Raw genomic sequence first — 1,064,519 nt, forward strand, 5'->3', positions numbered from 1 at the left:
AATTTTGCCACACGTGTGAGTTCATTTGCCCACCACCTCAGTCAAGATACAGCACAGTTCATCATGACAAGAATCCCTTGTGTTGACCTTTCATATCCACACTCATCCACACACACACACACACACACACACACACACACACACACACCCCACTCCTCTAAACCCCAAGAGCCATTCTGGGTATTGTACAGAGAATAGACCACAGAAGGGCAAATATAGAAGTGGGAAGACAAGCTGGAAAGCTGATGCAGCAATTCACCTCACAAGTGATAACGGTCAGACTAGAATGTTTGTACCAGAATGCTAGATTTTGAATAAAGAGTATTTCGTGGATGAGGACTGTGAGAGGAAAAGAGGAGTCAAGGGTGATCCTAAGATTTTGTTTTGCATAAATGGAAAGATGGAGCTGCTATCAATGGAGATGGGGGGAGACTGTGGGTAGATTTGACTTTGGAGAAAAGATCAGATAGGTTGATTTTAATATTTCTATTAGACATCCAGGTAGAGAGATGAGCGGGCAGTGGGGGTTTAGAAAATAAGTCAAATACAACATACATTTAGGAACATCAGTTTGAGAGTTACCAGCACATGAACTGTCCTTAAAGCCAGAGGCCTTGATGAGATCACCAAAGCAGTCAGGATAGACAGAGAACAGTGGATTAAGATCTCCGTCCCAGGAGTTCCCGTCGTGGCTCAGTGGTTAACGAATCCGACTAGGAATCATGAAGTTGAGGGTTTGATCCTTGGTCTCGCTCAGTGGGTTAAGAATCCGGTGTTGCTATGAGTTGTGGTGTAGGTTGCTGACGCGGCTCAGATCTGGCATTGATGTGGCTGTGGTGTGGGCTGGCAGCTACAGCTCGGATTAGACCCCTAGTCTGGGAACTTCCATATGCCATAGGTGTGGCCCTAGAAAAGGCAAAAAGACCAAAACAAAACAAAACAAAACAAAACAAAAAACAACTCCGTCCCAGAACTTTCTAGTGATAATAATTCAGAGAAAAAAAAAGAGTAATTAGTGAAGAAGTCAGAGTTTGTTCCCCTTTCTGACTTAACTATATTAATAAGTTCTCTATTTTTTTTTTCTTTTTTGACTATCCTGGGGCTTATGGAGTTACCCAACCAAGGGATCAGATCTGAGCTTCAGCTGCCACCTACATCAGAGCTGCAGCAACACTGGATCTTTACTAACCCACTGTGCCAACCGTGAAATCAAACTGGTGTCCCAGCACTGCAGAGATGCCACCAATCCCATTTCATTATGGCAGGAATTTCTCAGCTCTCCATTTGATTATCTTTATTATTTATATACTTGAAAGGGAAAGTTTAATGTAAATAATTATTAACTATAAGTCAGAGCGGAGTATAAGGGTAGATAGATGAGGACGAAATGAAACTGTAATGATGGAGAATTGGTGGACAATCGTCACGTCGGCAAAGTTGAGATCGAGACCCCAAGAAAGCTCACAACCCTCCTTATGCACCGGGCTGAGATCCTGATCTTGCTGGAGAGGACATGGCTGAGTCTCACCAGAAGGCTGAGAAGTCCCTGTGATGCCATGCCGCACAACTTGCCGGAAATCCCCTTTCTAGAACTTGACAGAAATCTGTCCTCTAGGGTTCTCTGAAAAGCCCTTCCTAGGGAAGTATCTTGCCAAAGGCCCTCCACTAAAAAAACCCTCCAGAGGCATGCCAGAGAAAGCTGCTAGCTGATGGGAACTGCCTGCTGTCGTGCACTCCAGGAGCTGGACACTGGAGAAGCTGAGTCCATCATGTGGGAACGTGGCGCTGGGGAAACCATTGCACTGTGGCAGCAAAAGCCTGGAGAGGTTGCCTTGGCTGCAGGAGCTGAGCTCGGGAGAGAGGCTCACTGCAGACATCCACACTGGAGACGTGCTGTACAAAGACCCTTCCAAGGGGAGAACACACACCAGGAAGCAAATTCCCTTCCTCCTGAAAAGACCCTACGACCACAGCTCTCCCTACATAGAAAGCTTAAACCACATTCTCATTGGCAAAGAGCATCGATTTCAACGGTTTCATGAACAGGAAAAATGGACACATTCAGAGCTGAGAGGCAATAAATCAGTATTTATCATAGTATTTTATTTGGGTACAATGCTGAACACATGAATATTTAAGTGTTAATACTGACTGTTTAAAATTGACAATGAGGGTTCCCGTCATGACTCAGTGGTTAATGAACCCGACTAGTAACCATGAGGTTGTGGGTTCAACCCCTGGCCTCGCTCAGTGGTTCAAGGATCCAGAGTTGCAGTGTAGGTTGCAGACGTGGCTCGGATCCCACGTTGCTGTAGCAGTGGCGTAAGCCGGCAGCTGTAGCTCCGATTTGACCCCTAGCCTGGGAACCAGCATATCCTGCGGGTGTGGCCCTAAAAAGACGAAAAGAAAAGAAAAGAAGGCAATGAAACATAAGAAAAGAGAGGAGAGGAAGAAATAGGAAGAAGAGGGAGAGAAATGAAAGGAGGGTAAGAGAAAGGAGGAGATCAATGGTCCTGGAGCTGCAGATGGTTTAACACTGTTAATGAGCAGGATTTCATGATAAAATTCCAAATATTCTTCTTTCCTGATCTTAAATATTGGTATTATTGTTTTCTCACTTCGTATTTCTGAGAATTGTGCTGATAGTTTTCGAATTTTAAAAGTCCTATGAGCTAAATTTGGCTGAGCATAAGGAAGAATTGTAAGAAGTTTGCTTTGCCTGCGGTGGGTCCTTATTTAAAATTTTTTTTTTTATTCTTTGCTTTTTAGGGCCACACCTATGGCATATGGAAATTCTCAGGCTAGAGGTCAAGTCATCTCTGCAGCCACTGGCCCTCACCACAGCCACAGCAATGCGGGATCTGAGCCCCATCTGCAACCTATACCACAGCTCACAGCAACAATGGATCGTTAACCCATTGAGCGAGGCCAGGGATCAAACCTGCATCCTCATGGGACACTAGTCGGGTTTGTAACCCACTAAGTCACAACAGGGACTCCCATGTGTTCTTATTTTTACTACTTCTTCCATGAGCTTAAAGAAACTCCTTTATAGGAAGTAGACACTAAAATATCCATCATAGAAACATAATTTTGAAGTGAAAAAACATTGGACATAATTAGATCTAACCCATACATTTGAGAAAAATCTGAAGCTTAGATGAGAAAAGGAGTTTCCAAAAAACATTTTATAATCATAGCTCTTTATCAATTTTATGGAGAGCTTGGGAATAAAAAGACAAATGAATGAAGTAACATAGGAAATCCTTTCTTCATGAGATTATGTAAAGTTCTCAGAAAGATTCATGGAAGTGTGCCAAGGCGTTTTCTGAGCCTGAGTCATGGCTTCTACACCCTAAAGATGAGTTGTGTATCGGGGTCAGAACTTGAGAAGCAGTGTACAAAAATCAACACGAGCCCATGCCCCAAATAAAGAGCCACAGCCAGGCGGGTCTCAGCCCAGGACCTGCGGAAAGGGAGCCAGTGAAAGCTAAGAAGCAGGGTCTCAGGGAGGGACTGACCATCTCTGACTTAACTCCTGAAGACAGGACTTTTATTTGTTCAGAGATTACTACTTAGGTAAAGAGATTTCTTAAAGATACCTATCTTTGTTTTTGAGAAAAAAAATAAATAAAAAAGAAAACCAAGGAGCCATATGCCATGTACACTGCTTTCTAGAGGTTCAGTCAAGAACACGGCACTCTGGAAAACCTAAGTGAGTACACTTAGTTCCTTATAAAAAAGAAGAGCGTCCCAGGCAACCTGCCCCCATTACAAAGCTTGTGTTTTAATTTTAGGCTATTCCAGGGCTGGTCATCAAGATTTCCATTTAAGGCTGGCTGGACCCCCAAGTAGAAGGCTTGGAGATTCTTTCTGAATGAACTCTGCCATGCAATACTTGGGATGCCAGATTTGAGAAAAAACAAACAAACAAACAAACAAACCCCAAACCCAACCAAGAAACACTCTTGAAGTCCAGAAAATCTTGGCTCAAGGACATAATACAAAATAACAAAAAGGAAAAAGCTTATGCTTATTCTCTCTCTCTCTCTTTTTTTTTTTTTTTTTTTTTTCTCTTTTTGCCTTTTCTAGGGCTGCTCCCACGGCATATGGAGGTTCCTAGGCTAGGGGTCGAATCAGAGCTGTGGCCACCAGTCTACGGCAGAGCCACAGCAACGCGGGATCCAAGCCATGTCTGCAACCTACACCACAGCTTACGGCAACGCCGGATCCTTAACCCACTGAGCAAGGCCAGGGATTGAACCCACAACCCCATGGTTCCTAGTCGGATTCGTTAACCACTGCGCCATTACAAGAACTCCAGCTTATGCTTATTCTTATAAAATAGAGAGTCAGTAATTTAAATCATAGTCCAAGCTCTCTGTTAAACTTCACTCACAGCTGTTATTAAATGCATCTGGGAAAGAGCGGCCAGGTGAGTGCCTAGTTTAGGATTATGAGACTCGCTGCTTGACAGAGCTGTGGATTTCAACACCCAGGCTAAGTACCCAGGCAGGGCAGCCAGACCATTGGCTCCCTCCACCAGAGACATGGGATTCCACAGTCAGTTTAGTAACTTAAGCCTCCCTGGGTGTCCAACCTCTGCTCTCCACCCACACTCAGAACAGCCTGTCCCCAGGCTCAGGCTACTGGACCCATGAGGAGAGGGAAGGCAAGGAGGGATCTTTGGCTGCCCTTTCCATCTCCATCTGAGCTCAGGCTTCACAGGGCAAAGGAGAGAGTCCCACCTCCCTGCCCTTGACCTTTTCTGCAATTCAATCCCTAGGATTTGAAGGGGGTTTACACCAGGGTGTCTCTATCCTGTTCAGAGAACACCATGGAAATCTCCAGACCAAGTTGAATTTCAATTCCACTCCAGTCTGAGGAAGTGTGAGGCCATGGCGTCTCTGTGCCAGTTTCAGGCCCTTAGGTTTAGATGACATGGTACTTGTTCTCTGGTGGTTGTGGGTTTAGCGATCAAACTATTTAGACACAGAGGGTAGAGGTTTTGAATGGAAGCTGCAGAATCAGATTGCCCATGGTAAAATCTCAGGGCCAGTGTTTAAAAATTGCATAGGTTCAGTCTAGCCAGTTAAACCCTAAGTCTGTTTCCCTGTCTAATACACAGAGATAAAAATAGTAAACATTTGTATAATTCTTACTCTGTAAAATATGCTCAGGCACTATATATGATTCCAATTTATATGTTCTTATGAAGCAAGTACTCTTTTTTTGTATTCTATTTTTTAACTCAATGCATTTTATTACATTTATAGTTGATCATCACAACCCAATTTTAGAGCATTCCATCCCAAACTCCCAGCCCATCTCCCCACCCTCAAACTGTCTCCTTTGGACACCATAAGTTTTTCAAGATCCATGAGTCAGTATCTGTTCGAAGCAGGTACTCTTATCATACTAATAACCACCATTTTATTAATAGTTATAGAGCACAGAGTGATTAATGACTGCCCCAGGTCACAGGCCAGCACTCAGTGGTAAGAATGAAACCCAGAAAGTTTAACTCCAGTGAATAATTGTCCAGTTATTATGCTGTATTGCTTCTCCAAGTCCGATAGGAAGAACAGTACCTAACTCAAAGGTGATTCCCAAGTGAGTTCTATGAAAACAGGCTTTAGGTCAGGCCCTTGACCATAGAACACACTTGATAAGTGCTAGCCATAATTACTGATTAAAGTGATGACAATAGGGTAGTTATGGGAATGTGATGATGACACTAATAATGTGTATACAACTGTCCTTCCTGAGCATAGATCACTTTCTTGAGGACACGTATCCGGGACAGTGGAATCTCTCATCACCTTGAACTGATGGAAATGGAATGAAGCTCCCATCTCTTAGGAAATAAACCTCTATTTAGGGCCCCACAGCTATTGGGTGATGGGGGAAGACAAGGGACAGAGAAAAAGGAAAGAGTCAAGGCAAGAACTTCTCTATCCTCCTCTCCAAATGTGGCTTATACCTCAAATCCTTACTAGCTGACTCCCCCAACAAATGTGCTGGATAGGTATCATTTTACAGTTTTACCACTGAAGACATGTGCACATTAAAGAGGCTAAGAAACCTTCTGAGATGCCACAGACAATCTCTGAGCCAGAGTTTAATCCAGGCCCATGGAACCATGAGCTGTGAGGATAATCAGTAATTATTCATGAAAAATAATTGAAACAAACTACAGAGAGTCCCCAGGGTGAGAATCACCCCTGTCTAATTAGAGCATCTTTCATTTGACAAACATAAAATGAGCATCTTGTAGATATGATGTGTGGGTTGCCTGATGGGTTCTACAGACCCTACACAGCGGGCTTCAGAGAGTGTCTGGTCAGTTGAAGGCAGGGCTCCAGGGCTGTTAGAACAGAGGCAGCTGTCCAGGAAGATTTTACACAAACACACAGACATCATTCCAAGAGTTGGAAATTTGTTGTTTCAAATATCCTTCTGCTTCTCCTCACTTCTCTCTAGGTAAAAAGAGCTCAGTTGCCAAGAAATCACAATGATGCTAAGTTCTCATGAAACAGATGCACAAACGTGGTTAAATGAAACTCTACAAGCTTGTTCATTAAAGCCTCAACTCATGTGGCCCAATATGAAATGGGTCCACCCTAACACCCTAAAATGTGTTTTTAATACTTAAATCATATAAATTAAGAGAGGGACATACTGACCACATAAAATTAGGGAGTAAGGGTACCTCCTCCTTGTCTTGTCTCAGAGTCATGGCCTCCCTTCCCCCACCAGAGTCTGGCTGGAATAAATTGATTCAAATTGAACAGAACTTGTCTGCTGGTTCTGGCCCAGCGTGAGCAAGAGGCCCTGAAATGAGTCCTTGTGAATGGGAGGGAGGGTCTGAATGGAAGGTAGACGTGAGGGTGAGAATGCGGAGGAGAGACAAACTTTTCCTCTGGCCATCTAAGCGCAATGTAAGGAAGATGGCTTTGAAGGGGTACGTAGGCTGGAAAGAAGGGTTGGGGCAGATGACACTGGGGAAGAGGATTTACAAGACCTAGGTCCTATTACCCAGCTTTAAGTACACCCAGCTTTAAGTGCCAGCTTCGCCCAATTCCTCTCCTTCCAACTCTCAATGCCCTTGATGTGAACTTGGACTCCCCAGTCTCACGCACCTCAAGGTCAAGTGAGCTGCTACAGCTCTGTTCCCAGGAAGGAATGTAGAAGCCCTTCAGATCACTCTTTGCCCCATTAATTGCCAGCCCTTGGAGACTTTGACTGCCAGGAGTCTCCTGAACAGCTGCCCAGAAATGCTACACTGCTCTAATCCACTGGGTTGGCCGGGGATGGCCTTTGAGCAACACCCAGGGGGGTGGTGTGATGCCATAGACCTGGAAGTCCTGATTGGCCACCAAGGGCTTCCCTGACCTTGGAGGCCTCAGTATACCCTATTTTTCAGCTCAGCCTTAAAGCCAAGGGGTGGGTAATTGAAGAAGGGAAGAGAGGCAAAACAACTTCACTGCCCATTTAGATTTCAAGGTTGTTTTTAAATTTTTTTTATTTTTTATTATTCCCCCTGCAGATTTCTCCATTGCACTGAAGGCATATGATAACGTGCCTTTGGACGTTTTAAACAGAATAATGATTTTTTTTAAAGGTCATTTTAACAAAAATTTTTAAATGTCAGCACGCATTCAAACATGCCAATGATGAAAGGCTTAAAATGTGTATTTAATATACAATTGGCCAGAACAAATATTTATGCCCATCAAATTGTTTGTAGATACAATTTTTTTTTTTTTTTTTTAGGTGCTGCACTTGCAACATATGGAAATTCCCAGGTTAGGTGTCTAATGGGAGCTACAGCTGCCAGCCTACTCCATAGTCACAGCAACGCCAGATCTGAGCCGTGTCTGTGACCTACACCACAGCTCACAGCAACGCTGGGATCCCTGACCCACTGAGCGAGGCCAGGAATCGAACCCATATCCTCATGGATACTACTTGGATTCGTTTCTGCTGTGCCATAATGGGAACATCTTATTTTCTTTTTAAAAAGCTGTCTTACTCCATCAAAGTTTTTCCCAGTATTTTACCTGTCCTTTTATACTTTCAATAAAAGTCTAACTCTTTAAGTCACCTATTTTAGTAAGTATATTATGAATAAAGTTAATTATACCCCTAAACATTTGAAGGTTGGAGATATCATTTTCTCTGTTATTGGTACACATGTCCTAAGCAAACGTGTCCAGTTTACTGCAGAGAGGTGAGGAAAGTTGTGTTGCTGGTTGTCGTGGGTGGCAAAGAACCATAACGCCACACAAAGTTATAGTTTATCCACACCTACAATTCTCATTGCGGTGCTGATTGCTGGAACACCCAAGCTTCACAAACTCAGCTTCAAAGCAAAGTATTTTTCATAAAGATCCCTGAAATCCATGGGGGAGAGCTTAGCAGTGCCTCTCCCTTATGTTATCATACCACATATTGCTATTATAATCTTTGGGTATTTCCTCTTTCTCTCCCTGTCACACACATGGATGCATGTGCTACATACTAAGACCACGCTTTAATCACCTGGGGGAGGGGGAGAAAGAAGAGAAAAGGCAAGAATCTCCCAAGAGCATTTCCAGAAATTAAGTTGGAATCTGAGCACTTTTATGAGTTCAGGTGTTGTTTGGGGCATGAGTGATAATGAGATCATTTTTGTCAATTTGATATCTAGTATTATTACAATATTTCTTTTCCATTAATTCACACACTGCTTTGGGTTTTGGTCTTTTTTTTTTTTTTTTTAAAGACATTTATTTATTTATTTATTTATTTATTTATTTGTCTTTTTGGCTTTTCTAGGGTCGCTTCCCTCGGCACATGGAGGTTCCCAGGCTAGGGGTCTAATCGGAGCTGTAGCCGCCGGCCTACGCCACAGCCACAGCAACAGCAATGGGGGATCTGAGCCACGTCCGAGACCTACACCACAGCTTATGGCAACGCCAGATCTTTAACCCACTGAGCAAGGCATCCTCATGGTTCCTAGTCGGATTCGTTAACCCCTGCACCACGACGGGAACTCCTTGGTTTTGATCTTAATGACTTGTGTGTGTTTGTGTGTGTATGTTATGTGTGTGTGCACAGGACCATGTACTGGACTCTGGAACCAGACCATGTTAGAATAAACTACTGGCTCTTTTAAAGGTGGGTCACCCTGAACAAGCTACTTGCCATCTTCAGTTTCTTTATCTGTAAAATTGAGCTAATTACATTAACCACCTAATTACTGGATTAAAAATGGAACTTGGTTAAATACCTAAAAGGGAATTATCATGAGTTAGAGCTCAGTGATGTTAGCTCTCTGCTGGTTACTACGAATAGCAGGGCAGGGGAGAAATGGAGTCAAGCCCAAGCTCCACCTCATGTTACCTGTTTGACTTTAGAAAAACCACTTGAGGGTTCTAGAGAATGAGACCTGTGTCCTTGGAAAAATAATATCTCTGAACGTCAAATGCTTAGGGGTTTCGTTAACTTTATTCATTTTAATGATCTTAATCCATAGCTGAGTATCTAGAAGGATGGCTATAAGGTGGCACTGTGCACAGGCGCCTCATCACAGTTAACCTGAACAAGGATAAGTACAAAGAGCCAAATCCCTTTTGCTATTTACTCTCTGAGCCTCATTTTCATGATGGGAATAATAGCTTTTTGTGGGCTTACTGGAACTAGGTACGGTACACATATATACGGTACTATATATAACATCCCATCCTGGGAAGTTGCCCGAATCATGCTGATAGTAGTGAAGGCTGGAGTGGATAGCATGAAAACCAGAACTTACTGTTTCCCTAATTCACTGCTTAGCTACTCCACTTTATTATCTTAACTGGATGTGCTGATTCCTGGGCTTTTAAAGTCTGTACCACCCTAACCTAGGTGGAGTTTACTGTGAATGGAGTCCTGAGTACCATTTCTTTGATGTGATTTAGATAAACAATCCAGTGTATCTTAGACTTTACTCTCTGACTCATACTACGCTAACAATCCTTCCATCACACACTTGAATTTAACCTTTACTCTTACAGACTACTCAGCAATCCACTGGAAGGTAGAGTTTCTAAACAAGATAAACTTTTTTTTTCTAAGTTATTTATACCTAGAACTTACAAAAATGGACATGAACACATCAAAAAGACGTTGTTTTACTTAATATTTTGTTTTTCTGTTAGGAAAAAAAAAGTCTAACTGGTTATTTCAATTGGTTTAGAGCAATGATCGACAGTGCACGGATGCCAAACGGATGCTCTATAAAAGGCTGTCCTGAAGGATCATGCTGAAAGAGTTCAAATAAAAACTTTACCAAAAACAATAAAACGCACAAGATGAAAACCTCAATGTTCTGATAAGATACTAAAGGAGGGATGACAAATGTTTTGAAAAGTATTTGGGGAAATTTATGTTTGAGGATATATTCTTAGGTAACATGATTCAGCTTTTCACTACAGAAACTTTTCACCTGGATAATTGCCCAAGGATACACCTTTTCCACTCTGTGAGGGAGGAAAAAAGGCTGTGGTAGTGGTTTTCTAGCAGAGTCATGTGGCCTTTGAATTTGAATTTGAAACACTGAGGCCAGTAAGATATTTACACTGTATCAAGGGAGTTATTAAGTTTAATCTCATTTTTATTACATAAAAAATTTGACAAGCTAAGATTTAGTGCTCATTAGCTTTCTATTACTGGGGACTTTGAAAAACAGAAAAAAAAAAAATCCTAAAGATAAATTTTGCTCTCTCCGTTATCGGGACCTGACAAGGGCGTACTTTAGTTTTCACATCTCCTAGAAACTTGGAGGAAATTACTTCCGTCCAAAACAGTAAAGTGGTATCATCTCCCACATTTGTAAGAATATCTTAATTAAAAGATGTAATAGGGTGGAATGGTCAAGGTCGTAGTCTCCAGGGTCAAATTATCCTTTGTGTGAATACCAGCTCCACAAGTAAGCAGTTATATATTTTTCTCTGAGCTTTCGAATACTAACCTATGCAATGGGGTCAACAAGACCTCCTAGGCTTGCTGTGAAGATTAAAGGAAATGTATTAAAGGGCCTAGCAAGGCACCTGGTAGATAGTGTTCAATAAATATTGACTATAATTATTTCAGAATGGAGGTATAACATTATGACTTTTTAAAATGGAAATATTTCTAAGATGAAAACCAACAGTTTACCCATTTCTCCCACTCCCCATCCCCTTCCTCCAGCAACCACCAATCCAATCTCTGTAGAGGTGAGGTTGTTTTAATTAATTAATTTATTTATTTATTCATAGTCCACATGCAAGAGAGATCAATGGCATCTGTCCTCTGTCGGAATAAAATTCCACTGTATATGTACATCACAGTGTTTTTATTCATTCATCCACCTCTGAACACATGCTGTTTATTATACTAGCTATTGTAAGTAATGCTGCAGTGAACAGGGGGGTGCATAGATCTTTTGAAGTTAGTGTTTTAGTTTTCTTCTATTCATCTTCTCTAACTTTGTTACAAAAGGTCTTCTAGAGCTGGTTTGGTCACCCCCACAACCATTACCTTTAGATACCTGGACAAGAAATTATGGAACTGGTGGTTGAGGAATATTCTTTTTTTGTATTTTTAGGGCCACACCTGTGGCATAGGAAGGTTTCCAGGCTAAGGGTCAAATTGGAGCTGTAGCCACTGGCCTGTGCCACAGCCACAGCAACGCCAGATCTGAGCCATGTCTGCGACCTACATCACAGCTCACCGCAACGCCAGATCCTTAACCTACTGAGCAAGGCCAGGCATGGAACCTGTGTCTTCATGGATGCTAGTCAGGTTCGTTAACCACTGAGACATGATGGGAATGCCTTGGGGAATATTCTTAAGGGCTCAGCACATAGTCACTGCCCCTACAGCAAGACAGAGGTGCGCCGTCAGGCTGCACTGATTACTTGAGTCCACACACATTTATTCACTTATTTAAAAGGTATTTATTGGGTACCTACTATGTGCCCACAACTGATTGAGACACCCAAGCCCCTATAGCCATAGAAGGTACTTAGTGCTGCTTAGGAAATCAAGCAGAGTGAGTGGAGACAGAGTGACAGGGAGTCAAGAGAAGGCAGGGTGGAGAGTGCCTTTAGAAGGAGTCATAAGCAAAGGCCTCTCCAAAGATGTCTCCTGTGGCCCGTGTCTGCAGCCTGTCCCAGAGGCTGACCTGACTCATTTGCGTTCACTTGAGCTTCTCCCAGATCCCAACAGAAGGACCCCTTCACGAAGGCTGTGGGAACTCAGTTCTTACCACTGCACCAGGGCTGGGAGAGCAGCTGTAATTCTCTCTCATGCCCAACATTTGCTCTCTGATTAATACAGGAGGGACAAGGGGGAGGAAAAGGCTCTGATGCCCAACGACCTGAATCCCGTTTTGGGGACACAAGCTAAGAGCAAGGCTTCTATCTGTTCTACTGGTAGAACCAGTGGAAAGTGAAGTGCCTTTTTAGTTGTTCAACAGGATTTTGGCTGTTGGCATTAAGAGCAGCACCGCCGCCGTGTAGATGGAACCACCAGTCGGATCCCTTAGAGACAACACCACTTCAGGTCCCTTTCAGCTGTACTCACATGGAATGTATGTGAAATCTCTGAGTAATGGCTAGTGTTGTATCTGTACCTGAGTACATAATATTTTTTTCCCCCATGACAACAGGAGAAGTTTTCAAAGTTGTTTTCTTTTCTTTCCTTGCACATCAGCCAGACACAAAAGGATGCTGCCTATTCTGCCATGAGGGTTCAAATCCATTCAGGAAATACTTACTGAGAATAGTCTAATCACCTGGCATTGTGGGCAAGTTACTTAAATACTCAGTCTCATTGCCTGAGATTACCAATACACTTAACACCTAAAGTTATAAAAATTAAATAGGGTCCTGTTCTTCAAGAAAACAAAACTTGCCCCAATGCCTGGAGCCTAGTAAATGAGGAATAAAGATAAGCTGATCTAGCAGTGAAGACAATGATGATATTTATGAACTAAGTCACATCTATCATTCAGCCAATAATTTCTGATTACCAACCATAAACCAGGTAGTGTCTTATGTCCTTGGGGCACAGTAGTGAAAATAGAGTAATACATATAACTTATAATCTACTGACTTTGCAGAGTTTACACTGAGATGCACCAAGTTCTTCTTCAACACTTGGTTTGGCCTAGAAGTCTGTGAAGACTAGTCCTTAGTGAATAATTGGCATTGAGTCCAAGAGCAATGTAAAAATAAATGACTAGGATAAAGTCTATTACTAGACAAAAAATCCAAGTTTTATATTTTAAATACTTATGGAAGGTACATTTCTAAATCCTCATTCTATCTAGTAGTAAGCTCTCAGGATCTCGGATGGAACGAAACATATGTTCCAACTTAACAATGAAGCCATATGTCTGACAAGGAGAGTTTGCTTATGAAATAGAGTAGTTGAGTTGAGGATTCTCACACATATGGTACATATATCTCCAAAATCTCCCAGGGGAAATTATAAGGAAACACGACCTGTGTGTCAGTCCCCGAGATCAATCTAGTCCCTCAGTAAAGCTGGTTCTGCATGTACCTTACCCTTTGGCCTGTGCTGAGATGCTGCATGTGTCATGCTAGGCAACAGTGCAATACCTCGCAGAAATAGGAAACTTCTATAGCTACTGTATACTAGCAACGTTTCCTGGGTGCCAAAAGGACCTTCGGTAGACTCTTATGACGTTAAGAGGGTGTTCCCACCTCAGCAGCAGCCAGCAGATGCTGTGCTATGCTATGTGTCCATGAGTGCTGATAAAAGCAGGGAAAATGTGAATAATGGCAATGAATGGCTAGCCATTCTTTTGCTGCCTATGGTATTTCTTCAAACTTAAGCAGAACACGTTTCTCCCAGGCAGAGTGCTTTAGGCCCCTTGAAAATTTTCACTCCTGTGAGAATGACTCACATTTTGAAAAAGGATAAATTCCAAGTCTGGTGATCCCACCACCTTTAGGCATTGGTTACTGTACACTCTCGGAGTTTTCAGCATCCAATCAACTGTTTTATTTATTTATTCATTTATTTATTTTGTCTTTTTGCCTTTTCTAGGGCCGCTCTGGCGGAGGTTCCCAGGCTAGGGGTCTAATCGGAGCTGTAGCCGCCGGCCTATTCCAGAGCCACAGCAACGCAGGATCCGAGCTGCGTCTTTGACCTACACCACAGCTCACGGCAATGCTGGATCCTTAACCCACTGAGCAAGGCCAGGGATCAAACCCACAACCTCATGGTTCCTAGTCAGATTCGTTACCCATTGAGCCAAGATGGGAACTCCCAATCAGCTGTTTTAATTAACAAGGTATGCTTTTCTCTCTTGGCTTTCACTGAAAACTCAGCATTTCAGCATTCTCCCTCAGCTTCGCCTTTCCATTTGTGTCATGATTACTTTCATCAGGCCCACATGTTCCATACTACTGTGTCCTATATAAGTGCTAGAGGTAGAACACACATTTGTGGGGTTTGGTTTGTTTTTTAGCTTCTATGTTAGCTGATGCTTTAAACTGCATTATGTCTCTAATTTTTTTTTTTTTCTTTTTCTGGCACATACCCATGGCATATCAAAGTTCCCAGGCCAGGGATCAAATACGAGCCAGAGCTGTGACCCACGCCACAGCTGCAGCAATGGGATCCTTAACCCACTGTGCCACAGCAGGAACTCCTGTGTCTCCAATGTTTAAAAACACTTTCACAAACACTTTGATTTTGCTCCTCACTGAAGCCCTGTGAAGGGTTATTGACAAGTGCTATCATCTCCATTTAACAAAGGAAAATAATATCCACAGGCTCATATCCTGGTTTCCAGCCTGTTTTGTATTACTTAGGTTGTAATTAATTACGGTGAACCAAACCCAAAATGCATAATGAGGACACAAACACAAAGTCAGAAGTCATTCCTTATTCACATGAGAGTCCAAGGCACATACTTCAGATTGCTGGCTGGGTCCCTTCCATGTGGGGGGGTTCAAGGACCAAGCTCTGTCTATCTTTGGGTTCTCTAATCCCCTAGGACCTGTTGATATGTACATCAAGATTGTGGAAGGAAAAGAGACATTGCAGGAGACTCACCTTCTCCTTTAAAAGCCCTACTGGAAGTGGCTCATCCCAGATTTCCAGAGCCTAGAATGCCATGGCCACATCAAGCAGTCTGCTCAGAAGGAGTAGAAACATAATTGGTGACTGGTTACATTAAGTTACCCTGAAGTATAATTAATGCATAGCCACTCAGGACCACCTCAGGGCCTAGAATGTGAATGAGGTCACTTAGAGGTGGGTGATGTGATAGCCACACAAATTAATGTCAGCCAGGATATTAATAGTTATTAGTATTTGTCCTATCACCCTTCAATTTTAAGTCTTCGTGTGGAATAGGAAAAGAAAAATAGCACAGTGAGCAAGAGAATTTGCAGAGATAGTTGCTTAGCTCAAGTTCCCACTGAAAATAAATTTACCTTGTTTTCAAAAGCTAGTCGAATTAAAGGTAAAGATTAAGTATTAATTACAGGCAAATATGACAAAAACCATGAAGCTGGTGTGAATGACTGAAGATGGGATTTCCCAATCATACCAATTACATTCCCCATTAGAGTTCATTCTTGGAAGAGGAGGAGAACAACAACAAAACAAAACTTCGGAGGGTGGGGAACTATGATACTGTGATTAATTATAATAAGAAATATATATATAATTTTTTTTGTCTTTTTGCCATTTCTAGGGCTGCTCCCAGGGCATATGGAGGTTCCCAGGCTAGGGGTCGAATCGGAGCTGTAGCCACCTGCCTACACCAGGGCCACAGCAATGCGGGATCTGAGCTGCGTCTGCAACCCACACCACAGCTCATGGCAACACTGGATCCTTAACCCACTGAGCAAGGCCAGGGATGGAACCCGCAACCTCATGGTTCCTAGTTGGATTCACTAACCACTGCGCCACGACGGGAACTCCCAGAAGTATATTTTTGATCTTTATCCAACTTCTGGCACAGGGCTCCTAAAATCCTTGGCATTTCCTATAACATTAGAGATGTGTTTTGTTATGTTGACGAGATGGCTTTCGGAAAGCATCTAATGACGGGGCTGGTTGCCAGCGAAGCCAACCACGTGCTTAGAGGGTTGGAAATTCCTCTCCCACACTCAGACCTCTGGGAAAGAGAGAGAGGCTTGAGATTGCATTTGATTGCCAATGGCTAGTGAGGTAATCAATCACGCCTCTGTAATGGGACCTCCATAAAAGCCCAAAAGGGGAGTGTTCAGAGAGCTTCTGGGTTGGTGACCATGTGGAGACTTGGGTGCATTTAGAGACATGGACCCTCTGTTCATTTTCCCTCTATCTTGCCCTCTGCATCTCTCCAATATGGCAGTTCCTATAATAAACCAGTAATCTAGTTAGTAGATAAGTTTCCTGGTTCTGTGAGTATTCCTGATTGATGGCTGGGTCCCTTCCATGTGGAAATTTAAAGACTAAGCTCCCTCTATCTTCGGGCTGTGAAATGCTCTAGAACCTTGTTGATATGTACAGCAAGCCTGAGGAAAGAAAACAGGGATTGCAGGAGGTCTAGCCTATGTCTTTTAAAAGTCCCTATTGGAAGAAGCCTATCTCTTTTTTTTTTTTTTTTTTTTTTGTCTTTTTGCTATTTCTTGGGCCACTCCCGCGGCATATGGAGGTTCCCAGGCTAGGGGTTGAATCGGAGCTGTAGCCACCGGCCTACGCCAGAGCCACAGCAACGCAGGATCCGAGCCGCGTCTGCAACCTACACCACAGCTCACGGCAACGCCGGATCCTTAACCCACTGAGCAAGGGCAGGGACCGAACCCGCAACCTCATGGTTCCTGTCGGATTCGTCAACCACTGCGCCACGACGGGAACTCCCTATCTCATATTTTTTAAAGTCATGGCCATATCAATCAAAGGGGAAAAACACAACCTGTGAGCAGTCACACTCTTTCCCCCAATAGTAACGCATACCCACTCAGCATCACCTCAATGTATAGTAAAGCGGAGTAGAATTTGCCACCCCCAAATATGTCTCTTTGGCATAAAGATTATTTGAACTAAAGGCACTTAAAACCCAGCAGATTCAGGAAAAGCTCTTTGCTTCTTTCTCTATTACCTAAATTTGCTCTGGAAAGGGGGTTTAGACCAGGAAGAGTGCTTAATCAGAGACATCTTTTTGCGTAAGGAACTTATCTGCGTTAACACGGCAACTATTGTTTTCTAAATATCTCCTCCCTTCCGGTGAATGATTTTCCTCCCCTGTGCATCCCCAGACTCCTACCTGTTTTCTTAGCTCAGACTATTATATAAACCTCCAATAGGTGGCTGCCCTTTGAGCTTTCTATCTTTATGGGGTGCCTGCACACACTTGATAGATTTTTACACCGTTAATTGCTCTCTTCACATTTAAATCGTTTAAATAGCCAAAGTACCTAGAAGGGAAGGAGAGGATAGTGTTCCTGTCTTACAGTTCTCCAGTCAATGTACGTGTCCACCAGCTGGACACTGCTCACTCTGGGGCTGCCACAGCTGAGATCGTGGGACCTCTCGCAAGAATCAAGAGAAGGTAAGAATTCTTAACATGTCACTTTCCAGATCTCTGTCTGCAAGGTCTGGCGAAATAAGAATGGCGAGTGTTTCTTTCTCATTTTCCAAATTTAGATTAGCAAGAAAAATATCTTTGTGAATTAGTTTCTTAGGTATAGTGACTCAGGCCAAATTTTTGGTTATAGTACTCTTCCCCACCCCCCCCCGCCCCCGAGGACTTTCTGATTTTTTTTTATACTTTATCAAATGCTCTCTAATTTTACTTACTTATTTTCTTTTTAAAAAAAAGTTATTGGAGTATTAGTTGATTACAACATTGTGTTAGTTTCAGGTGCACAACAAAGTGAATCAGATATACCATATATGCCTATATATCTCCGTTCTTTTTCAGATTCTTTTCCCATATAGGTTATTACAGAATATTGAGTAGAGTTCCCCGTGCTGTACAGTAGCTCTTTGTTAGTAGTGCATCTGTGTTAATCCTAACCTCCTAAGTTATCCCTTCCCTCGTTTCCTCTTTGATAACGGTAAGTTTGCTTTCCAGACCTGCGAGTCTATTTTTTGTTTGGTAAATAAGCTCATTTGTGTCATTTTTTTTAGATTCTACATATAAGTGATATCATAAGATATCTACCTTTGTCCGACTTACTTCACTTATGTGATAATCTCTCGGTCCATTCATGTTGCTCCAAATGGCATTATTTCATTCTTTTTTATGGATGACTTCTATTCTGTTTTGTAAATGTACCACGTCTTTATCCATTCATCTGTCAATGGACATTTAGGTTGCCTCCATGTCTTGGCTATTGTAAGTAATGCTGCTGTGAACATGGGGTGCATGTACCTTTTCGAATTAGAGTTTTCTCGGGATATGTGCCCACAGTGGGATCACTGGGTCATATTGTAATTGTATGTTTGTTTTTTAAAGAAACTTCCATACTGTTCTCCATAGAGGCTACACCAATTTACATTCCCACCAACCTCTTGTTTTCTTTTTTTAAAAATTAAATTTAATTTTTTTATTACTCAATGAATTTATTACATTTATAGTTGTACAATGATCATCACAATCCAATTTTATCTTATTTTCTATTGATCCCTTTCCTCCTAGAGACAGTCATTGTTTTCTTTTGTCTCTAGTTTATGTCATTTGTCATAAAGAGGAGACCATAGGTCAGATTTCCCTTTAGTCTTGAGGACTTGGCTTTAGGACCAGTGAGAATATTTCCTCTGGTCTCTATCAGCCAGAAGGTATAAGTGCTGACATGCCTTTGGTGGCCGGTTGATAGACTTGGGTTCTAGCACATAAACTCACAAACAGCATCATCTTTGTCTGATCATGTCAGCACTCAGGGGAGGTTTTTCATAAGGGGTCCCAGTCCATCAGCGGCCTTTGCCACCTCAACCTTCATTGTCCTGTTAGCGCTAGAAAAGCCCATTCTAGTAGTACCTGCCTGGTGTGGCAGGTTAGCAGATCTGAGACTGGAGGTGTCTTACCTTCTTACGGGAAATAGAAGAGACTGTTTCTGCTACAGCCTTGCTATTGCCTCTGACAACGACGGTCTTTGTTTTCTTAGACTAATGCAGGGAATAAACTTTCTGGATCTTGTGGGTTCTGTATCTTTTGCATTCTCCTTTGGGATGCCTGTTACATCCATGGTTAAGCCATAAAAACACTTATTGGTTTGAATAGCTACTGAGATTGGTAGCTCCTACTCATCAATTCAATCCTTTGAACTGGCTATATTTACAAGAAAAGGGAGAGAGAGAGAGAGAGAATTCTCACCCTCAACAATTGTTTTATTTGTACTTATGGAAAAACCATGCTGAAAACTGGATGCAAAGGAGTATAACGGCCAACCCTGGGGACTCCCTTAACCAGATAAAAGAACAAGAATTCTGCTAAGAACAAAAAGTAAGGTCCACATCTGACATAAATTCTCCGTCTCCCCCAATCCCTGTCCCTGACACTCCAGAAGATCCTTTGGCTTTCTGGGCCCCTGATTTAAATCACCTCCCTCAAAATCCAGCCCCATCAAATTTCCTTAGATCCCAAAACTTTGGCAGCCTCCCCAGAAAATCCCTTACATATCCAGCTGCCTGTTTGGATTTCCCTTTCTTTAAAAGATTTAGAGAGCCCTCTGGCCCAATCTCCAGGCCCAGGGTACACAGGTCACTCAAGCAAATAAATACAAAAACATTCAGAAAGTAAATGTATCAGAATCACCCTAGATGGGTGACAGGGCTCATTTAGCTCTTCCTTACAACTGCTCTTACTTTCCAGGTCTCTACCATCAGGCTTTGCTAATTTCAGGCTTCCTCATGTAATATCATTTGCAAATGTATCCTGAACCCCCCACTGCAAGTAATTCATGTCCCCTGGGCAGCAGCAAATCTAAATTATAAAGCCCCTATACCTCCACTTTCAGAAAATTCTACCAACTTTAGGCAGGAATTAAAAAGACTAGTGGCCATTTATAATCTACTCCCAGGCACCTCACTGGACTGTTATGGGATGTTTTTCCCACGCATCATTATAGGAATCAGACAAGCTAGGTCCCCTGCTGAAAACAAAACAAAAACAACAAAACAAAACAAAGCAAACCTCACTGGGGAAACAGAAGACGAAAACATCTCCCAGATCCTCCCACAAATGACCAGAAAATGACCCATCCGGAAGCTGATATTCAAGGGCTGACAGATGAGGCTTTTGCCCCTAAGTAAATTGGTCTAAAGTTAAACCGTGCACTCACAAAGGAGAGCATTGGAAGGCCTTTGCAGAACACTTTATATAGATTTTTCAAAGGCATACTTCAATAAACCCTGAAGTTCCAGAACATAAACCTTTTAATTTCTATGCTAGTAGGAAAATTTCTCCCTGATACAAAAAGTCAAATTCAAAATAGTGTGGCTGGGTGGTCTGGTCAACCTCTAAACATCATAATGGAAGAAGCTACCCAGTTCTTTGAAGATAGTTTGTAGAAATGCAGGAGGAAAAATGAGTTAAAATGAACAAGTCTTATTAGCAGCTTTAGAGAAAGAAAAGCATAACTCTGGGAGCAACTCAAAAGTCTGCTCAGATTGTTTCCTATTTTCCTGCAGACGTTTGCAGATATTGTAAGAAAAAAAAAATCAAGACATTGAAAGTACAATTGTCCTGAACTTAAGAAAAAGATGGAAAATTTCAAAATATAATTATTCTAGCCCTCTGATAATAAACAAATATACCCTAAAACTCCTTGGATAAAACTTGGCACTTTCTCTGTGCTTTTGTGATATAGATTTTCTAGGACCCAAGATCCAAACATCTCCTATATTCTTGTAAATGTCCTTCCTCCCCTTTGTAGACTCAATGACCTACCTCTTAGTTACCTTGGTATCTTATATAAGCCTCAATTACCTGGCTGCCTTTGGAGTCTTCATATCTTCGGAGGACTCCTATAAGTACATAATTAAATTTGTTTTTAATTTAACTGGTAATCTGTCTTACATCATTTTAATTGTTTACCCAACCAAAAACCCAGAAAAGAAGAAGGGAAAATTTTGTCTCCACTAGAATGATTATAGGGAATACAAGGTGAATGATGCCTCTTGGATCTGAGCAGTGTGTTGAAAAAAGAAAACTGAGTAAATTTGAAGATGTAATTGGCTTTATTCAATGATTCATTAATCAGACAGCATCCCACCTAACAAACAGAAAAGAGCTCCCATAGTTGTACAAAATCGAAGGTTCTTATGGGCAGAAGAAGTTGGAAAAAGAATGTTTGTAGCAGAGAATGATTGTTTAAGGCAAGGGTCACCTTCGTTCATTGTAAGGCTGAGGTCTATTACACCTTACTTCATTAGTGCTGACCAAATAACTCCAGAATGACTAGTCATGTTCCTTAGGAGAGGCTGAAGTTAGATTAGTCATTAGGTCTCAATTTGCTGACATTAGGCTTAGCACAGGTGTTTCAATTTGAGGTGTGTAATTTCTTTTTAATAGACATGATGGCCACATAACTAGTAAGAACCAAGACAACAGTAGGTGCTACATGGACATTCAATGTGAAGTCTTAATGTGGAATAAGGAAATATAAAGAATATCCAGCAAAGGGTGTGGAGAAAAGGGAATCTCCTACACGGTTTGTGGGAATGTAAATTGGTATAATCACGATGGAAAACAGTAAGGAGGTAGCTCAGAAAACTAAATACAGAACTGTCATGTGATCCAGCAATCCCATTTCTAGGCATATATCCAGACAAAACTTTCATTCAAAAAGATACATGCACCCCTACTATGTTCATTTCAGCACTATTCACAATAGCCAAGACATGGAAATAACCTAAATATCCATTGACATATGAATGGATTAGGAAGATGTGGCACATATACACCATGGAATACTACTCAGCCATAAAAAAGAACAAATAATGCTGTTTGCAGCAACATGGATGGAACTAGAGGTTTTCATACTAAGTGAAGTAAGTCAGAAAAAGAAAGACAGGCACCATATGACATCACTTACATGTGGAATCTAAAATATGGCACAAATGAACCTATCTACAGAACAGAAACAGGCTCACAGACATGGACGGCAGACGTGTGGTTGCCAAAGGGGACAGAGAGGGAGTGGAATGGACTGGGGAGTTTGGGGTTAATAGATGCAAATTATTATATTTAGAATGGATAAGCAATGAGGTCCTGCTCTATAACACAGGGAACTATACACAATCACTTGTCATAGGACATGATGAAAGATAATATGAGAAAAAGAGTGTGTGTGTGTGTGTGTGTGTGTGTGTGTGTGTATGACTGGGTGACCTCACTATACAGCAGAAATTGGCAGAACAATGTAAATCAACTATAATTAGGAAATGTGAAAAAAGAAAAACTAGCAAGAGATTTTGCAGATAATTACTTAGCCTAAGTTATCATTGAAAATAACTTTACTTAGCTATCAATACCTAGTTGAATTAAAGGAAAAAACTGAGTGTTAACTACATGTAATTACGATAAAACTCTGAAGTTGGTAGGAATGATTGAAGATGGAGACCCTGCATTTATGCTAATAATACCCCTCATTAGAGTTCATTCTTAGAAGAGGAGGAAAGTAAGCTTCAGTGGGGAGTAATGGAATACTATAATTTATAACAGGGAATATATATTTGGTCTTTGTCCCATTTCTGGTACAGAGTTCCTAAAACCCTTGGAATTTTCTAAGTGATGAGGACATCGGAGATATCTTTGTTATGTTCACGAGACTTTTGGAAAGCACCTAAGGATGGAGGTCGTTTGTCAGTGGGGCCAACATGCGATTAGAGATCAAAATACCCAGTCCCATGCCCAGTCCTCTAGGTAGGGGAAAGGATCTGAAATTGAGTTGCATTGCCACTGGCCAATGATGCAATCAATCATACCTATGGAATGAAGCCTCCATGAAGAACTTAAACAAGGAGAAGGCTTACAGAGTTTCGGGTTGCTGAACATATGGAAATTTGGGGAAAGTGGTGTGCTTACAGAAGGCATGGAAGCTCTGTGCCCTTTCCCCATACTTGGCCCTATGTGTTTCTTAATTTGGTTGCCACTAGTTATTTCATAAGAAACCAGTAGTCTACTGACTAAAAGGGCTTTTCTTTTATTTTCTCTTTTTTGGTTATGTGAGCCAATCTAGCAGATTCATTGTACCCAAAAGAGGGTGGTGGAGACCTTGGATTTTTTTTTTTTGCTTTTTAGGGCCTCACCCATGGCATATGGATGTTCCCAGGCTAGGGGTCAAATTGGAGTGGCAGCTGCAGGCCTACACCACAGCCACAGCAACATGGGATCCAAGCCATGTCTGCCGCCTACACCACAGGTGACGGCAATGCTGGATCCTTAACCCACTGAGTGAGGCTAGGGATCAAACCCCCAACCTCATGGTTCCTAGTCAGATTTGTTTCCGCTGCGCCATGATGGGAACTCTGAGACCTCTGATTTATTGCCAGTTGGTCAAAAGTACAAGTAACAACCTGGGATTGCAACTGACATCTGACATGCTGGGGTGGGGGGCTGTCTTGTAGGACTGAAGACTTAGCCTGCAGAATCAGATGCTATCTCTGGGAAGATAGAGTCAGAACTGAGTTAAATGATGGGACACTTAGCTGGTGTGTGAGATGTGTTTGTTAGGTATGTGGGGGAAAACCCCTTTCTATACTCACTAGAATTGAGTCCAGGAAACCAAAAAGAAAGCCAAAAAAAAAAAAAAAAAACCCCAAAACCAAAAACCAAAAACTAAAAAGACTACCAGGCACCTCTTCTATGCTCAGCATTGGAGATGCTTTGGGAAATATAGAAAATACGATCTTCCTATACACTAATTGTTCAAAACCTTATTCATGATAAACACAATCTGCAGAGAGGAGCACAAAACTGGCTATTATTAAGAACTGAAATTGTTTTAGGTCTAATGTGCTAATAAGTCTTTAAGAAGATGGATGACTCACCTGTTGAAATTAAGCTACCGCTTCTTTTATTCATGATTTATTTCTACCAATGTTTATAGTGTGCTTATTCTTCCAGTAAGTGTTCCAGTAAGTTTTCTGATCCCCAGAACCTAACCAGCTGGTGTTAGTGATGGTGGATGGGGGATATAGCCATCTGAACAAAGAAATGCAATTCAGAATTACAGGGGATTTGATGGATGTCTATGCAGGCATAAAGTATTTTTCATGTCAACAGAGCTTTTGGAAAGAATCAAAGCTAAACCCCCTCATTTAACAAATTTAAATAATAACAACAACAACTACTACTACTGCTAAGGCCCAGAGAGATAAAGCTATTGGTTCAAAGTCATTTGGTTAGCTGATGGAAGAGCTAGTCCTCAAATCCAGCTATCCTTATCTTTAACTTTAGCTGGCTGCATGGAAAAGGTGTGAGCTGAGGGATTTACATCAGAGGTGAAATGGAATTACACATGGGAAATTTAGCAAAACCTGTGGACTTTTCACTGATCAATATTTGGGGTGAGGGAACAAGAAGAAACTGTCTTGATTGCTGGGAAGTTTAGGTTATACACGTAGCTATGATCAGGTTCATGAAGCGCATCCTTAGATAATCTAACACACTGCAAATAATGCAGCCATATATTTGTTTAACACATGATACTTTCCAATATCATCTGGTTCTCGAAAGAGTCCTCAGAGGTGTGCCAAAAGGGCATTCTTATCTCTGTTTTGCAAAAGAGCCAACTGAGATGCAGAAAGTCACACAAACCAGTTAACTGAGAAACTCAAGGTTAGAATGTGTTCTAGTCCAGTGCTCTCCCTGTGATACAATGTACACAACAAGTATGGAACCAGAGCGGTTAACCAAGAGTGGTATTTGATTGTTTTACAGATGTGTTGCAAGGCGCTTCTAAGTTTCCTGAGAATATTTGGAACAACGCTTTTTGGAGTCTCACTGCTCACGGCAATGATAGTTTCTTACACTGTTGGCTACCAATTTGTCCATACGGATGACTACTATCTCTCTTTTGGACCATATGGTCTCTTCTTAGCTATACACATCATCATTCAAAACATATTTGCCTTCCTGGAACATCAAAAAATGAAAAAATACTTAAATATCCCCATTAACTTGAACCACACTATTGCTCTTTGCATCGCGGCCTATCAAGAAGATCCAAACTACTTGCGAAAGTGTTTGCAATCTGTGAAAAGGCTAACCTACCCTGGAATTAAAGTGGTCATGGTCATAGATGGGAACTCGGAAGATGACCTTTACATGATGGACATCTTCAGTGAAGTCATGGGCAGGAACAATTCAGCCACTTATATCTGGAAGAACAACTTCCACGAGAAAGGTCCTGGTGAGACGGTTGAGTCACATAGAGAAAGCTCCCGACATGTCACCCAACTGGTCTTGTCCAACAGAAGTGTTTGCATCATGCAAAAATGGGGTGGAAAAAGAGAAGTCATGTACACGGCCTTCAGAGCTCTGGGACGAAGTGTGGATTATGTACAGGTAGGTTTCCAAATCTGCCAGGACAAACATACATTTAAATAAAGAACCTTTTGTATCTCTCCAGTCATATGCTATGGCCCATCCTTGTCCCTTCTGCCACAGTACTCCTTTCAGTTCATTTGAAAACAGCATGACTGCTGAAAGCACATTCTGAGAGGGGAAAAAAATCTTATAAAATGGTTAAGACTGAAAATGCCTAACTTGTGCAGTTATTGGTTAGAAATCAAGATTATGTTGAACAGGAGACCTCTCCTTCCTTCTCTTCCCCTCTCTTAGCCTTCTCTGCCACCTTAAACCTGTGAAGTGAAATCCAACATTATTTTCCTTACTCTTAAAAAGCCCAGCCTCGCAATAAATAAATAAATAAATAAATAAGTAAAATAAAATCGTGTCTGTCCCAGCAGAAGGATCTTAAGAAAATCTACAGGCCCAAGGAAATCTTTTACAGAGACGAAGAAAAATGGGAGTGGTGAAGATAATTTTCATGGAAAAGGATAGAGAATTCAAAATTTAGACACGGATACAGGAAAATGAAAATGGAGCGGAAAAAAGAAAAAAACAAAAAACAAAAAACCAACTTCTCAAAGCAAAACCTAAATCATGTTTATTTCACTCCCCAAACAGCATTACCTCACTCCCAGCAACTTGACCTTTGAAAGCATCTGTGGTGTTTGCTCGCATGAACACTCAACAGGCCATGTCTCTCATTAATTCCATGCCTGCGCACACTAAGGTTTCTCCGCCCCTAGTTTTCATTGAGACCTTCTTTTTCAGAATATTAGTAGGATCCCTGTGAGTTTTTCAGTTGTAATTTTCTGTAGATACTTTAGTAGATTTTGACCATGATGATACTGAGAAGGGAGAAATGTTGCTGGCTTACAAAATCCCCTGGACATTCTTCTCCCTTCTCTTAAAAGTGAAACTCTGGCTTTCAGGGGTGGCTTTATGGGCACGAAGTGATGCCCAGTGGGTCTCTTTTTTTTCCTTCTCTTTCTCTCCCTCTATTTTTTTTTTTTTTTTTTTTTTGGTCTTTTTAGGGCCATACCAGAGGCACATGGAAGTTACCAGGATAGGGGTCGAATGGGAGCTGTAGCCACCAGCCTATGCCACATCCACAGCTATGCAGGATCCGAGTTGCATCTGTGACATACACCACAGCTCATGGCCACTCCAGATCCTTAACCCACTGAGCAAGGCCAAGGATCGAACCCACATTTCATGGGTACTAGTCGGGTTCATAACCAGTTGAACTACGAAAGGAAGTTCCTAGGCTAGAGGTGGAATTGGAGCTGTAGATGCAGCCTATACCACAGCCCACAGCAAGGAGGGATCCGAGCCGTATCTGCAACTTAATATCACAGCTTGCAGCAATGCCGGATCCTTAACACACTGAGTGAGGCCAAGGATTAAACCGGCATCCTCTTGGGCACTGTGTCAGGTTCTGAACTACTGAGCTACAAGAGGAGCTCTGGGTCTTTCTTTTTAATGAGAAAAGAATGGGTCCTCTTTTCAATGTCAATTGACTGAGGTTCTAATCACTAGGATTTCTAGCTGGTTGACCTTGAGCAAGACCACCTCTTAGACCTCAGTTATCTGGATAGTAGAAATTAATCTCACAAGGGGTTTGAGATCAATATTTCAAATGATGTATCCAAAGAGGCCTCTCAAAAACTATTAACGACGGTATTGTTAAAACGATTTAAAAATTTGCTGATAATGGTGTTTTTTTTGTTTGTTTGTTTTTAATAGCATCATCTAGTCCTTACTTGAAAACTATAGTACATGTCAGTTGCCACCACGGGGTTAATTTGATTAATCTCCAAAGAGTTTTAAGGTATTTCTTAGAATGACAGCATCTTCATATTAACCTACCTTCTAGAGAATTGACAGGGTTTTACCCCTAAGTTTTTCTAACTTCTAGATCTGTCACAATTTAGGTAGTTTTAATTAACTTGGGACATTTTTACATATTCACCTAGTATAACTATAAATAATAAAATGAAACATTTAAAGAAAGATGACTAGGAAAAATATGCGGAGGATTTGAAGAATGAAGCCTAATAGGAGAGAACATCTGATTTGATATCTTACCTTTAATTCTGGTTAAAATAATTGTTATGTTTGTCATTTCTTTTTTTCTTTCTTTCTTTCTTTCTTTTTTTTTTTTTTTTTTTTTTTTTGCTTTTTGCTTTTTGCTTTTTAGGACCATGCTTGTGGCATATGGAAATTCCCAGGCTAGGGGTGGAATCAGAGCTGCCATATCCTTAGCCCACAGAGTGAGGCCAGGGATTGAACCTGCATTCTCATGGATACTACTCAGGTTTGTTACTGCTGAGCCACAACAGGAACTCCGTTTTTCATTTCTAATCAAGACATCTTTGTGTGGGGTTTTCTTTTCTTTTTTTTAAACCTACACCTCCCAAATCTCCTCTCATCACTGTTGTTTTGAATTTTGTTTATATTCTTGGTAGTTTGATATTGTGCCTTTCCAGGAAAAAAAAATAGCATAAAATATGAAATGTTAGAATAGGCTTTCTGCTACAGCCCTAACCAGGCTTGAGAACTTTACCTTCCTTCAGGTAAAGTTCAGATAGCCTGATCCTGGAGGCAAATTTTAACTGGGCCCTGAATCCTTTTTGGACTCTCAGTCTACTCTAACCATCCAAATAAGGCTAAAAAACAAACAAACAAAAGACAACAACAACAACTTTTGGCATTTGGAAACCAGTACTTTCCACCTCCCCATCCCTTATCAAATCCCCTGATATTTAACCATTCAGACCCTACAGCAATGCAAATTTCTAAAATTCAAATGAATACACTCTTCATCATCCATTCTGACTGACACAGGGTCCAAGAGTTGCAGAGCAGAAGCTACAGAAAGACAGAGGGTGAGGGGGTTGAGGATATTGGCTCCTGAGCATTACAAGTGATTCACCATAGAGTTCAGGTAAGTTAGGGGTGGAAGGAAACAAAGCTCAGGTGCTAATACACAACAGAATGGGGGCAAAGGGGAAGAAACCGACCGTCTGCTCATTCTTGCTAACCTGGCTGGAGAACACTGCTTAACTGTTCAGTAGGGCCAAAATGATTGATTTCCCATTATAGATGGGTCCTAGGCACTGGTCAGCACTCTCTTCACTTGATCTTGAATAGATGTCTTGCTTATTTTTCTCATGTCTCTTATTTCATATCTTCACCACCCTCCCCGGGCCTTATCCAGACCCCTCCCTGCTTAACTACAGATGATCTTGCTGCCTATGAAAGATAATATCAAAAGTACTCATTCTGGAGTTCCCGTCGTAGCTCAGTGGTTGACTAATCCGACTAGGAACCACGAGATTGTGGGTTCGATCCCTGGCCTTGCTCAGCGGGTTAAGGATCCGGCATTGCCGTGAGCTCTGGTGTAGGTTGCAGATGCAGCTTGGATCCCGAGTTGCTGTAGCTCTGACGTAGGCTGGCGCCTACAGCTCTGATTCACCCCCTAGCCTTGGAACCTCCATATGCCGTGGGAGTGGCCCAAGAAATGGCAAAAAGACAAAAAAAAAAAGTACTCATTCTGAAGGCTGTCCATATCCTTCGTCTCTCCTTCTGATAATTTCAAAGATGTTGACTTACTTCCTATATCGAAGTTAACTTTTCTTCCATCTATTCTCCTGGGTTCTCCAGATTGGTGTCCTCTGGTATGTTCCAGATCAATCTTTATCAGTTAGCACCTCTATCTCTCTCAGTTTTCATCTCTAGTCTTCTCTATCCACTTCTCAGTCTTACAGCCACTCAAATAACTAATGCTGGCATGAAATACAGAGGGAGACAATTTAGTCCAGGATAAATCCAGCGTGGTAGCAGATTCATCTGTGATGCTAGTGGCCCCTTTCAGAGACAGAGAAGATGGAAAAGCAGCAGAAGAAATATGACAAAATGAGAAAACAAAGGTATAGGGAATAAAAAATAAAGAGAAGAATGAGGAAGATAATCTTAATTTTGAATCAAAGTATTTTCTGGAGAAACTTTTTTTTTTTTTTTTTCTCACAGAAGGACAGATTCTGACTAGTCTGAATATGGCGCAAAAGTCTTTCTCACCTTTGCAAAATGGTATTTATGTTAGCTTTTTTATTTATGTTATGGCAGTGTGTTTTTAAAATTGTAGAAAAGCACAGTGAGCAAAATTACAATTATCTGCAGCAAACACTTACACATATATCATCAAATTTAATACTTTCCAACATGTATCTTTCTTCTGTCCCCTTATTTTTTTAAAACATTGAACTCATATTTGCTTTTTTGCATCCTTTTTTCTCCTTTTCGAAATCAGAAGACCTTTTAAGTATTCTGTGATATCTAGATTATTCAACTGCTTTAATATTCCTTATCACTACACGTGAACATCACTGCATTTTACAACATAAATGGCCACCAGCCTGTGTGACAAAGGAAAAAACAATTACCCCATGGTATGAGTGTTAGGGATTTTCCAGATAGAAAATATACAATAACTACAAACATTTTTGTGTGTGTCTTTTTTAGAGCCGCACCCGCAGCATATGGAGGTTCCCAGGCTAGCGGTTGAATTGGAGCTGTAGCTGCCCGCTTACACCACAGGTACAGCAATGTGGGAACCAAGCCAGGTCTGCAACCTACACCACAGCTCACAGCACCCCTGGATCCTTAACCCCCTGAGCAGTGCCTGGGATTGAACCTGAGTCCTCATGGATACTAGCTGGGTTTGCTAATCACTGAGCCATGATGGGAACTTCGCTTGAACATTTTCTAAAAGGAAAATATATAATGAGTCAATTTTATTATTAATTTAATCTGGTACTATCCTAGGTATCCAAGAATCTTTGAGCAGGAAAAAAGTAAGAGTAAATCAATCATTCATAACAGTAGAGTTGAGCCTCATTATTCATGAATGCTGTATGTAAATTAGCCTACTCCCTATGTTGTAAGTGCTACCAAAACCAATAGTTGCAGTGATTTTGTGATTATTTGTAGCCATGTGCAGAGAAGCAAAAGATTGGAGTTGCCTGATGGGCATGTTCCCCACTAAAGTTAAAAAAGGTTATGCTTTGCCTTCTTGACTTAGCTTTTATACAGAAAACAAGTAACAAATAACTTCTTTAGTCTATGTAATGGCATTTCCACATTTTCGTGGTTTTCGTTGCTGATGTAGCTGTTTAAAATGGTCCCTAAGTGTGAGGCTGTATTGCTGCCTAGTGTTTCTAATGCTAAAAGGCTATGATTGCCTTGTGGGGAAAATAGTTTTATAAAATGAACTTTGTTCAGGCATGAGTTATAGCACTGTTGTATAGGAGCTCAATGTTAAGGGATCAAAATTAGGTGTTTTAAAACAGAAACACAAATAAAATAAGGTTAGAAATTGATCAGTAGACTAAAAATATTGTTACTAGAGGCTTTGAGGTAGTTAACCCTCTTTTCTTTTTCTTTCTTTCTTTCTTTCTTTCTTTCTTTCTTTCTTTCTCTTTCCTTCTTTCTTTTTTTTTCTTTTTCTTTTTTTGGTGGACCCTGTGGCATGTGAAAGTCCCCTGGCCAAGCATCAAACAATTGCCACAGTGGCAACCTGAGCCACTGCAGTGATAATGCCAGATCCTTAACCTGCACCACAAGGGAACTCCTAACCCTGTATTTCTGTTGGAGGTGATTTTTTTGTATTTGCTAATTCATTGTTCATGGAAACTTTGTAGAACATAGCTACTGTGAATAGTAGGAATTGATGATATATAACACTTGATTGGCTCTCGTTCTATATAGAAAGCTTACGTAACTGAAGTAGTCTGACGGCTGATGTTGAGAATGTTCTTTGTTTCTTTGTATCCTTCATTTTAAAGGATAAGATCAAGAGTACATTAAACGAGGGGTGAGGGAATCTGCACTTAGAATCAACTCTGTTGTTTAGATTGGTGTTTAAAGGCCACCATTATGGGACTTCTCGATTCCCCTTTTTAGAATGAGAATCTCTACCATTTGGAATAAGGGTGTTTTGTGGCTTAAGACCTAGAGGTGACAACATTTGGTTTCTCACTTTTCCAGCTGGCTTGTCACCTTTGCTTTACACCTTCTATAAACTTCACACATGTATAAGCTTTCCTAAAAATGAAAGGAGAATAACCAAATGACTCCTTTTTAAACTTTAGTGTTTTGGAGAGATCCTAGGCTGACCAAAGGCAAGAATTATTTTATAACAATTTGAGTAATTCATTCTACCAAAGAAGGCCTATGTCTTCCTAATCCCTTTCAAGAATAGTAATAAAAAATGGCAAATTGCTTAGGTGTGCAGAAGTAGAGGTTTCCCATTGGCTAGATTTGAGATCTTCTACCATAAACCAAATACCGTAAAAGAGAAGCATCCTCCCCATCCCCCATCTCTATCCCAAATGAAAGATTATCTTTTTCTTCTTCGAGGACATTTTTTTTTTTTCTGGAATGATTTTACTCATTAATTTCAAATGAGTCTTTTTAGTGCTAAAACTCTTAGGCTTTATGATTTTGTATTTGCCACTCCCATCATTTGCCATTTCCTATTTTCCACTTAATCTGATGCTGGTAAATTTAGTTGTATGCTTACACATAAATTCCATTTTTCCAGAATTCAAATGAATAGAAAAAGATTCTTTAAATGAAAAAAATCATGTAATATTGATAAAGTCCTAGAAGTTTGTTTAATATAATCAGTGACCATACATTATGAACTTTGACCTTTTGGTTATATGAGAAATTTAAAAGTGTGTACAATATTCCATTTTTGTGAAAGTTATTTTTTTATCCTATTCCTTGGTCTCCCCCATCTCCTGCATGCATGTGTCCCTACACAAATTACCAGTTATATGTTTTCTTTTTAACCAAACAAAGCAGTTCTTTGGGTCAACAGTTAACATAAAATTTGTATCATACACATTTACGTACTTCCAAAACCAAGATTCCATTCCTGTTTTAAGTAGCAGTGCATTCAGCAGGTTCCAAATCAACAAAGAGATGCTGACTCAAGAAGCAACAAACAGTTTTGGAAGTTTCCATGGGTCTACCTTTGCTATAGGAAATTTCACACATTGTAGCCCAAGGATATAGCTCAGGCCATAAGTGAATCACAATCAACTATAAAATTCTCTCTAATCTATATCTTTTCCTTAGTTTTCTACTAAGGATCCATTAATTGGTTTTCCAAGAACACTATCACCTTTGTTGGGCATTGGACCTGGAGATAGTTTTTGCTCTCTGAGTGAGTCATAGTTTATTTCTAGTAATAAAAGAAGAACTCTTTTCCTCGTTGGATTAGTATCCTTAAATTACTCTTCTGGTTTTGATTTATTACTTTAGTATATATAGCTTCCTTTTATTGGGCATCTCCTATGAGCTAGCCCTTATAAATGTTATACATACATTGTCTAATTAATTCTGATCATGATTTTATCCATATTTTTCACCTGGGAGATAGAGACTTAGAAAGCTGTGGTAAGAAGTCTAAGGTTAAGAAGCTAGTCCAAGTGTATATAAATGGTAAATGGATTGGGACTCAGATCTGTCTGATTCCAAGGCTTTGCATAGGGCTTTCCTTTCCTTTCAGTAGTATATTTGCTCTGGGTCTGGTACTGTTAGGAGTTAGGGGGCTGGCCCCATACTTGTGTTTGCTGGTATATAAATATTTGTGAATGTTTTTGTTCTGACTGATCCCTTCTCACTATAGAAATGTTCCAGGGGAAGGAGGTGTAAGGAGGACTTTCCTTTTATTGTATGGTTAAGTTGTGGCAGGGAAACTAGGTACTGGGGTCATAATCAAAAGTAACCGCAAACGTAGTAGAAAGAAAGAGTCTCACTGCGTCCAAGTTAAGATGAAGGATCAAGGTCAAGGAAGGTTTGAGCCTTACGAGCAGGGAAAGGATGAAGGCAGAAGGGGTCTTGGTTTAGTTTCCACCTATTTCCTCACTGAAGGTAGCCAGAATAATTAAGGTTTCCTCTTGCTGGGTAGCTCCCAATGCCTTTTGAAATGGTGTGGGGCAGGCAGAGGTGGAAAAATCTACCAGTCAGTCTGAAAGGAAACAGGTATATATAAAAAAACACCCCAAAACATAAACATAGCTACTTGGCACTTTGGACTTGAGCTTAGAAACTGAAAAACATTTGGTAGAACAGGTAACAATATTGCTACAGGAGATTTTTATTTACATTGTTGTGAGGTAAATTAAGATCAGTGATTTAAATTGGAATGGATTTACAGTCTAACAGCTTATGTTATAGATTAATAGCAGTCTAAATTTAACTGCCACAGGAAGTTCCCAATACGTTTAAATATGTTCATTGGGATAAGACATATAATCAATTCCTTCTTTTAGTGATTACTGAGTCACGTATGTGTGGTAATGATTGTCGTGATCTTCTAGGTGTGGGTTTACTTAGCAAGCATGAAAAAATGAAAGATCATTACCCTGTACTAATGACATGCTTCCCTTTGGCCTTCTATATTTTATGAAGTATCTTTATATGCAGTATCTTACTCTGGTATCATAATGATGGTAAATGGTTTGTTCAAGGCCATATGAGACAAAGTAGGAAGGTACAGAACTTAATTGAGGCTTCTTGATTTGTTTTTATAATAGGCAAATCTTGGCCTAGTCTAAGAACAGGGAGGCAACCTTAGAAAACTCCACTAGAATTAAATTGGGACTTAAGAACATATTTTATCTCAATATTTTTTTTTTTTTTGTTAATTTTATGAAAGTGAACCCCCCTGAAACCAGTTATTTTAGGCCCAGGGTTGGTACACTTTGCTTGTAAAATGCCTGATAGTAAATGCAGTCTTTACAGGCCATACAGCCTTTGCGGTAGCTATTCAACTTTGCTATTTTAGAATGAAAACTTCCTTAGATAATATGAAAATGAATGTGCATGACTGGGCTCCAATAAAGCTTTATTTATGGACACTGAAATTTGAATTTTATATAATTTCCATGTGTGTCACACACACACACACACACACACACACACATATACTTGCTTTTTAGGCCCGCGCCCATGGCGTATAGAAATTCCCAGTCTAGGGGTTGAATTGGAGCTCCAGCTGCCTGCCTTTACCACAGCCACAGCAATGCAGGGTCCAAGCAGTGTATGCGACCTACACCACAGCTCAGGGCAACGCCAGATCCCCAACCCACTGAGCGAAGGCAAGGATCAAACCCGCATCCTCATGGACACTACTTGGATTCATTTCTGCTGCACCACAACAGGAACTCCCAAAATATTCTTTTTGATTTTTCAATTGTTTAAAAATTACGTTAATAAATTTAAATTTTAATTAAAATTAAATTACATTTAAACATCATAAATCAACTATACTTCAATAAAACTTTAAAAAATGAAAATAAAATTAGCATATAGGCCATATCAAAACAGGTAGCAGGTTGAAATTGGCTTGTAGACCTTAGTTTGCTAACTCCTGTTTTACATAGGGAGAAAGAGGTGAGCATTAAATCTTGCCTAGAATAGGGAAGGAGGAAGAGCCATGGTCATTTGCACTTTAGTTGATGATTCTGTGGTTAAGACTGAGCAGGCTGGTTCCTCCCATGAACATCTTTTTGTCTTTACATTTTGCATTCATTTTAATCAAAATTTGACAACTTTGCTTCATTTCCATATCTCCTAGTGAGAAGTCCTATGATCACCGATCATGTAGTTTAAACAAATTAGAGTGATAAATTCAGTGTGGCCAGCAAGATGTTTTGACTTGTTCTCTAATTGTTTCCTGTGCACAGATAATGCCCTGTTTTGTTTTGTTTTTTGTTTTTTTCCCCCAGTGTAAAGTTAGCTCTTTGTGAACTGGTCTATGTCTCCCACAGCTTCTAGTTCAGGACTAAATAGACAACGATCTTGAAATTACACACTTGTCATTAATTGGGGAGGAGAGAACTAGAAATCCTGTTTTACCAGGATGATTTTCAGAAGGGCTAAAGTTACACTTTTTAACACACTCATAAATCAATACCGTTCTGTCCATGAACATATGTGCTTTCACAGACTGTCATAGAGGGCGACTTTCTAGTTGGCATTCTATCACCAAATAACATCCAGAAACTGAACTTCTTGAAAACGCATGAATCCCACTACAACCAACCCCTCCCAGGAGGTTCCTGAGAGCTTTCTCTTCTGACAGTTAAACTCTCCATGTGAACAATCTCTCTCAGAGAAGTTCTGGCACTTTGCTGTTGGAAACTGGGAGGGGTGGCACCAATTTACATATGGAGAAGTTTGGTTTGAGTTTAGTCATTTCAAAGAGGCTGTTCCCTTGGCCTGCTTCTGCTGGCTAGCAGGCGGAGTTACTTGAACATTAATTCTAGATTGCCCCCTTCCTGTTGTTTTTAGTCTTATTTTAGCTTGCTGGTTTTCCCTTTTCCAGCTTGAGTCAATAGAGGTGGGTGTGGCCATAACTTCTCAGGATGCTGAGAGGTTGAAAGGTGGGTTGAACTTCTGCCTTCACTTTTTACTCTGCTAGTTACTGGGCTGCCAGGCTTGTGCCGTGTACACAAAACAGTGATCGACAAGGCAAGAGAGGCAAAACATGCTACTGGGGGAATTTGTTTAGGTTTCTGAGGCTTGGGATACTTGAGTATAAACTGAAGTATTAATAAAATCCTATTTTCTATAATGAAAAACTTGCACCTTGGTTTCATCTAAATTTTTCCCCTAAAAAGAGTGAAATCATGCTGCACTGAAATAGAACGCAAAGACAATAAACAGGTTTTACTTAGAAAATGTATTTATTTTGCTTCTAAATAAGCAAAACTAAATTAAAAACTCAGAAGTTAACACTAAAATTGCTATAATTAGTGAAATCCAGAGAGGTGATAAGTTCACTTTTTATAATTGGCTAGCCTTTATACTCCTTCTTAAGTCATAAGTTGCAATAATGCATTTAAACTGCTGTTTTCACCAACATATTTATCAGTATACAATCTTTTCAGGAAAAAAAGCAATTAGTAAAATGGACATGGATACATGTTTTTTTTGTTGCTGTTTTGGTTTTTTTTCGCTTTTCAGGGCCTCACTTGAGACATATAGAAGTTCCCAGGCTAGGGCACAGCCACAGCAACGTGGAATCTGAGCTGCCTTTGCTACCTACACCACAGCTCACCACAACGCCGGATCCTTAACCCACTGAGCGAGGCCAGGAATTGAACCCGCATCTTCATGGATACCAGTTGGGTTTGTAACCCACTGAGCCACAATGGGAACTCCCAACGTAGATATGTAGATGCATTTTTAAATGTTGGGATTCCTTAGCTACTTTTACATAATGGAGGTGATCTTGCTATATATGTATAAATTCCCCTACAACTGTGATTTTATGCTTCCACAAATTATTTTCTTGAAATAAATTAGTTTTTTTTTCAAAACTAGTACATCAAATCCTTACTATTTTTATAACATAGAGAGCTGTAGAAATAATTTATTTTGATATAAACAATTAGACTAATCTTGATCGAATCCATCCAGGACTGTCAGAGTTGTTGGAAAAATAATGGGAAATATAGATAACACCCCCATCACTGCCAATCATGTCATTTATTATTTGAAGGAAGATGTGAAACTGGTTCCTTACATGTTAACGCTGATCAATTTAAATCTACTACAGCCTTGCTACATTCTCAGAAAAGAATAATATTAAAAAACACAATTTAAAAAATACACACACACAAAATTCAACTGAGTATATTTGAAAATCTAATCAGATTTACATAATGATTCATGAGAGCATCCCATCTCAGCAGACAGGAGCTCTGAGAAGGCGTACATGATGGAAAGTTTTTTAGGCAGAAGGGAGTGGAAAAAGGAAGTCTCTAGCAAAAAGTGGATTATTTCAGGCAAGGTCATCTTCCTTTGGGAGAAGCCGGGGGGGGGGGGAAGGGGGGGTCTATCAGGCAGATTACCTCCCTAGTACTGACCAGGTAATTCCAGATTTACTGGTTAAAAGTCACATTCCTTGGAGAAGCTGAAATTACAATTAGGTTCAATATTTTGTCTTGGTTTTGCTGACATGGAGCTAAGCACAATTGACTCCATTTGGAGCCTGTTTCTCTTTTTAAACAATTTCCACTTTTTTTTAAATTTTTTTATTTTATTGGGTCGCACCTGCGTCATGTGGAAATTCCCAGGCCAGGGATCAAACCCATGCTACAGAAGTGACGTGAGCCATAGCAGTCACAATGCTGTATCCTTAACTCACTGAGCCACCAGGGGACTCTGATAATTTCCACATTTAGACCAGACCCTCAGCTTAACTGAGACGTATGATCAAAATTTAAGGGACTGGGAGTTTCCGTCATGGCTCAATGGTTAAAGAGCCCGACTAGTATCCACGAGGATGCAGGTTCACAGGTTCGATCCCTGGCCTTGATCAGTGGATTAAGGGTCTGGCGTTGCCCTGAGCTGTGGTGTAGGTCACAGTTGTGGCCCGGATCTGGCCTGGCTGTGGCTGTGGTGTAGGCCAGCAGCTGTAGCTCCAATTGGACCCCTAGCCTGGGAACCTCCATAATCTGCGAGTGCAGCCTTAAAAAGCAAAAAAAAAAAACCAAAATAAAATTTAAGGAATTGTTCTTTAAAAATTTAGGGAACGTTCTTTAGGAGATTGGCTTCACAGTTAGTGACTGTGAACATGCACTTCAGGTTTTTGAGAGAATACAACACACCAGTGAGGTTACTATGACTGTTATAAACAGGATAATTCCCAAAGTTTGAAGTGCTCTTCAGAGCCATGGTCCTCAAGATCCAAACCAATCAAAATCAAATAAGTCCAAGAAAGAATCCCATTGAAGAAGCCATCTTTTTAAGCCAAGTGGTTTGCTCAGTGATCTTGTATAACTGAGTTTCAACTTCCCCACAAGTTGTTAATCCAGTTATAGCAGGTAGTGTCGGCCACAGCAGACATCTCCTTGCTCAGCTGAAAAACTACCATGGGCTATTCTAGTGTCAAGAACAACTTTGGCCAGCGTTCTAAGGAGTTTTGTTGAGCTGCTATTGCCTTAGCAGTGGATTCTACAATATTTTAAAGAGTTAAGGAGAGGTTCCTGATCATAGCCTCATTTATATTTGCTCCTAATCAGGAAAGTAGGAACCTGCCAAAGGAAGTGAACTCTGAATCATATATGCCTCCAGATAAGCCCTTTTTAACTCGGTGATGTAATTTCAGGAGAGGCATTCCAGTTTGTGAACTTTGAGGGGCACAGAGAGACAACCTAAAAGGTACTTACCAGTATGCCGCTGCCATGCAGGCATTCATAAACCCAAGAACAATGATAACCATAACAGACAAAGACAAAAGATAAACACTACTGGGGCATCAACCACTCCCGCTAAGATGGCACTGCTAATGAAATCTAGCATCATGGACAGATCAGAGGTCTCGATGACAAATCTAAAGTCTGAAAGGTTACCCCTCTTATCAATGGCCTGGGAGATAAGCATGATGGCATTTTCTTTCCAAGCCAATGCCAGGGCATTGAAAGGAAAGAAAGAGAAAGAGAGAGGGTTTCACATGTAGTTAAACTATAAAGTTTTAATCTGGCAACTTGAGTGGGAGATTAAATTGATGTCATCTCAATACTTCTCTTCCTCATCAACTTGATTCTGAGGTTTCAAGCTAGTGTTAAGTTCCTAGGGTCTGAAGGAGCCCTTCTTTATGGGGAGACATGGACCCAAGGTTTAAGTTCTTGAAGTTTGGCTGCTGTCTGAATAGTGAGGAAGATCTGGTATTGTCCCTTCTAAGGAGATTTCAATTTTAAGAACAACTGAAATTTCTATAACTGCTTAAGCTAATTATATCTGCTTTTCTGTACAAAGGGCTACATGAATACTTAGTATTCTAGACTAAAACATGATCTGAAGGTCATGCAAATTTCCCTTCTGACGGAGTGTCATCAGCTAAGCCAAAGTCACATGGATATCTTGCTTTAGAATTATACAATCAAGTTTTAAGGAATTGACTTCCTGTCTTTTATTCACCATATTGAGGGAAAAAGCTCTGTTAAACATGCCTCCCTTTCAATACTATCATAGAAGTTTCCAATCATTGTTCAGGCCTGAAAGAAAGTTTCCTAAAAGCTTGACTTTTTAAAAATGACTTTTTAAAAAAGACATCTTGAGGGACCAACCCAAACTATTTTCCAAGTTCTGGAAACCAGGATGTTACCTAAGATATGAGACGTTCATTGCCAAAACTGGGAGCAGGTATGGCAAACAAGGAAAAGCTGGTCACTTTCCAAGACATACTTCAGCTGTTCTATCCAGCAGCGTCATTAACTGAAATATCAAGCTTGCTGAAAAACAAGGTTTCTGCATTGACCATTATATAACAAAGTCTTTTATCCCCGTGATACTTGCTTATTAAGACCTTGTGATGATAAAGGCATACTATATACGTCCAATTTTGACTATATGGAGCACAATCATAGACTACTTTAATTCACTTCGTACTTTCTTTTGTGCAGGTTTGTGATTCAGACACTGTGCTTGACCCTGCCTCAACAGTGGAGATGGTGAAAGTTTTAGAAGAAGACCCCATGGTTGGAGGTGTCGGAGGAGACGTCAAGGTGCATATGGCTTCCCCTTTTGCAAGAGTCACTTTTACTCATTGACTCCTTGAACAAATATTTACTACTTAGCACCCAATTCTGTGCCAGGTTTTGTTTTGGGGGATGGAGACATATTAGAATATGCCTTGGACACACTTTACTTTTCTCTTCTCCTGTCTAAATTGAAATCATTGAAGATTTCTTTACTTAATCCTGGGTTATAACATATGCATGTAGTGGCTGATAAGTTATATAAAATATAATGTAAATGTGTATGATTTCTGCCATAACTTCTTGAGCCATAATTTAATGTTCTGATAAATTAATAATAGAATTCGATGAGTAAAGGGTTAAAAAATGGAAGTATGGCAGGGAGTGGATTCTGCATTGCATACCTATGTATTTCAAATCTGGGGTTGACTGAAAATTTAAATTGGAAAACAAAGGAAGGAAAGAGAAATGGCAACCCATTTACACTGGTGAGAAAGGCAAAGAAAGTGAGTTTTCCAATTATTTACTTCCCATTATTTGTTATCAGTGGGGAAACAATGAAACAAGTACTAACAAAGGTGATTTGAAATTTGTGGGATGGGAAAACAAATATGTGAAAATATATGAAGATTAAGCAAGTCTTTTGCAAAAGTGCGATTAGATTTTAGAAAAAGATGAGAGGCACATGGAATTTTGACTTTAAATTTAGGTATTGTATTTCTGGATAACCCTCATTTATATTCACGGTGAAAGTGAAGGCAAAGAAAATGCACTAGATGCACACACACACACACACCCACCCACACACACACAAAATACCCTGGTGAGAAAAAGGAAGCATGAAAAATTTCTCCTCTGAACAAAATTGAGACAGAGGAGAGAATTATGAAATTTCACCCCCTTACTCAATCCTTATTTCAGGATTTAAGTTTTCAGTAGAGGTCAGAGGAAACCCTTTTATCGCTGGCACTGCAAAAAAGGGAGGAAGGAGATGGAAAATTAGAATTTCATGAGTTGGAAATTAACCAGAGCAGGAGAGAATAGGACTTAATTTTTTTCAAATATTGGATGGTAAGATAGGGTGGGAAAAGAATTTAGGGGCTGAAAATTAAGCCTAAAAATCTCAATATTATAACAGAAGCACAGGGACAAAAATCATAGCAAAAGAGTACAGAGAGTAATGCAGTAGAAAAAATATTCATTATCAACAAGTCTCAACATAGCACTCCCCTTATCAAATTAATCCCATAATACATAATAAGAGAGATAAAATGTAACCATGTCCAAAAGAGGAAAAAAGCCAACATTGAAGGCTAAAGAAACATCATTCCCGGCAGTAACCTCACAATGGAGCCGATTTGGGTGGCATTTTTAGCTGAGGTTGACCTTCATTTACTTATTTTTTTCTTCCTGCAGATTTTAAACAAGTATGATTCCTGGATCTCCTTCCTCAGCAGTGTGAGATACTGGATGGCTTTTAACATAGAAAGGGCCTGCCAGTCTTATTTTGGATGTGTCCAGTGCATTAGTGGACCTCTGGGGATGTACAGAAACTCCTTACTGCAAGAATTTGTGGAAGAATGGTACCATCAGAAATTTCTGGGCAAACAATGTAGTTTTGGAGATGACAGGCATCTAACGAACCGAGTGCTGAGTCTGGGCTATGCAACAAAATACACAGCTCGGTCCAAGTGCCTTACTGAGACGCCTAAGGATTATCTCAGGTGGTTAAACCAGCAGACCCGCTGGAGCAAGTCCTACTTCCGAGAGTGGCTGTACAATGCGATGTGGTTTCATAAGCATCACCTGTGGATGACCTATGAGGCAGTTATCACCGGGTTCTTCCCCTTCTTTCTCATTGTCACAGTAATCCAATTCTGCTACAAGGGTAACATTTGGAACATCCTCCTCTTATTGTTAACCATCAAGTTAGTAGCTCTCATAAAATCATCCTTTGCCAGCTGCCTTAGAGGAAACATCGTCATGATCTTCATGTCCTTCTACTCCGTGTTGTACATGTCAAGTTTACTTCCTGCCAAGATATTTGCCATTGCAACAATAAACAGAGCTGGCTGGGGCACATCTGGAAGGAAAACCATTGTTGCTAATTTCATGGGACTCATTCCAGTGTCGATTTGGCTTACAATCCTCCTGGGTGGTTTAATTTTCACCATTTATGAGGAATCAAAAAAGCCATTCTCAGAACACAAAATGAAAGTTATAAGTATTGGAGTAGCTGTCTATGTATGCTATTGGGTTGTGTTTTTCATGCTGTATGTGCTTTTTATCAATAAATGTGGTAGGCGAAAGAAGAAACAACAGTACGACATGATGCTTGATGTATAATCTACACCGAGGTTTGCAGCCATACACAAAACCTTCTTCTAGGAGCTGCACTGACTGCATAGACAGAATTGTGGCATCAAATGAAGGCAAAAAAGAAGGCATAGCATGGCTGCTGGGACTTGAACAAAGATATTTCTTTGAGTTATTTTGATTCTGCCAAAATAAACCTCCTCAAGAAGACATTCAGATTCAAGTGTTATTTCTAGAACAATGGGAAGATTTCGTTGTTTTTGCACTTTTTCCTTACTGCACATCTGCTAACAGTGTTTTGCCCTATATACCTCACTAGTCAGGCTTTAGGTGGGTTAGCATGGAAGAAAAGGACTTTGGAAGCTCAAGGAAAAGTTCTTTCAACATATACAACCTAAATTATGGACTGTATTAATGGCTACTTTTTATTTAAGAAAGTTTTTGTTGTTGTTGTTATTTAACTCTACCAAATGAAATGCCAAAGGAAATTTCACAGGCCATGGCCTCTGCAGAAGTTTTATATAATTGAATTGTTTCCAAATATTGTACACCAATTGTTAAAGTATTGCATTGTTTATATTTTTCTTCTCTGACAAAATATACCTCTTCTTCCTTTTAAAAAACTAAAATGCGTTATGACAAAATTACACTTAAATATGTTACCCAGAATGTGATGCTTGATTGACTGGTGTTGCTCATTATAGAAAGAATAAAATTTTTTTTCACTCTCTACCTTTTCAAAATGAGCAGTCTATTTCTTTGATAAAAGTACTTAAATGTTCAATATTTTAACTTTTTTCATTTCTTTAAGAAAAGGCCAAAAAACCTGTCACACCTTAGGGGTAGAATACCGATTTTTGTGTACTGTCAACTGAAAAATATGCACAACATAAAAGGTGAGAGTTATGTTTTAATCAATGGACAAAACTGAGGACATAAGCCCTGGACACAGCATCTCAAATAATGCAGAGAGACTTCCCCAAGGAAGAGGGGGGGTGGGGGAAAGGCAGGATTTATAGTTTTATAATAAAGGCAGGTAGTCAGAACAAAAGATAACTGTTAATAAAGAAAACAAGGCATCTCAAGTTAAGGAATTTAGTGCTTTTATATGTATAGGAGGACACAAGAATCAGGGCACAGTAAAATCCCTTTGATATGCACCTCAGTTGTCCTGGCCAGTATCCTGTGTTTTCACATCCTTTGGGAGTAGCTGCAGTCTGATGACTGCTAGATGGTGAGTGTTCTTTGTTTCCTTCCTGAGTTCCCTCAGGGTTTATGGTCATACCTCCTTCATGGCTCAACAGAACACCTGCTTCTGAAATGGCTACAATCTCTGATGACGGTGGCATCCTTTGTTTACTGGTATGGCAAGCAATAGTTGATTTCTTAGTCCAAAAATAAATCCTTGAGGAGCAAAGCCAGAGGGATAGAAAAGTACATCTTTTACCCATAAGATTTATTTTTTGTTTGATTTGCTTTTTAGGGACACACCTGTGGCATAGGGAGGTTCCCAGGCTAGGGGTCGAGTCAGAGTTACAGCTGCTGGCCTACACCACAGCCACAGCAACAAGGGATCCGAGGCGCATATGCAAACTACACCACAGCCAGATCCCTGACCCACAGAGTGAGGCCAGGGATTGAACTCGCATCCTCATGGATACTAGTCAGATTTGTTTCCACTGCACCACAATGGGAAACCCTCCCATGAGATTAAAAAGAGAGACTGTTGGTCCTTGAAAGAAAACACTAGGTATCCAGCAGTGGACGAAATATTAATATGGAAAATGAATACTTTTTGGAGACTCTGACAAAGTTTTCCTAAGCTAAGTAAACTAGAAAGTGAAAAAAAAAAAAAAACCTTAATTGTATAGTTTGGATAAACATAACAGTGTATCATTTTGTTCTATGGCCTGAATGTACCTTATCCTGTCTATATATTGAATATGTTCTACCCGTCTTTTTTTTCTGCCTTCCAGTTCACTTTACAAGTTAGTATGAGGTTTACATGGTTGATTTGGATAATTTATAATAAATAAAAAACAGGTAGATTAAAAATTGGCCAATTCAGCTGTAATTGTCTTTTACTTTGAGAGATCTTTTTTTCTGAATTAAATAGATGATGGTTTCATCTTTTGTGCTCTTGTGGTGCCTGTCATGTAAATGGATTTGTTTTCACTCAAGATCCAGAAATCGCACTCAGAGCTGACCCTGCTCAGACTGGAGTTATCAGCTCCAGGTGTGGAACCACGGAGGGAAGGGGGAGGAGCTGGCAGGTGCCTTTGGCTCAGCCTCTGAGCCACACAAACAGACTCCCCCCAAAAGCGTTGGGTTGACCCATCTGCTGTCAGAAAGCTCTCCATGCTGTAGCTAAGACAAACCTACGTGACTTGTTTTAGCTCTGCTATTCAGGGCAACATGGCTTTCCATCCTGAGATGGGGGGAGAAATTATAGTGAGTGGGTGAGCCTGATCTTTGAAACAAATTTGGCAGTGTTTGAGAGCAGTGACTCAAAAAAGGGACAGTTGCTTTATAAACTAAGGGAAAGGGTGCACTTGATTGTCTGGCTTGGATTGAGCTGAGTGTTGAGTCACAAAATAAATGCAATCATTTTAAACTACATTAGGATAAAAATCACAGTGCATATGCTCACTCTTAGAAGAACAGAGCAGGGTATGTCATGTAATTACAAAACCCATCTCTCCAGATAACCCATAATATGTCTCTTTAACTAAAACAAACAAACAAACAGACAAACAAAAACAAACGAAACAAAACACAGATGAAAATCTTAAGGAAATAAAAAATCCTGGAAGAAGGATCTTTGGGAATCAAAGTGAAGTGGCCAGTTTTATGAAGCTATTAGCGGATTCAGTATGGAAAGGAAACAAGAGATCATTCTGCACAACTCAGCTGCCTCAGATCTTTGCTGGAATGGAGCAAGGTGTAAAGACGGTGTGTGGAGACAGTCCAGGTTCTATATCTCAAAGGTGTAAGACTGGATTTAGCACCTTGGTCAAGGTTTCACAGCTGGCTTTAAACCCTAGAAGGACATTCACCTCTCGGAGTTACTGTATAATCAAGAGACTATATGAGAAGTACCTAAAGAAAATACTTGCCACGTAACTGGCAAGTATTTAGTAAAGTTTTCTTTTCTTCTCCCCTCCTTCCTAAGCCACACCACCTTCATTAGTGTTCCTTTAGTTTGCCTTTACTTTCTTACTTCCCTCCTAAAATTTCTTCACTCAGCAAACCACTGGACCAAGGGCTGGGGATATCTACTCAAATACTGAGGACTTCTACTTCTCAAAATGCATTTTAATTCACCCAATTTGGGGTTTTGATATGTGGCCTTCTCCTTTAGACACAGAGCAAGTCAATTGCTGAAATTGTCTAGTGTGTTCTGACTTCTAGAAGAACACTTAATACAGTCAATTCTCATCTAAAAAATAAACGCTTTGGAGTGTCTAAAATGTGGCAGGTGGGCCTGGTCATCAGATGGCTTTGAGTCCTGGCACCACTGTGTTTTGGGTGACTCTGAGCGGACAACCCGATTTCTTCATTTGTGCAAGTATGAGGACTCGCCTCTATAAAACTCACAGGAAGTGGGAAATTCAGAAAACCTCTTCTGATTTGAGTTCTTATAATTAGTTCTGTAACTGAGCTAGTGCCCTTTGGGGATCCTAGGCATACAAGACTTTCTGTGTCCCTCATTACTTGGTTTTAAGGAATAAACTTTAGCCTCCATGACCTTCCCTGGGTTCCAAAGGGCAGGTTCAAACAGTTGCTAATCAGGGAAGGGAGGGGATGCAAAGACCAGAGAGGAACAATCAAGAAACAACCACGTAGCTCTGTGGACAGGGTCTTTGTCCCTTCTCAAGGAATATGGATAACAATATCTTTGAGTTCTTGTACAGAAGTAAGCCCCTCCCCGCCCCACCCCCCCTCCCCCCACCCCGCAAATGGAAGATGGTAACAAGGTATTCTTTATTCTGGAAAAAAGACCACTAGACCACTGAACATCAGCTTTGAAAACAGTGCAAGCTTGCCTCTACCCTGACCCTTATCTGCAGCCCTGTTTTTTACTCCCCAAACTATAAAACCATCTCCCAATCTCTCCTAAGGGAGGGCATAATCTTTAAGGCATTAGCCTGCTGTGATCCTTTTTTGCCCAGCAAAGCAATAAACCTATTTTTTCTCCTTCACCCCAAACTCTGTCTCCATATTTCTATTTGGCACTGATGAACAGAGGCCAAGTTCCGACAACAGTTCTGAGCATCAGGAGGAGACGTTCAGATTTTCCCAGGGTGCACGTCCATTAGGGCCCTGAGTCATAGGGGACACTTGTCTCCCTCCTCATCGCCACCACCCTAGCCACGCGGCCATCATCCTGTGCCTCTTGTCAGGGATGTCTATTCATCTTTCTTCCCCACTTGCTTCTCTGTATGTCTCCACGGAACAGCCAGTGTGAGATGGTGTCCCTCATGTGCTTAGAAACCTTCGAGTGTCTTCTGCCTCAGGGTGCCGTGCTCCCCAAGGTCCGACACAATCTGCCTTCTGTCTCTTTCCAGGACTTCCTGTTGAACTTGTATCTTTCTTCCTTATTACACTACATGCTGGCAGTCTTTTCGTTTCTCATCCAAGTTAACCCTGTTCCAACTTCAGGACCATTACCTGTTGCTCTTTACTTTGCCTAAAGCACTCTTCCCCATGAACTTGTCATGATTGGTTTCCTCCTGTCATTTAAGTCACTTCCTCCAAGGGGCCTTTCCTGACCATGAGACTTAAAGCGACACCTTCAACCCCTAGACCCTTTCTATCACATTACCCTGCACTTTTCCTGCAAGCTTTATCCTTATTGGAAATTATTTTATTTACTTACTTGTTGACTGGCTTTTGGTCCTTCTCAGGACCTAGACTACAAATAAAATTCAGAGAACAGGAACATGATCTGTTTCTCAGAATGTAGAACAGTGCATGACATAGAAAAAGTACTCAATGAATAAGGTAAAACATATGCAGGTATAAAATAATGGTACTAAATGCTCAACTTTTATAAAGCTTGTAGTTGCTTACCCCAAACCGAAGCATAGGACAGGCTAATTAGGACTTTATGAGTTTAAATAATACATCATTTGTTACTCAGATTTTTAAAAAGATTCTTTTACCCCACTTTGTTATATTTCCACAAATCAATAATTCACCATACAGCTCAGAGCAAAGGAAATACTTAAAATGTATTTCCTGGTTATGTATAGAATGTGGAACTAGAACTAACTTTCCTTTCTTTCTTTTTCTTTCTTTCTTTCTTTCTTTCTTTCTTTCTTTCTTTCTTTCTTTCTTTCTTTCTTTCTTCTTTCCTTTCTTTTTTCTTTCTTTATATTAATATTGCATCAATGTGTATTTAAACACAAAAAACAGGGTTTTAATTTTTTTTACTCTTACATGGCAACATTTTAATATTTAAGTATCTCCAGGAAAAAAATTAGGGGAGGGAAAAATACTATTGTGGGTGCACTAATGACCACAGCTATTCCTTGCCTAATTTTCAGCCCCACCCAGGAGGAGTTCCATCCAGGGTAGCCAAGAATCTAGGCAGTGGATAGCGATTTGGGGCAAGTCTTCCCCAAGCAGAGTTTTGGCAGAAGAAACATAGCGAGATATTAGTGAGTGTGAAGAAGTTGAAAGCTTCCATTGATTTTCCAGAATCATGACTGAGGCTGCTTATGTTGCCGTGACCCCATTAAATGGCCACCCTCCAAATTGTTCAGAGCGTTACTTCTGGGCATATAGAGCTGACATCTCACTGCATGGATAGGAGCCCAGCCTGGAAAAGGTCCAGTTAGGAAAGCGTTCACTTGAGAATGATACTATTTGGCGACAGACAAATCCAAGGGTGCCTTAGGTGTTATCTGCCTTTCCTTTCCATGCTTAAGTCATTTCCTTCATAAACCAGATAACAGGCGGTCTACAGAACTATGACTGGTTGAGAATCTGTATATAAATGTGGAAATATTTCTTTGAAATTGTTCTAACCCAGCTGAACTTCCGGAGTCTAATAAACATGGGCCCTTATAGTCATAGCCTCATCTTCTCTGTTGTTCTATCATTGTGTATGAAAACATATAGGCTGTCTTTTTTTTCTTTTTTTTCACTCTAAACCCACTGATAAAATTATTACTACTATTTTCTTATTTAAACTATCTTGACAGATGTGAGTAGTACGGTGGATGGAAGCTTAGACTTGGAGTAAAATTTAGCAGACAATCACATTAATTCAACTAGGTTTTATCCATTTCCTTGGTTAATTTAATTTAATTTAATTTAATTATTATTATTATGCTTTTTGGGCCATACCCACGGCATATGGAGGTTCCTAGGCTAGGGGTCAAATTGGAACTACAGCTGCCGGTCTACACCACAGCCACAGCAATGCCAGATCCAAGTCTCATCTGTGATCTACACCATAGCTCAGGGCAACGCTGGATCCTTAACCCACTGAGGGAGGCCAGGGGTCGAACCCCCAGCCTCATGGTTCCTAGTTGGATTTGTTTCTGTGGTACCACGACAGGAACTCCCCTTGGTTAATTTTAAACTTTGCTCAACTTGTCTCACCCTAGAAAGCCCAGGTGAAATCTCAGCCTCCTCTGAGAAGTCTTTCTGGTAGTCACGAAATACGAGTCAGTGACTACATCTTTTCTTTCCAAAGGCACTTGTATTTTTCAGCAATAATAATAAAAAAAAGGCACTTGTATTTTTCTGTAATAAATAGCTATTTAAAAGCTTGCTTTTCCCTCTCTCTAATGGGCTGTGATCTACACAAGGAGGAGGATGATATCTTACTCATCTTTGTAAACACATCTTACCAATTGGAAATCCTTATTGACTGAGGAATTTGTATTTGTTGATCAAGTGAGTGAATGATTGATCTTACTTAAGATACATTAAGCAAAAATATACAACTCTTAGTTAATAAGTTAACACAGTTGAGTTTCTACCAAATAGCAAACAGTTTGAATATGTGATTTAATTTAACCCCCCAAAAGTCTGTAAATTAAGTATTAACAACCTTATTTTATGGATGAGGGAGTTGAGACTCAGAAGTATAAGTTTCTCTATAGTCTACTTACACAGGAGGCAGAATTCAACATAGATTTAGTCTCCTCAAGTCTGATGCTCTTTCCAAGTCTCTAATAAGCTCTGCACACTTGTTTTCTTACATAAAATCCAAGGGTATTATAATGAATTACATCTCAATACATACATTTTTGCATGGTATTAAAATAATAGAGTCCATTTATGTTACTTTCATTATCAGATCACAAAAATAACTGTATATCTCACAGCATATAGTTTAGAGAATGCAAAAGGCTGATGCATCTGGGCTAGGAGTGGTGAAAAACATGGGTTTTGCACTATAGATGTGAGTTAGAATCCCAGCTCTACCGTTTCTAAGAAAGGGAAAGTTTAATGTAAATAATTATTAACTATAAGTCAGAGCGGAGTATAAGGGTAGATAGATGAGGACGAAATGAAACTGTAATGATGGAGAATTGGTGGACAATCGTCACGTCGGCAAAGTTGAGATCGAGACCCCAAGAAAGCTCACAACCCTCCTTATGCACCGGGCTGAGATCCTGATCTTGCTGGAGAGGACATGGCTGAGTCTCACCAGAAGGCTGAGAAGTCCCTGTGATGCCATGCCGCACAACTTGCCGGAAATCCCCTTTCTAGAACTTGACAGAAATCTGTCCTCTAGGGTTCTCTGAAAAGCCCTTCCTAGGGAAGTATCTTGCCAAAGGCCCTCCACTAAAAAAACCCTCCAGAGGCATGCCAGAGAAAGCTGCTAGCTGATGGGAACTGCCTGCTGTCGTGCACTCCAGGAGCTGGACACTGGAGAAGCTGAGTCCATCATGTGGGAACGTGGCGCTGGGGAAACCATTGCACTGTGGCAGCAAAAGCCTGGAAAGGTTGCCTTGGCTGCAGGAGCTGAGCTCGGGAGAGAGGCTCACTGCAGACATCCACACTGGAGACGTGCTGTACAAAGGCCCTTCCGAGGGGAGAACACACACCAGGAAGCAAATTCCCTTCCTCCTGAAAAGACCCTACGACCACAGCTCTCCCTACATAGAAAGCTTAAACCCCATTCTCATTGGCAAAGAGCATCGATTTTCAAGGGTCCAGATCCATTTTCGCAGAGCAGGGAAAATGGACACATTTAGAACTGGGAGGCAGTAGATCAGGAGTTGGCATAGTTATCTTATTTGGGGACAATGTTGAGTACATAAATACTTCAGTGTTGAAAAGTTGTTTAAAACTGACAATGAAAGAGAGGGAAAGACCGGAGGGGAAGAGGTACAAAGGAAGAAGCGGGGAAGGAAAGCGGCAACTGAAAGGAGGGAACTGGAAGGAGGTCAGAGGAAGGAGGAGGTGGTTGGTCTCTGAGCTGCAGGTGGCTTACCACACTTAGTGCGCAGGACTTCCGATAAAATTCCAAATATTCTTCTCTCCTGTTTGTAAACATGACTATTACTGCTTCCTCACATTCATCTTTCTTTTTTTTTTTTTTTTTTTTTTGTCTTTTTGCTATTTCTTGGGCCGCTCCCACGGCATATGGAGTTTCCCAGGCTAGGGGTCTAATCGGAGCTGTAGCTGCCAGCCTATGCCAGAGCCACAGCAACGCGGGATCCGAGCCGCGTCTGCAACCTACACCACAGCTCACGGCAACGCCGGATCGTTAACCCACTGAGCAAGGGCAGGGACCGAACCCGCAACCTCATGGTTCCTAGTCGGATTCGTTAACCACTGCGCCACGACGGGAACTCCACATTCATCTTTCTGAGTTGCACTGATATTTCAGAATTTTTATAGGCCCTAGAGATGAACTCATTGGGTCTTAGCAAGAATTTTAAGAAATTTACTTTGCCTGCTCTGTTTCCTTATTTACAATACTTCTTCCCCGAGTCTAAGGAAACTCCTGTATGGGAAGGAAACACTAAAATTGCAGTCATAGAAACATAATTTCAAAGTTAAAAAAACTGGACATAATTGAGTCAAACATCTGTTTTTGAGAAAAAAAACTAATTAGCTCGTATGAGAAAAAGGGCTTGCAAAAGGTATTTTATAATCATAAGTTTTTATCAATTTTATGGAGAGCTTGGGGGTAAAAGGTCAAATGAATGAGTAAAACATTAAATTTTTTATTCATATATGAGATTCTCCAAGTGAAAGTGTGCCAGGGTGTTTTCTGAGCCTGAGTCATGTCTTGTTCACCCTGAAGATGAGTTGTGTATCAGGATCAGAACTTGAGAAGCAGTGTACAAAAATCAACACGAGCCCATGCCCCAAATAAAGAGCCACAGCCAGGCCGGTCTAAGCTTAGGACCTGTGGAAAGGGAGCCAGTGAAATCTATGAAGCAGGGTCTCAGGGAGGTACTGACCATCTCTGACTTAACTCCTGCAGATAGGAGTTTCATTTGTTCAGAGCTTCCTGCTTAGGCAAAGAGGTTTCTTAAAAATACCTAACTCTCTGTCTTCATTTTTGGAGAAGAAAAAAAAAAAGCTTAAATTAAAAAAAAAAAAAAATCAAGGAGCCATATGCCATGTACATAGCTTTCTAGTAGCTTAGCAGAGGACATGCCATTCTAGAACACTTAATTGAGTACCCTGAGCTCTTTATAGCAAAGAGAGGAGTTCCTGTTGTGGCTCAGCAATCATGAATCCAACTAGTATCCATGAGGACTCGGGTTTTATCCCTGGCCTCACGCAGTGGGTTAAGGATCTGGCGTTGCCATGAGCTGTGGTGTAGGTTGCAGACGTGGCTCAGATCCCTTGTTGCTGTGGCTTTGGTGTAGGCCGGCAGCTATAGCTCTGATTCGACCCATAGCCTGGGAACCTCCATATGCCATGGGTGTGGCCCTAAAAATAAAAAAAAATTAAAAAAAGAAAGGTTCCTGGCAACCTGTATCCATTACTCAGCTGTGTTCCAACTTTAGACTTCCCCAGGGCTGGCCATGATGGATCTCATTTAGAGCTGGTTGGACCCCCCAAGTAGAAGGCTTGGAGATTCTTTCTGAATGAACTCTTCCATGAAATACTTGGGATGCCAGATTTGAGTCAAAAAATAATGAGAGAGAGAGAAAAGACAAGAAACACTCCTAAAGTCCAGAAAAGTTTAGTTCAACAGACATAAAAAAAAAAAAAAAAAAAAAAAAAAAAAAAAAAAAAAAAAAAAACAGAGACCAAAAAAGCACGTATTTGTTCTTATAAATATGAAGTCAGCGCTTTTATTTATAGTCAAACTTCCCTATTACAGCTGATCCTAAGTCCATCTGGAAAAGGGCGGCCAGGTGAGTGCCTAGTTTAGGATTATGAGACTCGCTGCTTGACAAAGCTGTGGATTTCAACACCCAGGCTAAGTACCCAGGCAGGGCAGCCAGACCATTGGCTCCCTCCACCAGAGACATGGGATTCCACAGTCAGTTTAGTAACTTAAGCCTCCCTGGGTGTCCAACCTCTGCTCTCCACCCACACTCAGAACAGCCTGTCCCCAGGCTCAGGCTACTGGACCCATGAGGAGAGGGAAGGCAAGGAGGGATCTTTGGCTGCCCTTTCCATCTCCATCTGAGCTCAGGCTTCACAGGGCAAAGGAGAGAGTCCCACCTCCCTGCCCTTGACCTTTTCTGCAATTCAATCCCTAGGATTTGAAGGGGTTTACACCAGGGTGTCTCTATCCTGTTCAGAGAACACCGTGGAAATCTCCAGACCAAGTTGAATTTCAATTCCACTCCAGTCTGGGGAAGTGTGAGGCCATGGCGTCTCTGTGCCAGTTTCAGGCCCTTAGGTTTAGATGACATGGTACTTGTTCTCTGGTGGTTATGGGTTTAGCAATCAAACTATGTAGACATAGAGGGTAGAGGTTTTGAATGGAAGCTGCAGAATCAGATTACCCATGGTAAAATCTCAGGGCCAGTGTTTAAAAATTGCATAGGTTCAGTCTAGCCAGTTAAACCCTAAGTCTGTTTCCCTGTCTAATACACAGAGATAAAAATAGTAAACATTTGTGTAAGTCCTCCTGAGTTATGTGCAAGCACTATACATGATTTCAACTCATCCATCCTTCAGAATATTCTTGTGAAGCAGGTACTCTAATAATAATCAACACAATTTTATTAAGAGTCATGAAGTACAGAGTGATTAATAGCTTGTCCTAGATCATAGCTTAACACTCAAAAAGGATTAAACCCGGCAAGTTTAACTCTAGTAACTAAGTGTCCAATTACTATGGTGTATTCCTTCTCCAACTTTGATAGGAATGAACAGCACTTAACACTAAGGGGTTTGGTGATGCTTAAGTGAGTTGTATACAAACAGGCTTAGCCATAATTATTGATTAAGGTGATGCCATATGGTGGTTATGAGAATGTGATGATAAAGACGCAGTTTGAGAAATCTGCATCATTATGTGCATCTATCCTTCCCAAGCACAGATCACTTTCTTAAGGACAGGTACCCAGGACAGTGGAATTTCTCATCACCTTGAACTGATGGAAATGGGATGAAGCTCCCACTTCATTAGAAATAAACCTCTAGGGGTTCCCATCATGGCTCAGAGGAACCGAATCTGACTAGCATCCATGAGGATGCAGGTTCGATCCCTTACCTCACTCAGCGGGTTAAGGATCCAGCTTTTCCGTGAACTGTGGTGTCATTTGCAGATGTGGTTTGGATCTGGCATTGCTGTGGCTATGGTGTAGGCCAGTGGCTACAGATCCAATTTGACCCCTAGCCTGGGAACTTCCATATGCCTCTGCTGTTCTCCTAAAAAGACCAAAAAAAAAAAAAAAAGAAAGAAAGAAACCTCTCTTTAGGGTCCCACAGTCATTGGGTGATGGGAGAAGAGAAGGGACAGAGAAAAAGGAAAGAGTCAAAGCAAGAACTTCTCTATCCTCCTCTCCAAATGTGGCTTATACCTCAGGCCCTGTACTAGCTGACTCCCCCCAAAAATGTGCTGGATGGGTATCATTTTACAGTTTTACCAGGGAAGACATTTGTGCCTTAAAGAGGCTAAGCAACCTGCTGAGATTCCACAAACAAGAGGCAGAATTTAATCCAGGTCCATGGAGCCATGAGCTGTGGGGGTAATCAGTAATTGTTCATGAAAAATAATTGAAATAACCTGGAGTAAGAATCATCCCTGTCATTTGACAAACATATAATGAGCATCTTGTAGATGAGAAGTTTGGGTTGCCTGATGGTTGCTACAGACCCTACACAGCGGGCTTCAGAGAGTGTCTGGTCAGTTGAAGGCAGGGCTCCAGAGCTGTTAGAACAGAGGCAGCTGTCGAGGAAGACATCATACAAGAACACAGACTCATAATTCCAACAGTTGGAATTTGTGGTTTCAAATACCATCCAGCTCCTCTTTAGTTCTCTGTAGGTAAAAATAGCTCAGTTGCCAAGAAACCTATGAGTGGTGATACGTTCTCATGAAACAGATGCACAAAATTTATTGTTAACTGAGACTCCACGACATTGCTCTTAAAGCTTCAGCATATGTATGTACTACACAGGATATGTCTGTCAGAATACCTTAAAATATGTTCTATTTAAATAATATAAATGAAGAGAAGAACACCCTGACCTTAAAAAGTTAGGGACTAAAATGGATTAGCAAAGAGATCCTGCTCTGTAGCACTGGGAACTATGTCTAGTCACTTATGATGGAGCATAATAATATGAGAAAATAGAATGTGTACATGTATGTGTAACTGGGTCCCCATGCGGTACAGTAGAAAAAAAACTGTATTGGTGAAATAACTATTAAATAATAATAATAATAAATAACGAAAAATATTTTTAGAATTATATGTAAGTGACAATAAAAACAGGTTTAAAATTTTAAATTAAAAAAAAAAGTTAGGGACTGAATACATCTCACCTTGTATCATGGCCTTTTGTGTCTCCACTCCCCATGCCCCCAACCCCCTGGCCATGCAGAGGCTTGTCGTTCAACATAGGTTAGGAAAATTGCTTCTGAGACATAATTGTCATATTTTTAAGTCTAACCCAGTGCACATGTTCTATGGAAGTAACTGATTTTAGGATTATAGGTGTTTATGGATTGAATTTTGTTCCCCTAAAGATCTGTGGAGCCCTAACCCTCATTACCTCAGAATGTGACCTGATTTGGAAATAGGGTCATTGCCAATATAATTAAGTTGAGATGAGGTCATTCTGGAGTGGAGTGGCCCCTTGACCCCACGTGACTGATGTCTTTACAAGAAGAGAGGAAGACAGGGAGAGGTGGTCATTGACAGCAGAGGCAGAGAAAGACTGGAATCTACAGGACAGAGAATGCTGAGAATGGCCAGCCACCTGAAAAGGCAGACAGAGACAGGAACGTTCTCCCCCGGAGCAGCTGGAAGAGAGCAGGGTCTTGCCGACACCTTGACTTCAGACTTCAAACCTCCTAAACTGAAAGAGAATACATTTTTGTTGTTTTAAGCCACCCAGCTTTTGCCACTTTATTAGGCAGGCTTGGCATAATATGAATACAGAGGTCATTTTGAGAATAAAACCTTATTTTAAGGTAGAAGAAAAATCTGCCCTGGGTTACAGATTATACAACACCTTATTAACCTTGTTAATTGACCTGATTTATTTATCTTGCATTCCCAGTGCTAAACAAGTATTCAGTGAATGAATGAATGAATGAACATATTTACTTAAGGTGGTTTTTCCACGTCCATACCCTCCCTCGACCCCCACCCCCCCAATCCCAGAAGATATTTCTTGATCCTTCCTACCACACTTTGTAACTTTTCAGGACATCATTTTATCTCCTTGAGGGACAGTCTGCTTTACTAACCTTTGAATTCTCCAAAATGATTAACAGCACTTTGTGTAAAACAAGTGCTACGTTGCTCAGTAACTGTAGATTGAATTGAAGTAGCTGAAATTTCACTGCAAATTTCGTTTTCATGTTCACAGACAGTCCCAACCTATGATTTGTAATTTACCTGGCTTTTAATCCCTTTATCCCAAACTTTGAAAATCAAGGTATTCAGGAACACTGCTCCTGCCCCTTTAGCAAGCCACGAACAATGGGTAAGATTTTGTTATATGTACTTCATCATTTTTTTTTTTTTGCTGAATTTTTAAAAGGGATATTAGACTTTGTAAGGTATACTAAATATCTTAGCATTTATTTCTAAAAAGTGAGGACATTTTCTTAAGGACAAAATTATTTATTAAAACATACTATAATTTTATCAATGTCATCTAACACCATCCTAGTCTCATTTACCTTTTCCTAGTTGTCTCAGGATGCATTTTATGGTTGTTTTAGTCAAATGATGATCCAATCAGTATCCATTCATTACATATGATTGTTCAGACTTTTAAGTCATTTGTAATTTAGACAAGTGCCCCATTGCCCAACCTTCCCTTTTCATCTCATGATGTTAAATCTAGATGATGGGCTTTAGAGAGTCTTTATAAATATCTTTCTATTCATCTATACATGCAAAGTCCTGTTCACAGTAAAAAGTTTAAAAAAATAATCAAGGTAAAATACTACAAAAGATACTAAAATTACAAGTGTAAAGCAAGGTAGCATTGCTCAGTCCTTCCACATTTCCTCTTCCTATTTTTCTTGCTCACTCTTCCTTCCATTTATCTCATATCTTCACTCACAGAATCCTATTTTATACACAGGACATTGATACAGGTTTTCTGGGTATTAAAAGAACAAGGCAGTTCTCATATATTCAACAAATTTTTAATTAGTACCCAACATGTGGCTGGAAAAATTCTTGGACCCATGGAAGCCGTCTTAAAATGATAATTTCCTATTTTTCCCAGTCCAAACTCCTTCGTACCGTTGATCCTTTAATTTGTTACTGTTTTCTCCATCTTCTTTGTGCAGCTACAAAGAAATATGGCTATGTGGACATGTACAACTGAATCACTCTGCTGTACAGCAGAAATTATCACAACATTATAAATCAACTATAATTCAATAAAACTTAAAAAAAAAAGAAATACGGCTATAAGCATAACAGTTTCCTGGCATCTAAGAAGAGACCCCAACCCCAACACCAGAGAAACTTTTAGAACTCATTGGAGTTCTCAAAGCCAGGTTATAATAATTCTCTTATTTGCTCCTTCTAAAATCAAGCCTATGAGCAAGCAGGCTATCAAGAGTTTTAGCTCCATTTTACAATTAAGAAAACTGAAGCGCAAAAAGATTAGGTCTTAATCGTCAGCCTCAGTGTTTTGTTTTGTTTTTTAATCACTTCATTTCTGTTGCAGAGATTAACTAGCTATTTTTTAAATTTTATTTTTATTAAAGTATGGTTGACTTTCCGAGTTGTGTCAATTTCTGCGCTAGAGCTATTAACTGAAATACTTCTACACAAATAGACATTTCCCACCCTCCCTTGCTGTTACGTGTGATCACATATCTGAGTTCTGCTCGATGGAATTCGAAGGGAAATATGTTAAACACCACTTAATGTATCTGGTTCTGAAGAGCTTCCAATAAAAGCCTCCATGCATTATCCATTTGTTTGTTCCACCAGTTAACATTACCCTAACTTACAATCATTTCCTATCACTTCTGTGTCTCTGTTTCTCCTTTTCCCCAAACATTCTACACTTTGCCTTCCTTCCTTCCTGGTGACATTTTCTTTTTTGGAGATGCACCAACCTTCACAACTCACATAAAATGAGCCCTATGTATTCCATGATCCCTTCCCCCACAAATCCTTCAAGTGCTCCGTCTCTAAATATCCATACCATCAACAATCAGTATACAATTTGCTACCTGATGAAAGTGGAGAATGTTGGTCATATATATTGGGTTTCACTCAAACCTTATTGTCTTATTTTACCACATACCCCATGATACCCCATGAAGTACGGAATATAAAGTAAGAACTTAATACATTGCTGCTAGTTAATAGAGTCATATTGGTTTGATAAGCAACATTAAAAATGTCTGACCATTTCCTGCCTAATTTATAAATTTCTATTATTTACTGAGGACATATGATGAGTTTGGCATCGCTTTAGAAACCAAGACCAAAGTAAGCACACCACCTCATTAATCTTTCCTTCAGAGTAAATGTCCTTTCGCTTTTTTCACCCCAGAGCTTTTCTCCTAGATTTGGCTGCTTTCTAAGCATTTGACTGGGAATAGAAGTTTGTTGAATAAACCAAGCCTTCCATTCAGATCATTTGATGTTCAAATCCTGCCTCCTTCATTTATATGCTTTGTAACTTAGGATAATATCCTTATTTTCCCAATACCTCTAATTGTGCCACCATAAAACACAGAGAGAGTCCTGTATAACTTACAAGGTTGCCATGACAATGTTATAAATATCATATATAAAAACAGTGCCTAACCCTAAATAAATCTAGCAGAGGCTCAGAAAATGTTAGTTCCCCCTTAGTGTGGCTCAGTCATTTTTGGAGAAGACGGTATCTAAAATTACATTTGAGGGGGAGTAGGTGACCATCCCAGAGAACCAGGGTACCACTCTGCCTTGTATATATGAATTCCCCCAAAGTCCCATAGCTGGAAGATTTGCAGAGAAAAGATGGATGCAGAGAATTTATATAGACCTTTTATTCAGGAGGAGGACAGAGGAAAACTGTTGTTCTATTAGATAGGAGAAGCGGTGGGAAACTGACATTATTCTTAAATCTTTGCATCTCTTTTCCATTTACTTAGTCCTTTTGCCTTAAAAAGCAAATTAATAACAGTTTCAGCTTGTTTCATCCCTATGTCTTGATGATTATGCAGTGTGTGAAATTTCCATGCTTCTAAATGAGACGATTTTAGACGAATATGAAAACACAGCATTCAGCCTCTGAGCAGCACTGCACCAAGCCAGAATGGGGGAGAAGTAACTAAACAGCTGCACGTGTGAGAGGGATTAGCGATTTTAGTTGACTGCCAGCCCAATATGAGTCACCAGTGTGTTGATGCTGCCAAGAGGATAATTTGATCTGGAGCTGAATTAACAGGACTGCAGTGTCCAGACCAAAGGGAGTGATACTCCTGCTGTCTGGGCAAGAGTCAGACCACACCTAATGTGCTGCAGCTCTTGTTTATCCCAAATACCCATTCCTTTACAGTGTACTGTACAAAGAGGAGTTTACTGTATTATGGGAATGAGTCGTCTGATACCTATATTCAAAAATGCAATCCTTTACCTTATCTCTGAATTCACCACACAAGCTGTGTTGTCATTTTGTATGTGGATGTTTGTATCTTTGAGGCTAGGAAAGTGTCCTTCCCTTTTATGTATCTTATAGTATAAATGGGGCAGAAACTTTCTATTTCTTCCTTTTGAAGAAAATGGATTAGTTTCTAGAAGGAGTGTCTACCGTACTGACTTGAACAAAGTAGTCAAAGAGAATTAGCTTCAAATTCTGTTTAAACTATCATGAACAAGAAAAAAAAAATTGTTCCTCTAGTGTTCAGTTCTACATCTGGGGGTTAAAGTGTTTTTCTCTATGCTCCTCTGTACCTCCAACCTATCAGACACCAACCATCCTTATGTTCCTTTTATACAAGACTGTGAGCACCGAGTGTTGGGAGTTACGTCTTCATAATAAAGCAATTTTGAAAGTTAGCGAATAGGGAATAGGGCAATGCAGGGGTGGGAAGAGCCCTACCTTGGTAGGATAACATACCAAGGTAGGAGGATTTAGGGAAAGTGATAAAGAATCAGGCTCTGGGGATTAGAGAGAAATCTCACTTCAAGTCAGCAGAGTTAAAGCAGAGGAATTCATGCCTGGAAATGAGGTCGAATATAAAACCCATCAAAATAGCCTCCTTATCCTCCACTTCACTCCAGCTATTAATCTGAACATGGAGTGGAACTAACAGCCAAATGAGCAGTGAGAGAAGCCAACAGCAATTTACACAGAGATTTACTGACAAATATCATGTCTGCATAGATCTTTCTTTCTTTCAAAATTAATAACAAACAAACAAAAAGACAAAAACTGATCCCAACATTAGAAACCATGGGGCCAATAAATATATGGAAAGGGAAGAAGTATTATTATTCTGAAGACTCAGAAGAAAGTCCTTCTTCTAAAATACATTTTATTTGGAAAGCAAAAGGAAATCTTAAAATCTTACAAGACGTGAGAGATTCTTTGTGAAATAGGAGCAAAAATTCTAAGGGGATAATATTTAAGGAAAAGAAATAAAAGAATGAGAAAAAAAGACACCACACTTAGATAATAAAGGAACAAGGTGAAATGCAAATAAAATCAAGATAGTTACATTAATACACACAATAGAAACAGCAAAGAGTACAACAAACATTTGTGGGGGGGTGTTGGTCAGAGAGGTTCCGACCAAGATAAATCAGGGATGAGAAAGACAAATGTGAGAATTTTCAGGAATGAAAGAAAAAAAGACAAAAGATGAAAATGATATAAGAGTGAAGGTGATGGTCTTAAAAGACAAAGAACACAGACTTAGGCTAAGAATACAGTTATTGGGAGTTCCCATCATGGCTCAGTGGTTAATGAATCCGACTAGGAACCATGAGGTTGCGGGTTCAATCCCTGGCCTTGCTCAGTGGGTTAAGGATCGGGTGTTGCTGTGAGCTGTGGTGTAAGCTGCAGACAAAGCTCGGATCCCGAGTTGCTGTGGCTCTGGCGTAGGCCGGTGGCTAAAGCTCCAATTAGACCCCTAGCCCGGGAACCTCCATATGCCTCAGGATCGGCCCTAGAAAAGGCAAAAAGACAATAAATAAATAAATTTAAAAAAAGAATAGAGTTATTAACACTGTGGTAATAGAATGATCTTAGAAGAGTTGAGATAATCAATGATACAATTGAAGAAAAATTTCCTTCAATGATTAAGACCTGAATAAGCAGTTTGAAAAAGATCATCACATTCCAAGAGAAAGTAATTTTAAAAATTTCTAAACTAGTGTGTGTGTGTGTGTGTGTGTGTGTGTGTGTAGTTTTTTTTAGGGCCATACCCATGGCATATAGAGGCTCCCAGGCTAGGGGTGGAATCAGAGCTGCAACCTCCAGCCTACGCCACAGCCACAGCAATGCTGAGTGCAACCTACACCACAGCTCATGGCAATGCTGAGTCTTTAACCTAATGAATGAGGCCAGGGATTGAACCTTTGTCTTTCCACTAAGCCATGATGGGAACTCCTAGTTTTTGTACTTTAAGAATAAAAAATAGGAGTTTTCTGGTGGCTCAGCAGATTAAGGATCCAATGTCGTCACTGCTGTGTGGCAGGTTCTAGTCCTGGCCCTGGAATTTCTGCATGCTGCTGATATGGCCTCATAATAATAATAATAATAATAATAGAAAAATAGTATCAATCTATAAAACCTGAGCTGAGGGAAGATGTCTCAGGAAAAACAAACTGCAAACTGTTAGACATCTGCGGAGGAACTCTACTGAAAATGAGGTTGGCAAGGTCTATAATTGAAGAAAGTCAAGGAAATTTAAAAGCCCTACTATGAGGAATAAAAGAAAAGCCTGACTAGAAGCGTATGAAAAGCCCACCTGAAACTTCTGATCATCTTGACTGGGTCAATTATACTTATAAAGGTTATCACAGGTTCCATAGTACCATACCTTATCAAAAATGTTTACATACATATTTACACACACACACACACATATGTGAAAATATATATTTAATATTTATTTTCCCTCCCCCAATAGCCTATGTGTTTGTGTATATTGTGTGCCTGGCATATAGAATATTATAGAAGGCATGAATATTAAACAAACAACTGAATGACTGAATGCATAGAGTTGCCAAGAAGTGTGGAATTCATGAACAGAGCTCACAATATGAAAAATTAAAACTTTTGAATTCATCTGCTGGTTATGGTGGAGTGACTGGTACTAGACTTGTTTTCCTTCTGTAAACAAATAGAAAGATGGAAAAAAATACCTAGGACAAATATTTTCAGACACTAGGCAACAGGTGGTGCAGGACTGTGATCTATGGGAGATGGAAAACAAGACAGGTAACCGTTCTGATTACTGTGACGTTCTGCCTGAAGGCCTTTTCAGACCATTACATTGAATGGTGAAATTACATTCATTTGCATAAATTTACATAAATCACATTGAAATTACATACATTTAATACCATAAAAAGCCTACCCATGAAAAAATGCACTCTGATAACTTCATTGATGAATTCCATCAATGTTTTAAAGAAGAAATAATATCAATCCTTATACGTTCTTTTGTAAAATAAGATAATAGCAACTTTTATGAGTTCAGCATTATTCTGATATCCCAGAAATGGATATTACTTAAAAAACAAAGCAAAACACAATAAACCAACAAAATACTGTAGACCGATATATCTCATAAGCATACACAGAAATATCCTTTAAAACACAGAAAATTGATTGAATTTAACAACATACAAAATAAATACTATATTATGAACACATGTAGTTTATCCCAGGAATGCACAATTTCACTTATCATTTGAATTCAGTAAATATAATTCACCATAGTAACAGAATAAAGGAGAAAAATCATACGATCTTTCCATTAGAGGCAGAAAAAGTATTTTTCAAATTCAACACATATTCATGATTAAAAAAAAAACTCAGTAAACTAGATCTCAGTCAACTTCCTCAGTGTAAAGAAGAGTATTTACAATAAACCTGCATTGTGTTTAACCATGAAAGACTAAATTTCTTAAATTTTTTAAGAAAAAGTTTGTTGCTATCAACACTTCTACTGAACCTTATATGAGAAGCCCTAGCCAGTGCAATGAAGCAGGAAAAATAGTGGAAAACATACAAAAAGAAAATAAATAAGACTGTCTTTTCCGCAGCTGAAAGGATTGTGTACAGTAAATAGCCTAGGGAATCTATAAAACTGTTACTACAACTAGTAAGTAAATTCAGCAAAGGTTTCAGACTATGAGTCAACATACAAAAATTAATTAGCAATGAACAACTTGAAAAAATTTAAATCATGAATTTAATGAAATACACGCAAGACCTACTTAAGACATATATTTAAAATATAAGATGTTGGAGTTCCTATTGTGGCTCAGTGGAAACGAATCTGACTAGCATCCATGAGGATGCAGGTTGGATCCCTGGCCTCGCTCAGTGGGTTAAGGATCCAGAGTTGCCATGAGCTCGGCATAGGTAGCAGACACGGCTTGGATGGCCATGGCTGTGGCTGGCGGCTACAACTCAAATTCGACCCGTAGTATGGGAACCTCCATATGCTGCAGGTGTGGCCCAAAAAAGACAAGAGAAAAAAATATATATATAAACTGTTGAGAGAAGTTTTAAAAGCCCCCAATAAAGTGACATTATATTCATAGATTAGGAAATTCTATATGGAGATGAATACATTTTGGTTTGACAGATATCAGTATTTCCTTTGAATCAGATCAGTATTAGGAACTTTTGTTAATAAATGAAATATTTATCAGATTCATAGTACACACACACACACAAAGACACAGGGACCTACTGACAGATTACGGTCTGCTTTTAGATTGTTCAGTAGATAAAATAAGGGAACATCTATTTTTCAACATTGTAACTAGAATTTTCAACACTGATTATATTTTCAAACATACTGAAAAGTTGAATGACTTTTGCAGTGAACATCCATAATCCCAGTTTTTAGCATCCATAATTAGTATCGTGCTATTCTTGCTCTATCATATATCTGTCCATCCATCCATCCAACAATCCATCACATTTATTCGATGTATTTCAAAGTTAGTTGCAGACATCAGTACATTTCCCCCTAAATACTTAAGCAAGCATATCAATGTAACTAATTTTTGTGTTTCTGTGTCTTTTTTTTTAATTAAGTGTTTTTAAAAATAAGTTTAAGGTGCACACACAGCAAAACTGAAGGGAACGTACTGATTTCCCATATACCTCAGGTCCCTCAGCCCTCCTGCCTCCTTCCCCATTTTAAGCATCTCCTACGAAAGTGGTACATTTGTTACAACTGATGAACCTACATGCTACTCATTATCTCCCAAAGTTTACTGTTTACCCTACAGTTCACTCTTGATGCTGTACATTCTATGAATTAGTATAAATGTATGAAGACATTATCCATCATTACAGCACCATAGAGAATAGTTTCACTGTCCTAAAAATCCTGTTCTCTGCCTACTTGTCCCCCCAACCTCAGACCCTGACATCCACTATTCTTTTTGCTGTCTCCAAAGTTTTACTTTTCCAAAAATCTCATATAGTTGGAATCATACAGTAAGTAGCCTCTTCAGATTCTCTTTCAACTTAGTAATATGCATCTAAGTTTCCTCTGTATCTTTTTCTGTCTTGATAGCTCATTTTCTTTTAGTGCTGACAATTTTAGTTGTCCAGATGCATTACGGTTTATTGATTTATTCTCCTACTAAAGGGTATCTTGGTTCTTCCAAGTTTTGGTAATTGTGAATAAAACTGCTATCAACATCTATGTACAGGTTTTTGTGTAGATATCAGTCTTCAGCTTCTTCGGGCTAATACCAAGGAGTCTGATTACTAGATAGCATAAGATTGTTTTTATTTACTTTTTTTTTTAAGGGCCACACCTGCAGCATATGGAAGTTCCCAGGCAAGGGGTTAAATCAGAGCTGTAGCTGCTGGCCTACTGAGCAAGGTCAGTAGGTTAAACTTGAGTCTTAATGGATACTAATGGGGTTCATTACCCTTGAGCCATGACGGGAGCACCAAATTATTATTATTTTTTTTCATTTTATGGCCACACCATGGCATATGGACTTTCCTGGGCCAGAGAACGAATCTGAGCCACAGATGTGACCTATGCCACAGCTGTGGCAATGCCGGATCCTTTGACCCACTGGGGATCGAACCACCCCTCCACAGAAATTCAAGCCTCTATAGTCAGATTTTTAACTGCTGCATCATGGCAGAAACTTCAAGAGTGTTTTTAGATTTGTAAGAAACCACCAGACTATTTTTCAAAGTGACCGTACCATTTTGCATTCCACCAGCAATGAATGAGAATTCCTGTTCTTCCACATCCTTGTCAGCACTTGACATTGTCAGTGTCCCAGGTTTTCATTCTAATACATGAACTTTTTGGAGGGGGCCATGACCATGGTATGCAGAAATTCCCTGGTCAGAGATCAAATCTGCACCACAGCAGTAACCTGAGCCACAGCAGTCAGTGACAATGCCAATCCTTAAGCATTAGGCCACCAGGGAACTTCCTGAGCTTTTTTTTTTTTTTTTTTTTTTTTTTTTTTTTTAGATAATGCATTCTTCCTCTAAAAAGTACATCTAAAAATTAGGAAAAATCCATTTCCTGGCCATGGATCCCAATTTCGAACTTATGAAACATTGTAATTGTAAAGAATATTGTGCTTCCTAGTTTTGACTGACATGTATTGATGGACATCTGAATGTGTAATAAATAGCTCTTTGCCCTTGTGGAAAAAGAAAAGTTCCTGGAATACTCGAGAATGCCAGACAGAGCACTCATTGTCATGGATGACTTTCTACAAGGAGGGATGAGAAATGCAAAGGAAAACCAGACTGTAAATGCAGGTCCCATGTCTCTGAGACACATCCCTAATGTCCTGTGCTTCTTTAACTCTCTCTTGTATGCCTCTACTCCCCGACTCTGAAGTCAGTTCGTTATCAGAAATGTATTGAGCTGTAGTAAACTATTTGGAAGAAGCAAATACATAGAAGGCATGGAGGTTTTAGTGAGAAGAATAAAATATAGACTTTTTTTGAAAAAAAAATTTAGCAGACAGTCAAAGCACAGACTAAGGTTCAGAGTAAGGAGAGGAAATTGTGAGGCCCAGATGCTCAAAGAAGGCCTCATGGAGCAGGAAAAACTCTTGAAGGAAAGGTAGGATTCGTGTGATAGAAAGAGGAAAAAAGGAAAGGATACTTTTGATAATAGCCACAATGTAAGTAATGATGTTATTTATGGGAAAGCGGGTATATTTTGGTGGGAAAGTGGATTTTGTGTGTGTGTGACACATCATAGTTACTTAAGCTCTCATTAAACTCTCTAACCCATTCTCAGGTCATCACTATTCTAGTATTTACTGGGCCCTTTAATCAGTCATATGCTTGTTTCACCATTTATCTGAGGTTGCATCATTTATACCATTATCCTTATCAAATACCATAAGCTGGGCACAGCTTATGCTGTTTGACTTGGCATCACATTTTTTCATTGAGCAACATGGTGGACGTTTATCACACTAGAGAAATCATCTTACAATGTAATTATTGTTGTTCATATTGCTGGTTTTTAATTCCTCTGAGAATGTTAAGTCTCTTGGATGGCAGACTTCAGCTGGATACAGTCAGTGAAAAGTATGCTGAACTGGGAGTCAGAAAAATCTGTACCCTCAACTTATTTCTAGAAGTAATTTATATGAGACCTTGGTCAAATCACTTAGATTCTCTTCAAGGCTATACATTAAAGTTGTTAGAAAGGGCCTTCCAAAAGACAGTGCCAAGCACAGGACTGAAATATCATCATTAAAGACATGTTGGGAATGAGGACAGAAAGACTAGAAATGACCTCAGCTTTTAACAGTATCCTTAAAAAACAAATTGTTCTTTGAGAGGAATTAAGTGGATAATAAAAGTAGAAAATAGAATTTCTGAGGATGATAGAGGTTCTGAAAGAAGTCCTTTATAGGAGTTTCAAATCTCTGTGTGTGTGTGTGTGTGTGTGTGTGTGTGTGTGTGTGTGTGCATGTTGGCAATGGAAGAAGAGTGGTGTAGGATGTAAAAGTTAAGAAAAGACATCTAGTGTATTTTTTATGCTACTTTTTTGGAGAAAAAACAATCAGATAACACATAACAAAGCAAACAAACAAAACAGAATAACCATGAAAGCAACTACAACAAAAGACAAGTAATTAGCAGGGATTTAGTAAAGAAAACAAAACCAAACAGATATTAAATGCCTCGTCAACTCAGTACCCACAAAATACTCTTTCATGTTTGTAGCCAGAATCTTGAATAATAAGAACTGATATTAGAAAGAATGTCTTCAAAAGCCTGAATAAAAGCCAACAGTATTGGAGTTCCCATTGTGGTGCAGCAGAAACAAATCTGACTAGTATTCATGAGGATGCAGGTTCAATCCCTGACCTCGCTGGGTGGATTAAGGATCTGGTGTTGCCATGAGATGTGCTGTAGTTTGCATACACGGCTCTGATCCTGCATTGCTGTGGCTGTGCTGTAGGCTGGCAGCTGTAGCTCTGATTCGACCCCTAGCCTGGGAACTTCCGTGTGCCTCAGGTACAGCCCTAAAAAGCAAAACAAAAACAAAAACAAAAACAAAACAAAACAAAACAAAACAACACAAAAATCAAAAAAACCCCAAAAACAAACAAAAAAAAGCCAACTATCAATCAACTGACATTAACTAAGTACTTCTTATGTGCCAGGAAATTTGCTGAAGTATTGAGAAGGTACCTACGAAAAAGAATACTGACCTTGAAACTCCTCAAAATTTGCTTTTGACTCTAAAAGTCGATAAAAACAGAGACCTCTTCCTTAAAATTGTATTTCTGCATTGAGTTTCCTCAGAGGTTAAATGGAACACAAATAAACCACTACCTGAAGCCCTGCTCCAGAAAATCTAAGTTGGCGCTTTCCCTGGTGGAGGAGACAGGCTACCAAGTTAAAGCTGGAGGATGTGTTGGGAGTGTTAGTAATGGAAGAGTAAACATCCCCAGGAATTCAGTCCCTGGGAGGCTTTGGTGAGGTAGTTACCAACCACTAGTGGAAAAAAGCTGGGGTCGCTCAGATGGGCTACATCGCACATGAAACAATAAAGACATGGCTTTCTTATTAACAGGAGCAGTTGGTCTTTTCACCATGAAGGGCTACACAATGTGGCTTCAGATTTTTTTTTTTTTTAAACCCTCCCAATGAGATCCAGTTAAAACTTCTTTGTATATGTGTATATACATTGACAGAGGAGCTTAGTGGGTGTAAAGGCTCTATAAAAGACCTGTGACAATAATATACCTTGGGTTTAAAATAATCTCCAACGGCATGCTGTATCTTGTTGCTTCCCAATAGAAATAGCTCACACCAGCTGTTTCTTTCCACTCCCCTCGGTCCTAAATGAGTAAATATGAGACAAACGGCTGTTGAGTCATCTTGTTGGCATCTAAATTCTACATTGGTCTCCCTCAGTTAGAAAAATATTTGGTGTATCCTGGTTCAACCTGCTGCACTTGTATTTACAGTCAGAAAACACAGTCCTCTTTCTTAAAATATCCTGAAATGAGTAATGCAAAAAGAGCCAGGAATATCACGGGCCAAGGGTTAATACAAACTCCTGCTTTTGTCCACTGTACACTTCTTGGATTTTCTTCCTTGGCAGTCCTTAACTCTCTCAAAAAGCAGTGGCCTTCTTAACAACACCTACCTGCCAGCAGAATCGTAACCTACGGTGTGTGTGTTTCATTTCACAAACACTAGAGAAGTTCAGCTTAACTTGGCGGGGCTTTGCTTAATGGCGGTGAGAAGATTCCAGACTCCTCTCCACAGACCTCTGCTTTGAAGTTGACAGCCTGTCCAGAATAAAGTGTATGGCATTTACAGTCTCCCCTGACAGTTGCAGCCTCTGGTAAAATAAATAAACCTCCTATGGACACTTCCTTTCCTCCATATCTTCTGCCAGCAGTGGCTATTTGGTGTGGTTCCCATTTGCGGCCTCATGAGGCTAGTGCCTTCTGACCAAAGACAGGGACGGTTGTTTACGTTATGATGGAAGAAAGGAGAGTATTGTTAAACTCTCTGATTTCCTGCTACTTCCCTTCTTTATCTTGGGGGGCAAATGCACCTTCATACAAGGGCTCTTCATGCTGGCTTCTCTGTCGGGTAGATGGTTGCCATCTCGATCAATTCTTTCTTCTAAAACAAATAATTAGGGTGGAGTAAGCCCTCCTTTTCTTATTTTAACCTTATTTGGTGGACTCTGAAAGTTCACATAAGTAGCGAAATAAGTAAGAAAATAAGCCCTTGTGACTGAGGCTATTGCAATCTTTTAGGGACCTGGGTCTTATCTGCACTTGGAATGATTTGTTGATTTAAAAAAATATGTAAGTATAAACTACAGCGACGCTTTAAACCTCTTGAGTTTCAAAAATCTTATGACAAAGGATAGAATGGTTATAATGACAAAATTAAACATTATTTTTCGAAGAGAGAAACAGGCTAACCTCCTCCACCACCCTCCAACCTGTGAGCCACACTTAGGTGATTACAAGTTATGTTGCACGTGTTTACTAGTATACACATGTGTGTGTGTGCTCGTGTGTGCATGGGCTTGTGTCTCAGCACTCTGCCTTATTTACAGGTCTCTTATCAGTGCCCTTCCTCATGGAGCTCAATGCTGTTCCCATTAACGCCTCCCCCCCATGCTTGTGCTATCACTGGAATAAAAACTGGAACCCACTGCAGACAGGCACCTGTAGAATAATCTTCCTCTTCGAGATGTGTTTCTCCCTTCCTAATAAATAGCAGCATCTTTTCTACCCAAGGCTGAGGTCACTCTGCTCACCAGGAGTGGGCACTTTGATCTGCTGGCCACACCCTGCATTGGTTTTCAGAGTCCTCCATTCTGACTCTTTTTTAGCATCACTCTCATTCTCAACAGCCCTCTTCCTGAGAGCCTACTGTGATCTTATCTGAGCCTGGAAGATTTGAGACCATATTGTTAGAGGGGCTTAGAGAAGGCGGTGATCAGGGCAGAGGAGGTGTCAGGGAGACATGGGACTTGAGTTGAGCCTTGAAGAATGAGTGGGATTCATTTTATTCTTCTTCCAAATCCTCAGGTTTTTCAAAAGCTATCAGAATTACAGCCCCATGGAATGTTGGAGCTGAAAGGAACCATACAGTCTTGATGTAAATCGTTCTCCATGTCAGATGGCAAGGTTTTAAAAATTATCTCGGCTGGATAAATCCACGAAAGAAGAGATAATCTCCTAGTGCTGGAAGTGGTGAGCTATTGGAATGTGTCTTGAAGCAGAGCTGCCACATGGTACAGCTAAGGTGCGATTGTCACACACTTAGGTAAGTGGAGCTGCCTGGACCTGGGCCATGACCAGCCTGCATGACCACACGCGGAGGTCCCCTTCAGGGGCACCTGGTGTCTCTCAAGTTTCTGACTAGGAAGTCAGCCTACGTATCAGAAAATCCCAGCTGGTCCTCAGCAATGAACAGACTGTGATATATGTAGACCGACTGGTTTGGCGTCAGTTGCCTCATATCCTTATTGTTCTGTCCTTTTCTCCACTCTATGGCTTCCTGCTCTCCTCCCACATCCTAACTGGTACCTCTCCAGCAACCACCCAAGACACCCCTTTTCTTATTTTCACATGTTTTTATCTTCAACCTGATCTTGAGTAATATCGCTAAATATTCCTTGTTGTAACAAGTGACCACAAACTTAATGGCTGAAACAATATTTTCTTTAAAAGTTCTGTAGGTTGAAAGTCTAAGAATCTCAGTGGATTAAAATCCTGGTGTCACCAGGGCTGCATTTTTTTTTTTTTTTTTCTGGAACGCTAGGGGAGAATTTGCTTCCTTGCCTTTTTCAGTTGCTAGAGCCTACTGACATAGTCCTTAGCTCAGAGCCCTCTTCCTCTATGTTCGAAGCCCCAATGTTGCATTTCTCTAGGACCTCTTTTCACGTCACTTCTTCTGAATGACTCTTTTAAGGACCCTTGTGATTACACTGGTCCCACCTTAGATAATACAAGTTCCTCTTCCTCTTTTAAGTAGCCAAAATTCCTTCTGCAACCTTAATTCCTCTTTGTCATGTAACTTAAGATATTTACCGATTCTAGAAATCAGGACGAAGCAGACATCTTTGGTGGAAGACCCTTCTGTCTACCACAACATGTGGATTAGAATCACCTGGAAAGCTCATTAAAACAGATTTTTGGACCACCCCAGCATTCCTGATTAAGTATGTATGGGGCGGATCCCAAGAATTCACATTTTTACAAGTTCTACACTTCAAAAATCACTGTTCTAGATCCATTATTTCATTAGCAGTTGCAGAATGGTAACATTTAAATTCTATGAACAATTACGTTGTCAAAGGAATTTCTGTTTTCATTGGAGGGTCTGGGTTAAATACAGAATTTAAATTTGGATTTCAGATAAAAAAAAAGAAGTAACTTTTCAGTATAAGTATGAAGTATCTGGATATACTTATATGAAAAAGTTATTTCTTGTTTATTTGAAATTCAAATTGAACTGAGCACCCTGAATTTTCATTTGATAAATCTGGCAACCATTAGTTTTCATCTGTATGGGGAAGATAGGGCTGCTCTCCACAGAGAGAGGAATTATGTGAGGAATAAAAATTTTGACTACCTTTCTCCAACCCCTTTGCCCCTGAATCAGTTTGCAATGTTCTGCTAATCACTTGCAATGAAATAAATTCACTTATTTTTCCCCCTTGTCAATTGGGATGGAATACCCAGTATGATTAGATACCTTTGATGTAGCTCTCCAGAGAATTTAGCAGTAATAGCATTATAGCTTTCTTTTCATGTTATTTCTCCATATCCCTTATTAGAAGTTTGCACAGTTATTTCTTAGTAAGCATCTATGTGATTATTCCAAAGATGTTGGTGATATAATTTTTTGAAGTTTTAATTTTTTATTTATTATTAATTTTGGGGGGGCTTACCCATGGCATGTGGAAGTTCCTGGGCCAGGGACTGAACCTGCGCCATAGTGACCTGAGCCACAGCAACGATAATGCTAGATCCTTAACCAGCTGAGCCATCAAGGAACGCCTGGTGATATAATTGATGAAAGTGTGCTAACAAACACAGGCAAAGAAGACAAGTCCCTTTAAAGGAGGTAAACAAGAGAATAAGCTACACAGCCTAGTAACCATTGCATGATTTCCTCACTCATTATTAATTAAGACAATATGAGTTGCATTATCTGTTTCTTGTAGCCAAAGGTTTCCCATCTCTCACAGAGGAGAGAGAGCCATAATAGAAGGAAAAGATTGTTTCTGATTTTTACTTCCACTGGTCTTATTTTACCCTGCACTCAAGAAAATCATGGCCTGATAAGTGAGGCAAATATCTAAGCCAGAGGTTTCAAAAATTTCTCCATTGATATGATGTCTTTAGTGTCACAGTAATTTTTTTTCACACTACTCCAGATCAAAAGAAATACCTAAAAGTTCCCTTTATTCACTAATTAGCTCCAAGCATCCTTATAAGTATTTATGTCTCAATAACTTAGTAGCCATGAAAAAAATAATGCTAATAATGAAAGAAAAAATAATATTATTACTTCATTTATAGACAGCTACAATTACTTGCTAGTGAGATGTGTGTACTTGCCAGGCATGGCGCAACTTCTCAAAACCGGGAAGCAGACTGGACATTAATCCACTCGTTTCCTGTTTTGCATTAGTTTTATGCACAGTATTCGCTCTTTATTGTAGCAACCATGGGAACCCCAGCTTTGCAAATTTATATCATTGAAAGGAAGGTAGTATAATCTAATGGTGAATCTGAATTACTTGGAGCTAGAGGTTTCTGCAGTGTTTGACAGACATAGAGTATTAAAATTTTTGAATAGACCATAGGGGAGTTTCCCTCACAGCACAGCAGAAACAAATCCGACTAGTATCCATGAGGATTTGGGTTCCATCCCTGGCCTCGTTCAGAGGGACAGGGATCTGGTATTGCAGTGAGCTGTGGTGTAGGTTGCAGATGTGGCTAGGATCCTGCATTGCTGTGGCTGTGGTGTAGGCTAGCAGCTGTAGCTCCAACTTGACCCCTAGCCTGGGAACTTCCATATGCTGCAAGTGCAGCCCTAGAAAGCAAAAAAAAAAAAAAAAAAAAAAAAAAAAAGTAAGTAAATAAAAAATAATAAATAAATAAATAGACTATAGTACTCCTATAAGCTTGCTGGGGCACTTCAGGACACCTGGATCTAAAGAGTGATTGCAATTCAAGCAACACAAATCTAGACAAAGTTCAAAGTTTTTTCTTTTTTTCTGCATTAAAATAGTTTTAGTACTTCCTTGAGTTATGTAACATCTTCAAGTCTCACTTTTCACATTTGTATATTAAGGAGAACAATAATACAGTATGTCATTTGTTTTTCTCATGTAAGACGGTCTCAAATGGTAGCCAGTTCTATTATTATTATTTGCAATGACAGAACTACAAAAAAGTATAGATGGAGTGTATGAAAAGGAGGGATTAATTCTCTCTGGGCTAGTATGGATCACTATAAAAGTAGTGATGCCTGAATGGAATTTCAAAGGATGAAGAAAAATGGCTTAACTGAATACATTTTGGAAGGACATTGTAAACATACACAGGTGATGTGTTCAGGGAAACAGCTGAAGAGTAAATGAAAGAATGGGATGTGACAAGAGAGGAGGTAGCGTCTTGGTAAAATGTCTCATATGGTTGTTCCCAAGGAGATCTTTCTTTCTCTCTGATGTGATTTTATATATGTAATCAAATCAAAAGAGAGCAAACAATCTTTTAGAATCAAAGATCTTTAGAAGAATACCTAGATATGGAGTTTAATAATTAAAATGACAAATTACGCACATAACATCCGTAATCATTTAAAAACTCAAATGATTCAATTTCTAATACTATGATGTCATAGAGCTACTAAAGTAATGATTGGTAGAATTTTTATTATTTTTTCCTTAGGTTTCATTTGCATGGTATGCTACTCCAATGGCTACATGTTTCTACCAGATTATAAAGTGACTCATTTCTATCAATCATGAGGAAAATCTGTTAATTCTTCTTTTTTTTTTGCTTTTTAGGGTTGCACCTGCAGCATATGGAAGTTTCTGCTCCAGGGATCAAATCCAAGCTACAGCTGCATAGCAATGCCAGACCCTTAACTCACTGAGCTGGGCCAGGGTTTGAACTGGTGCCCCCACAGAGACAAGCTCGATCATTAATCCATTGTACCACAATGGGAACTCCCTAGATGATTTTTAAAATATTTATGTATGTTCAGGGGTTAAGAGCACAAGCTTTGAATTTTCTCAGAGTTTTTTTTTTTTATTTTAAAGTTTTAATTAAAATATTTTGTAGTTCATACATAAATACAGAAAGGTAAAAAATATATGAAAGAATACCATTGGATAAATTTTCATAAAGTTAATGCACTTGTGTAACCAGCCCAAGATAAAAAAATAATAATAATAATCAGCACTACAGAAGCTCCCATTACAGTTACGACTTTCCCACAAGGGAAACTGTTCTCTTAACTGATGACATCAAAGATTCCTTTTGTGGAGTTCCCATGTGGGGCACTGGTTAACGAATCAGACTAGGAACCATGAGGTTGTGGGTTCGGTCCCTGCCCTTGCTCAGTGGGTTAAGGATCTGGCATTGCTGTGAGCTGTGGTGTAGGTCGCAGATGCAGTTCGGATCTTCCATTGTTGTGGCCCTGGTGTAGGCTGGCGGCTACAGCTCCGATTGGACCCCTAGCCTGGGAACCTCCATGTGCTGTGGGAGCGGCTCAAGAAAGGGCAAAAAGACCAAAAAAAAAAAAAAAAAAAAAAAAAAAAAAAGATTCCTTTTGTGTTTTTGAGCTTTATAAAAGTGAAACAATGATATATGTATTTTTGTGTGTCAGGCTTCCTTTCTTCTTCTTTTTAGGGCCACAGCTAGAGCATATGGAAGTTCTCAGGCTAGGGGTCGAATCAGAGCTGCAGCTGTAGGCCTACACCACAGCCACAGCCAACTACAGATTCAAACCACATCTGCAACCTACGCTGCAGCTTGTGGCAAAGCTGGATCCTTAACCCGCTGAGCAAGGCCAGGGATTGGACCCACATGCTCACAGAGACTATGCTGGGTTCTTACCCATTGATCCACAAAGAGAACTCCCGGGCTTCTTTCTATCTACATTATTTTTGAAAGCTTTTCCATATTGTTACACATTGTCATCTGTGGTCTATTATTCCATATGTAATTATACTCAATTTTATCCATCCTACTGTTGACAGCATTCAAAGAGTTCAAATTTGGAATTACTGTAAAAAGTGCTATTAACATTATTACACAAATTGCTTAGTGAACTTCTACTTGCATTTGATTTGGGTCTACATATCCTGGAATGGAATTAGTGATTTACTTATGTTTATCCAGCAGTGGGGAGCATATATCTGCCCTTTGGGGAAGTCTTGGAATAGAATTACTTGTACAGCTACTTTCAACTTTAGTAAATATTAATCTTTGACCAATTTGTACTCCTACCAGGAATGCAGGTAAGTATCCTTACCCACATATGGTGTGCTCTGTATTTTTCATTTTAGTCTTTTTAGTTGATGTGTAGTGAAGTGTTTTGGCACCTACTTGCCATACATCAAGTAGGCAAGTTGCCATGTGTGGGCAACACACCCTTCCATGCCTGAGTTTTCTTATCTGTAAAATGAATAGAAATAGAGCACATTCTTTTTGAGAAATAAAGGAAACAGTCCACGCAAATTTTAAGGGCAGTGACAGGCACAGAGCACCCCAGCTCAAATCATATAGGCCATTCATCTTCATTATCACCACCACATTGTTATCTGGAAGGATTACTGAGCATTCAATTGTGAGAAAGTAGTCTTCTAGACAACACGACCAGCTTATGCAAAGGCAGGAAGGCAGAAAAGAGCCTTCTATGTTGGAAGAACAGTGAGAAGTTTCCTCTCACTCCATGGATGTTTGGTCAGGGTGAGAGACAGAAGTGTTTGACTAGCAACTAGCTCAATTGTTCTCTTTCAAAGAGAGGGTTGTTAAGTGCCCATTGCATTGAGTAGATTATGCATCTCAAATGAGAAGCAAATAGTCAGTTATTTAAAACAGTATGTGTCATGGTGTCTCTCTCATAAGAATGAAGTCAGAACACTGCCTGCACTGTGAAGAGGACAGACTTGCTTTCTATTTGATCAGCGGGGCTTTTTCTTACTTTCCTTTTCAGATAAATGAGCATTATTGGGAAATCCATGGAAAGTCCCTTTTCTTTGTAGGTTAGAATATTTCCATGTCCCCTAGTGTAGACAGTCTCCCTGGCTGCTTCCAATGGAACGCAGAATCCTATTTTTGTCTCACTGGACTTCACCTCTGAGCAGTATGCCAGGCAGTCTGTGACAAGAAGAGGCTTCCTGGACCAAAGCCCCGTTATGCCCAGCTGTGCTGAGCAGTTCACTAGCACAGCTTGTAGACTCTACAGCAGTTTCCCCAAATGGTAGCTGGATGGACTTTGCATTTGGAGATGTGCTGGTTTGTTTTATGCCTTGACAATGGACTTTGCAGAGTAATGGGCCCTCAAGCACACTTCCCCTGCTTCCCTTTTCGGGTTTGGAAACGATATTCACTGACTTCTTAGTGCTAAGAATGAATAGTGGCTCTGGCTGGAAGGGCTGCACATGGGGAGGTTGGGAGCCAACGTTACAGCAAAACATCTGCACAGATCTTTCCTTGCTTTTAGGATGTTGTAACCAGTACTCTGGCCTCATACCAACTGGCTGGCCTCTTACTCTGAGCATAGTGTGACACAGCTGTTTAAGGTTAATTCCACTGAAGCCAGAAAGAAATCCTCATCTGTAGGAAGACAGGAAACTGATGATGAACTTGGAGAAGGGACTTCTCTTTTTCACTAGACGGGGACCTTGGTGTACCCGGTATGGCCTCAAAGAGAGAAAGGGAGCATTATGGGGCACTGGCTGGGAGTACCCATAACTCTCCTGCTAATTCTATAACCTCAGGCAAGTCACATAACTAATCTCAGTCTGTTTCTTCATCTGTAGAAAGTTCTGGCTTTGTATGGTTGGTGCAAAGACTGCGATATAAGTAAAGCGCAAAGCAGAGGCTGGCTCAGAGTAGTAAGAGTTCAGAAACTATTATATTTAATGTTCTCTCTTCTCACTCTTTTCCATCTCTTTAGTCAACTCTGTTTCATTTCTGGCTATGACTATTCCTTTAAGTCTTGTCAGGTATCTCTTCTGATTTATCCTCAAATAAATAAGGGTAAATAAACTTATACTGCTCTTATTTTAGCATTTATTATGCCGCACTGTAAATGTCACTGTATATTTGGTAAATTCCTTTTTGTGCATGAGTCCAGGTGTTCCTTGCTTGTGATGGTGTATGACAATGGATATCAAATGATAAACAGTCAATAAATATTATACTTTATGATGGTTAGACGTACAATATATCTGTTTCAAAAAGCAGAGCTTCCTTGATCTCCTTTTCATTATTGGATGAACCCCACCACTGCACCTATTTCACAGACTGGGTGCAACACACCAAGATGACTTAGTACTTGTATCTGATACTCCTGAACTTCCCTCTTCATTCTCTTTGGGTTACTGGTGGACACTTCATCCTGCCCATCTCAATATTTGGCTGCCCCCAATTTTTTTTTCATTTTTTTTATTACTCAAATGAATTTATCACATCTGTAGTTGTATAATGATCACAACAATCTGATTTCACAGGATTTCCATCCCACAGCCCAAGCACATCCCCCCACCCCCCAAACTGTCTCCTCCAGAGACATAAGTTTTTCAATGTCTGTGAGTCAGCATCTGTTCTGCAAAGAAGTTCCGTCTGTCCTTTTTTCAGATTCCACATGTCAGTGAAAGCATTTGATGTTGGTGTCTCATTGTATGGCTGACTTCACTTAGCATGATAGTTTCTAGGTCCATCCATGTTGCTAAAAATGCTGGTATTTCGTTCTTTTTAATGGCTGAGTAATATTCCATTGTGTATATGTACCACATCTGGATCCACTCCTCAGTCGATGGACATTTAGGTTGTTTCCATGTTTTGGCTATTGTAAATAGTGCTGCAATGAACATTGGAGTATATGTGTCTTTGTGAGTCGTGGTTTTCTCTGGATAGATGTCCAGGATGGCTGCCCCAAATTATAAACTCTTCAGTCAGTCAACTATTGCAACATAACATGACAATATCTTATGGGTTAAAAAAAAATCACCTATTGGAGTTCTGGTATGAGGTGGTATGTCATGGTAGTTTTGATTTGCATTTCTCTAGTAATCAGTGATGTTGAACATTTTTTCATGTGCTTGTTGGCCATCTGTACATCTTCCTTGGAAAAATGTCTATTCAGGTCTTTTGCCCATTTTTAAATTGGGTTTTTGGCTTTTTTGCTATTGAGCTGTATAAGTTTTTTTGTATATTCTAGAGATTAAGCCCTTGTCCGTTGCATCATTTGACACTATTTTCTCCCATTCTGTAAGTTGTCTTTTTGTTTTCTTTTTGGTTCCTTTTGCTGTGCAAAAGCTTGCCAGTTTGATTAGGTCCCATTGGTTTATTTTTGTTCTTATTTCTATTGCTTTGGGAGACTGACCTGAGAAAATATTCATGAGGTTGATGGCAGAGAGTGTTTTGCCGATGTTCTCTTCCAGGAGTTTGATGGTGTCTTGTCTTATATTTAAGTCTTTAAGCCATTTTGAGTTTATTTTTGTGTATGGTGTGAGGGTGTGTTCTAATTTCATTGATTTGCATGCAGCTGTCCAGGTTTCCCAGCAACGCTTTCTGATAAGACTGTCTTTTTCCCATTTTACGTTCTCGCCTCCTTTGTCAAAGATTAATTGACCATAGGTGTCAGGGTTTATTTCTGGGTTCTCTATTCTGTTCCATTGGTCTATATGTCTCTTTTGGTACCGTACCATACCATCTTGATGACTGTGGCTTTGTAATATTGCCTGAAGTCTGGGAGAGTTATGCCTCCTGCTTGGTTTGTGTTCCATATAAATTTTTTGGATTGTTTGTTCTAGTTCTGTGAAAAATGTCATGGGTAATTTGATAGGGATTGCATTGAATCTGTAGATTGCTTTGGGTAGTATAGCCATTTTTACAATGCTGGTTTTTCCAACCCAGGAGCATGGAATATCTTTCCATTTCTTTACGTCTTCTTTAATTTCCTTGATTAATGTTTCATAGTTCTCGGCATATAAGTCCTTTACCTCCCTGGTCAGGGGTATTCCCAGGTATTTGATTTTTTGGGGTGCAATTTTAAAAGGTATTGTGTTTTTGTATTCCTTTTCTAAAGTTTCATTGTTGGTATACAGACATGTGACTGATTTCTGAATGTTAATCTCACATCCTGCTAGTTGCTGAATTTGTTGATCAGTTATACACATTTTATTTTTAATCCTTACAACAAGAAATGGAAAGTCAGCTTCAATTCTGAAAACTATCTGTACACATTCTCTGTGAAAAGGAAATATACTTGCCCAGTACTCCTCAAAACTGTCAAGGTCAACAGAAACAAGAGAAGTTTGAGAAACTGTCCCAGCCAGGTAGAGTCCAAGGAGATATTACAAGTAAAGGAAACAGAATATCTTTGAAGGGATCTTGGAATAGAAAAGGTGTACTTGGTAAAAAATGAGGAATTATGAATAAAATATGGATGTTAGTTAGAAGTTATGTACCAGTATTGGTTGTTAATTATAAGAAATGTACTGTACTCATGAAAGATGTTAATGATTGCAGAAACTATGTGGAGGGTATACACGAACTCTGTACTATCTGCTCAATTTTCCTGTAAACCTAAAACTGTCCTAGAGGAGTGGATAAAGAAGATGTGGTACATATACACAATGAAATATTATTCAGCCATTAAAAGGAAAGAAATAACGGCATTTGCAGCAACATGGATGGACCTAGAAATTATCATGCTAAGTGAAGTCAGTAAAACAATGAGACACCACCATCAAATGCTATCACTTACATGTGGAATCTAAAAAAAGGATACAATGAACTTCTCTGCAGAACAGATACTGACTCACGGACCTTGAAATACTTATGGTTCCCAAATGAGACAGGTTGCAGGTGGGGGGATGCACTGAGGGTTTGGGATGGAAATGCTATAAAATTTGGTTGAGATGATTGGTGTACAGCTATAAATGCAATAAAATTCATTGAGTAATTTAAAAAAAACCTAAAACTGTCCTAAAAAATAAAATCTACCAATAAAAATGTCTAATAGGAAATCTGAGTAGATACATAACAGGAAAAGAAATTAAACTAGAAATTAAACTTCATTTACATACCATCCAAAAAACCCCAATATAATTAGCAATAAATTTAAGAAAAGTAGTGTAAGACTTATATACTGAAAATTACAAAATATTGTTAAAAGGAATTAAGGAAGATCTAAAGAAAGAGAATTCTTATGTTTATGGATTGGAAGACTTAGTATTGCTTAAATGGTCATAATCTTCAAATTGATTCATGGATTCAAATAAATTCCTGTCAAAATCTAGCTTGCTTTTTTTCATAAATCGACAAACTGTATGCATGTGAAAAGTGACTGTGGCTAAGACATGGGCTCATAATTATTGATTTCCCCATAAGAATGATTTTCCTATTAAAAGCTGAATTCCCCTAGAAATAGCTAAAGAAACTGTATTTGACATTAGCAGTGTACCCTTCATTGCACTGACCTTGTTAACGGTTTTCAAATGGAGAGTTCAGATTCCTGGGAACTTCAGTTATATAAAGTGGCTCCTAACTGGAAGCTGCATCATCCTATTATGAGAAAATTGGTTTGAGCTTCCAGTATCATTTAGATCATCCTGCCTGGGTTACAGTTGCGTGTGAGTTTGCCTCATCTCCCCCTCCTACATGCTACGATTACTAAAGGCAGAGATTCTCTGTCCTACTCTTTCCAGGTGGACTTAGCAGTTATCTGACATAGAGTAGAAAATAAATGTTTATGGATATGAATGAATGAATGGTGCTTGGAATGCGCTCACAACGCTAGACTGCAGTGTTCCTTCTTGTAAACAGTAAATACTTCATGGACATCTAATAGGATCCCTACCCTAATCTCCCTTCCCCACTCCTTTCCTGGTTTTAGCACTGAAAAGCCCATGATCTGAGAATTCTCTTCCTCTTAGTCTTGGGCAAAAAGAGATAGCTGATCGCCCTAACTTCTAAGTGCTGGGGCTAATACAAACTCGAAAATTCAAATGCCTTCCGAGACTGTCAGGTAAAAGCAATGACAGGTAACCTGGCTTGGGATAAACTGGAAACAGGCTAGAAGGTAATTCACCTATGAACAAAACCTGCCCATGATGGAAAAGAATATTAAAAAAATAAAAAAGAAAGAAAAAAAAAAAAAAGAGTGTATAGGGAGTTCCTGCTGTGGCTCAGTGGGTTAAGAATCTGACTAGATCCATGAGAATGCAGGTTCAATTCCTGGCTTTGCTCAGTGAGTTAAGGATCCAGCGTTGCCATGAGCTGTGGCAATAGATTGTGGATGTGGCTCAGATCTGACATTACTACAGCTGTGGCTATGGCATAGGCTGGGGCTGCAGCTCCAATTCAACCCCTAGTCTGGGGGCTTCCATATGGCACAGGTATGGCCCTTAAAAGCAAATACATAAATAAATTTTAAAAAATGAAAAAATTTTAAAAAAAGAACACACATATGTGTTATATACATGTATAACTGAGTCACTTTGCTGTATGGCAGAAATTGGCACAGTATTGTAAATCAACTATATTCTTGTAAAAAATAATTATTTAAAAAACATGTCAATGGAGTTCCTGTCGTGGCTCAGTGGTTAACGAATCCGACTAGGAACCATGAGGTTGCAGGTTCAATCCCTGGCCTCCCTCAGTGGGTTAAGGATCTGGCGTTCCCGTGAGCTGTGGTGTAGGTCGCAGACACAGCTTGGATCCCACGTTGCTGTGGCTGTGGTGTAGGCCAGTGGCTACAGCTCCGATTCAACCCCTAGCCTGGGAACCTCCATATGCCCTGGGAGCAGCCCAAGAAATGGCAAAAAGACAAAAATAAATAAATAAATAAATAAATTTAAAAAAAATTTAAAAAATGTCAAAACCTATTTTTTTAGCTTGATGGTCTGCTTTGCACCCTGTGGAATAGCAGTGTCTGCCCAGACTTAATAGAAGGAGCAGGGATAATTTAATTTTCCATTCGACTGTAATTTTTTAACAAAAGCCAAAACCATTAATTTTGATATTTCTAAGAATTTAACATTTCAGCCTCCACTTTCTTATCTATGAAATTAATATTTAGAAAGTATCTACTGGATACACAGAATGGTGGGAATTAAACTAGATCTAAAACACAGAATGTTAAAAGTTTTTATTTTTTCAAAAAATAATACAAGTGGTAGAAGATACCTTGGGTTGTGAATTTGGAGCCTGGTTTTACTTCTAGGTTTATAACCTTAAAAAATTCATTTAATATCTGTGGGTTTCAGGTTTCTCGTCAAAGATATAAGCAGGCTTGACAGCTAATTGCTGGGGGTGATTATGTTATTAGGATTTGATTACCTGGAGAGTGCTTTCTGGAAGGAAAGTTGGTGCTGCAGTTTAAGAACTCTGGCTTAGGGATCATAGAGACTCAGGCTCTGAGCCTGGGTCTGTCATTTGATCGATGCGTTAACTGTGAGTTAATTCTTTAACCTCTTCCTGCCTAACTTTCCTCACCTACAAAAATGAGGATTTTAATTATGTTCATCTCATGTGGTTGTCGATATCAAGAGGACCCAATACAATAATCTATGTAAAGCTATTAGCATGGAAAATGCAAATAGATATTGGTTTATTGCCATTATTAAAATCACTATGACTAATATACACAAACAAGCAAAATCTAGTTAAAAGATGTTTTCAGTTTTGAAAACAGAGTGCGTATCAGTTTGAATTCTCTTCTTTCAGTTTCCTAAAGTTTATGGGAAATAAGTTTAACCCTTTTAAACTAACACAATACTGTAAATCAACTCTACTTCAATTAAAAAAAAATTGTTTTAAGCTTAACGCTTTTAACTATGATGTTGTTCATCTTTCTACACTGTATAAAAAGCTCCTGGGTCCCAGAACTGAAGTTGTCTTCTATCTTCCTTTACTCTGGAGGTTCAGTCTCTCCTGTAGTTACAGAAGTTCATTCCCATAGTATGTTAGCTCCTATTCTTCTGAGCAGTGTTGTCTTTTCCTTGCAGTAGAGTAAAAAGAAAAAGGTGATTTTTCCATGATTATCCTCTACCTGATTTACTTCCAGGTCCCTTTCTCTTTTCACCTAGAAGCCAGAACATGCAATCCAATTTTGAATCATAATGTGAGATTACACATTAGTCTCAAAATGCTGCCATTTTTGCTGATAATAGAATTAACAGGTATTTGGTTCATTTACTCATGAACTGCTTCTAATTTTTTAGAACCTTTTTTTCCCTTCTTCCAAAACTGATGTTGTAAAACACATCAAAACTGAATTTAATTTGGCATTTAAAACATCATAAAGGATGTGCGTGTGTGTGTGTGTGCACACATTAGCATGTATTGGGTATTTTCCTGCAAGTCTACGTTGAGACAGCACTTTAAGCTTTTTTTTTTTTTTTTTTTTTTTTTTTTTGCATTTAAGTAGTTCCAGCTGTTTAAGATTCAGAGACATAGGGAGACCTTTCCATTTTAGGTGACCTTCAAATAAAGTTTGCTAATGGATCAAATTTGTCTTCACTGTTCACAGGAGTTTGTAAAGGGACGCCATGTGTGTTCTGCATAATGGACAAATCAGCACCAAATTAAACCATCTCTATTACTGTGGGATAATTACATAGGAACAGGGATGGATTTACTATGAAAATGTCTTTGGGCGTGTGAAGCCCAAATAACATTGTATAAAAAGAAGTTTCTCAGTATTTGTGTTAAAGACAATAAGTGAGAGATTGTGTTATCATAGGATATATGGTAATCAAGAATGCCAAGCTCAAAACAACTGTTCCATAGCAATCATTACTGTGGTCACATTGAAAATATCATTTTAGTACAGAGTTGTCTATCCAAAACCTTCCACCTGTGGCCAAAATTTTTTCAAAATTTGTATGGAAATACAATAGACCCCCAGACAGCCAAAACAATCTTACGAAAGAAGAACAGAGCTGGAGGAATCAGGATCTCTGGATTCAGACTATACTACAAAGCTACAGTATCAAAACAGTGTGGTAGTAACACAAAAACCATCACACAGATCAATGGGACCAGATGGAAAGCCCAGAAATAAATCCATGCACTTACGGTCAATTGACCTAGAACAAAAGAGGCAAAGATATACAATGGAGAAAAGATAGCCTCTCACTGAGTGGTGCTGGGAAAACTGAACAGCTACATGGAAAAGAATGAAATTAGAAATTCTCTAATACCACACACAAAAATAAACTCAAAATGGATTAAAGACCTAAATGTAAGACCAGATACTATAAAACTGCTAGAGGAAAGCATAGGCAGAATATTCTGACATAAATCACACAATATTTTTTTGGATCCACCTCCTAGAGTAATGGAAACAAAAGCAAAAATAAACAAATGGGACCTAATTAAACTTAAAAGCTTTTGTACAGGGAAGGAAAGTATAAACAAAAAGAAAAGACAATCTACAGTATGGAAGAAAATATTTACAAGAGATGCAACCGACAAGGGATTAATCTCCAAAATAAAAACACTGCTCACACAGCTCAATATCAAAAAAATAAAAAACAACAAATAACACAATCGAAAAATTGGCAGATGACTTAAACAGACATTTCTCCAAAGAAAACATGTAGATGACCAACAGGCACATGAAAAGATGCTCAATTTGGCTAATAGAGAAATGCAAATAAGATATCACCTTACATAAGTCAGAATGGCCATCATCAAAAAGTCTAAAAATAATAAATGCTGGAGAGGCTGTGGAGAAAAGGGAACCCTCTTACACTCTTGGTGGGAATGTAAAGTGGTGCAGTCACTATATATATCTGTAGAAACATAGATGGACATAAAGATTATCATACTAATTGAAGTAAGTCAGACAGAGAAGGACAAAATCATATGATATCCCCTATAAGTGAAATCTAAGAAAGATGATACAAATCAGCTTATTTATAAAATAGAAATAGACTCACGAATGTAGAAAACAAACTTATGTTACCAGAGGGGAAAGAGGACGGGAGGGATAAATTAGGAATTAGAGATAATCAGATTCATACTACTATACTTAAAATAAAGAATAAGGGCCTACTGTGTAGCACAGGAAATTATATTCAATATTTTATATAACATAATGGAAAAGAACCTGAAAAAGAATAGATATAGATATATGTGTAAATGTGTAACTGAATTACTTTGCTGTACAACTGAAACACTGTATATCTACTACACTTCAATAAAAATTAAAAAATAAAATCTTTATCACCCAAATATTTAAAAAATTCTTACACTTGAAATGATGCTTGATACTGTTCATGTTAATGGAATTATATTGACTTTTTGGCTTTATTTTTATTTAATTTGTAAATTAATTGTTAATTTTGCAATCACAAAAGAATTGTAAGCATATAAAATACCTACATAACTTAATACTTAGTTATCTCTATACATCAGAATAAAAATAATTTAAATCAATATTGGAGGCCCCAAATATTTTTTATTCTTATATGTCTCATAATACCAGAGAACCTTAAGTCTGAGAAACTCTGGTTAAAAGTGCCTCTGAAAGAGATAGAGGAAAATGTTTAAGGATGAACACAAAACAAAAAAGTGAAGAAGGATATAGGCTTTAGCATCAGTTATACTTAAATTTCAGTTCAAGTCCCACATTAAATAAACCATGGGGCTTTACTTTTCCTAAATCTTTATTTTTCCAAGTTAAAATAAGAACGACAACAGTAATTATCTCATGGAGTTGCTATGATGATTCACTGAGATAACCTTTACAGGGTCCTTCATGCTTTGAGAGGAAGTATGGGGGCAGAGTAAAGAATGTGAACCACGGAGAGAGACTTCTGGGCTCAGATCACAGCAATATCACTTGCTGACTCTATGGGAAGTTACTTGACTGCCTTATACCTCAGTTATCTCATCTGCAAAATGGAGGTAAGAATAATGCCAACCTCGTGGGGTTGCTATAATGAAAACTGAGTTAAACAAAGCACTCAAGGCATGGCAGTAGTAAGCACTCTTTAGGTGTTTCCTGTTTCTGTTAACACAGTGTTGGATGCATAGAACTTGATAAAAGTTTAGCTGATTTTAAAGCAGGTGTTAGTTTGGAGGCCAGACCAAAATCCACTCCACTTGAAGAGATTATAATCAAGGTGTTGGGAAATGATCAAACAGGCTAGAAAATTAGACATTAAAAGAAATCAAGGCTGAACGAGTGGGCAATGGAGTATAGACATGTTTGACAAACAGAAGGTGCGTCCCTAGACATTGAGAAGGTAAAAAGTGGTGCTAATGTCTTGAGATAGCTAGACTTTGGAAGGGAAAAGGGTAGTGCAGCGTGAGCTCCAAATGTGTCCATAGTGGAGTCTCCTGGAAGAGAAGTCACCTCAAGAAAAGAGTATCAAGAAAATCAGGTTTTAGAAAGAATCTCTGAGAGTCTGTCCTTCTGGTTGTCACCGTTCAGGTCATACAGAGGCATGTCAATGCTTTTGGAGAGAAAAGTGCAAGCAGGAACAATTGCAAACAAACCAACCAACAAACCTACTTCATGGAGAACGTATGGGGTATGCCTTGATATCCACGTAGAAAAAAATGAAAGTAAGAACAATGTATACTTTGGTACCTTGGGGCCTTCAGGGGAAAATGGTGATACCTGCATCTGGACACAAAGGCAAAAAATATCTTAAAGAGGAAGCAGAGTAAACAAGAGAGAAAGCAACACACATTGGTTTCCGCTGAGCCATGATGGGAAATCCTACCCTGGGACTTTCAGAACCCACAAGAGTACCTATCCTGGTGACTGATCCAATCACAGCCTACCTTACTGAATTTGTTCATGAGCAGCTCTGCGATACTGCTCTGGGACTTTCTTTTTCTTTCTTTTTTGTCTTTTTAGGGCCACACCCGCAGCATATGGAGATTCCCAGGCTAGGGGTTGAATCAGAGTTGTAGCCACTGGCCTACACCACAGCTCATGGCAATGCTGTATCCTTAACTTGCTGATCGAGGCCAGGGATCAAACCTGCGTCTTCATGGATGCTAGTCAGATTCATTTCCACTGAGCCACAATGGGAAATCCTGCCCTGGGACTTTCAGAACCCCCAAGAGTACCCTATCCTGGTGGCTGGCCTTTCACATCTCCAGGAGCTCTGAAGATCAGGTAACTCAGGGAGAATTCCCAGTAACTAATAAAGAAGAGTTCAGTGAATAAAGAAACAAATGAGTCTGGTTTAAGAGAGAAAGTTGCAATCTCCCATCTTCTAGATGACAAAAGAAGTGCAAGTTTTGCAGTTTCAAAGCCTCCCTTAGTGGCTCTTGATTGGTCATGTCCTCAGAGACTGGTGGGGAAAGAGCTATGTTCTCTACATTTTATGAGCAGAATGTAGATTCAGCTACCACATTTGGTTTCTCTGAATCTTGCTGATTTTATTTTCTTTCAAAGCCCTGGGATGACCTTTATCCTAATCCTCCCACTGAACCTTATTTCCTAGAAAAAAGATGATAGAAATGCAATCAATACAAAATTAACAGAATTATAGTATATAGTCTTTTTAGGGCCACACCCGTGGCATACGGAGGTTCCCAGGCTAAGGGTTGAATCGGAGCTGTAGTTGCCAGCCTACACCACAGCCACAGCAACGTGGGATCTGAGCCCCATCTGCAACCTACATCATAGCTCACAGCAACACCGAATACTTAACCCACTGAGCAAGGCCAGGGATGGAACCCCCGTCCTCATGGATACTAGTTGGGTTCGTTAACTGCTGGGCCACAATGGGAACTCTGAGAATTATATTATACTGAAAGGTACAGTTGACTGGGTATTAAATTAATCTCATTTATCACATTAGCAGGAGTTAGTTATGCCATGAACTTAAAGCCAAAACAGTGATCAATTGTAATTATTTTTCTTCCAGGAAATTAAAAGATAATCAAAACATGGGTCCCAAAAGACCTAAAATAAGGTAATGCCTGAAGTTAAAGGAACAAGCAGTTAAAAACAAAAATAACTTTAGTGGTATATTCACTTCTATTGATTGCAGACCCTTCTGATGGGGGGCCTATTGTGTTCTGGATATTGTTCATTAGCTCATTGACTATTTATGACAGCCTTAAGAGCTGTGCATTCTTAGTCTTGTTTGACAATGAGGAAACTGAGCCTAGAAGAGTTTTATTGAAAATTTACTTATTGAGCAGCTGATCCAACACTGAGGATACAGCTCTGAAAAAGACAGCGCTGGTCTGTGCCTCCATGGAGCTTTTAAACTATGAGAGTAGTACCATCTCCAATGACATCCAGTCAAATCAGTGTCAGAGCCAGGAATCAGAACATCAAGATCTGGGTTCTTTCTACTCTCAGTGACAGAATTCAGGCGAGACTGAGAGGGATCTTTGGGGAACTTGACTTAGTTTTGTCTTAATTCCCCTCCCCTTTTTTTCTCTTTCCCAGAATGTCCATTTCGGTTTTATTTAGGATGTTTTCCAGATGATTTCCTTCCCCTCCTCCTGGCAAGTTGCTGTCATGAGTCACAAGCAAATCTCTGAGGAGTAACTGCCAGTGGCTGATGGGTCCACCCTAGTTTGTCTTTGATTGACAGATTCCCTTTAGTCCCTGCAGACCAGTAAAAGGGAACAATGCCTTGGGCCAAATATCCAGAACATTCTGAAAGCATTTCCTTCTACTTAGACTCTGGGTAAGCCTGACGAATATGTGGGAACATTACATAGAGACCTGACATGTTTCATGCAGCTCCTTGCTGCAGTTGGCCATGGCTGTGGGAGAGGAGAGAAAGCTGGTTAGCTGCCCAGGAAGAGTTGGGCCCATAAATAGCTGGTTGAACTTTCAGGCTTAAAAGGCACCTTCTTCAAATAGCAGCAAAAGCACTAAAAAAGCATTTACTAATCTAGAGGATTTGCTATTTGTAAGAATCTTCCATGTTCTCTATGTAATTTAATTTTAAACACAACTCTATGAGGTAAGCAGATCAGGCTTCATTGACCATTATGCAAAGCACGAACCTCAAGCCTAGGAAGGCCTAACATTTTCCCCCAGGGTTACAGAAATTACAAAAACCAGGAGGATTTCTCAAGCCGAAGTCTTTTGCTCTAAGGCAGTTGTCTTTTTGCCAGTGCAGGGGTTTCGGAAATGTGGTCCGCAGACCAGTGATATCAGCATCATTTAGGAACGTGTCAGCCATGCAAGTTCTCAAGCAACTCAAAAGACCCACTGAGTCAGATTCTGAGGGTGTGTCCAGCAATCTATTTCAGTAAGCTCTGCAGGGGTGTCAGCTGTGCTCTACTACTGTCCTAAAACCGGCCTCCTAAATGACGCTTCAGATTCCTAACTCATCACAGGTTATATAAACTTGGAAGTCTGAGGTAAATGTTGGATTCGTCAACTGACCTGACTCGCTGGTTAAAAACCAATACATTAACATTTTCTGTACATAATAAAGTATAAAGTAGCTGATCCCTGAAGGACTGAGAACTAAGTGGCAGAGTTATCCATTATAGAAATAGCCAAAAGATTTGGCTTCAAGTTCAAAATCTGACCTACAGGTCAGCTGCGAAGTGTGCTGTGTGTTGCTGAGAAGTTCTGGGATCACACTGGGAAAGAGATCTGTGATTGATTAGCAATGTCTGCAAAGACCAGGGAGCAAGGTCCACTATTTGTCATACGGAGTCCAAGGAAAGAGAATATTAGTTGTGGTGTTCCAAACTCAGTTCAGCCCTACTCTTCTGGATGACCACTGGCAAATCAAGAGTAACAAGTGCACTTTGTCCTTTGACGTGAAGTTCTGACTTGGCCCATCTAGAAGCTTTGTGAGGGGTAGAAGCAGGATTATTATGCTCATTTGATAGACGAGGAAAACTGAGATCAACAACTGGAGATCTGCTCAATGTCTCCTAACGAGTTTGCAGGTGTAAAATTCAAATTCTGTTCTGTGTTTCTGGTTATTTGTACCAAACCTGCTGCTTCCTTTCAGCTATTTGTGTTTCAACGTCCTTATTTGCAAGTAGGATTTAAAATGCTTTTTCTACCTATTTTGTAGCCAAGTAAGCATTTACTATTCTGAAAATTAGAAGTGTCTGTGAAACGTATATAAAGTGACATCACATACTTCCACAACTCAGGAGTTTCTGTGTCGACCACATGAAGCTTGGCAGCAGGGGTACTAAAGAAAAGGGAATGCTTTGATTACATTCAAGCAGTGATTCTCAAGAGAGGTGAGTTTGCCTCCAGGGAGACATCTGGAAACGTCTGGGGCCATTTTGGGCTGTCACAACTTGGGTGGAAGGGTTGCTACTGGCACTTAAGGGATGCTGTAAATATGCTACAGTGCACAGAACAGCCCCTCCAACAAGGAATTATCTGGCCTCAGATGTCAGTCGTGCTGAGCTTGAGAAACCTGGATTAAAGTAAAGGAGAAGCACACTCTTTGGTCAGAGTTTTACTGCCATTCCATTAAAGAGAGATAGTCTGTGCTTTCCACATAAGCCGAGAAAGATTGCTATGTTCTTTGCCTCCTGAAACACGGATTTCTCTATCTCTAATGATATACACCCCAGGCCTGTTTATGCTGAGATCTCAACTCCATTGCTTACTGCCTGGGTCAAATAGGAATAAGCGAATCTACCTCATAAAGCTAATGTGAAGATTAAATGAGACGTGTATGAAACACTTAAAGCTCTCACTCACCATAAAAGCTTAATAAATGTTAATAATTGTTTTTTAAAAAGAAGTTTTGAAATACAGTGCTGTCCCTACAATACCCCCTTGGGCTCACTGTGGTTCCTCTCCATTAAAATGAGAGTTCGATTATTTAAATTTCATATACTGCATTGGGGTTCCCACTGCGGCAGTGGGTTAAGAATCTGACTGCAGCAGCCTGGGTCACTGTGGACGCAAGGGTTTGATCCCCAGTCTGGCACATTGGCTTAAAGGATCTGGCATTGCCATGGCCGTGGTGTAGGTCACAGCTGCAGCTCAGATTCAATCCCTGGCCTGGGAACATCCATATGCTGTGGGTGTAGTCATTAAAAAAAAAAAAAAAGCTCAATATTAATTTTTAAAAATCTAGTGTCATATTAACATTGAACAATGAATTATCTTCAGTAAATATTGTGTGTTCAATTTAGTGAAATAAGGTGGGTTTTTTTGTTTTGTTTTGTTTTTCTTTTGCTTTTTTTAGGGGCTCACCCTCAGCATATGGATGTTCTCAGGCTAGGGGTCAAATCAGAGCTGTAACAGCCAGCCTACACCACAGCCACAGCAACACCAGATTTGAGCTTTGTTTGCCACCTACACCACAGCTCATGGCAACACCAGATCCTTTACCCACCGAGGGAGGCCAGGGATTGAACCCACATCCTCATGGATACTAGTCAGGTTCATTACCACTGAGCCATAATGGGAATTCTGAAATAAGTACATTTTAAGTTTTCATTTACTTAAAGAGAAAATCTAGCTGCAGAGTATATTTTCATGACAATCTACTTCCTCAATTCTTGTCTATGTAAGAAAAGAACCTATAAATTCGCCATGTGGCATGAATAAGGGAGAGAGAAAAGGAGCTGCCGTTCACAACAGGGATCAAATCATACTCTTTTCCTTTTACAATTGCCTCCCACTTTCAAAACAAGGAAGAACTAGAGAAAGCCGAGGTAGAACTGCCATTTAACCAGAATACAACATCCTAAGTCTATTTTTCCTCATTCTTTCTTTTCTCCGGTACTTCTCCAGTGGCATAGCTGGGAAGTAAGGGGGGCTCTACCATGACTTAAAATAAGAGCTGATGAAAATGTGATTTTAAAGTATGTGTTTGTATGAATATACATTTATACTATATGACCTGAACATTAAATTCTTTTTTTAAAATAATGTTTTTTCTTTTCTTTATTTATTTTTGCCTCTTTTTTGTTTTTACATAATGATTTTTATTTTTTTCCGTTATAGCTGGTTTATAGTGTTCTGTCAATTTTCTACTGTACAGCATGGTGACCCAGTTACACATACACGTATTTTTGTCTCTTTAGGGCTGCACCTGTGGCATATGGAAGTTCCCAGGCTAGGGGCCGAATCAGAGCTACAGATGCTGGCCTACACCACAGCCACAGCAACATGGGATCAGAGCTATACCACAGCTCACAGTAATGCCAGACCCTTAACCCACTGAGCAGGGCCAAGGATCAAATCTGCATCCTCACGGATACGAGTCTGGTTCGTTACCGCTGAGCCACAACAGGAACTCCAAATTTCTTTTGGCTTTGGTACTATTTCATTACACTGGCTACTGACATCTGTTTAAAACATGTTTTCAGAACATCTCTGTTGATTGGGTAATACTGAGAAAGAGTTTCCTAAACTATGTTTTGGCACATTTCTTCATCACTATAATCCTTTATCTACCCTATCTACACTTGAAAGAAGAAAGCTTGCCTCAAATCTGTCTGCCTCAAATGTGTCTGCTGACATTTTGAATAAATACTAAAAAATGTTAAGCTTTGGATAGGGATGAAATGAAATGGTAAAGGGAGGAGAAATCACACACTTCAGAGTAAACTTATGAGACATTCGCTGCTAATACTGTTTTACAGATGAGCCAAACCCAAGACCTATGTCTCTTGATTTCTAATTTAAGACTTGTTCTCATTCTTACACACTACCAGTAGTATGGTGATGGGTCATTTCTAGTAGGTTCCTGATGGGTCAATCGATATGATTCAGACTTTCACACTTTTATGATGTACTCCCAAAGACAGAGAAATGTGCCATCAAAACCATAAACGGGGATGTCTACCTGCTTGGGAGCCAGACAACACTGATATTTGGGTGAAATGCAGAAACTGCTCTAGAAACTCACCAACTCTCTCACTTCAGACAAAACAGATTGAGGGAGAAGCTATAGAAAGACTACAACAGTCTCATACTTACATACTTATTTACCCATGTGTATAGTTGTGCAAACACACATGTATGTGGAAGTGCTTTACTGGGACAGCTTTACTGAGCTTTCCCATGTGGAAGGGACTAGCAGGAATGGAGTTAGTCATCTCCTTATTGACAAAGACTTGTGTTCTTTGGTTCTTTCTCAGATTTGGGTGTCTGTTCTTTGGAATTTTACATGCGAGAAATTTCAGGAAGGGTGGGGAAGGTTCACATTTAATCAATTTTTAAAGAAGGAAAAATTCTCTCCTCTTCTCTTAATCTCCCTCAAGTTTTGCTAAGTGCCTTTTCCCGTAACTTTGGGTGGAGATCAAAGAACCGAATTCCAGTGACAAGGATCAGAAGACTGTCCTTGTCTTTGAGCTGCCCAAACAAACATCTGGGTAATTGTATAAAACGTGCTCACATTTAACCATAAGTCTTTTACCAAAAGCCCTCGGATGAGAAAACCTTCATCTAACATGTGGATACTTACTTTCCAGGAAGCTAAAGGTTCAGGTTCAAATTAGGTATTAGAACCACTCTGTATTATTACATCTGTCAAGGAAAGGAGAAGAGCCAGCAGTTGGTCTGCACTTTGCTGAACTTTGTCTGAAGACAGTGACTCTTGATTATTCAAAATCCTGCTTCCCTACTCACAGCAACACCCGGAATAGAGTCTGTAGTAAATCTGTCTGGACTGTTTAAATGACTGACTGAAGAGTCTACACACAGTCGGGAGGCAGCAAGAATAAACACCTCCACTGTACCCAGTCTAACCCCCATTAAAATGTATTGAAAATGATCACATCCAAGCGTTTTATAAATATTACCTTTTTAATAGAACAACCCTATAAAGTAGACAGTATTATTCCCCCCATTTTATGTATGAGGAAAATGAGACTCAAAGCAGTTAAATGACAGGTGACATTTTACTACTGATTATACAACAGAGCAGTTCCCCCTGCTATTCACACCTGAGATTTTCAAAACAGACCTAGATAATAAACTCCAAGATACACATATAAAGAGATGTATTTTATCATAAAGATCTCTCTTGCTCTAAAATTTTATTTGATTCACTCACTTTTATACTTTATGAATCTCTAATTACACAACCTCTCAATGACGACAATCTGTCCAAACTAGTCACAGTCCCATGTCTGAGTCTCAAACACTAGCTTTTACCTTCCTATCTGTCACTAAACTTTCTCCATATTGCTAATACCACCTCTCTACCACATTCCCATATTGGAGATTCTTGACTCATGCTTTTATTTCATCACCCTTATTCAGCTAATGAGCAGATCCTATTTCTCTCCATGCATATCTTCCCTGCTTCCACCATCTAGTCAGGACCCAATTATTTTACCTGAGTTGCTACACTAGCCCCACTTCCAGCCCATTTGATGCCAATCCCCCTTCCACTTTACCTGTCTTCTGTTGGCAGGGCACTCTTCTAAACCTAGAGGTTCCCTAAACTCTCCAGACTCATGCAAATTTATTCTGTATATATATTTTAAAATAACACCTTTTAGGCTTTCATTAAAATACAGAAAGTGTTCAGAAGACACAGAAGTGTCTCATCGTTCTGCATAGATTTTTTGACTTTGGGTAAATAAAAGCAATATGACATAATAACATTTTAGGACCTTGAGATATGGCAAACACTTTTAAATGTTTTAGGTGCATTTATTCTTCTTCTTCTTTTTTTTTTTTTTGGCTTTTTAGGGCCTCACACTAGGCATATGGAAGTTCCCAGGTTTTAGGGGTCAAATTGGAGCTGTAGCTGCTGGCCTACACCACAGCAACAGCAATGCCAGATGCAAGCAACATCTGTGACCCACACCACAGCAATGCCAGATCTGAGCCGCATCTATCTATGCCCTACACCACAGCTCTCCCCAATCCTGGATCCTTAATTCACTGAGCAAGGCCAGAGATCTAACCAGCAATCTAGTTAGATACTAGTTGGGTTCCTTAGGCTGAGGCAGGATGGGAACTTATGCATTTATTCTTAATCCTTTTAACAACACTATGAATAAAGGACCCGTTTTATTTGTGGAAACTGTGGCACGGAGAGAAAATAACTTATTTGCACAACCTCAAACTCTAGCTGACTGAGAAGCTGCACTTAAAAAAAATGTGTTACATATGCATAGCTAGAAACTTCAAGCTGAACAGGAAAAGCGTAAGGCAGAGAGCAAATATATTCTTTCTTCCCTAGAATCCCTTTTCTGAAATGAAATTACTAACGATGGCTTCTTACATATGCTTCCAGAAAAAAAAATATGCCCATTCCAATTTATAAATAACCTATTATTTTTATACAAAATCAATCAGAATATACAATTTTTCCATGTACTTTAACGTCAATATGTAATATATCTCGTAAATATTTTTACTACATTATTTATTTTAATTGCCGAAGAGTGATCCTTTGTCCACAGTAAAATTTATTTAGCCAGCTCTCCATCAATGGCGTACTGAATTCTCTAAGTTTTGCTACTATAAACAAAGTTATAGTGAACATCTTTGAATTCGAAGGCAGTTGTATTTTTTATTGATATATTGGTAGGATAAGTTTAAAATGATAAAATTAGTGGATCAAACATTATTATACATTTTAGATAGATATTGCCAAATTACCCACCCCCCAAAATGTACCTATTTACATTCCCAAAAATAAAATAAGAGAAAGTCTGTTTTCTATATTCCCATATTCACATGTTAGCACTGGATTTTTTATCAGATGTAAATTTGACCCAACAGTGACAGGTTAAATTCAACTGACTTTTAAAGCCTTTCAAAACCTGAGGCCAACAGACCTCTATCCTCTCTCTCCCTCTCTCCCACCACTGGCTCCAAAATGACTTAATTTATTGGATTCTTGGGATAGTTCTTATGGTAGGCTGAATAATAACCCCCAAAGATATCTAAGTCCTAATCCTTGGAACCTATGAATATTACCCTAAATGGCAAAAGAGATTTTACAGGCGTGATTACGTTAAGGATTTTGAGATGGAGAGATTATCCTGGATTATCCTGGCGAAGCCCTAAATGTAATCACAAGCATCCTTATATGAGAGAGAAGCAGAGGGAGATTTGACTCCACATGTAGGAGATACCATGATGAGAGCAAGAAGTTGGAGTGATGGTGAGGAATGCATGAGGAATGCAGGCAGCTTCTAGGATCAGGAAGAAGCAATGAAATGAATTCACCCCCACAGCCTCCATAAAGGACTAGTTCTGCCAAGAACTTGACTATCGTCTGGTGGAACCAATTTCAGACTTTTAACCTCTAGAACTAAGAGAGAATACATTTTTGTTGTTTGAAGCCACCAAGTTTGTAATTATTTCTTACAGCAACTACACAAATCTGATAAAACCCGTGTTGTTCTTTGAATCAGTTAAAATTCTTGAAAATTTGTTACATCTTTTTATATATAGTCTTTTTTTTTTTTTTTTTTTTTTTTTTGTCTTTTTGCTACTTCTGGGGCCGCTCCCGCGGCATCTGGAGGTTCCCAGATAGGGGTCCAATCAGAGCTGTAGCCACTGGCCTACACCACAGCCACCACAACACGGGATCCGAGCCGCATCTGTGACCCACACCACAGCTCACAGCAACGCTGGATCCTTAACCCGCTGAGCAAGGCCAGGGATTGAACCCTCAACCTCATGGTTCCTAGTCAGATTCGTTAACCACTGAGCCACGACAGGAACTCCCTTTCTTATAGTCTTTCTTAAATAGAGTAATACAGTTTCAGAAAGTGAACCCTCAAGGAGCTTTACTGATGTTCAAGCCTTTTACTTTACAGATGTGAGAAGGGAATCCACCCTTGTGGTGTGACTCACCCATGCACTGCCCAAATTAGGACGTGATCCCCTGACTCCCAGCACAAAGACCTTTTCACTACACTTTTTTTCACTTCCAAAAACTCATGCTTCCCCTCATTTCTCTTCCATAAAATTTAGTGCCAAATTGTGATAGATTCTCCTCTAGCACAGAAATGTAGTTCTCTCATTTTCATTTATTTCAAAATACAGTTTCATTTCTCTTGAGAGTTTTTCTTTGACCCACATGTTCTCTAGAAGTATGCTGCATAATAGCCAAGCATTTTGGGATTTCCAGGTCATTTTCTGTTATTGATATTTAGTTCAATTCCATCACTGTCTGAGGTCATATACAATTTCTAATCCTTTGTACTTGCTAAGGTGTGTTTCATGGCCATGAATGTAGCCTACATTGGTGAATGCTCCATGTGAGCTTGAGGATAACCTGCCTTTTGTTATTGTTGGATGAAGTAGTCTATAGACATCAACATTATCCACTTGACGATGATACTGTTGAGTTCAACTATGTCATTATTGATTTTATACATGTTGGATCTGTCTATTTCTGACAGAAGGGATGCTGAAGTCTCCAATTACTATAGCGGACTGATCTATTTTGTCCTTACAGTTCTACCAGTTTTTACCTAATATATTTTGACAGTGTTATTAGGTACATACAATTAAAGATTGTTACGTCTTCTTGGAGAATTGATTCCTTTAACATTATGTAATGACCCTCTTTGTCCCTGAACATTCTATTTTCTCTGAAGTTGGCCTTGTCTGAAATTGACATAACATTTCGCACTTACCTTTGATTAGAGTTAACAAAGTATGTTTCTTTTCCCTTCCTTTACTTTTAACCTATATGTGTAATAATTCTCTTTAAAAAGTAATTTTAAAATTACTTTTAGGAGTTCCAGTTGTGGCTCAGTGGTTAACGAACCTGACGAGTAACCATGAGGTTGTGGGTTTGACCCCTGGCCTCACTCAGCGGGCTAGGGATCTGGTGTTGCCGTGAGCTGTGGTGCAGGTCGAAGACGAGGCTCAGATCCCGCCTTGCTATGGCTGTGGTGTAGGCCAGCAGCTTCGGCTCCAATAAGACCCCTAGCCTGGGAACCTCCATATGCCTCGGATGTAGCCCTAGAAAAGACAAAAAAAAAAAAAAAAAATACTTTTAAAAGTCATCATTCTCTTTAACTATAAAAAGATGATTACTTTTAACCTCTTCATAGTTAAAGAGAATTTCTTGTAGGCAATATATAGTTGGGTCTTATTTTTTGATCCACTCTGACAACCTCTGTCTTTTTTTTCTTTCTTTTTTTGTCCTTTTTAGGGCCGCACCCATGGCATATGGAGGTTCCCAGGCTAGGGGTCTAATCCTATGCCAGAGCCACAACAACCCATGATCTGAGCCATGTCTGCGACCTACACCACAGCTCACAGCAATGCCAGATCCTTAACCCACTGAGTGAGGCCAGGGATCGAACCTGCAACCTAATGGTTCCTAGTCAGATTCATTTCTGCTGGCCACAACTTGGGAACTCCGACCTCTGTCTTTCAATCAGTGTGTATTTAAACCATTTTAAGCAATTATTGACATGACTGGATTAATATTTACCATATTCATTACTGTTTTTTTATCAGGTTACCCTAATTTATTCCTATTTTTGTCTTCCATTCTTTTCTGCCTTCCGTAGTTTTAGTTAACCATTTTATAGGATTCCATTTTATTTCCTTTATTAGCATATCAATTATTTTTATATATCTTAAAATGATTGCCATAGAATTTACAATATATTTTTATGACTAATCCAAGTCCACTTTCAAATAATACCATACAGTTTTGAGGGTGATACAAATACTTTATAATAAAAACAAAACCAAATGTCTTCTTCCACTCCTTGCACCATTGCTATCATTTATTTATTTTACTTATATATCTATTTTGCTTTTTTTTAAGGCCACACCTGCGGTATATGGAGGTTCCCAGGCTAGGGGTTCAATCGGAACTACAACTGCCAGCCTACACCACAGCCACAGCAACTCCAGATCCAAGCCACATCTGTGCCCTGCACCACAGCTCACAGCAATGCCAGGTCCTTAACCCACTGAGCTTTGAGGCCAGGGGTTGAACCTGAAACCTCCTGGTTCCTAATAGGATTTGTTTCTGCTGTGCCATGACGGGAACTCTGCTATCATTTATTTCACTTATCCATAAGTTAAAATCATTGAACATATTGTTGCTATATTATTCTGAACCAAATGTGTCTGACAGATCAAGAATAAGAAAAATAAGTTTTATCTTTCCTTCGTTTATTCTTTTTCTTGTGCTCTTGCTTTCATTACGCAGATCTACATTTCTGATGTATATTATATTCCTTCTCTCTTAAAGAACTTCTTTTGATATTTCTCACAAGGCAAGTCTACTGGCAATAAAATCTCCAAGTTTTCGTTAGTCTCAGAACGTCTTTACTGCTCCTTCTTCTTTGGTGAAAAATTTCACAGGATGAAGAATTCTAGGTTGGTAGCATTTTTCTCTCAACACTTTAAATTTTTCATTCTACTCTCTTCTTGCTTGCATGGTGTTTTAAAAATGTACCTGGAATTTGTTTTAACCAGATTTTTAAATTGGGATATATGAGATTCCACCTTATTGAGCAAATCAGTAAGAGCCAAAGACTTACTTTACTTTCAGTTCATTACTGAGTGGGTTAGAGAGTCAATGTTCAATATTAGAAACTGTCTTAGTTCAGGCTGCCATAACAAAGTCCCATAGATTAGGTGGCTTATTTCACACCAGGATGGAGGCCGAGATAAGGGTACCAGAATCATTAGGTTCTAATGAGAACTGTCTCTTGGACGGAAGAATGCTGACTTCTAGTATTGGCACATGACAGAAAGAGAGCTAGCTGGCTCTCTGACCTCTTCATTTAAGGCACTAATCCAGTCCATGAGAACTCCACCCTCATGATCTAATTTCCTCCCAAAGGCCCCTTCCTCCAAATAGTGTCACACTGGAATTAAGATTTCAACAAATTAATATTTTGGCAGAAGGGCCCAAACACTCCATCCACTGCAGATATGATAAGGCAACAGGTACCACGACTATGGGAAATTTAGGCAAGGCTAAAGTTAAAGTGAAGCATAACTATGTTTTCCTCTATTTTATATCTCATTACTTTCAAAGATTTTATGGAACACAATCTTTCAATCTAGCAGGATATCCAAGTATAACTATAATTTCAGTCCCAGTATTGATTAAAGCTATGAAGCTTTGTTAATTGATGTATCTTAGCAAATGCTAAAGTTAACTTGGAACCTGTGTTGTAGAAGCACAAAAAAAAAAAAAAAAACCAACCTTAATTTTTTGCTACATAAAAATTTTGTTGTATATATATAATTACCACATATAATTTTTCCACTGTAAACCAGCTATAATGGAAAAAATAAAAAACATATAATCTTGATTATGTATTTTGGATTTTCCACTGAGTCAAATTATGTCCCTTTGTGACTCACATCAGCATATTGGTGGTGGAGATAGTAAGAAGAAAGCAGATTTGGGGTATACTTTGGAGAGAGAACCAACAGGATTTGTGAGTCAAGAATATTACAAGGTTTTCAGGGAGGGCAACTAGATAGACAAGAGTCACCATCAACTGATATGGGAACATTCAGGAGCAAAAGGTTTCAGAAGGAAAAAGAAAAAGCGATCAGAGTGAGGCCTGGAATAACCTATTTAATGTGGTACTGAAGTCTCAGACTTGACCTATTCAGTGCCAAAGCTGGAGAAAGAAAGTAAGGGACATAAAGGCAGACCAGCAGAAAGGAAGGTCGACAAGCAAAGTGAGGAAAAAGGACAGTAATACCTATCCAATTAACTGTTTAGGATTTCATTAGATGACTTGTGAAGAAGAAGAAAAATAAACCAGATATAAGAAACCATGTCGGAGTTCCCGTTGTGGCTCAGTGGTTAAGGAATCTGACTAGGAACCATGAGGTTGTGGGTTCGATCCCTGGCCTTGCTCAGTGGGTTTAGGAAGGATCTGGCATTGCCGTGAGCTGTGGGGTAGCTTGCAGACTCAGCTTGGATCTGGCGTTGCTGTGGCTCTGGCGTAGGCCGGTGGCTACAGCTCCGATTCAACCCCTAGCCTGAGAACCTCCATATGCTGCAGGTGCGGCCCTAGGAAAGGCAAAAAAACAAACAAACAAACAAACAAAAAAAACCCATGTGGTTTCTTATTCCAAACCTTAGTTTGAACCTGTACAGTGGCTCATTTTTTCAGTGTGTATCACTTTATAATACCAAAAGATATCATAGACCTTACCCCACAGCATTAACTCAATAAGCTTTGTGGTTTTAGGCTCACTTGACTGCCAAAGAATATACTGAGAGAAAGCTGCTATGAAGTCATTCCCTTTTTAAGTGAACGAAAATTCATCAAATGTGTCTCTCTGCTCTTAAAAATGCATTTTACCTGTGGGAGACTTCTTTCAATCTAATCATAATGTTTGATACACAGGTATATTAATCTACTCCTTCACTATCTCTACTTAGATGCTTTTAATCTACAAGTCACAGACTGGGATGTAGGTCCCCAAACAGGTCCTAAAATGAAAAGTGTTCCAGAGAAAATTAATTACAAAGTAGCCAAAGCAAACAGTCATTCTGTGCAGCTAACCAAAATCAACAGCTATAAGGAAAGTGTGCGCAGCTAGATAAGTTTTAGCAACATCTTTCTGTCTTCAAAAGACATATTGCCACCTACTTGAGCTGAAAGATTTATTTGCCATTGTGAAATACAACATCTCACAGAAACCCCATAGGCCAAGTCCTGGTTGAGATTCTAGGATCTGTCTTTTGCAATGGAAAAAGCAGGGGGAAATTTTAATTCTCTTTTGTAATTGTCTAGAATCTCTATTTTGCAATGGAAAAGCAGAGGGAAACTATAGAAGGTGTGGTGACATGGCCAGATAGAGCATTCAACCATATCCTGATTCTATCGCTTCTCTAGAAGACTTCTCTATTGCAGCCAAGTCCACTGGGTTATTATCCTCTGCACATAATACAATAAGTCATAACTCCAGGCTCTTTTGGTCATATCCTCCCAGGTTTATCTCTGGGTTCTTTTGTTTGTTTTTTGCTTTTTTTGGGCCACACCCATGGCATATGGAAGTTCCCAGGCTAGGGGTCAAAGTGGAGCTGCAGCTGCTGGCCTACACCACAGTCACAGCAGTGCCAGATCCAAGCGGTGTCTGCAACGCCGGATCCCCAACCCAGTGAGCGAGGCCAGGGATCAAACCTGCATCCTCATGGATACTAGTCGGGTTCGTCTGCTGTGCCACAACAGGAACTCCCTATCTCTATTTTAGAAAAGCTTTCCTTGTCAATTTACCTCTTCTTAGTCTTAACATTCAACATCTTCTCAGCACACATTCCTAAAATCCTTGCTATTGACCCAAACTGTATTATACAAAAAGGATTACAAAAAATGGATAAGACATTGCCTCAACACTCAAGGCAGAGAGTGCTCCTTCCTACCTAGAACACTGAAATTTAAAAAAAGGCTTCATGCAGGAGGTGATGCTTAAGTGAGTAACTACTTAGTAGGTATTCACTGAGTGAATAAAACAAGACAGGTAACTATAGCTAACGCTTCCAAACACAATAGCTGGGCACTTAGGGCCTAACCCATAAGCAAAGGGAACCATTTAAAAGTTTAGAGCAATGGAATCATGGAATCGTGCACTATGATTTGGTGTTCAAAAATTCTACTCCGAAGCAGGGCAGTGGGTGACTTCAGGTGAGTAGATAAGAGACAAATGCCCTATTTCAGGGGATGACAAAGGACTGTGCTGAGGCAGCCATTCTGGAGAGAGGTAAGCGACTGTTAAGAAGTACTCATCCTCCAATTAGATGCTGGGGGTAAAATCGAGACTTATTAGAAATGACTCCTGTTTTGAATGAATGGAGAAATAGTTATGTTTATACCCGTAATTAATGTAGGGAGCCCAGGAGATAATATACACTTCGTAGAAAAGACAATGAGTTCATGGTGGAGTAAATAAAAAATCTGTGTTGAGTGCCTCCTGCAGGCCAGATACTCATCTAAGCAATAGGTATCTGCTCTGTAAGAGAAGGAGCTTGGGGAGACAGAAAATAAATTGCTAATAAATGCATAAACAGGATCAAGCTCAACAGTGAAAACCTGACAGTGATCGCATCCATGTGGAAATGCTCCATAAGCAGGCATCTGTGTGGGGCAGCCAGGGAGTCATGAGGGAGGCCTTGGCTTCAGTTACATGCCTATGAATCAGCACCAGTTCATAAGTGGCCATTGATGTGACTGAAGTGAAGGAGCATTCCCAGGAAACGGAGTGAGAGCAGAGAGGTTTGGGGTTTACAGCACATGTAAACAAATGATAATAATACATTGCTAACATGTCAGCATTGAGAGCCCTGCATACATCGCTATGGAGACTCTTAAGAACAGAGCTGCTGACTGAGCCTTCATTAGTCAGTGAAGGTTTTGTCAGAGAGGAAAAGTTAGCACAGATGAGCACAACTCTTCTGGGCACTCAGGGAGGTAAAGAGAGTTTTGGCAGAAGGATCCACATGACAAAGTGGGGACAGGGCCTGTTAGAGGGAGGGGTGGTGGGGAGGATGGGGAGGTACTTCCAGATGGTGGGCGTGTGCAGTGTAAGAGGGAAGGTGTGGCACGAGATGGAGTGAAATCACAGGAGAACCAGCTAGAGCCAGGTCAGACCCAAACCTACAAGCCTCTCTGCTGTTGCACATGCATCACTGAAGCACCGTGCTTTGTCCTTCGTGTTAACGCGACTTTATGTGACCTCATGCCCTTTTCTTTCTTTTCTTTCTTTCTTCCTTTCTTTCCTTCCTTCTTTCTTTCAGTCTTGTCTGTCTGGTGATCTTACTGGCTCTTTGTGAGCAGAGATCTCCTCTTCCTTTTTTATTCCTCATTCCCTTTTCCCTCATGCTACATCATTCGCTTCCTCAGCTTGATTTCAGAGGCTTATTTTTAAAAAGACTTAAGAGAAATAGTATTTCTCAGATTTGAAGAGACTCGTAGACTTGGAATTCCCATAGCAAATGAGTAGGTGATTTTTGTGGGATTTGGGGTGTGATCCTTTTAGAAAAAGAACACTCTTGTTGGGCTAAGCAATCGGATAGGGAAATGTTTGATGGTGAGAGAGAAGTCTTATTAGCTTTAACTTTTTTCTAACTCAGGACAAGACGAAGAGCAAATGTAGCTACAATGAAAGACAGTGACATTTAAGAGTTAAATTTGGCTGGGGATCTGATCCAGAATTATTAGTGTGTGTGTGTGTGTGTGTGTGTGTGTGTGCTCATGCGTGCACACTTGGGAGATGCGTAGGTGTGTAGGTGCATATTTCATTATGAGGTTGACATGCTCAGATGGGAACCCCCTCCTCCACAGAAACAGACAGCAATTTTTGTTCACTTTTAAACTTCTAATCATTAACAAAAAAGAAAGCTGGGAGAGGGCTACGTTTTACCTCCTAAAAATGATTATCATAACTTTGGCACAGATCGTACAGAATATAATTTAAAACACAACCATGAAGCTGGAATTGTTACGATTACTCACAAAGAAATCCTCATGCTTTACCAGCGTCAATAGCAGCTGCAAGTTTCCTAATAATGCTCTACTTGGATCTTTATCAAGCCCCTCCCCCTTCATCACCATGCCTTGCCATTTCCTCATGCATGGAGAGAGAGACATTGGTAAATTGTCACAATTTTGTCATTCTTTGCCAATGATATTTCAACTCCTCCACCCCCTGCTAGACAGAGTGTCACCCCTGCTGAGTAGTTGAATACCCCCTCCCTGTGGTCTATTCTTTTCCCCCCTTTTCCTCCCATGAATACTTAAATTTTCATGATTCAGGGAACTATCTAGTTCAAGGCAACACTTTACAGATAAAGAAATTGAGACTTAAACAGATGAAAGAAATTACTCAAAAACCCAGAGCTGGGTCTTGGCAGAACTGGAGAGAAGCAGGTGGCCTCATTCTAGAGCATCTCTCTGTCTGTAGCCTCATTCTTTCTCCAGCAAGAGCAAGAATTCAGGGCCCTGCATAACATGATTTGCAAAGAAGACTAGTTTACATAGCTTTTTGTGGATATTGTCTTTCTCACAGCGCCATCCTTTTCATACGTGCTCTTTTGTCTTCCCATTTTAAATGATGGCACACATATTTCTAGGTTATGGATGTTTCAGGGAAGCCAGATAAGTAAGATTCACGGCAGGGAAGGTGGATAGGTGGGTGAACACAGCGCAGGATTGAGAAGAGGAAAGAGATTGGAAAAATGCCAAACTTCCCACCTGGGAGCTGTGATAACAGATGAGAAGATTCTCCACTGAAGCAGCAAGTGGCCTGGAATGGGGGAGGTGGGGGAAGACCCGTCATATTATCAGTGATTTCAGTTTTCTTTTCGAGGGACGTTTGCTCTGAGAAAATGCTAGTAGTTTGAAGGGCACTCACAGAATCTTTTCCCTTTATTCTGTCCTAAAACAAGCCAAAGGCAGATAAGTGAAATCAGGGCTTGTCTCCTGCTGGCTCTGCCAACTCCCTCTGGATTTTCCCCTTTGCAACTGGAGAGAGAGGCCAAGGGTATGTTTTTCTAAATACAAAGGAAAAGCAGTTTGCATGGTGTCTCTCGCACATTAAAACTATCCACTCCATGCCATGAACAGTGAGGAGAATATAACCTGGAAATTCGCAGCAGGCTGCAGGAGATAACATTATCTCCTGGACCTCTTCCTTACTATGGAGAAATTGCTTTCTTGCTGCAATACCAGAGACGTGTTACTGCAATCCAACCATTGCAACTTTACAGTATTATTGCTGAGGCTATGTTTCTAGATGAACACCTCCCCTGGATCAGAAGACCTTCTTCTTCTTCTTTTTTTCCTTTTAGGGCCACACTCGAGGCATATGAAAGTTCCCAGGTTAGGGGTCAAATCAGAGCTGCAGCTGCCGGCCTACGCCTATGCCACAGCAACACCAGATCCGAGCCTCGTCTGCAACCTACACTACAGCTCATGGCAACGCCGCATCCTTAACCCACTGAGTGAGGCCAGGGACCGAACCTGTGTCCTTATGGATACTAGTCAGGTTCGTTACCAGTGAGCCACAAAGGAACCCCAGAAGACCTTGTGTTCTAATATTCCCCGTGAACCCTCCCCACATCATCACGGCCCTGCGATGGTACCTTGCTGAATGTAGCCTATCGCAAATAGTTCCAGCGACAGGAAATTCCCTACTCACCGAAGCCACTCACAACACTCAGTGACATTTCTGACTCTCAAATGTTCTCTTTTGGAGGTTTAGCCAGAAGCTTCCCTCTGGATTCTACTCACTGTTCTTTATTCTTCACGGGGACTGTTCTCATCCGGAATTTGGAGCCCCTGTGTCAAAGAGTGAGAAACAGGGAAGATCTGTTCTTATGTACATTTTTAAATTGTAAATACACCTTCGAACAACGAGGGGGAAGAGTCTTTAACGTCTCTGAAAGTCACTGAATAATGTCATTATAAAGCTCCACATTACATTTAAAAAAATGTTTTTGCAAATTCAAATCTTTCAGAGGCTTGAATTCAAAATATCTGGTGAAGGGCTTATTGAAACTTTTAAAAGGAGAATGAAGATCCTTCTTGCAGAGCAAATTTTTTTTTTTAATTTTACAGTATTAATTTTATTTTTTGTATTTTAAAATTATAGTTGATTTGCAATGCTGTGAGAGCATTTTTTTTTTTTTTTTTTACTGTCCCATGCCTGCCATCCATCCCAGTAAAGACATACAGTTCTAATAAAATGAGGATTATGAAGTGATGGCCAAAATGCTACATCTCTTCCTTGCATGGTATTTGCACCAAATAAATAAGCTATTTCAAAATTTTTAAAGCAGCTTTATTGACATATAATAATTTGCACAAAGTTAAAGTGCACAATTTGATAAATGTCGACATGTATACATCCATGAAGCCACAGGTAATCAAGACAGTTTCCTCATGTTCCCTTGTAATCCCTCCTTCCTGACACACCACCCGCCAGCTTTGGCAACCACTGATCTGCCTTTGTCGCTAGATATTAGTCTATGCGAATCAAATCATACTATATGCACTCCTTTTTTTTTCTTTTTAATTTAGGGAAGGGGTCTGGTTTCTTTAACTCAAAGCAAACATTTTGAGATTCATCCATGTTGTTACTTATATCCACAGTTTATTCTCTTTTATTGCTAAGCAGTATTTTTTTGGGTGAATATATTATTCACCTTTTGGTGAACACTGAGATTGTTTCTACTATGGGGCTCTTACAGATAAGCTGCAATGAATATTCTGGTACAATCCTTGTATGGACATAATATATTTTTATTTCTCCTTGGTAAACGTCTAAGAGTGGAATGACTAAGCAATGTTGCAGCAACTCTGCAGTACTACTCAATGAGATAGTAGTCAGTAAATCTAAACCACACAATCAAGTTCAGTGGTAGCTTCACGACAATGCTCCATTGACTAAATATTATGAGGCGCTTAATCAAAACCTATTGAATAAATAAATCAAGTCACTTTTTCTAGACAACCTATATCCCTTCTTCTTCAATCTAATCCAAAATTCAATAAAGTACACATAAATGTTTATAAAGGAGACTCAAAGGTGTTAAGCCCTTTACCTTTCAACACAAAGCTTGTAAATTGCAAAGTTGGGATTCAAAGCCAATTTAACATTTCTCTAGAACCTATACCTTGTTCTCTCTCTACCTCTTCCCATCTCTCTCTTTCTCTATCTCTTCCTCTCTCTCTCTACTTCCACCCCCCCACCCGCTCTCTCTCTCCTCATGCCTCACTGAGGTTTATGGAAGAGGCATGATTTTAGTCTCTGAATGGTGGGTGATATTTGTGGGGGAGGGTTGGGTACTCTGTTCTATTTTTGTTTTTGTTTTGGCCACACCCACAGCATGTGGGAGTTCCCAGGCCAAGGATATGAACTTGCACCCCAGCACTGACCAGAGCCATGGCAGTGGCAAGGCCAGATCCTTAACCTGCAGAGCCACACAGGACCTCCTGGTGGGTGACATGTGAATAAGAGCAAAGAAGAAATGACAAACATGGAAAAAGGAAATCCTGAAATGTGTTCGGGAGACTGCAAAAAGACTAGCCTGAAAAAATGAAGATTTATGTAGGGAAGTAATGAACATTACTTAAAAGTTGTCACTTTTTCCTGTAAGGAGAAAACAGCTACTGATTTCTGAGGCAGAGCGGGATATGATGAACAGAGGTGATCGAGTCAGTGGCCTTGCTTGATAGAGGCAGGTTGATTACTTAAATATCCACTAAAATATCCTGATTATGTGGGAGTGAGGAAAATGGCAAAAAGACTGGAGAGGAAGATGCTGGTGTAAAAAACATTCAAAGGAGAAATGGCTCACATTTTAGAACTAATTAGGTACAATTAATTCTTGAATATTTCTGTCATATCCTACTCCTTTCTTATGTGGAATAAACCTTGTTGAGTACAAGATTTAACCAGGGAAAGCTCTCAGCATAATTTTCTCAGTTAAGGAGAGAGAAGGGATTGGCTTACTTATCTTCATTAGTAGGTCATTACTGTTAGCGTAAAAGGATCTGTTCCACTGGTTACAGCCTGGTAGTTTTCTTTGGCGCATCCACATAAAGGTATGAATATAAGATGGTTGGAAGATGAAACTGAATGTAAGTGTTCTCAAACAATCCTTTGCAATATACTGCTTAAAAGAAAAAAAAAGAAAAATCTTGCTTTCCCCTTGTGGCACAGCAGAAACTAACCTGACTGGTATCCATAGGGATGTGGCTTAGATCCCTGGCCTCACTCAGTGGGTTAGGGATCTGAAATTGCCATGAGCTGTGGTGTAGGTTGCAGAATCGGCTCAGATCCCAACCTTGCTCTGGCTGTGGTGTAGGCCGGCAGCTCTACCTCTGATTCAATCCCTAGCCTAGCCCACACACGTCTTAGGTGTGGCCATAAAAAGCGAAGGAAAAAAAAAAAACTCATACTAGATTCATGTCTTGACAGCTTCTTCTTTGCTCCCCAAAGCACTGCTCACCACATTTCAGTTATTTGTTTGGTAGCAGTTATGTAAAGTTTAGCAACATGAGGTTCATGTTTAAAATGTGTGGTTCATGTTTAACCTTGTTGGATTTTGGATGAAAAGGAGGACGTCGGAAAACACTAGTGTGGAAACAACTGAAACCCAGGCTTCAAGGAAAAGATTACAAGACTGAAAGGGCTGTCAAGCTAAGAAAGTCTTAAGAAGAACCTCTGGATAATGGTTTACTACATTACCTTTCCCTAAGGACCCAAGAAATGGAAAATATATTAGTTTTTCTTGAGTGGCTTTTGGCAAAACACCATAAATGCACTTCGTTAAAAACATCTCAGTGCCTCGAACTCACAGGCTGGACTATGTAATACACATGCTGAGGGGCTAATGAGGCCTTCTGTGGGAATGAGCCCTGGGAGACCCCATGAAAAAGATTCTCATGGAAACAGACTTTCCTGCTTCCTTATATAGGCCTTAAAAATCCAGGGAAAGAGTAGAGTCATTCAACTGCCATGATGTTGGTTTTCATTTGGTATTTTCTTCCCTCCTCTACTCTCATTTTCCCCTTTTGAGTGAAAGGAAACATCCCCTGTATCAGCCTAGAATCACGCAGTCATGGCTGTACCTGGTTTCCTTGGCCCGGTACAATCCCTGAGGCTGTAGCTCTGGGTCTGTGGCACAAGAGGAGTGCGTATGGCCTGAGGAGAGCCTGGGTGGGGAGAGAACAATCACTGAGTAGCTTGTATGTCAGAGACCATGAGTTAAATGCTGTTACCCAACCAATCTCTTCATTTTTACCACAACCCTAGGAAAAGGGGACATGGTAATTTGCCAAAGCTTTCTCAGCTAGTAAATGGAAGAGCTGAAGTTTGGAGCAAGCAGATTGGGTCCCTGGAGCAGAAGCTATTGGTGCCCATTCATACCCCCTCCTCTGTGAGCAAGCCAGCTACTGCCCTGCCTGAGAACTTTCAGTGGCAGCACCAAGGCAGGCTGGGAGCCCCCGGGAACACCTCCAACACACATAAAGCAGACAGCTGCTGGAGGATGATGGCAGGCAGTGTATATATACTCTGACTCCACTACCTTCTGGGTGGGAAACTCCTGAGGCTCATATATTATTGACTCTCAGATGTCTCCAGTTGGGTAGAGCTCCAGCTACTTACACTGGTAACTGGCTTGCTAATGCACTCTTTACTGTCTTGCTTCCCCACCTCACTATGAGTATATTTTTTGCCGTCACCTCTCACAGAAATTTCTTGAGGGATGCAAGCAGTTGGGGAAACTCAAACTGGAAAACACTCTAAAGCTGAACTTATTCTCAAAGGCCTGTAGAAGGTAACCTGCTGGACACATTGACATGTGCAGCCCTGTGGTGCCCTTTCTTCATCTTTCTTTCTCCTTCTGGACTTCTCTATATCCATGCTTCAGGTGACCATACACCTTCCAGCTGCCTGCTGCCTCCCACTTCTTCCTGTTCCTCCTTCATTAACAATATCCTGACTCTTCTCAATGAGTTACTGGCGAGTTTCTAATCCCATCAGTGCAACTCAGCCTCAGATATGAGTGATGGCTAGCTTTACACTCTGTCTAATAAACTTGTATCTCAAAATAACCTTTTATCCACATGAATCTCTAATGAGTGCTGGGTCAGATATGCAATAGAAATGAAGGCCTTCAGGCTTTGTGACACATGACAGTCAAGGAAACTGAGGAAAAAAGTGGGAATTTCTTGAAGAAGCTGAGCAAGACATGAGCAAGGACATAATAGGAGCTGGGCTTTGCAAGAGAAATAGGATAGAAACAAGTTGCAAAGAGAGGGAAGGGTATTTAGCAGAAAGACTCTATTTTTTTAACCTTTAATTTTGAAATTATCTTAGATTTACCTAAGAGTTTCAAAGACAGTAGAGAGAGCTCCTGTGCACCCTCCACCCAGGTTCCTCTAATGTCAATATCTTATATTTCCATAGTACATTTATCAAAACTAAGAAATTAACAATGGCATAATACCTTTAACTAAACTACAGACTATTCAGATTCCACCAGTTTTTCTAATAATGTCATTTACATCTATTCCAGGATACAATCCAGGATACCACGTTACATTTAATTATCACGTCTTCTGAATCTACTTCTGGCTATGGCAATTATTCCATCTTTTAGAAAGACCCTTTAACTTTCACAATCCAAGCTATTATAGGTACTTATATATATAATAAAACCCATTTTATAGATAAGCAAACTGGGATTTAGAGATAAGCAAATGTGCTTTTTTGTTTGTTGTGTTTTGTTTTTGTTTTATGTTTGTTTGTTTTTTGTCTTTTTGCCTTTTCTAGGGCCGCTCCCACAGCATATGGAGGTTCCCAGGCTAGGGGTCTAATTGGAGCAGTAACCACTGGCCTACACCACAGCCACAGCAATGCAGGATCTGAGCTGCATCTGTGACCTACACCACAGCTCACGGCAACGCCGGATCCTTAACCCACTGAGCAAGAGCAGGGATCAAACCTGCAACCTCATGGTACCTAGTCAGATTTGTTAACCTCTGAGCCACGGCAGGAACTCCAGAAGTAAATGTTGAGGATCACACATCACCAGAACTAGGACTGCTCGATCAGAGGTCACTCCACTATGCCACATTCCTATCTTTTCTTCTCTCTATTAAACCCTCTTTCCTATCATTTCTCTCCTGATCTTTTCCTCTATATGCTCCTCTAGGGCTTTTCGTACCATGTGTAAGACAGGAAGCCTCGGCAGAAGATGAAATAATGTTTTCTAGTCTATCACTTCTATGACCCAGCATAGGGCCAGCCTTGTCTAGTTTCAAACAGACTGGACTAGCAGAAAACCTGGAAAAACCCTGTTGGAACAGAGATGGATGTTGTCTTTTTTTTTTTTAATTGCAGCTAAAAGAAGGACATTTTCTCAGGCCAGTGGAGGCCTCAGGTCAGATGACTTTTAATCTTAAATGAGTTTTCTTTCACCATTGACCACATATCTCCTTTTTCCCTCATGCTCTTTTGCTTTTATTAATTTTGGCCCAAAGTTTTCTTTCTCAAGGTGGATAGAAACCAAGGAATTGCTGTTCCCCACCTGCAATGTTAGCCTGTAACTATGTCTTGGAGGAGAATGGCAAGTTTCCAAGATGACCATCGGCAGCCAAGGCATTAAAAGGCTTTGTATCAGGGGAGGATATAAATCACGCTTCACACCTGGCCCTGTCTGTTTATTAGGCTTTATTTGCAAAGCACTCTGCTTACTCCAGCATTCTGTAGTTAATAGCACTTTCCTTCCTGGAACAAATTTTCCCTAAAGCTGAGACTGTAGAGGGTTACCATGAGTTTTATTTATGAATGGAGCTTAGAGACAAAGCCTGATCCAAGGAACAATGCAGAAAAGGCTATTAGCACAATGCTAGATGAACTTAGAGTCCCCCTCCATTCTCACCCCCCAAAGAACACTTGTTAGAAGCTACAGGGAGTCTACGCAACTGGAAAACAGGCAATATCTCAGCATGGGGTAGAGATGACATCACATTTTGTGCCTTGGGCTGCTTCTTCCTATTTTCCATTCTCTTCTCCCCAGCCTGTGATAGACCAGATGCCAATAGAATTATAGGAGAGGCAGATTCTCAAAGAGGATTATAAAGTATGTGCGGGGAGGGAGGTACGTTTGAGCTGGAAAAGAGTGGTAATGAGAAGAAGCAGACCTTCTTTTGAGATTTAGCCCTTAGAACAAATCCAGCTAAATCCCTTCATTGAGACAAAAGAAAACTGAGGTCCTGAGGGGATATTGGATTGTACAGTGGTAAACACTCACAACGAACAGAGTCAGAACTAGAACCAGTGTCGTTCTTCTGCAGAATGTGTTGCTCCCTTCTAGGAATTGTGTTACCATAGTATTCAAGAGGTCAAGTCCACTTAAAGCTCAGTCCAGTGATATCTAAAACTGGGCAATTACCAGCATCTTGCAGGTAAGTATGGCAAGAGAGTAGGCATTCTCAGTAATATTAGTACCTTACATTCTTTGCATGCATTTGTATTCTTATGTAGCAGAAAGGTTAAATGGTTTATCCCTGGTTATACCAATAGTTAATAACAGTTAGGTCTTGTGAATTAAAGCAAAATGCTTATATAACTAAAATTTTGTCTCACTAATGTACCACTTAGTGTATTATTACCGACAAGCTCCATGAAGGAAACAAGAATCTGTTTAGGTTACTGTTTTCTCTCTAACATCAAAAACTATTATTGTAGCCTCCCATAGCACTGTCCTTTGTAGTACCATTTATACTTGGCTTGTGTGCCTATTTAATCAATGCTTAACTCCCTAGTACACATTCAATGTCTTGAGTCCCTGGATTTTATTTTTTCTTCCTTGTATTTCTGGCTCATTGCAGTGTGCCTGATCCATTGTATGCAGACAATGTAATCTGGTGACATGAATATGGAACATGGTGCCAAAAAGAACTTTAAATTTTTAGACAGAAGGCTGATATTTTAAATCCAGCTTTGCAATAATTACAAGTTCTTGCCCTGGAAAGCATCTCCATGTTCAGTTTTCTCATCTGTAAAACCACAATAGCAAGAGCCAGTCAACAAACATTTTCCAGCACCAATTTCTCTGTATTTCTGTGGGCCAGGTCCTGTGTTATGAGCTAGAGACACTGCTTCAAAAAAACAGAACATACCCTTAGCCTTAAGGAATTTATTCTTCCCATGACCTTCCTTATTTTGCAGGATGGTTGTGAAGATCAAAGGAGATCATTCATCCAACCATTCCCTCAACAAATATTTAATGAGCATTCACTATGTTCTAGAAACTGTTCTATGCACTGGGGATACAGGAAGGAATAGAATCAAGGCCTTGCTGTCATGGAACTTACTTTTTAATGGGAGAGGCAAGAAAGCAGGTGAGTAAATAAACAAACTTAGAAAATAAACTGTAGTAGATTAAATATGACCACAACTCATTGCTGCTGCTCCTTTCAAGAGGTAGGATCTCTTTCTCACCCCTTGTGACTTTATTAATATGAAGGCAGGAATGTTCTTTAGGAACCTTGATTCAAGGAGCCTTGCCACTACCATCTCACTCTCTGAATCAGCCACACATAAGCTTCCTAGAGGATGGGGCAGGGGTGGGGGGCACATGGAGCAGAGCTAATATGCCTACCTGACAGCCAGCATCAAATGCCAGACATATGTGTGAGGCCATCTTTGGTTGACAATCCCTAATGAGTGTAGCTGCTTAAATGAAAGCAGGCAACCGACAAAATCATGAGAAACAACAAATCTAGGTTGTCTTAAGTCACCAAGCTTGGGGTGGTTTATGTAGGAATGGTTAACATGACAAAACAGAGTGAGAAGCCTAGGGAGTCCCAGGAAAAGTGAGGGAGATTTGCTATTTTATACAGATGGTTGGCTAAGTCCCACAAAGAAGAGCATTCTGAGCAAAGGGAAAAATGGAGGTAAGAACATGAGTACACAGAGAGATGAACTACAGGGAGGCCCATGCATCTGCAGCAAACTAGGAGAGATTTAATGTCCGATTAGTCCAGAGTGTGGGGGCCAGAATGTGAAGGGCCCTGCGGACCACTGGAAGGACTGGCATTTGTCTGCCTTCTATATACATAGAATATATTCATACACATATATTTATATGTGTATGAAGTATAAGTCTCAGACTTATAGAAAAACCACATGAGGTAGGAAAGACCTGAGCTGGAATTACCAGACAATTCTCTGTCTCTTGTATTATTCTGTAGTGGTGTGAATGTACGTTGGCTATTCACACAGGATTTTTTTTTTTTTTTTTTTGCATTTCAAATTATCAAATATTTTGTTTTTACTAGCTCCATGGTGCATTTGGCTTAATGTTCCACCCTTGATTTAAAAAGCAAATCAATAAATAAAGCCTTGCATTTGAAGGGTACTTGGCTCATGTACATGTTTTTCATTTGTACTAAGATAATTCAAATAGGACTTCTCAATAATCAGTTATAGCCAAAAAAATTGACTTCCATATTTTTTTTAGAATAAGAAGTGTTGTCTCTTAAGCAAATGATCTAAAAGTTCTTTCCTTAAGCTTGCGTGTGTGACTTTTGTGTGGGCTCTCCATTTGGCAAGACAAATAGTCCTATCCACAAAGGGCAATGTGAAATTAAACAAACCATGTAAATATGTGGAACACCCTTCAGGAAACCCAGTAATATAATTCTATCTCTAAGGAATTAGAGGCAGACAAATGGAATCATATAAACATCCACAGAAGATGAGTAAAGGAGATATTTCCATTCCCACCCTTGGTGACAATGCCCAACTTAGACTGAAGTTGTGTCAAGATATTCCGGAAAAGCTAGGAACAAATATTTCAAGGCCCCCCTTTTCTTTCCCCTCCCAATTTGTATTAAGTACGCTATCCCTCTAGTGAGAACACTTATTTAACCAAATTTTGACTATCAAGCCAAATGAAGGAGGATGTCAATGAATTCATAGTGGATGCTTTTAATAATAAGCAAGGTATTCATTTTCTGATTTCAGCTTAAGAGGATTGATGTTTATCATTTAGGGCAGTGCTACAGCAATTCTAAATGATAAAATTAGCTTGTTCATTCTCTGCTAAGAGACCACACAGCTTCCATGAATAGAATCACCAGACTCTAACTAAGGTGAACCTCAAGTCCTCAAAACTGAGACACAACAACAGGATGATAAAGCCTGTTGAAGTCTCCCAGCCCCCACTCTTCATCCACCATTAATAGAGAGTTCTTCCTGTAGATTTCTAAATCTGCAGTTAACCTAACCATCAAGGCCAAGGCCAACAAAGCATTAAAATAAATACATTCCTTCTCCTTTTTTTAAAGTATAAGTTATTTCCAAAAAGATATTTGAAATCGATGACCTTAATATTTGAAAGCAATGATTTGAGCTGAATTCTCTTTGACCTGTCTTGATAATTTTTGTAGAACGTTTTTGCTTGATTATGTTTATTACACTGAAAGATAACCACCAATTAAGCAGAAATGGGGGATCAAGAATAATTTCCGCTGGCCCTTCATATAGTTTTTGTCAGAAGGCATTGTGAGAAGAAGAATATAAATTCTCTAGACTCCATATATCAATTACAGAGGGGACCTTTCCCCTCACGACTGTAATTGCTCTGTGCTAGTCATTTATATGAACAGACACAGTGACAGCAAAATGAAGGTCAGAACAAATTTAATGAGGACGTCTCACATTGAAAAAAGAATATCCAATTCAATGCTTGGGTTTTCTTAATTGTTGACAAAAATTAGCACAAGTGAATCTCAGCTAATATGTCAATCAATTAATTCTATCAGTCAACACAGGCCAGGTACTGAAAGTATCTAGAGGAAAATAACATAGCCCCTGGCCTTGTAGAATTATCAGATACGTTATGGCATATGATAAAAAGAACATGAAATTGTGGAGTAGGATGAGAGATGAGAAAGTAAAGAATTCTAAGGAAGCATGAGGTCATCCTTAGTGGGAGATTTTAAGGAAATTCCTCTGTTTCTCCCCACTGTGGCCACTTAACACCATTACAATGCTGGGTGAAGAGTCTCAGCTAGAATTCAGAAACCCTGGACAACAGCCTTGGCTCCACTGGCTCTTCGTCCTTGAGAAAAAATGTGAACACCGCTTTACCAACTTTGGGAGGCCAAGTGAAAAACCCCAGTTTGAAGGCATAGCTCCTTTTCATTGTCTCTTCACTGCAGCCTCCCACCTCTTATTTCACTGTGGGTATGATTTTTATGCTGGCTCCTTCACTGTGTATCAGAGGGAGGGTAACTGTACTAGGTTTCCACTGCCTGCCTTAGACTCTTAGACTCACGATTAGAACCCTGAACATTCTCCATCAGATCTGTTGGCACCTGTGACCACTGTCACTTAAATTAAATGGTTATTTTCACTGCTGGACAGTGAGTTCAGTCAGGGAATGAAATCAGGTCTATCTTTATCCTGGTCCCTGATCCATAGTAGATACCACAAAAGAATGCGTTGGCTTCCTAGTTGAATGGATAACTGGAATGAATAACAGAAGATACCTTAAGGGGAATCCCTTTGGACACTGTTCTCTGAGGAAACCATCTATATTTTGGCAGGACAGTGCCCTTCATTCCTGTCCGAGTCACTTTAGGTTTAAATGGCTGACTGGGGCTGGGGAAAGGGTGAAGGTTCAGGAGACCAAGAAGGAAGCAATCCATCATTTCTGGGCCAAGCACTGCATTCATAATTATGTGCAATCTTTACGATAACCCGAGAGCTAGGTATTAGCTCACTTTTATGCATGAGAAAATCCAGGCTCCGAGAAGTTCAAATAATTTGCACAAAATCATACAACTATGATCCACAAGATATGACAAAAGGGTTGTGCTCTATACCCCCATTTCCCAAACTATGTGATTGTGAGATGCTAGTGGACACTGTTGAAAAGATAAATGATACTTAGATAGAGTATCATTTACCCCTTTTCTCTGGCGGTAGGTGGTGCCGTCCTAACGCATGTGATTATATTGTGGCAGATAAGGTTGATTTCCTCTGTAAAGTAATTTACACTTTTCTCTCTCCTATCCCTTTCTCTGTCTGATAATACTATTTAGAGCTAGAATGGCTAATTAATAATACATTAAAGGCTGTAAGAATTCCTCCAGAAAATAAATCGACTTAACTTAGTTTAACCTGTGATTTCTAAACTGATTAGACCACAGAATATTTTTTAATGAAGAATTTACTAACATTTCTGAAGACACCAGTTCCTCCTAGAAATTTTTAAAAGACATCTATCAACACAATGCTTTATTAATGACAACAGAAGTGTCTCTTTGGCTTGAACATCAAAACCCGAATTGTTTTCACACAGCATTGCATATAAAACACCTTTGCTCACAGCATGCAATTTTGACCCTGGCCAGCAGAGAGCAAAGGTAGATATGCAGGACTTATAAGGTGTTTATTTTCATTCTTCTTCCCAACTCTACTTATCTGGAGAACAATAGTGGAGAAATGAAGAGGTCAGAGGCAGGACCAAAACCTCTCCTAGATTCCTTGCCCTCTTATGCAACCAAATGAAGCCACTGCCTTCCTTCGATCTCACCTCCCCCATCACTGGTCCTCTTGAGGGACTCGTTATATTTAATCAACTTTCCGATCAGTTCCTAAGGCGGATAAGTAGATGTCAGGAGGATGCCAATGTTGCCATGGAAATGGCCTTTGAAGCTCCTTCCTGAGGATGGCTTACTGAAGTTTTATCCATCCAATTGAAGGTAGTTTTATAGGAACCAATAGTCAGAAGCTTATTGGTCATCCTGGGTAGACCCTCTCCCTTAATTATGGACTCCTTACCTTGAAAGTGAGATAACACATATTATTATAGCTTGTTTTTCTCTGGGCACCAGCTCAGTCCAACCTATGCTTCACAAGTTTAGCTAATGCACTTTTATTTAAAGTCCCCAGCTAAGCAAATAACTTCTTCCGTTCTAATTTTCACACATACCAGTTCACACCCCTATAGCCATACTTCTAGAGCATGCATTCCTGAACTGGAGTGGAGTGACTCCAAAGTCTTATGGTTAAGAAAAAGTGCAGTGGGGACTTGGAGAGGGGAAGTATCTTTGGGAGTTAAGTTTAGTCCCCAGGGTTGAAGGTCCACAACCACAGGAATCTTTCAGTTATAAACAGAGGACGGTTGTCATTTTACTTAGCTAATGTGCAACCCTAAAGGGACACTGTGGACTATAAACAGATCTTTAATAGTTAAAAAAATATTTCCAGTACGTTGTCCAAAGACATGTTTCCCAGCCTGTTCTCTCCCCACACCCATTAGGAAAAAAATTCTAGATCTTATGATCTATGAATTCCATGTAATTTAAACCCTGATTAAAGCCATCCATCTGATCTGCAGTCATAAACTTAGTGGAAGTCACTTAGCTGTTTAAATGGGTGAGGTGGATTACTTCAATTTGAAATTCAAATGAATAACTGTTTGCAATCAAGCAAGCTCATCTATATTCACCTATATAACATAACCAAGACTATTTAAAAGAAAGGATATTTTATATCCAGTTTTTTTTTATCACTTTAGGTACTCCCTTTATTATCAGTGAAGGTGAAGGGAGAAACAACCACTAAGCAAAATAACACATTTCTCCATGAACAAGAAATTAGCAAACATATTATCAATATTGCTCTTTGCTTTTCTATAGAGCAACAGTGGGAAAGTTATAGTTCCTTTTTATTTTTTGGAATGGAATTTATATGTGATGAATCAGCCTATTATTAAGTTTTCATAGAAGTTTTGGGTGGAATGCAGGGAAATTCTGATAGGACATGATTTTTTTAACTTACCAGTAGTGTTGTTTTATTCTTTTGGCAAACCTAACCTCATTTATAGAGAGACCTGCCAAATGCTACTCTTTTATGGGACTTAAGACCGTTACATCCATGCTTCGATGGCTCTAACACCCTTGCACCTGTTTCACTGCATTTTGTATTTCTTCCAGTTGTGTTTAAACCACTAATACAGATAGCTTGCTTTCTGGGCACTGGTCAGAAGCACAAACTTTTCAATATCTTAACTATATATTTTTTTAATAATGGGAGATGATCACCACTGGGTTGTTTACAGGAATTTTAGGATTGATAACACCTCATGTTCATGAGTTTATCATACCTTCTTTTCGATGACTTCTTTATGGAAAATATTTTGCTGAGCTGAGACTATCCAAAACAAAGCAGAAAAATAAACCCATCAAATACCCTGTTACTGAAAGGATGATAACAGATGTTTCTCATCCCCATATAACTCTGGGGAGGCAAACTAAAGGGTTTCCCATGTTTCCGAGATGCTGCGTGATACGTCTGGGTTCCCAGGATTCATCCAAATGAAGACACATTGAGATTTGCAACTAGGAATTCCCCAGCTGAGAGACTCAGGGGAAGGGAACAAGGCTAATCAGGGAAAAGGAGTTTGCATCTGGAATTCCAAGACAGCCATAGGATGTTCTGCGTTCGAATTTAGGTCACTCTTTCTACATTTTCGGAGTCCAGTAAAAGCAGTCAGAAGAGTTCCATCAGCTGCTTTTAATTTTCTCTTTTCCTTTAAAACTTTCCTACACATCTTAGAAATAATAGGAAAGGAAGAAAAAAATAGCCTAGAGAACAGGAGGTGATATCCAAAGCCAAAGGGCTGAATCACTCAGGACTTAGTCTTTCTGACCAATATCACATCCCTATGCAATGCCAATAATATGATAGCTGTGGGCAAGCAGATTACAAACATAAACACAAAATATTGGTCCCTTGACTTTCCAATATGCTCATGTCATTTGTGACTCCTCCTTGACTGAATGGCCCTAGATAGACAGATAGACAGACAGACAGACAGACAGACAGACAGATATGAAGAGATAACATTATTGAGTCTTACTATGTAGCCCTCTGTTCTAATTCTATATATGGATTAAATCATTTAACCCTTCCAAAGGCTTTATGGGACAGATCCTACTAATTTTTTCCATTATACAAATGAGGAACTTAGGCTATAAAGGTTACTTATCTCTTCTCACTGCTAATGAAGGAAGGCATCAAGTTTTGAAACCAAGCCATCGAATCTCAGATGTCAGACTCTGAAACTCTGCTGTGTCCTGCCTGATTTTGGTTTAATAATACATCTTCACAGACTATGTTTTCTGTGGAATTTGAATCAAAATGGGAATATATTATTTGCAAGTACAAGCCCAAGAATGGCTTTCTCAAGACCTAGGTTCTGCCATAAGCAAAGTTAGTTCATCTTAACCAAATAATAATACTTTTCTGAAACTTGGATTCATCATTTGTAAACTGGAGTCAAGAGAGGGGACTAGAAAATTCTTTAAGTCTCTTTTAGCTCTCTGATTCTAAGAGTCTTGGACCACGTGTTATGGAACATTTAGAGAACTCCATATGCTGGTGGTTATTCATAAACACTGTTTAATTACCTCGTGGAGACCACAGCTGTCATTTACCACTGCAGCAGAGGAATGGCATGTGTAAGACTGGTTGTTATTTTCAGTTCAACCTTTTTACATCATCATCTACACAAAATAAAGAAATAGAAAATGAGTATTAAAATCCAATACATCACCCATCAAGGACACTTATATCATAGATGTAATCTTAAAACAAAAACAAAAACAAAAAACCCAACTCTTTCCAAGCACAAGGTTGTCATAGATATTGCATCCTTCAAACATTCACTTCTTGGCTACTCTTGTCAAGAGCTGTGATTTTAGATTTATCTCATCTGAGGGTCTTGGTTGAAATCCAAAGAACCACTGAGAATGGTTAGTCTCTCATGGAAGCACTTAGAATAATCTTCCTTGGAACATTTTAGAATCAGATCTGTAAATATCTGAATCCTCTGTTAATTACAGTGCATTTGATAGATTATATTTTTCCTATTCAATTGGACCCCAAGACCCAGTTGAAGCAGAAGTGGTTAGAAGCACAACACAATAGCACAGTGAAGTTATGGATAAGGCTATACTGACTCATAGCTACAATCATTTGTAAAACTCATATATGCTAAAAGATACTTTTCTAAAAAATTTGAGATTATTTTATTAAAGGACAGCTGTGTTACAATGTTGTACCAGTTTCTGCTATACAGCAAAGTGAAACTTTTCTAAAATTAGTTTATGAGCCTTCATTTTTGATCCTTAACAAAGTGCCTTTGGTTGCGGGGTGTGTGTATGGGGGGGGGGTCCTTAGTTTTATCGAGGACATTTTGTGTAAATTCAGGAACGCTGTCTCTGGCTCAATCCAGCTCAAAGCTCTCTCTTAGACATTCCTTTGCTTCACCTGATCCCAATCCTAAATTCTCAAGAATGGAACAGAGTGGGAGAGAAGGAAGCCTCTTGTACAAACAGAAGGTCATTGCTTCATCACTGACCACACACTGGTGATTGATGGTGAGATTCAACTTCACGCTTGTCTGCTTTGTATTAGGGATGTTGATACCCAGTGGTTGCTTTGCCTGGCTGTGTTGAAAGACTCTTTCAGTTTCCACACAGCATTCTCAACCTTGTTGATTTTCCTTGGACCTTTTTAGCTGGAAACCAGCTGGTAATACTCTCCAATATGCCTGCTATGTGAGATCCCACATCTGACAGTGTGCGTGATTTCCAGAGCCTGTGACTCCAGGCTTTCTGTCAGCTAAGTTACACTCATTTCTCTCCTCTATTCCACTTATGGGTTGTTGGTTCTAGAGAGGTTCCTAGACTATGCTTCCTTCTCCTTTTCATCCTCTCTCATGTCCCAGATTCCCAGGACTCTGGGCTCTCTATCATCAGACTCCATCTCTGGAGAAAAATCTCCTCCTCATCTACCCTGTGGATTCTTCCAACTTGAAGGAGGTACCTGTTAGGTGCTCCTCAACTGCCTTTCCTACCTGGGAATCTAATCTCCTAAAACTCTCATTCATCTTACAGAGAAAGTCTTCTTCCTTTAAATCAGAATTATATGTACTTCATCTGGTGCAGGGAGTGACCGAAAGTGATGGAGGGGAAGAGGAATACTGGAAAAGACCTGGTTCTCCTGGTTTGTCACATCCTCTTTATTTTTTCCCAAGGATCCATAAAGTTTATGAGAGCTAAAAAAGAAAACACACCAGTTGGTGCTTGAAGCTATCAGATTGCACAATCCAAAACTATTGTGTGGGAATGACTCTTCCACCCCACTGATGTCTCCTTCCATGGGGAGGAAGCTAAACTAGTATAACATTCCTGGTTTCTCCCCTGCCCTCTTATCTACAGCTTATGGGACAAAAGGAGAGACTCCCTTATTGGTAAGTTTAGGAAAAATAAAGTCAGCAATCTCAGTTTAGCTCATCCTTTATTTCTCCCTTGGCGGTAGCCTGCCTGCAAAGAACAGGGGTTATTGTTTGTTCCCCGCCTGCTCCCAGAGGGGAGGCTGTGGTTTTCCAGATCTCTGTACCTGGATGAGGATGCTTGTCATAATTCTGGACTTAGTACTGATGAGTCCATTTTCCCAAAGGTAGTCCTTCCTTACAAATCAGCCTTGTCAGTAATAAAGGTAATCATTTGCTGTCCCATCTGCCTGACTGTTAACAAGGTTAACAAAAAAGATCTTGGCCAAAGAAGAGGGTTATTACTGGTTCTAATTTCAACAAATATTTTACACATCTTCCTTTCACACTCTTCATGCTTTTCTCCCCAGTTCTGCCCCCTCCCAAATCTGACCAATAGCATGAGGACTTGAGGTCAAATTCTGGCTACACCACATACAAATAGTATAACCCCAGATTGTTTAGTCTCTGAACTTTAGTTTCATCATCTCTAAAATGAGCATGTTAAGAATTCCTTTGCAACGTTCAGAGTAGCTAAATCCATGGAAGCAGAAATTAGGGTACTGGTCCCTGAAAGCAGGGGGAAAGGGGGATAAAGAGTGGCATGCCATTGGGTACGTGGCTTCTTTATGGGGTGATGACCTGTTCTGAATTAGACAGTGGTGATGGTTGCACAAACAAGCGACTATACTAAGACTGTTTTTTTAAAAATTGTACACTTTAACAGAGTGAATTTTGTAGTGAGGGAATTATATCTCAATTTTGTAAAAAAAGAAAAAATAATTCCTCCACAAAATTATTCAAGGGATTTATTGGGACCACTTATACAAATGGGTCTCACTACTACTTCCTCCCATAACTGTCACTTTGGGGCCACGATTAAAAAAAAAAAACAAAACGATAACTTTTACATCTAATTTTGAGGATATAATGAGCAAAAAGTACTTTGACACTGAACTATTTCTATTTTTTTATTCACTGAATTTTATAATATTTATGGTTGTACAACCATCATTACAACCTAATTTTAGAACATTTCCATCCCAAACCCCCAGTCCATCCTTCCCCCCCACCCAACCTGTCCCCTTTGGTAATAATAAGTTTTTCCAGTCTGTGAGTCTGTTCCTGTTCTGCAAATAAGTGAATTTCTATTTTTCTAAATCATTTTCAGCAACATGAAAAAGCAGATAGCCGTGTACATGTACTTTCAGCACTCAGACCACTTCTTTCAAAGACTGTTCATAGCTGGATGGGTTTCTAAGGGCATCCAATTCAGGAGCTCTTGTTTCTTTACTGAGGTATTTCCTCATTTTTAAAAAGACTGAGATGTGGATTTATAATGTTCCAACATCACATGTCTCAGCCAGAAACCAGTAAGAAAAAAATGAATAAGTTGTCTGAGGAATCTATCCAAATTCTTGCTGCATGCTGGAAGCCTGAATATTCTTCCTTTTTCTCAGTCTGAGGCAGAGCCTGGAAGGACGGCAGAGGTTTTATAAGAAAATATAGCTAGAGAATTTGGGTCACGGTGAACTAAAATGCTGCGTGTGTGTCCTGGGCAGTGTCATACTGAGTTATGCTGGGGGGGGTGGTCCATGGCTCTTTCCTAACAGACGAGCACAAGTTAATCACCAGGACAGAAAATAAAAGTGGTTAAAGTGTTCCGGATAAAACAAAGCTTGGGAGAAACAAGGAACATATATTACTGAGAGACTCTCTATAAGAATAACTTCAGATAAATCATCTCACACTATTACCTACCTAAGTTTCTCAAGGTAAGCTCTTCAAGTGGGCGCCAGAGTTCTTTAGCCACTGGCCTAGTCTGGGCAATGAATTCTATCCAGGCAGCAGCTTAGTTTCTGCTTTAAGGACATATATTCAACTGAATTAACCTACTCTGCATTCATGTTTTATTTTTATACAGTAATTCAAGTCAAGAAATTTAAACAGAAAATTCAAAAATAGAAATAAAAAGCAGTGATCATCTTTATCAACATCCTACTATCCTTCTCTAACTACTATTTATACTTTATTCCCTTTGCTACTGACTTGATGCGCATACAAATGCAAATCCACATGAATATGTATATATACACATACACACATGTACACACATATAAACATATATTCACACATATACATACGCATATACACACATACGTACAATATACATACATACACATACCCACATATGCACACACATATACACACATATACACATGTATATACACATTACACATGCACAAACACACATACACATTATACACACATATACACACATATATATGCATGTATATACATATACTCATATATACATATATACACACATGCACACACATACATATATACAGGCATATTTACACATGCACACATATATGCACATGTATACATATAGACACACATATACACATGCACATCTATATATACACATGCACACACACATATACACACACACATATGTGAGTTTACACATATGTGCACATAGAGTTACCAGAGTGGAATTATAAATGTCCTGTCCTGCAACCTGCTTTTTCACTTAACAATATTTGAAATAATTCTAAACATCATTTCATTCAGGTTTATATTATTACTTTAATGGCCACATTGTTTTCTTTTTTTTAATGTACCATAACTTATTTGACAAACCTCTAACTAATGGGCATTTAGATTGTTTCTGATTTTAACTGGAAGTAAGAATGCTGAGTTGAACATTCCTTTATACACATCTTTGCCTAAATTTTCATCCCATTCATTATTTGAGTTAAATTCTTAGAAGTAGATTGAATGAATGGAAAGGTAGGGAATGCATATTTTTTTATAGCTTCTCATACTTGTTGCCAAATTGCCCTCCAGAGAGTCTGTGCTAATTAATATCTCTAACAGCAGTATTTGAGAGACTCCATTTCCCCCAAGTCCTTGCCCAAACTGGATTTTCTCCGTATTTGTAATGCCTCACAATCTGATCTATTTTCTTTAAATATTGCTTAAACAAAATCCAGCAAGTGGCCACTACAACCTGAACTCCTCAATCACAGGGAACTAGCGAAGTGCCCTATAAGAATGGTTTTGGAAGAATCTAGAAAATGGGTGAAGAGGAGTTCCCATTGTGGCTCAGTGGGTTAAGAACCCAACTAGTAGCCATGAGGATGTGGGTTTGATCCCTGGTCTCACTCCATGGGTTAAGGATCTGGCATTGCCACAAGCTGCAGTGTAAGTCACAGATGTGGCTTGGATCTGGTGTTGCTGTGATTGTGGCATAGGCTGGCAGCTTCAACTCCAATTTGACCCTTAGCCAGGCAACTTCCATATGCCATGGGTGTGGCCATGACAAGAAAACAAAAAAGGGTGAGTAAACAAATTTGTCCCCAAATCTCTTGTATTAGTTATGCCTTGTAAGAAATTACCTCGAGCAAACTTCCGAGCAGGAAATGATTGATGTTTTAGACTACAGGGATAATCTGAATTTTTGTCATTGATCAAAATATTAGTTCTATTTGTTGAAAGAAAGCAAAACAAAGCCAATGGGGCTAAATATTTCAAATCCTACAAGACAACTTCCCGTAAAAGTTTTATATCTATGTTTGATTACCATGTGTAAAATCTGTGATGAGAATTAAACTAGTCATGAATTCATCATACCAATATTGTGGGAAGAGATTTGGAATTGGGAAACCTATATCTGTACATCACCAATTCAAATGATGAAATTTCATTTGACATTCAAATAACATAAGCAGATTTAAGTGTCATTAAGAAGCCATAATTGGTAACCTGAGGTCAAGATACTGGCTACATAATTTGAATTCTGATCCACCCATGTACATAACTGACTCAAGGTTATGTGATATGGTTAAAGGATGAGTGAGATATTTGAGATCTGAGACCTACTTTTCCTGGAAGATGAGTTAAAAAATATAGGAACAAAAGTGTAAAAACACCTGGAAGTGTCTGTCTCTAGTGTGTTAATATGAAAACATGCATCTTAATAGTCAATATCTTAAACATCTGCGAGTGAAAGCCTACTCCACTATATCCCAGCATAAAAGATGCCTTTTATACATTTTAATATTTTACCAAATCACTGTATCAAAATAATGTTTTTGCTTTCAAATCTGATGCAGCATGCCATAGGATCTTAGGAAGACAGCCACAATAAACTGTCACACTTAATTATTTTCTATCTCTTTTCACAACGTAAATGATCCCCAATCACCATAGCAGAAACATGCCCAGGAGAAGCTGGAGGCAGACACACGCTATGCTGGAAAGCCCTCCTGAGGTGTCCGAGCACACACTTACAACCTGGAAAACAGTGACTCGGTCCCTGCTTGCAGGTCCACGTGTGAGAACATAAATCATTAGTTTCCATTTGCAAATAGCACAGGGAACCTCCTCTCTGGCTCTCGAGGTTTAAAGCAAAACACACAATGGTGATGTAGTGACCTGTCAGCTAGAGTACATTTTTTCATTTATCAAATTATTAGTCATAGCGGCGGAGAGAGCTTGGACCGTTCGGCCACTGAGGTCATTCAGTTCCCCCTCCCTGCTCCTCCTGACTTGTGCAAAGACGCATCTTCCCTCCTCTAACTTGGTTTGCCCTGTTTTCTCAGTGCCAACTTTCTGGAGTCTGGCTACAGCTGATTAGTTCCCCTGCCTGGAGGATCCTTTTTCATTTGATTTCTGATGACCCTGCCAAACTTGAATGTTAGAGGAATCCCCCTGGTCAGAACCTTGGTTTTGGTGTAGACAGAATGATCAGAAATAGATCCAGGAAAGAAAACAAAGCACCAACTATCACTGCTGATTTTACTTCTGGGCACTATTTTACTGGGGCTGTGAAGGGAGATTCTTCACCTCCGCCCCCTTCTTGTGGTGGATTGATTACAAAAGTGGCCTCAGTTGTTCCCATTTCCCTGTATCCAAATCCTTTGCAGTGAGTTCTGGACCACCTCCCTTCAAGAGGTGGAACTGGGATGGGATAAGGGTCACAAAATAAGAGTTTGTCAGTCAAGCTTTTTCTGTAAAAAAAAAAAAAATTAATGAGATAAATAAAAGCCATAAAGGAAATGTGATATGAAGAGGAAAGATGAATTTAAAAGTGGTTTTGACCGTATCAGTGCATTGTTCACAACTTTTCCTTAGCTCTCCCTTCTTTTTGGAGGTCAATGCTGTTACAGAATACAGGAGTGACAGAAGAAGAGTCTGGAACTGATGTTTAGTAAGGAGTTGAAATTTAGATTCAACTGAAATTAAATACGTTGCCTTCTTCTGCAGCAGAAATATTCCTGGGCAGTAATTCTGTGACATGGTTATGAATGACTGTATAGAATTTACTAATGGGCCAAACAATTGACCCCTGGTCATCTTGCTAGTTAGTGACAGTGCAGTTATTTGAATTTGGTGTCTTCATTCCAAGGGCTTCTTCATTTTTATGACACCAGAGTTGTGGTTGTATTGTAGCTTTGATGAACAATTACATTCTTGTTGGGTGTCACGGAGTCATTAAGATCAACTCTGTGTTGGGTATTGTGGCTTATTCATTTTTATGACGCTAGAATTGTGGTTGAATTGCAGCTTTTATGAATGACCACGTTCTTGTTGCATGTCATGGAGTCATTAAGATCGACTGTGTATTTGCTATCGTGGACAGTAAGAGCTGAGAGTACCAGGCATTTGCCCTGCCCTCACCTTGCTAAAGCCACTCTTGTATAATGGAAAGAGACAGTGACTAGGATGAAAAACAAAAACCAACCAAAACCGCTAGAGTTCGAGTCCGGCTTCGGACTCTTACCTTCTACTCCATCTTCTCCCCAAATAATCTCTGATATTCCCTTTGTCAAATAACCTCAGGTACTGTACAAAAGCCAAATAAGATCATCGAAGTTAAATACGGTAGTAACTAATAAACCATGACATGTAAATTAGTTGAATTCTCTCTACTGTTTTCCTTTGCTCTATACTTTCTCATTCTATGAAGCTTTCTTGAACTCTGTTTTCTCTAAGCCCCAGATTTGCCAACCCCATGTACCACCTACCACTCTTTCTTTTCTGCCTTTACTGTACCCACAACATAACCGGTTTTAATCATAACACTAAAAATCCTGATATCAATTACTTATGCGGGACTGAATGGAGCCAATCCAACACTGTATCCCCAGCACTTACTGCAAAGCTGGGAAAAAAATGATATTCAATAAATATTGTAGAATAAATACATGAATGCTCACAGCGTAAGGTATACTCTTATTATCTGGTACTGCTCTGTTGAAGTTTTCAAGGACAGGGTAGTTATGGGCCCCTAGATTTTGATATAAATTTTAAAATCAGAAAATTATCTTCCACATATATTGGGCATTTCCAATGCATGCAGGTATTATGTTTTAAACAGCATTTAAGCTGAAATGTAATCATGTCAAATTTTACCATGAGAACTTCATTCTTTGTGTGTCTGGGAAGGAAATTTTCAGTGTTGATTAAGCTGAGAGACTAATCCAAAAATAATAAAGCCACCCAAAAAGAGTACTTACCTAATCAAACACAGAAGTCAAACATAATCGCTCTGTAACATTAGTTTAAAATTTGGCTAATGATATTTCCAAAGCTTAGCTGATTTTCTTTAAACAGGTGATATTTGAAGATTGAGATTAGAGGCTGTGAAAGTATTTCAATTATTTGAGAAATAAAGAGCAATCTTAATAAGACAGATGAGAAATGTAAACTTCCCCTTTTCTTTAGTGCAGTAAACAAACTTAGTGCCTAGAATCCAGCAGTTCAGGACATCACTTGTAGCAAATTCCTTAAATGTTCTCATTGATCAAAATAAGAAGCTGCAACAGAGTTGCCACTCATGGGTAAAATTTGTCAACTTTCCAAGAGGGGCTGCTAGGAAACAGCCCAGGGCTCTGGCAACTCTTAAACTCCAGCTGGGGCTGCAGCCTCAGAAGCAGGCAGAGTAATTACAAAATATGATTCCCCCCCACCCCGATCGGCAACTCTACTTGAGGTCCCCATTGATAGTAATCTCCTTCCTGCCCCTGGGAACCCAGGAGATGCTGGATCATGGTCAGATACCTTCAACAAGAACCGGAAGTCCCTTTGGTGCCTCAAATCTCTCCTGCTTGCTAGCTGAAAGGGGTTAGGGAGCACTAGGGAACTCAGCAGGGACTGGGCCTGACTTTGCCTCCTTAAAGAAAGGGAAATAGCTTGCCTAGAAATACATGCTAAGGACCGCAGAGGCAGCTGGATTTGTGTTCAAATCCCAACTCTGCCATCCCTTGCTAGGCAAATCACAATTAACCACCTGAAGGGTCCATGTCCTCCTGGAGAAAATAAGGAACACAGGAGTTCCCATTGTGGCTCAGCAGAAAAGAACTAGACTAGTATCCATGAGAATGCAGGTGCGATCCCTGGCCTCAATCACTGCGTTAAGGATCTGGCATTGCTGTGAGCTGCGGTATAGGTCGCAGACATGGCTGGGATCCCACGTTTCTGTGGTTGTGGTGTAGGCCAGCAACTGTAGCTCCAATTCGACCCTAGCCTGGGAACTTCCACATGCCACACATGCAGCCCTAAAAAAATAAATAAGGAGCACAGATTCTGACCCCTTAGGGGTACCATGAGAACTAAGGTACTATGCTTTGTAAAGTTCTCAGCTCAGTGTCCAGCATATAGGAAGTTCATGGTGCAAGGGCAAGATGGGAGGGAGGAGAGGACCTCTAGATGAATGAGAAGGACCCATGTCCTGGGCATGGGACACTGCCCTGGGAAGCTTCGACACAGCTAGCACGCTGACTGATGAGAGATGCTGAATCGGCCATCCTTAAACATAATTAAGGCAGGTTTGCTCCTCCCCAGACTGCAAGAATATATCTTAGAGGAGGCATCAAAGGGATATTGCGACAGGGGAAAAAAAAAAAGCATGGGACTGGAAATCAAGAAATCCATTTTGTGAACATGGAGAAGTTAGCTCATTTCTGGGCCTAGATTTCCACTTTGGTCAAGTGAAGAGTTTGGCAGAGCTGATGGGGTTTTCAGAGTGCAGTCCTCAGAGCCATAGGATTGCATAACTGTGCCATGCGTCTGCCCGTGGGAAGAGGGGGAGCAAGGAAACAAAACGGTTAGAGCCTCGTGCTTCATACACACATCAGGGAAGAGTAGCTTTGCTTTGATCTCTGTTAAGTGTGGGTGATTCCCATAATGTTTCTTTAAAAACTGAGTCATATTCCTGAAACAATGCTCGAATTGCACTGGACTAGATAATCACCGCAAGAGGAATCTTTAATCCGAAACAACTACATAAACTGTGGGGCCCAGTCCAAAAGGGACATGTGGAACCTCTGTTCAAAAAGCAATACAAAGTTTTGTGTTTGTTTTTGTTTGTTTGTTTGTTTGTTTGTTTCCATTTCTTAGGCTCTGTGTGTGTGTGTATGTGTGTGTGTGTGTCATGGTGGTTTTTATTTACGTATTTTTGAATCTTCTGCTTTAAAAAACACAAGGATATCCAAGGGTGAGTCAGACCTTCACAGGCACTCAGGCCCCATCCCACTACTCAAACTGCAGAGTATGCGCACTTTTCCCCAACCCTCCCTGTACCCAACCTGCAAGCCCCTGGCCAAGGCTCCACTATCCCATCAAACTTTACCCACAAAACTCCAACTCCACGATACAATTATTACAGATTCCAAGATGGTGTCTACAAAATACTAAACCTCCAGGATGGGCTTCCTTCTGAGTGTGGGTGGCTGCATAAATGCACTTATCACATGCTTATGAAATTGATCCTAGCTTTAATAATAGCTGAATATGAAAATTAAATCTCAGAGTTCCTGTCGTGGCTCAGTGGAAATGAATCTGACTAGCATCCATGAGGACGCAGGTTCGATGCCTGGCCTTGCTCAGTGGGTTAAGGATCTGGTGTTGCTGTGAGCTGTGGTGTATGTTGCAGACATGGCTCATATCCCACAGCTATGGCTGGCAGCCACAGCTCCAGTTCGACCCCTAGCCAGGGAGCCTCCATATACTGCAGGTGTGGCCCTAAAAAGACAAAAGACACACACACACACACACAAAGAAAATTAAATCTCAAAATAATGATTCCAATCTAGTGATCTGAGTTCATTTCTGCAATGATTAGACTATGGACACAGATGTATTGGGTTTTCTGAGTATCTACTGCATGTTATCATTTATGAAGAGGTCAAAACAAAATGAAACAGGACTCAATTAAAAACAAATAGCTATTAACTATAAGAACAATGACCGTTGTTTGGGAAACTACTTAAGGTATTCATTAAGATTAATATGACCTCCCCAACACCCACATTTTGAATTCAGTATTTCTTCCTGGTCATTCCTACAAAAGTTTTATCTTTTTTCAAAACTTTCTCAAGTTAACCCCCTTCACATCGTTTTCCTGGTCTCTCTAGGTTTTTGCGAGCCAGCTGCCCTATTACTGTCCTGTTCTCATTCTTCTCCCTTCTTCCTGGACTAAGCAATCTGAAACCTGGGTTCTCTCACTGTGTCTTGACCCATCCTTCCCCAGGAACACACATCAATATAACTTTCTTTTGATCTTTTGTTCAGTATCCCCTCATTAATCTCCTGGTTGATAGGCCAACCATTAGAGTCACATTTGCCAATGTATACATTGACCTTGAACACTCAAGGAAGAAGGAAACCTCATGTGCCCAAAACACAGATACAATTGCAGAGAAGGCTATTTTTCAAAACATGTCTCAGTCCAACCAATGCACATGCAACAGCTCATATGTGAGTACTGGTTATCTGCAAATAGCCTTATCAACCCTGCCCAAATGGGAATAGACATTTACAGCTATTCAAAACTAAGAGACTTATTGGCTTTGACTTTAGATATATAGGATAAACAAACCTTGCTCAAACCAGTTCCAACTCAATCTCAGCCTCAAGATTAAAGCCTAACTTGCTCACATGTCTATCTGTCTGAATCACTAACAGACTTCTGTAAAAGTGCATGCATATTTGAGTGGTTTTTGAAGGGTGCTTTATATACTTTCATATTGGACCAACATCTTTTGGCCCAATTGCAGACAGGTCTATTTGTTGATAGTCTAATTTCTACACATAGGCTTTCACAAACATGTACGTAGTATTGAAAAATTGACTCTAGTTCTTCTTTTGCTTTTTGTTTACATATGTTTATAAATTTGATTTTAAGAGTTTAAACAAGGCAATGTGGGTATTAATAGAGCTTCATTTTATTGGAATAATTTGAAGAAATGTGTGATCATTTATGCAGTTTAAAGTTGGTGGACCAAGTGATTAAGAAAACCATGCAGAGAAAATGGCCATCCTTTATCAAGATTTGTTTTATATTATTTTGAATTTTGGATATCACAATGTTTTCAGAACTATATCCCATTCATAATATATGATGGCTCTGTGTGTGTGTGTATCTTTTCACATACAGCCCTTATTTATTTTTGAAAAGCAGAATGAGAATTCCAGTAAATATTTTGCATAGTACCTACTAAGTTCTTCACGGGATAGGAAAGAAAAGAAAAATGACTAAGATTATATATATGTGCCAAGCATTCTGACAGAAGTTTTTTTATTCCATAGTATAATCAGTAATACATTTTCATGGAAATATATGCTTAGTTTCTGAAACGTGAAGGTTGGTAATACTTGAGCCCTTGCCAAATTATGAAAAATTATAGGCTCTTCCCTGGTAATAAGCATCAACATTTAACAATGCTGTCAGGGTATTTTCATGTGTGAGGAACGTGAAGGTCCGTGGAAGACTAAAGACTTTGTGAAACTCAAGCACTTCTTCCTCTACCCAGAGCAATTAGTCTGAAAAGCATTTAGGAAGACACGAGGCTTGTGAGAAGACAGATGTAATTTCACTCTTCACCTTGAGTATTTTACCTATGTATGGATGACTGAATATGTCATAGTTTATAAACTGCTACATCTCACACACAATTAAACAAGGAAATTGGCTTCTGCTGTGTTTAAAAAGAGATTTGTGGTTGCCTAGCCCTGCTTCATCAGAAGAATCTCTAAGCCATCTAGCCTCGTTCCTACATAGGATGAGAACAGATTCCTCTATATTAGAAACTGTATCTTAGATGCAAAGATTTAAAAAAATAGGAAGGCTACTTTAGAACCTACAAGGTAGTATGACACAGTGGTTAGGTGCATAGACTTTGGTATGTTTTATGTTCAGCCCTGACTCTCTCACTTACAACAACGTGACAATGAAAATCACTTAATTTTGTGCTTCAGTTTCCTCATCTATACAATGAGGACAATATAATACTACCTCCCAGGGATCTTGTTAGCATTAAGGGGACAGGCCTTGGCAAATAGCAAACCCATAGCCAGTAGTAACCATCATAATTAATGTTGGTTAACTTTTTCTTTCTTTTTTTTTTTTTTTTTGTCTTTTGTCTTTTGTCTTTGTTGTTGTTGTTGTTGTGGTTATTGTTGCTATTTCTTGGGCCGCTCCCGCGGCATATGGAGGTTCCCAGGCTAGGGGTTGAATCGGAGCTGTAGCCACTGGCCTACACCAGAGCCACAGCAACGCGGGATCCCAGCTGCGTCTGCAACCTACACCACAGCTCATGGCAACGCCGGAGCGTTAACCCACTGAGCAAGGGCAGGGACCGAACCCGCAACCTCATGGTTCCTAGTCGGATTCGTTAACCACTGCGCCACGACGGGAACTCCAACTTTTTCTTTTCATTTTTAATATGGTGTTAATTGACAAGGCACAAGGCATCTATCAAAAGAACAAGAAAGTCACTACAGTTGCCTGTCCATTGCATCTATACTAGTTCTTAATCCCTGAGAATAATCTTTAGGTGCAAATTCATATAAGCTTCCTTCTTTTGCCTCTAAACACTTTCTCCAATTGGCAGCATTTGTGAAGAAGAAATTAAAAGATAGGGATGTGGCACTTAAGAATTGTGTTCCTATTTATAGGTGCAGAAATGCAAATCATAACTCGTGTGTGGATTTTATGGAAATTCAGAGTTAATATTTAAAAGAACAAGTATAGGAATTCCCATTGTTGCTCAGTGGTTAATGAACCCAACTAGCATCCATGAGGATACGCATTCGATCTCTGGCCTTGCTCAGTGGGTTAAGGATCTGGTGTTGCTCTGAGCTGTGGTGTAGGTCACAGACATAGCTCTTATCCAGTTTTGCTGTAGCTGTGGTATAGGCTGGCAGCTACAGCTCCAATTCGACCCCTGGCCTGGGAACCTCCATATGCCACAAATGAGGCCCAAAAGACAAAAAAGAAAAGAAAAGAAAAGAAAAGAACAAATATATTATTAAAAAAGTTTCCCTTATTATCTTACAGAGTACTGCATTTATTGTTTTATTTTCACCTCTTATTTCCTTAATATTTTCTCTATATCATAGCGGTTGAAGAACTATATTTTGCCAGTGTTCAAATCTAGCTAGTTGGCTCAAAATCAGGCTCATCTTTGAGACCATGAACCTTGTAACTAAAAGAAATAACTCATCCAGAGTTGCACAATTGAGGACAAACCTGAATGGACTTGAGTTATAAGAGACAAGAAATACTTATTATTTTAAGCACACAAAAAAATTAAATAATGATAGCAACTAAAAATTTTATTGAGTACTCTGTTTACTAGGCTCTGCTCTGAGTGTGTTATGTATACTTCTGGATTTAGTTCTTGTAACAGTCCTAGCAGTAAGTGATTTTCTTACTTTACAGATGAAAAGCCTGAGGTTCAGAGAATTGCCCAAAATAGTCCATTCCTGGTTAGCTGAGTCAGGATTTCAACCCAAATAATCTGGTCCCAGAGTGTATGTACCTAATTACTATTGTCTCCTGCCTCTAAGGACAGAGACTATGGTATTCAAATTCCTGAAAGGACTGAAAAGGCTGTGACTCCAGGATTAACTTCTAGGATAACGCTGCAGAACTGACCTGCCAAGGAGATGGTTAGCTCTAGCACAGCCAAGCTGGAGAATTAGAAATAATGCCTGCCTTCGGGATAATAATGTTCTATGTGAAGAGACAAGTAACCACCTCTCTAATTATTATTTCCAGAGCTATGCTCTGTCTATTATATTGCACAAGCAAAATGGGTGTCTCAAATCCTACTGCATTTCTCCATACTTCCATTTGGAATTCAGTTTCACTGCCAAACACTGCACCCAATTGGCAGAACTTAAATCACATCTGGAGCATCTCACAGTTTTGAAGACTGTGAGCCTGGAAAAAAACACCCAAAGAAGGGTGGAAAAGATGTCAGGCAAGCCAATTTAAAGTATCATGCAAGCACTTTAATAGAAGAATTTCGCCTTTGTTTCAGGATTTTCTCACTGTTCATATGATGTATTATTTCAAGCAAAAATGTCGATGGCTACAAAACAGAAAGAGGAAAAATTTATTAGATATTAAAAATAAAATACTTTGTTTCCTCTTTCATGTTTCACAGGTAGATAACAAAGATGTTTCCATCTTGCAGAAGAAGGACCTAGCAGCACTGATAGCTGCAGAATAATAACTGAGATTTCCCACCTCTTTGAAGTTGTTTTGACAGATTGACAATTTCTGGGTGGAGGAATTCTGTAAATAATCTAAACAAAGACAAAGGTGAGAGAAAGCTGGGTGATTTAAAGAGCAAATATTAGCAAAGCTCTTCAATCATAGAAAAGTAATGGTTTTCTGCTCTAAATCTATAGCTCTCAACATGTGGTGTGCATTACTCTATTCTAGCAAGCTTTTAAAACATTCAGATCACCTGGCCTTACTGAAGATTTAATGAGTTGAATCTCCAAGAATTAGGTCCCAAGAATCTGCATTTTAAAGCACCTCAAATCTTTAAAATAATGCTTTTTCTGCCTATGCACCAAAAATTCATCCGCTAGAAGTAATAGTTCATATTTTCAAAGAAGAAAATAACTGCTGGTGATAGTGGAGAGAAAAACATCACACGAATACACTCAATTTTTTTTCTACATGGATGTAAGAGGAAATATGGCAAGTGAAAAGAGAATGTGGACAAGTGGGAAGTAAGCCCATCTAATAATTAAACATTCTTTATGTTTTATAATTTTAATCAGAAAGAGCACTTTCAAATAATGCTTTTCAGTTTTGTTTTTTTCTTCACATCAGGATAAAGTCACCTTCTATGTAGGGAAGAAAAAAATAACCTTTTCTAGATTCTCTTTTCTGCGCATGTTCCTTTCAATGTGCCATTTTTTTTTTTTACTTGACTTTATTCTCACCCTCAAGAAGCCATATGTTTGATTCTGAATGGCAAAAAAAGAAAAAAAGAAAAACATTTTGAATCAGAGGCATCCCTTCTGGAGCCAAGTGGAACATTCTTCCCTGCTCTCACTGCAAACCCCTTATCCAGATGCCCCAAGAGACCTCTTGTCCCAGGGAACAACAGGTAGCTAAAATTGTGAGTTTAGGAAAAAAGTAGGAGAGATGACACAAAGAGATGGAAGTGGTTGTCCCAGAAAATGTCCAAGTCATCTAGGTCTCTGAGTCTCAGAACTTGGCTCCTCCCTGAGCCCTGGGGGGTAGGGCCGGCTGGACACCAGTACCCACCTGTCATGTACCCAGGCTTCCCACACACGATGGTTCACCTTCTCCAGGGTCTACACTTTTTCTGGTGCAGTGATACTGAAAGAAACCTTCGATATGGCTTGGTCTCTTCTCCAGAATCCTTATGAATGAATATTTCTCCTTCAGTATCCCAAAGACTGGCTAAGATTATATTCCCAAACTTAATTTATGGGTTTTTGAATACTTTTGAGCCTTTTCTTTATCTCATGTTTTGATATCAACAAAGGACCCATTCTAGATACAGCTGCATAAAAATCACTGACATCTCCCTTATCGAATGAGTGAAAGCCTCGTCAGTGCATAGCAAGTCCAGTGGATTTCACATCTTATGTCTCTTCTATACTTGTCTTTTTCTTCCCTAACTCTTAAACAAAACACTCATCTGAGCGATCAATGTCCTCCACAAAAACTTCAATAGCAGAACCCTAACTGATTTCACCGCATCCTCTTGCCTCCCTCCAAAATCTATTTTTCAGCTACTAGCCAGAGTGACCTTTCCAAGTATAATCTGATCAGTCATCTTCTTTGCCTTAAAGCTGTTATCAGTGTCCTCCCATTTTTCTTAGGATAATGGGAAGGATGTAGCTATTGCTAAGTCTAAAACAGTCATAGGTGATTTGGCCAGCCACCACTTCTTGAAACTCATTGTCGTCTCTCTTTCTCTCACTGAGCTTCCCTTGACTATCTTCAGTTTTATTTACTTTCTATACTCACCCATAGCACTGGCTCTTTATCCTGTTCCATCTGCCTTGAATTGTTTTCCTCCCACTAGACTCAGTTTTCTTTTTTCCCCCTCAGACATTAATTCCACTTCCTCAGAGAAACCATCAATAAGCCAAACCTTCATCGTCCTTCTAACACCGTGGTTCTCTCCACTAAAGACCTCATCATAGCTGTGCTTATATGATTGTTTCTGTGATGATTTAGTTAATATCTGTCTGTCCACTAGACAACTGTCCTTTTAAGGTCAAAGACTATACTTTCCCCACTGCTGATACTATCTTTGGCATACAGCAGGAATTCAATACATTGTTTTGAATGAATGAATGTAAATGTGGAGTTCTGGAAATGCGCAAGGTCGATTTTTCATTTCTCATATCTCTTCAACTGTGACATTGAACAACAAGTGCTAGATCCAAAACTCTGCTGCAGAAAAGAGAGGAGATTCAGGTGCTTTTTTTCATCATTATCTCACATTTCCAGAGAAGTTAGAAGATGTGCAATGACTGATCTCAAAGGATATGCTATGAAAAAACTAAATATTCCAACTGTTCTTTGATTATGTCTGTACGATGCCAAACATCTGCATGAAGACATTAAAATTAGTTCTCCATATAATTCTGTTTAGCAAGTATTTGGCATTATGGAGACATTTACTGCCTGGGTTTTGCAAATTACATGAATTCAATATTCTCCAACATTCTTGAAAGTTTCTTCAGTCTAAAATGGTTAGTGATCCATTAGCTATTGGGTTTTCATTTGCCCAATGATTCTGAAACTATAGATAAATTACAAATTAATGAGCCAGGTATTTGATTTAATCTACTTTTTTACAATATCCCCAGCAAAATATCACTCCTGTTTTGCAAATGAGAAATCTAGCTTCAAGATCAGACAGAGAGCAAGAGTCATGGCTAGTATTGCATTTAAAGACATGTCAGTTTCTTCTCTTTAATACCACAAATCACCTCTAACTTACTTTTCAGGGAACAGAAGAAAAATAGAGGAAAATAACTATGATTCAAGAAAATGAGATTATCTCTCACTTTTTCGCTCTCTCTGAATACATTTTATAGCTCAGAGAATTCATGGAAGTTATAAATTTTTGTCCAATATTTTCTTAATCCCCAGGCCATATGTTCCATGAGGGTGGGGAAGCATCACTATCTGGGGTGAAAGAAGCCCTCCTCAGCACCAAAACCATCATTAAAGAATTTGCCCTGAAGCTCCCTGGAGTGTTATGGAAATATTTCAGTTACAAGTAGGGAGCCAACTCACTTCTTCTCAGAAACTCTCCTTAAATTATTGATATACAAAAACAAATCCGTGAGACCCTTAACAGGGTAGACTAAATCTCTCTTCTGAGGATGGTGTACTGAGGACTCCATTATCTTTCAATAAAAGGCACCAAATGGCCAGGAGTCATGACACCCCATTTCAGGTCATACTGTTTCCAAACACTTTTGTCAAGAGGGGCATCAGATATTATCTAGTCAGACTCCAAGTTACAAGTGAGGACAGTGAGATTCAGAGAGGGAAGAGCCATTCCCAAGCTCATACAGTAGGCCCTGCCATCTCCACCATCTAAATCCCCTTGGTTTTTTTGTTTGCGGGTTTTTTTGTTTGTTTGTTTGTTTGTTTTTTTTAGGGCTGCACCTGTGGCATATGGAAGTTCCCAGCCTAGGGGTCCAACAGGAGCTGCAGCTGTTGGCCTACACCACAGCTCATGGCAATGCTGGATCCCTGACCCACTGAGTGAGACCAAGGATCTCATGGATACTAGTCGGATTCGTTTCTGCTGTGCCACAGCGGGAATTCACCAAGTTCCTTTTAACACTAAAACGTGTTCTTCAGCAAATAATTAGCAAGAAATGAACCCTTAGCTTCCCATTTACACTGACCACCATCCCCCCAGAAGCAGACCTCTGTGGTCTACAAAATGTACTGCTTTCATTTCTGGTTCCAAAGTTTTTTCCCAAAAGACCAAATTTATGATGGAGTGTGAGCTGATATAGTAAAAAAAAAAAAAAAAAAAAAAGTGTCCAACAATATATGTCTATGTAACACTTAATTTAAAAAGGGCCAAGTTGATCCTTCAGTGAATTTTATGACAAATATTTTATTTTTCACCTTCCTCTAGACCTCAGAAAGTATATTTCAATAACATTTGCAAGTTCTGCCACACCAGAGGCCAAGAGAAGCTTCAGTGGTGAGTCCTTTGGCAGAGAGCTCCCACCGAGATCTAGAAATTTACTTCTATCTCCCTGGAGGGCTCTTTTTTCCTGACTTGAATGCTTTGGCTTTGTGAATACAACAGCTTGAAGACATTATGGAGGCACCCAGCCAGAAGGTGTCTCAAAGATATGTTCCGGCTTCACATGACAATGACAGAAGACCCTGAACGCCCCATGGAGACAACCACCTGCAAATGCTACTTCTTAAGTGGGAGTCAAAGTTCAGGTCCTCCTGTACTGTCCCAGCAATTCAGACTGCAAAATTTACAACTGTGCAAGCTTCAGGCACAGAAGTGGGGGACGGTATTTAGTGTTTGGTGTGGTGGAGGGCTATGAACTGATATGCATAAAAGCCAAAATTCTTTTTACACTTAGATGGTGGCTCTCTACAGTAGTAGTTCTCAACAGGAATGATTTTGTCCCCTTGGGAGCATTTGGCAATGTCCAGAGATATTTCTGGTTATTAACACTGGGAGTGCGGGTGCTACTGGCATCTAGTGGATGGAGGCCAGGGGTGCTGCTAAACATGGCTCAGTGCACAAGGATAGCCCTTTACAACAAAGAATTATCAAATTATCTGGCTCGAAATGTCCATACTGATAGGGTTGATAAACTGAGTCAGAATTAACCAGACAGATAATAAGTAGGTAGACAAGATAATTTGATAGATTTCATCCCAGTCAAAATGTCTATATTTTAAAAAAAGATAGCAGTCAATTAATTGCAGTTCAAATTTATACTGCCAATATTATAAAACATCGAATCACATGAACACATTGCTAGGGTCCCTTATAGTGTCCGAGAGTACATCTGCCTCTGGGTGGGAGAGAAAGACATTTGCTCCCTTCTGCAGAAAACAGATGGATTTTCCAGTCTTATGAAGCCTTAATGGAGCAAAACATCATTTTGGAAACTCCAGGGTGTCAAAACTTTGGGAGAGTTGGGAAATAGTATTCTTCATACAGCTAATAGCATTTCTCATAAGTCATAAGCAAGAAGCAATATGAGGCACTACCCTAAAGTGATAACTTCATTGGCAGAACCCTCAGCGTGGAAGATGCGTGGGGTGGGGGAATGGTAGGGTGCTACCATGGAAGAGCATGAGTCATGAAAAGGTTATAAGCAGGGATGAAACCTCACCAGGGTTTTCCAGGAAATTATTGGGTATTAAGTCTTTGTCCTGAACTGTGAACTATATGTTGTTTCTATTAATATCTCTAAATTTGTGCAAGAATTTTGGATAACACCTACTTTATGTCTAAATCCCAGAACCAATCTATACCATGTACTGAATGGATTTAGACAATGATGGGTGCCAGGACATCTTACCTGAAATATCACAGCAGTGATATACTATGACCCAGACACTGAGCTCTGGATCCAGTCAGCTCCTAAGAGATAACCAGGCATCTGACCAGGGCTGACCTTGGCCAGATATCAAACTAAGACCCAGACAAAGGACATGCAGTTGTAGTCTTATATGTGACTCAGTTCTCATTCCCAGACATCAAAACTACAAGAACTGTAGCATAACCAGTTTTTCAGGTGGAATACTGAGGACCAACTGTGTGGTCAAAGATATCCTATCTGAGTTTCCTGGGGATATGTCAGGTATACTTTCACCCAGAGAGTCATTACCCATCTCTTATTACTATCTTACCATTCACCAATAAAACACAGTTTGGGAACACCCACTATCCCTAAAAATTCAACTAGTTCCTGTGTTGAAAATGGTTCTACAAAAACTGTATTCTGCAAACAAATTTGCATGGTCTTATCTTTCTTATCATACCAATCCCTCTTCTTCAATCCTAGCCATTCTGACATTGACTACCCCCTTGTTTTAGCTCCTTGCCATCTCACTGGGCTAAGAATGAAGTACGAACTTGTATATACAAAGAAGGTATCCCCTAGAGTAAGGAGGCAAAGAAGAGTGACCACAAAGAAAAAACATAGCAAGGAATTTTCTCCTTGGCACAGAATTTTAGTCTCATATTTTCTTCCTCACCAGACAGTCTTAATTTAGTATATAGTATGGATCAGTCAATTTACCTACATGATTTCTTTTGTCAGGACAACCATGCCAAATAAACATTATTATTATTATTATACCCATTTCAGAAATGCAAAACTAGTGTTCAGTGATAATAAGAGGAAAACAAATTACCTAGCAGATTAGTAATCATGGCGCTGGGATTCTAACCCAGATCTGGGGCCTCCAGGGCTCCGTACATGCAGCAGCCCTTGGAATTTTTCTTGTGAGAGAACTCAGCCATATTCAGCCTTAGAACCATTTGCTTTTTAGGTTGGCCAAGGGCAGGCAAAAATTTTTTTTTAAAAATTTCAACTTAAAAGCAAATACATAAATAATTTTCCTGCCTCATTCTGAACCATATACTGCCCGCGTTTGGCCATTTCTTTAAAGAGGTCTTTCAAAAGCGGAAGGGGTATGTGAAATAATAAAAGTTCTATAAAAATATACCATTTTAAGATGCCGTTTATTTCTTAAGGACTTACTGAGTACTCTAGGCCCTTAAAAATATTTCTCATAACCACCCTATGAAATAAATAGGATCCATTATACAGAAGAAGTGAGGTTCAAAAAGTTTAAGTGGCTTGTGGGAGATAGCTAGAAAGAGGCTGAGAAAGTGACTGTCTGACCCCAGATTCATCCTCTGAATGATTACACTAAACTTTCTCACATTTGTGAAAACAAGAGTCCTACATGTCTTGAATAGCTAATAATTACTCATTTTATTTTTTTTGGCTTTTTAGGGGTGCACCCTCTGCATATGCACGTTCCCAGGCTAGGGATCTAATCAGAGCTACAGCTGCCAGTCTACACCACAGCCACAGCAACACCGGATCCTTAGCCCACTAAGAGAGGCCAGGGATGGAACCCATGTCCTCATGGATACTAGTCGGACTTGTTACCACTGAGCCACGATGGGAACTCCTTGCATAGTTACTCTTTTTATGCCAACTCAGAAATATACACACACTTCTCTTTACTCACTGCCCAGCCACTGTCTAGGGCAGTATAGTCCAAGCATGTTATCTGGAGCCAAGTTGCCTGAATTTAACTCCCAGCTAAATCACTTAGTAAATCTGTGAATTTAGGTGATTTCATTAACCTCTCTGCCTCAACTTTATCATCTGCAAAATGGACACAGTACAAGTGCCTGCACCATAAATTATTGGGAGGACTCGATGCCTTAACATGTGGGAACACTCAGAAGAATGTATGATGCATAGTAAGTACTATGTTAGTGCTTGTATGATGTATAATTAGGATTAGTGTTTATGTAAGAATATACAAGTGTAGTAGTACTTTATTAATGTTTGCATAAAAGAATATACAGTAAATACGGAGAAGGGTCTGACTTCCTATATTTGTCCTCACCTCTTCCTGGTACTCCCTACTCCAGCCATGGCTTCAGCGACAGCTTAGTGGAGATGTAGCCTGATGACATGGACCTCACGTGTCTCACTTTCTTCCCTGACACTATGGTGTGGCTCCTCTCTCTGCTTCCACCAGGCATCGCATCTGGAGGTGTGAGTGAATTATCTCCCTGTGTGGCAACTTTTGAGCAACGTGGAACCGGAACTGGTGAATAAATGCCCACCTTTTCCATCTCTCAGGAGACCATTCACATCATTTCAAGTAGGCCTTTGTTGTGTGTGTGTGTGTTGGGGTGGGATGGGGGGGTAGGACGTGGAGAGGGCATTGAATTAAGTCCTAGAAATAAGTGGTCTGAGCTTCTGGGACCTCGTAATGGGATGTAAGTTTCCATGCCCTGTAAGAGTCCCTTATTCTTGATGCCAACATGTTTCCCACCCCATCTCGTGTATAACATGGTGCTAAGTAAAGCAGAACAGCAGAGAAATAAAACCCTTTGGATCACATATCACACAGATGGGATCTTGTTTGCTTTGGCCTAATATAACCTAAGCAATTTGCCTCCAGTAAGAAATTAACCCAATTCGACAAAGTGTGATGCATGAGAAATCAGCAGACATGGGCTGTAATTCCACATGTATGTTTAATTAGTTCTATGACCCTAGGAAATATACTAAACCACTTCAAGTCCCAACTTTCTCATTGGAAAAATGGGAGATGTTATTTGATGATTCCTAGAATCTTTCTTATAAAAGTCTGATTCTCAAGGCCTTTTAACTACGATGAGCATCATACACATTATTTGCAGCATATGATGAAAAGAGATTCAAGAATATTAAACATTTTACCATCTATCTTATTTGAGACAGATCTAATAACACTCTTTTTCATGGATTTGTAAATAACATTAAGAATTAAGATACATTTATCACACTTAAGTGTAAACATTGTCTAGCCATTATTCTCGTGGTGGGTCGGCTACATTTGAAAAACACTGTTTATAACAGCATCCCTGTAATTTAATTATGACTACACTCCTAGTGTATCAATACTATTACTGATTCTCATTTGGGGAACAAAGAAGTAAATTCAAAGGGACTCTGCAATTTCCCTTCAGCTCCATGGTAAATAATTAGTGGACATCGAGTTTTCCGCTAAGGAAACTACCTTTTTAAAAACTGGTTTTCCACTAGAACCATACAAAATAAATCACATATTGAAGACGAAGGATAAAAATTAACTCGAGAGATAAAAAAGACAAATATCAATATAATGGGGACATCTCCTGGTTTTGTAGAAATGTCTGTCTTTCTTGCCGAAATAGTAACATCCCTGAGGTCACAGCTAAGTGTCTTATGTAATGTTCTGTATTCACACTCTGGACTTACACACGGTAACCACCAAATTATTAATCACTAGATATATGACTGATGGTGTGACAGATTGGGACTGAGAATCAGGAACAAATTTATTTTCTCTAGGATTCCTTCCAAAACCCCCCAGCCCCAAGCAGGGCAAGATACATCTCTGCTCTACTAGTGTCAAGATCATTACGACCTTAAGGCATGGAATACTGGAATCTATGTGGGCATGTGTCGATAGCTTATGAACTGTATGAAAGGAAGGACTGAGTTTTAATCACCTCTTTGACCTGTACCCTTAGCATGTGGCAGATACAAAAAAAACGTGTTAACTCAGCCAATGAATAAAAGATAGAACTTGGAAGAGAGAGAACAATTTGGTAATTTTGGATTTCTGAGTACTGTGGTGTTAGTTGAAGCTGAAGAGAGCAGTGGCATAAAAAAAGGAACTAGATCCTTAGGGATGGTCACAATTGACACACAATGAAGAAAGGCAGGAAAAAATGGAAGAATCACTGAAGATCAACTGAGAGACCAGAAAAACGTGAGATCATGTAAATAAAGTAGAAAGTGGCAAACCTCTCTTACGGTCTTTCCATTACAATATGTTTATTCCATGTCCTACACAATTTACGTTTAGCATGGACACTCAGAGTGTTGCCTTAAGTTGTTGTTCAACATCAGTTTGGACTTAGCTGCAACCTCAGACAATTTGAAGCAAGTGAGGCTCTGAAAACAGTCACCTTGTGGTATGGAATTTCTAATCCTTGCTGTGTGGGCTGGAGCAAATTAGCCTGAATGTGCCTCAATTTTGTTTGCACGGTGAAAACGTCACCGTTTCCCTCATTGGGTTGTTGTAGGCGATGGCTAATAAAACATTATGATAAAGCCTTCTGCAAATGTGAAGTGCTATTGAAATGTAGAGTAACACACTGGACATCTTTGTTTTCCATCAGAAACATCCCGAGAGACATTTCCTTCCTTCCAGAACATGTACACTCGGTGAAGTGTCCATCTGGCAAGCCAGACTCTGCCAAAAGTGGAAAGACAAATTATTACAAGGTAAACGCCTGAGTGGTAGAGTGCAAAGGTGATAAAAGCCTCGTAGCCCTGCCTGAATAAGGGTTAAGAATGGGGATTAGGATGCCCAAGAACGCGCAATGTACTTGATATTTTCCCCAGAGAGAATGAAGGCAGGGAAAATTTCTGGCTACCTGGGCCCCTTTGCCTTCCCTCCAAAAACATTACACTTGGCTAATGGAGCTGTAACTTTGTTTTGATTTCCTGAGTGGTCTTGAGTTACCTAATATCTGGCTTGCTTCCCTAGATGGCTGCGTCTTAGATCTCTCCAGTAAAATCATACTTAAACCATTTTCATTAGGAACTGAGTACTACATGATCATAAAGTACCTCGTGAAATGCCTTGATTAGTAGAGATCAAAGGCTGACCTTCATTAGTTTTGCTTTCTTTCCCCTCCTATTTTGCCTTTGCGTTAAACTGCATTAACCTGCCTAAGCTCAGCTCTCCAAAGTTTGCACAATCTGGAAAAGATAACTATTCTTGAGGAGTCTGACTTTTCTTTGGAGCACATGGCTTGCAGGTTTTCTGTTGCCCAAGGCATATGCAACAAGTCCTCTGTCCCAGAGAGAAACAGCCCCTACTCAGAAAGTAGCGCCACTGTGGTTGCTTCTGCAACGCCCCCTACAGTTAAAACAGACTTGTGTTAACATCATGGAAAAAGGTTATGAGCCCATGAGTCTGGCTTTTCTCACCAAACTGAGTCATTTTAAATTCACTCGAGTGTCAAATTCAATAACAAAGCTGTCCACCAGGACATGGTGGTAAGGGGTGCTTTTCATTCAGGTGGACCTGAGTTTAAATCCTGGCTTCTTCACCTCTCTGAGCGTCAAGTTTCTCATGTGTAAATTTGAGACATTAGTGCCAACTTCACAAGACTGTTGTTGAGAATAAATGAGATGATGTTTAGGGAACACCTGACACAGTGACTAGTACATAAGAAATACTCGTACATTTCTAAGTATATGCATTAAATTCAATGCACCCTTACAATTCTAGAGATGAGAAGGGCTAATGTGAGTTATCACATGTTAACTGGAAAGTGTTCCCAACTGCTCAGCCACGGCAGCCTCCAATTTTCTCTTGGATAAATATCCCAGTGAGGAATGGAAGATGTTTCCTTGGATTAGCTATTCGGAGCCAGGCAAACCTCAAACCTTCCCACAAGCACAGAGAAGAGGATGTCAGCTCTTGGTCTAAGAGCAAGACACAGTGGAAAACCCGGCTTTCTGCACTGTGAGGTGGAATGATATGGAGCAGAGACAAAGTAAACTTGAGAGAGACAGAGACAGAGAAAGCGAGACTGACTTAATATAAGGAATTGGCTCATGTGATTATGAAGGCTGAGAGAGCCAATATATAGTTCCAGTCTGCTTGGATGCTTGAGAACCAAGAGAGCCAACAGTATAAATGCCACTCTGAGTCCAAAAGCAGGAGCAAACCTACGTTCCAAGCATGAAGATATTTAGGAGGAGAGAGAATTTTTTCTTACTCAGACTTCATTCTACTTGGGCTTTCAGTGGGTTGGAGAAGACCCTCCCGCATTTGGGAAGGCAATCTGTTTAACTCAGTCTGCTGATTCTGATGTTAATCTCAATCCAGAAACACCCTCACAGACACACCTAGAAATAATATTTTTAATCAGATATCTGGGCATTCCATGGGCTAATCAGGTTGACATGTTAAGATGAACCCTCACAGTAATCCTTTAGATAGCTGAGTTATATACACTGGTGACATTGATCCATATATTCATTTAGCCAGTGAATCAACACACGTTTTATAGTCTTGCGTGTGCTAGCCGCTATACCAAGCTGTTTGAAAGATAAATAATGTCATGTGACCTACGTGAGGATTAGAAGGTCTACTGGTCACATCGATAAACAACTATTATCTATAATATAAGAATTGTCCTTAGAAAGCATTCCATGATCCTGGATAACTAAAACTTTTATAGGTATATCTAAAATATACAGATTTTATACTTTACAAATGGAAGCCAAGCTCGAGCTACATTTTTATAGGTGAAGTCTTAAAATCCAAGGATAAAGACATGACCTGTCTTCTTTGAGCTTTGGTTCTCTCTGTTGGCGTCTCCCAGGGGGTATATCATACATGGTGCGTTTCTTCAACTATGTCCTACTGGATATATCTCTGGACACTGTCTGGGGAAGTGGAAATTGGATGGGTAAGGGAATGACTGAATTTTATTTTCTCCACCAGTATGTTTGGTGCAGTGGGAATGAGAGGTGTGGGTAGAAGAGATAAGGTTAGTTCCTCCTGCCAAACAAGAAAATACAAATGCTGCCCTATGTACAGGACATTAAGCACTAGAGCAGTTAAATTGTATGTAAAATCTAATGAAGATTGAGGGGTAGATAGAGACAAGGGGTAGAGTATACCACTTAATGTGTCTTCTTTAGAAAATGAACTTTTTTTTTGGAGGGGAAGGGGATGCGCCCACAGCATGTGGAAGTTCCCAGGAATTGAATCCGTACCACAACAGGGACCCAAGCCACTGCAGTGACAATGGCTGATCCTTAACCCACTGCACCACTGAAGAACGCCAACCTTTTTTTTTTTTTTTTTTAAGGAGGGAAGCTTAGACAATTTGTTCTATGTATCCATCTTCCCATTCCAACATTTAGCATAGCTGTCTTTGAGGAAAAAAAAGTGATATAATGAAAAAACAAACAAACAAACAGAATTGTGAGAGAACTGCATATAGCAGCTGCAATTTGGGCTCTGGGTTCACAGAGATATGAGCTGAAACCCAGTTTTGTTATTTAATAGCTATGAACACTTGGGGAAGATAATACCCCGAAGTTTATTTTATCAGTAACATGGATGGTCATACCTAATCCTTAGGGATGATGCAAATATACATGTGGAATACCTGGAGGGTAACTGAACAAGACAGTGCCTGAGTGGTCACCCAAATAGGTTATTTCATACAATCTTCACAGCATTGTAAGTAGCTAACGTTAGCTCCATTCAGAGTTTAAGAATTGCTAAATCTACACAGTAAGTAGAAGATCTGGGGGTGAAACATATGTTTTCCAACCTTCTAAATCAGAAGCTTTTTTATTCCATGCCACTTCCATCCTGTTGTAGAAGCTCTCTTTTTTGTGCTTGTTTTATTTCCTCATTTACACTGTAAACTCTCAGAAAGTAGGCCAAGTCTGGACTTTGTGTCAAATGTACTGGCCAACTTAGTGGAGGTGATTGGCTCATCAGTATTTGTTGAATGCTTTATTCAATTAAAAAATCCGTTATTTTCAGATACAGATACATACTTTGTTAGATTTGTACCTAAGTATTTCATTTTCTTTAAAGCAATTGTAAATGGCATTTTGTTTTTAACTTCAGCGTTCACATGTTCATTTTATTACATAAAATATGATTACTTTTATGTATTGATCTTTATCCTCTGACCTTGTTGAACTCAATTAGTTCTAGCTGAGATCTTATTACTTTATCATTTGTTTGGTTAGGCTGTTTATTTGAAATTTTTCTTGTTTCTTAAGATAACAGTGTGTTGCTATAAACTTGCTTCTCAGAACTGCTTTCGCCATGCCCCATAGGTTTTGAATTGTCATATCTTTGTAGTCATTTGTCTCTAAGTATCTTTTGATTTCCTTTTTAATATTGCCAGTGATCCACTGGTTGTTTAGTAGCATACTGTTTGGCTTCCAGGAATTTGTGTTTTTTGCTGTTTTCTTCTTGTAGTTGATTTCTAGTCTCATAGCATGGTGGTTAGAGATCATTTGTTCAAGAGAATTCATAATTTCTTGCTAAATCATTTTATGGTGGTTGCTTTAAAATCCTCGTCAGATAATTTTAACATCTGGTTTATCCCAGTATTTGTGTTATTTGATTGTGTTTTCTTATTCAAGATGTGATTTTCCTAGTGCTTGGTATGAAGGATGGTTTCCTAGACATTTAGGCTATCACCTTAGAAGACTCTGAGTCTTAAAATTTCAATTTTAAGAGTCAGTTCTCCTGTTTAGGTTTAGCCCATAGGTCTTGCTTCCTTCTATGAGCTGTGGTTCCAATGACAATCTAACTTCCAGAGACACTCTGGAACTATTTTGGCAAATTTCCAGATATGGCATAGTATCGTTAACTATCATCACCATGCTGTGCATTTCATCTCCAGGATTTATTTATCTTGCATGACACAAATTTTTTACCCTTGGTCCACATTTCTTCTTCCTTCTGGCCTCTGGCAACCATCATTCTACTCTGTTTTCATGAAACTGACTATTTTAGGCTGTTCTTATAAATGGTATCATTTAGTATATGCCGTTCTGTATTTGGCGTATTTCACTTAGCATGATGTCCTCCAAGTCCATCTATGTTGTCACAGATGGTGGGATTTCCATATGACCCAGAAATCCCACTTCTGGATATACATTCAAAGGAATTGAAATCAGGATCTTGAAGAGCTATCTGCACTCCCATGTCTACTGCAGAAAAATTCACAGTAACGAAGAAATGAAGCAAACTCAATGTCCATCTACAGATCAACGGATACAGAATATGTGGCATATATATTCATGGAATATTATTCAGAAAAGTTTCCTTTCTAGATTAAATTATTTTTTTAGCAGTGCTGTTTAATTTTTGCATAAGATAATCATGTAAATTGCCAAGCACAGTGCCTAATGTTCAATAAACATTCAGTAAGAATTAAGACTCATTCTGACACCAGTAGGTATTTTCTTTGGAACTGTTCCCAGCTGCTTCTATCAGTTTGTAGAGGGGCAATCATGGAACTTATAGCAGGGCAGAGTTCAAAAACTAATCCTGGAAAGCTGCATATGAACATATATAATGTAAATATATATAAAAAACTATAGTGGATGTTTGAAAGGTGATGTAACTAAGTGAACTCTAGATTCAGATGATCTAAATTCATGTTCTAATAATGGTATGTTTTGGATGAATTGCTTAGTTTTTCTATGCCTCAGTTTCTTCACCTGTAAATACAAATAATATTAATATCTACTTTGCAGGACTGTTTTAACAGTGAGAGTTAATTAGGCTCAGTACTTTAAACATTTTTGGCACATAGGAAGAACTGAATGAATGTTTGTGATTATTGTAATGAATACCTTCTAGAAAAGAAGAAGCTAAGGCTTAGAAAAGTCAAGCAATACACCCAAGATGACACAGCCAGGGAGCAGAGGAATTGGGTCATGAACTCAATCCTGTCTGGTTCCAAAGCCTGTATTATTTTCTATCATTTTGCTGTTTCTCAAACTTGAGTAATGGACAGACTTCTTTTAAAAGAAACAAAAGTTCTTTTTAATGTCAGCGTTTATTTAAATGAGTTTTACTACAATATTGCTAAAACGTGTGCAAATCTAAACCTAGATGTAACTTCTCACGCCTATAAATCATTTAAGCTATACAATTTAAATACACTTACTAATTAAATGCAGACAAAAGAGGCATCCCAGTAAAATTCAATTTAGTGACATTTGTTTAATATGATGGATGTTGTTGTTTACTTGAAACTGAAAACCACTCACAAAGGAACGTGGGACTCACTGCTGAGGTTCAAGTTCTTTGCGGTCATCATGCCCATACATCTGTGTGCTGTGAGATCAGTCATTTTTTCCACCTCTCTTCTCTGTTCCAACTACTGCAAAACCATAACATGATGTCATCTGGTCCTCACTTGGCAGAAACTAACCACTGACATAGTAATTCTGCTTCCATTTTTGTTTACTTTAGCCCAGGATAAAGCAGAACGACTTGGGTACAATAAACTCAAAACTACTAGTAAGGTCTTTGAATATGGGGACAGTTATTAGTTGTAAGGTTGCCTTCAAAGGGTTAAGAAAATATGCTTACGTACATTTTTTGGATGGCCATCGATATGAAATTCTCAAACGAAAAATTCTCTTGGGCTCTTGGGAATATGCTCAAGAATCCCCCAGAGAACCAAAGATCTTAATTTAGGAAATTCAGAGCTGCTCTCTGTTGGTCTAACTGCTCTCTCCTCCTATCCTGAAGGAACTTTAATTTATGCCAAAAATGGTTTAGAAGAATGCTTGGGTCATACTAAAGCAGTGCTGGCTGGAAGAAGGTAAGATGCAACACTGAATTACCTTTTCAAATTTTTGTGCAATGCGAAGTAACAGACATGTTCTTTCTGAATACGTAGAATTAGTGATGTTGGAGAGGGTGGTTTTCATTTATAGCTTAGTTTGGCAGTTGAGAAAAAGGGAGTCATAATCACAGTTAAATATTATTTCACTCATTTTAAGGGGACAACCAATGACTAATGTTTATCTGGCATGTTATCATTTATTTACAAAGAGCTTTCTCCAACTTGATTATTTTCCATCTTCAACCACACCCAGATGAAGACATTTCTCAAAGTAATAATCATAAATTGGGGAGCTGATATTGAAATCAGGTGTCGTAAATTTTATCTTTTTTTTTTTTTTTTTTTGTCTTTTGCCTTTTAGGGCCACACCCGCAGCACATGGAGGTTCCCAGGCCAGGGGTCCAGTTGGAGCTGTTGCTGCTAGCCTACGCCTGCTAGCCAACACCAAATCTGGACCACGTCCACAATCTACAGCACAGCTCACAATAACGCCAGATTCTTAACCCACTGAGCGAGGCCAAGGATCAAACCTGCAACCTCATGGTTCCTAGTCGGATTCGCCTCCAGTGCGCCAAGATGGGAACTCCTACCTTCTCTGTGTTTTTCTATCCCAAGCCATCTCCATTAAGAGTGATGCTAATGTACTCTGTCCTCGACACAAAGAGAGGAAAATGCATTTTACACTCTACACTGTACCCAAGTGCCCCCTATTTAGAGATAAGGAAGCCTGAACTTTCACAAGTCATAACAAAATGTTAAGAGCATGGGGCTCTAGGCTTAGCCTCCATCTTTATTACTTACTATCTCTGTGACAATGGGAAAATTATACAAACTTGTCAAGCTGCAGTACTGTCATCTGAAAAATAAGGATGTCGGTGTCCTTCTCATGAGGCTATTTTAAAGATTAACTTAGAAAATATTCCTGAAGAACTTGGCAACGTACTTGTGTGTGACCCTAGCAATATAAAGCCTACTCTTTGCCACACACTCTTTAAAGTGCTTTAAATATTAAGATAATTAATCTTCACATAACAACCTTATGAGTTGTTATATTTTATTCCTATTTGACAGATGAGGGAATTATGGGACACAAAATGAATTATCCAAGGTCACACAGCTGGGAAGGGCTGAAGGTGGAATTTGAGCCCACTCTTCCAGACTCAAACTCTGTGTTCCAGAGTCGGCTTACTGAAAAGTTCTCTCCATGTTTGTTAGCTCTGAGTATTGTAACTGGAGGAAGGAATGCTCTTTATTTAATCTTCCTATCTCATTATCCCATCTCAGCTCTTTCCTGGAATACTACAACATCGTACAAATCTTTTACAATCTTTTACCCTGCTTATAGTCTTAGCTCCACCTAATCCATTTTCCACATTGCAGCTGCCAGAACAGGTGTTTAATAGAATCAGTCCTCTTCTTCATTATTATCTTCCTTCCTTCCTTCCTTCCTTCCTTCCTTCCTTCCTTCCTTCCTTCCTTTCTTTCTTTCTTTCTTTCTTTCTTTCTTTCTTTCTTTCTTTCTTTCTTTCTTTCTTTCTTTCTTTCTTTCTTTCTTTCTTTCTCTCTCTCTCTCTCTCTTTCTTTCCTTTGCCTTTTAGGGCCGCACCTGCAGCAATGGAAGTTTCCAGGTTAGGGGTCAAATCACAGCTACAGCTGCCGGCCTACACCAGAGCCACAGCAACTTGGAATCCAAGCTGCATCTTCGACGTACACCACAGCTCACGACAACGCCAGATCCGCAACCCACTGAGAGAGGCCAGGGATCAAACCCGCATCCTCATGGATACTAGCCGGATTCATTTCTGCTGCGTTACAACAGGAACTTCCCTCGTTATCATCTTTCTAAGCTTAATCATCACCCTCAATACATGGCCATGATCACAGCCGCACTTTCTTTCCAATCTGATATCCTTCTATCTGCCCTCAAAATTTGACAGTCTAGGAATCTAGACTGTTGGTAGTTTCCTGAATATGCCATCCAGTTTTATTGTACTTTGGAGCATTTTTTTTTAACCCTATTGAAATGACTATTTCTATGAATGGCTAAATCCTTTAAAACTCATTTTAAGCATCCTTCATACAGAAAACCTTTTCTGATATCCTTACTTGTACTTCCTGAACTCTAGATATGTTATAGTCACATTTACTAAGCAAAAAGGTTTTTTTAATTCTGAAAAAAAGGCATCCACGGAGACTTGTAGTATCAATTACTATGCTCAGCTGTGACCTGGGGATTTGTATATCAGAGTTACTTTGGGCAAATACTGAACAGCAACTGAACCAAATAATCTTGCCAGATTTTGCACTGGAACAATAGCAGTATTGAGTGAATCCAGCTCCGGTTGTGTTCATAGACCAAGAAATCTTTGTGTAACACTTTGTGATCACCAAGTCTCAGCACATGTTTCTCTAAGACCCCTCCCCACACCTCTTCTTCCTCCCAACCCCCATCCACTTGTAATTGAGCTCATTTTTTCTAGAAAAACCTGGCCTCTGTTAATCTGATTTATTTATACTTGACTCATCAAAAATGTTTTGTAAGAGAGGTTTGATGTCCAAGAAGCCTCTTGAGCCTCTTTGTGGATCTTTAAGACTTTTTTTTCTGAGATCTGAGAGACTGTTTCTGGAGATGACATTCGAGTTAAACGGGAACTTCAAATTAAGACTGTTAAAAGGATCGAAATACACACATGAACATGCTGGCATGTGCTCTCTTGTCCTTCAGTTCTATATCCATATACAAGGAAGGTTTTCAATTTCTCCCTGAAGGTACATTTCAGGAAGTGGGTAGTTGCACAACATACCCCAAGAAATCCTTAAAATATTACATTGTTCTCTGAACCCTACTGAGATTTCCTTGTCCTGGATGTCCCTAACATTTATAGATCAGAAGGCACCACTTCTGAGACAACAACTAATCCAAGTTAAGACTTTTTTTTTTTCAGAATGTCTTTTGGCTTATTGCCAGCTAAGGTAGAGCAGGGTCCTTCCTGCCAAGCCACCTGGCTCCTTGCTATACCAGTCAAACCCAGTCAGTGGAAGAGCAAGCAAGCCTCAGAAAAGAAAATGCAATCCATGTGTTCCAGCATAAATGTCTCTGTTTTTATTGCATGGCTGTAAGTCATTTATTCAAAGATTCCAAATTATATTTTAAAAGTTCAACAAATAGTTCATTGTACAACAGACTTGAGCACTTAATTAGAAACTGCAGTACTTTGCTCACTGCATTTAATATTATAATGGCCTTTTTCTTCCATTATCCAAATGTTGTAGCTAATTTATCTTGTAAGATGTCTTGTGCAGTACACAACCAAAGGAGTGTCACTATATACAAGTTAGACAATTATGGCCTCATTTGAGAATGGGATTTTCAAGAACACTTCCTTAATATTTCTTCCTGACCACTTTCTCTAATCCCCACCAAACCACAGGATGTCCTAACTAAAACCTACCACAATAGCAACAAAGCCCCTGTCTGGTTACTAAACACTATTAGAGGCTTCCTTTTTAGAAACTCATTTTCAGTTCTCTGCCATTGCAAGTCACTAGAGGAAAATCATCTTATTGTTTCAAAGCCAGAAAACAGAAACTGAATCTGATCATTTCTTTGGATATGTTGACACCATGACATCTTGATTTATCATTTCTAAACCTTATTACCCTCCTGCACCTCTCAGTAACCATTAGAGACAGAAAGATATGGCCACATAGTCTCTGCCTCTGAATATCTGGATGAGAACTAGAAACTCAGTTACCTAATGCCAAACAGCTGGATATGTGAACACATCCCGATGTTTCCTTTCTTTATTCTATTTTCCGCCAGCTGTTTGGCATTACAGAGACAACACCTAATGTTTCTAAAAGAGTTTCAAAAATATTATGACTCTTTAAATTGGGAAGATGGGAAAGCAAAGACCTAGAAAGATATGATTGAAGTCGATACAATCATGAAGGATTTAAACAAATTGAATACAAACTCATTCATAAATCAGAATACTAGAAACACTCTTTGAAATTTGAGAAAGACTTTAAGCCACAAACAAAAGGACAACTGAGTTAAGAATAAACATATGGAACTTGTTACCCTAGAGGTAGGGAATGAAGATATACTTACTAATTCAAAAATATTTATAGACATTCATAGATGATCGACAGAATTATTAAAGGCAATGAAAATATTTTGGATACCTTGCTAACTTTTTGACATTGGTGTCATGGAGGACAATTCTGACTTTTAGCACACATTTCTTGGAGTAACTGTCTGTAACCATTCACTGGGTTGGTTGAAATCAAGTCTGACAATTGTCACTTGCAATAGTAGATGCTTGTTATTATTTGCTGAATGAATATTAATAAGTATAGTGCTTTCAAGTCCATAAGTTCTTGCATATGTATTCTCATTTTTATCCTTTTTATAATCTTTTGATTTTGAAAAGGAAGAAAATTCCCGAGAGAACTGAAATGGAGGTAGATAGGGAAAGAAGAACTATGGGAAAGTAATCATGATTTTGGGCTCTGGAATAGGAATGATCTAGAATCCTGGCTCTACAAAATCACAGGCTTTATCACTTTAGACAAGTTACTTAAACCCACCAAACCTCAATTTCCTTTAGGTAAAATGAGAAATCTACCTTAGAGTGTTTCTGTGAGAACGAATGAGATATCCCTTATAAAACATATTGCCCAGTACCTGGTACATAGAAAATATTCAATAAATATTAACAATTTAGTGATAAGGAAATTTATTTGCAAAGATATTTAGTAGTCTAATTATCCTACAAAACATGGCTTGTAAATTATAGTACTGAGAATCAAGCAAAAATCTTTAATTCTGAACCCTGTGTTTGATCCACATGCGTGGCAAATGCTATTTGGTCCAAAGACAAAAGACTAGACCGAGATGTTCAAGGAGAAAGCAGCCGAGCATTTGGTGTTTGAATGAGTTCCCCCATAAAATGACAGATAGAAACTCCATAACTCAAGAAGCATTACATATTTTATGTGGACTTCTATTGGCTTTATGATAAAAATACCCAATTTATTTCCAATTGATGATGGTCAACTGTGTGTTCAGATTTGTGAGCCCACCACAATAATCTTGGCAAGGTCTACCGTTTATTAAATGAGTTCTATCTTCAATTTTAAGCAACAACAAATATTTGCACTTACATGAGATGTCCTATGGTTAAAAGAGGATTAGACAAAATGATCTGGAGGAAACACTGCAGAAGTGCTTCTTAACATCTCTTCCTCAGATGAGACCAACACTGCAGGACAAATTTAGCGTAAAAATTCATTAATGTCCTTTCCAAGACATTAATAAGATTTATAAAAATAAGCTAACTAGTGTTTCTGGATAGTAGGACAAAAGGTCCTCTATAACATTCTTTTCAACAAAATACAATCACCCCCAAATATTTCATCTACAGCATAATTATTTGCAACTAGGCTAGAATGTGTTTAGCCATGATAGATTTCACAACTCCTTGTCTCTACATACAAGGAAATCAGGTGATCCCATGGAATGGGGCACCTTGATCCCAACTGCTTGCTGGCCTTAGCCTCACTACACTACCTATTCCTGCACCACAACCACCATGTGGAACATGTACCTAGCAGTGCAAACCGAAAGAGAATGTTGTAGGTGGGATTGTGTCAGTTAATACCTGCTGTGTAACAATCACCTCAAAACACTTTTGTCTTAAGCAACAAAACTGATCGTTTCTGTTAATTCTATGAGTTGGCTGGGCAGTTCTAGTCTGGGCTCACTTAGCAGCTCAGCTGGGGCCAGGTGGTCAAGATGGCATTACTCACAAGTCGGGTGGTTGGCTCAGCTTCAGTGGGGGTGACAGGCTACGTGTCTCTCATTACCCCACAGCCTCACCCAGATGTATTCACATGGCGATGGTTGCAATATTTCCATACGCGTCGAGCAGAAAAGTCCCAAGAAATAAGTGATTTTTCAAGCCTTAATTTGTGTCACATTGTTTATTGTCACATTGGCTTGGCCCAATAAGTCAGAAAGGCAAGCACAGGATAGAGGGATGGTTAAGTAGACTTCAACTCTTAGTGTGAGGAGTTGCAAGCTCTCATCGCAAAGTATGTGATGTTAGGTGTGAAGAGGTGAGGTGATGTTTCCCCCCAACATAGACCGTCCATGACACTACCCTATTTGAATCCTCTACCAGAAGTTGTTCCGCACTTTACAAAGAATCTTCATAATCCCCCTTTATTTCATCCTTTCAAAAACTGTAGGAGGAAGATTAAGTCCTAACTGTTAAACAAATCAGTTGTGTGATATAGGTCCAGCCATTTAATATTTCATCATCAGAAAGGATCACATCAGCTTCTGTGCCATGACATTGTTGAGAGAATTAAATAATATTGTATAAACTATTTAGCACAAAACTCAAGTTGTTAGCTTGCAAGCTTTCATTTCTCCATTTAAAAATACTTTCTGAGCACTTATCTTGTCCTTATGAATCAGTATAGAACATTTCTAAGAATTAATTAACAAAATAGTATTGAGTCAAATTCTATACCTTATTCTACCTTTTATCTTGAGGCAAGTTACCAAACATTTTGGACCTCATATTGTTTTCCTCACCTGTAAAATAAACATAAAAATAATTATATCTGCCTCATAGGATTGCTGTGAAAATTACATATAAATACATAGAGAAATGTTTGGCACATAATAAATATACAACAAATGATAACAACTATTATTATTCGAGACTAGATTATTAGGGACTAGATATTTCTAGATGAAAATCTTCATTAAACATGTCCTCATATACATTTCAGCCTATTGGAAGAGCAAGACATTTGCAATTCACTGCCTAAGAAGCCTTTCCTCTATTGGGAGGATTTTACTTGTTGCTAGGAGATGATAACAATATAACAGAAATAAGGACTAGCTTAGGAAGCAGTGGACATATTCAAATCTCAGTTCTGAACTTTTTAGACATATGAACCTGAGCAATGCACTTCCTCTCTGTAATTGTTTCCTCAACTGTAAAATGAGAATGTGTATGCAAATCTTGATGACTTGTTTGTTACCTGCTATGCCTGGGCAACCATTGGCTAAACTTTTCCCTAACTCATCCTTTCCCAAAATAACCCCCATTTGCTGCCTGGAGGAGGACTCCCTTAGGGACTGTCTCTCTTTGCTTCAAGTTGCAAGGGCTTGAAAGCAGTGAGATATACTATAAACTCAGCAAGGATAATCTCCATTTGTAAACTCATATCTTGTGGAGTTAAACAAGAAACTAAAATTCAAAATAAAAGGAATAATGAGGTCCTGCTGTATAGCGCTGGGAATTATATCTAGTCACTTGTGATGGAGCATGATGGAGGATAATGTGAGAAAAAGAATGTATATATGTGTGTGTGACTGGGTCACTTTGCTGTATAGCAGAAAATTGACAGAACACTATAAACCAACTATAATGGAAAAAATAAAAATCATTTAAAAAATACTGACTCTCTGTCTGGCCCTTTTTGCCAGAGTTTGCCAAATAAATAAATAAATTAATTAATTAAAAGGAATAAGAGAAATGGTAAATTGGATGTTCCCTCTACTATTTCAAAATCGAGTAGAAAATTTAGTTTATAGGTGGGTTCAAGAAAAAACTCCTTTCCAATTTCAGCGGGTTAATGATCCCACATTGTTACTGCACTGGTTTGGGTTGCTGCTCTGGTGCAGGTTCCTGAGGTGTGACCAAAAATAAAAGACCCCTTTCTTCTTTGAACTATTTAAACAGTTTAGCTCATATCTGCCCCTTTTCTACACAATTTATTTGTTCTTCTGTTACAGTGTTTATCTTTGTGGAAATCCTATGAGACACCCCTCCCTGCCTCCCTCCCTCCCTGCCCCGCTCCCTCCCTTCTTCCCACCCTCCCTCCCTTCCTTTTATTCTTTTCCTCTCTCTTGACCTGCAGTTTGAGGCTTTGAAAGGCAGACACAACATTTGGTTCCTTGTTTTGTTTCCTGCCGCTTAACCCAGATTCTGTCTGGTTATAGGCGTTCAATATCTGTTTGCTCGTTTGAATTGATCATTATAAACAAATTTCTTGCAGCTGGTATGAACCAGAGCCTTTTCCATTGGAAGTTCTTCCTGAAAAACACATGGAGCATGGGGAAATGAGGACAGAGTAAGTAATCTAACCTAAAAGGTTGTGAAGCCCCATGACACACCCAGAATGCAACAGTCCAAATATGAATTCAGTCCTTGGCTTATTTTTCTTTTCTTTGTTGGCTTTGAAACTGACCTTGAGTCATAGGGCAGACTGATACAAATAGGACGATTTTGTTGTTATGTTTTCTTTTTGTATTCTACAATAAAATCTAGAAGAGCTTTTTCAGTGGATCACTGAAAAAAATCAGAACATCATGGTAAAAAATTAAAATAAGTATACATATATGTAAATTAACAATAGAGCTTAAAAATAAAATGCTAAGCCCTCCAGGGGCTTAGCAAACCCTTCTAAGGGCTTCAATGAAACACACAGCCTGACATCTATACGTTTACCCTTAGATTTATATATCATAAGAGGAATAATGGACATGATGGAAGTTAGAGGATTTCAGCATGAATGGCCTATGAAAGAATCAAGAAACTTAAACATTTTAAAATAGAATAAATTTTGCAAAAATAAATTTTTGGAAAACTTTTATATATCCTTACATTATTCAGTACAAGTAGTTATAGATATATGAGTAATAATTATAATAAAAATAACATATAGGACACACATTGCCTGTTAGGCATTACACTCATGCTTGTATATTATTTTCTTTAATCATCCAATAAATTTGTGTGATATAAAATTGAGTCTTAAGGACATGAAATAAATTTTCAAAGCTGAGCATATATTAAGTAGCAGGGGCAGTATTCAAACCCAGAAAATCTAACTTCAGAGTCCTCAGTCTGAATCACTATAATATACTTAGGATATGTAGTCGATATAATAAGATTGTATCCCAAATATTATAAAATCCAAAAGTAAATTTAGGAAATTTACTGTATATGTGAATAATAGTTATTGTTTATTTTTTATTATCAAATTGGATAAAACTTAAAATGCAGAACCTCACCTCTTCCTTACATAAGTTTGCCAGGGGATGGTAGTCAAAAGCTAAAGCAACCTGGAACCTGGTCCTTGGGCAGACACCATGCCATTCCCTAACTCTCACTCCCAAACTTTTCATGTAAAAAATAGTTCACCTAGGCTAATATCCAGAGCTGGATTAAGACTTCAGAAAAGTTAAAAACTGAAAGATTATGATTTGAAATAAAACGAAAATACTAAATTGGAAAGCTAAAATTAATAGATACGTGAAAACAAAAAGCTTTATTTCAAGCTTTTTTTTGGGGGGGGGGGATTGCACTTGTAGCATATGGAAGTTCCCAGGCTAGGGGTTGAATCAGAGCTACAGCTGCTGGCCTACACCACAGCCACAGAAATGCAGGATCCGAGCCATGTCTGCGACCTACACCACAGCTCACAGCAATGCTGGATCCTTAACCCACTGAGCAAGGCCAGGGACTGAACCCGCATCCTCATGGATACTACTCAGGTTCTTAACTGCTGAGCCACAAAGGGAACTCCCTCAAGCTTTTCTCCCTTTAACTTTTAGCACTAATCCACTGTAACAGCTGTTATCATTTGGGGGAGGTTCCCATCTTTAGGTTCCTAAAGAAGCATCTTCTTCAAAGTAGGGCCTGTGCCCTCAGGAAACACTTGAGATCTCCCACTGGGTTGGGTTGAAGGAAAAAACACAAAAACTTCTACTTATGTTTATTTATAAATAGAAGTAATTATTTTACAAATATTTAAAACATACATGGACATAGGAGGCCTGACTCAGGCCAACCAGCAGATGGTCACGTACCATTCAAGAAACATCCAGAGAGGAGTGGGAGTTTCAAAACATGGAGGGGATTGGCAGTGGAACTTTCATTCATTTTCCTCTCCTTCATTGTACTGCAATAATTTGTAGTTTACTTTTAGCCACTTAAATGAGTTTACAAATTATACGATCTAGTTTTAAACAATCTGCTCCTAATAAAATGAGTAAGTGGCTTAAAATATTCCTATTAAGAAACTGAAAACTGAAGATAACATTTACAAATGCAAGCACAACAAAATTCAAGAAGATGGAGAAGCATACCATTTTAGTAGAACAAGGTCTGTATCAGCTTTCCTGCAGAGTAAAAACAAGATGAACATATTTAAAATTATTAGGGAGACTATTCCAACTATGGCTTTATAGCCATTTTAATGAATCATGACACATCTCCTGAGAGCATATTGTGCATTGCTAGTTACAGCTAAATAATAATTATGATGCCACCAGGACTAAGACGTTGCTCTTGATTTTTCTAGCAATGCTTTAGGATATTTGGTACTAAAACAAGTACTTTTACAAGTTTTCCACAGGATAAAAGAAATGCTTATGAACGACTTTTGAGATTCCTTAACAGCAAAGGACTGAAATCACTAGAGAAACACTTGTTTTTCTGCTGCAGAGAAATGTCTCCTGGAAGTAATGGGCAATAATATGGTTGGAAGCTCAAATACAATCACTTATCAGACAGACAATCCTTTTAAGGCCTATAAAAACACAAAAATACCTTTTTCATGTTCTCTCCTCCCATTCAAATCTATATAACTTTACGAAGTAACCTTTTCACCAGTCACAGCCCTTAGAGCCAATTTTGAGAAGAATTAAATTTAAAAGCAGATCTTTGAATTTCTGTAATATAGGGTATTAAATCAATATGTTATAAAATATTAAGCTTGTTAATTTTTTGTGCTCTCATTAAATTAATCAAATGCATTAATAATGGCAATAGTGAATATTATGACAGAAGCAAACAATGGTCAGTTTTCACACATCATTTTCTTTTCCTGGACGCACATAAAGACTTCATTTCCCAGCCTCATTTGCTGCAAGATCAGGGTCATTTGACTGAATTCTGGCTAATGAAATGTAAATTCAAGAGCTGTGCACTAACGTCTGAGCCTGGCCCTTAAAATATTTTGTGCAATCATATTTTACTTTCCTTTTACTAAGTAACTGTGGCTTCCACATGTTGCAGCCTTACACGATGGACTCAACCTGGAGTTACATGGGAGAAAACAGACAAAAGTGTACCCACATTGTACTCTAATGTGAGTAAGAAATAAACTTTATTATGATGAACCAGTGAAGACTCATTGTTACTACAGGGGAGAAAGGACTGCTCAGACTAACGCAATTGCTAAAATAATGAGAGCAGAATGTTTCGTACCATTAGTCAATGTAATAAAAGTATTAACATAATTTTATTTTATCTTTATGTAAGGATTTTTAGGTTTATTTTTTTTAACATATGTTTGATAATATATTTCCACAGTGGTATAATTACATATATGTTTGGGTTGCATGATGAAGATACTTTTTTTGATGAAGCAATCAAAAACATTTGGAAGTAAATTAAAATATATGCTTAGTTAATAAATTTTCATCACCAGCTACTTCACTATCAATAAATATTCTTAGACATATGATTGTCACAAAGCTGACCCATATAAGTAGGTCCTAGAAGACAAGAAAATGAGTATCAGCTTCATCCTACTTACATACACTTATCCTAATCTTCACCCCCTGTGAACTGATATAGGTCACCACACCCAAACCAAGGATTTAGCAGAGAAAGTCAGTACCAAGGGATTAAACCAGTTATTATGCATAGCTGAAGACACTTTCCTCAAAAAGGAAACATATCCTTGAAGTTCTATAATGTATAAGCATTATATCTGAGAAATAAGAACAGAAACAGTAATTAAGTTTCACAAGGAAAAAAAAAATTCAAAACAAGTAGATGCAAATTTTCATCACATATATGCATACATAAACAAATGCACACATACACAAATGTATGTCTCTATATTTACACACATATTGGGTTTTATTTTATAGAGTCATAACTTTTTTTTTTATCCTAGAGGTTTTGCTACTCAAACTGAAAGCAATTAGAGGTAAAACTGAAATGAACCTTGACTGCAAGGAGAAACTGAGGATCTTAGGTCTCATTTTCTTGAGTGAAGTCAAGATCGCATGTTTGTTCCAATAGTTGATAGAAAGTTTTTGTCCTATTCATGTTCCAAAGCTGAAGGCAGCCAATATTCTAGCTCTTTACAGCCATGCATCTTTCAAGAACAGCTGGTAAGCTCAAATAGAGTGTCTGTACAAGGGTTCACTTCAGGATGCATTCATTTAGAGAACTTTGTGGCTCTCAAAAGTCTAGGATTAAAAGGAGTAAGAAGAGTAGCCTTTGAAATCTTTGAAACTGTTGACAGCTCTGAGCTCTCTGAGACCTCCTGGTCACAATAACATCTACTGAGTACAGTCTTGGACACATCTCACTAGAAGCTCTCACCCTATCATCTGATCAAAAGTGACCTTTTAGGTCACTTTGAGAGAGTTTCAAATGTTCTAAAAAGGTAAGGCCAACATTTCAGGATCATTAAAGCTAGATGAAAGTGTTCAGGATTTGTGATGGCTCCCTCTCAACTTCAAGGAAGCCCCCTCCTGCAGCAGTGCTTTTGCCTCATTAGTTCTCAGAACAGTGGTGTTAGAGACTGAGTTATTGTGCTCCCCCCCAAATTCCTGTGTTGAAGCCCTAATCACCAATATGACGGTATTTGGAAGGAGAGCCTTTGGGAGGTAATTAGGTCATTAGGGTAGAGATCTCATTATGGGACTAGCGCCCAAATTAGAAGAGACATGAGAGAAATAATCTTTCTCTCTGAAATGCAAGTGTACAGCAAGAAGGAGGACCTCTGCAAACCAGGAAGAGGACTTTCACCACTGAATCTACTGGCACCTTGATCTTGGACTTCCTAGTCTCCAAAAATGAGTGCTTATCATTTAAGTTACCCAATCTATGGTATTTTGTTACCGCAGCTAACTAACAAAGACAAGTGGTGATCAGACAACCAGGCACTCTTAACATTACAAGCCACTTAGATGCAAAATTTATGTTATAAATGTCCAAAGTTGATAGTACAGGGTTAGGAAATCAAATCTGCAATTCTCTGCCACCTTTACTTATTAGAAATGACACCATCCATATCAATAATTGTAGTGAGAGGAACTATAAATCTTTCATCTCTCTTGGTCAGTGGTGTTGCCCCTTCATTAGAGAGATGGCATTTTGGTGGGATGTCATATATTACTAGTCAACATAGAAATCTTTACAATGTATAAGGTAACTAAAGACGGCGAAGGGACAAACGCTCCCTTGGCATAATAAGGTCATAGTTATTCATTCATAAGCAATTAAGTTTTCACAGTAAAATACATACAACTTTTTTTTTCTATTGGATTATTTGAGAGGATTCATACTGTTTCAGAAGGAAGCAGTAAGATGTGTTCAATTTGGAGTACTCTATAAAATACCAGATGTCACCCCAAGTATATGTTCTTCTCATTTCATCTTGTTTCTATAAAGGAGCAGCAGCCAGAAACCACTAAAATCAAGAGTCCATCCCTGGCACTTATGGAACAGCTATCATTACACTAGAGATGGAGAGCCAAGAAAGCCACTGACGTCTAAGACTACAGCACTTACAAGACGCGAAAGTGGGTTAACATGGACTGAGATTTTATCATTTAAATAAAAATGTACAGTTCCTCAGGATTTGTCCTTTCCCAGACAGACGCAACAGATAAAGAGGAAGATGTGATTAAAGGGACAGAGACTTCTGAACATGAGATTGACTGGTACAGGTAAAGGTCTGAAGGACATGACACCCACTTTCATCTCTCTGTCTGAGGATACAGAATAGATCAATATTTATAAGGAAACAGAAGAAGAGATGGACACATGGCTTATACAGTGCATTTTTTCCTTCCTACTCTGAATGTTTGACTCCTGGAAAAAAAAAAAAAGACCAAAAAAAGATGATGGTAGGTGTATTAGTCTGTTTGACTCACCGTAAGACAGAAAACCACAGAATGTGGATTGAACAAGAGAAATATTTTCTCACAGTTCTGGAGGCTGGAAGTCCAAGATCAAGGTGCCACCAAGGTTGGTTTTTGGTGAGACCTTTCTTCCTTGTTTGCCTTCTTCTTGTGTCCTCACCTGGCTTTTCCTCTGTGCGCAAAGAGAGAGCTCTGTGGTATCTCTTCCGCTCCTTCTAAGGATACCAGTCCTACGGGATTAGGGCCCCGCTCTTATGACCTCATTGAAACTTAATTACTTCTTTAAATGTCCCATCTCCAAATATAATCACATTGGTGGTTGGGCTTCAACATATGAATTTTGAGGGGACACAATTCAGTCCATAACAGAAGGAGAGGTCACAGGAAACAACAACCACCACCACAACAAAAACCTAAAATGTTATCAGATAAAGGGTAAGATAGCAAATGAAGTTAGGGCTTAAGTTACCACAAAGAAATGCATCTTATAAGGCCCTAATGAATTATATTGCCTCAAATTAATTCTGAATTTCTCAATGACCAAGGCAAAGATGTAAACAAGATCAGTTATAAAACTCACAACATCAATAAACTCTTATTTACTTCTCAGGGGAAAAAAATGTTTTTCTTAGAATCAAGGCCTGAAAGATATTTCCCGCATTTTGATAACACCTTTAGAGTTCAGACAAAAGCCAGTTGAATAACATTGTATTATTGCATCTTTCACTGCTAACTGTCAGAAAAAAGACAAGTCAAACATTTAGAAAAATGTTTCTATGAAAGGGCCACACAATGTGGGCCAAATGCACAGTTTTTGGTGACATTTTCGATAAGCTAAGTCCAACAGTTATTATTTTTATATCTAAAGTAAGAAATAATAGGCAGTATAAAATTAATTTCCATTTCTGACCTTTTCTTTGCAGAAAAGTATACTATTATATATATTTTCAGTGAAAAGGAAAAATTCTCAATAATATGGATACAAAGAGGTTTTTTTCTTTTTCTATCTGTTCTACATCCAGATGTTCAATGTTACTTTTATTATACAAATTTGGGAGGGCAGTTTAAGGACTTCAAAACAATTTACTTCTTACTTACACTGTACCTGAAATTCTTGGGGTTGTATAAAATGGTGAAGAAATAAATACATGGAGAAAATAATTTATCACCGAAGGGCTTTAGCATGAGATGGCCATACGGTCCAGCGCTCAGTTTGTAAATTAGAAGTTCCTTAAGACTTTAAGTTCCTTAAAACTTAAGGACTGGCTTCTAAAAAGGAAATGACCATTTCTGTGTTAGTTTAATAAACCTCAAATTTAAATGTTATAATAGTTGTCACGTGTATTTGGAACTTCAGTACCCAATAGATTCTTATTCTAGATGGGGCTATTATGCACAACGTAGGCTTCTGGATATAACCCAGGGTCCCAAGGAACCTCTCTCCAATTAAATAAACATTACACACCACCTCATTTGCAAAAGTTGTCACTTTGTTTTTTTTAACCTATGCATCACCAATAAGGGGAAAAATTAAGAGTTGAGGTCACTGGTTCCAAGAAGCAAGATTAAAATATGTATTTTTATCAGTATGTCTATGCTTTCCTCACCTTTAAAAAAAAATCAACATCTATTTATTCAGTTAGTAACTATCACTTTAAAGTGCAGGGAGGGAGAACTCTGACCATACACAGACAATGACAAATATACAGAGTGTGTTAAAAGCAGAGTTTATGTCTCCCCAGGCAACAAAACACCCTGATCAGAAAATACAGAAACCAGATGATGTCAAGGCTCTCTTTGGTCCAATCCCAAATTCCTTTTCTCTTTTTGGCTCTCCCTAAGTGAAATAGCATTTAGGAGTTAACCTGTGCAACCAGTCACCTCTAGAACACACATCTAGTCTTCTTGTACAGCTGAAACTTTCGGGGAAATGGTGATGTTACAGACACTTCTGAGCTGTGTGACCTTTTGGATTATGTTAATATTTGTTGTAATTTAATCACCAAGTGTTTCCATCTTATTTCCTGAATGAGAATGAAACTCCTTCAGAATGGTTCTTTATGTCGTAGTTTTTTAAACTTGTTATGAAGGGTAGGAATACTGTCTGCACACAGAGAAACAGCATGGCAGGGAGGAACAGCCATGGGTTTGGGGATTGATTCTAGTTCTCACTCTGCTAGTCCAATCACTAGCTATGTGATTCCTGGCTATTTACTGAACCCCCCTGAGATATAATTATTATTCTAAGAACATGCTGGGCTGTGTGGGAGAGTGGAGTTAGCTGACTGGCTACTAGTAAGCAAAGGTCGAGGGCAAACAGCTGATCCCATTTACATGGGTTTGAGGTTTTAGTGCTCTTGGCTTTGTTGGCAGAAACCTTTCTTTAGAGACATTCAGCTTTCAATACCTTTAAGAAAATGCATTGAGAAGATCAAGAGGAGGATCACTTTTAAGCTGAGTGCAAAACCCAAAGCTCACTTAGATATCCCTGGCTTATTCCACTACTGGATAGACTTATGTTCTTGGGCAAAGACAGCTGTTTTTCCTGGCTCTCCTCCTCAAATATGCAGACAAATCCTCGATGGCAGCACAGCTAGAGAACAGTTTATAGCCAATTCTGTTAAAGGGAAGTCGGTGATACAAGTCCTGTTTACTGGTGCCAAATTGCATAGTTGGTCCAATATTAGAAAAAAAACAAAGTTCAGCATCTAAGGGTTGCTATTGATCACCGTGAGTGATTTTTCTCTTTTTTGAATCAAAGTTGTTTGCTGTCATGCTTAAGGTAGGGCTTGTCCAGAGTAATTGGGGAAAAAATAATGAATAGAGGTCTTGTTTGTTTGTTTGCTTAAGGCCTACTTTTACATAGCTGGCATTACAGTGACCAACACACAGAAAGAGAGATTCAACTCAACGTACTCAAGGGGCTGCTAGAAAAGAGGCAGAGACATTAAAAATGAAAAAACAGAACCATGGAGTCAAGAGTAAAATGGTACATTTTATATTTGAACTTGTATAACTAACTGATTATTAATGGCCATTCAGTGAAAAACCTTGGTTTGGCTTGGGGGGGGGCAGTCTTGCTCTTCCAGTCTTGATCTCGAAAATTCTCCCTTCCCCCACTATCGTCTCAGCTGATGTTGCCCGTTGTAACTGTGAGGGTTCTGCAGGACTATGTTAGATCTTTTTATGGTAGCTTAAGATTGGATTTGTTTCTTTCTGTGACTATTATGTTGTCATAGCAAAAGTCTTGTGTAATTTGAGAACCATAATTTCCATTTCACAAAGAAAATAATGATTCTTCGAGCTGACTTAAAGAGCTCAACAACTGAAATGAATAGCGAGAAACCTATCCTTGTGTACCCCTCAAATACACTTGATTGTACACATCCAAGGAAGTATGAATGGGTGGTCATTAATCAGCGTCCTATGTTATAACACCTTCCCACATCCCCAGCATTCGTCATTGAAGCATTTGTTCCTTATTTCATATCACTACTTCCTTTAACAACATGGAGATTGTTTCATTAAGAAATTCAGAAATGGAGTTCCTGTTGTGGCGCAGTGGTTAACAAATCCGACTAGGAACCATGAGGTTGCGGGTTCGATCCCTGCCCTTGCTCAGTGGGTTGACGATCTGGCATTGCTGTGAGCTGTGGTGTAGGTTCCAGATGCAGCTCGGATCCCGTGTTGCTGTGGCTCTGGAGTAGACTGGCAGCTACAGCTCTGATTAGACCCCTAGCCTGGGAACCTCCATATGCCGCGGGAGCGGCCCAAGAAATGGCAAAAAGACCAAAAAAAAAAAAAACAAAATTCAGAAATTTCACCAAGATTCATGGAGAAACACATTCCTTTATGTCCTGGTATTGAAATTCCTTACTGAATCTGAGTCTTTGGAATTTCTGTAGCTTAAGCAATTGTTGTAAAAGAAACTTAGACTACTACTGATATGCAATCCATTTTGCTTTCTGGACCAATGCAGAATTAATGCTTTTTGGTGACAAATTACCTTATTTGGAATTTCTAAATATTTATAGATATCATGGTTCAAATCAAATTTTTTGCATCTTCTTTGTTTAGGGTATACATACTTCAAAAAGATGGATCTATTTTTTGAACAATTTATTTTTTTTCCATAACTATGGGTTGCAATGTGGTTCTACTGTTTTGCCTGGAATCTCTCAGGCAGTTAAAATCAGACAGCAGCTGGATTGATGGGCTGGGAGATTTAAGATAGCTTCATTCAAACCTCTGGTATTTGAAGATGTCTGGCAGCTGGGGTACCACTTTTCTTATCTAGACTTTATCCAAAGGACCTCACAGATCAGCTATTGCCCTTCTGGTTGTTCTTCTCTGCATTTCCTTGCCTTCTCCATTATTCTGCAGCTCCTTATTCCTCAGGGTGCTTGGAATATTTTTTTTAACTTCTCTATTCCAATTCTCATGCAAAGGATGTGGCCATCTCCCACCTATACTCTTCTCTCACACTATGCTGGATCTATGTTGTTTTCTTAGCTCCTGTTGGTTTCCCCCCTCCCCCGCCCCACTTATTTTGACAGCTTCTATCACCTTGGAAGCAACTTGAATTTCTGGTCTGTGATTATTCATACTTTGGAGTGAAACAGCAAAACAGAAAAACATGGCAAATTTTACATGACAAAGTGCTTAATTTGCACAGTCCTGATTTTCATACTATAATACTTTGCAAAGGACTCATTTATGTCTATGTCCTTTGAAGAATTTTCTTTTATTTTCTAATTTTGTTTCTTTTTTAAAACAAAAACTGCATTTCTCTATTTTACTTTTAAACATGTACTTCTTGATGTCAACTAAAAGCATCCTCCAGTTTCTGTCTTCATTCTCTATATTTCCTCTCTCAAGAGGGAAATGAAATCCAATTGTCCACTCCAAGAAAAGCAACACTGGATCCAAGTGAACACAGCTTCTTTAAAGCTCTTGCCAATGAACCACACTCTCGGCTGCTGTCATTTAAGCACTTTGACATCCACCCGGGGCTATTGTCACAGGTGCCTATTCTCTACTCCATCCAACTTCCGGGGGTCTACAAAAGATGTCCAAGGCTGAATGTAATCAATGGACTGAAAAACAAATGAGAAGCACCCAACAGAAACAAACTGAGAGTGTATTATATCTGTCATCATGAAAGCCACATTTCTTTTCTTTTTTTTTTTTTTTTTTTTTAAGGGCTGCACCTGTGGCATATGGAAGTTCCCAGGCTAGGAGTGGAATGGGAGCTGCAGCTCCTGGCCTATGCCACAGCCACAGCATCTCCAGATCTGAATATCTGTGACCTATGCCACAGTTTGCAGTAATGCTGGATCCTTAACCCAATGAGCGAGACCCACATCCTCACAGACACCGTGGCAGGTTCTTAACCTGCTGAGCCACCACGGAAACTCTCAAAGCCACATTTCGAATTATTTTATTTAGGAGAGTGAGAGCTGCAACTCTTTCTTAAAAAGGTTATGTCCCTGAATAGCAGATATCACAGAAACCTCAAATCATCAAATAATAATTAGAATTGTTAACCACTACATCAAAGTCCTCTTGTTCTAACTAATATTGCTCCTTATCACAAGTGAAGATGGTATGAATTAGATTCGCCTCTTTGAATTAACGTGGTGAGTTGTGGCTTATATGATTCCCTTACCTTGAACATCTTTGCTACTGTTTACTTTTAAAATTTTCATTGCATGACCTCTGTCCATTATCTATTGAGTAAAATTCATTTCTCAATTCTCGATGCAAGATTTTGGTGTTAATTTAAGATGAAAATGGTGTGGGGACTTAAATATAATGCCTCTTCCCTCCAAGGTCAGACTAGATTGAGGGTCAGTAAGAGAGAGAAATTAAGAAACTTGACTTCATTCTGCTCTATTGCTTGGAAATAGCAAAAGGGCTTCATCTGTCCTGGGAAATTTCCAAATACTGTTATTTATGTTTATTATTTTCAAGTGATTTTCCCCAAGAAGAACTCTGGGCTCTTATAATAATTTTCATATTTTCTAAGCAAAAATAAATAGTTAGATAGATAAATAGATAAATAATTAGAATGTGTTGAGAAAAGAAAATGAAGAGTAGATATTAAGAGCATAGGAGTAAAAATAATTGGACAAAAAATAAGCAAGACAAGAAAGTTTGAAACTCAGTTGGGTAGTGATTGGGTTGGACACTGTCCTGTGTTGAGAGTTGAGGCTGTAAGAACAGATGGCCTCTCAGAAGTCACTAAACCTCTGAAATGAGAACAAACCCCCCTGGTCTCCTAGGGGTTAACTGAACCCCTTCCACACCAGATCACAATGCCTCCCTAGAAGTTGCATGATACTTTCATCCTAAGCACTGGCATACTCCCATAGCCCAGCACTGCCTCTATGTCCTTGGCTTCAGTGGGTGGTCAGTATTGTTTTACAGAAAGAGAAACAGAAGTTCCAAGGGGTTAAGTGACTTGTAAAATGTCCAACAGTCCTTCTGAGGGCTGATCTCCAAATTTGGGCAAATAACCTTATCCCAATAGTCTTGAGAAAAAGTGATTCTCATTTATTTTGAAGAGAAAAAAAATACTTTTGAGGGTAAATAGATGTAAATGAGCTGCATTCTACATTTACAAGGGATTACGCAACAGAGCAATGATGACTTTGCAAATAATTTCTCTAATTTAAAACGTGTGGGGATCTCACATTTAAAAAGGCCATTATTAATACATTTTTTTCTTCAAGTTTTTGTAAATTCTTAAAGAATGATACAGATAACATGGGGAAATTTACCTATAACAATCATCATTTCCATGACCTCTGCTCTGGCCTACAGAGTGTAGAATTAAGAAGACATGCTACTTATCCTACAAGAAAATTGGAAGATCTTAGCTTTGAGCTGTAATATTTCCAGATGGTTGAAATTGAAAGCAGATTTCCTCTCCTTGCCTATTCAGCCAAAGTTTTATGCAGCAGTAAATAAACTCTTATTTGCTTGTGCCACATTTTATTGCAGAATACAGAAGGATTGAGGCAACTGATTTCTTGGGGAATGACTCTCTTCCCATTGTACTTTGAAGGTTGGGTACCACTTCTGTCTTAAAACAGGAATATATAGTTCACAATGATAACCTCAAGAGCAATACAGAGTTATGTTTGTTCTTTGGTTGCATGGGCTTTTACTGTTAAGAATTTAAAGACATTAAAACTTGCAGAGAATGCTCGCCATTTCTACAGAATGAGGCAGAAAAGCACAATGATGGCTCTTCTCTTTAAACCTGAAATATTAAACTTGTTTTCATGGAAGTAAAAACTCAGCACATTGATTTTCATTGTGCATACAACAATGGACATTTTTAGAAAATATAATATCCTTAGAAATCTAAATTGTACTTTAAACTGTGGATTTTCTCATTAAAGTGAGTGTGACCACAAAGGACACAACTGACAAATGGGTTGGGAGAATTAGTGACTTAGTTTACAAATATAATTTCAATTTATTTTCTGACCCATAAGTTCTATCCCATTTTTGGTAGAAACTGTATTTCAGCCATGATCTTTTCTGGATAATATTTCTGGGCCTTATTATATTGAATGAAGAGAATATGTCTGGATAACTTAGGAGGAATTAATAGAATCAGTGTGTCATACATCCACAGTGTGGGAGAATTCTGGTTCTAGGAAATAAAATTTACCTTCTGGCTCTGGTTCAACAAAATATAATTGTTGTGTGCTATATCATGTGTTCAACCCCTCCCAAACTATTTTCAAGATTTAAAAAAATACAGTATCATTTGTTACAGAATCATCTCAATGCTTCGTTTTTCCTCTCTGCTTGCTAAAAGTGAATAATAGCTTTCCTATCTTCGAATGTGTGGATGATGGTATTATCAGGATGGTATTATCAGATCTGCAGAACTGAGATGCCTAATCTGGAGTGAAGCAAGAACTCAGTATGTGCCTGAGTATGGTGGTTGGAGAGAATATTGATTATACTCACCAGGATGTAGCTATAAATATCCTTCTCTGGCAGGCAAGTGGGAAGAACTACAGACTTGGGAGAGAGGATAGAACATGTGAACTTCTCTGGCTCATTTCTTTAAATATGTGCTAAATGTCAGTGCTGTTCTAGATACTGCCCTTGGCACTTGCTACGGGCTAAATGTTTCTGTTCCTTCTAAAACGTGTATGTTGAAGTCCTAACCCCAAATGTGATGGTATTGAGAGGTGAGGCCTTTAAGAGATGATTAGGTCATAAAGGTCAAGACCTCATGAAGGGGATTAGGGTGCTTTAAAAGGAGCCCCAGAAAGACGACTTTCCTCTTCTACCATGTGAGAACACAACAAAAGGATGCCATCCATGAATGAGGAAGTGTGTCCCCCATCAGATACCAGATCTTCTGGTGTCTTGATCTTGGACTTCCCAGCCTCCAAAACTGGGAGAAATAACTTCTTGTTGTTTACAATCCACCTAATCTAAGTTATTTTCTTACAGCAGCCTGAACAGACTAAGACAGCATCTTTATTCAGTAATGAAGAAGACAGAGTACTTGATCAAGGAATGAATACACAGTGGTGTGGTTTGCTTTTAGATCATCTTAACTAGTGTCTGGGTAGGATTCCTAGAGAAAGTGATTCTTAAAAGTATGAACCAGGAGATAAAGGATAGAAAAGGGTTCAAATGGAGAAGGCAACTTGAACAAAGGTACAGAGTCATGAAAGAATGTATGCATGACAGACTAGAGGCAATTTTAATTATTCCAGCAGAGAATCAAGAGGTAAAGAGTATAAGAAGTAACTGAAGAGGAAAGACGGTCAGAGTTATAAATAATCTCTTGTTCTATATATGTGTTAAACCCCATTTTCTTGTGAGATAATAAACACTGTTATGGCAGCGAATGGGTCTTAACTATTTTGATAGCCTCAGTATTTAGCAAATGCCTTACTAGTGAACAATTATTTTTTGATGTATGAGTGAATTACCTGGATGAAAGTACTGGGAATAAGTTTAGAACAATAGACAGATTTTTTGAAATATTCAACGGGTAAAATTACCAGGACTTGCCAACCAAAGTTCAAAATGACACTGGGTGCCTGTATTAATTACACCTTATCCAGTTCCAGAAGATGCAGCATAGTGTCAAGAATGTAAACTCTGAATTGATTTTAGCACAAAGCCCAGCACCCTGTCTTCCTAGCTATGTGTCCCTGGGCAAGTGATTTAATCCATCTGTGCTTTGGTTTTGCTCAAATGCAAAATGGGAATAAATATAGCACATGCCTCAGCATGTGGTTCTGAGACTTATAGGAATTCATTCTTATAAAGCACTTAGAACAAAGCCTGGCGAGAAGCATATGTTCAATGAAAAGCTCAGATTAAATTCTCATTAAATCATTAGCCAGTAGTGATTGTTTTATTGCAGGGAGGTGACTTGGCTTTTACATCTTAGCTATACCTCTTCTCTGGTCTTCACTCTTTCTCTGAAAGATTTCAGTCTTTGACAAATAGCAACAAGTTGGAAGCCCAGTGTTAAGTGATGTGCTAAAATTCACACAAATTGCCAGCCCCAGAACTGGGCTCAGAGCAGCCTGCTTTGATCTCACACAGTGTTTTCTCCTGAATCTCTTCAAGAGAAAATTTACTGCTGGCTGTGGATGGTGGTAAAGAGTTTAAAAGTTAACTTTTAACAACTTATAAGAACATATATTTTTGGAGCCCGCATCACATCCAAGACCCATTCAGGCAGTGTGGGTCTCATAGTCTCATCTGATGCCAACATCAAAAGCTTCAGGGAAAGTTCTTCAAATCTGTGATTTGTATTTTGTCCATTAATGATGTATCTTCCATAAATTTAGCTGAAGTTTTTTTGTGCCTAAAATGAATTTTCTTTAACCATGAGTTCCTCCTTTACTTGAGATTCCAGTACAAGTAGATTTTCACCTGCTTATATCTTCTGTAACTAGGAGAGTTTTGTGTTTACCACATACTAATTTTTACATTTCTTCTCTTATGGAATATTAGCCAAAACAGAAATAAAATACTGGGGAAATAAAAACGAAAGTCAAGAGAAGGGGAGGGTAAGGATTTTGCCATTCAGTTTTGGGAGAAGTAAAGGAAATTAAATAAAAATAACCCTGAGCCTTAGAAATGCTTTGAGGACCTCTCTGAGGTGATGAGCAGGAGGAAGGGGACAGAGCCTGGTAGAGGTGGGGTACTGGGTTCTGTGACCTTCTGAAATGTGCTTCCCAGCACAGAGCTGGAATTGATCAAAGGCATTTACCAACTCAGTTCTGGCTACTGAATTAAATTGAGGTCATTCGAAACTCTTTCCATCAAAAGGTACTTTGAATTTCTAGGAGGAGTACAGGAAGGACTAAAATAGTATGCCAAAGATGAGAGTCAAAACTTCATAAAATGTCTGAAATAAATTTAATATATGGACAGGAAATCAAACCCTAAAAAATAAATATGTCCCTTGGGAAAGTCCTCTATTGTGGGAATAAGCCAAAGAAATCAGTACAATAGTTGGGAAGTAATTTTATGTCTATTCCATTTGATTATAAAAATGTGGCCATAATGTATGCCTTTTGTTTATTTGTTTTTTATATTATTTTGTTTTTTATTTTATGTTTCCAGTAATTTGTTATTTATTTTATTTTGTAAAAAATATCAGTCAAGGATGGATTAGTAAAAGAAAAAAAAAATGACCCTTTTCCATAGTTTGAGAAGCACTGTCCTAGAATAAATCTTTTGTTATACAACATACAGAAAATTTTTAACCATCACATTAAAACAGTGGGGGAAGGAAATAAAAAGTTTCTACCAAGCAAGAGAAGATAGTGATTAATTTTGCAATTTCCAGTATTCTTATTTTAAGATGTGCATAATGTTCTTGACAATCTTACCAGGTATTATGTCGAATTCATCCTTTTTATTTTGATATATATGCAACATATTTTTATAAAGGTACTGATAGCTGCATTTATATTTCTATCTCCTAGTATTAAATTTACCTTAAACGTCACATTATTTTTAAAAAAATTTTTTCAAAAAACCTTTTTGGAAATATAGCTTCTCAGTTAAGAGGAATATACAGCATTTTACATTTTCAATCTGTATACCTTCTCAGGGTTAGAGGTCCCATATCTTAATCACCTGTAATGTAGCACATTAATCTTTTTATTTTTCCTGAATGCACTTGCTTCAAAAATATAGTTATATTCACATTAAAGAAAATATTCCATTCATCTTTTCCAATGTTCTAAATTCCTGTGGATATTAAAAACCTTAATAAGACTTGTTAAATTCTTAAAAAGAAAGATAAGTACGTGAAAAATGCTCAGCCCCACTCTTATAAATGAGTCTAAAATACCAGGATTTTCCAATATTGACAATATTGAAATTAAGCTTGAGAAAAGAAAATCCTTGCTCCAACATACTCATGGTGATGTGCCCAACCACAGCACTCACACATGCACACACATGTACACACATGCATGTGCACATGTGCACGTGTATACACATGCATGTACACACACACACACACACACACACACACACACACACACACACACATACCTTTTTAGGCCATGCTCTGGGAGTGAGGGCCACTGGGGTTCCTTGTCCCAAAGGCCAATGCCTGCTTCCAAGCCTGTGTGGCCATCTTCTCTGTATCTGTAGTTGCTGACTGTGTCACTAGTGTGAGCAAGTGACACAGAGGCTAAGGGGCATCTGTGGGAGAAGTCACAAACAGAGATTTATTTATTTTATTATAGTTGATTTACAGTGTTCTGTCAATTTCTGCTGTATAGCAAAGTGACTCAGTTACACACATAGTGAACAGAGATTTAAAGTGCAGCCTCGGGCTTCCACACACTCAGAAGACCCTAGGGGGAAAAGATTCAATTATGGGGAGGAGAAAGGGACCCTGACCTTACAATATTAAGTATAGAAATGTGTATAGGGTGGGAAAAAAAAATGGGTGAAAAGAAGCCTTTTCAAAATTCTTGGTGAACTAAACACTGATACAACCTCTCTTAAAAGGCTCTTGGCAATCCCTACTAGCAAATCTCTAGTAAATATTACAAAGTAATGTCTCCACTTGGGGATTTTATCCCACAGATATTCCCCAAATAATGTGCAAGAAAACTGTCTTTCCTCACTGATTCATTTGTTCAAAAAATTACTGAATATTACCTATATTCCCGACAATATTTTAAGTGCCAGGGATACAGAAGCAAACAAGAAAAATAAAATCCCTTTTCTTAAGGAGATTATAATTTAGTGGGGAGAGCAGAGCCTAACATAGGTAAGTTACATGACAAATGTAATTAGATAATTTTATAGTGATATAAAAAGGATAAAGGGGAAACTATTTAAATAGGGACATTATATGTATATATATATATATATATATATACACACACATACATATATACTCATTAAAATTATGCTTTAGTAGCAAGAAACAGGAAACAGGTAAATATCTATTGATGTGGGACTGGCCGAAAAAACTAGGTAAATGATGTTTATCATATAGCTGTTAAATATGAGGTAGAGTTTTTTTGCATATGCCGATAAGGTAGTATCTCCAACAATGAAAGAAAATCCACAAAATATTGTACATTGTGCATAACATGCTTCATTTATTTAAAATAAATGTGTGTGTACTTATGATTGTACAGCTGCATGAAAAATTTCTAGACAGCCAGAGCAAGAATAGTTCAGAGCGCTGTCTTTGGCCAAATGGAGCTGGAAGTTCACTGTTCATTAAAAACCTTTTGTCCTGCTTTAGCTTTTTACTATATGAATTTATTACTTTTTAAACAAATGTCTGTTTTAAAGTCCCAGGTTGGGTTGGAGAGGAAGTGCCGTGGTGTAGACTGAGGTGGTGGAATTCCAGCTGGAGCATGCGCTGTGGTTGCAGAAAATAAAATGCTCCCTCTGGGTGAGGAAAGTGTAAGCAAGGGAGAGAAACCCAGGCAGTTGATGTTGATGAGACTTCAGTGAATACATTTCCAGAGACACACTTAAAGTGAAGAGAGGCAGCAGAGCTATTTTTAAAATATGGGTATTTATCACAGGATCCAACTTAGAATAAATGAGAATCGTCCCAGGTCTCAGGTTGGGAAGCAGAGCCCCGGCAGGGAGAGGTGTGGAATGGTGGTGAGAATGCTTGGCAGGTTCAAGGGCTGTTTGCACTGTCTTCTCAACAGGCTGAATATAAGAGCCTGGAACATAAGACATAACAGAAGTCTTGGTTTCAAGGTGCTGGGCTAGGCTGTCTGCAGCAGCAGCAGGAGGAAGGTCTTAGGAGGTAAGAGCCAAGAGTCTTGCTACAAGCAGCATCCAAAGACAAGTCTGCAGAGGAAGCCAAGTCAGTCCCTCCTTCTGAAGAGACAGGAGAAGGCAGTTAAGCAGAGGAAATGAGAGAAGTCAGGACAGAGCCCCAAGTTCAGAATGGAGGCTAGAAGGCAGATTCTGAGAGGATCCCTGAGGCTCTGGGAACCTGGGCCTTTGCTCCCAGCTTTCTGCGAGTACAGACAAAAGCACATTTTAGGAGGTTGTGATTAAGCACCAGCACAGGAGCCCATGGTACCTTTCACTTCCTGCAACACAGCATTGTGCCACTTTCTCAGCTTGGTTCAGAACAGCCCTGGGCTGCCACTTCAGATGATTCAGGACACCTGCACAAAATATGACATGAGTTAAAGACTAAGAACTCTGAGGTCAGACTACTAGGAGTCAACCCTCACTTCCTAGTTTGAGACTTTGAGCAAGCGACTTAACCCTGCTAAACCTGTTTCTTCATCTGTAAAATGGGATAATCATACTATTTTACCTCAGTGAGTTTTATTATGAGCATGAAAGGAACTAACGTACACAAAATGCCTGGCATGTTGAAAGTGCTTAATAAATGCGATGACCAATGATGATGATGATGGTGACATAGCAGCGTGACACAGGCCACGCAATGTGTGTATGATGTTACTGTGTTTGACATCAACTTCAAGGTGAAGTCTATTGATCTCTATCCCTCAGAGATCTGGCGGGAGTGAAACATTCTAAAAAGGGGTGGCAAGAAGAGGAAGCCAGCTACAGTTCTTGCAATCTAGCCATCTAGCCATCTAGCCAGTGGAAACGAGCCATAGAATTATTATTCTTAGCTCTTCCCACCCCATCCCACCCTCCACGCTCTTGTATCCCCAGGCTGGGCAACACCTGCTATATAATAATTCTCATGAATGTGGAGATTTATCTGTAGTTTCATGTGCTGTGGATCCTTATCATCCACAGTTACATCGAGCAGAAAACTAGCTTTGGGTTTTATCATGATTGATCTTACTAATTAGGTTTTCTACTTCCCTTGTTTCCTGTTTCCCATTTCTTCAGAAGCAACAGTGGGAATTTTATACCAGGAAGTTGCAGCTGTGTTCATATGCCATGAAGCTTCAGTTACAGGAGGGATTTCCATAGCCCCCTGAGCTCGGTAATCGAACTTCCATGGACATGAATCCTCCCTAGGGACTGGAGGTGACTTAAACGACTCTGCCTGTCTGAGTGCTCAGTGAGTGCACTCTTGCCTGATGTGGTATGAAGTTACTCAGGTAGAGTATTTTCTCCTGGTGCTTGGTAGTTGGGATGTATTTTTTAGACCGTTTCAGTTACTTGTATATTAATTTTCTATTAATGCTGTAACAAATTACCACACACGTAGAGGCTTAAAACAATGCAAATTTATTACCTCAGTTTCTGAAGGTCAAATTCTGGGCATAGTATGGGTCAGCTGGTTTTTTCCTTGGAATCTCACAAAACTGATACAAGGTATTAGCAGGTATCTTCCTTTTTGGAAGATCTGTAGGTAAATCCACTTTCAAACCCATTTAGGTTGTTGGAAAGACTGTGATTATAGGACTGAGGTCCCCACTTCCTTGCTGATTGTTGGCGAAGGGTAATTTCCATTTTTAGAAGCTACTTATATTCTTTGACTCATAGCCCCTTATCACTGTATTCAAAGCCAGCAGTGGTGAATCAAGTCAAGTTTTGAGTCTCTCTGACCTCCTCTTCTGCCACATCTCTCTGCCTGTTCTTCAGTTTCACAGCTCTCAATTTTTTTTTTCTTAATTTTGCCAGCTCTCAGAATATTCAAGGTTCAACAAACTAGCCAGAGACTGAAAAAGGGACAGAACTAGATTTCAACTCCAACCAAAGGCTGGTGGCTGTCCTACATGCTGTGTACAGAAGGATGCCTAGTCTATAACCAAGTTCAGTGAGACCTAACCTGGACAGGATACTTAGTGGTGCCATCTATGTGTGGTGTGATCCAGGGGTGATGATGAAGCCGGAAGTCTCAGTGTGTGAGTCATCCATCCGCAGTACAGTACATAATGTGCAATCTATAATATCCACAATATTATATATCCATAATATTCTTAATATTATATTATATTCTTAATATATCCATAATATTCTTTCAGTGTTTGACACCAATATTTGTTCTCTGAATTCTCTTCTGTATTGGAGGGTTTTTTTTTTTTTTTGAAAATTAAGTCACAATAAGGAGATTGCTCCAGTGATGCTGATATAATATAGCTGTTTTCTCCTATCTTACTGTTAGACCAGTTGGACACAGTCTTACTTTGTTATTGTTTATGCTACCGTTCTAGGATACTAACACAACCAACCGACTTATGGTATATTTCGACATCGTGATGGGAACTTTGGTAATTCCAGATCCCATTATCAGAGCCACACCTACATTTTATGCTCTTATCTCCATTTCTCCCATGACTCTTCTCCCAGTTCCCATGCTTTGAGTGTTCTGGATCTTAAAATATGTTGCTCAGTCATCTATAATGCCCAGATTTCCATGTGTTATAATTCCTTCAAGAGTCCATCTCAAATGTCACCTTTTCTGGAAAACTGATGCAAATAATAATAAATATATCTCAGGTAAAAGACACTAATACTTATAATGAGATGTAGAACTTAATTCTTCTAAATCTTTAGGGTGAACATTATTTTTTTTTGTTGTTTTGGTTTTGTTTTTGCTTTTGTCTTTTTGACATTTCTTGGGCTACTCCCGCAGCATATGGAGGTTCCCAGGCTAGGGGTCGAATCAGAGCTACAGCTGCCAGCCTACACCACAGCCACAGCAACTCGGGATCCGAGCCTCATCTGCAACCTACACTGCAGCTCACGGCAACGCCGGATATTTAACCCACTGAGCAAGGCCAGGGATCAAACCTGCAACCTCATGGTTCCTAGTTGGATTCATGAACCACTAAGCCACGACGGGAACTCCAAGGGTGAATATTATTATATCCATTTTAAAGATGGAAAAACGGACTCAAAGTGATTGATTCATTTCCTAAAGTTTAGTTATTAAGAGCAAAGCCAGGTTGAAAACTTGTGTTATTTCAAGCACGAACCCCTTGTCCTTCATTGTGTTGTGATGCTAAAATGCTCTGTCCTATGACTAATGTTTAAACTCAGACATTCCTTCATGAACCATCTCAAGATCGCTTCCTGCACAAATCCTTCTTAATTCCCCTATGTGTATCACCTCTAGATTTGAAATGTGTTCTTCTCTTGCATGTTCTACTCCTGAAATCCTTGTCATTTCTCTTCTTGTATTATTTTCTCTCATCTTCTGCATTCCCTGGTGGGCTGTTGGAGACCACCCTGATGACTGGGGCTGGGTCCCATTGGCTATCTTATTTAAAGGACCCCAATTCTGTCCAATAAATGTCTGATAAATAACTGAAGAACTGATCAACACTTCTTCAAATGGATTTTTAAAGAGGCTGAGTAAGAATGATTCCACTTATATTAGGGGAGTATAAGGAAAGATGACTTAAGTCAAGCTTTAGTTACCTTTAATCCCCCTAATTGAGTGCTTAGCTTTGAAGTTAAATTCCAAAATGATTAAGAGTGCATTACTGACCTCACACACCATTCAGGCTGTACGTCAATGCTCACCCACTGGGAGTATCAGCCTTCCAAAGGTTAACGCTGATGTTTGAGGGAGGAGCACCAGCAAGTTGGTGGGGCCCGAAGAGTTAGGCCTTGGGGACCTGAATAAAACAACCCATCCCTTTCTTCACACAGTGATGTTCCTACTTGCTAATCAGTCAACAACTGGCCTCTGTGATAGAATTTCTTCTCTGGATTTACAGAGCCCATAAAGGCAGAGCCATCAGTGGACTTTTCCTTTACTAAACACCATCTTCTTCCATGAAAATGTTTAGCTTTGAGGAAAAAGAATTACTGCAGCCTTAAAAATGGGGAGATGGAGCTATGCTGCAATTTCTTTTTTTTTTTTTTAAATTTGATGCAAGACTGAGAAAACAACATACCTCATACGATTTCAAAACACTGTTGATACTACATTTGATACGTAATATATATTGAATGGTTTCTACAATTCCTTCTATATATGTATAGTAAAGTATGAGATATTCCTAAATTCTCCCTAAATAATTGAAGACTCAGATAAAAGTGACTCAGACACTGAAGTAATTGTGATCTTGCACAGCAATATGATCAACATGATCAGTTAATTGAGGAATTCAATGAAATCAGTGAAAGACCCAGGTTCCTCACATCGCTTTGCTCTGCCCTTCTCAGCGTGGTAGACTTTATCCTCAGGTTTGCCCACCTAAGATCACAAAGTAAATATTTGCAACTCCCAGTTTCACCTCATCATACAATCAAATCAGAAAAGAAGAGGAAAGAAGAAGAATGTTCTTAGTGGAGCAATCTATCTAGTTAATTCCAACAACAAATAAGACTCTAGCGTGCTAACAGTTACACAATCTCAGAGCAGGTGGTGTCCTCTAGCTTTTTAGAGGGACAAGTGGACTGCAGTCACCCACGATTAAGCAGTAACAGGTCTATGATTACCTCAGATGTCCACAGCTGCATGCATGCTACCCTGAGTGGTTCAGCATATGCCTGCCTACTCCATGGCAGCAGGCACAGGGAATCTGCTGAGCCTCTTTTGTGTTTTCAAAGCATATCAGCTTAATATGACTGCTAGGGTTGGTCAAGTGGTGTTATCCCCATTTTTTTTTTTTTTCTGATGTGGCTAACCACAAAAATTATGTAATTTACTTCTACCATCCAGTCCATCCCCACTTTAACTTAGTCATTCTTACCTTTCTTTTCAGTAATTATAAAGTCATCTTATTTAAGGGGAAAGTGCCAGCTAAATACTGTGCTGTGAAGACATCAGATTCCATACACATTTATTAAACATCTATTACGTTCCAAGGCTGTTACGTCTCCATACATATGTTGTTACGTTTTACCTCACAAAGAATCTGTGAGGAGGAAGATACTGATACTACCAATACCTCAATATTGATATTGATTTCACAGAAGAATATAATTCATAGGGTGATTACATTAATTCTTCAACACCCAGCTGGCAAATGGTAGAAATGAAATACAAATATGGGTTGTTTGGCTACAAATTCAATTCACTTTTCAGGATGCTCCTCTACAGGCTTAGAAAATCAATTCAATTACATGAAAATGGATCCAACTGATAAAACTATTTTAAAAGATGTGATGAGTGAACGGAAATAATACTAAGTGGTTAGGCAAATACGTTTAGAGCTGGAATGCACTTACTAGTGGTACTTGGAATAATTTTGGGTGGAATCTAACAGGGTATTCTGTGGTCTTGCATTGGATTTCTGCTTCTGGAAAGAGAGGAGATGCACTTTTCCTATTCATCTCACTAAGTGGACTACAAACCTTGAACCCTGGACATTACATAACAAAAACCATAAGGAGATCATGAAGCACTGAGAGAAGATAACAACCTGACTAGGGATTTGACACCCAAGGAAGAATGTGATAATGAGTTCTCTGGTTTTTTTTCTTACCTCCTGAATCCCACACTTGGAGCCAAAGAAGCTGGTACTATTGACTGAATGCTCTAAACAGAGAGGAAATAAAGTAGAGACCTAGGAAAGAAGAAAGAACACAGTAAGCAAAAATATGTGTCAATACAATAGACTGCTTTCCCTCTTGAGTTTTCTAAATTGCATTTTCTAAATTATGCCAGTTGAAGCAAACATTATAACAGAGTCTAATATGGTTCTAAATGTATGTAGAGGAAAGAGTAAAGAAAATTATTCTACAAAGGCGAGAGAATAAAGAGAAGTAAAGGGAGGTAGGTTATCTGTACTTTACAGGAGCTGATAAAATGATGAAACAAATAGATGGTGATTAAAATTACATAACAATCACTAAAAAGTTACACTATTTTGAGTGTAAAATATACACTCAAGAGCACTACAGATAGATCAAAATGAAATTTTAGAAAATATTCAAGTAACCTACAGGAAGATAGGAAAAATGAAACAGAGACCCCCCCCCCCCAAAAAAAAGAACAAACTGAAAACAAAATAATATTGAATTAGATAGTGAGAAAACAATTCCCTTTTCAATTCCTTTGAAACTTCTGGTCAAGTCAGGCAGAAATCCCAGTCTGGTGACGAAAGTCTTTAACCTTTCTGTGACACTGCTACCCTCTCCTTTTTAACCTCAAGAGAGCAGTTGCAGACTCAGAACTTTGCCTTGATGAAACGATTGACCCAGAACTCACTGTTTTAATTGCATTTATTTTTAAGATTACTTTCTTTTGTGGCAAATGATATAGGTTTGTACACACAGGTGTATAAAATGTTTCTTTTTCAATAATTAGAGCAAGTTGATGGACCAATCTATGGGGGGATACTAAATATATCATGGATCATATATTCAAAAAGAGCAAGAATTGGGAGATAGTGACACAAGTTTGTGAATTTACATGAAGTGGTGAAGCCATTTTCTATCACATACACGTTAATAAAGCATCTCTATACCAAATACTTAATATTTGTTTATTTGCTTTTTAGCCCATTATCATGTGAACTTCCTAAACTGAGGAAATATGTCCTTTTGTTTCTCTTAACACGTAGCATTATACTTGTCCCATAACGTCTGAGAATGACTGATGGCACAGCTCTAAAGGGAAGTACAGAAAAATAACAAACTCAGCCTCTTCGTTACACTTTGCCTAGGATAGGCCAAGAAAATAAAAGTTGTGGATAATTTATATACTTGAATTTTCTCCAAGTATGGCTTTATTTATGCATTGGGCTGGCAAGTGTAAAACTAAGGGAGATAGAAACAGGGGCTATGATACCACTTTAACAACATCAATAGGAACTAAATTAGGAGTGTTCCTGATATTTCAAATCCATGTTTTAGTAAACAATGTTTAGAGTTCAGAGAGATTTTTAGCATAAGCATGTGTCCATTTATATTAACATTTTAGTCAGCTACTACATACCAGGTTGAATCAGTTTTTAAGTTGTTCTGGTTGTAGATATAGGGTCTATTTTCAAGAAACATGGTCATAAATTTAGTGAAAATTATTAGCTAGGTTGGTGAAGAAGAAATTCTTCATGTACGTGTGTGTTTTTGAACATATCTGCATGAGTGTATTGTGTCCGTGTACTTTTAAAACATTAAAGCTCTTCTTTTCATATCCTTTCTACAGACCTAATTAACTTTTAAAAAGGTAAGAGAAAATCCCTCAAAAGCTGAGCTCTCATTATTTCTGGAAAAGCACCTTTTCTTTTGTAATATAAATTTATTAAAGGAAGAGTCATTTTTCAAAAACACCCCACTTCACGTGTAAGTGCATAAACTGCAAAGTTGAATTTATGGCTTAGATTGTGTGGTAGGACTTTTTTTACTTAAGCAATTTTGCTATTACTCTCAGACACAAATAATAACGGAGATTAATGACTAAATTTTCCAGATGTGGCCTGAACAAATTTATACTGGAAATAGATAAGGATCATGTAAATTAGTGTATTATCTTGCGATACAAATCATTATTAAGTGTGTGAAATCAGTTGTTTTTCAAAACTTCCTGTTTGAAATAATCTTGACACTATTACATGCTTAGTACACTTCTTCCTCACAAATAAATCCTAAGTTAAGTTTGTTGACCTGTTCTTGTTCAAATGATCACAGATTTGGAACCTGTGGTCTTGCTGTAATTTATTGTATTATTATAATAATTCTGTGATGTCTTCTGGAAAGAAAACCATTATTTCACTTTTGAAGACTAAGAGTTTTGTTTTTTAAAAATAAAAAGGAAAAGTTAACAACTTTTAAATTTTACTCATTTGAACTTATAAAGAGTAGTTTCAATTACTGTCTAATGAGTGTAATTTTGTGATATAATATATATATCAGGAAGAAAAATGTTGCACAATGCCCTCCAAAGCATATTCTGACAATTGCATATCCCCTTACTTCTAGGAACAATGGTTTGTTTATAGTTCAGAATTTCAGAATGAAAGGGCATATTTATGGGAAATGACCTTTTAAAACCAAGAAAAGGGAAGAGCATATTCATGAGGAAAGAATGACTCATTTTAGAGGAGTAGTTTTGTCTGATGTCCAATAAATCAGAGTTAAATATATAACATTTCTTTATTCAATAAAAGTTTATTGAGAGCCTATTATTTGCTATGCTCTGTTTTATCATGAGTTCTATTAGTCAGCAACACAGAAAAAATTCCTTCTCTCACAGGATGTTTTTTAGAAAGGAGTCAGATTATAAATAAGGGAAACTATTATAAGACAATTTCACATCATGGGAGGTACAATATGGAAGATAAAGAGAGTGCTATAATAGAAAGTTACTAGTAGACATAAAGTAAATTACAGTTATACTGTAAGTCAAGGAAGGTGCTACGGTCTAACTGTCGTAATTTAGGTCCATGCTCCGTGCTTTGAAGTTCCTGCATATCACAATACATACACACATACTTTTTTTTTTTTTACAAACAGACATGCACGCGCACACACACACACACAAATATATGGGTGCATCTGTCATTTCACTTCCATGATTGCAGGCATAGTGCTAGCTTTAAGCATGAAGGACCTTCATGACTAATGGCATTCATGTCCCAGGAAAAGGTTTTCTCACCTCTCTCTGCTTTACATCCTCAGAAAAAGACACCAGAGGTTTGGTTCATTTCTACTGCTCATTTCACAACTGGACACTATTTTGAGTCTATGGCGGACCTGAGTAGTCAGCTTGGGTAAAAAAAAAAAAAAAAAAAAAAAAAGATAACTTCTTCTCAGTTAAAACAAGTGCATAGATTCTCCTAAAGATATTCCGGTGCATCTATGCAGAAGCAAATAAATTCTATTCGATGTTGAAGTATCTGTCATTTAAACATATTTAAAATATGCCAGTCACCAAACTAGATGAGTAATCATGTCGAGCACCTTTGTGTGTACACATGGGTCATCCATATATCCTCTCTTTTCAATTTATTTTTTAATGAACTTTATTGCACTTATAGTTGTACAACGATCATCACAACCCAATTTTATAGCATTTCCATCCCAAACCCCCAGAACATTCCCCCATATACCCTCTCTTGAGAAGCTATTCTTTCAGTTTTTGTCAAGTTGGCTTTTTATTGAAGTATTATTCCTATTACTAAAGATTTTTAGGGGTTCTTTACATATTTTGAAAAAAAATCCTTTTCTAGACATTTGTCTTGTATTTGCATTTTTTGACCAGTTAACAGTAGGTCTTCTCACTTGTTCAGAGTATTTTTGATGAGCAGAAGTTTTTAATTTGGGGAAGTCTAATTTATCTGGTTTTTTTTTAGATTGTATGCCCCCTGTGTTCTTTCTAATCATTATTTTACCACCCCAGTTTTGCTAATAAATCCTCTTTTTTGTTAGAAATTTTATAGTTTTGGTTTTTACATTTAGGTCTAGGATTTATTTCAAGATAAATTTTATATGTTTTGTATAGTGAGGGTAGTATATCATATTGTTCCATATGGAAACACCTTCTCTCTTTCATAAAGATAAATGGACCAATATGTTCAGGTCTATTTCTAAACTGTTTTGTTCCATTAAGCTAAAATTCCACCGTCTTGATAAATATAGTTTTACATGAGTTTTTAAAAATTAAGTAGTATAAGAGCTCCAATTTTGTTCTTTATTTTCTTTTTCCTTTTTTTTTTTTTTCGTCATTCTGGAACCTCTTTTCCATATAAATTTCGTGATCAGCTTGTCAATTTCCACAAAAATTTTTTGGGATTTGACTGGTACCAAATTGAATTTGAGAAGACCAAATTTGAGAAGAAATAACATCTTAAAAGTAATTAGGAACTTAACCCACAATTATATTCCATTTCCTTATCTATTTGGTCTTTTAAAATTTCTCTCATCAACACTTCATTGACATCTAGTCATATGACTTTCCACTCTGTTAACCACACTGCCATTGGAGCTATTTTTTTCAATATGTAAATCCAATAATGTTTAAAATATTTCAAATATTTCCCATTATATGGGGGATAGAGAACACCAACATAATCTGGATAATTTGGTCTCTGTTTTTCCAGCATCACCTGTGCCAAGATTCCTCTCTTTCTCTTACAGACACTCTGGATTTTAACAGCTCTATATGCTGTGTTTCTTCTCACCACAGGGTCTTTGTACATGCTGCCCCCACAAGCTGGGATCATTTTCATCTCATCTTCATTAAATAATCTCTTAATCTGAGGGGATCTGAACTTATTACCTTTTCTTGTAAATCTTATAGATTACACTGAATAAATTCAATTGGCCAGTTATTAGTTTACATGTCCCCCGTACCTATTCTTATTACTGCATGATTTCACATTTATGTCTTTTTTTTTTTTGGCTTTTTGCCTTTTTGTCTTTTCTAGGGTCGCACCTGCAGCATATGGAGATTCCCAGGCTAGGGGTCCAACTGGAGCTATAGCTGCCGGCCTACGGCACAGCCATAGCAACACTGGATCCGAGCCGCGTCTGTGACCTACACCACAGCTCACGGCAACGCCGGATCGTTAACCCACTGAGCAAGGCCAGGGATCGAACCCACAACCTCATGGTTCCTAGTCGGATTCGTTAACCACTGAGCCACGACGGGAACTCCTATGTCTTCTATTTTGACTAATATCTATCTCCCAATTAGGTTGTAGACTCTGTAAGGGCAGAAACAGTCTGATTTTGTTCCCCATTTTCAACATTTATCTCTCAATGCCTAGAACACACGAGGCACTCAATATATATTTCATGAATGGTTACACATATTAATCAATTAGCTTGACAGTGAATTTATTGGCAAGAAAGACAAAATAGTTATAGGGATATCAGCCTTGAAAATGCCTACTTCTAAAAGAAATGTAAGAATTCCTGGAAAAGAATATTATAAAATACCTTACAACTATATTTAAATTATTTTATCATAGGCAATCACAGCTCAGTCATAACAGTGGAATAAGGGTTGTAAAGTATAAAATATTTATGATGACAACATTGAATGTTAAAACATAATAATTAAAAAAATATTTACAAGGTGCTAAACTATCCCTGAGAGTAAAATTCTTATTATTTCCTAGAAAATATCATGGTGACTCAGGAGACTTAGACAGAAAACAAACAAAATCTTCTTTTTTGTTATTCAGTATTGGATGAGTTATTGGAATCTGTGACCAAAATACATCTGTGGATACAAACACAAGCTCAGCCTTATTCTTTTCCTTGAGCCAGCCAAGCACTGCTTATAAATCACACAGAAGCAGCAATAATGGGGTATGTCTTTTCTGAGGACCCACTGTTCATAATGAATTTTCCTAGTTAGCCCTTAAAATATCTATGAAGTAGATTGCTGTATGTTTCTATTTTAAAAATGAGGTAACTGCCATTTTAGTTATTCTGAAGCAGACACACAGCCCAAATGAGGTATGTGAAGCACCATTTACCAAAATATCTTCTGCAGAATAGAAGTAACAAGTACGATGTTAACTGGTGTTCTTTATTTAAATAAAAAAACATAAATGTTGATCCCTGATAAAATAAGTTTAAAAAAAAAAGCCTAGGTGAAAGTGTTAAATCAGTTTATTATGGGACTTCTCAGAGATGAGTTTAATGTTTTAATATGCATTGAGATCCTCCAAAAGGAGTTAAATAGCACACAAAAGTTCCTATATTTATTTGGCCTCTTGAAATATTAATATAGTTCAAGAAATATTTCAAGAAGCTCACATGGTTTGTGGAACACAGTTTGGGAAATTGTAATATTATAATGTACATGGTTTTAAACCATATAAACAAAGTGCCAGTATTTTCTTTCACCTCAAGGGTCACCTCCCTGTAGCATGTTTGGACAAGGTGTTGAGGGAGAGGGGATTGTTTAAATCCTGAGGTTTTAAATTGACTCTGGATTCATTGAGTTCTATAATTTCCCCTGTCTGAAGCTCAGAAAGGTGAAACGACTCTGAGTTCACTGATTAGCAACCAAGGAGCATAAAGTGTCAGGTAAGCCAAACTCCATAGAGAGCAGCTGTGCAACACTGTTCCCATAGCCAACAATGCTGCATTGTACACTTAGAATTTTGTCAAGATGGTAGATTTCATAGTAAGTGTTGCTGCAAAATAAAATACAATATTTGTGAACTCAAGATCAAATCTTTGTGGAATCAAAACAAGGGTTATTTGACACCAAATTCTATGTTCTTTATACTAAAGCTTGGTTCTATTTATCCCACTGTCTTTTTTTTTTTTTTTCCATGCCACTGTCTTTCACTGGGAGCCAACTCCACAGGATGGTTCAGAACATGGATTCTGGGTTGAGAATGCTCAGAATAGAGCTTCATTCCAACATGATGAGATGCATGGACTGGTGATTTATATAACCTACCTAAAATTCACTATCATCATCTACATAGAGAGAAAAATATTTGGATCATCATGAGGACTAAACAAGAAAATGACTGTAGAAAGACACAGTGAATGTACCCAAATAGTCACTACTATGGTGCCTACTGGCTGTGGTTGGAGAAATTGTCTTATAAAGACAGTTTAATACAGAAATAAAATGTGGAGAATTGCGACATTTATTACAAAAGTCAAGTAACACATTTTTCATCTGAAATATTTAGAAAAACATGTTAAAGTATTTTATTGGCAATGTATTTTGGTCACTGTTTTTCATTATCAATTACTAGGGTTTATTAGCCTAGGTTAAAGGAATTCATGACTGGATAGTTTAGAAAGTTCACAACCTCTAAACCATAAGCAAATTTTTATCTGTGCATAGCTATAGACATTTTCCCTTTGAAAATTCACAACTTTTTCCAGATTCTTTACCTTTGAAATTTTAGTAATCTCTTATTTATCTGTCCACATAATTTGTTTCGACATAGGTTATATGGCAAGATACGTTTGTCTGATATAAATGAAATCATTTCAAGATTATTTTTAATAGTGTCCAAATTCCCAGGTTTTTTTGCATGGCCATATAAACTTTCAGGTACCACCTTTCAGTAATTATTGGCTTTATAGAAAAAGTCAGGCAGTATTTTGCAAGTACTTAATTCTCAGGATGACTATCAAATAGCCTATACACACATGCACACATGCCTGAGTGATTTGAAAATGTCACCATTTACTTGATCTTTTGCTGCAAAAACACTGCAACTAATTTTTAAAGGCTATATAGAAGAAGGAAAGGCCTTAAGAGGAAAAGCAATTTTTATTAAATAGTTAACAGCATAAGAAGGCTATTTACTCTTACTGGCCATATGCAAGTACAATGGCAAAGCACATTAAGAAAAAAATGGGTAAAACATTAATTTCAAACTCTGACATTATGCCAGCTATTGATTGTTAACAGAAATATCACCCCTTTCTTAAGATTTTCCTTATACCTCACTGGCATGACTCTAGAAAACACTATTTTGCAGACTCCTTGGCCAGCATGTAAGATCTGGATAGCAGAAGAGAAGTAATCCATTATTTTACAGCAGCAGCTCTCAGTAGCAGACTGAGCCATGGCAGATAGTGAATGTGGGTTTGTTTCATGGCTCCATGATTTCTTCTGAGAATCTGCTGCCTCAGGGCTACAGGATATTATGGACACTGGGAGTTACTTCCATGCTATACTTGGACTTTCAGAATTCCTAGAAGTAATCTTTCTAACCATCGCTGCTCCAGACTATCAACAGATATACGAGTTTAAGGCCATATATTAAACTATATTTTTCTCATTGTACAGAGAATGGTTTTTATTTTTGGAGCAAATTTTGATTATTATGACAGCATAATGAAAATAGCACTGGAATGAGAATGAGAGTAAGCAGAACACCAAACTGGAAGCCTAGAAACCTGGGTTCTTGTTTTAATTCATCCAGTAACTTGCTAGGTGACTTTGGGCATCTGATTTTACTTTCCAGTATTCAATTTTTATCTATATTTTCAGATATTTTCAGGGGTGAATCTCTTCAACATTTAAGGAAGGTATAATACTAATCTTACCTGCCTGTGTCAGATAGTTTTAAAAAGGATAAACATTTCCCAATGAATCTTAAAAGAGCATTACAAGAGATGAAAATTACAGGCCATTCTCACACTCATGAATGTAGGTGCAAAAGGTCTAAACACAATATTAGAAAATAAAATCCAGTGAGAGACAAAATGGATAGTGCACTATAACACAATCAGGTTCACTGGATACAGGAAATCGTGAGTTAACATTTGAAAATGAATCAAGGGGAGTTCCCATTGTAGCTCAGCGGTAGTGAACCCGACTAGTATCCATGAGGACATGGGTTCAATCTGTGGCCTCCCTCATTGGGTTAAGAAGCCGGTGTTGTCCTGAGCTGTGAGCTGTGGTGGAGGTCACTGACATGGCTCAGATCTGGGGTTGCTGTGGCTGTCAGCTCTGATTCAGCCCCTAGCTGGGAACTTCCACATGCTGTGGGTGTGACCCTAAAAAAAGACACATACCCACACACACACACACGAAAAGAGAGAAAATAAATCAAGGTATTTTATTATATTACAGAGTAACAGAGAAAAATACCATCATCTCAATGAATGCAAAAAACGACAAAAATTACAGCCCACTTAACGATAAAACCTCAGAAAATTCAGGATAGATAATAATATTCTTAAAGTCTATTAAATGATAGGGAAAAACAGAAAATATACTACATTTTATAGTGAAATTTAAAGATTTCTCATTGAGCTTGTGAGCAAAATAAGAAGTGTTATCACTACTTGTACTTGCATGTAACGTTGTACTAGAGCGCAGAGTCAATGCCAAGCTTAGCGCGAGCCCTTATTCTCAGTCAGTGCTAAACAAATACTGAGAAAACACTGAGTACTGCTATTCCATCTCACAAATGAGATAAGTAATAAGAAATACCAATTTAATTAGCTGTTGGAAGAAAATATATTAAGGTTGTAAGATCAGAAAACTGCCTTTGCTGATCCTTTTTAGAATTAAAAATGTGATACATTATCTTTATAGCATAAATTTTAGTCCTAAACTCTCAATTTTACAGTTTTAAATAAAAACTCTAAGATTATTTTTTAGGATGAATATAAATCATATGAGTAAAGTCAAAAATGAAAACCTGTGCCAATAACATATAGACCATGGTCTGGAGGAAAAGCCATCTGTAAAACACTATCACTTAAATGACAATGCCATCCAGTTGAATGGCAGCCCAGTTAAATGCCATCCAGTTAAATGCCAGTGCCATCCAGTTAATACTATTACTCAGCGCAGGAGCTCAGGATGCCTTGGAATGGAAATTTCTGGCTGGGTTAGAGATTTGATTAAGCAGAATAGGACAAAGTTCATATGAGACGTAGGTAAAGGGTATCTATATCTAACACCTTTGCTTTAAAGAAGTGTTGATTTCAAATGACTTGTATCCAACCAAGAAGAATATACTAAAAGCCTTGATGGTGACACCATTTATAAATACTGAAGACTTTTAAGATGGAAATATCAACTTTGGTGAAAAAATAAAGAATATATGGAGTTCCCGTCGTGGCTCAGTGGTTAACGAATCCGACTAGGAACGATGAGGTTGTGGGTTCCATCCCTGGCCTCGCTCAGTGGTTTAAGGATCCAGCGTTGCTATGAGCTGTGGTGTAGGTCACAGACGAGGCTCGGATCGGATCTAGTGTTGCCGTGTGTGTGGTGTAGACGAGCAGCTGTAGGTCCAATTTGACCCCTAGCCTGGGAACCTCCATATGTTGCAGGTGTGGCCCTAAAGAGAGAGAGAGAGAGAGAGAGAGAGAGAGAGAGAGAGAGAGAGAGAGAGAGAGAGAGAGAGAGAGAGAGAGAAAAGAAAAGAAAAGAAAAGAAAAGAAAGAAAGAAAGAAAGAAAGAAAGAAAGAAAGAAAGAAAGAAAGAAAATATATTTGAAAAATAGAGGAATAAATTTTTTCATTTAGTTTTAAGGAAAACTCACCTATAATTGTATTCTTACTGGTAAATATTCTTATCACTATTTCCTTCTGATATTTTTTAAACAGTCACGATTACTGTGAGTTACTGTAAGTGGACAATAAAAGGAGCTGACTTTGGCTGTGGTTTCTTCCCTTTACAATAAGTTCACAAAGTGAAGAAAGAATTACTAACCGGTGATAACCAAGGAAAATCTATAGGACAAGACAGTGAAGGAGAGTGTTTTCTGTTAAATGGAAATCAATATTACTTTTGGACGAAATTAAGTTTGCTTTTATTTCAGGTACATCTTTTTTTTCCCCCTTTTCAAAAGCTTCCACACAGCATATGGAGTTGGCAGGCTGCAGCTGCAACTCATGCCCAGCTGCAGCAACTCCAGCTCCTTTAATTTACTGTGCCAGCCAGGGATGGAACCTGTGTCCTGGAGTTGCAGAGACACGGCCAATCCCATTGTGCCACAGTGGGAACTCTTATTTCTAGTATGTTTAATGTATCAAATATTCATCTCAGATACAACTTCCTCTAAAAAACTCCATACCTTTCTTCTCCTAGGTGGAATTTATTCACTTTCCTTTGCATTCTTACAGCATCCTAAACAGATTTCTGTCATAAATTCTGTGTATATTTCACTGCATTTTCTTGCCTTTCATGTATCAGCTTAAATGTTATTCCTCAGGGAAACTTCTCAGATATCTATGATGAGATTAAGTCTTCAGTGTAAGTTCCTATAACTCCCTAGACTGTTTTCATAGTAGTTATACTGGTGTATTTATGTACATAGTTATCTTTTTAACTTTCTTTTCTTCATTTCTAAAAGTTTTGTTGAAGTATAGTTGATTTACAATGCTATGGTAGTTTCTGCTGGATAATTATTTTATATCCCTTCCCAATCAGCCTATAATCGAGAAGGGAAAAGACTGTATCATTATTTCTGATGGCTACATTCCTTTGAACTGAGCCCAGTGTCTGTCACATAGCACACATTCAAAATATGTTTGAAGAGGAGAAGGAGGGAGGGAAAAGGAAGGAAGGAAGGACGCAAGGAGGGAGGGAGACTGAATGGAGTTTTCCATGGAAAGGACAGGTCGAGTGCTCTGGGGATGGGGGTGGAGAGGGAGCAAAAGGGACGAAAGTCTTGCAAACTATTTCTAGGTGGAAAAAAAAAAAAAAGACAAGCCAAACAAATAACATAAACAAGCACCTCACTTATCAACAGTATAAAATAATCTTTCACTCCTCTCCCATTTAAAAACAAAAAAGCAAAAAGCAAACAAAACAAAAACGCATCGCAGCTGCTTCTCGAAGTCATGGACAGTTCATGCATCCATTTGCTGACTTGGGTTGTTTTGCTCCCCACCCCCCAGAGCTCTATTTATCTTTGTGCAAAATGTCTGTTCTTTTCTTAGAATAGGTCATTCATGTTTGCAAAAGTTGGCCATGCTTTTTATTATTATTATTTTTTAATTTAAATGTCTGGGATCTAATCTGCTTACTTGCACATCACCAAGGCTGGGCCGTGGGCAGACTAGACTGAACAACAACTCCCGGGATTACTAAACTCCAGAGACCAAAAAGTAAGGCAGTCTCGGGAAGGAAGGGGTATGGATTTCACTTACCTAGAGGAAACAACACCAATACTAGTGTTCCTTTTTGCTTGTAAAATGGAGGATATGAAGGTGGTGAAAAATAGTTTTTTGCCAGTCTATCTTCAAATGGGTAATTGGGAGGCTGGTAGGAATTTTCAAACATAATATAACAAAATAGAGAAACAAAAAAGTTCCTTTTCATCTGCACAGAGGCTCTGTTGAAGCTGAAATACTTGTGGGATATTAGGAATGAAAAATGTCAGCATGCACGCTGCCCAGGCTTGCCTGGTTTATGGCTCCCACCTCGTGGCCATCATGACTGCCCAGTCAAAGAGCCTCTTTGTCCCTGGAGCACTGCTTTGCAAAGACAAGAAACATCCCCAAGCATCCTCTCACTTTGACATATAGGTCATGGCATTCAGAGAATAATGCAAGGGACTGCCCAAGTGCCAGTTCCGTGAATCACTGGGACATGAAGCTATTTAGTACGGGTTCAGCTAAGCCTTTCTGCTCCTACGAATTTCCTTCTTGAATGGAAAGTCACTTTTCAAGTGAAAAAGACCTGAGTTCTTCAGGGCTTGAAATGCAAGGCTTGTAAACAAATAAAAGGGCAAGAAATGAATGTGTGTGTTGGGGGGGCAGAGGGTGGGGGGCGGGTTAGAAGAGAGATACAGGAGATGAAAAGAGACGGACATGTCATTTTAAAGTCTTAACTAAAAACCTATAATAGTGATGTGTGTGCGTGCATGTGCGTGTGTGTGTTGAAATCCACGAGAGGAATGCCAATTCTCTAATTCAGAGCTGAAATGATCCAGACCTTGAAATGAGCACATTTCCTGATGTTTTGGTAGATTGAGAAACTTGGTTTATAGAGAAAGACAAGATTGACATGGGTGTTCTGCCCTCTGCCAGAAATCCTCCCGCATCTCCAGCCTCAAGTCAAATCCTAGAGAGGAAAGATGAGTTTCTGGCACAGCTCTGGAATGCAGAGGTCTGTTTCTTAGAGGTAAGGGTACTGCAACTACAGTTTTCAAAGCAAATAATTTTTAAGCCCAACTTAGTGGTTTACATTTGTTAAAACTGTGGCACTGGAGGAGGACAGTGGCTTCTCTCTGGCTATCAGGAATGAACTCCAGCCAAGCCATTTTGCTGAAGTCAGACTTAACCAGTTTTCCTGTGTATATTGTACCTAAAACCCAATGAAAATAAGAAGAAGCAGTGATTTTGCATGAGATCAAGTCATGATTGAATAGTTTGGCAAATTCTTAGGTGGCATGACCATGTGACATACGGCAGAGGACATGGCCACTATCAAATCTGAAAACTTCAAAATAAACTAAAGGGCTAATAAAAAGACAGTGTTAGAATAAACAAGTACCCTCTAAACCCAAGCAGGGAATAGCACAGGGCTTCATTTTCATCTGAGTATCTTGAGACAGATATCTAATTTCTATGGCTGAGCTTCTGTGCCTTACCTGTCCAAATATCTTCATTTCTGCTAGAAAACAGAGGGCTGTCTTATAGCCCATCTCTCACAATATATCGGGTATGGCTCTAAAATATCAGTCCTCTCCCAAATCTTGTAAAAGGTGAACCACTCTTTTTTTTTGAATCCTCATTCGTTTTTTTATTAATTTACTTTTTTCCCACTGTACAAGGGGATCAAGTTATCCTTACATGTATACATTTTTCCCCCCACCCTTTGTTCTGTTGCAATATGAGTATCTAAACATAGTTCTCAATGCTACTCAGCAGGATCTCCTTGTAAATCTATTCTAAGTTGTGTCTGATAAGCCCAAGTTCCCGATCCCTACCACTCCCTCCCTCTCCCATCCGGCAGCCACAAGTCTATTTTCCAAGTCCATGATTTTCTTTTCTGAGATGTTCATTTGTGCTGGATATTAGATTCCAGTTATAAGTGATATCATATGGTATTTGTCTTTGTCTTTCTGACTTTCTTCACTCAGTATGAGATTCTCTAGTTCCATCCATGTTGCTGCAAATGGCATTATGTCATTCTTTTTTATGGCTGAGTAGTATTCCACTATGTATATACACCACATCTTCCTAATCCAATCATCTGTTTTTTTTTTTTCCCACTGTACAGCAAGGGGGTCAGGTTATCCTTACATGTATACATTACAATTACATTTTTTCCCCCACCCTTTCTTCTGTTGCAACATGAGTATCTAGACATAGTTCTCAATGCTATTCAGCAGGATCTCCTTGTAAATCTATTCTAGGTTGTGTCTGATAAGCCCAAGCTCCCGATCCCTTCCACTCCCTCCCCCTCCCATCAGGCAACCACAAGTCTCTTCTCCAAGTCCATGATTTTCTTTTCTGAGGAGATGTTCATTTGTGCTGGATATTAGATTCCAGTCATCTGTTGATGGACATTTGGATTGTTTCCATGTCCTGGCTATTGTGAATAGTGCTGCAATGAACATGCGGGTGCATGTGTCTCTTTTAAGTAGAATTTTGTCCGGATAGATGCCCAAGAGTGGGACTGTGGGGTCATATGGAAGTTCTATGTATAGATTTCTAAGGTATCTCCATACTGTTCTCCATAGTGGCTGTACCAGTTTACATTCCCACCAATAGTGCGGGAGGGTTCCCTTTTCTCCACAGCCCCTCCAGCACTTGTTATTTGTGGATTTATTAATGATGGCCATTCTGACTGGTGTGAGGTGGTATCTCATGGTTGTTTTGACTTGCATTTCTCTTATAATCAGCGATGCTGAGCATTTTTTATGTGTTTGCTGGCCATCTGTATATCTTCCTTGGAGAAATGTCTATTCAGGTCTTTTGCCCATTTTTCCATTGGTTGATTGGCTTTTTTGCTGTTGAGTTGTATAAGCTGCTTATATATTCTAGAGATTAAGCCCTTGTCAGTTGCATCATTTGACACTATTTTCTCCCATTCTGTAAGTTGTCTTTTTGTTTTCTTTTGGGTTTCCTTTGCTGTGCAAAAGCTTTTCAGTTTGATGAGGTCCCATGGGTTTATTTTTGCTCTTATTTCTATTGCTTTGGGAGACTGACCTGAGAAAATATTCATGATGTTGATGTCAGAGAGTGTTTTGCCTATGTTCTCTTCTAGGAGTTTGATGGTGTCCTGTCGTATATTTAAGTCTTTCAGCCATTTGGAGTTTATTTTTGTGCATGGTGTGAGGGTGTGTTCTAATTTCATTGCTTTGCATACAGCTGTCCAGATTTCCCAACAATGCTTGCTGAATAGACTTTCTTTTTCCTATTTTATGTCCTTGCCTCCCTTGTCAAAGATTAATTGACCACAGGTGTCAGGGTTTATTTCTGGGTTCTCTGTTCTGTTCCATTGGTCTGTCTGTCTGTTTTGATACCAGTACCATGCTGTTTTGATGACTGTGGCTTTGTAATGTTTTTTTAAGTCTGGGAGAGTTATGCCTCCTGCTTGGTTTTTGTTTCTCAGGATTGCTTTGGCGATTCTGGGTCTTTTGTTGTAAGGTGAACCATTCTTATTATCTCGATTTAATAAATTCACATGACTTGTCAGGGGCAGAACAGGTAGTCCAATCTAAGTACTCTGTCTTCACAGCTTGCTCTAACCAAAAAAACCATAATAAAGCTTGCCATTTTTTCTACTTTATTTTCCCTTACTTATGTCACTATAATCACTCTTGAAATTACAATGCATCTTCAAAGGCACATGCAAAGATTACAGAGATTGAAATCACTCTTCACCTTTTTCACTTCTGGTGCTAACTTTGAAAAGAAATCATTCATTCATGGCTTGCATGCATTGGTTGATTGATTCATTCATTCAGGCATGCATGCATTCATCCATTCGTTCATTTATATACCAGATGTCTCTTTATGAAGCATGATTTATATGTGTTTCAAGTTTTGGTGTTAGCGACTCGGGAAGTGGAGAAAAAAATAGGAGTAAGCTTTAATGAAAACAGTATAAAATGGATTCTGTCCTCTGAATGGCACTAAATGGAGTAACTGGTGTTTGATTTTGTGTGACTGGGTGTTCTTTGATTCCTTGGAAAATGCAGACACTTCCATGTAAAAAGAACAGCACACCGTATGGTCAGTGTGCATAGATTTAGATCTTGCCCACTGCTCAATTAATTCATTTTCTCTTGCCCATTATCTCACAGGCTATTTCTTTCCTGATGTCATTTTACATTTCCATTTTCTCGTGGCCCTCTTCCTTCTAATTTCAGCAATATTCTTAGATGGGGCTTTTCCTCCTCAATTCTGTGTTTTTACCCATGACTCCCTAGGCAGACCCTCTCCTGGCTCAGTCAGATCCAGGTTCTCTCCTTCCTGACTCTATAACAACTCCATCCATAGCCCTGATTTAGATGCCATGCAGGCAGTAAAAACCTGGATGAGTATTTATAAATGTCTAAATTTATAACTTTCTAAATGTATAATTTTCTGTATAATTTTCAATATTTATAAATCTCTACATTTCTTAAAAATAAATAATAAAGACAGTACTCTTTTACAAACTTATTCATTGAAAACAGTTAAGAAATATTATGCAGCTACTATGTTCCAGGTACTATGCAAGAACCTAGGAATAAAGTACAGAATAGTTAAATGCAGTTCCAACTGATGAGAAGCTTAAAGACTCATGTATTTGATCACTAGAATTATTTGTTTACTAGCAACATAATTTTTAAAATGGTTTTTAACCAAGGATTGCTACTATATAAGTGACAACAAACTTTATAATAGACACAACTTATGGCAGCTTTTATTTCTTCTGGTTATTGTAAAAAAAAATCATAAAACTCTTGCAAATCTTTGGAATCTCAAACCAATACATGGCTTTCTCCTTCACCCAATGTATCAATACCTTACATTAAAAAGTTTTAAAAATGCCTAAAAGTTTTTTTCTATTTACAATTGGTTTAGTAAAGTTTAATTTTAACCAAATCTAACTTTTTAAACCAAATTGAACACCAAGTGGTTATTTTAGGCTTATAGCTTTATTCCTAACATAACAATATAGCTTTTCTATTTCCTAAACTAATATAAACAATGGAAACCTACGTAGGTTGTAAACTATTCATCTACTTCGCACAACTTCTTGAATAAAAACAAAATACTCAAAATGTAGGCCATGTGATATATACAGTATTTAATTCCTTAACATTAGTGGTGGTTTCTAGTTTTGGAAGAATCAGTAGGTGTCACATTCTTCATCTTCTGATTAAAGCAGGAATTGGCAATGTTATACCTGCATGTCTCAATATGTATTGAACACATTGCACTGACATTGATACTTTTTGATTTTTTATTTCCTTAATTCTGCTTCTACTTTTTCTGACATCTTTTTTAACACCAAAGTGATAAAGGCACTGGTGAATATCACAAGGAACCCTGTTATTTGACTGGCCTGGACTAGAAAATTGGAATGAAGGCCTTATCACAGGAGAAGAGGTCAAAGGAAAGCTATTAACGTGATGGATCTCCAGTCACCTCCCCATCCATCTCCTCTGGATCCTGGAGGAGAAATGGCAGCCTTACTGTGACATGAATAAAAGAATTAATCTCCCCCTGGGATCTTTGGGGTTTGGGTTATGGACCTTATTATTTTTTCTTTGACCTTTCCCAAACTCTTCTTCCACGTTCCAACTTTGGTCCTAATGCTGCTTCCTGAATTTCATCCTGGAATCTGTTTTCCATTAAACTGGAAGATCTACTTATCCAATGTGATTTTATTGCAATGCATAAAGACCAACCATGTTCTTTCCAGAATTTGACACTCAGTAACTATAAAACCCAACTTATCTCTCAAGAATTATGGTCCCTGGGGAAAAATTATGCTTTATGCCTCTGTATTTTCTCATTTCCACACTTTTTGGAAGGAATATGTCCCATAAGAGAGATAAAAGAGAAATGCTGAATTCAAATATGGTTCTATCCTGAGTTACCTGGGCAAAGGTTAGGCAAGTTACCTAACAGCTTCTTCTCAGTAATGCTGGTTTCTTTGTGTCCAAAGATAAGATTATAAGAATGTATGGTAACATATGACAGTGATATTCCAAGTGTGATCTGGGCATCCATTTGTATCCTTGGGATACTTTCATGGGATAGACAATGGCAAAACTATTTTCATAGCATTACTAAGTCATGATTTGCCTTTTCTATTCTCATTATTCCATGACTATATAAAGTACAAAAAATTTGTTAGTCCAATTTCACTCTGCACATTGCAATTGATCTTGAAGAAAATAACACATGAAGAGCTTTTATGTAGTATCAAAGAAAAATGGCCACCATTATCTGAATAGACTATTAAAACACCCTTTTCTTTTCAACTATACGTCTGTGTGGGACTAGATTGTTTTCATATACTTTAACCAAAATAATATATTGCAATAGTTCAAAAACAGAAAGCAGATATGAGAATCCAGCTGTCATCTATTAGGTTAGGAATTAAAGAGATTTATAGAAATATAAAACAATACCACTCTTTTCACTAAAACCTTTTGTTTTGTAAAATAAATTGATTATTGATAAAAATAGGTTATATATGTTCATATATAATGGATTTAATTCTTTAAAATAAATTAATAAATAATATTTAAATTGTTTTTTAAAATTTTGAATGTAGTAAATATCAGTAACTATAATTCATGTAAATAAAAGATTTTTGATGTCTTCAATTTTTTTAAGAATATGAAAGAGTCCTAAAGAAAAACTTTGAGAACCACTGATATATGGAATGGTGAAAACATAATTTATATCATACTCCCGCATTTATTAACAAATATGAAGCACCTGAGCTCATATTTTGTCACAGAGAGCAAAAGAAAATTTCTTTTTCTTTCTTTCTCTCTTTTTTTATATAATCTTTCTAATGTCTTCTTATCTAACATTAGATAATATCTCTCTATACTTTCTAATATCTTCTCCTTGTCAGTTATCTTAATTTAATTAAGAAAATGCATAAATGCAAAAACAGTAGGATTTGGCCTTATTTAGTTCTTTACATGTAAAAATAAAAATAAATCAAGTATAAAGAATACAAATTTGGAGTTTCCATTGTGCTAAGCAGGTTACGAACCTGACTGGTATCCATGAGGATATAAGTTTGATCCCTGGCCTCGCTCAGTGGGTTAAGGATCTGGCATTGCCATGAGCTGTGGTGTAGGTCACGGATATGGCTAGGATCCTGTGTTGCTGTGGCTGTGGTGTAGCCTGGCAGTGCTGCATCTCTGATTAGACCCCTAGCCTGGGAATTTCAATATGCCACAAGTGTGGCCCTAAAAAGCAAAAAAAGAATCCAAATTTAATAACAAGAATAGGTCACTCAGTTGTATATTTAAACAAACTCAGGACAATTCAGGATTGAGAGAAATAAAATACAAGGAACAAAATTAAGACATAATCTATTTGTTTTTCAGCCTTAAGTTCTAAGCAAGTTCTGAAATAGCATCATACATTTGCAGAAGTAGAGATCAGAAAAGAGGATCTTGGAAGAGGGAGATTTAAAAGTACCAGAATTACAACAGAGGAAACATAAAGAACCATAAAACCAACAGAAAAAATTTGCTGAAAAGTCCCGTTTGTCATAAAAAACTGTGATATGTAGTGAGGAACCCACTAATTTTCGAACATCATGGATTGTGGTTTTACCTACACACAAACACATCCAAAACTTCCTTCCTTCCTTCTTCACTATTTACTTATTTAATTATTTATATAGGACTTACGGGCACTCTCTCTTCTTTAAGTAGATACAATGAAATTGATAAGTTAAATACAGTGCAAAATAAGAAACTAAAATAAATCAAAAGACACAGAAGCTTTCTGAATCCTACAATTTAGGACATTCATTTACATTATTATAATGCTGACAACACTGAGCAATCTGTGTGTTTCAGGTACTTTACATATCTATTGCTTCATTCTTAACAGCTGATTTAAGCATCCGGTTCCATTATTTCTATTTCACAGAGGAGGAAACTGAAAACAGAGTTTTTGAAGCATGCTCAAGGTTGCTAGTGAGGAGTCATCTTGAACTCTCAATAATTATGGGACACTTCTTTTTATGATCAAGCATCTGTAGCAGGATCTGGGATTCAGGTCCTAGGATACCAGGGCCTAACCTCAAAAAGCTTATGGTCTCATGTACTAGTCAACCAAATAACTAATTCAATTCAGACTGTAATTGGTCTTAAATCAAATCATAAATAATAAGCTTTAGAATGCCAAAAAAGTATAAGTGTCTCTGTTAAAGTAAGAACTCTGTTTATATCTGTATTGCTCTATCACCCAGCATTAATGCTGACTAGAAGCCAAGGCTATCGGGGAATATTCACAGAAGTAGATTTTGATTTTGACTTTTAGAAATCAGTCACCATTTCCCTAAGAGAAGGAATTGGAGAGACCATTTCATCTGGACACTATGTGACACTGATAAAAATGAGCATCACTACTGTTAATAGCCACAAGGTAATATTCATGGAACCCTTGCTCTATGTCCAACAGTGTGCTAAACACTTTATTTGTATTTTCTCCTCTAATACTCAGAATGAAATAGGTAAGGACTATCATCACCCTCTGTTAATAGACATGAAAATTAAGACCGGCAACTTGGAGAATTTATCACGGCTGATAATTAATCACATCTCAGACTGTCTAAATCTAGCCTCCATGACTTAGCCATAATGGTATGCTTATTTATTTATTTATTGAGAATGGCAATTTTTCCTATGGTCTCTTCTTCCCCTGTCTACCCCCAAAACTCAACTCCCGGGTCTCACCATCAGGTAAACGGACTCTCCAGGGAGGCACCACCCAGTTCCCTCCTCTTGCTCATCGTACTTAATTTTTATAAATTAGTTACATCTCCCCTTAGCTGCAGGGGCTAAAACAGAGGTAAGGACGAGGGAAACCCGGTAGTGGCAGAAGCAGAACTGTTTTGTAACTGGAAACCAAACGGGTCCCTTAGCTTTGAAGGAACAAGAAAGACTTCACTTAGATACCAGACAGCAAAGATCAAAGCTGGGGAGGACAAACATGCCTCTTGTTTGGGACAGGCGGCAAGTCACCAGAAGGGAGCCCCTCATGCTTTACTGCGAAGCAGATGCAGTACATCTGAGAGGTTGCCATAAACCAAGTAAATATTGCCGCCTGGCCTTCCCTTGAAGTCTCATGGAGACAAAAGCGTGGGACTGTCACCTGAAACACAGAGGGGTTTGCTCTGCCTGCAGCTGGCACATGGCCTTCTGCCCCACCCTGCTTATTGAGTCTTAGATGAACACCGAACGTCTACTAATAAAATCGCCAAGAGGCACAAAACCTCTTTATATATGTTCACAATAACACAAAACTTGATTTAAAAAAAAAATTCTCTGGGAAGTGGCATATCATGACTTCTTTGCAAATCACAAAGTTTACAGGTTGCTTGTGGGCAATTAAGAGAGATACTTTCCTCTATTTAAATGAAGCCATGGCTCTTACAAGTGAACAGGGGGAACTTTGCGGTTCAACATGTAAACATAAATGCATCGGGCATCTACTCTAGGGAAAATTTTAGGTCTTTTATTATACACAGTTCTATCTGATTGCTATTGTAATGCTGTGAACTTGGAACTATTGGGTCTACAGATGGACAAACAGATGGAATTTCTTCTTCAAGGTCATACAGTAAGAGGCAGAACTGGGGTATGAACCTCTTCCTTCAAAAACGCTTGATTTTGATTCATAATGAATTCTACCAGCTAGGACACTGAAACCTCAGTTAAGGAAATTTATGAAAGTGACACAAAAGCAAACAACTTTAGGAGCAAAATATTTCATCAGTTAAATTTGAAGGGTAGGGGGATTGGTTTGGGATCTTAATAAATTAAAGTTTGGTAACAAACACAGCAAAACAAACGAAAAAGCTTTACTCCTTAAGCTTCAGGTTTAAACCCATTTTTGAGTGCACACAAGAGTGACCAACTTCCCCTGCCTTGCCTAGGCTAGCCCTGTCCTGATCAGACCCTTTGTTTCGTGTTGAAGAGACATGGAAGGGAGGAATAATCTGATTGTTACTGATTGCTAGCCTAAAATTGCTAGAGGCAATGGAAATTAATGGAATGAAATCCAGTGGTGATTTGAGTTATTAAGTTAGTGATATGAGTGCCTAAACAAGGAGATTTGAATTATCTTGGTTTTTAGGGACAATTTTCTGTGGAACTGACAAGTCAGTGGGAATGCAAAGGGCAAACAGATATTAGCCACATATAAAGGGGGTTGGGTGGGGATATTCCGGGCAGAGGGGGAAGCATGTGCAAAGAACAAGTGGCAGAAGAGAAGTGACCTTGGTACAGTGACAATGCTGGATCCTTAACCCACTATGCCACAAGGGAACTCCCTCCCTCCTCAAGCTCCCTCTTAAAAGTTTGAGGAGGGTGAGGGGAAGAGGTGGAGGTTGGAGCTGACATATTTCCATTTCTGCTGTGAAAAGATCACTTGCACTAAGGAGAAGAGAGTGGATGAGAAGAGACATCCAGCAGACAACTGCTGCTGCTCAGAGGGAAAGCAGTGATGGCCAGAAGTTGGTGGTCACAGCAGAGACTGAAAGAGGACGGATTGTGTCCATTTCTAGGTAGAAAAATTGACTGCTTTTGGCAACAAATTCAACATTGACGTAAAGTAGAGGAAAGGGTCAAAGACGATGCCTATTTTTCAGGCTCTTATAAATGGATGGATGGAAGAAACTTAAACAAGGCTTAGTTTTACTCTCTAACATTTTCTGTTGTCTATTTTAATAAGATATTCTTGTTTCTGTAATAACACTGAAATGCATAGATCTGTAGTTCCCTGCTGCCATTTGTTGACCTTGCACCTTGCTGGTGGAGAGACAAGCTGGTGGAGGGAACTTTGCTCAAACATCAGGTTTATAAATTACAGCACACATCACACACGAATGATGATGACGTATAAAGGGATAATTAATTCCAAGTTCCCTCAAGCTGAAAATGAGTCAAGAGGTAGTTCTATATGAATGAAAAAATTTTAGAACTAATTCATTTTAACCCATCTTCATGATTTTATGGGAGACAGGAATTATATAAGGGAAGGTTTTTATAACATTACATTTTGGAACAATTTTCACAGGAACAAACAAAAGGATCGTGCAAATTTTCCCACTCATTGGATTCTGCCGCTGTAAGTGAAATTATTATCCTCATAAAGCTTCTAAAAGAATTTGATTTTGCTAACCCCTTTAGGTTTTTCTCTCATCAACAATATTATTATTAAAAACATAAAAGCTACTTTGAAATTATTTTTGCATTATCCAGTCATCAAATTAGCTTACAATGATCACTTAGGTTACAAGAAGAAGAAAAATAAGTAATCATGAATAAATAATGCAATCTAGTTGCAATCTAGTATATAATATATAACATACATGTTATATATTAATGTATTATAACATATAAATAAATACTTTTTTCAGAATAAATCATATTCTGGGCCATACAATAAGTCTCAACACATTTAGGAGGGCTAAAACAGTGTAAAACATGATTTCAATCACAATGGAATTAAATTTTAAAATAGCTTTTAGGAAGTTTTAGAAGGGTAATTGTAAATGTATTAGGATGGATGGGAGAATCCAGAAATAAATTTGCTTTAAATAAAAATAAAGTGTTAATACATAATATGTATAATTATAACACAGTATATAATATATTCTGTATCACATATTAGAATACATAATACATAATAACTATATATTCATCTTAAAGTAATACATAATACTCATATTTTATATATTCTAATTTACAAAGGCATTTCACATATATTCTCTCACTGAGTCTTCACTGTGATCTCAATATCACTACACTTCTAACAAAAGAAAGGAAATAGTGGCTCGGATTAGATGGTCATAGTGAGTTAGTTTGAGGGCAGAGCATAATGGATGATGTAATATCTCTATAATGTGCAACACATAGTATATTACACAGAACACATCACCTATAATATATAACAAAACATACTTTCACACATATACTCTCATTGCCCTGGGATAGAAGTATTACTGTACTATTCTAACAGAGGAAACAAAGTGATACAATAACTTGTTTAAGTTCACTCAACTAAGTAATTGAGACTGTTTAGGACTCACAACCAGCTTTGAAAAAAAAGCAATTTCTACCACATCACAGCTGCCTTAGATAAATGACTAACTTTTGATTTGTAGTTTTTAACCAGCTCCTAATTGGCAGAGTTACTTATAGGAATATGCATGACACTATCTGCATAAAAAGGACTCAATTAATGACATCCAGAAGCAATCAAGAAAATACTGAATGTGGCTCACACGTCAGGTTCTGAGCGGGGATATTAAAATGTCCAGTAAGCATTTGCGTGAAGTGTCTCCTTGGCAAGAACCAGACTCTCAGGGCTGAACTACTTCGTGTGCAAGTGGTTTTCGTCATTTTTTCCCTTTTGAGTAATGCGAGGAGCAGCCTTGTACTCCAGGCTCACAGGACCAGGACCATCTTTGCAGATGAGAAGGGAGGGAGCAAGCAGCACCGCCTGACAGCCAGGCAGAATATACTCTTGCTGGAAGCAAAGGTCATTAAGGCTTAATGACCTCCAAGGAGCCCACCCACTCAGAAGAACAAAGACTCTTCTGGGTTCCAGAGAGCAGACGGATGGTGTAAGTGCGTGTACGGGGGTTCCTGTGTGGGGGCTGGGGTTGACATCATTCTCTGACTTCATGGTTTAAGGACAGTTAACCCCAAGAAAACTAAGCAGTAAGTCAAAACATATAGAGAATTCATGGATAGTGTAGGAAAAAAACATTAAAATTTTAACTCTAGTCCTTGCTTTTCCCTATTTGGTAATCACTACTAATAGTACCAAAAAAAAAAAAAAAAAAGCAATTGCTTAAACACACACATACTACACACATATACATATATATTATATATATATATACACATACAGGTTTATATATATATATGCTTTTCCTTACGTTTTGTTTTTCATGACCTCTAAGAATGCAGGTAATGCATTTCTTTAGCTTTGCTGGTGGCAAAAAGATCAACTTTTTTTAAGGCAACTGAGAAGACGGAGTAAAATTTAACCATAAAAAAGAGAAATTACATTTAATCGTGGCCTGGCTTCTCAGTGTGCTGACTACAATTTATCTTTTACTTCAGTTTGTGCACACACACACATTTTAATTTAGATCAAGAAAAGAAGGGAACCCAATATAATCTGCCTGCCTAATTCACATCTGCCTTTCATACATACAATCTCATTTATCACTCCACCAAGTTTGAGAAGAAAGGGCTACTAGTCACAATTTACAGATGAGGAAACTGATGCATAAAATAAGGATGATAAGAGACCTGCACGGGGTTTCATATGGATGCTTCTGTCTGGCTCCAAAGCCACTGCACCACGCTGTGGTCTCTTATGAAAGGGTTCAGGCCTGACATTTCTCATAACTACAAAACAGAGAACAGAAGATGCCTCACTTGAAAAAAAAAAAAAAGTGTTTTGATCCAATGTTTGATAAGTGTGTTCTTATTTTTGCCTGATTGCTTAGAATGCAGACAATGCATTTTTTTGGAAAATGGACAACAACCTGAAAAAGCATACACTGATGGGAAATAGCAAAGATTTAGCTTTTTCAAAAGGTTACTGAGAGAACTGAGTAAAAATTTTTTTATAAAAAGAGACTTTTTTTATATTCTCTCCCTGCTTAAAATTTGTTTGGCTCTTCATTACTTACAAAAAATTTCTGAACTCTTTATGTGGTTCACCTTTTCTAACACAAAACCACCACCATAGCCCCTTTCCAATACAGGACAGCTTACAGGTCCCTAGGTCTCTGGAAAGGCTAATCCTCTTCAGAATGCCTTTCACTCCTGGGTTCATCAACTGGAAAACTGCTTTGAGCTCACAATGGAACATAAGCATCCCCACCTCTGTGAGAATTGCTCTGAAACTAAGCAGTCCTACTAAGTGACCTTTACATTATTTTTGTAATGTTTACAGGTTCTCCTCCTCACTGCCTGAGCTCCTTTGAGGGCAAAGAGCATGCTTCATACATGGTTATGTCAGCAGAGCCTTTCACTGTCCTTTGCACGTAGTAGGTAATGAACAAAGAGTTGTTGCATAAATCAGTGTGTAACTGAATCAAAGCCAAGTACAACATACTAAAAATTCTACCAGGTCATTTATGGTTCTGGTGAAATTAGATAGTATCTCATACAATTACTGAAGGCTTTATTCCTAGCAAGGATTACACAATTTCTCTGTTTGACTTTCTCAATCCCTTTCTATCCCTACTTTTTAAAAAATAAGTCCCCCTTTTAGTCATACCTCAGTTTTGCCATTTGCATACAAAGGATTTGATGGCACCCATATAGAGAGGTATTTCTTTAAAACAACCATTTTTTTTTCCAAATATCAAATCTCTATTGTTTATGCCTCTGGCCCGTGACCTGCTTCACTGCTCTGTTTTCTTACAATCTTTTACCACCAAAGTTGAACCATGAGACTATAAAATTAGAGAAGAGGAGGGCAGGGGTTGCCTGGTTCCTTTATCAGCTTTGAGTTTTAAACTCTCTAGACTCTAAACTACATGAGAAAAATGGCTTCATTTTTGTCTCCTGCTCTTCCTCAGCAAGTAGAATGGGGACCTGCTCTATAGCACAGGGAACTCTACCCAATATTCTGTGATAATCTATATGGGAAAAGAATCTGAGAAAGAATGGATGCACGTATACGTACAACTGAATCACTTGGTATACAGCAAAAATTATCACAACACTGTAAATCAACTGTACTTTAATACAACTTTTTTTAAAAGGGCCTAGCACAAAGTGTGCACTTAATAAGTACTCACAGAATGAATGAATGAAGAAAGCTGATAATTCTTAATCTCTTTTACAATAAAAGTGATAATTACTGGACTTTGTTGAAGAAGGAAAGCTTTCCTAACATTTCTTCAAATTTCTTTTGAACTTATCAAAGGCAGGCTCACTCACCACATTATAGCACCAGCAAATAGTCATGACAACCAGAAAATAGAGAGCCCAGAGTCCAACTTTTATGATCTCAGTAAACGGTGTTTAGAAGGAAGAAGGAGAGCAACAGGCAAAAGGTGATCAGAAGTGGGTCTCAAGCTCCCTTTGCAGGCCAAAATCTAAGAGAGAGGACAGAGGCTAGAGAGGTGAGGGGTCATGCCAGCATTGAAAGAGCTTTTGCTCTATTTATTTTTTGGACATTGGAAGACTATCTCCCTGTAAGCTATCCTCTCACCAACTCGGAAGTAAATGCACCAAATAGAATGATTCGCTATAATGAGATATAAAGACAGTGTGAGCCTGGTTATACAGAGCTCCTCTCCAGGGTTGCCAGATTTAGCAAATAAAAATATAAGGCACCAGTTGCATTTAATTTTAGGATCAATAAGTGAATTTTTTGTTGTTGTTGTTAGTTTGAGTGTGGTTTTTTGGGTGTGTGTATGTGTGTGTTCTGTAAAAATGTCTCATGCGGTGCTTGGGACAGGCTTGCCCTAAAAAAATTCAAATTCAAATATGACGCGGCAGTCTGTGTTTTAAAGGACAACTCTGCTGCTGTCAGTTTTTATGTACAATGTATTCATGGATTCCTGTGGACCCTCACAAAGCATGTGAGGTTATTTAAGAACTCTCTGAGGATCTTGCCAGAGGATGTCAGAGCACACTGAAAGCCAAAGTGTGGCCAAGTTTCCAGGGAAGATCAGTAAGCCCTGACCAAGGCAGAGAAGAAAAGATCTCAAGCTATGCCAGCTTCATCAAGGGAAAGTGACAGACTCCCTATAAATGGCACCAGTTGCCCTTTGGCTGAGTCATCTGTCAAGAGAGAAGACAGCTGGGACAGAGACCAATAAGAACCTAAGAATCCAAAGAACCTGGCGTAGATCTCTGTGCAAGATAGAATTCTCTATTTAGGTAGAAATAGTGCCATTAGCCTCTGGTATCGCTCACTTTTTGAGACAGGAGTACCTGCTTTCTGGGTAGCCTTTCGCAATGATTGAAAAGAGCAGGGGACTAGAGTCTGGTTATTTCTGCTCAACATAAGACTCCCCTAAGAGTCAATCTCTCCTTGGAAGCTTGCTGATGGATTCGCAAAGCCTCTGTCACATCTGTGTTGTAGTCTTCCTGCCCCGCTGTTTCCTTCCAGCTGTCCTTTCCCAGGTATCACACCTGTGATCCGAAGGCCTTCCCCGCTCAATCCAGCTCCTCTCCTCCTTTTAGTTTTCACAGATCTTGCCTTGCAATAAATCCCTTGAACTCCTACTCTGTTTCAGCGTCTGCTTCCCAAAGGTTCCAACTACCACAACTGTTTTCATTGCTGTGATACCATCTAAATTTACCTCCTTCCAAATCCCAATTGCCCTCTAGGAGAAAAAGAATAGATGCTACAGAACTCTGATATATTCTGTAAAAAACCTAAGTCATCCTATCATAAAAAGAGTTTATGCTTTCCAACCAGAGTAAGAATACCTAGCTGGGATAAATATACCTGAAATGAATTTATCTCCGAAGTCATCTGCTTGGAAGCTCAAGAAGGAGAACAAAGTAATTAAAGAGAAAAAAAAAGGAAGTCATGTGTTCTTTGTAGGTTTGATTGCAATACTGAGGAATTTACAGCTCTGCACTCTCTACTGAGGGTAGAATCAGACTTTTCTGATTAATGAGATAGGAAAACCGAGATTAAGGAGAGGTGGAAGAAGGAGATAGATTACAGGGAGGAGAGAGAGATGAGCTTTGTAAACATTTGAAATTTCAAAGCCTTTGGGGGAGGATGCTTTTGAATGCTTCCCTCTGACCCTTCGTTAACTCCAATGCTAGTTTCCCATCTTGGAAAAACACTGGCCAAGTTAATTTCAAAATCTCACCCTGTACTTCTTTTCTGGGAAAATGACTAAAAGTTATTTCCTAGCAGGTACCTAAAAAGGGGGGAGAGGAGGGTTAATTTCTTGCCAGCTCTTGGACATGTGAAGGTTCATCTTCTCCATTTAGAAAATCTCACAGAAGCATAACATCCTTCTGGTAATACTTCACGGGAACTAGGTTTCTACACTTTCAACGAGTTTTTTAGGTTGCATCTCATTCGGGACGAAAGAGATTTAGTGGAAAGAAAAATCCCTGCAAAATACTTTAAAATCTGAGCTCTTAAGCCTGTGTATCAGTATATTTTTGTTCCTAAAGACTGCTTAGACTGACTTCCTGACTGTATTAAGCCCTATCTAAATCTCAAGCCGATGATGCACCTGCCTCAATACTCATATATTCTTTAGGCACGATAGTCACAGATTTCTCTCCCTCTTTGAATCATTTTCGAATTTATTTTCTTATCACTTATTTTTTCGTTATCTATATACCTCCTCATATTTTATACATACATTTTTTGTATAATATCAATAAAATAGTAAAGTTACAAAGGAAAAAGTCACTTTTTTTTTTTAGAGTAAATGCTTCAAAAAGTAGATGTCATGGAAAGATAAATATTTATGTTCTCACCTACATGTGGAATCTAAAAAAAAACAATAAAACAAACTCATAGGCGACTTGAGGCATAGAGTCAGGGGAAGGAGAAATTGGAGGAAGGGTGGTCAAAAGGTACAAATGTCCATGAGCTCCTGCTGTAGGTTAAGAATCTGACTGGAGCAGCTCAGGTGGCTGAGGACGCATGGGTTTGCTCGAATTCAATAGCTGGCCCTGGACCTTCCAGATGCCACGGTGCAGCCATTAAAAAGATAAATTAAAAAAGTGCAAACATCAAAATAACACTGCTGTGTGACGCCAAGCCTAGGGAAGTTAAGAGAGTAAATCTAAGAGTTCTCAGGGAAAAACAGGGTTTGTTTTTTTTTTTCCATTTCCCTTTTCCTTTTATAGTGTCTATATGAGATGATAGATGTTATCTGGATCTACCATGCTAATCATTTCATGGTACATGTAAATCAAACCATTATGCTGTACATTTTAAAACTATACAGTGATATATATCAATTTTTTTTTTTTTTTTACTAAAACTGAGAAAAATTCTTTTTTAATAGTAGCTGTCAGCTGATTCTGGAAGTTGTCTTGATGCCAAAATAAGTTATTTAAGGAAAATCATAGACATGAATGATTAAGTTAGGGTCAAAATGAAATACCGTCATTTTGGGTCTGTATGAATATTGTGTTCACTGTGCCATAATCCTTAGAATTAAAGAAATTTCAGAGTTCCCATTATGGCGCAGCAGAAATGAATCCAACTAGGAACTATAAGGTTGCGGGTTCAATCCCTGGCCTCGCTCAGTGGATTAAGGATGCAGCGTTGCCATGAGCTCTGGTGTAGTTTGCAGACGTGGCTGGGATCTGGCGTTGCTGTGACTGTGGCGTAGTCTGGCAGTTATACCTCCAATTAGACCCCAAGCCTGGAAACCTCCATATGTCACAGGTGCGGCCCTAAAAAGCAAAAACAAACAAATAAAAAACAATGACAACAAAAAAGAAATTTCTAGTAGTAAGAGACAATGAAAAATGGACTTCAGCCAACTTGGTTATGAATAACTATTTGGTCTTTACCAGTGACCAACAATGAATTTTGAGTTAAGTCAGAGACAGCCACTCCACCTACAGCCTGGCTGCCAGTTAAAATGAAGTGATATCTCAGTCTAAATTCTGTCAACTTGCAAACAAAACATATACAGAACAATGCTTAGAAAGCAAAAACAAAAATTCTTCATGAAGCCTGTTCTGTTGGCTCAAGGAAGTCCTTTTAGATACTGTTTTCACAAACTGTAAGAAAAATTCACTTGATGCAGACAGCAATGTTCTAGAAGCCCACACAACATTCTAGAGCCAGGATTCTGTCACTATTACACCTGAATCAAATAACCAGAATTCTCCAGAATCCTAGACAGGACACAAAAATCTATGGGGATTTAGATTAGGACATCTTTTCCAAGGGTGCAGGCTGTAAACTAAAAACCCTCCCTGAATTCTTATTTTTCATGCATGTGTGGAAACTATCTTCTAAATATTTTAGCTAATACAACATACACTGTATAATTTAAATTTCCCTAATAAGGCCTACTTTTAACATAATCATCCTTGTCAATCATTCACTATTTTCACCAAAAAAAGCCCCATTTTTGACATCCAGTATATTAATTATGACAGTAACAGTGACTGATGCAGATGTAAGTAACTGGATTGTGCATTCCTAATTAGCACATTCATTGACCAGTTCTGGATTATGCATGCTTTATTAAGTATTAGAAGCATCTGGGTTACAGGGTAAACTAAATAACACATACATTCTCCCAGAAAAGCATCAGCTGAAATATTTAAAAATAATTCACAGATATTATAATCAAAACTTTAAACGCTTGGCTAGTGTTTTTCCTAACAGGGTTTCCCTGAACCCCAGTTTTGCTCCCCACTTCTACCAACTAGGAAGCTACTGTATCTTTTTTAAAGCTGCTGAAAAAATTATTTAATTCTTTTTATTGAACCTCCAGGTAAAATTTCATCCGAAGGAAAAAGGGGGTTGCTGAGGAGTTCCCAATGTGGCCCAGCAGATTAAAAACCTGGCATAGTATCTGTGAGGATTTGGGTCTGATCCCCAGCCTCATTCAGTGGGTGAAGGATCCAGCATTTCTGCAAGCTGCAGCATAGGTCACAGACGCAGCTCTCGGATACCAAGTTGGTGTAGCTATGGCACAGGCCAGCAGCTGCAGCTCAAATTCGACCCCTAGGCTGGGAACTTCCATATTCCGCAGGTAAAGGCACAAAAAAAAAAAAATTTTTTTAAGTTAAAAAGAAGAAGAAAAAAAAAATAAAGCAGAAGGAGTTGCTGAAAAAAAAAAAAAAGGTTGAAATGAATTACTCTGCTACTCTTGTTCTGCTTTTTCTTGATGGTAAAACTGCCAGATGGTTTACAGGTAAAATTTGAGGTATATATCATGTAGTTGCAGAGATACACCCAGAAGAGCACTTCTAGTTGGAAAACATGGTGCATGAAGATACTGTGACAAAAGCTAGATGTTTATGTGAAAGACCAGCACAGTAGATGATTTGCTGGATCCAAGTCTGTTAGCAAAGTGCCCCTGAAGAACCAACTGCTACGTGTCCTTGTTTTTTGACATGTCTCAAGATGTGTAAAGATACAGGATCAGTCCAGTAGTTGCAGTTGACCTGGATGATCATCTGAATCAACTGTTTACAAGGAGATTCTCTGGCAGAATCTTTGATGTATATAGAAAATTATCCTCCAGGAAAGCAAGGTGAAAGTTACCTGGAAGGAGTGAGATTCGAGCCCATATTATCTGAAGGATGCCATTGTAGTTCCAGCTTGACTGATTGGGTCAGGAGGCCGAGACATTTTGATAGCCTAGGAGAGCTTGACTTGATCTGGCACTGCCTTTCACTTGGAGGCTCTTAAAAGTCTGCTTTTGTGGACCCATGTGAAAAGGAGAGAGTTCTTTCTCTCAGAAAGAGTTCTGACTCTTTCTCTACTTCTTCTGTGTCCTGGGGAGTTTCCATTGTGGCTCAGTGGTAACAAACCCGAAGAAGAATAAGAAGAAGAAGAAGAAGAAGAAGAAAGGAAAGGAAAGAAAAGAAAAGAAAAGAAAAAAAGAAAAGAAAGGAGAAGAAAAGAAAAAAGAAAAGAAAAGAAAAAAATGGGGAAAGCCACAAACATGGGCGGAAGGCAGTATACTTAGCCTCACTTTATGCGATTTTTGCCTTGTCGCTCACCTTTCTCAAGCAGCAGGTACTTCTACCAGATATGCTCTAAAGGACTTGTGAGATGAGGAGCCAAGAACTCATCATATAAAGCTTGGGAACCCTGAATTCAACATATAAAACTTGGTAGAAGTGATTAAACTTGTACCTAAGTAGTAGTTTTCCTAAGTTATGTTTTTGAGGATTGCTAAACCTTTGGGCTATCGCCACAGAACATGCTCATGTGTTTCAAATTTTGCAAACTGTTTATGATCTCACCAAAGGTCACCAACAAATAGTGCCCCCTTCCTCAGGTGACCTCAACCTAGAAAAAAGCGAGCCCAAGGTTACATGTCCGTAAGGAATTCAGATGTTGTAGGTGTTGAGTTCACTGTACAGATTAAAATTAAAGGGAATACTTGAACAAAATAAAACAAAATAAACATGATGGTTAACCTACTAAAGAGTTTCTATTAGGAGATCCTCTCCCCACTTTCCACTGTGTTCCTCCATAAACCTACAGATACTAAGAACACACTGTACTTAGTATCATCAGTTGTTATTTCTTGGAGTTAGTCTTCAGGCATATTTTGATACAAGCAAAGCTATTCTGATCATATAAAATAAAACAAATGCAAGAAAAGCTATAGAGCTCTTTGAATCACTCCAATAGCATTAATTTATAGATTTTGAGTTTATCTCAAAGTATTTAAAAAGACTTTCCTGAAAAATGACTGTAATATACTCCTTTACATTATGCAGTGTTTTTGAATAACTGAGTAATGCTGGTAAATTTGAGCAACCCTTCAGTCAGCACATTTTCCCATTGCCAGTTTAAATTTAAAAAGACTTCTTAGATAGGTTTCTTTGAGATCTTTCACACATAACTGACTATTGTTTTACCCTTCCATCTCTATGATAAAATGAATGTACAAGAAAGGAGGCGAAAGTGGGAAAGGTCATGGGAATCATGTTGACTCCACCTCACCACCAAATTACATCCATGTCTGAAAAAGCTTTGTTCCAATGTGGATTGGGTTTTCTCTGAGCCACAGAGAAAGAATAAATAAACAGAAATGTTTTTCAAAGAGAAGGAAAATAATTGCCAAGCTGTACACATTTAATTGTAGCACAATAACACAAGCAAATTTGCATCAAGCCAAAAAACATATTTTAGTGATTAAAAAAAAAAAAATCAAACCTGGGAAACCACCCAAAGCTTCCCTCCAAAGAAAGTTTTCTACCAAAGTTTAAATTGTGCAAACACATCCTGTGATTATCACCAACTGGAAACCATGGAAGATGCTTAAGGCCAAAGCACGAGAAGGCATTTTAGTTTTGTACACCACCTAGTTGTGCCAAGCTATTTGACAAATTCAAAAAGGTCAATGTACTAGAAGCATCGTGCATACAGTGCTTCTCTTAATTGCCATCTATTCCTTTAGATATTTGAACTCAAACTCACTATGCCTGTTGGTTGTAGCAGAGACAGTTAAGGAGCAGACAAATTGCTGTTTGCCTTTGTCAGGGACAGATCTATCACTTGCTTCTCTAAGCTGCTGTACAATTTGTTTTACCAAACCATTGTATCCTATAAATACAATTCATTTGAATGGCTTTGGCAACTTTAAAAAAATTAATTCCAGGACCCCAACCATCTGTCCTAATTTATACTCTATTCCAGTAAGGGAATGTCCTCTGTATGGCATTGCCCTGTTCTTTTAAATTTTATCTCATCATTATGACTGCTAATTCCTTTGTAAAAACCAATAACGTCCTAGTTCTCAATTCCCATATGTAAATATGGGGGCCATGCACTGTGAGGTCTGTCTATCATTTAAAACAATAAAAGACAACCATCTACAAAACCCCAAACTCATCTGATTTTACCAATCATTAATTAACCATCCTCATAATTACACTCAGATACTTTATTATTAGTATTTACTAAGTTATATAAACTATTCTACCTTTGGTTTTATTTGCTCTTTTATAGAACACTCTGAAGACTAGAGAGGTTAAATGAATTATCTGAGGTTATGCTCTTAATTAGTGCAACAATAAAGGCCAGGATTTAGGTTTCCTGATTCCCAGTCTAGGATTCTTTCTACATAGCCTGATACTAAACTACATATTCATATTCCTAATGACTTCAATTTTCCATTACATAAAAACCCTCAGACTGACCACATTCAACAGTATTATTATAGAGAGAGAAAATGTTTTCTTATATACTGAAAGGCTTTTAACCTACAAATGAAGTAATCGTCAAGCTAAAACGATGACCATGGCACATAAGATGGTCTAAAAGCCTGCTGCATTTCATTGGGTCTGCAAAAGTGAAGAAGGAGGTATATGTGTGTTCAATAAAGAAGAAAAATAATTTTTTACACACAAGTTCCTAGCTAGCATGTTCTAGAGACTAGAATGTGAACATTTGGGGTTATTTGGGAGAGAATGAAACAGCAGAGAGAAAGGACAGCTCATTTCTGAATCATATCCTCCTTTTACATGCAAATGGCGATTGCAGTCAATGAAGAACATGTATCTGCAGTTATGCTTTGTCTAATAAGGTTCTTCTACACGCTAATGGAAATTACAGTGTCTATTTCAAGCATCTTCCCTTCTTTTGGCTAAACTCTCGCTCATGTTTATATGATTACTGAATGGAGGGTAGGATCTTCTGAAGAAATATCCATAACCAGAGACTTTCTAAGAGAGACCGCTGTCTGTATCTTATATCCTCCCCCGACACACACCTCCTTGCCTAACAAAAGAAAGAAGAATAGGCAGGGCCCAACTTGCTTTTTCCAGTGTGGTTTCATAAAATTGGCCTTTCTCTAACAATATGTGCTGTTCATTCATCCTATAAAAATGCCTCATATTAGACAGCTGTTTTGCTTTTGCTGAGCTTTTGGAATTGGGGGCATGGTATTTACACTGTGTCTTATTATAAGCTAAATAGGCTCACACCCTGGAAACAGTTATTGCCTAATGAAAATAATATGCTCTAACAAAGATTATATTAACATATGACAAGAAGACCTCCCTTGTACTAAAATGTGTCTGTTCTAATAAAAGTATATGCAGATTTAAACCTATTGCTCTGGTTTTACTCATGGGCAGTACATATGTAACATAACTTTTCTTTATATGTTTTATCTCAGTTCAAGAGCAAAGCATGTGATGATCTTTGAAAACATTCCCTAGTTTGGTAAAATGCGTGGTCCTGGGACTTTTGCGGCAGACAGACCTGGGTGCAGTTTTAAGTTGCTGAATCATTTTGTAAAAATTTCTTAATTTCTATAAGGCTCAACTTTCTCATTTTACAAATGGAATAAATATACATACTACATTGTATCCTTATGAGGTTTCAAGACAATTTAAAGTTATCTAGTTCAATACCAGAAAAAAGAATAGATACTCAGTGTGGCATCACAGATTTGACTCAGTCTTCTGGAGTTCAAAGCTTTGCTCCAACACTTTTGCTATTAAGATTTTGCTCTTGTAAATTGGGCATAATAGTAATAACCATTGGATAATTTTTTAAAACAAGGATTAAATAAGATAATATGCATATGACTCGTAGAATAAAATCTGATACATAAAAGGTACTCAACTGATTCATTAACAGATATATGCTGAGCACCTACTACAAACCAGGTACTTTTTGAAGAGCTGATGATTCACCAGTGAAATAAATGGTCAAAAATATTCATCTTCATGAGCTTAATAAATTTCCAGAAAGAAATAAACATGGTAGGTAAAATAACTATTATGCAAAACAATGAAAAATGCTAAGGAGATTTCAACGAGCAGAGAAATGAGAGTAGGGTTGAAATTTTAGACAGAGTGGTTAGGAAGGGCTCTCTAAAAACACATCATTGGTAAAGAACTAAATGTTAGGTTATTATTATTATTTTATCTCCTTCATTTCCTACTCAGAAATAGTATTACATTTCAATATGCAGGAAGAGAAGAAAGAAAAAATACATAGGCCAGGGATTAGTCAAGAAAACAGAAACCAGTCAAAATGGAAGGCATTTAATTCAGGGCATTAGGTGGTTACAAAACCATTGAAAAATATAAAGTAAAATTAAGTGCTTTATTTTTAAAAATTAGTATATTACAGACATTGCTGGAAACCACTGCCAATGATCTCAGCTACCTATGACACCAAGATGGTAATTCTCAAGGGAACTCATTAAAGCCACTGGCAAAACCTCATTATTTGTCTACTGCCAAAGCTCATGCACCTGTCTGTCCCTGGGGGACGAGTTATATTAACTTCTATTTCTTTTCTGCCTCCAAAATTTCATGCAAGTATATCTCATTAAAGGAATTTAAGCAAGAAGACTGGTGGCAATGGATTCCAGCATATGCAGTTAGTTCGTAGGTTTCCAATCTGTGATACAAAGGATGGCAAGAATGGAGTTCTGGCCTATCTTAGATTCCAGATATGTGATATCATATGGTATTCATCTCTCTCTTTCTGATTTACTTCCCTTATGATGGAGCATGATAACGTGAGAAAAAAGAATGTATACATGTATGTGTAACTGGGCCACCTTGCTGTACAGTAGAAAATTGACAGAACACTGTAAACCAGCTACCACAGAAAAAATAAAAATCATTATAAAATAAAAAATAAATAAATAAAAAGAAAAAAGAAAAAAAAAAAGGAGTCTGGGTAGAAATCTATCAAAAAGAAAGAGAAGGAAAAAAAAAAAAGAAGTGGGAGGAGCAAGTTTATTTATGAACTCCAAAGTCCTAAGTAAATTCTAGAGCTGTGTTTTATTCCTAGTTAATATGATTCTAGAACCTGTATTCTTAACCAGTTTGTTTTTGTTTACCTATGTTATTTATTGCTGGGAAAATATAAAAAGTGAAGTTAATTATATAGTGATAAAGTAACTGACTTTGCTGGAAAGGAGTTAGGGAAATAGCAATTCTACTGGGAAAGAGGTGGAATTCAGTTGATATTGCTAAGGAGAAGACTGAGGAGACACGCAGAACCATTCTGCCTCACTTTTGAACTGTTCTTATTTTTAGTCAAGGCCCCTTTCCAGAGTAAGGTCCACAGAGGATTAGAACAGCAGATCAAGAAGGAATTTTGAAAATCAATTCACCTCAGATAGGGAAATGAGACCACTGGGACCATCAGGGAGATTTTTTCAAGTTCACACAAAGGCAGACCTGGAGTCAAAAACTTCATTCTAGACCATGTTTTAGTCTGTTGTTTTAAATTATTTAATATCTATGAATTTTTGCGTGTGTCTTGGTGGTTAAAAAAGTAAAGTAGAAATCACGTTTGCTATTTTTGGCTCCTTTGCAAACTTGCTGGCAGCTATGTCATGTCTCATTCACTTCATCCAAGATTTCCAGAAACTCCATGTTACCATATGCAGAATAGGAGTCTCATTAATCCTCATTCAAAATATTAAAGGGACTGAACTGTGAGTTAATTTGTATAAAGTACTTTGAAATTTTTGGATAAAAGCCACCACATAAGCAAAGAAAAAGGAACGATCTTCCTTTTTTGGATCATCGACCAATATCCTGAAGAATGACAAACTCTAAGTTCAATGAGGAATGTAAAACGGTCGTCTTTGAAATCTTACAGTCAAATTTGGAACAATTTCAATATCCAAGAAATTTCAAAAGTAATCATAAAATGAGCTTGCCTCCCAAATCTTCCTGTGTAAAAGTAGAAGCATTTTAAAATTACTTTGGGGATATTTCTATCCTGAGGAAACAGCTGGCCGCACTCTCTACTTAACTACGTATTCCCACGCCATCTTTGGAAAACTAAATACTGTGATTTACTTCAGCCATATTGTATTAATATTTGTTATTTGAAGAACAAATAACCACGGAATTTTTTTTTTCTTCTCGGGAAGCACTGTGTTCCTCAAGATTTATGGGAATCTATTTGTGTGTTTTGTTTGTTTACTAATCTTTATCAACCTCCAGTGACTGAATATATTTATTCTGTTAGAATAAACTCCACATTGTTCACTGCACTTGATAATTAAATATTTCATTTCATGTTAGAGAACACCGCTTATCTCAACCCCAATAGAAAGAAATAGCCATTTATTTACCTTTCTTTCCTATTCAGAGGCCAATCAAAACAAATGATTTTATACATCATGAAACTGAGCAAATGCCCACACCGAAAAGCAAGGTATAACTCTTAATTAACTAGTCTGTTACCTTCACAAGGTTGTATCATCAGAAATATTAAAAGAACTACAATGATGTGATTTTAACAAACTGTAGTTGAAAGATCAAAAAGGGAATCAGAGTTTTGCTGTCAAGTACAAATGGCATTTGCTAACCTCTTCCAAAACAACTGAGAGAATTCAGTTTATTATAATTAAATCTATTTTAAAAAATCAGTCAGTTGATGAAGACATCCACAGCTTATCAGGCTCCACAGAAAGGTTCTCACCCTTCTGCCACTGAGCTCCACTTTTCCTGTACCACCGAAGGTGATCTTGATGAAGTCACCAGCATCCCCCTGGACACTAATGTCTTCTCAAAATGAAACTTCTTCCTTGGTGTCTCTCAGGATTCTCTCCTAGGTCCTCTCAATTCCTAAATTCTCCTTGGATGACTTCAAATGTTCCTTTGACTTCAATCGCATCTACATTTCTAAACATATGTTTAAAGTCCAGATACCTCTTCTGAGCATCAGACCTTTATATTCACTTTCATATAGATAACTCCACTTAGACAGCAGATCAAAATCTTATGCTCCATATTTCCAGAACTGAACTCACATTCTTATCCTCCACAAACTGCATTTTCATCTTTGCTCTGAATTTTACTAAATGCCGCTCATCAATCGTCCAGTTGTGTAAGCCATAATCCCCACATTCTTCATTACTGCCTTTTTCTCTTTTCCCAAATTCCAACAACCAACTACCAAGTCCTCATAATTCTGTCATTTAAACACTTTTAAAATCTATTCATGATTCATACTACCTCTAATTGCTTAAAACTATCTTGTGTTTGGGTCAGTATAAACGACTCCCAACTGGACCTTCTGTATTCAATCTTCTTTCCCCAACTCATTCTTTATATTAAACTAAAATTATAATATGGTTACATCACTTCCTTCCCTCTGTGTCTCATTTTCTTCTCTAAATGTTAGGATGTATCCTTAATTCTTCTTTTCTCTTTCAGCTCCAAACCCAAGACCCATCAGCTCAACCATCTGAATGATAACAACTATGACCACTTCTCTCCACCTCCAAGTCTGAGTTAAGTGTCCACACTGGATGCTTCTAGAGCCACTGTACTTTCTCTAATAAAGGTGACAATGATCACACTCTTTGGTAAGTGTTTCTTTACCTTTCTATGACCTCTGACTCACTGCTTAGGACCTTATCTTGCTCACCCTTACATTTCCAACAGCTAACCGTTTGGTAAGGTATATAAGAGGAGTTCATTAATAGATGATTGAAAAAAAAAAAAAAAGAAAGGAAAGGAGGATGGAAGGAAGAAAAAGAAAATAACAATTGGAAAAGCCACACTGTTCATTTTTTTTAGAAAGACAAACTATGTCCCTTCATCTTGAAAGTCCCAAGAAAACAATTATTTCTGAAATGAGCAGCCACAAAGTTGAGCAAAGACGCAATGTATATATGACAGACACCCGTCAGTGTGGAGGGAGAAAAGAAGACAGGATTGTTAAGAAAAAGAAAAATGCATTCTTCATGGCCTCCATCCCACCAGACTTGCCCTTTCCCTGTGCCAACAGATACTGTTATCCTTAGTGGTACTGAACATGTCCAGCCCAGACAGAAAATCATTTTAAATGTTGCCTATGTGATAAGAAAAAGAGAGACTATCCCTTCAAAAAAATTATGAGAATGAAGAATAAAAATAAACCTTAACTAACCCAATAATACCGGCTGATAGAAAACTGCTACTCTGAGCCTTCTCTTTATCTATTTTTTAAAGATTAGCTAGTCTAACTCATGGCATTTCAAGTGTAAGGAGGGTACCCAATGCTTGATTTTAGCACTCAAGTAACACAGGGAGAACCTTCAAAGATATGGAGATGAAGCTGGGTAACTGAGTTCACTTTACCATGTTGATAATACCACCCAAAACTTAACATTATTTTCATGGAGGACTGGCTGAACTGGAATTGCAGAGTAAGATGATGTCAGGCTGCATGCTAGGTTCCCATGAGTGGAGAAACATGATTTATGGTGTTTTTTTTTTTTTTTTTTCAAATATGGTAAGCATGAGTGTGTGTGGGGGGGAGTGTAGAAATCTGAGATTTGAGTGCAATGCAACGTTCATTATTTTTTAATGTCTTCCTTTCCCCGCTAGTCTTATCCCAGGGCAGAAGGACCAGATGTGCAGTGATTCACAAGCAATATGAGGTGACAGTTCTTCCTTGTCTTGAAATTCTAAACACATTTCAAAGACACATTTTCAATTGTTCCAAACCCATTTGAAACCAGCTTCCTTAAAAATGACATCTTTTCTTGGGAGTTTGGGATTAGCAGAGGCAAACTATTTTTTATACATAGAATGGATTAACAACAAGGTCCTACTATACAGCACGGGGAACTATATTCAATTTCCTGTGATAAACCGTAATGGAAAAGAATATGAAAAAGAATATATGCATTTAACTGAGTCACTTTGCTGTAGAGGAGAAATTAACACAACATTGTAAATCAACTATGCTTCTTGTTGATTAGAAATTAGAAAAAAAGTTTTAAAAAAGATATTATTTATATATATTTATATTATTTATATACCTTAAAATGAGCTCTCTGGATATTTGGAAGTGAAATTATGTTTTCAAAAAGGTGGTTTTGCAACTGATGAGAGAAAAGAGTTAATTTAATTCTGGAAAAAAATCAACTCAATTTGTTCCAGTATTTTATATTCCTTTATGGTCTTAGTTTTCCCAAATGTGTCTCTCCACACATAGATCACGATGGTGTTCCAGATGAGCACTCAGTATTCTTTTTTTTTTTTAAGAATTACTTTCATTTTTCTGACTATATATCTTATAAGGAACATTAAAGAAATACTCAAATAAAAATGACTCATAATGCCATTGGCAAGAAATAACTTCATTCTTGGATATTTTCTTCATGTTTTAATATCACTAAGGTCATGAAATTCCCTATATAATTTTCACCCTTATTATTTTACCCAGAGTACTTTACATATCAAAAGTGTCTTCAAAACATTATTTTTATTGCCAACTAATTTTGAATTTTTAGGTAGTTTTCATTTTTTTTTAATACCGTACTTTTTGTAGCCACAATTTTCTTTATATTTTCCAAGTACAGAGTCAAAGATAAGTTACTATATCAAAGAACATATATTATATATATTTTGATTCCTATTTCTGAATACATTTGAAAAGATGGTAAAAGTGCACTTTCTCATATGGGCTATTTAGGATTCATCCTCTCGGGACAATTTTAAGAACATCAGCATTATTTATTTTACCTTTCAAATCTGATGAGCAAAATGGAATGTCTTCATTATTCTAATTGGCACTTTTGATTACCAGGATTGCTGGTTTGACGTGTGTGTTAGGCACATCCACACACAGACACACATATATTCACATTCCTCAATGTCCACCCCCTTGCACACAGGTATGTCCCCTACATGGTAATGTTATTTATCTTTCCGGACCTTCCTCTAGCATTGATATTTCTATGAATGTAATCACAGTGTCCAACTCAGTTGGGAATTCCACCCTATGTCTGAACTCAGGCTCAGATGTTCCAGAAAAATGCCTCACCAAAAATCAGATTCCCTGACATCATTCAGTAGAATCACATTGATTTAGTCTTCCCCGTTCTCAGGTATGATCAGCACGAATGCTGAATTTGTTCTGAAAAGCTAACCCTGTGTTTTATGGAGACATTGAAGGGGGAAGCCTAAATTTATTGGGTAATTATCCCCCAAGGAGGTGGCAGCTGATGCCAAGAGAGGGATGAGATCACTTTTATTTCCTATCTGGCCTTTTGGATCAGTTCACTCTGTTCCTTTGAGGAGCAAAAAAATAAGAGACTGAAGCACCCTGAAATACTTTACTTCTTAACCATATGTCCCCATGTTTATTACCAAGTATGAGATCAGAAGGCCATATGGACTGACTTGGGGATGATATTTTAAGAAATTATTAAAACATTTCATTGAGAGTGCAGTGGATAAACACAAAGACATGAAAAATGGGATCATTAATAATTTGATAATGTTTTGGACACAGCTACAGTTAACAGTATACATTGATGGCTAGCGGAAGAAGCAAAACGTGCTCTAAGATAGCAAGTGACATGGTATTGGCAAATAAACAAATGCTAACAGCAAAACCCCACAGCTTTCAGCAGATTCTCCCAAAGACCCAATTGTCCCAATTCAATTCCACCAGATGAGAGAGAATAATTAGCATTGCCATCTCATGCCAGTGTTAGTCTAACACCTCTTTCTTACAATAGTAACACCTCATAACCCAGTGTTTGTGATGTCTAAACCATTCCAGCTGCAGGAACCCTGCCGGACCGCCCACTCAAGAAAAGATTTTTGCCTTCCACCTCCTCTTCCACAAGGAGCAAGAGAAGAAAACATAATAGCAGCTTTTCCCAAATTACAGTATTCTCAATTGTTCTCTGATGCCACACTGACCTACCAAACCATTCTCAACAATAAATTGATAGTAAATACTAATGGTAAATGCCTATCACCTATTTTTACTATATAAAAACAGCAGATTTCATTAATTAGCATATATAATGCACTAAGCAATATGATACACATTTTTCAAAAAGTATAAATATATTCCCACAACCTATAAAGTAGATTCTATTATTATTACAGCTATTAACGCTAGAGCTACCATTTATTGCATGCCTACTTTGTGAGAGACATCGTGTTGAATGTGTAATTTCTCAACAACTCTATATGACAGGTATTAAAGTATTTTATAAATAGTTAAAGAGGCTCATTAAGGAGTTCCCCTTCTGGCTTAGTGTTAACAAACCCAACTAGTATCCATGAGGAGGCGGGCCTGGATCCATGTCCCTGCTCGGTGGGTTAAGGATCCAGTGTTGCCATGAGCTGTGGTGTAGGTCACAGATGCAGTTGGGATCTGACGTTGCTGTGGCTGTGGCATAGGCAGGCAGCTGCAGCTTTGTTCAATCCCTAGCCTAGGAACTTTCATATGCCACAGGTGCAGCCCTAAAATGACAAAAAAAAAAAAAAGAGGTTCATTAAATTATATGTGAAGCACTTACTTCAATAGTTGACACTTAGAAAATGCAAAATAACATTATCTTATTATTAACATTACATATTTATTATTATTATTGATTTTGAGAAGACATGGGACCTGTTCCTTAGAGATTTGGAAAGGTATATCATATACAAAAATGTGAGTGTTTATACCTTGTGCTCCATTTTCTTAATGTTAATATTATTAAACAATATTACAAAATAATAGTAATAATACCAATACTATTACAATGTATAGTTTTGTCTGGATATATGCTCAGAGTGGGATTGCTGGATCATATCATAGTTCTATATTTAGTTTTCTGAGGTACCCCCATACTGCTCCATAGTGGTTGTACCAATTTACATTCCCACCAACAGTGAAAGAGGGTTCCCTTTTCTCCACACCCTCTCCAGCATTTGTTATTTGTGGACTTATTAATGATGGCGGTTCTGACTGGTGTGAGGTGGTACCTTATTGTAGTTTTGATTTGCATTTCCCTAATAATTAGTGCCGTTGAGCATTTTTTCATGTGCCTACTGGCTCACTGTACGTCTTCTTTGAAGAAATGTCTATTTAGGTCTACTGCCCATTTTTCGATTGGGTTGTTGTTGATTTGAATGAGCTGTTTGTATATTTTGGAGATTAGGCTCTGTTGGTTGCACAATTTGCAAAGATTTTCTCCCTTTCTGTGGGTGGTCTTTTCATTGTTTTTTTTTTTTTTTAAACGGTTTCCTTTGCTGTGCAAAAGCTTTTGAGCTTAATTAGGTCCCATTGGTTTATTTTCATTTTAAGTGTCCTTATTCTAGGAGGTGGATCAAATAAGAGGTTGCTGTTATTTACGTCAAAGAGCATTCTGCCTATGTTTTCTTCTAGAAGTTTTACAGTATCTGGCCTTACATTTGGGCCTTTAATCCATTTTGAGTGTATTTTTGTGTATGGTGTTAGAGAATGTTCTAATTTCATTCTTTTACATTTAGCTGTCCGGTTTTCCCAGCACCACTTACTGAAGGTCTTTCCTCCAGTGCATGTTCTCTCCTCCTTTGTCAGATTAGCTGACCACAGGTGCTTGAGTTTATTTGTAAGACCATTTTATTTTTAAAACTACTAATATTAATGTAAGACCATTTTATTTTTAAAACTACTAATATTAATGGTAAGAACATTAATAATAAATTAATACGTAATATTAATAATAACAATACCATTGTAAACACTATGTACTTTCCAAATCCTAATTATTTTACTACATTTTACTGTTACCAAGGCAACTGAAATCATGTGTTCAGTATCTGTATGGTGGGAATAGCATATAATGTTGTTCTACTGCACATCTTTTCCCCACTCTGCTTTTAGTGATGTCACCGACAGCCTGAAATGGGCCACCTCAGGAGAATGTACACCACAGAACTAGGCGAATGCTACAGATCAGGGCGTTTATTCCCTCACATATCAGTTGTTAAACATCTTCTCGTACCACTGACAAGGGTCATGAGTATTCAGATAGAAGTCACTGGAAAATTGTTTCTAAATAATTTAGGTTATTTGAGGAAACCTCTTATTTATGTTATACTCATTCAGATGATATAATATGGATTCATGGGATACAAAAAATTAACTGTCCTGGAGATACTAGTGATACTGTGTGAGAATAAAAACTTCAAAGTAACAATTCCCAGAAAACTGTAGCTGACATTCAAACTAAGAGGCTTTAAAAACCTCTATGAAATCTGTCTCTCTACCTCTCTATCTCATGTAAGCAATTTACAAAAAGACAAAAGGTGGAAAGAAGACAACGGATTTGAAATTCATATAATATAATATGACACAACGATTATAGTTTCTAGCAGTAGATCCTACCCTTGAGAACAAAACAGTGAAAGGTGATACCAAGCCCACAGACCAGAGGAAAAATCCAGTCCAGTGTGAGAGGTGTCATTAGCAGGGCACAGCCAAATAGATGTAAACCAGTCTGTGGGATCCCAGACTGCTTGGCTTGGTAATGTGATGCTTGGTAATTTTGCCTTGTGGGTCACTGGTTCAACCTGGCTTACACTGAGAGTAGATGAAAGCTGCTGGCAGTAGAAAGTGATTTAATGTCTTCAGTGGAACAAAGCGGTTATCTCAGTTCAGTTCTGCATAGACCCCTGTTTTTTCCCGTAACAGTTGGCAGTTGTTAGCACCCTTGTCGACAGTTTATGCAGAAAGGCCAAGATCACAGTGGCCCCAGAGATAAAAATCACAACTCACCTTGGTGGTCCCCCCAGAGCAGAGCTGGAAAAGTAAGAAATCTTGTTCTACCATTTGGTCCCATTAGAGAACTTTAACTTCCACCAATATGTTTCTTTCCCAAGGAGCCTGGAGTCAAGAGTTCAAAGGAGCACTAGAAGGAAACAAACAAACAAAAAATATTTGTGAAGCCTCTTTGCTCATCATTTCTCTTTCAATTTTAGACAGGAAAATGCAACATTTGTAAGGTCACATTCCTAAATCAAGTGCTTTGGGAGACATTTTCAGTAGGGGAAAATTTTGAACAGCTGAATTCTGTTTCAATTGGTAGGACTTATTTTGAAATCGTTAAAGCTGGAAAGACAATAAATTATAATGCAGAATTTTAAAAAACCTCATAATGGTAGAAAAGCATAATTAAGCAAAGTGACCTTTTCCAACCATTTTAAATATTTAGGTCTCTGGGAAAAAGACCGGGTGGTGTCACAGAATCAGAGAGTAGGGACGTACAAAGACGATAGAGCAAGGGGCTGATAGGTATGTCGAACAGATGGGCTCCCATCTTTGACATCTTATGAAGCAGATCTTTTCTTGGGCAGATAAAATATTTCTAAAAGTGCTAATATATGTAAAAGAATTACACAAGATCTGTAATATAATAAACACTATATAATTTTTGTTATATTATTTTGTTATTACTATTATGATTATTAGTAAAATGCTAAATTACCCAAAGCAAATTATAAATGAGTTGTATGAACCTAAAACCTCAGCCCTGCCCTGCATATTTTTTCTTTTTTCATCAAAATATAGAAGACTGAAATGTTGAATTTAAGAAGTGATCATTTCCCAAACTGTTGTTCATAGGATTGATAATTCTTCAAAATGCTCCTCTGTGAGATTATTCCTTGGATGTAAAGAAAACTGAGGATACGCTGCCTACTATACATCTTTTGAGAAAGAAACTATGCACATTAGCTTATTAAATACTCAGAGCAGTTTTGATGAAAGAAGATATTTAATTTGACATAATTAATATTCTCAAAGGTATCTGGTGATAAAACCTCTTTAGTACATATCTACATGGGTCTCCAATTGAATTACACAGACTTCCTTTTCAACAGTATAGGAATTAAGTCTTGGTCTCAGCATTGACTATTCCCACCCCTTTAGATAAGCATTTACTAAGTGCCAGATCCTGTGCTAAATTCTTTAAGTGATTATCCCACTTAATCCTGGTGATCAGCTTCTCAGATGAGCAAGGGGAAGCTCATAGGTGTTTAGTAACTTGTACAAAATTACACAACTAGGATTGAATTTCCAGGACCCAGGCTTTTTAACCTCTTGACTATTTTGAATAACTATGAATAAATGAATGAATGAACAAATGCTTCCTGAGTTGGGCTGGAGTGAGGGCTGAGCTTGGACACAGTGCCCCCTGAGAGGAATCTTGAGCACATGCCACATTGGGCAGATGACGCTCGGGATGGAGCTAAGAAACTGAGATGGGAGAGGAGGGAGCCAGGATTCCCAGTTCCTGTGTCACAGTCAAAACTAGTTAGGGAGGGAAAGGCTGCCCTGAGAGGGAGTGAGCTCTTCATTTGGAGAGTTTGCAGAAGCAGGAGCTCCATTTTCCTACATCTCTCCCTAGCTCTCCACGTATGTGTCCTGCTGTCTGTTTGCCCAAAGTGGAAGTATAGATTCTATTAGCTTTTAACCAAAAGCACTACATTATTTTAGCAAAGAGGACACTTGCTAAAATAGACATACTATCCTGTTCTCGGTAAAGTTTGAATCCCACCCTTATGTGGTCTCCACAGGTCAGGTCTTGCTGTTATGGCCTTCTTCCTGATCAATCAGCATATGAAACCTGGTAGGCATCCAAGAACAGAGGCTTCTGTGAAGGCCATGTGAGGCAACGTGTGGGACTTCAGTGCTTAAGTCACTAACAACTGAACTTTCAATTTCCCAGCTTGGAGTCAGGTTTATATATATTGATACTTATATTTATATATTTAATAGAATTGGAGCTTGTTGTTTATAGTGACCAAAGGCCACTTACTTATGGTGGACCCAATCACATGAGGTAACTGATTTTCCAGCTGTTGACATCAAAGGAGGAAGTGGTAAATTTAATTGCTAGATTTCATTATCAGATAGTTTGAGATTTCCCAATAACCCTCCAGTATAACCATTAGTTACTATGCAGAAAAGTAAATCAAGTTTCTCCAGACATTCTGATTTTTCAAGAGTAATAAGAAATATATAATTTCCAAATATATTGTCAATTATTTTAAATTGCATAAAATATTTTCTTTAGGAGAACAAAGCCACTTGTGGGATTCATCTAGCTTACCAATTGTTCAATCATTCACAAAGAATCCTTTGTGGTCATTATAAGACCTTAAGTAAAAAACTTCGTAGTTTAATGTTGAAACTGTGAATCCTGGTGACTTGCAATATCAAGACGAGAGCAGGACCAGTCAAATTATAGCAGCTGAAGTTTTATTTATAAGGCTGGTTTATTTCTGTCTCAGCACATCACGTGTTATACTTGGTCAAAGTAGTTAATGCTTTACATACTTCCTCTATACATTGGAAAACTTAGTCTATAAGATATCTGAAGACACTTTGGTCTGGAATTATATTTGAGATTTGTACATGAATTGAGAAAAAAACTGTGGATTGCATGCTATGGGGGACGATTAGGTAACTCATCTCATGATAAGAGACTTACTACCTAATACAGATTCTGCAATATATGAAAATATAAAAACATCAATAGAGATATAATTCTTTATTCTTGTTCACTTTCTTGCATATAAGAACACTATTTTTCTCTTAATTTCAGACATCTGAATTTGTAATTATATAAGTAATACATGAATGACTGAATCTAAAGCATCTAAAGTAAAATCAGGAGTTCCCACTGTGGCACAGTGGGTTAGGAATCCATCCAGGGCAGCTCGTGGCTGCACAGGTGCTAGTTCTCCAGTTCAACCCCAGGCCCAGCACAGTGGGTTAAAGGCTCCAGCAGCTCGGATTCAGTCCCTGGCCTGAGAACTTCCATGTGCTGCAGGTGCAACCATAAAATAACAAATAAATAGATAAATAAATAAAGTAAAATTATTAGCTCATACAGAAAGAAGCCCACACTCCTGAAAGCCATTACCAAGAATTTTGTATCATTCCATATTTTTTCTTTGCTCATTCAAATACATGTGCAAATGTAGAGGGAGGGACTGTCGACTTATTTTTCTTACAAATATGGACTTGCTTGGAGTTCCCGTCGTGGCTCGGGGGTTAACAAACCCAACTAATATCCATAAGGACATGGGTTGGATCCCTGGCCTTACTCAGTGGGTTAAGGATCTAGCATTGCTGTGAGCTGTGGTGTAGGTTGCAGACTCAGCTCAGAACCCGCACTGCTGTGGCTCTGGCATAGGCCGGCAGCTATAGCTCCAATTCGATCCCCAGCCTGGGAACCTCCATATGCCATGGGTGCAGCCCTAAAAAGACAAACAAACAAAAAATACAGAATTGCATTAACTATTTTATAGTTTCCTACATTTATTATACTTGACAGCTATCCTGCAAATATATGTGTCAGGTTCTGTATACAGTTGGTCTACCTCATTCTCGTGGATAGCTACATAGTATTCCATAATTTGGATGATCTAAATTTATCCCATAATGTGAAGGCACTGAATTATTCAATTATTTTTCTACCTATAGACACTTATATTGTCCCTAGCTAATTTTTAAAAAATGCTGCAATTACTTAAACAGAATTTGATAAACTGATTCCAAAGGCCATGTGGGAGAAAATATATAAGAATTGTTTAAAAGGTTTAAAACACAATAATGATAATATGGTGAAAGGATGTATTGTTTATTGAAACTTAATATAAAGTTACTATTTGCCAAATAATAAAGTGCTTGCTTACACATATACACTTAAATCAAGGAACTGAATTCAAAAGCCAGAAAATTATGTCCATGCACAGGAAAATTCAGTAAATGAAACAACTAGCCTACAAGTCAGTAGGGAAATTATGAATTTACTAGCAATTGGTAGTGAGGTAATCATTATTTATTGGAAGAAAATAAATATAACACCACTGTGTGCCCACAGACAAATACAAATTTAAGACAAAAATTCCCACCATAAAAATAAAAGTATTAAAAAGAAAAAAAAAATTAAGTTCTGGGTGTTATATCCTTGGGGTAATGGGAGGCTTAGTAAAGAAGATGGAAACAAAAAGATATAATGGAAAAATAAGATCAGATGAAATTATAAAACAATAAAACAAACACACAAAAACAACCATTGAATGGGAAAAGACAAATTAAAAGAACAGAGATAACTAGAAAAAACATTTGCTACACACACCAAAAAAAGTGGTTAATATCCTAAGATATAAGTAGTTCTTTAAATTAGTATGAATTAGTATGAATAAACTTGATATAAAAGCAACAGCAAAGTAAAACTTTTGGCCCTTCAGATCAGTAAAAACATAAGATCACTGTTAATAGTCAACGTTCACGACATCACTAGGAAAGGAACAGGCACACACTCTTAACAGCAGCGATGAATCTAAAATTTCCTATCAATTTCGGAAAAGAAATGGGCTTATATTCTTTTAAACTTCTTATAAGTGTGCATATCATTGGATCTAGCACTCCACACTTCTAGGAAATTATTTTTCAGAAAATACTGACAAGTGTATAATGTTACTCTTTTCAAACAGGAATTTGGTTTATGGTTTCCTAAATAAAATAGACAAGCATCCAGAAAACTAGGGGGCCAATTTGGGTTCCTGCACATATATATGCTTTACTTTTGATGCTTCTGTTTCTCTGTACCAGAAATCCATAAGAGGAGATATACCAATAAAGTTGAGCTTGTGCTCTCTGTACTCAATAGAAATGCTGATAATAAAGGGGAGTGGGAAGACTAAGCAAAGAGAAAAGGAAGTGTCAAGACTCAAGCAGGAAGCTAAGGTTCTATGGTTCAATAAGGATTGTTGACCGAGTCAGTACTGCACAAATGTGTAATACAATCCTACCCTGTGCCATATTGCAGCTGTGTGGAGAAGGAAATATATGTGCACACATGAGGCAAGGTGATAACAAAATATTATCACGGGTTGGTGGGAAAGTAGTCAGAGTGCAAATATAAGCAAATTTCAAGGTGGAATCAGAAGTTTAATTTATCTGTCAGCTCTTTGAGACACACAACAAAAACCAATCTGATTTTTTTAAAGTCACAATGGCCAATCGCACTATCTACTAAGGATCCTGTATACAGTTTATTCTGTCTATACTGAGTTAAAGAAGAAAAGAGATAATTAAACACACACACACACACACACACACACACTTCAAAAAACCAAAATGCCCAATAATGATTATTGAATACTAAATGTACTGTAGTGTTTGTCTGAATGAAGTTGATCAGACACGAGTAACTACTCTTTTTCATGCATTTTCTTAGGCATTAAGATAGAAGAGGAGGGCACATTTTATCAGGAGAGCATCAATAGCTTTTATCATGAGAGAATCAAAACAGATTCATCTATATGGGCAGATGCCTTACAAAGGAGCAGTGGGAAGCTGGGACTGAGAGTGGTAAAGAAAAGGTCTAAACATAAACCTGCCCCCTTATTCCTGCAATATGTCTAATTCAGCCCCTAGATTTTCCTTCGAGATGCAGACAGTGTTCCTTTCTTTGACAAAAGCCTCATTTTCTACATTTTTCTTCAGTCTTGTATTTGTTTTGCTGGTCACAAATAATGAGAATAAAACATCTGCTCTTTATTGAGTGTTTACTGGGTGTCAGGGACGGTGCCAAGCGTTTTATAGAAGTGGCCTTCTCTAGTTTTCACAACAACCCTGCAAGATTTGTATTTTCTATACTTTATAGATTAAGGAAATGTAGAAACTCAAAGTTATTAATACCTTGGGATGGATCTTACCACTATCATACGGCAAAGATGGTCTTCAGACCCAAGGGTGTTGAACTCCAAAGCCTATGATATGCTTAAACACGTTGACAGCCTACTGCCTAAAGACAGAACATATTGGAATGCAGGTCACTCTGATTTTTACTGCAGTGTTCACTTCTCTGCTTCACGATATCTTGTTTTTGTTTTTTTGTTTTGTCTTGTTTTGTTTTTGCCTTGTGCCTAGACCTACGGATAGGGCCAATTTGTGTGACTATTAACTCTGGAATTAAGAAAGTAAACGTTCTCTACTGCTCTTTACCTTGAGAGGCTCTAACATTCAAAAATACTATTATAGATATAGGAAGTAAAAGCAAAATATTTAGAAGCTGGTGAATTATATAGGTCCTTCATGAAGGAAAGATTTGCTTCGCCTTTGTCTTTGTTTCGGCCAAAGAAAGACTAAGGACACACAATGCCTAGACTGGTTTTGATGTCTATTAAGTGGATTTCTCCTGAGAAGTTTAGATAATCTCTGATATTTATATACTGGCAGTCATATCCCTGGCACTTAGCAATAGCCAGAAAGAGATTAGATAAAAGACCCTTACGAGATTAGTGTAATGTAACCCAGACTTTGATGCATCTGTTCTCCGTTGGCTTTCACAAGTTAGGCCCCACATGCTATTTTTCTGAGGAAATAAAGGGGACGATTTTGGGGTCCTCTACTATGACTATTTTTTCTATTCTATTGTTTTTAATATTATTTTCTTGGTGCTTGGATCATCCCGGGCATAAAATATTTAAACACTCCATTTTATTTTGTAAATTCACTATCATCATACGAAGGCTCTTTAATTACACCCCAGGCTAGGACTAATAATGAGATGGACCTCCATCTTAATCACTTTAATTTTAAAGAAAAAAAATGATTAATTAATTTCACCTCCTAATCCTCAGATTCCATTCACATTTTTTCCATTTTTCCAGAACACTACATTTCTCTTCAACCCAATCTGTTTCTCTTCAAACCACAGTAATTGGGGCAAAAAGAAAGCTTGGCGATTGGCTGTAAGTGTTGGGATAAAAAGGAAACCTTTCCACAATCCTCTGATTATTTTTACAGATTGCCCAATGTTCAGTTTTAACGACGGCTCCATTTCTTAAAAGCCTGAGAGTGACTGCTTATACTAATCCTAACGTATATCTAAGCATATTGGCCTCTTGGCCCAGTTTCTGTGTTTGAAACTGAATGCACATTGAACCCTACCAGGTCTCTGCCTGTTCTCCCACTCTCTCCAACAACCATGAACACACATACACTCAGATTTTTTTTGTCAGTGTATGTTCCCTAAGGTTCAAGCACCCCATTAAAATATCCACAAACATTTCTTAACCACTAGCACCTTTCTGGTGTCAAAAAGCATTAACTCTTTCCACAGGCTTTTCTCACAAAGACACAAAAAAACAAAAAACAAAATGTTTATCTTGGTTTAAACCAGTTTTCTTCTATGCCATATATATAGTTTTATGTCCAGTTCATATTTTATAGTTTCAATCCATGGAGTACTTCCTATCTGAAGCAATGGGTTTTGGCTTCGGTTTTTTGTCTTTTTTTTTGGCCTTGCCTACTGAACAGGGAAGTTCCTGGCCAGAGATCTTACTTGCAACACACAAGTGACCTGAGCCATTGCAGGGACAAGGGTGGATCCCTATCCGGCTGTGCCACAAAAGAACTCCCTGAAACAATGCCTTTTATGAAATATATGACATGAATTTTGAAATCTAGTAATGTTATAACTGTAACTTTCATTTGGCTTATTCTTGGATATAGGCTGCTGCTTCATTTTCATTTTAACTATTATTAACTAATATTGGTTGAAGAAAGTGAAGTTACTAAGAAGAATGTAAAATTGCCAAAAGAAAATTGTTCTGAAATTCTTTTATTTTTTAAAGGAAGGAGGAGCACAAAATAGGGAGCTGCCCCTTTTGAGGTTTGAACTCAGGACCTTCAGATTATGAGACTGACATGTTGCCTACTGCACTAAGGAAGCAGGTTAGAGAGCCTCTCCTCTAAAAATGTCCCTCTCCTGACACAAACAGACATATTTTCTTTTGGAGGCTAAAAACCGGTAGAATACTGAATCATCAAATTTCTCTTGTTTTCAAAGCACATTACAATTGGCCTGAACTAGCTTTCAAAATTGAAGTTGCTTTAATCACATAGATGGAATTTTCCAGTGTAGAAACGCAATACATGACCAGTATTTTTATGTGACCATTCCCTTGCACTAAGCTTCTTGCCCTTAAAATCCAAGAAAGGATGTGAATATGGTGGGAGCATTTCTGGAAGAAGGTGAGTTGCAAAAAAAAAAAAAAAAAAATTAACATTTAATATAACTTGACTGAGAAGAATATAGCTCCATTTTGTTCTTTATTCAGAGACAAATAATAAGATTTTCTTGAAAAACACTATTTAACTTGTTAACATGGTCTTGGTTGAACAACCATACCATTCCAGGCAGGTCAGATAAGGTAATTTCTATAACCTCCCAAAGATACTAGTAATTTTGGATGATTTTTTCCCTGCAGATCTTCTCTGTTTTCTGTACTAACTAAAGATGAAAAGAGAGACTGTTTCTAGCCCTAGGAGGTAAAAGAATCATCAGGTACAAATCTAGGATGCCAGAACAAAGAAATACAGGCTTCCAGACCTGGGTGTAGTAAGGAGTGGGTTTATTTTTAAGTCCTCTGTAGGGCCATCTGTGTGTTAGATATAAGCTCAACGTGAAGTTTACTTCATGAAAGAAGGAACTGACCTAAAGGAAACTACATATTACTTATTTAATCTGTGTATCTACACATCTCCAGTATTACTGTTTTGCATTGGAAAACAGAGCATTGTCTTTTAAGCAGCAGCTACTTGAGCTGTCATTTTGAAATTATCAGTTTCCTATTGTTCATGATATTTACACACAATCATTCTTTCAAGAGCTCTGAAGTTAAGCATGTCAAACCCTATGCTGTGCAGAAGGCAGGTAACACAATTATTGTTTTAGCTGAAAGGGAAAAAATATCCAGTCGATGTGGGCAGCATATTTGTATTATGCTATGAATACATATATAACATTGCATAGAACATATAACATAGCATTGCAGAGAACACATACCTGCTTTGAATACAAAATACAAAACACTAAAATGAACCACAGAGAAGGAAAAGAGGGTCAATATAGAAACATGACTAAAGATGGATGCCCTTCAAGCCAAAATGATGACATGGTGTTCAGGTGTTTTTTCATTCCTGAGAATAACTGGTACAGTAAACTATCATTTTAGGGTAAAAAATCACAACCATGACACAGTCAAATATTTCTGTTGTTTGTTGGAGGAACCTGGCAAAGTGGACTGGTCAAGACACTCAAGGTTTTGTTTACTGAACTAGAGTGTAAGCTCCTTTAGGTCAGGAATTATGGTAATTTGTTCTGCACATCTCTTTTAGAAGTACTTGAAAGATGCTATCTGCCTTACAGACCTATAAAATTCCCCTGCCCAAATCCGTTCTCACTCAGGTCCCTAGACACACTTCTGATTAGGGGCAGAGGGCAAACTGGACATCAAAGAGTTGCCAAAGGCTTTTCGGCTGCAGCAGGCTGAGGAGCTCTGGATGCTTCTTTGATCTCTGTTTCCCTTCCCCTCCCCCCACAGCCCCCACACATGCCTCACAGCCAGTCTTCCACCAGGCCCCACCCTGTGTCTCTGCTCCCATCAGCTTCTCTCACACAAGACCCCTGACATCCTGGTCCACATTAAGGAACAAAACTAAACAAGAGTGCAAACAATCAACCTTCTAATCCAGACAAGCTGGTATCATAGCCTTTGGTTCCCTTATCTGAATAGAGAAAACATTTGGTGAAATCTTTTAAATCTCAGTTAAAAAAAAAAAAAAATTAGGAGCATTTTTTTTTCCTCTTTCATTTTATACAGTGCCCAGATTCTATGGCCAGTGCTTTCTTTGGCTCACCTGCAAAAGAATCAAGAGAGAAATTGTCCAAGGAACCAAATCTGAAGTTTATAGCCATCTAGCCACAGAATTTTTGAAAATCAAATTTTAAAAATTAAATGTGAAGTCTAATGTAAACGAACATGTCCTGACAGTGCAGCATTTCTTTAACTGCCACGGAAAAGCAGAGGATACTTTCTCTGGAGCACAAGCTGATAGATCTGCAGTCAAAAACTGTGTAAATGTTAGAATCTCTCACTCAATGAGTAGTTGAAAATAAACTTCAATTTCATAAAGAGAAATTTGGTTCAATATAAATTATTGTTTTAAAGATAGAAGGGATTTTAAAATCTATCCTAATGAAAGAGACTAGACAACCACTAGCTTTGATGTTTTAGATTTCAAATGCCTAGAGGAAGGGAACTGAACCCCATGACCTTCTAGGGACTCTACTCTGTGTGGGAAGGTCATTCTGGTCCTGGAATCAGCAGATAATGTCCACACTAAGTCAAAGCATCATTCAAGTATATGGCATCATTCAAGTCTGTCCTGCTAAAGAGTCGTTGCGTTGCAGTCGTTATCATTAATACTTTCCCTCCATCCCACCACCTCCCCCACTCCCACAATCAGACATTGATTAGCTTAATTTTACTTCAACTGACATGCACTGAGAATCTTCTATGTGACAAGTTCTATGATTGGTGTACTGGTAGGTGTAAGAAAAAATAGAGCGAAATTGAAAAATTCATTCCCAAATTGCACTGACACCTGGAGTTTTGTCTTCTGGCTTTTTCTATTATTTGAGTATTGAAAGGGCCATAGATGGGTCATCATGGAAGACAACCAGTTCTTCCTTCTGGGTTTAAGGAGAAATGGGGTTGTTCTGAACAGAGCTGTAAATACAGGGCTTAATTTCTAGGCACAGAGATGTTTAAAATCAGATAAAGTAGTAGAGTATGTTTATCTCTAAATGAGTATAAAGCTTTTCCCTTTGTTCCTTCATAATTATTCTGGCATGTTTCAGCCATTAAATGTTGATGTTCCCTGAAGCACAACCCTCAGTCTTGAGATAGAAGAGAGATGCTCTTTTATCTCATCTGCTCACATTCCATCTCTTGTCACCTGTATAGCAAATGACTTTGTGTTTCTCTTCCCCAGATCTCAGACATCTAGCTCTTTTACCTTCCCAGTTCTTTCCTCAAATATGCCCTTAACCTAATGCCTATCCTTACTACCTTGGCTAAAATGACTTTTCCCTGCCACTGCACCCTAAATTCCATTACCACGCCCCATTTTTTCATAACACTTAAATATACTAAAGAATTCAATTTTTTAAATAATCCTTCTTCCCACCTGTTATAGAATGTAAACTCAAGGACAGCAGAATGCTGTCTATTTTGTAGCTGGTGTTTATCAAATGTCTTAGAAAAGTTCCTGGCACACCATAGCCCCTCCCTCAAAAATATTCTTTGAATATATGAACAAACCAATTCCATCTCCTGAATCAAGTATTTCTGTTAAGTGTCTTATTTTCTCAAGGGGTTCAAAGTTCAAGTTCCATGTCTAAATCTTTTTTCACTTTTCTCCACATAGCCTGTGAGTCAATAGGTGTGTTGACCATATTTTATTAATAGCAATGCTCATGTCTTTCCTTTGAATTCTATTTCCACCTCCAGAAGCCTAGTTGAAATTCCCACTTCATTTTTTTCCCTGATTGAACACAACAGTCTCCTGTTTTTTTTTTTTTTTCTCTAGCCTTTCCTTTTTATAACTCATGTTACACATCGCTGCCTTGCTAAAACATAGCCTTGACTATGTGATGGCAACTCATTGATTCTTTCATCAAATATTTATTAAGAGCAAATATATGTCAAGCAAAGACTGGAAAAGACAGAAAAGTCTCTTCATTTGTAGAGTTTATATTTCCAGCTCATTAGTCTTCAATGTCTCCCCATTGTTTACAAGTCTGGACTATTATGTTGACATCAGGACTTTCTCAATCTGACCTCATCAGCTTTCCCATCTTCATCCCTGTTACAACCTTCTACATGAATTTGTGCACTAGTCAGATCAAACCGTGTATGATCAATTTTGTTCCATATTTCTGAGTTTACGCTGGTTTATTTTTTTTCGATTATTATTATTATTATTTTGTTTGTTTTTTTAGGGCTGCACTCATGGCATATGGAAGTTCGCAAGTTAGGGATCAAATCGGAGCTGCACCTGCCAGCCTACACCACAGCTCACTGCAATGCCAGATCTTTAACCCACTGAGCGAGGCCAGGGATCAAACCTATATCCTCATGGATACTAGTCAGGTTTGTAACCAGCTGAGTCACAACAGGAACTCCTACCTTGGTTTACTTCTATGAAACCAACTGGCTGATTGCCAACTCTCTCTATCCTGTTTGCATATCTGATTCTACCATTTCCATGAAGTCTCTGATTTGCTTCCATTTATTTGGAAAAGATCTATTTTTCTTTTTGTCTCTTTTTACCTTTTCAAAGATACATATAATGTAATACTTTAGATGCTATTTATTACTCTACAGGTCTCACCTCCTACAATAGATTAGAACCTCTTTGAGGTCATAGACCCAGCCTCAATTTCCTTGGACTTCCACCTATTGCCCCGCCTTGTCTGTAGGCACTCAAATCATGATTACTGAATAGGAGAAATGGAGATACCTTTTCTCTCTTCTGCTGTACATTATATATATACTCACTTTAAACTCAATCTTAGTGATAACTCTTCATCTTTGAATCAATATTATAATATCCCAGATCATAGATCCCAACAGACAATCATATAGAGTGATTAAGCATCCAAGTTTCCAAGTCAAAAGACTCAGTTACATTCTGGCTTTATGTACCATGAACAAGTTACTTTTACCTCTGTGCCCCACTTTCTAATAGTAAATATAGGTAAATAATTCATGCTTACTTGACATGTAAATGTTATGTTGAATACATGACAAGTAGCACATCATCTGACACCCATCTAATGGTAGCTATATCATTACTGCACAAATAGAATATCAGGGTTATCTCTTTACTCACCATCCCTCTCCTTTCTTCATAGTTTTACTCCTGATCCCATGATGTGTTATGCTCTATCCTATCCCTGCTTCCTGTCCCCGACCACAAACAAACAACCTCCCTTTTGTTCCTATTCAAGGCAGGTGAATTCAGCAGAAGCCAGTTCAAACCTTACCCTCTTCATGAAGCTATCTTGGCTTCTTCAGCCTATATTGAGTTTGGTCTTCTGTGAGTTGCCATAGCACTTAGGAGCATATATCACACATTCCATTCTTTCTCTATACATGCTGTTTTAGTCACTTATTTTAGCATATTCATTACATGATATTTGAGAGTAAGGAAAATATACATTATTACATAAATTATATTTAATTGTATATTTTATATACATTTTATGTATTCTCAGTGATATCTAGCACAGTGCTTTATAGTCATATTGGAAGTATACATGATTTAGGAGCATGAGATGGTAGTTATAAAGAGCTGGGTTTAAATCTTATCTGTCATTTTTTTAAAGTGATCTTGGACAAGCTACTTAATCTTTTTGACCTTCATATTTCCTCATATGGGCAATGGAATGGCAATGCTTACATTACTGGATAGATGTTATGAGTAAGGTAAATGATATGTGTATATAACACAATGTCTGAAAACCAGTAGAAACTTCATAGATAAGAAATTGTTATCATCACTGTAATTATTATTGCCAGTTAATTTATTCCTAGAAAAACTGACAGGAAGCAGAGATTAAGCCATGAAACGGGAATCTCCTTTTTATTGAAAATAACTGAATTTGTTGTATGTTATATATGAAATTTCCTTAGACATGTATTTACATAGTTCCTTTTCTTATTCTTTTCAGTAAGTCCATGAGATTTTCAGTTTTCTTTGTAATGAGAGTAAAAGCAAAAACTGAAGAGAAAGAAAGAAAGAAAAAGAAAGAAAGAAAGAAAGAAAGAAAGAAAGAAAGAAAGAAAGAAAGAAAGAAAGAAAGAAAGAAAGAAAGAAAGAAAGAAAGACAAGCACTTGTTATCTTGTGTCTGGCCTTAATTTAAAAATCATTTTGTCAAACTGGAAATGTTCAGAAGGACAGAGCCATCTTTTCCCATCAATAGGGCATAGTAAATCTGTTCTGAAAAAAACGAAACCCTTTAAATGAATATTTCCAAAAGCACCCTAAAGTTAATGATTGGTTTAGAATCTTTTTGCTATGTTGACAAGAACCTTTGAGATATGACAGGGACTTTTAATGTCCAGATCTTATGTGGAACAATAGTAACAACTTAGCCTCTAAAATGCCACACTGTTAGTTTTCCACTGTTGAACTGAATGAATGTTAAGATGATGTCTACTTTCCTTGTATATATCTGAAGCAGACCAAACAGGATATGGAAGAAAGAAATGGGTGTTTTCAAGGGTTGGCTCATTAGAAATGCAGTGATGAATTTTCTCTGTTCGAAAATTCTAAAGCTTACACTTACATCCAGGGCTGCTTCATCAAAGAAGGAACAAGAAATGCTTTGCAAGCCTGGAAAACTGGAGAGAGGCCAGTTCAAATACCCCCCAGTAAGGACCCTATGATTCTCAATTTTTGGAAAATAAGACCTAGAAAGAGTTATCCAAACAGAGACAGAGCTTCAAGTATCTCTTGATTGGAAAGTGCAAAGAATCCTGGTTTGAGATGTTATAAATTATGTTATAGTTCCTTTCATGTTACTCCATTGGTTACAAACTTTCAAAGTCTCCTGTTGAGTGCTAATTTCCTAACTCTCCTATAGCTTTCATTCAAAAAATGATTCGGATTCCTCACATATCAGGTAACTAAGTAAAATGTTACCAGAATACCTCTACAATTACAATTGTATCATGAAAGCATTTCTGATGCGTTCCTGGGAGAAAGTAAAGTCCATGTCCTATTCTTCCACCACCTTGATACCATCCCTCGCCCCACCCTGTGGAAACATTTCTGATTATACAATTAAGAAGAGCTTCTATCGAAATCCATCTCTACCTCCTACCAGATATGTTATTGTGGTCAATTTATTTGCCCTATCTGGGTTCTACTTTTCTTATCTGTTACAAGGCAGCATTAGAGTAAGTGCTAAGTGAGAAATCTTAGAGGTATATGATTTGGGGAGGTGGAGGGGATTTTTGTCAGCTAGTGTACTCTGGGAAGGTTTCAGTTATAGAGGATAATTTGAGATGGCTTGGAGAGATGGATAGAGATCAAATGATCACTGGCAAGAAGTCAGGGCTTTCCAATCAGGAGAGATAGTGGAATTCCGTTTACACTGACTCAAGCTGGCTAAAGAAGTAAATTTAAGTAAGAGATTGGGAAAGGCACTTGAATCCCTGAGTACTAGGCCAAAGATATTAGGATTTTATTCATGAACAACTTAGATTTTGAATTCAGATATACCTCAATTTGTATCCTGACTCTACCAACTTCCAGGGACCAGAATCTATACAAATTATTTGGCCAGTATGAGTCTCAGTTTATCAAACTGTAGTATAAAGATGATAATAGCTTTCAAGAATTCTGATGGAATTAAAAAAGATAAAAACATAATCCAGAACATGGATACAACATGACAGGAGTCAGAATGTTTAAGGCTGGTGTGGTATTCAGGATACACTCTGAAGAGTATAGACAAACATTTCTCTTTGTTCTTCTGATTATGAAAGTCCTGCTCAAAGCATGTAATAAAATTTTTGTAGTCCTTTTTTATCACTATTTATCATATCCCAAGTCATTTTTTTTTATCTATACCTTTTATTCTATGCCACTGACTTGATTCTAATCACACAGTCTAGAAATGGTAGATCTAAGGACTGGAAATATACTTACGATCATAAATCTTGTATTCTTCCACTTACCAGATTTCAGTCTGTTTCTCCCCATTCTCACTCCTGAAACAGGCAAAGACTGACTTAATGCCGGTATGTTGAACTGTGGGCCTGTTAACCAAAGATATTTCCATATTACTTATAATTCAGTAATGGGTATCACCCATCTCCCTAGATATCTGATTCTCACTAATTAAAATCCTTGGAGGATTTTCACTGCCTTCCTTAGCAGTTTCTTACTATTTAGCCCTCACTTGGAAGTCCTTGCTTATGTTTATGAAACAGTGCCAAGAGATAAAAGAGAAAAAACAAAAGGGGGATATCTATGGTCTTTTCCTTTCTAACCATTTGTGTAGGATGGACATTCCCACATTTCATGTCAGGGCCAGGTAATCAGAGGTGTTTAGGGACTGACTATGAGATCTAGGGTCTGCTTAATCCTGCTGCTTCAGATTGAACTAATAATATTTTTCTTCTGGTTCTTCAGGAGGCATTGTTATAGGGATATATATGTAGTGACATAGTTAGGCTTCTTTGAGTAATTACACTTCTATATTTCTAATACACAAAGAGAAGATTACCTGCCCTGTCGGTCAGGCTGGGTAGGAATGGGAGAGTAGGAGAAAGGAGGCTCTAAATAAAGATAAGAGAAGAGAAGATAAGACACTGGGAATCTGTGTCATGTCAACACCAGTCTTTTAGATGAAATAAGACATTTAAAGCACACCACCTGGAAAACAGTAAGCCCATAGTTAAGAGCCACCTATAAATTCTCCCCAACTGATAGCTATTTCTATGAATCTGAATCCATTTTTATGACTATCAGCATAGTGCATTAGATAAAATGTGAAACACTAAAAATAAGTATCATTCATAATCATATCATCTGGAATTTTAAAATGATTACCATTTGCTTTACATTATTTATTTTTTAAAAATATGCATTCAGTTTCACAAAAACTAAAAAAAAATGTGTAATATTTCCATTCTCTTAATAGCTATAAGTTACAAATAGTGACTGTGGGGATGCAGGTGACTGGGTCAGTTAATGACATACCTTAGAGTCCAAAATAAACCCTCAAGAACCACAGAATGCTACACATTGGGCAGAGAACTTGAAAAAATCTGTTTTTATTTAACTTCCCCTTAAGAACATTGGGTTATATATGGGTCTTTAAGGCTAAGAATATCTCCCTACATTTTAAAACTATTCCAGCCCATTTGCCCTCCACCCCTTCTTGGGGTCAAAATAGCAGTAAAGTGTTCTTCTCCTGGGCTGAATCTTAGTCTTAAGTAAAATTATAAAGAACTATCAAGGAAGGAATAAGCCCTGAAATGTAGTGCCCTGGACTTGGTGTTGAACCTTATTTTAGAAAATCTTAACATATTTTTCTTTTTTTCAGTAAATGTGCTTAGCAACCTTTGTAGGGGTATGCAAATGAAATTTGACTAAGGTTAAAAATAAGATGAATTTAGCTTTAATTATCAAGAGACTAGAGTCTTTGGCTTTTTATATATTGTTTAAAAATTGTCATTGGCATGTTTCTCAAGGGTATTATATAGAATAATCTCTAACATTTCTAATACAGGTGCTACTTCATGTGTGTAATGTGACTTTGGGCCAGTTGCTTAACCTCATTGTGCTTAGGCATAATAACATTACCTACGTCATAGGAATGGCACAAATTAACTAAAGTAACACACGCATATGAATTATAAATACACACACACATATATATGGCACAAGATTATCACTATATAAATATTACTATATATATTTTATTGTCATTTTTATAACCATTGCCCCCTTGGCTTAGCAATGCCCTTTCATTCATCTTTTTATCCTGGGAAATATATAATAAATAAAACTCTCAAAACCATGCAGGAGTTACCTAGTGATTTTCAGCATCAGTACCCATTTTTACAATAGGTCATAAACCCTTTACAAGAGTGTTTTATCCATATCAGAGTGTCATTGTGACAGAACCATTGGGTAGCAAATAGCTTTACACCCTGTCCTCTTCTCTGTTGGTGGAGAGCCAACACGGATCACACAGCTCTTCTCCGGTGCACTCAGAGAGGTGACTCTTCCCGGCTCAGAAGCTGAATTGAATCATGATCATTCTAATTCAACCACAGTTAATTTAACTGATTAGAGCAGTTTGGTGAAAGCCATGTGGCCAAACCTGATTGCTAAAAAGTGGGGGTGAGGAGGGGAAATTGTAGATGGGGAGGAGTAGGGCTTAAAGTCTCTTCCCTGTAATTAAAGGAGGTTCTGGGAGAAAATGTCTCTCTACATTGTCTTCTTTAGAACCTACATAATACAGAAGTTTTCTTTTCTCTTCTTTTCTTTCTTTCTTTCTTTCTTTCTTCTTTTTTTTTTTTTTTTGAGGTCTGATTCCCCCACTCCATGATATGTTCCTTGAAATCAGGAAGAGTAACTTATTAATCTTGGTAACACCACTTTATATTCCCCCACATAACCTCAAATCTAGTAGTTAATGCTCAGATGATCTGAACCTACTCTTTGAAGCCTTCACTGACTCCTGTAGCATGAGTAATTCCTCAGTGTTCCCTCTGTATTTTGTTTCAAGTGGATCAAATGCTGGCTCTAGAATCAAAATGTCTGGGTTTAAATATGCACTCAGTCAATTTTCTTTCCCTATTATACCTCTGCTTCCTAATCTGCAAAACATAAGTATCTATAGTAACAATTTTTTAGGATTTACATGAAGATTAGTCAATTCTTGTGTAAAATATTGTAAATAGTGCTTGACATAGAGAAAATGTTTCTCAAGTTTGAAGTGTGAGATACAACAATCCTATTATTACATTGATATCATTTTATACTGTAGGCCACAGGGAAGTCTACACTGATGTCATTTAAAGCAATTAATTACTTAAACACCTCTTTCACCTACTAGATTGTGGGGGTAACTTGAGCTGGAATTCTCACTAGTAGGTGCTCTAGTCTTAAGGAAAATTTATTTAAGTGAAGCAAAAGAAGAAGGAAGGAAAGAATGAAGAAAAAAAAAGTATTTGCTTTTTTGTATTTTTCCCCTCCTTGAGATGGAGAAGAATTGAATGACCTATAAAGTTAATTTCCTGTTTCTCCCCAATGCCTAATTTCAAAATCTGAACTGAGTCTTCTGAAGAGGCTTATCTATGAAGGCCCATCATTTCTCTACTGTACAAATGATGCTTTCAGCTGGACCGGACCATCATGACACAATGGACTCTATATTAGGGTTGTGCAGAGCCCAAGGACATAGTGAGCCAGCAGAGGCCTCTGACAACATCTCCACTGTGTGCTCACACAGCCTGGCTGGAGCCTCAGAAGAACTGATTATATTGTAGAGACTGGTCTTCCACAGAGCACAGAACTCCCCCTGCCACACCAGGCCACACAAAATGATCATATTCATGAGGTCTATACAGTCTTGCTTGTTTGAGGGTCTGAGAGCTCACCCCACACCTGGGGGCTTAAGCATTTGGTTTATGGTCTCTTAGACTCTTCATAATAGAAACTTGAGGATCCGCCAGACTCCTCTCACAGGAAGTAGTTATCAGGAAAGCTCCCCAACATACCAAAACAATCAGAATGGATAGAGCTTGGTGGATTACACTAAGTAATCCTGCCTTTTGATATTACTTAAAATTTTCGGGAAGAGCTAAAGGCAGATTCTGGAGCTGTGGCCTCATTCAAAGGGTTGAGCAAGAACTAGTCGATGATATAAGTTGGACAACTTAATCCTTTGTTGTTCTGACACTGGTGGAAATGACAACTTCCTCACTGTGCAAAGTTTATTTCTTTGCATATCAGAGAGCAACTATATCTTCAAAGAAGCAACCTAGACTTTTGTAGAGTATCTGCAATAATCTTATTGCCCTTGGCTCCTCTGTTTACATTCTGTCCTTGATTTTGGTCCCACCTGTCTGATTCCAATTCTGATGAAAATCCGTACCCTGCTCTCATCCCTGGTCTAAGTGTCTCTATTCTTCTCTTTCATATCATCTTGTTCTGTTCCTCCAATGTACTTAACAACAATTTGTAATTACACCTTGTAATCTGGGTGTTTGTTTAAAGTTTATCTCTCCCAGGATTGCTCTGAGGATCCCTCTCTGAATAAAGACTTGGAAGACTTAAGAAAATGCAGACTCCTGGACATCCTTACTGACTTTAGAATCATGACTATGGGAAGTTGGCCCCACATATTTTTTATTGACACGAAAGTTTGAGAATCATTTTGCTAAAGTTTATGTTTGCTGAGGTCAGAGGTCAAGTCAGTTGCCCTGAGCTCTGATATTTCAATGTTAGACTTAGTGCCTGGCACATAACAGGCCTATTAAAAATTCTTTTTAAATAAATGAAAATAAAAATTTGAGCTTTTTTTTATAAGACATAGTCCTAAGTAAGTCTCATTCTTCTTATGAAGAAACCAAAAGACAGAGTTTAAGCATATTTCAATTCCACAATTATTTAGACTTGAAAAGAGGAGTTTTGCTTGATACCCTTTATCCTATGCAACTCCTGGGGAATTTTAGTCAAGAAGTTGATATATAGGGAAACAGATTCTGCAGCTCTCTAGACTAGACTTGACTGGTACTCATTAGGTATGTGACTTCTGCCAGTTTACTTGAACTTTCTGAGTTCCTAGTTTCTTCATCTATAAAATAATAGCCATGTTAAGATGTAATTATGAACACACAATTAAATAAGAAGATACATACCTGCACTATGTTTGGCTTTAAAGGATAGTCAATGAATGATTGCCCTTGTCTGATTATCTGGTTTAAGCAAATTGTTTTAAAACCAGCCAGAGAGCTTTTTAGCAAGCAGTCAGTACCCTCTGCTCTTTTATCATCATTCTTAGCATGTTTAGGGAGCATAGCTCTTAATTGGAATTTAAAAGGATAAAGACTATAGCCTTGAACTTGAAGTGGTAGAATGTGTTTTTCTTGATCACTAACATTTTAGGACTATGTGTGGCTTAAGACTAACCAATGTGCAAGAGATTTGATTTGGAAACTCAGACTGGGGCTGGTAAGATTCAATCACAGAGATAGCTTTTGCGTGGGGATTATGAACTATGGCTAAATTGTGATGATATATGTTTGAACTCTGTAATATAAGCACCTAACAGAATTATGTAGGACTGCTAAAAACTGTTATTCTATCTATCTTTTAATAGCGTCATATTCAGTCATGGCAAAGAAATAGAAGGAAAAAATACTTTTTTTTCTCTCCTTTACTTAGTTCCTTGGAGAAGGCATTCTAATTGTTTTAGCTCTTTTACTGAGGGCAAGGGAAAAAAAAAAAAAAAAGATGAGACTTGAAAGGCTTAAGAAAGCTTTGGCAACTCCATCTTTTCCAGCTGTGTTAACAAACTTCTGTGAAGCAGATGGGTGGCTGGCTAAAACACTCAGAACTGCAAGCTCTCTTAATCAATTGACACTTCCCAGTGCTATGAAATCCATAATAAAATTAACCCTCCCATCCCTGCTCTGGGAACATCTGGCATTTGTTATATCTTTTCCACTTTCGCTTCAACTATCAAAAAGAAACTCATATCAATTTCCTTTTCTCTGCAAAATTCTCTCCTTTCTTCATAGATACCGATAGCAAAGTCAACTGTATAATTTTTCTTAAACAATTGAGCCCTGTCATATTGGAAACAGATGATTTCTGCATCAACATATACATTGGATGTTAAATAATACCTATAGTGCTCTTTGGAACCAGGACAATCAGTGAATCTATAGATCCTTGCTGAATAACATAGAACTATAATGCTCGCCATATACAAGTTCCTTTAATATTTAGTGATATTCATGACAATATAGAATATTTACATGGGCTTAATAGTTTTCAAGGTACTTCCATACACAACATGTCTTTGAATATGGAGGCACTGCGTAACAATGTTATGCATATTCAGGTACAAATGATTGTAATAATGCAATACACAGGCTTCATACTTTTCTTTTTCATTTGGTAGCAGCCCTGGTCTACATCTTGGTTTCAGCACCTGGTGGAGGTAGCACCTTATGGATGGAGTGTGGACAGCAGTTCCTTACATTACTGTTAGTTCTTAATTATGGGTCTGTCTCATACTGCTTTCTACTGAAGAAGCTCTAGTGTGCATAAACTGGGTGAAGAATAGGGTGACCAACCAAGTAGAGTGTCATGGTTTGTCCAAGATTGTCCTGGTTTTAAATCTGAAAAATTCAACATCCCATGAACCTTCTATGTTCTGAGCAACTGGGTTATCTGGTCACCATAATCCGTGGTAGATAGTACATTTATTGTATAAAACACAAAATAGAAAAGGTGAATTTAACATGATTATGAGTATTTGTCCCCAAGTAGACAATCACAAAGATAAGTGTAGAATTAATATTCACACAACTATCAAATTCATTTTGCTTTGAATTTATAACTAGAAGGTAACTTCTCTTTGACTATTCTAATAGAAAATGTTGCTGAGTCTTCATAAACATGCCTATTTTATTTCTCAGTTGAGATTTTAATATGTACAATAAAAAGTTGAGATATAAATGTCAGGACATTAAAAAATGACATCTCCAATATGTCCATAGCTTCTGACTAGATCAAAGAAAAAAAAATTGCTGGGGTTAATGGTTGTCAAAATTAATGTTGCTTTTCCCTGGTTAAGAAAGATTCTAGAAAAGGCAACCCATGGACTGGGAGAAGATATGTGCAAACCATGCCACCAACAAGGGCTTAATCTCCAAAATATACAAGCAGCTCATACAACTCAATAAAAAAAAGACAAGCAACCCAATCAAAAAATAGGCAAAAGACCTAAATAGACCTTTCTCCAAAGAAGACATACAGGTGGCCAACAGATATATGAAAAGATGCACCACATCACTAATTATTAGAGAAATGCAAATCAAAACTACAAAGAGGTACCACCTCACACTAGTCAGAATGGCCATCATTAAAAAGTCTACAAATAACAAATGCTGGAGAGGGTGTAGAGAAAAGGGAACCTTTCTGCATTCTTAGTGGAAATGTAAATCGGTACAGTCACTCTGGAAAACAGTAAAGAGGTTTCTCACAAAACTGGAAAAAAAAAAAAAAAAGAGTTGCCATATTACGCAGCAGTTCCATTCTTGGGCATGATATATGAATTCAAAAAGATATGATCATCCTGTGTTCATAGCAGCACTATTCACAATAACCAAGACTCAGAAACAACCTAAATATCTATCGACAGATGAATGAATAAAAGTGATGTGAGCACTGGAGTTCAACCAAGAAGGAAAGTTTACTAACATTCCGGAATTGACCCAGAGGCCCAGAGTGGGTTTGGAGGGATGACCCCATTTAAACACTATGGCTTTCCACATATGCTGCCTTAAAACATGCTGATCAGGATCTCAGCAGAGAAAGCCCACTTTAGGATATAAATTAAAAACAGGAGCTTTAACTTAACTCTTGAGCAAAGGCAGAAATTTTGTTAAATTGTCATCATGCCCCAACTCTGGGCTAGAGAAAGTTCTTTTGATGCTCTGTATCAGGCCTTAAATCAAACAGAGTAGTGCACAGTTCACCAACCCAAAGGCATCACTCTGATGAGACGTTAAAAAGAAATCGTGAAAATAATGATATTAACACCTAATGTTCTGCAAGTCCTTACTTGAGATAGGCTTTCTTCCAAACATCTTATATGCATTATACCAGTTTTTCTGATTATCTTATGCAGGGACTACTACTACCCCTATCAGGCAGATGAGGCTCAAAAAGTTCAAAGCACTTATCTAAGGTTGCACAGCAGGGAAGAGTCAGAGACAGAATCCAAATACAAATCTGACTCACTCAAAAAGTTTATAGCTGTATTTCTTTTACTTATTTCCAAAAGAACATGTTTTATTAAGCAGAGATATCAGGGAAACTCGGTTCAAAAACTTACAGCAATGCTAAGAAAGAAGTTTCAGTACAAAAGGGCTCCAAGAACCCAATCAAAAAAAGAAGTATTACTGAACTATCAGAAAGATCTTTCACTGGCCATTCTGAAATATGGCCCCATAAGAGAATATTATACATATTAGAGTCTTGCATGTTGTTAACTCTCAGTTATGTCGCTATCTGTTCATTTACTAAATGGGTTCCTAAACAAGCAACCTTCTCCCTCCTAGTCTTTTTTTTTTTTTTTCCCCAAGTGATAGCCTCTCAATTTGAAGGAAAGTATGTTTTTCAAGTCAGATATTTATGTCTGTGTGAGATTACTTAAATTGTCTCAGTTCTCCAATAAACAGAATTAATAGTATTGGGATGAGCTTCTAACAAATTCCAAACAATATGCTTCTTTGCACTATAACTCTTATCTGACAGCTCACCAAGATGGTGCATTTAACAGTTCCATAAATTCGTGTAATGGTAAACAAATGACTAATAAATGTCTGGATGTTCAATGAAAACATTCAGATGAACATATTGCAGAAATAAATAAATGGCCATTAAAAGCTTAACAGTGACTATCATACATGTTAACCCATAGCCTGGGAAACCATGGTGGTTTGGGAAAATAAATGCACAAATGGACAAATTATTAATGCCTGTGCTTTTAAAAATGGATGTTTATTCAGCAAAACAAATAGGACCTAAATCCAAAGAGGAAGTCTCTCAGCTTCTGGCAATAGCTATCATAATCTTATAATAATCAAATAATAGAACCACAAGTCCCTAGTAAATTTCAACAAGTGGTCTATTCTATCCCTTTAAGTCCTCTAGACTGTAGTTTTAAAAGTGTTCTTTTTATCTCTGGAGGGACCAATTCAAGATCTACCCTCATAATAAGTTGTACCACCCTAGAAGTTTAGTAAACATTATATATTAATAGAATGTCCCTCCAGCTTAACATCATTTAATCAGCTATCTCATCTTAATTCTCTTTCTGTAGTCGCTCCTCCATCCATGCTGTGTCCAAAATCCCAGATTGATGTCCCCTTCCTGCTCACCAAAGAATTTTTGATGGTCTACTAATTCACACTCTCCCTTCTTAAATCTGTCTCTTCATTAACCCTTCCCCATGTTAGCCTTCTTAGGTCAAGACTCTCATTTCTCCCTTCTTTAGAAATATGCAGTGACTGCTGTGGCTAGGACTTCCAGTTCTATGTTGAATAACAGTGGTGAGAGTGGGCATCCCTCTCTTGTTCCAGATTTTAGTGGGAAGGCTTTCAGTTTTTCTCCATTGAGTATTATATTTACTGTGGGTTTGTCATAAATGGCTTTGATTATGTTAAGGAATGTTTCCTCTATACCCACTTTGGCGAGAGTTTTTATCGTAAATGGATGTTGGACTTTGTCAAATGCTTTGTATGCATCTATTGAGATGATCATGTGGTTTTTGACTTTTCTTTTGTTAATGTGCTGTATAACGTTGGTTGATTTGCATATGCTGAACCATCCTTGTGAACATGGGATGAATCCCACCTGGTCATGTACAATCTTTTTGATATGTTGTTGGATTCAGTTGGCTAAGATTTTGTTGAGAATTTTTGCGTCTATATTCATCAAAGATATTGGCCGATAGTTTTCTTTTTTGGTGGTATCTTCGTCTGGCTTTGGAATTAGGGTGATGGTGGCAACATAGAATCTTTGGGAGTGTTCCTTCTTCTTCAACCTTTTGAAAAAGTTTAAGGAGGATGGGCACCAGATCCTCTTTGTATGTTTGGTAGAATTCGCCTGTGAAGCCCTCTGGTCTTGGGCTTTTATTCATAGGGAGAGTTTTTAATGACTTCTTCAATTTCATTTCTAGTGCTTGGTCTGTTCAGTTGGTCTATTTCTTCTTGATTCAGTTTTGGCAGGCTGTAAGTCTCTAGGAAGTTGTCCATTTCTTCCAGATTGTCAAATTTGTTGGCATATAGTTGTTCATAGTATTCTCTTATGGTTTTTTGTATTTCTGCAGTATTCATTGTGATTTCCCCTTTTTCATTTCTAATTTTGTTTATTTGGGTTCTTTCTCTCCTCTTCTTAGTGAGTCTAGCCAGAGCTTTGTCAATTTTGTTTACCTTTTCAAAGAACCAGCTCTTGGTTTTATTAATTTTCTCTATTGTTTTTTGAATCTCTATTTTATTGATTTCCTCTTTGATCTTTATGATTTCCTTCCTTCTGCTGACTTTAGTTTTTTTTTTTTTTTTTTTTTCCCTTCTCTTTCTAATTCATTTAGGTGGTGGGTTAAGTTGTCAATTTGAGATCTCTCTTCCTTTTTGAGAAAGGCCTGTATTGCTCTTAACTTCGCTCTGAGCACTGCTGTTGTTGTTTCCCATAGATTTTGAGAGGTTGTGTCTCATTATCATTTGTCTTGAGGTATTTTTTAATTTCTTTCATGATTTCCTCATTGACCCATTGGTTTTTTAGTAGCATGTTGCTTAGTCTCCATGCAGTAGGCTTTTTCTCATTTCTTTTCCTGTGGTTAATTTCTAGTTTCATGCCATCGTGGTCAGAGAAGATACTGCTATTCAACATAGTACTGGAAATCCTAGCCACAGCAGTCAGACAAACAAAAGAAATAAAAGGCATCCAAATGGAAGAGAAGAGGTAAAACTGTCACTGTATGCAGACAACATGATACTATACATAGAAAACCCTAAGGACTCAACCCAAAAACTACTTGAACTGATCAACAGATTCAGCTAAGTAGCAGGATATAAGATTAACATTCAGAAATCAGTCACATTTCTGTATACTAACAATGAAACTTTAGAAAAGGAATACAAAAAACACAATACCTTTTAAAATTGCACCCCAAAAAATTAAACACTTGGGAATACACATGACCAAGGAAGCAAAGGACCTATATGCTGAGAACTATAAAACATTAATCAAGGAAATTAAAGAAGTTGTAAAGAAAGGGAGAGATATTCCATGCTCCTGGGTTGGAAAAATTAATATTGTAAAAATGGCCATACTTCCTACCAAAAGCAATCTACAGATTCAATGCAATCCCTATCAATTACCCATGACATTTTTCATAGAACTAGAACAAACAATCCAAAAATTGATACGGAACTACAAAAACAAAACAAAACAAAACAAAACAAAAAAACAGAATTGCCAAAGCAATCCTGGCAAATAAAAACCAAACAGGAGGCACAACTCTCCCACACCTCAAGCAATATTACAAAGCCAGTCATCAAGACAGTGTGGTACTGGTACCAAAACAGACATATAGACCAATGAAACTGAATAGAGAACCCAGAAATAAACCCTGACACCTATGGACAATTAATCTTTGACAAAGGAGGCAAAAACATAAAATGGGAAAAAGTCTATTCAGCAAGAATTGCTAGGAAACCTGGACAGCTGCAAGCAAAGAAATGAAACTAGAACACACCCTCACACCATGCATGAAAATAAACTCAAAATGGCTTTAAGACTTAAATACAAGACATCAAACTCCTGAAGAGAACATAGGCAAAACTCTCTCTGACATCAACATCAGGAATATTTTCTCAGGTCAGTCTCCCAAAGCAACAGAAATATAAGCAAAAATAAACCGATGGGGCCTAATCAAACTGACAAGATTTTGCACAGCAAAGGAAACCAAAAAGAAAACAAAAAGGCAACTTACAGAAATGGGAGAAAATAGTTTCAAATGATGCAACAGACAAGGGCTTAATCTCTAGACTACACAAGCAACTTACACAACTCAACAGCAAAAAAGCCAAAAACCCAATGGAAGAATGGGCAAAAGACCTGAATAGACCATTCTCCAAGAAAGATGTACAGATGGCCAACAAGCACATGAAACAATGCTTGGCATCCCTGATTATTAGAGAAATGCAAACCAAAACTACCGTGAGATACCACCTCACACCAGTCAGAATGGCCATCACTAATAAGTCCACAAATAAGAAATGCTGGAGGGGGTGTGGAGAAAAGGGAACCCTCCTGCACTGCTGGTGGGAATGTAAGCTGGTACAGGCACTATGGAGATCAGTATGGAGGTACCTTAGAAATCTATACGTAGAACTACCATATGACCCAGCAATCCCACTCTTGGGCATGTATTTGGACAAAACTTTCCTTAAAAAAAGACACATGCACCCTCATGTTCATTGCAGCTCTATTCACAATAGCTAAGACATGGAAACTACCCAAATGTCCATTAACAGATGACTGGATTAGGAAGATGTGGTATATATACACAATGGAATACCACTCAGCCATAAAAAGAACGAAATAATATCATTTGCAGCAACATGGATGGAACTAGAGACTCTCATCCTGAGTGAAGTAAGTCAGAAAGATAAAGACAAATACCATATGATATCACTCATATCTGATATCTAATATATAGCACAAATGAATGTTTCCACAGAAAAGAAAATCATGGAGACTAGACATGTGGTTGCCCTGGGGGGAGGGGAAGGGAGGGGAGGGATCGGGAGCTTGGGGTTAACGGATGCAAACTATTGCTTTTGGAATAGATTAACAATGAGATCCTGCTATTTAGCACAGAGAACTATGTCTAGATACTTACAACACAACACGACAATGGGAGAAAAATTTTATGTATACGTGCATGTGTAACTGGGTTACCCTGCTGTACAGTGGGAAAAAAAAATAAGATGAAATTTAAAAAAAAAGAAATATTCAATGACTGAGGGCAGCTTAAAATCTTAAAACCTTATCCTGAAATGAAATACCTTCAATAATCCAAATCTAAACTGTTTTTATGTGGAAGTTAGGAGTCTTCAGATTGCAAGTGATAACCTAATTCAAAGTGGCTTAAGACCAAAAAAAAAAAAAAAAAAAGAAGAAGAAGAAAGGAAGAAATAGGAAGGAAATAAGAAAGACGAAGAAAGGGAGGAAGGGGTTAATTTTTTAGCATCAATGTCTTTGGCCTCAGACAACTCCAAGTGCTGTGATGTCACCAGATTCTCTCTTGTTCCTTCATTTGGCTCAGCTTCTCCTCTGCTGGCTTCATTTCCAGGAAGTGTCTCCAAAAGAGAAAAAAAAGAATAGCTGCCAGCACCTGGGGCCTAAGTTTTCATCCTATACGAACCCCAGAGGGAGTGGTGCCTCTTTTAAAATAATGCCAACCAAAGCCCAAGGCTGGTAGCCTTTTCCTGAACCAATCACTGCTGCCAAGAGTAAGAAATACAATGGCTGGTCAAGCCAAACTCACTTGCCCAATTTATGAGACTAGGATTAGATCAGCTACACCCCCTTCAGAAGGGCTGAGTTTGGGAGAAGAAAGGGTTCCCCAGAGAAATACTGTTGATATTATGAAATAAAAGAGACACAGATCTCGGTCAGATAAAAACAATAGATATTCATTGTATCTTTCTATTCTTATTTCTTCCAAATTTACCTCATACTTATTGTGGGATCAAGCCAAACAAAAGTTTCAGTTGTTCTCCATATTTTTCTGCCAGTGTTTCTTTTATATTTTTTCAGAAATATTACCAATTCCTCAAAAGTAAATTTGGGCTAAAAGAAACCCAATTAAAATGCTAACTTCACTTTTTAATTGAGTTGCCAGACAAACTGCAACATGCACAGTTAAATCTGAATTCAAGATAAACAATAAATAACATTTTCCTAAATGTTGCATGGGATATAATTTTGTTAAAAAGTATTTGTCGTCTGTCTGACATTTAAACTTAACTGGGTAGTCTGTGTTTTCATTTGCTAAATCTTAGCACCATATTGTCCAAGAACATACACAGATTTTTCCAAATGTACTTGAACAGAGATTTCTTCTTTCTCAAAATCTTCCTACATGGGTGTTGCAAGGTTTTCTTCACTAGAAGCTATAGTAACACATATTTCAATAATTTGAGGAAAATCCAGCACTCTAGCCCATGTAGAGTCACTGCGCACCATGTATGGTTTTCTAGCCACCACCTTATGGAGTGAAATTATTTTTTTTTGGAAGAAAGAAGAAAGATCTGTGATAAGAAGGAAAGAACATGCAAAATATATTACCCCAAAAATATAAATTGATGTCTTCTAAGCAAAACAACAAAAGGTTGGGAGTTATTTCCATTATCTGCCCCTGACATGTTGAGCATGACTAAGGCTGATGAAAAAATACTTCCAAGACCCAAAGACAAGGTTATTCTTTAAAAATGATACCGACTGAGTAATGAAAATGTTTATATTATCTCTTCATTTTACATAACAATGAAAACAGAGACCCACCAACTACCTTTTAGCCCATGACGTGTCATGTCAAAAGATTCACTAGAGGCTATTTGCACATGTAATTTAAGCCATCCTATAAATTAATAGTGTGTGTGTATGTGTGTGAGGATATGAAAAAGACTGTGGGAGATGTCTTTCCAAAATTATCACTAAGAAAGATATTTGTTTAAAAGAACACTCTTATGTAAGGTTTTCCTTTCTTTGTTATTTTTCTCTATGTTGTTGAAGCTACTTAATATCACATCTGGAAATGGAAATGTAGGAAAGAAATGTCATTCATTGCAGAGGGCAAGAAGCAGAAACCTGAGATAAATATGCCTCTGTCAAACGGAAGCAGGCAAAATTAGTGAAGGAAAGGAAGCAGACATCCTCCGGTGCTCTTTCAGATAATTTATAAATGTCAACATTTTCATCAAATAATAAAATGGACATTTAATCCAGTTATGCACATAGTTTCAATAAAGAAGAAATATGAAAAAATGAAAATATAAGAAAAACCATGTTCTTTAGGGTCTTAATTCTTAATTCCAATAAACTGTCCTTAATGGATAGATATTGGGGAGACTTTGATGATTCTTGCATGCTCTGGAACTCTTTGATTCTAAGAGAAGAATCATGGAGATGGTTAGATCCATTCATGGGATGAAGGCTTAGAAAGTGGTAGCGGGCAGAATACCTATGATTAAAACTATAAATTATAAGAGACCCTGTTCCTTCAACTTCCCTCTCTGTCTTCTGAGCTCTGAATGCTATTCATCACCTGCTCCCCACCTTGTCCTACAGTTTTCTGCTGTGGGTCCTCCTGACTTGGTTGCTATTGTTGCAGTTCTTTCTATATCATCACAAAAGAAGATACCTAGTAAGCAAGCCTTCCACCAGCCATTTTTTTTTTTTCCTTTGGAAAGGTTTATTCTAATACATTCATATTTTAACATTTCAGTATTATTATAGAATACTTTACTAGGTAGCTCATCCTTTCATTAATTATCACAGAGAAGAAATAAAGTCCTTTGGGAAAAAAATCTTATGTACAGGGACAATTAAATTTTTGCAAAGAGCTTTCAAAACTGGAGATATAAGATACGACTCTCTCTCAAGAGTCATAGAGGAGGAAGTCTTCTGCCCTCCATTAATTTTGCATTTTGAGTCAATTTCCCTAACGACAAGTTCCTAGAGGGCAGGAATTATGTTCGCATTAATCAACATTAGCACAGTTCCTGCAACAAAGTAGGTACCTATCAATAAAAATGTGTTACATGAATGAATTAATTGACATGGAACCCAGAATAGTTTCTTGGAACAAAATAAATTTAAATAAATTGCTTCTGGAAATTCCCGCTGTAGCTCAGTGGGTTAAGAACTCTACTGGTATCCATGAGGATGCAGGTTCTATCCCTGGCCTCACTCAGGGGTTAGAGGATCCAGTGCTGCCATGAGCAGTGGTGTAGGTTGCAGATGCGTCTCAGATCCCACGTTGCTATAGCTGTGGTGCAGGCCTGCAGCTGCAGCTTCAATCCAACCTCAAGCCTGGGAACTTCCATATGCCCTGGGTGCAGCCCTACAAAGACAAAAAAAAAAGAAAATTGTTTCTGTAAAGAAGCAGTTTTAACATATTAAGCAAATATTGTTGAATGGGTTATCTAGGTTATGAATCATCAATGACTTATTTTTTATTTCATCTCTTTCATTGTTCCCAGCTCTCATTCTGTCTACTTCTAACTGGCACTTCTAAGAGAAAAAACACAAAATCAAACATTTTCTCAAAATAGTTTTAGTGTTGTTCATCTATCATGTTGACCTGAAAACTGTTTCTTGGACTACATAAAGAAAACAGTTGCTAAAAGTACCACTGCATTTTTTCAAATATTACCTTATGACTTATCATAATCATTTTTTCTATGTTGTTTAAAAAGCTTTTGCTAATATGATTATTTATGAGCTGATATATGTGCACATTTTTGTTACTTGTAAGAATATTCCAATGATTGTCACGGAGTGATAAAACTAATGCCTACTGTCCATTAATTGTTACTTTGGCTGATTCAAGTAAAGGTTTTTCCTAGTCACTGGGCATCAGTTTTAACATTATCACTTCTGTTGTAAAAAATCATTAAAGTAGTACTTTATTTGAGGGATTTCACTGCATAAATATGAGTGTTAACACTGAGGTTACTATTAGAGAAAATAATTTTTTATGCCCTGTGGAAATCAGTGATCTTTATTAATGTAAGCAGACTTTAAGGCTATTTCTAAGCCATTAAAAATAGCTTTTACTGTTTCAATATACCATCTATTTTCATTTGTGGGAAAAGAACTTCGGTAAATGTCAACGTTTATTTTGGACGATTTGAGTTACTATCAAAGTAAAACACCGAGTTGCAGAGAAAGCTTTGTAAAGTACAGACTGCTTTCTTGTATATTAAGTAACAAAATGTATGTCTCAAAAACCAGTTGGCATACATTACTTGTTATATACTGACATAATTGATTATACATTGACATTAATTAGCAATTGTCATATATTATTTATCAGATTTTTTGATTTAAAAAAAATGTTTGCTGTCTGACATGGATGCCCAATTACATAAAACATCGAAGTAATGGACTGCCTAGACCATGACTTCACATTTCTTTTTAGTAAAAGAAACATGCTTTAAAAGTTCCAAATTCTAAAAACTTCAAATTTGCCTAATGGAGGCAAATAAAAATGAAGCAGAAAAAAAAAGCAAAACTAAACCCAAAAAACAGGTTATGCAAGCAACATAATAATGAGAATTTTGGAGTCTCACAGACTCGGATTACATTGCTGCTCTCTCATTTATAGCTGTGTAGCAACCGACAAATCAATTATCTCTTTAAGTTTCTTCACCTATAAAACAAAAGATGAATGTCTATCCCATAGCAACTCGAAATGGAGATGGATAATAACTATAAAATGTCTGACTTTGAAACACCTCTGTCCTCCTGCCACTTTAATTACATAATGGATTTAATTTTTAGGATGCCTATTTTACCAAAATGAAAAATACTGTTAAACATAGAGTTACTATGAATTCCAATCCTGGTGTGTACTCAGGATAATAATCTTGCTCAGCAAAACATATTTCCACACAAAAAATTGTATGTAAATGTTCATAGATTGAAATGTTCATAACAGGCAAAAAGTGGAAAAAGAAAATGTCTATTATCTGATGAATGGATAAATAAAATTTAATATACCCTACAATGGAATAGTATACAGTAATAAAAAGGAACAAAGTCCTAATATATGCCACAGCACAGATGAACCTTAAAAACGTTATGCTGAGTGAAAGAAGCTAGGCTCTAGAGACTACAGAATATATGATTCCATTTGTACCAAATCTCCAGAACACACAAATCTATAGCTACAGAAAGTACATTAGCAGTTTTCTTGTAGAGGGTGAGGGGTGGCATGGAGAATGGAGAGTGATTGCTGATGAGATCAGGGTTTCCTTTTTTGGAGTCATGAAACTATTCTGAAATTAGATAGTGTTGGTTGCACATCTATATGAATATTCCAAAAACTAGTGAATGATGTGCTTCAAAAGAGTGAATTGTATGGTATGTGAATTATATCTCAGTAAAGCTCTGTTATTAAAAAAATAGAATGTTTGATGTCATACCTCACCTACAGAACCACATATTATCTCCCACAGCAAGTAATAATTTTAAAATTCTCATTTTAAAAAGTAGGTCAGGAGAGTCAAAAACCCATGCATGTCCATCAACAGACGATTGGATTCGAAAGAGGTGGTATATATACACAATGGAATACTACTCAGCCATAAAAAAGAATGACATAATGCCATTTGCAGCAACATGGATGGAGCTAGAGAATCTCATACTGAGTGAAATTAGCCAGAAAGACAAAGACAAATACCATATGATATCACTTATAACTGGAATCTAATATCCAGCACAAATGAACATCTCCTTAGAAAAGAAAATCATGGACTTGGAGAAGAGACTTGTGGTTGCCTGATGGGAGGGGGAGGGAGTGGGAGGAATCGGGAGCTTGGGCTTATCAGACACAACTTAGAATAGATTTACAAGGAGATCCTGCTGAGTAGCATTGAGAACTTTGTCTAGATACTCATGTTGCAACAGAAGAAAGGGTGGGGGAAAAATGTAATTGTAATGTATACATGTAAGGATAACCTGACCCCCTTGCTGTACAGTGGGAAAAAAAAAAAAAGTACAACCTTCCAGTTATAAGACAAAGAAGTATTAGGGATGTAACTAACAACAGGATAAATATAATTGGCATCGCTCTATGCTTTACATGAAAGCTGTTAAGTTAGTAATCCTGAGCATTCTTGTAACAAGAAAAACAGTTTTTTTCTTTAATTTTGTATCCATATGAGATGATGGTTGTTCACTAAACCGATTGTGATAATCATTTCGTGATGTATGTAAGTCAAATCATTATCTTCTGTACCTGAACCTTAGTGCCATATGTCAGTTACATCTCAATACAACTGGAAGAAAAATAAATAAAAATCAGGGTGCAAAACACTGTGTTAAAGAAAAAAAAAAAACATGCAACAACAGGTATTTCTAAAAATTTATTTTTAAAAACCTTTCATTAGTAAACAAACAAGTTATTCATTTTCTTTTCATGGTGTGTACTCAGGATAATATAAAATAATAATCTTGCTCAGCAAAAGTAGATAAACAGAAATAGCTTCTCTGGGGACAAAAAGGGTCCTTCTTTCACCTCTGCATGAAAATGTTCCCAAATATGGAGATGAGTAAACTTGTGCCTCCCCAAACACCTTTTCCATCCCCACATTTCATGTACCCTTTTCTTTGCCCAAGGACTTGCCACCATTGGTCCTGAGAGCACTGACATGCACCTGCATCCACCTGCATCAATAGAGGTAACTGATCACACATTAGCTAAAATCTCAGAGTGGGTATTATCTGCCCCCAAATCCCCAAGTGCAAACTGTCAGAGGCAATGTTCTGACCCACAGCTAACTGTGAGAAATACCTTCTCCCCTCAGTGCTACTTTTAGAAAACTGTTTTTAATAGTGTAGCTGATGAGAGAGAATCATTACAAAGTCATGGTCAAATGCATGGGCTTGAGAGTCAGGCTGCCTAGGCTTAAAATCATCTTTGCCATTTTCTAATTGGGTACTTCCCAATTAGACACTTCCAGCGTCTCAGTTTCATCATGCATAAAACAGGTCTAATGATGTACTTATCTCACAAGGTTGTGATGAGGATGAAATGTTGGAGCATTCATTCAACAGGTATTTATTGAGCACCTATTATGTGCAGGCTGTATTTTAGAAACTGGGGATAAAGCAGTAACTAAAAAATTTTTAAATGCTACTCTCGTTTTTTTTTGCAGTCTAAGGGTAGGAGACAAAAAATAAAGGAAATATAGTATATAGTATATTCAATGTCAATAATGCTATTACAAAACATTTAAGCAGAGGGGTTAAGGCATGCTAAATATGGCAGCATATGGAAAAGGATGAAGAGAGTGCCTGTCAGAGTAAGGATCAAACAAAATTTAGCAAATATCATTGTAATAAAGAACAGAAATGTTCAAGCCAAGACTTGGAAACAATCTAAATGCCATCAACAAATGAATGGATTAAGATATAGTACATATCTACAAGAAATACTGCTCAGCCACAAAAAGAATGAAGTAAAGCCATTTGTGGCAAAATGGATGGACCCAGAGATGGTAATACTAAGTGAAGTAAGTCAGAAATAGAAAGACACATACCATAGGTTATCACTTACATATGGAATCTAGAATAGGGCATAAATGAACCTATCCACACAACAGAAACAGACAGACATGGAGAACAGGCCTATGGTTGCCAAGAGGAAAGGGACAGAGAAAGAGAAATGGATTGGAAGTTTAGGATTAGCAGATGCAAATTACAAACAACAGGTCCTACTGTATAGCACAGGGAACTATATCCAATCTCCTGGGATAAACCATAATGGAAAAGAATATTTTTTAAAATGTATGTATGTGTATAATTGTGTCACTTTGCTGTACAGCAGAAATTAGCATGGCACTGGTACATCAACTATAATTTAAAAAAAAAAAGAACACAAAAGCTCATTCTAAATTTGCCATAAAATGGTTTAACTAAAACTTCATGATGTCCCTTATTCCAGGAAAAAAATAATCAATGAACATGTAAAAACAAAAACCCTGTTCAGAGAGATAACAATGAAAGATGAATTAGCCTCTGCTTTCTGACTGAATTTGGAGAAAAGTCTTTTCCAGGAGTGGACCCAGGACCGTTCTTCATAAAGCCAGTCCCAGTGTGTTCTCAGATTATGCACTTTTCATCTACAAAGTTGTCCTTGGCTATTACACTGGAGAAGAAGAAAGACTAAACATTCCCAGGAGGCAAAGCTCAGCCCTCCTGCAAGGAGCACCATTGATTCTGTCAGTGTTGGGAAACTGAATAGAGAGGTCTTATCAGCTTTTCTTAACTTCTTACAGTCTTGAGGGGGTGCAGATGCTGCTAGGTTAACGCCTGACTCCTAACTTGTGATGCAGCTGCTTTGGATGTCACCTGGATGGAAAAGGATCATTACAAGATGATTCTGCAAAGCAGGGTGTGATGCAGCTTTCTTCTTTCTTTCAGGCATTGGGAGGTAGGAAATAGGAGAAGGGTTCAAGCTTGAAAGAGTAAACAGCACCTCTTGAACAATAATTCTCAAACTTAGATGCACATTGAAAGAATCTGAAAAGCTTTAAAAATACAATGATGCCTGAGTTTCCTCCCCAGAGATTCTGATTTGATTGGTCTTGGATGTGGCTTGGACACTGGGATTTTTCAGAGCTCCCTAGGTGATTTTTGTGTGTAGCCAAGAATAAAACCCACTGATCTAGAATATAGATTAAAGTGAAAGAACACCTGTGGCAGAATGAACACTCTGTTAAAGGGTCAAAGATTTAGGCGGCAAATAATGCCCAGTAAAGCAAGGGGTTGGGGAAATAAGAAATTCCTGCAAGAACAACTAAGATTGGTAATAAGAAACCTGAACTGTATGAAAATGGAGTGATTATATTAATGTTAACCTTATTGTATATATTTTTAACTGCAATGATTGTTTACATATGCATTACTGTTTTAATAAATTATTCCCTTTTTTAAGAAAAAGAAATTTTGAATGCTGTATTCCTTTGACACATTTAATCATATGTGGTAGAATAACATTCTCTCTTCCCCCAAGATGTCCAAATCCTAATACCTGGAACCCTATGAATATGTTATTTTAGATGGCAAAAGGAACGTTGCCCATGGGATTCAGTTAAGGATCTTACAATAGGAAGATTGTCCAGGATTACGTGGGTGGGTCAAATGTAATCAGAGGGTCTTTGTAAGAAGGCAAGGAGGTCAAAGTCAGAAAACGGAGATGTGATGAAGGAAGCAGAGATTAGGGTGATACTTTCTGAAGGTGAAAGAAGAACCATGAACCAAGAAATGCCTGCAGCCTCTAAATGCTGAAAAAGCCAAGGGTATGGATTCTCTTCTGGAGTCTTCGGAAGGAGTACAGCCCTGACGCCACCTTGAAAGCCTCGTTTTGGACTTCTGACCTCCGAAAACTGTAACAAGTTCATGCTGTTTGAAGCCACTAAATTGGTGGTGATCTCTTACAACAGTAACAGGAAACAAAAAACCCATGTTTTTAGAAAGCCTCGCTCTGTAGACCACAGAGTTATCTCCCCACCTCCAAAAAGCATCCATTTACCTTGAAGCTAGTAACTGAATTGCAGCTATAGTGCTCAGGAGGAAATAGACGGTGGAGGGCTAGCTTAGCCAGGAAACCCTATAAAATGCTGGCCAAAGTCCAAACATCCCAGTCATTGTAGAAGAGCCCAGGACTTGGATTCGGTGCAGCTCTTTAGGATAAAATGCACCTGGAAACTAATGGAAACAAATTCCATTACAGTTAACTCACCAGCCATGCCAAATCTCCTGCAGGTATTCAGACCATACCAGAAGAGGTCTACTAGAGACTTTGCAACTTGGCTGCACAGTGAAATAATCCCTGAGGAGATTTTAAATATCCCAATGCCTCCACACCCTAAACAAATTAAATTTGAAACTGGGGGTGGGGCCAGCAATCTCTGTTTTAACAAATCCTTCCTAGCAGTGGTTCTCAACATTCAGACTCATACTAATCATCTCAGGACCCTGGTAAAAACCCCAAGGTTCTGCACTTCTAACAAGTACCCAGGGGATGCCAGTGACAAAATCTAGCAAAGTGACATAATGTCCTTTTTCTCTCTGTGAGACCTTCCTCCATGAACTGGCAATCCAGAAAGAATTTAAATGGCAGGCATAGAGATCATTGTGTGAGGTGCTGGTGAAAAGGCATGTTTCACGGCCTTTAACTCTGTACTTCTTTTGGTCTGTTCCACATATTACCTAATCACACTAACAGTAGTTGGTAGCCACCAATTATCCATTGCTGTTAGAAGGCAGGAAACTACCGAGAATGTTGTTTTTAATCTTATAATGATATGTGAGCATATAGACTTGAAGAATCCCCACGTTAGTTGTTCTGTTGGTTCTCTATCCCTCCATACACCAGAGTTTTATAAATAGAACAAAATTCATTCATTGTATTTCCAAGTAGCAATACACGACACAGGAAACTGAAGCTTATGCAAATATTGAAGGGGACGGGAAAGCTGCTGCTGAGGTCCTGACATCAAGAATGATCATGATCAGATCTAAGGAAAAATAATGGTCTCAGGTGGTCTGTGGAATCCATGTCTGTGATTCCCAGGAGTCTGCTGAAAATCCGCTGTGCATTTCAGGAACCCCGGAGAGCCTGCCCCTCAATACCAGCCTCCTGCAGCGACAAAGCACCACTGTGCCCCTCTGGTATGCGCTCTGCCCACACATCTCTTTGCAGCTGCAGCCAGCAATAATGGCTTCTTCTAATTCACCTTATAGATTTCATAAGCACACCCCTCAATTGGCAAATTCTATGGGCAGAAAGAGACTTGGAGAATGCAACCCTAGACTTTTCCCTTGGTATGTAGAGCAGGTTAGAGAAAGGTATGACAATGCCAGCCCAGTAACAGCTGCCTGCCACATTCAGCTCTGCAGTACAATTCAGCAACTATGTACTTAGACCCTAAATGGGACTGGACTCTGGGGAAACAGAAGACAAAGAAGAGGAGATGCTTCTCCCCCAGGCTTTTCTAGTCTAACACCCAGGTCAGACACACAAGGCAACCATGTCAGAAAGATTTGAGTTCACTCCTGTTACACTCAGGTTTAACTGCTTAAGAAGCCATCTATGTCAAAAGAATGAACCAAGTATTATCTAGGACGCCTGATCTCATTCAGATTTGGAAAATTTGAGATCTCGTGGAAAACCTTCTATTTTATCAGTGTTTTTACTGCCATCCTCCTGTTTTTTCAGGAGTACAGTAATGTGAGTTCATCAAACATATTGAAACAGTAAGCCGAAAACAAATAAAAAGCATTTGGGCTTAGGTCCACGGATCTCATCCAGAATTTTGTCTCCTTAGTCATCATTAAACTCAGAGCACCTGCAAATAGAGCAGGGCTCACACAATGACACACTAGCATGAATGAGTTTTTCTTTTACTCAATATGCGTTTACTGAACTCTGGTAAAAATGATGGCTATCTTTACTTCAGGTATTGCCTCTTAACCTCCGTTACTTACTTCGTTACTCACAAAATCTCTAAGAAGTGTCTTTAGACACTTTTATCTTTATCTTAAACACTGAACTATGACACTGACCCTTTATGACCAGTCCTGGGGAACAGGGTACATTTTCTGGGTGCTTGGGTACAAAGGAAACACATGCCCAGCCCTAAATTTACAGACTAATTTCTTTAAAGTATCTGAATATCTTCTAGTATAATCTTTTCACACACTCCTTTCAGACACAGTAGTAAGAAATGCTTTATTATCAGTCAGTTGGGAAAGTCTGTAAGAGCTCCTTTGGTTTCAATAATGTTAAAAAAAATAAATTTGTATGCTATAAATCACAGGCAGCAACTACATTTTAAAGTTATGCAAGCTGTTGCTAATTCTTTGAGTTAGAAACTCCTTGCAGTAACTCTGTAGGTGAGCCTATGACCTACATTTGTGAATTGGTCATGGAGTTAGCATTAACACATGGAATTTGACTGCAGAGTGACCAGTCTTGTCAAATATCCTTGAATGCTCCAGAAATGTTCACAGGATGTATGTTACCTATTTGTACATATTTAATGCATTCATCCTCCAGGAAACAACTGCTGTGTTTTAATTACTGACACTGTAACACTCTATATAGCTAAATCCTTGGATTGATTATAAATTGAATTTTTCTGGATTCACCTATAGTCATCTGGATTTGCCACCATTTGGCTTGATTGAATCTTTTAGGGAAAGATAATGAATACAGCTATTCAAAGCATCTATTGTCATAGCTCTCCCTATGAACCTGGCTAACATAAGAAGTGGAGGCCCTTATGCCAATACAAGAGCTTGATAGGGTTGCATTTTCATAAACAATGGCAGAACTTAGGTTCACTGACATTCTCCTAGGTTTTTATTTTCAACCTTTGTTGTTTTTTCTTCTTTAATTTAAAAGCTTTGTCTTTGGAAAGCCAAAACTATAAATTAAGAAGCAAAAAAAAAAAAAAATCACATAAATCTGATTTCTTCTTTAAATGTGCCTTCAAAAATTTTGTAGGTAGAGATCTTTGGGTTGTGTGAATGCAGCCTTTTTTATGGGTATGCTGAAGTTTTATTATGGTACAATCCTCTCCTACCTGCCAGGGAGGAAAACATACTCTCCATCACATAACAATATCTTCCATTTTGCTTTCATTTTGTTTTCATAGCACTCAAATGTACTCTTTTATATGATATGTATTCATTAAGATAATTTAATCTAGGCTAGGCTTGTGATAATTCCAAATCTATCATTTTAATAAACAAAAACTTACTTCTTGCTCACCTTAAGTCTGATGCCAATGAGTACAAGCTCTCTTCCATCTAGTGGCTCAGGGATCCAGGTTTGCTCAATTTGTGATGCCACTGAGAACCAGTCATCTACCCATGCACTTAGCCTGGACACTGAGAACTGCACCACACCTCACTGTTAAGTTACCAAGACTTCGATATTTCACTCTTATCATTACCATTTCTTTATTCTTCCACTACTATCTTGAGAAAGCAAATGGTTTGACTGTTCATTACAGGAATTTTCCCAAATCCCATCAACTATTCAATAGAAAGTATCCACAGACCATGACCTAAGATATTTTGTCTCCTTTGTCTCAAAATTCCTACCTAGCAGTTTTCATCGATCCTGGACTACTGAATTACGGTTGTAAGGTTCATCTCTTTTATGGGGGTAAGCAATGAACTCTGCTTTATCTTATCAGCAAGTGTGTTGGTGATGCATGGGGAGTCAGTTTTTCAGCAGAACCATCATAGTACATTGCTTCCATGCTGAGAAAAGGGAAGAATCGAGAAGGTAAACTGACCTTATACATGTATCAGACTGGAAGTGATATATCATTTTCACTCACATTGCATTTGCCAGAATTCATTCATATGGTAATAACTTTCCTACAGAAGAAACTGGAAAATATTACCTTCCTCGTGTCGTGGAAGAACAAGTGGTATAGAGAGCACATAGCATTGCTTCTGCCACAATATGAAAATAATAAAACAATAAAATCTAATATCTATATAACACTCACAAGATGCCAGGCACTAGTCTAACTCCTTTACATATCCTAATACATTTAATTCTCACAATAACTCAATGAGGTAGGCATTTTATTATCCATTTTTCAGAAGAATAAACAAAACAGAGAGATTAGGTGATTTTTCTCAAGGTCATTCAGTCATAAGTGGTGTAACCCCACAATTCCACATAAGAAAGGACACGGATGAGTCTGTGCTTTTAATCTCTAAGCTGTACTGTCTTAGGTAAATGAAGGGAAAAATTACAGTGCAGATTTCACAGGCATGGCATTCTTCCTAATAATCACAAAACAACAACAGATTGAAGCTCTTTATAAATTATATTAATAAGAGTATTTAATATATCTTTGTACTCAAAATTTTATATAAGCTGTATTGAATTCGCTTCTTAAGCAACTTTTGAAGGCACCAAGTTAAATTAGCATACATTTCTTCACTCTATAACTTACACCATTTTACTTCATAAAGAAACAAATGGGGCTATCATTTAGTGTTTTTGAGAATATCCAGAACATTGTTGGCAATGGACAAATGTCAACAAACAATAATTTTGAAATAATGAATTATCATTATTCTGTTTATATGGGCATTAATGAAAGGCTAGTTTTCTTTCAGCCAATGGAATGTGAGCCATTGCCTGAACTGATACTCAAACAATTTCTCCTTAAGATAAATGTAAATGGCCTATCTTTTAAGAAGTCCTTTAAATACACTGGCAGTTTAATCTTTTTATTTAAAAGTCTCAGGGAAAAAAAAAAAAAAAAAAACTGCCGTGGAATTGTTATTAGTTTTCTCCATAACAGAGGATTCCAGAATTTCGTATTTTAAGGGGATTTCTGTGACATGAGTAACTCCTAAGACTGATGTTTATAACACGGCCTCCATGCAGTGAGAATGTTTTAATTTCCCCCAACTGATTGGAGACTCGGGGGAAAATATAACAGATGTGAAGAGCCATTCAAGGGTATCTTTGGACTTACCAGAGTTAAAGTGTCTCCATGATGACTCTGCATGTTAGTAAATTCAAGACCAGTTGTCCTGGAATTAAAGAAGTTTAAGATGCTATTAAAAATGAGTGGACCATAGGGGATTCATTGGAAAAATATATTGCATTTAATTAAGCATTCCTGGTTATCTAAACCTCCCACTCACAAAATAAAAGTGGTTTTTGGAAGCTGCCACAGCCCAGTCAATGACTGAGCTGCAGTTGGAAAAGAAAATGAAGTCCAAATGCTATTTGAAAAGAAGAGAGGATTAAGCCTTTTATTGTTGAGTTTGTATGCTTGAGACATTCGGCATTTCAAAGAAGGTGAATGAGGTGAACAACCCAGGTGGCATGACTATGAATGGCAAACTGGTGATCAAGATGGGATGGGAGAAGCTGAAGACAGCCTTTGTCCCTTGAGTCTGTTTTTTTTTTTGTTGTTGTTTTTTTGCTTTTTCTAATAGTTCTTAGAAGCAGATACAGAAACCCAGATTGGATAAACTGAAGCAGTGTCTAAGGATGTACCATAGTAAATCCCAGAGCCTTCTAAAACATGGGCTTTCTGAATCATATTTGGAGGCAATGATACCATCTTTGCAATGAACTTGTAACTGAACTCAGATACAAGATTTAATGAATAAGCACTTTCATCTCTAGTTTCCTGTTTTGTTCATTTAAAAAATATGTTCTGATTTTCATGGTCTATAGACAATCCACACTTTGTAAATACCATATCATTTACCATTTGGCAGTGTTTTTTTTTTTTTTCCCCTTGGCTATTGGTGTTATCTTCATGGCCAATCAGTGTTTGTATAAATTTTCTATAAGAACAGGAAAACTGTATTTGTTTTCTTCTCCAAAGCAAAACGGCAGACATTTGGTACCTATCTAAATTCATCCCAATGCAAGTTAGAGGTTTTCATGATGTCGAACTTTCACAATCTCCTACAAAAAAGAACACAGATGATGTCTGCATCCCTGTTTTTGTTTTTCACTCACTCCTCTTAGCTACTTCCTTTGGTTGAGCTCTCACAGCATGATGGAGACTAGCATCCCGCATTTCCCTGACACTGGGATATTGTCATCTGATTGGCCATCATAACCAAACGGACTGAAGCCTTAAATCGTGTCTGACTTTTCAGTCTATAACATGGCACAGATGACCAGATGCAGAAATCAGATCACTTTTATCATAAAGTGATATCTAAATACATACACGAATTATTCTGATAATGAAATACTTTTGCTGATGCTCGCTGCTTAGGTTCCCATAACAGACATGTCAGTTCAGTGATTCTCAAACTTTAATGAACATCAAAATCACCTGGAGGGCTTTTTAATGCCATAAATTGCTCTGTCCCACTCCCAGAATATCTGATTCAATAGACCTGGGATAGATCTTGAGAATCTGCATTCCTAAAAAGTTTCTAGATAGTAATGTTAATGTTACTTGTTTGGGTGCCAAACTCTAAGAACCACTGCTCTAGTGTCAATATACTAGTGCCCCAAATTCCTTCTTCAAGGCCAGTGCACCCAGCTCCCAACCCTCAAGTAGTGCTATTGGCTACTGACCATGTACAGTTGATATGTTTGTTGGAAATTGCTCTTAGACCCAATTTTTTGACCCCTCCAAGAACTTGGCATGAAGCAAATTACTTGCTGAAGGAGGAAAGAAAAGCTTTCCCAACTTGTTTTAATTTTAGATCATCTGAAGGGTCACCCCAGTTGAGCTACCATAGGATCCGCTGAGGTCTCAGTTTCAACTGCACTGTGGGCCAGTTTCCACTCCCCCCTCCCCCTGCTTATTCCTACATTATTCACTTTCTTAACAAGTATGTCTCCCTAGACCATCCTCCAATAAACTTTTGCACAAAACTCCAAATCTCAGAATCTGTTTCAGTGGAATCCATTAAAAGACAGCATCAAGAAGTTCCCATTGTGGCTTGGTTTGATCCCTGACCTCGCTCAGTAGGTTAAAGGTGGGTTTGATCCCTGACCTTGCTCAGTAGGTTAAAGACCTGGCGTTGCCACAAGGTTTGGCGTAGGTCACAGATGCAGCTTGGGGGATCCAGTGTTGCCCTGGGTGTGGTGTAGGCCTCTGCTGACGCTCCAATTCAACCCCTAGCCTGGGAACTTCCATGTGCTATGGGTGCAGCCATAAAAAGAAAAAAAAAAAAAGTTAGCATTAAATAATATTTTGCATCACAACTATTTGAATTGTTGCTCTAAACGTAGTCCAAGTGTCCCACCAGTCACACTGACCCCTGTGCTTTCTTCTATTATTAACAATGAGATCTTTCACCATCTGGTCTGAGAAACATATTATTCAACTACATTTTCTCAGTTTTGTCTTATCAGGTTCTGCCCTCTACCCCCGAATTCCTCATATGCATCAAGAAAAAGAATTGTCCTGTATAAAAATAAAACATCCTGAAGAATTTACACTATTTAAAAGCACAGCTTTCTTGGCACAGCTTTCTCTCCTCAAACTAGTCTTCCTGTTTATGATAATTTGATGGTTAAGAAGTATTATAGCCTGAAATTCTCTACTTTTAACCCAGGGTTCAAAACTACTTATTGACAGAAATGCTGAAAATACTATTCAAAGTCACAAAAACTTATTAGTCTTTTGCTGATCTTCCTGCTTCACCTTACATCATAAAACATATTTTACAATAACCAAGTACTTTATCTGTGGGAATAAATATGATGAGGAAAGCAAGATAAGGTTACAGGGAAAAGATGATACAATTTTAGTTCAATAAAACGTTTTATAAAAATATAGACAACTTATTAGGCATCACATTTTTTTTCTGGTTTACATCCTTTAAAACTATTTTAATTTCTCCTTATGTACATAACTCACATTAACTGTAAACATACTGTTCCTAGATGAAATGGAAAATGAAAAATACCCAAGTCTCTCTGAATCTGGTTAGAATGGGCAATAATTTACCCACTGATTTTCTTAATGAGCAAATGGCAGGATGAAACCCTCTTTCTCCACAACTTGTTTAGAGCTATGATCCAAGTTCTTTTTTGCATGGTGGAATCTTCCTGGTTGGCCAAGAGAATACATAAAAGTGTTAGAAACTGCCTTCATATGCTTGTGGAACTTCCAAAATAGACATTTTCTTATCCAAAGACATAGCAAGAAGCAGGGAATCTAATTCTGAGATGGAAAGAAACTGACAGGAGCAGTACCTGAGAAAGAAAAGTCAAAAAGCAGAGCTATAGAAAACAAGAGCCTCAGCAAGCAGGGACATAAGGTCAAGTTCCTTTGGCTTACCTCCTTTTCTCTTCTGAGACCTTACATTAACTAACTACCGGGCAACTGGTGCCTGCTGTGAACTAAGTGTTAGCAATTCACAAGATTCTGCTGTGCTGGGGTGTAGCACCCTTTTCATCCAATGCACCTCTGAGTGAATGTGCTTTATCAAATGGACATACCAGGAGGAAGAAAGCTCAAGAATATGGTAAAGTTTCAGATGTGATTCTGGATGTCATTTCAACCAAGTGAAGTGCTTTCTTTCTTACCTTCCGACAGCTCTACATCTCTGCATGCCCTTTGCCCTAACCATATATTTTGCTATAGCTAGTACTCCATAGCAAACCTCCAGCAATGTAAGTGGAACCGGGCAGGATGTTCTCTATGATTCAGAGAGTATAATTCACAGCAGGCAAATATTGGGCAAGGTATTACCTGGCAAGCCATGAAGACTATCCCGCTGCTGGCACTGGCAGACTATGGGGAGGTGGCCAAGGCTAGTGTGATTCAGAACAGATGACTACTATGATGAGAAGTTTGAGATGTAGAATGGAGAATCCAGTCTTTCACTCTCCATGCTGGTCCAGGAAGCAAAGCCCTTGTGACCTACTAGAGAGCCAAGTAGGTATCACGTCTCAAATAAAGAGATGATAGGGTCTTAGAGTACAGACCCATCGAAGGTCAAGTCATCTTAAAACTGAATACAATAGTTCATAGATTACTTCCACATGCAACAGATATTTGTTGAGAGTCAACTGTCCATTCGAATTTTTAGAAAAGAGAAAGTAAGACACGGGATCTGATTTCAGGAGCTTATAACTCAGTAAGAGATATAAGACAAGAACAAAATATTCATATCACAAGGCAGGACTGGATGAGAAAATTATAAGAGTAAAAGAGTTAAAATGAGGGTGAAAGCATCCCAAGAAAAGAACATTCTTCCAGGCAATGCTTGAAATCTAGCAGTAATCAGTTACAGGCTACCCAGATATTCATGCAGTCAACACACACTCACTGAGCACTGAGTATATCCAGGGCACTGTGCTAGGTCTGGAGATACAATGACAAGTAAAGTGAAATGTGCTGGAACTGGTGTTTGCTCTCATCTGGGCAAAATTTAATCTCAACGGTTTTTTGAAATTGCAATACATCACCTCTGAATGTTATATTATACAAGGGTGGGATGAGCTATTCCGGAAATATTTCCTAGAAAATTTTAAAAACTTGGGCAGCAGGTAAATTTTAGTAGATATCCGTAATCTATAACTGCCAAAAGAGGTCATAAATATGAAAAGTGACTGTTCTTTCCATTATGACTGGTCAGAAACCAATAACAATAACAGATACCATTTTTATTCATTCTTTGTGCCACATTCCATCCTGGATGATACTTTCTTTTAATTTCGCAGAAACTCTTTGTGGTAAGAATCACTGCCAGCCTTCTCCACTTAAGCTGAGACCCAGGGAAGTTAAATAACTTGCAAAAATCTGTATGGCTAGAAAGAGATAGTGGGACGCAAAAGCTGTGCCTGTCTGGTTCCTCGGTGGCCTGATGCCGCACCCCTACAGAACCATGCTGTTGTTACCCCAGTGCTTCTTTCATTCACTTCATCTGGGATTTGTTAAGTTTTATTCCTTTGAACTCAATTCCCACACAACTATGATTGACTTAGCCCACTGTTTTTGCCTGCCAGTCATACTCTCTTATCCATGAGTTTTAGGTATGAAGAGTGGGAACATCAGTTGCAAGGATGGCTATTCCAAAGACTTAAGAGGTACTATGGCTCAACCCTGGGTTTACCAGAAGAATGCCGAACCTCCAAAACAGTACTAGTAATAAACAACCAGTGTGGCCATACAGGTGTGGACACCTGCAGAATATCAACCCTGCCTGGCTCTTGCCTACATCAAGGTCTGGCATTTCCATCTAGACAAAATCTTACATGGACAGCCCATTTTGTTCACTTCATGGACCTATCATGAGTTACTGTGGACCACCTAATCTCCTACCGCACACCTTGGACTAGATCTTTATCGTTTACCTTATCTTTAACGTATGGAGATGTTTTATTTGGGGGGAGAGGGTCTGGTACATGCATCTTTACATGGGCTACTCTACCTAGGAGTATGCACACATTGCTCCAGAAATACAAAAATTAGCCACACTGCAAATAAGCCACCTGAACAAAAAAGTTCACTTAAACTGCATGAAACAATGGATGACCAACTTTTTAAAAAAGTCTCAGGTTTGAGACTATACACTGTATAATGAAGCAGCTGGAAACAGCTTTTTCCATACCTTTATTTGTTCATCATGACAAAGAGAACTTATTTGTTCCCTTTGTTAGGAACTGAAATCAACAAGGGGAAGTCTGGAGTGAAAAATTACATATTTTAAGCACACCACGTGCCTGCCTCTGTACTAAAAACTTCTTCTTCTTTAAACCTTACAACAACTACATTGGATCCATTTTTCAGGTATGAAAACTGAGGCACAGGGAGATAGAAGAACCAGGATTTGAGACAAGCAGTTTTACTCTAAAGTCCATATTCTCTACCACAATACTTTACTGCTTTCCATCATCCAGAGGCCAAGAACTCATAAAATACATGGTTTCAAAATGGAAACTCTGGTCAACATTCTTTTTTGGCCTCAATTACAACAACAAAAAACAAAATCAAACAAAACCTCCTACCTTAAATGAAAGATTCTTTAATGTTTAACCCTGGCCATTTGTCCAGCCTTATCAATGGCCATTCCCCTACCTTGGTTTTTATGCTCCACCCACGTCAAATAAGCCATGTCTTCTTGTGCCTAAGTTTCCTTGAAGATGTATTTCCCTCTTCCCGGATGCCCTCACCTGCCTTATTTCCAGATCTCATCCTAACAGTTATTTCCCATGCCATCTCCACCCCAGAGCTCCCCTCACTGCCTTCAAAGGCAAATTTGGGAGTTCCTTCTTCCTTCTTCCAACAATACCGCATATACATTTGCCTGAATTTAGCACTTGCCAGGCTATACATTTACTTTCCACTTGTTTGTCTGCCTTTCCGACATACTCTGTCCTCCTGGAAGGAAAGGATTACCTTCGTCTTTATGCCTTGCATATAGTTGACAGCTGATAACTATTTATAGAATAAGCGACTGAATGAGCAATTAATTAATTACATCAGTAGGCATTCTTTCTGTCAGTAGTAATAGGAAATCCAACTCAAAGTAGTTTAAGTAATAAAAGAACTATTTCAGCTAATATAAAAAGTAGAGCAGAAGAATGCCCTTTGGTTTCATCCAGGAGCTTGTTGCTATTACCAGTTTCTTTCCAGCTCCCTTTTCTTCCTGTGAGCTTGTCCTAAGGCCGAGCTTCCCAGGTAGTCACAGGATGGCTGTCTCCAGTTTCTAGAGCCACACATATGCTTTCTTGTATCCAGAAAATAAAAAATAGTATCTTTCCTCAACCCATGGAACACCTGCCAGCTTCACCCTGTTGAAAATGATCTAGGTTTCCCAGGACAAAGAAAGTTGTCCTGATTAATTTAAGCCTGGTTAAGTGTCCATTCCTAATCTGATCATTGCAGCATAATAGAGGGGGATTAGATTAGGCACTTAAGACCCACCCCCAGAACTGGAGGTGAGTCCATTCTACCTCAGGTCTATGGTTACTACCTAACAAAGACAGTGTGGAGTGGATGCTGGGGGGCAAAGTGTGTGACCTATGAATGGATTTTCCCACTCTGAACAATCACACATGCTCATTTTCATTAGATAAGTTCTTCTGCAAGCATTTCAACATTGTCTATAAGACAAGCATCTTCTGATGCCAAGATCTCATTTTCTACTGCTATACTACTAGCTCCTCGGCAGTTCAGTAGGTTAACAGCCAGTCTCCCTTATCTCTGCTTCACTGACAAGTAACCTTCAAACCTGTAGCCTTGGTGAATGACCCAAGGATTCCTCCCCAAATCAGAAGAGATCCAAATTTCCCAGGGGGTGTCTGGGACAGAAGAGAAGTTGTTATTAACTGAGTGAGTCACATGCTGAATCACAAAACAAGAACCATTTGGGGAAAGGTCTATAACTGCAAAGTGTGTTTCCAGTTAAGGAGACACCCTCAGGCCTTTTGGGGAAGAAGCCAACGCTGGCCAACATCATCAGAGGAGCATCCCCAATGGCTGGATGATTGTGCCTCACAAGCCATCCGCTCATCTGAGTTTTATGTCTCTGAAGCTCTGAGGGATATGTCCTCCGGGAAATCTCAGATGGAGGCGGGAATTTCCCATGTGCTGGGAACCCAACTTGTCAATGAAAGTTTCAAGGAAAGGTCAACAGTTCTCTACAGGAATGGCATTTGGAACACCCCTCCCAGAAACCGGACAGCTGATTACTTCATTTCCTTTCTCCTTCCTAATAATTTACACATGATTTTTTACCACCCTAAAAATGGATATTTAATGTGCTGTGATTTAAGTATTCTAATGTTGAGAGTGATAAAAGACATTTTGTCTCAGTGACAGATAAAATTTGGGAGATGAAGCTAAAATTAAAGACTGCATGTGGACTGTTTTTTCTTTTATATGCAGGTTCGGTATTCTATGGTGCAGGGAGTGTTCAACATTTTTCTACTTTAAATACATCCACCAAGAATCCTCAAAGTGCTCCACCCATTTTATTAGTTGACACCTCTATCCTTCCATCTGTATTTTCATTTGGTGAGCACAAATGTCTTGGTCTTTCACGTGCCACACACAGGCAGGTCCACACTTAGCACTTCTGTGAATCATCTGACTTGGATGCTGACCTTGGGTCCAAAGCCCTGTTTCTCCTCCCAGTCATTCTGTGAGGGAGCTCTTCCTTCATTTAACATTAGGAGGGGGAACTGGAGAAAAGGAGGGATCTAATTGTGAGTAATCTGTGTTACTGTCATAGCAACCTTAGTTCCCCCTTGGATCAGGTCTAATTCTCAGGGGTAAAATTTCCCTTGAGTGTAAGCATTTCAAGTGCAAGTCATCTTTATTAATAATTATATCCAGAAGAGGGCCTAACACCTACTAGATACATAGTAAAGGATGAGTACAACTGAGGAAACCAAGGCAGAGATAAGAAGGTAACCTGCTATTGGTAATACAGCCACATTCTCTGCATAATTTACATCCTCGGCTAGTGGGCTTCAGAATGGCTTACAGCTATTTCTTACAAACTGGTCTGTCCTGATACACCCTCAGTTAAGGCACTGGGCATTGCTACTCCTGGCCTTAATTCTAACACAGACTCCATTTAAAAGAATATCTTTTAATCAATCAATTTATTTTAAATATAACCTAGTCACCTCAAACATCTACCTTTGAGCGCCAAAGAATAAATCTAATAAATCCAGTTCTTCTTTGCCCCAAATTAAACCGACTCTCTCCATGTTGAATCACTGTGAATGTCTTCTAGCCTGATACAGACAGACTTGGGAGTTACCCACATTTGAAGATTCAGCTGCACTTGGAAGGGGAGCAAGGAAAAAGAGGGAGGGGAAAAAAGAGGGTTTTTTTTTTTCTCCTCCTCTCCATGGAGCAGGGACCTTTACAATGCACCACAGTGTGTGAACAGAGCTACGTGCTGTGATACCATTTAGCAATAATGGATAGCTTGTGCTGCCCAGACTTAACAGGCCAGTGAGCAACATCAGGCTGCAGATGGAGTGCTCTGAGACTGCCATGCACCAAAAAAAAAAAAAAAGGATGAAAAATAAAATTGTCTATGGCTATTGTCGACATATTTACCCCTTGTTTAGGGATTCCCATGGCAACGAAAAGCTCTGACCCACTAGAGGAGATGGGAAATTTGCGCTATTGAAGGACGAGCTACTTGCTGAGGAACTGAAGCCGATCTGTGTGCTATCACCCCCTCTAGTGACCATCTGATGAATAGCAGAGCTTTTCATCATTTCCTTTGGCATCAACTCTCACTACCATATGTCATGGCTCTTAACTCTAAAAGCATAATATTGTTATATTAAATTAGCATGACTTTTTCTGAGTGGACTTATAAAACTTCATTGTTTTGGGTCTTTTAATTCTTGCTTTCCAAGTTTTTGTTTTGGTTCTATATTTTCAACTAAATCTAGGAAATATCCCAGTTGCTGGCTTTAGCCAAACATTTCCCTGTGACCTTATATACCCCATTTTTGGGAAACCAGATAAAGAAGAAAAATAACTGACATGGAAGGAGTGGTTAGGATCTTTGAGGCCACGTTCTTTTTTAGTAGAGGGGCAAGTATATAGTTATAATCTTAGAGGTGCCTCAGGCATACTATTGTTTCTCTGCCCTGGCCCCCACAACCACTCTCTCTCCTGAAACCTATAACAGTGTCCCTGCTAAGAACTCATGTACAGACCACCCAGAAGCTCACTAAGCTTCAGGGGCAGAAATCTCCACCCAAAGCGTGCACACTGAGGAAGCACACTGGAGATAAAATAATCCTCAATCCACACCCTCAAACTCCTCAACAGCTTTGCAGATTCCATGAAAAACTCTACCCTTTCAAGAACACACAACTCCAGGCCCATCTCATCATTTTCTCCCTCCTCTGAAATTTTCAGCCTTTCCTTTTTATTTCTACTCCTGCTTTGAGTGTCATAAGCTGCTTTTGCTATTAATATTCTTCATTCATGAATTTGTCAAGCGTTTTCAACTCTACTATGGAACAAAGACCTTGTTTTGAATGTCTGAATTCTTCATTTAGTTTTCATTGTCCAGTCAACTAGATTTTTTTTTCACATGCAATTTGATACAGTAAAACTGGCCAAGAGAGACATTAGCCAATGAGAAATCCATGTTGCAAGTTTGTTCCAGATTCCTAGAGGATCAATCCAGCAAGATATAATACCCTGAGACACTCAGGAGACTGAGAAAAAAGAAAAGAAAAGAAAAAAAAGAGAGGCAGGAACTACATTCTTTATCATCTGGCTGTGTCTAGAAATATTAAGAAAAAATCCACCAGGAGTTCCCATTGTGGCTTAGCACTAACAAACCCAAGTAGTAGCTATGAGGATGCAGATTCGATCCCTGGCCTTGCTCAGTGGGTTAAGGATCCAGCGTTGCATGAGTTGTGGGGTAGTTTGCAGATAAGGCTTGGATCCTGGGTTGCTGTGGCTGTGGAGTAGGCCTGCAGCTGCAGCTCTGATTGGATCCATAGCCTAGGAATTTCCATATCCCATGGATGAGGCCCTTTAAAAAAAAAAAAAAGAAGAAGAAGAAGAAAAGAAAGAAAGAACGAACCCACTACATACATCCAACTATACCCCTATGTCTTAAATATAGTTTTTCTTGACAGGTGGGGAAACTGAGTCTCAAAAAGGTTAGGTGACAGGTCAGATGTCACAATGTTACCAACTAATGCTAACAGATTTCAAATAAAAGTCTTTCTATTGTATCTCCTTGAGTTTAAAAGAGGAGTTCTCACACTTCCACTGAAGAGAAGCTACTTTTAATATTTTTGGTCTTTTAGATCCTTGGAGCAGAAACAGGGGTTCTCAGAGAGCAAGCTGCTATATTTGAGAAGGGATCATGGTTGGTCTACTTCCTTCTCTAGCGGAAATCGACCCTAAAAAGAAGCACAGGAGAGAGGCAGCAGTAGGTATCTAGGCAAGGTTTGAGGATCAACTGATATTTCCAGGTCTGTGTATTGTGGACTTTTAATCAAGAGCCCGAGTTTCCATTATGTTCCCCAAAACATTGGTATCATGAGTTTTTCCTTTAAAAAAAAAAGAGACCAGGATGAAAAATATTTGTCTTGCATGTCAAAATTCAGAGCAGGTTCTGAAAAGTTCTATAACTTAAAAATCAAGGTTAAATAAAAACTGTTCTTCTATTTTCCAAGTACAGATAATTGTAGAGCCTGTATATTTGTTAATACCCTACCAAATTATATCAGTGAAACTAAATTTGGTGACACTGATCTTGAGGCAAAGTACATGAAAGTTCAAGGCAAGAAAGGAACATCTTAAGAATCTCAACTTGGAAGCTGTGGACCAGACAATAAGGAAAGGATATGAAGGACGTTAGATGTAATACCCACCATAGAATTGGCTATGTTTAAATCATTAGTGTAAGGATCCTGTTTTGCTCTATAAAGTGTAGTGAGGAAAAAGTGGACATTAAAGAATCAGTTGGTTTTGTTGACTACACTTTGTTATTTAATTTTAAATGAGAGAAGAATTTTTGTTCTCTTTGTTCACAAAGTACTTTAAAAAAATTCAGTTTTGGTAATCCCCTCAGTACTTGAAGTAAGAAAAGTTTCCATCGTGGGACCATTCTTGTCTCGCCATATTTCTCCTTTCTCTTCCTCTTCCTCATATTCTCCCCACCCCCACCCCCAATTACACAATTATTGTCTGTTTTATGTCTAGAATGGGCTTAATTTTTTTCAACACTCATTTTTTTTTTTAATTTCACTACTCCTTTCCATTATCTCTATTTTTTCATGGTCTTTATTTCTTGCAAGAATTCCCATTTTGACAATGGTGGGTGGCAATTCTGAGAAAAATTTTTGTGAGATTAAAACAAGACTTCAATTCCCCCTCCTGTAATTGTTAGCTGGAAGACCTTGAGAAAGTGGCTTAGTATCTTTTAGTTTCAGTTCCTTTCTCTGTTAAATGGACTTTAAAAATGCCTGCTTTATCAGCAAACTTTCTGGAATACATTATATATATTTTAATGTTTATCTTCTCTGTTATAAAGTATAAAGCTCCAAGCATAGTACCTGGCACATAGAAAAGGCCTAGTGCATATTCATTCTCTCTTCGGACCATAAGAAGATTGTTTGGCATACTACATTCTTTTGCTATTTGTTTATAACCACTCACTCGAGGAAGTTTAAGAAAATAGAAGTTCTATTTGATGCTGCAGGGGACTTCGTGGAACCCAAGAAGGATGACTAGACTAAACGTAAATAAAAAGTTAGTCATCAGTCAGCTACTGCCTGTCTCTGCATCTCCCAGTTTTAGTTCAGATGACCAGAAGAATATGTTACATAAAGTACTCAGGCCTATCATTTAGTTCTCTTCTTTAAAAGCTACCGAGATTCAGCAAGACATAAGCCTAGGTTATTGTCTACACAAAATTCCATCATGTCCCCACCCCACCCCCAGTCCATCGTACAAGCCAATAAACTAGAGAAATCATTTTGGTGGCTTTTACAGGAGAAATCAACCTAAAAGTGAAGGGAAAATTTATGGGCTGTAGGTAAACATCTCTTTTGGCAGGGGCAAACGGTTAATTCCAAAGAAGAATCAGATATTTCTTGTCATCTCTTATTCTTTAAGAACATGTAAAGTTCTTTCTGCTCTTTTCAAACACCCTGGGGATTTTTAATTTATGTGGGGATTGCCAGTATTTAGAGATCTGGGCAGGGCATCTGTGTAACAAAGATAAGCACCACAAAATCTGGGGATGTGGGACTCTTGTCTATCACTAATGAAGGCTATTGGGGTAAAGAATATACGCAGCGCGATCAGAAGAAGAGAGACATAGTATAAGATGAATTGATTACTATCAAGCAATAAACCTTCTTCCCCCCCTTAACCTCTTCAGCCCATGACCCCCCATGATGCTCTCTTGTCATGGTCCAGAAAGCATATTTAACAAGGACATGGAAGCAGTGATCCAGTTAACTTAACCAAAGCCCCCCTATTCTTACATTTTAATCCTTGCTCAGCCATTCAATTTCCAGGTGACCTCTGGCATTTTTGGAAAGGGGATTATAGTGCTGATGTATTAAAGAACTGCTAATGCCTCTTTTAAAGGAACTTTGAAACTACAGAGGAAGATAAGTACTTGGCTGTAATAGGCTTGATCCTGATTTTTCTTCCACAGATTGACATTTACTAACAACATGGATTAAGCCTATAATTAGAAAAACGTAAAAATATTAAGTCAGCTTTTATTTTATGTGTTCATCTACTAATTCAACATTTATTGAACATCTACTATATGTAAAGGCAGGGTTTAAAGCTTTGGTGATAAAAAAAAAAGATGGATTTACAGTAAGCAAGCTGTCAAGTTACTCAGGGTCTATAAAAGGCCTCAGGCAGTAAACAAACAACTGTAATTTAATATGACAGGAGAGCATATAGGTTAAACTGTCCAGGTACAGAACATATAGGAAGGATCTGTGACAAGGAAGGAGGACAGAGACAATGTCAGGAAATAAAAACCAAGATCTGGAGAACAAATAAGAATTTTCTAGAGAGAGGTGCTGGAAAAAGCTCCTTCAGTGGGAATAATTCTTTGAAAGTACCATTATACTTTTATTTCTTTCAAATAACATCTTAAAATTTATAGCGTTCTGCACTGATAAATAGTAATTTCTCAGCCAACTGGTTCAAAGGAGTCTGTCCCTTTGATGGAAACAATTATAGATTTATTTTTGGTTGTCCTGCTCTAGAATAGTAAAGCTGGTAGTTATTTTACAGTAAGATTGATAGGTCAGGAGTAACCTTGTGGCACAGTAAGTTAAGGATCTTGTATTGTCACTGCAGCAGCTCAGGTTGCTGCTATGGCTCAGGTTTGATCCATGAGCTGGGAACTCTCACATGCTGAAGGCATAACCAAAAACAAAAAACAAAAAACAAAAAAAAAGAAAGAAAGAAAAAGAAAGAAAGAAAGAAACAAACAAACAAACAAACAAAGAAAGAAAGAAAGAAACAAAGAAAGAAGGAAAATTGCCAGGTTTGCACTAAATCAAAGACGTTTTCCTCTGTCTCCATCATTTCAACGGCTTTGTTTTTTTTTTATTGCAAGTATATGCTGATTAATTATCATGTTTTCTCAAAAAAAAAATAGAATGTGTTATACTTGACATTGGTCCAATAAGTCATACATAGAAAAATGGATAATTAGGGACAGAGTTTAGCATGAGAGAGAAACACTGTATATCTAAAGATAGGATATCCACAAATAAAGCAGCACATGAGGACACTTAAGTTAAATTACACAATTTAGACTAGGTCCTCAGTCACAGATTTCCAGGACTGCCATAAACAATTCCCACATACTTGTTGAGAAAACAACATAAGCTTGTTATCATAAATTTCTGTAGATTAGAAGTCAGACACAGGTCTCACTAGGCTAGAATCAAGGTGCTGGCAATGTGTATTTCTTTCTGGAAGAGGCAAATCCATTTCCTTGCCTTTTCCAGCTTCTGGAGGCCATTCACACTCTTTTGGTCAGAGCCCCTTCCTCCATCTTCAAAACCAAGAACATTGCATTTTCTGACCATTCTGTATTCACATCTTCTGCTTCTCTTCTGTCCCCTTCTTTTGCCTTTTGAGACCCTTCTGATTATACTGGGCCCACTGCATTATCGGTGTGATCTCCCTATCTGCTGCTTAGCAACCTTACTTCAATAAGCAACTTTATTTCCTCTCTGACATGTGTTCACAGGTTCCAGGGATTAAGATGTAGACACCTCTGGGAAGTCATTACTCTGCCTACCTTACCCTCACTTCTTCCAGACTGCATAACCACACATGAGATTCTACCATGACCTGAACAGTACTGGTTTTTAACTTCCTGAATGAGTACATAATTTTGTTAATATGAAGGAGAATTTACATAGAGTTATTCCAGTATTCAAGCTCTATAGGATTCTGATGGATTTATCAGGCATCTCATACATTCCAGGATTTCAGGAAAAAACAACAAAATAATTATTTTCTTGAGGCCATTTCTTTCCCCAGGACAAAACACACACCCTCCCCCTAACGTGTATTCAGATTGTTTGCAGTTCAATAATCACTATGTTAATATTAATAGCTTGAGTTTTAATTTCTCACCTTCTGGGTTTTAAGACATGAGACTATGCTACGACAAGAACAATACAGGACACGTAGTAATTTTGACTTGTCTGTCTTCTAAAGAATTATTCATTTGCTTTGCTCAGCCCATTGAAATGCTGATCTTGGTCCAAGGGATATTAAACTGACTCACATCATATAAAAACCAAAGAGCTTCTGAAGAAGAAAAAAATCCGTGAGAGAGAAGGAGAAGGGATCAGAATGAGACAAGCTGGAGTTTGGAGAAAAGAGGAGGAAAGAGCGAACCAGTGGTCATGCTGCAAGGACTTTGGGGGAGATAATGAGCTAAGATGTTGGTGGGGGGCTTACAGTTATACCGCCAGTTGTTGTTCTTTTTGTAAATCTGCCTTGTCATTCAGTGCTTTTTGTAAATCTGCCTTGTCATTCAGTGCTTTTGCAATTGAATCTGTTTCTAGTGAACATTATGGGTTGAGACTACCTCCAAGGAAATCCGGATTTATTTGCGTTACATAAATACGATCCATAAACATTGCTTAGAAGTTCACAAGCAAACAGTAAGTTGTGATAAGTAGAGCTGACAAGTTCTACAACAAAACTGTCAACAGTTTTTGCAACAAAAAACTGTCATCTTTTTGGGAGGGAGGAAGCATTTGGCCTATGACAAGGGGATTACAATCGGTCATTTCCTGTTCAAAGTTCTATGAAAACATTTGCATGTTTTGAGGTACAAATTTAGCTATGTGAACAAAGGGACACTGAAATATAGCATCTTAAATAAGATGTAAGTTTACTTCTTCCTCACCAGAGAGGTAGAAGGCTAGAGGAAGACCAAGTGCTAACTTCATCTTGTTTCTCTGCTCTCTTGGAGACTTGTTTTTGCCTGCATTATTGAAGCCAGGTTTCCACCATAATTGTTCACATTCCTGGTCAAGGTAAGTCACAAACAAATTTGACGTGGTCAGCAAACAATTTACTTTTGAAGGACATGGTACAGGCGCTGTAGCCACCTCTCCCACTCACTGGAGAGGATGGGAATGACCACACCCAACTGCAAGGGAGGCTGAGAAACGTAGAGTGGGTGTTGTGTCCTCTGTTAAAATCTGTAATTTTAAAAGAATTTGTTTGAGAAACTTTTAGAAAACACGGACTTTAATCAACTTTAGGAAAATAGGAAACGGAAAAAAAAAGGAAACATCCGGAAGGATGACGTTTTGATCAGAAGAGACTCTCATACTGAGTGACGTAAGTCAGACAGAGAAAGACAAATACCATATGATATCACTTATATCTGGAATCTAATATAGGGCACAAAGGAACCTTTCCACAGAAAAGAAAATCATGGACTTGGAGAAGAGACTTGTGGTTGCCAAGGGGGAGGAGGAGGGAGTGGGATGGATTGGGAGCTTGGGATTAACAGATGCAAACTATTGCCTTTGAAATGGATTAGCAATGAGATCCTGCTGTGTAGCACTGGGAACTACATCTGGTCACTTACGATGGAGCATGATAATGTGAGAAAAAGAATGTATACATGTATGCGTAACTGGGTCACCATGCTATACAGTAGGAAATTGACAGAACACTGTAAATCAGCGATAACAGAAAGAAATAAAAATCATTATATAAAAAAAGAAGCATTGTAGCAGGGATAGATGGAAATATTCAAGAAACAATAAGCAACATACGTGGTTAGAGCAGAGACAATGGTGGGCAAATATTGACAGGTAAGTTTAGAGAGGACATGGATCATGAGTTTTGTTCATTATGTTATCCTCGGGATTCAGTGATATGTCTGACACAAAGTAAGTGCATATTCAGTACAGTTGTTATTGAATTCCCCCACTGCAGGGAGATGTAGCTTCCACAAATGCTAGGATAACTGTGCCAGCCACTGAGAACGAATGGTGGAGGAAGAAAAAAGCATGCTCTGCTCTTTTGAGCCTATGGTCTGAGGACAAGTAACAGTAATCAAATGACAATACAAACAGATTCATAATTACAAACTCTGAACAGTGCTATGCAGTTAAAGTAGAAGGGGATATGAAAAGCGCCAAAGCTACCTTGTCCAGCCTGGAGAATAGAAAAGCCTTAGAGAGGAGACTCTGAGCTGAAGGTTAAAACATAGGAAGACTAAGTGATGGTTAGGTAGGTGCAGGATAAGAAAGGCATATTCAGAGCCCAGCATGTTCCACAGTTTGTAGAATCACTAACCGATGATGTTTAGTTTATTTATTTATGTGTGTTTATTCTGCTTTTCTTACTGAAAAGCAAGTACCACTATGATTACAGTGGATACTTTAAAACGGTGGTTTTACTGCATTCACGAATGACTCTACAAACATCAACAAGTACGTCAAGCAGTGTTCTCTCTACATTTATCTCTAGGAGAAATTTCTTTGAGTTTTCATTCAGTTGAGTGTCAAGGTTAGATGCATGCCTCCACAGCAACTCAGGTGCTTTGTGTTGTTCTCGTTTTAATTTATAGGCCCTATACATGGGCTTGACTACCAGTGACTAGTTCAGTTCACAGGGCTCCACTCTCAAAAAGGTCCCTTGCTCGGGTTTAATACTCTTTGTTCACTGATTTGAAATTCTTAATAATTTTATTTTTAAATTTGCATTTTGTACTTCAACTACCTTGGGACAATGGAGGATGCACCAGGTTTGAAGCTTCAGCTCACGTGCACCCCCACCTCTTGCAGTCTTCCCACCTGGCTGGGATGGGTTTTTGGCTTCCCACTGCTTTGCCTTCATTGGCCCCAGTCCACCTGACCTCCCCTTTCCCAGCCCTGCCCTTTTGCACCTCAGTTACTACCTCTGCAAGCTCAGTGACTGCTTTGCGTCAGAGGAGAATTTGTGCACCGGCTTGGGCCATAGGGAGGGTCAGACTCTGTGGGCGCAGACCCTGTGGCATCTTAGGCTGGGGAATGGCAGTGGTGGCCTCTGCTCTGTGCTGCAGCCTCACATGATCAGGAGGGCATGCCTCTGGCTCATCCCCAATCCAGGTATGATCACACCTAGGGCAAAGATTTTGAATTCTTGGGAGCCTGCCTATTTTCAACAGGTTGGGGCAGCCAGGCAATAGGAAGGGCAGACTGGCTTCTCACCCTGAGAAAGGGCACCGCGTGCAGGTCTGGTGGTTGCAGGAAGGAGAGCCTAGCAGCAGGTGGGCCACCTGAGCCAAGTCAGGGGTGAGGTTCCCAGTGCCAGACTGAGGGTCTTCTTTACCAGCCCCTGGGGCAAGCATTAAATAACAAACAATAATTTAAAAAACTACCACTACAGGTCTACAATGAGAGCATGGAAGAAAGGAAAAAAGTTTCATGTTTTATTACATTTAATGGCATTTTTCCTACTTTTTGAATAAGGGGCCCCACATTTTCATTTTGCACTGGGGCCAGCAAATTATGTAGCTGGCCCTGCCTATAAATCACATACCAAATCATATTTTACTCATTATGCTGGCTGCTAGGAAAGTCGAACAAAACTTATAACCAACTTTAGCAAAGTATCAAAGAATTTATGGCATAAGTTTTGAGTAGTGAAATAACCTTCCACCCATCTATTTTCTTATTTTTCTTGACTTTTGTTTCCCTTTATTTACCCAGAGGAAAAATCTTATTTTCCACTTTGAAATATTTAATCCTTTTCATGTACAACCATCTAGGGTAGAAATAGTCACTAAATAAACAACAAACTAATTAAGTACTTAACAGCCTCTTATAGAACTCAATGAAGGTTTGACATAACTCGTGATCATTTACTTCCCATCGTGGCGCAGTGGTTAACGACTCCAACTAGGAACCATGAGGTTGCGGGTTCGATCCCTGACCTTGCTCAGTGAGTTAAGGATCCGGCATTGCCATGAGCTGTGGTATAGGTTGCAGACGTGGCTCGGATCCCGCGTTGCTGTGGCTCTGGCGTAGGCCTGTGGCTACAGCTCTGATTCGACCCCTAGCCTGGGAACTTCCATATGCTGCCGGTGCGGCCCCAGAAAAGGCAAAAAGACAAAAAAATAGAATTTACCATCATTGCAGTCGGTGTGGTTTTCATATTTCCTGTCTTGTCACACTCATCAGACTTGTGAGCTAACTTATTCATTGGCTAGAACATTCAATGGTGACACCAAAAAAGGAATCTGTCATGTCCCAAGCTTTAGCTCAGCATCTCACAGTGTACATGGCTAAAGGGTAGTCACCTTATAAATGATACCTTCTTACAACTTGATGGCCACTCACTTTATATGAGGAAAGATGACCACTAAGGTACTCTGTCTTTTTAAAATTCACGGCTCACTATGGTGATTGGTTGCTGGCCCCAGCATCCTCCAAAAAGATACTGCCCTCAGCATTTTGACTGCTCACTAGAATAATCCATCTATCAGTAACTTTTTACTGTGTAGCTTCTCTATGCCATGTTTTTTCTAGGCGTTGGGGAAGCAGTGATGCACATGTCGGAAGCTATCCTTAGCCACAAGAGATTTCAGTCCTAGCAGGAGAGAAAGACAGAAAAAAAAATGTAAATAAACAATATCACTGCAGAGTGTGATCTACTATAAAGGAACTAACAGGTTATATGTTATAGGCAAAAGTTTGGAGAATATGGGACCTTCCATTTCCTCGATCTAGAAAGACCTCTGAGAAGGTGACAGTTAAGCCAGAATTTTAAGGATTCCAGGAGAAGCCAGTTATCCAATGTGTTGGGAACAGCAAGTCTAGGCAGAAGAGAAAAAAAAGGCAGGGAAAGAAGGGGGTGAGTGATGGCTGATGCAGAGCAGGAACAGCTGAGTCTGGTCCATGATGCCCTGGGAGTTGGCCAGCAGGCACCCATACCATCTTCCTGCTCTGCCCTCATTAAACATCTCCCTCTGGTGGTCACCACAAACAGGCATTCTCTGGGACAAAAATCACAACGACTGGAAGACATCTTGATGAACACACCAAGAAAACAATGTTGGGCAGGTGAGTAGAGAAAGTGAGCCACGAAGGAGTGTGATCCGAAATAAGTATGGTCTCCAACTGGTGAAAGAAGGAGCAAAAAGACAGGGCAAAACTAATTAATGCTGACAAAGGACCAAAAGTGGGGATGCTCTATCCCACTTCTTCATGATTACACAAATAATTAACTGCAGTCAATATTATCCCACTGACAAACAACAGCTGATTCTTGTCTGTGATGAGACTCTTAGATTAAAAGTTAAATTTTCCCTGTTCTACCATAGCAGAAATTCCTGAGAAAGAGGGGAACCAGAATAGTTGAGTCCAAAGCACCATTAGTCAAACTTCTGAGACTCAAAGGGCTTCTTTCTGTTATCCAGGGCCCTACTCCTCTACCAAGGGATCTCTCTGCCTGGCAGCCCTAAATAGGCTTAAACAATTCCATCTTTAACATTCTATGCAAGGGTTAGTTACGGCTATTAAATGTGATAATTATTTTAAAAGGCGTTCTGAAACTTCTAAAACACTCAACAAATGTTAGGTGTATGAATGATAACGACAGTGATGATGATGATAGTTGGATAATTCTACTTCTTTATCCAAGTGGTGGTTTCCTTGATAAGGTGAACCTGATCTTTACTGGCAGAAATGATTTGCAGGGCCATGTCCTGTGAACAAGAATGTTTACTGAAGAAAGCGAAGTCTTCCATTGGACTGAACTAACATCATCACATCTTTGCCTTAATTTAACCCCATTAAATAGAAGAAAACCATGAGAGATCCTTTAGTTGGGAGTGGAGTGGAAAGAGGCTCCCTGAATGCGCTTTTTAACTCAGCGGGGCATTCCAGGGACTCAAACCACTCCAGGTTTCGAGGGTCTCAAGAACCCAGCCATGATTTGACATTAACCAAAGTTCTGAATGATTTTGAGAGGAGGAAGGGAGAGGGGAGGGCTATATTTTGGGGTCAGATAAATCAAAGCACATTTGGCCAGACACTGCCCCCCCCCCTTATTTCCAAGCACATGTGAATTTCCAGGGAAATTGAATCCATGTGTTCCTGATTCATTTACATTTAACTCTTCAAAACGCTTTGTAAGCCCTCCAAGAAGGCTTCAGTGTACTGAGCCAGGAGGTCAGGCTTTGTTAGCCATGCAGGGACCTAATATACCTAACGAATGGGACTAGGTTTTAAAGACAAAACTAAGGAAGATCGAGTGGTTTGAAAATTTGACCCCAGATATTCCCCTTGACTTCTGGGTCCCAGCCACCCAACTTCTGCAAAGCGTACACAGAAATAATTCTCTGTAACACCTATCTGGCTGAGAGCTGCTGGCCTCAACATCCACTTCCACATAAACCTAAGCCTCGTTGATGGTCAGACAGAATAACTGACATTTGATAGCAGCCCGGTGCTTCTCAGTATTAGTTTCCTTTTCCTGTGCTCGTTTGCTTCTTTTGCTGAAGTGGAAACGCTGCTGCCGCCACCCCTGAATCCTTGATAAGAATTGACGAGCCCCAGGGGGAGTGTGGGAAGTCTGTGACTTCAGCAGCTTGGCAGAGGTTCCACAGCGACTTTCTGATCTTCCTCCACATGCTGAAAATCCCTAGAAGTCCTTTGACAGAGAGGAGGTTCAGAAGGACAGTCTTCCTGTCCTCATTTCATTGGGGGGAAAAAAATCACATAAATAAAAGAAAACAACAACAAAAAAACCCGAGGGTAGCCACCATATTACATGCTCAGAAAGAGCAGACATAATAAAAAGGTTCTTCTCTTTGAGTGGGCCAGGGGACCGTTAGTGATCACTCACTTCCCCCTTCCCACACGTCTGCAGTGCAGTTATAAGCAGACACACCCCATCTTCAAATTGCACAAATGTCTTGGCAAAAACCACTGCTGCCTTCTTTATTATGTGATAATAGCACAGATGCCTAGCTCACATACAAGGCAAGTTTCTACAAAGAAACTGCCAGAGCTCACATGCGAATGCTGAGTTCAAGGTAAATCCTTCTGCTTTTTAACCTGTGTTGTTTCTCCATCTGCAGTATATGCTGCAATATCTTCAGTATTTGAGATGATTTAGATTATTTAGCTTAATTCTAACAAGTCTTGGTTAATAGGTCAAATCCTGTAATAGGTGCTCAGAACAATTTTATATTTGCTTGTGTGATAACGTCAAAAAGGTCAAAGGTCTCTATAGATATTTAGTCTTATTATTATAATGCCGGGATCTGCCACAACGTAGGTTCTAAAAAATACTTAACCGTGTCTTCCCACTCTTGGGCATATATCCGGACAAAACTTTCCTTAAAAAAAAAAACACATGCACCTGCCATGTTCTTTGCAGCTCTACTCACAATAGCCAAGACATGGAAACAACCCAAATGGCCATCAACAGATGATTGCATTAGGAAGAGGTGGTATATATACACAATGGAATACTACTCAGCCATAAAAAGAATGAAATAATGCCATTTGCAGCAACATGGATGAAACTAGAGACTCTCATACTGAGTAAAACAAGTCAGAAAGAGAAAGACAAATACCATAGGGTATCACTTATATCTGGAATCTAACATAAGGCACAAATGAACCTTTCCACAGAAAAGAAAATCATGTACTTGCAGAATAAACTTGTGGTTGCCAAGGGGGAGGGGGAGGGAGTGGGGTGGTTGGGGAGCATGGGGTTAATAGATACAGACTCTTGCCTTTGAAATGGATTAGCAGTGAGATCCTGCTGTGTAGCACTGGGAACTATGTCTAGTCACTTATGATGGAGCATGATAATGTGCGAAAATAGAATGTGTACATGTATGTGTAACTGGGTCACCATGCTGTACAATAGAAAAAAAAATTTGTATTGGGGAAATAACTATTAAAAAAAATACTTACTGTGTCAATTTAATGAGGCCTTACTATATGCCAACCAGGGTGCATAAAATTCCATTTAGTGCTCACAATAAACCTAAGAGGCATGTGCTCTGAGGATTCCCATTTTTATAGATTAAGATGGAAGCTTAAAACATGAAGCAGCTTACTAAAGCCATGAAGTTTATAAGAGGTGGAACTAAGATTCAAGATTAAGTTTGTCTTGGAGTTCCTGTTGTGGCTCAGTGGGTTACCAACCCAACTAGTATCCATGAGGATGCAGGTTCAACCCCCGACCTTGCTCAGTTGGTTAAGAAGCCAGCATTGCCATGAGCTGTGGCGTGGGTTGCAGATGCAGCTCAGATTCCACTGTTGCCAGCAGCTGTGGCTCTGACTCTACCCCTAGTCCGGGAACTTCCATATGCAGAAGGTGAAGCTCTAAAAAGCAGAAAAACAGAAAGAATAAGTTTGTCTCATCCGATAATCTCTGGTCTTATAAGGCTCACTCAAGATGGACTTGTTGAATATGGACCTCACTTCCCAAGAAGCATGTCCCATTACACCATATAAAGAAGTACCCAAATACCATCTCTAAGAAGTTGCCTCACTAATTGGCAAGAAAATTCCTCTGGGCCCTCTTTGTCTACTACATATTCCCTGAATTACCCTCTGGAGGTAGCCTAAAACACTTACTTACTTCTTTGAATGTGCCAATATTTATGTTATTTAATGTATCTGCCTATTCAGAGTATGGACTATAGTTTGTCAAAATTTTGATCTAAGATTCTAAACCCTGAAAGCTGGAAATATATAGTGGCTATAAACTTTGAGATACCCAGCTGGCAGATACAACTTTCTTTTCTTTGATTTTAGCCTGCTTTCTTTTGCCATCTGAAATTGTTCCTTGAAGTCCACAGCCACGTAAATTCCCTTCAACAGCTCAGTGCCAAGTCATTTATGTAAGGGTAATGAAGCGATTCATAAGCAAACGTGGGACTTTACAGATACCTAAGAGACTTCATAATCCTGAGTAAATATTCCAATTTGAAGCATTTCAACCTCAAGTTAATCAAATATGTATTTTTCTCTGTGCGTGTGTGTAAAATTGTTATTGTAAACTGTAAAGCACTGTGCAAATATTTGCTAGAGATGTTTAAGGAGGAAAGGGTCAAACAGCTAGTGAAGTCTGCCACGTGACTTTGGCTTTTTGTTGCTTTGGGTCCATTCATTCTCTGGAACTCTGAGAGTATCAGAGTGTACTAGGATGGTTGTTTCCCTGAAATCCATTTAGGAATAGAGACAGGACCACCTTCAGGCAACACTTTAAAAACTGAGAGAAGAATTATGATTCCTAGAGGGATTTAAGACCATTGTGCATGATCAACCTGACGTGCTTTGGAAGCAGAAAATTAGACTTGACACTGGGAACTACGTCTAGTCACTTAGGATGGAACATGATAATGTGAGAAAATAGAATGTGTACATGTATACATAACTGGGTCACCATGCTGTAGAGTAGAAAAAAAAATTGTATAGGGGAAACAACAATTAAAAAAAGAAAGAAAAAGAAAAAGAAAATTAGACTTGAAAAGAACTTTGGAATTTTTTCAACAAAGACTGTTATCTCTCAGCAGAGATATTTTACAATCTAGTACAAAATTATGAGTGGTCTGAAATGCTCTGTAGCTGTGCTTCTCAAACTTCAATGGGACCACGCAATCTTGTTAAAATGTAGGTTCCAGTACACTAGGTCCAAGCTGGGGTCTGAGGCTCTGCATTTTACAAAGCTGTCAATTGATGGTGACAATACTGACACATGGGCTGCACTTTGAATAGCAAGACTCCAGAGGATGATGTAATATAGCTTTTAGACTTAGAATTAGGGGTCATGGAGGTCCCTTGTGGCTCAGTGGGTTAAGAATATGGTGTCACCGCTATGGCTCTGGTTACAGCTGTGGCTCAGGTTCAATTCCTGGCCCGGGAGCTTCCACATGCAGGTGTGGCCAGGAAAAAAAAAAAAAAAAAGAATTGGGGATCAGACTCTGAATTTAGACTGTGTGGGTCAGAATCCTGCTATTCCATCTCAATTTCATTCCCTTACTGTGTGATCTCAGGCAAAGGATTTCACTTTTCTTTGTCCATTCCACATCTGAGAATGAAGAAAATGCGAGTACTTACTTCATAGGCTTTTGGACCAATCATATAACATTTATGAAAATATGTGGTTGGCACTGTACCTTCTACATAGTAAACATGTAATAAATATGAGCTATTATTATCACTTTCAACTGTCGATAGAGAATGTTGCATCTCTCAATGACCCCTTCTTCCACATTCAAAAGAAAGATACGGTTTCACATCTAAAATATAAAAATTACGACGAATTTTTACCAAGTAAAAACAGAATATACAAAAGGATTTTTTTAGATTCTCTTTGGGCAAATATGGTCAACTGGCATAAATATGTTTAGCAGGCACATTTATAATGGCTTTTGATGCCTTAGCAGCCTCTAAATTCTATTTCTTATATTTGTAGCCACTTCTCTATGACCAATTTTCCTTAGACAATTCCATACTAAAATGTAACTCACTGTGTTCAGAGTCTCACCGGACATTCTCACCAAAGTTACACACATAGTTTGTAATTTGGATGATAACATCACAATCTATCAGTAGAAATAAATAACAGAGCCATGCTTGTACTTTCTTGCATTTTCTTTTGACTGGGTGTTTTCTCTGTCACACAAAGAGTAGGAGAAGTTATCCTTGTTTTGTGCTGCCGTATTGGTTTATCCTCAAATGGAAACAGGTTCTTTGGGCTACTTATCAGTACTTATTTCAAAGAGAGTTTTGCCCAGGCTAAGAAAAATCTTAATGTTCTGACTTCCCACAAAAGTCTACATTAAGAGGTTCTGAAATATCATTGGCATTCATTGTTAATGCATTTCCCCTCTCTCATTTGTTGAGTTCGTACAGTATGAGCCATTCATTCATCTTTGCATTCTCAAGGTGTAATACAAATCCTGTTCCATTGTAGGTGTTTAATAAACAGTTGAGGACTGAGGGAGGAAGAGAAAAAGAAGTAGAAAGGGATTGAGTAGGAGGGAGGGAGGAACAAAGGAAGGGAGAATAGAAAATGTGGAGAATATAGAGAAAAGTAACATTTAATGTGCATCTGCTGTATACCACATCCTTACTCCCCCAATTTTTTTCTTATTACTGTAGAGGAAAGAGGTTCAGACTCTTAAGCTTAAGTTCACTCAGTCAGCAAGAGGTACAACCTGAAACGAAGCTCCCGTCTGCCTGAACCCCTGTCTGCCTGAGCCCCACAAGTGCACCCTATGGGATAACATGCTGCCCCCCAAGGCAGCGAGTTTCAAATTAACCTCTACAATGAAATCACCCTGGAAGCTGAAAAAAATACTGATGCTTAGGGCTCTTCCCCAAAGATTCTAGTTAATTTTTAGGGTGCAGTCTGGGCATCAGGATTTTTAAACTCATCTAGGTGTTTCTAACGTTTAGTCAAAGTTTAGAAGCACTGTTTTAAAGGTTCACATGGAGGTTACAAATCACAGAATCAGAAATGAGACTGTCTTTCATAGAGGTATTTGGGGGTAGGAGGGACATATGCGGGAAGAAGGTATTTGACATTTAATGATACTGAGGTACTAAGAAGATCAATAACTGACACTAAAGCATTACGTATACCGGTACTGGATACTGCAGCACTAGACAGAACAGAACTGAATACTGAGGTACTAGGGAGATCAGTGCCTAATACCGAGGTACTCTTCACACCTGCCTTAGGTTGGAATCAGAGCTAATCCTCAGCACTAACAGTTTTTAAGTATGTGCTGTGTTCCAGGGACCTTTCTAGTCATTCTGCATTGCCCATGCATTAGCCATTTGATCCCTATAATCCCCCACTTTATAGAGGGGAAATCGGAGAGGCCAGGATTAAGTAATTTGTTCAAAGCTTGATAGCATGAACAAGGAGAGCTACAATACAGAGAAATGAGATTCAATCCAGACAGTCTAAGACATTCATGCTTATTCACTTCCAGATCAAGTTACTTCATTCCCCACATCCTGGACCAAGCATAAGATGAGGCGAGTGAGGCACTTACATCGTAAGCAAAATTTAAAAGGGCACAAAAAACTCTGTAATCAAGAAAAATTATATTTTAACATAATGTTTTTTAAATAAAAAATAATACAAAAATCATGATGTACAAATATTTGATTTTTGTATAAAATAATTCCATGTTAAGCCATAGGAGAAACCTGAGACAAAAGGAAAATTTAGTACTACTGATGCACCCTTTATTCAAAATTTTATATTCATCATGGAGTTTCGCATACATTTTGGTATTTTAAAACCTGTCATTATAGTGTTACTTATCTCAACTTCCGGGATGTTTTTGTGCCCCCTTAAATTTCATACCTAGGAGGTATGCCACACTCACCTGGCTCCCATCTTTTCTTGTTTGTTTCCAAACACTGTAGATATATGAAAGTCTGAGGACAAAACCTAAATGTTACTTTTTTTTCCCTACTGGATAAGAGTAATTGTGCTAGCCCTCCCTCCTCTTCTTTCCCTCCTCTCCCCCTTTTTTTGTTTTCTCCTTCTCTTTCTTCCCCTCCCCCTTTCTATTACCTTGCCCATTCTCACTATTCTTTTTTTTTTTGTCTCTTCTATTCCTTTCCCTGCTTTGAAGTCCCTTTATTTGTGCCTTACAGTTTACAGACCCAATGATCCAAACCTTACTGTGCTGTGAAGAGGCCCTTCCACCAATCAAGTCAAGGGAGATTTTAGCATCACCAGATGTCTCAAAAACAGTACCAGAGTTGTTGTCTTTGTTCCAAGAGGTTTGTTTTTTCCCTTTGTGGGGTCTAAGGAAGATGTCTTCCTTTTAAATATTTTACACTCCTGGTAACTATATATTTCATCTGTTGACCTCAAGTAAATGGACTGCCAGATACTTCTCCAGCAAAGATAGGTTTTTTTAAGAAGAGCAGGGAATGACTAGCCATGGTCTGCAACCATGGCGAGCCACATGCAGGTAGGTCTCCCCTTGCCAAGGGAAGAAGGATGCTTTTATAGAGAAGAAAAGGAAATCCGGAGGGCTATAATAAACAGAGTCCGTGGCTTTTCATTGGCTGAGCCCTTGTCAGGAAAGAAGTCTTTTTTCTTGATGCTATCAGCAGGGCAAGAGAGCTCCCCCTTCTGGTCTCCCAACTATTTAATTGAGGTTTCTATTTATTCATTTTTTACAGATTTTTTATCCATGTAAGAAGAATTTTCTGAGCAAGCAGTTAGCAGTCCATATATGCTAAGGAGATTGAGGCAGCCCTAGTCTGTGCTCATGTGTGTGCACATACATACATACAAACCTGGGACTGAAGTCAGTAACATACACCTTTCAAATTAGTAATAGCTGAGCAATTATTAATTAGGAGTGGAGTAGAGCAAAATAGATAAGAAGGCTGCATTTGTTTATGAGATATTTTTGTGTTCTTTGAAGAAAGAGAATCTCTGACTCTTCTAAATCTTCCCTTCTGCCACCAGGTGAAATTGCCCAGGCCAGCCTGCTTTAGGGTGAGAGAGTTTGAGGAACAAAGTTTCCTCGGCTGAGCTTCCCCTAGACCAACCAGTTCCCAGATGACCTAGAGGGTGACTATGGACACATGCGGAAGCCCAGCCAAGTCCAATAACATAACCCAGATGCCTGACTCAAATCACGAACCAAATAAATGGTTGACTTTTTAAGCCATCAACTTTTGAGGTGGCTTGATACCACATGGCATTAGCTAACTAATAGAGAAACCGATTCATGGAAATGTTAGCCATGACCCATTATGCCAGAGGAAATTGAAATGTTTTCCCAGCTGTGGGGAAACCACTTGCCCCTGGCTAATCAAGAGCTGTCTCTATTATACCCCTCCTGCTGCAAAGAGTGAAAGCTTTTTCTCATACACTTCTGGGATCCACTCTAATCATTGACAACCCCCTTTCTGGCATCTCTTCCATGTATGTAACTTCCCCGCCACTGGTTAGTTAGATCATCAGATTTTCTTCCCAAATTGCGAAGTACTATCTGTGGGTGGCAGATGGTGTTTTGAGGGCAACATGCCCCTCCTTTTTTACAGACACCTCTAAGTAAAGCATCAATCACAGTCCTTGGAAAACCACACTTACAGAAGTTCTGACCAGTAGACTGTTGATAAGGAGCTCCATCCTGATTATCAGATTGGTCAACTAAATTCTATATTTCTATTTCTTGCTGCTCCTTCAACCTGACTCTACCACATATCCTCTTCTCAATCTTCTTCAAAAACAAGTGAGATTGAAGGAACATTGTAAATCAACTATACTTTAATTAAAAAAAAAAAGGGGAGAGATGAAAGACTTAATTCCAGGAAAAGAAAAGAAGAAAGACAAATAGCATTCACTGACTTGGTTATTCACTACAGTCTCCCAGTCCTACTTAATTCTAAAAATGTATAGAAAAGACATGCTAATTAGTTAAGTTTTCTGAGTCCTGGAAATACTCATGTATATTTAACTGAAACTATGCGGTGAGCCCCAATGAGGTAAATAATTGTTTCTCCATTTTACCAGTGAGGACACTAAGGCATCGAGAAAGTAATTTACCCACTGCAACAAGACAACTTCTTGAGAAGGAGAAAATCAGCTCTGATAGAAAATTTGAACTTTAAATTGAAAGAATACTTACATAAAATGAAAGTGTTACAAAGTGGAAGAGACCATTTCCCTGAATTGGTATGTTATTTTTTTTTTTGAAATAAGGTTTTAAAGGAAATCAAGGAAGTTTATTTTGACTATAGAGAAGTATGAGGTTATTCTTCTCTTTCTTCTTCTTCTTCATTCTGCAAATCTGTGTTGTATTAACTGTGTACATTTGAAACTTCTACCCCACATTCCCATGGCTGGCTCATAATAGATAGATGGCTAATGTGACCTCGTTCACTTAACAATGATGTGTGCTTTCTAAAAAGCTTTTAACTTGCAACTTAGATGTTTCTTCTTTTGTCAGACCCTTTGTTAGAGGAAAGGCAAAGAAAGTAGTTAACAACAACAAACAACAAAAATGAAGTGCAACAGACTTGAATAATCCGCTAAAGACACCACTGGTCCCAACCTAAGCAAGAGCTGGCTCTGCTGTTCCCTCCTGCTGGAAAGAGTGAAGACTTTTTCTAGTACACAGTGAAATCCGCTCTAGTCACTGTCATCCTCCTGACTGCAGCCAGCTCCATGCGTGTGCTCCCCCGAAACTACTGCCTTTCCCACTCATGCACATCCCAGCTCACAGTTCTTTAGCATCTATTGTTTAACTCTTGTGTTTGGGGTAAATGCCCTATACTGTTATCTATACGACATGGCCAGTTTCTTGATGTTGCTGAATCCCAGTTCCTCTACTGAATAAATCTCCTTAATCCTACATTGCCTTTGTCTTTATAATTGGACTTCATACCTGTTATGGAAACATTTCACCTTGAATTAGATCCCATCTTGAAGAAAAATTAAAAGCTTGATGTTACAGGTTTCTGTCCTCTCCCACTCAACTTCCTAGCTGTTATACTTTTTCTTTTTCCTTTTGAATTCAGTGTCAGTCATAAAGTCTTGAGCATTTGAATCACAGTGACAGCATCTTTGTGACTGTGATCAATTTACTGAGTCTTAATTTACCTATTCACAAAGTGGGATGTGTATAATGATGAGTAAGCCTTCCTTTTGGAATCACTGTGGGAATCAGATACATTTCAGTTGTGTGGCCCAGTATTTATTGTATACTAAATGTACAATAAATATTGTTGCTCTCATTACCTTCATTTTAGGTTCATGAATAGGTCACTGTAGTTAATAATTCACAAGCTTTTATCAGGACCCAGAAATCCTGACTACTCAGCATCTGCTTTCCGTATGCTTTTTCTTTACCTTCAAAATTTCCCTCTGCCCACATCTATAAAATGATTCGTAATAAATGAGGCTTGTAATTATTGACATATTCATATATATGTCCACAACTCAAACATAGGATTTTTTGAGGTTTTATTCATGCATCATAAGTTTAATTTTTCTTTCAAGTGCTTGCTTCCTAAGAGAAAGATGCTACTCCCAAGAGGTAGAGAAGATGTAAGATCTGGGATATGAAAGAATGTGTATGGCAGGCCAAGTGCAATTACAGGATAGTTTATCCCAAATGGTGATCCCTAAAAGTATCCAGGCTGGCTCTTTGTGGAAGGCCAGTCCCACAGATGAGGAGAATTTAATAACAGCTGGCAATGAAAACATCATTGTTATAAATGTTGAGCTAATTAAGGGTTGGTTCTCTGTATTACAGTCTTTATAGACCCTTTGGTATGAGATCAGCGTAGGGGGTGGGGAAAGAAGGAAAGTATCAATATACACCCAGTCATGGGTAGACCTTGGCTGAAAATGGCAAAGATTTTGTACAGTCCTTATTTGGTCATATTTTAGACATGATTCAATGACCTATTTTGCATAAGAGATAGCTAAGAGTAACTCTAACATACTCAGAGACACTTCCTCCACCCTTCTTGAAATTGCTGGGAGCTTAGCTTGTCTAACATAAGGCTAACATTCCTCAGTTACTTAAATGGAAATTGAAGTTTAGTGAGGATGAATAAACGGCCATTGAACATCCAGCAAATGTCAGAAGCAGGATTAAGTCCAGATATGTCTGAAACCAGAATTCCAGCCTTTAGGATTACAACACAAAGGGAAACGATAGAGGGTGAGTTGTTTGGTGAGAGAATAGGAAGGATTGTTTGAAAGAATGGGCCTGTAAGGAGATGTCTGTCTGGTCAGCTGACCACCCTGGGTATTTCACAGGTACATCTGATTATCGGGCTGAGAATCAATACGTTTTCAGCAAAAACAAGCATACAGTAAGATATATTTTGAATGATCTATTCTACCCTATGGTGCAAGGCAAAGATGGAACATTCTATCTTCTGAGATCCTTTTAAAAGTTGAAATATTGGAGGAGGATATTTGATTCAGAATAAACACACTTAATTTCTATCATCTATATTGGCTTTATTTTACTTTGTACTATACAGTGTTTATTACATTTATTCTGAAGAGATTGCAGGTTTGCAGATATTTCTAAGGTATCACTTGATAAAGTAATTCAGCATGTAATAGATCATTATAAAATAGGCCATTAAAACTCAGGTTGCTAAAAACAAAAACAAAGCAAAACAAAACAAAAACTCTGGTTGCTACAGCTAATGCCAAAAATGGAAGAAAAAAGTAAGAGCCATGTATTCCTCTCCATTTGACTCTTACTAGCAAGAAAATGTGGTTGGTTACAACAATGAAGATATGGTGATACTCAAGAGAGAAGAGGGAGGGAGAGAGGCAAGAAGGATAAAAAAAAGAGAGAGAAAGAAGGAACGCATGAGCAAAAGAAAAGGGAGGTGTAAGGAATTATAGGTCAATAGAAGCTACACATAAACAGTATCAAAATTGCCATGAAGGCTCATTTACACACACACACACACACACACACACACACACACACACACACACACACACACACACACACTCCCAACACCAAATGTCTTCTGATCCCAACATCTAGGTTCTTCATCATTTTGTTCTACTGGGGAAAGAACCTACTCATCACTTGATAGATAGGCCCAAATTTAAACCTGTCTAGAACTTCTAAAGAAAGACCCAAAGACGGTGTGCTATGGTGTCAATTTGAACCTGGGTTTAGCTCTCAACTGTTATCCCTTAACCAGCTGTGTATTCTCCTGCGCAGCATCTTCATCTTTAAAAGCCTTGTAGGTTTACTGTATGTACGTAAAAATTCGTCATATTAAGTAAGGTTTTATAGACACACATTTACACATAGATGTATGAAGTATCTAAGAGAGTATCACAGAAGTATCAGCAGTTTGAGCAAACGGTCCATGCATATCCTATCTTAACATAACCAAGTTGTACCTTCTGCGTCCTTATCCAGCCATTTCTTTTAGTATATGATCCCCCTAGTTATCAAGTTGTATTTTTTTCTGACTAGTCTTTGTATTTTTCAGTAAAAAGAAGGAGAAATTAATCTAAACTAGCATGGCACGAACATTCCAAAACCACTTAAATGCTTAATAAATATCTCCATCTTGCACTTCTAAACATCTAAACAGTTTTTCCTTGACTATTGTTGCGCAAACTCTCAATGACATAGAATGGACATTGAAGTATTATGTTAATCATTTGAAAAACTGAAAGCCATCTAAATGATCAACAGAAAAATTGTCTAGTAATGTTATGTTGTATCCATATTATAGAGTAAGATGCAAGTCTTAAGGGTAAAGAAGACAATTCAATATATTACTGAAACAGAAAAAAAAGGCCACACTATGAATGATTTCATATAATTTGTGTAGGAGAATATATATAAATTTCATAATGTACGTTATGTGAGTATATTATAATTTTCCGAATTAGCTATGTTTCCTGGGGAATGGTAATAATGGGCCAAAATAAGACAGGAAATTTTTAATTTTTTCGCAAATCAGAAACTAAACTTAAACATTACGTGTAGATTATTTCCTACTGCTCCTGTACAAACTGTGTGACTTAGGACAGTTCTAGAGAACAGGAGTCTGAAATGGGTCTCTAGGCTAGAACCAAGATGTCAGTTGAGCTGTATTCCTTCTTTAGGGCAGAATTAATTTCTCGCTTTTTTCCACCTTTCAGAGGGTGCCTGCTTTCCTTGGCTCATGACCCCTCCAGTCTCTGTTTCTGCCATCACGTCCTTCTGTCTCCCTTTTATAAAGATCCATGTGATTACACTGGGATCACACAGATAATCCAGAGTAATCTCTCCATCTCAAGATCCTTAATTTAAGCCTGCAGTCTCTTTTGCCATGGAAGGTAGCGTATTCACAGGAGAGGATATCTTTAAGGAACCGTTACTCTGCTTATCACGCTTATCTTTCTATTTCAGTAAAAATCTGTCTTCTTAATAATTACTTAGCTACTTATTTCTTACTGCTTCGCTTGTCAAACCCTATGTGGAAAGAAACACATGTTCTTTCATTAACCTAAGACATTAGCAAAATGTGGAAAAAGAAAAGGAAGTTGGAGGGCAGGGAGGGAAGGAAGGAAGAAAGGGATTCTATATTTATTTGCCTGAAATAATGTATATTCAAAAATATGACGTACTCATTTATTCCCAAAATATTGAGTTCTTCTGATGAGTAAAATAGTCTTCAAGGAATTGCTTAGATCACAAAAAAAAAAAGGGAAAAAAAGAGATAAGTTCTACGCTATTTAAGAATCTACCATTCACTAGGAAAGATATTAAGCACATAAAAAGACTTAAGAATACAGCAGCGTAATATTCCAATCAGTGAATCAAAAGAGTTTGAGTGATTAGAGATGAATGACAAGAGTTTGGTAGTAGCGTAACAGTCATAGAACTTAATTCAGTGATGGTTTCATGAATGGAAGATTGAATCAGACTCTGTGAGGCAAATGAGCACAAAATGATTAAGTTAAATAGTCCATCTAAAATGGAAGAAATCGGGGTAAAATCATGTAGTCAAGGAAGAATTGATTGAAAACATAGGTAAACATTGCAACTTGGCTGGGAAAGAGCAAGAGATGAGGTCAGAGGGATACGGAACTTGTATCCAGTTGCAGGAGTGATGAGTTGAATAGGAAAAGAATTAGATCAAAGGAGGTAAACTTGTGCATGAGTGACCATTGTGTGTTTTCAGCAAATGAAATAGTGTGATTTTTGGCCTTAATCATCTATCTAGAGTCTTCTAATATCTGATAAAGGAATAGTAGTACTAGCTATTCTTATGACTAGTTAAATAAGTTGTCTGGTTTTTAAATTATATTAAAGGATATTTAACTACTCAAAGTTAGAGTTAAACAATCTCGCTTCTCTTGAGACTGATAATGTAATCAAAGGTAAAGGAAAACGTCAGTGAAGAGCAGCCAGTTGGGTTTAACTGATGTATAGATCACTTGCACCTCCTGGTGGCTGAAATGAAAATCCATTCTCAATAGAAACAAGTGGACTGTACAAAAAAGTCATTAATAAGCAATGTGAAAAACAGATGTTTGACACTGTGAAGGAATATATTGTAGGGGGCATGAGCAAATATAGGAAAGTCTATAGTTTCAGAAAATTAGGAAAAGAGTTGACAGTTGCTTAACTAGGTGGCAGAGCTAGAATTTCAGAAAAATAATGGGATTCAAGACACTTTTAAGAGTAAAATTCTACAGGAATATTTCAGCTTTACAAATGTGGAAATTGAGACATACAGAGATGAAAGACCCAAAGTCACACAACTAGTAAAGTGAAGATTCAGGATTTAACCTCTAGCCCTTCTGTTTCCAAGACCTTAATCTTACCCTGTACACAACTGCAACTCTGTCATAGCAAAGAGGACACAAAAGTCCACATCAGCTCACACACTCTGTCCAGGCCATGAGTTAAGAAAGAAATAAGAAGTCTTCAAACATTTACTACTACCTCAAGGATAAAGTGCAATTTTTATCAAAATGTCATTTCCTAGAAGGCTTGCACTGTGTGAAAAGATACATATTTTTAGTTGTTTTTGAATGCAAAAGATCCCATACATTTCTGCCTGGGCACACACAGCCAGTTATCAGTCAAGTAACACTTAACTGAAAGCCCATTCTGAGCAGAAAATTGTATATGATGCCATTAGAATATACACACATGCTGTAGCCAAGGCCCCTGTTACTATTCTGGGAGTTTAACATGAAAAAGAATTCAACCATAGGGAAGCTGCCATAAAAAATATATGTCACACACATACACACACACACACACACACACACACACGGGAAATATAAGCTGTATAAATCAATTTAGAAATCTAGACTGATCACAGCTGTCCAAATGGTAGCCACTAACTACATGTGGCTATTGAGCCTTTAAAATGTGTAGTCCAAATTGAAATGTGAAAAAGTATGAAATATTCACCAGATTTTGATGACTTAGTATGATAAAAATGTAAAATATCTCCTTAATAATTTTCATATTTATTGCAAGGCAGAAATGTCAATATCTTAGATATATTGGGTTAAATAAAACATATTTTTTAAATTAATTTCACCTGTTTCTTTTTAATTTTTACTAAGGCTACTTCAAAAATTGAAATCACTCAGGTGAATTACATTCTTAGAATCACATATTCTGATTGGACATATCTGCTGGAAGCATTTAGAGACCATTGCATTGAGTGGAGTGACAACAGGTGGATGAGAATGAGTCTGGATATGTCTGAACTGGTTGTAAATCTTTCCCTAAACATGGTTCCCTCTAGTCACTTCCAAATTTCTGAGTTCTAACTTCACTCCTCCAAAAATTGCTACAAAAGATTATTTGTCTACAAGTCTGTATATTTTCACTGCTATTACTTATTTATTTTCAGTAAAGGTCTAATGTCACCTTCAAAAGTTATGATTCAGATGTCAACTCTCCATGAAATCAGATGACATTTTATTATTCAATCTGTGATACTTTAATAGGAAAATGAATGTACTAACAGATTTATTATTAAAAATCTCGATCATCATCAAAGGTCTAAAGTTATGGAAAATCATAGGATCATAATTCTTGATCTCAAGGGACTCATTTGAAAAAACAAAAATAAACCCAAAAGGTAAAAATGTAGAGTATTGTAACTCTGTGACAAAAAACTCACTGTGGTGTTAGGAATTAAAGATTGATGAGATGGCCAGAAACTTTAAGGTTTAACGGAAGGATTATAAATTGAAGAACAGGGAGGGATGTAGGAAAACGCCATTGAGTTCACGTCCTTTCCACTGTGAGTTCTTCAGCCAAAGAGTTAACTTTTGGGGGATTGATGTCTTTACCATCTTCTATAACCCTGAACAGTATTTGACATTCTGTAAGCTTCCTTGGACTGACACATGAATATGACTATAAAATGGAGGCACTAAGGCATATGTAATAAAGGTTTTGTGGGCATTAAATTCAATGACTTTGCAGATTTTAGATCACAATAAATCTCCTAGCTGTTAATTCAGCTAATAGTACTAAACACCTACTGAGTGCCAGGTATACCTACTGAATACCATTCCAGGCTACATGTACTACTTGGACTTTGAAGAAAAAGTTAGAGCTGAGGCAAACAATGAGGAGGAAAAAGTGTTCCAGGTAGAGAGAAAAGGCTGGAAAGACACACAAGGATGCACCCTTTATTACTTTAATATTCTAAGTGGTCTCCAGCTTCCAATCCTAAACACCTTAGAACATCCTTTGTACCTTTAGCATGTGCCTTTGTTGCCCCTCTGTCATAGCCCTTCAGCCATCGCTGGTTTCAGCTGCAGCTCTGAAGGCTATTTCTATGGGAGTTCATACTCCCATAAGCACATGCCTCCCTTTCCCCTGCTTTCTGCTGAAGTGTCTTCTCTGATCCATAAGAGCCCAGCAGGTACCCCCACAAGTGCATCCAGAAATATGGAAAAGTTAAGAACCCTGGGAACATCCCTCAACCTGTGGGGAACTAGAAGCAGTGGATAAGTTCTCCAGCTTCCCATCTTTGAGTAGATAATTCAAGGCCAATTCTGTATACTTCTCAGAAGGTTAAGTAGAATTAAGCCCTTGGTACCTATAGCAGAAACCTTAGTAATAACTCTCTCATTTTGTTTTTTCTTCTTTCTTGTTGCTCTTGCCCTACCTCTGCCTTCCTCCTGTTTCTTGAGATAACTGCCCAAATAAACTACTTTTACCAAGCCCATGTCTCAGGGACTGCTTCAGAAGATCCATAACTAAGACATCACTTATTAAATTTGGGTGTCCTGAATAGAAACAAACACACATTAAACAAGGTATGTAACGATCAGTTGATGAAAATATTATGAGTAGAGGCTCACAGAAACTTAGCTCTGTATTTTCCCCAGGAGTAATGGTTCAGCATCCATAAATACATATGAATATGAACCATTCAGTATTGGTTCAATATTCATACATGCACACAGATTAAATACCTTTCTATAGGTGTGAAGAGCTGCAGAGATTCTTTCTCTTGGGTTTATACTCTAAACTAGAATTGTCAGCTCATAAAGTGTGTGAAAATTTGGAGTTCCCGTTGTGGTTCAGTGTAATGAATCTGACTAGTATCCATGAGAATGCAGCTTGATCCCTGGCCTCACTCAATGGGTTAAGGATCTGGTGTTGCCATGAGTTTGCAGTGTAGTTTGCAGACGAGGCTCGGATGCCACATTGCTGTGCCTGTGGTGTAGGCCAGCAGCTATACCCCCAATGTGACCCCTAGCCTGGGAACTTACACATGCCGCAGGTGTGGTTCTAAAAAGACAAAAAATAAAAATAATAAATAAATAAAATAAACAAATAAATAAATAGTGTGGGGAAAAAAAAGACTTCATAACATAATGCCAAATTGATTTTCAAAGTGGTTCTATCAATTCATTTGTCCAGAGCAGTTTATCTAGCTTTAATTTTAAAATTCATTCTTCAAAATGTTGATTTATTTTTACATTCAAACACTCCCATTTATTCTAAGTTTCTTTCTATGTCACTAAGAAATGTGAATTTTATAATACTGCCTTTATAAATTCAGAATGTTAAAGCATTTTCCTACTCAATACAAAAAAAAATGTGTAATCAGAAAAATCAGAGAACATATAGAACCTAGGATTCCATGGGAGAATATCAGAAGTTCCTGAGTTAAGTGAAAATTTGTGTTCATATGTGCATGATTCTGGGAGTCATGTGCATGTTTAAATTCTCAAACATTTCTGTGATACATAAAATGTTAAGAGTCATGGCTAAAGAATACACTGAATGATTATTGTACCACAATTCTGGCCAAGTCTTTGAAAAGGAAAAATAGCCCTACACGTCCCCAAAATTATAGCAAAGAAAGATCCATGATTTGCTGTATAATTACCATAGGACAAAAGGAACCATACCGTTATTTATCTTAATAATTATTTAGATATGGCTATCATTTAGATATCACAGGAGTGTTTAATGACTCATACTGAAATTGAGCCTGGAGTGAGAGTGTAAGATTTTCAAATCAGCTAAAATCAGCTATTAATAATGCACCAAGTAAAACTTCCGTGTTTTTCAACCTATAAAAAGAAGAGAGACGTTGGAGTGAACAAGACACAGAAATTATAAACTATTTCTAGCTAAGGAGGGTGAACAAGAAAAGAACTAATATACAGCATATTTGAGAGTTTTCTTTTCCAGTGTTAGCAAAAAGCAACTGGTAAAGGAGGGCCTCATGCAGGAGGAACTGTGCTTCGCTAGGAAAAACAGTCACATTTGACCACCCTGAGAGAAGCTTATAAAACTCTTCCAAGCTAGTAAAGGAAAAGACCCAGACAATTAAAACAGGAAGCACCAGCTGGGGAAGATCTCCACTGGTGTTCCTGAGTACAGGGGCCACATAATGAACAACAGAAGAAGGGATGTGGGGACCCTCCTCGGAACCCTCCTCGGGAAGAAGCAAGCAGGTGGCCCGCATCAGAAAGTGTGTGCTGGTCTGTGTTCATGAACATCCATCAAATCGCTGAGAGGCTATTTATTTCTTAAAATAAAAACAAAATTAAAACAAAAGGTTGGCTTTAATGCCTTCATCAATAGGATCATGGGCATTTCCTCTAAAATGTAGGTATTTTTTTTGACTAGGGTCTCGGATGTTTGGGATATACGGCAGTTAAAATTTTTACAGGAGGTGTTCATCCTGTATGATTTCTCATCCTAGGTTAAAGTTACGATTTCTTATCTTAAAGATACAAGTCGAAAGAATCCCCATGTGTGTGTGTGTTTAGGAGCAAACAAAGGGAGTTCGTCTATGGCGCAACTTAGTGGACACACATGATCATTTCTTCACTGAGGGAGACAGGGGTTGGGAATTTGATTGTGCCCTTTTTATTCTCATAATAATTGATGATACGATATTCAATCACAACTTTTCCCATCAGAGGCTGGCTTCTTTTACTCTCAAACACAGATATTTCAAAGAAATAAGCATACCAGGATATTCACAACATGTAAAGACTTCAGAATATCACATCCTTTTTTGTCCCCCTTTCTCTTTTTTATAATTTATATAAATTATCTTAGGAAACAAATGTTCCAAACATTTGATGAACTATGCTCTCTAGTGATAATTTTGAAAAGATTGTCAAGTGACAAATGATCAAAAGGCTGTGTCACCAGGCAGGATATTTCAACAGTTCCTGGCCTACTAAAACATAATGATTAGATGATCTTCAAGGACCCTCTGGTTCCATGAATCCAAGATTTAAAACTAGAAATGAGGAGAAGAACATATAAATTTTAGAAGATGTATTTGGTACATAAATTATGGTAAGATGATTTACCACCTGTCACCAATCAACTTGATAATAATACTACAACAGTCTCTAATATGAGTTAATATGTCAATTTACCAAATATTACTAGCTTGAACCCAAGAGTATGGTGAAAAAGAAGCACTATGATATGCAGATAAGATTATGAGCTCATGGTAAGAAAGAAGTTCCCAAAATCATAGAGGAAAATTTGATAAAATAGGATACTCTAAAATCTTTTATTCATCAAGATGCCATGAAACGGACATCAATAGGAATGCCAGAGTAAGGAAATCCAAAAATTTGTTCCTCCTTAAAAGCAATGAGAACACAGGTAAAAATTGCCAAAATCAACTTTTTCAGAACTCTGGATATTAACCAAAGACTAGCAGTAATCAAGAGAGCATTTATTTAAGAAAAATGGCCAAGTCTTGGTAAAAAATAAACCCTGTGGCATTTTAACTTGCCCTATTCCACTACTCCATTCCCCAGGTTCACAGAAGCCTTAAAAAAAAGTAGCCTCACAGACATGGGGAAAACCAGTACCTTAGCAGTCACCAGAATGAGCAGAACAGACTTGAATCACTGCAAAAGCACCACTCTCAGAGAACTGTCATTATTTGACCATTCTGACAGTTCTCTAGAAATCCTCACTCACAGAATCTGCTTTAATATGTCTTCACCCAGAGCTCATGAAGTGTGAGAAACCTTTCCCATGGAAGTCTTTGTCACATTGTTTAACATTGAAGCTGTGTGTGTGCCCTGTGCTCATGCCCAGCATAGACCAAAAAAAGTGATGGCTGTCACTTCCACAAGGCTTTACACACACAAGAAGTAAAAGCTAAGCCTGAGTATTGAAGACATGCTCCAATATGCACAGAGAGCCTCTTGGAAAAAGCAGGGAGATTTATTGGTTCTGGGCATTTATTGGTTTTGGGCATTTAGGGAAATCTCTGTTCAGTAATTACCAGACCCTAAGCAGAGACTTTATTGTCCATGTGTAACAAAGAATAAAGGCTTTACAATATTGGGTTTCCCATCCTGGCTCAGCAGTAGTGAGCCTGACTAAGATCCATGAAAATGGGCTTCGATCCCTGGCCTCGCTCAGCAGGTTATGGATCTGGCATTGCTGTGAGCTGTGGTATAGATCATAGATATAGATCTGGCATTGCTGTGGCTGTGGCGTAGGTTGGCAGCTGTAGCTCTGATATTCCCCATAGCCTGGGAACTTCTATATGCTGTGGGTATGGCCCTAAAAAAAAAAAAAAAAAAAAAAAACTTTACAATATTAATTCAGGAAAGTTGTTAAATGCTGCAACAATAACAGTGATAACAATAATAAATAGCAAAGGCAACAAGCTCTAGGGATGAGTGAATCTATTTCCACAACTGCAACATTATATCACGTAAAATAATCACGAGCCATACAAAGAAAGGTATGGCCTATACACAGTAGAAACTGTCATTAAGGAAGCCCAGACATTGGCCTTACTAGACAAAGATTTTTAAATCAGCTATTTTATTTAATTCTCATACACATTAATTTTATACTTATTTGAAGTAGCAACAATAACCATCAATAATTTGGCATTTCTGTTTACTGTTGCTCCATTTTTTTTTTTTTTTCATTTTCACAAAGCCATTATCCAGTGTTGCCATGAAATAGAGACTGCAGATTCTAGGTAGCAAAGATTCTTCCTGAAACCAATGCTAAATCAAAGACATATAAAGCAGGGCATTACACTAAATTTCTGGATCTAGTACACTAAAAAGAGTGAAACCTAGGAAAAGTTACCTACTGCTTTATAAAAGAAATAAAGACCAGCAAAAGCTGATTTTTGGTTATATAATATTTTATACACTGTGGATTTGCAGCATTCTGCTAATTGAAGCAGATGTACACTGTATTTATCCCTGCCCTACATCCTAGATCCCTCCCTCCTCACCCCTAACAACCTACTACCTTACACCAAGTATTGTGGATATGAGCCCAAGTCATCCCAGACACTTCAGTGAACAAAGTTAGTGTAATGCTCTCGTGCAAAGTGTGTTTAAAAAAAAAAAGTCCCTTCAGTCTTCAACAAAGTTTTGCTGTAGAATAAAATTGGCAGCCAAGTTCTCATTCTCTCACAAGCAAAATATGCTTGCATCACAAGTCCTTCAGGAAATCCTAACGCCTTTAACCTTTCCATAGCTTCTTTTTCCTGAGGTGTTACTTGAATGTCGTTCTTATGACCACTTTCAGCTTCTGCAATTCCTCCATTGCCACCTCCATCCCCTCCTCCTTGACCACCAGCTTTCTGAACTGGTTCACTTAACATCTGAATAAAATGTTGCTGGTGTTGGATAATTTGCTGCAGCAACTGAGGATTTTCTCACCTATCTGTTGTAGCATTGCTGGAAGCAGGCAGGGATTCTGTTGAATAATTTGTCTCATCTGTTGAAACTGAGGCTGATTCTGTAAAAATTCAAGAGGCTGTCCTCTGGAACTTTTTGTTATTGTCATTGCTGTCACAGTTGCTGCAGCTGCAGTCACTGAAGACTGAGGAACCCCAGTACTAGCTGCTGGAGGGGGTCAACCACGGCCCGACTTTCTCTATATCCAGGAATTCCCATTAAAAGATATTCCACTGCTTTGTTCAGGGTTGTTGAAATTGGCTCTCAGGGTTGCAATTACTTGCTCTCGTTCATAACCCATTGACATGATCTCAGTTACCATATTCTCGTACGACTGACCTGTCACAAGAGCACTTTTTGCATCTTCAAAAAGATTTGATTGGGAAGAATCTCCTGACGTACTGTCATGGGCTAGTAGTCGCTGGTGTTTCCACCGGCCTTTCCTCAGGTTTCTCCTGTTTCATTGCACTAGCAGGTGCAAGTTCAGAAGATGCTGTCGTTGATGCTGGGATGATGGATGAAGGTATGGGAGTAGGAGCCAAAGCAGGGGCAGGTTTGGGGCCTGAGCCACAGTTGGTGCTGTGGAGGAACTAACTAACTGTGGTAGTGGTGGAAGAATTTGACTGCTGAGGTGTAGCTGGTGCTTCTGTTGTCACTCCTTTGGGTTTTGTCACCATAACAACCACGAAATTTTTCTCATCAATTTTATATTCTTTTAGAGCAGTATCGTTATTGAGGATTTTGCCTGCAAAAATTAATTTTTTTTTTTGGTCTTTTTAGGGCCGCACCTGTGGCATATGGAGGTTCCCAGGCTACGGGTCTAATTGGAGCTGTTGCTGCTGGCCTGTGCCAGAGCCACAGCAATGCCAGATCCGAGCCGCATCTGCTCGGATCTGTGTAGTTCCTCCACAGCACCAACTGTGGCTCAGGCCCCAAACCTGCCCCTGCTTTGGCTCCTACTCTACCACAGCTCATGGCAACGCCAGATCCTTAACCCACTGAGCGAGGCCAGTGATTGAACCTACAACCTCATGGTTCCTAGTTGGATTCGTTTCCACTGCACCATGATAGGACCTCCTAATTTTTGATCTGCTACAGGAAAGGCATCTTCCCCTTCTTCGGATTCAGTTGTCTCTTTCAGTGCTTTCACTGTCTCCTCAGAGTCGATGTCTATCTTGAAGGTCTGCTGCTGGAGGGTCTTCAGAGTGATCTGCATGGTGCCCCCATGCAGCTCTGCTACTGGGACTGTTTGGGGGGTGCTGGCCACTGGGTGGGGTCTGCGGCCTGGCAGGGCCCTGAGGTTGCCCACGCTCCTCAGGCAATCAGAGGAGGAAGGCAGTGGGGGTGGGGGCTTGTCACATTCACCCTGCAGAGTGGCCTCTTTCTCAGCTCTGGCCCCGGATGGCACTGCTGCCTCCGCGACTGCAGCATTCCTCCCTGCCGTGCTTCTTCATGCACCTGGTGCCAGCCTCAAGGTCTGCAGGAGGTGCAAGGGTCTATGCAAAACCAGCAGAGAACCCCCTAGCTCACCACAGACTGGTGGCCGCCATCACTGTCACTCCAAATCAGCTATTTTAAATATATTCAAAGAAATAATGGAAACAATGTCCAAAGAGATAAAACAAAAAAAATGTGAATTATGTCTCATCAGAGAACGCCAATAAATGAGATAGAAATTATAGAAAATAACTAAGCAGAATTAAGAAGTTGAAAAATGCAAGTATAATAGAAATTCACTTGAGGGGATCGACAGCAGGTTTGAGCTGGAAGAATAAAGATTCAGAGAACTGGACGATCTTAATTAACTAATTGAGACCATCAGTCTGAGGTGCAAAAAGGAAAAGAATGAAGAAATGCTAACGGAATCGTTGACCTATGGAACATCATCAAGCATGCCAACATATGCATAATATGAATCCTAGAAGAAGACAGCAAGAAAAGGGCAGAAACAGATTTTGGAGAAAAGATTGTCAAAAACTTCCCAAATTTGAGGGGAAAAAAAATGTTAATCAATACATCTAAGAAGCTCAACAAACTTCAAATAGAACAAACTAAAAGAGATTAAAACCTAGACACATTACTATCAGTCAAAAGACAAAGCCAAATAAAGATGAATGAAAGCAACAAGAAGAAAGCGATTTTAATCACATTCAACAGATCCTCAATAAGATGGATGCCTCTGTCCTAAAATTGCAAGAAACTGCCTGAAATCACATAAGCTTGAAAGGGAACCTTTACCTTCAAAAATGAATGCAGCTCAGCTGATTTCAGTCTTGTGAGACCCTGAGCAGAAGACACAGCTAACCCATGCCCAGGCCCCTGACGCATGGAAACTGTGAGATAATAAATTTATATTGTTTTGAGCTGCTATGTTTGTGGTAATTTCCTACAGCATTAGAAAATGAACAAAGTGTGGAAGTTTGAGATGAAAGAGAAAGAGAGCAATGCTTGGAAGAAATGACCAGGGAGGGTGTGTTAGCTTCTAAAAGTATAGACACTATACTATTTAACTTTGGTGATTACTATATTGGTGTTCATTTTATAACTATGTGTTAAATACATTTAAGTATATTTTGTGAACTTAAAGTATGTCATATCTCAATTTGAAAAATATATTTTAAACTAGTTTCAAAATGCATTAAATCAAAGCTATGAAAATGGGTTAATAATTTGAAGTCAATGAACCAGAAAGCCTATGTTTGCTAAATTAAGTAGAAACATGTTAACAGGTTAAAATTGGCACTTCAATATAGAAGAAATTTAAGAATATATACACTTCATCACCATCCACTGAAAAGAAAAGACGACAGATAAAAATGGAGTTCTAAAAAAGGAAAAGGAAAAAAATGTGACAAAGTGAATGTCCAAGCTAAGCCAATCCCCTCTTGGAAACTGGCAGAGATTTTCAAACACTGATCATTTTTTTTGTTACTGACATTTTATCTCAGAGAATATTTTTATTTTATTTCAATCAAAAGAATGACACTTTTTGAAATGCATGTTTGGAGCAGAAGATTTTTATCTCAGCAGCAATAAAAATTCTACCCTAATGTCCATGTTATGACAATATGTTAAATCTAGAGTAGTTGAGCCACCAGAATAAAATCAAATGGCAGGAGTGAACCCCCTCACTATTTCTGTATTTCTTCCTGGGCATGGGCCCATCCTCAGCTTCCCCTGGCATCTCATTTGTAGAACTAGTGATCCCTCTCCCACTTCACACCATTTCAAAATTGCACTTTGGTGTTGGGTACCCAAGTTTGGGTTAACTGAACGAACATTTACTGAGCACTTACTACCTGCCAGGCATCATGCTTAGTAGAAAGTCCAAAAATGAAACAGATACAGCATATCCTCTGAGGTACTGCTATTCTAGAAGGGAAGTAAAGCACACAGATGATTTCATTATTTATGTGAGAGACTGGAGAGCCTTACTGACTTCCTAATGCAGTCTCTCCTTCCATTACTGACCTGACAAGTAAACAAGGAAGATTTTTAGAAATAGAATGAATGAACATTTATTGACACCTATTTATGCACCAGAATGTTTTAATGATATATCATTCAATTCCAAGAAATAAAATAAGAAAAATGTATCCATTAACACCTTGTATTTACCTTCTCAGTAATTTTTTATTTTCCTCATACAGTGTCTCTGTTCGTGAATGTGCTAACCTAAACAAAGTGTTATTGGAAATTAATGACTTCAGGAGTCACCCCTAAACCAAGATTTTGTGCATATTAGTAGAAAATGAGTAAAGCCTAAAAGATGTTTTGAGAAAATAAAATATTAAAATCATGATGTGACACAGAAAGAGTTGATGCTTTTGAACTCTACAATTCAAAAAATCATTACATAGGAACTATGCTGGTAACCAACAAGCATTTGTAGTAATTGTTTTGCTCAGTGATTAAATCAGGTAATTCTCTATTTATGAATTAACACGTTCCTCTCTGGCCTGGCTTCTGTTTGCCACCACTCTGCCAGAATTTTCAAGAGACAGGAAATAGACACCACAAGACCACTAAGGGTTATGTGGGAATTGGTCCAGCATCACTTCAGTCACAGGACTGACAGTCACTGTGCTGATGAGCAAATGAGAGAAGTGATATTACTGCAGCTATGATAGGAAAATCCAATCTGCCACATAGGCATTCGTACTGAAAAATTTGTCAGTTACTCTACATAAATGAAATAGTCACAGATGTAGAGAATAAACAAACTAGTGGTTACCAGTGTGTACAGGGGTGCAACATAGGGGGAGGGCAAGGGAGGTACAAACTGCTGGGTATAACAACACGGCAAATGTAGCCAACATTTTGTAATAACTGTAAATAGAGCGTAACCTTTAAAATTGTATTAAAATATGTATGGAGGAAAATCAATTAAAAAGCACTTTGCTTTGTAGTACTTTGCTTAAAAGATTTTTTAAATGGCTGATTTTAAAAAAATGAAAAAAAAATCAGTCATTCTTGACTGAAATTACTGACAATTTAGTTCAAGTCTTCAACCCAGGTGCTTAGCCCTCATCTCTCCTTCATTCTTCCTTCCATTCTTTATTCTATATCCTTCAATTTCAAAAGCTTTATAGCTTTTTTTGGACAGGTTTAATTGATTAATTAATGAATTTATAACTTTATCTCCATTGTTGAATCATTTCTGCCACCTCCAGAAGGCTTTATCTTTATAAACACTTCTATTAAATTATTTTTTAAAGAAAGACAATTGTCTTTATGAAATAAACTTTCTCCTACAAGTCAAAATAATAGTTTTTTTACCCTATCTTTGACTCCTACAGTACCCAAAAAGACAAAATGCAAATTTTGCTTTGTTTTTTATACTATTTTTTTACTAAAAAAAGTCATATTTATTTAATATTATCTATATTGTTCTTAAAGTATAAAGAGTACTGGATGTGATTCCTGAGAATTCAAATTCAATTCCAAATTGTATTTGTTCCTTTTTCTCTCATCAATACCAAAGTGTATTTGTTCCTTTTTCTCTCATCAATTAAATTTTGAAATTAATTTACTCAAAATATCTTCATGTATAGGTAAAAGCTAGATTCTTCAGGGAGAACTCACAGACATGAAGTTTGTATATTTGGGGCAAAGCTGTTTGTTATCAGTTTCTGCTGCTTTCAATCTATAACAAAGTTAAGAATGGGGCAATTATGCATAGTAAGTTTTCCTTTCAAAGCTAAAACACAAAAGAAGCCCTTGTCAAGAATTATTAATGTCTTAAGTAAAGTTCATCATAGCTAAAGCCATTCAAAGGAATAAATCTACCAAAATAGCAAAGTGTGTGTGTAGAAACAGTGGGGGAGGTGAGGGAGAAAAAGAAGGTGAAGGATTTATTCCTTTACAAGGTAGAAAAAAAAATGGGTATTTCACAGGATGAAAGAAAACACAACCCCAATAATAAATAAATCCTCTTTTAAGAAAATAAGCTTACGTATAAAGGAAAACTAGAGGTCAAAAATGAAAACCCATATTTAATTCAGAGAAGAATGCCATGGAATGTTACAGAAAGGCACTGGGCTTAGATCAGAGCTTGGGATTAAATGAAGCAGTAGCAGGAGGGCAGAGCAAAGGAAATCTTTTTGACCAGGACTGTAAAAGGTGTTTTGCCAACACTTTATTATTTGTGTGCTATAGACATAGAAGGTTTTACAGAGGCAATACCTACAAATTAATTGCTATATCATTTGGTGTTAAATTTTTTCTTTTGGTTTTGTTGTGGAAAATACCTTACGAGTTAAACGCAAACATTCAAAATGTAGCAGGGTTGTCTAACAATGACTTGGCTTTCCCTTTCTTTCATTTTTTAATGAGGTGGTGTCTAAAAATATCAAAAGGAGGCCAGACCATTTCAGAATCCTGAGATGCCTGGGTGCCACTTATTAGCCATTGACACTTGGGAAACATACTTAGCTTCTCTGCAGCCCAGTTTTATTTATCACAAGGAGAGGAGAATAATAATACGCACCTTGCCTAAGTCCCTGGGTTGTTGTGCAATCTTCTATGTAAGTCAAAAGCATACCAGAGAGGTAAGGGGTCCTTCTTACTCTTCACTGATGCATAATGGGATTGTTACAGAGACATATAGTCAACTTTCAAGGGTAATTTTCCGGTAATCCAAGTTGTTTGTTCAGGAAATTTTGAAGCTAGAGGGTCAAACCTGAGTTTTCCATCATTGTGAGAAAGACTCACATGTCATAGATGTGTGGCCTTGAAGTCACCACCAGATTCAGTGCTGATCATGGGTCTCCACGTATCTCTTTCCAACAGGCCTTTCAAGGAAGTTTTCATGGAAATTTAATTTCTACCTAATTAATCTTGTTTTCCAAGTGACACTGAAATAAAATTAAAGATACCTTCTACTAAGGGAGAGAAATGTCCTTGGACTTAAAAAAAACATACATGCATGTGTGTAAGCAGACACCCCCCCCCCGAGATATTTAAATTACGCAAGCATAAAACATTAATAGAAATAACAAGATTAATAGAAGTGGATCACCTGAGTGCCAAGCATATTATTTACTGACCATGTAAAAGCAGCCTTACCCCCTCTAGATAATTAGAATCATTTGCCAAGTTGTTGACTCCTTTCCTTGCATGCTATTTTCATGGCACAAGAAGATTAAAATGACTGAACAATTGTCAAAGCTTGGGCTTCAATGGGATTCTTGCTGTGCTCCCTGGCAGACGTTTTCTCCCTCTGATAACCAAGGCCCAGAGTCATCAGAATAGGAAACACAAATTCTCTAGTTGGGTCACTGGGAATGACAAACAGGTTACGTCTACCTTCACTGCTTGGTTCTAGGACAGATTTGATCTCTTTGGGGGACATAGCATCATATGCGGTTCTTCACTTGAGGTCTATACAGCATTTCCCAAGGTGTCTTCTCCAAGCCTTAGATGTTTGTTCAGTAGGATATACTGCTACTAAAACGACTGACAGAACCTGGGAAATGTGGCTTGTGATAGGACCAAGAAATCTCATGAGGACAGGCTGACACCAGGTCTATTTAGCTCTGAGGTAGGTCTCTTGTTCTGATGTTACTGTATAAGTTCTCCCATGTCAATGGATCAAATACTCTGTAAGTTCTTCAACTGTGATGTTGGCTGAGTCCTACTGGCAGAAAAACCAAACTCATATCCCAAAATGGTGTGAATTCCAGTTAACTGAATGGCAGCCTTTCCCAGGGTGGAAGGGGCCCTATCTAACCAATTTGCCATCTCAAGGGCTTGTTGGTCTCCTCAAAGGATGGTGCCGTATTAAGGGCTCAGAATTGTTAGCAGGTTGGAATCCGGTAAAGCCAATTGCTAGATCCACATTGGTAAATGAAAATCCATACAGAGCCCTCATCCCTGCTACCAGGCCTACTCTGTTCATATGCCCAATGTGCCAGTATTAGAATGGCTGATGTCAACTGATTGAGTCACTGGGTCCACTTTGGTTGTTTAGTGTCTCTTCTACGTTGGATGTTCTCTAATCGGCATTAGTAAGCTGAAGAAAGTCCATTATACTTCTGACTATTCCCAATCAGTTTTCCAAATGCCTCTTCCCCAGAAATTTTTTTTCTTTTTTTTATTAAAGTATAGTTGACTTACAATGTTCTGTCAGTTTCTGCTATATGGCAAAGTGATCCAGTATATATATATATATATATATATATATATATATATATACATTCTTTTTCTCATATTATCTTGTATCATGTTCTATCACATGTGGTTGGATATAGTTTCCTGTGCTATACAACAGAACTTCATTGCTTATCCATTATAAATGTAACAGTTTGAAACAACTAACCCTAAACTCCCAGTCCATCCCACTCCCTCCCTCTCCCCCCTAGCAACTATAAACCTAATCCCCATGTCTGTGAGTCTGGTTCTGATTTGTAGATAGGTTCATTTGTGCCATATTTTAGATTCCACATATAAGTGATATCATCTGGTATTTGTCTTTTTCTTATTTCACTTAGTATAAGACACTCTAGTTGCATCCATGTTGCTACAAATGGCACTATTTCATTCTTTTTTATGGATGAATAGTATTCCATTGCATATATGTACCACATCTTCTTAATTCATTCATCTGTTGATGGACATTTAGGTTGTTTCCATGTCTTGGCTATTGTGAACAGTGCTGCTATGAATATACAGGGACATGTATCTTTTTGAATGATAGTTTTGTCTGGATATATGCCCAGAAGTGGGATTGCTGGATTATATGGGAGTTCTATATTTAGTTTTCTGAGGAATCTCCATACTGTTTTCCATAGTGGTTGTACCAATTTACATTCCCACCAACTGTGCAGGAGGGTTTCATATTCTCCACACCCTCTCCAGCATTTGTTATTTGTGGACTTACTAATGACGGCCATTCTGACTGCTGTGAGGTGGTACCTCATAGTAGTTTTGATTTGCATTTCTCTAATAATTAGTGATGTTGAGCATTTTTTTCATGTGCCTGCTGGCCATCTGTGTGTCTTCTTTGTAGAAATATCCATTTAGGTGTTCTGCCCATTTCTCAGAATCGTGTTGTTTGTTATCCCCAGAAATTTTCATCCCAAATCTCTACTTTTCCTTCTTCCAGGATTCTCACTAACTAGCTAAGCTATTTCCTAGGGGCCATGTGTCTGTATTATTACTACCTCAGGCCACTTCTCTTTCCACACAAGGTAGATGGCTAGGTGTACTGCTCAAAGTTCTAGCCATTGGGATGATTTTCCCTCACAATGTCTTTCAGTGCCAGTCCTGAATGGGCTATTGCTATCTCATTTCAACTTCAGTTTATATCTATATCCTTAGCAGACCCATTCATGACCTAGGCTTGGTTTATTCCCTCCTCTGTCAGTTGGTCATGAGAAGCCTCCCATATGTCTATAGGTATGAGCTGAGGGCGAGAATTTGTGCAAGAGTGGTGGCTGCCATGAGGGTCTAGATCTGGGCCCTCCTGCTAGTAAATCCCACTAAGGACTTTTAGCCCTATTCTTATCTGATCCCAGCTACATTACTTTCTTTTTCAATGGATTGCTGCTGGCCAGGCCAACATTACGACAGGGCGAGTTTGCCTGGTCACAGAGAACACTCTAGTTGTGTTGCCACTGAATGCCTCATGGTCAGGCATGATCTCCTTTATCAGGACCCAGTGGCACAGGGGGAGGTGTTTTTTGGAAAGGTAATAATAATTCTTTGATCTAGATGGCATGGTCTTACTATACAACACTAGCACTCCACTACAGGATGAAGGGTTACCTGGCACCTGGGGTGTATTATTCAGCCTTTACGGCTTCTGTAAACACTCCTAAACAAAATGAAAAGACAGATTTGACATCTCGTTACATGTACATTCTTGACCTCATAAGGCAGAGGGATAGATCTTGGGAACACTCCTTAGCATAGCTAACAACTTATCAAAGCTTACAGGAGTACGAGCTAAAAGGAACAGAGGGAACATTTATAGATTTCAATGGCCTTTTTCTTCTAATTATTCTAATCATCTAAAAGAAAACGTTTAGTAAGTATTATCAGTATGCTCTAAGACTCTTCCATAAGCGAAAATCAAAGGCAATGTCTACTTCAACTAAGCCTTTAAAGGAAGCTGGTAGGAACACAGGAATCAATCAAGTGATTCTACTCAACATGAGAAAAGGTAAAAGACAATGAAAATCAGGTCAAAATCAGAACTGGGGTGGACTGTCCATGACTTTTCTATCCTCTTTCTGAGGGTATAAAAGCATACAGTTTCTTCATTGTCTGTGAAGGGACTGTTTACTTTGCATTGAACACAGAATAAGGGGAGCCTTTCTATTCTGTTTACTTTAAAACGAAGCATTCCTAACCCATCTGAGTGATGGCATTGTCTGCTAATAGGAGAGGTATTTTGTGTTTACCGAAGTATAGCCTGTCTAGAAAAATCATAAAATAGCACAAGCCTAAATGAACACTTGGAGGAAAAGTAGGGCATTATTTAAACAGGAATTACATATGATATTGTACTGCAGAACCCAAGACTAAGCAGCAAAACGTTTAAGGGGAAGGGATTTTCCTGTTCTTAAAGAAACATGTATGTTATTAGTGAATTCTGAGCCCCGCAGACTTCAGTTCACTGCAGCAAAAGGGTTCTGCGAAGATGAAATCATCTGTATTATATTATGAGCAGTCAGGCCAGTTGAAAAGGGACATTGAGTTTGCAATGTGGTAGATATTAGCAAACACTTAAGAGAAACCACAAAAAACCTCATGCATTGGCCTGGAGTAAGCCTTCAACATCTGCTCAGACCCTTCAGAGTCTACACTGCTGAGAACATGTCAGTTGGTTGGTCATTCCTCTGAACTTGAAGCCAGATGAGCAAATCCAAGCCATTTTATGGTACAATCATTCAAATCATTCCAGTATGTTACAAGACTTTTTGCCTTTGCCTTGAGCTTCAAAAAGAATTAGGCGGCATTTGTAACACTTCACACATTCCAAGGAAACGATAGGATCCAATTGTGAAAGTTTTCAAGTGCAGATGAATTTTTAATGCATAATTTATGCTGAACATCTAGCCTAAAATGATACATTGCTGTAGAATCATGGTGCTAAAGTACAGCAAGGTAGTTCCTGTCTGTTCATTTATTTTATCACAGGTGCTATTTATTTACATTTATTGTTTGATTTAATAAATATTTATTTTGAAATGGTGCTAATACTTTGTTAGTCATAGGCTTCATGCAAAAGGAGTAGATTCACCAACCAAGTTTCGGATTTACAGAAGGGCATGTAAAGATGACCACACAATGGGAGGAATTCCATTACATCAACATTTTCAACAGGCACTTTTATTTTTTTCTTTTTAGGGCTATACCCACAGCATATGGAAGTTCCTAGGCTAGGGGCAAATCAGAGCTGCAGCTGCCGGCCTACACCACAGTCACAGCAATGTGGAATCTGAGCTGCATCTTCGACCTACACCACAGCTCAAGGCAACGCCAGATCCTTTAACCCACTGAGTGAGGCCAGGGATGGAACCTGCATGTTCATGGATACTAGTCTGATTCATTTCCACTGTGCCACAACAGGAACTCCAACAAGCCCTTTTAAAAGTACATTTTTTACATTTATGAGGCCGAAAACAATGGAGCACGTATTTGGATTATTTCATCACGGCGACATGTTTTCTTGCTATCCATGAAATATCTCAAAATACATTTTTGAGAATCTTTGTGAGTACATTGATGTACATAGGGCTAGAAGTGAACAGTATCCTTTCACTGCAGAATTAATCCCATTATCAGAAGCAAAAATTATTTTATGGCAGCCCTAAAATATTTTCTGTGTGCCTAACTGCCTCAGTGTTTCACAGTTAGGTTAGAGTTTCTCTAGTGTTTTTACTGTTAGATTATTCCTGCCTCAAAAGAAGTGAGAATGGGAGAGAGAGCGGATGGCGGGAAAGGACTCCGCAGAAATTTTAAGCTGATTTACAAAATTCTCTTTTATATTTCTCCTGAAATTCTGAGATGTTGAGTCTAATTTTTCTCCTTTCAGAGTTAGGCTAAAAATAACGTTTAGGAGTTCCCATCAGTGTCTCTGGGAGTTAAGAACCTGACTAGTATTCATGAGGATTCCGGTTCAATCCCTGGCCTCCCTCACTGGGTTAAGGATCTGATATTGCCACAAGCTGCCACATGTCACAGGTAAAGCTCAGATCCCATGATGCTGTGACTGTGGTGTAGGCAGCTGCAGCACTGATTCGACCCCTAGCCTGGGAACTTCCATGTGCTGCAGATGCGAGCCTTAGAAAGAAAGATAACAACATAGCAGGAGCTATGTTTAATCCTCCTTTTGCATTATTGCTTTTAATACCCACAATGACCCCAGGGAATCTGGGTTGCTGTTATTACTCCTATTTCCCAGTTTAGGAAAGTGAGAATTACACAAATCATATAATGATCTAGAGCTTGTACTCCAAAGTATCTGCAAGATCAAAAACTTAAGTCTAGTTAACTCCAAATATTCTTGAATGAAAAGCTAAAAAAGAATCAAGTCTGTGTTATGATTTTGAGCATATTGAAATCCACATCCTAGGAGTCAGGAAACTAGACCTCAATTATACATCCCCTAAATGGTTAACTAGGTTAACTCTCAGATAATCGCTTTCCTTTTTTGGACAAGATTTTTTAAAAGAGGAAAGGGAAGGGAAGGGAAAAGAAAAGAAAGAAGGTACAGGCCTTGCTCATTTGGAGTTTTGGAGGTCCTTGAAACCTTTTCAAGCGTCTATAACCATTAGATGGCTAGTTGGCTTCCTAGAAATCACAAGAGACCTGGCATTTCCTGCTCCCCAAAAGGAGCAAAGAAATGACAACTCTGCTTCTCCACTCACTTATCCTCTTGGGATGTCTGAATTTTCTTCTGGGTTTTGCTGAGAAAGTGGCTGACTCATATTTGCAAACCTAAGAGTATTCTGTAATAACACACTGATATCCTGAAACTTAGCACTTGATTCACATCTGCAATACCCTAGAGATTTTGGAGCCTAGGAAGAATCATCTATCCCTTTTTTCTCTTGCACTTTATCTTCAATTCTTGAGGCTAAATAGTGTCATATCTCTGAGGCACCTTGGAGAGCATCCAAGTCACTGTCTCCTTATTGCAGCCACTTCAGGAATTCAAAGACTTCCTGAAGAGGACTACAGAAAGGCAAGTTTTAATGGACTTACATTCCAACTGGTCAATCACTCTGTACTCTCTCCTAATGCTTACCTGACTTGCCCAAGGAGACACTGGAGATCTCGGAGTTTACCTTCCCTAATTATCTTTCACAATCAGCCTTTGCTTAGCTTACAAAATGAAGTATATCTCACCCTTTTTTGATATCTTTCTTGGATGCACTACCTGGGGATGCAAAATCCTCTGGAATATTAAACAAAAGGGCAATTGAAAAATGGAGAGCTCCTGAGGGCAGGGTTCCAGGAGAACAAAATATAAGAGAAGGCTCCAAAGTGCCAATTATTCTCATACAATGATGAAAAAAATAAGTATCAAAGAAGTTAAGAGACCTATGGATGATCATGCCACTATAAAGTAGAGGATATTAGGTTTGAAATAGCATAGGTTTGCTGGCTGCAAAGCCTCCAGCTTCCCTTCTTACCATATTGCCTTAAAACATGTCAAGACTGGTAAGTGTCTGGTACTCAATCAACTAGTTCCAGTATATTTTTTTCCCTTATCTTAACTTTCAGTACTCAAGTCTAAAATGGAGATCACAAAAAGGTCAGAAACTCCAGGGGAATTAAAACTACAGACATATTTGCCTCAATACAGCCAATGTATGGCATTACCCTCTAGAGTAATACTCCTTTTTTTCCTTAGAAGTATAAAAGATAGAATTACAAAGAGCCATATTATACACACTCTAAGCATTAACTGCAAGTGGGAGTTTAATAGCTAGTTTTGGGGCCAATTTTTGTAATGGCAATTTTCCTCCCTTTCTGTGCTCTCTGACCATTTCTCCAACCTAATTTGGTTAACAAGCAAATTGTGCCTTCAATTGCCTTCACTTAGCCTTGGGCAGGTAGGTAGTTGAGAGTCATTTTACATTTATTTCCTGTTGTTTGCCTTTAGAGAGGACTCCCCAGAGCTGTGTCATGTACCCTCCAGCTCCCAAAATTGCATTCCTTCAGGAAAATCCTGCCAAAACTTGGTAGTGAGTTCCCTTAAAAACCTGGGCATGCGGCTCAAAGTTTTCTGACCCAAGAGAAACATATCAACCAACACTACCCTCTGTGACATACCGATATGTTATACGATTTAGACATGGAAGAAAATACAAATGAACTTATTTACAGAAAAGAAATAGATTTACGGATACAGAAAACAAACTTATGGTTACTGAAGGGGAAAGGTGGGGAGGGAGGGATAAATTAGGACTCGGGATTAATAGATGCACACGCCGCATAAAATATACAATAAGGACCTGCCATATAGCATAGGGAACTATACTCAATATTTTGTAATAACTAATAAGGGAATAGAATCTGAGGAATATGTATACACACAATATTTGTGTGTGTCTGCATAACTGAATCACTGTGCTTGCTATATAACCAAAACTAACACAATGTAGTACATCAACTCTACTTCAATACTTTTTAAAAAATTTTTTAAAAAAAGAAATGGAAGAAAATAAAAAATAAGAAGGAAGGAAGGAAAGGAGGAAGAGAGGGAGATGGATGGAGGGAGGGAGGATTCTGGGAACCAGGGTTCTGAATTCTGATTTAATTTTTACCGCTACCTCACTCTGCGAGCTTGGGCATTCTCTTTACTTCTCTTGTTTTCTGTTTATATATTCTGTGAAATTGGATTAATAAGTCTATCCTTATAAATTTGTTTAGAGGGTGATATGAGATAAATAAGTTAGTTGCCTAGTTCAGTTGTGTCTCTTGAGCAGAATAAACTCTCAATAAATCACATGCAGCATTATTATGGACTTAGTGCTGAAATGTGACTCTGCAGTGAAATTCTCATTTACTCAGCAGAACTCAGAGAACGCATTTGGCTCCTATCTGGATAGAACAGGTGAGGGGGTATTCTTCATCCAAAAAACAGACAAATCTTCCCTCCTCTCCAATTCATACATCATTATTTTTGGAAGAAATATTATTTAGTAGAACAAGCAAGCTTGAAGCTTCCATTTCCCAGTGGAGAGACACTGAGAGAATGGTGAGAACAGGAGAAATAAGGAGTGGACACATGGCTAAGTTATCATCAATTTCATGAATGAATATTCAAATAAATGACTACTGAACAGAACCAACTCAAATCAAGTGCAAAGTATATACTTTCAGATATGTTTGAGTTGGGTTTCAAGTAGTTTATCAACCCAAGCTTTTATTTCGAATAGATGATAAGTGACATCGAAAACTGTTCTTTTCTATGTTTATTAGGTACTTTATTTATATGAACTCATGTAATCTGTATAGCAACTCCTTGAGATCGTTAATGATATTATTACCTATTTACAGAGGAGAGTTTATGGTCCATAAAGATTATGTGGTTGGTCTATTTCACACATCTTGTAAGTGGCGGAGCCAACACTGGATTGGACATTCTGACTCCAGAGTAACTGCCTTAACCAGTAGGTTATATGGCACATAATTTTCAAGATAATTAGAGATACGGGAAAAGAGGAGAAAAGAATGGCACATTTCTAAATGAGATTACCTGAGCAACGGTTTTCATTAAGATCCTCCTTTCCAAATGAATATTATAGAGAATACAAAATATTTCATGAAAGTAAGAATTTACTGCTGTGGGAAATTTTATGATCATCTCATTGAAACAGATCATCTTAAAGACAAGGAAGGGTCTCCTTTAAACTGTGAGTTCCCCTTACCAGGCTGGTACAACTTCAAAGGAATTAACATACTTCAAAAGCAATTGCAGGATTCACTTGTGTGCAAATAGCAATGAGAACAGCAATGATAATAATTGACTCTGGCTGCACATAAGAAGTCACCGTGTTCCTATTCCATTTACGAAGTCTCTGATATATTACTGAGCATCAAAGATATGGAAAAAAAGACTAGCTTGGTCAGGTCACCTTGTACTTGGCCAAAGTGGAATTGCTCTCTATAGAATATTGTTGGAACGTATAGAAGAAAAGTATAGCATAGCAGAATCTGCTAAGAAAATGTGCCTAGAGCCAGACGTTGGATCAGGGCCACTGTTATACAGGCTGAGTCTGAATTGATTAAAATGACAATGTCCTATCTGTGAAAGGACACAAATTACAGCGTCAAGCCATGTCCACACCTTGGAGAATAAACTGAATATGCACTGCAGCTGTTTTCATGGAACGTGTACAGAGTGTTACATAGAATTGCACTTTCACCAAAAAATACAAGAGGCAATTGATTCAATAGGTATGAAATTAAGCCCTTACAGATCTTTTTTGCAGATTCTTTGAATATATTCACCCATCTTTTTATTTATTTTTAAGTTTTCCAACAATGTATCCTCAGTTTGGGATACAATAAATTGTTGAATCAAATGCAGAGAGAAATTCCTGTGGCTTGGAATCATTGCTTCCTTGTTTCAGCATTTCCTAATCCTTTCAGGGAAAATTTGGTTGTGAATGTCTAAAATAAATGGGTTTCCAGAAAGTTCCATCCAACAAGATCCTAGTATTCCCTACCCATGGATAGAGCATGAATCCCTAGGTTCAGCTGAGTTACCTGGAGAAAGATATCTAACTTCTCTGTTTCCTTGGCTGCAAAAGAGGGATACATTAATACTTAATTCCAGGGTTCGTGAAGATTAGGTGGAATAATGATGTAAGCACTCAGTAATGCCCAGCACAGAGTAAACACTACATATTATATTAAATCAGCTGAGTGGATTCTAGTTGATAATGCTTTTCCTGTCTGACATACAAACTACAGTGTTCTATGGACAGGGTAATCCTAACTCCCTTACTGGTAGTTTGCAACTTCTTTTGATTTTTAAGAGGTGGTATGTTGATGTGAAATTATTTCTAGATTAAAGTCAAATACTTGGGCTGTAGTCATAATGCCGTTACAGGACAGGGGATCTGAAAGAGTTATTTTGCTTCTATGTGTCTCTATTTTTCTCATATCTAGAATGAAAATCATGTCCTTGCAAATATATTTTGAAATGAAATCATTTAAATAAAAAAATCAAACCAGTGGAAAAATCTGCCGGCTACCTAATGACCTACAAAGACTAAAGGTCCTGACCCACTAATGAGAGATAATTCAGTAATAAATTTCTACACTTTCTAAACCTCTCTCTCCAGTGGTTAAGGATTCTCGGTTAGGTGGGGTTAACCATGCAATAAGTGGACATGGAACTTGGTAACCCTAACTGGACCCAAAGTGAACTTAATTATAACCCCTGAATACACCCGTAGAAGTCTTCTAAAGCAATGGAAACATGGTAAAATGTATAGAAATGGGTACTGCAGGCAACCTTTGGCTCTTTTTACCTCTTTCATCACTCTGCAAAGGAAGAAACATATGTATCACACCAATCTAATTGATATTAAAGCTATTACAGGATATCGGCTGCACAATGTACTGAAATGAGCATGAAATATGAAATTTCAGGTTTACAATTCAAGTACTAGCCTTGCCACTCTCAAGTGAATTAAGTGCTCAGTTTCCACATCCTGGAATGGGGGAAATAAATAATACTCCTTCAGTGCTGCTTTAGAGACTAATTGGGAAAGCATATGTAAAGGGCCTATCTAATTATAATTCCTAAAAGATAGTTAATGTTGGTGCCTTTCTTTCCCCTCTGATCTTTGCTGACTCTCACTGTCCAAATTTATGGAAAAGGGCAAAAAAATGTGTGAACAAAAATAATTTCTTAGATCAACTTAATTTTGTGTCAGACTTTTAGGCTTAAGAATGATATATCTGTTTATATAAACAGATGGTGGTTTATAAACCTGGTGGTTTATAAACATGGAGAGATTCCTGGTTAGTTGTAAAAACTGTGAAATTTCTGTATAATTTCTTTACATCGAAGATCTAAATGTCAGATGATGTGGCCAGGTGATCCCTGTATTCAGAGGCTCTGTTATCTCATTTCTCCATCCTTGACTCGCACTAACAAGGAACTCCTTTTCCAACCCTGATATGCATTTCATGCTCTAACATCTCAAGACAGGGCAGGTTTTACACCGCGACCACAGCTAACCCCAGGCATGTGAGTGAGAGAAAAACGACTGTTGTCAAAGCTGCTTGGTTTGAAGCAGTTTGTCATACAGCCATTCCTAACTGATGACACTCTTTGCACAAAAGGATCTTCGCCTATACAGTCCCCAGTACCTACTTCCTTTCTCTCAGTTGCCTACTGACAAGAAGCCAATGGCACAGGGGTTTGATACGTTACATGTTCAAGATAAAAACTCAAACTTAGTAGGATTACTAAGTGAGGGTGACCTGCTTCCACAAAGAGACCTCAAAATGAATGAGAGTTCAAACCTCTTCAGTAGGACAGGGAAGGCAAGCAAGTTGAGGTTGGTTGGTTTTAAAAAGTTTTTAAAAAGTTGTTCAGAGAATCATCTTCATTTCATCGAGGCCAGAAGTTAAGAATATGGAGAATGTATTGGAAGATTTTATGATGCAAGCTTGGAAGTGATATATTTCATTTATGTTCTTATTTTATTAGCTAAAACTTCTTTGTACAGCCACACCGACTACAAAGGAGAATGGGAAATACGTTCTAGTTGGGCATGAGGGAAAAGAGTGGAACATGTAATTTTGGTGATCAACTGGCAATCTTTGCCATGTCCCACAGAGCCTTCTCTGAGGTGAGGAAAAGAGCTGATGAGGCCGGCCTTGCTGCTTCACTTAGGAATCATCACCACTAATCACTATTGCTGCTGCTGCTCTACCTACCACTCTTCCAGTTCCTATTTCATACTACCTTTCGTGAAGTTCTTACTGTCCTTCGGTAAGACAGTATGCTTATTTTAGCTATTCCTAATCTAATATCGCAGATGAGAAAAATTAAAACAAAAAAATAAGTCGATGAGTCAGAAAAAAAACCTGTAATGTCAAATACCAACTTGTTATAGTTTATGTCTGTACAGAAAAAATTTGTCTTAGATGATCTCAAGTATTTGAGTGAATGAACTATAGTTCTTCTCTCTCTCTCTCTCACACACACACACACGTTAAAATCCCTGACAGTGGCAATGACAAGCTTGCTTAATCTAAGGAGATAGGTGATTTCTCATGTATTCCTCCTCAGAAAAATGTACTATATTTCTCAAAGTTCCTTGGAAACTGGAGGCCATGTTGTCTCTAAGAGGTCAAATTTCAGAAATTTAAAGTTGGTCAATGCAATAAGAAAAAGAATTCATTCAAAATATTGATCCCTTAAAAAGAAAAAAATAATGATTAATATTATGTATGTAACTATAATTTGAGATATATATTTAATGAGTAAGGCAAAATCACCCAGCTTGTTAGTGTAATCTCATTCAGGATTATACAGTGCCTTGCCTTTTTTCTAATGATTGGGGAAAACTATTATTCTAATAATGATTAAAAATATCATTTTATGACAGTCATAAAATAGAGAGAAAATAATAATATGAAGCAGTTACATGATTGTAAAGCTAGAAGAGACCTAAAAATTACCCAATTTATTCATTTTCAAATTTTATTTTTGTTCTGCTTAGAAGGGAGGAGTCCAGATTCTAATCTACTTTACCTCTGTTCCTATCCTCTCCCACTGTTACCCCTGAGAAGTATAATAGAACATCTTTAACACATTTGAGTACAATTTGAAACCCACCGATTTTATTCTATAGATGAGAAAATAGAAAAAGAGATAAAATGAGAATGATTGAAAGTCATTCAAAAATCAAAAACTCAACCGGTACTTTGTTTCTTTTTTCACCATCTTATATATTTCTTAAGATCATAAGTTACTGAGAAAAAGCTAATCGTGCAATTCCAGTTTCTTTTATTAATTCATTAATTCATGCAAACAGTGACTGGGCAAATATTATTGAGCATCTACTATGTTATAGGAACTGTGCTGGTTATTGAAGATTCAAACAGTGCTACAGTCATGAAGCCTACTGTGGGAAGGGAAGTAAGAACTCACTTTAAAATAGGGAAGAGTTAGAGAAAAGAAACTGGATAATCCAATAAAACACAGAAAAAGATTCCTGCAGAGAAAGAAAAAGACAAAAATAATGAAACTAAAATTCATTGCAAGTCCACCTAAATAATCACGATGGCACTGGTGACCAAGAATCATGTTTAAAAATAAACAAAACACAGATAATATGCTGGGTTTTTTTGGGGGGGTTGTTTTTTGTTTTTTCCTTTTATGGCCATAGCGCAACATATGGAGGTTCCAGCCCAGGGACTGAATTCATGCCACAGTTGCAACTTACCTATGCTGCAGATGTGGCAATACTGGATCCTTTAACCCACTGCACAAGGCTGGGGATTGAACCCATACCTCCGCAGTGACCCAAGCCACTTGCCTTTTTTCTAATGATTGGGGAAAACTATTATTCTAATAATGATTAAAAATATCCTTTTATGACAGTCATAAAATAGAGATTCTTAACCCACTTCACTATGGCAGGAACTCCAATACACCGGGTTTTTTTAATTTTGTTTTGTTTTGTTTTTACTACTGACAAAAGCACCTTTGAGATATACCTTTTCAGAACTTTATATCTGAAGGCTTCCAACCAGCACAATCACTTCATCATCCTCCATCTGGTCCCAAGAACTACAGAGAACTCAACTCTGGCTCTTACTTCTCTTTATTTATTTATTTTTTAATTAATTTTTGTTTGTTTGTTTGTTTGCTTTTTAGGACCACACCTGTGGTATATGGAAGTTCCCAGGCTAGGGGTCACACAGGAGCTACAGCTGCCAGCCTACACCACAGGCCACAGCAACGCAGGATCCGAGTCACGTCTGTGACCTACACCACAGCTCACGGCAACACCAGATCCTTAACCCACTGAGTGAGGCCTGGGATCAAACCTGCAACCTCATGGATCCTAGTTAGGTTCATTAACCACTGAGCCATGAGGGGAACTCCATTTCTCTTTTTTAAGATTGCAGTGTCTTAGTGCTTATTTCCAAAACAGACAAAGGATCTATTTGATCTACGCCATTCCTTCTATTTCCAGCCATAAGTTGTGGCTTTGGATTTTCAGTGTTTCCTGTCTTTCTCCAGAACTAAGTGTTACTCATATATCCTGCTTTGTATAGGATTTCTGGAAATGGCCGGATTGGAGAACATGCTGGAATCTCTTGCTTCCCATATCAATGTGAATGTACGGAATGGCAGAGTTTCTCTGAAAACTAAATCTTTGGACTTACTATAAGAGGGTAGGAAATGAAGGAGAATAGGGCAGTATGTCTGAGGAGTGGAAGATAAGAAAAAAACAGAGAGACCCCTACCCTTATATTTCAGTGTAATAATCCAGCTACTGGTCCCATATATGCCAGAACCTCTATAATATTATTAAATAAGTCAGTGTTTTTCTAATGTGGAAGAGTAACAATGATGAGGTGGACACAGAGAGTCACCGGGGCATTAATGCTCCAGTACATCCTCATCTATGGAAACATAAGAAGCACGGAAGCAAGCATGCATGCACACATACACGCATGTACACACACACACATACACTTACCTACCCACACTAAGGCTAAGAATAAATAAGTGGAGTGGGATTATGCTGTGAGAGTTTCAAAACCCACACAGAATAGATATTTGTATTGTACAATGAAATCAAGAACCAATTAGGTCCTTTGGCAAGAGAATGTTTTTTCAGAATACTAATACAAAGAATGAATTGGAATTGGAGCAAGTAGAAGAGTGTGGGAATTAGTAATGTGTAAATATACAGAAGACTTTGGAGGGGGCTACATGATTTATCATATAAGAACATGGCTTGTCACTTATTCCTGTTGGCTCACTCTGGCTTCCAAATTTATCAAAAAAGAAATAGTTTAAGAATAACACGACCCTTAGCTATTGTTTAAAATATCTTTTATGCATTTGGATAACACTAAAGGCCAAATATGTAAGCATGTCATTTTTCTTTGGCTTAAAGATCTACCCAAGAAAATGGAAGAGTGGCCTTTATCCTCTGGCCTTCACCTTTTAAATGTATGAATTCACAATAGCTTTCTGTACCATATGTCATGACCACCTCTGAGTTTCTTATTACTACTTTGGATCTAGTTTAAGACAATATAATTTGGAGATTTCTTCAATAAAAAAGTGGAAACACCTAAACAAACTTTCATGCAATGTCCAATAATCGATTTTATGTCCAAGACCAATTATGGAATCAAGATAACAGCTGATATCATTTCTTTTGGGGAAATGTTTTATAGACTAACTAGAAGATGAACCCAATAATGTAATCATGTTTTGCATGTAAAATTACTAGGATAATGGAGAAAAGTCAGCCAAGAAAACAAACCTCTACTTGGAATGTTATAATTTGGGGTATTTACTTTTATGAGATTTGGTGTTGCTGGCCTCACTATAAAAGTGAAGACTATTGAATTGGAGATGTAACAAAAGGACCTTGAGGCAAATTCCAGTCTGATAGGATAGTAAAGAGAGAAGGAAGAAGGAGTATAAAATAGAAATGCTGGGCCTTAGCCTTTCCTCTACCATCTCCTATCCAGGACCCCTTAGGGATCCACCAGCCTGGGCATCAGATGCTTCATGTTTAAGACAATGATAGTCACACCTTACCAGTCCAAGGACAGAGAGCTGACCCAGATGTTCCCTGGGGTCCTTTTTAGTTATAAAACCTGAATCTAAATTCTGGGAAAAATATAGAGGTGACTAATAACCTGGGCCTCCATAACAAGTAGAAGCTAGAGCTCTGAAGATTTTCCCAGGTTTCCTCCACACTCCCTCTAGGTTGGATCATGAGATATACTAATTACCAGTCTTGGTGGGTTGTATTACCCTTAGCCAAATGGTCCAGTTTTGTTCTTTCCTGTATAATGATGATGCTATCTCCTGAGTGTCCATGTGTGATAGTCTTTGGTTGAGAAAACGTAAACAGAAGTAGCTCTGATTCCTTCAGGAGAGCAATGCTTTCCAAATGGTGAATAATGTAGGGCTTACCTATAGGATGACCAACCATTCTTGTTTATCCAGGTCTGAGAGGTTTCCCAGAATGTGGAAATTTCAGTATTAAAACCCAAACTGGGATGAGTTGTTCACCTTTGTTTTTCACGGTAAGAGCTCCCCCAGGGTGCCTGATATAATGCTGTCCCATGGCTGTTCAGGATCTCTTGCCCAATCCCATTTTTATCTGCTTCCATGCAAACATAACATTTCTGGGTTCCATTTCCTCCTATAAAAACTTAATAGAGAATAAATCTGATAAACCTATAATAATCCATACAAGGTCTCCCCTCTCTGACAGCATTGTCAATTTAATAAGCATTTTTAAGACCTCATCTCAAAGAAATACATAAGTAGAAACAGGAAGGTGAGAGATTTTTGGAGATTGCAAGAAGATGCTCAATGATCTTCAATCCATACCATGCAGATTGATGTGGTGTAGTGAACACAATTCTGGATTCGCATTTATCAGACATAGCTTCAAGTCCCCACTCCTCTACCTAACAATTCTGTGACCTTGCAGTGGCCACTTAACCTCTTTGAGTTTGGGTCCTCATGCTTTAGAAATGGAGCAAAAACAAAATGGAAACACTTTTACAAACTCTGCATCCTGTAAGTCTAATTTGTTAAAGCTTAACATAGTATTTAATTTGTAGTGCATTTATAAAGACTGACCACATAGTTAAACATATCCTATTCATTTCCCAAAGTATTTTTTTTTTAATTTAATGGCCATTTTCCTTTACCCCAACCCATATCTATTGTAGCAAAAGAAGAATGGGCAGGTCTTACCTACCCTATATCCACAAATATGGACATGATGTCAACTTATACCAGGAAGGGATTCCAACTTGATCAACAAAATATGGGCAATAATGATTAGAAATGCACATTTGGCAGTGTAGGGGGCAGTATGGGTGATGGAGAGGAGTTAGGGTAATAGAAGGAAAAGCAACTTGTCACTATTCTGGATCTCCATGCTAGACAGAAAAGAAAAAAACAAACCAGAACTCCTAGTAAGTGCATTTTCACTTTAAAGGGGAGCTTTTAACTCCCTGTCTGTCCATTCATGCTGCCATCACAAAATATCATAGAATAAATGGCTTATAACCTATAAACATTTATTTCTCACAGTTCTAGAGGCTGGAAGTTCAAGATCAAGGTGCCAGCAGATTCAGTATCAGGTGAGAGCCCACATCCTTGGTTCCTAGACAGCTGGCTTCTCACTGTAACCTCACATAGCAGAAGGAGCAGGAATACTCTCTGAGATCTTTTTTAATAAGAGCATTAATCCCATTCATGTGGTCTCTACCCTCATGACCTAATCACCTCTCTAAAGCCCTACTTTCAAATACCATCGCACTGGGCATTAGGTGCAACATATATAAATTTGGGGGAGGGGAAACACAAATATTTACTCTACAGCATCCTCTTAAGCTCCTCCATACTCAGTTGTAGTAGGACTAGTTTCAAAGAAGATTCAATTAATTTCCCCCTCCAAACCTACACCCTGTTTTCTCCTCCCTACTCTGTGCCCTTGCATGGATTCCATGAATGGGTGTCTTTGCCCTCTGGCTTCAAATGGAAGCACTGGAAGAGACTGGAGGAAAGGAAGTGAGATTAGAGTATGTCCCCCCTGATTGAACCATTTTCTTGAATGGTTTTGGAGGAACTGATTATCCTTCAACTGAAAGTCACAATTCAGGTCAAAGAAGCCCTTTCCACGTGACTCAATTTGGGTTTCTAGCATCTGATTTCAGGTGAGGACAGCACTGTGATGTTACTAGCCAGGGACATTTTGCTATCAACTTGTGGTTTCCCTACACCTTATTAAATCCTCACCAAATAATCCACTATGAGAAAACATTTGTTTCCTACCAAGCCTCAAAAGGATCTAAGTACCTACTCAGACAAGCCTGTCCTAATTACACTTGTTTAGATATACATAATCTGTTTATTTTTTTAATATGTAAGAAACATTATTTTCAATTATTTATAGTAACACTTAATTTTCATTATTTCATTCAAAGAAAGTATCTTTCTTGACTTTCATGAATAAAGGTTATTTGTGATAAGGAATAAATTAGACTTACAGGATGCAGTTGCTCTACAGAACAGAGTCTTGACCAGACTCTCTGGACATTGGTTTTAGTGAAGGCTACTGAAAAGCTCAAAAGGAGAGTCTCCTGTACTGTGCTTTCCTGAAAGATAAGTGAAGCTGATTGCTGGATAGCTTCCAAAGTGCTGTTTTAAAGGTCTGGCTTCTCTCTCCTCTTTCAGACCATTTCCAACTAACACATGTGAACAATCTGAGCCCTGCCAGTGTGTTTCCTGGCAGACACAGCATGTGTCAGTTTTATTGCTCATTCAGACTAGGGAATTGAATTGAATGCAACAAATGGTTATTGAGCCACAATTTTGTGCAAGAGCACTTTGTTAGGTGCTGTTGCAAATACAGAACTAAATTATTGCTATCAGGAATTTAGGAAAGAGTTTTAAATTGAAAGGGTGACTATTAATTGTTAACATAGCTTTATGTTCCAAAAATTTACTAGCTATTTATTCATTGTTTCATTCCATTTAAGTTTCAGAAAATTCTTCCAAGGTAGCAGTTACTTTTATGAATGAAAAACCAGAGGACCAGAGATGTTAAGTATGTTACCCACAATCACACAGCTAATAAGTGGGAAATTTAGGATTTGGTTCCAGAATTTGGATGCATTGATCCAGGTGAGCCTGGTGCCAAAGCCCATGTTCATCACTGTCACCCTAGAAAATGGCACTAATTTTATTCTGGGTTCAAAATAGTTGAGGAAAATGATCTTCCAAAACGTCAACTGCTCATCGAATCTTAACCTTCTCCCCTTGAGCAGCAGACACAACACAAGCAAAATTATACCATGAATGTGCACAATTGTGGTTTCTGAGGGGGACTGGTTCCAGAATCCCTGCTGGGATATCAAACTCTGCTGATGCTCAAGTCCCTTATATAAAACATGCTTGTAGTACTGTAAGCTGTCTGCTGCTGCAGGTTCCATTCAACTAACTGTAGATCCAAATTCAAACCTCACCTATAAGGAGGGCTGACTGTATTGATTCCTGTAAGGTGAGTCAGGATGAAAAGGTTGGGAAGGTCAGGGAGCATGTCTCCTCCTGGGTTGAGTCTGCCCAACAATCACATGAGAGACTGGCTCTCACACATGGCCAAATGAAGTGAAGCCTGGAGAAAATACAGGATGCTTTCATCCACATGGAAAAGCATAAAAATCTCCCTATTCTTCAGTCTCATTGGATACATAGTTGGCCGGTAGACAAAATTTTTAATGCACTAAGAGGACCAATGAATTAAGGGAAAATGTAGTGATTTCTTCAATTAGACAAAGAATCCTTTTTTAAATATTGTTAAGCACAAGTTTTTGCACAGCAAAGGAAACCATTTAAAAACAAAAACAAAAAGACAATTTACAGACCGGGAGAAAATAGTTTCAAATGATGCAACTGACAAAGGCTTAATCTCTAAAATATGCAAACAACTTATACAACTCAATGGCAGAAAAGCCAACAACCCAATTAAAAAATGGGCAAAAGACCTGAACAGACATTCCTCCAAAGAAGATGTACAGATGGCCAACAAGCACATGAAAAAATGCTCAACATCACTGATTATTAGAGAAACGCAAATCAAAACTACTATGAGGTACCACCTCACACCAGTCAGAATGACCATCATTCATAAGTCCACAAATAACAAATGCTGGAGGGGGTGTGGAGAAAAGGGAACCCTCCTGCACTGTTGGTGGGAATGTAAGCTGGTAGAACCACTGTGGAGAACAGTATGGCAGTACCTTAGAAATCCATATATAGAACTACTATATGATCCAGCAGTCCCACTCCTGGGCATATATACAGACAAAACTTTCCTTGAAAAAGACACATGCACCTGTATGTTCATTACAGCACTATTCACAATCACCAAGACATGGAAACAACATAAATGTCCGTTGACAGATGAGTGCATTAAGAAGACGTGGTATATATACACAATGGAATACTACCCAGCCATAAAAGATAACAAAATATTGCCATTTGCAGCAACATGGATGGAACTAGAGACTCTCATACTAAGTGAAGTAAGTCAGAAAGACAAATACCATATGATATCACTTACATCTGAAATCTAATGTATGGCACAAATGAACGTTTCCACAGAAAAGAAAATCATAGACTTGGAGAATAGACTTGTGGTTGCCAAGGGGGTGGGGGGAAGGAGTGGGATGGACTGGGAATTTGGTGTTAATAGATGCAAACTATTGCCTTTGGACTGGATAAGCAATGAGATCCTGCTGTACAGCACTAGAAACTATATCTAGTCACTTATGATGGAGCATGATAATGTGAGAAAAAGAAATGTATATGTGTATGTGTGACTGGGTCACCTTGCTGTACAGTAGAAAATTGACAGAACACTGTAAACCAGCTATAATGGAAAAAATTAAAATCATTAAATAAAAATAAGTATATAAAATATTATCAATCATTTGCTTGATTAATCTTATTCCAAGATGTTGCAAAGAAGTGTTTATTTCTTATTATTACACATTACTAGCATGTCTTTTCCTGGTTACATACTATATTGGAGAGCAATTATGCCCCAGAAATTTCCTGTTTAATAAAAGGAGCCTAAAATAGAATTAAATCATTGATACTGTGATAAAGCTAGTGTCATCTTTCCCTTCCCCCCTGCTGTTCAAAGAAAAAAAAAAAGGCTCCTGGGAAAAACCAATTGCTGGTCCCTTCCTGTCACAAGAGTCTGGTTATGTTTGCATTATAATTTGAGTGATAACTGACCTAAATTCTTTAGAAGAAAAAAATCTCAAAGGATCCTCTCTTCTGTGCCACTTTTTAAGCAGGAAACATATTTTGCTTTTTTAGCCAAAATAGCCACATCATTTGCATCTTGGGACGCAAATAAAGTTTCTTCTCAAAGCTGAATATGATTTCTTAAAGAAGCTCTCCATACTTGACATGAGTAAACCAAATGTCTTTCTACCAGCCATCCTTTCGCAAGATGAAATTTGGCTTGAATGGGAGCAGAAGGATGGTGGAGATGGTCAACCGTGCATGTGATTCAGAAACAGAAGAGAAGTTAGCCTTTAACTTCCGTACTCTTGTTTTCATTCACTTGATTGGGAGCTAGGAACTCACCCCAGTGTTTTATGGATTCAAGCATGGCATAAACACACTGGTTGTGCATGTTTTATGCAGTGCTGAATCCCATGAGCAATAAAAGGTTGGTGATGAATGTTCTCTACAAGTCCTAGCATAATACCCATTCCAACCCTTCTTCTTAGGTTCTGAGAGTGCTCTTCCCGCCTGACATGGTGTGATTCAGCATAGGAGCTATTTATGTGACTTTGGGTGAGTCCTCTCCCTAAATCTCAGGTGTTTCCTTTGTAAACGGGATGGACTAAGATTAGATAAACCATGTGTTTCTCAAACTCTTAATATTCCACACACTAAAAAGCAATACTTTTCATCAATTTCTTCCTCCTGGAAAAACAATGTCTTCAGAGGGAATTTTGATCTGCCAGTGTAAACATCAGAATTTCTTAGTTTGGAATGTAATTGTTATCAATGTGATGTCTGGAGCACTGTCATTCTGGCCTCTGATTTCACGTCTTGTTCCATGAGTAGCAGTGGCCAAAGTTCATACTTGGAAAGAGCTGAGATATTGACGACCACCCGTGGTGAAGTTTGGCCATTGCATCTAAAACAAAATAAGATAGACCAATGTACTTGGAAAACAAAGTTTTACTATAAATTCATTTGGCCAAGGGGGCTTCCACCTAGCAAGTGTTACTTGTCATCTGCTTCTACAAGGATTGGGTCACGAGCCACTGAAGTCGCTGACCTTCAGCACCCTGAAAGCCCCTCAAGGTGGAGACCAGGAGTGAGGCACTCTGTGCTCTGGGAAAAACTAGCAGAATAAATAGGCCTTCGGATAGCTAAATATTTTCACAAGATTTTATGAGCCCAATATCTCTCACCTTCTCATATTGAGAAAAGCACTAAAATCATCAACAGAGATACCTGCTCCTCGTGACCAGGAGCAACCTTCCAGTGACTAGCAGTGAGTCTCTGCCAAAATGTATGCCTCGTTGCATGTACCCCCCTTCACCAAGAGCATATATATTCTGACCTGCCCCCTGACCTCTTCAGAGAAGTTCCTCAGAGCTTTCTGAGAGGCTCCCTTCTGAGCGGCTCCCTTCTGAGCTATGGTCCTCATTTTACTCCAAATAAAACTTAACTCACCGCTCTCACATTGTGCTTTTTTATCCCCCCCCCCCCCCAGTCAACAGCAGATAACATTATTTGGAAAAGACCGTAACAGAGTTTGACTAGAATAAACAGTCTTCCGTATTACAAGAGGCCTGGGAAGATCTATTCTCCAGACTTTGGTCACCTCATTTGGGTACTATAGTTGCGACCTGTCATCACTGAGAAGGCAGTTAAGTCAGTTTCATGTTTCCCAAACATCATTCATATATCACCTGCAGAAATTCAGAGAATCCACATTTCTATGTAGATAGATTCATTATTTTAACGTCATTAGTTTATTTAAAATGACTTTTGCACTATTATAAAGAGAAAGCCACAATTAGAAGCCATGCAATAAAGAATAAACAAAACATTGACTCAATTTTTTTAAATTAAAATTAACCAAAAATTAATTTTTAACATGAACATTGAAAAGTTCTTTAACATAGTCCTTAAAACCTGTGTGGACACACTCTACCAGCTGACCTCTTTGGCCTTCCCAACACACTGCCCTGGCTATGGACTCCAGCCATGAGCATCTTTTACTTTTTCATTATCCGGGCTCTTCTTCATCTGGGCATTCATTCACAAGCAGTTTTCTCTACATGTAACTCTCTTCCAGATTCCCCTTACCATATTTCTGTTCAACACACACATTTTACTAAAGGTCATTTCTTCAGGAAAAACTGCCCTGTCTTTGTGACTAAGACGAATTTTCCTATATCTGAAATCACTATGTACCTTTCCTTTGTATGCTTTACTCTGTGGCAATTTTGCATTTGTTTAATGAATATCTTCCCTAAGAGACTGGAAATTCCAAAAAAGCAGGTCAGCTTTTGCTCACACCAGCATCTAGCTTGATACCGGATAAATAGTAGAAATTTGGATTCTAATCACAGGTCAAGCAACAATAAGGGGTGGGACATAAGGGAAAACTGTATATTTTTCTGGAAAGAGAGAGGCAATTTGGGTGACAGGTAGGGTGACATAAATGTGAGTCAGTCTGGGGAGCGGAGGCTGAATTTCAATGTTCTCCACATTTGCAAAACCTCTTTGATCCAGACATTCTAATTGCTGGGATCCTATGCTTTCTCAATTCTTATTTTTACATATAAATACCTCCGTAACTCTGTATATTTAACACATTAAAATAGATACGGATCTATTAGGGAAAGACTTGTTCAGAAACCACCTGAGGTCATCCTAATGACACTAATGACATTTACACCACTCTGAGTTAGTATGGGGTTAACTGCCGCAAGGTCTACCCTCTATCACGTCAATGCATTTTTTTTTTTTTTTTTTTGCTTTTTAGGGCCGCACCTGTGGCATATGGAAGTTCCCAGGCTAGAGGTTGAATGGAGCTGCAGCTGCCAGCCTACACCACAGTCACAGCAATGTGGGATGTGAGCCTTCTGTGACCTATACCACAGCTCACAGCAACGCTGGATCCCTTAACCCACTGAGCGAGGCCAGGGATCGAACCTGCATCCTCATGAATACTAGTCAGGTTCCTTACCGCTGAGCCATAATGGGAACTGGCTGGCATATTCTATTTTAAAGAAATGCTTAAATGTCTGAGTCTGACATTAAAATGTCAACCCCATCCCCCCCTCTGTGGGGGATACTTCGGTGTGGGTGATATTTTTCTTTCTTATATCTCAGTTTCTCACAGACAGTTCTAAGTAGAGAGAATGGACCTCTTTTTTAGTGACTTTTCACAGTCTGGCTGGGGGAGGAATGCTAGGAGATGGCTTGAGAGTGAGGTCTAACTATGAAGGTACATCAGGTCCAAGGAAGATGAAGAGGTGGGGATGTAATATGGGGCCTTGGAGATCAAGGACATCCATGCAGTTTAAGTTTAGAAATGCCCCTATTCTTAGATATTTTTCTTTTGCTAATGTACTCTGAAGAGTAGAACTGAGTAGTTGATAATAATGGCAGGTAACTGCTATTAGTATGAATCACACATATTTGTCTCCATTCCATTCAGCTACCCTAAGGAATGGAGCTGCTGGCAACATGACCATCTTGCCTGCTCTCTCTCATCCACACATCAGTGGTGGATTATTACCAAATTAATCCATCTCCGACTCAGTACACTCCGTCCCACTCTTCTGCTGAAAAGCCTTCAATTGCTGCTTCTCTTTGCCTAACATTTTAAGAGCAGTACTTAGCTTGGCTTTTAGTGACTTTAAAGTTTGAACCCAACTGACTTTTCAGTTATTCATATTCAAGTTCAAAAAAGCAAACAGTCTCTAGACTGGGTTGTTTCTAAACTATTTTGATGTAGCACCACTGAAAATAGTGTATGAGTTGTCAACATTCAGAAAATTACAATAGAGCAGATTAAAAACTGGATTTCTGTCTTTCTTAAAAAATTCAGCATCTCTGGCAACTCTGGGCCCTCATTCTTTTTTTTTTTTTTTTTTTTTTTTTTTTTGGCTTTTTAGGGCCACATGTGCAGCATATGGAAGCTCTGAGGCTAGGGGTCAAATCAGATCTACAGCTGCCTACCTACACCACAGCCCCAGCAATGCCAGATCCTTAACCCACTTAACGGGGCCAGGGATCGAGCCTGCATCCTCATGGAGATTAGCTGGGTTCATTATCACTGAGCCACGAAGGGAACTCTTTGGGTTTTCATTCCTGTGTGACAACATTCACAGGTACCACCAAGGAGCAGCTGTTCCGTTTAGAGAGTCACACCCTCTCCAGCTCTCCACAGACTCCCTATGACTCTTGCACACACTAGCCTTATTTATTTTCATTCCTTGTCAAACCTCTGCAGACATCTGAATTTGAGGCCCCTAGTCTAGCCATAAAGAACAGCTGGTTGCTAGTCTAATTATCTTACCCCAATCCATTATTGCAATTGTCCCCTCTAGATATGGGACCTTGCCACATCCTCTCTCCTATCAACAGCCAATGTCTTCATAAATACTTTTTAATGTACCTTATCAGACATGTCCTATATATTTTTACATCTTCATAATATCTTATAATTTATCTTACAGAATTCTCTTTGTCCTTCCCAAAATATGCTTAATTAGAAAATGGTTTTTTGATCTTTCCTGGGTTAGATAGCACTGCACAGATGACGAAGAGCAGAGATTTTGTTATCAACCAATTATCAGTTCTCCACTCAGCCACCCACTGGCTTTGTACTACCAAGTTGAAGTCCTTGATATTTTAAAATGTCAAGTTTCTTTACCTGCAATATGAAACTAAGACTGTTACTCATTTCATAGGGTTTTGTGAACATTACAAGAGACAATACATGAAGAGAGCTCAGCACAATTCTTGGCTCCTAATAAGCACTCTCTAAATGCTAAAACTCTTATTATTAATACAACAGCATTCCTGGAGGTTATTTTCACTGTGATTATTTAAAGCAAAGAAACCTTGCAGCTGAATAATCAAAAGGACAATGACCCAGTCTTATTTGCAGCCTATGAAACAAGCAGCAACAAAAATCTCATTTCATCTCTTTTACTAGATAGTAAAACATTAATATTTGACATTTACATAACACCTGCAGAATATAAAACAGCTGGGGTTGGTGTTTCATAAAGGAGCTGTCAAACAGTTCTACCTTCAGGAAAGATCTCATTAAAATCAAAGCAACATGACATTATCACCCTCCTTAAAGGAATGGCTGAATTATGCATTTTAACAGAGAAACTGACCATAACAGAGCATTAGAAATTATCTACTTCTTGTATAAAATTTTCTCACCTTGGGACTCCTTCCTGAATACCATATGTATTCTCTTCTCAGCTTCTCTCAAGAAAGAAAAAATCAGAAATTAAATGATCAAAAACATAAAGGACCCATTGCATGGGTCAAAATAAATAAATGAAGTACTTGCCATCAGCAAGATGAATGAAGAAGAAGGAAGAAGAGGAGTAGGAGATGTTCTTACTACTCCCAAGTTCTTAGTACAAAATCTCACATAATACTGACAACCCTAAGGAGCAGGCACTAGTACACTCTCCAGTTGACAGACACAAAAAATGAAAGCTTGGAAAGGCTACATAATTGTTTCATCGTTACAATGAGTAGTAGGGGTGAATGCCAACTCAAGTCTCTTTGTTCCAAGAGCTCCATTCATAGCCACTAGGCTCTAACACTGTACAAGTGTCTAAACAAATAAGTTTAATTCACTCTATAACCATTTATGATCTCAAGAACTTATGTTAAATTTCACATAACTAGAATGAGAGAAAATTTCTGGATACTGAGAGGCAAGTTAAAGTATACAGATGGAAGGTACTGAATATTCCAGTTAACGATTATTACCTGCATATAGGACATTTCTCTTTAATTTTATTGTGGTCAAAGAACAGCAAACCACCTACAAAGAGTTTTAAAGAGCATAAGAATATTCTTAGGTATTCTTAATATTTTCATATTGAAATCCCATGTCAAATATTCGGAAGTCTTTTTTGGACAAATTTTGGGTCTGATCCCCTGAAGCCTTTCTCTTTTTAACATATTCTTAATGGAAGAAATAATCATTGTGTTAATTGTGCACAGTCACACCAGCTGTAACTGTAATTTAAATTTGACACACATCAAAGTATGATGTGTAGATTAACATGTAGATTTAAGGGGTAGAAAATCAATTCTTTCAGGGGAAAAGGAAGATCAACATGAGCATTTATTGGATGATAGTTATTTATACATATTACATTGTTTAGTTCTGAAAACAAACTAGTGAACACAGAATTATCATTCCCCAAAGTAGAAACTGAGGCAGGGCAAGAGGAAGGGATTTCCCCCAAACACATAATTCATAAACAACTGAACCAGTTATGCAAATTCTGGCCTCTCAAACACCAAAGCTCATAATAATCTATCAAGGCTAGGAAAAGGTGAATAGTTTTCTCTCCAAGTTTTGAAAATTGATTTTAAGAGTTTTTTTCTATTTTATTACTTTCTTGTTTATTAATTTATTATTTATTAATCCTCAAATGCTAACTCAAGAAAGTCTAATACATATAGAAACTTTGTGTCAAATGGGCTTTAGAAGCTATGTCCACACAAGGAACAGGTCTACAATTACATAGCTAGCAAAAGCTGGAGCTTGGATTTGAACCTGAGTCGTCATTCTAAACCACTTTCAATGACAGGGATGCAGCCATTCCCACATTTCTCCCTGATAAAGCAGCATATTTTTTAAAAAGTAGCTTGGGAAGAGTTTTCTACAATGCACTTCAATATCTGAGACTGAGTGATTAGTGACAAGCAGCAACCTGATGAAAGTGGAGAAGCTGGCTATAGCATGAGTCTGACACAAAGTCTTTTCCCCAAATAGTCTGTACAAAGTAATGGGGTGTTATTTAGTACATAGGAGTGAATCAAGCAGCATATACCAGTATTGCAAAAGGATGATTAAAGTAAGCTGTTCTACCATTTCCTTCATTTATTTTTCAAGGCAAAGTGGCTGACCTTGCCCAGAGAATCTCAGATCATCTCTAGCTTGTTGGGACACATGGCAGTGCTTTCTGCCCATGGATATCATCTCTCTCTATTCCAAAAGAGACAAAATAAATCAAGAATATGGAAAAAGAATACTTTACTAGAGATAACTCTGGAAAAATTACATTGTCAGCCAATCTTGGTGTATTTGCCAATCTCTTATTCTAATCACTTTCAGTTCTTTCTGCTTTAGTCTTTTTCTCCCATTCTCATCCTATCCATATAGATAGAACCCTGAATCCCACTCCTTGTCCAGGGGTTCTGCAATCCAAGAAATGTAATGAGTTTTACAAAATCATATGATATGTTCATCTTGCTATTAATACTATCATGTAAATACACATGAAAATACACATTAGAATTCCTTCAAAGTCATATTTATAATAGTGCCCTTTCTACTCAAAGGCTGTGGCAGTTTTCAAACTCAATGGCTGTAAATCTCTGACAGTTCTTCTATTGAGAAGTGAGGTTTATGTATACTCTCCTTGCATCAGGAAGGGCTTGTGACTACATCCATCTATGGAACATGGCAGAAATATCACTGTGTAACTTCTGAAGCTAGGTCTTAAAAGGCCATACAACTTCTTTCTTGCTTACTGGAACATTTTCTCTGGGATACTTGAACTGTCATGTAAGAGGTCTGACTACCCTAAAACCACCATGAAGAAGTCTAGCATTCTGGTTAATAGTCTTGCTGCCATACCTGCCAAGGCATGAGAGAAGAAGCCATCAAATGATTCCAGGCTCCAGCCATTCAAGTCACTCCCAGCCAACTGAGTCCAGTGCTGAGGTCCTAGTCATTATGGCACAGAGACAAGTCCTCCAGGTGCACACTAATAAAATACCTGTTGTTTTATGATACTTGGCTTTGGGGTGGTTTGTTATGGAGTATCAGATAACCAGACCACCAGCATTTTAATATGCATTCAAGAATGGTAGAGCAAGGGATGGAATGATAACTACAATTAACCTGGAACCTAAACTTAGGAGTGTGTCTCTCCAAGGCACATAATCCATCACTTGAACTGTAACAGAGAAGAGATTGAAAATTCCTGCCCTACCCTCTGCAGAAGGAGAGACTTACCATTTCCACTAATACTGACACACTTAAAATTATCCAGCATTGTCACTGCTATAATTTAGGCTGTAGCTGTTGGCACGGTTTCGACCTCTGGCCCCAGAACTTCTGCATGCTACAGGTAAGGCAAAAAAAAAAAAAAAAAAAAAAAAAAAAAAAAAAAAATCATCTCATGATGGGAAAAATATTCAATTTCATGTGCCAGAGACTCCATTCAAACAAAATTAAATTCAGCATGGGGGCCTACTGACTCATATGCCTGGGAACTCATATGCAATACTAAATTTGCATAGAGAACCATAGAACTACAGGGTACAGGGCACGGTTTCAAGAGACTTTCTCACGGACTCCATTTATTTTTAATCTCTGACTGCCTCTGCTTGGCTTTATTTGAATATTATTGAAAATGGTAACAGCACCCAACTTCATAACCTCTACTATCTATAGCAATATCAGCAGAAGGAAAGTTTTCCCCAAAAGTTATTTAACAATCTTATAGAAGAATCCTGAATTGACTTGCTTGGGTCTCAGGTATAATCCTTGGGCCAATTACTATGTTAGGATGGGTATTAGGATTGGGTATTATAAGTGGGTCCAAATTCTGTTCTAATGCACTAGGGTTTCTGAAAGAAGGGTGTAATGATGGAATTCATGAGGATTCCCTTCCCAAAAGAGTTGAACTAGAGCAAGGATTGCAAACATTTACTCTGAGTTTTGTTTTCACGAAAAGTTATTTTTGCATGTTGTGGCCATTACAGCTGTAGAAAAGGGATCATTATACGTATCTAAGAGGCAACTCAAGATTGTAGACACCTCTATAAGGTAAATGGAGACAATTTATGGCAAGAGCCTCTCAGAACTGTTTACATCCCATTCCCCCAAAACTGGATTTATGAACTGGTTAACCTTCTCTTACAGCAGGATTCTTCTCACGTAGTTCTCCTTAATCTGTTATGTTAACAGCACCAACTTAGTCTCAGCTGTTTCAAAAACCAAGTTAGTCCCAGCTATTCTGAAAACTTAGCCCCTTCATACCCCATAAACCTGCCCTGTTCATGTTGAAACAGGTAGCAACTTTGGAAACACTGCCTCACAAAAACCAGAATTGGCTATTTAGGAACATTCTGGGTAGAATGAAAAACACATCCTTTTCCATGGGTCTAACACCATCTGGAAGCATTTTATTTTTCATAAAAAAATAGCAGGTCACTTGATTATTCTATGGTTCACTGCTCTAGAAAATGTTTCCTAAATAAAAATAACTAACAAAAAACCACATAAATACAAGAACAGAACACTTCAATACAGTCCTTTATTAGCATGATTTCAGTGACCAAGAATTTAGAGAGATCAGCTCCCAAATAAATCAACATAGAAATGACGTATTTGGGCCAAAGGGTATTTGAATACTAATTGGCAATATGGCAAAGATTAAGAAGAGTCTGTCCATAGAGTACATCTAAAAACATCATTGAAATGGATTTAATTCCCCCAAGTTACCACCATACTCAACCTGATCATGTAAAATTCATATTCAGAAATATTTTTTAATGCAGTAGTCATCCTTGGTCTCCTTTATAGCTAAACGTCCCCCAAAAATGCCAAAAGGATTTTTTCTCATGGATTTTGGTTTATTCTACTAAAGAGAGTAGTAACCACTTATGAGCTTTCCAGTGCTTTAAGAGGATAAACACAGAGCTAGAAGAAATTTTAAAAACTGATAACCAAACCTGCTAAAATATGGAATTAGTTACCTGAGAGGGACAAGATGAAACATGGAATTTCATTCTAGAACAGATCTTCAAAACTCAAAAGCCTATGGGAGCTAGGATTAAAGACGTGAAATAGCAAGATGTAGGCAATGTGTAGAGGTGGAGACGGAAGAGAGTATTCTCCAGCCAGTGAAACTCAGCATCACACTATTTAAAACACCATGGTGGATTAGGGAAAAGGTCTACTTTACCTTGAATATCAGCAAATTTTTTTTAACTTTATAATTATTATTATTAGTTTATGGCCACACACATAGCATATGGAAGTTTCCAGGCCAGAGATAAAATCTAAGCTGCATATATGACCTATGCCACAGCTGTGGCAATGCCAGATCCTTAACCCATTGCACCAAGCCAGGGGTTGAATCAGCACTACCACAGAGACAAGCAGGATTGTTAACCCATGCACCACAGTGGGAATTCCAATATCAGCAATATTTGATGAATATGGAGGATTTGCCATGTTTCACTGTGCTACAGGAGCTAATCTTTATCAGGCACTGTGCAAAGTCTTAAAACTTTATATCATTTAATCTTTATCTCTCTGAGGTAGGCATGAATATCCTCATTTCACAGAAGAGGAAACTGCGGTTACAGACCTCAGACCTAGGATAATTCCTGGCACAGAGTAGGTTCCCAACAAACATTTGCTGAAAGTTAAGTGAATGACAAAAACATTTCCTTCTGAGGCTGAGACTCAGAAAACTTCCAACAAACATTTGCTGAAAGTTAAGTGAATGACAAAAACATTTCCCTTATGAGGCTGAGACTCTGAAAACTTCATTTTCCTTTGTTTGTTGGGTTTCTATTAGGTTTTGTCAGTAGGGCCTACTAGAGGGAATCAGAGGAGGGAAGAGGAGCTTCCTCCTTTAGCTTGCCATTCTATTCAGCATCAAATCAGCCGTACCATTCTCCCAGCTGTTGGTTCTGGTCTTTAGCTTCCTTGGTATTCCCAGAACAGCCTGCTGCATCTTCTCAGAGCTACCAGCAGCAGCTGATGGTGTTGCTGCACCAAGGTCTGAGCCCTGGCCCTACAAGGGTTTTCTTCCAAACTCTCCAGGGATCAACATCAGCCAGGTGACACTCCCTCTCCAGAGGCCTGAGTCCTTAATTTCCACAGGGACACCTGCAAGTTCCTGAGTACAGGTAGTATCCACTTATTCTCCTTAGAGATTTTTGGTTCTGCAGCCCCTAGATTCTGAAAACTCCAAATTCTTCCCTTCATTTCCATAGAAGCTGCTTTAATGTGCTATATCAGTGTTTCCTTTTTTTTTGTTATTTCAGACGTCAAATTTCAGATCAGCTAATTCTAAATATTCTTCTCATCAAAAAACCTAGTGTAGATTTCTAAGGTATCTCCAAACTGTTCTCCATAGTGGCGACACCTTAGAAATCTATACATAGAACTTCCATATGACCCTGCAATCCCACTCTTGGGCATCTATCCGGACAAAGCTCTACTTAAAAGAGACACATGCACCCACATGTTCATTGCAGCACTATTCACAATAGCCAGGACATGGAAACAATCCAAATGTCCATCGACAGATGATTGGATTCGGAAGATGTGGTATATATACACAATGGAATACTACTCAGCCATAAAAAAGGATGACATAATGCCATTTGCAGCAACATGGATGGAACTAGAGAATCTCATACTGAGTGAAATGAGCCAGAAAGACAAAGACAAATACCATATGAGATCACTTATAACTGGAATCTAATATCCAGCACAAATGAACATCTCCTCAGAAAAGAAAATCATGGACTTGGAGAAGAGACTTGTGGCTGCCTGATGGGAGGGGGAGGGAGTGGGAGGGATCAGGAGCTTGGGCTTATCAGACACAACCTAGAATAGATGTACAAGGAGATCCTGCTGAATAGCATTGAGAACTATGTCTAGATACTCATGTCGCAACAGAAGAAAGGGTGGGGGAAAAAACTGTAACTGCAATGTATACATCTAAGGATAACCTGACCCCCTTGCTGTACACTGGGAAAATAAAAAATAAAAAAAAATAAAAAATAAAAAATAAAAAACCTAGTGTGATTCTGGTTTCCTGACTGGGGTATATGGATGCAGAATAGCTACCGTGTAGGACAGGTATGGAGATTAATTTATACTTGGTTCACAGTAGGTTCTCCTTACCTATTATTTGATTCTTCACTTAGCGCAAACCACAGCATTACCTCTCTCTCCCAGCTTAATACCTTCTACATATTTGACAAGTTCACATTGTATCCCTTCACTCACGATAATGCCCGTAATGTTACACAGAACAAGGCTAAGGACAAAACCCTGCTTCACATCATTAGAACCCATCTTCAAAACCAGCTTCGCTCCTTTTTGTCAACATTCATGAGGTACGTAGTTATCTCTCTACAATGGACGTGTAGTACTGCTTATCATCAGATAATGGTATTTTCGTTTTGAGGAAAAAAGAAAACATTTAATGCTTTAGACAAGTTTTGGCTAATGACCTGAAAAGAGGACTGGTTGGAAACTTAATCCTAGTTCTTCTGCTAACCAATTACTGTGGCGGTGGGCAGATTACTGAACCACTCTGCTTTCGAGCCCCCTTAAAAGTAAAATGAGCAACTGTTTTGAATGGGGCAATGTTTCTTACTCTAAATAAAAGTAATAGTCTTAGCTCTACAAATGTAAGATCACTAAGATATTTCTGACACTGCAAGAATAATAAACCTACTATATTTCCAACAGCAAGAAGCTGAAATTGGGGATACGAAACCAGCTATATCAATATTAGAAATAAATCGAAGTGAAATGAATTTCTCAAACATGTCAGTACTTCTACAGCCAACTTACTTTAAGCCTAAGAGGAAGGGAAGCTGGTCTAGCCAAAATTATAATTATGAAGCTACCCATGCCTTCTTACCATGAAGAAGCCCCTCTATAATAACGACAGGGCTGGGGGGATGACGTGATCACTTCGCTATCCAAGTGTGTGGGAGTAGAGTATGCGTTAAACATGCCAACTAGAACATCAAGTTCAGCTAACAATTCTCTGTGGCCCCAAATTGCCACTGTGGCATCCAGCTGTCTCCTCACCAGGGACTTCAAACAGTGTAGCTGACACCACAGGCAGCAGCTGGCTGAAGTTTCTCTCCTATGCGTTTAGAAAGAAATAACTAAAACCACGGAAGCTGAAGAATGTTTGCAGCTTCCCTACTATCCAGATCAATATCCTCATTCCTGAGTAATAAATTGACAGGAGCCTAAAATATCTGAGGGAAAGCACAGATCAGAAAAGACAGAGATTTCATCCCCATGATTAACTCTATAATAAACATTTTTCTGATCCCTTTCTTCCCTGCTTCCCTCCTTCTTTCTTTTCTTTCTTTTCCCCTTTTTTTCTTCCTTTATTCTTTCCTGCCTTCCTATCTTTTCTGCTTAAAAATATATATGGCCTCTCTATTCACTAGGCTATTATAGTACCAACCACTACTTGAACAGAGATTTAAAAAACAAAACAAAACACAGCCTCTGAATTCAGGTAGAAGAGTCAAAATCAAATAACATACAATAATAGAATTGAATTATATTTAATATAATAAAAATATATACAAGATTCTATACGAGTACAAAGCAAGCCAAGATGGGAAGTTAGCACCATGAAAGGGGACATGCTTGATATGAATCATGAAAGATCAGTGAGAGTGACGTGACGGGGAAGAGAAGGAAGAAAGAGTCCTTGAGACAGAATGAGGAGAAAGTGAAGAGCCCGAATCTATGAAGCAGAGCACTGAGGCTGAAACAGAAGGTGTGTGAAGGAACAATGACAGAGAAGATGAGGAAAACAGCAGAGGTGAGATCACGGAGCAAATTCATGAGACACCAGTGTTGGGATCTGCTCTGCACATAATGAAAAACCTCTGAAGGTAGCTTTATATTTTAGAAAAATTATGTTGTGGTCAGTGTAGATAATACATTAGAACAGATGACACTGGCAAAAGAGGGGGGAAATGTTAAAGACCCCTGCTGTGTTTCAGGGAAGATCTAGGAGCATTTGGGTTAAGATGACAGCAACTAGAACAGACAGGATAAGATGGATGTGACCTGCCAAAGAAATGGAATTGAATTCAAGGGTGCAAAGGAAAGGAAAAGAGGGGTCTAGGATTACTCCTAAAACTTCATTTTTTTGCTATTTATGTTTGCCAGGTCTCAATTATGCATGCTTACAGAAGGAATTGAGTTCTATGTTTTGTGATAAAAAACGCTGACTCAAATGTTCTCTCCTATCTGTAATTGCAGTACTTGAAATTCTTTAACCATGGCGATTTAGTCCTATTGTTTCAAACATGTGTTGCTCAGGAGTTCACAAGTGGCTCAGCAGGTTAATGATCAGTGTTGTTACTGCAGTGGCTCGGGTTGCTGCTGTGGTGCAGGTTCAATCCCTAGCCCCAGGAACTTTCACATGGCACAGGTGTGGTTAAAGCAAACAAAAACCAAAACAAAAGATGTGTTGGTGTATTGAACCATCAGAATCCCAAATTACCATGCACATTACTCCAAATAGGACTAATAGCATAAACCTCTTCTCCTCTCCTTCTTCTTCCTCTTCTCCTCCTTCTTCTTCCTCTGCCTCTTCTTCCCCTCCCTCTCCTTCTTTTTTCGTCTCTTTTAGGGTCACACCCGGGGCATATGGAAGTTCCCAGGCTAGGGGTAGAATTGGAGCTGCAGACACCAGCTTAGACCACAGCCACAGCAATGTGGGATCTGAGGCAGTCTGTGACCTACAGCACAGCTCAGGGCAACGCCAGATCCCTTAACCCACTAAGCAAGGCCAGGAATCTAACCTACATTCTCATGGACACTAGTGGGGTTCGCTACCACTGAGCCCAAAGGGGAATTCCCAAGCCCACCATGCTTAACGCTTCAGAGAAGCACTCTTAAGAAAAAGAAATTAAATGAATATTTTCTCATATTTCCTGCCGATGTTAGTGTTAGTATAGAAATAATATTTTAATGACATTTCCACTAACACCTGAGAATAATTTATGCTCTGTGAATATTTGTCAAAGTTATGCTATTTTTGTAGCCTTAATACACAAGAATAAGGGTTTCCCATTTGATTTGCACAGCCTCAAGTGCTCTTCAAGAGAGACATTCCATATTAAGAAAGATGATCTTAGCTAGATAAGATAGATACAAATTGACTGGAAGAAAGAATATTGACAATTAGTGGTCCAGCACCAGAAAACAGAAATTAAAGGGAGGGAGATGTAGAAGGACATTTAATGCAAACCTCCCCTTAAAGATCTTTCTATAAGTTTAGCACATAAATTAAAACACAGGAAAGAAATTAAGGCTAGAGATGCTTATCTGGGGGTCAACAGAAATTGCATGAGGAGAGAAAAAGAAACAGGACAAGGGAGTTCCCGTTGTGGTGCAGTGGTTAACGAATCCGACTAGGAACCATGAGGTTGCAGGTTCGGTCCCTGGCCTTGCTCAGTGGGTTAATGATCCGGCGTTGCCGTGAGCTGTGGTGTAGGTTGCAGACGCGGCTCGGATCCCGCGTTGCTGTGGCTCTGGCGTAGGCCTGTGGCTACAGCTCCGATTCAACCCCTAGCCTGGGAACCCCCATATGCCGCGGGAGCGGCCCAAGAAATAGCAACAACAACAACAACAAAAAAACAAAAGACAAAAAAAAAAAAAAAAAAAAAAAAAAAAGAAAGAAACAGGACAAAAATGAAATCCTGGGAAATTCCAACACTTAAGTGTCATCTATTAAGATTCTTTTTAATAGTGTCATCAGATAAGGCCACACTGAGATGACATTTGAACAAAAACTTGAAGAATTTTTAAAGTTAGCCATAGATAGAAGATTTTTCCAGGCTTAAGAAAGAGCTTGTGAAAAGTCCCTGAAAAGTGCCTGGAATGTTTGAGGAATGACAGAAAGGTTAGTGCAACTGGAATAGAGTGGACAAGCAAGGGGCATGAAAGAGATGAGATCAAAGATGGGATGATAGAGGATCGTGGAGATCCTTAAAGGTCATTGTCTTATCTCTGGCTCTTACTCTGAATGAACTGGAGTGCCACTGCAGGGTTTAAGCAGAGGAATGAGGCACTCTGGCCACTATGTTTGGAACAGGCTATATATAGGACAGGCAAAAACAGAGAGTTTCTAGTGAGTACACTATTAAAGCAAGAGATAATGATGGCTCAGATTGAGGTAGTGAGAGTGGAGGAAGTAAGAACTGGTTCAATTGAGAATATATTTTAAACACAGAACCAATACGATCTCCTTCAAAAGTCTATGTGAGAGTAACAGAAAGACATCAAAGATTACTCTAAGTGGCTTTTACCAGAAAAACTTCAAGGATGGAATGGCCATCATCTGAGACAGTAAAGACTGTAAGTAGAGCAGATTTTAGGTAGAAGTACAGAATTCAGTTATGGACATGTTAAGACTGATAAATCTTACATACTCAAAAGGAAATTTCAAAAAGGTAGTTGTTATGTGAGTCTGATGTTTGAGAGACAGATAAAGGCTGAAGCTATAAACTTAAAGGTCTCTGGCATATAGAAGAAACTTAAGCTCTATAATTAGCTGAGATTAACAAGACAGCAAGAATAGATCAGAAGAGGACAACTGACTACAGATTTGTGGAGAAGAAGAGGAACCAGAATGGAGACAGGGGAAGAAAAAGGAAAACCAAGAAAATGTAGAAGCCCACAAGTTGAGTATATAAAGTATAGAAGGAAGGAGAGAATGGTCCATCAGATGCTACCAACAGGTCAGGATGTGGCGTGAAAACTGGCATCTGACTTTAACAACATGGAAGTGATTAATGGACCTGAAAAAAGAAATTGCAGTGGAATAGTGGTGACGAGAATCTCATTGAAAACAACACTTTTAAGAAATATTTATATATACATGTTTATAATGGATATAAAGAAATTGAGAAACCTTACAGGAGAAAAGTAAGGAGAAGTTTGTTTGTATTTTAAGATGGGAAAAACAGCATGTTTATATGCTGATGGGCATAGGTGAAGGAATGCAAGGGAAGCAAAATAAGAGTGATGGTAGAAGACCCTCGTAAGAAGCATCTGAGGAAGGGAATACGTGCACTGCGTTTAGGAAAGGAGAGGACTGTGGAATATTTGCTGATAGGAGGAAAGGGATCATGACTAAGGATAATTGAAAAGATGGGTTAACTGGCCAACGTAATGTCTGCATGAAATTGAAAAATCATACATTTATAGTGGTGCCAATCATATATGATAGTAATTCTTTTCCGGCAATTTTCTTTATAGCTCAATTTTAGGAGGTGAGGAGGCAGATGGTGAGCTGATCTGGGGTCTTAGTTTGCAAGGCAGATGCTTTAGAAACAAAAGGGAGCAAGAGTTGGTGTCGGTGTTTGAGTTGTGGCAATGATTAACCATGAATTTTAGGCTAAGTAGTGAAGTAAAATGAAGCCAGGAGGGGCCACAGAGAGACACAAATAGAAAGACAAGGAATGGATGGTTCCTTGACGTGGAAGAGCACGTAGCTGTGAAAGCTGGATGAGACTCATGTGGACTAATCCTAGATGATAAAAGTATGGATACACATAATGGAATGCTGTGATAGTAAAGATGCTTTAGAGTGGAGGTGGGTGGGTTATTTGCATTGATTCTTGAGTCACTGAGGGTACTGCAGGATATGAGAGAGAAAAATGAAAAATTTGCTTTTCCCTTGCCAGCTTCTAAATTAGCTACTGATTCATTGTAGCATACCTGGAGTTTGCTAAATTCCAACTGAATATCTACTGCTAAGAGTTTGCCAATCCCTGAAATAAATGTTCCCTTCATGTGTTGTAATAACTCAGGCACTTCCCTAAACAGCTAACTTATTACTAACACAAGAGTTAGGAACAGAAGAGATCCGTAACTGTTTCCATTAGTGTTGTTCTGTAGCAAACTACTCCAAAACTTTCTGACATAAACAAACCATTAAAACAACCATTTCATTAAATTCATCATTCTGAAGTTCAGCAATTCACCAAGAGCACCACAATGTCTGAGTCCTTAGCTGAAAAAAACTCAATGGCTGGGTGTGACAGGACAGGTGTGACTGGAATCATCAGGAGGTATATTAATTCACATACCCAGTGGTTGATGCTGACCATTAGCTGGGACCTCAGCTGCGGCCATCAGTTGGAACACCTACAAGTGGCCTTTCTTGCTTGAGCTTCCTCACAGCATGGTAGCTGCAAAGTGGTAGACTTCTTCCACAGGGTGTCAGGGCTCCAAAGATAAGTATTACAAGAGAACCAAGTGGAAGCTGACCTAGCTTTGGAAGTCACATAGTGTCAATGCTACTAAACTCTGCTAGTGACAAATGAGTAAGTTATACCATCCCCAAATAGAAAGGAAGGGGTCACAGGTCTCACCTTCTTAATTGAAGGTGTCAAAACACTTGCAATCATATTTTAGAACTTCTAAGTAGCATTCATGGGGATGGCTTAACCTTATGCCCAAGTCTAATGCTGTTTGCTAAGTTCTGTAACAGATGTTCCCTGATTCCAAGTACATGACATTCTGGAAAAGGCAAAACTATGGACACAACAAAATTATCAGCTATTTTAAGGGCTTGTGGAGGGAGGAATAGGTGGGGTACAGAGGATTTCTAGGGCAATGAAAAAAGTCTATGACATTGTAATAACAGATAAGTGTTACTATACATTTGCTCAAACCTACATGATGTACAACACCAAAAGTCAGCTCTAATGTAAACTATGGACTTTGGGTGATAAGACGTGTCCATGTAACGAACGATCATAACAATTAGTTGTAACAAATGAACAGTTCTGGTGAGGGTTGTTGAAAATGGGGAAGGCTATAAATTTGTCCTCAGCAGGAGACAGATAGGAAAATTCTGTACCTCACCCTTACTTTTGCTGTGAACTTAACACTGCTCACAAAAATAAAGCATTAAAAATTATATGATAATACAAACTGTACCTAAATTAAATGTAAAAAGACAAATTATTCTTCTTAGTGTCTTTATTATATTTGAAATTTACCAATTTTCTAGTCAGTTCTTGAATGTTCTCACCCTCATAAAATGTGTTTGGGTACATGTTAGTAATTCTCTTCATAACTAAAAAACCATCAATTGTATACTACACAGATTCATAAAAACCACCAGCAAAACCACAGTCCCTCATAGGAAAAACTGCCTATCCAGAGTTTATTTCAACAAAAGTGACAGTAAACAATACAGACAGACTCATTTTCCCCATTCTTTTTTCAATGCATGTGACCGCTTGGCATGTTGGAAGCTTATGTTATTTCAGTTGTCCTAGTAATTCCCTGTGTTTGTTTAGGAATTGCCTAATGTTTATCACTAAGTACAGGTTACTTTGTTGAATGAATATGCTTTATTTTTATGCTGATGAAATTTAAAAATAGAACAAGTAACTAAAAGATAATAGCTTAAGGGAAAGGTCTTTTAACATTGGATGCTATTTTTGCAGTGGTATTTGTTTTATGGGAGAATTGAATCAACTGCTAATTCCTTTATTTTATAAAAATAGCCAATTAAAACTTAAAATGTACACTATATTTTGAGGCTTGCGAGTGGACCAGTGAATTCAGGGAAAACAATGGGCTAAAAGTATAGTTACTGGAATTTGAGAGTTCTGCATTATAGCATTAGATGTGATGCTTGCTAGCTGCCTCACCTTAGATAATTACTCAGAGCTTCAGTTCCCCTTTCTGCAAAATGGAGTTGTTTATATAAAGCTCATCTTTCTACCAGAAAACAACTACAAAATATGGATAGAATATTAAAATATTCACTGCAGACATCATAAAAAAACCAAGACAGTCAGAACTTAGAGGGTACATACCCTGAAGCAAAGGGAGATATACTGAAGTGAGCCCCACATTCTCTACTCCTTTTTTCTTCAAATATTTATTCATTACCCAAATTCCTACTTCCTTTATCATCTTGACTAATAAAGCTAATTTACATCAGCTTTATTTTTCTCCAGCTTCTTTTCTGTATATAATTAGTAGTTTAATATATATGTTCCCTGATTTTTATCCATATAAACCACATAATTTGGCACTCAATCTTATGTTTCCATTTCTTCATGGTTACCTTTGTGTCTCCAAATAGGACACAGGTTCTCCTGAGCTAGAACCACTTAGTAATTTGTTTATAGTACATTTACTTTATATCATGAAGGTGGACCTCACTGGCCCTCAGTAAACACCTATTTATTGGTGGATTGTGATTAATCAAATAAATGGGAGATTAAGAACTTCCATAAAATCAAGAGGATATGCAGGAAAGACTAGAGACTTCACTGCTACAGCTCTAGTTCCTCTCTGTCCCTGGAACTTCTACATGTCACAGGTGCAGCAAAATAGTGAAAGAAGGAAAGAAAGGAAGGAAAGAAGGAGGGAGGGATGAAGACTAGAAATTCCAAAGTTAAGTTGTCCTAAGTTTCAATCTTGGTTCAACCATTTACTAACTTTTGACCTGGTATGAGTTACTTTCACACTGAACTGAAATTTCCTCATCTGTAAAAAAATGATAATACTTATTCTCCAAACTTGTTAAAAGGAATAGCAACAATGTCATTGTTCTTCCCACAATACATTCACAGCTTACTGCGGTGATAGCACCTCATTTTGCCCTATAAAGTCTTGTGGTCATGATAGTCAAGGGACCATCTGTTCCTGGTAAATGAATGGTCATGTGGCCTAGGCCAGGATGTCAGGCTTTTCTTCTTAGAATTTAAATCTTAAAACCAGCGACAATTAAGACTGAAAATAATGTTCATGATGACTTGCTAACGCATGAACCCTGAGATAACTGATCACATCCTGTCACCTAGAAGACAAACTTTACAGAGAAGAGGAGCTTCATTGGTCCCTGCTCATTTTGATGTCTGGTTCTTTAGCTTTGTCTTCAATCCTATGATTCGTTTCATGGAACTGAATTTCTTATAAGTTTTCATTTCACTTATGTTTGCCATAAGATTAAGTTTTGTGCTTTTAATCATATATTCCCGAACAATATATATCTGTCCAGTTACTGTAGGAATTGTAGGAACCCAATACATTATTATCAGTTGTGTATTCCATTTAGAATGCACAGTTTTACACATAAAATAGATGGCTGGCGTAATGTGTAATTTGTATTTTCTTCCTCTATATCTCTGTAGGGGGTGAATTTGTGTTCCAAGGGGGTATCTGGCAACGTCTAGACACATTTTTGGTTGAGACAGCTGGGGAGGTGTTACATAGGCATCCAGTAAGTAGAAGCAGGGATGCTGCTAAACTTTCTACAATGCAGAGGATGAGTCCCACAACAAAGAGTTATCTGCTTTAAAATGTCAATAGGGCCAAAATAGAGAAAGCCTGGTTTTACAGGAAGCAGATAGCACACTGTGATTTCCAAAAAGTGAGTGGCATTATTTAGAGGAATTAATCCTTGTATTTAGAATCAGTTCATTTACTCCTGAAGAGAAAAAGAGGAATCAAGATAGTGATTGCCATTAAAGTTATGAAGATTTTAAATTCTTTCTCAGCAATGTGCCCACTAGTATATGATCAATGTGTTTAATGGATCTGTTATCCTGGGTCTTTCGTGAAACATTATATTAATCAGCAATGCCCTTCCTCTTTCCTAGTTCTCACTATGCCCCCAATTTCTTTGATTGAAGGACTGAAGAAACCTCTCATCCTTAGAGGTTTCTAGTGCTACCCCATCTTTAATGAGTCTCTGGTACCAATTGTTCTTCCTTGGGGAAATAACATAATCAACAAATCAGTATATATGAAACCAAAAGGTGGGTGGAGGGTTCATGGAAAATCAATTAGAGTCTTAGTCAACCAATGTTCTTTTACATTCCAAGTAATCTGTTCCCTATTTCCCTTTCTTTGTAACTATATTGCCCATCGGCAATACATGTTTTTGATAATGACAAGGATAATGAAATACACTTCAAGATGGGACAAAGTGAAGAAATAATCAGAGAAAAAAATAAGACCTTTATTTTGGAAGAGGTTGATTTGGTCTGTGTGATGAAAAAAAAAAAAAGCTTAATTCATTCATCTGGTGATTGATAACTAAGGGACCTTTATAAACGATGAGGCTGGCAAAAATTCTAGTTCTTGCAGTGAAGAGAAAAAGATTTCACATTTTGGGTGCTCTAGATGGAGGACTTTTTTTAAAAAAAATAATCACCGTGTTATCTGGCAATCTATAGAGATCTACAATTGACAGAATTAAGAGGTCTTTAAAGGCTGTCCCTAGTGGGTTTCACAAAAACTCTGACAGTTTTGATTCACTCAATAGAGATACACCAAATGAAATGGCAGGATGAAAATAGCTTTACATATAATTTCCAGTGCTGGGAACATCTCTCCAATTAAATATTTTCAATATTTGGATGTTTACTACCTTGACACTCTGTAAAATACAGCTATAAACTCATCTTAATTTCCTCAAAAAAAAAAAGTTCAGACTTGTGAAATGTCTGGTTGTTTTCTGAGATAATTATATCCAAACAACATTAAACTAAAAAGATTTTTCTCCTCATAATCCTCTGCTGAAAATTCAAGAATGTAATAAGAAAGTCCTACATTTCCTGTCACCGCTAATGGCAACAGACAATGAGAAAAGAACATTTCTTGGGGATTAGAGTTCATTAGAGCTACTTAAACTGAAGTAATGTGGGGATTATCAATACTATCATTCTCCATCCCTGTGAAGAGAAAACACTAGAACAATAAAACAGAGTGCAAGAAAATGAGGTATTCTTACACTCAGAACTACCTCTAATTCTATTTTCTTCAACTTCCCAGTACACTCTTTGCCCAATTGCCATAATATGAATGGATGATCATCCAACAGTGAAAATAAGCATCACAGTCTTGTGGTTACTTAAAAGAAAGTATTAATCAAAGTATTCATATATAAACTTGCTTAATGAACTCTAATATTTGTCATGATTGTTTTCCATTTAAAGTTCCTGTCCTACCAAGATTCTGTTTCTACCACCAGAACCCACAGTTAATTGAGCCTATAATAATAGTAAGCAAGTACCCCAAAATTATTTCTTTAGCAATGAAAAAAACACCACAGATGCCCACCACAGTTGAATATATCCAAGCACTGTTCCTTGATATCTTGCAGAATCAGACTAAACATAACAGCTGAGGCTTGAAAAACCCGCTTTCTCCATGGAAAGATCTATTTTGGTTGGGCTTGGGTTTCTACTGCACAATGTTTGGCTTTGTTTTACTAACCACATGCTCTGTGTTGCCATCTCCTCTCCTGAATCCACCCACGTTCGAATGCTTCCATTAATGGTAAACCACCAGCACCAATGCAAGCACAGCAATAATTCCACAGCCAGCACTGGATCGTAGGACTACAAAGAGAAGAACTCAATGTCTTCAAAACATAACTTTTTCACACATGGCATTATAACCAACAATGCTACGTTCATTTGGAGCACTAAAGCAACATGATTAAGCAAAACTCTTTTTTTTTTTTTTTTTGCACCCCCTACAAGATTGTGACCAAATTAATGTCAAAGGTAAAAAAAAAAAATTATGATTTTTGTTGTTGTTACAGGAGAGAAAGATGACATTGACATTTGGGGCTTAACTACAATAGTAACATTTGGGTTGTTTAAAACTTTTAAATGATTGCCGAGTTGTCAGTTCCCATAATGTAGAGAAACCTGGTCATGTTTACTCCACCTGACACTCAGATACTTGCCAAGGAAGACTCTGGATCAAAGCAAAAAATGATACTGTTATCTTTATGTGTTCCTAATAAAAACAGTTTAGGCTTTTAAGGGATTTTTAGGAAAATTTTTAAGTAAGAAAATGTTATATTTAGTGCCTTCTATTTTTTTTTCATTCTTTTCCTCAAGTGGGCACGGCTATTTAATCACCATAATGTTTCTCTCATGATTGCAAGATAAGTCACATACGCACACATTACAAAACCCAGCACAAGCCTGTATTTACTCAAAGTCAATATCTCTAGTATTTATATATAACTTACATAAAGTGAAATAAGCAGGTCTTAAAGATATAGTTCCATCAGTTTTGGTAAAGGCAGACATCCATATATCCCAAACCTCTATCAAGATACAGAAAGTTCCCACCATCACAGAAGGTTTCCTCATGCCCCTTCCCAATCAATTCCATTGTTCCTCACATTCACAGGCAAAAGCAGCCACTGTCCTGGTCTCTATCACTACGGATTAGTTTTACCTCTTCTAGGATATCATCTAAATGTAAACACACAGTAAGTATGTAAGTAACAACTCTTTTTGCATCTTGCTTTTTTCACTAACCCCAAAGTTATGGAGATTCATGTTGTTAGGTATATCAGGACTTCTTTTTTAATGCTATGTAGTTTTCCATTATATTAATATTCTATAGTTTGTTTACTCATTTTCCCGATGATGGACTGATTACCTATTATGAATAAAACCGTTATGAACAGTTTTTACCAAACAGTATACATACAGTTTTATTTGTCCTAGATAAACACTTAGAAGTTGATATGCTATCCTCCAGTTACAATATGAATTAACTGCTCATAGTTTAACTACTGACATTAACTACTTCTTTTAAGAAACTGCTACAAAGTTTTTCAAAGTGATTGTCCTATTTTTCCTTTCCCTATATATGAGAGTTCCATGACAGTATTAGTGTGGGTTTTAGCCTTTCCAGTGGGTGTATATCACATAAAAGGTTTTGGCCACATCCAGAGAATGCAGATGTTTCCAGGCCAGGGATCAAACCCATGCCATAGCAGTGACAACAATGGATCCTTAACCCACTAGGCCACCAAGGAACTCCTTCTTATTGTAATTTTGTGATTCTCTGTTAAATATGGATATCAAGTATTTTTCATGTGTTTATTAGCTACATATGTAATGTCTGTGATATGCCTGTTCAAGCCTTCAAATCTTCTGCAAAGCTATACACCAATCACTGTAAGAGGTATATACAGAGGTGCACAGTTAAAGGATCTTCATTTTTTTAATGGCCACACCTGCTGCACATGGAAATTCCTGGGTCAGGGATGGAATCTGAGCCATAGCTGCAACCTACACCATAGCTGAGGCAACAATTTATCCTTTATCCCACTGCACCGGGCCAGGGATCAAACCCGTACCTCCACAGTGACCTGAGCCACTGCAATCTGATTCTTAACCCACTGTGCTACAATGGGAACTCCAAGAATCTTCATTTTAACAAGTATAGCTGGTGTGTACTCCCATTTTGAAAAAGAGTCACAAGTGGAAGCTCAAAGCATCAGAGGTGCTATTTCATTCAGCAATTTGTCTCCACCCAAAACTCTTCACTCCAACTTAAAGCAAAATCTTCCCTGATCTATGTCAAATACAAATTAGAATCTGCATAGATATATAATAGGAACACCATTAGAATAGGAAAGATTTCAGAGAGAGAATTTCTACTAAGTATATCAAGAGCTAAACATTTATTATAAGTTGGCACTGTGCTAATCATTTCTGATGTGTAATTATTGCTCTTATATTTAAAACTTACAATAATTTAACCAAGTGGCTATCATTATTCCCCACAAAAGACTGAAATTTTCAAATTATAATACCTTTCATTTCTGTACTGGTTATGTATCACTACATAATAAATTACTTTAAACCACGGTTGTTTAAAACAACATACATTTACTATCTCACTATTTCTGTGGATCAGGAACATGGGAGTAAATTTTGTGGGTCCCTTGCCTCAAGTCTCTCCTAAAACTACAATCAAGTTGTGACTATGGCTGTAGACATCTCCAGACTCAACTAGGGAAAGGTCAACCTTCAAGCTCCCTCATGTGGTTGTTGGCAGGATTCACTATGTCATGGGTTATTTGACTGAGGACCTCAGTACCTTGGCTGGAGGAAGCCACATAGGGTCTTTCATCGGGTAACTCACAACATGGCAGCTTGTTTCAACAGAGCAAGAAAAGAAGAAAAACTGAGGGAGTTTCCATCATGGCTCAGTGGTTAACGAAGCCAGCTAGTATCCATGAAGACACAGGTTCGATCCCTGGACTCGTTCAGCAGGTTAAGGATCTGGCATTGCCGTGAGCCATGGCGTAGGTCTCAGATGCAGGCTGGATCCCGCGTTGCTGTGGCTGTGGCACAGGCTGTGTGATTTGCCCCCTAGCCTGGGAACTTCCATATGCCGCAGGTGTAGCCTTCAAAAGACAAAAAAAAATGACAAAAAAAATAAAATAAAATAAAATAAAAAATAAGGAAGAAAAACTGAAAAAAGCCAAGAAAGAGAGAAAGAGGGCACAGTCTTATAACTTAGTTAGAAGGTGGTAGCCTATCACTTTTGCCATATTCTGTTAGAAGCAAGTCACTATGTCTAGCTAGCAGAGGCGAGAAGATGATTAAACAAAGACATAATACCGGTAGGGGAGGTCCCTGGGAGCCCTTTCAGAATTTCCACAGTGCTTTACATTTTACAAAGGGTCATCAATAATAACACTTTTTGTCATATTCATAATACTGTTCTAAATGATGTTAAATACAAATCCAGGAAGATGATTCAGCGTTATGTCCAAGGCCACACTTTTCGGTCATGGCAGGAGGACTTGGCCTTGGGAAGGTATGACTCTAGTCCCAAGGATGTTTTTCATGCCACTATGTTGCCCCTATGCCAGCGCTTCTCACTTATTTTTATTTGTTTTAATAGTGAATCACCTACCTTTCTGCCGTAAGCAGTCAATTCCAGTTAATATTTTTCTTTAAAGCTTGAAGCTTTAGTTTGGTGTTTCTGATTATTAGTAACTCTGAATCCTGTTGCCTAAAATTATATATGAAGATATGAGCTTGAGCTCTTAGTGTGAACGAACAGTCCTCATGGTCCATCTTATGATTTTTTTAAAATAAATCTCTACAATTAGCTTATTTTGCTCAAGTGGACTTTCTTCAGATGCTATGAAAAAAAAAATCCAGGCAATTAATGGCTCAGTTTGGTTGGTTTCATATGTTTAATCAAGACTTTACTGTACTGAACATACAGAAGCCAGAGAGTAACATTTTAAGAAATGCTTCATTGACACTGTCTTTTAACTTGGAGGATCTTGTTTTAAATTTTAGCATGTTCAGATTCCTAGCCTTGAATTAAGTTGTTTCAAAAGCTCAGAGAAAATTTGCTCTCGATAGCAAAAATCCTCCTAAACACTATGCGGTAACTCTGACTTTGAAAATCAGACTAGTTGTTTTGGGATCTAAAACCTCAAAAGTTTCAGTTGGATCCATCATTTATCTGAGTTCTTCTGTTCATGGGTCCAAAGGCCAAGAGTGAATGGACACAGGTTCCTCTGTACACAAACCATACAGTAGGAAACTCCAGGGGTAGAACGCAAGAACATGTTTTTCCAAACACATTGTGATGTACCCTAATGTTTGAAACCCACACAAACTAGAGAACTTTCAGATATAGTTATAAGATCATAAGGAGCATTATATATCCTAGATGTTAACAAGGACCATTGAAAAATCCTGATTCTTGTGTTCAAATAACATTTTTCAGCAGAATATCTCCAGTCATTGAGGCACAAGCAAAATAAAATGCAGGTACTTAGAAAACTATAGACGATGCCAAGTCTGAATGGGGTTAATGGTAGAAGCACATTGTCAGTGAGCAAACTCTAATTAGAATAAAACAAAAACTAGGAACCAAAGGAACAATCACTATCTTAACAAAAACAAATAACTGACAAGAAAACAAGATCAAACATCAAAGATCTGTCCAGGACCATCACAGATAAATTCACCTGGGCATAGACTCATTTCCAACGGTCTTCCTATGAAGTTTTGGAAGTTTTGTCATTCTCTTCTTGGCAACAGTAGACAACCCCCCACCAGTCTTGAAAAATACCACCCTACAATCCAAGATGTGAGATTATCACAAACCTTCCTAGAAGGAGCAGTTTCAGCTGGAAAATCAGCAGCCCTCTTCATAAGAGTTCATGAGCTGTCCACTATGCTTGCAGCCAGGACACTTTTGAGCCACCCTGACACTGGAGTCTTCCAAGAGCACTTGATTTATAGGTCTGTTAAAATAGCAATGTGACATGATTCTACCTAAGCTTTACCAAACTGTAGGTCCATATGAAATCATGCTGTAAAAAAATCCTAAATTTCTCACCCCATTCTGCAACACATACAGCCACCTGGAAATTGCCTACTCTCCCTGCCCACCTCTCATTGGTTATGTCTAGAAATTCACATGTGCATCTGAAATGTATATACCTTCCTCTGTTTTGCCACTCTCCCACCTCAACCCATATCTATTGCCACTGTGGCAGATTACGTCTATGAAAATTCTGTTTCCCAAAGTCACCAGACTTGTAAACCCTCTAGGTGCCTTTGGTGCAGATTTGTTTTTAGGGAACATGGATTCAGATGATAACTGAAGATCTGGAAGCACTTGAAATAAAACAGTGGGAAGGGAGAGGAAAGCGATGGCATCATCACAAATAAAGCTTAAGGAATGGAAGAAATTAAATGAAGCACCATAAGAACCTGACGAGGAATTATAAAGGATGCAGATTTCAAAGAATTAGGAGAAAGTTTGTTATATAAGCTAAGGATGAAGTAGCTTTAAAAGAGCTGGAATGATTAGTCAATAAAAGCATTAAATTGCCCCAAATTCAAGTGGTATTACTTTCAGAAGAAAAAAAGACTATCAGATTTATGGACAGCAGATACTTGATTAATCCTGCAAAGGCAATTTCTGAAGAATGGTGAGTTGGGATGGGGGTGGCAGAAATTAGTACTTCGCATATAAAGCAGTAAAAGAGAAATGAGAAAGAGTCAAGTCTACTATTTTGAGAATTATGGTGGTGAAGGGAAGGAAGAACAGGAAGGGAAGGGAGAGACTTTTAATGTAAGAGATACTAATGTTCTGGGGCAGAGAAGGAAAAGAAACCCTTATGGAGGAGGTGACTGAGGAAGCGAGAAAGAGACAAATATCTCTGAAATAGCGGCGAGGAAAGAAAGGATGGATGTGGACTATCCAAAAGCCTAGAGGAGTTGGGAGGCAAGTTGAAAGGGTTTGTGCCTGAAGGACACAATTAATTTTCTCAGCAGAGTAAACATTCTGGACGTTCTTGGCACCAGCACCCACTGGAAGCTGGGGAGTTGGAGGAAATTATTTTTTAAGACATTAGACCAAAAAAAACTAACTGCCTGGCTTAATAAGGCCACAAGGATCTGACAAATATCAAAATGATTAAGAAAGGCTGGAGAGAGAGGAGAGATAAAGAGAGGTAGTTGGGGCAAGGATGAGTGGGAAAGGCAGGAGAGAGGAAAAGAGATGAGGAAAGAGAGAGAGAGAGCAAAGGAGAGGAGGAGGAGGGAGGGTCGGGGAACAAGAGATAAAAGGAGTGGAAGACAGAGAAGCTGCGGAAAGAGAGAAACAGATGCCATCCCAGAACACTGAACTGTCTCATTTTGTGCTTAAATTCCTAGAAAGGGGAAATGAAACAAAGACAAACGCTTAAACGCTCTTGTTAACCAGCTGGCTTTCAACCAATGATAAATTCTAGGCCAGAGGTTTGGTAAAAGCTAATACAAACCAGGGAGAGAATTTAGATCACAGAAGTAAATATATTCCCAGGCTGAACAGTTGCGGAGTATTTCACAAGGGAAATCATGAAAAATTTTGCTTGTGGTTGCGGAGCACATTATTTATAAAGGTCAGGAGAAAAAAAAACATGATAAGGTATAATTTTTTTTTGTCGTCTTACTACAAATAAACCCATGCACAGAGAATACGTCACTCTGAGTAGATACGAGGCAACTGCTGTGCTATGATGATTTGTGTTTCCCTTTGAGGGCACTGTAGCCTAAAACAGATCCCGAGGTGATCCTAGCTCACTTGACAATTGCCTTTGGTTTCATAAGGTTGTCCTTGCACTGGTTCCTCAGTGCCCCTGTGGAGAACTACTTTAATGTTCCTCCTCTTTCCCAGACCCCTAATGAGAGCTTCCCTGGACAGTGATCTCAGGCTAGAGAATCCTCAGCTTGGGTCTCTCCCACTGTTGTGACATTTGGACTTCTGTTCAGTGACTTGTAAAAGTACTATGAGCAGTTACAAGTGTTGGTTCCATTTGCAAAGTGGCAGAGTTCCACGGTTTTAAATATAGGGTTATTAAAATAAGTACTTTCCTAACCATCAAATATATTTTGAACATATTATTGTGGTAAGGATTGGAGTCAATGTGGTATAGTTAAAGGATCAAACTAGACGGGTTGTGGAGTCAGATATATTTAGATTTGAATCCCCTTTCTAGCTATATGGCCTTAGGCAATTTACTGGAGTTCTCTGGGTCCTAGTTTCTGTGTCTGTAAAATGTTGTCCATAACAGTATCTACAGCAAGGTCGACAAAAAATTAATCAATAGTCAATCTAAGAAAGAAATGGAAAATTTTATTTGAGCCAACCTGAAGATTACAACCTAAGAGACAGTCTTTCAGAAAGCTATACAGGTAAGGGGGGAGGCCAGTATATATAGAGAGAGCTTTAGAGAAGGGGTATGTATAATCAAGCGCATATCTTGGTAGAGGGTAACTGCTATTCAAGAAGAACAGATGTCTTTGGTAATAACTGTAGTGCTTTTCTAAGTTAAGAAGATGTAAAAAATTGGGTTCATCAAATTTTCTCCTAAAAATATGTAACTATCTAAGGGCCAGTTCTGTCTGTTTTCCTAGAGCACAAAGTGCCTCAAGCTGATCTTCACCCTGAATCTCTTTTAGGGTATGTTGCGGGTCAGAGACTGCAGTGGTTAATGACTTCACACTTGTAGAACTGGATGATGGGCAATAATCAACATTTTGTAATTCCTTTCCCTTTGGTCTTAATTTTGACCAAGTTTTGGGAGGCATTTCACGACCAGTTTGTCTGAGCTAGGAATGCTCATTCCCTAGGTGGCATGAGGATTTTGTTGGTAGGGCCACCTGACGTGCTGTTACTGGACTATGCTCTGTTAATAGCAGCCACAAGCCTCTGGACCACCTGTCTTCCTAGTCTGTTATGGCCTAGGACATGGTGCCCTCTTGTTGATTCTTCCCATATCTGGAGTTACCCTATTACAATAATTGATATTACAGAACTATATGTTTGGTCAATCATTTCAAGCCATCTGGTTATCATTATTTCTATCAGAGGTTCAATCGCACACTTGGGAATGTAAGAAATAATAATCTTGTAAAACAGGCAGAATACAAGTAATATAGCTAGTAACATTAATCAGTTCATAAGTGGGTATTTAGGCTAAGAATTTTCATCAGGCACAGCCAGCATCTCTCTAGGTCACCTGACCAGTCAGTCCTACACCAATCACTATCCTTAAGGGAAATGATATATTGCACTGTACATAAATTTCACCAAAGATGTCTGTATACACAAGGTCAGTGATGGGTCACTGTGAGCCCTTATGGGATTGAGAAAGAAGTTACATGGTTGGTGTCAAAAGAAGAAGAATGGATCTTTATGGTTGAGCAAGTATTTCTGCCATTGGGCAGCCCTGGTTAATGCATAATGCAGATACACAATGCACTCTAGAGGGGAGGGTGGGCAGAGAAAAATTTTATATTTAAATCTTTCTTGGCTGGGGGAAAAATGTAATGTATACATGTAAGGATAACCTGACCCCCTTGCTGTACAGTGGGAGAACAAACAAACAAACAAACAAACAAAAAACAAACAAACAAACAAAAAAAAACTTAAAAAAGAAAAATGAAGAGGTTTCATATATAGACTTCATTATTAGGCCATAAATTATTTTGTAAACATTAAACCCAAAGTATATAATCAGAGGTAGAAACTTTCTTGGGCCCAATGTAGTTTTAAATTGTATTTTGTGATTATGAGATATAATTTAAAATGCTACTTACCATGTCAAAAAAAAATAAAAAAAATAATAAATAAATAAATAAATAAATCTTTCTTGCCTTACCTTAAAATATGAATTTTACTTTATCAACAAAGGGTTGATTTGAGGATATAAACCATATACAGGGTTTGAGCATTACAGTGACTTGAACAATGTCCTTCCAAAATTCATGTCCATCCATGACCTCAGAAGGTGCTATTATTTGGAAACAGGGTCTTTGCAGACATCATTAAGTTAAAATGACGTTATGCTAGATTAGAGTGGCCCCTAAATCCAATGACTGGTATCCTTATAAGAGAAGAAGAAATGTAGAGACCCAGGGAAGACAGAGGTGGAAATTGGGATTCTGCTGACACAGGTGAAGCCACACCTGGGGCCAGAAGCTAGACAAGGCAAAGGATTCTTCCCTGGAGTCTTCACAGGGACCACGGCCCTATCAACACTTTGATTTTAGACTTCTAGCCTCCAGAACTATGAGAGAGTACACTTTGTGTTGTTCTAAGCCACCAAGTTTGCAGTAATTTGCTACAGCAGCCCTAGGACACCAACACAAGTTTATAGCAAGTGTTCAATGAAAGTCAGCTCAGGATCATGTAGATTTTACTCTATATTCTTTCCGGCTATCTTTGCACCCTTAGACTGGCAACTTAATTTGGTCCTACAATACCAGCTTTGACTCCTTCAGGTCTCAGTTCCAGCCATTTAGCCACCTTCCTTATTCTCCATACCTGGGCTAAGGAGCAACCTGTATATTCTCCTGGCAGCTCTGTCAAGTCTGCCTTCCCTGAACCAGCCCATCCACCTCACTCATCCATCCCATACATATTAACTCACCATTTACTGTGAACCTGTCAGTGTATGAGAAACCAGGTGGAAAGCAGCAAAAGAAACAAAGACCCTCTTCTCATAAAATATGCTTTCTGATGAGAGGAGAAAAAAGATCAACAAATAGGCAAGTGAATATACAATCTGTTGGATGGTTTTTAATGCTATAGGGAAAAAAAGGCAGGCTGGGGGAATGGAGAGCTGCGACAGGGTACATATCAGTGTGTCAAGGAAGGTCTCTCCAACATGGTGATATTTTAATAGTAACTTAAATACAAAAGGAAGGAAGTCACTCTGACACCTGGGAGGCTGAAATGAAAGAAGAAATGGGGGTCAGACACCTGCAATCTTATAAACCATAACTTGGACTTGGGCTTTTGCAATGAATGACATTAAAAAAAAAATCACAGTATAATTCCTACTAGAGAAGAGTATGAGCTGCCTTATTTATTTATTTATTTATTTATTTATTTAATGACCACAATTGTGGCATATGGAAGTTCCAGGGCTAGAGGTCCAACTGGAGCTGCAGCTGAGGCCTACAGCACTGCTTTGGCAACACCAGATCCAAGCCACATCTGTGACCTATACCACAGCTCACAGCAACACCAGATCCTTAACCTGCTGAGCAAGGCCAGGGATCAAACTCGCATCCTTATGAAGACTATGTCAGGTTCTTAACCCACTGAGCCACAACTGGAACTCCTTCCCTAAATTTTAAAAGGATACCTCTATCTACTCTTTGAAGAATAGGTTTTAAGATGGTAACTTGGAAGCAAGATCAGTTAGGGTGGGACTGCACAAAGTCCATACTAAATGTGATTGCTCTCTTATTTTTCACTTCCTCCAGAGCTATGGTAAAAAGAAGGTGGAAATGGAAGCATTAATAAGAAGTTGCTAGAATCTGTTTATATTTTGCAGATAAAGCCAACTAGATTTTTTAAATGATTTTTGTTTTTTCCACTATAGTTGCTTTACAGTGTTCTGTCAATTTTCTACTGTACAGCAAAGTGACCCAGTTACACATACATATATGCTTTCTTTTTCTCACATTATCCTCCTCATGCTCCATCACAAGTGACTAGATATAGTTCCCAGGGCTAAAAGTGACTCTATGTGGCTTCTAAGAGAATGAGAAATTAAGGAACATGCCAAGTATTTTAATGACTAGGAAAGACCAGAGAAGATGTTGAGAGTGGAGAAGAGAGGTGGATTAAATATGTGAAATCCAGCAAGCTGTGAAGAGAGAACTATCAAATTTCCTTCCCTTCCCCAGCAGTCGTTCCGTGGCTCTCAGCTAGTAGAATCTGAAGGTCTCAGGTAATGTTAAGACATCACTTAATTTATAAATCCTGGGAGGCCCAGCAGTGCCTTCCTAAACATAGTGTCTTAAATATATTCTTAATTTGTTAAAATTATATTCTCATGTATATTTATAACATCAAATACATGATGCTCCTCCTAAACAAAAGCACAGCAGGAGTCGAAGCATCTGTTTTTTAATTGTATTTGATTCCTACCAGTGCAGGTGTTGTGTCAAGTAACACTGGAAGGTCATTTTAAATAAAAGTAGATCTCTCAAAACCCACCAAGCCAGACACAGTTCTATAAAGACAGCACTTGTGGAAGTGAGAGCCAAGGTGTTAAGACAGATCAAGTCTTTTATCTACTGCTTTGAAACAATGAGGCTAAGAAATTCACTTTTGACAAAAGTTACCAAGCCCTTTTTCCTGACAAAGCAGTCAATCAGAAGAGCATAAGCAATTAGAAAGTAAAGCCTTGCTAACTCTTTTGTGGGCAGGCTGGGGAGGGCAGGGGAGGTGGGGGAATACAGAGCCTGCTTTTTCACACCAACTCAGACTTTTGGGGATGATTTTTTTCAATCATGAGGAATTCTTCCGGGGAAGTAGGGCTACCAGTACAAGGTCCTAGGTGGTAACCTTTTATGATTCCCTCTGCAAAAAAAAAAAAAAAGATAGAGAACTAGGGGATTGCTTAGAAACATATGTTCTTCAGGGAGTCTTGTAAGCCTTGCTCTAAACTCTGAGCCAACACAGCTGTGAGGGAGCAGAGGTCACGACTTCACAGAAAGCCAGATGCTGCAGTGAGCACATATTGTTTTACAGACATGTGTGTGTGTGTGGATATGTGTGGTGTATAAATATATACATCGGCATGTGTCTGTATACACTGGCAAACCCCCTCCCCACTTCCCATCCTTTTAGGTAAACTGAAAGAGGAAGGAAGGATTTCCTGTGAAAACAATGTGTAACCCTGCTCATTTGGTGAATGTGCTTAGCTGGGTTCAATGTAACCAAATGAAAAGGAGGAGTAGGAAGAAAATTTAGTGATAAGACAAACGTCACAAAAGGTATTCAACCTAACCCAATTCAATTCCTAAGTAGCCATTTGTACATTCTCCAATCTAATTCAATTCAATCCCCAGGTGCTACGCATTTGTACTGTTAGGTACTGTGCAGGATATAGGAATAACTTCAAGACCAGTCACTCTCATCCATTTATAAGCAGTGTGAACTCTGGGAAAGGTATTTAATTAACCTCTCTGGTGAGATAACTTTGAGCAGGAGCATGCCACTATTTTGCCCTTCTAAAACATCAGAGCCCTAACAGAGATACCCACCATATGCTATGGTAGAGAGAGCGACAGGCTGGGACTCCAGCCCCAAATCTACACTGTGTTACTGTGGCCAAGTCCTCTCAATCCACATCTCCTTCCCCAAAACTGTCTCCAGAAAGAGAGGATTTCTTTATTGTGAAGTGAGACGACTGGATTAGAAAAGGGTCACAAAATAATTACCTATAAAAGAACTGCGTTGGTTCTAAGTTTTCCAAGAGGGAGAGTGAGGTCCCTGTATGAGGAAGGCAGCTACTCTCTACCATTGTCCCACTGCTGCCTGTGACAGTGTGGCCTGATCTAATTTTTTAAGGAAGAGTGGCTATCTGTATTCTTATAGGAGACTGAACAATTCTTAAAATACTGCATAAGATGAACAAAACACATCTGGAAGCCCAATTCTTGCCTGCATGCTACCAGTTTGCAATCTTAGGACTGGATGACTTATAATGCGTCTTTTAATTAAAAAAAAAATGGTGAGTGTATGGCATAGCTGTCCCAAGAGTGTCCCAAGAGATTTCCTGCTGCTGGTAGAAACTGTGCCTGTGAATCGTTGGTCCCAGAACTGGAGCTATCAAAAGGTCACTTACTCTTTAGTCAAAAGCTCTTCTGAAGCAAAACTGCCTACCTCCAAGTCCAGAGGAATCTCTAGGCTGTCTCATGGCATTCACAGCTCTACAGAGGGCAGCAGCACTGCCTAGAATTTACAGAAGGACCTCTGAGCTGGCCAGTGAGTCTTCTCTCCAAGTCTCAGACTCTATACCCACATACAACCATTGAAGGCTTTAGTTCTGGAGGCTACATTTGCTTTTACAGGCAAAGTTCAAGAACCTAGAAGAGACTCAGCAGCACTCAGATCCCAGAAAATCTAAACTTTTTGTGTACCAGTATTGAAAAAATGAAGAAAGAGAATTATCACTATAGAGTATCCACCTCTCCTTGCGATTCAGGAATCCCTCACACAACCTAATGCAGGGAAACCATGTCTAAGATAAGTAAGAGCAAGCAGAACATTGTCACGAAGAGAATGAGTGGGTATGAGTATAATGAGACATTTGAGAGTGGACGATCCCTCCAAAAGATAGTGCTCAAATTCTTCTTTTGACTTAAATCAATGTATATTTCACTTGATTCCTTCCTATTAAATGCCATAACACTTACACACTTAATGTCTGCCTTTACACACTTAAAGTCTAGAGAGAGACATTGCAAAATGAATTATTAAAAAATATTTAAGTAATAGAATATCTAACCTCAGGGGAAAGGCATAGTTTCACGAGACCATGTCACCTGGCTTGGGTGTAGGGATTTACTTTATTTTTTTTTTTTTTTGTCTTTTTTGTCTTTTTGTCTTTTGTTGTTGTTGTTGTTGCTATTTCTTGGGCCGCTCCCACGGCATATGGAGGTTCCCAGGCTAGGGGTTTAATCGGAGCTGTAGCCACTGGCCTACGCCAGAGCCACAGCAACGCGGGATCCGATCCACGTCTGCAACCTACACCACAGCTCACGGCAACGCCGGATCGTTAACCCACTGAGCAAGGGCAGGGACCGAACCCGCAACCTCATGGTTCCTAGTCGGATTCGTTAACCACTGCGCCACGACGGGAACTCTGGGATTTATTTTAGAACATTCTTTCCCCTTCTTTTTGTTGGCTATCTCCTACCTATTACTAAACAAAGAAACCAGCTGTCCAGAGAGTGGAGAAAGGAAGGCAGGTCCAGTTACTGAGGAATAGAGAGACAGACAGTGGACTAAGGAAGAGAGAACGTGCATAAACTAAGAACAGAGGTGAGTGTGGACAAGATAGCACGTAGTCTTCTAGGGCAAATATATTTGGAATGGATGGGCAATGGGACGCTACTGTACAGCACAGGGAAATGTGTGTGATTGGGACACTTTGCTGTACAAAAGAACTTGATGAAACACTGTAAATTAACTATACTTTAATAATAATAATAAACTTATGGTTTCCAAAGGGGAAACGTTGTGGGGGAGGAGAGATAACCTGGGAGGTTGGGATTGTCATATACACACTATTTTAAACAAAATCAGAAAGTAACAATGACCTACTGTATAGCACAGGGAAATCTACTCAGTACTCTGTGATGGCCTATACTGAAAAAGAATTGAAGAAGAATGGATATAATTATATAAAGTCCAAGGAGAGCCACTAAAGGTTTTAAACAGTTTTTAGTTTATGATTTGTTCCTCTTACTCTGAGGAGACTTTCTTTATAGTCCCAGGGGGAAAAGATAGTGGTTGGATCTAGGATAATTACATGAAAATGTACAGAAGTAAGTAATTTTGAGAACTATTTAAATTTGCAATTTTTGTATTTGCATAGACCAATCTAAACCAGAGCATGTGTTTTACAATTTTGGTTGCCTGATTTTGTGTACTATCAAATTCCACATTCTTTCACATTTTCAATATAAAATTTCCCCTCTCATGGAATATTAGACAAATTAGTGGATTCTCTGATTATGGATATTAACATCTGAAAGCTTATTCAACCTATTATTCTATATATAATGATATTTTCTTCCCTTCATTTTTTACCTCCCCAGCTACGAATTTACTGGACCCCTGATGTGAAAAATTGAAGTAAACAGAGTATCTCTTTCCTTTTTGTGTTAAACTTGGTTCAACATCAATATCTCAGGTCCAATATTACAGAGTTCTATAATGATTTCTGTATTTTAATTTACTTACAACACTAGCATTACAGACATATGTGAATATAATTTTGGGGAAATTCTGGAGATAAATTAGAGAAACATAATCAGAATCACTTTTTCTCTTCAATGCCAACCTCTCTATTACAAAGACATGTGTAGCTTAGTCTTTTTTTAGGATTAGTTCATTCCCAAGAAAGCCCTCACTTGTTCACAAATAGAAGATTTTTCATAACACTGCGTCCTGCCTATTCACTTCTAATCTTTAGCAGGGACCACAAGGTGGTCTCAAGCTAAACCCCCACTATTCAAATGTGTGACAGTCAGAAGCTTTATCCACCTGTAACACATAAACCTGAAGAAAGACATCACATTTATATAGTCAGGCTGAGTGTTGCATTTTATATTCAGTCAGGTTTTTTTGGCTGCACCTGCAGCACACAGAAATTCCCAGGCCAGGCATTGAACTCACGCCATACTAGTGACAACAGCCAATCCTTAACCTGCTGAGCCACTAGGGAACTTCTTTATATTCAGTTTTATGTTATAAAGGAAAAATTGTGAAAAACTTTGAAAACAATCAAAAAGATTACTGAGTATACTGTCTGACACAGCTTTCAGATTACCTCAATCATTCATTGTCTTCAAGCTTTTTTAATAATCTTCTAAATTTTAGAGAACTGATAATAAGTCGAATAGAAATTATGTCCAGCAGAATGCAACTGATCACTGCCCCATGGGTAGTAAGTAATTTTGCCAGTTTTGTATCTATTTAAAATTTTTTCAGTATTCTTGATCTATATCTATTCTTTGGAGTCATCTTTGAACTGGGGTCCTGTTAATTAATGAGTTAATTAAAATCTGTGACTCATCTTTTTTTATATGAGTTCATTATTTTACCATTAAAAAAAATAGCCTTTAACAGTGGGTGTCGATTTGCATCTCTCATTACTACTATATAAGATTGACTTCAATTTGAACTATGTAAGATTGACTTTGATTGGAACTCCACAGATTTTATAATATCTGGCTAAAATGTAACAAGACAAAAGGGGAAGTATATGTAGCAAAGAAGAGTTCGGGGTCACTCTGTTTCAATATATTATTGAATTCAATTTGCTATAAATCGATTTACCATCCCCACCACCCCCACCCTCAACCACATCCCCACCAAATTTCTAGAACCAGGGTTGGAAAAACCTTTTCTATCAAGGGCAAGTAGGAAATATTTTAGGTTTTTGTTGTCCATGCAATCTATCTTAGAGCTACTCATCTCTGCCAGTGTGGCACAAAATAAGCCATGGAAAATATGTAAATAGATGGGTAGACACTGACCCAATAAAACCTTATTTACAAAAACAAGCAGTGAGCCAGGTGTGGGCTACACTTGGTCTAGAATATCTATCTCTTGGATCTTATACTTGAAAACAAGTTACTACTGTCCTTGCAGTTGGGAAGTCTTAAGTGCATCTTGAAGAAAGAGAATGAAACGTGTCCAATTTTACAAAGGCCTTGTAAGGGGGGGTATGTAGGAAATGACTGTTAGATTTCCTTCTTTTCTTAAACAAGCTATTCATTAGTATGATTACACAATGGCACTCATTTCTTTCAACCTAAAATGCTGTTTCTTTCTTTTTTTTTTAATGATTTTTATTTTTTCCATTAGAGCTTGTTTACAGTGTTCTGTCAATTTTCTACAGTACAGCAAAGAGATCCAGTCACACATACATTCTTTCTCTCACATTATCCTCCACGATGCTCCATCATAAGTGACTAGATATAGTTCCCAGCGCTATACAGCGGGATCTCATTGCTTATCCATTCCAAATGCAATAGTTTGCATCTATTAACCCCAGATTCCCAATCCATCCCATTCCTTCCCCCTGCCCCCTCCCCACTGCCCTGTTTCATTATGACCATGGATTAACAAGATAAAATGCAGTAAGTGTTCACTCTCTCATTTATCATAAAAATAGCCATTGATCTGCACCTGACAATTTATGTAACTCATACTAGAGAGACTATTCATTAGAGAAAGGATAAGCAAAGTGAAAGGAGTATAAGAAACATATCACACAATTATACATCTCTGAATAAAGGAATCCCTGCTTTTATGCCTCAAAAATATTACATTAAATATACTGTTACATATTTCTGTAGTCTTTTTTTCTGGGTATATTTTTCTTTAATATATCTGTGATGATACATACTATATATATAATTTTGTATACTTTTCCCCACTAACAAGTATTTCACATATTATAAGCTTTTCACTATATAATTAAAAATATTGTAATGTTCTTAGGTGGGTATACAGTTGTTTATTTACCATTCTTCTTTTTCTAGAAATTAAAGTTTTCATCAATTATCATTAATTTGTAACAAATATACTGGTATGTATTTTCATATTGTCTTTAATAGTTAAAAGTAAAGTCTTATCTGTAGAATTATTGAAACTGAGGGTATGAATATTTTAAGGTCATATGAACCAGTATTCCATACCAGATAAGTATGTGGTATGGAATTCTGCCACAGGGAAATTTAGCTTTTTCTTTTTTTTTCATTATAAATGATACATGGACATGAGAGGAAAGTACAAAAAAAAAAATAAAATGAAAAGTAAAAGTATTCCTCACTCCCAATTACTAGTCATAACCCAAAGATGTTAAGTCCTAACCATGTACTGAACAGCTTCACAGGAAATTTAATGTTCATGGAAATATACACACAATATCCTTTCAACCCCTCCCCAAAAGATATGATATATACAGTCTTCACATTAAAGCCATAAGAAAAGACTTAAGCAATTTCTTATTGAAAGAAACAAAGGTGATCCCCAACTGTGTGCTATTACAATGGTGCAATTAAAACCTTTGCATTTCTTCCAAGACCCAACAGAATACAGCTGGACCATAAATTCCTAGAAGTCAATTGCTTGTTCCAATTTTAAGAGCAATTGCCAAACTGCCCTCCAGAGAGGTTGTACCAAACTCCAGGTATATTCTAGAGGAGACATCTTAGATCATTTAAACAAAATAACATTTATTAAGTCCTCAATCTGTGCACGTTATTTTTTGCTCAAGTAACACAATAACTATGACATGGTCACTAATTTATCAGCTTATCCAATTAGCAAACTATGGCTCACAGGGCAAATCCAGCCTGCCTCCTATTTTTATAAATATGAATGAGACCTATTTAGGACTTCTGACCTTCAGAATGTAAAATAATAAATTTATGTGTTTTAAGGCACTAAGCTAGTGTCAATAAGCTATAATGACCATAGGAAACTAATACAAGGAATGAAGAGAAATATGGAGTTGGTTACGGCTATTCTCTATTCTATCTAATTTGCATATGTGTTAAGGAAACCAAATGGCCTATGACAATTATGTATGAGGGAAAATTCTCCTAGCAAGGGATATCACATACAGCGTTTCAGCATTTGGTGAACCTGCTGTATCTCCCAATTCTTGCAAAATGGGTTGGACTATTTGCTTTAAAATTTAAACTGCTACTAGAGAAGAGGACCACTCCTGACAGTCAGCCTCGCTATGTTGAAGGCTCCAAAACAGTTTCCAAGCCAAAGGCATGACCAGGGAGAAATGAGACTGGCTCTACTAAACTGTTTCTGGAATGATGTCATCCCTTTTTATGAAGTTGGCTGATTTCTTATCCATCAAGCAAAATGATAAAACCATCTGAATCCTGGGAACTCAGGACAAGCAACCCTCTGAGTCAGCTTCAGTGGAGAAACATTTCATTAGTTTACAAACTGGTTTTCTTCTGGAGGGAAAGCATAAAAGCAATGGTTAACATCAGAATGCCTGAGATAGCTGTTTATTTGGTTGAAAACAGAAGATAATCCCCAGCTCTCCCTCTGGCAGTCTCAGCTTGAAGTTGCTACCAACAGAATAAACAGAGATACTTCTTCCATTGTGTTCTTGGGAAAATATTTATATGAAGTAACACACCGAGTCTTCTCCTATTTGAGTCCAAACTCTCAGCCTGAGACAGACCTTTCCTGAACCTGCCCGTGTACACCCTTTACACATAAACACACGTCTTTCATTTATTTGTAGGGTCCACCCACTTAGTCCTTGCCTTTTGACTTCATCTATTTTGGCTAAGAAAAACAAGAAAGGATAACTTATTTTCTTTTTGCATTCCTCCTATAAAAATGCTAATTCCCCTTGAAGTGTACTTTTTGGACAAGTCAGGAAGTGTGGGGAAGAAAAGAAAGACACAAAAAGAATATTTTAAGATCTTATCTTGCTATAGATGTAGTTTTAGCCCAGTTCCTTCCCAGCATATGTGGCTATCAATACCACTGCTTATACCAAATTTTTACACCATCACTCCTCTTTTGCAAATATCTGCCTCGCTCCTAACACCTTCCTCAGCAGCCCAATAACCCACAATTTTCCCTCTATACTACAGTCATCCCTATCTGTTGTCTAGGGTTGAGGTGTCTCAAATAAGAGTGGGTTCCCTAAGGCAGTGTCTCAGGGATCTGGTTGCTCACACCTCTTACTTAATTTTTATAATGTATGTTTGCATCTGAACTGCCCCTGCGATAACTAAGCACTTCCTTTGTTTAAATTCATTCACATATTCTATTCTATTGTATTCTAGTCTGTTGTAAAGGGTCCTAGATTTGTTCTGTCTCTGACCTGTATAACAAGGCTCTGTGGTTTTCATGTATGTCTCACCTTGTCAAAATAGAAGATTTTTTGTATTTTCTTCATCTACCATTTGCACAGCTCAGTGTAGCAGATGATAGAAGAATCCGCTTCTCCTTCTACTTCCGTCTTATAACTCATTGGACCATATCACAGATCTGAAACATTTAACTGTTTAATGTATAGGCTGTGAGTCATGCACATGGTAGATGTGCAATAAATGTGTTCTTCAGTTATTTTATTCTTCTCTATAAATTCTTTCAAGTGAGAAGAGGTTCTTCCACAACTTCTCTATATTACTTTTTTAGTTTGTGTAAGAAATGTTTACCCCAATTTAGTGGATAACACAAGCCCAATGGAGGTTCATTTTTTCATGATGGTAACAGTGTGTAAGCATTCCTGGTGAGCACATGGTCTTCCACAAGATTCAGAGACCTACAGTTGTTTCAACTGGAGACTAAGTTGTTAGATAGGGGTTCAGAATCTTCTGCATCCACTGGGAAGGTGGGGACAAGCAGGTGGAGAAGGGATATCCACGTCTTAATTAACCTGGCCTGAGCAAATGTACCTGTGCTTTTGATTAACCCTCTTCTTTTCCCATTCATAGGCAAGAATGAGTCACTCTACACCATCTAGAAGTAAGGGAGACTAGGAAAAAATCTAGTTCCTGGGTGTGCAGCCACTTCTTAGCAAAATCCTAAATATTAAAGGGAAAGCATGAATCTTTGATGATCCGTTAGAGTGTCTACCACAGAATTCAACTTAGAATTGATAGGAGCATGTGTGTATATGCACATAAATACACATCACACATAGGAGGTTTTATATATTTGTCAACCTCATATCACTATAGCAAAATGCAATGTGTTTTATTTTACAAGCAACTTATAAATCCTTGAAGCTCATCCAAATCTATAATTATCTGATAAACCCTTTTCCTCTCCATTCAGGATACAAAATATGTTCACATCTGTTGTAGATTCAATTATTGGCCTTGATTCTTCATGCCTCTGCCATATAACTTTTTGTTCCTCTATTGGAGAAATATACTTTCCTGTCCCTTCACTTTGAGCTTAGCTATGTAACGTCTTTGGCTAATGGGATGTTAGAAAACATGACACAAGCAAGGGCTTAAAATGTACTTGTACATTTGAATATTCTCTCTGGCACCTCTACCACACCATTGGAAGAACATGCCACAGCTTTCCTGATGGTCCAAGAAGGATGAGAGACAGTAGAACAGAGCTGATGCGGCTGACCCAGAGATTCACAATGAGAAGCAAGGTGGCTATGCTCAGCTTAGATCAGCCAAACTCTAGTGAACTCATAAATCCAAGAGAATGCTTATTGCTGAATGCTACTGAAATGCCATGATTACTTGTCATACACTATTATTGTGCCAATAGCTAATGGATACAATATATTTTACTTCTAAAATTTTTGCTTAAGAACTAACATTCTCGTATTATCACAAAATCTGTTTTTTCCCCCTCTCTGGAGACATTCTCCACTCTGAATTTTCCAAGCACATGTGGACTTATGTATTTTAAATGGTGACTGATGAGCTATCCTTCCAAATGCAAGGTAATGAGAGAACTGGAGAGTGAGAGCAGTCCACCATCGTTATTGCTGCCATTACATGTCTCTACTGAAGTCTGTCCAGCATGACCTTACAAATATTTGTGATAACATCACTGGTGTAGATTCCTATACTAGCCATACAATTCTTGAGATTTGGCTTTGTATTAATCTTTATTCATATATACTTCCTTAGCCACTGGCCTCCAAGCATACCTCCATGTCAATATGGCTACAACTTCAGCATATTGTGCTATAACTGGCCCTCTTCCAAGAACTTTTGGGCCCATGTTTGAGACAAAGTGTACAGATAAGACTCCGTATGCTTCTTTGCACTTATTCAGGCAGCTAAGCCCATTCCAAACCATCAGGGAATTTCTAATAATGGGAAAATCAAGATATAGGGGATGCTCATATCCATCTTCCTTGAAGTCATTGTCATCTTTGCACATTTTATCCAGCCTTCTCCAAATTCCAGCTCTGTATAAGCAAACAGTATTTTGAGAGTTTATATTTTCTCAGGCCACAAAATTTGTGCTACACCCTTTTTGCAATGCATATCTGCTCCCACTCCAGTGATGGCTCCACACTAGTAAATCAGCTCCATACTATGGTGTTATCTCCAACTATGAGCAAAGAGCTGGCTAGTGTGATTATTAAAATTATATCAAATCTTTCATCACATTACATCTAATATTCTATTTTAAATATTATTTAATGGCAAATAATTCAGAAGAAAGCACTTGTAACATGGGAGCCTTAGGGTTTACAGTATGTCAGGTCTTAAGGTACTGTACTCACAAATGGTCAGCCGAAGTTAATCTTCAGCCAAGGAGCTTGCAGATAGACTTAGCTGAGCCAGCAACATCTTTAGGTAGGGCATGTCTTCCCAGTTTTAAGCCCCTGTCATGCCCAGCTTCATCAGAGCAGAGTTTCTCTGGTTAGCAGCTTCTGCTTTCCTTTTTTCTGTATAAATCTAAAGACATTTGAATTCAGGATCTCTGTTACAGATTGGTTCTCTCATCTCACAGATGCAGAAAGTGAGGTCCAACTTGATGAGGTGGTTTATATGATGACTGGTGGAGTCAAAGGTGGAATTCCAACCTCTGGACTCTGAGTCTTGGACCATATACTGGGATTCAGAATCCTTATACATTATGAGATGAATCAACAAGAGTTGAGCTCAGAAGCTATTGTTCTTATTCCAAGGCACAAATCAATGCACCCAGGTGTCAAGCAGGCTGGAGTGTGAGGATGATGGAATAGCTATAGCCAGGATAAGGGAGAACAGGCCAGTGGAAGAGAAACAAGACTCTCCACTTCCTCCTCCAGGACTGAACAGCTGCTGAGGGATGGTAAATGTTTCCCTTCTGGAGTTAACTGCGAATGAACTAGAGGTGCCAAAAACGCAGATGAAAGAAAAAACATGTAGACATTAAAACTGACTCTCTTTACCCAAGGAAAACAGATGGCTGGAAAAAAGTCAAAGAAGCTGGGTCAAAGACTAAATGGGTGGTCCCAGGGGAGGTTGAGATGTTGTCGTATTGATTTGTCTAAGCTTTGGAAAATAACCCACAATTAAACCAAATTAATTAAGACTGCCCTTCCTGGAGGCTGCTCTCAGACTGGCTGAATAAAGATCCAGGGAAAGAGAAGGTCAGTGGAGCACGTGACTTGAAGAAAAGCAAGAATAAACTATGGGCCAAAAGAGATGGAAACAAGGAATCTACAACACATTAATATCAGTGATTCCTGTTTGATAAAAGAAAGAGGAAAAAAATCCTATCAGTGGCCACATAGCAAGTGGGAAAGAGAGAGAAGAAAAGAAATAGAATTTACCCAAATTTTACAGGGTCCATGTTAATACCTTGCATTTGGGGACCCCAGTAAGAGGTAGGCTGGGAGAGAGGAACAATCTGGAGATGGAGACGAATATGGGTTATCTAGACTTTTCCCTCCTACAGAAAAGGAGTGGTGATGGCCAGTTACATAAGTCTTTATGATTAAGGATTCATAGTGCATCATCATTTATCCAAGAGATCAGAGCTGGTAGATGAGGCAAGTCTGCAGAGATCTCCAAGGAGTGGTAATTCTGGGTGCTGGTGGGTGCTGCAGCTAGCTTGAAAAAGAGCTAGAGTCTGTAGCTGGGAAGAGAAGGAGGGTGAAGAGAATAGGGTCTAGCCTCCAGGAGACGCTGCTAGAGAGGGATGGTTGGGTAGTTCAGATATTATAAATCCACACTTTATATGACAACTGGATTTCTCACGAGGGGCTGGGACAGAAATATGGATACTTATACTGACCCCAAACCATAGGGTTTAGAGTAAAACTGCAAGCTGGTGGCATCGGGTGCAAACTGGCCTACAGATAAACTATTTCATTTGGCACGCAGAAGTTTTAAAATATGTGAGTCCTTTGCCAACACTTCAGAATCAGGAGTTTTTCATACCCCCCCCCCAAAAAAATATGATCTTTTGGTTTCTCTTTAAAAATTATAAAATTAAGCCACAGCAGTCTCATGATTTGTGGAGGCTCCACAAATTTCACCCTTGTTTTTCTCACTTGAGTTTATAAATAAATTGGAAAATGAGAGAACAAAAAATTAAGGAAGGTGAAGGTTAAAATATCTGATTCAGTGCTAACAAAGTCTAAGACAGAAGATGTGGTTTAGGTGACCAGAAACAATGGGCTTCTTAATGCCGAACCCCAGAGAAAGTTACTCTTGTTCACCCAGCCACAGGTAGCACTGGAGGACTACAGGCCTTCCCGTGGGGGAAGCTCACTCTTTAAGACTTACCACGTGGAGGAGCAGACTAATGCATGCACCCTCTCAGACAGGCAAGTGCCAGAGAGAAAAAGCAAGAAAGAGGCTGAGCTTTGAAGTCCAGGTCCTCCTCCAAATTTCACTAACTTGATCAGTCACTTCTCTCTATGTGGGAGTACATGAGAGCATGGAGGGAAGCCAGGATCCACTTAGAGAAGGATGAAACAGGTTTCCTCTTTACCCTTGGACTTACTCACATTCTTCATGTGGCAGCAACAGCTCTTGGATCTGTGGTCACTAAGTACCAGTTCCCAGGTCACTGAAGTCCCTGCTCCCTATTTCTTGCTCCTATCATAGCCCCCTGCTCCACTCATTGACATTACCTGCTTGCCCTTCTAGTATTTGTTTGCAACCATAACTGTTGTTGGGTGTTGTCACTGTGGTCACCACACCACACAATTGTCTGGGGAACCAAAATGGTTCCAGTGCCAACCTCTTGCTAGTGGGTCTACATAAAACTCCATGTAATAACTGACTTTGCTGGAATTGGGGGCTGCGAGTACCTGGGGGAACCAACAAAGCTTAAGCACAAAGTAGGATGTAGATGAGAAGGAGGGGAGAAATAAAATAAATGGAAGACTCGGACGCATCGCCCTCCTGACTCGCTTTCTCATGGCCCTTACTCTGCTGCATTCTAACGCCTCCATGTTTGTCTCATCGATGACTGTATTCTTTACGGCCTGCATACAAAGAGTGCACTGTAAACTTTTATTAAATGCAGGAAGAACAAACCAAGAAAGATGGCTTAGAGAAGAAGCTGTTCAGGATAAGTGAAGAGGAAATATTTTATCAAATAGGAGGTTACTGTTGATCTTGAACAGAGAGGGTAGAGGTAGAACTCAGACGATGGCATGTTAAACCAGCTTTGATTCCCTTGCAAAACCTTCCCTGATATTCCCGCCACCTGAATCAGAAGCAAACTGATCCAACCCTCATCTATGATATCATTGTTGCTTACACTGCATAAATATTTATCAAACTATATAACTTACTATATATAATAAATGAAGTGGTGATTTACATTATTAAAAATAGACTTACTCCTCTTTAAAAATTACATGCAATTGGCCAATGGGGACCTGCTGTACAGCACAGAGAACTCCACCCAATATTCTGTGATGATCTATGTGGGCAAAGAATCTGAAAGAGCATGGATATGTGTATACGTATCACTAAATCACTTTGTTGTACAGGAGAAGTTATCACAACATTGTAAATCAACTATACTTCAGTGAAACTTTAAAAATTAAAAAAAATTACATTCAAGAAGGAGACAGGGAGTTCCTGTTGTGGCTCAGTGGTTGCTAACCTACTAGTATCCATGAGGATGTAGGTTCGATCCCTGGCCTCGCTCAGTAGACTAAGGATCCAGCATAGCCACAAGCTGCAGTGCAGGTCGCAGATGTGGCTCAGATCTGGTGTTGCTGTGGTTGTGGTGTAGGCCAGTAACTGAAGCTCTGATGCAACCCCTAGCCTGGGGACTTCTGTATGCCATGGGTATGGTCCTAGAAAGAAAAAGAAAGAAGACAGAAAATACACCGATAAGCAGATGAGCATATAAAACATAGCAGGTAATTATAAACGCTTTGAGGCAGACTATAGGAAGATTTGTAACAGATAAATAATATCCTGTGACCTCTCTGGATGCCCTACTGAGAACAGAGGCTAGGGGGAAAGTTTGAAAGCTGACAGATCGCTTAGGAAACTACTACCAAAGATAATGAGAGTTTAGACAACATCGGCAATAGTGGCCACAGTGAGAAGTGGTTGGATTTTTAAAAAATACATTTTGATGGAAAGACAACTCATCAAAATGGATCTGCTGATGATTTGGATATGGGTTATAAGAAAAAGAAAGTGGTCAAGGATCCCAGGATAGTCTGGGCAGATTGTTGAATGGAGTCTCAATTACTGAGCCGGGGAAGAACATAGCTGGAAGAGGTTTAGGTAGGAGGAAACACTCTTTGATAATTGTTTTCTTATCTACTTCCTGCACTATTTTGTGGACTTCCCCATGACAGGAGTGTCATCTTTCTCTTCGTGGCCACGATACCTAGTACAGTGTTTGACACAAAGGAGGTGCTCAGTCATTTTCTTCATGTTTGATGAATAAATGAATTACCTGGAAACATACAATACTTGTATTTCTTGAATTTAGCGCTGTAAATAAGCACCACTAAGGCCATAGACTTATTTTGTTACCACTGAATAACCAACATCTGAAACAAAAGTCAGCACAAATATTGACTACACAGCTAGCTGCTTGTTCTGTACTTCCTACTGATATTTCTGTTCTCTGTATCTGGTTCTGCTTAGTCTGAAGGAAATACAAAAGTAAATTAATACATGTTTCTGGCATATTTTTATCACTTAAATAAATGAAAAGTTGCTTTGGAAAATGAAATTCATACTTCTTATTACCAACCGATAGTCATTAACATGGGAACACTGAACAGTTTCAAATATCAAGCTCTCTCCCTGAACTTTTGGTCACTCCATGTCCCTTTCCCATTTTACTAGAATTTCAATTAGAAAATCACTAGAATGTCAGGGAATACTTTCAAGCACTCAAACGTATTATTGCGGTTTAAAAGAGCAGATATCTGGCTCTGTATTTAAATCTTATTAAGATGCTAAACAAATTATTTATTTAACTGATTCTAACTTTCTAGAGTTTAAAAATCATTTTTAAACATCCATCTCTGTCCTGGACAGTGGCCAAAGCTAGCAAATGTAGCTCGGCTGGGAAACAAGCTGCCACTTCTTCCTTTAGATCCTCTTTCAACACTGGAGATTGGCTCACACGTGGCAAGGAGCTAAAAGTCGGACCTGTCCTTGAATCTTCCACTGGTTGTAGGGCAGATCATCTAAATTGCTTTTCTCAGAACACCACAATCTATGAAAATGAGTTTTGGAAACTGCAGTCTACTCCCTCTGAGAGATTAATAATGCATCTAATACCCTGTGGTTAAAAGAAATCACCTATAAATCCATTGCTCCTCAAACCCATATGACTGTAGAATGCTTTTATAAAATAGCACATTTAATAAGTCGTGAGAAAGAGTGGGTTACAAAGTTCAGTTCTGTGTATGCCCATCTAAAAACTTAGGCTGATGGAAGGATGGATGGATTGATCGATCAATTGATCGATCGATAGATAGAGATAGGGAGAAAGATAAAGACTCCTTTCTCATCAGCTCAAGTTTCCTGACCCTTTCCTTCAAGTAACTACCCTGGAAAAAACAAAAACTCTAGATTAGGCACAGGAATCTCCACTACCTATAGAATGGGATAGTAGGAAAAAAAGTGTTGGATTGAAAGATGTTTCAAGATTTTGCTTTAGATCTGTCCCTTGCTATTCATGTGATTTTGGGGTAGGTCTTTTTTTTTTTTTTTTTTTTTTTAAACTTGACCCTCAGTTTTCACATTTTAAAAACCAGGAGTGATAAGACATACTATGCTTCTCACACATGACAGCAATGAGAATTAAGGGTATATTAGAGAAATTACAAAGTGGTACAAATTATACAAATGTAAAGCATAATTTGAGAATTCCAGAAGGATTTTCTCATTATCCATATTATCCAACAGAGATATAATGTGAGCCACGAATGTAATTTTAACTTTCAAGTGACGACATTTAAAAAACAAAAAAGATAAAGAAGTAAAATGAATTCTATCAGTATATTTTATTTAACCCAATACATGTAAAATATCAATATAAACTAAGCAATATAATCAATTTAAGAATAATGAGATGTTTTACAGTCTGAACTTTTTTTTTTTTTTTTGTATTTTCTAGGTCCACACCCGCGGCATATGGAGGTTCCCAGGCTAGGGGTCCAATCGGAGCCAGAGCCGCAGCAACTCGGGATTCGAGCCGGGTCTGCAACCTACACCTCAGCTCACGGCAACTCTGGATCCTTAACCCACTGAGCAAGGCAAGGGATCAAACCCACAACCTCATGGTTCCTAGTCATATTCATTAACCACTGAGCCATGACGGGAACTCCTACATTCTGATTTTTTTGTGCCAAGTCTCAGAATCCAGTGTGTGCCTTGGTAAATCTTTTTTTCATTGGCTTATGTCAAGAGAGAAGAAGCCTCCACCCTTGGGAGATATGGAGCAATAAGAAATAAAGCACAGACTTAACACTTTTCAAATTAGTCCCTTAGGCTTGCTTCTTCTTCTTCTTCTTCTTTTTTTTTTTTTTTTTTTTTTTTTTTGTGCTGTCCTGGAGACATGAGGAAATTCCCGCATCAGGGATTGAACCCATGCCAGAGTAGTGACAATGCTGTATCTTTAACCTGCTGAGCTACCAGGAAACTGCTGCTTGCTTCTTCATACTCAGCATAGAACTAGATAGTGAGATAAGACTGAGCAGAACTTGTTTTGCAATCTCTTATTATGTAATGAACAGGCAGACAAGCACTCAACTTTAGGGGATGCCTCTTGATACCTACTGAATTAAATTTGGTCTTGGGTGTCTCAATGGAAATTGAGATATATCCATATCTACATTTTATAGTAAAATTCTTTATATGTGTGCTAGTAGGATATTTAAACAAACTGGACATATTCATTTCTAGTATAGAGAGCCCCACCCCAAGTTTGGTTTTTTTGAGTCTACTGAAATATACAAACCTTTTGTTTTATAGAAAAGGAAAGAGGGGGGAGTTCCCATTGTGGCGCAGTGGTTAACGAATCTGACTAGGAATCATGAGGTTGCGGGTTCGATCCCTGGCCTTGCTCAGTGGGTTAAGGATCTGGCGTTGCCGTGAGCTGTGGTGTAGGTTGCAAAGATGGCTTGGATCTGGCGTTGCTGTGGCTCTGGCATAGGCTGGTGGCTACAGCTCTGATTAGACCCCTAGCCTAGGACCCTCCATATGCCATGGGAGCAGCCCTAAAAAAAAAAAAAAAAGAAAAAAAAAAGAAAAGGAAAGGAAAGGGGGGAAAAAAAGAAAAGGAAAGAGGAAAAATTTGAGGGCTATGGAAGACTGAAAGAAAAGTAAGAGTGATAAGGATAGTAAAGAGTAAATAGGACATAGTAAATGTCCTATTATACTTGCACAAATATAAAGAATATGGAATAGTTTCTGTCTCATTCTAACCCCTTGTTCTACTATCCTTCTTTCCTACTACTTAAAGAGTGTTAACCAACAAAAAATGGAAATGTTTTGTTGGAAACCCTGTACACAAACAATGTTCACCTGGGGCAAGGTGATGAAGTTGGAGTGGGGAAAAAAGACTCTCATCTCTGCCTAGAACTTAGGATCACTTTGGCATTCTGAGAACTGGTGGCCTCTTAAATGGGAGACAGTACTTCAGACATGCACACTGTTCTCTTCAGGTGAGTACTAGAAGCAATGACAATAAGATAAGCAGCCCACATCAAACCTGAATAAAAGAAGAAGATTAAGTGGATCCTGCCTGCTGCCCACGTGCAAAGGAATAAGTAAATGCCTACATGCAAATATAGGACATTTAGTAGAAAACACGGCTACTGATGTCAATGTGACATCATGTCCAAAAACTGGAAAGGGCAAGGACATTTGAGGTACATGATATGTTGCAATTTACAGTGGACTTACTATATTATTTGAAGTAACTAAAAAACAGGGAGTTTTTTAAGCCAGCTGGATAAAAGACAAATTATAAGACTAACACTCCTAGGCATAAAATTGTACCAAGCCTTTATTACACTCAACTGATCGTGCAAGATTTGTTTCTTTCGCCCATTTGGGAGTTTATTCTGAGGATTACACTTATATGATTCCGATCTTCAAGTAGAAAAAAAATTGATTAATTCAAGTATTTTAAAAATAAGAATCACTTATAAAACAGAAAAAACATTTCTAGACACAGGGCTGCTTTATTTAATTAATTTATTTATTTAGTCTTTTTAGGGCCACACCTGAGGCATACAGAGGTTCCCAAGCTAGGGGTCAAATCAAAGCTGTAGCTGCCAGCCTACACCACAGCCATAGCAATGCCAGATCCAGGCCGAGTCTGCAACCTACACCACAGCTCACGGCAATGCCAGATCCTTCACCCACTGAGTGAGGACAGGGATCAAATCCTCATCCTCATGGATACCTGCTGAGCCAGGACGGGAACACCCTGCATTTTTAAATTTTTGTCTAAATATACAATACAACAAGGTAGAAATCTGTCCTGAATCACTGCGGCAGGGATCACTGGACCTAGATACACATTTATCACCCACATCTTATTTTAATGCTCCCCTTGATAATCTTTAGATCATCTGCCTACCATCCAGGAACTGGAGGGCTGAAAGGCAACTAAAGAAGGAAAGGAAGTTTATGAAGTCCTTGCGGTATCTGAATAAAGTAACAACAACTAATACCTTTGCTGGCTTTCCATCTTCTTGAAAAAAGGCCCAAGGCTTTGGCCAACCTTCAGAATTGAAACCTCATTTGCGTTAGTAGTACTCCTCACGACTATTTTCATTGGTACTCTTTATCAGTCCTGCACTACTCTGCAGCTTCCCCTTCAGCTATATTTCTGTTCACCAACTATCCCGTGAACAAAAATGTGCATGATACCTTAAATCCTTCTGACCTCATGGCATTCTATTTATGTGAAATACCTTTTTAGCATGCAGACACTGAATAATAATGAAAGCAACAACTACATTTACTGAGCAGTTACTATTACCAGGAACAATTCTAAGAGCTTGTCATTTGTTGAGTCATTTAATACTCACTCAAGCCTCTGGGGTAAGAAGTACGAATAGCCACTTTATAGATGAGAACACTGAGGCAGAGGGTGTTTAAGTAACTTATCCAAAGTCACAAGACTGACAAACTTTTTTTGAACTCTGATGTTAGCAAGGCATTTCATTTCATTATTAAAGCAATGTCATGAGATAGGAATTATTACTTAAATGTCACAGGAAATTTGGGATTACAGAGTTATGCCTATAAATATTTTGTTATTTCCATAATAAGTGCTTCCTACAATCTAAGGAAAAAATACAAGCTTTCTTGTTAGAGTAAAATTTGAGGATCTCCCTTTTAATGTAGTATTATTTTCTCCATGATGTTATAGGATGGCCAAAGGATGATGTTAAGCAGGCTTGGGTTGCACTTTTGTGATGTGCCAGCTGGAACACAATGAACCAAGGAAAATGGATTTGTAAGTGCAACTAAATTGGGAATCTGTGACATCCAACTAGCATTGTTTTAATAGCATCACTGGCTAAGATAAATGCAATTTAATATCCAGTCTATGAACTACACAGTTTCTATTCTTTAGAAACTAAATATGTTTTGGAAATCAATATCTGAGACATTTAAAGCAAATGATCTCAGATTTTGGTTTTCTTATTTTAAAATTTTCTGAGTAAAAGAGCATGTCTGATTATGAATAAGGACTTAATGAGGGGCATTTTCCCTCTAGTCATACAGGACGTTGCCCTTGCATTTTCTTATGCATTAGCAGAAGAAATCAAGCCACTGAGACACTGCAAAACTACAATTTTTTTTCCTCCAAACCAGTTGCTTTTCTGGGTAACTAAAGATGGTATTTTGCATCTCAGTGTCAAAGATGGAAATGAAAAAGTGAACTCACTTCTCAGATATTACTTTATGTAAAATTGAAGAGCTAGAAATTCAGCAACAAGCAATGTCCTGCCTTTCAATCAGTGGCCAAAATTGAAATAACATATTTAGCCCAAAAAAAAGAAGAAGGAGAAGGAGGAGGAGAAGAAGAAGGAAAAGGAGAAGAGGAAGAGGAAGAAGAAAAAGAAAGGAAAGAGGGAGGGAAGGAAGGAAGAGAGAGAAAGAAAGAAAAGAAAGAAAGAAAGAAAGAAAGAAAGAAAGAAAGAAAGAAAGAAAGAAAGAAAGAAAGAAAGAAAGAAAGAAAGAAAGAAAAGAAAAGAAAGAAAGAAAGAAAGAAAGAAAGAAAGAAAGAAAGAAAGAAAGAAAGAAAGAAAAAGAAAGAAAGAAAAGAAAGAAAAAGAAAGAAAGAGAGAGAGGGAGAAGTCAATTATGAACATAGTGTGGGAGACTGTAAGTCACTTGAAAGTTTCAGAAAGAGCCTCTTTCTAACATTATTGCCTGAGAACTTGTTATTGAGGGCCAATGGGCTGTGTGTACTTCAGTAACACCCATAGTAAGTGCTGGCAGATGTATCATATGATTTCTGTACAAATTTCAAAGCAGAGACATTTAGTCTTGTGGTTAGTGAAGAACTTGCACAGCAACCATACCTCTAGTTACTTGCTTATATGGTGAAAGGTAAAAACTCCCATCAAATCACAACATAGACTGCAACTACCTCTATTCCGAGATTTGCCTTAAGAAATCCTATTCCTAGAAAATGACACTTCTATTCTCCAGTCATTCATGCTCAAATCTTCAATCATCTTTCGACTCTTCTACTTTTCCATAGACATTTACCATAATAAGCCTTATTCAGTCTCCTTTTGTTGGTCTTGTTCCCTCTTCCTGCTCCAGAATTAAGACTTCATTATAGTTTTCAACAGACTTTTTTGCATTTTTTTAAAAGAAGCTTAGATTAGAGATATGAATGTTCGCTACTGAACAAACGTCTCTGGTTATTTACTTACTATTTTTCCAGCTTTGTAATACCATGATAACAAATATAAAGGAAATGGCTTAAGGAGCAAAGTTTATCTCAATCTATCCAAACATCTCAACACTTTTCCTCCCTTTGCAATACTACATTAAAGAACAGGATCATGATATTGCACGTCAGACTTGTTGCATAAATATGTGAATTTCAAGTAATGTAAGAGTATATGAGCTACATTTTTTAAATTAACAAGATGATGGATGGAGTTCCCATTGTGGAGCAGCGGAAACGAATCTGACTAGGACCCATGAAGTTGCAGGTTCGATCCCAGGCCTTGCTCAGTGGGTTGAGGATCAGGCATTGCCGTGAGCTGTGGTGTAGGTCACAGACACGGCTCAGATCTGGTGTTGCTGTGGCTCTGGCATAGGCCAGCAGCTACAGCTCCAATTAGATGCCTACCCTGGGAATCTCCATATGCTGCAGGAGCGGCCCTAGAAAAGGCAAAAAGACAAAATAAACAAATAAATAATAAAACAAATAAAAATAAAAATTAATAAGAGGAAATATTTTCAACACAATTTTTAAATTGCATATATTCTTTGTAAATTGCTCATAAATCTTTTCACCTACTTTTTTAATTTAGCCATCAAGGTCCTATTTTTTATTCTGATCAATTTGTATGAGTTGTATGTAATGTAGAATCAAAACCTTTATCATTTTATATGGTATTATTTAATCCTTTTCATTATTCCTCAGCTAAAAAGTTTTATGACTGAACCAATTGATTTTCTAAAAATTTTTACTTCATCACTTACAATGTTGCCCCACTCGGGATGTCATAACTATGCAAATTTACCTTCTGCTAGTTGTCACGTGACTTCATTTTACTTTAATCCATTTGGAAGCTTCTTGGGGTATGTTTGTTCTGTGGTTATATTCCACAAGTTCAGAGAATCACATGTTTTTTTTCTGAACAAAAATGGGCAGAACCAACTAGTGATCTATATTTTGTAGGTTCTGAGATTGAAATGTATATTAATAAATGAATATAAGTGTGTATAATGAATATATTATTGTTTATGATTATAATATATAACAAATACAATTATTATTATAACAAATATAGAACAAATACAATTATTATTTATTATAATATATTACCTAATTAAGAAAAGTTGCAAGTTGCAAAACAGTAGATAAATAATAGAGCACAAAACAAGGTTTGGCTCATTTTTTCCCCCAAATTTGTGGTTTGTAATTTCTTCATCAGTATATAACTCTTCTGGTTCCTATTGTTTTTTGGTTATTGCTCCTTCATATACAAATATTTCCTATGTAAAAGGAAGACACGATTCTTGCTGTCATTACCTGAAGTATCTCAATTTAGTCCCATTCATCTCCAGCCTATGTTTACCCAGCTTTAGTGTTCCAAATGCATAGAGCTTGAGTGTATAAGGGTCACCTATGTTTTGCTGAGGTATGCTATGTTGCAACAACTAACTGCTGGAATGCTAGCAAGCAGTGTCTCCAAACAGAAAGAACAAAGGTGTAATTACAGAAAGCAGTTAACCAGAGAACACTGAATGTTGAAACATAGTGCTAACTCATTTCTTTATCCCTTAACTTGTTCCAGATACTAGCACAGCACCTGTTCAGAGCTGTCCTCTGCTTAATCCATTGGTCCTGACTCTTTTGGACAGCATTTAACCAGGAATATGGTGTCAAGAGAAGCCTCTCACTTGAAGAACTCAAAGACTTTCCATGTTCCCTGTTGTATCAGAGAATGAGATTTCTAAGTGTAGAAGTGCCCAGCCAGAGAGACTATTTTCTACTCTTTTTTGCAGTTTTGTGTGGCCATGTGACTTACTTCTCACCAACGGAATGTGAGCACAAGTGATACTGGGAACTTGTGCATCACTGTCTGAAAAGGACATATTTTGTTCTCTTATTTCCTCTCCTTCCTATTTCTCTTGGGTTAGACCATGCAATGATGGTGCGCCAATTTCTATCATGTAGATGGTGAAGATATCATAGGAGATGGTATAGCAGCATGTTTGAAGAATTCTAGGCTCCTGAACGATCTCTTGGAGCAGAGATGTTTACCTAACCCAGAGAGATACCTACTGATACCCGGGCAATCATATTTTGGGGTCTCTTTGTTAGAATAGTTTGTTTAGGCTCAAACGATTATTCCTTTACTCTCTACCTTTACCTGCCTGTAGCCCTCCCTTGTATTTCTGGAATCTAGCCATTTTTTTTTTTTTTAGATACACATAGGTGCACACACACACAAAAAGAAGAAATAGAATCCAATACATACCAGTGAGTAATATTACTCTGTGACCCTAGATATGCTCCCATCTACCTTTCTGCTGAAGCCTTTCTGAGAAGTTCCAAGGTGATTTACCAATTACTAAGGCTGATGACCAAAAGAATTTTAAGTTCATCAACTAGTCCTCTAGAATGACTACTTTCAATGGTTTTCAAGGTAATTTTCTGTACTCTGTCTCTCAACAGTTTATTATTTTTTAGTATTTTCATACACAAATAATTAAATATTTCTGGAAAATCCTTTCTGTTCACTTAATCTATACTTTGATAATGGTACACCAATAGCCTATCTGATAATTTCTTTCCCCTGCTACTAGCTTTCCTACTAAAATCTTTTTTACACATCTCAGTGAATTTAGTTTTAGAAAATCCATCTCTGATGGGAGAAACTTTTGACAGCACCAACGTTACCTGTAACTTGAGTTCAGCCCTGAGTGGAGCCTGATTTTCAAATTCTTGTTTCTCTCTATTCCTTTTCAAGTATCCTATGTGTCCTCTTTGCCACAGTGTTGTCCACACTCAGAATGTCTGGCCACCATTCAACCTCTAAAATGTCTGCTCATCTTTCAAGGTATAGTTCAAGTGTTCCTGCCCTGTCCCTGACACTTTCTCTGATGCCCTCTACTAAAAGTAAGATGTTTCCCTTTTTCACAGAATTCTGATTTTCTGCATTTATCTCATGCTTTTTTCCCCTCTCATGTTTGTGACCACGTATCTCCTAGAGAAAAAAAGGTTCTTAAATGTGGGGACTTTTTCATCCCTGTACCTCCTATCGAGCTTACAACAATGCCTTTATAAAAGCAAAGGCATAAAAAATTACATAATATAAAAAGGACAATTGCCTTTAGGTAAATAATAGCTATAATTCTATAGCATATTATAAACCACACAGTGAAACACACACAATCATGCTCATGATTCGATCTCATAACAAATCTGGAGGAAGACGTTAATACCATCTCCATTTGGCAGATGAAGTAACTGAAGTTCAGAAACGCTGGCTGGTGTAAAACTTGGGTTTTCAACCAAAGCTAGCCCTGTAAGGTGAAAATATTAGAATGCCTATCCTACCCTCCACACACCACCCTTCTTCTCTTGTTCTCTCACACACACACACACACACACACACATTCTATTCTATTCTCTGTCACCTACACTTATACTTGGTTGTCATTTACTTTATCTTGCAACTACAACCAAGTTTTCAATTTCATTCAGAAGTTACTATAAATATTAAAATATCAATAAAGTGTATACATATAATGCATATAATATATATATTATATTATTATTATACACACATATACCTGAGTACTATTTATGGCTAGAATATTATTTCTTTCCTTGCATATTCAATGTTATAATTCTTGATTCATCCAAGAGACAATTTACCATCAATATTATTTTTTTCTCCTTATATCCAACTTTTGCTTGAAATTTACATTTTGTATTTGGACAGCAAATTTTAAAATAGATTTTACTTCATCCTGGAGCTTCCCATTGTTTTGTTTGTTTTGTTTTGTTTTAATTCAGCTGCACTTGCAGCATATGGAAGTTTCCCAGCTAGGAGTCAAATCAGAGCTGCAGCTGCAGCTTGATGCAACACCAGATCCTTAACCCACTATGTCAGAGTTCTTAACCCACTGAGCCACAGTGGGTACCCCCCCACACTGTTTTTTAAAAACATTTTTTTTCTTCACCATGTCTTCAGCTTTTCCAAACCTTTAAATGCACTTTCTAATTAGTTGAATATTTTTCTTAAAACATTTCCTTTTTGCAGAAAATCAATTTTTATGCTCCAATACAAACTATTTGATCTGACAAAAATCACCCTGACACCTATGTCACTTCAAAGTTCACCTAAAGTAGACTCATAACTTAGATATTCTATATTTTAATTGTTTTTAATAATCTTGATTTTTTTAGTCAAGTAATCTCCTAAAACAAGGATATATGAAAGGCAAACCATGTGAAATTCAAATGCCTTTATTACACTCACAAGATTTAAAATATTTTTTTCATAAATTTGAATAAATTACTTCATTGACCTCCACATCTAATGTTATTGATAAGGACCACAAAATTAGTCTAACGTCTCTTTGGGAGTGATCTTTTATTTTAGTCTGGAAAACTTTAGGAGCTTCTCTTCATTTATGGTGTTCTGGTAAAGAATCAGAATATGCCTCGGCATGTTTGTCTTTTTCAGTTTACTTTGCCAGGCACTGTTTTGATCTCTTAGGGAAACAATTAATAACACATCTCCTTAGGCAGAGTCTCAGTAGACAGAATTTAAGTCCAGGTAGAGGCCACAGTATTATGGCTTCATTAGAGAATGTACCTGAATAACACTGAATATCAGAGTCACATGGCTTTCCAATACTATCGCTACAGTTAGGGAAACCTAGTCATAGCAGTACCATCTTGGGACAGCCTATCCCACCCCCACAGTGTTAGCATCTGCTCCCAGAGGAACCAGGAGGAATGCTTCTTTACCTTGTTCTTAAGTAAAAGGACACGGCTGAATAGTGCAAGTTTTCTCATTACAAAGTTACCAATGAATCACCTCATGTCCTCTAAAAGAAGGGTAGAAAGGGGCTTTAAGTAACATAAAGAATTTTTCTTTGCCTAGAAAGAATATCACAAATGGGGATTAAATGTTTCCTCCTAATAGACCTCGGGTAGGTGCCGAAATGGAAGTGTGTCCTAGTATCCTATGTTAACTCTGGGAAATTCTTCCATAATTTAATAATTTTCTTCTTGTTCATTGCCGTTTCTGTACCTTCTAGGATACTGTCTGTTAGAATTATTCTTATTCATTTGAATATTTTGTATATATTTCTTATCTACTTTTTGCTCCATATTCTTGAAAATTTCATTGATCTTATTTTACATTCTTCTGATTAGGTTTTTTCGACCAACATAGTCTAATTCATTAGGATATTTTTTCTTCTTTTTCATAGCATTATGTTCTTTTTAATAATGTATCTATATTTTTAAGTATATTTGAGTGTAAATTCCCACCCCCCAGTGGTATAGCTCAGAACTTGCCTCACATGTATAAAATATGTGAAACTTATGATCATTCCACACAAGCTGGTCTTTTAGTGTTTGCTATCTAAATGAATCACGGTCAGCTTGGTTTCAATTTGTTATCTCTGACTAATCTCTTGGATTATCACTCTTTTAAGAACACCTTTCCTAGACTTTGCATCATTGCTTACTTCATTGCTGCTCTATTATGAACATCAATTTCTTATTTATCTGTGTGATGATTTGATTGGTTGTCTCTCCAACTAGACTTAAAGACAGAAAGCACATCTATTTTTGTTCAGCATCTATAGCGCCTGTGACATGATAGCCATTCATTACACATCTGCGGAATGAATGAAAGAATGTATTCATCAATATGGTACATTATTTCTGTAACATCTCGGGGCCAGGAGTATTAGTAAGCCAAGGAAAGCTGTGTTGCAATCAAGAGTTCTTACTATTTCTTTAGAATTCAGGTTTAAATTGTGTTCTCTAGGAATCTGTATTTGAGTGCTAAATTACTTAGAAGTCATTAGTTATAACTTTTAAATCTATGACGAGATTATGTTGGAAATCAGCTGTCTTTAATTTTTGTCGTTACCTCAAATGCTATACTCATGTAATTATTACCTACCTCTCTTTAATAAGCAAAACATATGCCATTAAAAGAAATGAAAATAATAACTAACTGATAAAAACATATTCTATGCAATACTAAAAATGTGCTCTGGGAAAGAATGAAACAGCACAAGGAGAACAAGAGTGCTAGAGAGCAAGTTTTCTTGTTGTTTAGCTAGTTAGTAGTAAGTTAGTTCTTATATTGTGAGGCCAGAAGGAAGTAAGGAGCTAGCAATGTGGACATTGGTTTAAAAGACTCTCGGGCAAATTAAAATTATTTTTTAAAAAACAAGTGCAAAGACCATGAAATAGAAGCAAGTTTGGCATAGTTGAGGAATACCAAGGAGATCAGTACAGCTGAAAAAAAGTGATTAAGGGAAAAAACAGTACATGAGTTTAGAGCAGTGGCCAGAACTCATCTGATGCGGGCTTTGGTAAGAGTTTGGAATTTTACTCAGATGAAACTGGAAATGATTAAACACCATACCACATGTCAAGCACTGTTTAGGGATGAAGATGTAACATTACATTCTTAAGGAGCTGACAATCCAATACTGAAGACAGGCATATAGTCAAAATATTATTGTACATGATGAAGTACCATGCAAAGGATATTTCGAGGGAGCAATACCTACTCCATCCAAGGAAGATTTAATCTAAACTGAGGAGGAAGTGAAGATGTGGAATCCATCTCATCTTTCTTTTTTCCTCACAGTTCTAATTATTAATGGTTCCTAGCAATTGGACGAGGGCCCTTCTAGCTCTATTGTCAGCTTGGAAGGACATCCAAAGCTCATTTCATAGAGACCTGGGAAGACTTAGAAAATACTGCTATTACAATGATAGTAACCTGATTGTTCATGTGTTCTCCAAGCTATATCATTCCTATTTCCTGATCTCTGCCATCTTGGAAAAAAATCCAGTTGGTTGGGCATTGTCTACAGTTCTTCTGAATAGCACTTCACTTTCCTGCTAACTCTTGTCTCTCCTGTTATTCACTGGGGCTGTCCATCAGTCAATATTCGATCAGGGAAACAAAAACCACTGTAGGTGTTTTAGGCAGAGGGACATTAATACAGAGATTTATTGGGAGTTCCTGCCATGGCACAGCGGAAACAAATCCAACTAGTATCCATGAGGATGCGGGTTCAATCCCTGGCCTCGCTCAGTGGGTCAGCGATCTGGCGCTGTTGTGAGCTGTGGTGTAGGTCATAGATGCGGCTCGGATCCTGCGTTGCTGTGCCTGTCGCATAGGCTGGCTGTGGCTCCTATTCGACCCCTAGCCTGGGAACTTCCATATGCCTCAGGTGCAGCCCTAAAAAGCCAAAAAAAAAGTGGGGTGGGGATTTTTACAAAATATTAGAAAAACAAGGAACAAAAGAGGAAAGTTCATGTGGCCCAGACATCTGTACCTGCAGGGAGCCTCTGCCTTCATTACAGATTGCAGAAGCCAGCATTCCCTATGGCACAGTAACAGGTTCCCCTCCCAATGCTAATCAGGAGACTGTGGCACCATACACCCACACACAACAATGCTGCCACCAGTAGTAGAAATGGCATCTATCTTCCTCTGGTCTCCTAATCCCATGTGAGTGTTTGCCACAAACTAACAGAAATACAGCTATCAAATCAAGTGACAACTCATCTGTGTCTGCCAAGGGTTTTCCAAGTTTTAGCAGTGAAAGTCCCACGTGCCTGGAAACCTTCAGTGCCAGGCAAACAGGGCCTATTGATACCCAGTTAGCAAGGGGATCTCGGAAATGTAGTTTTCAGATGTCCAGCCTGAGCATTACTAAGGAGAGTAAAGAAAAGTTTCTCTGAGGCTGAGTACCAGCAGAAGTTATCTGATATAATCCCTTTAAAGAAAATTACAGACGACTCAGAACCAAAATGTCACTCTACTCAGATATGAGCATAACCCATTATTTGGAACTCCAGTTGCTATGCTGCAATTGAACACGCTGATAGAAAAGACTTATTGATTCAAACTGAGCTCTTATGATGATGAAACGCTGAACAGGAGTAAACCAGACTCTGAGTATAGGATTTTTGTGAGATGAAGTTAGATTTTTATTATTATTATACATAATGTCCATAGCACTTCGCCTTCACTAAACAACTATCCAACAAAGGAAATGACTAGTACTGCTAGCACCATTAACAATAATAATGGTTGCTTTTTTTCTGACAAACAAAAGCAAGCTGTAAGAAAATAATGAAATTGAGGCCAAGTGGAAAAAGCTAATTCACTACTTGACTTCTCCAGTTTCAAAGGATAGAGAATATATTTTGTAACTATTCACATTCATCCTCCCAGAATGCAGATCTAGACATTTCTAGCCCCTCTCAGAGAGGAAGGCAAACCTATCTTCCTGGTAAAATTGTGATTATTGATTTGGCTTATTCTAAAAGGAAAGAACTGCCTCACCCTTACTCCTACACCAAAACTCTTGCTATGTAAAAAAAAGACAGGGAACACCTACTGTCAAACCCTCAATAAAGCAAAGGTTGAGTATCATTTTAAGCACTGATGAATTTCATACCAGATCTTGGTACCAATAAGAATTCACTGCATATCCAAGGAAAATAACCCTTGTTTGGCTATGATTTTGTTTGCATGGCATTTTAAATGTCACATAAATGTATTTAGCTTCCACGCTCTCATTTTGTGTTATCTAGTTAAACACAGGACAATTAGACTGAATGGTATTAAAGCAGTTTCTAGAAACAGCAGCCCTGACCCTGGAGAGCAGACACCCACTCCAGGCCTCGTTGGTCACCCACACCAAGCTGTGCAGAGAAGGGCTTTCAGAGCCCAACACCACTGACTCTCAGGATAGAGGTCAGGGCTCATCCCTTACCTAGAGCTCTCATCATGTGCTCTTGGTTTACAATCCCTTATTCTGGCTGCCAGACCGGGCACTCACAGCTTTTTAAGCTGAACCGACAAGAGACCGCATGTTTATCCATCCTGGGGTTCTGACATCTGATGCCCAGCTGTGATTACGCCAGAAGAATGGACTCCAGAGGCATCGCTCCAGTGACTTCTCCCAGGGAACAATTCCAGGGAGGGACACAAATCCCTCCCAGATCATAGAAAAGGGAAACTCCAGGGAAAGGCAATTGAGGCTGCAAGGGAGCTCAGTATGAAAAGTTTTGCTGGGTGTGCACGTATGATTTGGAGTTGTAGAAAGAATAAAGCTAATGGACCATTTACTTCTCAGAGAAGACAATAACAGGAGTGTATATTTTCTTTTTAAGACCTGTTACAACTGCTCTCCATCCCTTATGTGGAACTAATATATCCACATGTGTCCCTTTAACTCTTTCACACTGATGCTCTGTTTAACTGTCCTCATTCATTCATTGATTCATTCATCTATTCATTCATTCCCTCATTAATACTAAATGCCTGGACTGTATCAGGCACTATGCTAGGGATTGGGAACACAAGAAGGAATGGAAACTATTTCTTCAAGGAGTTCTTTGTACTCTGTCCAGTGGTGCCAGACAATAGCAAGCATATCATTAGAATGTACTTTCAAGGGATTTTTTGGAGGTTCAATATATAAAAAGTTTTTATGGAAAAATTTCCATTCTCCCTGACTCCCATTCCAAGGATACATATGTGCTGGTCCTTAGATGTCCTCTCTATCAGAGACTTAAAGAAATGCCTTTTGATAAAATGGTGGAGCAGAGCGTGGGAAAAGGCATGGCTGAAAGGAGACTATCAGACAAGAGAAAGTGTTACTTCCCTGGGGCCATTTTGTTTCTATCTATAAACCCAAAGACTCAGCTCTTTAGCACGCTGTTGGCACAGATTTAGCTTGTGGTCAACTAAATCATGCCCACAGCCACTACCACAAGTTTTAGGGGATTTTTTACAAACCGTGGTAGAACCCTCTGCTTTTCTCTTGCACAAATGCTTAACTTGATCACTTTTTCCCATTGAAGTTCATCCGGTTGGTTGGATTCAATCCCCAAATCTGGTAAAATCATTATGAATTTTGCTTCTGTCATCTATTATTGTAACTTCTCCACCCAGCTTTATGTCATCTGAAAATATCACAAATACCTCCTTTTTCTCTTTACTTCTATTCAATCCATCTACCACATGGCAACCAGAGAGATCTTTCTCAAATAAAAATCTGATTTTGTTATTCTCCATCCGCCCACAATTTAAACAGGGCTCCTCACTCTGACAAATAGCCTGGCATAGAACTCAAGGACATTTACACTTTGCCCCTTATTAGTTTCTTCTTCAACTCCAGACACAAGCTCTCCTTTACCTCCGAATGTATTAAACTATTCACAAGTTCCCAGAAATCAATGTACAACCGCTGCCTATCTACCCAGCTCAACTCTTCCTTTTAGGGTGGCATGTTTCCTCTCGACCCTTGAAATTTACCATTCATCCTTCAAGTCTCAGCCACACTGGAGCTCCTCTAGACAAACCCCAACAAATACCCCCCGTCTCAAGCTTGTTCCAATTTCTAGGCCTTTATGATAATACACAAACACACACACACACACACACACGCTAATAGGCCACTTCTGATATCAATTAAAACTCAGAGCTCATCAAACTCTAATGTTCATACAAATCACCTAGGAGTCTTGGTAAAATGCAGATTCTGACTTAACCTGGTCAGGGATGGTGAGATCTGAAAATCTGCATTTTTCTCAAGTTCCCAAGTTACCTAGATGCTGCTGCTCATGGACCACACTTTGACTAATAAAAATATAATTCTGGAATTCCCGTCATGGCTCAGTGGTTAATGAACGCAACTAGTATCCATGAGGACGTGGGTTTGATCCCTGGCCTCGCTCAGTGGGTTAAGGATCTGACATTGCTGTGAGCTGTGGTAAAGGTCGCAGATGCTGCTCGGATCTTGCGTGGATGTGGTGTAGGCTGGCAGCTACAGCTCAGATTCAACCCCTAGCCTGAGAACTTCCATATGCCATGGGTGCAGCCCTAAAAAGACAAAGAAAAAAGAAAAAAAATTATAATTCCCTGTATATTTCATTTCTCCACTGTTAACTCCTTAACACTAGAAACTGTGACTTATCCATCTTTGAATTTTTAGAATCCAACACACATGTGAATATGCGAAACATTTTAAATGAATCGGCCCTTTCTAATATTTTGAGCAGCAGCATCTAGGTAACGTGGGAACTTGAGAAAAATGTCATTATCTAATATTATTATTTTTCTAAATGTTGAACAGAGCTACCAGAAACTACCTTGTGTTAACATCAATACAACTGAAAGACTTTGTTCAAAATATATCTTGGCTTTTTCATTTTTCTTTTAAACTTTTTGGAATAGAATTGCTGAAAGAGGAGTTCCAGACAGTACCCTTTCTGATTTTAGCTGAGGTACAGTAAAGGAGGTAAAATAAGTCGGCTACAAATAATATTTATTTTATGATATTTGCATTCCCTTTTATGCAAACCACTTTCACATACCATGTCTTTTAATGTTCATTCTCTATCACCCTGTGAGACAAGCTGTATACATGTGAGAGGTACACACAAACTTCAAAACCCAACTCACTAGTTTTAATTCCTGACTTGGACACCTGCTGGGTGATCTTGGGAAAGTTACATATTTGAGCTTCTATTTCCCATCTATAAAATTAGGATATAATAGTTTCTGCCTCACAGAGATGTTTTGAGAATAAACATCTTCATGAGATAAATGAATGTGAGATGCTTAGACCAGTGCCTCTTCTCATTCAGCATGATATATGTATGGGTAACTTTTTTAAAAAGTTGAAGTTTAGTTGATTTACAATATCAAATTAGTTTCAAGTGTACAATATAGTGATTCAATATTTTATAGATTGTACTCCATTTAAAGTTATTACAAAAAATGGCTACTATTACTTATTTATGCACTGAAAATACCTGAGTGTCACCCTATGCCACGCACTGTAGTCTATGCTGAGATTAGTGACACATGATAAAATGCATATCTATTCTCAAGAAGCATACAGCTTGGAAAAACAGACAATATGCAAAGAAACAGCAAATAAATAAACAGTTACAAATTGAAATAAGCGCTATAAAGGAGCCAAACAGGGCTCTCAGTTGGAAGAGGATTGGGGAGCTGGTTTCAATAAGATGGTCAGAATCAGAAAAGGATGCCACCTTTAAATTAACACCTGAAGGGTGAGAGGCCAGCTGGGGAGGCACACAAATAAGAGCATTCCAGGCAAAAGAAACAATCTCTGCAAAGACTGAGGTAGGAAATGTGTGACTATAGCATTCTTACAGGGGATGAAATTGAGGCTAATGGAGGTTAAGTGATTTGCCCATTGTTAAATGCTAAGCCCCATCAAAGTCTAGGTCACAGCTCATTTTCCCGATTTACATGGCTCTCATCATTATATCACACCGTGTTGTGGATCCCACATGGAAGGGAAAATAATACAAGTGGCCAGCCGTTTGCTCATGAGATTTAGCTCAGCAGCTGCCCTGTCTCAAAGGGTCACAAATCTAAACCAGTCTTGCCATCTATGCATCAGGCTGGAAGGGGGATGATATGAAAGCCCAGGTCTCCTTTAGAAAACTATCCAGGAAAAATTGAGATATTTCCAATTTTTATTTTATTTTATGTTTCCATAGCCAGCATTCACCAGGTTATGATGAAATAACAAATTACTCCAAAACTACAGTGTTTACCAAAACAAAATTTTGTTCCTTGCTTGCCTTACATTTTGGTGATGATTCGGTTGCAGCTCTGTTCACCCCACAGATTAAGCTGAGTGAGGGCAGAACTATGCAACGGTTCTTAAAAGTTCCAAAAAGAAGAGTCTCATATCACTTCCATTCATACAAGAAAGAGTAGTCTGCCAAAATAAATTTTATGGCCAAGTTCAACATCAATGAGGTTGAAATTGGTGGGATGTGTATCTTCTCCCAGGGAGGTATAGCAAATATACAGATCAACAGTATGATCTGCAAAATGTACTGAACAAAGACATTCAAAATCATTCTCATTTGAATTTAGTATAATTCAATGGCTATTGAAATATCAAGATTTACGAAGGGTTTGGAGTTCCCGTCGTGGCGCAGTGGTTAACGAATTCGACTAGGAACCATGAAGTTTCGGGTTCTATCCCTGGCCTTGCTCAGTGGGTTAAGGATCCGACGTTGCCGTGAGCTGTGGTGTAGGTTGCAGACGCGGCTCAGATCCCGCATTGCTGTGGCTCTGGTGTAGGCCAGTGGCTACAGCTCTGATTCAACCCCTTGCCTGGGAACCTCCATATGCCACGGGAGCGGCTCAAGAAAAATGCGAAAAGACAAAAAAAAAAAAAAAAAAAAGATTTATGAAGGGTTTATTATCAGAATTTTAAGAGGAGTTTCTTTAAATGTGATCCATATAGTTATTGAACAAATAATTATTGAGCATTGCTATAGCCAAGATTCTATATCTATTTCCTCTTTGCTCTTAAACCTATATTACTTTATGCTTAACCTCAAAAACTCCTATGTGAAAAACTTATATATGTGTTTTTCTTCCAACCCACCAATTAATTCCACTCTGATAATATCTAACTGGAGAGAGCATCAAATCTCACAAGTTAGGGGCTCAGTTCCATAAAACTGCCCCCACTTCAAATGCCAATTGCGATTGACCCATTGGCTATAAATTGGAGGGTCCCATGACTTCCTCCTCGGGTTGAACTAATTTGCTACAGCAGCTCACAGATCTCAGAGAAACATTCATATATGTTTACCAGTATATTATAAAGAGTATTATACAAGATACAGGTTTACATGAAGGTGAAGAGGGCAAGATATGTGGGTAGGATCTCAGTGCTTCCAGCTCTCTCTGTATTCCTCTCATCTCCAGTTTTTCCCACTCCCCAGCCAGAAGTTCTCCAATCTTGTCCTTCTAGGGTTTTATGAAGGTTCATTATATAGGTATGATTGATTAAATCTTTGGCCATTGGTGACCGATTCAATCTCAGGCTTTCTCTCCTCTCTGGAGGTCAAGGGGATTGGACTGGAAGTTCCAACCCACTAATCACATGGTTAGTTCCCCTGGCAACCAACTTCCTTCCTTAGATGCTTTCCAAAAGTCACCTCATTAATATAAATTCAGGTGTGGTGGAAAGGGGTTAGTTATGAATACCAAGACACTTCTATCACTGTTACTGTCCAGAGTTTCTAAGGGTTTTAAGAGTGCTGTGCCTGGAATAGGGTCAAAGACCAAATACATAGTTCTTTTATAAGTCACAATACCATAGAAAGGAGAGAATGACAGGGGACTAAAGCCAAGGAAGGCTTGCTTACAGTAGAGACACAAGGGAAAGCAAAAGAATCATATCCTTTGTCCTGGTGATAGCATGAAGAACATGTGGTTAAATGTGAACCATTTTAACACCAATATAGGCAGCCTTCTCCTTTTTACTTTTTCTGCTTCTTTTTAGAATCACTGCTCTGTACACCCCTCTCATTAGTAGCAGGGCCCTGTTTTGACCATAAGAAAAACATAGGTGCTCATTAACCATTTCACAACAGCTAAGGGCTAAGTATTATAAGTTTTAAAACTGGAAATGTTGAAAGTAGAAAATAAGCAAACACCCATAATGCACAGAAATTTAAAGGTTGTTAAAAACCCTCCATAAATATATTTTGCATTAAGATGTAGAGGCGGACAGATACCTATTTGCATGTTGGTTTCTTAGAGACACACAGGACAATAGTGTTGGATGTGAATTTTATATTATGTGATTAAACTTGTCTCAAAAAAAAAAAAAAAACAAAAACAGAGTCTTCCATTTTTGTCTTATTTTCCACTTTCCAGCAACACACTGGAACTAAAGGTTACTTTCTTCAGATTAACCTTTTGCTAGACAGAACAAGAGACTCAGAAATTGACAATGCAACTAATCTAAAATTCCTTAAGTTCTTCGTCACATGAAATGGTATGAGTAGAACTGATATATTTAGATGGCTACACTGATATTTTAACTACTCAAGCCAGCAATTAAAATTGTGAGAAGCTTTCATATCTATTAGTGAAAAGCCCATGCCCTGAACCTCTTCCTGTTGATAAACATTTTGAAATTAACCCCCAAGTTGAAGCCTTAGTGTTCATGGTCAAGTTGGAGCAGTGGTGTAGTGAGATGATCTAAGTTTAAGCCTCAGTTCTGCCACCATTTGGTATCCAATACTTGGCAAACCCCTAACTTCTATTTCTTTTTGTAAAAAAAAAAAAAAAAAAAAAAAAAAGATTGAAAATGGCAACAACATTGTTCTGCCTATCTCTTAAGGCTGAAATGACAATCAAGTAAGTTTGGTATAAGAGACTTTATGTCAATCATAATAATAAACACCATGTAGGAGCTGTATTATGTACCAGAAATTCTACAAAGTATTTTATATTCTTATGTGATTTTTTTCTCCTACTGCTATTTGAGAGAAACGATTAACATTCCTGCTTTATGTTTGTTTGTTTGTTTTTTTACCTTTTATTTTTTTTTCTACTGTACAGCATGGTGACCCAGTTACACACACATATATACATTCTTTTTTCTCACATTATCATGCTCCATCATAAGTGACTAGACATAGTTCTCAGTGCTACACAGTAGGATCTCATTGCTAATCCATTCCAAAGGCAATAGTTTGCATCTATTAACTCCAAGCACCCCATCCATCTCATACCCTCTCCCTCCCCCTTGGCAACCACAAGTCTATTCTCCAAGTCCATGATTTTCTTATCTGTGGAAAGATTCATTTGTGCTGTATATTAGATTCCAGATATAAGTGATGTCATATGGTGTCTTTCTCTTTCTGACTTACTTCACTCAGGATGAGAGTCTCTAGTTCCATCCATGTTGCTACAAATGGCATTATTTCATTCTTTTTATGGCTGAGTAGTATTCCATTGTTTAAATATACCACATCTTCCTAATCCAATCATCTGTCAAAGAACATTTGGGTTGATTACATGTCTTGGCTATTGTGAATAGTGTGGCAATGAACATGCGGGTGTATGTGTCTTTTTTAAGGAGAGTTTTGTCAGGATATATGCCCAAGAGTTGGATTGGTGGGTCATATGGTAGTTCTACGTATAGTTTTATAAGGTACCTCCATACTGTTCTCCATAGTGCCTGTACCAGCTTACATTCCCACCAACAGTGCAAGAGGGTTCCCTTTTCTCCACACCCCCTCCAGCAATTGTTCTTTGTGGACTTATTAATGATGGCCATTCTGACTGATGTGAGGTGGTATCTCACGGTAGTTTTGATTTGTATTTCTTTAATAATCAGTGATGTTGAGCATTGTTTCAAGTGCTTGTTGGTCATCTGTACATCTTCCTTGGAGAAATGTCTATTCAGGTCTTTTGCCTGTTTTCCATTGGGTTGCTGGCTTTTTTGCTGTTGAGTTGTATAAGTTGCTTGTATATTCTAGAGATTAAGCCCTTGTCTGTTGCATCATTTGAAACTATTTTCTCCCATTCTGTAAGTTGTCTTTTTGTTTGTTTGTTTTTTTTATGGTTTCCTTTGCTGTGCAAAATGTGCCAGTTTGATTAGGTCCCATTGGTTTTGATTAGGTCCCATTGGTTTATTTTTGCTTTTATTTCTGTTGCTTTGGGAGACTGACCTGAGAAAACTTTTGTAAGATTTATGTCAGAGACTGTTTTGCCCATGTTCGCTTCCAGGAGTTTGATGGTGTCTTGTCATATTTAAGTCTTTAAGCCATTTTGAGTTTATTTTCATGCATGGTGTGGGGATGTGTTCTAGTTTCATTGAACATTTCTACTTTAGAGATGAAGAGTATCTTACTCAAGTTCATATAAGTGGGTTTTGGCAGAAATAGGGCTTAATCTAAGATCCCTCTAACCCTAGGATTCAACTTCTTAGTAGAACATTAAAAGACATATTAAGAAGAGCAAGATGTTCCTACAATTTTACTTTCAAGAACTAATAACACAAGCGTTTGGGCAAAGGTAATCACGGTTATGTCCTTAGTTGCCAGCTAACAGTATCTTTTTAAAAATCTGATCCCGACCTCCCAAAAAGTATTAAAATTAAATTTAAAAAATATAGTTTCTTGGTCCATGGATTATATATGCCTTATGTCATCCTCCTAAAACATGTGATAGCTTTTTTAACAACACCAGGACACACAAATGTTTTTGATCAAATTTTCCAATTCCTGTATTTCTCTGATGACAAAACATGTTACAGCCATTTTCCAGGACATGGTAAGATTCTCTCTGGTCAAGGTGTGCTGGAAGAAGGGCTCATCTGGCAACATCAATGGACCTAATAGGAAGCAAAGCAGCCTTAAGCATTGATCCCATATGTTTACCCCACCAGGTCGGCTTCCCATCTGGAAAAAGATGGACAGCATGGAAAGTCTTGGACCTTGAAACAGGATAGGAGGCAATGAGCTCATGCTGACCACAGATTTCAAACCACCATGTTGAAACAAACTAGGGACAATGGCAAAGAGAATTTTGGCAAAGTCTAGCTTAGTCTAAAATCTCTATTTGAGAAAATGTTTCACAATTGTGACTTCAAGAATGGAATGGACTCTGTTCTAAGTTCTATACTTCTCCCCATGCTCCATGATTCATGTTATCCTAATCTTCTTCCCCTACAGACAGGCACCCAGGGTTCTCATACTCCTTCCCTTATTTCTATCTAGACCTGTTCTCAAGAAAGGATTTCACAAATTGACTCCCTGAGAGGAAAATTATTTAAATAATTTTCATAGTACTGTCTCTCTCTCAGAGAAATTTACATGTTAATGAGAAAAACATAGCTGCTACTAGAGAATCATCAGCTAAAGCAGTAAGTAATACGAATACCAGGGTGATGGATTTCTGACTAATGGATCTGAAATCACATTTATGTTATATGGCCCCAAACTATTTTACTCTCTGCTACCTCATGGAAGATTTCTTAAAATAAATATTAAGCTGACACAATAAAGAATAAAGTAAGCCCCGAAACATGTAAAGCACTTCAAAATATCTATATTGTACCCAGTGCTTGAAGTTCCCTTATTCTTTTCCCCTCTGCTTCTCCTCCAGAAGAACCTCAAATACTGCCTCATATGAGATGCTTTCACTGTATCCCACTGAAGCCTGTTTACCTTCTCTACTTCTATAGTGCTGTACGCATTTACCACTTTCTAATTATTTGTGTGAATATCTGTCCATTCATTTGTGAAGTTCTTTAGGACAAGAATCAGATTTTTTTTTAATCTCTGAATGCATGGCTACTAGCTGAAGCCTCACCCAGAGCATCGCATTAGCATTACATTACATTAGCCCCACACATGGCATTACATTACACATAACAAACATTAGGAGGATGATAAGGGGATGTGCATAGGACGGAAGCACAGAAGTCTGTCTGTCTAACCTAGTTTCAAAAGTGGACTTAAATTAGTTGTCAATATTTAACAACTGGAATACTTCACATGAAAATCTATTTTCTCAATTTAAAAAAAAAAAAAAAGAAGAAGTCAAAACATCATGCTCAATAAGCCTGAATAAACTCAGTAAGTTTATCTTGGAATGGAAAAGTTATTCTCCAGTATAACACAGAAACATAAGACATATGAGAAAATACTGAAAAAGATGACTGGAAAACCAAAACTTCTATATTAAAAAATTAGCATACACACACACACACAAATCAAAAGCAAGTACAGATTTGCAAAGGAGAAAAAAAGTATGCATTTGCAAGAGGTTAATTTGCAAACCAAAACACATGAGGTTTCCACAAAACAAGAAAAATATCAATCATTAAGCCCTGCCCCCTCAAAGGTCTATCTCCTTTAGAGAGAGCATGTGCTTTCGTTCTTAAATCCAGCCTGCTTCATTCATTAGTTTTAATGACTTGACCCTTATAGGCATCTGATTTTTCTACCTTTGCTATAAGTCTATTGTGGGAGCTTTGCATGATGTCTATTTAGCTAAATTGGAACTACAATTCCCAGAATTCATTTTTCTACATGTTTCAGAGTTAGGGTTTGGCAATAGAGAAATTTTCCTAAGATTCAGAAGACTGAAATACCCAGAATCTATGTTTACATTTTAAAGGTTTTGGATCAAGCACTATTGCAGCTCATTAGCTGTCTTGGCTCACTTTGATGAACAGGACAGCAGCCAGAACTGCAGCTCCCCCAGATCCTATTGCATCTCCTCCTACAGCTTCTCCAAATCCTGTACTAGGTTCATGCAGATCTATGGTGATTCTGTCCAGTAAATTACTGATGCCTCTTGTTAACTTGAGATTCTTTCTTTGGGCTCACTGCTGGGCACTTGCAAGGTCTGAAGTACTGTAGGTCACACAGCCCAACAGGTCTACTAACATGCTAAGTCATCATGGACAAACTGTTAAATTTCTATAATTCTAGTTTTCATGATCTATAATAGGAATGATGCTATCAACTTTTTTTGGGGGGGGCTGCACCTGAGGCATATGGAAGTTCCCAGGCTAGGGGTCGAATCAAGCTACAGCTGCCGGCCTGTGCCACAACCACAACAATGCGGGATCCAAGCCACATCTGCGACCTACACCACAGCTCATGGCAACACCGGATCCTTAACCCACTGAGCAAGACCAGGGATCGAACCTGCATCTTCATGGGTACTAGTCAGGTTTACAACCCACTGAGCCACAACGGGAACTTTCACTATCAACATCCTGGTTCTCAGTGACCCACCCCACACTTTTCTTCCATTTCCTTAATCTTGCTTTAATACCCTTTCCCATACAGTAATTACTGGCATACTTTTCATTTCCTTCTAGGACCCCAAGCCTTTGTTGTCAGAACCATCTTCTTTTTTGTTTGTTTTGTTTTCTTTTCTTTTCTTTTTTTTCTTTTTATGGCTGCACCTGCAGCATATGGAAGTTCCTGGCTGCAGGAACTGCAGCTGAGGCCTATGCTACGGCCACAGCCACACTCAGTTCAATCCGCATTTGCAACCTATGCTGCAGTTTGTGACAATTCAGTAACCTTGCCCAACGGAGAGAGGCCAGGGATCAAACCCACATCCTCACAGATGCTATGTCAGGTTCTTAACCTGCTGAGTCACAATAAGAACTCCAGAATCATCTTCTAGCATCTTCTCCCAGGACCTCAGTTCATCCTTCTTCCCTTTCACAAGATTGTCAGAGAACTCTTTTTTTTCTTTTCTTTTTTGTAAACATGTATGTAACATATCCTCCTCCAATCATCCCAGCAGCCTAAAGTTTCCAGACACCTCTACCCTATATTGTATTCTATGAGGTGGAGTAACTCTTCTTGAGCCACTACACAAGACCTGGAAAACAAAGCTCAGCTTGGAGACATAGGATGGGCATTTGGAGCTCACTTTAACAAATGCCTGTGGTTCTGCCCTGGGTGTCATTTGTGCTGAAATTCAGTACTTTTGCCTTTTACTAAATTACACCCACTTAACAGTTGCTATGATTGTTAATTCTCACGATAATGCTGATAACAGGTCACACAACAAAAAGAACACCTCTTCTAACGTGCAGTCGTTTAGCCTAGCCAACTTCATCCCAGCTCAGCCCATTTCTGAAAACATGAATTCTTCAAACCCTGTTGGAGCAAGGGTGCTCCCCAGAACTCCCATCAGAGCCTCATCCAGCCACATTTCCTCCTGCTTCCAAATGCCGCACCTGTTGCATTGGGCCATCTTTTATTTTGACATGTAGGGGCTTTTTTTCCTTTTTAAATGAATTCCATTTTTGCTTTGTGTAGTGTAAAGCCTTCTGTTTTCAATAGGTTTCCTTTTGTCAATCATCAACTTCAAAATATTCTCTTCAGCTTACACTTTATTTCCTTTCATCTTCTCATTCATAAATCTCGAAAGCTGTTTTACATTAGCTGTTTTTAAAGTACAATCCAGTCCACTTCCTTTGTCAATGTATTTGCAGTGTAGCCAACACTGGCTCCACCCTTTCTTATGATGAAGGCTTTTCTCTTGCAAATATATGCATGTAGATTTCTAAGCCTCTACAGAGATTTCTAAGATTCTATATAAGTGAAATCTACTTACTATATGTAGCAAATCTGCGGTAGCATGAGTTGGTTTAGCAGAAACAGGTCATGTGCTCAAATTGGGTAAAATTATATTTATTTTTATCCCTCTTTCTCCCATTAGATTTATTTCATCAACAAACATTTATTGAAAATCTGGCACACGTCATGTGCCACACTGGGCACAAGTTGTTGCTAGTGGAGCAAAACAGACATAATCCTTCCCATGCTAGTACTACTTACAGTTCAATGTCAAAGACTAATGGTAACAAGTAAGCCAGATACATAAATGAAATATATTAGTCCCTTATAGGATGGCCTAGCTTCTGTTGCAGGAAGAATAAACAACCACCAAAAGAAAATATTAGGTTTAAAGCAACAAAGTCTTACTTGTCCTTCTAATTATAGCTCTGGAGTGGACTGGCTAGGGATCTGCTCTTCAACATTCTCTCTTTGGGGACTTAGGCTAACAGAGCGGCCATCATGATGCATGGTTCTTGTCTTTGCAACAAAGGGAAAGAGAGAATAGTGAATCACACTCTGGCTCTAAATGTTTTCCCCTAAAACTGATTCACATCTCTTCTGCTCAGATTTCATTGGTCAATGAATGTCATATGGTCACGCCAAACTACAAGGTGGGGCAGTGCAGAGTGGTAAAGGAAATGCAATCCTACCACACACCAGAAGGAGGAGAAAGGCAAAGCTTGTGAAGAGCTCTAACAAACACTACAAGAAGGGACCATATCTCCAACTGTCTATTTGGATGCTTTGATGATAAGTAACAGAAAACCAAACTCAAGCTGTCTGAAATAGTAAGGACATTCACTTTCCCACATAAGAAGAAGTTTAATAATAGTGCAGACTCCATTGTGGACTGATTTAATGGTTTGACAATGTCATCCAGGACCCAGATTATTTCCATTTCTCTGATCTATTATCTTCCATAAATTGGGTTTGCCTTCAAGTTGGCTCCTCTCTGAGTCTCAATATAGATTCAGTTCTTCACAAACTACACAATGAGGCAAGAACATGTGCAAATGAAAAAAGCAAGATGATCTCTTCCCATGTCTCCTTTAGAGTCAGGAAATCATGAAGCCCCAGATTTTCCCTCAAGTTCCACTGGGTCTTGTAATCATTCCTGATCTAATCCTTGACAAGCAGAATGAGACTGCTCTGATTGGTTTACGCCAATCACGTCAGGATGAATGGATATTGGGGAATCCATCATCTTTTGAAACCCTCATTGTGTCACACCCTTTGGAACACACCAGACCTTCATAAATGCTTGTTAAAATCATGTATAAATAAATAACTGGATGGCAAATATACCTCATTTTGGACTTCTTTCTGTAATATGCTTTATAATTTTTTGGTTTTGATGTTACATTATTAATCTATAATTAAGGAGGTGATATATTAGTTTGCTATGGCTTTTATCACAAAGTTCTAAAGCAGGTGGCTTAAACAACAAAAATTGTCTGAAATCAAGGTGTCAGCAGGCTTGGTTCTCTCTGAGGGCCATGAGTGAATGATCTGTTCCAGGCCTCTCTCCCTGGCTTACAGTTGGCTGTCTTCATGTCAAGTGACATTCTCCCTGCAGCGCCTATGACCAGATTTCCCCCTTTTATAAGAACACTAATCATACTGGATTAAAGACACACCCCTATGACCTCTTTATAACTTAACTAATTACATCTACAACTACCCTGTCTCCTTATAAGGTCACATTCTGGGGTGCTGAGAGTTAGAACCAGCAATACATAAATTTTGTAGAGGATACAATTCAGTCCCTAATAGGTGTCATAATGAGCAGTCATGGAAATTGGCATTTATTTCCCCAGTGTATATTTTTAGCATTTTTTCCTTATGATGTTTTTCAAGAAAAAACAACACACAACAGGAGCCAAAATATGAGAAAGCAAATATTTGTGGCTGCCTCATGGAGCCTCACCCATCAGGAGCTCCTGCCTGAATTCACATCCCATTCAGCCAGCCATACTACGATCAGTGCACCATATTCCCTGGGCACACGGGACATGAAATTCTCTAGCACCTCCAGCATCTCTCACTTACGGTGGTCAGTAGCCATTCTGCATCTTGTTGCTGGAATATGGCCAGGAGGCAAACTACTTATTTGAGAATGTTCTATACTTTTTTTCTCTAACTTTACTTTCATACAAATCACCCAGGAAACTTGTTGAAACCCAGATTCTGATAAAGTACAGAATGAGGCCTGAGGTTCTACTTTTCTATACAAGTTTCCAGGTGATGCTGATGCTCGTGGGTAGCAGCTCTCTATACAAGGTTGAATACTAAAGAGTATATATTGCCATCATCTTTTGTGCTGCCACTGGAACAGTCAGACCCCACTTCTCAAGACTATAATCTGAGGATATAGGAGAGACTATAGTTTCTTACATTGAAACTTTTAAATCTCTTTTATCACTCTGTCCCCATCCTCCTATGGGCTTTGCTTCTTAGGGCTTCACACCTGCAAATTTATTCAGAGGATTACCTCTGAGCTACTGGTGCAACTTCACTTGCACTTCCCTCACGTACCAAGAACCAGGAGTGCTTGGTAGACTGTGTCTCTTTCAGGAGGCCTGTAGCCAATGACTGACTATTGTGGGAGCAGGAAAGCTCAGCTTTCTTAATTCAAGGTGGGATGAAATCCGAGTACTTATGCTCCAGAGCGCCCTGAAGAATCAGGCTGAGTCAGGAACCTTTATTATGAAATTTCCACCACTCAACTTCTGTCCCTTCTATATCCTGCTTCCCCAACTCTTTTGCAGGTGTCTCCAGGGAGTACTCCCTTATTAAATCACTTACACACAAATTCTTGTCTCAGGTATATACACTAGAGGAGGATGCTTGCTCATTGAAGCAAACTAGCCCATCCTAGGCCCTGCCTTCTTCCCCACGGCCTTGAGACATCAATATCTATGGCACATATATTGTATTGGTCATATATGTGTTAGATATATTCTCTGCTAGAGAATCAATTTTGTGCATATATACACTGTGTGGCAGCAATCATGGGACGCATAATAGTTTGCAGCCTGAATCCTGTTCACTCATCGACGAGGCGAGATATTCACCTGTTTCTAAATGTGTAGGCCTCATGTTCTCCACATGTATGTCACAGGACCACCACATCCTTATTTGTAATCTCAGAAAGAAAAAATGTTTGACAGGTGCAACATTATTTATAGCCTCTCTCAAGTCACTTTTGTCAATGATTCCAATTTTTCCAGGAAACAATTTCAGGTGTCCTCCAGCCTTTGCAGTTTGGGCTACAGTGTGTGAACAAGGATGATGAAGACATTAACAACTTTATTTAAAGTAGTTGCACTTTAAAAACAAAACAGGAAGTCCTTGATTTTGCTGGCAGATGTTGGTGTTTGAATTCTATTTAAAGTGAATCATATTAAAAAAAAAATCTTACGCTGGGAAAGAAGCTACAAATAGCTTCACGAGCCTTGGGTAATGGACTTACATCTCATTATTCTGATATGAGTTTGTTCCTACTAGTGGATAATTCAAAGCAACTGCTACTTCCTTAAAATGCCTTGTTATTCTTTAATAAAAATAGCTAAACCTTAGTTCATTGAGACTCACTTATTTGTAATTTTTATTTCCTGCTTACCTGACTCATTAGTTTTCACCATAAAGTTAAAATAGAGCTAAGGATTATGAAAACTAAAAATCAGCAGTAATCTAGGAACTGTAGCTTAAATGTGACTATATTTCCCCCTCTTTGAGTAAGCAGCTTTGGACTCATTCTGCTCCCTGCTGAAGGTTTTAATAATAGTAGTTAGGTAGGGTGTTTCTTTCTGTAGTTAATCAAAACTACTTCCCAACGAGACTGAACTTAGCTTTTCCACATTCAAACTGCAGCTGTTTTTCATATGGTGGTGTTCCAGAAATGATCTGGAGTCTCCCAGCCCCAGGAGAAGGTGGGCAGAGTATGAGAAAGTTCTGTCTTCCACCATTTCCTGCCTTTTCTCTTCCTGGAATAGGCTAAACAAAATGATAAGTAGCTTTGTCCTTAAGAAAATTCTTTCCTCCATCTTTTTTCCTCTATCTAGGCAGTTTAAACACTCAGCAACCATTTTTTTTTTTTTTTTTTTTTTTTTTTGGCTACTCATATCTCCTGAGGGAAATAAATGCTAAGGAATAGTTTCTATTATATTCAAGCTTTACTATAATTATGTGACATAAGCAATGACAGAAAACAATCACTTCTTTCACGCCAATGATGCTTATCCAAGGCCTATCATGAGTTCAGAGGCTGGTACAGAGGGAACAGAGATAAGCAGGCTACTTTCTTCACTTGACAAGTTCACAATTTTGTTGGGATAATAGACAAATAAGCAAGTTATTTTCAAAACAATAAGATTAACTGCTTAAAAGAAATATATGTGACTTGAGCATAGAGGTAGGTAACTTGCCCAAATCCCTTATTCTTAAAAGTGACAAACCAAGAACTTGAACCCAGTAACATCACACTCCCAAGTCCATGCTCTATTTTGTTCATCTCTGTATCCTCTGTGTGTCTCAGTTTTCAAATCTGGGAAATAAGGATATGACTAGAGTACCTTGATTTTAAACTATCATTGATTTTGAGAGTTCCTGTCATGGCTCAGCGGTTAATGAACCCAACTAGTATCCATGAGGATGCAGGTTCGACCCCTGACCTTGCTCAGTGGGTTAAGGATCCAGCGTTGCTGTGAGCTGTGGTGTAGTTCACAGACACGGCTTGGATCTGGCATTGCTGTGGATGCAGTGTGGGCCAGCGGCTACAGCTCCAACTGGACCCATAGCTGGGAACCTCCATATGCCATGGGTGAGGCCCTAAAAAGGTAAATAAATAAACACATAAATAAATAAATACATTAATAAATATGTAAATAAAGAATCATTGATTTTAAAATACCTCGTTTAATAACTGGTTGTAAGGAGAGAAAAAAACACTAAATTAAATGTATACATGGCTATAAATCACCATAATCACTAATATATTAAAAATGTGATGAATATTAATATAAATATAAAAGAAATATAAGCAATGCCTCAGGAGACGTGAGATAATTGAAAGCATTTATAGAGTACCTTACTCACTGTCTAGTCCATAATAGGTGTCTAATAAACGGTAGATCTTACTGCCATTAATGTTACCGAATTAAAAATAGGATAATCCTATTCTTAACTATATCTGACTCATAAAGCTTTACAGTAGATGCAATACTTAAGCTGACTCTTCAAGATTTACTATTCAAATAGGTAAAGAATGGAACTGAATTCGAAGCAAAGGGAACAACAGACACAAAAACACACTAGTATGTTATTTTCTAGGAATCTAAAATAGTTTTCCAAAGCTGGACAGCAGGTATTCATGAAAAAGTGAAATCAGACACAGCTGGAGCTATAAAGCAGAGCTGGGCTTTGAATGGCCTTGAATAGAGATCTCGGATGGGCATGACATAGAACTTAGTCCCCCAGATTAAAAAAAAAAATGAAATTAGGGTGAGGAATACTTGAAATGAAATTTCTCTATAAATTTTATTAGTCGCCACTGAGAAAGAAAATAATTTCTTCATTTCATTCCCCAGATGACAGCATCTTAAATGTGCTAATAGGTTCAACACTTCTAACGATATGGAATTTCCACAGAAAACTGATGCCTTCCCCACCTAGTGGGCCTGAAAAGTTACAGAGCTCTTTCTTGCCGGAAGCTCATTTGATTCTGTGGGGTGGGAAGAACAGAATATATTATAACTTGTTTCTGAAGACCCTGACGCTGAGCAGATGACTAAATGATTTGCTCAAGATCTCATAGCTACCAAGTGGCAGACCAAACTCAAATCAGTATCTTTGGACTTGAGATCAGAAGCCTATCTGGCCTCTTCAGAAAAAACTCTTCTGGATCTTTTGTCAGATTAGAACTGGGCTGGCCTATTCCCTCTTCCTAAACACAGTTTGCCTCTGGACCTTTTCTCACACAGATCCTCCTCCTACCTAGAATAACCCCTTCTTCAAGACTTTCAATTTATCCAAAATCTTATCTCCAGAAAAGATGTAAAACTTAAGTCCTTCCTCATCTGAGAAGCCTCCTTTGCTGCCTCAGCTCTGAGCATCTTCCTACACTTTTACGTAGTAAGACCAGATTCTTATATTACCCTTTGAGCTTTCTTTTCCTTTACTTGATTCCTAATACTTATCCTCTGGTCATTCAGAGTCCTCAATATTACCTTGAATGAAAGCAGGATTTTAGAGCAAGAATAAAAAAAGATTTAATGTTTGTTCATATTTTATTCTTCAAAATAGGCTTTTGCACCTAAAGAAAGTACCAAATAACATATAGGCTATAAAAAATAAAATTGAAAATGGAATGAAAAGGAACCAGATAATCTGTTCCTTAATTCCCACATCTGAATAAAAATCATTTTAAAAAAATTGAGTACTCAAAGGAAACTGCTGGTGAACCATGTAGAGATATCAGCAAAGCCAGCATCTTGGGATTGCTAACCAACATGAGTGGCCAGGACTAAGGTGACTTGTGGATTATTTTCGGTCATTCAATAAAGTACCATATTGGTCATTCAATAAAGTACCATAAGAAGAAGCCAAATTAGAGTAGCTTCATTGTGGTAGGGTATGGACCATCTGTCAACTGCCCAGTTTAGCTATCAATATATCATTCATTCAAAGAAGGAAATCCACCACGGTCCGGGGCTTTCCTGAACTCCACTAGAACTAACCATCACCCTTTGCCAAGGGTTTAAGACAATATGAAAGCTGCACCCTGGAGTCGCATGATGCTGTGAAATTGGCCCAGTAGGAAGGACAGCCTCCCTTCATTCAACCAAATGAAGAGAAAAAAAAAAAGATTTTTTTCAACCTTAACTCCCAGGAGGTGATGTGGAGGGTTATGTAATATAAAGTTCAGGTCTAGAAATGGGGTGGGACTGGAGAATGGTGAAATCCATTCCCATTAGTTTTTAAATTCCATATGGTTATTAAATTTTTGTCTACTTATGTCTGCAGTCTACAACTGGAGTATGAAATACTTTTTTTTGCTTAAGACTAATCATATTTTTGTTATCTCCAAAGCACTTACAGAAACTAGATATATAAAAATATTGATCAATAAGATAAGTTTTTCAAAGTCATTTGTATAGTAATAGATTTACAGTATCAAATTTTAAGTTTAGGATTTCTGGCCTTTTTAGAGTAGTTTCTCATAAAGCCCACATTAATTCCTGAATAAGTTAAGTTTTAGTAAATATTACACACATTTTATACCACTGGAATTATTATAACTTTAAAAAAACATGCACATGCATTTTTGTCCATAACATTTATCCCAAGATCACAGTTACAAGTAAATAGGAAAAAACACCAGGGGCTAGGAATCTTTGGAATAACACCTTTATGAAGTCTTTCTTGACAAACTACACTCAAAGGGAGGAAAAGTCTTTCTTTTTTTTTTTTTGTCTTTTTGTCTTTTTGCCATTTCTTGGGCCCATCCTGCGGCATATGGAGGTTCCCAGGTTAGGGGTCTAATTGGAGCTGTAGCCACCAGCCTACACCAGAGCCACAGCAATGCGGGATCCAAGCCACATCTGCAACCTACACCACAGCTCACGGCAACGCCGGATCCTCAACCCACTGAGCAAGGGCAGGGATCGAACCTGCAACCTCATGGTTCCTAGTCGGATTCGTTAACCACTGCACCACAACAGGAACTCCAAGGAAAAGTCTTTCTTAATGCTGCTATTTTACCCTGTTGGTATTTCTACCATGACCTTTTTATATCATAACCCCTCCCTATTTATATATTTCACCCTCTTTCTAGAATAGTGATTCTCAACCAAGAGACATTTAGCAATGACTGGAGACTTCTGGTTGTCACAAGTGATGTGAGTGTGCAGTGGGGTGGGGGAGCAGGCATATGCATAATGCTGGCATCTAGTAGGCAGATGCCAAAGATGCTGCTAAACATCATACAATGCACAGGATAGGCCCCCGCGACAAAAAAATTATCTGGCCCAAAATGTCAGTAACTCTGAATTGAGACCCTGCTCTAGGGCATAAGCTTCTTAACAGGAGGGGTCATGGCTTATTTACCTTTAATCTTAAATGCCTGAAATATAGTAATTTATCAATAGTGTATTAATAAACTAATGCAATAAATATTGTCATAAAGAGAAACTTCTTGAGGTCTAAAAACTATTTCTTCATCTTGAGCCAGGTATTTGTTACTTATTTCTTTTTTGCAGATTCCTGAATTTTATCTATCTGCAAAAGAAAAGCAGCAATACATGTTAAGTGCTTACTTATGTGCAGGTACTGTTTTCAGAACAGGGATAAAGCATGAACAGAAAAAAAAAAAAATCCCTACCCAACTCCTCTGCACTGTTATCCTCAAATAAGACCATGACATTAATAATCTTTTTTTAAAGCTTTTAAAAAAATTATTAATTTAAGGTGGTTTTTTTTTTTCCCTTCCAATTATTACAGAGAAGAGCAAGCACAGTTTGTTGGATATTGTTTAGGAAAACTGAAGGTGAAAGAACACAGGTACTAGTGGGGACAGACCTGCCTTCATGTAGATCCCTTCTTCCCCAACTTCCTGGGGATTTACTTGTAATTTTTTATGTTCCCTATTTCTGTTTGTTGGAGAGAAGGATAACCTTTTTCATGCAGGTGAGAAGGCTTCTTTGTGGACACTGGTGGGCCACAAAGAGACGAAGAGTAGACCTCGAGGATAAAAATGTAATTGGGACAATATTGTAAGGGACAGACTAAAGGATCTATGGTCAATGGACAGTTCTTCAAGAGCTATAGTTCACTTTGGAGCTGGCAACTTGGTCGTTGTTTGTATATTGGTATAATTCTGAAATGAATTTTCACAGTAAGAGGAATTTCATTGACTTGAGTAGTACTTTCCAATGAACTTTCTACTATAATAGAAATGATGTGTAATCTATCTTTTGTTAAGGAAACTGAAAAATTACCTAGTAGAGAGCATGGCTCAGGAAGAGGTTATGAATAAGGGCTAACAATTTTATCTACCTTTAAGTCCTAGATTGTAGTATCCAGCAGGGCAGCCACTAGCCACATACGGCTATTGAGCACTTGAAATAGTGCTAAGGAACTGAATTTTTAATTTAATTTTATTTTAATTAACCTAAATATAAACACACTTATGGCTAGTGGCTCTGGCACTGGACAATGCAAGTTTAGAGAAATCTGTGTTCTAGATTAGCACTGTCCAATAGAAATATAATGAGTGCCCCATATACATTTTTACGTTTCCTAGTAGCCATATTAAAAAAGTAAAAAGAAAAGTGATTTTAATAACATTTTATTTAACCCAATTATGCAAAATAATATTATTTTAATATGTGATAGATATAAAGTTATTAATGAAATAATTTACATTATTTTAATTGAACCATGTATTCAAAATCTGGCACATATTTACACTTAACAGCAAACCTCAATTTGGAAGTTAGATTTCCAATGGTTAAACATGGAACCTAGTCCTACAAAAACAATAAATTTGTGTTTAAGAGACAAATTTTATACCACTTTCATTTTTAAATTTAAAAATATATTCCTTATAATTAAATAACAATAAACTTTTTCTTCCTGTGTCACACGAACACCATTTTAAGCACTCTGCTGCCACATGTAGCTTGTGATTCCCACAGTGGACGATGAAGCTCCAGATAAATAAAAAAACAATAAAATTTGAGATGAAATATAAAATGAGTTGATCTTGCTGTGAGGTCAAGACAGTAAGTGTGATGGCAGGTTTGCACTATACAGATTTAGATGCTAGGACTCCCTACCAGGACAAAAGTGGAAAATGAAACAACCTGCAGAAATGAATATCCCCATTTCCTCTTCAGGTTTTCATTCTCCAGCTTCTTCTTTTGGAAAAGCAATACTTCTGGCATTTGATTTGGCCCGTACCACTCCCCACTCCCATATGTTCTCCCTGCCCTGGCTAAGGAAAACCTCCCTTAAATGCAGAGCTTCAGGAATTCAGCCCAAAATCATGTTAGATTTTGCATCATCGCTTTATCCTCAGGACAGTACTCTATGGAAGCAGAGCTATAAATATTCTGGCTTACATTGCTAGCATCTCCTTCCCTCTGGGTTCAAGTGAATAAGCAGCTGTTAAGAGGTACAAAAGAGTACTATACACCCCAGATCCATCTTCCTCCTCTCTCCATACTGTGGCTCAGACAGATTATATGTGAGCAACTCTGTTTGTTCACGGAGAAATTGGGTTAAAAGTGACTTCTAAGCTCCTATATTCAGTTTCCTTCGCATCTCATGCTCCCAAGTGATAAAGAAGAACTCTAAAATGTCAGTGGGGAGAACAGGATGTTACTTCTAAAAGGGCACACTATCCCTCACAGTTTGAAGAAATCAAATAGTCTCTTAATACATGCAGTCCACATCTTGTGAAGGTCATGCATATCCAGGTGCAAAGAAGGCCCCAAAAGGATCTGGGAACTTCTATTAAGGAACCATTGCCAATTGTTCCTTGGAATATCTTCCCTTGGAAATGAGAGACCAGCCCCCAGACACTCAATGTTAGTCAGCCAACTGGCACTTTCCAAATTTCCTATTCCATTTTTGGACAGTCTAAACTTGTCACATGTTTCAAGAGTTTTCTGTAGGGCATTCTTTTTCTTAATGGACCTCAGGTGCAGAAAGTTGAGTTAATCATTTTCCCCAGTTCATAATATTTTATTATCTTTGGTTCAAGCAAGTCCCATTCATTCATTTATTTATTTGTTCATTAATTCAATTGCTATGTATGTACTTTTTTAACTGAAGTAAAGTTGATTTTCTTTTTTTTATTATTTTTTTTTTATTTTTTGCTTTTTGGGGCTGCACCTGCAGCATATGGAGGTTCCCGGGCTAGGGGTCTAATCGGAGCTACAGCTGCCAGCCTACACCACAGCCACAGCAATGTCAGATCTGAGCCGTGTCTGCGACCTACACCATAGCTCACGGCAACACCAGACCCTTAACCCACTGAGCAAGGCCAGAGATCGAACCCGCAACCTCATGGTTCCAGTCAGACTCGTTTCTGCTGTGCCACAATGGGAACTCCTGAAGTAAGGTTGATTTTCAATAGTACATTGTTCAGGTGTACAGCATAGTGACTCAATGTTTTTATGGATTATACTCCATTAAAAGTTGTTACAAAATAATGGCCATAGTACTTTTATCCTCTTTTCTAAGTCTCTCCCTACCAAAGCAATGATTATATGCTTTAATATCTTCTCTTTTAAAAAAATTTTATACCAAATGTGTACATTTTGTGTGCGTGTATTTTTAAACTACATAATTTATGTCACTCATTTTATTCTATATTATTTATTTCATTTCTGAATTTTTCACTAAGGTATATATGTTGATGATCTCTCCACGTTGCTGTAAGAACAACTTATCTGTTGCTTCCAACTGTTGCATAATATCTATGTGCATCCAATAAGCAAAGAGTCACTCTGCCATCCCAAAAGACTCTGGAGAATCTGGAAGTTCAAATATGCTCTAACATCTAAAGAAAGCCATAATCAAGAACTAATGTAAACTAAGAGAATGGTGTATGAACAAATAGAGACTATCAATTAATGGAAATCATAAAAAGGAACCAAAGAGAAACTCTGGAGCTGAAAAGTAAAATAACTGAAATGAAAAATTAAATGGAGGTGTTTAACACCAGCTTTGAACAAGGAGAAGAAAAGAATTAGCAAACTTAAAAGAAAGATATTATCTAGTCTAAGAAGAATAAATAAAAAATTATGAAGAAAACAGAGTCTAAGAGACACTGGGAAACCATCAGGCACACCAACAAAAACATAACAGGAACCCCTGAGGAAAGGCGAGAGAGAAAAGGACAGAAAGAATATTCGAAGAAATAATGGCTGAAAACCTCCAAATTTCACAAAAGACACTATTCTACATATTTAAGACACTACATATTATATACATATTCCAAGAAGTATAACTTCAAAACAGATCCACACTGAGACACATTGTAATCAAACTGCCAAAAATCAAGGACAAAGGGAGTCCTGAAAACAACCTAGATAAGGGCCTTTGTACTAAGAACAGGATGTGAGTGGAGGAAAGGAATGCCCAACCTCATAGCTTCACTCACCAGGAATTTAGTCTCTTCGATTTGGAGGAGCAGATGATGAGAAAGAAATGCTGCCCGTCTGCCTCCCCTGTTCAGAAACCGTAAGCCTTGATTGAGAGCTGAGGGAACGGGAGGCTTCATCTGCCCAGAGTGGAGCTTCCCTCAAGGTGGACTCAGAGGAGGGTGGGTGGGAAGGGAGCAAGCTGTGGCACTAATGCCATAGACTCTCATGGTTCTTACTAGGAGTTAGGAGATTTTCTTGAATAAGTCTACTACCTTAGGACAATTTGCAAAGACTTTAAATGGTTGTTGGAGGGTTTTTTAAAATAGTTTTTGCAAGCTTTTCTTGTTTCTCATGGAAGTGAGTCAATAGAGCTCCTCATTGTATCATGTAGAAATGGAATTTGCCAATGTGTTAACCATTCTAAGATATCTAAGAGAACCTCAGTGACCAGCCCAGAATGCTTGCATAGTAGCATTGTATCAAAAAGATTCCCAGTTGACTCTGCAGAATGCAATAGCGCTTCTGTGACTTTTAAAATGTTAATTATCCTACAGCTCCTTGAGGATGAAGTCTCACTTTGCCTACAGAGCTGGTGCCCTCTGTAGAAACACAGATATTTGTGCTAAGGCCACTGTCTCTCACTGCCTTTGAACTCATATTTTCTGCATCTTCAACTATTCTTGGACACCCAGTGTTTATGAAAAAGTGTGGAAAATCCCTCCTTCCTCACTCTAAGCAATGAAGGAAAGATATCTGTACCCATGGGTAACACAAAGCCCCTCAACAATACGCCTCCAAAATCTATTTGATGCCCCACTTTCCATGTGCACAGACCTGACTCCATGGATCTGGAGCTGAAAAACCAATCATTGAAACAAATATCACTGCCTCCTCAAAATATTAATTCCTCCTTCTTTGCCTCTGCACAACAAAAACCCTAATAAAACTCTTTACAGTAATCTGCTTATGATGACTTCCTGCATTAGTTTACTGAATATACATATTTTTGCCTGCCTCTCAACAGAAACTGAAGTTTTTCTTAAAGCAAGCGTTGGTAAACTATGATCTATGGATCAAATCTTGCCTACCACCTGTTACAGTCCATGTGTTAAAAATGGCTTTTACAGATGAATGTGCATAATCAGTTCGATAATAGAGAATGCTAACTTTTGAGTGCTAGTTAAGCGAAATGTTATCCCCTAAAATAATTCTATTTTTTTCACTACACTAATAGAGTTACATTACAAAAACTCTGTACTTATTATATTTTGTATTTTACCATTAAAAATTTTGTATGTATGTGCTTTCTTTCTCGTCATATAGTATCATTTACATCATCTTCCATTTGTCCCATTGGTTGGCAAATGCTCACATACTTACTCTCTGTCTCTAAAGAAAAAGATTTTCCAGAGTTCTCTTCATGGCTCAGTGGTTAATGAACCCAAGTAGGATCCATGAGGATGCAGGTTCAATCCCTGGCCTCACTCAGCAGGCTAAGGATCCGGCATTGCCATGAGCTGTGGTGTGGGTCGCAGATGCAGCTCAGATCCCACAGTGCTGTGGCTGTGGTGTAGGCAAGCAGCTGTAGCTCCAATTCGACCCCTAGCCTGGGAACCTCCATATGCCATGGGTGTGGCCCTAAAAGCAAAAAAAAGAAAGAGAGAGAGAGAGAGAGAGATTTTCCAACCACTACTATAATGGATGCTCAAGAGAATCTGAGTTTGAAAAATGCTAGAGAAGAGTAAAAAAGGTGTGAAAATTGGCAAACTTGTGAGCAGGATATAATATCCTGGTTCTGGGAGGAAAGACTGTGAGAGCTAGTGACAAAGCTGCAAGGCCCAATAGCAGAGGCACAGATTTGCAGCAGATGTGGTCAATTTACTCCTTTCCTGACCAGATGGAGACTATAAAGTCAGAAGCAAGGCAACCTTCTTTGTACCAGTTTTTTACATTGTCAACACATAAACTCCAAAAAATGGCAAGCACCTTGCTTTCTTCAGGGCAAAACACTTTCAATGAATTTTTATTAGCCTAATTTTCACCCATATGCTTGGCTAATCCATGGTACAATGTTTTTTATGCTCCAACCACCTGCACAGTAGCAACAGGCCATGGCCAAAGCTTTGCCAGATAAGAAAGAGAAACTTAAGGATTTATTCTGCCATTTAACAATTAAGAGGCCTAATCTATAAGTGACTTAATCTACCAAGTCTTCAGTTTCTTCTCTGTGAAACAGAAATTGTAATACATAGATATTTCCAAGGCTGATACTCAAGACATGTAATGACCAATGTAGTGAAGGCATTGATCAGAAAGTATATTGAACAGAAAGTAAGCCATACAAGCCAGACTTATTCACAAATTGTGTGGGGACTAAATGACAAACTGTGTGTCATATGCTCAGCACAGAGTCTAAAACATTAAGTGCTTCATAATTTTTGCTATCATTACAGTGACAAAATTCTTTCTCTTCTCCCTTAAAAATGACTTTCCACCTTTTTTTGTTAAAATGCACTATATTTCCCATACAGGAATATGTTCATAGTGTCAGAGCTTCCATTTCTTTACTTTTTGATAATTTCACACAATGAAGAAATTATTCTCTTGAAATAAATATCTAGAAAGTAATCCCTAAGGCTGGCATGATTGGGAAACATTATTCTTTTGCCCACAACACTAAGAGCCATAACTGGCAGTGAGATTCTCGCTAGAAGTAAATTAAGTTAAAGATTCATAGGTCTTAAAAAATAGTTATTTATAAGAAAAGGTTGTGGTAAATTTAACAGGCTTTACCCAAGCTCAGACCACGTGAAGAAAACCCTCAGGCAGGAAGGCTTTCATTATTTTTCCCTGGTTTTGATCTATATACTTTAAGTATTTTCTCGATTCAAATCAAAACGTAGAACATATCTTAGCATAAGTGATTAGGAGAAAGATCAAACAAGATCAGCAAATTTCGACATCTTGATTAGGTCCACCATGACACTGAACAGAAATGATGATTTATTGGCTATACATGCAACACACTGAGCAATATTTAATTGTTTTGCACATATTAACTCACATAATCCTTTCAACAACTCTATCAGATAGTACATTGGACACTTTCAATCACCATTTCACATTCTCTTCATCTCTCCTGTCCAGTATTTCATCACAACCATAGCAACCAGCTCTGCCTAGATTCCTACTAGCTTCATGTTGTACAAGTGATAGCATCCAGCTACAGGCCACCTGTCTTAGTTCAGAGTACTAAAATAAAGCGCCATAGACCTAGTGGCTTATAAACAACAGAAATTTTATTTCTCATAGTTCTGGATTCTGAGAAGAGTTTCTCTTTTTTTGTAAGATTGGATTTATTGACACATAACTGAAATACAATAAATTTGCCTCTTTTAAGTGTAAAATGCAATAAGTTCTGACAGATTTACACTCATGCAACTACTACCATACTCAAGACACAAAGTCATCCTAAAAAAGTTTCCTCTTACTACTCTAATGTGTCCATTGAACCACCCTGTGGTTATTACCCTGGTCAAGTATATACTTAGGTTCAGACACATTCAACACGTAGAACCTTCGTTTCAGTTCACTGCTCTGAGATGAAAGTCATTACCGTAGGAAGGACTAAGTTGAAGCTACTGAATTAACCCTCTTAGTTCAGAAAGAATTAAGTCATCCTGGGAGGAAATTCCCATGATGCCATCAAAGACTTATATAGAGAATTACACAGGATGGAGGGGTGATAGTGCCTGTTGTAACTCCATTCAATTCACCTGTCTTGCAATGCCAGATTTAGTAACTGGTATGCACCTAAAGACCTGGTGAATGCATTCTCTTAAAACCCCCAAACTGGAAGAATAAAAGTAGCTTGCTTTTACATGGAAAGAAAATTATTCACTGTTTTGTTATGGACTATACTAACTACACTGTGCTCTACCCCAAAATAGTTCACAGTAACCTTATCCTCACAGTTCAAAGAATACCGCACTAGTGAACTAAATCCCAACTAAAATACAGCTCAAATTGTTGCATCTTACACTTTGTACCACTAAGAAAGATAGACATTTAGGACTATGCAAACCTAGATCCATGTATTAGACTCCCTAGAAGGCTGCCAGTTTCAACTGAGATCTGAAGCATCAACGAATTTTCTTCTTTTAAAAAATGTTCTCCATAAATATACTTATGCCTCTTCTTCTACCTTTGTCTGCCTCTTCTTTCTTGTTCTCTTTCTGTTTCTCCCACACAGGCCAAATTTTTATCATTTTACTTTATTTTTCAAAGAATGATTGTGTTTTCAAATGATTAATTTATGCTGTTATATTTAATAATTCTTTTCATATAGTTCCTTTTCTTTTACTTATTATTTTATTTGCTTCTAAGATTAAAGCTTAATTTAATTTGTCTTTATTAAAGATATTTTCTCAAAATCACTTTGACTATATCATTAATTTGCATTGTTATTCATTTCTAAGTAGTCTATGATATTGGTTTTAACTTCATCTTAAACTCAAAAGTTTAGAAGTTGATGTGTTTTTTCCTTAATTTCAAAGTAATTTATTTATTGACTTATTTTCTTGAGTTGCTAATATATAATTTCATTACATTTCTATAATGAAATATGGATAACTTCATGTTTTTAAAATATCCTTTAATATTCTTTGTAGCTTTACGATAGATAACTTTAAAACTATTCCTTTGGTATTTAAAAACCAAGTATATTCTCTCCTTATTGAATAAAATTAAATAAATCAACTTTCTAGCATGCTTCATCCATCTTTTATATATATTTACATTTAAAAATATATAATTAACTGGTTTCTGAGACAAATATATAATTAATTGGATTCTTTTTCATTGCTTATATTTCTAATAGCTTTTTGTATATACAGCCTCTAGAAGTCCAATGCACTATCCACTGCACCACGGAGCCACCTTCTAATAGGTTTTTCTATATACATTATGTGTGTGGGTATCTTCTCTTATCACTCATATTCCTCATATATATTTCTTCCAAATAAGCAATAGTGCTTTTTAATGCATTATAATTTTATCTATAAAAATAATTGCTTTTTTCTGTGTAATATTTTTCACCTTGAATTATATTTTATCACATATGCTACCATTCTTTTTGTTAACCTCTTCACAAAGTCTCAATTACTTTTTTGCTTCCTATTGTTTTACTTTTCTTTTGCATATATGTTTCGTAAAAAGAATAAAACTGAATTTGACAGATGTTTACCTGATACAAAAATCTTGAATTCATCAATTTTATCTTCTTTTGTCCTATATGCTACTCCACTAGCCTATTGTTTTTATTTCATCATTTATGTTTTTAATTATAAAGCCTGGATATTCTTTTTGCAGAAATACATTTGTGTTCATTTGTAAGAATGAGTTACTCTCTCCAATACTTCTACGATGATTATTTATACCTATTTTTACAGTTCCTTTCACCTTCTACCTTTAATTTGTTTGATGAGGAGCTAGGGCTTCTGTAAAGTTTACTATTTCACTCTTATGTCTTAGTGCCCTGCCAAAGTTTGGTAATGTTTCTACATTAGAAACTGAGTGTTCACACAGCATAATATTGTGATTTGAGTGTATTTCCATGGCACAGGTCAGAATCTCTCTGACTTAAGCAGACTTTCCAGATTCTGACTGCAGGAGTTGCACTTCTGAGGACTCTGCCAGGAATGAGAAAATGGCTTTTGACAACCTGGCATGTAAAAAGTAGTTTCCAGTTGCATGTTTCTGTGTGAGTTACAGGTTTCACTGTGGTACGTACCATCCCCAATTTTGAGGTCAACGAGCCTAACTGGCAATCTCATACACTTTCAACTCTTATCCCATCCTATATGCCTATTACACTTCTTTCACTGACCAACTTTTTCTGCCCCATAGCCAATACAGCCAATAATTCCTGAATTTTCATTTATTCTACTCTAAAGAGCATACTAAACTAGAACCTCTCATTTCCAAAATGATAAAGATTTTTATTTTCCAATCTTGGGAAATAAAGCTACCCACACACCCATGACTTGTAGCCAGGGAGTCAGGTTGTACTGACAGGATGGCTCTCAGAGTAACCATAGAGATGGGATAGTATAGGGAGAGACTGGGAAGGGACTGTTACCAGAGAAATGCTTTAGAAACAGCACAGGTGATGGCCAGAGGGGGAAAAATACCAAGTACTCTGAGCAGGATAAACACTGAGTGATTCAATGAAAGAGGAAAAGGAGATTAAATGTAGCAAAATAACAAAACTATTCCATAAACTAGAAGGAACAACGCCAAATGGGCTTTTGCCTGGTTCAACAGCTGTATAATATGACTTATAGAAAGCATTACAATCTACACGTACATGAATTTTGCAGCTCCAAAAGCATCAAATGATGCCTGCTTTCCATCTGGGCTATGTAGTATTTATGTGTGTATTTATATATATAGTTTATCCTCGACCTACTTCAAAAAGGTTTTGTGTTGGCTTACCATGAAAGACAAGCACATAATCAGATTATTTAACAGTAGAAACAGAAAACATCATAGACTCTAAGGGAAAATAAACTGAACAGAAATGTGGGTTTTAGCTATCATGACTGAGCATTAAATATGGCTCTGGGCTTCTTGGCACCCAAGAGGGTACTCAAAGTCTAAATAATGGAAAATGCAAATTTACCAAGAGAAACAAAAAATTTTCCCGGGAAGGAATTTATCATATATTTACTCAAAAGAAAATAAAACATATAAAAGGGCAACCTTGAAACAGATGCAGAAGCATTCTTTATAGAAATACTTCCTGTAAAAACCATAAGTTTGAAAATCAAAGTCTAATATTGCAGCCTTATTTAGATAAGGCCTCTTTTAGAAGGCTAAGATATGTGGTCTCGGCACGTGTCTTGGACTCCAATGTTACACCCACCTCCTGCACATAGTTAATTTTCACTCATCTGTTTATATTTGAATTGAGTGTTGCCTCCTTCTCAATGCTTGCCTTAATTATCTTTTTATCCCCTGGGATCATTTAGGTGTTTTTCTGTATACTACATGGCACCTCTATTTATTTCCATCACAAGTACATGCCTTTATTATAGTATGGAACCATAATTTTCCTGCTGTTAGAGCCATTGCTTGTTGAGGGCAAGGAATGAGCTTTATTCATTTTTATATCCCAAGTCCCTATATTAGGATAAGGATTTTCAACATTGGTTAAATAAATGAACTAGAAAAAGAATTAATGTTTACCTAACATGATACAATTTTATTGTTTAATTTCCCATAGCTGTAGGCAGGGATCCTATGTCTATGTGTATCTTTTTTCTAATCCCAATGCTCTCAATCATGATTCTAATAGAACCTTAAGATCAGACTAAATTTTTTCACTTGCTACTTTGAGAAAAGCTACATGACTTAGACGTTAAGTGTCTGTGTTTCACAAGGACGATGAGACATGTTACCTCTGGGGAATTTTCAGAGTCAACACTTTCCTCAAGAAGTAAAATACACATTTATCCTTAACAGCTATCATTTATTATTTACCTATCTTCAGTTATTTCCTAGTTGGTATCATTGAATCTTATGGTTTTAAAGGTCATCTGTACACCGATGACTCCCAAATTTATATCTCCATAAGCATCTTTTATTCATCCAGTTGCTCACACTAACCATCTTAAAGTCACTCTTGACTCTTCTTCTCTTATACACTTTTATACTCATTCAATTACCAAGTACCAAGGTGTGCAATTGCTATATTGTATGGTAAGAGTGTATTTAGTTTTGTAAGAAACTGTCAAATCATCTTCCAGGGGGGTGGTATCATTTCACATTCCCATGAGCTGTGAAGGAGAGCTCCTGTTTGTCTACAGCATTAGATGTGGTGCTATCAGTATTTTGGGTTTTTTGTTTGTTTGCTTTTTAGTTTTATTTTTGTCTTATTTTATTATTTTATGATCTTCATTTTTTCCATTATAGTTGATTTACAGTGTCCTATCAATTTCTACGGTACAGCAAAGTAACCCAGTCACACACACACACACATTCTTTTTCTCACATTATCCTCCAACATGTTCCATCACAAGTGATTGGATGGAATTCAACTATTCCAAGAGGGGTTTAGTGATAGCTCATTGTTGTTTTAATTTTCATTTTCCTGATGACATGTAATGGCAGAGCATCTTTTCATACATTTATTTGTCCCCCTGAATATCTTCTTGATGAGGAGTCTGTTTAGGTCTTTGGCTGATTTTTTAAAATTGGATTGTTTATTTTTTTATTGTAGAGTTTGACTTTTGTGTATTTTGTATAATAGTCCTTTATCAGATATTTCTCTTGCAAATATTTTCTCATTAATAAATATCTCTCCACTAAAAAAAATCTGAATACTAAATTTATTAGGGCATTTTGTGGGAAAGAGGACGGAAAAACAGAACACAAATAGTTTTCTTTTAAGCTGATAATGTGAAGGCTACATATCACTTCTGCTCAAATCTCACTGGCTATAACTTAGTTAGATAGCAACATCTAATTGCAGTGAAGACTAGGAAATGCAGTTAAAATTTGGTGACATGAGGAGGACTTAATACTGAAAATAGTAAGAAAATGGATTTTTCGAAGACAATTATGAGACATCACACTACACAATACATAGAAATAAAGAAACAATTTTCACAAATTAAAAAAAATCCTGGGTTCTGTAAGTTTCCGTCAGTTTTAATGATATAGAAATACTGAGGGGTATTAGAAGTATAGGGGTATACAGTGTTTCTCATTATCTTTTAAACCCCTTTAAGAACTTTAAGAAAATATGGTTCACTCTGGGTAAAGTGAACAGGTGGCAACTGTATGATGTCTTTGGATACATCTATATTGCATTTTCATAATTATTCCTTTATTTACCGGCTACCTTATTTTTATGGCAAGCTATCCCAGCTTTTCATCTACAACAATGATGTAAAGTTTCCTTTAAAAATATATTTAACCAAAAGCAGAGAATCATATTTAAAGAAAAATAACAAGTAAATTATATTGTAGATATGAGATTTACAAGACAAAAATTATGAAGGTGGTATTCAAATGACTTAATCTATACCCGTTTGATGAACTTAAAATCTTCATTCTCTCTTTATTGATAGTTCCACATATATTAAATATGGCTAAAAGCAAATGAGTTACAGTTAAATATTTTCATAATTTCGAACGGTTAATATGCCTTCGTACTCTGAAATTTGAATGCACTTCCACAATGAGGTACAGCACCTTGATGAGAGTGAAATAAATACCGAAAATGTTTAGTGTTGAACTCCTTTCCCGAAATTAACATTTACTGGTTTATGACACTGTTAGCCTCAGTTCTGGCATCTGTAAGATGGGATATTAATACCTGACCTAATCTCCCAGATTTAAGTAGGAAACTGTTCAGCCAAAAATTAAGTATAAATGGATTTATAAATATAAGGGATCCACTTAGCAATAGTAACCATAATCCCAGCCTCAGTAATGCCATTTTAGTCAAAGTTTCCGACTGTGAATTAGAGCACTGTTATGGCGAAGGGCAAGGAAAGGGGCAGCGATGGGAACCCCTGGTCCAAGCAGTCAGAACCCAGTTCACAAGAGGACCTTTCTTCTACACTGGCACCAGTGGAAACTCTCACTGACTTCAAGTGCAAAACAACCCAAACAATACAAAGACCTATTATTGAGTATTATCCTAATAAATGTCTCTTTAGGGAAGTAGTCTGGGGGATACAGTGTTTTCATTTCTTTTAAGACAGTTATGCTACTAGTGTATATTTTATAATATGGCATTTTATAAATTATTATTCTCAATAGTATCTAAATTTATTACTATACAAACATACATAGACATACACATAATCTTTCAGGTATTTTCTCCATTATAAGAAATATGTCATTTTTTTTTCTACTATAGAGAAGAGAAAATTAACTCTCAGAATTCAAATGCCTTTCCTAGGCATTTACAACAAAGCAACACTTGAAATGTCTACCACATTTACAGATACTCAATATATGTTTATTAGATAAATGAATGAATGAATAAATGAATACGTAATATACTGAGAAAACTGAGAAATTTCATCTCCTAAAATGAACTGTTTTACTCTATCACATTTTTCTTCATTTTTACTGGGTCACAATTCCATAAAATAGTAAAAATGAACCCCAAAAAATGGTAGCTTATAAGGGCATTTGCTAATGGCCCAATAGGTTCTAGTATACCAAATATGTAGTTTCAAAATTACTTTATGTTTTCTGCTTTGTGCTCCAGAAGGACTCTTTGCACCACTACAAGTTGCCCTCCAGTTCTACTGCAACTGCCAATATTCACATCCCATTTAACCCACAGACTCCTTATAGGATCCAAAACAGGATGTTCGAATTAAGCAATACGTATAATGGAAAGGCTGCTTTATGGATTACTTAAAAGTATTCACGACTATAAATGTTTCTACTTTTTGATTTGGGACTTTTTATTCATAGTTCTCCACTCTTGAGATCTCCAAGTTTTCTTCCAACAAGTGATGCAGACCATGTATGCACAACCGTTATGCCTTTTAGACATAAATAGCTTAGAGCTCTCCCCTGTACCTTTCCCTCACTTGACTGCACCCTGAACACAACTGCTTGAGAGTTAAAGATTGCACTGAGCACTTGATATTTTTCTGATCCTTTCCTGTTTTCCATAATCCCTGAAAAACCATACTCTTTTGCAAGTATACCTGTTCTAGGGAAGGTCAGGACTTGATAACCTAGAAGACCACCAGGGCTAAGCCCAAATCTCTTGACACCAACTGCAATGACCAGAGTTCTCCAGAAGAAAGAAGAATGTGTGCCTGTCCCAACCCCGGTTCTTATGCAAAGCCTTGCTTTTCTCATTTAAGACTATAAAACATCCCTCAGTTCTTTCCCAAAGGAGAACAGTCTTTAAGGCATAGGCCCACTGTGACCTCCTTTGCCTGGCAAAGCAAAAATCACTCTTTTCTACTTCACCCAAAACTCTGCCTCTGTGTTTCAGTTTAGCACCAGTGAGCAGAGGCCGCTTTTTGGCGACATGGGGAGGCCCAAATCTATGAATAATGCCAGGGAGCTGTGATTTTAAGAGATTGTTGGTAAGGCCACTTGGCAAGATTGAAACTGTCAGAATGATATGGAATATTAGATGGAGATGGCAGTGAGTTTACCCTAAATTTAAATGATGTTTGGTGTCCTTCAAATTTTATTCCTAGATCTTATGTGTGTAGATCCTATTAGATACCTTACCCTGCTCAACTGACTCAAATAGGAATGAGAAATTTTAATGCAAATGTTCCTATTTGCTCTATGATACCTAGTATTTGGTCTCTGCTCACTTCTACTTACCTTAGAGATGTAGATGTCCTTCAATGACTTTCTGAAAGCTGACTGAGGAGCTGATTGAATAGTCAAATTCTTTTCACAATAGACAGCTCTACCAATGATCGGCTCCACCACACCTTTCCATTAAGACTCTATCTGACAAAGAATTAGACCAATTTTTCCAGAATGTCAAATAATTAGGGAATGCAAGCCTTGACAGAAAAATCTGTCATTAAAAGACTGTCGAAAGAAGGCAGTACCAAGAGAAAGAGGCAAAGTCATGTGACAAGGAGGTTGCTGTCTCATTTACTGCTCCCAATAGAAGAGGTGTTGTTCAATCCATTATCGTTCAAGAGCAGCTCTGAAGGTGGATTGGGTTTTTGAACACAGTTGGGTTAAAAAGATGACCATGGGGGGTTCTCGTTGTGGCTCAGTGGTTAACGAATCCGACTAGGAACCATGAAGTTGTGGGTTCGGTCCCTGCCCCTGCTCAGTGGGTTAATGATCCGGCGTTGCCATGAGCTGTGGTGTAGGTTGCAGACGCGTCTCGGATCCCACGTTGCTGTGGCTCTGGCGTAGGCTGGCAGCTACAGCTCCGATTAGGCCCCTAGCCTGGGAACCTCCATATGCCACAGGAGCAGCCCAAGAAATGGCAAAAAGACAAAAAAAAAAAAAAAAAACAAAGACCATGGGCAACTGGACAGGGGCACTTAGTGTACCAATCATGTGAACTAAGACTGCGTGTACTATGCCTTTTTTTAAATCACAGACACAAAATCAGTCGCCAAGCCAATAATCACCCCATTCCATTTTAACTGCAAGGAAACTCTGAGATGCTAGAGCAATTTTAACCTAACAAGATCACATGGAAGGTCAGCAAAGGGTTGTGGACTAAAGACGTCTCCAGCAAACAAAGGATGTTTGTGGCCATGAGCCATCAACCACTGCAACTGACCCCAGGAGTGTACCTTGAGGGGACTCAGGATGGGAAAGAACAGGATACTGCTGGCCCTAGACAGTTAAGGTGCATATCAAAGGAATGACTTCAATGAGCCCAGACTCTTGCACCTTCCCACACATAGAAAAACACTACATCCATTAACTTCATTGATAATAATCTTCTGATATTTTGACTACTTGGTTTTTGTTGCAAAAAAACCCTGTATATTCTGGATCCTCCCTTACCTCTTCAGAAAGGTCTCTCAGAACAATCTGACAGGCTGCCTTCCAGTCTTAAATCCTCAGAAAATCCTCTAAATAAAACATAATTTTCAACTCTTAGGTTATTTTGTTTGTTTGTTTTCAATCTACAGGGTGTTTGCAAATTGCCACATACTTTCTTGGGAGATAGCAAGAAGTAGTGGTCAAAAACAGTGCACTTGACTTCACTATTGAAATTTGATTCACACTTTTATCTAATGATGTACAACTATAACACTCAGTTGACTCCTGCTCAAAATGGGGATGGTTAAAGTTCCCATCTCAGATGGCTGTTGTTAGGATTAAGTGGAATAAGGAATATGAAATGCATAGTATATAGAAAGCACTCACTAAATGCTGGCTTTTAGAGGAGGTTCTTAGAAATATTGGAGATTTTCCTTGAAATCACAAGTCTTGCTTTCATGTCATGGGAAAACACTGTAGTTTGTTTACAGGTGCTAAAAACATGTGTTTCTTGGGCAAATATCCTTTACTTGACCTCATCATTCAAAAATGCACAAGCCTTTCTTATGTTTCTATTCCCCTGAATATATTATTCCCATTTTACTCCTTATCAATCACTCTCAAAAGAATATATTTAAATGAAATCAATCTCTGACAGTTCTGGCATTTTTCTACATCCTATAAATGACTGGATGAAAGACTCATGTCTCCTAACCTTTTCTAAATATTTGGTGCTAATACGAAACTCTTGCAGGTGATATTACCTCATCCTTACATCTTGCTTTTAATCTGTTAAATACCTTGCTTGCAGAGTCAACCTCATAGGATTTTAGATTTGCATTTTTTTCTAGGAGCTGATCTCCATTTATATCCTGCCATGAAGCAGCATGCACTAGGTCCACAGAGGACAGTCAAGCCTGACTGGCTGGCCTTGAAAGTACAACTCTAGCAAGTTAAACAGTTATCAGACCCTGCTGTGATCAGCCTCATTCCTCTTGCCCCAGACAGACAGACAAATCTGCTTATTTTTCATGCTCTGTCCACACACACAAACATAGCCACACGGCTGGCCTTAAATCTCATTAATCAAATGGTAATTTATGGCAAGTTATGTCTAATTCAAAGCAACAATTTGTTACTCCCCCCATGGCCAGATCCAGTCATTCTCTTTTTATTCAGAGTGCCTTAATGTTGCGGTGCCTAGTATTTGAAGTTAATGAAGTTTTATTGTATGCAAGCCATCTATATAAAGGGAGGGGGGTCAGCTAATATCAGGGCTCATTCTACGCAATGTGGTTTGCAAGGAGGCTGTTTTCAATAAGATGACTTTTATATTCCCAACCAGATGTGTTCAGATGATCATGACTATAGGATATTTGAGGAGAGCTGGAAATGTGTTTGACTTGGAGGCCAAACTTCTAACACATCATGGTGGTCTACTCTCATATATATATATGAAATGCATGTATGAATTCAAATCTAGACCACATTTCTTTTTTAAAATGTTTAAATGTAAAACAGAATTTGCCAAATATTAAGAATAACAGACAAATTACAACACTAAACGGGAAACAGTGAAATAACTGGTATCAGACTTTGCTATTCCTAAAGTCCACTGAGCATTTCCCACCCAGGCACCTTTCACAGCTCATCTCTCCTATGCCTGAATCCTCTGCCATGTGTAGAAGTCACTGCTTGCTCTACTTTCAGAAATCTCTTCTTCCTTCTTGAGTCCTCCAATTCTATAACCCAGGACTTCTAGAGCTAATATTGTTACCTTATTATTTGAAGCAATTTAATTCAGCATCTTCCCAAATTTGACCTTCAAAATTAAGTCTGAGCTTATCTGCCCACATTTCTGGAGCAAATTTTTTGTACCTAATGAAGCTCGCTTTTTCTTTCCCTACATGAATTAAGAATAAAAAGTTCACTAGCAGCAATAGTCAAAAATTGTCCATCTCAAGCATTTAGCTGGTGTTTTAATGTTCTATTGCTGTAAAACTAATGAACGCAAATAGTTAAAAACATCATGCATTTACTATCTTGTAATTTGAATAGATCAGAAGGCTGGGCACAGTGTAACTGGGTTCTCTGCTCAGTCTCACAAGGTTGAAATAAAGGTATTGACTAGGTTGAGTTTTCATCTGGGGCTTCTTCCTGGCTCATTCTGGTTGTTAACAGAATCCAGTTCCTTGTGGCTGCAGGTTTGGGATCCCCATTTTCTCTCTGGATATAAGCCAACAAGAGTTGTTCTCTGCTCTCTGCTGTGGTCAGTTGCTAGTTACGTGATACTAGTCAGGTCTGATTCTAGCACAAGGGTCTGTGGGAAGTTGACCAGATGCACTATGATCTGGGGCCCCTCTTTTCTCGGACCCCTAAGGAAATGTTCTGTGAGTGTGTAGTTCTGGAGGTCTCCTTGACCTCAGGAATGAGAAATAGGTGGTGTCAGTTTTATCCAAGCAGGATGAAGCTTTTATCTTGAAGTTATTGTCCACAGGGAACAGATTACAGTTGCTCAGCCTGGGACCCATCTATACCCTGCTTCAATAGGACTTCTGGTCTAAAGGTAGCAGAATAAACACATTTCTAAACATCATATCCTTCTATCCATCAGTGCAAAACAAAAAGAACAACAAAGAAAAACACGAGTTTCTTCTCTGATGAACTCTTAATGGCTGAGGTGAGGGGGATATATGGCCAAGGACTTGGATGAGCAGAGAAAGGTCAAAACTAAGGCCTATAGATGGGGACACAAATGAGAAGTCAACTGCTTGCCCACTTAATTCTGAAGAAATTCTGTGAGGTAATACACCAGACATCCATAAAACAGAAAAAAAAAGTTTGAAAATCTGCAAAAAGGGAAATTACACACTAAAATCCACCAACCCCACCCCAAGGGTTGAGTCCATCCAGGTGGATATGGGGATTATAATATGTGGAATGACTGAACCAGATTATCCCCAGTTGAGGCCATAGTGACTCTAAAAGAGAAATTCCTGTTATAAAATACTTTTTCCTTGACTAGTCTATGAAAGAAAAGAAGGTAAAGGGAAAGAAGAAGAAATTAAAAGAAAAAAAAAACATGAAGCCGTTTATATAAAAATGGATGATATGCTATCTTATTTCATTAATCAACTGGCCAGTGGTATGAGTGGACATGGTCAGTGCATGCATGTGTCTGGATGTATTATATATTTGTATTTTAAAGAAAAGCACATTTGGAAAACAAGTCAGTTTTTCAGAAATAGAACCATCCTATTAGCCACCAGTTTGGGGTTCACTTGTAGAATGTCCTTGCTTTAGGGACACAGACAAGATTAGTACATAAAAACTAGCTCAAGTGGTCCGCTGAGACAGACAAAAGAAAGGTGAATATTTGTTCACACACTAAACAGAAAAAAAAGAACAAGTAGTGAAAGGGAACATGTAAGCTAATTCTAAATGCTTTCATTGAGAAGTTCCTGCTTTGGTACAGCAGGTTAAGGATTCAGCATTGTCTCTGCAGTGGCTCAGGCTGCTGCTGAAGCAAGGATTCAGTTCCCAGCCCAGTGCAGCAAGTTAAGTATCAGCTGCAGCTGGGACTTGATCCCTGGTCTAGGAACCTCCACATAATCCACTTCAATATATGTAGCAAGAATAAAGGAGTTTAGGGTTTCCCACCGTGGCTCAGCAGCAACGAACCAAACTAGTATCCATGAGACTTGGGTTTGATCCCTCACCTTGCTCAGTGGGTTAAGGATCCAACATTGCCCTGAGCTGCAGTGTAGATTGAGACATGGCTTAGATCCTGGGTTGCTATGGCTGTGGCACAGCACAACAGCTGCAGCTCTTATTCCAACCCCTACCCTGGAAACTTCCATATGCCATTATAGGGTGCAGCCCTAAAAAAATAAAATAAAATAAATAAAGGAGTTCAAAGAAGAAAGAGGCTGTGTCCAATGGTGGAATCCAAACAGGAACATTGTTGCTGAGCACTTAGAAATGGGAAGGATTTCCTAGACCTGGTCAGGAAGGAGGAGGTATTATAAATGTAGAAAGGGCAGAGCATATGGAAAGATAAGGAAAAGAAAACATTGGAAAAGTTCAAAGAAACTCAGCAAATTAGTTTAAAGTAAAAAAAAATATGTGTTATGAAACAGGAAGAGATGACCTCAGAAAAATAAACTATAGCTGGATTTATGTGAGTCTTGAATGCCAAATTAAGACTCTAAGACAATAAAAACATAAATCATTATAATCATAATACCATACTGATATTTTCCTGCCTATTCTCTTGTATTTTCTGCTTGATTTAACCATACAATTGTTTCTGATATTGTTCCTGCAGAAGAAGGTGGTTATTATATTTTTTAAAAGTGAACAAATTAAAACCCATCATTAATTCAACAAGAAAAGTGCTGTCACTTTTAATTTCCCTAATTACACAGGGGAAGGCATTACTGAAAGATTTGGCAACATTTGAGAAAACAACCATTCAGAGTTAGAAAAATTAAGACCAAAGGATACACAATTTTCAGGGAAATTTCCCAAATCTTTCCAATAAGAATGGACATGGCCCATTCTTCATCCAGGCATGTTGACTTTTAATGTCACAATCCATTTGTAATATGGGTAAACTTTCAGGGTTAGAACAGATTGCTAGTGAAGGCTTAATGACCAGAGGTCTCAGAAAACTTGGCAACAAAATGCTGAGTATTCTTACTGAGTCTGGAGGAGAAAAGATTTAATTAGTGGTCATCAAAGCTCAAAGCAAAGGGTCAGCACACCTACTTAGCCAATGTTGAAGTAAAACTGTTACTGGGCTGCTGATTCCCCACAACCCTGCAAACAGGTAACCATGCTTCCCATGCTGAATCGCTTTTTCTCCTCTCTGTGTGAGTGAATAGTCTGCCAAATGGAGGAGACCTGCAAGATAATAAACTTGAACATGGACATACTTCTCAAAACTTACATGGCTTAGAGTGCCCACTACAACAGTATACTGATCCTAAACTAACTTGACTCAGTGTTGAAATTACATTCTACTTTCAAACTGTTGCCATTCTTGTGAGGGTCAAAGAATTTTATTTCACTTAACCTGATTTCTGGCCCAAGGAGATCTCTTCTCCCTCCAGAAGCATTATTTCTTGCCAGATAGGCAAGTATGTAGGATCCCTGAGGTGGGAGCAAGAGCAAAAGTATTTTTAGGAGGAATGGATCGACTACACACTATTCTAGTATGGGTTGGTTGGATAACTCTTGTTTCAAATCTTCTCCATTAGCTTGAAATTTCACCATCACTAATTCATTTGCATGAGTCTTATAGCTTTCCATTTTTTAGAGAACCCTTACTGAAATATATACACCTCCTGAAGCACTCTCAGGCTTTATCAGCTGGCCCCTTAAGGGAAATGGAATACAGGTTGTATAACTAGTTTGGAGCAGGAACATAAGCAGTAGAAAAGAAAGATATTAAAAGAAGTAGTAGATTGTTTCCATATCTTGGCTATTGTGAATAGTGCTGCAATGAACATGTGGGTGCATGTGTCTTTTTCAAGGGAAATTTTGTCTGGATATATGCCCAAGAGTGGGATTGCTGGGTCATATGGTAGTTCTATATTCAGCCTTCTGAGGAACCTCCATACTGTTCTCCATAGTGGTTGTACCAGCTTACATTCCCACCAACAGTGTAGGAGGGTTCCCTTTTCTCCATACCCTCTCCAGCATTTGTTATTTGTGGTAACCCAAAATGTTCATCAGATGATTGGATTAGGAAGATGTGATATACACATATACACAATGGGATACTACTCAGCCATAAAAAGAATGAAATAATGCCATTTGCAGCAACATGGATGGAACCAAAGACTCTCATACTGAGTGAAGTAAGTCAGAAAAAGAAAGACAAATACCATATGATATCACTTATATCTGGAATCTAATATAGGGCACAAAGGAACCTTTCCACAGAAAAGAAAATCATGGACTTGGAGAAGAGACTTGTGGTTGCCAAGGGGGAGGGAGTGCGATGGATTGGGAGCTTGAGGTTAATAGATGCAGACTGGATTAGCTATGAGATCCTGCTGTGTAGCACTGGGTACTATGTCTGGTCACTTATGATGGAGCATGATAATGTGAGAAAAAAGAATGTATATATGCATGTGTAACTGGGTCACCATGCTGTACAGTAGAAAATTGACAGAACACTGTAAACCAGCAATAATGGAAAAAAATAAAAATCATTACATAAAAATTAACTAATTAATTAATTAAAAGAAGTAGCAGAATGACAAAGGCACAATTTTCCTCCTCATCATCTTGAGTGAGAATGGGAGGAACATGCCATTGTCTGCAATTTAACCTTCTCTCCCTAATACACACTATTGCCATCTCAATGTCCCCTTTGTGAAATATCTCTCCATATCTTTTCCCCATTTTCTAATGAGATTTTTTTTAAGGTTGAGTTTAGAGTTCTTGTTTGGCTAAATATTTTCTCTAGATCTGTGGCTTGTCTTTTTATTCTCTTAATATGGGTTTTCTCAAAGCAGATGATGAAGCCAATTTATTGATTTTTTTTTCTTTTATGGATCATGCTTTAGATGTTTATATCTAAAAATTCTTCACCAAACCTTAGATCCCAACTATTTTTCCTATGTTATCTTCTAAAAGTTTTATAATTTATATTTCATATTTAAATATAATCCATTTTAAGGAAATTTTTGTATCAGGTGTGAGGTATAGGTTGAGATTCATTTCATTTTCCTGCAAAGGACATCCATTTACTCCAGTGAAACCATTCAGACCTTGAAATTTTTATCCCGGGAGTTTTTAAATTATGAATTCAATTTCCTTAGTAGTTACAGGGCTATTTAAATCATTTATTTATATTGAATTAGTTGTGATAGTTTGTAGTTTTCAAGGAGTTGTTTCATTTCATTGAAGGTGTCAAATTTATGTGCATGGAGTTGTTCATATTATCCCCCCTCACTGAAGAATCTGTAGTGATAGCTCCTGTTTCATTCTATATATATGTCATATATTCTTTTCTTTGCCAGTCTTGCTAGAACTTTGTCGACCTTTGCTATTTTCAAAGGACCAGTTTTTTGTTTCTTTGGCATTCTCTATTGTTTCCTTGTTTACAACTAAATTGATTTTTGCTTTTATATTTATTTCCCTCCTTTGGGTTTATTTTGTCCTTTTTTATTCTAGTTTCTTGAGGTGGAAGCTTAGATTATTGATTGAAGACTTTTCATCTTTGGTAACACAACTAATTAGTGGTGTCAATTTTCCTCTCAGTCCTGTTTTAGCTATGTCCTACAAATTCTAATGTGCTTGATTTTGATTTTAATTCACTTCATTTTTTAAAACTTTTTGAGACGTTCTCCTTTGCCCATGAATTATGATTAAATGTGCTATTTAATTTTCAAATGTCTGTAGATTTACCTGTTACCTCTCTATTACTGTTTCCTACTTTGATTCCATTGTGGTCACAGAAACACTCCATATAATTTATACAATTTTTTTGGCTGCACCCCACAGCATGTGGAACTTCTCAGGCCAGAGATGGAACCCATGCCCCAGCAGCAACCCAAGCTACTGCAGTGACAACGCCAGATCCCCAACCCGCTATACCACAGGATAACTCCACAAATTATTTTTAAATTTGTTGAGTTTTTTAATGGCTCAGAATATGTTCTATCTCATTCTATCTGAATGTGTATTCTGCTAGTGTCATTGCAGTGGTCTAAAATTGTCAAGTAAATCCTGTTGGTTGGTGGTATTACTGAGTTCTACATTCTCACTAATTTTCTATCTAAAAGTTATCATCTGTGGAGGGAGAAGTATTGTCTCCAACCATAATTGTGGACTTGTCTATTCTGCCTTTCAGTTCTACCAGGTTTTGCTTCACATATTTTACACATATTTCACATGTACATACACATTTAGGATTTCTATATCATCTTTGTGGGATTCTATTATTATGCACTGTCCCTTTCTGTCCTTAGTAATTTCTTTGCTCTGAAGTCAAATATAGTCACTCCTGTTTTCTTTTGATTAGGGTTTGCATGCTGTATCTTTTCCATCCTTATATTTTCAATCTACCTATATTATTACATTGGAAGTGAGTTTCTAATAGACAGCATACAATTAGGTCTTTTTTTATTCACTTGGCCAACCTCTCTCTTTTAACTTGTATATTTTGACCATCCACATTTAACATATTGATATAATATGGCTTAAGTCTGCCATTTTGGTTTTTTTAATTTTTTCTTCTGTCTTTTCTCTATTTTTTTTTCTTCTACATTAATCGAACATATTTTAGAATTCCATTTTAACTTCTCTTAACATTGTATCTCTTTGCATGGCTTTTTTAGTGGTTGCTCCAGATATTTATATCCATAACTATTCCAAGTCTATTTGTGTGGATCACTTCTCCAGGATCCCCACTAGGTCTCTGTGGATCCTAAGGGGCAGGGAGAGGGTCTCCACGGTACTACTCCATTAGTGACCTCCACGTTCACTAGCAAGGAGAAGGTGAGAGAATAGCCTGACTACTGCTGAACAGTTGTGCAAGTCCTGACATTCCATGAAAACTCTGACATCACCCTCATGAGGACTGGAGGGGTGCTCTGTTACTTTATGTCAGAGGAGAAGTCTTATCTCTACATGTAGTCTGTACTGATAGAAGACCCTCATTAAAGGTGAGCAGTAGTGAAAGAAAGTCAGGACTTGCTCCACACTCAGTCTTCTTTGACCCCACTGCCATGGTGGGGAAAAGGGCAGGTTGAGATGCATCCTTATGTAGAAGTCTGGGCTTTTCATTTGACCTTTACTGGCAGATAGATTGGAGGCAGATTTTTTTCCTATGGTGTTTGGTTGGAATAGAGTAGTTATTGTCTATAGAGCATTGTCCATTTTTGTTAGGTCACCCCTTTTCTTGTGGCTAAAGAGAATAAGTTTCTATTAGCATTGAGGGGTGTGTGTGTGTGTGTGTGTGTGTGAATGTCCACTGGCATTTCTGGTTTATCAGTGTCCACTGGCATTTCAGGTAACCAGAATGTGGATATATGAGGCAAAAGGAAATCACAGGAAATGCACCACCATACTTTTCCTTGGATTCTGAGGTACCAACCTAGTCATACTTCTCTTCAACTTTCTGCCAGTATATAATATATATAATGTGTGCAGTTTATATATAATGGGCAGGGTTTTCAGTTGTACTTAGATGAAGAAATAGGGCAAAGTATTTGTACTCCATCTTTACAAAAGGGGAGGTCTAATTGTTATTTTAAAATGTAAGAATAAATATGTTTAAGTTTGTTTTAATTTCTAATATTATAACATAAATATATATAACCCACATACATAAAAGTTTTTCAAAGTCCTCAAAAAAATTTAAAGTGTAAAAAGATCCTAATACTGTAAAACTAAGGAATCACTGTTGCAATTAACTTTTCCCCAATGAGTTTTATTTTATTCATAGTTGTCAAAACCTGGAGTTCCCATTGTGGCTAAGTGGTTAACGAATCCGACTAGGAACCATGAGGTTGCGGGTTCGAATCCTGGCCTCGCTCAGTGGGTTAAGGATCCGGCGTTGCCGCGAGCTGTGGTGTAGGTTGCAGATGTGGCTCGGATCCCACGTTGCTGTGGCTCTGGGGTAGGACGGCAGCTACAGCTCCAATTCGACCCCTAGTCTGGGAACCTCCATATGCAGCGGGTGCCACCCAAGAAATGGCAAAAAGAAAAAAAAAGGAAAAAAAACCCCTAATTTTAGGGAATTTCCATTCCAAATCCCCAATCCACCCTTCTCTCCCCCTACTACCTTCCCCTTTTGGAACCATAAGTTTTTTAAAGTCTGTAAGTCTGTTTCTGTTCTGCAAATAAGTTCACTTGTATCTTTTTTTTTTTTTTTGATTCCACATATAAGTGAAAGCATGTGATATTTGTCTCTTGCTGTCTGACTGACTTCATTTAGTATGATAATTTCTAGGTCCATCCATGTTGCTGCAAATGCCATTATTTCATTCTTTCTTATGGATGAATAATATTCCATTGTATATATGAAACACATCTTCTTTATCCACTCCTCTGTCAATGGACATTTAGGTTGTTTCCACGTCTTTGCTACTGTATAAAGTGCTGCAATGAACATTGGGTACATGTATCTTTTCAAGTCATGGTTTTCTCCAGATAGATGCCCAGGAGTGGGACTGCTGGATCATATGCACCAGTTTACATTCCCACCAATAGTGTAGGAGGGTTCCCTTTTCTCCACACCCTCCCTGGCATTTACTGTTTGTAGACTTTTTGATGATGGCCATTCTGGTTGGTGTAAGGTGGTACCTCATAGTAGTGTTGATTTGCATTTCCCTAATAATTAGTGATGTTAGGCATCTTTTCAATTGTTTTTTTTTTGTTTTGTTTTGTTTTTTTGTGATCTGTATGTCTTCTTCGGATGTCTCTTTAGTTCTTCTGCCCATGTTTTGATGGGGTGTTTGTTTTTTTGATATTGAGCTGCAGGAGGTGTTCATATATTTTGCAGACCAATCCCTTATCAGTCACTTCATTTGCAAATATTTTTTCCCACTCTGTGGGTTATATTTTCGTTTTGTTTATGGTTTCATCTGCAGTGCAAAAATGTTTAAGTTTACTTAGGTCCCACTTGTTTACTTTTTTTTTATTGTTATTACTCTAGGAAGTGAGTCTGAAAAGATATTGCTGCAGTTTATGTCAGAGACTGTTCAGCCTGTTTTTCTCTAAGAATTTTATTGTATCTGTTCTTATATTTAGGTCTTTAACCTATTTTGAGTTTATTTTGTGTATGGTGTTAGAGAGTGTTCTAATTTCATTCTTTTACATGTAGCTGTCCATTTATTCCAGCACCACTTACTGAAGAAACTATCTTTTCTCCATTGTTATATTCTTGCCTCCTTTGTCAAAGATTAGTTGACCATATGTGTGTGGGTTTATTTGGGGCCTTGCACCTGGTTCCATTGACCTGTATTTCTGTTTTTATGCCAGTATCATACTGTTTTGATGACTGTAGCTTTGTAGTATAGTCTGAAGTCAGGGAGCCTGATTCCTTCAGCTCCATTTTTCTTTCTGAGTATTTCTTTGGCTATTCAGGTCTTCTGTGCTTCCATACAAATTTTAAAATATTTTATTCTACTTCTTTGAAAAATGCCATTGGTAATCTGATAGGGATTGTGTTGAATATGTATATTGTCTTGGGGAGTATAGTCATTTTGACAATATGGATTCTCCCAGTTCAAGAGCATGGTATATCTTTTAATCTGTTCATGTCATCTTTGATTTCTTTCATCAGTGTCTTGTAGTTTTCAGAGTACAGGTCTTTTGTCTCTTTAGGTAGGTTTATTCCTAGGTATTTTACTCTTTTTGAAGGGATGGTTTTACTAATTTTTCTTTCTGATCTTTGATTATTAGTACATAGAAATGCAATTGATTTCTGCCGATTTCTCCATTTAAGACTGTTAGCACTTGCCTTATATACTGAGGTGCTCCTAGGTTGGGTGCATATATATTTACAATTGTTATTCTTCTTAGATTGATCCTTTAATCACAAATGTAATGTCCTTCTTTGTCTCACATAACATTATCTTAAGGTCTATTTTGTCTGATATGAGTATTGCTACTCCAGCTTTCTTTGGACTTCCATCTGCATGGAACATTTTCCTCCATCCTCTCAGTTTCAATTTGTATGCGTCCCTAGAACTGAAATGGGTCTCTTGAAGACAGCATATATATGGGCCTTAATTCTATGTCCATTCAGCCAGTCTATGTCTTTTGGTTGGAGCATTTAGTCCATTTATATGTAAGATAATTATTGATATGTATGTTCGTATTGCCATTCTATTAATTGTTTTGGATTTGTTTTTGTTGGTCTTTTTTCCTCCCTTCTTGTTCTCTTCTCTTGTAGTTTGATGACAATATTTAGTGTTGTGTTTGGATTGCTTTTTCTAATTTGTGTGTCTATTGTAGACTTTTGGTTTGTCGTTACCATGAGGTTTTGATATATAAACATATACTTCTGCAATAAATTATATTGTTACTTAGATTATTATAGAACTAACAAGACTATGCCACTATCTCTTTTTACTTTTTACTCCCTGTCGCAGAAAAATTCCTTAAACCTCAAATTTTCAAATATCTTAGGATACCAAATAGAAATATACAAATATCTTAGGATGCAAAATAGAAATATAGTATTTAATTTTAAACTACATGTTGATGCCAGAAAATGTCCATTTGTCTCAAAATGGCTGCCAAAACAGGACAATTACCCTCCCTGAGCCTATCCCTAAGCCTTGACTGTGTGATGAGTGTCTCCTCTACAGGTTTTCCACCTTTCCTTAAAAGTCAAGCTAGGCATGTCCTCTTAGGCTTACCTAAGACCAACCCCAGCCAGCAGAAAATCTTAAAATTTTTCTCAGGTCTATGGTAGTGTTTTAGCCACATTTTCTCTCTCCTTCTATTAGCTCATCTTCTCCATCATGAAAATCAAGAAAGAAAAAAAAATCTCTGCTGTGATGAAAATACTAGAAAAAGTCCCAACATTTGAATGGCTAATCCTAACAAAAAAGCAATTCATTCTTTATTCAATGATTTAAAAAAAATTTTATTGGGAACCTATTATATACTCTTCAATTATATAATCACAGAGACTGCTATATAAAACAAACTGAAAAATACTCATTTCCTTAAAAATATTTTTTTTCAAATACAGTTTTTAGAAGAAACCAAACATGTAATTTTCCATCTCAACATATCCTGGAATATCTTCCATACACTAATCTCATCATGAACAAGCTATATTTTAAAAGCACAAAACAAACAAAAATCTCATATGTAACATTAAAAATTTATGTGGCAATGATTTTGAAAAGTTATGTGAGAGGGAAATATTTTCCCATGGAAAATATGCATTTGAAAATTATCTCCTTACTACATATACTCTTAAAAAACACCCAAAGTTTGAGTTACTAACTCAATTCCTAGATGTCTCATAGACCTATGACTTCCTCTCAGTCAACAAATTTTAACTCTAAAGGGAAAAATAAAAGTCTAATTTTCAGATTTAAGAAAAGAACAATGTCACCAAGTTTATGTGAAAGAGATCTCTCGTTTAAGAGATCTAAAGCTGGGGCAAGCCCTGAAGAACAAGTTAATTTAAAATGGCCCAGAGTCCCTTCCCCATACCACATGCAGAACATTCCACTTCCAGCAGTGCTCTGTTACAAGACAGGACTAAGAGATACAGAGGGGGAGGAGAACATATGCTTAGCAATAGAATATTAGCCACAAGAGAAGAACAGCATCTGAAGGGCAAAACTGATCATACTCTCAACAGATACCACCAATATTAGAAATATATTTGCTAATTTAGGCAAAATAGTTCCATAGGGAAATTTTTTTCCTGATATGTGGTTAACGTAGCTTCCCTTTTTATGACCACCTCTTCCTTCTTCTGGACCCCCATAATTTGGTTTATCCCCAGGGAACTTGCTTATGATTTTCAATAAATTCCTAGAAATTACTGAAATTACTATGTGGCAAATAAGACAAGACTTATACCACTAAAGTCCAAGTTTGGCATCTTTTCCATAGAACCCAGACTTCGTTTCAGGATCCTTCACAACACAACCCTTCTCTATGGGTCATTCTAGAACGACACAAGAACTTATTTTCCATCTTTTCCCTAAGGCATGAGTTTAACCACATAAAATACTTATATTTCTAGCTTATGCCTCCTTAACTACTCATAATCATATGCTTCATTACTATCTCTCACTTCCTTTCTCTCCCTCCCTCTCCCTCTCTCTGTGCCTTAACCTCAAGACATTTCTTCTTCATTAAAGTCTATCGGTTTCTTCTGACCAGTTTCAAAATGTACCGCTTCCACAGAGCCTCCTCAACATCCAGCAAAAGAAAATTTCCATTTCCTAAATTTATTATTAGCAAAGCCCAAGTATGCAAAAGTTTGACTTTCAATCTCATGCTCAAACATATACAACCTTATCAACCAAACGGAGAAAAGAGCATGTGAGCCAGTGGACAAATGCACATAAATGTCTGAAAAATGTGATATATAACATATCTGTTAAAAATAAATGAAGCACCCTATACAAGTAGAGTGAAACCTTTGAATCATTTGACTCCTTACCTGTGCAGTTCCAGAGCAGAAGAAATCATAGGCTATTGAAGTAATGTACACAAAAACAGTAAAGATGACAGAACCTAAAAAAAAAAAAAAATGAAGCAAATATAGCACTTAAAATATGAATCAAAACATAAAATACTTATCAATATATTAAGAAAAGATGGAGAACCTGTAATGAAGAGATCTCTGAAATTTTATTGCAGTCATAAAAGAATAAAATAATTAGAAATATTTCTTATTATTTTAATGCATTCCATGTTCCTTGATTTAAAAAAAACTGTTATAAAGATGTCACCTATTCTAAAATTAGTTTGTTCTTAACACAATTCTGAACAAACTAACAATACATTTTTTGAGAGGGGGTAAGAGATTGTTGAAATTATTTTAAAGTTAAGCTAGAAGAATAAATTGATGTGAATAGGGAAAATACAAAAGAGTAATTAATATAATATTTAATATAGGAGTCCCATTGTGGCTCAGTGGGTTAAGAACTCGACATAGTATCCATGAGGATGCAGGTTCAATCTCTGGCCTTTCTCAGTGGGTTAAGGATCTGACACTGCCGCGAGCTCTGCTGTAGGTCACAGATGTAGCTAGGATCCAGCATTGCTGTGACTGTGGTGTAGGCTCACAGCTGCAGCTCTGATTCAGTCACTAGCCAGGGAACTTTCATACGCCACAGATGCAGCCCTAAAAAGAAGTAATACTAATAATAATAATATTTAACATTAAAGATAGTTTACTTCTTTCTATTACTGAAAATATTGAGGTAACAATAGTAACAATGCATAACAGTAATAACAATATTTATTGAGGAGCTATTATTTTACAGGTTTTAAAACAAATATGTTGGGTCATGTGGTAGTTCTACGTATAGCTTTCTAAGGTGCCTCCATACTGTTCTCCATAGTGGCTGTGCCAGTTTACATTCCCACCAGCAGTGCAGGAGGGTTCCCTTTTCTCCACACCCCCTCCAGCACTTGTTCTTTGTGGACTTATTTTTTTTTTTTGTCTTTTTGTTGTTGTTGTTGTTGTTGCTATTTCTTGGGCCGCTCCCGCAGCATATGGAGGTTCCCAGGCTAGGGGTTGAATCGGAGCTGTAGCCACTGGCCTACGCCAGAGCCACAGCAACGAGGGATCCGAGCCGCGTCTGCAACCTACACCACAGCTCACGGCAACGCCGGATGGTTAACCCACTGAGCAAGGGCAGAGACCGAACCCGCAACCTCATGGTTCCTAGTCGGATTCGTTAACCACTGCGCCACGACGGGAACTCCTGTGGACTTATTAATGACGGCCATTCTGACTGATGTGAGGTGGTATCTCATGGTAATTTTGATTTGCATTTCTCTATGTGCAATTTTCCATGTGCTTGTTGGCCATCTGTATATCTTCCTGGGAGAAATGTCTATTCAGGCCTTTTGCCCGTTTTTCCATTGGGTTGTTGGCTTTTTTGCTGTTGAGTTGTATAAGTTGCTTGTATATTCTAGAGATTAAGCCCTTGTCCGTTGCATCATTTGAAACTATTTTCTCCCATTCTGTAAGTTGTCCTTTTGTTTTTGTTTTGGTTTCCTTTGCTGTGCAAAAGCTTGTCAGTTTGGTTAGGTCCCATGGGTTTATTTTAGCTCTAATTTCTATTGCTTTGGGAGACTGACCTGAGAAAATATTCATAATGTTGATGTCAGAGAGTGTTTTGCCTGTTTTTTTCTAGGAGTTTGATGGTGTCCTGTCGTATATTTAAGTCTTTCAGCCATTTTGAGTTTATTTTCATGCATGGTGTGGGATGTGTTCTAGTTTCACTGATTTCCATGCAGCTGTATATAACAGTATCCTAACCATAGCCTGTATTTAGGCTTTTCCTTTTTCATCATCTCTATGTCTCATATCAGTGTTTATTATATGTGAGAAAGTGCCATAGACTGGAGTACCTAAGGGCATCACTTGTGCCTCAGTTCAGCTGTGTGCCCTTGGCAAAGTATTTAATCTCTCTCTACCCCTGTTTCATAATCTCTAAAATGGAGGAAATAATACTGACTGCCTACAGTGTTTTTAGGATCATAAACATGAATTTACATGCAAAGCACTAAGCAGAATGCTGTAAATGCACACTGTATATAAGCTATTATTTATTGCATTTCAATACCTGTCCCACTATTTTTTTTTTCAGCATTTTTAAGCTAGCACTTAATGAGCACCAGTTATGTGGCAGGGAACTCTGGTAAGCATGTAGATGTTGTTTCACTCATATATTGCTCTTTTAATAAGGCTATTATTATCCTCAAGTGGCAAATTAGGAATTGATGTTTCTGGAAGTTAAATCCCAAGCTCAAAGCCCCAGAGCTAACAAGGAATATGTTTAAGATTGGAATTCAGATTTCCTTGACTCCAGAGCCCATACAGCTACCTAACAGGCTGCTCTACCTCTACGTGTGAGCTCTGGCCAGTGACTTAACCTAGCTGTTTGTAAAATGGTTATAAGATTGTCTTCAACAGAGGATTGTGTGGAAATTATATAATATCATAAAATATTTTGTTTTATTTTATTTTATTTTGCCCCAATACATTATTTTTTTTCCTACTTTAGAGTATAGTGACCCAGTTACACATACATGCATACATTCTTTTTTCTCACATTATCATGCTCCATCATAAGTGACCAGACATAGTTCCCAGTGCTACACAGCAGGATCTCATTGCTAATCCATTCCAAAGGCAATAGTCTGCATCTATTAACCCCAAGCTCCCAATCCATTCCACTCCCTCCCCTTCCCCTTGGCAACCACAAGTCTCCAAGTCCATCATTTTCTTTTCTTTTCTGTGGAAAGGCTCCTTTGTGCCCTATATTAGATTCCAGATATAAGTGATATCATATGGTATTTGTCTTTCTCTTTCTGACTTACTTCACTCAGTGTGAGAGTCTTTGATTCCATCCGTGTTGCTGCAAATGGCATTATGTCATTCTCTTTATGGCTGAGTAGTACTCCATTGTGTAAATACACCACATCTTCCTAATCCAATCATCTGTTGATGGACACTTAGGTTGTTTCCATGTGTTGGCTATTGTGAATAGTGCTGCAGTGAACATGCAGGTGCATGTGTCTTTTTAAAGGAAAGTTTTCTCTGTATATATGCCAAAGAGTGGGACCGTCAAACTCCTGGAAGAGAATATCAGCAAAACACTCTCTGACATCAACCTTACAAATATTTTCTCAGGTCAGTCTCCCAAAGCAACAGAAATAAAAGCAAAAATAAACCAATGGGACCTAATCAAACTGACAAGTTTTTGCACAGCAAAGGAAACCAAAACAAAAACAAAAGGACAACTTACAGAATGGGAGAAAATAGTTTCAAATGATGCAACGGACAAGGGCTTAATCTCTAGAATATACAAGCAACTTATACAACTCAACAGCAAAAAAGCCAACAACCCAATGGAAAAACGGGCAAAAGGCCTGAATAGACATTTCTCCCAGGAAGATATACAGATGGCCAACAAGCACATGGAAAATTGCACATAGAGAAATGCAAATCAAAATTACCATGAGATACCACCTCACATCAGTCAGAATGGCCGTCATTAATAAGTCCACAAAGAACAAGTGCTGGAGGGGGTGTGGAGAAAAGGGAACCCTCCTGCACTGCTGGTGGGAATGTAAACTGGCACAGCCACTATGGAGAACAGTATGGAGGCACCTTAGAAAGCTATATGTAGAACTACCACATGACCCAGAAATCCCACTCTTGGGCATATATCCAGACAAAACTTTCCTTTAAAAAGACACATGCACCCGCATGTTCTTTGCCGCACTATTCACAATAGCCAATACATGGAAACAACCCAAATGTCCATCAACAGATGATTAGATTAGGAAGATGTGGTGTATATATACACAATGAAATACTACTCAGCCATAAAAAAGAACGAAATAACGCCATTTGCAGAAACATGGATGGAACTAGAGACTCTCATCCTGAGTGAAGTAAGTCAGAAAGAGAAAAACAAATACCATATTATATCACTTATATCTGGTATTTAATATACAGCACAAATGAACCTTTCCACGGAAAAGAAAATCATGGACTTGGATAACAGACTTGTGGTTGCCCGAGGAGAGGGGGAAGGAGTGGGAGGGATTGGGAGCTTGGGGTTAACAGATGCAAACTATTGCTCTTGGAATGGATTTACGATATCCTGCTGTGTAGCACTGAGAACTATGTCTAGATACTTACAACGCAGCACAACAATGAGAGGAAAAATTATGAATACATGTATGTGTAACTGGGTACCCATGATGTACAGTGGGAAAAAAAAAACAATTAAAAAAAGATACTGTCATATAGCCTAGGCTTGAGTAGATGAGGATTTAGACAAGAACAGAAACAAAGGAGTTAAAAAGGGAGGGAATTAATATGGCACCTTTATTTAGGAGAAAAATAAAAAGATTAAAAAAGCACCCATGTGTAGACAAAAGAAGAGTCCAATTTCTGAGCCTGAGAAACGAGAAAGAGATGATGTTCTTGGCAAAAATATGGAAGGCAGAAAGGAAAAAAGAGCCTTGAAGGAAGCTTTGTCCAAATTGGCCAAACTGGATAAGCTAAAAAAAAGTCAAGAGTAACATTATGTTTAACATTTACTATGGGTTGTGGACAATTTAACAGAAATAAAAATCTTCTCAATTAATACTTTATAAATAAAGGGAACTTTCACATGAAGACAACACAATAAAAACAAAAGGAAATAATGTATCATGGGGATTTCCTGGTTCGGCTTATCCAAGCCAAAGTCTTTTTGCCCTAACTTGCATTCAGACAAGTTTTGCAAGTCTTTGGGAAAATTAGGGGAAACCCAAATATAATTGCTTAAGATTTTGAAGATCCAGTTCTTAACGAATAACACTCAAAGTTTCATCAAATTTAGGCTATTGAAGAGACTTCAAAATTCTCAAAAATCTGGGGTTCTTTTATTGATTAACACACCCTATAAAATGTTATAGGGAATATTATGGGATAACAACATCCCCAGGTATATTAACTATAAAGTCTCCTATGAAGATAGATATCATTATAAAAGTTATCCTTAAAAGCCCAAATCACCTTTTTCTCAATCCTTCTCACTTCTTCTTTCACTCCTATATGAATACATAGGTACACAATGACTTATCCTTCACAAGGGAAGAAGTTGTCTAAAATATGTCATTGGCATGTACTGATTTATTCTGACAATGAAAAGGATTTCCTACTTCCTCCTCACAGAATCTCCCTTCAAAACTAGAATATGTCACCAGCTTGTGGGCCTAAAAGTCCCAACTGTAACTTCTCCATGGAGAAGAGGCCACGGTTTATAAAGGCATTCCACAGTTGCAGGCAGAGGAAGAGGCAGTGTTGGCTACCTACCCGATAGTGCTTTAAAAAATAATCACATCACAACAGAACACAAAGTCAACTCACCTCAGCTTGATTCCCATCACTACCACCATAATCATTAAGTCAATATCCCATACCGCCCTCAGACTATCTTAAGAATTCTTTTCTTCTTTTCCCCTGCAAAACTGACTTTAAAAGACAATGAAGACAAGACTGTAGAAAAATCTCATGATGAGGAAACAAATATGATAATACTCAACTTCTGAGCCCTAGTTTTATCTGACCAAATCACTTAAACTCTGTGAGCTTCAATGATCTCATCTATAAAATAGAAGGCTAGGTGAAGAGGCTCTAAAAGTTAATAAGCACAATGTCAATACTGAGATTTGACTGCTATTCTATCTCTACGCATATTAAAATATTTTACATGGGAGAAGGAGAACTAGGAAAAAAGCCGTCACCAGACGCTCTAAAACTGATGCTGGACCTCATGACCTTCTCTCTTGGAATGACCCTACCTTCAGCCAAAATTATAATAAAATGCTATAGTTCACCAACACTATTGTCACTGCTGCTATTTTTCTGGAATGCATTAGCATTCTTTTTTTTCAGCAATTTTTATTTTTTCCACTATAGGTGGTTTATAGTGTTCTGTCAATTTCTGCTGTACAGCAAGGTGGCCCAGTCACACATATATATATATATATATACATTCTTTAATTTTTAATTCTTTTCTCTTCTCACTTTTTTATCCTTCACTTCCCCTCTTCTCTTTCTCTTTCTTTTTTGTTTCTTCTTCCTTTAAATATTTCTTAAGCATCCTATACATGCAATCACAAATGCTAGCCACTAGGGACAGAGTGATACATAAAATGGACACAGAACTGTCCCATGGAACCAAGTATCTAAGAACAGCTGGTTCCTCCAACCATAACATAAGGCCATCTCACCATAATGTTTAAGGATGCAAATTTGAGGGAAATTTTCACCAAAAGTCATGATTTTACAGATGCGCAGATGCTCAAAGGGATTTTAGACTTTTACTATTCTAACCTCACATGAAACCAAATTGTGGTATCTGATAAATGTCACTCAACTTCTCTTTCAGCACTTGCAGTGATGTGGCACTCACTTTCCCACTGAAAAATCCATTCTACATCTTCAGCATTATATAATATATGACATATGACATTCCTTCTCTCCAAAGAATAAAAAAAATTTTAAATCCCTTTTAAAAAGGACTAGTATGGGAGTTCCCGTCGTGGCGCAGTGGTTAACGAATCCGACTAGGAACCATGAGGTTGCGGGTTCGGTCCCTGCCCTTGCTCAGTGGGTTAACCATCCGGCGTTGCCGTGAGCTGTGGCGTTGCCGTGAGCTGTGGTGTAGGTTGCAGACGCGGCTCGGATCCCGCGTTGCTGTGGCTCTGGCGTAGGCCGGTGGCTACAGCTCCGATTCAACCCCTAGCCTGGGAACCTCCATATGCCGCGGGAGCGGCCCAAGAAATAGCAACAATAACAACAACAACAACAACAAAAGACAAAAGACAAAAAAAAAAAATAAAAATAAAAATAAATAAAAAGGACCAGTATGCCCCAGGCAGAATATTTTGTAATGCCTCCCCAAGTGATTATTTGGAGAGGTCATTTAATAATCTTTATAATTAAGAACACGTAGTTTGAAATGATTAATATCTTGTATTGACACAAGAAATATTTCAAGTCTAAAAAAATATCTTCGGAAAGGACTTTCTTTGTGGTTATGCAGCAATTCAGATTTGAAGTTGGCTGTTTGAAGAGAGAGAAGGAAGATAGATTTAAATTTTTTGCTTTAGTTGTTTTGATTGAAAAGAGTGCATTTAAAATATGTAAATATGATGAGTCTCTAAGAAAAGATTGAAAATGAATATACTTATCTACTTTTGCTCTTCTCCATAACTCCAATAAAATGCCAGTAAAGGATTTTTAATGCATAAATCCACAAATGTGAGGAGAAACAACAGAGGAGAAAATGATAATAAAATAAGATGGAAAGTGTATAGATTGGTAGTAAATGCCTTAGTGAATTCAAGAAAACTAAACATTAACAAAGAACTGGGAAAAAGTTCCTTGCAATTTGTTCACAATTCCCTAAAAGATAGAAATTGCTAACAGTTTTCAAGGTGAGAAGAAAGAGAACGACATAAGAGGACAGCTGATAGAAAGTCAGTTTGAGGAAAAGATATCCAGATCTTGTCCGTAATTTCACAAAGATGGGAACTGGCCCAAATTTGGAGATTTATTTTCAAGCAAGGATAAATAGCCTTTCTGTGAAGAACATAGGGTACATTTGTGAACAGAGGTATCATTCTAAATAGAGGAGGATTAAGTGAAGTATATGTTAACTCCATCAAAAAAAAAGTCTTAGGGAAATCCAGAGATCTCCAATAAACAAATAGGCTTTTCTAATCTTGGAGTCAATTCTGAGAGACTGGGAAATTGGGTCAGAGACACATCTGGGAGTAATCAATTTAGGGACACAGAATCAGTCAAGATGACCCTATAGGTGAAAGATTCAACACAGGAAGGAAATGAAGGAAACCAGTGAGGGACAGTGAAGAGTGAAGAGAGCTGTGAATTAGGCTGAGGGCCAGACCAGTCTTCACTAAGGCAGAACGAATGCTCGGGAAAAAATTCCATTAACAGTTCAAAATGGTAGAATACCAGCGTTTAATGCAGGGTTATATTATACTGGATAGACAGAAAACTAAAAAAATGCATAAATGAAAAACTTCGGGAAAAACAAAAAAAATGTTCAGAGGAGGAAATACGTTACCAAAGACTATAATGCAGAAAATTTTGTCTTGATTTCTCACTCCAGATGGTTCCTGAAGTTATGTACATGTTATGGAACACACAAAGGCTATCAAACCCAAATTCAGTCTGAATATTACTTTCATGTCATAAAATGTAAGCATTAACTACTGAATTGACTAAAATGAAACATAATTATATTAAGAGGCAGGTAGATAGGAAGGCAGAGAAAGAAAATGTATAAAAAACAAAGGAGAAGGAAATAAAGCTAAATCCCCATCTTCCATGATAGGAAAACCAGTTACCAATTCCTAAAACTAAAACTTCAAAAAGCAGTATAAACAAACTATACAGAGATACAAAGATAAGTACAAAAGAATTAGTAAAAAATACTTGAACGCTGTTGTGTTTGGATAGGACAAAATGGGGAAAGAGGCAGAAAGGGAACACTGACTTTCATATCAATGAGTAAGTACTCTTTCTCAGGCCCAATTTGACTTTTTAAGTTGTAAGTATAATGAGATATTAAAACAAGAAAAATTAAGGGTTCCCTACAAAGCTCTAGAGCATCTGCTAACAACCTGAAGTACCAAAAAAGGAGAGCACTTCCACCAGACCAAAACTCAGAAATCAATGCAACAAAATCTTGCATTCTAGCCCAGTTGGCAGAACCCATACTCACCATGCTGGAAAGAGACAAACCAATATCTGGATCCCAAATATTGAAGCCATGTTTCAACATCTTCCTAGCTGCTATGTCAACCATGCTGTGGGTTGAACTTGATTGCCTATTCTTTTTCCTAGCACATGCAGGCAGAAAGCAGGAGTCAATGCAAAGAAATGTATGTATTCCAATATTTTTCTTTGGAAATCCATAAAATATTATAGAGTCTATGGGTATGTCATATTCAAGTTAAATGGCTGACAGAAGAAGTCAAGTTAAGGCTACTGATGTCGAACCGAATAATCTAAGTGGCCTCAGAGACCAAATGTCAAGCTCACTATGTCTTCAAAATGTCAAAGAATACTCTGTCTCTCAAACATACACTCATACACTGACACACACACAGAGGTAGCTAAAAGTGACTACAGATTTTTTTTTAGTATAATTTAGTGGGCTTTTGCCTGATCCTACTGACTCTGGCAGCTAACCAAAAGGAATTTCTACCTTACTGAAACTAGAAAATAGAATGGCGGTTCCTCAAAAAATTTAACATATAACTACCATATGATCCAGCAATACTACTTCTGAACATTTATCCAAAAGACACAAAAATCTCTATCATAAATATATACCTACATGCCCACATTCATTGCAGCATTAGTCACAATAGCCAAGATATGGAAACAACCTAAATGTCAACTGATGGATGAATGGATTTTTTAAAGGTAAACATAGACACATATAGATAGATAGGAGATTTTATACACACACACACACACATACACACACACACATATATACACACACACATATATATATGAGCCTATATATAAATGGAATATTATTTAGCCTTCAAAAAGAAGGAAATTCTGCTATTTGTGATAACATGGATGAATCTTGAGGGTATTATTTTAATTGAAATAAGCCAGATGGAGACAAATATTGTAAGTTATCACTTATATATGGAATCATTAAAAAAAAAGTCAAACTCATAGACATAGTAAAATGGCCAGGGGCTTTGGGGTAGCAGAAGTGGGGAGAGGATAGTCAAAGGGACAGACTTTCAGTTATAAGGTGAACAAGTTCTGAGAATCTAATGTATAACATGGTGACTATATTGATAATCTTGTTTTGTATACTTGAAATCTGCTAAGAGAGTAGATCTTAAACATTCCCATCAGAAACAAAAACAAAAAATGATAACTATGTGAGGTGACGGATGTGTTGACTAACTTGATTGTGGGAATCATTTCATAACATGTTCTTATATCAAAGCAGCCTCTTGTACACTTTAAATATGTTAAATTTTATTTGTCAATTACATTTCAATAAAGCTAGGGAATAGGAGAAAGGAGTCTCCACCAATTCATTCCCTCTCAAGCTTAGAAATAGTTCCAGGTTCATATGCCTGGATTGGCAAGCAAATGATAAACTGTACCTGGGCTGGAAATTTCAATTGACTCCAGCAAAGCATCCAAGTAAGAAATAACAAAAAGGCCCAGTAAAACTTTTTCGCAGGGCCATTTTCATGTTGCCTGCCTCTTGCGTTTTCCTCTTTGGGGTCTCAGAATCAATTAAGGATTAGAGGGAGCTAAGCTTTTCCTGGAGGCATTTCTACCTAGCTAAGAACAGATATTAAGTAGAATCCCCAGGATTGCATTTTCTATTCAAACATCATAAACCAGAGTGTTACAGATGCAAATGATTGTGCAATAGCATCTGTAAGCAAAAATAACTCATCTTCTGGTAACAGAAGGTTCAGTTTGAACAAAGCAGGAGTCCCAGACTCCATAACACTGCCAAATGTTCCACGTGTAGTCTCTAGAGCAGCATTAGGTGTGACCATGAGAGTGTAGCTTTGGTTCTGAGACCATCATATTTTGATCCTATAGTACCTCTTAGCAGTAGGAAGAATTTTCATATTCAGTTCTTTGGCTGATAATTTTTAGGTAAAGTCTGAAGACTTATTTTAATGTTTGCCTCTATTTTTAGTTCCTTGCTTACTCAGAGTATCTAAGAATTTCAGCTACTAGAATGGGTTCAAAAGTCTCCCACTAGATGAATGACAACCTAACCAAGCAGAATCCATTACTGATCATTCCATTTAATATACATTTTTTTCCTCTTTTGGCCACCCCACGGCATATGGAATTCTCACGCCAAGGATCAGATCCAAGCCACAGTTGCAAACTATGCTGCAGGTGGAGCAACTTCAGATCCTTTAACCCAACTCTGCTGCACTGGGGATCAAACCTGCATCCTAGTGCTGCAGAGATGCCACCAATCCCATTGATCCACATCAGGAACTCCACTTAATATATACTTTTAAATTTAGATTTGAAATATATTATTAAATAAGAATACATATGTACAACTTGCATATCCAAATTCAATGATTAGGACCTGGTCTCTTAAGTCAGAGAGGACTGACATCATATTATTGTTCTTTGCCTTCTAGCTGCAGGACATGAGTCAAACTTTAATTTTCTTATTTAAAATAAAGTTGATATGAAATTAAAGACATCATCTGGAACAGTAAACACTCAAGAGATACTATTATAATTGCATCATGGTTATTATTAATACTTTAATGTAGTTCAACTTGGAGAGAATTCATTTTTAAAATAACCATATTTCTCAAAAAGTTTGACACTGCTTGTTGATTTATCTCCTCTGAATAATCTTATAAGGTTTGTGTGAATCAAATTCATGGTTTTTGTTACATTATACATCCGTATTAAGCACAGGCACTTTTTTTTTTCCAGAGAGATCCTGATATATACATTTACACAAATAAATTAGCCCTCCTATCTCAACTGATCTTTTGTAAAAAAAAAAAAAGATATTATTCCCAAACAAATAGAAAAATAAAAAGTCAGTTTTAGAAAGCTGATATACATGGTGGGTAATATTTTTATGTATGCGCTGTCTCCTCTTAAAAGAACTATATGTTTCAACCTCATGACCATCAGACTTGGTCATTTTACTTCCTTTGGCAAAAGAAGTGTGGAAGCAACATAAGCTGCATGTAAGCAGAAACTTGAAGAGCTATGAGGTCATTTTGTCATTGTTCTTTTTTCCACCTCCTTAAGATTAGTATGGAATTTCCCCTTCAGTTCAGGAGCTCTGAAGGAAAGACTGGTGAAGCATCTACGTCTGACACTGACATATGGGGCTTATCTGTTATAGCAGCATAACCTACAAAAAGCTGACCAATAAAAAAAGCCTGAAGCAAGGTACTTCTATGATAGGAAAGCTAAAATAGAGGGCATTAGTTCTTTTTTTGTCTTTTTAGGGCAGCACCCAGGGCATATGGAAGTTCTCAGGCTAGGTGTCAAATTAGAGCTACAACTGCCAGCCTATGACACAGCAATGCAGGATCAGAGCCATGCCTAAGACCTATACCACAGCTCACAGAAACAAAGGATCCTTAACCCACTGAGCTAGGCCAGGGATTGAACCCACATCTTCATGGATACTAGCTGGATTTGATTCCACTGAGCCATGACGGGAACTCACAAGGGTATTAGTTCTTTAAGGAATACATGAAAAAGAAACTGACTGAAGACTAGAAAAATGATAACTCATTACATAGTGATAAACTGAACCGCTGTCTGTAAAAATGGAAGATAATGTATCAAAAAATCTGTGGCTTTAAGAAAAGAGATTAAAAAAGAGAATGTTACTAGATTTACTTAATTGTTTTAAGTTGCATTTAAGAAAGAAGTATGGAAGGAAGGAAGGCAGGAACTGGCCAGCTGGAAAGCAGAGTTGCAATGTGAAACTGTTTCTCACCTACTAGAATAAGATCAATTTGAGAAATACTATGAGAAACAAAGACTAATGAAGACTCAACCTCATGGTAATGTCTAATACAAGAGTGAGAAAAACATGCCTGTATTTGCAACCCATCAATTCATTAAAATAATTCCTATTAAGACATTTCAGGTGGATAAAACAGCTCAGAAAAAGAGATAAAAGATGTGGCTCTCAGGAGTTCCCGTCGTGGTGCAGTGGTTAACGAATCCGACTAGGAACCATGAGGTTGCGGGTTCGATTCCTGGCCTTGCTCAGTGGGTTAAGGATCCAGCGTTGCCGTGAGCTGTGGTGTAGGCCAGTGGCTACGGCTCCGATGAGACCCCTAGCCTGGGAACCTCCATATGCCGCGGGAGTGGCTCACGAAAAGGCAAAAAAAAAAAAAAAAAAAAAAAAAAAGATGTGGCTCTCCCACAGAGATGTAATAAGCTTGAGCTACCTATAACTAAATCTAGAGAGGTACAGAAATATGTTTCAAAAAGAATCTTGTGTGTGCCTTCTTGAAATAAAATAAATAAAAATAGCTTATCACTTTAAGAGAGCCAACAACCTAGATTAAAAAAGACTAGCCATTTGAGGCTTAAAATGAAGTTTGCCACTTCTACCTTCTGTAGGTCACAGATGTGGCTCCAATCTGGTGTTGCTGTAGCTGTGGTGTAGGCTGGCAATTAGACCCCTAGCCTGGGAACTTCCATATGCCACAGGCAAGACCCTAAAAAGACCAAAAAAGAAAAATTGATCAGTAATGTATAGGAGAAGTGTTATATTTAATAAAATATGCAGAGAAATGCCACTTCAATTTTTCCAAAAGTGAAAAAGACCATTGCATGACAATGATTAATTCTGGTGGGTGTAATAGATATATTTCACTTGTGAGTTACTAATATATAATAATATTTCATTTGTGGATTATATATTGAACAGCCTTCCTGTATTTTAATCATTCTCCACATTATGAATTCTGTTCTTCCTGTGTAGAATTCAAAACCTATCCTTTCAGTACAAGTGCAAACCTGATGCACTTGGTCCTTCCAACGTGATGCAACCATATGAGACATTCTTGAATTTAGATTGAAACAATGATCTAGAGAAGCTTCATTCAGGGACACTGATTTTTAGCAAACTTGGAACAGAAATATTTAGTTCTTCAGAAATGGCAGTTGGTGGGATGTCCTGCATTCTGTCCCAGGTGAAAGGAGACGGACAGCCATGATCTCAAGAAGATCCAGCCACCTTGTCCTATATTGTGCCTGATTTCATAGCTTCAGAGTCCATGTCTCCATACCTTCTAAATGGCCTTCAAAAAATTCCTTTTGTTTCAATTAAACTAGCTAGAGATAACTGTTGGTTGCAGGCAGGTACCCAAACAATACACATGTGAGCAGAAAAATACTGCTTTTGGCTGTAATTTGTACATGAGTGGAGAATGATTCATATTTCCAGTGTAAACCAAGGTCTCCTGGAAAAGACACTCCTCTCCACTTTCATGGGTGGAGATTCAAGAAGAACGTCTTTACGGAATTGGATCATCTCCGTTTCTTCACTGTTTCTGGAAAACACTACTTTACACACAAACTTACATACCTTTGGCTCACACCTCTCTTTTCTTGCTTTTGTTCATCCTCCCCTAATTAAAGCCCTCATTATCCCTTCCAAGGACTAATGCCATGGTTTTCCTGTCTCTAGTTCCGCAACAATCTAATCCAGTTTTTACATTGCTGCCAAGGCAGATGTTTTCCTTCGATATTTAGGAACTATCCATCGACTTCAGAAAAATTGATGAAAATGTGGTTCCAATCTACCTTTCTAGACAGATTTCCCAACTAACCTGTCCCATGCCTCCTGCCGTTCAGCCACGTAAGACTTCTGAAAAGTGTCCTCAGTGGCATCTCACACCTGAACGCTTTTGTTCAGCGCTCCACCAGAAATATCATCCACCTGGTCAATGCCTTCCACATCTGCACATGTAGAAAACTGGAGAGAATAAAAAAAGAAACTGCCATCCTTCAAAAGAAACTCAAATGCTACTTGTGTAGGAAGATTTTCTCACTCTCGTGGGAATTCATCACTCTCAAAGCACTGTGAGCCTCTCTATTTGCTTAAACAGGTTTGTTTGCAGGGCTTCACATACATATTACATAGTAAGCTCTTACAGAGCAGAGGTCATATTAAATCATCTCTGTAAATCCCAAACAGCACTAATATCTTTGTCTCTAATAAATACTCCAAGAGTGTGTACATATAGAAGAAAATAGATCAGTATGGAGCAGAATCGATGACACAGAACAGGATATGCATATTCTTAAAGTTCAAATAATTCTGTCTTGGCCACAACAACAGCAGCAAATTTTGTTCCAATGTGGCAGGGGAATCCATTGAAAGTGATGAATGAAAAATTTTCTCAGGAAAGATCAGATAACTGTGATGTCTTTAGGGGAGAAAAGAATCAATTTTGATGTGCATATTTACACAGTAGACCATTAAATGATATTGAATGTTTGGAAACAGAAAAGGAGCAAAGTCCATCTTCCTCTTTTAAGTGTACTTCCATCAACCTTTATTTATGAATTTCACTATTGGCATCATCCTAAAATAATAAACTCTCCTACACAATGTCATCTCATATTGGACTATCCAGCAAGAATACACTCAGGCCAGCATTTCTCTCAACAGGGAGGAAAAGCTGATGTAATGGATTCTAGTTGCTCAGTGAATTTGGATTGTGTGAGAACAGGCACATGAGTTTAATGGAGTAAAGTGGGTCATAGTGTGATTTCATACTTGATATCTTTGTCCCAGGACAGAATTCCTTTGCTCTCTTCAAACAAAATCAATTTGTTTGAAACTATAAAATCTAGTCACAAATTATTTGACTTAAACATTACTCAACTCCTGAGATTAGCAAAAGGTATAGAATGCAATAGGTGTTTACTTTAAAAAATTGTCACACTGTACTGAATTGCAAATGAATTAATGTCTCTTTACCCTCCTCTTCTACCCACCACCACGATGTGTGTGTGTGTGTGTGCGTGCGTGCATGCGTGTGTGTGTGTGTGTGTGTGTGTGTGTGTGTACACACAATACATATATTAGAAGTGCCCACTGTGGCGCAATAGGTTAAGAATCCAACTGCAGTGGCTCAGGTCACTGTGGAGGTGCAGGTTCAATTCCCAATTCCACATAGTTAGTTAAAGGATCTGGTGTTGCCACACCTGGAGCATGGATCACAGTTGCAGCTTGGATTCAAGCCCTGGCCCAGGAACTTCCATATGCCGTGGGTTTGGCCATAAGACTAAAAAAATAAACAACCCGCTGCTCTGATTATTCTACAAGTATAATAATATTGAGCTGTCTTTTTATATCTCAAGTCAAACTTTATGTTTTTATGATACAAAAAAATATTTTATTTTAGTCAATCAGTCAATCATCTGGCTTGACTCAAATTATTGGCTAAATTGACTATATTTTACTGACATACAGACATGTTCCATGCTCCCTTTTGCTGATCTCTCTTTTTTTTGTTGCTGTAGTTTTTTTCTTTCTGGCCACACCTGCAGCATGTGGAAGTTCTAGGCCAGAGACTGAACCCACACCGCAGCAGCGACCCTTCCCCACCACAAGGGAACTCTGATTTTCTCTTTTTAAATTTCTTCAATTTTTTTGGTTTTCTAGTCAAGTAAGGATATGTATCCTCAAAACATTTTGAAATCTACCTTTTCCAAATCAGTCAGCCTACAAGTTCTTTATTTCTGCAGTGATGAACTACAAGGATTAAACTGTCCTTAAATTAAACTGAAAAACTATCTAGAACCAAGAAGTTGGAAAAGCCTTCAGAGTCATAGAAGACAGGCCATTATTCTTTATACTAAAATTAAATGCAATGGAAAAGAAACAATGAGTTCATAGACATCCGCAAGGGTATTTACTGATGTGTTTCAATCCGAAATAAAGTAATACTCTTTGGGGGCAATAAATTTTTTGTGAACTTCATTTGTAATTCATCAGTTTGGCCACATCAAATTTTAGCATAAGGAAACAGTCAAATAAGGAGGTTATATGCTTTTGGAAAGTAACAGATATATTGAAAAAGCCAAGATTAATACAGTAAATGATTGAGAAGGAAATAATTCAATGAAACAGCTGTTTCATCTTTTATTTTGCATGTTCTGGATATAGATATAAAGTGTATGTACACTCCTACAAAACAGAATAATTCTTGCCTTCCCTAGAGTCAACAGAATCTATGTTTGCAGTTATACAAAATGAAAAAAAAAAGTAGCAATTCATGTGCTATTATTCAGTTTTAGATCATGAAAGAGATTAATTGTCATGAAAATATTCATCCCAAGTAGTACAAGGAAAAATAGACCCAGATATAATGGAAATGGAAAAAAAAGCTCCCACTACTCTTCATAAATATTTAGGAATATTAACTTTTCCAATCTGTATAAAATAGAATTCTACTTTAGCTGACCATCAACTGAGTAGTGTTGTGACTATCATCTGATTAAAAGCAAATTAGATTGCAGAAAGTTAAGTTTGTTGAGCACAAATTCTCACTTCTTTGCTGAAATCTTCATTGCATCCTGTTGCCAATTACTAAGCAACACTGCTTTTAGAAAAGACACCCATCACTATACCTGACACTATATAGCCACACACTGAATATTTTTTAAAGGACAAATCTGTTGAAAAGGTATCCCTGAATCATGAGCAAAGGCCAATTTTGACTATTTTTATAAAATAACTTTGACCCCAAACTTGTCTTGGTCTAACAAAATATTATGTCTCTTTATTTAAGTGGGGGAGGGTAGAAGAATGAGAGGAAGGAAATTAACTTTTATAAATCCCTCCTCTGTCCCAGGTACTCTAGTTGGTGCTTCCCTTATATTATTTATCTATTCCTCACATGGCTGGTATTATTATACCAAGATTATAAATGAGGAAACTGAGAAAAGATCACTAGCTCATCAAATACTTTACAGGTAGCATAAAAGAATAACAGCACTGATGTTTCAATGGAAACACCAAGATAAGCAGATACAACATTCCAAAATGCCAGGCCAAAATGGAAATGTTCAAGATTAGTGTTCTAGACTGGTTTCTCAAACCTTGGCCCCTGCATGAATAGATGACATTTGCCCCAAAATGACTATGTAAAAGTTAAAGAGAATTAAGAAAGAGGCTTTAAAAAGAGTTGCCACCATCTCTGATTCACATAGGGGTCACCATTTCACCTTTGACCTAGCAAGAGAAACCTCACCAGGTCTTCCTGCAGTGCCTCAGATGAGTTTGGTAGCTATGACAGGCTGAGGTCTGACTCCTCTCCTGGAGGCTGGAGGGCAATTTATGTGGGTGAGCAAGCTACATTACTAGCTAAGCTAAGCTCTGATCAGATGCATCTGCAAAAAAACTGCACTTCCCTTTGAGAGGTGGTCTGAAAGCATGGCATGCTTCCCAAGGACCACAACCTTAAGGAAGAGAAAATGAGCCTACAGCCTTTTTAAAGTTCTGCCCAAGAGGGCCTTCTAGAAGGAACATTGGGTTTCCAAAATAACAACAGCTGAGGCAAGGTCCCCTGAAGAACTGAGGACTTTAAGGATGCATCCAAAGAATGGGCATTGCACTTGAAACAGAGGAGCTGCAGCTGGAAGCTCTCAGGAGAACTAACACATGGGAGCCCACAAAAGGAGAGGGGGTGGAGGGGAGAAAGTGAGCTTCACACATCTGCAAGGCCAGAGAGGGCAAAGCGATATTCTGACAGCGCAAGTCAAGAATTAGTTCAGTTTCCCTGTCTTCCACTCCCTCCTTACATTCCTTATTTAGATGGGCAAGAGCAGTAGCTAGTTAGTGGGGGTAAAGGTGAAAGAGAGAATGGCCATGCGTTCATTCCCAATGCAAGCTGACAGATGCAAGCGGCCTCCAGCTGGGAAGAAAGAAAAACGGGAACAGTAAATGAAACTTTGTATTTTAAATATTTTCTGGACTTAAAATTCATATTTAGAAGTCGAAATGCATTTACAATCTGAAGTGATCTTAGGACATGCTAGGTAATTTTCTTTTCCCCCTCTCTGGATTCAGGGGCAGAGCAATGACACCTTTCTTCTCTGTTTCCCATGATGCTGGCAGTGTGTGGACTGACTGATGCCACAGTTGTAAATAGCAGGATGTCCAGGGACACGCGCCCCCCGCCCCGGGCCTACGCCCACCCCCTGACCTGGGATCACCCACAAATCTTAATACAGCCTGGCTCCCACCAACTGCCAATTATTGGGTATAACGTGGAAAGATGTGGGAGTGCTGAAAACAAAACCAGTACCAAAGAGGGGAGGTGAAACAATGTGAAGTGATACAATGAGGGAAACTGTTCCCAGAGAAACAGGAAGAGGAAATAAAACTACACATCATTACTAGCTCTGGAAGTGCCCAGCACAAAAATGCGCTATTGGAGTTGTCTGGGTCACCTCTCAACTGAGAGGAAAGAAAAAGCTGTCCACATGCATGGAAAATGTTTTGGTAGCAAAATTTCTTAGGTATTGATATACTTGAAAAAAAATACTACAGCTTTATTCTATTAACTTGGTGAATTCTATTACCTTGGTATTTCTCTAAACCAACAGGCTAAAGGTACTTACTTCAAGGGGTAAACTGAAAGTCCTCATGTGTGTTCTATGTGCCTAATACATACTAAATATTCAAAATTTGTTGAATGAATGAATATGAGTCTAAATCTATCAACGATGATAATAATCACAGTATAAATATAACACCTGGATTTTTGTTTAAATGTTTAATGTTTAATTGTTGCTTTTTGGTTCCCCTTCTTGCTTCTCATAGCTTAAGCAACAAAAGAACATAGTTACCATGGCCTTAAAATTCTCAGGCTTGAAACAAAAGAAGCAAATACAATGCCAGCAATGGCTTGGGGAACAGTTGGACAAGGGAAACTTAAACTGCTAGGATCCTAATCAAACTTTCTTTACAGTGAGTGAACAGGCGGGAGGACTGCAGTAAACAAAGGTATGGGGGCTATGAGAACGCCCAGCTCATATCCCTGCTGATGGGTAGCTAATGAACTGAGCACCCCCAAAGCAAATCCATCAGAGGTCTCCCAAGGTTTGCTCCCAGCCTTGGCTGCTGCATGAATACCACAGAAGCCCCTTTAGTGGGAGTCATAGGACTTTGGGGCAGGCAACTTTCTAAGACTTTGAATCAGCCTTGCCGAGCTTTCTTAGAACTGCATTGTTGTCTTAGGCTCTTCCTCCCAAGCAAACTTTCTTCCTTCCCTCTTTCCTTCAAAGGGTCAAATCAGTGTCCTAATCACATTCCTTCAACTTCCCGGAGCTCGCTCTCCCTGTCACTCTTGCAAACCTAATCTGAATTACCAACCGTAGCTCTAAGAAACCAGAGTACTAATAAGTGTGTGCCCAAACACTTCTAGAGAAAATGAAAATCTACTTTCTTATGTCCAATTCAGGATTTTAAAAGATCAGTTCAAATTTTTCTTAAAAACCATATGCAAACCAAACAATACATCCACCATCTTGACTCACCCACAGCCAACCAGTTTGTGGCTTCTACTCCATGGTATAAATCCTTGCCACTATAATTTTTTAACTACCTCTACTAAGATTTGCTTTATTTTCCTTTTCACTGCTCTGATTTCCCCAGTGATGACAGAGGATTCTAGGAAGGCAAGCAAAGGCAAGAGTTCTTACAAAACCTTGAGCTGAGGCAGGGAGAGGTGACGTCTCGGTACCAAGAGAACACCTGAGACATGGAGATGTTTGGAGGGACCAGTTGTCTTTAAAGCAACAGAAACAGAGTGAACACCCAGTTCTTTCCCTGAATTCGAAGACAAGGAATAAACGTTAGACAGCTCTGCCTCCATCAGGGGCTGTGTCTGACCTAGCATTTAAATGTGCTTTCAAATTGCCTCTGAAATTTGAGAAGGTCGTATAGTACTCTTGCTATAAAGTCTTTGCTTAGGCTGGAAATCAGGTCTTTAATGGCAATCTAATATCCTCTGGACGGCCACTGTAAGCCTTCTTAGTAAATCACTACTGCTTATAGGTTTAAATTCTATTATGGTCCAGTTAGTCTTCATCACCATAAGAAAGTCTGATTTATTTGCTTTTCACATTCAAAGTGTCTGCCTTGTTAGAAAACAAAACCAACATTTTGTTTGCCCTCTGTACAACGTTAGTAATTGGAGGTCCCCAAATACACGTTCAGTTTAGCTGTGCAGAGACAGTTACAGAATATAATTAAAAGGGATTTCTAGACCACATTTGTAGTGAGATGGTAATGACAGACCTGCATTAATGAAATTCCCTCTCACTCTCCAAGCTCAGAAACGGCCTCTGGTTTCCCTTGTTTATGATTCGGAGAGAATTCAGCCTCAGGGAATACAAACACAGTCCATGTCATTTTAATCAGTAACAAATGAGTCTCATATTATCTGGTTCTTTTCTGCCTTATTCAACAATACTGTTGCACCCCATTTGAATCTGCATCTCTAAATTTCAGAGTTTCATAGCCAAGATTTCTGGGACCTTCTGGCTGGTAATAATTGGCAGAACCATAAAGTGATACCCTCCTTATTTCTAGCAATTTTGACAAACGCCTTTTTCTCTAAGAAATCCATGCACAAGAACTCACATTTTTCTTTGCACCATCTCTGTATCTATAGCAGACTTTGAGTCCTAGAGCTCTATAAGGGGTTAGGGTTAGGGTTAGGGTTAGGGTTAGCTATTTCCTCAGCTAAAATTCTAGGTGTAGATTCATACATACAGAAAACTTAAATTATTCTATCCATAAATGAATAGTGAAAAATTTGACTCACTGCCCGGGGACCTAGATTATTGTTAAATCCTCTCTTTAAATCCTTAACAAGTGATTCCAAGAAGTAAAAAATTATTTCTAGGCTTTTTTTTCATCTGTATAATAAGAATCTTGTACCAAATAATATCTAAGTCCAGAGACAAATCTGGGTTTTATGAGGACTGAAGTGTATACAACTTAGGGGCTCCTTACAATAAAAATAAATTCAAAATTATGAACACAAATTTAGATATAAATAAAAACATTTATTTATAGTAAGAAATAACAACAAATTACTAATTTTAAAATGTTGACAAATACTACAGACATCACAAAAATAGAAAAAATTGAAAATATTTTTATTAATTGCCTGCACAATCTCTATAATACTAATTTTTGTTGCACAGTCTTGATTGGACTACTCATTTGACCATAATTTTGTAATACTATTATCTACAGAGAGAAGAGAAAGACAATTCAGTCCTTCCTCCAGCACTGATCAAAATTTGTATTGTTTATGGTTTATTATTTTAAAAAATTTATTTCAGTTTCTCCACATATTATTAGTAATTTTATATATAAACATTTATGTTGTCAAATGTGGAGAAAACCATTCACTCCTATAATGAGATATTTGGCAATAATTTAACAATACCTAGAAGAGATTGCAAATCACATAAATATAGCCCATTAAACTAAAAACTCCAATTAAATATATCCTACTTTTTTCAGATTATGTGTGTGTAGATATATTTAATATACATATGAAGATATTGCCAGGAACCCTCCCAGGATCTGGAAAAGATCTCATTTAAGTGAGGGAGGCTAAAGTTTAAGAGTCAGTATCTTCATAGTAAATCCATTTTTGTCTGAAAACTTTCTAATTCCAAAAATGGTTCTGATAAATTAGAATAGTTAAAATTCAACCCAATATGTTTGGCTTTGAAAAGAAAAAGAGGAAGAATAAAAAGACGTGAAGCAATAGAATACTACTCAGCCATAAAAAAGAACGAAATAATGTCATTTGCAGCAACATGGATGGAACTAGAAACTCTCATACTGAGTGAAGTAAGTCAGAAAGAGAAAGACAAATACCACATGATATCACTTATATTTGTAATCTAATATATGGCACAAATGAACCTTTCCACAGAAAAGAAAATCATGGACTTGGAGCACAGACTTGTGGTTGCCAAGGGGGAGGGAGAGGGAGTGGGATGGATGGGGTGCTTGGGGTTAATAGATGCAGACTATTGCCTTTGGAATGGATTAGCAATGAGATCCTGCTGTGTAGAACTGGGAACTATGTCTAGTCATTTATGATGGAACATGATAATGCGCAAAAATAGAATGTGTACATGTATGTGTAACTGGGTCACCATGCTGTACAGTAGAAAAAAAATTGTATTGGGGAAATAACAATTAAAAAAATAAAAGTTGGAGAAATATAAAAATAAAATAAAATAAGAAGTGAAGGATAAGGAATTGTTTATACACAGGCATATGGTTTAAATTATTTTGAGATTACGGATTGATTGCAATCACTTCTAGCCCTTTTCCACTTACAACAAACAAACAAGAGTTGGTAGCAAAGTCCTCTTGTCAATTAGATATACTCTGTCTTCATTATTTAAGGACAGAGTTGACCCTGTTCTGAATATAGGGCGGATATGGTTTTCATTTAGTAATTTAGTATTATTCACTAAAGGTACTACCTTTAATTCTGATAAAGATTGGGTTTAAAAATAGGCACCAGTCTGGAAAGAAAAGTGTCAGGGATTTTGTTGGTGTTGTTATTTGTTTGGGTTATTTTTTGTCATTATTGTAATACAACAAGTTCTGTAGTAATCCTTGAATTGGTCTTAGATCTAAAAACATAATCATAAGCTGAAATGCTTGTCCTTAAGGAAACTTTCTTAATTAATGGAAAAAGCCGAGATTCTACAGGTACTGATGCACTCAACAAACTGTTATTAATACTTGGTAATATGTGGCAGGCGCTGTGCTAAGCAGAAGCATGCATGTAATGTGTGACTCTGACAATCTTTCCCCAGATCTCTCTACCTGCTGATTCCATGCTTGCCTGTCTTCAAGTTCTGATTGGTTAATGAAACAAATAAATAAAATAAAGTTGCTTTCTAGTACTGACATTTAATTATAGAGGTATGAAATGTTGCAATCTGGAGTCAAAAATCTGGCTTTAAATACCCTTTCTGCTTACTGCCACTTGTGCAAACTAGTCTAGTGGTCTTCAAAATATGTTACTTATATTCACCCCAAAATGCATGAAATTTAAGTTGGTATCTCAATTCTTTGATATCAAAAATTTAAATAGGCACAAGGTCTGTGATATTTGGTAAACTGTAAACATTGATATTTTAGAATAATATGGTTACATCACCTTTTTAAATGTGTCCAGTAAATCTAATAATAATGGTAGATACTTGCCATCAGATGTTTATTTTATTTATTTTTTAAAATTTTTGGCCACACATGCAGCACGCAGAAGTTCCCAGGCCAGGGATCGAACCTGCACCACAGCTGCAACCCAAGCCACAACAGCAACAATGTCAGATCCTTAACCCACTGCACCACCAGGGAACTCCATGTTTAAAACATATGTGAAAAAAATCTTCTGTAACAGGAATTTTATCTCATTTCTTTTCTCCTTGAACTTATTTCCCATTCCACTCCACACACACACACACACACACACACACACACACACACACACACACACACAGAGTACTCCAGCATAATATACTTTTAAGCTTAAAAGTTCACTTTATCACATTTGTCATATTTTTCATACTCTACAACAAAAAAGTTTATATAAATTTAAAGCAAAGATTTTAGGTTTGAACTATTAAATCTTATTTGAGTCCTGTCATAATTGTCATTAGTCTACAGTTAAAAAAAAATTAAAATTTTGAAATTCATTAAAACAATAAATTTTTAAAATTTATCTCTAAAAACAATTGTTTTTTGCAATTAGCTCATGTGTTCATGGATGCTTCTAAACTGAGTCAGTTTTCATTACCATGTCTAGTCTTACTTTTCATTTTTATAGATGTAAATTCTGAGAAAATCTGTTCTTACAATAAACTGAATGGCATGCAAGAGCTTTTCTATTACATATCACCCATTTCTTTGAATTTTCCCCAAGTTATATGCCAAAATTCATATAGTGATCTATCATCTAAAATTATTTTTAATAGTCTCTCAACTGACAACTTAGTTATTTCCTTCTTCAATTTTGTTGAAAGCCAAGAATTGGAAAGTACCTGACCTGTGAAATGATTTGTTATCCAGTCATGAAAGTCATTCACTTTCTCAGTTTCTGGGAAACATACCAAAAAGGATTTACCAAGTCTTATTAAATGACTCTTGGTCTTTCAGGCGGCGGCACCTTGCTTAACCCAATATCCTCAGAAAGGTTTGAGAAAATCAAAATGTTGCTATTTTCAATATACTTTCGGCACTGCTGATTTTGAATAAAATAATGTTGTCTTATCATGTGGCTTACATATATTTTCCTCAAACCCTTGGCACTACAAATTGAACCCATTCAGTTTATGGAAACTATCCACTATATAACCTAACTGGAAAAGTCAGTCCTCCTTGTCTAACCAATTTATTGATCCCATATTTACTTTCTGTAAGAAAATGTTTCACTTCAGGCATTCTTCAAAGAAATTTATTAATTTGCATCCCTATGACCATGGGCTAACTTATAAATTGTATTTTTTAGATAAATACTTAAACAAACCATGGCACTTTGCCATGCTTTTCCTGTTTAATGACTTTCCTTTTGCTTTATGCTCATGAAACTCTCCCTTAAGAACCATCAGTTTTTGACAATAACCAGGCACACAGTAAACTAACAAATATTAGAAAGCTGACTAATGCTGAGGGATGGTGGGATATAGATGCGCTTGAGCCCTGCTGGTGCAGATGAAATGCTAGTGCAGCCACTCTGGAGGAAAGCTAGTGCAACTTGGTCAAACTGGATAGACATTTCCCTGTTACTCAGAATTTCCACTCTCAGATCTACATCCCAAAGACACCGTCACCTAAATGGGACGACCTATGAGGATGATCATTGTAAAACTGTAGTGGAGGCAGGGAGTTGGAGATTATCAGGTTGTCTGTCAGAATAATAGATATAAGGTGGGAAAGGGCACCATCCAATGGATGGATGTTAACATCACTGTGCTGCTTAAAGAAGAAAGAGAAGGAGGAGAAAGAGGAAGGAGGAGGAGAGGAAGAAGAAGAATAGATAAATGTTACAATATTTATGGAAATTAAAAATACCCAATAACATAATTAAAATTAGAGGATACATATTTTGCAGAAACACATGCGGTGACAGACATTAAACACATCAGAATTGTTGCACTGCAATTTATTTTTTTATATTTTATAAATATATGATATGGTTATCATTCACCCTCTGCTTTCACATACCTCTCCACCTGAAATAGGACCCATACCCACACTTAAGGGTAATATTTTGTTCCTCCTTGAGCTTTTCCAGGCAGAATGATTGGGAAAGAAGTTCTAGGGCAAAATAAATTATCCAATGGGAAGGAAAAGTCAGCTCTTAAAAGAATTAATTTGGTCTTAGAATTTTAAAGAAGGGTGAGTTAAATAGAGAAAATCTAGCCCTTGATAACTGAAAGTGATCAGGCTCTACAGGAAAGACTAAGAATTGGGCCAAGGAATCTCCCTCCCTCCTCTTCTCTCATCTCCTAATCCCTTGTCACATCTTTGACTTCCTTTCATAGATATCTCACACCAAAAAGACTTGGTCCAGGACCTATCTGGTAAGTAAGAAGGACTAATAAGCCTTGTCATGAACTGAATGTTTGTCCTCCTCGCCACTCTTATCCTCTGACCCCTGCCCACCAATTTCATATATCGAAGTTCTAACTCCCAGTGTGGCTGTATTTGAAGGTGGGACTTTCTAAGAACAAAATCAAGGTTCAATGAGGTCATAAGAATGGGGCTCTGATACTACAGGATTAGTGTCCTTAAAGAAAAGACACCAGAGGGCTAGCTTTCCAACTCTACATGCCCCCTTCCCAACCCCTGCACTGACAAACACACACCAAGTAAAGGCCATGTGAGAACAGAGCCAAAAAGAAGGCCAGACATCTGCCGGCCAGGAAAAAAAAAAATCTCACTAGAAACTAAATGAGTTGAACTTGATCCTAGATGTTAGCCTCTAGAATGGTGAGAAGATAAATCCCCATTGTTTTAGCCACCAAGTCTATGGTATTTTCTCACAGCAACTCGAACAGACAAATATGAATCTCAAGCATATTTATATAAATGGTAATTGAAACACCAATGGTAATAATGTATCTTGAAAAGATTTCAACAGAAGAGAGATATGAGTCAGAATACTTCTGACCAAAAGTGTAAATAGAAAGAGTTGATTCAAAAATCTAATTCAGGAGTTCCTGTCGTGGCTCAGTGGTTAACAAATCTGACTAGGAACCATGAGGTTGCAGGTTGGATCCCTGGCCTTGCTCAGTGGGTTAAGGATCTGGCATTGCTGTGGCTGTGGTGTAGGCCTGCGGCTACAGCTCCGATTCAACCCCTAGCCTGGGAACCTCCATGTGCCGCGGGAGCGGCCCAAGAAATGGCAAAAAAAAAAAAAAAAAAAAAAAAAATTTAATTCAATATACAACTCTCAATTACATCTCAAGATATACATGATTTACCATATAGTTTTTTTTTTTTTTTTTTGTCTTTTTGCTATTTCTTGGGCCGCTCCCGCGGCATATGGAGGTTCCCAGGCCAGGGGTCCAACTGTAGCTGTAGCCACCGGCCTACACCACAGCCACAGCAACATGGGATCCAAGCCGCGTCTGCAACCTACACCACAGCTCACGGCAACGCTGGATCCTTAACCCACTGAGCAAGGGCAGAGACCGAACCCACAACCTCATGGTTCCTAGTCGGATTCGTTAACCACTGCGCCACGACGGGAACTCCACCATATAGGTTTTTAAATATAAAAAAAATGGTGCAACAATAACAAAAATACCAGTATTTTGTTATTTTAAAATAGTTTTCTCTACCAGTGATCTGAAAATACATAAAGCCAATATTACAATATTACAACCTCAGTGTTTTAAAAATAGGATACATAACTTTCAAAACATGGAGAGTAGAAACTGGGGAAGAAATAAATCTCAATCAGTTCATCAATATTCAATAAAACATTCAATTCCTCTATTAAAAGTAGAGGTGCAAGGGGTTCCCTCACGGCTCAGCAGGTTAAAGATCCCAAGTTGTCACTGCTGTGGCTCTGGTTACAGCTTGACACAGGTTCAATCCCTGGTCAGGGAACTTCTGCATTCTGTGGGTGCAGCCAAAACAAAAAATGGAGAGGTGCAAATGGGCAAAAGTTTTAAATGGTTTCTTCAAAAAGGGAGATACATGAATGGACAAGAAGCACATAGAAAACTGTTAAACATCATTAGACATCAGGAAAATAAAAATTAAAAGAAAAAATTAGATAGCACATATAACTACCAAAATGATCTGAAAAGACTGGCAATTCTAATGTTGGCAAGAATATGGAGCAACCAGAATTCTCATTGTTGGTAGGAATATCAAATGGTACTGCCACTCAGGGAAAATTTCTGGCAGTTTCTTTGAAAACCTACATGCTCCCTCTGTGACTCTAGGTATCAACTTCTAGGTATTTATCCAAGAGATAATGGAAACATGTATCTACCAAAATCTTAATTCAAAATGGCCAAGAACTGGAAATAGCACATGTATCCATTAATAAGACAATGGAAAAATAAACTGCAGTACACTCAAATAATGGAATGCTACTTAGACAACTATAAGAAATGAACAACTAATAGCTGAATCTCAGAAATGTTATGTTAAGTAAAAAAGCCTGAAATAAGAGTAAATACTATATGATCCCATTTATAAATTCTAGAATAGCCAAATAAAAATCTATAATGAAAAATTCAGAACAACAGTTACCTCTTGGGTGGATGAGGTAAAGACTGGCTATGAAGGGTACAAAGGCACTTTCTGGGGTGATGATTATATTTTGAAAGGGTTTGGGGTACAGTGTTTTATGTGATGGTCAAAATTCACTGGCTAGTAGTATATTTAAGGTCTATACATTTCACTGTATTAAAAAGAAAAATGGGGGCTATGCCCATGGCCTGTGGAAGCTCCCAGGTCAGGGATCAAACCCATGCCATGGATATAACCAGAGCCACAGCAGTAACAATACTGGATCCTTAACCCACTGAGCCACTAGGGAACTCCTTTTTTTAAAAAAATAATCTTATGTCAGAAAAACAACCATAAACAAGTATCTAATATTAGTAATGATATGTATGCTGAACTATTTTGCTATGTTTTTACTGATGTCTTAAATTTATTTTGAAGAATGATGGCATAGAGTTCCCACTGTGGTACAACAGCTTTGGTGGCATCTCTGGAGCACTGGGATGCAGGTTCGATTCCCAGCTCAGCACAGTGGGTTAAGGATCCGGTATTGCCACGGTGGGGCACAGGTCACAACTGCGGCTCAGATCTGTTCCCTGGCCCAGGAACTCCATATGCCTTGGGGCAGCCGAAAAAGAAAAAAAAAAAAAAAGGTGGCATGATGGATGTACTGAGGGATGGACAGGTAAACAGATACTTGATAAAGCAAATACAGCAAAGCATTAAGATATGCGAGAGGGATCTAGAGCGAATATGAGAGAGTGTTAGGCCTGGATGGTAGGTATCAGATGGTGTCTTGCATTATTTTCTATATGCTTATATTTTTCTGTATGTTTGAAATATTTTATAATTACTAATAATTTGCACGAACATGTATTATTACTAATGCGCTACACAGAAAATATTTCTTCAAACACCAAGTCAGAGACCCTTTGCAACAAATCTGCAGATCCATCCCATTAATTCCGAGGTGATTCTGGAAATTATAACATTCCTCAGAGGATTACATCCCCAGTCGTTCTCATGTGACTGGCTCTGACCAACGGCATTTGAGTAGATGTGACCTATGCCATGTCTGAGGGGAAACTATAAGAATGCTGTGGGCCTTTAAAGAGGTGATTAAGTTAAAATGAGGTGGTGAGGGCAGGCCCTAATCCAATCTGACTATAGTGTCCTTACAAGAAGAGGGCATTGGACGTACAAAAAAGCGTTCTTTTTGTGAACATGCTCTCACAGAGAAGAAACCATTGAGGATACAGTGAGAAGGTAGCCATCTACAAACCAAGGAGAATGGCCTCAGAAGAAGCCCAACCTGCCAATACTTTGATGGTGAACTGCAGTCTTCAGAACTCGGAGGACAAGGACAAGACCCTCCATGTCCAACATCAGAACTACTGCATTAACCTGAGGGTAACATTAAACCTGGAAGCTAGATGAAGCCACATCAGTTAACTTATAGTTGCCAATTTGTACCGAGAGAATAAAAGCTTATTGTTATAAAACACATGTACACACATGCATACATAAAGTAAAGCTGTGTTGAATACACTTTCTGCCTGAGTGCCAAAGGGCAAAGAGTTAAAGTCAGTATTGGACCACAGCCTAACCAGAGTTGAACCACCATCACAGAAGGAACCTCTGGAGTACAGAAATAAATCTGGAATTTGATATAAAATTTCATTGTCATTATGATTATTTGATTACTACAAATTGTAGTGGTGGTCAAGGTTATGGATTTGACACTGTGGTGCAGGAACAATGATTTCTCAGCCCTGTCAGCTGCCTGACTGCACCCATGCTTACTGAATTGCACTTTAACAAGACAAAACAGAAGTGCAGTTTCCGTTGCCTTGGAGAGGGAGCAGCTTGGCTGGCTCTATGGTACAGAGTGCTGCTAATGGTAGGTTGCCACAAAGTGATTAGGTTTTTCTGTCTCTCCATCATAACCAAAATAAAGCCTCCACAGACTCAAAACAGTAAGAAATTTCCTTCTAAAAGCATTCGTGTGAAACTTGTTCTGAAGTTTGAGTTGAGTGAACAAAAAGTGTTTTAGTGTGTGTTTTATTATAAACCTTTCCTCTAAAACTTGCAGGTTTTACTTTTATAACAATGAATACACATTTATGTATCAAGGAACTGTTACAATTTCAAGAAATAAAGAACTTTTTCTTCCTTCCTTTGCAATTTTTATTATCTGGGGATAAAAGATGTATATCCTAGATGTTCTTACAAATGAATTTAAGGTCTTTCCAACTCAAAAATTTTAGATAGCTAAGTTGATAGTCTGTTTTCATTGTGAATAATTCCAAGATTTTTTTTTAATTAAAAAAATTCATTAGGAGTTCTTGTCGTGGCTCAGTGGAAACCTATCTGACTAGTGTCCATGAGGATGCAGGTCTGATCCCTGGCCTTGCTCAGTGGGTTAAGGATCCAGCTTCCATGAGCTGTGGTCTAGGATGCAGAAGAACTTGGAACTGGTATTACTGTGGCTGTGCTGCAGGCCAGCAGCTGTGGCTCCAATTTGACCCCTAGCTGGGAACCTCTATAAACTGTGGGTGCGGCCCTAAAAAGACCAAAAAAAAAAAAAAAGGAAAAATCCCATTAACAAAATTGAAGTTCTCAATAGTTTACTGTTTAACATTCAGAATACTAATAGACCCAATAATTTTAGAAGTTCAGATTAAGATATTATATAATCTATTATTTGGTTTTGTATTAAGTTTCGCATACATTTTGACTAAAAAATAGTATTTTCCAAGTTACCCAGCCAAAATACTCTCAATGTTCATATTAAATTCCAGTATTTTATTTTTAATTATCTTAAAGTCCTCAATAATTATTTTTGACCTAAAATTAACACACCTTAAAATCATTATAATTTATCTGTAGCATTTTAGTTTTGCAATAATTAAATACATTAATATTTCACTGGACTTTTAAAATTTCAACAAGTAGAGCACTTTAAGGAAATTTTTCGCTACAAGTTATGTCTATCTTGACAATTTACTGAGATAAAAACTTTACATATTTAGATATTCAGAATATTCAGATATGAACAATAAATTCAAATGTCAGTGCTGGCATCCCACCTAAATGCCATAATCACTCATACTTTTAAAAAGGCCAACTGGAATTTTTCCAAACCTGAGACCTAGAACTCTTCCCATGAAGGCTTTCTCTAATCATAGGCACCCACTCAGCCCGTACACATGGTAGACCAGACGGACTGAGCAGTTAAGACACCCTCTTCACCCTTCAGATGCCCTTGATCAAAAATCAATGGGATTTGGTGGATGGATAGCTCAGCAACTCACCCCTCTGTTGGGGCAACTCTGAAGTAAGATCTACTCCATCCACCAGAGTTCTGCAGCAGAATTGAGACCTAACTGCATAATAACAAGCTCAATAATATACCTACATCAGCTTCCTTCTTTTCCTCATATTGCCTCCCAGTCACGCAATAGTGCACCCAAATAAACCACCCACTCCCACATCCTTTCCTCAGGGTAGACTTCTGGGGAAGCCCAACCTAACATGTACACAATCAGGGGACTGCACACACATTAGAAATGCCAGAAATAGGATTTCCCATCGTGGCGCAGTAGTTAACGAATCCGACTAGGAACCATGAGGTTGCGGGTTCGGTCCCTGCCCTTGCTCAGTGGGTTAACCATCCGGCGTTGCCGTGAGCTGTGGTGTAGGTTGCAGACGCGGCTCGGATCCCGCGTTGCTGTGGCTCTGGCGTAGGCCGGTGGCTACAGCTCCGATTCAGCCTCTAGCCTGGGAACCTCCATATGCAGTGGGAGCGGCCCAAGAAATAGCAACAACAACAACAAAAGACAAAAAAACAAAAGACAAAAAAAAAAAAAAAAAAAAGAAATGCCAGAAATACATTATACTGAAAATCACCTATAATAGAAAAAAATAAAAATCCAGAAATGACACTGAAGTAGGATCCAGGTTTATAAAATGGACACTTCCATTTTAATCTAAAAAATGTAAAACCTGTATCAGTTGCCTATTGCTGCATAACAAATCACACACAACTCAAATGACTTGAAATGATGATTATTTATCACAATTCTGCTCATTTGCTGTGCAATTCTTCTGCTTAATTACTCACCTTAATTACTCACTAAGTTGCCTTCAGAAGGAGAGTCAGTTGGGCTTGAAGGTCCAAGTTGGCCTCACCCATGAAAACTGATGCTTGATGTTGGCTGGAGTGATTTGATTATCCTGCCCTTGTTCTTTCATCATCCAGGAGACTACTTCCTTACATGGAAGTTCCAGGTCAGCATTCCAAGAGAACACAGACAAAAGCCACAAAGCCTCTGGAAAGCTAGGTTCTAGAACTAGCAAACACTAGTTCAACTCCATTCTATTGGTAAAGACAAGACACCAAGGTTAGCCTGCACTGAAGGAATAGTAGCCTGCATTGAAGAGTTATAGCCTTCATCTCTTAATGGAAAGGGCTGAAAAGTATTATGCCTATACTTCCAATTGACCATAAATCCAATTGTCTTTGTAGCAGAAACCAGCTAGATATTCGCCAATCCTACTTTCACTTTCTGCACATAAAAAAAAAACTACATTTCCTAGCCTCATTTTAGGTATGGAATCTAAGGGCTTGGATGCATGGCACTTCTAGGTGCAGCATATACTCTGTCATTTGTCTTCCTCTGCCCCAGCAACAGCATGTGCTAAAGGCGGCAGTATCACAGAAGGGAAGGTCCATGAACTCCTTAGGGGGTTTTGAAGGAAAACTATTTGATTTTCATTGAACTCTGAAAACAAATGAAAAGCAAACCTGTATTCTATTAAGTCACTGAGATTTAAACATTGTAATAGAAAATATCCTGACTAATAAACCCTTAGAGAACAAAAAGAATGACTCTCAAATAATGAAATACAGGACATGACAGAAGTCTAATGACAGAGGTTTTTGCTGCCGTTGTGCTGGGGATTGAGGAGAAAATTCCCCCTCATTTTAAACCATGTTACCAGTCTTCTCCCTACGTACTAGAAAATCTTCCTGATGATATCGTATCACTCCCTTGGGTTCCGTCAGTTCCAAGGAAAATACAGATGAATGGACTTTCTGTTGTGGCCGAGATTTGCTCTACAGTATATATTTCTTAGAATTCAATTTCACAATCAAACTACTACTATTCACAGAGAAGAGATGGTTAGTAGAAGCACATGCAGACATCTAGGGAGATGAGCTTATAACTAGCTAGAAAAACACTATCTCTGATGATAATGTTCCAAATGTATTTTCCTGCACTTTCACACTCTCCTTCTCTCTCATCTCACCACTTAGATATATTCCTCTCTGTTAGAAAAACACTCATAAAATTTCACTCTGAAAGACCTTGCCAGTTCCTTAAGATGCCTGTTTTTCCCTTTGGTTGAAGGGACTCGATCATATGACCAAGGATATCATGTGGGTCACCAGGAAACTTTTTTATTCATTTTTGAGAGCAAAAACCCCTCTAAGTGTTTTAAAGATGTAAACCTGTGTTTTTTTCATGTCTGGCAATGATGCTGATGATGAGAAAAACCTTCCCAGACCAGGATGATTTATCCAAGATCTATTTATTTTTCCATAATCCCTCTGTTTATGTGTTCTCAAATGACTAATGAGGCCAATCTGGAACTGGCAGATTTTGCCACAATTTAGACAGATGGTTTCAGTATATGTGTATAAAGAAAGTAATGTTGGAAATGTGAAAATAAAGATATGTTTCGTACCATTCTGAGTTTTTCTAAGAGAACAAAGATAAAATGACAAGCAGGCATGGAAAAGGTTCAGTGTTACTAAACCATATAATGTGATCCTCTTACCTTAGAAGCCTCTGGAAGAACTACTGAGAATCACTGCACTAACATATATATGGTTTCTTTAGCCCAAACACTTGGGCAAGTCTAAACATATGCTCTAGTCATTGCTTTAGAAAGTTTGTATAAGCAATATTAAGTGAACTGTTGCTGATAAAAAATGTGACCTCACTCCAAACCTGAGCCCTTCCTAGAACTGAAGCAAAACCAAATATTTCTGGGCAATTTGAAATATAAACAGGGCTGCCCATTTTTCAGGTCTTTGCATGGATGACACATTTCTAAACCTTCTATATAATCTAGTTATCCAAATTTTAGTGTGGTCTCTCTTGGATGGGAAACCCCAAACATCTTGGTACATTTCCAATTTACTGCATAGAGTCATCAGTATCGAGACATATTCATTCATTCACACATTCATTCACTTACTCATGTATTCTCAACTAGTACTCACTGACCACTTTGCGTAAGACAAGAGAGTGGAGCCTGCAAAATTATGGCATGAATATGCCTGTTATCCCTGTTTTCGGGTAACTCACAGATTTTAGAGATATGTAAAACAAATGTTTTTGATACGAAGATGTGTAAACAAAACTTTGTATGATAAACGTGTACAGCCCCTTGGAGAACAAATGCATTTTTTTTTTGATGCTGATAGCTGTGGTGGTAACAGCAAGAAGGAAGAAGTAGAATGGAAGAAAGAGGAAGAACCCAAGTGTAATAAGTAGCCCTGAGACATTATTCAGAAATGTGTGCCATACAAGTACCATTAACAGTAATTTGCTAATAAGCACTTAAGCTATTTGTGGTGGTAGAAGGGACAAGGACTGTGTATGGATCTTGGACACATGTGCTTGCAAGGCCTTTTGACACAGGATAGAAATAAGACTGGGAAGAGTAGGGGTATGCGCTGTGGGCCATGGGCTGGCTATCCATGTGCTGCTGCAGTGGAACTCTAAATGAGCTTCAGGATTCTAAATTCTGACTTGGATATCCGGATCGTTATGAAGATAAATTTTTCAAGGTAGGAGAATAGAAAAAGCACCATTTAATATTTTTGTCATCTAGATTTATAATTTTTAAATGGCATGTATTATAAGAACTTCCATTTCTATATCAGTCCCAATCTAACTACAGATCGTGCATCTTTGGGAGCCTCATCATGAGAGGATCACAGGGCTTTTTAGGCCAGGCTTCTGGTTTCTTTGGTAGGAATACTCCCTCATAATCTCTGTAGGCATCTGACCTATTTGTTTCCAGGTGGTTCCTATATAAGTAGCCACAGCCAGAAGTTTAGCTCCCTTTTCTCTTTCTCTCAGTATAATTGCATCTACCTTGAGAGGATCTAAAACAATGGGTTTATCTGGGTAGTCAATACTGTTTACCTGATCTCTGACACTGGGTTGTCTGTCAATTTCTCAATGACATGCAATGGTAGAGAAGTGTTAAAGGCTTGAGACCCATCCCTACAAAAATGATTTCCTCAGCACAACCCCTAATAACTAGCCCAACTTCAACTCCCTGTTATAGAATTTTGCCAAATGTGGCAAAAAGAAGCCAGGACACATCAACAGTGTAAATTTTTACAAGTTTAGCTAGATAAAGACTCTGCTGGCATACAGTCTGCCTTCCAAGGTATTGCATATAAGAGTTTAATCAAACATCTTATTAAAGCATAACACGGATCAACAGCTCTCTAGCCTACTTACTGTGTGCCTCCCTACCCACCCCACCACCCCTGCTGGCTTAAGACCAAATGCTAAACTAAATATTAGGCAGTGGGTGAATTCTAAGTATCGATTTCCATATTAACTGTAGAAAACAAATTCAATTACATGAGATCCAAAATACAGTGCTTAAGCAAAAGTCAAGCTCATTTCTCTTACATAGCAGTTCAGTCCTTCAACTGAGTAGCTTTGGCATTTTTAATGTGTAACTTCCAACTCTATGTCTATTTTTTTGGCCACACCCACAACATGCAGAAGTTCCCTGGCCAAGGATCGAACCTGAGCCACAGCAGCAATCCAAGCCACTGCAGTGACAACAATAGATACTTAACCCATTGAGCCACACAGGAGCTCCTCAACTCCAAGTCTAAAACTGATGAAAGTTACACTTCTTATCATCACTCAAGTGACCAAAAGAAGGAAATGGGCAAAGGCAGCACAGGCTCACTCATTTTAATGATAAAGTACAGAAATATGTACTTTCTATTTTCATCGAACTGGACTGGACTTATTACATGGCCACACGAGGCTGCGAGGACAGTAAGAAAATGTCGATGCTACTTGTGTAGCCATGTGTCTAGCATGCTCTATTACTAAAGAAGAAGAGGGGATGTGTAGTGACAGCGAATCAGCAGTCTCTTTTATCATTACCCATCAGGTCAGAACAGGAGCCAAGAGAGGAAACGGGAGTAAAGAACTCGCAGAGAGAAGCAGTGTAACTGATTAGGTAGGGACCTGCTCCTGAGCTGATTTTCAGGCTGATGCTCTGCAAGTTCCTTAGGAAGAGTTCCCTCTATACCAAGTCCTCCCTTTTGCCTTCTAAGAGGACACTTCCCCAAACTGTAGAGAAGCCCATCTGCCACTTGGAGGTCTCAATGATTAGATTCATTCTCCATTGTTTAGTTAGACCTGCAAACCACAGATAAGGAGGCTTTTCTGCACATGTGCAGTAGTAGCTCAGAGGAGCTCAGAGAGGGGAGAATAAGTCACATAATCTGGAATAGTTTCACAAAAGAAGTAGGACTTGAATGCAAAAGGAATACAGAAGGACAGATGAAGGGAGTCAAGCTTCTGTGAGGATTGATCAGAGGAGCTATCCCTGCTACTGAGACTTTGCAGGTCTGCACAACCTCAGAGACAAAGACTCAGAGAAAGATAAATTAGGACTGGTTTCCACAATAAAAATCCTAGGTTCAATTTGAACAAGCTACTTAACTTATCTCTTCCTTGGGTTTTTTTTTTTTTTTTCATCTGTAAAATGCAGACAACATTTACTTCATAGGACTGTTCTGAACATTTCAGTGAAAGGATGTGTCTAAAATGCTAAGACACTGTATCTTACATCTGGTAAATATTACCTAAAAACATGTATCTTGGTGTTTTTATTTAAGTAATAATGGTATGAAGGACAGAAAAAAAATGTTTTTATTCATAGTAATATTTTCACTGCCTCTAACATTGTGCCTGGAGCACAGAAGTCATTCAATAAATAAATGAATGAATAAGTAAATGAAAATATTTTGAAACCCATTAAAATAACCAACCTACATAAGGTTTCCCTGGCGTCTCAAGTTTCTTAGTGGTTCTTAAAATACTGCTCAAAAATGAAGAATTCATGTTAGAAATGTGAGCCGATGCACATAATCCTATATGAACAAAGAAAGTCAAAAGTGCTTATTAATTTACAGTGAAGCCATAATATCAGTCTGGGAAAACCAAATATGCAACAGCACTGAAATTTCCTAGAACACACACACACACACACACACACACACACACACACACGCACGCACGCACGCACACACACGCACGCACGCACGCACGCAAAAAGAATCCTTAAGTTTCTTTAGGAAAATGGAGCCATCTACAGGCCAAATCAATTTACCTTCAAACAAAACTCACTCTGGGAAGTAGTCATCATAGAACAGGAAGGCTTTTTTTTCTTTTATTTCTCATTACTTTTATTCTTTTATTTTTTTATTATTCTCATTCTTCTTTTTCTTCCAAATACATGGCTCTAGTTCCGAAGCATATCCAGTACATGATCAGCATTTACTATCTCCACCGCCCCTGGTGCTACAGTCACGTCTCCCTGGACCAGTGCAGTAATCTACCTAGTCCCCTCAAAGCTTCAGCCTTTGACCCACTGAAATCCATGCACAACAGTCAGAGCAATCCTTTGTGGACTAAAAAAAATATTCACAACCTAAAAGTTAAGAGTTGGGAGTTCCCGTCGTGGCTTGGTGGTTGGTGGATCCGACTGGGGGCCATAGAATTGCGGGTTGGGTCCCTGGCCTTGCTCCGTGAGTTGGGGATCCAGTGTTGCTGTGGGCTGTGGTATAGGTGAAGACGTGGCTCGGATCCCACATTGCTGTGGCTCTGGTATGGGCCAATGGCTGCGGCTCCGACTGGACCCCTGGCCTGGGAACCTCCATGTGCCACAAGAGTGGCCCAAGAAACGGCAAAAAGACAAAAATAAATAAATAAAAGTTAAGAGTTATGTTTTATCTGGTAGAGAAAACAGCACTTAAGCCCAGTACGCAGCATCACAGATAATTCTTGGAGGCTGCTCTGAGGAGGAAAGGGGGAAGCTAGGCTATATAGGAGTTTTGCAATAAAGAGCAGGCAAGTAGAACAAAAGATTACTACTAATAAAAGAACACTAGATATCTCAAGTTAAGGAATTTAGCACTTTTCTATGTATGGGAAGATGCAAGAGTCAGGGCTCACTGAAATCATGCCTTTCATATGCACCCCAGCTATCTGGTGCCTATATCTTGTGTTTTCACATCCTGAGGGCTAACGTTCATTGGGGGTGGATGCAGTCTGATGGCTGCTGGATGGCAGGTATTCTTTGTTTCCTTCCTGAGTTCCCTCAGCTCTCACTGTAGAGAGGAGCTGCAATTGCTGATGTCTGTAACATCCTTTGTTCACTGATATGGCAGGCAATATTTTATTTCTCACCTCTCCAAGTAAATTACGCGTCCATTAAATTTAAAAATGAATGAATGTCTACCACAATTATACATGAGTTCAAGTACTGGTATTAAAGTGACAACAAAGACACTGTACCCATTTTGTAAAGAAAGAAGAGCTATGGAAAAATCATTATATATATCCACTATACTAAAAGTAAGACCAGGATGAATGATGATTAAACAACTAAATTTACAACTAAATTTCTTTTTAAAATGATAGTGCATTTAAGCGGCTTCTTGAAGGAAGTAGACTAGCATCTTTCTAGTCAAATGATAAGAATAGTAAGAACAGGAGTTCCCCTTGCAGCTCAAAATGTTACAAACCTGACTAGTACCCATGAGGATGTGGGTTTGACCTCTGGCCTCACTCAGTGGGTTAAGGATCTTACTTTGCCGCAAGCTGTGGTGTAGGTCGCAGATGTGGCTTGGATCCAGTATCACTGTAGGCCTGCGGCTACAGCTCTGATCAGTTTCTAGCCCGGGAACTTCCATATGCCTCAGGTGAGGCCCTAAAAAGAAAGAAAGAAAGAAAGAATAGCGAGAATAACGCAGTAACTGTCATCTATAGAGGACTGACTACACCAGTCACAGTGCAAAGTGGTCAGGTGCATGACTTCACTTAATCCTTACGACCAACAAATAACTAGACACTTTATCTCAGTTTGCAAAGGCAGAAACTGAGAGTTAACAGGGATTGGGTAAATTTGCCTAGGTATACACATCTAGTCAGCAGTGGATCTAAGAGCTAAATCCAGCCTATTCTGGGAGCTTTCAATCTTAAGAACTAGGCAATACTCCCTCTATGAAAGGCAGAGACAGATCCTGGTGACAAAGCTACTGCAGCAGCAAGAGGATTCCCCATATCTATTCTGCAGGTCTTTCACTGGCCAGAGTCTGGGAGCTTTAGGATGACTGTGATTATTTAAGTCAGTGACTTGAAAATCCCTGTCTCAACACAAATTTTTGACAATTCAAACTGACCTGCATACACAGAGATACAATTGCTGCATGAAACTATGTAAGAGGTGAAAACCAGAACATGAGCCCCATATGGGCAGGCACTATGTCGTATCACCATTGTGCCTCCAGGGCACCAACTTGGCATTTAGTGAATGCTGACTAAATGAACAGATGAACTGAGACTCTGACTGCATTTTTAACACCCAGTTACAAACTAAAAGGTAAGAAATGCCATTGTAGGACAACAGATTGCACAACAGATTGTACGTGGTACCCAACAGTTGACGCCTTTTATTTTCAAAGATTTGAGTATTAAACAAGCAATTGAGCAAGGAACTGGAATTGGCTAAATCCAGTTGTAGTTTGGGTAAGTCTTGTTCATTTTAAGTCTAACTTTATAACCATGCCTCCACCAACTTTAGCCAGGGACATGCATTATAAATGCATCCTTTGCTTATAATCATTCAGGTAGAGTTTTCCCACCCACTGAGCAAAGCATAGTAACATCAGTGGGCACTGGGTTCCTAAATGTTATATGAAGAGAATAAAGGCCTTAAATGGGACATCTCAGAGTTCATGAAGAGCAGCACACCGGTTTAGAGTTCAAATAGAAAACATTTGGTTTCAAAACAGAAAGCTTTCTTTTAAATTGGCTAAAACAAAGATTGCTCTTATAAGTGATACATTTAAGAGATTTTTAAGAATCACTTTAAGAAGTACTGGACCTAATGCCTCGAAAAATCAAACAAAAAATGGGATCAAGACATTGTCTCTCCAGCCTTGTCTCTCCAGCCTTGCTTCAGCATTCCTTGGCACTTGGCTATAATCTCAGATTGGTTCTCATAGCCAGCAAAGGGGTTTCCAGTAGCTTCAAACTTATTCTATTAGCTTAGCAAGCCCAGTGGAAAAAGAAACTTCGTTTCCAATCATTCCTGCTAATAAATCCTTGGATGTCCTCTACCTGGTCCCACTGTGTCACTTGCCCATCCCTGAACCAATCACTGTGCCCAAGATCATGCAGCCATTGCTCTGACTGGTCAGGGCTTAGACGTGTACTTACAGCTGGAGTTCAAGGATGGGGTCATCTCTGCCCAAATGATACAGACTAAGAGTTGAAGAGGACTGATTCTCTAAATAAAACAGAACAAAAAATTGTGGGTTTTAAAAAATACATGATAATAGAAAAAAGGATATGAATGACAGAAGCTGAAAATATGGAAAAGCATGTTAAATGTGACCTAAGACTGACTCCTGACTGATTGAGTGGAGAGATGGAAATGGGAGAGAAAAGGGGACCTTAAACCTGTTAGACCACAAAGCATTACATTAAGGAGGAGTCTGACCAAGTTGTAACTCAATGGCAATGCCGTGAAAGGGCATCATTCATTCATTCAGTCATCATAGATGACTGAATGAATGCACATCCATATGCATAAAAAAGAAATGAAAGAATAAACAAACATAGAATGGCTTTATAAGGTAGGTATTATTTTATCTTTCAATAATTAAGGAAAATGCAGTGCCTTAAGAGCTTAGTTAAGTCAGTGCAAGTCAGCAACTGAGAATTTTAGCTGAGGACTCAAACTCTTGGTCACCATTCCTATATGCTTTACATCAACCTTACAAATGTTTTCTCAGGTCAGTCTCCCAAAGCAACAGAAATAAAAGCAAAAATAAACCAATGGGACCTAATCAAACTGAAAAGCTTTTGCACAGCAAAGGAAACCAAAACAAAAACAAAAGGACAGCTTACAGAATGGGAGAAAATAGTTTCAAATGATGCAATGGACAAGGGCTTAATCTCTAGAATATACAAGCAACTTATACAACTCAACAGCAAAAAAGCCAAAAACCCAATGGAAAAACAGGCAAAAGACCTGAATAGACATTTCTCCCAGGAAGATATACAGATGGCCAACAAGCACATGAAAAAATGCTCAACATCACTGATTATTAGAGAAATGCAAATCAAAACTACCACGAGATACCACCTCACACCAGTCAGAATGGCCATCATTAATAAGTCCACAAATAACAAACGCTGGAGGGGATGTGGAGAAAAGGGAACCCTCCTGCACTGTTGGGAATGTAAGCTGGTACAACCACTATGGAGAACAATATGGAGGTACCTTAGCAAACTATACACAGAACTACCATATGACCCAATAACCCCACTCTTGGGCATATATCCCGACAAAACTCTCCTTAAAAAAGACATATGCACTTGCATGTTCATTGCAGCACTATTCACAATAGCCAACACATGGAAACAACCCAAATGTCCATCAACAGATGATTGGATTAGGAAGATGTGTTATATATACACAATGCAACACTACTCAGCCATAAAAAAGAACAAAATAACGCCATCTGCCACAACATGGATGGAACTAGAGACTCATACTGAGTGAAGAAAGTCAGAAAGAGAAAGACAAATACCACATGATATCACTTATATCTGGAATCTAATATATGGCACAAATGAACCTTTCCACAGAAAAGAAAATCATGGACTTAGAGAAGAGACTTGTGGTTGCCAAGGGAGGGGGAGGAGTGGGATGAATTGGGAGCTTGGAGTTAATAGATGCAAACTATTGCTCTTGGAATGAATTAGCAATGAGATCCTGCTGTGTAGCATTGAGAACTATGTCTAGTCACTTATGACAGAGCATGATAATGGGAGAAAAAAGAATGTATACATGTATGTGTAACTGGGTCACCATGCTGTACAGTAGGAAAACAATTGCAATGGGGAAATAACAATTAAAAAATTATAAAAAATGGGGTGCATTAAAATAGAGACTTCCTCAAAGTAGTGGAGAGAGAATTACTAACGCATAGGCACAGGTAGACATGCCAATGCCCGGATCAGAATAGCTGCTGTGTTTGCCTACAGTGTCCTTGAAGTGGGGGCTCATAGGAAAATTGGAGATGCCTCCACATCTGGCCACCAAAGAGCAAAACGGTAGCTTGAAGAGAGAAGTCTATAGAGGTACTGTGCCTGATCACCCAAGCCACAAACCAGGAGTTGAAAAAGATGTCTGAGATACCATCATGAATATGAAGTACTGATGATCTCCTGAGAATAAAAGCCTTTGTCCCTCTCCGCCTTCCAAATACTGTTTAAATACCTATCACTGGAAAAGCTTAAAACTACCTTATAAAGAAATCCTGCTCAAATACACTTCTTGAACACAGAGAAAACCTTAGAAGTTAGTGACAGCAGTGGAAAGTTGACAACCAAAATCCAGCATGACTACTTTACTTAGAGGAAAGTCAGCCCTGTGACCATTGGGACTATATGTGTCCCTATAATTACAGAACCACGCCTGACCTTAATCACACTAGCTTATTACATTTATCCCTATTGTCCCAAGTAAAGCACAAGAACCCTTCCAAAATTTCCCCTATAATCATCTATCTTCCTACAAAGTTACCAGTCCATGTATATATATGGCTACCATTGAGCTCAGAATATGTTTAAAAGTTGTTCTTGCTATATTTTATATAGTGAAGCTTTATTTAACATTCATGCTTATACTCTGGAGCCTATGAAACAGAAAAATAATGTATTAACAGTATTAGAATATTAAAATAATTGAAATTATAAGTTTTATTCATAAATAAAATAATATAGAAGCTCATTACAGTGCATAATTCTTTTTTTTTTTTTTGGTCTTTTTGTCTTTGTTGTTGTTGTTGCTATTTCTTGGGCCGCTCCTGCGGCATATGGAGGTTCCCAGGCTAGGGGTCGAATCGGAGCTGTAGCCACCGGCCTACGCCAGAGCCACAGCAACGCGGGATCCGAGCCGCGTCTGCAACCTACACCACAGCTCACGGCAATGCCGGATCGTTAACCCACTGAGCAAGGGCAGGGACCGAACCCGCAACCTCATGGTTCCTAGTCGGATTCGTTAACCACTGCGCCACAACAGGAACTCCACAGTGCATAATTCTTAATCCTAAAATTCAAAACTGTGACAAGGACTTTCATAATAAAAATATAGCTTATATCTTAACTCTTCAATCTTTTACCAGCCAACAGTTTTGGGGTAAATTATCTCATCTTGCTTAGCCTCTATTTCCCCATCTGTACAACAGTGATAATAACATGCCCTTTATTGTGGAGATTACATGAGGTAACCTATGTGAAAGCACCTAAGTGATACATGTAAAATTAAATAAATAATGTAATTCTAATTAAATAAATGTGAGATTCTTTTTTAAAATAAAAGGGAAACTATGGTCCATGCTTTAAATAGAACAAAACAAAAGAACACATAAACATACAAATATCTTATTTGGGCTTTCGCCCAATCACAACTCCTTTTTTTCTTTGGTTGGTTTTTTGGAGCCACCCAGGCCAGGGACTGAACCCACTCCATTGCAGTGACAACATGAGATCCTTCATGCACTGCATCACAAGCGAACCCCATCCGATCACAATTCTAAATCACTCCTGCTGCTATTTAATATAATTATGTACAAGGAAAGGAAGAGGCATTTACTAAGCATAGAATGCATGAAAGCATGGAGAGCCTCTGCGAACTCCCGGGATCCTGAGAGCAATTTAGATTTGGTTTTACACCATCTGCAACCTCTCAGACTTCAGAAGCTTTGAATCCGCAGTGTACCCACCTTGCCACAGATTGGGCACCAGTATAAAAATAAAGAGAAAAATCAAGGGTCTTGTCTTGAAGTTAAAGTGTGAGAAAATGCCTCTCTTCTACGAAATAAAGGAGTAATCACATCCTGGCCCAGATCAGACCTCTGCAATCTCTTCAAGGTTGTCCTGTTCTAATATAAACTCCCTGCAAACCACGACCCCTCTGGTCTCTGTGATGGTCTCCTTCCCTGACTTCAAAAGTATATCTTCACTCCCTTCAGTTTAATCAAACATTTCCATCACTTCCCTTTTATTCTCATCACCCATCTACAGCCATAGCTGTTTCACAAGAATCTGCTATCCAGTGTACGAAACTGGACAGCTAACACTATTACAAAGGTGAATATTAATAAATTGAACTTTAGTAAGAAGAACTTCTGTTCACCAAAAGATACCAAGACAGTAAAAAAATCTATGAATATATACTTGCATTACATAAATACGACAAAGAACTTACATTCAGAATTGTTTTAAAATCTACTTTTTTTTTTTTTTTTGTCTTTTTGCTATTTCTTGGGCCGCTCCCGCGGCATATGGAGGTTCCCAGGCTAGGGGTCGAATCGGAGCTGTAGCTGCCGGCCTACCCCAGAGCCACAGCAATGCGGGATCCGAGCCGCGTCTGCAACCTACACCACAGCTCACGGCAACGCCGGATCGTTAACCCACTGAGCAAGGGCAGGGACCGAACCCGCAACCCCATGGTTCCTAGTCGGATTCGTTAACCACTGCACCACGACGGGAACTCCTAAAATCTACTTTACATTTAAGAAAGGACAACCCAATTTTTTCAAATAAGCAAAAAATTCAATAACTCAATAAATGGTTCACAAAGGAGGCACTTTTTTTTTTTTTTTTTTTTTTTTTTGGTCTTTTGTCTTTTTAGGGCGACACCTGCGGCATATGGAAGTTCCCAGGCTAGGGGTCGAGTCGGAGCTACACTGCCAGCCTACGCCAGAGCCACAGCAACATGGGATTCAAGCTGCATCTGTGACCTACACCACAGCTCAGGGCGACGCCGGAGCCTTAACCCACTGAGTGAGGCCAGGTATCGAACCTGTAACCTCATGGTTACTAGTCAGGTTCGTTAACCACTGAGCCACTATGGGAACTCCAAAGGAGGCACTTTTAATGGCAATAAGAACATGAAAAGATACTCAACATCACAAGGTATCAGAGAACCACTGATTCCAATCACAGTGAAAAAGTTCTGTATACCCATTAGAATGGTAAAATTTTTAAATAATGTATCAATGTTAAAGAGTATGCGGAACTGGAACTCTCATATCCTGCTGGTGGGAAAAAAAATTGGCACTACTTTAGAAACTATTTGATGGTATCTACTAAACCTGAATAGATATAGTCTACAGCCCAGCAATTCCTCTCCTGGGTATATATACAGAAATGTATATGTATCCATATAAGAGGAAAAAATGTATTAAGAATGTTCAAAGCAGTCATTGTCATAGCCAAAAATGAATGAAAACAATGCAAAAGTTCATAAATGGTGGAAAATAAAATTGATTCATATGATAAAATACCAAACAATAATAAAAAAGTAATAAACTACAGCTAATCACAATGGCCCAGGTGAATTTCAAAAATATAGTACTGATCTAAAATACACATTCTATGATTCCTTTTTTATACAGTTCAAAGGGTGAAAATCTAATCTAGGGTAATGGAAGCCAACAGAGTGGTTACAGCATGGGGGGTGCTGGTGCTGGTGATGGTCTCTATTTTTATCTGGAGTACCACTTCTGTGTCACACAAGTATGTTCATTTCTTGTAAAATTTACCAAGTTGTAACTGAAGATTTGATCAGTTTATCAAATATAGTCCATACATCCATAAAAAAATACACAGACATCCACATCCTTCTTCATACCACTAATTATGACTCATGAATTAGGAACTCCATGACTTTAGGATAAACTGGTAAGTAGGATTGGAATTCATCCACCAACACAGAACATTTTCATACTCCATACCCACAAGACAACTTTTTTTCAAAAAAAAAAAAAAAAACTTTTATTGTCTACAATTCGGCTTTCTCTGGTAATGGTTTGTTTCTAGTATTGTGTCTAGGTCCACATGGCTGACAAGTGGCTAGAATCAGGATTTAAACCCATATATGTCAACTGAACACATCAACTCTGTGGATACTGGCATAACCTACTGTCTTCCCTGGGAGGCAATGAGACATAGGAAGTGGGAGACAAATTATCTCCTTCCTTTCTCTCCAAGGAAGAACTTCACAATTAGGAGACAGACAGAAATAGTGCAGACATTCCTGTCTCAGGGCTCCATGCTGGCCAGGAGCACATAGTCTGAGACTGGGGGGTGTCCTCCTTCTGAGAGGTATTATTGAATGATGCAATGCAAAGGGAACATGCAGGTTTTGGAGAATGAGAGATCTCAGAGCTCTCCCTCTTATATATGCCCCTGAACAACTGTTTCTTTATCCAGAAGATGAAGATAATCTTTTTTTTTTTTTTTTTTTTTTATCTTTTCTAGGCTGCACCCTCAGCATATGGAGGTTCCCAGGCTAGGGGTCTAATCAGAGCTGTAGTCACCGGCCTATGCCAGAGCCACAGCAACACAGGATCCGAGCTGCCTCTGTGACCTACACCACAGCTCATGGCAACACCAGATCCTTAACCCACTGAGCAAGGCCAGGGATTGAACCTGCAACCTCATGGTTACTGGTTGGATTCGTTAACCACTGAGCCATGAAGGGAACTCCTAAACTATCTTTTCCATAAAGTTATTGAGTCAAAAGGAGTTTCCATCGTGGCTCAGCGGAAACCAATCTGACTAGTATCCATGAGGTCACAGGTTCAATTCCTGGCCTTGATCAGGTGGGTTAAGGACCCAGCATTGCCGTGAGCTGTGGTCCAGGTTGCAGACATGGCTCAGATCTGGCGTTGCTGTGCCTATGGCATAGACCAGAAGCTACAGCTCCGATTTGACCCCTAGCCTGGAAATCTACATATGCCCTAAAAAGAAAAAAATATGCCCTAAAAAGAAAAAAATAATAAAGTTTTTGAGTCAAAGGCAACACTGGTTGTCATAAACCACTACAGTTTGGGGAGTTTTATTTGTTTACCACAGTGGCACAAGGCCTACTTCGTCTAATACATTTTCCTTTTTGATTTCTCTACTAATGCTCACAACAGTCCTGGAATATTTTGTGGAGAGGTGATTAACTTAAAGATCATGCAGTCTTTAAGTTAAGATCCTTCATGCTCTTAGCCGTCATACCAATTACCCGAAATTCCTTTATGCCTTCCTCCTTATGTGACCTAACAGGGACAATTAGGAAGAACACTCTAGTGTCTATTTCTCTCCTTTTAAAGTTAGCACTAATGCTAAAATGCTAAATTTCTGCTTCCTTCCTTCCAGATCTTATCTTGACCCTTTTCAGCAAATAGGAATCAAATGACTATAGCTACCACTTCAGCATCATATTCTTTGGCACACGTCTAAACCTCTGATTATTTTTGCCCCAAATCGAATTGCTCTTTCTATTCCTTTTTTTCACAATCTGCTGCCACCATTTACCCAGTTGCCTAAAATTAGTATCCTCAGAGTTATCCTTTGTTCTCTTCTCCCCTTCAACCCACAACACATTGATTCAAGACAGAGTTTCTAGACAGAGCAAGTTCAGCCCAGGCCTCAAACTTTACCAACCACTGGTAGTTTTGGACAGCTGGAACTTTTCACCCTTTTTTATATGTACCATCTTCACAACCAGACCCTCTGCTTCTACCTCTCCTCTCTCCTTCCTTAGGGATCTCTCATATACAGTCCCTATTTGAAGATAATACAGGACTTGAAAGAGACAAACAGGCTAACCAATGACCTAAGTCTTTCTCTGCATATTGTAAGAGTTAATTCATGCTAATGAAGCTCTAGGGCACAAGAATCCTTTTCCTAACTGAGGCCAGGCGGAAAGGCCACAGCACTTCTAAGCAACAGCTTTAAAACAAGAAAAAGGAACACTGGCTCAGAAGCAAAATACTAAGGACACTCTGGATGTGGGACAAACCACATGAAGTAAGAGGAAATACTTTTTTTATGAGCCGATTCAAGCCAATCCCCCCCAAACAAAACAAAACTCCAACAAATTAAGAGTCCGTTCCAAGGCAAAGCAGTTTCACTTAGGGGAAGGCAAATGGTACAAGGTTCATACTGAGCTGGACACAGAAGCTCCACACTCAAAATGGACTGGAATTTTAACTTTGCATGTGTGGTTTTGCTATTGTCAATTATGGTATTTGTAATTAGCCTTTGTTATCTTTTGGCCAATGTTAGAACATTTTGTGATTTCAAGAACAGGGATAAACTGGCTCATATTTTGGAAAGGGGAAGGGGTGGCATTGAAAGGACACATAAAAGGAAGGCTGATGAGGATCTTATCTGTGCTGTCAGCATTAGGGAGGGCAAGGAAGAGGGAAAGTCAAGTTTCATGGAAACCCAGAGACAAACACCATGATGGCCTCACCAAGATCAGGATGTACACAGATTTCACTTAGCAACATCTCTGGCAGTCACATAAATTGCTTGTATCTTCAGCAGCCCAAGCGTGCTAAACCATGCTCTATTATCCACTGTTAGTATGATCCAATTATGTCCTCTGCCCCTTTTCCGTGTGACTTTCAACTTCTGCAAACTCATGTGTTATCTACTTATATATCTAGATCAGATATTTTCTAGCAAGGATCTTAACATACCCCGTGGTAACACCCTCTCTGATTATCAGAATGTATACTCAATGCCATGAGGGAGGTTGCTGGCCAGCCTGCAGATGGCTCACACTTGAGTCTCCACCCTGATTCTATTAGCTTTGGCCAGAGTAAAATGGTCAAATGAATCAACATTGATATTTATAAAATAAACCCACTGGAATAATTATTTTGGGTGAGGCAGGTACTCTCCAATTTGGTCTCTCCAGGACATAACCACAAGACCCACTTAGTAAGGGAAAGCTTTCTTTGTTTTAAATTGGAAGAAGCTGCTGGCAACTCCACCTCTAAACATATCTTCAGCATTCAGCAGTCACTTGAACGACCCAGTTACTTAAGCCAACAGAAGGCCACTTTTCAGTGAGTTTTCTCATCAATCAGCTATATTGATAAAAACTTCTGTTATTAGTTGGCTAAGCTGTGCTGTAATAACAATGGACCCCAAAATCTTAGTGACCTACAAAGGATGATTTATCTCTAGTGTGTGTTCAATACGGGTTGGAGCTGGTTCTGTACCAGGTCCTCTTCTCTGCAGAAACCAAGATGACAAAGCAGCCTCTATCTGAACTGCACACCCAAGTTACCCAACATGGTCCTAGTTTATGTCTATTGCCCCAGAATAATTATCAATAGCATATCTTTTCACTTTCAATAGTGCATCTTCTCGATTTTAAAAGTGCTTGTTTCGGACAATAACTTATATGACACTTTCCTTATCTGGGCTACTGATGATTTCCTGGCAAAGGAAAAAGAGATGTTGCAAAAATACAAGCTGGCTCTTAAAAGTCTGCTTAGAAATAATGCAAGTCACTTCCGCCCATATTTCATTGGCTACAGCAAGCCCCATATCCACTCCTGAATTCAGCAGGGTGAGAACATATAGCAGCCTTCAAGGAGGGGTAGCAAGTACTCAGAATAAAATACAACCTGCCACACCAAACAATAGCAAACAGAAAGGGAAAATAAAATGATATAAATGGTTTGCCCAAGGCATGTGTGTGGAAGGGATAAAGGGACAGAGTTAGAATCACTAAGATTGGGCCTTCTATCATTTTATCAATTTCCAAGTCTTGCTCAACGCCCTTATTTTATGAGATGAAAAAAACAGGGAGAAGTAACTTGCCCAAGGTCCTAGAAGTCTGTGGACCAGTCCATAACTCGTTAATATGCAAGCTGAAGAGTATGATGGGGAGAAAAGAAGTTTGGTGATAATGTAAATTATATATGTATATACATAAAGCAATCCCAAGCTTTAGGATTTGCACAGCATTAAGACAGATGTAAAATCAGTGTGGCACAAAACATAGCAAATGAGAGTGTCTAATAACATGAGAAACTTTCAAAGGACTGGAACAAAATCCCTCCTCTTTTATGAGGGAAATCTTGGAGAAAGTTCTCCCCTTACATTCAACCATTTATGGCATATAAGTCTCACTCCTTCTTGTCACTAGGTGACAAGTCATTGACTACCTCCTTCTGCTCCAAGGCTCAGCTGCCTGGAGATCAGTGGTTCTCAACCTCAGCTGCAACCCTCAGCCCTAGTTCCCACTCCTCTTCAAGATTCTGATTCAGTTGTTGGGAGAACAGGTGCTAAGGATTAGCACTAAGTAAAAGCTCCTAGGTTAGTCTAATTTACATACAGGATTGAGAATCACTAACATAGGATTGTATTATAATATTCAATGCGACAGGATAACAGACCTAATTTGTGATCCAGCAAACCGCTCTAATAAGGATATTCACATACTATTTGTTATGGAATGAATGTTTGTGTCTGCCTAAAATTCGTATGTTGGAGTCCTAACTCCCACCATAACGGTATTTGCTAGATGAGGTCTTTGGATGGTAATTAGGGTTAGATGAGGAAATGAAAGTGGGGCCTCCATGATGGGATTACTACCCTTATAAGTGTCATCAGAAAGCTTACTTTTTAGAGTTCCTGTCATGGCGCAGCAGAAACGAATCCGACTAGGAACCATGAGGTCGTGGGTTCAATCCCTGGCCACCCACGGTGGGTTAAGGATCCGGCATTGCCGTGAGCGTGGTGTAGGTCTTAGACGCGGCTCAGATCTGGCGTTGCTGTGGCTCTGGCATAGGCTAGCGGCTACAGACCTCCTAGCCTGGGAACCCCCATCTGCCTCAGGTGTGGCCCTAAAAAGACAAAAACATATAAGTAACGTATAATTTATCATCCAAACCAGGTACTTTCAAAAGTGAGAAGGTATACTATTTCTTCCAAAACGTCATTTTATTTTTTTTTTTTTTAGTTTGAATATTCAGTGTTTCTCTAATGAGTATAAGGCTAGAGGTGAGGACCCTTTTGGTCTTGAGTCCGTTCCGCTGCTTAACTGGCTGTTGGACATTGGCTGAGTCACTGCACTTCCCATGATTTTATCATTTTCCCATCATAAAAGAGAGAATCAACACAGATGCTTTTGTAAGGTCCTCTCTTCCAGTACAGGAGTCACACAACTATCCACAAAGCAGTAGTTCTGACCCACTTTATAAAATGTATTAAGCTTTCCAAAAATGCCAATATCCAGGACCCTCCTCTTCTCCCCAACCCCAAATGGATAACTGGCCCAGAGCAGATGAAACTATTCATTGTATTGGTGATTTCTTAAAAACTTCTAAGGAGCAGCCAGGATTAAAGACTATGAGCTATTTTACATATTCTTACCAATGAGAATATAGACTTCAGGGAGGCCACTTGCTCAAGATCATACAGGTTTCAAGTGGCAAAATCAGAACACAAACTTGGTTGTCTAAGCTGCAAAATTCCTTCCACTGCATGTGGTATAGGAACTCCTCACACATTATCAGGTGCCTGAAGCTATTTCCAGAGCTGTGGCTGCTCATATTTGAAAATTTGCTTGGCTGACTGATCAGCCACACTCACCGATCAGCTGCTGCAGGCATCAGGCACTGAAACTTTGGTTTCATTTCGAAGCTGGGGTAGGGGTATTTTTCCATCTGTGCCCAGGAAGATAGCCTGGTCTTTCATATCTAAGGTTAAAAGGAGAAGAAGATGCACAGAGATTAATCATGCATTTTAAATAGGAATGCTTATAGATATCTCTGGCTTGCATTTCCACACAGAAATTTTCTGGTACACTACATTGACATTTTGATTAATGTTACATTCTTGGCTTGTTCTTCAGTTGCTGCAACACACAGATTTCTGTCTACATGTACTATTAACTGTCATCTGAGCTTCCCACTCAATGCAACTGATGATTACACATTCTGGAAGCTGAGTGTCACAACCAATTAACTTGACAGGCTTTACTGATTCGGGTAGAAATGGAGGCTGCACAAATCTGTTTTGTGGTTGTGTGGGTATAAATAGAGAAGTGATTAAGTGCAAGGACTACAATAAAATAACACTGGCTTAAATCCAGGCATCTGAGGAGTGAGTAGAAAGACTATGAGCTTTGGAGCCAGAGACGAAAGATCAAAACCCAGTTCTGCCACTTCCTAGTTAAATGGCCTTGGTCAAGGTACAGTTCGCCCTCGGATCTGAGGTCACAGAACACACGGATGCAAAGCACCTTCTGTACTGTCATAGTGTATAAGAGACTTGAGCATCCCTGATGTTGGGACCTGCAGAAGGTCCTGAAATCAATCCCCTGTGCACCCAGAGATACTGTACTTAGCCCTACCTTAAACTATGTATCTACCCAAAAACGCACTTTAAAAGGTGGGTACTTTTTTTTTCCCCCGGTGGCCCGGCGGAGCTCTTGGGCATCCGCTCTTTCCCTCTGCTTCTGGAAGGGCGGCGGAGCCTCCGTCTCTGCAGGCTTCCAGGGACCCCGAACTATCCCGGGCCTCCTCCAACGCTCCGGCTGTCAGGCTGCCACCACCTCCAGGGCCGCTGCCGCAGCCTCCGTCCGCCAGAGGATGGGTCGGCGCGTGGGACAAAATACTGCAACGCTCAGCCCTTCACTGCCGAGGCCACGGAGGAACGGGGAAATGCCTTGCTTCTTACAAGAAATAATGAATATATTTATGTTCAATCGAGCAGTCCTGGAAATGGTCAGGACTCTCCAAGTTCCTAGAATTTGACCCATTCTCATACCTGCTTTCTCCCCAGCCTCTCTTAACCATCCTCTTCCTTTCCTCTCTAATTTCCCAACCTTGGAGTTCCCGTTGCGGTGCAGCGGAAACAAATCCGACTAGGAACTATGAGGTTTCGGGTTTGATCCCCAGCCTCACTCAGTGGGTTAAGGATCCGGCATTGCCCTGAGCTGTGGTGTATAGATTGCAGACGCGGCCCGGATCTGGCATTGCTGTGACTGTGGTGTAGGCCAGAGGCTACACCTCTGATTTGACCCCTAGCCTGGGAACCTCCATATGCTGTAGGTGCAGCCCTGAAAAGGAAATATGTATGTGTGTATATATATATATATATATATACATACACACTTTTTCCCCAACCTGTATATAGATATATGTGCGTATACATGTATATATGTGTGTATACATACATATATACACACACGTGTGTGTACATGTGTATTACATATGTCCCTGAATATGTTTATAGTACCTAACCTGCCCTGGACTGTAGAATCATGCTATGTGTGCCTTATTGCGCTTGTCCCACACTGTGTCTAGGATTAGTTCACATTGATCTACGTAACTAAAAATCATTTCTTTTCACTACTACCTTGCATTCTACTGATTGAATATTAAATTAAGATATGCAACTATTCTACTGCTGACGGCCATTTGAGATCCTTGTATTATGAATAATATTAAAAGATATTATTAAAAAAATAATTTCTATACAGTTTTTCCAAGTGTATCATTGTCATTATTTCTAAAGCAGGAGTCAGCAAACTACAGCCCGAGAGCCAAATCCAGCCTGCAATCAGTTTTTGTAAATAAAGTTTTATTAGAAAATAGCCACATTCAGGATTTCCCATCATGGCTCAGTGGTTAATAAATCCAACTAGGAGCCATGAGGTTGCGGGTTTGATCCCTGGCCTTGCTCACTGGGTTAAGGATCCAGCATTGCTGTGAGCTGTGGTGTAGGTCGCAGACAAGGCTCGAATCTGGCATTGCTGTGGCTGTGGTGTAGGCTGGCAGCTGCAGCTCTGATTGGACCCCTTGCCTGGGAAACTCCATATGCCGTGGGAGTGGCCCTAGAAAAGGCAAAAAGACCAAAAAAAAAAAAAAAAAAAAAAGAAAGAAAGAAAGAAAATAGCCACATTCATTCATTTATAGATTGTCTATGGTTGCTTCCCACTATTCCATCACAAGATCCCATTTGTTCTCCTGACTGGTGCCTCCATCCCCAGGCTCTCTCCATCCCCCACTCAAAGTCTAGTTTTTTCTTTTTTAAAAAATCATATTTATGGCTCTTTAAAGAATCAGCCTGGATTATTAGCAACTGCCTTTAAAAAATAATTCTGGAGTTCCCGTCGTGGTTCAGCGGTTAACGAATCTGACTAGGAACCATGAGGTTGCGGGTTCGATCCCTGACCTTGCTCAGTGGGTTAGGGATCTGGCGTTGCCGTGAGCTGAGGTGTGGGTCAAAGACGTAGCTCGGATCCTGCATTGCTGTGGCTCTGGCATAGGCTGGTGGCTACAGCTCTGATTAGACCCCTAGCCTGGGAACCTCCATATGCCATAGGAGCGGCCCCAGAAAAGGCAAAAAGACCAAAAAAAAAAATTTAAAAATTAAAAAAAAATAAATTCCCTTAGGGATTTCCCTTGTGGCATGGTGGGGTTGAGGATCCAGCATTTTTGCTGTAGCAGTTTGGGTCACTGCTGTAACGTGCGTTCAATCCCTGGCTCAGGAAATTGCATATGTCTCGGCCGTGCCTACCCACCTCCACAAAAAAAAATTCCCTTTTCTTGTAAGCAAGAACATTAAATTTCAAACATTTTGAAAGGTAAAGAGAAATCCTTGGGTTCATCTTGGGAATGGTGGCTTAGACATGACTGAAAGGGACAGTATTTCTATGCTATTTAGAAATAAAGGGGGATTCTTCTTTTTACAGATTTCTACCTCCTGCTTCCTATACTTCTCACTTGTTCTCACTCAGAGACAATTCTTTCTAGGAATAATTCTCTTCTCTCTCCCTGAAGCAACTTGGTCTAGAAACAACCAAGGATGGCTCCTTAGGAAACCAAATGTGTGGGCTAATCTGACCAAATATGTGGCTTGCTACTACAAGAAGAATGCCAAGAATCTCACATCTTGTGAGCTTTTGGAAGGAAATTCATTGCCTCCCATCTTTACAAGAGATTCCAATCCCATGCCTCAGAGCTTCACTGGGCAGTCCCAGAGGTAGCTTCATTTTGAAGCCTGTTATTTGCTTCTGGTAGAAATATGTTGCTCCCTAATATGTAGTAAATGTGGTTTGTGGAGAATTCTTGGAACTTAATGCCTTAGAGACTAGACCTTGGGAAATCTTATTTCCCTTGATAGCCAGGCTTCTCAGATAAGCTCCCAACCTATCTTCTGCTTTGCCCCGTTTTAATTAAGACAGTCACTTGACCACTCATTTCCATCTTTTTTTTTTTTTTTTTTTTCCAAACAGGAATTTTAGAATAGGCAGCAACTGGGGGAAAGGCATAGTGCTGGTATAGATAAAGATGAATCTGAAATTGTTCTTATCTCTAAGAACAGCACCACCTACAATATTTGCAGGACTCAGTGCAAAATGAAAAGGCAGAACCACCTGTTTGAAAATTCTTAAGATTTTCAAGATAGGGATAACATAGCATTCAACCCGGTGTGAGGTCCTTCTAAACATGGGATTATGTGTAACTCATGTCCATGAAGTCAGCCCTTATAAGCTAGTGGATGAAACAGACATGTTAGCTACCTTATAAAACACCAAAGCATGACACTTATGTTAAATGTCTATAAAGTAATGTGTTTTTGTACAGATATGTAATTCTAAAGGATAATCAGGATAAGCAACTGACAATAGGAAGTAATTAAACTGGACTTTAAATGAGTGAAGACATTTTTATGGGGGGGGGGGTGACCAAATGCATTCTTGGCTAGGAAATATCACAAGAAAAAAGTTACTACGTAGGAATGTTGGCTTTGATAGAGAAGAGGCAGGAAGACCACAGTGGTTAGAATATAGAATTCTGTAGGTGATGTGGTGGTGATGAACCCAGAAAGGTCACTTGACGTCAATTACAGGGGTATCTTGGGAGCCTGAATTCCTTAAATTTGGACTTTATCTTGACATTGGATATACTAAACTTTTTAAATAAGAGAATTATATGCTCAGTCCTAGAATTCCAGAAGTTGTAATGTGGCAAACAGATCAGAGAAGAAATGGACCAGACACAGAGAAAACTATCAGGAAATAGCTCATGATATTCAAGGGCGAGAAGCTGAGGCTCCATGCTGATGGAAAGGAAAACTGTTGGAAGACAGGGCAGAGTCCCTTTCTTCCTTAAAAAAGAAAAAGAATTACCCAGAATGTACGTATTTCTTTTCTTTTCTTTTTTGGCCGCCCCGAGGCATATGGAACTCTCAAGCCAGGGATCAGATCCGAGCCCCAAAACGCAGCCCTGAACTAAGCTGCAGCTGCAGCAACAATGGATTCTTAACCCACGATACCAGGCCAGGGATGGAACCCGGGTCCCAGTGCTCCCAAGACACTGCCAATCCTGTCATGCCACAGCAGGAGCTCCCATATTTCTTTAAAAAAATTTTATACCACTTTTTTTAAGGTATGATTGACATGTAAAGAGCTGTACAGATTTAATGTATACAACACGATGAGTTTGGGATAAATATACATCCATAAATACATCAAAGCCATAAATATGTCTGTCACTTGCCAAAGTTCCCTCCTGCCCCTCTTTAGTAGTAGCATTATCTGTGAGTGTGCATGTGCACACACCCTAAGAAAACTTAACATAATATTTACCCTATTAGGAAATGCTTAGTACACGATACAGCATTGTTAGCTATAGACCCTATGCTATATAGCAGATCTCTAGGATTTATTTATCTTGCATAGCTGAAACTTTGTATAGTTTGACCATTACCTCCCCATTTTTCCTTCCCCATAGCCCCTGGCAACCATCATTCTACTCTGCTTCTATGACGTTGACTCTTTCAGATTCCACATATAACTGAAGGGTGGATAGGTTATAAATATTCATGAAGCACTCCTGGAAAACTCAATGCCGAGATTGGAAAGATTGTTCTTGTGCCTTGCCAAGCAATGAACAAGCTCAGACCCCCACTAACACGATCTGCGGGGGAGCTGTCAGCAAGGTACAATCATGGATGTCAGGGTGGGGGATGGATGGACCTACCCTGAGCTGCCCATGTCTGTTCCCATCAAACTGCTGGGCTGCTGAGGTGTAAATGGTCTCAAACACCTAATCCTTGCCAAGAGCTGGGCCAACTCATGTAAGCTCACGCAGAAAATCTTTTTACATATTTTCCACAAAAGACTAAGGAAAGTATCAATTTTTAAATTGATAGATGAGTAAGAACCAAATTATGTTTTAAATGCCCTCCCAGGATCTTTTTTCTTCTTCCCCATGGCATACGGAAGTTCAAACTGGGCCAGGGATTGAATCCAAGCCACAGCTGCAACCTATGCTATGCCACAGCTGGGGCAATGCAGGACCCTCTAACCCACTGTGCCAGGCTGGGGATTGAATTTGTGCCTCTATAGCAACCCAAGCCAATGCAGTCAGATGCTTAACCCACTGCACCACAGCAGGATCTCCTGCAGGATCTATTTAAAGGCATTACTTTGGGAGTTCCCATGGTGGCACAGCGGAAATGAATCCAATGAATCCAACGTGGGACCATGAGGTTGTGGGTTCAATCCCTGGCCTCTCTGAGTGGGTTAAAGATCTGGCATTGCCATGAGCTGTGTTGTAGGTCACGGATATGGCTCGGATCCTGCATTGCTGTGGCTGTGGCGTAGGCCAGCAGCTGTAGTTCTGATTCAACCCCTAGCCTGGGAATCTCCATATGCCACAAGTACAGCCCTAAAAAGCAAAAAATGAAAAAATTTAAATGAAAGCATTCCTTTGTCTAGGAGAAATTTTTAACAAAATGTAAAATTTTCAATACAAAAATAGATGACAATTATTAAAATATTGGTTTCTGGCCATAACTCAGATGAAGATAATTGCAGCATTGGGGAAAAAATGCATAGAAAGAGCTCATTTTTTGTTTGTTTATTTGTTTGCCCCAGCATGCTGAAGTTCCCAGGCCAGGGATAGCACCTATGCCACAGCTGTAACCCGAGCCACAGCAGTGACAATACCAGGTCTTTAATTCACTAAGCCGCCAGGGAATTCCTACAATTTTTGGGGGGTTTTTTTTGTTTTATATTTTAGAAGGAGTTTGGTTCAAATCATGGTTCTGCAACTAACTATGGATCTGATTTGAGACAAGCAATTTAGCTTCTCTGTGACGTTTCCTTGAAAATGAACAGAGTTTTATTTGCTTTGCAAACATCTCAAATCATTATATATAGCAGAAGATGAACAGGTGCACAGCAAGATGTGAGGGTCTCCAAAGTGCCCCAGAAGTCCAAGATATCTTATTAGCAGTGCTACAGACCTAAGCGCTCTATAATTTTTTTTTTTTTTTTTTTTGATGTCTGCAACATGTTTATGTTCCTCGACTAGGGACTGAACTTGAGCCACAGCAGCAACCCAAGCCACTACAGTGACAATGCCATATCCTTAACCGTCTGTGCCACAACAGAACTACTTTTGTTTTTTCCAAGTAGTCTGCAATTTTGAATTCCACAGAATTAATTTACTTCTTCATAGCAAATATACTCCTAGGAAAATGTGGATTAGAAACTACTTGAATTATCATTATTGCGTGTATGTATTTTGTTATTACCATTTTTTGGACAAACATATATCCAATATTAGCAGACATCGTAAGTAACAAGGATGCTTGGGCAAACCTGCCAGAGCCTTCAGTATGTAACCAAGAAAATATATTCCATGTATGCTGTCTTCTGAGCATATGGGAAATGTTAAAATAAGTGAACCCAACACATACTTGTAAATCACATTTGTTACTCTTGCTTCCGTGCCCCTCCCCAACAACAACTAAAAAAAACTCATAAATCATCCATTTTATGTATAAGCACAGTTGTTACCTCCTACTTGGCTGCTTCTGATAGTAAAACTGGCCATGGTAAGTCCAACTGTTCCTGGTAGAAGCTGATGCCAGCTCAGACGTGTCTTAGGTTCACTAGATTTATGTGAGTTTATCTCCCACCTGAAAGAAAAGAGCTTCAGGGCAGCGACTGACTTTGTTGTATCCTCAGCTCCTAGTTCAGTGCCTGACACACAGGAGGTGCTCAATCAATAATGAACAAATGAATGAGAATTTAAGATTCTCATAACAGTACCCACAGCCAGTTTTCTTCTCCATGTGATTCTCCAGTTTTCACAGGTGGATGTTCCCTCTACGATGGTTTTCTCAAAGACCACAAAGACTGAGGCATCCTCTTGCATGTTTTTAGTAACACAATTCCACTTAATGTACAGTTTTTGCAATGAGTCTTTAATGGCTTTACACACGTAAGGAGTTTGTCATGATACGCCCAATAAGCTAAATCCGACATTATTTACTTATGAGGCAGAAGAGTGACTCTGAAGCCAGATTACCTAAAATCATACCCGAATTCTGCCATCATTGCTATGTGACCCACATGTAACTGAACTTCTCGATGCCTCACTGCTTTAGCTCCATAATGGAAAAGCAACACTGCCTGCTTCAGAACATTGCTGTGAGGCTCATGTGGGATGCTATGTTTGAAGATTACGCAAGAAAGTGGACAAAGTTGTGATGATCATTGTACAACTATAAATATAATAAAATTCATTGAGTAATAAGAAAAGTTTCCAAAATGCTTTAAAAAAATAGACACAGACATTGTGGTGGGAACACAGTAAATACTCAATAAATACTTGAAAATAGAGAAAAATAAAGCAACATTTGTTAATCACTTGCTATATACCAGAAACTCCTCTAGCTTCTATGAAAAAGAGAAAAGAAGCAAACTCAGGCCTCGTGGAATTTAGATTCTAGGCAGAAAGGACCTCAATCCAGGGAAAAACCGGTGACGGGGATAATTACACTTTGTTAAAAGGCTTCTAACACATCAGCTCTTGGATATCAGCTGTATATAAATAACAACAGTGATAATAATAATAATAACCTTACCATGCTGAAAATTTTATATTTGATCTCATTTAATCCTCACAACAAAACTGCACAATAAGCATGGTTACCCGCTATGTGAAGGCTGATGTTCAGAGATGATAAAGAATTGCCCGTGTCACATATCAGTGTGTCCTATACCTGCAGTAACCATGCCTGGATACGTGCCTGGCCTTTGGCTGGAACTTGGCAGCTATGTCAGCAAGCTCAGCAGGAGTATATTCTCTCATCAGGAACGCTTCCTGGATTAGGGGCCACCCTGCTGCGTAGGGTGGTTGTTGCTTTGCTTTTGCCGTCCTTTGTATTAGAAACTGGATGGCCCATGGCTGGCACATCTTCCTCTTTGTTCTACCCACTGTCCCAGAAATCCCACCTCTAGGCATCCCAGTCAGGCTGTGTCACAAGCGCTTAGATTTTTTTTAAAAAATTATTAAAGTATAGTTGATTTACAATGTTCCTTCAATTTCTGTCATACAGCAAAGTGACCCAATCATACATATATATATAAGCACATTCTTTTTTTTTTTATACTATCTTCCATCTGACCCAAGAGATTGGACGTAGCTCCCTGTGCTGTGCCCTAGGATCCCATTTTTTATCCATCCCAAATGTAACAGTTTCCATCTACCAACCCCAAACTGAAGCAGCTTTTGCGATTTTAGTTTTGCAAAACAGCACACTAAGGTCTCAAACTTCTCATCCTATTCTCCCGCCTTGTCTGCCAGCCTGAAACCAGCAGACAGTGGACACCCACACATCCTTCTCTAACTTCAGCTTTTCTTCCAACTTTCTCACAAGATCTTCAGCCTCTAGTTGGGCATCAGTGGCCAGAGAACTTCCCATAGTGAAGGTCATCCCACTGCCAGCCAGGCATTTCCCTTCTTCGCCTTTCTGCAAAGAACTTCTTGAAGTTCCTCAAACAAATACATCAAACCAGCCGATATTTTGGAGGTATCCCAGTACCTGTCCAGAAGTCCACAAGCATCTAACATAGAGGCCATCCCTCCCCACCTAAAAGGATGACAGCAAAACCAGGATGTCCCCTGTAGATGCCTCTTTCCCAAGACCCATTTCTTCAGACTCTTGGCTGAAGGAATTCAACTGTTTGTTTGCAACCTCAGGAGCTTCTGGAGTAATTTTGGTCTCATCCACAGAGGCAAGGGGAGACCCAAGAAAGAACCAGAAACCAGATCACTCCAGATTGGGAGGTGGCAGTTTTAATAATCAAGGGAACTTACATATGAGGCTTATCTTGGGCAGCTACGAAATGGGCAGATCTTGGCACCCGCCTTCTTCCTTTTCTTTCCTTTTTTTTTTTTTTTTTTTTTTTTTTTTTTTTTTTTAGGGCCGCTCCTGCAGCATATGGAAGTTCCCGGACCAGGGGTCAAAGCTGCAGCTGCCGGCCTATGCCACAGGCACAGCAACTCAAAATCTGAGCTGTGTCTGTGACCTATACCACAGCCCACAGCAATGCAGATCCTTAACGCACTGAGCGAGGCCAGGGATTGAACCCACGTCCTCATGGATACTAGTTGGGTTCTTGACCTGCTGAGCCACGACGGGAACTCTGGCACCTGCCTTCTAAAATCTTACAAGTTTATGTAAGTTCTTAACTAGGTTGAGTCTCAAGTACCAGCCAGATGGTCTCAGTATCTCAATTCTCTCAAGGCTGAGTCCTTGAAATGGCTCCAGTTATGGGAACTACGGGTGGAATGTACATTCCAAGGACAAGGATGGGGAGTTAGTGAGGAGCCTCTGATTGCCCAGGTCCAGCTCTCTGGTCAACTGCACTCCCATCCTCTTGATAACCTCCTCAAACTTTAAATGCAACCAAGTCACATACAAGTATAACTGCTTTAACAATTAAACTTGAAATTGTGTAATGTCACAAACACAAAAGAAGTTTCTTTCTCGCCTACATAATAATACCGAGTTGGTGAACAGGAAAATAGAGACAGGTTGCCAGAAGCTCTGTCAACATGCATATTCTAATAAACTAGGGAGGAGAAAGAGGATTTCAAAGACTACATGGGAGGTTTAGGGGGCCAGGCGTGGAAGTAGAACATATCCCTCTGGGAAGTTTCCATAGCCTAGAATTTAGACACATGGTCACCCTTAACTCCAGGGGGAAATGAGGAATGTAGATCCTGGTTAGGCAGCCACTTCCTGGCCATAACTCTGTACTATGGGAATGGGAAGCATATATGTTTGTGGAGCTTCATTCTTCTCCAGACCAAAATTAAGTACCAAAGCCATGATTCCAACCCAGGTCCTTCTGTCTCCAGAGTCCATGTTTCTAAACACTGTAATCATAAGTACACCCTCCCCCACGACCACCGCCAAGAGCCCAGGATTGTCCTAGGTGCTGTCCATGTTTTAAATCATTTCATCCTTAAAACAACTCTATGAAGTGAGTTCTGTTATTTGATGGACAAAGCATGATCCAGAGGGTCAAACAGCTTGTTTGTTCAGCTCTTTCAGGACAATTAGGTGATAGAATATTTGTTTGACCAGAACCTGCCCACCCCAGTCCCCAGTCCTAGCAACCTTCCAGGACTTTTCCAGCTCTGCGTGCCGCCCTAAGCTAAGTCCTGAGCTAGGTCAGAGCAGAACTGATCTGTCTCCCCCAAGATGCCAGCAAAGGCCCCAAGACATCCTGCGGGCTGTTATTTTGGCCTATATGATGCCATCGCTAGATTATCTCATGTTCTAGACAATCCTTGCTGTGGGTTATCCAAGAATTCCACAATAAAACACTCCACTGAGAGAAAAAGGTTGTGGCTTCTGACTCAAAGATGTAATGTACTTGCAGCTTTTGGAACACAACATCCGTCCCTAAAAGTGTATAAAAAATGGTGACATTTGTCAGGAATAAAAAGCTATAATTCTATTCATATACTACTTTGAAGTTGAAAACTGAAATTGCATTTACTGGACATATATTTTAAAGCCTCTATTTTCAAAGTAACCACAGACCAATTTTTTACAGCAGAGTCTTCTATCAGTAAATTTCACAGTGGTTGCTGCTTCTGAAAGGATTTCATGCCTTTGTGTTTATGAGCCCAGGCACTGGAGCCAGGTTGCATATGTTTAATTCCAGCTCTGTCATTCCTGCTAGCTGTGTGATGAGGGCCAAGACATTCACTTTCCCTAAACCAGTATTTCCCAATCTGTAAAATGGGGACAAATCCAGTGCCTATTTTAGAGGGTTGTTGTGAAGATTAAAGGACTTAAGGCAACTTGTGTAATCACTCAGCATAATACTTATGAAGCATTTACCAGTCTGTGTAAGGTAAGAAGGCATTTTATTTTCTTCGATTTAGAGGCTGCATAATGGATCAGACAGAAATTTCCACTTTCTAATATATCCTGAGCCCATCAGTCAATACAGTACAATGATCAACCTACCATAGAACCTGCCTCTCATCCTCTATCAGAAGAGCGGCTCCTTGGTTCAAGATTCTGTATCCCCCCAACTAGGTTTATGCTGCTCACCCAGTATATAATGAGTATGATGCTGATGTGTCCCTCCAGAACTAAAGAAAAAAGGCTTTATAGTACAGTTATTAAAAGCTCAGCTTGGGAGCCAGATAGACACATATTAAAAGTCCCACACTCTGTGTGACTTTGGGCAAGTCACTGAACTTCCCCATTGCTCAGCATTCTTACCTTTAAATGGGCTTTATCATAATACCATTTTTATTGGCTTACTATGAAGATTAAATCCGATGTGACAGACTGTGCTAAACATTTTATAAACATATTAAGTCTTCAGTGAGTACAGAGACCCCTTAAGCCTTGCAATGGATTCTCATTTTTTTTTTTTCTTTAAGTAAAGACACAGTAAATGTAAACGGAAAATGGTGCAATCGCTATGGAAAACATTCTCGCAGTTCCTCAAAAAGTTAAATACAGGATTGCGATGTGATCCAGCAATTCTACTCCTAGGTATGTACTGCTCCCAAAATGAAAACATATGTCCACACAAAAACATGTACACAAATGTTTATAGGAGCTTGAGTCATAATGTCCAAAATGTGAAAACAACCCAAACGTTCATCAACTGATGAGTAAATAAACACTATCAAATACTACTCAACAATAAAAAGAAATGATGTACTGATGTATTCTACAACATGGATGGACCTCAAAAAACTTTATGCTAAGTGAAAGAAGCCAGACACAAAAGACCACATGTTGTATGAGTCCATTTTTTAAAAATGGAAGGATAGTTAATTTACACTCTCATGTTAGTTTCAGATATATAGCATAGTGATTCAGAGATTTTATATATATAAAAGAACATACCAAAAGAATATATATGGACATCCCAGCTAGGAACCTATATATAGTAGATATACATATATATATGAATCTACTATATATAGGCGTGTGTATATATACACATATGTTCTTCTTAAGATTCTCTTCCCTTATAGGTTATTGCAAAATATCAAATGTTGTTCTTTGTGCTATACAGTAGGTCCTTGTTGGTTATCTATTTTATATATAGCAGGGTGTATATGTATGGTTCCATTTGTATGGAACATTTAGAATAGGCAAGTCTACAAAGACTGAAAGTAGATGAGCGGTTGCCAAGAACTGCTGGGGAGAGGATGAAGAGTAAACTAGTGTGGGGTTTCTTTTTGGGGTGATGAAAATATTATAAAATTCTATTGTGATGAAGGCTGCATAACTCTGTCAAAGAACTAAAAACCACTGAATTATACACTTAAAACATTAGGTGAATTGTACAGTGTATAAATTATATCTCAATAAAGTCGTTTAAAAAGTATATAGGCTCACCTCAGAGATAGTGCAAGCTTGGTCCCAGACCACCACAATAAAGTGAATATTGCAATAAACCAAGTCACATGAATTTTTTGGCTTCCTGGTGCATATATTAAAAGTTATGGGGCGTTCCCGTGTGACTCATCAGGTCACAAGCCTGACAAGTATCCATAAGGGTGCAGTTTCGATCCCTGGCCTTGCTCAGTGGGTTAAGGACCCAACGTTACCTGGATTGAGCTGTGGTGTAGGTCACAGATGCAGCTCAGATCCTGTGTTGCTGTGGCTGTGGTGTAAGCTGGAAGCTACAGCTCTGATCTGATCCCTATCCTGGGAACTTCCATATGCTATAGGTGTGTCCCTAAAAAGCTAAAAAAAGGTCATGTTTCCACTACAGTAGTCTGTTGGGTGTGCGATAGCATCGTGCCTAAGAAAACACAATGTACATGCCTTAGTTAAAAAACAATTTATCGCTAAAGAATATTAACCATCATCTGATGATTCAGGGTTGCCACAAACCTTTAATTTACAAAACAAACAAACAAAAACACAGTGCAACAGCCGCAAACGAATAAAACAACATATATCTATATGTGATGGTAACTACATCTACTACACATCGGTTCCTAGTTGGGACGTCCAACCTATTGGTTGGTGTGTTAGAAACATTCAAAATGTAGCTATTGAATGAAAAGCAAAGTAGAGCAGCCTAAACTGAAACTTCCTGCCATTGCCAGAATCTCCCTCCTCTCCTAGCCAGAAATCAAGTTAAAGTAAGTGCCAGCACAAACCTAAAGAAGATGAAAGTAAGGACATTTTTCTTGCAGCAGAGGTCGGTGTAGGAACTCAACCCCATTGTGCTTGGCTCTTTCGTAAAAAAGAGCAGTAATCTCTCACCTGCAAACACGTATATTCTCTCTCATACACAACCGAAGAGCTTGAAGGTCAGAACTTTAGCAAGATCATCAGACTAAAAGATTTTAGCAACGTATTCAGTCACATCATTGTTTGAATGAATTTTTCCCCCTGAATTTACAGGATGATAGAGAAAAGTGATGTAACTTATGCATTCATTAATTAGCATTTATAGATCGCCTACCGTGTGCCCAGAGCTAATCCACATTTTGCACACACCCAAACTTGTAATTTACTTGGACATTGTAACACAGAGCATTTTATTTCCTCAAGATGACTCTGATCTGCTCATAGATATCAAATAGGAGTGCAAATGTAATACTATTAAGGTCTGGTCAACCATCTAGAAAAAGTAAAAAGGATACTTTAGTTACTTAAGGTGTTTTTTTGGTTTTTTTGGTTTTTCGTTGTTTTTTTTTTAATGGCCGCACCCAAAGCATATGGAAGTTCCTAGGCCAGGGACTGAATACAAGCCACAGCTGTGACCTATTCTGCAACCACACCAATGCTGGATCCTTTAACCCCCTGTGCCGGGTTGGGAATCAGACCCACACCTCAGCTGGATTCTTAACTCACTGCGCCAGTGCAGGAATTCCACTTAAGATTTTTAAGCCAAGAAAGACGGACCACACTTGACTGCCCATTGAGAACCATTTCTTATTACTCTGATCCTGTCTTCTGTAGACACTAAAGTATTGATCCAAAGAGAATATTACAAGAAACGTACTCTTGGGAGTTCCCACAGTGGTGCAGTGTATTAATGACCTGGGGCTTGTCTCTGTAGGAGGTGCCAGTTCCATTCCCGGCTCAGCACAGTGGCTTAAGGATCCAGCATTGCTGCAGCTGTGGCCTAGGTCATAGCCCTGGCTCAGATTTGATCCCTGGCCCAGAAACTTCCATATACTGCAGGGCAGCCAAAAACGGAAAAAAAAAAAAAAAGAAAGAAAGAAATGTAGTCTCCAATGAATACCCTGATTCTCCAAACCCAAATTTCAGCGACAGTTTCCAATATAATAAAGAGGGAGAAATGGCACAGAAGGCAGTAGTGTGACACACGGAGGCACCACACTTGAGTCCTTCAGCCTCCGTGCTCGAAGCTTTACCTTGGCCATTCCCTTCAGCTTTCAACTGGCTTCAATTACCTCTAGATTTAACATCAGCCAACAACAAAGTATTGAAAACTCAATTTTCCATTCTTCAAAGTGCATTTAGAAAAAGTGAAATGCAGGGCAACAAAGAGCATTTAATCATTAGGATCTTGCCCCTTGCTGTGGTAAAACCACACAGCTTGGCCCTCTTCCAAGGCTAGAATTAATGAATGATTCTCAGGGAAAGCCTTTAACTACAGCCTGCTTAGCCCACAGAGCCTGCCCCTTTATTGCTCTCGGCATGTCTGCCTATGTTTCTAATGGATCATCTTCCCCAAGGAATATGCGCAGAGGGAAAGGTGCAGCCTTATGAATTCACGTTTCCATTTCTTCTCTTCAGACGTAAGGAGATTTAATTATGCCTAAGCAGAAAAGTCTTGAGTCATAAGACTAAGACACCAATCAATTGTGTGCCACCCCTCCACCATTTCTCAGCTAGGGAATTTGGCACTTGCTTGTGGCCATGGTCCTAGGCTCAGTCTTCCCTAAGCTCAGACCTCATGGGGCTCATAGCATCAACATCACGGATCCCTCTACCAATCCTCATCCTTCTTGAAGAGGCTGACTGTTGTTGAGTCAAGGATAAGGACAGGGCTGGCTACCTCCTAGGGACTAGGACTTGGTTAGGCAAGCTAGGTTAAGAGCTCTTTGGCTTTTAGTCTAGGACTTCTCTCCTGACTGCATCTCTGTTGGGCTCCTCTAAATCGAGAGCAGGAAAACAGCCCTGGGGGCACTTGGTAACATTGGTTGTATGTAGCCTACCCACTAATCATATCCTTCTTTTTATACAAATGTCACCCTGCCCCGATTTCCTTTGGGGGACCTCCCTCTGCCCTCTGCAAATATAGCCTGGCAACTGTCAATGAATCACCCTGGGAGTTCCCTGGTGGCTCAGCAGGTTAAGGATCTGGCATTGTCACTGTTGTCATGCAAGTGTCAACCCTGGCCTGGAAACTTCCACATGCCATGGGCATGGCCAAAAAAAAAAGTAAGAAAAAAGAATCACCCTGCCCCTCTCCAACCATGGGAGAGCACATGATATAAGCTGAGCCACATATGTTCTCTCCCCAAAATTTTAATCTTCAGCAGAATGATTAAAAAAACTGAACACAGATTTTTTTTTCTTGAGGAAGAGGAGTGTTGAGGGGAAGGCGTGTTATAAGTTCCTGCTGTAAAGACTCCACTCGTCTACCTCCTGCCCCCAACACACGCAAACATCTGTTGTCCTGTCCTTCAGTCTTCTGTTCCCCGAGCTACGCCACATCCTTCCAATAATTCCCTCTTTGCATAAATTAACCAGTCAGTTTCTGTTACTTGAAACCAAGCAGCTGCATAAGAGTTTCAATTTTTCTCAGTTTAATAAAGCCAACTCAAGGATATAACTAAGAACCTAGTCCCTAAAGTTGGTCTAGGCTTCCAATCTTCAAGGAAATCTTAACAAGTGTACCTTATGCTTTACAGCCTTTAAGGTACTTTGTGTCTCTGTCTCTCTCTCTCCACACACACACACACACACATACACACACACACACACAAGTGTGTGTGTGGAGAGAGAGAGACAGAGAGACAGATAGACAGAGAGCACTCCCAGTTGAGACTAAAATAAAACAGTAACTCATGGTAAAGTCCTGTTTCCTAGGCTACAGACAGGAGACTAGTTCCTTATTTACAAAAAAAAATTAAAATTAAAAGGAAACAAAACAAACAACTCCGTGACATCAGTAGCTATGAAACACAGGAAAAAAAAAAAAAAAAGTAAAGTGAGGTGCTTAGAAAAAGAATGAGGTCATAAAAGTCCTCAGATTTTCTGGCTCCATTCCCAAATTCTTTTAAGTAAACAACACACAAAAGCATAAAACTAAATGCTTTAACACTTACTAATGAGGTATTACAGGCACCTTATCTCATTTAATCCTCTTCACGGCTGTCTGGCTATGGCTTATTTAACACTATGAAGGAATGAAAATCTTGAGAATGTAGTTTTGGCCCTCAGTTGGCAAATTAGAAAGGCAAGATGATGCAAGGCCAGGCCATTTGAACTGTCAAGTTCATGTTCTCTACCCTGCATCATATTCACCCTCTACAATAAGGGAGAAAACAAACTCTAAATGGATTTAAATCCGAATACACTTTTAATAAATGTTAGTTGATAATCAGTTCAACTATGGGGGAAGTAGGTTTCTACCGCTGAACATAAATCAACATTAATTGGAGACGCATTAAAGAGTTCAATGTTTAAAAATAAAATAATAAACCAAGTAGAATAAAATACAGGCAAGATTTTTCTGATCTCAGGTAGGGAAAGCCTTTCTAAGTTAAACACAGGAAGCATCTTAAAGGAAATTATTGATATATTTGACTGCATACCAATTAAAAACATCTGTAGCACAAAAAGTACTGTGAATTGAATTTAAACAGGAAAAATTTCCAAAATACGTTACATAAGATGAATAGTCTCAATATATAAATATTTCTTCTAAAATAAAAATTATTTAATGAACACTTCAATTTAAAAATATATGGAGGAGTTCCCATTGCGACACAGTGGAAACGAATACGACTAGTATCCACGAAGATACAGGTCTGATCCCTGGCCTCGCACAGTGGGTCAAAGATCTGGCATTGCCCGTGAGCTGTGGTGTAGGTCACAGACGTGGCTCGGATCCTGTGTTGCTGTGGCTGTGGTATAGGCTGGCAGCTGCAGCTCTGACTCCACCCATAGCCTGGGAATTTCCACATGCCACAGGTTTGGCCCTAAAAGGCAAAAAATTAAAATTAAAAATTAAAAAAAAATAAAAATGGGGAGTTCCCGTCGTGGCGCAGTGGTTAACGAATCCGACTAGGAACCATGAGGTTGAGGGTTCCGTCCCTGCCCTTGCTCAGTGGGTTAACGAACCGGCGTTGCCGTGAGCTGTGGTGCAGGTTGCAGACGCGGCTCGGATCCTGCGTTGCTGTGGCTCTGGCTTAGGCCAGCTGCTACAGCTCCGATTCGACCCCTAGCCTGGGAACCTCCGTATGCGGAGGGAGCGGCCCAAAGAAATAGTAAAAAGACAAATAAAATAAAATATAAAAATAAAAAATGAAAAAAATATGCAAAAGTCATAAAGTCAAATCAGAGCAGTAACAGATAAGGGCAGAAAACGTCTAATTTTAAAAATGGGGAGTTCTCTTGTGAAACACTGGGTTAAGGGAGTTCCCGTCGTGGCACAGTGGTTAACAAATCCGACTAGGAACCATGAGGTTGTGGGTTCGATCCCTGCCCTTGCTCAGTGGGTTAACGATCCGGCGTTGCCATGAGCTGTGGTGTAGGTTGCAGACGTGGCTCAGATCCCGAGTTGCTGTGGCTCTGGCGTAGGCTGGTGGCTACAGCTCCGATTCAACCCCTAGCCTGGGAACCTCCATATGCCACGGGAGCAGCCCAAGAAATGGCAAAAAAAAAAAAAAAAAAAATGAAACAGTGGGTTAAGAATCCAGCTTTGTTACTGTAGCAGAGAGTAGGTGAGAGTTTGATCCCTGACCCAGGAACTTCTGTGTGGTGCAGGCATGGACAAAACAAACAAACAAACAAACAAAATGGGTCCACTAAATTAAATTGAATGGAACTGAATGGAACCAACCAGACTGTCAAGTATTTTCAAAGTCGGGGCTGTCTCATCCTCAAGGTATAATGACAGATATTGCACCTTTGCATTATCTGTACGCTCGCTCTGAGCCTCCTGGTTCAGTAGAGTTTGGAAGGTACAACATCCTGTTTTCTAAGCAATTCCAATGAATCCTACAGTTCCCTGTTACATGATATTTTATAAGACTGCATATTTTATCTTTAGTTTCCGGGTCTCTCTCCCCCCTAAGTTTGTAAGATATAATAATAAATTGGGCAAAGAATTATGGTTCCTGTTTGGGGTTTCAAACCATACAAGGTAGTAAACTGCTAATGGTTTATATACATGCATTTAAAAAAAAAAAAAGGCGGGGGGGAGTATAACTTTTATGTGAGATTTCCAACATTTTGCAGCAGCATCTGTACAGGCCTCTGGGTGCTGGTCTTGGCTTGCACACAGCAGCACCTTGTGAACATGAAGTTTGTAATTTACCTGCTGCAGCATCTCTGAACACAGAGCCATTGGAACAGCAGCTGAAGCCAGGGCAGAGGGTGCGCCCAAGATGCTACTGGGATCCCACTAGGAGAACAGTTAACAGAGTCCTGGCGTTAGAAGAGTCACCTGGGTGGAGTCTTTAAGGTTGACTCTTAAATAACCTGTCCAAAAATCATTTTAGTAGGAAAAAAATTGCCAAATTTTAAGTAACAATTAGATGATTAGATAGACCCCTGATTACCCAATCATGTTATTTTACCATAATCCCAATCTGAAGAAAAATACCATTTCAACCCAGTACTTAAACTTGAACACAATGCAAACAGTTGGTCAAGAGGATCTTTTATGACTCCAGTACAGGGAAGAAACTGGTATAGAAAAACTAGTCTGTGTCAGACTTTGATGTAATAATGAAAATCATCATGATAATTTCACCAATGGTAAAATAGTTTGTAATTGAATCATGCTCTAATGGGATTATACCACTATATATAGGCTGGAAAATCACCTATCTTTTTTTTTTTTTTTTGGTCTTTTTGCTTTTTAGGGCCGCACCTGCGGCATATGGAGGTTCCCAGGCTAGGGGTCTAATTGGAGCTACAGCTGCTGGCCTACACCACAGCCATAGCAACTGCAGATCCGAGCCACACCTGCAGCCTACACCACAGCTCACGGCAATGGCAGGTTCCTAACCCACTGAACAAGGCCAGGGACTGAACCTGCAACCTCAAGGTTCCTAGTTGGATTCGTTTCCACTGCACCACGACCAGAACTCCGAAAATCACCTATCATGATGTCAAGGTTCTCCAAGGCTATAGTAATAGAACAAAAGCAAAACCAACTAACCAACCAAACAAACAAACAAAAAAACCTACAAAAAAATCAGTGTTTTATACTGCCAACTATAAAATAGCACAGTGATCTGACCAGTTGCGTAACATGGAGATTCAAAAAAAAGTACACCTACTTAGTCTTTTTTCATTCCAACAGAAAAGTGATTCTAAATCAGAGTCAAATAGCATAAAGTGAGATGGAGATTTGCAAATGATAAGGAAACCCATTAAGTCAAAAGTATAGGCTTTACATTAATCGAAGCTGTTTGAAAAGCACTGAGTCCCCTGGGAAGTCCTGAAACAGATCTTAAAACCAAAAAACCAAGCTAAAATGGAAGAGACAGTTACTAATCTGCTGAAAAACCCAGAGACAGAGCCTGGACCCCAAAGCAAAAGGCAAGATAGAAGCAAATGACTTGCATTACGCTCGTCAAGGCCATGAAGACCCAGGACGTGTCTCTGACCAAGTCGTCTAGGAAGGTCCAGTAAAAAGAGTACCAAACACGTGAGGTTCTCCTGTTCTTCCCCATCTGCTCCTCCTGGACCCAGCCACGGAAAAGAAAGAAGAGAAACTGATCAACAGCAGAGTCAAAGGAAGATGCATCTACTTTTTCACTGTTACAGGACTGACCCTGGACCACAGAGCAAATCTGAGCTGGAGGGAAAGGAAACAACTCTGATTAGGATATGAGACTGAAGTTTTAACATGGAACAGACTATATTTTTCAATACTCAAAATAAGACACTTTCCTTCTGTGAAAGTGACTTGGCAGCTATGGGATTTTTTTTTTTCCCAAGATTTTATCAGAAGACAGGGAAGAGAGAGGCAGCAGATCAGAGAAGACAGCAGTAAGCAGAACGGTTCTTTCTTGCCTTCAATTAATCCAATCAAGAAAACGTTACATGGTTACATGCAGAACTAAGCGTTTACAATCCCAGCATCACATTAACATCAACGCCCTCCCCTCATGTACACACAAAATATTTTAAGAGGCTCTGTGTGGGCTGTATGCCTTTGTCTAGGGAGAAAAGTTTGCCTGATTGGTCAGTCTGAGTCACACATTCTCAAATTGAAGGAGACCGAGCCCCAAGATTGAGGGTTCTGCTGGTGCTACTGAAATTAAATAAAGGTGGTAAGAACATTTTCCCAAAAGAAAAGATGCTGGAAAAGAAAAACAAACAAAAAAACAAACAACAGATAGACACCAGAGCTCACAGCAACACCAGATCCCTAACCCACTGAACAAGGCCAGGGACTGAACCTGCAACCTCATGGTTCCTAGTTGGATTCATTTCCACTGCAGGTCGAGGCAGCTGACCGTCAAGGAACACAAAATTCACCTTCTATGTCAAACAAATAATAAAGGCAGTTCTATAATAAACTGCCCTGGTAAAGGTATAAATAGAGAACAAAGAAAGAGGGTAGAAGAGAAATGGAAACAGAAAACAAAAATCCCAAGGAAAGGGTCGCTTGAGGCAGATTCAACACAATGGAGACACATCCAGAAAAACCAGGCAGGGTCACAACCACCATCTAACCTCTGTAAGATAGGAGCGCCATCGTGTGGACTATAAGCAGAAGTGCAGACAAGGGCTTCTGACACCTTATTCCCATTTCTCAACTGTGCAGTGACTGCAAGCAGCAACTTCACTTTCTTGGTACATTTGCAATGAAGCACATGAAATTACACAGAGGGAAAAGCCCAATGTATGGACTGAGGTTTCCAAATTCTTTTGAGGAGAAACAATTTTTCACAGAACAAACCTTAAATATTAAAGATAAGAAAGGCAAGAAAACATTCAGAACACATCTACACATAATGACATTTGTAAATCAAGTGTTCTTAATACTAAGTTTCCCGTGAATGACTTCTGTCTCATTTACTTTGGTTACTTCATTTATTTATTCAACAATAACTATGTATTGAACATACACGATGTGTTCCAAAATAGCAGTCTGGGAGGAGGGGGTACATTAGCTCCCGCTCGAGAAAACTTCCCTCTGTTTCAGTGGAAGATAAAGCATCCAGAAATAAGCAAGTAAATATGAAGTGCCAAGTGGGATTGGGTACCAGAATGCTAACTACTGTGGGATGGGGAGGTAGGAAGCGTGGGAGTGAGAGAGAGCATTGCAGTTGTACCAGGGACATCGAGAGTGAACCCTGAGCCAAGACATGAATTCAGTGAGGGAGTCAGTCACACGGCTTTTGAGGGACCACAGACCCAAAGGGGACTAACAGACAGCCGTGCTTGGGCTCTAGGGTCAGAGACAGCTGAGCTGGAACCCCCATTCACCGCTTACCCACTCTGTTTCTTCATCTCTCGAAACATCCACGTCTTCATCTACAAAATGGGAATTAAAAGGCTTCCTTTGTTAATACTCTTGGAAGATCAAATAGAGGTTACATATTATAAAGGTTATATGCATATAAAGTATTTTGCACAGTGCCAGGCAGGCACATGGCAGGTCTACAACAAACAGGAGCTAACACTTATGTCATTGCTGATCACGAGTCACAGATTTGAAAACATCTTGGTTCTTACATTTTTACAGGACTTTTCAGTAATAATAGCTACTATCTACTGAGCACTTACTCCAGTCACCTTATACTAAATTATCACAATATGTCAGAAAGGGGTAATATTATTTCCATTTTACTGATGAGGAAACTGAGGCCCAAAGAAGTTAAGTAGCTTGCCTATGTGAATTCACATAGCCCATGTGAGCCAGAATTCAAACCCAGGCCGGCTGACTGCAGAATCTGTGCTCTTAATCATCGCAGGAGCCTAGCCCTCAACTAGCTGTGCATGTAAGGCAAGTGTTTGGAGCAAGAATCTGAACCCAGATTTCTCATTTCGTCCCACTCCACGCATCTCTCATTCAGAATTACTGGATTTCATCACCATGATTCAAATTTGATTGTCACACCCAAACTCACTTATGTGACCCCAAAACAACCGGTCAATTAAAAATAAGATTTCAAATCACCTAACCAATTGTTCTTCACATTAGGGGAAATAGACAGTAATCCATTAGGAAGTTGTAACCAATTTGACCAATAGTAAGGAGCTTCTTTTAAAAATAAGGAGTTCCTGTTGTTGCACAGCAGGTTAAGGATCAGGCATGGTCTCTGAGGTGGCATGGGTTCAATCCCCAACTGGCACAGTGGGTTAGGGATCTGGTGTTGCCACAGCTGTGGCGTAGGTCACAGCTGTGGCTCAGATTTGATCCTTGGCCCTGGAACTCCATATGCTGCTGGTGCAGCAAAAAATAATGATAATAATAATGAGATACATAAAATGCAAAATATCACAAAGAAGTATGTATAGTAAAGATAGGTGTTTTAAAGTAGGAGTTCCCATCATACCTCAGTGGAAACCTGACTAGTATCCATGAGGATGCAGGTTTGATCCCTGGCCTCACTCAGTGTGTTAAGTTTCCAGCATCACTGTGAGCTATGGTGTAGGCTGCAGATGAGGCTGGGATCTGGCATTGCTGTGGCTGTGATGTAGGCCAGCAGATGTAGCTCCAATTTGTCCCCTAGCCTGGGAACTTCCATATGCTGCAGGTACAGCGCTAAAAAAATTTTTTTTAAAAATTAAAGAAAAAAATAAAGGAAAACTTTGTTTAAGGTGTGTTTGTGTGTGTGTATGCACATATGTAAATTGGCAGTTCTCTCTATACTCTGATGTGAAATGCATTTTTTTACAGTGTCACAGGAGGTCTCAATCTAAATATCTGGAAAAACACTGATCTATATGATACTCTTTGATCTTCTCAAAAAATAATTAGTTGCCCAATTATACTTTTTGATTTCCAGTCTCATCTGTTGAAATCATGTATGTACATCATAAAATAAATCACCAAAATAGCTTTCATGCCTTGTTCAGACATATTGCTGCCATGGACAGACCAAGTCTTTACCCATAGGTTGTCAGCAAGTCTAGAACAAAAGAAAATTTTTACTCATTTAGTGTTTATTATTCTCCCCAAAGATCTGCTGGATTTTTTTTTCTTTTGTTGAGGAGACACACAGCCTCATTTTGCTAATCATAAAATTTATGTCACATGCTGGAAAAAAAAATCCAAATTACAAGCACGAAAGAGACAGGGTAAGTTTTCAACCAGTAGGTGAGCTTGTAGACCATATGTTCAGCCATCCTCAGGCATTTTTTGAAGCTGGAAATGTCAGGCATTTATATGGTTTATTTGTAAAGCAGTAACAATAATTGGAACATTATGGTCTGATTATTTGTTAAAGAAATTTATTTAAGCAATTCAAGTGGCTGAAGGTTAAGGGTGTAAAAAAATATCATGGGCCACCAAATAAAAGTTTATTACTCTTTTTGCACTTACATAACTTAGAAACACCTACTAAACATTTAAAAAAAATAAATAGCTTCCACCCTTATAACAAAAATGTAATCTTAGCTCACACTTTTAAAGACATGACATAGGGCAAAAGATGTTTTGATAGCTTTAGAATTTTCTTTCCAAATATGGTTCAGAGCCAAAAATATCAATACTCAAAAATAATCAATAATTAAAAATATTGATCAGTTCTGGTAGTATGGACTCCTGAGGCTAAATAAATAAATAACAGAAAAGCTTAAATGTGCCTGATACTTTAGTTCTATGATTAGCCTTCCTTGATGTCCTTCAATCAGTGTCAGAGAAATCTCTGGAATAAAAGAACTGAGGTGATCAGAGTTCCTTCCCCACTCACACCTTCCATACCAGCCCCATCTTTAATTCTGCCACCTCCGCTAATTTTTATAAAGTAGAGAGACTTCTGTTCAAAAAGCAGCCAAGTCCCTAAGGCTTGCGATTAACTCATCAGCCTTCATTGCTTCTGATATCCGTCTTTGTCTCCACAAGTCTACTTACAAAACACAAAACAATCGATTTCCAAGAAAAGACTTACCATGTCTAGGGCCCCGATTTTCCTCATTATTTCTGATTTCAAATATTTTGTCCTCCAGTCCTCAGAAACAGGGTTAAAACGGTGCTGTGCCTCCACCATGCAGGCACGGCACATGGATCTTTCCTGCTGAGCTTCAGAACCCTCCCCAGCACTCGCCAGGGCAACCACTACCCACTGAACAGAGTTGACATGAGATTACATGTCTGAGTCCTTCCCGTCGCTAACTGGTGTGATGTCTAAAACCAAATTTTGAGGTTCAAACTCTGTATCTCAGACAGACCCTGGCACTTGAGAGGGGAACAGAAACCCCAATGTCAGACAATCTGTTTGGTTTTTTGGTTTTTGGTTTGTTTTTGTTTTGTTTTTTTTTTTTCGTCATTTTAGCGCCACACCCACAGCATATGGACATTCCCAGGCTAGGGGTTCAATCGGAGCTGTAGCTGCCAGCCTACGCCACAGCCACAGCCACGCCAGATCCGAGCCACATCTGCAACCTACATCATAGCTCAAAAGCAACGCCAGATCCTTAACCCACTGAGCAAGGCCAGGGATCGAACTCGCAACCTCATGGTTCCTCGCTGGATTCGTTTCCACTGAGTCATGACGGGAACGCCAATCTGTTTGGTTTTAAGGTTTAAAGGAGAGGACCACAAAAATACTGCATCCTAAAGAAACAAACAGGTTCCAGGGAACAAGATGGTCCTGATTAACATGACCGTATAATGGAAAATCTACTTAGTCCCCATTTTGAGCACTTTATCCCATTGATCAACCAAAAGTCAAACCACTTGTCAAATCAATAGCTATACATTTTTAGATTTAAACAAAATTGACACTAAGATTATGACAAGGTATTCCCTTCCCCTGAGACATTTATTGTCTAAGTCTCATCTCAAAGGGCAACCAAAGGATTTCACTTTAAAAGGATTCGAGTGTCAAGAATTTCAGCCAGGGGAAAACAGGACATTTTTGGTTATGGCAAGGTTATATGTGTAACATATTAATGTATGTTTTATATTAGGTGAAACTAAGGTACTTAGCTCTCTCTAGACTCAGAAAGGAGACAAGCTTTCATGTTCCATCACATGGATATTGCGTTTCTTTTAGAAGGGATAGGCTGACTTTAAAGAATGTGTGTTGGGTAAGTTGGATGGGCCAAGTAACTGGTTCTCCCTTTCCCCAGTAATTCCCCCAGTGAATGAGATTCAACGCAGGAAACTGAAAGGAGCCGCTAGTAAAATAAACTTACCTGAGTTAAATAACAGCTCTGCAACTTAACACGCTGTGTGGTTGGAGCCAATGCATTTAATTGGAATTTTAGAGTCCTTATTTCAACGTGGAATTAAAGTTGTTTTGAAGACTAGAGATGGTATACCCAAAGACCCTAGCACCATCAGAGATGCCCAGGTAGTGGCAGTTGAGTAAAACACTCATAGGCTTTTGTCTATGCAAGATGAAAAACTGTTTTGTTAGGTCTGCTGCACTGAACAGCTCCAGGGGGCTCCATCCCTATCCTGGTCTAGGTGAATGGCACCCAGTGACGTCACATGATGTCATCTTCATTCCTGTATGGATCTTCTATCATCTGGCACACAGAGCTACTGTTTTCTCAGGGAAAAAAAAAAAAAAAAAAAAACTCCCAATCATATATTTAGAATTGGGGAAGTGTAGGTGATTTTTCCTGAAATAAAAAATGGAGAAAGCATTTTGAGTGTTGATTCTATGACCAGCAGAACCCTCTCTCCCCTGACATGTCCTCTGCTGGGGCAGCTCCAAGATGTTAGAGCAGCCATGCTGAGGATTGGGGGTTGGGGGTGTGTATGGAAACAGTGTAAGCGGTCAGCCTCAAGAAATCTCATGAGCTTAGACAGGACTTAACACAATGGAACCCTTACCAAGTCTTCTGCATTTATACTTTCCTAACCTTTCAGTGGAAAGAGATCCCTCAAAATCCTAAGATTAGATTTCTTCCTCACCAGGTTGGGGTAGAGGTGGGATGGCTTGACTTGATCGTATTTGACTTAGAGAAATAAATACAAGTGGCATTTTTTCTTCGAGAAGAAAAATGTATACCATCATGTAAAGTCTAAAGACCAAAGCTGAATTCCTGAATCCTCATCACATAGCCTACTCCTCTCCTGTATAGTACCGCTGCCCACGTAATCTTCCATTTAACAAACTTTCTAGCAGCAACAGGATGTGCCAAGGGCAATATCCAGCACAGACCCTACACTCCAAGAGATAACAGCCCCACTGCTTGGAACCATTAACTCCACACCTGGAGAAAATTCCCTGGCAGAGTTCCCACTGTGGCTCAGTGGTTAACTAACCTAACTAGTATCCATGAGGACGTGGGTTTGATCCCTGGCCTCACTCAGTGGGTTAAGGATCCAGCGTTGCCAAGATCTGTGGTGTAGGTCGAAGACACAGCTTGGATCTGGCATTGCTTTGGCTGGAGTATAGGCCGGCACCTGTGGCTCTGTTTCAGCCCCTAGCCTGGGAACCTCCATAGGCTGTGGGTGTGGCCCTAAAAAGACAAAAAGACAAAAGAAAAAAAAAAGGGTTAGAGAAGAAAAAATGTGGAAGAGAGCAAACTTTTTCAGAAAAAAAACACAAGCTATTTTCATTTGCACTTGTGGAGTGAAAGCAAAAAAACATCAAGAAAAACAGTTAATAGTCCTAATGCATTCATAAATTCTTGGCATACACCGTATGTAAATAAAAATACCCTGGGGAAGGCAACTGTCAGAACAAGTTGGCTAGTATTTATTTTTGCATATACACCCCGGCATTTTAACTTTGGCATTTTCTTTCTTGCTAAACAGTTCATCTGGGCCACTTGCTCCTTTTTTATCCTAGGAGAAAGCCAAGGGCATGCAAAAATCATTTTCATATCAGTCAAAGAAAATAATTATAAAATGGAAATTTTCCCTTGTCCCAATCATATGATAGATTCCAAAAGCACTTATCAAAAAATCTGGATATTGTTTGCTATTTACAATTAAATGCCCCATTACTTCCATCCACTGTCATGGGTTACTGAGAGTAGACAGTTTCTCACTAATTTAGAACTGTTCACAACATATAACTCCAAAGACAGCCATTCTCACTTATGTGCTAAAAAATGTGATTCACTGACACTTTTACAGATGAACAACTTACATGATTAATGATACTGTTATTTGTAATCTTGTTCAAGATCCCCACAAAAGGCACAAAATACCATCTGAAGAAAAAAAAAAATCTGCTTTACCCCAACATCAGCATTACTCTGTGATAGAGCATTACTTGAGTTTCTTTTAGAAGAAGGGTTAGATTTTACTTAAAGAGTATAAAAATAAGCCACAAAGACATATTGCACAACATGGAAAATATAGCCAATATTTTACAATAACTGTACATGGAGTCCAGACTTTAAAAATCGTGAATCACTGTACTGTACATCTGTAATGTATACTACACTTCAATTTAAAAGGAGTAAATATTAGAGGTCAAGAAAAAAAACAAGTTTCAAGGTGTTCCCTGGAGTCATAGCACGTTAAGGATATGGTGTTGTCACTGCCATAGTTTGGGTTACTGCTGAGGCTTGGATTCGATCCCTAGCCCAGGAACTACTGCATGCTGTGGTACAGGCAAAAACAAAAACAAAATAAGTACGAGTTTCAAAGTAGTATGCACAGTCATTTATATACATAAAATATTTAGAAGACTGGAAAGCTATACCTCAAAATGTTAAGAGTTATTTCTGGGTAGTGGGACTACATGTGCTTTTTGTTTTGTCGTCTGTGATTTTCTCCTTTTTTTCAACATTTCAAAAATAAATATACAATACTGAAAAAAAGAAATATTTTACCAGTCAACATTTTTGTAACACAGAGATATAAAGAAGCTTATCTATAAAGACATAGATGCTCCTAAATTAATTTTTGTATATCACCTAGAATTTGGTCTTTAGGTGAAATAAAATTTATCATATGTGTTGAATGTTACCAAAAAAAACCCCTGTGTGATTTACTGAGCTCATAAGAAAAAAGCTAGAATCACTCCCTTAATTAAGCATTCTTAGTTTGTTTTGTTTTGTTTTTTCCTTTTTTAGGGCAGCACCTGTGGCATATGGAAATTCCAGGGCTAGGGGTCAACTGGTGCTATAGCTGCTGGCCAGCCACAGCAACGCTGGAGCAGAGCTGCATCTGCAACCTATGCTGCAGCTTGCAGCAATGTTGGGTCCCTAACCCTTAACCTGAGCAAGGACAGGGAATTAAATGTCATGGATGCTATCTGGTATTTAACCCGCTGAACCTCAAAAGGAACTCCAAATTCTTGTTTGTTTTTGTTTTTTTTAATTGAAGTGTGATTGATCTACAATGTTGTGTTAGTTTGGAGTGTACAGCAGAGTAATTCAGTTAAGTGTGTGTGTGTATTCTCTTTAAGAAAATAAGCTTTCTTGTTGATGAGTCATTTTGCTCTATCAAAGCTGTCAGTGTTCTCAACTTCTAATAATCTTTTAATAAATTATTAAATAACTATAAAATAAGTGAGAGGTTTAGGAACATTAATATCTATTGAGTAGAATGTCATGTAAAATATTAGAACCACTCAAATTAGAAACCATTCCACAAACTGATTCTAATATGCTCAGTATTGTCCTACAACCAATATCATATCCCTTAATCATTTATAATCTAGCTGGAGGGACAGGGTAAGAAAATTAAAACACATGAAAACTGTGGATTCAAGTAACTTCATTTTTTTGAATAGGGCAGCACTGTGCTGATATACTCTGTTGCCATATGTTAGTACATTACTACTAAGTAAAAGGCTACTCAGCGGAGAGCAGGAGGGCTAAGTGAAGCAAGCGGACTCTGTAGGATGGTTAGGATTGCAAGACAGAAAAAGAAAGGGATATGTTGAAATCCCACTGACACAGGGTCATTGTTCCCAAAAACCATGGGCTTGAAATGCAGAGCTAAGAAATAAATGCCCAGTGTTGATTCTCCAGACACCAACCAGTGAGCAAAAATGGTGTTTTAAGGAGTTTCCAGCTTTCCTTTCATCCTTGAAATTATGTCACATAATCAGTAAGTCTAGTCTGCCTGAATTCCAAGGAACTGAAAATCACCCCAGGTCTTCATTTCCTCTTGTGTTACCACATAATACCATTAGATGGCAGCAGTGACAAATAACTATGGTCTGGGCAGGGACCCTTTTTTTTTTTAAAGGCAGAGATTAGCCACACTTGGGAAAGTAAAACAGTTTGCATGGTGGAAGGTAAGTATCCTGAAATAGTCTCTCAGTAGGCTAAAAATTTCATTTTCCTCCATTGTTCCCCATCTGATAGTCCACTTGAAAGGAAAAAAAAAGAAAAAAACAAAACAAAACAAAACACCTCTGAATATTCATTAGGTGAGAATCCCAAAGAATATAAGGCTGTTGAAGTGCTCTTCCATTGCTGTATCACAGGCCTTTGACTATTCAAAGGCTATTGGAGCTGTTTTAAAAAGTACTGTAGCCAATATAGCCTTGCAGTAGATCCTGTATCTGATTTAAGATGGGGCAAGTAATGATTTTAGGTAAATCAAGGATGCACTGATTAAGTAACAATTAAGTAACATTTTGACACATATAGACTGGCACTCTAGTCTCCACTGGAGCGGAGCCAAGGACAATGTCATCAGAAGGGAGGCATTTTCAAAAGGAACACTGGGACTAAATAAAAGAAGGCCCTCTGAAAGAAGAAAAACCACCAGTGTAAAAAAAGGAAAAAGTGATGTATCTGAAAGTATAATAGGTAACTGCTAGTTCATCTCACTGAGCTGGGCTGAGTTCTCTTAGCCATCTTTCTGCTCTAATTGACTAAGCACAATTGTCCCTCCCAGAGAGAAAGGAGTATGCAAATAAAGCAGCAATGCAACCCCTCAGGCCCTGGGGAAGCGCTCCAGGCATTTGATGTGCTAGGCACTTGAATTACATCATCTCACCTTCTACTCCCTAAGCCCCATATTACCATCCTCCCTCCGCGGAAAGGGAATCCGAGGCTCAGAGTGATCAAATAACAAGCCCAGCAAGTAAGAGGAAGGAGAAAAGTAGGCTCCCAGGCCAAGACTCTCTCCTCCTCTGGGGCTGTAGACAGGGCCAAGTGGGAAGAGACAGCGCCACCTACTGATGGCTCTGAGTTCAGCACAGGCACTTGCCTCTCTCCAGCGATAGGTGGTTTCCCATCCAGTTCAGCTGACAGAAGCAGAAGAGTGGGGGGTGCAGAAATGTGGGTCCTACACGCTGCTGAACTCGGACCACAACTGTGCAGCTCTCAACCCCACCTTCACCCACGGTGATTGGGCAGCTATGTCTGTGTTTATAGTGGAGAGCTCCATTTCGGTAGATACAACCCTGTCTCTTGTGGCATCAAAACTGCCGGCACTGGGATTTCCGGCTATGTATGTCCCAGCAGGTTAAAGATCTGGCATTGCCACAGCTGTGGCGTAGGTCACAGCTGCAGCTCAGATTCGATCCCTGGTCTGGGAACTTCCATAGGGCCCAGGTGCAGGGAGAGAAAATAAAACCAAAAAACAAAAAAAAACCCGCCTGCTCTTTGTTTTGAACATCACATGACTACTTCCACTGCAAAATTTCTCAAGGGTCTTCATCTCCATTTAATGTGTTTTGGCAGACATCGATGACTGGAATAGAGCAGTCAGAATGGAGGGGTCTTTTTTCCCAGCTTTACTGAGAAATAATTGACATATAACATTGTGTAACTTTAAGGTATACACATGTTGACCTGATACATTTATGTATTACAAAATGATTACCCCTCCAAGAATGGAGATTTTTCAGTCCTATCATTGCACCTGCATTTATCATCTATAATTCTTTTTTTTTTTTTTTTTTTTTTTGGTCTTTTTGCCTTTTCTAGGGCCACTCCCGCGGCATATGGAGGTTTCCAGGCTAGGGGTCTAATCAGAGCTGAAGCCGCTGGCCTACACCAGAGCCACAGCAACGCAGGATCCGAGCCACATAAAGAATTTTCTCTTGGAGTTCCCGTCGTGGCACAGTGGTTAACAAATCTGACTAGGAACCATGAGGTTGTGGGTTCAATTCCTGTCCTCACTCAGTGGGTTAAGGATCTGGCATCACGGTGAGCTGTGGTGTAGGTCGCAGACGCGGCTCGGATCTGGTGTTGCTGTGGCTCTGGTGTAGGCTGGTGGGTACAGCTCTAATTAGACCCCTCTCCTGGGAACTTCCATATGAGGCTGGTGCGGCTCTAGAAAAGAAAAGAAAAAAAAAAAAATTTCTCTCAGTAATTGTTAGATTACCTGAAACAAACCAAAAAGGCAAGGTAAAGCTGGCTTCTTACTTTCTATTTGTCTATTTTCAGAATAGTGAGCTGGTGCCCATGCAGCCTCCAAATTAACTTGTGGATTCTATATACTTGATGTGTTTCAAAGTGTTGTAATAATTATTTGTTTTTATATCCTTCCCAAATATGGTCAGTGGAAGTTCCCTCAAGTTGGTTCATACAGTCTTTTTGTTTTGTTTTGTTTTCTTGCTTTTTAGGGCCGTACTAGTGGTATATGGAGGTTCCCAGGCTAGGGGTTAAATTGGAGCTACAGCTGCTGGCCTACACCACAGCCACAGTGACACAAGATCTGAGCCTCATCTTCGACCTATACCTATACCTATACCTATACCTATACCTATACCTATACCTATACCTATACCTATACCACAGCTCACAAAATGCCCCACTGAGTGAGGCCAGAGATTGAACCTGCAACCTCATGGTTCCTAGTTGGATTCATTTCCGCTGCACCACAACTGGAACTCCGGCTCATAGTCTTGCTTTCAGGGCGCAATAACATGGCCCAGGCTCATCTCAGCCACTTCCTGCCCTAGATGTTAAATTAGCCATTATTCTAAGGAGCCTCGTTCCTTTAAGATGGAAATGATACTTAGATTTTACATTCTGAGTTCCTAGAATGATCAATAAAACTGAGCTGGTCATGTTTTTAGGTCTTTTCAGTGGACAGGACTAGGACAATTTTAGTTTTTAGAAAGAGAAAAATAAATCACAAATTCATACTGATATTTCTAATTCAAATCAAAGATTACAGAATTTTTACATTGATTCCTTTATTTTATATTTTATCTTTTTTAAAAAACTCAAAATCTCATCCCCTAAGAACACTAATTTAATTACTTAGTTGCTTTATCCTGCTTTCCCTATAATGGTATTCAAAATAATAATATAATATCACTAACAACTAGCCAAAGGAATTGAGTCTAAGAGGTTTTTACACTTCATTTTATCCTTAGGACATATTCCCCTAGGAATGTACAATCCACATAGGTGTTCTAAAATCACTTGAAATAATTCTTGAGATGGTCATGTCACAGAATTGATATAAAGTTTGGTTCATTTTTTTTTTCCAGTTTAAAGTTTTAGGACTTGTTATATTTTGGTGTGCAAAATTTTCACATGGATTTAACTTTGTTCTTAATGATGTAAACCATTTCCATGCTTCCAAAGTCAAAAAACAAAGTAAGTTGCATAGGGAAGCCTGTGCGCTCTTCAAGTCCTCTCCCTCCTTGCTCCCTCCATTCCACTTTTAATTTTTGGTTTATCCAACTACTGAAATTATAAAGAATTATGTATTTACTATGACTCCTCTTTTTTCTTTTTTTCTTTTTTTTTTTTTTGTTTTGTTTTGTTTTGTTTTGCCATACTCAGGGAATGTGGAAGTTCCTGGTCCAAGGGTCAAAACCACACCATGGCAGGGACCACACAAGATCCCTAACCACTAGGCCACCAGGGAACTCCCAACTCCTCCTTTCTTATCTAAGTGATAGCATGGTGCAAACACTGTGATGCATTTTGTTTGTGTTACTTAACAGTATGTCCTGGCTGTACCTCTTTATTAGTACACAGAGGTTTTTACAGCTGTGTAATAGGGCCCTGTGTGAATGCTGCGAAGTTTATTTAACTGGCCTCCCTTTGATAGACATTTGGGTTGTCCCTAGCCTTTTGCTAATCAGATCTTGGCATTTGTCAAATTTTACCCTACCAAGAGTCCTGTTGGTTTGGTTTAGTCTTATTTTATAAAAAAAAAGGAAACTACTTCATAAGCAATTATGGGCTTGACCAAAGGGGGGAAGAAGGGACCAAAACTTCCCCTGCGTCCATAATTTCTGTTCTTTGCCCAAGTCTATATAATTCATAGTGTGGTGTAAATATCTGTTAACCCCTTTATTTGAGAGTTAGGGGAGGGAGAGAGATACGTGCTTTGGGGTAGATTGTGGAGGAAAATTTAGCCTTAAGTTCAAGGCTGGAATTTCAAGTCTCAGCCAGCCTGTGGGAGGAGTATCTGAGGGAACAGCTGGCCTTTCTGGCATTATCCCCAGTCAAAGGAATGCGAGACATCCACAAGCAGGTGGGTCTATTTTTGGCAGGAGGACCTTCTCAGTGGCTGCTAGAATCACAGCATGTCCTCTTCTGTCACAGTGCATTTTACTCTCCTGGTAAATCCACTCAAGACTCCCTTTAAAGGACATAGAACAATCCATTCTCCACTCTTGCCCCATCAATAACTCCTCCTTTCTTTGTTCTTATTATGTCAACCCAGGAAAATTACAGATCCTAAACTAAACAGAGCAAGCACCATTGGGATAATTAAATATCATTATACAGTCTTTTATGGGACAAATTAAGTTGGTAGTTACAGAAAGCCTTAGGACTTTGACCAGAATCTTTCATTAATTTTCCTTTTTTTATCACTCTATTTTTAAAGAGAAAAATGTCCATTCTGAAGGAACATAAGCCCATATCATTAGGTTATTTTATTTTATTATTATTTTTTAATAAATTCTATTGGAGTATAGTTGATTTAGAAGGTTGTGTTCGTTTCAGGTGCACAGCAAAGTAAATCAGCTATGCATAAACACATACGCATTCTTTTTTAGACTCTTTTCCCATATAGCTTATTATACAGTATTGAGTAGATTACCCTGTACTATATAGTAGGTTCTTGTTATATCTTTTTTTGTTTGTTTTTTAGGGCCACACCTGCAGCACATGAGTTCCCAGGCTAGGGGCTGAATCGGAGCTGCAGCTGCAGCTGCTGGCCTAAGCCACAGTCACAGCAACGTGGGATCTGAGCCACGTCTGTGACCTAACCACAGCTCACAGCAACACCAGATCCACTGAGCGAGGCCAGGGATTGAACCCATGTCCTCATGGCTACCAGTCAGTTTCATTACTGCTGAGCCACAACAGGAACTCCACCTATCTCTTTTATATATGGAAGTATTATATTATTTTAAAATGAGAATCTCAAGGTAATGCCTCATCTAAGAATACACTGAGCCTGATCTCCTCGCACATTCTCCTCTCCAGAATAATCATGTTTAGAATAAAGCCCGGAAAGCACTGTTAGATAGAAGGAGCAGCAGCTTTTCAATTTCAAGACACAAATCATCTTCACCGCACAGTCCTTACCAAGGCAGAACAGAGATTTTCCAAACAGGTTTAAACAAAGGAGATTTCATTTCTGCCTTGGTCTTCAGAAGACACCATTCCCTGAGTAATCTTGTTACTAGAGGTTTTATTGGGCCGTAATTACACTTCTGAAGCCAGACAGCACAAGTCAACTAGCCACATTATCATTGTCCTGCAGAAGAGGCAGCAGTGATTGACCATGTGGGGATCTGATCTCTTGATAGAGCTGACCAGCTTCCCAAGCTAGTCTGGCACAGGACACTCCCCAGCTCCAGCTCAGCTGGGTGGACCCACCCACATCAAGCCAGGACCTCGCAACTCTGACCTCCGAGCCAATGCCTGAGAGTTCACTCTCTCAGCATACATGAATTTACTTTCCACAATGTGCCAGGGACGAGTAAGAGAGTTGGGAGCAAGATACACATACTCTCTGCTATCTGAGAGATACAGGGATATATTAAAAAACAAACAAACAAAAAAACAGTCCTCATGAAGTAATGTGGCAGTATGACTTTGGGTATATTTTTAAGCTCTTTGTGCCCATATGTATTTACCTGTAAAGGAGGATGACAAAAATAGGCAGATCACAAGGTTGTTATGAAGAGTAAAACACCTAATATCAGGCACAAGATAGGTGCTCTATAAATACTCGATACAATTAATTATTAAGCAAATTTAAAGTTAATTTAGGGGGATAAACAACAGGGTCCTACTGTCTAGCACAGAGAACTGTATCCAATGTCCTATGATAAACCATGATGGAAAGAATATTTTAAAAAAGAACATGTGTATGTATAACTGAATCACTTTGCTGTACAGCAGAAATTAACACATCGTAAATCAACTGCACTTTGATTAAGAAATAAATTTCGGAATTCCCGTCGTGGCGCAGTGGTTAACGAATCCGACTAGGAGCCATGAGGTTGCGGGTTCGGTTCCTGCCCTTGCTCAGTGGGTTAACTATCCGGCGTTGCTGTGAGCTGTGGTGTAGGTTGCAGACGCGGCTCGGATCCTGCATTGCTGTGCCTCTGGCGTAGGCCGGTGGCTACAGCTCCGATTCGACCCCTAGCCTGGGAACCTCCATATGCCGCGGGAGTGGCCCAAGAAATAGCAACAACAACAACAACAACAAAAGACAAAAAGACAAAAGACAAAAAAAAAAAAAAAAGAAAGAAAGAAATTTCATAAATAAATAAATAAATAAATCTAGGTTTTCTTCCTTCCCTTTCTAAACTATATCTTTCTGCTCCAGTGTTTCATATAATGAAACCGACAAACCATAGATGCTCCCCACATTTGGAGAAGTTTGAGGCCATGGAGTTGAATGGGCTTGTCCAAATCTTCCACCTTCCATGAAGGAGAGGTGGAACCCAGATCAATTAACATCCATTCAGCCCCAAATTCCTTATACTTTTAACCCACACCCGATGCTACCTTCCCTGTGGAAGTTAGAACCATGATTGAATACACATTGTGGCTCAATGGGTTAAAGAACATGACATAGTGTCCACAACTGTGCAAGTTTAATCCCTGACTTCCCTCAGTGGTTTAAGGATCTGGTGTTGCCATGAGCTTTGGTCGCAGATGTGGCTCCGATCCTGCGTTGCTGTGGCTTTGGCGTAGGCCAGCAGCTGCAGCTCCAATTTGACCCCTAGCCTGGGAATTTCCATATTCCTCAGGTACGGCCATAATAAATAAATAAATAGAGGGTGAGATTAATTCCATCAGGAGGCATCTGGAGAGGATTCTTGCAGAAGGATATTGGAGCAGACACGGCCTTGCTATATTTTCCATGGATCCTCACTGCCTTACAATAAGGTACAAACCTGTCCCCAAAGCCAGAAATCCTTTATCCCCTCCAGCTCCCATATCTAAGCCACCAGCAAGTCCTATGAGTTAGAGCCATGAATTTATCCCCATACATCATTTTTCTCTATCTAGCTACTGCTACCACCCTAACCCAAGGTACCACCATCTCACCATCTCATGTTCGGTTTGATTTCCCTCTGATCTTCCTGTACCCCTCCCTGCCAAGCAAAAATCCATTCTCTGCACAGCAGCAAGAGCAAGCTTAAAATACAGGTCAGAAGATGGCCCTCCCCTGCTTTAAGGTCCTCCACTTATTACCATTTGTCTTTAGAATTAAATCTAAATCCCTCATCACGACTCTGAGTGTAGAGGATCTGGTGTCTGCTTATCTTTTTCACTTCATCTAGTCAACTCCTCCCCTCCATTCATTATGCTGCAGCCGTAAATGACTCCTTTATTTGATTCAACCGAAAATATTTTTCATCCCATCTCATGGCTTTGCACTTGCGATTTTCTCTGTGCAGGATGTCATGGTCTCTTCTTCCGGACTTGTTCCTGCTCATGGTTCAGACCTCAACTACCACCTCCTTAGATCTTCCCTAAACACTCCATCTAAAATAAGACCACATTCCTGTCCCCCTACCCCCACCCTCACCATTATTTTCTATTACTGCACACCATTTCATTCCTTTAATGCATTAATCTCACTCCATAATTTTTAACTATGTGTTTATTTATTTATTGACTGGATTCCCCCATGGAAATGTACATTCCAAAAGCATGGGGATTTCACCTCTATTGCTCCATACAATATCCCGGGCTTATAGCAGGCATTCGTTGACATATTTATTAAAAGGATGGAAGGAAGGGAGGAAAGAAAGCCAGAAATCCCCTTCAACTGCATTTTTTCAGAAGCATAAGACTTGAGAAGATAAATGTATAAGGAAAATAGGGAGGCAATTCACAGCAAAAACAAAACAAAGCAAAACAAAACAGCTTGTACACAAATCTCAAGTCAGATAAGTTCAAGATTTATTTAAGGAAGAATAAGTGTATTAATGTGCCCAGAAAGAATCTGTATAAGGAAATTAGGATCTTCAGCCAGTTTACAAACACTTGTCAAATGCCTGTGATATCACAGATACTGTGCTGGAAGTTCCAGTTACATCCTGCTGCATAACGGATTATCCTAGGAGTTCTCACTGTGGCTCAGCAGGTTAAGAACCTGACATAGTGTCTGTGAGGATATGGGTTTGATCCCTGGCCTCGGTCAGTGGGTTAAAGATCTGGCATTGCTGCAAGCTTTGGTTTTTGTCACTGATAGATGCGGCTTGGATCCAGCGTTGCTATGGCTGTGGTGTGGGCTTCAGCTGCAGCTCCAATTTGACCTCTAGCCCTGGGAATTTCCATATGCTACAGGTGAGGCCAATTTTTTAAAAAGTTCTTATGCTAAATCTGTGCTAAAAAAGCTCACAATCATTCAGAATTCTCACAAAACTGTAATTTGAGCAGAGCTCAGCAGAGATAGCTCATCTCTGGTCCACGTGGCACTGCCTTGGGAGAGTCAACTAGGCTAGAAGATCAATTTCCAAGATGGTTCATTCACATGGCTAATTAGCATTGACTGTCATCTGGGAGGCTTGGCTTCACCTGTGAGCTGGGGCCCTGGCTTCCTCTCCACGTAGGCATTTTTACAGATTGCCTGAGTTTCCCCACAGCACAGTGGCTGGATTCCAAGAACAAGGGTCTGAAGGAGAGAAGCAAAAGTGTGAGGCATCTTTATGACCTACCTTTGAAAGTAACATAGCCTTCCTGTAGCTCTACTCTTGTTTCAGACAGTCACACAAAGTTCCATACAGGTTCAAAGGGAGGAGATACAGAATCCACTTTCCACCTTTTTTTTTTTTTTTGGCTACACCTGCCTCATAAGGAAATTCCTGGGCCAGGGACTGAATCTAAGCCACAGCTTTGGTAATACCAGATCCTAAAATGCCAGGCCAAGGATCAAACCCATGCCTCCAAAGAAACCCAAGCTGCTGCAGTTGGATCCTCAACATGCTGCCCCACAGTGTGAACTCCCAGAATCTACCTCTTGATGAGAAGGTGGCAAGGTTCTAGAAGAGTCCTTGAAATGGGAAATATTGTTGCAGCCATCTTTGTGAAATACAATCTACTACTCAGGAATAGAGCACTTTGCTGGGGTGTTACAGTACCTGGCCTCAGGAAGCTCAGACTATAATGAAAAAGAAAAACCCTTATGGTTTTTTAAAGTGCAATTTCAACAACAGAGGAAAAAACCAAAGTGTCAAGCTGGAACCAAGTGATCTATTGCTGCACTCAGAATTTAACAGCTTAAAATAATAATCAGTTGCTTCCTCGAAGTTTCCATGGGTTGAGAATACAGGAATGACTTAGGTGGTTCTGGTTCAGAATTTTATGAGATTGAAGTCGTGACATCAGCCTGGACTGTAATCATTTAAACTCTTCACCAGGACTGGAGAATCTGCTTCCAAGATGGTGGTTGGCAGGAGGCCTCAGTTTTTTGCTATGTGCTCCACTCCATGGTGCTACTTGAGTGTTCTCAATGATAGCTAGTTTCCCGAGAGAGAGCAAGTAGGAAACTATAATTCCTATTATGACCTAGTCATGCCAGCCACACACCATCACTTCTCTTATATTCTATCTATTGAGCCTGTACTCAAGGTGAAGGAATTAAGCTCCACCTCTTCAAGGGAGCTCTATTAAAGAATTTGTAAATATATTTTAAAAGCACCACAGACCTTATCCCTTATGCAATGGAAAGAGATTTAGGAAGAAATAGTGACTGGGTCACACATATTTTAGATCAATCACCCTGCTGGTTATATGCTGGATAGATTTGAGAAAGGTAAGACTGAAGGTAGGCAGACAAATTAGGATAATCCTGAAATAACCCAGGGAGAGATCGAACAAGTCCAAGTCAGGGTATTGGGCAATGACAATAGAGAAGATGGATTTTAAAAAATGACAAAATGTGGTACATATACACAATGGAATACTACTCAGCCATAAAAAATAGTAAAATTATGCCATATGTGGCAACATGGGTGCAACTAGAGATTTTCATACTAAGTGAAGTAAGTCAGAAAGAGAAAGACAAATACCGTATGATATCACTTATATGTGGAATCTAAAATATGGCGCAAATGAACCATAGACACTCTACAAAACAGAAGCAGACTCATAAACAGAGAACAGACTTGTGGTTGCCAAGGGGAAGGGGGAAGGGAGTGGGATGGACGGGGAGTTTGGGGTTAGTAGATGCAAACATTTAGAATAGATAAGTGATGAGGTCCTACTGAATAGCACAGGGAACTATATCCAATTTCTTGGGATAAACCATGATGGAAAATAATATAAGAAAAAATACGTGTGTTTGTATGACTGGGTCACTTTGCTTTACAGCAGAAATTGGCACAACACTGTAAATCAACTATACTTTACTTTTATTTTTTTTTGCTTTTTAGGGCCAAGCCCACAGCATATGGAAGTTCCCCGGCTAGGGGCAAATCAGAGCTACAGCTGCCAGCCTACGCCACAGAAACAACAACACAGGATCCGAGCCACCTTTACAACCCTACACCACCGCTCACGGCAACACCAGATCCTTAACCCACTGAGTGAGGCCAGGGATCAAACCCACAACCTCATGGTTCTGAGTCAGATTCGTTTCCACTGCACCACGATGGGAACTCCCAACATTGGCTATTTTGAGTTTGAGATTTCCGGCTTAGTGAATAGTTGTTTTTTTCCCCACCACTGCAGCATTTATTCTTGCCTTGTTTTGATAACAGCTGCTTTTTTTTTTCAGGGTGATCTTACTCCCACCTACTCTGTTTAGACAGGGCTGTACCCAGTGACATGGTGGTGAAAGAGCTCTCCAAAATAAACAAATAAAGCCGTGATTTGTGGTGTGAACACCCCCCACCTTTTCCAAGTTAATGTTACCAACAATTTAACAACTAACTCAGAAAATTACTGAAAGTTTATAATCATCCAGCTCCAACATACCGGGGTTTTATCTCTGGCTTAGCAATGAATCACATGGCCCAGAGCTAAGCCAGTCAGTGCCTTGGATTTCTTCTCATCATGATGAATGGTTCAGAGATGGACATTTCAGCCAAGCAGAGCCAATGAGATGCAAAGAGATTCTTGTTATGAATCTTGGGAAAAGACTTTTACTTTCCCTCGATACTTGTAATTAAAAGATAATGCAGCAGCACTATTGCACCGTGTGAAGTTACTGACTGGAGCTAACCTTGTGCAAAACAGAACTGAGAGATGGAAAGGAAATAAATTTAGATGACATTATTTAAGCTATAAATCTAGCTGTAGCTGAAACTAACTCTACTCATAGACTTTCCAATTAAATGAGCCAATAAATTCTATTTTCCTTTTTCTTTTTTCTTTTTTTTCCTGAATGTGTGTAAGTAAATTTCATTCTGCCTTTCCTTACACTCAGAAATTCTCAACTGATATATTGTGTGAAATCCAGGTACTTGGATTTATAAATCTGAAGCTCAATAGATAAATTCAGAAATAAAAGAATTAGTGAACAATTAAACCATGAGAAGGAACAAACTCACCAAAGGAGATAACTGTCCTGCTAATCATAATTTTCTTAAAATTCCATAAAATAAGAGATATAGGAGCAATATTAGAGATTATCCAATTAAACTCCTTCATTTAACAATTACTAAAACTCTCTAAAAGGCTCAGTACTTTAATATTTTGCCCAAGATTAGTTCATGACAGAGCCAGGACTAAAACCCTGATTTCCTGACTCCTTAGTATGCCTTTCCCAAATCATGGCAGATTCAGAGATAGTAGGATCTAACTTAGCTCAACAAATATATATTGTGTTTACATTATGAATAGTGAAGTGAATAATAAAATATTTTGCATTTGTTCATTTACTTTTTGACCACACCCATGGCATGCAGAAGGTCCCAGGCCAGGGATCAAACCCACACCACAGCAGTGACCCAAGCCACTGTAGTGACAACACAGGATCCTTAACCTACTGTGCCACAGGAGAACTACACATTTTGCAGTTTAAGGGATAGCACTTTTTTTTTTCTTTTAGGGACACACTCGCAGCACATGGAGGTTCCCAGGCTAGGGGTCTAACCAGAGCTATAGCTGCCAGCCTATGGCACAGCCACAGCAATGCAGGATCCAAGCCGCGTCTTCGACCTATACCACAGCTCACAGCAAAGTTAGATCCTTAACTCACTGAGCAAGGCCAGGGATCGAACCTGCAACCTCATGATTCCTAGTCAGATTCGTTTCCCCTGCACCACGACGGGAGCACCGTGGATCGCACTTTACTATTTCAAAGCACCTTGTGCAATTTAATCTTCTTGCCAATATTGTAAAGTGGCTGGGACAAGTATTTTAGAGATAAGCACATCTAGGCTTGGAGCCCTTGAATGACTTTCCCAAGGTCAATAGCCAGTGGATAGGAAAGCCAGTACTAGAATCTTGGACACGTGATTCCTTCCTCCAATGCTCTTCCTTCTGCCTCTCTTACAACTTAGTGATGTTTTATTACACTTAAGGTGTAAATTAGATAGCACGACTTCCTAGGATATGAGATGGCTTCTCACAAACTTCCGAAAAATATGTTTGAGGATGTTCGTTCTCTGCGCTATTTCTACCATTCTTCAAGCTGCTAAGACTGGATTTGCTTAGCAGTCAAGGTGTCAGCACAGATGGTTTCATAGGAAGTGCATTAGTTTCCAGGGCCACTGTAACAAATCCCACAAATTTGCTGGCTTGCAAGGATGGAAATTTATTCCGTCACAATTCTAGAGGCCAGAAGTCTACAACCAGGGCCACACTCCCTACAAAGGCTCTAAGAGGGAATCTAGTCCATGCCTCTTCCAGTTTCCAGTGTTTGTTGGCTTTCTTGGCTTTTGGCCACATCCCACCCATCTCTTTCTCCATCATCATATAGGCTTCTCCTCATTGTATTTGTCCTCTGTATAAAGACAATTGGCATTGGATTTAGGGCCCATCCAGTAATCCAGAATGATCTCTTCATCTCACTATCCTTTACCTGAGTTACATTCACAAACACCCTTTTTCTTAATAAGGTAACATTTACAGGTTCTGAGGATTAAGACAATGGAGGGCTACCATTCAGCTGGAGAGATTGATGGATTGATTGATTGATTGATTTATAGGAGTTGTTTATTCAAAGGTCAGAAGCTTTACAAGTGGAATGAATCAAAGATTTGTCCCACCGGTAATGACAAAGCATTCTTTTCCCAAGGTGGCCTTCAAGTCATTTACAAATTTTGAAAGGATCTCAGCAGTCCATAGGACATTCTCTGAAAGGATGCCCTGCCTTTCTCAGCTAGCTGTGGGTCATGGGCCAGGGGTGAAGATGGGTCTAACTAGTAGTGACTGGCCTACATGCTTGGGCATGTGCCCTGTTTATATGATACCCTCTGCCAAAGTGAGCTTCATGCCAAGAGGTAAACTTGAAAAGCCACTATTGAAACAGGAGCTCCTGTTTATGTCTGACCAGCATAGCAAGTTCTCTGCATCACTCACTCAGAGAGTCAGCCACTAGACCATCTGTTCTTCTCCCGTTGGCCTTTAAATAAAGATTGGTAGGTGCTTGTTTCCAACTCCAGATCTATGTCTGTGATGCATCATAATCTATAGAACTCACATATAAGGCACAGTCTTTCAGAGACTAGTAACAGCACTACTGCATGCTTATTCTTCTTTTGTCCACACTCTCGGAAAGAAAAAAAGAAGGGGAATAACACTTACGGAACATGATGGGTATGTTCCATTCGCCCCCAGATCCACTGTCCATCATTCTCTGCTCTGCCTCCCTAGCCCTTCCTGTGACCTTAATGGACAATAGCTTCATGTTGGGTTTGGCCAGCTGAAAGGACTCTGAAGGAACTGGAAGGAGGAAAAGAGAGAGTGAGGGAGGGAACCTGCATTATTCATTTCTCAATCCCCCAGTGGTTGCCAAGGTCTGGCCACATCTCTCCATGGAGGTCTCAGCATGCAACTCTGTCTCCAAGTCTAGGAAACACTGCTTTTATCCAGACCCTCAGGCCTGCAGCTGTTAGCTCCAGAATATTAAAGTACCTTTTGTAGTTTTACTATACCTTGTCTATATATATTTTTAATAGTCATGCTACTATACTTTCAAAATTTGAATGAATCATCTGTTTCCTAAAGGGACTCAAACTGATGAAATGCAATCCTTTTAAAGTCTCTTGCTAGATGTCCCTTTATTCCAGTAATTATAACAGTCCTATAGGGGAGAGACTCTTTTTCTCAAATCAGAGCTGCAGCTGCAGGCCTACACCACAGCCACAGCAACACAGGATCTGAGTCACCATCTGCAATCTACGCCACAGCTTTGCAACAATGCCGAGTCCTTAACCCACTGAGCAAGGCCAGGGATCAAACCCATATCCTCACTGACATTATGTCATGTTCTTACTCCACTGAGCCACAACAGGAACTCCAGGGTAGGTACTCTTAACCCCATGCTATTGATGAGGTAACTGAAGCTTATTGAGGCAACATGACTTGTCCTAGGAGACAAACTAGCAAGTGAAGCATGAGGATTCAAACCCAGATTTGTCTAACTTCAAAACTCTTGGATTTTTAGCTATTTCTCCCCACTCTGAAGAAAACGTCTTTTTTATTATTGAATTATAATTGACTTATACTGATATTATATTAGTTTCAGGTATACAACATAGTGATTCGACATTTTTATAGATTACAAAATGATCGCCATGGTAAGTCTAGTTTTCATCTGTCACCATAGACAGTTATGACAATAGTATTCAGTATATTCTCTATGCTGTTCAATACATCCCGTGACATTTATTTTATAGCTGGAAGAAATAAAGGATGCCTGGAGAAATAAGAAGTGTTAAGGCTCAAAAATTCCAGAATGGCTTAAATGCTTTATTCAAAGTCGAGCTTTTTTTTTTTTTTTTTTTTTTTTAAACTTTGGCACATGTTAAGTTCCCAGGCCAGGGATCAAACCCAAGTCACAGCACTGACCTAAGCCACTGCAGTAAAAATGCCAGATCCTTAACCCACTGTACTACAAAAGAACTCAAAAGTCAAACTTTATAAAGCCATTTTGAGGTCCCATTTCTCCTTGTTATTGCATTAAAAAAGAAAAAAAAAGAAAAGAAAAACCCTACCCAGCAGCCACAAAAACTACAATGGAATTTATATCTTTACCATACTCTCCTAAGAAAGGCCAGGAGTAAATTACATTTAAAATGCAGAGCCAAACTTCTTAAAAGCTTCTTTTTCCCTTCATCATTCCCTCTATGTATTTTATATATGGCAGCTACTCACAAAATCTGTTTTCTCCTCATCCCCAAGTTCTCAAGATATCTCCCAACAGGCTTTCTGCCCCCCAGTTTCTTTATTCTTTCTGGATTTTTTTTTTTTTCATTTCTGCCAATAACTCTTGGCGTTTTCCAATGAAAATCCTTCTTGTCTCTTCTAGGCTTTTCCAGATTTCCCTTTGGTACCTTGTCCAATTAACACAACTAAAGAGCTAGACTGATTTACCAGAGTATCACAAGCATCTTCTGGGGAAAGTGGGAGTTATGTTAATATTTTCAAATATTTTTCCTTTACATAATAAAAATTTACTCAGTTTCCCAGGAGAAATCATTTTGGTATCATATACAAAATCTACACTAAGGATGAAATATACAACCTAAGTACCTGGAGCAAGGGAAGGGTGATGAGAGAGGGTAAAGGGAATATTTAATTCACATCTTATTCATTCCCCCAACTTCTCATGGGCTTCATGTAGTACAAATATTTGTGTTTCGATTCAATTGTGTGAAGCTCAGACATAATTTATTTGAGAAAATAGCATTATGGGCTGCATTTTTTACCCATCATAGATTGTGTCTGCACTTAACAATTATAATCATCAATTAATAATGATATTTATTTCCCTATCAATAGATTTTTACCATCTGTTCTTCTATTTCCCAATCTCTAAACCAGATAACCCTGAGTCATCCTAAGAGCACCCCAAAACAACCTCTACCTCCTGGAGAGTGACTAAGGACCACTCTATGCACAGCTTTTCTTAAATACCTTAATTTGTGGAAATTCAGGAAAAGATAAAATAAATCTGCTGTCAAGAGAAGCTATTTGTGCTAGGCTTTAAAAAAAAAAAGAAATAGCATTTGGGGTTGAAAGTAGTTCATCTGCAAGTATTCTCTTTGGCAAGGCAAAATGCAAAAAAAAAAAAAAAAGTGATTAGCTCTGGGACTTAAAAGACAGACTTTCCCAGGAACTTTGAACAATAATCCAATTTATCCCAAATCTACCTACAGTTCGTATGGATGACAGGGATCTTCATTTTTCTGGCCTCAAGAAAGGCATCAACCAAAACTGAGAAGGAGACAGCTTGTTCTTTCTCTAGGGCCCTGTAGGGTAGGGAGTAGAGAAGGTGAGAAAACTATCATTTGCTGAGCTCTGCTATGTGTGAGATACTATTGAATAACTTACTCTAGGCTAAGCAGGGGTGGGGTGGGGGGATACAGAGGCCAAGATATTAAGTGTTTATTATCTGGCCCCTCCACCTTCACCACCCTAATAAGTTGTAACATATATGGGAACAGGTGGCTTGTCAATCTGTTGCTGAATCCCCAGAAATTCACATAGTACTCGGCCCATAAAAAGGAACTCAACGAAAACATGGTAAATAAGTGAACAAATGAATGAGTTCTTTCTGACTTGAAAGCCCAGGGTCATTCTACTGCACCTTACTTGTGGCTAGAAAGCCAAAACTCAAACGGCAGCTGCTCTTAGATTTTGAGATGTCTGCTCTGCAGTGTATTCATTTCAGGATAGAGTTTCTTCCTTTAAAATCAAACCGCCTCATCCATATACCTTATCACTGAAAACTGCACAGTGCCATCAGATTGGAAATGAAAACCACAATTCCTATTTGCAAACAAACCCAATCATGGGTTTGTGAAGACCTAATTTCAACCCCTATAGTTAACTGGGGAGCAAATTGGAAACCATAAAGAAAGTTTAGCAGGAAAGAAGACATGATGAAAATTCCCATGAACTCCTAATGCTGCTTTAGGTTTGCTTTGGGTGTATTTACAGCCAAAACCCAGTCAATCAACCAATTGTTCACCCTACACTACACCAAAAGCGTGAGTGGTCTGACATTTCTTTTCTTTCTTTGTGTGTGTGTGTGTGTGTGTGTGTGTGTGTGTGTGTGTGTGTGTGTCATTGAATTGATGAATTGCTTTGGCATCAGGTAGCCGGTTTTTATCTTGGGAAATAATCATCTTCTACTGGGAAAGCTGCTCAGCTGTGTGGTAGTGCTTTATCACCCGCCACACATAAGTGGTGCTGTTTGCAATTTGATAAACGTGCACAGAGGCTCCGAGGTCCCCAAACACAAGTCTGATATGTAAACACAATCAAATTGTACCATTAACCAGGGGACTGAGCTGTGATTGTTCATCCTTCTCTGTCACTTTCAACTCCGCAGTAAAAAAAAAAAAAAAAAAAAAAAAATCCTCCTACCTCATCCTGCACAAGCAAAGGGAGGGACATTTTTCAGTCTTAGGTGGCACTAGAATGAGTGTCAGATATTTCCCACCTGTTACAAACTGAGTTTGTGATTGGAGAAAACCACATCAAAACAGTGTCATAAGAAACTGGAGCACATCCAAAGGCTTTTAGGCTCATTTCAAAATACTGGACAATACCTAAGGAATGCAGAAGAATAGTTCATTCTTTCACTTTTTATCTACTAAATATTTTAGAACCATAAAACTTTAAGTTAGGAGGAATCAGAAATACCAAGCACGCGCGCGCACACATACATACACACACAAACACACACACACACACACACACACACACACACACACACACATACACACGCACCCCTCTCTAGACAACCAAGGACTAAATTGATTTAATGTGAACCTTGCCAATAATTACGCACTTTCTCCGTTTTAAAGATTATGAAACGGAAGAAGAAAAGTGAAGCAACTTGCTATATGTCCTATATTTGGTAAGTGCCAACAATGGAACCCAATTCTGTTAAGTCTCAACTAATACACTGCACCACTTTGTTTCTATGATATTGCTGCCAACCTATGCTTGACTTCCTTTTTTGGCCATGAATTCCGCCCATTCAATCCTCCAACATCTCAGACATTTGAGTTCCTGCTCTGGGTTGTGAGTTAAAAGTTGCCTTTCTACAGCAGCTAACTACTGAACCTAGATTTGGCCTAGGGCCAGACTAAATATATGTAATCTCTCTTCCAAGGCTTTTGAATATTTGAATCTGGCAATTGTATCACCTGGAGCTCTCTTTCTTGTGGGTAAATATTCCCAGATCCTTCAGCTAGCCTTCATGCACATGGTTCACTCTCTTAATTGCTTTCTATTTTATATAAGTTTCTGTTCAATTATCATCTGGCCTCACCAAGAAGACCAGAAATTTCACCATCCTCAATCTATTAACATAGCAATAATTAAACTATGATTTATCCACTCTGCCCAACCTTATGATTTGAAACCTACACCTTATGGGCACCTATCCTTGCCTCAAAGTCCCCCCAACACACAGTGCCAAATCTCTAACGATGTTCTCCTAAAAATACTACAAAAACCTATATGAAATTAATTGAAGCACCCAATGGGACTCTATATTATGAATCTTAATCCACTTAAATGTCCTGTCTCTATCCTCAAAGCTTTATGGCCGAAGGATACCCTATCTAAAGGGAGTTCATAAATTCTAAAGTGCCTGCCACAAACCCAGTCACTCATCCAGGGAAGTGGTCCCAAGTGGCCTTCCTTGCCAGAGTTGTCATTAATGTTAACAAGGGTAGTTACCCATCACCCTTGTCATTGCTGATGAGACTGTCCAGGAAAGGATGAACTCAAGGGACTGTACGTGGTCTGGGTACCTCTGGAGTAGCTATTGTGAACCGCATGAAAAAGATAAGCTTTCTATCAAATGGTGCCAAGACAACCTCATCATATACTCTCCTTAGAAAATATGTCACTCCAAGTTTAAATGTGTGAGAAATAAGTTTGGTTTTTTGTTGTTTGTGTTGTTTGTTTGTTTTGTCTTTTTAGGGCCACACCTATGGCATATGGAAGTTCCCAAGCTAGAAAGTCAAATCAGAGCTGTAGCTGCCAACCCACACTATAGCCACAGCAAGTCCAGACCCAAGGCACATCTGTGACTATGCAGCTTGCAGCAATGCTGGATCCTCAACCTACTAAGCGAGGGCAGGGATTAAACCCGAATCCTCATACATGCTAGTCAGGTTCTTAACCCACTGAGCCACAAAAGGAAGCTCCTGTTTTCTTCGTTTGTTTTAATTTCTCAACTTTATTCCTATTGCAAGTTCCCATATTACGGGGGGGGGGGGGGGCTAACCTTAAGGAATTGAGGAGTCTCTCTCTTAACTCTAATTTGAAGGAACTTTAGGGAGTGCTACTGTATCACTGCAGTGAGAGCATCTGATTTGATTTATTATTTAACTTCACAGGCATAGATTGAGCTGTTTCCCCTCTTTGGTCTCCCTCCCTGTCTTCAGTCATTGATTCATTCACGTTAGGAATCCATCATCTCCATTCTTGATCACAGACTTTTTCCTGGCTAACATCCCAATCACTCATGGTCATTCTTTGTACCTATGCCAGACAGTACAAGGAAACTCAGTAGGGCTCTTTATAGCTCTTTCCTCCTTTGCATTTTCACAAATCTCTGGGATAATCTGTTCATGCACATCTTTTCAGATTCTCTTGGAAGGCCCAGACTTTTGAAATACAAATATCAAGAAAGACTCCTTGTTTCTTCTTCTGACGTGCCATCATTTTCTTGAGACAATGAGCTCAGAACCTCTTTTCTTACCTAAGAGCAGAAAGAAATCCTATGAATGAAATCATTTAAATGGACATTCCAAAAAGCATTAGTCTTCTGCAAGACTAAGATGAGGACAGACAAAAAGATGGAAATATCACTCAAACTCAATGGCTGCCCAAAGGAGAATATAGGAAGCCTTCTGGCTACTATTACTATCATTTTGTAGGTGAACAAACTAAGATTGAGAGGTTAAGTCACACGTTCAAAGTCACCTACCTAGTCAATAGTAGAACCAGGACTTGAGCCAAAAAAATATGACCCCAGAGTAATACTCTTAACTACTTTTGTGATAAGGAAAGGATACAGGAAGGAAAACCATAATGAACTCAGGTTATAAAGAAATAGAAAATCTATAGTGCCACAAAAGTGTGTAATGAGGGCCAGGGGAGAATGCGGGGCTCTGGTCTAATTTGAAGTTTAAGAATAGATCTCCCTCAAGGAAATATATCTGATCATTTGTGACAGAATATGATGGAGGATAATGTGAAAAAAAGAATGTATATAAATATAAGTATATATATATATGTATATATATATATATATATAAATAACTGGGTTACTTTGCTGTATATCAGAAATTGACAGAATGTTGTAAATCAACTATAATTTTAAAAATTTTAAAAAAAGAATAGATCTCCCTGAAGAAGTGACCGTTGGGCTAGGATTTGAAAGTCCTCATAGGGGATAACTAGTCATTGGGAAGAAAGAATAGCACATGAAAAGGCCCTGAGGCAGTACAATCACAGCCTTGTATCAACCTGAAAGAAGGCTGGGATGTTTCTAGGGAGATAGATGAGTGATGAGGCTAGAAAAGAAAGCAGAAGTCACTTCTGGCTGGACTTTATAAACTGTCTTAATGAATTTTACTAGCAATGGCCATCTCACCAGAAGAGCCTCAAGTCCTGAGCTTGTATTATCTATTCAGGCCTTTTTCCTGAATGATTCAACATGACTATGGTATAGAATCTGATTGGTTCAACTTGGCAGAGGTATTTCTGGCTTATCCAATCAGCAAGAGGGGCAGGATCACATGTTCATCAGAGGCAATTGTTGTGAGGAAGAATGGTTGTTCTTCTACAAACAAATACATGTATGAGGCCACAGGCTGTGGCATTGATCAGCATCTCTGAAATTACAGGATTCCCAGACATACTCAGGTTTACCTTGTACAGTCGGTTGTATTGTAAAGATACAACAGGACAGTAAGAAAAATCTGTTGATCATTCAGAAAACAGCATTAGCTCTAGTCATCCACTGTAAACAGCAAAAGCGCTAGCCACTCCATCATGTGATCGGCCTCTCAGCAGCAGGCACCCAGTTTGAATGCTCTGTGAATATGGTTTCTTGGTGAGTCTCCGGATATGCTTCTTCTCCTGTTACTATGACTTAACTCTCTCTTTCTTCTGATCCAATTCCAGGAGAGCAAGAATCTGATTGAGCTAAACAGTGACCTTCCAGTACTGGGCTTCCCACCAGTCCTTTCTGGGGGAAGCTAAAGAGAACTCCATCGCCCCAGGGCCATTTCCTCTCCAGTCAGCAGGGGGCAGGAGGCGGCACAGTGGTGCTGCAAGTGAAGCAGGAAACCTTTGTGCAGGGTGCTGATTGCAACATGGAGGCTGGAACCAGCCACAGATAGGTTTGCTTTGATTTGCACAGTTTTGACTCATGCAGTTTTGTTTTTAATTTAATGTTCAACCGACACTTTTAAATAGAATGTTTTCATATTAAAAACCCAGATTTCTAGCCACCCTTAAAAAATTGGAGTGTCAGAAAACACTAACGGTCAACCAATACTGAGTACTGAGTGACCTGTTTAAAGTCCCAGAAGCTGTCAGTTCAACATAGTCCTGAAATCTCCCTGCTGTCAAACTAGCTTCACTCGTTTATTCACAGGCCTGACCCTTGTAGGCATCCGAGTCGGCAAACACTGAAGTAAGTAGTTGTGTAAGCTTTTCTCAGAAGGGAGTTCATGGTGAGGCACATAAAGGGTCACTGACTACAGGACTGTTGTAATTTCAAGTTCAGAAACCATGCCTAGTATCATTTCATTGCTGCTGGCAACCCCTGAAACAGTTTTTGAGTTAGCCTCTGAACGTAGTTAGCTGGGCTTCCTGCCAATAGCTGCCTATAAGGCAAGTGAACTTTTATTCTGCTATGCTAGCCTAACCGCACTTGACCTGAGTGTTCTAAAAAGGATAAGAATATGGAATTCCCTCGGGCCTCACTTGTTAAGGATCTGGCACTGTCATTGCTGTGGCTTTGGGTACAGCTGTGGCATGGGTTCAATCCCTGGCCCAGGAACTTCTGCATGCCACAAGTGTAGCCAAATTTAAAAAAAAAAAAAAAAAAGGATAGAGGAGCAGCTCCTAGACATTGGAGCAATTTCATTCCACATCTTAGGTCATCCTGCTCTACCCGAATAATGCCTGTTACAAAATGCAGTAACAATAGGGTCTCCTTGCCAAGCTATGTGCTTCTTCTGGTTATCAGATGGCCCAAAGGGATGGATAATTCATTCTGGTAAAATTGGGCACTTACATGTTAACTTAGCACGTTCAGGCTTGGTCTGGAGAAGAGATGCTGCAACTTGCAGTGAAAACACATCTTACAGGCCAAATTGGTAGCCACCTACCTGCCAACCACATGACCTTGAGCAAGTCACTTAATCTTTTTCCACCTCGGTTTCTTGATCCACAAAACATAGCTAATAATACGTACCTCAGTGAATATTCTGAGGAGAGAGGCAGTGATAGGTGTACACTTTCTTCTTCACCCATGTAGGATACCAAATAATGTCAAACCTAGCTATTTGAATATTTGAATGAAATTAAACCTCTCCAGCTCCAGCTCCAGCTCCAGCCCCCTCTTTGTTATCTTCAGAAGTTTCTTCTGGCCTCTTTCAGGCTACCACTCTCCTGCAGGCCTTCCCCAGGTCAAATATTTAGCCGCGATTTTGCAGAGAGGAGAGCCATTTAGTCCCACGGTGGCTGCACACTTTCAATGCAGCTGCAGCTGCCTCTATTTCAGAGTAAAAGCCATCAAGCACCCTTGGCTCATTCACTACCCAAGCATCCTGCTGTGCTACCGCATGCCCCCCTGGCCACCAAAGCCATGAGCCCAAGAAGAGCCCGGGCTCAATGCAGCTGCTGTGGTCAGCTGCCACTTGCGCGGTAAGAGCCACTGTGAATGTAGGAGGGGTCTTTCCCCTGGGGCATAGGCTGTTATAGAAGCTTCATCTGCCCATCCCGCCTCTTGGGTCAGTGTCCATATGGTGACATTTGGATTACCTGGCTGCTTTCACCACTTTCCCAAAGCGTACGTGCAATCCAGCCTGCATGGCCAAGCTGGACAGTGTTTCAGACCCCATAGCACACTGTGCCAGAGCCGTTCTCGCTCAGGACTTCTTTAATGCCCTGGGTCCTTAGGGGTAGAGAAAGACCCTCCCTCTCACATTCTCCAGCCCAGCTCCTACAACTGGATGGCTTTGTTTCATCCATGGGAAAAGCCAAGTGGATGAATGTCCTGGGCCAGCACAGAGTGGGTGCCCCTCTTTCCCTTTTGCTACTATTCTAAAATTTATTCATGAACATATACTATCTTCCTGATTAAAAATTACTATCTTTTGGAGTTTCCTGTTTGCCTAATTATTAAGGATCTGGTGTTGTCACTGCTGTGGCGCAGGTTTGATCCCTGGCCCATGAAATTCTGAACACCACAGGTTCCCCCCCAAAAACATTACTAATTAATGTCTAATTGAGGCTTTCTTCATTTTGTTCTTAGAAACAAGCAACAGAGCATTTAAGAGGAAATATATAGCTGTCCCAAGCATGTTGCGTCTGAAACAACTACCTCAGGATTTGGATAAGTAGGAGGAAATCTAGATTCTGTTTCCAGCGAACACAGTGCTTTACTAAGCCAGATAATAGAGGTTGTAAGCTATCTGGACCTAGATTAGTTTAATCCCATTTTGGACACAATGCCCAGTATGTTTTTTGGCCTTCAACCTGGGCAAAAGGCAATTTCTGTGACCCATTTTTGAGTCACTACAGCTCATTGGCTGATAGCGAACAACATCTCTTCTGTTCTTAAAAAGTGGATTAATGTGGAATTTGCTGTCTCTGCTATGATCCCTTAAAAGGGCTACGATTACAGAGACAAGCAAGGCCACCCGAGGCGGAGGCTCATTCTTGCTGTATGCGCGCTTGACAGTTTTCTCTGCGTGGTTCCCCAGTCCCATGCCTCTAAGGCCACTAGTGTGTCATCCCGTGGGGCCCAGCCAAAGAACCTCAGAACGTGCCTTTCATCAGCACATTCAAGGCCAATGCCACATGAAATTTATTTCAGCTGTCACCCAGCTCAGTTCTCACTTCTACAGGGAGAAGAATCAGCTAATGGAAGCCTTTGGTTTCAGCGTCAGTATGAGATTGTGCTGAAAGAGGAGACTTTTTAATGTAAAAATAGAAAGAACCTATTAAATCCATCAGTCAATCAGCACATTTTCTTTTCTTTAAGAGTTTGCTGAGTACCTGGCATCAGGGTAACATGTGAGTGAATCAGAAAGACTTGGGTCTGAATCCTGACTCTGCCAAATGTTTAGGGTTGAACCGCACAAGATTTCCAGCATTCAGCCATTCTGCAATGTCACTCACAGCCGTCAGCAGGCGCATTCTTGCTTAGAATAGCAAAACCAGATGACTTGTTTATGTGAAATGAGTTTTTGGGGGGAGCCACACCCATAGCATGCAAAAGGTCCTGGACCAGGGATAGAACCTATGTCACAGCTGTAACCAGAGCCACATCAGTGACAACTCGGGATCCTTATCTCACTGAGCCATGCGAGAACTCTGAAATGGGTTCTATGCTATGGTAATAGGAAGAAAACTCATCTCTCTGGAAGATTAGATAATAATTTTTTTTAATGAATAAACTTCTTGCCTGCCCAGTATCTTTGAATATTTATTTAATGATATTGTTGGAGACCAAGGCTTTTTGTATCTTCTTGCCCCACCATCCTTGTCACATGACTCTCATCCTTCTCTGATGGCAGGAGTTTTTCTGCACCACCAGCTGTCATTTCCGCTCCCCAGTCAGCAATAAGGTAGAAGGACCAAAGGTCTTCAACTTAATGGAAGCCCTTCCCTCCAGACCGAACTTATACATCATTGGTCAGAACTATGTCAATCACCATCCCTAGCTAGATAGAAACTAGGAAAATGGAATATTTAGCTTTCTCGTCTCTATGTTAGAGAAAAGCAAAGGAGAATCAGTGTTGAGTGAACCAATTTTTGACTAAAGCAGGGATGGGAGGAAGAAGACATCCATTATTACTAATGCTGATTTATGTTATTTTTATTTCCACACTAAGATGAGGAACTACGGATGTTCAGGGAAGTTGCAACAATTGACCAAAAATGTAGAAGTAGAATTCAAGTCCCAGTCATTCCAACTCCAACATTTTTGCTCTTAAGAGCTTTCCTTGCTTTTGATAAGAATCTAGAGTTGCCCTTTAAGCACCTCAGGTGAGAGTAATGTTCTCTATTATAATCAATGTAAAAGTGTAACAGTGATGTCTGCAGTTGGAAGAACCTCCTTAACTGGCTTTAGAACAAGTGGGATTGACAGTTTGGTTGATTGTTCAAGGTAGAGGCTTGCAAACCCTACTAGGCATTGCAGCTACTCAACTCTCAACGCAGTGGCAAAAATACATCTATTTTACCGCCAGTGATGCACCCTCCAATTTGATTTAATTTTGTCCACCCCTTATATTGGTTTAAGTGGATGATTCAGTCATTTTTTTTTTTAAAGCTGTAAGTAGAAGGATGTTTAAACTATTTCCTGGAGGTCCCGTTGTGGCTCAGCAGGTTAAGAAACAGACTAGTATCCATGAGGATGCAGGTTCAATTCTTGACCTCACTTGGTGGATTATGGATCTGGCATTGCCACAAGCTGCTTGTAGGTCGCAGCTGCACCTTGAATCTGGCATTGCTCTGGTGGTGGCATAGGCTGGCAGCTATAGCTCCTATTTGACCCCCAGCCTCGGAACTTCCATATGCCCCAGGTGTGGCTTTAAAAAGAAAAACAAACTAGGAGTTCCCGTTGTGGCTCAGTGGTTAACGAATCTGACTAGGAACCGTGAGGTTGCAGGTTCGATCCCTGGCCTTGCTCAGTGGATTAGGGATCTGGCGTTGCCGTGAGCTGTGGTGTAGGTTGCAGACACGGCTCGGATCCCTGCGTTGCTGTGGCTGTGGCATAGGCTGGTGGCTACAGCTCCAATTGGACCCCTAGCCTGGGAACCTCCATATGCCATGGGAGCGGCCCACCCAAGAAATGGCAAAAAGACAAAAAAAAAAAAAGAAAAGAAAAACAAACAAGCAAAAAACCCCATTTCCTCAAAAAGTAAAAAGCAAAAGATAGGATTTTTGGAGCTTCTGTGAAAAGGTATCAACAAAGCATAAAACTATGGTTGCTAAGAGATTAGTTGTAGGTAGGGTTAGCAGGATTTGAGTAGGATTCTTGATACTGTCAACTGTGAGTAAACTGGGACACAAGGAGTGTGTGGAACAGAATGTTAGATAAAAAGTAAACCCCAAGTGCAAGACTCTGTGTGTCATTCAGAGGACAAGGTCTTCTGCTTACGCCAATGCCTGGTTATTTATATGGAAGGTTTATCTTTTTTTTTTTTTTTTTCTTTTTTTCTTTTTAGGGCTGCACCCGTGGCACACAGAGGTTCCCAGACTAGGGGTCCAATCAGAGCTGCAGCAGCTGGCCTACACCACAGCCACAGCAACGTCAGATCTGAACTGAGCCTTCAACCTACACCACTGAGCAAGGCCAGGGTTCAAATCTGTGTCCTCATGGATGCTAGCCAGATTCATTTCCGCTGAGCCACGACGGAAACTTCTGGAAGGTTTATCTTTACAGTGTGTTGCCTAATGGGGAGGACTGGACTCCAAAGAATACAGAGAGGCCTCATTTCAAGATAACACCTACCTTCAGAAGTCTCCACATCATCATACAAGGTGAGCCATGAACAACCACCTAGCACTCATGCCCTTGGTGCAGAATAAGGTGTGCAGCTGCAGTGCAGGGTATTCAAGCAACAGGATCAGGGAACTGGCTTTGAAAATTGGTCCACAATAAATAACTCACATATTCATTCTAAAAACATTTATTGGTCACCTACTTAGCTGAACACTGTGACTCTACTTGGAATAACTTGATCACAGGCAAAGGGAGACAGTGGACTGCTTTAGCATGAGGACACAGTTAAAGCAGGCACCACCACATGTATTGAGAATTACCTTGAAAACAAACCTATATTATAACTGTTGGCAGGAACAAGGGGGAAATGAGCCTACAATGACTAAGAGCATGAAAAACTAATACTTACTAGGACTTTAAAAGGTTCTAAAGTCTTAACAGACAAGAACTTTCAGTTAAATAATCAAACAATTAAGAGATTTCTGGGAATCACACAGGGTTTATCCCAAAGTAAGCAAAAAGCTATTAGTCACCTGCTGGGTTAGCCAACTGTTTATTCAACATGGTCTTTATAGTAACCTAATGTGTACAGATTGAACTTCTGGAGATATTAATGGTCTTGGGGCATGAACTGATGACCAACTTCACTTAGCACTTTTCTGCTGTTGGAACAGACACCAAATTCATGACTTCCTGTGCCCCAGCATTCATCACACCTAGCAGCAAATTTATTTTATTATTTTTTTTTTATTTTTAGGGCCGCACCTATAGTATATGGAAGTTCCCAGACTAGGGTTGAATTGGAGCGAGAGCTGCTGGCCTACACCACAGCCACAGCAACACAGGACCCAAGCCACGTCTGCAACCTACACCGCAGTTCACGGCAACACCAGATCCCTGACCCACTGAGCAAGGCCAGGGATCAAACCTGCATCCTCATGGATACTGGTTAGATTTGTTTCTGCTACGCCAAAATGGGAACTCCTAATTTTTGTATTATATTCAAATAGTCTCCTGTACTATTTTCTAAGTGTTGAGGATACTCCTTGTTTATCTGTGTATAGTCAGCAGTTAATATAAAGCCTGGCATATAGTAGTTTGTTGTTGTTGTTGTTGTTGTTGTTGTTGTTGTTGTTTTGACTGCGCCCATGGCTTGCAGAACTTCCTGGGCCAGGGATCAAACCAGTATCAGAGCAGTGACCTGAGCCACAGCATTGGCACTGCTGGACCCTTAACCTGCTGCACTGCCAAGGAACTCCTTCAATTCATTTTTTTTTTCTTTTTAAGCCCACACTTATGGCATATGGAAGTTCTTCGGCTAGGGGTCAAATGAAAGCTGAAGCTGAGGCCTACCCCACAGTCACAGCAACACCAGATCTGAGCCACATCTGCGATCTATGCCACAGCTTGTGGCAATCCTGGATCCTTAACCCACTGAGTGAGGCCAGAGATTGAACTCGCATCCTCACAGACACTACCTGAGTTCTTAACCTACTAAGCCACAATGGGAACTCCCATTTTTATACATGACTATCTAAGCTCATTTTTCTCTCAAAGGTAAATTTTACAATTGGTTAGGAAAATCACTTATGTCAGAAGTATAAAAATAATTATTCTTAATTACTTCAATAAAAAGACCAAATGAGCACATGGATAATTTTATTTGAAATCATCTGCTATATTCTTCTTAGAGCAAAAACAGCAACAAAACCCCTCCATGTATTCACATGAAGTTGTGAAACAGTGCCTTATTGTCAGTCCATGCTGCTATAACAGAATACGATACTGAGTGGCTTAAACATCAAATGTTATCACAGTTCTGGAGGCTGGAAAGACCAAAATCAAAGTGGCAGCAGGCAGATCCAGTGTCTGGCTGAAGGCACTTTTCCTGGTTTGCAGACAGACATCTTTTCCTCGTATCCTCATATAGCAAAAAACCAAGAGGGTGGTTGCAAGCTGTCTTATATCTTTTCTTATAAGGGCACTAATCCCATTGATGAGGGCTCCATCCTCATAACCTTATCATTTCCCCAAATTCCCACCTCCTAATACCATCACACTGGGGGTAAAGACCTCAACATGAATTTTGTGGACACAAATATTCGGTTCCTTGCAAAAAGTTTTAGGGTGAAGTTTTGAGTGGTGTCTTTGTTCCTAAGAACCCTAGGCATAATTTACAACTCACAACAATGTATGGGAACAAGTCCACAATCTTGTTCCATCATTTTACTGCTTACCTGTTAGATTTGCATGCAGGTTCACACCAAGACATCCAGGCACTCTCACAGTAACTAATAATTTAGTGTTATTTCAAACAAATGTTCAATAGTTACTTATTTGGGAAGAGAGAAACAGATTTTTCTCTAAGTAAAATTTATACTGAAATAGATTCACTTACTGATTCAAATGCACTTACCAAAGCACTGAAATAATCTGGCAAAACCTTTTTTTTTTTTCTCTGCAGCTCTTTTCTCTCTTTCGTTTTCTTGTGATACTTAAACAAGTCACCTTCTTGGGAGGCATATTAATGTGTGCAAAATTTAGATAATTAAAACAAGTTCTGGGACACAGCCCTATGTCATGCATTATTCATTTTTAGAATGTCAACAGAATTTCAGCTATGCCTGAACATGTGAGTCACAACACTCAGCAGAGATAGGTGGGTGATAACAAGGAGGGCCTTTCTCTTTTTCACTTGAGCAAGCACTCTATGTTGGCAGGAGCAGAACCAATTAAGCCTCACAAGTTACGTGTGGTAGAAACTTGAGACATCATCATTCTGACTTATTCTAAGGATGCTTTACCCTCCCTGACCTCCAACCTCTGCTTGAACTCTAAGATGCTACATTTGGGACATGTGTCTTTAAATTCATGAAGACCTTAGATCTAAGACAAATCCATGTAGTAAAACAACAGGACATTGAAGAAATTTGTTGTCCAACAACAGTCTCAGCAGAAGCTGAAGGAAAGAAGACGTTATCATAAAGGTATTTGTAGAGGTGGCTTTTGTCTAACGAAATGAACCCTATAGGATTCCTAGGAGATGCACAAACGTTTTTTAAAAAATGAGCTGGCAGAAATAGTGCCAGCTTGGATTAAATGAAACAGATATGGACAAAACAAAAAGAGGTCTTTAGAATCCCTTAAGAAAGCTGCAAACCTGAAGACATGGCTACCTTTCATGAAAGAAAGATAACTCTGAGGGTGAAAACAATACCTCAGAAAGTGGAGCCAAGAGTCATGAGAAATTGTTTCCAAGTCTTTTTTTGTTTGTTTTCCCTTTTTTGGCCACACCTACAGCATATAGAAGTTACTGGGCTGGGGGTGGAATCCAAGATGGAGCAACAACTATTGGATCCTCAACCCACTGCACCAGAGCAGGAACTCCAGGAACTGTTTCCAAGTCTTTAATCCTACTTAAGTAACTACCAACTTGTGCCCTGCTCAATTTCAGAATTGCTGTGAACTTACAACTCTTATATGCCTCCCATTTCTCCTCTTTTTTTCCAAAAAGAAGCATTTATAGCTGTTCTCCTACGAGAGTCCCACCATTCAATGTTGTGTAGGCATAGAGAAGATAATTTGGCTTTTTACTCCACAGATCTTGTCTTTTTACTTCATAGATTTTGAAAGGAACTGTCCTCAAGGGATGTTCTTGAGGAACATCTTCGAACTCCCACTCACACCCGGACCATCTAAATGGTAACAAAATCCTGGACTTTGAACTCATACATTATTGGTGGTCTGAAAAATGTTGCAATCACTGAGAAAAACATTTTGGCCAGTTTCTCAAAAAATAAAACATAGGATCCCTGTAGGATAGAGCAATTTCACTCCTAGATATACACCAAGAGAACTGAAGGCATATGTTCAAACAAAACTTTGCACATGGATTTTCATAGCAGCACTTTTCATAATAGCTAAAAAATAATCAACCTGAATGTTCCTCAGCTGATGAATAAACGAAATCTGGTATATCCAATCAACGGAATATCATTCATCCATAAAAGGAATGAAGTACTAATATATGATGAAAATCTTTTGCTAAGTGAAAGAGACCAGAAATAAGAGGTTACAATACTATATGATTCCATGTATTTGAAATGTCCAGAGTAGGCAAATTCATAGAGATTGAAAGCTGATTAGTGGTTGACAGGAGCTGGGGGCTGGAGGGAGTGGAGAGCTACTGAACTACTTCTTAATGGATACTTAGCTTCTGAATGGTCAGTGGAAAATGTTCTGGAATTAGTGTTGATGGTTGTACAACACTGAGAATGTACTAATGGCCACTGAATGGTAAAAGAAAATTTTATGTTACGTGAATTTTACCTTAGTTATTTTTTAAAGTTGACAAATAGCACAAATGTAATAAAATAACATACTCTAGAAGTTCCTGTCATGGCTCAGCGGTTATCAAACCGACTGGCTAACAAACCGACTGGCATTCATGAGGATGAGGGTGCCATCCCTCGCCTTGCTCAGTGGGTTAAGGATCCGGTGTTGCCGTGAGCTGTAGCGTCGGTCACAGATGCGGTTCAGATCTCACATTGCTGTGGCTGTGACATAAGCCAACTGCTATAGCTCCAATTCCACCCCTAACCTGGAAACCTCCATCTGGCACGATTGTGACCCTAAACACACACACACACACACACACACACACACACACACACACACACACACACACACAAATACTCTACCTCCATGATACTCTTTTCCTATATTTTTTGTCTATGTACTCTTTGCATCATTATCTTTTCATATGACAATAATTTTGCACTATTCTTTTCCATGAAGATAAGAGGACATAATTCAAACATAGGTTTAAATACCATTACATTGTTTCAGCTGCATAATTGTTTAATCAATTACCTTTATACTATGCACAATAACGTATAGATGAATATGTGTGGGAATTTTTTTCACAGGAATATTTAGCTGCTTGGCTGTGATTTGATGAATTTAAATGACACTTTTTTTCTAGAAATGCCAGCCTTCATCAGGACAAGGTGTATCAAATTGCTAAGACGAATCCAGTATCTTCCAGGCACAGCAAGGCAACTTGGGATACATAAAAATGCACTATAAACATAGAAATTCTGATAACTTCTTTTTTGCATTATTTTTCACTTAACAAATATTTTAGTGAGGGAGAAAGTCAATGGAGAAGAAAGGAATTTTGTAGACCAGCATTCCATAATGGCAAGAGGCAAAATAGTTAACCTGCTCAGCAGCTCTGAAGATAGGGCACTTAAAGATCAAAGACACAGAACACCCTCAAGATGTTCCCTGTCTGACAGGAAAATAAACAAATAAATGAATAATGTTGTTGATGCTCTACCCAAGGCCCTTTAAGAAGTACTACTGGACTAGAGAGGGGAAAAGTTTAGTTAACTGTAGCAAGGGAGATAGTTTAGGGGAGAGAGTGATTAAAGGAGCCTTTATAGAGGAGGTGATACCAGAACTAAATTCTGAGGAATGAGCTGGATTTCTCTGAATGCAAAAGAAGTTCAAGAATACTACCAAGGAAAGAAAGTATATGGACAACATGATAATGTGAAACAGGGTGTGAAATTCTTGAAAGCTCAACAACTTCACTCAAGTGCATATAGCAAAGTGATGAGAGATGGAAATGAAGACATAGAGACCAGATAAAGCTCACTGAATTTTTTGGTCCATGAATAATAAAACACACAAATTTCATTAGGAAGAATAAACATGTATTGGCCTTTTAATCCAATAATACAATTTCTGATCATTTATTCCATAAAGATAACTGAAAAGAAGAAAGACATTTTATACATGAAAATATTTATTTCAGCCTATACTACAAATGCAAACAAACAAACAAACAAAAACCACAACTATAATCAACTTAAAAGTCTAGTGAGAAGAGTTCCCGTTGTGGTTCAGCATTAATGAACCCGACTAGTATCCACGAGGAAGCAGGTTTGATCCCTGGCCTCGCTCAGTGGGTTAAAGATTGGGCATGTCGCTGTGAGCTGTGGTGTAGGTCACAGATTAGGCTTGGATCTGGCATTGCTGTGGCTGTGACATAAGTGGGCAGCTGCAGCTCTGATTAGACCCCTAGCTTTTGAACTTCCATGTGCCATGGATGTGGCCCCAAAAAGCTTAAAAAAAAAAAAAGTACTCCAATGCAATTATATACAGCTATTTTAAAAGCATGAGATAAAGGACTGCAGAATATAGACTGTATGGGACACTATTAAATGGAATAAAGTAGATGCAACAATATATACAGTATGATTGCAAATATATAAAAAATTCTGCCCCAGATATGGTGGGTTTGGCATAGAACAGGGTCGATTTCTTGATAGGTGAAGCACCTTCATAGGAAGATGCTATCTGTGCAGACTTACCAATGTGCATAACTATTTATCATGCTCCCTCTTCCATTTTCACAAGGGTTCAAGAAAGCACATGAAATTATATGATCATCCTCTCATGGGCAGCAGTTTACCTTAAGTAAAGAGAGGGTCAAGTCCACAGTTTTGGCAAGGATGAAGGGTCATTATAGTGGGGAAAGGGTAATATTGAGCACAAGACAAGGTAGATTTCTCAAGTTGTCTTCTAGTCCTACCCTTCATTCCATCCCCCAAACTGGTGAGGATATTACACAAGTAAATTAAATTAAAAATTGAGATTAATAATGTATCTGTGTAATAAATTGAGATCACTAGGCAGGTTAAGTTTTAGCTGTCACAGAGCATAGTGCAAGAGCGTGGAAGGAATATTTCTCCCATTTCAGTGATAAATACAGGAGCAAGTGTTAGAAGTGGCAAAACCACCTCACCTGGAATGGAAAACCAGCTAAAGAGGACATCAGGTGTGAAGTTACAACAGAGGTGTGAGCGTTGGGGCCATAAAGAAATTGATACATAAGGATGCATAAATTTTTGTTTGTACTTGTATCTTCGTTTTAATATATACCAGTGGGAATGGATGACAAGGTGACATACAGAAGTGAAAAGAAGTTGTTTTAAGGTGATGGGAATTTAAGTGCCTTTTTCCCTTTCTCTAAAAATGTTTAGGTTGGTTATTCATTTGTGACGTTCTCATAATTATAGTTTTATCCAAGATATTGGTAGTTCTATTAACAATTAGAGAAGTAGAACCGTGTGTGTGTGTGTGTGTGTGTGTGTGTGTGTGTGTGTGTGTGTGTGTGTGTGTACATAGATACATACTTACATACACATTTGTTGCAGGAATTTGACCTTACCCAGTTGTGGGAACTGATTAAGCAGTCACCTTAAAGCTGTTGTCTTTGTGTCTAATGCTGGAGTTTGAGGTCCACGGGTTGGACAGTCAGGAAGAAAAGATGAATTTAAAGTGATCTCAAGCAAAAATCAAGCTGGACCGTACAAGGTTAGCTGGAACCCAGGAGGACAGAATGAAACCCATATAGGTTCTTAGTCACATAGATATTCTGTGGGATCTGAGGCCATTCCTTGCAGTTAAATATGAACAGCTGGCTTGAGAGTTGAAGAAAGACGACTTGGGGGAAGGAGAAGTAGTTGCAGGCTCGCTCCTGCCTCACCCCAAACGAGCTACCAGCAGATCAGAAACAACATGTGTGAGCTACAAAATGGTGGCTGTGTCATGTATGTATTACCCAAGAATATCTCTTTTGTTCAACCCTAGCCACAAAATGTATAAGAAATGGGCATTTCAGGAAATGTAGGTCACTCTAACCAAGGCGAAAGAGGACAAAGCCACCGCAAAGTCAAGTTGCGCTTTTCATCAAAGACACTAACCATTTCCATAAGAAGATTGTGAAAATCTAGACAGAAATGAAGCTCTCGTTTCCCAAGCTATCTTGGATAGTATTTATTTAGAAACATTTTTAAAACCTCATTCAACCTCTTCCTTCATTATAAAATGGGGTTAGTAATACCACCTGTTTTAGACAAGTTTCTTAGTTATGAGCCATCCAGTCTAATCTGAATGCGGGATTTCTCAACCTCAGCACTATTGATATTTTAAGCCAGATAATTCTTTGTGATGGGGGACTATCTGAGCATTAAAGAATGTTTAGCAGCATCCCTGGCTTCTACGCACCACAGGCAAGCCCTCTCCCCTCAATGTGGTCACCCCAAACTGTCTTCAGACATTACTAACCATCCCCTGGGGGTGGAGAACCAAGTGAGCCCCAGCTGAGATCTGCTGCTCTAGGGAATCTAGGCAGAAAGAAAATGACAAAGATTTTTTGCTTGGTCAAAGTTTAGTCAGGGTCCTGAACCTGCTCCTAGTCCCATCTGTCACTTTCTTATAAAATCTAGTTTTAGTAAAAACCCTGCTAAGTTAGTTTAGTCCATCCCCCATCCTCAATATCTGATCGGGTTCCTCACCTTCCACCATCACCCGGACATCTGATCACTCTGGCTTGTCCTCAGAAGAATCGTTTCAGTTAGGTTTAACCAGAAACCCCTTTCCTCTCAGTAATTTTCCATCTACTGACACCCCCTCACCCTGATCCTTCATTATACATTTCTACTTGCTCCTGCTGTATTTAGAGTTAAGCCCAAACTCTCTTTCCTACTGCAAAATTCCATCACAGTGGCCCTTAAACCTGTCATGATAGCTCCCCTCCCTGAATAAAGCCTTCCTTACAGTGATTTAACAAGGTGTTAAAAACATTTTTCCCCTCTAACAGGAATTCATTATAAAAAGATGCTGAATGGTTCACAGACTTGCTGGAACAATAAATAACCAGGTTTGAGTCTAGAAAGCAAGGAACAATGCTCGAAATTATGCCACAGAAATTTCCTAAAGAGGAAATTACTATTGCTGCTCCTACGCTCTGCCCACTGTAATCTGCACTGCTGACACCACTGACCCTTGACACTGGAACCCCCAGCAGTACCAGAACCTCTGCTGCTCAGAGTTAGTCTTGCTTCTACCACTGCTGCTGCCCCCCAAAAGCTTCTGTGTGTTCCCTTTTTCTTCTGGTTGTTAACTCCCTTTGTGAGTCTGCAGAGCATATATATGATCAGAGAAGATTGGGTTTATGCCCATCCCCGTCTTAGCTGCATAAGTGGCGGGAAATGATGATCCAGTATCCTTCTGAGTCTCATGAGTGGGAAATTCTTCACACATAGGTTACATTTCTGGAGCTGAGCAGACCAAAAGAATGACAATATCCACGGAACATGTTAAGGCAACTGATTTGGGGATTATCTTTGACAATGAATGTGAAGGGTGTAGCAAGAACCTGGCTATACTTACAGAGCACCTACTGCTCGTGCAGCAGAATGCTAAGCACTGAATTGGATCCACAGAAGTCAGGGTTCCCGAGGACCCAGAAATTACAGTCCACCCCAACAATGGTCCAGATTTGACCTTCCCCTGAGGTCAATCCCTTTAGCACTGTCTTCTGTCCAAGGGAGGGCAAATCCTTTCCTTTTGACTTCAGAAGACCTCATTATTGTTATTGGAAAGAACATTTTGGTCAGAGATAAACAATGGAATGTTTCCACATTCTTGTTTGGAAAGCTATTTAGAGAAGGGGGAAGCAAGTGAGCAAGGGTTTCTGGTGATGTGATGGATGACAAAAGGCTTTGCCTCATGCAGCAATGGCCCAGAAAAGGCAGCAGTCACACACGTAATGCTCGTTACCGCTGATGGGAGTTGGGTCTGGCATCCGGCGAAGAACATGCCCTTGGAGCTGTGCTTCCCTTGGTGGAAAAACTGACATTGAGGGAACCTTTGTCATAAATAACGCCTGCCATTCAAGAGAACATTTAGCCCACTGCTGCAGAGGGAAGACAAAAGAGTCAAGTTTCACAGAGTCTCGGAGCTGTTTTTAGGAAGATCACGGCAGGCTTCAGGACTGCAGTGACAAGTACAAGTAAAAGGGTTGTTGGGACCTGTGATGGATATAGTGTTTACATATATGTCAAATATCCAGGTACAAAATGAAGCATTCAGGTCCTGTTCTCAAAAGCTGCATCTCCTGAGAGGCTGGGAGGCGGTGAGGCTGAGCACAGCCAGGGGGAATGGGGTGTTTAGGGTCCCTGAGGCAGACCTGAGCTGAATGAGCCTGAGGAGTGTGTGAAAGGATTGAAAGGATTAGTACAGACAGATAAGCCGGACTCCATTAGATGAGCTTTGTAAGAAAACTCTCCATGGTTTTTACCAGACCTGTGAGATTTAGCCTCAAATATATATATAACATATTTTTTGGTTTTTTGGGTTTTTTTTTTTTTTTTGCTTTTTAGGACCACACCCACGGCACATGGAGGTTCCCAGGCTAGGGGGTCAAATCAGAGCTATAGCTGCCGGCCTACACCACAGCCACAGCAATGCTGGATCCTTAACCCACTGAGCAAGGCCAGGAATCTAACTGGCCACCTCATGGCTCCTAGTCGGATTTGTTTCCACTGCACTGTAACGGGAATTCCATGATATACATATTTTTAAATAGACTATAAAAGCAATAGTAATAAAACATTAATTCAGGGTCACAGTCCATTCAGCTAAGAATCCTATCCCTCCCATTAAAGGTGTTTTGGTGAAGTGCCCATGTGACATAAATTAAGAAATAAGTAAATGAAGGAAGGATAAATGAAGGATAAATAAATACATCCAAGGCTTCACCATCAGCTTCCTTGAAGCTCTTTGTCACCCGTCTCCAAGAATTTTTAGGGAGTTAATTGTAAATTCTGCTAAATGAGTTGCAGACCAAGGACCTAAACTCTTCTCAAACCTAACTGAATAATTTTGAGGCTAAATCTCACAGGTCTGGGAAAAACCATGGAGAGTTTTCTTACAAAGCTCATCTAATGGAGTCCGGCTTATCTGTCTGTACCAATCCTTTCAACATCCCCCATCACACACTCCTCAGGCTCATTCAGCTCAGGTCTGCCTCAGGGACCCTGAACACCCCATTCCCCCTGGCTGTGCTCAGCCCCACCGCCTCCCAGCCTCTCAGCCCCTCACTAAGAAGAAGACCAACTCTGGCCTCATGCTAAGTACTATTACCACTGACAAAACCCCTCTGACCCTCAGTAGACAGTAGACGTTCCCCCTCAGCTCAGTTCTTTGTCTTTGTAGCACGTCTGATCATTTGCATTGAAGGGGTTTGTAACCTGCCACCTCAAATACACCATTTCAACATATGGAGTATTGGAGGGTAAAGGTAGTCAGATCTAGCGGATTCAACAAAAGCCATTTATCTCCCCCTTGACTGACTAAAGTATTAATTTCCCTTTTTGTAAAGGAAATTTACATTTATAAAAGAATTTTCCATTAGTAAAGGCATCTGTTTTAGGAGGAGAATTACTCCCAGAGACAAGGATTTTTCACTCATGAGGCTCTTAAGTGCATAACTGGGCAACTTTTACTTACCAGGTATTTCTTCCCCTAATTCACCTCCCCCCAGCCAAGTGTCAAACCCTTATTCTTTTCTGTAGCTCAGACTAGTTAGACAAGTCTCAGTAAGCTGGATACCTCCTTGAGTCTTATATTTTTATGGAACGCCTATGTGTATGCATGCAGTTAAAATTAATTTTTCCTCCCATTAATTTGTCTTAGGTCAATTTAATTCTTAGACCAGTTGCAGAACCTAAAAGAGTAGAAGGAAATTTTTTTCCCTCCTTTACGGTGTGAACTGGCAATTGGCACTTGCCATCATCTTCTACATGGATTGAATCATGAGCCGCACAGCTGCTGACCCTCAACACCCCCTGAAAGGAGCTCAGGATGGGGATCAGGAGTGAGGCACTCTGTGCTCTGGGAAAACTGGCAGAACAGGTCTTCAGATAGTTAGGTATTTTCAAGAGAAGATTTTATGAGCCCAATTCTTGCATCTCCTCACATCTGGAAAAGCATTAAAATCCTTCATGGTGACATCCATTCCCCGTGACTAGTAGTAATCTTCACAAGACTAGCAAAAACCTTCTGCAAAAATACATGCTTAATTGCGTGTCCCTCCCCCTTTGCCAAAATCCCATATATACTGAAGTCCCCCCCCTCCCTCTTTGGAGCGTTATTTCAGAGCTCTCTGAAATGCCCCTTCATAGCAGTAGTGCTCATTTTGCCCTCAAGGGAAAATTTAACTCTCAATTTTTAAGTTGTGCATATTTTTCAAGTTGACTTGAACTTGAATATGTTCTTGCTTTTTCTTTTTTCCCCCCACTACAATTCAAGCTCCAAGAGGGCAGATGCAGGGTCTATCTGACTCCTTATTTTATCCTCGGGGCTAGAAGAGTAGTTAACGTATGATTTAAGATAAATAAATGGTGAATGAACAAACGAAAGTATCCCCATCCCTCTCACTACAATTTAAAGAAAATGAGGAAAACAGAACAGGTTTATATTAAGAGATACACTCAAATCAAAAATTTCCAATCTATATGCTATATATATAGTTCATATATGTGTGTGTGTGTGCATTTGTGTGTATTACTTCTTTTACACTATACCCAAACAGTGGGAAGAAAAAAAAAAAAAAAAAAAAAGCAAAAACCTCATTCAATAAGAAAATCTTGAAAGGCAGCAGCAAACTAGCATTTATTTATCTCTTAAATATTACAAGATTTATGTAATTTTTTGCAACTCCTCCAATAATGCTGGGATAGATATAATTAGATAAATCACAGTACATCATTATCTTCCCTCACCTCTAGATGTGGGATATTTAAATAACAATTTGAAATAGCTTGTACAGACCTCACACTTAAGGAAAAATTGGTATCAGTATAAATCATACGGTCAGAAGAGGCTTCACAGGAGACACGGAGTCCTGGAGAATGGGGGACATTCAGAAGGTAGAGAAGAAAAGGATGGGTAGTCCATGCAGACAGCAGAGCTTGAACAAAGCATAAATAGAACAGGAGTCAGCACAAGGCATCAGGAAAAAAAAAAAAAAAAAACAGAGGCAAGATCAAAATGGCTGGTGGGTCATGTCAAGGAGAAGTTAGAAAGATTGACTCTGTCTCCCTTCTAGAATTCCTTACTGTCTCCCTTCTAGAATTCCTTACTGTCTCCCTTCTAGAATTCCTTCTAGAATTCCTTACTTACGTTCTAGGCTGGAGAGACCAGAATTTATGCTCCAGGCAAGAGCAAACCAGAAAGGTTTGGTGAAGAGAAGAATGACTCTTCAGGAAATTTGTTTTGTGTGTGAGTAGGTAAGCTGTGAACAAAAAGCTGGAAAAAGCTGTAAGATGCATCGGTCCTGTGGATGGAATGTACATGATGACTAGAGTTAACGTCCTATGGCAAGTATATTTGAAAGTTGCTGAGAGAGTAAACTGTAAAAATTCTTATCAAAAGGAAAAAAAGGAGTGTTTTTGTAGCCCTAATAGGAGATGGATGTTAGCTCCACCTCCGCAGTTATCATTTTGCAGTCAATGTATGTGAAGTCATTATGAGATACACTTTACACTTAACAGAGCTGTATGTTAATTATACCTCAACAAAACTGAAAAAAAAAAAGTCTTCCAACTCAGAAAAAAAAAGAGAGAGAGAGAAGCTGTAAAAGGGGAGAATTCTAAAAGAGCTAAATATTCTTATCCAGATGCTTGGAGGCAAGAAATATGAAGAAAAAAAAAAGTGTTTAATTGTAAATCAGTCAGTGTCCCTTCAGAAAAGAAGAAATCAGGAGTTTCCATTGTGGCTTAGAGGATTAAGGACCTGATGTTGTCTCTGTGAAGATGCAGGTTTGATCCCTGGCCTCCTTCAGTGGGTTAAGGATCTGATCTGGTTTTGCTGCAAGCTGGAAAAACAACAACAACAAAAACAACAGCCAGAAACCACTCCAACTATTTTACCTTCTTTTCTTTTGTGGCTGCCCACAGCATATGAAGTTCCTAGACCAGGGATCAGACCCCAGCCGCAGTGCAACCTAAGCTGCAGCTGCAGCAATGCCTGATCCTTAACCCATTGTGCCAGGCTGGGGATTGAACCTGCGCCCCAGCGCTCCCAAGACAACACTAATCCTGTTGCGCCACAGTGGGAACTCCTCCACGCCAACTATTTTAAACAGAATGAGATTAATGCAGAGAATTGGCTACACAGACGATATAAGATCTGAGAAGTAAAACAAGGGACAGTGAGGCAAACCAGGAACTGACAATATCAGGAAGCTGTTGCCACCCTCAAGGTCAGTACAAGGGCAAGAAGGGTATTAGTGGAGTCTAGGGTGTGGGACTGCCTCTTAGAAGTAGAGACAGAAACAGCCTGCCAGGACGCAGAAGCTGTTTACCAGAACCTGGAGCCATGCAGCAGCTCTCTCTGCTGCTGGAGAGGTGCTACCCATTGAGAGAAAATGCAACCGAAGGAAAATATCAGGGCCTCTCCCTCCTTCAACTCCCCACTAGTGGTTCCTTTGGCCAAACCTAGACAGAAGGCAACAAGCAATGTATTTTGAAAAATATAGTTCCCTGCATGGCAAAGCAGAAAGGAGGTTGAGGAATGTTTCTGAGAATTAACAGGCAAAAAGACCAGCACATCAGTTAAAGAAAAGAGAAACTGGGACTTTATGACCAGTAAGCTGCCAAGGGTAAAGGAGAAAAAGTGTCCAGGTATAGGCTTCAATAGTGCCATCAAAGGCAAATAAAGAAATCAGGAGGAAAGATTTGCAAAGAAAAGCATCTGGGAGTTCTCTTGTGGCAAAGCGGGTTAAGTATCCAGTGACATCACTGAGCAGCCCAGGTTGCTGCTGTGGCGTGGGTTTGATCCCTGGCCCGGAAACTTCCACATGCTGCAGGCAAGATCGAAAAAAAAAAGGGTGGGGGGATAAAATTTAAAAAGAAGAAGAGGAGCATTTATAGTCAGGTTCTCCAAAGAAACAGAACCAATAGGACATGTACGTGTGTGTGTGTGTGTGTGTGTGTGTGTGTGTGTGTGTGTTTACAGAAAAAGAGAGAGAGCCCCTAAGGATTTGGCTCATGTTATTATGGAGACTGACAAGTCCCAAGATCTGCAAGTGGATCTAATGGCAGGAAAAAGCTGACATCCCCATTTGAAGGAAGTCAGGCAAGAGGAACTCTCTCTTCTTTGGGAAAGGGTAAGATTTTTCTTTTACTCAGGCCTTCACTGATTGGATGAAGACTGCCCCCATTAGGCAGGCAATCTGCTTCACTTGGTCTACTGATTTAAATGTTAATCTCATCTAAAAATACCGTCACAGAAACACTTAAAATTATGTTTGACCAAATATCTGGCACACCATAGCCCAGTCAAGTTGACACATAAAATTGGCCATCATCATAGCATCTTAGCTGAGTCTGAGTTAACAGCAATCTATGTGGAAATTCTGTGAAAAAATATAGAGCTCAAAGAGGTGGTCAGGATAGGAAAAATAAATTTAAGAGTTGTCCAAAATACAGGGAATAAATTAAGCCATAGACAGGAGCCAGAGAAGCTGATAATCAGAATCATAACCTGGAAGCACTGTAAGTTTCTCTATCTAAAAACATTAAAATAGTATTGGATATATTATTATTATGGTTACTATTATTATTATTATTATTATTATTATTACTAAAATGAGTGAATCTAAGACACTCTAAATAGATTTTCACTCACACAGCCTGGAACAATTTGCTCATTGACTTTAGTTAGCCGAAACATTCAGTTTACCAGAACACCTAAACTCTAAGGGTAAAGATATATCTCCTTTTATTTAAACCATCTTGGAGTTCCTGCTGCAGCACAGTAGGTTAATGATTCAGCATTGCTGCAGCTGTGGCATAGGGTGCAGCTCTGGCTCAGATTCCATCCCTGGCCTGGAAACTTCCATATGCTACAGGGATGGCTGAAAAAGAAAAATAAGTAATTTAATTAATTAAACCATCTAGTGCAATTTCCAAGTTTATGTCCCCGACTCTTAAGATTTAGTGAACATAACGGCAGTCATCATGCCCACACTTTCATAGTTTTAGAACACGGATTTCTATTATTTGGGATAACCTATTACATTAACCTAAAAAAATGGCCTAAGATAATAAGTGTTTATTTCTTCCCATGTCATTCTCTAATACTAGATGTGGCAATGGGCTCTGCTCCATGCAGCCATTCAGGGACCCAGGCCCTTCCCATACACCTCAGTGTCTCTTGGGGTCCTCCCCTGGATTCTCTGCATCTAACCAGTAGACAAAGGAAGAGAGAGATGGGGTGGGCTGAGCAGCAAGTTCATGGACCCTGCCTAGAGATGACATCTGTGACATATTCTCACATCTTATGGGCAAGAAGCTATTCAGGGGCCACACTTCCCTGCCAAGGAAACCAGGAACATAATCTAGATAATGCCCCAAAGCAAAAGGGAAATGGTTTATTGGGCAGCTAAGTATGTTCAACCATGTCAATCTGGTCCTTCTCAAACTATTTCCCCAGTTTAAAGAATCCATTATTTTTGTGCTTTTGTCCCCTTGATGGCATGACCACCCATTTCTGTAAATTCTCCAGCTCAGTTAGTTAAGCTTCTGACCTGAGACATCAGAACTGATGCCATACTAGCAGAGATGAGAGGGGAAGAGACGAAAGCCAATCTTCTGAACTGGAAGTATCTGAGGAGGAATGCGTCTCAAACACCTCATTTCAGGTAAGAGGACACTGAGTTCCAGAGAGAGGGACTTATCCAAGGCCACACAGCTTTAGATACCAAACTGGGACCTCGACTCAACTCTCTTAACTTTATGCTCAGGGTTTTTAGCAGCACACTATTATTTCAAATGCATGTTTGCCAAAATTTGGTACAAAAACATTAAAAATATTTCCATGTAGTATTTAATATTCTGGGGCTGTATAATAATGTCTAACATTTGTTGGTACTTTTGACCCAAAAGTATATATTTTATAAACATGCCTAGAGCCCAAATTAACAACCCACAGCCCTTCATTTGAACTTTTACTGTTAAAATTATTGTTCACTGAGTATTTACTAGGATGCATATGTTCTAAGTAAGCTTCTAAAAAGATAGTTTGTTGTTTTAATTTGAAGACAGTTTTGTTTGTTGTTTTAATTACCTTTCTACCTGTTACATTAAAATTCTCTCAGTTGCCAACAATGGAAAACAACTCCAACTAACTTGATTATTAAAAAAGGAATCTATTGAGTCATAGACATACTGCAGGATTCAGGGATACAACCAGTATCACCAGAACTGTCCACCCATCACTCATGTCCAGTCCTCTTTAATTCTCTTTCTAGGTTGCCCTTATTCCCTTTTCTTGTAGACCAGCCATCTTCACATGTTGGGAATAATGGCCACTGGCAATGCCAGCTCTGCAAATTATTTCTTAGATTTTTTTTATTATAGTTGATTTACAGTGTTGATTTATAGAGTTGAACAGAAAAGTGAAGTTACCCAGCCAACATTATACAGCTTTTTATTGAATAAATCCAAGGTTAAAACTGAAGTTTCCTTCTAGGTAGTATAGTAGTTTTTCCATTATACACCGTTGTTCAAATTTTGTACGTGTTCCTCATGTTGTAAGGTTTTTTATTTTAAATGTAGAAGCAAACAGACAATTGCCAACTGAAAAGAGAACTTATCAGACTTGTCAATAATTCAAAAATTTTAAAGAATTTTATACAACAGGTCTTCATAGAAATTCTCCTTTATCCATATTTTCAAATGCAGAATTCTGTCATGTGTGGGAAAAAAATGGTGGCATCTGTGAACGCCAGGGTTCAAACTGTGTGCTAAATGCTTGCAAAAATAATTACCACATGAAATCAAAGTGACATGCATCGTGAGGGATGCCTTTCCAACTTGGCTTCAGAAATTTTTTCAAAAAAGTCTATCTCCTGCTGTGTCTTTATGCAATTATACACAGCATGATTAGATGGAGAAAAAAGATTCCCTAAATACCATGAACAGCTAAAATAAAGTTCTAATCAATTCACTGATTTTAAATTGTTTCAAAATATATCCTGGGTACTAAAACGATCATCCTTAACTTTTTTATTTCAGGAGAAATTAAGTTCTATTTTTCTTGACCAATAAACTTCTGCTCAAGATAAAATATTAAGATCCTTAAAACCCTGATCAGAAAATGCAAGCTGCAATGAGGTATTCTTTTATCTAGCATGTCGGTAGTGATTCAGAATGGAAGTATCTAGTTTAGCAAGAATGTGGGGAAAGGGACAATTTCATATTATTTTACAGCAAGTATAATCACAACACTTTAGACCAAGTGTAGGCACTATAATATTTTTGCAGGCCAATTTGGCAATATGTATTTAGAACCATTAAGAAATATTCATGTTCTTGAATTCAGTAACTCCAACTCTAGTAATTTGCCCTAAGGAAATTATCAAACCCATATAGGAATCTTTATCACAATATTATATATGGTGGGGGAAAAAAAAGATACCACAAAATACCAAACAAGACAGTGTGGTTAAATAAATCAGTGATGGCATACATGACAGCATATTTTCTGACCTAAATGACCAAGGATAAAACATTGGCAAATAAACTCAGGTTTATCAGTATGATAAAATACTCAGATTGCCATTTTTTTAAGGTAGAAACATATGATAGTAGAACAATCCAATTCTCATAAACTTCATATAACATAAGCATATGTGGAGTTCCCGTCATGGCTCAGTGGTTAACGAATCCGACTAGGAACCATGAGGTTGCGGGTTCGATCCCTGGCCTTGCTCAGTAGGTTAAAGATCCAGCGTTGCCGTGAGCTGTGGTGTAGGTTGCAGACACGGCTTGGATTCTGAGTTGCTGTGGCTCTGGGACAAGCCAGCAGCTGTAGCTCTGATTCGACTCCTAGCCTGGGAACCTCCATACGCCGCAGGTGCGGCCCTAGAAAAGACAAAACAAAACAAAAACAAAAACAAAAAACCATAAGCATATGTAACTGTGAACATACACACATGCACACACAAACAGAGTAATACAAATTCTGCACCAAAGTATATGCACCAAAAATATATGTAAAGCTTAGCTCAGCCTGGAGATGATGTCTACTTCAAAATGTTGCTGTCAAGGAGTTACTCGTGGCTCAGCGGTAACCCAAAAAGTATCCATGAGGACATGGGTTTGATCCCTGGCCTCACTCAATGGATTAAGAGTCTGGCATTGCTGTGAGCTGTGGTGCAAACACGGCTTGGATCCTGCATTGCTGTGGCTGTGGTGTAGGCCAGCAGCTGCAGCTCTGATTAGACCCCTAGCCTGGGAACCTCCATATGCCACAGGTGTGGCCCTAATAAAACAAACAAACAAACAAAAAATTGCTGTCAGGATTCAATTATAAATACATATATTTGACATATATAAAATAAAAAGTATATTTTATTGTTTTATGTATTTTACATTGATATGTCATATATGATGTCATATATAAACATATATTACATATAATTTTGTGCATTATTTTATGTGTACAAAATATGCATATATACCTTATTATACATGTGTAATAATTATACCTATATAAACACACATAATAATCTCCCTATCAGAGGGCCTGGGAAATAATGGATCTTCAAAGAATGCTGGTTATTTTCTCGCCTTCACAGTGTTTTTCAGATGTGGCACCTACCCCACACTATTCTATGTCTAACAAGACTTGGCTCCAAGAACACAATCAGGGATACAGAAGTACCTCGGTAAAGAGAATGAATCAGGCAGAAAACGAATAAGCCTCTAGAACTCTTTGCAATCTCTCTGCACACTTCCTGTCAAGCCAAAGCTTTAAGCTGATGCCAATTTTCAAATGACAGCAGGATGGCTGGGCTTTATCACCAGTGCATGGTCTTAAAGGCTACCTCTCTGATGAACATAGACCAAAGATAACCTCCTTCCAGAAAGTGTTCTCTTATTACCTTTTAAAAGCATGAATCAGACCCTGAAAAGGCTCAGGTTCATTACTTTAAAATAACCACATAAAGGAACTTATAGCCACATATCTAGGCCTAATGGATTCTGCCCCCTGAAAGAGGCATAATTTTGGACACTCCTTCTAGATGCCTGTTGGGTTTCCATGGGAACAGATGTCTCAGGGTCAACTCTACTCATCTCAGGGTTGGGGAGCTATATGAATAGGTGAGACAAAATCTATCCCCTTAGGGAGCTGATTGGGTCTAACTATGGGCATATATTTGGCCATAACAGAAAAATGGAAGGACCTGATGTGATGGGAGATTTTAAGGCCAGAGCCATGAACACTTTATAGAAGTATGACATCATTTTTAGCCCCTGCAAATGGCCCCCTGGCAAGCTGTTCCCTGACCACCTTTAGTTGGCTTTCTCTTTTGTTCAAAGGAAGGGTAGATGGTATCTTTTCAGACTATTCAGTAAGAAAGGAGAAAGGACTCTCAGACCCCATCCTGCAATCTGACTTAATGGAAATAAAAATCAGAGTGGAACAACAAGGTGTTAACTTCACTGTGAAATAAATTACACTTCAAAACACACGTACCCTAAACTATTGGCTAATTACTGGTTAATTCATTGCAAATGCATATTCCATGATTGTCACTCCAGGCCACTGCACTGGAACACTAGGGGAAGCTTGAACCACAGGAAGTGGGGAATACAGACCCAACATTATCGTTTTGGCCAAAGTAGCAGATGTTGCACTCATCTGCCAATTCCAGGGAAACAGCTAAGCACAATTGGAGATGCTAGACCTAGGTGAAAGAGGGGCACTTCAAGATAGGCCAAGCTCCTCCTAGAGCATGCCAATGGAAAGTTTGAATCAATTGCTAATCATACTACTTATTATTACAATTATTACCATATACCTGTTCTTTTTATACTGACCCAATCAAACCATGTTACACAACCCTTCAAGGAGGACCACACCCATTTTGAGCACCTCTACACTGACTTTAAATAACTTGCCCAAAGTCATAGAACTACAAATGAGGAACTGAGATTCAAACCCATATGCATCAAATTTCAAACTACATGGACTCAACCTCCACAAAGGGCCATTCTTGTTCTTAGGATCCATCTCTTAGAAGCCCTATCTGCAGTATATAGTATCCAGGTTTTCTCTTTGAAACATTTTTTCTTCAAGAAATTAGAGTTCCCATTGTGGCTCAGTGGTAATGAAACTGACCAGTATCCTTGAGGGTGCAGGTCAGATCCCTGGCCTCACTCAGTGGGTTAAGGACCCAGCATTGCCATGAGCTATGGTGCAGGTCACAGACGTGGCTTGGATCTAGCACTGCTGTGGCTGTAGCGTAGGCCAGCAGCTGTAGCTCTGATTTGACCCCTAGCCTGGGAACTTCTATATGCTGTGGGTGCTGCCCTGCACCCCCCAAAAAAATCACTGCAAAAGAAATAAAAAGTAGTACCTACCATGTTTTGGGTTCTGTTCTAGCCACTAGACATAGAGCAGTGAATACGGCAATGATCTTCTCTGTTAGAGTTTATATTCTAGCAGGGTGGGACAGAAAATAAATACAAAGTGTATTACTTTAGATAACAGTAACTCCAGTTGACCCTTGCACAAAGCTGGAGTTAGGGATGCCCATTCTCTGTGCAATTGAAAATCCAGGTATAACTTTACAGTCGGCCCTCTGTGTGCAGTTCTAAATCCAATTGCAGATTCTGCAGCACTATAGTACAGATTATTTGAGGGAAAAAAAATACATATAAGTGGACCCAAGCAGTTCAAACTACTGTTTATAGGATCAACTGTAACTGAGGAAATAAACCAGGCTGATGGGCAGAGCTGTGCTGCCCATTACAATAAACCATTCGCCACATGGGGCAACTGAGTACTTAAAATGTGGTTATCTAAATTGAAGAGTGTTGTAGGTGTAAAACACACCTGGATTTCAAAGACTTAGTACCAAAAAAAGTGTAAAATATCTCATTAATAATTGCATGTAGTTATTACATATTATAAATTATTTACCATTCCAGTGTTCTTCTTTTTTTCCCAAGATTTAAGCTTTCATCTCCCATTATTTTCCTTCTACATAAAAAAAAAAAAAAAACTTAAAAAAAATTTTTTTATAGTGCAGTTCTGCTGGTGAGGAATTCTCTCAGATTTTGGACATCTGGAAAGGTTTTTCTTCCTTTCTTTTTTAAAGGTATTTTCCCTGTTTAGAGAGTTCAAGTTTGATAGCTTTTATTTGAGCACTTCGAAAATGTCATTCTATTGTCTTCCTGCTCACACTGTTTCCTATTAGAAGTCCACAGATCCTTATCTTTTACTCCATATGTAATGTATATTTCCTTTACTGGGCTACCTTTAAGATTTATTCTTTATCATGGATTTTCAAAAATTTTATAAATATATGTGAGGTTTTTTTGCTTATCATGGTTGGAGTTCTGTTGAATATCTTGAATATGTGGATTGATAATTTTCATCATCTTTGCCAAAAAAAAAAAAATTGCCACTGTTTCAACAAATAATTTTCTGGGGTTTTTTTCCCTATTTTTTTATAAAATTCTAATTACACCCTATGTTGACATTTGATAATGTCCACTAAGTCTCTGTTCATCTTGTCTTCTTTCCCTCCGTGCTTCAGTTTGCATAGTTTCCATTGCTATGCTTTCTTATTCAGTGTTTTTGTTTCCTTCTTAGTGTCTAATCAGTTGTTAATCCCTTCCAACGAAATTTTCCATTTTAGATTTTGTTTCTAGAAATTCCATTTTTGAAAAATCCTTCATTCTTCTCCTTATTCAGCTTAGGTTTCCCTTTAAATCCTTGTAGACATTTACGTTAACTGTTTTAAGATCCTCATTTGCTAATTCCATTACTTTTTTCATGTTATTTTATTTATAAAAATTGGTGTTTCTCCATATAGTAGCTTAGAATTTTCTTGCTTCATCACACGTTTAGTATTTTGTTTTATTAGATCCTGGCCACTGTGCATTTTGTAATATTGACTGCTAGATTGTACACACACACACACACACACACACATTACTTTAAAAAGGCATTGTACTTCATTCAGGCAGGCATTTAAATCACTTGTAATTCAGCTTGAGCTTTTCAAAATTTTCTTATAACCATTTTTAGGGCAAGTTTTGAACGTCCTTGACTCTAGAGTTAGTTTATTCACTTTTGTAAGGCACAATCTTCCAGTGTCCTCAGGGCTTCAACATGAACATTTTACTGTGGTTGACCAAAATTCAGACATCTCCCGGCCCCGTGGGTGTTCTAGGAACCCCTCAGCTTATAATTTTTTGGTTGCGTTTTGCCCAGCCTCCTGGAGTCTTTCCCTGTACATCTGTAGGTTGGTGTTTAACCTATCCTCAAGGGGGTCTTTATGCAGATTTTGAAGTTCCTTCTCCAGGCAGATTCCGCCTCCCTGGTATTCTGACCCTTAAATTCCAGACATTTCACTCTCCCCAAATTCCAACCTCTCTCTTCTCCTATGTTCTGCTTGAGATCCCTCTCCCTTCACTGCAATCTGAGAAAGTGACTTTGGACAAAGAGCACGGATGAACGTAAATTTTACATTATTTTTTCTTCTCTCACAAATCACAGTTCGGCACTGTCTATTGTCTAATGTCCAGAAACCGTTGCCTCACTTATTTCACGTGGGTTTTTTCATTGTTTACTGTGAACAGGTATGTCTCAGCACAGTTACTCCATCATAGAGGAAGTATGGGCCTATTGGAGTTCCCTGGTGGCCTAGTGGTTGAGGATTCTGCCTTGTCACTGCTGTAGCTTGGGTTGGTGCTATGGGGCAAGTTTGATCCTTGGCCTGGAAACTTCCACAGGTGGCCAAAAATAAAAGTAAGCCTGTATAAAATCTGGCCATTTATAAAAACAAAGTGTTTTATTGTTAAAAAGTAAAAGCATTCCAAGAGCACCTCATCATAAGAAACATCTAATCTAGGAGTTCCTGTCGTGGCACAGCGGAAATGAATCTGATTAGGAACCATGAGGTTGCAGGTTCAATACCTGGCCTTGCTCAGTGGATTAAGGACCCAGCATTGCTGTGAGCTGTGGTGTAGGTCACAGATACTGCTCGGATCTGGCGTTGCCTTGGCATAGGCCGGCAGCAACAGCTCTGATTGGACCCCTAGGCTGGGAACATCCATGTGCCGCAAGTGTGGCCCTAAAAAGACAAAAGACACACAAAAAAGAAAAATCTAATCTAGTACACTGATTTTCAAACTTGGTTGCACATTGAAATAACCTGGAATATCACTCTCGGAGTTTCCAATTTAAAGGGTCTGGGATGTCACTTGGACCTCAAAAATTTTTAAAGCCCCCTTGGAGATTCTACTACTATACAGCTGAGCTTGATGTCATGTGTTAGTGTGTGTTTAGATGTTTCCATTCACATACAACTGAGTACATGTATATCCGTGGGTTATACCCTCCCCTAGCTCTTTAGATCAGTGGTTCTCAAACATTACTGCTGGAAAAAACACGGATCAAGATACATGCCCGGCAAAGGATATTTTTTCCAGCTCAGGATGTTCAAGTGTTTGAAGGCCATCAGGAGCAGCTGTTTGTAAATGGATAAGGGCCTATATTTCAGGGATTAAATGCGTTTGATCATCTGTTCATCAGTGTGAGTCAGAGTGGTTATACAGTTTTATCCCCCCACAGAAGCATATGCTTGGCTTGCCAGGGCTCAGAGTAGAACTCATTCTTCTTCTCCACTTTCCAATTGCCGCAGTTTTTTCAGACCAAAGCCATACTTAGGGAATTCTTGATGGTTAAATCTATCTCTACTGAGTCAGAGACTGAAATGAAAACTCCACAACCTAAACTGGATTTTCTTCTCTGGATATACTCAAAAGGAATGAAAATATACCTTTATGGAGAGCCAGATATTTTACATGTACAGTCTTTTTCTTTTTTCCTTTTAGGGCCACACTCACAGCATATTAAAGTTCCCAGGCTAGGAGTTGAATCAGAGCTATGACTGCTGGCCTATGCCACAGCCACAGCAACACGAGATCCGAGCTGTGTCTGTGCCCTGCACCACAGCTCAGGGTAACGCTGGATCCCTGACTCACTGAGCAAGGCCAGGGATCAAACCTGTGTCTTCATGGATCTAGTCAGGTCGTTACTGCGAGCCACAAAGGGAACTCCCTATATGTACAATCTTAATAATAGAACCAATTGTCTTATGGGATAGGACAGCCACATTTTAAAGAAGAAAGCAAAGAAAGCTTTAGAACCTTCTCGTTCATGATTTTATTTGGTAAGCACTTGAGGAAAAATAAAATAAAAAACTGATTAAAGTGTATCTGCTCTCAATGAAACAGATGGCCATGTCTAAGGCTAGCTCATATTTCTTTCTTCCTCATGAAATGTTATATTCTTCTGGGTGGAACTGCTAGGGCTCCAATGAGCACAGCATGAAGACTCTTTACAGTTAAGAACTGTTCCAGGTCTAAGGTCTTATGATCCTACAGTCATAGCATCTTGTCCAGGTTAGTCAGTTAACATATATAGAATATATCTTTTTCTTTCTTCATCTCATAGTGGGATCCCTCCCGGGATCCCTCCCAGATTCTGGCTCTCTAGTTTACACCATAAATACTCACACAGACTGGCATAATGCAAAGTACATAGGCATTGAACATACCTGGCTTCAAATCCCAGAAACAACTATTTCTAGATGTGTGAGTGTGGGCATGTTACATAAAAACATCTAAAATTCACTTATCCCATTTATGAAAGAAAAATAAAAAACGTAGTGCCTGGGTCAGTCAAGGTAACAGCAGAATACTGATGATACCCTAAAATTGGCAATTGATGAGAATGTAATACAAGGACTGTTCACAAAGGTGTGGGCAGGGTATAGAGGAACCTACATTGTGGAAAAGTTGGGGTAACTAGTCCTGGAGGGACAGGGGAGGTACTGGGACCACGCTGTATGGAGAAGGATGCCCGATAGGAGCTGGGTGTTTCAGGAGAGGGATGCAACCCATAGTGACCTGGAGAAATAAATATTCTGACCTCACTTTCCTTTCATCTTCCAGTTACCTACCCATGCCTCCCATTGACCAAACCCAACAGAAAGTTAAAGGACAAAGGAGAAGGGAAGAGAGAGGTAGAGAGTAAATCTTTTTTCTGAGGGGGGTACATATAAATATCACAGTGCTTACATATGTGTTCTGAGGAGGCAACAGGATGGCGAGGCTTTAGACGTGTAACATGTGGCAGCTCGTTTCCTTTTCCCTTCTGGCACGCCCTCTCATTCCTCTCAGGCTTTGTCTTCTGTCACCTATCTCCTTTTCTGAATCTCCCCAACCCTCAATCCAATTCTTCCCAGAGACCAGGCTCCAGCTCTGTCTACCCAGCCTTTACTACCTCCATCTGTTCTTGCCACACTCAACTTTCCTGAAGAAGGGTTACTACAATTTGGCACATTCACTTCCCTGGAGGCCAGTCTGTCTCTGGCTAAGCCCCTGTACCCTGAAAACACCCACCATTGAAGTAAATGGGAAAACAGAGTAAATGGCATCCTTATTAAAACTCACACTTTGCTCTGTGGATGCAAGACCTTGATTATAGTGTTAACGTGTTCAGTCATACTGACTTTTAGGACAGAAAGACTAGCATCAGCCAGTAGAAGAACCAAGAAAGGAAAACAGAAAGAAAAAAACCACAAACACAGCAGAAGTGATGGCTGAAATTCAGACAAAGAGGAAAGAGAGGAAAGACGGCACCGCCATCTTTCGGTAATTCACCAAAATGACCAACACAAAGGGAAAGAGGAGGGGCACCCGCTCTATGTCCTCTAGCCCCTTTAGAAAACATGGAGTTGTTCCTTTGGCCACATACATGCGAATCTACAAAAAAGGTGATATTGTAGACATCAAGGGAATGGGCACTGCTCAAAAAGGAATGCCACACAAATGTTACCATGGCAAAACTGGAAGAGTCTACAATGTAACCCAGCATGCTGTTGGCACTGTTGTAAACAAACAAGTTAAGGGCACAATTCTTGCCAAAAGAATTAATGTGCATATCGTGCATATTAAGCACTCTAAGCGCGGAGACAACTTCCTGAAATGTGTGAAGGAAAACGATCAGAAAAAGAAGGAAGCCAAAGAAAAAGTGACTTGGGTTCAGCTGAAGCACCAGACTGCTCCAGCCAGAGAAGCTCACTTCATGAGAACCAATGGAAAGGAGCCTGAACTGTTGGAACCCAATCCTTAGGAATTCATGACATGATAAGTGCAAAGAAAATAAAAGACCTAGACTGTTTAAAAAAAAGAAGAAGAAGAAGAAGAAGAAGAAACAAACCATAGTCCCAAGGACATTCATGAACAAAATAATAATGTCCCAATCCTTGAAAAAAGGTAAAATTATGTTCAATGTTTTCTAGTTAAGAATGAATAAAATAATATATTATCCTAGCATATGATTTCTCACAAGAAAAATGATGAAAATCAAAATTGTATTGAACCTTGCAGAGGTAATACCGAATTACCTGCAAAATTTACTGGTATGGCATGCTTCATTCTGGTGAGGGGAGATCTGTAAGGAATTAATATACTGTCTTACAAGCGTCACTATTATTTCTTATACATTTATTGGTCCTGTCCCTTCTGTTCATTGAGTATAAAGTTCCAAAGACTTAAATTTATTGGCTCCCTTCAGAGGTTATTTTGGAGGTGTTCATAGCAAAAGAAGAATGGATATGGAATCAGGCAAACTTGAGTTCAAATCCCAAGACTAAATAATATCAGTTGAGACTGGATATGATTGTCTGCCAGTTGGTCCAAAAGAAGGGCAGAATGGGGAAAAAAAGAAGGAAAAACCGTTTTAAATGTCCCTTTGGAGTTTCTTGATGGCTCGGTGTCTAAGGATCCAGTGCCATCACTGCTATGGCTCTGGTTACAGTTGTAGCATATATTTTATCCCTGGCCCAGGAACTTCCACATGCCATGGATGTGGCCAAAAAAAAAAAAAAAGAGTCCTTTTACAACATACATATGTAACCTCCACCACACTCTAATTCATTTGAAAAGCCATTATTGAAAGTTCCTAGCATTTGGAAAGATTTCTGGCACAAATAGTCACTTAATAAGCACTGGGGCACCAGAGGTTCAAAGACAAGTATGGAGGGTCACTGCTATCAAAAGGTTCTTGGAAATCAATGCGAAAGTCTTTGTTTGGATTTACCTCCATTCTTTTTCCCACCCAGAGTCCTGAACATCTCTCCAACTCTTCCTGTGTGCAAAGTTAAGAGAGGAGTCAAATGTTTCACACCCCTACCCTTTCGGAGGCTCAGCTATTCATCAGCATAATCCAGGGGTTTGTGTCTTGATGGTAGGCCTCGTTTATCCCACTAATAGGTGGTGAGCACTTTTTAATCAGTCTCTTCTAAGGTGTATGATCATATTCAAAATTCATGGATAATATTATGCTCTAGGAGATAATATTATTCCCATTTTACTGATCAGAAAACTAAGGTTCAGTCACACAACCGGAAATAATTTTTCAAGTCCCACAACTTGAAATAATAAAACAAAGATTCCAACTAAAATACCTACCTTTCCTATAGTCTAGTGTTCATATCATGGGCACAATAGAACAAAACAACCTCTGAAGCTGGGATCAAGGCACAGCCCTTAGGGCTTAGACCAGACCCCCAAGACCTCTTCAGCTCACTCAAGTCCAGATGCCAAGCAAGGTGACTAAGACAAGTGTGACCAAGGAAGAGCTTGCAATTTCATAATCAATCAGTTCCCAAGGATAGGAGCCTGATGGAATGGAAAGTACAGACTCCTGGTTCTTAGACCTGACTCTATCAATTCATGTTAGTGGTGGTACAACTACTCCTTATTGTATTTGTTAGGAAGCTTATGTGAAATAATGTTGGACAAATCACAATAACCACATCATTAATTCCTTTATTTAAAAAAAAAAAGAAAAGAAGGTGCTCTTTAGTCTTTCAAAAAAAGATTTGGTGGAAGAGGAATTTTAGACCATTCGTTACAGTGAGTTTTCATCTATCTTTTGTTTTCATTTATCCCAGCTTTTTTTTTTCCTATCACTTATTAACAAGAATTAACAATTAACAATTCTTGTTAATAAGGTCTAGTTCAGGGTCCTTCACAAACATGTATGTTCAAAATGTACTTTGATCATTCACATATGATCACAGCTATGTTTTAAAAATACCCTGCTGTATAGCACAGGGAACTGTATCCAATCACTTGTGATGGAACAAGATGGAGGATAATGTGAGGAAAAAAAAGTGTGTGTGTGTGTGTGTGTGTATACACACACACACAAATGCTAACATTAATTATCACTGAGTGATGAGACTATAGATATTTTTTTTCTTTTCATCTGAGTGCATTTTTCACATTGAGCGCATACTATTTCCTAAGTGAAAAAATAATATCTGCTCACTTTAAGTCCTTTTGGTATCCAAACAAACATGTACCATGAAGCAAAGAGCAATGATGTAAATGAACAAGAAAAGAGTGTCTCAAAAAGTTCTTATCCATAAACATACGATCATATATGATATACTTAGAGATAAACCAAAGATGAGGAGAAAAAGATTATTCTGCAAGATGTAGCCATAACTTTTATAATCATGACTATATTTCCACACGCAATACAATCTGGGGGTGGTATCGGTCCTCGATTGTGAAGGCAGAGACTTCTTCAAAGAATACTTTAGCATTGTGAAATATCACAAACTATTACACGTGGAATTATGAGTACAGAACAGAATGGACCGTAATAAGCACAAGCTGTGCGCTACGCAGCAGACACATCCAAATATCTGCCTAAACCTGAGTTTTCCTGTGGGCATTCATTCAGCAGGGGAACATCAAGTTTGAAGAGCTCATGTTTCAAAGCTGCATGTATACATTTCATTTTCTTGTAATACAAGAGCATATCACAATAAAATCACGTGGACTATGTTCAAAGTGTAACCCCACTACACACACACACACACACACACACACACACACACACACACATTGCTTTAATACTCAGCATTAATTAATGCCCAATCTTGTCAAAGGCTAGCTGAATTTCTTCATCTATTCACCACTCCTTCACCAACTTCAAATATTTAGTTGCTACCTTCCAGCATAAGCCATTTTTGCAGAAAAAAAAAAAAAAAAAAGGACACAGTGCTTGGATTTAAACCTAATTGTCAAATATTCTAGACACTACAGTGGTATAAATAAGTGTAAAAGATGAGTAGTCACAGGTGACTGGGAACATACTTGTGTGAGGCTGCCATGTTTGTAGACAATTTACCTTTCTGCAATTTAGTGATGACTCACAGGAAATTTAGTGTCAATTCATCATACACAGTGAGACATAAGGGGGTTTCATAATCACTTGTCATTTTTCCTGTTTGACAATTGGTTTATTAATTTCCCTCTCACTCTTGTGTTCCTCCTGATTGAGTATAATTTCTCAGCAACTGTCTTAAACAAGCACTGTTATCTGCTGTAGTAAAGAGAATTAAGGCTAATCTGCTGGCATTTTTATCTCTGCTTCAGCCTTCTAAGGGAATGTGAAGCATGTGTGATTCCTCTTTTAAGTTTGCTTCACTTGTTGTTGCTACAGTCCTATTCACAGATGACATGATAGTTTATTTAGAACACTATAAAAATGCCACTAAGAAATTATTAGAACTCACATGTGATTCAGTGAAGTTGCAGGATACAAAATTAATATACAGAAATATGTGGCATTTCTATACACTAACAGCAAATTATCAGAAATAGAATTAAGAAAACAATCCCATTTACAATCTCATCAAAAAGTATAAAACACTTGGGAATAAATCTAACTCTGGAGGTAAAAGACCTATACAGAAAACTGTAAGACACTGATGAGGAGTCCCCATTGTGGGCTCAGCGGTAACAAACTCGACTAGTATCCATGAGGATGCAGGTTCAATCCCTGGCCTTACTCTGTGGTTTAAGGATCTGGCATTGCTGTGGCTTTGGTGTAGACTAGCAATGCAGCTCCAATTTGAACCCTAGCTGGGGAACTTCCATATGCCATGGATGTGGCCCTAAAAAGAAAGGGAAAAAAGGATACTGATGAAAAAAATTGAAGACAACACAAACAAATGGAAGTATAAAATACATATGCTACTTAAAAAACAGGGCAACCACAAGCCAAAACCAAATATTGCATTTGCAAAAAATGAAAAAAAAAATACACTCAAGCAGATAATAACAGGAGACCATCCAACCAAAAAAAAAAAAAAAAAAAAAAGAAGAATGGAGAACCATAGAATCAACTGGAACATGAGGATCAAATGGCAATAAATAATCATCTATCAATTATCACCTTAAATGTCAATGGACTGAATGCCCCAATCAAAAGACACAGAATGGCTGAGTGGATAAAACGGCAAAAACCTTCAATATGCTGCCTACAAGAAACTCACCTTAGGACAAAAGATACATATAGATTGAAAGTGAAAGGCTGGGGAAAAGTATTTCATGCCAATAGACATGACAGAAAAGCAGGAGTTGCAACGCTCATATCAGACAAAATAGACTTTAAAACAAAAGACATAAAGAAAGACAAAGAAGGACACTATTTAATGATTAAGGGATCCATCCAAGGAGAGGATGTTACTATCATCAACATATATGCCCCAAACATAGGAGCACCCAGATACATACAACAAATATTAACAGACATAAAGGGAGATATTGATGAGAATACAATCATAGTAGGAGACCTTAATACCCCCCTCATATCAATGGACAGATCCTCTAGACAGAAAACCAATAAAGCAACAGAGATCCTAAAGGAAACAATAGAAAAGTTAGACTTAATTGATATCTTCAGGACACTACATCCAAAAAAATCAGAATACACATTCTTCTCAAATGCTCATGGAACATTCTCAAGAATCGACCACATATTGGGACATAAAGCGAATCTCAATAAATTTAGGAGCATAGAAATTATCTCAAGTATCTTCTCTGACCACAATGCCATGAAATTAGAAATCAACCATGGGAAAAGCAAAGAGAAAAAACCTACTCCATGGAGACTAAACAACATGCTACTAAAAAACCAATGGGTCAATGAGGAAATCAAGAAGGAAATTAAAAACTATCTTGAAACAAATGATAATGAAGACACAACCTCTCAAAATCTATGGGATGCTGCGAAAGCAGTGCTCAGAGGGAAATTTATAGCAATCCAGGCCTTTCTCAAAAAAGAAGAAAGATCCCAAATTGACAACTTAACCCTCCACCTAAATGAATTAGAAAAAGAAGAACAAAGAAGTCCTAAAGTCAGCAGAAGGAAGGAAATTGTAAAGATCAAAGAAGAAATCAATAAAATAGAGACTCAAAAAACAATAGAGAAAATTAATAAAACCAAGAGCTGGTTCTTTGAAAAGGTGAACAAAATTGATAAACCCCTGGCCAGACTCACTAAAAAGAGGAGAGAAAGAACCCAAATCACCAAAATTATAAATGAAAAAGGAGAAATCACAACGGATACAGCAGAAATACAAAAAACCATAAGAGAATACTATGAACAACTATATGGCAAGAAGTTTGACAATCTGGAAGAAATGGACAATTTTCTAGAATCTTACAGCCTGCCAAAACTGAATCAAGCAGAAACAGACCAACTGAACAGACCAATCACTAGAAATGAAATTGAAGAGGTCATAAAATCACTCCCTACAAATAAAAGCCCAGGACCAGATGGCTTCACAGGTGAATTCTATCAAACATATAAAGAGGAATTGGTGCCCATCCTCCTTAAACTCTTTCAAAAGGTTGAAGAAGAAGGAATACTCCCAAAGACATTCTATGAGGCCACCATCACCCTCATTCCAAAACCAGGCAGAGATACCACCAAAAAAGAAAACTATCGCCCAATATCATTGATGAATATAGATGCAAAAATTCTCAACAAAATCTTAGCCAACCGAATCCAACAACATATCAAAAAAATTATACACCATGACCAGGATGGGTTCATCCCAGGTTCACAAGGATGGTTCAACATACGCAAATCAATCAACATCATACACCACATTAACAAAAAAAAAGTCAAAAATCATATGATCATCTCAATAGATGCAGAAAAAGCATTTGACAAAGTTCAACATCCATTCATGATCAAGACCCTCGCCAAAGTGGGTATAGAGGGAACATTCCTGAATATAATCAAAGCCATTTATGATAAACCCACAGCAAATATAATCCTCAATGGGGAAAAACTGAAAGCCTTCTCACTCAAATCTGGAACAAGACAGGGATGCCCACTCTCACCACTGCTCTTCAACATAGTTTTGGAAGTCTTAGCCACAGCAATTAGACAAACAAAAGAAATCAAAGGCATCCATATAGGAAGAGAAGAGATCAAACTGTCACTGTATGCAGATGACATAATTCTATACCTAGAAAACCCTAAGGACTCAACCCCAAAACTCCTTGAACTGATTAATAAATTCAGCAAAGTGGCAGGATATAAGATTAACATTCAGAAGTCAGTTGCATTTCTGTATACCAGCAATGAAACATTAGAAAAGGAATACAAAAATACGATACCTTTTAAAATTGTACCTCACAAAATAAAATACCTCGGAATACACCTAACCAAAGAGGTAAAGGACCTATATGCCGAGAACTATAAAACCTTAATCAAAGAAATCAAAGAAGATGTAAAAAAATGGAAAGATATTCCATGTTCCTGGATTGGAAAAATCAATATTGTGAAAATGGCCATACTACCCAAAGCAATCTACAGATTCAATGCAATCCCTATCAAATTACCCAGGACATTTTTCACAGAACTAGAACAAACAATCCAAACATTTATATGGAACCACAAAAGACCCAGAATCGCCAAAGCAATCCTGAGAAACAAAAACCAAGCAGGAGGCATCACTCTCCCAGACTTCAAGAAATACTACAAAGCCACAGTCATCAAAACAGTGTGGTACTGGTATCAAAACAGACAGACAGACCAATGGAACAGAATAGAGAATCTGGAAATTAACCCTGACACCTATGGTCAATTAATCTTTGACAAGGGAGGCAAGAACATAAAATGGGAAAAGGAAAGTCTATTCAGCAAGCATTGCTGGGAAACCTGGACAGCTGCATGCAAAACAATGAAACTAGAACACACCCTCACACCATGCACAAAAATAAACTCCAAATGGCTGAAAGACTTAAATATACGACAGGACACCATCAAACTCCTAGAAGAAAACATAGGCAAAACACTCTCTGACATCAACATCATGAATATTTTCTCAGGGCAGTCTCCCAAAGCAATAGAAATTAGAGCAAAAATAAACCCATGGGACCTCATCAAACTGAAAAGCTTTTGCACAGCAAAGGAAACCCAAAAGAAAACAAAAAGACAACTTACAGAATGGGAGAAAATAGTTTCAAATGATGCAACTGACAAGGGCTTAATCTCTAGAATATATAAACAACTTATACAACTCAACAGCAAAAAAACCAATCAATCAATGGAAAAATGGGCAAAAGACCTGAATAGACATTTCTCCAAAGAAGATATACAGATGGCCAACAAACACATGAAAAAATGCTCAACATCGCTGATTATAAGAGAAATGCAAATCAAAACTACCATGAGATACCACCTCACACCAGTCAGAATGGCCATCATTAATAAATCCACAAATAACAAGTGCTGGAGGGGCTGTGGAGAAAAGGGAACCCTCCTGCACTGTTGGTGGGAATGTAAACTGGTACAGCCACTATGGAGAACAGTTTGGAGATACCTTAGAAATCTATACATAGAACTTCCATATGACCCTGCAATCCCACTCTTGGGCATCTATCCGGACAAAGCTCTACTTAAAAGAGACACATGCAGCCGCATGTTCATTGCAGCACTATTCACAATAGCCAGGACATGGAAACAACCCAAATGTCCATCGACAGAGGATTGGATTCGGAAGATGTGGTATATATACACGATGGAATACTACTCAGCCATAAAAAAGGATGACATCATGCCATTTGCAGCAACATGGATGGAACTAGAGAATCTCATACTGAGTGAAATGAGCCAGAAAGACAAAGACAAATACCATATGACATCACTTATAACTGGAATCTAATATCCAGCACAAATGAACATCTCCTCAGAAAAGAAAATCAATCATGGACTTGGAGAAGAGACTTGTGGTTGCCTGATGGGAGGGGGAGGGAGTGGGAGGGATCGGGAGCTTGGGCTTATCAGTCACAACGTAGAATAGATTTACAAGGAGATCCCGCTGAATAGCATTGAGAACTATGTCTATATACTCATGTTGCAACAGAAGAAATGGTGGGGGAAAAACTGTAATTGTAATGTATACATGTAAGGATAACCTGACCCCCTTGCTGTACAGTGGGAAAATAAAATTAAAAAAATAAATAAATAAATAAATAAAAAAATACATATGCTCATGAATTGGAAGAATTAATATTATTGAAATGACCATACCATCCAAGGCAATCTGTAGATTTGCGACCCGTGTCAAAATACCAATGACATTTTTCACAAAACTAGAACAAATACTCCTAAAATTTATATGGAAATACAAAAGACCTCCAAATAGCCAAATGATTTTGAGAAAGAAAAACAAATTTGGAAGTGTCAGGCTCCTTGATTTTAAACTATATTGCATAGCTTCAGAAATCAAAACAGTACAACACTTGCACAAAAACAGACACATTAATCAACGTCATACACCACATTAACAAAAGAAAAGTCAAAAACCATATGATAAAAAGCATTTGACAAAGTCCAACATCCATTCATGATCAAAACTCTTGCCAAAATGGGTATAGAGGGAACATTCCTGAACATAATCAAAGCCATTTATGACAAACCTACAACAAATATAATACTCAATGGAGAAAAACTGAAAGCCTTCTCACTCAAATCTGGAACAAGACAGGGATGCCCACTCTCACCACTGCTATTCAACATAGTTTTAGAAGTCCTAGCCACAGCAATTAGACAAACAAAAGAAAGAAAAGGCATCCATATAGGAAGAGAAGAGATCAAACTGTCACTATATGCAGACGACATGATACTATACATGGAAAACCCTAAGGACTCAACCCAAAAACTGCTTGAACTGATTAATAAATTCAGCAAAGTGGCAGGATATAAGATTAACATTCAGAAGTCAGTTGCATTTCTGTATACCAACAATGAAATATTAAAAAAGGAATACAAAAATACGATACCTTTTAAAATTGCACCTCACAAAATTAAATACCTCGGAATACACCTGACCAAGGAGGTAAAGGACTTATATGCCAAGAACTATAAAACTTTAATCAAAGAAATCAAAGAAGATGTAAAGAAATGGAAAGATATTCCACGATCCTGGATTGGAAAAATCAATATTGTAAAAATGGCCATACTACCCAAAGCAATCTACAGATTCAATGCAGTTCCTATCAAATGACCCAGGACATTTTTCACAGAACTAGAACAAACAATCCAAACATTTACATGGAACAACAAAAGACCCAGAATTGCCAAAGCAATCCTGAGAAATAAAAACCAAGCAGGGGGCATAACTCCCCCAGACTTCAAGCAATATTACAAAGCCACAGTCATCAAAACAGTGTGGTACTGATATCAAAACAGACAGACAGACCAATGGAACAGAACAGAGAACCCAGAAATAAACCCTGACGCCTATGGTCAAATAATCTTAGACAAGGGAGGCAAGAACATAAAATGGGAAAAGGAAAGTCTATTCAGCAAGCATTGCTGGGAAATCTGGACAGCTGAAGGCAAAGCAATGAAATTAGAACACACCCTCACGCCATGCACAGAAATAAACTCAAAATGGCTGAAAGAGTTAAATATAAGACAAGCCACCATCAAACTCCTGGAAGAGAACATCAGCAAAACACTCTCTGACATCAACCTTACAAACGTTTTCTCAGGTCAGTCTCCCAAAACAACAGAAATAAAAGCAAAAATAAACCAATGGGACCTAATCAAACTGAAAAGCTTTTGCACAGCAAAGGAAACCAAAAAGAAAACAAAAAGACAACTTACAGAATGGGAGAAAATAGTTTCGAACAATGCAACTGACAAGGGCTTAATCTCTAGGATATACAAGCAACTTATACAACTCAACAGCAAAAAAGCCAATCAACCAATGGAAAAATGGGCAAAAGACCTGAATAGACATTTCTCCAAGGAAGATATACAGATGGCCAACAAGCACATGAAAAAATGCTCAACATCACTGATGATAAAAGAAATGCAAATCAAAACTACCGCAAGATACCACCTCACACCAGTCAGAATGGCCGTCATTAATAAGTCCACAAAGAACAAGTGCTAGAGGGGGTGTGGAGAAAAGGGAATCCTCCTGTACTGCTGGTGGGAATGGAAGCTGATACAGCCACTATGGAGAACAGTTTGGAGATACCTTAGAAATCTACACAGAACTTCCATGTGACCCCGCAATCCCACTCTTGGGCATATATCCGGACAAAACTCTACTTAAAAGAGACACATGCACCTGCATGTTCATTGCAGCACTATTCACAATAGCCAAAACATGGAAACAACCCAAATGTCCATCAACAGATGATTGGATTCGGAAGAGGTGGTATATATACACAATGGAATACTACTCAGCCATAAAAAAGAATGACAACGCCATTTGCAGCAACATGGATGGAACTAGAGAATCTCATACTGAGTGAGGAAAGTCAGAAAGACAAAGACAAATACCATATGATATCACTTATAACTAGAATCTAACATACAGCACAAATGAACCTTTCCACAGAAAAGAAAATCATAGACTTGGAGAATAGACTCGTGGCTGCCCGGGAGAGGAAGTGGGAGGGATCGGGAGCTTGGGGTTATTAAATACAACTTGGAATGGATTTATAAGGAGATCCTGCTGAGTAGCATCGAGAATTATGTCTAGATACTTATACTGCAACAGAACAAAGGGTGGGGAAAAAAATGTATACAAGTAAGAGTAACTTGGTCCCTATGCTGTACAGCGGAAAAAAATTAAAATAATAAAACAAGAAAAAATAAGTAAAATAAAAATTTTTTAAAAAGACACATTAAGTCAGTGAAACAGAATAGAGAGCCCAGAAATAAATCCACACTTACATGGTAAATTAATCTGACAAAGGAGACAAAAATATACAATGGGGAAGAAATAATTTCTTCAATAAATAGTGTTGGGAAAACTGGACAACATTGATACAAAAGAATCAAGCTGGACTACTTTCTCATACCATACACAAAAATAAACTCAAAATGGATTAAAGGCTTACATGTAAAACCTGAAACCATAAAACACTTAAAAGAAAACATAGGCAGTATACTCCTGGACAGCAGTCTTTGCAACATTATTTTGGATATGTCTCCTCAAGCAAGGGACGCAAAAGCAAAAATAAATGAGACTACATCAAACTAAAAAGCTTTTGCACAAAAAAGGATATTATCAACAAAACAAAAAGGCCACCTACTGAATGGGAGAAGATATTTGCAAATCATATAACAAATAAGGGGCTAATATCCAAAACATACGAAGAGCTTATACAACTCAACATCAAAAAAAAAAAAAAAAAAAAAAAAACCACAACCCAATTAAAAATGGGCAGGGAACTGAATAGACATTTCTCCAAAGAATACATATGGATGGCCAACAGACACATGAAAAGATGTTGAACAACACTAGTCATCAGGGAAATGCAAATAAAAACCACAAGGTAATATGCCCTCACAACCGCTGGAATAACTATTACCAAAAAAGACAAAAAATAATATCTGTTGGTAAGGATATAAAGAAGAGGGAACCCCTTGTGCATTGTTGTGAATATAAATTGGTGCAGGCTCTATGAAAAACAGTATGGAGGTTCCTCTAAAAAATAAAAATAGAACTCCATACAATCCAGCTATTCTAAATGCTATTTCTAAGCATTTATAAAAAAAAAAACCACTAACTTGAAAAGATACGTGGGATTTCCCATCATGGCTCAGTGGAAATGAATCTGACTAGCATCCATGAGGATGCAGGTTGGATCCCTGGCCTTGCTTAGTGGGTCAAGGATCTGGCATTGCCCATGAGCTGTGGTGTAGGTCACAGGCGTGGCTCGGATCCCACGTTGCTGTGGCTGTGGTGTAGGCCAGCAGCCGTAGCTCCAATTCAACCCCTAGCCTGGGAACTTCCATATGCCACAAGTGCGACCCTAAAAACCAAAAAAAAAAAAAAAAAAAAAAAAGACATGTGCACACCCCTATGTTCATGGGAGCATTATTTACAACAGCCAAAATATGGAAGCACTCTAAGTGCTCTTCAATAGAAGAGAAAAAAAGATGTAATATATGTATATCTATGAGTATTACTCAGCCATTAAAAAAAAGAATGAAGGAGTTCCCGTTGTGGCACAGTGGTTAACGAATCCGACTAGGAACCATGAGGTTGCGGGTTCGGTCCCTGCCCTTGCTCAGTGGGTTAACGATCAGGCATTGCCGTGAGCTGTGGTGTAGGTTGCAGACACGGCTCGGATCCCGCGTTGCTGTGGCTCTGGCGTAGGCCATTGGCTATAGCTCTGATTAGACCCCTAGCCTGGGAACCTCCATATGCCGCAAGTGCAGCTCTAGAAAAGGCAAAAAGACAAAAAAAAAAAAAAAAAAAAAGAATGAAACTGCCATTTGCAACGACATGGATGGATCTGGAGAGTATTATGCTAGATGAAGTGAGTCAGATAGTGCAAGACAAGTATCATATGATTTCACTTATATGTGGAATCCAAAAAACAAAACAAATGAACATACATAACTAAACGGAAACAGAGTCAAAGGTACAGGGAACCAGTAATTGCCAGAGGAAGAAAGATGAAACAAATAGGTGAGGGAGATTAAGAGGTGCGAACTTCCAGCTATGAAATAAATGAGTCACAAGTATGAAATGTAAGCATGGGAATATAATCAATGATAATGCAATATCTTTGCATAGACTGATGAGAACTAGACTTATCGTGGTGTTCATTTTGTAATGTATAGCAATATCAAATCACTACGTTGTGTAACAGGAACTAACATAGTGTTTTAAGCCAATTTCACTTCAAACACACACACACACACACACACACACACACACACACACACAAACTCATGGAAAGAGACCAGATTTACAGTTGCCAGAGATGAGCGGGCAGACTGAGTAAAGGTAGTTGAAATGTGCAAACTTTCAGTTATAGGATGATAACTACTGTATCTATGCTATACTGATGGGTATAGGATGTAAAGTACAGCATGATAAATATACTTAGCCCCGCTATAAGTTATATATGATAGTTGTTAAGAGGATAAATCCTGAAAGTTTTCATCACAAGGGGAAAAAATGGTGGACATTCACTAAAATTATTGTGGTAATCATTTCATGATCATTGTGTTCTACTCCCTAAAGTGTTGTATGTAAATTACATCTTAATAAAACTGGCAGGAAAAAATAAGAAAAAAGGGAATAGACCATCTAAAAAATTAAGTTAAATGTGTTAAAATAAAAATAAATAAAATTATGGCAGACATCACTAGATTCCTCACCTATATTTAGTCTCCCTTCTTCCTTAGTAAAAAAGTTACAATTTGTTTTAGGGTATCCGGTATTTTTCAGGTTGCTTTGCAGCTAAGGGTAGCCATGTGACACAGTTGCGACTGAGAAGGTATTACTGGAAATCACCAGGAAGGGATGCTGGGAACGTTCTTTAAAAGGAGACACTCAGCTAAAATGTGCTCTTTGCCTTCAGTTTTCTACTTCATTCTCTCTAGATTGTGAACTTGATTCTGGAAGAGCATTCATCTTGCAACCACAAAACAACATATTTTTTTGAAAATGAAAACCACATGGCAAGCAAGTCTCCATAGAAACACAGAAGAAACCTGGGTGGCGGGTAGTGTCATTTGGCTGCCAAATTATGTCTGAACGGCTCGCATCAGAACTTCTTGTTAGGTGAGAAATAATAGATCCTCTGACTGTTAAAAACACGTTTTGTTTTGTTTTCAGATTCTCAACGACATGTAGCAGAACTCAATCCCTAACCGATCAATGACACAGATGTGCCTTTTTAGAAATAAATAAATAAATGGATTGAAAAGGGTTCTGTATATTTAGGAAGTATGGGGGTATCAGATAAAGAATCTGGGTGCCCAAATGCCGCACTGGGAATTGTCAAGAGATGTTCAATGGGATGCTGTCCAAGGTGGAAACAGGGAGCAAGGGAAAGAGAAAAGAAAGGAAATTGTGTGTTTGAATAGAGAATAGGTTAAGAGGTGGACCAGATGGTAGATATTAAAGGCTGAAAATGCAGAACCTCAGCCATCAATGCCTTTACTGAACTAACACGGGCCTCTGAGTCCAGTGGCAGATGGAGGCTTTCCGCAGAAGCTAATGGGGCAGCATGAGCTCAACTGACAGCAGTCCTCAACTGTATATACCACTCTCAGCTTCTTCGCACCCTGGAGTAAATTTAAGTGTGCACCAAACCTTTAAGTTTGGCAAGTGTGAAATGCAATGATTAAGATGAAGTTATGTAGGAAGATATTAGAGTGGGATCAAAAGCTGACAGCACTCAGGGCTCTTTCCATCCTCCTTTAGTAGTTCATGCTCTAGTTTATTCCTCACTCATTTAGTCGAAAAGCCTATATTGAATGCCCAGCAATGTTCTAGGCATTGCTAGCAAAAGATGGAGATCTCTAAATACAGTCAGGGTATTGAAAAAGTTAAAAACATGACTCACATGATCGATGTATTTAATATATTATGGAATGATTAATTTATCTGACTAATTTAAGAAGGAATCAGAAGAATCACAAAATATTATCAGAGAGCATTTGAGGAACTAAGAAGTTGCAGGGATTAAAGAAAAATAATCAAGTAAAATTGCTAGGTTAGGTGTTCCCGCTGTGGCACAGTGGGTTAAGGATCCGACTTCAGCAGCTTGGGTGGCTGCAGAGGCATGGGTTCGAACCCTGGCCCTGTGCAGTGGGTTAAGGATCTGGTGTTGCTGCAGTGTGGCAAAGGTTGCAACAGTGGCTCAGATGCCATCCCATTGGTGAGGCCATTTGAAAAAAAAAAAAAAATTTGCTAGGTTAGGTAGAAAACAAAGAAACTATTCCCTGCAGTTAAAATTTCTACCAGACAGAAATCTGCATCTCTATTAAACAAAATTCTACCACTTAAAAGGTAACATGACAGAGTTAGGGCCCTGATCCATAAAAAAATAGAATATCAAATACAGGAATTTCCTCCGTGATTGTTAAGTAGTTATTGGGTAGGTCTATTAGTCAGTGTTCCAGGATGACACTGAAAGCACATGCAGTCCTCTTTGCCTTGTTTCTAAATATCAGATAATTTTGAGAACAAGAAGCAAAGACTATGATCTGGTCTGTTACAACTATACTTCCTCAGCTTCTAGAAAGGGAAAGAAAAAAGGATTAAAGAGAATGAGGTCCTCAGAATAAATGTACACCTGGAACTTACATCTGACACTTCATTTAAGTCTCACGTAACTCAGCAAAGGGCTTATACTAAACAGATTTTAAAAATGAAAAAAATTGAGGCTGAAAGCATTGAGATCACACAGGAGGAGCCACTATTCCCACATCCATACGCATCTGTTCAAACCTTCAAGCACTTTCCTTCAGGCCACATGGGCACCCATGAAATCCACAGACTGGCTGAGCCATTCACTCAATGTTTAACTCAGCAGCATTTATCAATCCCCTCCTACATACTCAGCATCTCAGGCCTGGCCCTGAAGCAGTGAACCAAACAGGTTTGATCCTCATTTACCCTCTGCCTTGCACAGCTCACATTCTCAGGGACCCCAGGCCTTCATTTTAGCCTGTTGTCACCACCAGCCTTTCCCACTGACACATAAAAACAAAAACAAAACAAGAACTAATTTGATATTGTTCTTTTTTCTTTCCAGAAGCATGTCCCTCTTTCTGCCATCTCAGCCCACAGGCGCCTGCCCCTTTCATTCAGCGGCCTCTGCCCTTTCCTGCTTCCTCTCATCTTTCCCTTCGAAAGCCATTTCATTCCCAGGGTTCAGAGCTGCCGAACCTTCCTTGTAAGTCAGACAGACACCTCACATGTTCCATTCAAAGGTTTCAGATGCCTAAACGACCAGCAGCTGTTCTTGGGAAACCTGAGCCCAGAGCCCTTTTAAGCAGTGGCTCCAGGAACGCCCCTTCCCTCTGCACTTGAGATGGATGGAAATTCAGCCCAGGCTAGAGCTCACTTTCAGGGACACATCTGAGGAAGCCAGTCCTTATTACAAAATGTCACAGCTACGTGGCCCTTGGGAGCTTAATGCAGGCCTTTCTTGAATTGATGGTCCATGGATTAGGTCACTGGTAAAACAGGACCCAGAGGCCCTGGTCCAGGTGTGGAAGGGCTCCCTTTGGCCTTCAGCAGGAAGGCAAAAGGGCAAGAGTGGGGACCTTTACAACTCATTCTTTTTTTTTTTTTTTTTTTTTGTCTTTTGTCTTTTGTCTTTTTGTTGTTGTTGTTGTTGCTATTTCTTGGGCCGCTCCTGCGGCATATGGAGGTTCCCAGGCTAGGGGTTGAATCGGAGCTGTAGCCACCGGCCTACGCCAGAGCCACAGCAACGCGGGATCCGAGCTGCGTCTGCAACCTACACCACAGCTCACGGCAACGCCGGATCGTTAACCCACTGAGCAAGGCAGGGACTGAACCCGCAACCTCATGGTTCCTAGTCGGATTCGTTAACCGCTGCTTCACGACGGGAACTCCTACAACTCATTCTTTACTTCCTTGAAACTGGGGTAAAACTCACTTCTTGCGTCTGAGTTACAGTGAAGGGACTGGTCAATGCTTAAACAGCAGGCCACAGAATCTTCATCTTTTAGATTTGTAAGGACTCTACCCCCGCTCCAAAGACAGGAAAGGAAGGAAGGAAGGAAGGAAAGGAAGAAAAGAAGGAAGAAAGAAAAGAAAGAAAATGGTAACTATTGAGGTGGGTAAGGATATGTTAATTAGCTTGATGGTATTGATTCTTTCATAATGAGTACATATATCAAGACATCAAGTTGTACACCTTAAATATTTACAATGGTACTTTAATGAAATTTTAAAAAAATTAATATTCCCCATTCCTCTGCTTTCAGAGGTGATGACACCAGATCCACAACATTCAAATCAGAGAAATCCAGTCATAGCCCAAGGGAAGAGGAGGCAGAAGCACCCACCTTCCCTCTCAATTAACTGTTCCAAGGTTTAAGGATACTCTGCTGCCAAACACATTTTTCCTGGGGCAAAAGTGAAATCCCTCAAACCCAATAGTTTCTCCTCCTTGTTCTGTACTGGTTGAGGCAACATAAGACTGGTTGGTATCCACTGAAGTATAACCCGTTGCAAACACTCAATATTCTCAAACCCCAAATGTCTGAAATTACTTGGCTGTTTCGCCATGAAGTTGACCTAGAATCCTGTGCATTTGTATCTAAACTCCCTGGGGTTCTGAAACAGGAGTCTCTACTAACCTGTGGGCAAAGGCATTTCTACTTCCTGCAGAAAGACTGACAGAACCAGACCCACTCTTATTATCTAGATCGAAGGCCAGAAGACAAATGGAGGCCCACATACCATATTTCAATATATTTTAGAGGTGTAAATCAAGCTGACAACCCACTGGTTAAAATATATTCTATCCCCCTTCCTTGAAAAGGATACCTTCATAAAGACAAAATTGAAAAATATTTTTAATACTTTTAAATTTAAATGATTGAAAGTCAGTATAACATCAAAGATAACGGAGTTTAATTCAAGTTACAGTGTTCTTTGGTAATCTGCCAGTGTTAGACTGAGAGACATATAATTCATAAATTATTATTTTTTTCATAAAAATATTTCTTGCCTTTATTTCGGCAGATCGCTAATTACATTGTTAAAGATTTTTTTCACATAATTTGGGTTCTACTGACAGCAAAGCCAAATTAGACAAACTTTCTTGAGTCATTGTAGTTATTAGTTTTTTAATTAAATTCAATTTAGAGAGGTTTCCCTCTTCTGAGGTAATAGCAATTATCATTGTCAATGAATTCTTTTTTTTTTTTTTTTTTTTTTTGGTCTTCTGTCTTTATAGGGCCGCACCCGTGGCATATGGAGGTTCCCAGGCTACAGGTCTAATCAGAGCTGTAGCCACAGCAACACGTGATCCGAGCTGCGTCTGCGACCTACACCACAGCTCATGGCAATGCCGGACCCTTAACCCACTGAGCAAGGGCAGGGACCGAACCTGCAACCTCATGGTTCCTAGTCAGATGCATTTCTGCTGCGCCATGACGAGAACTCCCTGTCAATGAATTCTTTAAGCAAAACTAGATTCAGAAATAAACCATAATTTTACATATCATTTAAAACATTTTAATATGGTCACATAAAATACATTATTATCACAAAAATATCATAAAACATCTTAATACATAAGGCACAACTGAACTGTAAATTTAGCATCTCTTTAAGAAATATTAAAATTCTTAAGACTTGTATTGCATTTACCTCTTCCAGAGAATTGCATACATTATCTCAATTTAATTTTGTCACTTTAAGAACATTTTTTTTTTGTTTTTTGCTTTTTAGAGCCATACCCTCAGCCTATGGAGGTTCCCAGGCTAGGGGCTGAATTGGAGCCTACACCACCGCCACAGCAATGCCAGAGCAGAGCTGCGTCTATGACCTACACCACAGCTCACAGCAATGCTGGATCCTTAACCCACTGAGCAAGGCCCAGGATTGAACCCACAACCTCATGATTCCTAGTTGGATTCGTTTCCGTTGTGCCACGACAGGAACTCCAAGCATTTATTTAGTATTTATTCTTAGCATATGTCTGAGGGTAGTTATGACCTCAGATTTGATATGTTTCATCAGGATGTCCCTCCATTGACTAGATCCAGAAAATATATGTAATCTCTGAATTATTGCCAGTATTACTGCTATGAGCATCACTGAGACCATTCTGGTAACAAATTCAGCTGATGTACCTTTCATGGCACACAAAATATTTCTGTATTTCAGCTGGCATCTTATTTTGCATACTTTTTTTTTACCTTACCCATGATTTTGTGCCATTATCTTAGGCCTTTCCTGAATGATCTTTTCTTTTTTTGTTTTTTTTCTTTTTAGGGCCGTACCTGCAGCCTATGGAAGTTCCCAGGCTAGGGGTCAAATTGGAACTGCAGCTGCTGGCCTGCACCGCAACCACAGCAACATGGGATCTGAGCTGCATCATCAACTTACACCACAGCTCATGGCTACACGGGATCCTTAACCCACTAAGGAAGGCCAGGGATTGAACCCGCATCCTCATGAATACTACATCGGGTTCATAACCCACTGAGCCACAATGGGATCTCCCCTGAGTGAGCTTTTAATTACTTAAATAAGCTGAATATTGAGAGTTTTATAAAGTAAATATTCATTGGCTATGCAGTGGCACACAGAAGTTCCTGCACCACAACTGTAACCAGAGCCACAGCAGTGACAATGTCAGATCTTTAACCCGCTGACCCATGAAGGAACTCCTAAACATTTTTGTAAAAATGAAACTTCTGCAATCCTTGCTTTAATACCAATCTGAGTGCCCATGTAAAGAATCTATCACGCTCCACATTCACTCCATCCTGACCAATGCTGTCCAACACAATCTTCTGCAATGATGAAAATGTTCTATATCTGAATTCTCCCATATGGTAGCCACGCTGCCTGGGTGGCTGTCGCGTGCTTGAAATGTGGTGAGTGGGCCCGAGGACTGGATTTTTAATTTTGTTTAATTTTGGTTTATTTATACCTAAATAGACACATGGGACTATTTAAAACTACCATATTGGAGAGCATAGATCTGGACCTACATGTAAACAAATTTAAAGAAATAAGAACTTGGGAGTTCCCATCGTGGCTCAGCAGAAACGAAGCTGACTAGCATCCATGAGGATCCAAGTTCAAACCCTGGCCTTGCTCAGTGGGTTAAGGATCCGACGTTGCTATGGCTGTGGCGTAGGTCAGCAGCTACAGCTCTGATTCTACCCCTAGCCTGGGAATCTCTGTATCCCACAGGTGTGGCCCTAAAAAGCCAAAAAATAAAAGTAATAAGAATGTGTCACATGGCAAAATATGGAATGCCTGCTGGAAACCTTATCTCATTATGTCAAATCTACCAACTTCATGCTGAAAGGATTTGTTAATTAATTTTTCTCTTATTTAAGAGTTCTACCACTCAAATTATTTCCATGCCCTTGTGAAGTGTCTGTCCCCACTATATTTTCCCACCCAGGACACACAATTGAAAAAGTATCTTGTTGAGATCTGAGTTGTATTTGTAGTGTATGAGACCTTCTGTTTTTGTTTTTGTTTTTTTTGTTTTGGCGGCAGGGCCACACCCACCGCATATGGAAGTTCCAGGGCCAGGGATCAAATCTGAGCTGCTGCAGAGACAAAGCCAAGTCCTTGACCTGATGTGCCACAGTGGGAACTCCCATGTGACATCTTGTAAAACAGAGTCTTCGGTTAAAGGCTCCTTTTGCCCAAATCTAGGATGAGACACATGGGTGAAAAAGAAAACCCTGAGTGGAAAATGGAGGTGGGCAGAAGAGAAAAGAAAGCAGGGTACATAGACTGGTTTATCCCCACCCTCCTCCATGTGTTCGCTACTCAGGATGCCCAAACATGGAGAAACATGGTAGTTGGCAGCGTCTGACCACAACTACCTTTCCATGAAAATGATCACCATCTTGAGGGAGATCAGAACTTTGTATAACCAGCATTCAATGTATAACAATTGGTGAAATGAACCAATAAAGCCCACATCCATCTACACCAACCCTGCCAACAGGAGGAGGGATTTGCACTCAGCTACTTATAGGGGTCTAATAATTTGACGTATTTAGCTATAGTCCTGAGAAGACCTTGGCAAACTGTATCACCTCCCTGGGATTCAGCTTTATGCGTCAATCCAAGAATTTGCATATTGGAAAAGAGAACTCATCTTCCCGATCGTCACTAAAGTGTGACTGTGTTCATGGTCTGGACCTTTAATGGAATTGTTGGATCTGTGACATGAGAGGACTACAAAAATGGTCCATCCAGGCATTCCTCACTTACAGGAACACCCTTTCAGGGATGTTTTGTTGGCTAGAGCTGCCAAAACAAAGTACTGCAAACTGAGTAGTTTAAACAACAGAAACTTTTTGTCTCACGGTTCTAGAGGCTGGCAGTCCAAGATCAAGCTATCAATAGGACCACACTCAGTTCCCGTCGTGGCGCAGTGGTTAACGAATCCGACTAGGAACCATGAGGCTGCGGGTTCGGTCCCTGGCCTTGCTCAGTGGGTTAACGATCCGGCGTTGCCGCGAGCTGTGGTGTAGGTTGCAGATGCGGCTTGGATCCCAAGTTGCTGTGGCTCTGGCGTAAGGCCTGCGGCTGCAGCTCCAATTCGACCCCTAGCCTGGGAACCTCCATATGCCGAGGGAGCAGCCCAAGAAATAGCAAAAAGACAAAAAAAAATTAAAAAAAAAAAAAAATAGGACCACACTCCCTCTGAAGGCACTAGGAAAGAATCTGCTGCAAACTCTCTCTTAGCTTCTGGTTTGTGGATTGTGGCAGCATAACTCCAATATTCACACAATGTTCTCCAAGGTGAATGTATCTGTGTCCAATTTTCCCCTTTTTATAAGGACACACCAAGTTATATTAGCTCATAAGACTCATGCTACCCCATTATGACTTCATCTTAACACATCTTAATTACAACTGCAAGGACTCTATTTCCAAATAAGGTCATATTCTGAAGTTCTGGAGGTTAGAACTTCAACATGTAAATCTGGGAGGAACAGAAATTAACCTACAACACACATTCAAACATTCCAGCTTTATCTATTTTCAAATACATTGCTTTATAGCATTTACATAGTACTTGTCTCCTTTTCTAAAAACTTTGTGTATTTTCCAGGGAGATCATATATCATTTCTATTGTCTGGGTATGAACTAAGAGGAGCACAAAGAAGGTAGTTGACATTTCTAAATTTACACAATTTTGTTGAACACAATTTGAGTTTCAACAAACTGTTTCAATTTGAGTTGACTATCCAGATTTCTAGACCAAGGATCCATCATTGCCACAAGATTAGATCATATTTCCTCTTTTACATACATGATTTGTTTTTCTAAAGCCACCTTTTTTTTTTTTTTTTTGCTATTGCTTTAATTCCTAACCAAAATGAATGTTTAAAAGCCACTTAGTCTTGCCTGTTTTCTGTACCCATAAAAATGCCAACCTCATCCTTTGTTACCTTGTTTGGTCTGAAGAACATATAAATTATTCTCAGAGCATGACACTGGGTTCTCAGTTTTCCTACAGGCAAATGAAATGGTTCATGACTCTGAACCTCAAGACAAGCCTTGGTTCCTTAGAGTCATAGGACTATCTGTGGGCATCCAGCTGAAGGATTCCCAGCAATTTCCCAGGGGCAAACCATATAGACGGTAGGAAAAAACCAAAGGTTGGAAGTCTGGTGGGATACGGCTAAAGTGCCATCATAGCCACATACTAGCTGCAAGTAACATCTCAGACTTTTTGATATAATTTCAGTAGCATAATGGAACTCAGCAACATGCATATATTAGCATTCTATAAATCAGAAAGCACTATACAAATGCTAGATCTTCATGGAATGGTAGGTATAGTTCACTACTGTCCCACTGAGCATTTGATCTGGTCATTCTGGTCCGACCACCACCACCAGCCACCTAGGTATATTCAGGACAATCCTCTCGAATGTTACGGAGTCTTTTGACCAAGGAAAGTGTATTATCCACAAGGGGTGGGTCAAAGGAGGACTAAGTAAACCTGAGGCATAACTGGGTACCACCCCTGCTGAAGACCAGCACATGATGAGGACCTGTTCAGAGGATATGCAAACAATGAGTAGGCCCCATGCTGCTTCTTGGCACTAGCTCCAGGTCTTCCCTGTTCAGGCGTCACATTGCTGCTCAATCTTTCTGCACACAGGTCTTCCCTTCTCTCTCTCCTCTGCATAATAGAATCCTCACCTGGTCCAAGGTAGGAAAAGTTTCAATATGGTCTGGAACTCCCAGAATAACTGTAAAGCTCTCTTACTGATGGTAGTTTCCAAGTTCCCACTGTGGCTCGGTGGGTTAAGAACCTGATATAGTGTCCATGAGGATGCAGGTTCCATCCCTGGCCTCGTTCAGTGGGTTAAGGATCCATCATTGCCACAAGTACAACGTAGGTCACGGATGGGGCTCAGATCTGGGAAATTCCATGTGCAGCAGATGCGCGCGCCCCCCCCAAAAAAAAAGGAAAAAAAATTACTCTGATATGGGTCCAGCTCCAGAGACTAGTTTAATGGTCAGGAGTAAGTTACAAGTACTTACAAAAGCTCTTCAAATGGTTATAGGATGCAGGGATGTGGGGAGGCTTTAGGAGTGTTGCCGAAATTCGGCCTCTGTCTGCCAGTGCCGAATTGAAATGCAGAGACAGAGTTTTGGGTAAAGGAGAAAAAGATAGCTTTATTGCTTTGCCAGGCAAAGGGGGCCATGGCAGGCTAATGTCTTAAAGATGGTGCCCTCCTTGGAAAGGGTTAGGAGGTGGTTTTATAGTTTGGGGAGTGGAATGAGGATTAGGGTTATGGATAAGGCACAGGGTAGAGGCAAGCTTGTATTGCCTTTCAAAGCTGGTGTTTAGTAGCCCCAGGGCTAGTTCTGGTGGTCCTCCTTCCCCGAAAAAAGAATGCTTGATCAAGCAGTTCTTCCATTTGTTGGGGGTTTTAGTTCTACAGAAAGGCTCAAAGATGTTGTCATGTATATTCCTTGAGGAGGAACCAAGACCCTGCCCCAAGGCTGCACTGCTTCCCCCCACCCACCCCCACCCCTGTCTCTGCATCCCCTTCCCCGATTAGCAGCTGCCCTTTGTTACTCAGGGAAGGTCAAGGAGGCTGAGGTTTCTTCCCTAAAAACAAGTAATGGAGGACACAGATAGTCTTGTGTGCCTAGGAGCCCCACAGGGCACTAGCTTGATTACAGGACCCACTAGACTAAATGATTCTTCCTAACATGCTTTCATTCTGTTTTTATACTTTAGCACAATTAACTGTTCGAAAGTGGGATATGAGATCCCTGGAGAGGACAGGAGGAAAGAAAGCCTCCAGAAGAAACTGAGACAAAACCGAGAGAGAATCAGAGAGACATCACAGAAAATTTCAGCGTGTCCCTTTGGTTTTCAACAGCCTTCCCCACCTGGGGAGGGTGAAATCACCCCTTGCAGTGAGGAAACGGTGTAAAAGTAGGTGACTTTCAGAAGGGCTCCGTCAAATGGCAAGCCAATTTGCTTCTCTGCTCTGCCAGAGTGAAAATCAAAAGACCAGCGGGAATTCAAAGAATTCCCTTTCCTAATGATTCATTTACCCCTTTACAAAATATTTATTACAGTGCTTTCTTGGATACCATTCAACCCTCAGTCATTCAACAGATACATACAAGGTGCATGCTATTTATCAAGCACCATTCTAGGTACTGAGATCCAGACAATATCCAGAAAGATCTCTTAGGGTTAGGAAAAAAACATGCTGTGATGAAAAATAAGTTGAAAGGGTCCCAAGAGGATGGAGACAGACCCCCCCACCCCCCCTAATGTGACTGTTCCCCTTGGAGACCAGCTGTGGACATGGGTACCGCCCAGCCCCAGGTCTACATTCTTTCCCAGAATATGGAGCAGAGAGTAACGACCTACAAGCATTCACTGCCCTCTGTCACGGGACTCGACCCCTACCCCTCTGTTGACCTTACCCTCCTCTTTCTTCATCGTTCCCGCCACACGGTTCTGCCATGAACTCCATCCCACCACAGATCCCTTATAAGCTTAGCACCTCCGCACAGTCAAGACTGGTGCCATCTTGCATTCAGCCCGGGGGGCCCCTCTGACGCCTTCATAAGTCTTTTCCTTCCCAACCAGACCTTGCGCGTCCCTCCCTTGGCAAACCTCACGTTTGGTGCTGAAACCCGCGAGCAATGAAAGGTCCAAATCTAGACAGGCTCTGCTGTAAAACTTGCCCGCAAAGTCTGTGACTACACATGCTTCTCAATCTTTCAAGGTGCGGCTGAAAAACCCCTATGTGTGCCGCGTGGAAAGATGGCAATTACTCACGGGAGAATGAGGAGGCCGGTGCTGGATGCGCAGTCGGTAATGGAAAGGCGAAGCTCCCGGCTGGGCGCTCCTCCCTGGCTGGGCTCGAGGGTTGGCAGGAGGCGCGTAGATCAGGGGCCCAAACCTGGGCGGGATCCGGATGTTACCCCGGAGGAGCTGCCCCTGCACGCTGCTCCCCGGTGGGAAACCCAGGGGTTGGGGGGGTACCGCTGACCTGCTTTCCGTTCTGTCGCAATTCCCTCCCGGGTTTCGGCGCCAAACGTGAGGTTTGCCAAGGGAGGGACGCGCAAGGTCTGGTTGGGAAGGAAACGACATTTTCGGAGGCGTCAGAGGGGCCCGGGCTGAGCGCAAGATGGCGCCAGTCTTGACTGTGCGGAGATGCTAAGCTTACAAGGGATCTGTGGCTGGATGGAGTTCATGGCGGGACCGTGTGGCGGGAACGATGAAGAAAGAGGAGGGTAAAGTCAACAGAGGGGTAGGGGTCGAGTCCCGTGACAGAGGGCAGTGAATGCTTGTAGGTCGTTAGTCTCTGCTGCATATTCCGGGAAAGGTGTAGACCTGGGGCTGGGCGGTACCCATGTCCGCAGCTGGTCTCCAGGGTGAACCATCACATTTGGGGGGTGGCGGGTTTGTCTCCATTCTCCTGGGACCCTATCATAAATCAGGGATGGGGAACAGGAAATGGGGTGGGCAGAAGGGCACACGTTTGGACAGAGAAAGGCTCATTAGAAAAAAAAAGCTCTGAAGCAGGTGAGAGCATAGAGCCTTGGACTTCAGTGAAAGAGCCCCCAGCCAAGGGAAGGGCAAGAACCGGTGACTCCTTTTGTCAGTCGCTCCAGAGAATCGTCTCTCCTCAGAACTTGAATAGGTGACTTGAGAATCAATGTATTCTCTCTTGCTTTGCCCTATCTCAAAATTATTTGGAAATGGAAAATAGGAGAAAGTGTTTACATACAGCTCGAGCATGGGGGCCATTGCATTGGTGAAGAATTTGTCCTATCAATGAGAAGAATCGGACCCTTCTTTCCTCTTTGTATTAATAAAGAGAGCAAAAGGAACCTTTTCAGGCAAATAGCCCCAAAGAAAAATCTGAGCCACTGTGGGGCTACAAAGGGCAAGTTCCTGGCCTAGAAGCTCAAGGGAAGATCAGTAACCAGGGTGGCAGAAGCCCCTCAGCTCTATGCTGATTTTCAGCACTGATGCGATTTCCCTTTATCGTTTTTTTGGAGCAGTCCCCTTTCCCATTAGGGATCACGGCTGCTAAGAATAAAGTGGTGTCTGTTCTACTGGCAGAAGGCACAATGGCCCACTCATGTCATCAATGGGAGTCATTGTTTGGGAAATATTGCCACTGAGACTTTTTTAAATGCTAAAGAATTAATTTCTTGTTTCAATGCTGATTGCCACTCAGTTCCTTTTTTTTTTTTTTTTTTAATGCAAGAGGGTTTTTTTTTTAATTGTAGTGGGTCAAAAAGATTTTTTATGAAAATAAAAATTCAGATTTGTGAACCTTTCCAGAACCTTTGATAGTATTTACTCAACAGCTCACATATAGAAGAGAAAGCAGCCCAGAAAAGCTGAGTAACTTGGTTAAAGCAACACAGCTACATAACAACAGACTCAGAACTAGGAATCAGTCTCTTTGTTCTCCATCCAGAATTCTTTTCGTTATAGCAGCCTGTGCCATTAGAAATATTTTGGTTAGAGGTAGCTGTATTTCACCATTAAATTCTCTTGCCAATTAAGAATATGCTCCCAGCAATTTTCTTCCTTAGTATTCCAATACAAAGTCCAGTCAGATTTCTCACGGCCTTCTCAGTGACTCAGTGCTATCTTTTTGACTTAAGAAAGGCAAGTCCTTGTAGATAGGTCAGCCTTGAGGAATGAAAGAAATGTGTTGTTCCTTCAGATACAGGCACGTTTCCTGATGCAGCATGTTCTGTGGCTTGTGTGGACATTAGCTATCAAGTCTCTGTCCCCTTCAGGTGACCTGGCCAATGGTTTGTTGCTGGTAAATTACTCTTTTCAAAAGCTAAGGCTACTTCAGCCTTCAGGATGCAATGCCCTGAAGACTATATACTCAGGGAGCCTCACTGGAAAAAAAAAAAGGAGATCCCTCTAACATTCGGAATCATACAAGCATGATTCAGCTCACACTTGTACTGGACAAGCTCTGCTTTATCTGCATATCCATTCTTCTGCTGGCATTAACAGAAGACACAGCTCTGGTTTAGCTATACAGCTTGAGCACAATGAAAAGAGTAAAGCACTTGGAGTTCAGAGAATTTTGCTTCAAATACATCATTCAAACATTTAATCCACAAAAATGTTATTAAGACCTAGAAAAGCCAAGCTAAGTCTAGGGGTTAAAGAAAAAATTATTCATGACATTTGTTAAAGATGAAAGGCAGACTTCTTTCAAAGGGAGACTATTGAGATCAGTATGGGAGCACTATGAAAAGGTCTTGTAACGGAGGAGAGAGATTGGCCTCGACCACGAACACAACCTGGGCAAGTGGGAATTTATAGCCAAGGAGCAGGGTGAGGGTTGGGAGACAGAAAATTACTAAGAGGAAACATCTGAGCTAAGGGAAGATTCTTACTAACCAACCTAACAGGATTCTCGCTGAAGGCAGGCCAGGGTGATCAAACATCACTTGAGGGATTCTAGAAGGTGAGAAACTCAATTAGCTGTCAAGGGATATCAGATATTGAGGTTGGACGATTCTGGCTAAACTGAAAAGGCAGGATTCTTGCTAACATTGAACAATGCAGAAACCAATATGGAAATCCAAGAGTTAAGGCTTAGTTGAAGAAGGGTTCAGGAGAGCTTGAGTAGAGTTTCGTCAAGAAGAGAAGTTTGGGGAGTTCCAATCGTGGCTCAGTGGTTAATGAATCCGACTAGGAACCGTAAGGTTGCAGGTTTGATCCCTGGCCTCATTCAGTGGGTTAGGGATCCGGCTTTGCCATGAGCTGTGGTGTGGTTGCAAATGCGGCTCGGATCTGGCATTGCTATGGCTGTGGCGTAGGCCGGCAGCAACAGCTCTGATGAGACCCCAGCCTGGGAACCTCCATGTGCAGCGGGTGCAGCCCTAGAAAATACAAAAAAAAAAAAAAAAAAAAAAGGAAGAAGAAGAAGAGAACCTTGGTTATAGGTTGCAAGGAATGATGTGAAACTCAGATGGACTTTCAGCTTTGCCATAATTCTGCAGTGTGAACTTTGAAAAAATCCATTCTCTGTCTCTCGGCCTCAGTTTTCTCATTTTTAAAATGCGAAGTTTTAATATTTGCCTTGAGATTTTTCACACACAAAATATCAATACTTTATAAACTGTGAATCACTTTTCAAATGCAAACCAAGATTTTAAATACAGTCTTTTGGGGGGATGCTAATAATAACAATAATGTACCTGTACTGGGGTCATTTAATCTCTCCAACATCTGGCCAGGCAGGCAGCATGATCTCCTTACAACCAGTGGTAACTGAGACATAGTGTGGTGAAGTGTTTGCCCTGTTCCCCAGGCAAGGAGGTGGAAGGTCTAGGTTTCAAACCATGTCTTTGACTTGGAAAATTCTGAAGTGAAGGCCATGCATATGTGACGTCTGCAAAACAGACCTGACTTCAATTTAACAAGAAAAAAATAAATAAATGGCTGTAAAACTCTTGCAGTAAACTAATCAAATTGGTTTGTAAAGTTTCATGCACTTACAGTGACCTACATCCCCCACCCTCAGCAATAGAAATTGTCTCCTGGAGCCTGATATCTTATCTCCTGATACAAATTCCAGAACCATCAAAAGCAATAATTGAAATCATATCTCCAGGTCAATCAGTCTACAAATTTGACAGCTTAAGCAAGAGATGTGTGGTCACCACTTTCAAAATAAATTTTTTTTTTTATCTAGGCCCTGGCAATTTCAGTACAATAAACACAGATAAATAAAATTTACCTGGGGCTCATACGAATTCCAGGAATTGACCCTTTCAGACCTAGACACTTTGTTTTTGCTTTTGTTTTTAACCACAAGGAAAAAATCAAAATCGAAACAAACAAACTGAAAAAACAAGCTTGAAAATTGACAACATGGAGTTCCCTGGTGGCTCAGTGGGTTAAGGACCTGGTGTTGTCACTGCTGTGGCTTGAGTCACTGCTGTGGTATGGGTTCAATCCCTAGCCTGGGAACTTCTTCATGCCATGAGCATTGACTCCCCATGCCCCCCCCAAAAAAAACCTGACAACAAAAATTTCCAATACAAGAAGTGTTCTTTAGAATTTTAAACACCTAGGAAGAATTATCCGAAAACAAAATTTTCTGTGAGAAGTTACCATTGTGGCTCAGCAGTAATGAACCTGACTAGTATCCAAGAGGATGTGAATTTGATCCTGGGCCTCGCTTAGTGGGTTAAGGATCCGGTGCTGACATGAGCTATGGTATAGGTTGCAGACATGGCTTGGATCCCGCATTGCTGTGGCTGTGGCACAGGCTGGCAGGTGCAGCTCTGACTCGACCCCCTAGCCTGGGAATCTCCATATGCCGTGGGTGTGGCCCTAAAAAGAAAAAAAATATTATATGAGTTCACTCTCATCTTTCCTTTAAGGTATCACCTTTGGTTCTATTTGCAAAAGCAGACTGAAATCAAATTCACAGTCAGCCTTGACTTAAGTCAAAGAAACAGTACCATTGTGCCTGGCAAATGTGTAGCCACATTCCTACCCCCACGTAATAATCCCAGTCCTAACCCGTGGCAAACTTGAGATGTTAGTTGCACGTGTCTTAGATAGAGACATGTTAGGGGAGAAAAATCAACTCATCATATGTCCTCATCTGCCAACTGGCTGCCAGGAACACACCAAATGGAAAGAAAAAAACAGCAAATAAAGACCAAAGCTTAGGGCCAAGGCCACAGAGCAGTAGCTGAACTTAACTCCAAATAACTGTCCAGAACCAATATTAACGTCACTCTTTCTCAACTCTAAAAGTGTCTCTTAATTAATTCATTAAAATAATTAAATGATACCATTTAAAAATTCATGTTTTTAAGATTTTTATTCCCCATGATTTGTGCCGTCCTTCTGCCAGCTACAAGTGCTCACTTAGACACAAATCCTCACTTGGCCCATGCATGTGCCACATGTGTTTTATTTTTATCATGCCACATAGTCCAAAAGTTGGATATAAATGTGTTCATTACTATGTCATGAAATGTATAAAGACATCTGTGTTGCTTTTTACTCATAGAAAACCCCTTCCATGTCCTGTCTCTATTTAGCCTTAAAACAGTCCTGAGAAGTAACCGAAAAGGGGGTCATTACTCCCATTTTACAGATTAAAAAACTAAAGACTCCAAAAGGTGAAGTGACTTGCCCGATAAAGGCTAATAGGCTCAATGTCACGTTGCAGGAAGCGCATGAACCCTGGAGCTGAGCGGATTGACCACTAGTATTTACTGCATGCTTTCCTTCCTCTCTTCCCCCTCTCCCTCCCTCCCCCCCCTCTCCTTTCTCCTGGTTGTCAATAATTATTGAACTCCTTAAATTCAGCCAGGCAGACATCAGTTTAGTCACTGACAGGCAAGTGCATGGCCATATTCCCATATAGTAATCCAATAACAATAATCCCAAATCTGGCCTATGTCAAACTTGAAGCTGTAGCTCCATCATATCTTCCCAAACCTGACCTTTTCTTCCATCTCAGCTACCATAGGTATTTTTGTTGGCTAATACTGATAGACATGTGTACTGTCCACATAATTTGCACAACATTGTGATCACAAGCATATTCTTTTATCTCCAGGTGTCCTTGAGAACAATGATTTAAGGCAACAAAGTTTGGGGCAAGAAAAAACCAAGCAGCTTCCATATATGAGAACAACTCACTGGAAGTGCTAAGGAAGAAGGTAAGAAAAGTTTTACCCCCTTAATCTCCAGCAAGACCACACTTCTTTCAAACACCATCACAATGCAGCTACTATTTTTTGTTTTTAGCAATAATGTAGGGCCATAACCGGCTTCCTTCATCACAGCACCTCAGGCCAGCTTCTGACCCCTCTAGCCTTCATTCATGAAGTAATGAAACATACCAATTGCTTCATTGTAAAGTTTGAATGGGACTCTCTGAAGGCAATCAGCAATTTAATGATTAACATCATTAGCAGAGAGCAGTGAACTATGGAAATGGGAGCTGGAGAGGGAAAGAAAAAAGAGAAAGGAGAAGCAGTTCATGGGAAACTACAAGAATCTACTTGTAAGTCAATTACCAATTTCCACATTTAGCTCCTCCTCCGAGAGAGAAAAATTAGTCCTTCCCAGAGTGTGTGTGTAAAAAAGACATGTTGTTAACAGGCTTTACCACCAGGAAAAAAAAAAAAAAAAAAAGAGGGGTTGGATAGAAAATCATATAGACAACACTGGTCTAAATAAAATTTTTGAAACTTTCCATATCTGTAGACTTTAATATGTGAATGGGAGTTGTAAGACAAGATAAGTATAGAATATGTCAGATTTACCAGATTCATGTGATTATGTAAACTTATTCTCACAGTCTATGTCACAGAATGTTTGGTGGAACACAACACTATAGTTATATCTGTAAAAGAAGAAAAAAAGAGAAAGAGGTAAGAACTCCAGATAAATCTATTTCTCACATTCACATAGTAACCTACAGTTTATCAAGTGCTTAAATGACAGAACCTCAACATACCATGTTTTGATCTCACGGGTCCCTTGAATTTAACCTACTTGCATGTGGCCCTGGCTTAAGGTAGCGCATGATCCTTGCAAACAGAATTCTTTCTCCATCTCCCTCAATCTTTCCCATTCTTTTTATTGTATGTTCTTTGCTTTTTTTTTTTTTTTTTTTCCCTAAAGACTGGATATAGGGTTGAAGAGAAAAGGCACTTCCTTCCTCCTGGACTCCCAGGTCCACCACTTTCTTCTCTTCCAGTAGAATCCTAAGGAGAAGGGAGTTCTAGGAGTGCAGCTAATTATCAGTTCAAATGACTCTGAATATGTGCCATATTGTGAGTTATCAGTTGATGATGTCGCATTGCACCATGTTCCTGAAACTTGGAAATGCTAGAGAAAATTAGCAACAAGTCAGGACGATAAACCTTTAAAAGTCATTCCGATTAGATTCACATCCCCTCTTCACTGCTGCCGTTGGCCCAAAGAAGGAGACGAAAGAATGTCTTCTGCTACTTTATACTGTAGACATTGCTGGGGACTGGGTAAAGCTGGGAAAAATAATGATCCAGTCGCCTCTGTGTCATTTCTACTCATATGCCATCTGCAGGAGGCAGTTAGAAACTTTTTCGAACATGCCTTCTCCCAACTCTTGGTCCATATGGTTTGGAAAGGGTGAATTTCATCCCCCTGGTCCAGGGGGTGACACACGGCCAGAGAATTCCCTCCACTGGTCAAAGGGATCAGTAGGGGGATGGGTACATGACATCAGTGGGTCAGTTAGGATTGACCTTCAGGACTTCTGCTAAAACTCTCAGGAAAGAGGGGTTCTTTGTTCTCTGTGATCATTAGCTGTTAAGAATGCTGTAAGTCAAGAAATTCTGATGACCATGTTAACCACATTAGAATAGTTTCATGAGAAAGAACCCCAAAATGGGGAAGGCAGGGCCAAGATAGGGAGAGAACGAGGCTGTTTACTGATGGCATTATTTGAGCTACTGGATTCAGCTTTCTGAAGCTAGAAACACTTCTGAATTTCTAGTTTTATGAGCCAATACCTTCCTTTTTGCCTAGAGAAGTTTGATATCTGATTGTAACTAAATGGATTTTGATTAATGCACTTCAGAATTTTTAACCTCTATAAAGAAACTGGAAAAGATATCCTTTCACCCATTTTGCCAAAAAAGACTAGAAGGAGAAAACAAAATGTTTGCCTTCTTCAGAAACCTAACATACTGAGATATTTAAATTGCACTGTTAACTTGGAAAAATAATCTATCATTTTTATAATGGTCCATTTTCTCTTAATTTTAAAATGTGTTGGCATAAAATTATTCATTTTAATTTGTTTAAAAAATCTGTCATGTGTACTTACATATGCCTTTTCCCCAATCATGTGTATTTGTTCTTTTTTAAATCTATTAACTCACAGGTTTGTCTATGCTATTATTACTCTTTACCTTGAATCAATTTGGGGGTTATTGATCCTCTCTAGTTTTTGTTTCTGCTTCACTTATTTCTGCCTTTAAATTTATTATTTCTTTCCCTTCTGCTTGTTTTGTGTTTAAACTGCTGGATTTTTTTCCCAAAGGCTACAAATTTCCCTGTTGTACTGCTTTAGATTTTTGATATGTAAAAAGCTCATGTATTTCAGTTCTAAATATTTTGTGAACTCCATGACTACCATTGAATCACTGAGTAAGAAGGAATTTTCATTTTTTTTTTAATTTTCTCACTTTGGTCTCCAATCACATCCTGTAATTGTTTCTTTTTGTTGTCACCTAATTGCATTGTGGTTATAGAAAAGAGTCAATATATTACTACTGAAACTTTGATTTTCACTGAGACATGCTTTGAAGGTAGGTATATAATGGTTCTGGCAGATAATCGATATATATTCACAGTATAATTAGCAAATGTGTATTTGCTAATCATTAAGCCACAGAGTTCAATGTAAATCCATTAGAGACAGGTTCTAGCTGTGTTTTTCAATTTTCTACATTTCTCCTTGTTTTTATTTCAGCTTTTATTTGATTCATTCATTCACGCATTCATTTACTCAGCAAATGTTTAGGGTGACTACTATAAGCTAGGCACTACTTTAGAATTTTGAGATACAGTGAAAACAATAATAAAAATAAAAGTCCCTGTCATCAGAAATCTTCCTATGGGGGAGAACCTGGTAATTTAAGAGAGAGGAAAGGAAGAGGGAAAGAAAGGAAGAAAGGAAAGAAAGAAAGAGAAAAAAAAGAAAAAAAGAAAGAGGAGTTCCTATTGTGGCTCTGCAGTTGACAAACCCAACTAGTATCCATGAGGACATGGATTTGATCCCTGGCCTCGTTCACTTGGTTAAGGAACTGGCACTGCCATGAGCTGTGGTGTAGGCCTGCAGCTTGCAGCTCCAATTCGACCCCGAGCCTGGCAACCTCCGTATGCCACAAATGTGGCCCTAAAAAGACAAAAAAAAAAAAAAAAAAAAAAAAGAAGAAGAAGAAGGAATAAAGAAAGAATAGAGAGGTATATGGTATCTGAGGGTTCCATTCTCCCAACTGTTGATGTGGAACCTGCGAATGGAAGGCTGACTGTATTAGCCATTTTTACAAGAGACGAGTATCCATGGATTTTGGTATCCTCAGGGATCCCGGAACCAATCTCTCCCAGACACGGAGGGATGGCTGTGTAGAATTTCAGATGGTGACAGGTGCAATGGAAAAAATAAAGAAGACAGAAGATAAAGAGTACAAGGATGAGAAAGGAAGTGGGCTGGACTACAAGTAGGAATCACAAGAAAGGGCTCACTGAGAAAGCCATGCTTGAGTATAGCAAAAGGAAGTGAAGGTGGGAGGCAAGTGGGTTTTCTAAAGTCAAAGTTGGAGAAATTAGTAAAGAGAAAGATCTTACAGTGGGAGCTTGCTTGGTAGAATCAAGGAACACAAGAGCCCAGGGATGCTACCCTGGCACAAGCAAGGGAGAAGATAGGATGAGTTCAGCAAGGAAGAGCACTGGGTTACAGTGGGGACGGAGATCCTGCGGGGCCTTTTAGCTATTTTTCAGGGCTTTGGCTTTTATTCTAAGTGAGATGGGAAGACACAGGAGGCATGAGGAGTGATAAATGTGAATAATGGCATGACCAGGTCACTCGGATATATTTTGGTGGGGGAGGGGGAACAACTCTAGTAGTCAAAGGGCAGAACCACGGAGAACGGTTATAACATAATTGAAACGTACATGTAAAAAGCAACTGTAGCCCAGGCCAGAATGGTATCAGTGGAGGTAGTAAGATGAATGTATTCAAACAGCTTAAAGAGATAGTTGGCAAGATTTGCCAAGAGATTAGTACACTTGGAGTATGAGAAAAAGAAAGGAGTAAAAACTGACTCTAAAAAAAGTTTCTCTCTTCCTTCTTCCACCGAGGAGGTTTTGAAAACTTTTACTCTTACCATGCCTGTCCTTTTTATATGTATTAGTTTCCCAGTATTTTACTTCCGTCTTGCTTTACCCCCTCCAAATGAATCATTGCTATCTTTATAGTTTTATATATAACCATTGCCATACAGATTTGCCCACAGAATTATCTGTTGTTTTTTCTTCAACACACCTAGCTTCTTATATCACGTTCTTTTCTTCTATATTCAACTTCCTTTTATCTAAAGTTTATTATGTCAGCTATCAGTTTATTGCTTCTCAGGCTGAAATCCATTCACCCTTCATTATTTGCTTGGCAAGAGTGGGAGAAATTCCTTTACACATGTCTTCTTTCCAAATGAGTTAAGGTTTCTGGATAGAGGGGATGGGTGGGGCATTGCAGTCAGGAGGCCCTCTCCTGCTTTTTCTGGATGCACTGTCAGTCAGGGTTATATTTGACATCCAGCGGTGCTTGGCCCAAGCCACATACCTAGAACATACATGGTTTTTTGGTCTGGCCTGGTGATCACCTTTCATGGTCTCAGTAGGGACACTGAGTTCTACCCACACTGGCACCCAAACTCTGCCACCTCCCCCTCCCTAGAGATTTGTCTCTAATGACACGGTGGCTGGGCACTCGACTTTCTGCACACTCTGGCATCCTGGCTCTCGCTGCTTGACCCTGTTCTGAGAGGTTTTTGTCTCTTGCAGCCCTTCTGAGGCTATAGCTCTCCAGATAGGAACAGTGTACAGTGACCTCTCACCCACACCAGTGACCCACCCACCCTGCGGACCTACATGCCTGACTGCCACCTGGAGCAGGCCTGTGGCCTGTCTCTGCACCTGAGGTGTTAGAGGATACTCTGTTATATCCATTCTGGCTGCTTTTAAAATCATCCCTGTGTCTGTGCTATTCTGCAGTTTAACAGCGATGCATCTTTTCCTGTCCTACTTGTGTTGACATCAAGCAGGCCCCTGTGGGACAGACACCCCCCACCCCTGTGTTTCCCCTTTTTGTTTGTAGAAAAACTTTAGCCTCCTAGGTCTTCCCCAAGTTCCAAGGAGTAAATTTAACCAGAGAAGTTAGAAAAGGCAGAAACAAAAGAAAACAGTCTAGTGAAACAAAAATAGTAATAGTTTGGCCATCTGAAAAAAAGGTCAAGGGCATTCAGTTTCTCCTCAAGGCCTACAGATAATAACCTGAGCCATGTTCTTGAGCTGTTTTACAGATACTAAAACCCTCACCAGTGGGAGAAGTTAACTGTATGCTGATTACCAGCACGTAGACCCCCAACTGGTTGAAACCAGAAGGTTGATGATGGAGATTTGCAAAACACTGCCCTATTACCTTAGCATCAACCAGAGAATTGTTGATAAGATGACCATATATACCCTGTGATCCTCTCCCTCACACTGTCTTTAAAACCTTTCCCTGAAAGCCATTGAAGAGTTCAGGTCTTTGAACACAAGCTACCTGTTCATCTTGCTTGACACCCTGCAATAAATTATATATTTTCCTTTGCCACAACCTGGTGTCAATAAATTGGCTCTGCTGCCTGTCAAGTGAGTGGATTCAAGTTTGTTTTTGTAACGCTATTATGTTCTTGCACTTCCAAATGTGAGAATCCAAGTCTTTCATCAAATCTGGAATATCCTCACTCATTTTCTCTTCGGACATTGCTTCTTTCTTATTCTCCCCATCTTTTCCTTCTGTACTCCTATTCAACATGTGTTAGGCCTCTTCATTCTAACTTGCATCTCTTTAGCCTCTCTTTATATTATCTACTTACTCCTCTGTCCTGATAATTTCCTTATCTCTACTTTCTACTTCCCCCATTCTCTCTTCCAATGTATCTAATCTATAATTTAACCTATGCTTTGGGTTTCTAGTATAAATGACTCCAGTTTACATTTCAAGAAGATCTATTTGATTCATTTTCAAATTTGCCTGTTATTTTTTATAGTTTTTATTCTTTTTTGATTTTCTAAAATTCTTTTGTAGTACTTTAATGATCTTAAGTGTGCTTGGTTCATCATTTGCAGTCCTGCTCTTTGTTATGCCTACTGATTATCACAATAATTACTTTTTAATTGTTTTTATGATTTACCATTGTTAAGTTTTTCTTCAAAAAGGATTTAGCAGTAAAAATCCTATTTATGATAGTTGAAAGCACATTCTTCAGAATAAATTTTGGCCTTCTGAAAAATGCCAGGATGATTTTCATGTTAATTTGTCATCATGGAAACCTCAAACCATGCAGACAGTAAATAGCACGATCGTTTATCAAGGTGAGAACATGCCAATGGTTAAATTAATCAGAAGAAACTTTGTTCCCACTCAGAGTCCAGAGTGATAGGCAAGCTTCCTTCTTATCCTACTGGGCCAATGGGTCATTTGTGTCTAATCTACACTTTCACAAAGATGGTAGCCCCTGATAGATTAGGCTTAATACAGTCATCTCAGATATAAATTTTTATCTCATGTTGGCCCACTTTGTCCTGCCCCAGTGTGTGTACCTAACACCCTCAGTTACTAAAACTGATAACCACTGATTTTAGGACTTCCGCAGTTCCACAATATCAACTCACTTTTTTATAGCTCCATTGGCACCACATATCCACCCTTATTCATTGATAATCTAAGCTATGCCCTCAAAAGGATGTTGTCTATATTTTAACTGGCATTTTGAAGTATTTTTGTTAGGAAAGTTATAGGCTATCTATTGCACTATGTTTCTGGCTATACAAGCATGACTATTACTTAAAAATATGTTTCCCATAGTAAAATGTAGGTTGTCCTCATTCTGACACAAACAGTTGTAAAAAAGCTGTATTGCAACTGGCATTACAACTGGCAAAGGAGAAATGTAATTTTCTCTTGATCATTCTTTGCTTCTCACAGTGCTTCTGTTGAACTAAAAGTCTAAGCACAGAGAACATGTTTTTATTTGAGTCTTCTGAGTCATATTAATTAGGCAGTGTTTTCAAAGTGCTTTTTGAGATGAAACCATTATTCATCAGCAGACCCAAGTTTTTTGTTAACATAATGATGGCTTCTTTTAAAGATGCTAATTGGCCCACCTGCCATGAAAGAACAATTTCACCTTTGCATTAATGACTGGAAACATCATACCTAGGCATCCTATTTATGAGTTCGTAAATAAAGACTTCATAGGCAAAAATATATATTCTTTTACTGTTACAATAGCAATGAAAGTCACTGCAAAGAAAGTGAACATTTTGGCAATGCTGTACACTGCCTGAAAATAGAAAGTTACTTGTGTGGGAACTACAAGAAAAAACTCATTATTCTCATTGTTTCCATATCATTGTTTCTATATATATGAAAAATATTTCCATATTTCTCAGCAGACCCGACCTTATTGAAGTAGTCCATTCCCAACACCTGTCCTATGAATATTGTTTTATGCTATTACTATTATTTTTCTATAGAGAGCAAGGAATTACTGAAAGATTTTTTTCAGCATTTAAATGAAAATAACAGTAACGAGTAACAAAGCAGTAAAATAAAAGGTTTCTCTCAGGTTCTTTTCTAGCATGCAAAGAGAATATTATGCTCTCCAACATGTTATCCAAAAATTCCTTGGCATTTTTTTTCAAAATTATATTTTTATCCATACTGTATTTCACTGGATATCAAGTGTTTGATATGGCATTTGAACTGACTTAATTTTTTTTCCCAAGGGCTAAAATGATGTTTTTTTTTTATAAATCTTCCCTACAGAATCAAAACTATTTGGAAGGCAACATTAATAGCCTCCTCTTCTGAGAAAAGTGAGAGGGCTATAAAAATCTAGCATAGAGAGCCAAGTACACTACAGCTCTTATAAACCTTAAATCTAAAAATAAACCTTTTCATGACACTTTAAAAAAAAAAAAAAAAGGTTGTTCTAAGAGAATATTCTAGAAATAAATTTAAGCCAAATGTCTCTTTTTTTAAAACTTAGTTTTGAAGCCTTTGTTCCATAATAAAACAGTCTAGTATATGTGCAATTTATGAGTTGTAAAATAGGCATTTGGGGATGTTGGGTTAACTCTTTTGTGGATCCAAAGTCCTTGAATGGACAGAGTACCCATTTATTAAGTGGCATCCCAGAGTCAGAAAAGCTCAGAAACCAATGAAAAACACTTAAATAATTGTCAGTAACCAGGTTCTATCTCAGGATAATCTATCTGGTTCATATATAAAATGAATCTAGATGAAATTTTTTAAACCAAGAAATCTAAAAATGCCAAGAACCTGGTTTCTAAACAAAAGTCTTATTTCTTAATTTAAAAAATTGATCAGGTTGGTTTATGAGTTTTCATACTATCTAAGCTTCAATGTGCCTAAATAAGGAATTTTAAGTAGTTGAGCAAAGAAACTCTCTAACATTAAAAAATTTAAGAGTTCAACATGTTAAGAACCCAGCTAGTATCCATGAGGATGCAGGTTCGATCCCTGGCCTTGCTCAGTGTGTTAAGGACCTGGTGCTGCCACAAGATACCGTAGTTGCAGATGTAGCTTGGATCTGGTGTTGTTGTGGCTGTGGCATAGGCCTGTACCTGCAGCTCTGATTCGACCTCTAACCTGGGAATTTCCATGTGCCACAGGTGTGACCCACCCTCCAAAAAAATAATTAGGTACATTTTAGGAAGGTGCAGTTGTGTCTGTAATTTAAATTTTGGATGTTTACCTTTATGCTGGGTATATAAGAGGTGAACATAACACCATGGTCCCAGGTCCAGAGGGGGAACAGATGTGGTTATAAAACAACAATGGCAGGAAAAAAGGAGTGATCAGTTCTGCTTGGGAAGCTCAGAGAAGATTTTTAAAGGAGGTATTTGCACTAAGATTGAAAGCTGAGTAGGAGTAGCGTAGGTGGACACGGGGAACAAGGGGTATCCCAGCAGAGGTATGAAATAGTATGGCAGGTTTGGAGAACTGTGTAAATTCAGTATGATTGGAGCATGAAATATACCCAGGGGAACAGTGGGAATTGAGGTTCCAAAAATACACACATACATAGATTTATACTTTAATATTGCAGCCATTTTAAAATGTGCTCCAGGATCAAATTATAGGAAGAGTGTATTAGGTAACAAACTACTACTATCTTGGTGGCTGAAAAAACACACATTTATTATCTCACGGTTTACATGGGTCAGAGACTGGCCAGGGCTTAAGCCAGGTCCTCTGCCCAACATTTGACAAAGATACAGTTAAGACATCTATTGCTATGAACTCACCTGGAGGCTGATCTGGAAGAATTCACTTCCAAGCACTTTCAGAATGTTGGTAGAACTAATTTCCTTGTGGTTATATGAGGAAGGGTTCCAGCTCTTTGCTGGCTGGTATCTCCATGTCCCCCTCACATCCTGGAGGCTGCCCATAGCTCCCCACCATGTAGCCATTTCTTTAGGCAGTTCACAACATGGAAGTTTGCTTTTCTTTTTCTTTTTTTGTCTTTTTGTCTTTTCTAGGGCCGCACCACTGGCATATGGAGGTTCCCGGACTAGGGGTCTAATCAGAGCTGTAGCCACCAGCCTACACCAGAGCCACAGCAATGCGGGATCTGAGCCGCATCTGCAACCTACACCACAGCTCACGGCAACGCCCACTGAGTGAGGCCAGGGGTCAAACCTGCAACCTCATGGTTCCTAGTTGGATTTGCTAACCACCGAGCCATGATGGAACTCTGAAGTCTGCTTTTCAAAGTCAGGAAGAAATTCTCTCTTGCCAGTCTGCTGAGAGAGCCTTATATAATGTAGCCTAGTCAAAGGCATGATATCCCATCACCTGTACTACATTCTATTGGTTATAAGGAAGCCACTAGTTCTTCCTAAACTCACAAGAATAATATAAGAATTATATATGAGTATGACTCCTTAAGGGATCACCATAGGGCATTGATGGAATCTTTTTGTGGAATCCAGTAGAAGTTGAATATCTAAACTTTTTTTTTTTTTTTTTTTTTGGCCTTGCCTGTGACATATGGAAGTTCCTGGGCCAGGGATTAAACCCATGTCATAGCAGTGACCCAAGCCACTGCAGTGACAATGCCAGATCCTTAACCCACTGCACTACAAGAGAACTCCTGAAACTTTTGTGATCTACCACTAAAATCCATATTTTTAGGTATTAAATATATTTAATACATTATATATATGTAACAGTTTATCTTCTTAGTTTTCAGAGGGGAAAAGTCAAATAAAAGAATTTTCTTTAACTAGTATTTTTTTATTCAGGAATTTTTCTTGAATCTTTGTTACCAATGATTGCTTTTGTGGTATAAAATGAATGAGGAGTTAGTGTGATCAGTGGAAAAAACTGAAAAATAGCCTCCACCTAGCAAATATTGAGAGCTTCCCTGGAAAATAGTTTTCCAGATTCCTCTGCAATTTATTTCCAACCTTCTTCCATTTCAAGTCCAGTTTACCCTTGCTTCTGACCTTTAGTATCACATCTTGTTTGTGATCCTCTTCTGCCCTTTGGACGAAAGTAAATATTTGGCTTTGCTAGTTTTGATGCTCCTAAAGATATTGGTTCTGCCTTCCTTCTCTGGCCGTGGGCAGGAAGAATCAGAGCTCAGTTTGGTCTCTCAGCCGTCCCAGCTAATTCTGAATTGTTCACAGAGAAACAAGACATTAGACAGAGGAGACATTATTGGGCGTCTTGCCTTTGGGCAGGATGAATCATTCCTAAGGAAAACTCCATTCCTCAGGAACTATTGGGTCAGCCCTGCTCCTGTGATGGGGGCATGGGCGGGGTGCTGTCTTGGCCCAAAGACCCTGTGATGGAGAGAGTAGGTCTGTACTGGAATTCTGTATTAGAAACCAACATCCTCCAGCCTGGCTGAGGGATTAAAATTCCAACACTACTGTCATGTTCATTGTGATAGCCTCTAGGAATACCAATACCAATAAGTCATGGTTGCTTCACTCAAGAAACTCATGGTTCATAGAAGAGACCAGGCACACAAACGTATAATTACAATATAAATTGGTAAGTGGTGACTGAGATAAGAACTGGGTACTAGGGGAACACAGAAGACATGTAGTCCAACTTGAGGGGTTCAAGGACAGCTCAAGAAGCAAGCTGAGCCTTCAACGAGAATTAAAGTTTAGCCATCAGGAGTTCCCATTGTGATGCAGCGTAAACAAATCCGACTAGTATCCATGAGATTGTGTGTTTGATCCCTGGCCTTGCTCAGTGGGTTAAGGATCCGGCATTGCTGTGAGCCCTGGTGTAGGTCGCAGACGCAACTCAGATCCTGCGTTGCTGCGGCTGTGGTATAGGCCTGCGGCTACAGCTCTGATTAGATCCCTAGCCTGGGAACCTCTGTATGCTACTCGTGCAGCCCTAAAAAGCAACAAAAACAAAAACAACACAAAGTTTAGCCGTCAAAGAAATAAATAACAATAACAACAACCAAAAAACACTACCATTTATTGGCAATGTGCCATGTTCCAGGCATATGCTTTACATGAATTATCTCATTTAATTCCCATAACAATCTGTGAAGTAGATTACCACTCCCATCTGATCAATGAGGACACTGAGATTCAAAAAGTAAATTTTTTTATCTCATACTTGCTGTAAGTGATGGGGATGGAGGCATGCATCTTTTAGTATTTTAAATCAGGATGCAGCAAACTTTTTCTGTAAAGAGACTGATAGCTGCTTTGCTATCAGTAGCTACTAAATTGGACTTTTCAGCTACTCTTAACTCTGCTGTTACAGTGTGAAAACAGCCAGGGAACTTGCAGACATCAGTAAGCATGGCTGTGTTTATGTTAAACTTTATTTATGGGCAGGAAAATTTGAATTTTATATGATTTTTCTGTGTCACTAAACCTTCTTCTTCTTCTGAATTTTTTCCCAAGTACTTAAAAATTTAATAGCCCTCCTTAGCCATATCGATACAGGCCATATTCAAACAAGTGTTGGACCAAATTTGGCCCTCAGACCATCCATTACCAATCCCACTTTAAATCATTTTAATACCTAAATTCCTCTCTGATTCTTGTTTGCAGGTGTCCTTCTCCTTTGTGATAGTGGGGAGCTCTGTTGGTTTTATTTCATTTTTATTAAAGTGCAAGTGACTGGATTTTCTTTGATGTTTTCTAAGGTAAAGAATAATTTCTCACCTTCCCAGAGTGCCATTTAGCTGAAAGTAAGAGTGCCATGGCTGATGTTGGCACCAGTTAGAATCCATCAGTTTCTCTGCCCTGATGTGACTCTGAAACACTTGGCAGAACTTTACTTCTTGTTCTTTCAGCCCGTTTTGCTTTTTCCCTCCCTATTCCCGGGCACATTCCTCTGAGTTAACAAGCTCATTCCTTTATGGATCCAGATGGGGACGCTGATAATGAGCAAAGTGATGACTTCAGAAAATGACCCTTCATGGAGGTGTTGGGTGAGCCCTAGAACATTCCCTCATTTTAAAGAGGAGAAGTTAAAGGCTCTGGTCAACACTAGGGAATGAAAGCCTTCTTGTAGAAAAGGCCCAAATTAAGTAAAATTGTTAAAAAAGTTCAAGTCCATTGCTTGTAACAATGGGGAAGGGGTAAAACATCCTTTATGAGCACCTCTATTCTTTCTTAGGCTCTCTTATGTCTGCTTAGAACTCCTACCTACTTGCAGGTGTTCAGTGTATTCAAAACTCCCCTTGCTCAGCTACTCAGATCAAGGGCATTTTCAGAATAGCCTTTGGTATTTCAAAATTATAGGATGAGAACTCTGTCCTTCCTGACACCCAGGAATGGGTCCTTTGGAGCAGAACTCTGAATGGCTTATCCTAATATCCACTCTCCCCTTCTTCCTTAGTAATAGAATCCAAAATTGTTACCCAGGCAAATGACTATCTAGAAAAAAAGACAAGATTTTCCTTGCTTCCTTATAGCCAGCTGTGAACAAATGAAGGTGTTCTGAGCAATGATATCCAAGGGGAACTGTTGTTCAGTAGCTTTCAAGAAACACACTTAAGTATCTTGTATGCACACTTGTTCTCCCTTCTTATTGTCTCTTTCTCTTTGAAATAAAGATGCTATGGCTGGAGCTTCAGCAGCCACTTTGAGCATGAATATGAAGGCCACACACAAGGGATGGTGGGTCAAGAGCTGGTTCCTAATCTCATATGGCCACCAAATTAGCTCTGGACTACCTCTGGGTTTTTTGTACATAGGTAAAAAATTAAATGCTGCCTTTCTTATTTAAGCAACCACTTTATTGAGTTACTATTGTATGCAGCTATCCCCAAGTTGAAATGATACAACAATCAATTTGCCAGACTCATCTGGGCAGAAGTATTGTCTCTGGATTTTGGAGGCATTTGGACTCATATTTTACCAGGCACCCAGTGGCAGGTAAAGGTCATCAGTGGCACCTCTAAGACTATTTTAATAATTTCCTGGATCCCATTCATCAGATCCATATCAATTCTTGGATCGGCTTTGAACTTGGAGGTCTTCCATATTGCTTAAGGCCATAGGGTAGAATAGAAGTCTAGAGCAGAAACTCATGACTTGCCCACACGTGCTCAACCTCTCAGTAGTTGTGTGTCCTAGAGTAAGTTAACTTCCTTTCGCCTCAGTTCCTTAACACTGAAATAGTGGTGTGAATAGCAGCCACCTTATAGGATTATTGTAAGGCTTAAATCAGTTAAATGTAATTATGGCAATTAAACATTGACTGGAACAAAGAAATGCTATCTAAGTGTGTTGTTATCATTAGTACTATCATTGTTAGTATCTTTGGACTTTGGACTTGATGCCGATAATATTTGATCTTCCTAGTATAGAGTTATAATTTATTTTCTCCTTTATAAGTTCATTTAAAATATAGTTTAATTAGGAGTTCCCATAGTGGCTCAGCAGTAAGGAACCTGACTAGTATCCACGAGGATGCAGGTTAGATCCTTGGCTTCACTCAGTGGGTTAAGGATCCTGCATTGCTGTGGCCATGATGTAGGCCAGCAGCTGTAGCTCTGATTCAACCCCAAGACTGGGAACGTCCATATGCCATGGGTGTGGCCCTAAAATAAGTAAACATTCGCTATTAAAAACTTCCAAATTGCATAAAATCAATAAGGTAAAACTCAAAACGTTCCTTAATGCGCTGGTCTCACTGTCATTCATTATTAACTCTTGCACATGCATCCTTTCAGGTATGTTCCATGCATGCAGAAACATACATAGACATGCAGCAAGGAGAGGCATATCTGGATACATAAATTCTGTTGTTTTATAGAAAAAATTAATACTATACCTACTTTCTACTTATTGTTTTTTTGACTTGGGATTAACCTTTTTATTGAGTATAATTGACATATAACATTGTATTTGCTGCAGGTGTACAATGTAATGATTTGATATATGAATACATTGTGAAATGATTATTACCACATGAAGTTTAGTTAACATCCATCACCACACACAGTTATAAATTTATTTTCTTTTTAAAATTTTTATTTATGTATTTGTTTTTAAAGAATTTTTTAATTTTTTCCATTGTAGTCGATTTACAGTAAATGTATTGTCTTATGATGAGAACTTTTAAGATTTACTCTCTTAGTGCATTTATGTGAGTATATCTGGGACATAGAACATATGAATTATATCGATAGAGATGAAAAGCTTTCCAAAAATTTGTTTCAATATATAGTTCACAAATAAGGAAAACGAGTTCTGTCTCCTCACACTACCTTTAAGATTGAGAATTATCAAACATCTTAACTTTTTACCAACATGAGAGATAAAAAAACAATGTTTAGGAGTTCCTGTCATGGCTCAGTGGTTAACGAATCCAACTAGGAACCATGAGGTTACAGGATCGATCCCTGGCCTCGCTCAGCAGGTCAAGAATCCAGCATTGCCATGAGCTGCTGTGTAGGTCACAGACTCGGCTCAGTTCCCAGGTTGCTGTGGCTGCGGTGTAGGCTGGCAGCTACAGCTCTGATTAGATCCCTAGCCTGGGACCTCCATATGCCATGGGTGTGGCCCTAGAAAAAGACCAAAAAAAAACCACCAATATTTATTGGAGTTCTCTTGTGGTACAGTGGGTTAAGGATCTAGTATTGTCACTGCTGTGGCTCAGGTCACTGCTGTGGTGGGGGTTCGATTTCTTGCCTGGGAACTTCTACATGATGAGAGTAAGGCCCCCCAAAATTGCTTCTTTTAATTTTTACTTATTTTTAATTGAAATATAGTTGATTTATAATATTTCATGTGTATAGTAAAGTGATTTAATTATACATATATATAATTCAACATATATATTCTTTTTCAGATTCTTTTCCACTATAGGTTATTATGAGATATTAAATATAGTCCCCTGGGCTGTACATTAGGTCCTTTTTATTTATCTATTTTATATACAGTGTTTGTATCTGTTAACCCTGAATTCTTAGTTGGGATTAACAACCCCACTCTTTCCCCTTTGGTAATCATTAGTTTGTTTTTTTGTCTGTGCATCTATTACTGTTTTGTAAATACATTTGTTTGTGTGACTTTTTTAGATGCCACATATAAGTGATAGCATATAATATTTTTCTTTGGTTTATTTTACTTAGTGTGATAATCTCTAGGTCCGTCCATGTTGCTGCAAATGGCATTCTTTTTATGGCTGAGTAGTATTCCATTGTTTATATGTGTCATGTACTCTTTACCCATTCCTCTGTTGATGGACACTTAGGTTGCTTCCATGTCTTGGCTATGGTAAATAGTGCTGCAGTGCACATTTGGGTGATGTATCTTTTTGGATTAGAATTTTCACCTTTTCCAGATGTATGCTCAGGAGTGACATTACTGGATCTTAGTTTTGGTTTTTTGGTTTTTTTTTTTTTTTTTATGGGCCGCACCTGCAGTATGGAAATTTCCAGGCGAGGGGTTGAATTGGAGCTGGACCTTCACCACCACCACAGAAATGCAGGATCCCAGCCGTGTCTGCGAACTACACTGCAGTTCACAGCAACACCAGATACTTAACCCACTGAGAGAGTCTAGAGATTGAACCCACTTCCTCATGGATACTAGTTGGGTTCGTTACCCCTGAGCCACGACGGGAACTCCCTCTCCTTTTAGTGTTTTAAGGAAACTCCATACTGTTTTGATTTTTATTATAAGCGGGGCTGAGAAGATTTGGGGAAATTTATCATTCATCTATTTTATTTATTTTATTTTATTAGTGCAATGTCTTTGTTTATGTCCTTCCAGTATTTGAATCTCGCCATTTCCTCTGGCTCTCTGTGCCTGGGTTACCTCATGTAGGGACCCCTTTTGTCTTCTGATTCCTGACACCAGCCATTCAGTTAGCATCTTGGCCTGAGTGTCCCGGTTCCAACTGCCCTTGTAGGTCAATGGGAGAGGAGCTCCGATGGGCAGATGTGGACACGCTCATCCAAAAGAATTAGATGATAGAATGAAAAACTGTAGCCTCTCTTTTCCTAAGCCACATCTCCTCTGTGAGTCAGAGGAATAGATTATGTAACACTTGGTCTCTCCAAGCTGGTATGAATCTTCACCCAGAATCCAAATCTCCAACTAGCACCGTGTTTCCTACTGGGAAGCCACTCCTCTGAAGTAAGGACTTTGCAGAAAACCCAACAAGCTCCACCATCCTACTGTCATCCTGTTGAATCACTTTGGGAATGGTTGAGAGGGGCAGGGTCTCCAGGCAGTAAGGTCTCCCAGCCTGAAGCCATGGGGAGCTCACCATGAGGATTCCGGCTAATATATCTCCCAGGCTCCTGACAGTATGTCCCAGTAGCAATTCAAGCTCCGGAATGCAAAGGAAATAATGGAAAAAGTAGAGTCTACAAAACCAGGCTCTGGCTTTGCAAAGTACATCTATGGGCCACAGTTTGGATAGGACTGAATTTGAAGGACCAACTTTCAAAAGTCTATGAAAAGCCTTGTGCTGTAAGACAAGTGTGTGTAACACCCTCTGATAGGTTCCTTCACCGTCCCCTAAGGAATAGCATGGTTCAAGCCACTCTGCCTTATTCAGGGAAGCCACTTTCCTCCTCTCCCACAGATGTTGTGAAATCCACTTCAGCCAGTACCTGAACTCAGGAAGCTAGAGCACTTGGCAAAACCAATGAGTTCCCCTTTAGAACAAAGAGGCACAGTTAGAAATCCAGCTCCCAGAACACACCATGTTAACCTACAGTTCCCCAGCCAGGTACATCCTCCGACCTCTGAGCGAGACTCTGCCCCACTTAGCCCTAAGCAATCATTCATCCATTACTTGTGCTTTTCCAACCCACCTGGGCCCTCCTCACACCACTGGGTCTGCACCAGTCCTGCTCCGTTTCTGTCAAGTTCCAACCCAGCACTCACTTCTCGGGCCCTGTCCTCTGAGGGTGCCCACCTTCCACTTTTCCTGGACACTGAGGCATTGAGGCCTCATCACAATGGGCTCCTGTGTGTTCAGGGAGTCAGAATGGCACAGTGAAACTCTCCAGGACTTTGACATTTGACAGAGGTGCAGTTGAATTCCAACTCGTGCCTTTGCCAGCTATGACCTTGGGCAAGTTCCTTAATAGTTTCCTTGGAAAGTTGTTCCAATGATTTAATCAGATAATATATGTAAAGTGCTTAGCTCTGTGTTTAACTCATGCTATGAGATCTATTATTCTTAGCTTTACTTCTATTTTCTGGTAGTTTCATGTAATCCTTTTCTTAAAAAAAATCCACCTTGTCCAAAGACATGGAAAACAAATTAATGGTTACCAAAGGGAAAAGAAGGGTTGGGATAAATTAGGAGTTTGAGATTAACATGTACACTGCTATGCAAAAAATAGATAACAAACAAGGACCTCCTGTGTAGCACAGGGAACTAGACTCAATATCTTGTAGTAATCAATAAGGAAAAAACTATCTGAAAAAAGCTGATTATTATAAGATATTATTACAATATTATACCCTATAATATAATAAAACATAATATACTATAATATAATCAAATGTAATATATATCATATATTATTATTATATAACACACAGAACTAGTCTCAATATCTTGTAATAATTTGTAAGGGGAAAGATTCGGCAAATCTGAGTCACTTTGCTGTTGACCTGAAACTAACACAACATTGTGAATCAGCTATAATTCAATCGAGGAGCTATAATTCCCATCGTGGCACAGCAGAAACGAATCTGACTAGGAACCATGAGGTTATGGGTTCCATCCCTGGCTCTCGCTCAGCAGGTCAAGAATCCAGCATTGCCATGAGCTGTGGTGCAGGTCACAGAAGTGGCTCGGTTCAGATCTGGCATTGCTGTGGCTGTGGTGTAGGCCGGTGGCTACAGCTGTGATTAGACCCCTAGCCTGGGAACCTCCATATAGTGCAGGTGTAGCCCTAAAAAGACAAAAAAACAAAAACAAAACAAAACAAAAAAACTATAATTCAATCAAAAAATAGATAAATTCAAACTGTCATCCCTTGAGATCAGAAACCAGATCCTGTGTTTTTTTAATTTCATAAACATGTATAGCACAGGCTGTTTATGGACTAGTCAATAACTATTTCTAAAATGATTGAAATAGTTACATAATACTGAGATAAAAGGTGAGAGGGACGTGTGAACCAGGTTTAAAAGTTGATGGCCTCAACAAAATTGGCACGGTATTGTACAAAGCATGATTCTCCAGTTGCTGAAGAAAAAATTCTCATGTCTGACTCAGAAAACCTGAGGTATAATAACCTTGGCAAAGTCACACAACCTCGTGTCCTCATCAGTAAATAATGCTTAACAATATCTGGATTACCTGTTGTGACTCAGCAGTAACGAACCCGACTGGTATCCATGAAGACACGGGTTCAATCCCTGGCCTCGCTCAGTGGGTTAAGGATCGGGCATTGCCGTGGGTTGTGGTTTAGCTCAAAGATGCAGCTTGGATCTGGTGTGGCTGTGGCTGTGGGCCAGCAGCTGTAGCTCCGATTTGACCCCTAGCCTGGGAACTTCCATGTGCCGTGAGTATGGCCCTAAAAAGACAAATAAATGGAGTTCCTGTCGTGGCACAGTGGATACGAATACGACTAGGAACCATGCGGTTGAGGGTTCGATCCCTGGCCTCACTCACTGGGTTAAGGATCTGGCATTGCTGTGAGCTGTGGTGTAGCAGGTCGCAGATGCGGCTTGGATCCTGCGTTGCTGTGGCTGTGGTGTAGTCCAGCAGCTGTAACTCTGATTGGACCCCTAGCCTGAGAATCTCCATATGCCACAGGTGTGGCCCTAAAAAGAAAGAAAAAAAAAAAGGCAAATAAGTAAATAAATACATAAAATAATATCTGACCTGCCTACCTTGCCAGGACATTTTGAGGCTCGATTGCCATCCTCTATAGAACATTTTCCAACAGTGATATAATATAAAAATGAAAGATCTGAGAATTGTTGGGCAATTAGACTTCTTATGATTACTTAGGAGAGGAAAGAAGAGGCAGCCTAGTTCTCCTGGGAGCTGCTCAGGATTTGCAGCCTAGAATGAGTACCTATCTGATCCTCCCCTGGATAATGGAGGGTCAGGCTGTACTTCTCTAGACCGCTCAGAGCCAGATCTGCTAGCTCCTTAAATCTGTGACTGGGCCCGAGTTAAGCCTGTTAGTGACTACAGCTAATTTCTAAAATATTAGGAGATTTTATGGGGAGCAAAGTCCAGCCACTTACCCAGAAATGTTCTTGTTTACAGAGAACGGAAAGCGCCGAGAATTCTGGCACTCCTATAGTTTCAAATAAATTCAAAATTTATCTCTATACACTCCCATTTTTAGCACTTTTTGGATTGTGTTCGTTTCTTTTCATTTGTTTTTGCTGAGAGCTTGTGAGAGTGTTTGCCTCTTGACAACTGGGAGTTGGGAAACAGGTGGGAAATTACAATCTGATGGCTGCGCCATGGCTTTCTTGCAGGAAACTAATATAAAAACATCGAGTCTGGTGTGAACCATATAGTAAAAAAAACAAAATGTCTACCCTCTTATTTCTGCCACAATTTGGGCACTGGTGTATTTTAAAGGAGAACTCACAAAGCAGAAGGCAGGCCAGCAGCCTAGTTGCCAGAAAGCCTACCTCATAGCATTATATTGATGGTCAGATGAGAAGTCCTCGGAGCTCAGAGATTTCATTCTAAGAGAACAGGAGATGGTATGAGATTACGTACTGAAGACAGACCTACCATATGTAACCTTCGCAGAGACTGATATAAAAATCCAGACCTGCAGTTCAGTCACTTACAGTAAGAGGGACAAAGTCAGGACCTAAAGGCCAAATCCAGCCTGCGTGAGTCTTTGCTTTGCTTGTCATTTATTTTTATTTGTGGGGCTAAATAATGTTGTACAGAAGTTTGAGCCAAAGTTATTTTCAGCTTTATTGTGATATAATTGACATATAACAGTGGGCAAGCTTCGGATGTATAACATTGTTTGATATACATAGATAGTGAAATAATTACCGCAATAGGGTTAGTTAGCACATCCATCACGTCACAGTTATCCCTCTCTTTTTTTTTTTTAATGGTAAGAACTTTTAAGACCTACTCTCCTGGAAACTTTCAAGTAACAATACAGTACTGTTAGCTATATCACCACACGCTAGATCCCCAGAACTTATTCATCTTCTATCTGAAAGTCTGTACCTTTAACCACCTTCATGTATTCTCCCCCACCCCACCCCCAACCTCCTGGCAGCCACCAATTTATTCTGTTTCAATTAGTTTTTTTTTTTTTTTTTTTCTTTTTTTGTCTTTTTATGGCCACACCTGTGGCATATGGAGGTTCCCAGGCTAGGGGTCTAGTTGGAGCCATAGCCACCGGCCTACCCCAGAGCCACAGCAATGCAGGATCCGAGCTGCGTCTTCGACCTACACCACAGCTCACGGCAACGCCAGATCCTTAACCCACTGAGCAAGGCCAGGGATTGAACCTGCAACCTCATGGTTCCTAGTCAGATTCACTTCCACTGAGCCAGGATGGGAACTCATTTTTTTTTTTTTAAGTTCCACATATAAGTGGAAGTATTTATCTTTCTCTGCCTGAGTTATTTCACTTAGTATAATGCACTCAAAGTCTATCTGTGTAGTTTCAAATGGCAGGATTTCTTTTTTATGGCTTAATAATATGCCATTACATATATATCTCACATTTTCTTTTTCCATTCATCTGTAGATGAACATTTAAGTTGTTTGTGTATCTTGGCCATTGTGAATCATTCTGCAATGAATATGGGGGTGCATCTACCTCTTCAAGATAATGATTTTATTTCCTTTTGGTATATACTCAGGAGTGGAGTTTCTGGATTATGTGATAGTTCTATTTTTAATTTTTTGAGGCATGTCCATAGTATTTTCCATAATAGTTGCACCAATTTATATTTCCACCAACAGTGCACAAGCGTCCCTTTTTCCCCACATCTTCATCTGTTGGGTCTTATCTTTTTGATAATAGCCATTCTAACAGGTGGAGCCAAATTTTAAAAATCATTTAAAAGTACATTTCTTAGAGTTCCCCCGTGGCTCTGTGGGTTAAGAATCCAGTGTTTCACTGATGCAGCTATGGTTATTGCTGTGGCATGGGTTTGATCCCTGGCTAGAGAACTTCCTCATGCCACAGGCACAGTCCCCCCCCCAAAAAAAGGTACATATTTTTTTTTCTTTTTACAGCCACATCAGTGACATACGGAAGTTCCCAAGCTAGGGGCCGTATCAGACCAAGATCCTTAAACCACTGAGTGAGGGCATGGGTTGAACCTGCATCCTCACATACACTGTTGTTGTTCTTAACCCCTGGGCCACCATGAGAACTCCACATTTCTTGACTGTCTTAGAAAACCAGAGGATCTGACCTCTATGCCTTCCCAAATGATAATAATCACAGCTTGTTGCAAAGCAGTGCTGGCCCTTTACAAGCAGCTTATGCTTTCCAGGTTTGCATATCCCACACCACTGATTACTACCCAAATCTAGGATCAGATATCTTGGTACCTGCAGAGAACTATCTCTTCTACACTTATGTCTCTATCAAAATTTGGAAAACTTGGAGTTCCCGTCATGGCTCAGTGGTTAACAAATCTGACTAGAAACCATGAGGTTGCAGGTTCGATCCCTGGCCTCACACAGCGAGTTAAGGATCTGGCGTTGCCATGAGCTGTGGTGTAGGTTGCAGACATGGCTCGGATCCTGTGTTGCTGTGGCTCTGGTGTAGGCTGGTGGCTATAGCTCTGATTTTAGACCCCTAGCCTGGGAATCTCCATGTGCCATGGGTGTGGCCATAGAAAAGATCAAAAAAAAAAAAATTTGGAAAACTTAATAGAAAACTGAGGGCAGAATATTTTAAGAAAATTGAAAGAAGACATGTTTCTTTCTGAAAGTAAAGAATAAACATCCTGTCAAATATGTATATTTGTATATCATTGTCATCATCATCCTAAGGTTATGTATGACATTATCTTACTCTCATAATCTTCCCCCCTTCCCCAAAGCAAAATCACAATAACTTGAACCTTGACAAAGTTTCAGAACTCACTGATTATAATGAATTTTTTGTGACAGTATCTAAGCTCACTCTAAGTAGATTCTATTGGGAAAAACAAAATTCTCTCTTGAAAAGAAAGAAGGAGGAAAGAAATCCCTAACCAGCCCCAGACACAGTTTTCAACTGTTTGACTTTCTGGAAAGAAAATAAATGGCAATAAAGTGTTTTTGCATTTGTGCAAAAATAGGACTCGCTTGCTCTGACCATAATCTAAATCTGCTTTTACTTGGGGGCATGGGTGTTGGTGACACTGAAAGGAAGAGCCAAGGTTGTTTTTTGTTTTTTTTGTTTTTTTTTTTTTAGCCTTTCAGAAAGCCCATGGGACAGAGTTTAAAACAGCAATATTACGGCTGCCAGAGACTCACTCTTTGGAAGAGAGGTTGATCCTCTTGTGGGTTTCCCTTTCAAAATGACTATAAAGGCCTTTACTCAGAGGACTGTGTGGATGGAAAATCTGAGTTTCAATCAACTGAAGCTTCAAGTATGGTGAAGTTGGCAGAGTGACCCAGCGGAAAGGGGACACGATGTGTGTTTGTCAAACCTAAGTCTGGGAGTTCCCACTCTGGCTCAGTGGTAACAAACCCAACTAGTATCCGTGAGGACTCAGGTTCGATCCTTGGCCTTAGCAGACAAGGCCAGGATCTGGCATTGCTGTGGCTGTGGCTTAAGCCAGCAGCTATAGCTCCGATTCAACCCCTAACCTAGGAACCTCCATATGCTGCAGGTGTGGCCCTACAAAGACAAAAAAAAAAAACAAAAAACAAAAACAAAAAACTTAAATCTGAAGTCTGAATGTCAACATTTTGACCTCAAACTGATGTGCCCTAGAGTGGGCTTCTTTATCCCTCTGGATTCCAAGTTCCTGTTTATGATGCCTGAATGACTTCTGCTTCACAGAGCTGATATGACTATTTTATGAGCAAGCACAAATTGGCCCATTGTAGGAACAATCAAGAGTCGTTCTGGTTGGTTCTGATTCTTTTTATTTGCTTGTTTCTTTTGTATAGCATATGTTAGCTACCATGGGCTGGAATGTTTACTATTTGCCAGATCAGTGCCTCTTCACCAAATTTCCAGTCTTCCTCTGCTTTTAAAGTTTCTCCAGTCCTTTTCCCGAGTTTGTATACACTAGAACAGGGGTCATTTTTTCTTTCTTCCTTTCTTTTCCTGAAAAGGGCCAGGTTAGAAATATTTTTAGATTTTTTTTTCTTTTCTTCTTTTTTTAATGGACACACCTGTGGCATATGGAAATTCTGAGGCTAGGGGTCTAATTGGAACTGCAGCTGCCAGCCTGTGCCACAGCCAAAGTAACACCAGATCTGAGGCACATCTGTGACCTACTAAGCAGCTTGTAGCAATGACAGATGCTTAACCCACTGAGTGAGGCCAGGAATTGAACCCGCCTGCTCATAGATACTACTGTTGGGTTCAACTCGCTGAGCCACAATGGGAACTCCTATTTCTAGATTTTTTACCATCTCTCCTGTCACACAGTTCAAAGGTCAAAGGGTTCTATAGCCAGGTGGATTATTCAATTCTGCTTGCCATTTTAGTGTAAAAGAAGCCATGGACAATATGTAAACGAATGTCTATGGCTGTGTTCCAATAAAACTTTATTGACAAAAACAAATGCCTGGATCAGGGCCATAGTTTGCTGCCTCAGAACTCCCTTGATAAAACGTACATTTCCAAACCCCCTCCCAAGAACAAACTCATCAGAATCTTTTGAAACAGGGCTTAGGTTTATGCATTATTATTCCCAACTCTGTTTTGAAACAAAAGTATTAAACCTACTACTAATTGGAAAGAATCGTACAACAAATCCCATCATCTTTCACTAGATCCACTTACTGCTAATTTTGCCACATTCACATCATAGATCTCTTTCTCTTATTCCCTCTCACAGTATTTGAAAGTCGGTTGATACTTTGCCACATTTTCTTGGTAATTCCTCTCTTTCTCTATTTGAAAGTCAGTTACAGCCCTCATTTCCCCTCTAAACACATCAGTACATACCTTCTAAGAGGAAAAATTTCTACAACCATAATATCATTAACACACCAAAACCTTAACTAACGTGGATGCAATTATATTACTGAATATACAGTCTATATTTAAATGCCTTTAACCTCAAAAAAAAAAAAAAAATCCTTGTAGTTTTTCTTTGACAATCTAATCCAAGAGCTTGCATTTTATTTGGTTTTAACGTCCCTTTAGTTTCCTTTTTTTTTGGGGGGGGCACCCATGTCATGGGGAAGTTTCCAGGCCAGGGACTGAATCTGTGCCACAGCAGTGACCAAAGCCTACATGAGTTTACAACATGGGATCCTTAACCACTAGGCCACCATGAAATTCCAACTAGCTTCCTTTCTTTTAGAAAATTCCAGTCTTTTTGTCTTCCATCACTTGACATTTTTGAGGAGGCCAAGCCACTTATTTTATAGAATCCCTGCCATCTGGGTCTGTAGATATATAGAGGGTAGATTGGATCTGTGCACCTTTACTGAACTCTATCCTAAGGACAAAATGAACTGCAAAGAAATTTTGCATTTTCTAAGTAGGTTTGTTGTTGATACTGCTATCGGAATAGTAACGGTAATTCTGAAGCATTTTCCTTCTGTATTGTAGGAAACACCAAATAAATATATTAACATGTGTGAAAGTCAGATTTCTCACATATTGCGAAAAATATGGAATAAGGAAAAGTTAAGGTAGTATCTTATGGTGTAGGATTTGAAATGAGACTATGAATGTGAACTTTACCCATTAATATTGTATAAATAAGCACAGCTAGTCTCCAGATCTTGGTTTTTAAATAGCATTTTACACTAAAAGGGACCAGGGCTCCTTAAGGAATGGCTGATCCCGGGACAAGGCAGATAAAATACAGGATGACCCTAGGATAGCTTGTTATGCCAAAAAGCAAAAAGAAAAAAAAAAGTGCTTAAAGACAATGGGCACCTGTCAAAAAACATAGGAGTCAGCCTGAAGAGGTTCGTACTGGCCAAATTTGATATATTTAAGCAGAAAGCAGAATAATAATAGTCATGAATTAGAGCACATTAGATAAGAATCTTTATAATAGTGAAATTAAAAATCTGGAATTCCCATTTTGGCTTAGTGGGTTACAAACCCAACTAGTATCCTTGAGGATGAGTGTTTGATCCCTTGCCTCACTCAGTGGGTTATGGATCTGGCATTGCTGTGACCTGTGGTGTAGCTCTCAGACAAGGCTCAGATCGCGCATTGCCATGGCTGTAGTGTAGGCCGGCAGCTGCAGCTTCCACTCGACCCCTAGCCTGGGAACTTCTTTATGTCACAGTTGTGGTGGTAAAAAGAAAAAAAATAAAAAATAAACATCGACAGGAGTTCCCATTGTGGTTCCAGCTGGTTAAGAACCCAACTGGTATCCATGAGGATGTGGGTTTGATCCCTGGCCTCGCTCAGTGGATTAAGAATCTCTGTGGGTTAAGGATGTGGCTGTGGCATAGGCCGGCAGCTGCAGCTCTGAGTCAACTCCTAGCCTGGGAAATTCCAAATGCCACAGGTGCAGCCCTAAATACAAATAAAAATCAACAGCAACAAAAACACTGTATATAGAAGAAAGTCCCTTACTTCAGAAGTATGTCAGCTAATAAATGTGGAAGAAGTTACTGAATTCACTGCCTTTTTAATATGTTCCCCAGCTAGTTCTAATTCCCTGCAACCATTGGGAACAAGTGCTAGGTGTTTCCTTGAAACTGTTCAATTTTGTAATAGCCATGACATCTTAAACATAGTCCCAGCCTTGGAGAAACTAATACTAAACAGAAATATATGAAAAGTAGAAATCCTAGTCAACATGTAACAATTTGCTTTCTCTTTAATAATATTTCGGAAAGGATTTTTCCTCGCTGTTTAATATATCAGTCATTCTGGCCCCTCCTGAAACCTGCCTTTGTATTCTACTGTGGTGCTGGGGGACCTCAGTCCTGCTGACTTCTGCCACCATCCCTGACCCCTACAGTGCAAAGTCTTCACATCCATGGAGATGGAAAAGAAGGCAGCTGTCTGGGATTGCCTCCAGGCTCACCTCTTGCTTGCTCTAGTTTGCCTTTTTTTTTTTTTTTTTTTTTTTTTTTTAGGTCCCTTCGCCAGGTGGGCCAGAGCTTTCAGGCATCGATTGCCAACTTGGACTTTAGTCCAGTGGACACTGCATGTAAATATATTGTCCTGTGATGCCTCAGAGGGCTTGAATTTTCATTTCAGAAGTAGGGCAGTAGCCCTTTGCCTTTAAATATGTCTTCTGCCTCTGGCTTTCCAAGCTTTGCAGTTAATTGGGGCTATTTTTGTATAGTTCTAGTTTAATTATGCAGAGAAGCAATTCAAAAGTTAGCATTTAGTTATGAATTTCTCTTCCCATAATCACTTTTCGTTTGCTCCCATGTTAAAATTGGTTGCTAGGCCCTGTAAGTTCTCTTTCCAATATTCTCAAGCCAGATCCTTTGATTTTTCACCTTTTTGCTATCATATTATATCATATGATTTCTTATTCCTCCTCACCTTTTCATATCTCTGATGCCTACTTAGGCCAACTTGCTAAAGCTTCTAGTACTTGGTGGAATGTATATTGCCTACTAGAATTTCAAAGAATCATTTTGTTCAACACGGCTTTAATATGTGATCTCACCAATCCTACAGTTTTAAAAATGCATCAATATGATCCCTTAGGAAAAGTGACTTACATGTGTATCATATACATTGAAAGATTGGGTAAGGTTTGTTTCAGCAGCAATAGTTCTGGTGGGGAAGGAGACACAGTGGAACTCCATAAGAAAAGGAGGAAGACAATCATTTAACTACTTTACAATTCTCCCTGGGGCTAGCCCTGCTCCCAAAAAGAGTCACCACACTACAACATTGTAAATGCTGTGTGCAAATACCTCACCTCACTGATTGGCTGGCCGAGAGTCTGGGTGGTGGTCTATCTAGTTAACCGAGGATCTGCCCAGCTAAATACCAGATCTGTGCAATAGAGGGTGTTAGCCAACCCATCTAAGGGCTTTTCTTTTGTCTTTTTCTAGGGCCGCACCCGAGGCATATGGAGGTTCCCAGGCTAGAGGTCTAATCAGAGCTGTAGCCGCTGGCCTACACCACAGCCACAGCAACACCAGAGCAGAGCTGAGACGTGTCTGTGACCTACACCACAGCTCATGGCAACGCCGGATCCTTAACCCACTGAGCGAGGCCAGGGATTGAACCCACAACCTCATGGTTCCTAGTCGGATTCATTAACCACTGAGCCACAACAGGAACTCCCAACCCATCTAAGATTGATGATGTTCCTGGAGGCCTACTAGGACACATCAGAGAGGGAGCCTGCTCAGCCTTCTGTTCACAAGCCAAGCCCCAGTCTCAGTGCTAGTCGCTAACCCAGAATTATGATTTTTGAATCTAGAATCTGACTACTTTTTTTATTAAATTATATATAGTTGATTTACCATGTTGTGCCAATTTTTACCGTAAAGCAAAGTGACCAGTCATTTATACACACACACACACACACATTCTTTTTCTTATATTATCTTCCATCATGGTCTGTCCCAGGAGATTGGCTATAGTTTCCTGTGCTATACAGTAGGACCCCATTGCTTATCCCTTCTAAATGTAATAGTTCGCATCTGCAAACCCCAAACTCCTCCTTCCCCCTCCCCCTTGGCAACCACAAGTCTATTCTCTTGGTCTGTGAGTCTGTCTCTGTTTTGTAGATAGGTTTATTTGTGCCATATTTTATTTTATTTTATTTTTTATTTTATTTTTGTCTTTTGTCCTTTTAGGGCCGAACCCATGGCATATGGAGGTTCCCAGGCTAGGGGTCTAATTGGAGCTACAGTTGCTGACATATACCACAGCCACAGCCGCACAGGATCTGAGATGTGTCTGCAACCTACACCACAGCTCGTGGCAACACCAGATAATTAACCCACTGAGCGAGGCCACGGATTGAACCCACAACCTCATGGTTCCTAGTTGGATTCGTTTCCGCTGCGCCACAATGGGAACTCCTACCTCCTCTTCTTGATTATTCACCTTGTACCCAAACTCCATCCTATAACTGGATAAATCCCAATCTACTCTTTAGAAAACAGTGTCAAAATTACGATGATCCTGTTTTCCAAACCTAAATACTGGAGGGAGTTTTCTATCCAATAAAAGTTTTCTCAGTAGGTATTAGGAAATAATAGAGTCTCTCAATATCTGCGGGGGATGGGTTCCAGGACCTTCGTGGATGCTCAAGTCCCTTATACAGAATGGCGGACTGCAGTCGGCCCTCCATATCCTGCATCCCCAGATTTTCGCATCCACGAATTAACCACCCGCTGGTAGGGAGGGCTGACTCTGTTTGAAATACCCATCTCCCTGATCTTCCCTCCCACCTCTCTCTTCCTGGCAGGGGATGCCCAGGTCACGCTGGTCTCCTTTTCGTCCCTCCAACAAAAGAAGCTTAGTTCTGTCTCAGGTGCTTTGCTCTGGCTCTTCCTTCTCCCTGGGACCCTCCTCGCTAGATCTTTGCAAGACTCCTTTCTTCTTCCATCCATGTCTCAGGCCAAAAGTCACCTACTCACAAAGCCAGGATGTCACTTGCCCCTGGTCACTCTAGACTATTTTGCTCTGTTTTATTTTCTTCCTGGCATTTGCTTCTCCATGAAAGTATCTTACGTTTTCAGTCCTTCTCCATTGCCACCTTGCCACCCACTGCAATGTAAGCGTCATAAGGCACGTCTTGCCATTTGTTTGCCCCCATGTGGCAGCACCAAGAACAGTGCCTGGGACATGACAAATGCACAACAAAACTTTGTGGGGTGAGGGAGGAATACTTCCTCTTCTGCCACATGTTGCTGCAGCTCCATCACTGACCTCTGCTCTGTGGAGCTGAGGGTTTTGTGACCTGCTTTTGCAAGTTCAAGGCCACCCAGACCTCTATAGGGAAGTACGCAAAGGGGCACACACAGGAAGATCCCACTTTGGGCTGGGAAAGGGAAGTCAAAAGTTGAGGACAGAAGGAGGAAAGAGAACAGAAGACAGGAATAAGTGAAAGAAATCTGGTTTTTAAAAAGGGTATGTGTGGGGGGCCTTCAGGTATAATTTCTGGAATGCTCACGTTAGACTGGTATCATGATAACCCAGTGGTGGCTTTGTCATAAACCCGCCGTGTGCTCTAAGCTCTGTTCCTGCTCTACTCTGAGCTTCAAACACTTTAAATGCCATACTCATAAAGTGAGGAAGCTGGAAGTCTTTTCAGACCTGTCCAGTGACTATTCTTCAAAAGGGGAGACCTAAGAGAATATAATCCATCCTAATTGTAAAATTATAGGGCTGCAGTCCCACCTAAGAAATGTGGTAAGTTTGTCTTTGAGAGTCAACATCACTGATCAGACACCAGATATGCAGACCTATCTGAGGGTTAACAGGGCTTCTAGGCCAGCAAGACCACAGGTGTCCTCAGTTTCAACCTATTAGCATGACTAAAGGAAAGAATGTACCAATTAGGAGAGGGCAGCATGTCCTCTAACCTGGAAAGCAGGGGAGGCCAGGAGACAATAGCTGGGCCGAACCTTTCTACAGGTATCTAGGGCAAGGGTCTTAATCCTCCCTGTCTCCCTAAGGATGGGAAGGTTGGCTTCGGTGCAAGGTGAACTCTACAGCTAACACGTTCTAAGCATTTTTAGGAGATGATGGTTCAAAGTCCAAACTCTTTCTACCTGGGTTCATATCGTGACTCTGCCTTTTTTTAAATATATATATATATATTTTTTTTTTTTTTGCTTTTTGGGCTGCAGGTGCAGCATATGAAAATTCCCAAGCTAAGGGCAAATCAGAGCTACAGCTGCTGGCCTACACCACATCCACACCACCACCAGATCTGAGCCACATCTGCAACCTACACCACAGCTCATGGCAATGCCAGATCCCTGACCCACTGAGTAAGGCCAGGGAGCAAACCTACATCCTCATGGATACTAGTTGGGTTCATAACCCACAGAGCCACAGTGAGAACTCCTGACTCTGCCATTTATCCACTACATGAGCAGGGCAAGTTTTTAAATCTGTACCCCCATTCTTCCACCTGTGAAACAGGAGTGATGATAATAGCAAGTATCCCTAAGAACAACTGGGAGGATTAAGTTAATACCTGTAAAGCACTTAGAATAAGGGTTGTTATTTTAATTCCATTGGCAAAGCCATCTCTGGCTGACATGCATGCCTCAGGCCTGATGATATTGAATATTTGCCTTCGCTTCCTCTGATGCCACTTTCAGCAAGCAACCTACTCCTTCCCATGTAGGTTTGCTCACCCGGAAAAAATGTGCTTATCACAGAGATTCTGAGAAATTCCCATCCCAGAGCTTGCAATTTCTTACAGCAAATCGATAAATTACTTCTGGTTATGCCTGGGCCTCTAGCATCACTTGACCACAGAGACAAGACACAGGTGTAATGGGAATGGACGATTTCAGTCCAGGAGCAGATGTTTTGATTTCTAAATCATCGCCCTGGCATTCCGGTGCCTGTCTCCACCTCGGTGCTTTTGGGTTAGAACACAGACACTCAGGCTCTGATTTCCCTGCAGAGCGATGTGTGTGTGCAAGTCCTTAGTCTTTAAAGCAGAGGGCAGCCTCAGCTGGTTTTACCACCCAATACCGTGGTCCCACCCCTCATAGCTCCTTGACTGATCCTGGTACTGCTGTCCCTGGGTACCTTTACCTGAATGAATAAAGAGCTTCCGGAACACTGGTTAGAAATATAGGCAATAAGGATTCTGTAAGCAGAAGTATAAACCTAAGAGTTTCTCATGACCTACCTGTAGTGACTTATAAAAAAAAAAAAAAAAAAGAAAAATCCAAATGTTTTCATTTCATTTCTGGCACCTGCCTGGAATACCAACCACCCAGGCTCTGGAGATTGGGAATTGCTCTGTGTTTTTAAACATTCACAATTAAAAATGTGAGTCATTTGAAAAGGGTTAGAGAACTTTCAATGATGCTGTTCATCAGCTCAGTGGCAATGTGTTCAATAAGATTTCTTTCCTCCTGACACCTTGCTGGGTTGCATTTACCTTTAGGAATTCTCTGATTTGTGAATTTGGGTTTGGTTTGGTTTCAAAGAAAGCACAGAAAGAAGTGGAAAGGAAGGTAGATGAGATGAATGAAACACTTCCAGAGCTCCCTGAGATGTGCATAGGGTGGAGGACCCCTGAGAGTTTCCAGGACCAGGAGGATTCTGGGAGATTCATCTAAGACATGTGTTGGCACTTCTGGATTGGCCTGGGAAGATAACCAATAATTTATAATATCATTTCCCAGGAAAATGCAGCTTGAGTTCCAAGTCACTCAGAAAGGAACTTCTGAGATAACAATCCATTGCAACCGAGTTCTTAAATAGTGGACTTTTTTCTATTGGACCCTGGGAAGACAGACAAAGTCCCAGGAAGCATTTGGTGTGGCATTGCTGGGGCGGGAGAGGATAGATCAGGAGCAGAAAGCATGTAATGTACTAGGGCAGGAAGAAAAATTGTCCCTGGGGTCTGGGGCCAGCAGTGACCTGCTGAAAACCGCAGCCAGTAGAGACACCTCTTCAGAGACCTGGCAGAAAAGATGTCCTGCATTTAAGGAGAAGTTTCCCCGCACTGGGGTTATGCTGACATTTCATCCTGGGTTCCTGGGACAACCTTCCCTCTTGCCTTTCAGGGAACCCAGGCTGTCCGTCTGGTCTGAGCCCACCTGAGAGCCTCTGCGGAAAGGAGAGACAGGTAAGAACCAAAGCCAAGACTTGCCTTTTGGAAGCCAGAGTGAAGAGACTAGACACAATTAGGGGTTAGGGCGGAGAGACCTTTCGACAGAGGGTGTGATAGGGGGCTTCAGAGCATCCAGTGAGCGGACCAAGGCAGGACACCCAGACCGTGCGGGGTGCGGAATAGGCGCCGGGGGAGAAGGGTGAGTGGACGAGAGACGGCTGGGGGCGGGGTGGAGGGAAGCTGTCCCTGCGGCGACGTGCGCTCAGAGCAGGGAGGCGGGGAGGGTCTGAGAGGACGCGCGGCGTGTGACCGCCGAGGCTGCGGCGGCTGGAACAGGTGAGCGGCCGCCAGGCGCTGGGTCCCCGCCCTTCCCGGCGAGGGACTCCCCCTCCGAACCTCCCCCGCGCTTAGCTGTTTCGCGGCTTCCCTTGGGTTTGGGGTTTTGCAACTGGCAGCTGGCTGCCCCCCTCCACTGTTTCTGTCTCTCCTTCTTCTTTTAGGTAGCTCCACCCCGCCCGGGATCAGGCCAGGGGGAAGCTGCCGACTGCGGCTGCCAACTCGCGCCGGGCGCTCCAGCGAAGTCGCGGAGCGGAGTCCCGCGTCCCGCCTCCTCCCTGCCGGGCGCGCTCTCCTCGCTCCCCGAGCAACCCTTCCCCACTTTTCCCCCCTTTTGCAATCGCACGGCATTTTAAGAATGCCGGAAAGATGGCGGTAGCAGCGGCGGCGGCAGCGGCAGCGGCAGCGGGGCCGGCCGGCGGGGGAGGCGGCCGGGCGCAGCGGAGCGGGCTGCTGGAAGTTTTGGTGCGGGATCGCTGGCACAAAGTTCTGGTGAACTTGAGCGAAGACGCCCTGGTTCTGAGCTGCGAGGAAGGCGCTGCGGCGTACAACGGCATCGGGACCGCCACCAATGGCTCGTTCTGCAGGGGCGCCGGCCCCGGGCACCCAGGCGCAGGCGGCGCGCAGCCCCCGGACTCTCCCGCCGGGGTCCGCACCGCCTTCACCGACCTGCCGGAGCAGGTGCCCGAGTCCATCTCTAACCAGAAGCGCGGCGTGAAGGTGCTGAAGCAGGAGCTGGGCGGGCTGGGCATCAGCATCAAGGGGGGCAAGGAGAACAAGATGCCCATCCTCATCAGCAAGATCTTCAAGGGGCTGGCGGCGGACCAGACCCAAGCCCTGTACGTGGGCGACGCCATCCTGTCTGTGAACGGGGCCGACCTGCGGGACGCCACCCACGACGAGGCGGTGCAGGCGCTGAAGCGCGCTGGCAAGGAAGTGCTGCTGGAAGGTGAGGGGTTAACGCTGCGCGGGCTGCCTGGGATACGCACACCCCAACCGCCTCCTCCCGCCGCATCCTCACACCCACCCACGTGCCGCCACACCCCAGGGGACCGCCGGGCGCGGGTGGCGGAGTTTTGACAACTTTGACCCACTTGGGGGCCACTTGTCCCCACCCGCGAGGCGTTGACCCAGCAGAGGTGTAGGCAAAGGCTCGGTGAGCAGGGTTTCTTGAGTTCGTGTTCTGTGCAGAGCACGGGGTCGGAGGCGTAGTTCACGTAGTCTCAGTTTTACGGGAGCCAAATCTAAGCGTAGCTTAGGGGCCCCAAGTAGAACTGGCCATGAAGGGGGCACGTCCACGTTACAAAGCCAGCTCACTGAGTAATCGCAACTCTGACAGTTTTCTGCTTTGGCAGTTTTCTTCTCTGAAGCCTGGGCAGCCCAGCTAAAAGGGTCGAAGCTCAGAAGGGCCAGAGAGGGGTGGTAATGTGTGCGTGCTAAAACTCCCACCACCCTTCCCGACTGCCCTTTCAAACTGGAAACTGGCCTTCTGGCTGGGGCGTTGTGCCAACGGCTGGGGAGTGTGTTGCAGCTTTATGCAAAAGTTCACTTATGCTGCCAGGTGTTTGGCCGGTCAGTCTGGATTCCAGGTTGCTTTGGGCGGAGGGCTGGTGAGGTGGCTTTTCTGCCTGCATTTTCCCAGTGTTTCCCCCCCCCCCCCCGCCCCTCAGAGTTGTGGTGTGGAAACAACTTTGCATTTGTAAACAGTTTTCCTTGCCTGCGAGGTGTCTAAGAAACTACTCTCTTAAGATCTGATGTGTCCATTCCCCTAGTTACCAAATGTGAATAGAATGAGTAGCACCTTTTGTACCCGTTGGCGGCTGTGTGGTGTTGTGTAGGGAGAAGGGCAGTAGGCGAGTAAGGGGTAATGCGTTCTCCTTTTCCACTACAGCTGCCATTTTCACTTGCTGTCTGCCTCTCTGCCCCCTTACCTAGCTTTGTACACACCTCTGGCAGCACTAACATCATGTAAATATCTATTTACTCAGCCTCCCGCCAATGTGGATTGAGTTGTCTGGGGGGTCCTATATTTGGTTATGGGTCATCTCCCTTGAACTCCATGACATATGTGCTGAGTCAAGGAAGAAATGAACCCATGGCCATTGAAACTGACTGTTTCAACTGAGACTTCTAAGTGGTGGTTGATCTAAACTGAGAACTTAAGTCAGTTTCCTGCTTAGATGCTGGTGTGTGAAACAGAAAGTTCAAAGTTGGGAAAGGGACTCTGTTCCCTGCAACAGCTGATGCAATTCTGTGGTATGTGATGGCCCACCTCCTGGCCTAGAATACAGAAGGGTTTTTTTTTTTTAACCCCCTTATTTGTCTAGAGGATTTGTGATGTCTTCATATTTAATTGCCACCTGGGATCCAGAAAGTAGAAGGCTATTTGCTTTGGCTTGATGATTAACATAGTAAACAGAAAAAAGTTTTCTTGATTCAAGTGTGGGTTGGCCTGTGTGACAAGGGGCAGGTGGGATCTGAAGCAAGTGTAGTTTGGACTATACACAGCTAGACACCTGCTCAGCTTGCAATATTTACTGCAAAATATCAGGGGGCACAAAAGGCAGGTCATTTCTGTTTCAGGCACTGCCCCTCATTGTGTCCCTTCTTCTAAGTTTCAATTTAATGAATAATGACTTAGCAAAGGGGTTTAAAAAAATTAACCAACTCTCTCACCCCAAAAGAGGAAGAAAATGTGACTCCCTACAGTTGAAAGTAAACTTAGACAAAAGAAAAAAAAATTTTCAAGCAATCATCTGACGGTATTGGTGCAGCAACTGAAAAGTGAGTTTCATTAAAACCTCTTAAACATAACATCCTTACAATGGACTGTTGTTTTCCAGGCAGGACCTCTAGGGGAAGACCTCTGGGTTTCCTAGATGTGAAGCTATGGGCTTGGGGCTGCAGTCTTATTTCCAGCCCAAGTCTTCAGAAATCAACTGCTATTAGGATAAACCAGTAGATCTCCCCTCCCCCCTTCAAAACAGTGTCTCTTCTTCTGAGAAGTATTGGTTCTAAATGCGCTGGGAGTGATCATATATCATCAAATCACCTGCAGATACCCTCTCTTTTGTAGGTTGGCCCAGTGCAGGGATTCCCAGCCCAAAGGGGCTTTTCAGAACCACAGGAAAGGCTTTTTAAAATCACACATCTATTTGGTCCTGCACTGATATGCCATCTTGATTCCAGAATTTCTACATAGGAAGGGCTTTGAAGATGCAATCCAGTTGGACGAGAGAATTAAAGGAGATGCATTAAAGATACATTTATAGGGCAAAGACGCTGTTTTTTTTCCCTTAGATTTCTTTTTTTTAGTTGGTTTGTTATTTTAGGGGCGGATAGAGACTAGTTCAGTCCCTCAATTGCTAACAATACACCCCTCATTACGTGACATGCGCCCCCTAGTGGAGAATGACTGCTTCTAATAATGGAACATCTTGTGACGTGAAACCCTGCCCAGCAAATTTCTGTGCCTGCGTTCTAGTCTTAGATTTGGCCACAGAAGGATCTTAACCTCCCAGAGCCTCGATGTCTTCTGAAAAATAGGAATAAGGGAATGCTGACTTAAGGGGCTTTGGTATGGAAGAGCACTCTAAGAATTTAAGAAAAGGGGGGGATTTATCAAATTCCTGCTGTGATGAGTTATTTTTACAATTCAAATGAAGATGGAATTGCCCCTCCTAAGGGACACACCTTTCCTCTTCTTTTACTAGAGTTTCTATGTTTAAATTTTTATTCTGCTTTTGGCGGGGGTATGTGTTATAGAACTGTAATCTTAGGAGACCATTGCTCTGGGAAAAGAGCATCCTAGCAACCACTAACATCTCTTGAACACTTGCTGTGTGCCAGGCTTTACTTACATTTGCTCGTGTTATGCTTCTAGTAACCCCGCAAGGCTGGTGCTTCTGTTCATTTTACTGATGAGAAACTAAAGTGTATAGACAGCAAGTTATTTGCTTGAAGTAGGGCAAATATGACTTAGAAGGCATCCAGGTCTAACAGAATTAAAAGCTTGTATTTAAAAACTCGAGGTGGGAGTTCCCGTCGTGGCGCAGTGGTTAACGAATCCAACTAGGAACCATGAGGTTGCGGGTTCGGTCCCTGCCCTTGCTCAGTGGGTTAACGATCCGGCGTTGCCGTGAGCTGTGGTGTAGGTTGCAGACGCGGCTCGGATCCTGCGTTGCTGTGGCTCTGGCGTAGGCTGGCGGCCACAGCTCCGATTCAACCCCTAGCCTGGGAACCTCCATATGCCGTGGGAGCGGCCCAAGAAATAGCAAAAAAAGACAAAAAAATAAAAAAATAAATAAAAAAAAATTATTAGGTGAAATTGATACTCTGAGCTACTGCTTCAACTGTGTGCTTGAATCAGTTGAAGCTGCATCAGTTATTGGGCGCAAAATGTTCTTCCCCACTCGTCCAACCCCACCCCTGTAATATGCTGACGTGCTTGGGACAGCCTTCAGCAGGAAATTGCAATGGTGTGGGCCACGCAAAAGGGAGAGACAGGAAAGAGGACTGGGTCTCAAGCCCTAATCATCAAGTGTCTGACTATCAAGAGGCAGCTGCTGCGACAGGGCCCCAATATTTAATGTGACTGGGTCTCCATCATTGAACCCTTGGGGAGCAAAGAGATTAAATTGCAATTCAAACTTAAGATAGTGAATAAACTATGTCAGTTAAGCCAGTGTTAAACCAAATGTGCATCAAAGTTGAGATCAGAACCCTTGACATTATGAACTCCTTTCCCATTTGAGGGAGTTGAGAACAGGGACCCTGCATTCAGCCATGCAGGTGTTGAACCCCATAGCTCCAGGGGTGCACCCTCTGGAATTGGGCAGGACATGCCTGCATAAATGTCTTTGGCAGCTTTGGGTATGGAAGGGGGATGGAAGGAAGAGGGTTTTGCCCTTATATAAATAGTAGAATTATAATTTGGACTATATCAATCTTTTTGTAACTGAAGCTGTATAATTAGTTTCTTCATAACTTTGTTGAGCTCAAGGAGTGCAGAATGTTCTGGAAGTGGGGGTGGAGGGTGGACAGAATTATCCTTGGGTACAGAGGTCTCCTGTGGAACTGGACTAGAAAAAAGTTGATACTCAAAGGAGACAGTCAGAGACAGTTGTTGACTTTTTAACCTTGTCCATCAAAATGCCCTCAGTACTGCTCCCAGGAATGCTTGGCTATTGAGATCATATAAAATGTCACTTTTGGAATCCCTTTCGCCAGTGGTGGAAGTGGGGATGGCAGGGCTGGGAGAGAGGGGCACAAGGGAAGATTTTGCTGGCACACAATCTGAGGACTGGATGAGAGTGTGAACTTGAAAGAATCCTACTTTATTTAGGAGGTAGAAAATCTTAAAGAATACCCAAGAACCTTGGAAGTAGAGTCTTGAAACTTGCCTTATCTTTGAACTAATAGTAACACTTTTTTGCAAGATGCTGTCTTTGGACTTTTGAGTTTCTTCACTGGAAGGCTAGAGAGCTGGATTAAGCCATCTCTAAACCTTATTTTACTTCAAATCCTATTAATTCCAACTCAATACACTTTTAATAACAGATCTTTCTAATAACCCTTTTATTATGAAATGAATTTCATAAATACAACCTAACTCTAAATTTAAAATCAAAAGAATGCCCTTTTATTATTATTAATGTTAATAGAATAGAGAAGCGAAGTGAGTTAAAAAATGTCTTTCAATAGATAAATGCATGGTACAACCACACCAGAGGTCATCATGAAGGAGGTAGATGCTAGTATTTGTTGGTAAAATTACCATCAAGGCATAGGTACAAGTGAAGATGGGTAGAGGTGTGCAGTATCATTTCATATCTAGAAAAAAATCTTACATTGCAAAGGACTGCTTCAGATGTTTCCAAATCCCTGGCTTCTATCATTAAATGCTAGTGGTATTGCCACCATGACCCACCTTGGCCTCTAAAATGCTGCCATAAATTTTAGAACGACTCTTGGGGAAAGGCAAGGACCCCCCCTCTTGAGAACCGGTGTTCCATAAGAATGCTAATTCTACTTTACCATTTATAATGCCTAACCGTTTGCAAACTTTTTACATGTATGGTAGTAGCAAACACTTAAAAACTGCTTACACTGTACCAGAGGCTGTTCATAGCACTTTACAGGGACTGTAATGCTACCAGTATGTCTGTTTTACAGATGAGAAAACTGAGGCACAGATCAGTTAAGTTACTTGTCAAAGAAACACAGTGAATAAATGACATTCAAGCCCAGGTTTTAAAGCTTTTTGATCCTCACAAATATCCTCATAAGCAGATTAGGCTTAAGCTTATCCTCAGCTTGTTGATGAGGAACGTGAAGCTCCCCAGGTGGAATGATTTGTCCTGATGGGGTCTTGTCCACTTTCGTGTCTGAAATGTTAGTGTTCTATCATGGCTATAATGAATAATCAGAAACCCTGGTAAATTAAAACACACACTTACTGTTTTACAGTTTGTTAAAGTCGGAAGTCTGATGCAGATGTCATTGAGCTAAAATCAAGGTGTGTGCAGGGCTGTATGCCTTTCTGGAGGCCCTTCTCCAGACGCTTCTAGAGACCACTCACATGCTTGGGCTCATGGCTCCCTTCTATGAAGCCTAGGATAGCAGTGTCAATCCTTCTGGCCTCCAATCACTCCAACCTCTGTAATGCCTCCTTCTTCAATTTTAAAGAACCCTCGTGATTATACTGGTCACAACCAGATAATCCAGGATAATCTCCCCATGTAAAGTCAAATGATTAGCAGCCCTAATTCAATTTGCAACCCTGATTCCCCTTTGCCGTGTAAGGTAATGTAGTCAGGAATCTGGGCATCGTTTTTTTTTCTGCTACCACATCTGGTTTGCTGAAGTTGTAATGGTGCGGAGGTCCCAAGTAGGACCTCAAGAATATATTGAACCACAGTAAAGAATCGCTTCCTGTCTCATTGCAGAGGAGCTCCTCATTCTTTCATTTATTTACTCATCTAACAAGTCAATTTATCTGGCGTCTTCAAGTGCCACCAGCCACTAGGGGGTTGCCCTCAAGTGGCAACATCTTAATGACAGACGCGGATCAGCACCGTGCAGGCAACTCGAGGATGGAGTAAAAAGCGCTACATCCAGGGTATTACGGGATGCTGTGGTCGCTCACAGGAAGGGCAGCTGGCTCACTCTTGGGCTATGGAAGGCAACTGCCTCTAAGGCAGCCCCGTAAAAGAGCTTGGACATCAGCTGTAGCTCATCGTGGCTGAGCGGGCAGAATATGACCTTCAGACCTTGCTGAAGGGCAAGCATGGAAAAAAAACCAGAGCGTTGAGCAGAGATCAAACTTGTAGGCCTAGTTACAGAGTTAGATTTCATTCTGGGAGTGAAGTGTTTGAAGAAGGGAAATGTCACGCTCAGTTTCACATTTCAGGAAGCTAACTCTCTAGAGCTATGCTTCTAGCAGGAGGTTGTCAAGGCTTTAGTGAAACCACTGGCTCCCTGACCCACTCAGCCACCCTGGGACTCAGCCATTTGACCATGAATTATACTTGGGGGCACCTGCCTGAGCAAGGCTTTGGTTTGTCAAGTGGCTTCACTCCCATTATGATTTGTCACCAGGTCAACCCTTTGTGGATCCTTGAACAGGTGTTATGGTTCCCCTTTTGTTATAGGAGGAAACGAAAGTGCCAGAGGTTAGGTGACTGGTCCGAGGTTACCTGGTCAATGAGGGAGCTAGAAGTCAGATTATCTAACACCCCATCAAGCTCTTCTACTGCATACTAAACAAACTCAGGATGTCTTGCAAGGGACAGAAAGAAGTCTCCTAGGAATAAGGCTTGGCCTCTGATTTCGGGAGCCTTGCAGTAATCAAGGAGGTAGGCTATTTGAGGCTGATTACAAAGTACTTGAGATTAGTAAGAGAAATAGGATGATTTTTATCCTAAAGTTTAAGACAAATAGGATGATTTTTACCCTAGAATGTATAGCATAGTACCTGGCAAACATTAGGCTGTTAAATTTGCCAGAAAGGGAAAAAAGAAAAAAAAAGGCAGGACAGATGGTAGGAAGGAGAGAGGGGAGAGGTAGGGAAAGGAGGAAGAAAGGAAGGAAGAAGGAAGGGAGGGAGAGAAAGAATTTGGGGATTTAGTGACTTTTTTTTTTTTTTTTTTTTTTTGCTTTTTCAGGGCTGTACCTATGGCATATGGAGGTTCCCAGGCTAGGGGTCAAATCAGAGCTGCAGCTGCCCAGCCTACGACAGAGACACAGCAACGCCAAATCCGATGCACGTCTGTGACCTGCATCACAGCTCATGGCAATGCCAGGTCCTTAACCCACTGAGCAAGGCCAGGGATTGAACCCTCATCGTCATGGATACTAGCGGGGTTCCTTGACCACTGAGCCGAGATGGGAACTCCTGTGACCCCTTTGTATGACTCCCATCCTCCACCACTCACGCTGTTGGAGCATGGTGATAAACATTTGGCATCTGATAATGAAAACTGCTCCTTTCCCCACAGAGCAGCCTGTAGGAGGAGAAGGGACTTTGTAAATCTCGGAAGCACTTACTTCACATTGACCAGTCTTGAAAGACAATTGACAGAAGAGGAGGCAGACATGATTTTAAAAAGTTATCGGAAAATGTAATTATCCTTTTCATGTTATATTTATTACCACTTGTCCTTTGCCCCCCCCCCCCCCCGCCCCTGTGGCTCAGGGGCCTACATGTCCGAATAAGTAAGAACGCTTTCTACCCTAGCAGATGAAAACTGTCTGCTTAGATATTTTAATTGTTTCTTTTTTAAGCTTCTGTATCAGCCTGAGAATTCAGACCCTATTCCTTAAGTGGAGCTGATCAGAATGGCCCTTCAATTCCTTCTTTCTGCTGGGAGGCGGGTGGAGGGAAACGCTCTTCTTGTTCAGCGATGCATTTTAGCCCTCACCCCACGGACTACGTATTAAAAATAACTCACTGCACACGGCCCCGCGTTTGTGAAAGACGTCTCACCAAAGCTACCAGTCGTCTGTTTGGTGAAGGGAAATTATTCTGTGGCAGCTAGTGGCCTACTAAGAATTTCTACTTCCAATGATGCATTTCAAAGCAGTTAATGTTAAAGAAAAGCCGGCATTTCCCCTGCGTTTATAACAAGTGTTTTATATACCAAACCTCATTACCCACTTCACTGGCTTTGATCTATAATAATGCCTGCCTTTAGCTCTGGCCTGCAGAGTGGACTTAAAGAAAAGATGTGTAATGTGCACCACGAAGAAAATGTCCTGACAGACCACGTAGCCGAGACACGATGGAAAAGTTCATGATGAATAGTGGTGACCATGGAGATTAAAAGGATGACCCATACTTGAGCTCAGTAGCACTTTTTAAAACTACTTCTCCACCCTGAGGACTGAGGCATCTTTTTTAGCCGTGTGATAAATATGGGAGGCTCTTTCTAAAATTTCACAGGTTACTGAGGATGACCGCAGCTGACATGCCCAGTTTATTTGCATTGCTGTTCAATTGCCATTGTTTCTTCATTGTCGTAATTTTTTTTTTTTCTTCAAAGCGGTAAAAAGCAGGGATTCAGAGAGTGAATTGCGAGCCTTGGCTTTATTCTGTCTGGGCTTAAATTCGCACTTGACCTCTCTTGAGCCATGTGATCTTGTGCAAGTCCCTTAACTGTGAGCCTCAATTTCTTTTTCTTCTTTCTTTTAGAGCCGCACCCGTGGCACATGAAAGTTCCCAGGCTAGGGGTTGAATTGGAGCTGCAGCTGCTAGCCTAAGCTACAGCCATAGCAGCTTAGGATCCGAGCTTCATATGTGACTTGCACCGCAGCTAATGGCAAGACCGGATCCTTAACCCACTGTCCGAGGCCAGGGATCAAACCTGCATCTTCATGGACACCGGTCGGGTTTGTTACTGCTGAGTCACAAAGGGAACTCCCTCAATTTCTTAATGGGTAGGTTCGCTGAGAGAGGTAGAGTGATGAGTAAAGCAGTTAGCTCATTGCCTGGAACTTAGTCACTAAATAAGTACTAACTATATAATAATGTCACATCTCATGCTTAGTTTAGCTAAGTATTATTTTCGGATGGAGGGGGTTCGGTCATTTAAGTTAAATGAAGGATTCAGTCATATGTTCTATAAAGTCTTTTAGGGGCTCAAAGCACAGTTTGGGATTTGTAACCAATGGCCTAAGAGAATTCATTTGCCTTGTAGAGGTGAATTATGATCCCACAAGGGTGCGTTTCATTGACAGTTTTTAGCAGCCTCAGATGCTTTCCATCAACCAAACCACAGTGAAGGCCGCGGTGGTTTTTAGTGGGCAAATGTGGACAGAGACTTAAAATGCTGATACGTAGGAACAAGCCAAAAAAATTTTGTGGACAGAAGGTGGGCACATAAGGATTTAGTCTACACAGCAAAATTCAAAAACCTTTGAAAATTTTTCTAGTAATTAGAGGAATGTGGAGATCTTAATAGCCCAAAGAAACCCAAATATTTCTTTCATTAAAAATGTAAGATTTATATAACTAAGTCAGAAATATACTTTAGTTTTTTATTCTATTTTTAGGACTGTGTTTTGTGGAATCTAAGAGGCCGTCCAATGGAAGATGTATCACTGTTTATGTACCCTAAAGAAAGAAAAAATTAGATGGGGAGTCTAGTAGGATACCTGCTTAAAATTAGAATATCAAAGGTCTATCCCTTTGATGCAGAGATAAATGTAAAATAAACCCATCAGACAGATAGGGACAGCAAAGGCACTCATTTTAAATTTGGTCCTGGTAGAAGGAACTAAAAATATATCCCCTATGATTCTGAATTGCAAGTTTGTTCTAATAAATATTTTTTGGTCTGAATTTACAATGTCAGTGTGAGTTTTAAGAAAAAATAACTATAGGCATATCATCTAATCTAAAGTGTTCTCAGGTGTTCCCATTGTAGCTCAGTGGATTAAGAATCTGACTAGTATCCCTGGCCTTTCTCAGTGGGTTAAAGATCCAGTGTTGCTGAAATCTGTGCTGTAGGTTGCAGATATTGCCTCAGATCTGGTGTGGCTGTGGCATAGGCTGGCAGCTGCAGCTCCAATTCAGCTCCTATCCAGGGAACCTCCATATGCCACAAGTATGGCCCTAAAAACAGGAAAATGTTCTCAAATTGGGGAGGCCATGATGAATAAGAGCAGTTTTGTTTTGCCTGATTTGATTTTTTTTTGCTTTTTAGGGCCACACATACAGCATATAAAAGTCCTAGGCTAGGGGTCAAATTGGATCTACAGCTGCTGACCTACACCACAGCCATAGCAACACAGGATCTGAGCCCCACCTGCGACCTATACCACACTGGATACTTAACCCACTGATCAAAGCCAGAGATCAAACCTGTATCCTTATGGATACCAGTTGGGTTCATTACTGCTGAGCCACAGTGGGAACTCCCAGGAGCAGTTATGAATACTCTCTGCAAGAACTTTCCTTCCAGGGCTTCAGAGATTTTTAAGGCCCATCCCCCAGTTCAGAGATGGTAAAATATGAAATAAACGGGCAGTCGGAATTGATGCATTATGATGTGTAATAGTTATACAACTGGTTGTTAAAATAAGTTTTCTCTTAACATTTGTAAGGTGGGACTTTGTGGGTAGAAGATGCAAAAGTCTATAGAGGAATGAGAAGAAATTCTTGTTCTTCTAAAATAGAACAGTCCAGGAGTTCTCTGGTAGCCTAGTGGTTAAGGATCTGATCTTGTCACTGCTGCGGCATGGGTTGGGTCCCTGGCCTGGAAACTTCCACATGCCGTGGGTGTGGCCAAATAAATAAGTAAATAAACAATAAATTAAAATAGAGCAGTCCAGAGGGAAGACAGATGTAGAGTAATAAACTACATTTATATAAATTACAAATATGTTCTATAATAATAATAAATTACAGAGGAGTAAATGCTGTAACAGAACTTAGGGAATATCTGAAGATACTAAAGACATCTGAAATGGAAAGGAATGCTTTACAGAAGAGGTGACTTGTACAGCGGGGTTGCATAAGCAAAGTGAAATTTAAAATACAGGTAATTACTTGGCTCTTTGGGGCTCTGCATTTCAAATACTTTCATCTGAAACATCCTTTCATCTGCAATGAAAATCAAGGTTAATGATTTTCCTTTTTTGCTTTCAGTATCCATATATTGTCCTCTGTTTCCGACTTCATTTTTAGAATTGATCTAAATCAAACTATATGCTTATAGCATTCCTTCACCTACCCTTCCCCATATCTTCTCTCCTGTTTCCCAGAACATTAGATTCTATAGCAGTATAGGCAGTATATGATTTAGAATATTCTAATAGTAGTATGGTCTATTATCTAGTATATAGATAGTATATATTTTAATATTATAAATAATATGCCCGTATTATTTCTTTCTTTTTTCTTTTTCTTTTTTTTTTTTTTTTTTTTTTTTTTTGTCTTTTTGCCTTTTCTAGGGCCACACCTGTGGCATATGTAGGTTCCCAAACTACGGATCTAATCAGAGCTACACCTGCCGGCCTATGCCAGAGCCACAGCATTGCGGGATCCAAGCCACGTCTACGACCTACACCATAGCTCACAGCAACGCTGGATCCTTAACCCACTGAGAAAGGCCAGGAATCGAACCCGCAACCTCATGGTTCCCAGTCAGATTCGTTAACCACTGAGCCACGGACGGGAATTCCTGCCCATATTATTTCTTGATGTATCAATTTTAGCCACTATTGACCAAATCAGTCTATGTTTATGAAATTATGATCATGTCCGTATTGCTCCATTTTCCAGTCAGGTAATATTCTATGATCAGATTTCCTGCAGTTACTAATAGGTTTTCTTTTTAATTTTTTTCCATTTGCTTAGCTTTCTGATACCGATCTGTTTTTTTTTCCCCCAAATGCAGCACTACATGTGTCAAATTTTTAGCAATAATTTTTTGTCAAATATTCATACATACCAAGTAATCCACCCATTCTATTTATTTTTCTCTTGGAGCTGTGCCCACCTGGACTGGTTCTGTCTTGGCCTGATGTGTGGTCATCTTCCTCAGGCTGTCCTTGGCTTTCTCCTGTGTCTGTTTTCCTGGATATACTGTCACTTTCACTTGTTTGTTAGTTTTCCTGGAGCACATCCTACAGTAGATTCCTGAGTAAGAATGTTTGGGAGGCAAATGTCTGATAATACCTTTAATCTATAGTCATACTGGGTTAGTCCTTTGGATAGGATAGTCTAAGGAAGCAGTCATTTTCCCTCAGCAGTTTTTGTTTGTTTGTTTTGCTTTTTAGAGCCACCCTTGAGGCATATGGAAGTTCTCAGGACAGGGGTCACATCGGAGCTGTAGCTGCCAGCCTACACCACAGCCACAGCAACTAGGCATCCAAGCCACGTCTTCGACTTCCACCACAGCTCACGGCAACGCAGGATCCCCGATCCACTGAGCGAGGCCAGGGATGGAACCCACATCCTCATGTAGGATTCATTTCCACTGCACCACACTGGGGACTCCTCCTCATCAGTTTTCAGGGTTGCTGGTGAGAAGTCTTGCACCATTCTCATTATCTTTCTTTCATGCTTGAACTATTTCTTTTTCCAGAAACTTTTAATACATTTTATCACTGATATTCTCAGTTGTATAGAGTGATTTGCCTTGGTGTGAGGTTTTTGGTAATCAATTTTCTAAGCACTTGATAGATACAAATAGGCTGAAGCCATCGTTCCCAAACTGCATGCCAAGGTACCCAAGGGTGCCCTAGTGAATGCACAGGGGCACAATGGAATATTTTAAAGTTTCACAGAAAACAGCAACATCTGTTGGATACCAGACAAACCATTAAAGGGAGTTTCAACATTAGATTGCTGCATTACTTCCTGCAGTCCTCAATATCTTTGCAGAGCTGGGTTTTCTGCAATTGCTCTGATAGGAAAATAAATAGGGAGGTGCCCTTGTGGCTCAGCGGTAATAAACCCAACTAGTATGCATAAGGACTCGGGTTCAATCCCTGACCCCGCTCAGTGGGTTAAGGATCTGGCATTGCCGTGAGCTATGGTAGGTCGCAGATGTGGCTCAGATCCCATGTTGCTGTGGCTGTGGTTTAGGCTGGCAGCTATAGCTCTGATTCAACCCCTAGCCAGGGAACCTCCATATGCCACAAGTTCAGCCCGAAAAAGACCGACCAAAAAAAAAAAAAAAAGAAATTGAATTAAAAAATAACAGAAACTATATGAAAAGTACTGCAGAACAGGAAGTGAAGGTGGCAGTGTCAATATGATTCCAAACACTGGTGAGTTGTATCGTGCCCAACAAATGCCGAGTTTTTAGGACATAAAGATGTACTACGTTGTTTGAACTTAACTACTTAAAATTGAATTGTTAGGTATTTCTTTGGGTCTAGAAATGTCATGAAAAAAATAACTGAGAGATGCAGGGTGCTTTTTCCTGATTATATTGGGACCTGTGGTCTGAGGGCTCTTACACTTCCCTTCTGGGACATTTTCTTGTATTACTCTCTCTTCCATTGTCTTTGCTCTCTGTGTATGGAAATCCTATTTGTTGGAGGGTGGACCCTCTGTAATGATACACTGAGAAAGTACTCTTTGTTGTTATTTTTTTTCTCCAATTATCCTTTTATGTTTATTTACTTTCATGGACAATTACTAGATTTGTATCTACAAACCTTATATGGAATTTAAAAAAATCTTATCTGTCCTATCTCTCAGTTCCAAGGACATTTTCTTGGTCTCACTGTTCTTCGTGTATGTGTGTGTATGTGTGTGTGTGTGTGTGTGTGTGTGTGTGTGTGTATTTTTAGGGCTAAACCTCGGCATATGGAAGTTCCCAGGCTAGGGGTCGAATCAGAGCTGCAGGTGTCAGCCTACACCACAACCATAGCAATGCCAGATCTGAGCCACGTCTGTGACCTACACCGCAGCTTGCAGCAACACTGGATCCTAAGCCCACTGAGCAAGGCCTGGGATTGAACCTGCATCCTCCTGGATACTAGTTGGGTTCGTTACCGCTGAGCCGTGGTGGAATTCCTGTTCATTCTTTTTTGTAGCATCCTCTTGTGTAGTGGATGCAGTATCTTTGCTCCACTCTATGAACACATGAATAAGAGTTTCTTAAAGACTTTTTTTTGCACCGATATTGACTCAGATGTCTCTATGTACCTTTCTCTCCACTTCATTTTTCAGAGTGTTATGTGTATTTGAAAGTGTCACATAGTGTGAGATTTGTTCCATTTTTGTATTCCCCCAGAAGCCTAACCTGAGGTGAGTAGCACGGTGTAAGCAGTTGATTTGGGTTAGCATCCCAGAAGACCCTGGGAGCAGAGTGGGAGTGTATGATGGTGAAGGGAATGAACCCCTAAAGGCCCCACCGTGAGCGACTTAGCCACTCTGGAATGTATCCGCTGCTTCCCAAGGGGTAAAGAAGGGTAAACCCTATTCACCAGCTCTCCATCCATCATTTCGTTAAGGTTGACTCCTGGGAGTATGACCTCCCTGATCCTTTGCTGGCATCTCTGTGAGGGTCATGAGTATCCTTCTGCCAAAAAGATGCCCTCCAGGCAGAGAACTGTAGGTCTCACTCTAAGCAGCTTCCCCTGCATGTAATGTTGGTGGCAGAGGAGACATGATGTACTAACTTAGGCTTCATTGGAACCTCATTTCCTGATTTAAAATGTGTTCTGAGGACATTGTTAGGGAAGATGTACTGTACTCAGATCCAGACACAGTTCTTTTGTAAAAGCTGGTGCAGACACAATCAAGATTGAGTATATTATCCCCCCGGGAAACCTTGTAAGGTGAAATTTTGGCCACCTTTACCTGATTTTAATTTCTTTGTGCGGGGAGCAGAGAGGCTTGCAGTTCCACTTAGTTGATTGCTTCGTCCCTGCAAGTAGGTGGTGCACAAGTTAGATTAATTGAACCAAAGGAGAACACTGTGTTTCTCAGCCTCAGAACTATCGACATGTTGGACTAGATAATTCTTGTGGGGAGGAGGGCTGTCTTTTGTAATATAGGATTTTAGCAGCATCCTTGGCCTCCACCCACTAAAGGCAAGTAGCATCACCTGCCACTACTTGTAATGACAAAAAAAGAGTCTCTAGACATTGCCAAGTATCCCCTGGAGGGCAAAAGAGCCCCTGGTTGAGAGGCAGTGGCTTATAGCACTGGTTCTAAACACCAGGAAATTTTAAAAACCCTCATGACTAGATCCTTCCCTAAGGGGTCCTGATTTTAATTAGTCAGGAATTTATTCTGGATATTAGTCCATGTACAGACTCCCCAGGTGATTCTAATGTATAATCAGGGCTAAGAACCACTGGCCAAAAATATCTGGCCATTAACTGTAAAGTAATGAAGCAGAGTCTAAGACAGGAGTGCTAGGGCCTGTGTGAACTGGGGTAACTGGTCTCATCGAAGGCAGGCAACTTAAACTCTTTATTGCCCTATGGAAAAGATCTCTCTTCTGTTTTGTCTCTGGATCTTGTGGGTTGCTTTTCCTTTCCTTACACTTTGGAGCGCTCAAAAGCCAGCACACCCTTCTTTTGATAATGCCATTCCTATTATGGCAACAGAGGAGCTATTGAGTCTCAGAGGGACAGTCACAAGTGTGGATTAGGCATGAGCAAAGTGGACAGACTAGTTTTGTGACCTTGGGCAGTAGCCTCACCTGTCTAGAACTCAGTTTTCTCCTGGCTAACATGGGGATAACAATAGTACTTTGTGAGAACTGAAAGGGTTACTACAGACTTAGTACAGTAATTAGCACTGTGTGTTGTATCCAAGTACCAGTGTGTGCTGGTTATTACTGTGCTGTCTTTGTCTTCCTGTACCAGACAATATGATCGGAAGAGAAGGGGTCAGGCCTTATCCATCTTAAAAATGTCAACGAACCGAATAGAATTGACTCATGGGCAGTTGTCTGTTGCTTATTAGCCGTGGACCTAACACAGCAGGATTTGGGCAAAACTCAGAGACAAGCAGCTTCTGTTGGTAAGATTTACTGATAGTTGAAATAATGTACATGGTGTTGGATCAGCAACTATTCAACTGTGTCTCCAGGTCATAGGCCTTTATGATACCAATCCCTGGTTGAAAGAGGGCCTAAATTTACAAAGCCAGACCCTCTATCCTTTCTTCTAACGCTTGGAATAAAATTTTGAAATGAATTTGCTAGTTTTCAGCTATTTCAAACACTTTACAATTTTTATGGGATACATTTTATTGTATTGCTTTTTAGGGCCACACTTTCAGCATGTGGAAGTTCCCTGTCAAGGGGTCGAATCAGCTGCTGCTGCCAGCCTACACCACAGCTCAGGGCAATGCCGGATCCTTAACCCACTGAGGGAGGCCAGGGATCGAACCCGAGACCTCATGGATACTAGTTGGGTTTGTTACTGCTGAGCCACGACGGGAACTCCAGAGGGAGGAAGCTTGAAAGCTAGGGACAGTAAGGAATGCTTTTACAGAACCAGATTCTGAACCGCATGCAGAATAATTCATTCTTGTCTGCCACTGCCTCCTTCCATGCTGTGTAAAAGCAGCATGCTCGCGTGCAGAGTAGCTGTCATCTGTGACCCCACCAGCCCTCTCCCCGAGGCTGGAATAGTTAGACTCTTGGAGGCTGGACCCAGGCCTCAGGAGCCTCCCACTGCTCACTTCCTAAGTTTTCTCTGTCAGGTTTCCTATCCAGATGGTCTTGTTGATGGGGGGCTCTCCTCTCCAGTCTTCCTGGCACATTTACAGATTTTCCCCCTTCTCATACCTTAAATATGCCCCCCCCCAAATTTATGTGTTGAGGTTCTATCTCCTAATATTTCAGAATGTGACATTTGGAAATAGGGTCATTGCAGATGCAATTAGTTAAGATGAGGTCTTCCTGGACTGGGGCAGGGGCCCTGACTTGCATCCTTATGCAAAGGGGAAATTGCATGTGCGTGCACGCACATACACACACACGCACGCACACAATACCACATGAATGTGAAGGCAGAGGTCAGGGTGATGTTTCTTTTTGTTGTTGTTTTTTAGGACCACACCTGCAGCATATGAAAGTTCCCAGGCTTGGGGTCAAATCGGAGCTACAGCTACCGGGCTACGCCACAGCCACAGCAATATCAGATCTGAGCCGTGTCTGCGACCTACACCACAGCTCATGCTGATGCTGGATCCTTAACCCACTGAGCGAGGCCAGGGATGGAAGCAGCAATCTCATGGTTCCTAGTTGGATTCGTTTCCACTGCACCATGACGGGAACTCCAGGGTGATGTTTCTACAAGCAAAGAAACTCCAAAGATTGCCAGCAAGCGACATTCTCACAGCCCTCAGAAGGAACCAACCTTGCCAACACCTTGATTTCAGGTTTCTGGCTTCCAAGACTGTGAGAGAAGAAGTGTCTGTTGTTTAAGCAACCTAGTTTGTGGTGCTTTGTGATGGTAGCCTAGCGAATGAATGCACCTCCTGTAGAAGGTTTTAGAATAAATTTCATTAATATCTGGCAAGGAGTTTAAAGAGTGGGAGCATAGTCATTGAATTCCAGCACATTTTTTCTCTTTGTCAAATGTCTCATGACACCATCTGTCTTTACTAGGTGTTCAGATAAATTCCTCATGATGCCTAGGGGAATGAGTCAGCACCCAGTGGGCTGGGCGAAGCTAAAAGCTGTTGTAGGTTGATCCGCACCCCTGAAATAGGTGGGGGACTAGCTCTCTGTTACAATTCATGCAGCCCTGGAAAATTTTGCTCTCATGCACATTAGCCTGGCTGTAAGTACGGTTACTTGGAAGCAATTTCTCTACTTTCTGGATGAGTCAAAACCTGATATCCCCGCTCCTGTGATAAATCATTAATGTAGTTCTCAAAATGTTCACATGTAGGGTTACTGGATGCAATATCATTATTTGATGAAAAAATTAAGTATAAATGTCCCAAATATTGAAGCATACTTATGCTAACAATTTTTTTGCTTATCCGAACATCAAGTTTAATTGGGCATCCTGCCTGCCTTTTGATTTGCTAAAGCTGGAAACCCAATTCACATGGCTTTTAAAATTGTAGCCTTGCAGCCACCCAGTGACAAAACCATGAATCACCAGAGTAGAGCAGATGCACTAATCAGAGGGCGGATTATTTAAAAACAGTTTTGTGAAGATACAAGTAAACCGAGAAGCTGCTCAGAAGCTGTGGCCGTGGCCCTTCTCAGGACTTTTTCAGAAGACAAGAGCGGGAGATGGGGGATGTGATTCCTTCTCTGAAGCCCTTGCTCCTCATTGCCAAGTTTAGAGAGACCAGAGTTTGGACGCTTAACTAAGAAATGGGGGGAAGGGGAAAGGAGTAAGATGACTGTAAGTCCAGAAGCAGCATTGACTGAGTCACTAAGAAAAACTGATATTACTAGCATGACCTGAAGTAGTTACAACTTCATGCCGTAGTTGTAAAACTAGCAAGATTGTTATTAATAACAATCCCCCTTTATATTTTTTCCCCGATTTCCTTCTAGCACATCATAGTACGTACCTACTATATTCTCTAGTATAGTCAGCCTTCAGCATTTGTGGAGGATTGGTTCCAGGACCTCTGCGGATATCAGAATACACTGATGCTCAAGACCCTTATATAAAATGGGTAGTAGAGTCAGCCCTTGGTATCTGCAGGTTCCACGTTCACAGATCCAGATGTCTGTTGGGTGTGTATATACGGTTTGTTTTTTTATTTTGTTTTGTTTTGTTTTTTGTCTTTTCTAGGGCCTCACCTGTGACTAATGGAGGTTCCCAGGCTAGGGGTCGAATCAGAGCTACAGCTGCCGGCCTACACCACAGCCACAGCAACACGGGATCCGAGACATGTCTGCCATCTATGGCACAAGCTCATGGCAACGCCGGATCCTTAACCCACTGAGAAAGGCCAGGGACCGAACCCGCAACCTCATGGTTCCTAGTCGGATTCATTAACCACTGAGCCATGACGGGAACTCCTACTGTGTGTTGTTTATTGGTTTCTTGTCTGGTTCCCCCTATTGGAGGCTGTGTTCCCAGTTGAATTACTTGGAATTCATTGGGCACTCAGAAAATACCTGTGGAATGAATGAGTGAGTAAATGAATGTAAATAGCTTTCTCTGAGTAACCTCGGGCTTTACTGAAGGCCCTTTAGTCCATTTGAAAGAAAGGCCTTACTCTCTGAGCTTTCTGTGTGAAGGTCTGACACATTTCTGCTGTTGTAAACTAATCTAGACGGGGGGGGGGGGGGGGGGGGGGGGCGCAGCTGGGGGCAGGGGTGCTGAGAGCAATCATGGGAGAGATTTAAGGACGGAAAGATCCTTTTTTCAGAATTTTTCAGTGTTCTAGTCTAAGTTATTGAGTGGTGTCAGGCTTCAGGACATTGTATGGTCTAACCAACTTTTGAAGTCTCTCCAGCTTTTTGCTAACTGATAGTGAAGTTAACCTTAACCCTGAATTCACCAGTCATTTCCTCATCCTTCCAGTTGGTTCGTGAAAGGGGACAGAGGCCCATTATTTCTTGGATCTTACCCTGTTATTGCCATAACTAAACCAGTTGCAGGATTTTTTCCTTTCCACAGCATTAAAAAAAAAATCATGCTGACCTATATTAAAAAGATGTTGAAGCATCTATTTATCATTGAGAAAGACATTGTGAGCTAGTCACACTTAGGATAGTTCTTTCATGTGCTTCAAATAACAAATACATGAGGATGGAAAACTCCGATAATTTTTTTTGTTCCTTGGCAGCAGCATTAAAATTCAGATTAAATCTTTGATTGTTAATGTGTTCTAGAATCTTGTAAATAGGATTTTTTTTTTAATCACCTTAGGAAAATCTGTATTTGAGTAGTTAAAACAATGTAGGGTTTTGAAGTTAAATAGGCCGATTTGCAGTTGCCCAACTCCCTGGACTCACACTGCCTAAATCTTCATAACTCCAGTTATCAGAAACCAAGGACTCTGAAATTAAAAAAAAAAAAAAAAAAAAAAAGCCTTTGAACCAGAGCTGGTCCCTTGAGTGGACCATTTGCTAGACTGCATGCTGTTAGATGGCCTTTGGGAAGAGCATTTCTTCATGGGCAGCCTGTGTCCTCCTTGTTAGATCCCAACTTACCTTATCTTTTCAGCAGCACGGTTCCAAGTGGTTCCTGCAATCGCTGTGGAAAAATCCACCAGGAGGTTATCATATTTCATGTTTCAGAAAACTTGCCTTTGAAGGCAATAAGTGTTTCTTAATCACGGTGCCTCGGGGCAAGCACAGGTGTGTTGCATCCCGTTAAATCATTCTATCCTTAGGCCATAATGTCGTTCTTTGAAAGTATTTGGCACTCCTTCCATCTCCTTTTCTTCCCACTCCCCTCTTTATGCCAAAGAAGGCACATTTCCCAGACTCACTTGCCACATCCAGCAAGGTAGCCTTTCAGAAATCCTCAGTGATTTTTTTGGGAAAAAAACAAAACAAACAAACAAAAAAAAAAAACAAGAAAACACAACTCATTCCACTCCAGTTGGCTAAATGCATGATGCATGTTTCCTATTCGGTTCTGGTCTGCACATGTTGACTGAGCATCTTCTATGCACTGAGTGTGATAGCAGCTTCCAGAGGTAGAGGCAAGTCCTCAAGGAGGTTACAGTCCGTTGGGGGAAAAGACCTGCAGAGCAACCACATTCTTCTCTTTTCTTCCATTAGCGTTTGTCTCGCAACGAGTCAGGGAGAACCATAGTGTGAACAGATAGTTCAATCCTAGTAAGAAAAAGGGTGGGTTGGACTTGCATTTCAGTCCATTTGGGTTACATTCAAAGTATGATTCCTGAGGGAGTTCCTGTCATGGCTTACTGGAAACAAATCTGACTAGTATTCTTGAGGACACATCTTCTATCCCTGGCCTTGCTCAGTGGGTCAAGGATTCCAGCATTGCCATGAGCTTTGGTGTAGGTCGAAGATGCGGCTCAGATCTGGCATTGCTGTGGCAGTTACAGCTCTGATTTGACCACCAGCGTGGAAACCTCCATTAGCCGAGAGTGCAGCCCTAAAAAAAACAAAAAAAGTCGGATTCCTGAAAGGCAAGTGAGGAAGAAGCAGAAGACTTCTTGATGTGAGTCAGTTAAGAAACGTTTTGTAAAACCAGCTACCTTTAATTTTAACTGCAGGATACAACCCCCAATCTTTGGTCTGCTACAATTTTAGCCTCAACCTACTTTCTTCTTCCCACATAAACACAATGCTTTAACTAAATTCTTCTTCTTCTTCTTAGCTTCTAAAAACACTGTACAGTATAGGATCTGCTGTGGTACTTGGCCAGCTGTAGGCAATTAGTAAATATTTGGAGAATGATGTAAAAAAAATCAATATGAATGTAGGTATTTCCTCTTCCATGCTATTTTTTTTGTTTTGTTTTAGAGATCCATTTATTTATTTTTTTAATTAAAAAAAATTTTTTTGTCTTTTTAGGGCCACACCAATGGCATATGGAAGTTTTCCCAAGATAGGGGTCAAATCAGAGCTGCAGCGACTGGCCTGTGCCACAGCCACAGCAGCGTCAGATCTGAGCTGCATCTGCAACCCACACCACAGCTCACAGCAACACTGGATCCTGAACCACTGAGCGTGGCCAGAGATCAAACCCAAGTCCTCATGGGTACTAGTCGGGTTCACTAACCACTGAGCCACGATAGAAACTTGCTATTTTTATTTTTTTTAATTGAAGTACAGTTGTTTTACTATTTTGTGCCAATTTCTGCTGTATAGCAGTGACTCAGTTATACATACATACATATATATATTCTTCTTTATATTCTTTTTCATCATTGTCTATCTCAGGAGGTTGGATATAGTTACCAGTGCTATACAATAGGACCTTGTTCTTTATCCATTCTAAATGTACTAGCTTTCATCTACTAACCCCAGACTCCCAGTGCATCCCACTCCCTCCCCTTCCCCCTTGGCAACCGCAAGTCTGTTCTTTATGTCTCTGACTCTGTTTCTGTTCTGTAGATAGTTTCATTTGTGCCATGTTTTAGATTCCACATATAAGTTATATCATATGGTATTTTCTGTCTCTTTCTGAGGCTCTCTAGTTTCATCCATGTTGCTGCAAATGGCATTATTTCATCACTTCTTATGGCTGACGTGTTATTTATTTGTTGGGTTTTTTTTTTTTTTTTTTTTTTGCTTTTTAGGGCCACACCCATGGCATATGAAGTTCCCAGGCTAGGGGTCGAATCGGAGCTAGAGCTGCTGGCGTATGCCACAGCCACAGCAACACAAGATCTGAGCCAAGTCTTCGACCTGCACCATAGCTCATGGCAACGGTGGATCCTCAACCCATTGATCGAGGCCAGGGATCGAACCCGCATCCTTATGGATACTAGTTGGATTTGTTTCTGCTGCACCACTATAAGAACTCCCTGAGATGTTATTTTTTTTAACATCATTTTTTATAGCATTTTACACCAGGAATATTTCAATTCCAAATTCTGGGAGCGAGAGGAAATCTGACTGGTGTGACTTGGGTCAGGTGTCTCTCCTTTGTCCAGAGAACTGTGTCCAGGAATCAGGCCACATGGCCAGGGGCTCACTCAACAAAGATTTGGAGCAAACACACTGGGAAGGGTGTCGTGAGTACTTCTGAACAGCTTGAGGAGCAGAATTCATTGAGAGGTGGTAGAGGATCAAGTATCTAGAAGGGGCGGTAGGGAACGAGGAGCTGGCTGATTTGTTTTCTTTGCCCTTGTCGTTGAACAGAGGTTGAAGGCGTGGCCAGAATCGGAAAGTGCTACAAAGGAAGTGGTATTTTCAGGCGAAAGCCAGATTTCTGTCAGGGCAAGTACGAGGAGGAGGGAGTGTCTAAGAAAAGATTAAAGATGAGAAGAAAGAATCCCTTTTCATAAGTAAACATAATTCATTTTAATTTATGCTTAATTATGAGTACGGACATAATTTTTTTTCTCATTATCTCATTATGACTAGAGACACATATGCTGAATACGTAAGATCAGGTGTGCATAGGTAACACTGCTTTTATTTTAAATAATGCATTCTAGTTCCAAACAGTAATGTTATAAATTTAAGGAAAGAAACTCAATTCTAGGTTGAGATTTACCCACGATTGTTGAGTGGCTTAGTGAAAAGTTCATGAATGAACAAGTAAGTTAGTGAAAGTAGGTAAACTAAGAAGTGTGTATGTTTGGAAAACTATCAGCTTTCTATAATTTACCCTTGTGAGAATTATTTGCTACTCTCTATTAGTTTCCTGCCAGAGCTTGTTTTCAAAATCAACCCAGAATAGTTATTCTAAGTTAGGTAGACACATCCGTAAAAGCCTTTTAGGCAGATATACAAATATATATAACTGCATATTATTGGAGAACAGTTGATTAGATAAACCAAATAAGAGGAAACTTTTCCCCTTGTAAACTTCCTGTGAAGTAGCCCAGATGTAAAGACCTGTGCACGAGCTGAGCAGAAAATAAAAGGAAACTTGTCATCCTTGCTTTCTTTCTGAGTGGAAAGCAAAAGGTGATTGTCATGGTCAAATGGCAAAGTCAATTGGGTTTTAAATTTTTATGTGTGTTTCCCCAGGTTGAGGTGCTCAAGCTTCATTCAGCAGTACAGTTAAAACTGACAGGACCCCTTAAAATGTGACATAGCCACTTGAGGGTTGAACCTTTCAGTAGAGCTATTGGGTGGATGCTTTTACATGATTGGGTGATGATTTGGTTGTATATTTGTTATGTTTATTTATGTATAAGTGAAAGCATATTTATTTATAATTTATTATTACTTCTTTTGATCCTAAATTATCCTAGTGTATGTATTCGTTCAGAGGAGATAATGTTATGGTAGCATTTTCCATTTTATTTAGCAGAGGATTTAGCAATAGATAAAGTGGGTTGCTTCTTTCAAATCTTTTTTTCCAATTGATTTTAATTTTTAATGGGACATGTTTCTAGAAAAAGAAATCTTCAGTAAACTCCATAAATGTTTGGAAGAAGGCTTCAAGGATTTAGTCATCACTTGGCGTGATGGGTTGAATTGTGTCCCACCCCAATATTCATATGTTGAACTCCCAACCCCTAGTACCCCAAAAGGTGACCTTATTAGAAATTGAATTGTTGTAGATGTAATTACTTAAGATGTAGTCAGACTGGAGTAAGGTGAACCCATAATCCAGCGTCACTGGTATCCTTATAAAAGGAGGAAATCTGGGAGTTCCCATTGTGGCTCAGCAGCTAAAGAACCCGACTAGTTTCCATGAGGATGCATGTTCAGTCCCTGACCTCAATCAGTGGGTTAAGGATCCAGCGTCACCCCGAGCTGTGGTGTAGGTTGCAGAGGCAGTTCAGATCCCGCATTGCTGTGGCTGTGGTGTAGGTCAGCAGCTGCAACTCCTATTTGACCCCTAGCCTGGGAACCTTTATATGTTGCTGGTGTGGCCCTAAAAAGACAAAGAAAAGGGGGGTAGGATCTGGACATGCAGGCAGGCAGAGAAGCCAGACCATGGGAGAGACAGAGGGAGGGGGGACACATCCCCCTATCACAGCCTTCAAAGGGAACCAACCCTGCTGACACCATGATTTTGGACTTTTGGTCTCCAGAAATGAAAGATGATAAATTTTTGTTGCTTAAGCCACCCAGTTTGTGATACTTTGTCATGGATACACTTGGCTCTGTAATCTGATCGGCAGTGGTGGCTACACAGGGCGCTTGTGGGTGCCCCCTCCTTAGGAGCTGACTTTCATTTGGGGAATTGCAGTTCCATACCCCACCTCCTAAGATGTTCCTTTTTTCTCTTTAACATCAGATATTAACATGAGACATTATAAATGTCTGATGAGGTTGAGCAATGATGGAATAATTTTTTAGGAAAGCCTATGGTATAGTCTGAAATTTCCTGAATAAAAATGCATCCAGGAGTTCCCGTCCTGGCTCAGTGGTTAACGAATCTGACTAGGAACCATGAGGTTACGGGTTCGATCCCTGGCCTTGTTCATTGGGTTAAGGATACGGTGTTGCCGTGAGCTGTAGTGTAGGTTGCAGACGTGGCTCAGATCCCGAGTTGCTGTGGCTGTGGTATAGGCCGGCGGCTACAGCTCCGATTCGATCCCTAGCCTGGGAATCTCCATGTGCTGCAGGAGCAACCCAAGAAGTGGCAAAAAAAAAAGACAAAAAAAAAAAAAAAAAAAAAAAAAAGACAAAAATAAAAAATAAAAATTAAAAAAATGCATCCATTCCCTGTTTTGTGAAATTCATAAAAAGTGGCACCTGAGAGAAAGATCAGGTACAGACCCAGTTAGAGGGGCTGCATTCTTGCTTTGGCACTAGCTCTGTGGCCTTGGACAGCTCATTTAAGACGTCCGGGTCTCTCTCTTTTTGTTTGTGGAATAAAAGGTCTCTTTTTGTGGCCAGGAAGGTAAATCCAAAAATCTATACTACATAAGACAAAGTAATCATATGTGTCATAATAACACTTAATAACTTTTTTGCATTTTCTTATTCTCCAAACAAAAATGCCGTTGGTTATTTTTTTAAAATTGCAAAATACAGAACATCGTATAATAAATATGGCAGTCTCCCGTCAGGAGTTAAAGTCAGCCTACTTTTAACTAGTTTTCTAGTGAAGAATGCCCACCCTCTTTAACTCCCAGCCCACTTCCCAGAGGAAACCACTTTGAACGGTTTCCAGATTAGGCTCTTTGAGTGGTGCCGCCCTATCTTTAATGATATGCTTATGCTACATTTCCTTGATGATCAGCTCCAGACATTATCTCTTCACTCCCCACCACTTACTAGTTTTAAAGTGGAGAATCACTGATTCAGCAGACATTCTCGATAGCCTGTAGGTCAGTAGGCCCCTTTAGGAATCTCACTCTCTGTGGATCTAATTTGAGAAAAGAACTCCAGCTTCAGTCAAAGGGAAACCAGGGATTCGATGATTTCCACAGGGCATAAGACAAGATGACAGGAAGGAGTTTGGTTTAATTATTCAGCCTCAAATCTGGCTTGAGTTGTTATGTTTTTATTCCTTTCTGTTTTTCTGTCTGCACATATGTATTTAAGAAAAGTAAAATACAACAAAATACTGTATGTTATTTTAGATTCTATGTTATTTTTGTAAAAGGAAAAATATCTTACCTTGATAGCTCATCATTATGATAAAAAAAAAATGAAGAGATGCTTAACAGGGAAGATGTTTGATTCTTCATTCTTAAACACTAACCCAACTTCAGTGAAAGTGTCAATGGATGTTCATTGGTGGCACTAGTTTGATTTTGTTTTGCAACGTTCCTTTTTCAAAAAAATCACAGTTGGTTATCCGGAGAGTAAGACATAGAATTGAAGAAACCACCACTGTTTCTTGGAAACATGGCATTTCTGAAAATCAGATATTTTTCCTGGAAATGCTATTAAGTAAATGACATTGATTTATCATTTAGAAAGCCTCTTTATCATCCATGATGGCAGTAAAATATATTTTACAAAGGTTATCATGTTGACCACATGAGGCTTCTTTGAACCTGTTCAAGTAATCTGACACAGGTTTGCTGTTCATTTCTAACTCTTGATCACGTTAGATGTCTCGCCAAAGTGGAGACAAGAAACACTGGCATTGATGGAGTTTTGAATTTATCATCTATGCCATAGCCATATATTAAGGTACATATTAAGCCACATAGATACGTATGAAGTCCTAGCATAAAGGAAAATCCTAAAGGATGTGTCTATCAATGAGACAAACAAATTTGGTAATGAAGTGAAAAGAAATACAGAAGGAATGGTTGCATCTTCAGAGCTTTTTCCTATTTACCAGCCCTCTTTCTGGAAGCTCTCTCTTGCCTTGTTGACTTCATAACAGCATTCTTTCCTAGTTTTCCTGTTCTGCCACCTATCTTTTATTTTTTAGTAGATCATCACCCCCCCCCCCATATGTCGCTAATAGGCTTTTTCAAGGGTCCATCTGTAATCCACTTCTTTTCTACTTCCATAGTTTTAACTGTTATTTATTTGCACACAACTCTCGGATCCCTTTCTCTGCCATTGTCCCTACCCTGAACTTTCGGCATGCTGATGCTCGACATTCCTGCTGGAAGTTTCTTAGATGAGACATCCTCCAAACCCAAATCATCATCTTTCACTGTCCTGTTCACACTCACCTCCTCCCAGGACCCCTCCACTGGTACAAATTCAACTTCAAAGTGGACTTGATCCACATACCCAAGCCAGGAGGGCTTGGCACCTGCCCATCTTTCTGGCTGAGTTCAGTCTGCCCACATAGTTTGCAAAACATGAGGCTTCTTTCCCTGCTTCAAAACTATAGCAATGCCTTCCTAGTTGGACTGTCATCAGCTCCCCTAATTCTCCATTGTTTAGTTGTCTTTTTTGTCAGAACTATTTTTCCTTAGGAGAAGTTGTGATCATGTCCTTTGCCTGCTCAGAAACCCTTGGCTGGATCCCTATGGTTATTAAGACACAAATTCATAGTCTAACATCTGCCACATCTTCATCCGTCCCCACTGGGCCTGGAACATGGTGGAGACCTGATGAATACACAAATAATGAATAAAGGAAGAATTGAATAAAGAAGTGAATGCATGACACTATAGGTATCAAGCTGCCAAAGATATGCTTTCTCATGCTTTCAGGAAAGCTGTTTCCCTCCTTCTAGAATGAATGAAATCCCATTCAACATGTCATCTTGATGTTTTTCATGCCTTTCCAGACTCAGTCACTTCCCTCTCAGTTTGTGACTTGGGGACACGTTATTCATGCTGAAGTCACAGCAGTTACTATATGTCATGGTTCTGCCTGTGTGTGCTGGGTGTTCCCAGAGCCTGGGAGCCCTTATGTCAGTGAAGACTCAACCCATAACACAAAGCCTGGTGCACACGGGGAATAAGTCCAAATTTGAATTTCCACTGCTACTAATTCTTTCAGACTCTCATTATGCCTCTCCTGAAGTTCTACAACAGCTTCATAATCATTTTCCCCACCTTCATCTCTCATCCTGAAATCTACTCTTTACATCCCTGCTAGATTAAGCCTTTTGTCCTGAAAATGAAAAGTTTGCAAAGTGCTAGAACCCTGATGAAATTTAAAGGTTGTGGTTTAGAGGTTGTGGCTTTTTTGTTTGCTGGGGGTGTGGGGAGGTTAATCTTTTTGGTATCACTGGCAGCATGTGGAAGTTCCCAGACCAGGGACCGTACCCGCGCCTCCTCAGTTGCTGAAATGACAATGCCAGATCCTTAGCTCACTGAGCTGCAAGAGACCTCCATTTGTTGTCTTTTTGAAAACATCTCATTTTCTCTTTCTTGGTAACTGATCATTTTAGAGTTGTAGGCACCCTAGGTTGCCAAATGAAGAGGATATCATGTTGTGGGGTGTGGGAGAGCTTTCAATAAATTTGCTTATCCATTTCATAGTGTTTGTACTTTGAGAGTAAATACAGAGTTAGGAGGAAATGTTCCTGGGAACAGGAAGGAGACATAGCTCAGCCTAAAGTGAATGTAATACTCTGTATTTTCCCTGCTCAGGAGTCTTGGAAACCACCTGAGTTGTAGCGAATAAATACGGTTATTGCAATTTGACTAGGTTATGTCCAGGTGCACAGAGAGTCTGGATGTGGCTGGAGCAAATGACTAGACATTAGTAACAGAGCCGAAGTTTGCCAAACGGCTAAATAAGGTTGAGACTTGATACAGACATCCGTCTAACCGAAATGTTTCTACTGCTACTGCAGATGCCACTGCAAATTGGAGTTGCTTATTCCTTCAGTTACTTTCAATAGTACTTTGGGGGATGCTGTTTCATTTTTGTATTTACTTTATATTATTTAAATCTGTCCCTGCCACCAGTGACCGGACACCCTACAGCATCCTAACAGGCAGCCCATTACTTGAGGGTCGGCATCAAGTTTCCTATGCTCGAAGCAGACATGTCCCCTGGGATTTAGCCTTCTGTGTAAAGCCTGAACCACATTGGTTGGAAAAATGTGGTCCTAGTGTTTGCTGGTCACCGGTGGCTTGCAGAGCACTTAATGCTTATTAACTCATTCATCCTCTCTATGAACCCTGTGAGGAAGGTAGATGTCGAGGGGCATTTTCTTCCTTCCAAGGGCTGCGAATTTGAAGCACAGAGTTGCACAGGCTGAATAAGCGCATCCCTGCCCACTCCTGGGACGTGACCTGCCATTTTAAGGTGTGTGAAACCAACATATTTTTAGCAGATGATTCTTTTTTTTCCTTCTCTAATTTCAAGATGGCTCCTTATAGCCACCAAGCAGAAGTCCTCATTGGGTAAATATAGCTGAAAAGGACTGAAAAGTAAGACTCTGAGCAAGAACCAGGCCTTGGTTGGGTGGGAAACTGATATTTGTTAACATCTAGACCATGATGCGTGATCTTGAGGTTTTTCCATATTCAACATGTTTATCCATCTTTTGAAGCTCCTGTTTATCCAAGGGAATAAAGGTTGGCTTAACCAACTGTTTTCTAATCCCCTCAAAAATATTTATGAAAAAAACCATGGCAGGTGCTCCTTCAAGAGATCCAGTCTCTGGTTTCTGGAGAGTTCTCTTCTTCCTCCTTCCCAATCTGAGTAGGAGCAGTGCATCCCAGTTGAAGACAGGGATTGAATGCTTCTAACTGAAACCAGGATATTATTCCTATTTCCAGGTAAGAGTCTAATTTCTGTCCCTTAGATCTATAAGTTGAAGGTGATTTCTGAGGATTTGCTCAGTCACAGGGCCTGATTTTAATCACCATGCTTCTTGGATAACCATATTGTCATCTTATTATTTTCCTAATGAAAGTATGCAGAGCCCAAGGACAAACAGACTGTTTATTTATCCTTGTGTGCACTTATTCATTTTGCAAGTACTTTTTTTATGACCCACCATGTAACAACCTTGATCTGCTAAGCTCCTGGGGGTGCTGAGATGGCCAGGCATAGGAGGAAGAGCAGGTGGTCTATTTAGCTCCAGGCCTCATGTTCATAAAAGGCCTCAAATTGAGACTCTTGACATGGTTCCCAAATGAAGTTTTCTTTTGGTAATAAATAAGGGTAATTTGCAAAATATAAGCATTATAGAGTATATGAGAAGTTTGCTAATCCTGCTTTGGCATGTCTTAATTCCATAGCATATTGGGAGTTTCAATAGTGGAAGTGACCTGGGCCACGTACCCCCTCTGAGAGTTTCTAGGAATGGCTGAGATGCCCTCCTGAGGTGACTGAGGTGTCATTGTCCCACAGATCAGGTATCCTTTTCCCCAAGAAAGAAAGAAGATGATTTGCTGGGATAAAGAAGCATCTCCTTGGGGCAGTCGTGGGACATAAATGCTAGACAGCTGGAAGAGGCAGAGGCAGCCTCTGGGGAAGGGATCTGAAAAGGTGTGGAACCTTCTAAACCCCCCTGGGCAGTGCATGGCATGATGAGACTAGAAGAAGGCTTCCTGATCTGATGTGCTCTGCTGGTTCTTCCATAGCAGGGAACCCTCAACAAAAGATACTGTGCCTCCCTCGTTGCATGGTCCCCTGCCTCCCTCCTTAGGATGTAGGCTGACAGTTTATTTTCCTTCCTCCCACCCCTTTTCCTTCCTTCTTCCTTCCTTCTCTCTCACTCTTCCTTTTTGTCTCTCTCTCTTTCTCTCTTGCTTGTTTAATTGAGAACATCCTGTTTTATCCCTATTGCCAATGTCTTCTTGCTGCACTACCCCATTGTTCCCATGAACAATAGAGGTTTAGCCCACATCAAAAGCTGAAAGCTTGGTTTCAACCAGAACAATATTTGTGTTATGTGCTTTGATCTTGACTCTCCTGCCTGGGGCCAGAGCAGGACTTCACCACAGCAGTGGACCTGAGGCTGCGTGTTCTCCTCCCTTGAGCTGGGATGGCCAGGATGCGGTGAGCTGGTTACAGAAAAGTATCACTTGGACTAAAGGCCTGCAGCCAGGCTTTTTTTTTTTTTTCCTCCCTCAGTAATTCCTGAGTAGATGAGGGAGAGAGGGAAGAAAAAAAAAATCACAAAATAAGAACCCCACTCTGCCCCAGAACACACAGAAGACAAATTAAACTGAAGTGACTTATTTACCTGACCATCCTGTTCTTATTAATTTTCTTCTTTTGAGTTTTAGACACGTGCAGTGTGACAAAAGTTTAACTCTGTGTCTTTCCTGGAGTTCAGTAATTATCTCTGAGCTGCCTGGTGCATAGCCTCACTCAGTGTGCCAAAGGTCTCTCAAACCAAGCATGCCAAGACTGAAGCTACCACGTTCCCCTAGGAACCTGCTCATCCTCTTGAGTTTTCAAAACCCACCACCAGGACCCCAAGCTAGAAACCACAGATCCATCCCACACTCCTTTCTCTCACTCACCGTGTGTTCTGTCAGTTCTATCACCTAAAAGTCTGTGAATCCAATTACTGCCCCCTCGCCACTCCATACTCCAACACGGCTTCCAGGAAGGTCTGTCTCAAAGGCAGATCTGATTGTGTCCTTCTCCCAACTCTAAAGCTCCAAGGGTCCCCCAGACTCAGGACATCTGTACCCTGCAGCATTGTAAAGTCATATGGCCCTCCCCCACTGCTGTAGCCGTGTCAGGATTCCCTTTCAGCCACACCGCCTCTCTGACTGTGCCTTCATGGAGCATGCTTATAACCACCTCTGTATTTTTGCTTCAGTCAATCACCACCTGGAGTAGGCTTTTCCATCCAGTCACATCCTGCTCTTTCTCTGACATTCAGCTCAACTCTCTCCACTTTTATCATACCTTTGGAGAGAGGCCTCTCAATTAGTTGGTGGCTTCATCCTTTAACAAAAAAAAATTATTAGAGTATGGTTGATTTACAGTGTTGTGTCAATTTCTGCTGTACAGCAAAATGACCTAGTTATATATATAAATATTTTTTTTTTCTCTCATACTATCTTCCATCATGTTCTATCTGAAAAGATTGTATGGAGTTCCCTGTGCTGTACAAAAACAGGACTTAGAGAACAGACTTGTGGTTGCCAAGGTAGAGGGGGGAGGAAGTGAGATGGACAGGGAGTTTGGGGGTGATAGATGCAGTGAGGCTTCATCCTTTTCCCTGGAGTCCGGCTTCCTAGAAAAAGCATGGGCTTTGGAGTTAGACCAAGCAGATCCTGAGAATGCAAGTCACTCCGAATCTCAGTCATTTCATGCATAGCATTGACACAGCAGCCAGCTCTGTAGACTCATTGATAGGAGTCAACCAAATGCACTGTTTCCAACAAATATTAGTTTCCTTCTCACAGGAAACTCTACAGAGATACAGCACAGTGGGTAGAAGAATGTGGCCCTGAATCCAGAACATGTGGCTTTAAAGCCCAGCCCCACCACTTACTCATCTCAGTGTCCTTGAGTGATGACAAATTACTTTTTTTTTTTCACTTGAGCAAGTTACTCTCCTTTCAGTGTCCTCATCTGTATGCTCACAGAACTGACTTTGTCGGCTTCTTGGGAATATGAAATGAGATGCATGTAAAGTTACCGTGCTTGGTACACAGTAATCATGCAATAGATATTGGCTGTAGTCACTTTCCCTCATATTTGCCATGTGCTATCATAATTATTTGTTTCCATTCTTCTTTCCCTGTTAACTTGAAGATTCTGAAAGGGCCTAGGCTATGCCATGCTTATGCATGTATCCTCAGCAGCTACCAGGAGACACGGAATAAGCATTCCCAACTTGTTTCTTCAAATGGATAAAGCCAGGAGCGTTTCATCTGAACTTTTCATTCTACTATAACTATCAATACCATCTGGGTTTCTACCAGGATAATTGCCCCCTTCTCCAGTCCAGGCCAGTCACCCTTTATGACCCATTCAAAACTGGCTCCTCTAAGAAGCCTTCCCCCATGTTCCTCCAAATCCATTCAAGTCCCTCCTTTAGATCTCAGTTCCTATTGTTTTATTACTTTTTAAAGAAATTACCATTATTTTGCGTATCTTCTGTGGGATCGGAGACTCATTAGTGATGGGGACGGCCTTCTCCCTGTGAGTGATGTTGGGACCACCAACAGTGACAGGCTTGTCTGTGCTTTTAATGAAATGTGTTTCCTATCAGGCTGACCCTTGCAGGGTCTTTTCTGGCCCTTCCTTCCCTTCCTCTTCCTTCCAAGGGCCCTTCCAGCCTTGAATGGATGTTGTTGGTTGCTACTTTCCACTAGAGCACTTCTGTTCCTGCCCTGGACACAGAGTCTATTGATTTAAGGTCTGTTCTCTCTTCTGTCCTGTCTATGGCAGGTGCATACAATTTTGAGTGTTCCTCACCCTTCTCATTTCAGCTTAGTTGACTCCAGTGGTATTGGGTGCCAGGAAACGTTTATCTGCCTCTTTTGTTACACTGGTTTTTTTTTGGCGGGGGGGGGTTGTTTTGTTTGTTTTCTTTGTTTTCTTTTTTCTTTTTGCTTTTTACGGCCACATGCATGACATGTGGAAGTTCCCAGGCTAGGGAATGAATCAGAGCTACAGCTGCTGGCCTACACCACAGCCTCAGTGACCCAGGATCCAAGCCACGTCTGTGATCTACACTACAGCTCAGGGCAATGCCGGATGCTGCTTTAACCCACTGAGTGAGGCCAGGGATGGAACCCACATCCTCCTGGATCCTAGTCAAGTTCGTTACGCTGAGCCGCGATGGGAACTCCTATTATACTTTACATTTTTTAAAAAAAGTGTGTCCCTAACCTTGTATCTGAAAAGCAGTCCAGAGGATTCTGGACAGGACAGATATAGGACAGAGATAAAGGACATATTGTGACATTATTATCCAAAAGAACTCCTGAGAGCAGCTTATTTTGGAAGATTTCTTTTGTAGGGCTAAATTCTATTCTAAAGATGCTCAGAGAGTTTGATGTAAATTAAAGCTGTATGATTTGGGTTAAATTTCAGAGGAAAGAAAGCATCACTTTTTTGTTTTGTATTCAGTATGTTTTTCCATTGTTTTCAAATCAGACCCTCTAGTTGAAAATGATTCTTGGGAAGAAGACAGAACCCAATCAAGAGCTTCTCCAGTTCAACCTTGTTGACTCCTAAAAAGAAATTTAAGCATGCAATCCTTGCCTTTCCGTCATCTTAATTGTGTTCACTTTCTTAGCAAAGAAACTTAAACGCTTGTGACCTAATGGATCAGAAATTATACATTTCCCCCTAAACCTATCCTTTTCTTTATTTTTGTCCAGAAACAAAATTTTAGGTGCATTTTCCTGAAGAATAATTGTTTCTTCATTCTTCACATGACAGAAATAATAGAGTCAAAAAGAGGATGTCACTCAGGGTTTTCTTCAGTTCAGTAAATTTTGAACTCCTTTTATCTCATTTTCTGGATTCTGAGACTCTAATTTTTGACTGAGTCCCTAGACCTTTCTCTTTTCCCAAAACCTTGTTCACCTCCCTCTGGGACAGAGCGGTTTCCTTTCTTGAGGATATTGGGCTGCTGGCTCCATTCTGTTCTGGGCACAAATCAGCTATCACGTAGCTGTCAAAACTCCCTGATTTCCCCATGCAATACCTTCTCTCACCCTTCCATTGAGTGAACCATCTGGAAATAGATGATCCAAAGATCTGATTCCAAATTAGAATTCCAAAGTCATTGCTTCATGCCTCTGCTTGTCTTTCCCATAACCCAGCTAAATTTAAATGTAGGTAAAGATTGGTACCAGAAACAAAACTGCTTGAGAAAATAAGTGTGGGCTGTTTAAATGAGATGATTCCATAGCAAAGAGTCTATGTTTCAAAAGGTACATTTCATACGCAGGATTTGTCTTCTGCCTTTTAAGGTCCACATTTTCAGTAAACACTTGAAATCAGGCAAAGTAATGCCCAATGATTTGGCATGGTTTCTATCCTGAAGGCAGGGATTGATGTAGGGAATGAGGGGAGAGAAGTTAAGGAAAGGATTCATATGACTTCACTTCTTGCAAAGCAAGTGGCGATTGTTTTTCTTGTCTCTTTGTGTCAGTCCCTTCACTGGGATCAGTGTATGTTGGGAGGAGAAGCCACTTGGCAATGTGGGACTCATAGAAGAAGGCGTCACAAGGCTGATTACTGTAGATCAGATGTTGAAATAGTTATAGACATAAACTGCATTTCATGATGGAAAAGATAGCGAAGATGCATAGAAGTGTTTCCAACAAATACAGGGGCAACCTGGGCTGAGATGACTGGATCAGCTGAGGCTTCTTTGAGCAGCTCTCTCTATACAGCCTCTCTGTGTGGCTAGTTTGGGCTTCTTCACGGCCCGGTGGACTCAGTTTAACTTCTTACATGGCTACTGGCATTCCCCAGAGTGAGCATTCCAAGGGACAGGCAGTGGAAGTATGGGCTCGAGTATGGACCTAAGAAACTGGCACAACATCATTTCTGCCACATATCCTATAGATCAGAGCAGTCCCAGAGTCCACCTAGATTAAAGGAGAAGAGAAATGAACCCCACCTCTCAATGGAAAGAGTGTTAAAGATGGCAGGGCCATCTTACCTCAAGGCATTGATTAATTAATTGTTGATTTAATTAATGATTAAATAATGCCTTGAGGTAGGATGACCCTTAATGCCTCTTAAAATTCCAACTGCAGTCCTCTCTTCCAGAAACTTATTTGTAAAAAGATAGTTGTAAGGAACACTTGCCAAATGATGGTCAAAACAGCAGCTCTGTCGTTGCTAAAAGCCACAACTTGCTCCAGGTGAAAGGAGGGCTTTATACCTCTTTCCCCCTGAATTGAAATATGGGAGGCCCTGAGGTTTGTATTGGCTGACCCATAAAGTCACATGTCCTGCCCAGAACCAGGAAAGTAGAGGCTCACTGGACCTGCCAGGTGATGCAAACAGGTCCAGGGCCAGAGACCCAGAGAGAGATGCTTTTGAAGCACTCATTGGTAGCATGCTTCAAATTGCTCAGTCACACCTCTCCTTGTAGTAGGAAGCCACCAAGGTAGACCACAAGTTTCCTTTTGATCCTGCCCTGTTTTGAGAAGTAGAGTAAAATTCTCCATTTCCTGAAGAGGTTTCAGGCATTCTTCCTTCCCATAACATTCACAAGCCCATGCATGAGGATTAGCAGCCATCTTTTGCAGAGTATTTTGCAGAGTATTACTGGTCATCTTTTGCAGTGGAGGAAAACCAAAGCTCAGAATAGATTTACCATCTTACCAGAGTCACAGGCAGACAAAGAGTAGAGCATGCTCTCTGGGCATCATATTCTCTTTTTCAGCATCTCTTAAATGGGACACATGTATGCCTGGCAAGCCTTACCAACTCCCCCTCCCCCCCCCGCCCCGCAACACATACTACTTCCTAAAAGCCTCCCCCACTTATTTCTCTCCATGACCCTCTTACCACCCTACATAGTCTGCGTGTACTCATTCATGTGCGTGTTGTCTGCCCCTCTCTAGAATGTGATCAAATGTAAATGATGTGGTTGGAGTATAGACGAGGTGCAAATATGAGCTAATGTTGTTTGCATGCAGGCTTTGCCACTGTGTCTTCTGTAGTATTCAGTAACTACCTTCTGCCCTCAGAATGACCTCATGATGAAATTCTGAGGATGTGGGCTGCCCTGCACATCACTCCTGGCTTTAGGATACCAGCACCTGATGGAATGGCTGGTGACTGGTGCTGTTTTGCTGGAACTTGAGCAGCATGAGGACGATGTGTTCTATGGGAAACTGGTGTGATCGTGTACAGCTGGGTTAGTCTTTGTCTCAGGTTAAAAGTTCCTGGCATGGCTGCTGTTTTCTGTGGCGAGTTTCACAGATAGGATCAACTGCCTCTCTTTCCAGCAGAGCACTCAGAACATCAAAACGATTGTCTGGCTCTTGGGCAGGTCAACGAACCAATTGAACGCAGTTGCAGTGAAATAATCCAGACCCCAGAAAGGTCCCGCTGCTTGGCTGGGTTGTGACCTTCTTCCTGAGTGATCCCTGCAGGTCTCTTGTAGGGAGGAAAGAACTTGCATCTCTCCTTTCATTCATCAGAAGCATTATTTACAATTGACCAAGAAGGAGAGAGGTTTGTGCTGGAAAGTACAGTAGGATATAAACTGCAGTTACTAAATATTAATAATAATGCCATCATGATTAAGAAACAACAAAGCCTGATAAAAGCCCAGTAAGAGAGGAAACTTTTTATTGAGACATCTTGCAAAGGATTTGTGTCTTATCACATTAGAGGCTCAGAACAACCCTTTGAGGAAGAACTTTTACCCCCATTTCACAGTTAAGAAGCCTGAGGCACAGAGATACCAAGTCATTTGCCCAAGGTGACACAGTAAAGTATCAGAGCCTTGGTTTGAACCAAGATAGTGTAGCTGTAGAGCCTGTGTTCAAAACAACTGTATCACTAGATCCTCCTACTGCTTTTTTTGCTTTTTTTGTTGTTAACATTTTCAAGGTCGAAGGAGCGCATAAGCAAGCCAATTAATATATCTAATATGAGCATGGTGTATGAACAATTTATAGACATTGCATACACTGGAGTGGGAAGGGACTTTAGAAGCAGTTTATTCCAGCTTCCCACCCAATGCAGGGATCCCCAGAGAATCATCCTTCAGCTTGGCTTGAACTTTAAGGTCAGGTGAATAAAAATACTTACAACCAGCATAAGAACTCATGCTAATAATTGCTGTAACCATGGGAACAAACTAGAATACAAATAACAAAAATGTTCTTAAAAGAGAATAAAACACACACAAACACACACGGTAATGAGTAGGCTTAAGAACCCAAATAAATTCATAAAGGCTGAATAATGGAAGAGAGTGGGGTTGAAAGAGGTATAGACAATAAATATCTGGTCATTTGCTAAACATGGCCAAAGGCATTTTTGCTTGTTCATTTGTTCAGCTAAATAAGATTTTTTTTGGGTGTGAGAAAACTCTGTGATAGTCTTCATATAATTAAAAATAAGATGCCTGTCTTCTAAGTGGATATGGGACATAAAAGACCCTATACAAAAAAGAAACATGTGGGAAAGAAAAAGCAAGGAAACAAAAGAATGACAATAAACCCCAAAGTGAGTGCATTATGGCAAGAATATAAGTTTAAATTCTTCTATTAAAACATAAAATACTTCAAAGTGTATTAAAAAGCAAGATGCACTGATTTGCATTCATTACCCAGTGAATAAAAATGGTCTAGTCAATTATCACATCGTACAGTATTTTATTAGTTAATAGCTTCTCTAATTACCTTGAAGACAGACTTTATGTCTTATCAGCTTTGGTATTGCCAGTGTATAGCTGTATATACGATTGGAGCTGAAAAAAGTGTTAAATGATTTGATAAAAAGTTAATAAGTGGATAACAATATTAGAAAATAATGTTTGATCAGAAAGTATTATACAAAAGAGAGTGAGTGGTTTCATATTGATAAATAATATAATGAATGGTGAGGCCATAATAGATTCAAAACTTTATGCCGGAGAGCATTGCTATCAAATATATGGAGCAAAAACTGTTAGAAATACAAAGATAAATTGGTGATAAGAGTATGGGCTTTGTAATCAGTCATACCTGGATTTGAATCATGGCTTTGCTGTTTGTTACCGTGGACCACTTATTTATCCTTTCTGAGCCTCATTTGCATCATCTGTGAATATGGAAATAACCTTGTTGTGAGGATTAAGTAAGGGAATATAAGTAAAATACTGGCTGGCAGGCAGTAGTCAGCCTTCCCTCCCTACCAAGCCCCTTAATTTTTTAGAGAAAAAAGGAGAAAGGGAGGGAGGGGTGGGGGGGAGGGGGAGGAGGAGCCCTGTTCTCGGTAGTTTTACAGCAGCACGGGGTCAGTAAATAGTCTGGGTCACCATGTCCTTGTCATCTGCACAGTCCCCCTAGGGCCAGTATAAAGTCTTGTTAAAGTAGATATTCACGTGTCTGGTGGATATGGAAATTTTTTTTTTTTTTTTTTTTTTTGTCTTTTTGCTATTTCTTTGGGCCGCTCCCTCGGCATATGAAGGTTCCCAGGCTAGGGGTTGAATCAGAGCTGTAGCCGCCGGCCTACGCCAGAGCCACATTCAACGCAGGTTGAATCAGAGCTGTAGCCGCATCTGCAACCTACACCACAGCTCACGGCAACGCCGGTTCGTTAACCCACTGAGCAAGGGCAGGGACCGAACCCGCAACCTCAGGGTTCCTAGTCGGATTCGTTAACCACTGCGCCACGACGGGAACTCCTGGAAAAATTTTTTAAAGGAGTGTATCACTTCAACTTAATTTTCTTGCTTAGCAACAGAGATCTGACCATCTCTGCTTTAAAAATTAAGGATTATTTTCTTACATAAGTCTAGACCTAAGTGGTCCAGGGATGGCTCCATGAAGCTATTGAGGATTCAAGATCCTTTTTTCCCTTTAGTTCCACCAACCTTAACACTTTCCTTCTGTGCTTAAGGTCACAGAATGGTTGCTGAAGCTCTGGCTATCATGTCTACATTCCAAATAAGAGGAAGGAGAAGGGCAACAGTAAAAGACACCTCTTCCACCTATATTATCTCTCTTTAAAAGCTCTCCTGGGGGTGGGGGGGAAGTTCCCATCGTGGAGCAGTGGAAGTGAATCTGACTAGGAACCATGAGGTTGCAGGTTCGATCCCTGGCCTTGCTCAGTGGGTTAAGGATCTGGCGATGCCGAGAGCTGTGGTGTGGGTTACAAATGAGGCTCGGATCCTGCGTTGCTGTGGCTGTGGTGTAGGCTGGCAGCTTCAGCTCCAATTAGACCCCTAGCCTGTGAACCTCCATATGCCACAGGTGCAGCCCTAAAAAGACAAAAAGAAAAAAAAATAAATAAATAAAAGCTCTCCCGGAATCCCTACCCACAATTTCAGCTTATTTCTCATCCCATCCACCACTCCCTAAGAGGAAGGCAAGGAAAAGAAGGTTTTTTAAGCTGGGGGCTTGGCCACCATTTATAGTGTTAGTGGAGGAAGGGAGAATTGATACCTGGGGAGGCAACAAAGTACCTGTCCAAAGCATTGATGGTTTCCTTGGATAGGAACTTTATGCATCACATATGAAACTCTGTACTGACACGTTTCGTGCTTTGCCTCCAGGTAGGTGTATTCCAGTTGGGCAGGGTCTGGGGTGAGGTCCAGAAGTAACCATGGTGCTTTCTTTTGCAGGTTCTACTTGATACCATGTTCTCTGAGGGACTGAATTTAGAGGTCGTACCGCAATCAAGAGTAGCTAGGGGTTATTGAAGGGTATTTATTAATTTATTTGTATAAAACATGTAAAAAATTCAACACATGCAAAAAAGCACAAGTGAAAAGTAATTTTTCCTCCCACCCTTGGCTCCCAGTCATTGAGCCCCTTTCCAGGAAGCAACCACTATTGCTAACTGCTGTTATGACTTTGTGTAGCTATCGTGTCTGCATTTACATACACATATGGGTACGCATTCTGGTTTTTTTTTGTTTGTTTTTTTTTGTTTTCCCTCCCATCGTGGTGCAGTGGAACGAATCCCACAGGGAACCATGAGGTTATGGGTTCGATCTCTGGCCTCGCTCAGTGAGTTAAGGATCTGGCGTTGCCGTGAGCTGTGGTATAGGTCGCAGACAAGGCTTGGATCTGGCGTTACTGTGGCTGTGGCATAGGCCGGTAGCTAAAGCTCGGATTAGATCCCTAGCCTGGGAACCTCCATGTGCTGTGGGTGTGGCCCTAAGAAAGACAAAATCCCCTCCCCCTCCAGAAAAAAAACCAGTGTCTCTTGAGGAGTTCCTGTTGTGGTGCAGCGGAAACGAATCGAACTAATATCCATGAGGATACAGGTTTGATCCCTGGCCTTGCTCAGTGGGTGAAGGATGTGGTGTTGCCATGAACTGTGGCGTAGGTCACAGATGTGGCTCAGATCCTGAGTTGCTGTGGCTGTGGTGTAGACTGGCAGCTATAGCTTCAATTCAGCTGCTGGCCTGGGAACTTCCATGTGCTGAGGGTGCTGCCCTAAAAATAAATAAAAACAAACAAACAAACCAAAATATATATATCGGTTATCTCTCCACGTCATGCTTAAGAAGCTGCCTCGTTCTTTTTAACTGCTGCCTAGTAGATCACTCCTTGGATGTACCATTATTTATTTTCTTGATGACATCTTTTTGGATAGCACTTAGGTAGTTTGTAATATTTTGCTATCATAGACAAGACTGTAATGAATATTCTTAGAAATATGTCACTTTGCATATGTGTTAAATTACTCTAAGAATCAAAATTTATCCTGAGTCAAAAGGTATGTGTACCTATGACTTTGAGACTATAGCCAGATTTGCCGTCCAGGGCTACTGTCCACTTCATACTCCACTGGCCAAGTATGGAGAATGTATTTTTCCTCATATTCTTGCCCATTACACTGTGTTACCAACTGTTTGATCTTTGCTCATCTAATCAGAAAAAAAACAGCATTGAAGCTTTGATTTGTATTTCACTTATTTTGAGTGAGGTTAAGCATCATATTATAGATTTAAGAACCTTTTAATATTTTTTACTATTTATATTCTTTGTACATCTTTTGTTGGTATTCTTTATAGTTTAAGGAAATTGGTCTTCCGTTAGTTGTAAATGTATTTCCCATTTATCTTTTGACTTGGATTAATGGTGTTTTTTCCATTAAGAAATTTAAAAAATTTATTTTATAGAGTCAAATTTATTAATCTTTTAAAAATGACATTCAGGGTTTATGTCATGTGTAGGAGAGTCTATCTTACCTTAGATTCTTTTAAAAGGTCATTTTTCTTCTAATATTTATTGGCTCCCTTATTTAAATTTATGTCTTGATCTATCTGCAGTTTATTTTGTTGAAGGTATATTGTTTTCAAACCACCTATACATTTTATGTACTGAAAACCAGTTATACTAATAATTCCATGCCTTTTGGTGTCTAACTCAAAGATAAGGAGACTAGGCAGTCAGTTCTAGATATCAGCCAGGTGGTTATTGAAAAGAATATGTCAGTTCTGTTAGGACAAAACCCCCTGTAACTACAAGTTACCAGCAGACAGATTTCCGCTCCTCCAGGAAGAAAGAACGTTTTAATAATTAGAGAGGCAGACAATGGCTCCTTATTGCATTGCAGGTTTCTTTGTGGTTTAGTAAGCTACCTTTTTTTTTTTTTTTTTTTTTTTTTTGAGTATTCCAGGAAGGCTGCATTCCTCTGCTTCTTAAGAAGAGCTTTGCACTGTTCAATGGGCGTCATTACCAAGCAGTTCTTGGGAAATAAGCACGTATGGTAATGGGATGTGTGGGACTCTTACTGTCTAAATAGCAAGATAAATTTCCTAGGAGTCATGTACCTTGTGCCAGAGGTAGAAGTTTCTGAGATAGTCCATTGCAGTGGTAGGAGACTAGGCTTCAGAATCAGAGGGCCTGTTTCAACGCCAGCTGTGTGCCTGGCTATATACCTCTGAGCCTCAGTTTCTTCATCTCTAAAATGGAAACTGATACTACCAACTACAGGAGATTGTAGTCAGGCACTGTTGAAAGTTTAAATGCTCAATAAATATTGGCTATTTTTTATTACTATTCTGTTGATATAAAGTTCTGTTGCCTAGCATTTTTCTTCTTTCAGCAAACATCTATTGAGTGCCCACTGGGTACTAAACACTGTATTGGATCCTGGGGCATCAAGAAGATTAAACAAGTTACCTGTTATCAAAGACCACAGTGTTAGGCTGTAAAGAAGTTTGGGGACAAATTTCTCATAAAATCCACTATTAGATCCACAAAGCTAAAAGCATTGTATAGGCTCTAGATTATAACCCAAATATAGAAGGAATGGCACCTGTGACAGAGTGTCTTCTGTTGGCAACAAACCTCTGACCGAACAGCAGCCGGTAGGAAAACCAAGAATAAGCTTCTTCCCTCCCTTCAAACCCAAACAATCCCCTTGTTTCATGCAGGTAACGAGAGATGACAGCACAGGATCAGGTTTTAATGCACAGGCTTTCATGCACCCAGTCCCTCTTTTCATTCCAATTAGAGGATAAAGGAAATGGGTTTCCTGGCTGGACCCATCCTGGTAAACATTTTGCCTGCTTTGCACAACTGCTACCCTAGTTAAGTGCAATTTGCTGGACCTGCAGTTGGTAGGAAACAGCAGAGCCTCTGTCAGTGAATAGAGCTGTAGTGACAGAGAGGACATTTATAAAAATGCTGGTGTGTCCCATGCCCATGCCCTCTGGTGCTATTAGTGCTCTTTTATGTGACTCTTGACATTCACTATAATCAATTCTGAAAGTAAAGCCAGGTCATAATGAGGAATCAAGTTCAACTCCCTGGAATCCATAGTAGTGATTTTTTTTTTTTTTTTTTTTTTTTTTTGCTTTTTAGGGCCACACTTGCAGCATATGGAGGTTCCCAGTTTAGGGGTCAGATCGGAGCTGTAGCTGCCAGCCTATGCCATAGCCACAGCAACGCAGGATCCGAGCCATGTCTGTGACCTACACCACAGCTCATGGCAACGCCGGATCCTTAACCCACTGAGCAAGGTCAGGAATCGAACCTGCGTCCTCTTGGGTGCTAGTCAGATTCGTTAACCACTGAGCCATGACGGGAACTCCCCATAGTTATGATGATTTTAAAAATGGGTATTGTCTCACTGGCAGTGGAAAACCTCTGAGAAGTTGAGAAAAACAGGTTGTTCTTGACAATACATCAGAGATATTTTTGCAAAGAATCATTTGGATTCTTTTCCAGTGGTTCTATTTTTATTAAGAACCAGCAACGCATGGAGTTCCCTGTCAGTGCAGCAGATTGAGGAGCTGGCATTGTTGCTGCTATGGTACAGGTTCAATCCCTGGCCTGGGAACTTTTCCTGAGTGAAGGCTCAAAGTTCAAGATCAGGGTGTCAGCACAGTGGGGTAAGGGCCCCCTTCTGGGGTGCAGACTTCTTATTGTACCCTCAGGGGAAAGAGAGATAAGGGATTTATCTGGAGTGTCTCTCTCTCTGTTTTTTCTTTTTACAGCCACACCTGTGGCGTATGGAAGTTCCTGAGGTGGGGACAAATCAAAGCCATATCTGTGACCTGTGCCACAGCTTGCAGCTTACCTGCATTGAACGCAAACGTTTAAAATAGTTGGAGTGGTTTCTGGTGGTTATTGTTGTTGTTGTTGTTTTTCCAGATTGTGGCAACAGCAGAATGGGTCCTTAACCCACTGAGCAAGGCCAGGAATCAAACCTGCATCCTCACAAATACCATGTCAGGTTCTTAATCCACTGAGCCACAACGGGAACTCTTGAGGCCTCTTTTAAAAGAGTGCTAATCTCATTCATGAGGGCTCCACCCTCATTACCTAAGCACTTCCCAGAAGTTCTGCTTCTTAATAGCACCACATTGGATGTTATGATGTCAACATATGAAATAGGAAGGGTGAGGATACATTCAAACCATAACAACATGGGTAAGTGGAACCCATGGATGTATGTGATTCCTGCAAAATGGTCTGAGTTACCATTTTGATAAAAAGAAACACTTCTGTTAATTGGGAGTTCCCATTGTTGTTCAGCAGGTTATGAACCTGACTAGTATCCATGAGGATTCGGGTTTGATCCCTGTCCCCGCTCAGTGGGTTAATGATCCATTGTTGCCTTGAGCTGTGGTGTAGGTCACAGACCTGGCTCAAATCCTGAGTTGCTGTGGCTGTGGTGTAGGTCAGCAACTGCAGCTCCGATTCAACCCTTAGCCTAGGAACTTCCATATGTCATGGGTGCAGTCCCCAAAAAACAAAAGTAAAGAACAGCAGCAGAAGGTCTCTGGTTGCTTTGCAGGATGTCTTATGCCAAGTATAGGGCTGAGTTAACTATGGCCTGGGGGCCAATTCCAGTTCACCATCTTTTTTTCTTATTGTCTGCCTAGGAATTAGGCTGTGTTTATTGTTTCCTGGAGCTGTAGCCATCGGAGGCTAAATTCTTCTGATGTCTTTGTTTCTGTCTTCCCTGTTGTCTTGAGTTTCCCTAGAGACTCCTTTATAAATAGGATCTGAGCCTTTCATTTAGCAGTAATCATTGTCATTTGACAGCAGCCCCACTGGTGGCAGAATGCATGGGGAGGGGAAACACTTTTGTCCTATGATTAGGTCTCAGTCCTTAGTCTCTATCACTCTAGATTTAAGAGCCTTTTCACTTTTCCTGTTTATATTCTTTGCCCATGTTTCTGTGGTGTTGATTAACTTTCATAGGGGTTCTTTATAGTTTAAGGAAATTAGCCTCCCATTGGTTGCAAATATGTTTCCCATTTGTCTTTGGACTTTGTTTATGTTCCGTGTTCCTCTGTGCAGAAATGGGGAAGAAAAAAAAGATGAATACATTTCACTATGTCAAATTCTTCACAAGTTCTTCTCAGAAGTTTTTTCACCTCTAGGAGTTCCCTTCAGGGCTCAGTAGTTAAGGAACTCCACTAGGAATCATGAGGATGCCAGTTCGATTGCTGGTGTTACTCAGTGGGTTAAGGATCCGGTGTTGCCGTGAGCTGTGCTGTGGGTTACAGACGGGGCTTGGATCCCACCTTGCTGTGGCTGTGGTGTAGGCCAGCAGCGGTAGCTCTGATTTGACCCCTAGCCTGGGAACATCTACATGCTGCAGGTGTGCCCCTAAAAAGCAAAAAAAAAAAAAACAAAAACAAAAACAAAAAAAAAAAAGAGAAGGAATTTTTTTCACTCTTAGATGAGACAGGAAGACTAGAAGGGGCTAAGGTTGGGTATTTCCTTTCCCTTAGGCCAGTTAGGCTCTGATAAAAGCCCAGTAGTTTAAGCTCTGGTGAAATAGTTTCCCTTGAGGGTAGGTTCTGTTAAGGACAACAGAACAGTCCGGGCGCACAGTTGGCCCTTAACACAGTTTTGAAATGTGTGGGTCCACTTAATACGTGGATTTTTTTCAGTGAATACATAGTATAGTACAACACAGTCTGAAGATGGTTGAACCTGCAGATGTGGAACTGTGGATACAGAGGGCTGACTGTAAAGTTATATGCATATTTTTGTCTTTTTTTTGGTCACCACAGCCACAGTCACAGCCACGCCAGATCTGAGCCATGTCTGCAACCTACACCATAGCTCATGGCAATGCCGGATCCTTAACCCACTGAGCGAGGCCAGGGATTGAACCTGCAACCTCATGGTTCCTAGTCAGATTCATTTCCACTGCGCCATGATGGGAACTCCCAATACATGCAGATTTTGGACTGCAGGGGAAAGGGGGAGGCGCAGACACCCAAACTCCCGCATTGTTTTAGGGTCAACTGTATTTCAAAATGGTTACTTTTCCTCCCCACAAGCTGAAAGCATGAAGGGTCTGTTTTTCACTGTTCACAGTGAAAACCTGATTTCATTTAGAGGCTCTTTAGAGATAAAACTCAAGAAAGTGTGGGGCTTCCTTAAGGCCAGGCCTCCAGGGTTTTTTCTCTCTCAAGTGAGGCCAAGCCCAGTCTCCAATAATTAGGAATTAATGGCTGTTCAGCCACTTACAACTTTAAGTACTCTATCCTATGCTGGCTCCAAGTTTCCGTTCCTTATAGGATTTGATTCTCTATATCTGCCCTTCTCTCCAGTTTTGGTGGGGGTGGGGGTGTGATATGCTCTGTGACCTCAGGTCTCTAATGGGTCTAAGAAGACTTGCTGCTTTTCAGTTTTTTTTTTTTTTGTCTTTTTAGTTATTTCTTGGGCCACTCCCGCGGCATATGGAGGTTCCCAGGCTAGGGGTCAAATCGGAGCTGTAGCCACTGGCCTACACCAGAGCCACAGCAACGCGGGATCCGAGCCGCGTCTGCAACCTACACCACAGCTCACGGCAACGCCAGATCGTTAACCCACTGAGCAAGGGCAGGGACCGAACCCGCGACCCCATGGTTCCTAGTCGGATTCGTTAACCACTGCGCCACGACGGGAACTCCTGCTTTTCAGTTTTTTAACTTCTTTTCCTGTTGTAAGGATGGGAGCGACAACTTCCTGGCTTTTTAGGTGTCAAACCAGAAACTGAGGTTTCGCCACCCGTTTTTGAACAGCCATAGCCTGTGAGCTAAGATTTAAGTGGTTGAAAAAATTTTAAAGAGAGTATTTTGTGACATGTAGAAGTAATATCAAATTCAAATGTCAGGATCCAGAAATAAAATTCACCTGGAGCCTAGGCACTCTTATTCATTTGTGTATTATCTGTGGCAGAATTGAGTAGTTGCAAGAGGGACCCTATGGCCTGCAAAGCCTAAAATAGTTTCTATCTGATCCTTTACAGAAAAAAGACCCCTGGCAGATCCCTGGTTTAACATATTCTGGTCACAGATACTGGTTCAGATCAAATCCCTTTGGACACTGGGCTTGAGTTAGAAATCAGCACTGAGCACCTATCAAGTGCTAGAGAGGATTGTCATGTTTAGAAATGAAGGATGACATCGGCCTGCCCTCAAGGAGCTTATGGGCTTGTGGGGCAGACCGGGAGGTCAACCAAATAAGCATTTACTGGCCTGTTTCAGAGTGAAAGACTTTGGAGTAAACCTTGGGCAAGAGAAAGTCATTGGAGTTCAGCCTACTTGGGAGAACAGGAAGTACTTGGTGATGGGCCAAGGGCTAGATCTTCTTAGAGTGCCAAGGTCAGGACGACATGGGTGTGCTGTACTTTCTGACTCAGTACCGATCGTTCATAGAGATGGACACCCATTGACTCCCAGGGACACCTCAGTATTGTAAGGCTACTTTCAAATAGGCATAACAGTGTTCAGTGTGGCTGTAAATTCCTTTTTTTTTTTTTTTTTTTTGTCTTTTTCTGCCTTTTCTAGAGCCGTTCCCACAATATATGGAGGTTCCCAGGCTAAGGGTCAAATTGGAGCTATAGCCACCGGCCTACACCAGAGCCATAGCAATGCTAGATCCCAGCCGTGTCTGTGACCTACACCACAGCTCACGGCAACGCCGGATCTTTAACCCACTAAGCAAGGCCAGGGATCAAACCCGCAACCTCATGGTTCCTAGTCGGATTCGTTAAACACTGAGCCACAACAGGAACTCCTGTGGTTGTAAATTCTTAAGTTCCCAAGAAGTATACTGCTTTGGGGAGGGTGTGTGCTTGTTTACAAAAAAAGTTTTCAAAGCAGACCACCAACCTAACCTCAGGAAGTGACGATCAATGAACAGGGAGAATTTCCTAAATGTTTATAAACAGCTAGAAATCCGTGACCATTTCTGGGTTGGTTTTTTCTTTGTTTGTTTGTTTGCTTTGCTTTTTAGGGCCACTCTTTCGGCAAATGGAAATTCCCAGGCTAGGAGTGAAATCAGAGCTGCAGCTGTTGGCCGACACCACAGCCACAGCAACAACCAGATCCGAGCCACATCTGCAGCCTACGCTAAAGCTCATGGCAACGCCAGATCCTTAACCCACTGAGCAAGGCCACAGATCAAACCCACATCCTCATGGATACTAGTTGGGTTTGTTACCGCTAAACCTCAATGGGAACTCCTGAGTTGGTCTTAACTCTGTTGGTCATGTTTGCCACTCTCTCTCTCTCTGTCCTCTGGAGCCTGCTTTGGATTTCATGTAGAAAAGAAGCTAAACCACCAGCTGTAATACAACTGTAGTGCAGAGTGAGTCTATTTTGATCTCCATAGAGAATGGGAACTTGGGAACTCATGACCACAACCTGTTTTAAACCCTTTCGGTCCTTAACATCATGCATACAAACAGTTGTAAACTCAGAAACACTTCCTGAGCTTAAGTGAGTTGATGCTGAGGAAGGTCTGTGCTGAGTAGGCAACAAGTAGACATGCAATCTGGATTTCCTTATTCATTGAAGGTAGCTTCCATGAAGCCCAGAGTCTTTAGGAAAGTGAGATGACCACACAAGTTCCTTGGGTCCTCTTTAGAGGCCACCGTGTTCAGGTAAGCCAAGTTCAGGATTTAACAGTAGCTTTGAGTCTCTCTGGTTATGTTTCCAAAGTGCGACCTTGATAGCACACCAATCTGTGGTTTGGCAGGGAAGCAAAGGTATATTCCCTCGCTTTCTCAGATTCTTTATCGGAGTGATTATGAAATCGCTCCAGGAGGTCTTGTAAGTGAGCCATCAACAGATGATATTGCATGTAAATGGAGTTGGAGAAATAATGAAGCAAATAACCCAAATAAAGAGGATATTCGTGACTGTCTTGCAGCTCTCATAGAATTTCGACATGACAAGGACTCGCAACTCAACACAAAGGTCACTTTCATGAAAGTGCCTTGTTATCATCATCCAGGCCCTTCTTGAATGTGTCCAGAGGTGCGGAACTCATGCCTCACGTCAGCCCGAGTGCATTCAGGCTCACTAATGATTGTGTTACTCAGGGATCTTGTGGTTTGCAAGAATCCAATTCAGACTCACTTTAGGGAAAAGCAACATTTTTTAGCTCTCTCAACAAAACTTGGGAAAGGCAGGTTTCAAGGATGACAAGAAACTAGGTTTGAACCTTGGAAATCCATCACTTTCTCCATCTTTTCCCCTGCCTCCTTTATGTTCCTCATTTCCTCTTTCCATCTCTAATTTTCCCTGTTCTTTCTTGGTAGAGATCAGCTTTCTCCGCTTAGAAAACTAGGCCACCAGCAACTTCCTAAGCTTGCACAGCCCTGCTTCACAATTAGAAAGGGTTAGGTATTCTTTCTGTTTCCCATGTTCCCTGTGTGGGGAAGAGATCTGATTAGCTGAACCTAACATCTGGCATATATATTTACACAGTCAAAGGGGCCAGGAAGGAAGGACATCCCCACTGGAATGTTTATGGCTGGAAGAAAGGTAAGTCTCTCTCAAAGAAGGGAAGAGTGTTAGGCTGATGAAACTAGGGGTGGTTATTAGTGACATCTTGGGCGATTGGGAATGCTTTCCTAAATTAAAACTGAAGGCTTGCACTTCTTATTTTGTCTTCTCTTGGAACACAAAATGCATTAGCTCTTTCTTCTTCGTGACCTTTCAAACAATTACTTATTTTATTTTATTTTTTGTCTTTTTGCTATTTCTTGGGCCGCTCCCCCGGCATATGGAGGTTCCCAGGCTAGGGGTCAAATCGGAGCTGTAGCCACCAGCCTACACCAGAGCCACAGCAACGGGGGATCCGAGCCGAGTCTGCAACCTACACCACAGCTCACGGCAACGCCGGATCGTTAACCCACTGAGCAAGGGCAGGGACCGAACCCGCAACCTCATGGTTCCTAGTCGGATTCGTTAACCGCTGCGCCACGACGGCAACTCCCCTTTCAAACATTTAAATACAGCTTCCATGTCTGACCATTTGGCCTTTTGCAACAATCTGCCTTTTCTCTCTTTTTTGGCTTTTTAGGGCTGTACCTGAGGCATATGAAAGTTCCCAGGCTAGGGGTAGAATTGGAGCTACAGCTGCCAGGCACAGCCACGTGGGATCCAAGCCATGTCTGCAACCTACACTACAGGTCACACCAACACCAGATCCCCAACCCACTGACCGAGACCAGGGATCAAACCCGCATCCTCATGGATCCTAGTTGGATTCGTTTCCACTGCACCACAACAGGAACTCCCAATCTGCCTTCTCTTGAAACACAAAATGCATTATTGTTCTTTCTTCTTTGTGACCTTTCAAATATTTAAATACAGCTTCCATTCTAACCATTTGGCCTGTTGCAACAATCTCCTGGCCTAGCTCTCCTGTCTCTGAATGACCTTGCCCTCTCACTTTCAGCTCTGGGGTCTCTCCCGACTTATTCTTTTTCTTTAGCCTTCTTACTCACCCTGCCATTCAACCTCACCCTGCTTTAGTCCCCAGGGTTCCTCTTAATCATTGCTCAGCTGGCCTTGGCAGCTGTGGGCTTCTTATCCAGTATCATGTAGGAATGCAGTCCTTTCAGGTAGAAAACAGGTTTGGGAACCTGATAGATCTGTTTTGATTCCATTTCTCCCACTGAGTAAAAGTGTGACCTTGAGAAATGAATTTAGCCTTTTGCAGTGTGGTTGTTAAGGATGACAAACTAACACCTACACCTAGTCCCTGGCCCAAAGTCTGGCATGTAAGTAGACACCCAATAAATAATAGCTGTGGTTGTTGTCTTCCCTCAGTTCCTGACATCCCACAGGTAAGGGGCAAGTGGTTAGAGAACTTATTCTGTGTCCTGTGTCCATGGAGGAAAAGGTGAGATTTTTCCTAACCTGCAAAAGGAAAAAAAAATTGGCAGGCACAAATCAGACCTTGGGACTTCAATCCCTTTTTCCCCAAAGGCCTTCAATTCCAATCGCTGTGCTTAGGCCTCTGGGAACATAGCTGTTGATTTTCTCTTGTTTTCTGCATCAGGTCTTAGGCCAATTGTCTTGAGGGAAATAAAAGCCCTATTATCCCAAGCTAGGGAATTGGACAGAATTCGAATTCCATCCAGGTCAACTCTTAGAGACCTAAAGGTAGAGCTAATTCTTCTCTAGGACTTCTATTAAGAGTGCCAGCCCAACTCATTCAGTTCAGCTGAAGAAAGAGGTTCTCATATTATTACTCTGAGTAAAGTCTTGGCATTTGAAGCTCTCCAAATTTTGACTCTAGCTTAATTCTCCAGGTTTAATCCTCTTTTCCTTCTTCCTTCCTTCCTTTCTTTTGCTTTTTAGGGCCACACCCATGGCATATGGAGGTTCCCAGATTAGGGGTCGAATCAGAGCTACAGCTGCCAGCCTACACCACAGCCAGAGCAACTCAGGATCCAAGCGGCCTCTGCAACCTACACCACAGCTCACAGCAACGCCAGATCCTTAACCCACTGAGTGAGGCCAGGAATCAAACCAGCAACTTCATGGTTCCTAGTCAGATTTCATTTCTGCTGTGCCACGATGGGAACTCCAATTCTTTTTACTTTCTAATTCTTACCTCCTGCCATTCAGATGAGGTCAGTTTACCATCCCCAAAGCCTGATTGGTGAATAAGTACCTCTGAAATTTCCCTGCACCATACTAAATCCATGTCAACCATCTTATCCATCCATCTGCCCATCCACGTCATCCATCCATCCACTGAATAAATTAATATTTGTTCTGTTATATTATTGTTGTTCTGTTTTAGGCACTAGGGATACAGATGTGAACAGCATCAAGTTCCTGGCCTCGTGGAGTTTGCATTCTTGTAAAAGAAACAAAACAAATACATAAACAGATTCTTTAATGTCAGGTGTGTTAAGTGTTGCACTGAAAACTAAAACTAAGGAAACAGAAAGTGATATTGAGGATGGGAAGGGTAAGGGAATCAACTACATTAGACAAGCTCATTATGAATCCTAGGATCGTAATGATTTGGAAGATTGGGGGCTGGCAGTTCAGCTAGTCTAGAATCCCACCTAATTCTTTGAAAGATGATTAGCCAAGGAGATAGAACACAGGCCTTGGTGTTGCATTAATCTGGTTTTGAATCCAGCTCAACCATTTGTCACCAGTTGCTACCATCTCAGAGATGAGATGTTTTTAATGATATATAGATTTAATATTAGTTATGTATTTAATGTTTAAATCATGTGATACATGTATATATGTGTGTGTATATGTGTTTGTGTGTATGTGTATATATATATATATATAATTTTTTTTTGCTGACTCCCATGTTTCTGGGACTTTAACTTAGCCAAGTTGCCTAACTTGAAATCAAATTTTATTTTTCATTACTTTTTAAACAGTGAGCTTTTTTGGGGGGAGGGGGTGCATGATATGCAGTGGCTTGATGCGGGCTCTCAGTTCCCAGACCCAGGGATTGAACTCAGGCTGCAGCATGCTGAGTCCTATCTACTAGACCACCAGGGAGCTCCCTTCATTACCTTTTTGTCTTCTAATGAACCAAGTAAACCTGCCCTTCTGTTAGGCATGGCTTTTGTTAATTTTCCCTTTAAATTCGGTGTTCTTCTTTTCTTACTCTGTGTGTCATATCTAATGAGACAAATACATGAATAGTGTGTTGGGAAGGTTTATAGGCAAGAAAAACCAAGACTCTCACCTATGTCACGAGTTATAGGTTATAATACAAAGATTCTCTAGAACATTGACATGGTGAGCTGTGTGCTGAGCAGCAGCATCTGTAGCCAACTGCTTTAAGCTAGAACAAGGTAAAGGAAGAGAATTCATTGGAAAAGTTACCTGACCATAACAGCTGACGTTTTTTGAGCACCTACTGTGTGCAGACACTCAACCCTTACATGATGTTTCTCTTTTAATCCTCATACCATTATTATCCCCATGTTCCAGAAAAAGAAATGGAAGCTTATAGAGTTTAAGTCAGTAACTCAAGAGGGTATAGCTAATAACTCATGGAGCTACAGGTTTAAGAAATTTTAAAATAATATGATATAGGAGTTCCCGTCATGTTTCAGTGGTAACAACCCCGACCAGTATCCATGAGGCTTTGCTCAGTGGGTTAAAGATCTGGTGTTGTTCTGAGCTGTGGTGTAGGTCACAGATGTGGCTCGGATTCTGTGTTGCTGTGGCTGTGGTGTAGGCCAGCAGCTCTGATTTGACCCCTAGCCTTGGAACTTCCTTGCAGTTCCACTTGGAACTGCAGCCCTAAAAAAAAAAAAAAAAAATATGTGTGTGTGTATATATATATATATATATACACACACACACACACACATATATATATATATTTCATTGGCCCACAGGGGAAGATGCTTTTAATTTTTTGTTTGTTTTGTTTTACTTTTTTGTTTTTTGTTTTTTGTTTTTGGTCTTTTTAGGGCCGCAGCCAAGGCATATGGAAGTTCCCAGGCTAGGGGTCAAATTGGAGCTGCAGCTGCCAGCCTATACCACAGCCACAACAATGCCAGATCTGAGCTGCATCTACCACCTACACCACAGCTCACAGCAATGCTGAATCCTTAACCCATAGAGCGAACGAGGCCAGGGATCAAACCCACGTCCTCATGGATACTAGTTGGGTTCATTACTGATGAGCCACAATGGGAACTCCAAGAGTGCTTTTCGTCACAAGCTGTAAGCATAAGCAAAAAGAAAAACTTGGACCAGCTCTCAGGGCAGATGTTTTTTTCCTGTGCCAATAACAATATTGTCACCACGGCAGGTAGAGACACGATCGGGGACAGACTTCTTGCAGAGAAAATCTAACTTTTAAGATGTAATTGGTATGGTGTATAACCTGTATAAGAAAGAAGTGTGCATAAATGCATACAAGGAGTGACTTGAGGGCTTTGTAAAACCCTTCTGTCCCCAGTTATGTCCTCTGCCCAGTTGTCACATCTGAAATGCCATCATTAGCGATTCACGTCCTTGCATAGTTTTTCTAGCCCATGTCCTAATGTACGCCACACACTCATAACCTCTCAGATTTCATCAGAATTCAATTTGTCTTTTCATATCCACTGTCCCCTTTTCCCTACCCTGAGATAACTTAGTGTCCTCGCTTGGCCCTTAGTTTCTACACTGAATCTCACTTCCTTGTCCTCACCGTCAACACTTCTCCATTTGTGAATCTGTTCTCACCCCTTTGTTCTCTCAAGCTGACAGTGGGTGATAATGGGTCAGTTATTAGATGGACTCCCCTAGCCATAGATCACACGATCCTTCCTTAGAATACAGTGCTAAAATATTTAAGCGACAGGCTAATTCGGTGTGTTTTCAACATCTGGATCATCGTATTAATTTGGGGGAGACGGTTAGAGGAAGGGGACAGAGTTCTTTTAAGTTCTCCAGGCACCTTTCTGCCATCTTAAGTTCCAGTTCCTTTGCTTGTGCATGAAGCTGGCTCTGCGTATAGAACAGAAGCCAGCCCTTCATTTTCCACCTGACACCTCATGACGGATGGAAATGTCTCTTCCGCTTCTCCTTCTTATCTCTCAGCATCCTTCTTCTCTGAGCACATGAGCATCCGTGACCCTTAGTGAGTCAATTCCATTTAAACAGAAGGCCAGATACACCCCAGTGTATTCTATTATGTTATAATCAATTCCCTTTTCTGCAGCATCTTTCTTCCAAGGGTCAGAGAGCACTTTACAAACTGTACTGGCAACATTATCACAAGTTGGAGCCACAGGGACGGGCAACTGAGGACAGTGATTTAGGAGAGAGTGCATATGAAAAGATAAATTTGATTTTGATCAGTGAATGATAAACCCTTTGTGTGTTACCTACATAAGGTGACACTTAGAGAAACCAGCTCAACAAATACATCCCTAATGAAGGACGGGATGGCAAGACAGTTTGTATTGGGGACGTTAAGAACACAGCAAGTCATTTCATATTGTGGCTACTTAGTAAATCTCTCCTGTATGATGAACCATTAAATACATTAATTCAAGGAGTTCCCGTTGTGGTGCAGTGGTTAACGAATCCGACTAGGAACCATGAGGTTGCGGGTTCGGTCCCTGCCCTTGCTCAGTGGGTTAACGATCTGATGTTGCCGTGAGCTGTGGTGTAGGTCGCAGACGCGGCTTGGATCCCGCGTTGCCGTGGCTCTGGCATAGGCCAGCGGCTTACAGCTCCGATAAGACCCCCAGCCTGGGAACCTCCATATGCCGCGGGAGCAGCCCAAAGAAATAGCAAAAAGACAGAAAAAAAAAAATACATTAATTCAAAATACGTCGAGCTCCTGCTGTGCACTAGACAGTGGGCTCGGTCCTGGGGATTATAGAGGTTTGGGGATGCTGCCGTAGGATGCAGTGGTGAATGATCTACCATAGCGCTGGCTGTCAAAAAGATGAAGACACGAGACAAATCAACACAATGAAGATGATTAGAAGACACAAGAGAACAAATAAACACAATGAAGATAAAGTTTATAGAGCAGAGGTTACAAAACAGCCTTATTTATAATGAACTGCTCAGAGTTTAAAAAGTAAATGTTCTTTTGAGTCAGTATTGAAAAATTGGGAGATCATACCTACCCCCCCACACACACACACTCACACCCCCCCCCCTCAGATTTTGAGCTTCTTTTTAGTTTCTCAAATTTGGTAACGTTAGCCCTCATCCGCATTATGACATCTCGTTGATGCAGAGTAGCCTTTTAGAGAGGGTGGTCCATCTCCGATTAGCTGAAGCTTCCCCCCACCTCTATTCTATGCACAGTACAGACAAGTTCATTTATATACAAGAGACCCTCTTTGGCATATATGCCTCCCTGCCACCCTAGGCCTTGAAGGTTGAAAATGCTGCTGTAGGATGCAGTGGGGGATGCAGAAGGGAGGTGTCAGTCCTATTTTGAGAGGTGTCAGAGAGGAAGTGACTCTTTTTTTTTTTTTTTTTTTTTGCTTTTTAGGACTGCACCCATGGCATATAGAGGTTCCCAGACTAGGGATCGAATTGGAGCTACAGTTGCCAGCCTACACCACAGCCACAGCAAGGCAGGATCCAAGCCATGTCTGCGGCCTACACCACAGCTCACAGATCCTTAACCCACTGAGTGAGGCCAGGGATGGAACCCACATCCTCATGGATACTAGTCGGATTCATTTCTGCTGAGCCACAATGGAAACTCCCAAATGAGCTTTATAAATGCTTCTTAATAAAGAAAATATCATTGAAATAATGAATTCAGTTGAAAAATTGCAAGTGGACATTTCTGTCCACATCCCATGCTGGCTAGAGATTTATAAAGTGAAGGTTTTAAAACTTAGAATCAGGTAAAGGCTTTGATACAAAGACTTGGATGGTTTTTTTACTCAGAGAAGACACAGACTCTAGACTGTTAAGGAGTTAGGTCAGTTCACAGAGGGGCATTTTAGCTGACAGGAATTCTGAACCCAGCACAGACTTTTCCATACTCATAGTTCAAGCCAACCCATGTGTTGCAGCGGTTGAGCCCCAGCGTGCTAGCCTTTCGGTGGAAATGTAAAGATAAGGAAGATACTTGGCTCCTCCCTTCCTCTAAGTCTGTTTCAGTTTTCTTCTTTGCAAACCCCTATCAACATTTTTCACAAGACTTTCATAAGAGCACCCCCCCCAAAAAAAAAACTCAAAAAGCAACCACAAGGCAGGGGCCTCTTCACAAGGTACAGACAACTAACCACAGGATGCTATCAGAGAAGTAGAATGAAACGCACTAGGCACACACATTCAAGGACTGTCGTGGTTTATAAAGTGTATATTGATCCAACTCCTACACATGGAAAAATCAATAAATTTAGTCTTAAAAAAAAGGGGGGGGGGAGATTAGGCTTCTCAGTAAGCAGTCTGGTCAACCGCCAGCATACGATGAAAGGACTTATTTAAGACTTAGCCTCAGTCACAACATTCTGCAAGCACGCACAGAAGAAAGAGGATGCTTTTCCTTTCTCTTTTACTTTTTCCTGCACAGTGAACTGCTGAAGGTGTGCCCTTTAAAAAACTGAGGAAAACAGCTTGTTGGAAAAACTAGCTGGAAATAGGCTCAGGACCTCTTAACTAATCCCTGGAAGATTACCTTCTATATTTTTTCCAGATCTTCCTCTGATTCAGAGTTTGAAAACTCAGGCAAACTCAAAGATGATTGTTGTTATGACTAGTGTTTGAAATAATATTTTTATTATATTTAGTAAAATAGGCGCTATGGTTTCCTTCCTGCGTGCCAGGCACTAAATTGGTATTGCCCATTATGTACATAATTATTAACAATTACGAAATCACTACAGGATTGGTAGTATTATTTTCATGATTTTCAGAAGAGCAAATTGAGGCCCAGAGGGATGCAAATGACTTACTCAAAGTCCTGAAGCTGTGAAGTCACAGGGCTGAGGACTCAAAAGCCTGGGCCATTTCCACTGCACTGGGCTTAATGTAACCAGAACACCAGCCTATGCAATAAACAAGGATATGTCATCAGTGTCCTTCTGGTCTTTTCTGGGCACCCAAGGTCTAACAACATTACTTCTGGAAGTAATATTCATATTTTATTTTCCTTTGGAATTCTCTGCCTTGAAATTAATACAGTCAATCCAAGGACTAACATGTCTCCCCTTCTCCAGGCAGCTCCAAAGTTGGTCCTGTGGCCCCTGATGCAGGAATTTGGCCTTCCCAGACAGCAAAGCACTTCACCATCCTCCTTCCTCTCTAGTCTTGACAATTTCTGCCTGTGCCAGATGCTTTAGAAAACAGATCCCTTGTACAGAATTTCCAGACCACAATTCCCAGACTGCGGAAGGATGAGGACCATTTTTTTTTTTATTCCATCAGCTCTATTTTTTGTGGATAGATATATTTTTAGAACCAGTTAAAAAGGATAGGGAAAAAAAAAACCCACTCCCAAACAAACAACTCTGATCTAATACAGAGAATGCAGGAGTCCTCACGTTCAGTAGGATGGACAGGATGTCAACTGTTGCTACAACAGAACTTGTTTGAATAGAATCAGAATGTAATGTAGCTGAGAGAATGCCTGCTTGCAGAGTAGAAAGGGGACTAAAAGGTTTGGGTTAATTAGAGAAGTCAACAGTTACTCTTTAACAGGTATCAAACAGTTAAACTCCGGCAAAGAAGTCCATTCAAAATCTCATCAAATAGAAAATGGCTAGTAATGTGTCAAGGGTATCTTTTGGGGAAAAAATAGAGGGAAGGAAAAGGTAAAAAGAATCACTTTTTTTCTTTCCACTTGGAGACAACCATGTTTAAAAATTGGAATATTGTTTTGGATTATTTGTATATGTACATATGTGTGCATGCATATGCATATATATGTGTGTGCATGTGTGTGTGTATAATGAAAATAGGACCATTATATTTTTTAAAACAAAAGTATGACCATACCACACATTCTGTATTTTGATTTTCCTTTTTTTACTTAAAAATCCAACATGGACATCTTTCACTGGTTGGAAAATTGTGTATGTGTGTGTGTGTGTGTGTGTGTGTGTGTGTGTGTGTGTGTGTGTCTTTTTGCCTTTTCTAGGGCCGCTCCCATGGGATATGGAGATTCCTAGGCTAGGGGTCTAATTGGAGCCGTAGCCACCAGCCTACGCCAGAGCCACAGCAACGCAGGATCCGAGCCGCATCTGCGACCTACACCACAGCTCACGGCAACGCCGGATCCTTAACCCACTGAGCAAGGGCAGGGATCAAACCCACAACCTCATGGTTCCTAGTCGGATTCTCTAACCACTGCGCCACGACGGGAACTCCCTGGAAAAAAAATTTTGTTTTACTTGATTGTTTCTCATTGCTTCAGGGTATTCTTTGAATGGACGTACAAGAGTTTTTGGTTATGTATGTTGCTTTCTACTTACCTATGATAAACTATCCATGTTCACATTCTTATAGGCTGCATCCTTAACACTCATTTTCTTAGGATGAATTAATAAAAGTGGCATTTATCAGGCTAAAAGCTCTGCATATCATCAAGGTTAAACTGTCCTTAGAAAGGACTACAGTCTGAATATAAGAAATACCATTTCTCTAATCTGAATGAACACTCAATATCAATGATACTGAGTAATAAAGAGAAAAATCATCATTTTAAAAACCAGTTACTTATTCATTTAGTTTGATATCCTGACAAATGGAAGAATTAATCTTAAGACTGCTTTTTTTATTTAAGAAAATATCTACTTGACCTTTTTAGTTGAGAAAGGCTAAACCAGGGCATGGAAAACTTTTTCTATGCAGGGTCAGATAGTAAATCTTTGGGGCTTTGTGGGACATAAGGACTGGTTACCACTGCTCAATTTTATAGATAATGGGTGTGGGGCCACATTTCAGCAAAACTCAATTTACAAACACAGGTGGATTTGACTCCTGGGACTGTGGCTTGCCAACCACTGAGCTAGACCCTTAGCATGGTCTTTAAGGAATTAAGATGGAGACAAAGACAGAACAGTGGTACTTGCAGAATGGAGTAAGTGGTACTTGGGAAAATCTTGGTAGGAGGAGCAGCAGATAGAGGGGGCAAAGGTTTGGGGGAGGTGGGAAAGAACTCTGGGGCAAGTGTCATGGCAGCTAGCAAGGCTTAAGGAGAAGCCTGCCAGAAAGAAATTCCCTCTGGTGTGGGTGGCTGAATAAATTTGGCTGAGGAATTTCGTCATGTCTAAGATTAATTTTAACTTGTTTCCTGTTATACTCCAAACAGGAGTCCTCTTCCATCTTTCTCAAGCCTGCAGTAAGATTTTGCCACATTGCTACACTGTGGTCGTGCCTTCAGTAAGATTTTGCCACGTTGCTATGTTGCGGTTGTGCTTTAGAGGAATGAGGGCCATGAGAACGGTCCCATGGACAGAAGAGGTGGGAAGAAGCGGACATTAGCAGGGTCACCGTGGTGAGTGGAGTGTGTGAGAATCCAGCCAAAGAAGGGATGCAGGCAAATTGGGACAGGAGAATGTTAATTCTGCTTCTCCCTCGGAATCTTCAGAAGTTCTGGGAAAATGCTGGACTTCACTCCATCTTTGGGGTGGAGCTGTATCAGGCAGGGTCCTTGCAGGAAACAGATGGAAAGCTGGAACAGAGGTGTGGCCAGGGTAAGGGAACCAGCCAAGATGGGGATGGGTCCAGGGACCAGCAAGAGTGGGGAGCCATCAGTACCTGGAAACATGGGGAGGTACAGGAGAGAATCACATCACCAGGGGCTGATGAGGGCTGGAGCTACAGAAGAGGGACCCCCTTGCCATCATTTGTGGCTGTGTACAGCCAAGATCAGAGCAGACATCGAGGTGGACAGGGTTGTTAAAATAAACACTCAGACCTCTTTTTCCCCATCTTTGTTCTGCCTGTGCTCCCAATGGCCAGACCAAATAAATAAAAGTCAAAGGGCACTGGAATTCACAGAGGTCCGTCTCCCAGGATACCAAGAGGAGCAGAGTGGACTTGGGGGCAAGGACTTGCAGTTGAGAATACTATTGCTTTTTTTTTTTTTTTTTTTTTTTTTTTTGGATAAAAAGAAAAAAAAAGTATATGTCAGAAAATTGAAGGCCTTGGGATATCTGAGTTTAAAATTATCTGCAAATTCTTTTTTTTTTTTTTGTCTTTTTGCCTTTTCTAGGGCCACTCCCGCGGCATATGGAGGTTCCCAGGCTAGGGGTCGAATTGGAGCTGTAGCCTCCAACCTACACCACAGCCACAGCAATGCAGGATTCGAGCCTCATCTGCAACCCACACCACAGCTCACGGCAATGCTGGATCCTTAACCCACTGAACAAGGCCAGGGATCGAACCCACAACCTTATGGTTCCTTGTTGGATTCATTAACCACTGAGCCATGACAGGAACTCCAATCTGCAAATTCTTTAATGAACAATGATATCATATTATTTTAATTCTATGTTTGTTTCAAACATGCAGCAATACTAGAAGCTTTGGACATAGAAAGAGGAGGCAGATATGTCTATGATTTTCACTGACTGCTTGCTCTTGGTTTGGTTTTTGAAGGCTAAAATCAGCCCCCAATTAACCTATGTATGGCATCTATTCAAAGTTTCTTTTGTCCTGGAAAAACTCCACCAATACTCAAAAATAATAAGTATTAAAATGAAAGGAAGAGGTTATGCCCGGTTATGGAAATATGTTCTATTTCCTGGTGAGAAATTGAACTTCTGCTACGTCAAACACATTAAGAGCAAATGAAAAGTTTAGTTTTGTATTCTGAGGGTGTGTGAAGGATCTGTCTCCTCTGGAAGAGTCAGCCTCCAGGGCTGGTAGAGAGGCCAAGACAAATGACAGTTCATATCTGTCTTCTTATGTAGCTCAAGGAATCTGGACATCCTTCTATTGCACAGAATGGCATGGTCGACTTTGATCTTGGCTTATGTGGATCTGTCGGCTTTTAGAGGGAAGTGAGAGGTACTCTTAAATTTTTGGTGTAAGAGACGGAGATGTGCCTTCTTCCAAAGGTTGATTGAATCAGCTTCTTTTCCTAATGAAACTGGAAATAAATGGAGGTGAAAACATATTTCCCAGCACATTAGTTTCTTGTAGGAGGGAGTCCCAGACCAAGAAAAGGAAAAATAAAGAACACACCTTTTTTTTTTTTGCAGGGGGTGTGGGGGGCCCAGGGATGTAACAGTAATGTGCTCTGTGCTTTAGTCGGAGACGCACGGTTCAGGGACAGATTGAGGTTATTTCAGCACCATCTGCCAACGTAGTAACAATGACACCCACAAAAGCCCACCCCTCCCAAGCACCTCAGTCACTGGACTTCCTGTTGTTCATTGAATGTTTTATTCATAGATGGCAGGAGGGTCTTACTTTATCACAAGACAGTGAATTACCACTTCTACCACTGCTGCAAATCAAACCCTATTAGATTTTCAACTTCCTTCACTGATGCCCAGCCCCTTAAACATAGACCTTTGCAGGAACCTTCACTCAGCTTTCTGTTAATATGATCTGATGACTCCTGCTCACAGTACACATATCAGTTAATGAGAGTGATGCTGGCCAGGTATCAGGAATATTGATCAAGAAGCCAAGGAAAGGGTGTCGAGCGCATTTTTTGTCATTAGCTCTGTGTTACATGCAATTTCCAGACTCCAAGTGATAAAGAAACACAGATACTCGGTGTCATTTTAAGATCCGTGTCCTTTGTAGATTAAGATTCATTGGGATTGTCCTCACATACCTTGTCCCTACTAATCAGAGCTTTCTTTGTCCGATAGGAACAGAAAGACCTGTAAGGAAGGATTTCTGCTTCCAGAGTACAGTCAGGGACTTAGAACCCAAAGGTGCCAGAGCAAGTCGCCAACTCCAAACACTCTTTAATATTCACAAGATACAAAAGCAAGTGTGTTAATTTGTATTAGGGTGGTATCAGTGGAATGACCCCACGAACTCAGCAAACAAGAACATGTTTGATGTTACCTATCTTCCCAGCTAAAGTTTTGGTAGTTATCCCAAAGGCAGGCTGGCCCTTTGTCAGCATCTCCTTGTAGGACTTTTGACCTTTCCTGTAGGAGTCCTGTGCTTCTCAGGTCTTGAACACAGGAATGACTTTTGAAGCTTGTATACACAATACCATGTTGGGCACTTGGAGAAATTTCTCAGCAGTAATTTTGGCCTTTCGGGATTTTTGTCTTATATTTAAGAACCCAGTGCCAGCCTCAGCTGTCTGAATAACATGAACTGTCATCCTCACTCAACAGAGAGATTCTGTAACCTGGTTGTGCATATACTTAAGGGTCTTCAGCCCCCTAAAAGGAACTAATGATTGTTCTCTTAGTCCATTCAAAAATATATACCACTGTTAACACAAACCCCATAAACTGGGTGGCTTCTAAACAATAAACATTTGTTTCTCATGGTCCTAACAGCTTGGAAGCCCACGATAAAAGCACTGGTGGAGTTTCCTTGTGGCCCAGTGGGTTAAGGATCTGGCATTTTCACATGGTGCAGGTTCAATCCCTGTGCCAGGAACTTCTGTCACCAAAAAATAGGAAAAAAACAAAACCCCAAAAAACAAACAAACAACAACAAAAAAAAAACAGCACTGGCATATTCTTTCTCTGAGAGCCCACTTCCTGGTCCATAGTCTGTGTTTTCATTGTGCCCTCACATGGCAAAAGGGACAAGGGAGCTTTCTTGGGCCTCTTGTATAAGAATAGTAACCTCGGAGTTCCCGTCGTGGGGCAGTGGTTAATGAATCCGACTAGGAATCATGAGGTTGCGGGTTCGGTCCCTGCCCTTGCTCAGTGGGTTAAGGATCCAGCATTGCTGTGAGCTGTGGTGTAGGCCACAGATGTGGCTCGGATCCCGCGTTGCTGTGGCTCTGGTGCAGGCCGGTGGCTACAGCTCCGATTCGATCCCTAGCCTGGGAACCTCCATATGCCGTGAGAGCAGCCCTAGAAAAGGCAAAAAGACAGAAAAAAAAAAAAAAAAAAAAAGAAGTCTTAAAAAAAAATAAAAAAAAAAACAGTAACCTCATTCTTGAGGGTGGAGCACACCCCAAAGGCCCCACCTCCCAGTATCATCACCCCGAGGAGTTAGGATTTCAAAATATGAATTTGGGTTTGGAGGGGACACAGATATTCAGTCCATAGCAATAGTGAAAACAATCGAAGCCTTTTTAGCCATTTCATTTTTAAACCATTCTGGCTACAGCCTTTTCTGATTATGACATAGAAGGTATACTGTCCATGACAGGGGCCGAAAAGGAACAGAACAGATTATTTTCTGTGCTGAACCTTGTGTAGCCTCCTTAGGATGCAGCCTCCTTGCTTCTACCAGGCTTTCTGTGCCGTTGTCATCTTTCCCTCAATGCACTGTTTTGCACTTGCCCTCTGGGAAGAGGCACCCCTCTCGGGACCCTCTGCAGGGCCTTGGGAGTCCTGTAGTTTACCCTCTCCTCACCTGACACTTCCTTGAGGTGTCTTATTTTTGCACACTTGGAGGTCTCTATACATTCTCTCTTCCCAATCACTACTGAAAATCTGAATTGAGCCTTGGCAGAGGTCTGATGGTTGGAGGATCTCAATTGGTTTTCCTTGTCTGTCACCTGGACCCTCACCCCCCACATGTGAGTTGATCTGTTTCTTCCCTCCCTATGAATAATTTTGCTGTACACCAGAAACTAGCACAATATTGTAAATCAACTAAACTTCATGTAGGAGAAAAGAAGATGCATCGTTGTGTGCAAACTACTGGCGTTAGGGTATGAAGGCTGACGCAATGTTATTATGTTATTATGACCAGTGAATAAGAGGGTTCAGATCCTTGCTCTGCCACTGACTAGTTGTGGTATCATCAGTCTTAAGCTCTCTGGGTCTCAGTTCCCACATCTGTAAGATGGCAGTAATACTTGCAACCACTTCATAGTCCTGCTGGGAAGATTTCAAGTGCTTAAAATGTGTGTGGCACATGGTCAATGCTCTCTTAGTATTAGTTACTATTAGTATGGCCATTATCATTGTATGCTTGCAAAATCCATTAAAGGGAATGGATGATGTCTTCTTAAGAGATCATTTAAAACACACACACACACACACACACACACACACACACACACACACTAATATATAATAAAACTGAATCACTTTGCTATACACCAGAAAGCAAACTAACACAACATTGTAGATCAACTATACTTCAATTTTTTTTTTTTAAAGAGAGAGATCATTCTATAGAGGAAAGATATGGAAGTGATGGGAGAACCTGAACTTGGATGCTTTATTCAGTATAAAGTAGGAAAGAGAGCATGTGCAAGTTCTTAACCATGACAGCATCATGGCTTAGAGAGCAGAGAAAGTGATCAGGGCAGCAGCCTCTGTCCTCATCTCATTTTCAGCCCTATTATAAGTGGTCCGTCACTTCCCTTTCCTTCTAGCTCTCTTCATGTCACTAAAATTAAAGGATCTACTACCTTGTCTGTGGCAAACACAGATTAGAAACTTTTTTTTTTTTTTTTAAATGGAAAGGATGTCGACAACTGCTTTCCTGTTAAATTTCTTGTAGGACCATTGACTGATTTCCCTTTCGTCTGGATTGGTCACTTTAGGTTCATGCATGACCGTATTATTTTCACTCTTGCCAACTCCCAACTTTTCTATTAACTTTGCAGTTTTGAATAACTCACTTGGAATTTATGATCCTCCACTTCCTCACCAATAAAATAGTAGTAATAGCAACACTTCCCCATCTGGGCAGAAGGCAAAAATTTGAGGAAGAATTAGAAAGCACTCTATAAGCCCAAGTGCTTTGTAAATATTTAATACTTAGTAGTTGAGGTAAATGTCAGGGGAGTGTGGAACTCAACATTAATCTTTTTGTTATGACAGCTCTTTAGATGTGTTTAGCTTCCCAATCCAAACACTGGAGACCCTGAACTTTTCTGACCCTTCCTCCTTTTCTTATTTTTCATTTTCCATGATGCCCAAGTATTTCCCATCCAACATCAAATAACAGTTCACTTTAATTCCTCTGCAAAAGGAGATTTTAGCTCATTTAGAGCCCCAAAGTCCCGCTCCCCATCTGGAGTTCCTAAACGCTGGCACTGAAAAACTTAGGCTTCACCGGGAAATTCCTTTTTTTGGCAGAAGTATCTCTTTGTGTTGGAACTGGCATTTGCCTTTTTCCTAGAACAACCCCCATTGTTTGGAAATCCTCTCTTCTCATTAGGCTAGCTCATTTCCACAGAAGGCTAAAGTCATTTCCATCTAACTTCACAACCCTACAGAGTCCTTTTAACTAATGAGACCCTGTATCTGTTGCTATCAGCTAGGTTTCCTGATTGAGCCTGGGAGGGGTCTAGGTGAATTAAGGCGGCAGATAGATAATTTTAAAAAAAATGCATTTAATAGTGCATGATGACTTTTCCAGATTAACTCTCTTCTCTCTCTTGAAATGTCTATAAGAGCTTTTCGGCAAACACTTGTCTGGACACAGTTTCACAAGGGAAATTTGCTCCACTCTGAGGTCAGCGTTTGCTTCTATTGTTTGTTACTCTGCCCATGTCACACCCACCTCAGCTGCCAAACAGAAGAACGATTCTTATGAACAGTGATCTGCTTTGCAGTTTTAGTTTATTCCTAAATTGCAGAAATGGTTGATGAGTGAAGTGTTCTGGTAACTTTTTATTGGAACAGAATAGAGCATAGATTTGGGAATTCTTGAGGTTGACATGTGTTTGGTGAAGAAAAAAAAAAGCAATAAAACCTTGTGCTTTTTTTTTTTTTTTTAACTTAATGGTGATGCATGCAGTTATCTGAAGCTAGATATCTTTTATTCTTCTTCTTCTTTTTAGGGCCGCACTTGCGGCATATGGAAGTTCCCAGACTAGGCGTCAGAGGCCTTTGCCACAGCCATGCCAGATCCTGTGACCTATACCACAGCTCCTATCCCACCTTAACCCACTGAGCAAGGCCAGGGATCAAACCCGATGAGACACAACGGGAACTCCCCGAGGCTAGGTACCTTCTATTTGTGTTGAGCTTTGCAGTTTGCATGGGACTTTTGTATACATGATAGTTTCAGCTTTCTGGTATTATGATTGAGGTTTTTGGTTGATGGTGTTCAATGACAGCTTTAGAAGACAGAGCTATGATAATGACTGGGAGTTGTGTGTGGAGGGGCATTTCTTTTACATTTAAGAAGTAGGGAAGGCTGTATGAAGGGAGGGAATGAATGAAGAAGTTAGCTGTGGCCTTGCCAAGAATTACTTTTCTTACTTGAAAAATGAAGATAATAATAATATTTATCTGATTCATCTCACAAGGTCTCAGGTCCCCTGCAGTAGACCCTACATGAAAGGGTCAGCCCAAAAGCACCTTAAACATTCTAGTGGCTCTTATTGCTTATGTTGTGATGATTCGTGGAAAGTTGGTCCAGCCAAAATTGTTTCATTCACTGGCCTACTGCACTGTGAAGTTCCCACTTTTGAGAGTGACACAGTAACTCCATGGCACTCATCAACACATCAACTGGATTGGTTTAGCCACTCACCTGTTATATTCTAAGGAGACCTAATAGGAATGAAAAATGGGATTATATATCTGATAAATGAGAAAGGGTTGAGAAAAGTTCTGAATTGGAGCATAACAAGAAGGAAATGTCTGCATGGCAAGGGTGGGTTGAAGCTAGACTTAATGAAGACTGACCTTGATATGGCTGGCCCTGAATCTGCCCTCAGCCAGAGAAGTCAACTACTGCTCTCAGTGACCTCAGACCGCTCCTGTCCCCTGAGTTTCCAGACATTGCTTATGGTTGGATCTTTCTCAATTTGGGTTTTCACTTCCTCTCTCAAAAGTTGCTGGTTTATAGAAGATAATGTCAAGTTTGGAACCAAGTTGACTTTCTTTCTTCTCTTAGAAAACATCAATAGAGGGCAAATACACTATACAAGTCATGAGATTTGCTTAAACTGATTTAAACTAACTACCATTTCTTCGATGCTTCATAGTTGACAAAATATTTTCCACATGTAATTTTTTTTTTTTTTTTTTTTTTTTTTTTTTTTTGCTTTTTGCTTTTTAGGGCCATGTCCGCAGCATATGGAAATTCCCAGGCTAGGGGTTGAATTGTAGCTGTAGCTTCTGGCCCACGCCACAGCCACAGCAATGTGGGATCTGAGCGGAGTCTGCAACCTACACCACATCTCATAGCAATGCTGGATCCCTACCACTGAGCATGGCCAGGGATCAAACCTGCATCCTCATGGGTACTAGTCGGATTTGTTTCCACTGAGCCATGATGGAACTCCCACATATGTAATTTATGTAGAGCATTGACTCTGTAGAGTTAAGTATCTCAAGTATTTGGGGAAAATGAAGGTAATGATATGTACCCACCATCCAAGATTGATAGGATTAAATGAAAGGTTGATTATAAAGCAGTCTGTAAAGCCCCCTGGCATACAGAAAACAATGTATTTCTGATGCCTCTAGTGTATGAATGAAGGGACAAATTCAGAGGGTTATGTGGTATGTTTAAGGTCAGAGGACAAGGCAAAGGTAGATCCATGGGTCAAACTTCCACTCCAGCATGCTAACAACGTGAGGAACGGTCTAACCATTTGACATTTATCTTTTTTTTTTTCCCCTCCATACAGCCACACACACCCATGGCTTATGGAAGCTCCCAGAGCCAAGGATCAAATCAGAGCTGCAGCTGCAGACGTACACCACAGCCACAGCAATGGGAGATCTGAGCCACATCTGTGACCCATGCTGCAGCCTGTGGCAACACTGGATCCTTAACCCATTGAGCAAGGCCAGGGATCAAACCTGCATCCTCACAGAGACGATGTCGGGTAATGACCCAATGAGCCACAATAGGAACTCCCTGTTTGACATTTAAGTTTGGATTCCATGCTACAAACTGTTGAGAAAGAAAAAGAAAGAGAGAGACAAAAAGAGGAAAAGGGAGACCGAGAGAGAAGAGAAAGAGGAGAGAAGAGAGAGGAGAGAGAGAGAAACCACAAGCATGTGCTGTGGTCTGAATGTGTGCCCCCCAAATGCATGTTGAAATCCTATTGCCCAGTGTGATGGTGTTAAGAACTGGGGCCTTTGGAAAGTGCTTAGGTCATGAAGGTGGGGCCTCTTTGAATGAGATTAGCGCTCTTATCAAACAGGCCCCCCAGAGCTCCCTGGCCAATTCCTTCATGTGAGGATACAGTGGGAAGAAAGGTCTCCACCCAGGCCCCAACCCTGCTGACACCTTGGTCTCAGACTTCCAGACGCCAGAACTGTGAAAAATAAATTTCTGTTGTTATAACATACCCATCTGTGTTACAGCAGCCTGAGGATGAAGAGAGATTTTTAAATGTTGACTTGCTAAAATATAGGTGAGAGATAATAAGTACCTCGTCCAGGAGCAGTTAGGGTATCATATAAAAAATGTGTGGTGTTGGGCGGGGGGTGGGTGCTGTGTGGCTTAGGTATGGTAATGTAACCAAGAGGTTTATGGGAATGAGGGGCATTTAATTTTCCTCCAGCTTCTGGCTTCTAAGGCTTCCAGGTTTTAGCCCAGTGCATCAGCCCTTGCATATTAATAGATAGTTGGCATGGCGATCCCCGGGGGCCCAGGGGAGGGAGAGGTCCTCTCATAAAAATCCAGAGTGCTTCAGCTGAAAATGTTTGTGAAGCCTTTTTATATCTACTTTGTTTCTTGACCTCCCAGCAAACATCCTGAAAATGTTATTTCCAGCCACCGAAATTTTGTTCCCTTAATAGACTTCTGAGGGAAGTAGCTTCACATTCCCTGGTTCCCAGCTCTTCTTTCCACTCCCCCCTTCCCCGACCCCACACCATACGTCCAGCGGCTCTGACATCTGCCTGCTGCAAAGTGTTAGCACTTACCTAAACTGTGCTCTCTAGAATCCAACTTTTGCCCTGGGCCTGAAGCTGTTATTCCGTGGGATCCACCCATCTAAGGGCTTCCTTTGAAAGAGCATTGTTAACAATAAAAAAGACTTTGGGAGGATCTTGTGACCCACCTTTGGAACTGATTGAACCCATCTCTTCCTGCCTCGCCCCAGTTCCTCCTCCATCCTAGGAGAATCCCAGGTGACTCATTTGTTCCCCCGTGCAGTAGTTGCTGAGGGCTTTCCTAACAAAACATCGCTGACCAGGTGACTGAGACAGAAGCTTGTTTTCTCACGGTTCCAGAGGCTAGAACGCCAAGATCAAGGTGGCAGCAGGCTGGCTTGGTTTCTCCCGAGGCCTCTTTCCTTTTCTTGCAGATGCCGCCAATGGCCACCTTCTCACTGTGCCCCCACTAGTCTTTCCTCTGTGAACACGGATTCCACACCCCCACCCACGCCCCGCCCCAGCCACACTCCTGGTCTCCTTTTGTGTGTTCTCATCTCCTTTTCTCATAAGGACACTAGACACTTGGAGTTAGCGCCCTCCCTCCCCGTCAGCCTCATCTTAGCTCCATCACCTCTTCAACACCCCTGACTCCAAATACAGGCACATTTGGGGTCCCGGGTTAGGGTTTCAACTTGTACATTTTGAGAGACACACAGTTCAGCCCATAATACCTTGTCAGCTAGCACTTCTTCATGCTCTGCCCCCTCAGTGTTCTGTGCCTTTGGAGACTTGTGGTCTCCCTTCTTCTGGCCTTACTTCACCCCAGGGGGTGTCGTATGGAGATCTCTCGGCTCCTTCCTTCATCTCCAAGCCCCTCTCTTATGTTCTGACTCCTGGGAAGGTTTGCTAGTTTCCAGGCTGACTCTTGGATGTGTAGAAATTTTGTTGTCTTGACCTCATTTGGTCACCGTGGCCACAGCCACTATAGAGTTGGACTCTGGCCCCTTTTACCAGAGGAATGATTCTTTTTCTGAAGACATAAAATGGGGGAGCTCGCATTGTGGCTCAGTGGAAATGAAATGATTAGTATCCATGAGGACATGGGGTCAATCTCTGCCCCGCTCAGTGGGTTAAGGATCTGACATTGCCATGAGCTGTGGTGTAGGTTGAAGATGTAGCTCAGATCCTGTGTTGCTGTGGCTGTGGTATAGACCAGCAGCTGTAGTTCTGAAAAGACATAAAATGGGCAGACTTGTGTATTCTTTCTTAAATGCACCTAAGTATTTTGCCTGCTTTTCCTGGCTCACTCTCTATTTTATATATTCTCCCTCTTAGAACATCACAAGTTTCTCTGTGGGCTGGGTTGAAAACCAATGGGGATGTGTTTAACTCCCAAGTTTCCCTGTCAACTTATCGTCAGTCATCCTAGAGTCATCTGGAAACTCTCAGAATCTCTAGGCTGGGGGGATCTTTTCTCCTCCAAGACTTCCTGGACAGTTCAAAGGTAGCCTTTGTTCAGGCTAGAGCTGGCCACAATGTCCAAATGCCCCAGTCACTTCTCTCTTTAGAAGTTTTCCAACCCTGCGTTGGAGCACACAGCATCCAGATTTTATCTCCCTGGCCCCAGGGGAAATCCTAGAATCACCTAGTGTTAAACCCTAGAATTGCATCTACTCATTTGATAATTTAAGGAGTATGATTTCCCAAAAGTCTCAAGCTACTTCATCTCTAAAATTGTGATAACGAGAGTACCTATTTCTTAGCATTGTTGTCAGGCATTAACTAAGGTAGCATAAAGTCTGGCACAGGGTAAGCACTCAATAAACATTGGTTTTCATGACTATTATGCAAATAAACCTAGTGTCCGTCTGGAACTTCTTGGTAGAAGCTTCCGTCTTCCTCTTTGTGCTCTTTTATTATTTTGTTCAACCCAATACTTTTATTATTTTTATTCAAAAAATGCTTTTATTATTTTATTCAACAAAATTCTTACTAAATAACTGGTACATGCGCTAGGGTCTTTGTATTCACTGATCTTGTTTAATTCCTCACAGTAAGCCTGGAGGTGGGTATTACTAGGAACAGAACTTTACAATCCTGGGGCTAAAGCCTTGAACAAGAAAGATATTGTCCCCTCCTGCCAGAGCTTGCAGTGGAGTAGGGAAGTCAGATGTACAACTAGTAATTAAGTCATCACACGAGCCTACTCCCCTAGAGGTGGTTGGCTACTTCTTCATAGTGGTTACTGGATCCTGGAGTTTCAGTAGAGTTTGCCTTACTGTTGCTGCATGTTTTGAAATTATATCCCCAAACTCTGGCTACCCTTGAGGGTCTTAACAATGGAAACCCAGAAAGCTTAGAGATGGAAGAGAATGGAAAGAGTATGCTTGTCTCTATTGTTAGATTAGAGCTGATTATTTATCATTACCTAGGAAACAAGACACAGACCCAAGCTCCATTCCTTCTTTTAGGAGGGACGAAAGAACTTGGAATTCCTAGCCAGGATCCTTATAGAAGGTGCAGTTACTTGGTGAAATAGGAGTTTAGGAGTTCCCTGGTGGCTCAGTTGGTTAAGGATCTGGCATCGTCACATCTGTGGCTCAGGTCACTGCTGTGGCGTGAGTTTAATCTGCCTGGGAACTTCTGCATGCCGAAAAATAAAATAAAATAAAAAATAAGGAAATGGGAGTTTAGAACAGATCTATTGCTTGGAGAGCCAGAATCACTGAGCCTGCCTGGGACATGCAACTCCATGGAGCAGTATCCTGAACACAGAAATAATGTTTTAGGGAGAAAAATGATACAGACACCTACAAACGCCTATATAGACACCATAGACACTGGTGCATGCACCACCAATTACCAGCTACCTTTCTTAGCCTTCCATTAAAAACCACAGCCAGGTTTTCAACATGGGTAGACAGTCTTGTCTGTACAAAGTGACCCCTCAGGTATAATGTCTCACTCTAGGAAGAGGGAAGAACAGGCAGTGATTCTGAAATAAACTATAGTACTTTTTGTTTTTTAACCACTTAGAGTATTTCTCAGAGCTGGTATTTATTCACCTCATACTTGGCATCCATGTAATTTTATTCCCAGTCAGCACCTCTGGGATAAAATTAGTTTTCTCTTGTCACCCCTGTGATGTTGGTCACACAAACTAGCACTCCTGACGTTGCCTAACAGCTATAGTTCTAATTGCCCCAGCAATGATGTGTTTCATGCCAAAGTATAAACTCCTGAAAGCATGGGCAGACGGAGTTGACCTCTGCGCATTGTATAAACTTCTAGTCCTTTCTATTTGTCAGCCTGCAAGAGTCTCAAGGAAATAGCGTATATACTCCCTATTCACAAAACATCCATCTCTCTGTTCAAAACAGAAACAGCCAACTCTGCGTGGAGGTTAATGATGTCATGATGTGAAAAGCAAAAGGAAAACTTTTCACGCTCAAGAACCCAGAACCCACATCCCCCGAGTGAGGTTTCCTCTTTTCTGGTTAATCATGAGGAGTAACCAGAAAAGTCTAAAGTGTAAGTTCTGCTAGAGATAATAAATATCATTTCGAATGTCTTTGCTTTTTTTAAAATCATGAACCATAACGCTGTCTTCCTCTCAGTGGTTGAGGGTTGCAGAAATGAGGAGAGTTAAGGTATTTGATAACCAAGTTACAGGGAGCTGTTTGATAACCAAGGGAGACTTGAAAAAAAGTAGCTGATTTACCAAGTCATATCAGCGCTTTGAAGAAAAGAACACAGCCCCCACCGCATCCTCTTAAAAGCATCAGTAATAAAATCTTTACAAAGGGTTTGAGCTTTCCAACTTTTAATTTTCATCCCCTCATGGAAAGATAAGCATCTTAAAAGAGCCAAATTGCTTCCTACGGCTGTCAAAGGAAGCTCCAGTTTTGAGACACTGCTCACTGCTTTATACAGTCCTCCCATTTCCATGATATAAAATTGTCATACTCGTCGCCTTTGCAGAAATTATACAGCACTGGGGAGTGCTGAGTGTTTTCTGGTGAAGTTCATTTTCGGGGAAGTTAAAAATTCAACAAGTCATAATCGTTACCCAGAATTAAACCCATGATATCTAGTAACAGCTGGGTTGCTGAATGATAGGAAAGTTCTGCCACAGGCATCTGCAGGTTTGGCTTCTGGTGCTGGCTTTGGACCTTATTCGTTGAGCAGTTTGGGACCAGTCACCTCTCAGTGGGCCCCCGGCTTCCGCCCTCGTGACGTGACGTGATGCCTGCGCACTCTCCCACATCCTTTCCTGCACCAGTGTTCTGGGACTCCCGGGAAGACCAGGGCGCTATAACTTTTTCTAAAGAAATATTAAGCAATCAGGATTTTAAGTCTCAGAAGTCATCTCTTCCAAATTCCATCCAACCAGGATTTCATAAACTGGCCCCGAGAGATGATATTGAGCCTCCTGATTCTTTTCTGATTCTTTGCCAATGACCCCCTTCCACTTTCTCTGGGTCTGAAACTAAGATGCTGCCGCCGCCTCCTCATTTTATGAAATGTGTGGTTCCTTAATATTTTGTCTGTGTAGTTTTTCAATGTTATTTTCTTTTTAAAATGTTATTGAAGTATAGTTCATTTACAGTGTGTTGTGTAGGCTTTTTAAAAGAGAAAGACAGAGCTAAACATTCTTTTTTTTTTTTCCTCCCTTGAGCAAACTAAAATAGGAGGGTATAATTTGACCTGGATTTATAAAACTGCATTTTATTCATTTAACTGAAAACAACTGTACTTTTTCTTCTTAGCTGTTATTTATTAAGCCACTCCATGGCAAGCACGGTGCTAAACTCTCTCTAGATGTACCATTTAAAAATCTTTAAATTGACGTGAAAGATAAGTGTCATTATGCCCACATTACAGAAGATGAAATTGAAGTGCAAAGATACCAAATAACTTGCCTAGAGTCATTCACTTTGCAATGGCACTGAAGTTAGAATCCATCCTAGTGAGCCTAACTACAATGTATTTATATATATATATATTTATATAATATATATATTTGTATTTATATAATATATATATTTACACATATGCATTATATGTATTATATACATGTACACGTATGTCCCTAGCATAGGGTAGGTTCTCAATTAGGTTGAACCCATACTCAGATTTATTAAACTAGAATTTATGAGAGCAGCACTGTGGGCTTGGTAATAGAACCGGGGGTGCATCTTTAGTAAGTTGATTTGAGATGATGGCTTTCATGGTCTCCATGTTTGCACTTTGACCCGATGCCATGGTCATTGGCACAGTAGCTGTGGGGACACTGGGGCATTAACCCCCACTCTCTGTTTAAAACATATTGGTAGATGGAGTTCCCATCGTTGCTCAGCAGAAACGAATCTGACTAGCATCCATGAGGACACAGGTTCGATCCCTGGCCTTGCTCAATGGGTTAAGATCTGGCATTACCTTGAGCTGTGGTGTAGGTCGCAGAGGCAGCGCGGATCTGACATTGCTGTGGCTGTGGTGCAGGCCAGCAGCTACAGCTCCAATTCGACCCCTAGCCTGGTAACCTCCATATGCAATCCTAAAAAGACACACACACACACACAAAGATTAGGTATAACTTCAGACGTGTATTTCAGCAACATCGATCTTGGTGTGGGGTTGATGATAAGTTAGGCACGGTCCTTGCCCTGTTCCTTCAGCCTGTTCCAAAACTGACAAGGCTTCGCTCTGGGGACCTTCCATAAGCATAGAGCATGTAGGCAAAGCATAGAGCTCTCAACTGTAATTGATAATAATTATAATTGTAGTTACATAGGAAATTTTTTTTTAATCATATTCAAGAGTTCATGCATGCATGGGGTACATAATTCAACAAGTACCAAAAGTCCTACCTACAGCCCTCCCTCTTGTTCGCTCAGTTCCCCTCTCAGGAGCAACCAGTCTCTTCTAGAATATTCCAGAGATACTATAGATGTATATAAGCACTTAGGTATTTACATATTTTTTTCCACAAAGAGCAGTACATTTCACACAATTCAGTACCTTGCTTGGAAAATAGGATTTTAAAAAAATGTCCATCATATAATGGTCTGTTAACGAACATTTTTTAAAATTTTAAATGCTTTTGATTTTTTTCTGTTATAGCTGGTTTGCAGTGTTTTGTCAATTTTCTACTGTATGGCCAGGTGACCCAGTCATATATACGTATATCCATTCTTTTTCTCACATTATCCTCCTTGATGCTCTGTCATAAGTGACTAGATATAGTTCCCAGTACGACACAGCAGGAATATTTTGTTTAACAAATTAATCCACAAAGGCCGCAGGCACGAGGGAGGGGGTGGGGGAGAGAATGTTTGCATGGAAGTTAACACCATACCACAGTAAAGCTCAGAAAGATTTGCCTCGGCAGCTGGCTTCTAATCTCCATTCGTTCCTCCTTGCTGCAGTAGGAAGCTGTGAGGTGTAGCTAAAAGACCACAGGGCTTGGAATCAAACTTGCACAGAATTTGTTAGCCGTTTATTCTCCCAGTGAGAATTCTCAGAGGAAACCACCCAGCCTAGCGCTGGGCACATGGAGGAGTTCACTCAGGAATGGTAAAAACTTTTGCTCTGTCATGAATCTCCTCAAGAGTATTTTGCCATATTCTACATGCTGTTAAAAAAAAAAAAAAAAAAAAAAAAAAATCTGGCAGTAGTTTTTCTGGTCTCTGAAAGCAGTGGCCAGCATTTACTGAGTATTACCACGTGCCAGGCACTGTACAAAGTGCTTTGCATACATGGTCACATTTAAGGCTCCCAGAAACCCTACAAGATTATTACCATTATTTTTCAGACCGAAAACTGAGCAGATGGAGTTCCCGTGTCGCTCAGCAGGATCCAACCTTGTCACTGCTGGCTGGGGTCACTGCTGTGGCACAGGTTCGATCCCCAGCCTGGGAACTTCTGCATGCCATGTGTGTGGCTTAAATAAACAAATAAATAACAAAACCAAAAAACTGAGCAGAAAAGTAAAATAATTTTCTCACCATCACCCCTTTGGGTAAATGACACCACAGGACTTGAGCTCTGATCTTCCTGAAACTGACATGCATGTGCCTCCCATCCTCACCTGCTGCTGGTCTGGATCGGATGGTTTCACACCTGTAGATACAGCCCCTGGAGACCACAGGGAAGAAATGAACCTCTTACTGCTGCAGCCCAGTTCTCCACACCCATCTCTGAAGTTTTATGCCGTTTCATGCACCTTGTTCAGTTGCTGCAAATAACAAACAACACGACAAGGCACACTCAGAGCCCACATGTCAGAGATGCCATGTTCTTTATGTTGGTGCAGGTAAGGGCTTGTACTGAGATGCATTTTCTCACCTCTCTTCTTCCACCCCCATTCCCGAGAACCTCCATGCCCTTTATCTCTTGCTCACAGCAGGCTCCATATAATTCCTGTAGTGTAATGCAAAAAAGACAGGGAGAAAAGTGTTGACTGAGAATTCTGGCAAATGTTACTTAAGCTGAAGAAGAGCACTGCAGATTGACTATTAGACTTTCGTGTTCGGAATGCCTGGACGCTCCCTTGTCAGCCTTCCAGCTTCAGATTTTTATGACCGTTTAATTACCACCGCTCTTCCACATTGCCAGGGTGTGCCTCTTCCAAACACCACTGGAAGTTCACTGTCAATTACAACCAGCTCTGTGCATGCTCTATATTGAGGATCTTTAATAGCTTTCTTCCCTCCGCAGCGTTGTCACAAATAGTCCAGATAATGGCCCTAATTTTCCCTTTTAGATCTCATATTTTTTTCCTTATGTATCATGAAAAAAAAAAATCTGATGAAACTGTTCTCTTTCTGCTGAAGAGTGATTTTCTTTGTAACGATTATTTGAACAGGAGTCTATTTCAAAATGTCCACCCTCATCTTCCGTGTTATCGGAAATCCATTTGTAAATGTATCTAGCCATTTGAATAATTCGGGGAGTTATATATTTGATATTGATGTTGAAAGAGGAGTTTAATCCACAGAGAGTGATCTTATCAAGAAACCAGCTTTGCTATTGAAATATATGGCTCTTTTCTTCTATAGAGCTACACATCGAATCCTTATACAAAAACATTTATACTCACTGCTCAACAGTCTCTGAGGACTTCTGAGAAACAAGAGAGCATCTGGGACCTAAATAATATTCAAATTTTTAAGGGATAGCTGATGATTTTTAAGGAAGTGTACATGTTAAAAAATAGATTTTTCAAAACTAAGTGAACTCAGGAGTTCCTGTTGTGGCACAGCAGAAGCAACTCCTACTAGCAGCCATGAAGACGCAGGTTCAATCCCTGGCCCCTCTCAGTGGGTTAGGGATCCGACATTGCCGTGAGCTCTGGTGTAGGTAGCAGACTCGGCTCAGATCCCACGTTGCCGTGACTGTCGTGTGGGCCGGCAGCTGTAGCTCTGATGAGACCCCTAGCCTGAGAACTTCTATAAGCCATGGGTATGGCCCTTAAAAAGCAAAACAAAAAAAACAAACAAAACTAAATGAACTCGGACCCCTTAAGTAAGGATGAGCAAAATAGTTTTGGTTGGACTGCACCAGCGAGCGGGGAAATCTTTGGTTCCAGTTAAATATATGGTGAAAACAGAAGCCTTATTGAGGCAGGAAGGGAGAGAGATAGTAGCTTCAGTGTGATGAGATGGTGACCTCTCCAAGATCATTAATCAGGATGGTTGGATTGATTTACAAGAAGTCAACAGTGATATCTTTTTGTAGGCTTTTGGCACTGGTAGTCTAGCTCAATATCAGTGTTAATGATAATGATAACTTCAGAGATTTTGTTAATTAAGGGGTTTTCACATAACAACTTTTAACAAAGCTTCTCCTGCCTCGGTTTGGTGAAGTTCCCACCTTAAAGTAAAAAAAAACAGACTGAATGATGTCTTAAGATTCCTTTCAGCTTATGTTACTGTGATTAACATAAGCTGAAATTTATTATGTATTGTTGGACATTTTTACAGGCATTGCAACTGTTCTTTCTCTGCTGCAGCTGTTGTCGCCAACTTCCTTCCTTTGGTTCTCTTTTAGGTTTGGGGTCCCCCGAAAGCAGAGTCTGAGATAAGGACTTTGGTGCAGGTGGTTATTTGGGCGGTAATCTCAAGAAGCTGGAATGAAGGCAGAGAGATTGATACAGGGAAGAATAGAAAGTCCATGAAGAGCATAATATTAAAATATTGAGCTGGTTACAAGTTTGGAAATTGGGGCTAAATCTCATTGGGGACTCTTTGAGGAAGGTTCTGAATGCATCCAGAATAATCGCTCCTCCCTTAGCTTTGAAAGCTGCAGCATCTCCTCATCCACCAGCAACTCCTCCTGCTCCCTCTTCTCATCTCTTCCTTCCCTGCCTCTTATTAACTCTTCCATGCTTGGCTGAATGAGTGGCTTCTGCAGCTTTGGAGAAAGTTCTGAGGCAGAGGAGCTGAGAAGACTTAGGATGGGAAGCTCTCGGTGTCTGAAGAACTGTCCACCCCAACTGCAACTGAAGTTAGATGGGGCTCAAGTCAGAAGAGGCCACAGGGAGGTGGCACGAAGCCCCCCTTAGCAGCTGCCACAATATTCTAATTCCTTTTACTCACTGGTCCTTCGTCTCCAACTCCTAGCCTGCTTCACTGCTAGTCACTCTCCACCTTGGACTTTTCATCCCACTGGCATCACTGGTCCCTAAATCACCTTGCTTTCCCCCCATCCCCATGTCTATTTTCTGCTATATTTCTCATTCAACTAAGCAGTTCTGCCCCTCCTGCTTTTCTTCCTCTGTCACTGATATCAAGCATATTTGGGGGGCTTATCTTTTTTCTCTCCTTTCCATTTCATCAAAATGACAAAAGACCAAAAAAAAAAAATAGTTCAAGAAACTTAAAACTTATGTCAGGTTAGAGATTGTACCAGATACTGTGAGCTAATTGCAGCCAGAGTTTTGAAATCTGGTGCTTCCTTTCCATCAAGTGTCTCTCTTCCAACTCCATGTGCCCTAGAAGAGAATTGCTACCAAGATAACTTTCAGCATTGGAAGTTGAGGAGTTGAGCATGGTGGGGAGAGAGCTTTATTCTGAGAGCTGCAGGAGACACGCACCCTTCTTAGCAAGTGACACGGGATGATGGGACTCCACGCTCCATAGCGGCAGTGAAGGAATATACCATGTACGCCAACCAGAACTCATTAAAGCAGGCAGGCCCAGGCCCATGGCTGTCACTCCAAGCCTGAACCTTGTCAGGGTGTCCAAGAGCTCTGATTGACCACATAACCCACACCCATGTCGTTCAGTGCCTCCTGAAACTGGGCACCTTTGCAGGCTGAACCTGCAGCAGAAAAGTTGATGAATGTCCAAAGTCTTTTTTCTCCGCTGTTCTCTGTTGGTTTCCTCTCCAGCGTGAGCTAAATTTCTTTCTCTCATGGTGAATGAGCAAGAGTTTCAGACTCCCTGGCTCTAGCTCCATCAAACATACCTCCTTTGAGTTCTTAAAACACATTGCTTATGCTTCTGCAGCAGTGATGGTGGGGTTGTCATGTCCTCCATCTGTTGGCATCTCTGCTGTCTTCCCACAAGACTGGATGCACCTTGTGGCAGGACATGTATCCTAGCAATGGCAATAACTCATGGCTGCCATTTATTGCACATTCAGTATGAGCTAGGCATGGTTATACAGCTGTAAGCATATTTCATTTCCTTTGCAATAGTCCTGCTGGGAAGGTATTATTATCTGCATTTTGCAGATGAGAAAATCTGAAGTTGAGAGAGGTTACGTTTGCCCAGGGACATATGGCTTTTGAAGGGCAGAGTTGGAGCTTGGACCCAGTGGCCTCGATGTCTAAGCCAGAGCAGAGGACCTTTGAACTGGATGGGATCTGTTTGCCATGCAACCAATTAGGAGTGAATGAAGAAATCCACAAAGCGGGCTTAGCAAACACCAAGTTCAACTCACACATATTTATTCTCTGCATTTGCAGTCACATCCATCCTTCTACACTGAGGAAATGCCTTTGCTTGGCTTTCTAAAAATAATTCCATTTGGCTTTCTGTATAATTTGTAACATTGGCGTGTTATACTTCAAGTCTTTTCTAAGCATGTATAATGTGCAGTGTAAATGTGTGTATGTGTGCATTTGCATATATACATATATAATATTGTACTGTATATAGCTCATTTGAACCATCTTTATATATCTATGAATATTCTTCCATATAAAAATATCATTTTTCTGACATAGATGGAACAAGTGTTATGAAAAAATAATCATATTGGAAGGGACTTTTTTTTTTCTTTTTAGGGTTGCACCTGTGGCATATGAAGGTTCCCAGGCTAGGGCTATAATCAGAGCTACAGCTGCTGGCCTAGCCACAGCAACACCAGATCCGAGCCTCATCTGCAACCTATACCACAGCTCATGGCAATGCCAGATCCTTAACCCACTGAATGAGGCCAGGGATCGAACCCATGTCCCTATGAATACTGGTCAGATTCGTTTCCACTGCACCACAATGGGAACTCCTGGAAGGGACTTTCTGAAGTCACCACCCACCTTTATCTAAACCAATGGTTTCAAATTTGTATTATTTTTTGTACGTAGCATGCAGCAGCTTGATGTGGGATCCTAGTTCCCAGAACAGGGATTGAACCTGGGCCTCAGCAGTGAAAGCAATGAATCCTAACCACTGGACCACCAGGGAATGCCCTCATACTTACTTTTCATTGTGACTTTAATTTTTTTCCAGGTAAATTATATAAAATATCAACAAATGACAGAAGGGTTATATTAGTGTGAATTTATTTCGTAAGTGCAGCATTATGCAGTTATTGATTAAGAAGGCAGCCATTAGAGTAATAAGACTATTTTGACCAAACACTTGTTCCTTGGGAATTAGGGATGGCAGTTGCAGTTTTACATCTGCCTCAGCATCTTGTTTGGATTGCATGCCGATGGGAAAGATGGGAAGATCGTGGCCCACACAGCTAAGTATTTGTGAGTGGTCATCGGTATTTAACAGATGCCACTACAATTAGCTGAGTATGTGCTGCAGAAGAAGCTTGATTTCATGGTCTACACACATGAATTAACCTGTAGCAGAAGTCCAAACCTTGGTGTGCATCAATGTGTCAAAATTTCATATAGGACACATTTTAATCCATGAGTACCACTTTTTATTATCATTTTTTTGTTAAAGTATAGTTGATTTACAGTGTTGTGCCAATTTCTGCTATACAGCGAAGCGAGCCCATTATACATTTATAATATCCTTTCTTATATTGTCTTCCGTCATATTACCATGTTTTAAAAATAGTTAAGGGTAGGCATTTGCACTGTGGTGCAGTGGATTAAGAATTTGACTACAGTGGCTTGGGTCACTGCATGTTTCAATCCCTGGCCCAGCACAGTAGGCCAAGGATCCAGCATTGAGGGTGCAGCCAAAAAAAAAAAAAAAAGTCAAAAGTAGATTTTCACTGAAAAATAAAATCTTTTTTTTTTTTTTTTTTTTTGGTTAGTCTTTTTAGGGCACACTCGCAGCATATGGAGGTTCCCAGGCTAGGAGCTCAATTGAGGCTGCAGCTGCAGGCCTATGCCACAGCCACAGCAATGCCAGACTGAGCCATGTCTGTGACCTTAGACCACAGATCATGGCAATGCCTGATCCTTAACTGACTGAGCAAGGCCGGGGATCGAACCTGCACCCTCATGGATGCTAGTCAGATTCATTTCTGTGGAGCCATGACTGAAGCTCCAAAAAATGAAATCTTAATCAAATATTTAAGTAATCCCTTAAAGCACCTTTATAGAAATCTGTGATTCCATGACACTCTAGAGTTTTCTGGAGCTCAGCTGGGAAACCACTAATACACATCTCCCCCTGCAAAAAAGAGTCTAATCAATTTATAAAAACTGGAAAACAGGGAGGCTATCCAAAACTGCCTCAGGAATACACCCAGGTATTTAAATCCTCTAATTACAGTCAGAAAAACTTTCCTCATGCCTGACTCAAGTCTCTGAAGCTGCTACCTGAATTTAACATAGTAGGTAGAGGTTCTCAGAAAATCCTTGATAACTACTACAGATTGAGGCTTCTATGAAGGTAAGGTAGTCAGTCACCCTCCTTCTCACCAAATCAATATGATAGATTCTTTCACCCACTGCTGACTTAGCATCATGGGTAACCTGTGATTAGGCAGCATTATTTTCCAATTAGCCCAATGTCCTGCCAAAGCAACAGTGACTTCTTTTTTTTTTTTTTTTGGTCTCTTGTCTTTTTAGGGCCACACCCATGGCATATGGAGGTTCCCAGGCCAGGGGTTGAATTGGAGCTGTAGCCACCAGCCTACACCACAGCCACAGCAATGTGGGATCCAAGCTGCATCTGCAACTTACACCACAGCTCATGGCAATGCCAGATCCTTAACCCATTGAGCGAGGCCAGGGGTCAAACCCACAGCCTCATGGCTCCTAGTCAGATTCGTTTCCACTGCGCCACAACAGGAACTCCAGCAGTGACTTTTTAAAGTCATCTCAGCAGAGAAGATATTTGACTTGACGTATTTTCAGAGTTTGGGTTTGGGAAAGATCCTGGTTGATGCCCTTCATAGAACTTATGTGTGTCTGTCATCCATCTTGTCCTAAGTCCATCTAGGATAGAGTGATTGAAGTGGGTCAGGCAGAAAGGGAAGGCCTGTAATTTGACCTGTCCACTTGTGCTAACTAGTTATTTGGGAAGCTGGATTCACTTGCAGCAGATAGGAACCAGAGATGGAAGGCAGATCTGAGGATTAAGGGAAAGACCCGGTTGTCAGAATGGGGTCACGGGGTCAGAGAGTCAAGAGGATTTGATGCTGACTGGCTGTCTCATGCTAAGGGTGCTTAAATCTACCCTTTCTGGCTTCTGTCAGGCTTGTATGAGAACCAGGATGCTGGCCCCTCAGATGGGCAGAGTAGGGAGCTGGGAAGAAAGGAAAAAGGAAAGCCGATGAGTTTGGGTGCCAGGCTGGGTCTGATACACAGAGCATTGGACAACCCCAAAGGGCATATGGGAATGCATCCCCACGGTCCTATGGGGTAGCCAGGGCTCTTCTGGACTTGACACACGGGAGGTGATTGAAATCATTTACTGAGCACTTCCTTATCTTGTTGTCTGTCCCTTTGCCTTCACCCATATATTTACGACTTTGCCTGTCTCCAGAGGTGTGGTGGTAGCCCAGACTTCTAAGAGAATTTGCAGCTATGTTCTCATCCTGATAGTGGCTATAACATTGTTACTGAAATACACAGATGGTTGGAAATTGTTTTGCAAGCAGGAGAAGAGCTTTGGGTTTTCCGAGCCTTGGCCACTACTCATGTAATTGTACTCTTGTAAGAGAGAAAAAAACATCAGGCCCATCCTATGATAAGAGGAAGAATGAAAACAAAGGTGAAGGCTGGGTGAATAAGTATGTTTCAACCTCAGCACATCCTGTTGGCTTTTCTCCCTTCTCTGTCTCTATCTCTGTCTCTCTCTCCACATCCTTGCTTGTGCTTCTTGGAATTACCCCCCTCCCCCCCGCCCAATAATCCACCTGTGCCCACATCCTCATTTGGGGCTCCGCTCTTGGGAGGAAGCCAAACTAAGACAGTGAGACCATCCACTGGACATGCTGCAGCTTTGGGAGAACATTCCATGGGGTGATGACAGAAGGCAGGAACATCAGCTGAACAGCCATCTGGACCTGAGCAAACGAGAGAGACGTGGCCGGACAGTTGTCCATGCATCCAAGAGGTGTGCCTGAAGCAGGGAACTTGTGTCGGGGGTCATGAGGGAAGGTTAGAAATGTCACTTGACACCCAGTTGTGGACGTCCTGGACAACCAGGTTAATGAGTTGCTTCTATCTCCAGTCCCTCTGCAGCTTGGCGTGTCTTTCCTATACCCCACTGTTTGCTTCCGAAATAGTGAGAGAGTTGGTGTTTGTAGCAGATCCTGAGCAATGCCCTGCATTGCACTTTCCTACTCATGGTATCAAAGGAGTTTTGGAATCACAAAAGCCAAGGCAGAAGAAAGTATTCCTTTCTTCCTTTCTTGTGTAGAATGGACACCCTTTTGCCTGAATGCTTATAATATTTGGAGTTTCTAAGGAACCACGTGGGGGAAAGATGCGCCATTTTGATTTCTTTCTGGTGGTTTTAATTTCCCTTAACTTCTGCCTTTGTTCTAGAAGCTCTATAGTGCCTCCTACTCAGTGCCCTCCCAAACCCTCATTTCCTATCTCCCAAATAATGCTTAGTTTTTTTTTTTCCCTTTTCTTCCCACGAAGGAGTTAGTGAGCAAGCAGTGTATCAGAATTAGGCCCGCTCCTCATATTTTCAGGGCCCTGGGCATGAAGACAAATGGAGATCCACATGAGCTAGGTCTAAATACTTTAACATTTTCAAACGAACTTTGAATGTTAAATGAAATCTGTTTGGCCATGTCCTGTGTTGGGTCACATTTAGAATTCTCAGATCCTTTGGCAGTCCACTACAGAAAGTGGTGGGGGAAGCTGGTGGGAGAACAGGTGGAGAAGTGGCCCTGGCCAGAAGCCTGTGCCCTTTCTCTTCCCACCTTTGTCTCCATAGGCACCACCACATGCTTTGTGCTCACGTGAGTGGGCACTTTGGCCCATGCAAGCTCTGTCTAAGCCCTGCCTCTGCAAACACGCATTCCTCTTGCGCCTCTTGAGCCTGAGGTTGGCATGCTCTGGCTCCATGACGCTCAGGAAGAAAGATGGGGAAGAGAGATTCTTACATACCCTGGAACCAGGCTTGTGGCTCAGTGGAAGTGAACCCAACTAGTATCCATGAGGAAGTGGGTTCAATCCCTGTCCTCGATCAGTGGGTTAAGGATCCAGCATTGTGTTGAGCCATGGTGTAGGTCACAGATGCAGCTCAGATCCCAAGTTGTTGTGGCTTTGGTGTAGGTTGCAGATGCTGCTCATATCTGGCATTGCTATGGCCCCAATTCAACCCCTAGCCTGTGAACTTCCATATGCCACAAGTGTGGCTCTAAAAAAAAAGAAATTTCAGGGGCCTGAACAAAGTTCCAATAGACCACATTCCCTTGGCTGAAGGACTCTTCCCCACAAGGGGAGGGTGTGGCCAGAAAAAAGACCAGAGCAGAGCCATTTAAGAGCCTCTCCTGCCTGGTTCACTGGGCAGGACTGCTCAGAGCGGATGGGTGGACACATCTAACACCTCCTTTCTTCCACCTCCAGCCTGTCGTCCAGCACCATGGAAGTGATCCACTGGAGGAAAGAGGGCTCTGTTTTTTGTTTCATTTTTGTTTTCTCTAAAAATACCCTGAAGATCCTTTCTCTAAAAGTGTGGGGATTGAAGAATGTCTGTGTGTGTGTGTGTGTGTGTGTGTGTGTGTGTGTGCATGTGTGTGTATCTGGGTCACTTTGCTGTACAGCAGAAATTGGCACAACATTGTAAATCAACTATACTTTAACTAGAATGATTGAAAAATAAAAATAAGTAAAAGTGTGGGGATTGAATCAACAGCTTCTAACCCTGGCCCCTGTTTCAGTGTCTGGAGCACACAAGAGAAATTTCATCTTGACCCTCCCTGGCTCCCTTCCACCCTGCATATCATTCTTGGCCATTTACCATCAAAGCTGCGGGAGGGGCTCATCTGACAATGCAAGCCAACTGTGTAGACTCCTATCCAGCATCTGCAGCAAGCCTGCAAACTTCCCCATCTTGGAAAAAAGCAAACCTCAGTGTTCTAGAGGCTTAGTGTTTTTTGCTATTTGAAACTCTCCATCAGTAAAACTGAAATCAGAGAGAGTTGCGTTGTGGCAAAGTTGGAACAGAAAAGCAGCTGACGAGCAAGAGCTTTAGTTCATATTTCCTGGGCCACTGGTATCAGCCAAGCATGCCTCTGGAGGAAAGGGCCACCCTTCTGCAAGGGCTCAGTGTCTTAGCTCTTGACGTGTGCAGTGGGAGAACAGTCTTAATATAGAGCGGGCCCGTTTGAATGGAGTTCAATGGGCTGCATCCTGGGCTGTGGGAAAGCAGGTGATATTTCATATCGTCTAGGCAGGATTGAAAGGAACATTAAACTGCATTTCCATTATCAGTGAGGTCCTTAGTGGCCTGAGGATCAGAATCAGAGCATTCTAATCAGTCTGCCTAATGTCTTACTGGGCAGCCTCCTACAGGCTTAGGATTAGTTTGCACAAGAAGGCTGAAACCACCTTCCATAGGGGGAAAAAGCATCCACAAGAAAGCCTGAAGTGGGTCGAGCCAGGGAAGACTCAGTGACAGGTTAAAGGGCCTTGGGTTATGAACAAAAGTGTCACTTTCAGGGAACCTAAGGATTTCTGTAGAGAGGATTGGCGCTCTTGGCTAGAATATTAAAATCTGTGAGAAGTACTGTGAGGGGGTTAATAAGGAAATTCCCATTCAGAGAAGGCCAGGCCCTTGGGCCTCTTGAGCCTTCACCCTTGTGTGAATTATTTAGCAGTCCCCAACACTACTTCATAATGCTAGCAGCAACTTCTGTTTCCAGTGCAAAATCATGAAATTTCAGAATTTCAGGTGGAAGAGAATGTCAAGGGTATCTAAACAGAAGTTTGAAACTCAGTTACTCCCCAAGGTGCTGCCCATGGACCTCCAGCCTCCATGAGAAGCCTCCCATGACGGGAAACCTACTGCTACTAGCTGTGGGCATCTCTGATTGTTAAAAGTTCTTATTCCCTATTTGTGCTGTATGTTAGATTCCAGAAATAAGTGATATCATATGGTATTTGTCTTTCTCTTTCTGACTTACCTCACTCGGTATGAGAGTCTCTAGTTCCATCCCTGTTGCTGCAAATGGCATTATTTTGTTCTTTTTTAATGGCTGAGTAGTATTCCATACAGCACAAATAAACCTTTCTACTGAAAAGAAAATCGTGAACTTGGAAAATAGACTCGTAGCTGCCAAGGGGGAGAGGGAGGGAGTGGGATGGATTGGGAGCTTGGGGCTAATAGATGCAAAACTATTGCTTTTGGAATGGATTAGCAATGAGATCATGCTGTGTAGCACTGAGAACTATGTCTAGTCTCTTATAATGGAGAATGATAATGGGAGAAAAAAGAATGTATTATATGTATGTGTAACTGGGTCACCATGCTGTACAGTAGAAAAAAAAAATTGTATTGGGGAAATAACAATAAAAAAAATAACGTAAGAAAAGTTCTTGTTCCCTAAAGTCCAGAACATCAACTGTCCAAAACCAGACACCTATGTTTTAACACTAGCATCTTCCCCAAGGGAGGAAGGACATATATTTGCAAAGTTAGCTGCTGGAAAAGATGATTAACTGCAAGTATTGACCTTCACAAAATAGAGTCGTTTGGCTAGAATGTGGTAAAGGAATCGGTTCAGTTCTATGTGACAGTGTGAAGAAAATAACACAATATAATGTGAATAGCTTAAATAAGGATTAACAGTTTAAGGTTACTGCTATGTGACAATACTTTGAAGTATATTTTGAGGGAAAATTACCAATACTACTACTACTAATGATAATAATAAAGGAATTCTGCAGAGTATGTACTTTATCTTCAGGCAGTTAGTCTGTGACAGATGTGCTTAAGTTGCAAAATGTATTCCTTTATTTATTCATTCATTTCATTTTTTTTGAAGTATAGTTGATTTACAATGTTGTATTAGTTTCAGGTATATGGCAAAATGATTCAACTATACATACATATTTACATGTTCACACATTCATCAAACATTCCTTGAGTCCCAACTCAGCCTTAAAATAGTAGGGAGGAAAGACTTGAGTTTCTTTCTCTGTAAAGGAGCCCAGAGTCTAGTGAGAGATGTGATGACTCACTGAGAAGAGGATTCCTGGGGTTTTATCAGGACCGAGGAATTGCCCCTGGATTAAATCAGAAGGAATTTCCCAAGGTAAATGGGGCCGTCGTAGACTGATATCAGCTGATTCTCTTCATTGCTTTCTCTAGAACCCTAGTCCCTTGATGAGTTAGAGATTTCACTTTTTGATTAATCCAGACCCTAATTAGTTTCTCAAAATATTTCCTCCACTGCCTTGCAAGCTGGACAGTATTATGAATACAGGGATTGCTTAATAATATGACACAAGGAGGAGGAGAAGAAAGAAAGAGAAAGAATGACAAATGTTTCTTACCTGTTATTTCAGCCTCTGGTGATGGGACCCCTCTGGTCTCTGCCAAGTTCTTGGTCTCGGTGCTTGGGGTCACTTGAAATCTTGCATAGACCTTTACTCAAGTCCTGTCCATCCTTTTTGCTTATCATACCTTCGAGACATCTTCTTTTGTTTATCCCTTCTTTAAAGGGGACATCTTTCAATCGTAAAACCCCAGTCTGTCTTTTTTTCTTTTTAACTACTTTTCTCTCCCAGATGCACAACGCATTTGCTGTGGTTTTCTGGACTCTGTTGACTAACTGCCAGCCTCACATTTTGATGAGAATCAAGAAACTTGAGCATTGGGTAATAATAAAATGTAAGCCTCACTTAAATATAAGCAATTTATCCTTCATTAACAGTTAGGATAATGAACCAACTTCCCTGTTTCTCTCCTAAGGATATTATGAGCTTAATGAGACCAAACACATGCTTTGACTCTCATGTATTTAATCTAAACTCGTTTTGGAGAAGTGAATGGCTTAAGTGGAGACTGAATGACCTTGAATGTACCTTACTTATTAAAGGAAGTGGAGCTGTGCATGTCAAGGAACAATGAAAAGAAGAGAAAATTATAAGATAAGGGTTGGATCTGTTTTTTACAACTTCTAGGGTTGTGTATTGAAAGAGAATTCCACCGTGATGGGGATTTATATGTCTTTTGGGCCCATGAAATTTCTCCAATTTGTGCTATTATGTAGCTCATCTTTTCAGAGAAATCCCAGAGTGCCGACAGATCAAGAGGTTTAACATTTCAGCATTCAGCAAACGCAGTAAATATCAGAGGTGACTTGTATTGAATGTAAGAGCAGATGTTGTTTCGGCAGGAAGCAGGAGAACACCCACAGGCTTGCAGGAACTTTGAGGAAATTTTCTGCTATACCTTGCGCCAAATGCGACTTGGTATTTTAATAAATTTTGTGTATCTTGTTGCTTCCCTATAGGGCATCATTCTTGCCAAAGTTGCCACCTGAATGAGGGGTCATTTCCAAACTCATCTGTTAAGTTCAATTAACAGAGGCATCTGAACTTTTTACTTGAGGGTTTGCACTTTATATTCACACCTCACCCTCTGAGACTGAGTCTTAGGGAAACTCTTTGAGGATAATATCTGCTTCCTATTTATTTGAAGACCGTGCTTTTAGTGAAGAATACCTCTGCCAGAAAGGACTTAAAATATGCACCTCAGTGATTCTGTTTCTTTCTCGAGTGAGAATTTATTCATTGTGGCCAGATCGTCTTCTGTGAAATGCAGTATTGGTGTCATACTTGTACAGGCCAGGCTCCACTTCCCTTGGAAAAATCAAATTACACAGTTGGCCAGAACTGACAGCATATAAGCCTTGCCTCTTGCTAAAGGTGAGTGTTATGTATGTCTTTTCACATGCTGGTCTTGCAAATGTAATCTTCTGATGTATGTGGGCTTCGGTCTTCATGATGGGAAAAAGGGAAGGTTTCAGAAATATACTGGGAAGGTACTCTTGGCATATCTACATAGAAAAAAATTAATTTCTGGTCTGGAAGGCTAAATTCAATCCATTTCCACCCCAAACTCCAAATATATGTGTTTCTGACATGGGGTGTCTTTCAGTACAGAAAGAATATATGAGACATGCTTACTAATGATTCCTTTCTTCAAATATACTCCAGCCTCTGATAGATTTAGATATTCCCCTCTTGGCTCTAGCAGTCTCGTGTCCCTGGGTATCCTCTTTTGAATAATAGTTATTTTTTGGTAGAGCCTTTAGTAGGTAAGATGTACATTATTACTTTTAAGGCTTATGTCAAATTGATATTATTGGGGATGGACTGTTATTACACATGATGACACAGGTGAATCTCAAGAATGTTATGCTGAGTCAAAGCAGTCAGAGAGTTCAGGATACCTGAAAACATCTGAAGCTTCTGTTTCCATGACATGTTGGCATGTTAGGAAGCCTGAATACCCAGCACAATAGACAGTAAGAATGTAGTTTATAATTCACAGGCAGGATTTCCCCTTTTACAACCCTTAAGCTGGTGTGAGGGAGCTTTAGGACCTTATCTCAGGGAGATTTGGGGGGAGATTTTGCCTTAGGGCAACAAAATTTAGAGTATAAAAAGACTTTTACAAGTTACTTTAAAAACTATGCAATATTTAAACATGCTATTTACACTAAGATAATTCAAGTACTCTTTCAGCCTGTAGAAAGCTCTCGAGTTTCATACTTAGAGTCAGTTAACCATAGCACCCTATCAGTACTTGTCTACAAACAATATTATGAATCACAAAATTGACTTGAGATATTTTTCAGGTTGTTTGTCCCAGGCTTGTTAAAAGTCTGGTCTTAGCTTCTGCCACTGAACACCTGGGTTCCAGTATTTCACCACTAATAATGGTTTGTCCCTTACACAAGCCAAAAGGATTTTTGGGTTGAATTCTTCTCTAAGTGCAGGAGATATGCCTTCCAGGTCGACCAGCTGTCTCTTCATGGTGTTCTGAATATGTGCTGAGCATGACCTAATTGAATGTTTATGATAAATAGATGAGTTACAAGTATTAGCATCATGTAAGAGTTGCAGATACTGAGGCTTAGGGCAGTCAGGAAACTTCCACGTAGCCATTTGTGGTGGAATCAGGAGCATAAGCCAGACTGGTCTGACTCAAAATCTATTATCTTTTAGCTCAACTGTATTGGTTCTTGAATAACCCAACCATCTTCTTGTTGTTTAGGCTGCTCTTTCTCTTCATGACACTCACCACCTCCTCCCTCTTCTTTCCTGCTCCCAGATTAGATCACGGAACTTAAACCCTTCCTCCTTGAGAACAGGAGGAAGGGTTTAAGTCATCTGCTCAGTACAAGAGCTACTTCCCTCTTCAGCTTTGATCTTTACTTTTTGCCCTTTGCTTGACCCTGAGCTGTCTGCAAAGAAGATGGGGGGTGGGGTGATGGGGGGGATGTGAATTACTTGGAACACAAGAAATTGTTATGTCTAAGGTTGGAATCCCTATAATGACTCTAGGGTGTTCTGCACCTGCCAGCTCCGTTGGTCTGTAGTCTTGGTGTCTGTTTCTGGGAGTTTGCCTTGGTCAGAAAGGACAAAGGGAGGTACCATTTATGGTGTAACTTAAAAAAAAAAAAAATACCAGGCACTTTACACATGGTATCTGGTTTAATACACACAACAATCTCATGTGATTGGTATTATTTTCTTCATTTGTAAGAGAAGAAATCTCAGGCTTAGAGAGCCTTAGCAACTTGCTCAAGATCTCAGAGCTCATTCTGGAGTGATGATTCTATGTCACATCTGTTACCAAAAGGCAGTTTAGCATAGCACAGTGGGGAAGAGAAAGGGCTTTGCAATCAGATCCAGGCTTGAGTGGAAAGAACACCATGACTTGGAGGCTCTGGGGTCTTAGAGTTATTTATTTGACTCCCGTATTCTCATCAGTAAACTGTGAATAATAAGAGTGCCTCTCTTACAAGCTTGTTGTAAGAATTAAAATACACAGTCTATGTAAAATTCTGGACCTTTAGTTAACACTTAGTCAGTAAGTGTTAATCGTCATGGCTGTTATTCTACCTCCTTCTCCTGGGATTGATGTAAAGTTCTCACCACTTCCCAAAGCTTCAAACGCATCATTCTACTGGCTTTTGGCTTCTGTCTCTTCATGGATGTTCACATCTCAAACCTTACATCCTTAAAACCGAGATAATTTGCTGTCATGTCTCAAATCTGTACTTCTCCATATATTTTTGGTTCTTTTTAATGGCATCACTGTACTTAGTTAACCAACATAGTTGAAAGCCCGGATTTTATGCATAAGGAAACTTAAGAACATTAGAGGTTTAGTGATTTGGTGATGACCACACAGAAAATGAGGCCCTCAGTCAGGATGAAAATCCAGGTATAATGAGCTCTACTTTTTCCCTTTCTTTCTCACGTTCTTTCCTTCTTTCTTTCTTTTCTTTTTCTTTCTTTCTTTGCTCTCTCATTTACTCGTTTGTACATTCATTTATTGTTTGTAATCTTTTATTCCTATACTTTTAATTGATTCTTTTATTTTAGCATTGCCTAGGACCTCTATTATAATATTGAATAGAGGAGTAATAGTGGGTATCATTATTTTAGTTCTGATTTTCCTAAAGGGGTGCTTTCAGCATTTCCTCATTTAGAATGTTTGATGTCAATTTTTTTTTTCTTTTGGTTGTTTGTGTGTGTGTATTTTGTTGTTTGTTTTAGTAGTTTCTCTTTATCAAGTTAAGGAAGTTACATTCTATTTCTGGCTTACAAAGGGCTTTTTTTGTTTCATTATAACTACTTAGTTTATAAAATGATTTTTCTCACTGAAGTAATCATATGTTTTTCTCCTTTTTTTGTTAATATACTAAATAATTTTATACATTTTCTAATACTTAACTTGTCTTACATATTCAATTAATCCAAACTTGGCCATGTTGTACTGTCTTTTAATGTATTATTTAGCTTGGTTTGCTGGTTTTGGTTTCAATTCTTGCCCTTAATTTATGAATGAAATGGGTTGGCAGTTTTCCTTTCTGGCTTTTTCCTTGTCTGGTTTTGTTATTAAAGTTACATTAGCTTCAGAAAATAAATGGGGGAGGCTCCTTCTTCGTCTGTTTTCTGAAATACTTTAAGATTTGAATGATCTATTCTTTGAAAATTTGGTAGAATTTACTAATAAACTCTGGTTTTGGGGGTTTTTTTTTCATTCTTTTTTTGTGTGTGTGTGCGAAGAATGTTGATCAGTGTTTCCATTCCTTTAAGAGTATAGCGCTATCCATGCTTCCTATTTTTACTTAAGTCAGTTTTAGTTATTTTTTTCCTAGGAATTTGTGCATTTCATCTAATTCTTCAAGTTTATTATCCAAAATCTGCCCAAAACTTTATTTTTTTACCCTTTTATCTCTTTTGTGTCTGTAGTCATTTCCCCTTTGATTTATAATACTGTTTTCTGTTATCTCTTTTTATTTCATCAAACATGCCAGGAGGTTCTCTATTTTTTTTAATCTTTCCTATACTACGTTGATCATTTGAATTCTGATATAATCATTACAGAATATGTTTATTAATTTAATTTCCCACAATCTCCATAGAATTTTCCAGCCCCAATAGCAACTCCTTAGTCATTCGTCACAAGAATCTGGCCTATGTCTCCAGGTTACTTGGATCATTTGTATTATGACAGCTGTGGTCATTAGATTTATTAGATTAGCTACTAGATTTAGAACATGAAAGATCAGATTCCAGATCTTCTTTTTACTTGAGGTAGGTTATTTAAGCCCTCTGAACCCCAATTTGCCCACCTTTTTATTGCTACCTTTTCCTATGAAAAAAAAAGGTTATTATAAAAAGTTGTTATCTCTTTGCTGATACTCACCGTTACTTCTTTCTTACCTCCTTAAAAAACAAGCCAAACAATACATCTTGACTGTTCAGAGTCAAGGGAAGCTTCTGGAGGCTTAGAGGTAAAACTTGTGAGAGGTTTTCGTCTCCTGGATCTGGCAGTCAGATCCAAAAACTTGCTTAGGCCTTTCCTCTGGCATCTTGATCAGTTTTTGTAGTTCTTGGCAGTCCCTCTCCCAGAAGACCTGTAAGCATAGTCAAGCTAAGTTTGGCCTCTAGGGGAAACATCTAGTGCATCAAGTGAGACCAATAGGCATTAGTTTTGTTGACCAGTACGAATGTGTTTGTGTGCATGTATGTGTGCTTGGAAGGCGGTAGCATTTGGTGGGGGATGTTGTTAGGCTCTTACCTCCTGGAAGCAAATAACTGCAAGCAAATAAATGCACATCCAGACTCTTTCAGGACTTGGAGTTCATGCCTAGCTCCTATTGGAGACAACAATAAGCAGGAAATGAAATTGTGCACGAGAAAGTGCAGGTGTTCATAACATTGTCCAGTTTCATCAACCTTGATGTTATAAAGATCCCCCTTTCCATCTTCTTTACCCTCAGATGCCTGTACAATTGCTTTAGGTCTGCAACATAGCCAGGCCAGGATGAAAAAAAAAATCTCAGACCTGGCCTGAGTCTGCCCTTGGTAATGATATTTTGTTTACTTAATGTGGTTTCCTTTGGAAAAGCTTGATGACTCTGGGCCTCTGCCACTGAAAAGTAAACTGCAAATTTACTGAGCCTGAGGTCTGATTTGCAGGATGTTATTACCAAGCTACACCTGGAAAAATAGAAGTTTATTTTCCAGAGATACCTGTCAGGAGGAAGTGAGAGCAGCACTTCCTGCCTTTTGACGCAAAGTCCTATTCACACACGATCTTCTGTCTAGGGAAGAGTAAAAACAATATTAGGACTTGAGCATTCGGATATCCTTTCTGCCATTACTCACTTCCTATCTTCAGATGTTAGGGTATAGCTGGTAAAACATTTACTTCATTTTCCCAAGGAAGAGAAATTATGATTATTTGTGATGGTGAGGAGCCTCCTGGCAAATTATTAGGGGATCAGATCTATCAATATCATTAATCCATATCACTCCAAGTACTCGCTACTATCCTATGAGTACACTTTAGGCCAGTTGTGTGTGTGTGTGCACTGAATTAGATTCTATAGCAATTCTCAGATTTAATTGATACGCAGTAAGAGAATGAATGAAATGATCCTTTATGCACTACGCACTAGTGATTTTGACAGTTTCTAGAGTTAGAAGAGAGATTGGTATTCTAGCAAAACATGTTCTCATTTAAATTTCATGACAGTGCTACTTAAATGTGAGTGCCACGTATGTGCCTGGCACTTGTCTAACAGCTTTGAATACACTTTTAAAATATTTAATCATCATGACAATTCCATGAGCAGGGTCCTTTTATTATCAGATGAGGAAACTGAGGTTCAGAGAGGTTATATACCTTGCCCAAAGAAGCCCAGTTTGTAAGTGGAAGATTTGGGATTTGAACCCAGATTCTCTGACTCTGGAGCTCCTTTACTAAACTAGTCCATTGTATTAGTTCTCTAAGGAAGGAACTGTTCTCCTCATTATGTAGACTCAGATAGCTTAACAAACTGTCCCATTGTCACAGAACTAATAGGTAGCTAATAAGCATATAATAATAAAGAAATGTACAGCATGGTATATCAGGTGTACAACCATGACCTGCCTTCGTTGTTTTGTAGTCACAGGATTACATATCTTAATTAACTACATTCCAGAAGAAACAGAGATCATGACAGCTTGAAGGGATTTTAGAAACAAACTGTTCTTCCCTACAAAGTAACAGAATCTTTTCTGCAAAATAACTGGGCGCTATCTCATCCAGTTTCTACTTGAATGACACTAGCAATAGGGGACTCAATATTTCATAATGTTTTCTTACATTGAACCCAAATCAATCCTGCTTCTGTAATTGATACTCATCCATTGGTAGTTCTACTTTGCAGAGATGTGCAAAGTAAGTTTAGCACAACTCTCTGTTATTTAGGTCTCATAAACTTCTAATATTGGTAACTGACTCTTACAGTGTCTACTATGCTACCTTCACGAGAAGTTTTTACTTATATTAACTCATTTAATCCTCAAAACAATCCTATGAGATAGGTAAAAGAAATAACACAGGAGGAAACTAAGTTGTTTGCTCAAGGCTACAGAGCTAGATGATGGAAAAGCTAGGAATTGGACCTCAGCAGTCCTATGCTAGAGTTTATGCTCTTCACAAGATGCTCTAATGTATTTCATTTAATCTGTGTTTTCTTTATTTCTTGAAACTTCAGCAACCTGGTTGCCTCCTTTACCCTCATTTGAACCTTGTCTAACCCATCAGGACTTCAGGTATGGGGCTGATCAAGGTGTTAAAGAGAGTAATTGGCCTCTTCTGAATACTACACTTCTATCAGGGGAGCCTAATGCCCTATTACTTTATTATGAAGCCATAGCCACATAAATTCCTAGAACCTTCCTTCACACAAACTGCTTCTAATACAGTTTTCCCTATCGTACGTGTTACAGTAGTAATTTTTATTTTGAATACATAATGACAGAACTTTCCATCTTATCTTTTTTTTAGTTTTGGCCTGGGTGAAACTCCTCAAATCCTTATTTTTATCATCTAAGATATTGGGCCCCTCTCCTAGCAACGCTATAGGGGCCTAAAGTATTAAAAGTCACATCTTTCATTCCTCTCATACATTAGGTTCATCCATTAGCTCCTTTAGGCTCTGAGACAGTGTGGACCAGGAACCTGATAACAACTGAATGTCAAATGAGGAAGGTACTGCTAGTTCCAGCCTCCTTTTAACCAGGCTTGTCTTTTTCTTTCTGTAAAGCCAAACATGTATATTTTATCTGTTTGTAAGGTGCTCTAGATGCTTTGTGCATCTCTGCAGAGTAGGGCTGCGATCAGTGAATACAAATTATAGGAGTAAGATTTGGATTCATATAAGAGGAGGAATGTAAGAACAATATTTCAGACAAAAAAAGAAGGTCTTTTAAAAATTTTTTTAAATTAAAGTTGGTTGATTTGTAGTAGTGTGTCAGTTTCTACTGTACAGCATAGTGACCCATTAGAAGAAGGATTTCTAAAACTTTCCTTGTCGGACAGACAGGATTCATTCAGGCATGGGCATCTAGCCATGTTTAGAGGCAGCATCCAGAGCATAAGGGAAGAACACAGGGAAGTGATCAGGACTGAAAGCTTTGGAGCTGGGCTGCCTCAGGTCAGCTCCTAGCTCTGCCATTTGCTACTGTGTGACCTTGGGCAAGTCATTTCAGCTCTCTAAGTGGGAGTAGCGTGGAGACTCTAGACAAATAGATATAGGACACTGCTCTGCAAGAGACACTGCATTCTAACATCCCTGCTTCATAGAATTGCTGAATATTCCTGAAAGGTTTCCATGCAGAGGAAACTCCATGTGCAAAGAGCAGAGACAAGTTCAGAGAATTAAACAGTATTTCTCTATGGCTGATGTGTGAATTATGGGACGGAGAGATAGTCATCTGAGATGAGGAGAAGAAGTGGGCAGGGTCAGGTGGTGAATGGTTCCAGATGAACTGGAACAGACCCAAGTCCTCTAGGAAGTGACTCTTGCAGAGCAGTGTCCTATGTCTGTTTGTTTAATGTCTCCATGCCACTCCCATCTTGCACGTATACACTGGAATGTAAGCATCTCAAGGGCAGGCACCCAGTTATTTCATTGAAATAACTCCCAACACTCAAAATCATGCTCATAGCCAGAGCTTCTTAAACATTTCTTGAATTAAGGGATAACTAAACCAGTCAGCATCCTTCTGGGAGCACCTGCTATCCCTGGTGACAATGATCTTGCTTGGCTGAAGAGTCAAGGCAGGCAGGTCACATCAAAGGACTGTGCTATCTAAAATAGGATGGTTTTGAAAGAGGTTTTTAATTAGAGGATCGACAAACTCAGACCCAATTTATTTTAGTCCTGACTCCGCATATTCAAACTCAGCATCCTCACCTGCAGTATCCTTATGACCTCATGAGAACCTTTTGGTCATTCTTGAGACGTCTTTTAAAATCCTACCCTCAAGGACCCATCTGGCAAAATATAAGTTAAATAAATCTTGGTAAGAGAATGGAAACAATGATTTCTTCTAGCCTGCCCTGCCAAGCAAAGAAAAAGTAACCTGAGTACATAAGCTCAACATAGGTTTATTTTCATATATGCCAGGTACCCATAGGATTTAGTAGAAAGTCAAGAGGTACATCTACTCAAAGCCTAAGAATTTGGCACATATTTTAACAGGGTTATTTGTCGGTGATCATACAAACAGTAAGATGACATAAAAATTATTCCTTTTTTTTAATGTTTTCGGAAGAGGCAGTTTCCCAGGGAATCATAGAATGTTTGAAGGGTAGGGGCCTTATTTCCCACTCTTGACAGATGAGGAGAATGAGGTCTGAAAAGTGAAGTAACTTGCCCAGGGCTGGAGAGCTAGTTAGTGGAAGAGCTGGAATCGTAATCCAGGTCCCCGACTCCCAGGGTCAGTTCTCTTTCCAGCTCACCACTCAGCCTCCCAAGAGATTAGCCATAGTTTCTGAGAAGCTTATATTACCTCTTTCATCATTTCTTGGTTTTCTTGGACACATCGATGCTCTCTCCCTCTGCATCTTTCCTAAGATAACCTAGGAAATGCCATTAAGAGAAGTCTCCTGTGTATTGCATTTTATCAGCAAACTCACTGTCACCAACTTGTCCCCCGTTTGCAAGTTTCACCAAAGGTTCAAATACTCAGGTTTCTTGCCTGCAGCAGATTCCCTTTCCCCTTAAGCACGTGAGAAAAATGTCCATTTCATGTTCTCATCCTCTAGAGGAGTGAAATATTTCTTTTCCTCCCTAGAACCTGGGAATCTCTTTTTTTTGTTGCTTTGTTGTTATTTTTAAGAAAACTTGCCCATAACAGAGCATCTTGCTGGCTCTTCAGAAAGCAGCCTGGTAGGAGAGTTGATTGGCTTTGCCTAAAGCATTTCCTCATTAGTAGCCTGGGTGTGCTTTTCTTTTCAAATGTCATCTGGCCTCCTCAACAAGGATTTAATTGTGGCAACTTGGGGCCTTTGCAAACTCAGAGCTTTACTGAATGTCCTTTTGAAATCTTCACAACCGCCCATCTTTCCAATGAAAAACTAGAAACGTATTGAAAGTGACTTGGTGCATTATTGGTTTAGAGACCACTTCTTAACTGCTGGTCTCCCCTATCCCCCCTCCCTTTTTTTTTTTTTTTTTTTTTTTTTTTTTGCAGCGGAAGATTGGAATTTTAATTGCTCAACCATGGTTTTTAATTCATGATGCCCAGAAAGGGCATGGTTTCTTAATTACTTCTGATTATGAGGCACCCTGAGCCTGGGCTGGCTGCTTCTTGCTCAGTTTCAACAGTTCTTTGCCTGAAATTACTGTCTATAAGCACATGGAGGTGTGTAATTATGCAGACACTGGCTGTTAGTTCTGCCAGGTTAAACCCTCTATTATGAATACATATTACAGTGTCTTAAAAGACATTTATTGAAATGCCATAGTTTAATAGTTCAGGCTTACAAAATCAAGCTCTCTTATGTTACAGGCAATAGCCTCTTAATTGGATGTTTTCTCCCAGTACATAAAAACACTGGCTTAAATATACACACATACACATGCACACATACACACATCCAATTAATTTTTTTAAGTGTGAGAAACAGTACTGCTTTGTGGTTAAAAGTAAGGACCCTGGAGCCAGGCTGCCTGGATTTGGCTCATGTGTCTCCCACTTGCCTGTACTCTAACTTGGACATATGATTTACTTTCTACTGCAGAGTCTTTGGTGAAATGGGGATGATTGCAATGTCTGTATCCTAGAGTTGTGATGTTCAAATGAGTTAGTACCCAGAAAACTCTTAGCAGCATTCATGGAACCTAGCTGTTGTGCTTTTTCTGGTTGCTTTAGTATATTTACTTGTGTTTATGTGTTATAAAATCTAATTGTGTTTAGCTGGTAGGATTAGGGATGTCTCCCCGTGGCAAAAGCTAAGAATTGTCCCTTAATGGCTGTTCTTTTTCTTCCACAGTAATAGTCTTCCCTTCCGAGGAGCATTTTTTAGCTGGGTTGGCAGAGAATTGCCCAGAGTTAAGAGGAAATTTATTTTCCTTCTAGAAGTGTCCGTGAGACTAAATTCTGGCTGTTGAGGTATAAGGAGATACAGTGTGTCAACTTCTGAAAAGCGGCCCTGAAGGAAGAAGGGTGGTGTGTCCTTTAAGTCTTCCTATGGATGGGAATTTGGTCATGATGGCTGGAATTCAGGCAACCATCTTGGGTCATTATATGGCAGGTTAGCCATGTGAGGCAGGGAAGGAGTAGAAGCCTGACGGCTTGAAATTTTCAGGAAACAGAGTTGCTCTAGCGGCCCTTTTCTTTCACCCCAAACTTTTGATAAAAGGAAATCAAACCTCTTTATTATTTAATACACTGTAATTTGGGGCACCCATTGGTGTCAGATCTAATCTTAGGTAATACCTTCCCCTCCCTGAATTAGCCCACATTCTCGTTACTTTGATTGCAATATATACAAATTTCACAGCGTGAAAAGTTTTCACACACTTTTTTTTTTAAGGTTTTTATTTTTTCTATTATAGTTGATTGACAATGTTCTGTCAATTTCTGCTGTACAGCAAAGTGACCCAGTCATACACACACACACACACACACACATATATATACATAAAAATATATATGACCTTTTTTTCCTCACATTATCCATATCTACAGAAAAGAAACAAACTCATGGATTTGGAGAACTAACTTGTGGTTGTGGTGGCCAAGGGGGAGGGGGAGGGAGTGGGATGGACTGGGAGTCGGGGGTTCGTAGATGCACACACTCTTAATTTCCTATTAGAGACACTGCTTTACCACATGCAGACATGGCTGCACTTTTACTCTCCAAATGAGGGGACTAGTGACGGGGAGGTGATTGCTTGACACCAGAATTATGCTTATGGCTGATGATCAAACCTTGCAGAAATTACTTGGACTATCCTTTAGAAGCTATGCTCTGACACAATTTTATTACTTCCCCTGGGCAAGAAATGCTGGGCCTTTGGAAAAATCCAAGACAATGTTCTTTTGCTGTCTTTGTTATACCCTAGATCAAGTTTCTCTATTTCCTTTAAATAACAGAAAGAAGCAAGGCTCCTGAATAAAGGAACTTTAAGCAGGGCTGTGTTGTGGTTACTTGTTCTTCCTGGAAATGTGGAAATAGTTCAGTGATCTGAGAATACCTTGCTTAGGAGCATGATGATAATCTCTTCAGCTCCTTTATTTCCTTGAAATTGAAAACTTCTCTTCTGGTGGTGCCAGAGGTCTGGAGACTTGTGTGGGGATTCTGCTGAGCCTTATTCACAACACTATAAAAAGGGGGAGGGAGTGCCCATCGTGGCTGAGCAGTAACGAACCCAACTAGTATCCATGAGGACATGGGTTCGATCCCTGGCCTCGATCAGTGAGTTAAGGATCTGGCATTGCGTGAGCTGTGGTCTAAGTCACAGATGGGAGGCTCAGATTCCACATTGCTACGGCTGCGGTGTAGGGAGTCGGGGGTTCCAACTCTACCCTGCACCCTTTGAACTTCCATAGGTCACCTGTCTGGAGCAGGGGATGGGAGGGAGGGTGTTGAAAAAAAAAAAAGGAGGGGGGAAGATATCTAAAGATCTCAGAGAAAACAGAGGTTATAAGGAAAAGCTAAGCCAATTTGCCTCCTGGAGTTATAAAGCAAGATGATACCTTATTTCTCTTTGTCTCAATGGTGTCTTGAAGACCAAAGATGTTGCTTGAATTTGTGAATTGGCATCCTTCCATCTTGAAACCTCTTAGCCTCTGTCACCTTCTCTGCCACATATGCTGCGGGAGCTCCAGTTAAGCATAATTTAGACCTTCACTCCTGTCTCTTCATCTCTAGTCCATGTCTTTTTTTGTATCTCTGCACTTTGTTCTGTATAATTTCTCCTGATCTACAGTCCACTCATCAGTGCCTTTTTCTGACTTGTCTCTCTATTGAAGTTTTAATTCTGGTTTTATTATTATTATTGCTACTACCGAGGCTACTACTTGATTTTCTCTTTGGTTCTTTTACCAATCTGTTAGGTCACTTTTAAAATAATCTCTGGAAGATTCTATCAAGTTTCCATTTGTTTCCTTACACATGGAAAACATTCTTGCTGCTTTGTATGCTGTTACTGCTATCAGCTTTTTTTTTTTTTTAACTAGTTCTTGCTCATGGTACCTTGTTTCCCTGTATGCAACATTTTCTTAGATTTTATGCTGCTCATTACCCTTGACAATGATTCGTAATGACTCTTTGAAGCTTAGGATGAAATTGTCTTCCTCCAGAAGGGATTTGCTTTTGATTCTGCCAGGCCCCTAGAGACCTTTCCAGCTTGGGACCTCCTCAAACCAGGTTTAAAATACAACACAACAACTCATGTTATCTACTCACTTCACTTCCTTTTTTTCTAGGCTTAAATTTATTTTAATCAGAGACTGTTTCTTAGCATCTCTCATGGAAGTACTGTCCTCAGCACATGAAAATTGACTGATGAATTTTGGCTGAATGAATAAATCTTTAAGTTCTCATACCTACCCCTGTTAATTTGTTTTCTTTATTTTCAGTTGGTTAGTTAAAAAGATTACTCTGTATTGAATGGAAATGATATTCATCATTTCCAATAGGATCCCTTTCTTCAAGACATTGCTATTTCTTCTCTCCTTTGTACGTTCCCATGTTCTTTGCCACTTAGGAAGTGGCTACTCAGTAAATATTTACTTCTGGGCTCAAGACTTGCTAGTCTTTTCCATGCCTCTGCCCAGGATGGATGAAACCACACATTTCTCTGATGATTCACAACCTATATGGATATTTTGAGTGTTCCTATTATCTCTGGAAGTAATACCTGATGGCCTTGTACCTGGTATATCTGCATCTAATATCTTTTTCCTCCAGTATGCCCAGTCTCTCTTTCTGGGAGTTATCTCTAAAGCTGACCTTTGATTCTGCCATTCTCTTGCTCATAGACCACCATGACTAACAATAACTGCTTACAGAATAAAGTCTAACCCTGTTAGCTCCTCATTTTGCATCTTTCGTCTAAGTAGGATAGCCAGATTTCATGGAAGAACATGATCTCTGTGAAATCAAACTCCAGCTTCACCACTTCCTAGCCACATAAGCTAAATTTCGGAGCATTGGTGTGTTGCTGTGAAAAATAATATTAGTTTTGCAAGAAACACCTAGGTAAAGCTCCTAGTGGCCACAGAAGTAAAATAGCCCTATAAGACATGAAATTCTAGCAGATCTGAAAGGAATGGCAGTTCTTTTATTGCTTGTAGATACATAAATATTCAATAAATGATAGATCCCTTCCTCATTTCTTCTCCAGATCTAGTTTTATTATCTATAAAGTAGGACTTTAAATTGGTCATTTTTAAGCTTGCATGTGGGAAGCTGTGTGAACTACCTGATTCTGTACTTGGCACATCATTAAGTATATGATAAATGTTCCTTCTTTATCCCTCTTCCAAACTGAGGTGCAATCTTCCTTTCCTATAGAATTGGAATAAAAATTATAAATCAGAGTACATTGTATAAAAAGAAGGACTATTATTCTTACCTCTACTGTTTAAAGTCCTAGCTACCCTATACTAAAGGCCCAAGTTCAACTTCTCCCTACTCCATGCAGTATCCCTGGATTCTCACTTCCACAACACTCAGTCCCTACCCCAGCCAGAAGGATAATAATCTAATCAAAGGAGAACCTTCAAACATTCTCAGGTGATATTTACATTTCCCGTATATCAGTAAGTATAATTTTACTGTATACAAAGCTAAGCAGAGTTCTAGCTTCTTCTAAAACATTTTTAGAGACGAAAAACTCAGTTTCTTCACAAAGAGACCTATTTCTTCCAGTTTTGGACAGTTTTAATTGTAGCTGTCCCACTAAATATTCTGTATTTGTTCATAGGTATGTATGTGCTCCTCTTTATTTTTATTTATTTATGTATTTATTTATTTACTTTGTCTTTTTAGGGCCACATCCATGGCACATGGAGGTTCCCAGGCTATGGGTCAAATTGGAGCTGTAGCCACTGGCCTACACCACAGCCATAGCAACATGGGATACAAGCCGTGTCTGTGACCTATACCACAGCTCATGGCATTGCCAAATCCTTAACCCACTGAGCAAGGCCAGGGATCAAACCCACATCCTCATGGTTACTAGTCGGGTTCATTAACCACTGATCCACGAAGGGAACGCCCAACTCTTTTTTAAATTTTTTTTAAGGTATCTTTTTTTTAAATTAAATTATAGGAGTTCCCATCGTGGCTCAGTAGAATCGAATCTGACTAATATCCATGAGGACACAGGTTCAATACCTGGCCTTGCTCAGTGGGTTAAGAATCTGGCGTTGCCTAAGCTAAGTAGGTCACAGGTGCGACTTGGCTCTTCCATTGCTGTCGCTGTGGCGTAGGCCAGCAGCTACAGATCAGATTTGACCCCTAACCTGGGAATCTCCATATACCATGGATGCAACCCTAAAAAAATGACCAAAAAATAAAAAAAAATTAAATTATAGTTGATTTACAGTGTTGTGCCTATTTCTACTGTACAGCCTAGTGACCCAGTCACAAATACATATGTATACATATATGTATGCATACATACATGTATACACACACACACACACACACATATTTATACATATACACACATTCTTTTTCTTATACTATCTTCCACCACAGTCTATCCCAAGAGATTTGGAGACTGTATATAGTTCTCTGAGCTGTGCAGTAGGGCTCATTGCTTATCCATTCTAAATGTACCTAAAGATTCTCATACCAAGTGAAGTCAGAAAGTGGAGAACAAATACCATATGGTATCACTTATATGTGGAATCTAAAACATGGCACAAATGAACCTATCTATAGAACACAAACAGTCACAGACATGGAGAACAGACCTATGGTTGCCAAGGAGGTGGGGGGGGGGGTCTGGAGATGCACAGGGAGTTTGGGTTTGGTAGATTTGGCAAGTCTTAAGGATGGAAACCATGTGTTGTTTATTTCTGCCATCGCCATAAACCTAACTCCATGTCCTGCACAGGGACGGCAGTAGTTTGTGGAATTGAATCATCAGAGATCTGAAGGAAGTGTCCCTAGTTTGCCCCTATTCCAATCCACTGCCATTTGTAAAAATAGGTATCTCCAAGGGATTTAGCCAAATCCCGCCCCGACCCCCAGGCAGCATAGAACCAGACTCTGTAAGTGACAGAGAGAAGGACTTGGAAATTTATATTGCATGTTCCAAGAATCCAGTCGCCCTGTCAACTCAAAAGCTAAGGACCAAATGCTTAAAATTCAGAATTGGCAACTATCTTAAGACTAAGCAAACATACCAAAGAGCAAAATTTCAGTCTGTTCCACTCAGCTCTTAAGCAATTTTGTTTCTTTATAAATTTCATAAAGACATGAAAATGGTATAAAGGGGCAAGAAATGAACAGTAAATGTCTGTTTTTCCATCATCTTGACTTTCATTTTCACTCCCAGAGCCAACTATCATGAACATTTTCTTGGATTTCTATCCAGAAATAGTCATAGATATGTGAGCAGGTATATCTATGATTTCATACACAAAATGATTATAGTATATGCCTGTTCCATGTAGTTTAAAAAAAAAAACTGATAATAGATCTTACAGATTTTTCTATGTCAATGCAACTATATCTATCTTTTTAAGTGAATGTACAGATGTCTCACAATTTATCCAACCTATCCTTTTTCTTCTTAGTGGACATTTAGGTTGTTCCTAGTTTTCAGCTCTTACAAGTAATATTTTTGCTGTCACAGATTTTTACCATTACAAAATATGTGTCCATCTGCGTATTTTTTTGCATATGTGTTCTTCACACTATTAAATTGAAAAGCCTATCTTTCCCTGCTTCTCATCAGAATATTGGTGACATACAGCCACCAGATTCTCTGTATCTATAATGAATAACCATGTGTCTTATATTTAGTCTCCGATAAGCTTTCTCTGCCCATTTGTTTTTCAGCCTGTTTCCCAGAATGCACCTTGTTATCAGAAAAGATAGTTGTCATAATTGAAAAAAGCTGAGAGTAATTCTCAGGTTCAGGTTGTCATCCTGGCAGGTTCTGAAAACCACGTTGGTGCGTAATTTAAGGAACAGAACAACTTTTATGACAGGAACAGAAATTCTGAATCTTGTTCAGAATTCACAGAGCTCCGTATTAAGAGTTTATTTAATGCAAGTTTCAAAAATGCATGAGACTTTCCAGAAATTCAGCCCCAATGTACTGAAAAGCTCTCATTGTTGTCTTTTTTTTGCTTGCAGTGAAGTACATGCGAGAAGCCACACCCTATGTGAAGAAAGGCTCCCCAGTGTCTGAGATCGGGTGGGAAACGCCTCCGCCCGAATCCCCGCGGTTAGGGGGCAGCTCCTCAGACCCTCCGTCATCACAGTCCTTCTCCTCCTTCCAAAGAGACCGGAAAAGCATCCCCCTCAAGATGTGCTACGTCACAAGGAGCATGGCCTTGGCTGACCCCGAGAACAGGTAAAGGCAGCTACCCTTATTTTAGCAGCTCTGAGTTTGAAAAGAGGGCTTTGACCAGGCTGTGCTCAGGACCCAGAAACACTCAGTGATTTCCAAAAAATAGTCTGAAAGGGCCACCCCGCAAAATTGTGCGTATCAAGCCTGGCCTCGCTCTCCTTCTTCTTCCACCTTCTTCTTTACGTTTATCCTCATGAAGAATCTATAGGCTGAGCTCTGGTTCTGGAAGGAGTTGAATCATGGGGGTCAGGATCTTATGTGTTTCTCCTGGGTCTGCCTCTGCCAAGTCACATGACTTTGGACGAGCTTCCCAGAGTGCTAAACCTCAGTTTTGTCACATGTAGAATGGGAATCGTTGAAACCAGTGTTGTTGAGTTGTGAGAATTAAATGACGAAGTCCATGTGAGGTGCTTTGCGCAGGGAAATCTTCCATGAATGTAGGCTCTAATACTATGTATTATTGATGTTCAATAGTAATAAGCAAATCAGTGCCCTCAACTTGTACGTGGAGGATGAGAGGATCCTTAATGCTATGTTCTGCTCTGAACCTCTCTTTATCCTCAAGGGAAAAAAGGAGCGCCTTTGAGCCAAGCCTGGAGGGCTAGTTCCCAAAGTCTGTACAAGGCTTCTTTGCCACAAGATAGATATCTAACCTGATCCATGGCAATGAGAAGGAATCCAGGAAAGACTAGCAAATATTTGGGGGTCCTTCTTCCCCTCAGTCTTCCTTTAACTTGCAGCACAGAAAACGTACATTTGGAAGGAAAACAAGAGGTATGTAGAGGAGAGACAGAGAGAGAATTGAGCCAGCAAAGGGGGGAGTCTTGGTGACCTTTGCATCCGCATTCAAATGCTAAAAATAGGAAGAGCACTGCTGGCCTTTATTTATAACATGTGTGGGACAGCTGCAACCCACCCGAGGAGGAGGAAGCGTTTGGCTTGTTTCCGAATTGCTGATGGGGAAAACCCAGAGGAAATGGGAGTGGGGAGAAAGTTGCCTCCTTGGCTCACGGCTCAGTGCTTTTTTTGTTCTCTTCCCAGTAAACTTACCCGAAGGAAGCTGCTAGCCCTTCTGACCCCAGCCAGCTGTAGGGGCTCCCCCGTTCCCCCCATGTCTCCTTGCTCAGGTATATCTGCAGGGATCAGAGATGGGCCATAGTGTGAGAGAGCCAGGGCTTATCCACTAAAGAGGAGTCTGGGAAGGAGGCAGAGTTTTCAGATGGTCCATTCCCACCTGTTCTCTGTTTTGTTTTGTTTTGTTTTGTTTTTTCTTTTTAGAGCCGCACCCTCAGCATATGGAAGTTCCAAGGCTAGAGGTGGAATCTGAGCTACAGCTGCCGGCCTATGCCACAGCCACAACAACTAGGGATCCTAGCTGTGTCTTCGACCTACACCGCAGCTCATGGCAACGCCAGATCCTTAATTAACCCACTGAGCGAGGCCAGGGATTGAACCCGCATTCTCATGGATACTAGTCAAATTCATTTCCTCTGCACCATAATGGGAACTCCTGTTCTCTGTTTTAAACCTCCATTCACTCCCCCATTCCTAACACTTTCCTGGGTCTACAGTTGATGTTGCAGTTACTCTGAGTGTCCTCTTCCCTGGCCTTTTACCCACCCAGTCAAACAAGTCCTTTCTCCCAGGAGTCTGAGATCTAAGGTTTCAGATCTGATGAATTCAGAATTTACCCAGTGCGTGTCTTGTGCTGGGTGTCATGCTAATTACTTCAGCCCAGAGACTGCCAAGTGACAGCCTACAGGTGTCCCCAGCCCACAGATGGGCTTTTTTAGTGGTCTGTCTAGGGTTACAAAGAAATTTGAATCAGTTGCCACATTGAATAGTCAGGAAATTTCACATTAAAAAGCCAAATTTCTGCTTTTCAAGAAAAATGAGAAGATCTGGTATTATTATTAGGCTTTACGTTGCTGCAGCCAAGGCTCCAGTCTATAGGAGGCCAGTAGAAGCTTCTCCTTTGGAAAGGAATGGACTCTCCTGGTCATTCCTATTGCCTTACACGTAGGGAATACAATTAACTCTCTGCCTGGAGTTCCTATTTTGGTGCAGCAGAAACGAATCCAGCTAGTATCCATGAGGATGTGGGTTCAATCCCTGACTTTGCTCAGTGGGTTGGGGGTCCCATGTTGCCATGAGCTGTGGTGTAAGTTGCAGACTTGGCTCGGATCCTGAATTGTTATAGCTATAACTCCAGTTGGACCTCTAGACTGGGAGTTTCCATATGCCTCGGGTGTGGCCCTAAAAAGGGAAAAAAAAAATTGTCTGTCTGGGTCTTCACATTTCCTGCCTAGTCCTTAAATTTGTACCCATGCTTTGTCCTCTGAGTCTCTACCTCATCTTCATTCTATGGATAAAAAAACCTGAGGCCCAGGGCTTACATACATTCCTCATCATATAGCTAATATATGGTACAACTGGGCTTTAATCTCATACCTATGGAAGTCAGTGTCAATTTACCATTACCAGAAAAATACAGACTAGAAAACTTGGGATATGGTAGAATTGGTTAATGCAATGGGGAGAGAGTTTGAGTAGATGATTTCTAGGATTCCTTTCAGCTGTGGACTTACATGCTATAACATTTCTCCCAAGCATTTATTTACATTTTAAAGAATTTGGGGAGACATCAGGCCGTAGTTCAAATATTGGAAACCTCCTTCTTTTAAGCCCATAGAAGGAATGTGTTGTAAAACCTTGGCATTGGTGCTCTTCAAGTTCACCATTAAGTATATGTAGGGTCTCCTGGGTGGTGTGGGAGAGCCTGTATTTCTAGGTTATGAGCACCAGCAGGACTGATTGAAAACGAGAATCCAGTTAAGCCAGAGGGTCCAGAAGAGGACTTCCACCCAGACAGATCCGAACCTGCTGACAGTAAGATTAACCTTTCACAGTGTATCCGTATATCAAATCACCATGATGTATACATTAACTATCCTACAGTGTTGTCAGTTATACCTCAATAAAACTAAATATATATATATATATATACATGTATATATATATATATATAAAAGAGGCTTAATGAGTCTTGACCCTGATTGAAAAAAAGAAAAAAGAAACAAGTATTTCATGGAATGTCAATCATATGCTGGGCTGAGTAGAATGTACCAGAAATATGGACTCTGCAAAACCCAACTCTCTGCTGCGTACAAGACACACCTAACACAAAGTGATCTTAAAAGACAAAAAAAAAAAAAAAATATAGGCTAGGCAGACTCTACAAGGCAAATGCAAACAAACAGCAACAACAAAAAGTATCGATTTTGCTCTTGATGTGTGACAGGGTAAAGTGCAGATCGAAAAGCACAAAAGAAGACCACGAAGGACTGATTTATGCTAAAGGCCAGAGTTCATAGGGAACAGAATTCAGCAGTTATGAATGCACATCTAGTAAGACTGCAGCACCCTTTACAGCAGAGATGGGAGCACACTGATAATAGGTAGTTTAATATATTCTTCTCGGTCCAAGAAAGGGCATTTGGACAAAAGATAAATAAAGATGCAAAAGACCCAAACAACCTAATTAAGGGAGGTCTGGATACACCACAAACTTTGTACCCTGGTAATAAAGAATACGATTTTTTCTATTCAAATCCACATAGAACATTCACAAAATTAACCACAGATTAGATCACAAAAAAAAAAAAAAAATGCAGTTGAGTTTCATAAGGTAGAAATAAAGCAAACAGCATCCCTGATGATCGTGGAATAAAACTAAAAAATCAATAACAAAACCCGAGCACAGAAACCCTTTCTTCATGGATTTTTTAAAAGCTTTCTATGAAATAAATAACTCTTGGGGCAGAAGGGAAATAGAAACTGAAAGTGTAGCGTTGAAAAAATAATGAAAAGAATGTATATATGAAATGTAAAAGAGAAAGAAGGAGAGAATGTCAGCTCTGGTTCAGCTAGATCCCTGATGGAATCAGCTGAATTTAAGGAAGTGTGTCATTTAGTCCAAGTAACAACCCTAGGTCCTAGTCCTCTCATCTCTATTTTATAGATAATGAAACTTTGTTCAGAACCAGGAGTTGAAATCAATGGGAAATGTGGGGATCAGGCCCAGGCCTGGCTGACAAGCAAGCTTACTTTCTTAATCATGACACCCCATTGCTTCTGATTTTAGCACCTGGCAGAACCGCTCACCTGAACTGTAAGCACCACAGCCAGGGATTAAAGGTTTCCTGGATTCTGAAACCTGAAAACCGACGATAAATGCCACAGCATCTTGGGGCTGATCCCCTCGGCTGGTGACACACAGCTACTTATAGTTTGCATTAAAAGCGCTAATGTTCAATTTCTCAAATAGAAACAGCCGTGGAACAGCAGGTAGCATTGCTGCTCTTTCTGTGAAAAAGGTCACCCAGCAGGCACTGAATCCGTAAGAATATGTCACTGCTAGTCGTGGTTGTCAATGATTACAGTATTTTTTTTTTTTTAATTCTACCTCTTGAATATCTCTTTTGTTTCATATTCAGTTTTTCGCCTTCACGGCCACTGCCCTCACCCAGGTCAAGACCATCCTAGGTCCTCTGGACTATCTGAATATAGTTTCTCCTGAGTGCTTTGGTTCTAGTTTGCCCCTTTCCCAGTCCCTAACATCCACCCTCCAGGCGGCTAGCCAAGGAATGGGAAACACTCAAAATGTATCCATTTGGTCAAGAGGGCTCCCAACTGCCTTCACAAATATTAAATCTCCTCCTATTGCATGAAAACCCCATGTGGTTTTGGATCTTTCCTAACTGTTCCCCTCCTCTGAATTTTATCCTTTATGCTCCAGGAACCCTGAAACAATTTATACATGCCCTACACTGGCCTCCCTGACAGCTTCCTAGTCACCCGTCAAGCTTCAGCACAGGTCCTGCTCTACCTTGTGTAGATCTGTCTGTGATAGGGTCTGTAATTTATAATGACTTGTCTTTGGGTTTTTATCTAACATGACTACCCAGTTTTTACAGCCAAAGACCTTTGCAATCTGGGATGCCTCAGGCTTTTATTTTAATATCCCAGCTCTCTAAAAATTATTATACTGAAGAGAGATAAGCAGCAAGTGATAGAGTAAATGGGCAGAAATATTAATGGTAGGTAGTATTCATTAATATGAATACCTGGGTATTCACATATTTTGGCACAATTGCTAATTTTCCAAGTTTTCTGTAAATTTGAAATTATTTCCAAATAAAAAGTTAAATACAGGAAAACCAGCACACTGAAAAAAGAAACAAACCAAAAACCATCCCCAAACAGCTTTCTAGAACATTACTTGATACAAAGCAGGCATTCAAAAATACATCTGTAAATAATGAGAAATGGCAGCTTTATCTTCACGTTTTTGGTATTCTTAATTTTCCAAAAAGTTCTTTTTAAAAAATTTTCCACTAAATAGACCTGGGAATAAGAGAAAAAGCACAACTCTCTCCTGCCAGGCTCAGCAAACTTAAAGAAACCAAGACAATTCATTAGCCAAGCCTGTTACTGGGTTGAACGAAGTTGGACCAATGCAATGGATGGCATATGAAGCTTTGTTCATGACTCTGTGTACCGGTAACAGACCCCTCTGTAGATCTTCATGGTTAAATTATGGAGTGAGGCACACAATCTTTCTAGAAAAATGGAGTACATCTCTATTTACAGTGCACAAGTAAAAAATTTACAGAAAGTGTTGTTGTGGTTTCGAATGGAAAAGCACCACTCAGCACACCGTGATTCAGAGGGGTGGGATCTGATAAATCCTATAGGACCCTTGGATTTGTTCCCACAAAGTGCCTTTAGTGAAATCACTACAATCCAGCGCCTGCGCTTCAGCCACAAAGGTCAAAAACCTGGTTAGAGGAGCTCCCGTCGTGGCGCAGTGGTTAACGAATCCGACTAGGGACCATGAGGTTGCGGGTTCGGTCCCTGCCCTTGCTCAGTGGGTTAACGATCCAGCACTGCCGTGAGCTGTGGTGTAGGTTGCAGATGCGGCTTGGATCCCGCGTTGCTGTGGCTCTGGCATAGGCCGGTGGCTACAGCTCCGATTCAACCCCTAGCCTGGGAACCTCCATATGCCGCGGGAGCGGCCCAAGAAATAGCAAGAACAACAACAAAAGACAAAAAGACAAAAAAAAAAAAAAAAAAAAAAAAAAAAAAAAAAACTGGTTAGAGGCATAGTGACATGAGATCTGTCTCTAAGGGTTGGACTCATACCTTCCAAAGAAACCAGAATGCTTTTACGACAGGCTGTGCAATTGTCAAGCAGATAGAAACACTCACATAAGAGGATCTGTGTGTCCCCATTAGAGGCCGTCTTGGAAAACAAGTGTAAATAATAAGCAAAATACCAGAATCCAAGTAACAAAAACAATGTGGACTTTCAAAGCAGCCCAAACCATGCATTCTCTCCATGTAAGCCCGCTATGTGAGAAATGAAACTGTCGCCATAGTTACACTACAATATATGCCAATTGACCTTAAGAAGTGCATTTTAGATGAGGAAGCTGGAAGCCATTCCTTAGCAGATCAGAAGAGCTGTGCCAAGGTGGCCGTTATATTAATTTCTGCTCTGCCAAGACTGCCATCTCCCCGGTCTATACGTAAATAGATGGAGGTTCCCCCAAGTGGTTCTCTCCAGCTCCCGTTCAGATCATACGGTCTTGTTCCTGATGGGCATCAGTACAGTGGACTTAGTAAGTCCTTGTAGGTGAAAAGTATTTCTTCCATGAAGGGGCTTACAAAACCTGTGTTTTCCTTGTTCTGTTCTCTTTGCTCTTGCTCGGACACATCATGGTGGCCTCATAACTGAAAATATCACCAGCAGATTATTTATTTATTTATCTATCTATCTATCTATTTATTTATTTATTTATTTTGTCTTTTTTAGGGCCGCACCCATGGCATATGGAGGTTCCCAGGCTCGGGGTCTAATTGGAGCTACAGTTGCCAACCTACGCCACAGCCACAGCAACATAGGATCTGAGCCATGTCTGGAACCTACACCACAGCTCATGGCAACGCCACATCCTTAACCCACTGAGCGAGGCAAGGGATCGAATCCCAACCTCATGGTTCCTAGTCTGATTTATTTCCCCTTTGCCACGATGGGAACTCCTCACCAGCAGATTATGATTGCTGTTGGGAAGAAAGGAAACTGTAAAATCAATTTATGATAGCTCTTAGTAAGTGGACACAGTTTAAATGTCTAAAACAGAGGCCCACATTAATAATATCAATGAGTAAACGCTAAAGTTGAAGTTAAAAAATACAGGTTTGAATCCCAATTCTGTCACCTATTGCCCTTAACTTTAGACAAATTATCTAATCTCTCTGATTCCCAGGTTTCTTATCTATAAAATGTGCTTTAAAATACTGACTGCATGTAATTGTTGTGATGATTAGATGACTTCATGTAGATGGTCTCAAATCCTGGCAGTATCACCATGGCATAAATTCAGCTTTCAATCAAAATAGCCTCATTCCTGAGTGCAAGAAGGGAGGGGTGAAGGGAAGCTTGGTTTTTTTGTTGGTTTTTTGGTTTGGTTTTGTTTTTTGTTATTTTTGGTTTTTTTTCCAGTGGGAGAAGTTTCCAGGTCATCTCCCGAAACTATTGAGCAGAGGTTATTTTGTAAGACATTCTTCCACAGAGGGCTGTAGCCTTTTGAGACTTTCAGCTCTGTTCAGGAACTTGAGTTCCAGTTTCCCAACTCATGGGCTCACAAGGTCTTAACTTTCATCTGTGTATCAAAAAAGACCTCAGTTGGGAGTTCCCATCATGGTGCAGTGGTTAACGAATCCGACTAGGAACCATGAGGTTGTGGGTTCGATCCCTGGCCTCGCTCACTGGGTTAAGGATCCCACGTTGCTGTGAGCTGTGGTGTGGGTTTCAGACGCAGCTCGGATCCCGAGTTGCTGTGGCTCTGACGTAGGCTGGCAGCTACAGCTCTGATTAGACCCCTAGCCTGGGAACCTCCATATGCCGAGGGAGCAGCTCAAGCAAAGGCAAAAAGACAAAAAAAAAAAAAAAGACCTCAGCTCCCCCACCCCTACCTGACCCACTACCTGCCATGATCTCCACAACCCCGTTTCCCCAGGGATTTGGATTCCTCATGATCAGCCCTAATACTCACCACCCTGGTTTTCAGTGCCCTCCTACACCTTTTTTGATACCCGGGAGTTCCCTTTTATTTCTTGCAAGCTCAGAATTACATTAAAATATAAACAAGCAAACCTTTCTTATTACAGCTTATCTAGTATATCCAGGTGTTCATAGCAGGAGGGTTTCTGAATTTGTGAAGACGACCATTGTGCTGGACCTAGAAGCCTTGTCACATGGCTATGGAATTGCTTGTAACTGGCTGTGTGTATCATGAACAACAGTCAGAGTTCTATTTTTTCAATTATTATTTTTTAAAAAGTAAGCTAAATTAAAAAAAAAAAGTAAGCTAAATTTTACCATCATGTTGAAAACTGACAACAAACAAAAAGCCATGAGTATTAACACTTGGATGATCTACCACTTCCATTTGAAAGTGCGGACTTGCCGCTACCACCAGAAACACCACACACCATTTCAGTTATGCTTACTCATCTCTCTCTCTCCCTCCCTCACTCTCATTCTCTCTCTCTCTCATCTGTCATCTCCATCACCTATCTACCTACCTATCCTTTCTACTTATCCATCTGTGTATTTATCATCTTTATAACATACGTCTTATATCTATCTATCATCTATCTCTCTGTTCTTGTTTCTTACTTAGACAACCCCAGTAAAATATTTTGGGACTGTAGCAAGAGATGACCTTAGTGTTGGTTTTCACTGTGCTCATAGTCTGCTTTTGAGAACTGTAGTAAATGGACTATATAGTTTTATCTCAACAATTTATTTAAAGGTGGTTGGGAAGAGGAAATCCAGGGAGGTTGTGCCGAATTAATCAGATCTCTCTCTCCCTCTCTCTCTCTCTCTCTCTCTCTCTCTCTCTGTCTCTCTCTCTTATTTATTTATTTGTTTATTTATTGGCTTTTTAGGGCCACACCTGTGGCATATGGAAGTTCCCAGGCTAGGGGTCGAATCAAAGCTATAGCTGCTGGCCTACACCACAGCCACAGCAACACAGGATCTGAGCTGTGTCTGTGATCTACACCATAGCTCACAGCAACGCCAGATCCTTAACCCACTGAGCAAGGCAAGGGATTGAACTCGCAACCTCGTGGTTCCTTGTCAGATTCATTTCCGCTGCCCCACACAGGAACTCCTAATCAGGAATCTTTCGTAAGAAATAAAGTCCTAATCGGTTGTATTATTTTTAAGTGTACGTAGTGAGACAAAGTAAGGAGGCATGCCTCATAGCATTCATAACAGACCTAAGGAAATAGGTGAGACACTCCCTTTTTAAAGTTTTTTGTTTGTTTGTTTTTGCTACACCTGAAGCATGCAAAAGTTCTTGGGCTGGGGATCAAACCCATGCCACTGTAACAATGGGAGCGGCTGAAGTGACAATGCTGGATCCTTAACCTGCTGAGCCACCAGGGAAACCCCTAAAGTTATTAGTATTATTATTATTATTTTTGTCTTTTTGCCTTTTCTAGGGCTGCTGCCTCAGCATATGGAGGTTCCCAGGCTAGGGGTCGAATCGGAGCTGTAGCCGCCGGCCTAAGCCAGAGCCACAGCAACGCGGGATCCGAGCCGCGTCTGCGACCCACACCACAGCTCACGGCAACTCCAGATCCTTAACCCACTGAGCAAGTCCAGGGATCGAACCTGCAACCTCATGGTTCCTAGTCGGATTCGTTAACCACTGCGCCACGACGGGAACTCCCTAAAGTTATTTTAAATGAAAGTTTAAATGTTATCAAAACAATAACGACAGATAGTTTAAAAATCAAATAAATCTAAAGTTTTTTTTTAAAGCAGTGGGTTTTTATGACTTATTTGCAGCTCATTTGTAAATCATTCTAGAGACTCCTGTCCAAAAGTTGGGAAATTTTCTCATATTATTTATTTGATAAAATCATCCTCTGTTTTCTTTGTTTTCTTTCTCTGTCTTCCCTGTTAGAAGGATGGTAGACATCCTGGATTGACTTTCTAAACCTATTTCTTTCTTTATAGCTTCCACTGTATCTTTTTACTTTCTTTTTTTGAACTTTCTCAGGAATATATTGTTTAAATTTTAGCTATTATGTTTTAGCTCTGAATGTTCCTTTTTTAAGAGAATTTTATTCTTGTTTCATAGATGCCATATTTTCTCTTACTTCTTGTAGAGTATTGATTAGTTCTGTTTATTTTCCTTTGTGTTCTATTTCTCCCGTTACCTTTTTTCTGTTTTTCTCAATTTTTTCTTCCTTGCTGGAGATTTTCCTCAAATGTCTGGTAATCCTTTGCTATCTGCTCATTTTTTAACATGGAGAGACTAAGAAGCCTATTGGAACCTGTGTGTATGAGAAACGGAGGGGCTTAATCATGGGTGAGAATTCATGTACACTTGTTGCTCGGTGAGCCAGCCTTACTAAGAGATCCCGGCCAATTTTGCAGATATCTGTGTTTGGAAGTTAGAGTGACTTAGGGGAGAACTATCCAGTCTCTTTCCTTGGGTGTAGGTGGTACGGAATATTCAGCTGCCAGCTTTCTGAGAGTTCTACCACTCAGCTTGCAGATCTCATACAGGACCCTTGTTTTCAGACCTGCATCACCCCTAAGCCTCTCTCTGGAGGTTCCAAGCCCCTGCAGGGTTGTTTGTTTGTTTCTGTTTTTGTTTTTTGCTTTTTAGGGCTGCACCCACGGCATATGGAGATTCCCAGGCTAGGGGTTGGATTGAGGCTACAGCCGCCAGCCATAGCCACAGCCACAGCAACGTGGGATCCAAGCTGCCTCTGCGACCTACACCACAGCTAATGGTAACACCAGATCCTTAACCCACTGAGCAAGGCCAGGGATCGAACCCACAGTCCTCATGGATACTAGTCAGGTTTGTTACCACTGAGCCACGTCAGGAGCTCCAGCCCCTGCAGGTTTGCAAAGGCAAGGGGCTCACCCTTCTCTGCAGCCCTTTCGGTTATAAATTCCTTGGCTCTCACTCCATTCTGTAGTCAGTTACCCGGCTCCACTGCTGTCTGTTCTGCCAACATGCATTGAACTCTCATCTCATTTTCTTTTGGGCTTGTACCTATTTTACCGTCTTTTTACTGGGATCTTCGAAGAGAGGAGAGATCATGGCCAAACCATTGTGTTTTTCCCAATAAAAACCCTTGCATAATTTGCATCTCATGTAAACAGAGTGCGTCAAAGGTTTAATGAGCTTAAAAAATATTTCCATAGCCTTGTTATTTTTAAGAAAATCAGTTTCCTTCATAGATAAACCTCAATACTGCAGTCATCCTAATTATCATACATTTTTAACCAGTGGGAGATGAATTAGTATGACTTCCCTGGCATTGGTAAGCTAATTAAAGAAGGGACTTTAACTATCTTTGGTTAGCCTTGAGGAAGAGTTAAGAAGAGGACTCACCAAGCATGGGTCTGTGACTTCATCAGTACACAGTAGAGGTCATTTTCTTCTGTTATCTACACCTCTAAACACCTTTCCAGGAAAGTCTCAGTTTCCCCTCTTCTAAGAGCATTTCAAGATGTTGGACTCAACTGGGTGCTGAGAGATTTCTGCTAACATTGACTCTCAGTATTGTAGTCTTGATCCTTTGCTCTTGATGGAATAATTGAACTCCATTTGGTTTGCAAAAGCTGCCCCAGGATTTTCCAGCTGTGATAATGAAGCCTCTGAAAATAACCCCAAGCTATCAGGCGGGAGTTCTCTATTCAAGTAACCATCCCCTACAGGCCAAGGGGACAAGGGAGAGAGGAAGTTTCACAGAGCAGTTCCTGTTGTCCCTTCCATTGATGCATGTGTGGAATTTTACTTTCTTAGTAGAGGATGGGTTTGGGGCACAGACAGCTGCAGACACAACTAGTTGGGCATACAGGGCCTGTGTCTGCTGACAGATACTCCCTCTGTTTCTGAATAATACCAGAATAGGAATTTTAGCATTGCCAGTCCATTAAACTGGGTTAAGGTTTCTTTCCTTTTCTTAATTTCACTTTTTCAATAGATAGTTTTGATGCTGTGGCTGCCACAGTGACAGATTTCTTGCCTGGACACAGCTTACCATCAGGTTGGGAATAGGTACAAGCATGCCAGCAGTTACGAAACAACACTGTAGGAGTTCCTATCATGGCTCAGCAGTTAATAAACCCAACTGTCATCCATGAGGATTGTGGGTTCAATCCCTGGCCTTGCTCAGTGGGTTAAGGATCTGGTGTTGCCATGAGCTGTGGTGTAGGTCACAGACACGGCTTGGATCCCGAGTTGCTGTGGCTGTGGCGTAGACTGGACGGCTATAGCTCCCATTAGACCCCTAGTCTGGAAACCTCCATATGCCGCGGGTGTGGTCCTAGAAAGACAAAAAAAGAGAGAGAGAGAAACAACAACAACACTATAACAGAGTGATGAGGGAAGTAAAGGATGCTGTGGGAGCTGCCTTATAAGAAAACTACCTAACCCAAAAGTCTGGTCTTGGAGGAGGAAGATGGGGGCAACAGGGATTGATTGTCCAAGGAAGTGATGTTCGTGCTGAGATTTGAATTATAAAATAGAAGTTAACCAAGCAAAAGGTTGGGGTAGGGAGGCAGTGAATGGATTCTTGGCAGAGGAAATAGTGTAAGTCTGGGCACGAAGCAAGGGAAAAACCCAGTTCCATTAAAGAACTGGAAGAAGTCAGTCTCTTTGGAGCAGTCTATGGGAAGACTATGTCAAGAGTCCACAAAGGTTGTCGCAGTCAGAGTGAAGCCATTATTGTGTTTAGACTTTATCCAGGGAGGGTCTGGAGCAGTGGAACAATGTAACAGAGATCCCTCTGGCCTCATGGTGAAGCATGGCCTGGAAGGAAGGGGAGGCAAGACCAGAGTCTAGGGGAGCATTGAGAAGGTTCTTATAAACATTGGGATGAGAAATAACCCCAGATTCAACTAGAGTAGGTTGGAGGCACTAACGAGATGTTGGATGAGTTTGAGAGATTGTAAGAAGGAGAATCTGCAGGACTTCATGATAAAGTGGGCATGGAGGGGCGGGGCAAAAGGTGTCCAGAGCTGATCTGTAAGTGCAGAGCCACACAGCTGGCCACAATGTCCTAGATGACTGCCCTGGCCCTAAGTGAACGGGACTAAGGACTGGTGTGTTCTGGTGCAGGTTTGAGGGTAGGGAGAGGCATGGGATGAGTTTAGGCCTTTGGAGATACTGCCTCCATTGAGAGTCCAAGTATGATAGCCTTTTGATAGTTTCATGTCCCTAACTGGATTTTCAAGCATGGCAGGGACCAGCAGCATGTCTTGAATTTTTCTTTTGCATTTGTCATAGTTCTTAGAAGAGCACAGAGTAACCACTCACTAAATACAGAGGGCAACTGAAGTGATGTCAGTTAGGGTTCTAGAGGAGGGAAGTGCCCTTCTCGAAGGGTTAGCTGAATTGTGTTTAATGAAGGGGCTATTTATGGAAGAGGGACTATGTTAAAGGAACCAGTGATGGAGGTAGAAGCACCCAGGGCTTAGCAATAGTGGGAAGCTGTTCCCACCTCCTGGGACTGTGGGGCAAAGGGAACAAGTTACTGCAGCCCAGTGAGGACCAGAGTCCTGGGAGATGCACGGGCAAGACCCCCTAGTGTCTCCTGTTGATGCTTCTGAACAGCTGCACACAACTGGAGCCAGAAGCTAGAAAGGCTGAGTGATGTCACTTTTTAGATAGAGTTTGGCATCTTGGATCTCATAGCAAGGCAGAGAAGGCCATAAAATAAATCCGGAGGCAAACATAGAAAAAAAAAATTCACAAAAGTCTGTTTATGGAGTTTCCTATGATAAACCATTATGGAATGGAAAGGAATATAAATATTTTAAGAAGGAATGTGTGGAGTTCCTATGATGGCTCAGTGGTAATGAATCTGACTAGTATCCATGAGGATTCGGGTTTGATCCCTGGCCTTCCTCAGTGGCTTAAGGATCCAGTGCTGCCATGAGTTGTGGTGTAGGTCATAGACATGGCTCAGATCTGGCATTGCTGTGGCTATGGGTGTGGCTGGCAGCTGCAGCTCTGATTCGACCCCTAGTCTGGAAACTGCCGTATGCTGCAGGTACAGCCCTAAAAAGCAAAAACAAAACAAAACAAAAAAACAAAACCATATTTACCTTCTGCCTCTTTGAAAATGGGTCTGATATGTATATGACAAGTGATAACTAATTATAAGAAAAAGCTGGTTGACTCCAACACTTCATTTCTTGATCTTGACGGATAAAACCATCTTGGACAATCCCAAATCAATATTCATAGATTCCTGCTTATTAAGTGGTGTTCCGTCCCCTCTTGAGTTTCGATCAAGATTTCTTTTCACCATGGTGATACCAGCTGGAGATAGAGATGACAGCTGAGAGGCTTAGAGAAAAAGACAGTGTCTTGCTCTTAGGCTGGAAGCTGCCTGAAGGTGGTGAAACAGGGAGTGGACAGGGCAGGGGAGCTAAGAAAGGGCCTTGAGGATGGTTGTTTTCATCTCCTGAGCAAATGGCAGAGGTCTGGAGGGGACGTTCTCTCCCATTATGACAGAGATGGGGGCTGGAGGAAGTGCAGCTAAAATGGTGAATACCAAGCTGGTTTTGACAGTGAAATATCCATAAAAAGGCAACAGGTAGACAGACACGGAGATGTGAGGAGAGGGAGGAGAACGTTTGAGCAGTGACCATTGGTCAGCGGGAATCAAATTGCAAAATGTTTTTCACATGCATTGGCTCTCACCTAAAAGGCCAAATCATTTACCCTTTATAGACACATCTTGACTTGGAATATAGTACATTCTTTTTTTTTCCTAGAATAAAACCCTCTCTCCTGCCTCTCTTATGAAACACACAATAAAGGCCAAGTAGTGCAATTTGTTTTCATTTCCTCTATTATGAAGTAGTCAGGCAATTGGAAAATGTTTCTCACGTTACCTGGAAACAAAACACTAGATCCAGAAGTTAGAATTCTTGGAGCTATTTTCTCAAGCTCTCTGGAAATATTTCTTACTGCTGCCTTGAAAAGATGACTGACTTTTAGGCCAGGCCAACCTGAATTTCATTTCTAGCTTTTCTACTTATTATCTGGGTGACTTTGGTCAATTTATTTAACTTCTTTGAATTTTTTTAAAAAATATATAAGAGCGTTCCCTTCGTGGCTCAGCGGTTAGCATCCATGAGGACGCAGGTTCATTCCTGGCCTCGCTCAGTAGGTTAAGGATCTGGTGTTACCATGAGCTGTGCTGTATGTTGCAGACGTGGCTCAGATCCCGCATTGCTGTGACTCTGGTGTAGGCCAGCAGCTGTAGTTCTAATTCGACCCGTGGCCCGGGAACTTCCATAAGCTGTGGGTGCAGCCCTAAAAGACAAAAAGACCCAAACAAACAAACATAAAATGAGGGTGATAGTGTCTCTATGTCTGTGCTGTTTTAAGAATTAAATAATTTGATACATGCCTCCTGCCTGGCACATAGTAGGCACTTAGCAAATATAATCCCTTCCCTTTACCTTTTTTTCTGCTGGTCCAGAAATAGCCATCCCTAATAAAATTATCAAAAGCTTCTTTCAAGATATACAGATGGCCAACAAACACATGAAAAAATGCTCAACATTGCTGATTATAAGAGAAATGCAAATCAAAACTACCATGAGATACTACCTCACACCAGTCAGAATGGCCATCATTAATAAATCCACAAATAACAAGTGCTGGAGGGGCTGTGGAGAAAAGAGAACCCTCCTGCACTGCTGGTGGGAATGTAAACTGTCACAGCCACTATGGAGAACAGTTTGGAGATACCTTAGAAATCTATACATAGAACTTCCATATGACCCCACAATCCCACTCTTGGGCATCTATCCGGACAAAACTCTACTTAAAAGAGACACATCCACCCGCATGTTCATTGCATAGCCAGGACATGGAAACAACCCAAATGTCTATCAACATATGATTGGATTCAGAAGATGTGGTATATATACACAATGGAATACTACTCAGCCATAAAAAAGAATGACATAATGCCATTTGCAGCAACATGGATGGAACTAGAGAGTCTCATACTGAGTGAAATGAGCCAGAAAGACAAAGACAAGTACCATATGATATCACTTATAACTGGAATCTAATATCCAGCACAAATGAACATCTCCTCAGAAAAGAAAATCATGGACTTTGAGAAGAGACTTGTGGCTGCCTGATGGGAGGGGGAGGGAGTGGGAGGGATTGGGAGCTTGGGCTTATCAGACACAACTTAGAATAGATTTACGAGGAGATCCTGCTGAATAGCATTGAGAACTATGTCCAGACACTCATGTTGCAACAGAAGAAAGGGTGGGGGAAAAATGTAATTGTAATGTATACATGTAAGGATAACCTGACCCCCTTGCTGTACAGTAGGAAAATAAAAAAATTATAAAAAAAAAAAAGTTTCTTTCAGTGTCATGAAGATATGTGAAGAATTTTTTAAATAGTTTAACTCCATGCTGGGAACGCCCTGGGTAAAACATTGACTTGGAAAGTATAAAATAGCTGTTTAGGTAGATGAAAACCCTATCATGACTTTATACGCTTCTCTCTGGTACTGCATCTGTCGCAGCTGACAGTTGGAAGAACTGGGTCAATTTGCCAATAGTATCTCGAGATTAATTGCTTTGGGAAAGAAACAGGACTTGAATCACTAAGAAGGGGTAGATTTTTACCAAGACCACATGCAGTTTTATAGGAATATTCCAATAAGTCTTGATGGAGGCATTCTCTAGCCGCTGTCAGATGTGTAGAGAAGGGAGGGGTAGATAAAATGCATGCATGCACCAGAGTAGGATTCCAACCCAATAGTTTCTGCAGACACCATAGTAATCCCAGAATGCTATTGACTTCATTTGCATCAGGTTTCTAGTCCTTGCAGATCTATCATCATGTCATCTGTGTACGGAGTTATAATGGTGCTGCTCTTGGGCAACCAGCAATACAGAACGTGTATTTCAGGCATTTCTTTCTGGAGATTTTTCTCTTGTGTTCCATCCATCTTCTCTGTGAAATCTTTACAAGGTAAGAAGTGCACCGTTTTGAGGCAGATGCTTATAGCTTTTGAAATCTGTGGAGGAGAGAAAAAGTAACTAGTACATAGCAGCATTGAGCTAAATGGACTAACCAAACCTCCTTTGCAAACCAGTGTTCAGTGCAGCTAAGAACTAATGAATTGTTGGTCTCCTAGAAGTCTGTGTGTTGTAGTGGAAAGAGCCTGTGCCTTTAAACACACAAGAACTAGGTTTACATCCTGGCTCTTTGGATCTTAGACACCTTATTTTTATCTCTCTAAGCCCCAGTTAATCCATCTATAAAATGGGCACAGTAAGACCTACTTTTCATAATGGCTACACAGATGAAATGCCTCTGAGAATGAGGTATGCATAACATCTTAGATAAAGTAGGTTTCATCAGGGTGAATATATAAGACCACTGAATGAAAAAATGTACCTTCCAGGAACATGACTTCTATGAATCTGGGGAGAATAGAATTTCTTATTGTGTTCATTCATATGGATTTTAAAGTTAAAACATGAGGTTTCAAACAAATTTATGGTTATAGTTATTTTAGTTCAAATCTAGATTCTCTGAAAGTACAAGTTTGCTCATTTCAACAGTTTAGAGTTCGAAGAAAGTTGTTAGAAGAACTGTATGCAGGGGTTCCCATGTGGCTGAGAAGGTTAAGAACACAATGTAGTATCCATGAGGATGCAGGTTCAATTCCTGGCCTCACTCAGTGGGTAAGTTCTACTTATCCAGTGTTGCTGCAAGCTGTGGTGTAGATCACAGATGTGGCTTGGATCCAGCATTGCTGTGGCCGTAGCTTAGAACAGCAGATGCAGCTCTGATTTAACCCCTAGCCTGGAACTTGTATATGTCACAGGTGCAGCCCTAAAAAATTTTTTTTTACTGAAAAAAGAACTGTATACAATAGTATTTCTCAGGTATCAGTCACATCACAGTGAAAGAAATAGAAACCCATCTAGGTCACTTAAACAGAGGGATTTAATATAAGGAATTTTTTGCTTACCACAAAATAGGAAGACTTTAGATTGATGCCCCTTAGAACACTATGAAGCTTATTAATCAGGAAAGTGGGGAACCGGGAGGTTTCCAATGGAAATATTGAAATCATATAGCACTGGAGTAGTGGTCCAGGAAATAGGAAATTGGGATGAGGGTGCTGGAACCTTGCATCTGCCTTGAACAATCACAGAAAGCTGGTGATTGGACACTGCAGCACCAAGGCAGCTGCCATTGCCTCTTCCTTTTGACTGTTTTCAGCAATAGCAGTCAAAACATCATGAGTCTGTCCTCCTCTTCACTTCTCCCTCCCAAATCTTATAGGAATATATCAAAGCTTTATCCATCAGTATCTTACATGTCTCCAGAACCCTAGCTGCAAGGGAATCTGGAAAGATGGATCTGGTTTTTGTAAGCACTCTACATTATAAAGAGGGTGTAATGAGGCCAAGCCAATTCCTAATAATCATCCCACAAAGTGTTGGCCACATGGTAGGACGTCAAAGTATGCCAAGTCTCTTCTCTTTTTCTGCAAAGATTCAAAAATAAGAGCTTCAAGGAGATTCTGTGCCTTAATATGGTTTGGGAGCTATGGCTAAGATTGTACCTCCTCTCCTGGATGAGTCTTATAGAGTTCTGGCAATAGTTTGTAGTGGCTGAGACAGTAGTGTTCACCAAATAGTCCACTTGTGCCTCTAAATTTCCAAGCCTTCCGATAGTTATATTGGACCTTGTGTCTAATTCTGGCTAATGAAATAGCAGAAATGATGTGCACACTTCTGGGTTGTAGTAGAGATGGGCACTTGTGTTCTTGGAAGTGTAGTGTGTCTACAAAATTGGGGAGTTTCCTGAGTGCCTGCATGGAGCAGATCCACACCCCACCCACCTCAGACCCTTTATGGACATATAGCATGTTATTTTCTTAAACTTTGTCTATGTTGGATGACTGAGACTTGAGGATAATTTAATACTGCAGCATAAACCTATCCTATCGTGACTAATGTGATCATCATGGGAATGTATTAACCATTCAGTCAAGCTGATTAATATTTACTGGGAGACACCAGTGATTCTCATGAAGCCAGGAGTCTTTAGTAAATGAAAATTTTCCTTCCCACTCTATATAGTTTTCAATTTAGAGGTGAAAAACAACCATATTGCTTCTTTTTGAGTTGAAGGCATCTAAGTGAATGAGCATGACTTAGAGGTACCAGATGAAGGACCATGAGCCTTTTCACACTCAGAACATGTGAAAAGCATCCTTTGTTGTTGCAATTATAGCTGTTGCTTTTGGAGACTGTTATTATTTGTGGCTAAGGCTCTTTCTGTCTGGATCTAGAGGACACCCTCACTCAAAAGGGAGCATTTCTGTTTACCTCAGCAGAACTAGATGTAACTATGGTACAACCAAATTCTGCCACAGATAAAATGTGTGTGTATGTTCATGGCACTTATTTTGCCTTGCTAGATTATAATTACACACTTGCATTTAAAGATAGGACTACCAAAGGTTTTTTCAATAAATTTTATTGGAGTATGGTTGACTTAGCAAGTTGTGTTAGTTTCCAATGAAGACCACCGATTTTTGATAAATGAAGAAGAGAGACTTGAAAAAATTTTCTTCTCTTATTTACCTTTGCCTCTTTACTCTTTCTTTCATATTTTTATCAGCATTAACCTCTGCAACAATAATTCTCAAGCTTCTTTTTCTTTTAATCTTGTGATTGCAAAATTGATGTGAAAATATAGTGAGATAATGTATGTTAAAGTATCTCATAATCTGTGAAGACTTAAGAATATAAGAAAAAAACATACCTCATTGAAGATGTCTTCACCTCATCACCTCTTCACTGGGGCCCACAAAGAAACCAAAAGCTTCCTTGACTTGCGTCTCCACGAATCGATCTTTCTTCTTCTCCTTCTCCTCCTCCCCCATCTTCTTCTTATTTTTTGGCGCACCTGTGGCATGTGGACGTTCCCAGGCCAGGGATCAAACCCTCGCCACAGCAGTGACATAAAGTGCTGTGGTGACAATGCCAGATCCTTAACCCTCTGAGTCACAAGGGAACTCTCCGTGCATCAGTCTTGTAGCTGTTACCATGTGGTGGCTTTATATTCATTTGTGTCTTTATCTGACTCAACATCTGACTTTCTCAGTAGCTCCCTGAGAACAATGGCCATGTTTGCTTCTGCTCATCAGTGACTGGCTTAGGGTAGGTACTGAATAAATTTTTTTTTTTTTTTTTGTCTTTTCTAGGGCCGCACCTGCAGCATATGGAAGTTCCCAGGCTAGGGGTCTAATCAGAGCTGCAGCTGCCAGCCTACACCAGAGCCACAGCAACGTGGGATCTGAGCCGCATCTGCGACCTACACCACAGCTCACAGCAATGCCGGATCCTTAACCCACTGAGCCAGGCCAGGGATCGAACCTGCAACCTCATGGTTCCTAGTGGGATTCATTAACCACTGAGCCACAATGGGAACTCCATGAATAAATATTCATTGGATGAATATATGTATGGACTAATGGAGTGATGAGTGAATGAGGGAAAGAGAACACCCGAAAAGACCCAGAAGATTAGAGAAGCTTTTCTCAACTTTCTTATCCAGCATTCCTAGAGTCAGTAGGTTACCACTGGCAGGGCCAATCAGATGTTTAGAATTTCTTCAACTGTGATCTTTGTGGTGGCTTGGAAAGTCCCCAAGATACTCCTGGTCCCCTGATGGAAAAGTTCTTCTTTGAAACGATTGCTTCATTCAGTGTACTGGATTGCAAAAACCATGAGGCACCATTTATGAGAGGAAAAAATAGCCTTGAACTATGACCCAAGGGTAGTGTATTTTTTTCAAGGGAGCCTCTGTTGACCTCTCTTGGCCTCCTTGTAAGAGTTAGAGAGCTTTAATATCATGAGTAGCCTCCTTACTTCCATGTGGCCATTGCTCTAATTACATGTTGTAGTCCTTCAGCTCACAGTTATTTGCTCTGAAGAGCTGTGAACTGAGTCCAGTGGGGCTGGTGGGGCAGACGACTGGCCAAAGGATTGGCCTTGGCAAGTCAGCATCCCTCCCCTTCCAGGAGGTCCTGGAGCTAATCAGTCATGATGGAGGCAGAGGGCCCCAGCTCCAGGCACTTTAGGGACCTGACAGAGTATGTGCCAGTTCAAGTTGCCTAGCTGTCTCTCCTCCACCCTACACAACCCGAGCAGAGAGAATGGCTTACAGGAAATCAAAATTCAGCCTGCAGATGGATTTCATTCAAGGTCCAACCAGGAAAACACTACTCTTGGCATTTTAAATGAGGGAATTGAAGGCAAGGAATTGGTTATACTGGTAAAGAAAGAGCTAAAAAGCCAACAGGGGTGATGGCACCACCCAGAGGTCAGCAGGCTCTCTTAGACTAAAGGGACGAAGTAGGGAGGGGGTGTTATCAGCATCCAGGGAGCCAAGCCACTCATATGGAGAGGAAGCAACTCAGCGATTACAAATTCAGATCCCTGGTTCCAACCCCAACCCACAGAACTGGAACCTCCAGGAAAAAAGGTCTGGAAATCTGCATTTTAGCAGGTTTTCTTGGCATGTCTCGTCATTGGCTAAGTATGGAAAAATCCTCTTCTGAAATAATCAAACAAAAGCAAAATAAAAATCCCAAAATATAAAACCTGATCCAGTGGACTTGAGATCAGACACTAGTTGTGTCATGAATCACTCGTTAATAATCTTGAGCATTTTATTGAATCCCTTTGGGCCTCAGTCTCATCTATAGAGTAGTAGTAATGATAATGGCAGCTACATCGCGGGGGTTGCTAAAAATGGAAAGAACATGTGTACATGAACTCCAAGTATGGCAGAGCTGCTAGGAGGCAGATCTGGGACTTGAACCTGGAACGTCCAGTCCATGTCCACTGTGAGCTTGCCTTGAAACCTGTCTTCTTTTTGACTTCCCAAGAATTCTTTAATCACAGGAATTCTTAAGAGCTAGGTTTCTTCAAAGAATTGTAAGTCTGATTCTACTCACAAAGCTGTAACACATACACACTTACCAGAAAGTACTTAGTGAACAGAGCAGAGTGTTACTTGTCACCTTGGTGACATTTTCCACCTAGAACCATCCACTCACCTCCCTACCCACTGACCCCTAACAGATCCACTTCATAAACTCCCGGTCATTCTCTACTCATCACACCAGAGGAGATATGACCGACTCTGGAAAGGTTCTTCTGTCTTCCTCTCTCCAGACACAATCATGGCTATTATTATTCCGAGGTACCCCAGCTATTATTTTTACAGCACTTATTATATTAAGACCAAAGTAGTAAGTGACAGCACTGGGTTTGAGCCCAGCCCTTTGATTTCAAAGCTCATGTGGCATAGAGCCATCACTACACTCTTTCTCTTCTCTCTCTTCAGTTCCCTTCCAGAGTTGCCCTAACCATTCTGGATGGGATAAAGGAAGGAAAGCTTATTTCCTCCACTGAGCTGTGACTCCTTCTAATCATCCTTCCAAAGCAGAACCCCATGTTCCGTTCATTCTTGTGTCCTGAAGTCTAGCGCAAGGCACAATTTATTATAGAACAGAGGTTCTTGGAGTATGGTCCCAGATCAGCAACAGCAGCATCACCTGGAAATGTGTTAGAAATACCATTCTTAGAAATCTGAGAGTGGGATCCCACAATCTTTATTTTAACAAGCTCTCCAGGTGATTGCTGCAGTCAAGTCTGAGAGACTGTCACTGTAGGAGGTACCCCCTCCTATCTGCTCTTCAAAACACAGATTTTTCAGCCCTCTGGGTACTCTTAGCATGCACTGCTTAAGCAGCTTTGTAACATCTGTCTTGTTATCACTGTCTGAGTCTCCCTCTGATTGATTTCTTAGTGCAAGGGTTTGATCTAGTAAAATACGTAACTAGCTAGCACCTTATTCAGTGCCTGACCCACAGTGGGTGCTCGATACATATCTGCCAGGAGAATGGGTGAATTCATGAGGACAGGAAAGGTGGACCTATACTTTCAAGAACATGATACTTAAAATTTTTTTTTCTTGGAGTTCCCGTCATGACTCAGTGGTTAATGATTCCAACTAGGAACCATGACGTTGCAGGTTCAATCCCTGGCCTCGCTCAGTGGCTTGAGGATCCAGCATTGCCGGGAGCTGTGGTGTGGGTTGCAGACGCGGCTTGGATCCCGAGTTGCTGTGGCTGTGGCATCATGGGCCAGCAGCTGTAGCTCTGATTAGACCCCTAGCCTTGGAACCTCCATGTGCCATGGGAGCTGCCCTAGAAAAAGATGAAAAAAAAATTTTTTTTTCCTTTTATTGAAGTATAGTTGACTTATAATATCATGTTAGTTTCATGCGTTCGGTATAGTGATTCAGTTATACACACCCATAAACATCTATTCTTTTGCAGATTCTTTTCCCTGATAGGTTATTACAAAACATTGAGTGTTGTTCCCTGTGGTTTACAGTATGTCCTTGTTTATCTGTTTTATGTATTTTATATATAGTAGCATGTATCTGTTAATCTCAACCTCCTAAATTATCCCTCCCCCTCTTTGATAACCATAAGTTTGTTTTCTGTGTTCATGAGCCTCTCTTTTGTAAATAAGTGCATTTCTATCTCTCTCTTTTTTTTTTTTTTAAGATTCCATGTTATATGATATCATGTGATATTTGTCTTTCTCTTTCTGGCTTACTTCACTTAGTATGATAATTTCTAGGTCCATCTATATTGCTGCAAATGTCATTATTTCATTCTTTTTTATGGCTGAGTGTGTGTGGGTGTATATATATATACACCACATCTTTCTTTTTTATGACTGAGTAATACACACACACACACACACACACATCTCCCTTATCCATTCCTCTGTCAAAGGACACTTAGGTTGCTTCCATGTTTTGGTTATTGTAAATAGTGCTGCAATGAACCTTGGGGTTCAGAGAACATGATACTTTTTTTTTTGGGGGGGGGTCTATTTGTCTTTTCTAGGGCCGCCCCTGCGGCATATGGAGGTTCCCAGGCAAGGGGTCGAATCGGAACTGTAGCCGCAGCCCTATGCCACAGCCAGAGCCACAGCAACGTGAGATCTGAGCTGCATCTGTGACCTACACCACCGCTCACGGCAACGCCGGATCCTTAACCCGCTGAGCAAGGCCAGGGATCTAACCCACAACCTCATGGTTACTAGTCGGGTTTGTTAACCACTGAGCCAGGATGGGAACTCCGACAGAACAGGATACATTTTTAAGAGCAGGAGGAACTTCAGAGAACAATTTGTGCTAAACTGAAGTCCATTCGAGAAGGGTTCCCAGGTTAAAATGCTGGTTACAACAGCATCTTAGTGATAAAATAAGACATGAATGATGTCTTGATGTCTTCGAGCTCCTTGCTGCTCAAAGTATGCTATGGAGACACCAGCAGCCTGGCATCACCCAGGGGTTTGTGAGAAATGCCAAATCTCAGGTCCCCCTTCAGACCTGTTAAACCAGAATCTGCATTTTAATATGATTCATCGCATTCGGTGTGAGAGGCATTTTCATTTTGAGTCGATCACTGGGCTTTCACCATACTAATCTTTCATCCTTTAATTGACTGTGCTCCTTTTTTGTTTTGTTTTGTTTTCTAAAGATGAAATTCAATTTCCTAGTGAATCCACATGTGTGAGGAATTTATCAAGGAGTGGGGATGGTGATGGTAAAATTAATTAAATTCACTCGGTGCCTTGGAAAGAAAGCTTTAACAAATGATCAGAAAAAGCTCCTTCAGTGCAGATGGGATCACTGATTTCTCATTTAGAATAGCACCCAACCTGGCTCAGATCCAGGCAAAATGTCAGCTGCTCCAGCTCATGAAAGGTCAACATATTGTTTCAGACAACTTTCATGAAATGTTCATCTCTCACTGGAAGCTCTACGGAGACAGGAAGACAGTGATAGGTAATCCAGCACCTCAGTGTCATCAACCTTGTACCTTTACCCCAGCCAGCTTTGTTCCCTCAGGGTCTAAGGTGGAACCATTTGAGGCTTTGTTTTCTCTCATCTGAAGTAAAGCCAGCTTTCTGTTATGGTTATGGGAGGACTGCAAAGGCATCAACAGGGAAGTCAAGAGCTTATCAGCATAAAGTATTTCCCTCTAGGGGTTTCAACTGAGTCTGCCCCTGAGTCTAAGCCTAAGGGCTGCTTACAATTAGTAAAATCATGCAACTAGAGTGTCTTATTTCCTCCAGCTGTCCTTGAGGCACAATGAGTGATAACCTTGGCAGGCACCAGCCAAAAGGAGGGAATATTAAAAGCATGGGTAATGCCCAAGCCTAATATGGTTCTTTCCAAAGTTGTTTGCTATATCTGTAAACTGACACCAGGAAGGCAGAGACCCTTTGAGGTTGGTTCATCTTTAGAAACAGAGCCTGGCACATGGTAGCTGCCCAATAAATGCCTTTGAACTGACCTGAAGCAAATAGGGTCTGTCACTTATTTACATCAATGATAGCAAATGCCATAATGCCTTCATAATGAACACCACCTTGCTAAAAAGACTCTATCTTAAAGACTTACCTTCAAAAGGAAGTCCAAGATTTTCACTCCGACCAAGATAAAGTAACAGGAACCAGATTTATGCTCCCATCAGAAACACCAAAAAGCAGGGAAAAGGTGTGCTCAAGACCTTGGACCTCAGGCCGTGATTCCTGAGAGATGGGAACCAAACAGTGCAGTCCGTAAGACTGCCCTAACTTTCTGCCTTGAGAGAGTTTTCAGTCCATGGCACTGGGAGAGGGAATCCCAGTGGAGCCCGAAAGGCTCCCTGAGTTGGGATCCAAGCCGCGTCAGCGACCCACACCACAGCTCACAGCAACGCCAGATCCTTAACTCACTGAGCAAGGCCAGGGATCGAACCCGCAACCTCATGCAGTTGAGAGTCTGAGAAAACCGAACAGCTACTGTCCACAAGGCGGATAGCAGAAAAGAGCAGCCCGGAAGGAATTCTGGGGATCTGAAGAGGATCTCCTCGAGTTCAGCTGAGTACTCATCAGCTCATGTGTGTGAGGAAACTATGAAAGCCCAAGGAAAGAACTCCCCAAAAGGATCAGAGGTGACATTACTCAGCAGTCACACAAGGCTGGAATCACGCCTGTCTTACCAGTGGGATGGGAGAATGTCATCATTTACAAGACATTGGGTAGAGTACGCAAAAGACTTCCCCTCAGCAGAGGGACAGAATTCACCCTGGGTGGAACACCACCCAGTCCTGCCCGAAACCTTAAATGCAACACCTGAAAAGATCCAATGGTTTCCAAATAGCTCTATCTGAGAAAAAATGCCAAAGGTGTTTTTAGTGATATGAAAATATGCAGCTCTCAAGAAGGTAGAATTCAAAATGTCTAGCACCTATTCTATTGAAAACTTACCAGGCATACAAAGAAGTAGGAAAATAAGATGCTTTTTTTTTTTTTTTTTTTTTTTGGCCACACTTGTGGCATGCGGGAGTTCCCAGGCCCGCAATCAAACCCACGCCACTGCCATAACCAGATTCACAGTAGTGACAACACTGGATCCTTAACCCACTGAGCTATGCGGAAACTCCCTGAAAATAGGATTCTTGATGAAGAGAAAAGCCAGTCAACTGAAACTTACCCAGAACTGACCAAGATATTATAATTAGCCAGCAGGGTCATTAAAACAATATAACTTTATTCCATATGTTCACAAAGTTGAAGACATGGAAGATGTGAAAAAGGATTCAAATCAGACTCTTGGAGATGAAAACTACAATGTGAGAAATGAAAAACACACTGAATGAGATTATAGCAAATAAAACCTAGTAATAGAAACTCTCCACAATGAAACAAAGAAAAGGATGCTTTAAAAAAAAAAAAAAAAAAAAAAAAGAGCAGAGACTCAATGAACTATGGAACAAATTCAAGCAACCTAATATACCTATAACTTGATCCTCAAAGGGGGCAGAGGACAGAAAAACATTTGAAGAAACAAAGGCCAGAAACTGTGCAAATTTGATGAAAACTATAAATCATAGAAGCTTAGTAAACTCTTATGCAAGAATCATGAAGTGACATCAAGGCACATTATGATCAAATTGCTCAACATCACTGATAATAAGAAAATCTTAAGAGCTTCCAAAGAAAAAAGAAATATTCCATGGGGGGAACAAAGGGCAACTGGTATAGACTGAATATTTGTGTCTTCCCCAAATTCATATGTTGAAACCTAATGGTGACAGAAGGTGGGGCCTTTGGAAGGTGATTAAGTCATAAGGGTGAAGCCCTCATGGATGGGGTTAGTGCCCTTATAAAAGAAACTCTGGAAAGTTCCTTGTCCCTTTTACCCTGTGAGGACACAGTGAGGAGATGGCTGTTTGGACACAGTGAGAAGATGGCTATTTATGAACTAGCAAGTGGGCCTTCATCAGACATTGACTCTGCTAGCAGCTTGATCTTGGACCTCCCAGGGTCTGGAATAGTGAGCAATAAATGCCTGTTGTTTCTAAGCTACCCGCTCTATGGTATTTTGTTTTATCAGTCTGAAGAGACAAAGACAGCAGCTTATTTCTCATTAGAAGCAATACAAACAAGAGGAGAGTCAGGTATTATCTTCCAAGTTTTAAAAGCAAAAACAAAACAAAACAAAAACCTGTCAAGTTATATTTCTATATCTAGTGAAACTACCTTTCAAAAATTAAGGGAAAATACAGACTTATTCAGACAAAGGCTGACATAACTCGTTACCTGAAGGCCTATACTACAAGAAATGCTAAAGGTAATCCTTCAGGTAGTGAGAAAATAACACCAAATAGAAATACGAATCTAAAGGAATGGCTCTGTATCATTAAGGTAGCAATTCTCCCCTGATTGATCTGTAGATGCAATACCATACTAATCAAAATCTCAGCAGGTTTTTCTATAGAAATTAACAAACTGATTGAAAAATACATATGGAAATGAGAAGGACCCAGAATAGCCAAGTGGCTTCAAAGAAAATAAAGTGAGAGAATTAATACCATCTCATTCAAGACTTTTTATAAAGTTCCGTAATCAAAAAACAATGGGGGAGTTCCCATCGTGGTGCAGTGGTTAAGGAATCCGACTAGGAACCATGAGGTTTCGGGTTCGATCCCTGGCCTTGCTCAGTGGGTTAAGGATCCAGTGTTGCCATGAGCTGTGGTGTAGGTTGCAGATGCGGCTTGGATCCTTCATTGCTGTGGCTGTGGTGTAGGCTAGCAGCTACAGCTCCGATTCAACCCCTAGCCTGGGAACCTCCATATGCTGCAGGAGCAACCCAAGAAATGGCAAAAAGACAAAAAAACAAAAACAAAAAACAACAACAATGGGTTACTGACTTCAAGATAGATGAATTGATCAATGGAAAATAACAGGGGTCCAGAGAAACACTCATACAAGATGAGCAACTGATTTTCAAGAGAAGTACAAAGGCAATACAATGGCGAAAGGATGGTCTTTTAAATATGGCATATCCAAATGCAAAAAAAATCAACTTCAATCCATACCTTAACAGTATACAAATATTAGTTCAAATGTTTATCAACTTGAATGTAAAACCTAAAACTATAAAACTGCTAAAAGAAAGCATAAGAGAAAACTTTTAGGAATTTGGGTTAGGCAAAAATTCTGTATATGGCACCAAAAGCACAATCCATAGAGAAAAAAAATGATAAATTGAATTTCATTAAAATTAACAACCTATTCTTAAGATAATGAAAACAAAATATTTGCAGAATATGTATCTGATAAAGGACCTGCATCCTTTATATATATAACATATTAAATATGCATATTAATATATATATTAAATATACATTGTAAAACCTCTCTAAATTTAATAATGAAAAAGAATGCAATTTTTAAGAGCAAAAATGTAAATAGACAACATAGAAGATAAGTGGATAGGAAATAAACACATAAAAAGATGTTCTACATCGTTAGTCATTACAGACATGAAAATTCAAGTCACGAAATACCGCTACACATATTAATCTGGCTAAAGTTAAAAAGACTGATCGTATCAAGTGTTGACATGAGAGTGGAAGAATTAGAACCTCCGTACACTGCTGACGGGAAATGAAAAATGGTTCCAACCACTGTGATAGGCAGTTTGACCATTCCTTGAGATGTTGAACACACATCTCTCATATGAATCAGCAGTTCTGCTCCTAGAGAAATGAAAACATGTGCCCATGAAAAAAAACTCAAATATTCATAGCAGCATGATATGTAATCATGAAAAACTACAAACAACCCACACATCCATCAAAAGATAGTGGACAAACAAACACTGGTGGATTACTACTGGGCAGCATATTGATACTTGCTGTACAACATGTATGAATCTCAAAATAATTGTGCTGTGTAGAAGAAGCCATATCATTCCATATATTAAAGCTTTAGATAATGCAAACTAAGAGAAATCGAGGCAAGAAGAGTCATACAGACATATCTAAATCCTGTACGTTTAAACATATGCACAGTTTATTGTATGTCAGTTATAGGAATAATGCTGTTTAAACATAAGTGCAGTTGTAGAAAGAGTTTCCAGATGAACTGGACTATTTGCTGTCTGTGAACATCCTTAGCTTCCATGCTTCTCTGTTCCTGGTTATAGTCCCGCCACCACCCCAGACTGGAAGGCCCTCCATCCATTCTCCACTCATCAAAAGCCTCTGGTTCCAGAAGCCCCATGTCAAATGCCTTTGTTTTCCAGAAGTGTTTCCTGATCCTTGCACTCTAGCAGCCTTCCTTGGGGACTCTATGCTGATCTAAAGGCACACCCGTTCTGCCATGTAATATGAATATTTTGGTACTGTCCCCCTCACGGGACTGTCAATGATTTGGACTACATCCAACTTATCTTTGTATCCCCCCACTCTTCCACCATGCCTAGCAGACGCCTGTATCCATGTATGAGTATTTTTGAATTCAATGTTTGGGGGACCTTTTTTCCAAAGACACAAGTATTAATTCATAAATCTAATGGGCATAAGAGAATGCTTTTCTTACTCTGCTGTAATTTAACTTCTAGTAGCTAAAGTGTGCTCTCGTCTGCATTTCTACTGCTGGTACCCCCATAACTGCAGAGATTTCCTAGCAGGTCTCGCTCCACACCCATCCCATCTACCCAGCCTGATCTCAATAAAGTAAAAGCTTGATCTGGTCACTCGCTTAAATGAAATTCTGTGGGTGGGGCCCCTTCGGCCTCGCTCCCCTATTTATCCCTCCACTTCCTTGCCCATCTTTTTTTTTTTTTTCCAGGGCCGTACCCACGGCCTATGGAGGTTCCCAGGCTGGGGGTCGAATCGGAGCTGTAGCTGCTAGCCTACACCACAGCTATAGCAACACAGGATCCTAGTCGTGTCTGCAACCTACACCACAGCTCACAGCAGTGCCAGATCCTTTAACTCACTGAGCAAGGCCAGGGATCGAACCTGCATCCTCATGGATGCTAGTCAGATTTGTTAACCGCTGAGCCCTGACAGGAACTCCCCCTGCCCATCTTTCCCCTGCACTTCCTCTAAGCCAAGAACTACACAGAGATTCCGTAATGTGCAGTGCAGTTCTCCTGTACTGGGCTTTGCTCAGGCTGCCCTCTCCTTGGGATACTCACCCTTGGGCTACTAATCCTTTTTTTTTGTTTAGCCAATTTATCCTCTTCCTTCCAGTGTAAGCTTTAGAATCATCATGGTTTCAGCCACTGTATTTTTTATAACTCAGCCTAGTCCTCTTTGTGGGTGAGGAGAGTGAGAAACAGAAAAGTTGACTTGTTGGCTCAAGCTGTTCGGCTTCATGGCCAGCTCATGGACCAAAACCAACTGACTCCATCAGCGATAGTCTAACCACTGTGCTGTGTGACCTTTCCTGGAGGGCAGTTGTTGGGTTCTTTGTCTGCTGCTACCCACCACCTCCTCCCTCACCCCTGCCTTTCAGTCCCTGTGGACAATTAGCTCCTTGAAGTACATGGCCAGATTGTGGGATTCAGCACAATGTGGCCCTAGCACCTAGCAGACTGCCTGGGAGAAAGCAGCCATTCAATACGTATTTTTGAATGAATGATTCAAGCATGATTAAGGCTAAAAGTACTCGCCACACCTTTTTTTCAGTTTCTTTTCTTTCTTAGAGTGTGTGTGGGTGGGGGGAGAGGGGTATATCTGGCTTCTTTCGTTTTCTTGTATTTTTTGGAGGAAGTAAATTGAAGTCTTGGCAAAAGCAGTCCCCGCTAATTCATGAGCAGTCCTTATACAGATTGCCCAAGGGTACAAAGCTGGAGAGAAAGTTTAATCAGTTGACTTGCACATCTGGAGGGAGCAAGTGTTTAGAATGCCAGGCAGTTCTCCCTGGAAGCAACCAGGAAAGTTACCTCGTTCTTTCTCCCTTCCGAGGCCTGCCCCTCCCCCTCCAGCCCTTACCACCACCTCCCCTCCCCCATTTACCTATGTCAAGAAGTAGTAATCTTTTAGTTATTCCTTCATTCATAGCAATTTTCCAGTTCCACTACTTTAACACATAGTGTCTTAAAAAAAAAAAAGCTAATGAAGTCAAAACAAAATTAAGCAAATCTAACCCACAGCTTTGCTGCTTCACGGAGAGACTGACTCTCTTCCCAACTTGTTTGGCACGTTGGCATTTACTGTAAGAATGACGAAGATTGAATTTCATGTAGCCTGACCTTTTGAAACTTGGGATGATCATTTGCATTATTCTGATTTTCACCTTCTCTTTCAACTAGTACAGAATTGCATGGCAATTTAAAACTTGTCCAGATAGTTCAAATATAGATTTTTTTTTTAAATAACAATTTTATGGGTAGCAGATTTATTTGTTTGTGCTTGTTTAAATCCTTCATGTAATGAAAATGATTATTGCTGTCTACAAAAGAGGTGAAAGTGTCTTTGAGCAAAGGATTCACAGAAAAAAAATAATTATGAAGCTGTCATTTTCATAAATACCTTGCTGGTAAAATATCTATAAAATACTATAGTGAGTGGTCTTAATACAGCAAGAGGTACTAGCCTCAAATCCAGGGCCAGCCCTCTGGAAAACTGTAAAGAAAGTTCAGTTTACCTCTAGTACGCTTTGGGCTTTACCTTCTTTCCTGATTCTCTGAATTTGGATGAACAGGATTGTTAAGAAAGCTGGATTCGAGGCTTAGTCATGTAAGCTGTTTTACACTACCTGTAAATGTGATCCTGGCTACATCACTTTTCTTCCAGAAGTTAGGGGGTTTTTGGGTTTTTTTTAACTTTTAAAATGAGTGGTTGGGGAGTTCTCTGGTGGCTTAGTGGTCACTGCTGTGGTTCGGGTCACTGCTATGGCGTGGATTTGATCCCTGACCTAGGAATTTTCTGCACGCTGTGGGCTTGCAGAATTTTAATGAAATCAAAATGAGTGGTTGGATTAAATAACCTCTAACTTCTTCCTTCTAGATTGCTATTTTTTTTGCTTGCTTTGCTTTTTATTTTTTTAGGGCCATACCTGCAGCATATGGAAGTTCCCAGGCTAAGGGTTGAATTGGAGCTACAGCTACCAGCCTATGCCACAGCCACAGCAACACCAGATCTGAGCCATATCTGCAACCTACACCACAGCTCACAGCAACACTAGATCCTTAACCCACTGAGCGAGGCCAGGGATCAGACCCTCATCCTCATGGATACTAGTTGGATTTGTTTCCCCTCAGCCACAATGAGAGGGAATGCCTAGATTGCTAATTCTCTCTCTCTCTTTTTTTTTTTAAATGGCCGCACCTGAGGCATATGGAGATTTCCCACCAGGGACTGCATTCAAGCAGCAGCTGCAACTTACACTGCTGCTGCAGTCAGGTTCTTAACCCACTGTGCCACAGAGGGAACTCCAAGATTGCTAATTCTGTCTTTGACCATTCATTCATTCATACATTAAACTAGGATAATCTTGGTTTCTGCTTTCCCTCTGTGTATAGTTCTCTCACGCTAACAAAAATCACCAGTGATCTTTTCCCTTCCTGAATCCAAATTCCCTGGCTTCTGTAGTCCTTTCAGGAGATAGAGCCTCTTCAGATTTTTCTTGTCCCACCCAATTTACGTCTCCTTTCTGCATTCTCTTGGGGCCCTCTTCTTTACTGGATGGTGGCTATTAATAATCTTCATTAAAGGATTCATGAATTTTAATGGCTTAAGGCAATTCCTTCCCTAGCTAATACATCTTTAGTTATATAGGGGCCATAGCAATACAATGCATTTGCCTTTGTACACTCCGCCTTTCCTTCTCCTCCCTCCTTGAAAAGAAAGACTTAGTCGAGATTAAAACTGAATGGGGACTTTTATAAATCAACTCTATAAAAAAAAACCTGAATGGGTGACCGATATTTTGGTGCTGATGAAGTTCTATTACTCTGTAAGCAGCTGCCAACTTCACATGGTTAATTATTGCTTGAGTAATTTATTTAGAATTTAACAGGAGATTCTCTGCTCCTCAAACAGGTAGAAGTTCTTCTCTTGTATTAGGAATTTCTCATGTAATTTGAAAGCTTAAAAAAGTGTGTGTGCGCGTGCGCACTTGTCCAAGACTGTTAGACCATGATCTTAGCATCTGCATTGAGCTGCTCTTCTCCTCATGTGCCTAAAGCCATGTCTAGTAGGTACCAGACACTAAAGAAATAGGTAACGAATGATAAAGTCATCTCACAATTTTGTAAATGGGCCAGACCAATTACTCTTACAATTTTACATGAAACTGACATAAATGAGTTAGATGGCATCCACTTTTGTCCTTACCTCTCAGATATAAGCATTTTGCACTAATATTCCTAGCTTCTTCGATCCTGTGTCATTGCCTTACCCTATTTTTTACACATTTGCAAGACCACCTGCTTTTTACATCTAATCTGGATAAGGCTCACAAGATCACATATTGATTATTTTAGCCAGAGAAAATCATGTATTATAAATTATGTGATAAATATATGAAATAAAATAAATGCTTCCAAGTTGACCACTATTGCATTCACCCATGTAAACTAGCTTTCTCCAGGGATATTAAAACATGTTTGACTTAATTTAATATACCAAGTTTATGACTTAGAACTGAAGCAGTTTGTAACGTAGAACTTAATTCCAATCTTTAAGACTAAAAAGATTAATTTCTATTAAGGGAAAAAATGTAAATGGAGGCAATTACAGAACTTTGACTAGAGAGGACGTTACCCTAGAGATGGGAAAACCTTTGAACAGTAGACAGAGCCATCCACTTTGCCCCGCAAATTCTTCTGGAGTGCCCCCTCCATGTGTCAAACAGTGGGGATGAAATTAGGATAATTCTGTTACATGCCGTGCTCTCAAGAAACTTACAGTCTGGTGGGAGAGATAAACTATGAAAGGGAAAACCTTGAAATAAATGATCAGATGACCGAGAATCAAATCTCTCTCTCCAAGGATGGGAAAATAAGGAGCTACATATCAAAATCTTTCTAGATATTTCTCGAAGCATCAACAGACAGCGTGAGTGCTGCTGATCCTCACTCCCACCCCATGGCAGACAGCAATATGTGATTCTGCCACTTTCCCCAGTAGAGCCTAGAATGAGGCCTCAGGCTCCTTCACAAGACATGATTTCAGGCACCCACCACCTTTTGATCAAAGTTGACCTAGAAAGTAAAACTTACACCCTGTCTTAAATGGGTGATTGCTCCAGCTCCACTATGAAAATTTGGTAACTTACTATCTGGCTAGCTTTTCTGAAAGAGAGATGCCACCCAGATAATATTGATAACACTTGGGAACTGAATGGGTACCAGGATAAAAGACAGGAGGCATCAAGGAAGATCGGGCCGTCTGATCTGGATTATTGGGAGGACTCTGACTTCATTAAGACAAAATAATCATAGGTTACTCCTCTCGCTGAGTAGCTGGCATGCATATACACTACAAGTCTGAGGTTAGTACAAAACACCTAAATAAAGGCTGGCATGTTTATGCATATGCATGTTTCTGGCCAAATTTGGACCGCCTTCATTTTTTCGATCTTAGTAATTGGCATTGCCATTTCTTCAGTTGTTGAGCCAGCAAACTGAGCAGCATTCTTGACTCTTCCTTCTTCCTTACCCTTCATAGTTAATCCATCATGAAGTCCTGTCAGTTTTGTTTTCTATCCATTTTGAATCCATATACTTTATACCATCTCTACCACTAGCTATTCCCTGGGACAGACGTACACTAAAAAATTATTCATTGTTTATCTGAAATTCATATTTTTTCATATATATTGTTATCTGTGAGATATGGCCACCCTAGCCCACAATCATCTAGTTCAAAGGAAGCAAAAATAGGTCTTCAGACTCCAAATGCTATGCTCTGACTTGGACTGTGGAGAGGATTGTTTCTTTTGTCATATGTGGTCCTAAGATTCTAGAGACAAATGTATATTTATTTGACCTACATGGTACCTTGTATATTTAGATGGTTTAAAAAAAAAAAGAAGAAGAAAAATCCAGTTGAGCAAGGTCAAACCACAGAATATTTTGTGAGGCACCAGTGAAGTGTAGAATAGAAATACAAAATGTTTTCTCTAGTTTGACATTAGCTGCCTCCTCTTCTGAAACTTTGATAACGATAACATTCCCTCTCCCCAGGAGAGGCCGAAGTGCTGAAATTCTTCACATATTTTATAAATTTATGTATTACTGAGATGCTGAACTCTAGCCAACATGAGAGATACTGTCAGGTTCCTCAGAGCTTAGCAGAATACTACATCATGCATGACCTGTTTTTGAAATGGGTTTTGGTGAAAAACAACAGAACACCTTTTTCTGGCTTCTTTTCCATTAACTGCTCACATTTGACACATTCCTTTGATGATCTCATTAGCTTGCATCATGGCAACCAGATTCCCAAATATACCTTCTTAGCTGGAGACTGTAGGGTTTTGGGGGGTTGTTTGGTTGTTTTTGTTGTTTTGCTTTTTAGAGCCTCACCCACAGGATATAGAAGTTCCCAGGCTGGGGGTCGAATCGGAGCTGCAGCTGACAGTATACACCACAACCACAGCAATGAAGGATCCGAGCTGTTCCTGTGACCTACACCACAGCTCACGGCAATGCCGGATCCTTAACCCACTGAGAGAAGCCAGGGATCAAACCTCATCCTCATGGGTACTAGTCAGGTTCATTACCACTGAGCCACAATGGGAACTCCTGGGGACCGTAGCTTTAAGTGATAGAATCAACGCTAAGGATATTAGGGTGCTCACATGTCTCCCAGAGTTCAGTTAGCCAGGCTCAATATCCAACCACATTGTGAAGGCTGTTCTAGGAAAAATGCCTCTGTCGCCACCTCTTGAGAACCATCCCACAGCCCACACAACTGTCTCAGCAGGTACCAGTAACAACCTGGCACTGGCCAAGCTCTCCCATAGCTGCAGTTAAGCACTAGATGCCTCCACCACCATATTTGCCAAAAGCTGGATTCTGTGCACAGCTACTTTCTCACGTGGCCGCCTTCAGAATTGCCATTTTGAGTGAGTGCTCTGTGCCCTAGCAACAAGGAAGGCTGAGAATGTGCGTCCTGGCTTACACCTTGGGGAAGCTCAACTCAGTTTGGAAAACTTTCCAAATACGCAGGAAGAGTGTTCAAAAGATATTGGAGCAACAACCAACGTGAAAAATTTCTCTACTCTTTGAAGCAACAGGCCACACTTTACAGACATCCTACTAAATGGAACATAATGATTGAGACACAGGCTTTGCAGGAGTTCCCGTTGTGGCGCAGAGGAAAAGAATCCAGCTAGGAACCAAGAGGCTGTGGGTTTGATCCCTGGCCTCACTCAGTGGGTTAAGGATTCAGCGTTGCCAAGAGCTATGGTGTAGGTCACAGATGCCGCTCTGATCTTGTGTTGCTGTGGCTATGGTGTAGGCCAGCAGCTGTAGCTCCGATTCGACCCCTAGCCTGGGAACCTCCATATGCCGAGGTTGTGGCCTTAAAAGGATTAAAAAAAGAAAGACACAAGTTTTGCAATTCGATGAAATTGGGTTCCAGTTCTGGCTTTGCCTCTTATTAACTGAAAGATGGAACAAGCCACCCCCTGTGAGACATCATCCTCTCGACATGGGTAGACACATTAATACCATTCACCTCACAGGTTGGTGATAAGGATAAAATGAGGGAAATAAACTCATTTAGTGGTGGAGCTTCCATTCCCACAAGACAAACACTCATCTCATTAAAAATATTATTACTATCCATATTTTTATCTCTTTAAAGTCTTTTAGTTACAACCAAGTGGAGGATTTTTAAAAAAGAATATTTTTTCTTTAGCGTTGTCTTTTTCACAAAAGACTATTTTTCCCCCTCATGATTATTTCACTAACAACATTATTGCAAAAGGTGTGCAAGCATTCTTAAGTTTTTTCTCTAGTATTTTTTTTCTGATTCCATTGCAAAAAGAAATTTAGAAATTCTAGAAAAGTGGAAATAAAACTCCTCAAAATTCCTCTATCTAGAGTTAGCCACTGTTAAAGGTATGCTGTGTATTTGTCTGTTGGGAAGTTGTTTTGGGGTGGTTTTTTTTTTTTTTTTTGGCCATGCCCATGGCATGTGGAAGTTCGTGGGCCAGGGATCAAACCCGCAGCATATCAGTGACCCCGGCTGCTGCAGTGGCAATGCCAGATCCTTAACCCACTGTGCCGCAAGGGAACTCCAGGAAGTTTTTTATCAAGTACCAAAGTCACAGATTTGTGGAACACTGGCCATGTGGCTTGAGTTCCCCTTGATTCCCAGTAGTTGCTGCAGGCCCACCGGCCACATCCTCCTGGCCACCTTCATCTGTGTTTTCTCCAGCTTCACATTGGAGAGGAAAGGTCACTTGAAACCTTTGTTGCCAGGTTGCAAGTTCTGTTTTATTTATTAATATTGTGTTCAGAGGCTCCAAGTTTTATGTGTCAACCCCGTGTTTTTGAACAGGGGAAGTAGAGGATGCCGGGAAATATTATTTGGCTCCGTGGGAGCTTTTGAGAGAGTGAGAGGGGAAGAAAATTACTCTTTTATTGTGAGGTTTGCCAAATGATCTCTGAGAAGCTGTGATATCATTCAGAGGCTGTGCCAAGCTGGATGGAAACGGCTCATCTTGGCAGACATCTAGAGAGTGTATAATTCCTCAGGGTTGGTATGGGCCTTTATCAGAAATAGTTCCATAGGCAGTATTTACATAACTGTGGTGGAGTGTGAGAATAAACACAGCTGTGGCATTGCCCTAAATATTTCTATTCAGCAGGGAATTAAAAGAGAACTTTATCGCTGAACTACAGATAAACACAATTCATCAAGCAGTGGTCAGTTCAACGGGGGAGGAAAACAGGAGTTATAAAAGACTGGTCTGCTGAAAATAGCTCCAATCAGCTAGCCTGACTTTATTGCTCCTTCTCTCCTTCCTTCCCTCCTTCCCTCCCTCCTCTTCCCCAGTTCTAGAAATTCAGGACTCATTAGCTCTCAAAGAAGTTGTCTAGATGTTTTTTCTTTTTTCCACCAAGCAGGAAGCAGAAACCACTTTGAGTTATTGAGTGTAGACCTACTGTGGGCCAGCATGCTTCCAGGTATTTTATGTATATCGCTCATTTCAGAAGGGTTCCCTTTTTCTTTCTGGGCTATAGAATTAAATGTGAATAGAAGTTAGGTTATTTTGCCGAGGAGAAAATTCTTTAGTAGCAATGTGTGTTGAAATGGAAGCACGACTGCCATAGTTCTGAGTCATCTGCATCTTACGGGTTCCTTTAAGTATCTGTTTGTTTGTTTGTTTACTTTGCTTTTTAGGGCCGCACCCATGGCATAAGGAAGTTCCCAGACCATGGGTCAAATCAGAGCTACATCTGCCGGCCTACACCACAGCCATAGAAGCTCAGGATCCCAGCCACATCTTCGACCTACCCCACAGCTCAAGGCAATGCTGGATCCTTAACCCACAGAGTGAGGCCAGGGATCGAACCCGCATCCTCATGGATCCTAGTCAGGTTCATTACTGCTGAGCCATGATGGAAACTCCAGCATCCGTATATTTTAAACACCAGCATGGTCCTCATTCATCTGTGCACAGGAAGATAGTTCCATGGTGAATGAGTTTTCTAGGAAGGACGTAACAAAATGGGCACACGCTGGAAAGCTGAAAACAGCAGATAGGTAGGTATTCTCTTTTAGCCGTGGAGGCAAGAAGGGTGAAATCAAGGAAATGGCAGAGTTGATTCCGTCCCGAGGCCGTAAAGCAGAAACCATTCCAGGCCATCCTTGGCCTGGGAGACATCACTGCAGTCTGCCTGCGTCCTCCCCATGCCTTCTCCTCTGTGTTTGTCTGTTCTGATGACCCTCTCATTGGATTTAGGACCCATCCTCATCCAGGGGTAGATTATCATCATCCTTCCTTTGATGAATTCTGCAGAAATTCTGTTTTCAGATTAGTCACATTTTGAGTTTCTGGGTAGATGTGAATTGGAGGAGATATGATTCAACATTTGACACATATTGAGCTTCTTAAAGGACAGGAAACATGTGCTCTACTTGCCTCTACGGCGCCCAACACATGCTGAACACTGCGAGTGTCTGGAACACTCACACATACTCACAGCGTAGTTTGACGGGCATGTGTAAAGAAATCACTGCATATTCCCAACTCCATTTTGTAACCCGAGAAATGTACTGGGGATGTTCTGTTTTAATAGGAATGACTGTGTTTTCACTAATAGTGTAGCTAAGAGAAAGCTAACTTGCTTAGATGTACCTGTATGTCGAGATAATATATAAGCCCTGTACCCACTAATAAAGTTCCTTCTCCCAGTAACCGAACCAGCAACAGAGTCTTAAAATATGCCAGAAGCTTAACGGACAATGACTAACATCAGGATTTATAAGTCTCAAAGCGCATTCACAGTTATTATCTCATTTGATTCGCTAGTAACCCCATAAAGGTTATTATCATCATCACCTTCATTACAATCATCATTAGCACTTTCTTCAACATCATCATCATCCCTATTTTATAGAAAATGAAGAAACTCGAAGCTCGTAGAAACTGTGACCTATTTGTGATCAGTGTATATGAGTCAGGACTTTTAGTTGTATTTGAAAACAACCCAGGTTTTGTTTGTTTGTTTGTTTGTTTGTTTGTTTGTCTTTTCCCAAGGCATATGGAGGTTCCCAGGCTAGGGGTCTAATCGGAGCTATAGCAGCCAGCCTACGCCAGAGCCACAGCAACACAGGATCCAAGCTACGTCTGTGACCGGCAACGCCAGATCCTTAGCCCACTGAAGGAGGCCAGGGATTGAACCCGAAACCTCATGGTTCCTAGTCAGATTCGTTAACCACTGAGCCATGATGGGAACTCCAACAACCCAATTCTAACTGGCTTATGCAAAAGGGGAACATGGAAGGAAATACAAGGCTATGCTGGGTGTCAGGTACAGCTGGATCCAGGTCTCTCATCTCTCAGCTCTGCTTTCCTCTATATTGGCTTCATTTGCTGGAAGTCCTGTCTTCCTCATAGCAAGGTGGTCATGAGTAGATCCATGATTATAACTGTTCCCTCTGTGAGGATGAGAAAAAAAGATCATCTTAACAATTACGTCTGGAGTTCCTGTCATGGCTCAGTGGTAACAAACCTGACTAGTATCCATTGGGATATGAGTTCAATCCCTGGGGCCTCACTCAGTGGGTTAAGGATCCAGTGTTGCCGCAAGCTGCAGCGTAGGTCACAGATGTGGCTCAGATCTGGCATTGCTGTGGCTGTGACTGGCAGCTGCAGCTCCAACTCCGCTCCTAGCCTGGGAACTTATATATGCTGTGGGTGAGGCCCTGAAAACAAAACAAAACAAAATCCTCAAAACCACTCCTGAAGAAATCCTGGGCCTTAGCCAAATTGCATCACACCTACAATCCTTAAACCATGAAGCTCCTAAATCATATAGACTGAGAATGAAGGTAAAGCTTGTTGCCAGAAAGGGGGGTGGGTGTGGAAACTGGGCAGACAGAACTACAGATGTCCAGGGGGAAGCATAGTTTATAAATGACAAGCTTGGACTTGGGAGAAGGTTGTTTTAATCAACAGGCCGCTCCTGCTGCTTTTCTTCCTCCCCGCCCCACCCCCCTTTCTCCTGTTCAGATACAGTGAATACACACTGGGTACATCGGGAACAAAATTCAGAAAATGCAGAGTTACTCGGTGAAAAGTCTTCTCATGTCCTGTTACTCAAGTTCTCTCCTAATCGAACCTGCCTGTACACCCCTCCAGGCATCATCTTCACATTTACCAGCATTTTTATATGGGTTGTTTTTATATTGATGATGTGATACCGCCCTGTCTGTCTGCCCTGTGCCTTTTCCACTTCCATCATCTTGGGCCTTTTTTTTTTTTTTTTTTTTTTTTTGGTTCCCTGACTCTAATGACTTCAGCCACCCAACCACAGTGCCATTTTCACACACCACTTAGTTATTTTTCCACTCTCGAGTTTTTCTTATTTTCCTTTTTTTTTTTTCCTCCTCACCCTCCCCTCTTCCTACTTTATTTCTCCATCCTCTTCTGTACATTTACAGTTTCCCCTTCCATATGTTTACAAATGGGTGATGTAATTACTGGAGCTGAAAGTGCATTTTTAAAGAATGAGTTACATGAAATATTGGAGGCTATAAAATTGGTTCTTTGAGGGCAGGTTGTCAGCAGAATACTTCAGTAAGATGAAACCATTTCCCATCTCTTTGCACCTCCTTGGTCCCTGGTTAGCTCAGGCAGTTCAGAAAGCAAAAGGACTTCAACAAATGGTTTTAGCTCTAGTTATGGCCAAAACTCATATGAACCTGTGGTCGTGAACATAAGTCTCATAAAGTCCTTTACACTGCTCCCAAAGTTTTTGAGTTTTTTTTTTTTTTTTTCCATCCCAAGATGTTAGAAATAGCCCTTGTAAAACTTTTCAGTTTTTCTTGGGGCTTGCGTTTTCTAAATCCAAGTCCTCTGAAAAAGAGTTGGAACAGAGCCCACCCAGGCGGACTCTTGTTGCCTCATCGGACGACTACCGTTTATTTTCTTGTACGCAAATTGGGAAGACTCTTCATGGTAAACTAGAATATAAACTAGAATTGATTGAGATCAGCTTGGCACTGTGACACCTCATGCATACATTATCTCATTTTTGTCTTTTCAGTAATCTTGAGAGGCGAGATTGAGCCACTTTATAGATAAGAAAATTGAAGTTTCGGGAGGTTAAGTAACTTGGCTCATAGCCAACAGGTTTTTCAACCAGCCTGAAGCCCCAAATCCATAGGTTAACAGCTACCTCCTGACACACGTGCTTTTAAATGGATCTTTTAAAAACTGAGCTACTGAAAAAAAACCACTGTACAGACAGTCCAGGAATGGAATTTCTTCCTCTTTCTTTATATTCTAAGACACACATTGCACCAGATACATTTGCATTTTGGCAGAATGAGATTAAATGACAAATTAGGCCAAAGTGTATGTGTTTGAGATTTGTGTTAGGTAGCTTGATAAGTTTTACATATATATATATATATATGTCACTTATGTGTGATAAGTTTTATATATATAACTTATATGTGATGTTATGTGTGTATGTGTGTGTGTGTGTGTGTATGTGTATAAAATCAGTCCATGACCTTGACCAAAATCTTGAGTTGTTACTCAGAGTTTCTGGGAACATTTGTGCCACTAGGTACTTATCGTTTGCTTTAGAGCACAGAGTTTGCTATGCCAAGAAAAAGTTTATGCTCTTCTTCCTTTTTCCCCATGGGATTTTACTGACGTGAGAGAGAAGTGAATGTAGATGACTGAATTCTTTCATTTATTCATCACACAAATAATTTTCATCTTACCTGTGCCAGACCAGCCAACCATCATTTTTGGTGGTTTTGTGCTGCTCCCATCTGCTGTCAGCAAAAGTCTCTTTCTCATCTCTCTTGCTGACGTGGACCTCTAACTCGAGTCCTCGTTTTGGAAGCTGGAGCTGCAGCTTTGTCAGAAGGAATGGTCTCCTCCCCCTTCACCCCGGTCTGTAAGCTCTCTCAAGGCTGCCGTTTCACAGCTCCAAACCCTCGGCCTTAACTTTTAGGACAGACTCTCTCCAGAACCTTACTGCATCCCAAGCCTCTCTGTGGCTTATATCCCCACATGCTTTCTTTCTCTTCTCTTCGAGAGGAGAAGCCTAACTCTGTTCCCCTGAGTGTGCATTGCACTCGGTCACTCACTTCCAACACCAAGAAGGAACCAGAAGTGATGCTCTATGACCTTGAAATCTGGGTCATAAGGGGAGTAGTGGGTTCTTCTTGCTCTAGGGGGGAAACCAGCTGCTGTGTCCTGAAGACACTTGAGCAACTTTGGTGAGATAACAAAAGTTTGGAGGTTCAAGCCACTTAATTCTGGGGCAGTTTGTTACTCAGCTGTGAATTGCGAATACACTCTAACAGCCTTCTGTTGTGTTGCCCTTCTGGTGACAGTTCCCTCTGGGAATAGCCCTTTGGGGTCTTTGAGCTTGGCTTCAGAGAGGCTGCCCTGATCCTTAATCTGTGTAATGTTCGGAACATGGAAAGTATTTATCCAGGCTTCAACCTCTGGAACTTCTTACTCAGTAGGTCTGGGATGGGGTCTAAACATCTGTATTTAATTATTTAAAAAAAGAAAAGCTGTCTTCAAGGGTTCCTGAAGAATGCTTTTGCTAGAGAACCTCTGCTGCTTTCTTTTCTTAACTCTAAAAAGCCATAGGTCAGGAGTTCCCATCGTGGCTCAGTGGTTAATGAATCTGACTAGGAACTATGAGGTTGCGGGTTTGATCCCTGGCCTTGCTCAGTGGGTTAAGGATCCGGTGTTGCCCTGAGCTGTGGTGTAGGTTACAGACACGGCTTGGATCCCATATTGCTGTGGCTGTGGTGTAGGCCAGTGGCTACAGCTCCGATTAGCCCCCTAGCCTGGGAACCTCCATATGCCACGGGAGTGGCTCAAGAAATGGTAAAAGACAAAAAAAAAAAAAAAAAAAAAAAAAAAAGCCGTAGGTCTCCCTATTCTGTGTCCTCTGTGTTTATTCTTTGAAACTGATAGGGTGGGGGGCAGTTCACCTTTCAGCACATTCACCTCAGCCACTGGGAACCCTGACAAACCAAGCTCAGTGCTTTTTTTTCTTGGAACCCATAGAGCAGACCTTTTCAAACTTAAGTACCATCAGACTTACCTGGAGGGGAATTGCTGGGCCTCGCCCTCAGAATTCCTAATGCAGTGAGTTCATGCAAATCAAGAATTTACATTTCCTGGAGTTCTTGGATCAACGCAGGTTCAATCCCTGGCCTTGCTCAGTGGGTTAAGGATCCTGTGTTGCCGTGAGCTGTGATGTAGGTTGCAGACACAGCTCGGATAGTGCGTTGCTGTGGCTGTAGTGTAGGCCGGCCACTACAGCTCTGATTAGACCCCTGGCCTGGGAGCTTCTTTGTGCTTCAGGTGCAGCCCTAAAGAGACAAAAAAGAGACCACAACAAAAAAAAGAATTTGCATTTCTTTTACAAGAAAAAGTTGGGGAGTTCCCATCATGACGCAGCGGAAATGAATCTGACTAGGAACCATGAGGTTGTGGGTTTGATCCCTGGCTTCACTCAGTGGGTTAAGGATCCAGTGTTGCTGTGAGCTGTGGTGTAGGCCCAATGGCTACAGCTCTGATTCAACCCCTAGCCTGGAAACCTCCATATGCTACACGTGTGGCCTTAAAAAGACAAAAAAAAAAAAAAAAAAGTGTATTCCAGTAGAGTTGATTTACAATGTTGTGCCAATTTCTGCTACACAGCAAAGTGACCCATTCATACATATATATATATATATATATATATATATATATATATATACATTTCCTTGCTCATACTATCTTCCATCATGGTCTATCTCAAGAGCCTAGATATAGTTCCCTGTGCTGTACAGCAGGACCTCATGTAAATGTAATAGTTTGCATCTACTAACCCCAAACTAAGTAAAAAGCTTAGGACCTGGTATTTAAACTTTGCTGAAGAAATAATCCAAGATCCTCCTCAGTGCAGGCAACAACAACAAATGAAAACAGATGAACAAAACCTTATCCATTTTGCCTGAGACAGAAACCCTAGTAGTGGTTAGAAAATAACTGGAAAAGGAGTGTGAAACAACTTCTGGGATTCTTGTCATATTCTGTTTCTCGATCTGAATGGTGGTCACACAAATGTGTTCCCTTCGTGAAAATACATTTAGGCTGTACTCCTCAACCTGCACACTATTCTGTTATAGTTTAAAAGCTTTTTTAAAAGTTAATAGTATTGATGAATTTCTGTTGTGGCTCAGCAGTAACAAACCCAGCTAGTATCCGTGAGGACTCGGGTTCAATCCCTGCTCAGTAGGTTAAAGAACCCCTGTTGCCATGAGCTATGATGTGGGTTGCAAATGTAGCTCAAGTCTGGTGTTGCGGTGGCTGTGGTATAGACAGGCAGCTGCAGCTCATATTCGACCCCCTGGCCTAGAACTTTTAAAAAGACAAAAAACAAACAAATTAAAGTTAATAGTAATGATAAATGGTGTCAAAATCTGGAGAAAATGGGCCTCTTCTTTCCTACCTCTCTTTACAGATCAGCTTTCCTCTTGGGGTATGCTGGCAACTCGACAAAGAAATTATTCTTTCTTTCTCTTTTTACTGGCATCATTTTTGTATGTGCATGTATGTGATCGACCTGGGGAGTGGCTATCTCCCAAGCTGTCACTTAAAAAAAAAGAAAAAAAAAAAAAAAAAACAGGTCTTGAAAGGAAAATATTTTAAGAGAACCATGTGCATGTTTTAAATTCCTAGAATAATGGATATTGATAGAATGATTTGAAAAGCAAGTTGAGCTCTCATTGATGCTCTTGGAGAATCCTAGTTGGTGTTTGGCTATTCAACCTGACTGAAGAGTAAGAACTTTGGAGGGAAGGAAAACTCACCCTAGATTGACTGCCCATTTCTTTGAAAAGTGCTTAAGAGGCATGAGAGTTTTTTCTTCTGGGTGAGGACAGATGTCACCTAAAAAAATCCCTTTTCACCATCTAAAACCTTTGGAGTCTTAGCAAGGAACCTTGTTTTGCAAATTTCTTATCCCCCCCCCAAAAAAGCTAATTATTGCTAAAACTCCCCTAGAGATAGTCCACTTTTTAAAGCATTCTTTTTCTCTAATTGGGTAAAAAGGTTGGTTTCCAGTGTAAATGAGGTCAGGTTACACTGGGACTTCTGGTTTTGGGGTGATCTGCAAAATTGTAATTTTCAACAAAGGAGCTAAGTAGGGCACCATTGGGGACATTTGTTGGTGATGATGGCTTCAGACAGCTGTGGAAAAACAATGGGTGCTCCCTAATTGGATGTCGGAAAGAGAGAGATTGTAATACAGTATTTAAATGCATGGTCTTTTGACTTTCCCCACCATGAATTGAGTCCCAGTATCACCAACTTTGTGGCTTTGCATCCTTTCTTTTCTCTGTCTGTCCAAACTTCAGTTTTTTATCAGTCATAGGGCTATTAGGAAAATGACCCAAAAAATAATATAAAAGGATTTAAATCTTTGCCTGACACATAGTAAATACTTAGTGAATATTAGCATAATTACTGAGGGCTGCAAGGAAAGTGATACAGGGATCATTTTATTCAGTTTTGAATTCCCCAGTCCCTAGATCTTCCTAATGCAAACATGAAGGAATACATGGTGTTTGTTTACATTATACACACATGAATGAATAAATAAAATGTATGTTTTTCTCTCTGCAGTAAAAATTATCCCTCTAAAATTTGTGGGGAACAGTTTAATGGTTGCTGGGGATTTGGAGTAGTGGGGGGACCACCTGTAAGGGGTGGCTGGAGGGAGAACTTTGTGGCGATGGAGTGGTTCTGTACCTTATGGTAAATTCATGGTTATGTGAATCTACACTTAACATAGAAGTGTACACTTTACATTGTACCAACATCAGTACCCTGGGTTTGATACTGTGTTATAGTCGTAAAATAGAACCATCGGAGTAAACTGAATAACGGGTATACTGGACTCTCTGTCCTAGTTTCACAATGCCCTGTTTATCTATAACTACTTCAAAATAAAAGGTGAAAACTAAAAAGCATCTGTCTAGAATGTTCACCTTTTACCTTAATTACAGTATGTAGATCTCACTCTGAATCTCAGGCGAGCCTGTTGTAGTTCTGGCATAAGCTGGGGTGTCTGACTTTAACTATAACACTTCTCGCTCTGCTCTCTCCCCATTGTTACCCCTTCCTAGGCCAGTTCACTTGTCCAAAGATTAAGCGATAGGGAAACGTGCCAGACAGGATTCCTAAAGAATGCAAAAGTTTGGTCATCTTTGGTGTTAAAATGTTCACAATTAACACTCATCAGTAGGATTAAGCAAAAGGATATTTCAATCTACTTCCTGCCAGCAGCAGCCAGGATATGAGTATATTATTAAAATCCTCTGCGGATTGAGGGGCAAGACAAATTAATCTCAGCTCACAGTTTGGAAGTCTTGATAGGATGCTATTAATAAGCCACTCGGCTGAATAACAGGAAAACCAGACATCCTTCATTCAGGTGACTAGGTGGGTGAATAGCTGTGCCCTCAGTGCTTCAACAAATGCCTGGACACAGTACACGTGGATGAATGAATGCGTGAATGATGAGGCCATTAAGGTAAACCATTCGAAACAAAGTTTAAAAGTAAGAGTAAAGAGAGGTACAGAGAGTTGAGGACCTGGGGTTGTTACTGCTGTGGCGTGGGTTTGATCTCTGGGGAACTCTGAATGCCATGGGCACAGCCAAAAAAAAAAAAAAAAAAAAAGACAAAAGTAAGAGTAAAGAATTGGTTCATCTTATTTGGGGGGGGGCGGGGAAAGAGGAGAGGGGCAATATAGGGTTAAAAGGAAAAAAGGGTTATTATGAGGTTTGAAGCTTTTGAAAATTGTAAAGCACTATAGAATTTAAAGACTCTTTTATTCAATTAAAAATGAATTTAGGAGTTCCCATTGTGGTTCAGTGGTTAATGAATCTGACTAGGAACCATGAGGTGGCGGGTTCGATCCTTGGCCTCGCTCAGTGGGTTAAGGATCTGTCGTTGCAGACGGTGTAGGTTGCAGACGTGGCTCGGATCCTGCGTTGCTGTGGCTCTGGTGTAGGCCGGCAGCTACAACTCCGATTAGCCCCCTAACCTGGGAACCTCCATATGCTGAGGGTGCAGCCCTAGAAAAGACAAAAAGACCACAAAAAATAAATAAATAAAAAATAAATTTAGCAGTTCCTGTTGTGGTTCAGCGGGTTTAGAATCCGACTAGTATCCATGAGGATGTGGGTTCCATCCTTGCTTAGTGGGTTGGAGATCGGGGTTGCTGTGAGTTGTGGTGTAGGTCGAAGACATGGCTCGGATTTCGAGACACTGTGGCTGTGGCATAGGCCGGAATCTGTAGCTCTGATTCGACTCAGCCTGGGAACTTTCAAATGCTGCAGGTGCGGCATCAAAAGCAAAAAATAAAGTGAATAAATGTAGAATTCTTAATAAAAAACTTGAGAAAATAAAAGTAAAATGTATAATAGAAAAAAAAAGAATTTATTCCCTTTTGTGACCCAGGACTCGAGGAAATGTGTTTTGCCGTGGATCCTTCTAATCCTTCTCTCTTGGCTCCTCTAGGCAGCTTGAAATCCACTCTCCAGATGCCAAGCACACGGTGATCCTGAGGAGCAAGGACTCAGCCACTGCCCAGGTCTGGTTCAGTGCCATCCATTCCAACATCAGTGACCTGCTGCCCCGAGTGATTGCCGAGGTCCGAGAGCAGCTGGGGAAGGCGGGCATTGCCGGGAGCCGGGAGCTCAGGCATCTTGGCTGGCTCGCAGAAAAGGTAAGAGGAAATGTTCCCTCGGTACCAGTCATTTTCCCCAGCGTTTTCCAGCACTTGCTGCAACCCCTGAAGTCAGGTACTTCATGCCTCAGCCTGATTCTCTCATTTGGATTTCTAGTCTGTGTCCAATGGGTTTGCCTTTGCATCACACAGGCACTGTGTCTTCAACCACTTTGATGCCCCTACAGACAGTACAATGTGTGGCAAAGCGCAGGTGGTCATGAACTGTCTGGTGAATGGATGAATGAGGGGCCAAGTGATTGGAGAGTCTGATTCTCATACACAGATGGGAGAGCGGGGAAAATAACTCAGACTCACAGCAGAGCTGTTGCCTTTGGAGTTAAGCTAAAACTGTTGCTTTAAAAAAGGATTTATGTGGGTTTGGATGGACCTGCTTGTTAGCATAGATACATTTAGATGTAATAGTGATAATAATAACAGCAAGGATTTCCTAAGTAACTGCTCTGTGCTGACTCTTTTCAAATACTTTATGTGTATTCTTAAGCCAGCAGGCCTTGAATGCCATCATTTATGAGCATTTGTTTTGTGCTAGGCATGGGGTTAGGCAGCAGTAGAGAGGGGTGTGTAGCAGCTGCTGGGGAAAGGACCTAGGGATGGTAACACTGTCACTCTGATTTCTTTTCCCAAGTGATGTGATGTGTTGAAGACAGTAAAACTCCCTTTGCAGCAGTCTCCTGGGAGTTAGCCCTTCCTTCATTTCAAAGAGTGAGCCTCTGCCATTGTCCTTACACCTGATTGCTGTCCCTTGAACTTGATCTTGAGTGCTCAGAAACGCTGGGCTTTGGGGACAGTCTGACCTCCCAGTGACTCTCATTCTAATAGGCGGTAAATGGGAATAATGATTGTCGCAATAACAGCTTTCCTGCCAGTGAACCATGTCATCTGAGAAGGCCCAGTCAAACGGCACTCGAAAATAATACTTGAACACAGCATTCGGCTGGTTTCCACCATTGTTCTTTGTTTGCATCAGTTCATGCGTGGATCTCAGCCACAAGGTTCAATACAAAGTGGGTTGTTTGGTTTGGTATTGTCCCATCTCTCACAGACTTCAAAGGACTAAAGGGACAGTGCAGGTGGTGGTTGCACCAAGATCATAATAAACAAAAACCGCAGGTAGCCTCTTGTGACCTGATGTGTGAGGGTTCTTGATGAAAACCACACTGTCAATCTGGATGAGATCATTTTAGAAGTAAATCACAGTCTCAAACACTCTTCACTTTTTCCTCTCTCCAAATATATGCATTTTTGTTAGGAGAAGGCTTTTTAATCAGGAATCTTTCAGTAGCAAGTGACAGAAAGCACAATCGGCTTCATCAGATAAAGGGGAGCCTACTGCTTCTGGTAACTACAGTGTCCCAGGGTAAGTTTCAGGCATGGTAGGATCCAGGGACTCAAGTAATAATAGGCCCACCTCTCCATCTCTTTATACCCCATCCACTTCATGGTTTGTACCCAAGCAAGTCTCCTTTTCCTTGGCCCAAGAGTTCTAGGCTTTGGGAGCTTTTATCTTGTTTTTTTTGTTTGTTTTGGTTGTTCGCTATCTCAGTAAACATAAGCCTCTTTGCTCCCATAGTTATAGCAAAAGTCCTAAGTTCGGTCTTATCCAAACAACATGCTCTGACTGATGAGGAGAGTTGGTTCTCCAATGGAAAATGAGGGTTCTGTGCAAGGAAAGACTGAATAGATTATGGGGAAACAAAAACAACACGTGCTATAGAAGGAAAAGGGGAAGAGTTGATTGGGATGAAAACATCCTCACTTGGTTAGGATTCTGAGTGGCCTTGGAGATGGACTGCATATTTTATTTTATTTTATTTTATTTTATTTTATTTTATTTTATTTTATTTTGACTTTTTGCCATTTCTTGGGCCGCTCCTGCGGCATATGGAGGCTCCCAGGCTAGAGGTCGAATCGGAGCTGTAGCCCCTGGCCTACACCAGAGCCACAGCTACCTGGGATCCGAGTCGAATTTGCAACCTACACCACAGCTCACAGCAATGCCAGATCCTTAACTCACTGAGCAAGGCCAGGGATCGAACCTGCAACCTCATGGTTCCTAGTCAGATTTGTTAACCACTGAGTCACGACAGGAACTCCAGGACTGCAAATTTTAGAATCCTTGCAGGAGATGAGTGGCAAATTCAGAAGGGATGATTAGAAGGGATTGAACTCAGCAATAATGCATAAGGTGTGGTCAAGGTAAGGGAAATCAGTAAGAATTGGAGAAGTAATCTGGAGCTAAATAGTGGGAGGTCACTACCACCCCTTAACCTGAAATGGCCAAGGAAAGGAACAGTTACCTGAAACTAGCAAGACTTGTGGCTGTAGAAAAGGGCCAGCCACTCAGATATTTGAGAGAAGCACCCACACACCCTGGCCAATCCCTGCCTGCCGATCTCCTACTGGTGTCTCCCATTGGCTGGAAGACAGAGGCAAGGGAGCGCCAGTGATGGTGTCTGTTGAGATCAGCCTCCTGGGGCTCTGACTAGGGTAGGAAAGGGTGGAGCCTGGATCTGGAGGCAAAGGGAGGCCATCCAACACACACATCCCTCCACCTACCTAACAAGTGAGATGGTCTCAACTCTAGATGGTACTTTTCTCTCTCTTTTGACACAAACTGCATTTGAAACCATTACCATTTGGGTAGTTGAAAAGTGGTATTGTGTCATTATTAGTGAGACGGAAAATTTTTTCTAAAGGTTCCATTTTCTCACTTATAAATTGTCTGCTTATGGCTTTTGTTTATCCCAAATTATTGGTAGATACATGAAACATTCCCATGGAGCAGTAATAAAGGTGCACAAAAGCTTTCTGTTTTTAGAATAGTATTGTTCTTTTGATGCAATTTCAGAACATCATTACTGATGTGTCTTTAAATGGTATTAGGTATTTTATCCATAAGAGTAATAAATAATGACTTATTATGGACAATTATGCGAAGCAAGAATGTCTTTCATTGCCTTCATCTTTAAAACTTCTTAAAAGATTACCATAGATCAAGTCCAAGGGAGCTACTCCAAACTGGATTTTTTTTTTTTTGAATAAATATTTAATACTGAAACCTAGTGTGGAGACATATAAATGGTTTTTAGCAAAATGTTACAATGAATGGCAAATTCTTAATACTGTGGCTTTCTTATATTATCACAAATATCAGCGAATTCACTTGGTATTTGTAAAGATATAAACTGTGATCCTTTATATATTCAGCTGTAATTTACCTTAAATTGATATCCTTTGTCTTTTTCTCTACTGTTCATCTTTGATTTTGTGAATTAATAACAGTAGCTCTAGGACAAGTTTTGTACATATTATATTCAATTTCAAGTTTTAGAACTGGCATTTACATAAACTGAAACAATATGAAGCAACAACAGTTTCCCTTTTAAAATCCTGTTAAGTGTAAATCCTAAGACCTCTACACTATACAGAGGGAAAACTTTACATGAACATTATTCTTCTCTATGAGATGGTCCAGGGACTAGAAGAATGGCTCCCAAGAGACCAATGGGAAGGATTCATTATACACCAAGAGAGAAGAATGAGCATGAGGAAAAAGTGGGGTCATGGAACCCATACAGTTTGTAGGGAGGGCAGACAAGACACTGGTCTAAAGGGAAGTGGGATCATCCTGAAGGAAGGTGATAAGCAAATCTGGTACCTTGGATGGCACCAATTATAGAAGATCTTGAAAGCTGAACAGGTGGTTTGAATTTGATTTGACAATAAGAAACCTTTGTATGTAACATCAGAGAGAAGGGAACTTAGAGGTGATGTCTATGGACTGAATGTTTGTGTCCCCTCAAAATCTGTAAATTGTAGGTAATTAGGAATTACCTAATGTGGTAGAATTTGAAGGTGGGGCCTTTGGGAGGTAATGAAGTTTAGATGAATCATGAGGAGAGAGGTCCATGATGGGATTGGTGCCATCATAAAGGACAAAGACACCAGAACACTCTCTATCTCTACCACGTAAGGATGCAGCAAGCAGGTAGCCTTCTCCAAGCTGAGAAGAGGACCCTCACCAGAATTCCTTGCTAACACCCTGATCTTGGGCTTCCAGCCTCCAGTACAATGGGAAATAAATGTGTTTTGTTTATGCCACCTAGTCTGTGGTCAGTGATCCAAACCAACCTCTTCTTTCTACAGATGAGGAATCTGGGACCTAGAAATCAGAAGGTGTTTTCTTTTTTTTTTCTTTTTTTGTATATTTTTGTCCTTTTAGGGCTGCACCCATGGCACATAGAAGTTCCCAGGCTAGGGGTCCAATCAGAGCTAGAGCTGCCAGCCTACACCAGCAACACCAGATCCGAGTTGTGTTTGCAACTCACACGACAGCTCACAGCAACGCCAGATCCCCAACCCTCCAAGCGAGGCCAGGGATCGATCCTGCAAACTCATGGTTCCTAGTTGGATTCGTTTCCACTGCACCACGATAGGAACTCCCCAGAAGGTATTTTCTGGATAGTTGCAATATAAATGAAGATACGGAAATAAGCAGAGAACAAGAGGATGTTGTGATAGCATTATCTCTTCTATTTAACTTTTCAAAGAATCCACTGAAGCTTCTTTCTTGTAGTCCATTTAATTCTTTCCTTGAATTAAATGGCTCTGGCAGCCATTCTCTGAATTCTCTACAGAATCAAGGTCATCCCTGTGTCAAGAGCCTTTGAGTAGGGCAGTTTTCCTTATCTCTTTGATGTCTTGGCCCTGTGAGTGCCCCCACCTGTAGATTCGCCAGGTGCACCAATGTCAAGTCTTTCTCATGATCATTTACTCTCAAACCTTTTAATTCCTAAGGCCTAGTTGCCACAAAAGGGTCCACACATGCTCATCCTGACCCTGAGCTGTGAAATGCATTATGCCCCAAAGTTTTTCAATCATGATTCTTTAGTTCATCTTTTTACAGTATTTACTGAGGTGTTTTCAATGGTCTGATTTCAGACAAGAGAAATAAAGAATAATAAATAAACTAAAGAAAAAAAGAGAAAAAAGACTTTCTCACTACTTTCAAAAACAATAATAAACAGGGAAATCGTTAAATCCTGTTTTGTGCTGAGTTTATCGGATGTTATCTTTGCTTTACCTTGTTATCTCACTTTGCAAACTATTTATTGTCAGATTAAAAACACCATTAAAAAAAAAAAAAACAGTTGGGAGCTCTGAGATGCAAGAACAATTCTCAGCTTTCCCTATTTTCACTTAAGTTTCTTTCAAATGGGAATATTTATAGAGCTGTGCCTCCCCAGGGTGTTGTTGGAGGAGAGGAAGTTGGTAATTAGTATTTATTATGTGCCTAGTCTGTCTCTCTGGGCAGTGTGCTTTAAATAATCCCTATCAGAGGAGGCAAGCTTGAAGAAGTAGCTTTTCTAAGATCACTGTGCTAGTAAGTGGCAGAGCCAGAGTTTGAGCCCCTCTTTCTAACTCCAGAAGTTTCCGCTAAGTTGAGCTAATAAAGGGAGCCAGGGATCGTGTGTCCATATGAATGAGACTATCAGGACCCAGTGTTAGAGGAGCATCAGAAACCAAAAGCACAATTTCCAAACTCGGAGACCTATCAAAATAACTCAAATTTTATTTCCCTTTATGAAAACAAAGTGTGTCTTTGTCAGTTTGGGCTGCTGTCACAAAATACCATAGACTGGGTGGCTTCTAAACAACAGAGATTTATTTCTCATGTTTCTGGAGGCTGGAAGTCCAAGATCAGGGTACCAGCACGGTCAAGTTCTGGTGAAGACCCCCTTCCTAATATACAGACATATTTCTTCTGTACCCTCATGTGACAGAGAGAAAGAGAGAGAGAGAAAGGGGGAGCTATCTTATTCCTCTAAGGACACTAATCCTATCATGGGGACTCTATCCTCCTGACCTAATTACCTTCCTAAGGCCCCACCTCCAAACACCATCACTTAGGGTTTCAACAGTGGAACATATGCATTTGAGGGAGATATAAACATGCAGTCCACAGCAGGGGGAATTTATATCCCAGGACAGAGCAACACTTACAAAAATCTTTCCTCTCCTACCCACATCCATTGCAGTCTTCAGCTGCTTTCGTTGCTCCCATGGCACTAAAAAAAGAAAACCCAAGGAGAAGAAATTCTCTCCTCTTTTTCCCATCCACTCTTGACTGTATCTATCAATTGAACCTCTCTGGCTAGAGCCCTTCTTTTATATTCTACACAATAATCATCCTCCCTTCTCTTTTCTTCTTGTTTTATACTGTAGAAGCCGTCAAAACAGGTCCTACAAAGACTGAAATCATCTTTAATAGGAGAGGGCAGAGAAACAGTAAAATGCACAATTTGTGGACGCACTCACACAGAGTCGGCCTTGCTTTGCATGTTTCCAATGTCTGTGAATTTCAGTTATCATGATTTAATTCAGGCATCCCAAGCTCTCAACCACACTGTTCATGTTTCAGTTCCCATGGTATAGTAACTAAAAGTAAGCTTATAAACTACGAATTTTGCTGCTAGGTTCTCATTCCGTAAATCACTATGTACATAACTAATAGGCATCATGATAGCGATCAATCACATCACTTCTTTCTCAATCTGTCGGTGGTTGGTCATAGCGTACCTCTTTGCTCACACACAGGCAGCAAGGTGAGTAGTTGTGTTTCTTCCTTGTCCCCTAGGGGTAAATCTATATGACGTTTACAAGAATGGATAATAAAAAAAGGGAATTGTCCAATGACTCTGAAAGCACAGTGAAACAAAAAGTGATCATTCTGAAACCAAAATGCAAATCAAACATAAATGGAATTATAGAGGAAATAGCTGACTAGAGGGGTGTTGACACTGATACTGTTAAGAGACTCTTGATATGCAGCCAGAAGAACTCAGCAAAAGTAAACTTGTAATTGGAGACAAAGAAAGTAGCTGTGAAGAAGGGATGGAGATGACCCCGAAGAAGTGATGCTGGTGAAAAATGGCACTCCTAGAGATGTTTCACATCATTCAAAGCACCAAGCGTAAAAAGTCACTAATTGATCCAGACTTAGAAAGGAATATCAGAACTTGTCAAGGCACAGAAAGGCTTCTCACATGTCTCATAAGTTATGGGGTGGGAGGAAGGCAACAAGCAGTGTTCAAACTCCTCTTAATAAGTTTTGACAAAGAAAGTATTTTAACCCCAATCTTTGTATCATTTTAAGTTATAGATTAAATAGTAGTTGTGTTATTCTTTTCATTTCCCTATGCATTTATAAGGGACAGTAAAACAATGCTTAATGTTTTAATAACATTTTTGAAAGTCCATAGAACAATACCAGGTTTTCCAATTGATTATTGAGATCAGGGTGTATGATTTCAGCTTGCACAGTCATCTTTATTGTCTAGCACCACTGTGTAAATGTAGGTCTCTCTCTTTCTCTTCATTTATCCATCTCTCTCCATAGCTATCCATCCATTCATCTACCCATCCTATCCATCTCTATCTACCCACCTGTCCCTCCATCTCTATCCATCCTTATTCATCTCTATTTATCCTTATCTATTTCTAGCTCTCTATCCATCCATACAGCTATCTCTCTGTCTCTGTTTCTACCTTCCTGTCTCTGTTTGTCTATGTCTATCCGTCCATCTGTCTCTGTTGACATATTTTTCTATATTATTACATAATTTACTAGACCGTCATTAGTTTTCAGCTCCAACAATAGCAATTTATTCATCCTCCCCCCAAAAAAAATTCCAGGTGAAATATAACCAACCAAGTAATTTCATTCTCTAGCTACATTTCCTAGAATCTCAAATGTAAATGTAACCTAGTCCTAGCCTGAGTAGAACAGACTGCTGGTAATCAAGATCTTGCCGGTGTAATTAATGGAATGACATTTCTGGAATCTCTAAATATATCAGCTCCACCATCTGCCTAAAAATCACTGAAGTAGGAATTTCCTACCACTTCATCCAGAGTGAAAATAGTTTTTGACCTGAGGGAACTCCCATCTGATAAAAGAAAATAGAACCACTTCCCCGGGCTACCCTCACTTGCATCATCCCCAAATCAAGGAAACACAGACTTTTACTGCAGTTAAGGGTTAACAGGCCTAATGTGTTGCTTTAAAAGGTAGCCATCAAGGTCCCCCTGTGAATCACCCTTGAGATGGAGCAAGACTGGAAAACCTGGCAAGTGCTTGGTTATCCTCCCACGAGTCTCTTACTATAAGTATTTAAACTAAATGCGCCCATGTGAATGTAACTCAAATTGCCCCCATCATCTGATCACTCAATTAAAAATCAAAGATTTATAATTGGGATGGATGGGCAGTGGGGTGAGGGGAGAGGCAGCCATAATGAAAGCATGAAAATATTCCCACTTTTCTACGTGACTTCACAGTGCAATTTAGTAATGAGTCATTATTCCCAGGGTGGAAACATCAGAGCTACCCATGTAAGAGAGATTCAGGCACAGACATTTAGTTCTTATAGGCTGACTGGCCCAGGTTCGCAGGGACCTGAACCTGTTTCTTTGGAGGTCATGAGACTTGAGATAGAAAGCTCCCTGTGCCTGGTTGTATGGCTCAAACCTTGCTAAATTTTGTGTGTTGTTTTGTTTTTTGTTCTTATTTATTTATTTATGCAAAACTTTGTTTTATTAGACATTACATATTGGCCTTCCTTTATGAAACAGGTGATACATTCATGAGTGTCTTAGATAGAATTCTTTTGAAGCCGAGTCTGAGAGAGATTCTCTGGGAGTGATTGATTACTGAGGGAAGATTCTCTTATACAACAAACTGAGACATGTTTTAATGTTTATAAACATTTTTAAGAGTTTGAGCAAAAAATCAATTTGAACAGACTCTGTAGGAGCTCTGGGAAGGCTTATATAGACAAAAGTGTGGACACCAAGTAAGGAAGTTATGGACTAGCTATAGCTGAAAGCCTTGTTGGCACTGAGTGGTTGTCCATGGGTTTCAGTTTCATAACCTTGAGACATTTCAGGCTTAGGTTCTGGTTTGCTCCCCTAGGTCTCCTAAGCATTAGAACCATCTCAGGCTAATGGCCTCCTTGTTTAATAATTTTAGCATCTCTTAGGAGAAGCCTGTAAGAAAGTGAGTATAGCCACTTAGGCAGGGGAGGAAGCCACCCACAGAGGTGGTATCAGCTAAAACCTAGTCTTGACCAACCCACAGGGACTCCTGGAGCATCAGTGGCATCATAGAGCTCTCCCACCTTCAGCCAAGGGAGCCAGGATGTTATATACCCCCAGAAGTTAGCCATTGGGTGTGGGCTACTGTGGAGGTCACAGGAGGCCACTCCTATCAGCCAAGGGCAATTCTCTAGAGAAAGAGAAGAATTGCCGTCAGTGTTCACATCGGGGGAGGATTGGATGCACCAACCTAATAGAGGGAATTTAGGCAGAGTACCAGCAACATCTACCATGGTCACTGGTGGGTCCATATCGGGGAAAAATTTCCAACAGATGTACACAGCGCCTTTAAGTAGCACAGAGATAACCACAGTAGCCAGTTTGAGAACATGCTGAAGGCTGTCACCACCACCTAGAAGTTTATTTTATTTACAGCTATATTCCAATGCTAGTAACTCACCCTTGCATTTTACTCACTCCTTCCTCCTTCTTGCCATAGAATAATTAATTTTTAATGCTTTGAAATTCCCAAATGTCATTTTCAGAGTCCCTTTGCATCCTTACATTTTTGGCTTGGGGTTTTCATTACTTCTAATAGGACTAGGCTGTGATTTTGCAAATGCAGCGCAAATGAACACATTTCTTATTTAGGTCTGTGGCTTCCATGCCTAGCTGGAGTCTGGGAAATAGTAGCTGCTCAATCTGTTTGTCAGAGGTATAAGGAATTAGACCAATGGTACTAGCCAGTAGACACAGCAACGCATGTCCTCTGAGAATAAAGTACAATTTCACATTATGTGTTCAGGTGAGGCAAAGTGGTCAGGGCCAGGCACCTGACCCTCATCTCTGTGTTCTAAGCAATCATCCTTTCCCATGTGAACTCTCAGACCATAAACTTGGTGTAACTTACTTGAAAATGTCAGCCTTCTCAATTTTAAGTGAGATGCAGATGTGGTGGGCTTTGAATGGCTGTATTTCATTTTTGTGAATTTATCATCCTTAATGAAAAGAACATCCTTAATGATTGGAAATCAGAAATTCAGAGCTTTAAACTCAGATCGCTAGTTGTGCTCTTGCCCCCAGTGGATAACACAACTCAGGCAGGTACCTTACTTATGCCATGAGCTTTGAGAACCATAGATTCTTAGAGAGATTTAGAGCTAGGAGATACAAAAAAAAAAAAAAAAGAATATGAACGGGCAATTTTGTTACTTGACCGTAATCATGCAGCTAGTTTACATTAGGTGTGAGCCTAAAACTCGTGTGTGTCTGATTTTCAGTCTAGGGCATAATTCACTCTACCTAGATGTACCTCACTGTCATGTAAAGCATCGTCAGAACTATTCAGAATCATGCATATATATGGTCCTTTCACAGCTCTTTCTTCATTGCGGATTTGGGGCATTGATGGTCTAGAACTTTGATAAAATTAAAGATAGGAATAGAGATGGCGGTACACCTTCTAGAGCTCAAAAGTCAAAGAGTGGAAGAGGTCTCCGAGAAAATGAAAGGAAATAATGAAAGTGAAGCCTTCGGGAGCATCAGGAGGAGGAAGAAGATGGGATGATGGCTGGTTTCTGGTCACAGTGACCCAACGGCCACAGCCTCTCTTGATCTAAGGAGAATGGACACTTTCCTCTTGACCTGAAAGTCTTCTAAAATAGCGCTGGCATTGCTTGTTATTGCCAAACAACAATTTGTCCAACAACTTTACTTTGGCTCACAAAACACCTGGCCGTGTGGTTCATCTACCCTCCCACCTCCCCATTCCTGATGCTTGGTTCTTTATTCTCTGCTCTGTGTACAGGTGGACTGAGTCTTGTGTGAACTATAATCTGATTCTTCTCAGTTGCAGGTTTCCTAGATTCTTTACTACACTTCCTTTTCCCAGTCGGTTGCCTACCTGGAGGGCTGTTTTCTGCTCATTAGCACCTCCAGTAATGGGTGTGAAAGAGGGAGAAATGCAAATCAACTGAATTGGATTCTTGCCAGAAGCCTTGGGAAAAAAATGTGTCAGGAGGGACTCTACAAGTGAAAATGGAGTGTGTAAGCGTGGTTGTTTTCACATAAAATTCAGATGAACATTTACCTTTATGTACCAAGATTTCCCAACACAAACACACAAGACACACTAAGACAACCTGAAGCCAATAGTGTCAGTGCTGGAGACACAGAACGATCTTATGTGTGTATACGTATTGCATAGTTTAATTGCATGTATGTTATGCAATTAACATACTTCAGATCAGAAGTTAAAGAACAAGTATATGTAGGAAGTTTAGGGTTCATGACAGTTTTTGTAGAAACTAACCCATGGATTTGTATGTTGTTGTCTTCTTCTGTGTCATATTTCTGGTAGCAAATGAGGACCATAAAAAATAATTGCCAGTCATTCAGTTTTCTGGAAGCTTCACCCGGGACTCATATTATTTTCAGAAAGTGGATCTTAGAATTGTAGGAGCCAACTTCTCATGACCTGGGTGTTCCACTAGTGGACCCTTTGCCATGTTTGCCTTTCCAGTTTGAATCTTTAGCTTGAATAATAACTGGATTGAAAGGTCATTTTATCCAGAATCCAGTACCACAAGTCCAAAATCCAGCTGTCCCAGGAATCTATTTTTTACTTCTCCATCATCTTTTAGGAGTTGAGTGTCTTTTTTATTATAAATAATCAAGTGATTTTTCTTTAAGCAAATGTATGGTTAGTTATTTGCTCATACATCTCATAAGCATCGTTCAGCATCTATAATTCATTTATTAGGTAAGTAACTATTGAGTACGTACACTATGCCAGGCAGGTTAAAGTACCAGGAGTATGACAGTGAACACATCAGACAAGTTTCTTGCTGTATTGGAGCTTACGTTTCAGCAGGAGAGATGGAAAATATACAATAAAACAAACAGTTCAAATAGTGATAAGTGCTATAGGGAAGTGATTTTAGATCACTGTTCGTGATGGGCAAGGCAGTAGGTTGGAAATTCAGAGATGTTTTCATGGAACTCCTAAACAAATGGGTGAGACTGACGTGGAAACTAAGAATTTCATATATAGAACTGTGTGTGCAATAATTTTGTGTTAAAGCCCATGAGGGGTTCACAGGAAGAAATTGTCTCATCTGGCCTAGGAGGGTAAGGAAGGTATGAAGCTGAATCTTAAAGATCAGGTAGAGAAAGACATTTTCAATAGCAAGAATAGCATATGCAGAGGCTGAATAGCGCCAAGTGCACAGTCATTCCTTTAAGAACAGCCATTAATCTTGGGTGGCTTGGAGCACTGAATACATACCTTTAGGTGATCCTGCCTTTCTTAGCGACACCCTTAGGCGGTGGAAGTTTCCCTTGCACATTGCTGTATTACATTTTTAGAATTCTTTGGAATTGCCTTCAAAGACAACTTCTTAGCAATGTATGAAAATCCACCTTAGATTGGGCATCTAAAAGGTCATTGGTCATTCCTCCATGGGTGTCCCCCTTTGGTCCAAATACGTACTCACTTGCACGCACTCTCTCTCTCTGTCTGTCTCATTTGCACCCAGTTTGGCTCAGCTCAGCACCTTCCACCCCTTTAGACAATAGCTTCAGCCTCACAGAGCTAGGAGCCTGGAGGAGAGTTTTGACCAGGAAATTGGTTGGGATGCTGTTGTTCTAACTAAGCCTGACCGCTAGAGGCACCACATCCAAAATGCCAGAGGAAGCCAAATGCTATAAATTATTAGGAAAAGTACTTTGACAACCTTTCTTGAGTGCCTGCCGTCATCTCCCACTGGGCCAGGTGCACTATTCTAACTACCAGCTCCAGTGAGTTTTACATATTGATACTGTCTTTACCCAGTATGTATAAATCTGTAACCTCAAAATTATCTTTTTTTTTTTTTAAGTTTGAGAACAATAGCACATTATTTTTTATGAAATATAGTTTAGGGCTTGATGTACCAAAAATAGACAAAATAGACGCTCCAGTGTCTCACTCACAGAAATGTTCTTCTTTGGTGCCCCAACTCCAGAAACCATACAAGTTCGAATAAATAATTTTCTTGATTTATTTGGGCTGCTATAACAAAATATTATGGACTGGGTGGCTTCTAAACAACAGAAATGTATTTTTCACAGCTCTGGAGGCTGGAAGTCCAAGATCAAGGTGCCAGCACACTCCGGTGAGGCCTGTCCTCTGGACTGCAGGCTTCTCGTTGTGTCCTCACATGGGGAAAGGGCAAGGAGTGAGGGGTTCTTCTGGAATATCTTTTGTAAGACCCGGATCCAATTCAGGTGGGGTCCATACCCTCATGATCTAGTCACTTCCCCAAAGCCCCAGCTCATAATACATCGTCCATTAGTTTTCAACGTAGGAATTTTGAGGCGACACAAACTTGCAGACCATAGCAACAGTTAAACATTTGCTGAGCGCTTTGTGGTCATTTCATCTTCATTCCCTTTAACACTCCTGAGACCTCACTGATTCTATTCCATTTAACTTCCAGAGCACAGTTGAATTCTGTTCTCCCAGCGAGTGAGCACAAGGCAGTGTGCCCAGGTTAGAGGTGGGGACCCCGGGCTCTGCAGGGTCCACATTCTTTTTCTGAGGCACCATCGCAGGATGTCCTGCGTTGCCTCCTGGTTGTCATGGTGCAAAGTGCTCATTGGGATTCTGCCCAAAAAAGGTGTGATCGTTGAAAATAAAAGCTACTCTTTGAATTGTGCTGACAAGAAAGCAGATTCTCCGTGTTGGAATGATTGGTTTGACCTTTCATTTTTAAGTGGTTTTATGAAAATGTGAGCCCTGCATGCTCTGTAATTTTAAACATTGAATGTGCATTTTTCCCCCCTTCATTTTCAAACCAGACCTACAAAAATCAAGGTAATTTTAAATACCCATGTAGGATCAGGTAATCATCTCTAAAATACCAACTGCTGCTAGTCTTTACCTCCTAGTTCCACTCTTAAAGAAAGGGAAGGGGCTCAGGATCCTATGTTGTCACTGCTGTGGCGTGGGTTCGATCCCTGGCCCGGGAACTTGCACATGGCTTCGGGTGCAGCAAAAAAAAAAGGAAAGAAAGGGAAACTGTTAGTAATAATAGCATGACAGTCCTACCTAAAATGTCCTATTAAATAATGACTTTGAAACATGACATATTTGGAGACCTGAGGCAGTCTTCCTTTTCTGATACTTTTTTTTTTTTTTTTTTTTTGCTCCTACTAGGGTTTGTTGTCCTCCAAGAAAAGGAGGTGTGTGAACAGTACTTATGTGCCAAATGACGCATTACAGGGGGGGATGATCTGAGAGACTGAAATTTGGGAAGAACAGTTTTTAAAGAGCTGTTCATTACTATATCCATTTAAGGAAGAAGTTAGTAGGAAGGAAAGAAGAAAACAGGAAAGAAGGAAGGAGAAATATATACTCACTTTACCTCCATTAGATTTGAACCAGCTTGTGTTATTCAGAGGATAAAAATAACCATTTAAAGAGACATGCTTAAAACTTTCACTTGGATCCCTGATGCATGGTATTTGATTCCTGGAAATATGGTGATGCTGCTTGGATGTTCAGGGCTCTCTTATTTTGGTGATAAATTCTTCATGTGAGTGGAAGGGCAAATCGATAACCATGAAGCCTCATGGGTCCTGCAAAAGGATTTTTTTCCCTCCTTCTCTCAATTTTTAATGAGGCCCCATATTTGTCGTCCTCCCCAGTGGCTACGTGGAGCGCCATGTGCTCAGCGTGGGCCGTGGAGCCGCTGCCAAGTTGCTGACCTGTGCATCTGAGGCGTCCTCAGCTGAGACACCAACCCAAGCTCCAACATATTGTGGAATCCATCATGTTGCTTCTAGGCTCTGATACTAATGAGCACCTAATGAGTTGCAGGGTGTAGGTATTAACCAGGGGCTCTGGCAGTGCTCTTGTTGGACACACAACGAGGTGGGGTTGGAAGGAGGGCAGTGAGACACCCAGTGCACTGATGTCTTAACAGACGTGAGCAATTAGGAAAGCTGTGCTGCAGAATGACTGTTTATTCGCTCATAGGAAGTAATAAGCCATCAAGAGGTGGCAAAACATGCTGTCTTATATCTTCTCTTAAATAATAAAAAACAAACACCCTGTACATCAGAGAGGTGCTTTATGAACTGTGAAATAGGGAAGAAAGTTGAAATGTTTAAAGAGTCAGGTAATAGCTTTTATTACTAAAGGGAAGCTGACTTCCAGCCCTGCTGTTGACTAACAATAGACTTAAGACCTTCGGGCCTGGCCATGTGGCACTGACCACAAGGACATTGGTGACATTCCAAGGCAGTGCTGTGTTGTCTCTTTTTTTGTTTGCTTTTTCAAGAGATGGCAGGCCAGTGCTGGGGTACAAAAGGGCATGCTTCTGTGGCCTTAGGAGATAGTTGTGTACAAAAATTTCTAGCAGCACATTCTGGGAGACATAATATGCCAGAGAAGGAATTGTGACTAATTTTTTATTGCACCCAGAGTGCTCAGCCACTGCTACTGATTCCTAGTTCAAGGCAGATCATTTGAACTGGTTAAGGACTTGAAAAAATTGATTGCAAATCCAGCCATGCTGAAAAAGATAGTTATTTAATTTTTTGGATAAGGCATCCCTTTCAAATTTGTTCCAACTGCCTTATTTTACAGATAAGGAAACTGAGGCAAAGAAAGGTAAATGGTGGAGTTCCCACTGTGGGACAGCAGGGTCGGTGGCGTTTGGACAGTGCTGGGATGCAGGTTCCACCTTTGGTCCAGTGCAGTGGGTTAAGGATCTGGTGTTGCCGTAGACGTGGCTTCGGTTTTGATTGCGGCTCTGATCTGACTGATCCCCAGCCAGGCATGAGCATTCCCCACGTGCTGCAGGGTAACCAAAGAGGGGGAAAAAAAAGAAGGAAAGAAAAGAGAAGAAAGAGCAGTAAATGACTTTGCACTTCATTGCACTGCTTCCCTTACCTGCAATATGAGAGTGGATAAACAGTGAACATCAAGCTCAAAAAACCCAGTTCTAATCCTTACTCTGTTCCTATGAGCTCTTTCTTCTTGGACAAACCACTGACAGTTTCTTTGAGCTCTCGCATCCAACCCTGATGCATGTGTAAGCTCTTTGTAAACCGTAGAGCACCATACAAATGCAAGCTATTATGATTATTTCCCAGACTGCTTTCCAAACTGTTAATACAGTTTAAAAGGAGTAACATGATAGGAAATGAAGGAGAAATGGAATCTATGACCAAATAACATTGAAAAAATGCTATACATTGCCTTAAATATTATATATTATTAAATATTCTGTATTAAATATTATACAAAATTTAAAGGCTGTATTAAAGGCTCTGAGATGTCTTGATATAAAGAAACCCATTTGACTGTGTTTGACATAGTGGTTCTAAAATCAGTCTCACCATTGTGATTCTCCCTCTTTACTCTGGAAGAAACAGATACAAAGAAAGTCATGTGTTTCTCTTGTATAAATGCCCATACATGTTATATTTACTTGTTTACCATCCCTGAGCCTCTGGTGCACAAGCAGCAGTGCTGGAGTGTTTCGCAAGAGTTTTGTAAGAAATTTCATCAGACTTTCCTGGAGAGGGAGTTCCCATCGTGGCCCAGTGGAAACGAATCCAACTGGAACCATGAGGTTGCAGGTTTGATCCCTGGCCTCGCTCAGTGAGGTTAAGGATGTGGTGTTGCCATGAGCGGTGGTGTAGGTCTCAGACACGGCTTGGATCTGGCATTGCTGTGGCTGTGGCATAGGCTGGCAGCTATGGCTCCGATTGGACCCCTAGCCTGAGAATCTCCATATGCCGTGGGTGCGGCCCTAAAAAGAAAAAAGAAAAAGAAAAAAGAAAAAAAAGAATTGCCTGGAGAGAGGATGCTGCTGATTAAAAATGCAAGTTCAGGGGTCTTAGCCCAAACCCACCAAATCGGGATCACCCGGTGGGTGGAGGGGGCTGGAAATCTGCATTTTCAGCGAGCTCCGCAGAGGTTCTGACGCACAGTAGACTTCAGTAGCCACCACTGTCCACCATGATGAGGAGAGCAAGGACTATGGCAGTCGTCTGCCTGGTGTGTGACCTTCCAGCTGCATGCCCAGGCCACCCACCTTCACATTTCTAAGCTCTGGTTTTCTTATCTGTGAAAGGGGTATAGTAACAACTTTGCAAAGGTTTTGTGAAGACTCAATGATATACTATGTGCAAAGTGCTCACCACAACATCCATCTTAGTCCATTCAGGCCACTGGGCAAAATACCACAGACAGGGTGGCTTGAGAACAACAGAAATGTCTTTCTCACAGTTCTGGAGACTAGAGGGCCGAGACTAGGGTGCCAGTTTTGTCAGGCGGGGACCCGCTTCCAAGTCACAAACTTCTCCTTGTAGCCTCGCTGGACAGAAGCGGGAGGGGTCTCTGTGGGGTGGCTTTCATAGGACGGAAAACCCTCATCAGGAGACCTCTGCCTTTATCATGGAATCACCTCAGAAGTCTCCATCTCCTAATTCAACCAGAATTTGGATTTCAACATGCAAATTTTGGGGAGACAGACATTCAGATAGTAGCAATGTGTGATATAATGAGATCTTGTTAATAACAATAGTTTTTGGAGTCCCAGCTGTGGCACAGTGGGTTAAGAATCTGACTACAGGAGTTCCCATCGTGGCTCAGTGGTTAGCGAATCCAACTAGGAACCATGAGGTTGCCCATTCGATCCCTGGCCTTGCTCAGTGGGTTAAGGATCCAGTGTTGCTGTGATCTGTGGTGTGGGTCGCAGACAAGGCTCAGATCCCGTGTTGCTATGGCTGTGGCGGAGGCCAATGGCTACAGCTCTGATTCAACCCCTAGCCTGGGAGCCTCCATATGCCATAGGAGCAGCCCAAGAAATGGCAAAAAGACAAAAAGACCAAAAAAAAAGAATCTGACTACAGTGGCTCAGATCACTGCAGAGGTGTGGGTTCAATCCCCAGCCCAGCACAATTAAAGATCCAGCATTGCCACAGCTTTGGCATAGTTTGCAGCTGTGGCTTAGACTCAGTCCCTGGCCAAGGAACTTTCACATGCTGCCTGTGTGCCCATAATGATAATAATAATAATTACTGCTATCATCATCTTCATTATCACCATCATCATCAAGACCACTATACAAACTGGGGACATAAACATGGTCACTTTCCTGGAGTGTGCTCTGTCCAGTACTGGAGTTAAATGTTAGCAGTTAACTACAGACACCATATGTGCTACAGGGGAGGTGACTGAAATCAAATGGAAACTCAGTGATTGACTGGAGGGACTCGTAGAAGGCTCCACACAGACAATATTTGAGCTCAACCTGAGGTAGATGTTTTCTACATAAGAAGCAAACAATCTCACTAATAGAGGGAAAAAAAAAATTCTAGTAGTACTTCCAGCCAACTCAAAAAAAGAAACTTACCACCTCTCTGGCACTGCCTTTTTAGTAGCTCTGTGAATTGGCTTCCTCTCACCTTATGTCTAAAGTAAGTATTCTTTCCCACATTTAATTTTCTGCACAGATTTGCATAGGAAGCATTAAAAAACAACAATAAATATTCAAAAGTAATTTAATAGTTCCAGTTTCTTTTTTGATTTTTTTTCCTATAATTTCCAATTGCCATTTGATAACTTTTGATTTTGCTACTTCTTTCTTGTCCCCACGCTTTGGTAACGGGCCAAACAAGTGGCTAAAATTGAGGGTGAACCAAGCTCGGCGGTGGATAACACTAAGAACAACCAGCGTTCATTTCTTTTGTACTCTGTTTAGCATTATCAAGAAAATTCAGGAAATTTAGATCACCTGCTTGTGGAGAGTCAGCCCTGCCCAAGGCCATAAGTGGGCTACAAATGCAAAACACAGTCCTCTTCCTCAAGTAGTTTATAAGCTGGATGGTCGAGGAAGGAAACTACAAAGTGAGATGTTTCAAAATCAAATAGCGATCCATACAGAAAAAGTGCAAGGCAAAACATCTACCTATTGGGTTAAATAACTGTCCAAGTCTTCCTGTGATTAATTAGATGCGTTTGAGGTCAGTGGACTCAGAACCAGTGGTCCAACCTTGCAAAGAATCTCAAAAGGAAAGATTTGGATGGAAAATATGAATTTAAAGTCTCATCTCCGGTACCCTTAGAGATTGCATAGTGTCATATGAAGCAGCAGGTCCGTGTTATGATTCCAGAGCATACAGAGCCAATGTCTCAAGTATTTCCTACAAAGCCTGGAAGACATCAGGCAGGACCATGGCCCAGCGCTGCTGGAATGTCTGTGCGCAGAGACATGTAATATTAGATGAAGTGACACGTGCTTCTCTTCTCTCCCTTCCAAGCAGAGAAGGAAGAAAAATGAAAGAGGATTGACTTGATTTGTTTTATTTTTTCTCATTTTGGTGGCATTTTAAAAACCTATTTTTCTTTTTGAAAATTAATGTATCCTCATTGTAAAAGCTACTATCCATTCTCTCTTTTTTTTTTTTTTTTTTTTTTTTTTAAGGGCTGCATCTACAGCATATGGAAGTTCCCAGACTAGGGGTCGAGTTGGAGCTGCAGATGCTGGCCACAGCCACAGCCACAGCCACGCCAGATTTGAGCCACATCTGCGACCTATGTTGCAGCTTGTGGCAATACCAGATCCTTAAGCCACTGACCAAGGCCAGGGATTGAACCCGCATCCTCATGGATACTAGCCAGGTTTGTAACCCCCTGAACCACAATGGGAACCCCCTAATGATTTTTTTAATCACCTGTGTTCTGAAAAGTTGAACGGTGAGCTCAACTCCATTTGGGTGCTCAACTGTGGGAATACCATATGCCTGGGTCAAAATTGTATCCCTACAGAAAGCTTTACCCCAAAGGATTTGCCAGGTGCTGCCAGAGTGTCAGTGTCTCGGGCCAACATTTTGGATAATTGCCCAGCTTGGGGTTTCCTAGACCATGTAGGCAGAATAAATACCAACTCCAGACCTCATCAGCCATAGCCTGTGGTCATTAGTGATCAAAGGAGCCCTTTTATCCTATTCAAATCACAGAGTGTTGTCAAAATTTCTGTCTACTCTTCCACCAACTGTGAAACCCTTGAAAGATTCAGATTTATGCATGGACGTCAGTTACCACTTCTCATCTTGCAGGCCTGGCTGCCCAGGGAGATGCTCAGCACCCAGTTATTCCCAGGCAGTGCTGAAACCTAGTTTTGGTTACGGTAAACCTTTCCTCCGTTCTACCCCAATCATTTTACCCCAGCTTGGCCATAGCATCAACCCCTTGTTTTGCAGTTCCTCCCTTTTTCTTCCCTGAACCTGAGATTTTCAGATATTCATTTCAAAAGGATATGAGTTGGATTTTATCCAGCGTTTTTAGGTAGAGTTTTCAAGATGTCTAGTCTTCTACTGCTAGAGTGAAATATAAGCGATAGGTTCATTGAGATTGCTTTAAACCTATGCATTAATTTAGAGAAGAGTGACATCTTTATAAATGATGAGTATTCCCTTCCAAGAGCTAGATATTTGTTTAGATTTTGTTTGAGTTCCTCCATTTGACTTGTTTAAAATAAAAAATTTCTTTATGTGGATTTGTATTTCTTCTTTTTTATTTACTTTTAGCTGTTATACATAGGATCTTTCCAGTGTTCACTTTACTGACTGCATATATGAAGTCTATGATTTCCATGTATTAATTTTGTACCTAGCCCACCTGTTGAATTCTTCTATTACTTATTAAGTTTTCGCATGGCCTCTCCTGGGTTTTCCAGTTACACAGTTAACTCAGCCTCCATAAATATGTTGACTTTACCTTTGTCTTCCAATTTTTTTATGACTCTATTTTATTTCTTTTGCTGGATTGATAGTACTTTCTTTTAAAAAATTATTGGTGTATAGGTGATTTACAATGTTGTGTTAGTTTCAGGTTTACAACAAAGTGAATCAGTTATATATAAAGTATATCCATTTTTTTCCCATGTAGGTTATTACAAAATATAGAGTAGACCTCCCTGTGCTTTAGAGTAGGTCCTTGTTAGTTATCTATTTTTTATATAGTAGTGTGTATGATACTACTTTTTTTTAACAGTGTTGTATAATAATGAGAGTAGAAAGCATTCTGGTATTTTCCTTTCCCTACCCTAATCAGGAATGCTACTCATGGTTTCTTGCTAAGCTTGACACTGGCTAGCTGGCAGATTCAAGTGACTGACATTTATGTAAGTCTTTAGAATTTAAAAGCACTTTTCTGTACATTGTCATGTTGAATTCTCACCACCACCTGGCTTTGTGAGACACAGAAAATGACCAATTTGTTCAATTTTCTTTAAAGACAACTTATTGAAAATTGTACCTGAGTGGGTAGTGACCTTCAATTGTACGTTCCAGTGAAAGTTTTATCCCCTTTTGGGTACCAGATGTAGTCATGAGACTTGCCTATTCGCAGACTTGCTATTATCTATTTCTTACTGAAAACTCAAACCAGGTCTTCTCTTTAACTAAAAAGCAAGTGAGAAGAATCAAAAAGTAGTGTAATGTTTGGGACTGAACTATATACGTCTCCGTGCAAACTTTTAAGATAATCGCTATGGCTTTGGGATGCTTGTATAAAGCACTGCAAAACCCTGGTTTGTTCTGTTTGTATTTATACAATTGGTGGTATTCACTAAGGTTGCTGTGTAAGGTATGTATGGTTCCTGTACTTGTGAGATTTCCCAGCAGTGGGAACCGGTAGGGGCAAAATCCAACTGACATTCCACTTGCCAAGCCTCCTGTGTTGGGCTGTGGCAGGAGCCTGACCCCACCAGGAGAAGGTACCCTTTTTGTTCAACATGATGACAATCCATAGCTAAAGGGTAGCTCTGCAGGGCTGCCTCTTCCCAGAAGAGGGCACCTTTTCCTAATTCTCTTAAAGAGCCCATAAGGCCGATACCACAAGCCATGGATTAAACTCGCTCCCCTAAAGCACAATTCTGTACACGGCTCACAGGAGTTCCAGTGCATATTCGTGCTAGTGTCATGCAGGGGTTTTGCCTGATCTAGACTTTGTTTTAACAGATGTGAGCTGATCTTTGCAGAAGGTCTCCTTTTCTGTCCCCTTCTCTCTCTCTTCTCCTTCTGGCACCCCTATAAATGGATGTTGGTGTGTTTCACGTTGTCCCAGAGGTCTCTGAGACTCTCTTCATTTGTTTTTAATCTTTTTTCTCTTTTCTGTTCTGCATCCGTAATTTCCACTAATCTGTCCGCCACCTCGCTTATTCCTTCTTCTGCCTCCTGTATTCTGCTGTTAGCTGCTTCTAGTTATTTTATTTTGTATCTCTTCTTGTTTAAGTTTTATATCTTGTATCTCTTTGCTCAGTGTTTCCTGTAAGTTATCCATCTTTGCTTCCAGTTTATTTCCAATGTCTTGCATCATCTTCAGCATGGACAGTCTAAAATCTTTTTCCTGGAGGCTGAGAATCTCCTCATCGCTTAGCTAACTTTCTGGGGTTTTTCCTTTCTCCCTCATCTGAGTTATAGTTCTCTTCCTTTTTATTTGTATAGGTTTTTGGTTTGGTGACCTTTTTACAGGTAATAGAGTTGTAGCCTCTCTTACTTCTGATGTCTGCCCCCCTGTGGCTGAAGTCAGTATGGGGGGCTTGCTGTAGGCTTCCTGATGGGAGGGGCTGATGCGTGCCCCCTGGTAGGTGGAGCCAATTCTAATCCCTCTGGTGGGTGCGGCTTAGTCTCTGGATGGGATTAGAGGCAGCTGTGTGTCTGAGGGGTTTTAGGTAGCCTATTTACTGAGGGGTGGGGTTGTGATCCTACCTGGGTTGTTGTTTGCCTTGGGGCTTCTCAGCAGCTGACTGATGGATGAGGCCAGATTTTCCCAAAATGGCCACCTCCAGAGAAAGGCATGGCTGCTGAATATTCCCGAGAGCTTTGCCTTCAATGTCCTTCCCTCACAATAAGCCACATTCACCCCTATTTTCCTAGGATGTCCTCCAAGAACTGTGGTCAGGTTTGACCCATATTCCCTTGGAGACTTTGCTTTGCCCTGGGACTCAGTGCACGTGAAAGTCTGTGTGTGCCTTTTAAGAATGGGGTCTCCGTTTCCCCCGTGGAGCTCCTGCGCATGAGCCCCACTGGCCTTCAATGCCAGATGCTCCGGGGCTCTTTCTCCCGGTGCCAGTTCCCCACACGTGAGAGTTTGATGTGTGGCTCAGAACTCTCACTCCTGTAGGTGAGTCTCTGAGAACCGGTTAGTTTCCAGTCTGTGGAGCTTCCCACCCAGGAGGTATGGGGTTGTTTATATCACGAAATCGCCCCTCCTACCTCTTGATGTGGCCTCCTCTTTTTCTTCTGGAGTAGGGTATCTTTTTTAAGGTTTCTGGTCTATTTTGGTGAAGTGTGCTCAGTCTCTAGTTGTGAATTTTGTTGTTTTTAGGAGAGAAGTTGAGCTCCAGTCCTTCTATTCCACCATCTTAATCCTGTCTCAAGATCTCCTTTTATAACTCAGTTTTGAAACATTGTACCATCTTCATCACTGTCAATAACAAACATCTCCTGGGCATTTACTAGGCAGGGATCACTGATAAGCACTAGGCAGAAAAAGAGTTGCACTCATACTTAGCCGCATAAGTAGCATGGCTATGTAACAGGCACTGGCCCAAGTTATGTGTCATGGATTGTCTTGTGAATGTACATTGCTTTTATTTGAAGTGAACTTTCTAGAGAAACCCAATCAGACATGGTAGAGTCACAGGAAACCACGTATTTCCATCTGTTAGTCTTGGAGCTACTTCCTGGGAGGTTGGCAGTCTTTGTGGGAGGGGGAGAAAGTAAAATCTCCTTCCAGAGGAAATGATGAAGAGCGGGAGGAGCACACGGGACCCCAAGAGCAGACAGAGGTCTGCACATTTATCTACAGCAGGGGACTCAGCCCATCTCTTGCTTCTGCTCCTTCAAGCTTCAGAGAAAGGGATCTGCTGAGTCAGCACTGAGGACTCCAATGCACATAGTGGTGGAAGGAATTTTGTAGGTCACCCCCTCTACACGCCCCACAATGTGAAGGGATGAAGGAAAGGCGTAGGTGTGCAAATGTTCTGTACCAATCCAGTATCACACACCTGTAATGGGAAATTTCAGACGAAAATGCAGCATGGACCTCTGCTTTGCGATTTAAGAGGCCCCTCCTTGTGAGATTTCAAGCTCTCTCATTGCTTCAGTCACAACCTAAGATGCACCCGCTATGTGCATTCATAGTCTCCAGAATAGCAATGGCTCCAATAAGGAAGCACATCTTACTGAAAACAGTTGTCTAGCTTTGAATCCTGATCGCTAGCTCTCTTACCCAGAAATGGTTACTCTAGGTCCATCTCTGGGTCTGGTGCTTCTACTGGTGGTGGATGTATGAATGTAAGACACGGAAGTCACAGGGTCCCGATCCATAGGCCCATCAGTGGCCAATGACATGACTGCACAAGAAGAGAAGAATTGATATTTGGGGAGACTGGGAGAGTGAGTCACTCACTAGGTATGGATGCCTAAGTGACAGGTGAGGGAGACTCAGAATCTGAGAGTACCTGGGCCATGAAAAGCAGAGGCTGCCCATCTGCAAAGACAGCTGGATGCACAGATTGAGCAGCAGGGGTGCTATTTGAAGAGGAAGGAAGTATTTCCCCTTTGGCTGGTTATCCACTTCCCAGGGGACCTGGCTCGCCTTCCCTCCTGGACTGTGGATTCTGTGAAACCTGGACATTCTCACTTTACACACCTCTTTCCCCCCCCCCGCCCCCACCCCCCACTCTTTATATGGTCCCATGTGTGTAAATTTTCCTTTTTTGTTTTGTTTCGTTTTTCTTTTTTAGCCGTCCTGCAGCATGTGGAAATTCCAGGCCAGGGATCAGATCCAAGCCACAGTTTTGACCTATGACACAGCAACAGCAAGGATGGATCATTAACCCACTATGCAGGTCCAGGGGTCGAACTCGCATTCCAGCGCATCAGAGATGCTGCCAATTCTGTTGCGCCACAGCGGGAACTCCAGTTTTCCTTTTTGTAAGCAGAGTGTCTGGATCAAAGTCACCTGCCACTCTTAGATCCTTGGATATGGACTCTTCAGATGAGCAGGAGTGTTTTTGCCCAAAGTCTCGACATGATGGCTCTCTTTGACCCCGTGAGAAGGGTTACAGCAGCCTCTTCTGCACCATTCAGGTTAGAATCCACCACTAGGGAGATGAGGATGTGACTCAGACTTCTGTTAGAAGGCTCTCTGCTCCCCCAAGTGATTCATGAATTGATTATTGAATCGAATTTTAGATCTGAACATTTTAAAATGATTCCTGAATGAAACTTGAATCCCACAGAACTTCTGAGAGACTCAGCAGATGTCCTGTCCCATCCTGGGAGCACAGAGAACTTCAAGGTACATGTGGATCTTCCTAGCTTGTCCTCTAGGATTGTGGTTCTCAAACTTTTATTTGCATGAGAATCATCTAGAATTTGGCTAGACTCCACCCTAAGAGCTTCTGGTTCAGTAAGTCTGGGTTAGGGTCCAAGAATTTGCATTGTTAACAAGTTCACAGACAATGCTGATGATGCTGGTTCTAGATCATACTTTGAGAAACGCTGATTTAGAACAATGCTTTTCAGAAAAACAAATGATAACTAGAGAGAATGACTGAGGGTTCAGGGCTTCCTTGAGGGATGATGAAAATACTCTAACATTAGATTACGGCGATCCCCAGCCACTGAACTCTAAAAATCTATTAAGAATCATCAAATCGTACATGTTCAGTGGGAGAATGTTGTGGTATATAAATCACATGATGATAAAGCTGTTTTCAAAAAGTCATAACTCATTAGAGTGGGTTGCAAGTAACATTTTTCAATTAATTAGAATGAAATAGAAAATATCAGCATGTATTTTATATAGTGTATTAGTCAGGATTCTCCAGAAAAAATGAGGAACAGGATATATATATAGAGAGAGAGGCAGACAGACAGAAAGACAGAGACCCACTGGCCAAAATCTGCAGGGACAAGAGTTGCACTTGGAGTCTTGAGTTCAAAGGAAGTCTGGAGACAGAATTCTTTCCTCTTTGGGGAACCTCAGTCTTTTCTCTAAACATTATCAACTGATTGGATGAGCTCCATCCACCTTATGGAGGATAATCAGCTTTATTCAAAACATACTGATTTAGGAGTTCCCGTCGTGGCGCAGTGGTTAACGAATCCGACTAGGAACCATGAGGTTGCGGGTTCGGTCCCTGCCCTTGCTCAGTGGGTTAACGATCCGGCGTTGCCGTGAGCTGTGGTGTAGGTTGCAGACGCGGCTCGGATCCCGCGTTGCTGTGGCTCTGGCATAGGCCGGTGGCTATGGCTCCGATTCAACCCCTAGCCTGGGAACCTCCATATGCCGCGGGAGCGGCCCAAGAAATAGCAACAACAACAAAAAGACAAAAGACAAAAAAAAAAACAAAAAAACAAAAAAACATACTGATTTAAATGTTAATCATATTTAAAAAATACTTTCATGGCAACACCAGTCCTGTTTAATCAGACAACCGTATCCCATAGCCTAGCCAGACATACAATTGACATACAGGAGTTCGCTCGTGGCCTAGCAGGTAGGGATCCGGCATTGTCACTGCTGTGGCCTGGGTTGCTGCTATGGCTTGGTTCAGTCCCTGAACCAGGAATTTCAGCATGCCATGGGTGCAGCCCAAAAAAAAAAAAAAAAAAAAAAAGGAAAAAAGTTCCTTTAAAAAAATAAAATAAAATTGACATAAGAAACCTTACTATCCCAGACAGTACAAATATCACTGTGACACACATGTGCATGCAGACAAGGTGAACCGGCTTGTGATTTAAAATGCCTTCATGACTGCGATTCCCAGATTTTAGAAGCCTCTACGTTAGAAAACATCTTCCTAACATCAACAAAACAAAGAAACAAAAAACCTGCTTTCATACATACCTCTGATGGAAAGCGCTTGAAATATAATACGAGGAATTTTTTTTTTTTTTTTCCCCTCCTATTCAAAGACCCAGTAGAGAGAAAGCCATCTCCAGACTCCAGGAGCCTCATCTGGCAATCACCTTTATTACTCTAGACAGCCATATGCTTGTGACTGTCTGAGGGCTTGTAATGCCAAGCCTGCCATGATTGAACCAAGTAGAAAACACGTGTAGGCTGGCAGGCACGTCTCGCAGACAGATCAAGATGATTAAGCAGAGCCTCCCTGTGTCATTAACATGCAGCCAAGGCAGCCCTTGTTGAGGAGGCTGTTTTGACTTGGCAGCTTCAAAACATAAAAACACTGTGGTTTCTTAACCCGTTAGTGCTTAGCTGCTCCGCCCGACCTCCTGCTGCATCTCCAGGCAGAGCTCCGGGCAGGAGTCCCAGATGGGCTGAGTGAGACACAGGAAGTGGAGCAAGGTGTCCCTGGTATGTGTTACTTTGTAATGTTTTTTTTTGCAAACAGCTTTCAAATTAAGGTGGTTTTTTTTTTTTTTTTTTTTTTTTTTTTTTTTTTTCCTTGTAGCATGAAGGATGTGGTGAGGCTCTCAGCAGGGCTAGAGATGGGGGCAGGTTCAGTGTGGGGTCAAGTTCAGTGTGAGGTAGGGACGTCTGCAGGGTATTTTGGGTAACACATTTACAAGTTAAGGTTTTGTGGGGTTTTTTTGTCTTTTCTAGTGCCACACCTATGGCATATGGAGGTTCCCAGGCTAGGGGTCTAATTGGAGCTGTTGCTGCCACCTACTCCAGAGGTACAGCAATACCAGATCCGAGCTGCATCTGCGACCTACACCACAGCTCACGGCAATGCTGGATCCTCAACCCGCTGAGCAAGGCCAGGGATGTGACCGGCAACCTCATGGTTCCTAGTCGGATTCCTTAACCACTGAGCCACGACGGGAACTCCAAGTTAAGGTGGGTTTTTTTGTTTGTTTTTGTTTTTTAAAGGTAATGTCACATTGTCTCATCCAAGTAAGCAGACTCAGAATCTTAGATATGTTCATCCTCATGAGACTATGAAATCTAAATTTCTGACATCGAGGTTCACCATCCTTAGGTACATAATGATCGCCCTCCCCCAAAGCAGCCCCACTGCCACCCTGGAGACCAGTCCAGCGGTGACAGCAGGAGCTGGACCCATCATGCCTGACCAGCTGCATTCCTAGCCCATCTTCAAGTAACCCCACAGAGAGCCAACCTGCCGGCCATGCCTCTCCTGCTTTGTCTGGGTTCCTGGGCACCAAGCTCTTTCACCCACTTGAGCCTGGGGAGATGGTGGCAGGTTTTGCCCTCTACCTGAACTGTTTGCTTTTCCTTCCAGCTTCAGTCTGATGAATCCCCTTTGCTCAGACTGGGTGAGGCTGGGCATAGCTATGTCGGGCCCTCATTCTATCCCCCTGCCCCGTCAGATTTCCTAGGACTGTCCCGCTCTGTGGCATGTGCCTCTGCCTCCTCCCTTCACTCCCAGATTTGAAACATTGGCCCATCCATCTCTCAATGACCAAGCTCAGTTTTCCCAGTCTTGCCCATCTCATGGCCAGCCTAAAACTGGACTACAAAACCATATATTCTGGCTCTAGAGACACTACACCATGCTGACCAAGACAGTTTATAGGTCAATTAAATATTAAAGTGATAGGTACAATAATAGACAAGTAGAGAATTTCAATTATCTATTGCTCAGTTATATCTACACCAATTAAATGCATTTTTAATTGGGGCAGTGTTTTTAAAACAACATCATTTTAGGGAGTTCCCATTGTGGCTCAGCTGGCTACGAATCTGACTTGTATCCATGAGGATGCCGGTTTGATCCCTGGCTTCACTCAGTGGGTTGAGGATCCAGTGTTGCTCTGAGCTGTGGTGTAGGTCGGAGATGCAGCTGCATTGCTATGGCTGTGGTGTAGGCCAGCAGCTGTAGCTCCAATTTGACCCCTAGACTGGGAACTTCCATATACTGCAGGTGTGGCCTAAATAAGAAAAAAAAAAAAAATCACCATTTTATTATCTTTCGCAATTCTGTGGGCTGACCGGATTTATCTGGAAAGTCCTTCTGCTCTGTGTGCTCTAGCTGGGGCTAGAGCCTTGATGGAGCTGCCCCATCCAAAATGGTGCACATTTGGCTGGTTGTAAGCTGGGATCATCAACTGCAGCATCTTGGTTCTCTCTGTACCTTCTCTGTGGGGCTTGGATTTCTTGAAGCATGACAGCTGCATCCTGGGAGTTCCAAGTGTACAAAAGCAGAAGTTGCAGATCTGTTAAAACCCCATCTCAGAAATTACAACAGAATCACTTGTGCTGCATCCTATTAGTCAAAGCTAATCACAGGGCCGGCCTAGAAAAGAGAAATAGACTCCACTTCTTGATGGATGTGTATCCATCTTTAATCTACCACATCAAGAGAATGAATAAAGAATAGGTGAATTGAAACATTCCAATTAAATTTTTGAGGCAGTTATGGTAATTTTTATGTACTTGTTGCTTCACTACATTTTCTGATTTTTCTAGCAATACATTGTTATTTTTTAACTTCAGTAAGTATAATACATGCATACATGTGCATATGTTATTAGTACTACGTAAGGAATTTTAATAAACTGAACATACTCATGTAACTTTCATCCAGATCTAGAAAGAGACCATTATCAGCATCCTAGGAATCTTCTTCAATAGCCGTTGCTTTTTGCTAAGACAAAAAAAGCATTTAATATTTAAAAAGAAGCATCTAGTATAAAATACAATGATTCTTAACCATCTTCTATTCTCTACAAGTAAAACATATCTTTGACTTTTGCAAAATAACCACCAACCCTTCACAATTATTTAAATTATAGATTTCAGGGCCCAGCTGACTAATATCTATCAATTTGCAACAAGTGGATGGAAGTGGATTTTCCTGACAGTTGAGTGGCCAGTCTGAACATTTAGTGCATTGACCAATGGCCTATATTCTTATCAAAGCTTTTATCATTGTCAAAACAGTATTTGTCTTCAAGCCAGTTTTGAAATGAGGCGTAAATAAATATAAAATTACGGTTTTTAGCAAAAACATCACCCAGCAATTAGCTGTAGGACATACCCCGTCTAACCCCCCCCCCCAAAAAAAACCCTACGTGCATGTGCACGTAGTGGTTTTGGAGCTGAGAGCTAGATTCTCATGAGCTAGAAGCCACACAGTTATAGAGCCGACTCTTACTACAAATTACTTACATAATTCTATAATTTTGATTAACTTCTAATGTGCTTTTTTTTTTTTTTTTTTTTTTTGTCTTTGTGCTATTTCTTTGGGCCGCTTCCGCGGCATATGGAAGTTCCCAGGCTAGGGGTGTAATCGGAGCTGTAGCCGCTGGCCTACTCCAGAGCCACAGCAACGCGGGATCTGAGCCGCGTCTGCAACCTACACCACAACTCATGGCAACACCGGATCGTTAACCCACTGAGCAAGGGCAGGGACCGAACCCGCAACCTCATGGTTCCTAGTCAGATTCGTTAACCACTGCGCCACGACGGGAACTCCTATTTTGAATTTAATGTGAATGAGCAAAGCCATCAGGACATCAGACATCTGCAGATCTTAAGCCTTTGAAGCTGCAGGATGGGCTAGAAGCATGAGTTCATCCCTGGCTAGGGCTGTGTCCTGCAGCTACTCTGCGTGGCTTCGAACAATGGGCCGTTTCCAGTCTACAGAGATCAGCAAGTTAGCTGGCTTTGCCTTGTCCATGGTGGTGCTCCCAAACTCTTGTTTTGTTTAATTAGCTGATGACTTAGGTCCTCATTAAGAGTTTACCAGTCAAAGCGATGATCAATTAGGAAACTCATTCATTAGGATCCTTCCTCGTGGTTCTGCTATGAAGAATACTCGTTTTTCCACTGGTCTTCTGAAAACTGCCATCTTGTAAAAATGTCAAGTCTAGCATGAACCCTAGCTATGAAACAGGCATCTGCAAATCATACATACTTATTAAAATCCAATCCATCATGCCACTTGCAGGGGACAGATTAATGTCCCTTCCCCCACAAGATATTATACTACTTTTCTGTAGCTACTATAAACAAATTACCACAAACTTCAAAGTTTGAAATGATTGAAAAAAATACCAAAACCATTGGAGGTTTGTACATGAAGGTGTGAGCACCTTAGAAATGACAACACCCCCCCACACACTTCGTAACTGACAAAATTAATAAAGGCTCATCAAAAGCTCAAACAATAGTGAATTGGGTAAAACATATAGTGAAAGTCCTTCCTCTCTGCCTGCCTGATCTTATCCTTGAACAGTTCAGTATTTCCCTTCTTTCAGACAAGGACTTTTTTGTATTTGTGAATTTAAGCCAGCTTTAAAAATAGAGTCCCCAGATGGTTTCCTAGAGGTGGTGATTTATGGGATTAGGAAAAAGCCCTGTCCAACGTGCCATCTTCCCAAATAATGTTCTCATTATGCCATTTTATGGCTGAAACTCCACCGTTAGCAATTAATTTCTTGGGCTTAATGGTTTGTCCCTTCTTACGATAGATACCCCATACAAGACTAACCCGTTAAGCCCCAACAATCCTTATAAAAATGAGTTTTTTGAAATTAAGTCTTTCCCCCTCCCCGCTTCCTTATCTCATCACCTGCTTTGTTTATTATCACATCTGGAATCATTCATACGTTTTCTTGCTTTTTTTGTATGTCACTCTAAGTTTCATGAGGGCAAGGACTACTTGTGCCTTCTTTGCTATCCAGTTTCTGGAGAACAGTGACACTGGATGTGCTCAGAGACGATGTGAGTGGATGGAAGACCTTGAAACAGTGGAATCAGATATGAGACCCAAAGGATGCTGTAACATAGAAGGCACAAGACATGCTGGGTGGGAGGGAGGTGGTCCTACATCCCAGGCCTCCTCTTGACTGCTGCGCACTGGTCAGCATCCGGAGCTTGCTTCCTCTTGGCTCCCACTTCGATTGGTAGGGCTGCGCTAGCTGTTTAGTATCTTGAATGTCACTCTTGGTGCCACAGTTAAACTTTACTGACCTTACAGTTCTCTTAATTATCCACCCCATGAATCAGAACTCTCTGAAACTGGCATTTTTAAAGTCTGAGAAGATGGAAAATCAAAGCAAGAGAAGAGTATCTGTTTTGGGGTTTTTTTGTTTTGTTTTGTTTTGTTTTGTTTGTTTTTGGTCCCCCAAACTGTTTTTCCCCTTTTCTCTTTTTAACAGCTGTATAAACATTTGAAAAAAAAGTCATGGGAACAGGGTGTGGGTAAAGTCTCATTTGCAAAGGAATCTGTTATTTGTAGAAATATTTACAAAAGCCAGCAACATCCATGCACCTGTTTTTCCAGGTGTGCACATCGGCTTCACTGACCATGTTAGCACTTGCCTTGAATGGTGTGTGATGCAAAGGGAGTTTCAGAATTGAGAATAGCAATGCTTCTGGACTAGGAGACAGTGGAGTTGGAACTTACATAAGCCTCATGATGCGTAGCAGCAGCTACCACAGTTTCGAATTGGATATTTATTGTTTGACAATTTATGTAACATCGATCCCCTCTGCCAGCTTATAAGCTCTATCTGGGGTGTCCATCTGGTTCTGCTTGTCCCAACATGCTCAGCTCCTAGCCCAGTGCTTAGCATATAGCATGTGCTCAAAAATATTTGTCCTACGAACAAATGCTTATTACCTCATTTAGTTACGATGGCCTGTTCTTTTTTTTTTTTTTTTTCCGCACTGTACAGCAAGGGGATCAAGTTATCCTTACATGTATACATTACAATTACATTTTTTCCCCACCCTTTGTTCTGTTTCAACATAAGTATCTAGACAAAGTTCTCAATGCTACTCAGCAGGATCTCCTTGTAAATCTATTCTAAGTTGTGTCTGATGAGCCCAAGCTCCCGATCCCTCCCATCAGGCAGCCACAGTCTCTTCTCCAAGTCCATGATTTTCTTTTCTGAGGAGATGTTCATTTGTGCTGGATATTAGATTCCAGTTATAAGTGATATCATAGGGTATTTGTCTTTCTGGCTCATTTCACTCAGTATGAGATTCTCTAGTTCCATACATGTTGCTGCAAATGGCATTATGTCATTCTTTTTTTATGGCTGAGTAGTATTCCATTGTGTATATATACCACATCTTCCGAATCCAATCATATGTTGATGGACATTTGGGTTGTTTCCATGTCCTGGCTATTGTGAATAGTGCTGCAATGAACATGAAGATGCATGTGTCTCTTTTAAGTAGAGTTTTGTCCGGATAGATGCCCAAGAGAGGGATTGCGGGGTCATATGGAAGTTCTATGTATAGATTTCTAAGGTATCTCCAAACTGTTCTCCATAGTGGCTGTGACAGTTTACATTCCCACCAGCAGTGCAGGAGGGTTCCCTTTTCTCCACAGCCCCTCCAGCACTTGTTATTTGTGGATTTATTAATGATGGCCATTCTGACTGGTGTGAGGTGGTATCTCATGGTAGTTTTGATTTGTATTTCTCTTATAATCAATGATGTTGAGCATTTTTTCATGTGTTTGCTGGACGATGGCCTGTTCTAATGATGTGAATGGATTCTTTTTTAATTGTTCAGCTTCTTAGTTTGACCTAGGACCATTTATTTATAATTTTTGTCTGAGTAGCTTTCTAGCAAAGCTTTCAGACATTTTTCATACTTAAAAAAATGATGCTTATAGATGACTTAGCTTTTCTCATGAACGGGGTCAACTGTAGATCATTAGTGACTGTTATAATAAGAGCAGTGGGAAGAGATTGAATATTCTCATTATGAGAAAGTCGTCAAATTAAACTCAAGTGGTCTGTGGTTTGGTTTGGTTTTGTTTTTTACTTGTTTCATAATCACCATATCCTCTTCTTCAACGGAACGGTTGTTGACACCAGCTGCAGTACATCTATAATCCATCACGCTGTCACAGTTAATATGTTTTCTACCCCAGACCTTACACTCCCCACACGGTGAGTTTAAAGCCAGAGTTATTCTTAGACATTCCTTCCTGGAAGAGAGTAAGGAGCTCCCAGAGTGGCTGTGCGTCTCCGGCAAATCTTATCTAGAACAGCGTGGAAGCCTTTGATCTCCAGGTCTTCAGATGGATGAAGGAAGAAAGTGACTCTAATGAAAAAGGTCAGCCGTTCTCTAAGGGTCCAAAGGTGGAGGTGAGGTGGATGAAATCCAACTGAGTTTGGTAAATGAAAAGCACATGAGAAGACGCTGTCGGAAGAAATAATTGTTGCAAGCAAAAGATGACAAGAAGCATGTGCTTGGGGAGTTTGGGATGGCTAATTTTCAGAACTTCCCGATGATCCCAGGACCAAGGAAAGTCTGGGAGACCAGTGTATGAGAATCCATGATGCTGATGTCAGACATGTGATGGTGTATGTTCTGTGGGTTACCCTCTTTCGCAGATGTTTTCATTAGGAACATATGTTCGGTATGCGGAAGTTCCCAGGGCCAGGGCTCAGACTCACAGCAGTGACAATGCTGTCTCCTCAACCTGCTGAGCCACCAGGGAACTCCAAGTTAACTTTTTTATGTTTATTGCTTATTTACTGTCTTTTCTGCCTTGTCTACTTTCCACCACCATTAAGTTGCCTGAGACACTGAGCACCATACCACCATACCTAGCATACAATTTATGCTAAATAAATGCTTATGGAATAATGAATGAATCAGTTATGAAAGCAGGACAGAAAAGAAATGACATTTTTTTTTCCAGAAAGCAACATTCTTTTTTAAGTTCTTAATAGTGTACCACAAGGAGTTCCCATGGTGGCTCAGATGCTCAAGAACCCAACTAGTCTCCATGAAGATGAAGGTTTGATCCCTGGCCTCACTCATTGGGTTAAGGATCCAGTGTTGCCATGGCTGTGACATAGGCCTGCAGCTGCAGCTCCGATTCGACCCCTAGCCTGGGAACTTACATATACCACAGAAGCAGCTATGAAAAGATAAAAAGAAAAAGGAAAAAAATCGTGTACTACATTATCAGTTTTATACATCTGAAGTTAGATCTCAGATTTAATTACTATGAGGGTAATTTTATATGAAACCTGTCATTAAAAGCCCTCCTGGGAGGTTCAAGATCATCCAGAAAATGTCACATTTGGAAAGATTTCAACTCTGACATGGTATAACATTTGAAACACTGCTTCCTTGTCTCATTTAATTCTGCTGAGCTTTTGTAGGATGTTCAAACGTTCTTGCCATTGTCCTCATGTTTCTTTTACTCCAGAAAGGAGCACATTGACCACAAAGATTTTTTTCATTGCGTTAGGGAAATCTGAAGGAAAAAACATTCAGTTAGAGAGAGAAAGAGAAACACATGTTACCGGGTGTTTTCACAGTTACTTTTCTATTTGGAAATAACATATCCTGTTTGATAACGACAAAGAGCGCACCCACAGACACGAAAGAGACCTCTTTTCAGAGTAGGAATTGCCTGGATGTGTGATCCAACCAAAGGCACATGAACTTGGATATTTAAATAAGCCTGATGGGGTGGAGGTGGAGGACATGCCTATGTTGGAACTGGTAGAGGAAGGTGACTACGAAGGAATATGAAAGCTGGAGCTAGGAGATATTATATCATATGTCCAATTGACTGGACATATTATTACTCTTCATAATTTCCGTCATTCTAATTATTTTAGTGAAAAGAAGGAGAGAATACATATTGGGTGGGCAGCTAGCAGTTATTCCCATAATAAGTAAAGACAGGAGTTCCCATTGTGGCTCAGCAGGTTAGGAACCAGACTAGGATCCATGAGCATGTGGGTTCAATCCCTGGCCTCGCTCAGTGGGTTAAGAATGCCAGGAGCTATGGCGTAGGTCACAGACGTGGCTCAGATCCCACATGGCTGTGGCTGTGGCCAGCAGCTGCAGCTCTGATTCGACCCCTAGTCTGGGAATTTCCATACGCCTCGAGTGAGGCCCTAAAAAGTGAAAAAAGAAAAAGAAAGAAGGTAGAGACAAAAAAGAAAAAAAAAATCATGAAAACTGTTGGTTAATGACTAGAGTTTGGAAAAACTACCATGCAGGCATCAAGTGCCCGTGGATATCACAGTAGGAAGAAATGAGGGGAAATCCCTGAGCAGGGCCTATCACAGCTAAAAGGCTTACTTGGGCTGAGACGCCGTTATTCAGGTCAGCTCAGTGCAGCAACAAACATTTGTCATAGGATCAGAGACACTGACTAAATAGTAAAAATAAATAAATAAATAAAGGGCTATGATCCAGTGTCAGAATGAGTTATGTGGACCAGCGATTTCCGAAGTGGGATGGGCATTAGAATCGCCAGAAGTTGCAAAGAATAGAAATGTGTAGTGTCAGTCCCTAGATATTATGATTCAGTAGCTTTGGGATTCAAGAATCTGTACTTTTGGAGTTCCCATTTTGGTTCAGCGGGTTAAGAACCCGACATAGTATCTGTGAGAATCCAGGTTCAATCCCTGGCCTCACTCAATGGATTAAGGATCCTGTGGTGCTGTGAGGAGTGGTGCAGGTTGCGGACAAGACCCGGATCCCATGTATCTGTGGCTGGGGTGTAGGTTGGCAGCTGCAGCTCCGATTTGACCTTTAGCTTGGGAATTTTCGTGCGCCGAAGATGCTGCCCTAAGAAGGCAAAAAAAAAGAATCTGTATTTTTAAGAAGTGCCCCAGTGACTCTAAGGCAGAGAATCCAAGGCAGCTGGTCTTTGGAAATCATGGGTAGAAAACACTATGATTGTGGTCATGGTAATTAACTCTTTTTGCTACTGTTCTCGAAGGATCACACACACACCACTTCCCAGGGCCCTTGCCGTAAATGCAGGTTCACAGTGCCACTCCCAGCACCTTTTGAATAACTGGATCGTAGAAGGGCAGACATCTGAATTTGTCACTAGCAGCCCAGCTAATTCAGAAGCAGGTGAGCTGCACACCAAATGTTGAGAAACACTGATTTTTGGGAATTTCCTATTTGCCAGGTACTGTATTCTGTACTGTAACCCATGTATACACATTATCTGATTCCATCCTTCTAATAATCACATAGGAGAGGGCCTTTAATTACCCCCATTTTACAGATGCGGAAACTGAAGCATGGAGAAGATAACTGGGTCAAGATCATACTGTAAATAGCTGAGCTGACGCTGAGACGAGATCTGTCTGACAACAAGATTTATGATCTTAATACTAGATTGCCTCCTTGCTTCCAGGAGGTCAGAGAAAATAAATGAATCTTCCCAGTTGGGGCAGGTTTTATGAAGGCATTTAAACAAAAGGAGGATAAGTGGACTTTGGAATTTTCACTTGGTTCTTGGACACATAAAGTTTGAGACATCTCTGAAAGGAATCCTTTTTAGTTAGTTATAAAACTTTTGAGAGATCCAACTGAAAGCAAGTGTATTGATCTCGTTTTCATATAGTAAATAGTACTATGATGTCTGATGTTAATGAATGGCTGTTAGAACAAGCGTGACTTTAGAAAATGCTGATGTGTTGTTGGGGCCAACAATCTACATTTTTTTTTTGCATTTGATAATCTTTTTTAAATTGAAATATAGTTGATGTACACTAGTATGTTATTTCAAGTGTGAAAAGTGGATACAAAAACAAGTAAACTTGTAGTGCAAGTGATACGAGTGAAGGGAGAGCAAAAGACGGAAGTTTGTGATGTTTCTTGGAAAACTGAGGTTAGGAGAAAATGTTGGGACCTTGGCTTCAAGATTTATCAACTTAAGGAGTTCCTGTTCCACTCAGCGGAAACGAACCCAACTAGTATCCATGAGGATGCGGGTTCGATCCCTGGCCCCATTCGGTAGGTTAAAGGATCCCGTATTGCCCTGAGCTACAGCATAGATGGCAGATGCAGCTCAGACCTGGTGTTGCTGTGGCTGTGGTGTAGGCTGGCAGCTGTAGCTCCAGTTCGACCCATAGCCTGGGAACTTCCATACGCTGTGGGTGTGGCTCTAAAAAAGAACAACAACAACAAAGACTTAGGTACTCAAAGTTCTTGAGACGCAGTGCCCACAATGACAAAGGTCTTTATAATAACCCTCTAACATGCTACTCAGTCCTAGTATGTTAATAATTTGTCATTTGCATATAGCATGAAATGATCACAATGAATCTAGTAACCACCTGTCACCATACAAAGTTATGACAATATTATTGACCATCTTCCTTGTGCTCTATATTCCATCGTCATGACTTATTCCTTCAAAGAACTTTTGGTTTCCTCCTTCAAGGGATAAATAGAATCAGGAAAGAGATAAGGTAGCCCACGGATACAGCGAAAGCAAAACAAAGGACACCAAAGCCTAGACTATTTTTTAAAATAACTTGCTCCTTTGGATTTAATGATAATGTTGCCAACTGTCTTTCAAAAGATAACTTTAAAAAAATCCGAATTTCTGCTGCCTATTAGCATCCCTTTAAAGGGCATATTTCCTGGGCATTAGAGAAGTAAAGGCTGTAAGTCAAAGATAACTTGTTTACCAACAGGGACTGTAATTGAAATGGCCCTTTGGAGTTAATGAAAGTGTAAAATAGCTTTTCCCCAGCAGACGGAGAGGAGTCTAATTTAATTATCTGTGAACGTCACAAATTAGAAGCGGCCTTTCATCCATTTCTAGAAGCTGAGTGTGGAGGACTCACACCTAGTGAAGGGAACAAGGAATTGGAGCCACGGGTGTGTGAAAATGGAAGAGCACAGTGAGCACAGGCTGCTGGGTTCCAAGGGCAGCAATGTTTTGGTACCACTTATGGTGTGCATTGGGGCCTAAGACACCTAGTATGACCTCAGTCCTTCAGCGTTCAGCCAGAATCTACTGAGCACGCCCTGTATCCCAGGCATTATGCAGGTACCATGATACCTAGAAACAATATGGAACCATGAGTACATGAAGGACACGCCTCCCACAACAAGAGGGGAATTTCCAGAGGTTGACTTTTCCAAAGTTAGAAGGAATAAGTAAGGGGACAAGACTGAGTAGCATGTTAGAGGGTTATTATAAAGACCTTTGTCATTGTGGGCACTGCGTCTCAAGGACTTTGAGTACCTAAGTCTTTGTTGTTGTTGTTCTTTTTTAGAGCCACACCCACAGCGTATGGAAGTTCCCAGGCTACGGGTGGAACTGGACTACAGCTGCCAGCCTACACCACAGCCACAGCAACACCAGGTCTGAGCTGCATCTGCCATCTATGCTGTAGCTCAGGGCAATACGGGATCCTTTAACCTACCGAATGGGGCCAGGGATCGAACCCGCATCCTCATGGATACTAGTTGGGTTCGTTTCCGCTGAGTGGAACAGGAACTCCTTAAGTTGATAAATCTTGAAGCCAAGGTCCCAACATTTTCTCCTAACCTCAGTTTTCCAAGAAACATCACAAACTTCCGTCTTTTGCTCTCCCTTCACTCGTATCACTTGCACTACAAGTTTACTTGTTTTTGTATCCACTTTTCAAATGGAGACCACGATCGTATTCCTTCTAGAGAGCCACTCTCTGTGCCTAGGAGCGACATAAGACTTTCATGCACCCTTGCATGCACACACACACACACACACACACACACACACACACACGTTTTGAGGATGGAAGTTGCTCTTAGCCGATCTCTCGTGATAGCCAATACCCACTCTCATACTTAAGCCTTCAGCTAATTCAGGTCACACTTCAGCAGAATTTTGGGGCCTTGGAGGAGCACTGAGGACTTGTCGAAACCGTCTTTGTTAGACCTGTGCATGTGTTTGTGGTGATTGTGTTTGTGTGTGTTGTGTATTTCTCAATAGGTAGGTGCTCCCAGTTTAAGAGCAAACTGGCAGTCTGCAGGCCGTGTCTTGGTTAGAGGCGTATTTTCCTTGGTCTCCGAATTGTTTACTTTTACTTTTATTTTATTTTATTTTATTTTTTGGCCGTGCCCTTGGCACGCGCAAGTTCCCAGGCCAGGGATCAATCCTGCACCACAGCAGTGACCCAAGCCACTGCAGTGACAATACCCCATCTTTTTTTTTTTTTGTCTTTTTGCTATTTCTTGGGCCGCTCCCGCGGCACATGGAGGTTCCCAGGCTAGGGGTCGAATTGGAGCTGTAGCTGCCAGCCTATGCCAGAGCCACAGCAACTTGGGATCCGAGCCGCATCTGCAACCTACACCACAGCTCACGGCAACGCCGGATCGTTAACCCACTGAGCAAGGGCAGGGACCGAACCCGCAAACTCATGGTTCCTAGTAGGATTCGTTAACCACTGAGCCACAACAGGAACTCCCAATACCCCATCTTTAACCTGCTAAGCTACCAGGAAACTCTTCTTTTAATTTTTTACTACATAGTTTTTAAAAATTTATATAGAAGAAAAATAATAATGAACCTCCAGGTGCTCATAACCCAGTTTTAATAATTGTCCATATTTTGGCCACCTTGTTTCCTCCATACCCATTTTGCAAGGAGAGGGCTGGAGAGAACATGCTGGAGATTTTTGAAAAAATGCCAACCTTTCTAACACTTCACTCCATACGTTATTTTCCTAACTTGAATGAGTTGCCATCTGAGGTAGGAAGAATAATGGTCCCCCAAAGATGTCCACAGCCTAATTCTCAGAGCCTGTGCAGATGCTGCCTTAGATGGAAAAGAAGCTTTGCAGATGAATTAATGATCTTGAGATGGTTGAGATTGCCCTGGGTTATCCAGGCGACCCCAGTTGTCTTACATGGGTCCTTGTAAGAGGGAAGCAGGAGGGTTAGAATCAAGAGGAAAGATGAGCAGAGTTCCCATCGTGGCTCACTGGGAACAAATCTAACTAGTATCTGTGAGGATGCAGGTTCGATCTCTGGCCTAACTCAGTGGGTTAAGGATCTGGCATTGCCATGAGCTGTGGTATAGGTCACAGATGCAGCTCAGATCTCGTGTTGCTGTGGCTGTGGTGCAGGCCGGCAGCTGTAATTCCGATGCGACCCCTAGCCTGGGAACCTCCACATGCAGTGGTTACGATCCTAAAAAAAAGACACCCCCCCCCCAAAAAAAAGAGGAGAGATGAGGTAACAGAAACAGGAGCAATGTGATGTGGGTCCTGAGCCAAAGAATGTAGGCAGCAGCATCTAGAAGCTAGAAAAGCAAGGAAATGGACTTTCCCCTTAAGCTTCCAGAAGGAAGCAGCCTGGCCAGCACCAGCACCAGTTAGGACTTCTGACTTCCTGAACTGTAAGGTGATACATATCACTATGTTTGTTGTCGTTTCTTAGAACAAGAGTAGGAAACTAACACACAAACTTTTAAAAAGAGGGAGAATTCACATGCAAAGACAGAATTATGGCTTCTTTTGAAAAGTCAGAAGTTGGACAATGCTGTGCCCACAGTCTTTCCTGGTAATGATAAGCCAATGCTGAAAAGAAGCCACCTTATAAGTGGGATGTGGTTAATTTCTTCTTTCCTTTTCTTTTTAAAAAAATTTTTATTATAGTTGATTTACAATGTTCTGTCAATTTTTTGCTGTACAGCAAAGTGACACAATGATACATAAATATACATTCTTTTTCTCAAAATAGCCTCCATCATGTTCCATCACAAGTGATGGGATATAGTTCCCTGTACTATCCAACAGGATCTCATTGCTTATCCATTCTAAATGCAATAGTTTGCATCTACCAACCCCAAGCTCCTAGTCCTTCCCACTCACTCCCCTCCCCTTGGCAACTACAAGTCTGTTCTCTGTGTCCATGAGTTTGTTTCTGTTCTGTAGATAGGTTCATTTGTGCCATATTTTAGATTCCGCATATAAGTGATGTCATATGGTAGTTTGTTTTTTCTTAGATCTGGTCCTCTGTGGTCCCTAAATTTGTGACTCTTTGTTTATCAGTAATGTAGTCACTATAACATTGCTGAGAGGGTGTGTTTTGAATATAGTATTTTTTTAGGCCATGAGCTGGAAGGGTCAGAAGCCACTTAACTTTCTAGTGGTTCTAATATCTAGAAAAATTGGGTAGCTACAAATATCTAAATGCTATTTCATAGCCTACTGTACTCATCTGTTATATGTCCCTAAACATATGATATGTATTTGATTTAAAATTACACAGTACGTTAAATTGGACTTAACTATCTTAGAATTTGCAAACATTTGTATTGGGGTGAATAGCACCCATGAAAAAATGGCTTTACTAAAATAACACAAATAAGCAAATTAAACTTATAACGGAATATTTCATGGCCTTTAGAAAATAAACTATGTTTCATTTACTAGCCCCTTAACTGTGCAGTGGAGAGTAAACATAACAGACTAATTTTGTCTCAGCTACTTGTTATAAATAGAAATATCCCTTTAGTGGAACAACTTATTATGGGTTATGAGTCATTTACACCTAAGTCTTGAATTCCTTTAATCAAATGTGAGACTTGGAGAGTCAAGAGCTTTGATTATTAGGAAGGGAGTTTAGGAACTTGGTTTAAACTGGTGTCTGCCTTGAGTGAAGCCTCATGTGCCAGGAGGTGGGATCAAGAGGGGCAAAGGGACGGCCCCAGAGAAAGAGCCCGCTGCACTGTTACACAGAACCACCACGGGACCCCATGCTCTGCCGCCAGCTTGTGGTGTCACAGCCCAGTTCCCTTGCGCCTTCCCTTTCGGCTCTCACATCATTTTCCCACGTCACCCCCTTTTTCTTATGGGAAGCAGCTTTGTAACGTGAAAATATCACAACTTTGAACACAGGAACCCCGGTAGAACCTTGGCTTGTATTCTCTGAACTACAGTTTCTTCTTCTAGAAAATGGGGACAATAATAAATGGCCCAAAGTGTTGAAAGGATTAAGGGAGGTGAAACAGCCCTGTGCTTGTATTATTTCCTCGGGCTGCCACTAACAAACTGCTACAAACTAGGAGGATTAAACACCGGAAATGGATGGTCTCACAGTTCCGGATGCTAGAAACCCAAGATTCTGGTGCTGATAGGGTTGGTTCCTTCGTAGGGCTAAGAGGGAGTGTGGGTTCCTTGTTTCTCTCCTAGCTTCTAATGGGTTTCTGGCAACCTAAGTTGTTCTGTGGCTCGTAGAGGCATCACCCTGACTTCTGCCTTCATGTTCGTGTGATATGCTTCTCGTGTGTTTGTTGGTGTTCAAATTTCCCCTTTTATAACACACCAGTCGTGTGAAATTGGGGGCCATTGTAGTCCAGTATGAATTAATTCCATCTGCAATGACCGTATTTGCAAAAATGTTCATGTTTTGTGGTATATGGAGTTAAGACTTGACATATGAGTTGAGAGGAGGGAGCACCCCACTGTAACCCCTAACATGCTCATCATAGCGTAGGCTCTTAAGATGTGTCTACTCTCTCAGCCATGTCCTTCCTTGATACAGAGAATTTTTTTTCCTGTCATGTGGATTTTAAACCATCAGATGTAAATGACTCCAAATCTAATATCACTTCACACCCTTCAGAATGACTATCATCAAAAATACAACAAATAAAAAGTGTTGTCAAGGATGTGGAGAAAAGCGAACTCTTGTGCACTGTTTGTGGGAATGTAAATTGGTGCCACTTCTATGGAAAACAAGATGGAGATTCCTCAGAAACTAAAAATAGAACTACCATATGATCTCAGATTCCACTTCTGGGTCTTTACCCGAAGAAAACAAAAATACTAATTCAAAAAGATACATCATCCCAATGTTCATAGCAACATTACTGTCCATAGCCAAGATATGGAAACAACATAAGCGTCCATCAGTGGATGAATGGATAAAGAAGATGTGGTGTGTATATACAATGGCTTATAGCTATAAAAAGAAATGAAATCTTGCCATTTGCAACAATATGGCAGGAACTAAAGGACATTATGCTAAGTGAAATAAGAGGACAAAAACTATATGATTTACATGTGGAATCTTAGAAAGAAAGAAAGAAAAATAGATGCATAGATACAAAGAACAAACAGGTGGTTGCTAAAAGAGGGGCAGGGGAAGATGAAGAACTGGGCAAACTAGGTAAAGGGGATTAAGAGTTATAAAATAAATAAGTCACAGGAATATAATATACAGCATAAGGAATATAGTCAATAATACTGTAATAATTTTATATGGTGACAGAGGGTGACTAGACTTACCATGGTGACCATTTTGTAATACATTTAAATGTTAAATCACTCTTTGGTACACCTGAAACTCACATAATATTGTACATCAACCACGCTTCAGGAAAAACCAAATTTAATATGTCATGTTCTCTTTAAACCTTTCTCTCCTAACTACTGCTTCTAACTTACCATTATTTATAAGAGACTCAAAGATATAGCAAACCCCAAATAATTCTGACCTTATTCAGTTATAATATTGTATCATTCAGGCAGGGCACAGAGTTGAAATTTACTTTCGGACTTTTCTTAGAAAAGGTTGAGCTGAGCAAACAAGTAAACAAGATGAAAATGGGATGTTTACAGGTTTAAAAGAATGAATGACTCTGAAGCCCTCTCAGGAATTCACTTTCAGACAAACAGCAGGGCTTCCTTCCCAACAGCTGGTGTTTGGAAGGGTCCAAAGGAAATGGCCATGTCGTGGGGGAAAACCCAGGATCTTCCCAGTTGAGCCAAGGCACCGAGGGGGCTACAAATAAATCTTCTGACTCTAAATGGAATGGTTGGTGAATAGTCTTCTAGGAGTTGAGGCTCATTAATGAGAGATGGGGCTGACAGAGTGGGCAGGTCTAGATCAAGCAGTATGAATGAAGGAGGTGAAGCAGGCTAATGGGCATGGAACCAGGGTTTTGCTGGAGGAAAGGAGAGAAGAAGCTGTCTAGTAGTTAAACCTAACGTGGGCAGGGAAATAAGCAGGCAGTTTCTCAAAGTGGACATGGCAAAGGAGACATATAGCAGAATCCAGTTTGAAGCTCAAGTTTATGGCCAGGATTTCTCCCAGAGTGCTGAGTGGTGGGGGGTTCACGGTAGGATTTGGATGATATTGCTACTCATCTCTTCTCCTTTCTGGGGTCCCCAACAGAAAGCAGCAGAGGATGATGTGCTAACAGGAAACAAGAGGAAACCTATTTATGAATAGCTAAGCAAGTGCCCAGTAGACCCTAATGCCAAACTCTGATGAATGTTGGATTATATGGAACAAGGCTGAAGTGCTGCACCTTGCCTGCTTCCTGTGGCCCCTCTTGAAGCAGGGATGCTTGGATATGGAAACAAGTCCATGATGTGGACCAAAACGGCCAGTCTACCTGTAGGATCAGCCCAGCATATATTTTCTCACCAGGCAGACCCAGGGGTTGGGAGTGATTGGGTAGTGACCGCAGACACCCACTTCTGACAAACATGACAATGACTGCTATTTAGAGTCCTAATGACAGTTGCTAGATCTGGACAATTAGAGTCATGGCACTTCTTTCCTTAGAGGAGGGAGTTAATTAGATTGAGGTGGAGAAAAGGGCAGAAGGAGAGGAGTGGAGCTCTTCATCTCTCATAGTAGGTGTTCCAGTGGCTGTTATTCTGCTTTTCAAAAGGTGGAGGCAGGTGTAGGGTGAAAAGTCATCCCAAAGTTAACAAGGCACAGGCTCGGGTGGAGAGATCTCATTCTTTCAAGTCGTTAGGCTAAGGTTGATTATGTTTAGCCTGAACTCAACAGTAAAACAGAAATACACAGTAATCCAAGTAGAATCCAACCATATTTTTATTTTTTATTTTATTTTTTTGGCTGCACCTGTGGCATGCGGAAGTTCCCAGGCCAGGGACCAAACCTGCACCACAGTAGTGACAATGTTGGGTCCTTAACCAGGGAACTCTGCAACAATCTTATTTAAGCATGAAGAGACTGTGGGATCACTTCCTGGAAGGTAGTTTAGAATGATGTCATTTTGCAGAGCTGTCTCATGAGGAATAAGCACATGAGGCAAGATAATGGAAGGGCCACAGTCACGTGATTGAAATGCTCTGCTCTCATCGCAGCCATGTGATGAGGACTAGACCTTCACCTGGCTTCCACCTCCTCGTTACGTGATGCTGTATGATGAGAGGAGGTTTAAAACCCTGGCTGTGCACTTACCTCCCAGGATATATGTAATCTGCCCTAAGGTTGGCCTCATTATGAAATCCTGGGAACCAAGTCATTCCTTTTAATAGCTCCATCAAAGGCCTCCGTCAGAGTACATTAGCATCTGACCTTCTGCATACTCAGTAAAAGAACTTTTAAGAAATCTTCTCCAGGTTCGTAAGTATTCAAAGGGAAAAAAAGAAAACTGGAAAACTGACTGAAAGTGTGATGGGTTCAGACCATTTTCTTATGATTAATTTCTTATCTCAGCCCTGTCTCCCCAAGTTCATGTTCACTCGGGACTTCAGAGTGTGACCTGATTTGGAAACAGAGTCTTTGCAGATGTAATTAGTTGAGGTCATATTAGAATAGGGTGAGCTTGGAGTTCCAGCTGTGGCTCAGCGGGTTAAGGACCTGACCTTATCTCTAAGGATGCAGGTTCAATCCCTAGCCTCACTCAGTTCAATCCCTAGCCTAAGGATCCAGCATGGCCACAAGTTATTGCGTAGGTTGAAGATGGATCTCAGATTCGATGGTACTGTGGCTGTGGCATAGGCCTCAGCTGCAGCTCCAAATCGACCCCTGGCCCAGGAACTTCCATATGCCTTGGGTACAGCTGTAAAAAGAAAAAAAAAAGAAGAGGGTTAGATCTAGATCCAATGGCAGATGTCCTTGTAAGAAGGGCCTAAGACACAGAAATAAGTCCATGTGACAGCAGAAGCAGAGATTAGGATTGTGCAGCATGAAGCCACAGAACGCCAGGGAATACTGGTCAGTCGTTTTACCAGAAGCTAGTAGGAGGCAAGGAAGGATTCTTCTCTGGAGCCTCTAGAGGAACCATGGTCCTGCCAACATCTAAGGGCTCTAAACACCAAGGTCTTACCTCACTAACTTGCCTGTGGACTCCAGTGAGCATCCCAACTGTGAACTTGGAATCTGGGGCTTTATTACATGTGGCTTATAGAAGTCCAGAGCCGGGTTCAGAATTTGGCAGGTGGGAGCAAGCTTGAAATCGGGGACCATTGCTGTTGGTTGTTGTGAGGGTTGACATATAAAAATGATGCTCTCCTTAAGTGTCCCATCATCGGCCCCTACTCTTCACTCCATGTTTTCACTCAGCCTTCTCTGACATTTTTCATCATTGTCTTGACATCCATCAAACGGAACGGATCACTCAGCTGCCTCCCCGCAGTAAGCCACCCTTGAATTCAACGTGTGGTCCAGGTGCCAGACAATTTGGGAATTGTGTGAGAGGAGAGGAATGAGTCCTGGGAAGCCGGGTTCCCACAGAGCCCTGTCCTGAACCTCCTGTTTCTAGCCTTCCTTCCCTTTCTGCTCTCCCTTCTCTTTCTTTCCATGCTCCTCTGCCTTGTGGTGTGGATGCCCCTGCTGGCTTCTGGCTGCTAGGTCTTGAGGTGGCTCTGGAGCAGGCTGAGTGGGACTTGCGTAGGGGTTCCCTGTCCTCCCCGTGGTCGCATTTAAACATCTTCCTCTTCTCTTGATGAAGTGGAGATGGTCTTATTTGCCTCTCTGAAAGGTGGGGCAGAGGTTAGTTATCGAGTGTTTGTAAAGCATTTGGAAGTTGACAATTGCTCATTATTTTACTCTGGTATCTTGTCCTGTGTTCTAAATACCTAGCAACGAAAGGTGAAAAGGCTTAAATCAAAAAGTTGTCAAAAAAAGAAAAAAAAAGTTGTCGAGATAACCACAATCTCCAAAACAAAGGTTGTGACGGGGACATTCTTCCTTTCTGAACTTTGACTCTACTGTCAGTCACTCCATCTATTCTAGACCTTCCTTCCTGAGCAGGATGGCTGGAAGAAAAAGTGTACTTAAGGTTTGCAATGGGGGTAGTTAAACTACCAATATCTGCCACAAGAGAAGTGCTTTGTGTACATTGTCTCATTTAATCATATAATATGCAGAGGAGGCCATGATTAGCATGTTAACACCTCCATGAATAAGTGCTTATAGCAGTTCTCAGCTGAGAACTGGTAAAGCCAGATTTTGAAGACATCGTTTGGCTCCAAAGACTGGCCTCTTTCTGCCACCCTGGGCTCAGGTGGAAGGTGGGAAATAAATATGCTGGGAAGAGGGAGTTGGTATGAACAGAGAAGAGACTCAGGCGTTGTTTTTTTGCCCTGTGAACAAAGTCCACTGAACAGAGGGATAAAGCAAGAGTCTAGAAATAAAGCAGTCACAGCCTAATTAGCAGGGAATTGTAAACTGAAAAAAAAAAAATCTGATTTTGAATTTGGAAAAGTTGTTAGTGATACTTTAGTCTTATCCCATCCTTCGGTAAATTAGGACATTAGAGCTAGTTCACTCAGAGTTTTTCTTTCTTTCTTCCTTCCTTCCTTCCTTCCTTTCTTCCTTTCTTCCTTCCTTTCTTTCTTCCTTTCTTTCTTTCTTTCTTTCTTCCTTCCTTCCTTCCTTCCTTCCTTTCTTTCTTTTTCTTTCTTCCTTTCTTTCTTCCTTCCTTTCTTCCTTCCTTCCTTCCTTCCTTCCTTCCTTCCTTTCTTTCTTTCTTTCTTTCTTTCTTTCTTCCTTTCTTCCTTTCTTCCTTTCTTCCTTTCTTTCTTTATCTTTTTAGGGCTGCACCCACAGCATATGGAAGTTCCCAGACTAGGGGTCGAATTGGAGCTACAGCCGCCGGCTTACACCACAGCCACAGCAACACCAGATCCGAGCTGCGTCTGCAACCTGCACCACAGCTCATGGTAACACCAGATCCTTAACCCACTGAGTGAAAGCAGGGATCAAACCCACATTGCCATGGATCCTAGTCTAGTTCATTAACTGCTGAGCCATGAAGGGAACTCCCTTTATAGAGCTATGATTGACATACAGCTCTGTATAAGGTTAAGGCATACAGCACAGTGAATTGACTTATATACATTACAGACTGATTACCACAAAAAGTTTAGTGAACATCCACTATTTCATAAAGATACAAAATAAGAGAAAAGGAAAAAAATTTTTTCTTTGTGATGAGAATTCTTAGGATTTACTCTCTTAGTAACTTTCGTATCTAGCATATAGCAGTGTTCATTATAATAATCATATTGTGTACCACTAGTATTTATCTTATAACTGGAAATTTGTACTTGTGACCATCTTCCTCCAATGCCCCCTCCCCCACTCCACCCCAGTAACCACAAATCTGATCTCTTTTTCTATGAATTTGTTTGTCTGTTTGTTCATTTGATATATAAATGACCTACAACACTATGTTAGTTCCCAAGTGCCAAACCTAGTGATTCAATAGTTCTCTATGTTACACAATGATCACCACAAGAGTAACCAATATTTTTAAGGCTTGCCTGCTTACTGTGGGCAAGACACTTTTACAAAAATTTTGTGTAAATTCATTTAATCCTTACACTTCTGAGAGGCAGCAGTATCGTTCTTTTCTTTGCAAACACCTTCAAAAAGGATCCTGAAAGTTTTCCTTAAAACCATCTCTCTGAAAGTCATCAACAGATTCTAGGTATATTAGAAGAAATGAGGTCAGTAGTTTTCAATGTTTGTTAGAAACTCCACGCAGAGGTGTGCACTGTGGGAGGATAAAGGCATAAAGTCTGGGCGCCCAACCAGGCTGCAACCCTATACAAACCCTCTTTCAATCGTTTCACATTTTTTTTTATGACCAGGTGACTTTTGAGACCTGTCTCAAATTGAGGATTCAATGACCGCATCCCTCAATTCTTTTTTAAATTGAGATGTAATAGACATGTGACGTCGTGTAATTTTAAGGTGTGCCGTGTGTTGTTTTTAGACATTCATATCTACTTCCCTCCATTTGTACCAATGACTTCTCTCCTCTCTCTCATAAATTCTTCTTGCCATTTTGTCAACCTCTTCTCTCATGCTCTGCAGTGATGACTATGGGATAGAGCATTCAGCTCACCGTAATTGAATAACTTCAGAATTGAATGTCTATTTCCCTGTTTCTTTCCTCTTAGCTTCTTCATTCAAAAACTGATCAGTTCTTGGGACGCAGACCTCTATAGCATCTGTCGATGGTGGGAATCTGGGATGGAGATGGACATTGTCACAAATGTTTCAGGAGTCACATTTCAATAAAATGCAGATGCATCCCCCAAACCGTAGCATTAACCTTGGAGAATGTTTGGGTGCCAAGAAATTTGGATTTGTGACAGAAGTTGTCACTGAACAACAACGTAAATGCTTGAGTCTGAAGAATTTTTTGGCCTCCTCGTGGCATAAGAAGTTCCCAGGTCAGGGATCAGGATCCTTTAACCCACTGAACCGGGCCAGAGGGATTGAGCCTGCATCCTGGTGCTGCAGAGATGCAAGAACTCAGAAAATGTTCTTGAACAGCTTTACAGTGTGAAGCTCATATGACCCAAAGTATGGTTTTAAAAAAACCTGTTCTTTCGGGAGTTACCTGGTAGCCTAGCATTTTATGACTCAGCCTTGTCACTGCTGTGGCTCTGGTCACTGCTGTGGCTCAGGTTTGATCCCTGGCTCAGGAACTTCTGCATGCCTCAGACATGGCCAAATAATAATAACAATGATAATGATAATAATAATAAAATAAACGAAAGACCTTATAATGGAAAAAATAAAAATCATTATTTAAAAAACACAAAAAACTTTGTTCTTCAACATGAATTTTTTTTTCCTTGGAAAGTTGGTTGTTCTCATGGGCAGACTTCTACCTTTGAGCACCTACACAATATTAAAATCAACAGTCTGCGCACAGGAATGGTGGAAATTGCCCACTCTGAGTATTCTCACAACAGAATGAACATATCCACGCAGGGCTCTTTAATAAACCACAAAATATTTTAGGGCTTTGGAATTATTCATATCTGTCGATACCACTTGACATGTGGGTGAGTTTATGATCCCACCAATAGAAAGCATTTTACTGTTGGTATTCACTGTTGAAGTTTATTTTGCAAACTTAATACTGTTTTTGAAGGATGGTGCTTAGTTGTGTTCACATTTAAATGACTGGTTCCAGTCAAAGTTAATGGATCAGATCTGACTAGGTGAGTAAGACAGGCACTTTGGGAAGATCATTTCTAGCTTTCCAGTCCTATTTAATGAGCTGGAAAAGCAATTTACTAGGTTTAATGTAGAGGCTGGAAAAAATGTATTCGAGACCCTCCCCCCATCAACACTTTACACTTGAGCCCATAGCTTATTCACCTTGTAGGGTCTGGTCCATCGACTTCTCTAACAGTTCATTTTGACCTCTTGAAAATGCTGTTGTTCCATTGAAAAAAGTAATAAGCTAAAACTGAAAATTTTTTTTGTATGTGTAAAATGCGTAAAGGGAGAAATAAGCCGGGCAGTCATTCACATTCTAGTATAAATAACTTTACAGGGGATTTCTTCATTCTAAATAGGAAATGTTCATTTGTAATTATTGGAAAAGGGGCATTGAGAAATAAAGGTGATCATTGTGCAGTGGATTCTTCCCGGGAGGAGAATGAATTGATGTTGTCAGCACCAAAGATACTCTTGGCTCCCCTTACAAGTTTTCCCAAGGAAAGTCAGTAATTTGTCATAGTATTACCATTTCCAAAGAGTACCATTTCTTGGTATGTTTCAAAATCAGTGAGTCTGCCATAATTTTGCCACCCTAATTTTACCTTCCCACCTTCCAGGCACAGTGCTCAGCATACAACATGCACTTTACACTTAATCTCTTCTCCAGCCCAATAAGGTACATGCTACTAAGCAAGTTTGAAACGGTGCTTATTCTGCCCTGGGCTATGCATTTTAGATATTTTTAACACAACAACTCTCTGATATAGGTACTATTATTTCCCCCATTTTATAGATATAGAAACTGAGATACAAAGAGATTGACTGACTTACCCAAGGTCCCATAGCTAGCAAATTGTAGAGCTATGTTCAGGCATTTGAGCTCCAGAGCCAGCAACCACTGTTGTATATGATGTTATTATTATCAGTGAGGAAATAGAAGCTCAGAGAATAATAACTTGCCCAGAGTCACAAAGGCAGTAAATAGAGCAGGGACTAAGATTCGGGCGGCCTATAAGCTACATAACCTACAAAGCTCAAACCTCATATTATCCCTTTGATCATTCATTTCTAAAGCCACATACACTTGCTTCAACCTCAATACAGATTTCACTGTGGCCCTTAAGAAAAATTAATGATAAAAATAGAAAGGGAAGAAGTTAACTTTATCATTTATTTAGCTTACTAAATACTAGTAATACTAGTAAAGTATGTAGTAATACTGGCTTACTAAATACTTATTTAGTGCTGTTTACATAATTCTGAATAGATTTGGGATAGTGGTTTATTATGAGAGGGTTGAACCTTTTCTGGATTAATTGCCAGTGTCAAAGACAGTCATAGCTTCATTTAGAGAAGTGTTTCCTATCTTTTTTTTTTTTTTTTTTTTTTTTTTTTTTTTTTTTTTTGGCTTTTTAGGGCCGCACTTGTGGCATATGGAGGTTCCCCGGCCTACACCACAGCCATAGCAACTCGGGATCCAAGCCATGTCTGCAAGCTACACCACAACTCACAGAGCGCCAGATCCTTAACCCACTGAGCGAGGCCAGGGATCAAACCCCCAACCTCATGGTTCCTAGTCAGATTTGTTTCCACTGTAAAATGATGGGAACTCCTTTGTTTCCTTTCTTTAATGAGCATCTTCACCTGCAGATCTTGCTAAAATGTGGGTTCTGATTTAGTAGGTCCAGAATGGGTCTGAGATTCTGCATTTCTAACAAGTGTCCAGGTGACCCTGATGCTACTGGAACATGATCTGTGCTTGGAGTAGGAAGGCTAGAGCATTGAGTTTTTCCAAACTGATAAAAAAGATTTATCCCAGGACCCAGAGTTCAAATTGGAAAGAGGGCGTTTTCATTGATGGAAGAACACTAAGGGAGTTGGGATGGATCAACACTGGGCAGAGGGGTAAATGGCTCATAAGACCTGAGCTACACAAAATCTCAGGATTGGAAGGGACTTTATAGGTCCTCTGGTCCCAAATTCCAGCTGGCATTTGAATTCTTTTGTATCCCTGCCAGATCTTCTCAGCCTTTGAGTCCAAGAAGTATTTGCAATGAGTGGAACTAAACATTCAATAGAACAAGAGAATTTCAAGACAGTGCCGGAATCATAGGAACAGTCTAAGAGCGAAAGACGGGGGAAGGAGCTGTGATGTCTCATGCTTGTGCAGACAGACATTTCCCTCCAAAGTACATTTGTAGAACCTTTGGATATTTACTCAAAAGCTTTTGGGAGTTCCCGTTGTGGTTCAGTTGGTTAAGGATCCGGCACTGCCGCAAGCTGCAGTGTAGGTCACAGATACAGCTCAGATCTGGTGTACGCAGCTCAGATCTGGTGTTGCCGTGGCTGTGGCTGTGGCCGTGGCTGGCAGCTGCAGCTCTGATTTTCCACCCCTCGCCCAGGAACTTCCATATGCCACAGGTGCAGCAGTAAAAAGGAAAAAAAAAAACAAGCTTTCAGACCTTTCCATTTCATAATAAAAACAAGACACTCAACTAGAGATCCAGCTGGGAGTTCATATTCCCCTTTGCATCTGCGTCTCACTCTGAAATAGAGATTTCAGTGTTGACTGGCAAGTAGGATTTGGTGACGGGTGTTTGGCTGCTGGGCTACTTCTTGGCTGCACTGACTATATGTACCAGGGCCCATGAGAAAATTTATTTTCAAGGATCAAGAATCATGCAACCAGGAACGGTTTCTTCTCATTTTGATTTTACAACTTGAAGCAAAGATCACTTGCATTGTTGGGTCTTCTGATTTGGGGGGGGGGGGTGCCAGCTTCTCCTTCCCGGTTACTCTTTTCTCAGATTGTTGTCTGATGGTCTATTTCAGGTGCCTGGGGATGGTGAGAAACAGTGGAAGCCTGCCCTGGTTGTACTGACTGAGAAGGACCTTCTAATTTATGACAGCATGCCACGGAGGAAGGAAGCCTGGTCCAGCCCAGTCCACACGTACCCTCTTCTTGCCACCAGGTAGCCATAGTCTTATGTTTGGGTATGATGTGGTTGCCATTTGCAATTATTCTAATCAATTACAATTATTTCAACACGTAATATTTCTGCGTCCTGTTGCAATAGGAGCTGAGAGTTCCTCCAGAATATAGTCACACATGTTTTATCCATGTGGATTAACTATCATTTACAACCAGAGATGGGGCAACACAGAGCCAGAGAGCAAACTGCTTCTCCATCAGGATGGAACAGTGACATCTGTGACATGGTCCCTATGTAGTCACCTTCCTGGGTCTTCACCCCATTCTGTTTGAGATAACTATACACGTGTGTTTACCATCTCGAAGTTCCCGTAGATTCAAGCAAGCGTCTTCTCTTGGTGGCACAGAAAATGTCATAGGGAAATGTCCCATTGTACTGTGAAAAGTTCACTGAGCAGGAGACCCTGTACCAAGTTCTTCTGCAGTTGTGTGATGCTTCCTGTGGAAGTAGAGCTGCCAGGGTCTGTCTGTTTCTTAGGACCTTCAACGCATAGTTATTGCTCGTGTCACGTTACCCTACTGCATCATAGGCTTACCCCCTTCTTTAAAGGGTTATATCCTGAGCATGAAAGCACATCACACCAGAGTCTTGACTTCAGACCTGGCTTCTGCTGCCAGCTCTTTCTGTATGTGCCTTATGATCACGGGTGTAGTTTTCATTATTCCTATTACCTCTGTTTCCTGCCTAGAAGCTATGTGTGCTAATGTAATATTTGTGGCCTCCCTGGCGCAGTGCCTGGTGATCTCAGACCCTTATGTGTCTGATGAGTGAATTATCAAACGATGTGGGGCAGACTCTGGAAGGAGTTTGGTCCAATGGACAGAGCATAGTGAACTGAGGTTTGGGGTACCTGTTCTGAGCAAGAGATAATCAGAAATGAGATGGGTTCTCCATTCTGAAGGGACTGAGGTGCCAAATGGGAAGGCTCCGGTGCAGGAAAGAGATTGAGACCATGCAGGAGAGCAAAGATATCACAAAATCAAAATGGCACTAGTAAATAGAGCCGAAACTTCCTAAAATCATTCATTCTTCCAGGTGGTTGGTTATGGAGAACAGCAAGGGTAACCTGATGGCCATTACTGGCCCCAGAGGTGAGCAGAGGAAGCCTTCAGGCCCTAGGAACCAGGCCTAGATCACCTAGATACTAATAAAGTAAATAAAGTGAAATAAAATAGTTATTTAATTTTTGAATCTCCTAAAACTCAAAAATTTTGGCAGGTCCTATTAAAAGACTATTGATGTTTACAAGAAAACCTTAATAAGCAGCATCCAAGCCTACAAAGATTCAGGCTATGTCTTGGGGTTCATTCAAATTCAGCACAATTCCCATCACTTTCTGCAGTTAATACCCACATCCTCATCCATGGCACCGATGTCCAGATTCTGAGACATTCCTGTAATTGAAACCAAAGAAAGATTAGACCACAATCACTGTCTCCCAGTTACTAAGAAGATAAATTGGACTCATGCCTCCTGGAATGGTTTTCAGGAACAAAAGCTCAAAGAAGGTAGTTTCAAGGTGTAAATCTCAGGCAACTTTGGTAATAAAACTTCCCCTAATACGTAGCTTTCCCCTCACAGTTTCTGAGCAGTCTAATAAAGATTGCTTTCTCATTCTTGTATGTATACATTTATTCATTCAGGATTTTAAATGTTTAGTTTCTCCATCACACTAGCCACATTTCAAGGACCCCGTAGCTTCAGCAACTTCAGACAACACAGATGTAGAATATTTCCATCATTATAGAAAGTCCTGTTGGACAGCACTTCCCTGCAGCATACCTGACTCCCTTATGCTCCAGCTCGAGCAGGTGACTGGACTTGCACCCTCCCCCAGCAGTCCATCAAAAGCTTAGGCTGCCTGGCAGGATGTCGTCATCCTACAGGCTCTTCAGGCTGTCTGCGCAAGCAGGGCCCCAGTGGCCCAGGGCACTCACTGAAAAAAGGAATGGATGTGAACCCACAAAAAAGCAAAGCCCCCAGAAGGAGGCATGGGGCACAGCCACAGTAAATGGTATCTGAGTAGGTTTGGGCGGGGCACCAAAAGCACCTGTCACAGTCTCTGGGGCCACGGGGATGTCAGGGCTGGGTTGTGAGCAAAACACACGAATAGCCTAAAACCATAAGCTTGCATCCAATATGGAAACAGGGAAATAGAGACCCTCTTTAGTGCAAACTGCATTCATTTAGAACAGAAGATGCAGCATTTACAAAATCACTGTACCCTCTAAACATAAGGGAGATGTAGCAGGGTACTTGACCTCCCATCCTGCTACCCCTCTCTCAAATTACTGACCCCTGAACTGCAAAGTAAAAATTTATGATATGTGTATATTAGTACTATGAACAATGATAAAATTAGGCCAATAATCACCACCCGCCCTTCAGCTGGAAGCCTGTGAGGCGGAGTTAAGATGTTAAGGCAGCACTGGCTGTTTCTTCTTTACTGCACCTGCTTGAGCGGTAGAGGGCTGTCTGCCCTTGAGCCAGAGTCTGGCAATGGAGGAGCTGGAGTTTCCATCCTAGTTTTGCTTCCTCAGTGCCTAACCTCAAGCTTATCACTCCACATCCCTCTTTCCGAGTCCTCATCTGTTAATGCACTTAGATGCTACCCTCTGTAAAGCCCAAAGGGAAAGGCACTTTGGGGAGATTTTTTTCCTTTTTTTGGCCACCCCGCACTTATGGAGTTCCTGGGCTAGGGATCAGATCCAAGCTGCAGTCATGACCTAAGCTGCACCTGTGGCAATGCCGGATCCTTAACCCACTGTGCTGGGCTAGGGATCGAACCCGTGTCCCAGCACTGCCAAGAGGCTGTTGATCCCATTGCACCACAGTGCGAACTCCAGGAGATGGGTTTTTAACGGACCTTTGGGCTTGTTCATCAGCCACACATTGGTCACGATCAACTTTCCTCCGTGACCCTGTGGATGGGTCTAGAAGACTTTTGGAAAGCAAACAGCTAGGAAGACGCCCCTCCCTTTCCCTGGATCACCATGCTGGGGAGATGTACCCCCTTTGTAGCTCCAGGCTGGGGAGCAGAGCTCACCCCAGCTGAGGACTGAAACCATCTGTCCTCGCAGATAAAGCTAGTTCTCTGAGGTGGGAGGCTCAGTTGAGGCTGTTGGAGAAAAACCACTCTCAGGAGTGGAAGAAGTCAAAGAGCAACTGGATCCTTCCACTGCAGAAGTTACCCCAGTACTGGATTTCCCATCATGGCTCAGTGATTAGAGAACTCGAGTCACATCCATGAGCACATGGATTCAATCTCTGGCCTTGCTCAGTGGGTTAAGGATCGGTGTTGCTGTGAGCTGTGGTGTAGGTCGCAGGTGTGGCTCGAATCACGTGTTGCTGTGGCTCTGGCATAGGCCGGCAGCTACAGTTCTGACTGGACCCCAAGCCTGGGAACTTCCATGTGCCGCGGGTGTGGCCCTAAAAAAAAAGTTACCCAAGTATTTCTGTTGGCTGCTTCCCCAGCTACGTATTGAAGTCCATCAAGTGACTCTTTCATTTACGTCCCGTGTGTTCCATGCAGTCATTTGTGGTGTTGGGCCTTTTACATAGGAGCATTCAGGCACATAGCCTGTCTACTAGCATTATTTGTCTTTGAGTGCATTTCTCTAAAGGGGACTCATGTCTTTTTAAAATTTCTTTTGAAAACCTTTTAATTGAGGTATAATTTATAAGCAGTACCGTACACCAGTCTTACATGTAAAGTTCACTTAATTGTTATCTATGGATACAGAGCCACATCTCCTGAAAGTTTATTATAGGATAGGGTGTCTGCTAATTAATCATCCTGGGTAATATTATTGGGAAGGTCGTGCTAGTACCATTTGCAAATAGCCAGACCTAGCTGGTAATAAATCAGTGGCTGACCTTTGTGGAGGGAGCATAGATCAAGGCCAAGTGCTTTACATGCATTTTATCTGAGTTTGCAAAACTTGCCCAATTTAAGAATCACCTGGCTGTTTATTAAAGATTCCTGTCCTGCGGATCCTGCCCTGGAGATTCTAGTTCAGCAGTCCAGGCTTAGGAGTCAGGGGGTCTATGTTTTTAACAAGCATCAAGCAGACTGGAGTCCTCAGGGTACCGCATTTAACCCTCGCACGCCTACGAGGTTTAGGTTTTATTTTTATTTACAGAGAAGTAATCTGAGGAACCAAGAGGATAAGTAACTTACCCCCAGTCACACAGCTGCTAAGAAATGCACCTGAGACTCTGATTCTGAGTTCACCTTCCTCACACACCTTCTCTGTGGCCTCCGGGAGCATATTTCTTTTTTCTTTCTTTCCTTTTCTTTTTTTTCTTTTTATGGCCGCATCTGCGGCATATGGAAGTTCCTGGGCCAGGGGGACTGCAGCTGCCAGCCTACGCCACAGCCAGGGCAATGCCAGATCTGAGCCACATCTGCGACCTGTGCTGCAGCTTGTGGTATCATCAGATCCTCTACCCACTGAACGAGGCCAGAGATCCTCATCCTCACAGAGACAATGTCAGGTCCTTAACCCCCTGAGCCACCACAGGAACTCCTAGGGGATTTTCTTATTTCCTGGACTTTTAGTGGCTCTTTGCATTTGCTGAGTGGATCATACAAACCTTTCCTTCACTCGTCTGGCAGCTTAATCATGCACAGGTGGCCACTCAGCTCACACAACAGAGTTCAGACAGAGCTGGGGATGTTCTCAGCAACCTGGAGTAACTACCCAGGACTGAGACCAGGGGTTCTCAAAGTGCAGTTCTCAAAGTGAGTGGCACCTGGGAACTCAGTGCACAAGCAGATTTCCCATCCCACTTCAGACCAATGAGCCAGACACTCACCAGCTATGGCCCAGCCCACCTGTGAGTGAACAGGCCTTCCAGGGGTTTCTGATACATGCAGTTGAGAACCACTGGTTCAGAAGACTGGGCTCTGCTGCTTTGCATACTCCCAGGGTTCACGGTAGGAAGGAAATGCCTTAGCAAGGACTGGGTTCTTTCTCCTCTGTGGCTCTTCGGAAGCACTGTTTGCCTCAAGTTGTGATGACTGCTGATGAATTAGCTCAAAGGCTGTACTGGATCCAGGTGTTCACAGCATCAGCAGCAGCTCCTGGAACATGCAGTGTGGCTGCCTTGCTTTTTCATCATCTTACAGGCATTTTCCATTGGTACTTTGCCCTCAACCTCAGCTTCCTTTGAATGACTGCCTAGTGTCCCAAGGCATGGATCCTCCAGTTTACAGAATGTCACTGCAAAGTGATGACCTAAGTACAGACGTATTTAGCTTGATGCCTGGCACACAGCAGGACTGGGCAGCTGCCAGTCCCCTTCCCTTTGCCTTAGCAGTGCTGCAAGCATTGTTTAGAAGGTCAGGGATGGTCTTTTCCCTTGAACATGAAGAACTGGCTGGGACTGTAGCCAGTAGGAAACAGGTTTCTTTTTATTTTTTTGCTTTTTAGGGCTGCATCTGCAGCACATAGTTCCCAGGCTGGGGTCAAATCACAACTACAGCTGCCAACCTATGCCACAGCCATAGCAATGCCAGATATAAGCCACGTCTGCATCGTACACCACAGCTCATGGCAACACTGGATCCTTAATCCACTGATCGATGCCAGCGATCGAACTTGAATCCTCATGGATATTAGTTGGGTTTGTTTCCTCTGAGTCACAAGGGGAACTCCAGAAACCGTTTTCTTCTAAAATCACGATAAGTCAGCTCAGGCAGTTCACAGTTGATTTGTTGATGTGTTTAGTTCTTTTTTTTTTTTCCCCCTTAAAGGCATAGGCACAACTAATTTATGTGAAGATGTGCCTGGAAGATGACATATGATTGTGTTTCATAGCAGTGGCACCAAAAATGCTCACAACATGTTCTTGGTATTAACTGCTGTGCAGAGAAGTTTACGGCCAGTCACTTCTCCCACTGGAAACCTTCAGTGGTGCCTCTGTGGATGGATGACACACTTCATAGCACTGTGCTCAGGAAGTTTGCAAACATGTTGTAATTTTAGCTGTTCTCATCCCTCAGCTTTTTATGAATTCCTGGGAAAACATTTTTTGCTTAGCCAAAGCTTATTTGATGTTGCAGAACATTAAAAAGAAAGAAAAGAGAAAAGAAAGGTATTCTTGCTCATAATACAAAGTAAGTTTTGTTTTTGTTTTTTGTCACTATCATCATAATTGGCAAGTGAGATAGATCCTCAGAGAACAAGGAATTAAAGTTGCAATATTTCTGGAATTCTCGAAGAGGTTTAACCCAGAAACTCTGCCCACCCAGTCCCTGTGGTTGGTGAAAGGTTTAGAAGCACAGAGCTTGTAAAGAGAAATAATGCTGCTCTGAGCCCATCTGGAGTAGCTGAAAAAAAGAGGACCCAATGAATATGCACTTCTCGCCTTTGATATCACTTGGGAGCCAGAGACACAGCATTTTTACTAAACGTGGTGGGGAGTCTTTGGTGCCTAAGGATCTAACCTGTTTCTAAGTGCTAAAAGTAGCTGCTGCCTTTGGCCAGCCTCAGACATTTTCAGAATGCTTTCCACTGGGAAAGTCTAGCCAATTGCATTTGTCAAACATTAAATTATAATGAGCCTATGGTCATGACACTAGCCCAGGAGGCCCCCACCCTCTTAGAGGATGTGGGCCCCTTCCAGGGACATTCCCTAGGGGAGTGCAGAAGGACTGACATGCCCAAGAATCTGCACTCTGTCAAACGGCAGTGTGGGCTTTGCCCACACATCCATTGTCCCCTCTGCTCCCACACTCCTAGTGTGCAGTGCACTTTAACTGCCAGCCTCCTGCCCTCCCTCCTGCTGGTCCAGCAGCTCTTCAGAAGTGGCGAGTGGGAAATTAGCTGAATGAGGAGATTCGTGGACTTTGGAATCAGACAAACCAGGAGTCAAATGCTGAGACCTACGTGCAATGTGATTTGGGGCCAAATAGCAATCTCTCTGTATCCAAATCTCCTCATCAACATGAAAGGGGCAATAATATCTTTTGTTTCATATTGTTACTGATAAGACCAATTGTAAAAGTTTAGCCTATGCCTGAGATATAAACGAGTGATATAAGTGGTTGATAAATGCTAGCAATTGTTGATATTGGAGAAAATAATTGAAATTAATGTATGAACTGAGAAGTAATTGGACCTACTTGATCTTACATATAATATTGCATTTATCAAGGATCTCTAATATCTTAAAGTCACTGAGATTAAGGGTGAAGCTAATTAAGAGTTACTGGTTTGTTGTAGGGAAAAGGAAGTGTGAGATGGACATAGGGCACCTGGAACCCCTTACCTCACACTGCAGAGCTAGTTCTGAATGCAACTTGTAACAACATCACAGGCTGAAAGCTTAATTGATGGTTTCCTCCTTGGAGTGGGAATGTTCAGTTCAATTTTTTAAAAATTTTTACAGGCTCCTATTAGGGCAACATTGTACTAGGGCCTGATGGTAGGGGAACTTAAAAAAAAAAGCAAAATGTGAGAGATAAAAACCACATCTTGTCAGTGCTAATTGTTCAGCTCATGGACTCATTGTTTTATTTTCTCAGTAAGCTCGGGCTGATTTAAACTGTCATGACCACACATGGAGAAGTGCTTAAAAATCTTTGCATAATAGGTATTCTGTACACAGTGTGATATATGTTGAACTAATTAAAGCATAGATGGGATAGAAGAATATGTAACAGATGACCAGACAATTCAAAGAATGTATCTAAACATTAAAGTTCTGGAGTTTCCACTGTGGCTTAGCAGTACAAACCCAACTAGGATCCACGAGGATGAGGCTTTGATCCTTGGCTTCACTCAATGGGTTAAGGATCCAGCATTGCTGTGGCTGTGGTGCAGGCCGGCAGCTACAGCTCTGGTTAGACCCCTAGCCTGGGAACTTTATGTTTCAGGTGTGGCCCTAAAGAGACCAAACAAATAAATAAATAAATAAAAAGTAGAGTTCTAAGACTGCTAAATAATAAAATTATTAACTTAAAAGGAAAAATGTACCAAGACATTGGCTGCTCATGATGTGACCATATCCATCAGATGATAAGTCTTGTTTCTCCCTGGAGAAGGAAAGTATATGGATGAGCTAAACTCACGGATGACCTGAAGTCTTCATTATACTCACCTTCATTTCCTTCCTACCTAGAGTTGACCAGCTGGAGTTTGGCCTCCTTCCCTGGTATGATGGAAAGAGTATGGACCTGGGTTCAAATTCTGGTGGTGCTGGGCAGCAACTTTACCACCTAGAACCATGGATTCCTTGTTTGTAAAATGGAGCTCATAATACACCATCAGAGTCACAGTGGAGGCTAAATGAGAGAATGTATCAATGCGATCACACAGTGGGCATCTACTTTCCTCCGTACGACTGTTGGCAGCTAGCTGGCTGTGAAAGGTCTTGAGGCCATGTGGACTATGGAGGATGATCATGTGTCTGGAAATTCACCTGGATAATAATACCATTAACTACTCAAAACTGGGCTTCAATCTGTTTAGCTGCTCATTCTATGTTAAGTCGGTCTTTGCTTACACTCAGTATCCCCTCAATAATATGAACTTTCTAAAAGGCGGAACCTCGCCTAACTCTTTTACCACCATATTCAGATGAAAGAAGTTTAGAAGATAGAAGTGAGACAAGTGTTCTGCTATTCTTGACTGTTAATCTAGCCAGTTGCTTTTTCCTTCCTTCCTTCCTTCCTTCCTTCCTTCCTCCCTCCCTCCCTTCCTCCCTCCCTCCCTCCCTCCTCCTCTCTCTTTCTCTAGCTATCATTCTTTATTTTTTGCCACTTGCATTGTGACATATGTAGGGAGATAGTAATTACAGCAATTAAGTAAAATCAGGATGTAATATTGCTTAGCAACTCAATTACCTAATTTGTAATTTTACCAATTTGGCTGAATCTGTGTGCTGCAACTGTTTTTGTTTTAATTAAGGCTATTAATAATAATGTGTTCTATGGAACATTTTACGTGACTTTCTCTAACACCGTCCCAGAATTAAATTAGTATATAATCATCCCTTGTGAGATGGGAGCTTTTTGTTCTTGTTCTTCACAAGCCAGTTAGGCAAAGTGGGCAGAAAGGAAGATCAAGAAACAGTATGCAGCCTCACCATGTACTGCAGTTACTGGGAGAGAAACATGTAGCCTGGCCTCCCTCAGAAATGAGTTGTTTTTACTGCCACGTTCCCCCACATCTAGGGCAAAGGACTTGACTTGGAAGTGGGTTTATCACACAGCCCCTCTAAGCCTCATGGTAGCCACCACTTTCGGCATTTGAAATTCTAGTTGCATATGAACCCGACTAGTATCCATGAGGATGGGGGTTTGATCCCTGGCCTCACTTGGCGGCTTGAGGATCCGGTGTTGCCATGAGCTGTGGTGTAGGTCGCAGGTACAGATCAGATTTGGTGTGGCTGTGGCTATGGCTGTGGCTGGCAGCTGAAGCTATAATTCGACTGCTAGCCTGGGAACTTGCTTATGCTGCACTTGCAGCCAAAAAAGACAAAAAAAAAAGGAATAATTTAAAACAGTTCACCATTGCAATGGGTTAGGGACCCATTCATATACAAGTTTTTACTTGTACACTGGCTCTGTGCTGGCCATGAATGTAAAATCTTTATAACTCTCACTTTTTTGATAAGATGGTTACCTTCTACTCCTAGACCAAAAAAAAAAAAAAAAAAATCACTCCAACTCCCTAAGCAGCCTACTACCTAAGCCACTACCAAAAATACCAGTTGCTAAAGATGAATCTGAAAGAAGAAATAAGAAGTGGATGTTGGGCTAAAATCACAGAACATGATCCCAGTTCACAGAAGATGATTTCATGATCATCTGATCCCAGTTAGCTTCCCAGTTACCTTCTAAGATCACTTTTCTTCAGGACTGAATTAATGTGGAAATTTGCATTTAGTGGCTATAAACCCCAATTCTTTGGATTTAGCCATTCCTATTGTTTGGTGTGGTTGAGGGACTGAGGGTGGGTGAGAAATCATAATATCTCATGGCAGTAATTAATCACAAACTTCTTAGAGAAGAGTTCTCTTTGTATTCTAGCTATTCATTTAGTCTTTCATTTAACAAATATTGACTGAGTGCCTGCCCTGTGCCTATAATCATTCTGGTGCTCAGCTTACAGCAGGGGATCCTCAAATTTAAAAGGCCTGCCCTTGTGGCTCAGTAGAAATAAACCTGACTAGTATCCATGAGGACCCAGGTTCAATCCCTGGCCCTGCTCAGTGGGTTAAGGATCCAGTATTGCTGTGAGCTGTGGTGTAGGTCGCAGACATGGCTCGGATCCCACCTTGCTGAGACAGCTGTAGCTGATTCGACCCCTAGCCTGGGAACTTCCATATATATGCCGCAGCTGCAGCCCTAAAATGCAAAAAACAAACAAACAAAAAGCCCTGCCCAGATCAAATTGATTATGATAATGACTGTGACTATGTATTCTGTGCCAGGTGCTGTTCCAGACAGTACTCTTAGAACTCATTTCATCCTGACCTACTTCATCCTTGCATTTGAGGAACCCGAGGCATGGAGAGTTTTAGAAGCTTGTCAAGGTCACACAATTGGCAGATAGCCAGACTGGTGCCTCTGGTGCTCTGCTCTGTCCCCTCGTCTCTGTGGCTTCATTCTCTTGCCCACTCCCTCGTATAGTCCCATTCATCTGTTCACTTTTCTGCACTCCTGGGTAATAGGGAGTATAAAATCTTGCTGGAGTGTGTGGCTTTGCTTCCAATCATGAGAATGGGTATCTGAATTTTGCAACCAGGAAACAAAACATGTCCTCGGGCTTCTCAAGCAGTTTCAGATAAAAGTTAGAAATGAGGTGTGAACTGCAGCTTGAAAGCCTGTCCCAGAGGGCCAGGATTTACTTATTTTTTTTTTTTCCTAGCTGGATAAGAAAGTGGTCTTCTCTAGGGAGAGAGCATTTTCTTGGTAGCTGTAGTTTAGTCCTCACCGCAGAGGAGAGACAGATGGTCATATTTTTAAGGCTACACAAATAGCTAAAAATGTACAGTAATTGAAAGATAAATAATAGCTATTTCAGAGTCCCCCCCGAGACTGCAGATCAGGAGAGAACTTTGGGAAGAATCTTGGGAGGAATGTAAAAAGGCTGTTCCTGACAGAATGGGGAAAAACTCAGGCAGACATTCTATCCTTAGCCCTACCTTTTCAAACGTCCAAATGTCCACATAATGACTTTTAAAATCTTAATGTCCAGCTGACATTTACTTGGTACTTAGTGTCCAGAATCTGGCTACAGTAATATGTTCCCAAATACAGTCTGCAAATGAAGAGCCCATTAGGAGCTTTTCGCTGATCCCAACTTTGAAAGGATTTCAAAATAGGTCAGTGGTGTGTGTGTGTGTGTGTGTGTGTTCTTTTTGGCAAAACTGAGCTCGTTTTAGAAGCGTTTTGAAAACTTGCATTCAGGCAAGTACTCAGCCAACATGTATTGAACAGCTACCATGTGTCAGATAGGACACTAGACATCATGGAATCCATGAGATGGGACAAGGCTCCTACCCTGAAGGACATGGGGTGGTGGTCTTAAAGCCATAGGTTAAATGGACTGATAATGATGTGTGGGAGTCCAGAGAAGGGCCATTTACCTCGAGGAGATCCATACTATGCTTGGTCTTGAACTCCAGCAGATTGTTGTACTGTCAACAGCAAGTTTGTTTTCCCCAACCTCTTCCTACTCAGGAGCTGTCAACTTTGACACATGAACAACAAACCTTACATACAGAGCTGGTGCCCAAGAACTCCTGCTGGGAGTTCCCACTGTGGCTCAGCAGTAATGAACCTGACTAGTATCTATGAGGTTTCGGGTTCGATCCCTGGTCTTGCTCAGTGGGTTAAGGATCCAGCGTTGCCATGAGCTGTGGTGCAGGTCACAGACACAGCTTGGATCCTGCATTGCTGTAGCTATAGTGTTGGCCTGCACCTGCAGCTCCAATTAGACACCCAGCCTGGGAACTACCATATGCTGCAGGTGCAGCCCTAAAAAGCAAAAAAAAAAAAAAAAAAAAAGAACGCCTGCTGGCTGCTTAGGCAATCAGCCTTGCCTCAAGTGCTCCTAGCTCACCTTAGATCCCAAGAAGCAAATCATCTGCTCCAAGTGCAGATCTCCACAAATGGGCCAAGGTCCAGGGATGGCTTTGACCCAACCATAGACTCCCAAGGCCAGACCTGTCTCTCCCATCCCTGGGAGTCACTGGCCAGCCTGTGCTTGCACACTTGCACGGGTGCTGCAGACATGTATGCTCGCCCCCCTCCTCCTTCCCATTCCTCACACGCAGTTTCTCTTCTCCAAACTGTTCTTCATGAAGTCATTTTGGGGACCTTGCTGTTTTGATCATTGTCATCTGTCATCATGATGTTTGTATGGAACTCTATTTCAGTATCATTTGTTTTCTTTGTAACTGTACTTTAAGAATTTACACACATTATTCAGAGTAGGTGTCCATACACATCATCACAACTGCCAAAGGGAGTCACGGTACGAAAAGATTAAGACGTTCTCTCTTAAAGCTTGGTGCCTGAGACTGGATGCTGTTTCAGGACTGGTTTGATCAGGACAGGAAAATACAGGACCATTACCTGCTTTCATTCCATTAATGCAGTTTCAGCTCACACTGGTGGTGTTAGTAGCTCCTGATTGAGACAACCATCAGCTAAATTTCCTTTGGTACTTCTACACCATGTCCCCCCATTCTGGTTCCACTGTTGTTTGTTTTTGTCTCCAACTACAGTACTTAACAGTCTTACATCCTGATTCTCTGATTCTTCTTCTCACCAGTTTTGGATCATCTGCCGACTGGATGTCATGTCCTTCATACAACTCACTGATAAAAATGCTTAGCAGGACAGGTCTAAAGCCATAGCACTGCCTCATTCCCTAATTAAATTGACTCAGAATGGCTCTGGACAGTTAAAGTACTCATCTAACTGATAGGCTTTGCACCCAACCCATGTCCAGAGATATTTCCTTTCATAGACTCTCAATGAGATTCATGGAACTTCTCTTTTATTGGTTTTGTTTTGTTTTGTTTTCCCGCACCCATGGCATGCAGAAGTTCCTGGGCCAGGGATCTAACCCTCAGTGCCACAGCAGTGACTGTACCAGATCCTTAACCCGCTGAGCCACTAGGGAACTTCTTATCTTTTTACTGGGGTGTAACTGACAAATAAAAGTATATATGTAGGAGTTCCTAGTATCCATGAGGACAAGGGTTCCATCCCTGGCCTCGCTCAGTGGGTTAAGGATCCGGCATTGCCGTGAACTATGGTATAGCTCACAGATGTGGCTTGGATCTGGTGTTTCTGTGGCTGTAGTATAGGCCAGCAGCTGTAGCTTCGATTCGACCCCTAGCCTGGGAACTTCCATATGCCGCAGGTGCCATCCTAAGAAGCCAATAATAATAATAATAATAATGATAATAATAATGATAATAAATAAAAAGTACATATGTATGATTTCATGTCCAGATACATTTTGAAATAATTACCACAATCAAGTTAAAACATTAATCACCTCGTAATTAAACTTTTTTGCAAATTTTAATTTTTAGCCAATTTAAAGTCTATAATACAGCATTATTACCTATATCACCATTCTGTTCATTAGATCCTCAAAACTTGTTCATCTTAGACTAAAAATCTGTATCCTTTGACCAACGTCTCCCCATTTCCCTCAGCCTTGGCAACTGTCATTTTACACTCTGCTTTCATTAATTTGACTTTTTAAAAAGATTTTACATATAAATGATATCATACAGTATCTTTCTCTGTCTGGCTTATTTCATTAAACATAATGCTTCCAGTTTCATCCATGTTGTTGCAAATGGCAGGATTTCCTTTTTTTTTTTTTTTTTTTTTTTTTTTACCTGAAGTATAGTTGATTTACAATGTTGTGCCAATTTCTGCTGTACATTCTTTTTCTCATATCATCCCTCATTGTGTTCTATCCTGAAAGACTGGACACAAGTCCTTGTGCTATACAGCAGAGCGCACTGCCCGTTCATTCTAAATGTAATAGTTTGCATCTACTAACCCCAAACTCCCACTCCCTTCCCCATCCCCCAGGATTTTTCTTGTTTAAGGCTAATAATATTCTACTGTGTATATCCGCAGTACGTGTTCTTTATCCATTCATCCGTTGATGGACACTTAGGTTGTTGTCTTGGCTGTTGTGAATCATGCTGCAGTGAACACGGGAGTGCAGATAGCTCTTTCAGATACTGATTTCGCTTCCTTCGGATATATCCTCAGAAGTGGGGCTGCTGGAGCATATGGTTGTGCTGAGGAACCTCCGTACTGTGTTCTACTGCGGCTGCACCAACTGCCCTCCGTGTCCAAGGGTTCCCTTTCCTTCACTTTCTTGCCAACATTTATTATCTCTTGGGAACGTCTCTGTCTTCAAAGAATTGTACAACCAAAAGCCCTTTCAGTTAACTTTTTTCTTCAAGTCAGCATTGCAAACCATTCCTCCCAGAATTTCACCTTTGTAAGAAGAAAGCTCCTCAGAGTTATACGAGCTCGTTGCTAGAAATTCCTTCCATGGGCTACGCTAAGTACTATTTCACTGATAATTTTGGTCTACAATATTTAAGCTTGCAAGAGAAAATAAGCTTTGGGATTTCCTTTGTACGGTTTTTAATCTAGAGGTAACAAGCCCTTTGCTTAAGAAAAGGATTCTCCTGTTCACGTGAAGTGACCCCTGCACATTCTCTAGCGAATGGTAACATGTTTCTTTCTGGACGAAAAGATAAGGCTGAAAATGCAAATATCCCGGGGAGAAGTAACATTTACTAAATTCTATGCATGCTCTTCTGCAAATTATTGATATGAGAGTCTCTCCCAAAAGGAGGTTGGGATATGGAGGAGAAGGAGAGAATGTGAGAAACCTGTGTTTAAAGAAGTAGGAGACCCAGAGACTTTGATTTCCTCGTGTTTTAAGTCTGGTCTTTTGGAAACTCTTTACCATTTTGTGTTGAATGTATATTTTAAAGTCAGAATGAAAAATCACTCTCAGAAATCCTTTAAATTTCCCATAAAGTGCAGTTCTCTTCCATTTCTCTAAGAGTCCAGCATTACTGTTATTTTTCAAGCTTTAACACAGGTACACAGAGTTCTGCTTCTTCAGCTGAGTCCCATGGCTATTTGCTTGCATTTGGAGGCTCTGTGCTTGAGAAGTGTATTTGTGCAGCCAGATGCTCCAAAGTACAAGAAACACAAGAAGAACAAGTCTAACCCAGGAAACAATAGATTTTCTTTCTTGTCTCACGCATATATATGCCCAGGAATGGAATGGGGGGTTGGGGTAGGATGGGGGAATTTTACACACTATTTAAATTGTTCTCTCAGTCGTTTACTTAAAGTATCTTTCTTTCTTGCTCAGTGAGTATGGTTGAATTTGTCTGAAGTCCTAATATTCAACTCCTCTGCATAGTTAACTAGATGCACAGCTCTTGGCCACTGTATTAGTCTCACTGTATCCCTGGAGAGGAACTGGGTGAGGAGATGGCAGCAAACCATGGTGAACATTAAGGTACAGTGGACCTTTTGGTTCTAGATCAGAAAAATGAAAGCCAATTGACAAGCTGAGGCTTTCATCCCGTAACGTTTCAGGTGAATATCTAGTTTCCATTTTGGTGATTTTTCTCTTTCTCAACAGGCTGGTCCATTCAGGTCCAGGGAAAGGATCGCCCCAGGCTGGTATGGATCTGTCCTTTGCAACTCGAACTGGTACCAGGCAGGGGATTGAAACACATCTCTTCAGGGCTGAGACCAGCAGGGACCTCTCACACTGGACAAGGAGCATAGTACAGGGGTGCCACAACTCGGCCGAACTCACTACTGAAATCACCACAGGTAAGCGCTGCTGGCCTTGGGCTTGCGAGAAGAATGTACCCTCCACTCCACCCTGGCCTCAAAGCAGTTTCCATTACTGGCCTTTTGGGGCAGTTAAAATCCCAGAGGTAGGAGTTCCCGTGGTGGCTCATTGGTAACAAACCCTCCTAGTACCCATGAGGATGCAGGTTCAATCCCTGGCCTTGCTCAGTGGGTTAAGGGTCCCGAGTTGCTGTGAGCTGTGGTGTAGACCAGCAGCTGTAGCTCTGATTCAACCCCTAATCTGGGAACTTCCGTATGCTGCGGGTTCAGCCCTAAAAAGACCAAAAAAAACCCAAACAAACAAACAAAAAAACCAAACCAAAAAAACAAACAAAAAAAAAACCTCAGGTAAATTTAAATTCTTCTAAATTAAGACACCGAATGCCCTACTAAATTGGAAATGAAGTGTTTGATTGGGAAAGCCTTATCCCATCTTCATTCAAGAAGAGTGGGCAACTTGGATAGTCAGATGTCATTCCTACCGAGTTGGACAGTGCAAATCTAGAACATCTCCATCACGATAGAAAGCCCCGTGATACAGCTCTGCTCTAGATGAACAGGATTTCCCACAAGACATCTTAGATACAGTGTTTCGAAACTTTAGTTGCACTGAAAATGACAACAACTCAATGTTTTTTGGTTCTACCCCGAGAAGCCTAGGTTTGCTGATGCTCATGCCGGGAGAGTCTGATGCAGCAGTGCCCGGGTGGGGCCTGAGAATTTGTGTTCAGTAAGGTACCAGGTGGTGCTGATGTTGCTGGTCCATGGACTGCTCTGGGAGTAGCACTGCCCTAGGCTGCAGCTTCCTCCGATACCAGGAGCGTTATAAAAGATGGGATGCACATCAGTGTGTACGTAGTAGGGTTTCTTCACCTTTCCTTTACTCATACATACATGAAAAACCAGATGTTTTGTAGAATTTCTGCTGCAGCATCTTGAGATAAACAATATCTTTTTAAAATTATCCTTGGAGTTCTTGTTGTGGCTCAGCAGTAACGAACCTGACAGGGATCCGTGAGGATGAAATTTCGATCCTTGGCCTCGATCAGTGGGTTAAGGATCGGGCATTGCCATGAGCTGTGGTGTCGGTGGAAGATGCGGCTCGGATCTGGTGTTGCTGTGCCTGTGGTGTCGGTGGCAGCTGCAGCTCCAATTCGACCCTTGGCCTGGGAACTTCTATATGCGGCGAGTGAAGCCCTAAAAAGACAAATAAAATAAAATAATCCTGGAACTAATGAGTACTCCCCAATATTTTCCAACACTGTTAAAAACATCTTTTGGAGTGTCCCTGAAGCTCTTCTCTTTGATGCCTATTCTGTATGTCAAGAAAAACGAGTTTTGAACCTGAGAGTTAGAAAAGGCTCAAGTCACCTGAAAACTAAATTTAATGAAGTCCTGTGCAAAACAGCAGAGAAGTCCAGACTCCTTGCAACAACTTCAGGAGTGTTCTAGAAAAGAATGAAGATGACCAAAGGGGTTTGGCTTAGTTTACATTCCACAAATTTCATAAAATCCTTTTCTCAACAAGCTGAACTCTACTTATCAGGAAAACAATGAGGCTGTTGATAGAGCAGCCAGAGGAGAATAACAAAGAGTTTGTGTGGACTGAGCTAGCTGGGTGGTGGGAGTGAAGAAATTATGGAAATGACCAAAGGTGCAACCCAGTTTCAAACGGAAAGATGCCCGCAGAGAGTTGGGCAAACAAGCTTATGTTTTAATCAGCGCTTCAATTAACTTGATAATGTCTTCAATTTTTCCTGTGTAGATTAAGAATATCTTCAGATAACCAATTCCATTATATAAAGGCCACAACAAATACCATTTGAGGTCAACTAGAAGGAAAAGTCATCACAATCATTTAATTCAGACCGCCTGATGGCCTGGCTCTAAAGTTCAAACAGAGGAAGGGAGTAAAGAAAACATGTTTAGAGCCCATGTGCACACATACTCTGCAGATGTTACAAATGAAAAGTGTCAAAATCGAGGATTCATGGTGGGAAGCCATTAACTACATTAGTGCCGAGGCTATGTTACCTTTTGGTTGTCCTTGGACTGGGTGGAGGAGATTCAGGGCTCTTCTGAGAGGCTTATTTAAGAGTTGCCAATGGGGCTGTGCCCAGAAGGGCTCATAGACCTATTAGGGAATGCACCTCTGCAAAATATCAAACCTTAGTTTACAAGTTAAAAGATGACTGCAGAAGTCGCAGGAAGGGGTATCCAGTTACCCACTTCATTCTGTGAGCAGAGAGACACCCTATTTCTTCCCCCAGACGGAAGGGCTCTCCCACCCTAGTTATTACTGAGAGCCTCTCTGCCAAGGTCCTTCTTCACCTTCCTCCTTAGCCTGAGCACCAGAGTATGAGAAGGATGCAGGAGACAGAGTGGAGGAAAGAACTTGACTCTTGAAATCTAAACCACTGGGTTATGACATGTTCACCTCTCTGAGCTTTGTTTTTTGTTTTTTTCTTTATAGGCCACAGATGCAGCATACAGAAGTTGCCAGGCTAGGGTCAAATCAGAGCTACACCTGCTGGTCTACACCACAGCCACAGCAACTTGGGGTCAGAGCCATGTCTGTGACCTAAACCACAGCTCACAGCAACACGGGATCCTTAACCCACTGAGCGAAGCCAGGGACCGAACCCCCATCTTCATGAATACTAGTCTGGTTTGTTAACTGCTGGGCCACGATAGGAACTCCTTTTTTTTTTTTTTTTTTAACCTATTATATTAATCTAAGGTCCTGCTTCCAAAGAGTCGTAAAGTGAAATTCAGTGTGGTGTATAAAGCTGAGCTGAGCTTTAAAGAGTAGTCAACTACCTTCACTCCTCTGGAGCCCCATAGCCAGCAAGGAAAATGTCCTCGTTTCCCTGAAGAGTTTCCAGCGGCATATGAAGACCAGAGGCAGTTTACTAGCCAGGGGTTGTTAAATGCGGTGTTTTCTGAGGCAAAAAAATCCAACCTGATGCTTAATCACCTTTTCCAGAACTCTTTTGATTAAAGGGTTTTTTTTTGTTTGTTTTTTTTATGGCCACACCCGCGGCATATGGAAGTTCCCAGGTTAGGGGTCCAGTTGGAGCTGCAGCTGCTGGTCTATGCCACAGCCACAGCAACGCCAGATCCAAGCTGCATCTGCGACCTATACCACAGCTCACGGCAATGCTGGATCCCCGACCCACTGAGAGAAGAACCCGCATCCTCATGGATACTAGTCAGATTTGTTTCCACTGAGCCACAACAGGAACTCCTGATTATTAATTTTTAACTTGAGAAAGAAGTTTGTGACTGGGCCCTGAGAGTGAGGAGACTTGAAGGTCAAGTGCCTGGGGAAATGACAGGCTTCCATTGTTCACATTTTGTCCCTTCTCTGTCTCTATCAGCTTGTACCTACAAAAACCAGGAGTGCCGTTTGACCATCCATTATGAGAATGGATTTTCTGTTACTACTGAACCACAGGAGGGTGCCTTTCCCAAGACAATCATACAGGCTCCTTATGAAAAGCTGAAAATGTCTTCAGATGATGGAATCAGGATGCTGTATTTAGATTTTGGAGGCAAAGATGGAGAGCTTGTAAGTGTACTTTTCCTTAGTTTGATTTCATGTATTTCATCATGCACCACACGTTGCTTGCAAACATAATGCTTATATTTATTTAGCATTTGACTGTTAACAAAGTACTCAGACAGGTTCATGTCATATTCAATCCTTGAAAAACAGTGATCAGATCTAATTTTTTCAGATCTGTACCTTGGTCTCATTTTTCATCAGAATACTACAGAAATATGTGAATCAAAGATAAGGATCCTTTACAAAGCCTTAAGTTCTTCTCAAAGAGAGTCCCACCAGCCTCAAATGGTACCTTTAACTGTTTAAAGGTCTCAAGCATCTACTTTAACCTGGGCATTGTGCTAGGTGTCAGACATGCAGGGGTATAAAGTGCAGGGTCTCAAAGCCCTGGGCAGCTGGGAGTTCTCAGAGGATCAGAGACCTTGAAGAGGGCGGGGTGGAGGTGGAGTGGGGTTGGGGCTGGACCAGGAGCAGAGCAAAAGGGGCAGTGAGGAAACCAAGCAAAACTGGTCCCTCCTAGGGGAGTGGAGAGAGGGCCAGACAGGGGCCCAGGAGTTTTGAGAGCATGTCAAAATGTGTCCAACAAAATCAGCCAGTTGCTCAGTTAAGGTAACATTTATACTTCTCATAGCAATGCAAATTGCCCATGTATTTATAATCATGATTTCCTGTGATCGTGACTGCCAACGCTAATGAAGGAGTTCCCTTGTGGAACAGCAGGTTGGGGATCCAGTGCTGTCACTGTGGCCTGGGTAACTGCTCTGGCAAGGGTTCGATCCCTGGTCGGGGAACTTCGGTGTGCCATGGGCACAGCCGAGAAAACAAAACTATGTTATTTCAGTTCCACTGAAAAGTGAAGCTGCACATTCTATTTCCTGGCAAGTGTCATTCTCAGGAAGACACAGCATCTCATATAAGCCGTGGAATGTTGAACTTCAAAGAGGACTTGATTCGGAACAACTAGTCTCTGTTTAGGTCCTTCCTAGTCACTGGCTTAGTCAACAAATAATTATTGGCTCACATTTGCTAACAGAGATGGGGGCTATATGAAATACAGAGAGCAATCGCAATTTTAAAGATCTAGTCATTTCACCTCAGCTACTAGCCTTGCACAAGACCTCCTCCTCTCAGTCCCCGCTCTCTGAAGGAAGGGGTCAGGGCCACGCTGAAAAGAGCAAAGGGGCCTTTAATCTCAAAGTTTCAGCACCCCCGTTTAAGATCTTGCAACACCACTAGCCCCAGTGTGGTACCACATTTCTTCCTGCGGGTATCGCAGGCTGTCACGATGAAGTCGGTGCCCGGCAGCTGACAGGTGATTTGAACTCACCTTCTGAGAACAATTTCCAGCCAGTCGTTTTTCTTACCTTTAAAAGGGATCCACAGAATTTTATAGAATTTTGCCGTTGTTTATTTGTGTGTTTCAATCAGTTAATTCATCCGGAAGCATTAGTTTGGAAAGAAATAAGTGACTGAAAAGTCCATTTTGCTGAGAAGGCGTCTGGTTCAGTGGTGGCTCTATCCATCACCCAACTGTGTACTTTTTCCTAAAGGTGACCACGCCCCAGCAGCATGGAAAACAAGATGCAGTCTCCTGTCTTATCCTTGGCTTGAAAATTCAAGGCTATTTTTGCCTCTGAGGAAAAATCACTTAGTTCTAAAATTTTGAAAGACTTAGAACTTTTTGAAAGAACTTAGGACTTACTTTTTGCTGCCATTATATCAGGATGATAGGCTCAAGTTCAAACACAGCTCCCCCAGGGTCTAGCTAAGTTATGCCCAGGCGGAGGCACCAGGGAGGCAGGAGGGAGCAGAGTAGAAAATGCAATAAATTGATGGTCAAGAGACCCATAGTCTCTTTCTGAGTCTGGAACTAACTCACCAGTTGTCTTGGGCAAGTCCTTTTCTTTCTTTCGATATGAGCCTCCCTATCTGTAAAAATGCAGTGACCGAGGTAGATAATCTTTAAGGTTACTTCTAAAACTTGCGTTCTGAGTTAGTGAAATCGGATATGGTGGTGAAGCCCAGGCTCTGGCATCAAATAGACCTGAATTTGAGTCCACGATTTCTTTTTACTGTAAACTCTGTGATCTCATAAAGTTTTATAACTTCTCCAAATCTGAGTTTCGCATAGAAGACAGAGAGATAATAACGATTGAGGGATTTTGTGAGAATTAAATAAGATAGTGTAGAGACAATGTTTAGTTCGGTGTCTGGATCATGGTAAGTACAACTTTGTTGGATGTTATTTTATGCTCAAGTTGTTGTGCCCCAACAGTGTCATCATCAGAGCAGAATTGGGGACAGCAGATGAGAATTGGGAGCACACTCACTGCTCCTGAATTAGGTCAGGTGGTAAAAATTCAACTATTAGGCTCTGACCTTGTGCCAGCCCTGGAGGAACACACAAAGATAAGAGTTTAGAAGGGAGGTGTTCCCGTTGTGGCTCAGTGGTAACGAACCTGACTAGTATCCATGAGGTTTCGGGTTCAATCCCTGCCCTCGCTCAGTGGATTAAGGATCCAGCGTTGCTGTGAGCTGTGGTGTAGGCCAGCAGCTGTGGTTCCAATTCAACCTCTAGCCTGGGAACTTCCATATGCGGCAGCAAAAAAAAAAAAAAAAAAAAAGACTTTAGAAGGGGCCTTAACAGTTATGTGATGGACATGCTTACAGCAATTCAAATCCAAGAGTGTGGGACAGGGAGGACACAGCTGCTTTGAAGCATGGCTTGTGTTTTGGAGTTTGTAAGGAATTTTCATCTGTAGTATCTCATCTAATAGTCTAATCACTCCATGAGTTAGGCAGGACCGAGAAAAATTTTAAGTGACTTGTCCAAGATTGTATACACACCTAAAAGGTGTTAGAACCAGGGCTCAGACTTATGATGTGAAATTTAGTACTGCTTCCTCCTGTACCTAATCCAGCATAAACAATATCACAATCCTGATGCCCCAGATGGATGCTATAGACCGTCAAGAAGAGCAAAACCGATGTTGATGCTGTTGGCATGTATAAATTGCACAGAACTTAATTTGGGGAAAAAAAAGATATATAAGATGTAAGGAATACATTCTGAGTTATTATTTTTTAATCTCATTGGGGGCAAGTATTTAAAAACACAATTGCTCCAGTTGACACTTAAAAGCAGGAAGTGCATAGAATCGTTTGATATATAAATCACTATTTTGTACCAAGCATTAATTTAAAATCTCTCATGCTCTCTTCTTTAAATTTCAGCAACTGGACCTTCATTCCTGCCCCAAGCCAATCGTTTTCATCATCCATTCCTTCCTGTCAGCTAAGATTACAAGACTGGGTTTGGTGGCCTGAAAAGAGGGGCGAACTGCCTATGAGAAAAGGAGGCTGGGACGCCACCAAAAAGGGTCATATTGGACACCATTTGCAGTGATGCACCCGATGTAGCATGCCACAGTCAGCTTTAGCCCCCAAGAGTCCTGTTTAACGGTCCCAGACTCCTCTGTCAATTTCAGGAACTATAAGCAGTACCCTCAGAAAATACCACCAGGATGATCAGACTTTTAGTACAGTAAAAGGGTAAAGAGGTGAGGCTGGCCGAAAATACACAGCATAGCTTTTAAATAATGACAGTCAAGGACATGAACATTAGAACAGCATGTGCAGATCTTAATCAAACCAGTTTCTAGCTAACTGGTTCACCCAGGTAAGCAAGGGCTGAATAAATGAGAAATGGACCTTTTTCACCTCTCTCCCCCACTAGTAACCAGGATTCCTTGTTCTACTGTGATTTACTTCCCACTTCGAATTGAGTTGACTTTCGCTGGTAAGGAAAGTCTTCAAATGGAGACCCACTTTTATTTAAGAATGAAACAGCTGTTACTTTTTCCGTATGAATTATCTTTCAGTGATGTAGTATGATTCTGAAGTGTTCTCATTAGCATATGATGATTGAGAATTAAATAAAGCATCAGATACCCATCTGAGCTGTAAGCTTGTGGATTCTGAGCCAAAGCAGACTGCTTAAACTGCAAAGCTTTGCTGAAGAGTGGTGTGCTACATTCCTACCAAGGTCTGCTGTCTTAGAGCCACGACTTACAGCTTTATTTGTAGAAAGCAAATTATGGGTATTTTTAAAAAGTTGTCATATATATAATAATAATTCATTTGGGGTTAAGTAATTATCCTCATTTTGTGGTTTTCAGTGGAAGTACTGAGCAATTTATTGGCCCTTGTTACTACCTGTGCTTATTTGCATGAATTTTCAAGCAAGTAATAGTGCAGCCTTACGTGACTCTGGTTAATGCTGGGATTTACATATAGAGCCAGTGTTATAATCAAATCCATTGATAGTATCTTCAGCTCTTTTGGAATTCCAGGGAAATAATATAAGGACCTGATATTTTTCTACAAGAATATTTTCAAACATTCAAATGGCATATATTACTTTTGCTTTTCTTTCAACACAAATTCACTGAAAACACACCTATTATTTGATTTTAAAGTCACTTTCTTTAAACCTTGAAAATTAGCTGTAGAATTTCTGTCTGTAACCCTGGTAGTTTATATAGACAAATGTTCCAGGTTAGACTGATGTGTTTTTTCAGAACCATATTTTAGCAAATACCTATGCAAAGAGCTTTAAAAAATTAATCTGTTTTAAAAGAATGATTTTGTTCACTCAACTATCTGTGTTTATTGAGTTTTACTTTAGATCAGCATTGTATTTTTGATCAGTGTTTCCCCAAAGTAGGTATCATGTAATACAAGTTCCAAGGGGCATTGACTGAGTGGTGTTTTGTGTGGGAAATGAGGTGTTTGGTAATCAAAACATGTTTGTTAAATACTGAGTTAAAAAATATCAAACAGATTTCACGGTTGCAGTCCTCCTCAAAGACTTATCGCACTTTGCCGTTTTGTAAGGGGGTCCTGTGCGCCATTCCTTTAGCTTACCTACAGACCTCCTCTCTAAAGGAGCAATTTGTGAAGCTAGTGTTTAAAGAAACGCACACAAACACACAAAACAAACAAAAAAGCCACTTTGGAAAACACAACCTTAGGACATTGATTTTGTTTTGTTTCCTATTTAAAAATGCTGAAGTGAAGTCTCAGCCTGAGCATTGCAGGAAAGCTTTGATGCATATGTAAATTATACCGCCTTCTTTCATTATATATTTTCAGAAATCACTGGAATGTTGTTATACAAGAGAATTATACTTGTGTATTGTAAATAACATATTAAGAAACATATATTAATGCCAATAGTTTAATTCAACAATATGTAATCTAAGGTGCTCAGTACTATATGAAGTGTGAGTTAATTACTCATAATTAAGTTGCAAAGATCCAATTATATATTTATAGACAAATTAAAATGATCATAATTACAAATATTTCTTCATCACTTGAGTTTTGGACTGATTAATATCTGGGTGAGGGGGAAACAATCTACATTCTCTGCGTTGATAAGCATTTAATTTAAATATTTATATTTTAGAAAATATATTTGAATAAAATTTAATGCATTTTCTGAATGGACATGTGTGATTAGCAAGAAATAGAAAATTCTACTAAGAGATCTGTGTAAATCATTTTTCTTCCTCCAGGTTAAAGTGCATCATATCAGAGTGGCTATGATGAATCAATTTCAAATACCTTTTTCTCATTCTGAATTCAACAAGTTATGACTTTATGCTGTAGATTTTAATCTTGTCTTGATGTGTGTTATGAATGTTGTGAATAACATGAACTCATACATTTGGATCATGCCTGGGTGCAGTCAGCAAATCAAATGAGTCATTTTAGAGAATTTGTTCTTGTCCAGTTCCCTCTGTGCTCAGTCTGTTTCTTATTTGAATCAATGAATTATTAAATTCACAGTGTTTGTCTCTTTAGGGAAAAACCAGCACCAATGAATGATGTCTTAACCTACACTTTGTGGGAAGCTAACCACTTTTTTTTTTTTTTTAGGGCCGCACCTGTGGCATATGGAGGTTCCCAGGCTAGAGGTTGAATTGGAGCTCCAGCTGTTGGCTTACACCACAGCCACAGCAACGCCAGATCTGAGCCGCGTCTGCGACCTGCGCCATAGCTCACGGCAACGCCAAATCCTTAACCCACTGAGTGAGGCCAGGGATCAAACCCGCAACCTCATGGTTCCTAGTCAAATTTGTTTCCACTGCACCATGACAGGAACTCCTGCCCATTTGTTGGTAGATGTGATCAGGAGAGCGCTCGGTGTGGTGACGTATCTTTACACCATCCCAATGGAATTTTTAAAAAGGCCGATAGGAACGGCGCTATCACAGTTTTTTTGACTTGAACTGAATAGGAGAAACAAAACGGTCAACTTAGTCAAAAATACCCAGGCAGAGGCATTTAATTAATTCTATCAATTGTTGCTGAAACATGCATGTTTTTTTTTGTCCAAAAGCTTGTTGATCCTGCTTGGTTGAAGTCACAAAGAATGGTCTTAATGGACAGAAGGACTCTCCTAAAAGTAATGAGCAGGCCTTTCTGGCTCTTGTTTTACAAATATTAGTCTATTTTGAGGGGATTCGAGTGGACTGGGGTGAGGGAGAAATTTTTTAATGTACCTTGAGTTTTTATTAAAAAAAAAAAGTGCCTATGTTTCTAGTATTATAAATATCATGTAAAATTTACATATGACTTAAATAAATATTCATCTCCAAATGTGGGCTGGCTGATGGTCCCCTCACAGCTCCAGAGGGATACGGGAGTGTGAAGACACTTCCTGCTATTCTTTTCCTCCAGGATTGGCTTTCAGAGGAGCTAATGGGGAAAACAGGCATTTATGCACCCATTAGTAGGTATATACTTGGCAATATTTTGTGCATCCTTCATGCTGAATCTTGAGGTCAAATACCCCAGGATCTCCATATTGAAATGCATATAATTTTATTATCATTACTCTTCTTTTCCAAAACTTCTTTACAATTAGAGGATAAAAATTAAAACAAAGCCCAAGTGCATGTAGGTTATGTGACTGTATTAGGCACAACCTGTTTATCTCCTCACATCCCCTCAATGCGACTGTATGGTCTCCTAGAGACTTCAAGCTGCTTATTCTGCCTCAGGCACCACCTCAGCTGGCTCTCTCTGACCTGAGTGTTTCTGCCAGATGCTGCCTCCCCGGACCTCTCCCTGAGGCTGCTGCCACATGGCCAGGCTAAGGAGATACATACTTGAATTTCTGAGTTATCCTCTAAGTTCCAGATGAAAAGCCACCCTGTAGGGCATAAAAATTGGTCTCCTGAACAGTCACGAAATGTCCTCACCTGAGCAACCCTGAATTGTAAGGGATTTATTTAAACCTTTGTGGAGACTGGTCTAAAAGGGCCAAAGAGAAGACAGCAGAATAAGGACTGGAGCTCAACTTCTCTCATAAAAACAAAATTACAACCAAATGCTGAACAACCTTCAACCAAATGGACTGGAAACTTTCATTAAAGATAAACTGCTCCAGAAGACAAAGAAGAGGCCACATCAAGAGGTAGGAAGGGTGATTACGTGATATAAGCAACACCATACCTCCCGGGTGGGAAGCCCCACAGAGTGGAAAGTAACTGTATCATAGAGACTCACCTACAGGAGTGAGAGTTCTGAGCCCCACGTCAAGTCCCCATGCCTGGAGATCTGGCACTGGGAGAAAGAGCCCAGAGAGAATCTGGCATTGAAGGCCAGTGGGGCTTGTATGCAGGAGCTCCATGGGACTGGGGGAAATGGAGACCCCATTCTTCAAAGGCGCACACAGACTTTCATATGCACTGGATCCCAGGGAAAAGCAAAGTCTCCAGAGGAATCTGGATTGGACCAGATTTCAGTTTTTGGAGGATCTCCTGGGAAAACAGGGGGGTGACTGTGGCTCATTGTGGGGGAAGGACATTGGATGCAAAGCTCTCGGGAATATGCATCAGCATGTGTTTCTGAGGAGATGGCCATTTTGTGAAAATCTGGCCTAACCCATCAGCGCTGAGAAGCCCCAGGCCACACAAAAATCCAGGTGGGATCACAGCCCCACCTCATCAGTAAACAGGATGGCTAAAGACCCCCAAAGCATACAGCCTCTATTCTCACCCAGAGAAAAAGCCCCACCCACCAGAGAGATAGGAATCAACCCCACCTAGCAGCAGGCAGGCACCAGTCCAACCCATCAGGAAGCCTACAGTAAGACCCTGTACCAACTTCAGCTGCAAGGGGGGCAGACACCAGAAATAAGAGGGGCTACAACTCTATTGTTTGCAAAAAGGACACCACACCAAAACCCTATAAAAATGAAAAAGCAGAGAACTATAACTCAGATAAGGGAGAAAGAAAAAAACCCAGATAAACAGCTAAGTGATCTGGAGACAACCTCCAGGAAAAAGACTTTAGGCTGTTGATGCTGAAGATGATGAAAGACACTGGAAATGAACAGGAGGCAAAGACTGATAATTTACAGGAAACATTGAGCAAAGAAATACAAGATTTAAAACTTAAGCAAGCAGAGATGCAAAATACAATAACTGAAATAAAAATTCATTAGAAACAACCAACAGCAGAATTCAAGAGGAAGAAGAATGAATAAGTGAGATGGAGGACAGACTAGTAGAAATCACTGATGCAGAACAGAAAAGAGAAAAAAGATTGAAAAGAAATGAAAAGAGTCTCAGAGACCTCTGGGACAACATTAAACACACCAACATCTGTAATATAGGGGTGCCAGAAGGAGAAGAGAGAAAGGGACAAAAAAAGTATTCAAAGAAATAATAGACCCAAACTTCCCTAACATGGGACAGGAACCACTCACTCAAATCCAGGAAGCACAACGTGTACCATATAAAATAAACTCCAGGAGGAACACCCTGAGACACATATTAATCAAACTGAACAAAATTAGAATATTGAAAGCAGCTAGGAAAAAGAAACAAATAACATACAAAGGAACTCCAATAAGGTTATAAGCAGATTTGTCAGCAGAAAATCTGCAGGCCAGAAGGGAGTGGCATGATATACTTAATGCGATGAAAAAAACCTCTAACCAAGATTACTGCAACCAGCAAGGCTCTCATTCAGATTTGAAGGAGAAATCAAAAGCCTTACAGATAAGCAAAAGCTAAGAGAATTCAGCACTACTAAACCAGCTTTACAACAATACTAAAGGAACTTCTCTAGGTAGAAAAGGAAAGGCCACAACTAGAAACAAAAATACCACAAATGACAAGGCTCACCAGTAAAGGGATATATATAGTAAAGGTAGGAAATCACCCATGCACAAATATGCTACCAAAATCAAAAATCGTGAGAAGAGGAATGCAGGACACTGGAGATGCACTTGCAATTAAGAGACCAACAACTTAAAACAATCTTATGTATATACATAGACTCCTATATAAAAACTTCAGGGCAACTATAAACCAAAAATGTGCAATTGATACACATACAAATAAGAAAAATCAACTCAGATATAACATTAAAGATAGTCATCAAACCACAAGAGAAGAGAACAAGAGAAGTGAAGAAAAAAGAGCAACAAAACCAAATCCAAAACAGTTAATAAAATGACAAAAAGAAGATACGTATCAAAAATTACCTTAAATGTAAGTAGACTAAATGCCCCAACCAAAAGACATAGACTGGCTGAATGAATACAAAAACAAGATCCATATATATGCTGTCTTCAAGAGACCCACTTCACTTCTAGGGACACATACAGATTGAAAGTGAGAGGATGAAAGAAAATATGCCATGCAAACAGGAATTGAAAGAAAACTAGCAATACTCATATCAGACAAAACAGACCTTAAAATGAATATTTTAAGAGATAAGTACACTACACAGTGATCAAAGGGTTAATCCAACAAGAAGATATAACAATTTTAAATATATATGCACCCAACATAGGATCACCACAATATATAAGGCAACTGCTAATGACCGTAAAAGGAGAAACTGACAACACAATCATAGTGGGGGACTTTAACACCCCACTTACAGCAAGGGATAGATCATTGAGACAGAAAATCAATAAGGAAACACAGGCCCTGAATGAAACATTAGACCAGATGGACTTAATAGATATTTATAGGACATTCCATCCAAAGGCAGCAGAATACACATTCTTCTCAAGTGCACACAGAACATTCTCTAAGATTGATCACATCCTGGACTACAAATCAAGCCTCAGTAACTTTAAGAAAATTGAAATCACATCAAGCATCTTTTCCAACCACAACGCTGTATGACTGGAAATCAACAACAAGAAAAAAACTTCAAGAAACACAAACACATGGAGACTAAACAACATGCTACTAAACAACCAATGGATCACTGAAGATATCAAAGAGGACATTAAAAAATACCTAGAAGCAAATGACAACAAACATACGACATTCCAAAACCTATGGGATGCAGCAAAAGCCATCCTAAGAGGAAAGTTATACTTTATACAAGCCCACCGCAGGAAACAAGGAAAAGCTCAGATAAACAAGCTAACTTTATATCTAAAGCAGCTCGAGAGAGAACAGACAAGACCTAAAGTTAGTAGAAGGAAAGAAATCATAAAGATCAGAGCAGAAATCAATGAAATAGAAATGAAGAAAACCATAGAAAAGATCAATGAAACAAAAAGCTGGTTCTTTGAAAAGATCAACAAAATTGATAAATCCTTAGCCAGCCTTATCAAGAAAAAGAGAAGACTCAAATCAATAAAATTAGAAATGAAAAAGAAGTTACAATGGACATCACAGAAGTACAAAGGATCATAAGAAACTACTACCTGCACCTATACGCCAATAAAATGGAAAACCTAGAAGAAATGGACAAATTCTTAGAAAACTACCATCTTCCAAGACTAAACCAAGATGAAATAGAAAAGATGAATGGACCAATCTCAAGTACTGAAATTGAAACTGTGATTAAAAACCTTCCAACAATCCAAAGTCCAGGACCAAATGGCTTCACAAGCGAATTCTATCAAACATTTAGAGAAGAGCTAACACCTACCTTTCTGAAACTATTCCAAAAAATTGCAGTGGAAGGAACACTCCCAAGCTCATTCTATGAGGCCACCATCACCCTGATACCAAAACCAAAGATATCACAAAAAAAGTAAAAGTACAGGCCAATTTCACTGATGAACATAGATGCAAAAATCCTCAACAAAATACTAGCAAATTGCATCCAACAATACATTAAAAGGATCATACATCATGATCAAGTGGGATTTATCCCAGGGATGCAAGGGTTCTTCAATATCCACAAATCAATCAGTGTGATACACCACATTAACAAACTGAAGAATAAAATCCATATGATCCTCTCAATAGACGCGGAAAAAGCCTTTGACAAAATCCAACACCCGTTTCTAATAAAAACCCTTCAGAAAGTGGGCATAGAGGGAACCTACCTCAACATCATCAAGGCCATATAGGACAAACCCACAGCGAACATCATTCTCAATGGTGAAGAGCTGAAAGAACTCCCGCGGAGACCAGGAACAAGACAAGGGTACCCACTCTCGCCACTACTCTTCAACACAGTTTTGGAAGTCCTAGCCACAGCAATCAGAGAAGTAAAAGAAATAAAAGGAATCCAAATTGGAAAGGAAGAAGTCAAACTATCCCTATTTGCAGATGACATGATAGTATACCTAGAGAATCCTAAAGACTCTACCAGAAAACTGTTGGAGCTCATCCACGAATTTGGCAAAGTGGCAGGATATAAAATTTATACACAGAAATTGGTGGCATTTCTACACACTAACAATGAATGATCCGAAAGAGAAATTAGGGAAGCAATCCCATTTACCACTGCATCAAAAAGAATAAAATGCTTAGGAATAAACCTACCTAAAGAGACAAAAGACCTGTACTCTGAAAACTATAAGATGCTGATGAAAGAAATCAAAGATGACACAAATAGAAAGACATACCATGCTCTTGGATTGGAAGAGTCAAAATTATCAAAACAACTATACTACCTAAGGCAATACACAGATTCAATGCAATCCCTATCAAATTACCAAGGACATTTTGCACAGAACTAGAACAAAACATTTTAAAGTTTGTTTGGAAGCACAAAAGACCCAGAATAGACGAAGACATCCTCAGAAAGAAAAATGGAGCTGGAGGAATCAGGCTCCTGGACTTCAGACTATACTACAAAGCAACAATCATAAAAACCATATGGTACTGGCACAAAGACAGAAATATAGATCAGTGGAACAGGATAGAAAGCCCAGAATTAAACCCACACACCTACAGGCAACTAAACTATGACAAAGGAGGCAAGAATATACAATGGAGAAAACACAGTCCATTCAATAAGTGGTGCTGGGAAAACTGGACAGCCACATGGAAAAGAATGAAGTTAGAACACTCCCTAACACCATACACAACAATAAACTCAAAATGGATTAAAGACATAGATACAAGACCAGATACTATAAAACTCTTAGAGGAAAACATAGGCCAAACACTCTCTGACATAAACGACAGCAACATCTTCTCAGATCCACTCCTAGAGTAATGACCATAAAAACAAAAATAAACAAGTGGGACTTAATAAACTTAAAAGTTTCTGCACAGCAAAGGAAACCCTAAACAAAACGAAAAGACAACCCACAGAATGGGAGAACATCTTTTCAAATGAATCTACTGACAAGGGATTAATCTCCAAAATTTATAAACACCTTCCACAGCTCAATACCAAAAAAACAAACAACCCCATCAAAAATGGGCAGAAGATCTAGACAATTCTCCAAAGAAGACATACAGATGGCAAAAAAAAAAAAAAAAACCCATGAAAAGATGTTCAACATCACTCATTATTAGAGAAATGCAAATCAAAACCACTATGAGGTATCACCTTACATCAGCCAGAATGGACATCTTCAAAGAGTCTACAAACAATAAGTGCTGTAGAGGGTGTGGAGAAAAGGGCACCCTTTGCACTGTTGGTGGGAATGTAAACTGGTGCAACCACTGTGGAAAACAGTATGGAGATTCCTTAGAAAACTAAAATTAGAATTACCTTTTGATCCAGCAATCCCACTCCTGGGCATCTATCCAGAGAAAACCATGACTCAAGAAGACACATGTACTGCAGTGTTCATTGTAGCCCTCTATACAATAGCCAAGACATGGAAACAACTTAAATGCCCACCGACCGAGGAGTGGATCAAGAAGATGTGGTACATATACAGAATGGAATATTACTCAGCCATTAAAAGGAAAGAAATAACAGCATTTTTAGCAACATGGATGGACCTAGAAATTATCATGCTAAGTGAAGTCTGTTAGACAATGAGTTACCAACATGAAATGCTATCACTTACATGTGGAATCTAAAAAAAGGACACAATGAACTTTGCAGAACAGATACTGACTCAGAGACTTTGAAAAAAACCTATGGTTTCCAAATGAGACAAGTTGGGTGGTGGGCCAATGCAATGAGGGTTTGGGATGGAGATGCTATAAAAGTTGGTTGTGATGATTGTTGTACAAGTATAATTGTAATAAAATTCACTGAGTAATAAAAATAAATAAATAAATAAATAAATAAACCTTTGTGGGACCCAAAAGGACATAATAATCAGAAGGAACTGGGCAGATAAATAATACTCTAGTGCTTCCTTTCTGTGTGCTTCTCAGAGATGCGGTTCTGGGATGCACCTTGTATCTTGAGAGGTACCCACGTGACTTAGATGCCTGCCGGGTGCCTGGCTAAATCTGGGGGCCTCAAGAAGTAGTGGCCCATGGCATCATGCATCATCAAGCCTGTTTTCCTGCTTTCCCTGCCTTCTGCCTGCTTCTCGTCTTCACCCTAGGTGCCCTGGTCTCCTAGATAAAGCATCAGCACCTAATCCTTGCTTCAGCTTTCATCTTCTAGGGAACTTGGCCTGAGATCAGTATTTGTGAATGTCACCTGATGATAGCAAAGGGGACATTAAAAGGGTGTTGGGTCTGTTTGGTTGAGAAGCAGTGGACATGTGTTATATGCTTGTACTTGTCTGAAAATCTCTGCATGGATACATTTTTAAAGAAAAGGGTTTCTTGCTATCAGTTACTGCTAGGAAATGGGACTGGGAATCACCGATATGTCTTTTTTTTTTTTTTTTTTGCTTTTTAGGGCTGCAGCCACGGCATATGGAGGTTCCCAGGCTAGGGGTCCAACTGGAAGTACAGTTGCTTGCCTACACCACTGTCACAGCAATGCAAGATCCGAGCCGCATCTGCGACCTGCACCACAGCTCATGGCAACACTGGATCCTTAACCCACTGAGCACGGCTGGGGATTGAACCCTCAATCTCATGGTTCAAAGTCGGATTTGTTTCCACTGAGCCACGATGGGAACTCCAGCTATGTATTTAATACCCCACTAAATTACATAAACTTTAAATTTTTTTGGTAAACACTTGTGGTGTGCGGAAGTTCCTGGGCCAAGGGACTGAACCCACGCCTTAGCAGAGACCCAAACTACAGCAGTGACACCAATGGATCCTTATTCTGTTGGGCCGCCAGGAAACTCCTACATGAACTTCTTAAATATGCATTTAAAAATTCCCTTTTAAAAGAGGTTTTCCTTTTATGGGTAAATAACATTCTAATAATGGTGAATTATAATTTTAACCTGTTCATAAACTCTTAAATAAGAGAATATTTGAATATAGGACTGGAAATTGATTACTGTGTTCACCCACAGTCCTCTAAATTACACTAAATTTGATTTTACTCAGGGAAGCTTGTCTAAGACTTCAATAAAATGATTAAACCATGTCCAAGAAAGGTATGCAAACACATTTGTCTGATAACAGAAAAGCAGCAGGACCCTGTGTTTTGGGCTTTTATCCTCCATTCATTTTTCCCTTGAACATAAGACTGGCCTTTTACAGGCAAGGTGTAAGACTTGATAACTGCAAACATTGCTGAGACAATGTCATGACAAGAAGATTAAGGCAGAACTTGCAGCAACATGGATGGTCCTAGAGATCTTCATACTAAGTAAGTCAGACAGAGAAAGATAGTTGTCATAGGATATCATGATCTACAATATGCAACACATGAACTTGTCTACGAAACAGAAACAGAGTCACAGACAGAGAGAACAGACTTGAGCTTGCCAACGGGGAGGGAGTGGAGAAGGGAAGGATTGGGAGTGTGGGACTAGCAGATGCAAACTAGTATATATACGATGGATACACAACAAGATCCTACTGTTTAGCACAGGGAACTATAGTCAATACCCTGAGATGAACCATAATGGAAAATATGAAAATATATATAAGTGTATATATATATATGTATATGCATAGCTGAATCACATTGCTGTACAGCAGAAATTAACATTATAAATCAACTATAATAACTTAAAAGAAAAAAAAAAGTGAAGGAGAGTGAAAACTAAGGATGCCAGTGGGCACGAGACATAAGTGGGAGCTGAAGCATCATCAGGCCACCCCCAGGCACAGGCAGCCGATGGGCAAGGCCTCTAACCCTGACTCCAGTCTCAGAGATGTTGCCCATCCTGCTCGAGGACAGAGCGCTGATTCAGCCTTCACTTGGACAAGCCTTCACTTCTCTGACCTGTAAGTTTCACCTGCACAAGGAGTAAAGGAAAGACTTCCTCTCTAAGTTTTCTAGGTCTCATGAGAAAGGCCAATCCAGTCCAAAAAGAAGCTATTTCTTTTTGCTTCAAGGCGGGTCTATAAACTAAGGACTTAGTTAAGTTTTTGCAACTTTCCTTCTTGTACCTGGCCTCTCAATGAATCCTTCAAAATGAATAGAACCTAATGTTCACACAGAACAAACCACTTCACAACCTAGTGGCTTAGAACATACTATCACTATCCCATGGGTTACCTGGGCTCACTCACGTGGCTGTTTGTCACTGGAGTATTCTGTTAGACTCGAAGATCCAAGATGCCTCACTGCAGCCGGTGCTGGCTGTCAGATGGTCACCTCCCTTCTCTTCTCTCTGGCCTCTCAGTGTCTAGTATGCTGGACCAGTTCGCCCATGTGGCTCCCTTATATTCAGGCAAGGTTCTACAAGAGCAAACCAGAAGCTGCAAGATATTCAGGGCCTAGGTTCTGGCTCACACCATGGCATTTATGCTATATTTTATTGATCAAAGCAGGTCAGATTGCCAGGCCAGATGCAAGGACTGGGGAACTAAACTCCATCTCTCTCTCTCTCTCTCTCTCTTTTTTTGGCTTTTTAGGACCACACCTGTGCATATGAATAAGTTCCCAGGCTAGGGGCTGATTGGGAGCTGCAGCTACCAGCCTACGCCACAGCCACAGCCACAACAACGTCAGATCCTTAACCCACTAAGTGAGGCCATGGATCGAACCTGAATCCTCATGGGTACTGGTGAGGTTCATTAACACTAAGCCACTATGGGAACGCCTAAACTGCATCTCTTGATGAGGTGAGCTCAAAGCTTTATGTCCATGTCTCACCTACTTCACTCCACTCTGGTCGCAATTCTTTTCATTTCTTTTACATACAAAATACACTTACTCTCCGCCCCCCCATTTAAACATTGGCTAAAGTCCAATGTTTCATGATTTTCATCTGCTCTGATAGAGATGAGGTTCTTAGGGTATGGCTTTTAAAACCCAGAATATTGTTATCTAAAAAAAAAAAACAAGTTAACTGCCACCCATACATCCAAGATGTAATGGTGAGGCAGGGACAAGATAACTGCCGCAGATACTTGCTTTCATTAATGGACTAATCACTAACTAGTCCGCAGTAATTCTGCAATCCAGCTGGGTACATGTCACCACTTCTTGCTTTCTGACCATTAATTGATGAATGAATAAACAAAATGTGGGAGATTCATACAAGGACATACTGATACTTGCTAGAACATGGATGAACCTTGAAAACCTCATGCTAAGTAAAAGAAGCCAGACACGAAAGGCCATAAAATTGTATTAGTCCACGTATATTAAATGTCCAGAATAGGCAGATCCAGAAACAGAAGGTAGCTTAGTGGTTGCCAGGGTAAACAGGAAATCACTGCTGGTAGACATGGGATCTCCATTTGGGGTGATAAAATGTTCTGGAATTAGCCAGTGGGGATGATTATACAACTTTATGGATATACTGAAACCGAAAGATTATACACTCTAAAGGGTAAATTTCATAATATGTGAATTACATCGCCATTAAAAATAAAATTTGCGTGGAGTTCCCATCGTGGCTCAGCGGAAACAAATCTGACTAGCATCCATGAGGACGCAGGTTTGATCCCTGGCCTTGCTCAGGGGGTTAAGGATCTGGCGTTGACATGAGCTGTGGTATTTTCCAGATTTTCTGCCATGGGAGAAGATTCATTCCCCCCCCCCCCCCCCCCGCTGGAATCTGTACTAGTCATTTTCATTATTATAAGACACCAGTCTTAATTGCACAATATTTGCTCCTTCTTAATTTTTGATCCCAAACAAACACCAATAGCTCCAACAGTGCTGGCTCTAGGGCAGGGGTAAGGGAATATGGCTGTGTCAATTTTTTTGCCAACATCTAGTAAATCAGAGGCCATGCAATAAATCATGCTGTTACAACACATAAGAGAAGCCACAGGCAATGTCTTACTTAAGACCCAGTAATTTAAGTATGTCTAACAACAAAGACATTTACCAAGAAGTAAAGAAATATCTTCTTCTATTTATTAGAATATTTAAAATAACAAAGAGTAAAAATTTTCAAACATACACAAAATATTAACTTTAAAAATTAAAATATAGTAAAACTATAAAATAAGTATACAATTAAAAATATACATTAACTCAGCAACCTCAAAACTATATACACATATATTTATGAAATTCTTTAGAGCTGTAATACCTATTCTTTGAATAAAGTTTGAAATTTATAATTTTCAAACTAAGGTAGGAAGTAGGAAATAATAGCTCCATCCAATAATTATCCAAAGAGAATCATTCTGTTATTTCTTGCTTGCCTTTTCTAATACCCATTCAATCACCTAGGGGGGAGGAAAAATATGATTATGGTACATTTCTACTGGAAACACAAGAGACAGAAAAAGATACTGTTTAACTGCAGAAAAGAATGGTAGAAAATTTAAAACAATAAACAACACATCAAAATCTTAAAATACATATTAAAAATACACTTTACTGGGGATTACCAGTGGAGAGACGGAAGGGGGAGGGACAGGATAGGGACAGGAGATTAAGAGGAACAAACTACTATGAATAAAATAAGTGACAAGGACATACTGTATAATACAGGAATATAGCCAAGATTTTATAATAACTATAAATGAAGTATAACCTTTAAAACTGTGAATCACTATATCTGTACATGTGTAATATATAATATTGTACATCAATTATACTTCAATTAAAAAAACAGAAAATTAAGGGAATGATTATCACACACAAAATATCAATATAGTAGTTACCTCCAGAGGTGATGGAGTGGGATATGGCAGGGAAGGGACTCTTTAGGGGCTTCCAAAGTCCCTGCAATGTTTTATTTCCCAGCCTGAATAGTGATTCCAAGGTGTTCTCTTTTATAATTGTTTTTTTTAACTGTATGTGTTTCTTTGCATATGTGTACACATATTATGTATTATATCATAATTTTTGTTTGCTTTTTTTTTGTCTTTGGCCATGCCCATAGCATGTGGAAATTTCTGGGCCAGGAATGGAATTTGTACCACAGTGGTGACAATGCCAGATCCTTAACCCACCAAGCCACTAGGGAACTCTAATCATAAATTTTTTAATGGAAAAAAAAACCTCCACATTTTTCTTTCTTACTGAGGAACAATTTTTGCTGAACTTCCACTGCAGAATATCATACTTTTCTCACTGGATAAATTGAAGATTCTGCTCTATTCTTCTCACCTTTATTTGAAAATATGTTTTCAAAGGACCACTAAAAAAAAAAATTAAACTTTGAAAACAGCTAATCAAAAATGGATCAACTTTTCCAGTTCTCTGGATTTTTTTTTTTTTTCTTTCTTAACATCACTTTAGAAGCTCTTTTGTTAACAGAGAAACCTCTCAAATACTCCTAAACACTCTGCTTGCATAAGTCTATTATTAACTATTTTAAAGAGCGGTCACAGGGACAGAGTTGAAAAGACCACTCACTAATTCTTACTGCATGTATTACAGCATCATAGCTACCCTGAAATAAAATAGCAATTGAAATGAATGTAGTTTTGGGGGAATAATTTATTTACCTGTACAACATTGTTGTTTGCTGTTTTCTTCATTTCTTCAAACAGTCCCCTTGAAGTTTTCAGATCCTAAACATAACAAAATATAGCATCTTAAATTTGCACATTACACAGAATAAGTCATATTAAATAACTTGAGATGATCCTGAATTATTCCTTAAGTATTAATGTGGAGGGAAATAATACCAAAAAAATCAAAGTAATAGGTTATAATTTAGTTCCATCTTGAAATGTCAAAGAACTCTAACCAAAATACATACATATCTACATAAATCCATGTTGCTCTAATCTCAGACACCCAATAGCACTGATCAAACCTAAGCCCCATCCTCAACTATGAGTAGCCACTAATGCTTCATTACTCAGGAAATGAATGTACAGTTTATTCTTCAGATAAAATACCCTTCTTCTCTCTCTTTAGGGCTATTTTACTCTACCACGAAGAGGGAATGATACAGGAAACAAAACTGAAACCTCTGACTTTTAAAAAGTTAATGACTCTATCAAATTAGATTATAAAATTACAAAAAAAATTCAGTTGCATTTTTTAGAAAACCAGTCCCTTGCTGCACTTCCAAGTTCTGCTCTCCATTGAAGGAGTCCATTTCATTCTTTCTCTTATTTATACCTTCATGTTTCTACAGAAAATGCTTATACTGATACTTCGTGACTCAATTTCATTTATTTATTTTTTTTGTGACTCAACAATTTTAGACAGTGACTCCTGTTATCAGAGACTTGGGTCTCCAACTCCTCCCCCCGCTTCTCTTCCTCTCAATAACAGCTGCACCATAATCTTTTTGATTAGGAAATAGTCCATGTTTGTATTAGTGTACCTAAGCAAATACAGTTTGGTCCTAGCTAACGCATGTATTACAGCTGTCATTTCTCTTTCATCTAATGTTTTGTTTATCCTGTGTTCAGCCACATTTGCTTAGTTTTCCATGTGCATAATTCTGCCCCCATGCCCACAATGCTATAAGAGATTAAGTGTACAGCAAAGTTCTTCAAACACTCAAGGATCCTGGATCATCTCTCATTTCAGCTTTTTTTTTTTTTTTTTTTTAATTGTATTTTGTTTTGTTTTTTTAAACTGGGGAGCCTTCTCCCACAGCCTGCTCCAGTTTGGTTCAAATGCTTCTGAGGCCTCGTTCCACTCCCCAGTCTAGGTTAGTTTTTCTTTTATTTCTTGATCCAGTCCCTTGTTGTATTGAATTTCGTCTTCTCACAGATTCTTTAAACGGGTAACATGAATGTCACATTTCTTCAGACCTTTCGTGTGTGGAAGTATCTTTATCGAACCTTCATACTTGATTGCTTTCTAGACCAGGTAGAAACTACTAGGTAAATCACCTTCCCTTAGAATTTGAAGACGCTGTTCCACTGTCTTCTGCTGTATAATGTTACTGCAGGGGAGTCCGATGCCACTCTTATTCTTTATATGTAAACTACGTTCTCTCCTGGGAAGCTTTTAGGAAATGTTCTCTCTACCCCAGGAGACGTGAGGTTCCACAATGATGTGGCTTGTAGAATGTCGTCCACAAGGCTGGACAAGCTGTGTGCCCATTCCAGCAGGAGGCTTGTGTCCTGCAGTTCTAGAAGACTTTCTGTTATATTTTTGGGTTTTCTCTCCTCTTATCTCCATTTTGAAACTCCTGTTACTAGTATATTGGATCTTTTGGATTAATCCTCCTGTTTTTTCTTTACCCTGTGTTCAATGTTTTTGTCAGTAATACTCATTTCTGGTAAATTTCTTAATCTCACCTGTTCAGCCTTTCTATTGTATTGATTTTATATTTTTAATTTCAAGGTGCCTTCATGTTCTATGGTTTTTGGAAACAGTACTGTTCCAGTTTTGTGCACACAATTATCTTCTTTCTGCGACAATACCGTTTTATGAAGTTTCCTTCAGCTCTTTGTGCCTTCAGAGTTCCCTTTGTTCCTTTATATTTGGGCATCTGTTGTGTTAGAAGCTTTCCTCAAAAGTCTGCTAATTCTTGGCTGTCCAGTCATTTTAAAATGAGATAATAAAGCTCTGTCTATACAGAGCTTGATCTTCGATAGTATTACAAAGTAGGGTATTGAGGGGCCAGTTGGCCTTTTCCCTGTGGCCTCCAATTCCTTTTTCTTTACAGACTATTTCCTGCACTGTCACAGGGGCTGGGGGAGAGAAAAATTATGTGTAATATACTTACCTGTAGTTAACATTGAGGGGGAAAGGGGTGCCGGGCAACTTGAAGGTTTCCCAGTTCATTTTGTGGATCTTAAACACAGATTTAACTCCCGTGTTTTTCACCTGGAACCTTGCCCCTGCTTTCCATGATACCTGGTGTCCCCAAGTCCTGAGCAGGTCAGAGACCAGGTCGGTTGAACTGGCTTGACTCTCACTGGTGTGCGCCAAGCAGGCATTTAGGCTGTCACTTCTTTTTTTTTTTTTTGGTCTTTTTTTTTTTTTTTTTGTCCTTTTTAGGGCCACACCTGCAGCATATGGAGGTTCCCAGGCTAGGGGTCAAATCGGAGCTATAGACACTGGCCTACGCCGGAGCCATAGCAACGCCAGATCGAGCAGTGTCTGCGACCTACACCACAGCTCATGGCAACGCCAGATTCTTAACCCACTGAGTGAGGCCAGAGATGGAACCCACAACCTCATGATTCCTAGTTAGATTCGTTTCCACTGAGCCATGACGGGAACTCTGGCTGTCACTTCTTTTACTGTGCTACACCATGCTATCATGTACAACAGTGTATAAAAACACTTCCACATTTTTTCTTTCCTCTTTTCTTAGCTTTTGTACCTTTAATATTGTTTTTCTTGAGAGAGTTGAGAAGGGAAAGAAATAGAATGCATGTGGTCAAGCTGCAGTTGTAATCAGAAACTCGCTTAAAGCTGTGAGTGTAGTTCTCGTTATATGAGAAAAATCAAATATAAAATAAACATACAGGAGTTCCCGTCATGGCGCAGTGGTTAACGAATCCGACTAGGAACCATGAGGTTGCGGGTTCGGTCCCTGCCCTTGCTCAGTGGGTTAACGATCCGGCGTTGCCGTGAGCTGTGGTGTAGGTTGCAGACGTGGCTCGGATCCCACGTTGCTGTGGCTCTGGAGTAGGCCGGTGGCTACAGCTCCAATTCAACCCCTGGCCTGGGAACCTCCATATGCCGCGGGAGCGGCCCAAGAAATAGCAACAACAACAACAAAAGACAAAAAGACAAAAAAAAAAAAATAAAAATAAAAAAATAAACATACACACTCTCTCTCGGCCAAGCCTGTGGTATTCAGAAATTCTGGGGCCAGGGATCAAATCTGCCCATAGCAGCAACACGAGCCACAGAGGTGACGCCAGGTCCTTGACCTGCTGAGCCACTGGGAAACTCTCAAATATAAAATACTTTGACTCCAATTTCTCTACCTCCATTAAAAAAAAAAATTGGCAACACATTATAAGCTATCAGTGTAAAAAAGACTCAATATTATCTTGTGTCAAATAGGAATACTAGAACGTGATCTTGATGTTGCCATCAGAAGAAAGGACTGTACCTTTAGATAGAACTTGGAGATTTCAAAGAGGCGCTGGCTGCATGGAACGAAGCATTCATGATCTTCAGTAATCCTGTGTTTCTTCAGGGTTGCAGTAACCACTTCTTTCAACATCTTGAATAGAACATAACATATGACTAATATTTCTTGGGAAAGGTACAAACATATTATTTTAGCTTTAGAGCACAGTTCTGTGAATCAAAACAACCATGCAGCACATTAAAGACAGATAAGCTCATTAAGACAACACCACCACGAAGAAAAGAGATCTGAAACTGTGACATGATCACACGTGTCACAGGATATCTGTCAGGAATATCTTAAATTAAAATCTGAATGTAAAAGGTATACACAGTAAGCATATATAGGTGTGTACTTATTTTTTTATTATGGGAAACTTTAAGCACTGTACAATAAAAAGAGTATTTTACAAGAAGCCCTTATCTTGATTTATCAATTAGCTTCAAGTAGGATCAATCTGTGGCTAATTCTGTTTCCTTTATACTCCCACCCCCTCTTCCTGTTATCCTTCTTGCACTGAATTATTTTAAAGTAAATTATAGATACCATTTCATTTCACTCATATTTTAATATGAACTTTTTTTTTTTTGGCCCATGGCTACAGCATGAAGAAGTTCCTGGGCCAGGGAATGAATCTGTGCCACAGCAATGACCCAACCCACAGCAGTGACAATGCCCAATCCTTAACTGCTAGGCTACCAGGGAACTCCTAGACAAACATTTTAAATGAATCAAATAAGGAAATGACTTCCTATGCAGAACTATGAGAGTCAGGAAACAAATCTTTACCCGTGTGTGTTTCTGTGATCTCGATTCCTTAGCGGGCCTTGATGTTTTTGATAGATGCGTACTTTTTTGTCCTGAATTGACCTTTGTAGCAACTTTGGGAGTTTCACAGCTAAGAACTGAAATAGACGGACAAGTCACAGATAATGATCGCTCTGCCCGTGGCCTCCTGGATGTCACTGCGGGAGGATGAGGTTTAGTACTGCCACTTGTCTGAGAAAGAAGAGAATCCGAACTTTCAGATTTCGCAAGTCTATTGTGGGGAAAATATCAAAGACAAAGGTTAAGTGAAGCAACAATGAAGACCACTTTCTGTCCTAAATATAACAACTATAACCATTGACACATAAATCTAAGAAATCAAACAAAACTTCTGGCTACTACTGCCTTAAATAACCAATCAATATCATTTTATAGAGTTGTTCCCTTAGTTCTTCACATGAGTGATTAGAACATGGAAGGCAATAAATAACATTCTAGGATTTCCGCTAACAGGAAAAGCAATGAGCAGTATCTCTGTCCCCCTCCCCATCAATTTACAATTTCTCACATAAATCAGGGATGGTATTCTAGGTGGTGCCATTTACAAACTTGGTATTCATCTGTTAAGTACTTATACTTTTCTATTGAGATAATTTTTAGGAAGAAATCATAATAAGCATGCCTGTTGTAGCTATGCAGCTACCTGTGCAAAATAAATAACAGTGTTTTCTGTTTTGGGGGTTTTGTTTGGTTCATGTCTGCATCGTGAGGAAGTTCCTGGGCCAGGAACTGAACCTGTGCCACAGCAGGGACCCAAGCCACGGCAGTGATAACACCAGATCCTTAATCGCTTAGCCATGAAGGGAACTCCTAAATAACAGTGTCACAACAAATACAAATAAAACTATAAAACTGGCTCTTGCTTCAGTCTTTCTAAAATGTTAAAATTTCCTTTTACAAGAAAAGGTCTTATATTTTCCAACGCAGCTAACTCAGCTAGGCCACAGTGTACTTTCTTTTCTGGAACATGTATCTATCAGTCACAGTCAGAAAGAAAAATATTATTACAAAATAGAGTATCCTAAATGTTAACAGATTTACTTTTTCGCTTGATTAAGTGTAAAAAGTACCATGAATTTATACAGTCTTCATGAAAATAATTTAGTAACTCCTTATCAGGGAAACAGTATTCTAATATTTTTAACTGTTCCAAAAAAGTGCTGAAAGTTTCACTTTAAGATATTTCATACTTTTTGAAAGGTTTACATACAGTAAGAATTTAAGGTTTGTTTTAGGGCTCTAAGATCTAAATTTGACAAAGGTTCTAAAGATATATAAACACGGAGTTCCCATGTAGTTCAGTGGGTTAAGGATCTAGCATTGTCACTGTTTTTACTCTACTTACGGCTATGGTGTGGGTTTGATTCCTGGCCTGGGAACCTACACACGCCACGGGCACAGCCAAAAAAAAAAAAAAATCTTTATAACTTTTAAGCATAATTGTCAACTGCTCACAATACAAACAAAAAAATTCCTGGTATGAAAGAATTAATCTAAAATCTATACAGAAAGCAAGTTAAAAATATGAAGGATTAATATAAAAAAAATCCCCATGGCTAAAATAGTCAAGATACTAATTTTATACAATAGAAATTAGAGTTTTTATTTCATAAACATCCTATTTCTGTTCAAGCATTTAGCTATTTTATTTAGCTAGCAAATAAGTATCTAGAAAAGTTTTATTTATTTATTTATTTATACTTTTTATTTTTTCTTTTTATGGCCACACCTGTGGCATATGCAAGTTCCTGAGCTAGGGGTTGAATCAGAGCTGCAGCTGCTGGCCTACACCACAGCCATGGCAACACCAGATCTGAGCCATATCTGTGAGCTACACTGCAGCTTGCAGCAACACCGGATCCTTAACCCACTGAGTGAGACCTGGGACCGAACCAGCATCCTCATGAACATTATATCGTGTTCTTAACCCGCACAACAGGGACTCTGAAAAGTTTCATTTTTAATGCATTATTACGTAGGCTTTAAAGCTACATTTTACATGAAACATGTTATTTTACAACAGTACCTTGTGAAACCCTGATTTAAGGGGGCCAATGCAGGTAGGAAATGGTGAGAGGAAAGCTAACAGGAAAACTGCATCCCAAACCCTCTTCAGCAGAACAGCTCTTGCTTAATCTGTTAGTTAAGACTGCCAGTGTTCCATGGCTTAAAAACTTTACAATATCTCGTGCTAATGGACTGTATATTAGCATATAAAGCAAGAAACAATGTGTTTTTTCCAAGTCATTTGTCTTTATAACTTATAAGCATAACTGTCAACCGCTCGCAATACAAACAAAAAAATTCCTGGTAAGAAAGAATTGATCTAAAATCCATACAGAAGGCAAGTTTAAAATATGAAGGATTAATATGAAAAAAAAAAATTCCCCATGGCTAAAATACTGTCAAGATACTACTTTTATGCACTTAATACATCACCTTTTGGGGGGATAAAGGCAATTCAGATCTTTTGATCTCCTTTTTAATCGGGATGCTTCGGGACGGAGTTCACTTTGTAAAGCTTCTCCATCAGGGACACTTCCAGGTTCAGAGAGAACTGCAGGAGACGGAAGCGGGCTCAGCACAGCAGGTGCTGGAAAACTTTCTCGGGTGCAGGTCGTTTGAGTTTCATAACGAATAAGACGAGACTGAAGTTCAGAAAATCCCCCATCTCTTTCTAATGCTTTTCGGTCATCCAAGCAGTATCTAAACAAGAGAAAGCTCTCTAAAATTAGACTCCACAGCAGCAATGGGCTTTTCCTTGCCAATTAGGAAAGAGCAAAACATTTACTTAAAGAGTTTTTTTTTTTTTTCCCCCTAAGGGCCACAACTGCCCTTATGGAGGTTCCCAGGCTAGAGGTCAAATTGGAGCTATAGCTGCCAGCCTACACCAGAGCCACAGCAACGCCAGATCCGAGATGCGTCTGCCAACTACACCACAGCTCACAGCAATGCCACTCTAAACCCACTGAACAAGGCCAGGGATCGAACCCGCAATCTCATGGTTCCTAGTCGGATTCATTTCTGCTGCGTCATGACGGGAACTCCAATTTAAAAAGTTCTTACTGAACTTCATAATATTTGTTGGAAGGTTGAGTGAATGGCCGACTTCCCTCCCAGGTTCAGTTTTTTCCAGCTGGCTATGTATGACATGGCAAAAGATTTGAAAAAAAAAGCATGAAGTACAATCTGATTTCCTCTTTGACTGTTTCTTGGCAACAGATTAAGTTAATCCTCTGGCTTATTTTCAAAATAATACAGCTGCTGTTTTAATACTTTTTAAATCTCTACCAACCTGTAATTTCTCAGCATGGCTGATATGTAACAACGTGAAATGCTGACTTTTGTTAGAAAGGGCAAGTTTATTTTCAACGCAAAGATTAACAGGGTATAAAGGCATTCTAAAACTGGCTCACCAAACACAGCTCGGAACATTTTGAAATTTCCCTTTGAAACCCACTTCCACCTTATTGACTGACTGACAAATTTTCCTTCAAACACTTCAGCATTCTTATGCATCTGCTTTGTAGCTAAATCTAATTCAAGAAATCAATGAGATGTTTGCTCAGGGAATGCCTCTGAACTTAAAGAAATTCCATGTTAAGTACAATACGTGAACATATCAAGAAAATCACCAATGAGTCGTCTGACCTTGGAAAAGGAAACATAAAGGGGTTCACAGACAGGATTAAAACCTTTTTCTGTTATCTTTCCTCTTTACTTGCAACATTCTAAGAAGTTCCTTTAAGTCAGAACTTTGGATCCATAAGCTTTTAGTTCAACACTCAGAGTATATCATTACCTTGGCCTCTGACTGCCTGACGGAGGTTTTAAGGACTTTCTCTTTCCCTTGTGACACACACTTGATTTCTAAGAGTGCAGACTGGAGAGCCGGACTCCCTGGATTTAAATCTGGCTCTTCACCAATCAGCTGTATGAACTTGGCCAAACTACTTCACTTTATCTATGCTATTACTGCCTCATCTGCAAAATGAGATTCACAGCAGTTATCTCAAAGAGCGCTTGTGGGGATTCCCTGAATGGGCAGACGTGAGCACAGAACACGCAAGCAAGGCAGTCAGTGAGTGTAGGCTGCTGCCATTATCATCACCACTGTCACAGCAGCCTGATGTTCTCCCACAGCCAAGCTGACGCTATGCTGATGGTACGTGCCATAGCCAGGATTCCAACGCAGGTTGGTGACCTCGGAGTCAGACCTGCACCAATTGAGTATACATACAATCTCTCAGGTACAGTGTAAGGATCTTCTTATTCAGGGGTCAAACCATGGTGGAACGTTAGAATCATCTGCAGGGTTTCCATGAAATGCTGATGCCTGGTCTATGTGCCCAGAGTTTCTGATTTTGCTATCTGGTGTTCAACTCCGTCTGAGACATTTTTTAAAAGGCTACCGAGGTGATTCTAAAGTATAGCTAGGACTGGAAGAAATCTGTGATACAACCCAATAATTTAATTTAACAGGGGAGAAAACAGCTCCTATTTCAGAATGTTAACTACATAAAAGTGACTAGACCCGAAGTCTCTCAATTCTCTGACATTTTTCTCAAGTTTGTTGTTCAATAAAATACACTTCACTAAAAATCAGCAGCAACCCTAAGGATTACAGATGAGTCCTATTTCTGCCCTGGGTAGCTGACAGAATCTAAAATACAATTAAGAAACCATAAATGTTAAGGGAAGGTTCTAAGGAAGAGGAAATGTAACCTCTGATTAGGCTGCAGAAATTTTTTGAGAGGAAAAAAATGCAGTTGGACTCCAAATGCATATTTTTTTTTTTACTCTAGGATTTTGATTCTAAGATGCAGATTTTTTTCTTCCAGTTTTAACATCTCTTGATCACAGCTGCTCATGATGACGTGTCTCCAACTGAATTATGTGCACCGGGCATGTTGACTTTAATTGCTATTTAAAATGTCTTCAAAATGATTTTACTACGATTTGGCATTGAAACAAAAAGTATCTTTGTGAATAAGTAAGGAACAGAAACTGAGTAGTAGGGTGCATATTTGAAAATAGTGAAGTAAAAATTCACTGCTAAATGAATGAGTACACGTCCATATTTTCCTGCAAAACAATGACCAAATGCTTTGTGTCCGAAGAAGGAAAAACACTTGTAAGAAGATTGCTATTCTGCTATTTAGATCTGCTGTTGCTGTTATATAAGGACAAAATAGGCAAAATACTGCTTGGCAAACACCAAGTAATGCCGATGAAGGCTGGGAAACTGCTAAATCTCTTGGAATGGATGAAAGAAATTGCAGAGCAACAAGAGGCTGTGTGGCCAACTGATTGTCACAGTTTGACAGCAGAGTTCGATTTGTTGTTAAAGAAAACAGTGCATCTTACAATCAAGGGTATCTTACACTCCGGGGGTAAGTGGAGAACAAACAAGCCAACAGTCGACACATGTCATTTTGCCGTAAGAAAACACTGATTTGCACTTGAGCAGTTTATGTGTTTTTTCCAAATATTCCTTATGTCTGAGCAGAGGAATAGCTCAAGGACTCAAAGCCTTACTTACAGCAACCTAAGAAGAGAGAACTTTTTTCGCAGTTTCGTACTGACTTTAAAGTTACACATGAACTAAAAATTTGGATGTTTTTGTTTAACATGAATAGGCCCCCACACTACATATCCAAATCTTAAAAAAAAAACAAAAAGTATGTTTCTGGAATCACTGCTCACCTCTTGTAACTTTGTTAGTTTGATCTCAATGGCCCCAGCCGAAGGAGCATGAATTTACAGAAAAGAAAACAGAGTCACAGCTAAATTTGTTTATTTGCTTATGGGGGCAGGCAGTTTCACTTTTTGAAGTCCTCAAGTTCTTATGGCAACTGTTTTTTTCACATTCAGACAGACAGAAGTTTAATGTCATTGCATGTGTACATATATTGTTCCTTGTTACTCTTGAGTAGCACTGCTTTATATACATATATCAGTTAATTTATCAATTCTATGAATGCATACCTAAGGCCAGTTTGGGGTTATTATGAATAAAATTGCTCTGTAGGGTCTTTAACAAGTCTTTTTGTGGTGTTACATTTTCATTTTTCTTAGGAAAGTGCCTAGTTTTGGAATTGCTAAGTCATAGGGTCTGAGTATGTTTAGTTTTAAAAGAAACCGACAGATCTTTTCTGAAGTAGATATATCATTTTATACTTCCACCGACAACAACGTTGAAGAGTTCTGATTATTCCATGTACTTGTCAACATGTATCAGTCTTTCATTTTAGACATTCTGGTGGCTGTATAGAATTTTATTTCATGGATGTACTATAATTTATTTAACCAAGCCGCTACAGTTAGCCATTATTTCCCATGCTTATTTTAAATAAAACTATGAAAAATACCCTTGCATAATAACTTTCAGTATACATACTAATTTTATCATTAAGTATAATCAATTTGATGTCAGAAACACTTGCATGGCTTTTGGTAAATTGCTGAGCAGCCCCTAGACAGACTGTAATTTATACTCCAAGCTGGCTTACTCACGTCCCTTTACCACCAACACAACTTTATGTGTGCAAAGGATCCTCACTGTTGTTTCAATTTGCATTCTTAATGTGAATTTTAAAAACTGGTGAAGTAAACAACTTTGCTTGTGAATTGGCCATATGTATTTCCTTTTTGATAAACAAATGGTTTGCCAACTCTTCCATAGGGGTATTGTCTTATTTTCTTATTACTTGTAAGCCATTCTTTAGTTATAAAAAAATTGCCTTCCTATTTATGTTAAAAAAAATATTTTCCTCAACTTAATCTGTACTTTTAATCTTGTTTCTATTGATGACTGACATTGCTGTCTTAAAATGAGGAGAAATCCATCACTCTTTTCTTTTTTGGCTCCTTCCTCTGCTAGAACAGATCTTCCCCTATATTTTATGCTAGTTCTTTCCTTTCACAGCTTTTCACTTTTAATTCTTAATACAGCTGGGATTTATTTTGATATTTGGTGTGAAGTAGGAATCATTTCAGATTTATTTTTACTTGAACATTTAATCAACGTTCTTACTACTATCTACAGAACATTTTTCTTTTGCCCTCTGATTTAAAGTTCTTCTATTAGATCAAATTCTCATGTATTCTTGCTTTTCCCTTGGAATTTCTATTTATGTCCTGTCCCACACTGTAATTATAATAGCCTTATAACAAAATCCCCTGGATATATAAAATTTATCTCATTCTTTAAACAAAAGAGAGGAGACTTCTTTCCAGATAAATTATAGAATTATTTCAGCAAAAGGATTTCAGGAGAATTAACATCAATAACACAGAATCTTCTTACAGAGAAACAAAGTGTGTTTCCCCTAAGTAATCAATGTTGCTTTTCGGTCACCTAATACATGTTACTTGCAAATTTTCCCATTCTACGTTTCTTACAAGAATACTTCTAGTATTTACGATTTTATGTGCTATTTTGAATGGAATCATTTTCATCCTGTTAAAAATGGGAAATGACTAGTTTAGAGGAAAACTAGTGCCTTTTTGTGTATATTTTATCACTGGCCACCTTACAAATTCTACTACTTCTAATGGTCTTTCTGGTCTCTACTCTGCAAAACAAGAAGTAAATACAAAACATTTCTTTTGATATCCTTTTAAATACATGTAACTCTTTTAAACTCTTTGGTTTTTCTTATTTTAATGATTGGCTGGAATATAGAGAAAAATAATTAAAAAAGAAAAAAGTAGTGATAGCAGGTATCTTTTTCTTGCCCCTGAGTTTAGCAGGGAATTTAATTTTGATGCCCCAAAATAAAGTAACCAAAAATGTTTGCCTCTCGTATCAAATTTTATATAACTTTACATATTCTTTAAACAAAGTACATTTTATTTAAAAGGAAACTAAACATTCCTACAATGACCTGTTGTGTAATTTTCCGTACCTTCTCAGGTGCTACTGCCACCTATCCAAAGTGCCTAGGCTACAAACCTTAAAGCAATTCTTATCTCCTTTTTCTCATCTTTAGCATCTACTTGATCTGTTATGTTCTTTAGATAGCTCTTAAGTTTGTATTCTCCTTCCTGTTTTCACTGTCTTGATAGTATTTTAGTCCTTTTACATCTCTAGCTTAAAATATTTCAACTCAACTTACCAAAAGATGAGATTTCTTTCAATTGCACAAACCCAAGCATATAATTTCATGCTTTAAAAATAATGTTTTTTCACTGCCTCAAAAAAGAAAGATCAGTCCTCCTCCCATGTCAACACTGATCTTCATGACTCTGGTCTCAGTGTAGGACAACATGCTGTGACTCTTATTCCGAAACAAAATGCTATTTCCTCTTCCGAGCATCCATACCTCTGTACTTCCTTCCTCCCACACATACCACCTTTTTGGGCAGGTCAACTCTTCATTCCCTCAAACGCAGTTCAGATGTCCTCTTTGAAATTCTCTCAAATAGTTCCTGGTATACATTTGTCCCATGCACTAGGCAGAGTTAGATACTAGTGTTTTAATACTATTTATACTCCACTAAAATCATGTGTTTCTTTCTTTCTCCCCTACTAGGCTATATGCTGCTTCTTCTTTTTTTTTTTGGTCTTTTTTTTTGCGTTTTCTAGGGCTGCTCCCGTGGCATATGGAGGTTCCCAGGCCAGGGGTCTAATCAGAGCTGTAGCCGCCAGCCTATGCCAGAGCCACAGCGACTTGGGATCTGAGCCGAGTCTGAGACCTACACCACGGCACACAGCAATGCCGGATCCTTAACCCACTGAGCAAGGCCAGAGATCGAACCTGCAACCTCATGGTTCCTAGTCAGATTTGTTAACCACTGCACCACGACGGGAACTCCAAGGCTATATGCTTCTTAAGGGCAGAAATAGTTATCTTAAAGTCTTTTGTATCTTTAGCCCTGACTGAATGACTGTCAGTAAAGTATCTTTAAAGTTTGTGAGAAGATTAAGTTTACCAGACAACCAAAATAGTATGTTTCAGTTGTTCGCTGATAAATTAAAAGCCGCTTCTGAGAATTTAAGGTAAAATCATGTCCTTTTCTATTTTCATTTATGGAAAATCAATAAAAAATAATGTTTTGCTTTAAGAACGTGAAATGGTTTGCAAAAAGAATTGCTAAGGTCTTGCAAATTTAACATAAAACACATTACCTCCATCATTCTACTTCGTGTCCTTGTGAAAACAGTAGATGTGCATTATCTCGGAAACTGCTAATTCTTCTAAGCAAGAGAATCCTTTGAAATTTTATTCAAACTGGTCAATTAAAATTCCATAAAAATGTACACATAATTAACATGTTGCAAATGAGAACACATTTCATCTAAGAGTTTCTGAGTGATTACAAATGACTCAGGAATATTAATGTGACCAGTAGTGTAAATATACATTTCCAATGTAGGGACCAAAATAATTTTAACTAAAATATCTTGTAACTAATAATAGGATGTTTAAAAGTAAAACTGATTAATCAGCAAATAACTTTTTTTTCCCAATAGAAGACAAATTATTTGCATATGTACTGCTTTGTTTGCCGATGCTCTCTGACATATTTTTGACTATTTCAATTTATATTATTTTATTACAGTTACTCTTCACATTCACATAAGATAAGCTACATTATTAACAACACATAGAAGAGTAAAGTGAAAGTAAAAAACTTACTCAATTCCATGATAATGGCACACTGAGGCTTTTTCAAAAGGTAAACCACGAAGTTTCCGAGGACTAAGTTCTGGTGTCAGAGCAAAAGTCTTTTCCCTGAAATAAAAAGTTTTCATGCGTATTTAAAATTTATTTATGACAAAAAGAAAGTTGAAGAAACTGTCTAAGGAAGGAAATCTGACTTCCTCCTCTATCACTGGATCTTACTTGGGATAAAAACCCCAAAGGAAAAGAAGGAAATCAAAGTAAGGTTAAACCCATGGGTTTTGTCACATATTTTCTGTGTCTCAAGTCTGTGAAGTTATGATGTTACTTATTTCACAAAACTATTCTGAGCAATGGATAAATCAAGAATAGAAAACGATCTGTTGAATTATTTGTAGAATCAAGAAGCAGCATTATTCTCCAAGGAGTTTTTTCCCTGGTGTAGTGAAATGTTCATCCATTTAGCTAAACTCTTTTTGCAGGGTAATAATTAAAGTCGAACTCAAATCTTTAGTAACACAAGTAGTATATCTCTCCTACTATATCACATGGGGCATCCAGATTTTTCTTTGCCTGGGAACGTAGTCATCTCAACACCTACTTTAAGAGTCAGTGACCTTTTAAATATCAGAGGATAAAAACACTAACTGCTGACTTAGTTCTTCCGCTGAGGCAGGTTTCCAATCAGTAGATATGTTAGAACCAGTCATGTAGTGAACTTAAATAAAAGAAAATATTCATGCTCTACCTCTCCACACCCGGACCTGCAAGGGTACATCAAAATCTCAGGAAGAGGAAGGTCACTGCAATTAGATTCAGCTCTCTGAGTTATTCTAGTAAGTGCCCTCCTTCTCTGTCTAAGTTGGAAGGCACTGTTCTAAGAACTGAATCATGTTCCCAAAGCTCAAAACAGGATAAATGGGAATGCGTGAATCATGTAATGGTCTTTACACAGTTCATAGGCAGAATGAAATACCAGGGACTTGAATTCAGAAGACTTAGAAACGACAAGCAGATAGTAGAGTACCAAATATAAATTTGCTATCACATTTTTCCTCCTTGGCTTTAGTAATGAAAACTGCCCATTTGCCACAGAAAATTATTGAGAGTACTATGATAAGCATTTAAAATTCTCACATTAAAATTTAAGATATATGCAAATTAAAGAATCCTAGAAACCAGGATTTATATTCTAATGCATCCATTTAGTGTTCCACATAAAGAAATGCTAAAAAATTGCAATGATCCCAGTATTTTGATGACTATTAAAGTGAATAATATTTATAATATAGAAGTGCCGAGCATTTCACTTCTTTCTTTTATGATGTTGTCTTCCATTTTTTACTTTAATCCCTGTCAGCAACTTTATTTTTCTTCAATTTTACTCACACCTTGTTCTTTCTGAAGGAAAATTTTTAATAAATGCATTTTTTCAATGTTTAACATTTCTTTAGTATATACATAGGTATCATACCTGTACTTTGTTTAGTTAATATCACATTTTGATAGTTCCTTGCAAGGGTAGACATTTAATAAGAATTCACAGATTCTTGATTCATTGCTGTGAAAGCTCATCCTTCAACTTTAACATTAATAGATACATTTGATAATGACACAGTTCCTTACTAACATCAGGGAATTATATCAAACTTTCCTAAATAAGTCACTGGTAAACTGCAGAAAGAATTAATTGTTATCTCCCCTACTACACTGCAGCTAGAAAGACATGCTGGTCAAAAAGAGTACAACTTGCAGTTCCCTGGTGGCTCAGCTGGGTCCTTAACCCACTGAGTGAGGCCAGAGATCAAACCCACAACCTCCAGGATACTAGTTGGGTTGGTAACCCACTGAGACAACGGGAACTCCCACATAATTCAGTTTTGGCAAACCCATATGACTCTGCCAATTCATGCTTAATGATCTGAAGGGGCAGTAATCCAATAACCAAATAGATGAAAATGTGTTTATAGTTTTTTCCTTTCTTGATTCCCGCAAATTATCAATTTCTCAAAGCTATGAGGAAAGGAAAATTACTCTAAAATCACAGAAATTTTATGTCATTAAGCTCATTAAGTCATCAAGACTCAGGTATTCAAAGCTGCTCTCCATCTCTCTCTAGTGAACATGCACAGGAAGGAATAAGCACTGACATTTTTGAGAGATAACTACCTTCAAATAAATCCTTTCCAAAATTTACCCTTAAATTCAATATTTGTCAAAACGAGCTTTGTAAAAGTAATCCAAATGTTCTATAATTTTTAAGCTACTTTAGAAAGTTCTCAAAACAATGGACCAACAATTAAAAAGAAACTGAGGTAGTGAATAAATTATTCAAATCCTACGAGTTTTTTTGTTTTTTGTTCTGTAGCATACAGAAATTTCCAGGCGAGGGTTGAATCAGAGCTGCAGCTGCCAGCCTACGCCACAGCCACAGCAATTTGGGTTTCCAGCCGCATCTGTGACCCACGCCACAGCTCAGGCAATGCTGGATCCTTTAACCCACTGAGAGAGGTCGGGTATTGAACTTGCATCCTCATGGATACTAGTCGGATTCAGGATTCATAACCTGCTGAGCCACAGTGGGAATTCCCTCAAATCTCACAAGTATTTGATATCACAATTTTACCTATAATTAAGTCAACTTCATAACATTCAGAATGTATTAACTAATAACTAGTAGAGGTTGTCTTAGAGGTTAAATTGGTTGTAAACTCTTCACATAGACATTGAATTCTTACTTGGTAATGTTATAGTTTTGAAAGCATTTTTTTTTTCAGCCATACCTGAAGCACGCAAAAATTCCCAGGCCAGGGATCGAACCCGTGCCACAGCTAACCATATTGTAACCAGAGCCACAGCAGTGACAATGTCGGACCCTTAACCCACTGAGCCACTAGAGAACTCCATGAAAGCATTAATTACACTTTCCCATTCTCTTTGGTTGGAAGGCTGTCCTTTTTGCTACTATTAAGCATAACCAACAGTATCGTGGTAAGTAGTGGCAAAATAAAAACTAGAGAGTAATACAGAAAAGATAATTTTTAAAAATATTTGCAAGTCAAATAACAATTTTTCTTTAAAAATACTGTCCTCTGTATACAAAGTAGAAGCTGACTTCTATAGCTGAGGTTGCTTTTATTATTCCGATTTCCCTGATATTCAATACTACCAAACAGTAGGACATTTGGCTAGGTAAAATATGAGGATTAGGCCAACTAATCAAACTTGCGGATTTTGCCTACAGGACACAGAGCATCAATTTACTGGAGAATCAAGATGCAAAGTGTTTTAAAAGTGATCCGTTAAGACACTAATTGGAAATTGTAAGTTTATAACTTACCCCTTTTGAATCTGTAAAGGTTGAAGATCTCCAATTGGTAATCCATCTGAGGTAAAGAATTTCAGCAATTCTTTAGCATCCAGTAATGTGACTGAATCTCGTGGACCCTCTTTGTGGCCCAGCAATTGTTCAGATGAACGAGATAATGAACCAGCTCTGAAGAAAAAAAGTTGACATAGTTTTATTAAAAGTGGATTAGGGAGTTTCCACTGTGGCCCAGCAGTACTGAACATGACCAGTATCGATGGGGATGCAGGTGCAATCCCTGGCCCCATTCAGTGGGTTAAGGATCTGGTATTGCCCTGAGCTGTGGTGCAGGTTGTAGATGTGGCTTGGATCTGTCATTGCTGTGGCTGTGATGTAGGCTGGCAGCTGCAGCTCCAATTCAACCCCTAGCCTGTGAACTTCCATATGCTGTGGGTATAGTTCTTAAAAAAAAAAGTGGATTAGAATTCACCATGCGGGAGTTCCCGTCGTGGCGCAGTGGTTAACGAATCTGACTAGGAACCATGGGGTTGTGGGTTTGGTCCCTGCCCTTGCTCAGTGGGTTAACGAATCCGACTAGGAACCATGAGGTTGCGGGTTCGGTCCCTGCCCTTGCTCAGTGGGTTAACGATCCAGCGTTGCCATGAGCTGTGGTGTAGGTTGCAGATGCGGCTCGGGTCCCAAGTTGCTGTGGCTCTGGCGTAGGCTGGCAGCTACAGCTCCAATTCGACCCCTAGCCTGGGAACCTCCATGTGCCGTAGGAGCGGCCCAAAAAATAGCAAAAAGACAAAAAAAAAAAAAAAAAAAAGAATTCACCATGGTCAGGAAAAGATGCTATGAGCAGAAAAATATATACATCAAAATTGAAGATCTACACATTTAGGGAAAAAAAAATAAGTAAAATCCTTGCAAATTATTTCACATCAAAGCATATTTTAAAAAATCTGTAGGTCATAGTAAAGCTTGCAGTTACCACGTTAACAATACCACTACTTAACCAAAATAAACATAATTATATTCTTTATAAATGATGGCGTGACTAATTATTTAGTAGTGCAAGGTTATCGACTATAAAATTTAAATCTAAACACACTTGTATGTTCTAAAATCTCACAATATTGTAAATTTTGAGGGCAAAGACTAGATGTTCCAATTTCTATGAACTTGAAAGATTACTCAAAGCACAACCATGAAACTTCTCCAAGGCCTCTTCCAGCCCTGACTATGACATTATGAATAAGCACTGAATCATTATTATACCTAAAACATATGCAGAACTTTATACTTTTTTTTTTTTTTTGTCTTTTTGCTATTTCTTGGGCCGCTTCCGCAGAATATGGAGGTTCCCAGGCTGGGAGTCGAATCAGAGCTGTAGCCACCAGCCTACACCAGCGCCTACACCAGAGCCACAGCAATGCAGGATCTGAGCCGCGTCTGCAACCTACACCACAGGTCACGGCAACGCCGGATCCTTAACACACTGAGCAAGGCCAGGGACCGAACCCGTAACCTCACGGTTCCTAGTCGGATTCGTTAACCACTGCGCCACAACGGGAACTCCCAGAACTTTATACTTTTCAAACTACTTTACATACAATATATTCTTAATCCTCCCAAATTTCCTTTTAAAAGACAGAATAGGTCTTATCTCAAAATGAAGTTAACCAGGCACTAAAGAACTACACATAAGAGAAAAACACCAGAGGAGCAAATAAAACAAACACCAGAGGAGCAAAGAGATCCAAGGAATAATGAGATCATTCAAGGAATAGATAGAAAGTTCCAATTAACACGCAGTATTTATAGTTTATAGTAATTTCAGTATCTTCTCAATTCTCATTATTAATAAAAGAACAAGTTCCTATGACAAAATAGGGTAGATAACATAAAAGAATTATTAGTAATTTAAAAAAAGATTACCAAGGTGTTCCCTGGTGGCTCAGTAGGTTAAAGATCCAACGTTGTTACTGCTGTGGCTCTGGGTATAGCTGTGGCACTGGTTTGATCCCTGGCCCAGAAACTTCCACATGTCACAGGTGCAACCCCCCAAAAAATATGGCTACCCCAAAATTTAATAATGAAAGCAAAGGTCAAGGAAATATCCCAGAACATAATGCAGAAAAGATGAAGAAATGGATTATTGAGAGAAGAATCACATTGGAATGAAAATTCAATCTAGGACATATAATATTATTTAAAACAGTTATTACAGGAAAGAAAGAAAGAAAACAGGGCAATTATATCATCAAAGAAATAGAAGAATATTTCCCAGGGCCTAATAAAAGACGAAAGTCTTAAGACCAAAACATTTCATACCATGATGGCCTTATTAATTTCTGAACACTAAGGAAAAAAGAAAATTCTAAAAGTTCTAGAGACAGAGTAAAACACCTATTAAGGAACAAAAATCCATGTTGCATCAGACTTCTAATTAAGATATAAGATCCAAGAAAATACAGATCTAATCTAGAAATGTAATCAAAAGAAATACCAGGATAACCATTGCACAGGTGGAAAGGGTCAGTCCAATTTAGAGCAGGGAGTCAGAGAGGTGTGAGAAAAATGACTTCAAGAAAAAAAAAATAACTGTCTATTGCAAATAACATAAGTTACAAATGCAGAAGAAGAATAAAAGGTAAAGAGTAACATGGATGTTAATTTCCTCATCTTTCACAATGGGAAGTTAAAATATACAATCTGAAATTGATGGACAAGAAATTCAAGTTCTTTTATGGGTAACACGTCCATTTCTCAATTTTCTTCCTGGATAGTCATTTTCTCCCGACCTGTAAGCGTTACAGACCCTCAGGGAATGATCTTAAGCTCCTCCCTTCTTCTATCTGGCCTTACCAAGTGATCTCATCTCCTAGGATGTACTAAAAACAAACAAACAACCTTTTTAATGATAACTCCAAATTGACTTCCAGATTTCCTCCAATCTATAATATGACCACTTGCATAATCTACAGATAGGAGTTCTTGTGGCACAGCAGAAATGAATCTGACTAGGAACTATGAGGTTGCAGGTCTGATCCTTGGCCTTGCTCAGTGGGTTAAGGATCCAGTGTTGCCATGAGCTGTGATGTAGGTGGCAGACTCAGCTCAGATCTGGTATTGCTGTGGCTGTGGCAGAGGCCAGCAGCTATAGCTGATTAGACCCCTAGCCCAGGAACTTCCATATGCCATGGGTGTGGCCCTAAAAAGACAAAAGAAAAAAAAAATCATAATCTACAGATAAAACTTCACATCCCTAAAACAGAACTCTTGATTTTTCCCCCAATTTTGTCCTTACTCCAACTTCTTACCAATCTTCCCCCAACCAGAAGTGAGAACACCACTCACCTGCTGTTCAAGCCAGAAATCTAAATTATGTCAGATGTCTCTCTTTCCCTCTCCTTCACATCCGATCCGTCGCAGAAAGGATTTTTGTTTTTTTTTTTCCCCATCTTGACACCAAAATGCATCCCAAACTTGTTCTCCACTATTATTCTAGTTAGAAATCAACGTTATTGCCCAGCCTACAGAAATGATCACCTAACTGATCTGTCTGTTCCTAATAACTTCTCCCGAGAATCAAATTTGCCACAAAATAACAAAAGTTATTTTTCAAAATCAGATGGCACCACTCTTTAGTATAAAATCCTTCCCAAGCTTACCGATGTACTTACCACGCAACCCAAAGTCTGTAGGAGGACCTACAAGGTCCTGAGTGACTGAATGTGCTTCACTCATTTATTCCTTAGGTCTCAGCCCCAATGTAACCTCTTCAGGGAGCCCTCCCTGACCATCCACCTCATCCAAGTCAGCTCCCCAATAAATCAAGCTACCCTTCCTCAGACCCTTGGTTTGCTTCATTCATTATACATAGAGTAATTTGCAAGTATGATATTTACTTGTCTGGTTATTTGTTTTCTGTCTCCCACTTAAAATGTATTTTCTAAGAGGCGAGCCTGACACATAGTCAGTACTCAATAAATAAGTGGTGATGTCTATGAAAAAAAAAAGTTACAGCAAGTCATAAATGTTATCAGCAGAGGAAACTAAAAATAAGAATGTGATTTGTAGGAGTTCCCGTCGTGGTGCAGTGGTTAACGAATCCGACTAGGAACCATGAGGTTGCGGGTTCGGTCCCTGCCCTTGCTCAGTGGGTTAACGATCCGGCGTTGCCATGAGCTGTGGTGTAGGTTGCAGACGCGGCTCAGATTCCACGTTGCTGTGGCTCTGGTGTAGGCCGGTGGCTACAGCTCCGATTCGACCCCTAGCCTGGGAACCTCCATGTGCCGTAGGAGCGGCCCAAGAAATAGCAGAGACAAAAAAGAAAAAAAAAAAGAATGTGATTTGTAGTATTTGGGAGGAGGGCAATGCAAGAGAGCCAAATTCCTTCTCTTTATTCCATTATTCCACCTCTCAACAAGGTACTGAGCACCGACTAGATACTGATCTAAAAAACAAAACAAAACAAAAATAAACTCTGCCTGTTAGAGATAGTTAATAGGAACTATACAAACATAAAAATGTAAGAGGGACAGTTTCAAGTGGCTCGCAGAAGAGTACTTTTACTTCATTTTGTATGTTCCTGTATTGTTTAAATTTCCCTTTCATATTCATATACTTGTGTGTATCTATGAAAGATAGTCTGGAGAGCCATCCATTCAAATGTTAACTGTGATTATGTATACCCAGAAAGTACAAGGAGAAGTTAGGGGGAAAAGAGCATTTCCTGACATGCTCCTCTAGAGTGCTCTATCATGCATCCGTCTATCCATCTATCTGTCTGTCTATCATGCATCTATCTATCATGTACCTATACAGCTACCTACCTATGTACCTACAGTAAGCATATGTTCCTTTTATAATAAAACCATAAATTTCTAATATATCATAAACACAATGTAATAATTAAGAAAAGAGTTCATTAAAAAACACTGAGCTATTTAAATATTACCTCATTTTTTGTTTAGCTTTTTCAAAAGTTTCTAAATTTTGAAGAACATGCCTTTCTGGCCACTCCAGAGGATTAGTTTCCACTAGACTTGAAGAAATAAGTTCCACTGGACTGGTATCTGAAGAGAAAGAAATATGAATGTAAGGAACTGAAAGGTATACTGAAAATTTCACTATATAAAAATATATACACATAGATAAATACCTACATCTGTGTGTGCGTGTGCATGTGTAGTACAAAGGCAAGTTGGATTAATTGTACAATACTTACCTCAGGCATTTTTTTTCCTTAGGGCCCCACCTGCGGCATATGGAAGTTCCCAGGTTAGGGGTCAAATTGGACTGCAGTTGCCGGCCTACATCACAGCCACAGTAATGCCAGATCCAAGCCATGTCTGCAACCTACATGACAGCTTGCAGCAATGCTGGATCCTTAACCCACTGAATGAGGCCAGGGACTCAACGCACATCCTCATGGATACTAGGCATGTTTGTTTCTGCTGAACCACAAAGGGAATGCCACTCACGCATTTACGATGGACAGCTCTGATAGCCTGAACTGTGTAAAATGCCACAGAAAAGTTTTTGGAAATGGAAAAAAAAACTCAGTATTAAGCTTTATTTATCTTACTAGCTCCTCATAATAAATGTTATGAGCTAGAATTCCGAAGATGAATTAGCACTGTGAGGATTCATGTAGAAAGAAAGCATAGCTGTTATGTTTTGTGAAATTAGTTCTAAATGAAAAAGAAACAACTCTGGGGAGAATATATTGGGTGGACTATGTGATCTCCATACCACAAAGAGCAATTAGCACCAGTATCCAGAGAAATTCATACCTTTAAAAGAGATTACATCATTCTCAAAAGGACAATAATATCATAAATAATGTAAGATGTTCGCAGGTAAAGGTTATTTAGAAATAACGATCACTTATTTATTACTGTAAGTTGCTTTAACATAAACATTTCAAGTAAATCACTAACATTCAATGTAATTTTACAACTAATAAAATATTATATGTTAGGGTGGGCTTATCTTTCCAGCCAATATGCTGCAATGAACTAACACTGAGATTGTTGACAACGCTGCAATTCTCATCAAAAACTTAAAGGGATACTTTCCATTCTCATTATAAACTATGAGTACACCTCAATTGTTTCATTACTGGCAACACTACTAACTGTACTACTTTCTGGATTCTAAAACTATCTGGTGTTTTAAATTGTTTTGCACTATTACATGCTATTCTAATAAACTGATCGAAAATTACTGGACATTAGCTGTTTGACTAACCATCAACCCTGACAAAAATACTCATTATTATACTTTAGAGTGCCTACAAAGTGATAATGATTTGGCAAAGAAATTTTTGAGCAAAAAAGGCAAAATTAATCATAAATGAAAACTGAAGCCAACTGCATGTTATTTTCCCTTTACTTATTAAACTATTTAGCCCTGAATGGTTTAAAATATTTTTAATGTCTATATTGGATTGCCCAAACCAAACATCACCCAAAAATAGCACTTCCCATTTCTTAATAGGGTAGTGAAATACTATTTATAGAATAATGAGCTTTATAATGAAATAATCTGCTTTCTAATGTTGGCACAGCTTTTCAAAAAAGTATACAGAAAAAAATCATTAGCAGTTCATAACAGCAGAAGGCTGTGTTTGCAAAAGAATACAAGCTACATTAAATAAAAGTAAACATTAATTGGGAGTTCCTGTTGTGGCTCAGCAGGTTAGGAACCCAACTAGTATCCATGAAGATGCAGGTTTGATTGCTGGCCTCACGCAGTGGGTTAAGGATCCAGCATTGCTGTGAGCTGTGGCATACATTGCAGACATGACTCTCATCTGGAGTTGTTGTGGCTGTGGCATGAGCTGGCAGATGCAGCCCTGGTTCGACCCCTAGCCTGGGAACCTCCATATGCTACAGGTGTGGCCATAAAAAGAAGCAAAAAACAAAAACAAAAACAAAAAAAACCATTACTTATTTGTAAATATTACAATATAATTATTAACTTTGACTATATGATCTATATAAGCATAAATGACATGGTCTAATTATTAAAGAATGGATAGGCAAATATTCATGTGTGCCATGTTTTTGGGGGAATAACTTAAAATAATTCCTATGGTAAAAGAAAACAGTATTTATGTGGCAAGCAGGACACTGGGCCATGCTAACAACCAAAAAGCACAAAAAAGGAGTTCCCGTCGTGGCGCAGTGGTTAACGAATCCGACTAGGAACCATGAGGTTGCGGGTTCGGTCCCTGCCCTTGCTCAGTGGGTTAACGATCCGGCGTTGCCATGAGCTGTGGTGTAGGTTGCAGACGCGGCTCGGATCCCATGTTGCTGTGGTTCTGGTGTAGGCCGGTGGCTACAGCTCCGATTCAGCCCCTAGCCTGGGAACCTCCATATGCCGCGGGAGCGGCCCAAGAAATAGCAACAACAACAACAACAACAATAACAACAACAACAACAAAAGACAAAAAAAAAAAAAAAAAAAAAAAGGCACAAAAAGGGTCTCTGAGAAACCAAGCACATTGCTTCATTTTAAAAGTGTTTTGCCATTCCCGTCATGGCGCAGGGGAAATGAATCCAGCTAGGAACCAAGAGGTTGCAGGTTTGATCCCTGGCCTTGCTCAGTGGGTTAAGGATCCAGCGTTGCCATGAGCTGTGTGTAGGTCGCAGACGTGGCTGGGATCTGGTATTGCTGTGCTCTGGCATAGGCTGGTGGAGGCAGCTCTGATTTGACCCATGGTCTGGGAACCTCCATATGCTGCTGGTGCAGCTCTAAAAAAGGACAAAAGACCAAAAAAAAAAAAAAAAAAGTGTTTTACTTTACAGGAGAAACAAAGAAATGGAAGTCATACAATAGGAAAGTAAGAACTCAAAACTGCTTGACAAAATCACAAGTTAGGGCAAACAAAGAGGAATGTTAATTATTTCAGAAAACAGTGTGGTTAATTAATATAAGCCATTATTGCCTTACGTATCTAAATATGAATGAATCACAAAGAACAGTTATAATTGGTAGATTTTGTTTAATAAGGCAAGAATTATAAATATATACTAGAAGATTCTTAATAACATTTTTGAAATAATAAAATTGTGATCATGTAGAATTACCTAAAAAAGTCATTAATGTTTTTTATGTGCTCCAACAGTCCGGGATAAAGGATACTGTATTTTGATTTCAGATATCACATTTGGCATTGTGAAGGTCTCTAGAAAGTTATGGCAATGAATAAATAAAATGGTATAATGACCATATTATACTTGCTAGAGTTTTCACACACACACACACACACACACACAATAAGCAGATCAACAACCCTAACAGTTGCCAATAACGCCTAATGTGCTTGGTTGCAAATAATGGGCCAGAATATGAAATATGACTACCTTGCTGCTTCTTTTGCCATGTAATTTGCATTACAGGCATACAGCTTACCCTCCATATCTGTGGTTCTGCATCCACAGGTTCAAGTAACCATGGATCAAAAATATTTGTGGAAAAAAAATTGCTAAAGTTCCAAAACACAAAACTTGAATTTGGTATGTGCTCCAACTACTTATACAGCATTTACATTGTATTTATAAATATTTACATTGCATTAGGTATTGAAAATAATCTAGAGATGATTTAAAGTAGAAGAGCAAGGTACTGAGCCTTGATCCAGCCTTATTAGGATTGCTCAGAGCCCACACTGTAACGTAGAAGCCATGCTCTCTCACTTACTGAACATATTCCCCCATTTAAAGTAACCTTATACTGTCTCCAACTTCTTTCAGATTACTATGCACTGTTTAACTTCAGGACTGATATCACCAATGGTGATAATGATAACACAAATGACAAGTACCTTTTTTTGTCATATATTATGCTCTAAGTATTTCATATGTATCAGCTCAGTTAATCCTCAGAATAACCCTAAAAACCGGGTAATAGTATTATTTCTACTTTAAAGATGAGGAAACAGAGGCATAGAGAGGTTAAGTAATTTGCCAAAGACATTCAGCTAATACTGACAAGTGATAAGCTAACAAGTGACAAATAAGTGATAAGTGACAAAGTGACAAAGCTGAGATTTGAACCCTGGCAGTCTAGCTCCAAAGGTCTGGGACCTTGAACATGGCACTAGATGTTGTATTTATATTTTGTTTTCCAAATAGATATAAGCCTGTTGAAAGCCAATGACCCAAATTTTTACTTCTTTGTGTGTCTTCATTATGTCAAACAAAGAAAAGGCACCCAAAAAATACTACATAACTTGATTCTTTGGTCATTTTCTCATTAACATATGGAATTAAAATGATTCTAACAGAATAAAAGCAAAAAATTATCCTGTACATTTAAAATGCCAAGCAATCTTCAAATATTTGTTAGATCTTGAAAAGCTGCGTTCTATTCAAATTCATCACAAGATGTGAAACCAGGAAAATAGAAAGAAATGGAAGTTAATAAAGAAATGATTTCCTGATCCCTCAGTAAAAGTTTGGTGACTGTTCCTGTTACAATAAAAGGCAAATGTAGAGCATCTTATTGTATGTAGTTTTAACTACACTAAATTTACTGCGTAGGTTCTATTGATCTCAACTTATGAAAACACAGCTTAATAGAAATCTACCTATTTTAGCAGTTTAGTAACGGTAGTAAGAGGAATCCCCTTAAAATGCTTTTCCCTCTCCTCAAAAACAATTGTACTAAACATGCTTAAGGAAAGAAGTTATCACAAAAGTTCCAATGTTTAAATGATGACAAATACAGCTCATCATATATGCATACATACTTGTATATATATATATATTTATTAAAATTTGTAACTGTTATCAATGCCACCCACACATAAAACAAGAACCAATACTTGAAGTAACAAAAAACTTACCGTTTAAGATACTGGAGGTTTTAACTTTGTCTGTCTTTATTAGACTCGTTTTAGGAATAACAGCATCAAAATGATCTAAAAAGCATTCCCTTGCGAGTATTAACAGACTTTTGAGTTCATCAACAGAAACCACTTCAGGTTGCTTTGCCAATTTTCTCCTTTCTGTAAGACAAAGAGCCAATATGATTAACACTACATTTGTTATTTTGAAGCCTTTCTAGAGCTCATCTACTACTCTGTTATGGGAAATATTTTCAAAGTAAAACAGGTAAATTTCTCCAGAAATCAACATTCCTGTGTAGGCCCGTTCTTTTTTTAATCTCATTTGAAGGTAATAATAGAATTTCCAGTTATGTGAGATAAACAGAAATAGAGTAATTTGTTAACACTAAAAGGTGATAAAGGTTAAAAGCAAGTTTACAAAGTCTTCAGAAATATATTGCAGAGCATTAAGAACAGCCTCATGCCAGTGTTTATGTGAAAATAAAGCCTGTAAGACTTTCAGTTAAATGTGGTGCTTTGGCCATGTCCACCTATTTCGTCTTCCCAAACCTAAATCACAAGAGAGGAATAAAAAAGGACAACAAAAGATGAAACAATAAATAGTGACAGTTTTCAAAAAATTTTGGAAGATTACAGGATGTGAAGTGGTAACCAAGTCAGCAGAGCAGGTGGAAGGGTCAATTTGGGTGCTTGCAGAGGCATTAAAGAGATGGCAGTGAGGTCCAGGGCTAAAACAGAACTCACCGCATGGATACATCTAGCCTCCAGCCCTCAAATCAGGTGATCTTTCACTTTTTTTGGTGGACACTAAAAAGCAAGAGTCTCAGAGCATGGCATGTCAAGTACAGACTACGGAACAGCAAGGAGCTTCTGCCCTGAGGCAGTGGATTAAGCAGCCAACTGCAGTGACTTGGGTCACTGTGGAGACGTGGATCTGATCCCTGGCCTGGTGGCAGTGGGTTAAAGGATCCAGCGTTGTCACACTGTGGCTCAAATTCAATCCTTGGCCCAGGAACTTCCACATGCTGTGGGTGCGGACTTAAGAAAATAAAAATGGTGGTACTGATGTTGAAATTAAAACTAAGGTATTTGATAAGAGACTACATACTGGAAAAGGTCAGACTCTCGGCCCTGTGGCAAGAAAACAAGCAGCTACAAATGCGCAACTGGAAAGATTAAAGGATTCTCCTTCTGAAAAACTGAATGCTCCCAGAGAAAAGATCTTGATAGTAATATTAAGGTGGAGTTAAGGATAGAAGTTCACAATTCAAATGTCGAATTGGTGCTGCAATACTCTTGCAGCTTGCCAGATACTGAGTGAGACATATATAATTTCCCAGTTAAAACAGAACAATCAGTAAACAAAAGGAAGGGGGGGGTGAAGGAAGGGAAGAAGGGAGGGATGGTAAAATTAACCATTGGTTTAACTCAAATTCATGATTTGACTGTAAAGCATGGAAGAGAAAGGTGAAGTTGATATGGGAAAGATAAGTATTTACCATCCATAGTTAGATCTTAAGACAATGTCTGAAACTGGTAAAGCAAGAAGCAGCAGATACATATATCATTTAGATAACTGGAGGACATGTCAAGGAAAACCAGAAGAGTTGAGGGCAGCTGCCTGCGGACAGTGTCAGGAAGATGGGGAAGAGAGGATGAGGCACTGCCACTTTCCATTTTAGGTTCTTCAGCAGCATTTGACATTTTAAACTATACTCATGTACTACTTTCGTAAAAATACTTCATTTTAAAAACACTAATAATGTTTTCTTCTATGATAAAAAAGTCAACGATAAATTCATAGAGAATTCAAGTCGACAAGTATTTATTTATTACATACTGCCTCTAAAGCACTGTGCTGTGCCCTTAGATACAGAGGATTAAAGCACATTCCATCACAGTATGCGAGGATGACACATAAATAATGCAAGGGGAAAGCTGGTCTTAACTTCAGAACATCAGCTTTATGATGAACGCCTCTGTAAAATCCCACCTCTCCAATGTGGATATTGGCAAGGTTGTTCCACGTCTGATCCAAAATAAGTAACACATGATTTCTGCAGTCAAGAGCATTAGTAACGGTAAAGTAAGAGTTGTAATATATGCTGCTTTTATTATATTTTCCTACTGAAGCTGATGCCTCAATGATGCCTTTTATTTTCTTACTATCTTCTGGAAGCTATTCTAAAACGAACAGTTATCGATGATTTGCCTTCATCTGAAAGATGAACAATAAGTACTGTGCTTCAGAAAATAGCCCTACATTGTTATATTAATGCTAAAAATATACTTAAATAATGAACCTGACCTATGCTTATTAAAACTGTCAATTATATTACACCATTGGGCAATCGGGAAAGCAGACTATGACTTCCTATTGACCTTGATGACTGAGCACTAGAGAGAGAAAATAGACGAAGTTTAATGGGGTTATGAGCAGCATAATTTACCTAGGCGAAAAGTAATCTCTACACAAATGAGTTTGCAGCACAAGTGGCAGATAAAGATTTGGGAAAAAAATAGTGGTCTAAAGTCTCAAAATGAATTAGTGTGCAATCCCTATCAAATTATCCATGACATTTTTCACAGAACTAGAACAAACAATCCAAACATTTGTATGGAACCACAAAAAACCCAGAATCACCAAAGCAATCCTGAGAAACAAAAACCAAGCAGGAGGCGTAACTCTTCCAGACTTCAAGCAATATTACAAAGCCACAGTCATCAAGACAGTGTGGTACTGGTACCAAAACAGACAGACAGACCAATGGAACAGAATAGAGAACCCAGAAATAAACCCAGACACCTATGGTCAATTAATCTTCGACAAAGGAGGCAAGAACATAAAATGCGAAAAAGACAGTCTTTTCAGCAAGCATTGCTGGGAAACCTGGACAGCTACATGCAAAGCAATGAAACTAGAACACACCCTCACACCATGCACAAAAATAAACTCAAAACGGCTGAAGGACTTAAATATAAGACAAGACACCATCAGACTCCTGGAAGAGAACATAGGCAAAACATTCTCTGACATCACCTTAGGAATATTTTCTCAGGTCGGTCTCCCAAAGCAACAGAAATAAAAGCAAAAACAAACCAATGGGACCTAATCAAACTGACAGGCTTTTGCACAGCAGAGGAAACCAAAAAGAAAACAAAAACACAACTTACAGAGTGGGAGAAAACAGTTTCAAATGATGCAACGGACAAGGGCTTAATCTCTAGAATATACAGGCACCTTATACAACTCAACAGCAAAAACCCTAACAACCCAATGGACAAATGCGCAAAAGACCTGGATAGACATTTCTCCAAGGAAGGTATACAGATGGCCAACAAGCATGTGAAAAAATGCTCCACATTCCTGCTTATTAGAGAAATACAAATCAAAACCAGCATGAGATACCACCTCACCCCAGTCAGAATGGCCATCATTCATAGGTCCACAAACAACAAGTGCTGGAGCGGGTGTGGAGAAAAGGGAACCCTCCTGCACTGTTGGTGGGAATGTAAGCTGCTACAGGCACTCTGGAGAACAGTATGGAGGTACCTTAGAAATCTGTACATAGAACCACCATATGACCCAGCAACCCCACTCTTGGGCATCTATCCGGAAAAAACTTTGCTTAGAAAAGACACAGGCACCCGCATGTTCATTGCAGCTCTATTCACAACAGCCAAGACATGGAAACAAGCCAAATGTCCATCGACAGACGACTGGATGAGGAAGATGTGGTATATTTACACAATGGAATACTACTTGGCCATAAAAAGAACGACATAGTGCCATTTGCAGCAACATGGATGGAACTAGAGAGGCTCATACTGAGTGGAATAAGTCAGAAAGAGAAAGACAAATACCATATGATATCACTCATAGCTGGTATCTGATATACAGCACAAATGAACCTTTCTACAGAAAAGAAAATCACGGACTTGGAGAATAGTCTTGTGGTTGCCCAGGGGGATAGGGAAGGAGTGGGAGGGATTGAGAGCTTGGGGTCAACGGATGCAACCTATTGTTCATGGAATGAGATCCTTTTGTGTAGCACTGAGAACTATGTCTAGTCACTTATGACAGAGCGTGATAATGTGAGAAAAAAGAATGTATACATGTATGCCTAACTGGGTCACCATGTTGTACAGTAGAAAAAAAATTGAATTGGGGAAATAACAATTAAAAAAAAAATCAATTAGCAAAGGAATGCTATTCCTAAAAACCTAGTAATAACTTGGGACTTATTAAAGTAAAATAGAGTGTTAAATATCTAAAAGTATCTGCAGATTGAGCATTAATCAGGTTTGTACTGGGTTCTAGATATTTTAAAAAGATGTGGAGAACTCAGAGTAGAGACCACAATCCTGGGGCAAAAAGATAGTACTGCTATTTTGGTATTTGTTTTGTATCACACTGAATAGTTTTTCATTTAAAAATTATTCAACATTTTAAATTTTTTCCTTAAAAATCAGTGAAATGAGGCTCAGTGGTTAATGAATCTGACTAGGAGTCACGAGGTTGCAGGTTCAATCCTTGCCCTCGCTCAGTGGGTTAAGGATCTAGCGTTGCCGTGAGCTGTGGCGTAGGTCACAGACACAGCTCAGATCCAGATTTGCTGTGGCTGTGGTATAGGCCAGCAGCAACAGCACTGATTGGACCCCTAGCCTGGGAACCTCCATATGCCACGGGTGAGGCCCTAGAAAAGACAAAAAAAGAAAAAAAAAGAAAAAAAAAAAAAAGGTGAAACAAGATAGCTAATATTTCCAAATATAAAAATTTACAAATTACAAAAGATCAGGTAAAACAGAAATTATAAAATTTAAATAACATTCTAAGCAGCAGTATTAGATATAATTTTTAAAAATTAAATTAATGAAAATAAAAGTTAAACCCAGGGAGAAATTCCATTTGATTTTTGTGTTATTTTAAAAAGGCAAAGTATGTCAATAAGGTGAGGACCGTTTCATGCAAACTGTTGTGTTAGTTTCAGGTATACAGCAAAACGATTCAGTTAGATATCTATTTTTAGCTTTTTTTCCATTATAAGTTATTACAAAGTACTGAATATAGTTCCCTATGCTGTAAGTAGGACCTTGCTTTTTATTTTATATACAGTAGTTTGTATCTGTTAATCCTAATTTACTCCACACCAACTTTTCCCTTTGGTAAACATAATTTTGTTTTCTATGTCTGTGTAACTATTTCTGTTTTGTAAATAAGTTCACTGGTATCATTCTTTAAGATCCACATATAAGTGATATCACATGATATCTGTTTTTGTCTGACTTATTTAACTTTGTCTGACATGCATGTGTCATCAATCATGTGACACACCATATGTGTATGTGATGAAAGGTCTGCAACATGCATGTGTCATATACATGTTACAGAGCTTTTCTACACACACATATACATACCTTATCTTCTCTTTCCATTCATTTGTTGATGGACATTTAGGTTGCTTTCATATTGCGGCTATTGTAAACAGTGCTGCTATGAACATTAGGGTACATGTATTTTATCAAATTAGAGTTTCCATCTTTACTGGTTATATTCCCAGAAGTGAGATTGCTGGATCACATGGTAACTCTACTTTTAGTTTTTTGTTTTTTTTCCCCCCTTGGATTAACATGTACTATCTTTTATTGAAACTAAATTGCCTTTCTAATTATATTTTCCTTGAGCTAATATCATTTTCATAGTTTAAAAAAATTAATGGTTTGAGGAATTCAAGACTACATAATTACCCTTGGCTTTGTACAACTGAAAAAGTAGGTAATTCTTACATGAATAATTGAAACCACGGATTCTAAAATTATTTTCCACTGGAAAAAAAATAAGCTACTGAATCTAAGATATTTTTTAAATGCTTTTCAAGAAAAAAGTAATAGTTTTCATTTTATAATTTATCTACTTAATAATTACATTTTTTCTCTATGCAACCAATGATGCCTTACAATTTGAATCAATTTCTTGAAATTTTATACCAATTTTAGCTTAAAATAAGTCCACTTAAGGACTTATTTTTAAAAATGTCAAGACTGATAACCAAGTTAACATTTAGTAATAGAGGAAAAACCTTAAATAATGGCCCTTAAAAAAATATCGATTTCTTGAATAAAGAAAAATCCAAGAGTTCTTGTTGTGGCTCAGCAGGTTAAGAGGTTAAGAGCCCGATTAGTATCCATGAGGATGCAGGTTCAATCCCTGGCCTTGCTTAGTGGGTTAAGGATCCAGCATTGCTGCAAGCTGTGGCATAGGTCACAGATGCAGCTTGGATCCCGTGTTGCTATGGCTGTGGTACAGGCCTGCAGTTGCAGCTTTAAAGTCTAAGAATTAATGCTCAAGCTAACATATTAATTTCTCTAGGTTTATATTTTCCTCTATTTACAGTCTATATTCTTCTGCTACAACCAAAAAGATATAAATTGTGTAAAGATAACTATATTAACCAGAATAATAAAATTTAGATATCTTTTCTAGCATATAGTTGAAAATAATGAGAAACAAAATTTTCAGGACAACTATTTTTATAAATGTTAACAGTAATGCACAAATAAACAGGAATATTCTAAATCTGGTGGAAAAAATGTTGCAGAACTTTTCTACATCACTTCTATCAAGACTAGTTCTGCAAATGAATATCATATTTAAAAGACAGAGTGTATAAGGGAAAAGTGTGATAATAAGAATACATTAGGTCTGAACAAGTCAACATTCTTACGGTAGAATAAATTGAACGAATTGTTACTTACTCAGACATTCTTTCAAAGCCAAAGCCTGAACATTAGCTAACTGTTTCTCTCTCTGTATAAGTTGCTCCCCAGAGAAACATGGAAGTGACAAGAGGTCAAGAGGAAAGTCTGAGAAACAGAAAAAAGTCAGTATTAAAGATGATTTATAACAACAATTAACATTTAGTTCTCCAGAAACGTTATAATTTTTTAAAAAGTCAATCACTCATCTTTCTTTACATTTCAAACTAAATAATGAAAGTTTCAATAATAATAATATTATTTCAATACTAATAATAATAATAATTTCAAACTAAATTATTTTACATTTTAAACTTCGACCTGCTTCTAAAAATGAGAGGACTTAGGTAGCAGAGTAGAATTTCCTCCACCACATTTTCTTTTACCTGCTCAGCTATTAAAACTCCTACACAAAACACAGAGAGAGCAGGGGAGCTAGTCTCTGACGATTGATTCCCAGTGAATCACACTTCCCGATACCCTTTGCATAGTCCCTTCACAATGAATCTAGGTCGGCCTATGTAACCAATGTGGAATGGTCAAAGTGACAATGAGTATCTTCTAGGCCAGGTCACAGACAACCTAGCAACTTCTTAGAACGAGCGCTCTAAGACAGGTTCGCAACCATATAAGAAATCAGACTCCCTAGAGATTCTGACACTGTGAAGGCCATGTTGGCCAAGAGGACAGGGCATGTGAAGATCAAGCCAGCCTTCATCAATTCCAGGCATCCTACCCCAGGTTCCTAACACGTGTGGGAAGAGCCATCTTACAAACAAAGAAAGCCCTGTGAAGTCTCTAAATGACTGAAGCCTCAGCTGTGTGTGGCTGCAATCACATGTGGGTCTTCAAAACAGAAACATCCAGCTGAGCTCCGTCAATCCACAGGACTATGAGACATAATAATAAAGAGTCATTTTTAAGCTAAATCTGGTGTAGTTTTTCATAACAGTGACGGATAACTAAAACATGGAGCTTAGAAAAGGGGAAAAAAAAAAGATGGGCAATAAAATAGAATCAGATGCTTGAGAGAAAGTAATGAAAATGAGAAATAAATTCTAGAAAAACAATGTGTTTGAAGTGGAAAATACTAAAAATGTCCTATTTGGAATTGATGGCAGTCTATTAAATCTCACTAAGTATAAAATAAAAGGAATTATTTCTCAACCCTCTAAATTGTTCAAATATGCTATAAAATGTTTAAAATAAAGGTAAGTTTACTCAAAGTGAAATGGAGTTTGGCAAAAATAAGTTCACTAAAAACCGCATAAGTTAACTATTTATACAAACAAATGCAAATACACTTTGTTTTCCACCTAAAGTTAACACTTACTCAATTTGGCTTCTTCTGTCTTTGCTTTCATCTTTCCATGAATTAAACTGAGTGCAAATGAGCCATTGATCTGGTTGGCTGAGTGGATCAATGTGGCTTTACACTTTCCATTGCCATCACCTTGTAACAAGAGGTAATAGCTAGAACACTCTCCTTTCACTTCAACATCTGGAACTAAAGAAGAACAATTATCTTAAGTATGTGAAAATTCAGGCGCAACAGGGCAAAGTCATAAATTTGATTGATCCACAGGATATAATGACATTTCTATGTTATTTTAAAATGAGGTCTTATCCAATACATTTGGGGCAGTAGTGGTTCGTTTACCTAGGGAAGCTGTTAACGCAGAGACTCATAAAAAAAATGACACTCACAAAGCATTCACATTTTACTTTAATGTGTACTCACTCATTAACCTTTGATGTGGCTCATTAATGTTCCATTACGTCTTTCCTATATATCCACACCCATAACATATCCAACTACTATTTCCAGCTTCTACTTCTTTAAAGTAGAATAAACTGACCCTCGCAAGTATACACAGCTCAACTGGTGGGAGCAGAAGTGTACAGATATACTTCAGGGTTGCTTTTTGGTCCTTGCAGTGTGCATCCATCATGTATTTTACAGAGGGAATGGAGAACATTCATTAATCTGGCATGCCAGTAATGTGAAGGTCAGTTAAGACAGTTTCTAGTGTATTTTAAAAACAAATGAAGTGAGGGTTATACTGAAGGTCAAAGAAAAACTGTGAAGCCTTTGAGATTAAAAATAGAAGTAGAATCATTTTTGTTGAAGATGGTGAATTGAACATAAGCATTTATTTTCACTATCTCCTGAAATTCCATGAAATGAGAATAAATTTTAAAACAGCATAGAACTATAAGAACCAATATCTGAGAGAAGAGACAACAGCAACTAAACTTGGAAAGCGGGAAAGCAGATGAACAACTGGTAACAGACTCCAGTCTCTCAATTGTTACAGAAGCTGAGAAAAGTAATACAGAAAGCTTGGAAGCAACAAAATTTTGACTACAATCCCCGAAGAAAGACTCTGGGATGGCACTGAGAACAAAATGAAGGTGAAATAGGAAAATAGGTTACAAGTCTGTGTGAGCAGCAGTTTGGCTTCCTGACCATTCCTTATTCTATTCAGGAAAATGATTGTCCTTTCCCCAACCTAGGAGACTCCAGTTATTCTCTGGAGAAAGTAAAACAAAATGTCTCTGGCCTGGGAGATAGGAGAGAGAGCTTAGGGTGAGAGGTGATTATCAGTGATATGGAACATCAAGGTCCTTTACCCTTCTTTGCTTACAAAACTTGCAGAATTTTGGAATCCAGATAGCAGGACTGAGACTTCTTTTGGAAATATGGTCAGTACTTGAGGAAAGACCAAAGAATCCCAACATTGGGGTCACCTAATATCTCATTGAGATGACCCTACAATGAAGATCCCAGTCAGCAAGCTTCAACCATGCATTCAAATTTCCCAATCGGCTTTCTCATAGCCTCTCTTAAACATGAACAAACATTATGGGATGCCAGGGGAAGCCTCTTACATGAAAACCATAGGCCAAAATAAGCAAACAGAAAAAAAAAAAAAAAAAAAAAGTGACTTGTAGGAAGCAAAGAATATGCAGTAAAAAGAAATCACAAAAACAAACAACAATCAAATCATATCACTGAAATCCTTAGAGAATACATTATTTCCATTATATACAAACATGAAATTATAAGAAAAGAACATTATAAGGATGAGCTTATGGAAATTAAAATTAAGAAAACAGAAATATATATTTTAACTAAAAGGTAAGAATATAAAGTTCAGTAAGTCTTTCAGAAAGTAGAGTAAAAAGTCAAAGTAATGGAAAATAGGAGAGGAAAAGAGAGAGAGAAACCAGGAAGAGCAACACTCAAACAGGAAAATCAGAGAGAGAAAGGAAAAAAAAAAAAAATGGAGGGAAGGAAATTATCAATAAAACAATTACAACAACATTTTCCCCAATAAAAAGACGAGCTTACAGACTACTGAGTGGCCAATATAGGAATAAAAATAGGACTTCTGAGGTACATTATCATGAAAATTTGGAAAACTAAGAAAAACAAGTAGATTCTATAAAATACCATAGAAAACCTCCATTACTTATTTAAAAAATTTAAAAAACGAGAATGGCACAAGATGTCTAAGTAACTGTGTTAAAAGCTGCAAGACAATGCCTTCAAAACCACTGGAAAAAATGTTCTCCAACCTAGAAAGCTATATTAAAGGAAGGGAATAGAATAAAAAACTCCTCTAGGCATAGGTCTCAAAAATTTTCCTATGTATCTTTTCTCAGAATGATTTTGGAGAATGTGCTCCACGAAAATACAAACAAAATCAGGAAGATTAAAGGATCCCAGGAACCAACAAAGAAAAAGCAAAAAGAAATTTCTATGATGAAAAGGTAGTCTTTGACCCAAAAGCTATGGAATAATCTGGAGAGTAAAACCAGTGAATCTGGATCAGGCAAGTTATAAAGATCTGGAAGCGATTTCTTAACATATACGTGATTGATAGGATAATGTGTTTGAATGTACTAAAAGGAGTTTCACAAGGAGGGGAAGGTTTTTTAATTGAATTAAAAGATAAAAATCATTAACTCCAGGTAGAACAAAGTATTGTACAGGAAAGGAAAATAAAAAACAGCACATGACTCAAATGTGAATAGTAATTACATCATCATCATAATTAAAACAATGACATTACTCTAAAATTACTATATGATCATTCTAGGAGGACAAGACAATGTCAGTGGGTAGTGAGTGAAAAAAGGAGTGAAAAGGAGTGCAAAGGAGTGAAAAAAGATTCACACTTTTCGGTTTAAAAACTTAAACAAAGCTACAGTAATCAAGACAGAAAGGCACTGGCATAAGGACAGACATAAAGAATAACAGAACAGAACTGAGAGTCCCTCATCTTTATGATCAAATGCTTTTCAACAAAGGTGCCAAGAAAAGCTGATGGAGAAAGAACAATCTTTTCAAAAATGGTCTTAGAATAACTGGACATCCTTATGCAAAAGAGTGAAGTCGGACCCTTACCCCCCTACCTCTCAATATATTTAAAAAAAAAATCTATTTCAAAATGGATCACAGATGTAAATATAAAAGCTAAAACTTTTAAAACTCTTGGAAGAAAACAAAGGCCTAAGTCTTCATGACCTTCTATTAGGCAAGGGTTTCTTAAATTTAAGACCCATATTATGAGCAATGAAAGAAAAAAAGGAATAAAAAACTGGATCTCATCAAAATTAAGAACCTTTGTGCTTCAAAGCACATGCCAAAAGAATGAGCATTCAACCCACTTTGGACTTTGGGTAACAATGACGTGTCACTGTTGGTTTATCAATTGTAACAAATGTTCCACTCTGATAAAGAAGAGGGTTATACATGTTTGAAGACATAGGCTATTTGGAAACTCTCTGTACTTTCAGTTTTGCTGTGCACCTAAAACTGCTCTAAGAAAATAAAGTTTTTTAATTAAAAAAAAAATCCATATGACAAGGCTGCTGTGAGGATTAAATGTGAGATGCTGCATGGAAAGTGCTTAGATCACTGTCTGATGTATTCTAAATCTCAATAGTACCTTTTTTTTTTTTTTAAGTCAACCCATGGAATAAGGGAAAATTTTTGTAAATCGAAAGGGATTTATATCTAGAATACATAAATAACTCCTACGACTCATAATAAAAAGACAAAGAACTCAATTAAAAACTGGGTAAGGAATCTGACTAGACATTCCTCCAGTGAGATGTACAAACAACAAATAAGCACATGGAAAGATGCTCAACAACATTAGCCAGCATGGTCATATAAATCCAGACCATTCAGGCATGAAGTATTGGTAGTACTCCAATAAGGATGAACGTTGAAAACATGCTATATGTGAAAGAAGGCAGTCATTAAAGACTATATATTGTATAACTACACTTAGATGAAAAGTCTGGGCAATCTGCACAGACAAAACTAGATTAGCAGTTGCCTAAAGGGTGGGTAATGAGGAGTAACTGCTAACGGGAACAGGCTTGCTTTGAGGGGAGGTGAAAATGTCCCTAAAACTGACTGTGGTGCAGGCTGCACACTTACAATCCATCTTGTGAAGAGACTAAAACCCACAGAATTGTATTTTAAATGGTTAAATTATATGGTATGTGCATTATAACTCAATAAAGCTCAGTTTTAAAAATTTATACTTATTGTGGGAATGTAAGGTTCTCCTCACCAGAAAAAGTTCTCAGCATTTTGGGATATATATACATATGTGTGTGTGTGTGTATATATGTTACGTGAATATATATATAAATATATACACTAAGAACAAATATACCCTAATTTTATTATAATAGTTTATTTCAGATATGAACATACTGTGGGTTAAAGCCCACCCCCCCAAACAACCATAAAGTACAAACAAATTTTTTTGCAATTAGCTTGCAACAGAGATGGTAATCCTGTTTATAAATGTCAGTCGTAGAAAAAGAATTTAAATAAAGGCTATCAGAAAGCACTTACTGTTACCAGTTGTATTTGACACTAAGATTTGCCAAGAGTTTAGCAATCTTAACTCACTTACCAACTTAGCACTTCACTAATTCAAGTTATATATCTCTTCAGTCCATGACATTCTTTCCACGTTCATTATAAATCCCATCACCTAATAAAAGTTCTAGAAAGCATTTTAATCACTGAGCCTGTAATTACAACAATCTTATTTTCCTCAAGAGAAAAATATTTATTTTAAAGAACTTCCCTAATCATAATGACCCTAATCATATGCAGTCACTTTAAAAATGTTGTTCCATACCTGGCAGGTGTTAATGGAAGACTTATTAAATAACTTTTCTGTAAATACCACAGAGAGTAACAGATTTACAATTAGCACAGTTATTCAATTCTCATAGCTCTTCCTAAAGAAATAAGGGAAAATGACTACAACAAGAAATTTCTCTCTATTTTCATCTGAGATCTTTACACTACCAACTTATAAGGGATTGACTGACTTGCATGCCCCCTCTCTTATCAAAAAACATCCATTTTGTACTATGTAGGTAAAGTGAGAGAAGCAGAAATCAGGTGTCCTTTAGTTGTACCAAATTTTACAAATAACATAAAACTGATAAAGAAGAGATGTATTACCATGTTTCATTAGCAAAGAAAATTCTAGTATAATAAAAATCAAGTCATATTTTATACCAATAAGTTTCTTGGTAGTTCCTAAAACCTGGTAATACCGCCCCCCCCCCACTTTTTTTAAAAAGTTCAACAGTAAAAGCAAAATCATACTAATATACAGAGGAAATAATATTCCCTATAATGAAAAAGATCCTAAGAAGAATAAGGGAGCAGGATATTCTGGTTAAGTAAACAGTCTGAATTACGGACGAGTATTATATGTATTTCTTAAGAAATGACTAAATAATATACTCAATTATTTTGATAATCACGCCAAAAAATTAAACAGTAAAATAAAATGTAGTCTTCACTGTAGGCATTTTAGGAGGCTATACACTTCCCAACAGTTTTATCATTGTAAATTCTAGACTCGACTTTGGAAACAGTCCTTAAGTCAACTAGGGCATCACAAGAAAAAAAAACAAAAAACTAATTACTTTATATTCACAGAGCATTTCCAAAAAACGTATTATCCAGTTTGCTCCCTCATCTACTCATCAGACTAAGCTTTGAACAATTTATCATAAAACTTAGCTGCCACTGAGACTGTCCAAGAAAACGCCCTGGCTCAGTTGCATAAAGAATCTAAAATGGTTTAAGAAATGATAGTATTATTGTATATGTGCTAGAAGCCTCCTACTGTGAAGATTCCAAAAACGCAGAAGGATTTATATATTCCACCATGACTATTTCAAACAATTAAATGATGTCAGGACCATTACTGCATATATTTCCTCTTAGTGGTAACACAGAAAAACACACAATTCGAAAGCTACAGTGGATAGAGAAACGATTCAGAAGATATTTCAAGATCTTTCAAGATAATAAATCATGAGCAACAGTGATCCTTTATTGTTACACAGACACAGAAAGGATTTAAGATAGGACAGAATAACAAAAAGCTGCTGCAGAGTTTACAAAGTGTTTACCTTCGTTACCAATAATGATTCAAACAAGTGTGTGAGATACATCAAACAAGCACATTGTCCTTATTTTCTAGCCAAGGAATGAAACAGCTAAAGTAGCGATTCTTTTTTTTTTTAATTTATTTTTTATTGTTATTTCCCCCAACACACTTTTTTTTTTTCCCACTGTACAGCATGGGGACCCATTTACACATACATGTATATATACTTTTTTCTCCCATTGTTGTGCTGCATTGTAAGTATCTAGACAGTTTTCAGTGCTACACAGAAGGATCTCATTGTAAACCCATTCCATGAGCAATAGTTTGCATCCATTGACCCCAAGTTCTCAATCCCTCCCACTCCTTCCCCATCCCCCTGGGCAACCACAAGTCTATTCTCCAAGTCCGTGATTTTCTTTTCTGTAGAAAGGTTCATTTGTGCTGTATATCAGATACCAGCTATGAGTGATATCATATGGTATTTGTCTTTCTCTTTCTGACTTATCCCACTCAGTATGAGCGTCTCTAGTTCCATCCATGTTGCTCAAATGGCACTATGTCGTTCTTTTTATGGCCCAGTAGTATTCCATTGTGTAAATATACCACATCTTCCTCATCCAGTCGTCTGTCGATGGACATTTGGCTTGTTTCCATGTCTTGGCTGTTGTGAATAGAGCTGCAATGAACATGCGGGTGCCAGTGTCTTTTCTAAGGAAAGTTTTGTCCAGATAGATGCCCAAGAGTGGGGTTGCTGGGTCATATGGTGGTTCTATGTATAGATTTCTAAGGTACCTCCATACTGTTCTCCAGAGTGCCTGTACCAGCTTACATTCCCACCAACTGTGCAGGAGGATTCCCTTTTCTCCACACCTGCTCCAGCACTTGTTGTTTGTGGACCTATGATTGACGGCCATTCTGACTGGGGTGAGGTGGTATCTCATGCTGGTTTTGATTTGTATTTCTCTAATAAGCAGGAATGTGGAGCATTTTTTCATGTGCTTGTTGGCCATCTGTATACCTTCCTTGGAGAAATGTCTATCCAGGTCTTTAGCGCATTTGTCCATTGGGTTGTTAGGGTTTTTGCTGTTGAGTTGTATAAGGTGCCTGTATATTCTAGAGATTAAGCCCTTGTCCGTTGCATCATTTGAAACTGTTTTCTCCCACTCTGTAAGTTGTGTTTTTGTTTTCTTTTTGGTTTCCTCTGCTGTGCAAAGGCCTGTCAGTTTGATGAGGTCCCATTGGTTTGTTTTTGCTTTTATTTCTGTTGTTTTGGGAGACCGACCTGAGAAAATATTCGTAAGGTGATGTCAGAGAATGTTTTGCCTATGTTCTCTTCCAGGAGTCTGATGGTGTCTTGTCTTATATTTAAGTCCTTCAGCCGTTTTGAGTTTATTTTTGTGCATGGTGTGAGGGTGTGTTCTAGTTTCATTGCTTTGCATGTAGCTGTCCAGGTTTCCCAGCAATGCTTGCTGAAAAGACTGCCTTTTTCCCATTTTATGTTCTTGCCTCCTTTGTCAAAGATTAACTGACCATAGGTGTCTGGGTTTATTTCTGGGTTCTCTATTCTATTGCATTGGTCTGTCTGTCTGTTTTGGTACCAGTACTACACTGTCTTGATGACTGTGGCTTTGTAATATTGCTTGAAGTCTGGAAGAGTTACGCCTCCTGCTCGGTTTTTGTTTCTCAGGATTGCTTTGGTGATTCTGGTTTTTTGGTGGTTCCATACAAATGTTTGGATTGTTTGTTCTAGTTCTGTGAAAAATGTTATGGATAATTTGATAGGGATTGCATTGAATCTGTAGATTGCTTTGGGTAGTATGGCCATTTTTACAATATTAATTTTTCCAATCCAGGAACATGGAATATCTTTCCATTTCTTTATATCTTCTTTAATTTCCTTGATTACTGTTTTATAGTTCTCGTCATGTAAGTCCTTTACCTCCTTTATCAGGTGTATTCCCAGGTATTTGATTTTTGTGGTGCAACTTTAAAGGGTATTGTATTTCTGTATTCCTTTTCTAATATTTCATTGCTAATATACAGAAATACATTAAACAAGCATATTGTCCTCATTTTCTAGCCAAGGAATGAAAGGCCTAAAGCAGTGATTCTTAATCCTTTTTTTGCCTCAAAGCATCGGAAGGGCTTTCAGAAACAATGGTTCTCTAGCCTAGAGCTGAGGAGAGTACACCTAGGGCAGAGGTTCTCAATCCTGGATGCACATTTGAAACACTTGGTTGCTTTTACCAACTACTGATGCCCTGGTTTCCTTCCCAGAGATTTGTATGTGTTTTCAGGCAAAGCCCAGCTTGACCTTTTCTTTTTTGATAATTGTCAAGGTTATTCTCATGCGTGCTGGTGTTAAGAATTACTAAACCAAGTGTAGAAACAAAACTCTGCATTTAGGTCTAAGAGCCTTTAGGTGACTCTCACTAGAAAAATTATACTTCCTAATGAGGTATAATTTACATACATACATCAGAGTCTAAGTTTGACTAATTTAAGGAAATTATACAATTGTGCATCCATCATTGTAACTGTTTTGAAAACTTCCATTATCTCTTTGAAGTTCATCATCCCTCCTGCTCATGGCCTCAGGCAACTATTGACCTGCTTTCTGGTCCTGCTTTTTATAGAAATTTCACATAAATAGTATCATGTACTAGTCTCTTAAGTCTGTCTTTACAAACTTAGTATGTTTAGGTATACCCAAAACTTTTCATGTCTCTTTATGGCTGAGAAGCATTCCATTATATGGACAAAACAAATGGTGTTCACCTGTTTACCAGTTGATGTATATTTGCATAGTTTCCAATAATATGTTACCTATTAAGAATATTGCTTTTATATATTTTATAAAAGAATATTGCTTTTATAAGCAAGCATTTGTGTGAACATATGGTCTCATTTCTCCTGTATAAACACCTAGGAATGGAAGAACTGAGTTGTACAGCTAAGTGTAAGTTTAACTACCAACCTGCTTTCCATAGTAGCTGTACCACTTTGCATCCCCACCAACAATGTGCGACACTTGCAGTTTCTCTAGTCCTCATCAATGTTTGATAGTTACTATTTTTGATAACAGACATTCTAGAGCGTTATTACAGAATAACATTGTGGTTTTAATTTTCATTTCCCAAAAGATTAATGATGTTGAGCATCTTTCACGGGCTTTATTAGCTCTTCATGTATCTTTAGAGAAATGTGTATTCAAGTCTCTTACTTACTAATTGGATTGTCTCCTTACTATTGAGTTGTAGGCTTTTTTTTTTTAATAATCTGTCCATTGTAAGGCATAAGATTGAAGCTATTTTCTTTTAGTCAGTAGACTTTAAAAATTTTTAACAGTTTTTCAAAAAGGGGATGACTTCTTTTTGGGCGGCCATACCCGCAGCATGCAGAAATTTCTGAGCCAGGGATCAAACTGACGCCACAGCAGTCACCTGAGCCGCAGCAGTGACAATGCTGGAAGATAAAATTCTACAAATTTCATATATCATGTTGACGGGTATACTCACACACATTTACATATATATGTGAGTTTTTACATATAGACATCCATTCTTTCAGCACTGTGTTAAAGAGGCTATCCTTTTCCATTGACATCTTCGTTTCTATTTTGTCCCACTGATATACGTGTATTTAGTCCAATTCCACACCATCTTGATCACTATTGGCTGTATAGTAAATTGTGAATCACATAGTTTAAGTTCACAAAAGTTGTTCTTCGTTTTCAAAATTGTCTTGGCCATTTTAGACTTCCAAATTTCATGTAAATCTAGTATCAGTTTGCCAATTTCTAGGAAAAGCCCTCCTGGAATTTTGTTAGAACTTAAATTGAATCCATAGGTCAGTTTGAAAAGAAGGGCCATCTTAATTATACTGAGTTTTCTTTTTCTTTTTTTCCTCTGTCTTTTTGCTATTTCTTTGGGCCGTTCCCACGGCATATGGAGGTTCCCAGGCTAGGGGTCGAATCGGAGCTATAGCCGCTGGCCTACACCAGAGCCACAGCAATGCGGGATCCGAGCCACGTCTGTGGCCTACACCACAGCTCACGGCAACGCCAGATCCTTAACCCACTGAGCAAGGGCAGGGACCGAACCTGCAACCTCATGGTTCCTAGTTGAATTCGTTAACCACTGCGCCATGACGGGAACTCCAAGTTTTCTAATCTTAATGAACATTGTCTATCTCTCCGTTTACTTACATCTTCTTCAACTACTCTCGGTAATGTTCTGTAGTTTTCAGTGTGCAGGTCTTGAGCTTCTTTTTAGATACACTCCTCAGCACTTTATTCATTCTAATTTCCTTCCTTCTACCTAATTTGTATTTAGTCTTCTAGCTTCTTGAGGCTGATGTTTAGATTACTGACTTTAGATCTTTCTTCCATTCTAAGATAAGCATTTAAAATCCTCTTAAAACTGCATTAGCTGCTTTCCATAAATTTGATATGTTTGTTTCTATTTTCATTCACTTTATTTTTATTTTTAGTCTTTTGTCTTTTTAGGGCCACACCAGTGGCACATGGAAGCTTCCAGGCGAGGAGTCAAATCGGAGCTGTAGCCGCTGGCCTATGCCATGGCCACAGCAACACGGGATCCAAGCTGGCTCTCATGGATACTAGTCGAGTTCGTTAACCACTGAGCCACAACGGGAACGCCCTCACTTTATTTTTTAACTTGACCCATGGGCTATTTAGAATTGTGTTATTTGATTTCCAAATATTTAAAGTATTTCTCAAAATTTCTTTCTGTTGCCAATTTCTAATTTAATTCCATTGCAACTAGAGAATGCGCTGTGTATTATTTCTACCCTTTTAAACTTACTGAGCCTTATTTAATGGCCTAACATATATATGGTCTCTCCTAAAGAATGTTCTATATGTGCTTGAAGAGAACAAGTATGTTGTTGAGTGGTATGTTTAATAAATGTTAATACAGTAAATTGGCTGATTGTGTTCACTACTGAAATCCTAGCACCTAGTATAATGCCCTAAACACAGCAGACACACAATAAATATATGCTGACTGAAAGAATACTTTGTCTCTGACACTGAAATCTCTATCAAAATCTTTATCCAAGTCCTTTATCTTTTCTCAAGATGAAAATTCTTTACAGATCAGTTACCACTGAGTCATTTTAACTTAGTTTCAGCTCACTATTTTGACATATCACTTTTATCACACTGATTTGAGTATGAAAAAGGCACAAGCTTCCTTAATTCATAACACTTCATTAGTCCTTATTAATAATTTCCTCCCGGTACCTTCAAAATGTTTCCTTTCAAAAGAATTCCAATTAAAAAAAAAAATAAGGCAACAACAAACCTCATGATTGTAAAATGATCAGGGAGGACCTGTAGATAGACTTAGGTGGAAATTCTGATTTCCCCCTGTGATCTTAGAGAAGTTTCTCGATTTCTCTGTACCTAAGCTTTTTCATTTATAATAAAAAGGCAATAATCAACATCCAATTCTTTGACAAGTTCACAAAACATCTCTGTGAACATATGGTAAGATCAGCTCTTTTCATTATACAACTGGATTTTCTTTCTTTTGTCTTTTTTTTTTTTTTTTTTTTGGCCATTTCTTGGGCTGTTCCTGTGGCATATGGAGGTTCCCAGGCTAGGGGTCTAATCGGAGCTGTAGCTGACAGCCTACGCCAGAGCCACAGCAACGTGGGATCTGAGCTGCGTCTGTGACCTACACCACAGCTCACAGCAATGCCGGATCGTTAACCCACTGAGCAAGGGCAGGGATTGAACCCACAACCTCATGGTTCCCAGTCAGATTCATTAACCACTGTGCCACGACGGGAACTGGATTTTCAATACAGGTTTTAAATATAGAAGCTTTTCTTCAGAAATGTTATAGGGTTTAATTGTGTTTGTTGATACAGTTTACATTTTTCTCTGTTCCATAATACTTTCTGGGTATTTAATTGTAAAATCATTCTTTTGATACTCTTAAATTTAAGCATATTTCAAACTGGGCAAAGTTTTTCTATTTTAGACCAAGCCACATGAACCACTGATATTTAACAATTTTTGATATACAAATATAGCAATACCATATGGTTCAAACTAATACATATGTATTATGTATTATCCTTCCCTTTGTTTCATCGAGGGATGGTACATTAAATGCAAGAAACCAATAAAAACTGGAGCACAAATTTTGCTTCACATTGCAGTCCATTCAAAGTCTTTCTTTACTTTCCCTTTCCCAGACATCAGTTATTACTAATTGGAAATACACTATATATTTCACTTTTTAGTTAGCAAATATTTTTCAGTACCTATTAAGTGTCAGGCACTGTTCCAGGCACTGAGAATAAAGGAATGAATAAAAGTAAAAAAAAAACTTTCTCTTGTCCTTTCTCACTTCTACTGAGAGAAACAGACACACATTTAGTATATTAGATGGTGCTAAGTACTAAGAAGAAAGAGTAGAGCTGGGAAGATGGAAATAATGTCAGGAGAAGACTCTTTGCAATTTTAGATGAGATGGCAAAAATTAGGACCCGAGTAGCAAAGTGACTTTAGGGTAAATGTTCCCCAAAACTGAGAGACCTAGCCATATGGCTGTCTAGGATATGAACTAAACATATTCACCTCCACTATCATGTAAACTCCCCAAGGGCAAGTTCTTTGTTCAATTTACTGCTGGCTCAGCATGTTAAACAGTGCCTACTACATTGTAGGTACTCAATAAACATATCTGTTGAAAAGCTGATTATTTCATGCATATACAGACAATATGTATAAATGCTGACATTCACACACCAGGAGTTGCTGTTTGTATTACAGATGGCAGCATAACAACCTCTGTACACCTTCTTTTTCTTCTGTAACATCCCTTGGGATTTTTTTCTAGCTGGTTGCTACTATATACAATGTCATAATAAGTAAGATCGTGTTACTTTTCAGTATCTATTTTCTATGTTACAGTGTAAGTTTCAGGAGAGGAGGAGCCATGTCTGCCTTGCTCACCACCAACCCACAGATTATAACACTGTGTCTGATGTATAGTAGCTACTCAATCTACAAAAAAATGAACCAAAGCTATGACTGACTGACTGAATGAATAACAAGATAATGAAGGCATAAAATCAAGAAACAGTATAACGTTTACTCTGGAAGATACGGGACATGTGAGGCAACGGTAGAGAACAATGGGCATAATTCAGTAGATTACGGAGAAATGGTCTTGATTTATGAGGCTGATCTGATAGATAGTTCATATCTTACCTGGTAGCCAGAGTGGCTATTAGAAGTAGCAATATGAATAGAATATGAAGTTTTCCTATGTAAGAGCTATCAAACCTTTCGCACTAGCTAACACCTGGCTACTCTTTAGAAAAGAAGTTCTGTCAATGGGATAAATAATTTCCCCTACAGAAAGGGTTATGGGTAGAAGAGAACTTAATAATCAACTGTCTTCTTTAATTGTTTCTACTTCTAAGATTAAAAAAAATACCCTAAAGTGTCAGCTTAATCAGCTCTTAATGATACAGACTAATCAGTAATCAACAATCCAGCTTTGAAAACTTTCATGTGATGTACATGTCTAATTATTATTCAGAAGTTACCAATATTAATCCCCAAATTTCAAGAGGTGATAATTTAAAAAAAATCAAATCAAGTCACATGGTAAGGTATTTTTTTAAAGTTGCAATGAAAATCATGTTAAAAAAAAAACAAACTAAGAATATATCAAAATAAATAAATTATCTTGGAAAAAACTACAAGGGGAAAAATAAATAATGAGCTGACCAGAACATACTCAAGTTTGGTTAGGAGATGCCATTATTCAATTCATATTAATAAGTCTTAAACATATATAATGTTGAGAAATAGATAAATATTATCCTGGGATTTCATGTAGCATAGTGAAATTGACTCTACTACCACCCAGTAAATCTATTTCTGATTTTGCTTTAACATCTGCCAAAGTCACCAGGTATATACTTATTCCCTGTGAGCTGAGAAGGGTTAAGGCTGCATTTCTTCATGAATTAGTATAGAGCAAGAGGCTACATTAACGACACCTTTTTCTGCAGGAAGTTTTGCTAAACTCTTAAGCTATGACAGATCATACACCCTGGAAGCATCCTCCACTTCACTTTTACCCTGCTGGCTAAACAGATTTATGATGATTTTTCAAAGTGCCTTTCTCACTTGATTATACATTTCACAAAGAAGAGGGCAATGCAAGTGTAAGAATCCTATTTGAGTCCTTTATTTCCCACACCTTGCACCATACTCTAAGACACAACGAATGGTATTTTCATGCTGATGTTAACGATTATAACTCTTTAAGGTCTTTCAATTACCATTTATTAAACAATTTTCTAACTTTTCCTCTACTTTAACTTAAATTCAGGTATTTCAAGAGGTTCTGTCCTTGGTTCTCTTCTCTAGTCAAGTTGTCTGTTTTTTTTTCAATCACCCGTAAGGTTTCCGCTATTACCTTTACACACCCATGGTGAGCTTTGACACAGGTGGTCTCCCAGTATCCAGACTCTTGTATAGTCACTTCCCTCTTGAATCTAAGCCATTCTTGTTGAGTAGATTTAAATAACAGAACACAGCAGAAGTGACACTTGGCCAGTTTGGGAACCAAGCCTTAAAAAGTCCCGGCAGCCTCAATTTTTATACATTTTGGAATCTTGAGTCACCATGTAAAAATTCCAGCTAACCTGCTACAGAGATCCCAAGAAAAAAGCATGAAGCAAGGAAAAGGCATTGGGACTACACGGAAAGAGAAAGACCATTGTCCCTGTAGCCATCTGAGCCCAACTTCAAACAACCTCCAAGCTCAGCGCAGCCATGTATAAATGACCGCTGGTAAGATCAGGAGAACCAACCAGCTACACTTAGCTCTAACTACAGAAATATGTTTGCTCTTTTAAGCCACTTAGTTTTTAGGGTGGTGTGGTATAGAACAGATAAACAAAAGAGCTGGTAAACTAAAAATCTAAACCACCCACCCTGACCACTCTCTAGAGACATAGATCTAAATTTCACACTCTAGATTTATCCATGTAGATACTATCTGCATTTCAAATTCAACATTCGCTAAAATAGATTTCAATATCTAACCTATCTCCTATAAAGTACTGTAATAAGCTATTCATTTTAAAAGTATATTTCTCAGAATTCTAGGGCTCTAGAGTATCTCTAGAAATTTATTTTAGAACAATCCAAGTAGATATGTTTCAATTCTAGTTCTTAGTCCCATCTTATAATGGGTCACGAAAACTAATCATAAGCTCAAGATCAAATTATTTTCCAATTAAAACATAAAACACTTAATACTGAAAGTACAAAGGAAATACTTTATTTATTTATTTGTCTTTTTTTGTCTTTTTAGGGCCGCACCTGCAGCATATGGAGGTTCCCAGGACAGGGGTCTAATCAGAGCTACAGCTGCCAGCCTATGCCGGAGCCACAGCAATGCCAGATCCGAGCCACGTCTGCAACCTACACCATAGCTCACGGCAACGCCGGGATCCTTAACCCACTGAGCAAGGCCAGTGATGGAACCCGAAACCTCATGGTTCCTAGTCGGATTCCTTTCCTCTGCGCCACCATGGGAACTCTAAAGGAAATACTTCAGTTATGGGACTTCGGATAAGTAACTTGAATATTCTGACCCACAATTACTTCATGAAATACTAGTTAGGATTTAAATAACCTGATTTTACATTAGAAATTAATGACATCCTGAATGTAACAGATTATTAGAGAGACAACACCGTGCAATGATTAAGAAACAGTGTCTGGTTTCGAATTTGCGGAGAACTTACAGGGCTACTAACTGGCAGAGCAGGATCTGAACCAAGATTCTGCCAGTTAATAGCTCTATAACGTCTCTAAGTCCCAATTTCCTCATCTGTTAAATGCGTATAAATATAAGTTTATAAGGTTATTATAAACATTAAATGAATTAAGATTTCTAATGTACTTAGAATACTGCACAGCATACAAAAACTATTAAATAAAATAAAATTTCTTCAGAAAACTATAATCATAAGCTTTTTTTTTTTTTTTTTTTGTCTTTTTGCTATTTCTTTGGGCCGCTTCTGCGGCATATGGAGGTTCCCAGGCTAGGGGTCTAATCGGAGCTGTAGCCGCTGGCCTACGCCAGAGCCACAGCAACGCGGGATCCGAGCCGCGTCTGCAACCTACACCACAGTTCACAGCAACGCCAGATCGTTAACCCACTGAGCAAGGGCAGGGACCGAACCGGCCGCCTCATGGTTCCTAGTCGGATTCGTTAACCACTGCGCCATGACGGGAACTCCCGTAAGTTTGTTTTTTTAACATACCATATAATAAATTAACCACTTTATTTCCATAAATTTTATTCCTGAAATGTCTCAGGGAACCCATTTTTAATATAATTAGCTATCTAATTAACCAAAATTTCTGCTTCTAGAACACTGATATTTTATGAATAAGGTTGTACTTATGTTGTAGTAGGTTGTCAGATAAATAAAAATTTTTAAATGATGTGGGTCCTTTTTATTTATTTATTTTTCTTTTTAGGGCAGCATATGTGGCATATGGAAGTTCCCAGGCTAGGGGCTGAATCAGAGCTGCAGCTGCCAGCCTATGCCACAGATACAGAAATGCCAGATCTAGGCCACATCTGCGATCTACACCACAGCTTGCAGCAATGCCAGATCCTTAATCTACTGAATAAGGCCAGGGATCGAACCAATAGCAACATGGATATTAGTCAGGTTCTTAACCCACTAAGCCACAACGGGAACTCCTGGGTCATTTTTAATCAGTAGTAATAAATATTATATTTTCTCATAAAGAAATGTTATCTCCATTTCAAATTTGATAAATACATTATTTATGTTGCACCAGTAAAACTTAAAAATGTACTGCTTACCGCTGATTGTTTTAGGCTTTTTAGCTACATATTCCTTCCATTTTCTTGAACTGAGTTGGTTGGGAGGAGGAATAAGTATGCTACTAATTGTACATGGCAATACAAAAAGAGCACCAACCTGCATAAAACAGAACATATTTTTAGTGACTGCACATTAATTCAACTCTAAAATAGTGTCATCTGACAATTTTCCACTCATATTTCACCTACGTAACACGTATTTAGTAACACTCTCTAAGACTTCATCTATAAAAATTAAAAAAACCAAGGCCAAAAAACAGAGAAAAGTATTCAAAGCTACAAGCATTCCTTTTCCTTCCACTAACTCATATTAACTCTGAAAACCTTATTCACAATACTTAATTGAAGTTTAGGTTGTGGCTGTAAATTTCTTTGCAAATCTGCAAATCAAATTCTATTCTTAAAAGATTTTGTCATACTCAGCCATGATTTTATAATCTTTTGACTTGATGGATTATTGCTCTGGCTTCAAAATTAAAATCTAAAGGCAATTTTATTTGTTTGTTTGTTTGTTTTAAGTCATTTTGGTCGCACCTACAGCACGCAGAAGCTCAGGAGCAGGGATCAAACCTGCCCCACAGCAGTGACAAAGCTGCACCATCTGGGAACTCCTAAAAGCAATTTTAAAACTTTTGTTCCTAGATAGAAAAGACTTAATGTTAAAAGATATAAAATTCAGAGAAACCATGAATCATATGCCAGAAAACATACAGCAGCTTCTAACTGATTTACGAGCAAAACTCAACTTATTCATCTTTGTATTCCCAGGACTGGGCACACAGATGTTCACTAAATATTTGTTCTCCCAAACCCACCATAATATATTTAGGTAAATTTCTAGTTTGATTAAGCACTGAATAAAATAAACTGCAACTCTGAAAGCTATATTTTGCCTGTTATTTTAGAAATGTAAGCTGTAAAATCAGCACATCCCAATAAATATATATTTTAACTTTGGGGAAATTTAGGCAGGACATTTGCAATAGATCTCAAATCTAACACAAAATCACTTTTAACTGTCCTACATAGATAGATGGATTATATGAGATATGTAATACAAAGCTAATTAATACTTTTAATTACTATTTTTACTTATATATTCTATTAGGTGTAAAATAAGGAAGGTAAAATTAAATATGCTTATTTTTTATTATAGCCAAAACCTTTTTTAAATCAAATGTATTTTACATAGCAAAGCATTAGACATTAAAAATAAAATTATTTAGCAATAGAAAATAATCATTAACTATAAAAGATATATGCTTAATTTTCTAAACACTAAGTCCCAGTTCTTCCTTCTTGCATAAGTAAGACTTCTTAGCCCAAAATGCAGGACAAACCTGCCTGGCCGAAAAGCTAGACAAAGCAGCAATGTGAGTATGCCAGATCAGGGCCCAGTTACAGCTTAACAATTATATAACTGTTTATAATTACAGTTACAGCTTAACAATATAGAGATGCTAAATGCAGTTCAATGCATTACTTAAAACTTGATATAATGTATCCTGGCCTATCAGCTAAAGAAGTGACCACATTTCTGAGACAGCTTATTTTTTTTAATGGCTGCACCTGTGGCCTATGGAAGTTCCTGGGCCAGGGATTGAATCCAAGCCACAGCTGAGACCTCTGCCACAGGTAAGGCACAGTGAACCAAGCTGCTGCAGTCAGATTCTTCACCCACCATGCCACAATAGGAACTCTGAGAAAGCCTATTTTCAAAAATAAAAATAAGCATTTCTAAATCCCATAAGCTGTAATTCCCTACAAAACAAATGTATTTCAATCGTTTATACTACATTTACAGCAAACTTGGATTCTGAAAACGTGTTCTCACTCATACACTAATCATTAGATATACTGAGACTTAAGGATGATCTATTCCAGAATTTATTTTTTCCTTCTAGGGGCTCACCTGTGGCATAGGGAAGTTCTCAGGCTACAGGCTGAATTATAGCTTCAGCTGCTAGTCTAACACAAGCTCAGTGCTCAACCCACTGAGCAAGGCCAGGAATTGAACCCTCATCCTCATGGATACTAGTTTGGTCCTTAAGCCACTGAGCCACAATGGGAACTCCCCTATTCCAGAGTTTAAAAGCCAAATATTTCAAACCTGAGTTTCAAAATCTTGATGCAATCTTTTCAGCAGGCAAACCCCAAACAAACCAGCACTATGGTAATCATGTTTTTAGCCTTATAAATTCTCCTCTTAAAAAAAAATATTCCCTGGCCATAAGATTAATAGATATTATGGTTCCCAAACAACGGGATCTTGTCTTTATTTAATCTAATAAAACAAGTTTCCCTCCAAAAGGCTTATTCTTATTCAGGGGCAACATTTTTTTTAAGCTCAATAGTGGTCTTAGAATCACATAAATCACTAGAATTGAGGCACTATGACAGCTTCCTAAGGTGGGACCTTGCCCACTCTATTCTCTCCAGTACTTGCAACAAGCAACTGGCAGGCAGTCCAAAAATAAAAGTTGAATAAATAAATGATTATTTCACAGAATAAGCAGGTAATTCAATTTTTTTCAAAAATGTAAAAGACTAATTTTGACCCAATGTAAAAGGAAAATGAGCCACTTCACATTGAGAGATACATTAGCCAAATGACATATGTTTCTAAAATGTATCCCTTTTGCTGCATTAAAGTAGGAACACATACTTAAAGTTCCATTTATTTGTCCCTTACTGATAAAATATAGCCCATTTTTTATAGTCATTGTCCAAGAAGCAATAACAATGACAACCTAATACAACAAATTTAAAATAAAACAAGTGAAAACACAACATTAATACATATCAATAGTTTAGCTTTCTTCTTGGATTAGTCAAAAAACTGTTAAATAAAATTTCTTCAGAAAACTGTAATAACAAAATTTTTTTGTATACCATATAATAAATTAACCACTTTATTTTCATAAATTTTATTCCTGAAATGTCTCTAAGGAACCCATGTTCAATATTAATTAGCTATCTAATTAACCAAAATTTCTGATATTTTATGAATGAATAAGGTTGTATTTACTTTATGTTGCAGTAGGTTGTTAAATAAATAAAAATTTTAAAATGATGCGGGTCCTTTTTATTTATTTATTTTTTCTTTTTAGGGTGGCATATGCAGCATACAGAAGTTGTTAGTAAATTAAAAAAAAAAAACTGTTTTTGACTTTAGATGATTCCACTGAAAGTTCTTTATGTTGTAGTTAAAAATTTTAAATATACCAATATTATCATATCATTGTTTCATATATATATATAAACCTACTGAAATAGCTAAAAATCTTCTAAACATCACCAGAATTAAAGAAGAAAAACTTTCAGCTTACAAATTAGTGAAAATTTAAACACTTTTTTCATTTCCACCTACCTATTCTACCATGAAAAAGATAATGAAAGCATACAAATATCTCTCTACAGAATTGAAATTAGATGTGAAAGGAGTCGGCTAATAATAATCTCATGTGTTCTAAAATTTTAAAACTTAAAAGCAATTACCAATTATGAAGCTTATTTCTGAAAATCTTTTCTAAAAGAAAATATCACTTCATGACTGCAGAGGACTTTGGAGTTATTATGAAAAGTCCAATTTATCTTAATATGTATTAGGACCAAAACCATGTTATTAGGGAAACTAAACCCTCACACAAAAGCAGATTTTTAAAAATACACTCCCTTTTCTCACACATCCATAAATGTTAAGTTAAAAACAGAACAAAAAGAACACCCATACCTTGCCATTCAGAGAAGAAATCTGCTCCAACAGCAACTTCGAATTCTGTTTGGTATTGTTTTTTGTCAACCCTCTGTACTAAAGAGTTAAAGAAACAATGGAACAGTAACTGTGAAATAATTCTAGTCCCTAAAATGAGTTTGATTCTCCAATTCACAGGGTGCTTCAATTAATTTATTAAAAATTTTAACTGTAGGAACTCACAATTACTCCTTTCCTGAAGGATAATTAGTTTTCTGACTTTGAAAATATACCAAGAGACAGTGCTACTAGGAATGGCATTACTATAAACTATTAGAACAAGAATGTGTAAAAACTGGAGCTTTTGAAAAAAATTCCAGGACACTATGCTGGTGTTTGATTTTCCACCACCAACAAATTCTTTTTATACAAAATATTTGGCTCTTAGTTGCAACTTCTTAGATATATTTCCTTAAAACAGAGTCTAAAATATGTTAATATTTGCAGATATATGTGATAGTATTCACATTTACTTAAGTATTTAAAAAGATACAGTGGACGGGCACTTACATAGCCACCCTGCCAAAAGCAAGAGAAACATCTGAACATTCCAGTAGCATACAAATTATCTGGGTTTTCTTCAGATTCCTTACATTTCTCCCTCTTCCCTAGCCCATAAGTAACGAGTAACAATTCCAGGAAGTCTTCTGCCTTTTCTAGAGGCATAAACATAGTAGCTGACAAAGGATGTTTTTTCGCTAGTTGTACAACTTCTCTTAAAACAATGGCAGTGAAAAGTATACTGCTATTATAAAAAAGGAAACAACAAAAGTATGGTCATCTCTTTAAGTGGTGGTACCAGGAAACACTGTACTTGACACAGAACATCGGGTTTATAATGAACATGTAAATGAAAAGGATACAACTCAAATTCAATGTCCGACATATAGCAGGAAGGCAGATCTGATAACATTATCATCTGCACAAATTCTAAAGCAGGGCCATAATAATGAAAAACCTGTAAGAGAAATTAAAATTATGTAATACTTTACTAAAAATAAAAGTGAATAATCTTTAAAATGGGTCTTAAGAAGTAGGTATGTATCCGTTATACAAGCCAAATGCTTAATCCTCTATAGCCAACAAGAATTTCTTCCATTTCAACTCTACCCTTTGAGAGTGGAGAGAGAGACATGGCAATTCCTTAGTAACGGAAAAGAGTTTTAACAGGAAGAAAATGATTTTGGAAAAGAGACAAGCAGCAGAGACAAGAGTTCTCAACGTTCCTGTTTATCTTTGGCAAGACAGGTGAGCCAAGAGGCTAGGATGTTGAGGAGGGTGTGCAAAACTGAGAATGAGAGAAAACACACTCTAGGATGAACAGTGACTGGCATGCTGAGACTTTTTTGTTTTAAAGAAAAAAGTCCCTGGAGGAAATACTGTCGTAATTAAAGAGAGAACTAGTGAAGCCAAGAATATATATTAACAAAGAAAGTTCCACTCAGAGACATAAAATTCAATATTTCTTTGGGTAGAGTCAAAAACTAGTCTAAGAGTGAGCTAGTTAAGGAGGCATTTCAAGTTGGGGCTAGAGTGCCTCACAAGAAGGACAAAGAAAAGCAAACACATCTTCAAACAACACACAGTTTTAAACCTGGAGAAAGCTGAGCAATTTCACCATATATGATTATGTGCACGTATGTGTATGTCTACTATACCATACTTCCTTCAAACTGAGTCTTAGGAAAGTCACAAAGTAAAGATCAAATCAAAGGTGGTTTCTGGAGTTCCCATCGTGGCTCAGTGGTTAATGAATCTGACTAGCAACCATGAGCTTGCGGGTTCGATCCCTGGCCTTGCTCAGTGGGTTAAGGATCCAGTGTTGCCTTGAGCTGTGGTGTAGGTTGCAGACACAGCTCGGATCCAGAGTTGCTGTGGCTCTGGTGTAGGCCGGGGGCTAGAGCTCCCATTCGACCCCTAGCCTGGGAACCTCCACATGCCACAGGAGCGGCCCAAGAAATGGCAAAAAGACAAAAAAAATAAAAATAAAAAAATAAAAAAGGTGGTTTCAGGTCTATACTGATCTAAAGTTAGGATCATTCCATTTTTAAAATAATCCAAAACAATGATAGTCTTGCCTCTGTTCAATAGTGATAACAGAGTAATTTAGGCACTTAATTATAATTACAATTAAAATTATGCAAGTGAGCATGTTTAAGCACATATATTACTAATGTTAATTGAAGATTCAAACATATCTTGTAGGAATAAAATATTCATGAATGGATGATTACAAAATAAATTAAATATACATTACCTTTGGCAAAATACTCTTATCCTTTGATGCTATTATCTTTTTGTCAAGAAAGCAAGTTTTTAAATTAGATGTACTAAAATTCTTAGCAGTGACTCCCTTTAAACAAAATTCAGGAAAACTAATTTCACACCCAAACTGGAAAGAAACCAAGAGAACACAGTTACAGGCAGCATGAAATGAGTTACAAAGATTAACACATCTTATTGTAATGTAAAAGCTGAGGGGAACACCATATATAAATTCGTGTTTGATGCCTTAGCTCAAAATGCAATTCTTCCACTTATGTACACATCATTCATATTTCAACTTCACACATGAATTGTTCATGAAAAGCTCTCCTTGGCCTTTCACTAGCCCCTAAGAGTCTCTTAAGTCTGTTCTCTTCAATCATAGAACCAAACCATCCCCTTCACAGTATCAGTATCTGCTTTCTACTAGTCTGCAAGTTCTATAAAAATAGAACTTTTCTGAGAAAGTAGAATAGTTTGTTTCATCTACTACTGGGTCCTTAGGGCCGTGCCACACACAATATAAGTTATTGGTGAGAAGGTCAATTCCTGCTGAAGCAGGGTAGTAACAGTAATGCTAACAACAATAGCTCACACTTACTGAGGCGTTACTTTGTGCTTTAAATAATTTAATCCTCACCAAAAAATCTATGAAGTAGTACTCTTATGCCTATCTTACAGACGGAGATAACCATGCCACCAAGAGGCTAAATATTACCTAACATGTCACACAAAACTAACAAGAAATAGAGCTGGGATTTAAGGCAGGCAATCAAACTCTAGAATCTATGTCTGTAATCCCTATGATGCACCTAGGCTAAAAGCTATTCTCCACCAAAAAAAAAAAAAAAGAAAAGAGAAAAAAAAACGGATTTCAAGTTTAAATGCAGCCTGTGAAGATACAGACATTTAATTTCCTATCCATAACAGAATAAAAGAATACAGAACCCTGCCATTATTTGTCTGTGTGTAGACATGCCATTTCAAAAAATGTATACAAAAGCAATTCTTCTAGCTAACTTCATCCTGCATACTCCTAGCAGACTATAGTGGTGTCTCCACTAAAACCACTTGCAGAGAAGGTTTATCTGCAGATTAAATTTTCCCAAGATAAGGAAGAGCTAGCATGCAAATCAACAGGAAGGACTCAGTCACATTAATTCCTGTGGTCTTATTCGAGGTTTTATTAAACCATAATTAAGGGTGAATTGAAAAGGATGAAAAAGCCTAGTAATTAGTGCAATAAATCTTTATAGGAATGCAAGGTGTTACTTATACTTCTACACAAACATCAAGAAACTTTGTTTCAGTTCTGCCTATAGACAAAAATACATAAAAATACAAGGAATGCTTATTTCAGCACGGATACAATGTCAAAAATCACTAAACATTCATTCACAGTAAGAGATTTCTTACTCTTAGAATTGGAGTCTCATAGAAATTTAAGATTAGAGGGGTTCCATTAACTCAACTATAGTTGAGAAATGTGGGGTCTAATAAGGCAAAAAAAGGAAAAATTGTTGAAAATCAGCTAGCTAGTAGCAGTCACTTAATGCGGTATTATGGATAAGAGAATATGTTCTAAGTAGTCTTCTAGCAGTTTACACTTGCAATGAAATAAAGCAGCTTAGATAAACATGAACCCAACTATGATCAAACTCAATGTTTTAAAAGAATGTTGCACTCTAGAACTGCAGTGTCCAAACCATAATCACAGTCACTAAATTTAATTAAAATAAAGTTAATTCAGTTATTCCTTTGAAGTAGTTACATATAAAGTGCTAGCTAGTAGCAACATGAAGCCGGTGGGCTACTATAGTAGAATAAATTCAGAACATTTCTATTATCAAAGAAAGTTCTATTTAGATAGTGCTTTTCTAGAACATCTTTATGTGGTACATTTTTAAGATTCATTGAAACTATCTGTGTTGTAAATAAAGGTGAAAAGCCTGCTTTGCAAACAGTGATAACAGAAATCCACTTACCTTCCTTTCCCATATCTGAATTTTTCCCCTCCACAATTCCTTTGAATCAATGGCATTTCTGAGATCTTCTAAAGATACAACATTAGCAGAAAGATATTCTGCAATTTTCTGACAACTTCTATAAATAAAAGTTTATGATAATTAAATATGGGATTTTATATTTTATATAGATTTGAGGATTACAGTTAACTATAAGCCAAACAGGCAAAAACATAAAGCTTATAATGCTACTTTTCTCTACAAATATTACAGAACATTCATTAAGTCAGTCTCTGAAGAAGCTGCTGTCACATGTTTATTTAATCTCAACATCTCCATGAGTTATCTTTAATACTGCAGATGAACAGATCTTCCTGTTATTATGATATTGGCTTTAACAAGTCAGATGTACACATATGTACACACATACACACAGACTGAATGAATCAATTCCTATCTTCAAAAGGAACTGCTTTTCTAAATAGTTCCCGTATAGTTTTGTATGGAATTCCATTATCGCACTTGTCACAAACTATGAAGACTATTTGCATTCCTGTCCCTCCCTTTATTTCAATGAAAAAGATCAAATCTCACTTTCTTAACTCATCAGTATATATTGCTGTGTTTGGCATAAAGATAGTGCTCAATACTTACTGAATGAAGAATATCATGAAGTCAATACTTATAAAAATACTTAGAGAATTTTAAGTATATATACAAATGATCCTTAATACACAAATGTACAAATGATCCTTACTAAAATGTCATAAGCAGTATATATTTATTTCTATATTGCACATAAAGCAAAAAACAAATAGGACATTATGCATTTTCTGTATCCATGTATTCAGGGTATTTATCATGGTGCTCAGTGGACAATACAAACCTATTTAAAAACACACAACGTGTTTGGAGAATTAATGCCCAATAACAGTTATAAAACAACATCAATAATATCTTTTAAAAACTTAAGACTTCTCAGAAACATAAAGTATGAAATGAGAAAAATCTAAGTTCTCTTTCTTTACATTTTTTTTATTACAGTTGATTTATGATGTTAGGTTCTTCTCAATAGATAAATCTCTCATCACAGTATAACAAAACTATCTTGTCATATTTTAAAAACTTCAAATGCTGAGTCTATTAAAACAGGGTAGCACGTTGATTGCAAAAACAGACAACAGATAGGAATCAGATATGAACAAAGAAGCTTACATTTCACAGTGGTTTCCTGCTATAGTAATTTTTGCTGAATACCATTCTTTCAAATGTTTTAATGCTCCAACAGCAGGCAAACAATCTCCTAATTTAGGAGGATCTTTGTCAGAAGGCAAGAGTATTATATCTATCATTGCTCTACCTAAAAAGAAAGAAAGGCATTTTTGTAATTTTTAAACAATGTTAGATCTGAAATGCCTGAAAACAGTACTCTGAACAATTGAATTCTATGTTTATTTAGAAGATAAGGGATGATTTTAACTTCAATTTTCTGAAATTCTTCAAAACAATATGCATCTTTAGGAGTTCAGAATTTTTAAATGTTCATCATTTGATTTAAAGCCATGTTCTTCTGAAATAGCTAGCATATGCCAGAAAAACAGGGAACTATAATTACTTGCCAATTATGCACCAGTGGTTAATTATACATTGCTCCTGAGATCATCAATGCTATTGTTGTACTGAGCAGAGAAAAAAAAGCCTGTGTAGTTCATTATAGTTTTCTATACTTGATTTCGTTATACAAAAGGGAATGAATCAGTATAAAGTTGTAATGTTTAAATAAATTTTTTCTCTTTTTAAAGAACAATAAAACACAAAACTCAATTACACTGACTATATCACTGGTACCAGAGAAAGGTTAACTTCATGAAACTTTAAATTTTCTAAAATCATAAATTTAGTAAAGGACCAGAAAAATCAAAATGAAAGAAAAACCAAATAAAAATTTGATAAAGTATTCCAGTTTGCTGAAACAGCAACTGTGCATTCCAATGCATGATTCTGAACTTCATAAAGAAAGTGTTATATTTATTTACCAATGTATTCAGCTAGTTTCCATATAGAATCTTTTACACTAAAACATAATCTTGAATATAAGGATTAGTCCTTTATGACAGTCACATGTGCTTCACTCATCACTGTATACTCGGCTCTGGGTACAATACTTGACATATAACAGACACAACAAACACCTGTTTAACAAACGACCTCCAGTGATGAAAACACTCAGAAAAGTAAACTCTTCAAAAGTACTTGTGGATGCCAAATTGTACCAAGCTTTAGGTGAATCAACTACTTGATTTGCACAAAGAAAAATGAACTTAACACAAAATATAGTTTGAGGAACAGTATGATGCAGTATTTGATAAAATATGCTTTTCATGAAACAAAAATAATGGATTGTGTAAAACAATGCTAAGACAAGGGCTTCTTTTACTGCATGACTTTCTACTTGATAATGTGGATAGTGACTTCACACCATTAAAAAATATTACCCAAATGATCTAGGTTAAAGAACTCCTTTTTCCAGGAGTTTATGGGACTAGTGTTCTACAGACCATTGTGGAAAACAAAGGTAGTCGAGTATATTTTTTAACAACTTCAAAAAAAAAAATATTTTTTCATTTTGAACTTTAAAATTAGAAGTGAGAATGCAAGCATAAAGACTAAATTTTTCATCCATTTACAGAAAGTTTAAGATACAAATTATTGCAAGTAGTCATAATATATTACCAGGAGCAGGAAGTTTGTCTGATAACTGATGCAAATTTTCCGCAGATTCTTCATATAGCCTAAAATAAGAGCGTAGATCAAGAAAAAAAAATACACACATATTAATATATAATCATAATAGGTAATGTTAATTAAATGCATCTATGTGCTAGACACTGTTAAGCACGTTAGATGCACGATCTCATTTTACCCTCATGACAATCCCATGAGGCACCGCTAGAACACTGTTACCATCCTCCCTTTAATACTTCACCTAAAGTCCACATAAGCTGCAGGTGTGGAAACTGCGATACAAACCCCAAGCCCAAGTCTCAGCCATACTCCCCAGGCAAAGAAACAACTGTAACAACAAAGAGGAAAAAAACCCTCCCTTAACTATATCTAGTATATCAAAAATAAATCCTAATAGGCCAAACATTTTTCTGAACCTTAAAAGAAAGGTCCTATTAAGTACGCAAATGTATAATAAATAAATTATATGAATGGCATGTAACAGCCCTGAATGGAAATTATGATGCTCTTCTCCAATTCTTCCAAATCCCATTAGCTTATCCACACTATGAATTTTTTGCTCAAAATAGTTTATTATAAAACTGTAAGTGTACAAATAAAGGTACTTAAACCCTTTATTATAAACTCACTGTTTTCTAAAAAACGTAAGGCATCTTAGAGTAAAGCATAGTTTCCAAGCTCCCTCTTGTGGAAATAATTATTAGGTCACTTACTAGAAATAGTCACTTTTATACTTGCCATCTTCTTAACAGTGGTGAGAAAACACCGGGAATGATAAGAGCTCTGAGGTTAGAAGGTATCTTAGAAATCATGTAAAAGGATCTTAGCACTTTATAGATAAGAAAATAAAGGACCAGGGAAGTTAAGCGACTGGCCCAAGATCATATAACTAGAGACCACTTCTACTAGTCTCTGTTTCAATGGCCTGGCATAGTTCTACAATGCTTCCCCTAGTTAATCAGTAAAAATATGATCTGGAACAGGAATACAATTTGAAAAGAGAAAAACAATTTTAAAGTCTGCACCAATTTACAGAAACATAATTTTTGGATATTAAAATAAAAGTAGTTTTTTGCAATGAAGTATTACAGAAGACTGAAATGACAGAAACTAATTGCGTCAGAGGTCTGACATTTCACAAAGAAAAAAAAAATCATCACAACTCACATCACCTGGATCACATTACATACTGTACCCCAGTTCAAAAAACCTAAAAGTCAATTCAATCAGCCATAGAATCCTCAGAAACTCTAAATTTTAAAGGGACCCGAAAGGCTGATGATACACAAAAATTGAAGAAATCATATATCAGCCTCAAAGAGCAAAATGAAAATGATGCTGTGGTTTGAATGCCAGTTATCAACCTTAAGTCAAGCTTCTATTCAAGCTTTTAAAATACAGTATCAGGCAGAATTTTTCAAGAAAGCAACACATTAATTAAAATACCACTTTTTATGATTCCTGCAATTTCCTAAGCTTAAGAAACTAAATATTTTCAGATACCAATGTTTGCATTTTAAAGAATTTTATTCAAATAAAAGGCCCAAATTGCCTGCCTTCTAAAGTAAAGGGTTGAAAATTTGAATTACGTAAAATTCCCTTACTATAGCTGCAAAACACATCGAATCTTCACCCTCATGGCTAAAATATTTTATATTTTAAAGACATTACAGAAAGCAAATACGCATACTCAGCCAAGGATAATGATTCCCTGCTATTACTATCTTCTTCCTCAAAACATTCAACAGCACTCAAACATTCTTCGATGTTTGTTTGAAGAACATCTTCCATTTCATCTTTTTCCGTACCAAAATGCATCTCCTCCCAGTCAGAACTACAAAACTAATATACCAAAAGATTGCATTAAATAATGGGTTTGTGGAATTCTTGCTATCAACAAAAACATTCACTCGTGAATGTTTTCTTAATTTACATTACCTGATAAAATCCACATATTGCCTGCACTGCAAAGAACCACTTCTTGGAACCAGGTATACCGCCCACTGAACAGGCTGGAAACAAAATCATACTTATTAGAAGGCATGCCACAAATAAGCAGATGCTGCAGCATATATACTTAGAGAGCTATACAATTTTAACAACTATTACACAGTTATTTTAAGTTTTGGATATCATACTTATCCAAAATCATACTTATTAGAAGGCATGCCACAAATAAGCAGATGCTGCAGCATATATACTTAGAGAGCTATACAATTTTAACAACTATTACACAGTTATTTTAAGTTTTGGATATCTTGTACTGAATCCCATATATATATATATATATACATATATACACACACACACATATATATGGGATTCAGTACAGATTTTCTTTTTTTTTTTTAATTTTTTAGATTTTTTTTCTTTTGTTTTTTTAGGCCACACCTGTGGCATATGGGAGTTCCCAGGCTGAACTGGAGCTGCAGCTGCTGACTTAAGCCACAGCTATAGCAACATGGGATCTGAGCCGTGTCTGCAACCTACACCACAGCTCACGGCAACTCCAGATCCTTGGATCCTTAACCCACTGAGTGAGGCCAGGGATCAAACCCACATCCTCATGGATACTAGTGGGTTTATAACCGGCTGAGCCACAGCAGGAATGCCCCAAGATTTTCTGCTCTACTTATTATACAAAACAATCCCATCCTTTCCATGGCTTAAACTGACATCTATATGTTTTTTAATTTTTTTTGTCTTTTTTTAATTACTCAATGAATTTATTACATTTATAGTTGTATAATGATCATCACAATCCAATTTTATAGGATGTCCATCCTACAACCCCAGCACATCGCCCCATTCCCCAGACTGTCTCCTTTGGAGACCATAGGTTTTTTCAAAGTCTGTGAGTTAAACTGACATCTATATGTTGATGATTCCATAATATGTTTCTCCAGCTCTATTCTCCTTTGGAATTCTAGACACATGTATGCAATTTTTTTTTTTTTTGCCACCGGATGCAGCAGCTTGATGAGGGTTCTCAGTTCCCAGACTAGGGATTGAACCCGGGCTGCAGCAGGGAAAGCACCAAGTCCTAACCACTAGACCACCAGGGAATTCCCACATGTATCCAATTTTTACAAAATATTTTCACTTTGCAGTCTTACAGGTAACTAACCACATGTTCTTTTGGAGGGGGAGGGTGCCCCTACTACATGTGTAAGTTCCCAGGCCAGGGATCAAACCGCCACAGCAGTGACCCAGGCCACTTCAGTGATAATGCCAGATTCTTAAACTGCTGTGCTACAAGAGAACTCACTAATCATGTTTGTAATTGAACATGTCATATTACATGAAAATCAAGTTCTCTATCTCACTAAAGGCCACCATCACACTATAACCCCAGTCAGAGATCTAACACCATCCTTGATTCCCTTCTCTACTTCTCCTCCTCTCTGAAATCACACCAATCTACCCTAAGTCATGGATTCTACCTCCACAATTTCCTTCAGTTCAATCCCTTTTTCCTCTACTCCAGCTGCCTCTCTCATTTCTCAGCTGGTCTGCTGCAGCAGCCCCCTCCCACCTATGATCTCCTCCAATCTGTCTACTATACTAATAGCCAGAATATATCAATAGCACAGATCTGATCATGTCTCTTCCGTCATTAAAGCCACTAATGTCTGCTAATTAATATTAGCAAAATGTCAAAACATCCTTATGGGAGTTCCCTTTGTGGCTCAGTGGTTAACGAACCTGACTAGGATACATGAGGAGTATTCGGGTTTGATCCCTGGCCTTGTTCACTGGGCTAAGGATCTAGCGTTGCCTGAGTTGGGGTGTAGGCTGCAGACATGGCTTGGATCCCATGTTGCTGTGGCTGTGGTGTAGGCTGGCAGCTGTAGCTCCGATACAACCCCTAGCCTGGGAACTTCCATGTGCTGCAGGTGTGGCCCTAAAAGCAAAAAAACAAAAACCAACAAACAAAAAAAACACCCTTTTGATATAACTTAAAAGTCCTCTACACAGCTATGTCAATCTCTCCAGCTTCATTCTAATTATAATCACATTGCACTTCTAGACCTGAGATTTGCCATATTACTGAAAGCAATAATCCTGGCATGGTGGGAAAGTCAATACAGGTAGTTCCTTCTTTGCATGGTTCCAATATACAGATTTCAATTGCCATGATTTAAATAACACTAGTCCCCTCAAAAAAATTCAGTTACCACGGTTTACTAATTAACTACAATCGTATAAAGTAAAACTTCTCTGCTAGCTTCTCAGTCCACAAATCACTCCATAAATAAAAGATGTATATCATGATCAGTGACCAATCACATTTCTGCTTTCAAAGTTTGTTGCTGATTGGTCACTGCACATCCATAACTCGTTTCACACATAAAGAGCAAAAAATGTAATTTTGTTGCCTCTTTCTCTCCCACTGATAAGTCCATGTGATATTTTACAGAAATGGATAATAGGAAAAAGGATCTGGCAAAAGAAAAAGTAAAGCTGAAAGCAAAGAAAAAAAAGTGGTAATGCTGAAAGTGATATTCAAACCTAACATAAATGGATTCTAGAAATAGTTGCTGTGATAAAAAATATTGTGACACACAAAATAAAGCTGTCCTAGAGAAAAAGATGCTGGCAAAAACCTTCACATTAAAGGAACTCAGACATATTTCACATTAAAAGTGCAAAGGATAAAACGCCGAAAGCTAATACAAACACACGAGTATGACAATTCACCAAAACACAGAGAAAATGCTCACTCGTATCTTTTTTTTTTTTTTTTTTGGTCTTTTCAGGGCCGAACCCACTGCATATGGAGGTTCCCAGGCTAGGGGTCAAGTCGGAGCTGCAGCTGCTGGCCTATGCCACAGCCACAGCAATACCTGATCCAAGACGTGTCTGTGACCTACACCACAGCCCGTGGCAATGCTGGATCCTAAACCCACTGAGTGAAGCCAGGGGTTGAACCCACATCCTCATGGATACTCGGATTCATTACCGACGAGCTACAACAGGAATTTTTCTTAACTTATATAACGTTGAGAGGTGGCAAGTACTGTTCAAACTACTTTGACAAGGTTTTTACAAAGAAATGAAACACCTGAACTCAATGTTTCTAATGTTTTAAATTACAGTGTAGGTAATAAACACTAATTTTTTTTTACTATTTTTTCATTTCCTATATGTTAATAACCAACAGTAAATGAGTTTTTAATGTTTTGACAAAAAATGTTAAAGGTCATGGGACAACTGTAAATTCCCCCATTGATTACTATATTAGGATTGCTTTGTATGGCTTCAGCTTGCAGAGTCACCTACATATTTCCACACTTCCATACAAACAAGGACTGACTGCATCAGAAACACAAAGTGAAAAGTTACTGTGAGAACTCCTGGAGGGCTCCCAGTAGCTCTTTTACATATACATTCAAGGCACAAATGAAAGGAAATCTTTCTTGCACTAATTGTAGTATGGACTTAAATTACACCAACTTGAAAAATTAATGAGAGGACTTCTAGGACTTGGCAAATAGGCTAGGTGAGCACACACATATTAGAAATAATTTTCCAAAAATGACAGTTGAAACCCAAGAGACAAGAGTTTCTCTGATGAGAGAAAAGAGAATGAAGCAGACTGTATAGTCATGAGAACTATAAAATTATCAAAACAAGTATGCTCTCCCCGGCATCTCCAGAAACTTCCTTTGGCTTTTAGACCTGTTTTGGTATCTCCTTTTTCTAAGCCTTTGAAAGACACTTCCAAGAAAAGGAAGTAAAAGAGAGGACAACCATCAAAGGAGTAAGTAAATGGATTTGTATAACACCAACAGAAACCAAAGGAGAAAGATTTTTATAAAGTAAAGGGTGGTCCAAAAAGTTGAATACTGGAGTTCCCCGGTGGCTCTGTGGGTTAAGGATCTGGCATTGTCATTGCTGTAGCCAGGGAAACTTCTGCATGCCAGCGGTGCAGGCCCCCCCCTCCCCCCCCCCCCCCCCCGCCAAAAAAAATTTCAAACACTTAAAAAGTTAAAGCAGGTAAGAATGGAGAAAAGATTACTGTGTTTAACCATTACAAAGTGGAGTTCCCATCGTGGCTCAGCAGAAACAAATCTGACTAGCATTCATGAGGACACAAGTTCAATCTGTGGCCTTGCTCAGTGGGTTAAGGATCTGACGTTGCCACAGACTCGGCTCAGATCCTGAGTTGCTGTGGCTGTGGTGTAGGCCAGCAGCTACAGCCAACTTGACCCCTAGCCTGGGAACCTCCATATGCCGAGGGTATGGCCCTAAAAAAAGACAAAAAAAAAAAAAAAAAAAAAAAAAAAAAGAAGTGCTTTTAAGAAAATCAATAAGAGGTAAGGGTGGGGAAAAAAGTTAAGGAAATGGGTGTAAGAGCATTACTATCATATTTGTACTCAGGATATCGTAAATCCTCCTTATAAGGCCACATTATCTAATAAAAAGCTCACGATGGGCAAGACAATCTCATAAAGGGAACAAAACTCAAACCGAGAAACTAAAATAATTTTCAAGACAACTTTATGACATCCAAGCATCAGGAGGAAAGGGATACTATCTTTTCCATTTTGTATTTCTTTCCCTACCTCCCTATTATCAGTGATGTGTACAGTCAACAAGTGTTCCTTGGATTTCCATGTGACCAAGTTAATTAAATGTATTTCCAATACAAATGCTGTGCCATAAAAGAGGGATTTATGTTACACTTACCAGGGAAAGTACTATCTTCTGGATTAATCGAAGCACTAATGCTTCTTTTCAGGAGGTGATAAACATTGGCTGCCCTTAAGTCTGAAAAAGAAATAGCAAACTAACAGAGTCAAGAGTTATGTAATCTAGACCTTTTCTAAGAGGCTCTTAAGCACAATATGTTGTACATAAAAGAACTATACACTGTTCAAATTTTGGTATGCTAAATCTAAAGCTAGCAAGGTTAAAACAGGTAAAGTTCCCGGTCTGCACATGCTTGCCAGTTAACACAAATCCAAAATTCCCCCCAAAGAATAATTTTACACGGAAAAGAGAAATCCTGTTACAATACTCTGTACACAACCACACATACACTTCCTCCTCAAAATGACACTCTATCAAAACAAACTAAATAAAATGCAGATTCTAGACAAGAACACCAAAAACCAGTGCAATCTCAAGCGATCAGAATTGTTTTAAATTTATCATTTGCTTTTTAACTTAGTTTACGCGGAATGTCTCTTCCCATTAAGATGTAAATTCTAGCAAAGTAAGATCTTTTCCATCTCGTTCTTCGGTATTACCTGCATTTGGAACACAGGAGGCAGAACTGCTTATTGAATGCATATCTGTCCAAAGGTCAGAAATTCCATTTCCACGGCACAGAGAATTTACTCAGATTTTTAATGTGTCGGGAACTTTGGAGCGCTGGAATCTTGCATCCACAAATCTGCCCCTATTTTTCCACGAAGATAGTTTTTTGTTTTTTGTTTTTTTTTTTAGCCTTTACCAGGTCGATCCCAGATAGAGTGACACCTTCCTAGGACAACTCGATACATGTCCCTCCCCAGCAAAACTTGATCACAATTTTTTTTTCTCCTCCCTGAAAACCGTTCCCGCTCTTTCTCAGCCCTGAGCTTACCCGGCTGCTTCTCGGTACACACAACAGACGAAACCCCTGGCTCGTGCTCCGCCTCCGCTACCGCGGCGGACTGGACTTTTTCTTCCCCCCAGATCACAAGAAGTAGGTACCGATCCATCTCTCAGAGCTGAGCCCCTGTTTCAGGTTTCCGCTCCCAAATCCAAACAGTCCCGCGCAAAAGATGCACTTCCGGTTCCCTTCTACTTAGGTCGGCTGGAAACTGCGTTCTCCACCGATATTCCGCAGCTTTTCCAGCAAGCTTCCAGCAAGCAAGCTATTTTTGGGGATTATTCTGTCAATAAGTGCATCATTTCCTCCCTTCATAGCGGAATTGCTACTGTAGGAAGATTGGAAGCGATGCAAGAAAAGCGGAGCAGTAGGTGAGTGTTGGCTGGCCTAGGAACTGACATGCTCAGCTCTATGCGTTTCCTGCCGAGCCCGTGATGCTGCGGGACACGTCTTGGATCCTGAGAAAGTGAAGGTCCTGCTGCTGGGGAAACATGTCGAGTTTCTCCAAGGCGCCCCAGGTGAGTTCAAGGTCTTGTAGCTTCATTACGCTGGCAGAAGGAGGTCGGATTTAGTGAAGCTGAGTCGGATAGGAAGCTGGGCCCTTGGACTAGAAGATGTCTCGGTGAAACACGAACGAGGGTTGTGATTCTGGCCACCACTTGCTGTCGTTTTCTTGGAACTCCTACCCTCCCGTTTTCAGTCGACCCTTATTCCCACCTTCACCTTCCCGCCCACCTCTGTCTAGGGAAGACTTATTAGGAAGGAAGTCAGAGAGGTAATGAGATGAATCACATTGGGCGTGGTAGACTATTGTAAGCGTTTTATTTACCGAGCAAAGTAAGGACCGACTGGAAGGTTTTGAACCAAAGAGTAACTAATCTCACTTGGGTGTTAAAAGGAGCACTCTGACTGCTGAATAGACTGTTTAGAGATGGGGGTTGGTGGAGGATACAAGCTAAGAATCTATTTGGAGGTTATTGCAACAATCTAGGCTCCACACGTTAGTGGCACAAGCCAGGCTTAGTAACAGTGCCAAAAAGTGGTCACGTTCCTTTTCAAGGTGGAGCCAGTAGGATTTACTGAAGGATTGAATGTGGGCCGACAGTAAAAGAAGAGACAAGGATTATTCCAAGGTTTTTTATTTCAACAAGTAGAAGGATGTTCCATCAGTGGAGATAAGGAAGGCTGAAATTGAAGCAGGGTTCAGAAGGAAGAGCAGGAGTTCAGTTTTGGGTACGTTGATCTAAGAAGCCACTTACCCTAATCTTGCTCCAGCTGTAATTCCTTCCTTGGACTATTACTTTTCTCTGATGAGGTAAACACAGGAAGTAAAACGAAACATTAAAAAAACCAAAAACCTAGCAATTTGACATTGTGGCAGGATCTTAATTGTTTTATCAAAGTTTTTTTCTATCACAGTATTTGGTCTGCAATGGATTGGAGAAGAACTAATCTTTTGTTACACGTGGTTTATGAAACACTGTAGTGCCTATGTCAAATGGGCAGTTGAGTACAAGTGTAGAGTTCAGGAAAGAGGTTCAGGATGGAGATGTGAATTAAGGAATCATAAGCATAGAAGTGGCATTTAAAGTTGTGGGTCTGGGAGTTCCAGTTGTGGCTCAAAAGGCTAAGAACCTAACTTCTCTGTGAAGATGTAGATTAGATCACTGGCCTCACCCAGTGAATTAAGGATCCCATGGCTGTTGCGTAGGTGAGCAGCTGCAGCTCGGATTAGATCTTTAGCCTGGGAACTTCCATATGCCACAGGTGTGAGCACAAAAAGAAAAAAACACCTTTTAAATAAATAAGTAAAGTTGGGGGTCTGGATGAAGTATTTGAGGAAATTAATAAAAAGAGGATAGCCAAGAACTGAGAAACGAGAAAAGGAGAACCAGCGTGATAGAGGGAAAAAAAATAGAGGGTGGTGTCCTAGAAATCTAGTGATGAAAGAAATACCCAGGAGAGGGGAATGATGGACTGTACTGAAGAGAGAATTGACCAATGTATTTAGTAAGGAAGGTCATGGTAACTTTGGCAGGCAGTAGTAGTGTGCCAGTAGTAGGTGTGGGAAGACAAAAGCTGGGCTGGAGTAGGTTGAAGAGAGAATGAGGAAAGACTGATTGGAGTAAAGACAGCAGCAAGTTTGTTGTGCTGCAAAGGAAAGGAATGAGGCAGCTGCTGGTAGGGAACTGAGGTAAGGAGTTTTTTTTTTTTTTTTTTTTAAACTTATGGAGAATTTCAACCATATGTAAAAGTAGCTATCACTGAATTTCAAAAAACTCATGGGAATATCATTTCATCTGTACCCCCATTCACTTCCTTCTCTTCCTTATGAATTTGAGGTACATCTCAGACTCATTATTTCATCAGTAAATATTATATTTCCTATGAGATGAGGGTTAAAAAAAGATAATCCCATTACCATTTATCAAAGTTAAATGAGAAGTTAACAGCGTTTCCCTGGTGTCAAATCTAGTATCCAGTATGTTCAGTTTTCTAATTTTCTCATATATGTATGTGTGTGTATATATATATATATCATCTATTATATAAATACATGATATATATGTATGTTATATAAATACATAATATATTTGTTTCTTCCATTGGATTAGGATCCAAGGTGCAATAAGTTGCTATGTTTTTTTTTTTAAGTCTGTTAAGAAATAGGTTCCTATTCCTATTTTTTTTCCTTAAAATTTATTGAAGAAAGAAGATTGTCCTGTAGAGTTCCTTCTCTGTGATTTTTTTTTTTTTTTTGCTCATAAGCTGAGAGAAGTGTGGAAAATGTATAGACTATAAGCTGTCTTTATATGTAAAGGACATGATCATCTATATGAAAAACGGAATTACAAAAAGCTACTAGAATCGATTACATGAGTTTAGTAAGGTTATAGGATACAAAAAATGAAGTGTATTTCCATATACTACAATGAACAATCAGAAATTTAAAAATACAGTACCACGTGCAATGGCATCAAAATATATGAAATAAAGATAAACCTTACAAAAGATGTCCAAGAGGAATGGGATAGAGGCTAGAAAAAGGAGAACAGGAAAACAGCAGATTGGTAAGCAGTTTTATAGGCTGATTTGAGGTTCATGATGATTGAATTTAAAATAAAACCAGCTAGCCTATCTGTATTTTTTCCAGCATTTTTTGACTGCTTGTTTATATGCATGGAAAAAGCATCTGATCAAGATCTTTCTGGCCTGTAATTTTCTTGGAGTTTTAAGGCAATGATGGACACTGCAGACAGAGGTCTTTTCCTGAGGTAGCCTAAGATGTCTGTATAAGGTAGTTGTTGTTGTTTTTGTTTTTTAATGGCCACACCTGCCACCCCACACCTGTGGGAAATGGAAGTTCCTGGGCTAGGGGTCAAACCAGAGCTGCAGCTGCTGATCTACGCCATAACCACAACAATACCAAATCTGAGCCACACCTGCGACCTAACCCCACAGCTTGCAGCAATGCTGAATTCTTAACCCACTGAGCAAGGCCGGGGGTCAGACCTGAATCCTTATGGACACTATATGGGCTTCTCAACCTATTGAGCCACAACAGGAACTCCTAAGATGGTTTTTTAAAGTTTAAGTATTCAGCATCATCTATCTGTACTTTTTCGGCTGCATCATGTTATTTAACTCTCCTTTGGAGTTAAACTCCTGGAAAGTCTTCAGCTCCTAATTGGCCACTCAATGTAATATATCTAATCTCAAAATATTTTTTTTTTTTTTGTCTTTTTTGTTGTTGTTGCTATTTCTTGGGCTGCTCCCGCGGCATATGGAGATTCCCAGGCTAGGGGTTGAATCGGAGCTGTAGCCACCGGCCTATACCAGAGCCACAGCAACGCGGGATCCGAGCCGCCGTCTGCAACCTACACCACAGCTCACGGCAACGCTGGATCGTTAACCCACTGAGCAAGGGCAGGGATCGAACCCGCAACCTCATGGTTCCTAGTCGGATTCGTTAACCACTGCGCCACGACGGGAACTCCTCAAAATATTTTTGAAGACCTTCATAAACAACTTCTGCTTTCATAAGAGCTTCTAATTACCCCTCCAGATTCTATTCTGTGTGGTATGAAAGATATGTCATAAAGCAAAGGGAAATAATATCTTTGGAATGTTTTTAATAGAGCATTAAGTAATAGTTCTAATAGAAAAGCGGGCAGGAAGGAGTACTCTGTTAATCTGCAGAATAATGAGGAAAACTCCACCTTTTCTAGAAATAGAAATGAAAACAAAACAAAAACATTAATGTGGAATCTTTTTTCATAATGATTATTGACATTAACTGTAGATGACGTGATGTTTCATAACAAACTTAATTTTTTCCATTTTAATTAGAATTTTCTTTGTTTCCTCTTCTGTCTTTTCAAGCAATGGGCCACGTTTGCTCGAGTTTGGTATCTCCTAGATGGGAAAATGCAGCCCCCTGGCAAACTTGCTGCCATGGCCTCAGTTAAACTTCAAGGATTGCATAAACCTGTGTATCATCAACTGAGTGAGTAAACCTCATATTAGTAACCATAGTTTTGATGTCGGAATAGAATATTGAAGATATTTGACTAGCTCCTTTTCGGATCTCTTTTTTTCCTGAGGATCCCTTCCATTCTTGCTACAAACCTATTAGGGCACTAAGGTGAATTTGGCTTCTTCATAGGAAAACCATACTGACCGGTTTGCTTGCGACAGCGCCATTTTTTGCTGCCATTACTCCAGCAAAATTATCAGTAGCCCTTCCTTCCACTCTCAGAAATATCCTGATTTGGGAGTTCCCGTTGTGGCCAGCGGAAACAAATCCAACTAGGAACGATGAGGTTGCAGGTTTGATCCCTGGCCTCAATCAGTGAGCTGTTCTGTGGGTCGCAGATGCGGCTCGGCTCGGCTCGTATCCTGGCGCTGCTGTGGCTGTAGCGTAGCCTGGCTCCGATTAGACCCCTAGCCTGGGAACCTCCATATGCCGTGGGTGTGGCCCTAAAAAGACAAAAGAAAAAAGAAAAAAAAAAAGAAATATCCTGATTTGGACTACAAATTCACTCTTCATGTGACAACATACATTTGGATAGAGAGCTTTTGAACATGAGCAAATAAGCTTGCCCTCTCTTCTAAAAACGCTTTCCCCCCAAAAATACAGTTAGCTAGGCATGGAAAGTTTATTTTTCACTGTTTTGAATTAATGGATTTGCTTTTCTGTGTCCTTTTTCCAAAACAAAACAGTTGCTTTCATACTAAAAGCCTTCTGCTTATTATAGGTGGTTTTGATTGACTTCACTTTCCAAGGCACTTCCTGTCTTCCCTGCAGGGTCAAATGTCACCTCTTACTCTCCATCTTGCTTGACCTGTCAGCAACACTTTTTGCACTTGATCAGATTTTTAACTTTATTTTGAAATATGAAGTATACAGAGATACAGATAGTAGGTAGATATATAGGAGTATATTCATCTATCTATATAAATGTAGATAATATATTTAAATTAATAAATAATACTGATGGTGAAATGAATACCTATACACTGAGCATTTGGGTTTTCTTCCTCTTTTTTTGCCATCACAAAAAAATTGCTATCAATATTCTTGTACCTTTTTCTGGGGGTACACGTGGAAGAATTTCTCTGAGGTCAGTCCACGGGACAGGAATTACAGAGTTCAAAGCTGCATGGGAACCTAGTTAGTCTTTATGCAAATGTCTTCTGCCAGCCACATTCCAGAGTTTTCATTATTCCTCATCTTGGTAACATTGATATTTTTATTCATTTTAATTGTGACTGCTCTGGTAGGTGTGAAATGCTTTATTTTTGTGGTTTTAATTTGCATTTTCCTGATTGCACATGGAGTTGAGTATCTTTTCATTTGTTTTTTTTGTTTGTTTGTTTTTTTGTTTTTTGTCTTTTTGCTATTTCTTGGGCCGCTCCCACGGCATATGGAGGTTCCCAGGCTAGGGGTCTAATCGGAGCTGTAGCCACCAGCCTATGCCAGAGCCACAGCAACGCGGGATCCGAGCCGCATCTGCAACCTACACCACAGCTCAGGGCAATGCCGGATCGTTAACCCACTGAGCAAGGGCAGGGACCGAATCCGCAACCTCATGGTTCCTGGTCGGATTCGTTAACCACGCCACGACGGGAACTCCTCTTTTCATTTGTTTATTGGCCTTTGATCGTTTCCCATTCTTGTGCAATGTCTATGCATTTCTTTTTCCCATTTTTCCACTGAGTGTTTGTCCTTTACTTTTTTTAACTTTTATCATGAAAATTTTCAGAATTAAATTTCAGAAAAGTTTGAAGAATAGTACAGTGAATTCCTTTATATCATCCACCTAGATTACACAATTGTTAATATTTTACCACATTTTTTTAACCCAATCATTTGAAAATCAATTATAGATATTGCTTTATCTCCTCCTAAATACTTCAACATATGTCTCCTAAGGATAAAGATATTCTCCTGTATAACCCAAATGCCATTATCATACATCTAAATGTTAACTTTTATAGCCATTCCTGTTTATATGGCTATCATTTGTAATATTTTCCTGGGAAATTGTACGCCAGTTTTCAAATAAACATGTCTACAGTGACTATGAGCACATGAAACCGACTTAATAAATGCTGATTAAACCAATGTTATGAGAACTTAACATATTTGAAAATTGCTTGAAGTTTATGTTTTGATTTTAGTGATATCTTACAGACATGAGAAGTCTAAAGTGTTGCTGACTAAGCTATATATTAAGTATAGTGAGACAAAAATTCAGTTCAGGCTCTAAAAAGTAAATTTCTAATTTCATAGAAAAACAGTTCTCCATTACCAAAAATGAATGGCCTGACAGGCAGCCACCAAAGCCCTTCTGGTGTTCTATCTAGCATAGTGTTTATTTATCAATAAAGAATTCTTCAGCAGTAATGTTTTGCTTGTAAGAAAGCAGAACTTTAATTCAGAGGGCAGAAAAGTACTATACTTTAGGGAGAAATGAGGTGGCTGCTACTGATTCCACCTCCTCCCAAATTTTGTAAAAGGAGGGAATTCTTTTCTAATTCCATAGCATTTCTATCTTGACCCAGACCTCTTTTTCCAGTAAAAAAAATAACCTTATAAAATTGGTTTGCCACAAGACCTCACAAAATCCATTTGACCAAATACATAACATACATGATATTTGAACCTCATTATAGGTACTCCCTCCTTCTAATTAGGGCTTCCCTCCTTCTAATTGGGGCTGCACTCCTGAATTACGGGCTTGAGAGCTTTTTGAACATTTTATTTTTCATTGACAAATGAAAAGAAAGGGCATGTGGTGATTTTTGGATTATGACTTATTCTTCATGAGGACTGTATTCTTTTCACTGCCCACAGATTGGAGACAATATGAGCTTTTAAAGGCGGAGAATATGAGCTTTTAAAAGAAGCAGAGGGAAACCTTTCTTTAACATTTTTGAAAATTATTAGATTATCTTAAAATATTGCTGGTTCAAGTGGAATGAGATAAAAGTTCACACAGTTCTTAGAGGTTAATGTCATGAATGCTAACACACCAATCCAGCAGAGATTAGATTAGATCTAATCTGTTCTTCTAGTATTCTGCCTTGCTTAATTAAGTCTTTCAAGGATTTGTTGAAAAAAAAGCTTTAGGATGTGAAAGTTCTTAAAGTTACCCAGCCAACATATTTTACTCTCTTACTATTCATTTAAGTGTTAATATATTTCACATGTTAACTGTGCATCATTTAAATTTTACAATTTTGGGTTTTTTTTTTGTTTTTTGTTTTTTTTTTTTTTGCTTTTAGGGCCACACCCACAGCATGTGGAAGCTCCCGGGCTGGGGCTGGGCTAGGGGTCGAATTGGAGCTACAGCTGCTGGCCTGTGCCACAGCAACGTGGGATCTGAGCCTCGTCTGTGACCTACACCACAGCTCACGGCAACATTGGATCCTTAACCTACTGATTGAGGCCAGGGATGAAACCGCATCCTCATTTTTCCTAATCCAGTTCATTAACCACTGAGCCACGAAGGGAACTCCTACATTTTACAGTCTTAACTGCACATTTATTCTTCAACTCACTCTTTTCTTTTTTTTTTTTTTTCTTGTCTTTTTGCCATTTCTTGGGCCGCTCATGCAGCATATGGAGGTTCCCAGGCTAGGGGTCTAATCGGAGCTATAGCTGCCAGCCTGTGCCAGAGCCACAGCAACGCCAGATCTGAGCTGAGTCTGCAACCTACACCACAGCACATGGCAACACCGGATCCTTAACCCACTGAGCAAGGCCAGGGATCGAACCCACAACCTCATGGTTCCTAGTTGGATTCGTTAACCACTGGCCAACGATGGGAACTCCAGCTCACTCGTAGAATATAATTTTACAAAGTACTGAAGAAGATTTGCTCCAAGTTATTTCTAGAGTACTTAACTCTTTTGGAAGTGAATATTTACACATTACCAATAAATTTGAACAACACACCTTGTTACTGTCACAGCATCTTTATACTCAGTAGATTTTGTGGTAACTTAACATGATTTATCTGTCACATTGTCTGTGCAGAAGTCCAGGGATGCCAAAATAACCTTGAAGATAGGCATTTGGACATTCATCCTGCAAGACTGGAAACAAAGATCAAGGCCAAAGCCCAACTTTGTTGTTTATAACTAAAATTAGAATAGCTATTTTTCAGACATTTCTCAAACCAAATCTTATAAGGAGGCCCGGTATATAAAAGCAGTGCTACCCTGGATGAAAGAGGGAGAAGATCCTGGATCCTTGCTCCTCTGAGTCACCCTTTTAGGAGTTTAAAAACCACTGAGCTAAAGCAAAGAGCTTATTGGAAGGAATTTGACTCTTTGAAGGGTACAAAAAGACAGGTGACAAAGTAAAAGAATATTTTTGCAAGCTAACAAAGGACTGGGATCTAGATTATATCAAAAACTCTCAAAAATCAACCATTAAAAAAAAAACAATTTAATTAGAAAATAAGCAAAATACATGACCAGTTGGAACATCAAAAACATCCCCAGCCAGGAGTTCCCATCATGGCTCAGCGGTTAACAAATCCGACTAGGACCCATGAGGTTGTGGGTTCGATCCCTGGCCTCACTCAGTGGGTTAAGGAGCTGTGGTGTGGGTCACAGATGGGCTGCTTGGATCCCGCATCACTGTGGCTCTGGTATAGACTGGCGGCTACAGCTCTGATTAGACCCTTAGCCAGGGAGCCTCCATATGTGCGGCCCTAGAAAAGACCAAAAAAGAAAAAAGAAAAAAAAAAAAAAAAGAAAAGAAAAACCTAAAAAAAATCCCCAGCCATTAGGACAATGCAGATTAAAACCACAATGAAATTTTACCTCACATCTATCAGAATAGCTAAAATTAAAATAGTGGCAGCAGCAAATACTGCTAAGGATGCAGAGACTGGATTATTCATACGTTGCTTGTGGGAATGTAAAATGGTACAGCCAGTCTGAAAAAGAGCATGGCAGTTTCTTATAAAACTGAACATGAGCTTGCCATACAGAATATTAACTGCACTCTTGGACATTGATCCCAAAGAAATGAAAACTTAACACACTTACCAGCTAAGTATTATTACCAGCTAATAAGAGTTCTGCCTGGTTACTCTGCATCCCCCTATGTTATCAACCCCTGGCTTATTGTATATTTAGCTACTTGTTTAGTGTCTAGCTCTCTCCACTAGAACATAAGATACTTTGCAGCAGGGGCTTCAGTTACATTCATTGCTCTATTCAAGAACAGTACCTGACATTAGTATGTACATATTAAGTAGTGAGTGGACTAGTTAATTAATTAATGGAAAAAGACTATAAAATAGATTCTGGAAGAGCCCAAGACTCCCACCAAACTTAACGGTTGCCCTCATCTGAATCTACTTGACTGAGGTCTGACAAGATGAGACTGAGTTTGAATGGTCAAATTTCTAAGATCAGAACTAGGTGCATCTTCTAGAAAACCTAAGAAAGGAATTGGGTGGGAGCCAGAGATGACAGAACAAGCTGTATCTACATTAAAGTGAACACCAGGGATTTTTTTTTTTTTTTTAGCATTTATTGTGATTGGTAGCTATCTCATTATATAATTAAGAGTCTTCAACAGGGAGCTTATAATCTAGTTAGAAGGAATAAAATCACCAAAATAGAGTTAAATCAGGTCATGAGAGAAGTTCGGTCATCTTGTGTTAGGAGAGACTTTATGGAAGAAGGACTAATACATTGTTGGAACTTGATATTTATGTTGAACTTAAATGCTATGGGTTGGAGATCCCATGTGGCTCAGTGGTTAACGAATCCGACTAGGAACCATATGGTTGCAGGTTTGATCCCTGGCCTTGCTCAGTGGGTTAAGGATCCAGCGTTGCTGTGAGCTGTGGTGTAGATTGCAGATGTGGCTCAGATCTGGCTTTGCTGTGGCTCTGGCATAGGCCGAGGCTACAGCTCCGATTAGACCCCTAGCCTGGGAACCTCCATATGCCTCGGGTGTGGCCCTAGAAGAGACAAATAAATAATAAAAATTTTTAAAAAATAAATAAATGCTATGGGTAAAGATTAACAAGTAAAGATAAATTAGGAGGGCGTTGCTAGTGGAAGGGAAAAAAAGACGAGAGATGTGGGAGAGGGTTATGAATGCCTGTGTGTATGCATGCGAGAGTGAGGGAGAGAGAGAGAGAACTAGAAATAATGGGATAATGCTTCAGGAAATAGCAAGCAAAGCAAGTAGTGTGGCCTCCCTCGTACACGTGGTGGTGTGGGAAAGAACTGGTAAATAAGGCTGGAAAATCTGAGCCTGAGCTGTAGGTCTCCTTGAACACTTTGCTGAGGAGTTGGCATGTGGTGAGGTTCAGAGGTGGCAAATACCTTGAACCTCAGAGCAGTATGTGGAAAAGGATTTTTGAGCTTTCCTCAGAACCTAGCAGAAAAGACATGTGATGAATTGAAAAGTGATGTCATTACCTCCATATGGCATTCCACCCCCCACTTCTTTCCATCCTGGTGGTAGTGAACAGGCTAAGGCTGTCTTTGAAGGCACTAGAGTTGGGTTTAAGTCTTAACTTGACTATTAACTAGCCATATACTTTTAGCCAAGGTGTTTAACTTCTGATTCAGCTTCCTCCTTAAAAAGTAAAGATGGTTTGAAGCAGGAGGTAGAAAAATCCACCTTAAGAAGATGACTGTGAGATTTTTTTCAGTGTTAGGAAATGAATATAAAATGCCTACCTCAGCACCTGGCATTGTGGAAGCTATTGAATAAATGTTACTTCCCCTCCTTCCAGGCAATTTTGAAGAAAAAGTAGAGGTTAGTTCTGGCTCAGAGCAGACAATGCACCAAAACACTGAGGCCACAGGACTGAGAAGCGCCCTTGAGAGTGTAACCCATGATGAGACCTTAGATTCCCTGACATAGAACTTTTGAATTTTCACTTTGTTTGCATTAGTTTGAATTTTATTTTGCCATTTAATGTAGCACCTGATATAAAAGGAAGTTAAATAGGTCAGAAATCTGAGATGATAAATTTTTGTAAATAAACTCACAATTCCTGTTTCTAAAAATTGCATACTGAACTTTAATTTTTTAAAGAAGTTTTTTAATTTGAAAGATATTAATTTCTCTTCCAACATATTGATCAGGCAGTAGAGTTTCAGTTTGTATACATTTGGTGCCTGTTGTAAAATGTTTTAATTAAAATTTAAACTGAAATAATATCTATTTATTTGGCTTAACAGAAATTTAGATGTAAATGATTCCATTGTACCCAGGATTTCAGCCTTTAATCATAATTTTGGCTTTTGTTTTAACATGTTATGCAGTTAAAAACAAAGATTTAGTTGCTGATTGGTTTTATTTAGAGGCAGTGGAGAAGTGCTTCTAAGAATTATTAAATACTAGAGATCTGGCACATGTTATTAAGGGAGAATAATTTTTCCCAGATTAGGTGTTCATACCTTAGAGCTGAAAAAACATAATTTGCACCTAATTTGTGGTATTCTTTCCAATGTCTCTTGAAAGATCCTTTTAGATCTCTACAGATGTATTTTGAATGGCTCAAAATGCTTTCTCCATATTTAAAGTTTAAACAACATTTCAGAGTTCCCGTCATGACTCAGTGGAAACAAATCTGACTAGCAAAACAAATCTGACTAGGAAACAAATCATGAGAACACAGGTTCAATCCCTGGCCTTGCTCAATGGATTAAGGATGCGACATTGCTGTGAACTGTGGTGTAGGTCACAGATGTGGCTTGGATCCCGAGTTGCTGTGGCTGTGGTGTAGGCTGGCAGTTGTAGCTCTGATTCCACCCCTAGCTTGGGAACCTCGGTATGCCATGGGTGCGGCCCTAAAAAAGATAAAAAATTTAAAAAAAATAAAGTTTAAACAACATTTCGAAGTAAATTTAGCTTTAGCAGAAAGTTAGAGTCCATGTTTCCTCCAAATGGAAGTCACAGAAAGAGCCTGAGCAGGGTGCTAAATACCTTGGTATGTGAGCTTTGACAAATCACTTACTCGGAACAGGCTTTAGCTTCTTCAGGTGTAAATGTCCGGATGAAAGCTAAAGTAATTTTGGCATAATTTGAGGCTGTATAGCTATCTTCTTACGCTCTGTTCTTCTGGTTCATTGGCCCAGTTGCCTCAGTAGCCCACTATGTGTCGCTTTTAGAAACTTGAGTCACTCAATTTGTCGTAAGTTGTGAAACGTTCCTTTCAGCCAACTAATAGCAAGCTTCCCAGGTCTTTCCTTCACACCGGACTCCCTCACCCTCTAAGGAGGAGAATGCAGCTGCTCTATCCTCTTTCCTTTACCCTTGTCCTATGTAAACTATGAACTTCTCTCTGAAAATTCTGTCATTCAAATTCAAAGCTCTGCATAGAATCTTATAATCGTTAGTTTCCATATACTATACTTATTTGTATTTCTTATTTTTTCAGTGTTTTTTTTCCAAATAAAGAAGCTTTAAGAATTGTTTGAACTTTGTTTTCTATTAGTAGAATAGGCATTTAATCTTTGTTTCTGTTTACTTGGAGTTCCTATCGTGGCACAGCAGAAACGAATCCAACTAGGAACCATGAGGTGGTGGGTTCAATCCCTGGCCTTGCTCAGTGGGTTAAGGATCCGGCATTGCCATGAGCTGTGGTGTAGGTCACAGACACAGCTCAGATTGTATGCTGCTGTGGCTGTGGTGTGAGCTGGCAGCTATAGTTCTGATTAAATCCCTAGCCTGGGAATCTCCATATGTCGCCGGAGCGGCCCTAAAAAAAAAAAAAAAAATGTTTCTCATCTTTGTCATGTATGGTGACTCTTGAAAACTTACATGTTGACTTTTTAGGATTTTTATTGGATGAACAGCCAGACTTAGGGGTACTTTCCACTGGAAAACTAATCCAACATATATATTTTAATTTTCAGGTCATCTGTTGCATCAAATGTGTGTGTACTCATAGCTGAGAGAGGCAGTTTAAATGTAACTAGTTAAATGTGATTGGAGAAAACCTTGAGTTGGTAGTTAAGCATAAGATCATAGTACTCTGTCGTTCTCTGAATTTGAAAAGAAGAATAATCAATTGTGATATTTCAGCATTTGTTTTCATTTTTCGTATAGGTAAAATGTCTTTCTTCATCTATATGCATATTGTTTTCATTTTCTCTTGTTTTTAAGGGAAAATTTGTATTAGATATTTAGAGGTGGTGAAGTATAACTATTAATAGTACATTTTAATGATGTGTAATCATAAGTGGGCAGAGCTAATAGGAATAGCCATAGTTTGCTTTTAAAAGATGTATTGTTATTATTGGCATCTTATTAAATTCTCGTTTACCTTGTAGAGTTGAGATTTTCCAAATGTCTAGCCAACTCTTTCTATACTTAGATGTTATGTAAAAGAGAAGCATGATTCGCTTTATATTTTTGAAGTGTTTTTTTTTGTACTTTGATAAGTTTTATAAATAACCAAGCCCACATTTTCTTAAAGTCAAGTATTTTTCATATAAAATCTTTCTTTCTTTCTCTCTTGCTTTTAAATCTAGGTGACTGTGGAGATCATGTTGTCATAATGAACACAAGGCACATTGCATTTTCTGGAAACAAATGGGAACAAAAAGTATACTCCTCACATACTGGGTAAGATAATACTTTGACAGGGAAGATAGGTGGTTGAATGTATTACTTTAAGAATGTTATTGAGCTTATATAAAAGAAAAAGGCATTTTCAGAATTTAAGAAAACAGCAATTTTGCTCATTCTGCATACGTGACTTAATAAAAAACCCACAAAACACTAAATACTCGTGATTACCTGACATTATTTGTTTTTCCTGGAAGCTTTTCATAGAACCTCTCTGATCTAGATTTTTCTCATTTTTACCCAGTCTTCTCACTTTCCTTCTTCTTCCTGTAATTCATCTTACTGCCATTTCCAGAACCATCTTGATCATCTGAAAGTACATGAGACGTTGAAAGAATAGTGAGCGAGATCCCAAGTTTGTACGATACCTAAAATCTCCACAATATACCTTGCAACTTACAGGTCTGCAGTCTTTGAATAATAGTGACCTCTTAGCTCATGAGGCAATTTCGACATGGTCTAAGTTTTAGAAAGATCCCTATGCTATTGAGTCATCATCTGTTTTTCTCTAGCTTTCATAATCGTCTGTCTGTTTTGTAGACTAAACATCTGTATAGGTCCTTCAAAGTTCTTTATGTGGCTTCCCTTTATGTATCTCCATTATTTCTTGGTCCTTGTTTTCTGGGTGCAATCGTTGCTTGTCAGCATCTTTCTTAACTAAATATCTTAACTGAGTATCTTTCTTAACTAAATACAGTCACCAGGCAGTGTTCTGATGGTTTCCTGGTATAACATGACTCCTCCATCTTTCAGTTACGCAGTCTTCAATTGCAGTAGAAGTTTTCTTCGAGGCCCTATCCCTGTGGGCTATGTTGAGTTCACCGTTAGCTGAAACTCCTCTGAGTCTTTTTCAAACATGCTGCTGTTCAACCATGTGTCTTCCTTCCTGTATGTTTTAGTTGCATTGTAATCCAACTGCAGTACCTTAAGTTTACTCCATATTAAATTTTATGTCCAGCCTTTTAAGATCTTTTGAGATCTTGATTGTCTCATATAATGTGTTAGTTAACCCCTCAGTTTCAGGTTGTGTACAGATTTAATTAAGCATACCTTCTTCAATATCATGCAAGATTATGTTTAGAAATATTAACCTTGCATTCTTGATCCAGATCATTTCTTTATTTCTAATGGTGCTTAAACAAGCAGATTTTGATGTTGCTGTTGGTTTCTTTTCATGGCTTGTTCAAGTAGATCTTAAATGCTTGGAATAACTCTTTTTGCTTCTGTTAACCAGCCTTTTCCCACTCCTCCGTTTAAACACTTTCATGAAGCCTTTGTTTAACATAACAAAAGTAAATTCACATCCATCTTTAGTAATTTTTACTGTTGACATATCTCTGTATATAAATCAAGTTCTATAAATTTTAGAGGTAATTGAGAAAGAAACATGAAAATTTTAGATAGTATGGTAAAAATATAAAGGGACTTGCTCTGGTTGCTGTGGAGGTGTGGGTGCGATCCCTGACCCAGTGCAGTGGGTTAAAGCATCTCGCGTTGCTGCAGCTGTGGCATAGGTCACAGCTGCAGCTCAGATTCAATCTCTCCCTGGCCCAGGAGCTTCCATATGCCATGGGTACGGCCATAGAAAGGCAATAGCATAAAGTATAACATTTCAAAGCAGTAATACCAATAATCTCCAAAGCAGTAATACCTGTACAATTACTGCGATTGAAGGAAAATAAGAGCACAGCCAGAGGTGACCAGCTAGTGTATTGTACCCAGCAGCTGGTAATATCTCCCTCAGTAGAGTCTCTCACCTATGGAGGAAAATCCAAACATCTTTGCAGATTACTGGTACCCAATTAGCATACAGCCTCAGAATCTTCATTTGAGCCAACTTACTGCTCTTTCTTCCCTCTCTGTCTTTGCATGTGTTGTTCTCCTTGGCAGAAATGTTTTTAAGAACTCTATTTCTTTGTTAAAACCTGGATGCTTCCCTATTTATTCATCCCCGGTAGGGTTAATCACTTTTGTTTCTATGTTTCTGTTGATGCTTCTCTTACGCCTTGGACATACCATTTTTATTAGGCTTAGAACACTTTATTACAATTATATATTCAAAATTTAACTTTCTAGTCATATAAGTTTTAATATACTAATTTTGGAAAATATAGAAAAGGTTAAAAAAAGTAAAAATCATCTTTATTCCTATGACTAAACATTTTAATATATATATACAAGTTTATATCCTTTTCCACTTTATATAAAGCTCTTAGAAGCCTTTTTATAAATATTATTTTTAATCACTGTGTCATAGTGCACAATGTAATGTATCATACTTAATCATTGCTCTGTTTTTCCAATTTAAAATTTTGGCTTTTTATACAAAGCTGGAAAACATCTTGATCCAGTAAGTGTTTTCAGTATATAGGGTTATTTAAAATAAAACTTTAGAAATGTAATGAATTTCATGGTCAAAGGAATGATTATTTTTAGGTATTTCCAAGCACCAGTTTACTATCTTAATACTAGTACAAAAGTCTTTTATTATAAAACTGTTCACAGTATTATAATTAAAAATAATGTAATAATAATAAGGCTCTGCTACTTTACTGGGCATTTAATTTCATTTGCATTATAATGAGGCCTTAATGCTTTCCTTATGACTTTCTCTGAACATTTTATCTATTAATAATGTTAATTCACTATTGTATTTTTTTACTTTTTATAAGTTTTCTCTCCTTTTTCAATGAATTTTATTATATTTATAGTTTCACAACCATCATCACAACCTAATTTTAGAACGTTTCCATCCCAAACCCCCAGTTCACCCTCCCTCCCACCCCCACCTGTTCCCTTTGGTAACCATAAACTTTTCAAAGTCTGTGAGTCTGTTTCTGTTCAGTATAAATTTACTTTATGATGTCTTTCGCTGTACGGTTATTTAAGTTTTATATAATTAAATTTCTCTTTTCTTTCGTAATTTTCTTTCTTTCCCAGTCTCAGAAAAGCCTTCTTTGTCTAGATATTTCGTAAACATTCACTTCTGATTGTTTTAGAGGTTGGATGAGATGGGTATGTGTGCACCTTGAACTTAAACATCTGAGTCTCTAATCACTTAAAATGTATTGACAAGAGTTATAAGTATCAGCTTACTGTTAGATGTCAAAATAGAATTCAGTCACTTTTTTTGAGAACAGGATCCTGTTATATTTTATATCTGTTTGTCCCCAGCACTCAGAAATAAATATGCATTTATTTAGTGTTTACTGAATTAATTTGAATTGGAAAAAAATCTTTGGCTAACATTTAAAGGAAAGTTTGTTCTACTTCATTTAGCCTGTCTCCTATTGGAGGAAAAAATGTAGTTACTTTTTCACCAGTAAAAAAAAATCACTGAGTATATCATTACTCAAGGCAGTCTCCTACTCAGATTTTTATAGTAGTTCTCTAAATCCTTTAGGATAAAGTCCAACTCCTGAAATATAATGCAAATCGTATTATGCTTTAAAATTTGCCATCCTAGTATTAAAAATAGAAAGATAATTTTTAGTGTAGAAGTCGTGAAGTATCTTTTTCCTGCAGAGAAAGAATACAGGAATAGAAGTCTAGGCAGGTATTTCTTTTTCTGAAATTCCATGGAACAAATGAAATGTATCCATCTTTCTCATCAAACTTTTAAATTTGCTTTCTTAAATTTTATTTCTGAGATGAGATTCTTTGAATCATCTTTAAAATGCTTTCTAGTCTTGTTAAAACATATAAAAGGAATCACATTTAGGCAATCCTTCATTTTTCTTACAAAGTCCACTGCCTTTGCATCTTTTTCCATTCCTTGAAAATCATTTAGACTTTATTCATCCATTCAGTGTAATAAAAACCTTACATCTGTATTTTGTTTTTGTTTTAAATTTCTTAAGCACTTTCACAAACATTTTCCCATTTGGCTCTTATAAAAATCCTGAGAGATAGGGCAGATGTTGTCATTTTTCTTATATGAACAAACTGATATTTAAAGAGATGAAATTGAGTTGCCTAATATTGAACTGGTAACCACAGGCACAACCCAGATTCCATACCTAAATCTGAGGCATTCAGGTCACTTCGATACCTCCAGTACCATCCCAAATATTTTTTTAATCTCCATTTTATTCATTTTATGTATAAACTTTTGATCTAAACACAATGGAATATTTATTACTTAGAACGAGCATATGACTTCCTGTTAACAGGAAATAGGATCACGACCTGTTTAGAGTATTAACTCACCTTCAGAAGCAGATAGTCTATCCGTATTTAGTGTAAACCTGACCCCTAGTTTATATAGTTTGTCTAATTTGTCAGGGAACGTAAAACATTTTGGCACTTTACTTTTTCTTAATTCAAGCAGTGATAAACTATCATGAATGTTTGGCTGAAAGTGTGAATGAGTGAGTGAATGAATGATGAAGAACTTTAAGTTGCAGTGGAAATAAATAGTTAGCAAAGAAATTTTACAAGATGTAGAACTTTTTATGAAATAATGATTGCTAATTTGACCACTTTAGAGAATAGCATTTTAAATAGCATAGATTACTGCTTAATTTTTGACATTGATGAACAGCATAGTTTCCAGAAACAAGTACAGTTGCATAATAAAAATAGTTTTTATATATAAAATAATGTTTATATCAAGACTGCTGTACCATAGCCTACTCCCAATGTTAATGTCTTTGCTTCTTTTAACAGCTACCCAGGTGGATTCAGACAAGTAACAGCTGCTCAGCTTCACCAGAAGGATCCAGTGGCGGTAAGTTTATTTGTTTTTTATTATTTATCATCTGTGAAACGACTGGTTCAGACACCAGGTTTTGCATTTTTCCTGTCTTCTAATGTAGCTAGCACTCAGGATTGTAAGTTCTTCCCTATATCACACAAGTTTTGATAAGTATCATTTCATTATCATTCAATTCTATAGCTTTTCTAATTATAATTTAGTGTATTTTGCATTTTGTCAGGGAATTTTGATGCCTTTCTTTTTAGTTTCTTGACATGTACATGATCACCTATAATATGATATGATCGCTGAGAATGTTTTGGGGAGAAAGACATATGCCTCTGTATATGTTTATATATATACATTGTATGAAATATGCTAAATATATTGTTACAGTCTTAGAGTTTCACTAACTTTTTTTTGTTTGCTTGATTTATCAATTACCTGAAAGAGTTCTGTTAAAATCCCAATTGTGGATTTATTAATTTTTCCTGGTAGTTCTGTCAGTATTTGCTTTTTATGTTTAAAGATATAGTGTTAGATGAATTTAAGTTTGGAATTATACTCTTCCTAAAGAATCGATCAGAGTCTGTACTGACTTTCTTTATCTCCAATAATGCTTTTTAACTTGTCTATTTTTTTTTAATACTAATATTAATATAGCTGTATCAGCTTTTTAAAGTAAGTTTTATTGGGAGTTCCTGTCGTGGCGCAGTGGTTAACGAATCCGAATAGGAACCATGACGTTGCGGGTTCAATTCCTGGCCTTGCTCAGTGGGTTAAGGATCTGGCGTTGCTGTGAGCAGTGGTGTAGGTTGCAGGTGTGGCTCGGATCTGGTATTACCGAGGCTCTGGCGTAGGTTGGCGGCTACAGCTCTGATTGGACCCCTAGCCTGGGAACCTCCATATGCCAGGGGAGCGGCCCTAGAAAAGGCAAAAAGACAATAAATAAATAAATGAAGTTTTATTGAATTATAGTTGACTTAACGATGTTGTGATAACTTCTGCTGTTAAAGTGATTCAGTTACACATGTACACATATCCATTTTTTTCAGATTCTTTTCCCATATAGGTTGTGACAGGACATCGGGTGTACTTCCTTGTGCGACACAGCAGATCCCCGTTGACCATCCATTCCATGTACAATACCGTGCATATCAATTGCTTTTTCTTTGGATGTGTATCTATTGTAGATTTTTGGTTTGTCGTTACCATGAGCTTTTGATATGGTAGTCTAGATATATTCAAGATTATTTTAAGTCGCTGGTCTCAGTTTTGATAGTCTTTAGTTTTTGTTTTGTATGTTCGGCTTCCTCTTGTATTTTTTAAAAGCTTCTTAAAAATAATTCTTGGCATTTATATCTAAGTCTGATATTTGTAGGCTTTGCGGTTCTTTATTGTTTCTGCTCAGCATACTTAGGAAGTATGTGTACCTTGTAAAACCTCATCTCTGGGAACTTGTGAGACCTATGTTAAGAATGAATTTCTTCAGAAAAGACTTACTTAGCTTCTGACAGGTGAATGGGGCTATATACATACCAATCTAAGACCTCTTTAAGTTATACTTTAGACCTCTAGATTTTGATTCCCAGAGAAAGGGTGAATTTGGGGGCTCAGAGCCTCATGAAGTCAGGTTCATAGTTGCTCAGCAGGTTAGGGCTGAAGAACGGGTGCTGTGAAACTTAAGGAAAAAAGTTAACATAAAACAAGACAGAGACATTTATCTTAATTAAAGGTGGGAACCAGGGGACTCAAGGTCTCCAGGACCAAGAGCCCTGCCTCAAGAAACCGCACAGCTTTTATTGTGCTCTTTGGGATTACGGCAAGTGAGGAGGGGGTTGTAGGTGTAGGATATAGGTTTTTTTAAAAATTATTTTAGAAGTCACATAGCCGGTTGCTGATTAAGCTTTTATTCTAACCTTTAGGCATTTAACAATCATTAGCATTGAGGAAGCTTGGCATCAGCTATCTTTGCATAGCATTCTAGAGAATCACCATTGTGCTTCTGCAGACGGATGGCATGCCTATCTTCAGCAGCCTGGCTTGCCTATGTTTGCACCTCCGTTCTCCTTGCTAATACATATCCTGCTAATGACCCCTCATAAACCCCTTGGGGCCATGAGGCTCATCTTCCTCTTTTTCTTTAGAGGACATATCCTGCTGTGCAAATGGCATGCCTATCTGCACAGGTCCAGCATGCCTAGACCAACGCATTAATGTCCTCATTCAGCTGACCCTATGAATAACTTATGCCTTCAGGTCTTTGTTCTTAAGCTTAAGTCGTTTACCAGCACTTCGACTCTTTTTCAAGCAGGAATATGGGGTAAAGTAAAGCAGGACAAGATGGAGTTTTCAGCATAGAAAACAGAAGCAAAGAGGCTAAGAAAAGATTGTAGAAACATGTCTCACGACACATAGTTAGCAGTTACCTATTAGGAAAGACTTCTATGTTTTCATTTCTCTACTCAGCACCCTGGATATTGCCTTTCTGTTGAAAATCTAGATGTATGAGGATGTCTTGATCCTACCTCCTGACCCGAAAAGGATAGTCCTCTAAAACCCAAGCCCTGCACTAAGCTGATGTCCTAAGGCAAACACTGGCCCTAGGACTCATTTTCTTATTCTTTCTTCTATTTTTGGCCTCCAGTCATGCTTTTATTTTATTTTATTTTAAATGAAAATAAAGGTACTGTATTTATTGGGAAAACCCTGCATTTAAGTGGACTTGTGCAGCTCAAACCTTTGTTGTTCAAGGATCAATTGGATTTCAATAACATGATTAAAAATGGACTCTTATTAAAATAATGTGACTTTTGATATTTATAAACGTAACATAAATTATATATGTGTGAGTGTGTGTAACTGTAACCAATAGATGCAAAATATATCCTTTCAAAAACACATAGACTATTTACAGAAACAACATGCTGAGCCATAATTGTAGTTTCAACAAAATTGATATCATATACAGAGTGTATAATATCAGCATAATGAAATTAAGCTAGAAATAAGTAATAGGAAAAAAACTAGAAAAATCCCTATTAGTAGGAGATTAACAAAGTGAAAAAGATTAGTTTGAACTGAATGATAATTTAAAAACTTAAGGAATTCACTTACAGTCATGGTTAAATAAATGTTTAGAGCCTTAAATTCATAAGACAGCAAAGAAGAGTTAAACAAATGATGTAAGCCTCCAGTTCAAGAAGTTGCCAAAGGAAGAGCAAATTAACCATAAAGGAAATTTAAAAAGAAAAAATAGTAGAAATTACAAAAAAAAGAAATAGACTATAGAATGCCATGCTTTTAAAAAGATGTTAAAAACAATATTATTAACTTCACTAATACTTATTTATTATTTTATCATTAGAGTTATATACTGGGAGAAGTTCCTAATCAAAATGCTAGGCCTCAGTATAACTAAAAGGAAAACCTCCTGTTACCTTTTCACAGTTTTATTTTTCCTCCTTAAGTCTAGATACCCAGTCTTGAGCTGTACTCATAGATTAGATAGCATTTTTCCCATTTGGACCTGTTTTAGCTTTTTACTTAAATACATTCATGAATAAGCAAAGTGTTAGACTAAGAAGACATTCCTTTATGTTTCCCTAAAATGGTAAATAAAAATAAATATCTGTTGTCAGGATACAACCATTTCTTTGGTGTAGTATTGCCTAAAACTTTCTTGGTAAAGTTTTGAAGTTCCATGCCTTACTATTTATTTTTACTTTTTATCATTTAAATCTATTTTACAAAAACATACTCAGAAATGACTTCTTTAAGAAATACTTTATTGTTCTCTTTTATAATTTCATGTTTTTAGATTATCACAAGTCAAATAAAGTACTCTATTTTGATTATTAATATGGGTTGCGTATAATAATAGCATTAAGTTGTAGGGAGTTCTCTTGTGGCACAGTGGGTTAAGGATCTGGTGTTGTCACTGCAACAGTTTGGGTTGCTGCTGTGGTGCAGTTTCCGTCCCTGTCTCAGGAGCTTCCACATGCCATAGATGCGACCAAAAAAATTGTTGTTAAGGCTTCTGATAACATACACCATCATTTTGACAACGTTATAGTTTTAATACTTTAAAAATATTTTTAAATATTTTAAAAATTATTTTCTAGTTTATGTCAAGTCTGCTAACTGTACACTAGGAGGCAGTATAGTCCAGCTTTTGATGTTAAGAATTTGGCTTTGGATAACACTTGTAGAAATTTTTTCAAATTATTATTTATGAACAAATATTGAAATGCATTACAAATGTTTGATGATGACTTATAAAATACTTAGAGTTAAATCCATTTGAATTATTACCTCATTAAAAGATCTTGATTTTTTTAAGTCTTAATTTTGATGTTTTGAAAAAGTTGAAAAAGAATGGTTTTTTTAAGAGTTTAGTTATTTTTACTTCCAATTCAGACACTCAGTTTTTTTTTTTTTTTTTTTTTTTTTTGAGCATTAGGTCTTCTACCCAACAGACGTAATTTGCTAAGCGATACTTGGTGTATGCGGCTTTTAAGAGAATTTGTTTCATATTGCATCCTTCTGATCGTTAGTACAATCTTGGAATGTTATTTGTAAAGTACATGATTAATACATATAAATAGTTATTAGTATATCTTTAAATACTTTGACATATTTTTATAATTACATGAAAGATCATTCTAAATTCAAATATATTGATTCAGCCCTTTCTATATATTCTTTATCCCTCTTGTCATACATTGTAGTTTCCTAAAGAGTTTGTGTTATATTTTTCTCCTAATATGATTCCTTTCTTATGTTTATTCCCTCTCCTATAGTTTATATTTTGTCCTTAAAAATTTTTTAAGGACATGAAAACCAAATGCCAAGTAACCCTACTAATACAATAAAATTTCTGTGAAGAGTGGTAGTCAGAGGATATAATGACTTGCTTATCCAGACAAGATGCTGAGTAGCCTTAACACTGTTGGTTTCTATTACAGACTTTTAAAACATGAAGAATTTTAAAGACTGGTATCGGTGCTGTCCAATAGAAATTTCCGCTGTGATGGAAATGCTTTTTGTCTGCACCGTCAGACATAGTAACCACTAGCCACATGTGACAACTGACCACTTGAAACGTGGCTTGTATGATTCAGGCACTGAATTTCTAATTGCCTTTAATTTTAACAGTATAGTCTCTATTTAAATAAAGTCTCCAGAACATAAAGTCTTAACAGCACTAATATAGAAAATAAATGGAAAATACATGTGGGATCCATTAGCTTTTGCACATACTAAGGTTTTGTAGTCTGGTTTAATAAGAAAATAAAAGGATCAGGAAATCCTTTATAGTGCAGTTCTGTTGTAACGTGTATTGTTTTGCTGGGTTTAGTTTAATACATACCAAATTAGACCCTTGAAACATGAGTGCAGATGATAAAAACCAGTTTGACACTCCAAATATCTGTTAGTACTTTCATGAAAAGTTTGCATGTATTTGTACACACTGTATACCAGGAGGCCCCCAGGAAGTTATGGAGCACAGGGTAGCACTGCGTGGCCTTCTCTTAACAAAACACACTTAAAGGGAGTTCCTGTCGTGGCTCAGTGGAACAAATCCAACTAGTGTCCATGAGGATGCAGGTTCAATCCCTGGCCTCGCTCAGTGGGTTAAGGATCTGCATTGCTGTGGCTGTGGTGTAGGCCAGCAGTTGTAGCTCTGATTCAGATCCACCCCCTAGCCTGGGAACTTCCATGTGCTGCAGGTGTGCCCCCTCCCCCAACAAAAAAGCGTAAAAAACCAGATGCTTAAAATCACATTCAGATCAACAATGAGGATAAACTTAAAAGTGGGCAAGTAAATCATGGAAAGCTTAGTTTGCCATCTGTGGAATGCGTATGGCAGGGAGATGGAACTTTGTCTTCCTGAAGGTTATAGAGAGAAACACATTATAGGTGCGATTCCATGTACCAGTAAGCCTGCCTTGTTTGAAATCCAAGGAAGCCACCACCACCTTAGATATATGAAATTGGAGGAGTTCTGTAACCTCACTAAATTTGTCTTCTCATCTGTAAAATGGGACTTAGCCTTGTAAGCAAGGTAACAAATGTAATGCGGTGACTGGGGTACACATGGTAAGTTTTCAGTGAATGTTAACCATGACCAGTGTTACAGATTTGTGACTTACAGAGTCAGTCTCGTGACTGTATGGTCAGGTTTAGTTTAGGAGTTGGAAGTCTCCTATTCTCCCACCTGGAGGAAACCAGATTAAACCTCCCTAGAATCTGCTCTAACCTGTGTGTGATAGATTGCTTGAGCCACAGATTCTTATATAAGCTCTGAGAATGTCTTCATATTCCATCAAATGGCACACACACAGGTTATTTTTCTCTTTTTTGTTGCTTTTCTAAATAAAAATAAGCAAATAAAGCCCAAAGAAAATTGTAATGTTCTTAGTAATAAAAGTTCCTTTTCAGTTGCTGCCACATGTCTAATTAGGTCTCCATTTTGTTCCTTTCATATTCATGTTGAGTCTGAGCCCAGTTGTTTCCATCACTGTCTCTGTGTTTATATCTCCAGTCACTTTTTCTTACTGAGTCCTCTGTGTGTCTGTTTTTCAGATTGTAAAACTAGCTATTTATGGCATGTTGCCAAAAAACCTTCACAGAAGAACTATGATGCAGAGGTTGCATCTTTTCCCAGATGAAGTAAGTCATTTGTGATGCCTCTTAAATTTTCAATTAAATATTTTCTCTCATTTTTAAATTATTATCGTACTTGTTTTCAATAATTCCATGTCAATTTATGGATTTTTTTTTTTGCATTTTTACAGTGAATGCGCTATAATAACAATTGCTTCTATTTTAAATCATAAAGTGAGCCATCATTGGACTAAAAATCAAAAGTCTTTAAGTTCTATATTTTCACTTTAATAACTGCTTTCTTTGGAACAAGGAACTATAATCTGCTTTCTCATGAACAAGAAATTATAATTAGAGTCCCTGTTAAATTGAAGGTACTAATTGATTTCATGAACTATAAAAAAGTATGAGTTTACTTTTTATGTGACCTGTAGCTTCTATGAATCATGGATTAATAGCATAGCTTTGATTGCTAATTATTTCTTATGATTTAACTTTAGAATACTTACTCCTACTCAGAATTTATTCAGCTAAAAATACTTGAAAAAAAATAAACAGTTTTATGTGTGACTGTATTATGCTGATGCGAGTATTTAGCTTTTCTCTCCAGCATAATATAATGAAACACTAAGAAGTTGTATGATAAAATAGTTGAGTCCAGACTTTGGAATCAGACTGCCTGAGTTCAAATCCACAATCCACCGTTTATTGACTTTTGTGGCCATTATTATCTCTGTTTTTTCATCTGTGAAATGGACATAATAATTGTGCCTACTTCATAAGATTGTTCTAAGCGTTAGATAACATCTGTAGAGTGCTTATACCAGGCCCTGGCACAGTAAGTGCCAGTTGATGTCAATATTGGTTATAATTATTATCTTTATAGTTGCTGCTGGAGGAATAATTTAGAAATCATTCCAGAATATGAAGTTAAATCAACTGTTCAAGACCCTTGTGTGTTCTATTATTAGTTTAAATAATGCATAAGTAAATTACTTATGCTTTATCAAAGTGGCTAGTTTGTTACCTTTGCTTTGCATGAATGATAGAATAATTTTCCACTATTCACTTGACCTCTGAAGTAACGTGTATGGGAGCAGTATCATCATGTAAGGATAAATGACCTTGGGTATAAAATCACAAGAACTTTAAAACTCCTATTTCTGATTGTACTTTCACATGTTTTTGGGAACCATTATTTCTAAAACACAAACAAAAAATAGTAATACTGTTTTTCCTAATTACAAGGCTGTTAGGTTCCAGTGTAAATTACTTAAATAATTTTAAGTAATTTGTCAAAAAAATTTTGACAGCACATTTTTTAAGACTTTTTAAAGTATAGTTGATTTACAGTGTTGTCAATTTCTGCTGTACAGCAGAGTGACCTAGTTAGACATATATATATATATATATATACACACACATTCCTTTTCTCATTTTTCATCATGTTCTATCACAAGTGATAGGATATAGTTCCCTGTGGTATACAGTAGGACCTCATTGTTTATGACAACACATTTTATAGTCATGGCATAGGGAAATGGGCACTCAGACATTGCTGGTGGGAACACAAAATAGTGCAACCCACAAGGAATCCTGAGAATTAACATTCAACAAAAATACATACATGAGGAGATTCATGCTTGATCCAGCAATCTCATTTATAGCAATTTACCTTGAAAGTGCACATACATAAGATTATTGTTTCCACATTATCTATACTCATTAAGTAATAGAAATAAATGAAGGCTTATTCATAGGAAATTGGCTAAATTATGCTATATCTATTTAGTTGAATACTGTGCAATTATAAAAAAAGGAGTGACAGATATTGTGTGACTTACTAAGTAATGCTTTCCAGGTTATATTGCTAAGTGAAAAGCAAGGTGAAAAAGAATATAGGTAGCATGCTACTTTTTCGTATGCATTTATTCATGTGCATATTTATATATACATATATGTATATATTTTTGCAGAAGAATAAATGAGAAAATCAAATTGGTTACTTACTAGATCATGGGCACAAAAAGATGGAAGGAGTAGGAGAGAGAATGAGATTTTTTTAAAGAATACCTTTAAAAACAATTTTTTTTACTTTAACTTTTTTATCGTGTTAAGATTTTATATATTCAAAAAAATAAAGTGACAATACCAGTAGAAGTAGGCACAACTAGTGCCCAGATCTTATTTCCTAGGTGCTATTCCCTATTAAAAGGAATGTGGTCTCCATAGAGAAGTGGTTGATTCTAGGTCTAGGGCAGAGAAAGAACGCAAGGTTATTTTGGAGTATACACATGAACGAGATTATTATTTATGCATTATTTATAATAGTAAAATAGTAAGTAACAGGAAAGTAAAGCACTGCTCAAAAAGTGATAGAGAAATATCAGAAGAACATAAGAGGCATCTTGAAGTGGTACCCACTGACCAAATATGGGACTGTGTGAACCTTGAAATGAATGGTCATAGTGATGGCTTACCTTGAATAAAAACCAAAAATCTGTGAGCCCATGGTGATAGTCCAAAAACTATTTTTAACTGGTTATAATTGCCCTCTTGTTTCTGGAAAAAGAAAAGCTCTTCTTTAGAAAAGAATGTCATCTTTTTTAAAAAATGTAGAGATAATACTGAAATTAAAAAACCACCATTATCAGCATTTTCTATGGCCATGGAGTAAAATATTTGAAGAGGATATTCATAGAACTTCAAAACATCCTGCATAGAGTACTTACTACTTAACTTTTTTGTTAAAGCCATCTAGTGGGCCACCAACCATTACCAAGAGATTAATATATTGTCAGTGTGGGGTAAACTGGCCGTCATGTGCCTCCTGCTACTACTGAAGCACAAAAGACCCCATATATAAACTGTATAGCATCCTACCAGAAATGTTTAACTAACCTGAATGTAATCATGAGGAAACATTCCTACAAATCCAAAATAAAAGGATGTTCGGCAACCTAATTGGCCTGGCCTCTTCAAAAATGGTAATTTCATAAAAGTTAAATAAGATAAAAGATAAAGAAGGACACACTTCAGATTAAAGCAAGGACACTTCTTCAGAAGCTCAAGAATATATTATATAGGAGTTCCTGTTGTGGCTCAGTGGTTAATGAATCCGACTAGGAACCATGAGGTTGCAGGTTCCATCCCTGGCCTCGCTCAGTGGGTTAAGGATCTGGCCTTGCCATGAGCTGTGGTTTAGGTTGCAGACACGGCTCAGATCTGGCATTGCTGTGGCTGTGGTGTAGGCCGCGGCTACAGCTCTGATTAGACCCCTAGCCTGGGAACCTCCATATGCTGTGGGAGCAGCCCTAGAAAAGGCAAAAAGACACACTCATACATTTTATATATATATAAAATGTATGTTAAACAACATAATAACATAATAGCTACAGCATGTGACCCTCGATTGGATCTTGGGTTGGAAAAGTAAAAGTATCTAAGACATTACTAGACAAATTTGAAAAATTTGAATATGTACTGTGTATTAGATAAAAAGTATTCCATCAGTGTTAGTTTTCCTGAATGTGAATTTGTAATGTGGTTATGTAGGAGGCAGTTCTTACATTTAGGAGATATATGCCGAAATATTTATGGATGAAATATTTCTATACCACTCAAATAGTTCAGCCAGAAGGAAAGTATTTGATGAATGTGTGTTTATGACTAGATAAAAAGAGAGAAAGCAGTCATGTCATATCTTAACAACTGGTGAATTTAGGTGAAGGTTAGATGAGTATTCATTATATTCTCACAACTTTTCTATAGATTTGAAATTCCTTTAAAAGTTGCAAAAGATATATGTGTGTGTGTGTATAAATATATATATATATGATCATTCTGCCCCATTATTTCTTTTTTCCAATTTCCCTCTTAGGTTAACCACCTTTTCCATGCAGAGAACGTGAACCCATTTTTAAAAGCTCCATAAACACATTCATTTAGCATTTTGGGTTACCTTCTCTGTGTGCTGACTAAAGGAGGCAATTCCTCCTCTTACTGGTTTTATGTATAATCCCTGATCAGCATCTTTCATTGATAATTTTGTGTTGATTTTGTCCATTATTTAGTGGACTAATATTGGTGAAATTTTATAAGCTCATTTCAGTCAAAGTTCTATTCAATTTGGCAAACATTGGTAAATGTTTGGAACCCACTATGTTCCAAATTCTCTATGCTGAGTGTGCAGTTGGCAGTTTTTGAAAGTGTCTTTGCAAATTATTTAAGGATTTTTTTAAATGACTTCTCAAAGAAGTGTGATATATTCATAAATTTTCATAAATACTGGCAGAAAAACTCCTTCAGTAAGTAAAAAAATAAGGACCCCTAACAGTATTTCATGTGCCCAGGCCTCTTCTTCTTGTTCTGATTCTGTGTAATTATACTTGCATATTTGAATATGCTGGGGAAGAAAAAAATATTTTTTCAGTGCTCTTTAGTGAAGAAATACATTGTCAATAGTGTTTTTTGTGTTTTGTGTATGTTGATAGTGACCCAGCCTATTATCCAAACCATAACTTTAAAAAACCATTTTAAATTTTTAAAAATATTTTCAGGAGTTCCCATTGTGGCTTAGTGGGTTACGAATCCCACTCGTATCCATGAGGATGTGGATTCGATCCCTTGCCTCATTCATTTGGTTACGGATCCAGTGTTGCCATAAGCCATGGTGTAGGTCATAGATACAGCTCAGATCCCACGTGGCTATGGTGTAGGCTGGCAGCCGCAGCTCTGATTTGACCCGTAACCTGGGAACTTCCGTATGCTGCAAGTGCAGCCCTAAAAAGCAAAAAAAAGAAAAAGAAAAAAAAAATTTATATGTATATATATATTTTTTTTTTCTTTTTTGTCTTTTTTCCTTTACTAGGGCCACTCCCATGGCATATGGAGGTTTCCAGGCTAAGGGTCTAATCAGAGCTGTAGCCACCGGCCTACGCCAGAGCCACAGCAACGTGGGATCCGAGCTATGTCTGCGACCTACACCACGGCTCATGGCAATGCCGGATCCTTAACCCGCTGAGCAAGGCCAGGGATCGAACCCGCAACCTCATGGATACTAGTCAGATGCATTAACCACTGTGCCACGACGGGAACTCCAAGAAAAATGTATATTTTAAATTTTGCCGGAGTTCCCGTCCTGGCTCAGTGGTTAACGAATCCGACTAGGAACCATAAGGTTGCGGGTTCGATCCCTGGCCTTGCTCAGTGGGTTAAGGATCCGGCGTTGCCGTGAGCTGTGGTGTATGTTGCAGACACGGCTCGGATCCCGCGTTGCTGTGGCTCTGGCGTAGGCCAGCGGCTACAGCTCCGGTTCAACCCCTCACCTGGGAACCTCCATATGCCGAGGAAGTGGCCCAAGAAATGACAAAAAGACCAAAAAAAAAAAAAAAAATTGCCGTATTAGGTTTCAGATAAGCTTGCAGTGCAGTTGAGCCCTTTTATTCCTTAAGGCTATTTTTAAATTATATTTTGATTCTTAAGACATATCAATTGGTTAAAATAGTGATTTATTTGATGCCATATCCTTGCCCAGATATTTGATTCCCAATTATACTATTGCTCTCTGCAGCCAACTGCACAATTTACTTCTTTTAAAAAAGTGTTCAGGACAAGTTCTCATCGTGGCGCAGTGGTTAACGAATCCGACTAGGAACCATGAGGTTGCAGGTTCGATTCCTGGCCTCGCTCAGTGGGTTAAGGATCTGGCCTTGCCATGAGCTGTGGTGTAGGTTGCAGACACGGCTTGGAACTAGCATTGCTGTGGCTGTGACATAGACTGGTGGCCACAGCTCTGATTAGACCCCTAGCCTGGGAAGCTCCATATGCCACAGTTGTGGCCCTAGAAAAGGCAAAAAGACCAAAAAAAAAAAAAAAAAAAAAAAAAAAGTGTTCAGGAACACACTAAAATGAAAAAAGGGAATTATATCTACCATCCCTGTGGAAATGTCTGTAGGTCACTTCCATATTGACATCTTACTGTTACTTTGATAGAATATCTCCAAAGTTAACTCATCATTTAGATCCACAGTACATTTCTCCTTCCCTTATTCCTGTGCCGTGGGCAGAATATAAATGTTAATTCTTTTGGTTCTTAATGCTCTTCTTTTAATCATTTCCTTTATTTAATCCAATTCACATTTTTTTCCCTAAAATAGCTTTCAAATGTAGCCTTACCCTTTAGTTTGCTTTTCATTACCCTAATTCAGACTTTTTTGTATTTTGCTTTTCCTTTGATTTTTCTGAACATTTGGGTATATACCCAGGGGAAAGTAGTTCTGGGCAGAGGAAATACCATTAATAAAAGCACTAGGATTTGAGTGTAGACCAGTGCATGAAAGATGAGGAGGCTGATTACTAAGAAGCTGTGGGCGTGTGTGGTGAAGTAAAGTTGGAGAGGTGGCCTGGGAGTGAGGACACGGGTTTAGCTAAGGACTTAGAACTTTATTCTGAGTTTTTAGCTAAAAACTTTTCAAAAATTGGAAGCCTTCAGAAGCCATGATCTTTTCCTTTTCCTTTTCATACTCAGCACCTGGCACAGTTTTTTGGGGGAGCAACAACATGGAGCATGAATTGAAAAAGGCTGTGGCACTGGAAGCAGTAGGTCTTGTACATATACTCATCCTATGAAAAACCATGAAAATGAGCTAAGGCAGTGCCTTTTTGCAGTTGACAAGAGGAGAATAAACAGTATTCAGAAAAAGTAGCAGAGTCCTCACTGTGGCACAGTGGGCTAAGGATCTGGTGTTGTCTCTGTAGCCATTCAGGCTCAGCCCTTGGCCTGGTGTAGTGGATTAAGGATCCAGTGTAGCCACAGCCATGACTTAAGTCACACCTGCAGCTTGGGTTGATCCCTGGCAGTAGATAAAATGTCATAACCAGATAATTGTCAAGTTGAAGACATCTAATTTATCATTAGAAATGTGTTTGTCAGAAGAGAAGAGATAAAACTGTCACTGTATGCAGACGACATGATACTATACATAGAAAACCCTAAGGACTCAACCCAAAAACTACTTGAACTGATTAATAAATTCAGCAAAGTAGCAGGATATAAGATTAACATTCAGAAGTCAGTTGCATTTCTGTATACCAGCAATGAAATATTAGAAAAGGAATACAAAAATACAAAACCTTTTAAAATTGCACCTCAAAAAATCAAATACCTCAGAATACACCTGACAAAGGAGGTAAAGGACTTACATGACGAGAACTATAAAACTTTAATCGAAGATGTAAAGAAATGGAAAAGATATTCCATGTTCATGGATTGGAAAAATCAATATTGTAAAAATAGCCATACTTCCTACCCAAAGCAATCTACAGATTCAATGCAATCCCTATCAAATTACCCATGACATTTTTCACAGAACTAGAACAAACAATCCAAACATTTATATGGAACCACAAAAGACCCAGAATTGCCAAAGCAATCCTGAGAAACAAAAACCAAGCAGGAGGCATAACTTTCCCAGACTTCAAGAAATATTACAAAGCCACAGTCATCAAAACAGTGTGGTACTGGTATCAAAACAGACAGACAGACCAATGGAACAGAATAGAGAACCCAGAAATAAACCCTGACACCTATGGTCAATTAATCTTTGACAAAGGAGGCAAGAGCATAAAATGGGAAAAAGGAAGTCTTTTCAGCAAGCATTGCTGGGAAACCTGGACAGCTGCATGCAAAGCAATGAAACTAGAACACACCCTCACACCATGCACAAAAATAAACTCAAAATGGCCGAAAGACTTAAATATAAAACAAGACACGATCAAACTCCTAGAAGAGAACACAGGCAAAACACTCTCTGACATCAACATCATGAATATTTTCTCAGGTCAGTCTCCTAAAGCAGTAGAAATAAGAGCAAAAATAAGCCAATGGGACCTAATCAAACTGAAAAGCTTTTGCACAGCAAAGGAAACCCAAAAGAAAACAAAAAGACAACTTACAGAATGGGAGAAAATAGTTGCAAATGATGCAATAGACAAGGGCTTAATCTCTAGAATATATAAGCAACTTATACAACTCAACAGCAAAAAAGCCAATCAACCAATGGAAAAATGGGCAAAAGACCTGAATAGACATTTCTCCAAGGAAGATATACAGATGGCCAGCAAACACATGAAAAAATGCTGAACATCACTGATTATAAGAGAAATGCAAATCAAAACTACCACGAGATACCACCTCATACCAGTCAGAATGGCCATTCATAGGTCCACAAATAACAAGCGCTAGAGGGGGTATGGAGAAAAGGGAACCCTCCTGCACTGCTAGTGGGAATGTAAACTGGTACAGCCACTATGGAGAACAGTCTGGAGATACCTTAGAAATCTATACAAAGAACTTCCATATGACCCAGCAACCCCACTCTTGTGCATATATCCGGACAAAACTCTGCTTAAGAGAGACACATGCACCTTCATGTTCATTGCAGCCCTATTCACAATAGCCAGGACATGGAAACAACCCAAATGTCCATCAACAGATGATTGGATTTGGAAGATGTGGTATATATACACAATGGAATACTACTCAGCCATAAAAAAGAATGACATAATGCCATTTGCAGCAACATGGATGGAACTAGAGACTCTCATACTGAGTGAAATGAGTCAGAAAGACAAAGACAAACACCATATGATATCACTTATAACTGGAATCTAATACCCAGCACAAATGAACATCTCCTCAGAAAAGAAAATCATGGACTTGGGGAGTTCCCGTCGTGGCGCAGTGGTTAACGAATCCGACTAGGAACCATGAGGTTGCGGGTTCGGTCCCTGCCCTTGCTCAGTGGGTTAACGATCCGGCGTTGCCGTGAGCTCTGGTGTAGGTCGCAGACACGGCTCGGATCCCGCGTTGCTGTGGCTCTGGCATAGGCTGGCAGCTACAGCTCCGATTAGACCCCTAGCCTGGGAAACTCCATATGCCGCGGGAGCGGCCCAAGAAATAGCAAAAAGACAAAAAAAAAAAAAGAAAAGAATAGAAAATCATGGACTTGGGAGAATAGACTTGTGGCTGCCGGACAGGAGAGGAAGGGAGTGAGAGGGATCAGGAGCTTGGGGTTATCAGATACAACTTAGAATAATTTACAAGGAGATCTTGCTGAGTAGCATTGAGAACTATGTCTAGATACTCATATTGCAACAGAACAAAGGGTGGGGGAAAAAAATGTATACATGTAAGAGTAACTTGATCCCCATGCCGTACAGCGGGAAAAAATAAAGAAATGTGTTTGTCAAAATATGATGTTTTTGTTGTGGCTCAGTGGGTTAAGAACCTGACATAGTGTCCCTAAGGATGTGAGTTCGATCCCTGGCCTTGCTCAGTGGGTTAAGGATTTGGCATTGCTGCAAGCTGTGGCATAGGTCACAGATGTACCTCGGATTCTGCATTGCTGTGGCTGTGGCGTAGGCTTGCAGCTCTGATTGGACCCCTAGTTCAGGAATATGCCGCAGGTGTAGCCCTAAAAAGAAAAAAAAACGAAAAGATTAAAATGTAAAATTATTATTGTAATGAGATTACTCATATCACTGATTTAATATAATTTTTAGGGATTTTTAACAAAGTTTTAATTTGAAGATTATTGTTTTCCTCATTTTATTAATATTCATTGGTTATTTTTAATACTTATTAAGTATTACTATGGAATCTATTTTAAGGAAGTCAAGCTTAAATTTTTATTTAATCTAGGATATACCAGAAGATATCCTTAAGAATTTAGTTGAAGAGCTTCCTCAACCACGAAAAGTGCCCCGACGTCTGGATGAGTACACACAAGAAGAAATAGAAGCTTTCCCAAGAGTTTGGTCTCCGTAAGTTTTTCTTTTCCATCTTATCTTTGTTTTTATTTATTTATTTATTTAGGTTTGTTTTGTTTTTTAACCTGAGTTCTCCTGTTTCCTTAACCAAATGATAAGATCCTTGAGGGTGGGAAGAATGAGCTCTTTTTCACTCCCTTGGATATTCTTTGCAGCTTCTACCTACAAATAAACCCCAAATGTAGTTAGTAGAACCAAAGGTCTTTAAGTCTTAAGACTTGCTAGGCAAGTGCAAGGATGGGCATAGTGCCTCTGTCAGGTTTTTGTTTGAGATGATACAACTTGGATAAATGGTAGTCTAGAAATGGTAAATGAATTGGCCTTCCCTAAAACAGAGTGATTCTCCGTTTTCCAAATTGCTTCACTAAGCCAAGAATATCACCTAATGAAAAGTCATTAATTCTGGCACTTAGAGATAGTTTTAATTGAAATAGAAAAATAAATTGAAAAAGCACTTTTTGCTCTCCTCTCTACAATTTCCTCTACTTAAGACTCAGAAAGCTGCTTGGATTTGACACACAGCTCCCATCTAATGGTTTCCAGGCTTCTATGCTGGCTCACCAGGATCTTCATAACCTGTCTCCTTCCTGTCTCTTCAGTTAAAACCTTCTCATTTCACTGTACTCGTCTAGTGATAGCAGATTTTATTAGCACACTTTGTATACAATTTAACTCTTCCTTGACTCTGTTCGGCTCATACTTCCACTCAAAAAGACATGTCCCTCACCTCCTCCTCTGGGATAACTCTTACTCAATTGTTAGACCTTAATTTGGATGTCAGTCTCCTTTTAGAAGCATTGCCTAAACATCAAGACCAGACCAAGCACCCCAGCCACCTTCTGCCATAGTACCTACCATGTAGCTCTGTCTCTACCACATTTAGCTCCTCAATAGCAAGGGCTGCATCTTGTTCAGCATTGCATCCCCAGCACATAGGACAGTACTTCACATGATAGGGCCTCAAAAATAGTTACAGAATTTACACAATAGGCCTGGGGAGAACCGCATATCCTTAATGTGTGATCTATGCAAGACAGCTAATCTTCCCACAGATACTACTCACTGTACTCTGAAAAATCCTTATCTCTTGATTAGCTCTTTGGCCAGATAGATTCATGAAAGTTTAGTTTTTCCCAGAGTCACTAGTATGTCCAGTATAATCCTTGATTCTCATTGAATTTGTATTCTTAATCAAGACAGGTGTGATACTTTAAAAAAAAAAAAAAAAAAAAAAAAACCTGGAAATACCAAAGGTGCTATTTAGTCGGATATGTGACTACACACATGTAGTGCATATGGAGTTATATATCAGGAATATTCTGAAGTGTATTCTAAATATTGGTGAAAGGCAGTGTTAAAATATAAGAAAACAGAAACAGACTCAAAGATACTGAGAACAGACTAGTAGTTACCCTTAAGGAGAGGGGGAGGGGAGGACTAGACAGGGGTAGGTGATTAAGAGGTGTAAACTATTAGGTATGAAATAAATAAGATACAAGGATAAAATGTACAGCACAGGGAATATAGGCAATATTTTATAATACCTTTAAATAGAATATAATCTCTAATGCAAACTCACTGTGTTCTACATCTGAAACTAATATAAATTGCAAATAAACTATATATACTTCAGTAAAAATAACCATTCACAGCAAATTATATTTAATGTGATTATAGTCATAAAGAGTACTAATCATTTTTACTGAGTGATTACTGGTTCATTTAAAACTAATTAGGTGACTGAGTGCCTTCATTAATAGAATTAGAAAGGGCTTTTCTGTAATTATTTTTAAGGAGACTGTTAGTGAAACCTAGAGTCACTTGATGCATTTTTGAATTACTGCTCTGAGAATGGATTTTTCTGTCCTCTCTTTTCATTCCAGATTTCCCTATGGTAGGAATACACATTAGATACCAGGCTTTCCTTTATGCTTTATTAAAGTTATTATCTTTCCTCACTAGTAATCACATGATATATGTTATCTTATGTTTCCAAAATAATATGGGTATCCACTTACTGAAATTTGAGGATATGGAATTAGAATGGACATTAAATCCAGTTAGGTTTTTTGGTTTGTTTTTTACTGTAAAATGCATGTGACCAGGAAAAAATACACATTTTTGTATCAACCAAAAACTTGTTGCCTAAGAAATAGATGATCTTTTAGTTCAGGGATGTCTATTAGAACTTTCCATGATGATGAATATCTGAGCTGTCAGATACAGTAGATACGGGCCTCATGTGGCTTTTGAGCACTTAAACTGTAACCATATGACCGAGGAATTGAGTTTTAATTTTATATGTGTAATTTTAATGAAGTTTCTGTAGCTTCATGTGGCTAGTAACTGACTACCTTAATGGACTGTGCTGTTTTAGTTGTTTGCCATTTAAAAGCTTCATGTGGCTAGTAACTGACTAACTTAATGGACTATGCTGTTTTAGTTGTTTGCCATTCTAGTATTAAATAGTAATCATTAGAATTATAATTAAAATATTTGACACACTATGCAATGAAATCCCTTGAAAATGAGATTCCTCATTACTAAAAATTTGCTTTTATGAGAAAAAAAGTTTTTTTCTCCTTTTGGAGAAAGAACCTACATAAAATATGCTTTTGTTCCACCCAAAGTAGCTAAGCCAAGAATATAATCTTCCTTTGGAATGTAGTAATTAGAATTTATTTGAGATAGATCTGATGGTGAACCTGCAGAGACTTGACTGAAGCAGATGCACCTGATTGCACCATAAGTAGACACAAAAAATAGCTTGCTTTGGTTTTTGTTTTCCAGCAATAAAACCTAATGTATGTTTTTTTCAATTACTCAGTGAATTTTATTACATTTATAGTTGCACAACAATCATCACAACCAACTTTTATAGCATTTCCATCCCAAACCCTCAGCACATTCCCCCACCCCCACTTGTCTCCTTTGGAAACCATAAGTTTTTCAAAGTCTGTGAGTCAGTATCTGTTCAGGAAAGAAGTTCATTGTGTCCTTTTTTTAGATTCCACATTAAGTGATATCGCATTTGATGTTGGTGGGTCATTGTCAAACTGACTTCACTTAGCTTGATAATTTCTAAGTCCATCCCTGTTGCTGCAAATGCTGTAATTTCTTTCCTTTTAATGGCTGAGTAATATTCCATTGTGTATATGTACACATCTTCTTGATCCACTCCTCTGTCAATGGACATTTAGGTTGTTTCCATGCCTTGGCTATTGTATATAGTGCTACAGTGAACATTGGAATACATGTGCCTTTTCTTTTTTTTATCTTTTCTAGGGCCGCATCTGCAACATATGGAGGTTCCCAAACTAGGTGTCTAATTGGAGCTGTAGTCCCTGGCCCACGCCAGAGCCACAACAACATGAGATCAGAGCCATGTCTGCGACCTACACCACAGCTCACGTCAACACCAGATCCTTAACCCACTGAGTAAGGCCAGGGATGGAACTTGCAACCTCGTGGTTCCTAGTCAGATTTCTTAACCACTGAGCCACGAAGGGAAGTCCAATGAATGTCTTTTCAAGTTATAGTTTTCTCTAGATAGATGCACAGGAGAGGGATTTCTGGATCAAATGGTAATTCTAGTTTGCAGTCAAATGCTCTACCCTGATCAAATGGTAATTCTAGTTTTAGTTTTCTGAGTAATCTCCATACTGCTTTCCACAGTGGTTGCACCAGTTTACTTTCCCACCAACAATGTAATAGGGTTCCTTTTTCTCCACACCCTCTCCAGCACTTACTGTTTGCAGACTTTGTGATGATGGCCATTCTTGGCCCCTGTAAGGTGGTACCTCATAGTGGTTTTGATTTGAATTTCTCTAATAATGAGTGATGTTGAACATGTTTTCATGCGTTTTTTGGCCATCCGTATGTCTTCTTTGGAGAATTGTCTGTTTAGATCTTCCACCCAATTTTGATGAGGTTGTTTCTTTATTTGGTATTGAGCTGCAGAAGGTGTTTATAAATTTTGGAAATTAATCCCTTGTCAGTAGATTCATTTGCAAAGATTTTCTCCCACTCTGTGGGTTGTCTTTTCGTTTTGTTAGGGTTTCCTTTGCTGTGCAGAAACTTTTAAGTTTAATTAAGTGCAATTTGTTTATTTTTGTTTTTATTGTCATTACTCTAAGAGGTGGATCTGAGAAGATGTTGCAGTCGTTTATGTCAAAGAATGTTTGGCTTATGTTTTCCTCTAAGAGTTTTATAGTGTCTGGTCTTGTATCTAGGTCTTTAATCCATTTTGAGTTTGTTTTTGTGTATGGTGTTAGGAAGTGTTCTAATTTCATTCTTTTCCATGTGGCTGTCCTGTTTTCCCAGCACCACTTATTGAACAAGCTGTCCTTTCTCCATTGTATATTCTTGCCTGCTTTGTCACAGATTAGTTGGCTGTAGGTGCATGGGTTTAATTCTGGGCTTTCCATCCTGTTCCACTGATCTATGTTTGTGTCTTTGTGCCAGAACCATACTGTTTCGATGACTGTAGTTTTGTGGTATAGTCTGGGGTCAGGGTGCCTGATTCCTCCAGCTCCATTTTTCTTTCTGAGGATGTCTTTGTCTATTCTGGGTCTTTTGTGCTTCCAAACAAACTTTAAAATATTTTGTTCAAGTTCTGTGAAAAATGTCCTTGGTAATTTGATAGGGATTGCATTGAATTGTAGATTGCCTTGGGTAGTATAGTCATTTTGATAATATTGACTCCTCCAATCCAAGAGCATAGTATGTTTTTCCATCTCTTGTCATCTTTGATTTCTTTCATCAGCATCTTATAGTTTTCACAGTACAGGTCTTTTGTCTCTTTAGGCAGGTTTATTCCTAAATATTTTACTCTTTTTGATGTGATGGTAAATGGGATTGTTTCCCTAATTTCTCTTTCTGTTTTTTTTTGTTGTTGTTGGGTTTTTTTTTTTTTTTTTTTTTTTGGTCTTTTTCTAGGGCCGCACCCGAGGCATATGGAGGTTCCCAGGCTAGGGGTCTAATCAGAGCTGTAGCTGCCGACCTATGCAGAGCCACAGCAACTCGGGATCCAAGCCATATCTGCGACCTACACCACAGCTCGTGGCAAGGCCAGATGCTTAACCCACTGAGTGAGGCCAGGGATTGAACCTGCAACCTCATGGTTCCTAGTCGGATTCGTTAACTGCTGAGCCTTGACAGGAAATTCTATATACTAACTCTTTCATTGTTACTATATAGAAATGCAGTCGATTTCTGTGTATTAGTTTTGTATCCTGAGACTTTGCCAAATTCATGGATGAGCTCTAACAGTTTGCTGGTAGTGTCTTTAGGATTCTCTAGATATAGTATCATGTCATCTGCAAATAGTGGTAGTTTTACTTCTTCCTTTCCAATTTAGATTCCTTTCATTTCTTTTACTTCTCTGATTGCTGTGGCTAGGACTTCCAAAACTGTGTTGAAGAGTAGTGGCGAGAGTGGGTACCCTTGTCTTGTTCCTGGTCTCAGCGGGAGTTCTTTCAGCTCTTCACCATTGAGAATGATGTTCGCTGTGGGTTTGTCATATATGGCCTTGATGATGTTGAGGTAGGTTCCCTCTATGCCCACTTTCTGAAGGGTTTTTGTCAGAAACGGGTGTTGGATTTTGTCAAAGGCTTTTTCTGCATCTGTTGAGAGGATCATATGGATTTTATTCTTCAGTTTGTTAATGTGGTGTATCACACTGATTGATTTGTGGATATTGAAGAATCCTTGCATCCCTGGGATAAATCCCACTCAATCATGATATATGATCCTTTTAATGTATTGTTGGATGCAATTTGCTAGTATTTTGTTGAGGATTTTTGCATCTATGTTCATCAGTGAAATTGGCCTGTAATTTTATTATTTTTTTTTTTTTTGATATCTTTGGTTTTGGTATCAGGGTGATGGTGGCCTCATAGAATGAGTTTGGGAGTGTTCCTTCCACTGCAATTTTTTGGAATAGTTTCAGAAAGGTAGGTGTTAGGTCTTCTCTAAATGTTTGATAGAATTCGCCTGTGATGCCATCTGGTCCTGGACTTTGGATTGTTGGAAGGTTTTTAATCACAGTTTCAATTTCAGTGCTTGAGATTGGTCCATTCATCTTTTCTATTTCATCTTGGTTTAGTCTTGGAAGATGGTAGTTTTCTAAGAATTTGTCCATTTCTTCTAGGTTTTCCATTTTATTGGCATCTACTTGTGTGTAGTAGTCTCTTATGATCCTTTGTACTTCTGTGATGTCCATTGTAACTTCTCCTTTTTCACTTCTAATTTTATTGATTTGAGTCTTCTCTTTTTCTTGATAAGGCTGACTAAGGATTTATCAGTTTTATTGATGTTTTTAAAGAACCAGCTTTTTGTTTCATTGATCTTTTTTTTTTTTTTTTTTTTTTTTTTTTTTGTCTTTTTGCTATTTCTTGGTCTGCTCCCGCGGCATATGGAGGTTCCCAGGCTAGGGGTCCAATCGGAGCTGTAGCCACCGGCCTACGCCAGAGCCACAGCAACGCAGGATTCGAGCCGCGTCTGCAACCTACACCACAGCTCACGGCAATGCAGGATCGTTAACCCACTGAGCAAGGGCAGGGACTGAACCCGCAACCTCATGGTGCCTAGTCAGATTCGTTAACCACTGCGCCATGATGGGAACTCCCTCATTGATCTTTTCTATGGTTTTCTTCATTTCTATTTCATTGATTTCTGCTCTGATCTTTATGATTTCTTTCCTTCTACTAATTTTAGGTCTTGTCTGTTCTCTCTCGAGCTGCTTTAGATGTAAAGTCAGGTTGTTGATTTGAGCTTTTTCTTGTTTCCTGAGGTAGCCTTGTATTGCTATAAACTTCCTTCTTTGAACTGCTTTTGCTGCATCCCTTAGGTTTTGGAATGTCGTATGTTGTCATTTGCTTCTAGGTATTTTTTAATTTCCTCTCTGATGTCTTCAGTGATCCATTGGTTGTTTAGCAGCATGTTCTTTAGTCTCCATGTGTTTGTGTTTTTTGAAGTTTTTTCTTGTTGTTGATTTCCAGTCATACAGCGTTGTGGTTGGAAAAGATGCTTGATTTCAATTTTCTTAAAGTTATCAAGCTTGATTTGTAGCCCAGGATGTGATCAATCTTAGAGAATGGTCCGTGTGCACTTGAGAGGAATGTGTATTCTGTTGCTTTTGGATGGAACGTCCTATAAATATCTATTAAGTCCATCTGGTCTAATGCTTCATTCAGGGCCTGTGTTTCCTTGTTGATTTTCTGTCTGGATGATCTGTTAATTGCTGTAAGTGAGGTGTTAAAGTCCCCTACTATGATTGTGTTACTGTCGATTTGTCCTTTTAAGGTTGTTAGCAGTTGCCTTATACATTGTGGTGATGCTTTGTTGGGTGCATATATATTTAAAATTGTCATATCTTCTTCTTGGATTGATCCTTGGATCATTATGTAGTGACCTGTCTTGTCCCTTAAAATATCCTTCATTTTAAAGTCTATTTTGTCTGATATGAGTATTGCTACTCCAGCTTTCTTTTGATTCCCGTTTGCATGGCATATTTTCTTTCATCCTCTCACTTTCAATCTGTATGTGTCCCTAGAAGTGAAGTGGGTCTCCTGAAGACAGCATATATATGGATCTTGTTTTTGTATCCATTCAGCCAATCTATGGCTTTTGGTTGGGGCATTTAGTCTACTTACATTTAAGGTAATTATTGATATGTATGTTCTTATTGCCATTTTATTAACTGTTTTGGATTTGGTTTTGTTGCTCTTTTTTCTTTTTTCCTTTCTTTGTCTTTTTTCTTTTTTCTAGGGCCGTACCCGTGGCACATGGAGGTTCCAGGCTAGGGGTCCAGTCAGAGCTGTAGCCGCTGGCCTACGCCAGAGTCACAGCAATGTGGGATCCGAGCCACGTCTGCGACCTATACCACAGCTCACAGCAACGCCGGATCCTTAACCCGCTGAGCGAGGCCAGGGAACGAACCTGCAACGTCATGGGTCCTAGTCGGATTTGTTAACCACTGGGCAACAATGGAAACTCCTGTTGCTCTCTTTTCTTCCCTTCTCTTGTTCTGTCCTCTTGTGGTTTGATGACTATCTTTAGTGTTGTATTTGAGTTGATTTTTCTAATTTGTGTGTGTATCAATTACAGATTTTTGGTTTATGGTTGCCCTGAAGTTTTGATATAGGAGTCTAAATATATATACGATATTGTTTTAAGTTGTTGGTCTCTTAATTGCAGGTGAATCTCCAGTGTCCTGCATTTGTACCCACCTCTTCTCATGATCTCTGATTTTGGTGGCATAATTGTGCCTGTGTGATTTCATATCTTTACTTATATATACCTTTACTGGTGAGCCTTGTCATTTGTGGTATTTTTGTTTCCTGTTGCAGCCTTTTCTTTCCTGCCTAGAGAAGCTCCTTTGGTATTTGTTGTAAAGCTGGTTTGTTGATGCTGAGTTCTCTTAGCTTTTGCTTATCTATAAGGCTTTGATTTCTACTTCAAATCTGAATGAGAACCTTGCTGGATAAAGTAATCTTGGTTAGAGATTTTTTCCTTTCATCATGTTAAGGAGATCATGCAGCTCCCTTCTGGCCTGCAGAGTTTCTGCTGATAAATCTGCCTATAAACTTATTGAAGTTCCCTTGTATGTTATTTGTTTCTTTTTCCTAGCTGCTTTCAATATTTTCTCTTTGTCTTTAATTTTGTTCAGTTTGACTAATATGTGTCTCAGGGTGTTCCTCCTGGAGTTTATTTTTTATGGTACACGTTGTGCTTCCTGGATTTGAGTGAGTGGTTCCTTTCCCATGTTAGGGAAGTTTTTGGCTACTGTCTCTTTGAATATTTTTATTGTCCCTTTCTCTCTCTCTCCTCCTTCTCGCACCCCTATAATACGGATGTTGGTGTTTATGACATTGTCCCAGAGGTCTCTGAGACTCTCTTCATTTCTTTTTTTATCTTTTCTGTTCTGCATCAGTGATTTCTACTAGTCTGTCCTCCATCTAGCTTATTCATTCTTCTGCCTCCTGTATTCTGCTCTTGGTTGCTTCTAATGATTTTTTTTTTTCTTATTTGTTACTGTTTTTTTCATCTGTGCTTGCTCGAGTTTTAAATCTTCTGTTTCTTTGCTCAGTGTTTCCTGTAAATTATCAATCTGCCTCCAGTTTATTTCCAGTGTCTTGCATCATCTTCAGCATTAGCAGTCTAAAGTCTTTTTCCTGGAGGTTGACAATTTCTAGATCACTTACTGTTTTTCTGGCATTTTTTCTCTCTCCCTTATCTGAGTTATAGCTATCTGTCTTTTCATTTTTATAGGTTTTTGGTGTGGTGACCTTTTTGCAGACAATAGAGTTGTAGCCTCTCTTACTTCTGGTGTCTGCCCCCCTTGGGGTTGAAGTTGGTATGGGGGCTTGCTGTAGGCTTCCTGATGGGAGGGACTGATGCCTGCCCAGTAGGTGGGATAATTCCTATCCCTCTGGTGGGTGGGGCTTTGTCTCTGGGTGAGATTAGAGGCGGCTGTGTGCCTAGAAGGCCTTTAGACAGCCTCTTTACTCATGGGCGAGGCTGTGATCCCACCTGGATTACTCTTTGGCCTGGGGTGTCTCAGCACTGTTGGGTGGAGTCAGATTTTCCTAAAATGGCCACCTCCAGAGCAATGCACACTGATGAATACTCCTGAGAGCTTTCCCTCCAGTGTCCTTCCCCCACAACAAGCCACAGTCATCCCGTTTTCCAAGAACTTCAATCCAGTCTAACGCAGATTCCTATCGAGCCTTTGCTTTGCCCTGGGACCCAGTGCACATGAAAATCTGTGTGCACCTTTTAAGAATGGGGTCTCCGTTTCCCCCAGACCTGTGGAGCTCCTGCACACAAGCCCCACTGGCCTTCAATGCCAGATGCTTCAGGGACTCTTTCTCCCAATGAGAGTCTCAGAACTCCCACTCCTATAGGTGAATCTCTGTGATGCAGTTACTTTCCAGTCTGTGAGGCTTCCCACCCAGGAGATATGGGGTTGCTTATATCGTGTAATTGCCCCTCCTACCTCTTGATGTGGCCTCCTCTTTGTCTTCTGGAGTAGGATATTTTTATGAAGGTTTCCAGTCCATTTGGTTGAAGGTTGCTCAGCATTTGGTTGCAATTTTGTTGTTTTTATTAGAGAAGTTAAGCTCCAGTCCTTCTATTCTGCCATCTTTATCCCTCCTAATATGTGTTTATAGTATAAAAATGCACATTTTGTAGTTGTAACTGTTATTAGCTTTTGGTACAATGTAGCTTTTCTGTTACAGAATGTGAACGTTTGAGCAACAGTAACAATTGTCAAACTAAGCTTTGAATTCATTAGTCACACAACATGTTATTTTCCCAGAATAATATGGGTATATACTTACTGAAACTTGAGGATATGTAATGGTACAGATGTAAAACAATTGTTTTAATCCTAATTAAAAGTTTCTTTTATTAGGATTTCATTTAAGTTATTTTAATCACTTACAAAATGTATATTCCCTCAGGGATAACTTCAGCATACTCCAGATTTCCTTGTGCTAGATTTTATTTATTTTTAAAACAGTGATAAACAAAGGAAAGAAACTGATATTTATGAGGAAACTATAAATAATTGCTGTATAACTAAAAGCCATTTTCTCATATGAGAAGTATTACTTATAGACCTCACTTCTTAAATTAATATGTCTACTTGGTGTTTTAGTTTATTCTTTACATCATGAATACATATATTGTGTCAGAATATGTTAGGATTCTGTTTTGTGTTTCTTTATGATACAGAACAAGTATGCATTTGCCTGGTGCAAGTGGTGATTGTAGGGGATGCACCTAGAATCTCTTCCTCAAAGAAAAATCAATAGCACTATCGCTTCTTCACAATTCATTTGCCCGAGACTATAGCTTTACATGGTCAATTTATTTTAATACTGTCAATAATTGTTTCCATGATAATTGCAGCTTTACAAAACCACATTAATCATGGAAATTATAATGCTGTCACTAATGAAAATTCTTCATTATGTAGGGTAAAACTAAAAGTTGGTTCATTTGAAACTTTTTTTTTTTTTTTTTTTTTGTCTTTTTGCCTTTTTCTTGAGCCGCTCCCATGGCATATGGAGGTTCCCAGGCTAGGGGTCTAATCGGAGCTGTAGCTGCTGGCCTACGCCAGAGCCACAGCAACGCAGGATCCAAGCCACATCTGTGACCCACACCACAGCTCACGGCAACGTCAGATCCTTAACCCACTGAGCAAGGCCAGGGATCAAACCCGCAACCGCATAGTTCCTAGTCGGATTCATTAACCACTGCGCCACGACGGGAACGCTGAAACTTTTTTTTAATTTTCATTTTTACAAAATTCTGTAGGAGAGGTTTTCATAGGAAAGACTAGATATGTGGAAAACTTCAACTCAAATTGCTTCATATTATCCACAGAATGATGAAACAAAACCAATAAAGCAATGTATTTTTTACCCCTTACTCATTAAATCAGTAATGCTTTATTTTAAGCATAACTCTCACCTTTGTAGAGCAACTAAGTGTGGAAAGTTTCAACATCAGTAAATGCTTGAAAACAGATATTTCTGATGAAAACCTGTGTTTCTGGTTTAATACTCTTCTCAGAGTGTGCTATTAGAATTGTGCCTGCAAAAGAGAGAGGGTGTGAGGATAAGCGTGAGGAGGGATGAGGACAGCCCTAATTGTCCCTGGAATTGTCATTGCTTAAAGTAGGTTTCAATTTAGGGAGTTTAATAGGTTATCCATCCAGGTCTGTAAAGGGAAAACAGGTGCCAGGAATGACAACTCTGCAAAGGGGCCTTGGTGAGCATCCTGTCCAGTCTGTGAGCTCCGGGAGAGAGCAAGGGTTTAAGCTTTGTGCTTGCCCTCTAATAGAAAAAGCATGTCATCTCCCAAATCTAGATTTTCAGTTTTAGTTAAAGGAACACTCAGGAGAAAAAAAAAAAATCATTTTACCTATGCCTTTGTAAAATGTGCTTCAGGTCAGAGACTTAATTTAATTAAAGACAGTAGAAAAGGGTTTTTACCTTTCCAAAGCCCGTAAGGAATTGGGGTCTGGATATCTTCAAGATTTTCCATAATTTTATGCTAGTCTTGTCATGTGGCATTTTCCTACAAGATTTAACTTAATTTGCTACTCGCAGAAGTTATTAGCTGGACTTGGGGAGCAAGTTTATTTTCCATCTTTTCCATCACTTCAACCAGCTCAGCATTGGCTTAACCCATAGACCTCAGTATTTCCAGTCCTGAATTTTGAGCATTCTAAACTCATTCTAATGCTCAAGTTGAGCATTCTAAACTGTATACTGTTCTTTTGGATATGGGCAGATTAGGACTGGTTGCTAAACTAAAAAGCAATCTCTTTGTAAACAACCAAAACCAAATTTGTACATTTCCTAGCCAATAGGACTGATGACCTAAAAGTGATAATTGAATGCAACAATAATTCCTATTCATTTTAACTGAAAAATAATTTGATTTTTAAATACTTTAACAATCTTATGAGTTAAGTTTTTTGAAAAAAGCGCTGTTGCACTTTTCTGATCAGACTGGTGGTACAGTGCCTGGGAAGTGAGTATAGCAGCACCACTGCTCTGCTTCTTACCTGTACAGCTAACTTCGTTAGTTCAAGGAGTATGTGATAGAACCAGAGTTCCTGAACTGTTTATTCTAAATGGTTCCATCCTTACAGTGGGAATGACTTAAAACTCAATCAAACTGACCTTTTATATTTCTTAAGACTATTCAGCTATCCTAATTTTATTCTAATCTTTTATATATTTTGTTGGAGTAAGCATTATACTGAGAAATATTATTTAGGAGTAAAAAGGCAAAGCCTAAGGGAAAATAAAGTATTTTTGAAATTTTTTGCAATTAAATTATACTCAGTTTCATAGATTTACAATAGAAATGCAACTGCTCTTTTTCCCTGAGATAACAAATTCATCACAATGAGATAAATAATATAGTGTCCCTAATTGAACTGTAAATTAATACATCTTATAGCTTTATGTTTTGTTTTATATCTTTTTATTTCTGTTTTAGTTGATTTACTGTGTTCTTTCAACATCCACTGTACAGCAAAGTGACCAAGTTACACATGTATATACACTTTTTTTCACATTATCCTCCATCATATTCAATCATAAGTGATAAGATGTAGTTACCTGTGCTATACGGCAGGATATCATTGCTTACCCACTCCAAATGCAATACTTTGCATCTACTAACCCCAAACTCATAGTCCATCCCACTCCCTCCCCATCCCCACTGGCAACCACAAGTCTGTTTTTCAAGTCCTTGAGTACATAGGTTCTTTTCTGTACATAGGTTAATTTGGGCTAGATATTAGATTCCAGATAGAAGTGATATTATAGGGAATTTGCCTTTCTCTTTTAGTATGAGAGTCTCTAGTTCCATCCATATTGCTGCAAATGGCATTACTTTGTTCTATTTTTATGTCTGAGTAGTATTGCATTATGTATATATACCACATCTTCTTAATCCATTCATCTATCAATGGACATTTAGGTTGTTTCCATGTCTTGGCTCTTGTGAACAGAGCCACAGTGAACATATGGGTTCATGTGTCTTTTTCAAGGAAAGTTTTGTTTGGATATATGTGCACGAGTGGGATTGCTGGGTCATTTGATGGTTGTGTATTTCGTGTTCTGAGGTACCACCATACAGTTTTCCATAGTGGTTGTGGCAATGTACATTCCTACCAACAATGTAGGAGGGTTTCCTCTTCTCCACACCCTCTCCAGCATTTGTTATTGGTGGACTTATTAGTGATGGCCATTGAGACTGATGTGAGGTGGTATCCCGTTGTAGTTTTGATTTGCATTTCCTCTACTAATCAGTGATGATGAGCATTTTCTCATGTGCCTGTTGGCCATCCACATATCTTCTTTGGAGAAATGTCTATTCAGGTCTTCTGCCTATTTTTTGATTGGGTTCTTGGTGTTTTTGCTGTTGAGTTGTGTAAGTTGTTCGTGTATTTTGCAGATTGAGCACTTGCCCATTGCATCATTTGCAACTGTTTTCTCCCATTCTGCAAGGTGTCTTTTTGGTTTTTGTTTGTTTGGGGTTTTTTTGTTTTTGTTGTTTTTTTTTTTTTTTACAATTTCCTTTGCTGTGCAAAAGCTGGTTAGTTTGATTAGGTCCCATTGGTTTACTTTTGTTTTTATTTCTGTTGTCTTCGAGACTGACCTGAGAAAACATTTGTAAGGTTGATATCAGAGAATGTTTTGCCTATGTTCTCTTCTAGGAGTTTGATGGTGTCTTGTCTTATGTTTAAGTCTTTAAGCCATTTTGAGTTTATTTTTGTGCATGGTGTGAGGGCGTTCTAATTTCATTGATTTACAGGCAGCTGTCCAACTTTCCCAGCACCATTTGCTGAAAAGACTGTCTTTTTCCCTTTTTATCTTCTTGCCTCCTTTGTTGAAGATTATTTGACCATAGGTGTCTGGGTTTATTTCTGGGTTCTCTGTTCTGTTCCATTGGTCTATATGTCTGTTTTGGTACCAGTACCACACTGTTTTGATGACTGTGGCTTTGTAATATTGCCTGAAGTCTGGTAGAACTATGCTTGCTCCTGCTTGGTTTTTGTTCCTCAGAATTGCTTTGGCAATTCTGGTTCCATATAAATTTTGGGGCTGTTTGTTATAGTTGTCTAGAAAATGGCATGGGTAATTTGTTAGGGATTGCATCAAATCTGTAGATTGCTTTGTGTAGTATGGTCATTTTTTTTTTTACAATATTAATTCTTCTGATCTGGGAGTATGGATTATCTTTCCATTTCTTTGAATCTTCTTTAGTTTCCTTGATTAATGTTTCATAGTTCTCACCATATTAAGTCTTTCATCTCCTTGGTCAGGTGTATTCCTGGGAATTTAATTTTTGGAGGTGTGATTTTTAAAAGGTATTGTATTTTTATATTCCTTTTCTAATATTTCATCATTAGTGTACAGAAAGGCAACAGATTTCTGAATGTTGAGCTTGTATCCTGCTATTTTGCTGAATTCGTTGATCACATTGAGAAGTTTTTGTGTGTTGTCCTTAGGGTTTTCTATGTATAGTACCATGTCATCTGCATAGAGTGACAAGTTTACCTCTTCTCTTCCAATATGGATACCTTTTATTTGTTTTATTTGTCTGATTGCTGTGGCTAGGACTTCCAATACTATGTTGAATAAAAGTGGGCATCCTTGTCTTGTTCCAGATTTTAGTGGGAAGACTTTTCAGCTTTTCTCTGTTGAATATTATATTGGCTGAGGCTTTGTTGTGGATGGTGTTTATTATGTTAAGGTATCTTCCCTCAGTACCCACTTTGGTAAGAGTTTTTATCATGAATGGATGTTGGATTTTTTAAATGCTTTTTCTGCATCTATTCAGATGATTATGTGGAGTATGATGTTGATTTGCATATGTTCAACCATCCTTATGAACTTGGGATGAATCCCATTTGGTCTTGGTGTATATGATCTTTTTTATATATTGTTGGATTTGGTTGGCTAAAATTTTGTTGAGAATTTTTGTGTCTGTATTCATCAACGTTATTAGCCTATAATTTTCTTTTTTGGTAGTATCTTTGTCTGGTTTTGGTATTGGGGTCATGGTGGCTTCATAGAATGTCTTTGTAAGTGTTCCTTTTTCTTCATTTTTTGGAAAAGTTTAAGAAGGATTGGTATAAGTTCTTCTTTGTATTTTGGTAGAGTTTGCCTGTGAAGTCATCTGGTCCTGGACTTTTGTTTGTACGGAGTGTTTTGTTTTTACATACTCTTTATCATTTCTAGTGATCGGTGTGTTAAATTATTTCTTCTTGATTCACTTTTGGTGGGCTATATGTCTCTAGAAAGTTGTCCATTTCTTCTAGGTTGTCAAATCTGTTGGCATATAATTGTTCATATTATTCTCTTACAATTTTTGGTATTTCTACAGTATCCTTTGAGATTTTTCTCTTTTTGTTTCTTATTTTCTTTGAATTCTTTCTCTACTGTTGGTGAGTCTGGCCTAAGGTTTTTCAATTTTGTTGACCTTTTCACAAAACTAGCTCTATGTTTTATTGATTTTTTTTTCTTTTTTTTTTTTAAATCTCTATTGATTTCCTTTCTCATCTGTATTTTCATCCTTCCTTCTGCTGACTTTCGGTTTTGGTTGTTGCTTTTCTAATTCTTTCAGACGGTAGGTGAATTTGTTGATTTGAGATTTTTCTTTTTTCACCAAGGTATTTTGCTATGAATTTCCCTCTGCGTACTGCTTTTGCCACATCCCATAGATTTTGAATGGTTGTTTCTTCATCACGATTTGTTTTGAGATATTTTTTAATTTGCTTTTGATTTCCTCATTGACCCTTTGGTTTTTTTAGTAGCATGTTGTTTAGTCTCCATGTAGTCAGTTATTTCTCATTTCTTTTCCTGTGGTTGATTTCTACTTTAAAGCCCTTGTGGTCAGAGAATATACTTGAAATAATTTCTATACTCTTAAATATGTTGAGATTAATTCTGTGCCCAGTATGTGATCAATCTTTGAGAACGTTCCATGTGCACTTTGGAAGAATTTATATTCTGATTTTTTGGATGTAGTGTCCTGAAAATGTCAATTAAGTCTCACTTTTCTACCATTTCATTTAGGATTTCTGTTGCCTTATTGATTTTCTGTCTAGAGGATCTCTCCATTGATGTGAGTGGGGTGTTAAAGTCTCCTATTATTATTGTATTCCCATCAATTTCTCCTTTTATGTCTGTTAGTATTTGTTATATGTATCTGGGTGCATATATATTGACGATTATAATATCTTCTTCTTGAATGGATCATTTTATCATTACATTGTGTCCTTCTTTGCCTTTCTTTATGGCCTTCATTTTAAAGTCTATTTTGTCTGATATGAGTATTGCAACTCCTGCTTTCCTGTCTTGTCCATTGGCATGAAATATCTTTTTCCATCCCCTCACAATCTATATGTGTCCTTTGCCATCAGGTGAGCCTCTTGCAGGCAGCATATTGTAGGCTCTTGCTTTTAATCCAATCTGCCACCCTGTGTCTTTTGATTGGAGCATTCAGTCTATTGACATTTAAGGTAATTAGTTATCAATATGTATTTATTTTCATTTTAAACCTTATTTTCCAGTTGATTCTGTGTTTCTTTTTCCCTTTCTTGTTTTGGTTGGGTGATTTCCACTTATTTTATTTATGCTTGTGTGCTTTTCTTTTTAGATTTGTGAATGTAATGTTTGGTTTTGATTAATGGTTGCCCTGTTTTTTAGGTATGTTAATCCCTTTTAGGACTATAGAATCAAACATCTTATTTAAAAAAGTCTAGACTTTCTTACTTTCCTTCCCCACATTCTATGATTTTGATGTCCTTTATTAACAGCTTCGTGTTTGTCCTTTTGCTGTTACATGTGTTTATCATCACTTTTACAGTAGGTTGTTTCCTTTTGTTTGGGGGGATTTTTTTTTTTTTTTTTTTTTTTGGTCTTTTTAGGGCCGCACCCATGGCATTTGGAGGTTCCCAGGCTAGGGGTCCAATCAGAGCTATAACTGCCAGCCTCCGCCACAGCCACAGCAACGCGAGATCCGAGCCATGTCTGCAACCTACACCACAGCTCATGACAATGTCATATCCTTAACCCACTTAGCAAGGCCAGGATCAAACATCCTCATGGATACTGCTTGGGTTCATTAACCATTGAGCCTTGACGAGAACTCCAGGTTTTTTGTTTTTTGGTTTTTTTTCTTTTAGATCTGTATACGGGCTTATTTAGGTGATTGCTTTCCAATTGTGATTTCCTCCATCCTATTTCTTCTTAACTTCTTTTTGATTTAGATGAGCCCTTTCAGTATTTCTTTTAGAATGGGTATAGTATTACTGTACTCTTTTTAGCTTTTGTTGAGAAATTTTCTATTTCTCCTTCTATTTTAAATAATATTCTTGCTGGGTAAAATATTCTAGGCTGCAGATTTTTCCCTTTTAGAATTTTGAAGGTATCTTGTCATTCTCTTCTGGCCTGTAGTGTTTCTGTAGAGAAATCAGCTGATTGCCTTAAGGGGGTTCCCTTATAATTAACGCTTTGTATTTCTCTTGCTGCCTTTAGAATCCTCTCTTTAACTTTTGGCATTTTTATTATAATACATCTTGATGTGGGCCTGTTTGGGTTCAATTTGTTTAGGGCTCTCTGTGTTTCCTATATCTTGATATCTGTTTGCTTTAGATCAGGAAAGTTTTCAGACATAATTTCTTCAAATATATTCTCAATCCCCCTTTCTTTTCTTCTCCTAGAATCCCTATTATGTGTAGATTGGCCCACTTTATATTATACCATAGATCACTTATATTGCTTTCACGTTTTTTCATTGGATTTTCTGTCTTCTGTCCTGATTGGGTGATTTCCATTATTCTGTCTTCCAAGTCACTAATTCATTCTGCCCTTTAATGCCTTTAGCTCAGTTTGCATCTCTGCAAGTGAATTTTATAATTTTTCTTGATTCCTCCTTATATTTTCTAGTTCCTTTTTAAAATAATCTGCATTACTGTTTATGTCCATGCTTATTAATTCCTTCATATTCACCCTTAATTTTTTTTTTTTTTTGTCTTTTTGTCTTTTCACCTTTTCTAGGGCCGCTTCCCACAGCATATGGAGGTTCCCAGACTAGGGGTCTAATCAGAGCTAGAGCTGCTGGCATATGCTAGAGCCACAGCAACGCCAGATCCGAGCCACGTCTGCAACCTACACCACAGCTCATGGCAACGCCGGATCCCTAACCCACTGAGCAAGGCCATGGATCGAACCCGCAACCTCATGGTTCCTAGTTGGATTCATTAACCACTGTGCCATGACTGGAACTCCACCCTTAATTTTTTCAGTATTTTCACTGTCTCCCTTTCAAACTCAGTGTCTATTAGACTGCAGATGTCTGTTTCATTGTTTGCTCCTTCAGGTGAAGTCTCCTGTTCTTTTAACTGGGAACTGTACTTTAGCTTCTTCATTTTGCTCATAGTTTTCTTTTTCTGCGAATTTAGGGAAACCAAACTCTTGTCTTGGATGGCTATTTCTAAGTAAGAGCTCTCCTTTATATTTTGTGGGAGGTTATATGTATTTTTGTCATGGGAGTTTGGATATTTGCTGTCTCTTTCTTCAGTGTGAGCAGGCTATTATCCCCAAAGTTCTGAGTGTGTTTCCAGGGAGAATGAGGCAATGGGTAGGGCTAGTAGTCAGTGCCTGGTTGCTGGGCTCTTGACAGTAGTAAGGGACTTCCGGAAGGTGGCACAGGCTACTCCCAGTTGCAGGACTCTGGGAAGTGATACTCATCCTCAGGCAGATTTAGGCAGTGCCCAGAGCATTTGGCCATGGCAGTGACAGGGTGTATGAGTTCCCAGGGTGTGAGAGCAGCAACCAGTGTTGTTTGGTCCCAGTGCCCTCCTCTGTGGTTCCCTCTGAGTTGATTGGGTCCACAAGTGGTTCCTGTTCACAGATCTCTAGCGGTGGCAGGCCACACCCACCTTTGGAGTCAGCAATAAACTGCGGTGTTTGCCCCTGCCACCTGTATGCCATGCAAGAAGCACCCTGTCCCACTTAGGTCCATGCAAGAGATGCTGCACAGGCTGCTCCTAGTTGCAGGGTATTGGGAAGTGATAGTGATCCAGCATGTATGGGTGCTGCCTAGAGTGTTTGGCATTGGCAACGGCCGCGGGAGGGGGGGTGCGGGGAGAGGGTGTTGCCGGGGAGTAAGAGCAGCAAGGAGTGGTGCTCACTTGCATTGCTTTTTTGCCAACCTCCACAGTGACTGGGGCTGTAGGTGGAGCCTGTTCATAGATCCCTAGTGGTGGCAGGCCATGCCTCTTTCTGGTTTCTGAGATGACTGCTGTGGTTTGTCCCCACCGCCTGTAGCTCATGCAAGAGGCACCTTGTTGCACTTAGGCCCCCACTGCCCTTAGCCCACACAAGAGGTGCCCAGCCACCTGTAGCCTGCACAAGAAGCACCTGGTCTCCCGTAGCCCAAGCAAGTGGCCTCTTGCTACCCATAGCTTGTGCCAGAGCTGCCCCACTCTCTGAGAGCCCACACATGGGCAGGGAAAGAAATTTCTTTGGGGGTCCACCCCTCCTCCTCTCGCCCTCCCCAACAGTAGCACCTTGCTTCTCCTGTGGGCCCAGACCTCCTCCCAGATTCCTTTGTCTATGGTGTTCTGCTCCCCAGCCTGTTGCACACCACTCCCTAACCCTCAGGCTGTCTCCACACAGCCAATCCTAGTCCTCTTCCCGGAACTGACCTTCAGAGCCTTAGTCTCAGTGCCCAACCCCTGCCTGAGGGTCTCAGGCTGTGGTGTCTGGGGCAGAGGTGCAGATGTTCTGTGTGGCTTTGCCCTCCTCAGTCCAGCTCCTGCACTTTCCTCAGCAACTTTGAGGCCCCTCCGTCTCAGCTGATCTCCCTGTCAGTTAGGTGGCTTCCCAGGGTGTGGGCTCCTTTTCTCTTTCACAGCTCCCTCTCATGAATGCTAATCCTGTCCTGATTCCTTTTCTCTCTCTCTCTTTCTTTTTTTATACCCAGTTATGGGGGGGGGGGGGTTCTTGCCCTTTTTGGAGGTTTAAGGTCTTCTGCCAGCGTTCTGTAGATGTTCTATGCTAATCATTCTACGTATAGATGTGGGGTTTTTTAAATGTGTTTGTGGGAGGAGGTGAGCACGACATCTTACTCCTCTGCCATCTTGATCCTTCCATCCCATAGATTTTTTTAAATTACTTAATGAATTTTATTGTATTTATAGATGGACAATAATCATCAGAACCAAATTTTACAGCATTTACATCCCAAACCCTCAGTGTATCCCCCACCCCTCAATCTCTCTCCTTTGGAAACCATAAGTTTTTCAAAGTCTGGGAGTCAGTATCTGTTCTGCAAAGTTCATTGTATCCTATTTTTAGATTCCGCATATAAGTAATAGCATTTGATGTTGGTGTGTCATTGTCTGACTGACTTCACTTAGCATGATAATTTCTAGGCCCAAGCATATTGCCACAAATGCCTTTCTTTCTTTCCTTTTAATGGCTGAGTAATATTCCATTGTGTATATTGTACCACATCATCTTGATCCACTCCTCTGCCAATGGACATTTAGGTTGTTTCCATGCCTTGGCTATTATATTTAGTGCTACAGTGAACATTGGAGTACATGTCTCTTTTCGAGTCATGGCTTTCTCTGGATAGATGCCCAAGAGTGGGAATCCCATAGATTTTGAATGTTGGGTTTTCATTGTCATTTGTCTCAAGGTAGTTTTTAATTTCCCTTTTGATTTCCTCACTGACCCATTGGTTTTTTAGTAGTATGTTGTTTACTCTTCATGTAGTCAGTTTTTTCTCATTTCTTTTCCTGTGGTTGATTTCTGGTTTCATGCCATTGTGAACAGAGAAGATGCTTAAAGTATTTTCTATACACTTAAATTTGTCAAGGTTAGTTTTGTGCCCCAGTATGTGGTCAATCCTTGAGAATGTTCCATGTGCACTTGAAAAGAATGAATATTCTGATTTTTGGTGGATATAATGTCCTGAAAATATCAATTCTAACTTTTCTATTGTGTCATTTTGAATCTCTGTTGCCTCATAGATTTTCTGTCTAGAGAATCTGTCCATTGATGTGAGTGGGATGTTAAAGTCTCCTATTATTATTGTCCACCCATCAGTTTCTCCTTTTATGTCCACTGGTATTTGTTGTATGTATTTTGGTGCTCCTATATTAGGGGCAAATATAGTGACAGTTGTAATAGCCTCTTCTTGAATTGTTCCTATATTATTAAATGGTACCTTCTTTGTTTCTCTTTAAGGCCTTTGTTTTAAAGTCTATTTTGTCTAATATGAGTATGGACATTTCTGCTTTCCTGTCATTTCCATTAGCATGAAATGCCTTTTTCCATCCCCTCACTTTCAATTTATGTGTCCTTTGCCCTAAGGTGAGTCTCTTGTAGGCAACATTTTGTAGGCTATTGATTTTTTATCCAGTCTGCCACCCTATTTCTTTTGATTGGAGCATTCAGTGCATTGACATTTAAGGTAATTATTGGTAAATATGTATTTATTGACATTTTAAACCTTGTTTTCCAGTGATTCTATGTTTCTCCTTTCTTTTTCTGGTTGGCTGATTTCCTTTTACTTATTGCTTGTGTCCTCTTTGTATTTGTGAATATAATATTAATACTAATATATAGTATATATAATATAATTAACATGTTATATAGTATTATATTGTATATGACAGTATATCATATTGTAAGCATAATACATATTTAGTTTTTGTGAATATATATACTATCCTTCTGTTTTAAATTATATTCTTGCTGGGTAGAGTATTTTAGGCTGCACATTTTTCCCTTTTAGAACTTTGAATGTATCTTGCCATTCTCTTCTGGCCTGTAGTATTTCTATAGAGAAATGAGCTGATAGCCTTATGGGGGTTCCCTTATAATTAACTTTTGCTGGCTTTAGAATCCTCTCTTTTTAACTTTTACCGTTTTATAATTTGTCTTGGTGTGGACCTGTTTGGAGTCAACTTTTTTAGGGCTCTCTGTGCTTCCTATATCTTGATATCTGTTTTCTTTAGATTGGGAAAGTTTTCAGACATAATTTCTTCAAATATGTTTTCAATCCCTTTTTCTTCTCCTTCTGGAATCCCCGTTCTACGTAGATTGGTCCTCTTTATATTATCCCATAGATCTCTTATATTGCTTTCATGTTTTTTCATTGGGTTTTCTGTCTGCTGTCCTGATTGGGTGACTTCCGTTATTATATCTTCCAAGTCACTAATTCATTCCTCTGCATCGTTCCTTGTGCTCTTCAGTATCTTTAAGTCAGCTTGGGTCTCTACAAATGAATTTTCTAACTTGTTTTTCTTGGCTCCTCCTTATATTCTCTAGTTCCTTTCTAAAGTAATCAGCATTACTGTTTATGTCCACTCTTAATTCCTTCAGTATTTTCACTTTCTCCTTTTTGAGCTTGGTGTCTATTAGACTGCAGAGGTCTATTTGCTCCTACAGGTGAATTTTCCTATTCTTTTAACTGGGAATGGTTCCTGAGCTGCTTCATTTTGTTCATGTTTTTCTTATTCTATGAGTTTAGGGGAAACAACTACTGTAGTCTTGAAGGGCTATTTATATGCACAAGCACCCCTGGGTATTTTGTGAAGGCTTACTATTTATTTTTAGGGTGCTGGATAGGCTTCCAGGGAGCTGAAGGCAGTGGGCAGGGCTAGTAGCCCGTGCCTGGTTGCTGGGCCCTTGACAACAGCAAGGACCTGCGGGAAGGTGGTGCTGGCTACCCCTAGTTGCAGGGCCCTGGGAAGTGGCAGTGATTCTCAGGCAAGTGTAGAGAGCACCCAGAGTGTTTGGCAGGGGCAGCAGCAGTGCATGTGTGTACCCAGGGGAGTGAGAGCAACAATGGGTGGTGCTCAGTTGGGGTGTCGTCCTCTGTGCCAACCTGTGAGGTGACTGGTTCTGTAGATGGTGCCTATTCACAGACCCCTGCTGGTGGTGGGCCATACCCACCTCTGGCGTCTGAGATGACTGACTTTGGCCCCACCACCTGTAGATCACACAAGAGACACCCTGTCATGATTAGCCTGTGCAGAAGGTGCCACCACCTGTAGCCTCCACAGGTGGGGCTGGTTGCCCACAGCCAGCACAAGACATTCCTCACCGTCCGTAGCCACCCCCTGCTCCAAGAGTCCATGTGTACACAGAGAAAGATAGTTCTGTGGCAGTGCTCCCCTCCTCTTCTTGCCTTCCCCCACAATGGCACCTTGCTTCTTCTGTAAGCCCAAACCTCCCAACTTCCCTTGGCTGTGGCGCTCTGCTCTGCAGCCCGTGGTGCGCCACTCTTTAGCCCCTTAGTCTGTCTCCACCCAGCCAGCCCTAGTCCTCTCTCCGTGGAGCCTGAGTCTCGGTGCCCAGCCCCCACCCAAGCGTCTCAGGCTCTGGGGTCCTGGGAGGTGGTATGATGGTCTCTGCAGCTCTCTTTCTGCCCTCCCTCCTCAGTCCAGCTGCTGCGCTTTTCTCTCTGGGGCTTTGAGTTTCCTCTTTCTCAGCAGATCTCCCCATCAGGAGCCATCCCAGGGGTTGGGTTCCTTTCTTCTTTCATGGCTCTCTCTCTCTCAGGAGTGCTGGTCCTTTCTCTCTCTCTCTCTCTCCTCTTTTTTTTCCTTTTGTTCTAGCCAGGTGTGTAGAGGGTTTCTTGATCTCTTTGGAGGTTTAAGGTCTTCTGCCAGCATTCAGCAGATGTTCTGTGCAACTCATTCTCCATGTAGGTGGGGTTTTTTGACGTGTTTGTGGGAGAAGGTGAATGCCACGTGTTCCTCCTCCACCATCCTGATGCGGCCTCCATGTTTCATTTTATTCACAAACCAAATGCATTTTTTTTCCTACCACTTTACAGTGAAAACTAAAATTTCCAAAAAGATTTTTCCTGAAGTCAAAACAGTCTTTTATGTAGATGTGTTGGCCTCTTTCATTTTTTTTTTTTGAACTTGAGTCTCAGAACAAACACATTTTTGAAATGTGTTTGTTTCATTTTAATGAGTGGTAGGCAGTATTGTGCCTAATTCTTGAGTGGCAGGCAGTCTTCTGCATAAGGATGTCTATGGTGTATATACAATTCTATATGTAAAATAGATAACCAGAAAGACCTGTATACTACAGGGAACTAATATACTCAATATTTTGTAATAACCTGTAAGGAAAAATAATCTGAAAATACACACATAAAGTGAATTACTGTGCTATATACCTGAAACTAATAACATGATATTGCAAATCAACTATACTACAATAAAATAAAAAAATTAAGGATGTCTGTGCTAAAGTATTTGCTATAAATCATTGAGAATTATGTGGGACATGGTATGATTTTAATTGTTTTTAAGCTAATCACAAGCACCATAGCATACTTTCTATGCTCAGACAAGCCTTTTTGTAAGTTCTTTTTCCTCATTCAAAAGAGTGATATTATTTTTCAAAGCTATATTTGCTTTTAGAGGCAGTTTTCTTCTGGTGACAAGTATTAAGTGCAAAATGAATTTTTGCTGTAGAACATTTAATGGCTATGAACGTTTAGCATAATTTAGTAAATGAATTCAAAGAAAGTTTTCTGTTGGCTAATTCTGTGATGATTCATTAATCTCCCAACCACACCCTAAGTATATGCAAGCTTCAGACTTTCACTTCTCACTTCAGAGGTCAGTGTGTGTGTGTTTGTTTTGCTCGCTGGACTTGACACTGAGAAATCTTTGTTGAAAAAATGAGTGGAATCTTATCTCCTTAAAAGAGGAATTGACTTTTACTCATTATCTGTGGTAAATTCATAACTTGGTCTGTGCTCTTATTTAGATCTTCCTCAATAACTATAGCTAAAATAGACATTTTTCTCAACAGTCTATACTTTAGTGCAACTCTGATGTACCCAATTTTGGATACTTTGTATTACCTACATAAAGAAAAGATCATGATCATGCTAATTTTATTAAAATATAAGTTATTTTTATCAAGGAGTAAATTTCTATAAAATAAAAAATAGGTATTAGCTTTCTACAACAGCACTTGAAATGTCTCTTCACAGTTTTCCCGAGATTCTAAACAGTATTCTAAAATAAATGCTGGGAGTTCTTGCTGTCGTGCAGCAGGTTAAGGATCTGCCTTTGTCTCTGCAGTGGCCCAGGTTCGATCCCTGGCCCAGCACAGTGGGATAAGGATCCAGCATTGCTATAGCTGTAGCTTGATTTCCATCCTTAGCCCAGGAACTTACATCTGCCACAAGTGCAACAATAAATACTGTTCTTATTAGATCTGCCTGGTGACCTAGTGGGTTTAGGATTCGGCACGGTCACTGGTGTGGCACAGGTTTGACCCCCCGCCCCAAGAACTTCCATATGTTGCAGGTGCAGCAAAAAAAAAACAAAAAACAAAAAACCTTATTTATAAATATATATTAACCTCATATAATAATTATCTTCTATATTAAAACTTTCATAATCTGTATTTGCAGTGAAATGGAAACAAAGAATTATAGCAAATATAGACTATAAACTTCATCTATCTGGCAAAAGATTAATGAAATGGCTTAAAGTTCTAAACATTTAAGCATCTATAGTATGAAAAGCATTATAGTAGTTGCCAGATTTCTTGCTTTTAAAAATTATTTAATCTAATAAAGGAAATTATGTAGATCTAATATAATAGGATAAATATGTAAACATAATCTGAGAATTCAGTTCTGATTAATAAGCTACTGTATATAGATTAGCAACTTTTAAAGAACCTAAATACGGTGACACTCAATTACTAAAGCTGCAGTTTAACCTTTCTTTGATGGTAGATGCAAAGAAACTTTAGTATCCATCCTCTATAGGTGTTAAATTGTAATTTACAATTAAATAGCAGAAAAGCCTAAAACTGCCTGCTAATACAGTCCTGGTGGGTGAAGAGCCAGAAGGATACTATATATCCGTTGGAATCATCTCTAGCTGATGAGGAAATAGGCACTGCATCGTTTTAGAAATTTCTTACTGAAAGTACTTCTTTTGCTTCTTCAACATCTTCAAATAGTCACCTCCTCCATCTTATGAATAGCTCTGTTGGAGGTCTGAGGTGAACCCTTGCTTGTCAGTGTGTGCTCTGTGGACTGGCACTGCATCCCGTGGGAGCTTATCAGAAATGCAGAATCTTAAGCCCCTTTACAGACTATCAGAATCTGCATCTCTACACGAGCCCAAGCAATTTGTATGCCTAGTGAAGTCTGGGAAGCACTCAGGTAGAGCCCTCCTGTCCCCTTTCTTAGGTTGGCTTGGGCCACCTTCTTTTAACGGAAGGAAGTAAGCAATACACATGTGTTGTATATGCACCTGCTTTCATTTGTACATGTGGAGGAAGAAATAGAACCGTATTTAGTATAAAAACCTCACTTTTCTCCCATACCTTCTGAAGCTATGTAATTTTTTTTAAATTGCCTTCCATATGATTTGAAGTTTCTAGCTGTGTGAACATCTAAAGTATCTAATCCCTCGGCCATGATACTTTCACTGCCACTCCTTGGAAGTACACTAACAATCTGCAAAGGATTCTGAAAGAGGAAAGGATGAGTTTGCAAACAAAGTGGCATTTTCAATGCTGTCACCATGACAGATACCTTATAAGCCTCCACTACAGGCAGGATACTATGCATCTATAAATATGAGGTCAAATATACTCAGACTGTGCAATAATAGGAATCTTGTAGAATAAGATGGTTTTTGCAGACACTGGAGTCAGCAGGTCTACACTAGATCACTACCCTTCACCTCCTAGCAGTGTGTCCTTAGACAAGTTACTCAGTCAGCCCCTCTGAGCATTAATTGTGTCAGCAGTAAAGTGGGGTTGGTAACAGTGTCTCTCTTCCAGTATAGTTTGGATAAAAGGAGCTAGTGCATATGAGGTAGTGTACTTCATGGCATCTAATAAGTACACAGCACTGTTATTTACATAGATAACAAAATATATTTACATAAATAAGGACAAGTATAATTTGAAAAACATGGTCATAGACTTGTGCATGAAGTTCTCTGGCAGTCTCAGGGCAAAGGCCCTAGGTTGAAGAGTTGTGACAGGCTTTCCAGAACATGTGGTTTTGGGGGTGGGTTTTGAAGGCAGAGAAGAGAGATATTCCAAGTGGAGAGACTCTCAAGTCCAGAGGTGTGAGAGTTTTGATCTGGACAATAGCAAGTAGTGTAACAGGACCAGACTGTAGAGGGACTGGGTGTGGAAGGAATGACTCAGAAAGGCTAACTGGGGCCCTGGCCTGGAGAGTTGGTGTACCGTATTCCGAGGTGTTTGTGTTCAAAAGAGCAGTAGCGAGCTAGTGAAGATACTTAACCCAGGCCACTGTGTGGAAGCAGGATCAGAAAGAATCTGTGTTAGTTTCTCGGGTATCTTCACCGTTGCCCCAAATCCTAGTTACTGCCTGCCTGCCATGTCCCGATTTCATCATATTCAAAACCAGGATCCTTCCCTTCAGAATCTGTTCTGCCTGTATTCCCTCTCCTGAAAAAATAACTACCATTGCCATTTACCCAGTTCTTCCAGCTGAAATTAGTAGTTATCCTTGAATCTCCATGTTCCAGTAGCTCCTTCCTCCCTCCTTTCCCTGGTCCCTTCCCCCTCGCTCTCCCTTCCTACCTTCTTTCTCCCGACGTGTTACTTTTCTGCTTCTTTAGTCCTGAACTTGGCCTTTCTTCTCACTCATCACTGCTGCAGCCTTAACAGATCCCTCATCTCCATCCCCCTCACTTCCTCCAAAAACTCTTGAAACAAAATTGGCCTTTATAAACCTCCTATTGCCTTCAGGTCACTGTCAACAATTTTTACATGGCAGATTTACATCCTTCCCACACATTTCCTGTTCTACTTCTAAATTCTACTAAAAGGTACTTTTGTCATCTCATTGTCAATAAATTTTGTTGTGGAAACACCCAGTCTGTGACTAAGCACATTTAATATTATTGAGTAGAATTGCAGGCACTTGTTAGGTTTTCTAGTTAGAAAGCTTAGGAGATTTCTTTCCAATGGCATCACCACCACCTTATATGAACCAGCTGGATGGGAGAATAAAGTGTTTCTTAAAATGCTCTGGTGTCTCTAGACAAGGAGCTTTGTATTGAGTCACATACTAAAGATTAAAGGAGTACACTTTGGAGCCCCTTCCAGCTATTGTATCAGATCGTCCTCTCCCAGACTCTGGATGCAGTTTGTACATTTAAAAAGAGATTTTGAAAACAGCTACAAAGTGCTGCAGTTTTTCTTGTTTTATGGAATGACGATATGGTGAAGCATATTTGGTTAGTTTCCCAGATCAGTGCCTCCTGTGTTCCTCAGAGTCAAATAATAATTTTACTGTCCTTTTTTTTTTTTTTTTTTTTTTTTTTTTTTGGTAGGACTGCACCCGAGGCATATGGAGGTTCCCAGGCTAGGGGTCCAGTCAGAGCCACAGCTGCTGGCCTACACCACAGCCACAGCTACGTGGGATCCAAGCCACGTCTGCAACTTACACCACAGCTCACGACAACACTGGATCTTTAACCCACTGAGCCAGGCCAGGGATCGAACCCACAACCTCATGGTTCCTAATCAGACTTGTTAGCCACTGAGCCACTATGGGAACTCTGAAATAACTTTAAATTGTAATATAGTTCATTTACTTACTTAGAAGACTGTCGTTCTTCATATCTGGGCTGTCTGGTCTCATTTTGTTTACGAAAACACTGTAAATGTAGAAAGGGATGAGAGAACTTGTTTCAGGACAAACAGAGCTTATCTATTTTTAAAGGAATTCAAACTATAAACTATTTTTACAGCCATTTCAAAACTATCTAGTTTACTTATTACTAAATTCCTTCTGAAAAATCCCATAGGAGTGCAATACCTACAAATAAACTGTTATGGAAAAGATAATAGGACACTAACATTTTTGCATTTCATAATTTCCTATTCCTCATTTTCTCCATTGTTATATCTTAACATTTCTCTGAAAATGCTTTAATTTACTACCAGAAGAAACTATAAGGTATGATTAATCCTATAAATATGTAAATGAAGAAAAGATCATATACATAATATATAATAAATGTGTGATTAAAATATCAAAGGGCCGGTGTTTATACATTTATTTTGTATGCTCTTATAATGAAAATTAAATTTAGCATATGATAAAATAACACCAATAGGAAAATTAATAAATGGATTACTAGTAAATCCATGTCTTTACATATATAATCCTTTCTATTAAAAGGGCTTTTGGGAAATGAATTCAAGTTTTAAGTTATTAAATACATTCATGCATAGGGGACCTATACTTAAGACTCTCAGAAGAACTTGGGAATTGTCACCTAACTGTTCTACTTTGTGCTGATTTGGCCTTAATATTTTTTTTTTACCAAAAATTTATCTTAACAGTTGCTTTCATTTTAAATTGGAAAACTAATTCTACCTCATCAAGCAGAAGGACATGAAATAACTAACGATCTATGAAAAAATGTTGGTTTTGATCTTTCAGGCCTGAAGATTATCGGCTGTAGGAGAAAGAAAATTTCAGAGAAAGTGCGATAATTGAAATTTCTTCCTGATGAGTTGCTCCAACCTGCAGGGCAGAACGAAACAGCTGCTGCCTTTTGACAAGAAGCCTGTTATGGGTGCTGCAGGTTTGTGGGGAAGGGTCAGGAAAAGAGATTCCTTCAATAGGAAATTGCAATAAAATACATTATTTTATAGAATCGTTTTACTGTGTAATCTGATTTGAATGTTAAAAATGGTGGTAAGAATAAAACTGCTTACTCAGTTACTATTCAGTTTTGCATTAATTAAAAGAAACCCTTAGGTAGCATTGCAGTTAAAGCTGCCAGGTGCCTCTGCAGATTTCCTCAAGTTCCAGCTCTTTGACACCTGGGAAAACATGCCCACCTTCACTTTCCCTTTCAGTGAAGGGAAAATCCAACTTCCATCCATCTAAATTCATCCCTCAAGTAGGATAGAGTTTGCCATGAGCTATTTTCAAAATTCTTCATCTTTTTCCATTCCCCACATACCCTCTTGGCCTCTGTGACACCAAAATTACAAAACAATGCCTCTCTGCTCCCTAGCAGTCTCACTGTGTGGCCCTATCTCTCCTGTTGGCTCCCATTCACTTCTGTACTGGGCGCTAAGATTGGGCCGCTGGGACCATTGTGTCCTGCACAATCTCCTCTCTAGCAGTTAAGATGCTGAGACACTCTATGTAGGCATTTTTGTGGTAGTCTCTTTTCTCTTGCCCTAGCCAATCAAGGAGTGAATTTCAGATCACTTCCTCCATTCATTCAGCAAACATGTACCAAGTGCCTGCTATATACCAGGTGTTGGTGAAACAGAAATCACACGTTTTCCCCCAGCACCTCCATGGCCCACTAAAGAGCATTACTGTCTATGGCAGGGCAGAAAGGAGCTGTAGATAGACTTGTAAATAGGTGTATGTGGTGTCAGAGGTGCTGATACAACTGTGGGTGAGCTGTGATAATAAGTACATTTAAGGGAAAATAGTAACATTAAAGTAATGTTGGCACCTGCTACTGTACTGTGCCAGACATAACTGCTTTATATGAATTTATTTTATCTATACATTAAGCCTGTAGTGTACATAATGTTACCTTCCCCATTTAAAAATGATCACACTGAGCAGCAGTAAGTAACCTGGGCCTCAGGATCACAGAACTACCAAGTGGTAAAATCAGGGTTTGGATCTAGACAGTCTGGCTCAAGAATCCATGGACTTGGCCACCACTTGATGAGAAAAAGTGAATATTTATGCACCAGAAATTCTGTAAAAAAAAAAAAAAAAAGCGTGACCTGGAACAGGTCAGCAGCTAGCACTCACAAGGAAGTGGCTGTTAGATTTTAAACTTTGGGGCCAAAAAAGAAGCTCCACCCCTTACTTTTGATGTGATGATCTTGGTTTTTAACTAATGTGAAGTAAGCCCCAGCCTCAGATGCAGCAGCACATACTTCTCGGTTGAAAAGGGCTCACTGAGAAAAGCCCTTGTTTGTAACACAACTGCAGGATTTGACAAGGTGAATTCATAGCAACATGCCTTATAAAGACATTGAGCCCAGTCCTCATAATACAGTCAGCCCTCCTTCCATATCCACGGATGCAAAACGCACAGATTCAGAGTCTAGTGTATCACACCCTGGATGTATAGACAATTTCGCTATCTGCAGGGAGTCCCGAGAACCATTCCCTGTAAGTACTGAGGGATGCTTGTATTAAATATTCGTTAAGAATACTGAGACTAATCATCATAAACCTCACTCTCACTTGCTATGTGAGCCCATTTTGCTGGGGGCAGGGGGAATGCTGCCTGATCCTACAGACCCATGTAGACCTAAGCAGGCTATTCTCTTGGGCTGAGTTGCTCCTCCTTGCTATTGGGAGGTAACTCCATTTTGCATTCAGAGAGAATCAGAGCAAAATGGCTTTTGCACCAAGTGGCCTTCAGAAGCAGAAACTATTAGACTTTCTAATCCTGCCCCTTTGCCATTGCTTCAGAGTTTCACAGCCTGACCTGCTTGTATCCTAGGAGAACACAACCACAGGTAGCCAAATAAAAATCACAGCTCAGTGTTGGGGACCCAGGAACCAGAGTGGGGAAGACAAGCTGGACCACTAAAAATCATAGCTCCTATTAAAGTAAAATAAATAGAAGAAACAGAAGAGAATTTTTAAAAATACAAATTCTTATAGAAAAAGAAAACCCTAATTATTCCAAGGATCACAATGGAAAGAAAAGAAAGCTGATATATATAATATGCTATCATATATATGTATAATATATGCTATTGGTATGTGTTTTTTTGTTTGTTTGGTTTTTTTTTTTTGGTCTTTTTGCCTTTTCTAGGGCCGCTCCCGCGGCATATGGAGGTTCCCAGGCTAGGGGTCTAATCTGAGCTGTAGCCACCAGCCTACGCCAGAGCCACAGCAAGGCAGCATCCAAGCCGCACCTGCAGCTTATACCACAGCTGGACCCTTAACCCACTGAGCAAGGCCAGGGATCAAACCTGCAACCTCATGGTTCCTAGTTGGATTTGTTAACCTCTGAGCCACAACAGGAACTCTGGTATGTGTTTAAGTTAGTGAATTGATGCAGATAAGGAATCAAGTCACAAAAACCAAAATTGTTCACATGCAGTTTTACACCAGGTGCCTATGTTTTTCACTATTAACACCAGGTAAATGTGAGAAATGCCATCCAGCTGAGCTTAATGACCCTAAAACCCATTAGCTCTCCATTTCACCCACGTGCATTGCCTGCTGTGTCTCCTCAGTAGAATGTTAAGTGTCCGGAGTATAAGGAGTATAAGTAGCGAAAGAAAGAGGGAAAGCCTTAATAATTAGGGAGTTTTGAAACAGGAGAAAATGCAGCTCTACAATAGCCAGCGGGCCTAAGGTAATCACACTGATGAACACAGGAGACAACACTGAAAACAAAAAAGAGGAGCTTAATCCTAGCTCCCCAATAATCACCTGCTTTCCCGGGAACTGAAAAACTAAAAAGCAGTCATTTGCAGTGGGTTGAAGTTAACTGCCAAGAGCACTATGGGTCATCTGATCTCATTTGGGGCCCTAGGAACAGCTTTATGAGAGGACGTAATTAACCCAACAATAAAAGCGGGATTTCTATTTTAAGCCAGTTCAGAGAAATGAAAAACTGAGTAAGCCATAGTCGTCTACCTCTGATTTCCCATTTCATTCGAAAAACTATAATCTTCCCAGCTATTTGCCATAGTTCAAAAGCCACCACTCTTCACTATAAATACCTCCACCGAGCCAACTTCCTGTCTTGTCAAAATAACATCCTATATTTACCATCAGTTTTCTTTGGTAGGAACTTGTGACATTTAAAATCATGGTGGTTTAATGGCATCACAAGACGGTACAAGGTTTGAGCCTCCTACCTCAACTTAGTTTTTCCCATGAACCCATAATCCTTCACACAGGGAAGGATTCTTTAAGAATGCACATGCCGCATTATAAGAGATGGCTGTACTCACTGTAAATCCTGGCTTAGCACATCCTTCTGTCAGACTGACTTCTCTCCCAAGGTCGTAAGAGGACACAATCCCCCAACCACACAGAAGTGGCCCCTTGGGAGATACTGTACAAAAGCATGATGTTATTCCCTTATCATGTCTGGGGCTGGAGGAGGGTGCACCTCACTGCAAGCCTTCTGAATGGACCCAATAATGTCATTGTGAAGCTTGCCCTCATCTGCAGGCATGGGATATTGCCAGGGTTCAATTAGGAGCTAGCAGGTGGGCCAAGATAGCGCTCTGTTCTAAAACAGGTCTTTAAAGCCATCCCTTGTCCAGAATGCAATCTTTTCCTTTCTCATCCTGTTTCCTACTCTAAATTTACAAAATGTATGCTAAGAATTATGATCAGGGAAATGGCTAAATAATGTCTCCGAGACAAAGTGGGCCATAAGCTGGCTCAGAGGCTAGGGTTGTCATGGTAAAGCAATGTGACCAGTTTTAAAAATGATTGAAGGAGAATTAAGTTTTCAGGATGGGAATAAGATGGTGGAAAAGAAGGATTGGAGCTCAACTTCTCTCCTAAAAATAGCAAAATTTACAACTAAAGATGGAGCATTCTTCACCCAAATGGACTGGAAACCTTAAGAAAGATATCCTACTCCAGAAGAAAAAGAGGAGGCCACTAAGAGGTAGGAGGGGTGATTTCACGATATAGACAACACTATACCTCCCAGGTGGGAAGCCCCACAGGCTGGAAACTAACTGGTTCACAGAGACTCATCACCTACAGGAGTGAGTGTTCTGAGCCCCACATCAAACTCTCACATGTAGGGATCTGGCACTGGGAGAAAGAGCCCCTGGAGCATCTGCCATTGAAGGCCAGTGGGGCTTGTGCACAGGAGCTCCACGGGACTGGGGGAAACGGAGACCCCATTCTTAAAACGCACACACAAATTTTCACGTGCACTGGGTCCCAGGGCAAAGCAAAGTCTCCATAGGAATCTGGGTCAAACCTGACTGCAGTTCTTGGAGGACATCCTGGGAAAACAGGGGTGAATGTGTCTTGTGAGGGACGGACATTGAAAGCAAAGCTCTCAGGAATATTCAGCAGCTGCATTTCTCTGGAGGTGGCCATTTTGGGAAAATCTGGACCCACCTCAGTCAGCGCTGAGAAGCCCCAGGGGAAACAATAATCCAGGTGGGATCACAGCCCTGCCCCTCAGTAAACAGGCTACCTAAAGACCCCTCAGGCACACAGCTGCCTCTAATCCCATCCAGAGACTAAGCCCCACCCACCACCAGAGGGATTAGAATCAGCTCCACCTACCAGTGGGCAGGCACCAGCCCCTCCCATCAGGAAGCTTACAGCAAGCCCCCATACTGACTTCAGACACCAGAAGTAAGAAAGGCTACAGCTCTATTATCTGTAAAAAGGTCACCATACCAAAAACCTATAAAAATGAAAAGACAGAGAACTCTAACTCAGATGAGGGAGAAAGGAAAAACCCCAGAAAATCAGCTAAGTGATCAGGAGATTCTCAGCCTCCAGGAAAAAGACTTTAGACTGTTGATGCTGAAGATGATGCAAGACATTGTAAATTATCGTATTTGCCTCCAGTTTATTTCCAGGAAACACTGAACAAAAAGATACAAGATATAAAGCTTAAACAAGAAGAGATGCAAAATAAAATAACTGAAATAAAAAATTCGCTGGAAGCAGCTAACAGCAGAGTACAGGAGGCAGAAGAACGAATAAGCGAGGTGGAGGACAGATTAGTGGAAATTACGGATGTGGAACAGAAAAGAGAAAAACTGAAAACAAATGAAGAGAGTCTCAGAGAACTCTGGGACAATGTTAAATGCACCAACATCCGTGTTGTAAGGGTGCCAGAAGGAGAACAGAGAGAAAGGGTGACAGAAAAAATATTCCAAGAGATAATAGCCAAAAATTTCCCTAACGTGGGAAAGGGACCATTCACTCAAATCCAGAAAGCACAATGAGTACCATGTAAAATAATCCCAAGGAGGAATACACATAGACACATACTAATCGAACTGACCAAAATTAAAGACAGAGAAAATCTTGAAAGCAGCTAGGGAAAAGAAACAAATAACATAAAGGGAACCCCAATAAGTTTATAGGCAGATTTATCAGCAGAAACTCTGCAGGCCAGAAGGGAGTGGCATGATATACCTAATGTGATGAAAGGAAAAAAACCTCCAACCAAGATTACTCTAACCAGCAAGGCTCTCATTCAGATGCGAAAGCGAAATCAAAACTTTCACAGATAAGCAAAGGCTGAGAGAATTCAGCAACACTAAACCAGCCTTACAACAAATACTAAAGGAACTTCTCTAGGCAGAAAAGAAAAGACAGCAACAGGAAACAAAAATACCACAAATGACAAGGCTCACCAGTAAAGGTATATATATAGTAAAGATATGAAATCATCCAGGCACAATTATGCCACCAAAATCAGAAATCATGAGAAGAGCTGGGTACAAATGCAGGACACTGGAGATTCACTTGCAATTAAGAGACCAACAACTTAAACAATCTCATATACATATAGACTCCTATATCAAAACTTCAGAATAACTGCAAACCAAAAATCTACAATTGATACACAAACAAATAAAAAATCAACTCAAATACAACACTAAAGATAGTCATCAAACCACAAGAGGAGAGAATAAGAGAAGGGAAGAAAAAGGATCAACAAAACCAAATCCAAAACAGTTAATATAATGGCAATAAGAACATACATATCAATAATTACCTTAAATGTAAGTAGACTAAATGCCCCAACCAAAAGCCATAGACTGGCTGAATGGATACAAAAACAAGAAACGCTGTCTTCAGGAGACCCACTTCACTTCTAGGGACACATACAGATTGAAAGTGAGAGGATGAAAGAAAATATGCCATGCAAACAGGAATCAAAAGAAAGCTGGAGTAGCAATACTCATATCAGACAAAATAGACTTTAAAATGAAGGATATTTTAAGGGACAAGACAGGTCACTACATAATGATCCAAGGATCAATCCAAGAAGAAGATATGACAATTTTAAATATCTGCACACCAAAACAAGGTTCACTACAATATATAAGGCAACTGCTAACAACCTTAAAAGGAGAAACTGACAATAACACAGTAATAGTGGGGGACTTTAACACCCCACTTACAGCAATGGACAGATCATCCAGACAGAAAATCAGTAAGGAAACACAGGCCCTGAATGAAGCATTAGACCAGATGGACTTAATAGATATTTATAGGACATTCCATCCAAAAGCAACAGAATACACATTCTTCTCAAGTGCACACGGACCATTCTCTAAGATTGATCACATCCTGGGCTACAAATCCAACCTCAGCAACTTTAAAGTAATTGAAATCAAGCATCTTTTCCGACCACAATGCTATATGACTGGAAATCAACAAGAAAAAAACTGCAAAAAACACAAACATATGGAGACTAAACAACATGCTACTAAACAACCAATGGATCACTGAAGAAATCAAAGAGGAAATTAAAAAATACCTAGAAGCAAATGACAACAAAGATACAACACTCTAAAACCTATGGGATGCAGCAAAAGCCATCCTAAGAGGAATGTTTATACTTTATACAAGCCCACCTCAGGAAACAAGAAAAAACTCAAATAAACAAGATAACTTTACATCTAAAGCAGCTCAAGAGAGAAGAACAGACAAGACCTAAAGTTAGTAGAAGGAAAGAAATCTTAAAGATCAGAGCAGAAATCAATGAAAAAGAAATGAAAAAAACCATAGAAAAGATCAATGAAACAAAAAAGCTGGTTCTTTGAAAACATCAACAAAATTGATAAACCCCTAGCCAGACTTATCAAGAAAAAGAGAAGACTCAAATCAATAAAATTAGAAGTGAAAAAGGAGAGGTTACAATGGACATCACAGAAGTACAAAGGATCATAAGAGACTACTACACACAAGTACATGCCAATAAAATGGAAAACCTAGAAGAAATGGACAAATTCTTAGAAAACTACCATCTTCCAAGACTAAACCAAGATGAAATAGAAAAGATGAATGGACCAATCTCAAGCACTGAAATTGAAACTGTGATTAAAAACCTTCCAACAATCCAAAGTCCAGGACCGGATGGCTTCACAGGCAAATTCTATCAAACATTTAGAGAAGACCTAACACCTACCTTTCTGAAACTATTCCAAAAAATTGCAGTGGAAGGAACACTCCCAAACTCATTCTATGAGGCCACCATCACCCTGATACCAAAACCAGACTAAGACACCACAAAAAAGAAAAGTACAGGCCAATTTCACTGATGAACATAGATGCAAAAATCCTCAACAAAATACTAGCAAACTGCATCCAACAATACATTAAAAGGATTGTACATCATGATCGAGTGGGATTTATCCCAAGGATGCAAGGGTTCTTCAATATCCACAAATCAATCAGTGTGATACACCACATTAACAAACTGAAGAATAAAATCCGTATGATCCTCTCAACAGATGCAGAAAAAGCCTTTGACAAAATCCAACACCCATTTCTGATAAAAACCCTTCAGAAAGTGGGCATAGAGGGAACCTACCTCAACATCATCAAGGCCATATATGACAAACCCACAGCGAACATCATTCTCAATGGTGAAGAGCTGAAAGAACTCCCGCTGAGATCGGGAATAAGACAAGGGTACCCACTCTCGCCACTACTCTTCAACACAGTTTTGGAAGTCCTAGCCACAGCAATCAGAGAAGTAAAAGAAATGAAAGGAATCCAAATTGGAAAGGAAGAAGTAAAACTACCACTATTTGCAGATGACATGATAGTATACCTAGAGAATCCTAAAGACTCTACCAGAAAACTGTTGGAGCTCATCCACAAATTTGGCAAAGTGGCAGGATATAAAATTTATACACAGAAATTGGTGGCATTTCTACACACTAACAATGAATGATCCGAAAGAGAAATTAGGGAATAAATCCCATTTATCATTACATTAAAAGGAATAAAATAGGAGTTCCCGTCGTGGCGCAGTGGTTAACGAATCCGACTAGGAACCATGAGGTTGTGGGTTCGGTCCCTGCCCTTGCTCAGTGGGTTAACGATCCGGCGTTGCCGTGAGCTGTGGTGTAGGTTGCAGACATGGCTCGGATCCCGCGTTGCTGTGGCTCTGGCGTAGGCCGGTGGCTACAGCTCCGATTCAACCCCTAGCCTGGGAACCTCCATATGCCGTGGGAGCGGCCCAAGAAATAGCAACAACAACAACAAAAGACAAAAGGCAAAAAAAAAAAAAAAAAAAAAAAGAATAAAATACTTAGGAATAAACCTACCTAAAGAGACAAAAGACCTGTGCTCTGAAAACTATAAGACACTGATGAAAAAAATCAAAGATGACACAAACAGATGGAAAGACATACCATGCTCTTGGATTGGAACAGTCAGTATTATCAAAATGACTATACTACCCAAGGCAATCTACAGATTTAATGCAATCCCTATCAAATTATCAGGGACATTTTGCACAGAACTAGAACAAAATAAAGTTTGTCTGGAAGCACGAAAGACCCAGAATAGACAAAGACATCCTCAGAAAGAAAAATGGAGCTGGAGGAATCAGGCTCCTGGACTTCAGACTATACTACAAAGCAACAATCATCAAAACCATATGGTATTGCCATAAAGACAGAAATATAGATCAGTGGAACAGGATGGAAAGCCCAGAATTAAACCCATACACCTACAGGCAACTAAACTATGACAAAGCAGGTAAGAATATACAATGGGGAAAACACAGTCCATTCAATAAGTGGTGCTGGGAAAACTGGACAGCCACATGGAAAAGAATGAAATTAGAACACTCCCTAACACCATACACAAAAATAAACTCAAAATGGATTAACGACCTAGACACAAGACCAGACACTATAAAACTCTTAGAGGAAAACATAGGCCAAACACTCTCTGACATAAACAACAGCAACATTTTCTCAGATCCACCTCTTAGAGTAATGACAGTAAACAAAAATAAACAATGGGACCTCATCAAACTTAAAAGTTTCTGCACAGCAAAGGAAACCCTAAACAAAATGAAAAGACAACCCACAGAGTGGGATTAATCTTTGCAAATGAATCAACTGACAAGGGATTAATCTCGAAAATTTATAAAGTTCTGTGGCTCAATACCAAAAAAACAAGCAACCCCATCAAAAATGGGCAGAAGATCTAAACAGACAATCCTCTAAGGAAGACATATGGATGGCCAAAAATACACATGAAAACATGTTCAACATCACTCATTATTAGAGAAATGCAAATCAAAACCACTATGAGCTACCACCTTACAAGGGCCAGAATGGCCATCATCCAAAAGTCTACAAACAATAAATGCTGGAGAAAGTGTGGAGAAAAAGGAACCCTCTTACACTGATGGTGGGAATGTAAATTGGTACAACCACTGTGGAAAACAGTATGGAGATTCCTCAGAAAACTAAAAATAGAACTACCATTTGATCCAGCAGTCCCACTCCTAGGCATCTACCCAGAGAAAAGCAGGACTTGAAAAGATACTTATACTGCAATACAATAGCCAAGACCTGGAAACAACCAAAATGTCCATCGAAGGAGGAGTGGATCAAGAAGATGTGGTACATGTACACAGTGGAATATTATTCAGCCATCAAAAGGAACAAAATATTGGCATTTTTAGCAACTTGGATGGACTTAGAAATTATCGTGCTGAGTGAAGTCAGTCAGACAATGAGACACTAACATCAAATGCTATCACTGACATGTGGAATCTGAAAATAGGATAGAATGAGCTTCTTTGGAGAACAGATATTGACTCACAGATTTTGAAAAACTTATGATTTCCAAAGGAGACAATTCGGGGGGTGAGGGGATGCGCTGGGGTTGTGGGATGGAAATCCTATAAAATTGGATTTTGATGATCATTGTACAACTATAAATGTAATAAATTGAGTAATTAAAAAAAATGATTAAAGGAGTTCCCATCATGGTGCAGTGAAACGAATCTGACTAGGAACCATGAGGTTGCGGGTTCGATCCCTGGCCTTGCTCAGTGGGTTAAGGATCTGGCGTTGCAGTGAGCTATGGTATGGATTGAAGATGCGGCTCGGATCTGGCTATGCTGTGGCTCTGGTGCAGGCCCGCAGCTACTGTTCTGATTTGACACTTAGCCTGGGAATCTCCACATGCCATGAGTGCAGCCCTCAAAAAGACAGGCAAAAGACGGAAAAAAAAAAAAAAAAAAAAAAAAAAAAGATTGAAGAGCAGGATTTTGTTTTACTTGTCAGGTTTAAGCCAAATGAAGACTTTTTTAAATTCATGTAAATTTCAATTATCATATTCTTACTGTAGTTCCTTCCTCTCCTTTCTTACTAATTCCTTCATCTCTGGATCTAGACACCATTGCTATGCCTGTCCCATCTTTCTTCCATGCTGCAGGGTTTATTTTCCTACCTTCTGGAAAAGGGGGTTAGCACCACACTCGGCCAAGAACAATGTTAAATGTCCAGGTCTCTCCTGGCTGAAAATTCTCTCGTAGACCAGGGAGCAAGTTCTGAGTCTGCAAAGCCTAAAAGCCAATCTCTGCTGCCAGCCTCTACAGTGCTAAGTTTGAATTGGATAGAACTCTATTTAAGAAGGTACGATTTTTCCAAAACCGACATTAAGGCTCCATTTCAACTTAAATACAGGCTCTTGCAGAGAAATGGTATTGCTCACTCTTCTCTCTCCCTCTCTGCCCAAAAATCTAAAATAAGAGGGTTGAGTAGTTTTGCAGCATCACTACTGCCCAGGACATCGCCTTAGAAGAACGTAAACCTGCGATCTGCTACCAGGAAAACAGTCGGTCACTCCACCTGAGGCCAACTTTTATTAAGCTGGCTGCCAGGAAGGTTTCAAATATATTTTCCACAAGAAGAGGGCATAAACAGGACCACTGAAGGAGACACACATTTGTTTCAGTGCCATTTGGTCCACGAGAAGCTCTTTGATTTCAAACAAATCTGTTATGTCAAGTCTTAACTTCGCTTTCACAGCCTTCACTTTTCAATTCCAAAGTTAATACCTATGAAAGCCTTGCAAACAGTAGCTGCCAGAAGTGTGTCTGTTGCACGTGGAACACCTGTGCTTTATAGGCTGGTGTTAAGGAGCTCCACCTTGTCCACCTGTATTAAATCATTGTGAACCAACACTTTGAAATCATGATGCCACCTGGCATCTTCTTTCTCAATCATGAAACTAAAAAAGGGTTTCGGTTTCTAGTATTTAGAGGAAATTCCGAGCAGAAAGCGTATCATCTTTTACTTTTTGGCACATTCAGAAATTCCAAATAAAATATTTTCATAAGTTGTGAGAAAAGTACTATAAGTTATTTTATTATTAGGCACTTTACTGGCTCGGTACATATGCGCAGCCAGCAAACCATGGAGAAATGTGAATCTCTGTGTCCTTCAGAAAATCTGATCTGGACATCTAAACCTAGGAAGCAGAGATTAATTAGCCAGCTCTCTAGTCTGTAAGAACAAGGGGTCAGCTGCTCTACTTCAGTCACTCTACCAATACTTATGCTCCAGAAACTCTTCTAGGAGCTTGAGATACATATGTGAACAAAAGTTTCCTGCTATCATGGTGAGCTATTGTGATTTATAATAAGAGATACATATATATGAGATACATAGTCTTGCTATATATGTAATTGATATGTATATACTTGAAATATATATCCAAGTGTTTGATCTTCGTCCCTGTTTCTGGCACAGAACTCTTAAAAACTCGGCATTTCCTAAGTAATGTGAGCCATAAAGCTCTTTTGTTATGTTAAGGAGATGCCCTTGGACCTAGTTAAGGCTGACAGAGAGGGGAGGGAGGCTGGAATTTGAAATAATCAGTCACACCTGTGTAACAAAGCCTCTGTAAGGCCCCAAAGATCAGGATTCTGAGAGCTTCCAGGTTGAGGAACCAAAACGCATCCATACTGTCAACCGGCCTAGTATGGACAAGACACACATAACCCGGTAGCCTGAGACAGATTTTATAGGTTGAGAACATGTCACGTGGCCATCCTGTGGGAGTCTGGAAATAAGAATCTAATTTGTGCTCAGGAGAAAGAGACCAAGTTTTGGCTGAAGCTAGTCTTTCTCTAACACAGCAGCTGATGTGAAACTGGGCGCTGACTAGGAGTGTGTTGGACTGTACCCCACAGGCCCGCAAGGCCGGTACTCACCCAGCTCCAAGACTAAAGAAACAGTCTAAAGCCAGCGCCAGAGACCTCAGTGGCATAATAGATGGGGGAACTTACACATCTGAAGCAAGGTCTTGGAGCAACACGCCCCTGTGTGCTACAATGACGAGCAGGACTTGATGCAGTCTTCACTCCCAGGAGGAGGGGAGATTGCTGGTTATAAGAGGAACTGACTTCTGGTTGGCTCATTGGTTACCAGGGAAACTTAGAGGGGCACGCCCCTCACCTCTCCATTGATAAGAACAATCACTGGCTGCGGCCTGGGGCAAGGACTAGAAAGGTGTAGGGGGAGCAGGCTCTGGTCCAGCAGGGGATGTAAACAGAGTAATAGAACAGTGCCCTTGAGTGGTCTGACCATTCAAGTGTATTTTTGGTGACACCAGATTTAGGGAGATGAAGAATCTAGTCTTTAATCAGTTAAGGGAAGAATGTACAGACAACAGCTCCAAACTTATATAGGTCCCTAATGAGTAGCAAAGCAGGTGATTGATGCCAAACACACCTGATATTGCTGCAGTCAGTGCCTGCTTTGATAGGTATAAAAATTCAAAAAAAGATGCTAAGGTTCAGAAATGGTGTCCAAGCCACCATCTTTCTGGTAACCACAAATGTGATTGTTTGGCAGTCTAGAATTAGGACAGCAGAAACCATCTGCCCACCGCCAAGCTGCAGGTTAGATGGATTACCAGGTTAGTGGGGTTAATGGTTCCTTTGATCACTCTCCATCTTTCCTTTTTCTTTTTTTTTGGGGGGGGGAGGGGCACCCCATGGCAAATGGAGTTCCCAGGTCAGGGATCAGATCTGAGCCATAGTTGCAACCTATGACCCAGCTGAGGCAATGCTGGATCCTTTAACCCCCTGTGCCATGCTGGGGATTGATCCTGCATCCTGATGCTGCAGAGACACCACCCATCTCATTGCAACCACAGCGGGAACTCCACAGTCTCCAGCCTTAAAAGCTATCCTTAGCCATGCAGGTAGAGATCCATTTCCTTCAGAAATCACTCCAGATGTGGACAGCAAATAATTCAGGAGAAGAAAAGCAAACTTCCCCAGTGCCTTAGACAGGCTATCATTGCTACCTGAACAGTCAGCTTTTGAATTGCACCCATTTTTCCAGCTTTCCTGATGCCTATAGTCCTTAGAGTTGTGGCTCTCTCCTGGTTTGATAAAACATGCTCGCACTTGAGTGTAAAATAACAGAACTTGCTGGCAACACTCCAAGAACAAGAGCAGGCAGCCAGCGGCAGTAGAGATTTGGTTAGCAGGGCTTCTACTAAGTGTCCAAATCTGATAACTGAAATGTTTGTGAAAAGAACTCTATTTGTGAAGTTCAGTCCTTTCAGGCTCCACACTTGTCAGCCCAGAGGCATAATAGAAGTATATACATGAGAAAGGACAGGTAAAATGAAAACACATGGATTTTCTAATAACCAAATTCTCTTCCATATATCTATTTGACAACTGAGCACATTCAAACAACAATGATTTCTCGGCATGAGAGCTGAGCTGGGTAATGATTTTGTGACATGAGTTTTGGGGCATAACAAGGATATGGTTTTACCAGGAGTCACTGAATCTGGGTCAAATGACAGGACAGTGAAAAACAGAAAAATGTCTTTAGTAATGACACATTCTTTTTCTACCTGAAACTGTTTTATTACCATACAAAATTCATTTTAGATCTGAATAAAAGATTATTTTTTACTTCTCTGGATTTCATTATAAAGCTTCTTTTAAGTTAGGTTAATAAAGTTGAATTTCACTACATTTGTCATGGATTTTTTAAATCAGTAAGATAAAATGCAATTAAACATTCTACAAACGATGAAATATGGTTATTCAAGACAGCCAATGTTTTTTATTACTTAGCAAGATACAGAGAAAAAAGAAATCATTACTAACATTTGTGCACTTACCCAAAAAAGCTAATCATCCCACCTCTCCAACTGCCCCTTTTATTCTTAAAACTATCACTTTTAAAACTATCACTGCCTGAGTTACTGAGTTCCTGTTGTAGCTCAGTGGAAACAAATCTGACTAGGAACCATGAGATTTAAGGTTTGATCCCTGGCCTTGTTTGGTGGGTTGAGGATCCGCCGTTGCCATGGGCTGTGGTGTAGGTCGCAGACAAGGCTCGGATCCCGCGTTGCTGTGGTTGTGGCATAGGCAGCTACAGCTCCAATTTGACCCCTGGCCTGGGAACCTCCATATGCCGTGGGCGTGGCCCTAAAAAGCTAAAATAAAATGATCACTGCCCACTATTTTTCTAAACAGCGGTGACTCGTTTTTCTTCATTCACTCACATTATTAATTATGATGAGGATATTAAAAAGTTGATTATTTTGTAAAGTAGAATTTTACTCTGCAATCTCGTGATTTTCCAGCAAACTATTGCTTTCGAGAGCACTGCTTGTTGCAAAATATTTTTCAAACAATATAGAAACATTAAACATGAACAGTGAAGTGCAATTAACACTTCACACAATGCCATACCCAGGACGTAAGCATGGTTAAATGTCTGGAGTTTATTCTTAATTTTTCAGTATGGTTTCATAAGCAGAATAATAAATAGTACACTCTGTTCTGCAACTTGCTTTTTTCATTTAAAAATAAACTGAAGTATCTCATGTGAGCCAAAGTTCCAATCAAATCATTCAGTCTGATATGTATTGCAGAACTATTACAACGATATTCATGTAGCTAATTTTCGTTAAGGATAGTCATTCTAGAAAGTATAGAATAACCAGGACTTTGTGGCAAAGGAATTCTCTGACTCTGAGCTTGTCTAGCAAAATGGACCCTTTAAATCAGTAATTCCAAGGCCATATCAAATTAGAAAAAAAGGTTATGATTTTTTTTTTTTTTGGTCTATTTGCTATTTCTTGGGCTGCTCCCGCGGCATATGGAGGTTCCCAGGCTAGGGGTCGAATCGGAGCTGTAGCCACTGGCCCAGGCCAGAGCCACAGCAACACAGGATCCGAGCCGCGTCTGCAATCTACACCACAGCTCACAGCAACGCCGGATCATTAACCCACTGAGCAAGCGCAGGGACCGAACCCACAACCGCATGGTTCCTAATCAGATTGGCTAACCACTGCGCCACGACGGGAACTCCCCGGTTACGATTTCTTTAAAGCAAATATTTTGGTTCATAACCTTGGAAACCTCCATTCTGCATTTGAACAGCCCTTCTAGTGGGGGACAGGCCCAGAGGGATTAAGTCCTAATGGTTGTCACTGCCTACATCAGGCATCCAAAAGCACTACCCCCATTGCCCCATCTTGCGTAGCTATCTTCCATTAATACTGCAAATAAAGTTTTTTGAGAAAAACCTCAAAACCTACATGCCATTCTAAAAGTCTCTCCTCCTCAAGTTTTTACGTCCGCAAAATTACCATTCCATTAATCCCCCAAACTTGAATTTTTTTTTTTTTTTTTTTTTTACACAGCTACACCTGCAGTATATGGAAGTTCTCAGACCAGGGCCTGAATGGGTGCTGCAGCTGCCTGCCCACGCCACAGTCACAGGCACTCGGGATCCGAGCTGGATCTGTGATCTATGCAGCTTGCAGCAACACCGGATTCTTAACCCACTGAACGAGGCTGGGATCAAATCCACATCCTCACAGACACTACAGTGTTTTTTGTTTGTTTTTGTCCTTTTAGGTCCACACCCGCGGCATATGGTGGTTCCCAGCCTAGGAGTTGAGTTGGAGCTATACAGCTGCTGGCCTACACCACAGCCACAGCAACGCCAGATCGGAGCCTCGTCTGCAACCTACACCACAGCTCATGGCAACACCAGATCCTTAACCCACTGAGCAAGGCCAGGGATCAAACCCGCGTCCTTATGAATGCTACCCAGATTTGTTTCCGCTGAGTCACGACAGGAAAGCCTATGTTGAGTTCTTAACCCGCTGAGTCACAGTGGGAACTCCCAAACTTGAAATCTTGAAGCCATTCTTATTTCTGCCCATCATCTCCCAAACTTGTCCCCGCAGTCATCAAATTCTGCCCATAGTATACATTTCCTCATCAGTCTCGAAACTCTTGCCTCCTCTTATTCCTCACTGCACAGTGTGGTCCAGGCCCTCATCATCGGAACTACTGCAATAGGGAGCGTGGCATATGCAGGAAAGGGACAATGAGCTATGAGAGCAAACCAGTTAGAGCTCACATTTTTAGAGCTTTGCCTTTTCTGTGCATGTATGTCACCTTGGATATGTTAGCTTATGGTGTGATCATTTGTAAAAAGGGCATACGTGGGTATACTTACCTAACTCGTGGAAATCAACTTCATATAACGTTTCCAGAACAGAAGCTAATACGCAGTTCTTCATTAAGAGTCTTTTTCCTCCCTTGAGCTTTCCCCACACCAGTTTATCTTTTTTTTAATTGGCCACACCCATGGCATATGGAAGTGCCCAGGCTAGGGATTGCATTTGAGCCACAGCTGTGACCTACTCTGGCTGCAGTTGTGGCAATGTCAGATCTTTAGCCCACTATGCCAGGTAGGGGATCAAACCTCAACCTCCTTACCAACCCAAGCCACTGAAGAGTTCTCAACCCACTGTGCCACATGGGGAACTCCAGTCTATCTTCCATGCTATACAAAAATTGTGCCTTCGAATAATAATCTCAATCAGGTTACTCGCTTAAACACGTTCCCCCTCACGCCCCAGCCAACTGACTTCCTGTGGTCTTCAGGCAGAAACCTGAACATTTTATCAAGGGATAGATCTTCCACGATCTTGTCCAAATTTACTTTACCTGCTTCCACTTAAAGAGTTCAGGAAGTGCCATCCTATGCCATCATATTCACCTTTTCTTCCCCAGCACCCTTTCACATGGCTGAACCCACACCAGATACTAAGTAAAGGTTTGCTAGATGGATGGATGCACAGAGATGGACAAGTACATGAATGCATGAACGAATACATTTATAGGAAGACAAGATTTAAATACCTCTTCCTCACACTCTGAAATACTTAACAGATCTGACTTTGCAAGGTTCCAAGAAGCTGATCTTTATTCCGAGGCAGTATTGCTGTCTCCCAGGTGTTTTGGCTTATAGCTAGAGGAAACTCTTCCCACTGTAGATTGACTATATGCTTTGACTCAGATTCTAAATCAAACGGTGCTAGGAGGAGATGACTCCACAAACATTTATTGAGCAACTCTCCAGTGCTGAGCATACTATGGGGAGTCTGAGACCTCCTAATGAATGCAGACAAGTAAAATGGGAGCACAGAAATCCAAAAGCTTGAAAAGGGAACTTTGGCGTCCTGCTTATGGAGGTTGTCCAGGTCAGGATGGGGGGCTGAGGGGTTTAGGGGAAGGCATCACTCCGCAAGAGGAGCTTGGCTCAGTTCTTAGGGAGGAGTATGAATATAACCAGGTCACTTAAACTGGGATGGGACAAATAAAAAGGCTTTCCAGGGAGGAAGAAAGAGCAGGCCAAAGATAGAGAATAGGAGTAAGTATGTATCAACAGTTTTTGCAACTAGTTCGCTGTGGCTGTAGTTTGGAGACTATTTGGCTGAGAGGTACCTTTCAAAATAAAAAAGAAAACCTAAGCTGGAAAACTTGTGGAAACAAAAGTGAAAGGGGATGGCAGAAGGCAGGGAAATGTTTCAGGTGATCTCATTCATTCCCGTAGTCTTTA

General features: G+C 39.5%; 4 protein-coding genes, 2 long non-coding RNA genes and 2 pseudogenes across 25 annotated transcripts; 4 read left to right on the plus strand and 4 right to left on the minus strand.

Annotated features, from left to right (window-relative positions):
* The first annotated feature begins 24,931 nt into the window (after positions 1 to 24,931).
* LOC100737755 (hyaluronan synthase 2-like) lies at positions 24,932 to 42,471 on the plus strand. Its single transcript, XM_085021777.1, has 3 exons — positions 24,932 to 25,558; positions 40,051 to 40,152; positions 41,542 to 42,471. Exons 1-3 carry the CDS (start codon positions 24,932 to 24,934, stop codon positions 42,469 to 42,471), a joined length of 1,659 nt encoding a protein of 552 aa, XP_084877903.1.
* Positions 42,472 to 83,063: 40,592 nt separating this feature from the next.
* On the minus strand, positions 83,064 to 621,989 carry LOC102159324 (uncharacterized). 12 transcript variants are annotated; one of them, XR_014843430.1, is made up of 24 exons: positions 513,179 to 513,418; positions 512,416 to 512,522; positions 460,159 to 460,232; positions 380,605 to 380,673; positions 274,589 to 274,646; positions 248,245 to 248,296; positions 247,694 to 247,774; positions 231,851 to 231,983; positions 188,697 to 188,806; positions 185,584 to 185,664; positions 180,288 to 180,375; positions 178,268 to 178,420; positions 162,899 to 162,931; positions 160,660 to 160,841; positions 159,264 to 159,328; positions 157,891 to 157,988; positions 122,789 to 122,989; positions 121,338 to 121,433; positions 120,032 to 121,049; positions 109,968 to 110,051; positions 106,623 to 106,670; positions 93,878 to 93,939; positions 87,822 to 87,942; positions 83,064 to 83,475 (listed from the first exon to the last, which is right to left on the minus strand). It is a non-coding gene; the product is annotated as an uncharacterized LOC102159324 (long non-coding RNA). The 12 variants fall into 12 exon arrangements; XR_014843431.1 differs by lacking the exons at positions 83,064 to 83,475; positions 87,822 to 87,942; positions 93,878 to 93,939; ... (2 more) ...; positions 188,697 to 188,806; positions 380,605 to 380,673 and adding exons at positions 99,512 to 99,814; positions 105,585 to 105,636; positions 108,847 to 109,006; ... (2 more) ...; positions 492,726 to 492,980; positions 511,444 to 511,667 and having other exon boundaries at positions 105,745 to 106,670; XR_014843424.1 differs by lacking the exons at positions 83,064 to 83,475; positions 87,822 to 87,942; positions 93,878 to 93,939; positions 120,032 to 121,049; positions 380,605 to 380,673 and adding exons at positions 99,512 to 99,814; positions 160,996 to 161,096 and having other exon boundaries at positions 105,585 to 106,670; positions 122,926 to 122,989.
* Positions 316,934 to 318,476, minus strand: LOC100156172 (lysine-specific demethylase RAD23B-like; annotated as a pseudogene).
* LOC110260449 (large ribosomal subunit protein eL21 pseudogene) lies at positions 596,297 to 596,782 on the plus strand (annotated as a pseudogene).
* A 38,469-nt stretch (positions 621,990 to 660,458) lies between the features above and the next one.
* Positions 660,459 to 896,274, plus strand: SNTB1 (syntrophin beta 1). Its single transcript, XM_021088981.2, has 8 exons — positions 660,459 to 660,529; positions 660,694 to 661,478; positions 768,135 to 768,354; positions 817,156 to 817,363; positions 871,296 to 871,435; positions 887,125 to 887,321; positions 890,723 to 890,913; positions 894,145 to 896,274. Exons 2-8 carry the CDS (start codon positions 660,899 to 660,901, stop codon positions 894,235 to 894,237), a joined length of 1,629 nt encoding a protein of 542 aa, XP_020944640.2. The 5' UTR covers positions 660,459 to 660,529; positions 660,694 to 660,898; the 3' UTR covers positions 894,238 to 896,274.
* Positions 718,294 to 726,904, minus strand: LOC146403702 (uncharacterized). The gene is made up of 2 exons (XR_014843444.1): positions 726,346 to 726,904; positions 718,294 to 720,204 (listed from the first exon to the last, which is right to left on the minus strand). It is a non-coding gene; the product is annotated as an uncharacterized LOC146403702 (long non-coding RNA).
* On the minus strand, positions 877,083 to 980,919 carry MTBP (MDM2 binding protein). 9 transcript variants are annotated; one of them, XR_014843438.1, is made up of 23 exons: positions 980,750 to 980,919; positions 979,849 to 979,929; positions 975,094 to 975,167; positions 974,846 to 974,997; positions 973,144 to 973,202; positions 971,626 to 971,770; positions 970,432 to 970,549; positions 968,439 to 968,573; positions 967,045 to 967,139; positions 966,161 to 966,233; positions 962,407 to 962,524; positions 945,382 to 945,555; positions 944,049 to 944,156; positions 937,290 to 937,451; positions 932,391 to 932,508; positions 927,461 to 927,616; positions 924,136 to 924,231; positions 916,931 to 917,197; positions 914,453 to 914,702; positions 913,643 to 913,756; positions 910,107 to 910,172; positions 906,745 to 906,927; positions 877,083 to 877,380 (listed from the first exon to the last, which is right to left on the minus strand). XR_014843438.1 is itself a non-coding variant. In XM_021088982.2 (22 exons), the coding sequence occupies exons 1-22, from the start codon at positions 980,865 to 980,867 to the stop codon at positions 906,916 to 906,918; spliced, it is 2,691 nt and encodes an 896-aa protein (XP_020944641.2). In that variant the 5' UTR covers positions 980,868 to 980,919; the 3' UTR covers positions 904,987 to 906,915. The 9 variants fall into 9 exon arrangements, 3 of the variants coding, with proteins under 3 accessions (XP_020944641.2, XP_001924871.3, XP_084877932.1); XR_014843439.1 differs by lacking the exon at positions 877,083 to 877,380 and adding an exon at positions 878,954 to 879,346; XR_014843441.1 differs by lacking the exon at positions 877,083 to 877,380 and adding an exon at positions 885,306 to 887,018 and having other exon boundaries at positions 906,759 to 906,927.
* A 300-nt stretch (positions 980,920 to 981,219) lies between these two features.
* Positions 981,220 to 1,046,350, plus strand: MRPL13 (mitochondrial ribosomal protein L13). Its single transcript, NM_001243415.1, is given in 7 exon segments — positions 981,220 to 981,276; positions 985,142 to 985,265; positions 994,787 to 994,880; positions 999,552 to 999,612; positions 1,006,168 to 1,006,254; positions 1,015,892 to 1,016,013; positions 1,046,065 to 1,046,350. Coding segments are annotated over 7 exon segments (537 nt in total). The 5' UTR covers positions 981,220 to 981,249; the 3' UTR covers positions 1,046,087 to 1,046,350.
* Positions 1,046,351 to 1,064,519: the final 18,169 nt, after the last annotated feature.

This window comes from Sus scrofa, chromosome 4, assembly GCF_054392235.1.
Source record: "Sus scrofa isolate SSC_HxYL_T2T_F1_AM1 chromosome 4, Sscrofa_HxYL_maternal_Yorkshire_Landrace_v2.0, whole genome shotgun sequence".
NCBI lineage: Eukaryota > Metazoa > Chordata > Mammalia > Artiodactyla > Suidae > Sus > Sus scrofa.

What these genes read in the sequence shown, in the direction of transcription:
- LOC100737755 (XM_085021777.1), top strand. Translation starts at nt 24,932, where the DNA reads ATGTGTTGCAAGGCGCTTCTAAGTTTCCTGAGAATATTTGGAACAACG. An exon ending in GAAGTGTGGATTATGTACAG is followed by an intron (nt 25,559 to 40,050) that starts GTAGGTTTCCAA and finishes TCTTTTGTGCAG; the next exon opens with GTTTGTGATTCAGACACTGT. An exon ending in GTGTCGGAGGAGACGTCAAG is followed by an intron (nt 40,153 to 41,541) that starts GTGCATATGGCT and finishes TTCTTCCTGCAG; the next exon opens with ATTTTAAACAAGTATGATTC.
- SNTB1 (XM_021088981.2), top strand. Translation starts at nt 660,899, where the DNA reads ATGGCGGTAGCAGCGGCGGCGGCAGCGGCAGCGGCAGCGGGGCCGGCC. An exon ending in CAAGGAAGTGCTGCTGGAAG is followed by an intron (nt 661,479 to 768,134) that starts GTGAGGGGTTAA and finishes TTTTGCTTGCAG; the next exon opens with TGAAGTACATGCGAGAAGCC. An exon ending in TACCCTCTTCTTGCCACCAG is followed by an intron (nt 871,436 to 887,124) that starts GTAGCCATAGTC and finishes CTTTCTCAACAG; the next exon opens with GCTGGTCCATTCAGGTCCAG.
- MTBP (XM_001924836.5), bottom strand. Translation starts at nt 980,867, where the DNA reads ATGGATCGGTACCTACTTCTTGTGATCTGGGGGGAAGAAAAAGTCCAG. An exon ending in AAAGCCTAAAACAATCAGCG is followed by an intron (nt 945,556 to 962,406) that starts GTAAGCAGTACA and finishes GTTCTTCTTTAG; the next exon opens with TTCCAGATGTTGAAGTGAAA. An exon ending in AAAGCTAAACAAAAAATGAG is followed by an intron (nt 927,617 to 932,390) that starts GTAATATTTAAA and finishes TTTTTTCTTCAG; the next exon opens with AGCTGGTTCATTATCTCGTT.